Below are 1,153,433 nucleotides of genomic sequence, written 5' to 3'. Positions count from 1 at the left end.
TGGAAGCCATGAAGCTTCTCTTAAGTGTGCCAGAGTTTGGGCAGCATTTCCTGTTATAAATCCATGAGCAAGATATATCTGAAAAATCTAAAGTTAAAGCTGACATCAAGTCTTCAACCTGGATGTGAGCTGGCATGTACGTGTTTAAAAAATAGGAAAAATAGTGTCTGATTCTGAAACATGCCTCATAGAAGCCAGGGTTTTACATAAACACATCACGGTGAGATCGCTTAAGTGCTTGAACAGCTTCACTGAAATGGATTGGCTGTCATGTTGGATTTCATAGCCGACAGAGCCCGTGGTGATGTGAAACAAATATACACCAGTGATGGACCTGGAGAAATTCCAGGGCACAATTCTCCCTCTGGTGTCCAGTGTCCCCCCCATGTCCCGCCCCCTGTCACTTCTTGTTCCTTGCCCTCACAATTATGCTTTTGTTTACTTGTGTCATTCCCCTCAGCTGTGGCAAGATGCTTATGTAACGCAAGGCAGAAGCCGTCACCCCGAGACGACTCTACTCATTTGCTTTCCAACGCATCACTGCTTTGTGTCTTTCGCTCTCACGCTGGTTAGTTTCAAACACTTCGTTGATGCCTTTATGCTTTTTAGGAGGCATTAACACCTCAATATATGCGATCGTGGAAGAGCAGTGTTCATGAATTTAGCAACGTTGGAGTGACTGGGTTGTGAGTGCGAGGTTCCTCGGCTGATCCCAGCTCCACACGTGTTGGTGCTGTGTCCCTGAGCGGACAATTAACCCCCGATTGCGCTGGATAATTCAGATGAGGCGCTACGTCGCAGCCTGCCGCCGTCAGACTGTGATTGTGTGTAGTAATGGGTGACTAGTGTGAAGCACCAAGCATGGAACCGCTATCTGACTAAGCTCCATTTTGGAGTCATTTAGTTTTAAAACTGGCCGACTCAATACGCTTCGCTTGCTAAATCGGACCGTAACACAGTCCACACTCGTCTCACTCGTGTGAAGCGTCACACCAACAATGACATGCCATTCACGATAAATCCATCCACTGCTGGGCAGACCCACTTCATGGAGGGACTTCTGGATCACAGTTTTGTATGGTTCCAGTGAGGGAGAGGGACATACTTCTGTCTGTTCTAACAAGCCTGCAATAAAAGGCTCAGTAGATAAAGTGTGTTATTTTTGTCAACACGCTTGTATTTTACAGGTTTTGGAAAAAAAAAAAAAAAAAGTAGTTTTACAGGATACAGTTACAAGGATATTCTGTCAGACGTGCACTTGAGGTTGGACATCAGCGATTCATCTATTTGAAGGATTCACCTTTCAGCATAGTTGCAAAGAAGGACAAAATGTCATCCCTGTCAGATATTCAGTCAAATGGAGCGATTGAAGAGACACATGGCATGACCATGACTCCTCCACTAGCGCTCTGCTGCGCAAGGCAGGTGGAAATCTATTAACCTTTCAGGCACCAGGAGGATCACAGGGGGAGGGGTGTGAACACATCTGCTGCTGGAGGCGCGGAGGAGTGTGGCAGAATGAAGCAATGAGTATATGAGAATGCTCTTTCCTTCTGTTTATATAAGGGGCACGGTTTCCTCCACAACGTTCATGTTAGGAAAGAAGCAACACAGATCTCAACAGGTGGTTAAACAAAATCTGACTGGCAGCAGCGGAGACCTAAGCACATCAGCTTGCAGTAAATGAAACTGACATCAACAAAAAGCATGAAAGACATATGTCTGGAAAATCTTGCTGTGAAGCCATCAGACATCCGAAGATTTAAGCCAGACACTGATAATTAAACTAAAGGATTTTTTATGGTTGCATAATATTTAATGGACATGGTGGAAGGATGAAATGAATACTAATGATGTTGACAGAATACGATTTATATTCACCAAAAACTAAAAGCCTGACAAAAAAAAAAGGTGCAGACAGTCCTATTCTTTCTAACCTCCAAAACCATCAACTGTGGATGTGGTCAGACAAAGAGGACAGGAGGCGGTCAGGGAGGTCGGCGAGTACCGTCCTCCTGCACTGGCCTTTTGTGCAGGTGATGTGCTGATAAGTGCGTGGCGCCTCTGTCCGCTCTGTCTCACACCGAGGACGCTGACCGCAGAAACAATCAGTCCAGGGCGTGCAAGCTGAAGGAGAAGGGGAGTTTGCCTGTTCACTCAATGTCCTTTGCCATTTGACTCGTGCGCGGAATGCAGGGATGACATTATGCTGTAGGAAACTGGTGTTGCTGCCGTCACCGGCTTTTAATCAACATCAGCACCAAAAGTGCCAAACTCAATCTCAGAGAGGCCAAAGCAATCACATCATTGGCTGGATGGTGAGTTTGACACGCGCATTCAGGCGCTTGCACCAGCCAGTCGCGTCTCGATTCCTTGACAAAGGAGGATCATTTGGGATCCATTTCCAAAACGCTCAGTGATGTTACAGTTGTTTTTGGTATTACAGGGGGCGGTAGAGGTAGGACTGGCCCAACTGGTCTATTTACGTAACACATTATGTAAAACCAAAGGATCTCAAGAATAGTGTAACCTTCATCATTGTATTCTTTCCTGGAAGTTCACCTTAGCTAGTGATACGCAAATCTATCAGCTGATGTCATTCAATCGTCACGGTGACAAGAGAACTCCGCTCAATGGCCGTCGGTGACAGTTATTTTTTCTACTTTTAGTGCCAGTTGATTGAGTCCAGAAAACTGTATCAACACACTTGATGTGCTGTGAAAATGGATTTTAACACGGCTATATGAAGTGTGTTTTAATAATTCAAAAGCAAAAAATATCCCCTAGAAGCTGCGTTGTGCATCCGTCATGCCCTTTATTTTGGCTTTATTTTGTTCCTCCACTACCTGTTTTGTCATCTGTTGGTATCAGTGAGCCAGGGCTCTGACACCGGTCCACAGCTGCACCTGATCTCCCTAACTGCACTCGAGCTGCTCGATGTCCTCCTGCAACATGTGACAGATTGTCTCCTTCGTCCCTAACAGTGGCCCTTCGGTTCTTGCTCTGTTTTATGTATTTCTCCATTCATGCTCCTCCCACTTGCTGTGTCACTCTTCTTCCCAGGATTCTCCCCTCCCTGGTGTAAATATACTGTAGTTACCTCTGACAAGGAGCTGTGTTTGGTTGGTGGGTGAACAGTAATGCTGAGGAACCACAGGAGGCACCGAACGTTAAGCTGGTTTCTCATGTAAAACACTCTCACATACCAGGCAGATTCTTTTAGCAAGCAAAATAACTCACACAAGCCCCAATGGTCCATTGAGGTTAATGTAATAACAACTCAATCATGTTGCATTACCTTGCTTTTGAAAACAAACAAACCCTGGCAGACAGGTTTGTGTATAACTCCATGTGAACAGCTTCAATCACGAAATATCTGAAAACTGTAAAATATGATCTCGTCTTCTGTTCTTTCTGAGGAGTTCACTCTTCTGCGCACCATAGAACCTAGCACCAGTGCACCTCCATCACCTGGTCCAAGCTAGCTGAGCGCCAATCGAAATATTCACTGCATTACTACATTACAACATCCGACTTACAGCCGGCTCGACTTATGTCCACCTGTACTGACAACCACGGCCAGCAGATGCATTTTTTTCATTCAATTCATTGTTGGCTGCGACGTGCTGCACCGCACGTAGCAACATTGCTGTTGCTGCGGAAACTGTCGTACGCGTTGCCGGGCTGCTACGTGCTGCGGCAACGCGTATAACAGTCACGGCAGCACAGTATCCCAGCATCCCACTCTCACACAGCCATCTACCACTACAGTATTTTGAATGGAATTTGACTTATGTCCAGTCTGACTTACGACTCGTTGGTCGGAACCGATCCCGGTCATAAGTCGGATTTTACTTGTATTATTTGACAAAGAAATTTGAATTTCACTCCCACAGTTGTGTTGTTCACATGTATTTTACAAGTCCAAGCTCAGCTGGACTAAGACACAAGGCTTTTGTATTGTTCAAATGCATGCAAACGTTAAAAAAAAAAAAGCAGTTGAAGAGCTTCTGAAGAGTTTCTCACACTCGGGCAAATGTCTGGGACGAGCAAACAATAGGCTTTTATCAATATCAATATTTCAGGAGCCAATCCAAGTTATTTGTCATTTCTGTGGCAACAGACAATCTCAGCATCACGTCTGCACACAGCAGTCGGTGCTGTCCTTTGCAGGGTGTTACATAACAAGCTACCTTTTTCACTCTTATGTAAGCGCACGGTAGAGACTTCTATTAGCCTGATGGTCTGGCATCTGCCTGAATCCAAGTTTGGTGATCTCCTCATGGTCCCTCTGGGTGAGTTTAGTTGAGGGTTCAGCGCCCCCCTCCAGTGAGAGTGCGGTCCGGCTCAAGATCTGACCCGGGTCATCGTGGGTGCTCAGTAATTGGAAGGAGAGATGGGCTCAGTAGCTCATTTTGATCAAACACAAGAGCGATTATGACCTTGAACTGTGGTGTCGGTGTCCTTCTAGAGAGTCCTCCCTCCCGTTCTGTCATTACTGTCCCCAAACTTCGGTCATTTATTCAGTCTTTGATCGACCAAAGCTCAAAAAGCAAGAATGACTGGGCGTCGGTCACCTGTTGTTCTTCAGCTTCTTTAGCTAGGAAAGCCTTAATAATCTCCCCTGTCCCTGATAGTGTCGGTGTTGTGTTGCACAGCAGAAATGTTTCTTGACATTGAGCGAGTTATCTAGCACGATCAGTACCCACATTTCTGCGGATTGAACTTTGGATGATGTACTGTAAAGTCTTGAATCCACACCTGCTTTAATTCAGTGCAGCAGATGGACACAGCTGCCTGTCTTGGGAAAAAGAAACCAAAAAAACAAAAACATCTGCACGCTCACTTGTTGACTCTTTGTCTCAACGTTCAATCATTTTATTGAGCAAGATGCTGTCTATTGCTGAACCTACAGTGATTGAGAGAACAACTCACTCAGATTCAGTTGACGGAAAATTTCCACTTATTTCTGACTTCTGACTTACGACATTATCACCTGCTTCTTCTCAGCCCATTACATTGACTAAGATTTGTAGTCACAAAATAAATAAATATGTTTGTGCACAGATACATGTTACTATACATGAGCTCTTGAATCCACTGTTGAGAGACAGAGCTTTGCTCTTCAGTGAGCAGTCCCATCTGACACCTAATGTTAACTGTCCAGTCAAATGGCGCATGAAGCATCTGTTTTCTTTCTTTGTTATTTTTTTCCCACTTATAGACCAATAAAAACGCCGGAAAGCTTGCAGTTACATTTGTCAGTTTTAGTGAAAGGTAGGAGAGATAGTGTTGTAGCTGAGCCTAACTTCAGACTGAGTCGAGACTAGCGCAAAGAGAGACCAAGACTTCGAGGCCCCAAGATCAAGACCAATAAGGAGGATGAGACTAAGACCAAGACGGAGACTAAGGTGAGACCAAACTGACGCAGAAGTGTAAGCATGTCATAAAGATTTGTTTATTTCTTACAGCAAAAGAAATGGAAACAGCAGTCATTTAAAAAAAATAAATCAAGAACTGTAATGCTATCACTTTAGCAAACTAGTAGTCTATGCACTTTGGTATCGATAGCTACCGTGGTCTCTCCCCAATCCATGGTCTTCGGCAAAACTGACATGAGACACGTTAAATCTGCATGTTTACTGTCAATGTATTCGCACTGGATTTGTACTGCTTTTCAGTGCCACAAATTTCTGCTGACATATTGCAGTGAAGAGTACTTCAATCTGTGATGAAGTCAGTCTTTCAGGTCTTTTTCTTTGGCACCATTTTTTAAAACACATATTGACCTTTTGGAACGTGGAACAAACCTGTGCGTAGGATCACACTTGTGAGAAATAAAGAGACTTCCAACCCTGCAACATCAACGGCGCTGCCAGTGACGGACAACACTTTGCTTCTCTCTAAATTGTGTTTAATTATAGCAGCGTGACAAGTGGGAAGAGTCGCTGCAGTCCAGCCGTGCGTCTGTTGAACACCTTGTTACCATGACAACCGCTCAGTCAAAGACAAACCCTGTTGATTCTCAGATTCCTGCGGAAGGAATAGACATGGCTGGGCATTATTAAAAAGCGTAATTTCCCTCATGAAAGCAGAGGAATTCAATAACACGTGGGAATGATGACGGTTTTATTACAAGATGTAAACAGTGGAAGTATGTAAGAGATCCCTGAATTTTAATGAGTATGTGGTTGCTTTGAAAAGCATTGTGAATGGAGGATTATGTCACACAGAAACCTCTCGGTGCGTACCAAACAGAATTTGTGTGAATCGCATCTTCACATTTTGTTCCTTGCTGCAACAGGCTTTTTATTGATTTCCTCAGGACTAGGGTGGATGTTAAGCAGAGAAGGAACAAGCTCCTGTGTGTTATTACATTGTGAAAGAATGATGAATAAATGCATCGTCTTATTCAAATGAATTTGCTTTTTGTCTCGTTTCAAAGACGCGCGCAGCTCAGGTGAAATACAGAACAAATGTGAATTTCATCAACCAGCGCTGCTCCCCCGCTGTGCAGCTTTCAGACAGACAGGTAAGACACAATGATTATAGAGCTCTGAGGACAGTAAATCAACCCAAATTGAAACTGAGAGACGAAGCAGACAGAGGCATGAATTTGTCCTTGAAATGTCCTTCAACGGAACAAGCAGCATAACAAACGCTGATTACCTCTAACATCAAGGCAGACAACAACTTAGCACGCACAGACTCATCACTGAGAAGTGATGCTTCACTTATTCCTTCTGTGTGATGCGAGGTTTCTGATGTAGCTGCTTATGTCTTGTTGAAAATTGAAACCCTTGTTTAAAATCTTGAATGTACTGGAGAAGAAATTAATGCTGTTTCACAGAGCCAAAGTCACAGTTAATATATGTGTCCACTAATGGCCCTGTCACTCATATCAAACTACTTCCATTTAAATGAAACTAAAACGACAAGCTGGCAAGTGGGAGAAAATGGACGGATCAGTTCTATCTGATCACTCCATACTTGCTGTCAAACATACCCCAGCAAGAAAAAACATTCATACATGCACTGTGTTCACCAAAAGCCTTGGACAAAGTTCAGCTTTGATGATGCTAACAAATAAGACATGCACATACACCAAACTGTTGTATGTATCTATGTACCTAGGCTCAGAGAGGAAAAAAAGGAAGCGACTGTGCCAGGTGACACACCTTTGATGCATTACTTAGAGCAAAATAAATATATTTGCATTACTTCCAGGATTTATTTAGCAAGTTTTTTAGTATGAAGCCCTCCGATCATACTATAGCTGAAGTTGTTTAACAAAAATACAGTACTGCATAACGCAATTTTCAGAAAGTGGCTCGACATCAGACATCATATTAAATGTGAGATCCGCTGCAATAAGTAAATAAATAATAAACCACAACTTACACTTCTTGTCAGTGTTGCTGCACGCACTCCTGCAGCAGTTCTTGGAGGGTTTATTTGAATTATTAAGGCCTCAAATGAGCATGAGCTGAGGGAAAACGTGTGCAGTCGTTTAAGCCAACTGAAGAGCGACACAGCAGACACAGCAGTTCAACACAAGTTTCTGCTGTGACTGAAGGCTGTGTGCCTCGGCCATTGAGATTCATGTTGTCCACACTCTTCTGCCACACGCCTGTTAATATGTAAATATCTGTGTCTTCACGTTAATTTCTTTTTTATAAACCCTGCTCCAGCAGGACTGTTGAGTTTCCATCAGTTGTTGCAGCTAAATGGACCTCTGAAGAGGCATAAGTCTTGTGTAGAGACTGTGTGAGGCTCAAATTCAGCCTGCGAAAAGTGGCTGCAGTTTTTTAAAATTTACATATTAGTGAATATTTTCCCAACACAGTAGCCATCACACAGACCCAGCTGGACAGTATTTTAGCATTTGCCGAGTTACATTCTGACTCATTTTTGACTGAAAGACGCCAGAGGAACAGTCCTGTACATGTGAGGTGATATTACAGCAGGTTCTGGTGTAAAGACCCACCACACAGTACAACAGCGCACTTGCAGTTCACCTTCAATTATGGATGAAGTAATGTGAGCTGGTTCTACGACAGTAACCACACTGAGCATGAATGATGCGGATCATAAAACTGTGGCATGATAGTCTCCTCCACAGTAAGCTTCAGTCTGAATCCATCGTCCGTCCTCCTAATCTCAGTTTCACTATGCTACTAAGCCTCTCGTCGCCGACGCACTCAGCTAAGCAGCAAGTGCTCACGCTGAGAGCGCCTCACTGGGATGTTCAGTACAATTACCTCTGCCTCGCTGCCACTCTGGACCCCTCAGGTGAAGTCATTATCTTAACTGGAGGCAGCTCACTACGCTCACAATTAATCCACATTAACAGTAGAAGCTGGTGCCACAGGGATGTATGGCTCCAATTACACTCATTACTGGCCGAGCTGAGCCGCTTCAATCACTTTCTATTCCTGCTGCACTTCAGCTGAAAGTGCGTACGGACGAATGATGGAGGACAGAAGACGTCCCTGCTGGTAATCCTCATTAGTCAACAAAGAAAGTTTTTGGTGACAGACACACAGACTGCTCTTTCCCCTGCCACAGTTTCTTGTGCTCTAAAAAAAGATGCCCTCACCTGGGCAAAGATTCACTGATGGATTGTGTGAAAAAAAGTATGCGGCCCAACCGAGAATGGCCAGCTATAACTTTTCTCAGACCTAGGTGCCAGCATTCCTGAAATATTGAACGTTTTGTGACCAATTTTTCCTATTCAAAATGAAACTTCACCACTTCAGAAATTTGCCTCTCCTTAAACAGCTCGCAGCTGCCCCAAACATTGGCCTAGAAACTGCACGAGAAGCTCAAAAGGCAGCCGCACTCGTCCTCTGTTGCCCTAAAAAAGATCAGAGGCAAGCTGTATCTTTTGGCCACAAAACAGCCTCAAAGAACCCAAGATTTGGCAAAAATCGCTAAGTTAGAGTGGAGCAGAGGAGGAAAAAAAGTTGGCTTTGCGTTTCTGAACTGCAATTGTGGCCAAACGGTGGTGCGCAGAAACATGGAAATCTCCCGTTTAGTCGTCACACTTGTCCTCTCTCGTAAAATGTGCTCAGAATTACTGTAGCACTTTCAGAATTTGCGTGAGAGTCACCAACGCACAGCAATCACGGATTCTGCGCCATTGAAAATACATTGGAGCTCAGTGGCTGCTGCTCGAAAATCGCGGCAATGTTACTCATTTTCAACTCGCCATCCTGGCCAAACCCTAGACTGTAGACACATGAAATTCGGGAGAGTTAGAAACAAACGCCTTGGGATTCTCCCAATGAGATCGGTTTTTTGAGATACAACTGTTTGTGCTTTAAAACACAATGATTCCGCAATTTTGCTGTGTGTGAGGGGAGTGTTGCCATGGCGACAGACCTGCAGAGTAGGGGAAAAGTCACAGCCTGCTCAAACTGCAGACACAGACACCGGGGCATATCCTGGCCGTCTTTTGAGCTCGCGACGCCGTTCGAAGCTCCTAACATACCTGCAGATGTCCATTGCTAGCATGTGTAGTGCGGTCGCGCACGGTCACAAGCTGTTCATAAACATCAACATCCAGTTTGAAATTAAAATCTTTACAAATGTGTGAGCAAAGACACTCCCCATCTTTAGCCCAACCATTGCATTTGAAAGTCCCTCACGACCTTTACATTTGGGAGAACCTGACATCACTTTTGTTGCATAATTCAGTGGAGTTTATGTGAACAATCTTGTCACTAAACATCAGTGAGATATCATGACACTGAAGCGCATTGATGCAACATCATTATCAATCATCATCGTTATCACCGTCTCAAGGCGTAAGCAAAACTGAAGGCAGGCTTGAGAGCATTCTGACCCCCAACTAATCACCCAAACATGGCTCCACTTTCACTCATGCAAGAACTTGAACATCCCAAAGCTGGAGGCCCTCAGCTCCACCATCATTTACTGCTTTTTGTTTGTGTCTTTTCCATGATTCAAAAGCAGTGTTGAGGTGGAAAGTAGGTCCCGTATCCACTCGACAGGAGGTGGTGTGGCCAGGTCCCACGAATCGTCCAGCGAGCTTTGATTTAACTGACCAGGCATTTGAAGTTAAAAAATATAAAGGATTTTAAATAACTGAGTGACTGAGTGATGCATGTTTTTTCTTTGCAACATGACGTTACCATAATCACACCCTAATGTTTTCTCCTGCTCCGCTCAGTCCTTTCAGAGAACCAATTAGTCTTCTATAACTGCATCTTACGGTGGAGGTGGTTTTCTAGCAGCATATCGCAGCCGACTTACTCGCAGCACAAATGTTGTTTATCGCTCCCTGATGTGCTAGCACTGCGCCAGACAGTTTACAGACAATAAATATTGAGTGTCGTCAAGGAGACGACCCCTCTGACACATGCTGATAGTGTCTGGAGATTCGACGGTGGGAATTAACCACCATGGGATGAAGGAAGCCTCAGGGGCGCCAGTTTTGTTGAACTGACAAAAAGGTGATGCAAGGGTTGGTGCACAGTTACACATTGTGCTTGAAATTTTGACCTCTGGATAGACTGGCTTTCCATTTCGTAAATAAGCAAATGGCTTTAACGCGGCCTGCCAAACTGCTTGGCTGGATACCAACGTTTCCATGATCACTCACTAAGCAAGTACAGACGGTCATTACTTAGCTCTTCATTTCTGGAGGTCAAATAAAAGTGATTTCTGGTGCTGAAAGATATTTTGTCACCGTCACAACAAGGTCAGTGAGCTAATTTATGGACCAATTGGTTGAGTTTGAATTCATTCCGATACATATCAATCTTGTTTTGAAACGACTGCAACATTTCAGGGAGGAGCATCTGAAGGATGTTGGTTTTGTGAGGTTAAACGTTGGTGACTCCTGAGGCTAACAAAGCTATCTACGACTTTACCACATCGTTGCAGCCATTAAACCACATGTCAAACTCAAGGCTCGAGGGCCCAGTCAGCCGGCCAAGTCATTTTGTGTGGATCTCAAGAACTTTAGATCGTAAATAATAATGTAAAAACAACATTACCACTTAAACATTTCAATGTCAATAAGACAATAGATTTCCCCCTCATGTTCTGCCTGCTTTCTTGCTCAGGAGATTACAGAAGTAATAATGAGGAATCTTCCACATAAGGAGAAAGTGATACAGATGGAAGGGAAGACTGGCGAACACCCAACACACTGTCACAGCTGAGTGGCCACTCTTTTCACTTTGACTTTTGTGCCCATTGTTGAGGCACGAGTCTGCTTTACGATCTTGCATGTCGTGTGTTCTAAGATGTTTCAATGGGGACATATGATCCTGCATGACGATCAAATGAAGAAGATGGGAGTAAACACTGTGACACTGCCTCTTTAATTTAAAAAGACAAATCCTGGGAAGGAGATTTAAAAACAATGTGCTTGTGTGAATGGGGTCATATGGTCATGTCTGTCTCCTTGAAATACAACTTCAAGAGTGAGGTCATCCCCCCGGTGGCTAAACATTGTTCTATACATGAGGCATGGCCAACAACATCAGAAAATGTCTCTCTGTTCCATCGCTTTCAATTTCAGCCCACGCACTTTCTTTTCTTACATTGTTTTTTAAATGTTAGTGACGAGTGTCGTGGAGAATGGCTCAACGCTCACCCTCCAAAATAGATGCCTCCGCATCCATGTCACTCATGGACGTATGAAGTCCACTTGAGAATGGTCGATATATGACACCTTAGGAGTGAGAATGTGTTGGAAAAGCACAGTGCATCTGGTGTTATGGGCTGGTGTCAGTGGCGAAGGAGGACAATCGGGTTTGGCCCTGATTTTATATTAAAGAAGTGACACGTTTAGATTCCTCAAGACTGCTCTGTTCTGCGCACCACTTGCACTGTGTTTGACACCAATGGTCTGAAGGCTTATCGCAATGCTCACTGTTTGACTTGTCTGTTCTGCCAAATGAGAAAACCTGTTTCCACAACAAAACGTGAAGTTGTGATTCAGATTTTATATCTGTGTTTACAAGGCCAGCACTGGAATAGAGTGTATAGAGCAGTGGTTCTTAACCTGGGTTCGATTGAACCCTAGGGGTTCGGTGAGTCGGTCTCAGGGGTTCGGTGGAGCCTCCGTCGCAGAGGTCCACTCCTCAGTCTAGTCTGCAGTTAGTGGGCACAGTCATTGAAAGCGTCCTGCTCTGAGATTTCCTACCGGTCCGCTGTGTTGGTTTTGTTATTTGAACAAGGTGATATTAATGCATTTCATTTTGTGCACCAGTAAAAAAAATCATATTTTATTTTTTACTGAAGAAGGGTTCGGTGAATGAGCATATGAAACTGGTGGGGTTCGGTGCCTCCAACAAGGTTAAGAACCACTGGTATAGAGAGAGTGTCTATATGTGTGAGAGAGTGAGTATATATGTGGGTGAGACTGAGTATATGTGTGTGAGACGCTGAATATATGTGTGAGCGAGTATATACAGTATGTGTGTGAGTGTATATATAAAGCAGAATATATGTGTGTGAGAGATCAAGAATGATATTTTGTCCTATACTATGTTCTCTGCATTACTAGAATCGGTCTCCAAAATCGATGAAGTTTAATTTTGTGTTCCAATATCGGTTCAATGAAAGGTTCTGGTTGAAGTTTGTGGCACCATCACCATTTATTTATTTCCATTTTAAAATTTAGAATATTATTTAAAAAGACAACAACTGCTGTACTTATGAGGATACAGACCTTCTTAAATGTTCATACCAAAATAAATGAAAATAAAAAATGTTGCATACATGTCCCTTGTTGTGTCAAAAATTGATTAAACCAAAGCTTACATCAAAACTGTACTTAAGTTTTTGTGTGCTGTTAAAGTCCTAGCTGTCATCAGATAACTTTCCTATAAACCAAAAGTTTGTGTCTTTGCCAAAGCGCCCTAAAGTTTCTTTTTCCATTCTTTTATTCCGTCCCCGAAAAAAAGAAATCCAATTTTAAATTCTCAATTCACTCGCACCTCAGCATGTGACCATAATCTGTTCCTTTGAGATAAGAATTGTGTTCATCCCCTGTCATTGCCTGGTATGCTGGTGCCTCCCACACGTATAAATGCAGGTACATATCAGTGGGTTGAATAAACAAAGTGAAGCAACGTGGTCATCAACCCAGCTTTGAACACAGTGCGCCTCATGCATGAGAGACACTATCCATTTTTTAACTATTACAACTGATCACGTTGTTTTGCCTCTTCGTGCTCTTTATCAGCGTTGTGTTACTCAAACACATTTGCCTTCAGTCATTTTCCATGAAGCTGATAGTCACTTTAAACCATTTCAAAATTCATTTTCAGTTAATGTGACCTCTCCTTCACTTCACCAGAGCACACTACAATATGTAATATGCTTTTTTTTTAAAATACTGTACGCATGAAAAAAACATCAGTATGTAGCACCATAGCATGAATATTTCATGCAGCATGCATAAAGAAGGAGAATGGTCGAATAGCATGATATTGGTTTGTTTCCGCAGTATAGCTGTGGTTGTCTGTGAACGGCAGTCCCAGCGTCATGTTTGCAGAAGCATCTTTTCCAGCTCATGCAGCTATCTATCTATCTATCTATCTATCTATCTATTAGGCATCACTGTACCGTCTATGGATCACGTTTTACGAGCAGCACGACTTTCACTTTTACACACGTGTCCCCACTTGATCCTGTCCACCAGTCTCTTTCACCACTTTTTGAGAATGAGACTAAAGTGGCTGAGTACGTAACTGTGTATGTTCAGACGTGCAAGAACAATTGCCTGTATATCAAAGTTATCTTTCAATACAATGAAACGCAAAACAGTTGTGCCATATTATTATGATCTGCAGTACTCCAAAGCCATCCTGACCAGACCAGAGCCACTAGAACTGGCTCTTCTAAAGGAAGATCTATTACACTGGATCTATTCTGAGCAACCGTTGAATGAGCCTCCAAGTGAGTCCAGCTTCACTGCAGAGGAAACCAATTGTATTGTTGAACTTCTTCTTTCTTTTGCAACACAAAGGTTGTAAAGAACATGATGGACCAGTAAATGAAGGACTTTAGCTCCTTCATCAGGTCTGACCCAGCGATGAACCTTGGTCCTTCATTCTCATGAGCCATCCTTCCCTCACTTGAGAACATTTACCAAACATACACAACATATGATTCTCAAGCAACTGACCTCTGCTTTATATAACTATGCCGATAAAGGCTGGTTGTAAAATGCTTATATTTTATACGTTTCCTTTGAGTTTCAAGAATCACAATAAGGGTTAATGACGAGACTTGGTCCGATGTGAAAAAATGAAGCTCCTCTGAGGGGTCTCCTCTGAGTTCAGGAGGAGGCGGGGACAGTCGGGTCAGCGGTCCCGCCGGGGAAGCTGTCGAGCTCAAGTGCTACTCCCAACATTCAAAGGAAGCTTCTGTAACGGCTCTGGGTGCATCGAGGGTTGGACTCCAGCACGGAGACGCGTCTGGTCACTGAGCTGCTGGTGCGCACCCGAGATGCAACAGGACGCAGCGCGCTTCTCCACTGCCTCCTGCGCACACCGCGGCGCGTAAGCTCGTGCCCACATGAACCCTCGAGTCTCCAGCTCCTCCGGCATGCAATGGATTAACCGGAGAGATATGACTGTCCGCATGGAGGACAGCATCACCTTGTGCCACCGGGCTCTCCAAATCGTGACGGAACTTTGCCGGACTGGACACGTTGACCGGGAGAAATGTTCGGATATATTCCCGCTGGACAGCAACATACCAGGTAAAGGATACGCAGGTAAATCCCGATCCATCTTTCATGTTTTGTATTTCGTTTTACACGCCCGTTGGTTTTCCATAACTTCCCAAGTTGACTTGCTGTATGAGGAAAGTCTTGAAGAAGCAACAGGTGCGTGGCTGCGAAGTCAAAGCGTATCAGTTCAGAAATAGCAACGTCAGCTCCGGATGAATAATGCAATGTTTCTAATCGCTCATAACGTGTCATGATATGACAACCTGTTGCTCAATAATGAGAAAAGTGTCATGAAGGGTTGAAAACTGCCTGGTCATATTTAACCAGAAATGACTGTCTAAAGTATCTGAATTATTTAGTATGTCATATGTCACACACCAAGGCCACATTACCTTTGACTGGTGAAGACAACTTGAGGTTGCTAATCCGATTCCACAGGTTTTATTTCTATTGCAAGTTGGCACTCTGTTTCCCTTCCCTCACTGGCTCTGCCCGCAGTGAACCACTGCTCCAGAACCTGGGAGGCTCCTGGGGGGCATCAGGAGACTAAAAATGAAGTGTGCAAAACACAGAATGAGCAAGCTGCGAATGAGTCTGGCTATTTCTTGCATTTGTTTGTGACTGATGAACGACAGTGGTCGGACACCAAATCATCATACGTAAAAGCTTTACTGCTGCTCTTGTGGCGGAGAAAGTCTCCGTTTATAGGCTATAAAGGGAGCACCCAGTGGCTGCTGCTGTGATTGTGTGGATGCTGTGACTGACTTTATGGATCAAGTGCACATGCTGCCTGTCTTTCTTACAGCTTACCTTCTCTCCTGTTTCTCTCTTCCTTGCATGTTTGTCTGTCACACATTGTCCCTCCTGTCTTTCTCCTCCTGTGTATGAACCCACTTGTGTACGTAAGACCTCTCTATCAGTCTCCTTGCTGTGGTGGTGGGTTTCTGTGGCCTCGCCCTGTTGGCAGTATCTCTTTTTGTCTTTTGGAAGCTCTGCTGGCCCTTTTGGAGGAGCAAGGCGTTGTCTATACACACTGCAAATGGCCTTCATGTTGGTTTCCCTGAGGCCCCAGCACCCAACAGCCCCACTGTCACCCAGTGCAAAGAGGCAGAGCTGGAAAAGAAGCACCCGGCGGAGGTCAGGATGAACGGACGGAGCTCAGTCAAGCTCCTGGAGGCGGCGATGAAGATCAGCCAGACGTCGCCGGACATCCCCGCGGAGGTGCAGACAGCTCTGAGGGAGAAGCTCAGTCAACAGGCTAAGATCCAGAGACAGACCACAGAGCCAACGTCCTCCTCCAGGTACCTCACCTCGGTGGTCTCACCCACTCTCCCAGTTACCTTCTGCATCCGAACACAGTGTCTTATCACATGCTCCTGTGATAGCTCTCTAGACACACACACACATCTGTCACTTCACAATCCTGCCAGACCAATATCCTCCAGCTAGCACGTCCAGCCCGGCTACAGTGACTTTGTCCTTGAGAACGTGAGGAGTTCTCAGCCTCCGAGGCACTTGAGCCAAGGTTACGGCAAGGCTCCCCTGACTCTGAGCCTGGAACCTGCGGGTCCTGCTGCCATGGCAACAGCAGGCGGTAACACCAGTAATTAAACAATCAGCTCGAGCGTCTTTATGTTGGACTGTGTTTGAGGTCCATGATTAACGCTGACACTGGGGGCGAGATGTCACCACGCCGTGCACGTTTCCCAGACAGCTGTGCTCACTTGTCCATGGGGAGGCGTTATCGATACTCGCCTGGTGTGCCGGCGACTCGTTCATCTCAGCTGCTCATTAATGACTCTGCTGCCAGTCGTGAGGTCAGGTTTGGGATTGAGACCAACTTGCAACCGACACCGAGGTCCCATTTAGTCGTTGCCAGCTATTTTTAGAGACAAATAAATATCCCAACCTGGTTGAATGTTTGCATATAAACTGAGCAAAACAGAGGAAAGGCTGGTGGTAGACATGACAGTATGTGACAGGACTCAGAAGAATCGAGTCAAAAGTGCATTCCTTCAGGGGATGCATGTTTGCATTAGCAATAACACCTGCTCTAGTACAGTATTTCGAGGGGTTGAGACATTTTTCTGCTAACAAGATACAGGAAGTGACGTGTTGCTGTTGTTGTGATTTTCGGGATTCTGCTTCAGCTTCTTGTGACACTGCCACCTACAGTTTTGAAATGTCCTGGCGGCAGAAATATATGGATTGGTGTGGATGCAAGTGTTTTTTGTAGACAGATTTCTGCACATGGAATTATTTTTGAAGTGGTGAAATGTCAGTTTCTCGACCCATCTAAACCAAACATCCTGCCTATACCCTGTTCTATGTCTTACTATGTGCTGAAGGGTGTCGCGGTGAGGTGTCCAACTTGGATGTCTCTCGGTGATGGTGGGGATGCTTTGGTATTCCTGCAGTAGAGCTGAAACAGGCTTCTGGGAGAGAGCTCTCGGCTTCTTCTCCTACTCCCCTGGATTGGATGGATTATGTACCACACAGCCAAGATAGCAATACAAGAGTTATAACAGCGTTGTGTCCAATTCTGTCATGGATTTTGGCAGCTTTTTTTTTTTTTTTGTTGTTTCCTGCTGGTGTATTTTGTTTATTTACACCCAGGTTAACATATTTTGTGTTATTTGATTTTATTTTAAATCAAATGAACTAAGTATGAAAGGTTGTACCATCAATCAGATATCTGGCGCAGCGACGGAAACCTGTGGATTTTTTTTGCGGCGCTCTCATGTTCCGTTGCTCCCAGGGAACAATATGTCATCAGAGTTGTGTCTGACATTTGAGGTTTTTAGAAAATTATGTTTGTGTTTCCTGACAGATTGCTGTGACTTTCATCTCAGAAAGGAGGAGGGCCAGTTGCTAGGTGACAAGATTGAACAACTACTGTGTTTTCAAATGATTTCCAATTGATTTACAGCATTCAGCACTTTTCTGTACAAACAGTCACAGACCGCTAAGTGTTTGTTGTCTGTGACTCTGGATGATATTTGCATATTCCTCAGATGACCCCTTAGATGACGGGTGTAAATGTTTGTTCTATGACCACTTACGTGGGAGTACTTAAAAGGGGGTTCAGACGACAGTTTGTTTGAAGTGAAATTGAACATGAACCTCTTGTACCTTCAATCGATGCAGTGCGTGAGGGAAGTCGTGGGAAGAGCTACAGTCAGAATGGCACACATGATTTACCAGAGGCCTCTTCTTATTTCCACCAGGCACAATTCATTCCGGCGCCACCTTCCTCGACAGGTGAATGTCACCAGCTTCGACTTCAGCATGGACAAGGTACCACTCCGCCAGTCTTCAACTGCGAGCATCGGGAGAATAAAGCCAGAACTTTACAAGCAAAAGTCAGTGGACTCTGAGGATGAGTCCAAAGAGCCAGTGGAGACTTGCGGAAAGCTCAGTTTCTCCCTGCGGTACGACTATGAAGAGCAGGCGCTGGTGGTGAAAATCCTGAAGGCCTTAGATCTGCCTGCGAAAGACTTTACTGGCACCTCCGACCCATATGTGAAGATCTATCTGCTCCCTGAGAGGAAGAAGAAGTTCCAGACCAGAGTCCACCGCAAGAACCTGAACCCCACTTTCGATGAGAGCTTCTGTTTCCCCGTGACCTACGACGAGCTTTGCAACCGCAAGCTGCACTTCAGCGTGTACGACTTCGACCGCTTCACTAGCCACGACATGATTGGGGAGGTGGTTGTGGACAACCTTTTTGAACTTTCGGATCTGTCCAGGGAGGCTGTGGTGTGGAAGGATATTCATGCAGCAACAACGGTGAGTTGGAGCTTCGTCGTAATATCGTGTCGGGCACAGCTACCTATGGTCATAAAGTGATCTGAATTTCCCATTCAGAATCCTTCTTTTGTCTATTTCTTTTGCGTTTCCATCTTCAGCATGCCTGGGACCTTGTGCTCACGCATGCTTACCCACATGCTTACTTTATGTTTGTCTACACACAGACTGTTGTTGTTTTGATCCAACTAATGCAGGCAGAAACAGAAAGCAAGCAGTGACAGAATATTAAATTATCCTTCCCGAGTCAAACAATAATAAATTGCAATATTTTTTGCGACAGTGATATGTTCCTATGCATACTTTCTTTTTCAAAAGGATCGACCAATCAGGAAGAGCAGGATTCCAAATCTAAACGTATCTTTCATCGGCTTCTAACAATTTAGACTATGAAGATATTAGACGCGATAATACTGTTAAATAAACTTAGATTATACTTATTTCCATCAGATGTAGGACACTTTCTTCATTTTAGTTTTTGAATCTTATCCTTTTTTGTCAGTTTAGTTTAGTAGTACTGGTAGTGATATCCAGAGGTCAGCTATTCCTAGCTGCACTGTTGTCACATTCTCTTTGGAATCTGCATCTGCCACGAAAGACTAGTGTCATCTAACCCTTTCTAGACCTCGTCGAGTGAGTAATGTGCGATATGGGATTTGCATGAATAATAGCCGATGAAGGTGGAGGCCACAAACTCTGATGCACTTTTACGAGTGCAATCCAAAGCCGCAGAGCCATCATAACATATTCATGGTTATCAGTGCTCATGGTGGTATATAAACGTCCTATATATATTTCCTGATTCCATTTTACTCCAACTACTGCTATTAAAAATGTAGTTTGAAATTATTTATTCAAATTTACTGTGATATACTGCATCTATTAACTGGATTTAACAATGTTTGACTCAAACAGATTGGATTAACTTTGAAAGACAAACAAGAAAAAAAGAGGTTTGTTGCCGCTGAAATCTAGAAGAAACCAATGGGAGCGCATGCCTGGTCACATGCTTGCCTGAGGTTTCAGCACCTCCATTTGCTTCCTTTAAGGGTGGCACCTCACTCGTGTTGATGTTTGCAACTCATATTGTCAAGTGCTTCTGGACAAAATCAATGAATTCTGTCTTTATCTGTTTGCTTGAAATGAAAATGTCTTTAGTGTTTGCTTGTATTATTTGTTCCTAGCCTTAAATCCTGCTGGAGTGTTTCTGTAAATTAAAAAGAAAAGCATCTTGGCTTCTGAAACGTTGACCAACGTTGGATTTGTAACCTAATGAAGAAACAAAACAAACTCCTCAGACTGCATTAGTTCTTGAAACACTCCTGCTAATCCAAATCCTTTCACGTTCCGTGGAAGGCGCACTGCTAACAAACTGTCACACACGGCAAACAGTCAGTGAAGATTCTATTAAAGTCTTTGTTGTTCACGGCCCCCAGGAGAGTGTTGACCTGGGAGAGATCATGTACTCGCTGTGCTACCTCCCCACGGCGGGAAGAATGACCCTCACAGTCATCAAATGCAGGAACCTCAAAGCCATGGACATCACAGGCTCTTCAGGTAAATCTCATGTGAAAGCACATCAAAAGGTCTAACTGGCTTATGAGTCAAGATGTTTAAAATGCATCTAATTCAAGAAGACGTGGATGAATTATTTAAAAGGAAAAAAAGCTATATGTAAGCATTGTGACATGACGATGGCCTTTTGTTGTGCCTTTACTCATCCTAGTCGAGTATAAACCTACCATTTCCTCTGCCAGACCCTTATGTGAAGGTTCACTTGATTTGTGACGGACGAAGGTTAAAGAAGCGAAAAACCACCACCAAAAAAAGCACACTTAATCCCGTCTACAACGAGGCCATCATCTTCGACATTCCTCCGGAAAACGTGGAACAAGTCAGCCTCTCTATCTTAGTGATGGATTACGATCGGTGAGTGACAATATCATTTTTCGGCATTTGCCGCTGCTAAACTCTGCTTTTCCATGACCATCAGAGTTGGACACAATGAGGTGATCGGTGTGTGTCGCACTGGCCCGGACGCCCAGGGTTTGGGGAGAGATCACTGGAACGAGATGCTGGCCTACCCACGAAAACCCATCACCCACTGGCATGCTCTCGGAGAGGTTAACACTTCCGCTTTGCTTTCGAAGTTTGGCCATTCCTAGATGTATGATTTAAAAAGATCAGTGTATATTTGCCCTCCATCCTCCAAGGCAAGTCAGCCACCTCCACCTTGTAGCCAAGCCGTGGGGAGACCCAGTTTGATGGCACTGTGAAGCAGCACCAAAATCATGAAATGAAATGTGATGTGATGTGAGGTCAAAACAGCACAATGTAAGACTCCCAAATTGTCAAAAAGCAACTCTGGTCAATTGACTTTTGTGTCCAATGTTGACGCCAAAGTTGGGTTTGGTTGCTGTATGTTGATGCATTGGGCTTCAGTTGAAGCACATGCTCGTCTTCTGCGGCATTTTATGACGCAGTGGGCAGCGCGTCACGTAAAAGATGGATGGAGGTTGGGGTTAGCCTTGGGAGCCTTTTGGTGTTACGTTCATCCATGTGTCACTTGGTATATAGAGGGCCTAAAACGACCGTCTGTCCGAGTCACAGTGATTTCAACGGCACCCTCGGTGAAGGCTAGGGCCACACAAGGTGCTTTACCTGTATATACCAAGTGATAAATAATTTAGTGGAGAGAGCTTCCAAGCTTCTCCTCCCCCACTTGAGAATGTTACGTAGGGAAGGAAAACTTTTTCATTCCATTGAAACACCGGTGCGTCAACATGCAGCACGGAGGCCTGACTTTGTCATCATCGTAGGATATAACAAGTCACTTGTTAGAATGTGTTATAGGAAAAGTGCTGGCTCAAAGATGCCTATTGATGACCTTTTTTTCCATGCCATGCTTCCACATCTCTTTTGTGGTGAGCCATTCCTCATTCCTTCTCTGTCATGTATTCCAACACACATAACCATATCATAATAGTGCATGTGCCTGGGTGCCTTTTGTACACTCTTTGTATTCTAATGGCAGAATTGCTTACCTTTCAGTGGCCTGGGAGAGGCGCCAGCTTTGAGAGCCAAGGGTCGTGTCCGTCCCCCAAACATCCAAAGACGCCCTGAAATGAAGGACGTGAAGTCTCTTGTGAGCATGATATGTAGAAAGTACATTCTATCCAACACATTTTGTATGTTTACCTACAAGTGTTGTAAAAAAAAATTGTGTTGTAATGATGTTCCTAAATAGAATTGCCTATGCACTCTAGTCGCTGCCCTGTAGTTCAGCTTTTGTTCCCTCATGTCCACACTCTCTCACCGAGGGAGCTTGTCAGTCAATGCTCATCAACCTTTTCAATATTGCAACCACCATTTAATAAGTTACCTTCTGTGAAATGTCAGGGTGTGAAAGGGCTACGCGGCTCTTGGCACAGTTCTCCAACAGGCTACGGTCCAGGAAGAGTACAACGGTGCAGTCACATGTACAGCTGATGTAGCAAACAAAGCTGAGGAATGCTTAGAAAATAGACATTTCATGTGAAATAGCAGACAAAGGATTCGATTCCTGATTCCATGCTGGTCGTGAAAATACAGAAGAACAAAATGATGCCATATTTTCCCAGAAAAAAAAGGTATTCTGCTCTCCATCTATGCATTTACCACATCACAATTGATTCAGATGTTTATCTTGACCCCCCTGTCAGGTGAGGCTGTAGCCTAGCAACCGCTCCTATGCACATTGGTGTCCCTGCTAATTGAAGATGTGGCATCCCTCCTTTCTATAATGAAAGACGCGTGTATAAAAGCAAAAGGAAGAACCTCAAACATTTGACAAATAGGAGTTGGGGGGAGGGAAATAGGAGAGACATTCTGTTCTGCGTCTTGATCCGATATCAATTGGATGTCAGAAAACACTCAGAATTGATGTGAAAAGAGGGCCTCCATGAATCGCTCCTTGTTTTCTCATCTAAGTTACAAGTTGTCTTTGCATCTGTTAAACGTGTTCTTCTGTCAGATTCACCATCTGATCTTCTTGGAAGGAAGAAAGCTCTTTTGTGAGAGAGAGAACGTCTCGATTGACTTGCAAGGTTGAGAAATGTTCCACGTTCTTCTATAGTTCATAAGTGTGTTCTAGAGCAAAAATTGTGCTTTTACTTAAGTTCTAAAACATGATCAACAATATTTTAGTCGGTCAAATATGAATGAACTGAAGAGGGAGTTCCTGAGGAACCTCCAGCTTTTCACACTACCAACAGCTTCCAGTTCAGTATCAGAGCCAGGACCATGTTGTTGGACTGGAATTGTTTTCAATCAGAGTGTAGTTGCAAAGGAGATTCATTGTCTCAATTGCAAAATGAAGACATCAGATGTGATGTCAGGACCTAGATTATGAAACCGCGGTCACCCTGGGTGCCGGCTAATAAACCGATAGCACTCGCACACACACACACACAATGAGCTTTCTCATTGCCATAATGCTTTCCCCAGCCTCGCCTGACCATCCAAAACTTAAGGCTGACCTTAACCAGGACTGTGAACCGAACTTGATAACAATGACCTAGGATAAACAAGTGCACACATACACACAAAGAAAACATGATCGCAAAAATGCTGTACAGTTTGCATCAATAAGTGGGGTCTGGCTACCAGCACACGTTTATCACTCAACACTCTATCACTCTTTTCAGAAGCACGTAGGTGATGATTTACAGCAGTGACTGATGTTTGCCTTCAATAACTAACATAGCAACTATTCAAAACGGCTGTGTACTGTTATATTACTTTGCACAAGCATATAATAATGCGTCAATCCCTGTGTGATGCCATTAATGTTGAAAAAAAAAAAGGCTATTTTGAATTGTAGCATGCTTCTGACTCACTGCGGAAACTGTCAGTCATGAATATGCGTTTGAATTTTCAAACATTGTGTTTACACCTGTACATATTACCAAGTGGAAAATGACGTCATGAAAACAAAGACAATGTGTTTCTATTGTTTGGTGACGCGTGTCTATGGATCCAGTTGTGTAATACTTGTGGACAACTGGTGGAGCCAGTGAAAACAACTGTATGACGTTTCACATTTTGGCAGATTCTCTTGTCGAACCGCATCTGTCATGATGTGTACAGTTTGTGATAACTTTTGTAACATTGAAAGTCAATATTTGGAATATAGTTAATTGTATCCGTTTCCTATGTAGTTTGAAAAAAATAAAATGTTTACAGAATTGTTTTCATGGGTGTCACTTCATTGGCGTCCAAGTGAGGTCAAGACGAAAGGCATATGAGCAACTGTGATATTGCTGGCACTGAGGTTGAGACAGCATCAGGAAAAGGCTGTGTAGAGCAAATCATCAGCAACAATTGAATAGCAACAAACCGACGAACTTAACTTTCAAATTTAAGTAAAGGTAGATTATAAATTACTTTGATAGTTACATTCAACGTCTGCCAACAACACCATGCTTGCACAACTGCTTTTGTCAGCAATATATCTGCAGATTCTACAAATTCGAGGTATTGCTTTCGAAGCACAGACAACACACTGGGGGCAGGGCCTTACCTGCTTTTCTGTATTTATCTCAGCACAACCACAGCTACATGAATGAGTTAAAAAAAATAAGTCATATTGGAAGAGGACAAAATTATTCACCTTCCCGTCAAAGCCAAAGAAATGTCAAGCAAACCATTTTGATACATTTGAATGCAAATACAAGGCAACGTTTTCTGAAACAATTTACAAAACAACAAAGTTATTTCCATAAAAATACAGGAAATACCTCTGACATGTTGTTCTAAAACAATTTACAAAATACAGCAGTCACATGCCTCAAAATTATTTGAGCCACCCGAAGAAACGGTTTCTGTCCAACACAAAATAAGGGGCCCCACAGTCATGACACATCCGTGGAGGGTTTGGGGGGTGTCACGTCTCCTGCTTACCATCTCAAACGCAAATGTACACTTGCCCTGGCTGCATCTTACTGCTGTGTTGCCCTTTATCTATCATGTTGGCCTGTCCGTGGACCTTGTAGGAACAATATTGTCACCTGTAGCGAGCAGAACTTGTTCATGTCTCTCCATATTGCACTGTATACTGTATATGTCATACAGATGAGGGAGAAAGCTCACCAAATCTCTAAAGCTCATTGTTTAATTTACAGGGATAGAATCAATGCAGTAGTTTGAAAATGTGATAAAAAAAATATATCGTATTGAACCTGCTTAATAAAGTTATTTATAGTGTATAGTGTGTATTTTAAGTTGGCAGAGCTTTTAGCGCTGATCCTTGTAATTAAACCTTTGTCTTGCCAGAAAGCTTATTGTGGTCCGTGTTTATCAGGAAGGACTGCAACTTTCACAACACTAGTCATTATTAGGGAGAAAATACATGTTTGCAAAGGAAAGGAGGGCAGAAGAGTGTGTTTGGCCTTCCTGCAGCACCAGCTAGCTGAGCCCTTCCACGGACAGCGCAATCCCCGTCCAGCTGTCATGTTGTGCAGTGAGTTATGAGAAAGAAAACCAAGAAAATGGGAAAAACGAGAAGAAGGACTGAATTAATGATTTGAATTAATAATATAAACAATACAAAATATTGTATATAGATATAGGTTTCATAACATTTCATAGGATATGTAATGGATTTCATAAGACAGAATACACTAAAATAGCACAATAAATCACAATGGTGGTGATATTCAAGTTTTTATATCACCTTATTTAAACTAAAGCTCTTTTAATGTCTTGAAAATATTTGTATAAGAATTTAGATTTTATAAGAATTTCAAATACATTCAGAGTAGTGGAAACCCTGACCATTGTGTAGTGAAAAACATCCCTGAACCAAAGCAAACAGATGCTTTTGTTAGCTTTTGTTCAGGGATTCCTCCATGTTTGTTGTAGTTGTTATCATCCTAGCTGCCACGTGTCTTGTGCATCAGTATATATACATATATATAGATATATATATATATAATGCCACAATTGAACGCGTTAAAAAATTTAACGCAATTAAGTAGTATCAACGGTTCTTCATTTTGCCTCTTTTAGAGGCGTGTCATACTTCTATTATTCATTTATGAATTGCTGTATTGCGCTTCCTTGCCTATTTGAGACAGCCTTTATTTTATTATTTATTTGATTTCAGAATTGTATTTATTTAACTGAATCGCTGGATTTGTATTAAATTTTTGAAAACAGACTTATTTTATTTATTTAACCATATTGCTGTATTTGTTTTACATTTTTGAAGACAGCTTTATTTTATTTATTTAACCATATTGCTGTATTTGTTTTACATTTTTGAATAATGCACCTGGCCTCACTGGGTTGCGGATGTGCTTGAACTTTACTTTTGGATTTCATTCATGAAGCACAGTTCACCAATAAAAAATTGGATTTCAAATCTTCTCTTCTTACTGTATTCAATTGATTAGTCATGCACTACAATTTTTTAAATACCCTAGAACTCAAATTTCTTTAGGAGACTTTTAGCAGATATGACATAAAAATGTGATTAATTGTTGTATTAATTGTTTTAATCGACTGACAGCATACATATATATATATATATATATATATATATATATATATATATATATATATATATATATATATATATATATATATATATATATATATATATATATATATATATATATATATATAATGTGAATAAAATGAATGATGTGTGTGGATGATTACCCACAGAAATGTTCAGCAAAATCCCAAGTGCAGCTGCGGAAGCTGTCAACTCTTAATGGGCAGCCAAACACAAAGCTCTTAAGAAGAGCAAGCCGTCAAGAGATGAAAGGTTGCGTGCTTTATGAAGCATAAGTCTGAAAGGTGACAGGAGAGGAACACTGTAGCATCGGCTGCTAAAAATAGATGTTGTACTCCACGACTATGAGCCGTATCTCATTACTCCTCACCAGCCAATTGATTTGTGGTTTGGCCCTAATGAATGATCTCTCGCGGGAAGCCGAAAGAAAGAGGACGTTGGTCACCTGGATGTTGAGTACTTTATTCACCAAATAAACACAAACAAAACACAGATTGTGACAGGGCTTCTAAATTATTTTGAATTATACTGCATAGAAACAAGCAAAAAAGCTACATACAGCCCAAATGTTCTTCTCTTTACCAGATGTCAGATTAACAGTGGGAGTGGTTGGAGTCTACAGATCAAGACTCCCGTGGGAGGAGCTGGAAGAGGCGTTCCAAAGTCAACCAAGCGACAATATTTCTCCAGCGTAGTCGGGCTCTACTCCTTCCAGTTGGACCTCCAAGTCACAACTGGGAGTCTTTCAGGAGTCATCCGAAATAACTGACCTCTCAAGATGCAAATGTTAGGCATGAACATATTGCAAGAAAAAAAGAAAAGTCAATGACTTGAACTTTGTAAAGAAGCGGAAGCTTAAATTTGCCTTGTCTGGAATAATTTGTTGTGTTAAATTCCTATCGCATTCCCATATGTCATCCATTAGGTCCTTCTCACGTACCTCTGATGATGGAAGCTTCAATAGAGTTTCTAACTGCGGTTGGTTCTCCAGTGACTCATCGTTGCTTGAGCTAAAAACAACTCCCTGAATTAAGGCATTGTGGGCACATTGGTGTTAGGAAACAATAGTTCTCGCTGCAGATTCAAATAGATGCCACCGTCACCGTGACGAAGAGCTGGTGGTAATAATAGGCTATGATAAGAGGGCAGTGCGCGAATGGAACATTCCAGCTGCTCTGTAAATTCACATGGTGGGCAGAGGCGGATGAGTTCCCGGACTGCCCGAGAGGATGTGAGCTTGAATATAAATGGAGCCACATATCAGGTGGCGATGATTCAGTCACTAGATCATTCTGCTTTACTGGCATCCGAAAGGATAAATTAGCTAAGACGACTGATGTGGCAGGCATTTGCTTTCTTTCAAGGCACATTTAGAACTCTCACTCGACGGCTGAACATATACACATCTGAATTTGTAAAATTCAATTGTCCGCAAAAAGTAGTTCAACGTTCATCAATTCAGGCAGGAGCGCAGCATTTCCTGGAGAGGCAGCAAAAAGCAGACACAGTCGTGTACAGTATATTTTGGGCTGCTTTTGTCTGAATGAATGGCCTCCACTCCTCTGCTCCACTGGTGAGTAACAGCTCTGACCTGTGTGCTGACATCAGGTTTGAGAGACCTCTCAGCGGGCGATAGACTCGCAGAGTGCTTTCAAACGTACTCCCTGTCTGAGCTGGGAAACAAACTTACAAGCCCATTCACTGCAATAATGAAACTCCAGATTGCTGGCCTCAGTGTGTTTCTGTAGTTAAAATATATACAGTTTATATGTCCTCCTGTTAAAATCAACTGACCAACCGATTGGAGTGACTTGCATGAAACACTAATTTAAGATGGTCGAATATGAGGCAAATTACCATTATTTAAAGCAACTACGTGAGTCAGCAAAGCAAGTCCTTTTTTGAGTTGTTAATCCACATTTAAGCTGCCTCTAGATGGAATTCAAGCCTGAATGTGCTAACCAACAATTAATTTAATTAAACATTACCGATATTTTATTCTGAGGAGAGTCATGTGATCATCAATGTCTCTGTTTCTCGTAGCTAAATAACTTGAATTTGAATGTCCAGGATATGATAGAGTCAAAGAACATACATATTTTGGATGTTCTGGAATTGAATCTGGATGTATAGCGTGTATAAGGTACAGAGGCAAGTTTTTTTAGCTCAGGCTATTTGAATGACAAATAGGTGAACGAGTCATTGTTAAGTTAAGTTACCATAATGAAAGATGATTGGAATGAGTCTCAATATAATGTGATCACATTATTTTGAGACTCTCAAAAATCTAGTGCAGTAAGTGGCCATGAACATTTTCACAGGGTTCTCAATATTCAATTTAATGTTTATACTTGAGACTACTATCATACATGAAGCTTATGAATGGAGAAGAATGTCTAATCAGAATCAGAAAACTTTATTAATCCCCAGGGAAATTCTGTTTGTAACATGCTCTGTACACAACATATAACTATAAAATGAAAAAAAAAATAATAAAGTGCAAAAAGCTATAGAGAAAATTGTATAAACAATGTGCAAGAAAATGCAGACTGAAGAACAGAATGAACAGAGTATCGTGCCAAAGAATCCTTCACTGTAAATTTTACAGGGATGATTTGTACATTTTTATTGCCACAGGAAGGGAGGACCTCCTGTGGCGCTCAGTCTTTGCTGTAGAGCTGTGCTTCTGTATTGGACCAGGAGCTGATGGAGGGGGTGGGTGATGTTGTCCAGGATGCTCCTTAGCATCCCTCTCTCCATAACCCTCTCTAAGGAGTTCAGTTTCACCCCCACCACATCACCCGCAAACCACAGCAAACAGAATTGCGCTGGACACCACCAACTCATAAAACATCCTCAGCATTGTCCCGCAGATGTTGAAGGATCTGAGCCTCCTCAAGAAGTAGAGACGACTCTGCCCTTCTTTGTAAAGGGCCTCAGTGTCCCAAGCCCAGTCCAGTTCATTGACTATATATATATATTTATAGTCCTCGACCGTATCCACATTGACCCCCCGGATGGAAACGGGGGTCACAGGAGACATGGTCCTCCTCAGGTCCACCTATGGAATCCGAAGTTGTTTTATGGTCTTCACATGATAAGATACTTCATGGTTAACATGCTTATGGCTTCGCAGTTATTGCTCAGTATTAGCACCAGTCCAGCAGCTGAAAAGCAGCAACAGGAGGATGTATGGTGACATTACATTCTTAAAGCACCTAGAGGGATCCAGCTTTTACACACAGAGAATGTTGAGGAAGCAAGCAGATGAATGTCCTGTCATATAACCCAAATCTCCCTTATGTCTTTCTTTGCGACTAACTCCCTCCTCAATTTAGAGGAGGCTGGAGAGAAGCCCAAGCAGCCGCGTCTCCAGGGGAGGTGAATTTATCTGCAGGCTAAAGGCTGTGCGACTTCTCTCTCCCTCACATTCCCCAGCGGTATTGGGCATAATTTCATTACATAAACCAACACTTGGAAGCATGTGTGCCTCGCAGAAGCCACTGCTTGGGAGAACTATGACAAAACATTTTTATGGCTTTTAATTAGGGCTGAACCACTTGAGTACGTCCCTTGAACCGAGCCTGAAGTCACACTGGCTCTGAGTAAACGTTTAAGCTTTTATAGCGTGTGGATGAAAACATTACAAAATTATCGTGCGTTATGCAGAATACATTTAGAGTGTATTAGGCAGAACAGAAGTAAAAAAATGATTTTGACAAAACTGCAAGTAAAGGCAGAGATTCTATGAAGACACATCAAAAAGTCTCCTTAAAGAGAATACTAGTGAAGGAATGATACATTCTAGAAAGGGGATATAGTGTGAGGAAAAGGAGGGATGGGCCGGCGGTTTACTAGGTAGACAGTATAAGGTGTGACTAAATCTATTTTAGAATATAATAATATTTATTATTCTAACAAGATACGAGAACATACAATCAATGTTGTGCACTTTGCACTTGGTGTTCCGCACACTAATCCAATGTATGCATTGGATTAGTGTGCGGAAGCCATTCATAGCTACACGCGAGAAAAGACAGGTTTATGGATCAGTATACAGTGAAAAATTACACTGAATAACAGGCATTAACCGGCAATTGCTGGAAAAAAACTGAGGTCCTGTTTATTCCAGTTAATGTACCAGATTAGGGGGCTTGTGGTATATATATATATATATATATATATATATATATATATATATATATATATATATATATATATATATATATATATATATTTATATATATATATTTATATATATATATATATATATATATATATATAAATTCACAACAACAACAATTAATGGTTACTGACTAGCCTCTGTGGGATTTGGGACCGTGGGAAGAAAACAGACACCGCCACACAGATCGAAGCTGGTTCCCCAGAGGTGCCCGAGTTGTGTTGCTTTAGGGCAGGGGTTTTCACACTGGTCGCCAAAGAGCTGGGGCTGGTGCAGGTTTTTGACGTAATAGGTCTGGTTGTGCTTGTTTCAACTGGCACCAGGTCAGTTCAACTGAGTGTGCTTGACTGGTTGGATGAAAAAGCACCCGGACCCTTTCAGGCCTGGTTTGAAGCCCCCTGTTTTATGGGGTAAACAGGTTTTAATTGTTACACTGTGAGTGTTGCATGATAGACGTGTAAACTCACCACACTGACAGCTGATGAATGTCCCCTTGGAATGACTTAACGTTGTTTTTTTCAGTGCTCAAATTAACTTTTCGTACATCAGTACCGGCCCCCCAGGACGAAGATGATGATGTGTGGTGGAGCTGAACCTACGGGGGGTGGTATAAAGACCCCACAGCCGGCGGTATCTCCCTGTCTCCATGGTAACCAGATGGCAAAAGCCTTATCTGAAGGGTGATTTAATGGCTCGTCACAGCCTTGAGAGCACAACACCAAAAAGGCAGGTGAGGGGCTATTACACGCCGCGGGGTGGAGGAATGTTTCCAGTGTCGGCCCCTGGCATCTTCTACTTGCTTTTGCTGAACTTTAACATCCTCAACAATATTTAAGGCCGTCGTCAAGTTCGGGAAATCTTTTCAGGCTCAAAGCAATTGGAGAAAAGCTGTGAAAACACTGGTCACTGTTCCTCACTTCTTACAATTGTCTGTACTTTAGCGCCATTCTATGGACATGATGTGCAACTAGCATTCTTTGGGACAACTTATTGTACGTACAATGAATACAGATGTGTAAGAGACAATGAAGATCAGGGGTGGAGAATTCGGCGTCCAAAAACCGACATTGTAATTGTAATTATAGTAACAAAGTCAATCCAGTTGTACGTAAGTATATTACAATTTGAGAAAAAATATATATAAATAAACAAAAAGCCATAAACATAAACAACACAATATACCACCCGTTTAATTTCTCTTAAGTGATGACAGGTCAGCAGCTGACCAGTACATTCTCTTGTAGTCACTGATTTATTACTGTCATTGAATTTCGTGGATGGAGCTAGAAACATGCATTTCAAGCAAGGAACAACAGTCCCATGTCATGACGATTAAGTGACACCAAATAATATTTAATGTGAAATAGGTTGGCTGTTCATGAAATTGCATTTATTTTTGAAACTACATTTATAAATTAAACGGTAAAATGAGAGGAAATAATGTAGAGAATAGTAATTCTGACAAAATAAAATGTATCAAAAGTTTTGTCCCATTCTTTAAAATGAAGCTAAAGCTAACGGTCAACATTCAAGGACAACTGAATGAGGCAGGTTAGCAATAAAAAAAGAAAATGTGAACTTTAATTTTAGTCATGTTGTATATGACTAGACACGAATCCACAGGTCATCATGCTACATGTGAGTTTTTGGGCTGTAAAACAGAGCAGCCTAAATTAGCACCCCAAAACAGGCAGCTGCTCAGCACCTGTTTACCCAGCAGCAACCCAACCCTGGCTCATTGTCAGCAAACTTCCACATTGTTCATGTCGGAAGAAGCTAAAGACAGTCAAACCTTACTTTCCTATCAAGGACATGTTTGAGGAAATAAAAAAGCAACAACAAAGCATTCTGGTGGAGTACTTGGAATGACCCCACCAAATACTCAGATTTAATAAAGAGCTTCAACACACACATATTTGACTGTCATAATTACACTTTGGATACAAATTTGAATGACTCAGTGCAAAGGACTTTGACTGAGGATGGTTCATGCAACGCAAGTTGAGTTCAGAAGGCTCAAAGTCCAAAAACTGCGGCTCTTCTTCATTTCCAGGAGCCAGACTTGCCCTTTGCGCCGCGGGTGGTCTTTGCTGCCTTGGAGCCCCTCTGGTGGTCACTGACACGGTTGCGGAGCACATAGATGTCGTACTTCTGCTTCTTGAGCTTCTCAGCGAGCTCGAACTTCTCGGCGTGCAGCTGATGGAGCCACTCCCACAGATCGTGGGCTTTCTCTGCCAGCTTTTCCTGGTTCAGGTGGTCGATGTTCAGAGGTCTGCGACGTTCCAACAGGGCTTTCTTCTTCTCTTCTCGTGCTGTCAGCTTCTTCCCTTTCCTCTGGTCCACTTTCTGGAGGTATCCACCGAAGGACTTGTTTGTGAAGATCTTCTTCTTCTTGGCCTCTTCCTCTGCTTTTATCTTGGCAGCCTCCCCCTCACGTCGAGCCCTCTCCTCCGCCAGCCTGGCCTGCCGCTCACGTTCCTGCTCGGCACGGACGCGCTGTTGCTCAGCCCTGTCAGAGCGGCGGCGTTCAATGCGGTTCCTCAGGGCAATCAACTCTTCCTCCTCCTTCTGGCGATTGGTGAAATGCAGCTCGATGAGGGTCTGAAGATCGTTGAAGTCTTTTTCCACCCTCTTACGGTGGAGGTCGTCAAAATCCACTTTCTCGCCATCTGGCAGCTTTGGTGGAGCAATATTTGGAACATAAGTGGTCTTCGGTCGGCGCTTGGACTCTTCCTCGTGCTCGTTCTCTTCTGAAAGGTCTTCTCTTTTCTCCTCTTCATCCTCATCCAGTTCTTGCTCTTCTTCACATTCTTCCTCCTCAATCACCTCCTCTTCCTCCTCCTCTTCCTCTTCCTCTTCCTCGTACTCCTCCACAATCTCCTCAGTGTCAGACATGATGGCGTCTCAGAGGCGTTTCACTTGACCAGTCTGGTGCACTGGAAGAAGACTGAGGTCTCGAGTGGACACTCCCGGTTTTTGAAGGCTTTCCCTCTACCATGTGACCACCAAGGGTTGCCCAAAGTCCCTAGAGTGTAGGTCAGCAGCAGGGCAGGTTCTGCGACAGATGGGAGAGTCTATTTTCTTCTACAAGTCTTCTCAGACTCACACCCCCTCTCATCCCCTAGATCCCCCTCCTCGACTGACCCCCAGACACTCCTCATTCCTTTCTAGGGGCAAGATGAGAGACTATTTCAGATTCACAGCAGATGCACGGACAAACATTTGTTGCGCTTCTAACAAAGGGACACATCATTTCATCTCAGACAAATGTCGTCTGGAGTCCCTGCCATGCCTGGTGCCCATGACACAAGACTCTCAGATTTGGTCAAAATATAGCCTGGGTTCAAAGCTTCGAATTTGCATAAGCAGCTAACACACCATAATAGTTTAATAGCCACCCTGGCATAGCATGAGATGCTTGTGAATATCCTTTTACAAAGCAAGTCGCAATCTTTTAAGGTCATCATGGGCTTTGAGGATTTTCATGACGGGAAGTTTCAGCTGCCACACTGTCTGTTCCATGCTCATTCATTTAAAAAAAGAAAAAAAAAGAAAAAAACAATGTACAGTAAAAGCAAAACCAAATCTTATACAACATAAACTTGAAGAAGATATCAAAGAGGCTCACACAGTGCTTTTTGTGAAACAGTCAAGGCTTTGTACTTGAAAATGACATGTTACGGTACGTGTCATTTAGTGGAATAATACGGGCAAAATGACTCACAAAAAGAACATCAAACTTTCGTAGAGAATCAGGACAGGAACAAGAGCCAAAGTAAGAGCTTAACCTCAAGACAGACAAAAACAGAATACAATACTAAATTCAGGGTCACGATGAACAGCTGACTGAAAAGAAGTTCATTAAGTGGATCCAGGCTCCACATTGTTCAGTATTTGTTTATCATTTGGGTTCATTTTTGGACCAAACTCTTCAGTCTTATGAAGACAGAATGATTTTCTTTGTCACTACAATAATGATGGTCAGCTTGAAAGAATAATTTGGTATATATATATATATATATATATATATATATATATATATATATATATATATATTAGTGGTGGGACTTTGACAGGTTAGTTGTGATTAATTAATTAATTGTAATTAACGTGTTATTTAATTTTAATCGTGTCATTTAATTTAACAGTTTGCTCTCCAGACAACAGGAACCTTTGTAAGTGCAGGAGTTCCTGGTCCACTGATCACACTGATGCACAAGACACATGGCAGCTAGGATGATAACAACAACAACAAACATGGAGGAATCCCTGAACAAAAGCAACAAAAGCATCTGTTTGCTTTGGTTCAGGGATGTTTTCCGCTACACAATGGCCAGAGTTTCCACTATTATGAATGTACTTGAAATTCTTATTAAATTGAAATTCTCGTACAAATATTGTCAAGACATTAAAAGAGCTATAGTTTAAATAAGGTGATATAAAAACTTGAATATAGCCACCATCGTGATTTATTGTTCCATTGTCAAAATGCTTCAAAATAAACAATATTTTGGTGTTTAAATGTATGTATGGGTCCATCATTTGATTCAGTAACATACCAAATTCATTCAAATTGAAAAATGTGGCTTCTTGTGGCAAATATTCTTATACAATTAAACAGTTGCACTAGGCTCGACAATTGGGGAATGAGCGCCCCAACTAGAGCCCTCCCCAAGTTTGCTACCACGGTTCTTTAGTGTACTTTAGTAAGCCTCTATATTCATTACATGAATTGAAATTTGCACTGTAAAAGTTTTTGAATATGTTAAAACCAGTAGAGCTCTTCTCTATGATCCTCCCGAATGTCCTTGACCATATGAGTAAACAACTGGTTATTCTTCACACAGGAACAGTCTTGCCAAATATATACACGGTGCACAGGCCGTTGCTTATATTTATCGTTTTTCCATTTTGTGTTTAGACAAAACCACACGAAGCACTCGGCCTCTCAATCGTTGAGCAGACAGATTTACAGCTCCGGACTTGTCGTGTCTCCCCTTTAGGAATGTAATTAAAACATTCTTGCTCCCTGGCTTGATTAAGCGTTAATTGTTCCCACGTGGCAACGTTCGAACAGTGATGTCAAGAGTTTACATTTCTTGACTCATCCACTGGAAAGGCCATAGGGGGATGAGCTAAGTGACAGAATGGGGCAGGTGGTCTGGCGTGTCTGGGAATCCCAATTAAAGAGCTTCTCGCCTCCTTGGGATAAAGTCTGCGACGCTGCGACCCTGCAGATAGCAAAGCATTGTCTCCGGAGGGATACATTTCAGCGTTACCATGAAACCGCAGGAGGAAAAGAGGAGGTGAAATTCATCGGAAATAAGGACAAAACAAAGAGAGTCGCGCTCAACATGAAAGCAGCAGGTGGCCCAGTGTAACCAAGGCTGGTGGCGGGAGACAACTGTGTCCGTCGGCAAAGAAAAGCAGCAAATGAGGATGCCTATTATTAGCGGCTCCCGGGATAGTTCACATAGTTGAACAGGATGATAAAAAAGAGTGGGATAAACAAATCGACGGTAATAAGGGATGTCGAATGACTGGTATTACAAAATATTTACTCTTTCCTTGATGGCAGCTTTGAATGTGTTGTAGACGCTGTAGACAAGTGTACCACCAACTTTAAAACATACCTTCATTTTATAAAAAAGATTGATGTAATTTTATCCAAACGTCTACTTGATTCTAGACAACAGTCAACCACATTCACGTCTCTCTGTGAGTGCATACACAACCTATGGTGTTACAGAGCGTCGACAATATCCTTTGCATGTTGTTGTCTTAAAAGCACTTTGTGAATTATATTCCATGAAGTTTCTTGTCTTGTATTTCCCTTCACATTTTGTGTCTTCAAAAGGTGAAGATGACCATCCTCCCTTTTGCTTATACTGACAATATTCTTGGTCCAAAATGTACTTCTAGCTTTTTTTCTCCACTCGAGCTGTCCCTGATATACTCTCTCTACTATTTCTGATCTTCTTCCTACTTCTGTCTATTGACAACGGTTATGGTCAGCGCCAGTTCCCTGTAATGGAGCAACAGCACCATCTGGCAATGGTTATTGTGCACTGCAGGGATTTTTTTTTTTTAAGACTGTGCCAAAATTTACAATAACATTCCAAAATGGTGAAGACAAGAGTACAAAACGAAGTATACTATTGCACACACTAAACCCAGCATGACCTTCAAGGGTTCTCTGGAAAGTTTTGGATTCATGAGAAATGATGAGTCGATGAAACGTCATCTCAGGTGCCCACGAGGCGACACCGAAAAATTGAAAACACAACGTCACCCAAGCATATGCAGTCTCTCTGTGAGTCAGTCTACAACCGTGCACCGTACGCAGGACACTGTATGTTCAGCAGCTTCATAAATAAACGTCTAATAATCGATGTTTTCCGTGGTATTTGATAAAGTGCTTAACTTAACTAGGCGGTGTCGTCAGTGAGGAAAGATGGAACGGACAGCAGAATACAGTGGGAAAGAGAAGTCTGAAAAAAAATGTTGGTCTTTGTTATTTATCGTCGACTGCGACCCGAGAACTCTGAAGTAACTAAATAATAGAAAATATACGAGTGACACTGTACCTTTAAGGAGCCAAAGCGACGTCACCTTGTAGGGGCGCGCAGATGACGTAAGCCCGCCCATCGGACACGTGACCACGCCCTCTGCGCTCCAGTCACATGCATCTCACGCGCTTCTGCACTTCAACCACGCCCACCAACGTCAGACGTTATGAAACTAGGTCAGTGGCGGCTGGCACACAGGACTGATCCACTGACAAGTTTTAAGCTGTTTCAAGTATTTAAACAATGCAGATCGACCGTGAAGTTCTTGCTGTTGGCCTGTTAAATCATACTCTTAACGCCACAAGCTGTTTTCCATTTCTTTTATTAGGGTATGTGTATTTACAGGTGTGTTACATTGTCTTTTCAGTTACACAGTATTCTGTTGAGCATAAATGATACGTGTATTTACTGTGGGGAATAGCTAAAATTGTTGAATTGTCTTAAGTAATACGCTACCACTTCAATGTGGAAGGCCGGAGTGGTGGAAATAATGGACACCCATGAGAACGACTGAAAGTTTTATTTGATCCAGTTTGAAACAAGCACATTGAAAGGACCAAGAAGTAAGTGAAGCATCTGTTTCTAATGGTACATTCACTGTACAAAGGGAGAGGACATGGGTCATGGTCTCATCTAATACCACATCGATATTGTGTCTACAGATCCAGTGCTGTGAGAAAGACTTGACGATCAGAACAAGAGTGACAAACACATTGGACGGTCTGAAGAGGAGTTAAATGCGATTAGATGAATTATGTGCGTTTAAGCTGTCTTATTATAAATACAGATCTTCTCCACGTTTTGCTTTTATCTTGGAATGGACAGTCTATAAATGCTTTATTTTTATTCAAAACATTTCAGAAAGAACAAAAGCATCCACAATGATTTATCATATAAAAATATATCAATGGGCCAACGGCTACACAGAAAACACACATACAATATTCAAATATGTACAATTTGTATGCGAGTTAAAATTAGCAAATTCAAATTGTATACACAAGAGACCATTGTCCTGACCATACAAAGAGAGTGTAAAAGCCGCATACGGCCAGGATGACTGTTCCAGGTTGGATGTGGAATCCAAATGATAATGTACAGTCCTATTACTTGAGTGTGGTGTGGGTGTGGCCCCAAAAATCATTTTCCCCTCTAATCAATGTTCATACAATGCTTGAACAAACTGATAAATTGAGCTTCATTTTGTCTCAGCAAATTTCTTCAGAGACGCCTGTGAGGTGGAGAAGAGGGAGTCATGAACGGAGCCAGTTACGTACAAATTACGCATTAACAGTCTCTTGAACACGTCTGCTGACCTAGTTAGTGGCTGCTGTGTCGCTGAACTTTTGAGCTTTTTCCATTTCCTGAGTCCTCACAGTGTCTTTTTTGAGTGCTGGAGTGGTGTTCTGGTGCTGAAAGGATGGGGGGAAAAAACCAAAACATTAGTTCAAGAGAACATATTGGAAAACAAAACTAGAAAAGCACTCAGGGGAACCATAACTCCACCAAGCTGCCCCTAATTTCACCGTTATAACAATCATTTTACCTATATCATGTACAAAATACCACTGACTGGAAAATTGGGTCGCCACAGCAATTCAATATAATAGATAAAGACCAGTCATTAAAACCGCTGACAACAAATGTTGTGATCCATTTGTGGTGTCGCACAATTATTATGCGGCTCAATAAGTCACAGAGATATTTGAGTGTAAACAGACAAAAGCCGAGGTCAAGGTTTGTCCAATTCATTGACAGTTAAATGTTGGAGCCCACCAACAGTCCAAGTAAACGATTCAGTAAAGCAGGTGCTACGATGTGAAAATTGAATACAAAAGGTCTGCCCTCCCTTTAATTCGGTGAGGTCAATGATGACACATGGACTAGTGTGGGATGAGATCCACATATTCAATTCAGTTCCCAGCACCAACCTTTCTGAGGGGCAGCAGAAGGAACCCGTTGGTTTCCTTGAGTGTAACACATCACATTGGCGCTGGTGTTTGCGTATCCTGGAGCAAACAACAGCATCAGACATGAGCACCCATCATTCAAAATGTATTTGTTGATATAACTGACAAGCAGACTGCTTTTTTTACCCTGCTGAAGAGTGCCAGGGCCACTTGGTGAGTCACCCTGCAGGTACATCATGACGCCACTCTGCCAGTCCCCCTGAGCTTGACCAGATAACTGGTAGCCTAAAAAGTGAAACACACCATCAAGAATAGTTGTTGTAGCATAGAATAATTGCATTTCCGAATCCCTTTATTTCTCATAGAGAAAGAGAAGCTGGCAAACTTTCAGCATGTCACCTGACAATTCAATGTGTTTAATCATCTAGTCCCAGTCACCATACCATTAAAAACAACTGCTGAAAAACACATGCAAAACAGACAGATTCTCTGCTTACCAGATGAGGTCGCAGGATCATGTGCTGGTTCTGAAGAGAAACCCACTGCACTGGAAGATGCAGTGCTGGTTCCATTTCCATTGTCATTTCCATTAGAATTGGAAGGAACTGTGGCCAGGAGGCCTGACTCAGAAAAAGACGTGTGTAAATCGATAGCATCAACAAGACCTTAATAGATTGCATGTACACATCAGAGCTTGTAGGGGGCTGAACAGACTTAATTCATCGTCTTACCGAGGCCTCGGTAACATGAGAGCTGCTGATAGATCTGCTTCATTCGTTCAATGTTAAGACGACTGGCCTCCGCATGGTAAACCATGGGTTTGGGATAGTGCACGCCAATCATACACTTGGCTCCCTTCTGCACACTCTCAGGGGCATTCCAGGGATCATATATGTATTTGGCTGGAAATCCCCTCAGAATGGGCAAGTAGCGCCTGAGTGAAGAGATGGAGGGTTAGTCATCATTTTATTTATGTCAATGACAAAACGCTCTCGGCTCTCATCTGCTGGGAACAACTGCAGAGCCTGTCACTAAATATAAGCTGAAAGACCAGTAAAACATGACAGATGTGGGTTGTAAGTTGAATTCACTGAAGAAACAATACAATACAATACAAAACCTAATGTATAAATGTATTTGACAGACATTTTCTTCCTCTAAAACATTGCTAACTTCAACTGAATTACAAGAGAATGAGCAAATGTAATGTACCGAATGTAATCCCCGTTTGGATCCGTGCGTCGACCGAAACCAACAGGGCAATAGCAGTGGAAGAACTGCTGGAAGAAGGAACTGCAGGAGAGCCACATCCAGCTGCCTGCATTGACACTCCAGTCTGCATCCAGCAACAGCTCCTCAAACACCTGGACACCATGGACACCAATGTTAGGAAATCACAAGATCAAGTGAAGCAGACCCACCCTCTTATTTTAAGAGCCAAGCCACTTACTTTCATGCCCTCTTCCCAGCTGATCCACAGGTCTCCTCGAGTCAGGAAACAGGCCACAGCATGCCGGGCCAGATGATGGATCCATCCTTCTTGTCGCAGCTGGGTCATGATAGCATCTATCCATGGAAAGCCAGTCCTACCTTCAGCCCATTTGGCCAGGGCTTCAGGGTTGCGGTCCCAGGGGATCTGAACGCAAATAGGGTTGCTGTCCATCTTGTCAAAGCAGGGGTTGTTGGTGGCTGCTGTGTAGAAGAACTCGCGCCACAGCAGCTGACCATAGAGGGACAGTGGAGGAGAGCTGTTCTTCTTCACCTGGAGAGGAAGTGATACGTTAAGAAGCAACTACATGTGAATCACTGAGCACACAACATAATTGCTGTAAGTACACAAGAGAAAGGTGAATTTGTCTTTCTATTTAACAAGATATTTACATAGGAAATTCTATTAATTATGTCTGGTCAATCTATTAATATCTTGTCAAGTAAGTGTTAAAGGAACAGAACTAATTTCAGTGGTTAAAACAAATGTACTGCCTGGACACCCAAATTTAGTGCTTCTCCTACCTTCCTGTAGAGGTCGGTGAGCTTGAAGTAGAAGAGCCGACAGGAGAGGCAGCCGAAGCGTAGGTAGGGGCTGAGCCCAGTGGGACTGGCAAGGAGTGAATTTGCATTCATTCTGGGGCGCTCAAAGTTGGCCACCCATGCCTGAGGACAAAGAAGGATAAAAGAAAACAAAAGAGTGTAACATTAGTAATAGTCATAGTAAGCTTATTTTCAATTCCACCAACAGCAGAGGAAATGTAACGTGACATGAAAAGCAACACTCAATGTTTTTTGCAGTTGCATTGGACTGTGGTTAATGGCTTGATGAAAACAGTGAATAAAAAAAGAGCAGATATTTTTACTGGCCTGGGCCACCAAAAAGTGAATATCAATAGATCAATATGACAAATACATGTGAAAAAACTCAGTGGTACACACAATTAAAGTGGCAAACATCTGTCAGAAGTGTCAAAAAGAGACAAAAGTGGGAGATCCGCAGAAATGTACTCATTCCAATAAAACTGAAAGAGAAAAACAAGGCTGCATGTGGTTGTGTATGTTTATTTCTACAACCTTATGTTGTGATGCTCCTCACGAGTCTTGCTAACTTGCTGAGCATGTGCTTGAACTATGAGAAGTTTCACTCGCTGACATGTTCCAAAGCTCATGTTTTGATGCAGTTTGAGTGCATATCAGCCGATGACTAGGACTCGTGACTAGCTAATGAGACTGCATCTGCTTTTACTGACCCTGAGCAAATGGGCCACGGCTGATTATTCAAATTCAGTAAAAATGCAAGTTAAAAATGAGATTGGACTGACCTTTCTTTCTAGGTGTCTTTCCAGCCTGGTAAGTGCTTCGGTTTCCCCACCGGGCCAAACAGCCGAACACAAGCCTTCAGTATCAAAACCTGTACAGGGAGATCATGATAAAATCAGACTCTTCTTTTATTCTACTGTACAGTAGAACACCTGTAAATGCACTCACCCAGTTCCTCCAGTGACGGGACTCCAAACTTCTCGTCATGGTCTTCGGACAATGGCGTACAACATTTCCCCATCACCTCAGCAGTGATGAACTCGGTAGGACCTTCCACTGCTTCCATACGACTGATGAGGGTCTGGAACCGCTTATAGGTGAGTGGAGACTGCCCCCCATTTAACTCTATGATCCTGAAACACATGAAAAATGAATCAGACATGCAGCACTGGCTGTGTGCCAAAATAGCATGACATTTGTCGCTGCAAACTCACCTGTCCAGGTCATAGAGGGTATGGGAGATGCGAACTGTCACCTCCACTCCTGCTTCAGAAGCCAGCTTCTTAATGGCAGCATCACGCTCTTTTCCAAAGGGCTCAGAGTCGTACTCATAGGACAAACGGGTAATCGTCCACTCCTACAGAAAGGGAACAGCTCCTTACAGAATATTTTTGGTAGAAGCATGTAGCGGTTTGGTGGGGAAATGAATGAGTCACCTTGAAAAGTCTTGGGAAAACATCGGTTGGTTGACCTCTTATGACAAAAAGGCGAGAGTTGAGCTTACGTAAACTCGAGTCCAAATCCTCAAGACTCTGCAGTAAGAACCTAGAAGACGACAGAAGCAGGAAGTGGTAAATATTTAGGGTTTAAAAGTGGTTTTGCTTGCCTGTTGTATACGCATGGGAAAACATCATTGTGGTTAAAATGATGTGAAGAATTGCACAATTCAGAAGGAAGGTGCATTAGTGCAGCGGTGTGCATGATTTAACACAACTTTCACATTTAATAATCACATAATGAACTGATTTTTTTGTGTTTACTATCTGTGGGTTGTAATGGCTAAATTGAAAGGAAAAATAAAATAATATGTGGTTTGCTTTATGGATCAGTTGAGGAGTACTGTTACCTATCCCAAACCAGAAGAGATACATAGACGTGTGTATCTATCTGTCCATCTATCTATCTATCTATATAGATAGATATAGATATCGCTACGTAGTACCACTGCTTCCTATTATACCAGGGCGACAGGAGGTTAGACCTATTTATGCCACAGCGTGCAAAAGGCAGGGAGCACCTGAAAAGGTCTCCTTTACAAATCATAACAATTAGAGTCATCAATTAACCACGGTTGACCTGTGGTGCAAAATCGATCACTCACTAACAACAACATGGGGCAGCCTCTAGTTGGCCATCACTTTATCTGGAATGATCGATAAGAACCTACACCTGCTGTGTCTTTTGTACATTTTTACACATTAATGGCATAAAAGGCAGGGAACTATCAATATGGTGGTGTTATACATGCTTTTTTAATCATCGGTGTCATTTATGCATCATTCAATATCAACAGAACTGAGGCCGAATCATATTTTGTGTCAGCATGGCAGTGAGTGATTCAACAAAGCAGCCCTCTAAATCATCTCTGTATTTGACGTCAGCCGACTTGGCCAACATGCACAAAATAAACAAAGTTCCACTGATCAGCAGATTTATTGAAGGGATGCAAAGCTTTGAAGCATCACGCAAAGATGTGATCAAATTGAACTATTTTTTGTCATGTTTAATGTTAGTTTGGAGCCGCTCAAACAGAGAAGTCACACACATATGGCAACAAAGCGGCAGTAATGAGGTTCTTCCCGTGTGGTTGCCACAGCTACCGAAGTTCGTAGGTGGATTCTTCCTGTATCTCTTCTGTCTCTCCAAGATGACACTTTCATATAATAGAAACTTTTTCAGTTTCTTCTGGAAATAAAACAGCTTTAATTTGCTTTAATACTTTACAGGACTTGTCAATGCTCTACAATTAAAGAAAAATAAATAGTTTTATTCAACATATTTACTTGTCCACATCTCTCCATATCGTCAAAAACTTGAATGTATGATCATGGAAACAAATGGACACTATCCTGTTTCCATCTGTATCGTCGCTTAGACTCTCTCTATATGTAGGGCTCCATCTACCTAACTGTTTTCAACGGCTAGTTGATGAAACTGCAGCTGCTGAATACATTTGTACAGTGAAAACAACTTATCAGATGGAAGCAGCTTTGTTAAGCTTGAGGCCTACAGTTTCTCTGTAGAAAGACGATGGCAGGGGTCTCCAACAGAGATAAATCTAGGTCAAAACGGCAAGGAGGGTAGAGGCCTCACTAACACACTGACCTACTTCTGCCATGTTAGGCTATGTGGAGTGGAATCAGCTATTATGCTGACGTGCAGTAGTGTCCTGCAGACTGACATCTGTCCAATAATCAGGCATTTGAGAATAAAATCACAACGGCACAATTGACCTTTCTTGATGAAGTGTAATTTAGCCTTGTAAAAAAAATGTATATTACTGGGTTCTTTCGTAAAAGAAAAGCAGCTCTGGCTTTTAAAAGTTGTTTTAGTTTGGGTTTGCAATACGTGTTCACTGCTATATGAACAACAATTTCCAGCAGAAGTCACTAAAATAACATTTCTCTACTGTAGACATCTTTGCATGATGTGTATTGACATAAATAGATAGTTAGCCCCCAAATCCTATATCATATCTTGAAAATCACCTTACTTCTATTTTTCCCTGCATGCAGAGTACTGTATACAGTTCGCGTATTAAATTGCATGTTAAATTGAATTGTCCTAGTCTATATTTAGAAGTTAAACCAATTGTTGGAAGAATGAAAATAATTATCTTGTAGGTTGCAGTCACGCAACCTATGAAACAACTAAAATAAGTAAAACAATACAAATGTGTACATTGTGATAAGGCCTAAGGAACAGTTTCCATTGTGTCCTTGATTTTTACAAAAACAGTTGCACTCATTGGCTGCTTTTGTTTTTGCTCAGCGGCTTTACATAACAATAATTTCATTTATCAAATTACTCTATTGCAAGTGTGTAAATCTCACAGTGTGGAATAGAAAAGAAAAGGAAGCAAAAACAAAATGAAGCATGGTAAGGGAGAGTTGCAAGGCCAGTTAAACTGCCACTGTTCTTATCTTTGATCGAGATAGCCAGTTTTGCAACAGGAAACATTGGTCACAGACAATTTGACCCCTAAATAAAGAACAGCAGTCTGTCAGACGTGAATGGGTTCTACGAGAGATGTGACAACATTGAATTTCTCATCTCTACACTTAGTTAACTATTATACTTAAACATAAAGAAGTGATGACATTTTCAGGAGAGACTGTAGTGTGTCCAACACAATAGGATGAAAATACATTTATCATGATAATTATTGTTATTGCAGAAATGACAAAAATTTATCTTTGTTTTTTGGTTCATATCGCCCATCCCTAGTTCCTTCCTAGTGGGTCATGTTGACATACAAAGGGATTGCAACAGCTAGAAATGAAAACATGTCTAAACAATGTAGTCTTGTCACATTAGAAAATTGCAATGGTCAAATCTATTTCCATGCACTCCCTATTACAAGTGTATTTTACATTATAAGCCAAAGCTTTCTGTTGAGATCTCTTGTGTTCCTTTGTTTCAGAGTGCATCCATTATGACATTGATGCCATTGAGTAAGCATTTAATGTCAGGAAAGCATTTCTCCGGTGGTGGAGGGTTTTTGCGAACAATGCAAAATAGTGTTTAGCATCTTTGAAAATGACTTAAAGGGCATTATCAAGTGTAATGCTATGTTATAATGAAGAGAGAAGATCATTGTAATTACGTGCCCAAGTTGGTTCTTAAATATTTGATTTGACAGCTTGATGAATATAATTTCAAATGTATTTAGGTTTTCAAACTTTCATAAGAAACTGTGCTTGTTTAGTGGACCTTGAGAAGCACCACTACGCTAGACCAAAGCAAATACGTGGCAGAAAATTCAAGCTACTTTTAGCTTTACGTAGAAAGGAATAAACAAAAGGGGGAAGTTATGAGTTGTGACCAATGTGTGCTCACTTAGACCACTTCATTATCAAGCAATAATCATATTCATTTGATCATGTGACAGTGCATGGTGATAATGAGATGAAGGGTGTAGCATGGCCAGTAGCTCTTTGGAGCTCAGAAATTCACAAGATAGGACGTGGCACAATTCATTTATGATGCATGTTAAGATAGTACCGACTGCATAGTATTATTCTGGCTAAGGAATGCATTGCTCATACAATAGAATGAGGTACTTGTGCACTCATTGTGGATGTTTCGGTGGTTACACTGCTAGACTTGATCACGTATTGCTCACATCCAAAGTGGTGCGACGTCAATGTAAGCTGTGGAAATAAAATTCTCCAATATGGTGCTCATGAAATACGATGAGGAACACAAGATGATGTGATGCTCATTCTGGTGGGATGGTTCAGTGATGAGTGGGAATATTTCAGAATGCTGCCATGACGTTCTGCATATATGGTCTCATAAGGAGCTCAAACAGTTGGGAGCCCTGGTTTAATTCTATACTGGCCTCTCACCTCCACCTGTTGATTCCAACGTTGGAAGATCCTGCGAACCAGGGGTCGAGGATGTAAACACACCGGACCGTATCAGCTCCCAGCAGAGATTCCTTAAGCGACGGGTTGTCGTGGAGCCGCAAGCCCTTCCTGAACCAGTGGATCGTGTTAACGACCATTACTTGACTGGATGGCTCCTTTGAAAAGTCCTTTTTTAAAAATGTCCTTTGGGCTTGGTCCCACTCGAAGGATGATGCTTGAAGTAGAATTCCAAAAAGTCGAGAAGAAAGGCAACTAGATATCCAAGTGATCAAATGAAAATGTGACGAGCAAACGTTCTCAAATACGATTTCAATTAACCTTGCTCTAAAATGACCCTTTCCATAATGTCGAAGTACTGGGAGACCGTTAAGCGCCGAACCATCCCGTCAGTGTGACCGGATACTAGACGGGTTTTAGGACCCGGCGCGCAGCTCGAGCAGCCGTTGTTGTTGTATAACTTGTTATTCACGATACTGGAAAATGCTGATATATTCAACTGCGCAGGGAGGAAAATGACTGAAATATTCACTTTTTATCGCTTATACAGCTGGTATTTCGTAAACAATAAAACACCGGTCTTAAAAGAGACACAGATGAACACCGTGGCAGGGCCGGTTGCTCTCGCGGTGAGTGCCAGGAAAGCTGGTTATGTAAAGCTGAATTATTGCCGTTTTAATCGACAATACCGCCTCGGGATTTCTCAAACGAATACTTAGCTGTGACAAACGTGTTTAGCTCCCCTGTGAGTCGTCTCCGCCACTCTCGAGCAGATGTTTTGGGTGGTTAATTCACGGTAAGTTCCGTCCGCGTCCACGAATAGCTACTCGCTGTACTCGCCGCACCTACATCCACGAGCCCGCCCAGACGACGTCACCAAGTCCGAGGTCTCTGATTGGTCCAGGCAGCAGCGTATTGGTTCCCGCGTTGTCACGTTTTTGCAGCATGTTCTCTCGGCTGAGGCGCGCTCCTGTTATATATACTGTTATATATATAAGGTTACTTCCACATTGACTCCGAAGAGCTGACACCCTGATGAACATTACTATCTCTATCACCGAAAGAAAAGCTTAACTGCGTTTTCTGTTTGATTAAAAATTTGCCGTTCAAAATGAATATATTATCTTTTCAAAAGGAAAAAAAGACGCAAATTGACGACGCAATTTTATTAAATACATTCCCTCCTCGTAGCCGGAGACATTGTATATTAATACAGGCATTCAGGTTAACTATTTTCAAAATTCCGCATACTAAATATGAAATCATATCAATCTTCCCCTTTGAATGTATGTTTTCACGACATTAAAAAACATTTCATGTCCTATCATGATTACTAATGCGTCACAATATTACCTTATGTAAATATGCTTACTATTATATAAGTAGTAATTTGAGTTAAGAGGCAACTGCGGTGACAAGTTTTCACCACATCGTGGCGCGCCAACTCTGTAGCCGAACTTGTCGGAACTACACTCTTTCCCCCCAAATCGCTATTATGAGATTGACTTTTTGCCCTTTCCCATGAAAGTATTTATGCGGTGACTGATATGTTAAAAGTGTTCATCCACGTACAGAGTCTTATTTGCTGCTATGAAACAGGACTTAAAATACCAGAGGACCCTTGGATAGAAGTCACATTAGACATATATGCAATAATGTCTAAATGCAACTTGGAGTTGGACTACAGATGTGGTAGTCTGTGTGTGTGTGTGTTCTATTTGATGCTGAAATACATGTAAGTACTCTTCTTATTGGTGAAGCCATCATCACTTTGCTGTTACCAGGCAACCAAATCTTAATAAATGAGAAGCCAGCAGCGGGCGGCAGCTCCTGTCTCTCACACTCTCACCTGAGTTGGCCAACAAATGTGCTGCACGGCAACTCCACAAAAAATGGGATTTTAATTTGAAATTCATATTTTAATAAAAGTTATTTAATATTATTATTTTCTTTGCATTCAACTAATTCCTGAAGATATAGATTTATTTAGCGCCAACCATTTTTATAGCTCACCTAGCTACACACCGTGTTACAGTTGTCAGATGAGATATTTTGTTGGACTTGGGAAGCCACTCATCTTTAGTCGTTCCATTGTGTTTCGGCGCTGGGTGGGGAACTGCGCTGTCATGTTAGGAAAATATGTGGCGGCCTCTGGCACTGCAGGCAGCGCGGACAGATGGTTGCTTCAGCTCAGACGTATGAAGAGCAGCCCCAGCAGAATGGATGAATCAGAGTTCCACCAACTGTTATCTCTACAAGCCCGCCAAAAAAAAAAAATAAATAAACCCACTCTACATCTATAAAAAAAAAAATGTTGGTCTCCGTTGTTGCTGAAGTCGTGATGATGTGTGTGACTGGTGTTAATGTTGGTGTGAGTTTCAACAGACCGCCGTCGCGTGAAATGATCAGCGGATTCAGAGTAACGGTCGTTCCACGCTATTGTTTGTTGTCAAAATGACTACATTTGTTGTACTGACACTACACTGCACAAATCATTCGAGTGCTATATATATATATAGAAAAGCTTAACTTTATATATATATATATATATATATATATATATATATATATATATATATATATATATATATATATATATATATATATATATATATATATATATATATATATAGCACTCGAATGATTTCTTAAATGCATTCTGCAGCTTCTTTTCATTCAGGACAGCAATGTGCGCGTGCCCCTGTGCAGTTGTCCATCAGCAGGTGGATTTTGGAGAAAGGTAGATTCTGGTCTGTGATCCGTCACCACACGTAGAGGCGCGGATTGGCTTGCTTCACGCCCGCGGAGCTCCAGGTCCCTCCTCCGCGTCACAGTCCTGCCTGCGCTCTTCTTGTAACGGTGCGCGCTCTCTGTTACGCATCTCAAGTTGTAGACTAGAGGAGACTGGATAAGACGCACAGGCGGTGAAGAAAGTGGGGGGGGAAAAAAACTCGACCCGGTTTCCAGAATTGAACAGGGGAATTGAATTCAATCCACCTGGAGGGAGTTTTGTTCTTTCCAAGTTTGTGCCATTGAATTGGGAGACCAAGCGCACCCAGCAGTATGCAGTGCAGTCATGGCAGGCAAGGGTAAGACCGTCGTGAGGACGCTGGAGGATTTAACGCTCGATTCTGGTTATGGTGGAGCCGCGGACTCGGTCAGGTCGTCCAGCGTGTCGCTGTGCTGCTCTGACACGCATCCGTCCTTCCCGCATGGGGGCAACTGCTGGCATCTGACGGAATCCATGCACAGCAGACAGAACAGTTTGGACACGGTCAACACAGTCCTGGCGGAGGACACGGAGATTTTGGAGTGGTCCGGTCAGTGCGCCAAGCTGCCTGAGCTGGAGGACACGCCATGGAGCCTCGGCGAGGTGGAGGGCGCCCTGAGGAAAGACGAGGAGCTGATGGTGGGGGACCCTCCGCCGGAGGTCCTGGCGCGGATGTCCACGCTCGTCAGCCGCGCGTTGGTGCGCGTGGCCCGGGAGGCGCAGAGGCTGAGCCTGCGCTACGCCAAGTGCACCAAGCATGAGATCCAGAGTGCCATCAAGCTGGTTCTCTCCTGGACCATCTCAGTCAACTGCATCACGGCGGCTCTCAGCGCCCTGTCCATGTACAACATGAGCACTGGGGACAAGTTCAGCCGCGGCAAGTCGGTGCGCTGCGGGCTGGTCTTCTCGGTCGGGAAATTCTTCAGGTGGATGGTGGATAGCCGGGTGGCGCTGAGGATCCACGAGCACGCCGCTATCTACCTCGCTGCCTGCATGGAGAGTCTGTTCAGAGAGGTTTTCACCCGGGTCCTGCGCAGCGCTCTCGTGGAGAGGGACAACGGGATTCCCAAGTTTACCGTGGAGTCACTGGAGCAAGCCATCAACCAGGACTCGGAGATTTGGGGGCTGCTTCAACCCTTTCAGCACCTCATATGTGGCAAGAACTCGAACGGTAAGAGACTCTCTAAATCTTGACTCACTTAGTGATTCAAAGGTCTAAGGGGGTCCTATCAACCTGGTTAAATCCATTCTTGGGTTGTGACAACACAGAGCAGCCTTGAAAGCCGGAAAGTGACCTGGAAAACAAGGAGTTGTTTGCAATTCCAGTCCACCCTGAGCCAAATGGAGACATCTGAGTGAAATATATAGTTTGTTTTTTTTCCTGTGTCGTGTGCTGGCCCTGTTGCTGAAGCTATTACTCTGACTGGGAGGTGTAAGCTGTCAGTGTGGGCTGCTCCTCTTTTCCTTGAATGGGTTGGCTGACTCTATGAAGCTGAGTGAAATCAATATGAATTTGTCTCACTGAGTGCCAAATTGTCCTGCGCGGTATTGACCAAAACATAATTATGCTGTTTGTGATAGGGATAACGGACATATTCAGAAAAGAAAGTGGTTTTCTTGCAGGCACATTCACTTCTCCTCTCAGCTTCAAAAGATCAGAAACGTTACATTTCTAAAGTGCTCTTAACTTTTATGTGGAGCTGCAAATTGTATATTTGAGTATCAGTTATTATCTGTTCTTTATGCCCGCCGTGTCTTCACACCAACAAGGCACAACTTCTCATTTGCATCCGAGTTTCGGTGTCAATCCTAAATCTTTATTACCCTACCAACTGACCTCAACACTGACAACCATTTCACCATCAAATAAACTTTCCTGACGGCAGAACTGATTTAGATTCTTGCTGGCAGATAGGAGGACGCCTTCATAATTCTGTAAACAGCTTCTTCCCCTCGGCCGTCAGACTGTTGAATTCGTGAACAGCCTTGTTGTTGCTTTGTTGTATTTTATTTTATTTTATTTTATTTTATTATTTATTTACTTTTTGACTGCACGTTATTCAAAACACTTTCTGAGTCAGTGGGCTCCTCACTGACCATGGCAATAAATTTGATTCTGATTCTGATTCTGATTCTTACATAAGAAACGAAATAAAAAAACAACATTTTGCCGACGTCTTGTGACTCTTTATCTGGCAAATATGCCTACTATTTCTCGATTAACATAATAACAGGTGTAATTTTTCCATCAATACTTTCACACATTTGCAGTAAAGAGGACCAAAGAAGGACATCAATCTGAATATTTAATTACAGGTTTCACTATGTTGAACTGTTTGCCATGTTTGTTTGTCCTTAGTCGATCAAGATTATTATTTATTTATATATATTTTCAGTCAAAGGTGAGCTCCAACATAATACTTGTGCATTATTGTTATCAGCTGTATGCCAGCCTTGGTTTCCCAGTTATTCCTACCATGCAACCAAAAGGATCTGAAAAGTTTGTCTAAAGATGATAAAATGTCTAAAGATGATGAAAATGAGTTGAGTTTGGAGACATGTCTCAAAGTATTCAAGTCCATGTTGAAGCTTGCCGTGTCTTCCATCGTGAATTCAACCCGCTTCTACATGTAAGGTGTGAGACAACATAATGGAATTGGATCTCCTGGTGCATGCAGTGTATTAAATTAGCTGAGTAGTCTCTCATCTCCCTTCTTTTTTCTCCGTCTTTCACACCATCTTTTTTATTGTGCTGGCTACTGGCGACGCACTCTGTTTGCTTATTTATTCCCAATGTGCTTTTTAATAATCTCAAGCACATGACTCTGCCAAATTCACCATTGTTCAGTTTGTTATTGTCTCCTCCTTTCCAGTGGATTCACAGATGAGCCGGCAGATTGCCACCACTCTGTGCGACCGAATTTTCTATGGCAGCATTTTCATGAGAACAAATGCACTTCCTTCTTTGCTTTTGGGAGCCAATGATCATCGATTTCAATATTATGTGAGGCAGTTTTACTCAGAATTTTATGAGCTGCATCCCATTAGAGCTTCCCCTTCAGTGACTGGGGAAATATTGACTTTTATTTCATCTTGGTAATTTCCCTGGTAGTGCATCCAGAAAACACCTGACCTTACTTCGGACTAGCAGACAAGCCTGGATTTTGCTGGAGTTATTGCTAAGGCCACTGGAGCATGGCCACTTTTCATTTCTGGAAATTAGGCGAATGCAGTGGGTCAAGATGAGATGTGGTGAGGAATGAATTGGAGATATTGAGGGGGAGCCGAGTGTGTCAGGAGAAATCAAACCGCTAGTTATTCTGCAGGAGGTAGACATGGAGATAGGCCTGAGGAAGGTTCCTCAGAGATATAATTACAAGCTCAGTGCTCTTTAATTAACACTTACTTATCTGGTAGTCATTCTGATTGAGAATTAGCGACAGGAAACAGGAGAGAACTGCCAGCTAATTCATCCCATTCATCTAAAATGTTCGTCAATGTTCAGGACATACAAGTTTTTCACTTCCGATACGATACCGATATTGCAGACTTGAGTACCGGCCAATATCGATATTGATGCGGAACGATATAAGCAGGAATTATACATACTTTTATTGCTTATTTTGTAGTGTGTAATGCTAGAAAAACAATAACAAGAATACAATAGTCAGCAACAGTTGGTATGAGAAAAACTGACTAATTTATTATAGTTTAACCTGCAAAATAATATCAACAGAATTCTACAATTGAATCAAATGAATAAAAAATGAAAATAAATGCAGTAAAAACATTGTCTCTTAAAACAAAATGGACCTTTTTGTAAATCAACCACTCACAGAGGTTTGTTGTTGCTTGCCAAAATCCTCATCCTGCTGCTTGTGATGCTTCTTCAAATGAATGACAATATTGGTCCTATTAGAAATGTTAGGGTCTTGTGCCACCACGGGAAACTTGTGCATGACAAGTGTTGTACACAGCTGCAATGTGTGCGCTATTTTATGGTAGACTATTGCCATGCAGCCGTCATCATTTCCCCTGCAGTAGTGCATGCACATTTTTGTTGTGATCCAGTCACAGGCTCTGCATGCTGGATTCTACTGGCTGTTCTGCAGCTACGTCTAAACCCCAGCAGCAGTATGAGGCTTCATAGCTTGTCGATATTGCAAATGATATTTTTTGACTGATATCGGCTCAATATCAGTATGGGATCGGGACACCCCTAGTTCAGTCGTATGTGGTTGTGGGGTTTTAACAGTTTGGTTTTAACAGTTAATTTAGTGGTCAATGACAAAAAAATGCCAAAATGAAACGCAATATATTCTCAAGCTCAGGTAAATTAATATCACGTTCAGCAATATTATTTATGTTGTGATATATATTGTCTCAAAAAATGATTTGGGATCAGTTATTTACAGCAAAAGATATGAATATTTTTGGCACTGTTCTCATTAAGTCAGCAATATTGGTACCTCTGCTTTTTAATTTCAAGCTGTCGAAAGAAATAAATCTAACAAATGAGAGGCAAATTTCTTCCTGTATGGCGGAGATCAGAACTACGCATTGCATATGATTTACTAAGACTGCGTGGACGTTCTGAAACAGGAGCAGAGTGTTGGATGACATGTATTTAAATCAGCCTTGTCGAGTTTGCAGAGACACAAGGGCATGAACGCAGCACTGTTAGGTGCTGTCCTGGGTGCTGACAAAGGCCAGGATACTTGAGTTATGAAAATATATATGAGAACATGGGAAAGTTTTGGGCTCAAGATTGATTCACAATGGGTTCAAGATTTAATACTCTTCACTCTGTGTTTGGCAACAGCCTCATAAGATCTTTGAGGAATCTGGTCCATGAAACTCAGCACATCTTGATCTATTTATTGAGCTTTGTGGAAGCGACTGGTTATTCAAACATACCCAGAGATTTTGACCCAATATCATAGCGGGTGGCAAAAAAAAAAAAAAAAAAAATCAATGCAAACTGGAGGTCAGTTGTCCAGCCCAGATTGCACCAGATTATCCATGTCCTGGACAGGCAGGCATGATACAGCACAGCACATCTTACATATTTACATATTTCTACCGGAAGGAAATGCCAAAATAAGTAGGTTTGGTGACAAAACTTTAAAAAGACGCATCATTCCTTTGACCCACAATCCTCCACTGGCTCTACAGGGGGAACCCCCCGGTTCAACTGAGAGATGCAGTCTCTCCAGTGAAGCTTTGAAGTTTGTGCCCGGCACACCTCACTTGGGAGGGATCCAGGAAGCTTCCAGGCAAGAGACAGCTCGACAAGCTTCTGTTGTGGAGGAGCAGCTCCTACTCCGAGACATTCTCACTCTTAAGACGTAGCATATTGACGATCTCTGAGGGGACTTATGCGTCCATTGGTAGGGTTTGCCATTTGGCTCAAATGCACCTGGTAAAACCAAACTTTCTTCTTTGACATTGAGGACTTTCAGTCTCATTCTGATGTTTGCATTCTGTGCAACTCCATAATCATCTGGGTTATGGTGGATTGAAAAAAGTCGCTTGTTTCTTGGTTTGTTTTCTATGTATCAAGTGGAATATTATGTATTGTAGCTGTGTCACCTTAATTGTGCCTTTCCTTCCCATTGTAGAATGAGGTCATTTCTTGAAACAGCCATGCGTCTCTGATTCATGCTGCTGGTGGTTTGTTTCCTCGTGGCTCATAAAGAAAGGGTATTTCAAAAGTGGCAGAGTGAACAAAAGCCCTGACTCACTGCATGTTCCCACCAAGTCTTTGTGAGAGAACAATAATATGTTTATATTAAAATAGGTTTTGCACAGTCAACACATACATTTATGCTTAGATGGCTCACATTTGACTTGGTATGGCATAGCAAATGTATATTTGCGATTTTTCCACACTAACCTGACACCAGACTCCATGGTTTATACATGACAGACACTGATTCAGGTACTGATCATGTACTCTGAAAGATGCAATATATTCTGGTCTTTAAAGTCTGACATTTTTTTTTACCTGTGTTACAGCCAAAGAAGTAGCCACGCATCATAGTGAAAGATTAATTTTAAAAAGTCAGTCGCACATGAAAATGAACTGAGAACACACATTAGAATCAGAAATCAGGAAACTGTTGGAAGAAGAAAGAGAAATATTTCTCATCCCAAGATAATATGTGAGCTGAACCTATACAGTGACTGAACAAAGAACTCACTTTTAAGCAGCTTATGACATCAACTGTTCAGCAGTCACGTGCATTTTTTAGTACCGTGGTTTTCTCATTACACTGAATACACTGAATATAAAACGCATATTTACCGTAATTTCCGGACTATAAGCCGCTACTTTTTTCTCGCGGTCTGAACCCTGCGGCTTATAAAACGATGCGGCTAATATATTGATTTTTACAGGGATATTCCAATCAATCGGCCACCGATTATGAAAGGCTGAACTCGTTGTGATCTGTGAATGCCGACCACTGCCTGTCATTGCCATCCCATCACATGTGACAGCAGCCGTTCTGATGAGGCACCGCCCGCGGTTTGTGATGCGTCCGCTCCTCCCTCCCGACTCGCCACTCGCTTGGCAACGGCGTGTCTAATGCGGAAGCTTTTTTCAGTCTGTCGTGTAAAGTTTGCATCCTGCAGCACATGCACGTTAAAAGGCTTCAATGCCACGAATTCAATACGATATTTAAAACACCAGCACTTGACGGAGCACAGAGAGTTTTCTGGTGCTCATGAAAGTGAAACTGCAGGAACCAGAACACTCGCCGGTCTGAGCGTGACGTTCAGAACGCGAAGCATATTGCCCGAGAAATAATCATTCATTCACCGCGCCAGATGAGCAGCCTTTCTCAGGTGTCGTTTTACGACGGGATCAACCACAGCCGAATCCGCTGCAGTCTTGTGTGTGTCAGATGCAGCATTCGCGGTCCACCACCTGAATCTGAAACGTTTGCAACCGTCCAGAGTGAGAACTTTCATGAAAGAGGTTGAAGACACCGCGCTGCTTCAGCTGAGTGCTCTCCCTGTCTCTCGGAGCATCCCGAGTTTTTACAGTCTAATGAGCATGCTCTTTGCTGGCAAAAATATTGAGCTTCGTCACATCAAACCGATGACATCACGGGCGTTTTATTTACCTTTAAAACGCTCAAATTGCGCTGTTTTCGCCCGCGTGCCTGCAGCTCTGCTAACAGAGACGATCTACTGGAGGATGAAAACAGCGCTTTCTGAACACTTTAAATGTAAATAAGATGTGAGGAGTTCATGACTGGAGTTCAGAACATTGGCAAGATTGTTTCATGAGTCAGTCTCGACACTGGACCCCGTTTTCAAAACTAGTACTAGAGGATCGCTAGAAGTGATTCTCATGCATTTTCTGTGGCGCAGACAGCAACGGTGCACCCGCGGCTTATAGACTGGTGCGGCTTATTTATGAAAAAAATCCATTTTCCTTCTTAGATTTGGTGGGTGCGGCTAATATTCCGGTGCGCTGTAGTCCGGAAAATACGGTACTCCGCATATCTGCAGGTTTGGATGATTGGCATTACTTTCTGCTAGTATAAAAGCGATTTCAATGGTGATGTTGGACTGACAAAACAGCCTTCACAAACAAGACTGAGTGATGATCCTGACTAGCAAAGTACAAAGGTCATGCATGCTTCTTTACGCTTTTCAGACAAACCCTTCAAAACACCATCTTCAACTCCTGAAAGTGGAATTGAGCTTAACTGCCTTACATCATATGCAGTGCTTCTGTTTACTCAAACCACTTGCAATTTGTCAAAGAAAGAACCCTTCAAGACTCAACAACGTCTGTGGGATATGACACAAACAACATATTTCTATCTGCGTCGGGTAAGTAACAAAAAAGCATCATGAATGTAAAAGTCAAAAGGGCCTCCCCATGCACGGCGGGTTGATCTGAAGGCTGTTTTTAGCCTAGGTGTTGTATCACTGTGACGGGAACGGCTGCCGCTGACTGTTACAGCAGCGTTTAATTAATGGCAGGTCAGTTTCTGGCTGTTCCCAGGTGGTGATGGGAAATGAAGCTAGTTGCTCAGGGGACAGCCATCTGCTGCCACACTGTCAAAATAGGCCAATAGGATGTGTGGTGAAATGTCAGTCAACACACACACACACACACACACACACACACACACACACACACACACACACACACACACATATATATATATATATATATATATATATATATATATATATATATATATATATATATATATATATATATATAAAAATTGTGGACAAAACACAAACAAGTATTAGCAACACATAGTGGATTAGTGGATCTTCAAAAGAATCACTCACCGGAACACTCGAACACGTCACCTCCCTTTTGGAGATGATCAAATCACTGCAGTCTACAATACACAGTCTTGGTCGCTTGACGTATAGTATTTGGCTCTGCAGCCCTCAGCTTGATGATCACTGGTTCAGATGCAGATCTTGACTCAGCTGTGGGGTTTGCTGTTGCTGTGTTTGTCCATATGTGTCCTCTGACCCTAAACTACCTGGGATAGGTTCCGGTCCCCTCTGAACTTGTTGAGAGAATACGTGTCTTACTGTAAATTCCTTATTATTTACGCCATATTTAAACATAAATTATTTTAAATACATTAAATTCCTTGGAACGTATACTTTAAGGAACGTTGAAACACCTTAATCACCTGCTACTTTATTTGCGATATGAAATGTAGTGAACCACTCATTTGAATTTAAAGCGAAGATAAAAAAAAAAGGTTTCGTGAATCTAAACCACACGTTATTAGGGCGACCAACTGGTGACTAAGCTAATATTAGCATTGTTATTAACAGTACAGACATGTGGGTCAGTAAACCTCCCTCTCTTGTGTCACTATGTGTGTCTGTAGACTTCTCTGTGCATGTTCGCCACTGTCTAGTTGCAGTCAATAAAAACTTTGTTCACTCACCTGTTGGTCAGTTGCTCGGCTGTTGATTTGGGATGCTGTGAACCACCTTGACTTGCAACAACTTGTGCTTGTTGTGATGCTTCTGTCTAGCCAGTTATTCACAGGTGGATCCGTGGGTGATAAATGTACCGATCACTATTTTTCCCTCTACCTGCTCAAAGATCGTCTGTATAAATCAAGAACTATGTTTTTCTGAGTTTTATATATATAAGTAGTAACAGTCATGAGAGCTAACTAGACATAAAAATATGACAAGAGGACCCTCGATAGCAAAATATTTGATGGTTGTATTCAATTTATTGTGACGGGCAGCTGATGAAAAAAAACATTTTTTCATCAACTGACATTTTCTTTATCAGCTCACCATTGATTCCTCACATAGAGAAACTTTCAGTTTGTAATCGTGGCCTTTCATTATCCATCAGACTGTCACGCTAGGATGATACATATTGAAACCAAAACGGGGACGCCTCTCCCTCTTAGTGAGGTCTATAAATTGCAGAAGCTACTCATTTTGAAACAAACAAGTGGTGAGTCAGGAGTGCTCTTCGACAAATTGTCTCTTTCTACAGTACATACGAAACTCTGACGGGGGTTTTCTCGGATGTGCTTGGTCAATGTGAGTCAGGTTGAACCTGCTTTGCGTCATCCCAAGGTCTTGGTGAGAAGTCAAGACGGATGAAAAGACTTTTAAATCACAAGATGAATCACTTTGTCTTAAAGGATCAACACAGACAAACAGACCTTTGACGTACCAAGCTGACAAATGTACATTTGTATGACTGCATTTGTGACACATGCTTTTTCAGACCGTATTTTTCATTTACACCTTCATCGATCTTAAAAGAAGCGGTAAAAAAAATTGCCTCTGAAGTTAGCAATTCAGTGGTTCTTCAGTTGTATATGCTTTTTCATCTCAGAAATGGTTATGAAACACCTGAAACCTCAAGTGTACTGCACAGAGAGACATTACTAGATCTCTGATAATGCGTGTTCGTTTTAAGCGTTGTCAGATCCTTTATAGAATCTTATGCCTCCTCTTGGGTTGTGGGACAGTTGACCACAGACGTGACAAACCCATATATTTTCGGTCCTTCAATCGTAGCGTGCAGGCAGCTGAACTTCTAGGCGCATGTACCAGACGTCCCAAAGTCATGTCCCGGAGGAAATGCCTGACAAACTTCAATGTGGATGACCAGGAGGCTGCAGCACAGATATCCTCAGCAGAAACTCCTTTATCATGAGTGGAACAAGAGAGGACTCTGTCCTTGCAATCGACCTTGAGTTGGCTGATCCACCTATGAAGTCTCCTCATGTTGAACAGAACAAGTCTGACAATGGGATGCTGACATGAGATCCAAGAGAACCACCGCCGACATTGTTGACGTTATTGAATGCTGCATGGAATCGAGTTGAGATGTTGCTATGAGGATGGACTGGATGTCGAGGACAGGTCTTTCCTTCTGTTGAGTCGAGAGGAACTCCAAGCTACATCGTCTGCTAGCAGGATATCGAGGAGCTCTTCACTTCATTCACATGAAAACCTGCTTAGTATAAACTACAACTTCTTTCTGACGCATACATCATAACCCTCCTCTTTGTGAAGGTCGGGAGGCCAGGTATAGGGACATGAAAATATGTATTCGACTGATCCTCTGGGATAATCCAGTTGTGCTAGAACGACCGCCCGATCTGCATGGGAAACTTGACACAAGATGTGCAGAACCATTCATTACATGCTGAGAGGTTGCTGAAGCGGAGGTGGAGGCCACCTATTGGGGCATTGCCACACTGCCCCCACTAGACAGCAAGTGCATCATTATTGCAAAACCCTGATAGAGGGTAAAGCAGGCATGAAGCTGAAGCTTAGTCACACAAACAGATACACCATGGAGATGCTAAAACAATGCTTCATTGTCACTTACCTGTCCTTTCAGTTTTGTGTAACAAGGAGTTCTTGCATAACTCTCTCTAACTGGCCTGTTTTTTCTGTGATGGAGCCGCATTTTCCCAAATTGTCACATAATTGCAAAAGCGAAAGTGAGCCGAGGCGTCCAAAAGTGCAGGGGTGTTCGTATGCATATCCTGCATTGCCAACTTTATTCACACAAGCGCTCATTCACCTATGGTAACACACACCTACACAATATGCCATCGTGCTGCATTTCAAGTGGAAATATTCTCCTTACACTTACCAAACAGCCTTTTCTTCACATAATCCATTCCAATACCCACACGAATGTCTGCCTCACTGTCATTTATGTACTGTACATTGTGCGTGCTGCTTTTCTTCTCTGTCAAGCCTGTGTTCACCTCATGTCAGAGAGATAACCAAGGAAAGCTCTGTCTGTGTGTTTACATTGCAATGATTTGTTGCCAAGGTAAAACAAAAGCATGGAAAAAGGAAAATTATAGCTCTTTTCAAACCACATACATTTCTGGTACTGAAGAGTAGCAAAGTACTTGGCAGTGAAATATTTCTGGATAATACGTTTTATAAACATGGGATGGTCCAAGCTGATGTTTTGGATCAGTATCATGTCCAATATGGGCAAAAAAGGGGATTATTCTTATTATTTATTTATTATTTTCACTTCCGCTAAGACATTTATGTCATCATAAGCAGGGTTTTATCCAGTGCCTAAACAGTACAGGTGCCCCCTATGCTGGGATTTTCCCAACGTGTGGGGAGTTTTCCGCTCATTTTGTCAACGTGTAGTAAAGTGTGACTCGCAATATCACTGCTGTCAGATCAAGAGGATGCTGCCTCATGGATGTATCCTCTTAAAGATGTCATTTTCCTAACCCCCATCTGGTTCCACATTTGATTTATTGATTCTGGTGAATGTCTTCCTGGCATGGAGCAATTCCTGAAACTTGTATTGAATGCAGTTAATAACCATGAGAACCCTGTTGCAGCAGCTTTTGCAGATGGAGTTGACATTTGCACCCAAACAGAGCTCAATTCAAACTCCAGTGAGGGACTAGAAAATGAAGGACACCTCTCTCTGCCAGTGCTGGTGGGATCAAGGATACCACCAGCCCTAACCCCATAACAACAAGACCAAAAATAAGTATTTTTTTTGTCTGGAGGAATTTGAGTTACACTAAGAAATGTTATTCATTCACTTCACCTGATATTTTGATCCTCCTGCAGATGTGTGAAGGTGAGTGGATCTCCTCTGTAGGGAGAGTTTGACTGGCAACGGCTGACAGATTTTCTTTTATCCATCTCTGCTGGAATTGAAGGTTGTGAAATCCTGCAGGAAACTTCAATCATGGCTTCATTTCCAGTCGACACCGACTCCCAGCACCCCTGGCGTCCCCCTGGGATGCTCTGGCAGAGGGCGAGAGAAGGGTTTCACCCTGGCTTTTCTCAAGCTGCTACCATTTTCAGTGTTGAGACGGCCTCATCAATCTGAGCACCCTCAAGAGGGGAGAGATAGAATGCACGGCTTTAAATGCCCCAGCGGAAGGATTTAGCTTATCCATGTTTTACCTCTGCAGCGCTGGTATATTTATGTGCAGGTGAACCTTCATTACAAAGGTGAGATTGATACAGATTTGTGGCAGGGACCTGCTCTGGGAGAGGGATTGGATGTCAAGACATTCATTTATTTTAAGCGCTGAAGCGTTGAGAGTGATGGCCGTCCTTACACGCTGGAGCACTTGTGATGAAATAATAGACCCATTCTTGCAATAAATAGAAAACACGATATCAGATAGCAAGATAACAAGATGAATTCAATACAGCAAAGCAAAGCCTCTGAAAACACAAAGTGATCGTGACATGTTCACTGTGAAGTAAAATGCAATGAATAATGTCAGAGAAAAATGATTTTAAATGTCATCCATACACTGCCAGTGCCAGGAGCCTGACTATTTACGATGCCCTTTAGAAGGTGGAGCACGCGCTACACAGAACAAGTGTGTAAACAAGACCGGCAAATCGACCCAGTGAGACTCTTCTATACATACTGTTGACCCTGCTGGTATTACCCCTCCCCAAAAAAAGGCAAGTCACACTCCACTTCGAGCTCTTAAACGCTTCTTCTGGATTCATTAGTGTTTGAAAAAAAAAAAAAAAACGCAAAGATGAAACAGTGGATGAGCGCTGGCTACAGAATCAGGGGAGTTCTTACATGTTGTGATGCAACACTGAAGCAAACTTGGCCGTCTACTTTCTGTATAGATCTGTGTTCACCATGGTGACATTAGAATCAAATACTCTGACACAGTAAATTCAATTCAAAAAGTGTCCCCGGGGTGATAGATGATGTGGAATTACGCTGCCTGAGCTGCTTATTTTTAAACTGGGAGATTAATGGATCCCGCAGTGTTTTTCCCAACTTTTCTGTTCAACTTGGTGTAGCGCTGTCATTACAGCCTGCGTGACTGTTGATAATCAGGTGATGTTCTTTCCTTGTTGTGTGTTCGTCTGCTCCGTCACTTATTTTGTCACCAACTGATCATTGAGGTTTACAAACAGCCGACTGTGGGTTCCGGACCATCAAAGGAAGTAGCTGACGTTTGGTCTTGATCAAACGTCAGCTTTGATCACGATCCTTAAGAAATCTAAATGTGATGAGTAAAGGACACGAATATCAACAGTCACATCCTGTCTCAAAGATGATGATGATAAATATAGTATATAGTATATACAGTATATCTTTTTTTCTGTTGGCAAATCTATCTATCTGCATCATTCACGTTTCACAAACTGGATTATATATATATATATATATATATATTATAAGTAGCCACCTTTGGTAGATGTCACAGCTGAACACACACCTGTGGGTTGCTTTCACTCTTCTGTCCATTTCATCCCAAACCAGCTCAATGGGGTTTAAGTCTGGAGACTGCTGGCCACTCCATGTTTATATACATATATATATACATATATATATATATATTAAGGTTATGAATGAAATTCCATGCTGTCTATTGTGGTAGCTTTTTAGTTTTTTAGGGTTGAGAAACCAACCATATGATGAAGACTCCTCTCCCATGAACTAATATTGAGATTTCCCTTTCAAATGATCTCTTCCTCTCAACATTTCATAAAGCCAACAGCATATCTAATTAATATTTTGGTCTCTACACTCAGTAATTAGCACTATTCCGTTTTTGACTTTCTTTTTTTTTTTTTTCCTGAGCCAAAGTACAGTAAATCACTGTTAGGACTAGCTCTGACTTGGCTGTCACACACCCACTCACCCCCATCAAACCCACGTGTCATTGCTCACTGCAGTTGCTATGCTTTTGTGTTTCACTCTGCTGGGTAGACACATCATCTATCAAAAGCAGGGAACAATGAGCCAAATTCTGATTCATTATTAACTTTTCAATCAGTTTCACACAAACAACCGGGACTTTATCATGAACAGAGATGACACACCATCAGAGATGAGGAAATACAAATAAAAAAAAAATGTATTAAAAGGTATATAACTACAGCCAAGAGGAAGCATTTACATTTAACCTCTAAAACTGGTTATGCTTATTTCACTAGTAGTGCTTATTGGCTGGACTTCATTTGTTGTTGTACGTTATGGATCTACCCACCCGGTCAGGAGGAAGATTTGATTCAACTTTAAAACTGAATGCATCAACGTATAACGTGTGGAAAATTCCACTTAACTACCGTTAATATGTGACGGCTCAGGAGTGAGAAGTGTTCGGTGACTCCTCAAGGACCGGCCTGGCCAACCTGCCGAACTGGCTGCAGTTTTGGTCAAGTTACTGTTGAGATGGTTGTTTATGCAGGAAATAAGTTGAAAGAGTTAAAGCTATTCCAAATTTCAAAATATTGTTCGAAGGCTTTGAATTGTGTTTAACTTTGAAAGACAATGAGAGTTGCCAATGAGAGTCGCGGTCCTCAGACTTACTGACAGCACTTCCGCGTTTCACTTGTCGTGAGCTAAACTAAACATATGGCATGTGTTTCACATATTATAACCGGCAACCTGGTGAAATACTGGGAAGTTTTTTTTTTCTATTTTTCCTTCTCCTTATCTTTGCATTGTGTTCTGCTGAATCACAGTTAGTCAGGGTTTTGCATTCAACGCTACTTTCATTTTGCAATAGCATAATTTCAGTCAGTGTTTCTCAATTATTTTCTGCTCCGCCCCCGAGGAAGAAGTAAACGTTTCGCGCCGCCAACTTTTTGCCGCATCTGTAAGTAGTATCATTTGGCAATAAAATTATTACTATTAAAGAGTAACTTTGTTAACATTCTTTTTGTCTGTAACCGAAAAGACTTGAAGTGCATCTATTTATCTGAAAAAAAAAAAAAAAAAAACATGAATGGATGTGCCATTACACTTTATTCTGGTACGGCAAAAAAGTATGAGGTCACATGTGCGACCCCCTGGCATCGCTCCACACACCCGGAGGGACTGCTTTTCCGCACTTTGGAATTGTAGACTTAGCAGTCTACAAAGTCTCAGATTCCATCAGGAGGTGTTTTATATTATTATTTGGCATTCATTTCTTCAACCCTCCAGATTAAACTCTTATGTGTGAAGTCAAACACCTGTTGATGGATGCCATGTGGGAGGGAGGGACTCATGTAAGGAGAGACCCGGGGAACAAGGATAATAGCACAGAACGAGGGAGTATCCAATTCAAGAGGATAGAGGGTGAGAAATGGATGAAGAGGAGGAGATGAAGAAGGGCCCGGTGGCAGGGGCCTGTTCTCACCGTGCAGACCGACGTGATCAGAGCAGGGAAATGAGCTGAGTCCCACGCAGTTGCCGTCGACTGCCCCAGAGCGACCAGAGACAAGCCTGATGGATGGCACCACACAGTGGGCGCGCTCCTCTGGGAATGTGAGAGAGGAAGCGAAGCGAGGGCTACAGGATGGAAGTAAAGAGCTGCAGGTGGTATGATAGGTATCCAGTCAGCAGGAGGACGAAGGCAGCACTAAATATTCTGTTTAGACAACACTATGAAGAAGAAAGAAGTCATTCTCAGCAGAGGCCAAAAGTCAATGATGCCAGGATTTATAAATCCACTCCACACCATTTTCTATTAATAGAAAAGATTTTGGCTTTTCTTCATTATCACCACGACGCGCTTGCGGCGCTGAAAGAATGTCACAGAGGTTGTAGATCACCTGATATTGGAAGTCCACCATTGTGGCTCATCGCTGTGACGCTCGCAGCCATGAGAAATAAACAGGGCAGTAAACTCTGAGGTGACCTCAGGGGAGAGCTTATCTCCCCCTGTCCACAATCATTTTCAATCACAATGGTCTTCAGTCGGCCCACTAGGTTTGGACCAGCCACATAAAGCACAGACTAAGAGCTGCTGTGGGCATCTAAATTTGATGTAACCACATCAAGTTTTATCATGGCGCGCTAAAGCCGTCTGCTGGAAGTGGTTGTTATTAAAATACTCTGAATCTAACATAAAATAAAAGAATGGATTTTGTGTCACAAATGCAGTTCGCAGGAAGAGCAGGGGTATCCGTTTTTTTTTAAGTGCAGAAGTGATGGGACTATCTTGGCGGCAGTTGGGGGAAATGAGCATTTGAAGTGTGACATGCTGCTGACGGTAGAAATACGTCAGTGAAGTGATTAATACTTTTCAGTCGTGATGCAAAGAGTGTTGACTTGTTTGACAGTATGATGGGGACGTGCAGAGGCCTGGACAAGTTCAGACAGATCGACACTCAGACTGACAAACATCGACAGGTGATGAGAAGAGATGATGAGAAGTGACGTGCGCATCAATGTTTAGTTCAAATCCAATGCATAAAAGATGCTGACAAAAACCTCTGTAGGCAAGTAGACTGTGAGTTTATACAGCAGCTGCTTCTTCAAAAACAATCTGCTGTAAAGTGTTTTCGGATGGTTTTGTTCCTCATTTCAATGTGTTGTATCCTCGCCTGACTCCTAATTGACACGACATACAGGAGCGCATTTCGGTAATTCTTGTGCTTTACCACCAGAAGCTCTTAAATTATGGACGGCTGCAGCTGCCTTGCTGCAGGGAATTCCTCTGAAAAACTTTTTAACAGCACCATGCCTTTTTAATGCTAGAAGTAAAACAGCTCACTTCAAGATCCAGCTGTGCCCCTGGACTTGCTCTCTTATTTACTAACTTGTGCTCAGCTTTCTTCGACAACAGTTTTAATTCAGAGACCATTATTCACCATCAGGCACAAACAGATGAATGCAGTCAGAGAGAACTCAAATTTGAGAAATAAAAAAATGTGTCAAACTCAAGCCAAATCCACATCAGTTGACATGGTTTGCAGAGCTTTTAATACTACTAATAATAAAAAAGAAGTGCAACCCAATACTAGATCACTTTACATCATCCTGCGGCCGAGTCGCTCCCGACTGACCAGACCTCCGACTCATTCTCTTTTAGCAAGCATGTGAACAAAACTAATTCCAGATGCTTGTGGTTGCCATCTTGTTTTTATCTTTTTATAGCCACCAGTCTTCTATCACCTGGACATAGAGATGTAACAATTTTGTAGTGATCCTTTAGACCCTTTAAAGATCTATCAGCAGATCTTATCATCAATCTTTCATGCCTGTTGCCTCAGTCACAAACAGCGACTTTGACACATCCAATCCCCTCTGAGCATTCCAAACTTTTGATGAGTCTGATTTTCCTTCAGCAAGGTTTATGAGCCGTGGCAGTGTTATCGGAAGCCTGGTGGTGGGAGGCTTTTCGCATAAGCACTGATTGATTGAATCCCCACTGTTCAGAGTGTTCTCACTGCCTTTGCAAAGCTCCCTTTTTGGCACTGATGGCCATTTTCATTCACAATAATGGAAAAGGGATAAGGGCAGCCAACAGCTAAGATGGCACAGTTCTGGCAAAAATGCCAAGGTGACATCTGCAGCACCAAGTGCCGAGAGAATGCAAAGTCAAATTATTTATTCACAGTGTCCCGTAAAGCAACAACAATAGAGTGGGAAGGGTGAATCGGGTCACCAGTACCAGAAAAATTGGGCATCAAAAGTATCAGGCGAATCATTTGCTCAGGTTGCACATGTTGAATAAGCAGGCGGAGACTGTGGGGATATGTGGTGGCGTGGAGATATGTAAGTGGGTGAGAGGAAATAAGCAGAGAGCAGGGGCTACATGGCTTATAGGGCTGAAACAGCAATGACAGTGAGGCAAGTTAAGTTCCTCAGGTCTTCACTTCAGGTCCATGTTGGCATATAGAGCTGTCTTTTTTGTATTGATGCCTGCACGAGAGAGCAAGCAACGCCAAGTGGTCATGTCAGGGTCCAGCAACAGGCAGGAAAATACTGAGGTACATCCCAGCCTGCCAAGACAACTGGTTTCTCCCAGTTGGATATTTCTGTGGAGCCCCCTCCGGAAGGAATCTAGGGCTTCTCCTAAAATGGTGAGTGAGCCGCCTCAAGTGGCTTCTTTCGCTTCTTAGCTCTTTGATTCACTCCTTGACAAATTCTTACGTGAGCTCCCTTAAGTGCGGGAGGAACTCTCCTCCAAGTTGTCCACCCTTTTCCTACAGAGAGCCACGGTGTTCTCTGAAGTCTGGTCTGCAGATTCCTATAGGAGTCCTGTCCCAAATATTTTATAATTGTGCGATGTTGGTGTTCCAGATGAGGGACAACATAAACCTTGATCAAAATGATAAACTCTATCTAGTGTCACTGACTTTGGCTCAGATTTTCTGCTCTTATTTTCACTGTTCACTATTGTCACATTTTCTGCATCATTCATTCAACATATTGCACTGTATCCCTTTTTTTAAATTTCATATATTTTTATTCATACACTGCCAAAAAAGCTGTGTATGGCTGCTAATTTAAGAGGAGCTGAGCCAAAGACTGTAGTCAGGTGAGTCATCATCACAGGAGGTGATCTCTGCCAACTTCAGAAACGTAGTCCCTCAGGAGAAATGAACTTATTCACACATCAAAGGCTGACCTTTAGATGAAAACATGGAGTCACCAATGCAGTCACGCATCAGTATGACGGCCCAAAAACTGAAAACCATGGCGACGTTTTAATGAAGTCCATGCTAAAATGTGGTATATGTCATGAGGTTAAAGCAAATATATCTAATGATAAAAGACAATAATTAGGCCACTCACATTGCGAAAAGAGTAGAAAGCAAATGAGCAAATGATGTCTCCATCATTCACGTTTGCCTTAAGATGTGCATAAAATGTTGGAGAATAATTTGATACGTCTCATTGGGGACATGCACCAAAGACACTTTATTGTTTAAACCTAACTTGTGCCTCAGTTCCCCACTGCTGAAGCTGGTTTCATATAGTTTCGCTCAAAAACTGTCTCTGTTTTTCTCCAAAAGGGAAGTCTGTAACTTTTGCAATGCTAAAAAAAATCCCAGATGGTGTTTAAGTTTTCAGAAGTCTGGAGAAATGTTGAGTGGATACATCAAAATATAAATAACAAAAAAAAAACATTGGTTGTTTCATTGTTCGATTTGTAGCTTGGTGCTAAGACAGTGAAGTGTATTTTTCCAAACTTCCAAAGCAGATTTTCAAGGGAAAGTTCTTCCTCTGTATGAGCATCATTGTATTTTCAAAGCTGGAGGGCCTTTCACTGAAGAGCGTTGGTCAGACTGGCCTCTGAGAATAACCCCAGTTCTATTCAATTCTTCACGTCAGCTTTTAAAATCTATTCTTTCAAGCCCTGAGGCTTTTCTCAGATAATGAAAAGTATTCCTCTCCAAGCAGGGGATTCTCATCATTCCCAGAACACAAGACCTTGCGCTGCTCTTGAGTTGTCTTTCTGTTGAGATATTCCCTTTCCAAATCCTGCTTGTGAGCTTCGCTAAATAAAACCTGACCGTCCTGAACCCACATTAACATGGAGATTCCTTCATCTCCCACTGTCAGTAAACGGCTGATTTAATAAAACCGATGATACGATTCAAACCAGATGAATCAGGGGGATTAAAACATTTGTTTAATTAGCAGAGTGTAAAAATAAACTAGTGGCACATGAGGTCACGAGAGAGGTAGTAGAGATGCTACGTTTTATGCTTAGCAGAATATTCTGCTTCCGGCGCTGTCTGCCCTCTACCTAACTCTGTCTGGAAAAGCGTTGATGCAAATGTCTGCGTTTCCTCAACCGGTTTCATGATTTAGAGACAATCATGTAGGACGATGATGTCACCTGTTTTCCTCCTCCGTAGAGGAGAGATAAGACTAAACTCTTGCAGACTAAACAGGCAGGTAAAAGGTCAATTATGAGCCTATTTTGTCTGAGGTTGTTTCCTCAAGCATGTTGTTAGGTGACTCAGCAGTTCACTGGCTGCTTGCAGGTGTGGAGCTCTGCAGTTGAGCTTTAAAAAAAAACCCTTGTATGACAGAGAGTCTTCTTGCTAAGTTTGACCAGTGACCCCCATTTACTCTTCCTCAGTGTCAAAACCTGAAATCCTGAAGACTGTAGTTTATATTGCCAAAAATGAAACAAAGAAATGACAATCTTCTTCATTTGGAACCATGGTGGATATACAGGGCTTGGACAAAATAATGGAAACACCTTAAAGCTAAAAGCTTTCAGAAATGCAGTGCTCACCTGAGTCTGCTCAGAAATGAAATTCATTCATTCAATTCACACCAGGTCCCACTGTAGCTTGGGGGCCAGGTCTGCGACAAAGAACTGTTCTCCTGTAATGGATTAAATGCATATATGTAAATGTGTAGCCTTTTTGTTTTCATAGTTTCATGGTTGCTTTAGTGCAGTGATTGTTAACCATAGGGCCGGGACCCGTGGTTGGGCAGCGAGCGCCCCCTAAAGGGCCACTTAAAGAGCCAGTTTAATACATTAGCCACGTATGGTGGCAGTAGTGTGTCACTGAATTGACTTGACAGCTGCAAATCTGTGACAGTTAGCAACAATAGGGAACTACTTGAAAAGAAAAAAATATGGAGAAAGTGATGGCGCCCGACCCAACAGTAAAAACTGTTCATGAAAGCACCTGTTGAAGCAGTTTTAAAATTAATTAGAACATTTTATGGCGATACTTTCAATTACACTTACTTATATCTTCTATGGAGTTTAAATAAAATACATTATTTTTATCTTATGATATTTAGACGTGGATTTATTATATTTATTTTACTCAGAATTTTATTCAGTTTTTCCAATGTTCTCAAAAGCTGCATCAAGTGTATTTTTTTTTTTTTTTCTGTAGTAAATTTGATGAATATATCTTTGCAATGATCACATGGTTTCATGTCATTTCACAAGGTTTTGGTTTGTTTACATGTAGATTAAACATGGTTATTGATCACAAATGAAATCCAGAATAATGAATCAGTTCTTTGACTTGAATTTTGTCTTTTGTTCTGGAAAAGGTGGGTCCCGAGATCAAAAAGGTTAAGAACACCCCCTTTAGTGTATCTATAAATACTAAAAAAAAAAACTTTAAATGGTTCAGCTAATACCACTGTGTGTTTAACTGAATGTATCTAACAGCTGCATTTTGTCTTTTTCTCCTGTTCCTATTTATCTATATATGTTGGTGCAAGCCTATTGGAACCTCGCTGAGTTGGCGTTAAAGATAGTCATGCAACAGCCCTCACAGCGGATAGAGCTGGTGAAAGAACTGGAAGAGAACGCTGGTGTGCGTGAGAGTCCACCACTGGGGTTAATGCCTTGATTACCCCTTCTTTCTTGGGGGCACTCCATTGTTTCCAGAGGGCCACTTTATCTCCAGACTCTAGATCTCTGACACAAATGAATAATCACATCCCTTATCGCCAGGCGGGCTCAATCCATCCCAGGGATCCAGCGCAACGCTGGGCATTCTTATCAGTTGCTGCAGTGGAGCAGAATACAAAAAAAAGTGGAACCTAGTGGAATAGAAGAAAGAAAGAAAGAAAGAAAGTTTCAGGTCTCAAAACCAGGGAACACTTTGGGACGTGTGGTGGCGGTCAGGCACGGTGTCATTTTCATTGCTGGTGTCTCATTGACTGATTGTGTTCTGCTGCCTGGGGTGACCCCAATCTGTCATGCGTCCCGTTGAACACGCGTTGCCACACTAACCTCTGGTTCAATTGAGTCATCTGATCACTAAATTGCCATGTAGATATTTTCCAGCTGTGATGGTTTCGGAATGTGCCCCATAAATTGAAGCGCTCCATGATGGATCAGTCGTCGCTCAGGCTGACACCCTCTATTAAAGCTTTTCATCTGGAGATCATTTTGAATATCTTAGTAGGGACACTTCCATAGCTGGCCTGCCACTCACATAAATAATGGGACCATAAGACAAACTTTGCTTTTTTTTTGTCACATCTCTGTCTCCAAAAGAACTGCTACTTTACGGAATACTTAAAAGACAGATCGTCCTCCCCTGCATCAACGACATCCTGCTTGTCTGCTGTGTTTTGATTTCACGTTCAACTGATACTCAAATAACAAACATTAACAGAGAGGAACTCAGTAGCTGCTGCCACAATAACATTTTCACTCTCACTGTCAGATGCAGGGGTCTCCTGGGCACTTGTTTTACTTGGGTGACCCAGATTAATTTACAAAAAAAAAAAAAAACACGTTGTAGCTTGTAGTAAGGAAAAGCAAGAGTAATAAGTGGCTACAATTGTGTTCATCTTCTTACATATATTTATGCAAAACAGGCATGCAATTGTACAAGCTGTGTATGTGAGATGGTTTGTTGTGGTCCTCTTCATTTCACAAAGATTCTTTAAAATACATGCCTTATCTTTATATAGTCTTTACGTCAGAAATGACAACAACAACTATGAATATTGATATATAAAAATGTACATTGTTCATCAAAAGCAACATTTTTATCCAAATAAAACAAAATACTTATAGAGATTTGCCACTCAGTTAAATAAATAGAACCCTATTTTGATCCCTATTACGCTATTTTGCTCACCCTTACCCAACCCATTGCAGTTCTCTCTGTGTCCAAAACACTCCTCGACTTAAAATGCTTTCAGTTAGCTCTGTAAACAATGGTTCAAAAGTTTGGAACCTACCAGCGTGTTCCTCAGCGTCAGGCATCCCATCAATAACACGTGCAGAGTGTCGCGACGCGCAAGATGTGAATGACTACAAATTCAGTGCGTCCAATTTGTCATGTTTTGCAGTTTAGGGCGTCCCCAGGACACCCAGACACCCCAAAGGCCTGTTGTGGATCTGAGCAGCAGAATTGCAGCTCTTTATCAACTGTGGAATTTTTGACACAGTCTCTGCTATAATCATGAAAAATTGTGAATTTTTTTTTTTTTTTTTGCATTTGAAAAGGTATTGTTGCATGATACAGACAAAACATATACCAACATATACAATACCAAAATATCGTTTTCACAAAAAACTAACAAAACAATAGTTTTGACAGTTTCAATATGTCAGTACTCAACATTGTCAGTATCAAAGTTAAAAAAAGTATGTGTTCAAAACTGAACAAAAGATACATCATCAAATTAATATTTAGTTGCCCTGCCACTATCACTATCAGTGTGAAAACCTTTTTCTACCACTGTATATTAAAAGCAAAACAAACAGTTCACTGGTCTTCATATCTGCTGTACTCTTTCCACTGAAATCATTTCGACATGTGGTTTAATGAGCTGCTTTGCCACGGCCATTTAAGTAGGTGCAACGGCCAAGAAAAGTAAGCAGACTGGTTCAAGTGCAAGTCTTTAATGTACAATAAATCCAAAAAGTTTTGCTCTACTACAATAAAACAGATAGATAAATGGGCAACTAGAGGCTGGTTGCATACTGGCAGTAACTCACACCGCCAGCACAGAAAGAGCGCAAAAGAAACCAATCAAAAACAGCGCCTTTACAAGTCCGTAGCTATAAACCAATACCACAGGTGAGCCTGCAGATGTGATGTTCAGGTGATGCACCCAGGGATGTCTCACTCCTTCAAAACACACCTCCAGCTGTATGCAGGCCAAAACAGGAAGTACCCAAACAAAATAAATGCAGGCAGGAACAGACTTATGGTAGAACCTTTGCTGCGCTACAAACTCATGTCAAGTGAGGTGACTGTTGTGGGACTTTGCTCTCTAAGTGTAATATCCGCTTTTAAGTTCAGTTGCTTCAGTCGGGTTTGATAAGTGAGGAGGATATGGATTTGGGGGCTCGAACGGTCAATGATCCAAGACCCTGCAGGAAAGATTTTTCCATTTCATTATTCCCAAATTGATCGCTATTTGTCATTGACGGTGGCTGTGTTGGTGTCTCTGTTTTCATCGGAGAGATCTACTCACAAGGATGTTTGAAGATGAGATGAATCTATAGGAAAGAGGGGGAGAGACAGAGAGAGAGAGATGGGGTGATATAAAGTGATGCTGAGGGAGAAGCAGTTGCAGAAATTGACAAATCGAGCAACACAGGAGGCTAAAGCACCCTGTTGAATGAGCTGCTGAGCTTGAAATGGATTCTGCCCTAATGAAACTATTACCCTCACAAAAGACCCTGTGACGGAGACGTGAGGCCATTTCGCCAGAATAGAAAAGTCAATTATCCTCACAAATCTACAGTTAACCTGGCAACCTTTGAGCATCGGCCTTGGTGTTTCCCTTCTGTTTTGGTGCCCTCCTCGCAGATGACATGAAAATGTACAGCTTGTGGCGACGTTTTAATTTCACCCTTCTGACATAATAGCAAGCGGTGCCCTCATGAATAGCCACTGCACTTATATTTTAGACTGAATTGTCATGCGAATATTGAAGAATATTGCCGGCGGTGTGTGTTAACTGAACCGCTGTTGGTGATACATTGTCACACAAAGCGTTTTTCAAATCAAACCCAAACCTCAACTAAAGACGGACCACATAGAACCTTGGGGATCCAGCACAAAATGAATCGTGAACATTTTGTGAAGGAGATGGAGGCCCAAGGCAGACAGAGGACATGTTAGATTGAGCAAACGCCTCACTATTCTTCCAGATGGTTTTTCTTTGTTCAGTGGCCTGACCTTTGCAAGTCAACCTCTGATAAAAATCTAAGATAAGAATTGGACCAGAAAGATTACTTCAGTTGATTTATTGCGTGTGAATGATTTTATCCAGTCTTATTTATTATATTTTAGTTTTGACCGTGTAAGCTTAGCCACAGGCTCTGTAAGAACCTGTTGGAATGGTTGGGGAGTGAATTTGGAGAATGAAGAAGCCACAGATTTAGTCTGGGATTTGTGAGTTCAACAGTGTCTTCCACTTGAGCAGCTCATTTCGGGACTCATGGTTTCGTTTTTGTTACTGCTTTGACCTTGTTCATCTTATGATTTATGAAGCACCGCCACTTTTGAAATGAAAGATCTTTAGATTATTTATTAATATCTTATATTAATGTTTTTTTGCTAATGTAATCCATGCAGTCCGTCCATGTTTCAGAAAATACAATTTTAGTTATTACATGAACATGTTTTGAAATCTTACACACACAAAACAAATGAAAAAAAAAAAAAAAAAAGAATGAAAAAGCTGAAATTAAATTAGATATCTAGCAAACAAAAATGCTGTGAGTCGTCATTCTTTGGGCTTTCAGAGTGTGTAGCAGAGCCTTGACCTGAATTTAAAAAGACAATGGGAAAAACAGCATTATTTCGCTGAACAATGAAAATAAATATTTGCAAAATAACTGCGTGAATATTTATTTTACCTGGTTAATGGGACGTCTGCCCCTCAACCTCTGCTCACAGCAAATCAGGTCTGAAGGAAGTCACTTACCTCTTACGCATGACTCTAAGGTGCCATCTGTGAGGCACTGCACCTGTTAGATCCCAACATTATTTATTTTAGTAAATCTGTCTGTCAATGTTTATCAGCCTAATAAAGGCGAAAACATGTTAGTTGTCAAACACCTGCACACATAGCGTCCCGGACTGCTGCGCCTTGCTCTTGTTCCCCAGCACCAGTCTCCTGCAGCTCCCCCGCCGCACACCTCATTGTTCTTTGAGTTCGGGAAGTTGTTTTTGAACGATGTTGACTGCCAACACCGTGATCAGACCCTATAATGCGCCGCATTTATCATGTTTGTGTTGAGTTGCGCTGTACACATAGTTTCTGGCATCTAGTGCCGAGTCGCTGAGAAGCTCACCCCCTGAGCTTCCTGAGACAAGGTGCAGCTCGTCAGGTGGGATCAAGTCTGCGACCAAAACCTGACTAGCTTGTGTTCACGTCGGACTTTAGAGCCAAACGCACTTTGTCGCGAGACAGAGCGCGGAGTGTGAGAAGCCCCTTATTTTCCCAAGCCACGCAGAGCCGCACCATAAGGATGAAAGTGTGGCTCTGGAGCTGCGGGTTGCCGACCCCTGGTCGAGAGAAAATGCTACTCAAAGCAGTTAAAAGCAGTGATTTTAACTTTTATTGCTACATCCACAGGAAACCGCACATTTTCCTATCAGCACACTCTCTGTGCCGGTTTCAAAGTAGTGCTCCGTAAAAATGAAAATGTTTCTGCTGTCCACACGGATCTGCTAAAACGATTCAAAACAGTGTGGTACATATGCCATGACTGTAAAGGCGCTGTAATGCTCGACAACGACAACATCCCGCAAAGAAACGTTGTGCTGTACTTATTGGCACTAACAAATTGATCAGCAAGAGGTGTTGGAGTTTACAGACGACGCGATTGAGCTTGGATTAGAGTCAACAAGTCGTCACAGGTATGAGAGAGTGACCAGGGCCGCGTGTTTCGAGTGTTTTTAACAACACTGTGTTCATCTGTTGTGTGCGTCATCAACACCACAGGGAGTAATCAATTTGAATTTCTGTTCCATAAGTTCTTGGCTTGAGAAAATAAACGTTCGCTTGAAATATTACACGTGTTTGTGACTGGCTTCTCTGCAGAGTGTGTGCTGCCCACATGTCCGTAGCACATCTGTATCACAATGATCGTCTGCTGCTCATTAGAATGAGAGAGTATTTGCTGTTAATATTACTACTCTCTGCACTACTCTCTCGTTCGCTGGTATGGGTGTGAGGTGGCGACTTTTAGGGAGGGTGCCAATGCAGACGGGGCTGTGATGTCGTCGTTTTCAAAAGTATTCGGATCCACTGTTCACACGGAGAAGCGTTTCCTTATTATTCCTTATTCGCTGTAGGACCCAATTTTGAAAAGCATCGGATTCGGTGGGCAGATACTCCTGATTCGTATAGATTCTTATTCTTATAATCATAAACACAGCCTAAAAGCATCTCCTGGTGTTTATGATTTTGACTGAGGATCTTTAAATAAAATGTATCTAACTCTGCTCAATTTAATTTTTTTATTTATTCACTATATATATATATACATATATATATATATATATATATATATATATATACACATGGCATTTTCCTTCTCTGGAGCCAGTCCCAGCTATCTTGGGTGGGTGGCATGGGAAACCCTGGACTGGTCATCGGCCCTTTCAAGGGAAAACCCAGAGTCACAAACATTACACTTCAACATCATCAAACATTTTCCCTGACCGCTCATTGAAACCACCCGCACACAGCTCTCCTCCACCACACACCTCTTCTCACCACTCACACCAATACATGATCCGATTAAACATGAACAAGGGGACTTTGGCTGGGCGGATGTCCAAACACAGTGTAACTAACTTATCATCGATATCCCATCAGCACAACTGCCCTCTGGCTCAGAACACAACAGTGTAGTTTTGGTGATTAATGCGGTGAAGCGGCCATGCGGATGCTTCTGCCACACACAAGTGCAGCCTCCATTTTTGTTGTCAAGTGTGCTTCTAAAAACAATTGCATATGTTTTGAAGAACACAAATAGGACCCCAAATCTGTCAAGTTTCCGCTCAATGATGTGGTTGGTTTCATACGGTCACAATTTCACCGTCCTGTTGCCACAGTGTGAAGAACTACAGTGACTGCGGTTACATGCAGAGAGTAACTAAGGCAATAGTGATCATGCTGACTGTTTAACTAGTTGAACTTCAGGGGACCAGAATAAGCGTGTTGGAGCGATGGTTCAATGGCGCCACCGTCATGGAGATGTCATAATTGTCAGCACACTTCCTAACTAATAAACTCACAAGTGTCTGTGATTCTGTGAAATTAAACATTCTGATGGTGGTATTGGTTATGTATCAGAAGAATGATAGTTGTGGAGTAAGACAAGCACAGAGTCGCGCTTTTCATCACCATCACTTGGCAACCATGCCAACGGCTGTGCTCGATTATCATTTTAAAAAAATGTGTCACAAAACTTTGAGATAGTGATGAGCGAGGTGAGTTCACATGGATCAGGAGTAGACCGCCCATTTCTATTATTTGTTAGCATGGTCCAAGGCCAAGTGGTGTTCACACTTGCTTTGCTGTTCTGACGTTCCTCTGGACTTTGAATTTGATCCTTTATGTTTGGTGTCACAATATTTTTTTCTGTTACTAGTTGGGTTCTTCCTTTATAACAGGTTAGCAACCATGCTCATGGTTGCTAACATGGCGGTAATGTTGTCTCCTAAAACCAATAAATCACCTATTCTAATCTTCCTGTGAGAACTTGTGATCAGAAGACAAATCTACACATCGACTTGCAGATCACTGTCATCGCGATTTCCAAAACACAGCTGATACAAGGTTTGTCATGTGTTCGCAGACATCGGCATCAGGTTACACACACGACTTTTCGGTTGCAGAGAAGCTTATTAGACGTCAAGTCGGAACTGCCAGACTAACACATTAATTCAGTTTTCTGGGCTGTCATGTAACTGCAGCCAGAGTTTCTCTTCTTATGACAACCAAACTTGTTCAACTAAAAGCGTGCCTGTGAAGGCGATCAATAAAGGAGCCAGGACATGTTTATTTTTGTCGGAACTGTTCGGATGCAGCATAAGTTAAATGATGGATGAAATTAACGTCTTGGCAGCACAGCTGTGCGACTGGTAAAAATAAAAACAAGGCCCGACAACAGAGGATGGAGAGTACAACAGGAGCAGATGCTATTTTGGTGGGAAGATTGGCGAACATGCAACTTTAGACCCACATTTCAGCAGATGCTTAATGTTGGATACATCCAAGATTCTGGATGTGTGGTATGAAATAAAACCGCAGCTGTGAAATCCAGCTGTGCGTGATGATAATTTGAAAAATTTGCCCCACGAAACTTTGAGATACTGATGAGCGAGGCGAGCGCACAGCCAGTGGAGCTACCAGGAGTGGACCGCCCACTTTGCATTATTTGTTAGCCAAGTTGTATTCACACTTGCTTTGCAGTTCTGCAATTCCTCTGAACTTTGAATTTGATCCTTCACATATTCTACTTTTGTTTCCTGTTGGGTCCCCTCCTTTGTCACAGGTTAGCATTGTAATGTAGGCAATTTCTTTTCCATGCTGGGAGTCTCTTTTTCATCATTTCGGTTGTGAGCTTTGCTGTAATTTCGGGTGATATGTTTTCCACACTCCATTTCATTGCTGCTCATCGTGGCTTGGTCTTCATCACTGGCAGTGCTCTAATCTTGCTGGCTTGGAATAATGATGCCACATTCATCTGCTCCTTCTTCGGCATCTATGAAGCTATTTTAGTCTGTTTCTTCCTTGAAAGTTTCACTCTCTAAACACCACATATTGCTTGTTATTTATGCTGTTTTTCATCAATTTCACTACTGTACTGTATCTTGGGAGTCTCTGTTGTTGTTTGCCATCATGCTAGTCTATGTCTTTGCTCTAAAAATAATTTATATATATATATATATATATATATATATATATATATATATATATGTGTAATCACATGACAACACTCTTTCATGTTTAGTTTTGGCTGTGAAACCCCACATTCTCTTACAGCTGTTGCGGAGCTCTGTCATCTGTTAATATCTGAGGTGACAATGACTCATAGAAGTGACAGAAATAAGGAGGTTAAGCCGATGGTGGTGAATAGGTTTTCGCCCGACTTCCTTGAGACTTGCTTCGTCACAAACCAGCTATTTTACGCAGTGCGCTGCCAGCTTAGGATAAACAAAGGACATTGCCTGAGGCGCAGAGGTGCGAGGCTGCACCGCAGGAGGCGAATCAAACTCTGGCCACCCGAGGCAGAATCAGCAGTGTGAAACCACCCTTAGAGCGGAGACTGAGAGCCAGGCCTTCTCACCAACATCAGCGTGTGACCTCAACCTTGTGGACAGCCTGCCCAGAAGAGTTGAAGCTGTGATAGCTGCTAAAGGTGGACTGACATCATATTGAACCCTGTGGGTTAGGAATGGGAGACACTTAGGTTCATATGTGACTCAAGTCGGGGGAGTAAATACTTTTGGTAATATAATGTAGTGGGTAGTAAGGGAAAGAATCATTATAAAAATATGTTGTTCTGGTGTTTTTTTTGGGGTTTTTTTTTTTTTAAACAGGGTCAGTCTAGTAAAACAACTGTCCAGGAGACCCTTGCATCTGAAAGTGTTATTGTGGCAACAGCTACTGAGCTCATCTCTGTTAACGTTTATTTGACTCAGATGTTCATTTGTTTTTTATTAAGTTGTTTTTATGAAATAAGTCTTAAGAGATTGTTAAGTCAGTTGTCATGACGTGTCGGGAGGGGATGGATTGTGTCGGGGCTCTTGATGCCCTGTTTCAAAATAACACTACTAGTACTACTACTAATAATAATAATAATAATAACAACAACAACAATAATACAATTATTATTAATTCTGTATTGAGGAAGCAAATTCTGTTCAGGAAATAGTTGATGAAAACATAAATCTGAATGGCAATTCTTCAGACCTCATGGCACAAACATCCTTAATGTACATTATTACTTTTGCCTGAAATTGGTTGAACAGATGTTTAGTTTAATTCACTTTGTCTATGTTTTTTTTTATCTCTGGTGTTCCCCCCCTAGAGTCAACACATCCTGGGAGATAACTGTAATGGGGCAGGTGCCCTGCCACTACCTGGTGTCCCAGCCAGTAGGGTTACCTGCATAATTCCACCGTATGGTCCCACTGTTTTCATCTTTGACATGCTTCTCTTGGTTTATATTGTGAAACGCAATTGCATCACATGTCTGTGATGTGTTTCCATGGAGAGTCAGAAGCCCATTGACTTTCTGAGGGAAGGGTTGGTCGAGGTAGAGTAGAGGAAGGAAGAAGAGGGTTGATGTGAAAGGAGAATAAAGGGAGAGCAGGAGAAAAAATGAAAAGATTGAAGGATGAGAAGAGATTATTTCAGGATGGGAAGGTGGTCCAGGGAGGAAGAGGTGGCGTGGAGAGTCACGGCGCATGGCTGAAACCCTCCTAGGGATGTAAGGATGTTACTCTTATGTGATCCATTCGTGTGACCCATACGTGCTGTGTGCTGTTTACAGTGCCACTTACAGACTTCGCTGCCTTCAAACTCACTGAGGACCATTTGACAGACATGATGCGCTGAATGGTGGGTTTTGTTAAGAACCGCTGATGCTCACTAAGGAGCTTTTTCAAAGAGACATCAAGGATCTGAATTTCGATGTCAGATTCGATGAATCTCTTCACTGAAGCTGCTGTCACTGAAGTGAATACTGTGAATTTGCCGCGTACTAAAACTCCAATCATCACTTCGGTGAGTAAAACTGAACGTTATGGTATCCACACCAAGACTGAGGGCGAACATATGAGGAAGAGAACATCAGCGCTCATAAACAGTGACAGCACTGTTTAGTCAGCATGACAGTCGGGAGGTTGTGTGGCACCACATGGTGTCACCGTTACACGTTACGAACGCCAAGAAGACACGTTTTTGCTGCATTATTAACTTAAATGCTTCAGTGCTCAACATTTGTGATCCACTGAAACTGGAAGTGACTCACAGAAAAAGCTCATGCCCCATGTTTTTAGTTCTGCGAGGGTTTTGAACGAAAACTTGAACTTGAAAATTTGAAATCACAAATATTTCAATTTTTATTTTGATTTGAAGCAACTCAATAAATGCGTGGAAACATGACGGCCATGAAACATGCAGCCTTTAAGTGAGCTAGGGCAGATACTGAAACCAAAACAAAGAGGAGACACAGACTTTTATTTTGATTTTATCTTTTGAATGTTGTGTTTAATGGATAATATCTATGTAAACCAAGCTTGTTGAACCCAACATCTCACACTCTCTTACCAATACGGGATCGTTTATGTGGCCCCAAGCCTTTAGTGCCTTAAACTGCCTCCCTAGAAAGAGGAAAATGAATGGACATGCATCTGTAATAACTACAGGTGTTGGTGCCCTGCTTTTTGGTCGCATTCAGAAAAAAAGATTTTAAAAAATATGGATCCTGCTCTGGATGAAATTACTGCTGGCTCATTATTTTTCTATCTTTTTGACATGAAACTGATTCTCCTCCTCCACCATCTCTGAGATGATGTTGCATGTGACTCATCTCTTTCATGACGCAGCTTAGTACTCACAATTCGTCTGCGGGACATTGGATCTTGAATGCGTGGCAGCATTGCAGCGGGGGAAAGTTAGAAAACGCTTAGTGAAACAAACAAGGACAGAGGAGCTGACAGTCGCTCATAAAGCAGGAGGAGACAGCACAAGTGGCCCCGGGGGAACGGCGCGCTCAGCCAGCACTCACTTGGCTGAAGGAGCAGACGCCCAAATAGGAAGAGGATGTTAAGACGGTGGGCGATGCTGAAGGAGACACTTCTGTCTCATGCCTGCTGCGGAGTTTTAAGGTGAAGAAGGTCGGGAAGAAGCATTGTCTCCACTTCCTTCCTCAATTTTAAACTGTCATGATGTTTGACTTTGGGTGGATGATGAAAAGAAAGGAATGTGGTGAAAGTATTCCACAAGACGATAAGCTCTGCGTACAAGGCTTTGAAGCAACTCTCTGCTCTGACATGACTGATTTTGTCAAGCATTTACTGAAATTGTGGAACAATACAGTCATAGTGTTGTCAGTTGAGTTTTGAAGAAGATTGCAACATAAAACCTATTTTTTTAAGTAATGGAAAACTAATATAAAATACCATTAACAAGTAACATTGTTACAGTAATTGTTTCTAAATGATATCCAAGTAAAAACTAGAATACAATATGAAAACAATACAAAAAATAAGTGCACGGACATTTATTTTATCTATTTGATTGATACTTTTGAAGAGCTAAAAATATCATGCATAGAAATCAGCTCAATGGACAGGTGGTCATGAAAACATTTCAGCGCTCGCTTGCATAACACCAAGTGGGACTGAGCACTCACTCACTTATTTAATATTAAAAGAATCATTTTGTCAATATAACTTCAACTTCAGAGGAACGAACATCTGTCCCAGTGCTCACAGTTCTTTTTTTAATTTTTTTTCTACAGACCTACAGTTTGTAATGTTGTTTAAGAACTTCTAAGAAGAAGCCATTGTGTTGATAATAATAATCTAAAAATTAATTCATTGTAATACTTCCTCCCGCCACAAGCAATGTAATACAAAAGACTTGCTCTTGAACTGGGTGCAGTTTCCTTTCCGTGGTGCCGTAGTGCCATTGTGGATCAGATATATTTTCACACTCATTGACAGATAAACACTTGCATTGACCAATCACTGACCTTCAGATGTTGGTGCACATGTGTGTGACCACTGTTGTGTGTCAGTCAATGGGACACTGATTCTCATGCACGGCTAGAATCAACTGCACATAGAGTAGTCATTGACTGGAGTATTTTCCCTCTAAAAATAGCACTTTAGAGGAGAATTTGTTGTGTTTTAGTTGGGTTTTTTTTAGCTGCATCAAACTCAATCACGCAAATGGTGGAAAAAAAAAGCTTGTTAAACAGTGTGCTTTCCAAGTCTTGGGGGATTTGCATCCTTGCATTAACCTTTTAACTTCTGCAATCTCCAAAACCAGCCTGTTGACGGACACTTTTGAGCTGAAACACTGTGGTCTGCTCTGCTAGAGTGCACTTGAATGAATGTCGCAGAGAGAGCGCTTCCACGGCTGTGCAACCAAGTAAATAGATTCAATACTGTAAGTTGTGGCTTTGCACAGGTCTGCGCTCTTCGTGTCAGAATTACAAATCGAAAAATACTTCAACGTTAGTGGGAACTTGCTTGTTTTCTGCCGGAGATGAAGGGATGATGTCAGTGAACATCCGTCTGACACAGCGGATAATTGTGTTGTGTAGCTTCAGGCTGGTTGTGTTTCATTTGGGATGAACAGTGCTACTCTATTGCTGTCCACAAATCTAAATTATTTTAAAGGTTTTTATCACAGCACTAAATAATCCTTGACATTTTCATCAATTAAGTGGAAGGATCTTCTCTTGAGAGATTCCACAGCTTTCAGCTCACAGCACTGAAAAGCTCTTATTTATTTAGCAGCCCACATGTTCTCACATCCAGCTTGTCAAATATGGATGCTTGCTCAGAGGCTCTACCTGTCAGGCTGACATTGCAGGAACCCTTCCAACATCCGATTTTGGTTTGTAATTCTCCCCCTAAACTTGAATGTCTGTATGTGTATGAAACATCTAGTGTTTTGGATTCAGGCAGTTTCCATCACATTGGTCGATGTATTGATGCAGAAGGAGACTTGGGGACACATGTTTTGGCTTCTTTAGAACAGTGGGAGAGAAAAGATGCCATTTCTGCGAGAGCAATTGGCTCTGCTGAGATTAAAATGATCATGCTTGAAACTGCTGACTGACTTGAAAAAGGTGTGCAATGCAGAGATCGGTTGATGTCGTGGAAAGAAAACAAAAAGAAATACTGGAGCAGTCAGCGACAGGAGAGGTCACAGGAGGAAGCCAGAAAGCAAAGCAGATGAGGCGCAGAGCTGTAGGGTTCAAACTGGGGCTCAGGTAGAAGTGGTGATTGCAGGATTGACTTCAGCTGTGTCTATTTGGGCTTGGCTGGCAAAGCAACACAAGACTAAACAACAGAAATCTTTATTTGCCCTTTATAGGTCCTCATCCAAACATTAACTGTGACAGTGGTCCGTATAAATATGCAGAGAAAAGTATAGTATACTGTATGTACCTGTGTAGTTGGCAAAAATTAAAAATCATTATTCAGTTAACATTGACTAAAAGTAGCTTACTTAAAATACTGGTGTGGATTCCAATTCCCCTCTCCTTCCACAGGACCGAAAATGTTTTTAAACCATTGAAATACTGCATGTAACTAGGAAGACTGACTTGGCACCACCATAGGACACTAAAGACCATCTTCTTTGAACTAGCTCCCTAGTGAGCATCAGTGATTCTTAACAAAACCTGCAATGCAGCGCCTCATGTCTTCTATTGGGGGAGTCCACCTAGATGCATTTCAAATGAGGCCAACAAAAACCAACAAAACTGCACCTATTGCTCTTTAAACAGATGCATCCTAACCTTATACAGTAGTGACCAGACCGGCCTTGTATTATGAGTGTCCTTTGATGATGGTCCAGAAACCCATAATAACTTAGGTACAGGAAGGTGTTAGCCAGGCTTCAGCGTCATTTCTCCCTCGTGCCGCGTCAGCAGTGACGCCGGTTGTCCTCCTCAGTTTCATTTGTTTCTTTTCAATTTCTTTGTAAATCACCGGGAAAAAAAAGTTGCTTTGTCTTCTCAACATGTTCGAATCTGTACTCTGTGTATGTGTAATACAGGAAATTGAGCGGGTAAATTGAGTCTGTCTCTCCAATAGGTTGACCCAGCCACTAGGTGTAGATGGGAGGGGCAGAAGGGGACCAAAGCGGTGTCCAGTGACGGTTGCTGTGTTATTTCAAAGGATTACTGTTAGGATAATGCGCCACTGATTTGGCATATTTTTGTCAGTGCACGTGAAATTTTATATTATATTGTAACGTCGAGACCATTCAAGGTCAGCACGCCCCCTGTAGTTGGCACGCTGGTTACACCATGGGTGTGAGAATGGGTTGGCTCTACGGTGTGCGCGACCTTGGGTTGGCTCTGTGACATTAATCTAAGCTTACGTCCTCAGAGATCCACGGTTTTGAACAGCTCCGTTTTGTTGGAGCTGCTAGGATCCAGTTGACTGGCCGATCTGTTGGGCATGTTCCTCAACTTGCAGAGAGATGTGTGACGTATTTGAGCAGCCATCATAGTATCATAGTTTTCACAACTCAACTCCACCCATTGCTTACTAGATTTCTCACTGAGGAGCGTTGGAATCTGCTTCAAACTTATTGCCACTGTTGGAAAGGAATGATTGCATATATATATATATATATATATATATATATATATATATATATATATATATATATATATGACAATATTACTATAGTATTTGATGTGCATGTTGTGGGTTGCCATGGTCCCGGAGCATCTTTGTTTGCTCCGTGTTGTGCTCTCTGACAGTACGTCTCGCGTCAACGGGTGAAGCTTTTACTCATTGCAGCCTTACCCTGGATGAAGCTTTCAAAACTCAACTTTCCTTTAACCTCTTGACTCCCAGCAAACCCATCTGGCACTGAATGGTTTCAAGTATGGTATCAGTCATGCTCGCACACCACTACACACAAAATCATTATACTAAAGGAACCTTTGACACTTTCTAGTCAGACCACTTCAAAGTGTGGTTTTGGAGTGGCTAATGTAAGCACAGGTGGAGAGGCTCAAGGCCCAGCGTCTGAAACCTAGTGTCCGTGTAAAGTGGGGTAAAGAGTTTCACTTACACTGTAAATTGCTGCGCACAATGAGCAGATGGAAAGAGGAAAGGAACTAGATATCATTGTTTATTACACGAAATATGGCCACTGGGTTGTGGTTTTTATGCTCTAGGAGGCCACAACAAGACCGAAGTGTATACTGTAAGTCTGGTAAATGTCGGGCATTAGCGGTAGTAAAAAGTGGCTGGGGACTAAAATTGGAGTCAAGACAGCGCAGGAAAGCTGCCAGGGGACATCTGCCCAAGGACAACAGAGCACACATTACCCCGATTACCAGCACACTCATCAGCATTCTGTGCAGTTGTGATGATGAAGATCGCACATGTATAAGTCTTGCCCAAGGACACTGGTTGGCTCTCCATGTCACACATTCCATTTTCCATATTTAAAAATGTCTTAATCGGAGAAACTTGATGAAACAGAGGAAAGACAGTAGAAATATTTGGCCCTTGGGGCATTCATTCTGGAATGTCTTTGCGCCCACTATAAGGTGAAGAAGCATTCTACATATATTTACCGATACAAAGATGATTAGAAAGACTGCATCAGTCCTCATGAGCACAAAATATTGCGCGTCGAGCCGATTTCATGAGAAAGCTGCCGTCGGCTTTGCGAACAATTTATACGAGGAGTGGAGGTTGTCTGAAGGTGTTTACACAGACCAGAGGGGAGGGAATGCCAAATTCACTCATCAGCAGCGAGTATAAATCACTTTGTCAGCTGCTCGGGTGTGGAGGGGCCACAATGGAGACGTGTGCGCACGTAGAGATTCACATGTAGCGGCCACACCATGGCATTACTTAAACTATACGCTCACTTTTGGTTCGGCTGAGCTACCATTCATATCCCATTTATGATGATATGACGATTCATGGACGTGAAGGGCATATTGAAGCGTGTCAGAAACACACCAGTCTGTGAGGTTCCGAACTACAAATCAGCCCAGAAGAACAGAGGAAACATAAGAGCTCTATACAACAGTGTGAAACAAACCATCACCTTGTGTGAGCACCACCTGCTGACACGGATAATGTGAGTGAAATGGCTCAGTAGTTGCTGAAAAACCACACTGCATCATACTGTATAACATACTTGACCACCTCATATCGCATGCTGAGCACCTCAGGCTTTAAATGTTATCCATGTCCAATTCAGTTTTAAGATAGGGTAGCATATGGACATCTGGCTCACAGACAGCCTGTTTTCTCTTTTGCTTTCCGTCAGGTTTATGATTCCTCCCAGTATCCCGTCTCAAGCAGAACTGTTGATCCTCGCTTCCTATATGACAGTAAAACCATCCAGGTATTTTGCGCCTCATTGACTCGGGTGCGATGGACTGGGCTCCTCATAGGACTTTTCCTTTGATCTTCAAACCTTTAATATGAGCAGGTCCTCACCCAGAGTCCCGTCTAACCTCCTCGACAACACTTTTTTTTTGAGGGAACACCTCCCAGCGTCATCTAATTCATCACGCTGGTTCCTGAGTGTTTCCAGTTGTGCTTAGTATTCCGGTCTGCTCTCGGGCCCGTCTCCTCGAGTTTTCTCCGAATCCTCTGGGAGCTGAGTAAATGTCAATTTTTTTTTTTTCCAGCAAGATAATTGGACGGGAACATAGCGACTCGCTTTTTTCCTCGTTCTTCACTCTGACAGTCAGACAACCGGGTTAACGTCTGTTCACGCGGGTGCTGCTGAAACTAGAAATTATATTCCTGATATGCTGACACACGCACCACCAATGCCCATCAGGACACTCTTCATACCCTTTTCAGTCAAATGACCATTGATTATTGAAAGTCAATGCTCATTAGTTGAAATGTGTTGCGAAGGTAAACATTTATTTTGGCCAAAGATGACACCAGCACTGACTGCTGTATAAATCACATACATCAAACTCTCGGCCCGCGGGTGCTGCTCCGGACCACAAAGGTATTTCACACTGCCCACAAGAGCTTTCAGACAAACGGAAAGCAGAGAATCAGTGCTAGTTCAAAGTGCACTGAAAACTGGCAGGTTTACTGACTGCGATTCTAAATGTATATTGTCAGTGGCGGGCCGTACATTTTACACGTAGGACTTCAGTTACTTCCACTTCGTTTTCATACATTTGATCATGTGGGATTGCATCATTAAAAAGAGATCAGTTTTCTGATGGCGTGGCGGCTCTCGTGAGCCGTGTCGCACCGCCAGGCTAGTTAATACGAACTTTCTCTGCCTGGTTATCTGGCCGGTGTGGCTTTTGATGCTGGGCAAATGCAGGGGCAGAGAACAGCGCAATATGTGCTGGAATGCCACCAAACATCTGTGGTTTCATTGCTTTGAAGCTAGTTTGCCCATAAAAATCCGTATGTACAGTAAAAACCCACAGGGTTCAGAGAGCGAGACAAGAGTAGCGGTTAGAGTATTCTGTCACAGGGCGCATACAAGTCACGTATAATATGAGGCCACTTAGATGGCCTCGCTGTCGCCAACTCGTGATTTCATTGGCTATCACGACTATCCATCAACTATATGTGTCCGTACACTCGAAGGGCACCTGTGCCTGCACTGTTGCTGCTGAAGGCCTTCAACAGCGGTATATATTATGACATGAGTATGATTATTACATACGCTATATATATAATATATTTTGGGAAAATACATGCCAAATGAAATTAACTTTTGTCATAAATATGCTCATGATTTCTGGTTATGTTTAAAAAAAAAAAAAAACTCCACTGCAACTTGGACTATGTTGAACATTTTGGCCCTTCACATAATTGAGTTGGACACCTCTGGTAGTCAAGTCTAGTCCCCTACCGCATCAACAATTTTTCGCCCCTGAGCTGCCTTACAATACATGTCAAAAATATGTCAAAAACAGAGCATTCTGTAACAACTAAACAAATAATTATAATGAAATGAGTCGCAGGAACTAACTGGGTTAGCTTTGTAGCTAATGCCAGAAACAGACTCTGACATCCTCAGTGCGTTTGCACCACATTAACAAGCAACCAGTCTGACAGAGTCGTTGAATAAATATACTGTAATAAAGCACCAGGCATTCTCTGAGTGCAGCAACAGTGTCCAACGTTATCCTTTGATCTGGCACATGAACAGTCTTCACGTCATCTGACAGTTTCAGAACCCAGCAACCTCTGAGGGAGACAGCAGAGTATCGAGATCCAGCAGACATTTTCCACGATTATTCATCACGTAATTATCCAGGCGTATCGTGTACTGTATTGTGTTGAAGTACTACCTTCATGAACACTGCTGTCATCTGCGTCACTCAAGATGTTAGTTGACGCATTGTACTTTTCAAGCTTAGTTACTTATAAAGGAGTACCAGCTAATAAAATCCATCTAAGAGCAACAGAGAAGTCGCCCCTATATGCGACTGGTCAATTGTGAGTTGTTATAGCCTGCAGACAAAGCAGAGAGATGACATGCCTCTTGTGGTTTTTTTTTTTTGTTTGTTTTATTTTTAATGTAAAGCTGCCTCAGACAAGGAGCCTTGGAACAATCAGCCGAGAGGAAAGAAAATAATAATAATTCAGTGAGTTGTTTGCAAGACAGCGATTGGTCCACTCCATTGTCCTCTCAAGACGATGGAATTCAATGTGAATGGAAATAGTGTGTAATCTTGAGTGGATTTCTGCGTATAATCCTCTGACTAACTCTGTATCTCTCCTTCTCTTCTGGCACGCTCCCGGTCCATCTCTAACCACCACCTCAGGTAAGCCTCATGTTATAGTTTACGACGTTCATCTCTCACTCACCTTGTTCCGTTCCGCTCCACGCTCCTTGCCAAGCGTGAAAACTATTTAGCGTTGCCTAACAACTTGTGAAATTGGAGTGTCTGCATTTTCCGGCAGTATTTTTGCCGGTGGATGTGCTGGCTTTTGTTACAGTGCTGAGAAGTTGGCCGAGTCGAAGGCGAACATGGTGTTTTATAGCTGTGTTGTGTTTGGACGATTAGGAGGAAGAAAATCACTCTCTGCACCTCTTCACTGCTCAGTGTTCAGCTTAGAGGTGCTTTAGCTGAAGCTTGTTCCTGTTTTCTGATCTTATGAGCATTGTGTTGCAGCCAAAGTCTTCATGTTTGTCAGTATGACAGCTTTTCATCTTGGTTCTGACGTCTTACAACTTGCAACAGAACCAGTCTTGGTGTGCCTTTAATGTTTTGTTTGAATATTGTTTGCGCGATGACAGATTTTTTTTGTTCTCTGCTCAATTCTCCGTGATTCATATTTCAATTATTCAAGGCTTAGTCAGGGTGAATCGGTGGTGCTGTTTAAACGTGTTGTGCTGTGGTGGGCGTGGTCTAGTGAGGGAGACTGGACTGTATGCAGGGGAGATTGTATCCCACCTCAGTGTAGTGCCTCATCATGACTGTCCTCATGATGAGGAAGAGGTGTGAAGAGGTTGTGAGGGTTCCATGGGACTGGGTTTTGTGCTCATATAATTGGCTGTTTCCATTCTGTGGTCTTGTGGTTCCGGTGTTTTCCTGGGGGTCCTTTATTCAGCCCTCAATGGATTCATGTGGAGCCACGATGATCAGCACTGCCACAGCCGTGATTCTTAATGTCACGTTTTCTCTCGATTGTGAGGGTTTGTTTCAGTGCATTGTTACAGAATAAGCAGATATCTGAGATAGAATACATTTTCAGATGAATCCACATCACTGCAGTTCAGTCAGGAAGCCCCTTGAAAGCGGCTTCATTTCGTTTGTTCAGACTAGTGAATGACATTGTCCTTAAAGAGGAGTCACTCCTCCTCCAGACAGTTTCAGAGGAGAAGGTTATGAGCCGTGACTGAGGGTTACACTGTACATATCTGCACCAAGCAGCTTATTGTTTCAGCCGGCAAACATATTTTCTGAATCTACGTGTCAACCTGTAAATAGCAGCTGTGCCAGCTTCACTCCACTGGACCGCTGAGCCCATATTAAAATACTGATTTTGGGAGACCTGAAGCTGTTTAACAGCCTGAATAAAACAGTGTTTTGGTTGACAGATTTCTTTCTTTTACTGCCACCAGCAGATGGGTCAGAGAGTAAAGTAGCAGCTGGACTCATGAACGTAAATATTGTGAGGATTTCACCTAAACTTTTTGGCATCATAACTAAAAAGACTTTTTTACCATCAGTTTTCTATAATAATGATGACGTGATTTGCTTTAGTTGAAAGGTGTCATTTTAAAGTACTGTGTCATTATGAACATCTTGATTTGTGTTCAGCCAAATAAAATTCTTTTAACTTAGCTGAAAGTAAAACAATTAAAACAGTAAAAAATTGTCTTGGTATAATACTACTGTATTTGATACCAATGTTTTTTTCAAAAGAAAATCCTAGTTGCGAGTTGGCTGACGGCTTTTAAAGAAAAAAATAATGCATATGATATGAACAATTTTCACTTTTTTAACAAACTTTGAAACCATTTACGGCTGAACATGCATCACAACAGACGCAGATTGGGGGTGGGGGTGAAAAGGGGTGCAGGTCTCAATCAGTGTGACGCGTAACAAGTGAGAGAATGTCTGTAACAGATAACAGACTCTAATTCAAAGCTTTTTATAGCAACTTAAATGGACATCCATCCATTCAAACAGGCTACCCTCAGACTAAAGGCCCATTTATGCTCAAGGTTCGTTACGGATCTGGATACGGACGGAGCCTTCTCTCCGTGCTCTGGTTTCATTTCATACTTATTTGTTCACGTTTCCACAATGTTTACGGATACAGATAAAACAGAGCAGTACCTCTGGAAACTGTGTGAGCAGTGTTGCTGTTACTACCATATATGAAGATCTAATATGACATGAGGAAGACATAACAATGGCCGAAATTCTACATCCTCCAGTTGCGATATATTTAACAGCCACACCGACCACCGCCACCAACCACGCCGCCTCTGTTTTCCTCTTGTGCAAGTGGTGCAAGAGGTACATTATCAATACTTCTTCCACAGTCACAGTCTGTTGTCATAAACGTTTGACTGTGTGCCGCGCCCCCTGGTGGATATATTGGTGAACAGCAATGCCATCTTACAACACATGGATGTATGCGATCAGTGACAGTAACAGCGTTTCAAACGCACTGGTACATTTTCATACATAAAGGGAGCATAAATGGGCTTTCACCCAGAAACCTTCTCCATCTGTTCGGGGAGTATACCAAGCAACTGCAAGGACAAGAGGGTGGTTAACTCAGCAGCTGGCTCTGCCAAACTGACTTGTCCAAGGGGAACATACTGGGACCTCTCACCAGGGAAGAAGGCATCCTGACTAGATCCCAGCACAATTCAACAGCTGCCTGACAGCAAAAAGAATGAAGTACTTAACTGAAGGTAAAATCCTTGACTATAATTTACATCCTAAACACTGAAATGACTAACAGTGTGTTGTTGTTTTGTCACTGATCATCACACAGTGATTCAGCATGAGGGGATTCATTTGTCACTTGAGCAGCAGAAAAAAAACAAAAACAGAACTGAATATTTCTGTGAAAATACATGTGATTTCACTGACACGGAATCACACTCACCATTAATTTGGCCTCCTCTCACAAAGCATCTTCCCCATCTGTGCAAAGGCACAAAAACAAAGACAGAAGTATGTATGTCGACCTATAGAGCCCAGAGACTTGTAGGAGGTGATACATCTTACACTTGCAATAATGACACTAAGGCTGCTGCGGCAGAAATAAACCACCAATTCCTCAGTTACACCCACAACTGTTGCTTTTTGTTTCAAGAGGGAAAAGAGCAAACTCTTTCATTTGGCTTTGACAACTGAGTCAAGCCTTTGGAAATGATGGCATGCAGCCAAATGGACATTTCAGGGCAAATGTGTCCTGTCAGGTATAAAACGTAGCAGCAACAGCAGACATGATTGTTATTATAAACTTAGAAATAAAGATCCTCCAGACCTGCCTCTGTCACAAATTATCACAGTTAATGAATGCATTTGCTACATATATTTTTTGAACAAATTCTTTCCAGTCCAGTTTGAAGGAAGACTGGTGCCACAGATCAGTAGAGACAGATGACGAGATCTCACTATAAAGCTGGCACAGCGGTAATGAGAAGCTGGTAGAGCAGGGAGAAGAAAGTCTGTCCACACAATTCACTAGAAAGGCAGACCGGAAGGTAAAGCGGGAAGCGATACAGGAGGTGACGGAGGCAGCTACACACACTGTAGAGCTATTTGAAAAAGTGGATTAGACATCAGAGTGTGTGGCTTGCTGCTGACTAAGTGATGATGAACATGAGGTGGATGCTGCGTTTTTCAAAGTGGAGTCTCTCCTGATCAGTCAGGTCCAGTGGCCGGTTGGGTCGCGGAGGCAGCATTCGGAGGAAGCCCAAACTTCCCGATCCGCACAAACCTCCTCCAGCTCCTCCCGGGGGATCCCGAGGCGTTCCCAGGCCAGACAGGAGACATAATCTCTCCAGCGAGTCCTGGGTCTTCCCCGGGGTCTCCTCCCGGTAGGACATGCCCGGAACACCTCCCCAGGGAGGCGTCCAGGGGGCATCCGGATCAGATGCCCGAGCTACCTCAACTGGTTCCTCTCGATGTGGAGGAGCAGCGGCTCCACCCCGAGCTCCTCCCGGATGACCGAACTCCTCACCCTATCTCTAAGGGTGCGCCCAGCCACCCTGCGGAGGAAACTCATCTCAGCCGCTTGTATCCACAATCTCATCCTTTCGGTCACTACCCAAAGCTCGTGACCATAGGTGAGGGAGGGAACGTAGATTGATCGGTAAATCGAGAGCTTCGTCTTGTGACTCAGCTCCCTCTTCACCACAATGGTCCAATACAGTGACCGCATCACTGCTGCCGCTCCACCAACCCGTCTATCAAGCTCACGCTCCCCTTTTCCCTCACCGGAGAACAAGACCCAGAGATACTTAAACTCCACCACTTGGGGCAAGAACATTCTATTTTCTAAAAATCTAAATTCTTCTTTCTTGTGCAACACAGCAATTATCCATGCAAGAATAATTTCTCCACAGGCTTGATCCCTGGCTGTTTCCTAACCTTATTACACAGTCCTAACCTGTTCTTTGCTGAAACAATGATGCAGTGTGGTCACGATTGGTTCAGCAGGGAGAGGGTCGAAACTCCACAAAGAAAAACCCAGGATTACAAGCTTAGCAAACCTTCTTTTTTTTAGCCACTGTGCTATAATAGATTTTCAATCAAATGTATTTGGGGTGAAAAAAAAAACACCTTCAAGAGCCACTTTCAAGTATTAAAAAACTCTTCAAATGCAGCTTGAATAATAAAAGGGTGGTGAGTGGAGCCTCTGTATCACTTGTGACTGTGTTGTCATGGGAGCAGTGGTGGATAAGAACTAGTCAGTCTCATATTGACGTACATGTTACATGTTTCATTTCCCGTTCTGTGCCCCAGGTGGGGACGTTTTTAAAATCTTTTGGCTGTAACTGCTGAAGAACATGACCAAAAAAGTGGTTTATGTCACTGAACCAGAGCGACACAATTCCCCAGATGTTAAACCAAATAGTCCACGTGACCCGTCCCACAATTGTTTAAAATGAATTCAGTGTAATCACAGTAGGGTTACACAGACTCCCCTCTGCTCATTCATCTATTTGCTTCCTCAGTGGAAACCTCCATCCACCAGCTTGTTAGCATTCATGCCCCGTCTACTCCCCGACTTCTGCATTTTTCATTTAAGGAGATATAATTAGCTAATGGCTGATTTCTTCCTGGGGTGACTCAGTCTGAGACGGAATTCGGTTTCAATGCTTCAACCTGCTGCTTGATAATATTAAGCCCCTCCACGGCTCTACATATTCCAGTTTGGCGCAGTGCAAAAATCCAATCTTTGCGAGTTCTTTTGCGTGGAACGTTTCTGCACATGGAACCGCAAAAAGAAAGTCCAATTTATTATGCAAAAAAGTGATGAATAATCCAGGTTTGGGACAGAGCCAGATCTCAGGAAGGTGAATAATTAACTGTTGTTAGCAGGGTTGTAAAGCTTTAGTGAGCTGACTTTTTTGTGGGTGAAGTAGAGGGTAAGACTGGCTCACCTGCCATGCCTGTGACAGGATGAGACTCTGTGAGCATGGGTGCCTGTTCAGGGTCAGCGGTCTATTGATTGTCAGACGGACAGTCTGGTGGTAATAAATGAGTTTTAGGAGGCTATAAAAGAACGTGAATGGAGGTCACTTTAATATATTTAAAGAAGGCTGAATGAATATCTCTTATTCAGTCCAGTGAATCTGCTCTCCCTTCAGTCCAATGAAATGAATAACAATGTATTTTTATTTTGTGACATTACTTGGTGACATCACAACACAATATATTATGGATCTATATCACCTTTGAATTGGACTCCAGTTTTATGCAGCTCTTCACCCAATGAGCTGCCGAACTGGCTGCGATTTTGTCAAGTTGCTTTTGAGATGATTGTTTATTCAGGAAATGAGACGAAAAAGTAAGACCTATCCTGGCGAAATGTCAAAATATTTTTGTTTAACTTTGATACATTCACAATAAACCTTGCTGCACGTGCCGATGTGAGTCATGGCCCTGAAACTTAGACCGTCAAAAATATATATCATATATCGTAAAAAAATATATATATATCAGTCAAATAAATGCCGCACACGTTTCTATCTACGCCACTTGATATTTTAAAGATGATCACGGTAAATGTATGAATACATGTACAAGAGGCATACGCTGGACGCAAACCAGCAACCTTGTGACACACAGGCATGTGCTTTAACCACTATACTGCCGCTAAGTCACGTGACCAGATGGTTCTGTGAACCTTACTGCCTCACATAGTAGTAGGATGTGGCTCTTTTCAGCGACACAGTAAAACAATGTGGCTCTTAGCCTCTGACTGGTTGGCCACCCCTGGTATAATGGATAATATAGTTAAACATACAAACATGAGCATATAGATAAAAATGATTAACATAATTCAATATTTAAAAAGTACTTTTAATAGCTCTTGATGGTCTCTGCGCCATGGATTTAATTGTTTCCAGTGAAATGACTTTAAAAAATCTTGACTGACTGCAGACAGTACTGATGTTTTTAAACTCAAATGAGTCAAGCTGAGATTAGCGCTTACGGCGCCAAGGGAGATGCAGTATGTAGATGCAGTCTATTCTGGCCCAGTCTTTTCATACACGGAAGAAAAATCCAGCCTGTGAAAATGTGTTCTCAGAAAATACAGAGTGCAGATCTTCACCAGGCAGCTCATTTACACATACATTTTGTAACCCAATATTAATGCCCTCCATTTACTTTGACACCCACTGTAAACATTCAGAGGCTGCAGTTCATCTTGATCTGGTCCTTCAACTGTTCTACTGTGTACTGCACATTCCTCAACAATTCTGTTGAAACCTATCTATGAGTTTTTGAGTTATTTTGCTGACCTGCTGACCTTCATAGGGCGAGGTGCAGGGACACCCTGGAAAGGTCACCTGCTTTAAAGTAGTGCACTAGCTTAGATTACTCTTCAGCAAAAATGATAATGCTTCTGTTCATTTGTCTTTCTTTAGCTACATTAGCTAAATTAGCCGACGGACTGCGACACTGCAGTTTGTCAGTATAACTGAATGACTTGTTGCTGCCTGCAGATGAGAAGGTGGAAGGCGACGTCTGATGGGGAGCCAAAATGTTAACAGGTGCGGCAGCACTCCTGCTGACAGAGTGGAACATGATTTATTGTGATTGCAACACTTTTAGTGAACAGCAGCAAATACTATGCTGAGTTATTGTAGAATTTCGATGCGGCGGTGTCAAGCTACCCAGAATGCCTCTGCGGCCCCGTGTGGATACTCAGTGAGATCCGCTGTCAGCTCTCCTCACATCAGGAGGCTGCGGCGGGCACAGCTGAGGGGTCAAGGCTGGACACTCTACTGTCCGTGACCCACCAGGATGCTGCTTCTCTCCCTGCCAGAGAGTTTGTCTGTTGCATAACCAGTTTGAGGAAATATATCATGTTATATTGTTAAATCATGGCTGTTTGTTTGATGCGTTTTCGACATCAAGCCTCCTGATAAATCTCTCCAGTTCCCGAACCGAAGTGTCATATTTCTCATGGCGCAGCAGTGATGTGTCCGTGGGATGTTATAGACCTCGAGCGTGGATGTTGTTTTTGGTTTTGTTTTGTTTTTTTGGCATGTCTGCACCCATTTTTCACAGTTGTCGGCTAGTTAACTTGATTGTGGTTGCGAAGTTGAGCGTTATTTTGCAAAACTATGGGAACGATTTTGAAACATTTGGGACAGGATGTTCCAGATTTTCAGCATTTTTAAATCTGTGACTGCTAGTGAATCAGATTTTGAACTTTTGAGGTGTTAATAAAGGCGCTAGAAGTTGTTTCCCTTTGATGTAACGCCCCTGTTTGCTGTTTGCCAAATGCACACTGCAGAAATTAAAATTTGCTCATGGTATCAGATACACAGCATTTACCGTTCACACAGTGACTGCAGAAACATTAATATATTTGTTCAGGAATTTTTTTTTTTGACTTTGAAAAGCAAATAATGTAGTTGTCTGCGGTCTTCCCATTCAAGGTTGCCACTGCAAGTCATCCTCCTTGACCTTAAATTGTGATCATCCTTCTTAGTCTCATCTATCCTCTTCACACCCGAGACATCAAATCTAACCTAAGTGGCTCTCTTTCTCTTCTTCTTTTCCCTGGAACCACTATTTTTAGAAATTCTTCATTTTACATGTTGTTTATGGCAGTGTTAATAACCAAACTGAAAGTGCCCTTGTAAAATAGAACAAACTGAATAGAGCAGACCCAATACAAAAAGAATGGAGGGGGTGGTACATTGAGGTTATACATTCCAGAAACTGAAATAAACTTCAAGTCTGTGTCAAGTCAAGTACTGACATGACAAAACGTAACTCTTGGCATTGTTCTTTCTTCATGGTCACAGTCTTATCGGCCTTTCGGTTTAGTGTATCTCCAAAAATAGGAGGACAAAAAAAAAACAATTGTTTGCACATGCATATATTTTTGAATTTAATTTCAGTCCATTGTCATTTATCCTGACTCATAATGTACATCATGATGTTCATTATGATGTTAGGTGGTGAAGCTTGGAGTGTAGCATGGAATTTGTTGTGTGACAATAGCTGGTTTAGGTAGCTTCTGTAATAGAAAAAGAGGCTAAAAACACAGAGGAATTGTCAAAAGGGAATGTTTTCTTATAATCATAACATCAGCACTTGCATCACGCAACCTTCATTTAGAGGTAATCTGCCACTATAATGGAAAAATTAGGGAGGTTCGCTGCTTCCTCTTCCCCAGACTTTCCTCTCAAACAGGATAACGCTCTGCTTTTATCTCTTTGTTTGTCCAATCTCTTAATTATCCTCCCTTTCGCGAGCAGCTTTTTTTCATTCCTTAGACAAGCGATCTCACAGATAAGGCAGCAGAAGGATAAAAGATCGATGGGAGCGAAGCGCTGCTGCAGGAGCTGAATTTGAATTTGTCGCAGCCCCGCCTCACTTTCCACAGCTGATGATTTGATACAAACACACGCTGAAGGAATGAAGAAACAATCAAGTGTGGAGAAGCAGCAGGGAGCTTTCAGGGGTTGTTTCCATCCAGGCAAAAGATGATATATCGTGGCCTATAAAATAGATGACCACTGCGAAGAGAACATCAGGTCGCATCCATTGGTAGAGATAGACCTGGTAGGCATAAAACAACTAACCCTCCTGACAGGGCTCAGTTAAGGCAGCGGTGAGTCACAAGCTTTGACATTGCAGCAGTCAGGAAGTCCCTGCCGTTTGACTCATGGCTTAGTGAGGGATCGCCGAGAATTCCTGGTGATGGGAGTGGGGGGGATTATGAATTTACTCTGAGGATTTTCATTCGACTGGATTCAGAAATATGATCCGCCAAGTTCTGGTATTGATCTGGGGTGGCGCAGACAAAGACCGCGCAATTCTGACAGTGACATTGAGCAATGGTGTGTTCACAAGACGAAATTGGAGCCCTCCATGTGTTCCCACACACTGTCTGATCTGATTGTAGTCAGAACTTTTACATCATACTGGCGGCGAAGCCTGCAATACCCACCGGAGACGTTTTCATTGTTTCGTTTCATGTGTGGCGGAATTGTGTTGTGCGGAAACCCAACAGTGCAGAAGAGGAATGTATGTCAAACAAAGAGGAGTTGGAGATGAGTTGGAGATGAGTCGCTGTGAGGCACGTTTAACAGTCTTGACAATTTCATTGTGCCAAAGCTATGATAGATAACGGGTGATGAAAACAGGTGATGAATGATCCCGTTGCTTCTTGCTTCAGGAACATTTCGATGTGGAGTTGGTATCTTTTCCCCATCATTGGGTTTGATGGGCAGACTCTAGACCAGGGATCTCAAACCAGTCTTTGAACGGTCCAGTGGATGCAGGTTTTTGTTCCATCATAACAAGCACGCGTCCGATCAGGTGTCAGTTGAAACAAGCAGCACCAGCAACCTGCACCCACTGCAGCGCTAAGAGAGCCAGTTTGAGACCACTGCTGGAGACTGATCAACCAAAAACATATATTGATTCATCAATAGAGAGGTGTGAGAGCTTACCTGCGTATTGCCTCCAGACCCTGTGAAGGACTTTTCCAAGAGGTTATGTGGCTTGAATAGACTAGTTAATGAATCATTGAAACACTGCCTCCTGATTCAGAGGGCTTGGTGCTAGCTATTGGCCATGTTTACAACACTTATGCTCAGGCTTGTCTGTCAATAACATCAGATGTTTATCAGCCTAATAAAGAAAACCCACGCTATCTAACACCCGCACACATCGCGAGTCCCGGCTGCACTCCCGTTCCCAAGCGCAATTTTCCTGCAGTTCCCGGCTGCACACCTCAGTGTTCTGGGAGGTTGAGAAGTTGTTTTTGAACCATGTTGTCCACCTAGACAGCGATCAGACTCTTTACTGCTCGGCATTTATCATGTTTGTGTGGACTCGCGCTGTACACGTAGTTTCCAGCATCTAGCACCGAGTCGCATGAGGCGAGAAGCTCACCACCCGCTGAGAGTTTCCTGAGACAAAGTGCAGCTCTCCAGCGGGGATCAGGTCCGCGGCCAAAACCTGAACATACTCTCAGTTAAAAAGTTGCTTCACAAAGCGCACTGTCATTGGTCCAATGATCCTTTGTTGTTTACATAAACAAGCTATTGTGACATTAGTGGTTAGTGCGCATTGTGATCTGTTGGCAAAAGGGATCTGTAAAACAGACCGTTTTGTGCAGGCGCCATATTTGTTGTTTAAAAAAAAAAATCTAAACGGTAGCATAAAATGAAAATGACAAAATTTGTCATCCGACTAGGATCGAGGGCATTTGGAAAAGTCTTGAAATATTTTAACTTTACTGCATGACCCCATGGAGTTAAGACCATGAACCTCAAGGATTCTTTTCCCCTGTTATAAAACAAGAACCTAACATTTTTGTTTCACCTGAATATTTCTGTGACGAAGATAGTGATGCTTGTCATTATTTAAAGAAAAATAAATGGACATTTCTCCATTTTCACCGTAATAATTCAACTTCTAAATTGCTAGCTCTGGGGATAGGCTGCTTTCACACATGCCAAGCCTATGCTAATATGCTAATGAAGGACAACTTGATCACAGTTCTTTTGATACAACACTGTTCTCGGTCTGATGGAATTCTCTTCGACAGTTGAGCCTTAACAGCTTTCACAACTTCACTTGAATGAAGTGAGAATTAAATGAGGCTTTGAATAAATCAAATTATTCACTACCCACAATTTACCTGAACTCGACCGGGTGCCAGTGCAGGACTGAGGATCAGGAAGCAATTATTGATCGTCCGAGGGATGTGATGGCAAAAATCATTAGACCCATCCAGCCAGAGTGGACACCGCCCCAGGGCAAGCGCACATCGATCTCTCAGAACCGGCGCACCGAGGCTTCGTCAACATCAGAAATATTCCCGCAGATGATCCTGACACAGAATCACTGCGAGTGAACCGCTTTCTATCACTCATGCACGCAGGAAATAAAGTAGCTTCTCGCACAGCCATATTAAGTATCAAACCATCCAGACTTTTCAATCTTATCTCGGTCATGACACTAACTGAGTCAAAAACTGTGTCCAGTCCAACTACATGTTTTTATCAGAGGAGCCATTAGATGACAGCATGGAAGAAATCTGTGCCCAGTGAAGTGGATTTCATTCGGAGACACAAGCTAGAAGTGGAACAGAGATCTGAGGAGAGCGTTGTTTCGAAACAGCATGCTTTGAAATGCTCTTTGGAAACCAAAACCCACGCTACAAAACATCGTGAGCACTCCGCTTGTTGTGGCCCCTAATGTTTGAGTCGAATCTGACCACTGGAATCTGGAAATATTAATTAAGGTACAAAAATAATAAATGAATATTTTCTGGTGGTGGACTGAAATATCACCTTGCTCCCGGGTTTGTCTTCAAACATGACACTTAATGAAACACTGCATCCAATCTAACCAATGAAACAACTTCCATGTGGCTTTGGATGCACAGTTGTTGTTCATTCTGGATTGTTTTAGAGTTGCTAAATGCAATTGCTAATGGCTTCCCAACTCTGCAACTCAGATGTTCTGACCCCTGAATGCAGCAATGATCAGTCTCATTGGAGACCAACAGCCTGTCAAAACTGAGCTTTGAATGTAGGGAAAAGCCACTGGGTGAAAGCCAGTGACAGCTGCTTGTTGGAGGTCTGCATTTTCACTATAGCTCTATGCAATTGTAAATCGAGTGCAGTTTCATCATCACATCAGCTACAATCGTGCAGCTTCTCGGTTGAAGGTCTATGAATGTGTGAAGAGGGCATCACTGTGCCCACCTCAGATTCAAAGGTTGAGGTATGAAAGTGGTTTTAAACTCCTCTATGAATGATTGGACACGAGGGCTGGATCCAGCCTGCACATTTGGCACATTTAAAATGTACAAACGAGGATACAGACGGATTTATTCACGCTCTCTACAGCGGTGAGTCGTCGGTCAGGACTCTAAAGCAACATCATTTGCTTTGTTGTTTCACCTCTATGTGTAATGCTTAAACTGCATTTGATTCTTGTTCAATATGTCACAAATCACATGAAATGAATTCATTTTTTGATTTATAGTTGGAGATTGTGGGACCCTCAACCAGTCCATTTTTGAATCACTACACTTCAAGTTAAGGAACCAATGTTTCTTCTGTGCTACAAATGTAATAATGGTACGATGAGCTGAAATGCCTTGGTATTGCTATATAATATGTGGAAAAGTGATGTATGTATATGGTGAGGGGAAAGAACCATTGTTTAGTGCTTGACTGGTGTCGGCGGTGCCTGTCAGACTGAATTATGATGCGGCACTATGGGGGTATCCCAACACTTCAGAGGGGGGCTCCCTCTCCCTCCCATCCTCCCTCTCCAGACTGCATAGCTGCTCACAGCCTGTGTCTCTATCAGCCGTCTCCTCGCTGTCTCGCTCCCTTAATCGCGCCGCAGCCATTAGCCAGGGCTGCTCCGACTCCATCCTTGCATGGCAACACTGCTGTCTAATCCTGCTGCTGCAGTCTGGAGAAATGACTGCTGACATCCCACTTCAGAAGATGGAGACCCAGACTGTTTGTGTTTCTTCCAAGAAAATATGGTCAACAGCATGTGAAGCTGCGGCAACAAATAAAAGCATTGAAGTTGCAGTTTTCATGTTATATTTTTGACACGCCATGCACTACAGTATAGCGCTGTCACCTTATGCTTAGCCACATGTGGACTTCATGTCTGGGTGACTACTTGGGACTGTTATGTCTCTATTCTATTCATATGCCAGGATCATTATCAGGGATGCTCCTATCAGGATTTTTGCTGTTGATCACCACCGATCACGTGGATTGACAATGAATTTGTAATCTAAATGATGACACCATCTGTGGACGTGATGTGAATAAATGAATCATTAAACTCATTTTAATTCAGACATGTTTTTATATACCTCATCAAGGAGTCAATAATAGAAAAACCTTGCAGCATGCAGCAACTATTCTGTCAAATGGTCAACTGAAAAACATTGAATTTGATGTGAGGCGTCGCAGTTTGGTGAATCTCTAGAGTCTTTACTATGTCCGTGAAATATTTACATACTGGCCTCTTGTGGCAGGACTCCGAGACAGAGAGCACTGCATTTATGAAAGTTTCCACTCCGGACGTTTTCAAAAGTTCAGGTGGTTACGCCGCCATGAACGACACTTGAGAAAGGCTGCTCACCTGGCTCTGTGAAATTAATGATTATTTCTTGGGCAATTGGCTTGGTGTTCCGAATGTCACATTCGGACTGGCGGGTGTTGTAAACGGTGGCTTAGCTGCTGAGGAACCAGCAATCTCACATTCATGAGCCCCGAAAACTCCCCGTGCTCCGTCAAGTGCTGGCGCTTTAAATTTAATTTGAAGGCTACACAACATTTTCCTGTGCATGTGCTGCAGGAAGCAAACTTTACATGACAGATTGAAAGAACCACCATAGCAGACATGCTGCTGCCGAGTGACAACCAGTGGTGCTTGATCAGAGCGCTGGCTGTCACACGTGATCAGTTGTTGCGATCGGCAGTAACAGGTATTGATCGGCATTCACTGAGATCGTGTGATCATGATCAGTGACTGGTCGATCGGAGCATCCCTAATCATTATATTATTTGAGTCTGATTCTTCAAGTATGAAAGTGGTTTCTTTCTCTATTGGCAGTAGAACTGCTTGAGTTAACACCCATACAGTACATGTCACTGGTCAATGGTTAACATCTGTCCGTCTGTCAATTAAAAAGACTGCTTTGTAACACTTGCAAAAATGTCCTCTCATTTCTCCAAACATTCGGTAGGCTTCTTTGGACATTTTGAAAGTACCTGCCGCAGAATGGCTTTAGACAAACACTGTTGATCGGATTATTGTATTATGCACGCTGGCTGAAGCAGAGCTCAGTAATTAGCAGGTGTTTGACTCAAAACACTGTCCAATATCCTTGTGTTGCTTAATGCTGTCATGGATTAAATGAAAAATGCTGTTGGTTTCTTCAGAACTTTTTCAATCCAAACTCTCAACAATTTAATCCAAGGCTCACACTTCTACAAGCTTCAAACTTGTTTTCCCAAAACTGGATCTACATCTTACCTTGACTCTCCTGGTAGTAGTCATAACCAATGGTCACTCCTAAACTTTCTTCATTTGTTTTTCTATACTACATGTGCTTTATGCTAATCTAACCCAAAATGTAAGGTTACTCACCATTATAACCCCTTTGTATAGTTACTGTACAACCAAATCACCCCAATACTCAAGATGCATACTGCACAGTGCAGTATGTATGCAATAGATGAACCGTAATGGCTTTGTTTTATTTCAAAATGAAGCAACACATGCCTCTCTTTTAGATCAAATCACGTTCCCAACAGCCGTGTTTTAACAACACTGCATGAGCACATCCCTGGAAGTAGAACTGCACAGTGGCACAGCACTAGTCAGCAATGATGGGTGGTTGCAACATGCAAGTGGTGACAGGAAACATTTCATTTGATCAATATGCAGATCAAACGCGATGCGCAAAGACAACGAACCAACATTGCAAGTCGCTTCAACACATGAAAAACAACACACACACAAAAAAAACAGATGGTATTTAAAGGGCTTTTACATGGTCAGATAAGGTGCAGTCATGAAATGAAGGACAACAAAGATAAGGTGCAGTCATTCAGTCAGCCTCCCTCACCGTAGCCTGTTTTGAGCTTCCTGTCTGGTTTCCCTCCCTTTATTTCTACCCATAACTCTTAATACTTGACCTCATCGGTCATCTCCGCACCCTGCACCTTCACTGACCAGGTCAGCACAAGCTGAGGATCGTCTTAGCATTCCTCAGTCAGAGTAAGCCAGAGTTGGGATCCTTTAATGACACAGGTGAGGGCCAAACAGGAGTTGGGATACAGGTGAGCAATACATAAAACCTTCGAAGGCCTTGGTGGCTGTGATACCACAGTACTTGTATGGTTTTGACCTTCCAAGTGAAGCATTGAAGGCCAATGTAGTAAGTGTGCCCCAAAAGCAAAAGACTGATCTTTCTTTGTTTGCTTTTTATCTCAAGGACTGAAGGTTTTCCCGAAAAACTGCTCATAAAATATATTTTTTCACCGAATATTAAATAAAATATTCAGTGAATGCTCCAGTTCTGATACGTTTGGTCCTCAGGGTCATGCGGCAACGAGAATTAAAGCATCAAACAAACCAGCTCAGGCATGTCAAAGAACAATGGTGGATCAATCCGTTCTCATTGTCATTATGTTGCTCCTCACCTGGGTTCTTACCCAATCAAACATTTGAATCAAACAATAGAGTTCACTGACACAAGGTGACATTAAAATTCAGACTAGTCTTTGTACAGAACTGAAGCAGTGATGATTGATATGTCAGAAGGCTTCGACTCACCAGCGGGTTAAATTGATGGAGAAAAAGGGGAGTAAAAGGAGAAAACAGAACGGGGACGCACACCCACTCTGTGAAAAGGTGTGACCAAAACTTTTGGATTTTGGTGACACTAACTTCTTGTATTAAAAGCCATCAGTCATGACTTTACACCTGATCTATTTTGATCTATTTTTTATGATATAGCTTCGGGCTAGACTCTCTCATTGTCATGCAACTGTGACACCAGCCAGCCTCTGAAGAATATTGTGATTAACACACCAGTGATTTTCATCCGGTTGAGAGAACTTCAAAGTTTACTATTGGAATGAATGGTGTGAACCTAACCACCGTCACGTAACAAGCTTGGGGAGTAACTGAAGACTCTTGAGGCACAATCGCCGTCCTTATCTTTTTTTCCCCCTCAGAACCGAGTCACAAGAGCGTGACGTCTCTTATTCCTGACAACAACAACAGCAGCAGCTTTGCCAAACCTTTTATGTTCTTAAATGGAAATACGCTTTCATGGGATTATGCAAACAACTCAGGTATGTTTCAACACATTTACGACTTAAAATGTGTTACATTAGCACAGTTATCTGCAGAATGGTGTGGGTATAGAATGGTTTAGTCTTTTATGTCAGTCATCTCTAACATATTAGGTGGTCTTCTATTTTAATGGGCAAGTTTCTTCAGTGCAGCAAGGCTGAAGAGGGCTCTAGCTTTAGAGTAGATTAGAGGCCCAAAGTCGAGCCGTTCCCATCAGCACAAGAAAGTCTAGGTGGCTTTAGCCATCTTCAGGAAGCCTCCAGGTCAAGCCAGAAATAACAGGACTTATATCCATATAGTGGCTGGAGACAGGAAGACTCGGACCATGAGTGATATACTCTAGAGTAACAATGAATACAAGCAATGAAACAAAAACGGGCGCGAAGGAGAAACCAAGGGCGTCAGCGAACTGGGAGGAAAACATGAATGAACAAGGGGAGAAGGTAACAGGTAAGGAGAACCAAAACTAAAGCGGAATAAAACACACTGGTAGGAATAACAAAGCGTAAAATGAATATGTATATTGTGGTGGTCAATAACTCAAGGGAGACAACAAAAGGCTCATCCTCAGTAGACAACTAAACAAAATCTTCAGCACCATTAAAACAACAGGAGAATACCAAGGAGACCAAGAGATGGTCGCCGTCACCAGCGTAGGAGCACGGATAATGTGCAGGGTCACAGGTGCATTGATGAAGTCATTGGTCCAGATGGACACCGTGATCTGTGAAGAGAACCGAAAGAATAGCAAAACTGGAAATCCATGGAAAAAAATAAAGCACACACCAAATAGAACATGACAACTTACTGTAGATGTTAGGGTTGTGTCCACCTGGACATTCTACATGGATCAAACTTCACTTTTCTGCATGTTCTGTCGATCTGACAGCCTCATTTCTGGTCTTGTCCATTCCAGTCACGACACTGGAAACCTGGGGATCTTCTGCTCTCCGGTGTCGAACTCTGCTTCTTTGTGCCTGAGCTATTTTCTTTTTAGCTGTAAAAACCTTCCAACCACTTTCCAGTTGCTTTTAATAGTCAACTTGTCAAGACCAATTATCATCAAGCCATTTGGGTCATTTTAGTTTTGAATGAATCACATTCAAATCTCTCTGGAAAAAGAACCTCCGCTCTGATAACTTATAATTAGCTCTGAAAACATTGTAAGCAGGCAGCACTTACTGGCTTCCGACCGGTGACAGACAAAGTAATGGTGCACCTCTTGAACCTGCGGTGACATCCGCTTTGAGTGCATCCATTATTTGGACAAAATGTACCCAATAATCTGTTAGACATTTCCTTTGGAAAACATGTATACATAGAGCTGAGTGATAAAATACAAGGTTCAACAAGACGACTTTCATAGTATTGATATATCTGACAACCCATCCTCAGTCACACGGAGTCGACTTCATCTGTTGCCATTTGGAAAGACGATTTATCAAGGCAGATATGTAAAATGTTTGGATTCATTAAAATTCTAAATCAGTGCAACAACAAAGTAATATTTCCACCCTGCAAACAAAAATACCTTCACAGCTCATTACTTGCTCTCAGTGTGACTGGGCCGCCGTGATGCAACACAACCTAATTTAGAAGCTGGGTCATCAGGAGGACCAACACACGACGGAAAGTCAGAGTCTGTGTTATTTTTATTTACTCTGGTGGATAAAATCGCCTGGAACTTTCGGCCACAGCAGTAGACGGCGAGGTCGCCTGGAGGGTTGCGCCGCTGTTTCCAGCTTGATCTCAGCCGCCAGCTTAGCAGGAGATATACATAGATGATCTGTAAATAGTCCAGAAGAAGGATGTGGTTTTGGTGGAGGGAAGGAATCTAAATGTTTGCCCCGGAGCAGAACCGTGAGAAGATCAGTTGTGTCCCATGGGATCGACAAATAGTCACATACTCAAATTTCAACGTGAAATTGTGGGTGGAGGCAATGAAAGTTTATTTGAGGATGATGTCATGTTGGAGAGCGGCCTTTAGTTTGCGCACACTCATTTATCTCACACATTATTTACACTGAGAACATGGCCTCAAACAAGAGCCTTGACAATAAGACCTTAACTACAAGTGACTGTGATCATTAAAACCTTTTTTTCCATAGTGAATTCAAGAAGACATGCTGCCATCCAAACATCAAAATGGAGCTCATTCCACCGTTCAGGATTCAGGAGAGCAGACAGTCCGCAACTCATTTAGTGCGATGATCCTCTTAGTTTCGGAACAGCAAGCCCATTGGCTGACGCTGATAGGAGCAGACAAGCCGGAGTTTCAGGTTTAACTATTGTATGTTCAAGCCTTCACATGCTTTCAGAATGGTCCATATCAAAGGAATTACAGTTTTTCTTTTTGTTGGTTCTAGTGTTGTAGTCAAGTCCGTGTCAAAGATCATACAGGGGATCAAGACCAATGTGGAGGGCGAGACCTAAGACAAACACTGAGACCAACCTGTTAGTTTGTTCCAGGCATTTGAATTCTTTATTTTTTTGGAAATAAAATAATACAAGTTTGTTTAAATATGAAATATGTGTGTGTTTGCCAAAATTATTATGTATAGTAACATTTTTTCTTATTGAACAATCCGAAAATATACTAGATAATTGAAGCTCTCCCCTCTGTCATATATATATATATATATATATATATATATATATATATATATATATATATATATATATAGAGAGAGAGAGAGAGAGAGAGAGAGAGAGAGAGAGAGAGAAAGCGTACGGCAGCTAGGTGCAGGTCAAGGAACGATTCTCACTAGAACTTAGATTGTTGTCCGTCAGATACCAAAATATATTTGGGGTAGAGATGATGAGGACGGCTGAGCAACTTATTTCTAAAGATGGATTTAAAAAATGGGCCTCACATGGGTTCCAACGTAGGTGCAGCCTGTGGTCTCCAAGGCAGCTTTCACCATGTATGCCTGACTGAGAGGCGTCCCAGAAGCGTTCTGGTACTCCTCGTCGTAATCGATAGGCGCCTCTTTTATTTTTTTTCCGGGATCCACTTGGGTCCTGAGTCAAACTAGTGTCAAACAGCCTGTTCAGGTAGGAAGTTAGATGATGACTAAAGCTACATGCAGGCTTAAAAACACTATGGTGACATAGCTGCCGGCACATGGACACTCACACTGGACATCTATATTAAATGGCTTATTCCGACAAGAGTGGTTATTATGCAGTTATTCCCTGTAACTGCAGTGCGTCGTCATAAGCGTCGGAAGTGGTTGCTGCCTGTACTCTGCGTACACCTGCGGTGGAACACGTGGCTTGGAGAGAAATCTCAGCGAGACCGCGCCGCGCTCGTACGACCTTGGTGGATAGTAGGGGTCAGTGAAAAGGGCAATTGACTCATGCAGGGAAAAAGAGCCGGTGCCGTGTCAGTCTGGCAGTTATTTAACATTACATCTTATGTCTCATTCTTTCCCTTCTCTTTACCTTTTATTATCAGCTAACTGATATGTTGGATGTCCAGGTGTTTCTTGCAGGTGGACTAAGGATGCTCTCCTAACTCTCACGGACTGCTGCAGCAAGATAATGCGAAATCATGCTGCTCAGCTAGACTTCAAACTAAAACTGTTTTGGACCCATTTTGCAACATAAAATCGTTCAGGAGTTATTTTACTGAGAAGCCAGTGTTAGTCTGTGTCGGAGAATCTGATGAGTGTTTGGGTGGACCTGCTCCACATATGTAGGGGGCTACTTTATTGACAGTAATGTGAATGCAAAATGCTTGTTTTCAGATGAATGTTCGATAGAGGACAAACATTAGAGCGGTCACCGTTGGAAATGAGTCAAATCCACTTGACAGAGTTTAACACTTGTTGGGGCATCACTAGGTGTCACCAGAATTACATATACACATTTGTTTTTTATGCTTTTTCGAGAACACAAATACCCCGTACACCCCGTAAACTGGCAATTTTCGTCTCATATTCGGGTCAAAGATGGAAAATCCCAACGCAAAAGGGGCTGCAGGCAGCTCGCGCACTGAATTGTCTCACCTCATTATTCCCTGCGTAAACTCCCCAGAACTGGAAGTGAAATCTCAAGCCGTGCAGTGTTAATGAGCAAACCCTCCATTTGTCTGAAACACATCTTACATTCCCTGGCCTGTGATTCCTCAAGATCCTCTGAGGGGCATTTCTGCTTTAGGTGTTGAAGAAGCCCACCGCCGCCTGCTGTGCGACCATGTTTTTCGACCAGACATGGAGAGTAGGAAGAGTGCGAATTGCTGCTTAGTTGAAAACGCAAGTCCAGGAAATGAAAACAAATGTTGTGACACCATTAGATTTCCTGGAGCAGAGATTATAAATATTTCACTTTGAAGCTTTTACATCCTTTAACTCCAGAAGGACCTTGTTCTGCTTCTTACTTCTGTCCTAAATTCACCTCAATACTGATCTACCCCAACACACCCCTGATGGCAGGAGGGTTTTACATAACTAAGTTCATCTGATGAGAAAACAAAATACACTTCAAGGAGAGCAGCGAGGAATTTCCCTAAATAAGCTCCATAGCTTTTAATTAGTCTGCAAAATAATGAAAGGAAAAGTGCCCATCCTGTCTTTATTTCCTGCTAAACATATTTCCTGCTAAACACATCCACAGCAGAGGGGAGTTTATTTATCTACTTCAGCATCAAGGACTGCTGCGTTGCTCTGACCAAAATTAAAAATGAAATAAAGAAGAGCATTGAAACACAGAAAAAAAGAAATAAATGTTTTTTTTTTCTTGAGCAAAAACGTAAAATAAAAAAATGTACCTTCTCCACAAGTTCATTTCATCACTTTCACCTGTTCCTTGTTCCATTATTGACATTTCTTGAATTTCCATTGACATATGTTCAGAACTTTTCTGACAGATAGACAAAATCAGAACCTCTTGGCTGAGGTAAAATACCACTCACTGGCCACGCCCCCCAAAAAATATCTGAATAAATGAATATAATTATAATCTATAATCTATAAATACAACAAAATCAATTCTGGTTATGTGTGTTAGATAAATTAATAATGAAATTAATGCTAATGCAAACTCAGGACCATATTATGCAACGTTGACTTTTTCTGGTTTGTGGGTTATTTTGGGAGTATTTGTAAGAATTGAAATAAAGCCATTCATGCATTCGATGTGGATTACTGAGAGCAACACTCACAGAACAAAAAAAAAACATCACCACCACCTTTCACATGCCAAATAAAGATGTAATTCCCCCTTGAAAATCACTTGAAAACCCACATTGTACTTTGCATTTTCTCATCTCAAAACTGCATTTTAATTTCCAGAATAAGTTCTATTTTGGTTACACAAACGACAGTGTTTTGCTTTTTTGAAAGACATAAACTGCTTGCATGTTTTTGCATTAGCCAAAAGTCAAACAAGGTTCATCAAAGCTTTAGCTTCAACTGGTTTATGTGGACAAAGAAGCAGTGCAGAGTGGACTTTATGCACAGGGGTGCTTCCGGGGGAAAAGAAGCCAGCTCACTTACTTCTGCCCGGTTTGTGGTGACATCACACCTGTCAGTTGCACAGAGATTGTTAAAATCTTTATAATGAGGTTATGAAACTTGAAATTAGGAATTTGATGGCACTTTCAGATGCAAAACGTGGTTACACTTTATATTTATACAGGTTATATATAGCACATTATTAGTTCATAGTAGTATTGAAGGTGATTATGTCCACCAGTACAACTAGAATACTTTATAAGCCTCGCCAGATATTATCTTGCATAATTATGGACATTTAGAATGTGTTCTATAAAGCCTAATGCATGATGATATCTTAATGTACTAATAATGCGTTATAGATGAGTAGTTTGTACAAAATTAAGCACCACAAAAGATGCATTTATACAATTATGGCAAAAAAAAACTTTTCACCTTTTTGGCTACATGTTGACGGACTAGGAGTAAATTTTTTCCCCCCCTGAACCCTCCCTGTACAGATAGGCTGTGTCCCATTTCTCACCCTAACACTCGGTTTTGCCTGTTCACGTATAAGTGTAGTGCGTCCCAATACTCCTAAGGGTGCTTTCACACTAGGGGTTCTGTCTCGAGACAAAGCTCTTTCGTCTCAGAAGTCTGAGATGTGTACACAAGTGAGTCGGGTTTTGGCCGCGGACCTGATCCTCGCTGGAGAGCTGCACTTGGTCTCGTGAACCTCTCAGCGGGTGGTGAGATTCACACCTCTGGCGACTAAGCGCCAGACGCCAGAAACTATGTGTACAGCGCGAGTCCACACAAATATGATAAATGCCGGGCAGTAAAGGGTCTAATCGCTGTTTGAGCGCACAACATGGTTCAAAAACAACTTCTCAACCTCCCAGAACACTGAGGTGTGCAGCCGGGAGCTGCAGGAAAATTGCGCTTGGGAACGGGAGTGCAGCGAAGCAGTCCGGGACTCGCGATGTGTGCAGATGTTTGATAACTCACGTGTTTTTGCTTTTATAACATCTGATTTTATTGACAGACATATTTGCTTATGAGCGAGGCAAAGGTGTGAAGTATCTCAACGGGGGGCGACTGGGATTCAGGCTCCCGAGAGAGAACACTGCTGTGTGAAAGCGGCCTAAGACCAAGGGCACTTGCCTTTCACCACTTGAAATGATCCCTTCAAACCGAGGGAGCTCCGGAGCTCACTTGAAAAGGAGTGGGAATATGAATTGTGGATAGATTTTCAGGATACCAAAGTACTTTATTTAAAAACAATGTTGGATAGCACAACAGGGACTTTTCAGTCACGAGGACTACTCATTTGTTTGTTTACTTTCTCTCGAATCACACGTTAACAAACATCAGTCCGCTAGCATACAACGCAACGTTAGCGTCGTCATACCTCTAACAGATCTACCACCACAACGGAGCGGCGAAGCCGGCTTAGGCTCCGCCCATTTCTTCACCAAGTGAGATTATCAGCGCCAATGCAAGAGGTTGCAAAAACATTGGAGCTGGCATTTCCAAAAGATGTCACACTCTATATGCTGCAGACAAAACACAGCACGGCAGCCAATGACACGCTGTCTTTACGTGTGACGTCATGAAGTGTCGTCCGAATTCTTAGGGACATCAATCACTTTACTTTGTCGTCTGCGGGCACTTCATAGTGGAGGGCCCTCAAAACCAAGTGCTAGTGTTAGGGTGAGAAATGGGACACAGTCATAGCCCCTAGAAACAGATCTTGTCTAATCTTCAAAAAGACCAACCTTGGTGCAGCACTGACTGAACACAGCGTTGCCATGTGCGCCTTGCCACATTCATTAACGTCTCCTTCTGCTTGATGAAGAATCATGCAACCAGACAGATTAATTAGCAGGAGAGTCAAAATCAATCCAGATGAAAATGTTCATCATGAAAGTCGTCACTTTCACATCGCAGTGAACAGGGAAGGGGTGGAAAAAAAAAGTGAGGAATTCCACCAGCCGCTCTTTTTGAAGAGCATGTCAACGTGAGCGTGTGGTGAGGCACAGGTGATGTTAATTATGACCATTCTGGCCTCACACATGCCGAGCCATAATGAGCAGGAGAGCCAAGCGCCTGTCAGCCGCCCAGAGAAACCGAGAAGACAGGTGGAATCACACAGACTTCTGGCAACCTGGAACTTTTATTTGTGAAACAGGAATTCTACTGTTCAGTATAAGCTTTATAAGTTGCTGATTTTCAAGATACAATGGTACTTCGGTTTTCGAACGTCCCGGACTTCGAACAAAAATTTTGAGATTTTTCTGCTTCTGATTTCAAACGAAAATCCAGAACTCGAACGCCCCCGGAAAAAGCCGGAAAAAACATAACGTGCGTGGACCGATCATCTGACCCACGATGCGCTTTGTTATTGTGTATAACGCAGCCTCTGTATGCAGACGTGTCCCGTTAGCTACATGTACTGACTGTTTTTTCTTCATATTGAGGTGTAAAACCTTTCCTGTCTCCGCACACTGGACCGTGGTAGAGTGTCACAGGGGAGGTGCTCACTCTCCACACCTCCGAGGCTGGAGCGCTCACTCCAGGGTTTGATGTCCTGTTGTGGGCTGGAGCTGGGACAGGGATGAGGCGAGTCTGGGACAGAGCGTTACTTGGTTTATGACTTTGTCACAGCCAAACTGCACAGAAGCGCACATTCAGAGCTGGACACGCACCGGGCACCTCTTCACTTCTGGAGAGACGGCACTCACTCGGCAACCCCTCCCACATGCAGCGGCCACACACATAGAGGAACAGCGCACCTGCAGCAGACACTCTACATTCACTCCTACAAAAGACTATTTTAAGGCTTGGAACGCATTATTTCTTTTTCAATTCATTGTAATGGGAAAAATCTATTCAGATTTCAAACAAATCGCTTCTCGAACGGCCGTCTGGAACGGATTGTGGTCGAGAACCGAGGTACCACTGTATTTATTTGTTTAGAATGAGGTCAGCTGCATTGACATGTTTTAGGTTCCCAAAGGCCTCTGCAATCTAATCTATTGCAATTTCTGCTGTAACAGAGAAAAGTGTCTTAAACCCGGTGCGTCTATCTCTGGGGAGAACTTTGTGCCTTATGCCAGATGATAGTAAACAGCTGCATGTATCATGGAGTGCCAGTTAATCTCATCCGAAGCAAAGATAAACCAGAAGCCAGAGGATTACAACCTTTTTTGAATCCAAAAAACAAAATGTAATTTGCCATTAATCAGTTCAGATCTTCATCTTCTCTAATCTTTTGAACATTCATGAAACATACTTGGCTGAACTGGATCTGGATCAGGAGGAACAGCCTGCAGGTTGGGCATTTTCCAGCTTCCTTCTCAGTCGAATCCAAAATACCAGCTCATCCCAGATTGTTGTCTTTTTGTTTAACTGACCTCTGACCTGGCAAATATTTGAATAAGGTTTAAACCACTTTAAACTCACTTTCTGTGGCCCGCAGGAACAACACTAATTAAATGCAACACAAAAACGTCAATATTGACCGATTGATATGACAGTTTTGCCTTTCAGAAGCAAGGCTGGTTGAGCAACTGATCTGTGATCTACAAAAAAGGAGGAATTGATGCAGATAGTATGAAGTGTCCATTTTGTTATTAGATGGTGAAGGAATCGCTTTTCTCTGATTTCCAGTGAAACAAGTGCCACAAAACATTTTTGGACTGTGTCCAATTATTTGGATTCTATACAGTAAATCCAGCAGTCAGTGACCAATCACTCATAACTCAAAACTTCTGCCACAATTTGAATGAGTCACCAGCCAGGGGCCATGGAACAACCATTCCACTGTGGGGAAACAAAAAAAAAGCGTAACGTATGAGGATATTAACCTTGGAGTCCTTGATTAAAAGTTACAAAACTCTGATGGGAATTACGGAACATTTGTGTCAAAATTAAAGTAGCAAAGAGTTTAATTTATTTGGCAGCTGCTGGTGCGTGTTATTAGAGCGCAGGCTGACCTAATGAACTCATATTTAAACATGTTTTATTCAGCTAAAGTAATTATTGTGTTTTGAGGTCAGGTGTGTTTTGCCTTGTGAAAGGAAATGTATTACTTTATTGTGCGGCAGATTTGACAGGAAGACTGATCCTGAAGAACTGTTCTTGTTGTTACAGTGTATGACGCTGATACAGTTCCTGTTCCAGTGTAATAACTCAATGGTAATGTGATGCAGGAGTTCTTGTCTCAAAAGGACATACAGAGATGCCAAGTCACTCCAGTACCTCTGGATGGTATTCACGTGACAATAGAAGATGAGTAACAGCATTTTGAAACCATTATTGTTTATAGTTGGCAAATCACTCTCATACGTCTAACTACTAGAGCTTTTCAACAAACATATTTCTGAAAAAGAAAGGTGGCGAACCAACAATCTGGGGTGTGTGTTCACCTCATTTTTTTTCCTCCTGTGGATGTTTACAATGACTTCAATGTCAACAACTTCTGTGTACTTTGCAAATATTTGTTTTTGGCGGCGCCTCTGGTAGATGACTGTAATTGCAGACTGTGAAGCCAGTGACGAAAGCCAGGATCCAGGAAGAGGCTGCAAAAATTTCAACTGTACGTTTCAGAACGCTGTTCACATATTGCTTCACCAACAAAAGAATGTGTACATAGAATAAAAAAGACGAGGGGCAGCTTTTTTCCCCCTGTTTCACTTTGCTACTGTTAAACTGTCAACAGACGCTGTTGTCCAAACACTCCATCAACAGTGTTAATGTCATTGAATCCGCTAAACTCTCTTTTCGTACTTTAATAAACACAATAAAATGACACGTTTGTTAACAGCGCAAAAATGCTCCCTACATTTGATAACACACCAAAGACCTGCAGCAAGAATTACTGATGCAAACACTGTCATTTCAGAATCTGAGCTCCTTGGTCTTTGGTTGTGGCTGGGACGTGAATTGCCTCTGGTTGGTTTGGTTTCCTGTTTTCTCTTCCCAGACCCTTCAATGAACGATCGCCACTGAGTTGGCATAGCTGCAGTAAAGTAGTCTGGTGGCCCAGAGAAAGCTATGTTGCCTTTGTGCTTGTTAGTTGTTCTGATTTAACTGTTCAATATGAAGCCTACCATCACAGAGAATATGAAAATGATATACAGTGGTACCTCGGTTTTCGAATGTCTCGGACTTCGAACAAATCGGAGTTCGAACAAAAATTTCGAGATTTTTTTGCTTTTTTTTTTGCCTTACGAAAATCCAGAACTCGAACGCCCCCCCAAAAAGCCGGAAAAAACATCACGTGCGCGGAACGGTCAGCTGACCCACGACGCGCTTTGTGATTGTGTAGAACGCAGCCTCTGTGTGCAGACGTGTCCCGTTAGCTACATTTACTGACTGTTTTTTCTTCATTTTGAGGTGTAAAACCTTTCCTAGCTCAGCACTGGACCGTGGTAGTTGGAACACATTATTTCTTTTTCCATTCATTGTAAAATCGAACTCGAACGGCCTTCTGGAACGGATTGTGGTCGAGAACCGAGGTACCACTGCATTTATGTCAAATCTGATTTATTGATGTTTGAAGCGAGTGGCATTGCTTATACTTCCATACTACAAACTGTGTGCTCGATTATGGTTTCATATTTCAGACAAAAAGTTGACGGATATCTTGGTTTTTTTTTTTCTTCGACTTTAGATCTTATTTAGCAAAGTAGCTCAACTTTAATTACCTTGACATGAATGTTGATAAGTCGTCGAGTCAAGGTCATTTTTGGTGTTTGGTATCAAAATTCCATCTGGAGGTTTTGAAGGGATTTTAAGCCTATGCTATTGTACACTGTTTTATAGCACATTATTGAACAGTGTACAATAGAGCACTTCACTGTCTGTTGTATGTGTCCTTTACGTTGAGAGCTGTTTTGGGTTGGTAGATAAGAACAACTGCTAGCACTGCTAAGCAAATTTCATTGTACTGGACTTTGTTTTAGAGCAGTGATTCTTAACCCTAGGGCCCATGGTTGAGCCCTGAGTGCCCCCTAGAGGGCCGCTAAAAGTTTCTTTGTTTTACACCTTTGGGCCGTGAGACGCTCAGTTTTAATACATTAGACACATATGATGGCAGTAGTGTGTCACTGAATCAACTTGACAGTTGCAAATCTGTTATAGTTAACAACTATGGAGAAGTTCTTGAAAAGAAAAAATGATCAAGAAAGCGATGCCACCCCCAACACTATAAACTGTTCATGAAAGCACCTGTTGAACCAGTTTTGAAAATGAATTATTAATTTATGTATTAATTTTATGGCGATACTTTAATTTCCACTTTACTTATATCTTCTATGGAGTTTAAATAAAATATTAAAATTACAATTTATATAATGATATTTCGACATGGATTTATTATATGTATTATTTTCAGAATTTTATGGAGTTTTTTTCTCAACAGTTTGCAGCAAATGTATTTTTTTTTCTTTTTCTTTTTTTAGTACATTTGATGAACATGACTTGCACCTGGTTCTGCTGTTGGTTGTACTTTCCGATACAACGACAAATATCTTTGCAATGATCACATGGTTTCATGTCATTTCAGTGAAGAATCACTGGTATAGAGGACAACACAGGACACAACACAACCAGAATTAAATCCCCTTTTGCTGTGAACCAACATTATTTTTGAGACGAACTTTGGCTGAATTATTTTGTTCCATGTAAAGATATGCAGTTTGACAAGGCAAATAACATCATCGTCATTTATTGGCAGAATAATTGAACCATTCCCAGTACCCCGCTGAGTCTATGTCCTGCAAACTAACGACACTTCATGTACCAGGTACTGCCTTGTTTGTTATTTATTTTGACTGTTGTGAAGCCTCCCGTGTCTCACTGTGAAGAGAGCCGCGGCAGCCTCAAAGCAGCCTTGCTTTCATTTTTACAGAAAAGAAAACCAACACCCCTATCTCTCATAATGCTGAGCGAGCTGCCAGGTGAATTAGAGGCCAGCGCTTGACAGGGAAAATGTTTATAGACAGAGCAGCTACGCCTCGGAAAGAAACCCCCGTGTCGGCTCACAGACAGTTCACAGCGCCGAAGCCTCCTCGTCAGCAGATCTGGAGCGTTGCCACTTACAGGCCGGACCACAACTCAGCAAGGCTAATCACGGCTGCACCTCCTCTCGCCGCCTCCTCATGCTGGACCTCTGAGGTGTTTGTGTGCTTCAAATGGAAGCCTACAATCAAGATGGGCCTCACCGCGGCAGAAGGGGCTTCTATGGAGGGGAATATTGATGGTCAGTATCTGTGGTGTCACTCAGCTTGTATCTCTTGCACCTTTGGTGTCTGAGATAAGTTAGGTTTAAGAAGATGAATGGTCACACAAGCATAGATCGCTGAGCCACAAAAGTGGAGACACCCTTGAACTACAACATTCATTTACTCCCACTTGTATTTTTTTGCCTAGTCTTATTGCCCTGCATGTATTCTAGTCTTTATGCCTCGCATAGCATTTGAAATATCCCGATTGCAATGAGCCCTCTGGGACAGTTGGTGGCAGTAGCATTCTCCAAACCCTCTTGCACAACACACAGTAGGTGAGCAAAATAGTGACGAACCTCGGGAAGTACGTTAATACGTACCAATACGTGGTCATCAGTTCCGTGCTCCAGTTCATTAAAATTCATTCATTTTTAAATATTTCCTCCACAGACAGATGAACGCAGACAAAAACATTGCCTCCTTAGCAGAGGTCAAAAGACGGTCTTGCTATCACAGAGTGAGACACAATTTACTGTCAAAACATCAGAGCGGTTGTGTGCAAACCCGTCCACGAAAACTGTCAGTTCATATTTGTCTCTTCATCCTGCACCTGCATCTCTCCAAAATCAATTTTAATGACACTCATTACTCTCAAATTCACTGATGAGCACGCTCATTAATTTCAACTCATGAGATCCCGCCGTGCACGCTGTAATTAAAAGGGGATTCTCGGCGGTTCGCTCATGCAGCGACAGGCACGACTTTAGACGGGCCCTGCGTTGTCCGCCATTTCTGTGTCAAGCTGGCTGATGCAGATGGCGAACATGGGTTGTACATCGTCCGGCGTGTCGTCGCTCTCAGCAAATAGACATCTTAATTAGGTTTCTCAAAGGAAACTTGGAAACCAATTTACACCGTGAGGAAAGCAGATGATTTTTTCAGTGCAGCAAGTCGATGCTGTGGCAGAGCTACGCTACGCACAATTAGAGGTAAAGAATAAAATATCTCGGAGAAGCTGAGAGTTGTGATCTGAGAAATTTCCTCCGCTAAAATAACAGTGTAGTTGTTCTGCTCAATAACAAGGGTTTATATTTGCCGGTGACGTTTTTGGGGGAACCATATAATCTCAGGAGTTGAAAGGCCTCACACCTCATTATCGCCTTGTCTGTTCACACTAGCAACTAAAGTGTTAATAGCAAGGCTTTCATGTCTGTCTTTTAATGTCACCCGACAAACTCATAGGACAGTAGTGCTAATAAGAACTTCATAGTTTACAAAATGTCTTGGTCAGCTTCAAACAACCCTTCAGGTGTTTCATCTTTTCTGGTAACATAGTTGTTTACTTAGTGTTCCTCATGAAGCCTCATGAAGCATTGTGCTCATTTTAAGAGTCCAGTAGAGGGCACACTCTGCCCTGTAGTAGTTGGCCTTGAACAACTATTTGAGTCAAATCTCACTGTCACGTTGGCTCTGGAGTCCCACCCTGTTGCTGAGTTGTTGACAACTGACAGAGAAGAATACAAATAAGGAGGCGGCCGAAAAGGAAATCAAGCATGCACACAATTTAGAAAGATTCAGAGAAACACGAGAGAATGGAGTCTTGAGAGAGTTTACCGTAAGAACGCAGTAACCATCTGGCAACTCGAACTGGCACTGAAGTGTAGATGACCGGGAAAGCTTGATGAGCCGATGAATGCTAGCTTGCTAGGGAAGCTGGAGGAGAAGAAGGAAACGGAAACACGGAACCAAGCAGGAAATAACAAATTAAAAGCATGAAAGAAACTAACACAACACTCACATTGTTTTAAAACTGAAAGTGCCTCCTACTGTGTTCAAAAAATGACTACACTGCTTCAAAAAGCTTCTTCAACCCATTGTTTTAGTTATTTGTACACCTTGATCTTGAAGTGAAAGAGTAAACACAGAGCGTTGCATTTGACAGCACTTGACTGGAGACAACTGTTTGCCAAAGCAAACCATGACAGAGATAAGTCAAACTCCACGTCATAAATAAAAAAAAACAAACTTACAAAATACCACCAAAATCGCATCATACCAATCCTGTAAGTTTTATTGAATAATGTTTGTCCATTCCAGTTAATCTGTTTACAAATGGACAGAGGGCGACCCCTTGACATAACCATAATCAGGGGCTGCGATGTTTTCCCTTCATAATTGGTGAGAGGTTTAACACACCAGTGCTTCAAAAAAAAAAAAAAAAGAGATTATCCCGTGGTCTTGATTGGGGTCCGGCATGACCGAGTCTAAAAGCAGACGATTCCGAGACCCAGACCTTCAGAATATAAACATTGCGATCAAAAAGCGAAATATCAGCATCTTAATTCAAAGAACATTGAGTCAAGCACCAAACATGCTTGATGTGTGTTTCCCATCATGAGTATTGCTTTGCTATACATAGTTGAAAACTTCACTAGATTCCTGTCTCTCTCATGCTATTGCACTACCGTGGGTAGTCTAGTGGTCGCCACGTTGGTCCTCGATGCCTCGCTGCACTCATGCAGGTAACCAGGCAACAGCCCTGACGGCCGGTTGACGGAGGCGGCTTCACAGTGGATGCTGCAGGAAGATTGTGACTCGAGATATAACTCTTGCGTCACCATGTAATTTAGCACTTGCTGAGGGAAGTATTGTTGCGGTTAGTGAGTGTTTGGAGTAGGGGGAGGATGGCTGCGACATCAGAAAGAAGTATGTGAAATGATGATCCTCCTCTGCATGTAACTCTGTCAGTAGTCACTGGCAGTCTGCTGCTTGGCATTTATTTATATATATATATATATATTTCTTACTTCCAGCTCGACTCCCACAGAGACGGGCCTCCTGCCATATGTTGCATCTGAGAAAAATAATTTGTGAGTTTATTCTAAGTGGGTCACTGGGATTCTCCACTTCTTGCTTCAGTTTGATAAAGCCCTTAATACTAATGATGGAAAATATTACAGTTGGAATTTAGATCCCCTCTCCGGGTCTCTCAGATGAATAATCGTGAGGCTGTTGCTCATGGAGATGATTATGAAGTAGGCGTAATGATCCACCTTTATATGTCGTCAGGTTGTAACCCTCTATCTGTTGTGCTTGCTTGTCTGTTGAGTTATTACTTTTAATGAACCTTTGGGGGATGATTCATACCCCTACACGACTGCGGCATTTCCTTTCTAGCTCACGACAACGGGTCAGAATTATGAATTTTAATGAGCAGACATGTCGCCTCCATAGATGAGCAGCTGCCATGTGGATTTTAAGGTTCAGTCCAGCATCAAGCAATGGAAGGTGATTCTCTACGCTGACTGTCTGAGCCCACAGTTAAATGTCTGTGCCAGCCCCACCGTTGTGTTTAATTCATGCGGGTGTTCATATATAAACCAGACTGCCGTGGTCAGTTTGACTCTTCCTCGGGCAGAGTGCAGCTGAAGACCTGGTAGGAAATCTGAGCAGACAGCTCACTCTGATCCAAGCCCAGCCTGCGAGCAAACAAATAAGACACATCCACTGCACCGCAGGCTTAATAAACCCCAGCACACTGTCTTCAGGGACAGAAAAGAATCCAAATAAATCCCTGAAAGTTAAAAATAGGAGTAATTGTGCGATGGAATTAAATTGTATATGAAAGCAGGGAGCTGTCATAGATATTCATGTTTATGTTTGCTGTGGACTTACTTTTGTTCAGCCAGGAGTGGTGTTGGAGTCTGATATAATGCAAGGGTGTTCAGTCGGTGAGCGTGTAAGGAGGTTGGAATGTAGCAGCGACTGAGTTGGGATGTAAGTGAAATGATTGAAGATCGGAAAGCTCTCGCTGCTTGCTTCAAGTCTGAGTCGGCAAATTTCTAAACATATGCAGGATACAGATTAATGCGTGTTTTCCCAGTCTGGGTGGCAAAAGCAAGTGTGAAGGATCAGCGGAGTGACTGAATCTATAGCGCTGTCGATAGAACATTTGAGTCCTGATTTATCGTAGCACAGCTCAAAGTTCATTGAAGATTCATTGCAAATTTACCACACTAAGCATCTATTTATTGCTGAGACATGTAATGTCTAGAATATTCTTCACAATAGCCTCAGAATGACTTAATGCTCAAAACCAAGCACAGAGCTCAATGCTGTTAATGCTAGGCCCCAAAGAACGCCAGTTAAAAAAATAAAAAATGTTTTTTAGTTGTTAACAGAAGAAAATCAGACACAGCGTCATGTCTCTGTCACGTGACTCCGGTCATTAAAGAATGTTTTGTTAGTATTATTGACTCAGGAATATTCTGAGAGTTAGTCAAGTTCACCAGCCAGTCTGGCCTATGTGACGGGCAGTTGGCGGATGTTGCAGGTGTCCAACTCTGTTGGCAACTCTGCACAGGTAGTTGAAATATGATCCGGTGCGACCACTTCCAGCATAAAAGTCATTCATCACTGACAAATCATTGGGTGGCAGAAACAAATACATTTCCTTAAATGACTGCCACTTGAGTCTCCTAGTCCAGAATAATGTCCAATGAACAGTATTCAATTTTCAGACGGATGAAGACAAATGAAGCCACGTTGCTCTTCTGTGATTGCTTTCTCTAGTGTCAATTTGGGGATTTTACGCCAACAATTTCGCCAACAGCTGACGCACCTGCTCCCGCTCACTCATGATCTACTGTTGCTTCCCAGCTTTTGTCTCACATGACTGTAAAATCATTGGGCCTGTCTGGAACGATCATAGCAGGTTGCAGGAATGAGGGAGACGCGCAAACATGAGAGGTCAGTTTGCACCTGACGCCTCCTCGGAAAGGTGACAGCAGAGGTCAGAGGTGATGCCTCAGCTTTTTGCATCACTGTAGCAGCCTGGCTGACAGTTTGTCCTGTCACTTCTGATCCTCTTGGGGATTTGATTGACAGCAAGTGGCAGACTGAGATGGGGACCTGATGTGGCACCCGCTGGATCTTTGACCCGGGTTCTCTGGTGGCCCCTGGCCTGTACAGGAGTCAGCAAGCAGGCGCCACCAGCGGCTGTCAGCAGCGGAGCTGATGGGAGAACTTTCTCCGTCACACTGCTGAGTTATGATGCTGATGTCAGCTCTTCTGCATTCTCAACTCCACCTCTGCATATGGTGGATAACTCTGCTGGTTTTCGATGTTCATTGATCGTATAAAATACATATATTTTTTTCATTTAACATTTTGGCAGACAAAAGAATGTTTGCTTTTTTGTATTGTATTACTGTTTTATTTACATTTATGTAAAGTGGTACCTCGATTCTCGACCACAATCCGTTCCAGACGGCCGTTCGAGAAGCGATTTGTTCGAAATCTGAATCGATTTTTCCCATTACAATGAATGGAAAAAGAAATAATGTGTTCCAAGTCTTAAAATAGGCTTTTGTAGGAGTGAATGTCGAGTGTCTGCTGCAGGTGCGCTGTTCCTCTATGTGTGTGGCAGCTGCATGTGGGAGGGGTTGCCGAGTGAGTGACGTCTCTCCAGAAGTGAAGAGGTGCCCGGTGCGTGTCCAGCTCTGAATGTGCGCTTCTGTGCAGTTTGGCTGTGACAAAGTCATAAACCAAGTAACGCTCTGTCCCAGACTCGCCTCATCCCGAGCTCCAGCCGACAACAGGACATCAAACCCTGGAGTGTGCACTCCAGCCTCAGAGGTGTGGAGACCGAGCACCTCCCCTGTGACACTCTACCACGGTCCAGTGCAGAGACAGGAAAGGTTTTACGCCTCAATATGAAGAAAAAACAGTCAGTAAATGTAGCTAACGGGACACGTCTGCTTACAGAGGCTGAGTTATACACAATAACAGAGCGTGTCATGGGTCAGCTGATCGGTCGGCACACGTGATGTTTTTCCCAGCTTTTTCCGGGGGCGTTCGAGTTCTGGATTTTCATTCGAAATCCAAAGCAAAAAAATCTAGAAATTTTTGTTCAAACTCCGATTTGTTCGAAGTCCGGGACATTCGGCCATGGTTCTCTGCTTAGAGGAGAGATCCTTCCCCATGTGGAGGAGTTCTAGCATCTTTGGGTGTTAGTGATTGAGAGGAATACGGAGTGTCTAGACCAGTGGATCATCCATCCAAACTCAAGGCGTTCCTGAGAGATTTCATTGTTAAAGAAGAAAGTCAAGTAGCTGATGGTGTTTTAGTTGTTCAGTGCATCATTTCTGAATGATTTGATCTTTTAAGAGAGTGTGATTAGATGTATAAAGGAAAACAGGAATTATTCTGAATTGTCTGGATTGAGAGTTCATTGAGGTGCAATGAAATGAGGAGCTGACGGTGAACAGGTGAGCAGGAGGCAGCTGGTGTGGTCAATTATGTCATCAGTGGCAACAAGCTGCACCTGCAGAACACATGCCATTATGTTGGTGGGAAGTGTGCCATTGACACACAAAGACAGGATCTGAGAGAATGCAGGTGTTGTATTAGGATGATTTTTACACGACTTTTTATTTATTCATTTGGCAGGTGAGAGGTGCGAGGTCCATCCCAGGGAAGATACAGGCACACACATAAAATACTCACAGACCCACTGGCACCAATGGAGAAGCATAACTGGGCATAGCAAAGGAAATGTGTATTTTAGAAAAATAAAGTAGATAAATAAATAAAAACACAGAACTTTGAGATTTTGTGGACTTGCAGTTTGAACAGCCTTGAGGTGCAGGCAGCAGTGAGCCGGTGGCCATGTAACTCCACTCCCTCTGTTCATGAAGAGCTGATACTTGGCTCTGAGGCTCTGTCAGACTCGACACTAAGCTTCTCATCTGCCCGGTGCTGCCTCCCTCACGTCAACCATTTATCCGCTTTCAAACAGACCACAAGTCACGCAACAGCAGCTGACAGTGGGGTTGCAGGAAGCAGTACCATTTCAAATTTCAAAGTGCAGGTTTCATGCCAAATCATACTTGTCTCCGTTTTCTCTGCTGATCTGACAAGCAAGACATGCCACAGGAGACATGGGTCTCTTTCATTGCACTGCATTTTATTACCTTTCTTGCTCGGCGGCCAATTTACCCCCTCCTTGTCCTTTGCTCGGCTAATTCGCCTCCAAGGGGAGCTTGTAAGAGATCGACCAGACACACTTCAGAGGTGTAATTATACCAGAGGAGCTCAACCTCTGTGGCAGCCAGACGGTTTTGTGTGTCCCGTCTCACTCAGCCCTGGAGAGAACGGATAGATAAAGGTTTAGTGGCGGATTCAGGCAGCCAAGTAGCAGTAAACACGGGCTCTGTGACAGGCTCCTGCTTCAGCAAGTTCTGGCATGAAAGATGCACCCAACATCTTTTAGGACATCAAAATATAAATCTGCCGTGTCAGCGCATATCCTCTTCAAGTAATTAGATAGATATTCAAGAGTTATTACGCAGGGTCATGAGGTAAGAAGCTGTTGACACTCCAGACAAGTCCGACTCATCTTTCAAGGGAGAAAAAGCTTCTCTGAACTCTCATCTTACAGATTGTTTCATCAAAGAAACCCCTGCCAACGGTATGGCAGCATTTTTCACCAAATTGTGAAGCTAGTGTTGGATGAGTGGCGGAGCAGGCAGCAGCTGGAGACAGTGCTCTGTCACATTAGTTAGTTAGTAGGAGCAGTAGTATATACGCTTCAACATGTTGGCCACAAAGTACCAGACAACATCCAAGACTTGTGGGGGTCAGTTTCTCTCATGGATCCAAAAGGATTTTTTTCGATTGAAAAGTACAACACTTGAAACAGTTAGTAGCATGGAGATTTTTCATTCAAAAGACAAAACAGAACACCACATTACCTTTACATATACGCAGTTAACACATCCAGACTGACACCTAGCGGAACTCCTCAGAAAGGATCAGAATCAGAATCAAATTTATTGCCATGGTCAGTGGGGAGCCCACCAACTAGGAAAGTGTTTTGGAATAAAGTGTTGACAAAAAATAAATAAAATAAACTCAGCAGAACGTACGATGCGCTGCAGTCTGCTCTTGTCCCTGGAGGTGGCGCTGTTGTACCAGACAGTGATGGAGGAGATGGAGGAGGTGAGGATGGACTGGATGATGGCCGTGTAGAACTCCACCAGCAACTTCGTCGGCAGTCGTAGTTTTCGTAGCTGCCTCAGGAAGAACATTCTTTGCTGGGCCTTCACAAAGTTCTACAGTTAAGCAATACACATTTAGACATAGCGTCTGACATAACTAATAACTACAGATGAACACACAAAAACAAAAATCAACATTTACAATTCAAGACACGTGGGTCTGACGACTAAGGAACACCGAAAGTTTAACACCAGTTTCTACGAGCCAATCCAAAACACAAAACAAGAAACATGGTATACATACTGCACTTACATGGTTTTTTATGTTTTGCAAAACTCTCTCTTATGGATCCGACATCGACATGCAATTCCCTCAGGCATTGAACACACAACACTAATGCAAACTGACCACAAAACCCCAGGTGTATCATGACGCAGCTTCTTAAAGAGACAGTAACATTGAAGAGCAACATTAGACTAACAAGGACATTACTGTATATTTTTTTGCCAACCGGTTACAAACAAAAGCCTGATGAAGAATGTATTTTGGAATTTGCGATGTCTTGAGGATGTAGTCTACGACATTGGATGTGACCAGGTTCAAACTGAGCCCTTAGGGGAGCCCATTAACACAAAAATGAAAGGGTAGCTCCAAGAGGTGAAGTGAAGAAAGAGAGCAGCCAGTACCAGGTATAGAGAGGTGGCCGTGCGTGTAGGCTCCACCAGATGCCGATCTGCTGACAGCTTGATAGTCTCCAGCCGGTATGCATCAGCCTCAGCCCAGACAGAACAAATACACAAAAGCAGGAAGAGGGAAAGGAACCGAAAGGAACTGAATTACGACAGCTAGGGCATGTATGCTGGACCTCTGCACAGGTAGGATTGAAGAAGATTCTGAACTGAAGAAGAGGAAACGTTTTCATCAGTCAGGTGTCTGGTGTTGCTTGTTTCAGCTGACACCTGACTGGCTAACCTATGACTAATTGTGTGACTCACAGTGACCCTTTGAGGACTAGAGCCACCTCAACTCACTGACTACCAGAAGGGAGACAAAAGTTCTAGTCCACGTTTTTTTTTCTTCTGCTTATTCTTTTTCTGTCAGAGACCCCCACATGAAGCCAAGAAAACTATTGTTATGTCTGATCATTATGTCTGAGTTGCACACGGATAATCTCAATACAGCACACCACTCTGTCCCAGTGCCGAGCCATTTATCGAACACTGAACACTTCAAGTCACTTGAATCCCGACTGTGACAGGCTCACTGCCAAACTGTGAAGTGACTCAGACTTTCTGTTAACGCAGAATTTGTGAATCTAACATTTGAAAACATGGTGCTTCGTCTCTAATGCGGTTTCAGCATTCTGTTGTTGTAATGACTCGGGAGGCAAACAGGCAGCAGGTAGGGAGTATGTCAAGAGCACACTGAGCCGTGACAGTTGTGACCTTTGTTCATGATGTGGAAACTCAATATGCTTTGGTTTGAGTGAAAAAAAAGGTTATCTAGAATAAATATTTTTATTTCTCCACGTTTGAGTTTTGCTACTTTCGTTTCAATCTTCCTCGATTCATCCATCAACAAGGTTGAGATGTTCTATGTTAGTCTGAAGTTGCCATGTGAATTTCATCCAAAACTTCATCAGGGCTTCGAGCATCACCAAACACAGTTGGCACAGCATCTGTGTGCTCCAGCTGAAACTAACTGAGCATAATTAAAGCCGCTGAGTAGAGCACCGTGACTGTAGAAATACGAGCTGCTCCTTACTGTGAGAGGTGAGGTGTACAGTCGTGTCACCACACACCTGAGTCTCTAGAGATTTATCAGCCACCCGGTGAGGACGGGCATGAATAGAAAACAGGAAGAGACTTTTTTTTCAGTCTGATTTTGCATTTCGGAGAAAGTGTCAGGAAGCGATTCGTGCATGGATTTCTGCCGATGAGCATATGAGGGATTCATGACAGACTTGACTCCCTACTCACACCTCACCTTGAACGCCACAAAAATCCCTGATAAATGTTCATAAAAATGTATCTTCCTGGGAGAGAGGAGGTCGAGTGGAGCTGGGTGTCATCTGCAACACTGACTATAAATACCAAAGTCACAGAAAAATGTTACCAACGGGGAGGAGATATATGATGAGGATGATCATTCACGATTTGAGTTGGATGAACTGCGTGTGACCTGTTAGATAAGAGTGCAGCCAGTAATTCCAAGGAATGTTTATTGAGGAGGTTGGAGTGGGAGATGGTGTCAAAAGCTGCTGTCAGATCACGGAGAATGAGTATGGAGATTAAACAGGAATCATAAGGAGGTCATTGGTGGACTTACTGAGGGCTGTTTCAGTGTGAGACATCCGAAGGAGACTAACAATCAGGGCATTGTAGACAGCTTGCTCCAGGAAAAGGGCCCAATGCAAATCTGTCAACAGGATGTTTGTCCAGGTAATTCTGGATTCCTTGTTGTCCCACAGCCCTGTTCACTCACTCTTTCTCCACACCTGCTTGGACCTCTTCCTGGAGTATACAATATACTACTACTACTAATAGTATAATAATAATTGAATGTATTATCGAAAAAAAGTGGCTGGGTTATGAATTAAAGCATGATGTGGCGCTCAATGAGGTTCCAATCTTGAAATGCAGTTTCATTTCACTTGGTGGATGTAGAACCTGATCATGATCATTTGGTAACAATGAGATCTTAAGATCGCTAACATGAGTATCCTCAGCCGTGAAACAAATAAAGGACATCTCATATCATCTCACCCCAACCTTTCGGAACGTCCACAAAAGCCGCGGCAGGGAAAACACCAGATTCAATTTAAATGCTATTCACCCACGTGCAAAGCGGAAGGCTGACTTCTGCACCACCATTGGACAGAGAAGTCCAGTATGTCATGGCTAAGGATTGAGAAATGAACTACGGACACATGGATGAGTTTGACGCAAATAGACTTGCAACCATGTGGAATGAACAACAGCTGTGTTTCATAAAATCATGTTTTTTTTTGGCAAATTAGCAACAAGCAGAAGCCAAACAAGACAATAACAAATCTGTCAAGAGATTCCTGCATCCAGATCGTAATCCGGAACGCCAACAAAAATGGAATCATCTCTGTTCCTTATCCGATAATCAACATGTCCTAAAAATATACTGAAGTGACTTTGCTAACAGACAGACAGGCACCAACAAAATCATGACCTCTTTGGCAGAGAGACTAAAACAGTCTGTATTTCTTGTGATTTCATAAGCTTCAGAGATTTGCTGGTGTTTCTTGTCACACTGAAAATTGGACAGGTTTAAATAGAGTCCATGTTTTTCCTGTTTCGCTCCCAAAGGCAGGCTCAAGGAGAATACTCAATGTTCTCAGAGTGAGCCTTCATTGTCTGACGAAGATAACTGTAAGCGGTTAAGTGCTTCACGACTGCTTAAAGGGACATGGGCCATTTCTGAATGATGTTTATTTCTACTCAGCTTTGTGCCCACTCGTGTGTGTGTTGACTTTTAATTGAGGATTGAGCCTGTCCAGTTTTTACTCTTGTATATCACTATTTCATTATAGTGGGACAGCAGTTTTATGAGCGGAAAGTAGTTTTGTAGAATGATGCAATATGCTGAGGTAACTTGGAAACGACAACAATAGCACACGCAACGAGGACAGTATCAAATACTTGTGATGATGACAAAGTATTTATACATGCAAACATATTCTGGGAATATCTTGGGCAGAACTTCTTATCGCAAACAAGGTCAAGGTTTTTTTTTTTATTTCTTTTTGGTGGCCTCAGAGTCAGATTGCTGCTCTTACAGTAGTTGCTAGTCTTCTTTCATCCATCTTGCCACGACCTCAAACTGTCATCCGAAGAAGTTTGTTGATTCGTGACATCGAGTGCAAGACCATGGTCCTGCACGTCCGGCTGCCCGTCACGATGGACTGTATGTGAAGACTTTGTTTAGGAGTGACTGAAGGAGCATGAGGAGGCCGGTGCAGGGGATGCAGGACTAAGGACGCTGTATTGATCTGACAGGTGAAGGGGGGAGTAGAGTAGAATGGGGAAGCAGTTGAAAAGATTACATCACTTAGCTGGATGGGGAAAGCCTCAGAGCGAAAGGAGTTCATATAGTGATGGGACGTACCTGTCGTGGTTTTGTTTTACTTCTCCGTAGCATGTCCGGATTATAGTTGATGAACGAATGTGACTATGAACAAATGTTTCATGACATGAAATAGGTTTTATTCCCCCAAAATAAATACTTCAATCCCTGAGAATACAAAAGTGATGACTTTTATTGAGTGAAAAGTGAAAGAGTTACAGCTGAGAGGTGCCAAGTGAGGTACTGAATGTGTGCAAGAGGTTCAATTCTGGGTGGGGTTTTAATGCTCATGCCTTTAGGAAGGTTTTCATGGATGATCAGGAGAGCTGAAATTCAAAGATAAAAATATAAAATTAAAGTATATGTATTCTTTTCCATTTAAACATATTTAGATTTAAATTCTCGCTTTTATTGTTCACATTTATTTTTTCCACTCATGCATTAATCTGTATTTATTATTGTGGTCCTGTAGAAAAATATAAAATAACAAGGAGTTTGTTCACTTAACTGCAACTGCAACCAACATAAACAGACACCTAGTTATTTGCAACACAATAATAGATAACACAAAGAGCTAGGTAAACCCTATTTTACTACAATATATAAAGCACATACAAGTTGTAAAATTCAATTTCAGTATCAATATTCAATTCAGAGATACTGAAAGACATCAAGTCTGAAGTGTATAAAAAATTATATTTCTCAGTTTCAAAGAAGTCTTTACTTTATTTTCATTTTTCTTTGAGGCACATTTGCTGCTTATTTGTCATTGCTTCACTCATCTACACAAGGCCAGTCACTCTAGCAGCTGTTTCCTGCTGTTCCTGTCTTTGAACACTCACCTTGTTGAGCTTTTTGTCTTGCTGCCTTCTAATAAACACATCCAACTGTGTGAATGTTGCAGATTTGTGTGACCTATGGCAGAACCGCGTGAAGGCGCATCGTCGCTCTGCAGTCACTGCCGTGATAAGAGGCTTGGATTCATTTATCTTTTTAATATCCATTTTGGAATTCAGGCTCTTCACACAATGGCTATTGTTCTGCAAGTTGTCTTTTAATTATGATCATTGTGCTGTTGTTGTGCACCATTCACTAAAGGAGAATTTTGTATCTTCATCACTTGATAGACTCATGAGGTCTTGACAAATGCACAAGCTTTTTTTTTTCTTTTTAATCTATCTTTCGTGGAGGGAAGGGAAGTCTTAGCACTCAACATGCATTTCATGTTGAAGTGCTTAGACTTCATGAACAGTTTCATGTTCATGCAGATTCTGTGGTGCGAAAAAGAACAGATTTTTAAAGACTATCACACAGTTTCTTTATTTATTTCTTTTCCTGTTGCTGACCAGCTAAATTCTGGTAATACCTAACAGCAATTCATGCTATTGTGACTCCCCTGCCTTTTCAACACTGTTCCCAAATGGCTAGTGGCCTAAACTGCAGTTCATCTATGAAGCAACAATGCACAAGTGAAATGTCAAAAGCTTACGGCAGAAATGTACTTGTTACTTCATGGCAGATTGACTAGATCCACGTAAATACTAAAAAGCAAAGTCTATTTATGGCTGACCAGCAGCATGTGCAGAGACATACTGTAATCCAGTACAATCTAAAACAATGAAATAAATCTGTGAAAAAATGTTGAGACGCCTATTCACAGCACAGATTTGGCTGAGACTGTATTTCACATTTTGTTTCTTTGCCGTTCCTTCCGTCTATCAAACATATATAACATATCATCACTTAAAAAAAGATGAGACAAGCAAACAGCAAAAATGCCCTTTTTAAGTAGACAAATACATTATATTGTGCCAGAGTAATAGTCTAGAACAATGTCATAATTCAGGTGAATGAAAGCTCTGTTTCCTTTTAGTGCCCTTGGAAAAGGTAAATAAAGCCCTGTCATTTCATTCGGCCTTGGCATTGTATGACACGTTCTTCTCAGCAGCTGTTAGCGCCACACATGCTCACTCAGACAGAGTCTTTGGAAATAAATAAACCAGATTCCGTACACGGTCCGCTCTCATGTCTTCCAGCCCGCTGTTTGCGCTGTTTGGACATATGGTGACCATCTGTGCGAACCCAGGGATGTCAGAACATTTTAAATGGGGGCTATTCAAGACGGCCCGTAGGTTGCGTTAACCCCACCGATGTACAGCAACAAATGAACGACCAGAAAAGAAGTTATTAGACTCTAGCTGTGGCATAGGAATGGAATTGGGAAGGGCAGCAGCCGGACCAGCGCACACACATCATCTGTCCATACTTTCCCTTGGCAACATTAACCAAATATTATACACATTCACAACTGTCTACTCAGCCTGAAGACAGAGACAGGATAAGCAATGCCCCCTTCATAAGCCACTACTTGTACATTAACCATGAAATGCTGATTATAGAATTGTGGATAACTTGGAGAGTTTCCTTGAGGCAAACACAGGAAATTGCCCAAGGCAACAAGAATCCATTGGGATGCCTCACAATATCTAAGATAATCAATAATATATTCTTCACTTTATAGTAGATGTTTGTATTTTGGTCGAAATTCACACCTTAATAGCATCCAAACTCTGCAGGGGAAAATGCAGAATCATCTCATGTATGATAAGTGAATAACACATCCCTCATTGAATGGTCTCTCAAACTTTCTCTTGAAGTAAGATGATGCTATCACACTTAATAGTACAATATTGAACAGAACTGTCAGGGATTAATGGACCGCTACTCATTTGTGCATGGGAACGTCTGCTTGCCGTCAGTTGGAATGTCACATTAAATGAGAATCATAGGCACTTTGTTAGCTGTTTTGCACGTCATGTAAGACGTGATTTCTCCTGGCACAAGAGAAACTCTTTTTTTAGTTTACTTTCCTCAACTAACTCATAAGAAATCCCAGTTAAAGCCCTGGCAGGAGGCAATTATTGAAGATTAAAGACTCAACCAATGAAAGGATTCGCCGTATAGATAGACAAAAACCTGCTCAGGCTGTTGTGAGAGTCAGTCAGAGCGTAAGGAATCCTTTTCTGTGTGAAGAATAATGTTTGGAATGGAATTTTTAAATCAATTTTTAAATTCAACTGGAAACTTGATTTGAAAAAGTATGTTGCTACTGTAGGCCTTTGGTTTCAAAGTTTGCCTTGTGTCTAGAAAAATGTTGAGTCATGGGGTGGATGGTAGATTTTGAATGCTTGCTCACGGATGCTGAGGCATCTAAGGAAGTGAATAGGGGGCGTAATAAGAATCTTGTCACATGGGAAGAGGGTTGTCACAGTGTTGGCTTCCTTGTCAAAAAAAGGGGTTTGTTCAGGTAGTTTTTGTGGCATTAAGTAATGATGGTTTGGGGTTATACCGTGACAAGGACAGACATGGGAGAGATGTAGTGCAGAGCTGTGAACACAGGTCTGAAAGCAGAGTTGGGCTGTAGAGGAAAATGTGATGGAAAAGAAAAACGAACATTTTTTAAGACAAATGTTCAGTTAATCTGCCAACCAAATGTTATTCACTAAACCCGGGGAGTCCAAACTGGTTGTCATAGGGTCAGGGTCGTGGAGGTTGGTGTTCCAACACAACTGGCACACACAGGTTCAACAACCAGGTCTCAGAACAATGTTTTCTATTGTCAGTCTGGAGTTTCTTGCATTGATGAAACCGTGTGCGCTTGATAGTAGTGTTGTAGTCAAGACTGCCTCAATCGAGACCAAGATATTTTGAGGTTGAGTCTGAGACAAGACCAAGACAGTATACATTAGGACTCACAAACTGATCCACAAATGAGCTGCAGCCACATGGGTTTACAGTCTTCAGAAACCTTATTGGTGTTTGGGTATCCTGACTACTTGCAACAGAAATCCACTTTGGCACTTTTTTGGAGACCCCTGATATAATATCACAGAAAAAAACACCCAAACTGAACATAGAATCCTTCTTTTACCCATTATGACAGTTTTCTCTCACAGTCTCGACTGGTCTTGAAAAGAAAACCTGAGTCAGAGACAAGACAAGAATGAGAAACAATGCATTTGAGACAGAGACGAGACGAGACAAGACAATACAGAGACGTTAAAAATTGGTCTCCAGACTACGACTAAGTACTCACAACACTACTTGATAGGTTGGAACAAAAACCTGCACCCCTCCAGCCCTTTGACGACCAGTTTGGACACCTCTGTCCCGCACACTCAATATTTAACTTTGAATTGCAGTCGACAATCCTTTCTTTCACTTTCAAATAGTTGGAAAGAAAATCAGTCAATGTTCATTCATAAAGTACTTTTCATGCAACAAGTGACATGGGTTGCCAAGCTGAACAATAGATAACACACACACATATGTTATCAGCTTCAACTGGTCAGCAACACAGGCGACATTGTCGTCCCGTCCCTCGCTGGAAGCTTGGCACCCAGTGAATTGATAAAGAGTTAAGATAACCAAGTCCAGGACAACAGAGAGACACTATCTCACTTCTTGCAGAGTAAATACAGTAGATGGATTAAAGTATGGGCACATTCAATTCTGCTTGATCTGGAAATGTGCTCACACTGTTCAGTAATAAGAAGGTCATGACATACCATGGATCTCAGCAGGAAAAATAACAAATATTTGACAACAGTACGTAGGCCCTAAACAAACAAAAAAAAAAAACTAACAAGTGATCACCATCATTCACGTGTGGATCACTGGTGTATGCCTCATTATTATAATTCAGGGCTGAGATCACATTGCGTTCATTCTTCAAATAATGGATCTATTACAGAATTAGGGGGCTATACAATGTAATGAAATTCAATACAAAACATTTGGTCGTCAAACCTTACCGCTGTCATGAGTGATGTACAGCCTGAACAATTGTTAAATTGAAAAAATTTCTCATAAATACTTGAAGCATTTCAGTCACGTACATTTTAATTTTGTTTTGTATAATTACTACTCTAGTATGTAACTACTGAAACTTCTGAATAACAATCTGACATAGTGTTTTCTCTGTAGGTGGGAAACAAGAACCACATCACGGGAAGATTGTGGTGGCATATATCTGAACTGTCGGCATTTCAGACAACAAAGACGCAGAGAGACAAGTCATTTATTTTGTATCCGAATCCATGCATTTCTCCGGTCTCAGTTCATTCCCAGATCTCTGTGAAACGTGTGTTGACATGCTTCTCATTGTTTTTACTCAATGGCCTGCTGCAATTAAAGAAATACTGTCTGCAATAGATGCAAGAACTGCGGTAAGAACTGAAGTAATGTTCTCTGTTAAGACCCACTGTTCTCCAATGAGCTGAGACCTGGGCATCTCTTGCTGGTCAGGGTTTTGACTGAGTCATTACAACGTCTTCTTTCCGCCATGTTTTATCAGTGCTAGAAGTTTTTCGGACCATAACCGAAAATGCACCTTTGGTATGGATGCAATTTGGGTCTGATGGTCTCAAGTGGTCCGCTTCTGTCCTCATACGTATGTCACTATCAATCTGTGTCTGTATGTTCATCGAGGCTCGTCTCCATTGTCCTTCCTCCACCTCGTGATCATCTCTGTCAAACTCTGTATCGCTGGTGTGTGCAAAATTGCAGGAGGCCCGGCTGCTGGGCTTCAGCCAGTCACAGCTGTGTAACCTCAACAGCTCACCAACCTTCCACGACTGGCTCCAATGCCCGGCAGTTCGGTGACCTGCGAGCTTGCTGTGTGGACACATCAGCCACGTCGCAAGCCTTAACATCAAGTCATAACGCCCCAAAATATAGATCTGTCATCTCAAAACGGGAGAACATTTTTGATCGGTGGCACTGTTGTTGGTTTTCTTTTCTTTTGTGTATTTTCAATGTAAAAACTCAAATTGTATATATATTTCTTTGGAATATAGTAGTAGTAGTGTTTGTCTGTGAAAGGCATTTTTTGCTTGCTGGATCGATCAATCGACTGGAGTCACTGTTCTCTGCAGGGTGTCTGGATTCTCCCTTGGGGACAGAGTAAGGAGCTTGACTACATGAGAGAGACTGAAAGTATAATTGCAGCTACTATACATCAAGAGAAGCCAGGTCTCTCTAAGACTCCTCTCTGGTGAGGTGTCCAACTGGAAGGAGGCCCCAGGGCAAATTAAGTCTCTCTCTGGCCCTCAGAGCGGCTCAGTGTTCCCGCAGGAGAGCAGGAGGAGTTGGATTCACTCGACCCCATTAAAAATAGCTATAGTCTGTATCAATACATTCGTAACACTTGGGTGCAATATAGTCCATTATGACGGAATTGTTTAGCAGAATTGCAAAAGTGACCTTGATTCATCCTTCCGAGGAAATTCAAGGTCTCACCGAAGTTTGGCCTTGGGTTAAATTGTGTTCTTGAAGACATAAAAATAAATCTTTACCATCCTTTCTCTCAAAAATTGGCAGCAATGCATTTTTCTGCCTCCAGAAAGTTAAACACAGTTTGAAAATGCATTGCAAAAGACTTTGCAAAACTCAAAAGTCAGGAAGAGTTTAAAGTGATGTGAGGCTCCCTGAGGTTTTGGAAAAGGGCGCGAACCTCGTTCACAAGAATAAAAGTGTGGCTGGCTGTAGTTATTTTGGAGATTGAGTTGCTGCCTGGGTTGCTGTGTCTCCCATCACCATAAGAGAGTAATCCTTGCACATCAAGCATAAGCCTTCTGTTCCTCCTCACTCAATACGTGATAGATGAGTTTCTGGGTTTGAAGGGACTTTTGAGTGCTGCATTGTGACAACCAAACAAACCAGGTGATGATGACAGCATTGTAACGCCAGGATGCGACTCTCCCTGCAGGGCAGAGGAGCTAAATGTCAACTCCACCTATGCTGAATTCGAGACATGCTCCATTTATGTAGCACGAGAGGGACCAAAAGAGATTCACCTTTTTATACCTGCTGCACCGTGGAGAAATCTGTGTGAAATGGAAACACAACCGCAGGCTCCAGCTAATCCCTGGGGAAGAATGTATCCTTCCCTCTATTAAAGATCACTGCCCACCAGAAATGACCAGTGAATAAGAATTCAAGTCTATTTATAGGCAGCGGCTGTTTTTGATGAATAGTGCATTTCCAATGTCATGTAATGTTTCTGCGCGTAATAAGCTTGTGTTAAATATTGGTGTCTTTCAATTCCAATGTCATTGAAGCCTCTTCATGCTATATGACAATTAATATCGGTACAATCATGTTTACGTGAATAAAAAGGAAATTAATTTGCACCTTGTTAACCTTGTGAACTTTGAGTGGTATTTGTCATGCATATATGTGTGTATTTACGACAGTAAATGAAAAATACTTTTTCACTCAAAGTGATAAAGCAATGTGACACTGCAGCTACAGACAGAATGGAAATAAAGAGACACTGGTAGCTGCTGCTGGGAACATTGCATGACTCCAAAACCCATCCTCACACCCATGGTGTGATATCTTGCCGTTGGGACTATTGCGTTCTATACTGACAACAAAGGCAGCCTTGAGCACTGCATGTTGACGCATACGTATAGCCGTTTGAATGGACTAAAAGTGTGCATTGTTCCAGGTGGAGGTTGGGGATTGTGTGTTGTGCGGGGCTGCAAGGTGCATGGGGGCAGCACAAGGGACATGGAGTTGTACCTCTCTTCACTGAACCTTATTGGATGTCAGTTGCTATTGCTAACACTTGTATGTGGCTCTCCTCCTTAGTCACAGTCAAATAGCAATTGACATGTTGTTACTCATAGAATCGTAGAATGAATCGAGCATCATCGCATGGCTTACGTTTTATTTTTCTTTATTATAATTTTTTTTACTTGTCCAATGACCACACGCAACGCGAGAGGCTGCTTTTGTTGTCAGCATACTGTAGGACGCAATAGGCAACTGTCCCAACATCAGTGTCTCACGCCATTGGAGTGAGGATGTGTTGTAATGATGGAGAATGATAATTGTTCATTCTTTTATAAACCATTATTGAAGAGATAAAGGTTTCATATTCCAGATCAGACACTTGTTGCTGGAGGTGTTTCTCTGGAGAAAGTTCAGCGGCCACCTCTTCATGCAGTACAGGGTCATTGCAAAATTTCTGCCAGAGAAGCAGCCAAGGCAAAACCTTAAACACGTCAGCTTCATTCACCGTCATTTTCAATTTTCAAAGTGTCATTTGGAGGCATTTTTTGTGACAAACCTTCTCCAGTCCAGTAAACTTAACTTTGAAAAGATTGCCTCGCCTGACTTTAAATCCCAACACAATTATCTTCACAACATGTGGCTTGTACTTTAATATTTCATGCAAAAACCATGACGGCCTAGTTTCCATCAGTGAAGAAGAAGGGGGAAAAAAATGCTGGGATGTTGAAAGTAATTATGTGGATGTTTCTCACACCGCCACGGATCTGTTTGGGATGTCACTCACAACTGTTAAATGTATCCATATTTGATGGGAAAGATTTCTTATTTGGAAAAACATGTTTGGAAAGTCAAAACAATACAGCTCTACCACACTCGACAATCTAAAGCGACTTGTAACTTACATCACACACACACACACACACACACACACACACACTTATAAACACCTATTACCCACCATATACTGATGTAATCTTCCCATTGAATGAGTGGTTGTCAAAGTACATATAACCCATACATGTGGACCAGTAGGCTCCTCCTGTGCCTGCCGGTCTGTACGAAAGGCTGTTACCGGCCATTTCATCAGTGGCTGTCTTTCATGCTATATGTTGCTACTGATAGCACGTTCATCTCATTTGTCATGAATTTGGGATCAGTAGTTCTATATGCCACCTCATTCAGCCACAGGATTCAGTCATGTTTTTGATACATGATCTTCTCTAGCCATGTTGTTAAGGAAACACCATAAATGGGTGATGCATACTATGAAAAAACGCTGGATAAATGGAGTGATTTTGCCTGTATCGGATGCATTACCTTATTACATGTAAGTATTTACGAGGTCTCTTGACTGCGACTGTTCAAGGTCAGATGAACAACTACATCACCCATCGTCATATAAAGCATTCGTGGTTCAGTTATTCACCATGTGACTGTGTCCTCAGTCCAGTTAAAGGGTATGTGCTCCGTCGTGATGTGATTTGGTCTAATACTCCAAATGTGGTGCCTGCAATCCATCTGTCTTGGCACGAAGAAGTGCCCAAATCGAGAGGGATTAAGTGCCACACTGCTGACTGTTCAGCTTGATCAAGCTGCAGAGGAACCCATTTCGATAATTTCATGATTTAAAATGGATCAAAAGGAAAAACATTAATGGAGAAAATGCATTTTTAAAATAAATACATAGACTTTAATGAAGGAAAGAAATGAACTGATCCTTTCTCTAGTTTGCATGTCATCACTGAAATTGTACTCAAAGAAATCCTTACATGTGGAGTGTAATGAGAAATAGTCTGAGACAAGTGAGTGTCTGTAATGGCGGAAACTTTTCTTTTTTCTTTTTTTTTCTTTTTTATCAGACACTGACAGAATCAGATCTGACTCATCCCACACACCCACTGACTACAGTATAACACACATATACGTGAGTCAGAAGACTGAAGTGCCAGTTCGTCTCTGATCTTTCTTCTGCACTGTGTGAGCTAAATTAAATATAAATACAAAATTAATGCCACATTGTCAACTTGTTTGAAGAGCATTTCCTCTAGGAACTCCCATGTGTTTGCTGTATGATGTTCCTGTTCAAGTAAATGCAAAGTAAAGATGGCTTTCATAAACTGTGACAGTTTTATGCCACAGCTATGCAACTAATCTACGCTGCTCTTCACTTCGCTGATGGATTTCTTGATCAGACAGGAACCTCAGCGGCCAAAAGCCATTAATAGATTCAAGCATTATTTTTGTCTGCAAGAAAGTGTGGCATCAAGTATGTGAGACTGTCCAACCCAAATCTCTTAATGGTTGGCTCTCTACTGCCCTAAAGTCTGTTTTTCCAAAGTGCTGTCCATGGTCCTTAATGTTGGGAAGGTATATGAAGTTGGCTTCATGTGCTTCTGTCACTCCAAACAAAAAAAATGTTGCGAACAAGAAACATCCAAACACTGATTTTAAAAGCCATATCTTTAAATTGTTTTCATTTTCCTGCGCAGTAATTGGTCTGTAGTTGAGCACCTAGTTTCCAGCAAATTGGGACTCAAAAACCAGGACTCTGTGTCAGATGGTTTCAACGGCAACGTCAATTTCCGCCAGGTAAAAAAAAAAACCCAAGCAAAAAATTTCTTTTTTTTTTTTTTTTGCTTGGTGATTTATTTTTTTTTTTGCTTGGTTTTCTCCGAGATAGATTCATCACTTTTTAATTGGTGTCTAAAAAAAATCAGTAGGTGTCATCAACTAGTTTTCCATCACCCTTGGGAATGTGCGAAAACTATATACAGTCACTAATTAAAAAATCATCAGCAGTTTAAATAGAAGGAAAACATGTGATTTCAATAGGCTGCATCAGAGCTGGCATTCCATAGAAATCCCTGTCACGTGCCACACGTACAGTATAAGATGAAATCTGATTTTGTGGCTTCATTTTTTTTCAAGGCAATAACAGTAGATGTATTTGTAATGGGTGTTGCAACAAAGTAAAAGTACTTCATTGTTGTCCTTAATTACATTTTTGTCATATCTGTACTTTACTCCATTATTTTAGTTTTTTCACAGCTTACGCTCAGCTACATAACCTCATCAATATGTACTTTTACTTCATTAGATTTTCCTTGAGCCATTGTCGCTACTACTAAAATACTACTGGAGGTGGTAACGTGTCACCTGACACATCATTCATGGGATGGATCACGGATGCGCCTTTGCGTCTATTGTGGCAGTACCTGAAAATGATTAATGGCGTGAACCAAAATGCATGACATGCTTGTTTTGCCTCCCAAAAATACATTAAATATATTTTGCATTCGAAAAGAAGAAGCACGCTGAGGCAATAAGCCGATCCATTTTATGTATAAAGCACATTTTGTGAACAGAGCACATGGAAGTGAAAGACAGAAGTGCAGCAGCAATAATGCACATTACAAAGCAGGCTACAACAATAAATGACTCAGTCAATAAAAGCCAGGGCAAAGCGAGTTTTGGGGGCAGGTCACCGAGGTGAGGTGGGGCGAGGAATTTAAACACGGACAATAGGATTTCAGCTGACAGATAGCCAGTGTAGGGCGACAGTGTAGCCCTAATAAAAGAACGTTTTATACCATAGAATGACCACTAACACTGAAGTACGATAAATCTGAGGTACCGCAGACTTTCACACAAGTCATAATCTGGTAAGACACTGAACTTTCTCTGAATTATTGCTTTTAAATATTCATTCAACACTGCTTATAACAGTGCCAGCATCTTCATGTAGCAGGACAGGACTTCACGAGGACAATGGGGACATTGTACATTTTAAAAATAGCGCTTTTGTTTTGTGAAAAGCTACAATGGAAACCCCGCTATTGTCTGACGTCAAAGTTTAGCTGAGCTTTACTGCAGTCGGCTTGTTCGCACTTCATGAACACAATGTGCCGGCTTTTCTCTGCATTGATTAGGGAGGAAGTCGATGACACGCTCGACATCCAAGTGACCCTTGAGTCAGCTGCTTATCCTCTGCAGATTCTTGTTCTTCAGGGCTCGCAACCCTGCTAGAGAAGCATATTTTTGATTAGCTGCCATTGTCATCTCTAAGTAGCTTTGTTTTACATGTTATTGTGCATGGAGCCAAATGTGTAGTCGACAGATACAGCGGATCAGCATGAGCGGACCAGCCATGGTTTTGTGCAGAGAGGTCTGCTCCTCACAACACAAGCTTTCCTGTCAGGCTGCTTCCTCCATATATATTAATATCAAAGTTTTCATTTGGTAGACGGCAAGAAGTTCCGGGATAATAAAAAAAGAGTAAGAAGAACCAGGTCAATGGCTCAGGGCGAACTAGACATTCCAGAAACGAATCAATTTTGGAGCCACAAAGCTGGCTCCTCCATTATTTATAAATTGGACCAATGCAATTGTACATGGGTGCTCATTGGCCCCAGAGGAGATATATTTTTCAAAGTGTCCACCAACAGCAGGATCATGGATTTATGCTCGACATTTTCGGTTACCCGGTTGGGTCAGTCGTTTAATCATTTTGGCCATTTCCCCACTAATGTGGTCCCAAGTGCATTTATTCATTATTGATGTGCAAATAAATGACTCCTCAGTATACTAGGTGCAGCCATTACCCAACTGAATCTTTCCTCTATGATGAGATGCCGTTTGTAAAATGAGTGGTCAGTCATGAGCGTGTGTGTGTGTGTGTGTGTGTGTGTGTGTGTGTGTGTGATTCACCAGGGCCACAAGTTCACCCAGAATTTGTAGCAGAATGTTTGGTTTGTGCTTTCCTTACAGTAAAAAAAAAAAAAAAAAGACAATAAAAGCAAAACCAACCACTCCGCTGTTGGGCAACCCGCGCCTGTTGCCATGGCAACTACCTGTTAATATTCTGTAAGAGTTTTTTTTTTTTTTCACTGGAGAGAGGGAAAACGACGCTTTCTTGCTACAGAAAATCAATTGGACATTCCTGCTGAAATAAAAGCCTCGTGGCTGAATGCTGCAAGTACATTTCTGTGATGGATGTGAAGCTTCCTGCTGATCCGGCCGTGCTTGTTCACATGCCGGGAAGCTGAAGTCGGAAGAGCGGCGGTGGACATCTTAATATCATCTGCATTTCACAGGACAGGAAGTCATTTTCATGAAAGCATTGCTTCTATTCTTGTGTGTTGAGAGGCCTGGCATTAAGGAATCCAGCTTCCTCCACTTGGACTGATTGACCAAGGGATTGCCTGACTCATGAATGGAGGGCATCGATCTCTTACCTATTCAAGAAAGGCTTAACCGAAAGCAATCAAACTATCCAGACAATGTCAACGCCAGGCTTTTCTTCTAAGCTGAATTCTTGTATAAACGTATTAGGCAGCAATTTGAATTAGGAAAGCTGAAAATCTTCAAAAAATATTGATCTCTTGTGTAGGTGATCCTCTAGGAATTTAAAATAAATCACCACTAAGGCTCTGTCAGTATGGATGAGTATGTGAAATTATCGTATGCCATCGACAAGCTTGGTTCTGTTCAAATAGAATGGGAAATAATTGTAAAAGTCAAATCAAACTCAACCCAGTGTTCCAATGACGTCACTAAAGGAACCTCCTGGTCAACAAGCTCTTCAGCTTCAGGGTCACAGATGAGTTGTGTGGCAGCTGGGTGTGGTCATCGCGCCAGCACGCCTGTCCTCCGCAAAAGATGTAGAGCGACTTAAAGAAAGAGGCAACCCTCTACATCTGCTGGATCAGGAATGGTCTAAAACATGTCCCCAAACTCGATCGTCTTCCCTAGTGACACCTATTCTCTTCAGGTGTCCCTTAACCACATACATTTCCATTCTAGGGCACAAAGTGCCAGATCCAAATGCTAAACAAACACAGACCACAATGCCGTAATCCTGCTGTCTTTTCACCTGGTACTGAAGCTCTGTCCTTCCTCTGTGTTAGGACCTTTTAACTTTGTCTCCAAACTTCTGTTACTTAATGTGTTCTCTCATTGGAGAAAGGCGAGTATTCTGAAAGATGGCAAGGTCAAGCGTCCCAAGTTAATCCCCATGGGGAAAAGTCTATCTAGATCATGTAGCAGCAAGTGGGCATGCATAGGTTGAATTTGCTTCACCGTAACAATAGAAGTCCTGAATGGAAGAACAAGATAAAAATGATGGATGAAGGGGCCCTCTGATAGACAGTGGCTGGGGTCTGTGTTCGGGATGAGATAGGATTGTGTCATTTCGAAACATGCTGCTTCTTATTGTAGTAAAAGACAATGGAAGGACTTTGCCATTTACAGAATACATCACCTGGTGATCCTCCTTAGATAGTGAGGTAAAGGATGAGGCAAGAGAATTCCTCATGTTTTCACCAAGACGGACTGCAGTAACTCCAATTAAATGAGTCAGGTGGCTGGTTTGCACACTGGGTAGCAAAAATACTGTGGTGATTCTACCATTATTTTGTTCATGTTTAAAGGTTAAGCACAGCAGGGTATGTCATAAACAGCACTGCTCCTGCGTTGCTCCACAGTTATCGCTGTATACTAGAAGGAAAACACTCATTAATAAGGGTTTTTAAGTTGCAAACATTTCTGTTCCGTGTGTGCTGTTGCACTGCCCAAGGTTCATCCCATTACCCTCAATCAGTAGTTAAGTCTTCCCTTAGCAGGCATTGATTCTGCATCTGTGTGGGTAAACTCAATCTGTGCCTCTCTCACAGCACTCATCCACCATCTCAGGAGGCCTTTATACTAGTATGTCCTGTACTGTACTATACTGTACCCATCAAACCAACTGCCTCTCTACATAATCATCCCACTTCTGACACCACCTTCGATAGCAAATGGTGAAAAACGGGCCTCCAACCAGGAAGACCGGCGAGTAAAACTTGATGTGGCTCTATGAAACCTTAGTAGCAGAGTACAAGTGTTATCAGATTGGACCCACACTGTTGCGACTTCTATGATTATTCAGTCATACGAATGTTTGGCTCACAGCTGAAAGTTTTGCCCTGCAGCTTCAGCACTTGAGTTTGTCTGTTTGCTTGAAAAACAAATTTAAAATCGTCATTAGGGAACGTAGGTACTCTTGAAGGAGAAGCCCAATCTTCAACATAAACTACTCAACATTACTGACCACACATTTCTGTTCTGCCGATGCTATGCTCAATAGATGAACTGTACTTATGCAGGCCCCTGAGGAAAATGTAGGTTGTGTTTCTCCATGAAGGATTAAGCTGCTATTCATGTTTAAGTACAGGAACAGTAACACAGAACTCAGCTCTGATGAAGCTCTGAAGAAAATAAATTGAGGTCCGGAAATGTGCTCGGGAAGCCGTAGCACCTGGCCGTCTTTACTCGACTGTTTTTGTCAGCATCCATGCGCATCACTGCGTCACTGTTTATTCTCTCAACAGCCAGACTGACTTTTCCCTCACCTCAGATGTTTAGTACACGAAGCATTGCAAAGATCAAAAATTCACATTTCTCTCAGGGAGTGTTGTTGAGCAATAACATGTCATGGAGTAGGTGGTGAGCGAGGCAGAGAGATGCAGAATTGTTTATCTTTTGGCGCACTGATATGAATAATTCAGTGACTCCATCTGACATCATAGGATAATACCATATTTCATTCAGAAATGAAGAAGTTGAGAAAAGGTTTTTTTATCATCTATTTCCCCTCATCATTATTGGGTATTTGTCAGAAAGTTGCACATACCTGTTTTCACATCACATCCCAGGACTGTCAGTCACCTTTCAAGGATTTGGTTTTATTTCTATATTTATTGTTGACATACCTAATCTCTGCGTGCTAGAAAGTTACCTGTCAAACTGCTAAGCATGAACCCTGTAACCTTGACGCTCTTGTGGGCCACATAAAATGACTTGAGTGAGTTGAGAACGTTGACCTATTATCTGATGTGAGCGTAGCGGCCCTGGTCTTGAGGAACACAATACAGTGATCATGTATGCTGAAGTGGTTTAAGAGACACAGCGACAAGATGACATTTGCGGGATTGCTGCTAGAAACACACCATTTTACATGACATTGCTTTTCATTTATCAAAAACTAAAGCAATCCAAAAATTGAAGCCAGTAACCACAAAGGTTTTTTTATTTACATCATTACTATATTAAAATGACTCAAAAATGACAGTTGTGTAGCAGTTTGAACAGCTTCACTGCATCAGTCATTTATGTTGGTTTATCCACCGCCTTCCTCGTCATCCTTTTCCCATCTTTATTTATTTTGTTTCAGACACCAGATCTTCTGAAGGATGGCTATTTTGTTTGTATACAACACTGACAGGGAGCAACACTATTCTGTCATTTAGGAATTTGAGACGCACCCAAATACCAGCTGCTTCTCAAGTCCTTCAACAGCTGCCGAACCGACTGTATGTGCTGATTGTCTAAAAGCAGCATGAAAAGGCTGTGGGAAGAAGTGGGAGCGGGACTCCGGCTGGGGAATATTGGAATTCCTGAGAAGAAAGTGGGTTGAATGTGCAGCTCCCTGCCTTCCATCCATGCTGGGGAAACTCCACCTACTCTGTGTCCCCTGTGTTTTGGTCCCTTGTCTAACATGCTGGCATCAAATGAAGAAAAACAAAAATATATCGACAAGAGTGTAACTACATTGCAATTACTCTTGTGTAACTGCGTGTTGCTCGGTGCCGTGCCATTAGGATTATCACTCAGCCGGTTGTTGCCTGTCATTATACCTGTAGCAAAACTCAATAGCTCATCTATCACCGAGCCATTCGCCGCGGTGAACAATGCCTGGCCGAAGCACCTGAATGTGTCCAGCAAACCTCGTGAGCCTTGAAGAAATGGCAAATCTCTGTGATCATAGCACAGATTCCAGACTCTCTGAATCACAGGCTGGAAGCCCAATTGAGCCAATGAGAAGCTGTAAAATAATTGCTGGGCATGAAGCCAAGAGAGGAAGTGAGACGACAAAAGCTCTCAATTCAACCATCTACTTTCAAAATGATGAATGACGATGAGAACACTGCACTTTTGGACACATCATTTCGTCCGTCAGAGGAGCCTTGTGTGTGCGTAATCATAGACCAACAGCACTTGATAAAAACAACAGCACATCACTCTTTAAAAATAATGCACTGCCATCTGGGTAGTTTTGGCAGAAAAATAATAGGATGAGTGCCATCACCAGTGGCTACTAATACTTGTGCATCAGCCATTGTCTTCCATGCTCCCTTTCAAGGTTTAAAAATATCAGTTGGAAGTCTTGTTGGAAGATTTGCGCGTAGACAGCGAGGGTTTTTGGAGCCGCCAAATGTCACATGATGAACACTGAATGCACGATTAACAGAAAAACTGACAGGGGATGAAGCGTTCAGGTCAGAATTTGCATGCTGACCGTTGTTCAAGATGTCGCTCTTTGTGAGTGGCTTTAAAATGTGTTTTCCAATTTCTCAATGACCAAATCCACAATAAATAAGGTGAATTTATATAATGAAAAGGTACATTTCCTTGTCTAAACTGCTTTGACCTTTTTTTTTCATCTTTTCATTTGCTGCAGAGTTACGCATAATTCAATATACTCACAATAACAGCAGGAGTTTAGTTGTTGTATACATACTTCAACAATTTTGTGAATCAGTCAGTAACACAGTTGCATGCCTGCGACTGCAATATGTGAAGAAAAGTAAACGTCTATCAGGATAGTTCACTCGAAGGCATGTCTTGTCTTAGACTGAAGTTAGCTATCAGTATCTAGCAGTTAGTGCCTGAAAAGACTGATCAGACTTGCAGTCTGTTTCACGTCGCTGCACAGCCTTAGTACATTGCAGCAACAAATTGGAGCCAAAGATAGTTTTGACACAAAAGGAACAGAAAATAGCAGGTAAAACACGACTAGCTTGCGTAGCTTGTTGCTACTTGTATTTTACACATCATCTTCTGAGGCAATGAAGCTTTTTTTTTTTCATAGAAATGTATGTGGAAGATAGTAGATAGTAGATAAATCAAGTGGATGGTGAAAGAGTTGTTTGTTGTTTTCTTACCATTACTTTTCTCTCTTTCCGGTGGGTCTTCAGGTGTGCTCTGCTTGCCGGAGAGTCTCAACCTGCATCGCGATCAGCAACGTTCAAGCAGACCCTGCGAGAAACAGAACTACACGCAGGCCGAACTGCGGACAGTGGAGCAGTCTCTTCTCGCCACCCGTGTCGGCAGCATCGCCGAGCTGAGTAAGTTTGCATTTTCACTGGCCTGGCGCCAAACGACTCATCTTATTAAATCAGTAACGGATGACTTCTCTGTTTGCCCCAACAAACTGGTCACATTTAAATACCCTGGCTTAACATTGTTATTGTATGAATCCTTATGAGTTTCCTTCTGAGTGCTTTGTTTAATCACCCTCATTAATCAGTTTGAATAGCGGTTAGCAAAGGCTGTGGTCGTGAAGGGAAGCACCTTCTTCCAAGAGCTGAAACTGCAATATGATTCACGTGTCTGCCCACATATTTCAGGAGAAATAACCAATTGACATAGTGAAAGTGATGTGCCAATGACACAGTTGTCTTTCAGCTTCTCCCTTCAGGGGTGGCCACAGCGGATCATCCTCCTCCATCTCCCCCTGTCTTCTGCTTCCTCTTCTCTCAAACCTACAAACCTCATGTCCTCCTTCACCACCTCCATAAACCTCCTCTTTGGCCTTCCTCTCCACCTTCTGCCTGGCAGTTCCAACCTCAACATCTTCCTACCAATGTACTGTCTATCTATCCTGTGTACATGTCCAAACCATCTCAATCTAGCCTCTCTGACTTTGTCTCCTAAACACCAGACATGTGCTGTCCCTCTGATCTACTGCTTCCTGATCCTATCCATCATGCTCACTCCAAGAGAGAAGCTCAGCATCATCATCTCTGCTACCTCCAGCTCTGCCTCCTGTCTTTTCCTCAGTGCCACTGTTTCCAAACCATTCAACATTGCTGGCCTCACCACCCTTCTGTACACCTTCTCTTTCATCCGACACCCTTTTGTCACACATCACACCTGACTCTTTTCTCCACTTATTCCATCCTGCCTGCACCCGCTTCACACACTTTCCATCACCCTGGACAGTTGAGCCTAAGTACTTAAAATCCACCACCATCTTTATCTCTGCATCCTGTAACTTCACCTGTCCACTTGGGTCCCTCTCATTCACACACTTGGATTCTGTCTTGCTGCGGCTAACCTTCATTCTTCTCCACCTCTCTAGCTTATCTTCCACTTGCTCCCTGCTCTCACCACAGATCACAATGTCATCTGCAAACATCATCGCCATCCCTGTGACACAGTTGTAATGTTTCAAAATCTAGAATGTTACTATCTAATTAAAGCCAGTGACCACTGACACACACAGCCAAATGTAAGATGCAATAGTCTAGATCATTCCAGGTCAGCAGTTTGGCCCACTTTTATCCTGGAACAAATGTGTGGAATTGAAACATGCCAAATACACCAGCTGTGAAAGAAACTGCAGCGTCTCTGTAGTGCCACACTGCAGCAGCTCAAGGTGAGACTTCAGAAACACCAACTCAACTGACTTTATTTAAAAGTCGGCTGGAGGACGGTGCCGTATAAAGGAGTTTGAATAGCAAATTACTTTTCAAGGGTGAGCAACGTAGGGTCTCCCTGAGGGCATCAGAACTTATTATCGGCACAAATTGTTTCATGTTACTGCAGCCCTACATTAAAAGAGAACATCTCGTGTATCAAGGAGCTGAGCACGGAAAGTTCATTAATAAGTCAATAACTTCAACTTCTATTTCCACAGCAGCACGACTGTAAATGGCCTGAATAAACGCTTCCAGCGCTTATCTCAGGCTGGACAACTTAATTGAGTTGCCGATCCCTCTGCGCTGTCACAGAGGTCTGAACCACACCCCCTGTTCCGCGACAGCCCCCAACATCTTGCTTGAGTTATCTCACTCATCCCCTCAGTCCAGCATGACACGTCACAACCCAGAACTCTTCCGTTACAGCTGCTTTAACACCTGCCAAAGAGTCCCGCGTGGGAAGTCCAAGGACATCATCTCAGAGGCTTTAATCTAATCTGCAAAGGAAGCGCTCCACCTTCAACACCCACACACTCACAGTCCTGCTCCTCATATTAGATCCTCGAGTCCCCTATAGACACGTAACACTTTTACATTAGTTGTGTCTTATGACTGCAAAAAAAACTCATTGAAATGCACTTTGATGATATTGTATTAGCCAGACATGATAAAAACACTATGGCACCGCAGATGTATAGGCATGAATAAAAACAATACATTTATGGTCACACAGACATTTATTTATTTTAGTGATCGTGAGTGAGTCAAGTATTCCGTTTCATTTAGCTAGCTCTGACTTCAGCAAGGCATGTGAGTACTCGTAGTCATAGAATGGCACCAATACCACAAAACCTATGCCACTTTACCGCTGTGCGCAGTTGAATGTCAGTTTATTTGTGTTTGTCCTGCAATGAAACGTGTACAAAAAAAGCATTCTGAGGGAAGTTCTTCAAATAGTATTGGTGAGTACCCAAATGCAAGTACTCGTACACTACTCGAAAAAGCTGGTATCAGTGCATCCATTTGATTTTATTAGAATCCATCCAGAACTTTTCAAACTATTCACCGACAGACAGCCTAGTGAACCCAGATGAAAAATAGTGGAGAAAAAAAAACAAAAACAAATTTCCATTCTTTGTTTTTCTCAGCAAAATACGCACCAGATGACACTTCAGATAGACACAAAATGCTCCTGGTGTTTTGCATCCTGTGATTACGATCTGTAATAGCATTAAAGCACTCCTTGTTGAACTGAAGAGGTCTGCCAGGGGTTGGCATGTGATTTTCATCCGCTGATGCCATTTGCAAAATGTTAGAGGATTTCTGTGAGAGTCAGTGGCCCATAGTCCAGAACATGTGGTTACACCAGATCAGAGTAGATCATTCCCAACGTGTTTCTCTCCTTGAGAACTGCAATAATGTGCCTACTGTAAAAAGGTGACCTCATATGTGTGTGTAGTCATTTCTTTATAAATATATTTAATGAATACAAATATGACACTGCCACATCTTCCCAAAATGTCATTCAATATTACGATTAAAAGCATAACCATGTTCAGGACTAGACAAAAATGTGTGGGGGAAAAATGTCAAAATTGGGCTTGGTTGCACTATTAGAAGCAACCTGCACATCTGCAAAAGTACTGTGTCGCAGATGAATTTGTATTCTACAGCGAGTCTCCCTGGTGGAATTGATCTAACAGCACAATAGCAGAGCCGCTTTGTGGTCACCTGAATGGATGATTTATGATGATTACGCTGATATTTGCAGGAGGAAATCATGTGGGAACGACATGATAATATAACAGTGATTCATAATCCCCCGTGAATATCTCACCTGCAGGACATCGATGAGCGAGAGGATGCATGCGTGGCTTCCTCTCATAAAGCAGTCATGCCCCATTCCCATATCTACAGGTTCAGATGGCTCCAACTGTAATCGATGAGATATCATCGGCGAAACAACAAACAGGTGACTTGATAGAGGCGCAGCTACGCTGCACTTGTCATTTCACACCCAACTTGCTCTGTAATTCATGGATAATTCAACAGGCCTTTTAAGCGCCACATTCATCAACAAATCCATAATTCTGCTCCGCTAAGGTGGAAGAATAACTCCAACGTCCCTTCTCTTCTTGTGCTGCTGATCATGAATCTTGCCTTGGTCCGTGCTGGGAGAACATATAGCTGACGGCGCTCTCACGAGACTCTTCTGTAATGAATGTGGTTTTTCTTTCTTTCTGCTTTAACTGCTATTGTGCTGCACACAAAGAGGCAAGGGGCTGACGTATTATATCCGGGTGTGATGCTGACAAGTCGCTCATCTGTCAGTGTCGCGGCTGTCTTGTGTGCCAGAGAGCAGCCAGTAGGCAAATAGATGGTGAAATGTCATACAGTGCATGCTTCTAACAAGGAGGCCCTCCATCCCGCAACCACAGACCACAGCAAATACACACCACTGACATTACCTTTCTCTGTGAAAAGTACCCACTCAGTGCTGTGTTCGGCAGAGTGTTATGGAATCCCTTCTGGCTAATTTTGGGGATGTCGCCCAGTGACCGCTGGGATAGGCTCCTGCACTCCCCTCATTCCTGAACAGGACTATGCGCTGGTTAACTGAAGATGTATCTGTGTATGTTTTCGAGCAGTTGCACACACTAACATCCAGTTGGGTTCCTACAGAAGACAGAAGCATGTGAGGGTTGTGCAGGACATGCATGAAGACAGTGAGACTGTTCTGCAGTAGGAGTCAGAGATGGGGGCTCTCCGACTTGAACTTGACTCGCTTGTAAGTTGCGCCGCTCAGTGACTTGAGTCATCACTTGGACTTGAGGGCAAAAGACTTGAGACTCTGCACCAATTTCAAACTCATGCACAATATATCCATTCTGATCTCCTTCCCACCTGACACCGCTCCCACGAGCCTCATGTGTAAGCGCACGTGCACCCCCTGCCAGCTGGCCACCCGGCAACACCAAAAGTGGCTGCGCCACCGGCTGCTGTGATAGTCTTCGTCATGCTAAGTCATCTGCATGTGTGGAATCAGAGATGCTCTCTGCTTTCTGAACCATAATCTTCCCATCCCTGCTGGCAACCCATGATGGGAAATGCCCAAAATGAAGGAGATATGATCAGGTACATAAGTGAATACACCCAAAGTAACATTTGCATCTTTCAAACTAGAGCTGGATGAAGCGGACTGGGTCAAACTGTTACACGTGGTTAATAAATAACAAGCTGATAAGGTGCTTTGTTTCAAACTGAGACTGGTTGGTTTCCTTATGGTTAAGTCACTCATGCAAATGTCTCATTCTGATGGATCCGTGAGCTATTTTGGTCATTTTCCCGGACCACCCAAAAGTCAGCAAACATCGTCCTCATACTGCTGAGGCCGTGGAAACAACTTAACAGTTACTATGACTCCAATCTTGAAGTTTCAAATGGACCACACTCCCTAACTCATTCTTAGAAAGAACCAGTACTCTCCCAAGATGATCTCTCTAAAATGTACCATGTAATATTGATAATGGTATATGTTCTGTGCATGTCAGTTGAAATCTAAGGGACCAAAGGACCAAATTAGACGAATATATTATAGCAAAATAGAACTACAATTATCATGAAGAATATTTATTAAAATTGAAATGAGCCCTTCTAGTTTTTAAATTAAATTCAGAATGTAATAAATATTTGAAATCCTCAAAGCCTAGTTTGCCATCAGCCCTGCTCCATTATCCACACCTGAATCTGAGCTCGAGATAATGGGATCACTTCCCACATAGAACCGGAGAGGATCCACGGGTATCAGTTACAACTTATGATGAAAGCCGACTCTCCCATCTTTCATTTGATTTAAAATACTTTCCCTTCCGTGCCGTCATTTTTCCTAATCTCATGCCGCCTGACCCTCCTGAAAGCAGAGGTGATGAAGTGAGGAAAGACGAATGAGTCAAATTTCGAGTTTCAATTATTTAAAGGATTATATTTTTCAAAATATAGTCAGTCAGTTTAATAGGAGTTGAAAAGGATTTCACTGACTCCAACTGTTCGGTGGATGACGTCTCACTCTGTGGTGATTCCTTAGTATCACAGATTGAGCAAGTACTCAAATACATTCAGTAGCATTAAGGCCAAAAATTCTAATCCGTGATGTCTCCTGTTTTAAATAAAAAAAAGTACAACCAACACCCGAGACTGAATAAGCGGCGAGTTAACCTTTATAATACTCACACGAAATAAAATATTGAATGCACCTTTCATTTCCGTTCATACAACAAGAGGCTAAACATCAGGTTTGGCTTCCTCAGTTTTTGTTTTTCCAAGGTAAAAATACAGTTCAAGCATCAAAAGTGCAACCTCTCTTCGGGTCAAATGAGCATACATATTTAGCAGCGGTAAGGTTTGACGGTGGTTTGGAGAGATCTGTCGACTTATATTATACTATATATATATATATATATATATATATATATATATATATATATATATATATATATCATCACAAATCCAACAAAGTGACAACAAAGAGTGAACTGTTTTAGATCATCTCTGTTCTTACAAAGCCAATGTGTTGCTAAACACTGGACCGATCATACCTCACTCAGCTGTTGGTGATGACCTCACAGACAGGTCAACTGAATCAAGCGACTTCTAACGTCTTTAGATTTATTTACAGTCTGCCATGACGAAATCCAAAGCATCATTTTCAAATCACGATACAATCATTTCATTACTGTTTAAAATGCTGTTAGATCAATATATGGCCAACCTGCTGAGCACAGATCGATGTGGTTGGATCGTCGGAATATGAATTGAAACATCGATGCACCGGCTGATTCGTGGCACCTCTACTCTCTGGTGTTGAACAGGTCTGATGTGAAACGGGTGGGAAAGGTTACTGCTGTCATTCTGTCTTACATTGTCGCAAAGCTCTTGAGCAACTGTGTTAGTGTTTGGAAAAGAACAAATGTAATGTTCTCCAGCCTTTCGGAATGCTTTCGGCATGGCTGGAATGCAGTAGGGCCATTTTCCTTATCAGTCTCACTGCAGCTTCAGGAGGACAGCAAGGGCGCGCTGACACAAACAAACCTCTGCGTAATCCTCCGGGCTCACACACCTTGTCGTCTTGCACAAAAGACAAACGCTGGGAGAACCTTGTCGCGCCGTGTCGCTGCAGTAACTACGTCAGACGGGCTTCATTATTGTCAAATGGTTTATCGTCCCCTGGTACCTGCCATCACGTCCTGTCAAAGTTTGTCGTTGCAAAGATTAGATTTCATAAAGCTCAGGAGAAGACAATAGCCTCACGGCTAATTTCATCAGGAGCAGGGAGGGTCTTCCTTGGTTGATATTAAATTGTATCAGATGATGACTAAGTTGCTGCCATCCCCCGCTATGTTCAAGGTCATGTATAAATCACTTTAGGACACGAAATGGAGGAACACTATATATTTTTAATCATCTCTGCTGCACCATATTACTCTTCTTTGTTCACAAAAACTAAAAAAAAATCATAAAAAATGAAAGATGGTTCCGAATTCTTGCCTGTAAACTGTAAATGTGGAGCAAACTTGAGTCCACAGTGGACAGATAACCAGGTTTCACAGGTCACATAACCAAACAGCACACTCCTCATTTCATCCACGTCCCCATTGGTCGACCTCTTCTTCAGCGTATAGCCCACACTGCTCCCTAACTTCCTAATACCCCACACCAGTTAAACTGAAGTCTACATTACTGACACCAAATTACCACTTTCCAAACTTGACAGCTTCTTCCTCAACATTGACAGCTTCTCTGTGCTTTCTTCAACACTACTTTTTCATTCCACTCCCACATCAACAATTTGCCTACTACTAGCTCAGAAACAATAAGACTCCATCCCTCCCTCACTGTTCACTCCATCTTCCCTCTCATCCTCATCATCTTGACTCCTGTGGCCCCCTCCTCTCTGGTCTTCCTCAGAGGTCCTTCCACAAGCTCCAACTTGCCCATTACTGTGCTGCCGGGGTCATCAACACAACCTGCTCCCACCATCACATCACCTCCATACTGTAGCAACTCCACTGGCTCCCAATTGAGCAAAGAATACATTTCAAATTCCTTCTGCACACCTTCAAAGCCGCCGTCCATAACCTAGCCCCTCCCCATGTGCCTGACCTTGTCCACATTACCAGCCCTGTTCATCCTCTGCTTTCATCCTGCCTTCATTCATCTCACAGTCAGCTTGCTCAGCAACATAGTGAGCAGAGTTTTCAGCTGCTCTCTTGCACATGACGTGCAATTCTGACTCTCTACATACTGTCATCTCTAAAATAAAAAACCCATGTGCTCAAAGTACCTTACTCCATCTTCTGCATTGCACACCACCTTTATATTCATATCTATGAATATTTTTATCTGCCATATGTGTTGTTTCATCCATATGTTGCTTTTGCACCCTGTTGGAGATTTTTGGAAAGCTTCTAATGACTTAAATATATTGACAAATGTCATGATCAATGTGGAAATATCAAACTTTAGTCAGACTATTCTGAAGCAGTTACATTTAAATGTAAGTAGATAAGAAAAGAGCTGTATGAGAGGTATGATATTAGCAGGAACTTATGAACTAATGTGATTTTTAAGTTTCATGTAGTTAGTTATAGAATTATTCTCATATACTTTGTATTACTTAAATGAGTTACTTTGCTGAACCACAATGTAGAAGAAAAAAAACTTGAATAACTAGGGATGAGAGTCTATAAACAATTTAAGGTCAGGGGATTTAAAGCTTATTTGTGGAGTTGTGCATGGAACAGTTTGAGAGTTAAACCGTCTATGTTAAGTTCAACAGATGACGATGAAGTAAAACACGGTTGCTTAAACTGCAGACAGGAAAACGTAAGACCCCTTTATCGACCAAGTATATTTTTTGTAGAGGTGGAGGAACTTTTCCAAGATGTAGGAAGGCTGGTGTCATTTGTTTCTTTTTGACATATATGAGTGAATCAGTAGGCTGAATATGACAAATCATATCAAACTAATGATATAGAACCTCAGGTTCAGAGCCAAAGCAGTGGCCTCACATGAATTAGGTTTCGTAGAGCATGATTCAAACTGAGAAACACAGCAACATGGCAACCCCTGAAGAAGAAATGCAGTACGTACAAGAAGAATATGACAGACATACTGAATGGAAGCACCATGGTGATATTTGTTATCGGGTTCATTGTAGGTGTTTGCCATAAGGTTGGTTTTCACTGGGCTCATGCCTTGTCACTGTGAATGTTCAATGGCGGTTCAGCTGGAGAGGATATGAACTGATATGAGTCTCCTACCCCAGAGTGACCTGTGCTCGTCCTCTTTTTACATTTGAATGATGAGAGAATAAAATTCAATCGTCTGAAAAATGTTTCCTGAGGAGAGGGGCCAATGTCCTTGGGTAGAAAGTTCTGTCTTCCATGAGTGCAGCGTTTTTCAACCGGGGTGACACAACTCACTAGTGTGCCGTGAGGGATTGTGGGAAGGTGGGCGATATGATGACATCAAATCATAAACAATTAGAACGTGTTGACAAGCAACCAACGTGAGGAGATCACTTGGATTTGCTCACATTCTACAGTATGTTGATGTGAAGAAGCTGGTGACATGCGTAACTTTCAGCTGCAGCTACTAAAATGTCCCTGTTGTCCTACTGTATTCCCCATTGTTTTTAAGTCATGTTACTCCATTCACACATTCATCACTTCATCTTCCTAATTCAAGTGATGAATGGCGAGTGCCTCGGTCTTAGGAGTATTTGGACACGCTACACTTGCATGTGACGTCATAACCGAGTGTTAAGTCAGGCCCTTGCTCTGCCGGTTTCTCTGCTATGAAATGTCTGAGACTTGGTCGGATTTGAGTTTTGTCATGCATTGATTCGCAGTGTCTCTAAGTGGTTGCTCATTTGTAACAGTCATGCGTTGACAGTTGTCACGTGTGAAAGTGTATAGTGTGAACATCCTCACATTGAGGAGAGAAACCAGGTGGCTATTAAAACGTGAAGAGTTCTGAGTTGAGTGTGTCCAATAAGGGCTAACAGCGTTCAGGGCGGACAGGAACCACGTGCTCACAGGTAAAACCCGGGGAGGGGGTGTCTGCATCTACATCAACAACAACTGGTGTATCAACACAACTCTGGTCTCCAGTCACTGCTGTGTGGACATAGAGTTTCTGATTGTGAAATGCAGACCCTTCTACTTGCCACGTGAGTTCACCAGCGTCACAGTGGTGGCCCTGTACATCCCTCCAAGCGCTGACTGCAAACAGGCCCTGAGTGTCCTCCATCAAGCCATCAGCGATGTGCAGTCCACACACCCGGAGAGTGTCTTCATTGTGGCAGGTGACTTTAACCAGGCCAATATGAAGACTGTGCTTCCGGCCTTTCACCAGCATGTGGACTTCGCTACTCGTGGGGAGAACACCCTGGACCTGGTCTACACCAACATCAAGAAGGCGTACAGAGCTGTCCCTCGTCCTCACCTCGGCTCCTCAGATCATCTCTCTGTGTTGCTGGTCCCTGCATACCAGCCCCTGCTCACCAGAGAGAAACCAGCAGTGAGGACAGTGAGAGTGTGGCCAGAGGGAGCCATGTCAGCCCTTCAGGACTGTTTCGAGCGTACTGACTGGAGCATGTTCAAGGATGCTGCTACGGACTGCAATCAGCAAACAGACGTGGAGGAGTATGCGTCAGTGGTGACTGGCTACATCCACTGGTGCATGGAGAGGGTCACAGTCAACAAGACCATCGTCACTCGCGCCAATCAGAAGCCTTGGATGACGAAAGAGGTGCGTGATAGACTGAGGGAGCGAAATGCTGCGTTCAAATCTGGAGATGGAGCGGCACTCAGATCAGCGAGGGCGAATCTAAACCGTGAAATCCGGGCAGCGAAGCGCGCCCACAGTCGGAAGGTCCAAGGCTTCTTTCAGAATGCCAGCAACACCAGGCAACTGTGGCAGGGCATCCAGACGGTCACAGGCTATAAAGCCTCTCCCCCTCCCTGCCGTGACGACATCAGCTTCCTCAATGAGCTGAATAGCTTCTTTGGAAGGTTTGAAGCTCTCAATACCAACCCTGCGAGGAAAGCTGCCCCCCACTCTGACGAACAGACGCTCAGACTGGACACCGCTACGGTGCAGAGAACTCTGAGGAAGGTGAACGCAAGTAAAGCTGCAGGCCCTGACAACATTCCTGGACGACTGATTAAGGAATGTGCTGACCAGCTGTCCCAAGTGCTCACGGACATCTTCAACACCTCTCTGATCCAGGCGGTCGTCCCTCCATGTTTCAAGTCGGCCATAATTATTCCTGTGCCCAAGAAACCGACCACCACGTGTCTGAACGACTTTCGCCCCGTTGCACTAACATCCACCATCATGAAGTGCTTCGAGAGGGTGGTGAAGGACCACATCGTCTCCATACTCCCCGCATCATTCGACCCGTTCCAGTTTGCGTACCAGTCGAACCGCTCCACTGAGGACGCCATCTCCACTGCTCTCCACCTGAGCCTGGAGCACCTAGAGAAGAAGAACACTCTGGTTCGGATGCTGTTCCTGGACTTCAGCTCAGCTTTTAATACCATCATCCCACAGGACCTGGTACATAAATTGGAGCAACTAGGAGTGGAGACCTCCATGTGCAACTGGCTGCTGGACTTTCTCACCAACAGAACCCAGTCTGTCCAAGTAGGAAGTAACACGTCAAGTGTTATCTCCCAGAACATCGGCTCCCCTCAGGGATGTGTCCTCAGCCCACTGCTGTTCACTCTGCTGACCCACGACTGTCGCCCCAAGTATAGCAGCAACCACATCCTGAAGTACGCGGACGACACAATGGTTGTGGGTCTCATCCAGGACAATGATGAACTGGCCTACAGGGAGGAGGTGCAACATCTGGTGGACTGGTGTGAGACAAACAATCTGGCCCTGAATCTCGACAAGACGAAGGAGATTGTCGTGGACTTCGGGAGATCAAGACACAGCCATGCCCCTCTTTACATCAACGACAGGGCTGTGGAAGTGGTGAGTACAACCAAATACCTGGGTGTGCACATCACAGACGATCTTAGCTGGTCACTCCACACCTCCTCCCTGGCAAAGAAGGCACAGCAGCGTCTGCACTTCCTGAGGCGGATGAGAAGAGCTTCCCTGCCCCCCCCCATCCTGACCACCTTCTACAGAGGGACAATCGAGAGCCTGCTGACCAGCTGCATCACCGTCTGGTCTGGGAGCTGCAATGCATCAGACTGGAAGTCTCTGCAGAGGGTGGTGAGGACAGCGGAGAAAATCACCGGGACCCCGCTCCCTGCCATCAAGGATATAGCAGATATTCGCTGTTTATCCAGGGCACAAAGGATCATCGCGGACTCTACTCATCCAAACTATGCACTGTTCTCCCTCCTGCCATCTGGCAGACGGTTCCGTAGCATCCGATGCAGAACCACCAGATTCAGGAACAGTTTTGTTCCTGGTGCTGTCAGGTTGCTGAACATGGGACAATAGCGGCAATACTGTTTATTTGTTCAATTGTACATCCTCTGGACTTGGCACTTATCTGTTATTATTTTATTATTATTTATCTATCTATTTATTTTTGGACATTTCGTTTGTTTTTGGAAACTGGAGGCCTCAGACCGAAATTTCGTTGCCATCATGTAGTAATATGTTTTGTGCAATGACAATAAAGAAAGTCTAAGTCTAAGTCTAAGTCTAAGTCTAATAAAATGGACATGTTCACCGCATGATGCCAAGTGAAGACAAAACCCGGCAGTAGAGTGCCTGTCGCCATTGACGCCAGAGTGAGTTGTATCACGGCTTTAAGCTTAAATGTCACAGATATTTCCTCATTTAGCTTGGGCAGTACCTAAATAGCTCCAATGAGCAGTTGAGGCAGCGGTGACTCTGCTCATCCATCTGTTTGCCTCACTCCAGGAGAAACCCATTAAAGCCTGTTTGTGATCTCTTTGATACCAACAAAAGAAAGTCATTCAAACAGCAGCTTTACTTAGACGTTTTTGCTTTTGAAACTGTCCAATAGGTTTGAGAAATAGATGTGCTGAAACGAATGTACTTTATGCGATTTAAAACAGACTCATTGTGATGTACATTTTCTCCTCAGGCTGCAGTATGTTGCAAGAATTTTGACCTCCTCATGAGAAAGTCAGCTGCATCTCTTCTGGTTTAACCTTCCACCCTGCTCAGGGCTGCTGCTTTTCTGAAGGCTCAGCTATTAGGCTGGCGTATGGAGCTTACTTATTCATATGCATCACTTGTCTAACTCCATCCTTGTTATCTGTGTGGCACAATGTTTAAATTGTCATGGCAGGAAACTGCAGTTGCTCATGATCAGGCAGAGATAGCTGTTTTATATGAAACAGAATGTGCGGTTTTAATGAAGAATGTGCAGGTTGTGGTGAAAGGCTGTTTATTATGCTTTAAGTAAAGCATAATGTGTTAACCAGTGTTCCATCGCTGGCATACCGCATGAATAGTTCCTGCTCAGACTTCACAGTCGACTGTTCATGATATGGAGGGATGACAGTGCATAGATGGATCGGTGCAGAGCAGTTACAATAGTTCAATTTCAGTTATGTTTTCAGACTGTTTCAAATGAGTTGCCACTAGAGCCGAATGGTATATTGGTATATCTATCAAGATATAAATATGCAAGATATTACTATTACCAGTGAAGTGACGCAGTGTCCAACGTCACTCTTGAAGACGTTATGGATATGTTCAGCAATATGGAAAACAGAGCAGTCAATCAAAAACACAAGTTGCAGGCTCTACTCTTTTGTTTTCAAACATGAAGAACTAGTTTCAGAAATGCACTTTCTGAAACAGTTTCCAAAACAGATGCCTGATGTTTCGATTCGGAAATCTCCTGTGATGTGTCAGAAAACACTAAACTCACACCGAAATAGAAAAGCAGTTTCCTCACAGTTATTTCTTCACTGTGAATATTTATATGAAGAATATTTCTTTCACAAAGCTCCTCGAGTGGCGACGGGCCATTATCACGCAGGATTCCATTAGTTTCTAAAGTCTCCGATTTAGCTGTGATGGCCTGAAACACTGGTTTTGCAACAGATGGGATCTCCTGTGGCTCACCATCATCATGTGGCAAATGTAAGCACCACAATGCTGCGTTTGATTTCCTGGAGAGGAATTCCAGTCGTATAAACAGCAGTATAATAATTTTTGCAGAGTGTTGCATCGCTGGGTGCGATGATCTTAAGGTCAAATCTGTACCTGAGAGATGCCACAAAGAACCTCCATCTGTCTGTCTGTCTGTCTGTCTCATATTCTATTTTGGGAGGTGAGGGGTGATCACCCATATGAGAAGAAAACTGAGATGGAACAGACAGCCTTTAGGGATGTCCTGCGGTCTGTGGTTTTTCCGACGTTCCCTCCTCCACGGGTCAGACTGCAGACAACATGAACAGACCACAAATTGTCCTTGTATTTGTTAGGTACTATCTTATATTATTGATGAGAACATACTTAAACTCAACACAAGCAATTTATATTAATGGCATTAATATTGTCTTCATTCTTCCTGTCTGTTCAGGGTTTTATTTACACCTTTCACTAGCAACAAAATGTGCATGAATCTTTGCAAGATGAGTAAATATTAATCATCCGTGTGTGTATGATCTTGCACGATGAACATGTATTTTGTTTAACATTCAAAATCCTTTCTGTTGTGGCACTGAACCAAAGCACCAGCAAAATGTGTTGCTGTAGTAGAGATGGTGCAACCATTCAACATAATAAACGAAGAGAGAGAGAGAGCATGACAGTATATTTGTATTTATGTATTTTCTTTTTTAAAATATATGGTTTCTGCGACAATATATTCAATTGTTTTTTGGAACAAATCATGTTAAAATATGTTGTTATTACTATATAGATAAGAACAAATTGCAATGCTTTAAATATTTTTGTACTATTCAGTCATGCACACGGAGGGCAACATGTCTAAGGTCTGAGAGAATCAAAATAAACATTGAGGTGCTACAGTATGATGCTCAAAATAAATAAATAAATTATTAATAATAATAATAACAATAATTTTGCATTACTTCAGTAGTTAAGCTGTAATTACATGGAGCAGAAATTTAAGGATGAATTATACACTCAAACTGAATGAGTATTTTTCTTTTGTTGAAGTTCCCCATTGTGGGAACACTAAAGGCCATCTAATCTAATCTAATCTAATGTATATATTCTACTCGCATACTAATTCTGGCAGTTCATGTGAATACCCTTGTTGCCGTCAAGTGAGTACGTACTGCACATGCTTCAGTTGTACTTGAGCAACTTCACAGACCATTTTAAGTTCTACTCCCCTGGAATCGAATTTTGCACAAAAGAAAATCTTGCAGCACGAGAACTCAATGAAGAGATTGCAGAGGTCAGCTGTGGTAGAATCGGGCAACCGCAGCGAAATATTGATGGATAGCAATTTTGAGAAGAAAATACCAAAAAGAAGAAGCCCATGGGTGGAATAGCAGGATGGTAAATGACGGAGGGATTTGGCACAGTGGGACGCACATCGACATGGGAGAGAAAGCAGAAATAAAGAACCAAGACAAGAAAGGAGAAAGACAAGGAATGTTGGATTGATGGCTTGGGTTTGTTATTGCAGTGGTCTCCAACAGGTGACTCACTAGCTATTGGTAGCTTGTCAAGAGATCACTAACTTCAAGTACTGCACCACCTCCTCAAATTAAATGACGGCCAGTCAACTAGCAGCCAGACTTTCCGCTCCGCTATTAGATCTGGTCGAGGGGATCTGCTTGCAGCAACAGTGATCACAGGGGAGTCCTGGAAAAGTTCTGTTTCACATGTCTGAATGACAAGTGTGTGTCTGATTTGTAGCCTGAAGTGAAGCGGTGCTGGCGGCACTCCTCCAGAGACCTTCCTGTGATGGGAAGGGAAGGTTGAGGAGATAAAAACAAGAAAAAACATTCTTCACTCAACTGGCTGAAAGGGCCTCATACGGTGGCTTCTCCTCGACAAAGACCCTGTATTTAAGTACCATGACAAAATGCTGTGGAGTACATCAGAGATAACTTTAGGAACATGCTTTGTGTGTGTGTTGCTCACGCACAAAAGTGTGTGCGACGATGTGACGTCACGTAGTGGTTGTGTTCGCGGCCTCTTGTTCCCCAGGAGGTGATTCACTTCGTGTATCTGAAGACTCATTGTATTTGAACCATTGAACAATGCAACACATCAGACCTTCGCATTTTCCCTCTTCAATCTCATCTGATTCAACCGGGATACACTCTCAGCCCATTTACTGTGCTCGGAAGGACTGATTCATTCATGTGCTTTTTTACCTCTACATTCTCACTCAGTTCCTTTCTTGTCAGATCCTCTGGCGATATTATCTTTTTCCATGTTACTTAATGTTAATCCTCTAACTGAGCCATTCTGAGAATCATCAAAACCCAAAAAGATGGATCCCTCAAGGGTTCATATTTTCCCTCCATCGGGGCTTTTCTCGGCACAAAGGTTCAGGAGAAGAATGTGGCAACAGATATGTTTGCTGTGTTTCGATTCCTTCGTGGATGGTGCTGTGGGTGAAGACCCAGATAAGTCAAATGAACTGAGTGTGAATTTTACACACACATGGTAATAAACCAAACTGCACTGGCTGCGATGACGTAAACAGCAAATGCTTCAACTCAAACATGCATGTCTGAGTAAATCCCCTTGCAGCCTTTCTGGTAAAGGTAACACTGAAGATGATGACATGCCACGTAATTGACTGTGATTAATAACTCAATAGGATTCCTAATGTGCCCCGAGGCCTGGAGCAGAGTCACTTGAATTACACACTGGTGATGAAGCGTCCTCTGCTTTGCCAGGGCAGAGTCGCAGGCCATGATCATATGTCAGACCGTCATGGGCGACTCTTCCATCTCTACCCTCAATTATGGAGCACAGAAGCGATCGAGCTGCGATGATCAGGTCACGCAGAATACTTCAGTTATCGCACAGCTGCCTCAAGTGTGACTGCAGAGTTTGGTTGTCACTCTGGAGGTTTCCCTCCTTCATTTATTCATGTCACTTCTGGGTTCATTGAGGTTAGACGCTGGCAATTTATGTGGGTAATCAGGCGCAATGCCCGCTGGGGTCAGTGCAGTCCACTGTATTAGTTCAGTCCAGTGGTCCGTTGAACGCTTGAGGTTCTGATTGACAACGCCCAGGTCCAGTCAAATCTATTGCTGCACAGCGTCCACTCGTGACAAAGAACGTGGCCCATTGGTTCATTGTCAAACTGACGGCAGGCTCGTCCAATCGGAGCTGGACCCACGGACCTCGCTTCCCCCTGAGACCATGTGCTAGGCCTAAGCTTTGTGTCGTTTAAATGAAAGGTCAGGGATGAGTTGAGAAGTGACATGAGAAAAGAAAAAGTTTCCTGGGAGAGGCAGACTGACACATTTGGTGTAGAAAGTTGGAGGAGGAGGGTGACACAGTGTTTGTGAATGAACTACGTTCAAATCCCACAGAGGGATTTTCCTCTTGAAGCACCAACATTGATCAGTGGTCTGATATTTCACCTACCTGCTTATGATAATCTCTACTTGTCTGTTGCAGGTATGTTCTGTTGGTGGTGTAGTTGTGCTTAGTTCTGTCAGGCTCTTGTGGGCCACACTAAATTACTCGCTGGCCAGATTTGCCCCCACAGACCTCGGGTTTGTCACATACAACTTTGGTGGCCAAACGCATTGTGACATTGTATTAGAGTAGTGACTTCTGTTTTTCTGTTTCCTTCCTCAGTTTCCTCAGACGACTGTGACGATTAATTCAATTGAGATGAAGCTCAAAAACCAAGAGAGTGTTATTTCGATAATGATGTCGGAGTAGAGGGGAGCTGATGTTTTCCTGCCGAAAGTCACAACACTTCATCAAGGAAACAAACTTCATTATCAGTGTGGCTGCTTCGAATGGGCCTCCAATAAGCTGCCCGCGGAGTGTTTGACCACTTTGCTTGATAATGTGATTTTGGTTTTGGCTGACTACATTTGAGACCAAACTGGAAGCGGCAGCACTGGAGGAGACTGTGAACACAATGAGGACAACACTGCAGCAGCGTGAACCCCCAAATGGGATAGTTACTAATCATTCATGAATGATTTCGAAGTGTTTATCACAAGCAAAAGAGTTTAAAAAATGAAAGAATGAGAGCCCTTCCAAAGATATGAGCTGATGTGTTACGGTCACAGCGGACATGTGTGTGGATTTCTCTGGGTTTCCTCCTCAATTTATACAAATGTCAAAAACATGTCTTCTGAAGGCAACTCAACCATCACAGTTTGACAGGCGCAACCACGGAGTAATTCAAACAACATGTTTCATATATAATGGCTCGAAGACTGGACCTGTCTGTTCTGCTGCTGCTCAACACACTCATTTAAAGATTTCTCTATTGTGAACTTCGCCTTCAACTCAGTGAACCTCGGTGCTTTCTTGTCTCAAGCAGAAACCCTGACCTGTCATAAAAGAAGTCTATTTTTTAGAACATGACAAAAGAGAGTTTGAGGGTGGAGGGGATATGTTTATTTGTACACAGTCGGGTGTGAGTGGCAGGTTTGACTTCTTATGCACATAAACCTATGCAGCAGAGCGTTACACTGTGTATATGCAGCATTTTGTCTCAGATCATTATTCTTGATAAACGCCAGGGAATTTGGCAAATCAGGGAGTTATTACTTTCCAAATGTCACCACCGAATATCTGCACTGATATTGAATTTGAAGGACAAAGGCTTCGTCCGGAGTTCAGGACTATTAGAAACTTCCTTGACTATCAGTCACTCCTCAGCCCTGCTGAGCACTCACACAGCTTGAGAAGCTTCCAGTAAAGTCATTGACCTTTTCTCTTCCCGGAGATATCGATGATTCATTGGTAAAATGTGGGGAATGTCTTGTTAAAAGAAGAAGCAGATTTAACTGTGAGACAAGCTGAAACAATACTGTATCATCAGGATGGTGGTCAAGCGATTTCCCATCAGGGGCTCCCACAGTGAGTCAGCCTCCTCCACCTTAACCTTCCTCAATCATCCTCCATGTTCACACCAATCATGACACCCAGGAACCGCACCTCCAGCCCTCTGATGCACTCGTTTCTATTTCTATATGCTTCATGGACATGGTTATCTGAAACAAACTCATGGTCCCGGGCATCAATACTCATAATGTACCATCAGTTCTGTTTAAAAACCTGACTGGAAAAAACATCGGGCAGCAACAATCTTTCACCTCTACACCACAAAAATATATTGTACAAGTACTTCAAGGTGCAAAACCACCAAATAAACTGCACCCTGCTTAAAGCTGTTCATATCGGTCGTGTTTAGCCAGCGATAAGTTGATGCAAAACCTACTGATGGGGATATGGTTTACTGTATCATCAAACAAATATCTTGTGTTATAGTCAAGGTCAAGGTCACAACTTTCAATTAAACAGTGCGTGTCCTAAAGCGTGTCCTAAAGCTCCACTGCTCTATACTGTAGTTCATGGCAGCTCTCACTACTGTCTTATATCCGTCCACAATACTTACAAAACTTATTTTATGATTTCTGATGAAGGCTACTTCCGGGTGGGAAAAACACTCTCAACAAACTAAAAGTATAAAATACTCAATATAGCAGACACACATGACCATTTTATTCAAATTTATTTTAACGTCTTATATTTTTCTCATGTAATATTGTCCAATTTGTTCATTTTTCTGTGTCTAAATGATTTGTAAAATGAAAGGATGTAGTTGATCAAATAAATAAAAAAAAATCTCTGAGGTTTTAATGTGAGGGGCACAATGAGCGTAAGATTCCATTTCACAGCGGTAATTTCCCATTTAGAGAGGAGTGAGTGGGCATGTGTGTATGGCTTAATGTTGTGTGAATCAGTGGGCCTATGAATGGAGGTGTCCTCTACTTCATCACGTGTGTGTCAGAGTGCTGATGTGGGTAGTGGGAGGGAAGACAGGCTGAATGGATTCTACAGAGAATTGATGTGTCATCCTTATGCATCATTTCCTGTGTCTTATATTGAAGATAACAATGACATCCTCCGCTGCAGGTGATCTGGTGTCACGGGCCATGCACCACCTTCAACCACTTCACATCAAGAACTCTGGAAGTGGGACTCCAGTCCACCAAAAGAGCAACACCACGATACACTGGGAGCCGGAGGCCCTCTACACATTGTGTTACTTCATGCACTGTCCGCAGATGGAGTGGGAAAATCCCAATGTTGAGCCCTCAAAAGTCACCTTGCAGACTGAGAGGTGAGTTTACCTGAAACTGCCATCTTGGTTTCTCTTGCCGTCTGTAGGAGTTTGTTCTCATTTTCATTTGAAAGACTATTGCATCCTGAGAAGTGTTTGTTTAGGGACGACACATGCCTCAGGATCACACAGGATGCTTTATAGTCAGAATGGAAGAGTTTTTCATGCCGATTTGGGCAGGTATGTCTCCACGTTGTACAAATAACATAACAGCAAACTAGGATGCATTACTGGTGCACCTGTGAACAACATTATTTCTACTCTTGCTGATTTATTTGTGTGTGTAGTTGTTTGATTTAAGAATTTATTTTGGCATATATATGTGTGTGGTTCATTAGTGTGTGTTGTTATTATTGTCGGCAGTTATTGTTTTTGTTTTTTTGAGCACCTGTCTGTTCAAGGTTGATTCGTCTTTTCTGACTGTACCCAAGTGTTTTGTGTTTTCATATTTGTTTTGTATGAAAGTATATTATGTCTATTAGTTGTATGTTTTCTAGGGTTTCATTTAGTTGTGGGGGTGGTGTGTGTTTGTAGAACAGTCTGCCTATATTTGTATACAGTTTTGCGGTACGTTTGAGTTTGTATTCTCTTCATATCTGTGCACACTCCACAATGGTGTTGTGTAGGTGAGTGCATGTTTGACTTTGTGCTACTTGGTGTGTTGTTGTGCCTATACAAGTACTTGCAACAGAATTAGCTTGGGTATGTTAGGAGGAAGTTAGTATGTGCAGTATTGTGTAAGAATATCTGGTTTGTTGATGGTAGCAATGTTTGACTGCCTTTGAGTAGTTTGAGTGGCTCCATGGTCGACACTGCTGAATGCCTTTACTTGCTTTGACACATATTCCAACACATTTCCTCAGCTCCAGGGAGACTCTGGAGATATTAAAGGAATGTCAGCCGGAGCGACATGTCAGCGGGCCTCCATGTGTGGAGAGATACTAGATTCTCTATTTGGCATTCAGCTGAACGGTCGAAGACAAGCAGCCAGGGCGCCAATCACACAGAGAAGAATGGGAGTGCGATATAACAATGGCAGAGAGAAGCTCAATATTATGGTCCTCAAACTTTCAGTATTTGGAGACCCATGTGGCGCACTTTGACTGGATCAGATGGAATTTGATTATGGATTAAAAAGTTTGCTTGTGGTGATGCAGGTGACTCTCGTCCTCGTAGAAAATGGCAACGTGAAGTATTTCACCTTGTCTGACAGACAAACAAAAATTTCAAGATTTTTTTGCTTCGGATTTTGAACGAAAAGCCTGAACTCGAACGCCCCCGAAAAAAGCCGGTAAAAACATAACGTGCGCGGGCCGATCAGCTGACCCACGGCACGCTTTGTGATTGTGTATAACGCAGCCTCTGTATGCAGACGTGTCCCGTTAGCTACATTTACTGACTGTTTTTTCCTCATATTGAGGTGTAAAACCTTTCCTGTCTCCGCACTGGACCGTGGTAGAGTGTCACTGGGGAGGTGCTCGCTCTCCACACCTCCAGGGTTTGATGTCCTGTTGTGGGCTGGAGCTGGGACAGGGATGAGGCGAGTCTGGGACAGAGCGTTACTTGGTTTATGACTTTGTCACAGCCAAACTGCACAGAAGCGCACATTCAGAGCTGGACACGCACCGGGCACCTCTTCACTTCTGGAGAGACGTCACTCACTCGGCAACCCCTCCCACATGCAGCGGCCACACACATAGAGGAACAGCGCACCTGCAGCAGACACTCTACATTCACTCCTACAAAAGCCTATTTTAAGGCTTGGAACGCATTCCTTCTTTTTCCATTCATTGTAATGGGAAAAATCGATTCAGATTTCGAACAAATCGCTTCTCAAACGGCCGTCTGGAACGGATTGTGGTCGAGAACCGAGGTACCACTGTACTGACCCAAATCAAAAATATTATCTCTTAAGTAAAAAACTGTCCAGTCTGACCCTCACAAACAACACAAGAAAAGAATTTCATGATAGTTTTTGAAAAATCTGATTATTTTTGTGAAGCACTGATCATAACCATTGGGCCACAGCAGTCCACCTGCACAGGAGAACATCCTGGCTACTGACCGCGAGAGGGTGGCATCATTAAGTGTCTGGCCGTTCCCCTGAGCAAAAAAAGGGCGGAGCATGCTGTGCCTGTTCAGGAGGCTGAGGTCCTTCAGGGTGCAGGGAACACTGCTGAGGACCTTCTATGACTGTGTTGGAGTCAGTCAGTTTCTGTGGAGTAGTCCACAGGGCAGGGAGTATTCGGGACAGAGACCAGAAGAGACCAGTTAAGAGGGGTTCTTTCAGAGCTGAAATACTGTCATTGACAAGAGGTGGCACAGTGAGCTCTTAAGTCTCTCCGGTTCCCTGGATGGAAGAGGACTGAGACTGTCATATTCAACGGCTGTCATCAACACGCTTCCTTCAACAGACGTCTGGATTAAACTTGCAAGTTACTGAATAAAATTCAATATTCAGGAGACTGTTTCCTTTGTATCACAAGAATGATAGATGTGGAACATCTAAAGCACAGAGTGACACTTTTGCTGACCGGCGTGAGCCTCGGCTAACTTAGCAACCATGCTAACATGGTAGTTATGTTGTCTCCTTAAACCAACAAATCACGTCTTCTAATCTGCTCATGTGAACTAATGATTAAAAGGGCCTGAGAAAAGGACGTTGAAGAAAAATCTCACATCTGCTGATCAGCGCCATCTTCTTACTTCTGCTATGTATCTGAAGCAACCAGTCTGATCATAGTCGAGCTACTTGGTTACATGCCAGCTAGTAACCTAATAATCCAGGTTGGTTCGTCCAACTAAGAGAAATTGAAATTTCCCTCCAGTAGGACTAAGCTTTTTACATTGATTTCAAAGTCCAAACTAAGCTGGACCTACACAATAATAAGGTTTTCTGGGGCGTCGTGTAACCGCGCTCATTGGAGGAGGTGGACGACAGGAGGACTGTGGCCAAGCTGTCGTCCATGATGGCCAACCTGTCTCACCCCCACCAGGACACTGTCCACTTTCATTGGCAGACGGATCCGCTTTCACTGCACAGAGGAGAGAATATGTTGTTCCTTCCTGTCCTAATTTCACAGTGGTAAACAATGACTCCCATCATTGTTCATTGTCAACATTTATTTATTTAGTTTATTGTTTAAAGTTTGTCTGTTATGTCTCTGATGTTTGTTATGTTGCAGCAACAACCAAAATGTCCCCATTGTGGGAAGAATAAAGACAGTTGAATAGTCTATTATGCAATGCAGTGCAGCATTGTGTTTTATGTTTACTGTTGCTTTGCGTACATCTTTGTCCTTCAGTGTGTGTCTTCATTGTCTATAATATATTCCAATCTAATCTAATCTAATCTAATGCAACAGCTGTGATGTGTTTTGTGGTTGGTTGGACTTCGTCTTCTTTGTTTTTCCAACTGTGATTGAGTTTCACACCTCTGATCAAACAAACTGTCAGTCATATTGACGTGTAGACAGACAGGGCCAGAATATTTACAGGGCGTCTTGCGTTGCACTTGAGCACTGTTCTATGTACATGTCTTTTTTTTGGCAGAATCATTTTCTCTCATAAGCTGTTCCTCTCTTCACACAACCAGCAATTCCAGTCCCAAACACAGCACATTGCACAGTCATTGCTCTCTGAGTCTTTATAGTACTGAAGTTATTGAGCGTTTTTTTTTTACTTCTGAGCTCCATGAACTCCACTGTTGGGATCTAGTGATGATCCTGTCTGCTTAGTGTCTTGAGCCTAACCCGACTCTCAGGAGTAATAGCTGTGAAGCCAGCGTTGATCTCAGTCAGGGTACCAGCTAGTGACGTGTTTTTCTTTGCTGCTTTGTCTGAGATGATTTCCCAGTTCCCTTTGCATCATCTGAAAGGTTGATGCGAAACTGATCACAGATTGTTCCTTTTCTACTATTGAACTTTATGGTGGCGATGACAAGATTGAGGACAAACATGTACTGTGGGAGGGAGCGAACATCTCCACACATAAACAGTGACTGTGCTCCACATTCAGTGTCTCAGTCAGAAGTGGGTTCGCCGTTACACTAACCTGTATGTTGAAATGTAGCAACAATGTCTTGCCATGATGACATGAGGCAGCTATGTGTTTTTTTTTTATCAACAGTTTTGTTTAAGCTGCTTTAAATACAGTACTTCTGTGATCAGTTTAAACACAAACACAGTTCATTCCCCAAGTTTGTTGTTCTTTGTCGTCCTTGTCCATTTTTCAAACTTTAAATTGTTATAACTTTGAAATTCTAGACATAAAAAAAATATGTTGATGTGAAGTTACTCAATTTATATGCGAGATTGGATGAAGATAACTGAAGAGATAAAACTGGATCCGAGGGAACCTTTAAGTTTCATTGTGGTTTGGGACAATAAACCCTTGCTTGAAATATTACACTTGTGGTTTGACTGGCTCCTCATTATGCAGGTGATTTAAGTGTTTGCTGCACGTCTCTGTTATCGTTTGCTGCTCATTTTTATTACAGCGGAGCTGAAGGTTTTGTGTTAATATTTACAATAAGACAAGCGGTTGTTAACCAATGTGCTCCACTCTGTAGTCTGCTGTTACCATTGTGAAGTGATGACTTACGGTGCAAGCGAGCCGAGGCAGATGTGGCAGGGATGTCATTGCTTTCAGAAAGTTGTTGATCACCTACCTGTAAAGATAGCAACGCAGACCCAGGCTTTTCAAATGTGTTCATTCTGGGAGCCAGTTTCAAAAAGCATCAGAGACGGACAAGACTGATCTGTGGAACTTGATGTGACCGACGCTGTCTCTGTGTAAACCAGGCGCAAGTCTTTATCATTCAAAGGATGCAAGTACAAGTTAAGTCACGAGTCACTGACATTCATGTCCAAGTTGAGTCGCAAGTCCTTTGAAATGAATGTTGAGTCTAAAGTCTAGAAACACATGAAGCATTGAGTCTCTAAAATGATCCGCCCATCATTAGTGTTTTGCAGGAGCTCCATAGCTCTACAGCCATCTGCTGCCTGTTTGAGCTGAAGACACTCTGAATACTGAACATGAATGTAAATGTGCAGACAATGAATATCATTTATCAGTCGCCCTTCACATCAACACAAACAGCCCAACTGGTTGTATTTCTCACTCTCATGTGAGAAACACTCACATGAAATCAATTAAAACACAGTGCAGGTTCCTCATGACCTATTGCAAACAGCGCAGCCATTTTTCCAGGGGTCATGTTTTGAGCCAAGGACTGTAATTATTATAAATGAGAGGAATTAAGTGAAGGCTCACTGTCAGCAAATAAACTCATCACTGTTATTTAGATACATGGACATTATCCAGGTCTGGGGCACAATATCTCTTGACTGAGATTGAATCAGTCAGTGTTTTGCAAACAGAAATCCATTTACTGTGTATAAAGATGGATCATGTCAAGCGGCTCCAAGACATGGTGACTCATTAATAATTTTTTTAAAAGTGTTGTTTTTTTGTCTGTATACTGCCAGTGACACAGCAGTTTTTATTCATTTCCTCATCAATAGTTGTATTTATTGTTCTATTTCATTTATTCTTAGTTGCAGTTTAAGTTTCAAGGTGCTTCTTTGTCGGAGCGAAACAAGCACTTAAAGTCATCCAGCTTGACACAGGACCAAGGACTGCAGTATGTTAAGCACAAAAAGCAGTCATGAACAAGAAGCCACAAGCTGTTGCGTGGTGTTTATCACAGTTTTTCTCCAGACTGTACACTTGGATCAGATTCTTTATACGCCAAACACGGAGAGTTACCACACGCACCTGCATCTGCTCCTCATATTTTGTGTCAATGTGAAAATGGAGTTGTCTGTTGAGTCCAGATAAAAAGATGTAGATGAACTCTGAGTGAATGGAGTTCGACAGCGATAGTACACTTAAATGTTTGGTGAGATCGGTAGCATCTTTATTTGAACCGCAGAGGAGGAATGTGAATTTAAGTGGACCGTTCGATAAGTGACAATCTTTTACCATAAAGTGAGAGGGTGGTGATTTATAGTTACACTCCCAGTCTCGGGCTTAAATGATGAAAGATGAACGTGTGCGTCAGACCCAACTCATCTCTGATTTTGATTAAAGACCTTAAAGCAGCATTACAGCAGATTGCGGCATCTGAATCTATGTCTGACTTATCATCTATGGCGACTGATTTGCTGCTGAGGCCCTCCCAGTCATCTGAGTGTATTCAAAAGTTTATTAGATGCGTTAGGTCAATCACACATTGTAACTTATTACAGTTGAATTTGTGGTTAATAGTAGGGGACATCGTCGAATTATGATGATTCCATTTTTGTGCTTTATTGAATGAGCAAAGTTTTAAAGGAGAAAAAAGTGTTTGTGTCTGATGCATCCCCACTTCACTGATTTTTAATAAACTTTCCTTCCAGCATGTTTCTTCAGGGCAAATTTGTAATGCTGATGTTTTGCTCCCAGGCCGTTTCTGGTTCTGCCTCCGCTGATGGAGTGGATCAGGGTGGCAGTGGCTCACACCGAGCATCGTCGGAGCTTCTCTGTGGACAGCGATGATGTGAGACAGGCAGCCAGGCTGTTGCTGCCTGGTGTGGACTGTGAACCCAGACAAATAAAGTAAGGAGTGTTTGCATGCAGATTTGCCTCCCACTCAGGCCCTGAAGGCAGCGCTGCTGATTTGGCGGCTTGTCTGACAGAGGGAAAACTTTCTACAACTCAAATAAATCAGAACTCCATTCACCCTCCAAATGCCGCTTCCCTTATGTAACCAGGGTTGGACAACTTTCTGAAAAACAACCCTTGGAGAACTTATGTCAACGTTGACCCACGCAGTCTGAGATCCCCAACATCAAAGCAACGTTCACGCACTGCTTCCTCTAGTTTTGCTGCATTGATAACTGCACTTTACTTCCCTGCAGCATCAGCACCACGTCACTCACAGTTTCACCTTCCCTGTGCTCATTTTAGAATTGATATTAAGGCTTTACCCAGAGAGTCCCTCTCCATGGTGGACCTCTCCTCTGCAGTCAGGAAAATGATTAGTCAGATGTATTTAAAAGTCTCTTTTAGAACAGGTGTGAGTAAAATGCAGCCCAAGGACCACATGCAGCCTTTTGCCTTCATTTTTGTGGCCCTTTTAAGCAAAACTAGAAAAGTCATTCAACAGTCATCATTCATTGCTTTTTACATTTAAATTTTTTTTTTTCCCTCTTTTTTATTTTTAAATTCGATTATTTTAATGGGTGATGCTTATTTCAACAGCGTTTCTTCATTTAAATAAAGAGCTCAAAGATATTTGGAAAATACCTTGAAATTCAGCACCTTTATATTAAATAATATATAAAATCATTTTTTACATACAATATATGTAATTTTTATTCCCTGTTTTTTATTTTTTAATTACATTTATTTTAATGGGTGATGCTTATTTCAACAGCGTTTCTTCATTTAAATAAAGAGCTCAAAGATATTTGAAATTCATTTTCATATTAAATAATATCTAAAATCATTATTTTATACACAAAGTAATGGTGGATTTAAAAGGAGTGGGGAAAAAGTGAAATACAAATGTCAAAAAACATATATAAACAGTACTAATCTGATTAAAATCCAGGAAAGTTCAAATTGCAATTAAGAGTGAGTCATGTTGAGAAGACTTTTTTTGTCTGCTACTGTGGTGAATGGTGTGTTCTGAAATCTGTTTTACAGGCTTCAAACATGTATTTAGATGTGTCAGAAAATGTCAAAGTCATTGCGTCACCTGAAACACAATGGTGACTTGGTTGTTTGTTTCTTGCGTGTGTGTGTCTATAGAGCCGAAGACTGCTTTTGCGCCACAAGGAAACTGGATGCAGCCTCCACTGAAGCAAAGTTCCTGCAGGACTTGGGCTTCAGGATGCTCAACTGCGGACGGACTGACCTGGTCAAGCAGGCCGTCAATCTCCTGGGGCCTGACGGCATTAACAGTATGAGTGAACAAGTCAGTATCAGCAGCATGCTTCCAGGACAGGTTTTAGGATGGATGGATGGATGGATGGATGGATGGTTGGATGGATGGATGGATGGATGGATGGATGGATGGACGGATGGATGGTTGGATGGATGGATGGATGGATGGTTGGATGGATGGATGGATGGATGTTGGATGGATGGATGGATGGATGGATGGATGGATGGATGGATGGATGGATGGATGGATGGATGGATCTGTAACATTTTCACACCATTTGAAAACAACCCATGGAGTTTCTGTCTTCAGCTTGCAGCATAATGTGTGTGGGTGTTCCAGGCTCCAGGGATGCTGAGTGCATTTGAGGGCATGTAGGAGTGGAAGACAGCGGGCCCTGAGTTCTGCAATCCACCTCAATCATTCACCAAATGTTAATTCATGCTAATTTGCTGGGAGAATGCAAGTTTTTCTTTTATTTTGTTCCATTTCGTTGTGCGTTGAAGAAGTCCCTGCCTGGTGAGGAACAAATTGGTAGTATTCTGTTAGAGGATATTTTAGCGTGCTTTAAATGTATTTTGGATGATGAGTGAAGACTCTAAATGTAGGTCATGTAGCCATAGAAACGTCGACCTGCATTCAGTACGACAGACACAGCATTAAAATACACTAAGAGCAATTGTAAGGAAGAAGTATAGACTGTGCTAATGACTGGAAAAAGTTAGAAGCTGCTGTCGGCAGAATCAGGTGTTTCACAGTACAGCTGTCGGGACACCTGTACTTTGCGAGCAAGCCTTGGAACACAGCAGCAATCCTCTGGAATAAATGATGCAGTCAGGTCAGGCTTCAAAAAGATCAACTTGGTTTTGAGGTTCTTCACTGAACCATGCAATGTATTGCTGTTTAAGTTGTTTCTGGAGACAGTGAGACGGGTAATGGGACTGCACTGTGCTTATGCACTTGAGTTTTTAATTTCTCCACCAAAACACAAGTGGTTTACGTTGAAAACGGTGCGGGATTACAAATAAATAAATGCAACAGTTCGATCGCAAAAGACTTAAATTCATATCACAGATCATTTAAAATTGCTGTACAAATGTTTGAAAACTTGAATTAGGATTTAATGCAAACATCGTCCTTATGACCAGTGTAGTGGCACAGTGTTGTTGTTATTTTAGCTTCCAACAAATTCTGAACTGAAACTTTGAATAAAAATTTAAAAAATCTGAGCCACAGTCCTCCTGTCTACCACCTCCTCCAAAGAGCAGAATATTTTTTTTACGAGGTGATTCAAAGTAGCGTGAGCTTGATGATGGATGATATCAGCTGTCTTTATTGTCACATTACGACACGCGCTAGGTGATATTTATTTAGTTTCAACTGCTTAAGGTTTACACACTGGTTCTTTTCATTGTTTTGTTTTCGCCTTTTTATTGCGACTCCTCTGTTTGGTAATATGAAGGTAATGCTTTCGCAGTTTTGTTTGTTGTTTTGAGATATCCATTTGTACTTGATGGTGAAATATGTAATAAGCACATTATATGCTCTGTATGTGCCAGCTGAAGTAATTCCTGTCATATTTTTAGTTTGCTTTATTTGTCTGTTACATTGAAACAAGATTTGGTGTTCATCATCTGACTCACCTTCTTCTTCCACCTTATTTCATGACAATGTATGAACTGATGTCTCCTCTGACTCTCTGGACCTGCAGGGAATGACTCCTCTTATGTACGCGTGCGTCCGTGGTGACGAGGCCATGGTACAGATGTTGCTGGACGCTGGGGCGGACATCAACAGTGAGGTCAGTGCTGCTGAGGCTCTCCAAAAGAGATTGACTGTCCCTGTTTAAGATGGTCACTTACATTTGTTGTGCTAAGCTTCTGCGATCCTCCCCCCGCCGCCACCTCTGTTGTCGCTGTCTCACCTCCTCCCAGCATGTCTCTCACCCACTGCTCAGGCATAATCATTTAAGCAGTTGCTAAAAAAGCAGAAATTACGACGGCTGCTGCTTCAAAACTTACCAAGCGCTGTAACTCAGCAGGGTTCGCTTCACTGCGCATCAATAATGCATTATAATAGTACAAGTGTGTGTACTTGCTGTAACCTACTCCCACTGACTGCACACTCACTTATGAGACGGGCACAACCCTTTATTCATCTAACAGGTGTAAATATCCTCTATTTTGGTCCCGTCTGCTGCCTGAAACGAGTGAGTCGTGAAACCACAATGCAGTGCTGATAATAACAATTTGCTGAGAAACTAAATGACTCTAAATAGCGGACCGGGACAAATCGCTGCCTGTATTTATCTGACCCTTATTTATATAATTTACTGCTGTACAATATCACTTTGAAATATTTATTCACCATTGTTTTTATAGTTTGTTTAAATGATGAATGATATTTTATAAGATATTTCTGTATGCACTTTTCAAACAAACGTGTCCTTTGTACTCATTCTCTATTCATAAGATATGAATGATATAAACGGTATTACATTACTTTCTTCAGAGACTTCAGAGACAGAGAAAGTGTGGTTTGTTTTAGCACATATATATTCACGATCATACATATTCATGATTGCATATGACATAATCTAATACATTTTTTTTTTTTTTTCAATTTCTCTGTCGGCTGTGTTACTTCACTAGTAGCAACAAATGATATGCAGAAATCCACTTTATGAATCCTTTCCTGTTTTATTTCTGGGCTGTAACGTGATCATAAAGTTGCTCTCTGCACATAATTATTTGTGCCACAATATAATGAGGGCCCACTGGAAATATAGTTGTGCTCCGCTGCTCGATAGTGTTGCTGTTATTTAATGCTGCAGCGTCAATAAATGGGGATGTTATGATAATAGCTGGATGACAGAATCTCTCCAGGCGATATTTGGATTTTTACTCTCTAATTTTGCCTTTGATAAGGACGTTTCAGGGATCAGAACAGAGCGGCATCAGGCAGTGTAGCTGATTAATTTTACACAGCTTTGTTCATGAGTCAGCGCTGCCTGTGTTTGAAGTCCGTGCCAGTGTTTTGTTTTCTCTCTGGTTGGATTGTTGGCTAAAATAATTCCCATATGGTGGGAAAGGATTCCCAGACAGGTAGAATCCATGCTAATCAGCAATTTCTATGCAGAGCGAAGCCTGTCTCTGCTTCTCTCCCCTCTTCTTCTTCTTCTTCTAACACCCCCCTGCATAACGCCTGTCTCTCCACTGACCTCCCGCCCCGAGCTGTCAATGTTAATGGCTGTATATCTCTCTCCATGACCTTCACCTATGACTTCCCAGGTGCCCAGCTCAGTAAGCAAGCACCCCTCAGTATATCCTGAAACGCGCCAGGGGACGCCACTCACTTTCGCTGTGTTGCACGGACACGTCCCTGTCGTGCAGGTAGTGAAAATTAATAACCTGTAGCCCTTGCCCTCACCTTTCCTCCTCGACGGGGTGACTCACACAGCGTATGACATGTCATGATCCTTTGGTTATCCTTTCTTGTGTCCTGTTGTGATAGACTGCTAGCTTAATTTGTCTTTGCTAGTTAGCCTCGGGTTCTGCGCCGTTCCTCTAGAAGACCTAAAAACCTCTCACCCGATCAGCGGGGGACTCAAGCAATGTGTCCATTTCTGTGTTACCATGTTCATGTTTATGTTGTGTTATGTGAGAATATTTTGCTTTCGATTGCTGCGATGGCAAGTGTGGGCTCTTCTTTGCCTTGCCCCGCTGTGAGTCAGACAAGTTGACAGAGCAGGTCTTTCCTCGCTGGTTTCATCACACAAGCTCTCAAGTATTGCAAAGTATTCCATCCAAGCCAGGATTTAGCTTTTTGACTGTTCACTCATACCTTCTCTGCAGAACTTAGCATCCAAAACAAACAGGACTAGTGAGGCAGTTATGATCTGAGAGCTGTTCAGGCTAATTCAAGGGCACCTCAGAAAATGACAACTGGCCCTGCTGTTGTGCTGGTTTTCTCAACTCACATGGGGTTGTGCAGGGCGATCACTTAATCCTGTTGGAAGTAGGGATGGAAATTGATAAGAGTTTAACCTTCCCGTTATCAATACTGCTAAACAATTCGGTTCCTTTCTTATTGATTCTGAATGAGAATAAAGGAAGAAAAACAACTCTATTAGGATCAATAGATTTGGTTAAAAAAAAACAAAATTCTGGATTTAGCATCAGTGAAACAGAAATCAGTTGTGCTGTCTGATCCGGAACAGAAATGAACCCTGAGGAAGCCTGAGCCATGAAGCAGTCGACACAGAGCTCTGGTTCTTTTAAACTGAGGACTTGGTCCGTGTGAAGAAAGTTAAACATCAATGTCCCATTGAACATATCTGCTGCCTATAAGGTCTTGAGTAATTGGAAATGATGCATTGAGTGTAGCTTGCTTATGCTTGGTTTGGTGCGGGACATGACACATGCTTCCCGAGAAGACAGTCTCGGGGACACTTCGCTACGTCACTGTAAAAACAAGCATGGCAGCAGCGCAAATCAGACATGTGGGACATTATTAAAAACAAATGAATTTCATCTGACAACATCGGTCAGCACCATGTCAACCCATCACCTAGCTGCTACCATCAGCTCACCATTAAACTACGATGTCGAAGGGGTTTGGTCGCCCTAAAGTCGCATCGCCTTTGCAAACAAAACGTAGATACACTTTTGAACGTTTACGGCCCATCGCCGCTCAAACTTCTCGGTGATCAGCTGCAGCACAGCTTCCATGACACGCCAACACGCAGCAATAGCAGCGAGTAGAGTCAGACTTTCATGAAGGCTCCGCCCCCTGTACTTTTAAACAAACTCATGAGAGGTAGGATTTTCAGGATTTGGGGAGTTGGAGATTTTCAACCAGGCCCTATCAGACAGTTGTCTTTGGCTATGACATTGACTGAATTGACTGTTAACTTTACAGCTTCACTCATCACCATTGATTTTGACGACAAATAAAATGCCCTCAAATGACGAATGGGACCTTCAATGAAATTCAGTCTAAAGACGATGACAGTCGGCCAGCGCCCGGAACTGTGCGAGGAAATGATGTACATCTTTGTCTTAAGAGCGCAGCTGAAGTGCCAGTCAGGGAGACACCGGTGAAGCGAGCCCTTCTGCACTCCTGTCTCAAGATACTCATAGAGGATCCCCGTTCTTGTAACTCAAGCAAGCCGATCTAATCCTTCGGCACCCCAACAACAATTACTGTGGCACGTTGGAAAGGCGCATGTTAGTGTTTTGTTGGTTTTTCTTAGTTGCTGTGTAGCAGAAGTCAAAACAAGCCAAGCTAGTTAGTGTATTTATTCCCCTGGGCCGAGTGGATCTTGTTTCCAAGGTTGTTGTTTTCATTATTATACTGACAATAACATCCACTCTTTTCTTCTTTTCACCCCCTTTTTTTCTCCCGGTTTTCTCCCGCCTCCTCCCCACAACAGTTGCTGCTGGATAATTGCGCCAACGTGGAGGGTTCCCTGCAAGAGGGAGCTGAAAATTACACCGAGACGCCTCTTCAGCTGGCAGCCGCTGCAGGTATCCCCTCACCGATGCACACTCTTGACCCGGGCGTTATTGTTCTTGATAAAGCGTATGACAGATTTGACACTCTCAAATCTTGCCTTACCAGAAGGTGTTCTCGCGCCTAATTAATCTGCCGCCTCCAATTATATCACATAAGGAAGCGGCCATGTGCATTTCTGTCCACCAGGTAGCCCTTGTATAAATAGATTTGGTTTAGAATCTAAATGGTCCCTGGAGCAGTGATGTGTTTTTCATTGGAATAGCACTGTTTACACTATATATGTTCGCAAAAATAAGTAAATAAATAATAACAGTACTAAAAATAACCCTGACCAGGACAAAGCGGTGGTTATCTGACTATGTATGTATAATAATAATAATAATAATAATAATAATATCTAAGAGAGAAGAGAGTACGATTTTGTCATCGAGTCCTCACTTGTGCTTCACCCCCACCTACCAAATTTGCATTGTGTCATGTGTCTTTATTGAGTTTTTTTTTTTTTTTGAACAACCAAAAAATAATAATATAATTTGAATTTGGATATTATATCTTCCTTGTCTCTCATAATATAATTCAACTCAGGTCATCAGTCACAGCTGACCAATGAGAAGCAGTGGTACAAACAAGCACTGATGTAAAACTGCTACTGTTGAAATATTCTTCTTTTACTTGTCATTCAATCGTGTATGCATTTGTTTACATATATATTCATCAACATATAATATTAAAAGATAAACTACATTTCACAAGTCATGGCCGGCTACCTGAGGGGGCACAACATGTCAAATGAGGGGGTAAACGGCAAAGTCTATGGAAAGGTCCATAATGTGACCCAAAATTAGACTCCACAACACATCTAAAAAGAAGTATTTAAAAATTCCAAAACAGAAAAGAGACAAGGCACCGCCGGTGAGGGAGATATCTTTGAAAGAAAGACAACAAAAATATTGGAAATATAAGACAGACCAAATGCTGCTTGGCAAACCAGGAGAATAGCACAAAGAAATAAACAATGAAAAGTGCTGGAGGAAGAAAATTAAATGATATACAGCGACTAAATGTCAGCGTATGACATTGTATGGCAGTGTATTAGAAGAAGCTTAATAAGCAACAAGACGTTTGTATGAATGGTATTTATGGAGAGTTGATGCAGCATTTCGGAAGCCATTTAAATAAAAAATAATAATATAAATAGATGTTGAGGTTTATCATACACAGTTATAAGTTGTTATAATATACATTCATTTCATTACTAGTTTGTGTTTCTTAGAAAAATACTTACTATACTACCACAGCACCTGAAACAAATGTCTGTAACCAACATCTGAAGCAAGTGCTCTAACAAAACAAAACTCATGGAGTTGATGCCTGAGAAGGAAGTGAAAACACTGTAACAGCCTCTAGTGGAAACATTTGTGCTCACTTTTAACTACGTTTTAAATGTGTTAGAGCAATATTCGTTCTTTAAAAAGGGCTTCAGTAACATTACAGATTCACTTAATGTCCACCATTTAATAGGCATCAAGAACAAATTCAATCATCAGACAGACATAAAGAAGTCCATTATGATTACCTGAGAGCGATACGATGCTGAGGATGCTTATGACACCACGTGTGATTAAAGCTTGGAGCCTCTGCTAATGAATTCCATTTTGCCTCATTAGATTGTAAATTATGTAGATGAAATAATGAGCACATTTTTTATCTCATTTTGTTCACCACTAGCTGCAAACAAGAGAGTCGGGTCATTGAAGTCTGCCTAGTTTGGTTTTCACTTATGTGAGCTAACTTTGATCCCAAGATTTTTTTTTTTCATGTAAAAAAAAATAAAAAATCGGACATGTATCTCTCTACTAATTTTTCGTATTGTCGGGGAATATCTATCTATATCTTGTGTTGCTCGCTCCTCCATCGGGAAGCTACTGTCTGGTGAACTTATTTAGAGTTGTACTTGCCTCAAGATGATGCAAGATAACTGACAACCTCTCCTTGGAACCTTCTCCAGTGTCAGCCCTTCAACGATTTCTGGAATTCTGTTTTCCTCAGGAAACTTTGAACTAGTCAGTCTGCTTCTGGAAAGAGGGGCAGACCCCATGATTGGAACGACGTGTCGGAATGGCATCTCCTCTGCCCCGCTAGGAGACATGAACTCCTTCAGCCTGGCAGCGGCACACGGTCACAGGTAACGTCCACAATCTCAACTGAAGCACCATAGGTCAATAACACATTTTCAATGTTCTTCTCCTGAATTCAAGAAGTTTATGAAATGACCAATATCTTACTTCATGGGTTGGTCAGTGGGAGACAATTAGCGGTGCAATGAATTCCCTCAGCCTGTGGCTGCAGCTTGACTGAGCAAGATACAGTGGATGGCTACCAAATGAGAATTATTAGTACAATTAATTGGAAAATTATGCAACTTAACTAACAGAAAATAAATAGGCCGTGAATGCATGAATATATATATATATATATATATATATATATATATATATATATATATATATATATATATATATATATATATATATATATATATATATATATATATATATATATATATATATGGCATAAGAATGTTATTTGGTACGAGTCCTCATTTTTTTTAATTTGAATGAATTTGGTATATTACTGAATCAAAAGATGGACCCATACATACATTTACAGAACAAAATGTTGTTTATTTTGCATCAGTTTGACAATAGCACAATAAATCACGCTGGTGGGTATATTCAAGTTTTTATTTCACCTTATTTATACTATAGCTCTTTTAATGTCTTGAAAATATGTGTATAAGAATTTCAATTTTATAAGACTTTCAGGTACATTCAGAGTAGTGGAAACCCTGGCCATTCTGTAGTGAAAAACCTCCCTGAACAAAAGCAAACAGATGCTTTTGTTAGCTTTTGTTCAGGGATTCCTCCATGTTTGTTGTTGTTGTTATCATCCTAGCTGCCACGTGTCGTGGAACTCCTGCACCTACAAAGGTTCCATGTTGTCTGGAGAACAAACTATGCATTTTTATTGCAATGAATGAATCATAATTAACTTGTTAAAGTCCCACCACATATATATATATGGAAAATATATGGAAACTCCTGAGGTACCCGCGATCCAGGGGCACGTTCAGTGACAACAATTATTTGGGGGTCGCCCAAAAGGACTGGCCATTCAGATTCTGGAGGGTTTCCCCTGTGCCACAGTGGAAGACCCGCCACTGCAGTGAGGAATGGTCGTCCATCAGACTCACATTGACTCTAGTGGTTCTGTTGTGCTTCATTAAACATCATACGTTATGTAAAATAAACCTGTAAATAAACTTCACGAGCCGTCCCTGAACTGAAACGATCATCGTCTTCCTCAAATCTTCCCGCTACATCAACAGCCTCCCTTGACTGACTTGTCATCTCTGATCAAAGAGCCTCACGAACAGGATCTGATGTTGCATTGCACTTGGCATCCGAACCAGCTTTTCCTCAGTAAAGCAGATGGTGCAGTGATGCATCACAGGCTCAGATCACGCTGAATATGTTCCCTTCTCGTGCGAGCGGAGAATCTGTTAGTGCTGCATCATTTGTGTGGCATGCCGCAAATTCAGATTGATGTTTTCATTGTCAGTGCTCTCGTATCACTCTTCCTTTGAATATTTGTGTAAGCCCTCAGGAGCAGGGAGTGGCGAGTTCAGTGGTTTCTCTGTGTATAATTGAGAATGTTAAAAAATATCTGAGTTGTAATCAGACCAGCGCCGGCATTTTGTTAGTGACTTCGACACTGGAAAGCATATGCTGCAGGAATGAATATGGAACCAATGGCATCATGTCCAAGGTGAAAGATCGTGGATTTATTTTTCCTTGCACTTTCAGTCACTTTAAAATGAACATCCCTTTTGCTGTTTTTTGTTGCCAAATTTTAGGGCCCTATTTTGGTCAAAGACGAGCAGTTTCATCACCAGCAGGATTTTCAAATCGGAAAGTTGGATTAACCTCAGTACGGAATCTGAGTATGAACTCCAACAGTGTAAACAGAAAGTTTTTCATCAAAGAAATACGTTGTAAGACAAAGAAAATTCCACATATTAGTGTTCATCTTCTGCTGGCGTTGTTTCTTGTTGACAACCGAGCACCTTTGTCTCGAAGTTTGTTATATAATCGCGCCTGGTACACTTCAGAATAGCTGCTGTGGATGCCATTATCTTGTTTTATGACTTAATACCTAGTTCCAACTTCCCACTTCCAAGCTAACTGGAATGGAGCATCAAGTTTGTTTACTTATCCCCCAAAGGATTTGGGGATTGATGATAACACAGACGCAGGATAGCACAGACAGGAACTAGTATTTGCCTTTCAAGGTCATGAAGGCTCAGCGGATTAAGTTTGTTTTTAAAGATGGCTGCAGACGATGCGGCCAATGTTTAGCTGAAAAACTATTGTGGGGTTTGAACTGTAGTTTCCCAGACTGATTCTGTGAATCCATTTTCCCGAAGTGGATGCATGATTTTGCTGTGCGCTCAAACGCCAATAGACTCCTCTTGGATGAATAAAACTGTGAACTTTATGGTGTCCACGACAAGAATGAGGGAAAACATGAACTGAGGGAGAACATCTGAACGTATCGACAGTGGCAGCTAACAGTGTTCAAGTCAGCGTCTCAGTCGGAAGTTAGAGAAGTCAGTTTAGTCTTTATTGACAAACAGGTTGGTTTAAGCTACTTTAAATGTTGCAGTGATTGATGTTTGATCTCAGGTGAAACCTGAACAGTGGCAAAGCACGGATCATCGGCCATATTTGTAGTCCTTGTCACTCTATCAACGTAAACAGTGTGCTTAACGTCACCGTTTTGATCTGGCGCTTCTCTTCTACTTTGTGAGATTTGATTACTGCACAATAGGTTCCTTTAAAGAAAATGTATCAAAAGATGGAAATAGATGCTACTGTATGATTAAGTACAAACTTAGAGGTTCACTTGTGAATATTTACAGACATCAGCATAGGCAGACATTAAATATCCCTACCCCTACCTAGGTAGGTGATTGTTCCTATCTACTCTTTTTAAGAGGTTGTTCAGGTGAAGACATTTTTATGCCTCACTACTCCAACATGCTTCAAATATATGACCTCAGGCCATGATCCTGCTTCAAAATTCTCCCGCAGTTTTCTGATCTTTTGCTCTCAGGTGAACTTTTTCCCTTTGTGACCGGGTTTATTCCCTTTTTAGGAATGTTTTTCGGAGACTACTCTCCCAGTCGGACAAAGACAAAGGCGATGTGCTGTCCCTGGAGGAGATCCTGGCGGAGGGTTCGGATCCCAGAGAGAAGAGTTTAGGCCTACAAGCCAATGGCAGCAACATCGGTGGGACCCTGCGAACAGGAAAGGCCAAGCTGAGAGCCCTGAGGGAGGCCATGTACCATAGTGCAGAGCACGGCCATGTGGACATCACCATTGACATCCGCAGCTTAGGTCAGATTTACTAATTCATGCTTCACTGGCACACACGCCCCTCACTCTGGCGCCTTCAGCTGTCTCGGAGATCTGTCCTGTCCAGTCGCTCACTGTCTGTCACTGCAGCTCATTCGACCATGAACCAGAGAATGACTTCTTATATCTGTGGCGTTGGTGTGAGAACTATTATGAGAGAGAGTGTTTGGTAGCCTTTGTTAGATCTCATCCACTTCACCTTTACATGTTACAGGTTTAATTGGCTGATAATGCTTGACAGAACGGTGTCAGGGCAAATCAGTGACTTGTGTTCACTGTAGACTTAGGGATGAGGCAGAGGAAGAAGACACGTCAGAGCTCTTTCATCTCCCACCATCAGTCAAACTCATTGAAGCCTTGTATGCGTTCATAGTCTCTCAGCTTCTCCCTCTTCCCCACCATGCCACCATCCCTCAGCTCTCACTAACCCTGATGGAAACATGGTCGGTTCCCTCCCTATAGAAGCCGCCCTGCGCCCCAGGTGCATATTCACTGTCTGTTTTTATTCCCAGGCGTCCCCTGGAAGCTGCACACGTGGCTCGAGTCCCTGCGTACCTGCTACATCCAGAACAGACGGCCGCTCATCCAGGGTTTGCTCAAAGATTTCAGCTGCATACAGGAGGAGGAGTACACAGAGGAGCTCATCACGCATGGCCTGCCGCTCATGTTCCAAATACTGCGCTCCAGCAAGGTCCGTGTTTTGTTCTTGTAAGCAAAACGCTGGTAGGGAAACATCAGACGGAATTAAACCTCTGCTCTGGGATTACTGGGATTAGATAGCAGCCCCACATTTGTGCTCACAGGACTCTTTATTTGCATGTAAATTCCCACCATGTTACCATATGCTTGCAGCAAATGCTGGCTCAGATTGCTTTTAATGGGGAGAAACCTCCAACACTTGCCCTCCTGACACTATCTTGTGTGTATTCGCAGAATGAAGTGATCGGTCAGCAGCTCTCTGTCATCTTCACGCAGTGTTATGGACCCTTCCCAATCCCCAAAATGACAGAGATCAAGAGGAAACAGACTTCACGCTTAGGTGTGTAGCCCACTCTACCGTACTGACAATCTGAATGAGTCAATGGGATTCAATCAGACATATTGACTTATAGAGGTCAAAATGAAAACACTTTTGAATATTAAACTACACATTTCTTTTTGATACATTTTCATTTTGAGTTTCCTTTGTGAGTTTTTGAACTTCATTCCCTCTTCCATGGATTATCATGATTGAAAATGAAGTACATATGTGTTAAATAATCTTTTTACATTTTTAGTCAAATGTAAAATGAAAAACACTATTCTACCATCTGCAATGACTGTCATTATATTTTACCAAACTAGAGAAAATGTCTGATCCATATTGCGCTGGCATGTGTTTGGTTTGAATAATTCCTGTTTTGAAAATCTACACTAAGTCGCTCATTAAATTTCATTTACGATTCCGTCTCCTGGTAAATTCCTGCCTCACAGATGCTTGAGTTGATATGAACTCCAGTTCTGAAATGATTTATTTGAGACCATCTGCACAGACAATAGTTGATTTAATGTATACATTTAGTCAAGTTCCAACATGGAAATAACAATACTCGACTGGAAATTAACATGAAAAACATTACCAAGATATGGGAATGTAAAAGCATTGAAATGAAAGAGATTAAAATGTGGTATTAAGGATGCCAAAACTGTGGGTTGAGAGGATGTAGCTGATTTGCTGGTTTGGCTGTACAACAACTGAGGTTACGACCGCACTGAGGTACTAGGATTTTACACCACAATTTTGCTTTTCAAATATTATTTGTACATTCCTTTTAGCTGGATTTTAGAGTATCAAGCAACAAGTTGCAGATGTGTCTGAGAGGGAAAAAGAAAATATGTGAAACCATAATACTACAGTTACATGGTACCCACACTGGGCATTCTTGAAGTTATTCACCTCTTGACCAGATGCGAGTATAGTGCTTTGCCCTTTAGCCTGTGAGGTCAGTGTGATACCGAAAAGTGATCATATAGAAATATTCTGACAGCTGCTAGTTTATGTTGAAAAAAGATTTAACATTTTGTAGTTTTTAAAATAAACATTATCCCTTTATTATGAGGCATCTATCATTTTATTTATATTGGCATTTCTGTATCTGTCTGTCTTTCCCCACATCCATTTACAGCCGTATTGAATGTTTCATTATAGAATGTGCATGTTTTGCAAAAAAGTTCTTTTGCTATTTCCAGATCCATATACAATTGTGAGTCATTCTCCTCTTTTAATGAGAAGTATTTGGCCTATTCTCAAGTCATTGCTTTATTTTTTTTGTTGGATTTTCCCCACATACTCACTGGGAATTTTGTAAATTAAAAAAATATATGCATATTGAACATTAGTAAATATAATCAGGTCGTTTTCGGTCTGGTTGTTGACTGCCCCTCACAACAGTCCCAGGAGACTGTGGTCCCTAGAGAAGCCTTTTGACTCCGGGACAACGGTTTTAGTATGATTTGGCTCCATCTAGTGTTGACAATCATACTTTCAACTCAAGCCTTCTTTTTTTTTAACAAGGGTTCATCAGTAATTTAAACACTAAATTGCTTTTCTGGATACCCTGAGGAAAGTTCTGCCATAGAATAAATGCAAATGGATGGTGTTTTGATGAAGGAGTAGGTGACTGATAAACAACTGCTGGAGTCATTCATGAGTTCATGATCAGGGTCTGTAGTTTGTAGCAACCATTTGAAGACTATCTGCACACTTGAATGTTAATGTTGTGCTCTTAGATCCTCATTTCCTCAACAACAAGGACATGTCGGACGTCACGTTCCTGGTGGAGGGGAAGCCATTTTATGCACACAAGGTTCTGCTCTTCACAGCTTCACCCAGGTGTCGTACAGCCGACATTTGTGACGTACACCGTGAGCCAATGGAGTCATATCTAAATGTGCAGCTGTGTCTTTGTTCAGGTTTAAATCCCTCCTGCAGAACAGACCCGCAGCCGAGAACACCTGCATCGAGATCAGTCATGTCAAGTACAACATATTTCACGTAAGTGTGTTGACAGCAGCCGGACGATGAAGGATTGTCGGAAATATCAGCTCTTATTCAAAACAAAATCTGAGTCAGCAGATGTGAAGTATCAGCCCAATGCTGTTACTTCAGACAAAAGTGAGTAAAAACTTGAGACGTTTTTCCATAAGAGCCATCTGCAGAGTTCGCAGCATTGCGGTCTGAGCAATTAAAGCATTAGTTATCAACCTTATTTGCAAATATTAGCTTGGTTTTGTAACATGCTAAACTTACTAACTTCTTAGCTATAAATACTAGGAAACCTGAATTATCTTTGCGCTGTTGCTACCAACATCCCAAAACAGTAGTAAGTAATTGTGTAAGTATGTTTGCTACAAATATTATTTAAATATAAGTCTAACGCATGACACATTTTTAACCATTCACATGCTTACACTCAAAAACGGGATATATATATATATATATATATATATATATATATATATATATATATCAATAATAGTCTTCAGTTTGCAGTTCTCTACCAGCCAAAGCAAGTCTCATATTGATGTACATTATGGATCAGTTTGGGAAAGGATAGATATTTATAAAAGTTGCTTCGTATTACTGCCAAAGTCCTGCTCACAGCAATCGCCAGAGCACCCTGTCACAAACCTGCCACGTTATCTTCAGAAAGAAAATGTTGTTCACCGTGACTGACACTGTTTGTCAATATTCAATTTACGGATTGGTTTGTTGACTCAGTTGCTCCACAGTGATAGTCAAATCAAACAGCAATGCACTGGATTTAATATGAAAAGTTTTTTGCTGTTATTGTCAAGCACTATCAAAACATGCATGCAACTGTGCTATTTTTTCTTTTTACTATGTGACGGAAAAACATGCAGTATTATATATCAGCAACTGTGTCATTGTATAGTGCAATTTGTCAACACTAAAAAATTAGTGTGTCATGAAATATGATTCCCTACCAGCAGGTTCACTTTTACATCACCTTCAAATGTCTTCACAATACATTAGCATAAAACTGTTGAGTGACTAAGTGATAGGTTCAGTAAATAAGTGACGATAACATGGCAGATTTTTTCCTAAATTTGACATCTATTAAGTTTTGAAAAAAAAAGTTCTGCACGCAGTGTGTCTGTCAAAACATTTTCTTTTTTGCATATTCCCTTGAAACAGCATGTAAATATTTCTGGGAGAACATTATATACTTAAATTTGTCTTAAATGCTTAAAAGCAAAAGTCAAATTCTGCGAGCGATCACTTTAAACAGGAGCACTTCCATTGTCGGCATGCAATGTTCTGGTTTATGAATAACTAATTTAAAGGTGTGAGTTGAACAGTGGAATCTAGTGATGGCTGGATGAGGTATGGTGAAACAGTATTGCAGTGCCCTAATTTTCAGAGGCCACTAGATATGTGAGGTTTCATTGAATTAGTTGTTCAGGTCCAAACGTTTTACAGCAGACAGTGCCATCTGGTGGCCACTGCAACTTAGAACATTGTTTCATGAAACCACATCAACCCGTCAATACTATGAAAACTGATGGACCCATCACTAGTAGCAGCACTGAAGTGAAAACTACTGCACCTCAAGATGAACTGGTGACTGGTGCTAAACATACATTGGAGTCACATGATGTTAATAATCTACTCACTTAACTTCATTGTCACACAAATGCATTTTTTGTTTTACTACATTCATGTCACAAAACAATGTACATTTATAAATGTCTGTTTATGCTGCACTCCTTTCGTAATGTATGACCATGTGTTATTTACTCAGATGAGCTTTTAGTTCATTCACAGCTGGGAGAGCCGCTGAGAAATGCATTTCACTTTGCAGCGAAAATATTTCCTTTCAGTCCACTTTGTTATGTCCAGGAAGCTTTGCAAACAGCCTGTGGAGATAAGGCACACAAATTAATTACTGGCAGATTGAAAGTCTCTTCAGATAATGGCTCCCCACAGAAAGTGGGTTTATTGTTACAGTCAAAGTGAGGTGAGTTTGCTTTGTATTCTGCGGCTTTCTCTCAAAACACGGCCTCACTTTTTGAGCTTTTGAATTCAAATGAAGGACAAATTCTGAAAAGATGAGTAATGGGAACAAATGTAAATGTACATTTTTCCTCCTAGTTGAAGATACAGGCTTATGAATGATCAAATCGATGCTTATTGTTTCAGTTGGTGATGCAGTATCTCTACTGCGGAGGCACTGAGTCACTGCACATACGCAACACTGAAGTGATGGAGGTAAGAAGCCTGATATCAGGTTTGGAGTTTCACACCTCACTGGTTGTGCTCTTTGAAGCTTCTGTCTGCAGCCAAGTTCTTCCAACTAGAGGCCCTCCAGAGACACTGTGAGATCATCTGCTCCAAGAACATCACCACGGAAACCTGTGTGGACCTCTACAAGCACGCGCGGGTGAGAAGAGTTTTGAGAAGAAAATCCACATGAATTCCTATGAAACAAACTGCTGCTGTTCATGACATCTAAAGTAAGGAGGAGGAGGCGTGCAGGCTACTTATGGACTGGTTCTTTGATATGGCTGTGTATTCGCTGGGTTGACTTTGTAGTTTTGTGGCACTCTGAGAAGAGCAGTCACTTGCTTTTTTTTCATTACACTCAGTTGAATACTAGGCTGAAGAATACGATTAAAGGGGTTCTCTCTTTGCACTCTACTTTCCTCCCACAGTCAATCAATTGTATTCATTGATTAACAGATCTGAGCCTCTGCTTGTGTCCATGTGTGGAATGATGGTGAACTCTGCGCTCTCTGGGAAGGACTTGTGCCTAGTTGTGGCAATTCCAAAAATATACTGAAATGTTAACTGCAGCTCACAAATCCAAGCAATCCTGAACTTAACCGCTGATCATTTAAAAGGTGATGAGGCACAGATAGCTTAGAACTTCTGTCACAGATGTGCAACAATAGTGGTTCAATGGAATAGTAAAATTACAGACCAAAACAGAGCAAAGAAGCTGTGGTGGAACTGCCAAAGAAGGGAGGGTGAGGTCGTCATGTGTGATAGAGGGATTTCACTGTCTTATATTCCTTAGTAAACAACAAATATCAATACACACAGCAATGACGTTGAATGGGTGACAGTAGCTCTGTCCGCTTGGCTGACCTTGTGTCTTCTTCTAGTTTCTCGGTGCCACGGAACTCACTGCTTTCATCGAGGGCTACTTCTTGAAGAACATGGTGCTGCTGATCGAGCTAGAGGGCTTCAAGCAGCTTCTCTACGAACCTCAGCTTCCAGAGAGTCCTGCGTCCAGCCCTGGAATCTGCTCCGACATTCTCCATGACCTTGAGAAAACTCTGGCCACACGCATACATTCCATCCACCTGTCCACCTCCAAAGGCTCGGTGGTGTGACGCCGCCCAGGCCGTGAACCCTTCAGTCTGATCTCAGCCTTCATGCAACACCGTCGCCCTGCCATACATCCCTGCCTGCCTGCTTACGGGAAGCTGTCGGAGGTGTGCCTCAAGCAGACATTTATGTCAGTGCGAGTCAGGCGGAGGTCTTTCTCACTTTGTCGCTCTGCGCTGCACCACTGGTCACCTCACACCCTTGCAATCTGAACAGAATAAAGACTGACAAGCGCACTCTGTCCTGCTAAGTATGAGCATGAAACTCTTCTGCTTCTTCAAAAACAAAATAGAATTAGCAGCTTCTCCATCCCAGACTCCCGATGTTTACATCACTTTGTGTAGGTGAATGCCATAGCGGTCAACTCACGCCAAAATATACAGCGACATTCAGTCAATAAAAGTGATTCGTAGCAAACATTTAGGTGGGGCTTTTTTTGCATTCCTCGGTAGATCTGGGACACTGTGCTATCCCAGATGACAGACTTTACGATCTATGCTCAAGGTTGATTCTAGATGTTCAACTGATGAACCTTTTTGCATGTCACCATCAGAAGAGTCTCTATGACGACACTCTTTATGCAGATCTTTCATCGACACCAGAGAACTTTGATGAAGAACGTCTTCTTTCTGAACACTGCATTCAAGAAAGTGTACAAACAAACTGAGAGCCAGCATCTCTTCTTTTCTTTTGTATCGGATCTCCAGTCTTCTCCGCTCAGCTCATGATCCTATTAGTGAATGTTCATCCCGAATCATTTGTTCTTGTCTCCGGTTCTGCATGTTTGAATCTGTTTGTGTCGGTCCCTTGTTTCCGTTTCTGCTGTGCGTTTTGTGTAGGCTCTTAGACAAAAGTAGGAAATGATTGTCGATGTTAACACTGTTTCCCATTTGATTTATCACGTGTAGATCGAGGGTCATACATCATTTTGGAATAATCTGAGAACCATTCCAGATATAGTCAGTACAACCGTGGCAATAAGAAAGATTCACAACATCCTTGACAGTGATGAGTGTGAGTCTTGATCAGAGAAATGGAATGAAAGAAAGCTACTGAAATTTTTTTTTTGTTTTGGACAGAAACAACTACGTACTATACACTGCAAAAACTCAAATCTTATTTATATATTATTATATATATATTATATTTAGAAATTATATTTCAGCAAAAGGGGGGGGGGGTTCTTTTAGGACAATATAATCTTATATATGTTGTTTTTTCACTTGTTCTATTTGGAGATATTTTGCCTGATTTCATGGTAGAGGTACCACGAATGTGTCATAAATCAAGTGGGATGACATATTTTGACAGAAAATAAAGCTGAACAAACTTAGATTTGTTACTAAGATATTTAGGTTTTACAGCATAGTGACTCTGCAAGATTACAGAATTCAACACCCACTCTCTGCTTTAATATAACAAATAATCATGAGTGGGTCAAGATTCTGAATAATAAGATTGTTATTCGGAAGATGGTTTTAACTATTTTAATTGGAAGCATCGCGATCTTTAGTGACCTTTTGTTGTATTTGAAAAGCAAATTTATTGAGTCTGCCTTTCTCATATGGTAAATCTAAAAATCTTCATTTGCCACTCATTTTGGGGGTTGATTTTATACGGACACTTGGACACCTTGTTTTCCATTATTGTGCATTTAACTGCCATGTGATTCGTGGAGGTCAGTATCTGCCACTTCACACAAATCAATCCTGCATTCAACATATGTCTGTGGACAACAAAGGACCCCTAACTTAGGGCTCAATATTTGTATTCTCCTGGAAACTGACCAGTAGCTGGTATATTATTTAACTGCATTTGTGTTGTATTGTTGGTTGGTGGAGTGGCTTCATTGTGAGAGCCCATTACCTACCACACGTACCACGATCGGTACACTTGAAGCTCCAAAATAAATGGCAAACTGCGCCAATTAAAAAGTACCAAAATATTAAAGTTGGCAAAGAAACAATATATTTATAATCAATAACACACACTAGAGACGTCACAAGAGGAAGCAGAGTTTGAATGTAATTAAGAGACTGTATTTATTTTTCCTGTCTCCGTCCAAAAATCCTGCAGCTTTGTTTTGTCTCATGTCAAAATGTGATGCTTTCAGTGTCAGCTTTTCTTTCTATTGGAAGAAAGTGAAAACACATTGTAGCATTATGTGAATCTTTATGGTCCTGAACTATTAATATTATATTCAAAACAGACTGAGTGTTCTAAACATAAACAAATAATGGAACGAAAGCATCTCAACTTATTTTCTTACTAATAAAAACATTGCATTTATATTTAACATTTCACAGTGATTTTATTTTACCAAAAAAAAAATATGTAAAGTATATAAGTGTGAAAAATAAAAGCAATATTTACATATACATTATTTTTAGCAAGATAGTCAGGAGCTGTCAAATAAGTACATATAATAAATAAATACATGTTTTAAAGAAGCTATTTTCTTGACAATAACTTGATGGAAGTTTTGTTTCCTTCATCTGCTCCTCCCCCACCATCAAAAGCAAGTTGCAAGACTATCAGAGAGGCTGTCTTTCAAAATGGGTTTGGTTTCATGCAGTGTCACCATTCCAAGGGTTATTGTTGTTTTATCATCCATCTCTGAAACAGTGTAAAAGCACTTGAAGATGCAAATAATGTGTTATCAGTCTAACAATGATGTCAAGCACTTTGTGTGCCAGTGTCGCTGTAGCCTCACGACCTGAAGCATTATTATTTACTGTGTGACCATGTGAATCAGCTCGGTTCAGCTTGAACAATAACAGACCCTCGTGTTTCCAAGGCTACTGCCCACTGTTGCTGTTTATTTCAACACTGGATAACTGTGGGTTTGCATGGCTCTTTAATGTTGTTGAGAATATCTTTGTCGGGTCTCAGTCGCCCCATTGTTTACCCGAGTTATTGTTTGCCTGAATTTCTTTCTTTTTATTTTCTGCTAATAACCAGCATTTCTCTTGGACTGACACATGCATGAGATCTGTCTAGATTTCACCAAGGACATAGTTTAGGGGGCGTCTTTTTCCAATGGCCTGTATATTGTACAAAAGAATAACAATGAAACAACTATACAGAATATAAATTATATTTGGTGTGAGAATGAGGGATGTAGTTGAGTATAACAGCAGAGAGGAATGTTACACTTGTGCTGCAAGTTCCCATGAAATGCTTTTGTGGACAGCTAATAAATCACAGTAAAAAAAAAAAAATATGGACGGGATCGTTTTTTCATTTTCTCTGTGCACAACCAAGACTTATCTTCTGCAGCTGAGTTAGCACCATTAGTTATTCATAACCCACAAGTTTATAAACTGTGCAGTCAATAGGAATCATAGTATTCCGTTTTACTTCATGTAGATTCAGTCACTAGGGGGCACTAAAGAAAGTATACTCACATGGGAATGTCTCCAAGAAGAAGAACGTATTTCCGCTGAAGACGTCCGTATTATTAATTATTTTTTATGTATTTATTCGTTTATGATACAGAATAATGGTATGCTTAATAATACTCAAGTCATAGACGTTAGAAATAAAGACGAATCCAATGGCAACGTCTCAAAGCAACGGTTCTAAATGCGCATGCGCTGTTTGGGTACCCTGTATCTAACCGCCCTTCCTCCCCGCCAACTTGCAGCGCAGGGTCGGGCGGACATCGACTCACAACAACCCTAACTTTATTTCTGGGACAATTAAAATACCGGCCGACCGAACATGGATATGTTACAGCACGCTGAAAATGGTGAGATGGGGGCCGTATCGAAATCCGGTACGCCCGATGAGCTTTTTTGTTTTGTATTTGATTGTGTGCGCACGATTTTGAACATGGCGTACACCGCTCCGAGATGGCGGTGGCTTTCTGTGGCGTTTTTGGGCCGGTGTTGTATTCCACGAAGCCATCGCTGTAGTGCTGCGAGAACTCGGCAGCTACTGGAAATTCCATTTCCGGACTCCGTCATAAAGGTTGTTTAGTTGTTCCGTGTTAAACAAGTCCTAGTGTGTGTACAACGACTGTCATATGCTTCCCTCGATTTCCGACTGAATAAACATTCACAACCCAACGGATGGTCGCATAAAGAGTTAATCTCTCGTTATATTGTTCCAGAATTTTTAAGATCGCCAGATTAAGAGGTGGTAATGTGTGAAACCGCTTTTCTGTCGTTTCATAAATTTACAAAACAACCACCAAAGCACGCCTTTGGAAGCCACGTTACAGCGTGTATTTGACAGTGGTGTATGAAGAATACGGAGCTTTTTCCGGGGCGTGAAGGCAACACGGTTGCTCGCTCCCAAACATTTAATGCACTGTTATGCAGGAAAATATATTCCAAATGTGCTTGCACATTTAAACTGTAAAGGAGATTTGTTGTGCTTTTTCTGAGACATGATGATACCGTTGACACAATTGACAGTTGTCATGACTAATTCAACAAAGAGAAGAGCAATATGCATTTGTGTCCACTAAAACGCGACTAAACGTTCCTTTTTAATGTTGTTTTGGTATTGTATTAAATGATGGTAGTTATATAAACCAGCAATGATCTAATGAAAATGTTGTTCCCACTCTTGCAGACTTGACTCTTTTACTGCCCTCTCTCCGCCTCTTCATACCACCATTGCGCCTGGTGTCAGCAGCAATGTGGCAGGTGGTTCAGCGGGGAGAAGTGCAAAATTACGGCCTGGTGGAGGAGTTCATCAGCAGCATCTCAGAAATTGTCCCTGAACTTCTGAACGCTGACCAGAAGGCTCAACTCTTGCTGGGCCTGAGAGCACGGGTACGATCATGAAACCAGACCTAAACAACAGACCTTAAGTCCTAAACAATTCATTGGCTTCCACAGGTGGTTCTGGAACTGTGTCGATCTGAGCCGGTAGCGCTAAGGGAAACTATTAACAGCCACCTGAACAGGATCAAGACCCTTGTGTCCGCCTGGGCGTCACAGGTGCTCTTCTTGACAGACAACTGACCTCAGCTGGTAACAGATCTATTTAACATCCCTTTGTCTTGCACAATTTTGTCCAGCCTTGCTTCGCAGATGTGGAATTCCCAGAGTCCGCATTTGTGGATCAGATTGAGAGTCTGTTGAAAGACACGGAGGAAAGAGAAATGTTCTTCCAGGTGTGTTTCTTTTCCAACTAAAATGACGGAAAAATGCGCTTTGGATGTTTTGGTTTTTTTTACTCATTTAAGGGCTGACAATTGCTTTAGTAGCTTAAATTATCTAACTTCTAATCTGTTTTTCTGTGTAAAAAGTCAGTAAGAGATTTTGAGCCACATCTATTTGCAGTTCCGAGTAATTCACAAGATCATTAATGACTTCATTTGTCGGTCATGTGCTGGGTTTTAATCTCATGTTGAGTCTGTCACCACGGAATTTGTAGTTACCTGGACGTAACTCCAACTCTATGAATACGGCTTTCTTTATTGCTGCAGCTGTTTATACATTACTTATTACTTATTAATTTTCTTCATGACTTTTACAGAATATAGTATGTATTTAGTGTAGTATGTATTATATTGTATGTATTTGTTTTCAAATTATGAAAGCTACATGGGTATTTTTTTCTGTCTCTCTGTTTCTTAGGTTTGTACTTGCCAAGAAAATTGAGTTCTGCTCGATTAAAAATGAAGCTTGATTTTCAAAAAAGTTCACCTGCATCTGTTTAATTGCATGGCGGATTCTTCCGTTCCAGGATGTGTTCCCCTCCGCTTTTGGACCAGACTACGACAGTGCTCTTCAGGTGTTGATGCTCGATTTTCTCTCGAGATTGGAGAAGCTTCTCCTAGTTCCAGACATTCAGCAGGTACTTGGAAGTCTTCATTTCTGTGGCTCATTATTCTCGTCGGTAATTCTGATCAAATTTTCTTTTCTGCGTTTCAGACTGCCAGCCTGCTCAATACAATCCCTTGTGCCCTTGAGCAGTGCTTGACTTCTGTGTCTGACCTGAAAGACTTGAAATCTGTGCTCCTGTATTACACCTCACTGGGTCATTTTGATTTATCAGGTAAGTCTGAGTTATTCTGCTGTCAATGTTAGAGCTAATGTGAACTAACCGTCATCTCTCTCTCCCCCCCTCAGACGAAACACAAACTATCCCGTCATCATTTGGGAACTGCATCCTTTCCTCGCTGTCACTCCCCCAGCTGGAGAAAGTTGTAATTGATGCGGATCAATTGCAGTTGCAACCCCCATCAGATCACATAGCCGGGTGCATGACAGTCCAGGTGGAGGGTGACACCGTCACATTATTGGACTACATTCATATTGAGCAACCATCAGGTTTACTAGACGCTGATGACCAAGACGAAACCGCGATTGTGACGGAAACACCGGAGAACACTGAGAGCGCGGAAGCAGACGAAAGTATGAAGCTTGCTGCCTTTCAACCGCTGAAACAAAGCAAGCGACTACACTTGAAGAGAGAGGCTTTTAAGAACGAGGAGTCTTCTTCTGCAACAGCCAAGAGACAGAGACAGAAACACCCAAGTAACAAGACGTGCCCCGTGTGCGGCAAGACTTTCCTGCGAGCTGCCGCCATGAGAAGACATCAGGAGATTCATTCTACAAATCGAGACCTCAAGTACAAGTGTGCCAACTGTGACAAACGATTCAGGGATCAGTATGATATGAACAGACACAACATGCGAGTACATGAAAAGGAGGAAATAACATATCCCAAGGTCGATGAGACCTTAGAGCTGGAAAGCTCTGAAATGCTGGAAAACAAAAACTGCTCTCTATGTGGGAAGTATTTTGCCCGGCAGATGGACATGGATCGACACATGAAGTCGCACTCGGAGGAGCGGCCGTACAAATGTTCCTTCTGTGAGAAGAGATTTAAGAACCCCTATGTTCTGAAGCGCCATCAAAAGGAGATATGCAAGAGCAGAGAGCTGAAAAAGACTCCTGCCGCAGCAAAGCGAAGAGAAGTGCCGTTGCCAAACCCTCAGGTGCCGCCAGATACGGAGGGCAAGATGTGCCCCATATGCAGCAGGATCTTGCCGTGTACGGCAGACATAGCAAAGCATCTCAGGTCTCACACAGAAGATCGACCGTATGTGTGTGTCACATGTGAGAAGGGCTTCAAGTACAAGGACACATTGAAAAAGCATCAGATAATTCATGGCCATGAAGGGATCCGGGAGGAAGAGAGCAAAACAGTGGAGCAGATTTTGGCTGAGGCTGACATGCAAAATGTCACCGACCCAAGCATTCTTGACAAAGTTCATCCAGATGCACCTGCTGTTGAATCAGAGGAACAGCAAGTGCCTCATAAAAAAGTGAGCAAGAAAAGCCAGAAAGCCTGTCCTGTGTGTGCGCGGCAGTTCGACAGCATAAAGACCTTGAACAGACACATCCAGTGCCACACGGAGGATCGACCCTATCATTGTGTCCACTGCAAAAAGCGCTTCAAGCACATGCACGGCCTGAAACGACACCAGATTTATGCAATTTGTCATAAGAAAATAACTCGCTTTCCCTGGAAGAGGGAGCTGAGAGCTGCACCCAGTCACAGTGAGCACACCGAGCAACAGCAGGGAGGAGCCCTGGTCTCTGTGTGGTGCTCCAACTGCGGCAACCAATTTGAAAACCTGTCCGCTCTCAAGGAGCACCAGGAGAATGTTTGCAAAGTGGAGCTGCGGGACGTCATGAAATGCGATGACTGTGGGAAAGAGTTCAAGAGCGTGACGATGTTCAAAGTGCACCAGAGGATCCACGATCCTCTGTACTGCAAGGAGTGCGGGAAAATACTCGCTAGTGAGGCTGCGTTCGAGCGCCACAAGCTCATGCACAGACCGATGCAGTGCACAATGTGTGACAAGACCTTCACCCTCCTGAGGCGGCTCAGGGAGCACTACGAGAAGCAGCATGACTTCACTGGACCATATCCTTGTTTGCAATGTGACAAAACCTTCATCCAGCTATCCTACCTGGCCATCCACCAGAGGATCCACAAAGGAGAGTTCCCATATCGCTGTGACTTGTGTCCTGAGAAGTTTAGGTCCTCCAACTGTCTGACCGTTCACCAAAGGAAGCACACTGGCGAGAAGCCATACCTGTGTTGGCAGTGTGGGAAGTGCTACCGCTCGGCCTCTGAACTCACCGTGCACATGGGGACGCACTCGGAAGAGAAGCCCTGGTCGTGCACGCAGTGTGACATGGCTTATCGCACCAAACTGCAGCTGACCAATCACGTAGAGCAGATTCACATCGGCGTCAGGTACCCGTGCAACAGCTGCGGCAAGCAGTTCATGAAGGAGACGTCTCTGAAGAGGCACGAGCTCATCCACACAGGTGAGCGGCCCCACCAGTGTACCGTGTGTGGCAAGACCTTCCTGACCGCCAATGAGCTGCGGCTACACAACAGGTACCACACTGGCGAGAGGCCGTACAAATGCCAGTTCTGCGACAAAGCCTTCATCCAGTCGGGGTATCTGAAGTCGCACATGCGCATCCACACCGGGGAGAAGCCTTTCAGCTGCGACATCTGCGGCAGAGCCTTCCGGATGTCCTATCACATGAAAAAGCACCGGCGCACGCACAACATGGAGCAGAGCTACTCATGCGAGGACTGCGGCATGGTCTTCAACCACAAAAAGTTTCTGTGGGAGCACTCGCTCACTCACGAAATGAAAATGGAAACATCGTTTTCAGATGAAGTGAGGCTTGAATTTCAGTAGGACCCTTTTTTTGTCATTATAACAGCTTGGCTTCTTTCGGTTTGACCAAATTCTGAACTTTAATGATTGAAAAGACAGATCTGTGAAGCACTAAAAATCATTTCCAACTGGGAACCTTGAAAATAAAACTTGAGGATATATATGCACTGTGTTCTTGTTTTCTCTGGCAGTTTTTTCAGTATGCTTCATGTCGAGAGTTTGTGCCATCAGACACCGTGTAAAGTGAAAACTGGAAAACAAACTTCACTACTCTGCTTTGTTGGAGCAGCATTTGACAAAGATGCATTGAACTTTGTTTGGTTCGGACAATACTACGGTATTGTGCAATACTAGCTAAATGATTTTTAATTCTGTATTCCATGGCTGATTGCTGCATAGAATAGTTAACTGTTGCGTCATTTTACTAAACCACCGCTCGTCTTTGTCCAGCAGATGGCAGTAAAGTTGTTACAATAGGCCCTAGTTGTAACACAGCTTGGCCTGTCAGTGGTTCTCCCCGCCGGCCCAGCTTGTGTTGGCTCGAGCTCCCAACAACCCTTTCACCTTTTTTAAACCTTGTGTTAACATTAGTTTCTGAATGATCATAACCGATGCGTCACCGCCCATTTGCGTTCACTCGCTTAACTTCTGCTCTGTGGTGGTCATAATCACATCCACATCATCTTTTGTGCCGTTCCAAAGGTCTCCCCGGTCTCTCATAAAATAAAGGCCACCTGAGTCAGAGGCTCTGCGGAGTGTGGGGAGCAGATCACTTCTCAACCCGGAGCATATTGATTTATACAAGTCTAATTGCTTCAGCGTGTTCTGGATTATTCCAGCCGTAATTGAGGCCTGGCACAGCTCTCTTTCCTAGACATAGTGTCCCGCGTGCCAGGTAGTAGGCAGAAAAGTAGCACCGCACCCACTCCCCAGCCTCTCACTGCAGCCAAACACCAAGCCGGAGCGAGCCAGGAACGTGGCCCTTACCCCCCAAAAAACCCTCTTCGTCATGGGATGAGGAAACTTCACCAGTGTTGTCGTCCTCTCCTGCATGCTCTGGAGGATCACGTGGAGCTGCCATTGTACCAAGAAATTCTTATTCAGTTCTGCGGTGCACATCTTGATTAAATATTATGTTGAACAATACTCATTCCATTACCTCCGTCATGACTTTGAGTCAACACTGAACTAAACAAACCCATGTTTGGTAGCCTTTGTTGAGATTATTCCAAACTACTGTTTGGAGTTATTTGGCAAATATTCTTCTTACGTTGGTCAGCCAAAACCCCACCACCAGTTTACTGGTTGGTGGTGGTGTCGGACTGCAGACTCGCAGGTCTTGGCTACTCTTCCATCCAGGCTGCTGCATCCTGAAGTACATCTTTTTAGTTGCATCCCAGGATGGTTCTTTTGAGCAGTGGTTGCCTCAGAATCGGTACAAAAGTGCACTCTGGCAGACGTGTCTTGGTGGATGAATGAATAAAAAAGTTGGTTGACCTGTTACAAAAAAAAAAATCTCCATGGAACCTGGGTCCATTCGGAAGTAGAGTTTGGATGTACTCCCAGCGCTTGTGTGTGGCTCCTCTGGGCACTCCGGTTTCCCCCAGCGGTCCAAAAACATACTAGTGGTAGCTCATAATCAGCCACAGCTGTGAGGGCTTCTTAGTGTATGTGCTCTGTGCTGGACTGGTGATCTGTCCAGGGTTCCCCCCTGCCTCTCACCCTGTGTTGCTGGGGCAGGCGCTGCCCACTAAGACATGAATGGGGTAACTTTTTGTGGGTTTGAATAAAATCCAGGCACCTAAACATGCTGTGTTTGAACCTTTGATCTGTGAATTTGTCTCTACCTTTGATCCCAGTCAAGAGAGGCATCCAGTTTAAATAGTTTGAGTTTGTGCACCGTTTGGTGTATTTATTTTTCCCTCCTGTTAAGAGTTCAGTCATATCCAAGGTTAAACCAGTTTTAAATAAACTTACCTAACAACTTACCATTCCAACTTCCATAGGACAATGACGCATTTCTTGTTCACCTTAATACTGACAATGTTGAGATGTGACTGAAACTGACAAGAATTCAGTTTTAGTTTTTCTTGCAAACAATAAACAAACGGGGAAAACAATCATTTGTATCCGTTTTGCTATATGATGCAGTCACTTTTTGAACCCACTCTCTCAAAAAGAGAAGAAAATGTAATTTACATTTTGTTACTTTATAATAAAGCAGAGTAAAATGGAATTCAGTACAGTTTAGTACATTATTATAACATATTAATATAATATATATGGTTTTTCTTCAATATCTTTTTATTTAGAATGAGCATCATTAAAAGAATGTCATTTAGATGAAAAAAAAAAAAAAAAGAAAATGAACTGGGGGGAAAAAGGTTTGAATTATAATTGTCATTTCTCTTCAATCATACATGCTGGTCACGTGAATACAAGCCCCAGATGCACTTTGCCCATCTCACACACTCTTATATGACCCACTTGGGGAATGAGGTGCGAGGGCTGATCGTGTCCTGGCTGCAGCCTGGGCCTCGTAGTTCAGTCACCAATTACAGAAAGGTCAGCGGTCAAACACTCGGACCAAGTGTCAATTGTCATCAAGGTCAGGACTGTGCACAACGTTTCGCCTCAGCTGCTACTGAGAGAGGGAAACACTGGTGGAAGAAGTGTAACAGAGCTTTCTACTACTGATGGAGATTGTGGTCACTCATCACCATCTGTCAGAACTTTATTCCGCCCAGAAACATCTTTGCGCACAAACTTTCCCCATCGGCAAGTGTTCCTTACTTTTAATGCCACAAGTGAACGGACGACAATGTTTTCAGACGTGCAGACGAGACCAAAGTTGCCGTTCCATTACTGGAATCTGGCAACATGTCACTGTAAAGAAGTTTGGTTGAAAGGAAAAGCTTCATATTGGCCTCATGTCTAAATGTTTCTGTCACAGAGAGCTGCAAGACTTCAGATTTCATGCCACACTTTGGATTTAACCCTACCATGCCACAATTTTCAGGTACAGACGAATCAAGTAGCCTAAATTTTTAAACGCTGTGCAAGTGGTGACACAAACCAAATGTATATTTATTGAAAAGTCCATAACTGGAAATGTGAGCTTAAGCAGAAGATAGCAACAAGCATAAAGGGCTCATTTCTCGTAACAATGCTTCTTGGCTCTTGAAGTTTTGTCGCAGGTCGGCCAGCGGTTGTGTCTGTCACTACGTCACGTCTAGCAGATCCTGCCTACCGCAGTTGGTTCATACAGTCATGACGGGGAGAGAAATCTATGCTTATTGATACAACCATGTTGCAACATGTGGTGTCTGACCAAATTGGAAACGATCCCGTAGCAGTTTGTGATCAACTCAACTGGATTTTCTTATTTTTTTTGTGTCATGTTCGGCAATCTTTGTTAATAGAATGATAACTTACAATACTTTCTTCATGCATCAAACTCAGGACTAGCGGGCCAAGTCCAACCCGCCAAGTCATTTTATGTGGCCCCAAAGAGCTTAAAATGGCACACATCTAATGCATGTCGATGTTGTGACCACAGGCCCAGTGATTCAAGCTTCACTATTTGGCAGACTGCTAGTAAGCAGAGATTATAAATGTGAAAAAATTGAAGGTAGCAAATGACAGCCATTTATGTATTTCAAAATCAATAATAACAAGGGATCATTAGGTCTGACATGACTATTAGACATCAAACCACAGAGTAAGCAACGTAGAGTTATGGCAAAATAGCAAAGTTGTCAGCTGACAGTGGCATGAGAAGTGGGAAAGACACCCTCAGGACAACAAGTGCACTATCAAGCTCCATACAACTCTATGGTAAAGGACCGAACAGTTGAAATAAGCACAGGGGAATCATGTTTTAGGAACAGGATATATCAGGATATATAGAGTGCCAGCGCTATCTCAGCGTAATGATCCACTATAACAAATAAAGTTGCTGCGGTGATTTGAAAATATTGCTCTTTGATAGAGTCAACATTCCCATTAAAAAGCATTGTAGAGATTGTGCGGTAAATCTTATAAATGCCCCAAAAAACATCTCTGTATACACTGCTATTCATGTTTATCTTTTAAACTACCATATAATGGATAAGAAAATACAAACATATGCATCTGCTACATGAACAGAACTAGTCTAAACCTTCCTCGTGGTTGCTTAAGTGCTGAACAGACAGAAATGTCCCTCAATAACAAGCAGATCCTGAGAAATATTTAGCAGCAGAAACGGTTGCAGATTGTTGGAAAGCTTCTTCCCGCCATGTGAGTTCCCTAAGAAACTGATGTTAAAAGGATGCCCTGGCTGTCAGCCATGTTACTAACATTTCTGCAGAACCCTTACTTTGCAACATCCTTCCCCTTTTTTATTCACTCAGTATACAGCGCCATTGAGAGTTCCGATAAGCCCAGCACGCACACGGCCTGTGGGCGCGCTAACATAAAGAAACCACAGCCACTTGAAATCAAGACCCTTCTGTATATTTTAGCGGAGGGATGAAAGGAGAAGATCAAATATGGAGGGGCACTGAGCTGGAAAAACTAATCAAGAGAAACAAGGATGGCTCTTCTAATCAAGTGCATACATGCGCTCACTTGTACGTGTCCTCATCTGAACCCGTTGACACGTCCACAGCCTCACACCCCCTCTCACGTCAGTGAAAGAAGTCTCTAAAACCCTCTTATCCCTCTCCCCATCGCACTCACAAAATCCACTATCCTTCCCTGCTGCAGGTTCACCTCAGTCTGCCACTTCATGAACAATCATCTCTGGATTGATATCCATCCAAAATATTGTGGGGCTCGACTTTTTGTGTAGGCAACAACACGAGCAGGAAGATTCAAGACTCCGCCGTGAACTCACTCCTCTTTCTCAAAAAAAAAACAAAAAAAACAAGACTCTCCCCGGTCAATGAGTTCATCAAGCCGAATGTGTCCTTTCGGGGGTTTGGTGGGGGTCTTGTAAGGGAAGAATAAAGAGTCATAGAGAGGCAGAGAAACCTGGCACCAAGTCAGTATTGAGCTACTGGCTGGGCATTAAACACAGCCAACAAGGGAAGGTCAGCCTCCTCCCCTCCTGCTCCACTATTGGATCATCAAGGCAGCCAAACCACAGTGATACCAACTGGTGTGTACACGCTGGAATGCTGATTCTTTAAGAGGCAGAAAAAGATGGGAGCTGGAGTGAGAGGTTTACGGGCAAGAACCATGTCCCTGATCTGCTGATAACAGGGTCATGTCATGCTCTGAAAGCTGCTTTGTGCCTCAGATCAGAGCATCATTATCACCACCACTATCATCATCATCATCATCATATTCCACCGTCTGCATGTTACATGTCAGGTCACAGATTGGGGTCACAGATTTGTGTATCTCGTAACCAAAGTTTTGGAGGGAGCTCGTAAGAAACATGTACATTTATATCCGTGTCATACATGTGATCAGAGTCATGCAGGGATATGCGGTCACGCTTTTGCATTTTGACCTACTTTGCTACAACACCCTAACTGTTGCGTGTCTCCAGCCGTGCTTCCTCTGGACCCATCATGCTTCTTCTATGATTGGGTTACAAGACTGGTGTCATGTTATGCGATTGGATCAGGGATGATATCCGGTCCCTGCTGGGAGAAATAAGCCGCCACTGTCTCATTTGAGGCGGTGGTCTGTCACTTGTTTTTCTGTGACACAGCAGGGGCACCTCAGGATCACTGCAAGTGACTTAGCACAATACTATATGCCACTCTGCCAGTGTGGAATCCGAAGCACGATCTTGGGTGTCAGATATGGAACGTCTCCATCTTAAAGGCTTCTCCAGAGGAACTACTGTTTATTCAATATTTTGGCCAAAGAGTGTGTCATCTTGGTTTGTCACTGTTTTAGCAACTGGCAATGCACGTGTTAGGATGACAGTGGAAGGGAATGTGGGATCAATGGCTGGTTTATGGGACATTGCCCTAGCAGTGCTTACATTTTTTTTGCAGTCCTGACAGAGACTCTCCTGGCTGGGCTGGTGCGCCCCCTGCCTTCTATGGCCCTAAGTGCTCAGCATTAGGTTTCCAGTGTAGATAGAGGACTTTCTACTCCAACTCTCCTCTTGACCATAAAGAACCTAAGTATGGCCACCATGAGAAACATTAAAATATTGAATATAATAAATATGGATACAACTTTGCAAATGTGTTCGCTATTCATTCAGGAGCCCTGGGTTTGGAAAAGATTGGTATTACCACACCATGTGGCAAAATATCAATAAACATTGCTGGCAGCTCATATGCAATACAAATCCACACAAAACACACAAATAATGTCATCCATTGTTTATTACCTCTCTGCAAAATAAGCAAACACACCATCCACTCCAATTGATATTGAGAAAAGGTGGAAAACTCTATTTGCCTATATGGATTTGTCTTGCGCTACTCCTCCGAATGGAGGTGCGAGAGGATGTGGAAGGGAGAGGTGTAACCTCAAACAACCATTCACACACGCCTACTGACCATTTAGAGTTATCAATTGTGAAAGGAAAATTCTCTAAATTTGTCCGCCTTTCACTCAACTGTATGATGGTTCACCTGATCTCTTTCAAAAATATCTTCAAGCTGGTTCCACCACTGATCTAAGGTGACAAACGTGGTGGCAAACGCCCCGAAAGAGAAAACGCACTGGAAATAAATGTTGATATCAAATAGGGGGCCGCAATATTCTCCCCCTGCTGCCGTTATTTGGCCCGCGGACCGTGAGTTTGAGACAGCCAAAAATATACAAACTTGACACAGAGAGGGCACAGATTTGAACCAAACACAGAGTTGTATTTGAACTCAGAACCAAGCTACTGCGAGTTTTTAAGTGCTCACCTTTCAATATCCATCAGTCAGGCGAGTCCATATCTTCAACTATAAAACACCATTTTACTATTTGGAATTTTGTTGAACGAGGAACGACTACCGGATATGATTTGCTGTTCTGTGGGGAAAAGGGTTCTTGGATAACCTTGTACCACATTACGCACCAGCGCAGCAGCAGTTCTATCATGACGTACAGCTCGCCTTTATGTCTTTATGAGATCTGAGCGCATGAATAGTGCGATCTCTTCCCAACCTCTCTTTCTCTCCCACCCTCCCTCCCCTGATCACAACTACTAACCAAGTCTTACAGAGATCAAAATTCAATCCCGTTCTGAGAAGAAGAAAAAAAAAAAGAAAGAAATGACGTTATATGAATATGTGCCCAAAATCCTTAATGAATAACTTAGGACGAGTAGGAGGCAAATGCTGCCCCAGCTGTTTCCTGTTGAAAATGTCTGTGTAATGTAGATAAATGTGAGGGATTTTCTCTCTAAATCCGTCTCCTGTTCGCTAAATCTCACTTCTCCAAAACGAGCCTGCGCAATGGAACAAAGTGGGAATATTGAGATGTGACATTGCCTGCATCTCATCCGCTTTTCTGCCCGTTTTTTAATGACTTCAAACAAGTTCATTTTCGCCGGGTTTTGTCTTGCGGAGACCCGTGGGGATGTCTAGCGCCTGCTCCTTCCAGTGGCATTTATGTGATGTCCTCAAGGTAACTTACCTGATTTCCTCTGAATATCACCTTTGCGCTACATCCTTTACTTTCGCGCGGACGACACGGGCTGCTGTGCATGTTTCACTGATGGTTGCATGGGATTTCAGACCACTTTTCGACACTTTTTGCGCGCATTTATTCTGCACGTGTCGGCGATTTTTTTTTTATCAGATTGTCTTCTGCTGCTTCACGGAACTTTAGTTATTGGTGTTAATCCCTCCGATTGCACGGGTTTTGCTCGCCGGGATGATTCTTTCATCGCCGCAGAAAATCTCTGAGCAACTTTAATTACTGCTGAGTGCGCTTTATTGCTCCAAACAGGCTGCAGGTTTAAGGCGACCTCAACGTGAAGCATTTACGGGCGCAGCGGTCATCGTGGGCTGGAGTGTGGATTTTTAATGCCCTGTTTATTTTCTTTATTGTGTTCAGGCGTCTTCCTCTGGCAGCGTTGAGACGTATTCCGTGTCTTTTTTTGTCTTTATTGCACGCTATTTGCATCGCGTAATGACGCGCTTTTGAATTTGGCACAAGATCCTCGGTGACTCGGTTTATTGATGATCGATTTTCTCGTAGATAGGTGAGGTTATATTGACTTAAAAGGACGGAATAAGGGATGTTTGAACAAGTACGGTGGGGGCGGGGGGAAGGGGAAGGCATGATGGAGCTTGGATGCGCGCAGGTCGGTTACGCATAGAGCGTCAAAGCCTGTTCGCCTCCTTTAACCACGTCTCTTGGTCTTAAAAATGGATGAAGCATAATGTGCTCCGCATTTTCTGAAGTGGCTACGTATACTTTTACCGCCGGTTTGAAGAGATCAACCCATGCAAGTTGGACACACAAGAATAACTTGTTATATTGCCACCTGCTTGCAGCGTCTCTTCTCGGCTGTGTCTGATGATGCTCTGTGTGCTTTTGTCCCGTGCGCAGAGTGCAATGTGCTGTATCTCCTGTAGCCACACCCTCTCACTGCTGCTGTGCGTCCTCACCCTGACTCCGACAGCAACAGGGGCCGGACCAGAGACCCTGTGCGGGGCGGAGCTGGTCGACACGCTGCAGTTTGTCTGTGGAGAGAGAGGCTTTTATTTCAGTAAGTGCACCTTTTTATTTATTCATAACGGCTGGTTGTATCTGTCCCAGAACTATCCACCTCCAGCAGGCTCATAAATAAAAAAGGAGCCGGTTTGACATCTAGTCTTGACTTTTCCCTGCATTCATCTTCTCTTCCCTTCATCCCTTCATTCATTGATGCCCCTCTTTTTTCCCTCTGGCACATTTGGCTCATTTATCAACCAAAACGTAAATTAAATATGGCTTATTGGTTCCCTGCTCAAGGTTAATTACAGTTTTGTCCACAAGGGATGTGGAATTTGGCAGTCTTCAAAAAGAGGAGTGGTGGGGATAATGTTGCTGTGAAGCCATTCTCTATGTATCTCAGCCAGAAGCTAACTGTAAATGAAGAGGTCCATTATTGATTTGGAATATCATTGCATTTGTGGTGGCGTGTGTCAAATCATTGGTGTTACACGACTCAAACAAAAGTAAGACGCAAATGTCAGTGGTGCAAAGATTGAGCCGTGTGGAACCCCATTTTCATCATGGTTATCTTTCCACGATGAAAATCGGGTTCCACGGGATGATGTTATCCGCCATTGTGTGGTTAACTTAAAAACATGGATGTGATGATGAAAGACGTTCTTGCTGTGCTGTTTTCTGATCAGATAATGACCACGTGACTCATCATGGAACCCAGAGGTTGTTGGGTTGTGGATAACTTGTACTGGCTAAATGATGGGCAGTAAAATATTAAAACATCTCCACTGCTACCTCATGTTGGAGTGAAATAGTTTTTAATGTCAATTAAAATCACATTTTGGTGGCACACATGGAGTCCATTCATCAAGCTGCTAAACAAATGAGAAATGACTATGAAGAAAACACTTTTATGGGGACATTGCTGGAAAATGTCCTCTTTCTTCTGTCTGAAATAAAAATGTTCCACCAGAAAACTGTTGACCCAGAATAACTGACACAACCTCAATGAAAAAATTGAGATATAGAGTTTGAAGGGTTTACCATAATTGCGAACCCTTCAAACTCTGCTGATCATCAACATGGTTGACTCAAAGGGTTCTGGTTGACTCTGGCTTACCTGGTCAGTTGTCAGCAGAAATGAGTGCTGTCATTCTCAACTGAAATGGCCAAAAATATCACTGTAACACTTTGTTTCCAATAGACTCGAGACGATGAATTGAAAGCAAACATTGAATGAATAATATTGAATGAAAGCCCTTCAATATGAGCCACCCCAAAAGACTTAGTTGGTGCTGAACTCCCTCACATTATTATCAGCGAAGAAATGGACAAAGTTGGATGACATTAACAAATGTTGTCCAAAGGTTGACCCCTGTGGAACCCCTTTTCTGAGTGTAACTTCAGTAAATTAGTTTCGACAGCTCAACTTACAATATTCCTTCGGAGTGATTAAATAAGTGGGACTTGCACCACATACGCAAATATGAAATACAGAGTAATAATACAGTTTTAAGTCAAATCACGGATTTGTCCTGAAGGGAAAAAGATTTAAGTGGAATTTGGCTGACTATCTCTTCTGAAAGAGGAAGGGGAGAAAGTAAATGTTGCAGTGCAGCCCGTTCTTTTTTCCAGAAAGGGGAAAGCTTCCCAAAGAAAACCCTTGACCAAGCATCCAGGATTTAAATCTCAGAATTTTCCATTAAGGGACAACCAAGCCAAAACAGAACAGAATATATGGAGGTAGCTGCGTTGGGTGCGAGGGGCCTCATAAAGCTAGGAGACCAGTTTGGCTTTACTGTGAGCTTGAAGTGACATCCCATAATTAAGCCCATTGTCCCCATCATGTGGCAGCCATTTTCTTCTTCCTTCCAAAAACCATTTGTTCCGCGGACTACCAAGCATTATATCCAAACAATCCATTATTAATGGTTTGGGTCCCGACCAAAGTTATGACGGATTTTCCACATGTGGTTGAGTTTATTTGATCCCAATTTTTTTATGGGAGAACAACAATATATAATATTTCTGTGGGACTTTGCATCATCGGTAGTCACAACTAATTCCTCCTTTACCGTGCAGTAACCTGCATAAACCATCAAGAACGATTTCATGCTACACTCGCTGAACTACATGCCTGATAGATGAATTTTATTGGTGGATCAGTGCGTCTGAATGAATGGATTCTGTGTTTCTTTTTGGTGTGTTCTGGTCTGTTGTCAGGTATAATAAGGGAAAGTGTTCACACAGGTCATGCTCAGTTTGGGTTTTAAGGTCGCATTATAAGGATATCAAGCGAAAATATTTGGCTTTTGGATAGTGACGTAAACACATTTGGGCAATGAGAGGCATTTGAAGTGGAAAGTCAGGAGCAGTTAAGTGGCCATTTTTCAAGATTAGGATCAGGGCCATTTCCAGGATATTTTGTCTGACTTTCATGGGTATTTCCATTCTCTGACACACTTTTGTCAGCTCTATGCGTAAAACAGAGGCGACTTGCTGATATTCAGCAACCAAAACACTTTCCTGTGTGCCTTGTTTGTTCAGTAGTGCCGCCCCATTCTAGAGTTGCCAGAAGAATTACTTTTTTCCCTCTGCTGCCAGTCCAGTCTAAGCCTTAATGTCGCGTGCCTTTTCTGATAATCAAGTTGCATATTGAAATTTCAAGACATTTTGGTCTGCCTCTTTGGAGATCTATTGAATTTCTGATTCTTTTTGTTGAATCACTCAATGCCAAAACAAGGGTCATGCACTTTTTCCATTTTTCTTTTCAATTTTTTCCTAACAGATCTTAATTCTGGGATGATTTCTCTGACTTTTTCCTTTGAAGATTTGTCTTTTCAATTGGCTCCATACCTGTCAGTGCAATCGCAACCACTCACTTGAGTCCAACATTGAAGATCATTCGCCTCATAAAACGAAGAAAGCACTGTTGCATCGTCTGTATTTCCATTTACTTGACCAGTTGCGTTGAATTGTTTTAAATTGTGTCCAGTTGAACACCCAGACTAGTTGAATGAGGTGAGGTTTCTGTCTTCAAAGTGTAGGCTAGGTTAGAGATCATTTCGTCTTGAAGCGGAGCTTAGCAGCGTAATAATAAAAGATCTTTGCTTCATAAACAGATCTATATTTAAAGAAAGTCTTGAGATGCATCGTGACCTATCCATCATCTTCAGCCCCAATTTCTTAATGACAGCCGTCTCGGATCAGTCAGTCTCCTGAGTAACATTTTCCAGCTCTTCCATGGGGAATTCCATGCCAGTCCTGGGTCAGATGGAAAATGTAATCCTTGCAGAGTTTTCTGGGTATGTCCATTGATTCTCTTAAGGCACATTTATGATGACTCCACTTTGTTTGGAAAGGGAAGCCCCGATGAGTCTGCAGAGAGTCAACGTTGTGGGCTGTGTAAAACCCGTTTTCCATACATTCGTGGCCCGATCAATAACATGGCATGCTGAATTGAGACCAGTGCTCGTAAGATCCTACATGGAAACGCTTGAGTCAATTGGACCAGATTTGGGTTATTTAAACATACTTAGCTTTACGTTTCGTCAGAATTTTAGGTCAGCTGAATAGTCAGTGGACCTATGTTGATCCAATAATGCAAGAAGACCGCAGTAGAAAATGAAAGAAACTGGATGAATATGGAAACAGAATAGGGGAGAACAGAGTAGGCCATTAATTTAAAAAGTAAAAAGGCAACAGTTGTTCCTTGTATCCCTTTATAGTTTATAAACCCTGAAAATGAAAAGGCTTTCTTTTTTTCTGTGTCAGCTGAGTTGTGGAGAACATTGCTGCTGATTCCATCTCTGTCTCTGCCTCATTCCTCCACATCTTTTTAGTTCAGCCAACAGCATTTTTAGTCTTTTTGGCAACTTGTCCTGAAGCTTGTTGGAGAACCACCAAGTGACTGTAAGTCATGTTCATCCAGATGCTGCTAGCGATACCTGCCTTCAGAGAAGTGGTCAAGATCTTCTTGACCACATGTCACTGGTCTGAGGAATAGTTTCTCCCTTTTTAACAAGAGGTCATCACATGGGTTTTGCAGGTCTCTGGTTTGTCATTTATGGATGGAGGATGAAGTTAAAAGTTGATTTGCTTCCGAGATCCTCATAACCCTTCATATCGCAGCGTGAAGCTTTTTTAAATGCTCTCTTAAAGTGGTTGCAGATGCAACCTCCAAACCGCTCCTGACAGTCCATTAGTGTGTCCAGAGATCGGATGATGTGAGAACATGATGAAGTATTGGCCTCTGATGTTGATAGTTTTACTGCTGCTTTTATAAATGTGTCTCGCCGTTTAACATACGTGTCGGCATTTAACTGACAGGATTGTACAGATGCCAATGTAGCTCCTGGATTCACATGCAAGAAAGGGGGAACAGACCCTTCAGTGGTGAGAGGGAATGTATTTGTCTTTCCTGTGTTAACTTACATATAGCCGTCACATTACAGTGCTCTGGCCATTTATCAATGCCACATTTTGTATGTATTAAATAACACAAACACTCCATCCTTTCTCTGAAGAGACGATGAGGTTGGTGGAAAATGTGCTTTTTCTCATCTTTCTCGCTTCCTCTCTTTTTCTTCATGTCAATCCTTCCCCTCCTCTTGACGTTGGGACGGCACGTGCACTTGTGGCTTTTTGCTCCAACTATTTGGTTCTGTCATCCATAAGACATTAGCGGTAGTTTGGCAACAGAACACTTACTCCGTTCACTGAACTTTCCCCATCTACCTGTGGTTGTGTTGGACTTGGCATCGAGCTGATTGATAATGTGTGCTGAAGCCTGGTGTTGCAGCAGCACTGTGCTTCGACGGCTGATGCTGTGGCCAGTACACCTTACGGATGTAACGTGTTTTCGACATTTCATCTTTCCAGCCCTGAACGAAATACGAAAGAGTCGGTGGAAATTTAATGGGGGTGGTTGTGGGGGTGGGAGGCGGTGTAGTGAAACAAACTGTGGTTTAAGAAACAGAAACAATCCACAAACTGCAGTCAGTTTTTCCAATTATTAGCCTGACCTAAAAATCCTCAGTTGTCTTTGCAACGCGTTTGCAAGGACTGTTGAATGTTAATTGTGTGATTCTGATCTGCAAAGGAAGCTCTTGTTTCAGGTCCAAGAGGTTTCCAGAGTCAGATGAACGAACCCTTCCTTTTTGCAACGACGCCCAGATTTATTTGCGAGTTAGTATCCGCTCACGCAGAAGATAAAAATAGGTCGTAGATGACCGACGATCATTGTTCTTGTTTGATCTTTTCACTTTCATTCAAAGCTCTTAAGGCTGTGAGGAGCGTGCGTGTATGCGTGCGCATGCACTCTCACATGCACAAACACTCACATAGTAAGGCCTTGGCCCTTAGCAGCAGGGGATTATGTGGATTACAGGATGATCAGGGCACCCTCCTCCTCCTCCAGCCCGAGTTTAACAGTGGACCCGAGCGCACAGTGAAAGGCTCTGAGAACTGAAGAAAGACCTCCTGTGTCTTTTCCATTGCTGAGAAAAAGGTGTCATTTTTCCCATTTGGACCCGAACTAAAAACCTCCAACTGCTCTGTGAATCATGGCTCAGTAGAACAAAGGGCCGCCTTATAAAAAAGACAAGCAGATGTACTCTAGCTTAACAACTGTGCTGCGAGTGAGAGACAGGACCAAACATGATTCCAGATTTCATTATCGGGTACATACATAGTCTGAGCTCAATGAAGCATTCTCTCTCAAATAGTCCACCATCTGAGCTTATATTTATTGGGGGGCTGCTTTCACCTCCTGTGATCATGAATGAGCAGAAATGCCTTGTTTTCGTGTCTTTTAAATGAGTTTTGAAAGCGTTACAAATCCAGCAGGGACATCTTACGTGACTCATCCTGAATTAGCAGAGTAGAGAGAGTACTTTTCGTGTACCAAAAATTTGGATTATCTCTTGCGTCCAGATGCTATTTTTGCAGACACTGCCTCTCTCTCATTGTTTCAGTTGTCCAATGCCATGGCCCTCTATCAAAACGCAGACAGAATGCTGTGGATATCTCACATCGCACCTCTGATCGAGTGGTTATATAGGCAACAATGAAGGCCTTTACGCTTGACACATGAAGTGTCAAGAAAAAAAACAGCTAGTCTATGAATCAGATGATGGATCAACTCTGTAATTCACTGTTAAGTGACAAAGTGGCAGCACTTCATCATCGTCCAACATCACTTTAACGTCGAGATCAACACTTCAGCGTTTCAGCACAATGACCAAAGGAAATCTTTATTTCCGCTATAAACCTTTTTTGTGGAACCAGAGATATAGTGGCGGTTTCCAAACCTTTAACGGCGCTCTACTCTCTGTCGAGCCATAAACTCTTTGACACTTCGCAGGAAGAGCCGAACTGTGCACCGACTCCAAGAATCCACTGGTTTTTAATGACCGTGACCAAGCCGTAAAACTCAGAAACCTTGGATTGCCACTATGGAATGGGGAACTCCAGCCATCCCGCTCCAGTAGATCTCCTTGGAGGAATGAGCACCATGCGATCGATCCAACCAAAATGAAGCAGCAGAGGGCACAAATGGTACTGGCAGGCCGTCCATTTCAGGGAGGGTGGCGCGAAAAGGCTGTGGATGCCTGCCACTTTTATCCATTCATAATACTTTAACACACACACAGTTGTATTTTTATGGCGGATATCACTGTAGAAGGTGATAGCCTGCGCCCAAGCATCTGCCATAGCCGACCAAACTTCCTTCGTCATTCCCTATGGCAAGCTAATACCTAATAACTGAACTCACCGATGATTACACTGCACACACTCTGTTTCAAATTAGAACCACCAAGAGTGAAGTTTAGCTCAAGATCCTGACGTTCTCATGACTAAGGTTCAGTAAGCCTAAAGCCACAGCATGCAGCAATAGCTCAGCTTCCCCAATGCCTTACTTCTTCAGAAGCCTCTGGGACTGTCCCAATGAAGCTTCGTCCTACAACCGTGAAACTCCCTCCAACAACAATGGTTAAATGCTTGTTCCTCACGCGATAATTCACTGACTCATCATCTGAGGGAACTGACTCATGACCACTGACGCAAGCCACATGGTCGGTGGTGCCCACCATTCCAGACCGAAACAAAGATGCCGCAGACATTTTTTTTTTCTTGTTTATTTTTTTTTTCCAACCTGATCCATGACTACTCACGATCCCTGCAGAATTTTCCAGAGACACCAGCAGTTGGTGTGAGGGAGCATGGAAGCTTGTTAAGCCTTGTTTGACAACATTCACTCCTAAGAACTCTTTGTTTATACGGGATTATAGTTGTTATCCATGGAATTGAAGCATTTAAACCTTACAAAGCTTTTAGACCTGATTATTACATGCATGTTTTTCTCCACAACCTGCCGAGCTGATTTTCCTCTCCCTTCCAGCTGTTTATACATCGGGTTGCATGCTATTTTCAGAGCCAGGGATGTTAATTGGTAGGGGTTTTATTTGGAAGGATTGGGAAGTGGGGCAAGTAGCAGAGGCATGGCCCCTTGCTCGGCTCCCAGCAGCCATTATATAATCTGCCTCTCCAGTTTTACATCAGGTGTGGCTGGAATGAACGAGAATTGGTTCATAAGTGAAGTCGACCACTTTGAATCCTCGAATACATTACATACTGCATTATGCACATCATAAATACGCCATTCAAAAGAAAGGAGAAATTTTACCTTTACTGACTTCCCTCAACACTTTGGAAGTAAGAGATCTGGGTAAATCCAGTTCTTCAGTGCCCTAAATAATGCAGGTGCACTGTGTATTTTTAGCACCTGCTGTGAAGCAAGGCTTTCATATCGTTTCCTTCTTCTCCCTGCACACATTCACACCCTTATTAGCTTCCTCTGTTCTGCGTGTGTCCGAGCAAAAAGATGCTTGTGAAGGACCGCGGCTCTCGGTCCAAGACAACATTGTCAGGACAAGGCAGACAAAGAGCAGAAGTTAATGTACTTTGTCAGCACTGGCAGGCTTCTGAGCCAAGAGCTATTAACTCTGAGAGGGAACGGCATTTCCTTCTTGTAAATGCCATATTAAATTATTATTATTTCATTTGCTAACACGGAAAAGCCCATCAGTACTCTATTACATAAAGTGAGTGGGGAATTGTAAACGGGGAGTCTTTCGAGAGGTCACCCAACTAGCCTATGTTGAAAAGACAATGTCGATGCTACTATGAGGTGATTTCACTCCACGATTCTTTCCTTTATTTTCACCTTGCTTCAGAGGGATTATTATCGGAGTGATCATTTCTACTCTTCCAACGCCATATTACTGGTGAACTTCTGGCATATTTATTTAAATAATATGCATTAAATATTCCCATTTCCTTTGGCAGATAGATGGACTCTCGACCTATGATCTTGTTCTCAATTTTAATTTGGATTAAACATTTTTGCTTTCATTCTTTGAATCGTGTCTACATGTAAACAATGAAGTACTTTAGTTCAATAAATGCTTACATTATTATTTTGTGTTGTAGTTGAACCATTGTGGAAAGTCAAAACTAATATGATAAGATATGGCCTCGCTCACAATCCGCTTTGATAGTGAGCTTGAAACAAACTTCCAATGGCTATTTTGTGCTGTTGAAATCTGTCTACTTGAGAAAGCACCCAAATCCACCAACTGCTTTCTCCTTTTCTCTTGACTCAGGTAAACCAACGGGCTATGGCCCTAATGCCAGACGGTCACGCGGCATTGTGGACGAGTGTTGCTTCCAAAGCTGTGAGCTGCGGCGCCTGGAGATGTACTGCGCACCTGCCAAGACTGGCAAGGCCACCCGCTCTGTGCGCGCACAGCGGCACACCGATTTGCCCAGAGCGCCTAAGGTTAGTACCGCAGGCCACAAAGCGGACAAAGGCACAGAGCGTAGGACAGCACAGCAACCAGACAAGACAAAAAACAAAAAGGTGAGTACAACACTGAAAACTACAACTGGGTACCTGGAAACTGCGGATAAACAAAAAAATGGTTTCATTTTTCATTTTCCTCACTAGGCTGAAAAGTTTGCTTGTTAGCACAGCTGAAATGACATATCCTGTTATTTTTGTTCAGACACAGTGCAAAGATTCAATTCATTCTTCTTTACAACCACACACCACGCATGTCCAAAGTCTGGCCTGGGGGCCATTTGCAGTCCTCGATTTAATTCACGCAGCCCACCCCTTTTTGGCTGACCCAGTGGTGTGGCCATTTATTCATTATTTTAATATATTCTTGAATACTGTGAGGAAGCAGAGGCTTAACTTTTGTTGATCAGGACCAATTTAAGATTGTTGAGAAGTTGTTTTGAACTCGAACAAGACAACTACTGGTGTAATGTCATCTCACAATTGCATCTTGCCAAATCTGGAGTCGCATCAAATTATCTGATAAATAAATACCTGTACATAAATGGTTGGTATTACAGCAGCTTACAGCAATCCAGTCCTTTCCAGAATCTTGTTGTGCAATAGCAATACCTACAGAAATGAAAAACGACTCTGTTTTGTCTCTTTACCTTACATTCTCTGCACATGTGCTGATGCCAAATTAAATAAGTCGTCTGTTCCTCAAGTGCAATTCTTAGTAAGAGATGTAAATCTGTTTTTATTTTCTTCCCTCAGAGACCTTCAAATGGACATAGCCATTCAGCTTTCAAGGTATGTTTGCAAAATGGGGGCCTCTTTCAATGAAAATGATGAGCTAACAAACAGATCAGATCTGAATATAGCCGAAGAAAGAAAAAGGATCTGACTGCACAAGTGTGGGCCATTTCTGATGTACTCTTTATCTTCTGTCTCTTCAAAAAGACAGGGAGAAAAAGCCATTAGCGAGGGGTAGAACTAAGTGTTTTCTGTGGTAGATCCAATGGCACTCCCCAGGCAGACTCGTCTCTCAGCTACTGTACATTATGTGCTACCCATTTTGGCAACAGAAAAGCATATTAATCACGCTCAAAGTTTCCTCGAAGCAGTAGCTCCCATAGAAATCCTTCGGATTTGGATTCTGTTTGCTGTTCGGGGATAGAGACAAAGATCAGGACATGGTAGCTTTGGTAAGTTTTGGTGAAGGGGAGAAGTTACGGAGGAAACACCCAGCTGGAAAAGGACTGACTAATAAAGTTTCTCCTCCAGAGGATTGCTGTTTTAAATTCCATGTTACTCCCTGGAATCAGTGTGAAAGTGTTGATTTATAAGGGCACAAACACTTTCACATAAAGTCTAACTATGTGTAAACCAAATTACAATCTGATGACATTCAACAAAACAATGAAGAATGGGACTCATACATAAAGCAAATTTCAAGACGGCAGTTTACATACAAGCAGAAACAGGAGAGTAAAAATTAAGGCGAGATAAACGCGCGCTCTGCCAATTCCATCTCCTCAGGGAGACTGTTTGATTCCCCTGTCATGTTGGATTTAAAGGCAGACCCAAATGCATACCAGGACAGCAGGTAGGAACAAAAATGTCTTTTAATGATCACAAAGCAAGAGGGGGCTGCTGCGGACTGTCCTCCAAAGACCGGGGAATAGGGGAGGCCAGTTGGCAGGAAAGCAAGCAGGCGGAAGGAGAGCAGGAACAGAAGGTCAGAAGGTGACGTTTAAAAACTGTGCAAACAAGAGGCCAAGCAAGCATCCGCAACAAAGCATGTGAATGATAGCAATCTGGCAAGTACTGGTGGACAAGTCTTCTGGTGAATGGGGGCAAGTTTGCAGCTAATGGGGAGGGGGCCGGTTTGGCCCAATAGGAGAAGCTGGCGGAGCCCTGGTGCCTTGACAATTGGGACAACCAACAAGGACCTGAGCCTGGCTCGGAAACATTTCTAACACATAACCCGATATGAGCTGCAGATGATGTATGACTCAGCGTAGGCTTGTGAAGTGCATTGGTAGACATCCGGAAAATCAAATGAACCATTGTTTTGTCTTTGCAGGAGGTGCACCAAAAGAATTCCAGCCGTGGCAGTGCGGGGGGCAGAACTTACAGAATGTAGGGAAGAAGCAAATGGACAAATACCCACCTGGAAGAGCGAAGGGAGTGGCCTTACCTGGTATACCCCTGTGGAATGGTTCAATGTAAATCTAAGAGGATGCAAACCATGGTCTAGAGAGAGAGAGTGAAGTCGCGTTCGTGAGGGTATCAATAGGTCTTGTGATTATTTATACACTGCACCATTCCATATTTGGGAGGAATACTTTGTTATGCATCAGACTAGATTAGCTGCTAAGACACGAGCAAGAGCATACTATACCTCCATGTGTGAGCTGCAGCTTCCCCAGCCTCCAGGAAAAGGTGGAACGACATCTGGGCTGAACTTACATCGATCGCTGCTGGCTTATTGTAAGAACCGGCGGTCCGTATCCCAAAATGTTGTGGATGTAAAATGTTTTTACACCCGTTGAGTGGGTTTATTTAGGCATTTGGTAAAACAGGATACTTCGCATCTTTGACCTGTGCTAAGAACAGACTATTTTGCTTCTCATCAGCTCTATCTGCAAATGTGATGGTCAGAAGACATTAAAGTAAAGCAAGAAAAGGTCATGGGTGTTTCAAATCCCCTGCTTTTGAAGTCGCTGGAAACTTCCAAACCCTGTCTACAATGAAAAGAAGCCTTCCACAACAGTTGAGGAGATTTGAAGGGTGGCGGGATTTAACAATCCACAGTAATTAGTCCAAAGCCCAAACAAGCATTCTGTTAGTTTATGGTGCTTTTCTAGTTGTCAGATCTAGGTCACAGTTTGACTCAAAGTACACTTGGCGAAAGTGAGTGGAATAAGACAAATACCAACAATCAGGCAAAGGTTGTCTACATCCAGATCACATGACACTGCTTTGGCCAAGTTCTGTAAATAATCAAGTCCAAAGGGATCAGTTTAGAAAAGCACTTAAATAATAGCCTGTTTAGTTCATGATTTTTTTTTGTTGTTGTTGTTATTGTTCATTCTTCACAAAAGGTTACTTTGATTTAATCCGAGATAAATTCACTGACTACCGAAAAATATATTTTGCTGATGAATTGATATACGGTATGATGATACGAATCAGATATAGTTTTACGGCAACTGGAGTGTGTGTGTCCAGGATACTCATAAAAAGCACACAGTATGAATCAAAGTTGTGCAATAGCGTTAGGGTCAGACACACACAACCACGTCATGAAAATCCACTTCCACCAAGTCCCCAAATACCGGTTTATTGAAGCCTCTGTGCAAATTTACTGTCATTGTACTGCACAAACTACAATTGGCTACTTTTGCCTCCTCTGCCTGTGTATAACCGATCAATATTCCCATTTATGTTATCTATGCATTACAATCATTCAATGTACATGATGGTTTCATATTACAGAATTGTATTAAGAATCATATCCACTGTATAATGGTGCTATTTGTTTGTTATTTGCAAGAGATGGCCAAGACAGACAGATGGCATGGATTACATTGGAGATCTTCCCTTTTGCACAGCCATGTGGCCACCATTTTAATAGTGTTTTATTTGTAAGCTGTTTCAATAAGGTAGAAGTATAAACGAGTAAATGTAACTGTGTGAAATCTGTGGATGCATGGAGAGCAAAAAAAAAACAAAAAAAAAACAAGAAGCAGAAGAAGAAATAACCATTTTGTGGTCCCAAGAAGGCTATTTTTTTGTACTGTTTTTAAATTATTTTCTCAATGGAAACCCCTTATGCCAAATAACTTGACAAAGGTACTGTGAACTGTTGTGTTGTTAATAGTCATGGAGTGCTTTTGTAGCGTAAAGACATTTCACTGAAAGCGATTAAGAAAGTGATCAAATAATAAAAACACAGTTGCCAATAACCCAGTACTTTGGTAAATAATTGAGTTTTTAAATAACATATCTGATGACAAAACTTTTTTTCCCCATTTTAATGACAACTAGACACCAGGGTATCACTTATATTGTTGATATGGAAACTTTCTGGCATACCATAATCTTCCCAGGATAATGTGGAGATGCTTCCTCCCAGCTGGTTTTGCATTGGAAACATCTTTACTTCTAGTGAGGATATTTTTTGGTATTCTTAATTTCAATTTAAAAAATTCTATCTAAAACACTAAAACAACCTTCCAAACTTGCATCAGCATACAAATAAAAAAAAGAGAAAATTGAGTTTGAGTGGGAAAAATTTTGGTCCAATTCCTTGTGATTTGAAGTACATGCAGCTCTAGTTCATTGTACATAAAGCAAGTCATTTACCTAGACTTTTATACTGTCTACCAGAAATTGCAAGGACCTCCTCTCTCATTTTCAGTTTGTGAGTACAAATTTTAGCTCAATTGACCTGTTGTGTGATTTCAGCTCTTCACATATAGTGAACAAACCAAAGAGTTTTAAGAAGATTGTCAGGAGAAACAAACACTATGTTCAACAGAGTCACATCCATTGCAGATTATACCAACTGATGTTGTCCACGTCTTTCACATGGTGTCTGTTACAACTTGTCTAATGTTGAAAACTAAAGCAAGACACACGAGGAGTCTCACATTCAGCTGCAACCTTAAATCATCTGTGGCTTTATTACCATTTCTCTGTGTCACTTGAGTGTGGAGTTGAACATAAAAAAACAAGAGTTACTGGGCCGTTCATGACTCATTGAGAAGTTCAGTGTAAAAATGTCACTGTCCAACAAACTGTTTAATCACAGCACTGTTATTTATGGTGCTCCTTTTGCCTTCTGTAGGAAAATACTGACAAACTGTTCACCATTCCTGCTGAATAAACCACTTGTCAACATCACAGAACTGACTGGCGAGTTTATATCTTGTGCATACATTTGCGAAACCCTCGGGGAGTCATCGTGTTGTAAAGACATTACCCACATGATTATGCAAGATCACAAATCTGCAAGGATTTTTGACAAGGAACTCTGTGGAGTCAGATGCCATATAATTACCAAGCGGTGGTTTGTCCCTTTTTCTGAGCACATGCAAATGTCTGAAGACTTTTCAGCTGCAGATGAAGCTAACCTTGATACTTCATTCCCAGCGCAGGATGAATTTGAGAGGACTGAGTATGCTTCATGTGAGAGTGATACTTCCTCCTTTCTGCCAAGGAAAACAGAGGCGGGGCGTGGTGCTCGCTGAGGCCAGAGCTGCGTGTTCAGCTCTTCGGAGGATGCTTGGAGTGACAGCGCTGCGCTCCCACTCGCTGTCAGCACTTTCTATACCGATGCTTACCGAACAGCCATCTGAACCCTCGTGAACCTGCTCATGCACTGCAGGACCCAGAATTCGTTGCAGAGGGAGTTTGCTGAGTTTCCGGTTTCTCTGGCTGTTATTTCATCCCTCTGCGCTTCTAATACAGGATCAATGATCTCACATTAATGGTCCAACTGCAGCCTGCAAGCTTGCAACATTCAGAGCTTAAATAAATCCAGAGTGGGCTGGTGGCAGACAACCAAACCATAACAACCTATTATCAAAGTCGGTGAGGATGATTAGAACAAAATACAGGATGCCACTAAAAGGATTTTTGCCTCCGCCAAAGAGGGCATGTTTGTGACTTGTGGCTTGTCTGCCTGTCTTCAAAGTAACTACAAGAGTTACGGACGGATTGGGATGAACCTTTTGAGGAAATGGGACTAGGAACAACAGATTTCAATTTGGGAGTGATCTGCTATGAGTTAGCCATTAAGTTAGATGTACAGTAAACATGGTATACACGCTTACGAGGTCTCTCCACTGTGGCCTGGGTTCAATTCCAGGTCAGGGAATTTGATTTTAGTTTTGTTTCAAGAGGGCTTTATTACACCTGCCAATCAAGGAGGCTATATTTTCGTTAGCATCGGTTTGTCTGTTTGACTGTGTGTTCAAAATAACTTAAAGTTATGGATGGATCTGGATGAAATGTTCTGAAAATATGTGAAATCGGACAAGGAACAAATTATTCTATTTTGGGACTGAGACAGATCACTGTCTTGACTCATGAATTAATTTTTTTTTTTTTCAATGGCTGAGTTTTGCACTCTCTGACTGTTTTTCTAGTTTATCCTCTAACATGCTTTACCTTTGGCCTTTGACCTTTGGACATGGAGTAAAAGAATCACAAGAACTAATCTAAACTTACACAGCTAGAAAAGCCTAACTGAGCATATTTTAAATGTAACTTTGACTAGACAAACACATTTCATTAGTTCAGTATTTATTTGCCGTGGTCTACATATAGGTAGTCTAGTTAAGCCTTTCTAAAGTAAGATTACCACCATTTCTAACCACCACCATTTTACCATTATAGTTTTAATTCAAATTACCTCATTGCTCAGCATATACTGTGAAATATTTGAACTGACACAAAGAGGCGGTTTGCTGCATTATGCACAATCTAATAAACTGCAATTGAATCATTTCCACTGTCTGTCATTGCATCCACACCTTGTAGTCTGGCCGCATTAAAATTACAAGGTCGCATGTAGGTATAGATGGTTTTCCAATGCAATGTTTCACAACATAAAAGCATTTTTTTATAAGAAAGGTTGTTTTGTGCAGAAACCTTGTACCGGAGTGGACGCTCAAAAGCTTTAGCCTGCTAGTACTGGTATATAACATCGGGCGAAACTTCAGAGGCAGAGTCCGTTTGTATGTAACTTTTGAAAATGTTATATAAACTTTTTTTACAGGCTTTGTATGACTTGGGGTCTCTGTGGCAGCCATTGATTTGCCCATGTCCTGGAACACATTGCCTCATGGTGAGCACTATGTGCCGTTTTTTTTTTCACTCCACGCCATTTCAGTCATGTTTAAACAGTTAAAAGATGCTAACATGTTAACAAAAAATGTTAGAGACAGTTTTTGGTTACCTAGCACTACCAGTTGCTTAAACCTGTACTAGTAGTACTAGTAGACCTAATGCAAATAGAAGTGCATGGATTACAGCCAAAGTTCGCTCTCAGATAGGTTAAAAAAGTTTAATAGCAAATTGGAAGCTAAAATTAATTTTTCGCCGCCCATTTATTACCATATGGAGGTTACTACTGGCACATGTACAAGTTTACAAATAGTAGACATATTTGTCTACTAGTGCTACTAGTGAACATTTTTAGAACACGTGACACATTTTGCTTTATTAGAAAAACTAATAAAATGTTTTAAGTGCAGGAAGCGCTCTCATGTTTCTGGAAGCAGCTGGCCTTTCCCAGAATGCTTTGCTCGGTTGGTGACTGCCTGACTCGTCCACAGCCGGTGAATGTGTTCTCAGATGTGACGAGCGATGTGGTGGTTGGCTCATGACCGTCGTCGGGTTTGAAGCTTTTTGTCAAGGTCCCCGGTCCTCTTCCCCCGTGGAGCGTGATAGGGCTGTGTGCCGACGACAGGGCCACATGCTATGGCTTCCACCAGTCATGGGTACATCTACGCGAACCTATGTCCACTTGATGTGACAGAACATTCATTCTTTGCTGTCAACCTCCGCAGCATTCTGGAGACTATTTGTTGCTCTCAGGAAGACTTTGACTTCAGGCTTGACTACAAAAAGAGGGGATGTTACCACTGAGAAGACAGGCTCAATGGTTTGGTTTAACGTAGAAATTCTCACCCCAAATCTGTCCCCAGACTCATTTGAGAAATCTCAGGTTTTATCAAGACCCAATCGACAGGAGCAGCAGATGGGCTGAAGTAGGTCTGACGGTTTCCAATAGCAATGGTAGAACACTCAAGCAAGTTCAGATGGTCGGGGGATGAACTGGATTAGTGGCATGAACAAATGCCAGATGTTGGCGAATGGATGTTTTGAATGGGATGTGAGGTGATATACGCTTGAAATGATTTTGTCATTGTCCAGTCGTAAGCATGGCAAACCCCAACAAAGTCATGAGGCTTGCCCTCCTGAGAATCCTGGGGAGGAACAAATCCTGAAAAAGCTACTCAGCAAACTCCTCAGAGGAAAGCTTCCTAGAAAATGTCCAAGATAGATCCAGAGATATAGCCCCAGGAATGGCCCTAAGTCTCTATTTGTAAGCCAAAATTTGACATTATCTGGAGTAATTTTTTATCTTGCTCCATTTATACATGCATATCGAGCTCGAAAGAATGATGCCACAGGGCGGAAAAACTACAATGCACTGTGGTCTTTTAGGTCAACTTGAGAGTTTGTTTACAACATTGTTGTTGTTAAAGTTAGCTTCTTAGCTTTGATCATAGTGCAAACATGCTATGTTATAATCTGCCATGCTCAACCGTGACAGCTGCGGAAAAAAACAACAACACTAGTTTCTTCTTTCAAAGTGGAAGAAGCGCCAAGGACTCTGGGTCTTGGAAGTAACAAAGATGCACTGTCTGGATAGCAGCTGTCAGGTGCCCAAACATCACTTTCAATGCAGTCGCTCGACACTGTTGTTGTGTTTTTCATATCATGTGTTATACAGCTTCACAAGTGTCACATAGAAACGGCACTTGTGTCCCGTTTGCGTATGTAGATCACCGCAATGAGCAAAGGGCTTAACCTTTCCTCACCCACAGGAGATTTATTTTGAGTTCATGGAATGTTTTTATCATAGCTGCTGTTAGGTCCGATAGGTCTCTTCTTTTGGATCAATCCCATCAATTTCTTTGTTTCATTTTTTTTTTTTTATGTATTCCTCTCTCAAAGATCTGCATTCAACGGTGGACGTAAACAAAGTCTGTTGGCTGTAAAAATGTCAGCAGCCCACATTGCTTTGAAAAACCACATGTCCTTGTATGAGTTTGTCTTGAGTCTGCTCAAGAAAAAAAAATCAACATAGTGCACAGTTGCTGGTGACTTGCTTGTTGGTCTTGATCTATGTTCGGAAAAACTATGGAGCTTCTAATCTGACCAATGAATTGATGTTCCTTGCAACATATTTCAAGCAGCCTGGAGGCACAAGCTGTCTGTTGGTCATCATGAGCCAAAGTCAGGTGTCAGAGGGAAGTGGAAGGTCCCAGCACATGTGCTGAGCCTCAGTTACAATCCGAGTAGCAGGAGTTGACAAGGAATCATGTTAAAGTCGTCGAACCATTGGTGGAGATTCTCCCACTACCTCGACTTCAGTTGACAGTGGAAATTCACTGAGGCTTGATTATAGTAGGAGAGAGTGTTGGCTCAGCTGTGTGCTTTAAGAACCCATGATGTCAGAGTTTTATTTTCCTTGGAGAGGCTCTCATCAGCTGCATTGTTCCAGGAAACCATGGTCTGTGCTCTGGGCAACCAAAAAAATCTTACCCAAATGTGGTCCCCCCTTTTGCACCCGCATCATTTGGAGCAACCCAGCATCTGGCATAAGCATAAATCCCTCCAGCACGCAGACACTGACAAAACCACGGAGCATCTGCTGTGTCCTTTTTCTAGATGGAGGTGTCTCTGATGAAAGCCATAAAATCATGTAGCTGCCCCAGTAGGATTGTAAAAGATTTCAGCGAATGACGTCATCGAGGCCTGACCTTTGCTGAGTCCGTATGCACAAGGCTGTAGGTGGTGTGAGTGAGCGAGAGCACCAGCAGGTGATGCACTGTGCTGACGAAAAGCCAGATCTGCAGAGTACATTCATAGTTTTGAAACAACAAATGGGTTTCAAAAGAACCAAAAGACAACAGCGTACACACAGTCATACCAACAAGCCACCTCTAGCATGTCATTTGAGCTTTGCTAGAAAACTAATTTGTAGACACCTTCTGGGGTCCATTGGTTTATTACTGGAGGTGCCAAAGATGCTGATAGAGCCCAGAAGCTTTGGGCGAGGTGCAATTGCATATTTGGCAAGGACAGAACGTCCGTCTCAGAGCACTGGATGAAACTGTTGAGCCGTTTGCTTAAAGTTTCAACTGACATAAACAGACTGTGGAGTGAATCGAGAGGGAAGTGACAGAGGGAGATCAAACCGAGTCAGGAAGGTTACAACAACAGACACTCACAAGTTCAGATGTTCTTCTGCTGGAACGGTCGTACGGACCAGTTCAAGTCCCCCAGTAGAACTCTTTCCTCGCCAACAATAATACTTTCAAAATAAAGGCAAACCACTCCAAGTAAAATCACTTCAGCTGAGTTCAATGATTGTTATTCATGTTCGGCTTGCACCACCTCTGTGCTCCTGAGATGATAAAAAGGTGATATTTGAACTCCACACAAGGTATGGTATCAGTCCCATAAAGGACAGGGAGAATAAAGTCTTTTTGGCTTCATTCGATCTTTGGTAGTTGCCCAAAAAGTGATAAGCTTATAGAGCAGATTAAGATAGGTCAAGAGGGAGGGCTGACTTGCTGTGGCTGCCGCAGACGGCAAAGAAGACTCTTGGCTAGCTAGTAGAATATTGGTCGGGTGGAATGGAAGAAGAGAGAAACAGACTGTATGTAGGCCTCTAAAAGGCCACTCGATTACTGAATAACTATCACTTGCAAGAACAGAAGGATCAGTAACGGTTTGTCTGCCATGGACAAATGACAATGGACAATAGACATGGACAAAGTAGGTGTCCTCTTATGTAAGGTGATCACCCTTCGCAAGTGTCTCAGGTTTTCAATAGGGTGAGATTTGGAGAACATGGCAGCTGAGGTGCAACTGACAGATAGAGAGGAGTCCACTAAGGATGATGAGTTCAAATGCTTCATGTGGTCTTACTGATGGGATTTTGGTCACACAGAGTCAGAGCAAGATCTCTACATTTATTCCCTTTGGGAGACTGTGACCTTAATGACATCTTTTTTAAAAGAGACAGTTCCGTCCTTAATTGCTTTACCTGCTTTGTCACAACTTTCAAAGAAAATGTGGGAAGCTATAACATTTTTTAGCTTAGCATCACCTGCTGGGTTTACATCAACATATGAGTCTCTGTAAGCAGAGGACAGACCATCAAATCCCTGCACTATGACCTTGTGTAAGCAAACTTCAGTCTCAAGGAAGGATTAATTCCCTGCAGAGATTCAACCTCCACCATGATGTGTAGTCATCATTCATCTAAGGACAAAACATATAAATGGAAATCCTTGGACCCTTTTGTGTCAAAATAAAGGCATCACTGCTGGAGACTGGAGAATTTTTATTTTTCCTGACTATATAAGACCGAAGTCTGCGCCAAGCCGAATCAATCTCCTGGTGAATGACTTGTGTCATCTTCCCTTAAGGTACCATGCTGTCCATTCACTCTGTACTGTTCACTGTGGTGATGTTCTCGCAGTTGAGCAGCCACTTGGTCACTGTGGCCATGCCGATGAATAAAATGGATGACAGCATCACAGAGACCGAGAGGCTGGGATCGTTGCTCGGCAATGATCCAGGGGATGAAACTGTCGAGAGTCCAAACCTCACCCTGGAAAGGAATGGCGAAAAGAGACCAAGAATCATTGTCATCTCGGTAAGTGCAGTATTGTTGAAGATTTTCAGTGCCAGATGATTTCTGTAAGGAAAAGGATTATCAAGAAAAGTGGCTCTGCACCCTGCATTTGTGTTTTGCGCCTGAACACTTAACCAAGGTAGAGATTCCGGAAGGGGGTCAGGTCTTTGACTCGCTTGTGAGGGGAACACTTCTTTGCTTAAAATGGCGAATAATAAGCACAAGATTACTTTAACAAGCATTCTTGATGGGGAAGTATTGAATCCTCATCTTTTGGCGCTGAAACAGCAGCATGCCATCTGGTGGACATATATATCTACACCGGCGGTCACTTCGTCCTAACAGAGGTTTGTGGTTGGAAGTTTGCATGGGGATAAAACATAATGCAAATGATTGCCTGTTGGGAAATTTTAACATGAGACTAAACTATTTATGTAAGCAATAGTGGTGGCAATCTCGGTGACGCTGTTCAAAGACAATGTTCCTTGAAGCCAATCAAAATCAAATGTGGGCATTTCAAACCAATGTTGTCTATTCTGAAAATCAGCTTCTTCTTTTGGATGATGTGGAGTCAGATTCTGCTGGTGTGACCACTGCATATCTTGGACAAGAGTGGTGAGCTCTAGACTGGCCCACCAGACTCCTGCAAGAAAAATTCATGGCAATGCAGAAATACATGGAGAAATGTGGAGCAACCAAAGTAAAGTACAGTCTTAACAAGCGATGAAGCTTTGTGAGATGATGCCAGCATTTGCAGGAGCCAGAAGGCCACACTCATGGATGTGTTCATGAAAATGGTTGCTCACAGGAAAAGACTGATCGAGCCGAGACCGTACCCCGACACTCAGGACACTGCATCATCAGGATCACTGCGTCAAGTTTCATCACTCCATTAGCAACCTTGCCCCTCGCTTGTGTAGCTGAAGGGAAAGGGAGAATATCGAATTGGTCTCAACCATAGTTTCGGGTAAATAGCACGGCATTTTATTAACAAAGTCTAAGTGACCCTACAACTCCAACACCAAGATGAAACATCCTGGCGCTTCACGATAATTCACACGCATATATGAGCATCTTTGTCGACATTTCCATTCTGCAACTGGATACACGACCCCTGTCAATTGGCCTGCATCCTTTACAACGCCTCATACACACACACCACACACACAAAGCTATGAAAATAGTATCGGAAAAACGGGAAATACTATTAGCCGAAAAGGTCAAACAATCAAAAGCCTATAAAGTTTTATTGGAACTACAGTGGGAAGAATGATGATATATCTGTGTTTCCTCAGACCTCTGGCTCAGATGTGTGAGGAGTTTATTTGGCGGTTGAGTCTCCCGAGTGTTATGAACATGGTGGTTATCTATAATGGGGAACAGGCAGCCACAATGAAGAAAGCAAAGCCATCTGGGTGAACCTCGGCTCTGGAAGAGAACAGGCCACTGTGATATGATAAAAGAAGGGAAAACACATTTGTTCCATTAGGGGGTTCCTGTGGCCTGAATCAGCTGTTGAATAAAGGGATCTTACACCTGCGCTGAAAGAAAGGGAGATTTAGCGTTCTGCTAAAGTTGGGCCATTCATTTGGATCATGTATTTTGTTTTAGTCACGTTTAACAATGTATCAATATTGTTTCAGGATATGAGGCTGAACGGACACAGTGTTCCTGTACTGACCGCAGCATTTAGCCGAGGTCTTCCTCTGATGACCGACCGTAGAGTCAGCAGATTGCCAGCAGACAACCATTTAAAGATTAATCGCAGAGACACTGACTTGGATGGTGAGTATCACGCCATTTAGCTCAGATCTTTGAGCAATGCCTTGCCTCTCATACATGTATAAAACAATATCAGATGTTTTGTGTTGTCCCCCATCTTTTTCTAGTGCTGCGGTGTATGATAGGGAGAGTGTACCGTCCCTGCTGGGAGGTGTAAACAAGGACCACACTCGGCACACATGTAAAAATGAAATGTATCAGCAAAGAAGACAAAATAAAAGTTTATTTAAAACCAGTCAAGATCTTTGTTTGCTTATTGCCAGAAAAAAAATGTCAGAAACTATGAAAGCTACTTGTGGATTAATATGAAAGCAAATGTTTTGTTTCATAAAAAAAAAAAAAAAAATTAATAAAAAGTCAAAAAGCTCACTTTCTAAGCAGAAATACTAATCCAAAAGCTGTTTGAGGATGGAATATTAAATATACATTTCTAAAGCAACACCATTAACAAATTAAGTCAATACACACAAAAATAAAAGTCGATAATGTTGTGACTTTAAGAAGTTGAGGTCAGACCCTGAAGAAGCTGGTCAACTTCCCCTGTCCAGCTATCAGCTTCTTCTTGTTCAAGGCGTTGTTTACAGACTTGGTACAGAGAGGTCTCTTTCGAGGGGGCTCATTTTCGGACCCCCTAATATGCCCAGAGTCTGCTTGTTTCCGCTTACTGCCCTTGCCCTGCTCTTGTGGTGCAGTTTTTTTCCTGCTTCCTACGCCGACACCTTGCTTCTGGCCATTTCCACTTCTTGCTCCCAGAACGGTTCCTTGCTGTGCACCAATCAACTCACTGCATTGTGAGGACTTGGCTGAAGAGATTGGAGAGAAAGCAAACACAAGCATGACAACCTGGCAGGAAAAAGGAAGTGCGACGTGAGGCGCTGCTTTTAGCAGGCTGCATGTTTACACTACCAAGCTGAAATCTAACATGTAGCACAGAAACTGTTGGAAGGGAGGAAAGGTGGCCTGAGAAAAGGTTACTTTAAAGACTTTAGAATTGGACAGGTTTATAATGACAACATGCATTAATTCAAAACGCAGACATTTTCCATTTGATTTTTCTCAAAATCTTTGTTTACAAGTTGAGAGTGGTGCTTCACCTTCATCTTTTTCAGCTACTCTTGGAGTGATTTTGGGTGCTGGGTGAACGCAGGTGGGCACTTGGCTTGTACTGGGAAAGTCCAGGACACGGTTAAGTGGTAGTTCCTCATCGTTGTATGTGCAGGCAAACTGGGATCGGATCAGTTTTTCTGTGGGCTGCAAAAAAATACAATAAAATTATAAATGAATTAATTATGAAAGATGACGATAATCTGCATATGAAAAATAAAACCCAGTGCTAGCAGCATTACAGAATCAGAGTAAACAAATTAAAAAAAAAAATTTCCTTTGAGGTTCTATGAGTTTTTCTGGATTGTGGAACTTAGAACCTGGCTATTATCAATTTGTCGGCCATAAGCCTCTACCTTTCTTTTCCATTCAAGGACGTCACCAGGCAACAAAAAGACTAAAAACGAAGACTGAGAAGAAATGAGTGTCAGTAAAAGATCAAAGCTTTACCGTTATGAATTAAAGGTTATGCACTGATCTGTCTGCATTCCAGCAAATCATATCAGAGTCACCCTGAAACAATGGGAGGCAGGGGAAAGCAAATATGGCCAGCTGTAATTGAGGTCTAATCCAATTAGAAAAAGTGAACTCATGATGTGGCACCATGTGGTCAGGCGACCCTTATATTTCCGGGTGCCAAAAATAAACCCGAACAACATCTGACGCGGTGTGGGAAACACCAGACCAAAGCATTCCTGTTTGAATATCAGAATACTGGATTCAGAGCAGACAGCAGGTGCACCACTACTGACATCGCAGGCCAATAATGGGAGCACAGCAAGAATCAGTAAAATCAGAAGTAAATGAGGTGATGAAAAAGAAACATTAAAATTGGATTCTTTGGTGTTGTGAGTGATTTTATATACAAAGACAGATACCAAAGGGAAATCTCTCCATCTGTCTGTGTGCATATTGACGTCACTGCAAAATGAAACCGGCAGCACAAGTTTTGAAGAAAGTCATCAAGCGGAAAACAATAACCTTGAAAAGTTTTCCTTTCCTAGCTGGGTTAACCGACTGATATGGCATCTTCAAAGTGAAATTGATGCAGAAAGCTTCCGCTCTCTGAGTTCAGGAAGCGGTGAGCTGCCCAGGGACCATTACAGCACATTGAAACAGGAAGGCAGAGAGTGTGGGAAGCTGAAACGACATCTGCTAGCGCAATCACATAAAGTGAAGCGGTTTAACACAATGTGTTTAGCATATATGTTCACGAGAAGTTCTCACACTGGAGCTACTTCATAATCACCTCAAAGTCTGAAGGTGGTCAGTGCTGCTGGTGGGACTGAGGTGATTCAGTAGTTGTTGGGGCGTTGGAAAGCTAATCCAGGTACAAACAGACTCAAAGTCAAAATGAATTTGTTGTCTTGATCATCCGATGACTCGTACTTGATATTAGCTTGAGAGCAGTCTGCTTTTCAGGCAACAACTTCAGACCAACAGTAAAGAGCTAAAAAGCAGCTGTGCAAACGGTTGGTTAAGATGTGAGCTTCAGCTAACTAAATAAATAATATGATACCGGGGAGAAATTACAGGATGTCAAGACATTATTCCCAATGTTTATACATCTGATTCAATTTGAAGTCATTTTGGTGTGGGTTTGGGTCTCTCGGAGGGGGCCCATGTTACCTTGGGTTTGATTAGGTCTAGTCGGCTCCGGACCCTGTTCTTCAGAGGCTCTGGAGATGATCCAGTGGACACTTCAGGGGACCTGCAGTCACAATAAAAGGCGTAGACATGTGGATTGTTAGTTATTCCGGGCTGAAGAGGAAAAACAAAAAAAAACAACAACCTTTCATGGCCACACTAAAATAAGCTTAAACAAATCCACACCTTTTACACAATCATGCTGTCAACACATTGAACAAACTCTCTATACCACAAATGATTCCAGCGTGGGCCTGGGTCCCAAAATGTGAAGAGTTGTAGTGTCACATGATGGTCTCACTGCTGTTTCAGGGGTTTTCCCTACTTTGAGTCTGTGTGGTCATTTTGAGGGACAAGTCTTCTTATTCAAAGGATGATTTCATTTTTCCAATATAAAAAGCAGGAAAATGTTTATTGCAGATAAATATAATTGAATGGAGAACATTGGTGTTATTTTTATTTGGACGGAAGTTCAAGTTAAGAATACAACTGCGTTCCAAAGAGGCCAAGAAAAGACTGTCAAAACAAGAGACATCGAAATGTAAAAAAATAAAATAAAAATAAAATAACCCTGCAAGTTTTAGTACTAAGAAAGCAAAATAAAAATTTCAGACTGTTCTTGCAAAAGAACAGTAAAATGAATGTCTCACAAGAGACTACTTCTGCAGTCCCAACTGTAAAATCACGCAAGCTCAAGGAAACCGTGGCGTTAGCCTCATCAAATCAGCACAGGGATAAAACATCGACTACAGCATTAGTCGCTTTGAACAACCATTGCAGTCTGACGTGCACTGTCCTAGTAGCAACTCAATTTATTGCAAAAATAAGCTGACCTTATATGAACTGACCTGAACAATGAGAGAACACAGATGGCCTGAGCTCCATTCAGTGTGGGCTGATCCTCAGACAACAGATCTGCCTTATTTTGACAAGGAGGTGCGAGGGCTTCTTCATCCAGCAATGCCAACAGCACTTTCACAGTGTCTCTACCGCCGTACGCAGTGGCATGGTTAACTGCATACGCCTTGGGCTGGTAAAACAACAGAACACAATAGCAGTCATTTTCAACAAGTTAGGCAAAGTAGTTACGAGTCTGAAGAGTGGAAGCTATGAGTCAATTACCCTTGCTGGACTTATTCCTGTCCCGCTTACATTAGCCGACCGTTTCTGGAGTTCATGTAATTGGCAGATTCTGTCCGTCAGCTGCTTGCCCATTTCCTCTGCAGCAGATTTTACTGCATCTCCATTACAGCATCCTTTCACAAGTGCAGATTTGATGGCTGAAACTAGTCTTGCTCCACAAATACTGAAAAAAAAACAAAAAAAAAACAGAAAATGACACAAAAGCGCTACTTTCGACATGGGTGAAACCTTGACATATCAGGGTATTTGATGTAGCACTGCAACTCTAGAGTGTAAGGAGGAGTGACTCAAAGTGATTGAAGGAAAACATGGAGGTGGACCAGGCATGTTCTGCTTCCATGCAGGTCACCGATTGAAGAAATGTGAATCTGCGTAGCAAGCATCCTCATAGATCCAGGCAAAGACGTTGAACTTACACATTTAGCTTGCATGCTACTCTTTGAACATGTATGCAAATACTTGTGCACCTTTCAGCTGTCAGTCTTAAATACTGCATTGGTGACAGTGAGTCCACCTCAGGGAGAAGGTGTAGGTGATGTCAAGTTGGTGTCAGCGCCAAACCTTAGTACCCCTTTCAACCCTTCGATGATGAGGTGGGTACTTATTTACCAGCACATCATTCTGACCGCAACTCCAGCTGAACAACAGAAAGGGAGAAATACTATCCCAAGATGGTATTCATATTGTTCCTGGGTCAAGTTGGTGTTTGCTGAACTGAAGGATTAATTCATACAGCAGCATCCAAGTGCAGTTTTGTTGCCACAACACATTTGACAGACACAAATTCCCTTGGTCCTTTTGGTGACACCGCCAGTGCTACGACATTGACTCAGCCCAGGTTTATTAAGTGATACCTGTAAGTTGTTCCATGGTTACAAAACAAATCTCCCCAATAGAGAAAGCCATCCAAAATATCAGGCTTTAAGTATAAGGGAGGCTTTCCTTAATGTTCACACAAAGTGTGCTTGCATATCCAAAAGTCATAACAACACATCACATCTGTATATTTAAAACAGGCAATAGCAATGAAGAGGGAAGGATCACATTGAGGTGGAGCGGTGGCGGTCCAACCCTGACGCAGCTCTCTTGCGAGGGCTCAGTAACAGAATCATTTGGGAAAACAGATGTTCAGTGAACAAGGGGCCTGAACTCGCCATAGAAGGTGTTTGTATGAGGAAATACAGTACTCCATTGAGAGCGTAACGGCACAGGCTGTTGAAAGACACATGTTGGCCGACTTTGTCTGTCTACATGAACTGAGAACCCTCAGAGGAGCAACGCAAGTCTAATCCACTACTACGCAAACATCATAATGCGTTGTTATGGCTCAGCTGAGTGAAGCCATCGTCGCGCCTTAAAAGCTCTGCCCTGAAATGACTGAGTGGCCAAATATTTTTTGATATTTACTTCTGTTGTACTGCCAAAGTCTTCTATGAAAAAAAAAAGAGAAAAAAGAAAACCATAATCTGCAACGGTATGGGGAAGGATCAGTGGAAATTCCGATTGGGGGATAACTCATCAAAGTGTGCAAAAAGTCTGCATGTCAGTTTACAAAGACCAATGTTGATGGAGTGAAGACAAGACGTTTTGGAGAGCCAAATTTTATCAAGCTATGTTTTGAAGGGAGTCATTAGAAGAAAATACTAAGCTGCAGTGGAGCATTAGCCGCCATCACAACAGATGCCATCTCAGTCTGTTCTCACATCTCTGCATGAGAAGTCTATCTATTCCAGCAGAAATAACACATAATTACACTTGTATAAAAGTAATCAAGTTAAAGACAAATATAAGAGATGCCACTCTAAAGACAGCCCAGTATTTCATTCAAATGGATGAGGAATTGCTATTCTTTCGAGAGAAAAAAAGAGAAAGAGTCAGAATAAGCTTAAGAAAAGAGTGACCAATATCCACTCTCAGCCATAGCCTTTTTCATTAATAACTCTTCAGACCAAAAGAAAAAAATCAATGATTTGTAGTAACACTTGAGGCTTCGTTGCTTCACAAGTTACCATTGCAGCGCTATGTAATGGAGGGTTTAATTGTGCAACAACACATGTGTCTGTCCATCGTGTGGTGTGTGCATACGTTAAACAGGTCACGTTTGCTCTCCATACCTTGGGTCAGGAACTTCACCCAGAATCTCCTCCAGGTTGTCAATGAACTGTACATATTCTGAGAGGCCTTTGACGTGTTTCCTTAAAGGGTCTTCCTGAGGAGGAGCGTAGCCCTTCCCTCCGAGCTGGATAGCTCTCACAAAAGATGTCACAGCCTGCAAATACAAGAGACTTTAGATAATCCCTCTTTTTATAGAAAAAAAAAAATAAATAAAGTGGAGTAATTTGGTCCAGAAATAGACATTTAAAATGCACCTCCAGAAAATTAGAAACATGGTCAATTATTTTGGAATTGCTTTGGGGCATTAATGCCCTAAATGTTGCTACCTAGTCAAAAGAGCAGTTTAGAAAAGAACAAAGAAATAATGGAACTCAGCATGAAAACAACAAAATCCAATGATACTGTATTCGGTGCACATTCGGATGGGGGGTATAAAGGGCTGTCAGAAGGTCTTTGGAAATCACAAGATTGTTACTTGGGCCTAGGCATGTTTCAGGTTTGTTACATCAAGCAGGGCTATTGCCACATGAATTTGGCTGCTATCATTCCACCACGGTGAGGGGGCTTGTCAACATTTAGCAACAAACAGGATGCTCCCACTCCACATCAAAGACGTGGATCGTATTGGGGATTATACATGAATAAAAGCGATGGGCTTGTTGTAACATTGCATGAGGCTTTGTTCTCCAAAGAGTCCAGAAACCACACACATTTCCATACATTATTTGGCCAACAAGAACATCCCTCTCAGACTGCCCGCAACTTTGGAGAATTGAGTGTTGCCTTGCAGCAATAGCAGAATGTTGTGCCTCAGAATGTGATACAGAGACTTGAAAGTTCTTTGAAAACAATGATTTGGTTTTGAAATACAACTCCACGAGAGCATAGGTGAGCGCAGTGACGTGATACACAGGTATGTGCGTACGCTGTATACCCACTGGGAAAGGTCTGCATTCTGTCTTAAAAATGCACAAAGGTACGCAACATTGTTATTAAGTTTTGAAAATGGTGTCCAGCATCAAGATTGATTAATGATGAACCAGCCATGATCTGACAGCTCCATAGCTGCAGCACTGGGAACAGACAGCCAAGGAAAAGTGACGGGAACACACGAGCAATACCGGAAAGTGGCAGGAACATACCCAGACAGCGCATTGACGTTGTAATGATAAAGCACCAACAGCAGCACACCTGCCTGCCTACATAATGGGTTAACAATTGGCTGAAACACAATTGTTAACCCATTATGGAGTCTGAGGAAAGACCAAGTCATTTGGAGAACTAGACAAAGACGAGACCAAGATATTTGGAGGTCGAGACAGGAGACACAACCAAGACAGCAGATATAAGGACTCTCAAACTGATCCACAAAAGAGCCTCAGTGGGTGCGGGCACACGCTACCAATCAGGTGTCAGCTGAAACAAGCAGCATCAGTCTGACAAACAACAGTCTTCAGAAACCATATTGGCATTTGGGTATTCTCCTGTTTAGTTTAGTTTAAAATATAAATATGATATATAAAGCCAGAATCCTTCTTTTACCAGTTAGGCCTACCAATTATGACAGTTTTCACTGTCGATCTTGAATAGAAATGCTGAGTGTGCCCAGTCCAAGACCGAGACAAGACAGAAATAATAATGCGTTGAAGACCGAGGCCCTAAAAAGCGGTTTTGAGACCAGTCTAGAGACCAAGACCAACATAGAGTACTGCAACACTGCCGTTTACAGCCCCATTGTAAGCCCCACCATCTTGTGAGGCTTATAATAACTGAACACAACCTGTTCGTAAGAACTGCTCTCATTGTAAGAACAAGAACAGCAGAATGCCTGCCTCAAAAAACTAGACTACACCAGTGGGTGAGAGGCTCGACTTTGCGTTGAACCAAAGAATGTAAATGATGTTTGGACATATGGAACAGCTTCTTCCCCTCAGCCACCAGGCTGTTTGTGTTTGTGATCAGCCTTTATTGTTTGTGGGTTATTTTATTTTTATTTATTAACAGAACTTTATTTCGAAGCACTCTCCTAGTTGGTCGGACCCCCACTGACCATGACAAAAAAAATTCTATTTTGATTCTGATGTTAGGAGATCATAGGTCCAATTTGCAGTTAAACCCCCATACTGGCAAATTCAGGGAAATTAGCGTAAAGAAATAGTTAGGAGCGAGAGCAGACTCTATAAAGAGAAAGAAAGGTTTCTAATGAACGGAATAACCCCTCAGGGTAGATGGTTTTTTTTTGTATGTTTCTTACCAAAAACAGTGATGTGTTGTTTTTCCGTGCTGCATATTTGATGTCGGTAAACGTCTGATGCCCAAGTGCCCGGCTGGGAACATCAAGGGTCAGTGCCACCGCCAAGTCATTTTTGGTATTCACAAGCAAACTGAGGTAGGAGCAGAAAACCTTTCGGACCGCTGCATTCACCTGTGGACACAAATCATTGCACTTGAAAATGTCAACAGCATATGAATGAGTGAGAAACGGTAGCTTTATAGCTCATGAGAACAGCAGCTGGTTGCTCCTGCAGATGGTGCTCTGTAATAAACCTCTTCACTTCAGTTCATGGTGCAATCTCAAATCATCATACCTTTGCAATACAGTGTTTAGACGGTGTTGATGGCACAGAGGAGTCGGAAGACTCCAAGAGTCCATTGTTGCCTGATAAGAATTCAAACACCTGGGTCTGGCAATACAAAAACACGTGTTAGTAGTATATAATATCAATTCGCCATGATTACGTCCAACTCACTGGGCTCAAAGACTCATCTGGGTCAGACACTAATTTCAGTTGTTGGTACTTAAAGAAGAGATCGACCAGATCCATGGTGTTGGAGCGCTTCAGGAAAGATTCATACGTTTCCCGGATGAGATCATAGTTCTCCAAGTGTGCACAGTCGGGGGGTTGCAGGTGAAGTTTGTCAAGCAATAAGTGTTTCCAGGCATTCAGGACATCACTCAGAGCTACTTTGAACTCTCCACTTTGCTGTCACACAAGAAAAAAAATACTGTTAAAGTAGCAGTCTCCGTAATTGACAGTGTGAACCCATTCACTTGTCAAGCAAAGAGACCCCTTCAGCAGAAGTGCGAAAACAGACCACCAGCAGTCTCAGCTGGAAATCACTGGTAATGTCAATGTCAGGTCAGTCAAAGGACAAATGCTGAAATAGCAATGCTTTCTTTAAATTGTGTGTCTGGAGGCAACAGGCAGCAGAATACACAGGAGACTAGGACTAGTATCAGGTGGCTCTTGGTAAACGACATATTTCATAAGCAAAGCTTTTGAGCAGATTTCTCACAAACATTACCTTCTTGTTGACATCTGCTATGGCCAGCTGCAGCACCATCAGCATGTTATCTGGTCCATGGACGGTGGTCCTCTCAGACCGTGAAACCCGGTGGCACTCTCTTCTGAAGGTCTTCACCATCTTCATGAAACTAATTTCGACATTCTCCATTGTCTACGAAGACCGCAGAAATACCTAGAGGAGGATGCGGGGAAGCACATGATAGTCGTTTCCATTGAACCTCAAACAACATGTGCAAAATGTAATGTCAGGAAATAAGTCAACATTTATCAAAGAACGGTTGTGTAGCTATACGTCACGGAACAACAGATATGATGACGACTCGGGCGAAATTACGGGCTGTTTTTTCATAATATAAACATATAAAACAAAACTTTATTTTCTAAAGTAAAGAAACCTGTTTGCAAACCTGAACGCATGTAGTCAAATCCAACGAAAATTCTCACGGACGAAGCACAGCTGTTTCAAAATTTTAAATTACCAGTGACGTCATAAGAATGAGCCAATCACCGTGGACAGGCCAAGCGGGGTCGTCCACTATTTCAAAGTCTTTCTCTGCATGCCACAAGTGGAAGAAATACAGTATTTGTGATAGACCATTGAAAAACAATAGATGATACTAATGGATGGCGTGCTGTAAAAAAAAAATAATATGCCGGGATTGCTGCGTTAAAACCACCCCTCATTGTTTCCAAATGGTACGCGCCATGTCGTACGCGGAAGTGGGTTGAACGCGTCCCATGCACGGCGGTCAATTTGACTGAACGAAAAAGCAAAATATAAGGTAGTCAAGTGTCGTCTTGTGTTGGTATTTACCAAATTGTAATGTTTGTGTCACCAGTGCTAACCTAACAATTACATTACTGTTTGTGTCGGTCGAATGCGACTTAAATACACTACTATGGCGAATGTGTGTATATGTCGTGTTCCTGTCAACCATTGTATTTAACAGTATGACGCCGAAGTAAGCAATTTGTAGGGTCCTTATTACAATATACTGCTGTTCCACTGTATTTGCGCCTGAATCACGTGAACAAATTGCGTTAATGTTTGACCTCTTTGAGAATAATGAGGAATATAACAACGTACGTGCAAAAGCAAACCACCGTTAAAATTGTGCTATATATCTTACCTCACGAATGTGTCTTTCATTAGAGTTATAGTCTTTAAATTGATGCAGATTTATTTGTAGTGTTTGATCTTAATATTTGTTTTAATCACCACACTTACACTTGTGCTTTAACCTTTTTCAACTCGTCACCCAAATTCTCTTCCTCAAGCCATCATGCACATTGTTCTTATTCTCTTCATTTACCATCTCCGTCAACCTCATTGGTTGTCTTCCTCATCTGTTTTTTTCCTGGCACCCAGCTCTAATATTCTTCATTCATTCATCACCCTGCTTCACATGTTAAAAGCATTCTGAGTTTTGCCTAGTTTTCTTCAGGTATTGTCATGTTCCTTGAGGATCAATTGATGCAGAGTCTAGTTAGAAAGCGACCCTGCTTTAGTGCATTTTTATATATATTTTGTTTTTAAATATTTAGCTTTAACTAGTTGAATTTCATATCCAAGTTTTTTTTTGCCAAAGAATGTCAGCATGGACTCATGATTTTTTTATTTTTATTTTATGTAGGTTGTGATCTGAAGTCTTCTCCCTCTGGATACACACCATGCAGGAGGATTCCAGCCGCAGTCCCACCTACACCGTGGCATGTGATGACTACATCCATGTTGTAGAGTTCAGTCCTTTTAGCTCTGGTACACCTTTGTCTCTACTTGCCTATGGCGGAAACCAGTATGTGGTGGTATCTACCTGCCTATTTCCAGTAGGTGTTGGACCAAAATAATTTTTGTATTCTTTCCAATTGTAATTGATGATGTTTCAACAGGAAGAAGATATGGAGATTGAAGGAGTTGACTTCAATGTTCTTAATGCTTTCTATCATGAACTAAGAGTGGACGCTATAGCTTGGAGCCCTGAGTCACGGCTGGATGGGATACCAACCATCAGGTACCGTGGTTCTAATATTTACATATCAGCCATGCCCTTTTGCATCCAATTTTCTGACATATATCATGTGCATGTACAGGAAAAGGCAGGAGTCATTCAGATTTTTGTTTTAAATGTCCTCATAACTACAATAACTATCGTGGAACGTCATGAACGAGGACAATAAAGAGATCGCTCGGCATGTAAGATCCTATCAATTGACCTGTATTTGGCGACTGTCTTCTGTCCATGACGGCTCAAGACACATGCTTTCAGAACATGGTCAACACACATAAAGGACACTTTTCTATTGTCATTGACAGCCAAGCCATCATGTTTCAGATTACGTCTCGATGACAGACTTTCCTCAATCTCTGCTCCACACTGAACCCAACTTTCCAAATAAATTTAAACTTACTGCGCAGCATAAAAATCGGCCAACACAAGGAATTGATGACAAAAGTCGTTACCAACATCGATTTTTATGTATTTTAACAATTCACTGTTGTGGCCCTAGTTTTGGCCCCTTTTCAGACATGACCAGCTGCATTGGAGGTGTTGTGGAGTCCATTCATGCTGAACAAAGGCCCATTCTGGGTCTGAACTTTTATGTCCATCAGAATTTGTCAATCCATCGTCATTGGAGCTGGTACCATAAGTGAATACAACAGAGTGTGATACTTTCCTAGACGCTAAAACAATGACAAACACCTTTTGAATTGATGAAACTGTGAACTTTATGTTGTCCATATCTAATATGAGGATAAACAAATTATTTGAGGGAGGGAGATAACGTACAAACAGCGACTGGGCTCCAAAAATATGAGTCTCATGGGTTGAGAATGTGACGTGGCATGGTTTTGACGCTGCACAAACTTGCATGTTACATCGTCTTCTTATGTCAGTTTTTCTTTTATTAACATTGAGGTCTGTTTAAGGTGCTCTAAATGCATTTGTGATAAGTTGAAACTGGATGTGTATATATAGTTTAGAGCAGGGGTCTCCAAACTGGTCCTCAAGGGCCGCAGTGGGTGCAGGTTTTTGTTCCAACCTGCCTGGCACTCATAGCTTCACCGGTCAGGTGTCTGAAGACTGTAATCAGTAGATTGTCAGTCAGGTGCTGCTTGTTTCAGCTGCAGCTGCACCAGCACCAGCAAAAGTAGTTCATTATAATTGGGTTCAGGTTTGGTTCAGAGTGCTGGTTAAGGTTAACCATTTGTTATGGATGGTTAAGTTAAGGGTGAGAGGCTGGGGAAAGCATTATGACAATGAGAGATCCTCACAAAGATGGTGAAAAAATGTGTGTCTATTGAAGTTACTTCCCAAGTTTACAGATTTGCATGCTACAAGACTTTTCGTGACTGAGCCATTGTTGGTCGCCCCGGGTCCTTAGTAGGAATTTTCTACAGTAATATTGGGCTGTGCAAATCACACATCATTCTGCCCCACATATGGCTGGCTGCATTTCGTAAGAAACAAACTCATTGTTTTTAAAACCAATTCCAGATATGGACATCAATTTCAGCAGCAAGGAGCATAAAATCTCTGATACCACAGAGTAAAAGCAGCAAAGTTGACAAAGTAATTGCTCCAATTTCGACTATTGCCGTTTTGACTTTTCTACAATCTCATGAAGTAAATGTACCGTAAAAGTTTTCTCAATATTTGAATTGTACCCAAATTCATGTAAACTCCCACAAAATCTTGATCACCGCAGGTGTAGATATATCTCGAGGCCGATCGATATATCGGTTTGGCCAACGTCACGGCCGTTATTGGGCCTCTTTTCACTTCACTCAGTTTACATCGCTATTTGCCTCCATCATATCGGTCCCTGCCAGTATTTGATCAGTTGTGCCCTCGGCCAAAGACAAATGGAATCTACTGCCTTTTTACGTTTTTGTCAATTCATGTTTTCGTAGGTGATACATTAATTTCTACTCTTCTCCCTTAATAGGCTACTGGCTGAGTTATTGAACCATTTTTCCGTTTAAGTTAGTCAATCAACATTTTTCTATACAACTTAAGCAATTAAACCTGTATAAGAACGTATACTGTCTATTTTTTGACCCATAGTTGACCCATAGATTCAATTGATAGATATGTTGAGGTAGAATATGCAGGTGTTTTTGAGAACAGTCATCTGTTTCCATCAAAAGTGATAGATTTCAAACTACGTGCTATTGCCTTGTCAAACTATTAACAGACAAGTCTTTCCATTACCCTGATTCCAACATCCAGTTTGCTGAACAACACCTACACTGAACAACATCCACTTTTTACCTGAAAATGGGTGAATATGGTTCGAGTCCTCGCATGGAATCAAGGAATGTCACATTTTACTCTGAGTGTTGAGATTCATGATATAAATCAATATATATAAGTGACAAGAAATCATAAATGGGTCAATAATGTTTTGTCCATGACCTAATAACATGGATTTATATAAATGGTCATTTAATATATTAACATTGGGAGTTAGGTGGACTGATGCTACTTGGTGGACATTTGCGCTCTCCAAGTCATTTGTGGTTTAGTTCTTATTTTTGCTCACCAAAACTAACAATCCATCTGTTCAAGAATTACTGGTAAGTTGACATGAACATATCCTGTCTTGATTTTTGGCTTAGTCCCACTGGGTTTGGTGCAAGTCATTTTGTTTCTCATGCTCATTCTATGATCCACTCCAGGTGGATCATATGCCAAATGATCACGTCAATATTCCATGTCTGCCTTTAGCCTTTTCCTAATCATGTTTTGGTTAAGATCTCGACGTGCCCGTTATAACTATTCAGATTGTTTAGCAAGGACGCCACGCATGGGGAGTGATGTTTGGGTTGTCGTCTCAATTAAGTTGACGGTCCAATAACGCCAGAAATTAGCTGCTGGGAGTGATAAGGCACATACTGTATTCAATATCTTCATCAAAATATCGATGCTAGAACCATTTTCTGGTGACAATTTTGGGCCCTCACAGCACAACACAGTTTGGCTGTGTGAAAGCAGTCATCACCTCCACTTTCTGTCTCCGCAGCTGTCTGAAAGTCGGCCAAGTTTTTACAGGTGGCCTTGGACAGGAAGGAAGTAACTTAACTAGATTGTTAGAAAGCAAGAGTTTCCTTCTAATTGGTGAGGTGAAAGCCTCTGTTTTCCTCCCGGAGGTGTTTAGGCTTTCTGTAATTGAAAGGGAAAGGCAGCGATAATTCCTGGCCTTCTGCAGTTTACTCCACAGGGCCTGTGAGCCAGCTCTCTGACGTACGCACATGTTATTGTGCTGATGACTACCCACTCAGGTTCCATCTCTTTCTGGTTCTGCACGTAGCTGTTGCCTTCCAGGAAAAGTGCTGTGTTCTCACTGGCTTCTCTCAAGCTGGGGCCCAGAGAGCGTGAGAGACAAGAGGAGAAGAGGGGGCTGCAGCATATGAAAGACCAAAACCTCTGACTGAAAAGGAGGCAAACAACAGCTGATGTCTAAGGGCAACAAACAAATTCTGAATGTCTGCTTGCGAAATCCATGGGAGGTACAATGATTACTGAGGTCTTTGGGTCTTTAGTTGATGCAAGTTTTTTTTTTTTTAATATCATTTAAAGCATTTACCATTTTGGAATTGTTCTGTGAAGTTGTGACAAATTGTTGAGGGTTGAGATTTCATCTGAGATTCTGTAGTCTGACCTTTAAGAACACAACTTTTGGATGATTTTCATGGCTGTTTGAGACGACATTAAACCCTCTCTACCAGTCGGAGCAGCTGCGCCATGACTGCAGTGGTGACAGTAGTTCAACAACAGTCAAAGATTATTTGGACTGTAAAGTGAGATTGTTGCCCCCGCTGCCTCCGTGGTCCGATGCTTGCCTGCATGCCTGTTTTTTTTTTCCATGTGTTGCAGCGGTCCATTCACTTCTCTGATTTTACTGAAGTAAATGATAATTATACTACATGTTTGAAGCTGAAGTCTCTGTGTAAGACACTTGCTGACAATTTGCTCCTGATGATTCGGATGGTTTGTCGCATTGCAACTTTCTGCCCATGGTTAACTGCATCCAACTGCACAGCAACATTGCAGTTGTATCATTTCTTCAACAAGAAAATCCTTGACTACCAACTATTCAGTGTGTTTTATTTTTCTTTTTTAAAATAATGCACAAATTAAACCCAATTAAGTCCATTGCTGTGAAGTGGCACATTCCTTTAACCACAAATGCAATCACAACGTCGTGACACACATATGCCTTGGCTGTTTCCTTGGCTTTTGTAAAGTGAGTCACTGTTGCAGATCTCACTTTTACTTTGGAGCACATATGTCAAACTGGTCCTACAGTGGGTGCAAACTCAGCTGATAGTTATAATTAATGCGTGTTAAATCTTAAATACTGCCCTTATTCCCCTGGAGCGGACCAATATGATGTCTCACCTCATCGTCCTTGTCACTCCAACAGGATGTCGAACACATGTTACATTGGCATCTGTAGACAGCGATCCGTGTGAACACTTGGACGCCGCAGACTCTGACTGAATCAGACGTATTTTTCGTCGTGGATGCATTGTTCATTTGCACGGCGCCGGCATTGGAGCCAACTGAAAAGACTTTTAGACCCTGTCGACACAGAGTCTTTCCTATCCGTACCAGTTCTGTGTGGAGTAGGTGCTCACTGTAGCCAATACTTTTTGAAATCAGAATGAAAATAGTGAGGTCACTGCCCCGTCTGCCTCTTCCCGTTCACTACAGATCAATGTGCATTTGGCAACAACTTCTCATCTTATTGTTAATGTTGACAGAAAATGTTCAGCCACTCTTTCATTTTCAGATACAACACAGACGTGCTACGGGCATATGAGAAGCACACATTAGACCAAGAAGCCATGCACAACCACAAGTTTAATTATTAGAATCTTATGGAATTGAAATTCAAGATGATTACTCTTTTTGGTTCAGATGGAGCACAAAGTGGGTGATCACAGCTCTGTGGGGAAAAAAAATGCTCAAAACATGGGAAACAAGCATCCCGGGCCATTCTCTTGTCCCCGACGATTCAGAGTGGTTTATAGTTGAATGTCGTTATGCTCATGTGTTAATGTTAAACTGAGAATGATTGGATAATGTGCGCTTCCGTGTGGATCTAGCCTTAATTTACTTGTGCTTTGGGTTCCAACTGACTCATAGACACAGTACATACCGCACACCCGTGGAGACAACTACGAGTCCCACGTAGATGGGTTTGTAAAAATCTGTTCTCTGTAGTACCGACGGAATTTGGTCACACTCTGAACCAATTAACGTGCAGCATTTGGTACCTGCACTTTCTGCCATCAGTGTATAATAGAGTGCAAGAATAGTTGACTTGGTGTAAAGCGCTTTTGGTTGCTGGATATGCATGGTAAACACTATTCATTGATTTGTCCCTCCCCTCGTGTGGCACACTCCTCCTACCTTCGTTGTTGTGAGTTGTTTCTGGCTGAGAACCATGGCCCCAGACTGTATTATTTTTCGTGCTTTGCTTCAAATTCGTCAACTAATTTGTTGGTTATGAAGACCTTCCCTCATATAATCTAATCCACAATAACAGATTCCTCCAGTGCAATTCATCTTTGTGCTTGGTGTTACATTGTGTGAAACACTGTCTATTTATTCTGCAGATTTGTGTGTGTTTTTCCTGCCATAAGCGAGTTAGTGTAATTGTGTAAATAATTGCCGCTGCTGGTATATTCTATGATTGATCTGAGGGAAAGGCTTCTGCTTCAACAGATATGTGTGTACAAATGGCGTGAGGATTCTGTTTTCCTGTGTTTATCTTTACTTGCTGTTGGCAGGTTTCTACAGATCAGAATCCAGCTTCCAACCACACACACCATGTGCTCTCCCCTGGAGGCATCAGTTGCTGTGGTTGCAGGCGTGTGTAAAGCGAGATGTCATCTGTCATTCTGTCCGAAACAGTCCACCTCTGTTTTATTTTTACAACTTCCTTTTCCTCTCTTTCTACAGGTTCTGCACCGCTGCAGGTGACGGAAAGCTCCGCCTCTTTACATCCGATCTTCAGGATAGGCAGGAAGTCAAGGTAGTGCCACATCTGGAGCACATTTAGCAGTTCCACTTGTCATTTGGTGTCCCCCATGGCTCCGATCAAAAACAAGGATGCACTTAATGAAAATGAATTTTGACTGTTGGAACACAATTCATGCTATGTATCATATCTGTCTCATTTTTGCTGTGCAGCCACTTATTTCTTGGTGTATAAATGGTGAAATATCAGTTGATGTTATCCAGTCAATCAGCAAATGAAAAAAAAACAACTTGAGACGTCAACGACTGTTATCAATTTAATGTTTCTTGACTTTTGCTTACGTATTGTTTTTTCTTCTCTCTTAGTTGATGGAGGGCCACACCAGCTACATTAACCATTTGGTGTTTGAACCCACAGAGGGGAAACAAATCGCTTCTGTCAGTGATGACCACACTTGCAGGTCCAATCTGTTTTATTTCCACGAGAGTGTGTAGAAATGCGTGCGTGTGTGTGTGTGTTCCCGGCTTCTGATTTTGAGTTCTGTTCTCTGTTAATGGTGCAGAAAGCCCTGACAGTGTTTCCACAGTGAAACATGATGCTAAGCACAACATGCTCCGGTGTGACTGTGCGTAAGCACAGAGCTGCTTTGTAGCTCTTTTGCTAATTGGTTAAATATGGAAATCCAATTAGCTGTAGAAAGATTTTCCTCTTTAAGGGGGGCTTGTAACTTGGTCCCTAAATGTTCCTTTTCAATTAATGCTTGAGGAGGGAAACGGTGTGTCAGTATCCAGGGTCAGCTGCGGGACACCCCCTGAGGATGTCGGGGTTCTTGCAGCAACTGAGTTGCTGTGTTGCATTACTCAGCCACGTTCTCCTGTCGCCAATGTGTTTTTGGCTATAAAACCTAAGAGGGCTCGCATCAATGTTCTTAATCCTGTTGTTGTTTATTGTTATATACCCCCCTTTACGCGATGAAAAGTTTTGGAGCATTTGATGAAAATTTGATTTCTAACTCTATTACGTGCTCACACATATTCTGTACCTTAAATATATTCTGGTTATTCAACAACTTGTGAGCTATTTAAAATATTGAAACAGTTATACTGGTCTTCAACTCCCTTGTCAAACACCCAATAAATCTTTGCTTTTGTATAGTAGCATTTCACTATTGATCATCATCATCTGCCCCCAGTGCCTTCTTCTGCCCCATAGATTGCACACGTCCAAAAACAATCTCCTTCATTCTCCTCCTTTACTTTCTATATTAACCAGCCAGAGAAAATAAGAGTTTGTTCCATCTGCTGAAAGATTTAAACTCTGTCATGTTGAGAAAAATGGAACAAGGGATAGATCAAGTTAACAGTAGAGGACCTTCCAGTCAGCCCACACAAACTGATTTGAGAGGAGGAAACTGTTCTTGCGTAAAGGGAGAGAGGGAAGTGTAGCCCTGCAAGTAAAGGCTCCTGACCTCTCTTGTCTATTGCCTTTGGCAACACTGCCTCTACTATAAGTTTGCTTAGCTTTGTCATTACTGTCCCCTGCAGATGTGGGAACGCTGTTGTTGCCAACATGCAACCTGACGCTGTTGCATCTAGGTGGGGAGTCAGACTCTACTTCCTCTGGGAAGTTTATGTTTGATTCATGGAGTCTAAACACCTCTGAGCTTCAGTGAAGGAGTAGTGAGTCTTTGGAGAAATATGCCACCTACAGACCAAAAGCGGCCACTGCAGGCCACTGAGGGGATTTGGGGTTGATGGGTTTGCAGTTGACGTCACTAGGCACACCTGCTGCAGCTGCGTTCTGTATATGGTTTTAAGTGTGATGTCCTGTATTAGACATTAATCTCTTCGCCTCTATCCTTTGCTTAACGTCATGTACAGTGAGCTAATCACATTATTACAGTCAAGAGTCCAGTTTGTGGCTGAAATCACCATTTGGAGTTTCGTTTTAGTATTCCAGTCCCACCTAAAGTCAGCATGAGCATGGGAAGTTTTAAATTGATCAAACATACATTTTTTTTATTTTGACAAATAAGCAACTTGTTTCTTTTCACTGTTCAAAATGTATTTATCCCTTGTGTAAGTACAGAAAGCAGTATATTTGCTTGGTTTTCAGTACAAAATCACTTTTGACACATTTGGAAAGAAACGACTAAATGAAGATGTAAATCACAATTACTTGCACTTGACACAGATACACGTGTGGCTAGTACAATGATCATTCCAATTCTAGCTTAAGGTGAGGGGGTGAACTGTGGACTCTAAACTGTGCTGCTGTTTATGTCTTCCCTATGATAGGTTTGTGCACTGTCCAGGAAATCCCAAAGCTCTCTGCCCATGTGCATGATCTTAGATAAGCCAGATTTGGCCCTTTGGCCTTCCATCTGAAGCATGCTATTAATTCAGAAGATAAGAAATGTTGTTGGTGCGTAGAGGATAGTTAGGCAGGGGCCGGGAACCTATTGCTTGCATACCAGATGTGGCCCTTTTAAAGACTGCATCTGGTTCATCATCAAGACTGACATAAGTGTCAGTTGCATCCATCTTCGCAACTGTGTAACTTTTGCCACTTTTTAAAATGAATTTTAGTCAGGACAGTCATACATGGCCGGTGGATGGGATTACTCATTCTAGTCTCACCACTTCACCTCTGTCTCTGGATTTTTTACACTGCTCACTTCAATAAATGGTATCACTCCGCACAAACAAAATTTCCAGATTTCACCGCTTTGGGGAAACAGGGGCTGCCTAAAACCAACAAACCTCAATGTTTTTATCACTTAGGCAGCAAAGTAAAAGATTCTGGGTGTCCTTTTGAACCATGTTGTACATGGACACCTCTTGTTGTAGCTCATTGTAGTCTTGTGCAATTACACTGTTTTATTAGAGGCAGTCACGCTTGTTTTCACATCTTTCACCTTGTTCGGCAAAGTTTATGTTGTTTTGGGGAGCCAGTGTCTCTATGTGAAGGGTGAGGTGGTTTACCACAGTTTGGAGGCTGGTGGTGTAGTGTGCTATTGAGATCTGTTGGCACCTGGCCTAAAAGAATAGGATTTAAGCCTTGTGTTCTTGGTGTGGTCTGTCTTTCTTTTTCTTTTTCTCCTTCTCATCATAATCTGATCATTCTCTTTTTTGCTGTTCTTTTCTGCTCTGTTGTATTGTACGTGCTGTACTTAAGTCTGTACATGGCAAATTGATTCTTTACACATGCTCAGCTTTTCAATCAGATTTATGTATCTGTATCCTTCTTGTATCCCTAATCTTGCAACATCTCATGACCCCTCGTGAGGCTTTGAACTTAATGGTCTGGAAAATTGAACGCATGACCTTCTGGTTAACCCAGTTTCACACTGCAGTGATGCCGATTAAACCGAATGATCCACTTTTGTTCCACTGATCAGTGGACGCCAGTCAAGTATGTAAAATATGTACTATCCAGTAAGCGATATGGCTATGGATTCCTTTCTTTCTTTTTTTTTTTTTTTTTTTTTTTTTTTTAAATGCCAGCCTTCACCTCAGCACTTAAATTCTTCTTGTGCTTGTCCTCCGACCACTGTACCCAGAAACACATTCAGCTTTCATCAGCATGCCCTTCCATCCACCTTTCCTTCTCCTTGTCTGCTTGATGTGGTAAACAGTGGATCCAAGTCTCAGCGACCACATCTCTCACCATCCAAGTGATTCATTACATCTGTGCTCATGTTTGCATGGTGTTTCTCAGCTGTTTTTGCTGTCTCAGACCTTTAAAATCCAAAGAATTGACTTCACTAGATTAGCCATTATTCCCACTTGTTTCAACTGTGGGTTTAGCTGCAGAATGTGGAGGCTGTTTCATTTTCTCTGTTCAAGCTCTGCTCTTCTGTGACTGGCAAACCTGTCTTTAGCTGACCTGGCTGTACACTCCTGAAAATGAATGGCAGTGAGCTGCACACAATGGGATATTTGCTGTAATGTGAGCGAAGCATGAAGCGAACTCAGGCAAGTGTCTTGCTTCTCCCCTCTGCCTCAGCTATCAAAGCTTTCTAATCCAAATTTGGCCCTTTCCCTTATAGAGTGACTGAGGAAGAGAGTTCCTTTTCCTTTGATCAGCATCTTGAAATTTCGCTTTTGTATAAGTATTCTGCGGCAGATTAATTGAATTACTTGAAAAGTTTCTCCAGCGAGGAACTAATTTTCACACAAAAACAGCCACTTCCATGATAGCAAAAGCTGGGAATCCTCTTCATGCCGCTTGAGTAATAGCACTAGTGTTGTAACCACGAAACCACCAGTGACATTCGCTCTACATTCCGGATTCTTCAAGTAATCCTCAATTACACAAAAAAATTACAAAAACAAAAAGTTTTGTCACCACACTTTTATAAAAGTTGATTGGTTTGGTTACAAGCTGTTTTTATAAAGTCTAGTTGAATTTTGAAACATTACTCAATGGAACTACAGATCACCAACAATTTGTCATCACTTTGCCCATTTCTCGACTTGTTGTGTTGTGCTTATAAATGAAGCGAAAACAGCCGTGGTAGAGGTAACAGAAGTGAATTGAATCGGTTGCATATGTGGAGGTGACCTGTTAGGTGAAGTGATGTTGCCCTGTCATCACTACTCTGGTTCGACTTCTGTGAAGCATGGTTTGGTGTGAGTATGTATGTAGGTTCTTTGTTTATCCTCTTCCCATGTCCACATACAGTATGTGTTTTCAGCACCGTGGTGTGAATGAATGAATGGAATGCTTATTTCAACCTCCTCTAGCACATTGTAGCTGCCTCACACGACAAATGCTGTGTGTAACATGGTGTCATTATTGTTTCATTAGATGCAATTCACTGAGTATTTCTTCTTTCATTTCACAGAGATTGTAAAGGTGCTGGGTGCACTGCTGCCTCTCAGCAAGAAATTCTGAATCCAGCTCTGAGTTTGCATGTCCTCCCCATATGCAGATGGGTTTTCTCCCAGTATTCTGGTTACCTCCCACAGCCCAAAGACAAATTCATTGGATCAATTGGACCCTCTATAATTACCCCTATGTGTGTTGGTGTGTGTGAATGGTGTGTGTGCCCTGTAATGGACTGGCAACCAATCACCGAATAGGCTCCAGCACTCCCCGCAACCATGAACAGGTCTAAGCACTGGTTTACTGAAGATGGATGAATGATGAGTTCTTGGAATTTCTGTCCCTTTTTCCCCATACAACAAGCTACACACATGTAACTGTGCGTAGCCTGTGTTTATGTTGTGTGTTACTGTCAGTCAGTTGTATGTTACAATGATGACTTGTCCCGAACAGCAGAAGCATAGGAAGCTTTCATCGGATAGTGTCAGAGATCCATTATTGTGAACCACATAAATAAGAATTTCTCATGAGGAGCTGTTCCACAGTCAGAATCAGCTTTATTGCCAAGGTCAGTGAGGATCCCACTAACTAGGGAAGTGCTTTGGAACAACATGCAATAATGAACAAAACATAATAATAACAATAAACAAGCAAACAATAAAATAAAAAGTAACTACCGGTAATAAATAATCACAAATTCATCAGTCTGACATCGAGGGGAAAAAGTCAATGTCCAGGGTGAGAAGGGTTGGCTCTGATCCGACCTGCATGTCTCTGGGTCCTGGAGACATACAGGTCATGAAGAGGTGGCAAGCTGCCACCGATCACCTTCTCAGCAGAACGCACAATGCGCTGTTGTCTGCCCTTGTCCCTTGAGGTGGCGCTGTTTGGAGACGAATTCAGAGTGGCCAGATGATTTTGAGACAGTGAGTGAAGACGAACGGGAAAAGGAGAGGAAGACAACTAGTGGGGTTCCTGGACTCTATAAAGGAAGACACAAAGGGTTTGGTTAGGGAGGATGCTCAAAATAGGACAAGGTCTGGGACTGACCAATTACAGCCTTTGTTCAATTCACCCAGATGAAGAGCCGCCTGACTGAAGAGACAAACACGAAAAACCCCTGCTTTGATTCCACCAAACCATTTAGACCCCAAAACAATGGGTCAGAATTGATCAAAAGAGTGTTATTCGTTCTCTGCTCCTGTACCCCTTTCGGGGTCAAATCCCATAAAAACCCTCCCATTGTCAGAATGGTGCCTCAAAGTTTCATCTTAATTTCCACCTGCACACCACCGTTGGTTTGATAAAGCTCATCCTTTATTCATAATTGTTGTCTGCAGAGTCTGGGACTGGGAAGCAAATGAAAGCATTGCTCTACGGCTCCGCTCTCCCGGGGTCAGTGTCTGTTGGCACCCAGAGGAAGTCTTCAAGGTGAGACTCAGATTTATTGCCCAGGTTTTCCAACCAGGTACAGCTATCACAACTAGCTGCTCTGTGACGAATCACAAAAGGTTTTGCTCAGTTACGACTCTTGAGTCTGTTCTCTTTTCCTGGACGAGTAACGTGTGCCTCACAGACGATTGGCATTCAAGTAATGTTTTTGTGCCTCAATTCTCGTATGAATTTTCCAGCCAACTTACGTTGTTTTTTTTGTTTTTTTTTGTCATTTAACACTCTCTTATAACTTGTATATATCCATCAGCAAAAACTATTGTTGTAGTTGTTACCACCTAACCTGAATTCGTGACTGAGACTGAGTGAAGAACAAACTGAATACACAACACGAACACAACATTGGCAAATAAGTCTATTTCTTACACCTGGTCAGACCTAATCTGCTGCTGCAGAGTCTCTTGTCACTTTTCTTCAAACGACTCAGGAGTGCTGATGTACCGTGACTCTAGTCCAACTGAAGCACTGAAATGTGTCATTTTGAAGTCTGACGGACTCTGGAAGGTGTTTTGCTAATTATAGATAACAGGAATATTGGATTTCGTTCGTATTACAAATTGTTAAAGTCACAAATGTGTGAAATTGTGGATTTAAATAGCTAGCAATGAAGGTATGCGTTGAATGAGGTGCTTGCCACGGAAGTGGGTGATCTTTTGATGAACACTTATGTCATAGAGTAGAAAGGAAAACACTCCAACCACTGATTCGGGTTGGTTTTTCTTCATTGAAATGTAACCATATTGTCGCAGTCTGGTACTAGCCACTTACTGAAGCATATACGTGCACATCCACTAAGAGATTCTCCTGTATGCTTTTAGTCAACTTGTAAACGATGGAGGTTTCAGAAGCTAGTTTTATCTTGTTTTGCAGAGTCATTACACTATTTGGATTTTCTTTATTTATTTCTTGCATTAACACTGGAACCTATGTTTTTGGCAGTTAATGGTTGCAGAGAAAAAGGGCACGATTCGCTTCTACGACCTGGTGAACCAGCAGGCCATCCTATCTCTGGACTGTGGCCAGTCACCTCTCATGTCAGCGGACTGGTGTCTCATCAACACCATCAAAGTCGGCGCTGTTGCAGGAAACGACTGGCTGATCTGGGACACGACTCGCTCCAGGTAAAGTGAATTACGAGGACTCATACCGAGGCCTTTTTTTTTTTTTTTTTACTTCATCATCTGTTTTACAGTTACCCCCAGGAGAAAAGACCAGCTCATGTCGACAAGGCACGGTTGTTCAAGTAAGAGTTCACGTCCATTCAATACAAGGTTATTCTGGTCTCAGAGATATCTTGAAGTAGAAGTCTTCATACCGAACTTTGTATGAACTTTTTAAAAATATAAAATACAGTAACCACCTCATCTGTGGACAGAACACTTCAGTTTTATTTCATACCAGACCTGCATCTGAAATCAGATTAAAGGTGATGCAGCTTTTCTCATACAAGACAAGAGTCTACAGCCACTTTTGTACAGTAGGACCCTTTTCAGTTCTTGGAACTATTTGGGGTATTAAATGGTCCCAGCTCGCGTTTTCAGAGCTGGAACCAGGAACTGAATCAAAAGGTTTTTGAAAGTCGTACTTCTTCTTCTTCTACTTCTACTTTCATTTTTTTTTTTTTTATGATGGAATCCTGGTCACAGCCTGCTTCGCATTTATTTCACCCCTTGTTCTCACACCTGTGGTCATGACTGCAGAATTCTTGTTCTTTTTAGTTCACTGAGTTCACAATAGTGGATATACTGTGTAAGGATGGGGAAAAAAGGTTCTTGGGTATCCAAGGATTCAAAAGCTGTTGGTTTATTAAATCCAAAATAAATGTAATTTTCTATTCAGTCTCATTTCATTACCTCTTAAACAAATCGGTGTAACTGTGAACTAATATTGCTCTGCTCAGGTGGTCTAGGGCCAACGAGAAACTCTTTGCCACCACTGGATGTCCTGGGAAGATTAACAGTCAGCTGCTTATCCACCACCTCAGTCACCAGCAGGTCAGTGGGTAACTTCTCCGTGTCATCCCCACCTCAGCACTGATTTCACCTCCCGATGTCTTTCAGCCAGTTACCATTGGGTCAGTCAGTGTGGGCTCAGGCCTCAGCTGGCACCGGACACTCCCACTCTGTGTGATTGGGGGCGATAGAAAACTTTGCTTTTGGATGACTGAGATGTAGAGATGCAGCCTACTCCCTGTCTCCTGAATCTCTGTTCTGGTTCCAGTTTCAATAAAATATTTTTCTGAACATTTGCCTGGCATGGATTAAATTAGATCTGCTTTTTGTTTGATTTCTTATGTTGTAAATCCCTCAGGTGTTTGGCAAGTTGATCTACAGCCAGGTTATTTTAACTTCCTCCTCTTGCCTCATGTATTACTTGTGTCTCTTTAAGCTTGTATGCGTTATCATCTACCAGACTGTTGGTATCATTTTGAGGTTTATACTACAGTAGTTGTCCTATTGTAAATTGCATGAATAAAGGGAGCAGGACTGGTGGGCCAAGTAAGACGGCCTGAAAACCTGTTCCTCTCTCTTCAGATTACTGCTTCCCATCAGCGATTAAAACCTTCAGTAACAGCAGCAAAGAGAGAATCCAGTAACAACTGGCAACAGTGTAATGTCATAAAGCAATGGAAGGATCAATTTCCTTTGGAGTTGATCTACTTCAGACGTCAAACTTGGTCCCAGTGGGAAGAAAATGTTATAGCCGCCAAAACACTTGAAGATTCCCGATGTTAATCCCAGAAAAATGAATTTGATTTAAGACTTCATGAACCTATTAAGAAGTGTTTGAGAGTATTATTTTTTTCGCAGTGCATCATGGGATTTGTAGTGCGAGTCCAAGGGGGCTCAACATGACTGACTCTGTTTTGATTTCACTATTTATGTCCGTTATATCAGGAAGTGCCTGTCAGCATCGCGTTCCACCTGCTGCTGAGAATCCCCTTGGGACTGTGTCCGGTCAAGTCGAACAAGTGTAATCCAGAAGCACCAAGTCATTTCAGGTCACGTTCAGACAATTTTGGGATTTACTCTGCAAGTGTCAAACAAGTGTGGTGCTGCCTCCTAATCCAGTCCTGTTTGAATAAGTGTGTAGGGGAGAGTCCAGGCACCTTGTGGATGAAGTTCTTAATGAATGATTTTGGTAAGGCTCTTAGAAGTCCTGTTATTCTCACACAAGGACTTAAACCTCGTATAATAATCTTGGACTCAGCCTTTTAACCGCCTCCCACAAAGCCAAACATGCTTCTGCTGCTGCTCTCTCCATTGTGGCCTCGGGTTCTTCTGGATCTGCAGCAGCTGCACGTAACACACACTGCTCGACGTCAGCTGGCATTTCCATCGCTACACTTGCTCAAAGTTCCAAAATAACCAACCTCAGACACTGGGACTCTTCTGAAATTTCTCAGGGGAGTTGAGATATCAGACTCAAGGATGCCATCTGTTGGTTGCATCTGACCCTTCTTTCTACCTTTGATTTTACCTGACTTGGGCAATAGTGCCTCACAAGCCGGCTGATCTCCAGCGAGTCCTAATCAAAGCGTGAAACGGATGAAAGGGAGATCAGACAGCCTTGGTATCCTCACCAAGTTGCGTCTAATCTGCTTTTCACATAATTCTTCTGCGGCCAAGTTTAAGCCCAAGATCAGCAAGAGCGGAGCAAAATAAAAGTAATGAGGAGCTTGAAGGGAAGGGAAACAAAGGAAGAGATTAAAATCAGTTTAAGCCCAGCGTTTTCTTTAATCTCAAAGCAAGTATGTTGCCAGATTCTTTCCCATACTAGAACTCGGAGTGTGTTTGAAAGTTTCCTAAATATTGATGCAACTTTTGCTCTATTTATTGCAGAGGCTTTATTTCCCTCCCTCCTCTCATGTCCAAACAGTGTCCACTTCTTTCGCCCCAAGATCAGATAAATGAGCATTATTGCCTGGGGTGCTTTTAAACAGCCATCTATTATATTAAGACACCACTGGCTTTTGTGGCCCTCGGGCCTTGACTTTGACTTACAGCTTCAGACCTGCAATCAGGTGCAAAGCTAAACATGCTGAACCTTTCCTTTCTGAAGCCAGGATTTTCCACATCTGGATTCTGCTCATGTCAGGTTGACCATATGGCATAAAAAAAAAGAAGTCCAAACCTTCGATTTCCCCCAAACTTTGACCTGCTGCTGCCTCATTAAGTAATGTGTGTGCTGTCTGACCTGTCAAACACTTGCTGCTTGGCGCTGAGTTACAGTGTGACACTTGAGTGAAACCTTTGTTGCGTATTCCTTGTGTCCTGCATTTCAAACTGGGACAAAGTGCTGACGTCATCGCTTGTTTTCCGTCATGATGGAAAACTCGGCGTCACATGACTTGGGGCTGCAGTACCTTTTGTTTCTATGGCTTCCTGCTTTAGTTTAGGAGGATTGGCACGAGGGTTTGTTGGGATTTGTGGATACATAATGAGATGCAAAACATTCCTGACTTGGCTCTCGAGTGGGTATCTGTCTTGTGTTCTCGTCAAGTAGTAGATCACACTTTTTTTGACACAGATTTCTTTTGGGCCAAGCAGAAAAAAAAGACCTGCATGGATTTAGTGTGGAGTGGAATTATGGGTCGGAAACTCAAGGTGGCCGATCAGATCACAGTGTTTGCCAGCCACAGTGTCCGTGCTGCTGATGTCTTTCACAGATGGCGATGATTTGCCTTTAGCTTGCTTTATTATACAGCCTCCCTGCAGATCAAGATGTTGGTCTTCATTCAAACCTTGGGGAAGCAGAGCTACAAGAACAGCATCCGTCATCTGTGGTGGACTGTGAGGTCCTGCTGACCTGGCCTCCGCTTGAGAACACATGCAGGTCAGTGGTTTCCAACTCCGATTCGATTGACGTGGTTCGCGAGCACCACGACCGGACTCGGTCAATCATGAAAATATAAGTTTATTTTTGCAGAACAAAGACTTTCAAATCATAAACATGACTCTCCGGCGAACCCATCGAACCTGTCTTCTGCTGTGGTTTATTATCCTTGGTGGTTTTTCTGGTGTGAAATAATATTCTAGGAGGAGCTTATCTTCTCCAGAGCGCACTGCAGGGTCTTCAGGTCCTCCCTTGTTTGGCTCAGAGCACTCTGGATCTTACAGGGCTGATCGAGGACCTCAATGCTGCAGGTGAAGGGGTCATAGCGCACAGCAAACGGGCGTCTGATGGTTGCGGAATACCTCCTGTGGAAAAAAAAAACCCAAAACAAAACAAAGCAACATTCTGGTAAATAGCATCTAGGCTCTTTTGTACGGTGTTGAAAATAGCTTGGCAAGAACTGATTCATAACAAAGTAATGACTCGTGATGCCTCAGTACCTACACAGCTCTGATACTGTGTTGGTGTTTCGTAATGGCGCCATCTGCTGCAATATATCAAATTAGAAGTTAAATAAAAGTCACTGCGTACTAAGTCGTGAAGAGGGGCTTCGCAACTTATTGACTTATTTCGTGCAGCGTCGCTCTGCCATGTAAGTAAACTAAGTGTTAGAGCCAAACCCTCTGAGGTTAAAAGAACTAAATGACCATGGTGCTTAGTTTTGTATTTAGAACTGGCTCATGGTAAAACTTTGCATCAAGGAGACTCATGCCGCACCCTGAACTTCACTGCAAGCTCTGACCACTGTGTCACTCTACATTCCACTGCTGATGCCAAACTGTGGACTTACACAACATACTTTTGTCACAATTGATGCAAAAACGTCAATCACTTCAGTCATGGGGTACTTTTTCATACATCCAGCCATATATTCTCCATTGACTGGGTCATTACCTCAACTTCAGCTTTGCATCTTCAAAGCTTTCAGACACAAAGTAAAGCGGTTGGAAGGTTTGGTCCTGGTACGGCTGGACTGCTGTCTCTTCAGGATTGAAGGGTTTGTACTCTGGTTCGTTGGATAGAGCATACTGCGAGAAATATTGACATTGTTAGAGGCAATGACAGGACGGGACGCTCTGTGAAGTGAGACACACTCACAACAAGTTCTCCATAAGACGAGAGGAGCCCGGCACCGTAAGCTTTCACCACACCGTTTTGTCTGCAGAGGCCAAACTCCACTGTGAACCAGTATAACTGTAAAGAAGCAGGCATGACGTGGTCAGTCGGAGCGTGTTTTACACTCAACCAACACTAGATGGGGCCAAAGACACATAAAACGCAAACATTTGGTTATATAGTGCTATAGCGTAGACTTACTGTAGACAGTTTCTCTATATCTTCATTGGAAGCTCCAAGAGAGGCGAGTCCAATCTCCTGAGAGGAACCAGAAAAGGGTGTAAGAGAGAAGTCGAAATCTGTGACAAAGTAAAGGCTGGTCAGCAAATCTACCTGAGAGAACTGAGCAAACTCTTTGTCTGCCAACATGGGGATGTGACCAATCAGCTCGTGACAGCAGTCCCTGTCAGAGGAGGACGATAAGAGTCAGGAAAGCTGAAGGCAGCTGAATTGAAAAAAGTTACTTGATGACTCACGGTTCAGGAGAGTGCATGGGTGCAGAGGAGTGACGGATGTACTGTGTGCACTGGAACACCCTGAAGGCCAAACTGGCGAGGAAGTCTCTGGCTGACAGCAGGCCGGCTACTGGACGGAGCTGGAAGCCAGTTTTCTCTGAAAAGAGGAGAAACCAGAGCCACGCTTTCACACATGGTCCAACTAGAACAACCTCTGGCAAGCACCTCCAACATCCATCATCGCTCCGTCTCCTAAAAGCTGCTCAAGATAATGCTGCAGCTAAGAAGAATCCCCCCGCAGCGATATCCGACACCACTTATTTTGTAGCAGGATGCCAAATTCTGTGACAAGACTAGATTTGGAAAACGTGTTTAAAAAAAAGAGCATATTCACACTCAAGAAAATCTAAGCGCTTACCAGGAATCCACAGACATTCTGAGAAATGCTCTCATAAAATACCTGCTGCCGTTAAACCAATCAGATGGACATAATGATCAAAAATAGGCACCACTGTATATAATACATAACAACATAAATACCAAAACCTCAGTCCTCAGGTTGCAGGCGACATTGATATTTCCTTACTTGCCCCATTGTTTGATGGCATACAGTATTTGGACATCACAAAGCCACATCGAAAGAGCTCAGAATCTGACAATGATGTATGTTGTTTTACACCACTAGGTTTTCATACTTAGTTTTTGAAAATTTAATTTAATTTGCAAGTGTCAGGTTTGTGTCGCTAAAAGCGCCTCCAGATTATTGTTGCACAAATAGACTTCGCCACTAGATGCCAGCAAATCTTAGACACTGACCTTGAACTACGTTGTTCAACTTGATGCTATTTTGCTTTACGAAGGTTTTCGTCTTTTGCGACATTTAAATGTCATTGTCTCCGCATGAATATGTGCAGCATACTTTAGATTAATTAGATATAATATTCAATCTGGTGCTCATGCGCTTGGTTTGAAGGTTTGAACATGGGATTGCATTTCAGAACTTTGTGTGTCGATGAAAACATCATTAGGACCAAAGCTTTTCATCAAACAACTTTTAGAAACAAACTACAATAATTAAAATCAAAAGCTAAAAATGCCATTAAAGTCACTTAGGCATTTCCTGAACATTTAGTAAGTCATCTGATGTACTAACTTAGAAATCACAAAAAAAAGACCCGAATTTAGAGGGATGTCAACAACCTTCCACCAATGAATAAGATTTCCGTTCCTACAGCAGGTCACCACGATGTAGTTTATGGCCAGGTTTGAAACATTTAACTGAAACAGAAACATATAAACTATGCACTCGTGTTTTGTCTTTTTTGTAGCAGGGCTACCGCTCTACTTTGCTGTTACCTTTGAGGAAGGCAGAAACATCTCGGAGCTGAGGGATGCGGTCCTCCCCGTACCCACACTCTCTCTCCAGCTGCTGCAGTCCATCCAGAAACTGCCGACAAGCGAGGAGGGGATAGATGCTGCGGAGATTTTGGTACACCTCTCTCCTATTGATACAGCGTGTTATAAACAGCACCCTGTTTTTACAGTCGTTCATCACACATGACGCTCTCACCAGGTGGCTATTTCCTCGGCCGTGTAATGCACAATTGGTAGTGGATCGCCGCTGAAAAAAAAAAAAAAAAAAAAAAAGGGTTCATTAATATGGATTAATAACACAGATGAGTGAGCGACTAATTCTCTGTTGACTCACTGATTGTATTTAAAGGCCAGTTCTGAGATGAAAGCCCGTCGCTTCCTGTATTCTGGATCACTGTAACCCTGCAAAATGGACAGATTATTAGGTTAAAATGAGACTTAACACTACACAGACAGAAAGAAATCACCTACAGGATGAAGCTCATCCATGTCTGGATTAAATTTGGTTATCAGCAGGTTGCATTTGTTCAGATCCTTTATGTGTCGAGGAAACCAGGGAACTGTTGGGGAAAAAGGAAGCAATTTGACGTTTAGATAGCAGAGTGTCTTACAAATAGAAATGAGCGCAAGTGGAAGTAGACACGCTGAAGAACCTACTTTTTTCTTCGTGCACGCAGCTCACGTCATCCACCACTCGCTTCAGTGAATTGATAAACACATCCAGGTCTGAGCTGTTGACTTCACACTTCATGTAAAACTCCAGTTCACACGGGCTATTCTTGTACTTGTGCCTGCTTTCAATGTGAATAAGTTTGGCTTCAAATGTCTGCAATAGAAACAATAAAATATGATGGGAATCTTGACTAAACAGTGAACACGCTTTATTTTCAAAATAACAGTGTCATGATATACCAGCATTTCGATACAGAGGTATCCTCCAGGAAAACTAATAACTATTTAGTTCCAACATACAGGAGCATCTTTTCAATCCATTAGCATGTTTCAATATAACCATTTCTAAACATTTGAATTCTAAACCAGATTCAGAGTGCATAATTCTTGTACAGCTCACATAGTGTCATGTTCTTTTTAAATAATATTCTTACTCTAGAATATGGTACAGAAGATCAAACACATTTCGAGTCGGTTCACTAAAAACGTTGCTCTGCAAATACGTCAATCACCTGTCTACCTTTTTGCAGTGTCATAGAATTCTGTGTTCAAATAAAGATGAATAATGATATTTCCACCAGCGGCTAAGCTTGGCAAAGTATTTTACACGGCTAAAAATGTATACAGTATTGAGCACAATAGTAAAATTAAATAACAATTATGATTTTGCGGTTGTTAATGAGTCAATTATTATGTTGGATGCTTCGAAAACGTTTGAATTTGAGGTGCAGCAGGTAAGCTGAAATATCAGTACAGAAATCTACTTATCAACAATTTGATGGTGAGAAAAAGTTTTGCTGATTTGCAAGTCAATATCAACCGAGTCTTTCTCGAAAAATTCGATGGTTTGTGGACCAAAACAACGTGCGGCCCTGACACACTTCCTCTCACCTCGAATATCTTTCCTGTTTTGAAGAATCCCCCGTTTTTCTCGTTGCCCAGCGCAAACAGGACGTTCAAAGTCACTCTCCCTTCCTTCTCTTCGAACACGGGGCCGTCTCCGAACTTGGAAGGTCCCGGGGAGCCCGTGGAGCCGCTGCCTCTCTCGCGCCGAGCATCCTCGATCAGGCTCTGCTTCCTCCCCGCGGATGGAGCAGGTGGTGGGACTCCGTTGTCCGTCTTCATGAGGACGTCGTTGGCGACGCGCTGTGTGTCATGGCCGGCGACAGAGTTCAGGTTTAAATACCTGCGACAGCGCTGGAGGTGAGACACCACACACGTCTGTGCTGCGTAACCTGAACAATATGTCTTTGAACATAGTGCGCCAAAAATAGACGCAAGAAAAAAATGAATTGTTGCAAAATGGAGTTATGAAATTGAATATAGTTAAGTAATACGTTCATTTACGCAATAAAACGGCATCCTCTTTATAGTAGCATTTCAAAAGCACGGTTTATGAACAGCTGCGTGTAATGGTGTGCATATTTAAGTACACACAGCTACTGTCTGTCTACACCTAAATAAACCTTATGCTTTAACCATTTCAATGCTAATGCTACCTATGCTAATGCTCACCGTTAGCATATGTAGCACGAGAACTTCAAGTGTATCTCATGTGTATGACTGGTAAAGCTCACAAACTAGTATTAAACAGAATATATTCACAGAATATATTAATATATTAAAAGAATATATTAAAAAGGGCTTACTCTACACCACCCAAAGCAACTTTTACTATTCTCACTGCTGCGCTTGGCACAATCATTTATTACTACTTTCGACTTCATCTACTAGAGCTGCAACAGTTTAGTGCTGTCAGTTACTCTTTTTTTATCATCCTGTTAACAGTTATGACAGTTCTTAAGTGCTCGTGCCACTTTTACAGTCAATCTTCATTTTCCTGCCGCAAGATAAAGAAAAGCAAAAAGATCCGACCTTTGAGTGCATGCTTTGTAATTATTCATTGAAAGATGTGCACTGCAAGTTGTTTCCTCTGTGAATTTATTTATTTTTAATTTAATTTTTTAAATTCATAAATATATTTTTAAAGCATTTATTTCCAACCTTCTATTCAAGATTGGAACTGTGTGAAAACCATTTCATGAAACATATATCATTTATTTAAAAACACAGGGAGAGAAGTACAATTCAGAAAGTGTTTTATTTGATCTGTTTAATATTCCATTGTTTGTATGTCTGTCCATGTGGGGAATCGGGCATGACAGGTCCTGTGTTTCTCACTCTTCTTTCAGTGGCTTGGTGCAGTCACTCTTTGTGCCACATATTAATCTGTGATTTCAGGCCTTTTGAAATGCTTTCATTGGGTAGTGAGTAAGTCTGAAAATTTGTGAAGACTAGAAACGGGGACAGTTGTTTGACGTATCCACTCGCTGTGTCACTAGTTCACAGGAGCAGGTCATGCAGCATCAGAACTAGAGTGGGATGTTTGGTTGGTGGAGATATTTAGAAAATAAATGATGATTTCAAAGTAAGAGCGACTGTGTATGAGAATAATCAAGTGTCTCTAATGATGTACTGTAGAAATCAGCACCCTGTGTGTTCTTCACAAGGCTGCACTTAACTCTTAGGACAAGGCAGAAGAAGTGTTAAGTGGATACGATTAAAGAAATGATTCCCAGTCATAATTAAGATCTCCGGAAATCATTCAAAAAGCCTTCAAATATGAAATCACAGATGTTGTTGGGCCGCTGACGTCACCAGCTCTTCTGCATGTCAACCAAACAGCCTGGCATCACTGCAGAAGTTTCACTTTCTCAATCGCAGTAGTGGTATCTTCAAATCGGTAAAACATGTTACTGAAACACCACGACAGCAAGTGTTCCAATGTACTCCCCTGAATAGCATTTGGACGAACCTACACGACGCGACCATTACTCGATGTGTTTACTTGGTGATCGTCTCTTGTCACAGAGGCTCATACGCATGCATGAACATGAAGGAGACTTTTTTGTAGCTAAGCTGCCACTTTTCAGAATGTGACTGAGTGATGGTCTTTCCTCAACCGCCACTCTGCGGTGAATCCAACTTTCTTCATAAACTTGAACGATTTGTTGATGCAGCCCTAATATAAAGTAATACATGCTGTAGCTTCTCTAGGCATTTTTTTTAGAACATCCCTATCTTTCTTCTCATCTGTCAATTTTAATGGGGGAAAACTGCTATGTTCTTGAAGAATTTAATAACTGATTGTAGTCTCCTGCTACCCATGGTCCTTATGTCTTTATTTTATTTTGGTTTATTATTATTTTACTGTATTGTACTTGATTAGAATAGTAAATATGGCAACAATTATCCCCGTGGTCATCAGTCTTATTAACTGAAAGGATTTAGTTTTGTTTGTTTTGTTTAGTGTCAGTGTTTCACCCAACAAATGATAATGCAAGGTGCTCCGTTACCGTCTGCATTAGCCTTTTTTAACAAATTAAGGTGCAATGAAGTACTGCATTTCCTGCATAACAGGAATTTAATTGACTCTGTTGAGGTTCATCAAACTTTTGAGAGCAACATGTACATTTATAACCAGTGTGGCTTCGGGGTGATGGCTTTCTCACCATGTCTTCTAAATATTTCTATACTTCACTTATCTTTAGCGTTTTCACATATTGTGCGAGTCGGCTGCTGATATGTGATGTGTACTGTGTCATTTGCATTCACCTGTGTAATGAATACACTGTGCAACAGACTGGTTATTGTATTTGACACATCTAAATCAGACACTAAACCAAGTTTCCAGCTTGACTTAGCTCTCTATCTGCCCACCTTCACCCATCCGACCAGATTTGCTGTAGTTGTTACGTACAATATGCATTAGAGCAACATAAAACAGACTTAGTTGGACAGCAGCTGAAAAACACTATTACCATCTTAAAACTGTGGTAGTGATAACACAAGAAACCAAATTGCTTTAATTGTTTTATTTATTGATACAGCTCATGCATATGGAGAAGAAATAAAATGGAAAAGCCCTATGATAGTTGTTTTTTAGTGGTTGCCATCTCATAAGCGGCTGAATTGCTGATTAAAAATTTTAAAAATACACATTATTCTTGATAATCTTATCTGTTATACTTGTTCATATATATGTGTAGTTCATTATGTTGAGGTCAGGTCTGCATAATTCAGCCATAATACAAATAAACACACCGTAGCATTTCTCCATTAAAATTGTGAAACAGCATGCATGTTTGTATTTAGGATCAAAGTAGTAAGTGCATCAAGTTATAGGTAAAGTAAATATGTGAAATGAAATTAAAACACCCTCTATATGTTAATGCTCAGTGCAGTCTCCGTAGGGCTTCACATAGTTTTCCCAATTCACCTGAAAAGAGAGGGGACATCTGTGAACAGAACTTAAATAAACTTTCATGTAAACAATAGAACCTTCTCTTCTCTATTAAGTATGTGTTGTTGCATTAGCCAAATACTACATCTGCAACCACTATTATCACTGCTTTCTCTATGTGTAGCACAACATTAATGAAAACAAAACAAAAAAAATAAAAATGTGTCACACGCCACATGTCAAACTCAAGGCCAGGTGGACAAATCCAAACTGTGACTAAAAACTAGGTCCTCAACTCAGCTGTATACTGCGTCGTGAGTCCAAGGTATCTATTTTGAAGTTGACAACAGAGAAGCCGATCAAAGAATAGCATTTACAAACTGATATGAGTTTTCGTCGGAATCTGTTTTGGTCTGTGGGTGAGTTTCACTCTCTGAATGTCTACTAATATTAAATTCAAAATGACAAACTGAGTGTGTGTTCAAACATACTGTTGATGGAGTCAGCCAGGTTGCTCAGCTGCTGGGTGTTATCCAGCACCTCAATGCTTTGGGTGTAGGCATTGTAGCGCACTGTGAATGGTCTGGGAATAGTGGCTGCAAATTTCCTGCAAAGACATGCTTGTTTAATAAGCATTACCAAATCTTGTATTTGGTCTTGCTCACATTCCTTACCTCACTCTCTCTTTTCCGTCCTCAAAGCTTTCTGCTACAAAGTAAACTGGTTGGTACTCTGTAATTGGGTATTTCTGGAGACTCGTTTTTTCCGGGTCAAAGGGCAGGACCTTTGGTTTGTCTGTCAGGCAGTACTGTAAGTACATGGTATGTTTTAGCTCACAACCCTTTAATTGTAAACAGGAAGTGTAGTGTACTTCAGCTCAATTTTGACCCAGCCAAGTGCACATCCCCTTCACCTAGCGCCTGATGTAACTTGTGACCTTGATATGGCGCCTCTGTTGCCCTCCCACGCATAATGCCCACCAAACCATTGAAAAGACGCCCTGCTGGTTCCACTCTTGCCTGATTCCCCCAGTGACACATTAAACCCAATTCTGAATGGACCACTAACCCACTGCCTGCTCTGCTGCCACTGGATACAGAGGTGAATGTGTCAGAGCAACAGGATATAATGTCATACAAAACATTAAAATGGCAAAATAAAGTGAAGGCAGGTTTCCATCATGGTTAGGCTTGTTGTTCCTGTTTTCTACTGCGGTTACCAGTGTGTCCTTTGCTGTATTAAACACAAAGGAGCATATCTCCTGAGGTACCTTCTGTCGTGTGCTGGGAATGGTGTTATGAAAAATGGCTTAAACTGGGTTGACAAATCATTAAGATATAGAAGCTAAGTGTATCTGCTTTTAAATCACACTCACAGTACTTTTCTCTGCCCCGTATTATTTACTGTAACTGTTTTCTTCCAGAAAAACAAAACAAAACACAAGTTGGAAGAGACTTACGCCGCAGTTGCATTTGCTTCTAAATCTGGGAATGTCTTGTTGTATAAGGCTCTCATACTGAACGTGTGGAAGTGTCAACAGGGGATCGATGACACAACAGACTCCCCACCACCTCCTCTTACCGTCAGCTCTCCAAATGAAGAGAGCAGACCAGCGCCATAAGCCTTCATCTCCGAGCCCTGCTTACAGAGCCCAAACTCCACAGTGAACCAGTACACCTGCGTACACAACACACAGACGGTTTATTTAGCAATTACACAAATAGAATAGTTGAACTTACATTGTGAAAGCAAAATCTAAATCAAACCCAACACTCTGTTGATCAGAATTCATGGTATTTAAGGTGACATATAAAACAGCTCTTAAATATTAGCTTCAGCAATGATATCTCATTTAGTGCAACCCGCTTGTTACTTACAGTAGCCAGTTTCTCGATGTACTCATCAGGAGCTCCAAGGGAAGCAAGGCCAATCTCCTGTTCACAGAAGAAGATATAGCAATTTGCTGTTACTCCAATTGCTGAGTATTCACTGATTGAAAGATATTTTCCCTCTGTACTACCTGGGAAAACTGGGCAAAACCTGGATCAGCGAACAGAGGAACATGCCCCAGCAGCTCATGGCAGATATCTCTGAAACACACCAAGTGTTTTAATGTCAGGTTTCTATTTTAGATGGAGGTGTTTGAACTCACGGCTCAGGTGTGTACGTCGGCCTGGAGCCGTGCCGGATGTACTGGGTGGAATGGAAAACACGGAAGGCCAGACCAGCCAGGAAGTCCCGAGAGGAAAGCAAACCAGCAACAGGACGGAGGCGGAAGCCAGTACAAGCTGCAGATGTACAGGTGGGTGCACAACATAAACTTACATTTTCCTCTCAAGGTGTACATCATTTTAATGAAGTTCTCACCAAAGTCAGTCATTTGAGCATCAATTGAGAGAAACACTTACACTGCAGAAAGCGGGAGACGTCCTCCAGCTGGGGAACGTTGTCCTGTCTGTAGCCACAGTATTTCTCCAGCAGGGGGAAGACTCGATTGTGCTCACGGCAGGCATGAGTTGGGTACAGAGTCTTGAGCTCTTTGAACACAACTCCCCATGTAGCCTTCTCCTCCTCTGTGTACTCCACTCTTGGGATCACCTGTCCACTAAAACAAAAACAAATATCTTGAAAAATTAAAAAGACATGACTTATATCAGCCTTGTAAAAGGTAAGGTGACATATCTATTATTTTGCACCACTGAATCGTGTACAGACTCTATTATTGGTGGTTGTTGTAAATAGCAAACCACATTTGTGAGTTTATTTGAAAAGTACAGGAACCAAAAGTGAGTAGCTTATACCCGCGTGAAACCTTGAATAGACACCAATGTATCTGTGATAGCATAGTAATTCCTCAGGCATGGGAAAAATATGATTATTTCCATGTACTAACTTTTTTTTGTTGTTTTTTGCTGAAGGATAGCAAAAAAGTTATGCTTTTTTGTTATGAAATGTTTATTTCAGTCTCCTCATATATTGTCATTAAATGATATTTGTTGACCTACATATCCCTGCATTGTTTCCCATTCCTTCTTCACATCATTGAGTGCATTTCTTTATACAGTTCACAGAGAGTGAAATAGAGCAGACTGAAGAACAATTGTCTTCGTTTCTGCCCACTTTATTCTTTATTCTCACGTTCCCTGTGTATTTCTATTGTGTATTTCTGTTGTGTAGCTGTGTATATGCTTATTATAAATTTCACTTTTACATTGTGCGTGTTGAAAATCAATATTTACTGTCTGTAGTTGTAGGCAATGTCAGCAAACTCCTTCCGACGGGCCCTGTACACAGGATCTGTGAATCCCTGGACAGACACACACACACACAGAAGTGAACACAAAGGACAACGATTAGATTTGATGAACAGGCCTTGCTACTTGTGGCAAAATCAAAGCACGGCAATGCTCTGCTTGGCCCAGCCTCTACGGCCTTTGACAACATTACACTCTCTTCTTGTGCTGAGAGCATGCGGCTCTGTATTGAAACGGAGCCTTTGTAGAGTGTTTTCCCGCTGATGATGAATGCATCTCACGTTAATAGTGGTAGCAATTATCTATAATTATAGAGGCCCTTTTAAAGCAATGACATCAATTTGTGTTCCGTTGATACTTACCATGAGAAAGGACAGCTGAGTGCAGCCTCTCTTTCATGAAGAGCGTGGGCATGGGTGGATTTATACAAGTTCACAGACAAACACACACACACACACTCATGGGGCAGGATGTTGCTGATGAGTCACAACTTACCGGGTGATCTGCGTCAAGCTCTGATCCATAGCTGAGGATCTGGTTAGCAAAGCGGTCCAAGTCCTGGATGTCGTTAGGGAACCAGGGCACTGAGGAGTGGCAGCTTTCTGTCATTATTCATTTATTAAGGCAACTGTTTAACAATTACTCTGAAAAATGACTCTTATATTAACAGTCTTTATTCTTCGTATTCTTCTTTTCCTTTCGGCTTCTCCCTTCAGGGGTGGCCACAGCGGATCATCTTCCTCCACCTCACCCTGCTTCGCATCATATATTATGATGTAATATAATATCAGCCTGAATGACATTATCGATGCGCAAAAGAAGGTACGAGAAAGTAATTTCTATGAAATCAGATGTTTTTAACAAATCCAGGCCTCTATTATAATTGCATTCTAATATTATTTTTTATGATATACTGAAAGTGAATTAATTGTTGTGAATGAAGTCAAGTTTCATTTATGGAAATCTTTAGAAAAAAATATTTTTTTCAAAGAAACTGAATGCACTGCATTGCACTTCTGGACAGACAATTTAGGTTTTAAAAACTTTCAGGATAGAAGTAGAAAAAATGCAGCACTAAATGTAGCAAAGAGTCCACCTGATGTTTAAGCTTATGTGTAAAGGCTCAACTGAAATGTGAGCATGGTTGTGTCAAATAAAAAAACACGATTTATTGCAATAAATTAATAAATTTAAAAAGTAAATATTTTTCAGAAATAATAACTCATTATGTTTTGCTAGTTTTAATTTCGGCATCATGTCCACAACTTTGTTCATACATGATCTCACTTACAATTGTTTGTGTCACTGGAGTTTGGGTCCATCTATTTTTGGTCAAAGTTTTTGTTCAAGCTCATTGATAATATAATTCTGAATATTGGGAGAGCTTGACATGCGCTTGTGTGTGTGCCAGCATGGTGTGTTCGAGACATTCTGACACTCTGCAGAACACACTAAGGGCTTGTGCTTTAACGTAGGATTTATGACACTGATCGGCACCGAGGGCCAGGCCAATCATTAATCCACATTTTTGGAGTGTGGTCCAGCCCGAGGCTCTGTGGCGACAACGGGTACTTGCCAGGCTCCTTCATAAACAGGCTGTCTCGAAAACAGGCCATAAATATCCCCCCATCCACTTGACCTCGACCAGGCGACACAGTATCACGATCGAGGTCAAGGGATGCGCCACGGTGGCCCCGTCTGTCTTGGCCTGTCTTGACCGTGGCATGCTCTGGTGGCCTGTGTTTTTGAGACACTTGCCTCCTCTGTTCTGGCCAGGCCTGTTTGTCCTCTGTAGCTAAACTAATGTCATTGTGGAAACAACTAATAAAGGGCTTGAGTTTTAGACAAGAAGCCATCAGTCCCCACGGCGACGCCGACTCTCCATTAGCCTGTCTGTCTGGAACCACTCAGCTTTTGATAAATGAGTCATCCTCCTTTATTTGACTCATTTGTCCTTTCTAAAGTAAAACTGATAATTCATGGCCAGAGTAATGAAAAAAAAACTTTCAAAATATTCTTACTGTATTTTAAACCGTTTAAAGTGATACAAAATGCAATTTATATATATATATATATATATATATATATATAAGTAAAGTCATTATTTAAATTAAGTAAAATGAAAAGTCACATCAGCCAAAGATTCAGTTATTTAAATGTATATTTAAAAAAGGTGTGGATTCATTTGAATTATGAACTATTACTAACTACTAATTACTAACTATTTAATGGACTAAGCGAAGCACACTGGTTGACAGCAGTTTATACAACAAGATCCTCTACTGTCTTTGATGTGATGTGAAGTTTAGACGGGTCCAATTGTATCTACTTCATTAAGAGCATGGTGTTTGCATTGAGTTGACTGGAAAAAAGACACTTTTCTCCATTTGAACAGCTAGAATAGGAAGCCCTCACTACAACACACAATGACTGATAAGCTACTGGATAGATATCATTCAATGATTAGTGATCGATTGTATTCCTGTAGCGTGTACTGGCGACCTGTCCAGGGTGTATTCCTGCCTCTCGCCAATGACTGCTGGGGTTGGCTCCAGCTCTCGCCACAACCCTGAACAACACGAGGCGCTGGTTGACTGATGATGGATGGATGGATGAATTCTTGTAGCGCCACTTGATGCAACCAAACGTGTTCTTGTCCCAAGGGAGGATTTAATTTACGGGCCTCCGGGTCTGGCCATTCGACTAATGTTTAAACCAGCAGCCTTACAGACTCTACAGACATTTTGGTTTTGTCCTGACCTGTGTCCTTCTCTTTGTTGCGTGACAGCTCGTGGACTTGGCCGCTGATTTGTGTACGCAATCCGTCGATAACCTCATCCAAGGCCTGGGAGCAGGTGGAGTCCACATGGATGAAGAACTCGTACTGGTGTTTGTTGTTCCGGGATGGACGAGACTCTATGTGTGTCAGGTTGATGCCCTTCTCCTGTAGATCACATGATCCAAAGTAAGTATCTTGTAAGCATTTCCACGCGCTCGCACACAGAGTGCTTTTGCGAGTTCTGACCACCAGAGGTTGCCGTTTGACTGCAGAAGCGGTCTCATGCAGGGACCGACATGCGTTGACTGAACTAAAGGTCTGTGAAACATGGTCCACACGTCCACGTCATTTTCACGACATTGTTGACATCTCTACAACTACACCACGTGATCATGAATCATTGAAAGTATGCATTGATTTTTTTTTTTTTTTGTCCATTAAACTGGCAAACTAAAAAAAATGGGTTAGCTGTAATGCAAATATGTTTATTTCTATTAGCAAACTGGCCATTACCTTCTTTATTGTGAGACCATGTGATCCCATGCATATGTGGATCTGGATCGTCACGTCATGTCAAATGGGTCACTCTGTACGACAAGGATGGTCAAAGTCCAGTGGTTTTGTAACCTTGCTTGTGAGCCTCTAAGTAAATAACAACTACTCTGGTGTTTTCACCAGGTTGTCCTTGAGTGGATACAGAGCAGGCGTGCTTTGTTTTTTCAAGAATTTTGGGGTGGAAATGGGAGGATGTTTTTCTGTCTTCATGATTGGCTGACAGAGAGGAAGGCTGTCTGCACCAGACCCCTTAGTATTATCCATATGGCTTTTGTTTGTGTTGTTGCGCTGCAGCTGTAAAATTTGAACACCTAACATGTTTTTATATTGTCCTTTAAACCTCAAGAGGTTATGTGTGGAAAAGCTTAAATAGGCCAACAAACCTGAAGAAGGTGCCCTTCTTAAATTCTGTCATTTGGACTGCTGCACAATTTATGGAATAATTGTGAATACTTGTTGGTCTGTTGTGCTACACTGCTAATGAGTGGTGCTCATTAGGCAACAGTTGTTGTTGTTGTTTTTTGGTAATATTTTTATATTTGAACAGAACAATATCCTTGTGGCTGTACCGCTGAGAAAACAGTGGAGAAGCTCAACAAAGAATCAGAAACACAGGTTAAATGGGGACGGTACTCCATGGGTTCAGAGTTATCAACGGTGCTTGCGAGATGAAATGTCACCTTAACTAATGCTGTCAATGTGAAAGAACCACGTTCTTCCACTTCTGAGAAATTTCGCTCTGAAAATGTCTGCACCAAACATTATCTGATATGATTTACCCCTATGTGATGTCGCAAAGCGTATCTGTGTAACTCAGGAAGAATCATGGGATTGATGATGCACAGCTCTCTATAAACAGAGCCACTTACTGACTTTAACTTTTAAACCTTGCTGGCTATTGTCTTGAAAGATGAAAAAGTGTGTTTTCATCACATCATGGGGACCACGAATGGTGACCCGTATTTAAAGAGTTATCTACAGTGGAGATGATGATCTTAAGTAATGTCCTACAGTGGAGATGATGATCTTAACTAGTGATGTCGGTGTGAAAGAAGCATGTTGATCCATTTCAGAGTGATTTAGTTTTTTAATTATTTCTGCTCGAAATGTTACCCCTACATGATCCGATCGGATCATGTCGTCAAGTGGCTTGAGGTCATATAGCACGTTCATGTAACCCGCAGAGAATCCTGACATTGTTGCCATGCCGCTCGCTGTTAACAGATCCACTGCAAACTGACCCACAAACTTCACAGGGCAACGTTTTTGCGGGTGCTATATATCGTCTTGACGGATGAGATATGTGTTTTCATCAGTGAGGAAGAGGACTGTTTAGAAGAGAACTTATCCATAAACGGTGTGTGTACTGTGACATAAGACATTTCACTAGTTTGGTGTTCATGACTCAAACTGCTCTGGGGTGCATTTTTGACAATGATAGGATTAGAGGAGATGTGCTTTAGTTTAGACCCAAATAGCAAATTCATTGTAGCAGATGTACCACTTACCTTGCTCACTATTTACAACTGGAAAATACACAACCCTGTTCTGTCGATAAATGGCTTGCATCGCTGCATGAGGAGAACACTACATAAATCGTCCCCATCATGTTGGAACTTTTCAGATGAGATAATTCACCTTGTTTTACAAGTGTAAATGCAGTTGTTTCCAAGGCCTCGAAAATGTGGTCTTGAGTGCGAGACTGGCACTACGCTACAATATACATTTCTAATTTTGATGAATCAGTTTAATGTCTTTACAGGATGTATTAGATTCTATGCTGCTGTTGCATTGTTTTTTAAACAGGTACAGGTGTTTTCTGCTCACATGAATTGTTTGTCGACCTTGTATATAGTACTGTAAAGTCCTTCTGTCCGTTTTTTCCAGGACTATATTCCTTTCAACGTGTGCTTTAATGCACTTGTCCAGCTGAGCTTACCCTCATTCCTGCACCACCCGTGCACAAGATTTTGGTTCCTGTCAAAGATTGGATTTACTGGCTTGCCATGGGTAGCAATGCGGCCCCAAGACCCGACTTCTCACATGATGGCCATAGCACAGTCACATGCTGCAGCCAGCTGATACGTGGGTACTTTGTACGTTTACAAATCAGTTGAATTATCTGGAAATGTGGTACTGATTTTTTTTTTTTTTGTTGTTGCAATTTTTTATTTGTAAAGAGTAAAAAAATGTCGATATGATATGGAGGTCAACGAGGTTAGAGGCAGTAGAGGAGCAGTCTTCTGAACTCGTGAATCATGGTTCAAAGTGGTGAACTATTGCGACAGACACATTGATTCTGAGATAGTCAAATTATTCTTTCACATTTTAAATGTTCATTCAGACATCGATGAATATCTTTCACTTCTTTTTATTCTTGCGAACTCATCAGTTTGCTCACTATTATGCAATACCTGATTCCAAACTTCAGATAATCAACTGCTGATTTGTTTTGTGCTTTGTGAGCTCAGGATTCCACAACTCCCACTCAACTGTTGGAAAGTTTTAGAAACTGAAAGTGAACTATGTTCTCCCAAATCACGCTTTCTTGCGACTTATTCATTGCAAATTAACGGTCACAGTGAAGAAACGGTGTACGTGCAGGATGTCACATCATCCTCTGCCCACATGATGGCCCAGATTGATTCATTTTCCTCACCCATTGCACACATTGTTCACTGTGTGTAATTGAGGTGAACATCATTCACTTAAAAATGAAAATCATCAAATTTTTTGCAATAACACGCGTAGCCAGTGTTTTTGTTAGTTAGTTGTTTTTTTTTACGTTTTTAGAGTTTTTATAGCCATTAACTGGTACATTTGTCATAAGCCTGGAACAAAATGATTCATGTCGGAAAATAGTCTTGATTCAGAACATTATCTTTAATGTGCCAAACCAAATTCATTCGGCATATCAGCTGAGACATGCTTCTGCTGCCCTGATCCAAATGATATAGAGTATCCTTGAACAACTTACTTGCTTTTCCCTCTTCTGGGAGTTTTATACCATCATGTGAAGTAAAAATGACTTCAGAACCACAGTTTGCCTACTTTTACTAGCTGCCAGAAAACACTTGAGGCACAATTGTGTGTCTGCAGTTATGAGATATTACATATATATTACAGAAACAACTAGTTAAGTTACATACTAATAGTGCTGGTAGTTTGCTGTCATTTTATTCCCCAAGGACACGGTTCAACTCCATCTTATTTTTCCTGGTCAGAAGTTCATAAAACACTGTTTCATTTTCAACAACGTTGACCTAACGTGCCAAGAAGGGTGCCACAACATTCTGTGGTTCTGCTAGCAGTGTACTAAGTTTAAATGTGCTCTCGGCTACTGAAACTGGGGTAGATAATCTAGATGGAGATGGAGACACATGGATTATCCACATCCTGTTTTTTCTTAAATGATTCACTGAGCTGCTGTCATTGATTAAAGCATTCATCATTTATCATCTGTTCCAATTATGTCTGAAGACTTCATCCTGTGCTGAAGTAAAGAATTGTCACCCCTTGTTTATTTCAATATGTCATGCTAGGTTTTTTTTAACTCTTTTTTTAACGTGTCATGGTCGGATCTGCCGCATTAGTGACTGAGACGATAACCCCTGGTGTCCCACAAACCCGTTAGAAGTGTTGGGACATCGCTGCTCATCTGCTTCAATTCTTGTTAATGTGAGTGTTTCTACCTGGCGCCACAGATTTTGAGGCTGACCACAGTGTCAATATAGTGGCAATACAGTGGCTTGTTCATACAGAAAGTGTCTCAATAACCAGGGGTGAGGTTTACAGCTATATATGCTACAGTATGCAATATTTTTTTACCGTTTCCCATCAGGGGTTCCCACAGAAAGTCAGTGTCCTCCACCTGTGCCTTTCTTTTGTATATTCCTAACTCACACAAATCTTTTTCGTAGCACATCCATGAATTCATCTATTATAACATGTTCCCTTCCCTCCTCATGCCCAAAACTCTCAAACTTTGCCCTGATATACTCGTTCCTAGTTTTGTCGTCTCTAGTCGCTCCCAATGAAAACCTGGGTATGTTCAACTCATACTCTGCTTCTCACTACTGTTGTATGAAGCCTCCCCTTAACTTGACCCCTCTAATGTCTACATAGCTTTAATCGCCTGATTTTCAAGACTCCCTCTTTACTGCCACAACATTGTACATGCATTATCCCCATCTAATCTCTCTGTTCTGTCTACACCGTGGTGTCTTGAATCTGTCTATCGTGTCCACAGACACGGTCTTTTCGACTTGCTCTCCTTCACATATAACTTGTCTAACTTTCTTCTCATCATCAGGTCACCGACCCCCCTAACCTTTGCTGTCACAGTCAACGTTACTACACTCTAGTCTGCCCTTCTTTTCCTTCATCTGCGTTCAGGTAGATCTTCATCAAAGGCTGCCCTGTTTTCATGCTGTCGCGGTGTTAGTATTTTATAACTGGCGTGAGAACATCAAGAAGACTTCCCAAGCTTGCAAATTTTGGATGACTAAACTTTAGGGAGTACAGTTTTTATGGCACAAGACGTAGTCAAAGTAAGCAGTAGCAGCCGGTGTACTCAGTAATCTCTGTACCGGTCAGTGCTTTGACTTGTAAAGCTTAATCTTTAAAACAAGCATGTGCTATTGCAATATATTATTTTCACCTTATTTTTCAATTGCTGAGGCTGACTTGTGGGGGGATGAGTGACTGAGCACACAAAGTTTAAACGAAAGAGTTAACAGGTGTTTGTAATGCATTGGGAACATGTTCAAATACTTTGGTATAAGACATTGTTTTAATGGTGAAAACAGTCCCTAGAGGCTTAAACTCATGAACAAAAGATTTAATCATGGATCTTGGATTTTGACTTTTCAGGGGAACAGAGGTTTGGAACGTAATCCCTGCGATAACAGAGTTACTACTGTGGATGTATGGCAATCCCTGCTCATTGTTAACCCCACCGCCCCCCACTTTATGCGCATTGTTATTACAGGCTTTACAGGTCAGGCTTTGGTTTTATGTCTTTTTTTGAATACATTTTTATACAAGAAACTATAACTATATTGGAAACAAATATACAATTCAAGGCACATATTTCAACATGAGTCGTCTAAATTGTGACATTTGGTTTTAAGTATTTCATGATACTGGCCAAAATTGTTTGAGTAGTTTAACTACAAAGCATGATCCAAAAAGTAGTTGAATTACCTAATACTGCCCTTCATATGAATGCAGTTCTACCAGTTGCAATTATTAGGTTATGTAGTACAACTACATTTGGTTTGAGTCGCTAACACTGAAGGTTGCAATGGACATCCTGAATGAGTGCAAAAAGACATTCATAATCCCTGAATATTGTTCCCTAATTTCTCTGAGAGGTGAAGTTGCCTATTCAAACTAGCTGATCTTCCTGACAAATGTTATTTTAGTCTGCCCACTTTTTTGACCCAAAGTATTGCTCTCAGCCTTGAAGTTTTATTAATTGTTGCGCATTGTGTGATGGTCTGCAATATTTACGTGATGGATGGTTCAGAGAAGTGTCTGTGGAAGTGTCAGGTCGTTGGCCGCTACCCATTAACAGTCCTGTAGCCTTCAAGGGCTGTTAAAAACGGATGTGACTGGTTTTAATTTTGCACTCAGATACTCAGACTCTCTCACCAAGTCGCGGTTTTATGAGGAGCATGCTCTTTGAACATCCAATGAATGATTGACATGCATTATATAATATGTGAATAAATGACAATTAGCATTATTCTTGTTTCGTTGGGTTACCTCAAAGAGCCGGAGAGCTTTTGCCAAAGCGCCAACTTCTTCTTTCAGGGAGAAGATGCAGGAGATGATTTCAGAATTGTTGCTGGTCTCCTCCTCCAGGTACATGGAACCCCGTCTTTTCTGAGAAGAGGAGAGTAAATGACAAATCCACATTAATATCTCAGGGATGGCATCAGGGCTGTATGAAGATTAGTTTCTGCTTTGCTATGTATTTTTTTTGCTACAGAGAATGAGACATAGATCTTTCATATCGATCGATTAAGTGTGTTCTATAACAAGCTCCAACCATCTAGTATTCTTCTATAGCAACCACAGTCTTTCATGCGGAAATCTATAATAGTATTGAGCGGCTTAATAGTACTGAGGCTTGCGACTGATGCTACTTGTGTGCCCCACCTAAGTAAGGAGCAAAATCTCTGGCAACATAACAATAACAGTATGTTTTCACACCTGAAACTAAAAAACTAACTTTACGTGCTGATTGACAATTTGAAGTACAAGTCTAACATACTGTTTTCAGCCGAACTTTTTTTTTTTCAAAGAATTCTTTTTTCTAGCAGGTGTCAATGTGCAAAATTAAAATCCATCAATGGTACCGACATTATTGAAGATGTGCAGTGACACCATTAGATTTTGGTACGTAATATATTTTCACTGCTTAAAAGAAATTCCAAGTCAGAGTGATTTTATTTGGTAGCAAACAACAACTTCAACGCGATCATGCTTCTGTGTCTCATGTGATATGTTTTACTATTCATCTCAGTGGCATGGAGGTGAATCTATATATTTTTCTAGTTTAATTTATATGTTATTATATGTTATATGTCATCTTAATTAGTCCCTGAGCTGAATGTTGTCTAGTTGTTGTCAGTTCAGAAATTGTAATGAATGGAAATTGACATTGAAGGTATTTGCTCATGTTCAGCATGTGTTCTTGTGTCTTCATCCGTATCTGGAAATTCTTAATACCAATTATGTATCATAGCAGTGTGACTCAAAGTAAGTAAAGATTACCTTCCCTTTTTACAGGCCACAGAATTGTATTAATAGTATTTATCAATACTTGAGGTCAGCTGAAGCAATACAATATTGGAGTACTTTGCCCTCAGTTTTCCAGTGATGAACTCGTCTACCTATTTTGTCTGTTTTGCAGTGACACCAGCTGTTTTTTCTCTCTGTTCAGTCGTATTCACACCTTTGTTTCTACTGATGCTGCGAGAACTTTCCACTGTAACATTGTGTTAAACACAAAGAGTTCTTTAATATTACAGTTACCCACTGCAGACTGGCTATGGCACAAAATCAAAGCTTGATTTACCATACATGCTCTTTTAGTTAAGTAAACACATGAATTGAGAGTTCAATTAATTACCCTAGTGCCTGGCTCTGGCTCTGCATCAGCCACGTGGTTCCCATTGATTCTCTTGTACACAGCGTCCATGTTCATTCAGGTAAGTGTCTGTGCTGCGCTGATCTGTGTGTTTGATCTGAGTCCCTCTCTCTATTTAAACCCCGACCATGTGACACCACACCCCCTGTCTGCAGCAATATGTCATGGGACTGAACTGAATGCCCCTGTGTGCGTGCTATTGTTCTCACATCAGGTTTGTTGTTTTTTTTCTTTTTTTTTTTACATTGAGTGCTTATTTCACAGACATTGAACCATGATAATTCTGCTTTATGGAGTACTAGGACAAGGAGCAGTTCATAGAAATGCTTTCAACCGAGATTACATGTCTATTACCACTGGCCAAAGATTACATTTTTAATTATAACCAAGCAATACTGGATTAGTCTTCTCCCTGTGATGTTTGACATGGTGGACCAAAATTCCCCCAAACTTCTGGCAAACAGTAGGATGGGAATAATTACCTTTCTCAACTAGTTTGACCCTGTGGCAGGTGGCATGGTATTTTTTTATGTTGTTTGCAAATAATTGCTCTGCCTCTTTGTGTGTCTTATTGATGTTCAAAGTTCAGAATTCTGAGGTCGGTGAACACAGCACTGCAGTGCATGGTTTGGCAAGTTCATTTGCTATTTAGGAATTGTGGGCTTGTTCTTTTTGATTTAAATGCCTCGCTCCCAACCAATGCAATGAAAAATATTTTTATTGTAAATATAGAGCTTTGCATTTTAGCACCATTCAATTGACTGTGGTAGTTTGAGTACAAAATGGCAAAACATTTTTATAGTAAAGATTTGGCAAACACTCCAACCAACCCACAGACAGATTCTGCACATTGAAGTACGTGCTGTAGTGAGGGAAAATATAGTAATTCAAAACTTTTAACCAATTTGTCTCATGTGATCTGGCTGTGTTAAAAACAAAATTTAAGTTGCTGAGTCATGCGGTGCTGCATTGATGCTACTCACACCTCCCTGCTTATCTCTGTGTGCAACAAATGGTTCCAAACTCACATAATACACCGTACAACTTGAACTCACTTCCTGTCTATGGTAAGTTGTCACACATTAGACGCCGATCAGTCACAGGTTGTAAATGATTTGTTGTTGACTTTAGCTGAATCATGGCTAAGTTCACCGCCAGACCTCTTTTTGGTTCCATCGCACGGAATGGGACGCACGGAAGGGACGCACGGAACATTCGTTTGCCAAATATATTCAGGCGAATAGTGTAAAAACATAAAAAAGTTGCTGAAGCATGTGAAACACGGTGCAGTGCAGCGTGAACAATGATTTTCGCTTTAAATTAACAATGTGATGTAATAGAATGTGTTTTTTTAATACAAAAATGTGCAGATGAAATGAACTCTCCGAGACTGCTGATAAAACTCAACCCACTCCCTCATTCTTGTAGCGCCGTGAAATCTGGCAACACAATCCTCCACTCTGAGCACTTTTCAACTCCTCTGACCGAACAGGAGCAGTTCAAGTCGAAATGATTTTGACTCTCCGACCCATATTTATATATCACAGATTTCCTCTTAGTTCGATCTTTTTTTAATTTTTTTTTTGGGCCAAAGTGTCAAACTATTAAGCACAAATTCTGTCCGTTGTCATGGCAGCGCTTCAGCGCTAAATGTGATCTGAAGTCTGCATAGAGTGTTGAGGTTTTCAATACTGGACAGTGGCAATGTTTGTGAGAGTGCCGAGTTATCCGGGTAATCACGCAACAAAGGTTTAAATCAGCCTGAACTCCAACCAAGCTCCTGAGAACCGACGAAGCCTTCTGGATAGGAGGCGAAACATTTTCTTTGACTAATACCGGACAGGGAGATTAAAATATGCAGTTTGCAATGAGTGTTCAGCCAAACTATCGAGAGCCCTCTCTTTATCTCTCTTGTTAATTGTATTATGTTTTTTAAATTATTATCATTGTCTCCAGCACTCCCCGCAACCCTGAACATGACTGAGCAGTGGTCAACTGAAGATGCATGTAGAAATGTATGATTTGAAAAGCTTAGTCTGAAACAAAACAAAAAAACAAAAAAAACAAAATGTTCAATTATCTAAACATGAACTTTCTTTAAAAAAACATAAATATGTTCGCAAGTATTATATCCAACATCTGTAAAATTGTAGTCACCTTGAATATTTGGTATTGGCCAGGCATTTCTAAAATTTTGGGATCCTGTGACTCGTCAGGTGAGGATCCGACCTTGAAGGAATTCCACTCCAAATCTGAGTGAGTGAACCTGTCCAAGAAACAACCATTAAAGTCTTTTTTGACAAGAAAATCTATCTATCTATGGGTCATAGCTCAACACCTGCCATGATTTTGTCTAGGCTAAAGGCTAGTGGCCAATAATAAGCTTTTAGCTATGGCAAGTGCAAAGTAGACGTCACAGTGTCAAACTGTGAAGAGTTACCAGTTACGCAACTGTAGCTAGACTGTTTTCCTTTCTATCAATAATTGATGGAGTCAAGAAATATTTTCTTTATAAAGCCAGCACCTTGCATTCTGGCCCTGTGGTTATCGGCTCCCTTGTTTATTTATTTATTGTTTTTTATTATTTTGATTCATTATTTTTATTTAACCAAAGTCCAAAAACAGTTTGAATGTAGACACCTGTACATGTTGTTTGTCAAAACACAACCTTTAAGACTCATCAGTGCCTGCAATCATCGAAACCACAAGTCCTGATGGGAACTTCTTGTATATAATCTTAGTTAGTTGCAGTGTTCTGCCATAGACTTCTTCTGTTTGCCATGTTTAACTCTGCTAATATTTTATTTCAGGTTAAGAACTCATGATACTTGTTAGGCTAAATATCACCTGTCCGGCGAGATACTTGATCGAATGCAATGAAAAAAAAACAGGACTTTGGGGTCTTTGACAGTTTTTGTTCCTTAATATCTGCTGAAAACAGCCTCAATAAGCCATACAGTTATTATCTAGACTTTTTATTGGATAAAAAAAATCAGCAGTTTACCCAAAACTAACAGTGATCATGACAAGTAAAGCTGAGATAAGGATCACTTTATATCCAAGGAGAAAGGTCACAAGGGACTCCTTGCACAAGCACAAGTGTGAAATCTTTTAGAAGGTAAAACTAATCATTTTTCTTCTCATGGCATCTTGGCTCGGCCTGCTTGTCTGTTCGTGACCTTGGTTCGGAAGGAGGTCCAAGAAGCCATGTGGGGAGGCAAGCAAGTGCAAAATAAATAACTTTATCCAGTTTTCCATATTTATCCTCCTGTTCATCATACGTATAATATTTGCTACACCATGAAAACTTATAATCTAACTTCTCACTGGCTTTGACCAGCGGTTCGTTGTGAATTCTTGTGTAGCATGTGGGTGTTAGGTTCTGACCGAGCTGTCATGTCAGGAAAAATCATTTTCAGACATTCACTGTCTACTACCATCCTGGTTCTTCTTGGACGTCATCTAGAGTGATTGTTAAGGCACATCAGTCTGCTACAGCTGTTGTTCTTGCCATAACCACCCCATTTCCCAAACCAGCATGTAAACCAGCTTGAGAACTGGTCCTCAACACCACTCTTCCTCACCACTTCTTCTGACAAACCCTTCAGAGAACAAGAGATGCTTCCTCCAGGGGCTGGATTATTTGGAATGGAAGGACAACAGCAACCTTTCAACATTGAACGAACACCTCTTTCTTCTGCCATCAGGACGTCAAGTGCCTTTCTTTTTTTGGCAGGTTGAGTGACGTCGGAGCCAATTGATCGCCCAGTCCTCCAAAAGCTGTGTAGTATATATAATTGATCCAAGTTCTTGTCTGCCTCTATTGCAGAGCCAATGCCGTGGGGGACCCGTCTTCACTGCGGCCTGCACTGGGCATGGTGTCAATAGCATGAGGAAGATTCTGGTCTTCCACCTTTGCGTGAAAAAAAAAAAACACCTGTCCTCTTATACATACATACATCATCGGTTAACCAGCACTTAGTCCTGTTCATGGTTGCGGGGAGTGCTGGAGTTCATTTCCTCTTGAAGTCATTATACCGTCTGGCATGCCTCTGCTTGATGTTGGATACAACTCGCTAAATTGAGAACATGTCGCACCCAGAGACTGACTACACCTATAACTGTCCCTACTGTTACCTATCCTGCCAACCCAATCTCCCGTTGGCCACGACTAGTCAGTTCGTATCTGGAAACTCTTAGACTAATTGGACCTTAGTCAGATTGAAGTGTGTAGATGCAATTTTACAATGTGTGTCATCAATACATTCTGACCAGAGTAGTAGAGTAGTAGTCTTCTCCTTCCTGTTCGCCATCATCTGGACATCTTTCTCTAGACGCCTAGTCATTTTGTTTGTTTGTTTTTTTCTTCAGTTAACAGTTGCCTTTAAAGTTGCCTTAAATGTCATTTCTGTCACATCCAAACTATGAAGATTGCGATCTGCTCGGATGTCTGCATCCAGAGCACGGTTTGGGTCGTCTGTTGTTGTGGTAGAAGATTTTATTATCTTCATCTTCCTCTAAAATTGACGTCATTCACACTTTTGTGTCTTTATCAGATACATTCATTGTTGGATGTCTGTTTAAAGAAATCATCTTAGGACCCAGTTTTTTGTGGAGTCAGTATCTTTAGGGAATGATGGATTGGTCATCCTGTCGAATAATGCCAGTCAATGGCAAATGCACATTTATTGGTTTGGAAGTTTACACTGATCCAGGAACAGCTCTACATCTATGAGGTGATCTCAGGTCACAGAAGTAAAACACATGCTCTTGGCCAGTAGCCAGTTGAGGTCAGAACCAGGTGTAGTTTGAAACATGAAAACAGCCTGAGACTTTTGGTCATCGACCCCACTCCATGGCAGTAGCTGTTTGTGAGGGCCACTTCGCTGCTACCCGCTCCAACAATAATGAAATTACCGTAAAAGCCTTTAAATTGAAGTACTGTAACTCTTTTAGTTGCTGTTGTTTGTCCTACTCGTCATTACTTACTCACGACACTTATGTAGGTGATGGAAACCGTTCACGCTCTGATTTGTTGTCAAGTACTTTGGAGGTCATTGCAGTGGAAGCTGTTAATTGAATGAATGGTTACTGTTTGGTTAAGTTGCATTTTGCATGTGCGTATGAAGGGAACAAAAGACATTCAGGGTTTCTATGGTAAAAAAATAATCTTCATGGTTCCTTAAAAAACACAAGGTCATTTGAAGCAATTGCTCTTTTCTTGTTCTTCAGTCTAACTGTTAGCTGGGCTCGTTGTTTTCAGAGTTTTCAAGTTACTCATGTTTGAATGCCTCTGTTGGAAGATTGGTTTATTACTTATTTTGTAGTAATGTATTTATGCCTTAGACTGGATTCAGGTTCATTTGGTCGAAGACCTGGATGTTATGCATAAGAAGGCTTCACATAGAAAAGGTAATACATGTTTAAAATTGTTCAATGTTAACACAACAGTGTTATACAGACAGCAGATATTTTATTGAATACGCAGGTTTGTTCAAGAGCTCAATTATTATATGTAACCCTCCTTTCGCTCTCGTACTCAGCCCTCCTTGACTCTGCGTTGTGTTCTGTATGTAGTGGATGGGGTAAACGGGTCAGGGACACCAGAGACGAACTCAAGATGAAGTCTGAGATATTTGTCTTGTTTTCTCAGTCTCTGACTCCACTTCCACTTCAGTACACTCATCTTCACATCGTATTACACTCTCACCTTCCTCCTCACTGTTCTCAGGACTCCCAGACCCTGATCCATCCTCTTCATTATAGTCAATGAGGTGAATTGGACAGGTTGGTTTCCTCCAGAATACCATTTCCTCGTTCCACGGGAAGAAACATACACTGCGTCAGTAGGTTTCGACGCACCACTCTCTCAGCTTCACCATCCTCCTGCCGCACCACGTATGCAGGCAGGTTGGGCTGTTTCTTCACCACAATGTGTGGGCGAGATTCTCAACGGTCTCCCAACTTTTGTCGTCCCTCAACATGGCAAACTATGACCAGCACTCTGTCACCAGGATGGAAGTCATTACTTTGTGCTTCTTTGTCACAACGTTTCTTCGGTTGGTCTGGTCAAGCGAGGCTTGATTGGCCAGGGCATAGGCCTCTGTCAGTGAGTCAAGCAACGTCTGAACATATTCAGGGTAATTATCAGACTGGTTAGTAACAGGGGAGCCGAAAACAATGTCAATGGGGATTCTACCAAACATGAGATAATATGGACTGAAACCAGTTGAGTCGTGACGAGAGCAGTTGTACGCATGTGTCATTGTGTCTACACGCTCAGCCAGACTTCAAGTGTACAACAAGTTGTAGCCTCTCCAGATGTTCACCAAAGGACTTTGAAAAGATGATCAAGTCATCAAGATATATTAACAGATGAGCGAAGTTCAGGTTGTGGAGGACGCATTCTGCAACCCAAATGGCATTCTGTTTGCTTCAAAGAGACCCATAGGTGCGCTGAAGGCTGTTTTGTGCTTGCCAAGTTCAGCAACTTCCACTAGTCGGTAGCCAGAGGTTAAGTCAAGTGTAAAAAAGCACTTGGCCTGGCCCTGCAACTCAAGGGCCTCTTCAATTCTAGGAGGGGGGGAGGTGTCGCGTGTGCCGCATGCATTCAGCTTCCAATAGTCAATGCAGAGTCCTAGTGACCCATCCTCTTTCACTACGGCCACCACAGGTGAGGCATAGGGGCTTTTAGTAGGACGGATGACACCCGCGGCTTCCATCTCTGTCAACAGCTTCCTTACATCTTGCTACTGAGAAGGTGGTATTTTGCGATATGGAAGACGTAACGGTCTGGAATCGTCCAGTGGGATCTCGTGCAGTACTGTGGTTGTGTGCCCATAATCGGTGGAGTGTTGAGAAAACAGATCTGCATTTTTGTCCAATAGTTCTTGAAGACAAGCTCGCTTCATTCTCCACTTCAACTTCACTGAAGTCAATACCACAATCAGGGACAACTCAATCTCAGCTGCGACCTTTCTTTCCGGTTTCTCCGTGTACATCATCAGGGAACTCCATTACATTATGCACAAAGACTGTATTTGCCAGGTGGGTGTTGGGGCGATTAGTTATGTCACGCTGAGACAGGTTCATAACCCGGACCGGGGCACACCCATTCTTCACATTTGCCAGAACTTTGGCCACCAGGAGGTTCTGAGGGAGTTGGATAGAAGGTTGACCTTCAGTAAGAGCTGTGTCTGCTTTTCTCAGAGGGCCACCTTTTATTCTGCATTTTAGATCCATTTCTTTGCCTGAAGTGATGCATATTTTTTTACCCATGTACACAATGGGGCCCACCATGTCGTACGTTTCTTGTGGCTCGTCAACTTTTTTCTTGTTTAGCAGTGCCGTAAACCACATGCCAGTATTGTAAATGCTGAGGTGTGGATGTGTTTGGGAGAACAGGTGCAGATGGCTGAGGATGATTAGATGTGGGCGTCACCAGTGGCATCTATGGCTGAGGGTGTTCCGCCCAGTTTGTCTCAGGTAGCACTGCTCAGCACGACTTGGCGATGTGCCTGGGCCTCCCACATCGGTGACAGACAAAGCTTAGACTTAGACTTAGACTAGACTATTGATCCCTTTGGGATGACTCCCTCCAGGAAATTTACATTTCCAGCCGCAATAGAGGCAAGAAAGGGCATGCAGTCAGGAAGAGCATCACACAGAGAATAAAAAATAAAATAAAATAAAATAATAATACTAATAACATAAAAATAAAATTAAAAATAAAATAAAAAAATAATAAAATGTTAAAATTAAACTACATTAAAATAGGTTATTGCACCAGAGAAAACTAGATTAAAATAGGTTATTGCACCAGAGTAAACTAGATTAAAATAGGTTATTGCACCAGCTTGTGTTTGAGCTTGTCGTTCCCACGCGTTGGTTGTACAAGGGGGCGGAGCACCGTAAGTTGAGGAAACAATTCTTTGCTCTCAGTGTGCCAACTTGTTCATTTGATCTTCTTGGCTGAGGGCAAGCTTCCTGACCCATCTCTGTCAGCTCTGTTGTAGCTTTCCCCTTCTCTCTCCTCACACTGCTACCATCATCTGAGGTGACATGCACCTGTGCCATGGTTTTCTTGACCTTGTTGGGAGTGTGGAAATTCTTATTCTGTCTAGCCAGGTCTCGGAGTATATACAAATTCAAAACACCAACACAATATTCAAACCCTCTCGTGAAATACAGTACCTCAATGACAAAAACTACATCATAAGTAAAATCTGAAGTGTTCTATTGTGAGAATCAGCAAATAATTATTAATATATTTTTTTTCTCAATTGCTCACCATCCAGGTCACTGCACCAAAGTTATCACCCTCCTGACGCTCTCGTACTCAGCCCTCCTTGACTCTGCGTTGTGTTCTGTATGTAGTGGATGGGGTGAGCGGGTCCGGGACATCACAGACGAAGAGGCGATCGGAGATGGTGTTGAGAAGATTTGGTTTCTTTTATTTCTTTTGTCTCTCATCAGCCATAACAGCAGGACAGACAGCGAACAATCCCTTTTTCAATAAAATTGACAAAATAACACACTTCTCAGACAGACAAACATAGAGATAATAAGTAAATTAAAAAAAATATCACCTTCAATCAACAACCAACTCTGAGCAGACCAGAAGACACTCAACATGTACCCGGTTTCTAAACGTGGCTTACCAGCTGAGCAGACAGCGATACTGATGGTTTGCCGCCTTCAGAGATTCGTCATGCCCACCTCTACCACAAGTCACAGTGAACAAACCTGAGAAGAGGTTAGTTAGCACCGCCCAAAGGCATAACTGGTGCACTACACCACATATACATTTGTGTAACTGCTGGAGAAATGCACGCTTACAAAAGGCCCTCCAGCATGGAATTGCTCTGTTTCCCATGTTTGCCAAAATGACGCCACAGAGAATCAATTTCTGTCATGACCTATTCTGGAAGATTTGCTCTGTTGCTTTCAGACTTCCCCATCCCCATGGATTTGGAGACTTTGGAGCCTGGTACTCTGAATAGCCTTCTCTTGTGTTTTCTTTTCTTCTGTATGTATTATGCAAATCATTAGGCTGTGTTTGAAACGTGTTACACATTGAGCTGCCTCACATGATGGTTAAGATGCGCCACACGAGGGCAGTACAGCTCTTGAAATGTAAGCCCACCGGCACAATGCGTAATATCATAGTAATAGTGTAATAGTGTAACATGTAATAGCACCAAAGTCAGGTCTTGCTTTATATTTTTGCCTTAATTTGACATGCACTTGTGAACGTTTGGTCCCTGTCTGCCAGTGATGTTGAACTTCCATACCGACAGACGCATCAGAGGGTGGAAAAGTAGTGACCTGTGGCAGAATAATGTGTTGCTGGTGTGCATGAGGGGATTAATGGTAAAGACTAGTGTTATTGTCTGCAGTACATTACTACACGTCTTAATAATGTTTCATGTATGTACCCTTGTTTAAGAGACGGAAAGAGGTGGACAGTTTTACTTGACTTTCTGCAGTCTCAAACTACCTCGGAAATCACTCAACAGATCGCAGCACCATTTAAGACTGAATTGTGAGAAGAAAACCTATGACTTGTAAGCTCCCAGCTATGGTTATATAATGACTCCTTTTTTATCAGCATGTGCTGCAGACCCTACTGAATTGTTCTTGTTTCATCAGATGCCCCACGCTTGTTTTGTGTAACATTGTGTATCTCTACATAAACCTTGGGTTCAAACTTCAAGGAGAAAATGTTGCATGTGCTGCTGCCCCCAGTGACACGATAATTCAAACGCACAATGAGTGAAATACACTCTTATGATGCAGGGGGAGAGTGGCAGGGGTGCTTAGTGATGATAATTTGCAATGGACTTGTGAGCATCCTAATAGTGTTTTCATGAGCTGTCGTTGATTAATGGACTAGTTGACGGACATCCTGCGAATGCTGTCCACATGTTCCCTGTCCACAGGGGTGCTGAAGAATTCAATCTCCGTCCTCTGGCTGCATTGTTGTGGCTCTTTTCTGGAAAACCAAGAGAGCAAGGAGGAGAAAGGAGGAGGGAACAGCAAAGGGGAAAAAAAGAAGTGGGAAGAGAGAAAGGGGTAAGAAAGTTTGAGCTTGAGAGTGAATAAGAGCGGGGGCCGTGCAGCCAGACACATGGGCAGTTCTCACTGGCAATAATGGAGGCTTTTCTCTGCTTCTTAACCCTCTTGTCACACGCTGGGAATGTGCAGCCGTCCGCCTGCCGCTCTTAACAAACAAATACACTTGAATAATTGAATTTTACACCCAGGGAAAGTCAGCCCTCTGTCTCTGGACCTCTTCTCTGCCACACGTGGTCCTGACAGCTCCTCTCCCAGGATCAACACCTTCAGCAGGCAAACCTCAGTCTGGCCTGGTGTCTGTGCAGGAAATGAGAGTATTTCCAGGACATCGCTCACGACACGTTGACATGATGTGCACATGATGGCCATGCATCAGATCAGGAGAAACCTTCTTGTCAAAATGAAATGGTCCTGTCCTATTCTATAGCCAGACTATGTTATTACTAATATTGGACATTTCTCATTAGAATAAACTAGAAGTTTTAATATTAATTAATCACAGTTCATTGCATTTGGTTCCAGAATGATCAAGGCCACATGGTTGAAGAAGGTCAAGAAGGTTGCGGGTTCAATTCCTGGGTTGGACTGTTTGCATGTTTTCCTCATGTGCACGTTGGTTTTCACCTAGTTCACAACCCTAAGGCATATTCTCGAGGTTAAATGGCCACTCAAAAATTGTGTGTGTGAATGGTGCGTGTGCCCTGCGATGGACTGATAATGTATGTGTATGTATACCACAATGATCAAAAAGCACTAAAATGTGTACACATAAAATCCAACATCTGGGTAGAAGTCCTCCAGAACTCTTCAATTTTCTCATTTTGTCTCCATCATCAGGGTGGTTTGTTTATGACATCACAGTGTATACAGTTAATAACGCATATGAAGTGAATAAGGGTGTATAAAGCTGCACTAAGATAGACCTGAAAGTCTTATACCAGAAGGAGGTGCTCAGTGCAGGAGTCTCATTTAGTCAGGGATATGGTCAGTGGGAGGTTTACTTCTCCCATCACTTAAACCAGCAACAACTTGTGATCATGTCATTTATTCACTCACACATTTTTATGATGTTGCTTCTGGTAATTTCTAACTATGTCGCTGACAAAGAGAATAATTTGTTCATTTCATAGGTGATTTTGATGTCATATGTTCTATCTGGCAACAAACTTACAAACTTTAGTTGTGTGCCCCAGTGTGTCAAGAAACACTTATCTTCATCAGCTGATCTGTAGTGACAGGCTGAGGACGCAGTTTCATAATTTTAAGAGCTACTTAGATGGCAGTCTTGGTTTAAAAATGATCTGAAACTTCATTGAAACAGTTGTTTAAAGGCAAAGACTATACAGCAGACAGTGCCATCCTGTGGCCTCTGACAATTCGGACACTGTCTCATAAAGCCTCATCAACCGATCAGCGCCGAGGTGTTTTGAACAAGGATTCATTTAAAGTCCCACAGAATATTAAAGTTGTTGAATTTGGTGAATCAGCTTCGGAGGACAGAGGAACCATGATCCACACAGGTGAAGCAGATAACTAATCCCGTCAGTTTCCTAAACAACCTGTGGTGAAGATTAGATTGTTGTGATTGTTTTAAGAGTCTGTAGGCTGTGGTCTGAGGGTGTGTTGATAAAGTGAGCACCCACACTCCAAGGCTGATGGTCTTGTGGACAAGGGTGACCAGGTCACCGCCCTCACGTCTCAGTCACCTCACACACAATAGCTGTTTCCGTCCTGCAGCTGTGGTCACTGTCACCTGTCAATCAGACTTTCTCTTACGGCCGGAGCGGGGCAAAAGTGGCACAAGTGAGCACTGAAGTGTGGAGAGACGCTTTCTCTCCAATATTGAGCAGAAGTGAAAATCGCACAAATAATTTCATATTTGTGAAATATCGAAGCAGAAAAAGTTCCAGACCGACCTAAACCAAGTGTGGTTCGCCCGAACACTTCATTTTCTTCCTGTCCGGAATATACCTGATAGATTTTCTAAAAACATGTCATTCTTACTGGACTATTGTCTTCACACAGAGGTGGCACAGTGTTTGCTTTTTCATTATGTTCATCATCACGTTTGTCTCTGGGCTGTTTGCTCAGCTTGCTCTACTGTTCAGTTGGAGGCTGAAGCACGGACTTAATGAGGAGCCTCCGACTGACTGACGTCTCTCACCACACGCACACGACTGCTCACTTGGGTGCTTCCAAATGCAGCATAACACTTTGCAGCTGCTTTTGTTCGGCACATGCGCGTGTATGTGTGTGTCCGATCTTTGTGAGAGCCAGTATTTAGTTTTTAACCAACTGACTGAGGACATTTTGGCTGGTCCTCACTTCTTAGACATTTTGAGGGTTAAACCATCAAAATAACCAGGTTATTGTATTTGTGTTTATGTTTGGTTCCCAGTTAAGTTTAGACATTTGTTTTGGTTGATTAAATCAAGGGTGAGAGGCTGGTGGAAACATTATGGCAATGAGCGGTCCCCATATAGGTGGCGTGACAAACCTGTGCGTGTGTGTCTATGGATGTACATTGCAACATCTTCACACTTTGTGCTGGATGTTTTTAGAATAAAAAGATAGATATAATCATTGCAGTGGGATGGAATAATTGTACACTCACTTTGATCATAGATTTTTACCCTCCATTAAAAATGTATACAGATTTACACGTGCACTTAAGTTTGTTATTTATATATTTAAGTATCTAATGAGAATACTGTGCACTATAGGTGAGCAGTATGAAGTCTATTGCGTTTTTAAAACAATTTACACTTTTTTGTCATGTTTTCACAATTTTCATGTTTGTATTAAGGACGTATATTGGTGAATATAATTTTTACATACTACTTTTTTTGGTCCCTGGTTATTGATTTGGCAGAACTTGTGGCGGACAGCAGAGGGAGACATTTTCTGACCAACCTTAACCATTTCAGTTTCTTGGATTTGTACCCAGCTTCAGTCCAGCCATAACCTTTCCTAATCCCTCCCACCGCTGACACCCCAAGTTGCCGTGGCTACGGCTCAGACGAGCAGGTGATGCATTGACAGGGAGCAGCTGTTTCTCTGCGGAGGTGAGCGTGTTTCCACAAAGCTCCCAAATTCATCTCTTACTCACCGGCACGTAAAACTTCAAAGTTTTGTTGATGGATCCTGCTTTTGCTTTTTGTTTTGAGCAATGTTGTTTTTTTTTTTTGTCAAGCCTGGCCATTGTACTAAAAAGGATCCAAGTGGTCTCTTTAAATATTCCTGTCTGGCCCTTGTGAGTTAAGTGTGAACAATATGAAGTGAAATTATGAGGGGTTTTATTCCCTCGCACCGCATCATCATTATCTTAGCACAATCATATTTTCATTGTGTGCTAATGAACTTTTTTTTTCTAAAAGTTAAAAAAAAGTCTTGTGATTCGTACATATTTGTTGTTATTTTGAACCACTTTGTATCTAAGCCAGTTTTGAGTGGTTCTAAATTGTTCCTGTGTGATATTGGGTGTGCCCATATCCAGAATCAGAATCAAATTTATTGCCATGGTCAGTTCCACCTGAAGATGTTGAAGATGTTTTTAGACTTTCATGAGATGAGTCTGCCCCACGTCTGTCTGGAATTAGACTGGTTCATAGAGCCACCCATCGCTGTAGCGGTATGTTGATTGATTGTTTGTTTTTTTTCTCCAGGTGTTTTCAGCTGTAACTCATGTTTCTAAAGAAACTCAATTTTCGCGTCTGCCTCTCCTGGAGATAAAGTACATACGGGGGCTTTTTTGCATCTTTCTTTCAGCTAACTCCTGAATAATCCTGCAACAATACCTTGCTCTGAGGCTGTGTGCAGCCATTCGCTGGGGGCCTGACTTGTCTTTGGTTGCACTGGAGAATAAGGGGGGTACATTATGTAGATCAGCCATTAAAAACAGAGCCTCAATTATTTTTCTTACTGGAACAAGTGGTGAAGAAAGAGTGTACAGAATGGAGGGCTACACTTAACCCACCACACCTGGAACACGCAACAGGGGGTGAGTATGGTCTACCCCCCTTTCTCACCACCTCACCCATCATCCCTTGCACCATAGCACCTATCAATAAGGAGCTTGGGGGACTACAGAGAAGGGGGGGGGCTGCTGTATTCACAAGGCTGACTATGATAAAGACACACAGTGAGGAGCCATTCAAGAGCTTGTGCCCATAATGGAGTCACTAATAGCTGCCTATTCAGCAAGGAAAGTGTTTTCTGGAGGAGGAGAAAAAAGTTGTGGGGAAGCAACAATCACTTTGTCTGCTACCTCGTGTATGTAAAAATTTATGCAGTGCTCCACCCCTCCGCCCGCGTCCAACTCTTTCTGCTGTCTTTTCTTTCCTCCAGTGAATGGACGACATGCATAGTTTGGAGTCGTCCTTTCATCCTCACTGAAAAATAAGTTGAATAGTGTGCTCTCGAGTGAGTTGAGTCCAGCGGCAGACATTGAAAAACAAGCTCTCTTTACTAGTCACCGCTGATGTTGTTAGCAGTAATAAATAACTTCGGCTGTCTGAACATATTTATTATTTTCTCAGTTCATAAAGAGGCTCTCGCTAAAGAGGTTCCATCCTGAATTTCCTGCTTTTTTTCTGGCCTGTGTTCTAGCTATCATTGACTCATGTGTTCATCACAAATCAGATCAAGGTTTTAGTAACGTGAAAACTCAGTTCAGTAGAAATTTGGATCTGGTTGTCTCATTCTAAAGGAATCTGGGAATCTGCTTGAGACATGGAGTAAAGAAATATATTTTTCACTTAAAATGACCAGTTGACTGAGCAGCACTTTATATGTACTTGTGTTTATATCTCCCAAGAATGATTACTCTAATGTTATTTTTGTCATTAACTTTATTGACTCGGATACATACATTTTAACAAAACAAATATTCCACTTGTCAGGAAGGCTTATAGTGAGAGTCACTAATCTAACAGTTATTAAGAGTCAATTGTCACCAGTGAGTGACATCTTGGTTTTAGCGTGCCTACGGCTCTCTCACAAGGGTATTGTGACCCCCTGCTGCCTTCCCCAATCAGCAGGGAGTCAATCCTGGCTGGTGAGGTGACTAATCTTAAAATGCTGCCACCATATTGAAAGAGAAAGCGTGAAGTGAGAAATTGCGCCACCACACTGTGCTTCGTGTCAAAGAGCTTAGATGACAGATTGATGGGATGAAGCAATAACAGAGCTAAGTGAGGAAGGGGCTGAATCCAGGGAAGGGGGATCTGTGGGGGATCCCAGCGTGGCATGGCAGACCGTTCCGGGATCTGAGATGGACTCCCTGCAGACCTTCCGGGCAGAGCCGGTGCAGGTCAGCGCTCTTTGATTCTAGCTGAAAAGCCAGAGCTCAAGAGAAGATCTGCTTTACTGAACATGGCACGGTGGCTCCAGTGGTGATGTTTGTGTAATGTTGTGAGAAGCTCTGTGGGCATTTTTGTTCCATGACGTTTGTGTTGAATGTGTTTACATAGCAAGTTACTTAACTATACAGTTGAATTAAGTGATGAATCTATTATGAGTCCATGAGCTTAGACAAGATGAAAAAAAAAGAGTTTTAATTGCATTGCAACAAAGACATGCGCTGCAGGCAAGACATTTCCTCTTTAACTATTTACTCAATTTTCAAAATTGAAAAGTAGCCTGTCAATGCTCAGTGTTTTGGTAGGGCACATTGATGGAGTAAATATTTATTTATTAATTTATTAAGTGCATGTTATTATTGTGCTGAGTTATATAATACATATTAATTAAATAATGAACATCCAATTGACATATTGTAGATATATATATGTGTGTGTGTATATATATATGTATATATATTATTCAGTCCCATTGTGTTGATTTTATTTTAGAAGGCTCACAGTTTATTTATTTTTTATGATGAATAAAATTAATTTCTATCATTTTTATCTTCAATTATGGTCTCATAGAACAGAACCTTCTACCAACAGTTCAAATAAATGTGACGCTCCTACAGCCCTGTGTTAGCGGTCCGAATTTAGCTCGACTGCCACAGGCCCACTGTACATTGTCAAGAGGTTTGGAAACACTTTCATTAAATCATCTACTCAAGGTGGCGATGCTTCACTGCCATATCTGTTTGCTTGTCATCTTTTCTGTGAATGGCACGCAAATGCCAAACACCTCAACAATACATGTATTACCGCATTGATGATTGTCACAATGTGGTGAAAGGAATACACAAGAGAACACAATAGAATACACAAAAGCAGAAGGCAAGTGCTGCAATCCATGATGAGATATATCAACACAAGAACATATTAATCCAGCATACTATATTCAAGACTGGCACCATGAGTGCAGAGTCTATTTGTGGCGCTAGCTGAGGGTATTTAAAGCCACAGTCACAATGTTGAAAATATTGTGCTGCTGTATTTAGTGTTGGTCTTCAAGTGGCTCATTGAAGTTAAGTTATAAATGATCACGTTTAGAGTGTGGCCTAAATTGTAATAGCAAATGTATTATTATTTAGATGACTTTGATTATTTGCCACACATGCAAACATTTCAGAAAAACTAAAACAAATAAATAAATAAATAAATACTAATTAATACAAGATCCAAGACCTTGATATACGTCAGTCGGCCATCTTGTTAATTGAGTTTGGCACTGATTTAGGTTGTGGTAGTTTCTGAATTAGATTATTGTACTCTGTAGTTACACTTCTGTGAAAATATTTCTTTGGCAAACCTGGCTCTGTACCAGGATTAAAATTAATCTTCACTAACATATTGGGTATGACTTCAATCAATGTCACTGAAATGTGACATAAATTTTCTCTGTATATATGATGTCATTTTCTATCCTGTGAGTTAAAGCATGCATTGGTCAATGTTTGGACTAATATCGTATTTATTGCAGTAAAAATGACCCAAAGGCAGGATCATGTGTGACTACATTCCCCTGACACAATGCATTTTCTTGCAGTGTCTTAGCAACTGGTACTGGGGCTTCTGGATTATCCAAATGGCACTGTCAAGCTCCAGCGGAGGAAGGCTTTGGACAGAATATACTTTTGCTTTCACCGAAAGCAAAGTTTCTCAACTGAGGAGGCGTCTGGAAGACTCAGGGTAAGTTGTTGCCGGCGTCAAATTTTATTTCTTTATTTATATATTTCTTATTGTTTTCGGTGTTCCAACAAGACACAATCACAGTGAAAACACCTTTTTTTTGTCTGCTCTCTAGCCTACAAAAACCATGTTGCAAACCATTTTTAACTAATCATCACTTTAAAATATGTCTAACTTTTGCATGACGTTGAATTGTGCAAATCATATTCCGTACTGAATTATTACATATCAGTTTGTTTTGTATGGGCCACAGTCAGACATCTGTTGCAACACATGCTCTCTTCAACATTCCAACTTATTTTGACTGCATCATCCAAAGACTTGGGATACAAACATTGTATCAGTGAAGTTGGTTATTGCATTTTAAGAGTTCTTGCTATGGCTAATGCCCATACTGGGGTTACAGTTTTTTATTATATTCCACTATAATGTCATAGTAAAAGGATTTTTGCGACAGCCTTGACATCATTCCATCCATCTGTGCAGTTGGTTCTTATTTGCAGTGTGGTCGCCAAGACAGCAGCCCAAGTCAAGAGGCCTGGACTGCGCACGTCCTCCAGCTCAATACCCTGACTGTCCCATGTCAAAATCTCACTAGAGCGTCCTCCCAGTGTCACATTATTAAACACTTGTTGACCCAAAAGCATTGACAAACTGCTGAAATCACCTCTCAATGGAGAGCGGTGGTTTTACTTTGTGCCTCTCTGATTGATGATCTTACCCCATACCCAGGGAGTCCACCTGAGGAAAACTAAGTTTTCACTTTATATCGTGTTTTGTGGATCACTGCACAGACTGATGCAGTTTCATCTCTAAAACACAATCATCTACTTGACTGAAGCACAAATCAGATAATGAAAAAAAGGCATGACAATCACTTTATAGTTGTTTGATGGTCTAGTCTCGACTTCTTTATGATCATTTTGCACATTATACACTGTTGCTCATTCTTTTCTTGATACATAAGTGCATATGTGTGCTGGCAAAACACTTACCAGATAATAGTTTTATTAAAGGAAAAAAAGAGATGCACTCAAATAGCACAGGCTTGTTCAAAAGAGCTCATTACACATGGCTTTACAAAAACGCATCACACAATCAAATCAGTAGAACAACTTTTGGATCATGGAGAAGTCTTTATACAGGGAATTTAAGTTTGGTCAAAGCGAGGTCTAGGCCACCTGTGACGTTAGCTTAGCAGTATTCCCAAGTTGTCAGTACAGAAGCAGTTTTCTTCAGCAAAACCCAAACAATGTTGAATGAATACTAACGACGCATTGAAAGGGATTTTAGAGATTCAGTTGTTCACTGTTTTATGAAGTCAAGTTTTCCATTTGTTTTGCCTGTTCTGTATTTCATGGGCCACACGGGCTGCTGCAGTTAGAAGCCCTGTACCTTCAAAGCCTTCTGAATCCAAATGGAATTCTTGAATACTATCAAAAATTAACCCTTCAGGAATTTTTCATAGAAAACTATTTCAAAAGTTTGAGAAGAAGCTTCCGTTTAATGGTGTATAACATTGCTCTTACAAATGTTTATTGTCTTCAGGATCGGAGTCAGTCAAATTTTCTCTCTTATGCTCCTCCTGAGAAACTACAGTACTACCTCCCTCATCTCTGCGACCGCAAAACTTTGATAGAAACACACCCGCACAGTAAATGTTGCTCAGATTGAAGTTACAGGTGTCCAACATCTGCTTGTGTAAAGCAATAGCTACACCAGGCTTCTTATGTGCAGCTGAACTTTTTTAATGCAACTTGCAATCTTGCATTTTTGCTACTTTTGCTTCTAAAGGGTTAATCATTTGTTTCTACGGTAGTCCCTTAATGAACATTCCCTGAAAATAAACATTTCAGGAACCTTTTCCAGTTCGAAAGATGCATTACCTTCTTGGCGGTGTTAGTCAAGAGTTTATAATAACTCTCTTATAATCAACGAAGATTTTAACAAACTACTGTATGAATGAAAATGTTTAAAGGGTGTTTAATATATTAATAAATTAGTCTGAAAAACTCAATGGTTAAAGACAGCTGAGATCATCGAGTTATGCTGACAGAACAAGTGTTTGGTTTGGTTGTCATGGTAAAACGCTGGTGGATCACTTCCTCACATTTCTCGTTAATATTACACCAAGATCGTATTCACAAGAGTCACTTCCTGCAGATGAAGAAACTCGAGCACAAGACACTCTCTAGATAACAAGCCTTGTTTGGAGATACAGATAGTGGGCTGTTTAGGGCAAAATGGCTCGCACACACACAATACACACTCTAATTCATGGGATTGATAGAGCCCCTTGTTTCCCCAGAGCCTGCCACTATATGACCTGTAATGTAATTACAGCAGGAGATTTATGCATCTCTACAGCAGCCCAGAACCTGATCCCTGTTGTGCCTGGAGTTGGGCTCAAAGCCTTTTCTCTTTTCAGCTGGTCTTGATCCAGATCTGGTCTCTGTCAGTGTGAAGAGCTGCTCACTGCCTAATGGACGGCTGTATGGACTTGTGTCATGTACTCAACAATAAAACAAGAATTTACACTCCAATCACATAGTTTAGAATATGAATAGTATTTCTGGTTATGACTACGTCTAAAGACATCCTTTTCATATTATCAAGTGATTTTGCTCATTGTCGGACAGATGAATGTAGGTGATCCACGTGACCTCCTGAGGTGACTGAGGTAACCACAGTGCTCACCAAAATGTTAAATTTCACGACTTCTCTGTCAGCTGATGGTCAGAGCTCGAGTTGATTGCATTGTTTAAACCATTCTTTTCACACGTCTAGTTATTATATTGTGTCTCTGCCTCTTCTTTGGAGAGAGAAATACCTAACTATGCAACCTCTTTCCTGCACTCAGCATTTGTGTCTTAAGTGAGTCTAGTTGAGCTTGATGGTAATCATTAACAACCCCGAGCGTTGCTTTGCCTCCCGCTGAGGAGGAAATGTAGGAGTGTCTCTTCTTTGTCACATTGGTAGAGGAATCCAAAACTTCAACTCCGAAAATGCTATTTTCTTCTCAGGGACTCTATAAAACAAAAGGCATCATGGATAACTCCGCGCCACAACATCTCAGGGAGAACCAGTCATCCAGAAATGTGGGTTTAAAGCGTCTTCAGAGACCCCCAGCTTGGAGGAGACGTCAGCTCAGCACCTGGCCTCCAGACGGCTCCCTGACTTTACACGCGGTGAGTCCATCCTTGCCCACCCACCTTCTGTGTAATCCCTATCGGAGCAGTCTACTGCCGCCACCGCCCACCACTGCAATATTGTGAGTGAAAGACACGTCAACTGCTGTTGAATGAGCCTCATGTAGAGAACATAAGAGAGAAGATCCATACGAGCTGCAGCATCTGTCCACCTCTTTGACACTAATGAATGTTAAGTAGGTTTGCCACTGGTGTGCCACTGTCCCACTGGTCATTGTGGCGGCCGGTTGCATTGGGCTGCGCTTTTGTCGGGGTGCGCCAACCCCCTCTGGGAGATCCGAAATGGTGCGCTGCTTACTCCTGCATGCGCAATCCCGGCACCAATAGTTGCCATATTGATCCCCCGTGCCTGCAGATTAAAGAATAAAAGGAGCTCTGTTTTGCCAGCAGGGGTCCCTACTGACTCCCAGTGCTCATTTCAGGGTCACAGGATCCTTGCAGTCCCCTGACCCGAAGCCCAACATGAACACACACAAACACCGGTGGAAAGCAGCGCAGAAACCTTTCCAGGGATGAAACCCATTAAACAGGATTGGTGGGATGCTCACATTCATGGCTCATTATAGCTGACCTCAGGCTTTCTCTCCCTCACGCCGCCTGCTCCTCTCCTGTGTGTCTAGCTCTAACCTGACCACAGCCCTGCTGAGGTGGTCACCCTGGCCTTTGTGTGCCACTGATAGCTCGGCCATTTGCTTGATTGTTTTTCTGAACTGGATCCTCTTGGATCTGTTGTGTTGCGTTGCGTCGCCGGGCTCCTGTTGTGTGCAGCTTCACGTTTTTGTTAGTTTTAGAAAGTGTGCCCCCCTTTTGTTGCTCAAATGTTTTTTTATCACAATATCCAATTAAAGGCAACATTAAAATGAATTGTTCATCTTTAGGCAATTACCTGATCACCTTCAACCATTAAACACATGGCTCCAACTTTACCCATTACTCAAGTTATTGTTTGCAGAAATGTTTCGATATCCGTCACATGAATGACCCGAATGTAAGTGCATGCCACCTATTGCCTCTCTGTGACTATGTTGTTTCTGTGGTCCCCTTTTAGAGCACAGGTGCACGGCCAAGACATAGATTCATCATCCTTTGGTCAGATCTAATTCACCATCTTGTCAGATATTGGCATTTTGACATTTGAGTGAAAACACAACTTCAAATTTTATGTCAAACAACAGATTGGACCATGCTTCTGAGGTCATTCTGACTGTGATAATTACTAACTCGGACGAATCTGATCTCAAAAATTGATATGAAAAATAAATGAATTAATTAAATGATAACACGGAAATACATTGTCAGGACAGCACGTACATCCTGAACTTAGAAACTGGGCTCATTCTGGCTTCTCGACGGAAAGAGTAGTTACATTATAATAATACATTATATTAGAACTAATAATATAATGTATTATTAGTTAATTCATAAGACATTATCATACATTTATGCGACCTTATAGAAGACGTTACAAACATCCATAATCATGCATGACAACGTTTAACAATGTTTAAGTTAAGTATTATAAGGGTTAGGGTTTGTGAGTCGTGAGTAAGTCCAAACTTTTAATACTTTACAAACCTTGTTACCACACATGATTATGAACATTCATAACATGTTCTATAAAGCCATATTTGACATCATGACTTTTCATGGGTGTACTAATAATGCCTCTTTTAATGTGGAAGAATTGAGGATGCTGATGCCGGTCTCACCTGGTGCATTAATTTTTCTGCACTGAACTGGATTTTTCTGAGTGAACGTTGGTGCAGGGTGCAGTGGGGCAAGAGCCAGGAAGCGGAAGGATACAGTCATCACAAATTTGGTGAAACTTAATAAAATGCAGTGTGTGGACATTTTGAATTGGAGCTCTAGGACTTGGGAAAAAACATATTGAGTTTCACCAAATACAAATATGAGGTAATTATGCTAATGGAGCCAGCTAGTCTTATTGGGCATCCCAACCATCTGGTGCTGGGGTGTCAAACTCAATCTCTCTATCATGCTAGGGGCCAAACCTTTGGTACATTGTCATGGTAAAAACAGAGTCCAAAAGTCATGCAACATCGGCCTCTGTTTTAACCACTATATATCAGTATATGATGGTTAAAAGTATGTGTCATACGTCAGGCTTGAAGGCAGACCACGGTATCGATAGAAGAACTTTCTCATGAGACTCTTACTGTGCAAGGATTTGTGGATAGGTCTGCTCCTTTTTCCGTCTCTGTTTTGGTCTGTTGAAGGCCATTTTTGAATAAAATCGTTCCCAAATTTCAATGGTTGATTGAATCCTGCTATTTAGTATTGGGTTCAATGGAGATACCTAAGGGTGAAATGAAGTTGATATATCTTTGGGTGGACACTCTCTCCATTTAGCTCCCTCTCTTTCACTGTTGTGTCCATTTCAGACTGATTAAATGTCTATTAATGTGGCGGGAGTGGCGACTGAGAGTAATCAGGTGAAAGTGAATTAATGAAACATGGAGCGCAGAGACAGAAGGACTCCCCTGAGAAAGACAAGCAGATGGAGGCAGAAGTCACGGGAGCAAAGCAGAGTGGGAGAAAGGATCAAGCAAAGACCATGAGCACTTTGGCGATTAGCTCCAAATTGGTAATTTGATCTGACTCTGTCCACCTTCTAGTTATTGATGAGGCAGACTGTGTTCCGCTGCGTTCCCCCCTGCTGGCGCCCAGTGGCACTACAGCCCCTCCCATTTGCTGATGTCCTGACTGCCCACGCCCTCAGGAAGCACCTACAGCTGACATTTCAATGGAAAAAGGAGAAATCAAATAGAAAACCCATCTGCTGGGAATCTCCTTAATCTCATCATCTGAATGAACACGGAAAATAGGGCCAGCAATCACTTTAGCTAGACTGTATCCGATTAGGGCATTTGTTTGCGTTGAAGGGTTAAATTCTGACATCAAAAGCTCAACAGGGCCATTTATTTATCCTTTGACTTTTGTGTCTCCTTTCTTGGACGAATAAAATTGATTACAATTCGTCCGGAGCCTATTTTGATTAAAGCTTTCTCAGGTGCTATTCAAGCAATATATTAAACATGTAAATAGCAGACGTGACAAAACAAATGCTATTATGATATTTTGTCTAAAATGATGCATGCAACGGAGCTCCTACTGTACCCCAGCTCTGAAGGAGCTGCAGTCTACCTGTCTATGAAAAGTCCCTGACACTGTGCCTTCCTGTCATGAGCCACATGTGAAGGGTGTCACATGATCATCAGTGCGAAGTGGCTCAGTACTCCTCGGTTGTTGTCTGATGACACAATTATAGCAAATGTTTTTATAGTGAATTTGAAAGAATGTGAATCAAAGAAGTGTTGAATTAAAAAATGAAAAATCAAATAAAGAAAATGGATTTACAAAGTCAACTTGAATTGTGCAATTCAGCTGAAAAAAAAATTACTGAATTATTTCGAATTATAAGAATCATTGAATTCAGTTATTCATAACAGTTACAAACAGTTACAACATAAAAATGAATTATTGAATTCAACTATTTTAAAAATCCACCTTTGAAAATTCAAACTTTTGTATTTAACTATTCTGATGGCACACATATGCTTCCATCCATTTTGAGCTGTAAATAGCCTGCAAGGATTAGATTTGACCTGTTTTTTGTCGGCAATTCTCAATTCTCACTGGTCAACCTCTTCTCTGAGAGTTACGTAAAGCATTCTCTTAAATATGACTGCTATCAACCACTTGATGCACTGACCCTGGGCTTGACTTTACATCCATGGTGTTATCATCAAGGAGGTCTGTTGAGCTTCGACCACTCCGACGATGTGCTCCAGTCGTTCAGTAATTGATAATAATAAAGGCACCTGTCAATGCTGGCAAACTTGTTTCTTGGGTAATGCATGAAATGAGGCACAAGTCTCTGCTGTAGCAGTTTGAAGCAAGACAATGCTGCCTTCTTGCCTTCCATGATGGCATGGAAAGATTGTTTGGAACTAAGCTATCTAATTCACACTAGCATGCGAATGGAACTAGGAACGCACGTGTGTGCACATTAAGCACCTTTGCCCTGCCGCCCCAGCAGGACCCTTCACCCATCGCCCCCCCTCCCCTTTGAGGTTACAGACCTTCAATAAGAGGTGAATCTTTGGAGGGTTTCCTCTCTCGCACCCTGGAGGGGATCGATTCTTGGGCAGACCTAAGCATTCTGGGAGCTGCCATCAGGTGCAAAGAGAGATGGATGAGCAACTCCGGTGACTGCTGGTGAGGTGTCACCAGTGATGGATGAGTTAACATGGTGCCCCCTGCTCTGTGGGTTAAACTGACCATAGGAAGTTGAATAAATGATACGTGAAGAAACAGCAGTTTGCGAAACTAAACAGATGGCACTAAGTGTTGGCGTGGGAGAGCAGACTCCATCACTCTCTCTTCAGTCTTTATTCTCCCATTCTTGCGCTTGTGTGTTACAGCAGACCAAAAATCATGACAGATTTGCCAATAATGTACTAGTCTGAGTTTCAGCTATGACAGCATGACTCCACAATTGTTTCACCCAGTCATTGTTTTCACAGAGTCACTTAAACCATTTCCGAACCACTTTAATTGACAAATCGCCATCTAATTTTGATTGATCTCCCTGCACGAGTGTGGACATGTTGTTTCGCCTGCTCACGGTTGTCAGAATGTGTTTCCTGTGTCTTTGCAGAGACCGACGGATGTCCTCCTTGTCACTAAGGCCATTTTGTGGGAAAGAGGGCGCAGTCACAATACGGTGAGTCCCTGTGCAGGCTATTTTTTGTGTGGCTTTTTAAAAGCCACTTAAGTTCAGTTATTCTTCTTCTTATTGTCCAGTCTGCCGCTATCAATCATCACACAATAAAGTCATTATATGGTCACTTTCTGTTCAGGAAGTGGGCTGTCTGAAGCTATTTTAGAAACTGTTGCTTCTAGTGAATTAGATAACAGTTGGGACAAAATTGCATCTTAGTAACGTGGATGCAATTCTGAACTTTTGAACGACTGAGGTTCAAAATGATGAACATTACAAAGAATGGAGATGGCTCGACGACGTATCCCAGTTAAAACCGTCAGATTATCAGTTATTTAAAGCAATTTTTAAAACAACAAATGTATGCTGTTTTAACAATAATATGGCACAAATTTAAACTGTGCAATTGATAACAATGTCATAGTTCTGTCTGTTGTAGTCTGTCATGCTCTTTACATTGGAAAGTCTATAAAATAAGAGGATGCATCAGATTTGTTGAATCCATTTATTGGTGGTTTATGTAAAGTTGTCAGTATTTATAATTATTATGGACAACTGAGCATCAGCAAACGCTAAATGTTGACATTTTGAGATTGTTTTGTTGTTGCTGATGTTACATGGCATTCCTGGAGCACCATGTAAGCAGATGCATGTGGAAATAAAAATGAAAATATATATTTTTGTCTCTCACAATAGAACTCCTGCGATTCCATATTGTTATCATCTTATCACTTAGAAACACAATTTACAATTGAAGAATCTAAATGTTCATACTTAAACTTGCACTTTGCCATTTTTATTTGACAGACATCTTCAAAGTTCAAAAACTTTCTTGTCGTATACACCAAAACATGACTCCCTAAACATGTTTCCCTCTCTGAACTACATGAGATTTTAGACATTGTTTTACACATTGTTTTGACATTTAGACATCTGTAACCCATTGAAATTACGTGTTTAATGAAGCCTATAAAGTAAGCGGATGCATCAGATTTGAAGATATTTTCACAATAAAACACACAGACACACTCTCTTTTGTCTCTCCCCATACTCAACCTTCTTTCTTAAGTCTGTCAGTGTGTAGGCCCCGGTTAACAGTGGGGTTGCCGTGGCGACAGCAGAATTGTGTGGGCTGGTTTCCTATCTTGGCCTCTGGTTAAACAAACAAGTAAAGTTTTCAGACAAAGACCCTGGCTGGTCCTTACAGCCTCATTTACATTTTGGACCGCCTTCAGCACTTCTGCATTCAACAGTTCAGCCGTCCGGGCATCAGTGTCTTTCTTCTAAGTGTCTTTACTGCAATTTCTTATAAATCACTGGAGCAGTGGGATGGTAAAGTTGCTACTGTTGCTTTACAAAAACGGTGTCCCCTATCTAAACACACAACCGTCCACGAGAGGCTGTTGACCCAGCGACTTGCTTTATGTACATGTCAGGACTCTGGCACCGTCGCCCCGGGACACCCGCAGCAATGGGTCAGAATGCACAGGTGCTCAAACACAACAAGCATTTCCACCTTAATGCCAGCCCTTTTAGAAGAGGTTCAAATGTTGTTGGCATAGTCATTATACTCTTCTGCTTTGTTTCCACATTTTCCATGCATTCATTTTCAACTGTAAAATATTGGGCCTTTTATCTACCCGCCACTGATGCCCGAGGGGTCCCGAGACATTCTTAATTCCAAAGAGGCTGCGACTGATTCTTGAGGAAACTCAGTTTGACTGGCCGCCTGTGATCCCATAATCAGGACCCAATGATTCATTTGCTTCAGTTGGTGTGAAACAGTGATATTTCCTTGCCTTTATGGGGACAGAACTACACTTCTACAGTAGATGACGATCGCTTCTGGAGTGTTTCAGTGGTCCTGCTTATTTTATTGGACTAACCCCTTCACTGCATGTCCTCGTGACTGTGTTTTATCTGTCTCTTAGCAAAACAATTCAAAATGTTCTCTTTCATTGATGATGGGTGGAGGAATCATGGAGGTGTTCGGGATCATGATCTGGATCCTGTAGACCAGGGGTTCTTAACCTTTTGGATCTCAGGGCCCACCTTTCGCAGAACAAATTTTTTGTGAACAAATTCATTTGTGATCAATACCATATTTAATCTACTTACACGTAAACAAACCAAAACCTTGTGAAATGACATGAAACCATGTGATCACTGCAAAGATATTTATTTGTCATCGAAAAGTCCAACCAGCAGCAGAACCAGGTGCAAGTCATATTCATCAAATTAAAAAAAAGAAAACAAATGAGAAAAATAAATATTATAATACCATGTCTTAATATCTTAAAGTAAAAATAATATATTTAATTTAAACTCAAAATAAAATATAAATAAAGTCGAAATGAAAGTATCGCCATACATTTTCAAAACTGCTTCAACAGGTGCTTTCATGAACAGTTTTTACTGTTGGGGGTACGACATCACTTTCTTTATCATTTTTTCTTTTCAAGATCTTCTCCATAGTTGTTAACTATCACAGATTTGCAGCTGTCAAGTCAATTCAGTGACACACTACTGCCATCATATGTGTCTAATGTATTAAAACTTAGCATCTCGCGGCCCTCACGACTCAAAGGTGTGAAACAAAAAAAAAATTTTAGCGGCCCTTTAGGAGGAGCTCGCGGCCTAACCATGGGGCCCGGACCTAATGGTTAAGAATCACTGCTGTAGACTCCACACAGCCAGTTGCTGTCTGGCCCACACCAGAGCACCAGCTCGACCAAGCATCTTGCTTTCTTCTGCTGGGTTGTGTGACTTCTGGAATGTTAGAGTCACTTATTGTCGCGTTGTGCTTATTTGAATTTGAATCAGAGATTTATCATATGAAAGAAAGTCTGCAATCATGTTGATAAAATACGTTTTGGGTGAAAATCGCTTTATGTACTGTATGGAAATGAGTTGCTTGACGCAGGTCTGTCTTCCTTTCTCGTTCAAATAACATACATGTCAGAAGCTTGTTCAGCCCTCGTCGTCTTTTGGCATTTCTTCGTTAGTCTTCACCACTGTGTCATGAACCTGCTAATTCCCTGTTTACCATGAGTTTGACACTGTTGATCCCCATGTCAGTGCTGGATGTCAGTGCATAACCTCCATGAGTGTGACTGTGTTGTTTCCTAAAAGTAAAGGGTCAGAACACTTCCTTTCACTCCTGCATGAAATTTGGAGTGGTGTCAATCTGTGCGTCGTTGTGTGGTAAAGCGTTGTTTTGGGATGTGGGGCATTCAAAGAGTTGACAGGCCCTCTGGGGCTGCGTGGGCTGCCAAACAGGCTCATTGTCTCTCCATCGAAAAAAAGAAAGTTGCTCTGAACACTAAGCTGCATCTGAGCCTGGCTTCTGACACGAGCTGATAATCAGATTTAGCTCGCTGAATCCGCCGGACTCCACAATGCACCCCACTGTCGCTGCTTCTCGCCAGCATCCCGACCCTTCGTCCACCCACCCTCCCCCCCTGCAGCAAAACTAATTACACCCCACAGAAACACAAATCTCCATGATTTAAAAAGTCACTCTTTTTCAGGGGTTTAACCTTGTTAGTGCCTAAGCCTGGCTTTCTAGTGCATCAGCTCTGTGAAGAATTCTCTGTTCGTGCAGACGCTGGGACATAGACACACTTCTGTCTGCTGCTAGTCATCCGCCTGTCAGAGGGTTCACTCAGAGGCAGTGTCATTAAGCGTGTGTATCAGCGCCTCTATGTTTGCATCTGAGCATCACAGTGGCTGGGGAGGTGAGCGGGGGTGAAGGAGCACACGCAAGCTGGACTTCTGTGGACCATCTGGGCAAACTAATAGACTTCCTACATTCATTCAGCTGCGATACTTCCATGTCTCTATCACAGAGCTGTTGACCGCAAACAGGCCCTTAATGACATTAGCTGTTTCTGGCTGTGTGAGGACAGCGTGTGGGTTGACTGACGCCAGGAGGTCAGTCCTGTTTCCTGGGGGTCTGCGGTGGTCCAAGCGAGCCCACACAAGTGTTTTGGCTCTCATTGGAAACTGAATTATGCCTCCTGCTAATTTACACATGCCTCCCATGGAAGTAGTTTCAAAAGGAAATAATGCATTTGCCTGTAGGAATCATGCAAGTTTACTGTAGTTGGTGATCTTTTAAATTTGACAATGTGTAATGTTTCACTAGTGCTACATTGAGATCAGAGCTAACAAAAAAATAGCAGGTGATACAGTTTCAATTATTTGCCCGTCGTTTCGCCCTCATAATAGTAACAGACATACACTATCTTAAACACACATCTAAGCTCAGCTATGTTGAGGTACTGTAAGAGTCACCGAGTGCCGAAGAGGTGCCACTGGTTCCTAAGTGCAATGGTGATAGTTTTATTTATTTCTCTGCCGCTTCCATGATATTTAGACCAAGAACTAGTCACAGAGATGTTCACTCTGGCCTGGAAAGGTCATAAGGGTTTTTCGTACTATACACTCTGTCCCAGGTCCAAGTTTCTTTAGCTCAAATATGTGTGACGTGAACACAATTTTGTCGCCTGGGAGGTGGATTTCATCTAGGACTGGTACCAGTAGGGTTGAGATATTTTTCCCCAGGAAACAATGGTTCTACTCAGCAGGATGTAGTCTGGTACAATGACGTTATGGTTGCCAAAAAGGGACGTTTGCAGCCCCATCAGACCTTCAGCTTGCTGATGAAGATTTAATAGAGACACACTTCCTCGTGGATCTGAAAAAGTCTTGGGCACTCTAGGTCTATAGTTGCCATATTTTCATGCCACTGGATCCAGTTTGATGATGTACATTCAACATACAGTGCAGTGAATGGAATAATTGGATAACGTCACCTCCGTGACGAGGGCTTGCGCAGACCTGGCTATATTCCACTTGTAATATTATAAACTTATCCGCAGTCAACACACCAACACCTTCCTGGAGTGGTCATCATAGTGGAGAGCAGTCATCATAAATCACATCCTTTAATCTTCTTGTGCGAACCACCTAGATCTGGACCTACAACCAACATCAGGGTTGTTTATTCACAACAAAGACACAAGCACCAACGCACAGTTACTCAAATATTGTCTGTGTAGTATTTTATGTAATGTAGATTGTACCGTAAATGACTCCTCCTGAAGTGTATCTTAGCAGTGGCTAATGCAGGCACAGGCCGCCCGGTGTGTCTTAAGCTGTTTAGATGCATTTAAAAAATCTGCTCTTATCCTGACTAAGCTCACTTTTCTGGGCTGTGATGTAACCCTGGTCAGTGTGAAATTGTTCTATATTACTCAGTCAAAGCTCTAGAGGCACAGTGGAAAAGATGTTTGACAATTGATTCCCTGCAAATGAAAAAAATGGATGGATTGGTACTGTCAGGTACTGTCAAGTGTATTAGTGCAAAACATTATGAAGTTCCAGATTTGTAAACATGGAGATAAATATGGAATGTGATTTCCAAATGTTCCATCGACTAGAGAAAGCAACAGGTGGTAAAGAGGAGGTGGAGGATAACCTGGAAGTGAAATGCAAGGCACAATACATGTGTTCATGACTGGGAGGCAACTGGAATATTGAAGAAGAGAGAGTAGATGTAATGAAAACAGATGAGTTCAGTAATTTGGTGTCAGAAATACAGAGTAATGGACAGAGATCAGGAGAGGCAAGTGCAGGCAGGGGTGATCTGTGACAGAAGAGTGGCAGGTAGAGTGGAAGAGGAGCTTTCAAGGACAGTTGTGAGTTGTGCCATGATGGCAGGACTCACAACTGTCATGCCTGGAGGGACGAGATTAGAAATGAGTACATCAAGGGAACAGCTCATGTGGTGTGGAGACAAAGTTGTTCTCTTCACGTCTTCATAGAAAACATTTTAATTTGGGCAGGTGTTGGGTTGCAAGTGTTAGGGTGTTTTTAATAATCCCATAATGATAAAATAAAGCCATGGAAGCTACTAGTTTCATACCAGTCAATAACTGCCAAATTAAAAAAGCAATGCAATGGAACAGCAGATAAAAAGTGGAATCCAGATCTTGGTGTTTCTGAAGTAAACCTGAAGCACCGAGTAGAAGTGATGTTTCATGTGTGAAAGTGTAAACATCTGCTTGCTGCACATGTAGTATATAATTATGTGCGGGCCTTCACAAAGGCCTGTGTGCCGAGTACAAGCCCAATCATGCTCCACAGAAGGTCACGGGTTTGTCGATGCTCTCAAAGTCTAGTCTCACAAAGCCTGGCTCTGCTTTTACATGGTCCGGAGTGACAGGTAATGAGGAGGCCGCAGGGGAGAAGGGCTGTTGCCAGCTCTCCACAGACTCTTTCTACCTCATTTCTCCCTCTTTACATCTCAAGAATGGAAATCTTTAAAGCCTTAAGATCTGAGAGGAGGGAATCAGTGGAGATGGTGCAGGGATTTAAAATCTGGTCCTCCCTGTGTGAGTCACAGACAGTGACCCCAACTTACTCCCCAATTTTGTCACCCCCGCTATAGTGGCGCAGCTTTGTGTCCAGACAGAAATCTGCACAATATTGTATTATTTGGGAGAGAACTGTAGGTGATCGGATCCAAGCCTGATTATCTGCGTGTGTACTTGTATGGCTATACTTGTGAGGACATTTAGCATCGTGATGACATGTTTGGGTCACTATAATAAAGGTTTGCCATTTGTTTTGGAGGGTTAGGTTTAGGGTGAGAGGCTGGGGAAGGCATTATGCTATGAGATGTCCCCACAAGGAAAGAGGTACAAACATGTACACACACGTGTGTGTGTGTGTGTGTGTGTGTGTGTGTGTGTGTGTGTGTGTGTGTGTGTGTGTGTGTGTGTGTGTGTGTGTGTGTGTGTGTGTGTGCTGGCCCAAGAGGAAAAGTGTGCTTTCACTTGTTGACACAGTTGTCTACTCTTGTTTGCACCCAACAAAGTTCTCATCATGAGATTAATCTTAGCCCGGTGTTTCGTCATTTAAAGAAGGCAAGAAAGGGCCACTGCTGATGGTTGCTGAGCTGTCTTTTCTGTTTTCTTTCTTCTTTCGACACAAGAGGGCAGTGTAGAGGTCTTGCTTCATTGCACCTCAAATGCGGGCGCTTTATCCAGAAGCCTCAGTCGTACTGTACTTGGAACCGGCGACGACATATAAAAAAAAAAAAACATTACTTTTGATAAGTTATAGTTAAAATTTCTCTCTTGAATTAAATTGATAAATAAAAAAAAATGATCAAATTAATCTCCAGACACTCCAATAAAATATTTTAGTTTAATGTCTTCACTTAGTAAAATACCTTTAAAGCATCTTAAATATTGTTTTTCAACAGTGCTTGACATAATAATCTGACAGACACATTTTGGTGCTTTTTTTTGTTAAAATCCTTATTCAAAATTGAGTCAAAAGTTTGGCTCTCTTGGATTTTGAATTCAGCTATCTGCAAGCCAGAGTGCCAAAGCACAGGGAGAATATTTAAGATCCACACATATAGCATGCAGATTCAGTCCAACCCATGGGCTGCCTCCAGCTGCAGTTGAACCAATGACCTTGCTGTCAAGCTGCAGCACTAGCCACTCTACTGCACTGCCAGCACAATATTTGTGTTTTCATCCTTTAGGTTTTGATTAATTCCATGTAGTAAGTATGCAGAAATTTGATTTCATGTAAATATATGTATGTATGTGTCTATACATGGCACAAAACACTATTAATTGTTGGCATATATGAAAGACTTTTGTGAACAGCATTCAAGAAGTGCTATACAAATAAAGCTTCATTATATGTATTTCGATTCTATTTCACCACCTCTCTCAGGCCAAGTCAGAGGTTCAGTCTGAAATGTTGTTATGAACAAGAACCTGGGACTTTTGTATTCCTAATTTCCTACAATGACTCATTTGAGCCACTTCGCTCGCTAATTTGACTTTATTGCTGTGTTTATGTGATATGATATGATATTTCTTTCCCCCAGAAACATGTGAGTCCACCTCACCCCCCTTCCTTGTGTCCACGGTTCCTGTCTCACATGAAAGCCCATCATGGCAGCCACACGCCTCCTTGTTGCCTGGCCCCAAGGTCCAGACTGAACCCTCCTCCTCAGATCAAATCAAGGAACACACTCTATCGGAAACCCCAAACACTTGAGGGTGAGACTCAATAACACAACACCTGTTGCTTTCACTTCATCTGTGATGTCAGAAGGGGGCGCTGACTCTTTTGACTCCTCTCATTAAAAATGTTTTTATGTCGTTCCCCCTCCTGAGGGAAATGCCACCAAGCCCGTCGTTTGCTCTTAATCTCCTGCTGTGATGGCGTTGTCCTGTAAGGAAGTGCCTACAGCGCCGCCCTCCTGGTAGAACTCTGGTGAGAGTGAAAGGCTGAAGCAGGGAGACCTGTGGCTCCTTTCAGGGCTCTCCTCTGATGTGAAGGCATTTTTCCTGCAGCTCACCTCAGCTTTTCAGCAGGGGGCTACATTCAGTGTGTGTGTGTGTGTGTGTGCGGGTGTGAGTGATAGCGAAAGGGGGGGACATTTCTCACCCCTAGATCCAAATACTAATTATCCCACCATATGGTAGTCTGCCTCCTCACAATCATCTCTAACCCTCCATGAGAAGAAACGGCGCTGTGGGTCTGCGCCCTGACACATGTCATTCATATGAACACGCACACAAGTTCACGTTCACTGCCATGGTGCGTGTGCAACAGATGGGCATGACAGCACATTGTGTTAGGAGCAGTGCAGAAATGTGCTCTCCTGTGTGTTCTCTTTATGCTCCTGTGCTGACTCCTTGTGGTGGCAGACCCCAGGAAACAGAGCAGATTGTCCGGCTCCCCCTCGCACCCCGTCACACTCCCAGGGGCAATTGTAAAACGGGAAGCAGACCAATGATTAAGACTGAATCCATGATGAATAGAAGGTCTGAGTGTTTGGCTAAGAAAGCAAGAATTGGTTGAGAACTGAATTGCATTTTTGGAGGATGTGACAACTTACAAAATTTATAATTTGGTATTTGTGTTATTAGGATGTTTAATATATTGTTTATGATATTAATCTAGGTAAAAATCTGAATTCACGTTGGTCCTCCAGTGCTATGCTCTGGTGGAAAGAAAAGGCACATTCAATTGGAGTAGTCAACGGTGGAAAACAAAAAAGCAAATGTGCACTGACCTCCTGTCTGTCATTATCTCAGTTTGTTTTTTAGGCTCCTGCATTGCCAGTTACGCTTCAATGTGATTTTATTGGGGTGGAATAGTCATGCTTCTTTTGATGGGCTGAAACTCAATCTATTTCTAAAATATATCTGTGAGAGATCCTAATGTTTTCTACTCGCATTAAAGCATATGCATGTCATCGTGCCAAGCAACCATTGTAGATTTTGAGTTGAGAAACCAGCAGCTGCTCAAGTGGGGTGACTGCTTATTGCCTTTGTTAGAGAAGCAACCCACCCAGCAGGGAGGCAAGTGTTTGCTTCACAAGTGGGAGAAAGAGAAGGCGCGAGAAATGTGTGACACATTTTGGTGAGTGAGTGCCTATATAAGATTAAAAATAAAAAAGTGCATTTGTTTTTTCAAACATATCCAAAATAGGTTCTTAAGCAGACTCAATGTATGCGAGCCCTATGTGAGTTTTCTTTAGCTGTGCTGGAGAAGTGGCTGCACCTTTTGTAGGAAGATGTTCTGTTTCTCACGCAGACATTGCCTGGAAGGCAGAGAAGCCGCAAAGCGGTGGACAGCATATAGGATCATTTTCTGTTGGGAGTCAATGATCCTCCGAATTAACCCCTCGTGAGATGGTTGCAGCACAGTGCCAGGGTCTATTATTTGTGACTTCCTCAAGAGCCAAGTTCATCTCCTGTCTTAGATCCAGGAGGATGAGCTCCACAATGTCAACTGTAGTGCTTCTTGATGAGACTTGATTAGGGTATCGAACACTCATCATCCAAAAGTGACTTTTATTGTCTGTGCTTTTTTATATAGGATATTTTGCAATGGACATGGATAGAAGAAGAAATGATGAAGAGAAAATGATATTTGTCAATGGAGAACAATCCACTGTGATGTCTGGTCACCTGCCTCCTGCCTCCCCTACTAAAACACAGTATCATCGAAAGTCACCACGTTCAGATCAAAACAACACCAACCTTTGCCAAGCATCTCTATCAGACTCTTTTCCTCCCACTCCTTCTGAAGTGTTGGATGAAGATCAAGAGTCGGTGACCCTACCTGCAGCAGTGGGGCTCAGGCAGTCAGTTGAACCAGGTTGGAAGCTGAATTTCAGCCACGATATGTCTGACGGCTACAAGTCGCCAACCTCCACTGTCTCGCAGCGGTCCTTCTCTGACTTCAGTCGTCCCACGTCCAGCCTCTTCAGCCAGAACACCAACCTGGCCAGCGGCAGGAGAAGCAGCATGTCTGGTAAATTCTAACTCACTTAAAGTCTCTTTTCTTCCTCCAGCCACCATGTAAAGCCTCGATGTGCATTTAAGCATCACATGTCGAGAGCGTCCATTAAGTAATTATTATTATTATTGCTATGGTATGCTTAAAAAGTGCTAGTTGAAGCAGGAAGAGAGAAAAGGATGCCAAAAAATACCCCAATAATCCCTGAATCCCTTGAAAATTTGTGACTCAAAAACCCTATTATTCTATTGTGTCGTGTCGTCTTTTCTTCTTCAATATTTAAACCACGTTTATTTAGACTGAGACACTGATTTGAGGAATGGTGTGTTTCTCCCTCCCTCAGTTAATATGCTTGTCTTCATTATTGTTATAGAGCCCTTACACAAGATAAAGTTGTTCCAATTTGTGGCAAACCCCAGTGACAACAGCTTTAGCGCAGATGGATTCACAGATTCTGTTTAGATCCTGGTCAAATCATTTGAAAAGCCCTTTGACTGAGAATGAGCTGGTCATATATGTTAATCATCTGCTGTGAAATGTCAAGATACAAGGAGGGATCGAACCTGGCTGGTGTTGCTGTCTATAAAAACCAAATGACTGGTGACAACTGACAAAAAAAAACACTGTTGATGTAGCTGAAAACTTCGATGTTATATTGTCTTTTGTTTTATTGTTGACTTCTTCCCAAATGACGATGAGACAACTTGATCCTGATCTTGAGTCGAGGTGCCATAGACCAAATTTTGCTGTCCCTGCTGATATCCACTTCTCCAGCCGGACTCATGTCTGGATTTTTGAGCAGGACAGAGTTTGTTCCAGGTCATGATTGAAGTGTGAAAGCACCCTCAGATATTATAATACCCACTGCTTGTATTGGTGGACAGAAAGAACATATCACCCATGCATTCTCCCATCTGTTTTTTTGCAGCTGTCAATAGTGAAGATGAGAAACGAGGTGTTGGCCTCTCGTCATCCCTGCCCAGACAAACATCATCGAGTCCCGGATATTCCACAAACCGCGACCAACACCAGTCGAACACATCTTCACCAAGCGATAATCGTCCTCAAAGTCAAATCCAGGTGCAGCTGCCTCCCATTTCATCAAACATCTTCCGCGGTACCAGATGTGAAAGAGCAAAACCAGAAGAAGAAGGCCAGCTTCATGGAGTGCCCAGGGGTGGCGCTGTTCTGGCTGTCCCCTCCATCACATCACCCTGCCCAAGTCCACAAGCCTCCACTTACCGGTCAGGAAAAGTGACGGCTGCTCCTTCAGTCAGTCAGCTGAAGGCTCATCAGTGGCCTGTGTTGCCTCCCATCTCGCCAGTCAAAGGTGAAAAAACAAGCTCACATATGGTGTGTTCACAGCCTCTTCTCTGCTCCACTCCCACACGCTTAAACTCTGATTGTCCTGGACATGGCTGGACATCCACTCGGAAACAAAGAGATGATTCCAGACTCTGAGAAATCAAAGCCTGCTGGCACAGTCAGGGGCTTGCATGTTCCTGCCCCCATCACAACACATTGTAAAAGCCATGTCACCTCCTCCCTCCTAATAATAAATAACACAGAAAGCTTTTCTTTTTCTTCTAAATCACCAATAGGAAGAAGGGCTTTTGATGAAAAGCTGGTACCGTTTGATTCCCTACTCAAAGGCATGAGGCCCCAACAATAGATGACGGGGTCCCTACCTCGTGTGCAGTGCCTCCCGAGCTAGTCTCCCCCATGCCTTCACTATTATCTTGGCTATGAGAGGGGGACGTGTTGCTGATGGTCATAAATCCACACTGACCGCCGTTCGCTGACGGCCAAATACTAAGGGCTCCCGTCACAACAGAATACCTCTGAAGCTATCCTGCGGCCACTAATTTACCGTTCCGAATGGAGATAAAGAGCCGGGCCACTGACATCTGACACTTCAGGAACCTTATGAAAGAAAGCAAAACAATGTGGAAATTGTGAAGGGATTTTCTCTCCTCGATCAGAGACGTCCACTGTTCTCTGTGTGCAGCCGTGCTGCGTGGGGCGCGCGCTGTATTATCGCACGCTGTTCCCTTGATGCCAGACAGTGAGCAAGTGTCACTGTTTCATTTATCTCCCTGCAGATGGAGGCGACTGGAGCACAGTGTGGCGGCGTGTATAGCTTAAAAGAGTCAAGTTTATTACAACTTTGCTTTTATTTTTCTCCAGCTACAGTTGTCATTTCCATCAGGTGTGACAACATTGTTCTCGAGGACACTTTCCTTTGAAGGAGCCAAGCAAGGCTGAGAAATGTGGCACATCAGTGTATTTGGAGGAAATGGTTTTAAAAAGTGATATCAGACAAATGGATTATTGATTATTATTCAACATTTATTTTAATTTTCAGGAGGTAATTTGCACCATTTATTTTTAAACAAAATGTGAGAAAACTGTGCATTTTTTTATGACAAATGCAGCCAAAGAGGAAAATGAAAGATATCTTCATTTATTGTATACTAGCTGTAGAAAGTTATTCCAATAAATAACCATTATTGCCGCAGCAATTAGGACTAGTAGCAGCAGCACATTGTTCACTGCAAAAACAATGACCAGTTTACTTAATATTTATAGTACATTTAGAAGTAATTTCTTTATTACTGGTTCATGTGATCCTAATCATTTTTTATTCTACACAGAGCCCTCTGAAGTGATTTCTTCAAAAAGACAAGGCAGCTTTCACAACAGTGAAGACGGTAAGGCCCTTTGTGCTGGAAAGTTGGTTGTTGTTGTTTTTTTTTTTGGTTCTTTCCAGTCAAGGTATTAAAGGTCAAAAAGGTTGATATTTCTGACTGCATTTATGAGGCATAAATTCTCAACTTGGGACCAAAGTCTCATACCCAAATATAAAAAAATACATGGTAAAAATGATTTTAATTTAACTGACCTCTTTTCTAAGCCAAACTGGAAGTAAGTGCTTCAGGTTTTGTGATGTGGGATTCACATACCAAACCAATGGGAAGAGATATTGTCACAGACTGACGCTCTCTGAGTTACTGTTAGTCAAGAAGAGTCACGTGTCTTCAAAGTGGCACTGAAATTCTACCTAACAGAGACTAGACGTTCTTTATGAAAACGTCCAAAAATCTAAAAACTCCACTGTAGAACAGTTCTGTTCCAAATGAAGCCCATTTTGTGACTGTACGCCAGTCACATTGATGGACATTTGGTGTGCAGCCCTGATGTACAGTCAGGCTACTGGAGTTAATGGAGACTTTTCATCCCCCTGAGCTCTTGTTGACCTCCAACATGGTTTTCTCAGATCCCATACAATCCAGAGGTTTGAACCCTCCCTGACCTGTTTTCAGCACTGTCAGCAGACTGTAACTGTCTTCAACAATGCAATGGGGCACTCTCCTACCCTTTCCACTCCATGCCTTTCAGCCCTGGCACTGAGTCGAAAACCAGGGCCACCAGCACACAGAGAAGTCCTTCACTACCTCGCACTCTACCATATCAAACTCACACACGCCCCGCACCACCCTTAACCTCTCTAGAAAATGGAGCCTGACTCAGCCCTCGGCGCTGAAGACTGACAGCAGCAATATGCTTTGAAGTGTCAAGTCAAGTCCCTCCATTGTTTCTCTGAGTAGAGCGTGAAGCTGCTCAAGTGCACAATAGCGCAGTGGTGTGTGTTCACATACTTGACTGTGTGTCGGAGGATACGTGTGCACGTCGATGCTTGGCCAAGAAGCTGAGTTTGCCGTTTCCCCTTTGTAACCTTTGTATATGTTATTCTTTTGTCCGGTCTGAGCTGCACTGCATTTTCAATGTGAGAAAAGCCCTTTTCAGGAGAGTGACAAAACCAACCAGTCAGTAGCAATGTTTCACTCACTAATCTCAAGATTTCTAAACCAGGCAGAGAGGAAGTTTTATCTTGATAGTTTGAGATTAGTAAAGTAATTGGTCATTAACGGTTTGGCTGCTCGGGTGAGGTCTGTGGAAATGAGAGCTGAATGGAGGATATTTTGAGTGATGTGTTTATTGACATGAGACGAGACACCTTGAGCCCGGAGGTCCACTTGAGCTCAGACTCTCATACCTCACCTGAGGCACTTCACTGATGGAGGTCTGGGAGTGGATTGTTGTGAGGCTTGTCTGCTTTTTAGAGTGTAAAACCTGGAAGTGCCTGGATTTGACTTAAACCAACTCTACAAATAGCTGAGATCTGAATCCTGATAAAGCTCGGTGTTGGTCAAGTGTTGGAATAAGAAACAGAATGTGTATGTTCGATTTGAGACCAGATAATATGCCATTATTTTAATTCACTTCACTTCACTTCATAACTATTCTATGCAGATGGTGATGCATAATTGAAGTGCAATTATTACAGTGTGTCCAAAATTACCCAGAACCCAACATTTTTGTCAATGTTTCACAGGTATGTAATGTTGTTTTTGTTGTTGTATGTCAAATGTCTGTTTGATTATTTTAGTACCATATTTATACAGTACATGCCAAGGCATATCTGGCTCAGTGTTTCTCAAAACCCCAAATTGTAATCTGGATCACTGAAAACACCTATATTGTTGTGGTTATCTTCATAATCTGTTTCCACTGGACTTCTTCAGGACGTTGGAGCTCGACGGCGATCTCTGAGCTCGGCTCCAGTGAGTCCCATGTGTTTGAGGAATTGGAGGCCGTTGCTCCTCCATCGACTTCCTGTCTCTCACAGGAGGAGTGGTGTGACTGCTCATATAGTCCTTCCCCAAATTCAGGTAAATACACCCTTAAAATTGTTTGTTTAAAGATAACAATTTGTGGGTCGCACATTTTGTCTATATCTAAATAAGTTGTAGGGTGAATTCTACAGTGTTAAATTCAACCTCACAGTTCAAGACCTTATATAATGACCATTTAAGTCTAAATAATATATATATGTATATTAATAATATATTATGATAATATATTAGTAATATATATTCCCCAGTTGTCTTTTTACTAAAGGTTTGTTTGTTGTTGTTGCCACCTCTGTGTGCCTCCCAGTCACGTCCTAGTAAGCCTTGTTTCCTCTGTGACTTGTGTTGTGGATGGTCTTATCTGAGCACTCACCGTGTCAGGTCTTTGTGTGAGTCTGTGTTGGGCAACAAAAGCCCAGTAAATGAGATGTGTGTGTGCATGTCTCTGCGAGACAGTGTGTGAATGCGTCTGTCCCTGAGGTTGGTCAGTAAGACGTTGGCCAATGAAGACTTCTTCGACCTCTGCCATAGCCGCTAATCCCTGACAAGGTGTTTAACCTGCTTGCTTGACCCGAACCTCTGTCTGACCCTGGTGACCTTTGCCCGAGGATGCAGGGGGGAACAGGGTGGCCGCTGCCACAGCAACCAGTGTGAGATAAAATCTTGTCAAAGCGTTGAGTAAATGTGAGTATAAACCCTGACCTGATTTTTATCTGGTGGGCAAAAAACTCCATTTTGCTCAGAAGCAGCATGATCAGAGACGCAAATATAATTTCACTTCTTTAACAATCATTAATTCTTCCACAAGCAAAAAATTTTCAAAACGCAAAACAGACAAGTTATTATTTTTTGTATTTTTTTGTAAAAATAATGGCGTCAATGTGGCGAATGCTTATATCACAACTAATTTTCTGTCCTGTTTCACTGTTTAATTTTTGTCAATTTTGATTTGATCCTGTTTTTGATGAAGAAAAGTTCATCCTCAAGATGATCTGATGAGTGCTGTCATGACGTGTATGAATTAAATGTATTATTCCCTCCATCTGTTCACCTGGAATTGGTGCTGAAAAATGTTGTTTTGGATTAATCACAGTAATAATTTTTGTACTTGACCAATTAACCAGAATGTATATCTTGAAGTCCCATCCCAAATTTTGATTACATTTATTTTCTATTTTCATGACATTCATTTTATTTTATATTTGGAACAAAGTCATTTTTGAAACAAAATGGAAACCGTGGAGAAATATTTCCTGCAACTCACTGCATGAAGGAGCGACTTCATTGACTCTTCCTGCCCAGGTACAATAGTAAACTGATGAGACTTATGGTTACCATTTATTTTACTATAATTTATTGACTCACTTTAAATAAGCAATGTGGTTCAGCTTTGTGTTTTTAGTATGTCGTCGCTTTGTCTACGTCTTTGTTGTTTAATGTGTGTCTTTGTTGGTTTTATGGTCCATGATGTCTGTTGCAGCTGTGACCCATGGCATTTGCCCACAGTAAACTAATGTTATCAAACATGTTCAGAAGGTATCCAGAATTGACTTAATTCCCCCGTTTATTGAAACATTTTAACATGGCCCTTGCTCTGGATCTCACGCTGCACAGTGGGAGCTGACGTCAGTTTTTAGTCTTACGGCAGGAAATCAAAAACTAACCTTTTCTTATAGATTATAGCATATATAGCTATCTTAAGCTATTGGCAACAATAATGAAATGAATTCAACTGGATGCCTTTATTGTGATTACACAAAATGTACAAGAGATTATTAGAGGGGGTGAAAGAAGAGAAGAGATATATAGAGAGTAGAGTAAGATTTCAAAATAGAAATATACAAACAATCTCAATGTAAAAAAAAGACATTGTACGGTAGGTGGAGATAAGTATAAAAAAAACATTTAATCTCTTCAGACATTTTCTCAAGTTTTGCGTTTTGCAATTTGAGCGAGGAATAACTTATAAGGAGTAATAATTGAACTCTGTCATGTTTTTGCAAAGAAGAATGACCTTCTTTGTGGACAGTTATTATTCACTACGCTTATCAATTACAATTCTGTTACAACTTAAAAACTCAGCTTTCCATGTCATATGAAGCTGGTGGCTTTATTATACATATTGAGTGTAAACTAGATCCATTCTCAAGTCTTGAACAGGATGTTCTATCTATCAGTTCTGTTTTCATTCTGGAGCGGGTGAACGAGTCTTGTGTCTTCTTATGTGCTTGCCTTGTTCCCTTCTTTTTTGTCATTGAAATGGCTCTGATGTTTTTGTCTCGCTACAAGATGAGTCAGGCAATGTCCCTAAAAGTGGCCTGTTGATCACCATTTTGAAACACTAAGTATCATGGCAGTGAAAGACAAAAATGTTTTCTGCGCATATGTAGACGGGAGACCTAAGAGGTTAAGGGTGTCAACACAGTTTGTCCTGCCATAACACTATAAACAAATCACACTGTATTTCCAAACATTTGTGTCTTGTTGTGCCTTTATCTGTACATCTTAATGTCTGCCCATTTTATCGCCAGAGAATGGTAAATGGCTTCGGTTTTGACATTCTCTTTTCAGACTGTTTGTTTGTTTGTTGATAAAGTTTGCTGAATTATGGATGAATTGTTGGATGGAATGATGCAAAGTAGCATGTTTCAGGTAACATTCAGGATGTTTTTTTATTATGCCTGACAGCAGAATCGTAAGGTTTATAACTCAAAAGAATGTCTAATAGGTTTCCGTCTTGTTACTTTTGGTTAACAATGTACTAATACCTGATACAAGTGAAAGTGTGTGTCACCACATTGTGTTACGCCGCTAGTTATCCCTGGGATTTCCTCTCAACGATTTCCTAATGAATCAGCAACAGTTCCTTTTTTTTTTTCCTCTACCTGAGGGATTTCTTTACCAAGCCACACACTAGACACCCACATGTGTTTTCAACCGACAAACAATGAGTGTGAGCGTGTGAGAAAGTGGACATGGTCAATCAGTTTTCAAGGACTGAAAACTTCCTGTCAAAGAAAGCTTTTTTAATGAAAGTGGAAAGCCTTTTGGAACTTTTGGGGGATTTTGCAGGAGATGGTGTGTATGCGAAATCCTGGTGGACAAAAATTCCTGCTCCACACCCTCCTAGCGTGGGTAGAGGATTTGCATGGGCACCAAGCCACACTGTCACTGATCCGCTTTTAATTGGGTGTGACGATAGAAGCCCGGGGGCGGAAGAGGAGGGTGGGGGTTTTCACTTAAGAGAAAGGTTTGCTTTCTGTGTGGCTGAGTCAACATCACAATTCATTTCAACAAGTGGTTCAATAAAGATCATATCCCAATTGGTTCCCCTGCATCTATTACCGGTATTTTTTGTATCTGAAATGTACAGAAACCTGTTGATTCAAACTTACAAAAGAGTCGAATCAGTACATTAAATAAGTAGATATAAAGTGTGCTTGTTGCCAATAATGTCCATCTAAGTTGACGTCAAATATTTTTTAAATGCAAATGAGAGATTGGTGATCAAATGACTTATTTCTTAAGTAGCAGAGTGTTAAATACCAAGTAAAAAAACTCAATTAGACTTGGACTGAGTGTGGCCCGGGGTTCAAATGCAGCCCTTTACCTCTAATATGTGGCTCTCATGTGGTCAGAGCAAAACCACGGAAGAAATTACAATTTGAATTGCAAATATAATTCAATAAACACTGTATGTCATGATGATTAATGATTCTGTTGTCAATACCTTCCAAACTCCAAGACTTATTTTGAGATAAATAAAATGTATATGAAAATACTGTATGAACCAATGTGAGTGATGGATAGAGGGTAGAAGTTGAAGAAGTAAATTCAGTCTTGTGACATTAACTGTTATGTCATCCCTCTCACAGAGCTGACAACTGGACTAGCGGCGCTGACTGTCGGCTGTGACTCGGGAAATCTGGGATCGCTGTCCCGCGTGCAGCTACTCCTCCTTAACAGAGTGCAGCCCGTGACCCTGCAAAGTCCTCTTGGCTTTGATGAAGATTTCCCGTTGGTGGAGGAGTCCACGTGTGATCATTTGGAGTTCACCTCAGCAGGTAAGGCTGACAAACATGGTGGTGACGGTTTGTATTTAACTGGAAAACCACTTCAGCTGTTTTGCATAAGAGAGTACTGGTATAGAATGTATGGGTGACTCCTCTTCAAAAAAAAAACTTTCATGCAACAGTCATCATGAAGTGTGAAGTTCCAACTTCATTTGAGTGATGCATACAAGAGTCAAGCACAGATATGGAATTTATGAAATATATTTGATGATTCGCAGTTTGCATCACATTGTATGGAGCTCTGAAATGAGCAGAGAGAAGAACAATTATTAATATTTCTGTCCCTTACTTTTATTTATTTTTCCCGGAACAGAAGATTCTTCCATTATATTTGATGATCTTTGTCGCTTTGTGCTTTTTGTTATTTGTGCGGTGACATTAAAGTGGACTTATAGTTTTTGGGTCTGACATTTTTTTCAAATTTGGATATATAATTGTATACGTATTTCATTACACAAAAATGATATAGTTTTTAAACAGCAGTCCTAACCATTCACCAGGCAGGCCTGAGACGTTTTTGCTGTGTGGGAGCGAACCACGTAGGTATCAGGAGTCTATACCAGAGCCACACAGCAAAGATTCCATCTGCTGTGAGGCTGCTGCCCAAGGTTAATCATCAACTTATTCAAGTCATGGAAAATCCGGAACAGATTTTCTTCTCTGGGTTAAGAAACTCTTCAACAACTAGGCAGCCATTACTGGTTGAAGAAGAGTCGCTGGAAACCTAAACGTGCAATAGCGTTATAGTTGTTGACAGATTATTAAAGTATTAAAATGCTTTGAAATGTTCTCACTAAAGAATCAGTCTTTGTTTTCAATACTGCCGGATTGATGTGTGACTGAAAGGCAATCTCAGTTTACTCAGTGTAAAAGTGCTCTGACAAATATTCTCGGCAGTTTGTACGAGATCGTTTGATAAGTCAAAACCGTCACTTTAATGGCAGGGAGCAGTGCGACAGGTGTTTGTCTTTGTAAAGAAAACACACATGAACAGGAGGGGAGAACATGACAGGGACGAAAGGGCTGTCGGCCCTCAGACTATTTATTCGCTGAAGTGCGATGCAATCTTCAAGACTTGCCGCGAGCACTAAACTGAAGGCTTGGCCGTCCAGAGGAAAGGTTTATTGAGACATCCGAAAGCTCTATATTAATAAAGATCAAAGTGCTGGAGTGGATCATTAACCGGGAAAGTCCGACTGAGACATCTAGAGACGCTGAATTGCTGATGAGTTGATGATGATATTTCAGAAAAAGATGAGCATCACAGACCAAGAATCAGTAAACTAGAGTGGTGGATACATGTTTGAGTCTCAGTTAAGATATTAACAAAATGGGCAGGAGCATATTCACATACATTATTGTGTTGCCAATATACAAAACAAAATATCAACAACAGTTGTCAGGCCTCATCAGGAAGATTCAGATCAGCTTTTTAATGGAGATGTGAGGGCCATGTTTTTTCATTGTGTTTGTTTCCACTCAAAATCGGTCATGATGTTACACAATGTGTCACAAATTCATAGTCCACCAAAGTTTGTCAGCAAGCTCTGAAAACCAAATTGGATGGCAATAATGAACATTGACGGCGGTGTTATTTGACTAAGTAAATGTGTTTTGTTTTGTTTTTTATCCCTTTTCTTGTTTGTTTCTTTGTTTTTGTTTTCCCTCGTGCAGTACAGACGTGACTCACATGCTCACAGCTGTTTCCTAAGAAACATTAACTGGGGTTTAAGAGAGATATTTCCTGCTAAATCGCCTGCGCGAGCAAGGCAGGTGTCATTGCATGGAATATGAGATTGCTTGTTCTTCCAGCTTAGTCAATGGAAGACCATCATCTGAGGTTGCTGCACACAGCAATGAGCATTAATGGTTACTATACCTGTCTGCCGCCAAACCTTTTTGAGTCAAGCTCAACCACGACTTTCTGACTGCTTTTCCAAATGCATGTTTTTATCAACATCAACCTGCATTTCAAGGTCTTCATCCTCTCCAGCCATTATGTCCACTGGTTATAGTGGATGAGGGAATTGAAATTCATGTCCATCTTGTTCTACATTGAGCTTGATTTTTTTTAAAATCTTATAATGGTTGAACAGATTCAGATTTTGAAAAGTTGCAAGTTGCAATATGTTTGTTTAAAGGCCATTTCCAAAAGCCTTTCAAGAATGTGAACTAAAAAAAAACATATTATTCATGAAAGTGCGGTCAGCTCGGATTTTACTTTAAAGTGAGTGGAAACTTTCCTTCCACCACTTTCACCATTGTCATCACGTTTATCATTTTGATTTACCTTTCAGAGCACATCTGAATTAATGAGGTGAATGTAGTCTTTCTTACACAGCAGTTACACACCTCCTGGTCACACAAAAATAAATAAATAATTCAATACAAAAAAACAACAACAACAGTGATTAACTTTATTAAGACTGAGACGTGAAGCAGACAACCATAAAACCAAGCTTTCCATACCCCCAAATTACTTTCCAATGTATGGTCAAACCAGCTGAACTGGTTTAGGAACATAATGTACAGTACAGCTACATAAGATGAACTTTATAGATGGACGTTGTAATATGAACTGTTGGTTTTTCAATGGCTTTGTGTACTGAGCACTTTCATCATTGTGTGTTCTTATTCATATCAATGTTTTTCGTTTGTTTGTTTTTTTCCTGGCATGGAAGGTTCAATCTTATTGCATTTTAAGATTATTAATGTAATTCTTTGTCTATTTTTTTATCTTGTTTTTCTAGACTATGTGTGTGTGTATGTATGTATGTGTGTATGTAAATGGAAAGACTAAAAAAAAAAGTTTTTATTTTACGCACACTGTTCACAATTCTAACCTGGTTGCTAGTCAAACGTGAAAATTAAACTTGAAAACATGAAAATACATAATAGTCCATGCTGATATTTACAAGTGAGAAATCAGTTTTACAGGAAGCATGTCTGTCTTGTGTGTGTGTGTCTGCGGCAGTGTTTGCACCTGGCACGCTCCTGCAGACAGGTGCTCCACTCTGTTTTCTTGCTCCATTTCTGCCATTATTTGCTGAGAGATTAGGCGCCATAATTGGACACAATATGGTTCATATCTGTGCTCAAACGCATATCTGCGTACAAAAGATAAATGCAAGTGCAAGGGTGCCGGGGGCTACCGCTTGTGTACACAAATGCAGAGACACACACCTGCCTGCCAACAACTTCAGGCGGCCGCAACTGCTGGAACAAAATTACAAACAAGTCCTGGGCATTACGACCAAAATATTATGTCACAATGTCATTGTCAAACCAGTATGCACGTTCGTCTTTTATTTATTGATTTTTTTTCCCAAGTTGTGCCTTCTGTGAAGCAAATGTTTAGATTAACGTGGACTTCATATAGAGTTGTCGAATGAAGCACCATTATCAAATGATTTGTGTGTTTTATCATGTCCTCACAAAGAAAAATTTATAAAAAGAACTGTTATTCATTTCTCATTCCGAAAATATGGGAACCAATATGATCATCACACTGCTAACAGTTTTGAGGAGTCACCACTATACTGTGGTGCAAAAGTTTGTCAAAAACGGGTATGAAACTAGCCACATAGCCACAGGTTTCAAACGTAAAGATGATATCAACATATCCAAAGGTCAGCAACATTGTGGCCCAGAAATGACTTTGGTATATGTGTACACAGCAGACAGGCAAAACAATTGGGGCTGTGATGTGAGTGGTTTTTTTTTGTGGTGCCACAAAAAAAATTTCATACCCAAACTACAAACTAAGAGGCACCGCCTTCAAAGTTATCCCTCTAGAGTATGTGAGTGTGATCTCAGTCATCCAACTTTTTTTCCAAAAATATCCATCTCTGATCTTGAAGCTCGAGTCATCACTTCCAGAACAATGTGGCTCAAATAAATCGGGGTCCCTCATGAGCATGAACCTGCTCTTCTTCAAATTTTCGTTCTCTGCTTGTTTACAAAATCGATTCCTCTGATAAAGTCAAATGATGGCACCGGCCTTTGACTCACTTATGACAATATTGATCATCTTTCTAATAATGTCTTGGTTGAATTTATGTGTCAGACCCTTTACGCCGTAAGTATTTGCTATGATTTGGATGTCAACTCTGAACCCTCAAATGGTTCCGCCTCCCCTCAGTGCTCTTCCATGAACCCCTGTTAATGAGTGGCCAAACATGAACCTGGTTGTTTCAAGGCCTCACACAATCATTTTGTCACAGCTGGCATTGCGCTTGAGCTTTTCATTTCAACCCATGTGAGATTGTGATGCACACAACAGTGATGCTTTCCAGCACCACAAGTATGTGCGCAGATGCTGATGCATCCTGTTCATTTTTACAGGTGACCTGAGGCCCAGTGCTGCTCGCAGTGCTGCTCAAAGCTGGAGCTTTGTGGGGAAAGTCCAAGAGCACAAATCAGTGAGTGACCAGATCCCTTTTTACTCCCGGCGTTCATCTATCACAGCAATAGCTAGGGCCTGTGCAGAACAAACACGGGATGATGGAGAATCAGCTCCAACTACAGGACAATAACCTGAAACTTGGCACACACACACACACACACACACACGCACTCTTGCTAGCAGACAAAGAGCAGCATTGATAAAGTCCTGGTGCATTTATAACTGTCATTCCAACAAGGACAGCCAAATTGTTGTTGATAATTGAGACACAATATAACAGAGGGCACGCGGCGTGCAGCAGGTGTGTGGTTAATCAGTCATGGGCTGCAGGAAAAAAAAGAGTCGCCGTGGCTGACTGTACCAGCACAGGCAGGCTCATTGCTTTGTCGTGGGGGGACAGCTCTGCTAAACACCCACGCGGTGGGATTCTTTCAGAGGATGCACTGCCATTAGGCTCAGACAGGGGCTGTGCGGTGAGAGGTCAAAGGGGTGAACAGGGCATGCGCATGCTGGGCTGCAGTGGAATGGATGCAGGTGCTCCACGTGATCTCAGATTAATCTCCCCTTTATGATGGATAAGCAAGAGAGCCCCTGAAAAGCATGAATGAGCCTCATAAGCCCCCCACAATTATGCCCGACTACAATGACGGGCTGGAGTGTTCAGTGTAGTATTCATAAGAATTAGCATAATGCACCTCACTGAAGCACAGAGCCCGCACCTAGATTATTCATAATGAAGAGAGATGATCAACTGTTGAAGCAGTGGGAGGAGATGACTTTAATACGACAAAGAAAATAAATAGATTGTGTAAGAACGCAGCTAAAAATTGCACCACACATGCACTTTGACCTTCATCGAGGGCCTTGACAGAAAACGATTGGTAGATTTCAAGACATTTAGACAATAACCGGTTTGGAATATAAACACTTGAATTTGTTAGGTCAGTGTGTCCCTGAGCAAGGCAGTTAAGTCCTTATGCTGCAGCTGACATTTAGTGCATCCTGCCATTGCATGTAAATGGATGACGTATCATAAATGATCATTTATGTTTTTTAAAATGTTTAATTTCATTCATATTACTTTATTTTAATAATAAATGGTCAGCATTACAAGTGCATTGTGCAGCAATATCGACAGCATCTAGTGGACTGTTCTTGCTCAATATGTGCTCTGTGTCTTGCAGAGTGCGTCAGATGAAGTCTCGTGCTCATCGTTGGCTGTAGACCTGAGTCCATCTCCCACATCAAGACCTTCCACCTGCAACTTTGGTACTGCACCCCTGAAATCTCCGTAGCAAATTCATTCTTTCATTCCCTCTCTGTTGCTATGACACACGGCTTCTCTGCTCCCTCCATACAATACTTAATCAATACAAGAGCCCATCTTCAACATTACCGACTGATCCGGTAAAAGCCCACTCAGTCCCTGTCAGCTCTGCTTTATTAGAAGCCATTGTCTCCTCACTGTCAACGCTGTGTTTGGTGTTCCCTCGCCTCCGGTACACTTAAGCCAGCTAATCCTTGCGAGGGCCAGCTGGCTCCCAGTATCACCTTCACCTGTGTGGTTAGCTTGTGTACATTCATGAGTGATGAGGAGGAGGCGACGCTTACAGTTAAAGCCACTAACACTGAAGAGCTGTACCCTTTGGAGGACCACTTGGAGGTGGAGAGCAAACTTCCAGATAATGGCTCACTTTATTTCCACCAGGTAAATTACAGTCCATTTCGTCGTTCTGGCTTCCTAAAGTTGTGTCCTGTGTTCATCCTCAGAGGTGCACCTACGGTATCTTGGAGGTCCCATCTGCCTGAGTGAGAACCATTTATATTCCTGAAGATAAGAATCTGGGGCATGCCACAGAAATACTACTATACTATAGTATAACTCATCCCTGTCCTTTGCCTTGTCGATCAACTCCAGGTAAACTTGACCTGAACCCTACCTGCTGCATTGCTTAGAAACACTTCCTGTGTTATGAAGGTATAAAGGCCCATAAATAGTTGACATCATCAAAAAAGTTTTTATGACATTTAGGGAAGCGTTTTCGTCCAGCTCCCCTTCATTGATATTATCTGCACCATGACCCTGACTTCCCTTGTCTGCCTTTTTCAGTGTGTAGCAAAGAAAATCCTGAGACTGTGTGGAGAAGCAAGCCCTCATTTTGGGCTGTAGTCTGCCATGTGTTCACATCTTAACTGCCTGTGAGACGCCACAAAATGTGCAGTGACTTTTCTTTGGAAGTCTGAATATGATGTATAAATGCCTTCAGCCTGAATTATATTGACGTAAAGAGTCAATGGTTTGACAGATGCAAGTGCAAACTTCAAGGTGAATGTCTAGCATTAGATTTCTGAAGTTTTTCCCTAACTAGTATTTCAACATAGTCACTCCCACTGGACAATTTTTCAAGTGGGCTCGATCACAAGGTCACGCAACCACAGACACACACACACGCACACAGATAGATGGACACACAGATACACACAAAACACTTGGAACTCCCCTCACCATTTCTTTATTGCACCTCTTTGTTGCTGAAAAATGTAAGGTTCCTATCTTGGTGGGTGCGACTCTTCTCACCCAAGAGGCCAAAGACATGGTCATCCTCTGAGGGGCCAGGGGTCATCTGCAGGGCGTGGAGAGTTCAATCCTGAGGTCACCCAGCCTCTAATGACTGCTCTGTGTGTGACTGGAGCATAGGTGAGGATCTGTTACCCCAGGGGTGCACGAAGTTCACTCTCTCAGTGGAACAATCAGTCATGGATGGAACAACCCCAGTCAAGTCATCTGCATTCGAACGAGCAAATGACTGATCAAAGGCAGTTGAGCTATGGTGGAAACTTTTCACCACTTGGAGATGTTTGTGATCTATTTGGTCATTTGTTTTTAGTTCTACAAATATCTCATAATTTGACAATATTCTTTACAGCACTTTTATTTGCTGCCATTACATTGAAAACCCAGACCTCAAATGTGTCCAACAGAAAACTGGCGACACTACATGCGTACTGGGACCACACACCAGTTTTTTGGTCACTTTTATGAAAAATGAGTCTTTGATGAATGTCGTTGAACAGTCAAAACAACGTATTAATGAAGGTGCAACTTCTCGCCTTTGAAGCAACTCTGTGATTCAAGAAAGTTGATGACCCTTTCCAAGAGCAAGCCTGTCAAACCTAAGGCCCACAGTTGGCAACATTATACATGTTTTCCAAATGTCTTGAATCTGCAGCCCTCGTGAGGCCCAGGTGTGCTATGGACTGGTCAGCATGAGCTTGCAAGACCACGCAGCCACTGCCGGGAGACGGTGCCAAGACGACAACGACGATGATGAGTTATACGTGGACTCATCTGCGGGCAGCTTGTCGTTTCCTGATGTTCATAGGACACGCGGGGAGATTTAGGAAGCACAGGAGATTCTGAAGCTGAAAATGACACCAGAAACTTGTTGACTAAGTAGACGAAATACGTAATAGGCTAAATAGGAACTAGACTTTGTCTGTTTTAACTCCATCCATCCATCGTTACCCACTTATCCGTTGCCGGGTCGCGGGGGCAGCAGCTTCAGGAGGTCACGCCAAACGGCCTTCTCCCAAGCGACATCCACCAACTCCAACTGGGGGATCCCGAGACGCTCCCAGGCCAGCGTAGAGATATAATCTCTCCACCTGGTCCTGGGTCGACCCCTCGGTCTCCTCCCAGCTGGACGTGTCTGGAACACCTCCCCAGGGAGGCGTCCAGAGGGCATCCTGATGAGGTGCCCGAACCACCTCAGCTGACTCCTCTCAATGTGGAGAAGCAGCGGCTCTACTCCGAGCCTCTCCCGAGTGACAGAACTTCTCACCCTATCTCTAAGGGAGACGCCTGCCACCCTTCAGAGAAAACCCATTTCAGCTGCTTGTATCCGGGACCTTGCTCTCTCGGTCATGACCCAAAGCTCATGACCGTAGGTGAGGGTCGGGACGAAGATTGATCGGTATATAGAGAGCTTTGCCTTCTGGCTCAGCTCTCTCTTATGGACAACAGTGCGACGAAGGGATTGCTCCAATTCGCCGACCAATTGTCTGTTTTAACTTTCACTTGTAATACGGTTTCTCACAAGTATGTTAATTAGCTAATAAATATTCAGAGCTATGGCTTAATCCTGATGAATTTCACAACTACAGCATACGAGAGAAAACAGAGAAAAGTCCAGAACTGTGATAATCATTGAAATCAAGAGTTACAAATACTGGCTGATGGTGGATGTTAAGAAAACAACAGAAAGCATGCATTTCATCGACTGCATCTGTTGATGCAGCGTGCGGAGTGGCACGCCAATGACCTCTCCGCACGCTTCCAGTCCCTTGATGTGCAGCAACAGCTGAGGGCCAGATCAAGATGTGTACCAACACTCTTTTTTTCATGATAATAGTGTGAGCAAACCAACACATACTGTGGATGTTAACTCTATTTTGCATTCTGGCCATATAGACCTCTGTTTTAAAACATATTGAATGCAGGATATTAATGCAAGATATGATTACATATATCATCAGAAACTTAAGTGAAGATCTCCATCAGTTATTCTGAAAACCGGGAATCAGTTCCACACAATGTGAAAACACTAGCAGAACCCATCAGTGTAAAACCTTGAACTTATTTTTGACATTGTTGCTACATTTTTTGATGTTGACGATTCAGGCCTGTCAGTTTATCTTGATGTCACTTTTAGTGAACTTGTCCTTTTTATAAGCGAAAAAGCTCTTATGAAAGGTTTTTTTTGTACTTCTTCTTCGAAAAGTTTTAATCTCTGAATCTATAAAGTCCAGAGCTTCATTCGTGATTCTGGTCCCTCAGGCGTGGAATGATCTTTTGTAAGATGTGCCTGCTCCCCAGTGAGGCTTGGTGATAAAAACCTTTGTTCAGTTGCGTGCTCATCAGGAATTCATAGGTAGTATAATCCCCCCCGATAATTGTCTCATGGCTGCCTCCCCGCTGCCCCGGTCACTCCACGTTCACCCCTGTCTTTAGCATTCAGCTGCTACTGAAGACGTTAGTGTCCAAATGAATGTTACGATGTGCGGGCCACAAAGAGAATTAATCTGAACTGACCCTTGTGAATTGTTCCGGCGCAGGCCCAAGGAAGCGAGGGGACAGATTAGGCCGCAGAGTGACAGAGATGGTCGTAGCAGAGATTAGTTGTGTAAGCAAGGATCGTTTCCCCCCCAGAAGACCACACACTGACAGTGTAGCCATGTCACTATTGTCTCTAAGCCACCGCCACTGTGGGCTCATTGGCTATTGTCTCTGAAATCCTCCAGTGCTTGGCCAAGTAGCACCCCCTCCCTTAAAAAAACCTGGCGTCAAGCTCTTTGATTGGCACTTGTCACGGCTGATAGAGAGGCTGACGTGTTGGGAAAAGCTTCGATAATAAGGCCGTGAAAGGAAAATCCTCTTCCCATGAATAATAATTTGGTGAGGATTTCGGCTTTTTCCTCCACCCGGCCCTTCTATTCTCCGAGGAGATAGGGGAGTGAAGGCTCTGGGTGGCATCACAAAAAAACCAGCATGTTGATTGTGCCTGATGCTCATCTCTTTCTCAAACATCCAAAGAAAGAGATACAAGACCAACCTTCTTGCCATCGCCTGGTGCGCTGGATGTGTGACTAAATAGCCAACGGCGTCAAGGGAGTTGAGCGAAGGGTGGGCTGTGTTTTTTTGTTTTGTTTTTTTTTTGTCTCCTTTGGCCTTTTCCAGATCAGCGCGGCTATTGGACCCGGCCGCTCATAGCCAAATCCAGCTATCTGCCCTGTTCAGATGCTGTGGTTGGTATGGAAACATGCTCTGGGTTTAAGATTGAGCCTTGTTTCCATCTTGCAGTGACCAGTATTCACTGCTGTGTATTCAAAGATTAAACCACTTTGGCGCTTTGGGAAAACAAAGAAATTAATCCTGCATACATTTATTTAAGCATTTTAAGAAAACAGTTTGCACCATGCATTGTTTTGTATTTTATGGATAGAACAAATGACAAATGTGATGGCGATGAGGATGCGGACATAGATTAAAAAACATGATGAATCTCCAATGGTCCAAGGAGGAACACCTTTCTCCTGCTCACCATCTATTTGACTGACATTGAGATTTCAGCCGGACATGAAGGTTGATGGAAGTGTGTGATTGTGTTCAGTGTGGTGGAAGAAGGCCTGGGAAATGAGACATGGCTCCATCAATCTGGCCGTCTGACCTCTGGATGTGCGCTGACTGATGTGGCGCTATACTGCTGTGGATTGATGAATCTGCTGTGTGTCAGCGCCTCCACTGGTAAAGGTTTCTGCTTTGGCTGGACAGAGTCATTCAGAATTTTGAAATATGGCTGGTCTTCTGTCACTGGAAAGGTCTAGTCTAAAACCGTGAGTGAGGCAGTTGCTAAAGGCAGCGCAAGTCTTCCTTTGGCTCCAGTCTGCATTGATGGAGCTCTTTGTGTGTGTGTGCTGCTACGCCAACAAGTGTATTCTGAGGACTTTGTATTTAAAGATAATAGGGGTCTTAATTGGTCGGTTGGTGACAAAATGGGTGGCTATTTAGTTTTCGGAGAGAGCGTCTGCACCTCACTCTGACTGTGAAAGGCTTAAAGCATGATGTGAGGTGGCATTTAGGAGAACAATGTGATAATGAGTCGGCATTGAAGGAACCAGAATAGGTTTTAGTGCCGTCTACTGAGTGGCTACTTCCTCGTCGATGGCTCTGAATACAGTTTGTTTTGTTTCAAATTGTGGGGATTTTACCTTCCTACATTGGCAAATGGCTCATCGCTTTTTCCTCAACTTTATTTTTCTCTGCCAGATCCTAGCGATGAAGAAGGTGCCATGGAGAACGAGTGCAAGCTTGACGACGGGAGGAGCTGGGAAGTGTCCTCAAACAGCAACGAGAGATATGGAAGTGAGGAGGAGGCCCGGAAGATGGAATTTAGAAAGACAAAGGTTCTGAATATGCTTTCCAGGCTTCAAGGTGGAAACGCACATCCACTCAGCCGCAATGGATGCTCCAACTTTGAGGACTGTAAGTATGTCATGAAATGCACATATTTAATTTAATCCTAATGAAATATCCATAGTGCGTGTAAGGTTTTTAAAAAAAAAGTTTCAATTTGTCTTTTCTCTCCTGGCGATAACAGGCTGCCGGTTATTGACAGATAATATATTACTATATTACTATATTACTTTTTTCTGAAACAACCCTATGCTCATGTCGCTTTTATATTTATAATTTGCCCCTCAACCAGGACTTAAACCAAACTTACATTTCATTATAATGTTTTAACCTCACATTTAGATTTATAATCACTAAAATAAATGGTCTTTCCTGTGATAAAATGTGTTGAAACCCTGATGTTGCCAGTTCGTTTGGTCCCGTTGTTTGTGCTGTGAGCGTACACAATTCTTGAGTCATGGAAGTATCTAGCGATGGTATGCTGTGAAGCATGAAGTCATGTGGAGTGATCTGCTTGGTGGAGGTAAGTGCCAGCACTTTTATAGTTTATGGAGCTTGTGTCTCTCCTAACTCAACGTTTTAAATATGGTGTGTCTCATCGTTTGGTCCTGGTGTTATTTGTTACACAGTCTCTGTAAACGCCTGCAATCCATAGTCCGAGCTTTCTCGCAAAATTTTAGATTTACTACTGGCTAAAGTTGATCTACGTTATTTATCTGCTTTGTTTCATTTTAGACTCTACTTACCCAAATGTTTAACATGTTTGTGTCTTGTATTTTGGAGTGATATATTGAATTTCCAGCACAGCATTATGTTGTTATCATTTGGGAAAGTGAACGATGTGTTACAAGCGTCAAGGCGACATCTAACTATGAAAGACAAGTTTCCAGTTTCTCTGAACTAAATAATACTAAATAATATTGCAAAAGGTTTTGATTCTTTTTACCGCAAGTGAGACCACAGAGGCGCTATATGATAATGTGCTATTCTCTAATGCTACAGTATATTTAATTCGATAAAGGGGCAAACAAATCTCTCTTGAGATATTTTGTTGTTTCCCTTAACACACAGACAACCACCCCAGCATCCAAACACCCCCATGACTCTACGACTCACTCTCTCACACTTGATTTTTAGACTTGGCTTTTTTAGAACCAGGACTTTAGTCAGGACTTCTCCAGTTTCCCTCAAGTGGCCAATTTCTGCCGTCCAAGTCTTTGTGAGCGTGTGGGTCCTGGCGAGTCCCACAATGGAGCCTCCACACCTAAGGTCAAGGCTGAGGGGCTGGGCCTCTGCAGGGGTCAGTCAGGTCTGCGTCGAGTGCCCGCACCAGTGAATGGGACTGATTGGTCGGATTTGTTCACTCGGTTATCAAGCAGGATGCAGCTGCCAGTGCTGGAAAGAGAAGGGCTTTTGTGCCTTCACAGGAGGATGCGAGCAGTTCACCTGTGAGATCATCAATATTATCGCTTTGGGCTGTTTAAAATGAAAACGGAGGATTCTTCCCAATTGTGTCCACTGTCTTAAACATTTCAAAGCCATGGGTTATTTTTCAGCAGCAAATCTGCCAAGGCTTTGCTGACTGGGAGTCCCAATGTGTCCATTAAAATCAAAGGACAAGTAAATGTAGCAGTCAAGAGTGCTGCAGAAAATGATTCACATGTTTGCTGTTGGGTTTTTGTTGACCTTCAGCAGTGCATACAGAAGTCCATACTGAGTGTTAATGTGGGCGATGGTTTGTATCAACTGAAGAATAGCAGATTTTGGCCAGTTGTAAAAGAAGTAAAGGACAAGTCCACAGTCAATGACTGTCTGATGAGCTTAGTCTTGTTTTCTGCCAATAACTATGAAGGCAACTTTTCCTGCACAACATTGTGTCTCTGTGTGTGCAGACAGGACAAAGAAGGGGTGGTGGTTCAACTCATCAATTCTTGCACCGCTTGTGTTTTTTGGGTGTGGCGTGTTTACTGAGCGTGTTCTAGTACAATCTGTCATATTTTGCCTCTGAACGTTTGCCAGAGTTCTTTTGTTGCCTTGTGTGCCATTGCAAACACACTCACACGTGTGATGTCGGCACCGACAAAGTGTTTCTCCTGTGTGTGCGCGCGTGTGTGTGTGTGTGTGTGTGTACTTTCATCCAGTCTCTTGCAAAGGTGGCCCCTCATTAAGCCAGTGAATGGCCCTAACTGGCCCCATTTAGGCAAACACTGACCACTTGGCAAAAGATTCCCAAAATAGCAAGTAGCCTTTTCCCTTCACACACGTTCATTCAGCCACACAGTGGCTTGACAAGTAACATAACTCAGACCCATCAGTGTAGTGGTTTGTGTGATAATACTGGCAATAAATGCTCTGACATGGCACTATGTAGCGTTTATGCTTTTCAAGTAATAATAGAAGCCCTTGTGTTGCTTTGCTTTATTCTCAATACGGGGAACTTTTTTGTTGAAATGGCTTTTTGAAAGTGTACTGGTTCATTTCAGTGACAAAATAGAATTATCATTCAGTGATTTTTAAGTTTATCTTAAGTTTATCAATGTTCACTCATGATGCTGTGCAGGTTAAAAAGATTTCATTCTTTGTATTTTTAGTTTACATACATTTTATTCTCAATATGAATCGTAAATACTGGAAGATCATTTAAAGTGTGAATGTCTTGGCTATATATTAGGTACTTATTTTTACAGTGTTCAATGAAATGTTCAAATATGACCATGGATTATACCGTGATGCAGACAAGTGCGAAACTCGATCTGCAAAACACCCACCATATGAAGGTCTTATTCTTAGTCAAACCACTTTGGTCTGGAAGCGATGACTCACAGTTGTCAGGGGGTGATGGTACTGATGCTGCAGAGTTGGCAGTTCCAGCTCCATAACAGTGAATGGCTATGTAAAAATGAAGATGACAATAAAATGGTTGTCATACTCTTTGATATTCTAGATGCAGATTTGTGTCAGTTTGAAAAACCGGAGTGGATCTTGTGTTTTGAGTCAGTGGTCTTTGTTACAATACTTATTTCCTCTCACTGCCTGACATAGACTCTTCAGTAATACAAATTGTGGTCACCCTCATGTGAAAAAAATATGATTTATTTGATACAGTACAGTCCATTGGCTATCTGGGCTGACTCACTCTCCTTACTCACCTGCTCTCCTTAAAGCTTAACAAAATAATGCTATGAGGGTAACTGGTTGATCCTGCTACGAGCACATGCTTGTCCCAAGAATTAATTCATGCAAGTCTAAAACGGCAAACGCTACGCTCAAATATATGCACATTTCTGACATAACCAGAAATGCTTTAAACTAAATTAAGTGAAAATCTTTAAACTAAATTGAAAATGAATCCTGAAACTTTATATTGTGACTCGAAACTTGCGGTCATGGTCTGTCTTTAATAGACAGTCTAAGATGAAATACAAGCTGAAAAGAAACATGTCTCAGGACTGTAAAAGTGTATTCCACCACATAACTTTGTGGTAAGAATCTATATGAGGTAGCTGTAGCTTCGCAACTTAGTTTTAAAATCATAAAAATACAATGAAAGGTGTGACTATTGCTGTATCCTAGGGTGACATGTTGCCCTCAAACAGACAGACAGAAAGGAAAATTAAAAAACGATTAAAAACTGCAGGGTTCACGTGAATCTATAAAATTAAGGAAAACGTTTATAGTTTAAAATTAAAAGATGAAAAATCACAATAATCAAGACAAAATAATTTGTGAAAAAAAATATATTATTGTGAGAAATATTAGATGTGTGTTTCCAGGATACTATTTTTTTTATGTTTTATGAAATGACGTGAACTTTAGTCTTGATTAAAGTCTATTTAATACTGGACACTAATGTGTTCTCATATTTACAATATATAAGACACTACCTATTATCTGTAAGTTGTAGTGGAGCAGGATGAAAAATACTACACTTTATTTTGTCAACCTTTCGAGTTTTAAAAAACAAACCACCTCGCGTAGTCATTTGCTTTGGAGTCACGCACAGTAAACAGAGAGCTGCGTCACTGACGTCAAGTAACCGTGGTCTCTTTTTGTTTAAGCGCCTGCTAACCAGGAAGTGGTGCGAGCAACTCCGTGGGTGTCTGATGAATGTTAAATCGTGATAGGGAACACCTGGCGGCCTTGGGGCCTGACTCGTATTGACCCACCCACCGCCGACAGTACAGCTTTTACCTCTGGGCCAGATTGGATCTTGTTTTTGAATCATTGAATGGGCAATTAAAAAGGAAAATGACAAAAACAAACATCCAACATGACAGCTGAAAATCAATGTGCCTGAGACGTGTTTATTTGTTTTGTAGCGTTTAACTGTCTTTTTGGAGGCAAGTGTTCTGGGCGCCCTCTTTGTTCTTATACATGCAAACATGGCAAACAAGCTGCAGTAGCTAATACACCGGCTTTCATTTATGATCCTTTTTTTTTTTGCTGCTGTTTTGGGGTTTTTAATATCAAACGATATCACATTGTTAAAAACATTTTTTTCTACGAGCAGTGATCTAACTTTAATGAAGCTGTTCTGTCCCAGTAAGGAGTCTGAAGTGGACAAAAATGTGAAAGGGAATCATCAATTTGGCCACAGTGCCATTGGAGTTGAGTTTTAGCTGAAGAAATTAAAGAAAAAGATCATTTTCTCTAAACATTCCGGGGGAAAAAAAGACGATATCGTCATCTAGAATTCACCTGTCAAATGATGATTGTGTAATTTTTTCTACAGTTAAGGCATTGCCTCACCAAGAAAGGAGACTTCTTCCCATTCTAAGGCTTGGATACATGATATGCGCCCTCTGTGCTTTCACCTAAGCCTTTTATGTCAGGCCTTGTTTACCAAGCCTTGAGTTTAGAATGCCTCCGTGTTTTACCCATTGCCACCAAATGACTCGGCAAACAAGCAAGTAATCTATTGATGGAGGCCTGTGCGGAATATGCTGGCTTTATTGAAGAGAGAGAAAGACGGAGGGGTTGTGCGGGATGGAGAGCACAGTCAATCTGTCAAAGAGTCCATTATACAGTGTCCAAACAGAGGCCACAATGGCCTTATTAATGGCACAACGTCAAGGAGCAGCCAGACTATAATAGCAGATGATTTGGCTTTGTGGGTTATCTCTGGAGATCTCTTATTGCTCTATAGCAGATGATTTAAACTCCTGGGGCATGTCAGAGGCCGGAGCTGATTGGTCCGAGGCGTGTGTTTGAAGCACAGCCAGTGTGTTTACTGAAAAGTTTGTGGTCTGTGGTTAGGCGGATGGCGTGCAGCCAGATACAGGAGCGCAGCCACTACGTGTGTCTTTGTTTGTTTTCCTAACAAGCGCTTGAACAAACACACACACACACACACACTCTTCAGTTTTATTTTTCTTTTTTGTTTCGGGGCAAGTGCAGGGGAGGAGCTGTGTGTGGAGGGTGCAACAACAGAGACGAGAGCAGGATGCTGCCAGATACTGTCACCAACAATCTGGCACATACTGCGGAGGAACAAACAACTCTTGGCACTTCTACCTGAAAACGATGATGGAAAAAAATTAAATTAAATTGCATGATTGTCCGGTTGAGAATTACAACTGTTTGTATTTAACTCCACTGCGAAAATAATTTTCATTGAACCTTTTCTAGTTTGATTTTATCAGGACAAAATCCCAGCCTTGTGTTGGTCTGACAGCCCAGGGGCCACTGGGATCATGATTACACAGCCTAGCTGCAACACTTGTCATGCTTTCTTGCACTTGTTGTTTAAGTCCACATTGTTGGTGATGTCAACCGCTTATCACTCCCACACTTTCCACTGCACCACCTGCTGGTTACTTTCCACTGCTCTTTATCAGATTAGATTTCCATCTTTTCTTTCATTCTATTGTAAGACGGTCTTCTTTGGTGTACGCTCAGTGCTTCATATTTAGTAGTCCTGATGTAAACAGTAGTTTCACTATATCACCGCCGACTCATGCGGGATTAAAACCAAAAACATCCTACAACCTATTTCTCACAGACGTGCTGTTGTCACGTCCCTGTGGTGTGTGTGTGTGCGGTTTGCTCTAAATTCCCTCTCTTAATCACATATTTTTTAGGTCTGCAGATGTAGGCCACGTTGCACTCTGACATTCTCCTGCTATTAAAGGGGGTCACCTCCTCTCGGCTATTGAATGTGACCTTTGTTAGAGGAATTATGGGACACTTTATACAGTGTTGGTGATGAGCCGAAACAAAAGTCTGGGATTAGGCGGGAAACAGAGTAACAAACATGTGAACTTGAAAAAACAAAAGAGTTGAGGGCCATTGTTTGAGCTCATACCTAGAGGTCCGTATCATGTTGTATCAGTTTTGTTCTGAAAAAAAAAAAAATGAAATTAGACTAGAATTGGCAGATTTCCGTTTTGTTTTAACCTTGTTATCTTAGTTATTTGGTGTTTTATTGAGCTGGACAACAATTATCTAGTTAAAGAGAATGTTTTTCAATTCTGAAAGAAAATTTTCAAGCACTACATTAGCAAAGACACACGTAATATTTTGTCACCAACACTAGTACAGAGCTTTAAATATTAAAGAAGTGAGTGGCATGAAATTATTTGAATTATCTGGTCAGAACCTGGCAGTTTCTGGTGCCGGGGCTTCTGCATGAAAAACAGGTATATTGCTAAAAACGAAGCTCTGACCCAACTATTCAAAAACTGTATGAAAATCTTCTTGAAATGCAGGAAAAGAAGGAACAGCTGATCAGAAAATTTATGCAGACAGCCAGACAAAATGACCCTGAGCCATTAAGAAAACAGAGGGTTTGGAAGTGTAGTCAGCTATAATGAAGCTTATCAGAAGGTTTGGAGAAATTCATTCCATCTCTCAGCTGATTGAAGCAGAAATAAAGGAAGACATGGAGAAAACAAACAGAGAATATGGTTGTAAAGATCAAGTTCACGCACGAAGATTGTCAAGCTGAGAGACTCGGAAAATAAATGAAAATATAGAGGATATTGCAAAAATAATGGGAAAAAATAACAAAATCTCAGTGGAGATATTACCTCTGAAAGATGGAGTAAAACAATTGGAACGGGAGAACAAAGTGTGCACAAAGTACTGTATTTCCCCCGGGAATATTAGCTGCACCCATGACATTTAAGAAGGAAAATAGTTTTTTTGTACATAAGCCGCACTGGTCGGTAAGCCGTGTGTGTACTGGTGCTGTCTGTGCCACAGAAAATGCATGAGGATCACTTCTAGTGCACCTCTAGTTTTAGTTTTGAAAACAGGATCCAGCATCAAGACTGACTCATGAAACAATCTCGGCAATGCTGTGAACTTGAGTCATGAACTCCTCACATCTTATATACATTTAAATTTTCACCCCCATGTCATCGGTTTGATGTGATGAGGCTCAATATTTTTGCCGGCTCTTTTGACTGTAAAAACTAGGGATGCTCCAAGCAGAAGCAGCTGTCTTCAACCTCTTTTATGAGAGTTCCCTCTCTGGACGTTTGCTAATGTTTCATATTCAGGTGGCCAAAGAACACTGCATCTGACACACAAAACAGCCAACAGATTCAGTCAATTCCATCTTAAAACAACCTGGTCATCTAGCGCTGTGAAATTAATCATTATTTCTTGGGCAATATGCTTCGCGTTACGAATGTCACGCTCAGACCGGCGAGTGTCCGCAAGCGACCACTGCAGTTTCACTTTCACGAGCATGGAAAACTCTCCGTCAAGTGCTGGTGTTTTAAATATCGTATTTCATATGTGACCTTGATGCCTTTCAACGCGCATGTGCTGCAGGATGCTAACTTTACATGACAGACTGAAAAACAACAAAGAACAACAACAAACAACAAGCGAGTCGCAGGGAGGGAGGAGCGGACGCATCACAAACCGCGGGCGGTGCTTCATCAGAGCAAGCTGTCACATGTGATCAGATTTTGATCAGAAACCATTTGAAGTCCACAAATAATGGACAAAGAAGTGTAATGACACGGTCAAAAAGATGCATGACTCACTCATATAAGTGAACAGCATTTGTCCTCTTGCTCTGTCTAGTCGCCTTCACTTAAGTGAACTTCTCTTTCTTCTTTACTTTAAGTTCACGAAGCAAACACGTGGCATTGTTTTGAGCTTTGACGGGGACACAGATGATACTCGAATGTGACACAAACCAGATGCCTTGACATGAAAGTTTTAGACATCAGTAGCAAATAGGCATTCCTCATCTACATCACTGCGAGAGTTGCAGCAGTGACCCTCATTTCCTTCTCACACTCACACTGGCTGCATCGCTGGTCAGTGTGATACGCACCTACTATTGTTTGTTATTTTAAGTGGACATTAGTTGTAAGTCAGATAGTTAAAAAGGAATGGCCAAAAAATACACTTCATTCTCAAGAAATCACAGGGTCAAATCATGAATGTCAATAGATTTGTCCACGGAACGTGTCATCCTCTTGAGTTCTTCCTTTTTCATTTTTTTCTTTCTATGTTTCGACCACTCACTTTCCTGAGACATTTCAACCCTCACAAGTTGGAAATTCAAAAGGAGAAGTGTGATAGAGCAGACTGAAATCAGGACAGCGCTGCTATGTTTCCACAATGCTCTGTCAGTGGGTGGGAAGGCCGCGGGAATCTGAAGACACAAACAACACAAAAGAATTGCCAGTTTCATTCTTTCGTTTCTCTTTTTTCATTTCCAAAACAGGGAGATATCAGTTGTTGGTTTTTTTGCTCAGTTTTCCCATTTTCTTTCTTTTTGTCATACACATACATTGATTCAAAATTTTCACAACTTTGTTTTGTTGTTTTACAATATTATTTGTATGTTATTGTTTTGAAATAAGCCAGAATAATAGTTCATCTGGCATCATGATGTTTCTTCACAATGAGTGCATTTGATAAAATACAACGTCTAACATGCAGCCTTGAGTGAAGGGAGGGATAAATCACTCAGACAAGTACTAATCGATGTCAGAAAGCAGTCTGCTGTGTTTTTCATCTGTCAGCTGCAGGCATCAAAAATGACATCCAGGTTTGTGTTAAATGAATCGTGACCTGCGGTTGTTTGCATCCTCCTCCTCCTCAGCAGAGAGGGAACAAAACATGAAAACAAACGGAGAGTAAAAAAGTGAGCCTCCTTGCTCATCATCATCTTGGCTCCTTTCTTTCTCTCTCAGTCGCTACTTAATCGCCTCGGTCTCATTGCAGATTATGGCCTGAGCAGAGTGACTCTCCCTTTTCTGTCGCCTTTCTCCTCACAGTCTCTCTCTTGATTAACATTTTCTGCTACGCTTCACACCAAAGGCGCAACCTGTGTGCTTTAAAGGCAGCATGAAAAAAAGCCATCGGGCGCTGGAGTGGAATCAGATAAGGCTATCAGGCAGGAGGTTTTGCTGCCAAGGCTTTGTCCCGCTCCTCCACCCGCCTTTGCTTCCTCCCTCAATCTCTCACTCCACTGCACCTTTTGTGCAGCTGATTCCATGGCTGAGGGCTCCCCTCAGTCCAGGACCCCCGACCTCTTGCAGCACCACTGTGTCAATGTTTGTCTGCCTGTGACAGTGCTGCCAGTGGAGCAGTGAAGACAGGCAAGGATGTGCTGATGTTTAGGTCTTCTTCACCATAAGAGACCTTCAATACCAATTCCCCTCCTCCATGAGCTTTCTCAGCTCCACCTGACTCCCCCACAGTCGCAAGTGAATCCCCTCCATCCACGACTTCACCCCGTTTTGTTTTGATGAGCCAAGGGTGGTTGTTCTATCTGATTCTATCTGAGAATGTTTGTACCATCCAGACAATCCTGCATCTTAGAAGACAGTTTTCTCCTGTTGATTTCATGTTGGTTTGCACGCATCATGTAGCAAATCAATAGAAATGAAGGAGGATATTTTTTTCATTTTCGGGGAACATAGTGGGCTGCAGTTATGGTGTGGAAGTAACTGTTCAAGAATATCCAGTCGGAATAAACTGGGGTTTATCGAGAAATTACACTGTTGTTGTCTAGACTCAAAACTAAACAATGATGTTGGTCTACCTGTTCAATAACCTGAAACAAAGTAGAGATTCTTGGTGTTTTTGAAGGTAAACACAGCAAACTTGTGTGCCCTGTACTGGAATTTGACAAAAACTGTAAATGCACATTTTCCATTCCAAAAAAGTGTTAAGTCTGGCTAAGATCAGACTTTTGAAATGCATGCAAATGGGTTAGTGCAGGGGTGATCAACCTGTGAGAGGTCTGAGCCACCAATAACGTCACCTCAGTCTGTGTGTGTGAGCGACGATGCTGACTGGAGCATCTCATCTTCACTCCACTAAATTAAACGGACTTCACGGCGATCAACAATGAATAGCAGGTGAAAAACATGCCATACGTTTAGTTTAGGGAATGACAAAGTGACACATGGAACTAAGTCATGTTTAATCGCGTTGACTGTCGATCTGATGATGGTCCAAGTCTTGAACAATATTTTGACATTTTGCCGGAATAGCTCTTCCTTTTTCGTCTTATTTCCTGCATAAACTGAGGAAGGAGCCGCATGTGGCTCGGGAGCCGCGGGTTGGTCAGGCCTGGTTTAGTGTAACTATGGTAGTGAAATTTGAATTTTTCGGATAACCCAACCTGTATTACGCGATTAATAGCACGACTCACCCTGCATGTAGCCATGTGGCTCGATTATGATCAGACTGGGTGATGTGTGGCTGTACTAGCGGAAGTAAACAAACTGCTCCTGAGAAGGTCAATAAGATTATGCACATTTGAGAAGCGACAGTCTTAGACAAACCTCGTGTCACCTGTGTTGTCATCACTTGCGACGACGGTGGTCTGCAGATGTGTACGTGTGTCTTCAATTATTTTGATTTGTTGGTTTAAGGACATGACATTACCTCCATGTTAGCAGCAAAGTTGGTGGGAGATCACACGCACAGTGGTGATCTGAAGCTGGATTCTGTGTTCTGAAATTGTTTGGACGTAAATAACAAATATACTCTCATCTACTTCGACATTAGTGTTGCTCTGAGCGACTCTTGCTCTTGCTGTACCACTGATCATTGTAAGACACACCTACTATTAACTGGAACTGTCTTCTACTTAAAGCAGGTCTTCTGGTCTGTAGTATTAAGGGGACCTATCTCAGAATATGATGGTATCAAATGCTCAAGTCCACCTGATGATGATTCTGCGTTTTGAAACCATTGCTTTATGAAGTTCTCCCCTGCTTACGAGAGATTACGAGAGCGAAGTGCAATGTGACATCACACTGAGTACGATTACATGATGGCCCAGAAAAGTGGGACTACGCAACCTGGATAATGTGGTTATTAGCTTGACTAAGCTAGCATGTAGCCACTATGACCAGACTGGGTGATGTGCGGCTGCGCCACTTTCAGCTACACAGCGGAAGTAAACAAAGTCCTAGACCAGTCATGGTCTAATAATGCCTAAAACATACTCTATAATCGAGAAGTTCTGTGTGTAAGCAGATAGTAGCAGTGTGGGTGATAAGAAGGAGACAACTTGACCGCCATGTTAGCAACCATTTGCGTGGTTGCTAAGTGAGTCGAGGCTCACTGTGTGTGTGTGTCTCAGCATTCCTGAACCAGTCAGTGTTTTCAGGTGTCAATGTTTTTAAGTGTTGTCTGGAGGTTGCTTTTATTAACAGCTAGAGAGGAGAGCCAATTCTACAATTTATCACGGTTCAATTAGAAACAAGTCAGAGAGTTCTTACATGGTCACATCAACTTTGCAAACATGTTTTTGTTGTGATTTGGGGCTGAAAACATGCTTGCATGGCACATACATGTCCCCCTAGCCGTAGTGAGACTTTTCTATTCAGTTGAAAACCATGGACAGTGCACCTCCCCCTCTGTCATGCTTGACTCCTACCACATCACTGACTTCCACTGAAAGCACCCCAGCAAGTCAGGTAAGGCACCTGGAGGCGCACTTATGCAGGGGTGTTTATTCCTTGTTTATTCCGCTGTGGCTGCAATTCAGCGTTTGGATTGCTGTTGGCTTTCATGGATATTCCCCATGAGCATGTTTAGACTGCGGAGTGTGTTTGTCCGTCTAGCATTTATTCCCCTGTGTTATTCTGTGAGCATGTACTGAGCTCTGGGCGCGTTTGGGTGGTTGTCAGGTTCAGTCTTGGTCCAACTCGTGTCCTCTCTCAGTGACACCCTCTGCTGGGTCCATGGTTATCCTCTCATCTATGTGAAGTCATAAAAGGTTCAGAACTCAGGGCTTGTTTGTGTCCATCTTTTGGTCACTCTGCAGAAGCATTTCTGCTCCGACATGTTATGGAGGACTGGAATTAGATGAAAAATTGCAAAATAAAATGATTTAAACTCTGCTTTCATCTCAGTTGTGACTCTGCTAAAATTACTCATTGATGAGATGACTGAATCTCAATCATATTCCAACATTTAACATGATTAGGACTCTGGGCTGCATCATGTTTTAAACGTAACTCCTTTATCCCTCTATGTATGTTTTTGCAATAATGTTGCATTGGATAAGATGGTGCACCTGGAAGTGGTGCACTGAAAACATCCCACATGAGAAGTAGTCGTGTTATTTTTCAACTGAGTATTTTTGCCTGAAATTACAAATCAAAATGGCCTATATTTTTGGCATTAAAAAATACTTTGTATGTAGGAGGCTAAAATAAGAAATGCAGACCAGCTTGTGGACCAATGATGATGGTAAAATGTTTTGTCTTTTAAGTAATGCAGTGAAATTCTCAATATGTGGAAAAACTCCAAGCATGCTCGTCGATGCTGGCATGAGGCGGGACATCAGAGCAAATGTGAAGGACATGGTACTGTATGTTTCTTGTGTGGAACTTTTGTACTGTAGACATGGAGTTCTGTACAGTGTGGCTCCAGTTATAATTGAAGCGTGTCTGTAGTTAAACGCTTTCACTTTCTGAACAAAAAGTGGAGAGACATACATTTAGAGCTGCTGAATGCACTCCACAGCCAAGTCCAGATGGCCGTCTGAACTGGCCCTCAGTCGAGTTCACAGGCTGGATCTATTCAAGCTGCCATCTCACTTTAGCAGATTGATCAGTGCACTGATCCGGCCACGCAGTGAATGTGTCTTTTAAGGATTTAAATCTCTGTTCCTCACAAGCCAGGCTGCATGTGTGACTGCAGATCTGCAGCTCAGGCCCCCAGATATTTGCAAACAGATGCATGACGCCGACCCACAGGTTTTTTTTTTTTTTTTTTTTGATCAATCAAGCCTTAACAAGTTAAGTTGACTGGATTCAAATGTAACATTTTGCATGTGAATGAGGGAATCCATGGAAGGCCTGGTTTTGATTAGGCCTAAGCTGATAAATGGCAGATTCAAACAGCCCCCTGCTATTGCAGAGAAACCCCAGAGGTCCAGGGGTTTAAGTCCAGACCGATATCAACTCTGTCCCTTCTCTTTCTTCTACAAACCTATGAATAGATCCATTATTCAGCAGATTCATTCTCATTCCCTAAATTGAAGTGGCAGCAGCTTAAAAGCCCATGTTTCCTAACCCTCTTCCCCCTCTCCCCTCTGAATCTCGCACCCTCCCAAATTTGGCGGCCGAAATATTCATGGCCATTATTGGCTTCAGTCTGTCCCCTCTCTTTGATTATCGTTTATTATTTGTCAATGGGAGGAGATTCGTGCACTTTGGTGTCATTTATAAAGACAAGTAATTCACCAAATCAGCCATTTATTCTCTCTCGGAGAAGAGAACAGCGCTATGGAATTCGTAACGCGAAAGACTTTTCTCACTCTTCATTTCACCTTTATGAAAAGGGCCTTCGCTTTTCCCCATGCCAACTTGACACTGTGAACTGCAAGTCATGTTGTCCCTTTCAGTGACCCGCAGTGTGACCAGAACAAAGAAATATTGCTCCGATACCACACACACACTCTCTTCTTATCATCCTTTCGAGGCCAGTCATTTCAAAAAGGCTTCATCTTTGTCGGGTTGGAGTGTTGAGTATGGATTCTTGAAAATGTAAAAGCTTGTTTCTGTCTCTTTCTTCTCTTTTTTTACAGTTGACTTTCTGGCAAAGTACTGCATTTTCAGTCCAGAGAAGTTGGACGAGTACAAAAGAGCTTTTGAAAGTGTAAGTTGAAGGGCATAAAACTTTTAGACTGTCTTCATATCCAGTGTGACGAATGGTGGCAAGTTGAATTTGCTTGCCGTGCTAATGATACTCTCATTTAGGAAGTCTGAAAGATGTCTTCATGGCTCCTCAGTTTGCACCTCTCAGCTCATAGCAAACCTGCCTAACTATCAGTACATTGGACAGAATACAGATTTTATTCATCTAAAAATGTAATTGTCTTTTGCAGATCCCCTTTTCAGTTTATGTATCATCTGTCATTGTCAACTAACAAAGTTGCAAATGCACTAGACATAAGTAAATCAGAACTCTGACTGCTTTATGTGTGGAGTGAAACTGTCCCCTCTGTGTGGAGTTTTATGCTCTCTTCTAGTTACTGAGTTTGCTTAACATAAAATGTACGTGTACTTAATACGTACATGACAAATACACCTGCTACTACTACTACTACAAGTGTCAAACTCAAGACCCGAGGTGTATATATATATATATATATATATATATATATATATATATATATATATATATATATATATATATATAAATATTTTTTTTTTCTATATTATTCTATTATATTCTATATTAAATAGTGTAGCTAATGAAATGCCAACCTGGATTAAATACTGTTTCTAGGCCACAATAATTATACATATTACGACCAAGGAGGTTACACATCAGACAAATTACAGACAGGTTAGACTTCCCAATCGGAAGGTGGGACAAATCTCACCACCCCAACTTCGTAATCCAAGATGGCTACCCATAAACATACACAGGACGCAGACGTTTGGAATAAATGAAAGACACCAAAGGATACAAACACATTCTGCAAATTTGTATTTCCTCTTAATCCAGGCGGTTTTGTTGTTATAAACAGCACACGTATTCTTCAAGAAGGTATTCATATTCTGGCAACTCAAACTTGAGAATACGGTTTGTGAACATCGCCATCTTCTTTTCCCATCTTGATAACTGGAACGCACTGAACTCAGAAAGCACGTCTTTCCCAGCTCAGTCTTACAACTTTCGATGCAAGTGGAATGTAGCAACAGTACGCGATGCTAATACTGAATGGATTGCTGAAAAGCACGCGCATCACAACAGCTCTTGTGAAATGATCTCATTCCACGACACTTTTGTTATACTTTATATGTTGTGTTTTGCTGTGCTGCGATCATGCAGGAGGACCATGATGGTGATGGCTACATCTCCTGTTTTCAAGTCCTGCTGGCGCTTAAGAACATCATCCCTGCCGAGCTGCTCTCTGATGAAGAAGAGATATACGTCTACAGGGTGGGACTTCATTACTCTCCCGCGACAGCCTAACTAAAGCGCCACCCTTGTCATGATCTTTCAATCTGCAGATTCTGGAGATGGTGGATTTCAAAGTAACAGATGGACTTGTGGATCTGAGGCTCTTTGCTGTGATCGCCAGTCTGGCCCAGAAAATAGCTACCATGGAGTAAGTGCGACACCGTCAGTGAATTTCCTATGTGCCGGGTCCACTTTGATCTTCTGGTCGCCACCCTGTTCACGACTCACTACTATTGGCAAATTTGGGGAAATTCTGCCAATATGGGACGCAAATTTTGCTTGGTTTGGATTCTCAAAACTAGATTAGAAAACAGTCTTAATCTCAATCGGAAGTCATAAAGGCCTTCATGCAAACTCCTGCTGCTGCATGCTGCTGCATGCTGTAAACCAGTGATGCTCTCTATTAGCTCTCATGCAGTGTTTGTTTAGGGAAAAGGATGGGTCTTAATAGCATTCATATATCTATACACTGTATATTTATAGACATGTTATACGTAACTCAACAATGATTCATTAATAAAGTGGTTATTATTATTACCCCAGTCAGACCGGGCTCATGCTTCTCATGCGGCTCAAGTGGAAGTACTATTTTAGTGGACTCTAGATGATCATTAGATTGCAGTTATAGTTGGTCAGTCTTCAGTATTGTATAAAAAATGTTGATAATAATAATAATGATGATAGTGTTAAAGATGTTGTATCATAGGCACTGAAACATTGTTTCATGCTCTAAATGTGCATGTGTGTTTCATGGCTGCCCTCGAACCGAGATGGATCGCGGCGCAGACAGAAAAACATTACGCTAATTGAATTGGCCTCGGTCCCCTTGTATCACTACATTATGCCCCATATGCCACAGATTCCCACACACATCGTGGTGTTCCTGCCTGGGGCTTTATTGCTTCCTACAGACAGGAGTGTGTGGAGCCAAGTCTTCTCTGGAGGTCCCTCAGGGTCAAGGCCTGCACCCGGCGCCCTAACCCTCTCTGAGAGCTCCCTCTCAGCAAGGACAGGGCCAGGGTCACGGGTCCTCTGATTTACGGCCCTCTCATTGTGCACTGTGGTGGAGGAGGCCTGCAGACTGGCGGCCTCGCTGGCGCAGAAAGACCGGGGTGTCGCCGCGGATCGAGGCAATTATAGTAATGATAATGAATGCCCATATTAAACCTCCTCTCGCAAAACTGATTGTCGTGATTTCAATGAGAAGAGAGGAGATCTCTGTTTCTCCTCCCAAACAAAACCCAAACAATAGTATCCTTCTGTCATCTCATCCCAAAGTGATCCTCTTACCTGTTTCACTTAATCCTGTTGTCTCTAATCCGAGCTTAGAAGTGACACAATCAGCCTCTGATCATATGAGGTGTGTGTCTCTCTCTCATCCGTGATGATTCTCACACAACTTTCACTGTAAGTCTCTCGGCCGTGCCCCCTCCTGTCGCCTCGTTTTTGGCCCTTGACTTGTCCCATCTGTCCCTCTATTGGGCCCCCTAAAACCTTCCAGTGCCACATTCCCCTAGGACGGGTCACATGATCTCCAGCATTGCAATACACAATCGAATCCCGCTAGTGCTCATCGTCATCGTCCATTCATGTGTTTTTGTGTCCAAAAAATACATGGATTCTCATAGACAAGTGCCTCCAATGCTTTCTGTGTCATCTAGAGACAAGGAGAGGACAGTATGAGGTCCACCACATATCCACTTTCAATGTGGTCAAGACAGATGTTAGAGCCAGGTCTTGTTCCTTACCACCAATTAGATTTTGTATTGTGAATAAAACACTTTTTTTTTATCCTGACCTGTCACTTACTCATCATATTAAGATGCAACAACATTTGCATGTAAAACCATGAAAGAAAACGGCTGATGTCTATGTTGGAGAAAGACTCCCAACCCAAAAGATTTGCACAAGTGTCCAAGTAAAAATGTGAAGCGCAAAAATGACTGTGAGGGAATTTCTTTTCAAGAAAAGAAAGAGGTGAAGAAGCCGGTGCAGGAATAACTGGAGAAAAGTGTCAGGTGTGATGTGTGACAAAAGAGTGTTGGCAAGGATGAAAGGGAAGGTGTACCAAACTGTGGTGAGGCCAGCAATGTTGTATGGTTTGGAAACAGTGGCACTGAGGAAAAGACAGGAGGCAGAGCTGGAGGTCGCAGAGATGAAGATGCTGCGCTTCTCTGTGGGGGAGTGAGCAGGATGGGTAGGATCAGGAAGCAGTAGATCAGAGGAACAGCACATGTCAGGGGTTCAGAAGATAAAGGCTGATGTCTATGTTGGAGAAAGACTGAAAGTGTCCAAGTAAAAATGTGAAGAGCAGAAATGGCTGTGAGGGAATTTCTTTTATCTCAACAAAAAGTCTATTCATAATGAATGAGGGATGATCATGTATTTAAAATATCTCATGTCTTAGACTGCTGGACACTGTTGCTCATATGACTGTTTTTTAGCGTTGTAAAAGTCGCACTGTTTTGTTTTTTTTTTAATAACATTGTCTGTTTATATTGTTACTTTCATTCATCATTCCAACAAAGTGTAATTTATGAAAAGCTCTTAAAGAAAAGCATTGAAGAGAATTAGAGATGAAAACTTTTTGTTTGTGAATAAGTGGAATGTCAGCGCGGGAACAACAACAGAAACCCGGCGTATCTATTTTGGGTGAGAGTCTCTCAACATTAAAAAAAAAAGCTACCGTCACTGCAAGTCAGTGACCAAGAGCCCAAAAATAATGGAACTAGGTCAGATAATACCAAAACACCTCAACTGTAAAGCAGCCTCCGTGTGCGAGCGCCAAAATGTTGGCCTTACGTAAACGGGTGGTCTGCTGTTTTTGGCTCAGCAGGGTGCCAGTGGCGCTGCGGCCAAAGAAAATAGGTTATCTTGCCATTATCCTCCCTCCAGTCCAGTGCAGCCCCTCGTTCACGCTGGCTATTATCACGGTGGTGCCCTCAGCGCGCCAGCGTTTGGACTCTTTTACCGCAAACCAAGTGCAATTAATGATCATTAGCTGTCCTGTCCCGCTTCATCCCCATCAACCCGCTGCTGCTGGAGGTCGGTGAGCAACAGCCAATCACGGCGCAGTGAGCACTCAGGCATGCTCTGCACTCCATGGCCTAGTGCTGGACTATTCTTTGCTCTAACAGGCCTTTGAGAGCGCGGCTCTGAGGAGGGGCTCATTAACACTGGGCGCTTGTTAAGAGAAGGGACGGCCGTCGGGGCGCCACACGCTGGACAGGAGTGGCCTGTCCCGACACAAGCGCTTGAGTCTCCCCCTAATTATCTGAGGGAACCTAGATTTTGTTGCAGCGAGTGGCACCAGAGTGTGCCCCCGTCGCTCCCCGCCCTGGCCCTCCGCCTGGACCCCACTCACCCTGCCGCTCCCCCGCACCCACCAAACCTACAGCAGTTTTAGTCGTTACTGTGGCGGGACGTCTCAATGTGCCCACGCATTGTTTGGCAGCCAGGCCACGATGAGCAACCACAATGGGCTCAGAACACTTTACCATCACATGTCTACAAACACAACATCGCACGGGACTGACCCGCCAAAAATCACCCACCACAATGACGAGACTCTGCCAGAAGTGTCACCTTAGGATGAATCTGGTCTGAAATCACAAAATGTAAACTCTTTTTTTTCAGTGACTTTATGCGATCGCTCATCAACAACATGGATTTCCGGTCGTTGGAAGTGCGGCTGTTTAAAGCCAAGGTACACTAACACATCACTCATCTTCTTCACTTTTTTGTTTAACTCGACACATGTAGGAAGGCGCTTCTTACACTGTCTGTAGCCTGGCAAACTGCATCACTAGGAACTTGGAAGATTTCAAATTGTGACCTCTCCAACTAAGATCTTGTCCTTTTACATTTCACAACTGCTTTGCATGACTAGACCCAAAACAGAATCAGTATTGGTATCCTGCCTAGTTGTCACATCATAACTGAAGAGTAATTATTCATCTCAATTTACACCCGATGCAGAAGTCTGGAGTGGCAGAGAAGTATGTGGGAGTGGTGCAGGACATGTATGCCAGGTGTAAGACGGTGGTGAGGTGTGCTGCAGGTGGAACACAGGAGTTCCAGGTGGAGGTGGGACTGCACCAAGGCTCAGCTCTGAGCCCCTTCTTGTTTGCCATGGTGATGGACAGGTTGACAGATGAGGTTAGACAAGAAGCCCCTTGGACGATGATGTTTGCAGATGACATTGTGACCTGTGATGAGTGGAAAATAAGCTAGAGAGGTGGAGGTTTGCCTTAGAAAGGAATCAGAATATATTGCCATGGTCATTGGGAACCCACCAACTAGGAAAGAGCTGTGGAATAAAATAAAATAAAATAAAATAAAGTAACAAAGGCTGATCACCATCAGTCTGACGGCTGAAGAGAAGAAGCTGTTCCTGTGATGGGAGGTTCTGGTCTGGATCGACCGCAGCCTCCTGCCAGAGGGAAGAGGAACAAACAGTCCATGACCTCGGTGAGAAGGGTCGGCTCTGATCCGACCTGCACGTCTCTCGGTCCTGGAGACATACAGGTCATGAACAGGTGGCAGTTGGCTGTTGAGGCACCTGGTGGTCAGCTCCCATTTGAGGTCCTTGGTGATGGTGGTTCCCAGGAAGCGGAAGGAGTCCACAATGGGAATGGGCGAACCAGCCAACAGAGGAATGAAGGCTAGCCACATTAAGACTTGATACATGTGTGTGAATGAGAGGGACCCAAGTGGGCAGGTGAAGTTACAGGATGCAGAGATTAACAAAGTACTTAGGCTCAACTGTCCAGGGCGATGGAGAGTGTGAGATAGAGGTGAAGAAGCGGGTGCAGGCAGGATGGAATAAGTGGAGAAAAGAGTCAGGTGTGATATGTGACAAAAGGGTTTCGGCAAGGATGAAAGGGGAAGTGTACAAATGGGTGGTGAGGCCAGCAATGTTGTATGGTTTGGAAACAGTGGCACTGAGGAAAAGACAGGAGGCAGAGCTGGAGGTAGCAGAGATGAAGATGCTGAGCTTCTCTCTGGGAGTGAGCAGGAAGGATAGGATCAGGAACCAGTAGATCAGAGGGGCAGCACATGTGCTGAGGTGTTTAGGAGACAAAGTCACAGAGGCTAGACTCCGATGGTTTGGACGTGTACAGAGGAAAGAGACAGTACATTGGTAGGAAGATGTTGAGGTTGGAACTGCCAGACAGAAGGTGGAGAGAAAGGCGAGTATTATGGACGTGGTGAAGGAGGACATGAAGTTTGTGGTTTTGAGAGAAGAGGAAGCAGAAGACAGGGTGAGACAGAGGAGGATGATCCACTGTGGCCACCCCTGAAGGGAGAAGCTGAAAGAAAAAGAAGAAGTAGAAGAACTACAATTTTTGTACCCAAGGTCTGTGACCACTGGTGAGGGTAGGAATTTGAAAGTTTCACCATCTGAGGCAGACTTTCCTCTTGCTTTTAGTAGCAACTATTTTCAAGTGGACATAGTGGGTCAGAGGTCAGCGGTCAAATGTTCATGCGTTTCTCTCACTGGCACCTACTTGGTAAGAAGCACCAGTAAAGCGCATAGCCACATAATGTGCTATATATTATCTTAGTAAAAAGAAGTAGTGTTGAGGGCTCACAACCATCACCTTCCCTCTGCCTGTCTGTATCACTATTGGTTTAGATGTAGTTGTCTTGATAATGTGTGAATCACATCACATTTAGAGGTTCTCATTATTAAATTAATAGCTATGTTAATGTTTATATAAATTTCATATTGTGGCAAAACAAGTTTCAAATTACTCAAAGTTACCATCTTTATATTCTGTAGAAGGGCAGCTGCCTGTACACTGTTCACTGAAAGATGAAGGTTCACTGACAGTCAGTGATAGACACACGTGGATAGGCACACTTGGTCCAAACAGAGAAAGCTGAAAATGAGGATACTATGATGGTTTCTGCACAATATTTTTATCATCTGTTGCTTCTAACTGAGTAAGTCAGGCTTTCCTGCTCACATGGCTCCTGGCCAACCGTGCTGTTTGCTTCAAATATAGCCCTCTCCTCACCACTGTTTCTCTCACAGTACACTTTGGTATGATGCATCATGAACCTGGTTCAACTGATCTCTCTAGCCTCCTTATTTCTGGTCACATTCATGCCACAAACTCCGCCTCCATCTCTTTCCTGGGGAACGCGTGTATAATTATAATGAAATAAACACTGGCCTCTACTTTGAAGAGCAATTCCAAAGCATTCTTTATCAGGGTGTTTTTTTAAGGAAAGCCACTCAGCCATCATGCATAGAAATGAGGGGAGCAGGCCAGAGAGAGGAATGGAGGGGTGCTTTTCCCTTTCATAGATTAGCAGCGGCCTAATCTCATTAAACTGCCCAGCAGTGAACATGCCGTCCACTCCGCCCAGCCCTGTAATCAGCCGCAGACACACGGCTCATCTCAGATGGGGACGTGCCGGGCAGCTGGCCGCTCTCGGGCCAACTGAAGGGAAGGAGGAAGATGAAAGTCTGTGGGCAGGGGCGTGGAAACGCAGCCCGGCCAGGTAGGGAGGCTTTGTGATCACAGAGATGGGTAGTTCACTGGAGAGGTGAGAGGGAGGAATGGGCGACTTGCCAGAAGCATTATTCCTCCCCCAGCCCCAAGTCCCCCTCCTCCCACAGCAATTATCATCCGGACTGGGTTGACTCGAGCAGGTTGAGGTAATCTGAGGCTGACTGGCGTCATGCAGACACACACACGTCCTAACGACAAGCCGGAGCCAGGCTGCTTTTCTTGATGTGCATTGTGACTTGCAGCAATTGTTCCTGTTCCTCCTGGAGGAGCAGCCAGAGGACGTCGGCCCCCAACAAGGCTTCATCAGCTCAGAGCAGCTCCTCTTGGAGCTGAAGGCCGGAGGGATCCATCTCGAGCAGGAGGCCGCCATCAGACTTCAGCTCCAGAACATCCCGCCGCTGGATCTCCTGGGCTTCCTGGCATACCTGCCTCTCTTCATGATCATTCACAACTCTGTCATAGCCAACCCTCTGGACCACTCCAGCAGCCTGCGGGTGGAAAAACGCTGAGCACTGAGGGTCCTCCTCCTGCCAAGACTATCAGGAATTCAGATTCGTAATTCATATGTCAATTCTGTTTCTATACCTGACTTAAGATGACTGGTTGTTTTGGTCATTCAACTGTTTCAGTGCATGTCAGTGCGTGAGGTTCTCATCCCCACCCTGCAACGGCCAGGGTTTCCACTACTCTGAATGTATTTGAAAATTCTTATAAAATTTTAATTCAAGACATTAAAAGAGCTTTAGTTTAAATAAGGCGATATAAAAACTTGAATGTAGCCACCATCGTGATTTATTGTGCTATTGTCAAACTGAGCAAAATAAACAATATTTTGTTGTTTAACTGTATGTATGGGTCCATCATTTGATTCAGTAATATACCAAATTCATTCAAATTGAAAAATGTGGCTTCTTAAAGCAAATATTCTTAAACCATTAAACTGCGATTTATTGAGATTAATTAATCACAAATTCTTCACAAAATTAGATTCATTTTTTTTAATCGAATCCCACCCCTAGTGTGTATATATATATATATATGTATAGTGTTGCAACTGTAGATTTTCATGTAGCCGAGTGCTCAAACTGGTGCCACAGAAAGTGCTGTCTCTGGTCCTGAAACACTAACTACCGCAGCTGTGAGCGTGCTTCAGCAACAATTGCTCATTTAGCAACTCTACCAATGCGCCAAAACTTCATTGTATCAGCTGCATCAGAGCAAAACGCTCAAACTTCTGTACAAAATTGATCTGACAGAGTGCTTTGGTGCTGGAGGGGGCAGCACTGAGGGAGGAGTGGCGGGGGTGGGGGGGGCGAGTCATGTAAATTTGCTGATGCAACAACCGCTCATTGTTCCACAGGGAAAAACAATGTGTGTAAAGGCGGACACTGCAGACCTCCACTGTGTCTGGTTCTATCCAACTTAATCAAGGCTGGGGAATGATATTCAATAAGATATTCAACTAATATAGTTGGAGCCATTGTTTCGCCGCCTCTTTGCCAATTAGATATGGCCGTGCTCTCCTGTGGTTTGTGTACGCTTGACAGCCCACCATAAGGAGGAAATGTAATGGGCTCTGACAGCCACTGTCAGATCGCACTGCTCCTCTCTGCAACATATGCTATTGTGAATTGCTCACAATATAGCAGAGGACAAACAAGTTTTAGGGTTGTTTTCTTTCAAATATCAGTGTTGTCAATATTTGAAAATATGTTTTTTGATGGACCCAAACTCTGCAAGTCTGTGTTGTGTCTGTCACCAATATGTGGGAGGTGACTTCATTAAAAGCACAATGGGTGACTTTTCTGCCCAAAATAAAACAGTTGAAATTGCTGACTGGTGTTGAAAAGTTGCCATCCCATTTAAATGTTCAATGAAAAGTTGGGTGTTTGCGATGACTAGTTTTTCAAGGGAAAATCATGTTTTTCAGTCTCGCAAGATGAAACAATGAAATATATGTACAGTATATTGACATGCATGTGTTTTCAGATTTTAAAATAGAAACGGTAAGGGTTTCATTTTCTTCAAGAAGATAACACTTGCATTAAAAGTTGTAAAAAGGTGCATAGTATTATCATTAGAATATATATTAGGTTCAAATTTTTTCCCCATAAACCCTCAGTTGTTGTCAGACAATCTTCCGATACGTCAGCAAATCAGAGGGCACCGGCCACCTGCGGATCTAAATCCAGATCGGCGTGAGTGTGTGCGTCAGGAGGCACACGCCGTCAGCCAGTTCAGCTCCGTGCACTCGACCACCACACAGACCCACTCACTTATCAAAGCAGACACGCGTCCGGCTGCAGCCCCCTCCTACCTGTCAAACTCACTTTTGCACTCGCGACCTGAGGAACTGCCACCGACCCCAAATCACCTTCCCTCCTCCCTGACTTCCAAACCCGCCTCCTCAATGTTGTCATGACACGCTTTGTTTCACAATGTGATGATAAACAAGGCAGGACGAAAGTTGAAAATAGGTATTTTTTTAGTCGTGTGGCGCGATGCTGGAAGTGGATGCGCATGCGCAGTGTCACTCCTATGTCTAAAATAAATCACAATTCAGTGTACCAGCAATAGTCGGTCCTGTCTTCATTTAAAGTTCATTGCGGCCCCTCAGTTTAAGTTGACTTGTTTGGCTTCAGCAAACAATGAAACGAATCCAAAATAATTCTGTAGCAAATTTATTATTCTTTTAGAAAAGCAGAATTTCCCACTCGCTGTGTAGACAGTGAAGAGCTGGCAGAAACAGTGTGGCCATTTGGACAATAGCTGCATCAATTTTGATCAGTGTGAACGTCAGGACAATATTATATATATGTTATTAAATAAGACACATCGGTGCTATAGAAGTCTCGGTGAAGAGAAGAGAGACTACAGTAGGCAGGAGGTATAGAAGCGACTTCGTAATATATATAGACAAAATATATATACAAAAGGTTGTGTACAAAACGTCTATAAATCTCTTACATACAAAAATAGTTTAATATATTTACCCCCCACAAAAAAAAGGCGTTTAGATATAGAATTTCATAGGATAAATCCGCGACTTGGAAGCATTTTCTGAATTGGTGTTCTGTGATTGGGTTTAGCATAGATGAAGAGCAACGTGTTAAATAATGTTCTGTAGAAGGAAGAGCTGGTTGGACTTGGTTTGTCTGGGACTCCCACGCTCGTCGGGAGACCCGTCTCCCTGCAAAATCCTTTGGCGCTCATCTCGGTTCTTCCGAGTCTCTCGGGGCTCGGCCGCCTCATCAGGACCAGCCCGAGTCTGTTCAGTGCATCTTGTTCTGGAGGAGCCCTCGTCTCCTCCGGTGCCACCACAAGCGCAGACAAGCCACTTCATCGAACGCGCAGTTCTGTCGGAGGAAGAGCGAGACAGGTTAAACTGCTGATCCATTAAGTGTCGCGAGGCGTCTGTGTCGTGAGTTGTCTGCGCTTTTACCTCGTGGAGATGCTCAGAACCAGTTGGTGAAGTCCAGCAACTCCTGCTCCTCTGGACTGAGAGGGTCGTATGAGGCCTCATCTGAGGAGTACGAGGACACCGGCGACCCGGCCATAGAGTTCATGTCCGCCGAGTATCCCTGCGACATGGTCGGAGACAGGACTCCGGACTGAAAGGCCGCGCTGACGGCGTCGTGTTCGTCCAGCAGCTGCTGCAGCGCGCGGATGTACTCCACCGCCGAGCGGAGCGTCTCCACTTTGCTCATCTTCTTGTTGGCGGCTCCGTTCGGGACGTGCTCCCGCAGCGTGGCGAAGCCGTTGTTGACCAGCTTTACTCTGTTGCGTTCCCTCTCGTTCCTCCGGGCCACGGCGTGCGGCTGCTGCTGGGGCAGCGTGTAGCCGAACCCCGCGAAGTTGAGCCTCCGCTTGCATCGCAGCAGCTCCGGGGAGGACGAGCGTGTCCGCTTCTGCTGCTTGGACTTGGCGCTGCTCTGGCTGCCGCCGCTCGGACTCAGCTGGATGTCCTGAGCCGCCGAGAAGAAGCAGGCTGCAGGCACAAGCTGCTGCTGGCTCATTTCCATCTTCAGTTCCATCCTCAGAATGAAAGAACTCGAACTTTGCGAGTAAAAGTTTGGAAGCGTCCTGTAGTGTCGCGCACGTGTGTCTGTGTGGGAGAGAGAGGCGGGGTGCGCTGGGGTCCGCTGAGGTCGCTCCTCTGACTCTGACTCCCGGAGGAGAGACGCAACTGCTTTTCTATGCGCCTGGACCGCAACTTGGCCCCGCCCACGGTCGCGTGGATTCACCTTCTGCTCCTGCTGCAGCGACGGTGCGTTACGCGCGCCGGACGCGTGCCGCCGAAGCACAAAACAAACAAGAGTGTGTGAGCGTGTGTGTTCTCCTCCAATCACCGGTGTGTGAGTGAGGTGAGCTGCAACACTTGGGAGCGAGTGTGAACACACACGTGTTGACTTCAAGAGTCGATTTAGTTGGAAAAGTCCTGCTTTGTCTCAAACTTTTTTTCACCACCCGAAGTTATCATTTTCACTCGGTGTTGGACAGATGACCGGGGTCATCTGGGGTCGCTTGTGCGTCAACATCCATCCACAGCATATTCATCTAAAAAGGACAGGGACAATCGTAAACAAACAATTGTAAACAAAACTCGAGGATGCAAGCTTCCTCGCTTGAGTCTGGAGGTTCCCGTGAGAAGTGAAAATTCACTTCTTTTTTTGCCATGATCTGGGCCTTAACATGGAGAATCCACACCATTTAACGCACGGTTATAAGCCAACGTAATTACTGAACATTACAAGCCAATCCGAGTGTAACATCCTAAGAAGACAAACTACATCCTTCCAGTCACAGGACAGAGAGACAGGTGGCTGCCCATATTCCCAAACAGGCGGACCCGGCCAGCGTGCGTTTTCTTCTGTATATTTTGTTTTTAAGATGATTGCTTTCTTTGCCACAACCCCCAAACTGATCAGATGGAGTTATAACACTCTTCCATCCACCTCCCGACGCTCCTGCCGCTTGGTGTGACGCCGTCAAGTGGCGTCATGCAGTAACTACAGTCAAACTTGGACTGAAATCAAGGCAAATAAAAAAAAGAATAAGACCGATAAAGAGCAACTGCATAAATGAGTCTCTGTCTCTTTCAACTTTTGTGTATCCCAGTTTTATGATCCAGATTCGCATCTGAAAGAGGCTGGTTTAATGGACTTTTGTCCGTCATGGAGCCGAATTTCGCATTTAGATTAAAACGCATCATCAGCATCGCAAAGGCGGAACGCAGGGGCCCGCAAACGTGAGCGGGGGCCCATAGACGCCGCACCCAGCTCTTTGTTTGGGATTGGATACACCCGAAATGCTTACAGTAATGTTGACGCGCAATTATTGTCGCTTTATGAAAGAGCGCGGTAATGAAAACGCGTCTTTGAGCGTGGAACAAATCAGGATCAAACTCTCTCTCCCCACCCGGCCCTCCTCTGTCTCGCTCTCTCGCCGTTCTCCTTTATGTCTGGACGCCTTCAAGAGGGCTTGGTAATAAATTGTGCAATTTTTCTGCGTTTGCAGCAGCATTCAAAATCGAGCTTGCACCGAGGGCCCCCAGCCCCCAACTCCAATACTTTCCTTTATTCCCAGCCCCCTCATCACTCACTCGCCCTTTTCTCTCTCTCTCTCTTTTGCGCAGCAAGAGAGTTTAGAAAAGAAGCGTGGGTTCTATTCAGCGCGTCCCCTCACCCCTTCACCGTGGCCCGGCTCTCTGTAACCAATCCACAGCCAGTTAGTGGGTTCCAGGCTCCAATTAGCGCTTTGTTATCACTTTCTCTGGTCTTCAGGGCCTGGACTCACTTTACCAGAGAGGCTTTTTCTCCTGATAACAGCAGTGTAATAATTAATATGACATGCGGGAGCTCCTTTAAACATTTTCTTTCTGTCCCTTTCTTGGCCCCTCAGTGAGAGTCTATACAACAATAATGAGCAGGCTCATCTCTGAAAATGTAAAGCAGCACTTAATGAGCCATGGCATAGATTTAAGGCCATCTTTATTAAAGAAAAATAAGCTGCCACTTTTGTTGATGAAATTCAAACAGCTGTACACGCGGCTTTAGTAATGAAACACTGGAATATTTGTGGTATTAAAAGTGTTAGAGTGAGAGTGAAAGACTAGTGAGTATTGTCACTCAGTGAGTTTCTACCTTTCTCACTAGTAAAAGAAGGCCTCCTTATTAATTGTTACCAGACCTGATTGGATGCCCTCATCCCTCGCATGGTTATTGGGATCATGATTGATTTATTGATTTATGAACTCCTCCAAATCTCTTTGAAGCTACAGGTGGACAAGGAAGTTTTGTTGTGCAGCATGAGTCCACCGCAGGGAAGTGTTCCCTCCTCAGCCATGTTCACCCACCACACCTCAGACTTGAGCGGCTGCACAATGGAGTGACTCCTCCATCCCATCGTCAGTGATGGCAAGGAAGAGGATGAGATGCAAGTTGGAGGATGTTGTCATTCAAGCAAGGAATAAGATGTATGCGTAAAAGAGTCTTAGGTCTTTTAATTAAAAACTGTATTTCTGCATTTCAATTATAATTATATATACTTTATAATATCAATTGTATAGTAAGTTGTAAATGCTACTTTATTTCATTTGTGGCAGAATTGTTTTGGAGGAATGTCTTTCAGTGTGTTCAAATAGTGTCTGAAGTGTCTGGGCATCACCCCATGCAGACGCTTGCTGTCACGGCACAGTATTAGTAAACAGCGCCCTCTATGGTACAACATTGGTACTTCGTCATGAATCATTGATGAAGTCAGGGGGGAAAAACTGTACATTCGCATGCATATAACATAGGCATTTATTTATTTATCTTATTATATAGAGGGCTAAATATGGTGATACCATTTGAGCCCTATAATTCGTCTTCCCTGGTCTTCTACAGGGTAATAAGTATAAAAATGTTTTTCAGATCACGTTCAACAGTTGTTACGTAATTGTTTATTCACTTTTATAGAAAGTCAAATAATTAGAAAAACAGGTAACCGTGTTGAAATTATTTTTTGGCCACATTTGGCTTTTATTAGTTAAAAACACTTATTTGTCTCTATGATACGCAAGGTTATGACAACAGTATCTTTGACACGATCTTGAAATAGTGAGTGAAATAAAGTGAAAATGTTACAATATACTGTTGAAATGTTTATAGAACATATACATGAACAAAATTAACTACTAAATTCTGATAATTAAAGGCATAGAAATAAGCATGTGTTCTTTATCTCTGTATTTGCGTCATCATGGAGCGGAATTAAACGGCACATGATTTATTTATTTACTTCATTATGACACGATTTGCTTTCCCGTCTTTTGACTACTTTGAGTTTCCGTACACCACGTGGTTTTGTTTATTCCTCCATGGCGTCCTGAGCAGCCTTAAAGCTTACGAGCAATGTGTCTTATAACCACGAAACGTGTCGAATAGCAATTATATGTCCTCTGCGAATACATCTACATATGTATTCTGTTGTATGTAGTGACTTGTTTTCGCGTTTTATTGATGGTATTTAACTTATTTTGAGGTTGTTAGCCTCTTGCGGCTAGTCCAATCGAGCTGGGTTGGAGAAACACATACTAACATCCAGGTGTTTGCTGATGTAGCGATGAGAGCTCTCAACTATGTTCAGCGTGTCAGTTTGGATTTCACAGGGACCCTGTTTCCTCACGCCATCTGTCTGGGAGACGCAGACAACGACACGGTAAGCCGTCAGACATTTCATTGGCTGCGTGAAGTTTTGTTGAGAACGATGAAAGAGTTGATCGTGGAGTAGTGGTCTTGGTTTGTCAAGCCGTTTTACCTCAGCGTGAGTCTCTGTGCGCATATGTCAATTGCATCATTTTTAGGAAAGTCAAATTCATACTTATTGAACATGCAGAAACGAAACCAACTCAACTTGTTTTGATACAAAGAGTGTCAATACACGAGCAATACGCAGACTATTGGTAGTCTAATATTTTACTCTTGTATAATTAGATTATCAAGTTTGTTGTAAAATAATAAAATACATGAGGATATATCTTCGTCAACATTGCGTCGTGCAACAACTTAAATTTAAACAAACAAAAAAATCTAATTGAATGAATTGTAATTCATAGTGCGAGGGCAACAGCAGCAGAAAACATTTGTACCACTGTGTGATAATAAAGACTCCAGCTCTATTAGCTCACTTTCATCCAGTCTCTGTGCTTTAACCACCATGGATGTTCATGCCAAGAATAGAGTGATATAGTGATGCACCGATACCATGGAACCAATACCACTTTACGGCAGTGTGCAGTTTTTGAATTTCAGTTTATGACTACGTTGTAAAATGTGTGTTTGTACTGCAGTGAAATGTAACTGTCACCTTCTGTACAAGAAAAAACATACTGAATGTTGTTCAAATAGCAATATACATGGAAAAACAGAAAGACTCAAGTAATGGTCTGTGTAAGTACTCAATATAGGTGAGTACTCACATGCACGTTTTGGAAAAAAAACTGTATTGGTGCATCCCTACATGACATTATTATATAGACATTTATATATGTTTAATTTTTGATGTGCGTATGTATATTTTTCCTCAAGATAAAGTTGTAGACTGTATTGATTGACTGATTGTGACAAACTTGTTCAAGTTTTTGTTTCAATGATAAATTTCTGCAGTTAAATGAGTTGGTGGTTGGAGACACAAGTGGAAAGCTTCATATATACAAGAATGATGACTCCAAACCCTGGATCACAAGGACATGCGTGGGAATGGTGCGAGCCATAACAAAGAGCAATGTTGATGGGTTTGTTGTGAAAGGATTGTTGACTAACATATTTTATGTATTTATTTTTAGCTGACTTGTGTCGCAGTTGGAGATGTCTGCAACAAGGGAAAGGTACATTTGACATTAGTGATTTTCCTCTGAATATTTGCTTGCCTTATTATGTGAATGGTGTTTTTCTCAGAACCTTGTGGTGGCTGTAGGTGCAGAGGGCTGGTTCCACCTGTTCGATCTGACAGCTGCTGCTCCAAACAAAGCAGATTCATCGAGCCAACACGAGTCTCTGAACAGTGATGACCAGAGGCCTTTCTTCACTCAGCACATTCCTGCCAACACCAAAGTCATACTCATCAGTGACATTGGTAAAACTAAGCTTTCATTGTTGTTTAAATAACGCCTTCCAAGTAAACCAAAGAACAAGTGTTTTTTCAGATGGTGATGGCCGCTGTGAGCTGGTAGTTGGCTACACTGATCGAGTGGTGAGGGCTTTCCGTTGGGAAGAGTCTTGTGATCATTCGGACCTTGGGTCAGGGCAACTGGTTCTGCTGAAGAAATGGCTACTGGAAGGACAGGTTAATTTCATGCTACTGTCTTCTGTACAATCTATTGCCTAGTTTTTGCCCTATAACACGTACACAAAACTGTGCAAAAACACCATGTGTGAAGTTTAAGTGTCATTTATTAATGAAAGTGTCAAACAATATTGCATGGTATAGCACATTCAGTGGGTGACAGCCCAGACACGTAGTGTGTTGCCTGGTGACAGAAGAAAAAGATAATCAAGAAATGTAACGTATTAATATATCAATGTTGTTGAGACGAAAAAGATTTTTTTTTCATCCTTGGCTGCTGTAAAGTAACCTGATGACTATGTTCATGAGAATGTCTTCAGTGGCGAAGGTCACACCTATCCTCAGTTCTGTGCTTTGCAAAACATTTCACCTCAGTAAAATGAATATTAACTGAAGGCTTTTTAGTTTATATAATAGTATATATAGTATATATATAGTATATATAGTATATTTAGACGTAGAATTTGTCTATGGAAGCTATAAAGCATATGTTGCTTATGCTCTTAACCTTTCCCCAATTATTGGTGCTACAGATAGAAACCATCTGAAGTAGCAGTCTGTCATATCTTTCCTCAGGTGGACAGCCTGTCGGTGAACCCCGGCCCTGAGGGTTTACCAGAGCTGATGGTGTCCCAGCCTGGCTGCGGCTACGCTATCCTGCTCTGCTCCTGGACACAGCAGGATTCCAGTGGTTCAGGGGACGAAGCCCCGGCGACTCCTGGAAGGTAGACAGTATGAGTGTGTTCAGTCATTTACTCCTCAACACTGGAATGCACAAAGGTCCTCAGTGACAGTCCTCTGTTGACATCCAACTGGGAGGCTCTTTTTTTTTTGTTAAAGCGTGTGTCTACTTTATCTAGTTTCAGAATTGTTCTGTATTTTCCCCACATATCTACTGGGGCCTCTGAGAGAGCGCTTCAGGACCAATCACAGGAGTTTGGCTCAATAAGTTCCCTGTTGTTTTCTAGCGAGGGGCCTTCCAGAGATGTAATACTCCATCTGACCACTGGGCGGATCCAAAACAAAAACGTGTCGACTCATCTCATTGGCAGCATTAGCAAAGGTAAAAAAAACAACTGTATTCAATAATAGTGAGACTGAAATGATCACGAACTTGTCTCAACAGGCTCCAAAGAAGAGTCTGCGATCTGTGGGCTGTTTGCTCTTTGCACATTAGATGGTGAGTCTGACCTTCCTCAGTGTTGCCGTCTGCATCAATGGGTGTCAGTTTTACTCCTGCAACATCTTGGAGCGGTGTGAGCCTGCTGGGAGGCAGAGGCACGTTTGTAAATCAACTGTTGCGAGAGATGGTGCGCTGCGCCTGTGGTGTCACTGCGTGAGCTGTGAAGTGCTAATTGAGTGCAGAGGTGAAGTGCTAATGCTCCTCAGTTGGCGCACCGCCATCTCTGCAGGTCCTCCTGCCAGGCGTGGCAGTAGAGGTCTGACAAATTGAGATGCTGAAGAGTCTATCAATATTCAAATGTGGAGTCAGTGGATTATCATTCCTGATACGGTCTGCCTTCGAACATTTCACTGATTGAGCTCAAACGGAGTGATATGTAAATGACTTTTGCCTAATGTTGAAAATGACCAAGTGGCAATGACAAACCTTAAGTAAATTCACTCCGCACTGCTTCTACTACAACATTTCCACCGAGTAATGTCAGCACTTCTGGTCAAACTGCCGGAAACCCGGTGTTTTAATGTTATAAAATACATCATAAGTTAGGATTTGCCAATGTTTTGAAGGCTTCCTGAGCACTGCCTCTTCTTTGTGTGTCTTTATTATCATAACTGACTGTGCTACTGCCATCTGTAGCTTATGTGCTATAGGTTCAGGTTATAGGTTAGTGGCGATCCAATTGGGTGAAAATAGATGAATGGAAATGAGAGATTTAGCAGAGCTATGCGCTGTCTTGTTTGGGCCTGTAATGTTCAGTCCTTACTCCTTCCTGCACCCGTGACAAGAGTGGTGAGGTGATAATGCAGCAGCAACCTCCTCCACCATCACTTTCTTGCTCATAGAAGAGACAGAGCAGATAAACCCCCGCAACCATCCACAGAATGGCATCAGTAACTATTATTCTATGGTGTTTTTATTTCGCTTTGTTTTGTTTTTTGTTTTTTGTATTAGGAACCATGAAGTTGATGGACAGTTCCGAACAGCTGCTGTGGTCGATGCAGGTGGATCATCAGCTGTTTGCGCTGCAGAAGCTCGACGTGACGGTCTGTCTGTTTTGTTTACGCCATAGTGAGATAAACAAGGTTTTATTGGGGGACAGAGCTATTGCAGATTTCGTTGTTTCAATTGAAGCCTGCGAATCGAAAGAAAGGAATCATTTGTCGCCTCCAGAGAGACGGCCGGGAGGAGGTGGTGGCATGTGCCTGGGACGGTCAAACCTACATCATCGACCACAACCGGACTGTAGTGCGCTTCCAGTTTGATGAGAATGTCAATGCCTTCTGTGCAGGTGAGTGAGACTTGCATTCATTGCTGTTCTGGACCTACCAATCTCACCCGCTAGATGGCAGTGTTGAGCCCCGGATTTTCCAGCGCTCTGCTCTCCCTCCCGGCTCTCAGTCTGTCCCTTTAGATCTTCACCAATGTTTGATCAGAACAGTTGAGTGGGTTCGTGCTGCAGGAGCAGAAGGAGGCAGATTAAACAGAGAAACAAGATATTTTGTGTCTCATCCCACCATATTTGTGTTTATTCCCCTCTGGCCTTGAGCAACTGCTGTACTTGACAGAAATGAAACAACTGTGGTTCAGCTTTGTCATGTTCAGAATCCCGATGGAACAGTGGAGGAACTGCCGCTTCTGCTTCGTGCCTTGTCTTAATGAGATAGTGCCCCTCTTCTGTGTTAATGCTGGTTTGTGCAGACATCATCTCATGTGTTTGCAGGTCAGTACACGTGCAAGGACGGCAAAAACAGCCCCTGCCTGGTTTACGTGAGCTTCAACCACAAGATCTACATCTACTGGAAGGTGGAGCTGGAGCGCATGGAGTCCACCAACCTTCTGCGGATTCTCGATGACAGAGAGGAGTTTGGGAGCCAGCTCAAGTCTCTGGGAGTCGGTGAGTTCACCCTTACTCGTTGCACAGTCAGAGTGAGGTGTTACCCTCCTGTGAGGACCCTCAGGCTGTGGCCGCAGCCTGCAGTTTAACTGCAACACCAGAGCACCTGATGGAAGGTTTCATTTCGAATAAAAAGTGAGCCTGGTTAACAGCACCATTATTAGCCTTGAATTGAGTTGCGTGTTCAGCAGCCGAGGTTCTGTTCAACCGCGCTTCCACAAAGCTAATAACTAAATCATAATTAATGCACCCACTGCCGTTGGCTTCCTGGCTTCATGTCCTCTGTCCAGTGTATAGAGTTTTCTGCCAGAGCCCACTTCCTCCTCTCTTCTGGCAGGAGTGGAGTCTGCTTAAATAACACTGTCCACGATGTTGGTGCACATGGATGACCACCAATTCAGCCGTTTGTTTTACATCGGTGGGAAACCAGAGGCAGACTTCAGTCAGCTGCGGTTCAGGCAGGACTCCACCCGTGCTGTGATTATTATTGTTTCTTGTTTTTGAGTCAGCGGTGGTGAGAGCTGCTCCCAGCACCTCGTCCTATTTACTAATTCAATGTCATGTCGTGATTTTGCAAGCCTGTTATCAATGTCGGCTGTCGTGAAAAGATCAGAGAGGGAGGAAGACAGACGTAGACAATGGAGAGGAGGGCGACGTATTTTCTCTTTCAAACTGTACCACGCAAAACAGGCTTTAAACAGGCTGCTCCTCAGAAAAGCTTCACTAAATTAGGAGATTTGTAAAGACTCACTGAAGGATGTGAAAATGTCAGCTGCACCAGTGAGACTTGTCCGTGATGCTGCCTAATCTTTACAGCTTTGATTTAATGAAATAATGACGCATCAAAGAAGGGCCACAAGAATGAGGTTAAACTGTGCATCTAAGGAACACTTAATTCAGACCTATTAAATTGGTGTATATATAGATATATAGATATATATCTATATATCTATATAAAATGATGGACCCATCCATAAGTTTAAACAACAAAATATTGTTTATTTTGCATCAGTTTGACAATAAATCATGATGGTGGCTACATTAAAGTTTTATATCACCTTATTTAAACTAAAGCTCTTTTAATGTCTTGAAATCTTTGTATAGGAATTTCAATTTTATAAGAATTTCAAGTCCATTCAGAGTAGTGGAAACCCTGGCCATTGTGTAGCAGAAAACCTCCCTGAACAAAAGCAAACAGATGCTTTTGTTTGCTTTTGTTCAGGGATTCCTCCATGTTTGTTGTTGTTGTTATCATCCTAGCTGCCCCGTGTCTAGTGCATCAGTGTGATCAGTGGAGCAGCAACTCCTGCACTTACAAAGGTTCCCTGTTGTCTGGAGAGCAAACTGTTAAATCTAATTAAATTAATTTTTGTGTTTCATCACACACTTGTCTTTTCAGTCGAATACTGCCACTCAGTACTGATATTTTAGTCAATTTGGTGGTGACAGTTGAGGAGCTACTGCTAACTGTGACCTTCCTGCTCAGTGTCTTTGTTGTACTTTACCATTGTTACGTCTACAGTGCTTTTATTGAAGACATGAAAAGTGAGCTATAATCTGGTGAGACTCGTGTCACGGTGGAGCTAAATATAAATATCAAAGGAGTCAAGAAAGTTAGTTTGACCAATTGACATGTATTTCGTGCTGACAAACACATCTAGTCATCACCCTCCTCCCCCCGCAGATGCCGAAGACCCGGCAGCAGTGCGAGGCTTGGTGTCAGATCTGCTCTACGAGGATGCACAGTGACGTGTTTTTGTCACATGTAAATAAAAACCGAAGCCTCCTCAGGTCCAAGCTTCGTTTATTTGTGTGTCCATGTGGATTAACATATCAAGTTCAAGTTACGGGCTCCAATCTCAGATGCAGACACGTCGGTGTTGTGTTCGCCCGTGTTTATTTAAACATGGGTGACGGAAAGGTGTGTGGAAACCTGCTGTTTGTGAGCGGAGCCGAGCTGCCATCCACCACTGTTTTTATCTTCATTATTGTTGAAAGAATGATAGAAGTTACATAACTTGGGATGGTTACATAATGAGGTCTGCACAGCAGCAATATTGTTAGTGTGGCGTAGCTGTGCCCCCGGGGTGTGTTGACTGCTGACTCCGAGGAGATCACCCTGCGCACAACAGGAGGATCCTGTAGCCTCCTATGCAGACGGCATATCTGTTTCTCATGCATTATATACGACTCCTGTGTGTTTGTGTCTCTTTAAATGAGCAGCATGGACTCCAATGTCCTGGTAGGTCTCTCCTGAGAGACTCCTGAGAGCCTTTGAATACAATGTTTTCTGTGGCTTTTTTCAAATATCTACTTCTTTTCCTCATTAAATCGATTTGCAGTGTTCGCTGAGCACCAGAGGGTTCTGTGAGGATGTTGTAACAGATGGTTGGAGGATGGTTCAGCTGCTTTTCAGGACAGAGTTTCGTACAAGCGGCCCTTTAGCGTTCTCGCCCTTTTTAAGATGTAATAAAGTGCAAAAGAACAACAGTCATCTAAATCGCCTTAAAACAAAAAATTCCACCTGATTTGGTTTGAGATCAGCGATGCACCACGCACTATAAATACCTCCACCACTGCGCCGACAGACCTCTTGGAGCGACCTCCTGAAAGATGAGGACATGTATTTTGACTGTAAGGGAGATGAAGAAGATGTGTTTGCCTTTAATAAAGATCCACTATGAACACTCAGTGATTTGGGTTTGTTTTTTTCACACAAACTTTGTTTCACAGCTTCACAGACACAACCTGCAGGTTTTGTCAGAAAATGACTCATGCTCTTTCGATTCTTTCTTTTTATGTCTGTCACAGTCAGTGAATCCATTGTCCTCGGGAGCTACGGTCACTTCAGTCAATGCCATGGTTTTGTCTGATACTAAGACACCTACAAACTAGAATGAATAAACTTTGATCACATGGTCTTGATGTTACACTAACTGACAGAGTTGAAGTGCACCTAGAAACATCTTTCCAGCAGCCTTGTTTTTATGAACAAACAGGCCAGTTAAAGCTGGAACAGAGTCATAGGGTCAGCTCTTTTGTACTCACTCTAGCATGAAGAGTCAAAGGCTTCAAGAGCCTTTTTGTGCGAGTCTGCCATTTTCATACTAAATAAGTTGGTCAAATCCAAGTAGTGTGTCGAGTATGTGAGATACGCAATATAAAATCTACGATTTCCTTGTGCTTGTGTGGGTTTCCTGCGGGTATTCCACATTGAGGAAATGAGTCATAGACACCATTTTGTGGACTCTGTTTTATAAAAAAAAGTTTGGATTGAGGTGCTGAAATCATATCTTTTCAGTTCTCACTGGAAGAATGTGTGAAGGTAGCTGCAGCATGATAGCTGCAGTATATGCAGATTGTTATTCTAGTCTTTTACTCAATTTTCAAAATCAGATTTTCCTGCTGGGCATTTCATCAGCGCTCATCTTCGTCTGAGTGTGCAAATTGATGAGTCGTGAATAGAGATTTCTTTATGACTAAAGTTGAGAATTTGCTCTTGTACTTCTCATGTACTTTAAATGACATTGTTAGCAACAGTGTTCCGTCGCTCATAAATAAGCCTGAAAGTTTCCAGCCCAAGTCCTGATAAGAGCCGTACGTACTGAACTCATACTTGTCATTGCCATTTATGGTCCGTGGGTATTTCGGTATTTATTTGCTCCTGAAGGTCGCATCAGTTCAGTATTAAGTATCTATCTATAAATCACATGTGGCTGGTTTTCCCCCAGTGGTCCCATGAAACATCCCTCCTACGTTTGACCCGAACAACATGAGCACAGTTGCGATGCCCCTGACCTTGTATGAGCTTCCTTCATCTGTGTGCGCACGCCTGCTTCTATTTCAGTCAAACGTCTTCTCTGCACTGAATTCAAAGGCAAAGATGCCCTTTTTTAGCCAGGAGATGCGCCATAAGGGGCGAACCGCCACAGGAAATGTCAACATATACTAGATTCATTAAAGCCTCTAGGAATATTTTTTTAAAGAAATTTTACATTCCCACTCACAGGAGTAAGTGTTACAGAGCCAACACTAGATTTAAAACTAGTGTCACAGTGGATGCAAATGAGGACATGCAAAGAAAAGGCGTGACAGCAGAGGATGATCAAGGTGAAGGTGGAGGAGGATGTGGCGAAACAAGAGGAATCAGAAAGGCACTGAGGGAGTGCAGACCTGCAGCCCGCTTTTAAAGCTTGTTCAGGATGGGTTGTTGGTCTCCAGTGAGACCATTCCTGACACCATACTGGCAACACTGTTGCTCTAGCGATCTCCTTTGGTGACCCTAAAACAATGTGGTGACCCGGAACAGAAAGAAAATGTCATCATTTCCTGGAGATGTAACTGAAATCCTTCACCATAGAACCAACCAATGCTCATACCAAGAGAGACAAAATGAATGAGTAATAATCATCACATTTTTATTTTTTTGTGACCCAGGGAGTCCCTGCAGCTGAAGAGCTGCATGTTATAGACCATGAGATGAAATCACCTCATGATGGAGATGTATCCCCCTCTAATGCCCTTCCAGCACACACAAAATGAACAAGCACAAACATGAGCGGCATCATATACAGTCGGAGTGTCGTGTGTAGGGAACCTTTGTCGCTATATCCTGTCTCGATATCTAATAAAGGCCACCGCCACGAGACATTTGGCTAAATCAGTCATGTGAGCTTGTCTATAGGAGCTGACAGCGTGCGGCCGCGCTCCCTGAGGCTGCTCACTTCATAGCGCTGCAGCTGCATCACGGTGGCTTCTGATGTTGCTACCACGCTGAATTATTTATAAAACAATATGAGGAGGCCACATTAGCGAGATTCTCTTCCTTCCCTCTCTTGATGTTAAGTTTCTCTGCAATAAGTTTCATTGTTGACGTTGAACTTTGCAAAGTAATAAGTCAACGGAAAATATCACCAGAGCTAATGTGGCAGTTCCTGCCTGAAATTACCGCGGAATCCTCGCTGCAGATAATGAAATGAGCTTAATGCAAGAATTATTACGTTCCGGAATTCAAAACGTGAATATCTTCAAGTGGTTTTGATCCAGGTGAATTGGAATACTACTGTAGTATTTAGCAATTCATGTCGCTTGTTGCACAATTTTGTGGCACTGACACCTTCTTAAAAAAAGGCCTCAAATGGCCTCTGGGCGAGACATTGGACACGGAATGCAATAGCTGTCCTCATTGAAATCTGCTTTTTGGAAGTTTCCAGAAAGAAGATGTTTAGCTCTCTGTCTGTGCCAGGAATGGTCTAGTTCTCAGGGAACTTCCGTTTGAGTCAGCTATTTTAAGCTCTTGCAGGCCACATCAAATGTGTTAAGAGGCTGGATTCGGCCCCTGGGCCATAAGTTGCACACAGCGATTTACTTGTTTGAATCTATTGGCAATAGAATGTGGACATCAATGATGTGTAGTACACACAAGACTGGAAAGCCATAAGAATTCACAGGACTTGATGAAATGTGCAGAGGTTAATCTCGCCAGTTATTCTGAAAACGCTGCTCTTGTTGAGACACGCTCAGCACACAGAGTGAAAGGCAGTTTTATTAATCTAGCAAAGAGGACACGTTAAACAGTAACGCGTAGACCACACTCAACAGTTCTGAAAAAAGTACAGCTCACAACAATGACTCCCCATGGGTGAATGGTTGCACTCTGGACCTGAGTGGTCAGGAAATTTTGGCATATAACGCCGTTGAACTAAAGCTTGTTGATTAACGGTCTAGATACACTACAACTAAATTGCTGAGTTTGAAGTGCCACATGATCGTTCCATTAAAAAGCAGATAAATATCCAAAACCTATTTTGTTATATATTTTTAATTATCATTTTGTTATTTTCTGTTGAATTTGTTGGAAATTATATGTGTCAGACACTCCAAACAAAAAGCTTGTCACCAACATATTGGATCTTCGAATGTTATTCACTAGATTTTTTCTTTGTGTAGTTCATACTGGGTTAATGTGTTGACGCTTTTCCACAGAGATATTGTTTACTTTCAAAACTAAATAGAAAGGATGACTCATCCTGTCTGGTTCCCTGTTAGACACCCAGCAAATAGTTCATATCCCTATGAATGTTGTGTAGTCCAGGGCCCTTCAAACCGGTCCTCAAAGGGTCGAGGAGGCGTAGGTTTTTCATCCAACCAGTCAAGTACATATGCTTTACGGAATCAGGCGTCAGCTGAAACAAACAGCAACAGACTGACGGAGGACCAGTTTGCTCGAGTCAAATATGTGAAGAGAATCAGTGCTAGGCCATAAATACACAGTATCTTCACGAGGGAAGTTGTAGTGAGCCCGTATGTATGACTCATGAAGTGGAGACTTTGTCTAAAACCCTCTCAAAAGAGGCTAATGCGGAATTGTGACCCCGTCATGCTCAGCTGTAAGATGGGATCCTGATGGAGACATAGCTTGACGCTGACCCTCCAAAGACGGTTTGACAGCATCATCTTGACGTCACACAGGACGATGCTTAAACATTCTAGCAAATGGTTCCAGGCTTAACTTCATACTGAGTCCATGTTCTAGCTGGGGATTGAACCGACCATCAAGAGGGAAATAACGTCTGTCTGATAGCTGCACCTGGAGGAATTCATAATTTCTCGATAGGAGGAATCAAGGCGCTCACTCACTTTTGAAGGCATTTATACTTGTGTTGATTCGGGATTTAGCATGAATGCAAAATGAAAAATAAATACCTCTGGGATGGATCCAGTGGCTCTCTGAGGATGAATATAAATATGTTGATCCACAGTTTTGCAGAGACCTGCCGGGCAGATAGATGGACAGGATGAGGCAGCACTGGTCAGCCGAATACAAGACAATAGGAAGCAAGTATTTAAGGGCTTTATATGTGACTCATTTTAAAGGGGAAACACTGCGCCAGACATTTCCACCAGAATTTGGAGGAATTTGGGGACGGAAAGACGGTGGATGCAGTGGACTAGGGAGTCAAACTAGAATATTTCGTTTTCTAATTCACACTTATTCAACAGTACCGTTTTGACTAGTGAAATCTGATTTTATTCAATGCATGCTTCAATGCATGTGGATAGTCCTCCATCAGTGACTCACTCAGCAGAGACACTCTTTCACAAACATTCTTTCACTTGTCCAATTCCCTTTTAGTTTTTTCTTTGTAATCTCCACCTGCTCACCTGCCAAAGGTCAAAGCATTCATCTTTGTACACTTCTCACGCTCTTACCGGCCTCGTAAAATGACAGGGCCGGATTAGGCCTGTGGGCCTGAGGTTTGGCACCTGCATCTTATCCCTGAGATGTCATTTTGGTTAGAACTGATTGTAAATCGGGAAAACCCAGCGAAAAAAAGCTCTAAATTTGGGGCCAATTCTAGCTTCACCCAAGTCTGACATTCACTGAGCCTGCGATACTTTGGTCTGTTGGGTTTTCTATGATAGCATGAGCAAAAAAAGGAGGCTATTTAAATTAGAGGCGGTGTGTCTCATGGTTGTAGCATTGGCAGCTTGGAGAGACAGAAGCACATGAGGCCAACTCAATGAACCAGCACAACCCTACAAAACAGCATTAAAACACCTGTCACGGTACTGAACCAGGATTCTGTTGGGTGACCTCTGACATGTGACCTCTCTATGTGCTCATTAAAGAGGTCACCCTGGACTGACAGGCATACAAGTGCGCAGCACACCTGGGGCGGGCTGTTGCTGGATAAGAAGTAAGAATTACTGCTTACTGCGAAGATGGAAATGTGCTCCCAAAGCCATGTTTTTTCCACAGCACGTACACACCATTTGCACCATTCAAACAGTACTCCATAATAAAAGCACTGTATACAGAAACACATATTTCCAGGTTGTTGAGGCAGATTGTACGTGGTGCATTTCTTCTCCTTGAGCCTTTGCTTAGTACCACATTACATACTTCAGCTCAGTGTACTAACTTGGTTTGTTTTTTTTGGACCTTTAAAAAAACTCTTATTTATGAATTCTTTGCACTTTTTAAAATCATTTTTGTGCCATGAAAACAAGTGTTATGAGTTTGTTCTACCACTCACATCATGAAGGTTTCAGCTTACAACCCGCCCCTGGATTCTGCTTGCTGTTTCTTCTCATCTGCTGGTGTGGAGGAAGTAAATGAGACAGAATGTTCTGATTAAATATTTATCACTGACGCTAAGAGCAAAACAGCCAAGGCAACACACTTCCTTTCATTCCCACTGGAGTGTGAGGTTGACCCGAGACCCTCATTGGACAAACTGTGGACCAGTCGATAGGACCCTCACGTGGCTGTCTCCTTAGAGACCTAAAGACAAACCGACCACACATTTGTTTAAAACTGTATGTCACATCTTAATGTTAAACTGATTTTACCTGGTTTGTTGTTGAATGTTACAGTAAATCATGTTCTTCAGCCTTGCACATGTCAGCATTCCATGGAAAGTTGGCGACAGCGCCGACAGTTAACCGCCCGAATCAATCATCCGAGTTAGTATGTACATAGTTCATAGTAGGGGGTTGATCGAGGACCCTGACTCCCGTCTCTGACACTGTGTAACACATATTTAACTGAAGGTCAGAAACTTCCATTTGTTCCATGACGAAAAAGTGCTTTTGAACGATGTGCTCTAAATGCAGTCAGCTGTAGTCACAGAGAACTCATTGTCTGTGTACTGCCAGTCGCAGGTACTTTCTCGACTTGCCTTGCAACATTCTGTGCAAGCGGAACTCATTAACATCAACATCCTCTCCACCAGCAGGTGTGTCTGTTTCTGTGCATTGCTCAGATTGTTCGGTCTCTCAAGTCATCACAAGTTACAGAGTATGCTGTATGGGAAGAAGAAGCGCTCTCCATTGATCCAGTGGGGCCTACGTGTGGGTGTCCAGGGCCCATTTCTGGAGCCCTGCTGTAGCCAGCCCTGCAGTGCGCTTGCTAAAATTGAACCCTTATAAATTTGAAGATGCGTCTTGAGGAAAATACGTCCAGTGAATGCTATGTGAAGCAGACGGATGAATACTGCATTTCAGTATCACATGTTCTTCCTGCAGGCATTCTGCTGGGATGGGGGGCAACACATTGTTGTGAGTCGCTACAGTTGAGGTGCCAAGGATTTTATATCTTGGAAAATCAGTTTTGTTCGCCAAACTCACTCTGACTCTTCAGCAGTTACAGTATTTCAAGATTTTTTGTCTCTCTGTTCACAGGTTTATGGACAATTGTAGAAGAGACTGTGCTGGAATGTACAGTTATTCAGTTACATCAGCTTCTGTGATTCATATCTTTGAAAAGGTGAAACCAGAACCAGAGTCATGGACATGGTGTGTCAGCCATGATTGATGTTCTAGTGGCACTTTCAACCTGTTTTGAACTACGTGGTCTTTTTGTACATTTTTTTTAAATGTAAATTGTTTATGCAAAACCACTCAATGAGTATGTGACATCCAATTACTGAAGAAGAAAAAAGGCAAATTTTTATTGAAATATTGATTTTAAAAAAAGGAAACAAAACAAAGTAGAATCTCAACAAATGTGATCTTGCTATAGTATTATTATTATGAATTAAATATGCTATATGTGTATTCAATTATATATACATTAACAGATTGTCAAAATAAATTGAATCTTTGAAGGAAATGTGAGCAAAGGTGAAGATAATATAAATTACTTAATTACAAAATATTTACATTTATATAGTTTGAGGGACAACAAGATAAAATAGTAACCAAAATGTATAAAAAATTAATTATATGGTAAAAGAATGTTTTCAACTACATTTCAAAATAGCGCAATTTATGTTGAATGTTAAATGTTGAAAAGCAAGTGGGTGTTTTCATTTTGTTATGGTGATTTACTTCCTCCCCACTCGCACTCTGCAGCAGAGATGCAGCCGGTGTTGGCTGCCACATGGATTAGAATGGTGTGAATCGGGATCCAATTGCAGGGAGAAGTGCGTTAGTTTAGAACTTTCAAATTGCAATAGTAATAAACGGCAGGGGTGTCAGTCAGTCACAAGCATTTCTGATCATTTATTGTCAACTCTGACAACACAAGAGCCAAATAAATACAGGTGTGGGGACCAGGTCTGATTTCTAGAGACGATGATGATGATACTCTTTGCATTATCCAGATAAAAACCTCTGCAGAAGTACAACTGTTGAAATTAACCACAGTTTTTTTTTTCTCTGCAAAACATTCTGTCGGTGTTGACAGAAACAACCTGCTACTGTGGCCAAGAACGACTGTGTTGGCACTCAGTGAATGAGCTGCCATGAGGTGTCTGGAACTGCGCCCCGGGAGCTGTGGCAACCTCTGAATGAACTGGAGTTTCCAATCACTCGGGAGAGGGCCCGTCCAGGAACGGAGATCTGCTGCTCCATTACAATGGCCAAGTCAACTGAATCAATGCTGAGTGAAATGCACCCACTGCCTGGACTGGATCTGCAAACAGCTTCAGTGGACAACAGCATCAACAGCAGTTAATGTTAACACCCTTTGCCAACAACTGACCTATTATTATAGTGAGTTCACGCCAGACTACTGCGTGAAGACGTAGAGCTGCCAAGTGACTTTGATGCCATTCGCTCTCGAGGATAGGCAGATGGGAGCAGCATTTGAGGTGAAAGATCGTAGCAACATTCTCGATCGAAACAGATCCACATTGAGTTTCTGTCAGCCACATGTCCCCTCCAAGCAGCTACCTGTAACTGTAACAGGATGTGGTGAGTGAGTCAAAAGTAAGGAGGAGCAGACAGTGGGGGATTTTCATGTGCAAGATTCACTGTAATATTCAGTTCCTGTGAGGCTTTAGCATAAACAAGAGCAGGCAAATCATCTTCACAAGAGCCTGTCAGTCAAGACCAGGAGGCTCTCTTGAAACAAGAACAGCATATTGTGTAACGGTGGATCAGAATGGGCTGCACTTCCATATTTCCTAACAAGCAGTGGGAAGCTTTTGCCAAGCTCTCATGACATGAGCCTGCTTTATCTCTGGGCTGATCACCAGGCAGCCAGAGGGAACACCACGGTGCTGTGGGAACATCTGCTGTTTCAGAGACGATAACGTTCCCTATTTAGCCTGATGGACACACACTCTGCCGGTGCAGGGCATGAGAATCAATGTGAGGAACTGGCTGCTCTCGCCGTCCTCTAGTGGATCCCTCCTACACCCAGTCTGCTGACTCACTCAGACTCAGATTAGAGCGAATGAACGGTGGCTGCTTCCACGTCAAACCTCTCTCCTACGTCCTCTGCATATAAAAGAAGCAACACAAGCGGGGATAGTCAGAATACGTATAGTTTTATTCTTTTTTTTTGTTCAGGGAAAATACTGTTCAGAAGAGAAGAAACACCAAAAATAAACTTCAGTCACACATCACTTCTCCTCACACATCCTGGGAAGGTCACCATCACGTCAAAGGGAAACGGACAAGTCTTCCGAAAAGAGGTTAGATGGATACTGCAGCAAAGTCAAGAGTAATCATCAGAGGGAAACACAAGACAACAGAAGCGGTTGACAACTGAGAGGAGAGCTAGAAGTGTAGGTCAGTTAATCTCTTGCTGCAGCCTTCAAAAGTCCCCAAGCAAATATGACAAGATAAAAGCACAAAAAGGACACGTTTCTTTGAATAACTGTAAATGCCGGAGAGCAGCCTTTGACCTTTACCACCGGTACATGGACATTTGGGTGGGAGCTGTCCATCACTGCTTAGTGAAGGCTTTCAGAATCCAATTGTCCAAATGCTGTTGCCAACCCTGGTTTGCCTCTTCTATGGTTTTTAACAAACAGCTACACTTTAATGCATTGAATGTTAAAGGAACCCACTGTGTGCTCAAAAAAATGTAAAAATGCGTCCATATGTCTTTAAAATGGTCAGTGACAGTTATATAATGCATGTGAATATTAGTGCCTTATTATTTTAATCAAATTTTGATTCATTTCATTATTAATATTATGCATCTGATACTGTCATATGTTATTGTTGTTGTTAAAAAAAAAGTATAATTTCTGATGTAAAAATCAAGTTTTGCGCACCTTCTGCACTTTTACATACTGTAGAACCCAGTCACGCTCCCCTCACCATGTGACATGACAGACAGCCAATGACATCACTTAATCTATAGTAATGTCCGAACATTTTATTAGGATTTATTTGCTCTTTTAGGTGGCTAGATATGGTCTGTTTAACATAGTCTTACCTCACCATCATGCATCAAAGATAGGGAGAGCTAAAGTTAAGGCTTTACTTGTTTGCCACTGAAGCTTCAGTTAGAATTCTAATTCTGCAAATCTCCCATTAAATAAGACGCATGTAACTTTTCTTTCAAATTAAGTCAACAGGGAAAATACCATAATGTTTTGAAACAAATAAGAATGGAATTACACTAGGTTATCTCTCATATGGTGGAGATGTCGTCTGTAAAAGACGGTCAATAATGACACCGGAGTCACAAGTTAGTAGGGATTTATGCTTGTAAACTTTGCTTTCTGACGTGCATATTTCTGTCTCACTCTTCCAGCTCAACTAAAATGTGACGGTAGTGTTGACAGGTGTGTGGATGATTTAAAAAGACCCAAAGGATCAAGGGCTTAAAGCAAAGTGAACGTTTGTGAGAGGGGCAGTACGTGTAATGTAGTATATTCAGTATCCATATACATGTGGACAGGGTCAATGGTTCTACTCTCCTGACAGCAGCGCAGAGGGAAGGCAGCTGGGTTTCAGTTTTGGCAGCTTGCTTTAAAAAGCACTCCGTGGAGCAGTCTGGAGAGATCTTTACTCCACTTGTCCCACGCGAAAACGTAGTCTGTAAATAAATAAAAGAAGCGTGGACTCCCAACACATGTGCACCCGTCAGCACATCCTGACAAATTGAGGCATCTTCAACAGGACACAGTCAGACTTGAACACAAACATGCAGGCTTGGACAAGTTCACAGAGTCATGCAGATGGAATGTTTCTGTTCAGTCAAATATACTATTATAATGAATGTTTTTCACTGTGCTCCTGGAAACCTCATCAGAAAGAGCAAAGGGGGGATTTACCAAACAGAAGAAATGGGAAAATACATTTCCTCATTTCTAGTCGCCGTCTGCCTGAGAGACCACGTGACCAGTGTTTAAGGACTAAAATTATTCTTGAAGCACTGAAATAGCAGCCTGTGGAGCAGCACTTTACGATTCATGTTTGATCTGCAGACTGCATCTGCCATCTGGGCGGCAGGAGTGATAGTTTGCCTCAAAGGATTTCTATCAGAAGCTTTTAATATGACTCACATCCCATCTTCTGTTCCTAACATAATATATATTATGTTAATATATTCCATATATATTTTAATATATGTGAATTATATTTTTTATATTCTATTGTATTTTGTTTTGTGCATGTAATGAACTAGAACATACAAGAAAGCTTGTCCAAGTACGGTATTTATTGAGGTTAAATAATTGAATATACTATGGGAGAAGTTGTTGTTGACAGTATCATTTTAATTTCCCCCTGGCTCCAGCTGTATTCAGTTATTCAGTTGTGCATAAATCCCTCATTAGCAAGTGGAATCAAATTACTTCAAGAACACTTGGGAGTGAAGACAATTCTGCATCTGATCCTTTTGAAAGCAAGTGTGAAAGGTCTTCCCAGCAAACATTCATAATGTTGTTGACAATGGAGTTTGAAAACTTCTGCACCCTGAGGCCCTTGCTAGCTGGCACACTATAGTACGTCATTTTTCTTCCTCTCTTTCTACACTCAACTATAGCCACAAGCTATCGGTGAGGATCGAAAGAACAGTCAGTCCACATGGGTTTTTCTCTGAACATAGACTGAAACTGTGCTGTGATAAAGCTATATCCAAAGATGTTGGCAGGCATGTGTTGATGTGATGTGATTTTGGTTAGAAGGCTTGGCCTGGGACGGCGTCTGACAGAAATCCTTCAGTGCTCACTTAACTGCTCCACTAAGGCAGATCACCAAACACAAGCGACGTCGTAATTTCTAACAAATAATTCGAGACGTCATGAAGAATATGACAAACCAAGGAATCAACCGCCCCCTCTGTTGTGCTGTTGCCATGTCCAAAGGCCAGGTTTTATGCAAAGAAAAGAACTATAACTATTTCAAGTGTGTGATATTCCGCCATCATTAAAATAATTACAAGTGAGGGTTTAGATACAAGTACACAATTTTTTCGTATGCTAGGGTAAAATATAAAAATGATCAACTGTAAGATTATATCAAATCGCCATCTTGAACTCGTCCAGCAGAGGTTGCTTAGCTCAACAGCGATGTAAACTCAAGAACAATGGTTAGAAATGCTCATCCATCACACGCCCGGCTTCAGTCGGACGGTCCTGCCTCCAGCATCACACTGCTTTGTGGCAACCAGTCGCCAGGCAGGGTCAGCCATCGGTGCCACTGGCTTGGGCTCACAGGTTCTTGTTGTTGTCGTGTTGGCACTGGCTTTCGTGGGCGACCTTAAGGAAGGGCAGCTCCTCTCCGTCCCCGAGCTTCAGAACCTGGCAGCTCAGGTCCAAGCAGCACTACGTTGGGAAGAAAGCTCAATTACCTCACACAAATCTCTGAATTAGTGGTTGAATCACCTATAGAAGAAATGTTTCGTCTTTAGTCATCGCCGTCAAAATCTAAAGACGACTGCATGGTAGCCTCGCTCCAAACATTGCTCACACTTAGATGCCGCCAAAACAGCATCCTCCTTCAAAGAGCTCGGTAGTTTGTACCACACTCTTGTTTTATCGCTCATAACCTATAGCTCATGACCAAAGGTGTAATCCAATAAGAGAGACTAGTTTGTAAGATGACAAGCACACGCAGCCCAACGCCAAAAGACCTGGATACAAACTGTTTTTTGTTGGGCCAGAGGAGGTTCTTAGCTTCCTCGTCTCCACCTCCAGCATTCTGTCTGGCCGCTGTCTCTCCTCTCCATATGTCCAACCCATCAGTGTCTCTAAGATTGTCTCCAAAGTTCTCCACATGAGCCTCTCATTCCCATTCTAGTCACTCCCAATGGCCACCTCAGTATCTCCCACTTCTAACTCTGCTTCCTGTCTCACTACTGTCCTTCAAATGTTCCCTTTAACTTTTGCTCCTGCACTGTTCGCACTCAATGCTTCACCTGGACCTTCCCTGTCCATTGATCTACACTTCCCCTCCAGCACATAATTTATTTCATCCAGTTTCTCCAAGTTAAGGTGCATAAAACAGGAAAACACAAAAGTAAAATACATCACTGTCTAACTCTCAGCGCCGCTGTACCCACAAACTTTTGTTCTGGCCTGTAAATGTCCACATCTCAGTCAGATCACAGCTAATGGGGTACACACTGTTCCCCCTCATACCTCTTCACACCAACACCATCCCAGACACTTCCCACTCCCCCACTCCAGCCCTTGGCACCGCTAATGGTACAGTTGTCTGCCTACCAACTGGTCAGACATTCTGCCAGCACTGTTCATGCATGTACTTTGTAAATGGCCAATAACCTAGTTCTAAGGACACAAAGAGGCCTTTGGCTCACCCACCTAACCCCCCAAAAAAGAGAAAAAACCTCCTGTTGAATAAATGACTTGTCTTTGAGCACCAATTCCCCCTTGTCTTCTTCTTCTCATATTCACATTAATATGCCGACAGAACTGTCGACTTAATGAACGCGATCGCTGATGCATTAATACACACTCAAGGCAAAACGGGACTCACTTTAAGTTCCAGCAGTGTTTGAAGACCCAGACTCAAATCAAATGCCTCGTCGTCTGAAAGAGAAGAGATACTTCAACGTGTTTCTTTTATTAACGCCTTCGACTGAATACATTATTTTCATCTGTATTCTTCATGCAGCGTGAGATTATGCAATGTTCATGAAAGGTGGCTCCCCTTATCTTTCACACATTTAATGTCATGGAAATGAAAAAATACATTGTTATCCATCAGAGCGACAAGACAAGTATTGGATTTTGGAAAAGGCTGGATCTTTGCTGTACGTCTTTTCAACATTTCACCTGTGGATGAAAACCACTTTTAAGAAATATAATTATAAAAGGCTTTGTAGGTTTGACCTATGACCTCCGTTTTTAGCTTTGTCTCAAACATCAGCAGAGTGAGGCTCAGTGTCAGACAACTTTGCAACTAATGCCAAAAATGAAAAATTTAAACACTAATGTTGTTTTAGGAGGAGAAAAATACATAACATACAGGCTACAAATTTAGAAACGAATGTGTGATTCACCGGGCCCAACACAACTGCCATTATTGTAGAGCTTTTGAGCCGGGCTCCTATTAATATAAACATTAGCAATAACTTGGGAAATGCAAACATTTAAATTAACATCCTGATCCGAACAAACTTTACAAGTGTGGGAGATTTGACGACTGAAGGAAAAACTCAAAAGGGCCCACACAAAACATTTGTTGATAGAGGCCCACATATGTATATTGACAGGCTGTATACTGAATAAACCCTGCTTAAGTGAATTCTACATTACAATGAGAACTTGCATGTCTTTTATTAAAATGAGAAGGTTTGGGCAGGAAGTTTCAGCTTCAGATAACAGCATTTTGTTTTCATCAGCGTGTTCATGTGTGATAATCCGATGCCACGGAACAAGTCTCTGCCGGAAGCTGCAACTGGAAGTTTTACATTATCTGTTTGAGACTCATTGTGTAGCCACAATTATACATAAAAGTCGGTAGAGCAATTCAAGGCTCCATTGTAATATCACATGTTTGCTGCGTCACTGCCTTACCTGTATAATCACCTGTTGCTGTGAATATGCTCTTTATTTATCCCACAGTGTGGAACTGAACATTTTGTGCAAGACAATACAAATAAAATATAAAAATAAAAGGATCTAAATGGGAAGAATATACAAGTTAACAGGAAGTGGCTGTACATCTAGTGTGCGTTTGACACACATTTGATAATGAACCTTTCCTGGACAATGGCAGTCATTTCGAGCAGTGAGTCACTTGTCAATTATTTTATTATTATTGTTTTCTTGACAGGCATGTCTTGCAATTATCTGTTGACTTGTTATGGTGGGTGATCAATAATATAAATGAGTGTGTGATGAAAACAACGTCTGAGTCTGAGGACGGTTGTGGTCAGCATACTCCACTCACCTGTAGTAAAAGCCGAACACTGCAGCGTCTGCCTGCCCAGCTGCAGCTGTAGGTCCGACACAGAGGTGCCACCATGTGACCTGTCCTGAGTGGGCACCAGTCTAACAAGAAACACACACGACACGCAGAAGAGATTATGTCAGAGCGCTTCCTTCGGGTTTAATGGACCACAGATACAGTATATATTAGTTGAATGAACCAAAAGTGACGTTGAATTCGAGCCAGGTATTTTCCATTGCAATGTGAAAAGCAAATGAGTGTTTGATGATGATAGCATCTCCCGCTCACCCGAGCCTCCGGCAGCAGCAGGTCGAGATGCTGTTGTGTTGGACGCTGGTGTTGATAGAGGCCCTCACTTCGGTCTCGCAGCACTGCAGGGTGAGACAGACAGAGGGGGGCTTAAGATGTCACACTGAGATTTTCAGCTTTACCAGGCAATTGCGAGAAAGTCACAACAGCACATTAAAAAAAAAAATCTCGCTCTCTTTCTGAACAAATCCTTTCAGCTGCAACGCCCTGAGAAGCTGTCAAGCTCAAACATGGAGCCCAGGAGGAGTCAAATAAACAGTGTAGAAATTAATTGTCATTTCAAATTTTATAACCTAAACAGCTGACAGATTTCATAGGTCATCTGTTTTAACTATGACAAATATATATACAAATTAAATTTTAATTGATTTAAATTATAGTTATTAATATCCAAATTTAACTTAGAGCTGTTAATAAAAACTAACGTTTCCACACCTTAAAGCCACTAAAACTATTGAGGATGCATGAGAGGTCCAGGTGGGGGACTGACCAAAACCAACACAAGGGTTCTAAAAAAAATAATGCTGAACATGAGAACCATGTCTCTGTGGAGGGAAATGATTTCCAAAACTCGCGCTGCAAATGATCAGCCGCCATGTTGCTGACCGTGTTCTGCAGCAAATGCTGATTCTGCCGTTTGCTGAGTGCGCCTTCATTTTTAATGATGGTGAAACATGAATTATTTACCTTTCTGGTCACGGGGGCGTGTTAACCAGTGGAGTTGACAATGATTCATGTTGCCCTTTTGAACTCGTAATTACCGCCTGTATGGCTTCAGTGAGACAGAGATCGCAGGGGTTTGGGATTGTGTGAAAGGAAATCAGGAGTCACAGGAGTCAGGTGCCAGTGAGTCATTAAAATCAAATCTAAAATCAATAAATTGTACTGTTTTGCTATTTTGTTATATTTCCACTTCAGATCAGTGAGGTGCTCTTGAGCGGGACCCAGTCAATAGCTTTATTATTCTGCCTTCTAGATGCTATATTTATCTGTTTTCTGAAGTAGAAGAGGCGAACTACTTTATTAGACTCTAAAAGTGAATTCTAAAGTAACAATGGAACAACTCATCCTTGCTTTGAATGACATTTCCCTCCTGCAGGTTGCCAGCACTTAAAAACACAATAACATCTTTCTTGTGAAGCAGAGGACGCATTGCAGCAGATTAAAGTGGACTTCTTTTCCCACCAGTCAATGTTATCATGCAACTCCGCTACAGGTAATGCAGGAAAACAAAGGCAAACCATGGTAGTGTGGCATGTTGGACCATCAGTTATACCTTATCCCATCATTGACTTCTGCTTGCCTGAGACTAGGTCACCGGGTGTCAGACTGTGCTCTCTGTAGATAAAGTTGGTGGGCTGTAAATGCAGCATCATCTCCAGTTACTTTCTAGCACCAAGCCTCTCTCAAGTGTCCTTGTTTCCTGAATCCATACCAGAGGCTTCACCTGGGGATATCTTTTCCTTTAGAAATAAAGCCGGGCGTATTTTTTTGGTGATCCATGTTTTGATCCCTCTCGTCTTTGCAGCTGGTGCTGAGCCGTCTTTTGTCCAGACAGAACCGTCTGCTTATCAGCACAAGCACAAACCCTCTCCTTTGTCTCAGCGTGGACGCTACAGAACCACAAGGCCCCTTTTTCAAAGTTTAAAAATAGCTGATGAATGTCAAAACTACAGACCACTTTTCATTTAATGGGTGAAGGATAAAACTGAGTGAAGTAATGAGTGATCAGGGATAAAGCTGAATCGACAGTATTTCCCACAGCAACAGTGATCATTTCGACACTCACGATTCAGGCTGAAATTGCCTGGAAATGGTCAAAACCCTGTTTTTTGACTGTTGATATTTCTGTTGTTTAAATTAGGAGGGTGAACTACCATGTAGACATATGGACCTTTTTTTACAACTTTCAATTTCTTTTCTTTATCTGGTAAACATTATTTGCTTGATCAGTTTTTGGAAGTATTGAAAATCTAATGGACTTAAACCCTGAAATGACTAGATGCCAAGGAGAGTTGTTGATAGAACAGCCACCACCAACCAATGAACATGTTTCTCTGTGTCAGGGAGGAAAGGATGGCCCTCTCACGCCCGCCTGGATAACAACACACTTTGGCTGGAGAGCAATGAAAACATAAACAGAAGACAGTATTTAAAAAAAAAGGTGTATCTGGCAACTGTTTTCAACTGTGAGCTGGTTGGGGTGCGATCAGAGAGCACTCAATCGTACATACTGGGGAACTATTGTGCATGATTCAGGTGAAGCATGAGTGACTCCCGCATTCTTCATCTCTCGCACACCAGAGCTGTCTATCTGTTTCAGCTTGTGTGAAAGAATAGAGAGGATTGGACAGCATGAGTCACAGATGCAGCTCTCTGTGAACCCCGCTGACTGAAGTGCCAGGAGACAGTGAAACCATCAAGTACCTTGCATTGAACCACCAGAGCTGTGAGGAGGGCTGAGCTCTTGGTGCTCTCGCTCTTCCCCACAGTCGGCCCTGCCGCTGTTTCACTGCTGTCGTCTTCTTCATCGGACCGGAGGCTCCTCTCACTCTCCTCCAGAGACTCCCTCTCCTCCGTGGAGTCGTCGGCTGTGCTCTCACTCCTCTCCTCGCTGTCCGCCGGTCCATCCTTATGGTCGGCCAGCGGGGAGCGGACCCTTGCTGTGAGGTCTCTTCCTTCTCCTCGCAGCCGTGTGATGTTGCCTTCCAGGAGGCGACGTTGCACGATGCTGTGAGGTTGCTGTGGGTGGAAAAGAAAAATAGTTTGTGGGTTTGGTTATAGAATCAGTAGACTTCCACTTCCCAGCCATACTTCATCAAAAAGCAGGCTGGCACCAAAACTCTCTCTTTTCATATTGTCCCAAAGGGTTTAATTTCATCTTCCTTTCTAAACGTGAGAGTGAGTCAGAACATGTTTCTTTCTTAGGGTGATAGTACAGAATGCTAACACCTAAAGCAATAAAGTTGAAACCAAGTACATTTACGTACCACATATTTTCTAAAAATACGTGAAATGGGACAAGATGATTTTGGACTGATCTGGATCATTAAGGATTTTTTAAAGGATTTTTTAAAGGATTTTTTATGACTGGGAGACCATTTTAGATTGTCACATGAATTGGATTATTAGATTAGATTAGATGTCCTTTATTCCTTTAGTCCCACAGTGGGGAAATTCATTGTGTCACAGAAGCCAATGACAACAAAGGCACATGCCAAAGATACACAACAAACATCAAACACGTCCACAGTGCTTCATAAATGTAAATGTGTATAAAAACACCAAACTCAAACTAAAACAAAAAGTGAAGTCACAAGCTATCAAACAACACAATACAAATAAATAAATACCCATTATAAACAAATATCATGAGAAATTGAATACATAAATATAGATTAAAATAAGTAAATATATAACACATTGCAAATAAATAAATTAAGTAAATAATAAATTGTATAAATAGATAGATAACAAATAAGTCAGTACCACCGTCTTTTACTGTTGTTCAAACTGACAATACTGGGCAGGTGGGTTTTAATTTTTTGGAGGATAATTGGTCATAGGGAGAGTGTGTTGGGAGTGGACAGAAGCTGCTTGGCAGAGGTTTGCACTCTCTCAGTGCTTCACTAGTTTATTTTACACTTTATAGCATAAAGCTTTTTATATATCCTGAATTGAATTGAGGATGTGATTTTCACTTACTTTCATCAAAATAAAAATAAGGTTTGCTTTTCATGCAGCACACGACTCATTGAGCAAAAGGTATTGTGGCATAATAATAACTTTTGGTGTTAATAACAGAGGGATATTTTGTGACAGAGATACAAACTTTAGACATGTATCTTGTGAAATTAAATTAAATAATTTGTTTCTATTCATTATTTCTAATTCTGATCAATTGGCTTTGATCACTACTTTGACGTATAGCGTTCAGATATACTGTATTTTGCGGGGTTGGGAGACCCTTTCACACAGAAAGTGTTCAGAATTCTGATGTTTTGTGCATCACTTGAGACAACGAGGGGACAGTGCCTATTCCATGACAGTAGAATCCAGCTCAGTAAATTTGTATAGGTAAAAAAATATTTAAAGTGAATTGTGATTTATGCATTAGGGAGAGTGGTAGTATGTAAAATGTGTAGTATGTAAATGTTTCTGCGTGGAGTTCTTCCAGTGTGCATGTGGGTTTTCTCAGGAATCTCTGATTTCCTCCCACATTTACATCTGACAACACTGCTTCAATCACACACCAAAAACATCCTCCTTCGGGGTTCAGGTTAAGTGAGCACAGATGAGCATGTGTGAGCGAATGGTTGTTTGTCTATATGTGTGTTGCCCTGTGATGAACTGGCAACTTGTCCAGTGTGTCCCGCGTCTATCACCTGTTGATGGTGAGATTGGCACAGCTCCCCTGCATCGTTCCTCCAGAGGACAAAGTGGAATAGAAGTATTTAAGCCTTACATTAACGCACTGCAGCAAAATGTAATGCATTACTTCAGTTACTTGCTCAACACTGCTGATGTATTTCTTTTGTGCTTTGTTCCTCGTATGTTATGTTGACAGAACTTGGCATCTTCTAATGAAGTAGTGTCCTCCATCATCAAAATAGGTTCAATCCCTAAATGATATAGAGTGACTCACCTTTTCGGTCATCTGTTTATTCAGCTCTTTTACAATATAAGATCGAGTACGTGTAGATAATGTGAGCCTCTAACCCACAACAGTCAGTTTAACCACCACATCACATTACGCAGTCTAATCCACGTGACACTGTTCTAGAGCTTTTGTTCAAACACCATCATATTTTCTCATTTTCTCTAGCCCCTTTATTCCCGCCGCACGCTTGTCGCAGTGCTCTTTTACATTTCAAACACGGCCTTGATGAGTGAAAACATTTCAGACTGGGGAATACCTTCAAGCACAGTCATGTCCCATGATAAACACTGCAAAACCTCACAATCCAGAAAAGGGATGAGGAAGCAGGCCTGATTGAATTTCGGAAACAGGGTTTGAATTTAAGCGAGGCTTGACAGCACAGAGCATTTCCTCCTCTTCCTAGCAGACCCTCAAAAGGGAGCATTACCATTTCAAAAGAGAGTCTCTGCCATGCTTCTTGTTTTCCCGACTTTCCCACAGCACCGTTGCCAGTTTGGCAGAGTTGCGACAGTGAAGTCGCACCAGCGCCTCTATCAGATATTCATTGTGACACAAAACAATCTATTTGTGACAAGACACACGCCGAGTCACCACCTAAAAATAGATATGCAGTCTGTTTTTGTGCCTCAGAACAAGCTCGCCACTACAAAGCAACTTCCAATTAAGTCGAAAAAAGCAAGTTCCCAATTCCCTGGACGAGGAACACACAGATGCCTTAATAGATGCACTTGTTATCTGTCTGTGTGGAAAAAGGTTAATAAAATCCAGGCAGTTTGTCTGTTTTTGCACTTTGTTTTTGGCCCATTATACTTTAATGGACAGCTGAAGCAAGGCAGGCATAATTGTCAAGATGCTTACTGGAGCTACCAGCTGTCTAAGTGTCATCAAGAGACATTTCAATATTCTTGTGTGGAGGGAGTCTCCCTGCTTTGTCTCCACTTCACTGAATTGATGAATAGTAGATGGATGGTTCCAATGGTTCAAGTCCAACTAGCACGTTGTTTTATATAGGCTACGAGATATAAATGTATATTGTTGAAATTAAATTCAAAATGAATTTAAAGTGCACCCAAAACCCAACAAAGGTAAACTAGAGTTCAACGACAGATGGCAAGGTTTGTGCTTGAAGAAGGAAACCAGACTGACTCCTGTGTTGTGAGTCAGTGGTGTAGGAGGACAATTTATGTATTTTGGAGCCAGTCGCAGCAAGCTCCTGCTCAAATTAGCCTTCAGTCATTAAAAGGGACACAGATATAATTTGGGTTGAGCTATGTTTGATTCTAACCCAACAGACACACATAGATGTAAGTTGAAACAAGCGACACCTGGTGAAAAGGTGTCTTCTTGATTGGGCGGAACAAAACCTGCACCCATCGCTGCCCGGTTGTGGATCAGTTTGAGACCCCTGTAAAATCATCTCTGAAGAATTGCCATCAAGTAGATAGGTAGCGGCAAACATCCTTAGGGTCCAGCCTTTACTCACAAAAGCCTCACAGAGACAGAGAGGTTTCTTATACAGTACAATTTTGGTCAGACTTCGGTAGGTTGGAATTTACAGGGGCCGAGCCAGAAATGTTCTGTCGAGGTGACCTGCAGTCATGATGGGCTACAAGAGAATAGTAAGAACAGAATATATTATCAAGAATTTACTGACAAAATAAATGACTACATTTCTATGCAGCCTAATCTTATCTCTGTCTCTCTTATCTCCCCATAAAGAAGTAAAAGTATTAAATGAGCAGTTGCAGGTCTGAACAACAGTTAAGGGCTGGCTTTAATCTGCAGTAGTGCCATTCTGAGCTGCACAAAGCCCTGTCCGCTCCCTTCGTGAACTGTTCCTAGGCTACGCACAGGCTCGCCGACCACTTCCCATTTTCCAGTCCGACTGGAGGTGACGCACTGTCACATCAAACTGCACGCTGGCTGCTCCTGCTGGCTCAGGGCTTGACTGACCAGAATCAGCACAGCGCCGCAGAAGCTGAAAAATATTTTTCTTTTGATGCAGCTCATGCTGCCTATAAAAAAATGTTGACTGTTCACCCATGCTTAGAACCATGCGGGTGGCCAGCGGGATGGCCGGAGAGATGTATCCTCCACATACTTTTGTGCAGCTTTCCAGCGATGTCCAACAACAGAAAACCAAACAATACCTTCATTTTAGTTAGCTAGACATTTGTTTTCATCTATTACCAGCGATGGAATGGTAAGCTTTTCTTAGTACCTTTAAATGCTTCCCCATTGAAGATGAGGTGGTCTTAGGCCACCCTGGCCTGACAGACTGGAGAATCTCGATCGATCAATGTTATTATTCAGAAGCCTAGCAAACACAGTGTCGCATCAAATCCGTTCCAGAAAGGGCCAAAGTGGGTGCCGGTTTTCATCCAACAGGAAACAGGCAGCACCTGACTGACAACTCTTCAGACTCCTGGTTGGTGAAGCTGAGTGTACTAGATGGATTGACCCGCTGTTGACCCGACACACCTGGTCTAACTCAAGGCCCAATGGTCACATCATGACATCTTCTTCAAGGTTTATATCTCATTTGTTTTTATGATTCAACATGTTGAGATGCAGGATATGGATTGAAAGTCTTTGAAGCATGTGTGCTATTTTTAAAGCCATTGCCATGTTGCTGTGTTTCCTCCATGGCACCAGAACATGTGGGGAGTGACTGGCCATTTTTCCTGCTGTTATATAAGAGGACAATTGTATTAAAGTGGCCTGTTCTTCTGTAATCTCATTGTTCCCAGCTCAGTCTGACCACTGACGTTCAGCCGTCAAGATTCAGGCAAGTCTCCCAACACCACAATAATTAATCTTCTATTTCTCCTTGATTATAAGGAGTTTTTCTCAAATAAATTCAATTAATTTGCTCACAATAGGTCTCACTCAACTATAACAGAGACCTGAGTGCCACAGTGACCCCAGCAGAATCTTAATGAAATAGTGCACCTAAGTCTGCTGAAGGAAGATTTATCGAACTTCGGTCCCTATTATGTTCATATTCCATTCCTTTTTGTTTAAATAAAGCGAGACAGGAATGATGACAAATGGCCTCATGGGATTTAATAATCTCTTCATGATTCATTGACTTATTTCTGTTAGATTTTTATGTGTCTATATATTTATGAACACACATTAAAGAGTGTATAAAGTGTCAAAACATATAATATACACTAAGAAATGAAAAACAGCAGGAATGGTGATGTGAAGTGCAGTAATGATAAAATGGATGAGAATGAAGTTATCACTATTTGGGAATTTTTTTCAAGATTTTTTCAAGATTGAAGCAGTGTTGTCAGATGTAAAAGCCAAGTGTATTAGTCCTTGTTTAGCCAACATGGAGCTTTGTCTTTATACATTTGACTTGACGCTCATGAGCGTGATCCTGTTGTTAGAATGGGATTCTACCTTCCCTCTTACGATTGGAGCTGGATGCTACACCACCTGGAAGACATTAATAACAAAACAATTGTGGTGCAATCATAATGAAGCGATCTCTTCGAGGCAGCTTGTATTTTTCACTGCACTGTCAGCCTCATCAAGGCACCTTTGAAAGAGTTATTCTGACACGCCACAGCATCATTGTATGGTCGGAGGGGATAATAAGAATGATTTTAGCTGCCTCATATGTGGCGTGATGCGCCTCAGACTGGCACTTGGTCACAGTGGCTTACTGGCGCACTCCAATTATCAGAGCCGCTGTTGGTAATGAGATAAACAGCTGTTCATTTCCAGCTGTGACAAGTTGAAATGTCGGCAGGGATGATTTGCATTTGCGTGATGCTATTCATCTGGTTTGACTCGCGTCTTTGAAATCCAACTTTGGCCATTATCTCAACAGCACAACACATTCATCCAAAATGAAGTGGGGAAACTCTACAATCTGGTCAGAAGGACACATTTGGCTACTACCTGAGCCCAGGAGCTCAGTTGATCCCACCATATTTCCTTCTGCATGAAAAGCTGAAGCCTCTTTGAAGAATCCACAGAACAATAAAGTAGGGATGGCAGACACCAAACACTCTTGAATAACTGACAGCAACATATAGTAAGCAAGTCAAGTGCAGCCATTCAGACATTTTATTTCTCTTTTTAAATGTATATGTGTTTTGTGTGCTACAATGTGCGCATACAAAGAATGCTGGTATGAGATGCTAAATACTTAAAACATAGATAGAACTGAGACGTAGTCAGTGTCTCACCATCCATGAACCTCACTGCACGTCACTGTTGATAATGATGTCGGTGTAACATCCATGTCTTGTGTCACCAAAAATACATTAGTTGCTATAATTCATTCATTACAATTTTCTCACCAGCCATTGTTTTTTTTGCAAGCCACAAAAATATGGCTCCCCTTACGTTTGATCCTTCTGTGTGAAATCTTGAATAACTGAGTATTTTATATTGTGGGAACAGAAAAGATCAATCGCCATCTGATGAAATACATGTATGTTTGTACTGTGTAGTGCAGTTAAATCTCACCAAAATCTCCTAAGGGGCCAGGTTATGCATTGTGACCGTTGAGAGGGGCCATCAAACCCAAAGAAGTGAGGGTAAGAGAAAATTGAAAATAAAAATCAGGTGATGACATCATGTGTGACTATGGAATTACACTTTAAAAATGCACAGAAAATGTTGGTTTCTTGGGTTTTATTTAATTTAAACCACATTCCATCAAAAGATTCTTGATGTGTCTCATACATTTAAAAATATACTTTCAATTCTGATGTATTTCAAGGGATAAGAAATACTTCTAGAAGAGCAAGACGAACAATTAAGAAAAATAATCAAACAAGAAAATTATTTCAGTCATAATGAAGAAAAAACAATGCACAAGACAAACATGTCAAAGACAACAACAATGTCAGTTTTATAGTTTTACTCTGACTCCAGGAGGGCCACATAAATAGAGTCAATGGGCCGCATTTGGCCCCTGGGCCGCACTTTGATGTAGTGGAATGTCAGTATTTCAATTCACATTTACAGCATTTCTGCAAAGAAAAAACCCAATTGACTTCAATATCTTCTTGCAGAGGTGTGCAATATGACATTACATTGTGAAGAATAGGAAAGTGTTGACCAACGTGAGGAGATTGTACGATTTGTTTCAGTCACATTCTAGACACTACAGATCTCTACTGACATGGAGACTGCCCCTCGCAGTGGGAACTGCGCTCACGTCACCACACCATCGCACACAGTGCGAACAAGACGGTCAAACGCACACCTTCAAGTTGAGTCCTGATGCGCCTCTAACTCTCACTTCAGTTGTCTGACACGCACCACAAACGACTTTCTGTACTGCACAGCTAACAGAGCTAACGGCTAGCATGGCGTCTCACTTTTATCTACCCTTGCAGAGCATCAAGTTTTACCTTGTTGTGGTTGTTACATTGTTTTATAATTGGCTTAAAACTGAATGCAGTACCAAATAATTGTGCCCCAAAATGTGAACACTCGAAAGAGTTATTACTGTTATGAAGTGAGATGAGTAGATGCTAGGAACTCTGTGCTAACCATTGTTTTCTGCCTTTCGATCTGAACTGTAACATGTTCTAAACCTCCTGGATCTAATCAAAATTGTGACTTTACAAATGTAAAAGATCTTGATATGATATTACTGGCACATCAGACATTGAGAGGAGGATTGCACTGAATAACCTGTGATACATTCGACAGCCACCTATGCAGATTCCATGGTCTCCACAAGGTGCCGTGAAACACTGATTGATTTATTTATGATAAAACGAGGCTGCGTGATCGTCTGTATGCAGCAAACAGACTATTACGTTCAACTAATGGACATGAATAATTGATTCTTAAAATCCACTCGTCATTAATGCCCGAACCTACCATGCAACAAGTGACCTTCTGTCTCAGCGAAGATGTTGGTTTCTCTGCTCTGATTCACGTACAAGCACCGTTGCTAATATTTCGTACTCTGAGCTGAATACAAAAACAGGGCCATTTCATGGGCCAGTGGGCCTATGGAAGACACAGAAAGAAAGGAAGGGACAAACAGATAAAAAAAAGGTAACAGCCAGTGAGGATTAAGCTTCAGAGTGTGAGCACAGTTGTAATAATGTCATCTCATGCCCAGCCATGTCTGTGTGTGTGTGTGTGATCATGTTCCATGTGATCTGTCAATAGGCTCCAGGGTTGCACACAGTCAAACCTCCATCTGCAGGTTCGCTCAACATCAGAACGCTTTCTGCTTCTTCAACTCGATTGAATCTTAGCAGCAAAGTGATCATGAGCTCAAAAGACTACAGTGAATCACAGGGTAGATAGCGATCACATTTTTACTACCATTTGACACAGAACCTCAGTAAGTGACAGTTCTGCTGGAGGGTGATAAACTGTTTTCAAACCTCATATATTGCACAAGATAGAGACTGTAATCTCAATGACCTTCCCGGAATAGTGCACCAACACTCAAGGAGCTAAAGGCGAAGTGGTGGTTTTCCCCTCCAATACATAGTTTATATGTGAGGAGTGATGTAGTGCACGTCATCCTCTTATGATGCAAAAGTGTTATGTATTCACAACCTTAGAGACCAATATCGTTTAGCATAAAGAGGACTGGTGTAATACCAAACAGGTGGCTGAGGATTTTTGTTTTGTTTTTATTCCCACTGTCTTTTAATGTGTCTGTATCAGACCCTCTAGATTCCTCAGATAGACCATAATTCCTCAATGATAAGTGGTCACATATGTGGAGAAACACTGAATGCATGCATCTCGACTTACAAATCAATGTGTTGGTGGATCCCAAAAGCGTTTGTCCTTAAAAATCATAACATAACATCTTAGAGTTATACAATTTCAAGACACCCAAAACACTTTACATAGCACAGCCACACCAGTGGTGGGAAGCTTGTAACCACAGCTGCCCTGAGGCAGACTGGGGGAGGCGTTGGTTTAAAACGTCAAAACTTGAGTTGAGCCTCAACAAAATTATGTAAAAACCAAATGTTTAGAAAAATAAAATTAAGACATACAATTACTATGAATAAGGACTAGAGTTTTGTTCAAATTAGAAAAATAAGTAAAAATGTAAACCAAAATGCTGAAGGAAGGACATGCAGAAACATGAAAGAGAAAAATGAACAGAAAACAGATCTGGTTGTGAAGCAATGTGCTATTTCTATTTTTAATTTGACGTCATAAAGTCTGAAGGACATTTCAGCTATGGCATCCGCCTCAAAGCACCACTGTCACAGCCAACTCTAGAAAACAAAACTAAACTTTTTTTTTTTTAAATATAAAATCTATGTATAAACCTGTATATGGCAAATTAAAGAAACATTAACAAGTCAAACTTGACTATGCCCTAAATCTACCTTATTTTCTCCATGCTCAGGTCTGCAATAGCATTTTCTTCTGTCATTGGTTTCCTTGCTGCAGATGAGGACAAATCTGATACAATATTCATACACTGTCTCCGTGTATTTTCTTCCTGTGGCGTGATGTTTCTGCCGAGCCCCGATTGGGTCAGGGTCAGTGTTAATAATGTTTGTGACCAGGAACCAACAGCAGGTGTTCAGTCTTTTACATATGGTCCGGGTCTGCTGCCCAGACAGGCGGTCGGTGGCCTCTGACTTTAGTGCAGACATAAAGCTGATGTAGGTTATGACTGTATTCATTATTCAGGGAACACTATTCCAGATTTTTCTGAGCAAATAAAAAACATACCTTTTATGGGGAAATCTGACAGCTAACACAGCTCCCACACTTCGAGATTTTCATTCATTTGATTTGGTGAGCCAAGTGCTCGGTGAGCGTTGACCAGTTGAAGAGGAAGTCAGCCACTGTGACCACCAGTGAGCCGTTCCTCCACAGTTAAATAAGGAGTCTGCGCAGTAATTAGCCGGTAATTCCTCTTGGTGAGGGAAGAGGCGGACGGCGAGTTTGAGTCATGCTGACGATGTGTACCACTGAGAGAGGACTGGTTTCAACTGGTTACTGATCAGAGGTCGCACTGGGACAAGAGTAACACACTGTACACCAGAAGCGCTTGTTGTTTTTAAAGCAGCAACAGTGCATCTATAATAAAGAGAGAACTGAGAGCTTCACTGGATTGAAACCTTCACATTCTGCTGACTTCTCAAGGAATAGATACAGTTAGATTATTTTCAAGAAGCTTGTGATATTCACAAAATGGCCGATGATATTACATGTCTATAATACAAGGCCAACAAATGAAAAGTATGACACCTGTTATCAAATGCCAATGTTGAAGTTGAGCCCAAAGATCAGAATAATGTACTGTAGATGTCGTGTTTCCCCTCTGTTGTCGATGCTGCATGTCTCCAGCCCAGATCCTGCATCAAGCAGCTATTCCAGTGACTATCCTGGATCTGGACTTTTATTTCCACGTCGGTCTGTAAGCTCCTCTGAAGTGTCACTGAATTAAATAAGCCGCTCCTCCCACGCCGCAAAACACACCTCATGTGCAAGAACTTCCAAAATGGGAACTGCATTGGTTGTGTATGTTCATTTCACGACTGAAATGAGGGTGCCATGTTGCCTGTTGCAGCATGTCAACAGCCTGATCCCCATGCCCCTCCACCTCCGACTTGGCTTGCTTTGTTGTTGCGCTTGTTTTGTCCTTTTTGTTTTTCCCCCCCAAGTATTTTTAGCCCTCTATCTTCCTACACAGCACCGAGGGAGCAGCTGAGGGAGCACGGCAGCCCTTCCACAGCTCCCGATGACACAGTGGGAAGACAGGTTGACACTAACCTCTTCTGCCCCGGAGGCTAATAATAAAAGTGCATCTTAAAATGTTTACCCGAGCGCCCGATTTGTATCAATACACTGTCAAGTGGGTTAAATAAAGAATAACTCAATGTGAAACAAAATCCCACATGATATTCACTTAGCATGTCTCTAAATTTAGACAACATTACCTCGCTGGGTCATTGTAAATCTACTCCCTATGTTTGCTTTCGCTCGTGTTCTTGTCAAAATGATTTGTATTGTGGGGTCTTTTGTAACATCCTGCCAAGAATATTTACTGTAACCTCGGCCAGAGAGAGCCAAAATTGGACGGGCAAGGGATTCCTCTAAAACATTTCTGCAATTTTACTTGTCTTTAGTCCAGATTTTTAAACACGAATCAAGTGGACAGATGGAATTTATGAGTTGTATTGGGATGAATCCATGACTGAAGACATGATGTAAACACAACTCTGTAATGATATACGCTAGTGGGACCTCACAGACGGCGTGGATTTATTTAGAGCTTTGGAAGAGAAATTAGCACAGCTGTATCAGGATGGCCATGGCACTTCCACCTAGAGGATTAGTTACGTGTTATCTTTTCAAACCCAACAAGGCTCCAGGAAAAGAGCGGTGAAACAGTTCCACCCGTCTTCCTGCAGTGGAGGCAGCAGTATCTCATCCAAGTTAACCCATTCCTGCTGTGGATATCTGTTATTATGCTCTTATTTCCACGAGGTTAAGTCAGGAGCCATCTCAGTCTGGAGGATGAACAAAGTGTTTCCCAATCACGGTGCAGTGGAAGATAATGTCTCAGGACGACAACATCATTGTCAGCCCACTGAAGTCCTAGTGGAAATTCAAAGATATTATCTGGCCTCAACAAGTGAGGTTAATCCGAGACTAAATTGTCTGCAGATGTGTCCAGGTGCTGTCTGTCTGTAATGTATGTGACCCGCCTCAGACTAGCATCTTGTCCAGAGTGACCCCCACCTTTAGCCCCAGGACAGCAAACCTCGTCACAGCTTGAGTCTGTTCCCAGGTTTGGAGGGCGCCATAAGCAATTGATGGGCCCTCAAAACGTTTGACCTTCTGGCCTTGTTTTTCCTGCTTGATCAGGTTTACATTTTCGTTTACATTACGTTCACTTGTTTCATATTGGATTTGCTTTCCTTCTATGGCCTTGCAGCATTATGTTGAGACTCGTCCTCATGTAACTCGGGGAGAAACTCAACTTTGCTTCAACCTTAACAACAATACACTCAACGATAGGTTTCAGTATGTATCTGAAAAATCATCTGAAAATGTACATTTTTCTTGAATAAATCTTAACCAAAGGAATAAAAGATGAATTATGTTTGATAACATCACTAAATGAATGGAAAGGGGACAAAAAATGAGAAAAAATAAAGTAAAAATAATATCTTGACATCGCTCCAATACCACCAAAGTGTGTATCCTGATGGTACGAAATAGCTTATCTGTGTGGCTCTTGATCTTGTTATTAAATAATCTGTTATGAGACAGGTCCATTTGTACTCATTATGTAACAGCCACATCTGACACCAGCAGCGTCCATAACTTCCTTTGGGCAACAATCCTGATATTGACGGCACTAGTGAGGTAAACATTTTTATCCTGTTTCATATTGATCAGCTTCCTCTTCACCTCTGCTCGTTGATATGTGGAAAATGTTCATGTTGCAGTTTTGCTTTTTATGATAGTCTACGATCCCAAATTCATTCTCGTCTGTGTATCTCTGCTCACATCTCTTCTCACATCCAACAAGGTTCTGTACACTTGCTCGTCCCCAGTGTGACCTCAGACTCCACTGTCTAGATGAGTTGAACCTCCACTCGCTCACACACAATGCTGTCAGAAGGCTCACAGGAAATGAACAAAACACCACCTGAGCAGCAAAGCTGCAGATTCAATGTACAAAAAATGAGTTCACTTCACTTCACTTTGCTCTGCTGTCACCGTTTAAATGGCAGAACAGTTCACAAGTAAGTGCCTGAAACCACATGTTCTTCTCCAGTTGAATTCCAAAATGCATGACTGAATGATTATATATAAATCACTTTTTTAATTACCCACTTCTTTTTCTTAATAGGTGCGGAACTGTATATAACGTGCCGGCAGCTACCACAAAGATTACAGATCTGCTCGTGGTCACGTTTTTTCGCACATAAGTGCAACCTAACTTCCTCCTGTCTGCAGAGATGTTTTTAGATGCTTGAGAGTAATTCAACTGAAAACTTTTACATGTATTTTGGGTTCCACTCAACCCAGATCCAAGATATTTTGGTGTTCTCTCAAATACAATACATAAGCAACGCTTATGTGGCAGTTAGAAGACAGAAAGTCAATACAGAAAAAATAGAAAATAATGACAAATAGAACAGAAAACTGTGAAATACTATGTCAGCAGCTGGGCAAGGGACACAGGATATAACTTTTTCATACCACTGAAGGAAATGATGGGAAAGATATGGTGTGATTTGACCAGAAATCTTTCATAATGTCTTGACCATTCCAAAAAACTCGGTAGAGACGAAGCAATTTTGGTAAAACCACAAGCTTCAGTTATGAAATTACATACGTAATTGGTCAGGGACACATTCAATTTTTGTTTCTCTTTAGTCTCTATCAGCAGAAATAAAATAAAGTGACTGACTTCCTTTGAACAAGTCAAGACCCAGGAGTCAGTCCAGCCCACTGAGTCATTTATTCATTTATGTGGCCCGCTGAAGCTACAAATGTGCGCACCAAAAACTAGACAGCCAACCAAGACCTACGAAGGTCAGTGTTAAAAACATGGCCTTTTGACATGCTGGCACGTGGAGATTATAAATCCCTGGCCAAAACCCCCCCCAGAAAAACGATGCAGGAAAGATGGGCAAGTCTGTGGTCTCCTGTGTTGTGAGTCAGTGGTTATGAAGGACAATTTATGTGTCTGAAGCAACCCAACTCTGAAGCTAGACACAGAGAAGCCTGATGCTAAAATTAGCCTTGAATAAATTTAAGCAACAAAGCAAAGCAAAATTGATATCGGCATCCGCTCCATTGACAGACAGTTCAATGAATGTAAATTTTGCTTTACTTGATCTGTGTTTGAAATGTTGGCCGCTTGCGTGAGTGAGTCTGACACCCGTGGTCCAGCGGGTTCTCACGTGACCTCCCACACCGATCCCGTTTTCCATCCCCCTAATTTCCACTAACTGGCCGGTCCAGTGTGTAATTCGGCGCCACAGCAGTTATGTAAGACTGAATTTGCTGTGCTGCTCTTTAGCCCGAGGTCCTCTCACTGTCATCCGCAGCAGCATCACTCCAGCCATGTTGAGCTGCAGAGTGTGTCGGGCACGGAGCATGAAAAGGGCACGATTCACCGTTCCAAAGCGAGGGGGTGGGGGGGTGGAGACTAGGTCCGGGAGAACGGCTGGTTTACTGGTTTTACGTAACTCATGTAGATATGCGTTTGCACTGGAGGATGACAAAGGCTTGAGGAGGGAAGGGAATCACAGATGAGGAAGTGGAGCGGAATCATGAGAGCGCTGTAACACCTGAGCTTGGCTCATTGTGTTACCTCTGATTCATGCAGCAGCACATTGATATTCAAAGGATTTCAAGTCATGACAATGAAATCAATGATGGGAGTGGGATCAATATCAATTGTGAACACCCTTTAGGCCCTTTGGAGCCACAGAATATACGATGTATTTGGCGAACACAGCAGAGAGAATGCTTTTGTCAAATATATTCAATAGATAAGAAAAGAGGGTTGTTTATCAATCCTTCTAAGACAATCCACTCACAGCTAACATTGGGCGTTTGACTTCAAATAAAGTTGTACTTGGGACTATGCTGCGTTGTCGTTACCTCGGAAGTGGGACGTCAGTGCAGGGAATGATACCTCAGTTCAACGCATTCCAGTGACCAAAGGAAGACAGTGTTGTAGGCATCGACCAGGCTAGCAATAGCCACTGTTAGTACATGCCCCATTGTAGTTATCATGTAGTTTATATATAGTACATATATACTGGGAAATCCCCAGTCCTGCCCCCCGGACTAGGGATTTCCCAGTTACGAGGGCAACGCGTACACAGCGTAAGCACAGCCTCCTTTTTGGCAAGACCATCTGAATATGAGCAAAGGAAATGTGCTTTTGTGTGAGTCTCTGCTGGGGTCTGTTCTGTGTCTCTTTGCACCTCTTGTATGTGGCTCTATAAATCACTGCACGAGTGGGTTTCAGTGTTGTAGTCGCATGAAGTTGCTGCCGGCCTCAAAAAGTCTTGAAAATCTGCTCTGCGGTCTCGTGCAAGCTTGCAAACATGCGTCACTTTGCCACAGAACATGACTTACTGAAGGCCATACAAAATCCCAACATGTTATCAAGAAGCGTTTCCATCGGGAACATTGCGTTCTCTGGTGGAATATGAGCGTATGGATGCAGCTGAGAAACACACCTTTCTGATGATGTTTGGTCAGTAGGAAAAGTACTGATGTCTGACAGCAATTTTAACTGGTCAAAAAAACCCATTCAGACAGAATCTTTGTGCAGACAACATGCAAATGAACCAGCTCTCCCTGTCTGTGCCTCGGATTGCTTTTGGATAACTGCTGAGATGAGCTTCATTCTGCACTGGCAGGCGACGATAATTAATATGACCATAAGAGGGTCTGGGTCCTGGCAGGAGATTGACTAGCTGCTGGAGAGATGACTGTGATATTAAGCTTTTTATTCTGATGAAGCTCTTGAGATTCAAATCTTGACTTACATGATTATTTCTTCATGATTTTGTGGTTTTTACACTTGGGCATTAATGGATGAGCAGCAAGATGGAGCAGGGACAGACGCAGTGTGAGTCGGGAACTGCTAATATTAGCATGCATTAGCATTATGGTCCCAAGAAAAAGTGGATAACTGTTCATCTTTCACAATGTTCCCAGTGGTCACCTTAGATAATAATGCAAGTGTAAATTGCCATCACAATCAATTGAAAACAGCTTTGAAGCGTTTTTGTCGTAAATGCAGAAGCTAGCGCACTAATGCTACACCAGCATAGTTAATATATATATATATAATTATAATAAATGTGTTAATTGTTTGTTTTTTTTGTTTAAATTCAAATGCAATCATGAAAATTTTGTATGGCATTTCAAAGAGATGAAGGTTGGAACTGAATTTAAAACTAGAATTCTGTCTCTGATGTGTAGAGAGGAAGGTGAGCTGCTCAATATCACTATCATCTTTCCACTTCACTTCACCGGCATGGTCCTGTGAGGACAACTCAAAAATACTTTGCAATGACATAACTATTCAGTGGATTCATAAAAATAAAATATCCTTATTAGCGGTGTCTCTCTGTGGTGTTCTCTTTATTGAGAACTTTAACTTACTTCAATAACACAGTACTCTCAAGGCAATTACAGAGAAAAAAGATTGTTTTGTTGTTGTTGTTTTTTTTAATATTTTATTATATATTTTAAACTATATTATTGTATTATCCTTGAGGTTGTTTGTGGCAGTTTTTTTATTATTGAATAACTGTCTGTTGATCTTCAAATAATAATAATGGTTCCCTTAAATAAATAGAATTGTACTATCATTTAATTAGAATATTACTTTCAGTGTGAGACATAAAGCTGCATCCTGCTCATTTTTTTTTAACTTTGGCAACTTTTCAATATTTTCCTGTGAAATTACGTTCATTTTTTTGTAATCCATTTCTAAGGGCAACAGGAAAGAAAGGTTTATATTGTACAGTTACATAAATCATTTGAGCTTGACGACATCCTGCTGGTTCTATAGCCACATTCTTTAAATGTTCGCAGACAGTTATACTCTCTTCCTTACAAGCTGTGGCGCACTGATACTTCAATCCGTAGTTCAGAACGACGAACATAAAGAGGAACAGTTTGTCGTATAATTGTACGCTCGCAGACGCATCAGAAAATGTAATAATCCAACTAGTGTGAAGTCACAGTGTGACACTAAAAACTGCTTCAGCTCTTGCTGCTTTCCATAATGAAGATGTGACGGTCCTCCAAGTCTCCTGCCAAAGGAAAGATAGTGGGGCTTTGAATTGACGATCTTATCCCAGGGAGATTGTGCACGCTGTGATGTTGGCGGAAGCCTTCAGCTTACATGGCGGGCTGAAGTATGTCATCCTGTATATTGGCTGCTAAAAAGTAGCTTCTAGTTGGAAGGAATCAGACTGTGATGAGCCTTGACAGCACACTTCCCTCCTCTGGACACGCTAAGTGCACAACAGTGAATCATTAATCTAGCTGGCAGTGATAAACAGTGTTTCACTCTTGCAGTTTTCAGATCAACAAGTGGTGCTGATGCTTCAGAAACAGCATAAAGTACACGTGCTGCTTCTTACTAGGAGGGAGGTCTGACATTTAAAATATCATATTTCTGTATTCTGGACACATTCCTCATGTTGTTTTGTGAGTTTCTTTTTGCTTTTTTAGTTCCTGGAGTTCAGCCAAACCCGATCAAACTGAGCAGGGATACAGCACCACATAGAAGGTTTACAATTAGAAGAGTTCAGTGTCTGTACTTTGTCAGCCTTGAACTGGCAAGGTAAGATGAGACAAGATAAGATACATACATAGATACATATTCTTCCCACAGCAGGGAAATTCAACCTGTCACAGCAGCAAACACAAAACGTTAACACATTAAAGACAAAAACTAAGCATTCAATAAAGTAACAATACATAAAGCGGCCACATACTGTAGTAAGTAATATATATATATGTATGTATATATATATATATATATATATATATATATATATATATATATATATATATATATATATATAGGTGTATATATATATATATATATATATATGAGTCAGGTTTGGTTGACAGGAATATATATATATATATATATATATATATATATATATATATATAAACTATGCAAATAGGTGGCCAAATAATGTGGCCCCAAATCCATGATGGCAAAGCATATTTCAAGGTGACAATCATTCATCCGGCTCTTTTGTGAAAGAGTAGAGCATGAGCATCATTTTCAGACATGCACGCAGCCCTTCATCCAACTGAGATGGCTGGAGACGGCTTCACTCAGTGGCCAGACTCTCCCGTCATTAATACAAGACCATGAAACAACATGTTGGTGCTTATCACGTTCCAGATCAAAAATGGCTGCGAAAGTAAACTGAGGGTCCCTGGGGGAACTACTTTGACCATGGTCCATAAATACCTGTATTATATTCGGGGCTATCCAGACACCACATTCTCAGCTGAACGATGAGATTCTTTGTTATTGTTATTGTTAAATGATGCCATAGTTGTTGAAGGAATGGCAACAGCGTTAATTGAACTGGTTCTTGGAGCATATGGAGAAGGCTGGTTGTGGATGTTTAAACATTAGACAGTGGTAGATTCTCAGGGGTTCCTCCTCCGTCTTACTGCATCTGGCAATATACTCTTGATCTCCGCGGTGCCAAAGGCTTATAAGCAAAATGTTAGCAACTCGCCCGCTTCATGGTTGGTGTTCTCATGTTTCAAAATTGTTGGAAGGTACAAGCCTTTCATATTCAGTTTTGACGTTGAAAATAAAGAAGCGCTGTCATCTCCTAGAGCCAGTGAGTCAAACTTAGAAAGGACTAGAGTAAGACCTAGCACTAAATCAGGTTTGGTCTGAGGGTGAGGACGTTTCCATCAGTCAGTCAGGTCTGGTTGACAGGGATGCAGGAAGAGAAGTCAAGGAATCTATCCTGATGTGGCGTTGAACCTCGCAACAGAGGAGCGGTTCAACAGCAGTCTGGTATTTAAATAGGGGCGCTACTGACAACTTCAGGACTCGGTTCCAAAAAGCTGCCATACCACGTTTCTATGGTAACCTAAGCAGGAGAAACCGTAAAATGATGTCGTGTAAGCCTCAAGGAAACCGTGTGCTGCCACTTAAAAGAAGTGGGGTTGGTTGTACTTGATTAGCTGCAGCTCACTGGTTGTTCTAACACAGAATATCAAACAGTGCAACTTCCCATTTTAAGAAGTGTCAATTCCTGGATTTGGACTCTCTTTTTCTCTCAGCACAATGGATGGACAACATCGAAACAGTCAAGGCACCGATACGTCAAAAACAGCAAAGCGATTCTCTCACCAGGTCTTTGGATGTGCCCAGTCTCTTGAGTCCGTCCAGGGGCAGGAGGTCAGCCGAATCCTTGTGTGTGAACTGGGTCGCCTGCTTCAGGCGCCGCTGCTGGTGGAGGATGGCTTTATCTCGGATGGCTATCTCACCTTTCTTGGTCTCGCTCATGGTCTCGGAGTGCCAAGCAACGGTGTCTTCTGTTGAATTCCTGCTGCTGGGATCGAGACTAAAACCTCAGGGGGAGGAAGAAGAATCAACCACAAACTGCAGCCTTGTTCACTTCCACCTCTGACAGGAGATGATGTAATCCTCCAGCAGGTTCAGAGTCCTGCTCTGGATGCTCTTCTGCTGTTCATCTTTGCAGTCTTCAGACGCTGGGTGCCTGTGAGGAAGGTTCCACAGAGTGTGTGTGTGTGTGAGTGTTTCTCCTCCCCTTAGTACCATCTGTCCTTGTCTCGCTCTCTCTCTCTCTCTCTCCCCTCGCTGTCTCTCTCTGTTACACTCGCACCTCAGAAGTCTGTCTCTTCTCCCTCTCTTCCCTTCAGCTCTTCCTTGTTCCAGCCACCGCCGCCTCCAAAGACTCAGTAGAGTATTCAGGGTCTCCACATCATCCAGAATCAAAGTGACATCCAGCAGTATTTGAAGCTGCCACTGAAATCCTCGGAGGCGTGAGAGTGATGGTCGAGCTGACCCCACGCTGGGGATCGATGATAGCAGCTATTGACTTCCTCACGGGAACCGAACTAAATGAACTCTCTTGAGAAGAATTTCTCTGTTCGCACCACGTTGGCGTGTATTCCGTCTAACCCTCTCACTGCTCATCCAATTCACTCGTTTAAATGGAGATGAGTGTTGAGAGATCAACATAGTTGAATAAATGCGCTAAGCATAAACGAGCGAGTCCTTGTGAAGGTGAATTGCAAAACAGAAGTGTGTCGTCCCTCCTTTTGCTAGTGCTTGCTGCCACCTGCTGGTTATCCATTGCATTTCATGAAGTCAGAAATGGGGCTATATATATATATATATATATATATATATATATATATATATATATATATATATATATATAAAAGAACTTCAAACAACAAGAGTGAAACTACAAATGATAATGTAATGTTTCTCACAGCTAACAATTTTATTTCACTTTTTGTTTCAATTCTGAAAAATTTCAATTGAAATCCTAATTTTATAAGTCAGTACTTTTCTTTACTTACAAGGAGAGTGGGTTTGAAGACTGGAAAACTAACACAGGAAGCATTGAAGCTGGTGGCAGTCCGTTTTACTAGCAATGTGACAGGTGAAAATGAGGATTTCCCAGCCTCCATCAGTGGGCAGGAACTCATGATCGTTTTTTGTCTACTAGTCATTGAAGTCAGTGAAGAGTGATATAATATTGATAAAAAATATCGGAACACTTCCAAGCTATTCGTTAAAACATGCACCTTAATTGCCGTTCTTTATTTCTCAAGTGTCAAAAACACACCAAAAACTGTTCACCATTAACACCAAACGTGAAGGTAACGTAAAACGTAAAACACATAGAAGAAGAATAAATAGTCTGCAAATCATGAGCATAAAACGGATGAAAAGGTATCAAACTTTTCACTTTGAGGCACTTAATGCATTGCAAATTGTCATAGTAGGACAAAAATACTATGAGACTTGGGTATTTAAACTAGCAAGTCTATTGCACCTCAGTGGAACTGTCTTCCACTGATGTAGAGTCTCTAAGGAGAAGTTAAAGAATTCATGAAGGCTTCCTTGCAGCATAATAGAGCTGTGGAATGCCCAATTAAAATGTCCCCGGTTCAAATGTCCAACAGTTGTGTGGAGGGTTGCATTATCTGTGACATATGGGAAGCACCAAGCAGACAGCAGTGGGTTCTGACACTGTGAGAGTCGTAATTGTCTTCGTATGGCATTTAGTCACATTAACTGTCCATTCAATAGATCATGAGAGGTGTGACTAGCTGTGTCATGTCGAGGTAATTACCATAGTTATTGGATGATGATGTCAATAACGATCCACACTCAAAATAAGAATGTCTGTCATGGATAATTCCCCAAATACCAGCTCCATGGTCGCCTTCACAACAAATGAAACCATAGCTGAAGCTTCCAAAACACCGGCATGATCCTGTAATCTCGCTCCGATCCCCTCATAAGGTCACCCAACTCTTTAGTGGCAAGTTCTGTTCCACAAACCGGCAGTGTAAAACCAAAGCCATTAATAGACGTCTGTTATGCACAGTCAAGTGGTGTTACTAGACTCCTGGTCACTTTTCAGTGTGGAAGCTCAGTGAGAAGTGAAGTATTTTATACTATATCTCATTTATCTACATGGAGCACATCTTTCTGCAGCATACCTTGTCAGTACTAGATTAGATTAGATTAGAACAGGGAGCCTTTATTCTTCCCACAATGTGGAAATTCAACAACAAGGGCTTTTGTTGTGTGTGTGTATATATATATATATATATATATATATATATATATATATATATTCTCAGGTTGTTTCATCACACATGAAATTAAATATTTTTGAAAAATTATTTCGTAAAAATGTATAGAAATATTAGGTAAATATTCCCTACACCCACTTCTCCCAAAAACTGCTGGTTTTCCCCCTGAGTTTAAGTCACATGTTGGATTAACAGTTAATCGTGAATCATGAGAACATTAGCAAACAAGTGCCATTTTAATGTGTAAACATCATCTGACCTGTGAAGTTACAGTTGTTCTTCAGGTCTATTCGTGTGTGTGTGTGTTTCTAGAGAACGTGTGAAGAAAAGGATGAGGCACGGCAGCTATGGTGTGTTATGATGAGAGCATATTTGGAAGGTACAGTGAGAGCAGCAGCATGTTCTGACCCAGAGCAGGAAAGCGTCTGAAGCTCTCCCACGAGTCAGAAAAGATGTTGTACTTGAGGAAAACGCGATGCTCCAGGCTCGTGGGCAGGCTGAAGTCCCGACTCATGATGTAGATGCCATCGTTATGCAGGGTGCACGTCAGGTTCAGGCCTGACTTGTACATGTTCTCCTTTAACATGGTCCAGTCGCCCGTGGTCACACTGTAGGACTGGACTGTGAGGACGTCCTCCAGCTGGCTAAGCCGTCGATCACGGTGTTGGAATGGCTCTAGCTGGTGCGTGTATCCACCCACCAGGTAGATGGTGTCCTCCACCGAGAACATCTGTTGCTTTCTGATGTGAGCAGAGCAGGAGCGGAATACAGTCCATGTGTCCGAGGACGGGCAGTACCGAAGAAGGCTGGTGTTTCTGTCTGTGAAGGACAAAACTGCATGGTCAAAACAGATATGAAAAAGAATAAGAATGGACAAATGTTCTAAATTTGCTGATTTAATCTGGACCATGGTGCAATTGGAGCATCTTTTACAGCACAATTGACCCATATTTTAAAGGAAATGTATTTGCTCTGATTAGATCGTGTTGCTCGGATCCTTAGCAAATCCAGTCAACAATCGAACAATGGTCTGGGCTAGTTACGTTCAATTAAAATGAACAAGTCTAACTCCATCAAGTTTATAGATGTAAGATCGGAGTACAGTAATGAAACAAACATAATGCACGAGAGCAAGGGCATCTGTCTGTATTGAGAAGTGTGGGGGACAAACACTGTTAGCAAAAGTGACTTTTGATAAGTTCTGGGGATCATGATTAGAATTGGTTTTACTTACACGCTGACATTTTTTACATTCAGTACAGAAACAGCAACAAAACCTGAACATAGTAAAAGTTGAGTCGTGTTGAAGTGTTGTGGTGTTACACATTTTAAGGTGTTATATATCAAAGAACCTCAAACAACAAGTATTTATCCTTCCTCAAACTGATTAAGATAGTGAATCCCTCTTTCATGAGACATGCTTTTAGTCCATGTCAAGCCACCGTAGATTGAGCTACGTGCGCTACCTTCTCACTTTTTCATCAGACCAGTGTGCTGCATGTAGTCTCTGCTCTAGCAGCACCATTCCCCCTTCTTACTCTCTTCTGTGCACACACAACCGCAGTGCATATGTCAGGTATCTCCCCTTCAAACTGAACAGTTCCCCTAATGCTCTGCAGCCCGGTCAACCCATCACAGTGGTTGATCATATATAGATTTTTAAGAAACAAAAGAGCTTCATGCTGCCAAAATATTGAGCCCCGTCACATAAGATAAAACGTAAATATAACGTGTCAACGTTCAAGTCCACCTCCATGATAAACTGTGTTATCAATTTCATTTTGATGTTTCCACATATGTTTGGTCACGTGAGAGTTCATCTTTAAAAAGAGATCATTTTTCATTTAAGCCGTAGCGGTGTGCCACGCTACATGAAGCAGAAGCCCTGGCTTAGGTTTAATTGCCATTAAATTGTCCGATATTTTCAGTGTGTTTCAGCACTGCAAACATTGGTACCCTTTGCGTACAGTTACATATTCAGCACGCTGTGTGTACACTTTCTCTACTGTCAAACTGTGGCCTCTTTTTCTAAACCGTCTGCAGAGAGAGGAGGATAAAGGGACAAGAACAATAAAGAATACTGCATGTGTTCGTATATAAATATATGTTTTGCATTTTTATGGTCCATAGGTCATTAACTGCAAACTGAAAAAGTTTGGGCCCGTCTGATGTAGACGAACTGCAACAGTGAGGAGATCATCAAGGTCACTTGATGCAAACTGTTCTGTGCTAATACACTGATTCTCACTCAATGCTCAATGCATATTCGTCATATGCGCATGTCGTCCTCCCACATACACTCACAGATGGAGCGAACAAGTTAGTCAAGTGCAACTTCAAAATGTTTTTAAACTTGATAGGCCTCTAACCTGACCACACAACCTCTCAGCGGAGAGACAGAGTTTTCTATGTTTGCCAAAGACTGTCTGCATCGCAGGGCAAGAGGAGTTAACAGCTAAGATGAGGTTTCATTTTCAAACCTTTATTTACACTTGTAGGGCTTAATGGTTTAGTAGTAGCATTAAAACTAAATCCAGTTCTAAAAATGTATCTGCTACAAAATATAAACACAGGAAGAATGAGTCATGTTTCTATTATATTCTATGAGATTGATTGGTTGGTTGGATGCACTGACCAGAAACTTGAAAATCACAGTCTTGCAACACATGTAAGACTGTGATTAAATCAACACTGTATCATGATATTTTGCCATATCAACCATCCCTATTGTGTGGTATGGAAGCTGTACTGCCTCCTGCAAGAAGACTGCGGCATGGCATGAAGACAGAACAGACAGAAGGATCACCTGTACCACTTTTTCCCAACTCGACGATATTTTCACACCCGCAGAGCCATCAGCAGAGCAGGTGACCTCGGTATCAGGGGGAAAAGTCCGGGAGTCTCTGGGGCCATTATGCACGACTTTACAGCTGCAACTACCAGGTAGTCAGGACATTATAATGTATAGAGGGTTGGTTAAGTCGATGTTTTGTTTTGGGTTTTTTTTAATCATTGTCTGTTTATGACTTTTTTGTCCTGTGTGTGGGAGAGCAGAAACATCTGAGTGTGCTGTACTGTTTGCAGCTGGCATTCTGGAGGGTGACAAAAAAAAAAAAAAAGGAATCTTGAATCTTGAATATCATTAAATGGTAGCTTGTAGTAAACACGTCCACACATGTGTGGATCCAGATGGCCATCCAGAACACCACCACCATTTGCTTAAAACATTATTGACATGTACTCATTCATTTTTGAGTGATGCTGCTAAACACACACATTGTCCTCCGTGGCAGCAGGAATAATCTGCTACATTTGCTCATACATCCAGGGGGAGAACCTACCTACCTCTTGCAGTGTATCCACCCATGACATAGATCATCCCCTGACATTCACAGGCAGAAAATTCGACCAGTGGATCAGGCATAGACGACACACAGGTCCACCAGTCCTGCTCTGGACTGTAACACTCCACTGTTCCCAGACGTTGACCCCCAACAGCATATAACCGCCCCTGAACTGCAAGTAGCTTGAAGTTCGACCTGCAGAAACAAAGTTGGGGTGGCATTGTGAATCCTCACGGTATAGGGTTTGTTATGACACTGGTTACCTCTTCTGGTTGAGAGCAGCTACCTCGCTCCACTCATTTCTGCAGGGGTTGTAGCAGTGCACCGCAGAGATCTCCTGGCTGGTGTACCTGTAACCTCCTGCTATGAAAAGGTAGTTGTCCAAAACAGCAGAACTGTAGCCTCTAATCTTGATTATATCCAGTGGTAGGTTGTTTACAAGCGGTTTCCATCGTTGCTCCAGTTCTCCATACCTTAACATGGACCAGGGTTCTTCACGGTCTGTGCGGTCCAGGGAGAGACAGGTGAAGTCTCCAATAGCCACCAAGGTAGCAGTGCCCGACATGCGCATATCTTTGACTTTGTCTTTCACTTCTGATGGCAGACTGCTGAACTCAGACCTCCTCAACATGGGGTGATAGTAACAGCTCATGTATTTCAGACAAGCGTTTTTAAGCTCATGAGTCCCATAGACTTCAGAGAGAGTGAAGAGTTCCACACAGTTGTCCAGTCGGATTTCTGATGTCAGCAGTTTGGGGATGGAGGTGACTTGCAAGAAGGAGGCGGCTTCGATCAAGTCCTCCAGGGTCTCGTTCACAATCTGGACCTTAGATGTGTTGATGAACTCCAGGACAAGTTCCAGACCGAGGACACTGAGCCCTTGCAGCTGCACGGAGTCCTCTGTTGACTCCTTCATGCCGGAGCTGTACAGTGCACGGAAGTAGTCGCTCTTCTCGATCAGCTTTCTTTTATTCACCTCATAGATCTTGTCATCCATGACAATGGCGATGTTGTGGTCCGATGACATGGCTGGACTGGTGCAGTCAGACGACGTGATGTTTGTTGCCCTGTATCTGGCCCGAGTTCACATCTCAGCAGCGATGGAAGTCGGAGCGCTCTATATATGGTCATGCTCAGCCCATGGATGCACTTTTGTTAGCGAGCAAGCTAACCATCAAAATGTGTTTTCCTCCTTCACGCAACCACCAAAAGTTTTCTCAACACCTTGAACGCTAACAAAAGTAATTTGTGGGTTAGTTTAGATTTGTTTTCCGCACGAAAACAGTCTATTTACAACATGTTGAACTCGCGTCGTTGTGTAAAATCGAACTGTCAGATTTTAACTGTTTACGTTCCGCGTTGACGTCATTTCTGGGTTCCACTTCTTCAGCGGTGAACGAAAACGGTTGCGCGCTGCCTCCCTCTGTCGGCCAATTACAGACAACTGATTTGTGCATGTACAGTATTTACTCTCGAAACATATTTTCTATGGAAAATAGAACGATGGCTAATGTGAGCTGTTTTGGTAAATTAAGTAAATATGCCGTCCTAAAAGATTAACATGTCTTGTGCTCGCTCTTGCTCTATTTTAAGGTTTGGTATTAATAATCCACATATACACAAAATCTGTGATTGTTTTAGCGGAGCTATCGTTTTACAAATATTTCATTAATTTCGCTTTATCCGTAACAAATACCTCTAATCTTTAAATATCGTAAAGGCGATTTTATTCTGTTGTTCACTTTTTAGCCTAAATGTCTTTATTTTATTTTCCTCAGTTGTAATTCAATTCAATAAATATGTACGTCCCATTCAGAGCTTTGATATACAGGAATGAAAACATTCCTTTTCATCATTCAAAAAAAACATCTTGTAAACATTATTAGTTACTTGAAACACGCACAAATTGGTTTCTAAATGCACGTGTACAATATCAACAAGCAATATGACTTGATGAAAAAATGTTGGAAAATTAGATGCATACCACAGGGGTCCTGTGATGTACAGTATGGTAATTAAATAAACTGTAATGCTATTGAAATACATATTTTACTTTATTTACGATAACTGAAGTTTTTATTTTGAAAACCGGATGTTGATCCTCTCCTCTGCGGGAGGTGTCGTGGTTGGCGAGGATAAAAATCAGGCAGCCGCACGTATCAATGAAGGCGTTTGCACATCCACACTCGCCTAGCCTGGTTCCATTCTCCGGCTCCAGGCAGCGGTCATAGTCCGACATGAGGTTGCTGCAGCCGGCGTGGAGCTCCTGGATCCCCCGCTGTCTCCTGCTCGTCATCTGCGCTCATGTACCTGCGTCCACGGACGGGAACCTGCGGCCGTGCGTCGATGTGAGCCCGCATTGAATTAATATTGGTTTTAAAAGCAAATGGTCGTCTTCAAAATATCTTACGATGCCATTGCATATATTGGATCATTTTAATGTTAGATTAAATATTACAGTGTGACGGACCAAGAAACGCATGCGCACAAAGTGTCCGTCACCGATGTGTGAAGAGAACAAGCGATACTTTTTACGGCGCTTGATCGGATTAAGATGCGATCATGTCGACACACACTCGAGTACAAGATGAAGGAGTGTCTGCTGGCCTTCTTCCCTCCACCATCCTCTTTCTCACAGAGCTGACGGCTGAGGATTACTGCTGGGCAGCAGGCTGCATTGGCCTTCAGAAGAGCAGTGGATGCGTGCCACTTTATACTGTCATTGGTGATATTTGCCCTACATTTGTGGGAATACAATGTCTATTGCCTGGGTGCTGTTCAAGTCTCTCAGGCCTAAAGTGTCAGAACCAATAATTTTAGGCATGTTTTGAAGGAATGGAATTGTAGTAAGGGACAATTCCACTTCAAACAAGTTGGCGTATCATTGAAGTGAAAGTACTCAAATGGAACATTTGTTCCACTTAAAGTTGGAGGAAGAAACTTGCAGCTGGGCATAATGTCAACCCCGACCTGCTTGGGTGCAAGCTGCATCCTATTTGAGGAGAAAGACCACTCCTTTTACTCGTGAACACTACAATCCCGTTAGGACTTGACTGATGTTCAGAGAAGAGTTTCAACAGCTGCTTTGACAAACAGACTCAATATCACTGTTGACAACGCTGTGATTTGGATATGAATATTTCTTTTTGTCTTCTAATCTCTTCCATTTCATCCCTGCTCCCCCTTCTGTCACCATGACGACTGCTGTGAGTGACTTGTCTCTCTAGCAGTCTCACCTTTTCCCTGTGACGGTGACAGACGGCAGCTTGGTGTTTACACAGAGACACAAGGCGGTCGTCCTCTCTGTTGCTACGATACATGTTAATGAAGATGCCGCTGCCATTCACAATTCAGGGTTGGTGTTTCAGGAGGAGCCGCGTTTCATTTGTCACGCACACAAGCTCACCGACCGCACTCCTGAAAACAAACATCTTGTGGTCCATCCATCCATGAATCACAGTTAGCTTAAGTGTCGAGTCGGCAGCAACGATTAGCTCAGTGGCCTGACAACAGCTGAAAGGATGCAGACAAAAACAGTTTTGTGATGTGCCCTTATCCCTTTGTAATGACTTTCTTCTCTTAGCTGTCAACCAAGCACCTGTCTTGAGTGTGCTACACATACAATACACCCTCCACACAGTCGTCACTGATCTTTGTAGGAACTAGTTTTTTTTAAACAGAAGTTAAAAAATAATGTTTATGTTTTGAACTGCATCTGCACTAAAAGGTCTGAGTGCAACTTTTTGGCATTTTCATTTGAGCAAAATGATTATGGTAAAAGGAGCTGATGTCATTTTCTGTCTGTTGCTGTCAAGCAACAATTAAAAAAAGTACAATTTATTTCTGTAAATTATTGCATTTTACTGATCAATAATCAGAAGCAAGCATTTATGACCGACTCATCCAAATCTCAGCTGTTGCCATCCAGAAATTGATTGTGTAAATTGACCTTTCCTGCTGTTCTCTATAGTCCATTAGTTCTTGTGCACTGTTACCGTGGTGATCATGGTCGGTCACCGCTCCAACGCTGTCAGGCCCTCCCCCCACTACAGTTGAAATGTTCTTTATTGAACAGCCCATGTTTGCTTTTTATAAGTCACTGAGCATTAATAAGTCCTGACATAACAGAGGCTCTATGAATCAACGTCTCTTCATATGTTCGAAAGCATCATATTTTTTGCGTGTGTTTTTTTGCAGACGGATTACTACTACCAATATACAGAATGTGACAGTACTGGGTCAAGATGGAGAGTCTCCATACCAGTCAGTCCTGGTTCCTGTGGAGATCTTCCACCACCAAGCAGAGGAACCGACTGCTGTGAGTCAGCTTTAGCTGTACATTTAGATCATCAGCGTTTGTCTAATAAAATCCCTCTGCTGTTGCAGCGTTTTCCTGTCCAGCTGGCAAGTACTTAGAGATGTCCACGCAGCAGTGTACACCGTGTTCTGCCGGCTCATACTCGCTGGGCAGCGGCCTCCGTTTTGACCAATGGGATGCCATTCCTGCCAGCTTCACCACCATCGCCACTTACCTGGACCCGAGGCCGTCTGGAGATCGTGTTCAGGCCTGCAACAGGTTTGTTCGCACCAGGTCTGCAAAGATGAGTTGAGTTGAGTTTAGTGAACTATTCATTTGATTTTTTTTTGTGTCACAGCTCATCGTGGACGCCCCAGGGATTGTATCTGGAATCGAACCGCGATGAGTGCACAGTGTCACTGGTCTACGCCGTCCATCTGGAGAAACAGGGTTATGTCTCCTTCACCTACCAGTATCCAGACAACAACATCTTCTTCGAGTTCTTTGTAAGTTTTTCAATGTCAATAACATGGATGTCTTTTAAATTCAGAATAAAATCTCATTTCTTGAACTATAATCTAATATTATTTGTATTTAAGACCACCTTTTCTCAAGTACTTTTAAACTTTCACACAGTCAAACTCTATTTTGGTTGAGGAGAAATATTCAGATTATTTTTATGCAAAGCTGGAAGTGTTGGATTGTGAGTCCAAATGTCTATCTGTGGTGTGTCCAGGTTCAGAATGAGCAGTGCCAGGAGATGGCTCAGACTGATGAGCAGAGGTGGATTAAGGGCACCAATGATGGGGAATGGAACACTCACACGGTGAGTGTGTTCTCGTATACAGTGATTCTGGAGTGTGTCTCACGTGGTGCTGCGTGATGCAGGTCAATCTGAAGTCCGGGACGAACGTCATGTACTGGACCACCACTGGTATCCTGGTGGGTGGGAAGAAGGTCAAACCTGTGCTGCTGCGGAACATTCAAGTTGATGGTAAACAGCCACACGTTTGGTGCAGTTGCAATATTTAAACCAAGCGGGTCTCTCTCCTCAAAGGTGTAGCCTACACATCTGAGTGTTTTCCGTGCCGACCCGGGTGGTTCAGTCCCTCTCCCGGTGCTTCGTCCTGTCAGCCCTGTCCCACCGACACCTTCTCCACCAAAGGGGCCTCCTCCTGCACCGCTTGCCCTGAAAACCAGTACTCACGTACGCAAAAATACCCTTCTGCTTTCTGTCTGTAGTCAAAGCCTTAACTCAACCAGATGGACTGTATTCAGGTTTCTAATTTATGGACGGAGCGATTGATAGTCATTATATATGATATCATTATGATACTATAAGTGCTCATCGTCCACAGATGTGGTCCTCTGTATCTTTCACTCTTTGTCTTCTAATCTCAGAGGAGGGCTGGGCGGAGTGTAAGGTGAGACCGCCATGCTCGGAGAACGACTACTTCCAGATACATTCAGCCTGTGACAGCGACGGGAAGGTCAGTGAGATGAAAGTGGTCAAATGTCGCCATGTCGGCACTTTGACAGAGACATCTACACCAGTACATATCGGAGTGCTTCCTCGTCCTTGGCATGCCTGGTAATACAGAAAATAAGTATACCTTGGTAGAAACAATTATTGTGGGCGTAGACAGGAAGGAAATGAAATGGAAATTAAATTGTTTCTCAAAAGTTGTTTTTTTTCTCCTGGTGAACTTTATAGACCCAGGTTTTGTATCAGTGGATGGAGCCAAAGATCTGCCTTGAGAACGTCACCGGCGCGGTGCAGCTGCCTGCTTCAGGACAAAGGGAGGACTGCCCACCTTGTAACCCCGGATACTTCAACAGCAAGGACTCCTCCTGCACGCCATGTCCTCCTGGGTCACACTCAGACGGCACCTACGGTAAACATTCCCGCCCAGCCAATGACGGACATTAACAGATTTCATACCCCTTTTATGTCCCGATCCAATGTGATGAATCATCAAATTGAGTTAAACTAGTCACTATGGTCCGCAGTTCCCTTGTTTAGTTTCAATTTCATTCAAAGTGTTCCTTCGCTTTGAACAGTGTTTTTTTTTCTGCACGAACCCATCCATATAATTCATTAAATTCTGATGTGAGTCTGAACTGTGTGTGACCTGGTTTTCCCAGCTTGTACCCCATGTCCCGCTGGCACTGAACCAGTGTTGGGTTATGAGTACAAATGGTGGAACGTGCTGCCACCACACATGTCGACGTCCTGCTTCAACGTTGGAAACTCCAAGTGTGACAACATGAATGGCAAGAGTTATTACTAATGCATGTGGAAATCACATAACAGTAACGGCGATGAAGCCTCATGACACAAACTGATTTGAGTGTTTGTCCTACTGATTTTCAGGATGGGAAGTTGCCAGCGACCACATCCGAAGCGGAGCAGGCGCTTCTGATAACGACTATCTTGTCCTCAGCCTGCATGTTCCTGGTTTCAAGTGAGTGTGTGCTTTTTTACGCCGGAGACTTTCACGACAACTTGTGTCACCGAGCATCACATTCACTGGTGTGCATTGGAGGAGTCATGTATAAATCCTTCTCCCCCAGGGTCCCGGCCTCGCTGTCAGGAATGACTGGAAATGAGTTTGGCCAGATCACATTTGTGTTTGAAACCATCTGCTCTGCTGACTGCGAACTCTACTTCATGATGGTGTGTTTGTTTTGTGTGTGAACCAGTTGTTTTTGTTGAAATATGCAACAATTGAACTTGACACTTTCAAATACCAGGATCTGAACAGTAAAACTACGACAGTCGTGGAGGCCTGGGAAGGTTCCAAGGGGAGACAATCTTTCGTACACAGTCTGACGGGAAACTCATCGGTCACTTTCAAATGGGCTTTTCAGAGGACTAACCACGCACTGGACGTAAGTGACCCGACACCTTTGATTGTAAAAAGCTTCTAGTTGTAGCCCTGTGTACATTGAAAAACCTAAAATAATTGTAGATAGAAGTAACTTCACTAAAATATTATTGATCACAAATGCATAAATACATGACAGAAATCAAGCTTCATGTGCAACAACATCTGTTTGCTGCAGGTGCGTCAGTTCGTCAGCGATGTGGTGAAGCTGTACTCCATCAGTGTCACAAACGTCCTGGATGGCGTTGCCGCTTCCTGTCGCGCCTGTGCCCTTGTACCCCAGAATTCCCAACGGGCTGGCTCCTCTTGCGTCCCGTGTCCTGCTGGATTCTACATCGACCAGTCCACTAACCGCTGCCTGGAGTGTCCTCCCAACACTCACCTGGCAGGGCGACACACCTACGGCCAGGACGCTTGTGTACCCTGTGGACCTGGAAGCATTGGCAACAAGGTAGCGCCTCTCGCCATGAAGAGATATTTTGGATAATCTCCTAATAGAGCCAATTCTTCCAGGAACATTCCCGCTGCTACAGTGACTGCACATTCTCGTACGCTGAGAACAACCGGACGTTGTCCTTTGATCTCAGCGCTTTGAGTGATGTAGCCTCACTCACCATTGGACCCAGTTTCACCTCAAAAGGCACAAAATATCTTCATCTTTTCAACATCAGCCTGTGTGGCCATGAGGTGAGATGCAAAATTCAACATGGATTTAACAAGAATGCGTTAATTGAAGTCCTGGCATTGGCACGTCTGTCACCATAGCAACTGATTTAAATCACGTCAGGCTTTTGTTTGTTCCACAGGGAAAGAGAGTGGCGGTCTGCACTGATAACGTCACTGACATTTCCAATAAAGACAAGCAAAGTGATGCTGCTCATCTTCTCAACCACGTAGACAGCTTTATCTGCCAATCAACCATCATTCCTGCATATGGGCGGGGCTTCTCGTCCGTCTCTTCCCAATCCATCAGCGTTGCAGACGTTTTCCTCGGTACTGCTTCGTCTGCCATTATTATCCTCAAAGTTGACGCGCACTGAAGCTCTTTTCCCTCCACAGGAGCAACAGTCGACTCAATCCTAGACGGTATTGATGCAGAGCCGGGGTTATTCCCGAAAGACAGAAAGGATGTTGCTGACATCAACTTCTTCTATAGGTACAGACAAGAGGGCAACAGTGTTATTTATGTTTCCTTGAAAACCAATCCTGACTGGTTGTCTCTCAGGTCAACTCAGGCAACAGCATCCTGCGAACAGGGTCGCAGCACAGTCATCACAGTTCGCTGTAACGCTAAGAAGTCTGAGCGAGGAGAGATCTCTGTGCCCACGTAGGTTTGCAACCTGTCACACACCATACAATTTCTCCTGCTCTGGCAGCAATAACAATGATGACAACTCACAAGAGCGGTCCTCTCAACTAGCTGCTGCTTACGCAAGGCAGAATCATGTCCCAAACGTCCGCACTACTATGTGATATAAGAGGATGAGATTGTATTAGACTGACTTTATACATCAGTCACTGGTCTGACAGTTTGTCATTCAGATAAGAAAGTACATAAGTAACGCTCAGATCATCCAAAAACTGGACTTGTGTGTGCAAATCTAGAAATGTCCTTGTACATCATAAAGTGAGAGAGTTTGCCCATTTTAACCTTGTTCTTTATAATTCCCATTGTTTGGACCTAATTGTTGTTGAATGTGTGCAGCTCCTGTCCTGCAGGGACGTGTAACGGCTGCTTGTTCCACTTCCTGTGGGAAAGTTCCAGTGCCTGTCCACTCTGCACCGAAGACGACTACCACCAGATAGAGGGAGCGTGCAAAGGTGGACTGCAGGTATACCTTCATTTTTTCACCTTTAGGTGCCATTGTAATCACACATACGACGACGACGAAAAGTGATGAGTGGAACAAAACTTAGAATTATCTTTTACTGATGGCTGTTTTCCTAGGAGACACTTTATGTGTGGAATGAGCCAAAGATTTGCATCCGTGGCGTCCCCCTGCCTCATAGAAGCTCCGCCCACTGTGAGACCATCGCTCTGTGGCTGAAACTAGGCATCAGTGGTGGCACTTTAGTGGCTCTGTTTCTCGTGTCACTGACCTTCTATTTCTGGAAGAAAAACAGGAGGTAAGAGCTGGAAGAGTATTTTACCTCCAGGCTAAATATAATCACCAGGGTCATTCTAGGTCTTGGACAGTAAAAGTACGCTGACTTTAAATAAACAATTTGCCACAATCCTGTGTTTTAGCCTCTTAGTTTGTTGTAGTAATAATCAAAAAGCGACCATGAGCTGCATCTATCTTGTTTCGTGAACACACCTCTCTGACAATGACGCTCCTTTGGTTCCTTCAGGTTGGAGTACAAATATTCTCGCCTGATATCTGCGAATAAAGAGTGTGAGCTACCAGCTGCGGACAGCTGTGGTCTAGCAGAAGGAGAAGAAATGGACGACGACGTTGTCTACACCCAGAAGCCGTCACTGCTCGGGAAGCTGAGAGCCATCGCCAACAAGGTGCCACTTAAAAATAGAACACACTCCCCTGCCACACGTGGTCACGTCAGTACACTTTGTGATGTCCAGTTATACAATGAGAGAAAAATGTTACATGACAAAAACAAGACAAAACAAGTTTGTAGACTTTCCTGGTTTTGTGCGAAAGCCAACATCATTATTGTGATGTCCAGATGAAAACCAACCAAAAGCTTTGTTTAGCTTTTATGTGAGCACCAAGTCCATTTCTGATCTAGACCCTCCATATTGAGCAGTGAAGGGGAAATATATGAGGGTGGGCTGCAGCTAATATGTTGGCCATTTGTTGAGACTGGTGACTGAACTACTGCACTAGTTCTCAGTAGCTGCCACAGAGTAATAGATGGTGATCCTTAAGATGCTGTGAAGTTGTTAGTTGTTAGACAAACAGTTAGCAGAAGAACTCAAATCTTGACTTAAAGTTGTGAGGTTTTCATCAAAACAGAATGTGTCTTTTTGTGTACCTACAACTTTGGCCTGTAACATAACAACAAGCATTTGCCTACTGATCTATCTTTTTCAGCATGAAGACGGAGACAGCAGTGAGTCAGTACAGCTGAACAGCTCCCACTCCCAGTCTGATGAGTGGGTCCTGGGATAGATGGAGTGCCGAGCTAAGAAGATGAAGCTATGGGGCAAAAGCTTCTACGAACTGCCCCCATCCCTTCCTGAAGGGTTCACTCAGGCAGCCCCTGTTTTTTGTTTGGGATTTGCCAGTGGGAAGCAAGAGATGCTGGACAATGACTTTGCTCACCACTAGACAACACAGACAAGGCCTTCTCTTGAAACCCATGTAGGCAGGAAATGGGGACAATGCTTTTTAACGTCTTTTGTAAGTTTTCAATTTTTTTTTTCTTTTATGTTATGGATTTGTGCATTTTGGTCTGTGTCACACACTTTTATTAAAGTTGCATTTGTCTTTAAAATGAATCTAGCTGAACTTGGTCATTGGTTTTCAAGCATCTTCTGGTAGCAACCTTGTCATCCAATCACCTTTTTAAAGATCTTGTGCAAAAAATGCTGTTTAAATAGCCATTCATTTTTACAGTAACACCAATCCAGGGTGGAATCATCTTTATTTTTTTCATGAGATCCTTTTGTGGGCTGCTAGAACACTGTGATCTTAACTATCTTGATTTCACTACCATAACTGGAGGACATTCTGTTAATGGAGTGATGTATTCCATGATCATTTTCAGTTATATTGGTGACGTTCGTTTCATTATAATTTGAGTGTTTTCATAGAAACAAAACTGGGCACAGATTTTTTTTTTTGACTCGCTCTATTAAAAATCCAATGCTAGCGACATTTGGCCGTCTTTCTCTTCGTTCCGATTGTGACTAGTAAAAGTCGACAGTTTCCACGGAGCTGCTACCGCAGCGCTTCATCCCGACAGCCACGCCTCCACAGCGGCCTCATCCCTCTTAACGCTCCGCCCCGTCCAGTGGAAATCTCCTCCTCTTCGCCTCCTCCTGCCTGCGACTAAACTTCAAACACTTTAAAAAGTCCGACTTTCCATCTTCGTTTCAGCTGAATGCGGGCGTACTCAACCGAACGATCGGAGTTTATCGGGATGAGGAGCAGCCGCTGGTAGAGACGGTACGAAACTATCTCCATTTTCTGTCTCTCCGCAGTCTGTAAGCGAGCACACGGGTGCGTGGCCCGAGCGGCCGGGAACCGCTTTCAGGACGATTCTGTCCTTTTGTTCGCGTTATCAATGTATAATCAAGCGTTTTTAAAAGAAATACTGATCGAGTTGTTTTTGTTTTGTTGTCGTTTTACACGAGAAATCACGCACAATAGTTGCCTGGAGTTCAGACAAGTGACGTCACAGCCAGATTGATATGTGCACATTTAAATGCATTTTTATTTCGCCAACCAACCTCACTGTAAATAAGGCTTTACTAGTATATTAGTTTTATATTGGTGAATGGTGTCGAAAATGTAATGTCGCAAACACTAAGCCAACAAATTCCTATCCGTCCATGTTCCGCTACTTATCCGAGGCCAGGTATCAAATATAGAGGCTAATTCTTCAGTATGTTAAGGTGACGCCAGGTCCATCGGTGTCTGCTGGGTCCACCTTGGTGTTGCCTTGATACCATGACTCGTTGAAATAAATCCTTGATAATAGCTCTTGAATTGAGGGGAACACCGAAACTTTACTAGATTACATGAGAGAAGAGGCTGAAAGATCACAAGTAACTGACTGACAGCAAAACAAAACAGACTGGTAGTAACACACAATGTGGACCTCACAAACACAAGCAACACACAACCAGTGCTCCAGAGAAAAGGGAGAAATGAAATGGTTTTTCTCGTTCCGCCCTTTGAATCTCTGCATAATTCAAGAATCGACATTTATGAATTGTATGTAATGTCACAATAATGACACTGTGTTATAATGGTCATACTGATGTCGTATAATTTGTCATGCAAGGTGTGTTAGAGGAAATTTAAATGGACATTCATTCATTCTAACTAAAGCAACATGACACAATTTGTATCTCCCCCTTACCTTTGTTCAAAACAAGCAAATATTTATCGAGGTTAATTATTACACGTTTATAGATTGCGCTTGATTTGACCAAATAACTTGAAATCATCTTGTGACAATTACAACGTGACAGAACTTGTATCCTTCCCTTAAGAAGATAAAGTGTTGACTATCTCTTAACTTACCTGCTGTGAAAAAATAATACAACTAAAATAGTCTTTCATGGACGCCGCGTAACATAATCTAATGTGTCAGAAATACTTTATAAACTGTGTTTGACGCAGCAGCATATTTGTTGTTTTTGTGCCACAGACTGTCAACACAACTCCTCAATTCTCCATCTGGTTGAAGTGGTGAGTCCGTCAGCTTGTTGTTGTTGCGTGACTAAGTGTTTACTGTCAGTATGGCGTCATCCCAAGTTAATGTGTGAGAAGAAGAAGACGATTTAATCTCAAGAAGAAAGAAGTTTCCTGCTTTTAAAGTTGCACTTGGTGATTTATGGCATTTTAGTTCCACATGTTTTTATGTTTGTTTTCAGTGTGTGTCTCGGCAGCCATGGCTCGCGGTTGCATCTGCTGTGTTAAATACATGCTCTTCCTCTTCAACTTGCTTTTCTGGGTAATTACAACCACCCCGCGCACACACACACGTAACATGTTCTCCAGATGTTCCTATAAATGTTTAGTAATGGTCTAATTAAAGTTTGTGATTCCAATCTGCAGCTGGGTGGATGTGGGTTGTTGGGGGTGGGCGTGTGGCTGTCTGTGTCCCAGGGGAGCTTTGCCACTCTGTCGCCCTCCTTCCCCTCACTCTCGGCTGCCAACCTCATCATCACGCTTGGGACGGTCGTCATGGTGACAGGCTTCCTGGGTTGTCTTGGAGCCATCAAGGAGAACAAGTGTCTTCTGCTGAGCGTGAGCTATCTACCCATCATGCACCTTCTTTTAAACAGTCAGATTAACTCTTTTTGTTTGTTTTTTTTTTCAGTTTTTCATCGTCCTGTTGGTCATCCTCTTGGCTGAGTTAATCCTCCTCATTTTGTTCTTCGTCTACACAGACAAGGTAAAAAGACGAATGATGAAGTCACTGGCTAAATGATAGTAATCGTGACCCATCCAACCACACATTATTCACCAGGTGAGCGAAAATGCAAGGCGAGACTTGAAGGAAGGTCTGGTTCTGTACAACACGGACCAGAATGCAGGATTGACGGACGCCTGGGACACCATCCAGGGAGAGGTGTGCTACAGACAATTCCTTTCATCAAGTGCACGTAAATATCAAACTATTAAATGGCAATGTTCTCTGCAACTAGTGGCACTGTTGTGGCGTGATGAGCTACCACGACTGGTACTCGGCTCTCCAAGTGGTTCCAGATCGCTGCTGTCAGCACGTTTTCCATGACTGTGGACGCAACGCCTCCAATACATTCTGGACACGAGTGAGTTTTGACGTCTTGAATCATCTTACAACAAGCATAGGAAGTCCCTGGAGAAGTTAGGAGGCCAAGTGAAGCCAGATGGAGATGGAGTGGACTGAGAAATGTTAGTGATGGAGATAGCAGATCCAAAGAGACAACGTAGACAGTCACTGGGGTTAATGGCTGTGGTAAATGAGGACAAGTGTGACTAGAGAGGTCTGACTTGCTGTGGTGACACCTGATGGAACATGCTGCACCTCCAATAATTCCACGAGTAAGAAGATGGATGAAGTTGTTGACAGTTCTTGTGCACGAGTAAGGATGAATTTCCATCCTTCCTCCCAGCTAAAGGGTTTGTGTTTCCAGGGTTGCTATGAGAAAGTGGAGGAGTGGCTGGACGACAACAAACACCTGTTAGGAACCATCGCCATGTGTGTGCTGGTGATACAGGTGAGGCTCTGGTCACGAGTTAAACTCAAGCTCCACCTAATCAGAGCTGCCGGTGTGTTTCAGCTTCTGGGGATGGCTTTCTCCATGACTCTCTACCAGCAGATCCATCGAGCAGGGAAGAAGTTTCGTGCCTAAATAATATATATATGAATTGTACCAACCCCAAGCACATTGAGTTATTTTTTTAGGAGCCGCTTTTGTGTGCACCACTTGATGAAATGTTCTGATGCTAAAATTGTCTTTTTTTTCACACAATATTTGTATGCTGAATAGTAGTGACATTTGGTCTCATAGACTCAAAAGAATAAAGTATTTGGAAGTTGAAGGACTTTTTTTCCAAATCACTCCTGTTATGGTTGTGTTTGTATTTCAACGCTGAGCCTTTGAATCTGTGTATGTGTGTTTTGTGGGTGTTTTTTCAAACTTCTTAATAGAGAATTATTCCCAAACTCATAGCTCATCTAGAACCAAATTCTGGTTAGACTTATGATTAGGGAAAGTGTATTAGATAAATTACTTATTCAAATGTGTATTAGCAACATGTCAGACTGAAATTATTCATAAAAAAGTATGGATCTGCATCTTGTTAAGTCGGACTATATTCTTCCCTGGAATGGTCACTAAATTACTGATCATTAACTAGCTGTTAATAAGATAGTAATAAGCTTAATATATAAATATTTAATATATGTTCTCTAAAGTATGGCCCACATCTATATTTAATGCTACAGATCTCAATGCTAGTGTTTAGACTATATGACCAAAAGTATTTGCTCTCCCATGATCCATATGATCCGAATCAGGAGTCCTATTCACCTGTCCTGGCCACAGGTGCACTGTAACTGACTGTTCTGACAAACATTTGTGAAAGAATGAGCTGCTCTCAAGAGCTCAGTGAATTCCAGAGTGGAACTGTCATAGGACACCGCCTGTGCAACAAATCCAGTGCTGAAATTCCCTCCCTCCTAAATATTCGACGGTCAACATTATTATAAGAACATGGAGGAGTTTGGGTACAACAGCAACTCGGCCACCAAGTGGTCGGCCATGTATACTGAGAGAGAGGGGTCAGCAGATGCTGAGGCACATAGTGCAAAGACGTCGTCCACTTTCTGCACAGTCAGTTGCTACGGAGCTCCAAACTTCATGTGGCCTTCAGATGGGAGAGCAGCTGCATCCAAGCCATACATCACCACGTGCCATGCAAAGCGCCGGGTGCAGTGGTGTGAAGCAGCTGCCACTGGACTATAGAGATGAATCACGATTTTCCATCTGGCAATCTGATGGACCAGTCTGGGTTTGGAGGTTGCCCAGAAATTTGGTGGAGGAGGAATGATGGTGTGGGGTGGGCCCCTGAGTTTCAGTGAAAGGAACTTTGAATGCTTCAGCATGTTGGACAATTCCATGTTCCCAACCTGGTGGGAACAGTTTGGAGCAGCCCCTTCCTTTTCCAACATGACTGTGCGGCAGTGCACAAAGCACGGTCCATAAAGACACGGATGACAGAGTCTGGTGTGGATGAACTTGACTGGCCTGCGCAATAGAACACCTTTGGGATGAATTAGAGCGGAGACTGAGAGCCAGGCCTTCACCACCAACATCAGTGTGTGAGTCAAGTCAGGTGAGTAAGTACGTACTGGTAACATAGTGTAGTTTAGAAGTAATAAAATACTGTTTTTTCAAGTGTAAAAAACGTAACATCATTCTGTATTTCAATTCAGAATTTTGTTGGTGAACAGGAGATGAGCAATGACTAACATTATGTGTTGGTGGTCTTTATAGCTGAGGTTATTTTGGTTGTCACACGGTGTCACTTATCTTGTATTTTCTCTTCTCTGAGTGTTTCTTCAGTGCATTGATCTGTTGTCTGATCTGTTAGATGATAGCCACAACAAACACCATTTTATTCTGACTCTGTATTCATCAGCACTTTCAGGTGAGTGATCCACTCTTTAAATAGTGGCATGTCAATACTGAGAGAAACACCTGTGACAAAGTAGTTTTCAGGCAGCACAAAATCCTGTTTCTTATAATGATAGCACAGTGTCATTTTGGTGAACAATATTCCCTTTGATGATCACGTAGCGGATGAGCTCCTGATGTCCTCCCAACTGGTAGATCAGGTGCTCCCATCTGGACAGACATTGAAATGTTGGAAATCAATGTCAATTGTGAGGACAGCAGTGGTGAACTCTGTTGTTGTCAATATGTCCTATGATGACCCACGCCTCTCGCCAGAAGTAGCTTAAGACAGGCTCCAGCATCTTGCAGCACTGTGAAGCCATTGTAAAGTCATACACACTATTTGAGAACAAATATATCTTATATATCACAACATTTAGAATAGTCTTCAAGGATGGCTGCCTATCTGTCTCAACTTATTTTGAAGGGACACTTCCTCTAAAATAAATAAAGAATAAACAAGTAAGAAAAGAAAAAAAATCTGCCTCCACTGAAAACAGTGTGTTTAATAATTTGTATATTGGGGAGGGTTTTAGGATTCGAGTTTTAAAAGGCTCTCCCTTTCTTTTTTTTATTGAAGCTGTTTTTAGAAGTAAACAAATAAGATAGCAATCAGCCTTGTTTTAAAGGTAACTATACAATTACAACTGCAACAAAAATGCTTACAGGGTAATTGTGTCAAAGAAAAAAAATCACGTTTCCTTGTGGGGTTGCCAAAAAAGTGAAACTTTTTTTCGTAATGCTTTTACTTTGTTGTGGAACTTCCTGCTAAAATAAATGAGAAAATACGCAAGCATTCCATTGACACAATGTGTTTCTCGTGGATTAGCGGCTGTGTGATAGTATATGGTTTGAATGTATTTTTATTTTCAAAGTTTTGACACTGAATTAACTAGATTCGTGTGCTGATCGTGGATTGCACACAAAAGTATGCTAACTATTGAAGAAAAAAAAAACCTTAAGCACTCTAACAGCTGAATTATTGTTTGATTAAACCCATGTTTATTCGTGCCGTATTGGAATTCAGATGTAGCATGTTTATATAATTTGATATCGAAATGAAATCGCGAAGTTGGTGATTCATTTCATAAATCTCTCTGATAAATTTCAACATAACTACAGACATAATAACTACATGAGATCAGTGAAGAACGTGACTGTTTCATTGTTTTTGTTGTGTAGACAACACATTACATGATTGTCATGTTTGTCTTTTTGTTAAAACTTTTGCATTTTTATGTAATTTTGTAAGTGTTTCAGTGTTCATTTTAGATCTACACATTTTCTACATTAAGAATATATGTTGCCAATCGCAGAACAATACTGTGTCCTCTTTGCTTGTGTTGTTTACCGTGTGGCGTTAATGACCAGCAGGTCGCCGTGTTTGTCGACCTCCAGGGAACCATGGGTGTGGGAGCGTCCGAGGGCGTAGGCAGCGTTGATGGTGGCTGCAGCCAGAGCCTCAGACATGGACATTTTCATGTTGACACAGGCCAGGTGCATGACAATTGGCTGAGTAGGAACATGGAGGAGGAGGTGAAACTTAGAAAAGGAGGTGCGTCTCACTAGTTTAGGCTCGGTTTATTCACCATGGAACAGCAATACGCATTTGGGTTGAAGTCACTGCCGAGGGCCACGATGACTCCAGCCTCTAACATGTCTCTGGCTCGAGGCTGCGGGAGCCTGTACACACACACACACACATCAAACGTTTTGTACACTGTACTGAAGAGTATTAAGCACATAGGGAGAACATACCGCAGAATGTAAGCAGTTGTTGGCAGAAGAACCGCTGCAGTTTTAGATTTTGCCATCGCAGTAATTCCTTCATCTGTGACTTCCTCCAAGTGACTGATGGCTAAAGCTCCAAGCTCAGCTCCCAACTGCACAAACAACAGAACATCACATGAAAATACCAGAAGTGGCAGTGTGACAAAGCATGGGTGAAGTCCAGGGTCAGCATAACTGTCCCTTTATGGCTGTCAAGAGATTATTTTCTAATCTTGTTTACATATGATTTTACATATTTTGATCATGATCTAATTCATACTTGCACTAGCCACGAGACAGCAGACAAACAGTGCTGTTGTGTTTGAGTGTACATTTATGTGGGCCTGAAATGTTGGATGGAGGAATGTTGACCTGAGCAGAGTTCATGGGGTGCAGCTCGTCTCCGTGGAAGTTGATGTGGAGGCCCATATCTTTCCCAGATTGCAGAATCTGGCGGGTGGAGCTGATGTCGAAAACCCCATGCTCACAGAAGACGTCAATGTTATCCACACACAGAGTTCCAGCTGTGATCTTCTCCCGAAGCTTTGGCAGCTGGACCTGCAGGATGTCCGCCGTGGCCTCGGCAACAGTCTTCCCTCTGAGTCAGACGGAAAGATGAGAGCCAGACCACCACCAGGCGCTTCACCGACCTGAAGGGACATACTTGGGCACGGCGTGTGCACCACAGTAGGTGGAGGAGATGTTGATGGGTAAGAGTTCCCTGGCCTTGTCGATCACCTCCAGCATCTTCAGCTCCGTCTCCAGCTCCAGACCGTAGCCGCTCTTACACTCCACCAGGGTGCTTCCAGCCCGCAGCATTCGAGCTAACCTGCTGCTCAGAGAGGACATCAGCTGGGACACCGCTGCAGCTCGAGTGTGTTCCACCGTGAAGTGGATCCCTCCACCAGCCTGGTGCACTTCCATGTAAGTGGCACCTGCCAACTGCAACGAAAGCAGCAGGGAAATGTCTTTCTGAAGTAGCAATTCTTGTACATGTAAACCACCGCCAAATGAATGAGCAGATTAGATTATCGGATTAAGGTAACTGTTTCTGACAGACTGATGTATGCAAGACATGCTTTTTACTCGATATTAAGTTACAGGATGGGCATTAATTGTATCCTTATGAGAAGCCAACTTCATCCTAAAAGCAGTATTCATTGAAGACATACCTTCATTGCAAACTCGTGCACTCTGTCACCAGCCCAAACCGGATGAGTGTGTGCATCAACTAAACCTGGAGCAAACATACATATCTTTAATACATTCAGTAAAGGCGGTGATGTTTGTCGTCAAACTGTTGTTCTTACCTGGCAGGACACACATCCCTGTAGCGTCAATCACTTGGTCGAAAGACGCGTCTGGATACTGACCGGAAATAGCGTCTGAGGGTCCCACCGCTCTTATCAACCCGTTTCTGTGTATGGCGTTTAAAACGTTAAGACGTTTGGAATCAGTTAAGAAAACACTTACTGCTTAGTAATGATTAGTAAACCTAAAAAAGTAACTGGGTGTATGAAGGTATTATAACGCAAGGAGGCGCTAAATACCCAGAAAATGTTGTGGATTTGGTTCAAGCTGCAGATGACGCAGGAGTGCCTCGAAAAGTACCGAAGAATATTCATGCTAAAGTTTTGAATTATGGTTGTAGATCCCGTCTCTGGTTGCTCGTCATCGACTTAAGTGTCGTTTCATGTGAATGCTGCTTTTCAAACAAAACGCTGCATGAATCTTTCCTTCAATTATTTCCTAAACTTCCGACATAATGTCAAAATCTTTGTCTCACATGAATCTCAAGAAGAGTCACCTACCTGTCAATCACGACGCTGCCATTTTCAATGACGCACAGATTCTGCATCCCACTTTTAGTCAGGTATTTCTCTGCATTATTGCAGACCAGAACCACCTGTTTTGCATTTTTGACGAGAAGCTTGTAAGAGCTGGACATTCTTGATGACCAGGAGTTGCACTTGTTCCAAAACTCTCCTGTGATCATCGGCACCAAATGGTGCAAATATTTGTCCAAGCGAGTTGAAAGTGCAGTAGGGGGCGAGTCCACTTGGTTAATATTCATGAGGGAGGACGTTCGCTTACAAGGAACCCTGTCAAATAGTTAACCAGAATTGAACTCATGTTTGTCTGCTGGAAGTAAGAAAAAAAAAATCTGTTAAAAATAGTTAATAGATACTGTAGTATTGAAGAATGACTTAATTTTCAAGTTGAAAAAGGGTTGAATATTGATGTGATTCTTAGAAAATAAAATAGAAATGTACTTTTGGAGCTCAAGCCAACAGGAAAATTACAACCAACGTATGCACTGTATTTAAACGTAAGCACTCTTATGAGAAAATAAAAATATTGTGTTTGTTGTATAAGTGATGTATTCTGATCAAAGTCTTTGCTAATGCTATGCCACTGCTACCATAATGTTTCACAAAAGCTAGCCAAATGAGTTTTTTTCTGAACGTTTTAAACAAATGGAATTGAGGGTAGAGGGTCTAGACTGAAACGACCTCGCCATGCCAAATATCTTGTTGTGACACACATTTCCAAATACAGTGGTGACATCATACATTTGGGGGAAGTTATTGAGTAAACTGAAATGCAAGATTTACAGTTTGGTAATATTTCAAGGAGATTATTTCACAATTCAAAACACCATTTCTTTTTATTTCATTTTTATAAGTAAACAGAATTGAAAGCAGATTTTTAAGAAACACTACAATACGTTTGCGTCTGTATTACAAAGTCAAATAATTGGTCTCGTAATGTAGAAAAAAAACAATGATACAGCTTGATAAGAATCTAAACTCAGATATCCGAGTTTCACATGGTGAAAACACAAAAAAAAGTACACAAACAGCGTTCATCTTCACTCCCTCATTTCTCCGTCTTCCTCTTCTTCTTCTACCCCTCTGATGTACAAAACGTTATTACACCTGCAGGAAAGGAACAGGTCAATAAGTATTTACTACATTAGCAGTGGAAAAATGTCTCTTGCAATTCTAACGTCACCCCCTGACAACATGAACCCTCAGCCCCACATTAACTTTAATGTGTTTCACATGTCGGCATACCTGATTAGCAGCTCACCAAGGTGACCTGACAATGCACCATCCACATACTCCTCTGTGTTTGCCAACTGCAAATAACAAATAAGCCAATTTAGATACACACAATTGAAATACTAATATATTAAATCAGCAGTGTCGAATGTGGTTAATACTATCAACTGTTCACAGAAAAGAAAATAAGATTTACAGTTTTTAAAAGTATATAGGCCCAACATACTAGAAACACTAACAGTTTTAATTCAAATAAAAATGGCTTGTTAGACACATAAAGTCATAGTGAGCCCATGGACAATAAAATGAAAAATGTATAAGAAAATGTTTCTTTCATAGTTGAATCCAATGATACACAGGTATGATTACACAATTCACCTTGTGACTGTTTGTTGATGCCACTCACAACAAACGTAAGCGGACATCCTTATGTTATACCTGCATATTCATGTATCCGTCCACAGACACCAGGTAACCCTTGTACTCCATACCCCACTTCAGCTTCACCATCACTGGTTTGCCTGTCAGGCCGTTCAGGAAAGGCTTTGGATTCAGTGGTAAACTCTGAAAATAAACGGGAAAACGGATTAAAACACCACAACTACATTATGATATTTCCATAAAACGTAGCAAATGCATAACAGATGAGAAAGGCTTGTTGTTTTGTGTAACGTCCGTGTGTGCACTGCTGTTTCATTATTCAAATTACATCAAGAGCTGGGCGTAAAAAGCGCCACAGAATCTTTCTGTCGATGCCTGATGATAACCAAGGAGCTGATGCAGTAATGAATCGCCTCTAATATAATCCAAACAGTGGATGTTCGTTAGTCAAAGTAATGAATGGGGAGCTAAATGCTAACAACGTGCTATTACCTCGCCATTAAAGTAAACCAAAGACTTCCACGATCTGAGTGTATCGCAGTTCATACTTACCATTCTGTGGTTGTAGAAACACAAGAGAGTTATTCAAGTTTCTTTGATATTTCGCTGTTCGTCCGTGTTGCGTTTGTTCTGCGTCTGCAACACGCTTTACCGCCGAGCGGAAATACGTCACGGACCATTTATTGTCATCCATATCCGCTGCCACCTACTGGTCGGAGGTGGCAGGTCTCCTGAAACACTTATCTGTTGTGTTATGAAATATTTCCAATATACACTACATACATTTACTTCTTTATGGTATTGTCCGCTCTTAGAATGGAATCACAATATTGAGTATGTGATACAGTTCCATTCATTATTGCTACTTTTCTCTCGATATCCAACCGATGCACTTATCATATGTGTTGAGTTTTCATGGTCAAACAAAGTAAAGTCGACAACTTAAGCTAGAATTGATCATTTAGATACACTTTCATCTGCTTCTGCACTCTGCTGTATCTAAAAATAGCAAGTTAAAATGATTGATGATATTGATATTAAGTTATGGACATGATTAATGATATGATTGTTGTAGTAGTTCTATCACAAAATATACATTTGATTTTCACATATCAACACAGATACCATCCAGATTCCAATCTCCCCAGCACATGTGTGTTCACCACTCCCGATTTACTGGGAAACACACAAAAGATGTCCTGCCTGTTAACCTACACGCGGTACTTAACCGACGCTATTGTTGCTGAAATAAAAACCTCACTGAAATGTAAGCCATTGCTGTGACACACCTTAGAACCACAGCCAGCTCTTTTCTGTCTTTTTCCTGTTCAGTTTTTGAATATAATTGTGATAGAATCCACTTTAACTTGGTATAAAACATTTGCATTAAGTTTTCTCTTTTAAATATGACTGGAATTGTTTTATTCCATGTTTCAAATCCTTGTGTTTGTACATTTCCCTTTCTTCTTTAAGTGATTATGACATAATGTAAAGCTGTTCATCATATAATTTATTGACCCATTACCGCCACCCAATTTAACAAAAAGGTCACAGCAGAGGGAGTCATTAAAAAAAAAAAAAAAAACGGTCTTTGATTTGGGTCTTTGACCTGAATGTTCTTTGACTATGAAGAAGAACAAAAGGCTCCAACAAGCGGTTATACAACTGTAGGTGTCAATAATTCACCGCCCCAAACACACACAGGCACGCACCAGCGTTATCTGCTACACCAGAACACACCTCATCATGCCACGAGTGACATGCTCACTGACTGACAGATTGGTTAATTACATAGAGGACAGCAGCTTAGGGGAGAAGAAATATAGGCTAAATGATGTAAGGACAAGAGGAATTCCAAGCATGCCAAGTGTCATTTCGAAAGAATCTTCGCTCAGAACCCAGCCCTCAATGCCAGGAAGCTAGAGTTTTTATTCTGAAACATCAGGTTTGGACTTGTTTCAGTTACAGTCGAACGCTTCAGAAAAATGAGGGAGAACGTCAGAGGGGGAGGGGGAGCTGCCCAGACAGGGAGCCAGCATGTCCTGAATCTGACATTCACCTGGTCAACACATCTGCGTCCGTGAACGTCCAGTCGTGTTATGGACAGAGATTCCTCTTGATTGATTGTCAGGTTTGTTTGGGTTTTATTTTTTACAATATTATCAGATGTGTTTCTGTAAGCCACTGTATCCAGATATTCCTTTTCATTTTTCCCTGACCAAAGGGTCAGTGGTGTTATTATTTATAATGGTCAAACAGCAGTTCATGAAAGACAAATTGTTATTAGAAATAGTGGACTACAAATTGTGGAAGGTCAACATAATTGAAAAATATAATAAATAAACAGAACAAAGACAGGGGATATCAGATTAAGTGTATTTAGATTACAGTGAATTGATATGATACACTAAAAAACAGTGTTTTACATAGCAAGAGGAACTCAAAACGTCCACAAACGGACAAAAACGTCTACTCAGCTTCAAAGACACTTATTCTTGCGGCCTCCTGAAGTCAGAGTAGAACTATAAAATTGATCATTTACCGACTTTTACATTTATTTTATTGCAATTTATTACTGATCTGACTTGACATTTTTGAAATTCTTAGTTTATGGTGTGATTTTTGTCTTTTTCATTTGACTTTGCTGTATATTTTGTTAAGTTTTCCCATCAAATTAAAGCTCTGTCCCTTCTTTTGTTTTGGGCTCTTCACAACCAGTGAGTAGTCATGTCCCCCCCCAGCTGCCCACCCCATGTTCCAACTTCATGTTGACAAAATGAATACAGGCACAGGGCAGGACATGGCCCCTGGGCCTCACTTTGCCCAGGTCTATTATCGACTGTAGAGTGCCTGTGCCCCAGGCCCTCATCACTGATACAGGAATAAGTGGTGTGTGAAGTGGATGTGAATGAAACTACATGAGCGAACAATACATTTCTAAGCCATTCTAACCCAAGTCAAACACTTGTAGAGAAGGTATCACTCATCGACATGCAATAATGACTTGTGAATGGCTGAACGAACCTATTATTATGAAGCTGAAAAATTGATCTGGAAACCTCACCAAAGCAAACACATCACCGTGGTTGTGACTGGTTGGCTCTGGGCTTTACTGCTCTCCTGGCTTACAGATGAACAATAGCAATAATAACTTTGAAGGTCTTCCAACTTTCCCTCCGATTCTTTAATGTCAGCCCATAACAGGCATGAACGAGCTCATCAAAAGAGTTGGACCGGGTTACATCAGCAGCCGTGCCTGCAGGAACACTTGGAGATCCATCAGTCAACAGAAAAAAAAAGCAATGGAGTCAGATGTGGACGAGGCAGTGAGCAGGTGTGACAGCTACATTTGCCTCTGATTGTTGGACGCTGGACAAATGCACTGCAATCAGGTCATTGTCCAGTTCTCAGTCGGCAGCCAAGCCTGAGCCGTGCAGGGTTCACTAGATTCTGACCCGAGCCCGCAGGTGGGGAGCGGAAAGAAAAGGCTTCAATGTCAAGGAGAGGGGAAAAAAAATGATTCCCAAGTGCAGGGAAATGCATTTGTGGAAATATCAGCTCTCCATCAATCAGAACGTAATGATGATTCCAGAAGTTGGCTCAAGAGTCCAGGTAAAATAAGTCAGAACCATAGCCGAGCTTCCTGGAAGTCTCATGCCACAGTGATTTAAGGAGTTGACGTGCCTGTGGTTCCTCTCGCTGCTCTTCTAGGCCCCCATTGTCTGACACAGATGCTCATGGAGCAGAAGGCTTGCCATTTATTCGCTGCCTCGATGTGGACGGCAACAACGTCGTCAACAAAGGGCTTCAGCTCAGTGACCAATCGTCGCCATCGAAAAATGTGTCAGCCAATTGGACAGAAATGTGGACATGAGTTCTGACTCGGCACTTATTGATTGTCGCTGGGACTGTGACTTGGTGTGAAGACTACATCTCTCTGCCGCTCAAGTTTGTGCAGATTTCACAAATTTCATGTGCACTCAAAAGCACAAGTGATTCATGCATGACGGGCCCTTAAGTTCCGATAGTCCGGCCCTACTGTTTCTTTATTTTACGTACAGTGGTACCTCAGTTCTCGACCACAATCCGTTCCAGACGGCCGTTCGAGAAGCGATTTGTTCAAAATCTGTATCGATTTTTCCCATTACAATGAATGGAAAAAGAAATAATGCGTTCCAAGCCTTAAAATAGGCTTTTGTGGGAGTGAATGTAGAGTGTCTGCTGCAGGTGCGCTGTTCCTCTATGTGTGTGGCCGCTGCATGTGGGAGGGGTTGCCGAGTGAGTGACGTCTCTCCAGAAGTGAAGAGGTGCCCGGTGCGTGTCCAGCTCTGAATGTGCGCTTCTGTGCAGTTTGGCTGTGACAAAGTCATAAACCAAGTAACGCTCTGTCCCAGACTCGCCTCATCCCTGTCCCAGCTCCAGCCCACAACAGGACATCAAACCCTGGAGTGTGCGCTCCAGCCTCGGAGGTGTGGAGAGCGAGCACCTCCCCTGTGACACAGGGGAGAAAAAACAGTCAGTAAATGTAGCTAACGGGACACGTCTGCATACAGAGGCTGCGTTATACACAATAACAAATCGCGTCGTGGGTCAGCTGATCGGTCCGCGCACGTTATGTTTTTTTCAGCTTTTTTTCGGGAGCGTTTGAGTTCTGGATTTTCGTTTGAAATCCGAAGCAAAAAAAAATCTTGAATTTTTTGTTTGAACTCCGGGACGTTCGAAAACCAAGGTACCACAGTATTCAGTATTTGAGTTGACTTTAAGACAGTCACTACACATACATATTTTTAATTAAAACGTGGACTTCTGTGGCCTGCTATTTTTCCTTTTATTTTGTATGTGGCACATGGTTAAAAAATACTCCACCTAGCTTTATTTAGCGATAAAAAGTCAGTAACTCTTTGGTATATAACTGCTGCAGGACAATGCAACCTGTCTTCTATTTCAGCATTTTCCCACTGTTCTCACGGTGTGAAGAGAAGAAATATCTACTGAACTCTCGCAGTCCACGCTTCGAGCAAACACTCGGATGTGATGGGTCTGTCCAGTGTGGCGCCCTCTGGTGGGGATTGCCCGTTAACTGCGGCCGTCCCAGACTGGAATGTTCCTTTAAGTCTGTGGAGAAGCGAGCGTGGGCGGAGCTGTTGTCACAACTCACAAATAGATGTGCGGACCTGAGCAGGCGGCAGGCTGAGCGGGGGACAGGAGTCACGCTGAGTGAGGGCTTGCTACGCATCACTGGGGGTCTCAGCTCCAGACGGAACCACATCCTCCCGCAGTGGAACCTTGCAGAGATCCGGACCATGATTTCCCCTCCGAGTGTGTTTTTATTGCTGAGCGAAAGAGAAAGTCCACACTGAACCTGCGCACTTTTCTTGGGGATTACACCTTTACTCTTTCCTCGCCCTTATTTTGGATTATAGCTCAAAAACCAGGCGGCAGTATGTCGGTTCTGGTTGTTGTGTTTCTGGTCGTGTTGACAGCTTCAGGTTGGTATTGAAATTCAATCTGTGTGAGCATCAGAGCAAGTGCAACAATGCGGACCCAATGTGACCACCCTGACTCCTTACAGCCCACTTTTGACAATGAAAGAAATGATATGAAGGAAAGGGATAGCGCATTATGTGTTGTATTATTGTTTCCTTATTGTTTCATTGGCTGTATAAGAGCACGTGATACAAACGGTCTTGCCAGAAAATGCTTTTACAGTTACTGTTCAAATAGATCTGAATGTGTTTGTAAATATAATGTGATAAAATGACTGTAAACTGTGTTAACACCGATTTAACCCATGTTAACCCTCTTTAACTGAATAGGCTACCTGAACAACAGTATAAAAACAGTCTTATCGCAAGCAGTAGTAAGTGCAATATTGTGTTCAAGTAACTAGTTCTGCCCAAGTGTGGTGGGCTATTCCACACAACCATCATTTGTCCTTGTTAGTGGCACGACATGAGAGCTGTTGCATTCTGTCTGCCCCTTGTAACCTTCTCACCTCCAGACAGTTAAGTCACACATAGGAACTTCCGTCTAGAAAAAATAACTTGGCTCATTCTTTTCAGAAAGAACCTTTTTTTTTCTGGAATACAACTATTCCTGTTCTCTTTTCCCTCCCTAATGCGTTTCCATCTCTGGAATCTTTGGCTAAAAGTGAATCCTAGATAATAGATCTGGGGTGGAAGATGACACCGTGAACCTGAGGGGATTTTTCAGAGCGTCTGGAAGGCGTCTGAATGCTGCTCATCCTCGCTGAGCTGCCAAACTTTATCTGTGTCAGAGTCCACGCTGGCTGCAGTCTGAGGCAGGCAGGTGCACAATGGCTCCATTATCCCACTTTGCATAACGTTTCCGATCGAGGTAAATCAGTTGACTCATGTAAACACTCAGAAACACACTGTTTGACTCACTGGTGTCTGCATAGAGTCCCCAACCAAAGTCCAAATCTTGGATGGTTGGCTATATTCAGTCATGAATCCAACCTTGCATGACAATAACAGCATAAAATGCCATCGTGGTTTGACCGACGGAAATGTGATGAAGCTTGTCACAACATCAGCCATTTAGTGAATATGATGCTGACTGACTGATTTCAGTCAGCTCCAGAGGGAATCTCTTTCTCCGGAAATTGAAGTATGCGTTCCAAATTGATCACAATGGAATGGTTAGAGCACAGAAAAGATCGATGTCATCAGTACCAGACTCACACCTTCTGCTTCTGAAACACAGCCAGCTGAGTTGCTTTTGGCCTCTTGTAAGGATTCCTCTGCAGGTTTTCTGGGAAGGGCTGATGACTAGGAGACTATTGCATCATCGTCATGAAGCGTTCATTGTCTTCAGATATGAGCATAGACATGCGCTCTTCTCTTAAAAAATGCTGTATATGAAAAAAAAAAACATCCGAGCTTTTTCACGTCACACATTTACATTGCCATTTATTCCCCCAGGGTTGTCCATGGAGTTGTCCAGGGTTGGTGTCGCCCCTCGCTGTGAAAGCCGGGCCTGCAACCCCCGCATGGGCAACTTGGCTCTGGGTCGCAGAGTTCTCACCCAAAGCGTCTGCGGAAACAACGGCACAGAGCTCTACTGCTCCTACGCAGACCCCGACATTAACTTGGCCTGCAGCGCTCCCAAGTGTGCCAAGTGCAACGCCGGTCTCCCCCACCTGTCACACCTGGCCGGGGCCATGTCCGACTCCTCTTTCCGGCACCCCAACACCTGGTGGCAGTCGGCCGAAAATGTGGAGTCGGAAACAGTGCAGCTGGATTTGGAGGCTGAGTTCTACTTCACGCATCTCATCCTGGTGTTCCGCTCGCCAAGACCTGCCGCCATGACTCTGGAGCGCTCCCAGGATTTTGGCCGGACGTGGAAGATGCTGCAATACTATGCCAAGAACTGCAGTTCTGCCTTTGGGATGGATGAGGGGAAAGGAGGGGCAGGTAAGGATGGAGCCATCTGCACCTCGAAATACTCCGAGGCAAGTCCCTGTAACCGAGGAGAGGTAAGTGTCTTTGGGGTATTAGTCAGCTAGTTGTAGCTTGGATTGTTTTGTATTATATTAGTTACTAGAAAGGCAGTGAGACAAAAAGTGTGTTGGCTCTCTGTACAACGGTTGTGTCTGGACATGGTGCCGGATCCAGGTTGCCAGGGTAACTGGGCAGAGTCCTAGTATTAGGCCACAAGTGATCAGTGAGAGTGATCTTAGCAGTAATCCAGAATTGTCAAAACCATAGCAGTATCATCTAGCAGCAGCAAAACAATGTTGAACTGGCTTTTTTCATTATCAGTAAAAGGTGTCCTTGGGACGCCTTTTACTCCTATTAGGATGCCTAATTTTCAATACAAGGCTCACCATTGGCATGTTCTTTTAGACTGGATTAGGCTGCCTTTCTGTTTCCCAAATCAGATTGTTACGGCAGCATACAAACGTTTAAGACATAGACAAAGCCACAACACAATCAACACTGTGGAACCAAAGACCCCAGAAAGAAGACCATCACTGATGGTGAAGGGAGCAGTGAGACAGATGACCTCTGGGAGGAGTAGACTCATGTCATGATCCTGTTGAAGTCAGGCCAGTTTGCTGTATTGTTTCTGTCTATTTTCTGTCTATTGTCTATTTTTTTCATGACTGTGCTGCATTTAAACCTCACTTTGCTGCTCAACATTGCGATTGAAAACTCAAAAATTTCACGTTTTGATGCTAGAGCACACAAGCATACGAGTGGGGCCGTCTGAAAAAAAATCCTAGATGAAAGCCTGGTGTCGACTGAACAATAACTAGACATTGTGGTACCACAGTCTCAAGAAAGTTGTTTTATTGTAGGGACTTGATTGTGTTTTGTGTTTCATTAATTCATTTAGTTTAGTTTCCATGGTAATTCTGAATGTAAGAGTTGCGAGGCAGCAGTGAAAAGCCATACAAGTGAATGACGAATCCTTTGTATTAAATCCTATTGGAACTCCAGACCTCCACCGAAATGTAATGTTCCTTCGATCCTTTTCAAAATTTCCTGAAAATGTTGTTTAAATGTGTTCTGAAATTCTGAAAGTTATACAGACAGACAGAGAGGCAATACTATCAGAAGTTGAAATGGTTTACTCACATAGAATTCACTTGAACTTGAAACAGACAGTTTGACAGTGGAAGATACACGACACAAGTTTTGCTGTGTTCGGATAAATTACACACCTATTTTCATGATGTGGCCGAAAAATGTCTCCTAAACCATTGCATCAGATATTTCTTTACCTGAACTAGTTATATACTCTAAAACGCAATTCTTAAATAGTACTATTGCAACTGCTGAAACTGATATACCTCAATGACGGCATGTAGAAATACATGCTTTCCAGTTGTGCAGCCCAACTCCAGACTTGGCTTCACTTTAAGGTCGATGCTATCTGGATGGCAACTGTGGTGCGTTTACTGACCGCTGGCTTCCCTGCTAAACATCTCCAAGGATGTGATACACGTGCCTGGAGTGAGGTGAACTGGACAAAAGAGGGTGCATTCTTGTTTAAACATCAGGCGGCCTGTGATCACTCCTGCTGGATCTGAAGTCACGCAACATATGAAAGTCATGCGTCCGCTCTGATGTGAATGAAAGCAGCCAGGTGGGGTCTGGCGATGAGCGTGTGCATGAGTGAGCGTTAAGCAGGCCGACTGTAGCGCGAGAGGCTTCCTGAATTCCATTGATGTTTAATTGAAGCAGTCTGTGCCAGGAGCTGCTTTACAGATGCGCCTTCGCTTGTTGTGTGTGGTGGCGCATGGCAAGCGTGGCGCTGCCCTGGACCCCCTGCAGTTTCCTCTTAACATGTCTGTGCTTTCCTTCATGTCTTCCGCTCCTTTTAAGTGCTACTGACTAGGGAAGGGCTCAACCTTCTTTGCAGTTTGTCTTGTATATTTCCAGGTCAAATGATTACTTTTTAATTCTGATAGCACATCAGTGCCTCCCTTCTGAGGAGGAATAATTGATCATTTTATTCAGAATTGTCCTGGAACAAGAGCTGGTCAGGGGGTCATCAGAGGTCACTCTATTAATGTCCCATTCCGCTACTCACTCTAAGTGATTGGATGCAATGTTTTGAAGCGAAGTTTCTGAGGTGTTTCCACACATTTTTTTCAAATATGAGTTGAAAGTAAGGAGTATTATGAAAGAAATGGATCAGCAAAACGACTCCTCTCTTCCATCCAAGCTTCAGCACCTGTGCTCCCTTCCAACCGTCTCCCGATGACCCAGAGGTCTCTGCAGGTCAAGTGGCGCTCTGATGTTGCATCTATTCACAACTCTGGTCTCCTTCAGCTTCTGTCTGTTTGTTGTTGTGATTGCCCGTCAGCTAGAGTTGACAGTCTCAACAGCACACAGGCTCCACATGGAGATATGATCACTTCAGAAGTTTGGGCCGCTATTCTTATGTTCTTTAGATGTAGACACATGTTATTATAGCTTTGTGTAATGCTGACACTGCCCCACTAGAAAAGCTCCTTTTTTCTTTTTAATTACATTTTTATATACATAAATCCAAGGCAACTGAATGGCAGAGAAAGGGTTGAACAGAATTTATAATAACATAATTATAATAACAGCTTCTATATTAGCATTATTTAGTTCACCCCTGGGTCAGTGTCGAGGGAAGAAGCCGCGTCACATGCCGTTTTGTATCAAAACATGTTGGATTGCATGTGAGCATCTGAGGTTTCTGTGATCAGATAGCTGTGATGGATGGGAGCGAAGGTTGGGAGACTGAAGAGGAGGAAGGCGGGGAAGGGTGAGTAGCTGGGAGCTATTACAGGGAGCAGGTATTCTCAGCTTTCAGCCTCTCTTCTTTCTCCCACAAAACATGAAAGCATGTCAACTCTTGTGCTGAAAGCTTTTCATGTTCACCAACAGTGTGGGGAAAAGTGTGTGTGTGCGTCTGGGTGAATCTGCTTGTCTTATTTATGAGGTCAGGCAGGCTGGAAGAATGTAAGTGTTTGGTGTAGAGGTTGTTCTCCTTAGGGACACACACACATTCACTCTTTTCCACACTTCCCCGAACGCATGCATCCAAGTCCTCTCGGATAAACACTTACAGTCCGTGCGTCTACTGGGAAGGAAGTGTAGAAGGTCTGATGGATCTCTGAGCTGCTGGCTAGACATCCCCCCCCCCCCCCCCTTCTCTCCATTTTCCATCAATGCCCATTGTGCCTGTTTACCAGATTACATTAGAGTCCTAGCACTTTGATGGAATTAGGGCTGTTAAAGCCAGATTTACTTTATTCTTCAGCCCGAAACAGGAAGAAAGATTATCAGCGGACACATGGCCCACAGTGAACTCACCGCCTCAGGCCTCCGTGAGACAAAATTGAAATGCAGCTTAGTTGTTTTAAACTCTTCCTCCCCATTTGTCTTTGAACTTCTCGTCATTATTTAGGAATGATTAATATCCTGTCTCCAGCGAAGGTTCTTGCATTTCCTCGGTGCAACAGTGATGGATAGACACAAGTTGACAAGTTGGTTATTAAGCTTTTTTGTGTGTGCATAGTTGAGTTGTTTGTGTAAGAACATCCCTTCCTCTAAGACCAGGGGTGTCGACCCGATTACACAAGGAGCCAAAATGTTGAAAACAGTCCAAGTCACTGAAGACCTTCTGTTCCTTGAGCTGTCTATAGATGCCACTCCTTGAATTGTAAACAAGGGTCTGATCAAAATGCAATGTCTCCTTTTTCATTTGTTTTTCGTGCTTATTGTCAAAATTTAAATTGCCCTTCATGAGAATCACTCCACAAAACACTCCACTATTCCATTTTTCATCATATTTTTTTTGCATTTAAAATCTCTGCTTGCAATATGGTGGGCACACAATTGTCCTTGTATGTAATGCTATTTTTATGCTCTGATGGGTTACCCTCATGGATGTGGTGTGACAAAGATGTGACAATGTCAATCGCAGACTTCCACTTGTGTTGTCTGCAGTGTCATGTGCCAGGCCTTATTTTTTTCAATAGTTCCACACTTTTTTGTCACACCTTAAATTGCAGCATGTACAGATTCTTAATATTGTTTTGATGGAAGAAGGGAAAAATTTGTAGGTTTGAAAAATGCTAAGACGCTAAAGATGAAAAGTTTTTGGAGAATTTATTTGGAGAACTGAGGCGTTGAAGAAGAGCATAGCTGTGAAGGTTCTGGATTTAATCTGCTGTAGTTATATAGAGCTCATGCTTGACTAAGGTCACTGCTTGGCTCCCCCTGGTCTCAGACTTAGTGCTCGTCTCTTCCTTGGGATGTGATGTCTGTGATGGTGCAATTGTATGCGAAACCTTGGGCATTATTTTGCCAAAGGGTAGAAGCCATGCTTCGCCTTTCAATTAAAACTTAAGTAGAGAAGATCTTTAAATATACACTAACTGAGTTCAGTCAGTATTTTTGTGAAAATAATATTCGGTTGACAAAGTTTTCTTTGTTAAGAAAATGTCTTCCAGTAACTGTATTAAATCAATAACACCTTATTTTAAAAAGGTCAGATATCTAATTAGAAGGTTGTATTACATTGTAACATAGTTGTCCATGCAGAAACGAATGTTTTCAGGAGGATAGATAATCAAAATAAAGAATGGTGTCATCGGGGTATTGGTTGGGAACTGAAAAAACTAAACTTGTGTATCTGTAAACAGCACAGCAATACTTTCTTGTCGGTCACCGTACGCATGTGTGAGAGTTGCTGTGGTGTTGCCGTGCTGCTGCAAGTCCTTTTGTCCGACCGTGAGTTATGTGAAACTGCATCTCGGCCCTCCCCTTTGTCTGGCCCTGCACTCCTTGCCCTCCCGTGGTCCGGCGCCCCTTGTCCTATTTGTCGTGTTCTCTTAATTGCTGACCACAATGCCGTGACCCCGAGACCTTCACCGACAACAGCCAAATTAATAGTGCCCCTCCCATCACACTCTCGGCCACTCATCGGGCCAATGAGGGAGCTGCATGGGGGCTTTGCTTGCTTGTCACTCCAACCTTTGGCCAAAAATGTGCCCACACACTCATTCACACAACCGCCCTCGCGCACCATTCACCCAATAATATCAATGACAGCGTCACTTTTTGTGAAGGGACTCACTGCAAATGCCCACATTTTGCTTCACAGCAAGTGCTTTTCAACAGACCCAAACTTTTCCTCCCGGACAACAGAAGCAGTGTTCGCAGGCAGAGGCAGCTGTTGCTATGGCGACGGCAGGCTGTAAAGGGATCATGATTTGAAGGATGTTCATGGACCAGACAGTGCACAAAGGTTGCAAGGCTGATTTAAAGTTCAGTTCTGATTAACCTCTCGGGTCATTTGAGGTTCTAGTCATCAAGAACGCGGACCCGGAATCCAACCCCATTAGAATGACACATGTAGTAACATGGTCGGAACAAGCAGGAGTGATTGTCTCACTGAACGCCCTCATCCAGTCACCCTAAATTATGAAGTTGGCCAATGGAGAAGAACGCTGAATGTTTTCTTTTGTGCCGTTTGGCACCGCGTCCTTTTTTACGTTGGCTCTGGATCGCAATTAGGAACACTGTATGGTTTATAGTTTAAATAAAGAAGCTTGGCATTTGCTCTCTGTTGCTAACGCAGGTCCTGCATTTTTAGGGGGTTTTGATTGGTCGGGCTACACAGTGATGTTGACCTGAAATGACAGCCCAGATTATATGGATCTCATACCCGACAAAATACTTTGTCTTCTCCTAGCAAGCCAGTCACTTTGCATTTTCTGTCTTAGGTTTTCTAAACATTGTAGCTGCATTTCTATGAAAATGAGGAATCCATATTGAACTTGTGTCCTATAACAGCTGCAAACAAATATTGTACATTTTCACTATCAATACTGAAATGGTGGATTAAAAATCTGTTTTACATCAAGGTGTATGGCTCATGTTTTTATATTACTCGTGATGGTAAGCCTGAACAAATGACTCCATTTCTTTTTTTTTTTTGTGGCAGGTGATTTACCGAACCCTACCGAAGTGGGAGTCTCTGGATCCCTTTGGGTTGGAGGGCCAGCAGCAGCTCAGGGTGACCAACATTCGAATCCGTCTGCTCGAACAGCAGACATGCCCCTGCCATGCCAAAATGGCCACCTCGGACCACGCGCCGCTTCCCACCCGACACTTCGCCATCTACGACCTGATAGTGAAAGGAAGCTGCTTCTGTAACGGACACGCGGAGCAATGTGTGCCTGCACCTGGGTACCGGCCCCTGAGAGACCGCACCAATCATGTGGTAAGACATTTTTAACTCTAAAGGACACTAGTTGGTTGAAGCAGAAGGAAGCTAGACAACTCCCCTCAATCTAAATAACGCACAAAGTATGTGTTTCAATACAATTTCCTTGTGAGAAATAATGAATAAAGATTTATTTACACTCCATTATTTCTCTGACATAAGCAGTTATGTTGTAGTTCAGCAGTAGGACACCCCAATGTTTAACACAGACTCTGTTTTAGTGTATTTTAAGGACAGTTAGGACCCCATTCAGTTGCCCCTTATAGTGAGTCACAACAGAAGTCTCTTCCCTTAGCGTCCCTGTTTTGATATTGACCTCAAATCTCACGTATTTCTATGGCTATCATGATGTAATCACGCAGCAGAGGCAGGCTTGTTTGATTTTCCTTGACGGAAGTGAAGATTATAAGGTGTGATAGCAGACTAAATGGCCTGCCGAGCTGCCGGGTCTCACTTTGTGTTGGCAGTGGTGTTAATAACAGACTGGAGAGGGGCAGGTGGGGAGGGGGGCGCTGCTCCGCTTCTGTCTGGGCAGATAAACAGCTGCCTTTCCTGAACGGAACAAACGGCACAGATGTATTTATTGATTCATCTGGGACTTAATGGTGGTGTTGATGTTAGTGTGTTTGTTGAAGGTGTGAACTGTTTTCATTTGACTTCACCTAGCGTTCTTCTCAAATCTCCACCATCGCCTTTGAAGCCAGGTTCCTGTTCGACTGTAATCAGTGAAGCTCGACATGGAGAGTGAGAGTTTCCTCTTACAGTTCATCAGATAGAGCAACATAAATACACCAAGTTTAGACAGCCCACAAATCCACATGGGTCCTCTATTGACAGGCATTTAAGATAAGTAGGATAAATGTGGGTTTTGGTGAGGCTGTCACGTCTGGGCCATTAATATAAATATATTGTAAAACACAACACACCCAAGGCTCCAAAATGTGGCAACACGTTGCTTTATATCTTTTAAACTTATAGTTCAGGGTGTATAATGTTTGCGATAAAGTTGAACTCTGAAGATCAGTGTCAAGCTGAGAGGGCAAAACAAAACAGGAACTGGCCATGTTTAGTCAGGAATCCAATTTGATTTGCCTTTTCTGCTTCACTGCTAAGAGAATTGCAGCAGTTGCATTTTGGGACTTGTAGTGTGAGTGGTGGTGTTGTTTTTTTTTTTTTATCGGTGGACCATTCACCTGGTGGTGAAAGATGGCAAAGCAGCGTAATATGAAAGGTCAGGTCGTATCTCACTACCAGCTCGACATCTTAAAGCATTTTTTTATCCAAGTGAATGATGGAGAGCTGTATAAACTTATTGGTGAAAGATAATTGACAAACTTTGGGTAGTGACCATGTGAACATGGTCAAGATAAAGACAGGGTGCAGGGTGAGAAGTCGATCATCCACTCAGGCTGACCGTCGAATCTCTGCATTGGCAGAGTCCGTCCCTGATCCATATGGAAAAAAATTATCACGACTTTTTTGTATATTGTCGGATTGTCTAATTTATTCTCTATTTTTGAAAGATAGTTTTAAATAATCTGTAACTGAAATCATGTTTTCAAAATACCAGTTTTGAATAATCTGTAATTGAAATTATAAAAAACAATCATTTAAGTTGACATTTAACAAGCGATGAAACTAAATGAAATGAAGTAAATTAAAAATAATGAAAGCAACACAGAAATAACTTAAAGAAGAATCTCCGACGTGGAGGAGAAGCAACACACCTGGGCGAGATTAGAAGCTAACCACTAAAGGAGCGTAGAAGCAAGCAGCTGGTGATGACGGACAAACCTTAACCCCTGATCTTCATTATGCCAAATATAAGATGGCCATACTTGTCACAATGTTACTTCAAGATTATAAAAAGGTAGCAATGACGCAATTTCTTCTGTTTTGTTATACTGTGCATTGTTGCTGTATAAACTGACAAAGAAGTAATTTGTTTTATACTGATGCCTCCCAAAAAACAGTAGCTCCGCCCACTTCTCACTCTGTTACTGCAGCCTGCAAACCCTGTACATACCAAGCAATAGTATGATTATTTTGTTTCTGCACGTGAATGCATCGTCTTGGCCTCTCCTCCTGAGCCAACTAACTGTAGTTGTTTCCAATTCAGAATCATGAAGCACAGGCACAGGACATAATGGTGAGCTGTCTGTTATGGCACCAGATTATAGTCACTTGAGAAAGTCTCTGTATTGAGAGTTGCATTGAGACTTTTCTCAGACATGGGAAGGGTTTCAGTTTTGGGGTTTTGGCCATTCAACACAAGAAACCTTCAGCAATTAATTCAATGATAATCTTTTGAACTGAGCTTTTACATCTGTGCTTCCACGTGCATGGTCAATAATAAACGTCAGTTATACACTCATATGAGCACAATCTTTTAATGATTTGATTTAAATTGCTCCGCAGAGACGTTTGTGAGTTCACTGCCTGTTTGTGACGGAGATTGTAAAAGAAGGCGCTGCACTCCATGCGTTTAATTGCAAGGTGTTTCTAATATTCTGTGTGATTCATCAAACAGTAAAATAGATTATTGCTTCGAGCAGCTGAGAAAACAGCTCAGTGTGCTATCACTTAATATAACGTCTTAATTATCTAAAGGTTTTCACGCCAAGAAATTCCAGAAGGCTTTGTTAATTGCCAGCAAGCCTGCTCCAGTGGTTGTAAAATCGGATTAATATCAATTTTGGACTGCTGCGTCCTTCAGACGAACACCAGGGCGTCGACTATGAACTGATACTCAGGAGCAAGCAAAGCCAGCGCTGCTCTTTGTTAAAGGCTAACTATTTCATGCATGGCTGTGGTTCCTGTACATCACCTTTGGTCTGCCACATTTGGATTTAAGCCCCAGTGCAGTTTTCAGTAAACACACCAAGGTTATATAAGTGCTGTTTCTGGTCTATCAGCAGTTTGCTTTGTGTCTCTTTTTGACTCTGTGCCGCCATTTCTGGCAGAACCCAAACAAGTAGATGGCAGATGAGGGCACAGATTACTACAGGAAGGGAGGGGTGTGTGTCTTTGTGTGTGTCTGGATGTGTGCATGAGTAGATGTTTCTGTTAAGCCTTTGTTACTGCACACTAAGCCCATTTCTGTGGCGTTAAAAACACAGCACGTTAGATTAGCTTTAACTAAACTGAAAGGGTTTTCAGATCATGACTCTCAAGGCAGACAGTATAGATGGAGGGACATGTTTGTTCTGTTTTTCTGCTCCTCACTTGGGGTTTTGTGGTTGAGGGTAATTTCACTGTCTGTTTGCGAGCCACAGAGCCCCACACACACGACCACCAGGGACACAATTACTGTGTTCTAATGCTGACATAAGTAGTGTAGCAGTTGACCTGGGAATCCCGGATCTGGGTGGAGGTACCACACATGGACCAGACCAACTCTTGCAAAGGTCTGCAGACCGATTCACCGATAGCAGTGGAACTTCTTTAATGAGGAAAGACAAGTCCGACGTCTTCACCGTCTGCTGTTAGTTGTGCAACTCTGTGAACTCCATCCTAGTTGTTCTTCCCACGCTTGAGTGTCTTCTCTGATGATATTCAGTCAAACTGATTATGTAATATGTACAGAACGTTGAGGTGAAGAGCACCGACTGTGAAGTCTAGTGGCTGTGGGAAGAAAAAACACATTTTCTCAGGCATACATAATATACAGTATATATGATATACGTGTGAAGATTTCTTTTACATTTTCACACTTCAATTGATCCATGAAATAAATGGCCAACACGCCGAGATGGCAAAGAAAAACTAAATGAGATCTCTTAAAACAAATGTGTCATGAATTACAATCATTGTGAATATTTTGTTCAAAGTCCTTTTTTCAAAGTGACCAGTTTTACAGTATCTCACTGATTTCATAGAGGCTGCAAATACACTGGCGAGGGACCACATGTGGCCCCCCAGATCCCATTTTTCCAGGCCTGCCCTTCTGGCTCAACTTAAGTCTGATTCTGTTAAGTAAATAAGTCATCTGCAGCCTTTCGTATGGACTCTGTCTTATGTGTGCTGTCCATCATGATGTCACTCCTGCATAGCAGAAAAATGAGCTGCCAGTTTGAGACACTACTTATAATACACAATCAACATAGTGCCGCTTTCCACTTAATCCACCCGTCTTTAAGGACTGACAAAGTAATGTTGGGTTCAGGTTCGGCATTTGCGAGCTTGAGTGAAGTTACGCAAGCAAGATTGACATGATGACGCGTCGAAACCAATTTTCTGAAAAGAGGATGAAGATTATCACCTTACCTCCAACGCTCACCAAGCCCCCAGTTCAACCCCGGCAAGTGTCTTGGCTTACATGCTCGCGTGTGTGCAGCACTCGGTGTGTTAATTGTCCCGTATCACGGAGTGGTAAACATGTCAAATGAGTTGAAGTAGCAGCTGTCTGGACTTGATCCAACGGCTGCCGGTCTTTTTCCTTCTTTCCCTCCTTTTATTGTGCATCCCACTCCTTCACGGTCCTCTCAACCGTTGCATTAATGCCTCATTTGTCTCCAGTTCCTGTTTCTCAATCGTGACTATACTTCAATCGTGACTATATGCGTGACTATATGCTCTCATCATATAGTCACGATTGAAGTGCAGTCAAATTAGCCCTCTGATGAATATAATCTATATTTTAAACTTCTTATTGAAATGACAAATGGCTTTGGAAATGTAATTTTCATTTTCTCAAATCTCATTTCAGATTTAAAAAGTCCCTTTGGAAGGTCTTTGATTGTACATTGTGAGTGTCTTTTCATCAAAAGAAATAACCTGGAAAATATACAATTATTGTACATTATTATTATATTATTTCAATGCAAATATGACCAGGAACTGCTCTCTAGACACAAGCTATTCCTTAACCCTGAAATTGATAAGTCACCTGGTCACCTGCCAAGAATACTATAGTTTGATTTCTTTCCAGAAAGCCTGCTTTATCCCACCACTATGGAAGGCAGTTCCACAGTGAGAGTCATCATCCATCCATCCATTTGTGCCTTTCTTTCATTGTGTTCTGCTGCTATCAAACTTGTGCGATGAAATTTAAATTCAGTCATTGTTTTTTATGTTATGTTTCTAATGATTAATGGATGTCAAAGAGATAGCATACACCTTTTCATTTTTGAGGTTTAAGGATATTAAAGTCTGTTCAATTCAATTTGAGGGCTATTTCTCAGTAGGGTTTTCCATTTTCCCCCTGGTTTTAGGGTTTCCCCACCACAAACAGCGCCATCGATTGTTGATTTGGAGATGTTTTAGTTGAAGTATAGCTTGACTGCCTAATATAGTGTTGGCTATCATGGACTTGGAATCGACTTCTTTTACTAAAAGTTTAGCGCTATAGGAATGGAAAATGGCAAGCAACAGATTTTGGGAGTGCTGAGAAAGACCATTTGTAATGGCCACAAATGGTAAAGGGCAACGTCTGAGCCATGTTTGAGGCTATGGGTGTATCTGAGTAGCCAGTTTTTCTGTCCCATATTCACTCCAGACTTTTTCTGACTGCAGTCACATAAATGCGAAAGTCTTTGTTTACGCCTGGGGTGTCCAAACTGTTCCAGGAAGGGCTACTGTGGGTGCAGGTTTTTGTTCCAACCTATCAAGCTTACATAGTTTAACCAGTCAGGTGTCAGCTGAAACAAGCAGCACCTGACTGATAATCTACTGATTCTGCAGCCTTCAGACACCTGGTTGGCGGCGTTGCGTGTGGTGGTTGGGTTGGAACAAAAACTAACACTCACCGTGGCCCTGATTTTTCCCAAACCACTGTTGGCAATTCAAGATATCTTTTAGCGATATTCTCTTTTAAATTCAATGGGACACACAAAGTACTACATTCTGACCATTGTTGTCGAGACTTAGCTGTACTCAAAAAAACATCTGCCTTTATTGCAAAGTTTTGTGCTCAATTGTTGATTTCCTTAAGAATTTATGATTCATAAAAATAGTATCATTGGAACACTCCAGTCGAACCACCAGCTTTTTCCTCTTCAAATGTTTCAGAGGAGTCTGAGGACAGGCACAAAGGAAATACAAGTAAATTACACATTCCTTTGTTACATTCCATATCTGTGTGTGTGTGTGTGCGCGTATATCCTCTGCTGGATTGGTCATTGGTCAGTTGAAGTCTACATATCATGTGGCTAGATTTTACCGTTGCATGTCACACACCGTGGGAAACAATCTTTTTTCCTATTACATGTCATTTCATGTGTAGCTATGTTAGCGATTGTGGGGCATAAATGTGCGTGTGTGTGTGTCTGTGTGTGTCCTACATTACAGTTGCAGTTGCATGCTGTAACACAAACAAATAAAGAGCTCCCTCAGATGACTCACCCCCCTCCCCACCCCCCTCTTTCAATCATTATCCAGCATACATGGCATTCCAGCTCCCAGGAATGACAAGGAGATTGTTATTGTGCTCTCCGTGCTGCATACTTGCACCCTTCTCATACACACACTTGTAAACACACACAGGCTTTTCAGGCCGGAGCCCCTTTATTGTCTCCAGTGATGAAGCCAAACAATCAATCTCCTTTCACTGATTTTGATGGGATCCTTGAGCGAGTGGAGGAAAGCATTGACATTGAGAAAGTAAAAATAAGTCATGGAAAAGTAGGAAGGTGGGAAATGTTGAGCTGGAGTGTTAAATCAAGAGGAAGGCTTCATCCTATCATTTGCTTGCTTCTAATGCCGTCCTTCCCCCTGCTTCTCCCTCAGGTCCATGGGAAGTGCGTATGTAGACACAACACTGCAGGTGATCACTGTGAGCGCTGTGCTCCGCTCTACAATGACCGGCCGTGGCAGCCAGCTGACGGACTGACAGGGGCGCCGCACGAATGTCGCAGTGAGTGCCATGCTCTTTAACAGCTCTGGTGCTGTGTGCTGTCATAGACACGGATCCTGCTTTAATAAACTCCATCACTGATGCAAGTCTGGTTTCTGTTAGTTCCATCTGAAAGACTTTGCTCTAGTTATTAGCTGTCCCCAACTCTCATCACGCTCTTGAACACTTGTGAAAACATGATGCCAAATGTTGGATAGTCCCATAAATGGTGCTGTGGATTAGCTTGGCTGTTCACCAGCCGGGACTAGGCCTGCAATGTGAAATGGCAGGAGAAAGTGGTAGAGCAGAAATATGTGTTTCATGTATTCACGCACATATTTTCAGCCAATATGTGTGTGAATCCTGTTCCTAGTTGGAGTCAGGAAACAATAAATATTAATAATGGCTTCATGTTATTATAGTTTGTCTCAAATTTAGCAGCAAACATGTTTTTTTATGCAACAGAAATGCTCTCTCCAACTTTATCATGTTTCACTATACTGCAACACTGTGATTAGAACATTTGTCTCTCAGTGTTGACTCAGGAGAATTTCCTCCGTTTCAGATCTGTCCCAAGTTTCTGTGAACATCTCCTCACATTAAAATTCGCCAAATACAAATCTGGTGGTGAAAGTGGCTGGGTGCCAGGGTGCTGATTTGCATACTAAAATATTGTAGAGGCTCCATTTTAACGGTGTCTACACCAAGTCGGTCCTATCCACATCGGCCATTCGTTCAGATGGATGTATTTTTCTAGTCATTGTATCAGAAACCGAATTCCAGGGTGGCTAAATTTGAAAGCACCAGATCACATCTCTGTGTGGATGGCTGATCCAAACTTGACGCTGTGCCCAAATCTCAATGTATTTATATATACTGCATCGTTTTCAGTGGATTTATGTGAAGGGCATAGCTTTTTTTGGAAAATGTGTGTTTTCATGTAGATCTAGCCCCATCTTTCGCTACAATCAGAAGACGTATAGAACGCTTAAGTTAAACACCAATGACAAGTCTCAGCACAATCAACCGGTGATTTCTTCGATGCTAGCCTGATTGTTGTAGCTAGCCTAGCAAAATGCAGTCTAGGCATTTAATGTTATTTATTGTTACATCATTGACAGACAATAAAAAAGTAGTGTGAGATTTTGGTGTGGGTAATTGGCCCTTGTGCCGCCGCAACTTAAATATGACTTCAAACTTTGGACCGTACAGTCACTCCATTTGACCATCCTTCTCTTCTAAAAACTCATCCTTGACAAGCGCTGAATGAAGAATTAATGTCACTATTACTGACTTGGAGGCTGCAGTACCTGTATTAGAGTTGGATCTTGGAAAGTCTCACCTTTGTTCTAAAACAAACTTCTTCCAAATCCTTTTGGAATGAAGGTGAGACTTTTTAAGCTCTGCTCCAAAATCCACTCCGCTTATTTAAATCCTTTAAGTACCATCACCTGGATGAAAGCGAACCAACACACGCATCTTTTTATTGCTGAGGTTTTCGGTGTAGCTCAAAGACCTGGTGTCGAACCAGCGAGACCTGCTGAGGGGAATCCCTGGCTGATGAAAGCTTAAGTACCACCTCTGCATAACCTGACCTTATGTGGCTTCGATGAGTTTTACGAGTGGAGTTTATTGATCCTTTTCAGAGTGCAAGTGTAACGGACATGCCGAGAGCTGCCGCTTTGATTGGTCAGCGTGGCGAGATTCCGGGCAGCGGAGTGGAGGCGTCTGTGACTGCCTGCACAACACAGAGGGACGTCAGTGTCAGTACTGCAAATCTGGATTCTACAGGGACCCTGAGCGACCCCACAGTGCATCTGACTCCTGTAAATGTAAGACCTGTTCATTTCTTGTTTGGTGTAATGTCTGAGTGAGAATGTTATCAACTGTTAACGGAACTCATGGAACTCAGGGGAAGAACCAAGGTGAGCATCCATGTGCCCATTCATGACAGGAAAAAATAGTTTAGAGCGAGTGTCAAGTGCACAGCCAGAGGGGTGAAGGGAAGCTTGCACTTGTTGCTCACTCACATTGAGGTGCTAAGTGGCTAAAGTAGGATCATAAACTTTGTGGACTGTGCCAAGTGGTTGCCCTTATATTTAGCACGAATGCAAAGGAGGCATTTAACTGAAACATCTAGTAGTATAATAACTAGAAAGGTTGAAATGAAATGTTTGGGTTGTGCCAATGTGACAAAGAACAGCACAGTGCGCCATTCAGAGTCTGCAGAAACACAGAAAACCTGACTGTATAAAACAGCACTCAAAGTTGAGTCCTTTGTATGCTTTGTTTTTATCTATGTTGTGTGACTTCAATGAGCTCCATGGTGGAGGTCTGCAGTGATTCTGTACTCATAAATGTTGCAGCTGGTTAGTAGTGTTGCTACCTCTCAGGTCTTGTCTCCAAACTGAATTATAATCATATCACCCATCAGCATAATACGATGGAGGTGTAGATGCCCTTCCGTTGGCACTAATCCTCCTTTCAGTCTTTCCAGCTACATTTTTTATGACACCTAGAGCATCACTTCTGCTGCCAAACATGTTCACCCTGTGATGATTGATGGTCTGCTTTAAGCACTGTCATTTCATTGTGAGAGACTTGAGGAAATTTCATGGCAGATTATCAGATGCATGTGATGCTGTCACACCAAACTTGTTCTCGCTGCGGTAACCTGAACATACTGGAGCGATAGAAGTAGGTGTAGAATGTCAAAATGAGTCACGGCTGTGTTTCGCCGTGTCACACACACACCACACTGGCACCGTACTCCTATTCTTGCAAAGAATGTGATGTACTGAAACCACAAGCCGAGACGTGCTGGATGGGCACCTGGCTTGGTGATACTGTGCTGGTTCGTAGGTGTGTGCTCTGTGTCACTGCAGACGGTCCTCACTGCACCCTCGGTTTACAACATAGTTAATCATCAGATGGTGGCATACCGATGTCTTGACCCAAACCTCAACAAACGCACACATATAAACACACAATCTTCTTGTCCATCTTGGCCTGTTTTCCATTTTTGTGCGTGTGGAGTGATTATGTTTGCTTAGTTAGAGCGGGGCATTATGTGCGTGTTTGGGTGGTTTCGGCGTGCTGCCCTTCGTTGATGAGATGAGTCTTGAGTAAACACCAGATAGTCATCAGTAAACACGGAGAAGCGGCCACATTCTCCCTCTGATTGTCTGATTTGACCCGTCAGCTCTGTCCTGCAGGTAGCTGGACTTTAATTCTTGAACGTGTTTTTCCATAACTAAAGAAAAGCATATTAAATACCCAAATTTAATGCCTGAGGAGGAAGTGGCTCTCATGCTGCAGCTCTCTCCAGACAAACTCTTAAGATCCGTGGTCAGATGCAACGTCAGAACGTTTATTCATAAAATTATCAAATCGATTTTAGGAGTCTGAATAAATACCCAGCTCTATTTCCTCATCCCATTGATAATATTAAAGTCAAATTTGTTCATCTGTTTTTGAGTGATTTTCTTACAGGCAGAGACGTAATAAACACCACCTTGTTGGAGGTCACTATTTGATGAGGATTCTTTCATACGTCAGACAGCTGTCGTTCTGAGATTATGTCGAGTAGAAAAAAACGCTGCACTCAGTGACAGGTTTGACGGCACCTTGTGATGGACCATCACAGAATGGAAAATAACTCTTGTGCAATGATTTTGGGTCGTCTGCCTGACAAAGGAGTAATTTCCCCTGTCGTGCTGAACATTTTTATCATACCTGGCGTGGAGGGGCGCTGGAAAGAAAACACCCGTCAAGCACACCCACCGTAAAACACTTAAGCAACGTACAGTGCTAAGAGTGTATTTACAGTACATGTGTGTGATTGCTGTCAGGTGCTTTTGTCCGGGCAGGTGTGCTGTCATGCCCCCTCAGACAAAGTCATCAATCATGAGGCCTTTTTTGTTACATGCACATATTTGTATTCTGAACTGGCCATTCTGCTGTAGCTATCCAGAGGCGCACGTGCTTCGGCCCTGTGAGGAGTCCACTTGTTGCTGCGTTGCTGTTAATCATCAACGGAGTATGAAGGATACTTTCTAAACAATAGTGTTGATAACAGCTCGTAGATTCACACGTAGGATGTTTATGACGCTCTGAGGTCGCGGCCTGTCTGTGGTCACTGGCTCAGTTAAGTCATTCATGATGAATCAACTTGAAAGTAAGGTCCTGATTCTCTATGGAATTCGTGCAGGCAATATATTGTCTCTGCTCTTCAGTATCTGGGCGTGTTTCTCTGGGAACCCAGCTGCGCTCATGAACCAGGGTCCTTCATGCTACGACTAGCTAATCTGACGTTACTGCTTTACGACCGCTTTTTATTAGCTCCAACATCAGGTAGCCAAAGAAAAGGAGCACATCTCCACATGTTTCCGACCACAGCGCATAAATACTTAGCGTGTCTGGCTGTGAGGTCCAAAAAAAAAAGACTGTTTCATATCGTGGACTGTGAGAAGACCCATAGGGCCCGCAGACTGCTGTAAGTGAGTCACTGACTTCTTCAGGCTCCATTAAACTGCAGAGAAACAGCAGCAAACACAAACTGTTTTTGTTTTTCTCCCCTCTTCTTCCACCACCGTGGCCCCCCCAGGCCGGAGACCGAGATTTATTGGGGTGTCTGAACTTCCTGTGAGGAATTTTGGTGAATAGTGTTCGAGTTTACAAGAGCTTGTTGTTTTCAGAGGTTGTTTGAAGAACACGGTATTGCACAATTAAACGGCCATGAGGGAGAAATCTGACAGCAAGTGATTGGGGGGTGAGTCTATAAGGGCGTGTGCGATAAGAGAAAGAGAGAGGCCTTTGTGTTAATAGTGCTAACAACACACAGCGCAAGACAGACGAACCAAAAGAGTGACTTCGATAAGATCACTGCAAATTAAACAATGACGGTCTGGGGACGAACTTTGTACGTCTGAGCATTTGAGTTTAAATGAGAGAACGGTACAGTATGACTGCAAACTTCAATGGTTGGAGAAAAGAAATCAGCAGAATAGTCAAACGACAAATGTTTATCATATTGCAAACCTAATCTGCTCAACATACATACAGAGTAATTTTATTTTGCTAACATAATAGCAATAAATTAATTTTTTTTTTTAAATATTAGAGCGAAAGCTTTCTCTCTAAAGAAATGGCTTGAACAAATAAAGAAATGTTATTAGAGACACAAATAATCTCAGCCAAAGTGAGAGCATTGATGATAAGAATCTGGTGCAGCTATCATTGTACTTTTAATCTGACGCTTGTCTATTTTGTTCCCTGTTTTATTGACATCGCCACCAATGTGGAGGTGCTGATCCTCGTCACTGCTGCTTCACTCTGGGTCATGAGAGTATAGGAAATACTGTGTCAGCAAGAAATACTGTGTCAGCAATTATAATATAATCCAGTAATAATACAGTAATGCCAATGACACCAGCGTGGCCCCAAAAACCTTGCTGAGTAAAAGTGAAATTCACTTTTCTCTGCATTTTGTATTGCAGTTCTCTGGTACTTCTGTAATCCATCCAAATGTTAACTATCATTTCACCTTCCTCAGCGTGCACTTGTCACCCCCTGGGCTCCATGAGCTTGCCTGATGTCGCTCTCTGTGATCCTTCCAATGGAAACTGCATCTGCAAACCCGGGGTGGGCGGAAGCCGATGCGACAGGTGCATGGTGGGATACTGGGGCTTCCACGAGTATGGCTGCAGACCATGCGACTGTGCAGGAGACTGCGACCCCTTCACTGGAGACTGCATGCACGGGTGAGATTCCTGCTATCAAGTTGATCATGACAATCTACAGATGATGAGCGATGAGTGACTGAGCTGAGCCAAAAGACTGACGTACGCTCCCTCTGACTGAAGCAAAGTGACGTGGTCAGATTGCTCCTCCCTGATCATGAAACCTCATCAGGCCTTTCCATCAAAAAATGATCCCTCAATGCTTGTAGCTTGTACTAACAAAGGATTGTGCGCTCACAGGTCTGATCTTTACTCTCTGGAGGGAAACTCTAGCGAGCCTGTGCGGATATTTAGGATGGAGGAGCTGTTCTCTGCTCTGCACTATTCTGGTAAGACAGAGTGTGTGCGTCCCCGTGTGTGTGTGCGCGTGTGTGTTAGGATGTGATATCACTGTCCTCCACAGTCCAGTGACCAGCGTTAATGGTTAAGTAATGCATGTCATGATAGGACCTTAAAAGGGCATGGAACAAATGTGTGTGTGTGTGTGTGAGAAAGAGGACTGTACCAAGTGTCCATTCATTGAGACCCCCCACCACCGGTATGCATCTGCACCTTTCATAGGCACATTCCTCTCCTGAAACTGCGCTTGCATTCTTTGAACGCCACATACAGCATATGAGACCACACACACACACACACGTATTAAGATCCACTCACAAACTCTCTCTCGGTCTCTCTCTCATAGACACACACACCCTCACACACTTGTCCTTGTTCATTTCGTGTGGTGTCGTTCACAAAAAGAACATGTGTCAGCACATGTTCTTTTCCGCTCCTTCACACTTCGACCTGACCAAGCTAGCAGGAAGTAGCATGCGGCCTCCTCCTGACCTAATCTTCAGTTCCACGAAGCTGGTGATGGTGGTGAGATTGTGCTCATGAAGCAGCCGTCAGAGTTGTGTCACTCACAGACGACACCATGGCTGCACAGGTGCTGCTGCTGCTGGCGCTCATCTCCAGCATTCAAGCTGAGGTCATCCGGAGAGCACAGTGGCCTCATAGCTTCATCATGGATGACACGGCTGACTTCTGCTCGGTCTCCAGGTGGACCGGTAGCAGGAAGGAGCTACTGTGGAACTCTTCAGATTTCTCCTATGAGATACGCGATCTGGATGTTTCCTACTCGGGTCAGTACCAGGAACAGTGCTGGACTCAAGGCAACCTGACGCTCGAGAGGAACTCCACTCTCCTCGTCTGTGACGACCAGAAGACGAGAGATCAGACTTTGTACCTGAATGTTGGACAGACAGTGGAGCTGACTTGTGACGGTGTGGGACCAAACCAGAGTTTTCCGTGGGCCTACATGAGCTATGAAACATATAGCGATGGATTACTTTTAATCGACGACGAAATGCCTTCAGAATACGAATCCCATCTGGTGAAGAACAAACCTCTTGTGCTCAGTGCCCATAGATCTTCAATTGACATCACTTACTACTGTCTGGTGAAGAAGCAGCTCAGGTGTGAGCTACACTCTAGTTTCCATGTGTGTGTACCACCGGAGTATATCCTCCGCGCAGTGGGAGAGAGTCTGGAGCTGAACTGTTCTGACGACAGCAGAAACCAAACACACAAGTGGAGGATGGATAATTTGCTGAGGTCTGATACAGAGAGTCACAACTCCACTCTGATGCTTCCATCACTGACGTTGGAGCACACAGGTGTATACACCTGTGACCTCAGTGTGTCTGGTCGAGAGAATTATCACCTTTTTGTATGTCCTGAAGCAGGGCCTCCTGCAGTGGAGCAGTTCTCTGGGGGGGAGAACCTCACTCTGCGCTGTGGTGACTGGATTCAGACTGGAGGGGTTCACTGGTTCATGCAGTCCAACAGAACTGATGGACGAGTCTTTTATGTTGATAAGGATCAACAGCAAGACAACACGTGTCTCTCAAACACAAGTCTGGTGATCAGGAACGTCTCTCTGCAGGACAGTGGACTGTTCTGGTGCGTGGGGTTGAGAGGCCCTCTGTGTGTGTTCAGATCTGAGACCCTGGTGATGTTCAGAGAGCCAGGAGTCGATCACCATGTCGTGAGGTCCGTGCTGCTCAGCGTTGTGATGCTGGCGATGCTGTGTGTTGTTGTGGTGGTGGTGGTCTGGAGGAGCTGGAGGAGAGAGCAGCTCCCAGCACCTGTGGAGGAGATGGAGATGTCCCAGCTGTCTCCAGAGTCAGACATGCAGGAACAAAACCCTGTTTGAGCCGTGAGCATGATGCGTGTAAATAACTGGTGAACTTTGACCTGTATGCACTGTTGTTTGGCTTCAATAAATGTAGCATGCTTCTGAAACTATTACAGTCTGGCTTTATGACACACACATAACACGTACACGCACATACATGTGCTCACACATATTTTGGTTTTTATATCCTGGTTAGGACTTTGTGAGGATTTGCATTGACGTAATGCTTTCGCCAGCCTTAGCTTTACTATCCAAAACAAATGGCTAACCTTAACCAGGACTCTTAACCAGACATTACTATGAAGTCTTTGTCCACAAATTGGTTAAGGTTTAAACCAAGAATTAATCCTCGCAAGAATAGACAAACCAATTGCACACACAAACTTGGTTGTGTTCCCAATATTAATCTTCTACTGTGTTCTTCCCTGCAGAGTGCGAGTGCAAAGAACAAGCTCTGACCAACAGCAAGCTCTTCTGCACCATGAATTATGCATACGGTAATCACTTTTTACTTCAGACTGGTTTCATATGGCCTATATGGTTATTTAAGCTGTCCTTAGTGATCGTTTAAGTACCTGTAATATCTAAAGTCAAAACTCAATAAAAAAAAGTTAGCACTCACCTTAGATGGTTGTTAAGTGTGTTGTTTGTTGTAGTTTGAAGTAGTTAGACATGGTGATACTGTACTGCTGTCATGCAGCAATAAATGGATCCAGAAATGATCATGATAGATGATCGTTGAAGAAGATATGAGATAGCTTGGTTCACCTCTGATCTCGCAGTGACTCTGATAACAGTGTGTGTTTACAAGCTGAGGTGATCTCTATTGTTTTACCAGTAGCTGTGACAAGACTCATGTTCACAAGTTCAATTGATCAAATCTGTCGAGCCTTGAAGGATCAAATAAAAAGACACCTGTATTTTCAAAGGTTCAGTTACAAATATCAACCTGTCTGTGATATTTACTGCATTGAAGGTTGTTGCTTAGCTACCAAACAAACCAGTCACGTTGTGCTGTTGCTGCTGGTGACGATGAGCAGATGAATCTCATGGTTACATGAAGACACGCTCACAGTCTGGCATCTCTCCACAGTTCTGAAGGTGAAGGTCCTCTCAGCTCACGACAAAGGTTCCCATGCTGAAGTGCAGGTCAAGGTCCAGAAGGTTCTCAGCCAAAACACAAAGATGAAGATACAGCGGAGTCGTGTCACCCTTTATCCAGAGTCCTGGACGGCGCGGGGCTGCACGTGCCCCATCCTGAACCCAGGTCAGACTTCGCTAGTGTTTAATCGCATTTTGATATTTGACTGTAGATTCACATTCACAATATCTTAAGTCCCTCACTGTAGTCATGGATGTTTTGGTGATGACGTTACATTGTAATGTGCTGCCCTGGAAATAGGTGCACTCATAAAAACAGTTGAAACACAATTCATAATTTAAAGTTATTTCTACCAGTTATTAAAGATCCAGCCCTAGCCCTCGCAACACCTGCTGAAACAAGGGGGTGCAGTGTGGTATCGTTGTTTGAGTCCCTGTCAAGAGCCATGGAGGTTTTCATTGATTTGACTGTATGCTGTGTTTTTATGGCACCATGTGGAATGAGCACCTTGGCAGTGGCATGCGCTGACTTCTCTAGTTATTATTGGGACGAAATGAACCCAATAAAAGCAGAAAAGTATTTGAATAAAATGGCGCTGAATGAAAAACAGTATTAGCTGGCTTCACAATACCAATCTTGTCTGTGTTGCCGCACAGCAGCTGTTCAAAAATCACCCCAGTGAGACCCCAGCTGGACTCAGGTGTGGTGTTTTAGGTGACATTTGACTGAATGAATGAATCATCTCTCTGCAGGTTTGGAGTACCTGGTGGCAGGACACACGGATCGCAAACAGGGCCGTCTCATCGTCAACATGAAGAGTTTTGTCAAGCCCTGGAAAGCCAGTTTGGGCCGTAAAGTCCTCACGCTACTCAAGAAAGACTGTAACTGGTAGACTGGAGGAGAGAGACACGGCAGGCAGACACATGGACCGAGGCTTCAGAACGCCGTGCATAAGTGTCTTCTCTTCTGGTGTGGAATTATAAGTAGCACTCGGGGGATGGATTGGAACTCTGCCCTTGTGGTGTCAGACACTCGCTTTGCTTCAGATCGTGACTTTGAGGACACTTGAGTCCAACTTCCTCTACGCAGCACTTTAGCCCCAAATGGACTGAGAAAAACGTGGACTCAGAATGAGAGGAAGCCTTATTGCACACGTCGGGTGATCTCTTTGTTTGGTGCTCTGTCGGAGTGGCCACACATGCACCAAGAAACCTGAGTGATGCTCAACAAGCCATAAAAGCCAGTCCAGGTGTGTCCGTGCGGAGATGGGAGTGAGTCTCACCCCAAACATGAATGTATTTGAATGTGTGTGTGTGTGTTTATAGGAGTAAATGTTAGTAGCAAACACAGTCCAGATTAGACGGCAAACTCAGCTCTTTTGAAGTGTATGACCTAGTATGGTTCATGTTTTTACACGACACCTCTCTTGTTCTTTCTTCGTGCTTCTGTACAGTGTTATTTGTATATAGCTCCATAAATATTGTTGTCATCCTTCTCTCTGTCACATTATGGGATCATCAATGGGACTTTGCTCTGAATGCCTCACTGGGCTTTGAACCCACAACCTCCTCAAACATCATCATCACCCTGTGAGCTTACACTGATCGCAGTGAAAGAGCTATGGTTATAAGGTATATCTGGATTCTGTCAATCACACTCATCAACATATTACTCTGAAAGGTTAGATGTTGAAAAGAAACTTTGGACATGATTGATGCCGAGTGAGAGCAGTGAGAAGTTCCTAGCTTGAACCATCTTCCTGGTAAACACCAGCTCCCCGAAAGAACTTGCTGCAACCTTGGAATTCTTCACAGAAATCAGACAAAAATATCCTTATCACATTTCTCCTTTACACACAAGCAACATGTCTCCTTGTGTCCTTTTAGATTAAGTCATCCATCGCACCCTCACTCACATTCACACGGTGCTGCAGAATTTAGACCAAAACAGAGAAGCCTGACGTGCGCACACGGCCTGCTTCGCTCGTTTCCAGTGACGTGGTTGACCAGGAAGTGTGGACACATTCCTGGCACGTCGAGCTGTGCTCCACAGCAGGCGGGGTCAAAGGTCGCTCACCTGTCTGCAGGCTGCCCCTCACTAGCCAGAGGTGAGACGGTCACATCTTCCGATGTCTGCTCGGGCAAATAAGTCCCTCTTGGTAAGGGTAATGTGGTGGGGACTAAATGTATAACTGCAATTAAAGGGCATCATTTTTCTTTCTGTACACAATACCTTAAATGTTTGCTGACTAGCCACATTTCACTGTTAAATGAAAATTCAGATTCCAGACTGAAATCTGCATCCCAACTTCACTTTCTGAAAACAATACTTGGTGATGTTGACACTCTGTACTTGATAGCTGCTTTATATCTGTATTTGTATGTTACCTTTTTGATCCAGTACAGCTCAGATTTCATGGTGCCATACTCTACACTCCCCAGTGAAGAGTCATGCCCTGCTCTTCACCTCTCTTACTTCATGTATACATTCCAGATTGGTGTATTTTTCTGCCCAAAGTAAAGTAAACAATCAAGATTAAACCTTGCATATTTGCTCTTGACCTACAGATATAAAATGTAAGTGGTTTCTCCAGCCATGGCTGGATCCACACACATTATAATCAGGATGTCAACAAAGCTGCCGCAGCACCATTTACTGAAGCACATTTCCGCTCTTCATCTTCCCATTAATCATCTCAAAAGCCCCTAAAAGTTGACCCATAGCAGGACACCAATCTGATGTGATGGAACTGTAGAGAGAAAACAAGCTCCTGTGTCGGGAGCCTTTTTTAAAAAAAACCCACATATTTAAAATGTATTTCCATCAGAGCCATACTTTTTACAGTACTGATTTCAACCAAATTGAAAAGGAGCATCAAGTTTTTATGAGAACCAGATGCAGTCATGAAAAATCCAGATCTGCCTCACGAGCCATAGGTTTGCGACCCCTCAGTAAAAAAATAAAGTTTTATATATAACTACTGAGACAGTCTTAAACATCATCATCAGACCACAATTTTACAATATCCTCATCCAAATATGAAAGTCCACATCACCTTTTCATGCAAAGTCCTGACTTCCTGGTTCAGTACATTAGTTAACTCTACCCAGTCAGATGTGACATGGAACAATAAACAGACTTCAGATTGTTTCAGTTGGACTAGAAATGTTTGGTTAATCACGTAATCTGAGGTGTGAACCACGACGATTCCTCTGATATGACAATGACTGAGTTCAGTTTGGGCCATGCAGAGAGCGGCATACAAGCCACCCAAGGGCTATATGCCTGTCAGTGGTCTAATAAAAGCAATTATCTGAGGTGCGGAAGTTGACCGGCATGCATCACTTTTCCTGTGGACAGAGCAATATTTTGGATGTCATTGTTTTGCTTTAACCAAAATCACTCTTTGAGTCTTAGTAAAAACAGTCACAACATCTCTTAAGTTACAAAACTCTGTTGCACAATGCACTCAGTGCTGTCAGATTGTTTGTGAAACAGTAACAAAAACTCCAAAAAATACCATTGGTTACTTGCCCAAAATGTGCATTCCCTGAAGACTCATTCCAAATCCATTCATCTGTTTTATTAGGATATTTTGAAGCTTAGTTTTGGCCACTTACATTTTCTGGAGAAAAAAACAATTTTGCATTCAAGACTTAAAAATGTATTTAAGTCCAAGCATGTTCTCTCCCTCACCACTGTTCTCTTCGTCTCTGACCAGTCCTGCTTGCCACTTCCCCTCCAGACGCCGTCATTGAGGAAGTGCTGCGTTTCACACAGAACTTTTTATACATGACAAGTCTTCAGTGCACTTGTGTGTTTTAGAACTCTGGCAGAGATTGGGAGAATTCTTCTCTCCACATCTGCACATCTGTATGGGCGGGAGAGAGTTGACATTGTGGGAACTGTCCTTGAGGAGCAGACACAACACAGAGACACAAACAAATCTACTACGGCATCTGAGGCCAGCACCTCAACTCTCTCTCCCTGCCTCTGTGTTACGCTTGCTCACTCACTCATTGTCTCCCGATTGACTGGCCATTCTCAGCCTGTGATGGAGATGTCCTGTGGGGGGCTGCATGGTGTGGGAACCTAGCTGATGAATGAGAGTTTGGCATGGTCTCACATTAGCATGGTTTGCTGCAGTATAGTTTGTATGTGTGTGTTATTGTAGTAATGCATGCGAGTGTGTGTGTGCCTGTATGGACACAATGCCTCACTTGTGTTGCTATAGAATGGAGTTATGGCCTTTGTCCTGTCAACATTCTTGCGTTGCTATCGGCCCTAGAGAGCATGGCAGCTCCCGCAGGCTCCGGCACAATAGAACCCCCCCTGCCCGACCACCTTCCCCTCTATGCTGGGAGTCAGACTGCCCCTCTTCGGCAGCACCCATTGCCCGAGACTGATGCCCACCACGGATGTCACAGAACAAGCAGCGCCCAAAGGTCCCGCGAAGGGCAGTGAGAAACAAAAAGGGAATATGTAGCGAGGGGATTTGGTGGTCAGAGGAAGTGTGTGCTGGATAAGTGTGTCATGTGGTCAGAATTATCCCATCAGCTGGGACTCACTTGCAGAGGAAATGAGAAGATTGGGGCATAAGAAACCTAATTCCTTCACCTAAAAATATCCAGTCACGCTCCGTCCACCGAAACGAGACATGCTCTTTGCTTTTACTTAATTACACACAAAAACACACACACACACACTTGCCTGCACACACGCATCAGGAATGCCTTCTCTACGAGGTTCACCGAAGCAAGCCAGAACAGGGAGGCTCCTGTTGACATAGCGCTGCAATACAGACAGGGCTGCTGATTATTTTACAACCATGCAAACACCAACCTGATGTCATCACCAAAGAAGCCCAAAAATCAATTTGTCCTGGAAGGATCGACAAGTCAACCAGCAATTACAACAAGCTGAGTCTGTTAAGGCAGAGATTAGACATCAGAGCTGCTCACTTATCTTCCGTCTGAAATGACAGCCTTCTGTTTACTGATTTCCCCTGACATGCACCTGTGTTTTCACCCACCGCTAAAACCTGACACTGCTTGGCCATCTCATTGAGCCCCTGCTTCAGTTTCAGTGTTGCCTCATCAGAGACTGTCAGCATTATTGAAGGGTGACAATTTTTTAAGATTTCTTTGATGATGATTTTATGAGGAGGATATTTAGAAGGTATTGCAATCCATATTTACCCAAAGGTCATGTCCACTCCACTATCTGTGACCAATGCTCTGGGAAGTGGGGTGGCAGAATATCAAAAAGCCTACATTTTAAAAGTACACAAAAATATGTATATCAAATATACTTATATAAGTATACTTATATCAAAAATAAATAAATAAAAATCCCAGACAATGCAAAACATGGATGCGTCCCGATCCGTACGGCTACGGTTCTCAGCAAATCTTGCTTTGTTTTCCTTGAGTCTGGCAATAGAAAAACACCATACAATCTGATGTTGTATTTGTCTCGTCCTGTCACGCTAACCAGAGTCTAGAAATGTTGCCTCAGACATAAACAAGGCGAATGCCAGCAGAAGGACCTGGCAGACATCATCGTTTGGATCAAAAAATAAAAGTCTTATGAGCTCAGGAAAGTACCCGATAACATGCTTACACTAGCCCCCTCGCCCCCAACAACTGTGTGATCTTTGGAAGTTGGTGTGGATCATCAACGTCTTCTCTGAGTCTCACTCACTCTCGTGAGTTGTAATATTTCATTCAGTATCAAGCAAGTCTTGGTGGGAAACACGGTTTTTCTTGCTATAAACATAGTCACATTATCAGATTTTTTGCCTGGAGACTCATAAATTGGAGGGACTTCATGAATATCATCCTAGTTGTGCGTCTAAGGAATATCTTTTTTCATAAGAATAAAAACAGTCTAATATAGCACTGTTCACAATACACTTTGCGCTCTTAAGTTTATCGCTGATTTGGAAGTGGTGTGGAAGTGTCTCCAGGGAAGGTTGCGACGTGGATGCTTCCCATTTAATCATGCTAATGGAGTAAATTCAGTTCCGTTGTATTATATTTATACAACAGACGAAAGCAAGGGGCACCTTGGAATATTTGCTAGTTCAGCCTCTTTGTTTTAATTTTTTTTTTTTTATCAGTCAAACTAATGAATGCAGAAAAGCGCTGACGTCCTCATTGATTGAGCATTGGTAAAAAAAAAAAAAAAAGTGTGTTTATGAGCTGGCGGAACAGAGTGAGAGTGGGCATGTGTGGACATGAAGGCGTTGAAGGCCCGGGGACACGCAGTGAGAAAAACATTAGAGGTGATTCAGAGGCATCGCATGGCACATCAACACATACCTCTTTCTCTAAGTCACTCACAAACGCCCCTTAAACTCTCCCACGCACGAGAGAGTCTGGTTCTGATCACACCATCGTCTTTCGGCCTGCCACGACAACCGGGCTTGTGGGGATCATTGGCGTGCTAAAGAGGACCTGAGAGGGGGCGTGTGGTGAAATGAGCGGCTCCCTTTCAGGTACAATTACCTCAATGAACGTTAACTCTTGCTCCTGACATCCACCGGTGACACCATCTCCCCTGGTATGGCCACACCCCTGCATAGTTTAACTGTTATACTGATGCTCAGATGATTAGATTATTTGTGTTGCTATGGTTGGTTTGGTTACCTGTGCAGCCAGGAGCGTGTTCTATCAAAACACTGATATGATCACCAGTGAGTGCCTCCAGCCCGTATTGACCAGCATCCACAGCTACACCTGAACCCCACCAACGGCCCCGGAAAATACCTGTGTAACCTCAGGGACAGAGCACGACTCAAAACACCCACACACACCGTGATCTGTAAACAATTGCTTTGGCATGTTTTCATGATCCCATTACACTCCAGGGCATCAAACCCTGCTGACAGTCTGAAGTGATACTGGGTTAAAAGTAGTAAACATACCACATGTCTGACTTCTTTAATAAACTGCGTTGGACACGGGGGATGAAAAAATGGACTAATGAATGTTTTTCAGGCATTTAACTGTCGAGTCTGTTTGAGGGCTTCACATGTACTCATAGAACTGGAGTTACCTCCAGGTAGCTATTATATCACCTTTGTTATGGTCTTTAGAGTTACTTTTTTTTCACTGACATTCTTGTGGTCACTCTTCTGTAGTAGTATTTTGATCAACAAATTTAGTTGTCGGCAGTGAGTCAGTTATGCAAATGTAATAAACTTTAAATCATAAACAAATGTATCGCCATAAATATAATAAAACACATAATGCTCGTGTCGCTGACTAAAACATGCTAAATTACCAGTCACTCAGCTGTGGCCTGTGGCTGGTCGCTCAAGTAGGTGTTACATTATAATAATTTAAGCCTCGAAACCTATGAATGAGCACATTTTAGACGAGAATTCTCCATTTTGTTGGGCATTATGAAGACATGTATACGGTATATGTTGTCATTGGAGATGCATTTATATCAGATGACCCTTTATTTCACTGTGGGGATTTAAGACGGAAATGTTCAACACTTTAATGGTTAAATGAACTGTTTTTAGGATATTTTCGGAGAGCTGCATTTTTTAAGTGATCATCATGGTTCAGCGGTGCATGCGGGTGAAGTGGGAAAATCAGACAACGCCGTCCTCTACTGGTGAGAAATGATACTTTATAGTGAGAGGCGGTGAAGTATTTCACTTCTTTGTAAATGACTTCTTTGTAAATGAGTAACAGCACCAGTAACCCCAGTATGTTTGAACATACATCTCCTTGACTTTCATTGAATCTCTGTGCCCTGACCGTATCTATAAAATTTGCGATCGATTTGAGCGTTTCCCTAGAAGTATCACGACAATTTCTTAATATTCTTAATAACAACAAATAAAAGCAAGCCGTTTCATATCAATACATTTTATCAAACATTTCGATGATAACAGAACTGCGAGATTACAATGTTCCGTATACTGTTTGAGGTGGGAAATGTTTTGGTGGGAAATAACCGACAAAAAAACAAAGTTTAGCAGGAGTTACAGAAACACTTCAACGTACCACATATCAACGTCACTGTAGCCTCCATCCAAAACAACAACAACACAGTGACGTCACGCAGACGCGCTCAAGCTTTCACCACGCGACAGCGACGGACAAGATGGCGGTCAGTGTAGGTACACAAGAGTTACAGCCGTGAAGGAGAGGAGACTTGGTAAGACCGCTTCTCTTGCGATATTCCTGCCGTGTTTGACCTGCCATTTAATAGTTAGTCATAGGTAAGTGCTGGCTCGTGCACTCCCATCAGCGGCAGGTGAAGGATGTACCCGGCGCCAGTTTACAAGATCCTGCATGAACTTTGGATTACGGCAGCTTAGCTTCGTGCTAACGTAGCATGCTAGGCTAAAGATTACCGCAATGGGTTACAACTAGCGTAATTATTATTTAATACTAGCAAACGAGCGAGAGCTGTGTTAAAACATATTCGCGGCTCTAACAGACTCACATCAAACACGTCGGTTGTTGTGGATTTTCTTTTTCTTATAGCGCACAGGCTGTGGACTGTATCAATTACACGTTGGTTCACTGATATAACCTGTGTTGAGCGCTTGTTTTGATGGTTTAGGAAATATGTTTAAATGTCTATATCTCTTTGGGGGCGTGCGTTGTACAGGCCGTGTTTTTATGAGAAGTACAATAATAGTAAATGTGATTCGTCTTTTATTTACAAGTGTCACGAGAGGCGCACCGCAGGCAAAAGCAAAGCGCGCAACTTGAGTACGAACCGTAGACAATCTTTCAACCACGCATTCCTGTGACAAATGTCACTCACTCACTCACTCTTTTTATGTTCTGTGTACGGCAAATTCACTAGTAATTTTATTTCTCAGAAATACTACGTGGACGCGGCTTTTGTTTTTCATTGGCCAGTTATTGATGCCATGTGTCTGTTGCTGAAGTTGCTCGAAATCGTTCTATTATTACTTTCTTATTATGTGTAGCTTTTCAGTCCACCACACCAGACTTGGATGTGTTTAACTCTGTAGTCGTGTGACTGTTGCACCAAGCGTTTTTGAAATGTTTTCAAGCCAAGTGTGGCCCTCATGAGAAGGATTTGTCTGCCAGTGCATCGTGGTGAAGTGATGTTTATCTGTCAACCTGGAATTGTGCTGGTGGTCTGGTCATTAACCAGGTGTTCTCTTTTGTCCTCTCCAGACAACATACCCTGGGAGGGTCCCGTTTCAAGGTTCACCATGGTTCCCATGGTGATGTGACACAGGTGCAAACAGCTTGCTGGCCAACAGGCTACAATACAGAGGGCGGAGTGAAAGACACAGCCAGCCGGCCAGTTTTGCCGGGCCGGCTTGTGTAATGGACAGGTGTAAGCATGTGGGGCGGTTGCGACTCGCCCCTGATCACTCCATCCTTAATCCGCAAAAATGGCACTGCGTGGACTGCAACACCACGGAATCCATATGGGCCTGTCTGGGCTGCGCACATGTCGCGTGTGGCCGCTATATCGAGGAGCACGCCCTGCAGCATTTCCAGCAGCAAGGCCATCCTCTGGCAATGGAGGTGAACGAACTCTATGTGTTTTGCTACTTGTGTGATGACTATGTCCTGAATGACAACGCCACTGGAGACCTCAAGCTGCTGCGCAGCACGCTCAGTGCCATCCAGAGTCAGCGCTACGAGGTCACCACCCGCAGTGGGCGCACTCTCCGATCCACTAGTTCTGCTGTTGATTCCCTGATGCCATCCGGGGCCCAAGAGCTTCAGCTAAAGGATGAGGACAGGATGTTTACGGCACTTTGGCACCGTCGCCGAGCACTAATGGGCCGAATTTTCCGCTTCTGGTTTGGACTGACGGACTGTGGAAAGAGGAGGGCGGAGGAAGAGAGAAGGAACGAGGAGGAGGAGGAGCAGAAAAGACAGGCCAGGGAGAGGAGGAAAGCTCTGAAGAGGCAGTTGCAGGAGGAGCTGGACAACACTCCCATCAGGAAGAGTCGGCGCTTGCATCGTAAAAAAGGACAAGCACCAGTTGCCACAGTGAGTCTGGCAAGTATTAAGAAGACAAAAACCCAGGTGCCTTTGTTGGTCAGCAGCAAGATAAGGACTCGTAGCCCTGCTGTGCCACCCACCAAAAAGACTGCTACCAGGAAAAAGCCCCAACCAACCCCCAAAAAACGGACAGCTGCCAGTAAATCCAAGCGCAAATCATCGACAGTTCCTCCCAGTCGTTCTCAAACCGCTAGCCGCCGGAAGCAGAATGCCAAGAATGGCGGATCACCGTTTAAACGTCGGCCCACCGTGACGCCTGGTGTAACCGGCCTAAGAAATTTGGGGAACACTTGTTATATGAACTCTATTTTGCAGGTTCTAAGCCACCTTCATGTTTTCAGGGAGTGCTTTCTGCGCCTGGACCTGACCCAGGTGTTGGAGCTTCTGGCGTCTGCTGTCCATGGGCAAATGACTGTGAAAGCGTCACCCCAGGCAAACCTGAACCAAAGGAAAGGAATGCACGCCACCTCAGGTTCTGGGGCCGGTCTAAGCGGTGGCGCTTCTCGAGGCCGCAACATGGAGCTTATACAACCCAAAGAGCCCAGCTCCAAACACATCTCCCTCTGCCACGAGTTGCACACCTTGTTCCAAGTCATGTGGTCTGGGAAGTGGGCGCTGGTGTCGCCGTTTGCCATGCTTCATTCTGTATGGCAGCTGATCCCTGCTTTCCGAGGTTACGCTCAGCAGGACGCTCAGGAGTTCTTGTGTGAGCTGCTGGACAAGGTTCAACATGAGCTGGAGAGCACCGGTACACACAACACAAGTGTGGGAGTCCCACAGAAGAGACTGATCAGACAAGTGCTCAGTGTTGTCAACACCATCTTTCACGGCCAGCTTCTCAGCCAGGTACGGTTCAAACATCTGCTCGTCCACCACGCCTCTGATTAGCCAGATGTTCGGTGACTGCATGCTGAAATTAGTTTAGCGGATCACACGGGGCCAAACGCACCCTAAAGAGTGGGCAGAACCACATGTTTATTTAGCAGAATATGACATGACTCTGTGTCTTACTGTAGGGGATCATCAGGTGTGCTGAAACTATCCAGTTTCACCTAATTCGTCTGGGGAAAAAAGTAAATGAACAGTGTGCCATCACTGTCATGTGCCGCAATATTCCACAAAATATATGGGATTTTCTCAGACAAAGGTTCCATTGGTGGTTTGCATCAGGGTTTTTTTCATTCTGTGCCATAACAGAGGCTGAAAAACACCCTTAAAAGGATACATTCAGCCACCTCTTTGTCTTAGTGTTTAGAGGTGTTCAACACCTGTCGCTGGTAACTACACGACTTGAACAGAGTGCTGACTTTTCTGTTGTTGGTATCGTTTCGTACAACTTTGCGCTGAGGAAGGAGTGAGAGTAGACAGGCAGCACCAGTTTTTTGAAAACATCCACATGTAAAAGATTTTTAAAAAGTCACAATTAAATTGATCATTTAATTTTCAGTCTGTAAGAGATTTAGTTGATAAGGTCTTTTGTGTGGTTAGATTTAGTTTTGAGTATGATTTTTAGCCAGTGCGAATTTGAATCTGGGTTGGGTCCCTGGGACTTGACTTGTCATATAGAGGCGTCAGACACGTGGTCATCTTGCCTGTGATCTCTGATGCCGATGAACTCACTCAGTCTCGTGGTGACTCAAGTGTTTATCAAGTATGAGAACGCTATTATCATTTCTGTCCTGTACTGGGAGTATGGTTGATAGGGTTAAGTGACCATTGCATGTAATATAATCTTTGTTATGAATCACATCTGTCATTTCATGTTGTACATTCTACCCCTTACTGAATGAAAAAGAAGCTTGATAAAGGTGCCATTCTTGCTGTTAAGGTCTCCCAGTTGTGAAGCATCTGATCGAATAACTCATAACTCTGTCAGTCTCCAGCTTTTCCAGAAATGCAGTTGCTTCTGTGATGCTTTTGTGGCCGAGGCTGTCATGGTGATGATTCATTTCTGAGGCTTTGGAGCACGGCGAGATGAAAATGCATCTCCAACGGTCCTGGCTTTACCCTAGTCTCCTGCCCACATTATGTTTCACGTGCATGCAGACAGTTGTTTTACTGGGACGTGCTGCAGCTCCCTGGACGCTTATTATTCAACTGATACAAACCCACCCCAGGGAACTGACTGACTTAAATCTGCATTTGTTAGAAGGCCATCACATATAGGAAGTGCTTCCTCGCAGGACCAATCTTCATTGCTTTGATGCGATCCAGACTGCAACGTTGATGCATTTGTGTCTCCCCCTCAGGTGACCTGTTTGGCTTGTGAACATCGCTCCAACACTGTAGAACCGTTCTGGGATCTGTCGCTGGAGTTTCCTGAGCGCTATCACAGCAACAGCAGGGAGTCGGCCGCCCAGGCTTCCTGCCATCTGACTGAAATGCTGGCCAAGTTTACAGAAACTGAAGCACTGGAGGGCAGCATTTACGCCTGTGACCAGTGCAACTGTGAGTGTCGGCACACACACACACGCTTGTATCGCTATCCTTGTGGGGCCTGCTCATTCCCATAATGCTTTCCCCTGCCTCTCACCATAAATCTAACCATCCAAGACAAATGAGTAACTTGTGAGGCGTAAGTAGTATATCAAGTATATCTACACACACTTTCTTCTTTTTTTGGACTTTTGGAGGTTTCTCTGTGACTCTGACCGAACCCTTCAAAACTAATGCCTGTGCTTATAGGCCAAAGTTACACTCAACTATAATGATCCAGTTATTCACAAGTTTTTACCCTTTAATTTAGGCTTAACCAAATGTCCTCACAAGGAGGAGTTCTTTCCCAAATCAGCCCTAACAGGAACAGGTTGCACACACTGTTTTATCTTCTGGCTCACCACTAGTGTTTGACTTAACTTTCAATGTCTCTTAATAGTCTGTACTTGAGCAGCGGTTCTGAACCTTTTTGATCTCGGTGCCCACCTTTCCCAGAACAAATGGGCCCGGAACCATTTCAAGTTCTAGAACTGATTCATTACTCCTGATTTCATTTGTGTTCAATAACCATATTTAATCTACTTACATGTGAACAAACCAAAACCTTGTGAAATGACATGAAACCATGTGATCATTGTGAAGATATTTGTCATCGAAAAGGCCAACCAGCAGCAGAACAAGGTGCAAGTCATATTCGTCAAATTTACTAAAGAAAAAAGCAAACTGGCGAGAAAATTGGAAAAACTGAATAAAATTGGGAATAAAATAATTAGAATACAACCATGTCTGAATATCATAAAATAACAATAATATATTTTATTTAAACTCTAAAGAAGATATAAGCAAAGTGTAAATGAAAGTCTTGCCATAAAATTATTAATTAATAATTAATTTTCAAAACTGCTTCGACAGGTGCTTTCATGAACAGTTTTTACTGTTGGAGTGGGTGGCATCACTTTCTTCATATTTTGTTCTTTACAAGAACTATCACAGATTTGTAGCTGTCAAGCCAATTCAATGACACTGCCACCATATGTGGCTAATGAATTAAAACCGAGCGTCTCGTGGCCCAGAGGTGTAAAACAAAAAAACTTAAGCAGCCCTCTAGGAGGCGCTTGCGGCCCAACCAAGGGCTTAAGGGGTTAAGAATCAGTGTATTAAAGGTTGGTTAACATGGACCAAGACTGGATCCTTCTCTTAACATGATGCACAGACAGAGAGTCGGTTTCGAAAGTGAGGACTTTAGAAACGGGCCGTGGAAGTTATCATTTGTGCTGTTAAGGAGCTGTGTTTCTTGCTTGCAGCACTTCGGCGACGAAGCACCTCCAAAACTGTTGTCCTGACCGAAGCACAGAAGCAGCTGATGATCCACAGACTCCCTCAGGTTTTGCGGCTTCACCTTAAACGATTCAGGTATGAAGTCTGAGCACTTGTGTAGCAAAAGACAGCTGAAGGTCTAATAACTGCTGTGTGGTCAGGTGGTCCGGGAGGAACCACCGGGAGAAGATCGGAGTCCATGTCTCCTTCGACCAGGTCCTGGACATGGAGCCCTACTGCTGCCGAGACCCCTCATCCAGCACCGTTTCCTGCTCCAGTCCCAGCAGTCCGAGCTCGCCAAAACCCAAACACTTCCTGTACGAACTCTCAGCCGTGGTGATGCATCATGGGAAAGGCTTTGGATCTGGCCACTACACAGCGTACTGCTACAACAAAGAGGGAGGTGAGTCGTGGAAACCTCGGTGGATTCGTCTGTATGTGCAGCAGCGGTTGAACCGAAGTGGTGCTGGGCATGATAAGAGGAGGAGAAGGGCTAAACAAGAGGCCGTCCTGAGTCGTGGGCCACCGTGAGGACAGATGCGGAACAGCTATATTGTTATAGTCAGTCTTTGCTGATGAACGATGCAGAGGAGGAAACGAGGTCCACGATACGAAATGGTCACGGAATAAAACACTACACTACAAAATGCTTTGCCGGAGAGGCAGTTACGCAGGCGCTTGTATTTATCTTGAGATAAAAATGATCTCGAGATAACTGTTATCTCGGGCAAAAAAAAAGTCATGCATGCCACATCAACAAAAAAATAAACACATGCATGTCACTTCCTGGGCTCCGTAGATGAAGCTCTTTACTCACAAATTCCCGTCAAAGCATGAATGAATGGGGGACCTCATCATACGGGACGGTGGCCCACTGAGCACCTGCTTTATTTGTACTAAAGCGAAAGACTAGAAATATTCCCAAGTCCTTGAAACCATTTCCCGATCATCGCGGTGCCCGTTTGTCTCGATTGTGTTTGTGCTCTCAAGTACCACTAATGATCTCTGGTCCTGCAGGCTTCTGGGTTCACTGCAATGACTCCAAGATGAACGTGTGTTCGGTGGAGGAGGTGTGTCGTGCTCAAGCTTACATCCTCTTCTACACCCAGCGTGTGACTCAGGACAAAGACCGGCCGCTATGAGACCCACAGCTCCCCCTCCTGGCTGCTCAAGACATCAGCATTTTGTTAAAGGGTGTTTTATATTCTCACTTGAGCTTTATTTTTGTACTTAATCCTTGAAAAGGGTTTTTGGAAACTATTCTGCTTTGTAAGCTTTTGTACATGTTGTTGATATGTAGTTATTTTAAAAGCAGTTCTAATGTGTACAGTTGTATTTTATTTGTTCAGCCGAGTTGTTTTTACACTGTTGGTGGTGTTTTCTTCCAGATTTCACTTCTAACTGTTCTGTCACTGTAATCTGCGGAAGTGGATGTCAAACGCTCAGTGTTACCAGGTAGTTTTCATCATCCTCCAGCCGTTTGCCCACTTTCTCTTGTGAAGCCAAAGCGTGGAAGAATACGTTCAAAATTATTGTTTCACTCAAGCTTTTTTTGTGCTTCTCTGATAAATGCTGCACCAGAATGTAATCTGACCAACCTTCCAACTAATGTGGCCTTTAAATAAGAGGATATATTTTTATAAACCAATAAAGAGACACCCAGGTCTTTCAAATATGTGATGAATGTATTCGATATCAACTGTTCGAAAGCCACCAGTGATTCTTTGACCAGCTGTTCATGTTTACTGTCCGTTTGTAGCCAGTCCCACGTCTGCCTGAGGCTGGAGACTTAACCACTCAAGTATGGCGGGTGTTCTCAGTGTTTGGTTACAACGTTGTAGTTTCTGCGTCTGTACAAATTAAGAAAATGATACTATGCAAATTCTTGCCTCATTTTGTTCTCTAGCAAAAAATTACCTCAATAAATGAGAATATTTTTTCATTTTTCTACAAATGTTTGTGTAATTTGTTTTCCAAATGGTCATCGATTGTGTCATCTGAGGTGTGAATACCTCCGACTTCCAATGACGCTACCACTGAGGAGGTTCCATGTCCAAGGTGCACTTGGAATGAGGAGCTTCACCCCTTCAACTTATACGTTCTCAAAATTCGCAGGTGGTATTAACCTCCCCCTTAAGTGTTTATCTTCTACAATTCTGTGTGGAAAAGTATTTAATAACTGCTGCAAAAGACAGATACTGTTAAATAGTCATGTTTGTGTGCACACTGCACATCACCAATATTACAAGCATGTTTTCTGGATTATTGTATTATTTGATTATCTGAACTAACTGAAAATACGTATAAAAATACACATTTTTATCATGTTTTAACATCACCAAGTTAAATAACCTAATGTATTAACCCCTAGTTTAACCCCAGTAACCTCTTAACCAGGGGTCTCAAGCTGATCCAGTGAAAGGGCCCATTGGATCCTGGGCTTTGTTCCATCCAGTCAAGAGGACACCTTTTTACCAATTGGTTGATAGTCAGTCTGGTGCGTCTTGTTAGGTAAACCCGCAGCCACTGCTGCCCTTGTGTAGATCTTCCAAAAGGATGTCTGTTTTAAGTCTTTTCTAAAGCTAATGACTGGCAGAAGAACAAATAAAAACCAAGTTGAGACAGAAAGACAATGAGCTAAATTATTTTTAATCTTTTTTTCTTACAAAAACATTGTCAGGGAGTTCAAAATCAGGCATCTCATTGGGAGCAAACAGCAGCCAGGTCGCAGATATTTTATAAATATCAAAGAAATTGTGACCGAAAAAGAGCAGCTTTCCCTCCCGTAGCAGAAGCCAAACTCAGCCGCAGGTGGAAACAACCAAGTGAGCCCGAGTGCAGGATGCATCATGCGTGACCACCATCTGCCAAAACTCCTGCGACTTTGCACCGCAGGTTCGGAGTGGTGTCGAATAATCTTTAGCTTAAGGGGATACCTCGTTCAGCGTCGCGTTCTCCACCAACTGCAGTCGCCATGTCATGATGGGAGCATATGAAAGAGTCCGGACTTAAATCTATTTCTTCCTGGTGGGTTTGTCCTTTGCACTGTAGGAGAGCTATCGAGGTGTGCAGGTGCGTGGAGGCGAGCAACGGGAGAGAGGGGTGTAGGTCTCAGTAGTCGTCCCCCCGGCTCACCACCTCCTTGCAGGTCGGCCGCAGAAGGATAGTGTGCTCAAACTGAGCCGTGTAGCAGCCCTTGGTGTCGCAGAGCGGAGGGTACGGGTCCACAATGCCCAGGTCACTCAAGTTCTTCAGCGCCATCAGGTACTTGCTCTCGCCCAGGCGGTCCAGCCAGCGGCGGCAGAACGCCAGCGTGCCGAAGTTCTCGTTGATCACATTGAGCAAGTGCTTCGCCCTGGGGAGTCTGGAGGACACAAGGGTATCAAATCACCTCTGCTTCCTGATCGTCTTCTACAATCCTGAAGGACTTGTCAGATGAAATAGCTGCCTGAGGCACTGACCTGATGGGGACGTGGCCCACGTCAAAGTTCTTCATGTAGTGTGAACACTCCATGTCGTCGTGGACCATCCCTTTGCCTGTACTGCCGAACGTCTCGATGGCATAAACCTCTCCCTCCTGTGGGTGAAGGTCAGAAGCATCAAAACAACACATCCGAATCAATTAATTACTGTGTGGTGCAGGAGGCCGAAGAAAAACACTTTGCGGGTCCTAGCTGCGGGCAGATGAAAGACTTCACAGGAACTCACCTCCATTCTAGTAGCTTCTCCTCCTTTCACGATGGGAACAGTCTTCCCTGCGTGTATTCTGTACTGGCCAATGGAGTGACCATTCAGGTTCCTGATAGGTTTAACTGAACACATCCGCAGATCACAACCAGGCATGAAACATTCGAACCTGCAGGTGCACATCAGTCTTCTCACCTTGGTATGTTTTGCCGTCCAGCTCCACCTCGTAGGACTCCATCACCTCCTGGATGGCCTCTCCGACGTCACACAGACGCACATCGATGCCGGCGTTCTGCGGTGGCAGAGGCGACCAAAGTCACGCCGAGTGAAATAGACGCGAGTGTTGTGGGAACCCACCTTGATGCCGGTGTTGGTGGCGTCCTTCACAGCCTCCAGGAGTTTGTCATACTTGGGGTTAAATGTCACGGTGAAGGCACAGTCAATGATTCTCCCTGAAGACGAACAAAAACAAAGCACAACCTGAAATAGCAACCGCAACATGTTTCTGAAAACAAGCGAGAGCCTGTAAAGCATTGGTTGTCATGACACCACGCAAAGGTTAATGATTGTTGGAGCTGGAAATCACAGGTCAGCTGGAGACACCCACGTGGCTCGGGTTTGTTGATACACAGTGGAGTTAGCAGGCTGCTTCGCCGTCAACTTATGATCATGTCATAAAAACATTATCTCCATTTTAAGGCACGAAACTAGAGATAACAGCCTGCATTTCAAAACCAAAATGACACCAGTGTCATGGCGCAGCTCCGTGTGATGGTCTTGTGATTCTGTCTGCACAAGCCAGGATCAAGATTCCCGCCGCATCAGGACAGCGACATGGCCGTACCGTTGATGTGTGTGCCGAAGTCAATCTTGCAGACATCGTCGTACTGCAGGACAGTGGGGTCTCCGGCGTTGGGGGTGTAGTGGGCCGCGCAGTGGTTGAGAGAGCAGCCGGTGGGAAAGGCCAGACCCGCGTTGAGCTTGTTCTCCTTGATGAGCTTGCGCGAGCAGTCTTCCAAGCGCTCGCTGAGGAGAGGGAGAAGGATGAGGAGTACTGAGGACAGGCGGCCGAGCCAGGCGCCCAAGACAAAGCCTCACCAGATCTCTATCATGGTCATGCCTGGCTTCAGGAAGCTGCGGACGTGCTGCCGAACCTGCCGATGGGCCTCAGCCGCCTGTCTGAAGTCGTTCCACACTTCCTCATTGGCTTTGTCCATGGCCTTCCTCTCGGCGACGTTCATTCGCCAGACAGCGCTGCGGCTGCAAACCACGCAGACGCCCAGTCACACACCTCACCATCTCCACTCAGGGGATTCGTTGATGGAACAGTGAAACAGGTCTCACCCGTCCTGTAGCACAGGATATTCACACTCCTGTCCGATGGGAAACACGCCGTTGGAATACAAGTCACAGATCGGCACAGACGGTGGGTCAGTCTGACCTTTGGCTGGAGACAGGGCCATTAAGAGGGAGGCCAAGAGGCAGGGACAGCAGAAAGGACATCAAAGCACACTCACTTCCTTTCTTCTTCTTCTTCTTTTTCTTCTTCTTTCCGGATGCATCACCATCATCTCCATCTGGGTGAACACATCAGCATCACCAAAACATCCAGAGACTCTGGTAGCGTCTGTGCAGAACGTCCATCACCTTCCTCTGCATCCTCCTCTTTCTCTTCAATGGCCTGTTGCTCCAGCTGCTTGCTCACCTCCGCGACTCCATCAGCTTCCGGCTCAGCCGCTGCAGAGACACAGACTATCCAGTCTTTATGTTGGTCACAGGCATAATAATAAACTTGAGACGGCATGACTTTGTCTGTGGTCAGACAAACATACTGAATTAAACCGTGCAGCGATTATATTGCAAAGTTCCTTTAGTTTGAAAGGCCCGGGTCTGCCCCAGGTCCTCCACCCAGTTAGACACAAACTTAACACTTTTCTTGTGCGAAGTACCGTGACAAGACGCTCCAGGTCTTCGATGTTGTCGACAAACACTTCAGTCGATGTGATTGTGTACAATTTGAAGTTAAAACTTACAAAGCAAGATCAAGTTAAAACGACATTTAGTGGATTCTTCAATATCCCAAATAAGCTGTACATCCCGGACAGGACATAGAAGTGCGTCTTTTGACGATAACTTATATAAATAAGTGGAGACGCCAAACGCGCAGAGACTCGTGGAATTGAATAATGAAGCCGATACTACTGGGTTCTACTGCTCTTTCGGCCAAACCTACGCCATTCGTTGCTGACCGGGACCATGACCGAAGCACGGTGTGACACCAGGCCTGACAGTCCACAATGCTCTCACCGCATGGCTAAAGTGAAACAAGTTAGCGAGCATTGAGCACGCCACACTTCCGGTCTGGATTTCAAAGCTCAACCCAAACTCTGTCAGGATGACCACTCGTTACAAGCCGAACGGTGGAGATTGCACAGGTTGCATTTGGGTATGAAAGAAAATATATTTTAGCATGTTTACATGCTGTCAGCACAAGTGGCTATGGTCAGACTGTTCACTTCATTTTTCAAAACAAACTAATTGACAGCGAAACCAACCACCATCGACCAACTTGTGTGCAGCGCCGACCGAATATGTTCTTTAATTTTGACACACTACACGGTGCGCCCATGTCAAATGCCGCTAACTTGACGCTCGCGGTGAAGCTAGCCCAGCAAGAAAGTAGTGAAGACACTCAAACCTGTCGCAGCAGATTTGTTCTTCTTCTTCCTTTTCTTCTTCTTTTTAGTCGCCTCCTCCACGGGATCAGTCTCCTCTCGATCTTCCACTTCCCCGTTGAGTTCACAGCCTTTCAGTGGCTTCTGCTCCGCTTCGTGCTCTGTAACCACGGCCGCCATGGTCGCAGGCGCTGGTGGAAAGGAAAGCGCAAAGGACTGTGGGAATGCTACTAAGATGTGGCCTTCATGAACAATCGAAAAAAAGATGTTGCGAGCTTTCAGAACACGACCTCGAGACTTGGCAAACGATTAAAAGATTTATTTATTCAAGTATTATTTATTATAGGTTTGGTCAGATGTACGATAAATAGCACAATATACCGTAAAATATTTGCCTGGGATTGTTGAATACAAAGTAATATGATGAAAATATTTTAAGATTTTTTTTATATTAAATTCTGATCACAATGGATAACAATTGGATGCAGAGTTTATTCTTGTATACTTTAGGCTAAAATAAAATTGAACGTAACAAGTCGCTCTGAAGCACTTGAAGGCAGCACATGTTCCAAATATGTCGCATCAGCATTCTCGAACAAACCCGAATAACTTGACAATGACGGGAGTAGAGTGTAGTATGACATCTATTGTAATAAGAACTGCATTTTATATTTTATATAAATGCACATTTTTGCAGCCATAGTGGGTACACGCTTAAAAGCGACAGCCAATGAACTGTTGTTGATCTAAATCGCCTCTAGATGGCAGGGCTGCTACGATTAATCGAATAAGCGAAAGCAATGATCGGGAAAATAACAGGTAATCTTACCTCAAAAATTATGCTGACGTTGTCTCCGTTAATAATAAACACCCCCACGAGAGTTTAATTTGTCATTTAAAAATGACTGGCTAAGGTAAGTCAGAGAGATGGTGATGCCATGAAATCCCAAACACAAATTTTACACAACGCTTTGTATAATGGAAGCGGTTGAACGAAAACGACCAGGATGGATTAAAAAAGGGACGACACCTGTTATAGGTCAAACATGTGCCGAATCCCACATAGCCTATCGAATAACTCACCAAACTTGTTTTTAAAACCCTCAGCCAGTCAGGGCTGAAACCTGAGAAGGAAGCCGACCCGAAAAGACATGAGGATACAACAAAACATTCCACAGCAGTATTTTATTTCACACTGATAAATGGAGGACCCACGCCTGGGGAGGGTGTCGGAGGAGTCAAGGCAGACATGGTGACAAAAGACCAGGAATTTCCATTTGTGGCCGCACAGTTTATCTTTTCATGAGAAACACATTTCATGTTGTGTACTGGGTCCCACTGAGGCACAGTTCATTAAATACATTTTTCACTTCCTACGATTCAGTCATGGGGTGACGAGTCACATACTTCCTGACATTCATTGCAAACACCGACTCAAGACTGTTTCTGCTACAATAGTGATGGTTTCCAAACGTGACTGGATGATATGCTACGTCTTTAGGAGGCCCACCACAGTAGGACAGGGAGGGTTGGACAAAAATAAAACAGAGACGTTAAAATAGTACTTGACTTCCTCTTGAGTCACCACTTGTTTCAGTCTGCAGTAAGACGTGCGGTCTGCAGCGGCTGGCGTCAGAGGATCCTGCAGCCAACTGCCACAGATGACCAACGACCAACAGGAGAGGGATTTGATGAAAGAAAGAGCAGCAAACTATTTGACCTCAACATACCACTGTTTCGTTTCATTTAGTGTAGAGAACCTTGACGCCCACATTTGGGTTCAAACCCCCCAAACACATGACCCAGATTCCAGCTCATCACTTCCAACACACACAGACTGCTAAAATATTGGGTTCACAGTCTGAAGCTGGGTAAAGTGTGAGCATCCTGGTCTTCTGAACTTCAGCAGGTTCTTTGTTTCAGAGGTGCAGGTACCTGAGTTTGAACAGCAGAGAAGATCTAGCACTGATGCGACAGGGAAGGACAACATGAATATGTACCGAGCAATGAAAGACGGTCAGAGGAGAGAAAATCTCCTTCAGCCCTTTTCACCAGACTCCGACCCTTCCTCTTCCTCCTCCTCTTCGTCATCCCCAAACATCTGCTCCTCCATCTTTATGAGTGAGTGTGAACGTGCTGCCACCTGGGCAGCAAGCGCTGAACTAAAGCTGAGGGCATCTGATCCGTGGATCTCAGTAAGTCTATCCATGACGGACACGGAGGGGACTTTAGGCTTCAGGAAGCAGTCCAAGCCATTCTGCATCTCCCCCTCCTCCGAGTCTCCGTCGTACTGGTGCAACTCTGAAGCTCCTCCCCCTCCTCTGGTGCAGACGGACGCAGCTGTCCTCGCCTCCACGCCACAGCTGAACTCTGTCGTCAGCTCAGTCGACTGCTCACGCCTCTCACAGTCACCTCTTCCTTCCTGCTCTTCCTTTCCTGCAGGAAGCTCTGATAGGTGTTTTCCTGCTTCATCTCCGGATTCTGCTGGTCCCACTGAGACGGGAGTGTCTGTCGCCTTCATCGCAGAACCTGAACTTTGGCTGGAAACTGAGGGTGTCACAGCAGCTGCTGGAAAACAGAAAATACGAGTGTTGAACTGCAGTGGTCAACACTGACTGATGCAGTATGATGCAAACCCAAGGATAAGGAGACCCGGTTAAAGACCCTGTTTAAGGGCCTTTTTATTCTGAAATATTATCATTTCGAGGATAACACAAAGATAACTAAAGACCAAGAATCATCAACTTTTGCTGGGTCATGATCACAACTGAGCAAACTAGGCTTTTTTCAAACAACATGACTGTTAAGTAATATTTAAAAAAATGACATACAACGATTCTCCTGTCAAATCACACACGCATAAATTCCAACAGCATGACATAATTTACCAGACCTTGCTCGTGAAACAGCAACTGCTTCCTCTTCATTCTCTCGCCCTCGGATGCACGGACGCCCAGTACAGATTTGAGTTCTGACAGGACACGGCGGGACTCCTCCCTCTCCCGGCGCTGCCGTTCCCGCTCCTCCTGTGTCAGCATGTCGCACCACGAGTCTCGACCTTCACCATCTGAATCCGACTCAGACACGTAGGCTTCCCATTCCTGATGAATGGGAGAACAGAATAGTATGTTTTGTTTTGACACTGTTGGAGATCACAAAGGAACGAACCAGCTCTTCAGGGACCGGATCTCTATCCAGAATTAAGGGATATGATGGAGGGGCAGCAGGGATCTCACAGAGAGGAGGAGCAACCTGGTTCCCAGCATCAGAGTTGCCTGTGGAGACAGTGAAGCGCCATTTGTTTTCTGATCTGCTCAAAAATACATCTGGGATGAGTCTGTGTATTAGTCTTCTTCCGTCAAATTACAAGCGTGTTAATGTCGATACTGCACTACAATAGCATATACATACATATGTGTAAGCTACATTTTCTTCATTTCTTGAAAATACTTGAATAAACACTGAAATTGATCATTTGCTTGTACTTATACTCCTGCCATAGAGGAGGTTTACAGTACAAATCACTGCATGTCAAAGTTTTGACCACACATTTCAAACATTGAAGAGAGTACATAGTGTTAACCTGCACCAGCACGTCTCAGCATGCGATCCACCTGACTGAGTGTGTCTTCCCAGCAGCCACTGCTCGCCTGCATGTGAGGCTGCAGCTGGTGCAGCCGTTCACTGAGATCCTGGTATCCCTCTAGGGTCAGCTCAGTGGGTTCTTTGGACACCATGAGTTTCTCCAGGTCATCTTCCAGAATAATCATCCTTAGGGCGTCACAGACAAGAAAGAGGGGAAGATAGTGTCCAACCCATTCATGAAACATGTAGCTAGCTAGAAACCAAAGGTGCTATTATAAATAGGTGTTGATGGTGTGTGTCTCACTCGCTGAGGAGGGCTTTGAGATGCAGCTGCAAACTTCTGATGGAAGCATGGAGTGTGTTCAGCTCTCGACACTTCTCTCTGGCTGCATTAGTCCTCGCCGAGCCTGTAGTCCTCGACTGGGTCTCGAAGTGTCGGTGGAAGTCATAACTGCGCTGGACCTCCCCTAGACAAGTGTCCATGGCGTAACTGAGGGGCTCAGTCACTGCTGCAATGGACCGATAAAGGGGAGGAAGAGGAGGTGGAGGGACGTGGCTGTCAATGGTCGTGGATTCTCTTGTCTCCTCTAGTCGCTGTGGTGACAGCAGAAGAGCCAGGCGGCGGAAGCATTCAGAGCTTTGTCCCACCCACAGCTGGAATAACAGCTGGAAGAGAAGAAATTTAAAAGTTCAGGAAGGAAGCACAAAAATGCTGTTCACTTTAAGTAGCGAGGATCTCATCACTGGAGCACTTTCACCCTGATGGTTACACTTATGCAAACAACTTAAATTGTGATCAGAATAAATACATTTGGGTAAAGAAGCAAAACAAGCAAACTGCAATGCACGTGATCCTGACTGCTCTCCAGGCCGTGCGCTCTGCTTACCTTGAGGGCTGGTAGACTGTAGTCATCAGTCAGCTCCTGCGCCTGCTCGTCACCCAGGTGCTCAATTCCCAGACCCAGACCCAACTCTTTCAGAGGCACAGCTGACACGTAGTTTGTCACATTATCTATTTCGGAATTCAGCGGGAACGTGAGAAACGGTTAAGGAAGGGAACAAAACTACAGAGCAATGACTTTATACCAGTGCAATTCATCAAATTGTTTATGTCGAGTCTGTTTGTGTGGTGATGGACCGCAGGAGGATTTGACACACTAGTAACTGGTAAACAGCTGAAACAAGGTTGTTGATAGTCTTGATACAAACAGTAATGAACATGACTGACTCATTTGAAGACATGCAGGAAAATGTGCACCAGCTTCTTATTGAAATCACATTGCTGGTGCTTTCAATGGTTCATCTGTTGGCTCTGATCACATGCTCATCCTTAACCACAAAAATAGGAACTTTCATTCTCCTGAAACTGATTTCACAGGTGCAGTGGTGCAGGTTGACCCCTATCAGGCACGTGTGGTCATAATCTTTTGACATGTTGGTGGAACATCTGTTGTGCTGTGTGGTTTGTTTTGTAGTTGTGATTTGTTTTCATACTCTATTTTCTTCATAAATATTTATGTTGATCAACAGAAATAATATTCAAATCCCACCATGTTTTACAAGTGTTGGCATTCAGTTGGGGTCTCAGGCTTGTATCTTTAAACTCATCTGAACATGGAGGCAATAGAGTGACTATGAGTCATTTAACTTGTTGACACAAAAGCCCTGGTTCCACATCATGAGGAAGAGTCCCACGCACTTTGAAGCTGTTAAATAATGGCTGCTGTCATGTGATACTGCGTCGCCCATTGATACGAGGTATGATCATCCCAAAGACGGCATAAAGGATATGCTTTGAGCATGTGACACGTGGCTCTTCGCGAGGCTCTAAAGGCAGAACGGAGCGCCCTGTACAGTGTTTTCCTCAGTCCGATGAGATGCTGTCCTCGTGGTACCGCCCCTGGACCTGCCCTGCTAAAGGAGCCGGCCGCACTTACCCTGTCGAGCAAACTTGACAAGTGAAATGTGATACAACTGTGGAGACGTCCCAAAGAGGGGGCACACACTCACACAACACTGAACAGAACACACAACTAAGAAACCCAGATGACATAGCAAGACAAATGAGACGTGAAAACAACCAACTGACAGATTGTCTATGGCACTAATCTAAACTACACAAACAGTGAAGGGTCACATGCAATACACACAAAAATAAATGAATGCATCTGACGTTGACAGACAAATGACACACACTGGACATACCAGTTTGGATTGATGGTATGGGGACAGACAAACAAGCACACTTACAGGGTGAATCCTCTGGAGATGACCTCCGTCTCCTGGACCAGGCGCAGGGCCTTGCGAGACAAGCCAGTGAGGGTCTTGCTGTTGTGGAGTAAAACCTGGATCTGTGAGGCTCTGTTGTGGGCCTTCCGCTGCACACAGCCCTCTCTCCACAAGACAGAGCCTCTCGCACCCAGCCATCCCAGCAGAGCCAGACCCCAGGGAGCTGCAGCCAGGGACCACAGACCTCCAGAAACAGAGCAGAAGCCCAACAGGACTGCAGTCAGGCCGGCCAGTGCTGCCAAATCCCTGAGGACAAAAAACATAGGCAGCATTAAATAGAAACGGAAGTAACAATTTGATTAATAAAAATAGATTCATATCAAGCACTTTTGTTGTAGGGAAATTTACTCGTTCAAAATATGGTTGTGTAATTGTCGCCCCTCATGATGTGTCTTTCGGATGCGACAGAGGCAGGCCAGACCACTCCAGTCTTTCGAAAGATTCAGAAAAGAAACAGAAAGATTCTGTCTTCATGTATCTTAGATTTCTGAAATATAGGACTGGTATTTTAATATTTCTTTTAAGCGATAGAAATGTTTTCTAGCAATGACTGGATTAATAGACAGACTTATCCAGATCCAAATCAATAGGTGACTGCAGTGCTCCATTTCAAGACACCAAAAGGCACCAATGAAATCTGTAATAGACTGCGCTTTGACACAGTGAGTTTAGTTTTAAAAAGACTCGTACCATAAAGATGGTTTGGCCAGAAGCTTTGGCTTGGGCAAGGAGCCAGCTTGACTCGGTGACTCAGAAGGTGGTGACCCCAGCGTGAGCAGAGCAGGGTCTAACAGCTCAATCAGTTCCACGTCCTCCTGCAGCAGCACATCCTGGTCCAGAATGCACCTGACAGAGTACTGGCCGAACAAACCGTCCTAAGAGCAGCAAGACAGAAACCTTAAATGAAAACATGTGAAGTGGCAAGTGCGTTCCTCTCCGTTTGGTCTTTCACCCACCAGCTGCTGCTCCAGCTTCTGAGACGCAGCCGCGTGATGAAGTGGACTCCACCTCCACAGTCTCTCAGCCAGGGTCCATAAACGTCCTCTCTGAACACATATGTAAACATGCACATGAGAGAGTGGCTCTTTTTTAATCCATGATACATTCCAGATCAACATGCGGTTCCAATACAGACATCTGCATTTTTGGACTTTTTTTCACCTTCCAAGTGGCTACAGACATTAAAATCATCGTCTAGAAGCATTGTTGGATTCCCTCTTTCAACTAAGTTTAGCTCTTTAAAAGATTTTAAAGTTAATTTAACAGTTTGCTCTCCAGACAACAGGGAACCTTTGTATAAGTGCAGGAGTTCCAGGTCCACTGACAACACTGATGCACAAGACACGTGGCTGCTAGGATGATAACAACAACAACAAACATGGAGGAATCCCTGAACAAAAGCAAACAAAAGCATCTGTTTGCTTTTGTTCAGGGAGGTTTTCCACTACACAATGTCCAGGGTTTCCACTACTCTGAATGTACTTAAAATTCTTATAAAATTGAAATTCCTATACAAAGATTTTCAAGACAATGAAAGAGCTTTAGTTTAAATAAGGTGATATAAAAACTTGAATATAGCCACCATCGTGATTTATTGTGCCATTGTCAAACTGATGCAAAATAAACAATATTTTGTTGTTTACATGTATGTATGGGTCCATCATTTGATTCAGTAAATTGAAAAACGTGGCTTCTTGTGGCAAATATTCTTAAACCATTAAACTGCAATTAATTGAGATTGATTAATCACAAATTCTCTAATTGACTAGATTATTTTTTTAATGAAATCCCACCCCTAATATATATAAAGTTAATGAATGGCACTTTCTCAAAATAATACCTTTTTTTCATCTTTTTGAGTCACCTTACTGTGCACCCCAGTTTGCTGCAGCGGGCTGCGGTCATCGATCCAGACTACGCTTGCCTCAGGCTGACCCAGCACAAGCATCATGAGCAAAACGGCAGCCGTCTCTTTCGCTATTGATCGCAGCCCAAAATCCAGACGTTCACACAATGGCCAAGGCCATCAGCCAAAACCAGAGGTGGTACAACTAGACTGTGTTTTGCATGGAAATGATTGTACGAGAGAAGCAGGGACACTGTGTTCTACCAGCACTAAGCTTTGAATTTCTGCTGGGAGTGGTTTCTGCATGCTGCAACATTTTATTAAGTATTTAATGGCTTTTTGTGATATATACGTCGAGAAGAGTGTATTACAGAAGTATTATTTTTAAGATACCCACAATATCTATCACAGCTGACGGCTACAAAAAAATAAGACCGATTGTCTGTCCATTAAGATTAAACTAATATAACCGTAAATATCAACTTTGATTAGCATTGCAGCCTCAGAGCAACAATGTTTGGGTTTAAAGTAGCAAATAGCCGCTCTGTCACTACTCCTTCCGAAGTTAAAAAAGTGATACTTCTTTTTAGTATCACTTTTGATACTGGACTAGGCTAAGGCTGGACTTCAGCCAGCCTTATCTGAAGGACTTCAGCCTAAGGACTTCAGCCTTATCTGAAGTCCAGGAAACCGTTAAACAGCATGAGAGATACCTTGTCTAGCTTTTCAAAACAACAGTGGTACAAAGAGGAAACGTGATTCGTACGGAAAAAAAACAAAACAAAATGCAGAACAATGTTTCCTATCACTGGACTAGAAGGATAAGCTGTCATGGCACTCAGGACTGGTGATTCAAATTGTCTGAGAGCTGCTTACTGCTAGAATCTACACGCAAAGATCAACAAATGAGTTGATCAGTCATACACCTGTAAATGTGACAGTTGAATGTGGGTCAATTAGAAATGCATGGCAAAAAAAAACACGGTACAACACTAAAAACCATACCTGCATTTGAGTAACAGTAGTCCCCCGCTCCATAATGACAGCATTAAAGCAGCGTAACTTGGAACAGTGTGGATGTTGAAACGAGTCATGGTTGAAGTCAATAGCTGTATTAATTACTGTACGTCTCACTGCACAAGCCAAAACACACTCAACTCCACAGGGGCCCGGGACAGACGCTGATTCAGTGAAGGGAAAATAATCATCAGAACGGCACAGACTACTACAGAGACAACAATGTGACCAGGCTTGACCTTATGACAACCACTGAGGTTAGCAGACTTTTTCACAATACGTAGTGATTGGCATTGTTAATGTGAAAAGAATACTCTGTGGCCAATAGAGGTACAAATACAGCACTTTTTATGGCCCTACCATGCTCAAAAAATCTTTTTGTTATATTCATCATGTTTACAGTAAAGAAAAGCATATAAATGCAACAGGGAAAGTGAAACATTTTTCTCCAGTGACTATCTTGCAATGGTAATAAATAAATGGCAGCAAAGCACATAAGAATAGACAGATGCCATGACATGAATAGGCTAAGAAAAGATAGAGATTAAATTAATTTATATTGACAGTCAATGGCTTTTGGACAATCCTGATGATGTAGCACACATGCCAGGCCAGTGGGAACCGTTGTAATGTTCAAATGAACATATGAAGAGGATGGCATTGCACAAGCAACTAGCTCCATTGTTGTGCTTCATTAGCATAACAACCTGAATGGACCGACAACAAGGTTGTAGGTCTGCACCAACCGATCGGCACCAATATGGGCATTTATGATGTCATCAAGATTGGTAGATCAGATTACGAATATAAGATGTTTTTTTTATGATTTCTCCGTTTATTTTGCTAAAATGCTACTTATATGTATACATGATAAGAAATGCATTTAAATGTGAACATCATGATGTAAAAATGACAAAACAATGGCGGCATTTCTCTGGAACATGTGATGTTCCTGCAGCTGCAGGTATTCGAGACAGCCACCCACAATGGGGGTCATTCGGCAATACTCCTCCGTTCAGCAAAATGACAACCGAATTGTGGTTCGCAACGTGTGCACCCACCGACTCAAAGCATAAAAAAACCACACTTGACCTTTGCACTTTCAAAAAAATGCGGATCGATGTGCCCCTACAAGGTTGAGCAGTTGTTATAAGTCACATCCAAAAAAAAACTCGAAATAACATCATAAGGCAGAAGTATTCAACGCTGTCCTCAAAGGGTGGCGCAGTTTTTTTTTCAATGAGTCAAGCAAAAGCTAACCAATCAGGATTAAGCTAACAAGAGTCTGACACAGACGACAGTCTTCAGACACCTGACTGGTTCAACTACGTGGGCCTGACTGGCTGAGCCAAAAACCTACACTACTCCTGTGAAGTTCCTGGCACAGGGGAACAAAACCGCAGCATGAGGCCTCCTAACTCCGGCTACAAATGTGCCGACGACAAACCTGCAGTCAAAGTTTTGCGCTAGATCACCCACCATTGCGCTAGATCACAATGGTGGGTGATCTAGCGCAAATTTCTGCATCAAGAACCGGTTGGTATCTTCTAACACTAAATACCTGCAGAAGGTCTGCACAACCGGTACTTTACATTAAGTCCACTTTTTGATTTGGTTGATCACAGATACTTCGGAACGGAATAAAAAACAAGCATCTCACCGTCACACAAATCCCTGAAAATATTGACCACAAATTTCAATAGATGTGTATGTGCATTATGATTCTGCTAATGATTGGGTGGTACTCACTGTAGTTTTCTGAGGGAGGTCGGAAGCAACAGGCTCTCCTTCCTGTTCGGCTGAGTCCTCCTCCTGTGTTGCAGACGGACATGCTTCAAAATCTGTGTGCCCTAGATCGTGCAGGTACTGGAAAAGTGGAGAATTCTGCAGAGACAAACAGGATGAATTAAAATAACATTAAGTATGAATAAAATAGACAACAGGCTGAGTGCACATTAGCACGCAATAGAGGGCACATTTGGGAGGTTTTTCCTCCAAGTCATGAGGAAAGGAAAAGCGCGAAGTACAAAAAAAAAATAGATTTCACTCTGAATGGATTGACTTAAAGATATGTTGAGAAACTTGCAGCATGATAGTCAAGTCCAAATGAGGTCCTTCTTCAACAACACCTTGGAATATAAAGAATTAGTGTCTCACTGTGGAGCTGCTTTGCGCATTAGGGCAAAGGGCTGTTTGGTGATTGTGAATCTGTCAAGTGTCCCCAAAAAGAAATAAGCATGGACGGGAATTTACACTGCCATTAACATAATTGCTGATGTGTCTCTGCTCCTCTGCAGTGTCACCCATTCCTTCAGCAATCTCTCTCTCTTTCGGTTCAACCCACAGTTTACAACAATCTAGAAAACTGTCCTTGAAATCTTGCCAAAGTTGCAGATTAGATGTGGCCGCCGTTATTCTTTACACAGTGAGGAATAATTCAGTGGCACTTTAAAGATGCATTCAGTCACGACAGATTTGCTTGTATCCATTTTCTTTAAAAGCCACAGTGATCGACCTGTATTCCAGTTTCTAGTCAAACGTGCACCACAAATAATGACCAATAATGATTTGATGATTGCCCCGCCAATTCCACAAATGCAGAGTTTTGCCTACGGCGCTACCTGACTCACTCGTATCATCAATGGTGGTGGCAGCTCATGTTGTCACCGTCCAGAGCAGCAGCAGCATTTGGGTCTGGCTCTCGCAACCCCACCTCAAATGACCAGTCACGTATCGAATGGGTACCGATAATAACGCACATAGAAACTTAGCTCTCCTCATGACCAGGAAAGCCTCTTTGCAGTGCCACTGTTATCGGGCCAAGAGCTCAATATTAAGCTTTGTTTTGGGATGCCAGCAACAGGGCATGTGGCTAACACTAGCATGTATTGGAGGAATGACAAAGCACTCGGAGAGAAGTTACGACCGCAAAGCACGGCAATGAAATACAAACCTCAAAGACCACATCTTCGTCATACTCGTCAGTCATTGCTGCCCGCTCCTTCCGTTGAACATTTCGAAAGTTGCCGCAGCAGTTCCTACCAGTGAAGTTACGCGGTAGCGGGGGTCCAAACTAGGCTAAACTACATATCCCATGTTGCCTTTCGCCCAGTTCAACTTCCTCGCGAGTCATTAGGCAGCGTAGCGCGCCCTCTCTGCTCAACAGAGGGAACGACAGGACAAAACTCATGCAAGAAAAGTTAGTGGAAATCTGAGAGGAAATACACAATATAGGATTTCCAAAATAAAATTACCCTGTGAACATCAGGACATTTGTAGCTGGGCATTTGTATTTAGAAACAAGAAACTTGCGTCCAATTATGGAAAGAGCTACTTATTTATGTTATCGCAGTTTTGGGGGTTTTGTTAAATGATACTGCGCGACTTACGGCCGGGTGATGTTTTATTTAGAAAGATACACAGGAAGCCACCGCCTTTATAACCGTATATTTGATACTTTGATACATCACCGCGGCCAAAAACTTAGGGAAAATGGAAAAAGGAACAGATTCGGAGACCTTGTCCGTGGAGGTGTCTTCATGATAAGGAATATCGGTTTTGGATATGCGCGTTTTTCCTCAACGGAGCTTCTAAACCGGCGTGTTATCGATGGAGAAAAAGAAGGATAGTTTCACGGAATTCCATTGAAAGTGAATTTACTCATGGAGAAGGGAGCACGTCGGGAGTCATGAGCACAGGTTTGTTACGTGAAAAGTACAATGTAATTTGTTGACCCAACAGTAAAAGCTAAAGTTGAATTAGGATAACACAAATCTGTTTCCATTTTTACGGGATGAAACTGTTTGGTTGAACCATCGGCTCTATTTTTACACAGCCACAGTTAATTACAGTTTCGTAAATAACAGCCTTCAAAAAGATATAAACGGGACAACGTTACCACAGTTTGAATATGCTCTCTAAACGCCTCCACCGCTGTGCCAAAACTTTTGTGTTGTTGGAGAAGCAACTGTGCAGCTGGAGGGAGTTGAATCCTTTGTCTTAAAACATCTGTCCTGCCACTGATGCAGCGAGTCAAACGTGTTTCAAGAACTGGGTCTAAACTCATGTCTCACTGCAAATGATCGCATTTATTTTAACATTCAAAGCATTCGACGCTCTTAAAAGGCATAATACTGTCGCTTGTTTGTCACGGCACGATCGGTTCAGCGGTCTCTGCTACCCGGTTACCCGTAACACCAACGAACTGTGTTTGTATCGTATAGTATAGTATAGTATAGAAAAGCAAGTGTCAGCTTTGTTTAAGAAATGTAACATGCTGTAGCGGTAGTTTTGGAACCGTGTATAGGTGTACACACGATGAAAACAACCAGCTTTGCATTTCGAAAGACGTTTCATAGCAACTAACTACTAGCACTGTTGTGATGAAAAATTAAAAGCACGTTCAAGATCTCGTCTTAAGTAAAGTCGTCGACGAGGAATGTGTGACTCGTGAACTTTACTCTCCCATTAATGCGTGGATGATAACCGAGGTGAAGAAGTTTGAGGTTGTTGGCTCTTTTGGAAACATCCGGTTGATGACTCGGTTGCTCGTGCTGTCGGTCAGCAAAAAATCTTCTGGAGTGGAAAATTTGGCTTCTAATTCTGGATTGTTATATGAACTGTTTGAGCTTGTTTTTGCTCGTCTGTGACTTATATTCATATATTCAAACGGTGACGGAGCTTCTTGCAGTTTGAAGACCCTGCGATGACCAATTCTCGTCGAGTTTAAGAGTTCTGTTACTTTTCATTAAAGTACAAGCATGTAGGAGAACACATGAAACATTATTGAACTGTAGTGTACAGTAGTGAATGTGAAGTTGTATGGAGATTGTGGAATGTTTGAGTGGCTACGGCTGTTCTTTGCGTTTGAACCTCGTGTAATGTACATTAATACATTAATGTTTTCCTTATGAAAATGGATGATGAATATGATCAATATGAGGAATAGTGATAATGATCCTTTTGCAGAAGATGTGATTGAGAAGTCTGGCAGACAGATTTTAGAAGTGTTAATCAGAGGCTCCTTAAAATGAATGTTCTAAATTGATAGAAAACTTTTCTTGTTTTATGGAAATCTAGATTTCCTTCAGGGTATCTCTTGAAAAGAGATGCTTATGCTGTGTAAGCATGTGTATACACTATATTGAACATGTGACACTGCATAAGAGATTTGATTTAGTGTGTACAAGGTTTATTTAAACATATCATCTCATCTAATATATTATTTGTTTGTTTATTGACCTCAAAGTGTCAAGTGGTGACCAACTATTCTACTGTCAATGGCACTTTTTTTTTATTTGGACGTAATCCATTTTATGTTCAGGCCTCCTGATATTTAGGTGTGATTTATCAACCTTTTATTTGAATTTGAGTGAATTCATTTTGATTGAAAATGTAATGGTCCAAAAGGGCCACCGTAGGTTCCCTCAACACACAGGCATGAATGATAATCACTAAGGTGTGTCACCGCCTCATTTAAGAAAATCGGTGTTATATGTTTTACGCATCATGTGCTCCTGTCAGAATTCCGGAATTAACAGTCAGCATGCCAGGAACTGACCTTTGGCCTTAGAGCCCAAGCCTGCAGCTGTCTGGGTTTGCGTTAGAGGGGAGGGTCTTAAAAGAAGCGTTTGGGATGTGCACAAATTATTAAAAGAATGCGTACACATTTTGACTTCACCTCTTCCTCTTTCCTTTTGCACAGGTGTGAAGAAGCCTCCGTTAGCTCCCAAGCCGAAGCTCCCTGCGTCCACCAAACCCTCTCCCCCACCCATTGCTCCAAAACCAGGTGCGCTCCCCCACACCGCTGTCAGCACCCAGCCCTCCCCCGCCACTTTCAAGAGGGCAAAGCCGGCTGTTGCCCCCAAACCATGCATCCCCAAATCCACAGTTGCACATCCACCCCAACAAGTCAGTGGTCACCCAACAATATCTCAGGAACAGAACGAGCATCTAGAGGACAAACTCTCACTACTAAACTCCAAAAATGGGATGTTATCAGAGACTGGCAAACATGAATCAGATTACATCATACCCTTCTGCTCCTGTGGACTCCAGGACTGTTTGCAGTGCTCCTATCTGGAAAACAGGAATGAAAATGGGAACCTTTTTCACAAGGATGAATCAGATAATGGGATTGTAGATGGATTAACCGGGACGAGTCGGGAACATCAGTCCGACAATAAGGCGGAAGAAGTAGCTTCAGAGAGGAGTGATGATAAAGGGGCAAACAAAAAGCCAAGGGACAAACCTCAGAGACAAAGACATTTAGGTGTGAACAAAGATGCACGGAGGAGTGATGATGGTCAGGAGACTAGGCTTCCTGCTGACCAACCTCAGGATCGTGATTTGTGTCATACTTGTTCTGTATTGGGTCATGAAGTTGCAAAAGCTGTTCCAGAGACTGAGATCTCTGATGATGCAGATTTCACCCGTGACAGTACGGTTGTAAGTCTCCCTCCACATGACCCTGAACCTGCAGCCGCAGATAGTGTCTTTGCAGAACGTACGAGTCCTGTCCTGTCTTTAACTGATGAACACTTTGATACAGAAGTTCCAACAGCCCCCAGTAAACCTCTGCCAGTCCCGCAACCTCGCAAGTTTAGGAAGCCGGTATTGGTTAGGCAGGATGGAGTGGAGAGCAGCGCTCAGGATCTGGTGGAGGAACACAAGGAGGAGGTTACTGTGCAGCTGACAGAGCCAGAACCTGCAGAATCGCCTACCAGTACAGAGGATCAGAAGCTACTGCAACATCTAAGTCACAACAGTCTTTCCCAACAAGACTCAGATGTGGGATATGATGAGTCTGACGCGCCAGTTCCTCCTCCACGCCAGACTTCTCTGTCCCCGCGCCTTCAAAGATCGACCCACATTCCCCCCACACTCAATAAAAACGCATCTCACTCCCTAAATCTGCTTTCCCAAACTGAGCGGATGATTGCCAACAAAGCACAGCACTGTATGGAGCAGGATGAGGAGGATGGCTATGGGGACTTCAAGCGGTACCCAATCACTCACAGTCTCCCAAAGCAGATCAAACTTGGCTGCCAGGTGCCTCTTGGAAGTTCAACAATGGCGCTGTCCGCTGAGGATCAGCACCTGATGAGGGCACCGCCAAGGAAACCTCAGAGACACAGCCTTCCCGTTCCCCCGCCTCCTTCGATCTGCCCTCCTGCCCCTCCCCATGGTGACCCCCCCATGCGGGAACTGCCTTCCCCTCCCCAGGAAAGAGCAGCCTGGCGTTTCTCCCGACCTTGCTTGACCTTCTTTAGCAGACAGATGCCCACCCGGAGTAGCATGCCTCCCAAAAGCCGAGCCCCCATGCTCGGGTGCAAGCAGCGGGCACAGTCTTTCTCTGCAGCTGACCTGGCAACCCGTGTCAGCGCCCAGAAGAGAAGCCTCTCATTCCGGAAGTTGCTGGAGCTCAGAATGTCAGTCAAGATGTTGCCAAAGCTGCTGGGCAAGAGTGGGCCGTCCTCAGACGGCACCAGCATGGACCCTAACCTCAAGAACAGCCGGTCTGCTAGCAGCACAGATGAAACGGACAATGGGGGAGAAAGTGGAGATGGTTCAGTGGAGTATGAAAACGTCCCTCTGTACGAGGAGATCCCGGAATATATGAACCTGCCTTTCCACAGTGCACGCCTGGGCTGGCCTCAAGATGCTGATGGAAGTGATACAGACATCTATGAAGTCCAGGACCCCTACCATAGACGCCAGGATGGCGAGAGTGACAGGTATGACGTTGTCAAAACTGTCTCTACGTTCTGGACCCTTTGCCTGTGTCACCTGGGTGTTGGGTCATATATATTGGGCCTCTAAAGTGAAGGATTTGTGTTCTTGTCTTTGTTTGGACAACTAAACAGTGTAATCATGTGAGTGGAGTTCAGCTGTAGTTATACATCTGCTCTTTTACTGGCTTGTGCTGACAAGTTAAGCCAAGTCAAACTAGGTGTTGATCAAAGGTGAAATGAAACTGTCACCAAATAACTCAAAACCCGATCCAATTTCTTCACTCGCGAGTCAAGTTGGGCTGCGTTTTCATAGTCATGTGAAATAAGTTGCAGAGGTCTAGCCATGTTGTTGACGGTGACACGAGGAGAAAAGAATTATTCAAATTTAGATTTGACGTTGGAACCTTACTATGGTGGCACCTGCATAATCCAACAATCATATCTCTATCTTCTCTGCGAGAAGATTTGTCAAGATGAAAGATAAGGATTCACGGTGTTTGGTTTCCATTGATGAATGTAGGATGAGGGTGGCACACTTTAAATCTGTCACTGCTGATTCACATTATATTATGTTGAATACAACATTTAACCCTCTGTGTTTTTTTTTTGAGGAAGGAAAACTGTGGTTGAACTTATGTAAAAACCTAAATACAGAGGACTGATCTGTTGGCAGACATTAATATGAGTGAAAGTGTGTAATTGCTGCAGCACTTTTTTCTGAAGTTATCAATACCAGAGGGACATTTTGACTTTCATGAGTTCCACCGTCCCTCTTTTTGTCACTTGAGCCTTATAAACTTCCATCAAGTGGATGTACTACTTGAATCCATCAAGTATTTGGACAGAAAGAAATAGTCTGTTAAAGATGTTGTTAAAGATAATAGTTCTAGTAATAGAAAGAATCCACCATGTTTGCTCCAAACCTGGTTTTCCCTCACACTGGTAAGAAACGGAACCCTTGTTTTTAACCACTGTGTGTGTGTGAAAATCTAAACATAAAATATACATCCAAGTACAGATCATCTGTACGCTACAAATATTGCCGGTCACAACAAAGAAGATAATAGCAATGTGGTGTGCAGATTTCATGAAATCATTCCCACACATCATATTTTAAGCTGTCATTCCTCTTGTGTACTACTAAATATGACTTTGCTAAATTCTGGGTTGAGTTCAACAAGTAGAAGACGTGGTAACTGTTGCTGTCCCTGGTGTTTATTTTTAACTCAAGTTTGATAGTTCTTTACAGTGATAAACCTTTGAGTGGCAAACAGGAAATTCTTCAGTCACCACACAACAACATGTGTATTGTTTTTGAAGGTCATTCATCAGTCAGGTCGAAGGGATGAGCCGTATCTAATATTTTACCTCAACAATCTGAGAGCAGGTGGTTGAGTGTATGATCTGTGTGAGCTGCTGTGAAGGTGATACTGCTGCTGTGTGTTTACAAAATGTCAACGTCAGCTTTTCAGCCGTTGGCGTAGAATTTGAAACAGGCATTGATGAGTAGCAGGTCGGCCTGTTTTCCTGTGGGTTATTTTCAGTGGTCAGAGCAGGAAATGTCTGAGAATCGCAGAAACGCCACATAGCTCTCCAGTACAGGGAAAATAAATCTGAAGCAACCACCAGCGCGCTCCTCCTCCGCTCTGCCCGTCCTCCTTCACATGTGTTTGGCCTCTTTGTAACCTCATCAGCGGTTTTCTACTGTTCGTGAGAAAGTGTGTGCAATTTTTTCTTGACTGGAAGGAGCAATCTTGAGGCGATGCTTACATTATTAAAACAGACTTTCTCAAGACTTTGGATGGGAATGTAAACCTCCAGCACATTCCCAAGAGCCTACTGTGATATGTATACAGTTGAATATATCTTTTCGCTCTGATCCTGAACAGTTGTAGTTGAGTTGGGAGTCATCAGTCAAGAGCAAAACCTTCAGTTGCACTTGCTACATTGTTGATAATGAGCGCCGGTTGACTCTCACCGTCATGTTGCTTCTCAGTTTTTCTTCCACTGCGGCTCAAAATGTTAAAATCTGTTTAACTGTTTAAGGCTGAAATCTACGCTATCACTGCAATTATTATGGGAATGGTTAACTAACACAAAAAAAAGATAATTTTTGGATTGTTATTTGTTGTTATTTTATACTCTATATTTTTCATATTTAATTATTTAAGATTGTGAAGTCTCTATTCTTTCAATTGCCACTTACTTCCTCTAACAAATTATCGGATTAACTGTCACAGTCTTTGTTGCTCCTCAGCAGTTACCTGAGGTCGGTGAAAGTGACTGAAAGGTTGCACATCTTGATGTTGATGTATTCCTGAGATATTTTACCTTTTAAAATTCCTGAGATATTTTATCTTTTAACCCCCAGTTCTTCTTGATGGCACAACCGGTGTGCTGCATCTGCCTCCTGCCATTTATCCTTAGTGGAATTTAACCCAGCTCAACATTCAAGTTGTTTTCAGCGCAACAGACACAAACATTAACACAGTTGGCATCTTAAAGAGTAAATCAGAAGGAGCAGAGCTAGTGAGTCGAGTCCGTGTGCTGTTATTATTCCATTCAGGTTGTGTTTACTTGGTGGTGGCTCACACTTGGAACCTGTTCCTGTCAGATGGAGCGGTTCCTATTTTCTCACTGCATTCTGACCGATGGGCTTCCCGCCATGTCAAGACTGTTGAGGGGCAACGGTCTGACATCAAACGTTACACTGACTGAGATGTTGCCTGCTTTACTAATTCTGTCTGGTATGTCAAGTGCTTCAAGTGAATCTTCATCCTTCCAAGCCTGTTCAGTTTGAATATGGAACTCTATTTCAGAGCTGGAGAGCCATAATGCTCTACTTCAGAGAGACAGTGTCAGAGTAGATCTGGCAGTGTGAACTGCAGTGTGTGCAAGGTGCAGCTTTTATTGTGGAGTTTATTTTTATTATCTACCTCTCTCAATCTGTGCCTCCAGTTTGTGTGTAACTGAATGAAAACACTTGGAGATTAAGATCAAAACGTTAACTTGGAGACACATGTTGCTGCTTGTGGTAACCGGGCTGAGCTCCAGCGTGTTGTGCTGTGAAACCCAACATCTGATTATGTTTGGTGGATGGTGTAGGCAGTGTGGGCAGCAGCATGTCAACCGCAGGAGGACATGCAATTGAATTGTGTTGTGATCTGTGCTCTAGATTGACAAGTAAAGCAATTATGATGTGACCAGTACTTCCTGTTGAGTTTGAGCACACTGTATTTGTTAACATTTTCTCCGGAAATGTGGTCACTCTTTCCTAGTCCAAGTCATTATATTTAGCAATGTGGTTAATTATTTGTTTTGTTTTGCAACTTCTTCAACACACCCTTTGCTAATCACATTTCACCATCCCTCCTTAGCTTCCCAATCTCCTGTAGGCACACTGTTTCACCACAGTGTGTTTAATGTGTCAATGTCAATGACTGTCCCACAGTGACTGGCCAAGGCGGGACGTCCACTCCGAAGCGGAGGAGATCCACAGCTCAGATGAAGAAGACAACAGCTCCACCTCCAGCAAGGAGCAGATCGATGCGGTGGACAAACAGGTGAATACCTTTTGGTTCTAAAGTCATGTCATGAATTATCAAAAATTAGGTTTTGTGTGTGTGGGGGGAAATGGCAAGGTCAAAAGGTCGATCCACAATACATGATGGTATGTGTTAAAATGCCATTTCATGTTTCCAATTTTGTTGGTGCAACAATTCCCAAACAGAGTGTGGTCCCATGATTGGCCAGTGCTTGGTGAGTGACAGACCATGTGACTACATGAAGTAGAGAATCATGTTGGAGCATTAACACAAGAATAGATCCTGAATTTAGATTGAAAGAGCAGTAATCCCTTGCTGATTTGGAAGGTTAAGCATGTGTAACAAAATGTAATTCATTTCATGTATAATTTTATATATGTGTTATTACATGTATTTACAAAGGTTATAACCATCCGAGCAAACTGTGTGTTTATTTAACACAATAGACTCCCTGTCATTTCTTATCAGCTTCATCTCCTGTGCTCATAATAATCTAGTTTTTCAGTCAACGATGGACATTTCGAGTTCACACGGGCCACATGCTGTGGTGAAAACAGTTTTCACCCTGAAAATTTGACACAGTCTCAAATATTATCATGAAAACTCTTGGTGTGGCTGCATTATACAGGCAAAAACAAATACAAATGTATTTTTTATTATTGTTTACAACAGCTTCACACTTTCATTATGACAGTTATTAGCACTGACAGTATCCAAGTAAACAAAGATTCAAAACTGAACAAAAAAATAACCATTAAATTCATATTTGTACAATGCACAAGGTGTCCGTCACTGTAAAAAGACTTGGTACTACATTCTTTATTCAGCTGAAGCCTCTCTTGAGGAGTGGTTTTAAATGGGATGTGTGTATCCCATGATGCATTTAAAAAATCTGTATATATATATTTAAAGTAGTTAAATACACAATAGAATAGATACTATTTCATAATCCTGTATTATGTTAATTATATTGCATATGTTTATTTAATGAAAGTTTATAATTAGGTGTATAACTTCTTTTTAAAAAGAGGTTTTACAATATTTTCTTGGTAAATTACTCTTAAATCAATACTGATAATGAGAATTATGCCAAATAACTGTTGACACCTTGTCTGTTTGAGGAAATTAAATAAACCCTGTATAGATAGATGCATTATACAAGATCTGCAGCATTGTAGCGAGAAAATCCTATGTATACATGAGTTTGTATGAATTGGATATCAACTTTCTAGGTGTGGTTAGTGGACATCTTACCATGTGCGTCTCAAACATCTAAATCCTTCCTGAGACAACATGCAGCTCTAAATCAGTCTGGAATTGGACAGACAAGATATTTTTGTCAGCTGTGCTGTGCACCACTGAGAGAGGTTCCTTTAATCCTTCATTTACAGTGAGCAGAGTTACTCTTGACTACTCATGTTCTTAAAGGTGAACCCAGGGTGACTGGGGCCAGAGTGTGAGACTGAGTGAGCTCTGCCAAGTGTGCTGGTCGTATGTCACCGCACTCGTTGAAAGGGGTCTTGGGAGTAAACACGGAGGGGCTGCTGGTGACAAAAATAGCTTGGTCAATGATTAGACATGTTGTGTGATACTGTCAGTGCTTCTGCATGATACCACTCGAAGCTCCAGGGTGGCACAGATTCCGGCTGGAGACATGGGACAGTCAGTCAAGAGGGGGGCCAAGGACAGCGTCCAAATTAAGTCTGCAAAAGACCGCCCTATTACCATTCCACTGCACACTCCATCAGACACCAGGGTTGAACAGAGAGGCTCTGGTTGGAGCTTGTTTACAAGTGTCCCGCTGATGCACATCATGGTGTTTTACGCTGTATGTGGACGGAGGAAGTTTTCTGTATGTGTATTGTGTGCTTGCATAAGTTTACATGAGTCTTTTTGTTTCAGCAAGAGGATGAGATGAAAAGGAAGAAGGTGGTGCACATCGCCCAGGAGATCATGAGCTCCGAGAAAGTGTAAGTGGAGCCCAGACCGACATATGATTGTGTTGTTTTATTGTCTGACTGAAACATTTCTGCTCTTCCATCAGCTTTGTGGACGTCCTGAAACTGCTGCACATAGTAAGTGTTTTATAAAAACATATTTTGTTAGTGCAGACACATCTGAGAGGGCAGGGATGAGTTTGTTTGTGGTTTTGTGTTTGTCTGTGTCAAAGCAATGCTGTCTGACACATTAATTCTAAAGTGTTTCCTTCTGCCATTTGTCTGAGCAGGAAAACAAACAGACAGGGTCACCAGATCAGTTTACTGGCTCCTTTATATTCAACGTACATGGCTTTGTTTGCCTTGACAATCCTTCACATGGTTTGTTTTCGTTGAATGTGTTCCATCTTACAGTCGTCTGAGAATTTTTGTGGGTCACTTGTGCTTTTTTTGGCCACGACGCGGATATGCACAGAAAAAACTTAAACAAGAATCACGCTTTGCTGACATTTTCCTGCCATGTCTGTGTCTGTCTATAAGCAGTACAACCTTACAGCAAATCTAAAGTTTAAGACCAATAATTTAGACCAGACAAACAGTTTCTGTTTCAGTAACCAGTCACAATATTGTGCTGTTTGTTAGTTGTTGTTCAGTTGAAACAGTGCCATGTGTTTAAAAAGAGGGCATCTATTTCGGAAGACATTATTTCCCCTTTTTAGTTTGTTTTGTGAATAGATTTTTAATTCTAACCTTCCTGTGTGTCAGAAATACAGAAAATGTATGCGATAATATACTGAGGGCGTTTTCTTTGAACTAAAGTCTCTCAACATAAATTAGGAGAAAATATTCAATCAAGAATAATAAAACCAAACAGCTCATTATTGTCTTCCTATTTGTTTTTTATGTCTAAACTCCAAATTGTCCAAATCCAAAGTATTTATCTGATATTTATTCATTTTGGACATATAGTTTTTTTGGGGTTTTTTTTTGGAAACCGGAGGCCTCAGACCGAAAATTCGTTGCCATAATATAGTGATATGTTTTTGTGCAATGACAATAAAGAAAGTCTAAGTCTAAAACTGTTGGTAACCTTAAAACTAATGTGCACAAGTATTTTTGATCTGAAATCGATAGGTCAATAATTGTTGCTTTTGTAACGTGTGTTCATAAATGTAGTTCTGGTAACTGCTTGAAATGGAGAGATCCATATTTGCTCAGTGACATTTTTTTAATCTCTTTGTAAAATCTCAGAACTTAGAAGTCCTTCAGAAACTCTGACCCCAGCAGGTACTTAAACACCAATTAACGCCTTAACAGATGAATTAAAGTGTGAACCTAATGTTCTTCACAACAAGAATGAAGATGAATGTGTGAAATGAGGGAGGAAGGGAGCAACTCTACACATAAACAGTGACAGTGCTCCTTAAATCAGTGTGTCAGTTAGTGGTTACTGTGACCTCATTTGGGTTCATGTACTGAGCAACAAACGTGGTACTAAAATGACATGTGAGACGAGTCTTTGTTGGCAAAGATGTTTGTTGTTAAGCTGCTCTAAATGCATCAGTGATGTTTTTGATCAGTTAAAACTGGAACAACCATTTTTTGCTCTTTCATTGTAGAACAAAACATGAGCGGGGCCAGAATTTTGTAAAATTTCATTAGATGATTTTGTTAATGGAGGCATTCAGGATTTTATTTTGAATACAGATTTGCTTTTGTGAACCTACTCCAGGGCTTCTGTCCGTGTTGCGTTTATTTATTTTTTTAAACCTATACACTACCTGTATATGAGATTTGATCACTAAAGAAAAAAAAAACATAATAGTTACCCTTTAACACACAATGACACTTAACACTGAATATTTGGAGCTGTATTTTTTTCAGGGTTGGGACTCAACAAAACATATGCATGATCTTAAAATCAGAGTGGATGTGCTACAGTGACAAACAAACGCTTGACATTTTTCAAACTTCTAGCCTTTTTTAAACTTGAAATTGCAGTCCATATGTTTAGTTGTGACATTGCATTGTACAATGTGGTGTGCCTGGAATTGGTGACTGAAAAAATATCCTGGATATTGAGAAGTTGCATGTGACGCTACACAAACACTGAAGTCTGTCATGAGCCTGAACCTCAGAATGTAGTCGCCTTTTAGGTCATTCAAACATGTACATGACGGCGGCAGGCAGCATTAATCCAGCACTTGTATCTCGTGTTTGCTTTCTGATAACAATGGTGGAATGATTCAGCATAATCCTGTTCGTCATAAGTGCCCACAAGTGCTCAGTTAATCTGGACTCCTCCTGCCTGGTGAGTGGGTTCAGACTGCCCACACCAAAGGTCATGGTCCCACCTGTCTGTCTGTCTACCCCCAGGCATGACTTTTGCACAGGCAGCGCAGGATCTGTAGAAAACACCAGGGGAGGGCGAGGCGGACCACTCTGTCTAAGAAAAGAGGTCAACTCGCATTCTTCTGTATCCGCTGACGACCAGGCCGAGCAGCAGCTGCTTCCTCAGGCTGCAGCCACGACCTGCAGACACACGCAGCACAGTCCTGCAAGTGTGTTTGTATGTGCGTGTGTCGACCGGTCAGTGAGTAAATAGTTGAGGGAGGTAGGGCCTTCTGCTCCTGTGTGTCAAAACGTTTCTCCCCCTTCTGAAGTTGCTGTTTAGCGAGAAGCACGGTTGGTTTTAGAAGACCTTGCAAGGACGCCATTCTTGATCTTTTGCCAGAAAACCGGGCGCCTTTTCTTTATAGACATTTCCCTGCTCTCATCCAAGTCACAGGTCCATCTGTGCCTCTGCTGTGTTAGTGGCATCCATGCACTTCCTTCCGTGTGGAAGTGTGAGTGGGCGCTGACTCAGTAGCCCTGACTCAGCTCGCTTGCTTGAGTGAGAAGTCCTATAAAGAGGGGGTTGTTAGATGATGCATTTGTTCCTCACCTCTGTACTACTTCTTCAGGACTTCAGGGATGCTGTGGCCACAGCGAGCCGGCAGAACGGGAAGCCGGTGGTGGAGGAGCGCGTCCTCAGTCAAATCCTTTACTATCTTCCACAACTGTACCAGCTGAACAGAGACCTGCTGAGGGAGCTGGAGGAAAGAGTGGCCCACTGGTACAATTCCTCTAGTTAGCTGGTGATGATTCAAAGGTTCAGCACCAAAGTATTTACTGGTCCATTTTTTTTCTGACCACAGGAGTGATCATCAGAGACTGTCCGATATCTTCGTCCAGAAGGGGCCTTACCTGAAGATGTACTCCACCTACATCCGGCAGTTTGACAACAATGTGGCGCTGTTAGATGAACAGTGCAGAAAGAACCCAGCATTTGCGGCTGTTGTCCGAGACTTTGAAGTAAAGAAACTAGATTCTTTCAACGTAAACTGTATTTAATCAAATAACCCTGGCATTGATTAAACATTGATGTCACTCTGCATGATTTATTGATGATTTATTCATATGTTGCTATGAGTGCATTTTGAGTTGCCAGTGGAATGTTTCGAATCGATGTTTTTGTTGTGTTGTTCAGATGACTCCACGGTGCGCCAGCCTGGCTCTGAAACACTACCTGCTGAAGCCGGTGCAGAGAATCCCCCAGTACCAGCTGCTGCTCACAGGTTCTCTCTCCCACACACTGTTTCAGTTTGCTCCTGAACCAAGTCAAATGTTCTTATGAATTACTGTTTTGTTTATTAACAGCACATGGACTCATATTAGCGCGTTATTTCGTATGCTACCCTCTAGTGGCTCAGTCGGGTTACAACAAAACATTCCAATGAAGAAAAGTGATTCGTTGATGCTTTTGATAAACATAGAATCCGTATATATTTATACACTCACACCATTTCACATTCACGCACATTAATTGTTACGCGTCTATGAGGAGGATTTTAAATATATGTTATAAAAGATTAAAAACATATATATGAAATAGAGATGTTTAGTTTACATTTGCAGATTTCTCAGTGAAAAATATAAATGTCTTTGTGTTGATTTGAAATGTTTTTTTTTTTTTTATAGATTATCTGAAAAATCTGCCAGAAGACTCTGAGGATTATAAAGACACACAGGGTACTGGATTATAACTACAAACTTACGCTTAAATGATGATGAGCCAGTGTCACTTATGCTATTTCTATCAATTGCAGCGGCTCTCAGCATAGTAAAGGAGGTGGCCAACCATGCAAATGACATCATGAAACAAGGGGTATGAATACTTTTCTTGTATTGCTGTAACTTTGTGTCCTCATTTGTTTATTTACACTATTGTTTTTTTTTACAATTCCAGGATAACTTCCAGAAGCTGATGCAAATTCAGTACAGCCTCAATGGCCACCACGAAATTGTTCAACCAGGGAGAGTAAGTCGCAGCCATGAAATGAGTCAAAAATAATAAGCTTATTATCAAGTATAAATGTGTTCCTTTTAAACAGGGTGTCCATAAAATTATTTCAAAGGCATTTAATGAGATGTCTTAAGAGTTGTTCTCTTGTAGTCAGTAGTTATCATATCAAATCTGCAGGGATAGTAAAGGTAACACTGAGCGTCAGAAAAGAACTACATAAAATATTGCTTCATGCTATTTCATTCATTTAACTGGGTGGTATATGCATATATATTTTTTTATTTAGAATTCGATAATTATTGTTGACTTGCGGAGACTTTGTGGACAGCTTGTAGAATCTTTCCTAGGCTAACAAAGACGATACACGATTTTTGATGTAAACAGCAAAGTGTTTCTGTGTTTGTACAGGTCTACCTGAAGGAAGGAACTCTGATGAAGCTGTCCAGGAAAGTCATGCAGCCTCGAGTCTTCTTCCTGGTGAGCTGACCTGGACACGTTCAGCTTCTGTCATTTGCTTTCTGTTTTAATCGTTCTTTTTGTCTCTGCAGTTCAACGATGCTCTCATGTACACAACCCCAAACCAGTCGGGTCAGTACAAACTGAACAGTGTCCTCCCTCTGGCCGGCATGAAAGTAAGTCTGTTTGATTTCGTCTTCTTAATTGTTTGGTCCAGCATGTATATCTGGGGCCTATTCTGCAGCACAATATGTGTCGTGTGATGGACCTGTCCAGAATGACGCCCCTACCTCTTTCCCTACATGTGCTCACATGTGCAATATTTGATCTGAATCACTTATCCAATGTCGTCCTGGAAACCTGCAGGTGAGCAAACCCAGCCAAGAGGCTTATCAGAACGAGTTGAACATCGAAAGTGTTGAACGCTCTTTCATCCTCTCGGCCAGGTGAAACTTCTGCCGCATTACATCACTCTTAAAAATTAAAATAAAGGGCATTTTCTGAACTGTTGCCTCCTCCCTCAGCTCAGCCCCAGAAAGAGATGAATGGCTGGAGGCCATTGCAAAGGCCATTGATGACTACACTAAGAAGAAAATAACCTTTATATCAACTCGCAGTCAGGAAGAGGTGAGACCATGGCTGGGGTTTTCCTTTTCCTTTGTTTTAGTCTCCTGTTTTAGTTTAATTTTGGTCAACGAAATCTCAAAAGACTATAGTCGACGAAAACAACAGTATTTAGTCATGTGAAATGTTTATACAATACAATCTTTAGGGCTAAAACTTCAAAATATCTAGGCCACTATTATTGGGTTTATGTTTGGTTAAGAATAAAGGTTACCTTTAGCCATTTGTTTTCCATGGTTAGGTTTAGGGTGAGAGGTTGGGGAAGGCATGAAAATCAATGAGGAACCTCCAAGGATAGAAATACAAGAATGTGTGTAGGTGTGTACACATCATGCTCTCTGTGACGTCACTCTTTCAAATGAAAATTCAGAGGCATTTATTTTCTCTCAAAAATTCTGAGTTTACACTAACTAGCGGAGATTCAGACAGAGTCAGCCGTAAATGATTAAATATTATCTATTATTACTACTATATTCATGCTATTAAAAATATATTCCGACAAAGTAAGCCATGACACAGTTGGGGATTCTGATGTTATTTCCGAACATTTTGGTGCATGTCACACAGACTGAAGTTGCGATGAGGACACCAAGTCTCTGGGGACCTCGACTGCAGCGTCAGACCAATGTGAAAAGGAAAATTGAGCTTGTACATTTTCAAGTTGAGTAACCAGGAAAGGGCCTGTGAATCACAAAATGTGTAAATACACTGTGAACATACGCTGGTGGTGGATTTTCTCAGCAGAGAGTGACCAGACAAGCAGGTTCATGTTCAATTAAAGTGGTATTTTTTAATTACTTAACATGTTGTGTTTGCACTTCAGACTGACTCCACTGTCAATGTGTTTTCAAGTTGGCAGTGTTTTTTGACAGTAGTGACAACTGTCGAACTCCTCCCGCCCACACAAACTTCATTCTGATTCTGATTGGACTTTGTTTCTGACATTTTCTGATGATAATCTTCTGATGAAAATTTGCACTGTTCTGTGTCTTCCTCAGGCTGACGTGGTGTTTGACAGCGGAGCTCCATTGGGTTCAAAAGCGCCGATCTGGATCCCAGATCTGAGGGCGACCATGTGTATGATCTGCACTTGCGAGTTCACTCTCACCTGGAGGAGGCATCACTGTCGAGCATGCGGCAAGGTCTTGCATCTCTCATGAGAATTCAAAAACACGGAATCATTTTCTAACCACACCAACATGTGCGTGACAGGTGGTGTGCCAGGCCTGCTCTGCTAATAAGTACTACCTGGAGTACCTGAAGAACCAGCCAGCGCGAGTGTGCGACCACTGCTTCGCCAAACTCCAAGAAAACAGTGAGTACAAGAAGGTTGGGGCCGCCACTCTTCGGGTGCACTCTGTTTGATCTCTCACAAATGTTGTCCATCTTCAGGTGACCGCTGTGCCTCAACATCTGTGTCACCCATCAAGTCTGGTGCTTTTTCGTTCACCAGAAAACAAAAGAAGATTCCAGCGGCTTTAAAAGAGGTATTGAGAGAGAAACTATCACTCAAATGGCAGGTGTAATACTTTCCTCGCTCTCAGGTCTCGGCCAACACAGAAAACTCCTCCATGAGCGGCTACTTGAACAGGTCTAAAGGAATCAAGAAGCCGTGGAAGAGGCTGTGGTTTGTCATCAAGAATAAGGTTCTGTACACGTACGCTGCCAGCGAGGTATCGGATTGTTGCACTTTTATCAGTTTTACCAAAGTTTATTGGCTCCGAGAATGACAACCATGGTATGGTTTGGTTGGTGATCAGGATGTTGCTGCTCTGGAGAGTCAACCATTGCTGGGGTTTTTCCTGAGAGAGGAGAAGAATGGACCGGCCCAGAAAATGCAGTTCAAACTGTACCATAAGAACACTCTGTTTTACATCTTTAGAGCTGATGACATTCCCACTGCACAGAGGTGAGGCCCGCTTTCCATTCTCTCATCCGGTCTCCAAATAGGCATGTCAGGCAAGGTGCACCAGCTATTGTGATGTATTTCACTGCTTGGAGCTGAGAACGTGAGCTGATGTTCATTATGAGACCAATGATGGTATAGAGATTGGTCTCAATAAAAATATGAAAAGGTTCATTACATTTTATTCGCATTTCAAGATATGAAACACATTTGCCCATTTAACAATACACTGATTTAAACATCAGGTAGGATGTGCTCCAGTGATGAGTGAACTCTCATGAAGGCCCTCATGAAGCTCACAGAAGGTTTTCCCCTTCCATCAGGGGATGTTATTTTTTGCAATGGACATTGTACTGTTAAGTCTGGTAATTACTAACTTGTTCAAGTGCAGTCCCAAGTTATGATATAACTCCTGCAGTTTGATGTGTCTGAGCTGATGAAATTTGGTTTTAACTCTTGTTGTCCTGTGTAGGTGGATCGAGGCCTTCCAGGAGGCTATGATTCTTGAGGAGTGACACCTAAAGGCAGCAGTGAGTATCCTCCTCAGCTCAGGAAGGACTCCGGGAAGGAAACTCACAAACTCGAAGAGCTGGACTCGTTTTTTACATTTTCTTGACGCTCAGGTTCAAGTCGGAGCTTATTATGTGTTGCATCTATTGATCCAAGTTCAAGTCCAGTAGTGCAGATGTGCAAGAGTATTGAGGGAATGTGTCTAACACAGCAAGTCCAGTGTCATTTTTAGCGTTCAGATAATGAAGGAATCACTACTTTTTGATGTTTGTAACACTCTCGCTTGCGGAGACGTCAGTTTAACAAACATTACAAACACTTGAGAATTTAAGGAAGTGTAACTGAGAAAACCGTACAACTACACGGAAACAAGAATTTGATATTCTGTCCTCCATTGATCTCTCTGGTTTAGAGATTTAATATTTCTAGATTTAGAATAACAAAATCCACATCCTGAACATCCTGGAGAAAACTGGAGTGTGATGAATAATGTATATATATTTTCATACAGTAAAAGATTATTTTTATCTGTTCTTAATATTGCTTGTGTGTGAATATGACCATGACTGTTTTATACAGAAGCCATGAGCTAATATTTATAGAGTAGAGAGAGAGGCAGATTTTACTGGTTTTAAAAAGCACACGCTGCCACTTTTGGGGATTCAGGGTTTATAAGATTTACAGGTGTGTTTTTTCGCTTTTTTATGAATACGTTTGAAATCAGAGAACTGTAAAATACCTTGGGAACTATGCATGAATTGTTTTTTTTTTTACTCACAAAAATCTGAAATGTTTCATCTTTCTCTGAATATCAAGCCTAAACAACTCATTTTACTGCCACTGGAACATACAAATAATGAAACAATCATTCTTTTCAGTTTTTCTTTTTTTTTTTTACCAAATCTGTAAAAAAATGAACCTTGAACTAAATTTCACATTCTGTATTATGCTGTTGTCTGGTCGGAATTGATGTCAGAAGCTATAAATACACAGTGCAACCCACGTGTACAGTAATACTTCCAAGTATTTGTTGTAAACTGTCAGGAAACAGTTTTAATAAAATGCTCAAACTAAATCTTCTGTGTTTTGTGTGACTCTGAAGTCTTCTCTGACTCCCTCCTTAATTACAGGGTTCAGACAGATGAATGTGTCTTGAGTTTATTCAAGTGTGGTTCTCTTGTGAAGTGGTGATCAAAGTGTCTGGATTTTAAATTGGAGCCATTCGGTTGAAAAGCTTTCAGTTTTAATGTGGTTTCAAGCCTCATTCTTATGTCAGGGCTTGACAGATTTACTTTGGGGGAAGCATTGAATCATAGCACCAATGAGGACATATTAAGAAAAAAGTTTTAAAAAAGCAATGATATAAAAAAGCCTTATGAGTCACGTTGTTAGTGAAAAGGTTGTATACAAAGCAATGGCAGTGTAGATTATAGATTTCAAATGTTATTTATATAAGAATAAGTAACATCTGTATATAAACATGCGGGAAAAAAGAAAACATATCGCTAGTAGTGGCTTTATACAGTAAAGAAATTGCAGACTTATTTTGTTTAATATATTTAATAACAAAATTATTTGTCCCATGTTTTCATATTTTTGCTACCAATTTTCTTCTGCTAATTGTATTCAGTTGAGCCACCATCTCAAAGGTTTTTCTTCTGTTTATTATTTCACGTTTCAACTGTAATATATTCGACATAAGTTCTTCTTGTCTTGTTATTTTTAAGGTTTTCTTTTTTTTTTATGTAGCTCTATTTCGTTTCAGCTGCGTTGTTGCTTGTGTATGGTTTATATGGTTTATATTGTCTCACAAATATTTGTTGATGCACAGATGGTGATGTCATATAGCCGCTCATAGCGGAACCTTTGGAGTCGGACGCGTTACGAAGCGACACCGTCCGTCTTCTTAACAGTTCCGTCTAAAGATGGCGGAGTATGCTAACCTCGTCCGAAGGGCTCTGGGGCAACTCCGAGGTCATGGGGGTGTAAAGGGCTTCTTAGTGCAGTTTTTCAGGTCAGTGTTTATTTAATCTAGTTTTAGGTTGAATTCTGAGCGGCGATACGCGAGCGTTAAACCTAACGATCGTAATAAAACCGTGACCCTGCTGGGATTGACTGACGAGTTAGCATGTTGTTGACAGCTAACGTTGCATTGATGGAGTTCAACTTTGCATCAAATCGTGTTGGTATCTAGATAAAGCCTTTTTAATGGTTACGGCTCGTAATTCTACGTTGAATGTGGAGACAACTGAGTAGTATTTCACTGTCAGCCTTGCTAATAATAATTTCTCTCACGTCCTGTTTACATTTCCAGGGCAAACGACGTAAAAACTGGCACTCTGATTGGCGTGGATAAATATGGGAACAAGTACTATGAAGACAACAAACATTACTTCTTTGGTAAGTTCACTTTTCCGAACGTCAACAATGAAACTAAAATGGCTGTGAATATGTATACCTCACCGTAATGTGGATTAAAGTAAGGAATGCATGACATTAATGTATGCAATTTCTCTCTTTAGGTCGTCATCGCTGGGTGATCTACACCACCGAGATGAATGGGAAGAACACGTTTTGGGAAGTTGATGGCAGCATGGTGCCTGCGGAATGGTGAGTCTGCTTGTAAAAACACCAAACTTTTGGACATGTTAGAATGTTCTTTTGTACAACAGTGCCAGCCTTAGGCAAGTTTTGCGTGCAAACCAATGATCCCGGTGCGCCCTATTGATTCAGCCAAGGAATATTATAACAACACTGACTAGGCACAATGGGACAGTAGAATAAATGGAGAAAAATGCATTCCAAAAATAAACAGGGAACAGAGAGCGATGTTAAAAATGCAGATTATATTTAGAAATAGCATGCATTCTGCACTCTTAAAACTGCATTTAAAAGTATAACTCCAAACAAATCACTCAACAGCCAACCTGTAATGTAATGTTTAAATACAATAAATTCTAGTAGAAAGAAAAATACCACTCAAAAGAGAAATGAGTATAGATTGTCAGAATAAAGATATGGTTGTGTGTCTGTTTGAGGATATGGTTCATTTGCATTCATTCCAGTTTTAGAATGCATCAATCAGTGTGTTTTCGATATTCATTTTTTTTAAGTTGCCAAGCACTCTTTAAGCCCTATTCATTTCAGAGCGTTATGGTCAAAAATAACTTGTGAGCTTTGTCTGTCAACAGGCACCGTTGGCTTCACTGTATGACCGACAACCCTCCCACCACACACCCTCCTGTGCCCAAGAAGTTCCTGGCTGACGTGCACCAGTTCAACGTGAGCGCCAGCCCCCAGCAGTATGTCCCTTACTCCACCACCCGCAAGAAGATCCACGAATGGGTCCCGCCTAAAGCTGCTCAGTGACCTTCACTACATGTTTGAGTCTGTAAATTTACCTGATGCTTTTCCTCTAATAAAGACCATATCTATATATTTATTAGGTTGGCATGTGTTTTTGTCATGTTGTATGATGAAATATTTACATTCTAATCATTATGGGGAGAAGGGACCTAATACTGAACGATGCGAAGTGAGTAGTTGCAGTAGCGATAAGATGTCTTGGCATCATACATTTTGATCAGTTTGTGTGCTTAGTACGTAAATCTTCTTAGTTATTATATTTCATTTTGCCCAATAAAGCAGAAATATAAACCATTCAAATGGGTAGGTCAGAGAATAACACACCATATTCGAAAGGTTGGTACGACTCAATGCATGCGTAATGGTGAGGAGATGACAGTGATGATCGCCACTGTATGTGAGTGTTAATCTGCTGGATTAAACTGAGCCAAGCAAATGTTGTTGCTGTCAGCGTTTTGCAGAAGTGAGCTGACTCCTGGAAAAGTCGTTGCCTGATAGGTATGTTTTCATTTCAAGTCATATTCTATAGTTAAGAATTTGCTATGGTTGTGACCACTTTGTTCTGTGGTGCAATAATAATGTGGAGCATGAGTACACTTCGTATACTTCCATGGTAACAACTGAATGAAAGCAATGTGTGTGTGAGAAATAATATAATGAATTAATTGTAAGTTATTACAGGGCATGACATAAATTTAAGTTTTTCTTTGAGCAAATTAGGATGAATAACTAATAGAAATGCTTCTAAAGCAGAGAACAAAGTGATAACAAATATAGAAGACTATACTCTGTATTAATATTGAAGCACTAGGCCAAAGTTTGAACAAGATCTGTCAAACAAAAAAAACATTGTGTCGTCACCGTTAAGCGCATAAATATGTGGATATTTCACAAACATTCAGTCATATTCCAACAATAAACACGGGTGTCAAAATGCGACCATGCTCATTAAAAATCATAAACCTAGAGTTCTTTGAGCTTAAAAACGTTTTGGTTGAATCTTATCGTTTCAGTCTATAAATGCAGAGAAAGACCACGCCCTCTCTATGTCCCCTGGAGGACACGTTGGAGGAGGAGACGGAAGAAACGCGACTGTGTGTAAGTTCATTCAGACGTAATTGCGTTGAACGGCCGGTAGAGGGCAGAGTTTTCCCGAGCACATCAGCGTCGCCCCAGAGTGAGTAGAAGCTCCTGACGTCGTCCTGAGTCAGCACTTTGGTGTACCTCTATCTTGTCCTTATTCATAAACCCTGCGAGAGAACAGGCGTCTCGATCAAGTGCTGTAAATCAATGAGGTGTATATGTCGCATCATACATTTGTGAGATTCTGAAGGCAACTTGTGTTCATGGTCGATCAGGTGAAGACAACCGGGGGCAGCTTTGGTTGATGGGTGCTTGTATATGTGTGTGTGTGTGTGTGTGTATCATGCTGATGCAGCATCCTGAAGAGCCCTCGCTCACACACACGCACACACTTGTTCTCTGGCTGTGTGCCACCTTCGCCATCCTCCTGGCAGCTGTCACATCCCATCTGAGCTACAGTCTGACTACAACTCCTGCTCTCTTCATGTATCCTTCTTCATCATCTTTACACTCTCATCAGCCAACCTTCACACAACCTCTGCTCGATGAAAGTGACAGCAGGAGACACCTTAGTTTTTCAGAAAGTCGAGATGCATAATGTTTGTTTCTGCTTGAATCTTGCCCTTTTCTCTCAACATCTTAGACATATTCAAAGGAAATACATTCTTAGTTCAAGTCAGTTGATTGTGTTTCATTGTTTTAGATTAACTTGTGTTGAACTCATATTTCCTCTTTCCCCTGTCATGTTTACATCTATATATTTATTAATTCTCAACAGGAATTGTGGGGATTATTTCATATCCGCCTCCGCCTGCACGTTGTGCTTGTTATCTTTACAGCAAGGAGGCAATGATTCTCTTCCACTGTGAAACTGTGACTCCTGTCTGTTTACATGTTTCCACCTGACCTCTGAGGGAATTTGACCCCAAAACATTCTGTCAGGTTGTCGTCCACAGTATCAGAGCTGGAGATTAACACCAGATGCCTTTGCTCAGTTTCCTTTTTAGAAGGGGCGACTTGATCTCCCAGTCTAAACTCTTGAAGGATTCCTTTTAGAACCAGCGGGAGTTGCTGCGTGTCACACACACAGTTATCAGTCTCCGCCGCAGATAAGCTGTGCTGTCACTGGCTCCATCCTGTAGGGTGCGTTCACTCCTCGGGGGAAAGTCTGACAGGAGATGTTTCTTTACTACATTCCCACACTCATTCATCCCATTAAGCCTCCCTCCTCTCCCCAGCCTGGAGTCCTACCCCATCTCTGCCCGCTCATTGGCAGCGCCCGCTGTCGTGACAGTGGAGAAGTGTGCCCTGGCCAGTGGAGGGTGGCTGATAGGGATCAGAAATTCTTGGACTCCGGTTGCTTTTTGCCTTTTAAGGTGGTCTGTCTTGGGCCGTGGAGTGATGAGGAGTGCTGGAGGCTGCACAGGCAGGCACAGGTTTCAGCTAGCATCCAAATATTTCACAACAGGACAGTTGCACACACTCCTGGCACAGGGCTGTTTCTGGTGGAGGAAGTGCTGCAAGTTTAAAGGAGCCGACGCAGCTCTCATTCATGGTCAGTATTGTTTGCACTTTGACCTCTAGGTCTGAGGACGAGGAGGTATGAGGAAGAACTACAGTGCCATTCCACTTATCCACGTGACTGAGGTAGAGTTTCTGCTTTATTCCTGCTTTTTGCTGTTATTTGTGTGAACTTGGTGCTTGTAATGCTGAAAAAAGGGCTCTTGCGAAAAGGGGAGCAGCTGGTTTTGGTGCCCTTGAGCAACACTTGTTGGTGGCAGAGCACTTGCTTTACATGATACTATTGTTCCTGTGAACTCTGAACACATTGTAGTCACATATCTGTAGGTAAGGAAAATCTTAATATAGAGTTAAATTCAATGTTGTTGTTTTTTTTTTATAACTGTCAGCCTTAATTTAGAAGTCTATGTTTTTTTTTTAAACACATCAAGGAAATTAAACATTGAAAATGGAATACTTCCCTTGGGAATCTCCTATTTTTTTCCCCGCAAAAATAAAACATCTCTGGAATTTTACATTTGGGTGACTAATGTTTCAATCTTAACACCTTGTTGGGAAGCCTCACATTAAGCTGCCGATGTTCACAACCCAAAATCCCATGACCACAAGTGACAGCAGAAACATGAAGTGAGAGGCTCAGCTTTTTCTTCACTGTCACAGACCAGCACATGAAGCTGACGCCGCCAACTCCACTGTGAAAACGGAAAGTTACTAAAATAAATTCTGTGTTTTGCAACTGGTTGGGTCAGAATACTGCTACTGTGATTATGTATTTGCTGATAGTGATTTGTTTTTTTGCTTTATGCTTATTTAGAATATTTCTTATTGCCTTCTTGGCATGCTCATTTTATTGCTTTTGTTGGTACATTCATCCATTTATTATTTCCCCACAGTATGTAACTCAATGAACAAAAAAAATGAATGTGCTTTTTACAAGAGGTTGATTTGGAGTTACAAACAACAAGTTGACCAAAACCACATCCAGTCATGTGACCAGCACCACTTAAAACAGGTGGAAACTGGACAGTTTAAATAAATGAACGTATATTTGACTATCGAGGCAAAATGGAGATTTAGCTACATTTTAATTCCTAGCAGAGTAGCCTCTTCTTCATGGCCGTAATGTGTGTGCTGTGGGAGCTCTGTGGCGCTACTGCCATCTGCTGTCCGCTTGATGTCATTCGGAATATTTAAGGCAAAAAAAAAAAAATTGATAAAATATTCGTGCTTGTGTTCTTTTTCTTCATGTTGTATACTTTCCTGCACATCTATGAATTTGACTTTGACTTCATATACTTAAAATCTGTTTTCTTCAGTTAGGATTAAACAAATGATTCAAGAGATGCAATTCCCTGTCGTTCTATTACTGTCATGTTATTTTGAGTTTCATGATAATGGAGGAAGTAAGTGACACCTTGAGCTAGACATGTTTCACCATGTACTGTGATCATGTTCCCGCCCTCAGTGTTTGTGTAACGCTTGAGGAATGTCTATAGATGAACTTCAATTCGCTTAACTGGCTGAAGAAAGTGCGACAGCAACAATTGTGTTTGTGCTCCTGCTGTCTTCGTCTGTTCATCTCAGTCTGGACTACCACAACAAAACAAAGTCTCACTCAATCCTTTGGAGGCTCACTGATTCGCGCTTCCCTTATTTGAGTGTCCCCACAACAAAACAGCGTCAGAGGTGTTATGTAACTTCTGCACTTTGATGGAATACTTCCTGTCAGAGTCGGCGCTGAAACAAAGACACCATCAAAGGAGACTGGTTATTCCACTTCAACTGAACTTTGAGAATATACACGAGGGGGTATCCATCCCTGCACATAGCACGACTCCCATCTTGCCTCTGTTGACCTCATTCTCCAGGTCATTTTTCAGACAGCGTTCTGTTTGATGTGACAACAAACCAGATCTACAGCACATCTTTCCGAGATGTTAACACTGGGTGGAAAACTATTCCTCCCCTCTGAGGATTTACAGCAGTCATGATGTCCTGACGACGCCGTGTGAGGCAGCCATAAGAGAGCACGACACCATAAACCTGCCAACTTTTAAAGTAATATGTGCAATTATGACAGCAGGGACTTGTGCGCTGTGCTTTTGCCCATAAATGACCTTTGCCCAGCCTCAGGAGGCTGCTTTGGAATCAGGCGATGTCGTGATAAAGAGGGAGGGGTTGTATTCTTTATAGATTCTGTTTTCTGTGATCATTTGGCTTATCATAAACCTGGATTCATATAATAAAGTAAATATATATATATAATAGTATTCACTCAAAATTGCCATTTGCAACCAGTCATGAGGCGTTTTAGCTGCGCCTCGTCAGATAAATTCTATCAGAGAATGTCAAATAACCAAAATGTCCAAACTGTTGGAGTCTGGGTGTGATGTTGCAGGAATGTAGAGCAGCAGGAAGCCGACCTAATACTTCCCCCAGGCAGAACGAGATTGAGATTTAATGGCTTGAAAGTCTGTCTATAGGTAAGAGTGATCACAGAGTGGAAGCAGGTGGAGGAGAGAGCAGCTGTAAGTTGTCATCACTTGCACTGATATAACAACCAGAACATCCAGTCATGTGACCTGCTCTACAGGCAAACATTTTGACTTGAGTAAACACAAAATACAATGGGCTCACTGTAACAAGTACATTTATCATTATATATGACGATGGTGAGATAGATTTGCTGAGGTTTTGAAGGTTTACTTCTTCATCTCCTGAGCTGAGTCTCTTCTTCTGCTCCCCTCTGCCTGTGATATACAGACTCCATGACGGTGCAGCCACCTGCTGTCTGAATGAGCTCATTGCACCCTGAATGTTTTGAATAGGTTTATAATATTTGGTTAAAAAAAGATCTTTCCAGTCGTAAGGTTGTGTTGGTACATAACACACCAGTGCTTTAAGTGATCTGTTGGCTTAAGGCTGGAGGTCTCCTACACATATCTATAGCATGAGCTGCTCAACCCCAAATTTTAATGACATCTACCCACCAGGGAATAATACAGGGGAAAGCTCATGTTCATGACAGAAGGAAAACTGAAAGGAAGCTGTCATTACTCAAAATTGGATATTCGCTGGTTGTCAAGTAAAGAGCTTCTTCATTATTATGCTTCTTCTGTTGTCGCTGTAATTGCTTCAGCTTTAACAAACGTCTTTCCCCGAGACGACTGCTTCCTCCTGAAAATGTTCATGAGCCTACAGTGGATATAATTTTTAGAGTGCCAAGAATCGATTGTCTTTTACGACACACGCCTTTTAGGACTGATTTAATTCATGTATTAAGCAAATGAATATTTATATTCCGAATATTTGCTAGAATTAAGGCGGGTGTCTTGTAGTTTTGAGCTCAGATTACATGTAGGTGTGTTGTTAATGCTAAAGCCCTTTGGCAAACATGAGCTATTATTCATATTTATGCAGACGCCCTTCATGGTACCTGGGAATGTTTACTAGTGTTGAACCAATGTGACATTATATTCCTCTTTAATAAACTTGACACCAAGCAGGAGAAAGAACTGAGTATTCCAGTACAGCGTCCAGAAGTTCCCAATATAACTCCATCTCCCCGCGGACACAAACAACCCCAGCCTGACCTCATCTCCTCCGCTGGCGTCCCCCAAAAGCCGCCGTCCTGATGAGCTCTGCCCACGTGTGTTTATAATGACCAGAAATGATAATGTCCTCCAAGTACATTGGTTCCGGCTACATCCGCAGACCACCCTCTCTAATTCTACTCGCACACATGCGACCGTCGTGTAATCATGCTTGTTAAGAGGCAATACTTGATTTGTCTCCATGGGAACTGGACGGCATTTGTCCGCCGTTTGTCACTCACCAGGGCGGTGCTCTCACACTCGAGCCGGCAACTTGATGCTACTGATATTTGGTGTTCTCTATAGCCAGAATCGTCATGACACTTTTGGTATCACAGCTCTGTGTCAAGCTCGGCTATTTTCCAATTCAAATGCTAAAGAGCCAGAATGGATACTTTACTTATTATTAATTATTATTAATAATTACTGGTGCTTTTTTTCCCTCAAAAGAGGACATTTCAGCAGAGACTCCAAATCATTTCAGCGCTGCTGTAACACTTGAGCAAAGGACCTTGTCCAAGGACTCACACTCCTCATGCAGGTTTATGCGAGGCTCCAGAATAGGCCAATGCCACGTGTGTTGAGTTACTCACAGAAATGATGCTATTACCTAAGATAAGGTTTGAGGTCAAGCTAGGCTTCTTGATCATTGCTTTGGACTTCGGGCTTCACTTGGTGGATGATACAACACATGCTGGTCACAGAAGCAAACCTTGTCTTTGGAATGAGTCATCAACCTAACTGGCTTCACTCAAAATTGGAAAGTCTAAAATGTGCTCCCTGTTATTTATTGGGACTTATCTGTCTTCACCTGGCACATGTCTTGATTTATTGTACCTTATTTTTAGCAGTATTTGACACATGCAACCTTCAATGGCTAAACAAACATGATAGTTCAGTATAGAAAACTGTAGTATGTTTAAATAAACTCCCTAAAAATGCTAATGTCTTTGTAAAGCATCCTACCTTGTGTAGCTGTTATATATAGACTCAATGGCTTTCCTAGTTCCACAGGTGGCTTTTTGTTTGTCCCCATGACTCACCCTTTTGCTGTTTTTGTCTTTTTTTACTTCTTTTTCAGCCGCAATATAAGACTTACACAACATAATGATACATTGATGTTTTTATTATTATTTGAAGATGTCTGTTTGTGGAAGTTATTGAATGAGTCTTTTATCCTTCTCAGGAATGAGAGTTTTTGAGTCTTTTGCTGTCTTTGCATGTGCTCTACAGACATACATCTTTGGTTAACCACCGTGTAGTCCAGAGGTGGGCAATTAAATGTCCCAAGGGGCCGGGTTATATATTGTGACCGTTGAGAAGGGCCGTCAAACACAAAGAGAGGAGGACAAGAGAAAATTGAAAATAAAAATCATGTGTGATTATGAATTTACACTGTAAAAATGCATAGAAACTGTTGGTTTGTTGTGTTTTATTTAATTTAAACCACATTCCATTTAAAGATTGTCAATGTGGCTCATACATTTCAAAATTTACTTTCAATTCTGACGTATTTTAAGGGACACGAAATACTCCTAAAATAGCCACGAGAGAAGATTTAGAAAAAATAATTAAACAAGAAGGTTATGTTTCAGTTACATCATAATAAACAAAAAACAATCCATAGGACAAAATGTCAGAGACAACAACAATGTCAGTTTTATAGTTTTGCTCTAACTCCAGGAGGGCCACATAAATACAGTCAAAGGGCCGCATTTGGCCCCCGGGCCGCACTTTGCCCAGGTCTGGTGTAGTCGCAACAGTAATATTCTGTCTTGTATTGTTTGTACACAACAAACAACAAGCAACACAAACGTACATATGTATATACCTATAACCTTGTCAGTGACCTCCAGCTTCCTGGGTCGAAGAACCGAAACAAGCTGTGAGCTACAAACACATATCTGACCTTTCTTTGATTCTCTGCATCTGTGTAGTGTTTGAACCCATCATCTATTTTTTTCACAAGTGTATAGTTGAGTCAGTTTAATATCCTTGGATGAATTTGTTTAAAACAGGTGATGAAGCGTAAGATTTTTTTGTAAGGGTTGAAATCCCTTTGTGTGCAATAAGCCACTGAGTAAGAAATATTTTTGTGACAATGAATTGAGCTAAAACGGAACCACAATGCCAGTAGAAATGTTTTCACCAAGGTAACCAGATAAAGGACATGAAGACAAACAAATGTAGCCTAGTAAAATCCTTCACACTTGATGTTAGTTGCTTTAAAGCTCAAATAATTTTTGCTAAAGCTAAACTGAAGGGCTGAAGGACTAACAGCTGAGTTATTCTTGACTCAAACTCTTGCATATATATATATATATATATATATATATATATATATATATATATATATATATATATATATATATATATATATATATGCAAGAGTCTGGTGAAATGAAAACATTTCACCAGCAGCTTCAGTAGGGTTAAATGACATGAGTTAAAAATGCAGGGGCCTTTATCAGGATTTGGATCAGATCAAAAGTAGTGACATGAACACATTCATTGAGACATTACTGCTGCACAGCAATATAGTATGATAAAATCTTCTCATTACATCAATATGCACTAAAGTGTTTCTCAGTGTTCCCAGCGTTTTTAGCAGCACTGTGGTCACCTGCTTTCTTCCTTTCTTGTTTGTTTATGGTTTTAGAAAATAAAGGTTTGCTCGAAATATTAAGATGGTGTTTGTGAGGTGTTAATAATGACAATAAACTGTACAGTACTTGCTGAGCGTGCACACATCTGATGTGCATCAGTATAGTTGGGAAGTGGCGACTTTTAAGCCTTTACACTTGAAATGAAGCACATTCGTTTACTTTCTTTTTTTCTTTTTAGGCTGAAAAGCAACATTTACGAAGGTACTTATTTCCCATCATGGTGTTCCATGACCATAAATAGCAAATAAATAGCTTTCACTGTATTAAAAAAAAATCACAAAATCAGGCAATTTTGGCTGCAACAATCAATAATAAAGTCCTATCAGGACTGCAATTCATGTGCACGGGGTCTAAATGCTGACATCGACGCCTACTAAGCAAAGCTTGAACATTGTAATCTTCGAGGTCCATGATATCGACAAGGACTGGAGGGGACATCATCATTTTCGGTTTAAATGAGTTTGCCTCGTGATTCATGGGATACAGAGATTAGAAATGTCACTTCTGATCTTCAGAGGGTCAATCTGTTTAGAAAAGATACACATTATCCTACTGTAGAAAACTGGTTATATAGTATGAAACATGTTTTTGATAAGTTGGTAAACTTTGTTAGATGTGGCCAGAAGCCAGTCAAATCTCTTCAGTCTCACTCATGTAATGGTTTCTTTTATTGTTATGTTATATTTGTTTTTTGTCTATGAATATTCACAGTTATCAAAACAAAGGTTATTGCTGTTGTTTGTTTCTTTTCTTCAGTACTGTGAGGCCAGTGTTTGGAGTGTGGGGGTCCATTCCTCTCAGAATCTGCTCAGGCATGCATCAGGAAGAGGTCACATAAACAACGATCCCCCTGAGCTGCCTCCATTGTCTATTCAAGACATTAAAAGCATGACATCTCCTATCATGGAAAGTTCGGTTACTAAATGAACTCAATACTAAATGAGCCACATAAAAACGCGGTTGACTGAGATGCAGAGGTGAATCTGCTTTTCACCTTTGTCTTTGAATTCACAGCCCACATACCACCACAGATGTCACCGTTCCAAAAAGCATCTGTCGTCTGGCCATGAAATGTCACCGGTGGGTGGTGACTGCCGGATAGTGACGTGGGCATCCAGGGATATGACACATCAGACACTGACCGGTCGCTGACCAGCCCTCCCATGACATTTGCTTTTAAAGTCCGACCCCTCAGATCTTTATCTCAAAGTGACACTGGGAGCTTCAGCCATTTATTTACGACAGCATTCACACATAATATAAGGGCTCACATCACACACTTAAATTTAAACAGGTTGCAGGTTGACACATGTAAAGTGTAAAGACAGGGTCTTTTTATAGGCAAGTAGCACTTTTAAACTGATGATCTCAACTTTGTAAATACCTCACTATGTTAAAATATTTTTATCCAAAATCTCCTCTTTCAGTGTGGCACTCAAACTCAGTTGAAAAGTTTTAAAAGCGTTCTTGAGCCAGGGTGTCTCCAGTCTGTGCTGGCAACAGTGACCACGAATTTTAGTTGACCCATAACTGTCAGATGTGTTCTCAATCCCGGGTCTGCTGTGGGTGGAGTCATGACTGCTGCTGTTAAACTTTACTGCTCTGAGATTACAGTTGACAGCAGCACATCTGTTTGCTGCTCGGCAGCAACCCCAGCCACCTTAAATCTACTCCTTTAAAAACATTCTTAACCTTTCCCTCCAAGACAGGCCCATTGAAGAGCCCCAGTCACTTAGTAGTCCCCTGACCAGGTTAGTACAAAAGACAGCGCTGAATAATAAGGAGACGGTCCAGCATGAAAAGAGCCTGCAAAACAAAGCCTGAAAGAAAATGGAGAAAGAATAAGACCGATGAGGAGGTGAAGGGTTCATCTCCTTTCTTTTATTCAGTTTGCAAAAGGGACACTAACAAATGAATCCTAAATCTGGCCCTTATCTGAATTAATTTGGCCCCTAGACTTGGAGAGACAATAGAGCTGGCGCTGGCCTCTCAACAGGAAGAACATTATTGGGTGGGATGTGTACACACTGCCGTTACAAAACAAAAGCGGTGCTCGAATGAGACTGGAGACTATGATAAATAACAAAGCTGCACATATTTTAATATCCTTTGGTTTGTGTGGATGATTGTGACTGACAAGCTTTGTCACTTTATTCAAGTGTTTGCTTAAAAACAACCCAGAAATCTGGCAGGTTCAGCTGTTACTCTGCATCGATCTGTTATACAAATCTGAATTATAGCATCCATTCAATAATATTTTTTTAACCCCATAAATATAAATTTGATACTTATGTTTCCTAGAATTAAGCTTCAATTTTTCAAATTGCTTTTCCAATGATTTATTCCATTGATGTTCCCATTAATGCGAACAGTAATTCAGTATCCAAATTTTATCTCCTGCGGTCAGAATTTAATAAAAGACACCAAACGCTGTTGTTGGAGTTGCGTGAAACCTTTCAATGCTATTATAACTGGAGGAGAGGCAAACCGTGGACATGACAACAGGCCATCACGTCACACTTAAGGTCCACAGTTACATGACAGACTGGAAAACCGAATTATTGCACAGACCTGAATAAAGTTTACCACATTAAAGGGGTAATCTTTTGGGTGTTATATTCTTCCAGACAAATTCCCTCCATAGTCTGGAACTAGTTGATATATGTGTTTAACACAAGCTATGCTAACATGTCTGTCTTTCGTGTGTTTTGCTTTGACAAATAAGGTTCAGTGATTTTTCAAAAATTGTATCTACATTATATCTCTTGTATCTATATTAGTTTATACAGTACATTCTTGAGACCAGTTTTCCCAGGCTGTTTCCACTGTATTCATCCATAAAAGGAATAATACAATTGAAATTGTTTTCCTTGTTTACCACATGTTTTGGTCAAAATTCTGTCTCATCTGGCCATGTGGAGCCTTGTTTATTTATTATAGTAGTGTTTATATGTCTTTCTTTTTCATCTCAATAATTGCTTGTGCATTCCTTCTCATAAAGGTTTATAAGTGAGATACAACAAATAATGTTTATAAATCAAACAATAATCCCTGAGCTTACATGTGGACATATTGTATGGCAGCTACAATGAAATAATGGAAGCGTTATTGATCATGATGATTTATGCATTTTGACATTAACACAGACTGATTTATCTTGCAGGATTTCACGGGCAGATGAATTATATGAAACATTTCCTTTTACAACATTGCCATTGGCTATTCAAGTGCATCAGGCAATCTTTGATTCAATAACCGCCTTATAATTTAGCAAAACTATGGCTTTAACCCATGAATATGACAGTGACTGCAAGTCGCTGCAGGACTTCCTTACTACAAGAGGATCAGCCTAATCTCTGTTGCTGCCACTCCAGTTTTCTGCTGATATTTACGCGGATGCTGAGACTCATTAGTCACCGATTCCATTTGCCAAGTGGCAGTCGCCGCAGCAGCCTCCCTCCTGCCCCTGATGCACGGCTCTCTGCTTGCTGTGCCTGAAAATATTTTTCTCCACCACTTCATCTATGAAATCAAGATCAGAGGTTAAGATGGATTTAGTTTGTTTATCGATATTGGGTTGGTTGTGAGCTGTAGCTGCAGTCTGAATCATCATGAAGCCGTGTCCCAGAATAATTCCTCTGACTGGTTTTGATTTACATCCTCCAGGAATGTCAGCCGGTTGGTTTGGCTTATTAAGCGATCATGGCAGTTCAATTGCAGAATAACAAGATGAAAAACAAGTTCTTAATCTCCTGTGACACCAACAATAGAGCATTGTAAGTGACTAATTTGGGGATACATTTACAGCTGCCGAGGCGGTTATGTTTTTGATGTCTGTTTGTCTATCTGTGTTCACTAGTACATTAAAGGTTATGAACAGATTTGCATTACATTTTCTGGAAATATATGCAATGGGACTCGAAACAAATGATTCAGCTTTGAGAATGAGTTGTATCAGCATCTGAATCCAGATTTTTTTTCAGGATTGCTTAACAGATGCGACCATTTTTAGCATTTTTTTCCCAATTGCTCATGAATTTTTATTTTGTTTTATTTATTTTTTTGATGGATGCATTGTCATGAGGAGATTGAGTTGGCGGTGGACTGAAGCTGCTTGCTGGAGGCTCTCTGAACATCTTTCTAGCTATACTTTAAGTTGCGCCAGAATGTAGAGTGAGTAAAACTGAATGAATAAATATCAAGCAATTTATCTTTGTGAACTCTTCCACATTGTGCAATGGTCAAGTCACAATAACGCTGAACTTACCTGAGCTCCTGTAACTTATGTGTAAGCTCAGCCAACATGGCAAAAACTGAATGCATGAGATGTTCATTGTTGTCCCATAATGACCATCTAAGACATGCCTTGTAAAAACATCCAATAGGAATTATATGCCCCATGCTAGGTGCCCGTGAATCACGTGTCAAACTCAAACCCAGAGCAATACTTTTTAGATAGATTTGTATGGCTAGCATAAAACTGAATGACTGCCGAAGGTTTCTGAACATGTAACTCTCAGTGACTGTTACTCATACTCGCTGCTTGTTTCCTTTGGTGAGGCGGCAGTGGGCATGTAAAGCCTCCTTTGGGGTTTGGTAGAGCACCACACGACACTCTATGGACGTCGCCCACTCAATACAAATGTAAAGTGTACTAATAACGCTACATCATAATTCTGCTCTAAACTCCTGTTTTCTTGGTTGTTTCTTCTGTTTTTGTTTTGGTTTGTTTGTTGTCTTTGTTTTGAAGACTTGGAATCTTACTGGATCTTAGTTGTTTTGTCCTCTACAAGGAGTTGCACAGTTGCTATGGCGACAATAGATTTGCTGCCTCACAAACCTTTGACACATCAATAATCGTTGGAAGGCAGTTTTTTTTTCAATCTGTGCTACATGGTGCCTTTTTCTTGCCTTTAGAAGTTCCAATTTTGTGCCAGTTAGCAGGGCGGCTCCATCAAAGACTGAGATATGAGGAGAAAGATGAGAAAGACTTGCACAAATGCTGCGAATAAAGTTTTCTTTGGGTTTTAATAAGTCTGGTCAGATGTTTATTTTTATATCACAGGATGATCATTCAGAGGTTGCTGTCTGCATCAGCATGCATATATTCTCTGAACCCGATTTCATTGCTTGTCTATGATCTGTGACAGCCAGATAGGCGTCCTGTTGATTTTCTTCCATGCATACAGGTCAATGGTGGATGATATCTAAAATCACTCATGTGCAAGTATAGAATAGAAAATAGCATAGTAACAAGTGTAGCTCTGGAATCGCCTTTTGCCTTCAGAGAATATTTCAGAATAGTGTTATGTCTGATGCCACTTCAGTCCCTGGATCTGGTCAGCAGTGACAGCCTGAATCAAAACAATTGACGTGTTATTTTCCAGGTCTTGACAGAAGCTTTGCCGTGGATGACTGAAACAGTTTCAGACAAGACTACCAGGCTTTGAGTGATGCTGACATGTTGAGCTGCCTGTGGTGGGTGGTCAAACAGAAGTGAAATTCATCCTGATATTTGACAAGACGTATCTGTACAGTGACGACAGATTGATTCGCTTCCTTCATTCCAAAATGAAATTACAGACTAACAGCCATTGACCCTATTTTAAGTATATCTCAGACTGATCTGAGGGTCTCAAATCACATGACTTTGCAGCTACCACTTCACATGCTGCCCACACTCTGGCACTCAGCATGTGAAGAAGATATTGCTTTACAGAACATGAAGAAGTGAAAATGCTCAACGCTTGGCAACAAGGTGGGTGAGACCTGCACAGCAATTGTTCCACCTGGAACCACTCTGCGCCTCCAGTCTTGAAAATCATCACCATTGCAATCAGGCTTTTTATATTCTGATACCTCCGTTGTGGTGAGTCTGGTGTGGACCCAGCTTCTTTACCATTCTAATTACCATCGCAAGTGAACAGAATGTTCCGACCTCCCTTTAAACATTCCGCAGATCCGTATCTCATCTCCCTGAGACAGAAACTTCCCACCAGTATCAGCATGAGGTCTCCAGACGCTGCTCTGGTGTCAGGGCCAAGACAGAAGCAGGAAGTACAGCCGGATGGCCATAAAGAACACAAACGTAAACCCAGAGGGAAGGAAACAATGGAGGCTGGTGGTTAAACGCTGCTGTGACTCCAAAAATGAAGAAGACATTTGGTTACCGAGTTTTAACTGCATCACTCTGACAAGAACATTTTAACTTAAGTGGCACAGATTTCAGCACACACTTGAGCCGAAAAAAAAAAACCCTCAATATTTGATAGCAGATAGAAGTGAATGAGTTGGTCATTACAAGAATGTTCAAACATACACACCCCTTTAATTCAGAAGGTCAAAGGTTAGTTTAAAGGTATTCCGTTACCAGCTTTCAGGAGAAATAATAGTTATAATAAAAAATAGAATCCTATCAATTTTCAATTTAAAAATCTCCCAGGATTCCCGATGAGCTTTTAGTTTCATACACCACCAATTTGTATTTAGGGTAAGCCAGAGCCCATCTGGGTCCTGATGTAAATATTTTTTATTTGACATATTACAAGACACCTGGCAGTGTGAAAGTGGCTGCTCTTTGAAAGCTTTTCTACGGAAGCACACATCCTTTCCTCTATGCTCCAGTCACCAAGTCAATGCTCTGGTCTTTTTGTATTATTCATAGTAAAACGAAATTATTTCAGCGAGCTCTAAGCCTGGGCTTTCAGCCACTCGAATTGTCACGGGGAAAAGAAGTACCATAGTGAGTCACCATGGACTACTGCTACCTTGCTGCTGACCTGGGGAAAGAGATGAGCAGTTGTGTTCCTTGTTATTCAACAATTTAGAACTCAGAACTAGACATATATAGATCCTGCTTCTAGTTACAGATGCAGTAGACTTCTGTCAAATAATTTTCTTTGGTGAAATGAACATGAGTCTGACTGACCGGCTAGCGTTGTATTTCCCCACTGTGGGACCCATAACACTCCAATGTAATGTAACTTTACTTCTTGTTTTTCAGTAATTTTACTTCATATTACATTTTAATGTCAGCCTCAATGTGGACACACACAACTCTACTCTCATACTGTGCATGTTAATAAAAGACTAGCTGTGCACCATTACCATGAAAACAGCCTTGTTTATTGTATTCTGTGATATACATTACCATAAACTGGACTTCAATGCAAATCCTTCCTAATGCATAACTCATTCTCAGTGAGCTCCAACGGCAGTAGGAGGTGTGTAATCACCAGAGGGCAGCTAATTATGAATAAATGTAAGTGTAATTGAAGTTCATTGTTCAGTGCCAGCACTAACAAATGGAGTGGATGTATCAAAGTCTGAGAGGCATAATAGGTGTCTGAAGTCTGAGCTGCCAGCGCAGATCAGTCTGCAAGGGTGGTGGTGAAGCCTTTTTTGGGCTCAAGTTCTCCGGCACTCTTTGACTGGCTTTAAAGGAACTGGTGCAGGATCACCCTCAGGTGGTCACCACGCAGGCGGGAGAACGTGACTCTTCATCTCCAAGTGGAAAAACTACAAAACAAGCCCAGTCCTGCTTGCAACAGTGTGTGAGGCAAACATGCAGACAGTCAGGTGATTTGGGTTTTTAAGGCAGGCAGATAAATGTAAAATGCTTGGTAGAACAGTGTCAGAAACTACTCCCCTCTGTGGCTGTTGGCAAAGGAAACAGTGTTACTGTGTTCAGCGGACTTTTAACAACAATTAACAGCTGGTTCACTGAAAGTGCACTTAATGTTTTCATAAGACTAAAAGATAAGCAGATTAAAAGAGATTTTAAAAATGTGTAGCAGACTTTCCTGTGACTATAAATATCTAAACATGTGTCTGGACAATCATCCCAGCGCATCAGATCATTTTCCAGCCCCGCAGAGTAAATAAATAATTTTACAGGCAGTGACAGAATTGTTTCTGAATAATTGACGACCTATTCTGCGGACCTTTGTGTGCGTAGGCCCGTGTTCCTTTCACTGGCAATTTGAACTTCACCTATCCAATTCGCAGTATTCAGATGGCCGCTTGCCTGACCCAATTGTAAACCAGTTCTCAACCTTTGAGACACGAAAACAAGAAGAGGGTGGGATTCCTGGAGAGGAATGTTGAGCATTCGAATTGACGAAACATCAGCATATGTTCATCATGAGGCTTCTCCTCTCAGATCATTTCCCAAACACATTTTCACAGTGAGATGGAGATCAGAAATGCGCCTAAGATTTTGATGTGTTGCTAAAAGGTTTTGATGCTCCTTTTAAAAGAAGGTTTCTGAATTATTTTGCACACACAGATAACACCTGAATGGTATTTCAATACTTTAAACACATTTTTAATTAGGTCTTCAAATTTATTTATTTTTTAATTCAAATAAACCTTCTTGACCTGTACCAACCTCTCCATATTTAGGAATTATAAATGACTGATCTCTACACCTGCCAAAGCAAAATAAGAGTCAAATAAGAGTCGTACTTGACCACAGACCAAAATAAGCATTATAATTACCCATTGTCTTTATTTTAGTTGTTGGGGTCTCCTGTAGTTAGGACTTTTCAATTGTGTTCCAGCCATTCTCTGCAATGAAGAAAGTGAAATATGCGTTTGGCAGGTTTCTGACCACTGCTAGGTTTTATCTCCACAGACATTGTTTATACTTGTCACCTGCTTATTTTTGGATATATTTTAAGCTAACTCGACCAGTTGTATTACCGTTTCAATTCCAGAACAACCATGTTGTTTCCGCGTCTTTTGAGTGACATCGATGCATTTGATATCTGTCACAGCCCCTCCCTCGCTATCCCCGCGGTGGGCGGGGCGTAGTCACACATTGTGCCTGTGTGGCTCCGGGAGCTCAGGATTACTTACTACCGCGCTGTTCGCTGGCAGAGGCGCACGCCGATGCCTCGGTTTCGGTTTCCTCCCGCGACAAGTGTGTGAACCGTGATGGTGTTCGAGTCGCCGACAACGGTCATGGAGAAGTTTGGCGCTGAGAATGAGACGCACTGTGGCGATTATGTCCCGAGGTTGCGAGACTGAAGCGGGGGAAAGTTACCCAGAAGTCTGGAAACAGTCAGACAGTCGACGGTACCATGGTGAGTGCTGTTTTGTGACTGCGATATGAGAGTAGTCAACACGCTGCCAACGTTTTAGCTGTGGAACGACAGTCCATCAATCAAAGCTCAATAGTTGTTGAACTGGAAACTCCTCCATTTAGTAAAATTGAAGATTATTTACAGATCAAATGAACTGCTTGTTTGTTAATGCAATTAATATCCGTTGAGTGTGTTTACAATTGTGTAATTATCATCCGCACCAAGTTATTACAGATAATAACATTCCTGGATAATAGACTTCACCGTTTCTGGAGTCATGTTTGGTCATGGTGGAGGATGCATCATTTTCTAATTTTTTGAATGGACAATTATCTTTTTCTATTCACGGTTGAGCCAGGTGTATCTCTGTGAGTAGATCGCTTGTTTATAAACGGTGAAGTAGTCTTTTAGTCGTCCCACCATGGGGGATTTGGCTTTTTATTTTTTTATTGTTAATGCTGACTGGTCCTGTTTTTCATGCCGAATTATGTAAATGTATACAATGTTGGCAGACCTGTGTCAGTAAATGAACACGCCAAAGGTTGAGTGACATGACATGCAATGGTGACCCAGTTGCAGGGTGACTTGCATGTGTGAACACATGCAGGCCAGTATGTCAGATTCTTTAAGTAGAGTTACGCCTCTGTGAAAAATGTTCCAGCCGGCCACTCCACAGTCTTACATGAAACTCTGATGAAAGTGCAGCTGGAGTTAATAAAAAAAAGTATGCTTGTGTGAGATGTAAGCAAGGGTTTTTCCAGCTGACACCCGCGTCCATTACAGTGAATAATAGCTCCATGGTATTTTGTCCTGTTGTCTGCATGAAGGAAAACAGGAATTTCAACTCATAACACCTTGAAAACCCGACACATGGAGGCGGACCTTCATGTCCTTGGATGATTTGTCAGGGCATAATTCACAGTACGTTGACGGAGAGTCTCTGCAGACAAGCCAGAACATATTTACTGCTAGCCACTGCGTAGGTGTAGGATGAAGCGCCGTGCTCAGGGGCAGTGGTGACTGTGTTGTTAGTCATTTGGTCTTGAAGGCACATATTCCAAAAAAAGTGGAAAGTCTCCTCAAAACCTGATTTGACAATAAAACACAGCCTCCTATGCTCTAAATGAAATGTATGCTGTTGTGTTTCAAATTCTCTCTGCTATTTTTTTTTAATTCTCCTGATAGTTGCAGCTCCACGATTTAACAGTTGTTTATTATTCTTTAATTGATATTGCCTAGTAGTGCTGCACAATTAATTGTATTTTAATCATGATGGTGAGTTCGGCTGCCACGATGAAACTGTACTGATCGTCAGCAATATTCACTTTTGCAGTTCTGATGTGACAAATGCTCGCATTCTGCATCCTAATTTGGAGACCATGCAAATACATTTCAACTGATATCTTGCATGTCTGTATATTTAACATAATAAAACAGAGTTGCGACGTCTGACTGAGAGCTGTCAATTGCTGACATGTGACCTGTCCCGTCCGATGCCAGTGTGTGGTGGATGCAAACATGTTGGTACGCTGCCAAATAAATAGGCAGTGATTGGGAAGAAATTAATTCTGGTTCATGAGATTCAAACCAACCTGCACTACCCTTGTTTCACTTTATCGCTAAATAGCTGGCACAATATGCTCCGGGGAAATAGAGAGGACATTAGAACTACATATTTTTTCTGTATTGTATAGTTATTCATATTGAGTTGCACTTTGTGACTTCACAACGTAGTAGCAGATTTATTCTGTTTATCCTATGGTGATCCTAAATTCTTGGGAGTTATTATTTACTTTTGTAATAATTTATTCATATTTAAAAGTTTATTTTGCATTGACAACTGTTTCACAACACATTTACTACATATTTCTTTTTAAAATAAAGAAATGAAAGTGCATTTTTTCCCTTGTATCATTAAAAATCATCATCAAATATTGATAAAAACAATGGTGAATATAATTTTGGCCAAAATCATGCAGCCCTATGAACTAGACCTTTCTATAGATTCCCACGTTTTGTCAGAGATCAGAAAAAAAACAGTTAGAAAAGGTCTTTAAAGCCATTGCAACTTCATACACTGCCTGTATTTTATAACACTTGCTAGATTGGCTGTCACTGGTGAGAAGCAACTGAAGAAAGAGGTTTGCTCAACCAGGTAGAGAGTGGAGGCGTAATGGAATAGTCGCCTCACAGAATGACTCAACATACAATACCACGACCACAATAAGAAACATACACAACATAGATAAGATTAGATGATAAACTAAAAAAAACTATTTGACTGAAAAAGAATGACCACAGTGTGAGCATGTGTTTATTACTTTGCTCTTGCTAATACAGAATGAATTCAAAGAAAATGTAATTTACTGCTCTCTTTTTTAAAATTATTTGTAAAAGATTATCGTGATGAAAACTCAAGGCTAAAAGTCAGGCAGGCTTGATATGAATAAATAAATCTGGGATCAATTTTAGCACAAATTTAATACTTATAATCCAGGACTAAATTGGGGGATTTGTACTTCATGAAAGTCTGTAAAAGTGCATTTAGTTTGACTGGCCAGCAAAATGACAATAAAACCTTGATTTACTGAGAACCATAGAAAGTCACATCAAAACTCTCATCAAAACCTCAAAACAAAAATATCTGCAAACTCGCATGACAGATGCTATTGAACTATAATACATGTTTTTTTTGGCAGGTCTTGTTCCTCAATTGAAGTTACAGTCGTTGTCTTAGATTGTTGTCGTACATACATTTGTTCCACCAAGATACAGACGATCTTTTGTTGGGTGATTCGCTAAATATGTAGATCTGACACAACTGTTTCCGAAAACTATGGAAGAAAAGGCGGCTTGAAACTCTGAAGAAAAAAATGCCTGATCAGAATATAGTGAGACATAGCAACTATGGTGTAAAAGCTCGTCACCAGGTCCGAGACTGACCCGGAAGTAAGTCTGCTGGAATAAACCATCGACTCTCCCTGGGGGGAATCAGCAATAATGGCGAAAAAAAGAACAAAGTAAAAATAGATTAAATATTAAATGTTATATATTGAATATTAAATAGCTCTTGCAAGTGCAACACATATTCCTTCATGACTCCCACTGTGATGTACTTGGGCTGCATTGTGTTTCTACTCATAAATAAAACTTGCAGTGTAAGCGAGGGTCATGAGTGTTGTGTAATAATTATGTTAGATTTTTCTCTCTGGAGGTGATTTGGAAGCATCTTGTGTCCATAGCAAGAAATCCTGGGTCTGATCACAAGAGAAATAAACGACTCATAGTCACTCAACTGACAAACATTAACACAACACTGACCGACTGCAACATAAAATAACAAGGGGACATTTTCAATAACAGGCATGAGTGCACTCAATAATAAACGCGCTTACTGTACAGCACTCAGAGAAAGAAAGATGGAACTGAAGGAGTCTTGTTGTGGGTCCAGGCCAAGGTCAATAATAAAGCTTCATGGTATCAAAAACCCTGAATCTTCCTTTTTCTGCGGTAGATGGGTCTTTTTGTCCAGAGACATGAAAACTTTCATGTAATGGCTCAGTATTTGTGCCATGAATGACTCCTCAACTTGAGCGAAGCATGGAGGATTCAACCGATTGGATGTCTTGCATGCTTCCATAGATACGTCGTGACTGGGGAGGAGACTGTTTAAAGACACTTCAACAGTTGGGAGTATCTATAAAAGCAACAATCTAATGCTGTCAGTTGGCTAAGCTGTCGTTGCGTGATCTTTTCCAGAAACATTCAGATTCTGCCAGCATGTGGTGGATATGAATGAGAGCTGGGCCCAAATGGTGCTGAGATTAATGCTTACTATTTAGCCAATTTATTCAGCGGTGTGCAGCAGGCAATAAATAAAAAAAACACTGTAGGTGGGTTTCCTGATTTAGCTCCTCATTGGCTCGTGCTCACACCAGAGATATTTTATTTTATTGAATCATTTGGTAATGATGGCACTGCAGCCTCATAGCAAGGTCCCTGCATGTGCTGCTCGCGCTTGAATAGGTTTTGATCCAGGCATTCTCGAGTTCTCCTCGCGTCGTAAAAACATGATGAATAGAAGACCATCAGGAGTGGATGATATTGGGTCTGTGGGGAGGTGTGATGAATTGCTGACTGCTGCAGGGTGTTGCGTGTCTGTTGTAGCTCAGTATCCAGCCCTGACTACTCTGATATACTTCAAACAATATACTGGGAGTTAGCCGCTGAAAATGACTACATTTGGGAGTGGAAGCGTATAGTAATTTTAATTAAATTGTGACACAAATCAGTTTTTTTAGTAATAGAAAATACATGTTCTTGACTCAATAATGTCAAGTTATGAAACAAATAAAAAAACAATACAGTTATATAATAAAATAAAAAATAAAACATTTTTTACTATTTGAAAATAAAATAATGTTTAAGAATAATAATTTTGGATGTGCATTTAATAGCCTCGCTTGTTTGCCAGTTTTCAGAAAACTAGTTTAAAGCGTCACAGGAATGAATTATGTTGACATGTATCTTCGTCTATTTTCTGTTTTTATGTCAGTCAATGGGACCATGACAATCTTTGCAATCCAAATTAAAGGTCAGTGCAGGAATTCTACATTTGATTATATGCAAACAAACAGTCCTGAGTTTGTTTTGTTCTACTTCTGCAGGATACAGGAAGCCGGTGTGTCCACCAGCATTGTCTTGTGGCCTATAGACACACTTGCACTCACACACACACACACACACCATCAGCACTACAAACGTCAGTGAAAACTGTGGCCTTTGTTTATCCATTGAGGGAGAGGGCAGAATAGGCGGAGTGATTTTCTCTGAATGGGGGTTGACTGATGGGTCCTCACATGCAACTCGCTTCATTGACCATTAAGGGCGAGGTGTGAGCCAGGCTTTGCTCGAGCGGGAACGTTGCCAAGGCAACTGGTGGAATCTGTATCACTGATCCTGAAGCAAATGACCCTCGACCTCTCTAAAACAAGAATGATGCAGGATGCAGTCGGGAGGTGGCATCCACGTATGGAATGATTCTAACATTATTGGGAAGGTGCACAAGTTTATCTCGTATGTCTCGCACTCAGTGCTTCTGGATTAGAGATGGAGGAGGATAAGCCGCCAGTGAATCGGCACCAGAACTAATGCAGAGTGTGTGAGTAACACGCTGCGGATTAACCATAACACAAATACTGTTCCCATCAAAAAGATCCTGCTTGCTCACTGCCTTTCCCCTCAGAATCCTGTCATGTGGAGCAGATTCGCTCACACTTAGCGGGCAGATTTGATTGAACGCATCCAATTTATTGTGCGAGGGAGGGAACGTGCACATGAATGAACACATTTAGAAGAATCCTGCTCATGTGTGGCCCGTCTCCTAATTAGACGGCGTAATTGGCGCTGAACACTGAGTGGATGAAGTGATTCGGAGATGACATTTGAAGATGCATTGTACGAACATGATGTTTTGATAGTCAACTGAAATGTGTCACTTTGGATTCAGGCCCTATTTCGCCGAGCCTGTCGAATGTCTGTACGCTATAGAATAAAACGCTTGTTGTATGTATTGTCCACCTCAATGTGGTGGATGGGTTTTTAGGTGCAGCAGCAGACACTGAAGTCCTTCATGACTCCAGTGGGTGGTACATTTATTTCACTCTTTTAATGGACTTAATGAAACAATTGTGGATCCCACACTTTGTGAAGCCAACTACAAACGTACAATGATCAATTGAGCATGTCATGGTCACTTGGGTTTTAGAGCAAAGGCTCAGGCCAATTCACAAAACTAACAAAAGCAAATGTTTTAAAATTGTGTGGCTATTTAATGAGTACAGGTTGTGTTTGGGCGATTCATAACTTACTTCACATTTCATTGATCTTGTTTGGATGGTATAAAGGTGTGAGTGTGTTATGACACTGTTAAGTTTGAGAATTTCTGGATTGTGGGGGATTTTAGATTAGTAAAAGAAGAAGAAGAGGAAAACGTGTCTGTTGAGTGAGGAGGAGGGACTTGAGTGACTTAAAGATCCACCTCCAGTCAAAAGTGTGTTTCATCTTGTTCCCACAGTTGAATGTTTTCTGTTCCTCGGGGTACTGGATGTGCACAGTTGAGCTCTTCACTTTTTGCGTGAAGAAATAGCTGCTTTCTGTCTGGAGCTTTTGGGCACTCATGACATTCAGTGGCCTAATTTTGCATCCTGTATACATGTTGTTATCATTTTAACAGTTGCTTTAGCAGTTTCTTAATTTCTTAAATATGGAAATATCATTGATCAAAGTGTGGGTGTCAATTCCCTATCCCCCTTCGCATTTAGTTGCACTTGAGCTACAAAATATATGTCATTGAGCAAAATTTGTTTCCTACATCTTCATTTTTTTTTTTTACATTTATCAGTCTAATAAAGGTTGCTTTTTGAATTGTAGACTTGGATCAATTGCTGACATTTTGATTCACTGGGCATTCTGCCTATACTGTGAATAGATGTCTGTTTCCAAATTTCGTTGCCCTACACGATCATTCTCTTCCTGCTAATTTGATTTTCATTGCTAATGAGGAACGCATTACCAAGCACTTGGCCGCGTGTCTGATGCTCTGACACACTAACCTGTTTTGATTTGTAATTTCTAAAGAGCTGCAGCTTCACACGTGCTGATTCTCTTCGTGATGAAGTGTACTGCCTGACATTTTTGTCCTCATTCTTGGGCTTAAACAGCGTAGCAGATGTGATGCAGAGCCATTTGACTGAAGCACTAACTGGCATCCAAAAAAAAAAAAAATCACTCTGTGAGGTGTGAGGTGCGTCAAGAGTGAAATGAGTCACATTTTAAAATGCACTGTCTGTGAGGAACTCTTGAGTGTGACTTGTGGTATAATGCCAAAGGTTTCTTTTAGGTTGTTTGAATTAGAAGCTCTTACCACGGTCTGTTTTTCTGTTGTTGGCAGTGAGTCATTAATGAGGGATGCATATCAATGAGTAACCTATGTACTGTACAATGGTGAACCTTAATGTTTCTACATTCGTCTATTCTCATTTTCTTATTCTCTCACTTATTTTTAGGCTGTGTCCCATTTCTCACTGGGTTTTGCGCGTCACGTGCCAGTGTAGTGTGTCCCAATAAGACCGAGGGCACTCGCAGTTCAACACTTGAAATGAACCCTTCAAACCGAGGGGGCACCGGAGCTGACTTGAAACCAAGTGGGAATATGAAGTGTGGATAGATTTCCAGGATACCAAAGTACTTTATTTAAAAACAATAATGGATAGGACAACGGGGGAAGGACTACCGTTTGTTTACTTTCTTTCGTATCACACATTAGCGACGCAAATGATCTACCGTGTCCGACAACATGAACAATACAATACATGTACAACAGTATGTTTTTATTTCTTCTTAACAAACAACAGTCGGCTAGCATCCAGGCTAACATTAACATTGTCATACCTTTAACAGATTAAGGTTCGCTCCGCCCATTTCTTCTCTGTTGGTTCACCAAACCAAGTGAGATTATCAGCGCCGATGCAAGAGGTTGCAAAAACGTTGGAGCTGGCATTTCCAAAACGTCTCCAACACTCAATATGCAGAAAACAAAACACAGCACGGCAGCCAATGACACGTTGTCTTTATGTGTGACGTCATGAAGTGTCGTCCGAATTCTTAGGGACGTCAATCACTTCACTTTGTCGTCTGAGGGCACTTCATAGTGGAGGGCCCTTAAAACCAAGTGCTAGTGTTAAGTGCTGGTGTTAGGGTGAGAAATGGGACAGAGCCGTACTCACTTCAAAATTGCTGCACTTTAAAATGCATTTTCTTTTAGAATTAGTCATTTGAACTACAGTAGGGCGACAACTGGTGTCTGGTACCGCACACTGATGAAGGAGGACATGCGAAGGCTGCTGCAGATGAAAACTAATGAGGCACTTATTGATCAGCCACCGACCACTGCCTTTCACTGCCAATCACCAAACCAGTCAACTGTGATCACCTCCAGTCAGTCAAAGCCAAAGACGTGCTGTTGTTCCCCCACATGCCCACTGGGGAGCACATCATGTACCCAGGCGCTCTCATCATATCGGCATGTGTTCGGTATCGGTGATCAGCAGCGTAAAACCTGATCAATGTTTTTCCTAATGAGAACTTTTGATGTGGTCATAATAAATTATTGCAACATTGACTTTTGGTTTCATATGTCTCACTCCTGATACACCGCAACCCTTAAGCTCCAACATCATTTTTCTCAGTGGCAGAGTTCTTTCAGAGTCAATGAAATCAAATGTCAACTGATGAAATTTTAAATCAGAGGAAGAGGGAACGTGAGTCTATCGATTTCTAGATTGGGGTGGATTCTCAGAAGAGAATCCAAAGGGATCAACAAAGTTGTTTGTTGAGAGCAAAGGGTACTGTTTTTGGACAGGGACCAAGGTTAGCATCTGGCCAGGTGGAAGAGGTTTGTGAGAAAAGACAACTTCTTCTTCAAGAATATATATGAGATGTAGGATAAAGATGTGCTTCCAGGCAGGAGGAGGTGGACGCCCAAGGAGGAGATTTTCTACGCTTGCTATGAGAGGACAGGAGGCTGGTGGGGTATTTACAGAATAGATGGTGAAATTGAGTCAGTAAATCCGCTTTGGTGAATCTAAGGAGCAGAGAATAAGTCCAGTATTTCTGTCTGTGAAGTGTGCGTCTGACATAATCACTTTTTTAGCCAGTGTGTGTTGGATATTAACCATCACGAAAATAAAAAAAATAAAAGTGGCATGCTCGTGTGCGTGGGTGTGGGTGTGCATTTGCAGACACATATGGCTAACCATAACCTCAATTTAGCTCTATGCTCTCAAACTGACCTCGTCTCATCATCCCGGTCACTAAGTATCTTCATCATTTACTCTTCCTCTCCCTTTAAATCCTATCTCTTGCTCTGCTGTGTGGCCTCTGTCTCAAGATTACGACCCAACGCATCTGCGTCCTCACCCCCTGCTCCCCTGAGCTTAGCGGAGAGTCTGCTCACGAGGGAGCAGTGGTGGCTGGGTAAACGTCACTTTTAAACACAGATTAAAATCTCATTTTACAGGAGGATGGGGGATAATACAAGTTCTCTAAACATGTATTCAATCATTAAGTCTGTATTGGTCATTGAGGATCAGGTCATGTATGAAAAATGTGCCAGATAAAAGAAGTGCGCTGGTGGGATTTACTGAGTTTCCTGATGTCTGACCCAGCTGCTGCAGTGCTCTTTATATGGAAAGAAATTCAGTACATAAAGAGTCATGGAGACTTTGTGTTTTCCATATACAGTAGTGAGCCCAACATCTTTGACAGTCCTTCTGACTGTGCAGTTGCATCCAACTTGCATTTGTAATAAAAGCTCATAATTGTTGCACCAACAAACATCCCAATCTCTTTCACAGTGCAGTTATTTAAAGGTTTTGTATTCCACAGCTTTTACCACTCTATACTCAGCACAGTACATCAAAACTTAGCGTAGATATTAGTTTTTAATATGAATGGGGTTTTTTTTTCTGTGTCTGACTGACTGGACCCACCACAACTGTCTCACATCTGCAGGTCAAACCACCCAGGCTGTAAACTCTACTGCCATGTTTCCATCAGTCGCGCACTTCCGTCTCCCTGTGGGGAATGTCTGACCTGATCAGAGTCCGCCAGCAAGTGTAATGGGGAGTAAATAAGAGAGGATGAGCGTGTAACATCAGGACATCGATGCCTGACTCAGGCAGACATGCCCTCTTCTCTCATCCCTTCATCTGTGACTTGTTAACAAGGCTCTGGGGAGCTTTCTGGAACCGTGGCACTCTGGATCAACTGTTGATCTCACCCTTCAAATTCTGCTGTTTTATTTGGAGTAGCACTGTCCATAGTGAATTGCATAACTTTTACATGTTTGCCTGACCTGAATGGTGAGACATAAATACATCCACATGTGTGATCATCATGACAACCCAACCCTGAAAACAGCTTTAAAAAACCTCTTTGGAGATACAGTATTCTTTTCACACCTTTCAGCTCTTCCATTTACGCTCTTTAGTATTATTGGAACTGTTGTACCTTTATTTGCTAAAACAAAAAAAGAGGTTAGTGCCACCATCTATTCCAAAGAAAAAGCTTGTAAAAGTGAAGAAAAACTAGGTCTCAAGTTGTGAGCGATAATACAACTCACTTCATCAAACCTTCCCATGATGTAAAAATAAAATTAAATATACATGTTGTATACATGCAAAGCCAAAAAGGCAATTTCTGATTACTAAAGAGTGTCTGCTCTTGAGCTAACACAGCAAACCAATAACCATTGTTTATTTGGATTTCACATTCAGCATGACCCAAAACTACGGCTCAAAGGTAAGAATTCTGCAATGCAACCGAAGAGACTGTTGCACAGAACTCAGAAGGTTCAGGCAGCTGAGTCAGCAATGAGCCGTATTGTGTCAGGTGTTGGTTAGCGTTAACAATACTAATGGACCTGTATCCGTGTGACAGTCGAGTGGGTCGCTAATGTCTGTGCTCTACTTGCTGCATTGTGTACAATGGCTCGGCAGTTTGTCTGAAGGAGGTAGAATATCAGCAGACCTATTATGTCCTCTGTGTGTGGGTAGAAGATACTCAGGTGCAGCAGCTAGCGGAAGAGACGGTGAGAGTTTTACACTCACGACAGCATCAGCATTTGGAATGATATGTGTTATCATTATTCATGACTGTTTTGGTTCATTTTCTCTCTCTAGAGAAGGTAGTTTCTCATGCACATGATGTTTTCTATAGAGGCTGTTTAATCACCCCTCAACACTACTTGGCTTAACTTAAACAAAACAGCAGCATGTGATCCACTTGAAACAGATGATTTCTGCCAATTCTTGCGTAGCAGTCTTACAATGCATGTCATGAAAATAACTACTGAATGACTTAATATATAATGAATTACTTACTCAAAACCAAAATGATTGAACATGTTATTAAAAAGATTGATCATCTTCCCTAAGAGAAAGTTGCAATGGAAACTGGAGTGAGCGCTGTAAGCCTGTGTGCTAGATGTGGTCAATTTTCTTTCTCTATTTATTCATGAATGGATTTATTTTGGGCTGCAACGATTGATTAGTTGGTGTCATCAATAACGTCGACGTCAACATCTGTGCGTCGTGTTGCTGTTGGTGTAAACACACACGGGCTGCACAGGATGCAGAGAGAAAATATCGCATTCTCTGGAATCATCTGTTCCTTTAATTGGTTCCTGACTGAGGTCGGACACCAACTCGCTGCCGTCGCTGCGCGACCATGGCTCCGCGTCACAACCTACGACTGACCGCCTCAGTCACAGAGGAGTTCTAGCGACGATGGGTCGTAGTGTTAAAAAGTTTGGCTTTGTTTTTTTTTGCCAAGATAACACAAACCCCTTCAACACCATCGCAGAATGATGAATGAGTGTTCCGTGTTTGGCCTGTGACGCCACACACTCTGGAGCTAGCATGTCGGTTAGCACGGACTTACCTTAAGTTGAAGATGTAGTGAAGTGTCCTCGCTCCAGCTCCTCCTCCTAATAATAACCAGAACTGAACTAGGGAGCTACACTGAACACATTGTTTTTGATTATTATTTTGATGTGGATGTTGATCAGATATTTTATATGGGATACAAATGTGTATAGTGATGATTTTAAATTCTTCTCAAGGACCAATAAAGACCTCTGTTTTAAAGAACTGGAGCTCTCTGTCAACTGGATCATGCATCACAGGGTTAATACATGTTCCTGGATTATGTGTCATTATTTGAATATACTTGTTAAATAACGTATGGTGTTGTAGTATCACAGTGAGATGATTTATAAGCGACTTTGAGTAAAACAGAATTTAAAATAGGTCCAAACAAAGGTTATCGCGATTAGTGGACTAATCGAAAAAAATAATTTATAGATTAGTCGACAAAGAAAATAATCGTGAGTTGTAGCCCTAGATTTATTGGCAAACAAAAATGTCAATCGACTTGCTCCGGAACAAGAATTGTCCTTCATAAAAACAAAGCTAAGCATAGATAGAAAAACAAAGCAGTCGATGATTCAAAAGCCTTGTTTGTGGACGAAGGTCCTGAGGTTGAAGTGTGTTATTACACAGCTATGCATTTTAATTTCTGCTAGCACAGTAAACACTTCAACAGGTTGAACAAGTGTTTCACTATGATTAGCTCCAAATCAACAATTGCTTTCCAGATGTCTTCCGTTGATTGCCCCACAGCCGATTGCAGCTCCACTGTTAATTCAACGCGCCACTTGTTTAGCGCTTGATGAGCACACCATTAATGGCACATGAGGAACAGGAAAGTGGCGCTAGTTTTCAGAAAGTTAATGTTGATGAACAGATGGGATTCTAGCTGTAATGCCCACACTGGTGCAGCATCTGAGCGGCTGTTCAGGCAGTTATGCGCCTATAATGGTGCATGTCTTGACTTGTGAGTCAGTCACGTGACACGACTGCTTGCGCCTTCACCTTGGTTTGGGCCTCAGAGACAGGCGTGTTCAGTTGTTTCTCTTGACAATGAATAAAGAAAACAGATTTTATTTCATGTCAAAAACACTTTGGGGTTCAGTATAGTGACGATAAGCCAGCATATTGTGGAATGTGAAAGTATTGTTCCATTCATGTTAAATAGTCTGCTCCATATTTGTTTTGGTCTACTTCCATAATAAAGGACAATATTGTGTGCATTTCTAATTTCAGTTTATCATGTTATTAAACTATTACATAGTTCCCATCTAATGACCACAACCGCCCGGTACCTTGATACTGATATGCTCTTTCATTTGCAGTAAATGCTGTAGCTGTCCTCCTTTGAGGTGCTTGACTTCTAACATCTATTTTTCCTTTGAGTATTTAGGCCTAGCATTCTGTTTTTCATCACACATGTATTTTATTTACCTACTTCCTCACCTCCATATTCATTTTCTCATCCAGTAGTAGGATGGGCGATAATTTATCATACTCGATATACCGCCAAATCCACGATGACAATTCTGCATCTCACGATAAATTCGATAAACACGTGACACGCTGGCTGCATTGGACTTGCACACGTGAACATGATGAGACCGCGATGAGATCGCTCTCCAACTATGCAACGCTTGACAGCCAACACCGTGTGTGACAGTTATGGAGAGTGTGGTGGACTTTGGCTCACAATCGTAGTTTTTAACTTATTTTTAATAGACGGAACTTTCGATAATGACACAGGTCGACTCTGGGTCTCTGGATCCGTGTTTATTTATTAGATGGAGTGGTCCTCATAGGTTCTTTGACATGGTCGTCTGTCTTGGTTCATATCACACATGCAGAGTCTCCCTCGGCGAAACACCGTGAATAGTTGGATATTGGCGGCGGCGTCCTCTTCCGCGACCCCATTAGATTTCACTGATTGTGGTCACACTCATGAAGGCAGTGCTAATACTACAACCCAGCATCAGTTAGAGACCATCAACAAATTCTAAAACATTCAAAGTATTCGTGAAATTTTCAATAAGGCAAAGAAAAACAACCATTTTAGGAGAGGGAATTGTGAAAATGTTTTTCACACTTCACAAAAAGACAAAGGACTGACAGTTTGTATCATGATTTTGAGAATAGAATATGACTAAATGATCATTTATTGAGATACAGCAGACAGACGGCTGAATGTGTAGTGTCCAACACATGTAATAAAATGAGAATGTATTTATCGTGATATTGTTATCGCTGAAATTACAACATTTATCATGATAACATTTTTTGTCCATATCGGCCATCCCTGTCAAGTAGTGTTATTTTGTTCAACCATTCTTTGATCCAGAAATCGTTGCAGCAAGAGGCTTGAGGAGGCCACGGTCAAGAGGTCATGTCATGATGGGCTCAGTGTGAAGTCTGGAGATCAAGCCAACAGGGCAGCGATAGCAGCAGCGAACAAGGAGGGCAAGGCAGGAGGTCGAGCAATCAGCAGACAGACGGAAGGAGGCAGAGTTAAGGTCACAGAGAGCAAGAAGGGTACCAGGCCTGGCGAGGCAAGATCAGCCAACAGTGAAGTGCTGGAGAGTCCTGTTGGCATTTGGCGAGTGAGGCAGCAAGATAAAAGCTTGAGTTGTCTGCAACAGCTTGGAGACAGGTGGGTTCGGGGGAACGATGGCATTTATGCAGTCATCAGTATTCTTATTTCCACTTCCATATTGCCACTAGTCATTCCATTCTCCATTCCATGTCTTCCCTCTTTTTCCAATGTACTTCAAGAATCTCTTCTCTCATACATTTGTCATACTGCACATGGCATTGATCCAGCCATCCCATTAACTAGCCTGCACTTCTGATCTCATCCGTATTTGAACTGGGTTGGCACTGATATGAGTGTTTTGACACCATCTCGATTGGCGAACTGAGGTGTCATTGAAGCTACTATTAATGTTTTGTACAGTAGAAGTACTGCTACTATTCCTTCGTTGTAATTGCAATGGCAAAATGACTCAACTAGAAGTTCCTCACAGTTCTCCCTGACTGCAACCAACATTTAATTCATCTATTTGATAGATTTGTTGGATAAAAGAGGGCAGAAAAATCTGTACCTCCTTGCTGGAGTCTCAAATCATCTATATTGGCCAAGAAAAACATTACTGTCTCCACCCCGATTGTCTATTGAGAATATTTTATTCCATTCAGTCATGAGCACTCGCACATGAACAGTGCTTTTCACTCTCAGCGGTCATCCATCAAGCCTTCATGTCTTTTTCCTTCTCTCCATAAATCTATCTTCACGGAATGTACGCAGTCATTAGCTTTTCTAATTAAAGAGGGTGCGAGCCATTAAACCACAGCAGGGACAGCGGAAGCTGGGACCATATAAACTGAAGAAATATTAGTCATAAAATCTGCAGAGTGGTAAAATATGATGATTATTAAAGGGCCCCAAACTGAACAAATCCAATTTCGGTGACTGATGTGAACACCCTGCATGTGTGTGTTCCATTCGTTGTTCATGTGGCACAAACATTCCCTTTGCACCGTGTACTGTTTGATTTGTTCCTGAGAGGATTTCAGCTCCGCTCTCTCAGAGTCAATTTGTATCCCGCTAGTGTGGCTGCTTTGAGCCTAACTGCAGGCATGTTGTTCCATGTTACGGGTCTTTTATAGCAGCAGCATTGTGTGCTCTGTATGCTCTTTCAAAGAGCACTCTTTAAGCCGAGTCTTTGGAGTCATCTGACAAGTCCACTCGTAATGGAGTGGCCCTGGCATATGCAGCAGCGGGGTTTTTTGGGTTCAACCTTTTAAAAAATCTACTTTGTTGCAGAGCGTAGATGAACTCGTTCTGCTGTTGTAGCAGAGGAATTGTTGTGTATGAGCCGTACTGACTACTGCTATCCTGTGTAACCCTGTTTTTTTATATTGCACCCTGTTGATTTCTATGACCTGACATTGTTGGTTACATTATGTTGACTCTGTTTTCTCTCAGAAAACTCTGGTGCTAATCTAGTTTTGCCTCATTGACTGTTTGACAGCGTCGGCCAATATGCAGCCGGAAGAGTGAAAGTCTGATAAACTGTGATGTAGCCATTTTCCATTCTCACAGTCTGTCTAACCACATTGCCATTGTGTTTTTCCTCGTACCACCTGGACTCTAGAAAGTAACGTTTCCTATCGCCCGAGTGCTCTCCAGAGAGGTCCCGGAGAAGATCATTGACTTGATGGATTATTGCTCTTCCTGCTGATGGCCGCTTCAGGTTGAAGTCCCACATCAGACTGTTGACATTTTCCAAATTACGCCGATAACCTGACAGTGGGAATTGCTTTGCTCAGGTGGGATATGGTCGTTGAAGTGGTGCTTTTTATTTCCTGTTTGTGGGAGGGAGCAGCGGATGTATTTGTTGTATTTGTTTGGCATCATTTCGGGTTTTGCCGAATGTCTGGAAACACTGATCTGGACAACACAAACAGTGTGCAAGCGTGACCAATCTAAGATCAAGCACTTCGACAACACAAATGTGCTTGTATTGCGAGTCATCTCCCTGGGACACACACGGAGCAGTCAGTCGTGCACTTCAGCCACAGCTTAGCAGAGAGACTAAAAGAACGGTCCCCATTTAAATTCCTCGGAATTGAAAAGGCAACATGTGTAACTGACTTTGTAATGGGGCATTTTTGTTACCTAAGCATTATGTGATATTGGTTTTATATAACAGTTGCAACAATTCCATAGAAGCATGGCTTGATGTTTTAAATGTAGTAAATGTGTGAAAGACTAAAGGTGCACTGATACCGATAACAGTATCAAGTTCTCATAAAATGGCCACCAATATCAGTGTATTGCACCACACCATTTTTGAATGTCAGTTTACAATTTTGCCAAATTTGCGTTTGTATATCAGTTAAACTTGTGATTGTCACCCATGTACAAGAAAAAGCAATGTTGTTCAAATAACAGATGATTAATTAAAACTGGTATCGGTGCATCCCTATATATATATATATATATATATATATATATATATATATATATATAATTTTTGTTTTTCTGTCTTGAAAAGACTGATTGGAGTCAATTATAATCAGATGTCAGATCAGAAATTCAGAAATCATAATGAATAAAATCTATTTTGAATCGAATCATGACCCCAAAAATTGCAATTGAATCGGATCATGAAAGTAATGAGTAAAAGATTCCTACCCCTAGTAATCTCATTGTAATTCATTAAAACAAAAACTTAAAACTCTGTTTGATTTCTAGTTCTTTTACGCCTTGCAGCTAGTGTTCAATATTTAAACTGTAAAATATGTTCTTTGTGACATTTTGGATGGAGGATGGAAAAGTTAAGCTGCTTGACAGTCCCCTCTCATTTTGTTAGACACAGGCTCTTCCCAGTTTTTATCATCATTCGTTGAAAGTTGTCAAGCATGAATGTAGTCAATCACACAAAAAGCTTTGGGATTAGTGACTTCTCTTCTAGTGCCTCCTGTGTGAGTGGCACCTTTACTCTGTTTAAGGTGGTTTAAAGTTTCCTGGTGAAATCCTGTCATTCATTAGAGCATCAAATAAATAGCTTCTCAGTGGAGCATGTGGTGGTCGAGCGTGTTCTGCTCTCCAATTGTGTCCATCAACATTATTTAGCTTGTTGAGGAATGAACGGATTAACAGTTCCCGGGGCTGTTGTCACTTAATTTTCTGCTGGCCGGCACATTGATTGTTTGGACTAACAGCACTAATGGCCTAAAGTATTTGTGGGTTTGCTTGTTACGGGTCAGTGGGCCGTGAGCAGTGTTGTGGCTTTTATATGCATTCGAGGTTTAGACCCTGGTGTCTGTAGATAAGATTTGCCATCTGGGCTGCGAGGAGTTTCATTTTTTTTTTACTTGCCTGCTGTGAAAAAAGGGTATTTGGAGCTTTTCTGTCGACAGTTGAAAGTCCTACAGCTGTCTCTGAAGAGAAGGCTTGGACGCTTCACAGCCAGTCATCCATTTTTTATTGAGCTAATTTTCCAAGTCTCAAGAAAAAGCTTGTTTCCCAGTGGACATGAGTGGAAAGTGCTGCAGGCTTGACCTCTGTATGATGCCACTTTTAATGACCCTTGTCCAGATTGCTGGACAAGCACTGACCTCATAACTGCTGTGTAAAATAATAACAACACGTGAGACCTCGGAGCTATACGTGTGTTCTCATGTGAATAATTCCCCACTCTCGCCCTCAGACCTTTTTTCCACTGCATGTCCAACATGCGCACGGACTGCTGAGGCATGTGCTGCACTTTTACACAGTTGAATCCTCTGTGATGATTTATTGCTGGTCTGTAACGGAGGAGAGCGGAGGCCGAAGACGTCTCTTTGCTCCGATGAGTGTCTGATATAAAAGATGAGATGTCACGGACGCAGGAGTGTGTCGGTGTCGGATATTGTGAGCTACGTTTGGGACCAGGGTTGCAAACCGTGTGGGGGTTTAGAGGATTGTCATTTACTGAGTAAGAGAAAGATGAAAAAAGGATCAAACATTTGGGCAAAATGAAAACACTGAAAAAAACATGTTATATAACATGTTATCATGTATGTCATGTCATTTGTAAAATGGTGACTTGAGACTAAGCTGAATTCCAGTTATATTAACATAGTGAATACATTTCTTTTAATGCAATGTAATGTAATACTAATTCGAGGGAACAAAGTACTAAATTGTGGTACACGCAAATTGAGCACATCTTCTCTCGCACCAGCATTAGCTCATGTGCCAGAGACGTTTATGTTGAGATGTATGTATTGGATCGATTTCTCAATCCCTATATTCTTTTTTTCAGCCAATATCCTGTTGTAGCGACATCGGTTTTACTCAAAACAGAAATAACGTAACGCATTTAATCCTGCGTCGAGATCTCGGAGCCTGTCATCTCATCAAAGCCCTATATATCATCACATATTATGATGTTTACAATGTATCTGAAAGACCTATTTTGAATTATCAGGTCTAAAGTCAAAGGCCATTCAGTTTTTATTATCAACCTCATTCTATAAATGAGAAAATAAGTTGTTAGTAAAGTTAAGAAAAAGGGTTGGTATTAAAATAACATTACAAAACAATAGCTAAGCCACTGCTGATGTAGACGGACACTTTTTTTTTATTATTGCTGGATTAGGGAACGTCATTGCCATTTATTAGTCATTTCCTATTCATTAACAGAACAGCTAACTGATAAGCAAACTGATGCCCAGTCAATAGATTTAGAAGAATGATAATGGAAAAGTTGATTCTCTGAGTTTCAGAGAAAATGCTTTTCATAGGAAGATTGTGGAAAAAAATTTCTAAATGTACAACACAAAGTCAAAGACTTGCCCTAACTTTTTGTTGTCAGACAAGTCAGTAAAAGTGATGATAAAGTTATGTGACTAAATCTATTAAATGACGATGAATTTGATTCAGGTTTGTATCAATGTGGCATCCTAAGTGCCACAACTATGTGAGGCAGGCATCGCGTAACAGTCAGACTAGTAAGACACAGCAGTCAGGAAAGTGTTGTGTTCATAAATTACTTGCATAAAACACCAGTGTACCCATATCCCCTTGAAGACAAACAACTGAACCAGACAAATAAAACTGCCGACGGGCTCTGACAGCAGTTGACTTGTGTGTATTTTCGTCCGTGTGTGTGTTTTGTTTGCTCCCGTGGTAACTCGGTTCATCACATACTGTGCTAATATTTTAGATTGCCTTATATAAGCAGCCATGAATACAGACAGGCTGAGGCATATTTGTGTCGCTCCAGGCTGCACGCTGCCTCTCTTCCCTCCAAAATAACATTTGTAATAATTATTCACCTTAGTACTTGCCACAGTGAGTGCTGTCATCTGCTCAAATGGAGAGCAAGAATACTGCAGTACTGTGTCTCTAGGAGCGAGTATAAAACAGATTGAATCAACATGTTCAATGTGATCCTCAGAACACGGCGCTGATGTTAATACAGCAAGTACATTTTGAGGATGTTCGGCTGATTGCATTTCATTTCATCAGACATAAAAAAGGATGCTGTAACCCTTGGTGTGCTTCCTCATCTCTACAGAGGTTTTTAAATCTCTTCATGATGGAGATACAGGTCATTCAAACCATGACCAAACTTTGATGCAATCATATGGCAGATATGAACTGAATGATAATGATCATGTTCTCTGATCTCTACTTCTATTTCATCTTTTTTTCTGATCACGTCATGTTGTTGCATCATTTTGGTTCTGCTACCTGTTAATCTTACACCATGAAAAATGTGCATGTGGCTCTGTAGGTTGTTAGACAGGATTAGAGAGGAGAAGGAACATGGAGTGCCGCAGAGTAGGGACATGAAAATGATAAGAGCGGCTGAAGGCTCACGTCTGTGCTGCCATTGGGAAGAAAAGACAGAGACCTTTTCACTTTCTGCCAAAGATTATTTTATCGGTTTGTTCTGCATGTTCGCACCAAATTACAAATGAAGTTGCGATGATGCGAAAACAATTCCAGATGTCAGATGAAGGTCCATAGTGCTATAATGATACTTGAATGAATACATAATACTTGGATTGGTGGAGTTTTTTTTAGATAGTGAAGTGTTCAATATGTGAGGGTTCAAGCCGGGGTTGGAACGTCGGTGTCAGTTAACCACTACAATGCTCAAATCTGGAGCAATAAGTGGCATTCAAAGATAGACAAGACAAGACCTGTACTTTATATAAGATGTGCCATGCTAGAGTCAAATGGTAAAGGAGCAGAGTAAATCTAGGATATCAGTGTGTGGCTTCACAGCTACTGGCTGACGTGGAACAAGTAGTTGCTAGTCAAACAACTTTTTCAAAAGTAAGACGCTGCATGTTAGAATCACTTCAACTGTATGTCACTGCTATTGGTGTTTGCAGTCACTTCTGTTATGAAGTGGTTCAATGAACTGAAGCAGAGCACACTATTATTAAACAGTGAAGCGTTTATTGCAGCAGAACCGTGAAGTCCTCTGAGAAATTTGCTGGTATAAATATTGAACTGAAGCGTCAACTTAATCAGATTTTTTACCAGTGTGACTCAGGCGGCGCTTCAGATTTCCCAGCGGTCGCCTGAGTAATCTGATTGCTGCTAGATCTCATGTCGATAGATATGTTGTGGAAATTCCGATGAACAGAGATTGGATCAAAATTACACGCTTTCCGCTTTTTTCGGTTGGTGACTGTTGAAAATGTGTTGAGTGAGTTGTGAATGAGTTGTGTTCACATTTACATGTATCATCAGGCAGACCGCAGTGGCTGTGATGTCCTCAGCATCCCGGTGCCCATCCGTCGTGGTGGCTCTGAGTCCAACCTGGACGTGGTGGACAGTGTCGGCGTGGATGGAGTGGGCCTGGATTTCACCAAGGGAGCACTTGGCATCGACACTCTGCAGCAGAAGATCCTCAAGGTGGGACACCAAAAGACAGCTTGATGTTCAGCGATGGTTAATTTGACATCTTTTGGTTCGATTGTACTCAGACCTCAGAATTGTCCCAAAAATGAACGTAAACAACAATACAGCATTTTGAAGGATTATGCTCTTTTCTGTTATGAAATTCTAGTTTTCTAGTTTTACGGTTTATGCCCCAAAAAAGCATATATATATTTGACAATATTTATATTGTTTTGTAATAAAGAAATGACAAGAAGCAATAGCAATAAAGTCAATTTTAAAAGAAAGTGAATTTCAATAGTCTCACTTGTGTTTATACTCAGGTGACGGAGCAGATCAAGGTGGAGCAGACGGCTCGCGACCAGAACGTGGCAGAGTACCTGAAGCTGGTGAACAATGCAGACAAGCAGCAGGTGGCACGAATTCGCCAGGTCTTTGAGAAGAAGAACCAGAAGTCGGCGCACTCCATCGCCCGTCTGCAGAGGAAGCTGGAGCAGTACCACCGCCGCATGAAAGACAGCGAGACTAACGGCAAACACAGCCACAAGGACGGCGCTAAGGAGTCGGGGACTCATAGCAAAGAGGGTAGCCTGAAGGACGTCAGCGCTACGGGGCGCCACCCGGCCCTGGACAAAGTAAAGACAATTGGGCCGGGGGTTTCGCTTTCACCGCCATTTTTCTTCAACAAGCCTCGCGAGTTTGCGAATCTTATCAGAAACAAGTTTGGCAGCGCAGATAACATCGCCCACTACAAGAGTGTGGAGGCTCACTCTGGGCTGCAGGTGGATGGCGGAGCCAGGGGACTGAGCGGCAGTGCCAACACTGTCGCCAAGACATCCAAGTACCACAGCGATGACGAGTGCTCCACTGGAACGTCTGCGTCTGCAGACTCTAATGGAAATCCGGCGGAGGGCTCGGGGGTAGGCTCGGGCGGTCCAGGAAGGTCGGACTCTAACAGCCGACTGGGCGAAGTACTGGAAATGGTGCGGGAGATCCGGGAGGCTCAGACGCAGCTGGCAGAGGACATGGAGGCGCTCAACACGCAGTTCAAACGGGACTATGGCTACTTCACGCAGGTGATGCAAGAGGAGCGATACAGGTGAGTCAAGTGGTCCAGCGCACCCCACACTTCATACATGCTAGTGTCCTAGCTTTCCACGCCTGACCTTGATCTGCTTCACCCAAACAATCCTGAGATAACGGCAGCACTGCTGGCTGAGCACATCAGATGACCTTTCTGTCTCAGGTCATATGTTTTAAACTCTGAAGAGGCCATTTAAATATTCATGAACCCGAGAGAATAGAAAACAGTGACGGTGATGCATCTGTGCCTTCAGGTAGATGAATGGAGCTCAAGTTACGTGCTATTTGCTTGTGTTATCTCCTGCTTTGTTCAGTTTTAGTCAAGTCAATAATGAGTCTGGCTTTGTGATCTGACTCATCTGAACGTCATCACTGAGTGAAATACGAATGTCATTCTGTCTAAGCTTTTCACCAAGATCCAGGTGCGAGTTTGAAGAGTAAGTGAACTAAAAATAGCTGGATGCAGAAACACAGACTGTTGCCAAGTGGACCGAGGGCAGATGTTTTTTAACTGTTGGTCTGTAACTCGCCCACACATGCTATCAATTATGCATTGTTTCTCCTGCTCTCCTTCACTCGCCTCCTCAGTCTCTTGTAAACGTGTGCGTGTGTGTGCCTGCGTCAGGTATGAGCGGCTGGAGGACCAGTTAAATGACCTGACAGAGCTGCACCAGCATGAGACCAGTAATCTGAAGCAGGAGCTGGCCAGCATCGAGGAGAAAGTGGCCTATCAGGCCTATGAGAGAGCCAGAGACATTCAGGTACACACTGAGGTTTAGCCTTATTGTTGCATACATTTTCAAAACATATTTTTGGGTTTCACCAGGCGTTTAGGGACGTTTTTGTGGGTCCTAATGGATATATAATTCCCTCGATCCGCCGCTGAGTATGTGAGCAAATTAGAGAGCAGATAACAGCGTCTGCTGAACAAGTGTAAGACGTTGCTGAGTTGTTGACAGTCCACTTGAAACCAGCTCAGGAGACCATCTTCACAATTCTGCTTTGTTAATGAGTGCTGAGGGATCTGTGCCGCCACTAGTCTGAGATGATTCTGGAGTTAGTTGAGGCCAATGCCATGCCTGGATCAAGCTCTGTGATCTGCACTGCTGACCTGACAAGATTATAAGTGCAGCAAAGAATAGAAATTGATTAATTTACAAGAAATATTCATTCATTTTATTTCATGAAACAAACCCTGCTCTGCAGGCAGAAGCTAGTGTTCTCACCACAGGCCCACAAGCTAGTTTGCGATCAATAATAGACACATTTTTGACATTTATAAATCACCTTGTTTATTTCCAGCACCAAATCGTTTTTCTTTATTATTTTGTCATTAACTCAACGCAGCAGTTATGTTTCAGCTCAAAGGAAAGAGAACCTTAATTCATAATGTTTTAGTGCTTGGACTGATTCTTTTTCCTTCTTTTTTAAGAAAAACTCTGATCTTTATTTTGCTTTTTACTTTATATTAGTGGTGGGACTTTAACAAGATAACTATGAATAATTAATTACAACATAATTACAATTAATTAATTACAACAACAAATAATTTAATTTAATTTAATTTAATTTAATTTAATTTAATTGTTTGCTCTCCAGACAACAGGGAACCTTTGTAAGTGTAGGAGTTGCTGCTCCACTGATCACACTGATGCACAAAGGCACGTGGCAGCTAGGATGATAACAACAACAACAAACCCTGAACAAAAACAAACAAAAGCATCTGTTTGCTTTTGTTCAGGGATGTTGTTCGCTACACAATGTCCAGGGTTTCCACTACTCTGAATGTACTTGAAATTCTTATAACATTGAAATTCTTATACACATATTTTCAAGACATTAAAAGAGCTTTAGTTTAAATAAGGTGATATAAAAACTTGAATATAGCCACCATCGTGATTTATTGTGCTATTGTCAAACTGATGCAAAATAAACAATATTTTGTTGTTTAAATGTATGGATAGGTCCATCTTTTGATTCAGTAAAATACCAAATTCATTCAAACTGAAAAATGTGGCTTCTTGTGGCAAATATTCTTAAAGCATGAAACTAATTGAGATTAATTAATCACAAATTCTCTAATTAACTAAATTATTTTTTTTTTATTGAATCCAACCAAGTCAACATCAAAGTGAAGTTTATTCATCTGACACAACATTGCGTTGACCTAAATGCTTTCCAGTGACAAGGGAACAACAATTACAATTTAAGAATTCTAATACTGATGAGAGCAGGATTTAAACACGGGAAATAAAGAAAAAAAATTAACAAAATTTCTTTCTGTTCATATTTTAGCTTGCCTTTCCCAGAGTACCTGGATCTGCTCTGTTGTGCTTAAAATGCCACCTTGCATCGTTCTCTGTTATCCACTTTATTATTGTATGTAGTTTATTCTTATACAGCATTTTAGCTGGGTTATTCATGTGTCAGGATCATGTGTGCTGACGTCTGAAAAATGCACTGGTTTAGAGAGAGAAAAGACTCTTGGCTTCTTCTCTGGTGAGCGTGACTGAGGATTAATTTTTAATTCATAAAACAGTCACATAATGTCTGTAGTGAGTCACTCCTGGTGTGTGTTTTCGTTTTCTAGGAGGTTCTGGAGGCCTGCCAGACCCGAGTGTCCAAACTGGAGCTCCAGCAGCAGCAGCAGCAGCAGACCATCCAGCTGGAGAACACGGACGCCAAGGTGATCCTGGGCAAGTGCATCAACATCATGCTGGCCATCGTCACGGTGATCTTAGTGTGCGTGTCTACGGCGGCCAAGTTCACGGCCCCGCTGCTGCGGAGTCGCCTCCACTTGGCGCTCACATGTGTGGGAGTGTCCGTGCTAGCGCTGCTGTGGAAGAACTGGGAACATTTGCAGTGTGCGTTGGAACAGTTGCTGCTCCCTCAGTGACCGGGACTCAGCTTTAGGTCCACTCTCCTCTGCCATGTGAGAGTTAACAGTTAGCCTTACACCAGGTCCAAGACGACCTACGACCTGATCCATGGACCTGTATGTCCACTACATTCAAACTCTGGAAGTACTCGACACATTTATGACAATAAGCTACTGTAGTGTCGAAACCTATGTGACCAAATAACACTCGGCTGAGTTGGGTCGAGTCTGACACCAGAATGTTCTGGTCTCTGAACACTGGAGTCCAGAAATAGATGGCTGGTCTTTAATTGGCCACATAGATGACTTCTGGAAATAAATAAATAGAGGTGAGACTGTCAGACCGCACACACACATGTTCACACACTAAATATAGCATCCACACAGTGCAGTTCTCCTCAAACAACAAGCTGCTGTGACACCTGAAGCTTCACTTGGACTCGTATGTTTTTGATTCTTGGTGTTTGTCTCAAGTGTGACAACGTCGTCGTGCATGCATGTCTCAGAGTGTGTTTCCATTCGCTTGCTTCAGTGTGTGTCTACGATGTTTCAAGAAGACACTTCTTTGACTTTTGGGAAATAGAGTTATTTGTTCAGTAGATAAAAGTCTAACTGTAATTGCATCCTTCCCTCTAACAGAGTTGAAGCTAAGTGCAGCTACAACTGGGTTGTAGTTTAAAGTAGCTGGGTCCTGAAATGTATCCAAGTCTGGTAGGTTACAATACCTTGCACTGCAATCCCTCCACAGCTGTCGGTTGGATGTGTGTGTTGAAGTCAATTCCAGACGGCGCCAAAACGGAATCAGTTCTTGATTTTTATCGTGAAGAGCAACTAATGTACTGAGATTCGAGTGTCTTAAAATGATATTGGAGCCCCGTTGAACACATCAGGATGTATCTGTTTGCACAAAACTCTCCATTTCAATCATTTACATTCGAAAACGCTTTGTTTCGCTGGTTCAAATCTCATTCTCCCCTGCCACGCCCACTCTCCTGTGATTGGTCAGGAGGGAAACTTCAGCCCGCCTCTGCTGTTAGCTGCTGTGTCACTGAAGATTCTAACACATTGCTTCGTCATACAATCATAGCAGACACATCTGTTTAACAGTTATTGGGGCTTCTACTGTTGCAGTGCATTATGAAACAAGTTGTCTACTTTAGCTAAAAGTCATGGCAACAAGCTACGTTGAAAAGCAAGTGCTGACAGACTTGCCTCCCTCAATAAATTCTCACGTCAACAGCGGAGTCACGTTTCCAGTGACTACCTTTTGTCCTGTGGATCTAAGACAGGTCAGTCTTTTTTTAAAATCTAGTTTTCTGAGTGTACAAGAGTTTCCACTCGGGGGCATTACAGAGCCCCACTGTGATGTCACGTTATTCATGTAATATATTGAAGAGAGTCACTGCTCATATGGCTCAGCAGGACGTGTTGACACAAGCTGCTCATGAATTCACTTTGTTGCTGACGTGTAGGTGCACTTGCTTGGAAGGATGTGGGAGAAGTTGAATCCCTAACATCGAGTGATTCCAAAGAAAACATGATTTGACCTCAATCCCAGTGTAACTCATCTTGCTTTGTACTCCAGAAAGATGATCAATACTGTTTACAAACTCTTATTCTGAAATACTTACTGCGGAAACGGGATGTACAGTACACATTTATTGACATCTGCCAACCACAGAAAAATCTTTACATGTTGTCAGTGTATCATAATAATGACGTCATACCTCTGATTCATGAAATTATTATAAGTTATGCATCCTGGATATTAGAGCTGTAGCCTCAGAGTCTTTGCTGTCTTCTCAGTCCAGTCAATCTCAGACTAAATGTAACTGTTTCCTCCTCTGAGGCTCACCAACTGTCTGCAGTGTTGTGTGCATCTTGTGTCTAAGCTTCAGACCGTGACAGGACCCAAACTTGAATCCCTGAATGGATTTTTTTATGAGCTCAACAGAAGAAAAGCTGCGTTCAGGTCCAGTGGGAAATAAGAAGAGTGCGACCGCAGTTGTAAACTCATCATCAACTCATGAACAAGATAGATGGTGTTCTTCTTTCAAAGTGTCCTTTTATCGCTAAGCAAGCTGTTTTCAGTTTGGGTCCTCGATCACTGGGCTGCACTCGCTGGAATCACCCTGAGCGGGATCGTGACCCATCCGACATGAAGGTAGCGTTATTCATCAGGATCAAGGGCAGGGGGCAATGTAGCTGGACGTGAATCACTGTGACAAAGTGAGACTGATGCCTTTCAAGTCTTCTGTCTGCTTTTGTTTGTCTGAAGAAGAAGAACATCATCAGTTGTTATGACCTGCGTGGCCTGTTTGGTGTGACATGGCTGTCTGTTTTTCTTCCAAACATTATCTGTATCTGAAGATCTCTTTGTGATTAGAGCTCTGGTCTCTGTCTCAACACACGTCTGCTTTTGTTTCTTAATGATTTTGGTAAAATGAGAAAATAAACTTGGTTTTGTAAAAGTCGTGTGAGTCCTTGTTTCCATACTGTACATCTGTCATCTTTCTGAAGCCTGTGTGCTTCTCCCTTGCATCAGGGATTTGTGATGCACCTTAGTTTTTAGAATGTAGCTTTTATAACTTCACACCACATTGATGAATTCATTATTTATGTTTAGGTATTTTTCACACATTCTCATCATACGTGGTCCATTCTATTTGTAAATTAAATAACAATATGGAAGATTTCTTTCTTCTGTGAGTTCAGGCCATCAGAGCTAGAATAACATAACACGGCATGTTGTTTTGTGTATAGCTATATAGCCTTTACACTACAGCTGTGAGCTTTTGTGATATTAATATAGAGTTAGTGCTTATTCACACATTTCTTTGTTGTAGACCTGAAGAGTATTTTAGCTTGTCTTCTGAATCTACTATCTGAGATCAATATATATTGGAAGACGGAAGATAAATGCATACATTTGAAATCAATTTCGACAATGAGCAGGACATATTTGATATTGATATTTGACCTTTGAGCTTCATTTTATTTTCTAGGTGTCGGAGGACTCACAAATTTGTGATTCAAGCACTCGAGTCTTCCAGTCTGTGTCGCTGCCAGAGATATCTGACCATATCTAAGTCACCATGACGCTGCCGGGCCACGTCAATGAAGCCCAGGTAGGCAATAGCGCTCCCTGCTGGTAGAAGTCATGAAACACATCAACCAATATAGTACTGTATCTGGTGCTTGTAAGAGTTAGACCCTTAGTCACTTGAAGACAGCAGCATCATTCATGTTGTTGTTTAGTTTTACACCTACAGTGTGAAACATCTCGCTCTTGGGTCATTTATGACGATCGATCAAATAAGGAATGAATGACTTCTTGTCACTACCAACTCTTTTATAAGCAAGCCATCTAAACATCCGCGATTTTAATAACACCTGAACATTTAAGACGACCGCTTTATGTTCATAATCCTTTCAAAAATATATTAAGTGTCCTGCTTTGAGTCATCCAAACCGCTCGGGAGCGCTACGCAATCCAGTTGCTTTCAGTTGTGCTTGGCTTTGCGCATGGTCGGAAGTTGCTCACAATTTTTTAAACTCTTATTTTTATTGCGGTGCTCACGTTGACATTTTCATCCTCGTGTGTATTTCGTCCTATGAACTTGTTTTTTTACGTGTTTTGTTGTGGTTGTAACGCTGAGTCCCATTGTTTTTTCGTTTCACGCGTTTCCTGGAAGCAGAAAAGCCGCCAAGGTCCGTTAGCATGTGCTAACCCGCGCTAACTAGTAAACAGCGACGTTGCGTTGAAGCCAAGTCTGGAAATAGTCCTTTTTACAGTCTTTCTGTCGTACGTTTGTTTCGCTTATCGTCTTCCACTCCACATCCAGATGAGTGAGCAGAAGGAGAATAAGGACGTCAACGTCAAGATGTCTGAGAACGAAGAGAAAAGGGTAGGTTTTAGCACTTAGCTTCATTTGTGGTGTCTTTCTGCGAAGTGTGGCTTGAGCCATCGAACCGAAATGTGAAAATCCGTGTCAACTAGAATCTTGCTCGGATATAACCTAGTTTGGAAGGTAATAAAACAGAAATGACAAGTTTGATGCCCGGCATAAACTCTCAAGCCACCAATGTGTATGGCGCCAGACGTGTATTGTGATCATCAAAGCTGAACCTTTTACACAGTGACTGTTTCAGATCCGTTTTCCGGCTCTTATCAGCTCCTGAATTAGGGTGGAGGATTAATACTGCGTTAGCTGTAGAATTGTGTTGAATATTTAATGGGTTGTGCGCCTGTTCCTGGGTCAGAATCATCCAAAAGACGTGCAGAAGGAATTGATGTGGTCATAGATAGTGGGACTGCTGTGGCGTTACATGCAGCAGTTGTTGGTTATGACCGTGGCAGATGCCAGAACGTGTAAAGCATCATAGCTTAGTGTAGGAATGACAAAGGATGAAGTTGTTTGTGCTACCAATCCCTCACCGTTTACTGAACATGTAGCGCTGAGAAACCTTGAAAGGAATGATCATTTCCTTCCTTTACGTGTTTGCTTCCCAGGTGGACTCCAATGTCAAATGGCGCCCCGCTGGAGAGACAACTTCTCCAGCATCAGAGTCAATTCAGGACTTCAGTCATCCAGTCTACAAAGAAATTGCCGTTGCCAATGGACACATCAACAGAATGACTAGGGACGAGCTACGGACCAAGTTGGCAGAACTGAGTTTGGACACGAGGTAAAGCTGAAACGGATGCAGTCTTGAGTGTGTTTAAAAACCTGAACTGGTATGGATTGAAGCCATGGAGAGTTTTGAACATTTTTTAGCTCTGGTTATGGGGAATAACCAACTACTTTAGACTATTTATATTATGTCTTAAAGTTGATTGCATATTCATTTTAATAATCTGTCTGTGTGTGTTTCATCACTTTGGACCACTAGCAAGAGTCAAAAGAAAGGAATCATATTCATTTCTTCCTGTGAACACACGTATCATGTACAATTTTTGAGCTGCAAAGGTTGAATGAGTGTCACCGTTTTTATGTGTTGTGGCATCAAAAGCCCCAATAGAGACAACTATGACACCTAGTGGCCAAGTGTGTAAATGGCATCTTCCAAGCTGCTGGCGTGTCATCCAGTATTGTCAGTCAAGTTTGACATGATCGACCCTCAAATGTGAACTCTTTGTAGAGGAGTGAAGGACGTGATGAAGAAGAGGCTGAAGAGTCACTACAAGCGGCAGAAGCTGCAGCAAACGGCAACAGAGGGAGCAGCCGCCGACGCCTACTACGACTTCATCTGCGTGGTGGACTTTGAAGCCACCTGCGAAGAGCTGAATCCTCCCGGCTTCATGCACGAGATCATCGAGTTTCCCATGGTGCTCATCGACACACACACCCGGAAGATAGTGAGTCTGCACCTTCTAGAGGTCTGTGATCCAACTTCAAGCACGGATTATTCATGTTGCTTTTGTTGTCCAGGTCGACACTTTTCAGGAATATGTGAAACCGGAGCTGAACCCACAGCTGTCGGACTTCTGCGTCAGTTTAACCGGAATCACTCAGGTCAGTTGGTAAAAACTCTTAACCCTTTGGGCGCCAGATTTTTTGGAATGGAATTGAATTCACTTATCTAATGTCCATATCATGACATTACCGGGCGTCTGCCATGGTGAATTGTTGTGAACTGTTAGATGTTCTTCATTTGTCCCACTGTGGGGAAATTCAACTAACTATTCAAATATTAATATTAATGATGATGGGAATGTTCACTGCCATTCGAACACTACCGCTGCATCCAACACTATTTGTGCTGTCTTTTCACCTGCAGCTTCTACCGCGTCTTCTGACATTTCTGTGTTTTGTTTTTACATTCACGCTGCCTTCGTCGTGGTGTTTTGACCGTGAATGAGCTATTGATTTGAGCTTTTGACTGAACGGAAGCGCCGTCACTTTGGCTTTCAGTTAAATTTCACGCTCCAACAGAGGACTGACATCTGAATAATATCTGAATAACTCCAGTGTGCAGTATGAAGGCAGCAGTATTAAACATGTAACAAATGCAGCAGTATATGCAAGTATTTATGTATTAAATATTGACATAGCCGACATAAATAACAAGACAATATCACTCAATCAAGCATCTTAATATTGAGCGTATCAATGTTCTCTTACACCCCTGGAAGCAGCTGCTGTCACCTTCAGTCCGGCTGTATAATCTCCATCAGAATGAATGAATATTATTCTTTTTAAGCTGATACCATCTAATTTGCTCCTACTGTGTAGCTAAAACTCTCTGTCTCTGTGACTGGGGTCTGTTTTAAAACCTTTTACTCCAAAACTTTAAAAAGTAAAACACAAATGTTCCTCAGATGGAAACTATAGGTGTCCAACATCCGCTCGTGTCAAGTAGTAGTTTTTACAGATTGGCTTGTTTGAAATCCACGGTGCTGCCTGTCACAATGTCGAGACTTTGCCGCCCAAAGTTAAGTTTGTATGGCATAAGCTATGTTCCCAGAAAACGTCTAAATCCTGTCCTCTGTGAGTCCATGTCCTGAGTTTTTCCTGTGACTGTGTAGAAAATGGTGGATGATGCTGATCCGTTCCCAGTCGTCCTCCAGCGGGTGGTGGAGTGGCTTCAGAACCGAGAACTGGGCACCAAGTACAAATATGCCTTTCTGACAGATGGGTATGTTTTCACCTGTGGACTTGTTGCCCTTGTCTTTTTCATGTGTTCGTAACTGAGGCGTTCTTTCATGGTTCCTCTCAGAGCCTGGGACATGAGCAAGTTCCTCAACATTCAGTGTCGAATCAGTCGGATCAAATATCCGCAGTTTGCAAAGAAGTGGATCAACATTCGCAAATCGTATAGGAACTTCTACAAGGTTTGTGGTTTCATGCCTCTGTCAGTGTGTAGGGTGAGCGGCTGTAGATTTTGGAATGATGATTAATGCATGCCGGTTACAGTACAATTACTTGGTTACAGAACAATTGTCGTACACATAGTCAAGCCTGTTTCATTACTGTCCAGCTGCCCAAAACTCACACCAACCTGAGGAGCATGCTGGAGCGCCTGGGCCTGACCTACGAGGGCAGACCTCACTCGGGCCTGGACGACTCGCGCAACATCGGCAGGATCGCCGTGCGGATGCTGCAGGATGGCTGCGAGCTGCGCGTCAATGAGCGGATGCACTCGGGCAAGCTGCTGTCGGTGCCGAGCTCTGCGCCTGTAGAGGGAGCCGACCCGCCTCGGATCCCTCGCAGCAGGGACTAGGGTCCGGATCCTCAGGAGAAAAAGATACTGTTTGCACTTTGACCTCCCCAATCCTTGGATGGATTTTTAAATACTTTCACGATTGTCTTTGTGCCAACCTTCTGTTATGTCCTCATTTTATCGCCCGGAGTCAACGGTGTCACAGATCAAGGAGCCTGAACTAACTGCCCAAATGCTCCTGTGGTTTGAGTGCTACATGCTCGCGGTCAAATCTGTATGAAATTATCTTCTTGTTTTTGGATTGGAGACGACATGTGTCAAACCTCTCAACATTTCAAAATACCGTGCTTTAAACAGACGTCCTATTCTGTGATCTTTTATATGTTTTTATTTCACAGAGTCTGTCCTATTTTGACAGAAATAAATTTTCTGCCGAATGTTGAATCGAGGTGTGTGAATGTAAAGTCACCTGATCTGAACCTGTCTTTCTGAGGGAGTTGACCACAAAAATAACAGTTCTCTTTCCTACTGCAATGTGGTGAAGTGATGCGTTGTGCAGACAGCTGCGAGGATGGTGAAGGACAGAAAGTGGCACAGATTCGCAGCCTTGTGCTTTTGATCAGATTTAGCAGACCGGTTGACGTTAGTTTTAACGTCCTGTCCTTTCAAGTGCAACCAAACAGTATTTCATCCCAATGTCTTGCTTTATTAAATTCCCAGGACAGATGTTCAACATTAATACAAAAAAAAAACAGGAATTTAAATGCATTTTAATCTCATTCTTCATCAAACCGCTAAATTCAAAGGTATTTCTTGAGCAGTTTTTTTAAATTTAAACATAAATGACAGATTTAATACAGTTAAGTTTGGTCATGTTTTACTTTTTGGTCCAGATCATTGCGACCGTAGCTTATGTTTGGGGTTTCACCATGAGGTCACACTGGCTTCTAGTGGTTTCCATGATTGACAGCTTCTCTCCTGGCTGCAGGAAACTGCCTCTCAGGCTGTTGCTGTTTGCTGCCACAAGCCTGTTTCATCAGGCACAGGTGCTGTACAGTGTCACCTTGTAGCTGATCTCCTCCAGAACCTTCTGTGCCATCTTCTCCAGCTCAGCCAGTTCGGCAGCTTTGGTCTCCAGGACGAGCTGGTTGTTAGCGTAGGAATTCTCCAACTCTGTGTTCAGTAGACATGAGTGGGTTGACGTGAGACAGCGCCCAAAAAAACCCCTTAATATTTGCTGTTGTCTCATTCTGGAATTGTGAAGACAACGCTGTTCACGGAAAGCCAGGAGCTGGTTGGAGAACATACCTTTGAGTGTCTGTAGCTTGGCGCTGCTCTGCTCTAGCAGCTGCACAGCCTCCTGCTGCAGCTTCTCTGCTCTCCTCCTGGCCTGCAGCACTGCCTCTCCTCCATCCTCAACTAGGTCCTTCACCTCCTCAAATTTGTCCTTCACCTCCAGATCAAACTCCTGCACACACACACACACACACACACACACACTGACCGGTCAGAATGCAGCCTACTTCTCACAATGAGCAGTGCAGGGAGACCTGCTGGGCATCTTCAGCAGCCGTCTTGGCCTGCTCCGAAGTCCAGTCTGCAGTGTCCACCAGCTCGTCCATCTCCAGCATGTTCTGACGCAGCAGGCCGACCTCCCGCTCCAGCTGAACCAGACGACCTGTCGTGTTTCCCAGCTTCAGCTCGGAGGCGGCCGTCTCTGACTCCACCTGTCTCACACACACGTAGACATTCAGCCCCACCCGTTTACTGACCCCATCCTCTCAGTCTACAGTGGTCCAGCTCACAGAGTTCAACAGCTCCTGGGTTCCTTTGGTGTTGTTCTGGGCCAGCTGGATGGCTTCCATCGCAACAGTCTGAGCACGCTCCGTCTCATCCAGTGCAGCCTTTACTGACTCTGCCGTATCCATCACTGCAGCCCCCTCCTTACTGTTATGAGGAAACATCATTAATGTGTTATAACCATGTGTGCTTCAGTCATGTCGCCACCTGGCGGCCTGGGCCTCCTTCAGCAGCGCCTCGGCCGCCTGGATGTCGTGCGCGCTCTGGGTCAGGATGGCTTCCACGCTTGTTAGAGCGCCCACTTTGTCCCGGATCTCTTGGGTCAGTTCCTGCAGTTTCTCCGAGGAGGTGGGCATCTCCAGTGCCAGGACCTCATTGGCCACTGCCTCGATCACCGACGCGTCCGCCTTCTCATCTGGATCGGAACAAACATGTGACCACATGCTCGCAGGTTATTGGAGGGTGTGGCAGAGGACTCACTGGTCAGCAAGTCTCGAATGTCTTTAATGAGGCTTCGCAGCTGCTCGTTGTTCTTCTCCACTCGTTCTTTGCTGCGATTGGACTTCACCAGAACCTCCATGGCGCTGGCTTTAGCCTCTCTGGCTCGGGTGGAGGCCTCCCACACCTGACCACAGCAATCGGCTCACCCACATTTTCTCAATATATTCCACTCTACACCATTGTTTATCATGTCCACGTTACTGAACGTACCATCCTCGAGAGCTTGTCCACCTCCTGCATGGCCTTCTGTATTTCCCGCTCCAGATCCTTGGCAGACATGAGAGACGCCTGGGACGTTGTAGTGAGTCCTGTACACCCTTCTCCACCACAATGAGGTGACCCGTCCTCGCCGACACAACCCAGGCCACCGCAGGACTCGGAGCAGCCGCCGCCATCAGAGGAAGCACCACACGTCTGCAGATTCACAATGCAGCATTAGAGAAGGTTTGAGAAGAACTTGATCAAGAACCAGCGTCAAGCTCTGCTGCACAAGGGGCCAAAGTGCGAGTCCAAGTCAACGGCAACTAAAAGAAGTTCTGTTTGAATTCTTGGAGGCTAATCTTGAATGATCTCTGTTGCCCGCTGCAGACATCAATATTCTGGAAGTTCAAATTTGAAGCTCTGGTGATCGAGTGAGACTCCTTTACCATCTTGCTGAGTGGCGAGAGATCAAAGTCCTCCAGCTCCTGCTCAAGTTTGTCCAGCTTCTGTGCGTTTCTCTGATTCTTGCGGTCAAAGTCCTTCTGGCTGCTGCTCATTTTGTCCTCGGTGGCTTTTCGCACCGAGGCCGACTGCTCTACCGTGCTGCCAGGGTCGGTGGTGGAGGCGTTGGCGCGAAGCTCAGCATTCAGTGAGTCTGCGTGTGCAGCTGCGATGGTGTCCATGGCTCCTGACAACACACACCATGAGGTTTGATCATTCATTATTATGACATACCCAGAAGATTCTGACTTATTTGAATTCTCTCTCATCCAGCTTAATGGAATGAAAGCTCAAATTCCAGTTCCTGCTCACCCTGGAAGTTGGAGTTCTTGGCATCAAAGACCTGCTGCTGCAGCTCCTGGACGCTGCTCTCCAGCTGACTCGCCTCCTCTGCGAGCTCATCCAAGTTGGTGTCTGTCATGTTGACTTCACCATGAAGGGAGTCCAGCACGTCCTCCGTCGAATTCAGCTTCTTGTTCAGGTGCGACATCACATCTCTGAGGACACAACAGCCCGCCTTCAGTTTCTGAGGTCCAGCAGCTCAACTGTGGTTTTGGACCTACGTGATCTGCTGCATCACATCCTGGACCTGCATCAGCTTCCCTCCCGCCGGGTTGCTTTCCAGTATCTCCCTGACAGCGTTTGTGTTCTCCTCCAAGCTGGTGACTATTTCTTTGTACGGTGCCGTCACACCACTGGTCTGCAGGTGAGTCACCTGAGTCTGAAGTCGCTGAGTCTGACTGGTCAGTTCCCCCACCACAGCGTCCCAGTTGGCGAAGCACTGGTGGCATGGTTTGCAGGCAGGGAACTCTCCCATGTAGCCGCGGGCGCACTGGTCACAGTGGCGGCCGGACACGCCCTCTGCACAGGTGCACTGCCCGGTGGCACGGTGGCACTGCTCGCTGGAGATTCCACGAGGGTCGCAGTCACAGGCTGGAGACACAGAACACGCACTGAGATTTCCTCCCAGAGTCACAAAACAGACAGAGATTGAAAAGTATTTCGCTCAATAAAAACAGTTACAATTCATCAGATAAAGACTGGTTTATGTAGTTTTATTCAGCTTCGATGAAGAGTTTGGGGTTTCAGAGCGAAACAACAGGTCAGGCGATACTGACACGCATATATCCTCTCATGGGTATCTCTAAAATGACTTAGACAAGAGCCCGATGTCAACACGACCCCCCAGTCTTGTGAGACCGTCCAGGCCTTCCTCACCTCCCTGGAGGGGAACAGGAGGATCTCTGTGAGTCACAGAGCTGGAATGTTTGTGGAGAGCTGGGGGTTTGTCTTGCTGACCGCCTCAGTCATAACAGAAGCATCACTAGAATCTGAGAGAGATGTTAGAAATGTAACCTCTGGCGAGGATCAGATCTCTGGACTTTCTTCCCTAAAATATTTCCAACGGGGGGTGCCCAATGTTCACAGGAATTCCTGCAGATGAGAGAGAGGAGGTCCAGCTGCTCCAACATGAGCCGTTGGGGAATACAGAAGGAATCATTCTGGACTCAAGGCTCCTCTGGGTGTTGCTCTATGACGAAAATCTAAACTGGGATGCCTGGGACTTTTTTTTTGGAGTACATCTGGTTCTCATGAGCTGGGAAGAAGAGGTCATCCCCAGCTTCTCCTCCCCTCCCACTGCTTCTCTCTGCTCCTGTGAGCAGCTGTGAGCAAACGGCTGCAGAATCTGGGGGGGGGGGGGGGGGGGGGGGGGGGGGGGGGGGGGGGGTTTGGTCCATCCACTAACAACAGTGACTTATTCTGTTCCCTCCCGGGGACCCCCTTCATCCAGTCCCCATCAGAGATGCTCGAGATGCTCGTGTGGAGGTTTTGCCGTGGTAGCTCAACTATCTTGGCGCATTTGGAGATGGTGGTAACATACCGTAACATTTGACCTCAGGATCTCCCCAGAACAGCTCTTTACATTCCCGACACGTCCGACCGCCAAAGCCTGGTCTGCAGGAGCACTGTCCAGTCATCTACGGAAGGAAGACCAGCACAATGTTGTCAGATAAAGAGCCAGAATGTGTTTCAAATGGGGAATTGAAGATGGAAGCGGTTTCCTCTGTACACAATAGCCCTTTGTTATCCTTTTGACAAAACTCCTCTTTGAGTCTCTGCTCCTTGGTGTATTTGCAAACTTCCTTCCTGTGATGGAGAACAGCCAGAAAACATGCAAAGTGGGCCATTTGATTTGCGTCTTTAGGATTTCTGAGTTGAAACTGAGAATTCCTCAACAGCTGGACTCCATATATCACGAGCCTTGCATACACATACTCGGGCATCTGTGATTAGACGGGTTTGTCATAGTGACTTACGGCCTCCACAGAGAATGTTTGGACGAGGCTTGTTCCCACCATGAAGGAAGAATGCGTGTGGTTTTACATCATATCCTGTGAGAGAACACTTGAGCAGCTGGGATGCTGCAGCTTTTGCGTGGACACTCATAAGCTGATTTAAACCATTCAGCCTCACTACTTCAGCTTACTTAACATTGAAATTTAAGTTTACTGGGCAGTGGGCGCAATGCTGGCAACATATGAGTTACGCATTTGTGCCATCAGAATATTGAATAGTAGAATTAAACAATGTCATTTTTAAAACTTCTAATTTAATATTTTTATTTTTGTCCGGAATATTTTTTTTCAAAATGAATAGTTGAATTTGAAAAAGAAATTACACACAAAGATTCATATTCTAATTCTAATATTTTAGATTTACATACTTTAAAATTCAACAAATAAGCATTTGCTATTACAGCGACCTCAAACAATACTAGTACTGAGGCACTGGATTAAACTTTCAGCTAAATGATCCGTCCCGCCATATATATATATATGGTTCCTTGTATTTGAATCTGACCCTTCTGGAATAGTGACTTAAAATCTTGAAAGCTTGATCTTGCCCACGCATTTGTGTTACCAACAAACGTTTTTGCATTTCTGGGTGGGTGATAATAAATAAGCAACATCCCAGTACATGTAGTAATCAGTGGATATGTGACTTACCACGTCGCAGGAGGGCCCGAATGAGTGTATGGGATCACAGTCACAGTTTTGGCAGCCTGTCCCGCTGGTTATATTCCAGGTGTCCGGAGCACAGCGATCACAGTTCAGGCCCAACACGTTGGGCAGGCAGGGGCACTGACCACTTTGTCTGTCACACTCACACTCGTCTGGAGATGAGCAGGATTGCAGAGATGTGCCCACAGCGTGACACATGCACTCTGTATAAAGAAAGGCAGATTGTGTTTACATTCCCAACTCAGCAGACAAGAATTCCAGGTATCTCCTGGACTCACTTCTGCAGCTCTGAGTGGCAGCGTTGCCATAGTAACCCTTCTTGCACTTCTGACAGCTGTAGCCCTCAGTGTGGTGCAGACACTTGAGGCAGGCACCGGTGATGATGTCACATGAGTCGGGGTCCTGCATGTTAATGTTGTTGTTACACTGGCAGCGCTGACAGCGCCCACCAGGCACCTTGGGGTTCCCATAGTAACCAGGTGAGCACTCATCACAGCGGGCACCTGAGTCAAAAGAGGTCAGTTTAGTTCAAAGTAATCCAGCAAAACAGGACTAAAGTAGAGAGCAAATGCTAGTCACGTGTGGATCTCACCCTTGTATCCTGAGCTGCACACGCACACAACCTGGTCGGAGTGTTGGTAACAACTATCAGCAAACTGGCGTCCACTGCGGGGACCATCAGGACACATGCAGGGGCGACAGTGGCCTCCTGAACCCAACTCTGGGTCACCATGGTAACCATCAAGACACCTGCAACAGTTGGGGCAGTGAGTGCCCCGACCCCACGTCGGCATAGATCCCATATGATGTCTACCTCTCACACTGGTGTCCGGTGGTGAAGTCCCTGCAGCCCTGACACTCTCCAGTCTGTGGGTGGCAGTACTCGCTGTGGCCGTTGCACTGGCACCGTCTGCAGTGAGGGAAACCCCAGAATCCCGGCAGACAGTGGGAACACTGACGGCCAGTGGCCCCGGACACACACGGACACTGGCCTGTGGCTTCATGGCAGAAGATGCTCAGCGATCCTCGAGGATCGCACTCACAAGCTGGAGTGACGACGCAAAACACCCAGTCACTATCTGTTCCACCGCAAACTTTTAAGAATGAGAGAAACTGACCTCTGCAGCCAACTGGGCTGAACAGGAAAGTGGCTGGAGCGCAGTGGTCACAGTTCCTGCCCACTACATGGGGTTTGCACTGACACTGACCTCCACTGGGCTCACAGATCGTACTGAGTGAGCCCTGAGGGTCACACTCGCACACTGAGAGGGACAAACTCATGTTAAAACAGCTCCACCTAAGAGGACTAGAACAGTGGTTCTCTACTCACCCATGGCTCCCTTGTGCAGTAGAGCAGACACACTGAAGATGTAGTCGTGACAGATGTCAGTCATGGGACTCTTCACGACACTCTGGCTGCTCTCCAGACAACGGTAACGCTGGAACGTGTCCCAAGCTCCATCACCATCCACCCCCGTAAACATGTTCATCTCTCTGACTCTCGGGATCAGTACCAACTGCAGGGAAAGGGATAACACAGGTGGTCAACAGAATCATATCTTACAAGACTGAATGAATCTATCAACTCAAGTTTCCAGTTACTTTTCTGAACCATTTCATGCATGATTTATGATAACATAGTTCAACATTTTTCAACATTATAAAAGAAAACACTTCCAAAAACACATACACGAGAGTCAGTGGAAAACAACTAACAAACTCAGCACTTCAAATTGTTCCTGAGCACTTCTTAATTGATGTCTGGTGTCTCTATACTTTCCATCAGAGGTTTTCTAGATTAGAAGGAATGGGAAGACGTTCTTCCCTTGAGCTAAGCATCATCTCCTCCATCAAACATCTTGTATCTGACTTTGAAGGCTTTTTTTAACTTACCACTAATGTTGTAAAACTCTGATCTGAAGATCATCTTTTCAGGGTCTTGGTCAACTACACTCATAGTTGACCAAGCCATCCTGGACTTATCAAGATGAGTCAAGAACACATTTGCTATGGTCTTTAAAAAAAATCTCAAATGTGTTTAATTCTCATACAAAATTGGCATTTTATTTTCAAAATAAATTATGCCCATCAATGGAGTCAATACGGGTTCTACATCCGTCAGCTGATTTCACGTAAATTTTCAGGGGGAGTTGGAAATGAGTTAATTCGGAAGGGATTAGATTTTGATGGTGTTCTAGTGTTAGTTTGGTCTCGGTCTTGCCCTTCGTAGGTCTTGGTTTTGGCTCAGTTTCGGGTTACTTGGTCTCAACTGCAACACTACTTGCCACAGCTGACCAATGGGTAGCAGTAGCATGACACAATAGTGTCCACTGTCGCCACTGATGCGCAACTTTAATGTGAGAAAACAGCTCTTGTATAGGTGGACCCGTTGCATGAAAGGGTTAATAAGTCTTTGGTAAGTTTTTGAGTCATTCCCTATTTATGCTGCTATTTTTCTCTTTGTTCTAACAGATTCACACAGGTACAAAAGCAAACACTGTCGAATCATGGGAACTGAAATACAAGATGAACATCAAATGAAACGTACCGAGTCGATGAGTGTGTACGGGCTCCGCATTTCGCTGAGCGAAGAGTAGAGTGGCAGACTGAGGCGAACGGTGTAGTTGAGTCCTTTCTCGAAGCACACAGGTGCAGCTAGCTGTACGTGCCTGAAACACATTAGAGTTGTGACTCTACATCCGGATCAGAGAAGTCCAGTTTGACACCAACCTGGAGCCTGGAGGCAGAGAGATTCTCTGATCATCTCCAATCTGAGTCGAGTCGCCGCAGTGGCTGGAGTAGTCCGGCGGATTGAAGACTGGACGTTGGATTCGGACATTGACCTGCTCCCATTGTTCTGGCAGCTGCAGAAATGCATGGATGAATGAAGGTTATCATTTTCACACTCACTCACATAAGGGACTGCGATGGGGGCTACGTTTGTCCGAGGAAGGTCTTGTTATCGACGCACAAGTGACACCAACGATAAAAGTTAAGAGCTTGGCTGCCTGAATCTGGCCCCTAAGCCTTAAGTTTGACAGCTGTGGTCTGCGTGGTTACCTGAGGCTCATAGCGGACTAGGATGTCGTAGTCCATGGACTCTGGGATGTTGTTGATGTGGAACTCTAAATAAGCTCCTTCTGGGACATTGACAAACCCCAAACCAGTCCATGTGGGACTGCGGTCAAAGGGGTACGGCCTCTGAACCAGTGTCACACCCTAAAAGAAAAAGACATGTTGTTTTGCAGTGTATTCAGATTCTGATTAGTCAGATTGCTACCCAGACACTCACTGGTCCATGCTTGGCGTCCTCTGCCTCGTAGGTGTAGTGGTCCAAAGCGATGAAGTAGAATCCAGACTCTATTTGGTCACAGCGACGTCCAAACATGTGTTCTCGACACACACACTGTCCAGATTGAGGATCGCAGCTGCGGAGAGAGAAAGAGCAATGAATGTTCTCCTCCAGTCAAATAAGTACCTTTCATATTTTTGTGAAATAACTGGCGTAGTGAAAGTACACGGTAACATACTCATTGTTGACAGCCCCGCCCAGGTCACAGTCACATGGTAGACATCCGTCCATGCTGTTGGAAAGACCCCAGTGTTGTGGCTGTTGGAGAAGAGGTTTGTGAAACTCATATCTTGTTGTGACAGTGTTTTGTTCCATACCAGACACTGGTCACAGTTGTGTCCCTCCACCAGACGTTTACAGTAGCACCTTCCTGAGTCAGGGTCACATGGGTTTCCTCTGGGCAGTGTGCCCAACGGGTTACACGAACAAGCTGCCGAATCACAGAAGGATGCAGTAGATTACAACCGCACATATATGAGCCACTGACTGAGCACTGCGTGTCGTACCGAGACATCCTTGTGGTCCTTGACCCAGGCCGTAGTGCCCCTGTCTGCAGTGGTCACACCGCTCTCCCTCCACGTTGCCCTTGCAGCGACACTGGCCTGAGATCAGTCCAGCCATCACATCCGTCCTTGAGTCACACATACCCCCCTGAAGTGACCCCTCCGGGTCACAGCTACAAGCTAGAGAGAAAATCCACATTAAAATCAGCTTCAGGCCAAGTGTGGTATTCTTCATTTCCCCATTACACGCTTTCATGCCAGGTCTCAGTATAAACACAGCTCCTACCAAAATAAACAAGTCTGACCTGGAAGAAACTGAAAGAAGCACAGAGAAAATAAACAGTGAAAACTGAGCGCCATGCACTGAGTAGGCGGCTCAGCTCAAGAAATCTTCAGCTGAGGAGGGAAACTGATGAAAAAGCTCAGGAAAGCGGCAGCCTGTATTAGAGGATGTGTTGAGTGAGGATGGGAAAGATAATAAAAAGAGAAGAGCACAGCGACGGTGTGTAATTTAGAAGATGAAGATGAAAGAGTACATTCCATTTTATAGCTTTGCTTCCATCTACCCGGTGTTTAGTGTGGACATAAACTGTGCCGTTGTTTTCTCAACCAAAGGGATTCAACAAGTTTCATAAACTCATCTTTGGATTATTGCTGTTAGACGTACGTTGGCAGATGTTGGGGTCCCTGATGTCTCTGTTGGGGTGCTGGTAGAAGAAGGGTGCGCACTGCTCACACTGCCGTCCCACCGTGTTGTGCTGACAGTTGTCACAAACTCCTCCGCTCACATTTCCCGTCGTTTTGTACACAGCCATGTCAAAGTGACAGGAAGAGGAGTGCTGGTTGCACTCGCATCCTGCAGAAAACAAACACAAAGAACAAAACGGATGGAGATAGGATCCGCTGAGAAAACAAATCACAAATTAACTCATTCATTAACAGGGTGATAGAGCATGCTTGAAGTCTGTAGATCATAAAAGCATTTAAAAAATATTTGTGTTTGTCCTTACTCTTGCAGGCGTGGGTATTTCGCCCCTCTGCTGGTCTCCAAGGCAAATCATGGTAGAAGTCCTGACAGCGCTCACAGTTCAGCCCCTTAGTGTTGTGGTTGCAAACACAGCGTCCATGCACCTACACACCAAAAATAGGTTTATAAGTTCTGAAAGAATGTGTCAGCTCTAGAATAAAATGAAAGCAGATTTTGTATGTGCAATACTCTCCTATATCCACCAGGTGTCAACACTGGCCTCTTCTTACATCTTATATTTGTGAACTAAGTGATGAAATCTTGTTTTGTGTGTCTGTGTTTCCGGTACCATTCCCTCCGCTCCTGTCGGGGCTCCATCGATGGGGGCGCACTCGGAGGCATGGCCGTAACAGAAGCAGTTGCCACGGACAACCATGTCGTAGAGGGCGTAGTAGTACTTCTCCGTCACTTCCCTGCGAGAGTCCAGCAGATTGTCTCCCAGTGTGTGGAGCTTGAGGAAGTTCACCTTCAGGTTAGTGATCTTCAGCATATCTGCAAGGAGATTCAGGGGACATCTTTTAGCAATGATCTGACCATCTTCTAGGTGGCAGTTGTGATGTGAAAATATTATAGGTAGAAATACTTCTGGGTGATGACTCAACACACCCACAGAATTCATCACGTACTTATTTGAGGCCTCTTCATGTGTGTGAGAGTACATTTGAAGGACCGACTTGGTCTGGAGTAGCGAGTAGCTGCTACCTGTTAAATTCCATTTTCAGCTTTCCCTGTCTGACGGCAGTCACTGACACTGAGGAAGTAAAATCATCTCCTGGTGAGCAGTTCTTTATTTTGAGCACACTGTGACCTTGGCTCAGACAAGCAGGCGACGAACCAAACATGCATGGAGGTGAGACACAGCAAGGTTTTTCTGCTTGCTGTTCATTCATTCATGCAGCATCTTGGGTTTAAAGAGATTCCCTGGTAGGTAAGGTGCCTGGTGACAAGTCACCTTTTGATCACATCTCAGTTTTAAAGACTATTCAGCATTTACTGCACATTTAAATGCAATAATGTCAGAAACCAACCACCAAAACAAACTTACTTTGTATCCTCAGGCTGTATGGATCTTCAATCTCAAAGGCGGGGTCCAACACTCTGAATATGACCTGAAGCAGAGCAGCGCACTGATGAACGAGCCGTAAAAGTGGAATATATTTATTGGTAATTGAAAGTCTGTACCTCGCCCTCGGTGGAGGGCTCGATGTCAGAGTAATGGCTGTCACAGAGGATGTCATCTACTTTCTCCATCGGCCCGAAGTACACGTCAGGGAACGTAGACTCACAGTCGTATGCAAAGTAGCGGTACACCTGCCACGTCTTCCCGAAGTCCATGGACCGCTCTATTACCATTGCAGCGGGTCGGAAAGTCTAGCGGGAGAAACAGTTTCATACTTAATAAAAGCAATAGCAATTGTGTTGTATATGAAAATGAAATTTTGTTTTAATGTATTTAAGTAGTTGCGCTTTAAAATAATAACATGGTTCGACTTCTATGACGCAGACAGGTGAGGATGTTATGTATGCCAGATGAATGGAGAATTTTATTGGATGGTTTTTACTGTACCCCCCACTGCTCATGCTTCTATTCCCCCCACAAGTCTCCACATTCCACCACCACAGCTGTGGTTTTATCTTCATGACGGGGGAGTATATTTTTTATTATTATTATTTAGTGTACATGTGCGAGTGTGACAGGCGGCACAGGCACCTTGAAGGTCATGATAAGGTGTGTGAAATGGAACTCAGCCTCCAAGTCCAGCTGGATGGTCACATTCTCCACACCTGCACATAAGAAATGAATATTAAAAATACGAACGTTGATGTCATTGGCCATAAACACTGCTTCTCACTTGCACGTTTTTCTAGAAATGCTGTATATGCAGTAAAATCAATGTTTTAAGTCGACAAGACAAAACCCAACAACCAGAAGCACTAACATGTAGAAAAAGTAATGTTTTTTAAATGTGTTAATATTAAAAAAGAGCCAAAATGTGAGTATGATCGAAAATGTTTTTGCTTGTTTAGAGTAGCAAAACATTGTCAGTCCATATTAGAGACGATATGTGGTATCCTCAACAACTAAGCTACAATAATAGCTGCCATCTGTATCTATTTATAAGAAAGCATTGTTTCATTAAAAGGTTTTCAAAAGATGCTTGTTTAGTAAACTATTGTAGCCTTAGCTTGCAGAACATTTATGAGTCAGCTTAGGGGCTAACAGCTACTTTCACTGAATAAAAGAAAAACGTTGTATGAGAAAAGTTAGTTTGCTTTAAATTCTCATTCATACATGCTTTCTAGAGCCTTTATTCGGACAAACTCAACCAAAACAATTGTGCAGTCAAAATAATAGTAAAAATAAAAAAGATAGTTTACTGTAGTTTGATTTAGATGCAAGTTTGTTTGTTACTAAAATGAACAATGCACTATAAAACAGCCTGCATTTTTATTATTTATTACATTGTAATCATATGCAAGTTAATTAAATATAATTGATTGAATTATGACAGAACAATATAATTGAACATAATGTAGTAAGTATCATTCATAATAATAGATGACCAATGACCATGATGGAAAGAAAACTACGTCCTCTGAACAACCTGACTATAGAGGAACAGTGCATAGTACATTACAGCAGCTGCAAATTCTAATTTCCAGTTTCTTTTATGACTGATTAAAATACACTTATATTTATTTAGCATTCCACTATTTGGACCTAAATTGCTCCAGATTTGTATGTTGTCTGCTTATGCTTGAAGCATGTGGAACAGTACAGAGTAACAATTTGGTGACCCCAAACAAAAGTCATGTGTTTGTGCCGCATCCTGTATCTGGCTCCAGCTCTTTTCCATGACTCACTACTCCGACAAATTCCCACCACTCTGAGGGAGCTTCCACATGTATAGAGGGAGGGGATCCAGCTGCTGTCTGTGATGGGATTTCTGTCAGGAAATGAATTAACAACGGACTGACGACACGGACAAACTATCACGGACCTATCTGACATCTGGTTCAGTCAATGTTTAGTGCAAAAACGTCAGACACATTTGCCTTAGAAAGCAACTCTAATGGTTTGAGTTCTTGTGTGCACCAGCGCTTCTTCCTTTTAGTGTATAACAAAAACATATTGCCTTTGTTCATCCTCATTACCTTTTAAAACAATATGAAGATATTCAAAATGCTAGTCTTCCCAGAGCAAACTTAAAAATGTGGCTATCCAAGACAATTTGTTTGGTCGTATCGCCTTTTTTGACAGATTTCTAAGGCAAATTTTAATCTGAACCTGAATTCCTTTGTGATTCTAATCTCACATATAATGATACATGTGGATTCAAACCAACACTACTTGTTGTGTAGCAAATATATAGCCCGAGGAATGTCATATGGAAAGAATTGTGTTTACATCTGGCTTCACATTAAATTCTCACAGATTTACAATAAACTAAAATTACAGCAGTGTCTCATTATGCACTTCCTATTTCCTCCACTCTGAAAGTGTGAGCACAGCGAGGACACACAGCTGTTTCCTGCTCCCTACAGCTGTGCCTCACAGCACACCTGTAAATCCCACCCACCTGGACTCCCTGCGACTGGCTGGAGCAAGTGTCTCTGTGATCTCCTGTCTACTCATTAGCTGGTGTGTTCTCATGAGAACACTGTCCGTCTTCACTCACACCCTGTTGCCACACCAGCCAGAGTTCACCTGCACCTCTAATGGAACGTCATTGTCTTGCTCTGATCTTTCTCTCACCGTTGACTGACTGCCACCAGGTCTTCAGGCGGTTTGGGGCAAACGTTGTGACTACGTTCTCGATGGTGTGGCTGATTTGGTTATTCTCCTCATCATACATCTGTCGGGAGTCGCATGTAAAGCATTTCTTCTCCTCCTGTTGGGGAAGAAGTGAGAAAATATGACCGTTGAGCCAGTGACATAAACCGCTTTTACGTCTGGCATTGCAATACCTTGTATTTTTATAGTTCTGTTTCTTTATTAAAAAAAGTATTTAAGAACTCAAGAATTCCATTTCTCCTTCTATAAAATCCTTTGCCCATGATTTGTTTTATGCGTCCACACAACTGATGGTTTGTATTTTCACAGACCAGGATCTAGATATCACATTAAGTTAAGTACAGAACTACATATTGATGCATGAATGAATATTCCCATAGTTTATAGTCATGTAAACTTCATGTCAGAGGGACCCAAAAACCAGTAAAATATTTTTTTATCAGAACTGAGTGAAGCATCATGTTCTCCTTCATAATACGTCTTTAATTGTCATGGGAGCAGCAACCGTCTGCTCAACCATCAAACAGTAACGTAATACTGTTAAATCACTTGCACTAAGTAGAAGCTAATTTCAACACTGGGAAGGTTTAAAAAGCAATAGTCTCACTGTCTGCTGCACATCTGGACTAAATAATGTTAGTTAAGTGATCTCTGGAGTGAGACGCAGATGAGACAGTAACTGTACACTGATCAGCCGCGGCATATATGCCGTGTCAGTAGGATGCGCGCCTGTTTAACAGTGCATTCACACATCGTGTCAACAGCAGGGGCCTGGACTGCACTCCAGATGTTTTGGCAGCACGCACTCTTCAACATTACCCAGTTCCACTATGTGATGTTTCCCAAGCCTAATTCATTCAGCGATGCTGAAATCAAAACTGAGTCAAACCCAAAATATTCCCTCTTATTTCCACTTTGAAGCTCATTCCTCATGACTGTGCTCATCGCCCTTCTCAGAGGCCCCTCAGTGAGTCTCTTGACTTTATAAGGGCGACATTCAAGCACAATAATTTGCTGAAAGCTACAAGACAAAAAGAATATCACCGTATTCATTGCTGGTCTTTGTCAACACAATGCTGGGATTGTAAGACTCACAAGGCTTTTATTGTGGAGGGGAATGTCTGCACACCCACGTCAGAAGACACCAACACAGACACAAGAAATAATAGTTAAATGATTGGCAAATTGAAAAACTGAAAACTGAAAAATCTCCATTTTTTTCAAAAGTAGTATTAGAATTATTCTTCAATCATTCCAATATTATACAACTGCAGACAAGCTACTTTGTTTGATACTATTTTCCTACCAGGACATGGAAATATTTCGTCTTTGGCAACATGTCTAGTGTGTCCCCCACTGCTTGGCCTATTTTGCAATGGTGGGCTCCAAAAGGATAACCTTCACTCTGAATGGAGAATGTGATAGGAATCTGTCATTCTCAGTGGCCCGCAAACATCTAACAAAGCAGTTTTTTCTTCAGGTTGAAGATGACCACACCATTCTTGTTATTTAGACACAGTTTCATTAAGTCTGCTCTTACACAACTGGATTCCCCCAGGAGAGTTCAACCACTTGGAGATGCATCCTACCTCCAGATGTCCAACAATACAAAAGTTCTCTGGTTCCTCAAGACCACAAGTGGACGAGGCGGTCAGTTTATGGGCTCGGCCGATCAGCAGGTCACCGGTGGCTGGATAGCAGCTGCCCTCTGTGCAAACATCTGCGAGCTCTGGAAGCTGAGTCCAGACGGGACACCACAGTGCTGCAAGGAGAAACACAGATGAATCTAAAATGAGGTTCACTTCATTAACAAGATGACGACTATTCTCTGAGCTGAAATATTTAAGATGCACTTCCTTGAAGTCTTCATTTTCTGAAAGAACTTGTTCAGTGTTGGCATCAGCTGTTTGAGGGCTTGTTATTACTGTAGACTCAGGTTTAAAAGACACAGTCTGTGCGTGCATCCTCTTGTTCTCAGTCTTTGTTCTTCAAAAAAGCTTTTCTTGCTGCAAGACGTTCAGCAATGGTCCGTACGAGGGAAGTGTCTTGACTTGGAGATCATTTTGCCTCAACTTCCTTTAAAGTCTAGTGTCTAGGTCTTGACTGCTAAACACACATCTTGATCAGGTCTTGAGGTCCAATTCTAGGGTTTGGTCTCTTTACTGAAGAGAGTTTAAATAGATGGTCTATGGACAGTGATCACAGCAATGTTGGTCCCAACTCCTTCAGAAATGCCTAATCATTAGCTGTAATAACCACATCCATTAGCAGTGGAGCCTTTTCTTCACATGAGGACAGATGATGAAGCGACCTGCAACATTCACGGGCCCTCTAATTCACAGGGCCATATTGCACAGGTTATCTTCAGTGAGCTCAGTGGGGCTACATCTACTTCAGGCACATGGTAAATAACTTTTCTGTAATCGAGGAGAACTACCACAGAACACATCCACATTTAAAGGATTAAAGCAATGACTTCTTAAACAGGTCTTTTAGGGAGGTGCTAAAAGCTTCCTGTAACATTTTGGGATGCTACAGGAAGGAATTAAGTTGTCAAAAGGACTTTGCTGTCTATTTGTAAACGAATCATTCTTGTATATTTCAGGATAATATGATTGCATAGGCAAATGTATTGACTCGCCTCCCAGATTCAACTACAATATGGTCTAAAGTGGGATTCAACAGTGGAAATGAAGAAGTATCAAACGGTCCCAGTCACCTCGCCTCACCTTCTGCCTTTTGTATGTGGGAAAAACACCAATAATAGGTTGCATATGGCTTTCATTAAGCGACGGCGACATGAGACAGAGCTTCTCAGGATTGATGATGTTTCCTAAAAACAACTGGCTCAAATTTGAGATGAAGTAAACTCACCTATGGTGGTCATAATACAGATTATCCTCGACATTTCCAACATCTCCCAGTCCGCAGCATTGGCAGCTTATGTGGTGTGTTGTCCTCCTCTGTAGTGAAAGTGTGTGTGAAGTTGGGAGCCCGTCAAGTTTTGCAGACCACATCCAGGGATCCAACTCCACCCCGCTGTCAGCAGCAGCCTCTTGTGAGCAGCGCTGGTGCTCTCTGGAGGCTGCGAGCGACATTGCATTCGGTTTTATTATTTTTATTTTTATTTTTATTTTTATTTTTATTTTTATTTTTATTTTTATTTTTATTTTTATTTTTATTTTTATTTTTTTAATCATGCGTCTAGCTGGACCCTCATCAGGACTGTTTTCGCAAAACGTGTTTGTGAATGTGGTCATGCACCGATTCGTGACAGAAAAGAAGAGCTCCTGATCTCAGATTGTCTTCCATCGCCAAAATAAAAATAAATTTGGTCAAATGTTCCACAATATTCAAAACAAGGAATATTAGGGACACATTCCTTCGTCCGGCCTCCAATCTTATCTTGGAACTGGATTAGCATTTTATTTTTTTATTAACTTTGGATAGTAACCTAACCCTAAGGGAGAAGTGATCTTTTTTTTTAAATTATTTACCGTGTACGTTCAAAAACATCACCTTGGTCGGAACTGACGATTGTTGCGTGTCGGACTTGTGTTGCAGTCGCACCGGAAGCTGCGTGAGGTTACCAAATGTGAAGCGCTGCTCTTGGGAAGTTCTACAACTGATTTTTGTCATACGCTCATTGGCACTCTGTGTTTCTTCTGCGGTAAGCACGATCCGTTCCAGTATCACTGTCTTTCACTTATACAACAATTAAGTATCAAAACATTTGTCTATGTCTATTACTGTGACAGTGAAGGCGGGAGACCACAGACGCCTCGTTGCTGACGATGAACTGTTGACGCTTAGATTGTTTGCCCAAATTCGAAAGTGTAATGCCATGTTAACTCATTTAACTGCTTTATGTGTTGACAAAAAGTTTTTTTTTTAAATTTTGTTTCTTTCGTGTTTATATGTTGACTCCATGTCTTGTGATCTGCTTGTGTGCAGGCATTTACTTCTTCGTATTTCGTGTCAAACTGCCGTGTGCATCGAAGATGTTAAGAAGTCCCTCCATGCAGGTAAGATGACCATTTTAGACTTTGCATGATGTTTTGCCTGTTTACCTTTGTTGTCATGTATGGATCAAATCGACCTTCTTATGCTCAATTGTCAATGTAAAATGCTGTTCCTTTTCCGTTTCCATCAGTTACTTTCGTCAACTTGACGTCAATCAAATTGTCATAAAAACGTTTCGGTTTCATGTCTATGTTGCCTCTTAATGTATCATTATTTTAAGTTCATTTAACATAGAACTATAATGGATTAGTAGAAGTCTATTGAAAGTCACATTTAGAAGAAAATCATTGCAGAATGTTGCATATGTTGCCCCACTCAGGTGACCGTAGTTCTACTCTGGTGACATGAAATATGAAATGAAGTGTGAGCTCTTGTATTGTGCTGATCATGTCAAATAGTGGTGTAAAAAGTGCACTTTTTCCAGAAATAATGGGGTAAAGAGTGGACACCAAAGCAAACCCATTTTGTTGAAAGTGCACAAAAACAGTGTAGTTTTTGCTCAATATATTTTACTTAATATGCTTTTTCAGCTTCTCAGGCAGGTGGTGAGACACCGGAGCACAGACACCAGCCTGATCCTGGAGAGATGTGAGTCAACGTTTGGTGTAATTTATTATTATTTCTAGGTATATTATGTCAGTGGCATTGATTGAGGTACTTGTGTGTTAATGTTCCAGCAATAAACCGTGTCCAGCTGTTGGGTCGAGTTGGTCAAGATCCTGTGATGAGACAAGTTGAAGGTCGCAACCCCGTCACCATCTTCTCTTTGGCGACCAACGAAATGTGGCGCTCAGGCGAAGGAGAGATGAGCACAACAGGTGCTGAGTCATTTCGATACCTGGTTGATCTCTAAGGAAATCCTGAATGACTTTGCTCCAAACAACTGGTTGCCCTTGTTGCTGCCATTGAACAATACCTGCTGGGCTGAACTTGGCATTCCTGACTGACTGGCTTTGAGGCTTCTGTTCTGACACATGAACATTCCCGGTTTCATATTTTGCTCCAAGTGTGTGTTGTATTCACTGATATAGAAGACTATACTTGAGGGTTGACGTGGTTGATTCAACTGATGTCACATGGCAGCTAACAGATGGCAGAACCAATGGCGGGGAAGTCGATAAGCGGAGTATTGAACCATAGTTTATGTACAGTGTGAAAATAGTGTGAAAATACTGGAGAAAACATATTTTACCTTACATTCCTACACTACTAGACAGTGACTTAATAACTGGACAGGACTAAGTAAAGGGTATTTTTGTGATTTTGGAAATGCCAATATGTATTTTTGAGCGTGTTCGGTGTACATTGTGGTTTTACTTGTCTTTTGCCAGGCCATTTTTCAGACTTACTGGCCAATATTTAGAAAGGGTTGCTCCAGCTGACCGGATATTGACAGTCTTTATGGTTAAAATGCTGATGAGTCATGCCAATATAATATTTCATAATCCAACTCATTAATAGGCCATGCCTCTGCACGCTGATGAAAAATTGCCATTTACGCCGTATTTTCCAGTAGAGGGCGCCAAAATCCCAGCACATACGCTCAGAAGTTCAGTCTCACACTTTCAATGTAAAGCGTACATGAATCTGTTTTTTTTTTTTCAGTTGAACATGTGCTTTTGATGCTTAATTTAGTTCACTCTATTTTCGTTTGTTCTTTAAGTAACCATGGAAAAGTAAAATGGCCAAGCAAGTTCATGTTTTTATATGTTGTGTTTGACTTCAGGTGACATCAGTCAGAAGACGACGTGGCATCGCGTGTCCGTGTTCAAACCTGGTCTGAGAGATGTGGCTTATCAGTATGTCAAGAAAGGGTATGAAGAAGGAAATGCTTTTATCCCACCTTATACTAACTAAATCGAAATGGTTTAATTTGAAAAAGCTACATCAATGGTCAATGTAAAGTGTCAACCGTCATAACTAGATGTTCATCTGTTTGTGTATGTTCATATTGTATTGTTACAATCCAGTCTTTTACAGTGTAAATGTAATTCATATATGCATGAGGAACTATCATGTCTTGAAGGTCAAGGATTCTGGTTGATGGGAAGTTGGACTATGGAGAGTATGTCGACAAGAACCAAGTGAGACGCCAAGCAACGACCATCATTGCAGGTGAGAGAGAAAACACACCCACACAACTGTTCAAAAAACACTCAAGTTTCATCTCTGTCTCTTGTCTCCTCAGACAACATTGTCTTTCTCAGTGACAACATTCGGGACAGAGCTTGAAACCATTGCCGTCTGGAACCGCTATATTCTCTCTTTTGTATATTCTAGTAGAAAAAGACTGAGATCTTGAAAACCACCTTTTAAAGAAGAAGAGAGTGGGATTTTGGATGTTGGCGCTCGACTGCAGCACTAACTACTGGCAAATACCACCCTGCCATGTTAAAAGGACCTTTTGTAGTGGAAATGTATAATCATGTTTTTATTCACAATATGTTATTTTGTGTTTATTTTTGAGCTGCTGTTTGTTCACACATCTGGAGCTTATTCTAAATATGCAAGCACTCTCTCCGTTCACAGCCCATCATTTTTTGTTTTCTTCAAAGACAGACGCCTGAACCCCAAACCCCAAACGTGTGCAAAGTTGGGATCACAAGCAACTGGAGTCTGAGCTATGCTTGCTCTGACCTGTGATCAAGAAGCTATATGACTGTGCTTCACACAAGTCAGTAGAAACTGTCCAAAGTTGAAGGCGATAGACGCTTGTTGTGTGGTTAATGTGACATTATAACCCTGTCGCATTATCATTAACAAGTGTGCTGAACTCAAATGTTATTTAGGATGCCCTGAGAGAGAGTTTATAAAAAGTGCACCAAGCACCTTTCCCTGTGAGCTGAAGCAACCAGTCATGCAATCTCTTCCGTTCATTTGTGGTTTCAACTTGGACGCTTATCAGCAAATTTCTGTTTCATTAAGGTTAACATTTCTCTGTAACATGTTTAAAAACGTTAAGCCCGTATTTGTCTTTTCATTTCTGTTCAAGAATGTGGTGGGAAAGCCTGTTGAGTCACCAAGTAGTTCATTAAAACCTCCCTGATAATGAGATAAACGTTTCACTGCGGGACGACTTGACTTCATTTTCATAGTTCACTGTGGGTGGGTCTATTCTGAAGGGATTCTTGGCTGAACGCGATTGGTTGCAGACATACAACTCACTTTTGATTGGCTCTTTACGTTGTCAGTTCAAATGCTGGCCAGTACTGTTGAGCGGGCGGGCACATGTGAAAGTGGGGCTGAAGACCATACAGGAAATCCGAGTCTAAATAAACACATGATTTGCAATGGATGTAAGAATTATTTTGTACAGTAATTACACAGTAGAACAACAGCAGCTATAATGCTATAGATATTTGTATAAAATGTGTAAAAAGTTAAAACTGATGGCCGAAATACACCATATCACAAACACATTCCAGAAATGGGATATACAGTAATATAATTTAGTGACTTCAACGTATGTGAAGATGGAGTTATCATCCCCATATTAGCTGAACCATCTGATGGCCCATTCACATATAGAATAGTGTTTGTTTAATCGGTTATTTATTTAATTGTTTTTAAAGTCATTCAATTGGGTTTAATTGCGTGAGTGTCACCTTTGACTTCGCCTTCAATGTTTTATTATGAAATTTCATGACCGGAAGTGTCTTTATTAAGATAGCTTGTTTAAACAAAACTTGCGAATGCTTATGTATCGACATTAGCATGAAGCACTGGTGCGTTCGACTGAAACCAAAGGAATCAAACTATTCATTTTATCCGAAGTTTACGTTTTAAACCCAGTTATTCGGGAGAACTCGTCTCTCCGGCATCCCCCCGATGCTCCGCCCCCACATTCCAGCGTCTGGACTGTGAGGAAGAGGAGGAGAGAAGAGGAAGCAGAGCTCAGTGGAAGTTTGAAGCGAAGAAATGATAAACATAAACACCGAGTCCTAGGTCTGACTGGTGCAGCATCTCTAGACCTCCCGTCCGCGTTATTTGCTTCCCCAACCACATTTCCTCTCGGTACCAGAGACTTTCTCAGGAGTTCCTCACTGACTCCGCCGAACTTTCCAGCCGGCTGCACCGGGCCGAACTCCCGCTAAAGTCTCGCTGAAGGTGTCGCTGCGATATCCCGGAGACTGCCATGGAGCTCCTGGACAGCACCGAATCCTTTTTACACTGGGACCGGAACCTTAGCGAGCTGTCTGACGCAGGGGAGATGGACTCTCTGTACACCAACGTAAGTGATCGATCGGTGATGATTACTGTTAGTTGGACACTCAGAGATTTATCCATTTAAATAGCTTTTAAATGTGTGCGTGTGTGTGCGCGCGCGCACGAGCCTGCGTGCGTCAGTGTGTGGATGCTCGTTGTGCCTGGCTCTCCATTCAAAATCTGAGCCTTGTGGTCCAGATTGCGACTAGTACTTGCTTGTTCCCATTGTTTAACTTTTGGAACTTTATACCCCTGACGACGTCATGACTGACGAAGAGGAGCAGTGAATATTATTTACAAAATGTCAACATTGTTTTGCGTCGGCGCATTTAGTTTCTGAGCTTAGAGTTGACTGAATTATTTTCCCTGCCTTAATGGAAGTCACTAAGATCGTTGCATAAGTTATTTGCATTTAAATACAAAGACCTAAAATTGCTTTGACATCCTTCCATTGATAATTTCAAACACTTGAAACTCACTTGGGGAGTTTAAGTCCTGCGGTGAACCTCGAGACACAACACAGCATCTTCTCTGATTACTTTAATGGACAACCTGACCTGTTGATCTGGTCCTCCTCACCCAGTGACTTTGACAAGTTGTGAATGGGATTTCTCTCCAGAACGACTAACGTATCAAACGTTCTTATTTAAATGAACATGTTCCGTGAGTTGACTTCTCAATTTTACTGTAAAAGGATTCTTCCTCCTCTCGGCTGCACAGGTCTAACTGGTTCATCTCATGAGGACTCCTTTCATTGTTTTATACCTGATGCACACCTTAGTACTACATCTGACCCACGCTGCGTTCACTGACATGCACTATAGAGCAGTCTGCATGAAAAGTATTTCTGTGAAAAATCTTGGTCCATATATTCATTTACTTCTAGTGTTGCTGGAGAGAATAGTTAGACAAAACTTATTCAGAAATGGGGAAACAGTTCTGCAGCTTTTGTGGCTGTAAAAGAGCTGAGCTAAAAACCAAAAGCTTGCCTTTTATTATCCACATTTGTTCTGCTTGAATCTGAGTATTAAGTGGATAAGTAGTTGGTTTTTTTTTGTGGGTTGGTGAGCTTGGTTTGGTGTTTCCGAAGATCTCAGGACAAGATCAAGAAGTAAAAAAAATCTAGCTCTGGCTTGGGAATGTGTTGCAAATCCACTTATTGTGTTTAACTTTGACGAACTTTTACACTGTTGCGTCATTTCGGAATCTAACAAGGTCCGGTTGCCAAGTAAAGAGGGTGAGTGTGCACAGTGTTTGGGGGTGATTGGGTTCATATTCTTAAAAAAGGACAGCGAGAAGCCTGGGTAGTAGAAAAGCTAGTGTTTTTGTTTACATGCATGTTGAATCCTAAAATCAACACCACGCTGTCACTTCAAGAAAACTTCCAAAATATCTTCAGGATGGTCTTAAATTGGAGCGCAGGGTTGCTGCATCTTCACCACACTGCTTTTTAACGGTCTGCAGTTATGTAACTTGGAGTTGCTGCCATATGGGTTTTTTTTCTTTAAGACTGAGGGCCAAGAGGACCGAGTCAGAGGCAGGGAGGAGCTCGGGGGGTTCACGAGGTAGAATCCAGCTGTACTTCAGGATGGGAATCAGACACCACTGTGGCCTATAGAGCCTGAGCCTGTGAGAGACACACACACTTTGGCATTTGCCTCTCACAGGAGAGCCTTCAGACAGGTAAAGACTTGTGTCCTCAGAGTGAATGTGAAGAAGATGCAGAAAGTCAGTCCTGAGGCTACAATTCCTGTCAGATACCAGCAGACCAGAGAGGAATTTGCCTCATGGAGACGTACTTGCAGTTCTTGAATATCTGCTTGCAACTTCTGTGCAAATTGTTTATCAAGACAATGTTCAGATGAAACATTTTTTTTCCATACTTTTGACTTTTATGATTAGGTTTTCATACTCACCTTTTGACCTGTAAAATCTGAGTCAGGAAGTGGGATATGGGTCCATGCGTCCAACAGAGACTTGGATGGTAGTCGAAGCAGAAGTCCTCTTGCTTCTGGTTTTGACTGGTAGGTCAACATGAAAGTTAAACTCTGTTGACCTTATTTTGAGCCAACCATCTTGTGTGACACATCTAATGATTCTAGGACCAGATTTGACCCTTAGGCCTTGAGTTTAAGTATGTTTTAAGTTGGAGCCACGCTCACATCATTTTTTCCCCAGATGAATTCTATATTAAGTCGTTTTTTGCGGGGGATGGGTTTTGGAAAAGGGTGTTGCACTCACAAGGCCAGGTTGTGCTGCGAGGAGAGCTGTGTGTTCCTACAGCACTGACATTTCTCTCTTTATACATGAGCACAAGTGTGTCAGAGGGTGGAGGGGCGATGCCTGAATGGAAGTCCAACAAGCTTGCAGTGTTTCACGGGCAGACTGGTGGGTTTGTTCCACGACCCCCTCCTCCTGGCTGAGGTCTCACTTTCGCTCTCTGCGGTTTGTTGACATGAGATTCCTCAGGACAATGTAAAGCCTCTCAGCTGGCAGCAGCATGTGTGGGATCCACCTTTGGCAACGGTCGCTCCCCTTTCGATATCTGCCTTTGTCATAATCAAGTCTCGCTGGTTTGAAAGCAGTAAAGCTGTTGCACACCCCAGTGACGCGGCAGTGATGGAATATTTTTTGTTTTCAATGAAAGGAATGCATGTATTCACACTTAATGACCTGTGGATCATTTAAATCTCTCAACACTGCCATTAAGAAATACCGGTTCTTCAAATACTCATTATTCTCTTAGGTGATTTGAGGTTGCTATTTCTTTTCTTGCAATTATAGTTCCCCTTTTTGCTGAATAAAGGTGCTTCAAATTGTGTCCTGTGTTAGTGCTACATTAAGACCTAATCGTGGGTTTGACTGCTGCTTGAGGCAACTCTAGAATTGGACTACTGAATGCCTGGGGAATGAAGCCCTGTATTACCCCAAGACCACCATGTTTCCCCCCTACTTCCCCGACATTTGAAACATTCAACTGCCTTTCTTTAATAGGTGAGTTCACTTATCCAGGTCTAAGCGTAATAATAATGTATTTTGATTTATGCCTGTAGGGAAGTTATAGCAAGCATAAGTGAGAGCATGATTCGGAAATAATGGTACAATATTTAATGTTAACGTATGTTGTCTTTGACACAAGCTTTGGTTTAGAAAAGTCTGTTAGAATCCGAAGAAACTCAACACTTAGGGTGGTGTGAAGCTGAAAAGTGAAGTCATCTGAGTTACCCTTATTTATTTTCTTACTCACTCATCTGATCTGCTAGCAAATCTCTTAGTGAACTGCATGGTCACTTGAACTCAAGTGACATTGTTTCTTCTTCATGGATGGAAAACCAACAATTAAAGCAAAAACTTTCTGGGACAATTGTGATACTCATATGCAAATATTTTTTCATACCTCAGGCACCTTTTCAGTTCCAACCTTTGAATTAGAGACAGACTTTAAATTCCTCACATTTGTTCACAAGTTGCCGGTCCTGAATGTCATTCTTGCTTTCTTACAAGTTGAGTAAACAAGTGTGTAGATTATGAACAGATTTTGCTGGAGAAATGGACCTTCAAGCACAGACTTGAAACTTGATGTTGGCAGGTCTGCTCACCACATCTCTCCAGTCAGCGGCGGATTGCGTTTGATTTGCCGCGCACATGCTGCACTCCATTCCAAATATGTATATTGTTATGTAACACTCAGCATATCTGCACACTTAAAGATGAAACGTGTCGACTAGCTGTGTGCTTTCATTATTAAAAGTCAGGGGTGCGACTCTTGTCCCGATGTTGATTCAGACAGAGTCAACATCTTGCCACCATGTGCTCACATGTGTGAGCCTGTTCTCCATGAGGGCAGGTCATCCTGCTCTCTGGTGGCCTCGATCTCTGAGTCTGATATCGGCTGCTGTTGACCGGGACGCCGTCTGATTATTTTTCCATCATAAATAGCAAACAGTGACACAGGACACAACCAGCTTACTGACGACAGTGTGGCACACTTTCACGTGCGGCACTCGTCAGTCGGACTTCTATTCGTAATGAGGAAGCTCACGTGTCAACTCGGGCGTGGTGCCGGAACCATCTTCCACTGTCACACCTCCACAGAGACTCCAAACAAACATGCAAAGTTAAGCTTAAGAACATGATCTCGAAAGTGTTTTATCCAGCCACATATTGTTTTGGTTAAAATCGAATAATAGTTGGAACTAGGGCTTAACAGCATAGACAAAATATTACATTTTGACTATGATCGACTATTAAAGTAGTCACTGTTCATTCGTCAACTAGTCATCAATCTCCTGTCTCAATGCACATTAAGAGGTAAAATGACTCTGAGGCTGCCTGACCATCATCACCCAAAACGTTGAAAGTGTGGGACCATATCACAAAAGACACATCAAAGGCCACATGTCTTTCACACTAAGTTTTCAGCAATTAAACGTCAAATATTGTTTCAAAGCAGCATTTAACACAAAATGGCACTTAGCCCGAAGTCTTTACAACAATCTATGTATTACATGCACTACAATCATGTTGGTGTGTTTGTCAATGTACATGTCGACTAGTCAACTAACTGTGAAGGTTGTCTGAGACCAGCTATCTCTCAAGCACTAGTTGCAGCCCCAGTCTCGATATTCATGACAGATATCTTTATGGGTTATTTATATATATATATATATATATATGTACAAAGTTGGATGTCTGCCACTGCTATGGCTTTACATGCATCACAAGCAACTGAAATAGGTAGTTGATTTCACGATTTATATTTTATTGATATAGACATGATAGCGATCTATATTTGATTTTACAATATTAATATCTTGAAGGTTCATATCTTGTATAAAGTAAGTGTTAATATGCATGTGTCAAATATGTTTTAACATGTAAAATCATTTAACAAATGAATCCCTTTGATGCATACTTCCTCTAATTCCTCAAATCAAACGTGTCCAGTTCAATCATAAAAGGGCTCAAAATATAAAATTCAGTTTTATATAACAGGATTGAGATGAATTATTATTTTTTCTCAAACTGCTATTACATGTATATTTCTCCCGTTGCAGTGCATTATGGGCCTTGTATTTGTTGCTGGATTTGTTTTTGCAAATGGGCTGTCAGTTCAAGTTTGATGAGTTAAGTTTTCAAGCTGCTGCTGAGCATGATGACGTCAATTAAGAGTGTTATTTCTTTATTCCAAAATAAAGACTGATCTATCATCTCGCTTTTGTTCTTCCTCACCTCCGTTAGTGCTTCATAAAAGTGATTGTGTTAAAAAGTTTGTCGCAACAAAGAGGTTTGCAGTATCTGACTCCAGATGTGAACTCTCAGCGTCATCTGTGAAGGAAAGTGTCAGTGGTCTGCAGATGGAACGCACATGAACTCCATGCACATTTTTTTTCCTGGTTCTGGTTTTCAAATCTGATGCAATGCCGCCCCTTGCTTCTGAAATGGACCTGGGTTTGCTGCAGGCTTGACAGCGAAAGCACCAATCATGGTGTGAGGGATCATTATGAGGAATCCACAGGAGCCCGAGTGAACCAAGGCTAAATTTACTTGTCTGCGTTGCATCCCCCATTCTTCTCAACTTTTATTCTACCCCCCTCCGTCTGCTCAAGGCACCATTTGTGGTTTGTGCTGCATGTGGGCCGAGCCCTGCCCTTAAATCTGCGTGCAAGCGGTTGAATGAAGCTGTGAAGCAGTGCAGTTAGAAAATAGCAACAATTATTCAGTGCTTGCTTTGCTAAATCTATCCGATCAAGGATTTGTCAAGTCAGGCGTGGCACAGTAGCTGCGATGTTTCGGGTATTAACATCAAAGCCTGTGAAGCCTGTAAAGGTTTTATTAAACTGGAATAAGCTAGGAGGCCACTTTGAAGTGGGGTTTATGGTGCTGCTGCAGGTATATCCTGTTGCTTCAAGTGTACAATCAAGACCCCACAACCTTTTCCATCTGCTGTCTAGTTAACCTTTCACCCCGTCTTCCAGCCCCCCTCCTCTCCTGAGCATCACCCCACAGGGTGAGAGGAGCAGGGACGAGTTGACTCCTGTCCAAAATACCTCAAACTCAATATAATGATCACCTTGCACCCCCACTCTGCTTTCTCATGGCCTCCTATCCCACTGACATTGTTAAGCAAATGCTTACTGTCTAAACACTGCTATTAAAAACCACTCTGAATCTAAATAAAATATATAGAACATTACTTCCAAATATTCATTTCACTTGGTGCAGATTGGTGAGGAGGAGGTCCTTACTAGGCTTGATTGAGGGGTGTGCATGAACTCTGCCCCTTGATTGTGGTCAACAAATGTGGTTTAGAGTTTAGGGTGGAGCCTTTGGCATGACAAGCCGTGTCTGTGATGATGATAGCTGGCAGCAGTCTAGCCGGCGTCTGTACACCCACCCATTGTGAGGGAGTTCCAGATGCCTCCTCCTAGATGAGCAGTTTGGTCAACTTAAAGATGTCAGATGGACTTGTATAATATTATTTAAAGATTGTTCTGCGTGTGCACTGAAAAAAACTAGAATGAATGTCATGGAAAAAAGCTCATACAAGTTTTACATGTCCACAAGATGAATTCCTGAATGTAACAATGCAATTGCTGACACTGAAGCGTGCTGTGACAAAATGCTGACTGATGAAGAGCACCAGAGCTCAGCTAAATACTGGAACTCTTAACTTGGTAACTTGGTGTTAGTTCCTCATTCTCAACTAAGCATAAGCACATAGACACGGTCTAAAATCAGGGGAAGCTATATATATCTATATATACACACTATCAGTTGCCGATATCAATTGTGGGGGTTAAGCTCATTGTAACACACAAACAGCATCCATTTATTGACCTTTTAAAAGTAAAAGCATGAATTTATTCATCCATTCTTCAAAGACAACATGATTTTTGCTTTGCCTTGGTGATTCCTCTCTTGTTTTTCAGTGAATTGCTTCCATCATACTGATGAACTCACGTTCATGTTGCGTGTCTCGACACCAAAGGTCTTGACAAGCCTCAGTCATAGAAAGCTGAACTCTTATAGCAGAATTAGGATCCGCGACGAGCCCAAACATGACTTGTTACCTTTTCCAGACATCTCTACTGGAACTATGTGTGACCCAGATTTTACCCAGCATTCAGCTGTTTGACATCTTTAGAGTTCTCGACAGCAGGATAATCCTTCAATACACGGCAGAGTCAGGGTAACTTCAAGTTTAAACAGAGTGAGGCTGGAGAATGTTTGAGTTGAGGGAAGTGTGTTTGTTTGCCTTGAAGCAAATCTATCCTGGTGAAGTCCAGTTGGGGGGAAAACACCATTTTGTAAGGTCTTTAGGCATTTGTGGGGCCCTTTTGCCTGACCCCACAAGCTTAATCCTCAGTTTGAGGATGAGGGCTTGAAAATAACTCGGTCATTATAATCAGGTTTAAGTTTGGTTAAGAGTCCTACTTAAGTTTGGCTATTTGTTTTGAGGCTGGTGAAAGCATTGTGGCAATGACGGTCCTCACAAAGATAGAAAGACACGTGTGAGTGTACATGTGTGGCTGGTCATTGGTACAGTGAAAAGATGGAAAAACCTCTGCATGTCTGTTGACCCAGTTTTCGGAGAGGGCAGAGAGGAAGAAGGGCAGGTCTTGTGTTTGCTTCCCAGCAGCTGTGAGCTGTTTAGTGAGTTTGGTGACATACCCTCCTAAATTCTGATTTCATTTTGTCCCGTGCTGCGTTTGAACCTGTTTACAGACGCTGCTGACCGTGTGGAAAGTATGACTGGGATGTCATCAGTCCATTAAACAGCAGCATTATCAGTCATTATCTGTAATTGTATCGTCTTTAACACAGGACAAACTTCACACTGACAACCAGCTGGAGTCTGTCCATCAGGTATCTGCTGCGACAGGAAACTCTACAACCTCTGTATACATTATTAACCAGGTGTGAGCAGCTGTCGTACACATGCAGTCTGCCATTTGAAGTCATTTTAATTGTGATGGTGCCTGGCCAAAACAAGATTTCTGATAATAAATCTGCCGTTTTCTGTGGTTATTCATTTTTCGGTGACAACAACTAGTAGCCAATTTGAATATGTAATAATGAGCTGTCCAAGTTACAATGACCTCCATGTCCATTCTATATTTAAACATAATAAAGTCACAAAACTGCTTTATGGTCCTTGCTATCGCAGAGTTAGCAGATTATTGATGTAATATTTAAGTATTTAATGGAGGCCTCCATCATCACGCCAACCGTTGATAGTTGTGTTGCTCTTTTCTGCAGCTGAAAAATGTATTTAGAGCTTCACAACTTAAATATTTAGGAGATGATCCCGCAATCTGAGCAAGCCAATGGAAAACATCTGGATGGTCAGTGTGTGTGTGTGAACGTTAACTATCATTCAGTATGACAAAGCACAGCTGGAAAGTTTGTGTGGCTGAGGTCTGATCTCTTGGAAAGCTGCATGGGGCAAAAGTGGCGGAGAGGGGGTCGCTTTACCAGAAATCTGACCGAACTTGGGTTTTCCATTTGTCATCATTGTATATTTTGGCTTACGTCCCTACTTACAGAGACATGCCCAGTAATCTCCTCGTATCACTACAGATAGGCTGAAGTTGCACGTTTGACCTTTGACTTCGGCGTCAGTCGTTGCTCCTCTTCACAAACAAAGCTGGAAACAATCCGTGCTTCTGTGTGGAAAACTAATCTGCTGTGATTCCGGTCACCCTCTTTCGTCACCCCATTGATGTGTTGTTGACTGTGGGGGACGAGCAAACACTCCCACTGTTATTGTCACACTTCCTGTTGTTTGCATCTGTTAACCATCTCCTCCTCTCGCACGTGTTGGACCGCTGGTGAAATGGAAACTGCAAGGATTTTAATTATCATAATTTATACCCGCAACACGCAAGTTTGGCCCCAAAGTCAGGCAAATATTGGGAAACAGTTTTAGCTGTCCGAGTTAAGTAACTAAATTGAATTTGTTCAGAAGGTTTCGTCAGTCCATCAGATAACATCTGACCCTCAAAAACTAGTAACATTGAATTTCGCAGTGAACGTTTTGTATGTAAAACCAGGAAAATAACAGCGTATTAACCATGCTACTATATTAAACTGTCTTTCCTCAAATCAGTCTTCAGTCCCCTCAATCTGAAGTTGTGTGTTTTTAAACCTCCAGACTCAACAGTCTGAAAGATTCAAGTCATGCTTCAGTCCTTGGGTGTTTTGTCTGATAAGTTCCTTGATAACATTTTTTATCTTTGGCCGCTTGCACCCCCCAGCCTGTTAAACTTTCCCAGGGATCCTGTTCTTTAAGGAGAAAAAGGATATCAAGTTTTTCCAGCTTGTATAGTGAGATCATGCATAACTCATGCATGAGCAAATATTCACACCAGCAGCTGGACCAGTTCTGATCTGGGTCTGTGGGTCCTGAATTCTGAAAAAAAAAGTCCTTGGTTCGACGAGACCTTCAAATGTCTCTATTGCAGTCATTTTGGATTTGGTTTGGGTATGAAATATCTGACCTTCCCGCAGGTACCAGGAAGAAAGGTTACATTTTTTTTTTTTTGTACGTTTCTTGGATTATTGCGTCCAACCCAGTAGCTTAGCTGTGTCCTACGGCGAACCCCTGGCCCACATTGTTAACATTCCACCAGCTGGAAGAGCTGCCACCTCGGCTATGAGTACCTGCATCAGGAAAAAGAACGTCACTACTACCTTGCTGAAAGTATGCAAACGAACTGCTTTACATCACAGTGGAAGAACTGGAAGGTTTGATGACGTTTCGCAGCAGCCAGGAAACTTCAGACAAAGAAACGCACGCACAAAACTGTCATGATGACCCACCCCTCCCCCACCACTACAAAAACCTCTAATAGCGCCTGGAAAAAGTGAAACTCAGTCCCTGAATGTGTGTGAACTCAAGCGTGAGTGTTTAACCTCCTCACCGGTGTGTTTGCAGGCTATGTGCTCTAGGATGATTAGTAAAAGTACACAAGGGCAAAGTACACAATCATAGGGCTGACGCTCTGTGTTGAAGACTTTTTCCTCATTTCAGTTGCTCACATCTGTTCTATTGCTTAGCAGGGGAGGAAAGTCTTGCGTCAGTGACCTCCCGTCAAGCCTGCCATACGGCTCCTGCACTCTTCCCCGCATCAAAGATGAAAAATACAACAAGACAGTAATGGAACATTAGCTGTAATCCCACCTTTAAAACCAGTATTGAGCTGCCAAGTAGTAGATCATCTGCAACTGCAGAGCATCTGCTAGACCTGAGGTGATAACTAGTTTCCTGCTAACCTACTTTACAGTGACACATTTATGTTGAAAAAAAAGCTGAAAGAGCAGAACAAAATATCATTTGTTGAATCAAGAAATGTGAAAGAATGCTGCTATCCCAGCTACACAGGGCAAGAGTCTTTCCACCACCAAACATGAGGTAGTACAAGTCACTGTTAAAGTAAAACCAGTGACTTTGCAAGGTTTGTTATGTGTTCCGAATTGTGATAATACCATCAAAGTCTGTGTTTTTATTTTTTTTTACCATGTGAGTTGATTCGGATTCATAAAAAAGACAAACGTCCAAGCTTGCTGTGGTCATAAACCTTGTCTTGTTTGTGGACAGGAAAAGGGAGAGGTCTGAGTGCTTGAAAACAGAACCACACCAAAAACACATAGCCAGGCTTATTCACTCCCTGTCATTCAGGCAGCGTGTGGTTGCGGTCCGATGCAGGGCCGTGGACCAGGCGGCTGGTCCGGGTGTAGCTCATCGCACACAACAGCGAACTCTTTGTGCACGCAGACTCTCACAGGGGTGTTATTTGGAGTCGACCGTAATGCGACACGCTCCAGCTGGAGGACAGAAGCTCCGGTGCTGGTGGGACCAAATGAGGAGAAGTTGAGTGGACAAGATGTGGGTCACCAAGTATTCCGGAGGAGTCGCCGCGATTACAAAGAGGCTTTATCTCCAACCTAGGACATTTAGTCTGACACACAATCCAGAGCTGAGAGGGAAGATGGTAATCTTTGAATTGAAGTGGAGCTGCTGTAGGAGGCGCCTGAGTTTCAGACAACACAGTGTTGGAGCCGACCCGGCTGCAGTATTTACACCACATCTAACAATGGCTTTGTCCCTGACACTTGTATCCATTTGAATGGGCAGATGTCAGCATCCCCATTTGTATGTCTGAGACCGTGTTTCTCAACAGTATGAATATTTCAGATCTAATAATTACATTTAGTCTCTCTAAATATATTAATTTGCTGTATAAAATGCGCTGCTTTCTCTGTACATCACCAATTCCATCATAATTTCTCACTCCTATTTATTTTTTAGACAGTATATTGTTTTTTTCTGGTAGCATTTTTCTTATTTAGTTACATAATTGTAATTCATTAATTTTGTCTTCTTCCACTTTTACCATCATCTAGTTACATATTGCAATTTCCATTTAGATATTTATTTCTTATGTTTTAATTGTATTATATTTTTACACTGTATTCTTGTTAATTTTATTTAAGACTTCCTGAAGTTGCGTTGTCTTGTATTTGTTTGCTGTTTTAGCTTTACAGTAGCGATGATTTTCATTACCATGGTGCTCCCGGGAGTGTAAGGGTGCTGAGTAAGGGAAAGAGGACAGTTAAGTACTTCAAATGTTTGCTAACTGTGTGATGGGGTTTACGCTGTAAACACTCACACATGCATACGCAGACTGTCTCACACACACGGATACACACAATCAAGTTCTGACCTGGAAATGTTATAAATGTCACTGTAAGCTGGCAATGGACCCACGATGCGTTGGTGCAAATATTTGTCTTTCTCTGTGAATAGATTCCAGGAAAGTAGCTGCTCACTGACACTCTCATGTGCACACACTAACACACCTGATGCTGAGGTTGGACCATTCATGGCCAGGAGCAGGAGAACGTGCCTACGGTGTGTGTGGTGGATTAATACTTTGAGTAAAGAAACTCTAGTTCTAGGTTTGTAATCAAAACCACATGCTTGGCCATCAGCCGTCCTATAGTTTGCCTTTTTTCCATCCCTCCAGCACCTCGTCCGTTATTTTTCTCCGCCATCTTTGGTTGTACGTCACTAGATTTTAGTTTTGCAGAAGGCCCACAAATTTCACATTATTCTGCTGCTTAGTGTTCCCACATGTTTTCATGATGTCAGCTGAGCACAGCACAGACTCTGCCTGGTAACACAACTTCAGGGGCCAATCAGACGGGTTTACGGGTCTAATGCAAAAATAGGGTCACCTCAGGACACTCTGCAGGAAGCAAAAACAGAAGTGGTTATAGTTTGACAGATGTAATTGACTTTATTAGGAACGTATTTAGAGGTTCTGTGGAACTACTGAACATTTCTCATCAGTGACAAACATCACACATAATGAGAAGGTAAATTATGCAACACATTTTTAGTCATGAAAATGACAGACAGTCTATGCTTATTTCAACTGTGTATTGTGATTCCATTGCAGCAGGAAAATGCGAGCTACAGCAGGATACAATGAGACTACAAATTGGGAGAATGCAGAAAGTCCACTTGTGAATGTTCAAAAGCACAAAATACCTTTACAAATCCGTCCCTCTCTTTTTGTTTTATTGTATGTTGTTTTTGTTATTTTAGGTGATTTCTTTGCTCACCTTTTAGTGAACTTCCTTGTGTGTTCCGTTTGTTCAAGATGAAGCAAAATGAAAACATGGTGTCTTCTTTATACTGTGTGAGGGAACATCTGCCCGGCAGATGTGTGTCAGCTTGCTATCGTCACGTCTCCTGTAGACTGCAGCCCCTTTTGAGTCAAAACTGGAGCTGCCTGCTCACCTGGAGGAAAGATGTAAGGAAGTTAAGAGTGTGGAGTCAGGAATGTCCCAGAACAAGGGGGAGATGAGAGGGATTATTGGAGGAAGGGGAGGCGGGCTGCTCACTTCTGCGTGTGTTTTGTGAATGTATCACCACACTGAGAGACAAGGTGATGATTAGTGGGTGAGGTTTCAAAAGAATTTAGGTAATTACAGGTTGAGTGTTTTTATCAGTCTGATGTCTGCAGTCAAGCTCTTTTTTTTTAATGAAACAATTTTCTCTCCTCTGCAGCACTTCTCTGAGTTCCTGGATGACCTCTCTCAAGACGTCTTGCTGGGTCAGCTGCTCAGTGACCCCTTCCTGTCCGGAGTGAGGGGCGGAGGAGAGGCCATGGAGGGTGAGGACGTCGGAGACATGTCCCCGTCTTCCCCTCTGCCTCCTCACATCACCGCCGAGCACAGCTACTCACTGTGCGGAGACAGTCGCCCACAGTCCCCGCTGTCACACTTGACTGGAGAGCACTGCAGCGACGCAGGTGAGGCCCGCAGATGCGGTGTGAAGAAGAAGTGACACATTAAAGTCAAACCACCAGCGTCGCCTTGTAACATGTAAACGAAGTTTGTTAATGATGCGTATTAAACAGACACTGACTGGTGGTGTCTTTGACAGAATCTGAAGCAGACACGTCCGAGTGGCCGATGGAGCAGGATGACGGCCTCCTTTGTGAGACTCCCTGTCTCCTCCCTACCATCTCCCTTTCACTGACCAACAATGAGGGGACACAGGCTCCTGCCGAGGAACCGTCTGTAGCCCCAGTCACAGTTGCAGCTCCTGCCCCAGCCACCAATGTCTCCCCAAACCATGGCAAAGGCATCAAGGTGAGAGAGGCGTGCAGCAAGGTCTCTGAGGAGAACGTGTGGAAATCTCTTTAAATGCTGACGTGCAAGGACTTGTTATTGATGCCTGCTGCTTTCGCAGATAAAGGAGGAGATTATCATCCCCAAGATAAAACTGGAGCCTCATGAGGTGGACCAATTCCTCAATCTGTCACCCAAAGGTCAGAGGATGTTCATGTTTTGTGCAACCCTGACCCCTGCTGGCTGTTACTCCCATGACAGCCTGTGTGATTTTTGAAAAAAAAGATACGACTTGCATTGCAGAAATACAATCGTTGCTGATGACCTCACAGACATTTTGTTAATAATTCATGCATTATATTTGTAGATGAAATGGTAAACAACGCCTTGACTCTGTCCTTTTTAGGTCTGGAGTCTCTGCAGATGCCTCCAACCCCTCCCAGTTCCCATGGAAGCGACTCTGAGGGCAGCCAAAGCCCTGTCCATGCCCCACCAGGTCTGTCCTGTCCTACCTCCCCTACCAGTCCTGCCCCATCTCAGTCCAGCCTGAAGACCTCTCCCCGTGGTTCCTCCTCCCTGTCTAACTCTCCCCTGCTCACCGCCCCTCATGTAAGTGTGTAACACAACATTTCGTCCCTTGATATTGTACTGTGTTTGACTGTTTTTTTCTCTCTTGAATAGAAGCTGCTGGGGTCCGGGCCGCTCATGCTGACTGAGGAGGAACGCCGGACACTTGTGGCTGAAGGTTATCCAGTTCCTACTAAACTCCCTCTCACCAAAGCTGAGGAAAAGGCTCTGAAGAAGATCCGCAGGAAAATCAAGAACAAGGTGGAGTCTGATTGATCACCTATAAGTTTTCAAACTCTGTTTTTTACCATTTAATTTCCGTTTAGCACTTTCAACTACCAACTATGAAGCTCTTGTTAATCTTACTTTATTATTCCCTCTTCAGATCTCTGCTCAAGAAAGTCGCAGGAAAAAGAAAGAATATATGGACACGTTGGAGAAAAAGTATGTCAGCATAGATTGCCCAAATGAGTTTTCTTTTAATGCACCTCTTTTTTAAAATCGTAGACTGCACCATTCAAAGTTTATTTCGCTTCCACTAACTGCAGTGCTCCTTTTGACCGCAGGGTGGAGAACTGCTCCAACGAAAACAACGAGCTGCGCAGGAAAGTGGAGTCGCTGGAGTGTGCCAACAAGTACGTTGTTTTTCACTTTGATAGGACTTAAACTCTGGACAGAAAGCCACTGGTGTCCATACTCATCTTGCAAGCAGCTGTGTAACTGTTCTGCAGATTGTTAGGTAACACCTTACATAACGGAATATTGTGTGTAAGACAAAAACAACATAATAAAATAAAATTGTGCAACAAAAATCCAAATAAAAATATCTTGAGACAGAATGAAGAGAAACTGGAAATAGATGCTTATGAGTAAAATGCCAACAAAAGGAAGAATATTATTTAAATTCAAATTTTGATGTCATCAAACCTCTTATCCTTCTGTTCTGTATTCTCTGGTTGTGTATCTAATCTGTGTGTATTCTTCAGGTCTTTGCTGCAGCAGCTGAAGTCTCTGCAGGCAGCTGTTGCTGGCAAAATCCACAAATCCTGCAGAGCTGCAGGAACCCAGACCTCATCCTGCCTGATGGTAATTGTGTGTGTGTGTGTGTGCGTGTGTGGATATTGGATTATACACATCTGCTTCCATCTTTCATTAGCCATTCAGCTAACCACTGTCTCTTCCTGTCCTTCTTCACTTCCGCCCTGACAGGTGGTGGTTTTGTGTTTTTCTCTGTTTTTGGGAAGTTTCTACCCCAGCAGTCTGACGGATGGCTCCTCCATGACTAGCAGTGACCACAGCCCCAAGCAGTTGGCCATGAAAGACTCATACTCAACAACAGGTAGTTAGAGCCCCACAGTCTCTCTGTTCTAACAATGACAGATGATTCTCGATTGCAGCTCCAACGTAATCATTAGCGAGGCCGCCCATCACTGTTCATCATATTATCGTCATGACACAGCTGTAACTAATCGGTTGGCTCCTTATTAAGCTCACAGATCACATGTGCGTCAGTATGTTGAGAGACAAGGAAGATTCAGCTGCATATTTAACCTGTGCATATACTCTATCGTTCGTCTGTATGCCCGACGTAAGCTATATTATCTCAACCATTCTCCCTCATCACATCGGCCCAAATATCTGTCTCTTTTTAAAGCTATTTATGTTCTGTACTCGCTTATGAGAATGAGATAAAGTATACTAAAAACACAATAGACTTTGAGTGTATAATGACCAGAGACTCGTCTCTGGATAAAATATATATATATAGACAAACAAAGCCTCCACTTGGGTTTGTGTTTTGGTGTTCTAATGAGTCATCACTTTAAGAGGCCAAAAGTGTGGAAGCCTCCGGACCCCCACCAATAATCTCATTCCACCCACAGACCTGGCAGAGCCTGATTAATAGAGTTGACCTCACATCCTCTCCACTCACTCCCACTCTCTCGCTGGTGGTAATAGAGAACTGATACGGTTTTATTAACGTTTCATTCCTGCAGAGCTCACCAGCATGCAGTGAGTGAAGGGCTTTGCCTGAGAGGCACTGACATGATGCAATCCTGTGAAGTCTAGCCAGCTCAGAAACTCACTTTATTTTCTCCCGCAGTGAAGTCAAGGAATCTGTTGTCGACCTTTGAGGAGGAGCAGCCACACGTCCTCGGTCTTGGTGGGGAATATCCTGACCAATGGGAGGAGACACCCACGGTTGTCATGGCAGCGTGGCGTCGCTCCGAGCAACAGAAAGTCAGAGAGGAGCCCATTGGGGTGGACTCACATCTGCCTCTCAGGAGTAAAAGTAACGATACGCACGCAGCCAAAAACCTCCTGCTGGACCTGCCCAGGTAGATACACACTGTTTTCACCTGACTTTTCTCCCAGAGTCCAAAAACATTCAGAGGTTAAATGATGGTTCTAAACAGCCCATAGGTGTGTGTGCCAGGAGGCTTGTCCTTCACTACAGTAATGTTGTCAATAATAATATGAAACTGTTGTTGCAGTTGAGTATCTGCAGCTGATGAGTGTGTTTATGGCTGGGTCTCACTTCCGATTCTCTGCTTGTGTTCTCCCAGGTCTCTGGAGCAGACAGCGAATGAGAGCAGTAGCAAAAGAATCGAGTTAGAGCGAACGGTCAACGAGACCTCCTGAGGGTGACTGAAACCCTCCTGCCCCTTTGACCCAGAGCATGTTCAGTGTCCTGGAGCAAACCTCATAGTTTCCACTGCTGATCTAAAGGTCCATATTTGGTTACACTGAACTAATGGTGATCACAACGACAAGGCCCTGGTGGCCTGCGTCTCTGAAAGTTACGTTGCACTGACTCGTTTTCTCCATGAGCCAAATTCAATGTTAAGGTTGACTAATTGAGACACTGCTTGGAAAATCCCATCCAAATTGATCTATTCAATAAAGTAGCTTTTTCCAGTGGAAAATATTTAATAGAAATATTGACAGTGTAGTGTGAGGCTTTTTTACAGGACACTGACGAGGACCTCTGTATTTATATTTTCATAAAAATGGCTCTTTTTAGTTGTATATCTTTTGATGATACATGTTTTTTTTTCATCCCAGTAATGCCATTTTGACATGCTTTATTTGTGTATTTTTATTATATTCTTTTATATACTGTCAATGTGTCAGTGCTGTAGCTCTGGGTTGTGTTCAAAGTCAGATAAAGAAGTGGATGGATCCCATTAATAAAAATAAAGAGGTCAGATTTGTATTTATGCAGAAGTTTAGTAGTGTCATGTCATTTCACCAGACATGTGTTTCTGTTAAATCATTGTAAGATGGTAACAAGAGTGTCAGATTTGAGAGTAAAACAAAGGCTCAAGTTAGCCAGCTGGTTTAGTGAGACTAGCATTGCTCTTTAAACGACTTCCAAAACCCTTACACAGTTTTAAGTTCACCCGACATGCTAACATTCACATATTATTTATGTTTATAGATCGTCTTTTTTAGTCCTGTTTGATATGTTTGACACCTTTCTGGAAGCCAGTTTAGCTAGAAATACATTTTATCCCACTGCACGTACTGTGTGTGTCAAGATCAGCAACATTTCTTAATTCAACAGCTAATAATCTTTTATGCCAAAGCTAATCTCAGAAAACGCCACAATGTTTCCATCAAGTGGTTAGTTTTGTTCCCAAATGTAACATATAATTCATTATTTGTCGGAAAGAAAAAAAAAGATTTTTGTAAATATGACATGTTTATAACTGTGACATTGTTTGGGCTTTTCTTTTTTTTTTTGTTCCAATTTTTTTTGAAAAGCCAATCCGTTAGCGTCTCCTGATTTGACTAATAGCTGCAGGATTTTGCTTGATGCTATTTGTTTGCATTCCTCTCTTATAATTCAAGCTAGATTAGAGTCTGGTGAACACTGACGTCAAACTGGTCATGTGTTGCTTGTGTTTAAAGAGATGTAAAAGAAGTTGTTCATTTATATGTTCAAAAGAAAGTTTTGTCTATGCAGTTCTGTCTCATATCCCTGTTGCTTCAAGCTCTCATGTACAAGCCTGTCTGTCCTCTTACTTTTCACGAAATAAAGTATTTTAATTAGTAAATGCATACTTCTAGAGTTCAAGTGTGGTTTGCTACATTCCTTTTAGCTGTTAAAATGAAGACCAAAAACGCTCAACAAATGCTGAGAAATGTGTGGTAATGTTTATCTGTGATTTTACTGTTTAGTATATGACAATTGAATCAGTGACTCAGTGGCTTTTCTGCTCCGCTACACCACTAATATAACCCCATTTGAGCCCATAATCGCATTTAAGATCTGTGGCTTATTTTAAAGTTGGCAGTTTGTGGTCATCTTCAAAGAAATAAAATGACGTTAAGGTCCACTAAGCGGGAATGGAGTCTCATGGTTGAGAGCCTGGGCCGTGTAAGAGCTTTTTTTGTATACTTAGAAACACTCCAGGAATAGATCGGCAGCACAGTTTGAGACAAAGAAATGTGTGAAACTGGAGAGGAAATTGTCTCCGCAAAACATATTATACACTTAAGCAGCCTTGAGATTTTGGACCGGCTCTTTCAACTGTAATTTAGTCAAAACTGCATGCAGATATGGCAAGTAAAGAGAATCAATACATTTGGAAGATGAAGAGATCGACTGTCCTTCCTGAGCTTATTTATCAGCTCATACCCTGGTTAGAAAAAGGGCTAAGCTTTGGATGGGTGTTTAAAATACATTTTCATCTCACTTGCTATGTCAATGGATTGCATTCTTATCTCAAACTGAAATGTAGCCAACAGGAGTCATAGATCAGAAAGTAGACCAGACGTGAAATGACCGGTTCTAATGGGCTTCATGAAGCATTGTCCTCATTTCATAGTCCACTCGATGGCGCTCTCATTTCTACAGTGTTTCTACCTCACATTCAAACTAAGAGAACCACAAATATATAAGGTGCTCTGTAAATGAGGCTTCATGAAGCTTCAGCAGTGCATCAATAAAACCCAACAGGCAGTGTTAAGACGCCAAACCCTGTCTCCCTAGGAGCCTGTGGGACCAAAGGTAAGGGGTCCCATGCAAGTTCCACTTATTCACTGATATGAATGTAGCCATTATCTGGTCAGCACTGCAGTTGGTGGCAAAATGTCTGACCTTTGGTGCATTCTTCAGGTATCTGCAGATCTTGTTCAACATTGAGGCAAAATTCAATTTCAAATTGACTGATGAATAACACCCTTTTCAACACCTCAGCTCATGTCCCGACCTCAGCAAAGCAGGAGACCAATAAACATCTATCATCAGCCACATTTAAGTTCGCTACACATAACTGGTATAACTGAATTCCATATTTTATTTCAAAGCCAGATGTCATGTGAAAGTGTCTGGAGGTCATTCTTCTGCAGTGAAGGAACGGTTCACCAAACGGAATGTAGAAAAAGCTGTGATTCTCATTCTTAAGGCCAGCTCTAGTGTAATCCATGAATTTAATGCAAAAAAGGTCAGGTATTGTTGATGAACACTAGTTGTGGAGAAGGGGCGATTAAGTGTGTTGACACAATTTCCATTTATAACTTCACGCAAACGTCACCAAAGTCCCTGAACGCAGCATCTGGTGCCGTGTAATTAGAGAGTAGGACGCGGGGAGTGGGTCGGTTGTCCTGCGTGGACGTTCACCCTCTGCCCTACTTTGGCACTGATGATGCTGCAGAAAGGAGTGGGAATATCCCACAATGCAACGCTTCTCGTCCGGCGCACGAATGAACACGTGAGCCGGATGTAGCATTCGTGTGCCAATCTAAAGGGAACAGAAACGTGATTTTACGTGTTTGTTGTTTGACCTCCCACGGCAACTCGCACTTTAAAACACTAGTCAAACGAGTGCAAACAGAAACGGGGACTTCCGGTTATCGGTGAAAATAAAAGTATTTCATCGTCATAGTGGACGGAACTGGCACTTCACTTCAGAGGAAATACTCCTGAATAAAACCTAAAATAAGTTCACCAGAGCTTCAAGAAAAAGGGCTTTTCCGTCTTTTTGGTCAGCTGAAATAATTGGATATTGGACCTGTGGCCTTATTTTCAGCTCCTGTTTATGTTGTTTTCTTTTTTCCAGACTCTCACAAACATCTTAAGAGTTGTTCCCTTCTTGAATTAGCATTCCACCTGTCCCCTGCCAAGAACAGCGTCCAGTAACAAGCGCTGATCCTCATCTCTGTGTCCCTGTCTGCCTTTCTGTTGATGTTTCATGTTCATCTATGGTGGTAGTGGTTAGTCTACACAGAAAGAATGTTGTGAGTTCAAACTCTGAATCCACAAGGTTTCGAATGAACCTGGGCCAGTGTCTGTGTTTGGTATGCTCTCCTGTTGCTGGTGTGGGTTTCAAAGAGGTGAATCTAAATCAGAGGTGTCAAACTCAATCATGCAAGGGTCCAATTATTTATATGATGCCCAAGTAAGAGGCAGTACAACATGTATATTTATGGTCAGTCCTTGAGCAGGAAAGAAAAAGCAGGGGGGGAAATGCAATAACAGTTACTTGCGATTTTAGAACACAGCACCCATGTGTTTTGCGTCAAAGTTACAAAGATTGTCCTCCTTCACCACAATAATATTCTACTTCCCTTTACCATGCTTAAATGTTTTTTTTTGTTCTCAAATCAATCGAAGACTTCTGCTTGCTAAAATATCGCAATCTTGAATGTAAAAAGTGCATCACCATTTCGATGAGAGATTCTGTTATTTTTGAGCTTTTAAATTAGTGTTCTTTTCAAAGCACTTCAGTGTGAGATGATTTTGTTTGGATTTGACACTTGTCCTATAAAAGGCGAGAGTGTGAACTGCTGAGGGACATCCATGACTTCTGCCCCAAGTACCTGGGATATGCAGAGCAGGCCCCTGAGACCAAGGATCGGAAACCGCCTGGTAGAATGTGAGTGAAACGGTTTTGGCTTCAAATTCTCTGGTACAAAACAGCACATCAGCAAATGAAGATGTACACGCGATTGTGGATCATATTCGATGACCTTGTCCAGTTGAACTTTTATTTTGAAAGCAGCGCTGGAAAGCTTCCGGCAGCTTGACGTCAGCTGGTCAGAGCTCGTGAGTGCAGTTCGGTTTGTCGTCCGGGCGGCTTCATGTGCCGCCGCACCTGGCTGCTGTGTAGATCGGTGGTCTGCGGTGAAGCGCGCCGATACTCACCCGATACGACCCGCTCTCCCACCGGCACCTGCGCCCCGTCTCTAGCCGGGTTCGAGGGGGTCCAGCGCGGTGCGAGCATCTGACCAGCATGGACCCCCAGTCGAAGGAGCGCAGCAGCAGCCCGGCTGCGGCGAGCTTCAGCGGGCGGCTGGCCTCACTGGGAGCCGACGGGGGGGAGTCCGAGTCTGGTGCCGGGTCTGAGGAAGCTGCCGTGGGCTGCTGCAGCGATACGGTCAGCAGTCTGCCCGACATGGAGCAGGACAGTCTGGAGGAGAAGCTGAGAGGACTCGCGTTCCGGAAACAGATCTCCTATCGGTGAGTGGGGAGGATGCTGGGCTCCTTTTCACTGCTAAAATCACCACATTTGAATGTTGCTCATACAGGTGAGCGACATTTACATGTGAGTGTGACGGCTGCCAGATTGGGCCGGGTGACCGGGGTGGGAAGGCAGTGTATTGACTTGTGTTCGGTGTGTGTTGAGGTGTGTGATTGTGTGCGAATGGCAGCAGCAGCCGGACACCTCCGTGAGACTCGCAACTCCTGTTGATCTGGCCAGCGACCGAATACACACACACACACACACACTCACTCTCTCTCTCTCCCTCTGTCTCTCACTCACACAGCAGCTTCGGTTGTCAGTGTGAGGAATGTGTGGTATCTTTACGACTGACCAGCCTTTGTGTCCGAGTGAAAGTCTAATCGATTCTCATGCGTGTGTGAAATGGCGTGGCGTAGAAACAACTATAGTCGCTCATCGTGTCCATAAAGGTGGCCGAGTTTGCTTAATAACGTCGCGCGCTCGTTGCTTCAGATTGTTCAAGTCCGACCAGCGAAGTCACGACGTCAGCTTCTATCCACCTTCGCTTTCTTCTCCGTGCTTCGAGCCACTTTCACTTTAAAGTTTCAGGCCGCATTTTTCTAACATGTCGTCACGCTGGAACGGCTTTGCAAGTGTTTCTGTGCAGTTGTTAGTGGTGTTTACAGTACATGTTGATTTCACTCAACGCTAAACTCCTTCACTTCTCAGTCCACCTCACCACTGCGTGATTTAACCTAAAACTGAGTGACGAGTAGAATCACTGCTGTAACATTTGTAGTTCTAGTTATGGTTTGTTTAGTGAGGTCCGTGGATGTTTGGGAGGTCCAGAGAACCTGCATGTTGACTGAAAGTCAACAATCAGAATGAAGCATGGCAAGTGACTTGCTGGGCGTGTTCTTGCCTGTCATGTTGTCTACAGTGGAAACAGACAAGGAAGGACCTAGACCGACATCGGTGTTGGCTGTTCGAAGTCCGTCCGCCCGCCCTTGTTTTTGAATTATTTGTAATGGAGCACAAATGCACTTGATTCATGCTTGTGGTCAAGTTCGAACCCATGTCAAACTCATACAATTGGCTTGTTGTTAGATCACAAATTATAAGGAAATTGTTCCCTGTTGTGTGTTAACTGATGACCCTGGACTTACCAAAGTCTTGTCTCCGGGTCATCCAGATGGGCCTGATCGGACCCTCACTGGGGCCCATTTCAGCAACCATGTCACTATGGATCTCCCTCTGCTTAAGCCGCTGCCAACTTTAGGCCCTCGATGCCTCTTTGGCAGGTTAGCTCTCCCCTCTCTCCCACGATGCATGAACTACTTTCAGTTTGGGCCTCTGTATTTGCTGTGGAACCTCCGAACCTCCATAGGGAGGCAGCTTGCTTTCCCTCCAGCCTGCTGGCAGTTGTTGACTAGTTCTAGATATTTGCAGAGCTTCCTTTCTTCCAAGTAGTCCTCCCGTGGGAGTGTCATCTCCACTAGTACTTGGTGGAAGCAGACACAAGTACATTGCCAGGTCACAGTGTGCTGACTGCAGACCTCCAGATGCAAATTTTTCCAGTCCTAATTTCATACCAAATTGCATCCATGTTCATATAATTCATTGGTTTTCCTCATTCAGAAAGTAATGGCTTCTGTATTCAAAATCGGTGAAAATTAGGAAGCAATTTTTATAAGCTGTGGCTCATGTAAATACAATAAATGACAATACACAGGAGAACTGCAGAGGAAATCCCTCTCATTAAAAAGCTGTGGTGCTTGGATAATCCTGTTACAACCATTTCACTGATGACCTTCCCCTGCTGGTTAATGTTATTACTCTTTGTAGCACACCCCAAACAGACAACGTCATTGCTGATGCATGACTTTTATCTGTATTGCTCTGCTTATAATTTGCTAGTACAAGGCTCTATTTTGTGAAGCTTAACTGGCCTCAACATGTTCCGCTTGATTCATAGATTATTATAATGTTGACATTGTAAGTGTTAAGTAAAACTTTTATTTGACAAATTAATGTCTGACTTATAGGAGTGACTTTGGGGTCGCACATTGCCCCCACTGGTCAGACACCCACCCCTTTGCCAAGAAAGGAAAAGTCCAGAGCACCTATATTGTCTAAGCCACCTGTAGTCTCTGATCATGTTATCTCTTCATCTACCAGCATTTCCTAGTACAGTCCTTTGCTCCCTTCATTGTTGCTGTCAACGCCCTGATCCAAAATCCAATTCCGGCAGTGCTATTTTTTTTTTTCCAGGCAGCTTTTGTATCTCTGAGCCATGCTTTCTCCAGTCGCACCCGTCTTATGGCTGTAAACGCTGAGTCATGATTGACAGAACATCATCAATGAGGCGGTTGAGCGGGTTTTTGGCGTCTCACAATCAGATAGGGCTGAAGTTCAGTCTGTACTTTGGTTAGTTTGCTGGTTCAAGCTTTTGGGGAGGGTACCTCAGTGGGAGGCTCGTCCAACATGACATAGTAGCTGGAGATAGTAACTGTCCCGTAGATAATGCCTGATAACTGGCATTGTTTTGTTTTCAGATGAGATAGGTTGCACAAGTATATCCATCATGCTGTCAGCTGTGTGCAGGAAATAGCATTAGCTGGTCAAGAGAGATGTTTGGTTGGCAGATCATTTGGAGCCTTTGAAGTGGCCTGCACCAAAACCCCATTACCATATGTGGCGATATGAAAGACCCTAGAAATGATGCCGTCAAACATCAAAGCTGATGTGTGGTCAAATGTGTTTATGCCAGAGCAAGGAACGTGTAACAGATCTGCCAGACATTGGTCACACTTGGTCTGTCTGTCTGTCTGTCTGTCTGTCTGTGTGTGTTCCCGGAGTACAGTACCTCCTTTCATCTATTCTTAGACGTCTCACCCATCTGCCTGCATGACAGTTCTTCCTCTGTCAGAAAAGCTTTGTGTGCGCATAGTGTGTGTGTGTGCGTAACAGTTAGTCAGCGGGCCGTAACGAGTCCGAGTCATTACTTCAATAAGCCAGCAATTAGCTTCTCCATTACTAAGTGAGTTGGTGACTCAGTAACTCTGTCACTGTTGTTTATGTCCCCCTGTGGCTTCATTTCCGCATTAGCTCACATGCTTCTGATCCTGTAGTTGGTATAGATCTGTGTCTCTTGTGGACAAATTTACGGCTCTGTTCATATGTTGGATGGAAAAGATGAGGTACCTGTGCGTTTATGTCAGGCATCGTTCCTGATGCAAATGTGAAAAGTCTTGGCTAAAGTTTCTGTGGTTCCATCAGGCTGAGTTTAGGAAAGGGCTGTCCACACACGCTCCCATTTTCAGCTGCTCTCCCTGTTCGAAAACAGCACCTGTCCCCCAAATTCTAAATAGCTTTCAAAGCGGGGTGGAAAATGTGTTTACAGTATATCGGGAAAGTACAGAGAACACCAAACCCTATTATCACCCTGTGGTGTGTGTGTGGCGTTTATCATCCAACGGCTTGTGCATTTAACACACTTTACTTTTAGTTACTACAACTAACTTTTATAATGTGTCAAACTGTCACCTTGACATGTGTCTAATACTGAGGTGTCACGACTGAAGTTCAGTTCCTTGTAGAACCAGATCCAGCTTTCCCTGGAGCATGTGAAAACTCGCCGTGACTATAGACAGGAAACATGATGATGCAACCCATAGAATGATATGTTTCACGGTATGATAAGATTTTACACTCAAAATGTTTTATTTTTCTTTTCCATTGAACTCCCAGAGGCGGTCCGTGTCCGTGGAGGTAACGTTGTGTTTTCATGCCAACCGTAGAATCAAAAGATTTGTTTCACAAAGGGATTCTTGCTTGTGGCCTTCGTGGGAACCAGCACAAGAACAAACCACCACAGGACAGGATGTTGTAACATTATCCCCCTCTATTTACAGCCGCTTTACAAACAACGGATCACAATAAGTGCTTGTCTGACCACAGTCCAGTAAATGTGGTTTTCATGTCTGCCGGGATACATACTGGAGGGAAGAGAGGCACGCGGACTGGAGAAAGGCATATTGGAGGAGAGAGATTTAAATGTATCTGATGGTACTCACACTGTGCACCACCTGCAGGGGTAAACACCGATCAAAGCTTCTCATCATCTGATGCTGCCAGAATATAAATCTCTCTATTCAGCCTGCAATCAGGAGCAAATACAGATGAGAACAGAGGGGCCGATAGAAAAGAGCAAAAACTGTCACAGCTGAAATCAGTCAAGTGAAAAGAGAGAGGTTATTAGAACATTTAATCTTATCTGCTGTGGGTTGTGGGTCATTGAGGGATTCTTCTCTGACCCACTTAAATTAGCTGTGACGGGGATATTCCTATGCTGAAATGGAGGTGTGTTCTTTCCTTGTGGACTTCCCTCTGCTTGGTGGTCTATTTATACCCCAGTCTTCTCTCATTACCACTGATAGGTTCCTACCTAAGGAACCTCTTGAATCAGAGTTGGCTTCCGAAGTTTGGCACTGGAGACAGGAGAGTGACACCCCAACTTATGTGCCAAACTCAAGGCTCTTGGGCCAAAATTAGGCTGCCAAGTCCTTTGTACTATTGTTCAAGTTTTGCCTGAGCTAGAAAATGATTAATGCCAAGACCTCACCTGTAAAATTTTCTGAAATTTGATGCAGGTAAAACCAAGTAGAATGAAAGCTGGGGATGCAGGTGAATATTTGCCACAAGAGGAAAAGCCAGACTGTCTCAGTGGTGACAGAAGGATAATTTATGGCTTTCAATGCTAACATTCACCTTCAATATTTGAAAGAGATACTGATAACAGAGGTTGAACAGGTCCTTTTATAGTCTGACATTTTGAAGTATTGCGTTTAATTTACCAACCTAAACTAACTAGATAGAATTACTGGCCTTTGTCTCCAATTCATGTCAGATGTGAATTCTTTTGAGCCTTGTTAAGTCTTTTAAAGGCATCTGTCGAGATTTAATCTTCTTTTGTTCAGACAACATGCAGGACAGCGTCCTAACAGGCCAATGAAGTATCCCTCTGATTTTAGGAACATACTTGATGTAATTGCTGCCCCCAGTTAATGTGCGACAGAGCAATAAATCGCACTGCAGTTCAATAGTCACAGTCTTCCCCCGGGAAATTACAACTGAAAGGCCAAAGCCGAACAATGCACTGCGCGAGGATGCACTCACTCGCTCCAAACAGTAACAGTAGATCCTGACTTTGGACAAAAAAATATTTTTTATTTATCTATTTTTTATTTCTCTCTGATGTCCAGAGGGGAGATTGGAGTTGCTCAGTAGTTACATAATCATTGTTTTGAAAGGTTGCACACATGAAACAGATGTAATTGGAAAACAGCTTCATGATGAAAACTCAGCTAGTACTTGTGGGTATTTATATGCGTACTGACGTAAATATACCCAAAATACCGCCACAGATGGAAAGATTGTCAATGTCTGTCTTTGAGTTGGGTTTATCAGTTAAGACAGGCTAATCTGACGAATTATCCCCTTCTTAGTCTACATACCTTACGACCAGTAACCATTGCCACTAACATCATGCGGAAATGTTTGCCGTGTATTACTGCCTTTCTGACGTATACAGCAACTTCCCAGTTACTCAATGTATCACATGACATTCAGTGTTATGGAGTGAACAGTGCTTTTTAACTAAGATTGACAGGTTGGTTTGATGGGAACCGTTTTGACTGGGAGTAGAGTATTTGAAAAAATGTAATCCCATGTGAGCCATATATATTTTTAATACTGAATGCGGGTGTCACTAGAAAAAACTTGAGCACCAGAACTTTACTGAAACTGCGTTTACGCAGAGCCGGCATTGGTGGCTGAAGCCAGTTCCAGCTGCACCGTTTACTCAGCGCCAGAGCACACGGCAAACGTTTCTACTTAGCTGGCTGGTTTTAAAAGCTGTTGGTCTCAGGGTGCGATCACACTGGGCCGTTTCATCCGTGCCGTGCTCATCCGAGAAGCGCCTGTGATGGCATATGTCTTCTTTCTCTTTCAACACTATATTCTAAATAGTCACCCCCACCAATGGCAGGATGACTACGGTAAGCATAGACAAAGGTCTTTTCTTCACTTTGTCCCTGCATTGCTTGGCTGTGCAATGAAAGCTGCAGCCCTGTAGATGCGTGCAAATCTTTCCGAAAACTTCTTAATTCTGATGAGTCTTATCCAACTGGTCCACAATGCCATTATCTGCCCAGACCTGAAGTAAAGACTGTAGCTCCTCATCTGACCTCCGTGACCTCTGGCTGTGGAATGCAGATATCTAAGGTAAAGCACGGTTCGTACTAGTGTGATCGTACCCTCAGTCTAATCTGATATCAGTGCCGCGCCGTTTAAACGGTCCCTGAAAGCCAGATGCAGTCATCAAAAGAGAGCCATATCAGGCTTGCACGCCATAGGCTCCCGAGCTCAGGCTTAAAGCTGCATTGTTATTAACTATTGCTATTAACTTAAACAAATTAAATGAATGTAAGAGCATGAATGAATTGCTCCGCACTACCAGGATGATTTTCCTTTGCAGAACAGAAAATACACCTTACAATTTCAAAACTTTGAACATTATGAAACTTTCATAACTGAGAATCAATTTATTGAAGTAGTACAGCAATCCTAATAGACTTTTATCTCTCATATGCCTGCGAATTTAATGGACTAATGCTGTTTCACTGTCCTGCTTTGTCTGCTTCTCCTTCCTGCAGTTGAAAGTAATCACTAAGTGTCAGTATTTGTTAGAGCCAGCCCATTTGTCTCTGCATAATCTTTCAAATGCAATCTTCTTAGCGAAGGCAAAAAATATGAAATCACTGTCAGCATTTAAAGCTAATCTGTCACATCGCTCCAGCGAGCTGCCTCTTAGTTCTGCTGTCATTGTTCTAAAATCTCCGTCCTCATTTTGCTGTCGTGATAATTCAGATGTCTCAAATGTAGCTAGTCACCTGGACGCTGTGGTACTGCTCTTATGTTTTAAACAAAAGTGTGACTTGTTGCACGGTTAGTGTTAAATTCAGTGGAAGACTCGACATGGTGCTGCTGAAAGACTCATGAATGTTTAAAGCTGAAGATCGGAACAGCAATAGCCAAGCTGACACACTTTCCTTTCACATGCACAGGAAGGATGTAATTGCTAATGATGCTCTTTCTGTTGTGGGGTGTGACAGGATATCTTATTTTCCATGTCAGAGCAAAAGGAATATCCTTGAAAAAGTAAAGATTTATTTATTTATTCATTGTTTCCGCTCATCAGTCAGTACAGTAGCCCATGCTGAGTCGATGGCCGGTGAAACTATTGCTGTCATAAGTTGGTCACAAACAAAAATTATTTGTGACCAATCTCATGCTCAATAAAGGAGCTGAGACAAATGTGCATCCACATTTCTACAAGTGACCAAATGCATGTTATTTGTCTCATATTTGGTTTTGTAATATTCAAAAGAATAACCTCATTTTTGCCACTTTTGCTCCCACACTAGTGAAAGGTTGTGGCAGCCCAGATTTCTGAATTTGATTTCAATTTATTTCACTCAAAAAGTGACTGAGTTACTACTACTCGACTGGGAGCCAGTGATCATAGAAGCGACGGGAATGGTTTGGGATACTTAGGATCAGTCTGAGGCAGGTAGGCTTGACCAGGAACTAAGCAGGTTGGCAACAAGTGGAATGTTTGAGAATGAGTACGGGAAGGACTTGCTCATAGGCAACGGTGAAGTGGGCCAGTGCAATGTGGGAGAAGCTTTGACGTTAGAGTTGTGAGGGGAGTATCAGAGTGTGCGTGCGTGCGTGCGTGCGTGCGTGCGTGCCGCAATTTTTTTTTTATTAATCATGTAACGCTTTCACACTTACCGTAGATGCAATACACACTGAACCATCAGGAGCTGCAGTAAAATCGACAAGTCTCTAAATGCTCTTGTATTTAAAACATAAGTGCCTTGACATCTTACCGATCATTATTTTTGTTCTTTTACATTTCAGAGGCTTTTTGTAGTTTTTCACTGTAATCATCTGGGCTTCTCCGAGGATTACTTTTTACTTGGCATTTCTTCTTTTGATCCTGAAGCGCTGTCATTTCTAAGGCCTTTTCGAGTGAGTTTTATTTTTCCTTTTGAACTGGTTCTTTCCAGCATAGATGTGTGGAATGTCTTCGTCATGGGCAGGTAAATGTAGATAGACTTGATGTAATATTCAGTAAAGTGGAGTCACTTTAGGTTAGATTAGATTAGATGGGTTTGTCGAGTTCTTACCTATTAATGGTCACCGCAGTATACATCCCATATGCCGAACTGTCCTTCCAACCACATCATCAAATATCTGCTGTAGGATTTTATTTGAAAATAGAATGAATCTAAATTTCAACTGTCTATATTGATATTAGCATTGATTTCACAATGGGCGGAGGATGAATTATCGGATTCATCAATGCGCTCTGATGTCTAGTGGAAGATTCTGTTTTCAGAAAGCAGAAGCCGAAAAGACACGCTGAAAGTCATAGGTCAAGACAAATGAGAAACAACATTGAGAGAGAGGGAATACGACAGCACCTCTTCATTGATGCACTCCTTGATCATTGGCTTTAAAAGTGTTGAGTCAACATGACGCTTGCACTGTATATTGAATTATGTTTGTATGTATCTCTGCAAGGACAGGACAGGGTTTTCTGTTGTATTTTCTTCTGCTCCAACAAGGTCTGTGGTGCTTCTTGGGCCAACAGCGGAAATCTTTGTCTATGTATTTGGAGCCACACGCACAAGATTATCAATTTTATTTTAAAGGTATAATTAAAATAAAATATATAATTTTTTACAAGTTAAAACATGTATATCATTTTGTTTAAGTTGGCTGTTACAGTTTCGTAATCCATGTTTTTATTTCATCTCTCAACTTGAAGTGTCATTTTCAGTTTCAGCATTTGATATGCAGACACCGTTGCTGGCCACTTGGGTTGAAGCCGGGGTCAGACAGAATTCATCTGCGTTTACAGAGGATTTGTCAGACTATCATACTGAGGGGTGTTCTATTTTTGGCTTGACATTGACTATCACATGTGTGTTGTGAATGTAAGCGTGTATTAATCGCCACGACGTCATGTGTATTTGTCTCTGCACCAACCAACACACATAAATTATAGACAAAGAGAGCTGATACTGTATCTCTAAGTCACCTTGTTCCTACAGCGTGTGAGTGTTTATGAATATCAATCATTGTCGACTCAGACCAGGCTGATGTCTGTTTTCGGAAGAGCTCTGTGATGTATCTTACTCTTTTTTTCCAATCCTTTTCAGGAGTGCTTCTGAGTGTGTGTCTGCTGGGGGTTATTTTGCCCATAATGCAGTGAGCTGAAGCATTAGACGGGATTGGCTGCTCCTTATTAGTCGTCTGGCTGCCTGTAAGAGGATTTTCTTGTTTGGAAATGGTTGAAAAAAAAAAGGCCAAAGGGCATAATGGAGAGAAAAAGAAGAAGAACTCGTTGTTGTTGCAGAAGTGGAACATTATTGCAAAGACCTTGACAAATGTCGGTCAATTGCTTCCTGCATCAAGAGACGGTTAAGTCTCAATAGGTTACCAGATTATGGAAAGTCTCACTTGGCTGCTGGGACTTTGCTGCGCTTTGTGTATTGCAGAAGTCATTCACAAAGTTTCACCCTAGGACACTAATGCATTCATGGTCACGTGGTTTTGTTCCTTGGGTGTCTTCAGCCCGCTGATCCGATGCTGGTTGTTCAACACATTAGTTCACCCCTCATTACATATTAAATCAAGCGACTGTATCACTTTGCGAGGAATACTGCCATGTTTATTGCCATGTCGTCTACAGCTGTCGATGCCTGCTCGATCTGACATGGCGGGAAGTGAGAAAATATGGTTTATGGTTTCTCTGTTTAGTCTGCTCCAGATAAGAATAATGTCAATCCGTTTTATGAATGAATATGTGGGTCAACTAGCAATGCAATTTATTATCAGGAGAACAACTGAGGGCGGACCAGAGTATTGATGACCTTAAAAGCCAGCTAATGGCCTCCTCTTTTATCTGGCTCTTAGCTGAATGTAAACTTTCTAACTGCATTTCTACAACTCTGTATATCATGCAAATGATTTGTTTTACTTCTGTCTGTCTGTCTATTTTTACTAAATTGGGTTTTAATTAGAGCTACAATATGCAAAAGCAAGAAGGTAGAGTGTGACAAAAAAGTAATTCATTGAAAACAACAACTAAACTGAAAAGGGCTGTCTATCAGCTAATCAAACGTTAAAGGCCATCGCTCGGAAAATTACAAAAGAACTCTCCAAACCAGAATTTCTCAGTGATGAGTTCTTGTTAATCACTTCAAAAATTAGTTTGGGCATGGTTGATGCGAGTGTTTCCAGGAGGCTATTGGGAACATTGCTCCAAGTGGTGATTATGGCTTCACGAAGGTCTGCAACTGATGGCCATTTTTATAAACTTCCCTCACCATCCATCCCCAAATGTTCTCTATAGGATTTAAATCAGGGGAACATGTGGGATGGTCCAAAAGAGTGATGTTGTTCTTCCTGAAGAAGTCCTTTGTCAAGTGAGCATCGTGAACTGCAGCATTGTCCTGTTGAAAAACCCAGCTGTCACCACACAGACGAGGGCCCTCAGTCAGGGATCCTCGCTGCAACATCTGCACATAACCAGCCGCCGTTTGATGACCCTCCACCACCTGAAGCTCCAGTGTTCCACTGAATGAAAAATCACCCCAGATCACGATGGACTCCCCTCCACTGTGCCAGGTAGAATACATCTCAGGTGGGATCTCCTTGTCATGCCACTAACGTTGGAAGCCATCTGGACCGTCAAGTTTTCGTTTTTTTGTCATCACCACTTTTCAATGTCCCATGTTTGATGCTCCCTGGCAAAGTCTGAACGGTAGTTTTGTGGCGTTGAAGGAGACAAGCTCTTTGAATTCGTTTTGGGTTTTTGATACTCTTTTCCTGCAGATTCCGTCTGATATTGCGCTGCAGTCGGCACCATTTGGGGCCTTAATTTGGGTCAAGGACGCCCTGTGTCTTGACGGACAGCCATTCAGATCGTCCGTCATTTTTTTGGGTCTACCACTTGACTTTTTTGTTCGATAATGCTCAGGATCTTTCAAAAATGTAGATTTTAGAATGACCGCCTTGCTGTGTCCAACCTCAGCAGCAATGGCATGCTGTGAGAGGCCTTGCTTATGCAGCTCGACAATCTAACCACATTCAAGAAGAGAAAGCTTCTTAGCTTTAGCCATCAGGAGGGCATGACCGTGTGAATGCCTGACAGAAAATGCGAATTTTGAGCAGATTTTGGCTTTCATAGCCTGTGGCCTTAAACTTTTGATCAGGTGATAATGAACCTATTTCAGTTTATTTATTTTTTAATTACAAGTTCCAAATGTTTTGATGCACTCCTCCATCTTGCTTTTGCATATTAAGGCCCAAATGTGCAAAATGCATGTTCTAGCAATTTTTCAACTGGTCTTAAGATTTTGATCAGGTCTGTATTTGCACAACTGCAAATGTGCGTGTTATAAACTCACATATCGTACTATTCTCACGTATATATTCACAATGACTTTGAGCAATCCTGTTTGCACCTCCACATGGACCCCATCTGTCTGTTCCTGACAGTAAATGAAACAGTGGAGTTGACTGCTGAGGTGATACTGACTCCATCACTGCGACACGACTGTAACCACCTCTCAGAACGCATGAGGTCTGGCGTCCCTGCCTCATCTGTGAGATGAATATTTGGTGAATAGCACTCTTTGTAAGTGTTGCTTTGTCATCTGTGTGTGTGTGTGTGTAGGATTTCAGATCATCTCAGCGTTATTATATATATGAAACAACACATCAGCCTAGTCTAACTGGTTGTCTCACTGCGTTTTCTCCAGCTAAACATTCTGCTTGCCTGTTTTTAATTTCGCACCACGCCTACACACACGACACACACAAACCCAGCAGACCTCATCTGCAGAGACATGCTATAATTAGTGAGAAGGCATCTTTATCTCCCACTTCTGTGTGTGTGTGTGTACTAATGGCTCAGTTTGGATGGAAGTCATGTTGATTTTAGAAGTTAGGTAGAGTCAAAATCGTTCCAACATATGTCCAGCGTCTTCATTCTTTTGTATTTTAAATCGCGAACCCAGTCATGTCTTGCCCAGTCTTGTCTTTGTATCTCCAGCTACTTTTCTTTGTCTCAATTTCTCTTCTGTACATGTAGCTTTATTCTCAGCGGTAAAGGTCAGATACACAGCGTGGAGCTGATGCCTCCCCCTCATAATACATGCTCACATGCACACGCACACACTTGCATGGTGCACAATTATGTAGGTGTCACAGGAAGATGTGAGAGTGCGAGAGCAGAGAGTAGTATCACTTCTGTGCTCTGGCTTTGGTTCGTGACATGTATTAAATGATTGAAGAGCTGTGAGCACAGGGAGATTGTTTATGTCATCCAGGTCAAACTGTGTGTGTACAAGTCTCTGGTTATGAGTGGGTGGATGTTATGCAGATAGCCAATTATATTTTGCTCGTATGTATCTGAAAGCAAACAAGACTGACAGTGGCTTATACCGCTCACTTTATCTGGTGACTGTCATGCACTGTCGATGTGACTGTTCTGCCGCCGACTTCAAGAATTTGTCTTGGAAGATGACGCTCTAGTTCGAGTAGGTTTGGTAGTACACTTTTTAGTCAAGAGTAATTTTCAACTGTTCATTGGCAATCTTGTGTTTTTCCTTCCTATTGGGAATGAGGCACGATCTCAGCTACTTGGGGCAGCAGGCTGGAGACACTGGGCAGGCTGCCAGTCCATCACTGGGCACTGACAAACACACACTTACACTCCTTTGCTCCACAGTCCTATTTTAGTCTGCTACGAGTGGAACCAACAGTAATCACACACACGTTCATTTCTTCTTATGAACAAGACTCCAGGAGACTCGGCTTCAGTCATTCTTTGTTGGATGCATCCCCAATTCAGAGTGTCACATCACACCAGTTGTGTAGAGCTTGTGGTATTCAGACTCTGCAGTGAGGTGCACCTCTGTGACCCCGATCTCTTTCATACTTCACTTTCTAATCAGATTTTTTTCCTCTGTGCTAGTGTGCTTGCACAGCGCTGCCTCCTCTTTTATCTGGCTCTTAGCTGAATGTAAACTTTCTAACTGCATTTCTACAACTCTGTATATCATGCAAATGATTTGTTTTACTTCTGTCTGTCTGTCTATTTTTACTAAATTGGGTTTTAATTAGAGCTACAATATGCAAAAGCAAGAAGGTAGAGTGTGACAAAAAAGTAATTCATTGAAAACAACAACTAAACTGAAAAGGGCTGTCTATCAGCTAATCAAACGTTAAAGGCCATCGCTCGGAAAATTACAAAAGAACTCTCCAAACCAGAATTTCTCAGTGATGAGTTCTTGTTAATCACTTCAAAAATTAGTTTGGGCATGGTTGATGCGAGTGTTTCCAGGAGGCTATTGGGAACATTGCTCCAAGTGGTGATTATGGCTTCACGAAGGTCTGCAACTGATGGCCATTTTTATAAACTTCCCTCACCATCCATCCCCAAATGTTCTCTATAGGATTTAAATCAGGGGAACATGTGGGATGGTCCAAAAGAGTGATGTTGTTCTTCCTGAAGAAGTCCTTTGTCAAGTGAGCATCGTGAACTGCAGCATTGTCCTGTTGAAAAACCCAGCTGTCACCACACAGACGAGGGCCCTCAGTCAGGGATCCTCGCTGCAACATCTGCACATAACCAGCCGCCGTTTGATGACCCTCCACCACCTGAAGCTCCAGTGTTCCACTGAATGAAAAATCACCCCAGATCACGATGGACTCCCCTCCACTGTGCCAGGTAGAATACATCTCAGGTGGGATCTCCTTGTCATGCCACTAACGTTGGAAGCCATCTGGACCGTCAAGTTTTCGTTTTTTTGTCATCACCACTTTTCAATGTCCCATGTTTGATGCTCCCTGGCAAAGTCTGAACGGTAGTTTTGTGGCGTTGAAGGAGACAAGCTCTTTGAATTCGTTTTGGGTTTTTGATACTCTTTTCCTGCAGATTCCGTCTGATATTGCGCTGCAGTCGGCACCATTTGGGGCCTTAATTTGGGTCAAGGACGCCCTGTGTCTTGACGGACAGCCATTCAGATCGTCCGTCATTTTTTTGGGTCTACCACTTGACTTTTTTGTTCGATAATGCTCAGGATCTTTCAAAAATGTAGATTTTAGAATGACCGCCTTGCTGTGTCCAACCTCAGCAGCAATGGCATGCTGTGAGAGGCCTTGCTTATGCAGCTCGACAATCTAACCACATTCAAGAAGAGAAAGCTTCTTAGCTTTAGCCATCAGGAGGGCATGACCGTGTGAATGCCTGACAGAAAATGCGAATTTTGAGCAGATTTTGGCTTTCATAGCCTGTGGCCTTAAACTTTTGATCAGGTGATAATGAACCTATTTCAGTTTATTTATTTTTTAATTACAAGTTCCAAATGTTTTGATGCACTCCTCCATCTTGCTTTTGCATATTAAGGCCCAAATGTGCAAAATGCATGTTCTAGCAATTTTTCAACTGGTCTTAAGATTTTGATCAGGTCTGTATTTGCACAACTGCAAATGTGCGTGTTATAAACTCACATATCGTACTATTCTCACGTATATATTCACAATGACTTTGAGCAATCCTGTTTGCACCTCCACATGGACCCCATCTGTCTGTTCCTGACAGTAAATGAAACAGTGGAGTTGACTGCTGAGGTGATACTGACTCCATCACTGCGACACGACTGTAACCACCTCTCAGAACGCATGAGGTCTGGCGTCCCTGCCTCATCTGTGAGATGAATATTTGGTGAATAGCACTCTTTGTAAGTGTTGCTTTGTCATCTGTGTGTGTGTGTGTGTAGGATTTCAGATCATCTCAGCGTTATTATATATATGAAACAACACATCAGCCTAGTCTAACTGGTTGTCTCACTGCGTTTTCTCCAGCTAAACATTCTGCTTGCCTGTTTTTAATTTCGCACCACGCCTACACACACGACACACACAAACCCAGCAGACCTCATCTGCAGAGACATGCTATAATTAGTGAGAAGGCATCTTTATCTCCCACTTCTGTGTGTGTGTGTGTACTAATGGCTCAGTTTGGATGGAAGTCATGTTGATTTTAGAAGTTAGGTAGAGTCAAAATCGTTCCAACATATGTCCAGCGTCTTCATTCTTTTGTATTTTAAATCGCGAACCCAGTCATGTCTTGCCCAGTCTTGTCTTTGTATCTCCAGCTACTTTTCTTTGTCTCAATTTCTCTTCTGTACATGTAGCTTTATTCTCAGCGGTAAAGGTCAGATACACAGCGTGGAGCTGATGCCTCCCCCTCATAATACATGCTCACATGCACACGCACACACTTGCATGGTGCACAATTATGTAGGTGTCACAGGAAGATGTGAGAGTGCGAGAGCAGAGAGTAGTATCACTTCTGTGCTCTGGCTTTGGTTCGTGACATGTATTAAATGATTGAAGAGCTGTGAGCACAGGGAGATTGTTTATGTCATCCAGGTCAAACTGTGTGTGTACAAGTCTCTGGTTATGAGTGGGTGGATGTTATGCAGATAGCCAATTATATTTTGCTCGTATGTATCTGAAAGCAAACAAGACTGACAGTGGCTTATACCGCTCACTTTATCTGGTGACTGTCATGCACTGTCGATGTGACTGTTCTGCCGCCGACTTCAAGAATTTGTCTTGGAAGATGACGCTCTAGTTCGAGTAGGTTTGGTAGTACACTTTTTAGTCAAGAGTAATTTTCAACTGTTCATTGGCAATCTTGTGTTTTTCCTTCCTATTGGGAATGAGGCACGATCTCAGCTACTTGGGGCAGCAGGCTGGAGACACTGGGCAGGCTGCCAGTCCATCACTGGGCACTGACAAACACACACTTACACTCCTTTGCTCCACAGTCCTATTTTAGTCTGCTACGAGTGGAACCAACAGTAATCACACACACGTTCATTTCTTCTTATGAACAAGACTCCAGGAGACTCGGCTTCAGTCATTCTTTGTTGGATGCATCCCCAATTCAGAGTGTCACATCACACCAGTTGTGTAGAGCTTGTGGTATTCAGACTCTGCAGTGAGGTGCACCTCTGTGACCCCGATCTCTTTCATACTTCACTTTCTAATCAGATTTTTTTCCTCTGTGCTAGTGTGCTTGCACAGCGCTGCACAGCGCTGTCTTTAAATATTGCTTTCAATGCAGAAAGTGTTTTGAGAAAATTGGCCTTAATTCAATTTCAGAGGAATTCTGTCCTCATTAAATATTCAGATTTTTTTTAAATGACATCAAACAACTTAATACTTATGGCTTTTTAAAGATGTTTTTGATGGCTCCTCACACCAGTCCTGGCATACTCCCTTCCCTAGATGTTAAAATAGAATTCATTCTGGGGAACATAATCCAGACTTCGCATCTGTTCTCTGGAGATGTTGTCTTATGTGGCTTCTTTGTCAGGACAGCTATTGCTTTGGCCATTAATCTTCAGCTGACGCGCTGGACGCGACAGCTCTGATGTTACTCTCCTGCTTGTTCTGTGGTGCTGGTGCAAGTAATCTAATCTTTGATGTTCTTCTCTCTGCTGCTGCGATTGTGACATCCTTTTGAAATAAATGCACTTTGGTGACCAGGCGTCCCTGGCAGGCTCCTTTAAATAGATTATTTTTCTTCAAAGAAAGTCCCTGGTTCTATCATCCGGTGTCAGAGGACATCACGTGGAAGACGCGTATCTGCCAGGCATGGGATCACAGTTGGGATAGCACCTGGGACTTATCCTCGGCTCTAATTTGCAATTGTTTGGGCTCATTTGCATCCATCATTTTTGTATTTATAGCCTCACTCTCTGATTTACATTGCACATCATTTGTCTGACGCATACACTTTGGTATAAGCAAACTTCCCAGTAGCACGACCCAACGAATCCAGCACACTCAAAATGACCATATCTATTCAGCCTTTAATAATTGTGTAATAGTAGCTGAGGTGCGAATGATCAAAGTTGAAGCCACTAGGGAATGTCTGTCACTTGGTGAGATCACACTTCTGTGCTGGTCTTGCATTGGCTTCCAGGGTGTTAGTCAACCCTGCTGCCTTGAGCACCCAACACACACGGGCACAGAAAGGTTAAAAGAGAATTTGTTCTTGTTGACGCAAACCATGTATTTGGCTCAGTCCTCTAGCGAGACGTGTGTGGAAACATTTGACGCAAAACGACTCGAACAAATATATTTGGCACTATATCTTATTTTTTGGCTGATACCAACTGGCGATTTTTTTTGAGAGTCCCAACAGGCCGTTGCCAATATTTGCTGATTATTTTTTCACAAATAACACAATTAATTCACACATAAAAGTCACTGCTTTTATCAATTACACAAATCTTTTCCATCATTCATACTGAACAACACTGTAAAGAAAACACAGCAATTTTTGAAAGCAACATAAATGACTAACAATAAAAAATATTATTAGCAAATTATTTAATATAAAATAAATCATATTTATTCCCCTTTCACTGAACAATCAGATCAAACCCACACTTATCACTTGTTAAATAGTGGAATGCTGCCTTATAACCTGACAGACTGCTCCTCTTTTCATTGACCTCATGTCCAGTGCAGTGAGTATCTGGGGTCCATGTGCAGGAGTAGCTGCTGAGTGCTCCGGTCTTCAACAACTAAACTTGGCTGCTCGTCCAAAAGTAACTAAATTAACTCCATTAGTATTGGTTTCTAATGGAGTTGGCCTGAGGTTGGCTCTTGTTAGCTTTCACTCTATTAGCCTCCTGGTAGCGCTCAATTTCAGTGCAATGATCTGATGATCAAATAAAAAAATGTAAAAAAACAAAAAACATCCAATTGATCAGTGTGTTGAACTCGATCACTTAACAGGCCCAAATGTTATAGTTGTGACACGAACACTTTATTACTTTCACCGTCAACAGTAGGATTTGTGTCAAAACAGATTTCAAGATCAGTCTCCTGTTTGACTAAGGTTAATTTCAGCATAAGGCATCTCTGTGGTTTGTGCACTGGTTTCCTCCTTGCAGTTTGCATCCGCTTTCATCAATTTCCCCAAGTAACTTTTTCAGTCTTTGGATGTGTGCGATTTAATTGTCAACATTTCCAGAATGCTTAATCACCACACCTCGTGGGTCGACATATCCATCATTTAGATTTTGCACTTAAATTTAGTATTAATTCAAATCCTGTGCCTAAAACATGCAATTGCAAAAAAAACAAAAAACTGCCAATTTGTCCTCCTGGTTTGACACATTAAATGGATGATAGATCATTTCTTTCTAGAATGAGCTATTGCATGTGAGAATTGTAACCAGTCTTCTCTGAGAGTGGTTTTCCCTTCACCCTAATTCAAAAGCTCCGATCTCGTGTGTGCCGTCCGTCTGACTGTGATTGTTCTTTTTTCTCTACCACTCTTTATAGAAACTGAGTGGGTTTTCTCGAGTGGGCGTTTCACATTAGACACTGCTGACTGAAACTTCAAAAGAGTGTCAGTGCTCTCAAAATGTGTTCCTCATATTTTCACCACTATTGCAAAATTAGGATTCACTTCGTATTATCAATCCAACCCCGATGATTCATAAGAGAACTCTGAACCATTCACATCATGCATGCAGGTGATGACTGAGAAGTCTGGCGTTTTAAATGAAAATTGAATGTTCTGTATTCTCCAGTTTTATTCTCAGCTATTCGTGAAACCGAATAAGCTATACATCAACGTCTGCGCAGAGCTTGTTGCATATGATAGGATCTCAAAATATTCTTTAGGATATAGAGTTAACATTTGATATGCGTGCATACCACTACATACATACACTGGCTAGCTAATAAAGAGTTGTGCGTGGTTGTGGGGGGCATTAAAGTGTGGAGGTACACGACAAGAAGAGTGCCAAGTGTGAAGGAGGGATGAGAAGGAGGAGTAGGAGAGAAGCCAAGGCCTTCAGGCGAAGCCAAGACAAGACCGCCTCCTCATCTCTCTCTCTACTCCTCGGCTCTCAGAGGAGAATACATGTAGGCCAACGAAGGAGTGAAATGGAGGGCAGCATCGTCAGTATAGGACAAACATGCACAGATCTTCACCTTCATTCACTGACAGCGTGCATATGGTCCGCTTGTCTGCTCTGAATCCTGATGCCATTTTCTATGTTATTTTGTTTTGTCGCTAACATTAAATGATCTACTATGTTGAGGGACATTTACTTCTTAAAGTCTACTGCAGTGTGATTCAGCCTTTATGTGTCAGATTGTCAGTACTCGTATGATTGTTGATCACTGAGTCATGTCATTCCTAGTTGAACATATAATCCTCTTCACATGTATTCATAATTTTTCATCTTCATTTACTTTCAAAATTCTTTGTTTTATGATGTAACCTTATTTTGTTATTGCCAGTTCCCCTGTTATTGTCATGATGGTTATCTAGTACCAATATATTTACCACTGTTTACCAGAAATCTACACTTACATATGATACATCTTAAGAATGATTAAATATACAATATAAAAAAACAACAAAAACTAGAGCCCTACAACTAGAGATCATCTGGTGCCCGCCAGGTCGATCTGGTGGTGTCCAGCACAGTTTGCTTAAAATCGTGCTATAACTTCTTGACTCCCTGAGCCTGAGGAGTTACCTGCTTAGTGTTTGAGATGCGTACGGAGGTTCGTCGTATTACCTCTGTGTTTGACAGAGTTGGCAAACTCCTAGTTTTATCGGTTTCATCTTTCTTTTCAAGAAGTAGTCCCATACATCTGATTTCACACCTCGCAGTTATGTACTGTATGTAGTTAGCATGTTCACCGCCATGACTTAGGATTGCTCTGCGTCAGGAGTTTAACTAGCTGGAAGAATGTGGCCGGAACCAGAATGTGCCTTCCAGCACAATGCAGAGAGGGTTGATTTGAATGAGCTTAATGTATCAATACTTACAGCTCAAGTGTTGATACTTTCTGAGAAAAAAAAACATCGGTATACATCGCAAAATCGATAAAATTACCCAGCCCCCGTCATTCTCTCAGTCATGAACAACACCATAAGGTGCTTGAACTCCTCCACCCTGCACTCGACACACCACACTTTTCCCGCTGAGAATTACAGTGTCAGACTCGGAAGCCGTTTGTCTGAACCATAGTGAAAGTCTTGACGGAGCCGACACGTCCAGCCCTTCTCCAGGAATTAGTAATGAGGTCACCAACACCGAAGGCCCTCTCTTCAACAGCCTGAACACCCTTCTTTGGGTGTGAGTTCTCGTTCACAGTCAAAGGCTGGACTTAACTTTTTCAAACGGATGCATCTGCATTACTGTTTCATACTTGCATTTTACAATATTTACACTGATGATTAACCATGACGCCAGGCACGGCCACACTGTTCATGCTTCTGCGTTTAGTTGTCAGTACTTCAGCCTCCTGGTGACGCTCTGATGAGTAACAACACAGCACTTGTTGAGTGTATATCCCCAAACAAGCCCTTTTCCCAGAGCCGCCAGCTTCCATGAGCGTGAGTTTAGTACGCAGGTTTTAACACTTGCAGAGTATGCGTACCACTCCTCAACAAATGTGACTGGAGAATATATTCCCCCACTTTAATAAGTATAATATATTTAATTACAGTCTACTCTGCTATCCTCGGAGGGGCTCTTGACAGGGAGTGGGTGTGTGAGAGCAGCTGCACTCTGGAACACTATCAACTCTTATTAGATCACCGTCTTCACACAAGACTACACTCAAAGTGAACGTGGAGCCACTTCAGGAGGACACCGTGTATGTAGAGCAGTTTAAGACACGGTTATGTAAAGGGGGCAGACTTATCGAGGTCTCTTGAACGCGACCAGAAGTGGAGCTCATAAATCTTTAATTTCCCCCAAGGGGGATCAATAAAGGTCGGATTCCTGTCGTCAATTCACTTGTGAGGAGGTGAGCGGATGGAAATATTTGACATCTCTTCATAGTCAAATGGCAGTATTCATTGTTATTGTAGTGAATAAAATAAATCTTAAATTTGCAACAGAGGCTTGCTACGTGTCGACCGTGTGTGTGTCAATCCTGATGGTACGGCTGGATTCAGGAAGTCTGACTCTTTCCTTTTCACCTTCCTCCCTCTATTTATAAGTGCTGCTGCCCTTTCTGAATTCTATTTTGGAATCTTTTTGTCCATGTAGATAATTACTATGCTTAGTTGGTTTATTATGTGGGTGGTCACTTTTGTTGTTGATAAAACAGTATATTACTGTGGCCGTGCGACTTAGGATTCAACACATGTGGATTAAAAAGTTTGTTCTTTTTGCGATAATGTTGGAACGTGAAACCACCATCATCCCAGAGATACCCCTGTGGCACCCCGTTTCCAATGGGGAGCGTAAATCTAAGTTTAAAATGTATATATATGTAGATAGATATAGATAGATAGATATGCCTTTTATAGAGCATTTAATGAGCTCAGTGACACTAACAACAACTCATACACAGACAGACAAGCAGGGAGGAAGACAGACAGACAGTGAGGAATGCTAGACTTGGATAAAGCTGGGAAGGAAGTCTGAGTGGGGTTGCTATGACAACACCGCCCATCACACCCTGCACACTACCCCCCTCTATGCTCGCATGGATAAACCGTTACAATTTTGGGTTGAGTATGATCATGGCCGTGATTGCTGATAACAAGTTAGTTGCGGCGTGACTCAGTGAAGTATATGTGCTTGTGACAATGTCAGTGTGTTTGCGTGCGTTCAATTCTTCCTTCGATTGTTGCGCTCAGGCCATGTGTTTCTCTGAGGTCAGACTACAGCTGTAAGAGCATATCAGCAGAGAACCTGAAGTACAGACGGAGAGTTCCGTCACCTGTTTTAAACCTGGAACTAAAACCTTCATGACACTACAGAACACGAACAAGCATAGACTTGCACGGTTTTGTTTTGTGCTGCTGTACTGAAATCGATGTTAAAAATGGATTAAATTTACTAAAGATCCGTTCTGATGCTCATTTTCAACAATGTTTCAGTTACAAACAGTCAAAATACAGTTCCATTGTCACCTTTTTTTAACAGAGAAGAGAGTTAAAGGAGGGTGGAATAGGTGGTGACAACTGAGAGGCATGATTGGTGACAGGTGTGGTGCTGCTGGTGCCACTCACTCGCTTCATTTACTGATAGGTGCTCTGACAGGAAGCAGAGGTAGAAGTGGCAGAATTGTCGATGCTGCTTGTGCAAACACCTGAATATTCACTGACAGAGAATTGTACTAGTCAGTCTAGAGTCTATCTCACATGTTGGATGATGTGTCTGATGTTCAAACTCTCAGGGGATGTATATTTCATTCTATAAGTGAGTGTGTCACAAGTCTGAATGACATGAAACACTGACATTACTCTGGGCTCCAGCCCTTCATACTGACTCCCTCACTCAAGCAGTGGAAGCAACTTTGAGAGGATGAAGTTTCTCTCAAAAGACTATCTCTAAACAAATCATGCCTTTGAAGGCTCAAAATCTACTTAGATCTAATCCATTTAAATTCTAAAGATAAAAATGCTCTCACAATTATAGAAAATCCTGCCTCTTTCTCAACAAGTAGGGCAAACTATTGATCCAATGTATTTTGCATTCCCTGGTGATACACAATCGATGCATTGTTGGACAAATATCAATATTTCTATTAAGAAAGCTTTTGCCACGAATGGATTTCTGTGCCACTTGAGGCCACTTGGAATAAGCGTGGCAGCAACAAAACATGTGGCCACATGCAATTGAAATGAACTGTCTGGGTCAATGGTTTTACTACTACTGCTGCCTGCATGATGTGCCAAAAATACTCAACTGTTGCACTTTATTATCGTATTATAACTGTGATTTAATTTCACTGAGCTGCCTTCCTTTTTACTTATTTGTAGCACCAGTAATTTATGTCTTCTTTAAAATCATACACCCAAATAAAAATTGAAACACTGCCATTCAGTCATTCCACCTGAACATCATATTGCCTTACTCTAACCAAAGTGTGGCGTGAGTGAAACATTATGTTCTGTTTCCAGTGTCTGGAGTGCAGGCAGTTAACAGATGCTGAATCATGTATGATGGGTTTAGATTGTGTTCCGTATTCCATTTGTTCATGCTGCTCATATTTAATAAGGTGATATGATAGGTTGGAAAAAGCTCACAATGAACTGTACTCATACTGTCTTCTGCATTTATCAATTTCCTGATTTGTTTGCTGCACACATATATCGTAAAGTTGCCGTTGTTGGGGATTCAAAAGTATGTGGTGTTATGACTGACAGAGTAACAACATACTGTACGCTCTCCTGGCAGAACACAGGTCTTGCATCTGGTAAAATAAAAGCCTGGGCTGAGGTGTTTTGTAAACATTTCATTTGACAGTTTAATTTGAATTAAACTAAACAATACTGCAATGGTTCTCTTTAAAAATGTCCCTCTTTTTTCCAATATACTGTTCTGGAAATGTTGATTTTGGGACAATGATTGAAATTTGGCTGTTTCGGAATGCCACCACCTTTTTAAAGGTTTTGTTCTTGAGGTGAACTGATGCACAAGCTTAAGCAACTCTTCCTCCCTTTCACTGTGTGTGTGTGTGAGTCCTGTACTCCTTTAGTGAAATAAATACATTTAATGCAGTATATTAATATTGTAGGGGTAATCACAATGTCAGTGGAAAAGAGTGGCTTGGTCAAAGTCTGCAGTTTCTTGTGCCTTAAGTGATTTTTTTCTTTAACTTTCAGAGTATAAAAGGAGACAAAGGCTACTTTACATTCATAGAAAAGAGGTCAGACCATTACACAAACTGTTTGAGCTTTCTCTACTATTACTGTCATTTCTCCTTTTTGGAGAGAAATGTGGTTGTGATAAGCCCACTGATGTGTTATTTGTTGTTGTCCATGGCAGTGAGGATGAGTGTTTCCTGCTGGGAACAATGGTCCACTCAATAGGAAATGAGTCCTTACAAGGGTGTGACAATCCAGTCAACTCGCAGTTTGGTTTGTTACACACCCACAATACATTTTGTCACATGTTCGTGTTTCTCCTTTTGAGAACCGGCTTTGCTGCCCCAACGTTTGCTGTACACCCTTAGCAGGTTGGTACACCAAGAGCCAAGAAAGTGATTGAGTTGTTTTGTTTATATACACTTTATAATACACTTAATAATACTTACTGTATAGCATTTCCTTAGTATTCGTTTTTGCTTTTGTATGCCCACTTTTGGCGAAAAATGGAAGTTAAGTTTAATGAAAATGATTTAGGAAAAGCAAAATAATTTCAGTAAACTGAGAAATGGGTCACTTCATGCACACAAGTGGCAAAATGACTGAACATAACGATAATGTTGATTTCCATTGAATTATTCTCCAGTTATTTTAACCTTTTCCAACTTTTAATGCTTACTAAATAAAATATGTCTGAGCACTAGTTGTGACACACATACACAAGCGCACGCTCACACACTTCAGCTCACAGTCCTCCATTGACTGAGCTCAGATGTCTGGTGTCAGGTCTTCGTCTGTCGTCATCTTGATTGGCACAATGACTTGATCCTTGCTGCGAGTGTCGAGACAACACGCTCCTGTTTGTTTGAATTCCTTTTCTCCATGAAGTTGAAAACGTCTGGCAGCTTTCCTTTTCCACGAACATGATCAATGCTGGTGGAATGGGCCGAAAGCGAGGGAGGGTGAAAAAGGTGCGCTGGTTTCATCGGCTCCTCGGCCACAGGTGAGCGCTCAACTGCTGTCTTTCAGTTTTCTGCTATTCATTCTGTAACACTATCCGCAGATTACTGACAGTGGACTATTGGGGATTTACTGAAACAAGTGAAACGGAAGTGAAACAAATCTATTTTTAGAGTGGTTCAATTTCAAAATGTCAGGCTCAAAGGTCCTACAAATTTATGCCTCTTTCGGCAGATTACACTTTGTACTTCCTCTTTGGACAGAAGATTTGTGTAAATGTTCTGGTGCTTTGTGAATTACAATCAGTTATTGGATGAAACCGCATTTAACTGAAAACTCTTGCTCTTTATTAAAGCAATGGCATCAGGTCACAAGAGGTCAAATCATCATCTTGGCCAGGGGTCGACAACAAGATTTCTGAAGGGGGCCACAAACCAAAAGACAAAAAAGGATGAAGAAAAGTAGCTTTAGTATGATTGGAAAACTTAAAGCGGCCCTATTATGGTCTTCCATGTTTAACAGGTCATCTACTGTGCTAGTGTCACCTTAACATGTAGTGAAGCATGAAAGAATGATATTCATCCATTTTCAAGTAATTTCTTTTTTTTAAATAAGCCCACACAATGCACAGCGTTGCAATTGTTCCGACTTGTGAGGCCAAAGCTCGTTCATGCAACGGCAAAGGATCATGGTGTTGGTCATACACCACAGTGCCACTCATGGACCTCACAGATTACCTTTTAATTGGTCTTGAACGATGAGTGTGAAGTGTGTTTTTGGCTGTGAGTGAGAGAATGATGCATTGGCTTTGCTGAAAACCATGTGACGACAACTCTGTGGAAGACATTTGGGGTTTTTTTAAAGTCATAACTTAGAAATTGATGCAAAGCGAATATATCAGTATGTGAAATGTGATTGCTGAAGAAAAAGAAATGGACATTATGGCAACTTTTAGACAAAGTGGAAAATGATCCAATGTTGTAACTAAGGATATTAACAAGTCCAATCATGCTTTAAATCATGTCATGTAATTTAATTGAATGTACATTTTATTTAACGATAATTCGTAAAAAAAAAATGCTTCTTTCGCGGGAGCTGAAATCTCATGAAACAGAACTTGTCGCTGCACTGTTGAACTCCATATAACGACACACTTGTAAATTTAAAATCATGTGCAGCCAAAACCCCTCCTCCTTGTCAGTCCAAACAAGCTTAGGTGCCAGCCTGGCCACGTGCTGTCTACGCCGTTGTTTATTATGAACATACGCAGAGCTGCTGCTGTAGTGGGCTGGACAAGTGGGGAGGGACGTCTCCCGAACGCTCTCAACTCAAAGCAAACTTCGAACTGTGAGCAATGGAGGAGATAACAGCATTCAAGTTCTCCGCGTTTTTTGCTTCTGTCACGTCTGCCGCACTTCTTGGTCTAGTAAGGAGGTGGACAGGGTTGGAGCTACAGAGTCATGCTCAGTGTTGCGTCACATTGTGCTTAGCTCTCGATATGTCAGACAAGAGAGAACTTTATAAAACAATAAGTTCAAAAGGGAGCACCTTCATGATGAGGGACAGTTGAAAGACATGAGGTAGTCTGTTAAATAGTATCAGCCGGTCATATCAACTAAGGCTGATATGTTAAAGGTTTTGCACGCACTGAAACGTCTGCAAACCGGTTTGCTCTCGCATAAAACCTACTGATTTAAGAAGATGTAAGGCTTTTAATGACTGCATTTTTTCCCTAAACTCTTAACTTAATAGAAGGACATCAAAGAAATGACTATGGAAGTTGACTATAGAAGAATGACTTGTCACATTCTGGGTCATTATCCTCTAGCTGATGGCTAAGAACACTAGTTGCTCTGTGTACAGTGGATCATCTTGACTCACCTTTCATTTGGGATTATTCAAGATTATTGTTTACCTGGGTGGATGCCCCAGGACAGACCTGTGTGAGCTGTATCAATGACTCAGGTTTTTTTGTTGCTGATTAAAGAAAAACTCATAATACATGTTTTTTTATGCTTCTTACACAACTAATGCTCCAAGCTTTGAAAACAAGCCTTTACTTGCACTGAACCCACGCTGGTGCAGTTGTTCTGTCGTCCTGAAACCTCCTCTGTAATCGTGTCGAAATCACAACGCAAGAGTCGGTAGATGTGAAATTCGTGTCCTCCCACTTGCAGCTGCCCTTATTCATTTTATTATCAGGGTATTTTGCTTGTTCTTGCTCAGTCAACAGCCACGGTGTAAGAGGCTTGACTTTTTAGGTGTGAGAGGAATTGTGGGTGCACTCTGTGGCTCATGCTACAGTGTGTGTCTTTGTGTGTTTGTGCACATACTTCTCTACATGTTGATCAGACCTCAGTTCTCCTGCTGTAATGTTAAGTTTTCAAAACGGGAAGAGAGAAACACTCTCGTCCGGCATAATAACGGGATAAGCTTCCGATGCTCCTGCTGAGCCGCCGTTGTCATAGCAACACTGACAACCCACCTCTGCTGGAAGAGGAGGAGGAAAGCTAGAAGAAGAGACCAGGGGGAGGATGAACAAAAAGAGAGAGCTAGGGTGATGGAGGAGAGAAGGGAGAGGAGGAGAAACGTTGGAAGAGAATGAAGAAAGGAGATAAGAGGATGAAGCAAGACGATGGCGTAGGTGCAGAGGAATCAGAAGAAAAATGGTTGAGGATTAGAAGAGCGTGGAAGAGGAATGATTAGTGTTCGATCAAATAAAGTGAGGGACCTCGAAGAAAGAAAGAGACAGAAATGCAGGAATATGTTTGGAGAGTCACAAATAGTAGATGGATTGTCTTCTCAAAGGTTGCCAACAGATGAGTGCACATGGATCTTCCTAATACAGAGTACATGTCAGATGCTTTGCCTTACTACAAACCACCTCCGTATGTTTGTCTGCACAACACTGATCTTTTCTGAATCCTTCAGGGAATTGTTTTGTTAGTTTGAAGAACACATTTGAACCAGACAATGAACCATGCAGGGGTTTTGATGCAGTCCTGACGTGCATGGAAGTTTGTTTTCTAAACTTTATAAATGAGACATCAGAGGGGTATGTGAGGGTTGTGCAGGATATGTATGAGAGCAGTGGTGAGGCGTGTTGGTGGAGTGCTGGTGATGGACAGACAGAGGTTAGAGAGGGGTCCTTTTGGATGATGGTGTTTGCTGATGACATGGTGATTTGTAGGGAGAGTAAGGAAATGTTTGAGGAGAGCTGAAGGTATGGGCTTGAGAGAAATGGAGTGGAAACTGATCATGTGTTTGGGGACAATTGACCAGACTGAAAAAGATGTTTGCGCAGATACGCAGAATATATGCAGTGAAATGAAATGTCTTTAGTGAAAAAAAAGCATTCCGAAACAACGAAATGTGAGAATTGTACCCAGGCAACTGTGTGTTCAAACCATAGTCCGCATGATCTCATGTGTCCACAAACATTTAGATGGTCAGAGCTAATATAAATACACACTCATGATTGTGGTTTCTCAAATCATCAGACGTGCATGTGTGAGGTCCACTGTTCCTTGGCATCTGTCCAGTCACCATACGTCCTTGCATTTGTGCAGTTGTCACCCACACGTGACTATTTTTAGCCCAGAAGTGGTGAGCACGTATGTGTGAGTGTGTCGTCAGGTTACAGGCTTTGTAAGTGGACCCCTCTTTGTTCTGGTGAACGATTTCAGCCGGACGGCCACTGAAACTTTCAACAGTGGGGTCAGATGCTCTGTGTAACCTTTTCCACTGTCACACACAAGTACATTAAAACATTTGCTGTACTACTGGGACACTTTCACAGCTAGAAAAGTTATTCTGCAGTTTCTCACTGCTATTAAGCTTCAGCTGGAATCAATAAAAAAATACAGGTTCTTGTTTTATCAATGTATACAGCAAATCCTTGTCTTGTACTTTCTAGTAACGTGTGTTAAACTTATGTTAGATTTTATTCTTGCTGTGTCATCCACTGAAGTTCTCCTTTCCCTCGAGCAGTTGCAACACACATTACCATGGTATTTCTGCAATCCTCTTTTTGAGGGTCTGCCAAAGAAAGATAAATGGCAGTTTGAAATGGGCCGAAAAACTTTTGACCAGGACACGAAGGAGAGATTGCACATGGTGATAATGGATCACTCTACTGTTTAGTGTTTGTTTTGCTGGTGTTGAACTGAACCAGACTCAGGGTCAAAGTCACTTTCAAATGGGTGGTCATTTTGAATGAAGTCTGTGATTGATTTATGGACTTACCTAAACCAAAACAATTCAATTCAATTTGATTCCTTGCAGAATGATGACCTCCAACCTCTAGATGGCGATTTTATATGTTGCACTGTTTTGCTAAAATAGGGGTGTTTTATGTCCCAGCTATAAAGGGCAAGTGGGGAGTAGTCACTTGTCCGGTGCAGGTTTACTTTTGGCCTCTCAGAGAGAATTACATTTGAAAACGATGTGAAGTGAATCTCTCATTCAAGAGTTGAATTGAACATCCACAAGTGCAGCCCCTTTGAGATGCCTTGGTGGTCAAGATTCTTGGTGATGTCAATAACTGTGGCGAGGGAAAGCTGATGCAGGATTTCTGGAAGAGACAGCTGAACAGATAGACACACGGAGAAGTAATTGGGCGAGAGAATGTGCGGAGAGAGAGATGAGTGCTGACTCATCCTCTCACAGATCTAATCTGTCCTCTCCTCTCTCCCGTCACCCGAAAGCGCTGCTGGCGCTTGCTTACCCAAGCTGTTCCCTGTCCTTCAAACCAAATATCGGCAAATGTGGCCTTGTCTTATGAATAATTCATTCTCACCCTGAAATCTAGTTCCGACTGTGATTGACAGATTGGCACCCACTGATGCATCGTGCTAACTTATTTGTTTGTTTTCCTCTCGTAGGAAAGCGATCTCTCGCGCGGGCCTTCAGCACCTCGGCCCCCCTCAGCCCTCACTTCCTCCTGCGTCCAACGGTCCCAACAAGGAGCTTCGCACCAGCCTGGACTGGACGGTCAGACATTCACCTTTACTTTCTACTGGAGTTGTCAGGATGCTAATATTGTTAAGTTGCTATGGATGCCCTGGGAGATAGATGATGTGGACAAAATAAATGGAAAATGCGAGCATTTTTACCAACATCAAACCGATGGACCATCTATGGTCATGAGCTATGGGTCCTGGCTGAAAAGTTTTTTCTCCAACGGTGGTAGGTGTCTCCCTTAGAGATAAGGTGAGAAGTTCTGTCACTCTGGAGAGACTCGGGGTAGAGCCGCTACTTCTCCGTCAGTTGAGGTGGTTTGCGCATCTCATGAGGATTCCCCCTGGGCACCTCTCTTTGGAGGTGTTCAAGACACAGCCAGCTGGGAGAGACCAGGACCAGGTTGAGGGATTGTATCTCTTCACTGGCCCGGGAGCGTCTCTTGCTCCCCCAGTTGGAGTGGTGGATGTTGCCCAGGAGAAGTGCGTTTGAAGCGACCATTTGAAGCTTCTGCCCTGCAACCCGGCAGCCGATAAGTGGCTGAGGATGGATGGATGGATGGATCCAGACTTACTGAGCGCACAAGTGCTTTAAATGAGACAGACAGATTCACACTGAGTCATACATCAACATATTCATGTGAACAGATTTGTCATCTGGTTTCTACACCCATGCGTTTTGTGAAGATCGACTAATAATTATTATAATAATCTTGGTATAGTGCTTTACTCAACACTTCTTGTTGGAACTTTTCTCTGTCCGATGACGACAGAGGATGAAGAAACATCTGTAACTGATGCTGAAAGAGTGTCTGTAGAAATACTTCCTGCCATCTCCAATTCTGAGAACAGCTTTTCTTTTTTTAATATGTGATCAAATGAATTTACTGTTTGCTGGCTCTCAGTTCACATCTGATTGGGCAGCGATCAGGGTGAGGACCACTTCTTTTAAATCCAAGTCCATGACTGTGTTGGGGATGAAGAAATGAGATTCTTCGCCACACAAGTGGAAACCAGAACAACAGATTAGCCGAGTCTAATGTCAGAACTCTCGGTCTGTCTCAGGAAGGACTGAATTTCGTTTTGGTCTAGTTTCTCAAGTCTTCCTCCCGAGGAGTTGGAGGAGGATCATGATAAGCCAGAAATGTAGGCCTCTTACGTCGACTGCTACTTCTGAGACCAAAACTCGAATAAAACAAACAAGATGTGTGGATGGGTGAAGAAAAAAAAGATAAACCAACAAGCGTGTGAACTTTGTTGTTTATGTAGATTTGTTGGTTACCTCAGGTCCTCTGCTGTTGTGTAGCAGTCAATTTGTGGTTGATGTGTAACTGAGACATTATCATTAATTAGCCAGAGTCGACCCTCATCTGAGACCCCTCCTGTTCTGTCTGTGGGGACACTTCCGCTGCGTCATCTCTGGCCTTTAAATCCCTGCATGACACACAACACCACATGGACATGGCTAATCACTTATTGACTCTGGGTTTTAGGAACGTCCGGCCTTAGTCAGAGACGGTTATTGCTATTCTGTCTCATTTTCTCTTTGATTTTTAGAGGAGCGCGATACCAAAGTGCCCTCTTTACATATACAGTATCGTCATACATGTAATGTAACCAAAGGTTAAGCCTTTGGTTCAAACTACTGGAATGTAACTGTTGGTCCCAAGACTGAATTGACCCTGAAATGAAGGTGTCCAGACACAGTGGTGAGTCATGTTATCATGTTGACCCCTTGACATACAATGTAGGACCAGGACATGCACCTCAGCTCTCCGGTTCCAAACCGAGCCTATTGAAAAGTAGCGGTTTTACTCAAAAAACAATCCAAAACATTTATGCTGCTACAGATCTCAGTGGTGTCAGTGAACTCCTGAGTGTTTCCCCTCTAGTATTAACACTCATTGTAGAATTATCCTCCTACTCTTCTGCAATTACGTGCTTGACTCACTTGCCCATGCACACTGTGGAGTGTTTATGGTTGCCGACACAAAGCTGTGCAATGTTGGGATTCCATCATTATCTGTGTGTGCAGGAGAATGCTGTGAATGGAGATCACCTGTGGATGGAGACCAGCTGCTCCGGGGAGCTCTGCTACCTGGGAGAAGACACGTGTCTGTTGAAGACCGCAGTGAGTGCTCTGACTATAAAATCTGTTCAGAGTGAAGTGTGAAGCTTCATTTGATAGATGTTGAGAAGCTTGCCAACATAGCAGCCACCGATCAATACGTCAATCATAATCCACTTTGATGAAACTGTCTTGTGGACGTGGGAAGGTGTCTGCTCTCTCCCATGAGTGAAGGTGATGAGGAGGTTGCATCTGATTTTGTTCTCTGCTATACTGGCCTGCAATGAAGGTTTCTCCAGAAGGTTCAATGCAGGTGGTCCCAAGTGTTTTCATTATGCTAGCTTTTTCTGGCTAGCTATTTAGCGTTATCCCAAACAAGATGTCCCTTGTTCTTTTGAGGTGTTTCAACAGCGTGCTACGTTTGAAAATATGACAATGAGTTGCTTTTACTTCATTGTTATGTGTTGATAAATGTGGTGAGATTTCTTTGTATTCATTTGATACACCAATCTAATGCTATTTAACTCACTTTTCCAGTGGTTTATTTTGTCATTGTGCACGCTACAAGCGGTGCTCAGTCGTCTGTTTTTGTAAAAATCCAGTTAGAGTCTTTTAATAGTAAGGAGCCGCATATCGTAGTAAGGGTGTTAGTTCTAGTTGGAAATGGAAAAGAGGCTTTTTAGTCTTCCAGTATCCTGAATGTTAGGTTAAATCTGAGTGCGATTGCACCAAAAGGCGAAACACTGGGATCAAAATCAGTGTTGTCAAAGGCAGACCTCGGACACAGTCACTGATGTTCATGAAGGAATCGTTTCACTATGGCAACCTTGAAGCAGTTTATTGTTGTTTCTGTCTGTAGAGGTAGAATTTGTTGTCAAAGAGAGTAATTGGTGTGTCAATGGATGGATGCCAATTCGGCCAGAGTAAGGGATAAAGCTAATTGTTGTTGATGTGTTGTCCTTATAGTAATGGAGAAAGATAAAATGATTTTTAGTTTTGCCGTAGTGTAGACCCCCATTACCAACATCGCTTGAAAGTTCCTGCAGTTATTATGCTGACTAACAGATACAGGTAAATGCATATGATCGAAATCGAAAAAATATTTTTTTGACTGAAAAATGATGTGGGTGAGAATAAACAAGTAAAAAATAATATATTTTTTGGCAATATATCTTATCTTCCTTTCTGTTACATTCTTAATTAGCATTTTTTTACATGTATTTAATGATACTACTACTACTACTACTACTACTACTACTACTACTACTAATAATAATAATAATAATAATAATAATAATAACAAATGTTAAAATATGTTAATTTGTAATATCTCTTAATTCTTTTGTCATTGTTTTTCTGATTTTTTTTTATTTAAAAAAAAAAAATTATACTATACAGGTTAGGCAAATAAAGGATATCTAGTCTGATATAGCTATTTATTGTTTAGTCAAGTTTGTTTTACCTCTGCATTTACTCATTTACTGCCTGATTTGTCATTATTAGTGTGATTATTATTATTTTTTTATTTCATCGTGGTTGCATTTTTCTGTACATTATTAACACCTGATTTTTGTCATCACGTTTTTTTATATTAAACACAGTTTTGACATTTTGTCGAGAAATTTGTTAAAGAAAAAGAAAAACACATTGAAATAATGAATATATTAATATATTTATGCATTTTCGGGAAACCCTTTTTGCTCTTGTCTTGTCAGCTCCTGTAACATATAGTAATACTTAAAATTTCACCCATCAAGAATTAAGCACTTAATCAAACATCTCAGAAGAGATTTCACTGATAGTGCTCTGTGTGTTTTGATGCCTCCTTTGTTTTTGCCAGCTATAAAATGAAATCATAATTCATGTTTAGTGGGAATGTTTGTGTGTCTCACCACCTCCTGCCATATGTCTCTGTTTCTCCTTTAAGAAGTCGGCTCCAAGGAGGAAGTGTGCCGCCTGTAAGATTGTCGTTCACACCGGCTGCATAGAACAATTAGAAAAGGTAAATCTCCATCACACTTTCATGATCACAACTATCTGAAACGCATCTGTTGATTCATTGTCTATTTTTGACCTTTATTCTGGGTCTTAATTTCTGATGCTTCTGAGCTACTTTCCTGTCAAGTGTAGTAAGATTTCTATTTAAAAATCTTTTTTCTGTATTGCAGATAAACTTCAGATGCAAACCAACCTTCCGAGAGGGGGGATCCCGATGTCTGAGAGATGTAAGTCTCTCTGTCAAGCATGTCTTGGTTCATTTGTCATGTGAGAGGAATGAGCCAATGTTTCTTCACACCAACAGCAGAATATTCTGAGACATCACTGGGTGCACAGACGAAGGCAAGAAGGGAAGTGCCGACAGTGTGGAAAGGTTTGTTCACTCACACGCGTGCTCATTCACGTGAACCTTTCACGATACTATCTTGTACACTTCTTTGTTTCGACAGAGTTTCCAACAGAAGTTCTTCCACAGTAAAGAAATCATCGCCATCAGTTGTTCCTGGTGTAAACAAGCTGTAAGTTTCTCCCGCAAATAATGTCACATTATTCAACATTTATAGAGATGTAAATACAGAATGTGTTCAATAAAGATGATTTTATTTCACGTTTCAGTTCCACAACAAGGTGACGTGTTTCATGCTGCACCAGATCGAGGAGCCATGTTCGCTCGGGGCGCACGCCGGAGTCATTGTACCTCCATCCTGGATTATCAAAGTCAGGAAACCACAGGTGTTCACACTAACACACTGAGTGTCAGCATGAGACTGCATCTCCATCTAAAACGCTAATTGAAGTTTGATGTGACGGAAACCCGCTTGTCTGCGGTGCACGTGCATGCATGCACGCAAACACACAGACACACTACGACCTAGCTGTCGCTTCACATGCTTTCACGGTGAACTGAACACCCAACTGTGTGTCTGTGAACCCCAGAACTCTCTGAAGAACTCTGCCAGAAGAAAAAAGAGGACGTCGTTCAAGCGGAGGGCGAGCAAGAAGGGGCTGGATGTGAGTTGGATGGGACATAGAATGAAAACGCTTGAAATGACTATTCTACTCACACACTCGTATTGCTGTTTATAGAGTGATCGGAGGGTAAATAACCAAGTATTCTCTGCTTTGGTCATTTAAACCCATGGAATGTCAATGTTAGTGCGACACAGATTACGGCAGGATTTGTTCATTTTTCCATTATCTGACTGCATTGTCTGATTATAGTAGATCATTTCCTGTCTTAATAGTCTGTTTTTACTCTCGCAGGAGTCCAAATGGCGGCCGTTCATGTTGAAGCCTCTCCCCTCTCCCCTCATGAAGCCCATCCTTGTTTTTGTGAACCCAAAAAGTGGGGGCAATCAGGTTAGCAATGATGCAACATCCGCAGATTATTTTTGGATCATGTTGTCGGAAAATATTATATTTTTATATACACTGTAGAAATCTCAAATAAGCTCCTTCACGAACGGATGAAACTAGCAAATCAGTGTTGTGTAGTCAACGTACTGCGATGTTGCTGTCTTTAATCTGGCAGACAAACCTCTCTTATCATTTAGCCACCAGCATCGTCTAATCTATCACTATTTTAAGACAGTTGTTAATGTCAAAGCCAGTGTGCTGTGTGAATATTCGAATGTGAATTTTCACATTGCTCTTCTGTATTTTCCTCTTTTGAATTACAATAACAAGTGAGAGCTGTTTAATCGGTCTTGTAATTTACCAAATCGCGGCATTTTTTTCTTCCCACAGCTCAGCAGGGAGCTAATGAGTCTTTCGCGTGCAACCATGTAGCGACATGAGTTATTACAATATGTCAAGACATTTCATTAGTCGCCTGTCAGTTTCAGATGATGTCCATTGGCACCAGGTTTATTCTGCCAGCGGTGTAAAAATAATCAGTGAGACAATAAGGAAACGCACTTGCATTTATCATAAATCATCATATTTGTAATAATTGCTGTCTTCTGTTGTTCATAGTTGCTGTGTTTTCTAAATGTGAGAAGGAACCTTTCTTTATGAGATTGCATATTTTGGGTAGTAGAAAAATATTTGTTGTGTATTTTGTCACAGCTGGCTCATTATTCATGAAATATTGTCATGATTTTAGTAAATATAATTCATATTATTTTTGTTTTTGAAAAGCCAAATTCAGAGTGTATCGTCATAGCAAAGCTGTTTTTTGTCCATAGTGATGATGTTGCTTCACCTTTGTTCTTTCAGGGTGCAAAGGTGCTACAGATGTTCATGTGGATCCTGAATCCACGGCAGGTGTTCGACCTTTCACAGGGCGGCCTTCGAGAGGCGTAAGTGTCCTACAGTGTGTCCTACTCCTTTAACTCTTTAACTGCTAGCTTACCCTAAATGGTTGTTTTTGAACCTTTGAACTCACAGTTAGGAGTGACAACTGTAACCAAGCCTTTTGATCCAAAACAATTAATCAACGTATGAAAAATCATTGTCAAAAGATGGGGAAAATATCAATGAATATATGCAGTAATATACCTAGAAGATCTATTAGAAAAATTTACAAAAGAAAATATATACTGCATTTCCAGATGAGGCTGATAAAGCTGGCACTTATTCAACACTACCATGCACAGTTCAAAGGGAAAAAATAAATGATCATTGTGAAGTTTTGAGCTTCAGTTTCACTGCCAGTTGATAATAGTAATGTTCGGGTTGATGTGTGGTGGAACAGAGCAGACTGGCGGTCTTTGCACTTTCTCTGCAGCATGGTTTGATCCAGCCATCGAGCTCAAATAAAAAGATTCCTGTGTCATTTTCACATATAATTAACTTAACAACAGCAAACTTGCTGCATGCATTTATGAAATCTTTATCTCCACCGTCCTCATTGAAAAACGTCTCGGTTTTATTTGCTTTCTGAAGCAAATTGTTCCGAAATTACTTTAAGTCCTGGTTTTCTGCTTCCAGGGGCACATAGCAAATACTGTCTGCTGTAATGGGATTGTTCAAGAAGTATTCAAATCAGTCTCCATTGACTGTAAATCCCCAGCCATAAAAGCAAAGTAACTGTAAACTGTAACTTCTTCCTTTTTCAGTTTGGAGTTGTACAGAAAAGTGCCAAATCTGAGGATCCTGGCCTGTGGTGGCGACGGCACGGTAATTATGAAATAGTATTGTCATTGACCCCCAAGACATCAAAACTACTGCAATGACACATTAGAATTCAAAAGCAATGTAGTCTGGGGTTCCAAGTTGCAGCTTTACCTTGATGCAGCTGCGTGTCCCCGCCTGCCTTCTACAAAAGCAGCAAGGTTCTTTCTGAAATGTTAATTCCAGAAAAATGATTTCCGTGTAGGTGGGCTGGATCCTGTCCATGCTGGACGAGCTGCAGATGAACCCCCAGCCTCCGGTCGCTGTTCTTCCTCTGGGAACAGGAAATGACCTTGCCAGGACGCTCAACTGGGGTGGGGTGAGTTCTTCGCCTTGACTTCTGCGACTTGAGGACACATTTGCACACTTTTTCTTTTTTTGGAACGGTGGTTCAGAAAATGTTGCCTTAGTTACGCATTACAATATTATATACAATATTTACTGCATGTTGGACTTAATGAAGATGCATTTGACAACTCGCGTTTTAGACTTTTTGACAAGCCACTGGTCTGTCGCCCACATTCCAGGAAGTTTACCAGAGTGCACTTCCTGTCAAGCTCATCCTCTCATCCCTGATTTATTACTGGGCCAGGAACTGTCTTTCAATGAAGAGGAGCATCACCTTAACTTGACATCATTTTCACTCCAACAAATATTGTCTTTCAAAGAAACACCATCAGGTGTGGGTTTGATTCCACTTTGGGACCTGTGTGACCCCGTGTCCTTTCTCTGTTTCCCTTGACACACTCTGGTTGCCTCTCACGATTTAAAAACCTCCAGAGGATAAATGGGAGTTGTGCCTGTTGTTTGTCTGCATGTGTCTTGTGATTGCTTGCCCCCTGCCCTAAGTAGCTGGGACTCCAGTATGTGAACTTAATAGTAACTGAGTAACGTATTTGTTTTTTGCCCTGTTTATTTAAGGTACGATTTTATAAATCGATTTTAAAACACATGTACCTTTTTAGTTAATGCATCTAGTCAACAAGTTGAATAAGACGTTTCCTAGTAAGTATTAACTCAGTTATGAATCAAAATGTGCTTACTATTGCCTTTAAGAAACTTTGCTTTGTACATAAAATGCCAGGTGATGATTCACTGATGACTAAGCCATCCTGATGGATTAACAACATTCAAAGACGATTGTGCTCAGCAAAAAATCATCTTTTCAGTGGCGCGTAATTACTTTATTTATCTTCTCCTTTGTGTGGCTCCTGCGGGTTCTCTCGCCTCTCCGGCTTTGTGCTTTCATTCTCCTTTTATCCCTCATCGCTCCCTAACACTGGCTTGTTACTCACCGCTGCACCTGCTGCCTCTCGAAGTGTGTTGCTGTCAGACCTGCGCTGTGAGCGCCTGCTGATAAGCGCTACTATCATCAGATTGTTGTTGATGTGCGTGTGCGTGTGTGTGTGAGTGCGCGTGCGTGCGTGTGTGTGTGTGCGCGCGCATGCGTGTGTCTCAAAAGGGTCGTCATAGCTGAATGCAGCAAGTATGAAGGGAGGAAATTCTCAATATGAGAGGGAGCTGTGGGAGGTCGATGCTACTGATGTGTGATTGTGGGAAAGGCAGATTATGAATAAGTGTCTGTGTGTGTCACTTAATTTTTGCTTCCTCATCTCTATCATGTTCTCATCCATGTCAATGACCACTTGCTAAATGATGCAGGGACTCTCTCCGTCACTCTGCTTGGCTTCAATAGTCCTTGAATAAATTGTTTTTCAACCGCGTTGAATGTGGCTGTGCATAACATATCACAGTCCTTTTTGTAATATATATGCATGGAAAACACGATAAGCAAAACAACAAATATGATAAATATTCAATTTTCTTGTCACACAAACAAGAACTCTTGGGAACATCTTGGATTCTCTCAGCCCCAGACATGCCAGCTATGCATGTCCTCACCAGCAGTGATTGTCCATTCAAGATGTCCGTGTCCATCTGTGCACAGGGCTACACAGATGAACCAGTGTCCAAGGTTCTGTGTCATGTGGAGGACGGGTCAGTGGTGCAGCTGGACAGATGGAACCTCCTGGTGGAGAAAAGTGGCGGCCAGCCAGAGGAGGGCACTCAGAAGGTCGGTCCAGTTCAGCGCTGACGGGCCGAACAACAGTCACATTTATGGTCTGGGAGTTAGACGAAATACATTTCATAAACTACTGTGAGGAATTGTTATTATCAGGTAAATGAAATACATTCATTAGAATGTGTGCAGTTATGCAAGTTATCTCATTGGTTATTAATATAATCATTTTTTTTATCTTACCAGAACTAATTAAAAATACCTGTATGGCCTTGAAAGTAGCTGACTTAGAAATAAAGTGCTTTTTGGTAAGATTTATCATATTATTCTTTAGAAAAAGAATGGAGACAAGAAACTTCTTCTAAAGAAGCTAATTATCATTTTGGTGATGTGTCAATGAATTAATGAGGCCTTTTTTCATTTGTGATTAAAACTTATTCCATTTATTTATGTGTTTAGTCGAGTTTTTTTCCCTACATTTATCTCTGTTCGGTACGTATATATATATATATATATATATATATATATATATATATATATATATATATATATATATATATATATATATATATATATATATATATATATATATATATATATATATATATATATATATACACAGAGATATGTATGTAAAGTAATTCACTCATCAGCATTTATTCATATTTAGATATTATATATTAAAGGGGAAATAATTGATTCAAATAATGCAGATTAATTGCATGTCATACCCTAAACAGTCATTGTGGAGCAAACTAAAAGGAGATTTAAGTTTAATACCTTCAGGATAGAAGCACAAAAAGTGTTAATACAGCTAAGAGTTGGCTCACAATTATGTGTACGGATTCAACTTAAATTTGATCATTCTGGTTTCAAGTATTGATCACTATTAACTTTATTCACCACAAATATTTATGTATATCCAGTTGTTTGGTGATTTTTAGTGTCTTCTATTAGTCTATTTGTTATTCCTTTGACATTTTATGACTTTTTTAATCTCCTCATACCTTTGTTCATTTACACCTATTTCACCTGAGTCTGGTCTCGAATATTCCAGAGATGAAATGCAACCTGTGAAACCGTCACCTTCAAGTATCTTTTGCTGACCCCGACTCATGTTATGCAAAGCTACTTGGGTATATCGGTAACATCTCTATACTTCCCGGGGTCCTCAGCTGCCTCTGAATGTGTTCAACAACTACTTCAGCCTGGGCTTCGACGCTCATGTGACCCTGGAGTTCCACGAATCCAGAGGTGAGTCGCTCTTATTTCACTGTGACTCCTCAGTTCGTCCTCCACTTTCGTCAGAGTGTTATCCAGAGCTAAATAAAAGATGAGAAGGATCCTCCAATGTTTGTTCAAGCATGCATGAAGTTTGGCACGACCATTTTTGCAATGCACTCTCCCTTTATTCTCCTCCCTCTCTCTCTCTCTCTCTGTGCAGAGGCCAACCCTGAGAAGTTTAATAGTCGCTTCCGAAACAAGATGTTCTATGCAGGGGTGAGCTTTGCACTCGAGCGCACACAACAGAAACTCACTTTTTGACATCTTTTTAGACTCAAACAGGAAATCCAAACAAAAGCATTTCTTTCAAATAAAATCAAGTTATCACACTTTCTTAAGAATATCGTAAAGAGGAGCCAAATGACATACTAGTGAACATAGTTTAACAGTGTGTCTGTGCGTGTGTGTGCTTGTATACAGGCTGCTTTCTCAGATTTCCTCCAGAGAAGCTCGAGGGATTTGTCCAAGCATGTCCAAGTGGTGGTGAGTGGAAACACACGCGTTCTTTCTCTCTCCTAGTGTGTATCGTCTTCCTTGTCGACATGTCTGGGCAGCAGGTCGACGGGGTGATTAAGAAAGCCTCTTTCAGCTGCTCTTGTGTCGACCTTCGTCCGGTGGTGACGGTCCCTGCGACACTGATCCTCCACAGTCAGTTTCTCACTCGTGAGCGCTGGACTATCGTAGAAAAAACATCAAATCAAGTAGTTCAAGACTTTTTCCCACCTTGTCGATCTCCCAATGACATTGTTCACTTTTCCAAAACACACTACTCCCCTGTCTTCTGCTATGGCTGCTAAGGTGTCTGCCGAAATGATGGCACTAGCTCTCGCCTGCAAGCTGTTGCTGATGCTGCCTCTCTCTCTCTGTTTGTCAGTGTGATGGTACAGATCTAACCCCCAAGATCCAGGAGCTGAAATTCCAGTGCATCGTGTTTCTAAACATTCCCAGGTACATGAGCAGCACTTCACTGTGCGCCCTCGGTTCATAAAATAAAGCTGCGCACACTCAGGGGCGTCAGTTGGGACAATGAACATCAAATTAAAAGGAAGCATTAAGGAAAACATTAGCTGCTTCCTATTGCACCAAAAAGAATTGCAGCAAGAATTTCAGACTGACGTGTGTTTAAACGAAGCCGGTTGTCGTATTCCTCTTTTCGCGCTGACATGGTGCTCGTGTCCAGGTACTGTGCTGGCACCATGCCATGGGGAAATACGGGTGACCACCGGGACTTTGAGCCGCAACGCCACGACGACGGCTGCATTGAAGTTATCGGCTTCACGATGGCGTCTCTGGTGAGAAAAACTATTGGTACCTTTTTGTTAGCCTGTTCTGATTTCTGGTTCATTTAATCCTACAGGCGGCGCTGCAGGTTGGAGGTCACGGGGAGAGACTGCACCAGTGCAGGGAGGTGGTTCTCACGACATTCAAGACCATGCCAGTTCAGGTTAGCTAACTTCAACACAAAAACAGATTTGACATCCATCATTTCATTGCTAACTAAGGCCTGCCGCTTCCTCCGGTGTAACTGTATTTTCTCAAATTGTCCATCATGAAAAATATGTATAACAAACATTTTTTGTTTAGTTCAATTTGAAATGATACATTTTGTCTCAATAACTTGTGACAATTATGGTTTAGCTAAAGGAGCATATGATACCTTAAATAATCAACTTCATTCAGTGTTTTAGCAGCATATTAACCAGTAATTCATCTTTATGGAGTACTTTTTGTTTGGCCGGACTATGGATGCCCCTCTCTAAACCGTGACAGTAGCTTCAGTTTGGGATTTACAGAGGAGTTCAATCTCCAGGAGTTATATTTTGAGGAGAAACTCATGTGCTAGGTTAGCTTCTCTTGTCTTTTTAAAAGCAAACAAAAAAAATATTCCTAATGATACTCATTGCTAAGTAGTTTCACTGTGATCAATATTATTTTCAATGACATGCTGTTTTTGCAGTATGTTAACAGTTTGCTGATGTGTTAGCCTTTGAGTTGTTAGCTTGCTTGCTGGCATGAAGGTGTATTAAGTGAGAAAAACGTTGGCTGTCTTACAGCAGTCAGTTCAGCCATCGTTTAAAGGGGTCTGGTTGGAAAGATTGCTCGATGCTTTAATAGCGTTAAATATATCACAAACATTCCATTTCCATTAGTTCACGCTCACACTCAACATAGGGTATTTGTCACACATGAAAAGAACGTCCACGGAGTGACACTGCAATATATATGGAGCGGAATGTACTGCAACAAAGCCCTCTACGAGCTGGCTCTTTGAGGTACAGTAAATTATGTTAAGGAGCCGGTTTATTTCTCCTCCCCCTCTTTTTGTTTTTGTTTAAATCACATAATTGGTCGAGATGTGCATCTACACCGAGCAGAGGGAAGAGTGACTGATGCATGCTGTAGAGATCTCAGACTATGGTGGGTCATCGTGGACACGTCTCATGGACTCATGAACTTTTATTGATCAGTTTGAGAATGGATGAATATTTCTTGCTTCAGTGTTGCTTCAAGTTCTTTAATATCCAGACTTCAATGTGAAGCTAGAGTGGTGTCAGTTTACCTCATTCAGTATATGTAAAGATGGACCAAAACTTTCAATATATTCAATATGAATTTCCTAGTTATTGATTTAAACACATATTTAGCGAATGTATTCTGAACAGAGATAATTGCAAGGCTTTCCCCCTCCTATTTTTTAGAACTATTTTCATACATGTTACTCTACACAATGTCACTTATGCAAGATTCGATTCGATTATATTAGATTAGATCTAATCTATGATCATTTCCCTAATAGTGTTCATTAACCTTTATAAACCATTGTAACTTGGGTATTGCACACTGTTCACGCTGCTCGTCCTACTTCTACGCGTCCCGTCACCATCCTGCCAATCTCACTATATGAGCTGAGATCTAAACTTGAGAGCCCTGATTTAATTGGATAAATTGTAATGCATGGAAGGTATGAATGCATGAAAAGTGCAAGGACATGGAAGGTATACTCACAGGTAGAAGTCTGTTTTTGATATGATGCTTCAGTTACGTAACATTTTTCTTCGTTTAATAGTCTTATTATTATTCATTTTATTGTTACACTGGCGTCAAGTAATGTCGAGTATAAAATGTATAAAATTGTATACAATTTTTAATAGGTTTGAATTTCTTTCTATTCATAAAATCCTCTGACCTATATGCTACTATTTATTACCGTAGCACCCTTCACTGTGGCACAGTTGAGATGCAACAATAGTGGCTGTTGAGCGTATTGTTTTTTAAATCTGGCCCAATTAGCATAACTAGCCCTGCTAATAACTCCCCATGGTGATGTCATCTCTGTAACAAGTTCAAACAGTAGGACAGCTTTGTGCTGTGATGTGTTAATAATTGAAGCTGCCTTCTCCTCCACGTGTCACACAGGTGGATGGCGAGCCGTGTCGACTGGCACCGTCCACCCTCCGCATCTCTCTGCGCAACCAGGCCAACATGGTCCAGAAGAGCAAGAGACGCACTTCAGTACCCCTGCTCAACGAGTGAGTCACACACTTAGACACACACGCACTCACAAACACGCACGCACGCACGACACGGGAACCTGGCCAGCTCTGTTGTAAAAGCCCGACTTGATGTGAGTGAGTCATACAACCTGTTCAGTGGGAGCTGACATCCACTCCTCTCTGTGTCCCACATCCCTTTTTGTTTTGCCAAACCACAATCAAAGCAGCCATATGTCCACTCCAATCATCAAAATAAGAGCCTGCAGTGTCTCCAATGACACGCTGACATTCAATACTGAGCAGACAACCTTTTATCGTGCATCACGTGAGGAACTGATCCCAGCCAGAGCGTCAGTGTGTGTCCTTACTTTCCAGGTAGAATATAAGAATGAAGTCGGTCTAGCATCCCTCCGTCTCTGTAGCACTAATGTTCTTCAGGTCTTCATGTCTGACTGTATTTCAGCACTGAAACGCTTCACTAGAGAAGTATAAGCTGCTGTCAGCTCTGTGTTCTGCTGCTGTACTGTGCTCTCACTGTCTGTCTATTTACCTCTGGGCTTCTCTGCTCCTGTCGCTCATCTCTCCATCTGCCTCCCCTCATCCTCTCCTCCTAATACCATCTCTTTGATTATTTATGGTTTCTGTTTGTTTACTTCTTCACCCGCTCCTATAATTTTCACCTCCTAACGCCCTCTTAATCCTCCGTCTTCATTTTCGTTTAATTTATTATTCCCTTATTTTTCATCCTCTTCTCTCCTCCTTCCAACCACATACTCCCCTCTCTTCTGTGTGTGTGTCTGTGTGTTTGTGTGCGGCCGTAGTATTCAGAAGGTGTGTGCAGCTGATCTGCGCCGCCTCTCTGCTCCCCCTGACTCCTTCTCTGTGTAAGTACCTTAACCCTGTGTCAGCGGTCACTGCCGGTATGTGTGTGTGTGTGTGTGGACTTGTGAATGTTTGTGCTGACTTTTTGCTTCATTCTAGTCAAATAAGAATGTTCCTCATAATTCTCAAAAACAGTACTGAAAAAGACCTGAGTCTGTGGAGGATGTTTTATAATCTGCAAGACTTTTTTTGTACGTATCAGATATAATAATTTTCTTAAACCTAAAATGAAATTTAAAAAACAAGCATGTCAATACAATTAAAATGAGTCAACATCTGAGTTAGATGTATATCACAAATGCTAATACACTAGAATGAGAAATATGCTAATGCTACAACCTGTTTAGTAGGGGTATGACAAGATATCGTGCTACAGGATTAAATTCCGACAACATTTATCCGTAAGATAAAACCTGTCTCCTTTAAACAAGCCAATCCGCGCGTTATCTAGACATCATACTTGTGACCTGTGGGGGGGCAGTAATGCTGAGAGGAAAGGTGATGTTAGAGTAGCTGCCAAGTCTGTGTGTTGTGAGCGATTTGCTTACGTATGTTCTCTTCCCTTTGGTGGCTTCCAAGCACAGGAGTGTGAAGGCAGCAACAGGGATACGTGCGGACCAAATACCTGAAATCTCAAAAAACGATGGGTTTCACCACCACGTAACAAAGCGAAACAAGACAAATGAATCAGCTAGAAATCGCCTGACACATTTGTTGACTAAATCGTTCATTGTTTCATGTCAACTGTTGGACATGCATAATGCAATTATAAATGTCCATTTTTTAACATGTAGTTTTGTACTAACTCCTGAAGCAGACTATCAGAAATTTTGTTTATCAAAAGTAATTGGTGCATCTTGTTTTTGTTTCTCAACATAACTAGATTAAATCAAATCCTCGTCCTGTCTTGTTCTCATGAGATATGCGGTCCTTGTTATACCCCTAAATCAACACGTGCAAGTATAATGTTCATTTTGACAACTATGTTGTTCACAATGTTCACAATTATCAGCCATTTTAAAGCCTCGTAGCAAGAATGAAGTCGGCAGCACATGGAGAATGCTTTGATAAGACGTCTGTTGGATTAGTCATTGTGCAAGTGTGGTAATGCGTGTGCATGTTTGGATATGTAGATGTGAGTGTGTGTGTGTGTGTGTGTGTGTGTGTGAGCATGTCAGCATGTGCAGCGCTCCCACTGCCCATTGTGCTTCTGCCATGTCATGTTGGGATGTTTCCTGCTAATGTGTCTGTGACCTCGCCCCTCAGTGTCCACCGCTCGCTGGAAAGAGGACCTTCTCCATTGTTTGGCTTTCTTTTGAGCACATTATTTTTCATTTAGTCAAGTGTCATACTGGAGGCTGATAGTCACATGATATTTCACACGAAAAGACCTGGATGACAACATGCACCATGCGTTTGTTAACTATCAGTATGTGTGCGGGTGTTTGTGTGTGTTGTGCAACAGCTCAGCATGGTCACTGTTGATGTCCTTCTGTGTACATATATGCACACGCATGTTCCTTTCAGTCCTCACGCAGTGCCGGAACGACTCCGTCTGCGGGTGAACCGCATCTGCCTGCAGGAGTACGACCGGCTTCAGTACGACAAGGAGCGGCTGAGGGATATCTGTAAGTGTGGCTGTGTTTGCCACTGGCTGTGCGATGGCTGTTAAAACTTGAATGTGTTCCAGCCATCCCAGTCGGGATCGTGGTGGTGAGAGGAGACTGTGACCTGGAGACGTGTCGACTGTATATCGACAGATTGCAAGAGGTAAGTCTTCCTCACTGTCGTCACTGCGTTGAGTCCCAGTGCACGAGTGTTGGATGGTCAGCGAGCTGCTGTTCGGTCACTAATGCTTTGCCTGCTCTATAACCTTGACACTTGTCTGCTTGATAGGATTTACACCAGGCGACATCTACTGGCCACAGAGTGCACTACCAGGTACACGACACTGCCCAACATATAGACAGTGTTTTTGAAATTTACCACTGACATTATTAGTTCCTTAATTTATGCTGTGCATACACATTTACCAGGCTACAAAAAAACAAGCATTTAATTGAGAAACAAAGTCTTTTGTTATCATGAATTATAATTATCCGGTAAAATGCAGATTAAATGCAGGTGTTGAAGTATGTATATACATTACACTTTCACATAACATCAAAAGTAACATCAAATATCTATCAATAAAATGAAATCATTAAGATATATAATGCTGTTACATTTCAGATCTGAAACACAGATTCTTATAATCATTTAAATTATTCTATCCAATTATTTTAAAAAGAAATCCATTAAACCCATGTTGATGTTTTTTTTTAGTAATAAATAAAATATAGTAGTATTTAAAATGCAAGATAACGTATAGAAATCATATTAGTTTGTACATTACTCATGCTTTATATACAAATATAACTAATTGTCTGTGATATTGTTTATTCTTTAAAAGCTAATGAAACAAATGAATCAGAAGATGCTAACTAACACATTATGGCTGATGTTTGTTGAATGTAACGTAAACGTTTTAGAATTGTAAGACAAAAACACATTTCGCTTGTTTTTAATGAACTAAGGGAAAGCAAAACAAAAGTTGTCTGCGATGACTTGCTCCAAAGTCTTGTGCTTTGACTCTCACAGCTAATGAATGTGAATGTGTGACTTCATTTTGACACTGAAATCTGAGCCACTCTGTCTTTGTCCTGTTGTGTGTTATTTCATGCCGGGCTGCACGGTTCTCTCTCTCTTGTGCTTCATTCTTCCAACTTTTTGACATCTTTGGAGATGGAACTTTTTTGCAAATTTTTATTTGGACAAATTAAACTCATAAACTCCTGATGCAACTTCATGATAGAGGGGTGACTGAACATGCACGGCATCCCAGTAGTTGGGACTGTGTACCTACAAACAGGTGTTTGTTCCCAAACTGGGAAAATTAAGAACAAGATTTTGTTTTGTTTACATTTATTATTTTTATTGTTTTTTCAAATTCTCCTGTTAAATAGCTAACTTGATCTCACCAGTGGTCCTCTGACCTGAAACCACACAACTGCTTCATGATAGATTCTACGTTTGAGTCATCTAGAATGAACATGTTTCATTTTCATTCACTACAATCTAGTCGAAAATGTGATTTTTGTTTTTTGTGCAGGACGAGAGCCGAGGTCTCCCCAGAACCAGTTCAGCGAGCAGACTTTCCCCGAACTGGAGCTTCTTAGATTGTGAGTGTTGCATTTCCTTGACAGGAGATAAAATACTGTTTTGGTAGATTTCTTTCATGATAAAAAGCGGGAATGCTGAGTCACCTGACCTGAATGACGGGCTAACGCCCTCTTGGCTTGATATGATCTCTTTTGATTCAAGTTTATGACTGAAACAGCATTTAGTCCTGTGGCTATAATTGTAATAGCTCCCCACTTTCACGGATCCACACGTGGCCCTGGAGGTGGAGACCGTATCACACATCTGATCTCTGAGGACATAGTTGACTAAAGAATGAGAACTAAACTGTCCGTAGTTGACATGCTGGTTTCTGTGTGCGTCTGCAGCCACGTCAGCTGATCGATTCTACCGCATCGACAAAGCTCAGGTACCTTTGATAATCAGTCGAATAAAAAGGGATTCATTTTGTACTCCAATAACTGTGTGTGATTTCAGGAGCATCTTCACTTTGTGACGGAAATCTGTCAAGAAGAGGTGTTTATCTTGGACCACGAGGCACCTGTGGTGAGCCAAGCGACGTCGGCTGGGATGCCGGATGTTGTGGTTGAACCGGCTGCTGGGTACGTCACTTGATAAACCTGAAGGATAAGGAATTACATTTGTATAAAACTAGTTCCTTCTTGTCTCTTGTGTAACTGCCTAAACGTCACTTTATTCATTTTGCATTCATTAGGACACCCCTGACGCCTGAGGAGCAAGGTATGTACGTCAGATGGCACACACACTCATCAGCAAAGGACATCTAATCTAATTATTACCCGCGTCTGTGTGTGTTTCTTTACAGCTCTGCTGGCGGCGGCGACGTCAGGAGATCTCTCCATGGTGAGGCTCTCTGTGACTTCATGTCCCCTCATTGTTTCCTTAATTCGACCAGTGTCACATTAAAATGACTGACTCTGTAAATGGATTAGAAAGACTCAAAGGTCATTTCCTGTCATTGGAATGTCAATGTAGATCCAATATTACCTTCATGAGTGTCTGTCCTCCCGTCAGCTGTCGGGGTGCGTCCATCGAGGGGTCAGCCTGCTGGCCAGGGACTCCAGCGGGTGTTCTGCTTTGCACAAAGCTGCCAAGAATGGACACACTGAGCTGGTCAGCTACATCCTGCAGCAGGGTGAGTTACTGACAGCACAGATGCTGTTTTCATTTTTCTTTTCTTTAGTTAACATTTTATTACTCAAAAAACGTTGAAACTTACATTTGCAGGTCATAGGAGTTATTATTATTATTGTTGTCATTATTATTATTATTATTATGTTTGTATGCTGCTGTAACAACCATTGTGGGAAGAATACAGACAATCTATTGTTATTATTATTATTATTACTATTACTGCCTGTTTGTCATCAAAATTGACAAGTATTTAAATGACATTTTTAGCAAGCGTTAGTTATGTGACCAGGAACTGATGATATTTAGGAACAAGCTGCTGCCTGTGTGGTGCTATCCAGTTCGGTACGCTACTGCCACCTACTGTCCAGTTGAGCGCATTGCTTGTGCCTGAGATTTTTAAAGCTCTTGCATTGATAAAACCAATATAGCTCAATCACAGGGGGTAAAAGTGTGTGGTTTTCTACTTTCATTCTCATTAGTTGTTAATCATTGGTTGATGTTTTCTGTTTGTTTTTATATTCAGGTTCCAAAGTGCTTCTGGATCTGGCCGACAGAGAGAAGTACGTTCTGTCTCATCAACACTTGTCTGTTACGGTGACTGTTGTTTGTTTGCTGACCCTCCTGCCACGTTTCCAGATTTCCTTCCACACCTCTAATCTGTCTATTTACTTGTGTAACAACGCAGTTTGGGAGAAAATGCACATAACAGACTTGATAGCAGACTTCACAATTGTAGTTATTTTGAAGTTGCATTTGGCTGCCAAGATTATCATTCTTTTCAACTGTAAATCCGTGCTCTAACCCAGTGAAGTTACTGGTCTGCTCTGTTTGACTTTGTCCAGTCAGTGTAGTGAACTGCTAACTGAGATTCAGGTGATGCAGAGGGCTTGGAATTTTAATTATGAACTGTAAAGGTACCAATAAACAAGTATCAAATGTTGACTTGGACGAAAACCAACACTGAAGTGTGCTCTTGTGTGTGTGCAGAGGAGACACAGCTCTACACAAAGCTGCCGGCGAGAAGAACCACGCCGTGTGCCGACTGTTGGTGGAGGCCGGAGCGTCATTAGAGAAAACCAACTTCCAGGTAAACAAGTTCACACACTCAATCACAGGGTGAGTCCTACAAAGTCATAAATATTTTTGATTTACTTTGACGTGTGGAACTCGCAGACACCATTGTGATGTCTCTTGCAAGCCTTTCTGTACGCCCAAGTAAATATAATAAGCACTTCTGTCGCTGTTGTCAAATGCGCACTAATCACCAGACAAAAGGTGAAATGGCATTTTTGTGGCTTCCAAACCAAACGTCCCGCAACAGGTGGCCCGAAGCAATGTGCTTTTTCTTTCTTCTATGTTGGCTAGCAGGGATTTCTTATCTGCACGCGCGTGGCATCAGCAGCAGGAAGTTGGTAACACGCAGTGATGTTTGTTCACCACCAGGGGAAGACAGCAGCTGACCAAGCAGAGGGAGACTCTGAACTGGCAACTTTCCTGAGCAACCAGCAGCCGCCTGTGAAGCAAGAAGACCTGGAGACTGCTGTCTGAGGCCACACACACACAGACACGTGCTGGACTCTACACAGGAAGCGTCTGCAGCGTCTCATGGGACCAACAGTCAGACGAACTGGAGCTTCGGCTCAAAACAAAAGTATTTTATTGTTAACTATTTATTTGTATTTATTTATTCAGATTCTATTTATTCTGTCGAGGGGACAAGTGCACTTTGGCCAGTTCACTTGTCGCTCGGGAGGTTACCTGATTTAAAAATACGTGCCAAAGACACTGGTGGAGTGTCAACAGTGGTCCAAACTTTCAGTTCTGATCCTGAGATTTGCCCAAATTCAGCAACTCTGCTTTGCTTTTGTACCAAACTGTCAACCGTCAGCTTCTTAACAGCCAGTTAAACAACACGTCAACAGCCAATACCCAAATTTACAAACAAAGAAAATCTTGTTTCACATTTTAGTGTGCAGCTAAGATACACTATATTTCTCTCATCTAAGAGTCGCATTGGTGCAACATAGGGTTGGCTGTAAATTCCAAGGGAAGGTAACAGAAATAAAACCTTTCTTTCTAGTCATGATACAAAACATTTCCCTTTTGAAATATTATGCTGCCTAGTTTCAGCTGCTGAAACTAAAAACAATCGGGGTCATTTTTCATCTTCCCTTTTCATTGTTTTTCATTGCAAAAAAACATCAATTATTGAATTATAGAACATTACTTTTGTCAACTCTTTTTTGAAATTATTTTTGTGATAAATTATTTTAATTGAAAATACATTTGCTCAGATTTTTGTAATGCAATTTAATACATGTAAATTGAAGCCAAGTAACCTGGCTCAATTTGTACAGAGACAATTTAAACATATACAAAATCTATGTTTATCTTTGTATTTCCAAAAGTACTTTCCAGTGCAAGATAGTCATTGCTTTAATTATTTGGTGATGAAATTGTAGCTTTTGCTTTTCTGCATTACAAATATACATGACGACAATTATCAGAGTATTTTAAATGAAAATCATTGAGATGGAAAACACGTATCTAATGTGTCAATTTCATTTTAAAACGAGAATTTTTTTTCTCCCAAATAATATAAAATTAATAAATCTGTATTGGCTTCCATTAATGTATGGATTAATTTGAGCAGAAACAGAATACTCTGCTATTGCGACTCAGTATTCAGTGTTAATGTCCAAAGTGTGTGAATCTGAACATATCATATCAGGGTGTTTTGCTATTTCTATTAAACTTCAACTGCCATCACAAAGTTAACCTTGCTGTGTGTGTGCATGCATGTGTGAGTTTCAAATCCATATCATGTCTCAGAGGAAACGTTTCAAAAAGACTCTGAAGAACAGCTTTGATCCGGACCATCTTATGTTGCGAGTGTGTGTGCGTGAGGGAGAGGGAGAGAGAGAGAGATATCTGAGCCATATTCGCTGCAATATGAACAGATGACATCCTTTCCCATTTGCATTACATTAATGTTTATCTAGTCGACCATTTTGGCACAGAGGGTATGGAATGTCCCACTTTGACTTCAGTGCTGGTTGAGTTCATGGTTGTTTCATTTAGTGCATGAATATCAGGAAAGTGATTCGCACGTAGATCGAGTCGGCATTGTAAGACAGCTGCAGCCATTTTAGACGCCCTGTCTTTTTCCTGCCATGGACGTGTGGGTTTAATAAAGAGTGAGGCTTTGTGTGACAAGCGTTAATATCACGACAATAATGCATGAATGATGACTCATTGTATTTCCATTATTTTCTTTATTTTGGAATGAATTAAAACCACAACAAAGACATAAAAAGTAATACATTTTGTCACACATTTAATTTATGAACAAACTCAGCAGAGAAACGCGCAGGCTGACAAAAACGTGCTCATTTGAATTCTCGGCTCTTATTTGTCAGTTCAGCAGTGCAATGCTGTTAAATGCAGTCAGTAACAATGCGTTCAGGTGTTCCGCTTCACACTTTTCTCTTTCTTTTTTTGGGGTCTTTTCATTGGTCTTTTCATTACACATTTACAACTATTTTTTGAAAATCTAACCTCTGACTGAAACCAGCTAGTGTTTCCAGTATACACCCTACGGCAGATGATTTTTTTTCTGACCTTGTTTTTTCCCCAAACCTTTGTGACTTATTGGTGAGCTGACATGTGATGTGGGTGAAGTCAGAGCTCAGAAATGAAACCTGCCTGCAGAAGTTGTGGCAGATGATGAAAGTTCTTTTTTAAATGAATAAGTGAAGGAAAATGTATCTCTTAAAGTTAATTATATCTAACTGAGAATATTTCTATATATAAAACCACATGATTTCATCTCAACCTTCTCAGCTATTTGATTAAGACACTTTTTTTTAATGGACTTTTTTTTAAAAAGAGCTTTTTTCCATTTTTGCGTGTCTCTGAAGCATCACAGTTTTGTTCTGCTATGTATCACAGGGGACCTTGAGCATCCTGAATTTGAATAAAATCTGTGCTTTCTGTTTTAAAATTCAAATATGAGGCTTGATGAACAACTTGAATTGGTTTGTAAAAATGATCAACAATAGCTGACAAAAACTCAGAAGATTATCAGTCAAGATAATGTTGCATCTGACTGATTGGGAGAAGCTAGTTGCTCTATGTTTCTGAGCCGAGATATCCATTTATTCTGCTCTGTCATTGATAGTCCAAAGTCGATTTGAAGAAATGGCTTTCCTCTTTAAAGCTTTAAACAAGCGCAGGGCGTCTAAGATGGCTGCCAGTGTGTACGGCGTGTGTACATGAAACTCAAGTGTCCACAGATTTTGTTGCAATGACACTCTTCTTATCACTTCTGCTGAGTCTTTGTGTCTCTCAGTGCATGACCTACTCTGACCTCCTCTGGATTGAAAACTTATGACAGCATAAAAATGGCATTAATGATATGATTGTTGTTGTTCTAACTTCTGATTTACGCAGCGGTTTCCCTCCAAGTTGCTTTTGTTTTGTATTTTGTTTAGCCGATGAAGACACCGGGACTACTTGAAGTTTGCCGTTTTATTTGCTTTGTTTGTTTAAAGAAGATGTGACGATGTAGTTTGGCCTCTGACTTCATTTCTCTCCCTCCTGTTGCACATGTTCAGTTGTCACAAGAGCAAGAGCAAAAGACAAACAAAAAACAACAAACAAAGAAAAAAATAGTTCCCAAAAAAGTTAAATTATAAAACCTCTTTACTTGGGCTGCTGACCCTGACACCTGACCTTGGGTGAGTGGAATCAGAATCTGAATCAAATTTATTGCCATGGTCAGTGGGGATCCCACCCACTAGGAAAGTGAAAGTGGAATAAAGTGCTGACAAAAAAATAAATAATAAAATAAAATAAACAACAAAGGCTGTTCACGAATTCAACAGTGTGATGGCCGAGGGGAAGAAGCTGTTCCTGTGACGGGAGGTTCTGGTCTGGATGGACCGTAGCCTCCTGCCAGAGGGAAGAGGAACAAACCGTCCATGACCAGGGTGAGAAGGGTCGGCTCTGATCCGACCTGCACGTCTCTGGGTCCTGGAGACATACAGGTCCTGAAGAGGTGGCAGGCTGCAACCGATCACCTTCTCAGCAGAACGGACCATGCGCTGCAGTTTGCTCTTGTATTGTCTTGAGGGAGTGGGGGAAAAGCAAACAACCAAGGGCTGAATAACTACGGTGGTTACACAAAAAGGTTCAAAATCCTCAACATGTTGGATTGTTTCTGCTGGTGTAGAAGAAAGTTGTGTGCTAGGAAAATACCTAGACTTCCCCACGTTAGCCAAGAGATTTGCATGTCTCACCTTGACACAGAGTTATTAACAGGCGAGTCACCTCTTTGCTTTTCCACTCGTCCCTCTCCATATCCCAGAGTGACTCAGGAAACTTGACTGACGGTGAGTATCACTCGCAACTCTTGTGTGTTCGTCGTGCCCTAGCGCTCACTGAACCATGCCGGGGCTATGGCTCAGAGGTGGACCGACCTGGTGCTGCCAAGTGTGACCTCAGTGACCTCTACTTGCAGTGGGTGGAGGAGCGACAAGACTCATATGGTCAGGAGCGGTTTAAGTGCCAATAAATCAATATATATTTTATTAAAGGTGCTAGTACATTAACATGAACATCAAATGATGGGTGACAAACTTCAACAAGGCACAGAGATAAGGAAAAAATATAAGGGCACGTGCTGTCTGCTTATCTTGCTTCAAAGTCTCTGCAGCAAAGGAGTGTGACGCAAACACCTACGCTTCTGTCTCAATGATAAAAGCACATATGCAGAAACAGATTCTGCGAAAAGTTCAGCGTCTTCAGCCATCTCAATATTTGTCACGGAAATGGAGCAGCATCATCTCCGAGCTGAGAAAAAAAACTCGAGACATAGCTGAGTTTTTTTTTTTTTTTGTTGTAGTGTCTGGAGCAGTGCTGTAGTTTTGCCCGCTGTTTCAGGGGACCCCTTCATCTAAAGGGTTGAGGCTCTAACCTGCTTGGCCTACGTTGTTACAACGTTCCTGCTCAGGATAGTCTTAAGTTTTTTTTGTTTATTACATTTATTTATTTATTTATTAGAAAATTATGTGTAAGCATTTTCTTCATGTTTGTCTGAGCATTGAATGTTTTTAAGTCCACTTCATGGAAGTGTAACATTTGACCTCTTCTCTTTGACTATGGACTAAGTTCTAGAAAGTTCCAGTGAATCGTGTGTCATGTTAGTTCTGAGCAGCGGATGGCGGTTTGGAGAAATCGCCCCTGAATAGCATGCTGAGAAGCGTCGCCACCCTCTTGCAGAATCCGCTGCCTGGAATCACTTACTTGACGTATGAAGTTTCTGGAGGAAGAGGGGAAATGTCTTCCACCTCTATTGCCTCTGTCTCTGCACTGGAACCTGGCAGTGCGATCAAACAGTCGTCTCAGTCTGCATAAAATACAAATAGATTAGATCAGATGGTATTTATTATTCTCACAGTGGGGACATTTGTTCATTATTTCAGAAATTGTTTCTCAAAACAGAACTGTGACCTAAAAGGTTCCGCTCATGTGACCTGTTCAGTGTAGGATCGTGTTGGTGATGTGTGGTTTAGTCAAAGATGAAGCACCGTTTCCACCTCAGGTCAGCTGAGGTTCAGTTGTTTCCTGAAGCCTGACGTGTTGCAAACAAACTTGAGTGTGCAACTAAACAACGCGTTTCAGGCCGCGCCACTCAATACAGGCTTTCATGTAATGAAAAACCAACGCCTGATATCACCACTTCAGCGCTGGCCGAACAAGTCCCCGACATTCCAGACCACAAAATCCCCTTCCATCTGGATTTCCTGGGGAAACCACAAGCACATGAAAGAAACAACGCCTAGTTGTGTCATTCCAATGTTTCGTGAGCATTGTGAAAGGTGGTGGGTTAAAGCTTTGCCTCCTGGCTCAGCTCTTTTACGTACAACAGGGTTTGAAGTCAAATTTACCAGCGACGAATTCAGTTGAAAAAAGAAAGAAAGAAAAGAAATGCAGCAACACCAGACGGGGAGGGGGAGAGGCTCTTGAGGAGTCACCCAGGGTGACTCAGCAACAACTTCCTTGTGATCATGTACTCATTAATGATAGCACGATGACTGCGTGTGATTGACTCCTCTCACTCTCAAGTTGTTGTTTTTTTTATCTTCAGTTGCATTTAAACAACATTACATTAATTTCTTGTGCTCATGGGTTCAAAGGGTTGCGTCCTCTCGCAGTGACTTCAGTTCAGGCATGAGGCGGGCCACACCTGAGCAGGCCGCCGGCCTCAGGAAGGGTACACAGCCATCAACACCCCTTCATGCGCACACGCATGGATGGCTTACAAATGGCATGAATGTCGATGTAACTTGATATGTACAGAAATAAATGACTAAATTTGTCAACAAACAAGACTTCAAGTTCCCTGCTGACTGTTTTCGATAAAAACAAAACCATGTGATTTCGCTGCAGCTGACAGCAGCTCAGCAGTACTTGAGGACAGAAATAGAAAGTGAAACTAGCTTGACCAAGACATGTCATGACAAGAACCCTGAATCAAATGGGATTATAATTGTACTTGGAGGTATAATGGAGAAAACATTGTAATAAATTCACTTAAATGTGTCCTGGGAATTACTTCATTTTTGGTCTGTTATGTATCAATAACGCTGACTGTGAGTGACCAGTATTTGAATAATACTTAAAAAAAAATGAACTTCACCTTTGAAGAGTTGTGAAATTTAAATATCAACCTTGATAAACCGCCTAGAACTATTGGTATAAACAACAATTAGCATGAGATGTTCAAAAGAAACCAGTGATGAAAGAATGTTCATGAAGGATTTACAAATCCAACTATTTTAGATGATTTGCCTCTGGCAGCTCTGGAAGCAGCACACACATGTCCTATAATGTGCTTCACTCTGACTTTGTTTCACTTCCTCCGGTTATTCAACATTGACCTTCAAATGTTTCACACCTGACCAATTTTTGACGAGCATAATAACAGACAGCAGAGTCTCACCTGTCTCATACTGTGGATCTCTGCACTTACTGCCTCACTTTAACAAGAGAAGGAGCTGGAGGAAGTTTTAAGAAGAAGCCAATGGCCGGCAAAAAAGTAACAGTGACTTGAAGTGGTCAAACTGACTTTCAAGGTGTTGAAATAGTTCAATGCTAGGAAAAAGAAGTGGGCTGACTGAATGTGACTGATGAACATGGCAGCATCTCTCAATGCGCATGTGACAAAACACAACATCAAGCAGTCTAGTCTGGAGTCTGGTGCAACACATACATGTTGTACATGTACATGATGTTGTTTACAGGCTCAGACTGACCGGGCCACTCGCTGCATGCTGACTCACTCGACGCCAGGGTGACAGGATACACACCCAGGTGTCACTGGGATTTTCTCCCAAATAATAACCTTGATAGGAAGAGTTTCCCTGTCGACAGATGACTACTCAGATTTTGCCTGCCTCATGTGATGTGACTCATATGGTCTCAGTTTTTCAAACCTTGCTCTGAAGTAGATTACTTACAACAATTTGATGATCTGTTCAACGTTTACATTTTGGAACTGTCATGACTTTTTCATTTGTAAAACATGATCCTTCCTTGAATTGGGAAAATTCAGTTGTCACTCCTCCTGACGCGCAGGTGCAACGTGATGACGTCATGATGTATCATAAATAAGTGAATGAAAGCGGAAGTTCAGCAAGTTTTGACGGCGCGACGCCCAGCGGTCACTCTTCGAGAGCTAACGGACTGTAAGTACACTTTGCTCCTCATGTTTAAATAGTAATAGAATTATTGGGATTTGTTACGTTTAACTGAGACCTCGTGTTATTGTAAACAAAAAAGGTTGAGCTCCCGTCAGACTTACTATTTGACTTTTCCCACTGAAAAAAAAACACTTTTACGCACTCTTCTCGTGAGACATCGCCAAGTTGTTTGACGGAGTCTTTGTCGTGTGGACATCGCGGCGAGAATCGGAACATGGCTCGACACGTCGAGCGTCAAAAAAAGTCAATCATTAACGACCGGCCGGTACAATGAAGCTGACATTGTGACTCAGCACATCAATCAAATGGATGAATGTTTTGCAGTTGCCCGAAATGGCGAACGGACACGTTGAAATCCACGACCCGTTCTCCGACAGCGGTCGCCCAGTGAGCCGGAGCAGTAACGAGGCCACCTCAGAGAAGAGCAGGATGGAGGACACCATGGAGTTTCGAGTGCTCATGGCTTACACTCAGAGGAGGCGGCCATCCAACTTGAACAACAATGGGAGCGCAGACTGTCCCTCTGCTCACGCTGGTGTACTTGACTCTGCAAATCAAACAGTTAAGCCAAAGAAGAAGAAGAAGAAGAAGAAGGTCTTGAGCAAAATTTTTCAGTGCGTCAAGCCTCCAAAAGAAGATCCCCCAGAGGACGGTGAGGTGAGACCTGCGGGTGAGACGAATGGGGACAAGCCTCTCAGCTTCAGGTCTGCTCACAGTGTCGGTAAGAACAGCACTCAGACAGGTACATGTCCTTTATTTTGGAGACAGAGCCAGTCGACGTAAACACTGGCCCCTCTACTGTAGCCAGTAGCCAGAGAGGATAGTCCTAAGTGTAAATGAGTCTTGACAGTGTTCTGAAAAAGGGACCCTTTATGTGGTAAAATGCTTAATATGTGGCTTAAATTCAAATTTAGCCTTTAATTCCAATGATGAGAGAAAACTTCAGTGTTTGAATGTTTGTTTTTTTGCACCTTTTTAACGCCAATTTGTCACACTCCAACACCACTTGTGTTGCTACATGGAGTCCAGCGTGTTCTTGTTTCCATGGTCTGAAAAGACTTGCTGAGCTCCTGAATCACTAACTTTTCTGCTGTTGTCCATCAGGCGGACTGAAGGGTGGAAGTGAGGAAGAGGATCTAGAAGAGGTGGTCAGCCAGCTCATCAAGATGGCAGATAAAATCCCCTTCTCCCCCCCTGAGGTGGAGGAAGACAGTCCAGAAGGTGATTCACTCTGTGTACTAGTGAAAGTGAACCGCTGCTTTTGATCCCATCATGACTGATGTAAGAGCCCTTTTCTCATGCTTGGGATTTTTAAAAATAGAGTCCATTGATAACTAAACCAGATTTGTCAGTTCCGTGGCCACCATGTTTACGAGATACCACTCCCTCAGACTTCTTTCTGTGGTGTCAGGTGTAGGACGCTGTGTCTCAAACAGAGATACGGGACATGACTGACTAGAAGCAAAACCTTTCTGATGCCATTGCCCCCATTGATGAGGCTTTGCTACAGCCGACAAGAAACGAACATATTGTATTTGTGTTTATCGCTTCACTTCACTTTCACTTCACTTCTCGATACATTTTAAAAGAGGAATTGACTTTTCACATCTCAGGTGGTCTTCATACATCCTACAAGGTTAATATTGTGCATCCACTTCTAGGAAGTGTAGTGAGACCTTTGACTCTGTCGTTTTCTGTAGCAGAAAATGAAACAGGTTAGAGGTGAAAGTGCTTGAAATGCACAACTGAGTGGAGAATTGGTGGTTATTTGTGCCTTTTCTTGTGTTTTTCTGAGCAGAGGACGCCAGTATAGGGAAGCTGATTGGCCTCCTGCTCAGAGATCAGGGGGACAAACTGAACGAGAGTGTGAGCAACTCAAATTAATAATGGCAAATGTCTGATTTTAAGTCAGAATTATTCATCCACCAAGGTGGACAAAATCATGTTCAGCTCTGATTTATGAAGTTCAAGTTCGGTTTGGTCTCCAGGTGGAGCTAAGAAAGGCCCTGCAGTCCGCAGGAGCTTATATGAGCTACACGTTCTTTGAGAAACTGATGCAGACCCTGCTGAGGAAGATGGGCCTGAGGAGCCAAGACCCTGATGCCTCCCAAAAGACCCAGATTGCAGTCACATGTGAGGTGAGAACGCCTCATATTGTCTGCATACAAGTGGCTCCTCTGCACTCTACACCCTTTAAGTGACAAATTCTCATTTCTGTAAACCAATACATCAGATCAGATCTTAAGGCATTTGCAACTTCTGCCCCGATTGCAATGTTGTTGTTTCCTTTATTCACTACCAGAGGTCTATCACGTCAACGTGAGGTGTCCACATGCATTAGAAGTCAGAGATTCATCAGTTTAAGGAAATAATTCAGTTTCCTGGGTCATCATGGCGTGTATACATAGCCAGCATGTCCCATCTCTGGTGGAGAACCTAATCATCCCTCTGTAAGGGTCTAGGTTGTGAATACACGACAGCCTCTGAGAATGTTTTCATTTTCTGCAGGTCACCAGCCGACTGTCGGCTGCTGATACCCTTCCTATGAACAGACTGCTGGGATATGGCGCCACCTACCTAAAGACACATTCCTCTCCCTGGGCCCAGCATCATGGAGGATACGTAAGTTACACACACACACACACACACACACACACACACACACACACACACACACTCGGTCAATCAGTCCAGGTGATTGAAAGATGTCTGTGTTGCAGGAAGAAGCACTCAACAGTGACGACGAGGATGAAGTCCACTGATCACATGATCTTATGTAGCACATTGTTGGTAATTCTGCTGTTTACACTTCTTCTACCAGCAGCTTGATTCTGGGAAGATGTGGAATAGATTGATCAGTTTGCATGAGTTCTCCTTCCTGGCTTTGACAGTTAAATGCACAGTGATAATGTACTCAGTTCACCAGCTGTTTAGGGCACCTTTCTATGGAAATGGAGACATGTAAAATAATATTATTCTGCTAATAAAACGGTTTATTTTTTCAGAGAGAGAGAGTGTGTGTGTGTGTCGTGAGATAAAGACATCTTTATGTTTGTAGAGAAAATCCATAACTCACAAGGCTGCGCGGAGGTTGACGTCGAACATGAGCCGGCAGCGCCCCCGTGTGTCCCTAACACGGCAGCAACACTAAACGATACGTCGAACAACTTGCGGTCCCTGAAGCAATGAAAAATACCATGACCAATTTGTTTAGCCATCAAAAATCCAATATACATTATTTTTTTGGTGTGAAATTTCTTCTCACAAACGAGTGCCTATATATTCGCTTAGCGTTCCCCCATGATATTGTAGGTTTAACCATTACTTCCTAATTTCTAAGACGTTTTAATACTGAAAATTAACGTTAAAATCGCTTTACGTATTTAAATATCGACTGAGCGTTTAATCGTGCGGCTCTCACGTGAGTCCTGGTCAGGCTTTAGGTTTGAACATTAGTTTGCCGTCGAAAAAGATTATTTTAAACTTCCAATGATTTCAACTCAAATCAACAACTCAAATCCGTTTTGACTTAGAAAAAATATATTCGCAGTATAATCCTAGAAAACTGTCATCGTTTCCACTTCAAAAGTGACATTTCTGTGACTGCGCGGACGCAGATAATATAACTAGATAATCCAACGTGTCGCGCAGAAGAACAACAGTGGACTAGTTGACTTGTTTACGTCGACTTTTTTTTCCCCGAATTGATTTTCAAATGTGTCGTTTTCACACGGGACTTGGCGCCGCCGTCACAGCAATGAGAGCCAACCCGTTCCCCGGCTCCTCTCTGACCGCCTTAACCTGCTTTCCCACCACAAACACGCTTGGGTCGATCACGACTGACAACAATGACGCTCCACTTCCACGACAACACGCCTCTTGACCGCGGCTGGTCGTGAAATAATCTGAGTCATGTTTAACGCCGCGCACCACGGTCGGAAGTACGTCCTCTCCGGCGACTCCCCGTTAGCCGTTCAGCCGCTCCACGTCAGTGCGCTCTCGCCCAGCGACCTGGCGGCCGAGACGTCGCCTCCTGCGGGAGCTAAGATGCGGATCACGAAAGGCAACAAGGGCGCGGTGGTGGTGAAAGCAGTGCGGCGGCATCCGTCTCCACAGAGCCTGGAAGCGGCGTGGGGCGGGAAAGGGCACCCGGAGGTGAAGTCCCCGGAGGGCTCCCCGGTCTCACGGCGGTCGGAGGCGGCAGTGGAGGGCGGAGTAGAAGCAGGTGGGCCGCACCGGAGTCGGAAGAGGGGATTCAAGCCCCCTGATGTCAGGACCATCTTCACCCCTGAGGAGCGGGACCCCAGGGTGAAAGAGGAGTCGGGTGAGGGCCACAGCTTCGGGCCTGGAGGGGAGGGCACCTGGTGTGATGTCTGCTGCACCTACATCTTCCAGTATGGACTCACCTGCGCAGGTGAGTGAGCGTCATCCACTTCAGAAAGGTACTGAAAACACAGCAGTTGTGCCTCAATTTCTTTAACAAGAAACCATTATTACAGGCTGACTTTTAGTTATTCAGATTTATTATTTACAAAAGTGGTCAGTGATACTCCAGAACTATTTTCTGGAACACTAGCTGAGGTCATGTACACACCAGTATCAGAGTGAACATACAGTACTTACACGATCAAATGTGTAATGTCCACTCTCTGAGCAGTATTTTTAATCATATACACAGCTATCCCTTATTAATATTATTCGCTCAAGGCATTAAAGTGTTATATAATGATCAAGTTCGTGAGAAGCACATGGTGGTGTGTTGTCCATGACAGATGGGTGGGGTCACTGAAGCAGCAGGAATGTCGTCGGTATGTCAGCAAACAGGTTCAAATGTAAATGGAAACAAATGACTTCCACTTGTGTCCACTCACGTGTCACTGAGAGTCACTGGCTCCTACTCGTCTCGGCACCGAGAGTTTATTTGTAGTGACATGCGGATGATGCGATGTGACCTACCAAGATGGTCCTTGTGCGTTCATTCAGTTTTTTAAGTTCATTCTGGACCGTGACACTTTAGTGATTTCCCTGTTGTGTGAACGTACCTGAAGAAGAATGACTTGAAATAAGGCAAGGACTCTTCACAAGGAGAGGCATCTTTGAATCGCTGCAGGATATTTAATTGATCGGAAATAAAGACAATATCCGTTCGTCTAAATTCAAATTCAAATTTAAATCACTGGAAGTGGAATTAAATTCATTATTATGGTTCTTTAAGTACTTTAAGTACAGCTGGTAAGATCATCCTTTTGTCATTCTTATACCTCCATGGTGATAAAAAAAACACCCATTGCTCACAGTTCTGTCCACGGAAGTGTGAATGATGTATTGTCTGTACTGTTACTGTGTCAACTACTGTCAACAGTAATACACTATTGTGGTATTGAATTGTTGCCATGCGTGTGTGATAGCATCCAAGCTGATATAAATGGTTCATATCCAGTAACATTGATTCTGAAACCTTCATTTGAAGTGCCCTTTAATAGTAGAAGCCCCATGCTAGAATGAATTGCACAGCAGAAGATGGCAGCCCGGACACACGCTGCACTGCCGTTGCCTAGCTACACACAATTCATTGTGTATGCACTTAAGCACTTACATTGTACACAGCTCAGTTTAACCTCTGTTCTGCTCACTTCATTTCAGTTAGTCAATAAGATGAAACATCACCTTAGCACATACTGGAATGTGAAAGAAGGATGTTCGCCCATTTCTGGGTCAATTGGTTTCAGAAATAGGGCTGCACTAGTGTCATCAGGTACACACAGTTTACTGTAGTTACAAATTCTCCAGAGCGTGTTTTTGGCTGTGAGTGACAGTCGAGTATTAGCTACGGAGGCTCAGTGGGTTAAGTTTGTTTTGGACCAAATGAAAACTCACTCATGCTCAATCAAGAAGCTCTTCCAATGGATCTGAATTTTGCACCTTGAATTTTGTCATTTCTGTGCTTTGTTCTAATGTAATAACAACGCTTACAATAATCGTCTTTGGGAAATATACAAAACTGTGATCTTCAAGCATGAGGTCAAAAAAAGGAGCTTCATCTTGTGAACTCCAGCTAAATACCGTCCGTACAAGCATTTCACATTCTACAGCGAGAGATTCAGCGTGAGAAATTCAATTACCAACAGAAATCAAAAGTACTAAAGACAGCATCTATTTGCTAAAATGTGGTTGAGCTTGCTGACTGTTGTGATAAGACTTTGCAGTCACACCTGACTGAAAATATGCTCCAAGGTTTAGGTTCCGTTTGAATTCACCAGAGCCCTGCCCCTGGCTTTTATGTTGTGAGGTAGGTAAGAGAGGACAACCTGATGGTTTGAATTCTTTTACTTGCCTGAGCATCTTGAATGTTTTGTCTGTAGCCTCTTACTTACCGTTTAATGAAGGTATTTCTTATAATGTCAACGGAGCAACAAAAGTGCTCTCAGACTACTATGAGTTCTGTGTTTGTTAAGTTCCATTAACAAGTGTATAATGTGTTTGCTGGTCTCAAAGAAACATTTGCTCCATAGACAGTTAGTTTCAAAAGCAGAGCATAGCCATGGTTAAAATATTAACATGGTTAATAATGAACCTGTTTGGCTAAAACAAAACAAAAAAGCAGAAATGCAGATGCGTAGTTGAGAGTGAGAATAACGGTGAAATAATATCAGTTGACTGACACTCATCATTTCACTGCATAAATAATCTGGATCTTAAATGGACATCAATATCTGTATTACATCATTTTATCCTTGTGCCTGAATTAACTCACATTTCATTTGAAGTTTATTTGCAATACGTTTTGTCTATTGATATATGATATCATTTGATCTAGAAAAAGGACGGGGAAACACATAAAAGATTCTCAAAATCCAACTCAACATCCACAAAATGTCCTTTGTCGCGTCCTATATTCCTTACATTATTTTAGCGTGTGCACTTATTTGGTGTTTGCTTTGTTTACATTATTTATGAAAGTATTTACTTATTTCAATTTAAATACAAAATAAAATATGTGCAATTGTCGTCAAAGTTATAAAAACTAAAAAAAAGGGCTAAGAGTATCACACCTGGTAAATTCCATCGTAAAAAATACATGTAAGAAAGAAGTTCCCAAACTATTTTCCCTGATAGCAAATGTGGTTGTCATGTTGTTTGAGGAACAGCATGAGTGAGCTACTTGCTTTGTACACCTCTGCCTGCCCATGTAGCTCCAGTGAGTGTTTGCTATTCAATATGAGCACCTGAGACTGGTTGGCTGCTGTTCCTGAAAAGCAACACTCTCTCTGGCGTTCTTCCTGTGGGTCTCCCGTTCTTTGTCTTTGAAGAAACACACACCTGCAGCTGAGAGCAGCCGCCGCTTCACTCAGAGGGTTTAGTGTTGCATCATTAGTGCTGGAGGAGAATTACAGTGTAGAAATAGTAGAGACAGTCAGGGAAAGCTCGCTTTTATCATAAACTTGTTGTTACAAACCCATTCTGTGAGCCACTTTTTTCCTGCCTTAATGCTGGTGTGTGTCGACAGTTGATTGCTGCAATAATATTTATACATGTTATTTTAGGGTCAGTTCATTTTTTGTGGATAAGTCTATTCACAAATTACACTCTGCTGAACGCAGGTTAAAAAAAACATGAATGTACATTGTAATGAAGCATTATGACTATTAGATTAATATAAAAGGAGATGCTGTGACTAGAGATACGATGCTATATGGCTCTTTATTATACACCATAAAATTGCTTAAAGATATATGCTTGAAATCTGTTTTTCTTTAAAGCAGAGCACATAGTTCAGTAAAAGTCTGCTGTACTGAAATGGTTCTTTTCACAGATGTAAACATATCATAGATCATAGCTGATGTTGAAACGTTTTAAAGATAAAAAAAATCTGACAGTCTGATTCAGAATAACAGTCTTTTTTTTATTTAATAATAAAGTGTGTGCTTGTGTGTGTGTCCTGTGGAGCCAAACTGTCAGAGTGACTGAACAAACAAGGGGCAGCAGCTGACCCTCTAACATTCAGACACAAATGGGGGTCAGTGTCAGTCAGAGGAGGATCTCTGTGGAGAACACACACACACACACTCCGTCCCGACGGCTGATCATGAGTGACAGAGGAAGATGTCTCACTTGTCAGTAGAAGACTGAAATGAGTGTGGCTTTTTCGTTAGATAGAGTCAACACAATGGGCTTCTCTAAAAACCTTGGCAAAACATTGAGGAGAATATATGGATTTTTCTTACGGTTTCCAAAAGCAATGAGGCGCTCAGGTCACCTGGAGGTGGGTCTGCTGTGGAGGAACCCCGGTGAGTTCAGCTCTGGTTTCTAGTCTGCTTTAACTCTAATGTTTGACTTGCAGTTTTCAACACAAATAATACTTTTCAATCATGAGTTATATAATATCATTTGGTACTGTCCGTACTCTCCTTATTCATGACTTGATCTGGGTTGAAAAAAATGAGTCATTTTTCATGGCCAGCTAAATTATTTCTTCCACTAAAACTGTTGGTTTGTTGGCCGTTGTCTCTTTGTGTCTTGGTTCTGTGATATATACAAACATGACACTCTACTGTCAGCCTGTTGTATCAAATGTAGGTGGACGGACAGTAAATCTGAAACAGTTTCTGTAGTGCCAAACTGGCAGATGCAGGCTCTGAAACAAATCTTGGTCCTTTACAGTGAAATAACTGAAATGGACTTTTTATTAGACGTGTGAGTCTTCAGTCGACGAGTGAGTGTTAAAGAGGCTTGAGCCTCATCGTGATTTCATGTGCAAATACAAACCTAATTAGACTGCAGCAACCAAACCTCCCACACCCAGGAGAAAAACTCTTTTGACCTCTGACCCCAGAACTGAGCTCTCAAGTACTTGATGAGACTTGGCAGCTATATTTACGAGCCAAAGGTTTGGACACGCCTTCTGATTCAGTGTTCAGTGTCTGCACTGTCGATACGTACTGAAGGCATCAAATATATGAAGCAGGATGTAGCAAAGAAAAAAAGGGAATAACTCTAAATATGCTTCATATTTTAGATGAGTAGCCACAAAGTAGCCACCTTTTGCTTGGTTGGCAGCAATGCAAACACTTGGCCTTCTTCATGATCTTCATGGTGTAGTCACCTGTTGGAAAACCTTATCAGGTGACTACATCATGAGGCTCATTGCACGAATGCCAAGGGAGAGCAAAGCTGTGATCAAAGTAAAGAGTGGTTGTTTTGACTGATCTAAAATTGAAAACATGTTTTGAGTAATGACACACTTATTTGTTAACTACATAATTCCATATGTGTTCATTCATAGTTACATATATATAAAATATATTTCATGTCTTTTTTTGTGTGTATATATATATTATATATATTGATATTGATATAAATATATAGTTATTTGGTGATGCTACGTTGTCCTTATGTCCTTAGCTGTGAGTGCTCGCCTGTGGAATACTCACCAAGCATGTGCATGACCTGTGATGGACCTGGTCCCTCGCTTCCCACCTACAGAGTTGGGACTGGCAAACTCTGTTCTCTTGCGACTATATTAAAAGAATTGGAGCCTGAAAATAATTCAACAGATAAATGAATAATTGGGCTCAGTTGTGTAAGTGTAATTACAGTTATAATGCCTCACCATGTGGTATTTAAGCTATGACCAGTTTAATTTTCGAGCCAGCATGAAATCCTGAGAACGGTCAGTTGTGAGAACCGTCCCAAGATTTATGAATTTGTGGTGTCACAACTTAAAGAAGTCCATTTACCCCAGTTTTCCCTACATCAGCGTTGTGCTTGATTTGTGTCCCATCTCAGAGTGTATTCCCCTCCTTTACAGTGCAGACTATAATACACATTCATCAGGTTCTGTCAGACGTTAAGGGGAATACGATGCTGTAAAGCCCCTATCATCATGTTATGTTCCCTCATATAATACTCCTGTGTTATATCAGGGCTCATCATGGCTGTAAATACAAAGTTCTTTTACTCTTTTTTTTTATAAAATGTTGAGAGATTTACATATTCTGTCTGGAATATAAGACCAGGTCCATAAAAATACACTAATAAATGGAACAATAATAAGCACAGTGAATACAATATTCACAGTTCAGGAACAGTACATAATAGGAATCTCTGTATTGTCTGATGTGATGATGCCGATGGTATTTGTATAACATGTGAATAATAATGGAGATCTAGCAAGTTGATTCTTTCATGTTAAAGAAAGCACCATACAGTCTTATCTAGTTATCTTTTCTAATGTAATACTTTTTAAGGGCTTACTGCATGTCACATGAGTCTACTGCTGTAGTTAATCCAATGATTCTCATCATGATCTCACCTCCTAAAATATCTGTATGTGGGCTGTAGATAAGTGAGCGTCTCATCCTCTGTGGATCAGCTTCATTGTGTAGAAGGATGGAGAAGATGAATGAGAGCAGGAAACTGCAGTCATAACAGGCCAGAGAGATGTGGGTGCAGATGCCCGACTGACTCAGCATTACTGATCCACACACACACCCACCCTTCCATCCCTCTGTCCTGTGCCGTCTGTCCATCACCGCGGCCTCCATTTGACTGTCAAATCACACACTCAGCACAACAACACAGCCGCCATGTAAATCAGCTCCTCACAGAGCAGCAGAGAGAATCGGGCTTGCGAGTATGTGTGTGTGTGTGTCAGAAAGAGTGATGGAGACGAAGACTTGAGTGTGTTTTTGTTGTGAGATGAGGATGGGAGATGGGAGCAGCCATGTGCAAACTGTCGGATAAAGTTGGGCAGCATGTGAGGAAAGGGTCGCCAGGTAGGACTGTTGCTGCTGCTCGTTTTGTGGGGACTCTATTTGTTTTGTGACTATTCGAGTCTACTTTTTTAGCTTATCCTCCAAGTTAGGTAGTTGTACTTGATAGTATTTTCTTGCTTTCATTATTTTTATATAACTGTGAGTTAATGTTAATGCTAATGTTAATAAAATCAACCATTTGAATTGTTAGTGTACAAGAGAAGTCGTTTGTCTGTGATGTGTTCGAGAAAGTGCTACAAAAAGAAAGCGGTTGTAATTTGATCTTGCAACACTGGATGTCGCTGTTTACTTGGTTTGCGTGTTTTAGCCGACAAACGGTCACGACTTGTCTTGAGTCAGTCTTCTCACAACTGTTTGTCAAATAGCTTTGTCTTGTGGCCACAGTGGTGACTCCACATTTTGAGGCCAAACGTCAACGGACAATGCTGATTTGAAACCGTATTTACGTGAGCGTCATCGTGCTCGTGCTCAATTTACAGTTACAACCAGTCTGACAAATGAATCTTGTTCTCTTTTGTCTTTCTCTCTTTCTGTTGAATTAATGGATCAGTTGATTCCTCTGCAGGTTGTAAGTACGCGTGTCATGCTGCCTGTCGCGACCGAGTGTCCCTGGACTGTCACCCCTCCACGTCGCCTGCGGGCCAGGACCATGTCAACAACAACAACTCACCTGTGAGTAAACATGGCCAGTGTGCTCATGGAAACATAGAATGAAAACATTACAAAAAATTATTTGCTAAAATTGTTGACATTGTTAATGACCTCATGCAATCTCCTCATTTTGCTATCAGGCAAAATATACAGTTTGTTGACAGGCTAATCCTGTTCTCTGCGTGTTTTAAACGTATGTAACTGAGAGGAATGTCAACTGTTGCAATGCACTATGGATCATACTTATCCCTCCTGATGTGATCAATTGTAGATTGAATGTATTGGTGCATGCAACATAATATAATTTCCATTATTTAAGCTGTGAGAAATATTGTTTTCTCTGCAGTAATGAAAAGCCACTCTTCAAAATACTCTTTATGTTCCGTTTATCACCAGTTGGTTTATTAAAACATGTTTTCTATCAAAGTATTTTTCATTGTGGTTAGTTAGTTTCATTCAGATCATAAAGTAATTGTGAACGAATCGATTGTACATAATTCATTATTTATGCATTAAAAACAAAATAGATATTTGTCTCTCCATAATCTTACCTTCTCAATGTATTTTACTGTGCGCGAATATTTGTGAGTGAAGTCCGGGATTCATGAGTCATCTGTAATAACTTATTTTCACCACTAGATAGCGCGCGCTTCCAAAGATGCGTAAAGAACCGCCTTCCACGCCACTAACACAATAGGAGCGGGGTCAGTCACTGTTTGTTTTCCAATCGTATATTTGAATGAAATTCAATCCTCTAGGAGAATAGCTGAAGTTATCAGGGTGTGTCAAATTCCAGTGTGGTTTGCTCAAACACTGGACCCCAACTTTGTACTTACTCCCCCATGATGCATCACCTCTAAGGAATGATGTGTAGTAATATTACTGGAAAGCTGCAGGGTGTGTGGCAGGTCTGGTTCATGTTACTGTGTGGCTTCTTGTACTTCTATCTTTATGGGAACCTGTATGAGTTTTTAATGGACAGAGCGAGGACGTGTTAGTAAAGTTAGACATTATGGCTGGTCCCAATTTTGAGGGTTAAAATGACAAAATAGCTAGGTTATTATAATGGGGTTTACGTTTGGTTAGGACTCCTGGTTAAGTCAAGCCATTTGTTTCAGATGGTTAGGTTTAGGGTGAGAGACGGGGCAAAGCGTTGTGTCAGTCACAGTCCTCACTAAGACAGGAAAACAAACGTGTGTTGCTTTTATAGCTATATATTTATAGCTATGGGGACCAGTTTGTTTCATTGCATTATGGCAATGAGTGGTCCCTACAAGATGTAAGAACATAGACTGTGTGTGTGAGTGTGAACCTCGGGACCTCAAAATACTATTGGCATTTCATGACTTTAAAGATGTAGACAAATATTTGTGAAGAGAACGTGATAGTGGAATACATGGCCAGGCATTGTCACATAGTTGTGAGTTCCCTTTCATTGTGTGAACCATAAAGGTGTGTTGGTGAAGCCGACTGAAGAAAGCAAAACTCCGGTATCATCATCCAACGTCACATCGCTGTTATCATGTCTGCAAGCTACTGCACTGTATTTCTTTCAGCTTCAGGATAGTGAGCTTGCTTCAGTTTAAATCAAACAAGTTGGCGGAACATGATTCTTGTGTGTTTAAGTGCTCAGTTTAAATTCTTCATAGCGCTGTTCCTTTACGTACAATATGTGGCATGTTACACATTTATCAGCTAAAGATAGTTTATGGTACATTTGTGTGCTGATGTCAGTGAGTTCCGCTTTAAATAACTTGCCTCATCAGCAGAGCTCTCCATGGCTCACACACACACACACACACACCTGTCAACGCTCTGTGATTTATACACACACATTCTGCACCTGTGAGTTACCTCACCAGGAAGACTGAGACCCCTGACATTCAGGATTGAAAGCGTAACCTGCATGTTTCCTAAATATCTCTGCTCGTCCACTGTGTTTCCTCCTCAACTGGAGCTGGACTGGCTGAGAGGCTGGTGGTAACTGTTTGATGGAGAGAAAGACAGAGCTTCCTGTCTGCTGGGAAAGACAAACAGTGAGAGGAGGGAAAACAAAAGATGGCAGAATGACAGAAGACAAACAGAGAGGAATGCTCGAGTGTTTTCTCTTCGACTCTAATGGGAACTCATTAACTCGTGTCGGTCAGACGGGCTGATCGTTTCTCTGAGAACTCAGTCTCATTAGAGTCTTCTGTGGAAGATTTCAACTCTATTACACATTTGAATTACAATAGAAAACACTAGTACCAGTAAACACATGTACGAGTAAACATCTCAGTGGACATTATTTTCAGTGATTTGCAGTTAATTTGTCGTTCACAAGTTTTACTTTCAAATGAGTATATATATATATATATATATATATATATATATATATATATATATACATATATATATATATATATATATATATATATATATATATATATATATATATATATATATATATATATATAACCAAAGAGTAGTCTCTCTAATGCACCACATTTGTTTGTGATGCTAGTCTTCCTATTAACAAATCTTTTATATGAAAATGATAAATGAAAATGAAATGAAAATGATTTTATATGAAAATTAACCACAGAAGGTCTCCAGAACACATGATTTGCATTCAACTCACAAGTCTGGCTCCCTGGAATGTTTCCCTGAAGGTGCGGCTGCAGTCTGTGCTCAACTGATGGCTCTTGGTCATCACAGCCGTGTTACATTGACTTGATGGTATTTCAGGGTTTCTGCTACATGTTAGCAAGCGTGATGCACCGCCACGGCTTGAAGGAGAGCCACCGCCTCATCAGAAAAATTATCTCTCTAAAGATGAAATCTCATGCGATCAAACGTATTTCAACTAAACATTGCAACAAATTCAAAAATCCCGAAAGAGACGTCACAATGACAGAAGTCCATTACTGGCGGAGCTCAAGGTGTGCATTCTAGACGTATGAAGAGACGGACCGCTGCTGACTGGAGAGAGATTTACCAAGAAGACTGACCGAAGGAAAACAGTGACATTTACAGAAGGCTCAACTGCTCATTTAGGCTGATAGTATCTGCAGGTATATGTGGACCTGGATACACATTTGCCTCTGCTGAAGGGTTCCTAAGAGAGCAAACTGAAATTAGATACTTTGCCTAAATTAAAGTACATTTATTTTGGAATTGCCCTTTCATTACTAATCCACTTTATTTTCATAGTACTTTTTTTGTCCAAGGTATTACAGTTAGCATTACAGTTTAATTCCTTAGCACAAGCTAAGTGATTGTTCATTTTCATCATACATGTTTAACTTGTTTTCTTGCAATAATTCTTGATTGGTTGCATTTTCTCTGGTAGAAGTATATTCTATGTTCTAGTTTGTTTTTTTTATAGCTAAAGCTTGCAAATCGTTTTAAATATCTTTGCCATACTCTGCCATTTGTCTTGATTTTTTTTCTTTGTACGTTATTACATTTTCAAGGACATTTTTCTCAATCATTTCTCCCGGGATCATTGTTATATTACATTACTTCTTGTCCAAAACTGACAATGAATTCATGTAAGTTATTTATTTTTAGCTGTTTGGAAGTCACCGTTTTTTTTGTTGTTTTTTTTTTACTGGATTAAGATATCAGTCTTTTTAATCCTACCCAAAGCGCCATAATTCACTTTATAAGAGCTGGACGAGGATTATTGTTGTTGCAGACAACTGTATATGACGGCAGCAACAAACACACACACATTCCACCCCGAAACATGCCTGGATCTGATGGAAGCTGATGTTTAGCAGTTGCCCACTATCAAAACATCAGCTGTACCTGTATATAAACTGCTTATCATTTTTCTTCTTCCAGTCTTCTCATCACCATCTATTGTGCAGTGGGAGCAGCTGCTGTCTAACTTGATATAAATCATGTTTATGTGAAGTCAGCCAGCTTCCTGAGTGATACAGCTGCAGTTCGGGGATAAGCTAAACATCAAGACAAAATCCTATTTCATTAGACAAAAGTCTCAGACAGTTGGATCTGTCTGTTTGTCATGAAACATCAGCAGTAACGTAAGAATTTCATTACAAACTCATAAAACCCGAGTGCAGCATTTAAAAAGAAGCTCTGGTGCCTCTTTCATCCAGACTCATGAAAGCGTATTTCACCAAAACAGCTTCATCTTTTATTTTAATTATTTGTTTGAAGAACGATGAATTTTAGCAGCCGCTGGTGAATAACACTGTAATCTTTGTGGATTGAGGAGGATTAGCTTGTCGGTCAGATGCAGGTCAGACACACAAAAGCTCCCCCATCACCGTCATCGTCGCCACCATCCGCTGCGCGGTGCGGAAACAGTACACCAGTCGACAGCTTGGAGACACACCAGCAGACCCCTCACGCATTATCTGGCTGCTAACATGCCCTGACAACACCAGCGCACCCCAAACACAACTGATGAATTAGACTGCATCAGCAGACACAGTGTGTAACGCTGCAGACTCACTGCTCTGCAGCTTTATCATTTCTAACAGATGCATTATAGAGCTGAACCAGAGATGCCCTGACTGTTCTGGCTGGCAGGCAACTTTTCAAGCAGCTCAGTGATGGGGGGCCTGCATGGGGCCAAAAACATATTGAACAGTTTAATTGAGGACGTACTGTAAGAGTCTACACAAAATGAAATCAGTCTCTGCTTTTATTCTTGGTGAGCTTTGAACTTAAAGCATCTCTCTGCTTGGTCTTCAAACATACAGCCACACTGCCAGTCCCCTTGTGTCAATATTTTTGGGTAAATTCAGATGGATTGTTGACATTCAGAATCGGCACTTGCTAGAAAACAGCTTGTTGAACGCGCTGTTGAAAAGTGTTTTATCACAACATGCATTGGGAGGTGATCTAATTTTGGTGTACTTTCAATTACAAATGTACTGCATTTGAAACCCCTGATGTCACATTTGTCTCCACTTGTTCTCCTCCCTGATCTCTGTTCATTCCTCCGACCGATTGATCCAGACTACTACGCCTCTGTTTTCACTACCGAATGGCCAAATAATAATCTAAATAACTAGTAACTAGTAACTTTATTTTCTATCTATTTGATTTTTTTTATTGGATCCATCCAAATTTCATTACATTACATTTTATTATACTGTGTCTGTGTCTGTGTCCTTGTATAGATATACTGGCTACACACAACTCCTTGTGGGGACCTTTTGCAATTTGTGGGCCCATTTTGCTGGTCCCCACAAATCCAAGCCTCAATTTGAGGATGGATACTTCTAAATAACTGGTTCATTATAATTGGGTTTAAGTTTGGTTTAGAGTCCTGGTTAAAGTGAGCCATTTGTTTTGGATGGTTAGGTTTAGGGGGAGAGGCCGGGGAATGCATTGTGGCAATGAGCGGTCCCCACAAAGATAGAAATATAAATGTGCGTGTGTGTGTGGTCGAGCGGTGTATCTAGATGTAAACAGAAGTGTAAAAGGAAGTTTGTCCTCTTCCCAGTTTGTCGGATGTCAGGAAGAAAACAGATGAGTGTCACAGCGGGCTGCTACAGTAAAGCCTGTGTGTGAGTGTCGATGTCATGGAGACTTGGATATTTTTGTTTTTTCCTTATCTTGGCTTTTGTCCAGGCTGACAATCTGGGCTATGAGATATGAGGCAACTGGAGTAAGAGCTTACTGTCGCTGACACACTTTCAATTTTCATGCCACCAAAACAACAGACTTGACCCCACTGTTGACCGAAACACACCTGTCCAGGAAGACTGAGGGATTATTATGGTTTTTGCTTGCCTTTCCATGTTGTGTAGAGTGCTGTCACTGCCACATGCTGACAGCCGCTCACGCACACGTGGAGGTTTTGAGCTTAGCATCAGCTCACACAATCTCTGTTGCATCTTATCCAGTTCATATGACGTGTAATGTCTAGCCAAGGTGATCCCTTATCCTGGAGATTTTGATCCTGCCGGAGGAAAAGTTTCAGTGTTTGAACTGGTGCCAGCACCATCTCTCTCTCTGGTCTGGCAGTGATTTAGTGATACACCAAGGCAGTGTGTGATCATCGGAGAGGCATTCCTGTTGGCTTTGATCAGCAGACACCCCTGTTTTGTCTGTCAGGATGTAAAGAAACCGCTAAAGCCTGTACATGCGAGACATGGCTTCACTGGAGGCAAAAAAACCCAAAAAAAACCTACATGTCTTCTGTGCACTTTGTATCTGGATAAACAAACTTGCAACAAAAGAGTTCTTTATTCAGAGGTGGATGGTTTTCTCCACCCTGAGGCAGACCTGAGCACCTGTTATACATATTCAACAGCAACAATCTCAATTTCATAACCCTTCCTTTCTAACCCATTGATATAACTTTACTCAACTCTGAGCCTCTTCAAAGAAATTAGCTGACACAGAAAAGGACACACACACACATATATATATATATATAGTAATTAATATCATTACTTATCATGTTCCATAAAAGAATTAAGCAAAATTATGAATAAACAAAATACCATCATTATTGTAAACTCCACCTTTAATTCGCAGTTTTATAATATTAAAAGCAATTAAATGTTTTAAATATTTTTGTATCAGGGACATCAGTTAGAAATTAAATTGAATTGTTGCGACTCAGTAGAAAAATGTATTTGAAGTTTTATTATGAATTATATTTTTATTCAATTGCATAATGAAGAAATTGAAATTGAAAGTTGAATCTGTACTCATTATCTTAAACATCAGGTGGAAGTGATCCTCTGTGGGTGAACTCGTATTTACTCTTCTTCATGATGGTTGTGTTACGTGGTACACCTGGAATTGATGCAACGCAAAATGTTCCATGCACAAGAAACTTTTTACCAGATTAAACTGCGTTTTTTGGATCAATTCATTGTTTTTTTCTCTAAGTAGTTTGTCAAAATTAACACATTAAAGTCCCACCTCTTTATTTATTTTAAAATACAACATTTGCAACAATATCTTTTCATAATCCTAATCATCGCTTTTGAAGATTGTATCCATTCCTTATTTGACTTGATTTGGGAGCGAAGCTCTTACTTCCCTGAGGAAAACTCTCGGAGTGTTGGTTCTCAGCTGTAAAGCTGTAAACACTCATCACTCCTCCCACTACCTTTAATTTAACACACACCCCTGCAGGAAACACATACCCCTTTTCTAAACACACACCTGTGTGCGTGTGCAAACAAAGCAAAGTTCTGTTAATGACACACACACGCACACACACACACATATTCCAACTGCACACTAACTGTTGTGATAGCTTGGGGGGAATTGTTAGCATTTCTCTCAAGTCTAGTGTGCGGGTTAAAAATATGCACCATTCCTTAAAGTCTGACCTTTCACCTTAGTCACCCTGGAACTCCCACAGCAGCGTCTCACCTTCCGTCTTCCACCGCGCCCAGGCTAAACTTACCATCACGTGTTTCCATGTTGCCGAGATGTAGCAGCACACTTTTAGGAGACAAAAGATTTGCATGGTCTATCAGATCGCTTTAATCTTCTTATCTCTGGGAGCTGGCTCGTCAGGTCAAACAGGGCCGAGTTCAAACCAGTTTTACCGAATAAATGTTTAACCACACTCTCCAAAGCCTCAACTCTTTGCAGCAGCAAACCACTGAAAGGAACAAAAAAAAAAAAAACAGACTCCGGCTTTGTGACACTGTTTTGAGCTTCTCTTTTGTCGTCTGTGTTGGATAAGTGGGTGACTGAATTAATAACGGATCTTTTTATGTATCTATTGGTGAATATGTGGATAGAAATTATTAAATTGCACTCCATAATTTAGAGAAAAAATGTGAACAATTGAGCCGCCATATTAAATAAAACACCAAAGCTACATTAAAATGAATTAATAAATAAATGCTGAAAACACCAAAAGTCGCTTTAACATTTAGCTTAATATGAAAACAATATATCAAGCCCACATTATGACTTTGCTGTCCAGATAGCTTTGTTTTTTAATTTAATTTAATTAAATTGAAGTTGTTTCTGACATGGTTGTCCATCCCACTTCATCCTGGCACGTACAGGTCGTGGTCGTCACATGCTAGTTTTGGTTTGGCGTCATGAAAGGTGGGTGAGGTTTGGCTCCCTCTGATACGTATATTTACTCTTGGCTGCGTCTCTTGCCCTGGTGCGTTTTAATTAGAGACGTTGCCATGTATGTGTGGGGGTGGCAGGGCTCGACTGAGCACAGATGTAACCCCGCTGCTGAACCTGTGCTCAGGCAAGTCTGGGTGGGCTTTTCACAGAGCATGTCGCCTCTCAAGTATTGGGCTGTGAAAGTTGCTAAAGACTGAAGGTGCTTTGACGTTTCATATCCGCCATGTTCAGTAACAGTTTCCAGTTGTTGCATCCCAGTGAACTTTATATGAGCATGTAAAAGCCAGCAGACTGACTGAACGACTCATTTCATCTCCTCTTTCCATGTGAGTTCTGACCCATGGTTTAAGTAACACAGAGGAAACCGTGGTCGTAAACTGACTGTTTACTCTGTAAAAAGTGGCAAAGCTTAAAATGAAGTTTGCTGGAGGAGTTTGGTGATACCTGCTGTGGCGCGTTATTCTTGTGGTGAGGGGGGTTTCCAATCTTGGAGGCAGACAGTATCATAAACACTGATCCAGGTTCAGCTTGTGCGCCGCCTCACGGCAATTTCAGTGTGTGCTGTAACCAAAGGAGCTGCTTTTGTGTTCCAATATCAGTAGCAACCTTGTCGTCCCTCCAGCCTCTTGCCATAGCTCGGCCATGATGTCATCAGTGTATCACCGGTACAACAAAGTTGATAGATTTTTAATAAGAAGATGTTTTTCTTTTTGTACAACTGCTTCAAGGTCAGAGCATTATGAAAAAAATGAGTTTTTCTACTGATGTTTACAAGGCTACACAAAAGAAACCACCCATATTTACAAGCTGAAGTGAGGCCCGCTTCTTTTTCTTCCCACAAGTGATTTCCCTCGCAAGGAGACAAAATAAGCAAAATCCTAAAGTCTACCAGATGTTTATTTTGTCATTTCCAAGTGTCTTCAAGGATTACAAGCTCCCTCTCAAGACATGCTTGAATGCAAAACAGCAGCTTGTTTAAATAATTTGGACTGTGCCTTACCACAGCACTGTAAAAAAGATTTATATCATAAATATATAGGAAATGAGTGGAGATTCTTTTTTGTTGGGGTGAACCATGCACCTTTTTGAGCAGCGACATGTACTGTAGGACAGTGAAGAGCAGAAACCAAGCTTTCTGAAAGTTACTCTGTCCTTTGAGAGAGAAAATAACGTTGTTGACATTGGCCATGTACATTAAGAAACTAGAGGCTTGTAAGGTGTTAGATGGTTAATATAGTACATTGTACTGACCAAACGACTATCTTGCAGCAATTACAAGACAACCATGAAACATCTCTAACCAATAAATTTGTGCATCACTGGTCATGTTTTAATATTATTACTCAGTATAAATAGCTTATTATGCAAAACCCACTTTTAATAAACAACACCTGTTTGTATTATTATATTACATTCCCTATGACAAAACAACACAACAAACTTACAACAAAATTATGATTTTTTTTATTTGTGGATGTAAGACAGTAACAGTGGCCATACGATTCTGAATTTCATCTTTAGTAGTTCTCTGTTTGACCTCCATTCCCAACTAATTCAATTAATGTAACGATACAATTGCACATTCATCTTCACGGTTTACGCTTAAACTCGTCATCTGCTACCTGATTGGTCCACTTGCTTTAAAAAGGCGTGGTCAATGGACGCTGAAACCACCGATTGGCTGTCCATGTGGGGACCTCGTAGTGGGCGGGGTTCCACTGTAGCTCCGCTGTCACAGAAGTGGAAGCCTTCACACGTTCTCTGACTCCTGGCTCGGCTGGAGCGTCCCGCGCGGAATTGCTGTTTGCGCAAATGTCTCTTCGTCCTGAACGATTACCGGCTGTCGATTGTTTTTCCCTAACATGGCGAGGTTGAAACGAGTTGTGGGGTGAAGCTGGAGGTGGGAAGAGTTGGACACGGTTATGCGGATTTGAAAGAGGAAACATCGCCTTCAGTTACCACTTACGGACCGATATAGTTCAAACTCTTTTCGTTGTTTTCTCTGCGGGGTTTATGCGGTCGAGCTCGTGTCAAGAAGTGTCCGCCGCAAATGACGTGGAATAGCACGATGAGCAGTGGCTACAGCAGCTTGGAGGAAGACTCCGAGGAATACTTTTTCACTGCCCGGACTTCTTTCTTCAAGAAACCTTTGGGCAAAGTCACAGAGAGCAAGGTAACCCGAGCGTATACACCATTTAGTCCATATCATGCACCTGTTTGTGGCCCGTGTATTGGAACTTATTTGGTGGTTACACGGCCATCTGTCTCCACCGGCTCTGACGTCATGATGAGCTGCCTTCTGAAATGCCTTTTTTTTCTATTGTGATGTCATTTTAAATGGAATATTCTTGAGTTAACGCAACACAGAGCATTAACTTTGCATTGCAAGGTTAGCTAACTCAAGTCAATGCAGCCAGACACTGGCCACTGTCAGGATCTTAGGTTTTAATTTCAGTTTCTAAATGTTGAGGCGAGGTTTATCTAAATGCTGGCTGACCTTAATTCGACTCCATTCCCATTGTAGCTTTTGTACCTTTGACTGTTGGCATGATAAGTTTGCGGTCTAATCCTCTTTTTAACAGGGTTCACCATATATTGTCTGTCACTACACATGTCCATCGCTCCCATTTTTGATTTTGCTAAGGACTTTGCTTAAACTCAGCTGCTGGTTTAATATTTAGTTTACACTGACGTTTACCGCGCCTTCAGTCTTGTGACCATTTCAAGAAACCAAATACGGTCGCCAGTCAGCCAGAGCATTCTAAACTGAAGTTGGTGAGTTGTGTTTAAACAAGTCACGGTATGTTTTATCAAGATAAACGAAAAAATATTTGTCTTCATCTATTTTGAACTAAGAAGTGGGTCACTTTAAATGTCCTTGATGAACACACACTCACACTCACTCACACACACAGACACACATACTGCCAGCAGTGCAAACACAGCTGTTTTGTTCCTCATGTCAACCCTCAGCACACTGTAAAGAACCGAGCCATTCTTCTTCTTGGCGCACTTGGTGTGTGTGTGTGTGACGTATTCTGCAGTCTCTGACCTTTCATGTCTGCCCTATAATTCCTCATGGCAGTGTGTGTTTCAAGTGGACGCACAATGTGCTACATACAGTTCAGCAAGGAAGGTCGTGACCTGCGACTCTGGACCTGACATGGGCCACTGGCTGCTGGCTTGTAGTCGGTGGTTTCCCACATGTCAGTGGCAATTTCAGCAACAGACAGGACCTGTTCTTAGGAAAAATATGTGGCTGTGCTGCATAGACGGGCTCCTAATTGTAAGAAAAGCAAAGGGTACCGTTTAATACTTGCTCTATTGTCTAGTGAAGTTCATCTTAGGTACTTAACTTCAAATAAGTTATTGTGAACCTCTTGGAAATGTTCAACCCTTATACAATGCATTAGATTCAGTCCAGTTAAAATACAACCTGCCCGGGTCCATTGACTCTGGCCTCTCACATTGCTGCTGCCAACATTCCCATGGCTCTAGACACTGACATGCCAGTGGAGGGGTTTCGACTGACTCCCCTCTGCAGCTATTTATTGGACATACTTTAGAGCACCTTAACAAGCTGAACCTTCTGTTGGTTGATGTCTCTTGTCCTCATATCAACCCCTGCTATCAGCTTCTGTGGACAGTTTCTATTTCAGCATAGCCACAATGAACAGAGTGTAAGGGGTATTCTCAATAATATAGGAGTTGGCCTGTGTGCTTTATATGTTCAACTTTTAATCAAAGTGTCTCCCAGCAGCGGACAGATATTTCTCATTAAGGTCTCATGCGGCTGTGGACAACTGAAAGAAGAAGTTTAATAAAGGGAAACCAACAGAGAGGCACAGAAGCTTTCTCAAATGTTCATTAACCAAGACGTGCAAGCACACACACAAACACACACTACACACGCACACTTGTGGGCAAAACAGCTTCTTCTGTACCCGATCACCTTTCCAGCGTTTAATGGCTCCTCTGTCATGAGATGGCATGAGGAGCAGTGGGTCTCTGTGTCTCGTGAAAAAAAACCCAAAAAAGCAAAAGACAAGTGGTTAATCTCGCCCAACCCCCAGGACGCAGAGATATACACACGTGGTGGACAGTCAAAGCAGCTCATCCCCAGTCTGTGGGTTTACTTGGGGTTGTTTATCAGACAGAATGTTGATTGGCGCTTGCAGACTCGTCCCCTGGCCCCCTATTTGGGCTGACACTGTCAGGTTGTGTGGTTGGTTTGTTTTCGCATGTCCAACTCTCAAAGCTAGCAGTAGTGTATCTACAGACTGACATGATTGCTTTAATAGAACACGTCACTGTTATGTCAACCACCATATATGATAAAGTAGCTCACAATTTGGATTTCTTCAACCCCTGATCAGGAGGAGGAGATACTGGATCTTTGTACGTGACTCTGGCTCTGGAGCTGAGTCAGTTTTCAGGCATTGACTCTCCTTTTTTAGCCTCTTATCTTGGCTGTTTTAGATCTGCTGTTGATCCTCGGCACAAATGTCAACAGAATGAAGGAGGTTGTCAGTGTTCACATGGGAGTCTCATGGTTGCGAAATTTGCGGTTTGTTGTTGTTGTAAAGTTGTTAGCAACTTTACTGTCAGTGTTATGTAGACAGTTGCGTAGAAACGCTACTATCCTCATATATTGGTGGCCAAATATATTTGGCCGAGTAGTGGGGAAAAAAGCAACATTCAGAATAGTGGGTGTGTGACGTGATCAAACACCGTGTCGCACAGCCTGAATCGTGATTTTTGCTTCTAATCGACTATCGAAAATATATATTTTTTAATGCAAAAATGCGCATCAGAGGTGAAATGATCTGTGAGCCCTCTGACGAAATTTTACCAACCAGTCCACCATTTTGAAGCACCAAGAAAAACCTGGCAACACAATTATTCAACACAATCCTCCACTTCGGTGGCACCAACTCCGCAGCTCGCTGTCCAGTCAGCTGGTGACCGAACAAAATGTTTGTCATCCATGTATCACATGTTTCCTCTTTATTTAATCATTTCATTATTGACCATGTTGTCATTGTATTAAGGCGGCTGGTTGAGACGCATGCGATGCCTCAGTGCCAAGTGTGATCCAAAGTCTGCATACAGTGTTGTTTTCAGTTCTTTTAACATATTGCCGAGCGAAAATAGAATTGCACTTTGCAATGAGTGTTCAACCAAACTATCTAGACCCTGTTTACATTATCAGCTTATCATATGATGGGATATTATGTTATGTTTTTATTTGTTGTTTTTATTTGAAAAGCAAAGTCTGAAACATAAAAAAACATGGGATATTTGACCAAGCATTTTAATTTTTCAGTTAGCGTGCAAAGTAGACCACTATTAAATACAAGTATATAAACAACGACTCAGAAATATCCCCCACCCCCAGATAGGAGATAATAGTTGAGTTGTAAAACGCTCGCGCTCGGAGGCTTTCACTTCATAACTTTGAATGCAGAATCAATTAGACATGCATAAGCTGTGCACTGTACGATACCAAAAAGCATTAACCTCATCATGCTGCGAGTGCTTCAATCAACCCGACAATCTCCAGCCTACAAATCCTCTTTGGATGCCACAGCCATATTTCCTGTCAGCATTAATGTTGACCCGTAGCACCGTGTCACCGATTCATCCAGGGCTTTATTTACACGTCAATCTGGAAGAGAGCCTGGTATTTCCTCGCCATTCGCAACTGTTGAGTGTGACGAGGGCGGATGAACTGCCGTTTGACTTTCGAAAGAACTAAAGTCAAAAGTGACATTATTGTATAATTTGTGTGCCTTTTTTGCTTGTTCTTCCTTCACTCATTTTTCAACACATATTGCTTCATGCTTTCATGTTTCTCTGCTGCTGAGGGTTGCATAGGTCAAGCTTGTGCTGTGTAAACACGGTTGTCCATCAACTGTTTGGTTGATTCTGGAAAATGCAGTGCAAGCAGGCAGTACACATTTTTGTTATTATCTGTTTTATCTGTGAACTCGAAACTATCGCTGGCTTGTTATCTGGAACTGATGCTCAGCCTTTTCTCCTTGGAACCGATATGAATCTCATCTGACCCTCTTCCTTTCTTCCTCTAGTGTGTTATAGTGTCTCTAGTAATATCCAACATGTCATTTTTGACATCTCAGATTTAGTCATTTTCGTATTGCAATAGCCAAGTCTGTGATTGACTCTATGACAAGTGTTTACAACACCAGCGATTGGTGTTTTGTTTTAAGCTTTTCTGCTGAGTGGAAGGAGAGTGGAAAAATGCTGTGTCGTTCATACTCCATATATAATACCATGTACATAAGTGTGAAATTAAATTGAAGAATGAAGTAGGTATGACTGACTAGTGAAGTGGTACCTGGGTTTTCAGCTGGTGGACAGGCCTGACAACACTAGCCACCATCTTCATTACATGTCTTTAATTAAAAAAAAAAAATTAAAAAGACATTACACGTCTTTAATTTAAAAAAAAATCATAAAAAAAAGTTTAGAATTCAGAGCCAAATGATGAAACAAGAATTAAGTCAAATTTATACCAAGTAATCCACGTTGATTTGATGATATATATATATATATGTATATATATATATATATGTATATATATCATACACAAACAAAGACAATGAGATATATATATATATAGAAGGCGATCTTGCTCTTTGTCACATAAACTGCTCCAAATTATTGTTCCATGTATATTTTCTCTTGACTAAAAATGTCATCATCTCTCACATTCTCCGTCTCTAGAGTTCCTTCCTCTGCATCCTCACCCTTCATTCCATCAATCCCTGCTATTCAATGTGGTTCCTCCTCCATTGTGTGTCACTTCCAGCTAGTTCTCACCCCAATGTCCTGTCCTCCCACCACGCCGAGGCCACCCAACTGTCTGTGGGATTTCCAAACAAACACAAGGCAACATGAAATGTCTTGGTCTGGGAAATGACTGAAAACGCTTTGCATGCATATCCTAAACCAAGCTATTTAATTTCCATCGTGCCAGAGTAAACACTACTACAGACATTGTGTTTCAAATCCAAACCATGTGTCCCTATGTTTGTTGCATTGATGTTACGATGTCCTTGGCCCTTGCTCTGGTGCCTTCTAAAGACAATACGGTGACACTTCGTGGTGCATATTGAACCCTGTTAAGAACGCTTCTCAGTCTGCAAGCGCTTGATTTACTCGGTTGTTGTTGAAGCCAAAGAGGATTTCACAAGAGCTTCTATTTACCCTGTGATTAAAGTTACCTCAGCGACCACAACAGGGAGCCACATGCTGGCTCGCTGGCATCATGTGAGGCACCAAGGGTGTTTGTGTATGTGCCGTTTGCCCATTGTGATTAAGCCTCTGCCTGTCACACTTTGAAGGTGTTTTGACTCACAACAATGTCATTTCCAACCATAAATATCACATTCTGCTTCTTAATGACGCATGGTTAACCAGCGACTTTGTCATGAGTACAGAGACTTGTACTCATTACCGAGGGATGACAGATGAGGAAGTTTAATTTGGAATTAAATCCACCTAAGTATGAATAAACTTGCCTAGCACTGAAACAGGAGAATTATATAGCAAACAACCTAGGTCATGAAGATTCTTTGTGACGATATTTTCTTGTCCAGTTATCTTACATCCTTTTTATTTCGTAGTTCTGTTACATATAATACAAACTTATCTAATCTGTAAAATTAAAAGCTAGTATATTCCCAAGGTTCATGCAATTCAACCGACAAGTGCCTTTGTGTGTTTTTTATCGCTCAATTATATTTACACTGGGGTCTGACTGACTCAGTGCAGGTTACATAAACCTTTTATGAGGCTGAATTACCAGCCAACCTCTGTGCTTCTCCAAAGGCAACATAAATGGAATTGTTCTTAACAACAGGGCCCACGCTATCTCTTCTAACAGGACAGAGAGCAAACTAGTGAGCACACACTGCAACACACACACACACACCTCTTGCTGCAGAAGCAGTTCTGTTGTATAATACGATAAATGTGCCTTTGAAAGGAGCAGCCTGCGTCATGGAGGATATGAGTGTGACCTGACTGTTGGCTCCTAACATTTGAAGCACAGACTCCACTTGCCTGAATTAGCTGTAATTCCGGTAGACTGACTGTGAAATGCAGTTTTGTAAACTTATGTTGATCTTGGTCATGTCTAAAGTAAATGAATGTGTTCACAGTAATGCATAACCTTCAGCATGTGTAGTTGTCTATAGTAATGAATCACCAGCAGCTGTCCCTGAGCAAACCTTTATCAGCCAAGCAGCTGGTCAAGTGGCCCTCCAACCCTCCTCGTATATCTTCTCCCACTGCTCTCCCTCAGTGCACCTGTAGCTTCAGATTACAAGGTCAAGAGCAAGATGACGTTCACAGACTAATCCATGCTGAAGGAATCTGCAAGACTCATGCCTGTCTTGTACTGTTGTTACGCTTCACAATGTCCTATTTTAACAAATCTGTGTGTAAAATATGGTTCTACTGTCAATGAGCTAAGACTTGATCCTGTATGGTTCCCTGGGTTGTTTATTCTAGAAGCACTGACGCAGCGATCTTGTAGATTGTAAAGTGTTCAGTTGGGGAAAGCTGTAGTATAAAGGTGGAGTAATACAGCGCTCATGCAGTGTTTGTTAATGGTTAAATGTAAATGATCAAACACGGAATTAAGGACGATTCTCTTTCATGTTTATATTGCTATCAGCACATTCAATTTACAGGAGAGTTAGTCCAAAATAAACTGTCAAACCATGTAATGAAAGTTAACTACACAACACACTATAGTGTTGTTGCAGTACGGAAATTAAAGGGACGCATTCGATGGTCTAGAGTTTTTTTGATGATGAATAACACAAATACTTAACAAGTCCTAAAAACTTTTATGTATTTGAACTGCAGATAATTAATGAGATAAATAAAATTGAAATGTTTTATCTTTTTTACCTCACAAAAGCCTGAGAGCAGAAAAACACTGGCGGGCTTCAATCTTAGAGGTCGCTGGGGTTAAAGTGTCATGGTCATGTCAGCATGGTGACCGATGTAGGATGGTTCAAAGAGGCAGTTGGAAGCGATTGTGTTTGATTTGTATGAATGAGGAGGAAGTTGAAGCCTGAGTTGTGCAACATAATCAGTCAGTCAACTGGCAACAATAGTTTTGAATTAAACATACAGTTTTCTCTTGCTTCCATCTGGGGTTTTCTTTTAATCTCGGACTGTTAAAAAGTGGGCAGAAAAGTGCATCCAGGCGCTGCCTCTCTGTGTTTATAAGAACAGTAATGAAGCGTGTGGTGGCGTCGCTCATCTGTGAGAGCTTTAGTCTGACCGAGATCTCTGGGCATCATTATTAGTCAGCCACAGCATGCTGTGAAGCGGTCTGTGTGCCGTTTGATGTGAAAGTAAGAGTGGAAGGATGATAAATGATGAAACGGCGCTAATAGAACTGGAGTTTCAAACAGTGGGAAAGTATTTGAGGGACGCTACATGTTGGACATTTTTGTAAACTAATAGCAATACATACATTTAATCACGTTACCCGTTGGCAGACTGAATAAGTCATGGAATACACCTTTCCAAAACATCTGCCGACAATCGATCTGCAAAATTCACGACCTGCAATTTACAACCGGCCTATTTTTAATCACTGCATGTTGAAAGAATGTTTTCATATTGCACTGCAACATGCCAAAGACACTCCTTGAATGTACGACGAACAACGAGGAAGTACTCAAAAGATTTAATTTTATGTTCATGTCTTTTGTTGTGAAGTTGAGTTTTTTTTCGCTGGCAAAGGGCCTGCAGGTTCATCAAATGAAGAAGGAATGTCCCGGTACCGATACCAGCATCTGCACAATAGGCAGGTAGACACTCTCGAGTGCGCTGCTTCAAATTGGCGACGGTTCTATTATTTACATAGCACTACCATTCAGACAGTAATCGGGCGTGAAAAGTGACATGAATCTGGGAAAACACTGTGTTATTGCATTTTAAAGTTAAAGAGCAACTGGAACATTACGACGTGGACTGCAGCTCGGCACTGTGTGAACCCAACACCGAAGTAATGCATGCTAGAGTTCTTGATCGCATTGTTAATTTTACTTTTACCACAAGAAACTCAACATTTCAAACTGTTCATTTGATTATATCCATTATATTAAACATGTTTAGGTCAAGTAAACGCTCAATAGTGACATGAGTTGTTACAGGGACTCTTGTTGTTATTGTGGTGATGCTACTCATTTTATTATTATTGCGTGTGGTTCCGTAACGTAACCACAAGATATATGAGGGAACACTCTGTACGTAAACCAGTAGGCCTTAGGCTCTTAGATATCATATATCATATGTACTTCCCCAGCCAAATTTGAAAATGTGGCAGTGGTGTCATGTTTGTTCAGGGAATATGTGCTGAAGGAAAAAAAAAAAAACATCATTTAAAATGGTTGTTCGTGTACTTGGCATCAGCCAGTACTCAAATGTCAGTGCTCGTACTCTGTCAGCAAAAAAGTGGTATTGTGACATCCCTAAAAAATGTTGGTTTATACACACCATAGTAAATGTGTCTTGTAAAAATGTAACTTATTTTTTTCCACACTGTTTGCATTTACATGGTTATTCGCTAAAGATACTTGTTGGTTTTGCATGAAAGGTATTTATACAAACATGGGACTTGAGTGCTAAAAGGGCTGAAGAGCAAGAAGGCTAATGTACAAGTAACATCTGACTTATGACCAGGATTGGTTCCGACCAACCGGTCGTAAACTGGATTGGACGTAAGTCGAATGCTATTCAAAATAGCCGACACGAGGGTTATAGGTACAACTGTAGTGGTAGATGGCTGTTTGAGAGTGAGATGCTGGGATACTGTGCTGCTGTAACTGTCATACGCGATGCCGGGCTGCTACGTGCCGCGATGCCAAAAAATGCAGTCCGTGGTCCTAAGTACGGGTGGACGTTGGTCGAGTCATAAGTCGGATTTTTGAGACAGTATGTGTGACATATTTGGGTATTTGTTTGTAGTCAATCGTGTGAACTGGCCAGAATTGGATCAGCATTTCTGTCAGTGTCAACATATTGTCAGGAAAACATTAGAGTCACTCAAAAGGCATCCAGCACGTCCCTCTCATTGAAACATCTCATTGCTAGGTTGGCGTGTAATGACAGCGTACACACTTAGTGTAGTGTTGTGTGTGAGATCATGTATTGTCCTGTGCTATTATATGTTTTGTGAGCCTAAATACTCTGTGGCGCTTAGGAGATTCCACGAACCAGCTCACCTGTGTTTTTCAGTCTGACCTTTTAGAAGTCAATCCCTTTGTGTTTAGTCTGGCCTGTGGCTGAATGCAACGCAGTGTGAGAAAGAAAGGTGAAGGGTTTTGACATAGCAGTCATCGCTGCGTGCAATCACGGCGCTGCACGTTGCACTGGTATTGTTTTCTTTGTCTGCTGTTGTCAGTCTCCACGCAGACACGCCCGCCTTTCACTTCCACATTTTGCTTCTTCAGAGAGCAACAACTGCTGTGTCTTTACAGAGGATGTGATCGACGCTTAATCATTGCACTTACTTCATGCTATTTTACTCAGTAGGCGAACTGCATACATATATGGTTAAATGTCAGTCGTTGAATAGATGCTGTTAAAAAAAAAAAAACGTCGTCACTTTTCGTTCTTTTTCCTTTTTTAAACCTGATCGAACAGTACACACATTTAAGAAGGTCACCTATACAGGCACTTCAAACTCCCCAGTGCTGTGTATCACTGTTGCTCAACAGTGACTTTCATAGTTTTTCACCATTTTTCTAGTTATGCATAAATAGTCGTGAATGTATGTTAGACATATTTTTCAAAGAAAGTAAATGTTTATTAAATATTCTGACATAAAAAATGAATATGCAAATGAATAAATGCAGTTTTTACTTGGACTCAGCCTTCAAACAAAAATATTCATTCCAAAAAGCTAAAGTGTTTTCAAGTAGATAAACCCACAACAAATGAACTATTGTCCTTCTGGCACTTCTAGCTACAGTTGATAGGCTGATACTGTAAACAGAAGGCTCAAGATAGTGTGGCTGAACTGTTGCTGCAATTTTTAATATTTCATGGAGCGCACCAGGTCACTGCGCCACTGTGCGTTAGGGCTGAATTATTTGGGGAAAACCCTTGTATTGCAGTTTGTTTTGACAATATTACGCTTGCAATTCAGCTATTTGTTGTTTTCAACAGGAAATATTCTGCAATCAACAATAAACTCTTCTTCCCTATAGGCCAGGCCTAATGTTGTGATAAAATGAGATGAACTGACGCATACATTGATGTGAATAACATATGTTTCTTTCACTACTGAAACTGTAAAAACTTAAAGGAAAGGAAGGAGCAAAGCAATGCAGCTCATGAGAAAAATATATAAATCCAACCTTAGTCTGGGTGAGTATTGAGGGGCACCTCCACCCCCAAAACTCTACGGGAGGAAAGGGGAAGATGAAGAGATTGATGCAGAAAGAAATTGCACCATTCTTATGTCAGCGTTGCACAACTGTTCCTACTGAGTCAAGAGGGTGGTCGGTTCAAGTGGAGCCTGAAGGTTCTGTTTTAAAAGAAGCTTAAAATCTGATCCTGGCTTTCTGTCTCAAAGAGGATTGCCAGTATAATTTATAATGGAGTTTTTTTTTTAATGGTGAATTACAGCTGTTCTGTTCAAAACTAGAGAGCGTGATTGATGTTGACTCGTCGGCTGCTCTGTTGCATCACGTCTGAGTCACGGAAATTCTTCTGTGCAGTGCCGACTTGTTCTCTTTATCACAGCTAACGGCTCTTTCCTCATGATCAGAAGCCAGCCTCAAACTGTTCACTAGCTTCTGTTGATGTTGTTAGTCATGCTTTTGTCCAGGACGTACTGTGTCTAAGTTGCTAATCACAAGGGTGTAACGGTTCTGATCCATGTGTCGAAATATGAATACATTAGACACCAAACATGATGTGAAATAGGTTGCCCTGGGGGTGGGAAGAAAACACTCAGCACTCCTGACTTATCATTGGATCACTGCCCTGGCGTTTACTCCTCTAGACTCAGACCTTAGAATTTCACAATCTCAGCCCACAGCAGCCCACTCACTTGAACACAAACATTCATCAGCAAACCACCTCGCCGGCTCGGTTACACATTTTTTTTAAAGTCAAACCTCCAACGCTGCATCGAAACTGTGTGAACTCGCTAGACAGTCTACAAAGCAATCCGAGTAGACGTGAGGTGGGCTTTGGTTGGATAGTGTTTGGGAGGGAATAGACAAAACATTTTGAAGATTCATGATAAATAAGACAGTCATGAGGTTTTGGTATAGTGAATATTCTTCAAGATTTTTTAACCAATGTGACACAGCTGTGGGTGTAGTTACTGCTATCCACTGTTGGATTTTGTTGTCAAAGTCAACCCCATCTACAATGTTGTCGCGCAGTTTCAGATATTGAACCCCATTTTGTCTGTTAAAAAAAAACCCCAACAACCTTAAGTGAATGCTGCTGTCTATTTATTTGAAGTGTGTGTGTTGGTGGCTGAGAAAGGAGAAACCTGTTGGAATGCTAATTGTGCGCTTTTTTTCTCCATGTACATTTTGTAAATAGCCACTGAGTTCACTGCACTTTTGGCAGAAGACCACAATAAATTGCAACTTTTTCTGAAGTTTTTTGACTATGCCATCATTTTTGGAGTGTGGATGACAACCCTGCGGATAAATGTATCCAAGCATTTAGATATTTCCTCTCTATTCAGCATTGAACATGTGACCACAGTTTTGGATCAATGTGGAAACAGTTTATATATTATATTATTTTTCTGTAGTATAGTTTTGTAGTTTTAGTCAAGCATGCTTTTATGACAAACTGGATCATTCAATTTTTGTGGTAGTATTTTTCTGTAGGATAAAAAGGTGCACTCCACACTCCCAATAAAAGAATTAAAGCATGATTCATTCAAGCATTTGTAAATTGTATCACAGAATAACATTTCTCAATGTAAAGGGTTTTTGAAAGTTCCATTAGCCATATGTTAGGGCAAGGTGGGACTTCATTGTTCCAATACTGTGGAATCATCTTTTTTGAGGGAGAATCATCAGTAGTCACCGACTGTCTTTACGATTAGTGAACTTGACGATATATGATGTGCGTTGTAAAAAGTGATTAAAAAAATTTATGTAAATTGCTGAAAAACCTAGAATGGTCTAAACTTACATCCATGTTAATAGTCCACGAGTGACGTCTATCTTAACAATAAGTCATGTTGTCGGCATGTGTTGGGGCTGATGAACGACTGTGACTGAATGATTTTTGGGTTGTAAATAGTAAACACTTTTATAGTGTCACGTTTGATACTGTTTTGACACTTAACATTGTAATTGCTCCAAATGTGGTTTGAATTGTTGGTTATAGTTGGTAAAACTCCCTTGCGCATGTTGATTTTCATTCATTTATTCATATTCAACCTCTTGTGTGCATGGTCCCCAAACAGGATCCAAGGGAGCTGAGCAAGTTGCCAGTCCTTCACAGGGCACATATACACCTCGACAGTGTGGACAGTTTAGATTCTGGAGGTCACATAAACTACACAGAGAAGATGCCCTCCAGTTGCCTCAAGCTGGATTCAAACCTGTGACCCCCTCACTGTATGGACTTCCCCGACCAAGACGCAGTGTTTTATTCTGTTTATTTTATTTCTATCTCAGCATCTTCTGAGTTCATGATGGTGTTCTTTTCTTTCTTGGGTGGTCTCACCACAGAGCCTCCTTGTCTCCCTGACAAAGGCACTTGCCGGGATTTGAACCGTAACTGCTTGTCCTGTGATCCTCCCTCCATGAACAAAACTGCAGTCAGCACGTTTGATTCTCATCACCCGTTGGTTGTTTAGTCTTTCGGCTTCACTACTATTTCATTGTCTCCCACTTGTCCTGTCATAGTAGATGAAGATGGAGTTGGACGGAGTGGGATATAATACTCCTGCTAGTCAGTGTGGGAGCACCTCTGCTTGCATCTCAGTTGTCCTTCATGTGCTCTGGTGTTGTTGCGACACCATAAACTCACTCTATTTATCAAAGACCTGCGGTGGAGGAAAGGTGTGTGCTCTCCTGTGTACGCAGCCATTAGTCCAGGAATGTCAGTAGGAAAGGTGTGGTCAATCTAGACTTCCCTCGTGCACTCCACAGGAAGTAACCAGAGAGCGAGGGGATGAGGGGAGTTGCAAGAATTGAAAGCATGCTTCGGAGAAAATGGTTTGATTGTTGACCTGAAATGCAACCAGGCGCGATAAAGTTTTGTTTGTACACAGTGATGTACACATCAACCTCAGAACAACTCTGCCTTCTTCGCTTGCTCTCCTGCTCTGTTTTTCATTTCCATTCTCTTAGTCTCGTCGCTGCTGCCTTGAGTGGACTGGGTGGCTTGAAAAGGATTCACAGCTTCTCCCGACAGTTTATTTAAAGCGTGCCTCTGTCCAGTCACTTCAGCCCGGTGTTGATCTTTGGCGATTGGCTTTGCTCTAAAATAAAACCATGACCTCATTGTGTTGCAGCGCCTCAGCGCTCAGCTTCTCGTTTGTTTGCATTCTCAGATGTCACCTGCCATGTCCCTTTTTTAACCCTCTCTATTCTGAACCCAATCTCCAAGATCTCACTGGTATTCACTCGGCTCACCTTTTTTTTTTTTTTTGGTGTTTGTTTCTAAGTCCATCATGCTGTACTTGTTCTACCTGGTTCTAAAAAGCTTGTTGACAAAGACAACAGGAAGCTGAGATGAACATGAAATGGGAGATAAAGGAAATGTCTGTTAAATATTAACACATTCAAGGCCAGCGTGGTCGCTGGTGCTTTAATCTGAGGAAACTGAAGTGGTATTTCTCATTCTGATCAAGCCTAAGGTTGAACGCTAACAGTTGTTGATGTTGACAACAATCCAGTGACCGGATGCGCCCTGGGAGGCAATACATTTGACAGACTTTTGTTGCCCCGAAAGCATTAAAAGGTCATCTTTATTAATAGAGGAACACTAATAAAATAAAATAAAAAAAAACAGACTTCTCTTGAGCAAATCGAGGTTTGTCAAGGGAAAACTTCCTTCATTGATCTCAATGAGCAAGCTGAACTGAGCGGCAACACAATGAAAATCATGTGACCACAATTTCATGGGAACTTTACTGTTCTAGGGATAACAAAGTCTTAGGATATCATATTGTTATAATGCTTTTCTCAACGAGAATTTCTTCTGCCTGCTCGTTCATTAAAAATGTTCAGTCGGCACCATAAATGAATTATTAAAAAGTACATTAATGTTAAAAGCAAATAAACCAAATGACTACAGTGTTGTACAAGCTTGTTTAGCTTTGCTTTCTCTCATTTAGAATATTATTGGTGGGATATTGAAAAGTGTGTTCTAAATTATGCTGTTATCGGCAATGTTGGGAAGAAATGCAGTGTTCATAAATTCATTCTTCTCTCAGACCAAATAATAATTTGCTTATAAACCAATTGTCTTGACCAGAAGATGATCACTGTGATGGTTTTAGACGTTTTAGATTTAGCTGCTTTAATATCAGACTGTGCTTCTGTCTTGTCATATTTTTCTTTAAAAACTCAGCTGTCAGACGACGATGTCGTCCTCGAAGGAATATGTGTATTTTTTTCTTCAGCCTGTTGAGACGATGGCTAATCTACTTATCTGTCACTTCCTGGCAAACAAGCTTTGACTCATCCTTTCTGTCAGGTGCTTAAAGATTTGTTGAGATTGCTGTGGAAACCCCCCGAGTGTCACAGAACTAATTCTGTGGAACCATTTATTGAAAGAATTTCGTGTGAATTGAGTGTTTCGGACAGATTTACGGTGTTGTCGTCTTTGTTATTTTGAGAGTTTACTTCCTTGTGTTGTATGTGTGACTCTGCTTCTGGGTGAGTCAGGAACACAGGATTGTGCAATACAGGTGCCAGCAGTATATTTTGGCTGAAAACTAAGGTGTTCTCAACATAGGTGTTAAAGTGGTTTATAGTTCACACTCACCTGGGCGACCTGTGCAAGGCAGAGAGTCTTGCTAAGACTGCAGCCCATGTAGCATTGTAAGCAGCTAATGGGGAAATAATTTCTTGTTCTTTTATGAGAAGGTATATCATTTTATAAGCACCACATTTACTTTTGTTACTTCCTTATGTTCTACCGGCAAACATTATGTTGTTAAAAATCAGGTGTAGTTCAACTCTTTTTAGTTACGACAGTAGGGGAACCGTTTCTATTTTTCTGACTCTAATCTGAGAAGTTCTCTGTCTGTGTTACTTTGCTACTTCGTTCATGAAACTCCTTATAAGGGTGTCACGTCTAAGAAGCCGTCCTGGGCCACTGTGAGCGCGCAGGCTTTAATAGACAGGAGAAGAGCTGCACCATGCCCATGTAAGCACAAACACCTCAAGGAATCAAACCGCAGACTTCTTCTTGGGTCAACTCAAGTGTCTTGTTTTATTGCTCTGCTCTTGTCTGAATTGATTTGTGAATGGGCACGACACTATTAACAGGAAGTGGATATTGGACGTAGAAGTCTCCATTAATTTGGTAGATTCAGAGGTTGGTGAATGATTTGTTGAGTTGAAAATGTAAATACAGTATCTGTAGTGACAGTAGATGTTCAGTCAGTAGACTCGTCTAATTGGAGATTCATGATAGAGAGATATTTATATTTATGTGAATGAAGGACAAAGGAAGCCACACCTGATCTTTGGAGAAATTGAACTGACTCAGCAATCCTTTTTGCAGTGAAAATATCCAACAAGAGCAGGTGAAATGGCTCCTTTATAAGAAGAAGAATTGTGAGTGTTGGCCATTAAATGGTCCGACACAAAGGCACACTTGAATCTATCCTTCAAAGTGAGATCCTTTGGCCGTTCAGCATGAGCTCATTTCCTGCAGGAGGTTTCCATTTTCCGTCTAAACATAGCAGTCAGTTGCTCAGCATGGGACACATGCTGACTAGAGAAGTGCTCGGTCATGTGCAGACCCTCCAGCCAGCGCAGTGCCCAGCCAACACCCTCATGGATCCTCCTCACTCCTGTGTCTGTCGTGATGCTACAGTGTGTACTCTATTTAGAGGAACTTCAAGTAGGCGGAGCCAAGTATACTATGATGCTCTGTGGTACCCTTAAGCAGTATTAGCTAGATAAAGTATCAATACAAACCAGCACTTCTGCTGCTTCTCTCCTGCTGAATCTTCTCTACTGTTGTATCTGAAGGTAAAGAGTCTATCTATATTTGTTTTCATTTTTTGTCTTGCTATTCAATTGAATAAATGGCTGCATTTTGTCCACTTTCCACTCAGTAGTATAGTATAGTAATGGCCACTTCAGTCTTGTGAAGAATTATGAGGTTTTTGACTTATCTTTTAAATGCAAATTACTGCATTTTCTATAGTTCTCTCTTTGTTTTAGCCACAAATGCTTTACATGGAACTGAGACTTACTGGCTGTAATGGCCGTTCATGGTTTTGGCTCCTTCTCAAATTAACTATGCAAGTTTTATGGACGATTCTTAGAAAAAGATACTGTAGTGCAGTTGAATTGATGCACACAGTGAAGTTGTATTTGGGAATAATGGAAATATTCAGAAGTATTAAGGAGATTAAGAAGTTATTTATATAACCGTCGACTTCTGCTGCTCAACAAAGTCTTAGAGTTGTGACACTGACTAGATTTATTCTCTTTGTCATATCTATTATTTATTACAAAATCCTCTCTCTTATAAAAGTCCTTTGCTCTGGGTTGTTATCAGCCACGTGTCCTGCCGCCAGAGTGCAATCAATAACTTAATTGCTTTTGACCACGTTTTCACTTTCTCTTGTAGGATGTGGAGAGGGAGAGGAAATTCCGAACAGAGTTCAGCACGGAGGAGATCGGACTGAAGATTGAGCAGTATAACTCTCAGACCAGAGACCTGCTGAAAATGACACTGGTGGGTTGAGATGACATGCGCATACACACCCACTGATACTATAACAAATTGACCCATTGACCTGCTAGCGTTACTTTTCCAGGCCCTTTTTGCTTTGGACTTTTTTGTTCACATCCACACAGACATGCACCCACACACGCACGCGCTTATCCACCATGAAGATGAATTAGATTAGGCTCCTCTATGTCTGTCTGGGACCATCTGTCCGGCGCACTCTCTGGACGTTATTGAGTCAGCAGCCTCCTTGTCAGAGATCACATGATGATCATATCTACCCAAATGAACTTATGTCATTAATATAGCTGGTCCATCTCCTGATCATCCTGATGCTGAGTAGTTCCCACGTCGAAGGTTGTACAATTTTAACACTTTATCTTATTCCCCGACTGGTGTGGTCGCAGTACCTTGATAGAAGATGTATTTTATTCAAAAGTAAAACCAATGTACATGACAAAAAAGAAAACCCAGCTAGGTTAGCTGTGTTGTCACAAGAGCTGAACAAACATACTGCAGTCAGGTTCAGCTTGGTAAGCACAACAAGTGGTGTTGGTTTGTCAGCTGGTTTCACCAGAATGAAAGGACACTATCATGTTTCTCATGACTCATGTTCTCTTTCAAGATATTCAAGCTGCCTTGGGTGATGTGGAATCTTCCCTCAAGGATGAGTGGATTAGTGAGGCTGTATGAAAGTCTCGTGAATGCTCAGCGAGGAAATATCTGAGATTGTACATGTAGAGGTTGTTGCTTATCACGGTCACAAGTCGTTTCATGTGCGGCAACCCAACTCAAGCAGCTGTATAATTGTTATCATCTGTCTGCTGCAGGGTGCGACGGGTGTGTACACGGGATTCATCAAAGTCCAGATGGACCTAAGAAGGCCAGTGACGGTGAAGGGTGCTTTGAAAGGAGGGGGCGGAGCCAAGATGGGGGAGGCTTTCTATCTGCCCCGGGGTGTCACCAACACCCTGCACATCAGCTCCACTAACACAGTCCGACAGGTGCGTCTTACACACGCACACACACACACACTAAAACTTAGGTATTTTGTAGTTTTAACCTTTAGAATGAGACTTGACAAAGTGAGGACCGGCCAAAATGTCCTCACTTTGCAAAAATGTCCTCACTCTGTTGATTAAAAACTCATACAGGTTCTCTCAAAGATAGAAGTACAAGAACACACACACACACACACACACACACACCTGTCGACCCACTGCCTCAGGTTGATTAGGATCTGATGACATGAACTTTTCTATTCTGGGTTTCATTCACTAGTCTACAGCCTTGTGGCTCTCAGATGTTTATAAGTCTGATGATTGATTAGTAATGTCTGGCTTTAATAAATGACGTTGGTTGGCAGGTGGCAGGATGGAAGGAAATGAGTAGATCATCATTTGAGGAAGGACGAAATGCACTGTTAATAAGATGAGATTAAAAGTGAGGGATAGGTGGAAAGAGAAAACAATTTCATAAATAGTAAACAATACAGTAGTATGCTGCACATTAAAATCAAATTTACTTGATGGAATTACGGAAGAATAAGTATAAGAAAAGACAGTGTTGATAATTAGAGTAGTGATGTTGAGATGGAGATAGGAGAGAATGAAAGCACAAAAAAGGTGGCAGATTGACAGTTGACTGATAGGTGAAAATAATGAATGAGAAGTGTAGATGGAAAGAAAGAAAATATTTGGTGGAAGAACTAAATAGAAAATGCAAATATGGGAAGTAAGTGCAAAGGTATTTTATGGAAACAGAGCAAGGAAAGATGGTTGTGTCGGGCAGAGGATGGATGAATGGGAACTGATCCACGTTGTAATCCCCAAACCTGTCGTGCAGGTGATCGTCGCTCTGCTCAACAAGTTCACGGTGGCAGACAACCCGGCCAAGTACGCTCTGTACAAGCGCTACCGGCGGGAGGAGCAGGGTAAGATGGCCACTCTGTGTGTAGATATTGGTGTGCGTGTGTGTGTGTGTTTCTGCTCGGCCTCATGTTGCTTGTCGTGGAATGCCACTGGGGTCCTCGCATAATCAACACCCGTGCTGGAATTTGAATATAAATACTGTCGCTCAACAGCTGCTGCAGGAAGTGAGGCCTCAAACATGGTTGCTGTCTCTTTGGATTTATTCAACTCCTCCTATAAGTTTTTCTCTACTTCTGACATCATTAATGGAGACCCAGAGACATGTGGATGCTAATAAAAAATCCGGTCTAGACTCACACATGCTTCACGCGTATGTAAACTTCTCCCCAGTTCATGTCGCTAAAAACAAGATGTCGCTCGGTCTATAAGAAACACGGGGTAGAGCTGAGATCCCAGTGTGTCTGTGACAAAGTGTGAGTGACTGACTAAAGGTGTGTGTCCTGCAGTTTACGTGTGTAAGCTGGCGGACGGCGAGCAGCCACTCTTCCTCCGTCTGGTGGCGGGGCCTGACAACGACACGCTCAGTTTCGTCCTGAGGGAGCAGCAGACCGGGGAAGTCATGGTAACTTCCTTAGCTTCATCTCATCTGGCTTCAAAATGAGCAGATAAAAACGTCCACCTCCTCTCCACAGTGGGACGCGTTCTCCATCCCAGAGCTGAGGAACTTTCTGAAGATCCTGGACAAAGAGGAGGAGGAGCAGAGGGTGGCAGTGATGCGGAGATACGAGTCTTACCGCCAGAGACTGCAGGAGGTGCTTTCACAGGTCAAAGCCCCTTCCTAGACTCAAGCACCTGTTGCAATGGACTAGCGCCTCCTAGAGGGATGTTTTCTCTACGCCTAGAAAAGGACACTCAGAGGAGCGAAGGATGGATGAGCAGCCCTGGACTTAAAGTTGCTTCTTGCTCACACACACACACACCAAAGATCAACTTCAGCGTGCCAAAGTTCTGCCCTCTGTTCTCTTTATTTATGCTTCCTGGGCTCCTGTGAGGACGCCATGCTTATTTATCGTGTTTAAGTCTGTACATATTTTGTCTCTTAATTTATATGGGTGAAGCCTTTTTTTTTTTTTTAAGAAAGTCTTATGTCATTGTTGTTAATCTCACACACAACAGAACTGCAGTGACGCTGAGGTCTCTGGCCAGTTCTGAAAGCTCACATGGATCTCCGTCAGCCTGCAGTGGTCAGTACCTGCTGAGGAAATCCAACTGAAGATATTTCAGTTTGTATGCACTCATGATAGGTACTGACCACTGCCACAGCCAGAAGGAGACCAGCACTAACCAGAGGTGGTCGTAATGTTTTAGCAGATTTACGTTAATCCGTTTTTATTGCTAAGATACCGTTGATTGTTAGGCCGATGTGGATGCTCTAACTCTGAATGTTTGTGTAGAAAGACGTGAAGAGGCAAGTGTAGCTTTTGAGCTACAGAAGGATTAGATGAGAATAGTGAGGGCAGGAAGCTGAGTCGAGTCAGTTTAGGTTTTTGTAAGTTGACAAAGTGGCGATGAGGAAGTTGAGAAGGAAGAAAAACATTTATTTTTTAAATCTTTTGTGAGGTTTTGGGGCTGTGAAAGCAGGAAGCCTGTGCTCGAGCAGCACTATTGTCTGCTGCTGCTCCATCAGCAGGAACTGAATCAAAAGTTGTGAGCTTTGAACTTTTGTCAAATTTCTTTCTTTGTTGTCAGCGGAAATTCGATGCCTGGACTGGGGTCTGAATGGAAGGTGAACCAAAGCTGAGGCCTTTGACAAACTGGATTCATTAGTTTGAGTTTGTTGTATATAAATGAGAGAACAAAGAGGCTTATTCAGATGCTATATTGACAGAATGACTCCAGACAATCAGCAGTGGGAAACGGTGCTGAATGACGTTCAACCGACGGTACCGTCTCGACAACACTGCTCTCTAGTGGACAACTGATGTCATGTCCCTTTTTCTTTTTTTTTTCTCTTAACTCGTAACCAAAGATATTTTTGATACAGTTTGAGTTGAGATAAAACGGAGGTTTAGCTATTGAAACAGTTACTCAATGGTGACACTGGTGTTTGGGAAGCAAAGACACGACTGATTCTTGTGAAGACAGAAATATAGCAGGGCATTAAAATGGTCAATATTACATTAAATATAATTATTTTAGGGCATTTTAAGACTTTTGTCAATGATTGTAAGTTATTTAATAAATGCCAATAGATTAATTATCTCCTTTGCAAGTTTTAAGTTTTAAATAGATTTAACAAAAGCCAGTAATCCAATACTTTGCTTTGCCACTGTTTACCAAAAATGATTCTTTAGGTCTGACACTATAACCAAAATACCGTGTCACTATGTCTTCTGTTGCTCCTTGATAAACATGTTGTTTCTGTGCTTGGGGTTTCCATGGAAACTGCTGTTCTTAGTGTATCTGATGAGCAACTTTGGCTGTAGAACCTTTTCAAAGCTGTTGAGGCTACACATGCTTTTAAGTCTAGATTTTATTTTGGGCACTTTATCTCTTAATTCAGGGAAGACGGGTTTTCAATTCTTTCTATTCTTTTCTACGTCGTCTGATCTGGACGTCTTTCAACAAAGTTTGTGTTCATTTTAAGGCTTATTGTGACACAGCTGAAGACTGTGAACTGTTTTTGTTTTTTTGTGAACATTGACGCTTCATTTTTTTTCACTGTTTGTTTCCTGGAATTGATTGGAAATGGCTGATCCGTCAATGAAGCTGATTGATCTGTGAAATTACAGGGGTTTTTCCCCCCCTGTGAAAACACCCTTCTCCTTGTTTTCTGCTGCATTTTATATGATTTGTTAAATTGTGTTACTCCAATGATTCCGTGGGTGTTGTTCCTTCGTGAGTGAGCAGAAACGTGTTTTCCATCATGAAATCTTTTGCGCATCGAAAAGAAACAGCAGTCATATCTAAATAACAGGATTACTATTATTATAATCATTGAAAAATGTCATCACATAAATTCAGGGTTGCTTAACATTTATTTAACTAAGAACTATAAAAGGGCTACAGAAATAATCAGAAACAATTTACCGCTCTTTAATTTATCAATATTGATATTAGTCACATGATTTAGTTATTGTGACTCAAAAAAATTTCTGTGAAATTTATGCATTACATTTTTTTCATGCATTATTTTATTTTTACAGTTTTAAGAAATCCTTGAAATGCGACCCTCTAGTTGGATGGTGATGTGCATTTGTAGATTTTACAAAATTATGTTTTTTATTGTAAGTGTTAGCAATCCAATCATGTTATTTAAGTTTTCAAAGCAAGAGCAACTTCACTTCCACTTCACTCACTTCAGATTAATCTCCATTGGTTTGAGATCAGACTTGTGTTTCTGTCAGTATTTAAATGCCAAAGATCTTCTGCTGTTTTTTTTTTTTTTAGTAATCTTCACAACAGAGGTGACAAAGAAAACATTTCTGGAGCTTTCCTCTGGGTCCCAGCTGCGGTCACGCACCAACATAAGTGACTGGAGCGGTCGCTCACTTTTCGGCTGCGGTACAAGTCGGAAGCCATGTTCTGCTACAGAGAGCGTTTCTGCCTCCAGCTCGGCCGGACGACGTCTGCAGTGCCTTTCTTTGTCACAGTGGTGTTCTCTGCTTCCTTGTTGCAGATGTTGTGGCTGGTTAAAAATGTTTGATTCACTTTGAATCGTTAGAAATGTAGCTGTTCCTCACACACACACACACCTACACACACTTATTAAGGCGGCTGAACTATTAAAGTGAATTAAAATGAAAAGGTCTGTGGTATTTATTCAAGGGTTCCACTGTGCAGCATGTTCATGGCGTATGGTGGATGTGTAGCAGGGACTTAGTCAGGTCAGTGCATGTGGAGGTCAGTGTGTGACCTGTGATGAGTCCGTGTGACCTGCCCAGAGTCTCCCTCCGCTCAACCCTGTATAGCTGGGAGGATTTTCAATTCATGAAATACACGAAGAAGAAGTCATTTAATGCATTACACGACTGCTATTTTGAAGGGTGGAGACTATGTCTAGTTAGTTCTAGGGGAACATGACAACCAGACCTACTAGTTGCTCTGATCTTATTGTTTTTATACTATGGTTCTGAGCTCTCTTATGTCATAAACACTCAGATACACGGTGTTCACGCCACTGTGTTTTGGCTTTAGCTCAGCTCCTCCTCTTGCCCCCTGTTTGACCCCAACTCAACACCCCCTCGCTGCTGGGGACGCAGTGCTGAGTCCTCGCCATCAAGTTACAGAGTTTTAGCGTCATTGTTACCGGATGTAAGAGAAGCGGTTTTTAAAATAAAAGCGTGTAAAGCTATTTTTATTGATATTTTAGATTGTGAAACGAGGTTGCGCACGTTTCATTCACGTCATTATATGCTACGTTTATGGTTTGTGTTATTCTAAAAGGCCTTTTGCTATCACTTTTCGACGCAGTCATTGTATTTTGAAATCAAACGGAAGTAATGCGGGCTTTTGCTTTTGGGTATTTTCGCCTCAAGTATCACTCAGATCCTCTCTCTGCGCGAAGTAGGAGTGATCGTCCCAGAACTCTGCCATGTAAGTTTGACACTCCATTATTCATATTTACTGGTTTAATGCTTTGCGACTTTGGTTTATCTCCCTTCTGACGTCAGCCTGAAGATACGTGTGTGTGCAGCCAACACGGCTTTTCAGACATTTGGCCAGTGATTTCCAAAGGTCTTTTGTGTTTCGAGGTTTCATTAATGTTATTTATCTTTCATTCGGATTCGTCGCCGGTCGAACAGGTTGTTCGTGTGCAACAGATGCAGATATTCCAGAGCTAGAATGACGTAATTCGTGACGAAACTTCAATTACACTTCATAAATCAGGAGGTTCTTATAAGAGGAACCGTCATCTGGAAATACGCTTGAAAAGGGTCCAGAGATTTCTCGCACCGTGAGATCACCTGAGTGGAGCTAATCTCTACATGTCAAAGTTCATGACGACGACGACAATGTTTATCGTAGATAGTAAACCTCCAACAACCATGTTAGTTTTATTATTTTTAAGCACGGTTAAAATGAGAGTTGAATTATTAATATTTTTGTTATTGTCGTTGCGATTACTTATAGAGTTACAATCCGTCCACTTGAAAACTTGGTGGATTTGCTCTGCACACTGGATAGTTCATGTTTACAGTACATCTCTCTGTGTGTGTTCTTGCCTCGGGTTTAGGATGAGATCCTTGTGCATTGCTCTGCTTGCGGCAGCTGTGGGACTTTACCTGCTTCCTTCTCCCATCGACCCCAAACCACACATGTACGTACTGGCGTCTATGACTTATGTAGTCGAACAAAGGTTTTATGAACCCATAACAAATGTGCCGTGCTTCCACCTTGGACATGTCAGAAAAGGGGTAAGGAATGTATGCTTGGATTTGGGTCATGGGTCCTTGGTCACTCTCACCCGAAAAAGTAGCCGGAAATCCTAAATAAAATCCTACAGTATACAATTAAATCATTGAGATAAATTAACTTTGATATGCCTTTGGTGAGGAAATTCTGCTGAGGATAGGTTGATGGCGCTTCTTACCGCGACTGCCACCTGCTGTCGGATTTAGTACATTGCAGTCAATAGTTGTATATTTAACTCGAATTATATACGATATAGATTTAAGCCATACAAGGTGGCCTTGAAAGGCAATTAACAAAAAGAAAAGCACAACCACTAAAACTCTCATTTACATGCCTGAAAGTACATTTACCAAAACAGAATCCCACCCACAAAATGTTAAAAAGTTAAAAACGACATAAACTTACATCAGTTGCTTTTCTGTCAAGTTACCGTTTGTGATGCATGAAAACTTTTTGTTTATGGCATATTGAGGTGCCCTTGAAGTAAACTGCTGCAACAATCTGAATGATTATTTTCTCCTCCAGATTGAAAGGCCCCCCTCCCTCCCTGGAGGGTCCGCTGGCTCCAAACACTCGCCTGCAGGCCGGACGCCGACTGTTCACAGGCAAATTACAGGGGCCTGAATCCTTCACTGCTGATGAGGAGGGTGAGTTCAGATCACACCAGTAACACTGTCAAAAACTGACTCAACAAAGTTAAAAAAATCAGATGAACTGTGGTTCTGCTGTGGCTTTCACAGGAAATGTTTACACCGGGACAGTGGACGGGAAGCTGTGGCGGATTGGACCCGATGACAGCCTGAGCTTCATCACACAAATGGGCCAGAACCTTCCAGAATGTGGCGAGTCTCTTTCTATAAGATAGTGTTCATGTCTGGAGGGGAGCTTCTTGTGCCACCGGTGTCGCCCCCTAGTGTCCAGGCGAGGAGTTGAGTCCTCAGACTCAGTCACAGACTTGCAGTTGTAGAAAGGGATGTGGAGATGCAGGTGGAGATTGTTGTTGCACTGAAAGTTTCTGTGTGTATGTGTGTGTCTGTGTGTGTGTGTGTGTGTGTGTGTGTGTTCCTAGGCAGCAGTATGGATTTCGAGCCCGTCTGCGGTCGTCCTCACGGTGTTCGTCTTGATCGTCATGGTCAACTGATTGTGGCGGATTCCTACATCGGACTGCACAGCGTGAACCCAGAAACTGGGGATAAAACTCTGCTACTGCCGAATTCAAAAGGTTTGATCAAGTCTAGCGGACGGTTTTGGCACCAGGTCAACTCTTGCCGCTCCACTTCAGGTGCCGATGGCGTTCCATTTGCCTTTCTGAACGGACTGGAGATCTCATCCGAGGATGGAACCATATACTTCACCGACTCGTCCAGTCGCTGGGGTCGGAGACACGTCAAACTGGAGGTTAGCGACCGACAGACTTGAAATGCGCAATATTGAGCTACATTCACAGTCCTGCATCCCACTGACTCAACTATTCTCATGACCTGAAAGGAAGTCACATGATGCACCAGTTACGTACGACATGTGTGTGGCCTCTGCTGTTTCAGGTCATCGAGCTGAACAGACTCGGCCGCCTGTTGGCCTTTGACCCTCAGACAGGAAGTGTTAAGGTTCTACTGGATTCGCTCTACATGCCCAACGGCATCGCTCTGTCACCTGATGAAAGCTTCCTGCTGCTTGCAGAGACCAGCATCGGACGCATCCTGAGGTGCACGCCCTCACCCACAGTCATGACCATGTGGCATCACTAAATCAATATCATCCCCTCTCACAATTCGACTTAGACACTTCATTTTTGTTACTTGAAACCCAATTCTCAAAAAAATAAAGTTTTAAATCATTTTGTTTTCAGAGTTTGGCTCAAAGGTCACAAGGCAGGAACCAAGGAGGTGGTCATGGACAACATGATCGGTTACCCTGACAACATCAGGCTGAGTGACCACGGAACGTTCCTAGTGGGAATAACCACGCCTCGCTTCAGGAGGTTCTTGCCGCCCTTCCTGGACATGATCGCTCCGTATCCAGCTGTCAAGCGCTTCCTCGCCAAGGTTTGTGTGTGGAACGGTGTTTGGGATGATGCTTTCATTTTTCCACAGGACTCAACAATATCATGGCTGGTTCAGGATTCATCCAAAATGTAATGTGAAGATCTACTTCAATGTAATGAAAAACAGAGCTGGTGAATTTAAGAGTGGATAAAACGCAACATCCCTTCAAATGAATTACTGATGTTGAAGAGCTTTACACAATGATATTAATTAAAAACAGAGAGACCAGACAGTCGACATTGCACATGAAATGCAAACCAGAGTTAAAGAAACTTCAAACAGCTATCGTGGAGGCGGACTTTTTTGCACTTGCGTTAGATGCTGTTCACCACGAACAGTCTTGTCTCTGTTGGTTGAGAAGCGTTTATTTGAGAACCAGGAGACATCAAATCCTGAAACCCTGTTTTGCCCAAAAAGAAAAGGAGGGCGGACATTCCTTCTGCCAGCAGCTTCCTGTAACAAAATGGTGTGAAATCAGACCAGACACATGCTCTTCTTCTGTGCAGGAGTGAGTGTCTGGTTGGCATGAAACCCTGGCAAAACGTGGGAAATGCCAGTCCAGGTCACTCTGACAATAAGTCTCAAAGAGTATTTCCACTGAGCGGTAGACAGAAGACCTTATCACTGTTAGAAAAAAAAGCTCAGTTCAGTTCAAAGGCCATCAATAATACAGAGTCTACAACGGTGAGTGGGTTTTACGGTTGACTCTTCTCACTGCTTATTCCCAGGTGATTCCATTGAGCTGGTACAACATCCTGCTGCCCCGCTACGCTCTGGTGCTGGAGTTGGGGCTGGACGGGGAACTTGTTGGGTCTCTGCACGACCCTGAGGGCCGGCTGACCTGGGCCATCAGTGACGTCTTCCAGCACAGAGGGAGAACGTACCTGGGCAGCACCGACCTGCCGTTCCTCCCAGTCATCGAGGAGCAGCGCTGACTGTTGCTGACTTTTAATTCCCAAACGCTCTCTGGATGTCTTGAACCTGATGCTACTGTTCAGCCTCTGGACTCATGAAGCAGGAGAACTGATCTGATCAGTGTTGGGGGCATGAAGGATTACAATTAACCATTTTACTTAAAATGTGACGTAGAACATGGAGGATCACACACACCTATGGGGCGTGGTCACGGCGCTGAACTAGCTCATGCAGATAGCAAACGCTAAATAACTACATCTAGTTCATTCCTACGAGATGCACATGTTGCGTCCATCCAAATTCTAACTTTGTTCTGTACATATGAAGTGATTTCCCTTCAATATAGTGCCGTTTTTCACCTCATGCTGCTGAGACCGTTTCTAATGTGAGTCCCTGCTGCATTCACAGACTGTTGGACATTCTGGTGACATTGAGGTTTAATGACCAACAAGCCACAAAGGTATTCCTCTTCTTTTCTTCCACAGTGCTTGAACAAAAAAACAAAAGTGAGTCTGAAGCTGTTGTCTAATAAAAAGAATATTTTTGTCATGTGTATTCACTTCTGGTGTGTATAGGATTACTCACGAAAAAAAAAAAAAAAAAGTAAAATATATTAAAATGTGAACTCAGTTTGGGGAAGAGCATCATCTAGGAACTCAGTTTTGCTTCTTCACTTTGAAACACAGCACTTAAATGAAATAACAGCAATCACAACTCACATCTAGAGAATTTATTTGGACGAATAAAGAAGCACAAAAACAACATTTTAATCATCATCGTCTTCATCACAATTAGAAAGTGCATCAGTAAAATTAATTCCAGAGGTGCTTTAAAACAAAACAAAACAAAACATAAGTCTCACATGAAACAGAATGAGTTAAAGGTCCAGGACTGACAGCACGGAGGAAAAGCAGTTTGCGTTATTCCGAAAATCACATTTTGCAGAGGAAGATGAGGAAACACCAAGAGGCTACTTTTCACTTCCTGTCAGTCAGAGAATAATTCACAGTTGATCTCTGGGCTCTGCTAAACTTAATAAATGGACATCTTGTGTTCGCTAACCCTTTGCAGCTACAACACACAGAAAGTGAGGAAAAATAGACGTTTTAAAAATAGACGTATTTATCTGTCGGCCATCAAACAGCAACACGCTATAAACTGTGAACTTTATGATTTCAGATATGTGACTTGAATTGATGTGACATTAACAAGTAAGGAACATTGTCTGATAAAAGGTTTGAATTTGAAACCACAAAAACTCACTCCATACTTTCAAACAAACTACATCATCTGTAAAGTCACAATTCAACTTCCCCTTTATTGTGCGTACCATGTCGTTCATCAAATTATTACTGCAAACTCCTTGCTAGTTTTGTATGCTTATATAAAAATATTTAAGGGACAGAGGCAGATGTGTAAGAAATATATTTACTTTGGTTTAGTTGAATATGAAGATTTTGGTGCATTGAGATGACAATTTTGAATTCAGATTATCCTCACATTTGATGGATTCAAAAGGACCCTGTCTACTTGCCAAAGCTGGTACAACATCAACAGACTGTGAGTGACTTAGTTAAGGCACCTTGAAGAACAACCTAAATGGGACGTACAAATTCACCAATTTATTTGGATGTATTGGCAACTTTTTCTCCTCATTTCTATTGATTCCATTTCTATAATGGTTAATAATTTGTATATGTTTTCCCTCATGAGCCACCGTTTTACAGTCCCAGTTTATTTTATTCTTTTAATAGTTTCCCATGAATAATTATTCTTATCGATATTACATTACATTTTCATCTGAACGTCAACTGCATCGCACAGATTCTTGTCATAGAATTGCTGATAATTTTGCAAAGCATCACAAATTGACAAGGCAACAATGTCATTTATCATTAACCTGAAACATTAAAAGAAATAATGAATTTACAATGGCTGCACACCTATGCAAAATGGAGGTGATCGGTGTCAGTACTGATATGAAATAGCATTAAACTTTTGCATGTTTTATTAACCATGGCAATATCATACGGCACATGAGTAATGGTCATTTTTGTTTAGCGATATTGTAGACTCCATCTTAGGACTGACTACATGGACAGGCATTAATAAGACATCAACACCAAGCCACTGTTGAATGGTCCGTAACTGGATTAACAACAAACATTTGGTGGCCAAACTGTGCTGTGAACCAGTGGGAAGACCCCAATGCACCAAAGTCCACCAGTAGGCAGTGTTTTGATTTCTCAGTGTGCAGAGAGAATTTTGGCTTTGTCAGATATTTCTAGGATTTTTAAAGAACAAAAAGCATTTGAATAAACAGCTTCCACAAGTGAACCCACAACGACGCAAATTTGGCTTCAGTGTGAAACCGACCAGCAGCCCAGACAGTGACAGGTGCGAGCAGCTCCTCAGCCGCCAAGCCTCTGTCTCCATGGCAACAATTCCAAAAGCTATGTCTATCCCTTCCCCATCCGTCTGTGAAGAGACTGACTCACAAGGCCCCCCAAACAAGGCAACAACAGCAGAAAAAGGCTGATTACAAAATAGACTTTCTACTTCAACATCTGTCTGATCCTGCCGAGCCTCCGGCTGTTGATGGTGAACATCTGCCGCGGGTCAAATCTATACCTGGGAGACAAGACACAGGTGGATGGTTTAGTATCTCAAACAAGCCTGTATTCTTGCACACCAGCTGTAACACTGCACCTGTCAATGTGCTTGATGTGTTCACTGACAGTACATGTAATCAAACACGGTGAGCTCTGTTGCTTGACAAATGCAGTGCCACATTTTCATCTTCATATGCACTTTAGAACCATCGCCAAGGTAACATGGGTGTTAGTGCACTAGGCATGTCATTCAAGTACATTAAAAACAGATAAAAAATGTTTGATCAATTTGCCTTTAATCACGAGTTAAGTGAGTTTTACTGCAGTTAATAGAGATTAAAATTTCTAATCTATTGACAGTCCAAACTTTCAAGTTATATGTAATGAATAACTGATTTCCTTCTTTACAAAAATGTCTTCATTATATAAGCAAGCCACTTTTGATAGTAGTGAAGTAGTTTTCAAAAATATTAGTAGTAGTAGTGCATTCTTTAGAATATGAAGTATAAATACAATCTAAATGAAGATGCAGAGAGATGATTGAACAACAACTAAAGATGATTGATAACCTTTGAATGCTAAAAAATAGGACTGTGCTGTAAAAAAACATCTCATGCTTTCAACAAAAAATGAGCAAGGACCGTCTCCATCTGGAATAAAAGAAGTAACCCAGTAGAAGAGTACCTGGTATCGTAAACTCCAGGGGTCCTGCACGACTGCCCGGAACAAGACTGCAGCATCATCAATCTGTGGTTCATCTTTTCCAGGACTTCCTGGTCGATAGACTTGGCAATATTGGTCAGCTGGTATGGGTCTGCAGTCATGTTGTAGACCTCCACAAAAACCTGCAGAAGATTGCTCACATTCAACTCAGACATGATGGTTTGATCACTAGATGGCGCCACATATCTGCGAAAACGATTGGCACCTATACATGTACGTCTCTATATGTATATATGCATGAAAGGTTGAAAAATGTGTACCTCATCATCATCAAATTCACAGTACTGGAGGTTAACAGTGGGGGCGATGGTGCGAACACAGGCGTATGTGTTGTTATAGGAGTCCTCACAAACACAGTCAGGAAAACACTCCTGAGAAATAAAAACAGTGTTTAAGTCCTTTTCCGTATCTGTATGCGAAGCCAAGTATCATAACAACAACTGGACCTACCGACACGCCTGGTCCCAGCAGGGGGCAGTCTGGGTCCGAGGTGTTGTGTCCTTCTCCCTCATACTCCACCAGGATGTCAGTCCGCCAGCTGCTGTTCATCTTTCCCTCCTGACGGAACAACACATGGACCTTTTAGCTTTGGAAAGTAACAGCAAACTGTTATTGCCGTTCACATAACCACTCCTGACCATGATGGGCAGGAAAGACATCCCATCCATTTTGGTCAGGCTGATGTTGACACCGGCGATGTCAAGGATGGTCGGGCCAAGGTCGACGTTCGCCACCAGCATCTGAAACACCACAGGATGTTAGGTTTGTGGAGCAGCATCAAAGCTCCATGTCATAAATGATACGGCCTGCAACATTTGTGGAGACAAAAACCATCATATTTTTGCACCTTGCTGGTCTGATTGGGTTTGATACCGGGCCCTCGGACCATGAGAGGAACTCTGATGTCAAACTCGTAGAGCTGCCTCTTGTCCAAGGGAAGTGAGAACTGGCCTGGAGGGGGATGGAAACAGAAAGCAGAATGGCGCTGAATGACAGGCGGGTACAAAACTGGACATCAAGTTGCAAGTCTGTGTGGAATTTAGGCAGAAACGGCCACGTGTGCGTGTGTGCCTGCTTCACACCTGTGTGGTAGCCGTTATCTGAGGTAAAGAAGATGTATGTGTTGTCCAGTTCCCCGCTGACCTCGAGTCCCTTCACTATTTTCTCCACCAGGTCGTCCACAGACAGCAGAGTTTGCCACCTTAACCAGAAAACAGTGGTTAGCTTAGCAGCATGAGCACGCTGCTGAACTGATCCACGCGAGTTTCGCAGTGAGGAAACACATCCTGGATCAAAGTTTGTGTTAAAAGAGAAAATGGACCTTTTTTTGAAGGCGTTGTCCAGAAACTGCACTGAAGAGTTGCTCATTGGTGTCTTTGCCTGGCGGATGAGCCAGTGTTTATCCTGGCACAAGACACCTTCATTTAGCAGATCTTTTGCAGGACATGTCGTACAGGTTTGAACCAACGGCAGCTCTCACCTTGCCGTGGATGTTAAAGTTTGGATCTCTGGGCGCCTTGGTGGTGTTAAAGCGGTCCTGGTACTGAGGGGCTGCAGTCCAGGGTGAGTGCGGGGCTGGGGTGGACACCATCATGAAAAACGGCTGGTTCTTGATCTTATTTTGAAGGAAGCTGATCGACATGTTGGCCTGCGAGGAAGACATTTCATTTGTACGACTTGTGGCACAGATCTCACATCCGTTGCGTTCATGAAACTAGTCCTCACCAGCACGTCGGTCAGGTAGTCCTTGCTGTAATCCGCCCCATGTTTTTGCCGTTTCCCGTTCACAGACAGGCTGTAGTTGTAGTATTTAGAGTTTTTCTCCTGAAGGACAAACATGACTTTTAAATGGATTGTTTTATACTGTTAAATAAACATTAAATACTACCTGAGACCTTCCTGCAGAGTCGAACGTAAATATTTTTTCAAAAATATGAATGTGAACTTCAATATTTAGACAAGACGATGATGCACACACTGCTATTTACTTTGATTTGCTTGCGTTTGATAAGCAAAGAGACGTAATATTGTTCTTTTTTTCATGACAACAAGAACCAGTCGAGAATATGCGGTGCAACAAACAAACCTCACAACAGGAGGGTTTAACTTGAGCAGGATTCCGGTTGTCTTTCGGTGACTCACAGTGCGAACCCTCCCGGTCCTCTGACCTGCTGTTTTGATACTCTGTCCAGTCATGAGACTAGACGTCAGTGTTTGCTCAGTAAGCAGAAACTACAAGTGACAGCTTATGGGACTTTCTCATGTCTGCGTGGGCAACGGCTTCAATTCAGTCTAAGCTCACTTCATGTTCCGCAGAGTCGCATGATGAGCTTGAGATCAGAAAGAGGGTAAAAGTTAAAGTAAAATATTAAGTGACACTTGACAGTCATAACCACCACATTATGGAATGTTTATTGCAGCTTTAAACTCAAAAAACCCAGGCTCAGTTGTTTAATGTTGTCACTTGTGCATTGCAAGGGACCTTTTTTTTCTCTTGAAGCAATGATATCCACTGACCAAAGTAACAAGTGTTTTATACAGTAAGTATTGCATCAAGTACTTCAGCTGCTTGCACTGATCTGTTGTTGAATACGTCACGTATACGTTTGACAGACATCTTGGATGTAATGAGGTGCATAACTCCACTCAGTTACTTGACCGCTGCGCAGCTGCTTTCATTCCTTGCTATCATCCGTGCCACTGACTCTCTTAACAGGCAAGTGTCAAGGGTGAGACATTTCCTGTCATGAGACAGTGGCTCTGACTGCATGGTGTTGTGTCAGTTAGTTCCATGGAAGAATAATTTGGGCCTGGTTGGAGTAGCAGTTAGGCAGCCGGCCATGTTTGACAAACAGGAAACACAGGTAAAAGGCAAAGCGCATGCATGTCTCTGCAAGAGCCAGTACATGTGGACCCAGACGTCCGTGGGACCAGGACTGACCAGTTTTGGACAGACCCATGGCCAGATGGAGAGATTCAAACTCCAGTCTGCCGAGGATTACTCATTCTGGCTTCTGCGATGAGGACGACGTTCATCATATGAAACAGCTCTAGACTCAAACTAATGAGAATGGCACTGGTAACAGCCTAAACACATTTGAGAGCACAAAGTGCAGAAGGTTTTGGGATCCTGTTTAGTAGATATTAAATAATGGTAAAATTCATCTTGTCTCAGCAGAAAACATTAAAGATGTGCATAAAGTGACAGTCTACATAAAGCAGACGCATAGTGTATAAATTTAAAAAAAATTATTCAGAAACAACATAATTTAGAACTGTAAAAATAAGGACATTACCAAATAAAATAAATATTATAAAGAAACAAACATTACAAAATGATAATAAATAGAGCAATATGATATACCAGGTAAAAAAAACCCCAATAGAAAACAGTTAGAAAAACTAAGGAAGTCCTCACTTTTAATGAAACACTTGCCAGAAATTCATTTTATAATCTCTTACCAGTCCAACCCAGAGGTTCCAGCCCGGAGGTACGTGCTCCACTCCACCTGCTTCTGGATTTCCATACTGTAACCAACACATTCAAGTAAATCAATTAAAGAAATATTGAAATATAGATAGGTTTAAATGGTTCATTCTTGGGTTCAATCGATTGACAAGCCTGGTTGTGGTGCGATGAGAGTCACACATTGTTAGACAGAGTAATATTACGTTTTGAAAACGTGCTCTAATTTTCTGAAAAATCTGCTGAATGATGCGATTGTTTTCATGTTCTGTGACTTTAGGGTTCCATTCATCTCTTCCACTCTCCAGCCATCTCATTATTACAAACTTGCCATCGCCCTTATTTGCCTGCTCTCTCCCATCCACAGCCCATGCCACGTTGACTCCCCCTCAGCCTTGAGTGCTTCATAAACAAATCTCACAAACATCAACCACTTCTCACCTGGTTGAGGTATTTCCCTGCGAAGAACGTCTGGTAGCTGGCATTGCTCTTCAGCAAGGCAGGGAAGGTTTGTCCCTCCTCGCTCTTCTGCCAGGCCGTGCTGCTGCAGTTGCCCTCTAATGTGTTGTTGATGACGTGATGGTTGTGGGGGTACTTGCCAGTCAGGATGCTGGCTCGACTGGGGCAGCACAGTGGGCTCGCCACATACTGGGATGAGAAAACCAATGTCAAAAGAGGGACTTTTTTTTTTTTCAGGACTAAGACATGAGATATTTGCACAACTGAAACTACTTACTGCATTTGAAAATGATATTCCCATATCACCAATAAGCTTTTTAGTTTTGTCCAGTGGACTCTGGAAATAAAAATGATTTACAATGAATGACCTCAAATTGATGAAGGGAAGGTGGTGGACAGGTCATCATAGGACATACTGTATATGACATGGACACAGACACACGTTTGTTTGGTCATTTTTGTGAGGACCGCTCATTGCCATAATTCCTTCCCCGGCCTCTCACCCTAAACCTAACCATCCAAAACAAATGGCTAACTCTAACCAGGACTGTGAACCAAATAATAAACTATTTTGACTGACGTTTTAACCCTCTAAACCTTGTTTTGCTAGGGCAAACACGAGTCATCAATTGACCTCTGTACATAATCAAAATAATAAATATAAAAAGACGTTTTCTAACAACTTGATCGACAGTTCATATGTAGTTCTGTGAAAAGAAGAGGACTACTTTATAGTCGATCATGTAGCTCGGTAAAAATAGCTGACAAGCTTGGGTGACGAATCAAGAAAATAAAGGCGACGCTTCACTAAATATCACCAAACATGGCAACAGACAGTACGGAACATGTGAACTCAAGTGCAATAGAACCAAAACAAGTACTGACCAAACCTCCCATTGCGATATCCAAGTCATCGGTGAGGATCAATACGATGTTGGGTCCCTTTTGCCGGCCAGTTTGATCACAAACCCCGCTGTTCCACATGATGACGCAGACTGCAAACAATCTCCATAATGCCATCGATCTTGAAGCCATTCTCAAAATCTAATCGTAAAGTGCTGAAACGCGGCGACAGCTCGACTTCTCGCACATATACGCCGTGAAATGCTGCGCAAAGGAACACTGGCTCTGTTGCGTCGCCAGGCACTTCCGCCTTTAACGATCATGTGATGCGGAAGTCACCGCATAGCAGAAGGAAACAACATGTCTTGTGGTTATTTGAAGTCACGCTGAAACACCAAGTCTGAAAATAAGAGGGATTGAACGTTCTATTCCATCAAAAGGCAACAGTGGGTTTTAGGTCAAGCCTGGTCCATTTCTGTGTGGAGTTGATCAGTATGTTGCTCCCTTGCTCCTTGTGTGTGTGTTTGTGATTGTCTATATGTAATAGTGTTTAAGTTGCTATAAATAACCATAGAATTTTTTTCAGTTTGACTTTATTTATTTTCAGTGTTGTAGCGTTTACTCCCAACAATTACCGATTTAAAAAAAAAACAAACAAAAAGGTTAAAGAAAGTAAATTCCACAATAGATATCATATGTTCTAAATGTCAACATTTAATCCGCGTGCAATGAATGTGTTAACATTAAGTAAGGCCAGACTCCACTGCGACAGGAAATTGCAAATAAGGGCGAAAACCCACTTGAGAAAGAGAATGGAGCTGATTGGTACGTGCAGTTTTGAGAACGACTCTGATTGGCCAATTAAACACCTGTCGCGCTACCTGAACGATATCCAGCAGCCGCCGGGTCGTGGTGCAGGGTGGATCGATCCATTATTCACTCAGCGGGGGGAGTCCGGTTACTGGTGTCACGAACCTCGAGGAAGGTAACCTCTGGCTGTCATGGCTGCCTCCCTTTCCGGAGAGGAGAAATGGTCTGATCCAGGATCTCTATCCTCCTTCAGACGTGCTGGAAAACTTCCCAAACTTATCGAACACTTTTGACTTTGTGTCTACAATCGAAACATGTAGGCATCAACTTGTGATTATTTTTGCGAACATGGCCTCCGAAGTGCACGCTAAACTAAACGGGGGTGAACTTTTGGAAGTTGACATATGTGACGGTGGAGTGTTCTCCAGTGACGAGGGAATAGTTTTTGATAGCCCGGCCGACTTCTCTGGCTTTCAGAAATGGACCAGTCCAGCCGAGTCAGCCATCGACGCCTCATCACCTGCAGGACCGAGGGGAGTCCCCGGTGCTCCCGCCGCTGCTCCCACCGGTGCTGCCCCCGGCGCGGTGAGGTCCGCCGTGGCGGGTGGCAGCGACTCGGACTCCCAGGAAGAAGATTTTCAGACTGCAAAGACTTCCATTGTGGACTGTTTACTGGTGGAGCTCTATGAGACGTACAGTGGAGGCAGCAGGAGACATGTGGACAGTTGGGACAGTTCCACGGAGGCGTCCGGGTCAGACGCCTTCCTGGGCCGCAGCAACACCGGCTCGAGCTTCCTTTTGGAGCTCCAGGAGAGGCACACCAGGAGGCATCAGATGAACTACCTGGCACAGAAAGGTGAGGTGGCCTCCAACATTACTGTTCTCCTTCAGTTGTCACACATAAATGAAGTATTTGTCTCTCCGATTTTTCACTGTTTGTGTTGCTGAAGTTAGTATTCAACTCCCATTTGTACTTCAGATATGCACATATTTCCAAAGCAAATTGTGACTTCCCAAGAAATTATTATTATTTTTTAATTAAAATGCTAAGATAGTAATAATAGTAATCTAGCAAATGCTATGCAATTTGTGCCATTTAAATTCTTGTAGAATTAGAAGTAGAATTAGAAGTAAGGTGGTTTGTCAGTGATTTTGTTTTAATTTAGGAAATAGAAATACTCATAACATTATGACCATGTTCCCAGTTTTGCCTGCTAATCTGCTGCTTATTTCCAGGCATCTGAAACTTGTTCAAGCAGCCGTAGTCTCACATTCACGTCATAGATCAGATATGCGGTCTCTTTTTAATTTCTTTTTTTTATTGTCAAGCTGTCAGGTTTATTTTTAAGTATTTAAATTCAGCAACCGTGTGAATGACAGACTATCAATGTGCAATAGTCTGTTTTGCTCTAGTTTGATCTACTTTGAAACTGTTGTTACTGTTCATTGCTAAACACGTTGATGGTCCAAAACTGAGTTGCTAAAATAAACCAGGGAGGGTTCTGATGGGAAAATTCAGGTCCTGTTTGATAGTGAGCTGGAGCGTAAGTATAATAAAACATTCCTTGTAAAATAAAACAGGAACTTGAATTGTATCCAATTTAAATAAAGACTTGCACTGTTTTATAAAGGGTTTTGTGTGCAACACACACTTACACCCACGTGCATAAACTTGCACACAATTCCCAACTGACAAGATACTTATTTTTTTATATTTATTATTATCTATGTATTGTCGAATGTGGAGGTCTTTGATGGTTGTTGTGTATCTTTAGCATCCTTGGTGTGTCTTTCTTGTCATTGGCTGCTGTGACATGTAGAATTTCCCCACTGTGGCACCAATAAAGGCCATCTCATCTAATGATTGTTTCAAACACTGGGTGCTAGAAACTCACCATCATAATGCGGTCTGAAAAAAAGACTCTTTGGAGGCAGCTGAGTAGAGAAGACAAACCGGCCTCAGATCAGATATGATGACCCCCACAAATGCAGATCCAGCAGGTTACTCCTCCTCAGTGTTTCTTCAGAGTCTGAGACGGCTTGTTGGTGTGAGCCATTGTTTCCTCTGTTTGAATGGAATCCTTCAGTCAACACAGGCTGGTGTGCGTTTGTGCTCTGCTCGCGTGAGGCACGGTTTGGATAAGTAAACAAACACTACCTACAGTTCCTGAGCGACAGCTTAATCGCCTCCACAGCTTTTGACTCCAGCCTGTTGGAATGTGGTAGTGTAAGCATGGTTGACATTATTGTTACATTTTCTTTCACAGGACATTTGTTATCGGTGTGCATATGACTCTTAAACCATTACCTGCCGCCTGTGGTTCAGCTGTTTGCAGTGCATTATGAGACTTGTGTCAAGAGTGTTGGGGGTGATTGCAGGCCTTTAATCACAGAAGTTAGAAAATAAAGTTGGTAGAAAAGCCTGTTGGACCATAAAGTCACGGCTACAAGCCAGACCAGCAACTTTTCCTTTTACTTTGCCTTGAGCCGGTACAATTCTTTCATCATGGAAATTGCTTTATTCATTTCATTGTGTGTGGTGATTTAGAGTATAGCAGAGGCACGCACCTTCCCAGTTTGTCATAAAAGTAGCATTCTAAAATATCTCAGATACAGATACAATTCAGTATTTTTAATTTCTCGCTCCTTGATTCACTTCCTTAGATTTAGACTTTGTTTTGTATTACATCATTACATCCGGCAGATACTCTGATTCACATGGGAGAACATCACAGTTGCTGGAGTTTTTGTATCTATGATGGCATGGCACATTTGGCTTTAGAGTCTGCAAATAACCAGGCAAAGTAAGGAGGCCCAGGCTTGCCTTCTCCAAGTCCTCCTCCTCCTCCTCCTCCTGCTCTTCTCGGGGAGTACGGCGTCGCTCCCAGTTCAGCTGAGAGGGATCGCCTCTCCAGCAATGCCCTGGATCTTCTTTAAGGGCCTCCTCATGGATTGCACCCACGGAAGGAGCAGAAATGACAGCGTAGTTTTTCACCTAGTTATTCGTGTGTGCAATACTGCTATGAACCTCTAGATGGCGAAAGGATCTTTTTAGAAGGTCGGCCGGCACAAGCGCTTGAGGCTTTTGTTCTCTTGGAAGGGAGCTTTGTGTTCCGTGAATTGATTTGATCTAACTATGAGATTCAATTCAAAAGCTCTGCATTTGTCACCGAGGGGAGGATGAAAAGGCCAAAATAACCAATAATAATAATAATAGTAGCAAAGAGTGGTAAAGTAAGAAACGTCTTGTTTTGGATTGAAGTCTTACTGTCACTCAATTACCAGATTTGAAGTTTGGGTGTGAATGTAAAGCCATGTGTTGTGTTTTTAGCCCCAGAGGAGCTTCGGTCCATAATCCAGGAGGTGAAATACCGCACGTCCCTGCAGTCAGCCAAACTGATCCGTCAGCTGAGGAGACGGGACCGACTTTTTCACAAGGTGCAGAAGAACTATGACATCATCACAGCCTGTCTCCAGGCCGTCTCTCAGAAACGCCGTAAGTCCCAATAGTTCTTTCACTCAGATTTCACTGTGGTTGTGTTCAGTCAAAACTAGTGCCTTCTGTTTTGTTTTTTTAATTCGCTCACTGTCACTAATCTCTTTACCTCATCTAATCCGCACTGTCTGTGAAATAATTTCAATTGTTCTTGATTGTTTTGTTACATAAGAAGGTCTGACCCATAAATGGGCGAGTTGATTAAACGATCAGATTAGACGTCATTTCAGAATATAATCTACTAGATTACATCATTGTTACTCTCCTCTGCTGTCAGTGGTTTTATTGCAGCGTTCTCTTGGAGCAACTTTTTGAATGTGGCCCGGCCACGTTTTACAGTGGGCTGTAATGGTTCCGTGTATTAAAAGGATTTTTCTCTGCAACAATCACTTCCTATAAATACTTTCTCCTCCGCATCAGCCGTCCATTACGGCTTTTAAGTCATCAATCAGGCGAAAAGTTCTCTGTGAGTGGATTGATTTTCTCCTGTTTGAGCATGGCGCCGTATTTCCTCAACATTCTGCATGAAGACACCGACAGTATTGGCGACCATGTGACCTTTCCTTCTTTTTTTTTTTTTTTTTTTTTTTTTTTTTTTTTAAGGTTTAAGGATCTTTTGGAATAACTGCCTGACATTTAGTGCACAAGATGGGAACTGATACTATGGGATGTGTGAGAGTTGACTATGGATCTTTAACCTGATGTAGCGCACCTTGGACAAGTCAATTTGCTCACAGTGCTACACTCCTGAGCCAGGTCAAAGAGCGTCAACGCTCAGTGTAGGTGGCTCAAAGGATTTCTGTCGGGCTGGAGGGCGTCTATTTGGATGCAGTTTCCCAATTACTTTTTAGCCAGTGCAGCCTTTTTTTCTGAACAGATCGGCACTGGCTCATCCCTGTTCTCTGGTATCTCTGAAAGTTTGTCTTGAGGACAAATTGTCTTGTTTCCTCTACGCTGTATTATTTTGATAACAGAGTCTTCAAAGGAGATGCCTCACTTGCTATTGTGCCATCCGTCTATTTCAATATGCATTTTGTAATACTGTACTGTGACCCAATTACTAGTGTGTGCAAGATTTATCTATGGGACCTAATAAACAACAAATATCTGATGTGAAACCTTTCACCAAAGCTAACTTAAAAACGTCAAGTCTTTAGTAAGGTGAACCATTTTTATTCATTTATTGACTCCTCTCCATCAGACAGTCTGGTAGCATTTACATTCACTGGAACTGCTGATCCCCGTAATGACTGTGAACTTGATGTTTCCATATTTAGCGATTTTTGAGCGAAGCTATGGACGACAAATGCATCCTGGACAGTTTTGAGATTCTAGTTTTGGTATATTTATTCCCTGTAGGATGTGAGGGGGGCACTTTACATTGGAACTGCTGTGACAGACAGATGGAAGGAAGTAAATGTAAATAATATTAATGCTGTTTATTCAAAGATGAATGCAGAGATGTAGCATGATAACAAAATGTTGTGTATTAGCTGTTATTTCATTTTACATACATGGAAACAACTTTATCAACTGCGTGCGAATGGGTTTTCTCCAGGTACTCTGGTTTCCTCCCGCAGCCCAAAGACATGCTCACTAGGTTAATCTGACACTCTAAAGTTGCCCCAAAATGTGCATGTGTGTGCGCCCTGCGATGGACTGGCGACCTGTCCTGGGTGTATTCCCGCCACTTGACCCAATGACTGCTGGCATAGGCTCCAGCACTCCCTGCTCCCCTGAACAGGACAAAGCAAATGTATGTATGTATGATATTTCAGGACTTAAGAAGTAGGAAGCCAAAAAATTAATAAAGAAAATAATACAGTCAACATTGTATTTTTTGACACTGAATTATTTATAAAATGTCTGGAATACTAGATGCTAACAAGTGTCACCAAGTAAATTATTTAAAAGCCTTTTGAATTATTATTATTTTGAGGAGAAAATTGGTAAATTATTGGAGAAGAAGGACAAAATCGACGCGATGACAGTTCTAAATGGGAAGTCACAGTTTCATAGTCATATAATGACCTCATGACGGTTGGGTGAGTCCGAGGCCACATCTGGCCCGGGCCACACTTTTGGGTCTCATCTTAGTGGGTGCAAGAGTCTAAATCCTCACTACCCATTACCTCATTTTTCCCCAAGCGTCGCTCCATCCTCGCACCTCCTCCCGGTGACGTCACGGAGGAGGAGGAGGAGGATGAGCTGTTCAGCATCAGCAGCACCGGAAGCCGCGTTTCCTCAATTGATCAGCGTTTTTCCTCCTCGTCGGGCTTCCACGTCTCTTCCGCGAGGATTACCGGGGACAACCGAAGACGCGTTTTGGATTTAACGCTCATTTCGAGTCCGATTTCTTCGTCTCATTTGGCGGGGGGTCGTCTTTGATGATAGCGACAGATGCGCTCAGGGATGATCCCCAAATATCAGAGTGTGAGACGACAATGAGGAGATCGACCCGAGCGGATTCACCATGAGGCAGGAGCGGTTCTCCTCCGCTGGCCGGAGGCCACGGGCGAGCGCCCGGCAGCGGCAGCAGGCGGCGGGAGGAGTGGGCAACATCATCAGCAGCGTCCTCAAGAAGCGCAACGGGATTTCCAGAAGCGCACCGAGGCTGCTGTGCACCTTAGAGCCAGGTGACTCGCCACACGCATGCGCGGAGGGAGCGCTCCATAGAAGAAAGTCAGATTTCATAGTTTGACCTGATAATAATAATAAAATGATAATAAAAATGGAAGTTTAAGTGGCTTCAAACACACGCGTCACGTTTGTCAACACAACAGTGTCGCGTGATGTCTACATTAAGCCAGCAATATAATTTCGAGATACTTACTAGGTGTTACAGGACCAGGAGTTTTTACTCACTTCTCAAAAAAGCATTAGACGTTTAGATTAGGTGTATATTTGTATTTATGTAGTCATTATCTTCCGCTGAGCTGGAGCTAGGGTGAGAGACAAGGACAGTGAATTCTTGCACTACTAGTATACAACTACAGGATGTCATTTTACATACTCATTTCATATCATGTGATTTTTATTGAGTAATGTTTTTCTCCCTGGAATATCTTTTACTTGTAATAAATATGAAGGTTTAATTGTATTTGATTTATTTTTTTGTCATCAGCACAGGTCATTGCAGGACCCTTCGCTTGCCACATAACTAATAATAACTATAGTATTTGAGGATTTGATACTGATGGTTGTCTCTTAAGTTGAAGAGCATCATGCAGTGCATTTCATAGTTTAATTTTCTGTCTCATAATCCGACATCGGAGCTGGTTTCTGTGGAAATAACAGGGTCACTTATCATCCTTTTGATCCTTGTAGTAGATGTAAAGAATCCCACTGTAGTGTTCTCAGTTTGGTCTGAACCACACCCGTGTACTGTTACAGCACACTTTGCTTGAAGTCATTAGGGATGCTGTCTGCCCCACAGTGAGACGAGGAGAGCATCAGGACACACCACACCAACTGTGATGATGAGGATCAGGGCGACAGACTAGTACTTCTTTGGTGGTTTCTGTAGGGATCAAGTCATGTTTAATTCATCTACGTTCACGACATACTTATTTAAAAGATGTTTGATAAGCCGGAGTGTGCTCCCGGGAAGAGTCAGGATAAACTGATGAAAATGTGTCTGTTCATTGAGTGTTGTGCAGCAGAGGCGAGAAGAACTTAAATGATGTAACTTGTTCTTTATTGGAAGTTGTGTCAGTAGAGTCATCATTTACCAAATATAAAAACTGTCTCCAAAGACCACTTTCCCAGCTTTTTGAGGATTTTCAGCCCTTACAACTGTAAAGAGCTTTTGCAGACATCCCGAATCACTAGAAATAAAAGCTTAAATCGCCCAAGAGTGAATGTTTGTTTTTAGCAGCATGGATTATTGCAAGCTTTCGTGTCCCCCGTGGCTCCACTGGCTTGTAAATTTATTTGAAATTGAGTAGTGGACTTTTAAGAGTTTTGTTCCACACACAGATTAAATGTAAGGTGAAGACAGAAAGGGTGCAACGGACAACATTGTTCTTCATGAGGGTTGAACGTTCAATGATTTTATAACTGATATCGTTCTGTTGCTTTGTTTAAATTTGCTTTTACATTTGGGGATATGTTAAGATAGGTCAGGATTATTCTTTCTTTTTAAGATGTCTCCACTTTGCTGCTAATGATTTAGATTGATTTTGTCGTCGACATCACTGCTCAGTTCTTGTTTCTTCCCGTTTCAAGCTCCTACTGTACGTCTTGCCTCTGCGGTGGGTGTTGTGACCACATGTGTCCACCATGTGTTGCTCTTATCTGTCACCGGGAAGTGGGAGGGTTTTTACCGCGTTAATCTCTGGAAGCTCCGTGAACGCAGCTCGCTCAGAACATGGCGCAGGACCAGGAAACGGAGACAAACAACTCAGGTCAAGCTCTTATCCTAAATGATGGCCCTTTGTTCATTCGCGAGTTTAACCTGACCCCGCGAAGAAGCGGGGTCACGGCCGGCAACAGACGCTGGAGCTCGGCTCGAGACTGAGGCTGCGCCGACATGTCTGGATCCTCGCGCCTCATACTGAAGCTCAGAATTTAATTTCCGACTACCGTCTGGTGGTTTAATCTACTGTACGGAGTTTCTGTAGAAGTGTTTGTGACGATTCTCAGAGATTTTCGCGAGGGATTTTAGGATTGAAGTTCAGCACTGCGCCGGCAGGACAGCGCACTTCCGGGAGGCGACTCACTCACAGCCGATTACTTTCGCCGTCATTTCTGGTTAGAAATCACTTATCACGTTGGTCCACCTCGCCTTCTAGGACTCGATTGTGTTTCCTTGAACTTCCTATCTGATCTGTGATTCTAGTTAATATAACGTTTTCGTAAAAAAAACGGATTCATAATACGGTTCAATAACATAACACATATCATAGTGCTTTGATAATGCCTCTTAAGAGGACTTGAAACGCTATTTCCTATGAGTCTGGAAAAAGACTGTCTCAAATGAGGCGTCAATGTCTGACGTTTGCTGCATGAATGAAAGACAGTCTGCAGGAAATGGACAGAAACTAACTGGGCGTGAAGATACGAGGAGCAACGAGGTGCAGCTTAACAGCTGTGTTTGTTTTCAGGTGTTGACACAAGGCTGAAGTTTACAATTGAACCGTCTCTGGGGAAGAATGGCTTCCAGCAGGTGAGCGTGCTGCAGTTCTGCTTCACTTGTCATAGTTTTAACAACAGACTCCAGGACATGAATTCAAAACCCACCAAACTTGAATCTGTTTAACTGCATCTGATAACATGCAATAAAAGCTGAAAAAGAACCATCAAATCAAATTCAAAACTGGCACCCAAGATCTCTATTTTCCCAGCTGAATTACAGATGTGATGTCAAGGAGGTCAGAGGTCTCCACATTTTAATAATCATCGTCTGTTGTTTCCTCCAGTGGTATGACGCTCTTAAAGCCGTGGCCAGACTTCCAACTGGAATCCCCAAAGAATGGCGGAAGAGGGTATGTAGCCGTCTGTGACCCCCACTTGTTTTCTTTTCATTGTTCCTCTTCAACATCTCTTTTGTGGACTGAAAATAAACAGACGATGAGACGACTTCCTTTCGTTGGGTTTCAACAGAACTGTCAATATTTGTTACCTGTCAGACAGTCAAAGCGAACCCAGAGAGAGTTTTTACTTTGTCTTCCTTATCAAATGTTCATCTTCAGTGGTGAGAGAGCAGGAATGAGGAAGGGACTGGTCTCCAGTGAACATGGCCCTGTGAGGCGTGACATGTCTGACTGCTATGATGCAAGTGCATGACTCCAGAGTCAGGTTGGGTTCTGAACTTTGACAGAGGGGCCGGTACAAGACCAGAGTTGGTGTGAACTCATCTGAATGACATGTAGCAAACATGACTTTGAACGTTTTGATAGCAAGGTTTGAATTGTCAGTTATTTTGATCATTGTTAACTGTGAAAATGTTGAATTTTATAAGATGTGCCTAATGTGGTCAGATACATGATGAGAGGTTAAAACCAAAGCAAACAAGATGAAATGCAGTTTCAGACAGATGAGTCTCTACCTGAAAACAGCTACTGGGTCGGAGCTCACTAGCTTTCCTGCTCTTTTACCTTGACTATTTGTGCCCCTTATGTATGCATTTAAGATTGCGTAATCCTCGAGCTATGATACAGCTTTACAGTTCAATAGGAATTTATTTTGAAAAAATATAAAAGGGCAAATTTACATTTTAAATATATAGTATAATATTTAGTTACTCAGCAAGGGTTCGTCTGTTCTTAGTTTGACAGCTGATGTGTGTCGGGTGGAGTCTCATCTGCAGCACTTGTCTGAGTAGTGTTGTGTTTGGATTTGATGTGTTCGGTGGAAAAGTTGTGAGCAAGATGAGGATAACATTTTCAGAACTTTCTGAACCTGCAGCTTCGGCTCTCTTATCCTCAACTGTTGTGGTGCATCATGATGCCATTGACTGCCACAGTGGTGACTTTTTCATAGTTTGGACTCTTTGGTCCTGACCTCTCTGGAGGTTTCTGCTCCTCTAAACCAACCATCTTTCCGTCCAGCTGTCCACAGAGCCTCAACTCTGAAGAAGCTGTTGTTGATCTCCTCTACTTTATTTTGGTCTGACCAGGTGTGGCTGACTCTGGCGGACCACTACCTCCACAACATCTCCATCGACTGGGAGAAGACTCTTCGCTTTGCCTTCAACGAGCGCAGCAACCCCGATGACGATTCTCTGGGCATTCAGATCGTGAAAGTAGGCGGCTGCTCTTGAAATATCTGAGGCTGCAGAGAGATGAATCATTGTTGTCCGAGTCCTGAGTCAGCGGGGGAGCCCGATGTAGAAGCCTCAGCGTTTTCCAAAGAGCAGGGATTAAAAATAACTTCAGGTGTCCTCAGCTGCTTCATCCTACGCATAGCCAAATGAATGAATAGATGCGATGTAAATAAAAGTTAAGATGAGAGTAAATATGTTTTGTGAGCCGTAGTAAGGGCTGATGTGATGAAGACGTTCTAAAAACACATCACTGCTTGTATGAGAAGATTAGAGAGCCAAGCTTAGAGTCCAATTCTGCTTTAACACTCATCACCCGTTTATTAAAATGCGTCATATTGTGAAATGGCCAGTTGCTGTTTACCAGACAGAAGTTGTTTTTTTTCCCTGAAGGGGTCAAATCACCAGGATTTTTATATTCCAAAAGAAAAATAGGAAGGGATAGTGATTTCATAGTGGCTGTTTTTCATTTTGCCAAACTCAAATACAATTAGTGTAAAAAAAAACAAACTTTGGAAAACTAACTGTTAAAATTGTATTGACAATGTTTATATTGATATAGATGTTACATTTAGGGGCTTAATATAATATTTTTGCAACATTTCTAATGAAAACTGAACATATTTTAGAGGACTACTTGAATGGAAATGTCAGTGATATTATTATTATTATTATTATTATTATTATTAATAGACATACATTGCGACTCCACTGAAAGCTGCTAACGTTGGTGTTATAAAAATGAATGAATACAGATTCTTTTTTGAGACAACTTATTTAATTTAAAAATCTTTATCCAGGATCTACACAGGACTGGGTGCAGTTCTTACTGTGGCCAGGAGGGGGAGCAGGACCGGGTGGTGCTGAAGAGGGTGCTGCTGGCCTACGCTCGCTGGAACAAAGCGGTGGGCTACTGTCAGGGGTTCAACGTTCTAGCTGCACTGATACTGGAGGTGACGGAGGGAAATGAGAGTGATGCCCTCAAGGTACTCACACACTGGAAGATGGTCTGTTTCACTCCCTGTGCAGTCCTCTCACGCTTTGCCCCCTCGTCTACATTCAGGTGATGATCTATCTGATCGACAAAGTTCTGCCTGAGAGTTACTTTGCCAATAACCTGCGAGCTCTGTCTGGTACGTCTCTCATGTTCTGACTGGCTTATGTCCACGGCTTTAAGACTCGAATATGCAAGAGCTTTATTCCTTGAGGGTGTGAGAGATATGTGAGTGTTGGTGACATTGTCGTCCTCCTGTAGTGGACATGGCTGTGTTCAGAGACCTGCTGCGGCTGAAGCTGCCCCGGCTGTCTCAGCACCTTCACCACCTGCAGAAAGCTGCCAACAAGGAGGCTGGAGGTAACACACTCACTTTGAGAAGCTCCATCGAGTCTCCTCCAACCTCAAAATACCCATGACCCCAGAGTCACGCAGCTCAAGAACTGTTTTGGTGTCTCTCAGGCAGCTACGAGCCTCCACTGACCAACGTCTTCACTATGCAATGGTTCCTCACCATGTTTGCCACCTGCTTACCGGCTCCAACCGTCCTCAAGATCTGGGACTCTGTTTTCTTTGAAGGCTCAGAGGTGCTGTTTCGGGTGGCCCTGGCTATTTGGGAGAGACTGGGAGAGTGAGTAGACGCCAGTTCATGTTTGCTCTCATCTTATCTTCTCAGGAAACCGTCACAGTTGTATCTCTTCTCTCCCCAGGAGAATAGAATACTGCGAGACGGCCGATGAGTTCTACAGCACCATGGGATGTCTTACTCAAGAGATGCTGGAGCACAACCTCATGGACCCTGCTGAGCTCATGCAGGTAGAACCGTGAGACTGGACCCACCTTGTTCCTCCTGAAGCCCACTGACACTTCAGTTGTCTTCCAGGAGGTCTACTCCATGGCCCTGTTCCCCTTCCCCCAGCTGGCAGAGCTGAGAGAGAAATACACCTACAACATCACACCGTTCCCCACCTCAGTCAAGTCCAACGGAAGGTGAGTGGACCTGCTAAAGCTCAGCATACAGGAGACCGATGAGATGAATGTGCTTGTGTGCTGTCACAGCGGCGGCCTGGGCAGCTGGGAGAGCGACGATGATGCTGACATGGATGATGAAGACTCCATGGTCACAGCGCTCGGCTGTCTCGGTCCACTGGGTGGATTACTGGCTCCCGAGCTCCAGAGATACCAGAAGCACCTCAAAGGTCAGTGTGTGACTGTTGCAGGGCATCATGGAACTTGGAGTGCCAGTGATAGTTTATAGTTTGTTCATGGTTTCATCACCTAAAGTGGCCCACGAGTCTTGTGTTCAGACACTATATACCGTCATACTGTGACTGTTGTGAGGGGCCGAAAACACTCAGGTTTAATATGGGGCGAGGTCCCTATCCATCATATTAAATATTCATCATAAAATAAGAATGGACAAATCCTTTGAGTGATATGAGACGGTATTTTATTTTGAGGGACAAGAGGTGAACTTTAAAAAGATAATAACTAGAGTTGAGCTAGTAATGACGAATAAAAAATAAAAAGTTGAAAATATTGAGTGCCACATTGATGCAGGCTGAGGGCCACAGACTGGTCCAGATGATGTTTTGAATTCCCATGTGGAGCCGACTAATCTGAGCGACCATCTCTGATCTGTTTCCTGCTGATAAGTCTTCACTTCCCCTGGTAAGAGCGCACGGGCGGGACTCCTGCAGACACCACTCCAGTTTCTTCCAGCGCCAGCCATGTTAGAGTCAGGATGTCTCCCGCTAGCACTGTGTGTTACTTGAATGCCGCCAGACGTAGATGAAAAATTTGAGTCGGTGGTGATGAGGACTTCCAGATTAGAGATTATGAAGACAAGCCGCTCTGGATTTAGTCAGATTTGTGTTTCACTCTGGAAGACTTCATGGTTTTAGGAGCAGATTAGTCTCCAGCATTCATCCACGTGTGCCACAGTTTTCTCCTCTTCATCTGTGAAACTCTGAAGTTCGTGTGTAGCGTGTGAGTTTGTGCGAGTGAAAGCTGTTGGTCCTCCAGATCAGCGAGGCGAACAGGCCAACATGGCGGAGCTGAGCCCCGGCGCTGTGGGAGCAGGGGGAGCGCGAGCGGAACACCAGGCGGCCATTAACAGCATGATGATGGAGCGGATGAGCACGGACATCTACGCGCTGAAGAAGCAGTACGCTCGCATCAAGAGGAGGCAGCAGCAGCAGGCCATGCAGCTCTGCATCCGCACAGGTGAGGCATCAGCGTGTGCTCCGCACCAACACGGCACCGCATCCCAGCACCGGCCAGGCCATGACTTGTGTGACTCGTAGGTTGTGACCCGGAAGGAACCACCAGCTCTGGGTTCCTACAAGACGGTTTTCCAAAACATGGCGAGCAACAGGCAGACGGTACTTTTGAATCCTCTGGGGGTGTCGAGCTAGTCGGGTCTCTGTGGGTCGCAAGTGGTGCTCCCAGCTCTGTTTGGCACAGTAATGGAGCCAGGCTTTTTAATGGTTAACACAGTCAGTTTAGTGCCTCAAAGCAGAGACGTATGAGGGTCACAGGCGGAGTGTAAAACCAAATTAAAACTCAATATGTGTTTGTAATAACACAAGCGCTAATGTAGCATTGCTTTATTAGGTTATTATTTTAACCATTTGCGCTGTAATAACAAAACATGTTTTACTGCTGCATGTTTTAAAGCCCACATGTGATTTAGTTACAGTCATTTAGTGGGTTTATTGTGATATTTTAGTTCATGATCAAATAATTGGCATGTCATTACTTCAAAACTTGTTTTTAAATGGAATATTAATGAATGTGTTTTTTTTAATCATGGACTAAATTTGCTAAAATATATCAGAAGGGGAACAAACATGATTAATTCCTGGGGAAAACAAAGCAGTTTCTTGTCATGCATGTTTTGGTGGAAGGCTCCGGGTTGCCATGGTAACGGGTGGTGGCGTGTTCGCGGCTCGTAGGCCGGATTTCTTTCTAACTTCTGGAGACACCCGTGGCTGAAATACAGATGAGTAAATTAAGGAAGACAGGGTTTTATTATCCATATCCACTGTGTTTTTTTCTCTTGATAGTCAAGATTGACTGAGATGATTTTTGACTGCGGGCGTCTCCAGCTGCCTTGATCTGTGGGTTTCCTGTCTCTATTTCCCCCCAGTGTCCTCAGCGTGTAACAGTCATTTGATCTGAGACTTTCTCCAACATCTGGATAAACTTTACACCCTTGAAACGCAGCAAATGTGAGGCTTACATAACCAGGTGTTAGCGCATAGCTTTTTTTTTTCAACGTTTGAAGCGCCCTCTAGTGTCCACCATTTTTACAGAAATTGTAATATGTAAATCTCTAGTTTCAGGAAGGTGTTAGTGAGGCGCGCGATTGAACAACAACAAGAAGAAAGCCAGGCCTCAAAAGATGGTTTCCCTTCTATTCAAGGCGTTACAGTAACGGTGTTGGGGTTAGGGCCACAACTCACCAGGTGTGAAGGTGGGAGATCGTGTTGAATGACATTTTCAAAGATGATCTGGATGTGACACATCTGTACCGTAATCTCTGGAAAAGAGAGGTGCATGTACACTGTGTTTTTTAAATTTGTCAACGTGCGACCAAAAGATTGGTCCAATGGCAGGTCAGTGCACTCACCTGTATTGATGTGTGGCCCCTCCCCCTGCTGGTCATTTTGCAGACAAGTGTCCGGCGACCCGCGTCCTGTCGTCCCAGCTCAACTCCTCCACCTCAGAGATCAATCACCTCCTGCTGGGACGGAAACCACTTGGAGGGCCGTGGGGCCCCCGTCAGGCCCCGTCGCTCCCGGGGGGTCGAACCAACCCGTCGCTCAGCTCTCCGACTAGGGGGCGCTGCAGCTCCAACAGTAGCGGTTCTCCGAGCAGCTCCCGAGGAGCTCCTGGCTCCCCGTGGCGCACCCATGTCAGAGTGCACCGGAGGAACGTGGCTCTGGCCCGGGCCCAGCTGGGTTTCTGTGAGGTGCAGGAGCTCGAGGAGGGAGGAGTCTTGCAGCAGAGAGATGAGGGCAGCGTCTCCTCCGTGTCTCCTGACCCCTCCAGGTCAGGCTCCGTCTGTGAGGAGGCGCAGGTGAGAGATATTGGGGAGGTGGTGGTCCAGCTGGACTCCCTGGGTCTTGAAGAACGTCCGGAACATGACCCTCCCATTCCGCTCCTCCCACCACCTCCTCTCCAAAAACACGCTACTTCAAATGAGAACGATGGACACTTATCCCCCATATCTCCCACGTCTGCTCCCACCTCCCCACCAGCTGACCCCTCCTCCCCCACTGTAGCGCCATCCACCCCGACCCAAGCCTCCACCTCTCAGCCTCCACTGTCCACCATGTACAAAACCCCTTCCCCCTCCACGCCCTCCCTTTCCTCCGTCTGCTCCTATCAGTCCAACATGTCGTCCTCGCCGTCCACGCCTGCCTTCTCCTCCACCCCCAAAATCTTCTCACCCTTCCCCTCTATAAAGCAGCCCCGAAAGTCAGCCGCCGCCCGAAACCTGGGCCTCTATGGACCCACGGCCCGAACTCCCACCGTCCACTTCCCACACCTGAGCCGCAACCTCAACCGCAGTAGCGCGGCCGGTGCCACCGGGAGGCGCTAGAGAGCTCTCCTTCCGCTCTACCATGTTGCCTCCAGCGCCAGAGGAAAGTTTAAAGAGGGATTCCGACTTAGGTCCTGAGTGTCGTTTGTTCATTCCCAAAACTTATTACAAACTAAGCAAGAGGGAATCGTAGCACGAAGAGTTTTATTCCTCACTGGAGAACGTTCACGCTGCCATCAATGGGCTAAAATGATAGTTAACATGGCTCTGCACTTTTAATTTGAAACTTGTCCACCACAATCAGTCCAGTACTTACTGGACACACGTTTTAATTGACAGATAAATTAAGGATAAAAGCAGAATAACTGGTCAATTGAAGTAGTAAAAATATAAACAAACAAAAATTAGCTGTAATAAACCTGCTTTGACAAATCGCTTCACTGGAAAATCCGATGAATAATTATTGAAAGTACTACCTAAAATAATGTATCACTGACAGAATGCAGAAATATTAATAAATCATTGGAAAATATATGAATACACTAAAATAAGTATCTCATATCTACAAATTAAACAACAAAATATAAATAAATAAACTTGTTCTTTCGTGTCTGATAAATGAAATACAGTCAAAATATTTCAGTGATAATGTATTCATAAGAAAACAAATAAATAAATAGAAATTAATAAATATTTCATAAAATAATAACTAAAACTTTTTTTTACTGATCAAAACATTCATTTAGGTTAAATTCTCACCAATACAACTTGTTAAGATCTGGTTGTATTTTTTTGGATTGCAGCCATAGCTGGAAGGGAAATTGACAAAAATCATCCCCTAAGTGAATATTTCCCTTTTCTTTTTTAAACTGGCAGAAAAAGAGCCTTGCTGAATAAATGACGCGTTAGACCGGGCAGGTTTGTTTGCTTGATGCATGTAAACAGTCACAGTCTTGAGTGTGCAGCCGGGTCACACTGGTTCTTCCTGACCACACTGATGTCACCGTGTTGTATGACGATGTCACAGATGTCCTCATTTTGACTGTTTTCCACATAGAACAATGATAATAATAATAATAAAAAAGCCATCTACTTTCTAGCCAAGGATTCCACTGTCGCTGTCCTAACATGAGAACGTGTGACCTGAAATTCAGTCGTGTGCTTGTCAGGATGTCTGCCGTCTTCATCTCGACTGTTCAACACGTGGAATGTAAAATTATGATTAAAAAAATGAAATGTATCCTGAAAGTGAGAATGTTTCTTCGGTTCATCAAGTGTTGTCAACATATGAAGACTCGTGCAGTTGTTAGTGACATTGAAAAGTCACTTTATGGATGATAAATAATGCTTTAACTAAATCTAAAAAAAAAAAAAGATTAATATTTTCATATCTGCCATACTACGTTGACATTTCTCATTACCCAAACAAGTTTGACAGTCCAGCCGATATTATGAGGTGGTGACCTTCGGTGGAAAAGTGCAGGCTGATTTAATATCAGTAATTCGGTTGGAGCCAGCAACTCTGGCTCCTGGTGCGTGTTCTTATTAATCCATTAAGTAGCTTATTGAAAGACTAAAGTTGAATCAAGCGCAAGAGTTCAAGGTGAAATTGCGTTTTTTTCCCCTGCTGACACACGTTACTGAATGAAGCGAGTCAATCTGAGAGTGAGCTGCTGTTCGCCTATGTCACCACACGGTGGCGGCAATCTAGGTGAACAGCAGTCGACATAGCTTCGTGGATATTTTAACAGACAAATCTGTTTAAAAACACCAAGGTCTTTCATTTCACTTTATTTTACACATTCACCATCACGGGAGCTAAAATAGATGACATGGCATTGACACATCCATAATACAGGAAGCATGTAAACCGAAATGGCTGTGTGTCTGCTACACTCAGACAAGAATTTAACTCTCTATTTACACGTAAACTACGACTTCATACTAAGACTGACAAAACTGCTGGTCGAGGAACACAACTAAAACAGTTTGATTCGAGTCTGGGTTTGATTTACTTTGACTCCTAAGTTACACTGAGGCACCATGAGTTCACAACCAACACATTGAACAACAATAATCAAGTGGATTTGTCATGAATGCGCTTCTTAACTGCTCCTTAAACAACTCTAGGTTCTACATGTCTGTGTTTGATCCGACATCGAGAAAAAACACTCTGGACTGTCTGGCAAAGTCGTTGGTGAGCGAGTGACTTGGACCACTGGGCAGATGAAAATGCCCTCCTGGATTGGTGCGTGTGAAAGGCACAAGCAATGGTTTTGACCGGTGAGCGCAACAGAGATGCTAGTGCAAACTGGCATTTGAGTCAGGGTCTGTTGTCAGTCTGAGACTTGGAGTAGAGGATTCCACAGTGAAGAGCCAGGGCCAGTTGGAGTGATCAACATCTCCACTGTAAACACAGTGTGGTCAAGAACAATGAGAACGACGGGAGTCTTTTTAGTTCCTCTGGAGATGAGCACTGAGGTCTGTGCTGGAATGAAGCATCTACACATGTGTACGAGAGTGAAACCATTGGCTGCCTGGTCTAAATGATTGTTATTAGAGTGAGGTGCTTTTGGTTCGGTCTGCGACTGTGTGGATGCTGAGTCTGGGCGACTTGCTAAGTGGAGGTCAGCGCACCGCGGCACAAGCCATCCCTGGGTTGACGAAGGAGAAGTTTCTGAACATGGTCTGGTCCACACTGTTGATGAGAGTCCGGTCGGCGCAGGACAGCCGTGGCTTCTCGTTGATAAACTCCTTGTCGAAGTTGCTGCAGTCGCTGGGCGATGTCTGCGGGGGGAGGGAGAGACTGTGTGAGCCGGCGCCGGTGAGCCCACGTATGTACTCGCCACTTAGACTCACCAGGGTCGGCTTGAATGGCGGAACCACCTGTCGGTGTTCGATCGCATTCCAGTCGATGCTGCTGAAGAAACTGTGCTGCCTGATGTTTCCCTTCACACCCAAACGTTCCTCGGGTTCTCGGACAAACAGCTGCAGACACATCAAATGACCTCAGTCAGATGAATGAAATCCTCCTTCAAAGGACGACCAGTTTACTGTTTACTGAGATATATGTACACACACACACACACACATATATATATATTCTCTACATACATACATGGTTGATGTGACTTCTGTATTTGAGTAGTTGTGAGCACTGACAACATTTTCTTTGCTGATCATCTGAGTGTGGCGAGGTCATGTGGATTTAGTGGACCAACCTTTATCCTGCTGTCTCACCTTCACCAGAATGTCCTTGGAGTCTTTGGTCAGCCACCGGGGATACAGTGGATTGTCGGTTCGTATGGACTGGAACAGCTGCTCTTCATCGCGGCCGTGAAACGGAGACTGACCGATCAGCATCTCGTAGACTAGGACACCGAACGACCACCAGTCCACCGAGTTGTTGTACTTCTGACCCAGCAGGATCTGAAAACAGAGCCAGTGTTTCAGGATGAGGTGCTTTGCTGACGTCATGAATCATTCTCTCACCTCTGGAGCGATGTAGTCGGGAGTCCCGCAGAAGGTGGCGGTGCGCGACTCCAGCAGCATGTTCTCCTTACACATGCCGAAGTCTGCGATCTTGATGTGTCCCTCAGAGTCCAGCAGCACGTTGTCCAGCTTCAGATCTCTGCCAACAGACAAATTTCAGTCTGTGAGTCAGTCACGGAGAGGCAGAGGTCATGCGATGGGTCGTGGTGAAACCCGTATTTCTATGCAACTATCCGGGTTGGTTGGAAACGGGTCATTCATTTGCATATGTTTTCTGCTGCACAACCTCTGCATTCCACGGTGTGTTACCGCTCCGTAACACTTCTGCCACCTGGTGTGTGGATGAATGCATTGCGTTCAATGATATATCAAATGCTAAAAACGTATCAGATTCCATTTATATAGGACAATATTATTAGGTACCACATCACAAGGTGGGAGGAAATGAGTGACTGCGCCTTCCCAGTATATGGAAATCTGCTTTTTGTGAGACTTCACCTGTAAATGACGCCTTTGGAGTGAAGGAACTGTAGACCACACACGATCTCAGCAGCGTAGAACCTAAAGGAACAACCATGAGAAATACATTCACATGTTCTTGGTGATGACTGCATCGTCTGTGCAGTGGAATGGAATTAGAACTACAAACTTTCAACAGCATGCCAGGAATCAAAAGACCACACCACAAGTTTGATGTACTACATTCTAGGGATGTACCGATCCAACTTTTATGGACTCGAGACTCCAGGACTTTGGGTATGGACTGATGCCGATACCAGTGTTAAAGTATTAGCCTTGTTGCTGCACTGTGCTCAACACTGGTCATGCTTTGAGTAAAAGGCAAGTATGACTTCGCATGATGCATCCTCAAATACATAGTTATGTTGGTGGGGTTGAACCTCATGGGGTCACCTCCCACCCCTCTGAACATCCACTGGCACGTGTTGCATGTCGCTGTTGCAGTTGTCAGTGTAAGGAAGGAGCCATGTTTCCACAGAGCTCAGCATCTGCTGTTAGTGGCTGCCATGTTACGTTAACATAGAGTTTAAATGCCAAGATCAGCCTCCTGGGTCGGCCCTTTTTCACAGATACCAGATCTTAAGGGTTTAAGCTGCACGTTATTCAGGTAAAAGAACGTTGTTAAATCTGAGTCTTTGAAACACCACCTTAAGCGTAGGAAAAGTCTGACTCTCAGTGGTTCTCATCTGGATCCTACTCACTGAGTAGGCATGCGACAGGTCTAACCCTCTGGCCGGTGATGTGCAGAGGTCCTTTTGTTTTCAGATCACTGTAATTACTATATAATTAGAGATCTTTAAGGGATCTTTGCTTAATGATGCTGAAGCAATCTCGCTCGCTGGTATTTTTAGTACTGTACGGTTTGTGACCATTAGCAATACAGACAAGTGATTGAAAACATTTTGGTTCTGCCGGGAATGTGGCTCACAGAATGACATTAGGAACTGATATAGAATCATGAAATATTAGGGATTTCTTTCCTTCCAGGTCTGAAGTCTCTCATGTGAGTCACTGAAACTTGTTTGATGGTTGTGCAGTGCATTTGGTCATAGGTAGGATACGTACGTGGACCTCTGCAGGTCAAATTTGTGACAGTTCTGGATGTGAAACATCAGATCACCTCCATTCAAATACTCCATCACAAAGAACAAGTTCTCCTGTGGAGAGCAGCAATGGTCAGACAGTGAACAACATTCCGTGCACGAGGCTCGGACGGGGATCACCTTGGTTTGGAATGTGCAGTGAAGGTGTGTGAGGAAGGGGTTCTCCCAGGCTAAAGAGAGGACCCTCCTCTCCACCAAGGTGCACTCTACATCGTCATCCATCAGAACCACATCTTTCTTCAGGACCTTTACGGCGAAAAACTGTCCACTCTTTGCCAACTCTGCCAAGAACACCTGCAAACATGGAACAAAATCAGCACCAGGCTTCTGGTGAAATATTTCTGTCTGATGTTTGAGGAGTGAAAGCCAACACCTTGCCAAAGCTTCCCTTCCCCAGCAGCTTATGCAGAATGAAGTCGTCTATAGAAAATTTGGTCTCCTTCTTTGGAACAGCATACAGGGGCTCCTCACGCTGGCCATCTGGGACTGAAAGATTGGTCTTAGCTGGACCCTCCCAGGACACGCCCTGTGCCTCTGCAGGACACAAACCATCAGAAGTCGAAATGACCACTGATTTCCTAAAAAAAGAAGTTCACCTCTGATGGCAGGTGGCGCCGCCTGCAGCCCGGATGGCGCTCGCACCACACCTGCCTGCTCGATGCCAATTGGGCCCTCACGACTGATAATGTCAGAGTCTCTGGTGCTCTTCTCCTGTTCAGATCCAGGCGTAAATTCCACTGCTCCCAACGTTCTTTTGTCACATGAAAAACTGACCGGCCGTTTGCTCCCGATGATGGCTAAAGCCTCGGCCATCAGTTTCTGGTTGACCCCGCAGAGGTTGGCTACTTTCTTCTGACACTTGTGGTGAACGTTCATGCTACATTCTGTTGACAAACAAGGGCACGCTTGTCTTGTCAAACCATTTTGGAGGGAAACAATTCAATATCTTTTTCTTCATTGTGAAAATGGTCGACCTGTCCCCTGCGAAAGAGTCAAATTCTCACCCTCACATTTGAGGCCCTGCCTGGCCAGACCCCACAGCAGAGTCCCGCAGTGTTCACAGAATGTTGGACTCTTGTAGTTGTAGACTTTGAATCTGTGTGGCATGTCGATCTTGAAGCGCTCTTTGTGAATCTACGACAAGAAAAAAAGTCAAGGGTGTAACTGACTGACGGGAGACAAACTGGTACTCATTGGTTTGGGTTTTAACTCTTGTGCTTCACGTCAATTGACACGATCTATCTAAAGTGTCATCCAAGCTCATCACCATACACCAGATCAGGAGTGACAGGTTAATGGTGCCTCAATAGGTGTCACACACTCATTTGACACAGCTGACCGTGTTGGCGTTTCATAGTGGCGCCATCGACTGGAATTAATTCTGATATTTGGCTTTAAATTAAAGTCACTGCATTTGAGGGAAGGAAGGAAGCGGAGAGACATTTTACGTAGCTTGTCCAAATGTATGTTAGACATTAGAGATTATAGTAGGGCCGAGGAATGTGGAGGCAGTCTTAAAAGTCAAGGAGCTTTTGTTTTTAACTTCTGGTTGAATCATTGCAGTGAGGAATAGACCGCTGTCCTGCCTGAAGGGCAGCAGACTAGAGCGCTGAGTGAGTGCAACTCAAAGTACAGCGGCCCATTCAACGATTTCAGGGTGATCAATAATGAATAGAATGCACTATGACAAAGAGCCGATGTTCTTCTGATTCATCCATCATCCGCTTTGTTTTGGTGTTGACGTTCACGCGTTGTTGCACTGCGCTGGTAGAGATAGTACTGCTCACCCCCGGCTAGTAAACACAACAATTTCTAAACCGTCGCCTGCGCAGACAGGACCACAAAACACACTGTGGCTCTATTCAACAAGCCACGTCGTAAACATGACAACATTACCCGGCGAGGAGTTAAATGATACACTTTTTCTTCGTCCCCGTTCGAATGACACACTGGCTATAACAGTCACCTATCACCAAGGTTATTCTTTCTCCAAACGTTTTCAATTAGGAATTTAAAGAACATGACATTAGTCATTTGCATTGAGAGCGTGATGCAACACCATATATGGTAAGTGATTGGGTGAATTAAAATAATACCTATTGTGTAACCAAAGTTCCGTTTAGTGCATGATGCAAGCTCTGATTCTTATCTTCGTCACCTTCTCTTGCTGTTGGCTATCGATGGCTACAGCTTCAAGATCGTGCAGAAAACTACACTCATTTATCTTCTCAGTGTGGTGTGAAAGTGAATTGTTTATTATTGATAAACAAGTCTTTTGTGGACAGCCGTTTAGAGACTGTGAAATTTAAATGACAGCACATGCAGATTTGGAAAATAAGATTAGGTGGAAAATGAACACTAAACGTGTTATAGTTGTGCGGTGAGGCAACCTGGCTCACATAAACATTTCCATACGCAGTTAGGCAGACCAAGGATTGCATGGGTAACAGGTCTTCCTGTGGTATGAATTTGTTTTGTTTTCACACATATCTGACTGAAGAGGAAGTGCAGAAAGCAAAAACAACCCACCATCGTCTCTTTACTGTTGATGGCGGAGCCGGTACATTTGGCAATGACTTTGTCGATGCATTTCTTGTGAATTGCTGCGTTACACTCTGAAAGTCACAAAGTGGAAGATTGAGATGGATGAAAGTTGAGTAGAAACATGTAAAGTGAGAGGAAGAGACCCACGTCTACACTGGTAGCCTTGCTTGTTGAGCCCCCTGCAGTATGGAAAGACAAGTATGAGTAATATGGCAATTACAATGAACAGTTGAACAGTTGTATTACCAGACAAACTCTTTGCAAACAGAGCAGAACGTCGGCTGAGGGAAGAACGTGGCGCTGAACTCGTGACATTTTACAACGTGAATTTTGGCCTGCTTGATGGCACCTCGTCGCTGGTGAAGAGAGAACAAACCCTCTCGCTCCTGCTCCAACTCAGGGTCTTCTTCAGTCAGGCCCGCCACATCTGAAATATGATACACATCAACTGGATGCAGAAATATTGCTTATAAAATGACAGAATTGCCGGCTTTAAACAAATGATGAAACCACATTGAATGCTGGCTACATTCCTCAAGGCAAAGTCCTGCTGAGAGCTTTCAAATCATGCACATACGCTGAGTAATGCTCAGTCAAATGCACCAAAGGAAGTGACAGTATTCTCAGTTCAAGTTGGACTCAGCTGACTGTATCCACCTACCCACTTGAATAATCTCATTTAGACCAACTGTGTTCTTGAGCAAGGTTTTGACAACTGACTGCAATTCATATATGAGGATGTTAATGAAACTGATGTGTGATGAAACAGAAAATGACCCTATCAAACCGCCTCCATTCACTAGCTTGCTGCTGAAGTACTGAAAACACAAAGACATCCTTTCAGAGGCAACAGATAAAAACACAGCCATAGATCAGGATGTGCAAATTGGAGTGTGGCAGATACTCTGAAAAGACTTCCACAGTTTTCTTCCCCCATAAAAGTTAAACAGAAGATACAGAACACAAAGCGGTGCTGTGAATGTTGCAGTGCATTGTGTATTTTCTCCAGTTATTCCCTGAAATCCTTTCACAGCCAGATTTGCCTGAAGGTGAAGTCAAACTGAGACTTTCTATCTGTGAGGCGGAGGCATTCGACACATTTCCACAGTGAGGCCAAGCCCAGACTTGTACAACAAATACGTGTCTCCAGCAGACATCTAAAACCATCAACAAGATGCAGCACCACAGCGTTAAAACACACACAAGCTTCTATGACAGTGATGTGTGCCATTCCTCTTTTGTATAAAATCATTATGTTCGAAGCAGAAAACATGGACACATTTTAATGTCTTTCAAGGGTTCATATAAGCTACTTAGAGTTTTTCACCTGAGTTGCATTTGAACGAAATGAAATGAAATTTGTATTATGTACTTAATAAGGTGTGACTGAATAGACCTTGTTACTGTCCACAGTGTAGCACTTTTAATCACTTAATGTATCACTGTTGGGGTAAAGCCGGATCACAGGAGCCGTCTGTATGTGTGTTGTGTGGGTTTTAAATAGAGTTAAAGGTGAAGTGAACCACCTGTTGTTTTGAGCAGCAATATCTTATTGGCTCTGTTTATAAAACCTCAGAGGGACGTCGTCTCCTCACAGCCTGTTGGTGCCAGGACTCCGTGGTGAGACCAAATCAAATACAAAGAGAAAATATATCAGTCCGCAGCTACACTATGTCTATTTTTAGTGAGGAATAATCTCTGGAGGATTAAGGCTTATTAAATCACACATGGTTGCCAGAAACACAAGCCAGAAACTCTTTAATAATTCAGTCATTCTAATCGCGACGGTTATTTTGCTATTTTTCTCAGCACTCTGCAGTGTAACAGGAGAACTGGACCTCTGCGTCAAACCCCCCCCCTCCAAAAAAACACAATGTTTTAACAAGCCACCTTATTGTGAGGACGTTTTGCTGTGTGAGGACATTTTGGCCTGTCCTCACAAGGTTTAGAGGGTTAAAACGTCAGTAAAAGTAGTTCATTATAATTGGGCACAAGTTTGGTTCAGAGTCCTGGTTAAGGTGAGCCATTTGTTGTGGAAGGTTAGTTAAGGGTGAGAGGCTGGGGAAAGGGTTATGTCAATGAGAAACCTCACAAAAATAGCAAAACAAACAAGTACTTTTTTTCACTTTTTTAAAATCTTTCCATGACACTCACAGTGTGTAATATACATGTAAAGGTATTAGAGAATGAAGAGGACAATGCTTCCGTCCAGATAACATCCCATTTAGGCAAAGCGTTTCATTTTTCAGCAAAACAATAGAGAACCACAATGCATCCATCAAAGGACAAAGGCCTCACAGGAGTCTGGTTGCTGCCCGGGCTGTCTGCAGTCCAGGTCTTCCAGCAATAGGAGGCTCTTGGACCATCATTAAACTGAAACTCAGGCCCAGGACTGATGAGCAGTTAGAAACCATTAGACAATAATGGGATGGAATTCCTCTGATTTAACTCCAGTAATTGCTTTGCTCATCCCCAGAGGTTTACAAGCGGTTGTTAAAAAAGACCAGATGCTACAGTAAATAAAGCCTCTTCCACCATGTGTGTTTTTGACAGTGCAATATCACGCATTGAAACAAGAATTTAATTGTTGGTGCAATTAAATTGAAGGAACATTTCACTATCTCACCAAAGACTCTATCTATCTACCTATCTATCTATCTATCTGTCTGTCTGTCTGTCTGTCTGTCTGTCTGTCTGTCTGTCTATCTATCTGTCTGTCTATCTATCTATCGATAAATATATATATATATACATATATATATATATGTATTATTTATTTATTTTTTCAACCTCATGAAACACAACATTTAGTGTTGTAGTACTTGAGATTGGTCTTGGTCTCGAGAATAGCATGAAGACCACTTTTTTTTAGAGTTTCGTCTCGAATGCACTTTTACTTTGTCTTGTGCTAGTCTCTGACTGGGTGGACTCTGGGTTTCCATTCAAGACCCTTCGAGACTGTCAAGACTATCAATTGCCAGACTGGTGCTGCTTGTTTCAGCGGACACCTCACTGGTTAACCAATTTGTGCTTGTTTCACTGGAACAAAAGCTCACTTGTGGGTCGGTTTGAGAATTCTTATATATACTGTCTCGGTCTTCTCTCGGTCTCCACCTCCATATATCATGGTCTCTTCTTGGTCTTGATCTCCAAATGCCTCTGTCTTGTCTTGGTCTTGATACTCTCCAGTCTCAATAATGTCTTGGTCTCAGTTTGTGTGGGTGTGACCGCAACACTACCAACACTGTCTCAACACATGATAAAAAAATGGTACAATAACTGTCTAATGACAATTTAATTTTTGAAATTGGATTTATACACTTAATTGCATTGTCCTCCTTGTTTGTGTCGAACAATAATTATTGAGATGTGGTTTGAAACTAAACTGCATATGATGCACGTACCTAAACCCATGCACATACTGATGATGCCTTGCGTGTGGCTCAGCAAGGACAGTATGTATTCATTCTGCTTTTGAGGGGATTTTTTTAAATTCTCCGGTTAATTTTTGGTTTTCATAAACTTACACTCTAATAAGGAATGTTTACGACACATGGAACATTTTTAACCATGGAAAGAAAGCAGAATGACATAAGGTGTGTTTTATCCGCTGGGTACACTGACAACCATTTCACTGCGTAAGGCTGAACTTACTAGGTGTCAAACAAAACGATGAAGCTTTGAAATTGCATTCTTGAAAAATGTCCATTATCTAATGTGTCATGTCATGTCTGGCCTATTTACAGTACAGGTTCAACCACCCCTATGATACACACAGTAACACATCTAATCCAGCAATGCTAGCGACTCGCTTGGCTTGAAACTTCCCTATAAACTAGGTGATCCATTTGCCATGTCATGCAACAAAGGGAAGTGACCAGAAATAAAGAATTACTCACCACTTTTCTCCAAATAATATTTAGCTTCCATTAGTAAACGGCCCTGTGGCTTCATGTCCAACTGAAATCAATACAAAATGAAATCATTGTGACTATAATGATATAGAAAAGAGGAATGTAACCAGTAACTTACTCACCCAAATCTCCAGTTTGCCATTTTCCTTCTTACATTGCGTTGCCAAGGAGTCGAGGGAAACTGTGGCCTCTGACTTGAGCTCTGCTGTTCTGTCCTTTACCATGACATGCATGATTCGTCCTCTATGGATATGGGCGTCAAACGTTGTGCTCCATGGGGGGTACATGGTGGGCTTCTTCTGCTTGTAAACTTTCCCTTTCTCTGAAAAGCAAAAACAGCAATAAAAGAAAGTCTTTTATTGCCTCTACCATTCAATTTCTCATTCACTCTTTGTACAGTCCCTTCAGGAAATTGCGATTTTGCAAGCACAACTATTAATGCAATTTCAACCAATCCCTGCGAGTTCTGCGAGACCCTGCAATTTTGTCCAGTCACTGTGACTTTGCTGCAAATTTGATCAAGTGCTTCAGTGTCCTTTCGCCCACCCCTCTTCACGGAATGTATATCTTCATATTCATATTAAGATGAAGCCAAACGCTCACATTTGCCTGCAGCTATTACCACCTGGGTTCACAGTTCCAACGTCAACAAAACGGAATCTTTTTGTAAATGTCTAAATTCTGATTATTTAAACGTATAATGGACGGAACTGAAAAGTGAAACTCGCCAGAGCAGCACACCGTCAACTGTTAGGTAAATAATTTGATCGGCTGAAATTTTATTAAGGCAGGGCTGCCAGCCATTTCCACTGATGACTGTCGACATCTGATATTTTTATCTTTTTAATTTACGACAGAAAACGGCAGAACCCATCAGTTAAATAAAAGAAAAAGAAAATAATACATGTCAAAGTAAATAAAAACATTCAAATAATGTACATACTCAGGAGACAATACGAGCGGATGTAAACAAACATGGCTGACTGCACCATCCATCTCTCTCAACACTATTTCTGACACTCTAGATCCTAACCAGTTACTGCAAGAGGACCAGTTTCTTTTGAGAATTGGTGGGGACAATGATTATATATATATCGACAGGGTTTCCATTTAAGCATCCGCAACACAGGCTTACCATTATTTATTTCTTTATTATTTAGGGAGAGTTCTTTGGCTTGAAATAGTATTTTGAACTATTTTGTTAAAAATCATTGCTGCCAAGCACTTTCATTTAGGCTAAAGACTGACATTAGTTTTTATTTTTACAAGCTAATCGGCAAAGGTTCTTATTTGTGTTGGCCTCAAAAATGATTGCAACTTTCACTGAAATGAAAAAAATAATAATCATAAAAAATCTGCTGCAAAATAAGATATTTTTGGCCACAAAGAAAAAAAAGAAAATCCCGGAAGGACTGTTTGGAGCACATAAGCATATCTATAATCAGCAATGAAGGAAGTGAGACGTAAAAACTTACAGCGAAAACTTAGTTGAGCAGCCATGTCAGTGACTGTACCTGGCAACTGTGGAATTCCTTTCATTGCCATAGTTTGTTGCCAAGTTAACTAGGAAGAGTTTTATCCTTTTTGGGTGTGAATTATTTCCTGCTCTACATCATGGTGTCCATTTCATTTTCCAGACTCTAAATATAATAAAACCTGGAGGAGTAAATAATAATCCAAGGCAAAGAAGAAGTAGGGCAACAGCTTTGAAAAGCAGCAATTGGAATATATCATATTTGAGTTGTGCAGCCACGACTAGATGGTGGGCAGCGAGTCCTAGTACAGGGGAGCTAAAGAGAAGGTTCTGGTTTCTGTTGTACAAAATCATTTTTTGTCCAGCAAATCTGCATTAAATGCTACAGACAAAGGACGCATAAACTGAATGTTGGCTCGACTTCAATGACGGCCTGCAGCCAGGAAAGAAAGCTGACACCACGAAATATCCTGGACAAATAGGATAAAACTGTATCACATTCTCATGATGGAGATTATGCAGACGTGAGGCTGAAAATACCCCTCAGTCATGACACTTATCCACTAGGTTAATGATCATCTATTACATCTGACCATTTGTACTCTTCATAATGCAGTACATTGATTTAACAAGCGATCACTTTTTACAAAGATGTGATTTCAAAGATTTGTTCTTACTTGCATATTCTGCTCTCTATCAACACATAAGACCATTTTTATGAGATCATGCCCTCACATCCACTTACATAACAACCGCATGCCATCAATAAAGCTGCTAAGCTTTTTAAACCCTAAGTGATCTCTATCATTGGCTCATCTTCTGCCCTTCCAACAGCCCAGCCAGCTGGCATCGATGGACATTAGAGCATCAGAAAATAACAAATGTCTGCCGAACAGGATTTTAATGAATATGCTGTCTACAAATAAAATGACAAAAGCTTCACTGGATGAATTCCCCAGATACCTCACCTCAATGACAATGTTTTGATTTACAGCAAATATTTATAACCCCAGGACCACATTGTTCCTCTGACAGGCCACTGTTATTGCTGAGGTTAAAACTGTTCCTAGTGACGGCAATATTTCAGTGGTTTGTGTGGTAAAGGCAGATAAATGCAATGCATTTTGTTGCTATAGATGTTCAATATTCAAACAGTTTTATTTATTAAACAAACCACTAATGTTTTTACGCAATGACCCATCATTATTTCTGTCTAGTTTTAAGTCAGAGCAAGTATTTTCGCTGTTTTTTTCCGCTACAAATCTACAGAGAATCAACTCGCCACAGCTATTGACTGTGATGCTGCCATACACATTTTATGAGTCAACTTATTTGTTTTTAGGCTGTGTCACAGGCACATCAACACACACATCATTTCAAGAAAAAGTATATGATCGAATGAAAGAAAAAGATAGGAGGTCATTTTTCATATCCTGTTTACAGCAGTAGTCTGCACACTTTATCGGCTGTTCCATGCTTTTTGTAACAGACATGCTGTGGGCACATCAGAACCTCGAAATAGGACTATTCTGTAAATACAGTTGGAATGTACTTTTCCACCAGAGCTTACTGTCAGAATACCAAAAATAAAAATGCAACAGCTACATGACTATATTTACTGCAGACACTCAGAGTCGTCACACTTCCTCTTAGTCACTATTCTATTTTTTCACAACGCTTGCCAATGGTTAGCAAACGCCGATGCATATGAGTAAGATGAATGAATACTATTTCCTTGAACTCGCATTTCAGTTCTCAGTTTCTTTTGGGCAACGTGTCTTCTAAAAATAATTTGTGATGGTTTTTCTGCCCTGAAATACTACAAAGAAGCCAGAGGTCCTGTGGTGCTGGATTGCTTATTTTGTCAGCATTCATTTCATCATCACTAAGTTTGAAATATAGGGGCAATGGTTAGTCATTCAGCTGTTTCAATGTCATGTCACCTTCTTATTTCAAGTACCTCGTCCACAGGTGAACAGAACAATCACAGCCCTGGAATACTTCAGATTGTACTGACCTGTGTCGATAGCCTCCTTCATGTAGACGGCACAGTATGGGTTGAGCACCTCTTCATGGTACGCCAAACCAGGATCAATCTCAAAGTTAGAGAAGCCAATCCGCAGGAAAGGTGACATGTTGATGTCACGTGAAATACAGCCGTCAGCCAGCAGAGGATAATTCCAATTGTCTACTCGTGGAAAGATGGTCAGCAGAACGGAGAAGGAAGCCAGCTGCTCACTGGCCTCCAGAACCCCCTATGAGGCAGAAGAAAAATATCGTTGATGAAGACAAAACCACAAGGACATGCCTCAGTCAAGTTACTGAAAATCCATAAAAGGAAACTCATTGCGAAAACACAACCAGCTAACCTTTACTTCTGTTTATCACCAGCTGTCTGTCATGCCAGAAACATCATAAAGTCTTTGTGTGTTCAAAAATAAATTTGCCTGCAGTTTTCACTGCGCGGACTGAATGGTCGATGTGTTATTCGAGGAGAGGAGCTGAGTGGGTATATTTGTGACCAGGGTTCTGACTATTTATAGAACTGAAATCTTAAACGCGCATCAGGCATATACACCCACATGAGTCTACCATCTTGGTCATGGTTGTTGTTGTCATGGTCACCACCTTTCCTGGAACCTTCACCCAGCCTGAGTCAGTGGACAGAATTTTCAGACCAATACTTAGTGCCACCGAGAGTATTACTGTGATTGCTTTCTATGTGAGCGTAGTTTTGAGTACAAGGGAAGCCATGCTTACAGCAGATGGGATTAGTTTCTCACGATGAAAGTTGTTAATTAACTTTAAAAACTTCTATAAAAAGGCTGCAATTTAATCCACTTTAGTCCTGCAATGAACTTTATCCAGCCCTAGTGTTGTCTTCAATCTTATTACAGGGGTAAAAAGTTATTGTACGGAACAATTTTTAATGAAAAGTGTATTTTCTACTGCCATCTTTTCTCAAAGCTCCTTACATTAGAACAGTTGGGTCCATTCTAAGCTTAGGTCAACTCGTGGAAGCCCGAGAAAAATCTATCATGCATCCATTCCATGAATGAAAAAAATATTTTATATTTGTACATCATGAGCAAACATGCAATTGATGACATGTAGAAATGTATGTAAGTGTACAAAGTACATTATGTTAACTAACAGATTACCTATTTATATCCATTAGTATTTAAGAGCAAAATATTATTCTGGATTTAAAAAGTTTTGTCTCTTACATTATTTCTCACCCCTGGTTAATCCAAGTGGTGGACAGACATGTTATGCAATGAGCAACAGCAATTTGCAAATTGATAAGTCTATACTTGATGCCATTTAATCAGGACATCATTCTGCTTCAACAATGAATTTACTACTAATAAGATGATCCTTAAACCTGCTTAGATTGTGTCAGGTAAAACCATCGTTCTATTATTTTTATTAATCAAACTGGAATTATAGATTAAGATACCAAAATCTTCACAAATGTGGATTAATATTTATTCAGGCTGCACCAATTGATTTGCCGGTTACAAATAAAAGATGATTTTTTATTTTTTTTATTTTAATAAGATGCTATTTATATTTTGAGAAATGTTATTACTCTTTAAAATGTTACATCACAATGTAAAAATGACAAAACATTTCTCCAGAAAAATCACACAACTTGTTGTGATGCTGTAGTTGGCAAGAGGCTTATATTCTTTATTATAAATATAAAGTGGTATTTACTCGGTTAATGCCTGTAAATCTGCACTATTGCTAAGTGTAGTGTGGATATTAATTTTGTTGTAGTGAATTGCAAAAATGGGCCATCATGACTATGTATTGTGGCCCAACAACAGAGTTAGTGGAACTTTCACCTGGACTGTCACAAGGTCGTTGTGATGCTGCTGAGACATGAGCAACAAAAAGTGAGTCAAAACATTTCAAATGACAACTGTTGTTAGTGTCAAAATTTCTCTCTAAAACCCAACCCCTATGTGCTTGTGCGATTTAAATCATCCTGGAGCCCCGTACGAACGTGTCACCACACTTCCTCTAGCAAATGGGTGGGTTCAATTCAATTCAGCGAGTAAACTGCCACATACCAGATACGAAACCCCCACCAAAAACACATTTTCTCTGCAGTCTCAGACTGCGTTGAAGAGCAAACTTCCAACAAAAGAGGCCAAAAATCATATATTTATTCTAATATATCACACAAATACCTACACATCACAATAATACGAACAAATCTCAAAAAGCTTTTACTACATTTTATTAAATTTAGCTCACTTAGTTGTGATTCACATTATGAAACAAGTAAGGTCTGAATGACTTTGTTAAAGTTAAATATAATTTGAAGTTTTCATGTACATTTCAAGTGGACAGGAATTAATTCACAATATTTCTTGTGTTGATGGTGGTGGCTGTGCCCTCATGTGTTCCACTGTAATTTAGCTTGAATACCATGTTATGGTCATAGTCGGACCCGTGGCGCAACCAAAAAGGACTTAACATTATGTATGTCCTTTTCCATTATGAACAACTGAAAATGAGCTTTAAGTGGATTTAAAGGGGATTAACACAGGGCCAATTGTGAATACCACTCACTAATCTGTGTATTGCTGGAGCTTTGGTTGTTGATTGAGTCCAAACTGGACATAAAAGAAAGAAAATCAGCATTTAATTTTAAGAGAAATTACAAATTTATGTCTGGGGAAGGTCAAAAAATGCAATAGAACTGTTGTGAGGAAGACGTCATCAATGAGGACAGATGAAAATCTACCAGAGCTTTCATCAAATCCAGTGATGTGGTTTCTGTTACTATAGTCGCTTCACCTGCGAAAGTAACTGCAGGCTATCAATGATTCAGCCAGATGGGGGTGGGGGTGGGGGGGCAGTACTGTAATTAATTGGCAACAGAACATGAGTTTGTTTTAATTGAATTATTATCGAAAGCTGCTGTAACTTAGACACCATTGCTGTCACCAGGAAGTTTGTTTTTACACAGTGGCTTTAGGTCTTGATGTTCCTTAGTTTTATACTTCAGACTTGCTTTTACAGTAAATATCACCCTTTTGTTCTGGTTTCGGTTCTATGGTGGATATTTCAGTCCAATGTGTTTGCAAATTGCACATCTGCATTGCAGTATTGCAAATATCAATATTTGAGTACAGATTCTTTGAGTAGATACTACTGACCTCTGAAGGCTACGAACGCTATACACCTGCCTTTCATGTTTGCCACCATTTGGGTGCCTTTCATGTTAGCTATACACTTAACTCACCCACCTGTCAGTGCCCAAATGCCATCATGACCCACCCACACATACACACACACACACACACACACACACACACACACACACACACACACACACACACACACACACACACACACACACACACACACAGACACAGACACAGACACACACAGTAGGGAAAAGGCCAGGTCACAGCATGCTTTTGAACCTTCACTGCTCTTTCATGTCAAAAGATGAAGTATCAGCCAACAGCCCACCTGACCGTAAGTAGTCAGATCTGTGGACGCTATGGGTGAGGGAGACAGATCTCTAAGTAGAGGATGCGTGTGGAGGGCCTTTGTTGATCCTGACAGGAGGTCAACGAGTGCGACACAGGCCTTTGACAAGAGCAACAAGTGTTTCTGAAATTTACTGCCAACAACCGCTAAAGTAGCTTTCAGAAATAGAATGCATTGGTGCAATCGTTGAAACCCCATGATCTTTTATTCAGCAGATTGCAAATATATATATAAAATTATGTTTTCTTTGGGGCAGAAAACCTACACATTTACACCAGATTTAGCATGCTCTGCAATTTAAATATCTTGAATATGAAGTAGCATATTGTAAATAAATATTGTAGCAGTCATATGCCTGGTTGCTCTTTGCAAATATTTCATAAAAACGTAATTCATACTGGCTGCAGTTAACTAGCTGAGCGCAAAACAGCTGTTCCAGTGATGCTACCAATATTTATGCAACCCTTCCGGACTAAGAGTGGCAGGTGAAAATGACATTTCCTCCACACTATCTCTCCATCTTTCCACTTCAAGGTATGCTTGACTACTGGATTACACATCAAGACACCTTTAGCAAACTGCGATGAGCAGCGGAGACTTGTCCTGTTATTGACAGTGAAAATGTAATGTAATAGTGAGGGCAACACCTGAAGCTCATTCTTCTAGTGGAGGTTTACATGCACTTTCCCTTCAATTTTATTGAACCTAAATGTATAACTTATACATATATAGGCAAATAATGAATTCGTTGGTCACAATAAAAACCACGTCGTCAGTGACTCAGCAGCAAACAACGTAGTAATAAACACGAATAATAATTCCGTCTTAATAAAGTCCAACACCAACTACTTTGATTCAGAGCACGTCTTAACTACACGGGAAAGTATAGCTAGGGCGTGAAAAACGCGTATGAGAGCAGGAAAATCACGAAAAGAGGAGAACACACCTGCAGTTGAAGTTTGTTGTTTTCAAGAGTCGCGGTCCTACATCAGTGAGCACGAGCCCCACTGCAAAAGCGCTTGCGGTCATGACGCGTTCAGGGGCGTCGGAAATCTAACCACCACCAATGACGTTCCGAGACGAACGGAAAAAACGCTTTCACATTGACACATTTTCACACATTTGTATACTTTTCGGTTGTTGGTAGCAAAATACGAGTAACTGCATTGCTATTTCGAGTGTTTTCAATATTTATTAATCGACAAGATACAAGATAATGTATTTATTCACAATGACTCGCTCTCTCGTCCATTGTCACATTTTGAATACACAAACTTTTGAGTCACGATTCCTCTCGCTTTTTAGTCCCTTATTTGTGGTCATGGTGAGGGGGGTATCAGAGTCAGAATCCTCACCCATTTTCAGTCATGAGTCTCCTGGGTCTGCCTTCAAGATCAGCACCTTCTAGCATTTCCCCCCAGTGAGTTGGCCTCCTCCACCTTAACCTGTCATGTGATCATCCTTCCGATTCATGGATTTATTTTCCTGGTATCTCCATCCCAAACTCAGCCTCTCCTCTCACATGTCAAAACCATCTGGCCTCCCTCTACCGCCAAACGTGTCTTGGTTTGGCTGTTGACAACTTTTAAATGTCGCACTGTGTTTTACACCGGGAGCTTTGGACGATCTATAAAAAAGTGAATCGGCTTTCGATGTGGGAGGTGACCATGGGAGCGTGATGACATTCTCAATAGCCGCCAACCAGCAATACCCGCACCTGGAGAAGGAAGTCCCACAGGCTGTTGTGCACAATATGCCTGCTCTACTGGTTTCTAGAAATTGTCTCTTGCTTCCTCTCTGACGTTCTCTATATGCACAGTATGCTACGGTGGATTGTTGTGTACAGCATCCAACTGGCAGATGAAGGGCGAACTAGGCAGGTAAAAAAAAAAAAATCCCAAAACCTGTCACAACAACCAAGCTGAAGCCAGATGTGATTATCCTGTCTGGCCAGCTCGAGCTTGACCTTCTCAGAGAACGGCTGCAGATGACAAGGAAACGAGTGGTGAAGTAGTTCATAGAGGGTCAGAGGTCAGCCACACAAGAGTCACCTGATTGTCCGGCAGGCGAGGGAAAACGGTTGTCAAGTCACCTGAAGGTGTGCGATGGTTTATGTACTGGACCTGCAGGGCAGGATCACATCAAGTGGTTTAGGAGACTGAGAGCCAAGTTAATCTCCATTTGTTCCTGGTGGTTTTTGTGATACATCTCATACTGTACATCCACATAATGACATTCATTCTAGACTTAACTTAGTCACCAACCTAACAGGAAACAACAAACAAAGATGGCCCAGCCATGATGTCATTCCAACCTCCCACATGTGTCTTATATCATCCTAAATTTGTCATTTACAGCAAGGCACCGACTGAGTCACAAGTTATTCAGGAGTTCAACAAAATAAAGAATGAGTTTTTATTCCTTTCCAAGACATACATGTTGATAAGAATATCCTTTCTTTCCCTTTTTTTAATAGATGAAAATATTAGGAAGTGAGATTTGTATGTGTCGTTGTTCGCCCCTTTACCAACATGTTTGACCAGCAGAAGGCGCCAATGTTCATGTTTTCCTGCATCAGAAACAAACTGACTTCATTCATCTTGATAAACAATTATGTATTATAGTGTCTATCTTTTTCCCCCGTATATTTTTCTTTTCATTAAATTCAACTAATCCCATCTTCAAAGTAACCGTGCTCATTTGAGTGGATGAATCCCAACTCCCTCTCTCAAGTCTCGAACCAGCATTCCACTTTAATTGAAGGAAATTTGTTGAAAATACCATTAAAACCCGACAAAGACACAGTTACATCGTCGCATCAGTTCACTTTCATAACATAGACTTATGCAGTAAAATCTGTTTGTCATGGACCGTACAGAGAAAAAGATAATCACACTACTATTGATATTTGAATCATGCTTGCGTTCATTCCCTTTTTTGTGACCAGACCACACATTTTGTGGACAGATGAGTTTGACGGTCAGTAAGTCAAAGTTCATCAGATTGAGCGAACATGGACGACTTCAGCTGCCGAGTATTTACTTTCCTTTCAGTGGCCTTTATTTACTCTGCTGTGTACACGTCCCCGACGCTCCAGCTAGTTAATTCCACAACACAGTCACATGTTGGAAAAGTATGTCACTGTTATATCACCACCACTGTCTTACATTCCTGCTCCTCTGTCACTTGCACATGTGGCTCTGCACCTAAACATGCATTACCAACTCGAAGCGTTGGCACTAGTATTTTAGACATTTTACAGCCATCTATTATACGTCGAATCACCACTCAAGTCCAGCCAGATTAGACAATGTTCACCCCTCTGGCTGCGTTCTAAATCTACTCTTCCAAATTGTGAAAACCATCTTAGTCTTTAATCTTCTTTGTAATCCAGCAATTTTCTTCAGAAGTTAAACATGTCAAAACTCCTCCTCACAGTTTATGAATTCCACAGTGCTGTTCTTACTTTGATGGCCTTGAGATTTCACAGATTTCTAGACTCTTGACCGTCCTCACGCACACAACTGCAGGTCAAAGCTTTCCATCCTGCGTTGATGATTAAACAATAAATATACATGCTACTTGTGTCGATGGTTGTCAGTGCTCTGCTATGGGATGCCATATTTCCCTGGTGTCCTCTGCCTGTGACCTGTTGGGATAGGTTCCATATACAGGGTCCGGCTACCACTCCCCTGTATTGTGTCAGCATGCGGATTAGCTCTGGGGTTTGAATCCAACTTAAGGCAACTCTGAGTTTGGAACAAACCTGGGTTCTTTTTAGCTGTAGATATAAGGGTGCAAGTTGTTTCTATCATGTCAGGATGTTGTTAAACCAAAGCACAAAATGTTCCTATCAACTAAAAAAAATAGATAAATCAATTTTCCATCATTTTTTTTTGAAAAATACAGAGTAAAGGAATCTTATTCAGAGGTGAAATGAAATGAATAACACATGAATTAAACTGTAGGAGAAGGGATTTGTTCACGTTTTCCTCATTAAAAAAGAAAGAAAAAAAGAGCAGTATTAGTTCCAAGAGATTAATTTCATACTCAATTCCTTCAAACTGTTTAGCAATTTGTCACAAAAGCCTCATGTTGATGAATAATTCTTGAGCATTTCTCTTCTTTGTTTAGCAAGACAAAAGAAAATTAAAAAGTAAAATGTCAATTTCTAAATAATTTATGGTTCCTGTGATACTTATACATCGGAGTCTTCTGTTTACATTCCTTCAGCGAAACACGATTGCTTTGAAAAGGAAATTTGCTGGAGAGTTATTTAAGAGAAAACGATAGACATGTTATTTCTTTTGTAAAGAACATGGATGCAGGACAGAGGGACACAGTCTGCACTCTTTTTTTCCCCTTTTTTTTTTTTACATGTTACCATGGAAACCAGCCCAGCAGCCAACCAGCTGCTGCAAGAATCCAAAGAGCCCCCCCCCCCTCTTTCCGTCCCTCCATCCTCCCCCTGGCTATCCTACACACACACACACACACACACACACACACACACATACGCACACACATCTCAATACACATTCATATTGCATACTAGCACATGGATTATTATAAGCTGAGCCATTGAGTGTTTCTTTAAAGAAAAAAAAGAAAGCTTTGGCAGAGTGCACACTTATACACACTGACTCCACACACACACACACACACTCACACATATTCTCTCAAGAAAACACACGCACACACATGCACACTCTGTTACACACCTAAACACAAAACTTGCGGTGCAGAAAGCTGATGCATTACTAAACTACCACATTGTGTGCAGCAGTAGACGATGCAGAATCAACAACAGGAAATGAGTCAGCCCTTCCAAGATGTCTTAAAAAAAAAAAAAGCTCTGAATAATCTGCGAAAGTTTTCAGAAATGCGCACACAAATGGATTGACTTGAATTATAGAGATTAGAAATGTTTTATTGATGTTCCTAGTGATGAATTTTTGGAGGTGCAGAAAGTGTGTGCGAGTGTGTGTGTGTGTGTAAGCGTGTGTGCACATCTGCGCACAAATAGAGCATGATAATTGTGAGCTCAACATCAGGGCTGAGACTGTGTGTAAAACAGAAACCCCACGTGAAGACTGGATGAGAAAGACAGAAGCAGCAGAGGGAAGGAAGACTGACTGTTGTAGTGGCACTCCAAAATCGTGGGCAGATCATTGCTTCAATTTACAGTTCATTTCTTCATAATATATGACTCGTGTTAAGAATTTTTGCTCACGAGGTCGTTTTCGCGTCGACGTGGTTTTATTTTCGGGTCTCATTGTTAAAGCACAAAGTTACCACTTCGCAGCGAGGGGCCGGTAAAACATCCTCAATTATTAACGTTCCATTTTTTTCAAAGTGGAGTCGAATGAGCTCATCATGTCAAAGCTCTAAATCCATCCTCTGGAAACAACCCTCCAGTTGTCACAACATTTTATTGCACATTAATTCACAAGTGTCATTTAATCAGCGCTCCTGGTCGTACAATCACACTTCATCATTAAAACGTTATTATTCATCCTAAACCAAAGATGTTTTTCACTTTCCCGGGCCTCGAAAAGACTTTGTCTTTGAGTAAAGCAGCTTAATTTGTCCAGTAGATTTAAAGTCTCAACATAAAAGCTGGTGTTCTCAGGGTAGGAAAACATGACTGACAGCACAAAGGCTTAAGCATTTAAATGAAAATACACAAATGAATAATTTGTTATTATAATTCACCCCTCAATCTAGTTCTTTGCCGTTTCCATGTACACAAGCAAATAGGAAAGAACAGAAAGAAAAAAAAAACCTGAACAACAAGAAATTCTTATTATTTTACTATTTTATATTTATATTCTCAATATAGTGATTATTCATTGCATATTCACTACTCTTCATGATTATCAGATACAAGACAATCCTTCATTCTTCCAGATAATTTTGTGAAATTGTGGGTTTTCAGCAGGAAATAGAAAATAGTTAATAGTTAATATTGTTGTTCCTCACCATAACTCCACTTACAGTTCAACTTTTTTGGTGAGTGTGGCCGGTTATTGAGTTTCTGAGGTGACATGAACTGTCAGGACCTGCTGCCAGTCTTTAACCTGTCGGCTGCTTCAGAGTCGAGGCTTTACATTTCCCTGACAGCCTTAAAAAGAGATGTTCTTCTTGACCTTCCGGAGGAGCGCTCTCTTGTTACACTCACCCATACGCACACGCACGCAGCATTGACAGGTCTCAATTATTGTGATGTCTACAGCAGCTCTTATTTAAATTATAAGGGTAAATCTAAATATCTAATAATTTTTATGAATTACAGACAAAAATAATAAATCGATGATTGTGTGAAGTTTCATTCGCAGGAAACATTTTCCAGTTTACCAATTCCTGTTACATTGTGAAATCATGTGATGTCATAGCCAAAACATCCATGAAGAAGGAGTCAAGATGAAATTTTGAATAAATCATTATTTTTTAAATTGGTCTAGGCTATGAGAGGATGACAACCAGAGACATTCAATGTGTCTATGGTGACAGAATGTTTTGACCACGTCAGATTGATAACTTGCGAACAGTAGCGAACACAGTGCAGAGTTGCGACCTCATGTCTGGTGAGAAGCTTTTAAATTCCATGTATTTTATCGTGAGCGTGTGCAGCTCTTCAGTCATGGAAATTGTTTTATTTAGACATGGCAGATTTTAGCATCATCGAACCATTAGCAATGTTGTTTCCAGTGGCTCAGATGTGATTAATTTAGCTCCAGGCAGCGTCAGGGGACTGTGGAAACATCTTTTTAACCTGTCTGTGTGACGGTGGGTCACACAAACTGCTTAGAAATGCATGAGCAAGGAGTGGGAGGGGTCGCGGCGGGTGCTTGTGAGTGCTGCTGTTCAGGTCGTCGAATGATTCTTACAAGAAGAAAAAATTGTTTCCCTCAGATGCCAAATAACATTTGGGCTGAAGTGCTCAAAAAGTGACGTTTTTTTGTTATTTTATTAGTTAGCTATTTTATTCTAATTTAGGAATTTATGAATAAATCCAAACCAAACATAAAACTTCCTATGCAGGGAAATAGTGCTGGTGATTGAGCATCACTCTGCATCTTCTGTATGTCTGCCTCTATTTGCTCAACCATGTTGCTTCTGGTATATACACGACTTGTCTTTCTACTGACTCTTCCACTTATTCACTTTGTTCTGGTTCCGCTGAACTTGGCTCATAGGCTCCACTGGTTTTACAGGGCCAGGCCAACTGAAAGCTAACCAAGCTGAGACACCCTGACAAAACTTCCCTGTACTCTGGCCAAACATTCTTATGGTGAATTCTTGACAACTGTAATCTTTGCTTCCAAGAACCTGTTAAACCACTAAAACTTTATGATGCCACCATCGCTGTTCAGGCTGTTGTAATGCATTTAATAGCTTTATTAGACTTCACACATGTTCACTCCAGGAAACTCTGATGCCATTTAAGATATGATATGAGCTCAAAAAATCTTCATAGAATGTTGTAGAATCATTTCAGTACAGGCATACCCAGAGTCCAGTTAAATTATTTATCAAACATGATGAAGCTGAATTCTCATTTTTTCTGTTTACCCATGAAGTTTAGGAATTTTGTGGTGTTCGTCAAAACCACTTTTATTTATCCACACTTTGTGAATTGTGAAATGTTCATTATGAAATTCGAATTTTTTTCATCTTGCTGTACGTCCTATTTTCGCTGTGAGCATCTTCTTTATAATATAAGACATTTAAATATAATGTCAGGAGTATTGTAGTGAAGTATGTTCTAGTTCTGTTTCATAAATGTTGCACAACAGTGTTTGCTTGTGACATTTTTGCAAAACAGTGGCGGTTAATTTATCAGCATGTCACTCTTTCTTGTAAATGCCCTCAAATCCACTCGTAGGCAGATCCAACTTTTTAGTTTACAAGTGTGAACAAATTGGAGTTCGAACAAAAATTGTGAGATTTTTTTGCTTCGGATTTCGAATGAAAATCCAGAACTCGAACGCCCTGAAAAAAGCTAGAAAAACATAATGTGCGCGGACCGATCATCTGACCCACGACGCGCTTTGTTATTGTGTATAACGCAGCCTCTGTGTGCAGACGTGTCCTGGTAGCTACATGTACTGACTGTTTTTTCTTCATACTGAGGTGTAAAACCTTTCCTGTCTCCACACTGGACCGTGGTAGAGTGTCACAGGGGAGGTGCTCGCTCTCCACACCTCCGAGGCTGGAACGCTCACTCTCCAGGGTTTGATGTCCTGTTGTGGGCTGGAGCTGGGACAGGGATGAGGGGAGTCTGGGACAGAGCGTTACTTGGTTTATGACTTTGTCACAGCCAAACTGCACAGAAGCGCACATTCAGAGCTGGACACGCACCGGGCACCTCTTCACTTCTGGAGAGACGTCACTCACTCGGCAACCCCTCCCACATGCAGCGGCCACACACATAGAGGAACAGCACACCTGCAGCAGACACTCTACATTCACTCCTACAAAAGACTATTTTAAGGCTTGGAACGCATTATTTCTTTTTCCATTCATTGTCATGGGGAAAATCGATTCAGATTTCAAACAAATCGCTTCTTGAACTGGAACGGATTGTGGTCGAGAACCGAGGTACCACTGTATGTGGTTCAATGTTGGGAACAAGCCCTGCCCTGCATGTCTGCTCTTCCTTAGCTCCAACTAACGTTGATGAAAAAGCATCTTAACATGTCTGTCAAGACCTTTGAGTCATTACAAAACCTGAAGTCAAGCATTTATTTTTTTTTCTCTCAAGTCTCTATTCACTTCCGCAGAGAGGCTAAATAAGTTGTCTGATCGTTTTGTGTCACATTATTCAATTTCCGTGTATTGAGAGGCGAACCCGACTCCTAATTATAGATTTCATTATCTGGATTGTCTCCCCTGCTGCCCACCCACCGCACTTCTTCTCATCAGAGTGTCTCAGTGTTACGTCTTATCAAAGCAGCAATTTGTTTCCATTTTTATCAGCTCGAGCGTCGGGCGAGTGACATCAATGGACGAGTTTCCTTCTCCGAAGAGAGAGGAGTGGAGCTGGAAATGAATTCATATTTTGCCTCTATATCATCCTACTTGGCTGTTTCAGACATATGGAAATGGAGCTGAAGCAGATGGGAGGGAGGGAGGGGGGCGGGAGGGGTCCCACAGGCTGTCCAGATCACTGATGAATAATGAAGACTGGAGAGGAAACGACTCCGTGGTGTAAATGGAGGTGCGATGTCGCTCTGGACCAACGTTCATCAACAGACTGTCAGACTCCCATCAGCATCACGTCCCTTCACTCGGGTCGTGGACTCCTTGAGACGATCTGTCGCTGCCACGGAAGCGCTCCCAATTAAAAGGAGCATTACTTGATATTCAGTTGCACAAATGCTGCTGCTGCTCTGAGACGCATTGATAATGAAGCATTTTAACTTTCTTGCTTATTCATAGGGACGCCAAACTGTGGGGGACGGCGAGGGCAGTTCTCCAAGGCATCTCCTGAATAATGCAGCTCTTGGTCTAACGAAAAACAGCCTCGCTTTTAGGAAACAACACGTTCACTCCAGATAAACACAAATTCAATCACAAGCGGGAGAGAAAGAGAAATAACACTGAGGCAATTGTTTCCACCTCAGTATGCTAAGAGCTATGAACACAAATAGTCAATGGCGGCCATGTCATGATCGGTGATATTTATTCAACAGGAAGAATATCCGTCTGCCTTAAAAATGCTGGCTACACTGAGCTTAGGAACAATGTGACGGGACGTCCTGGGTTAATGGTTAATCCAGACCATTTCAGCAACACATCAAGTCCCACTCTCTCACCGGCTTGTCCACACGCCTCGTGGCCCAGGCTCGGACATGACAGCAGGATTTTGAAAAATCAAAATTTTGCATTACAATGAATTTTTGTTGTTGAACTGAACCAGTCTCACATCCTATTCAACACCATTCTTTGGTTTGTATGCGTGACTCTCTTATAAAGGGCGCTATGGTGCTTTTTTTTCCAGCAGATCAATCTCACAAACGAATGAATCGTGCGCTCTCAAAATAAATTGTGTTACATTTTTTTGTGACGCTATACTGTATGTATTTAGAATTTCCATTTCACTCCAAATGCTCTGTAATGAATGGAAAAAGTGACAAGCTCAGGCAGAGGCTTTTGTTCATGCTGGTGGGTGAACTCTCATGACTGCTATTTTTAAAAAGCAGGAAAAAAAAAACCCCCACAGACGTGACTCTGACAGAAAATCATGCACGTACAGAAAGATATGCCTACAGACAGCAACTAGCATAACTGCTTACCTGTGCGCCGCCACGTAAAACCATTTATTTATACACACCACCCCAGAAAGGGTTTTTATCAATGGGGTTGACTCTGCACTCTGCATGAGTGCTCGAGCACCAAAGCACAGAGGACAACAAAAAGCTCTGCCGTGCTTTAGCCATGATGAATGTCTTATTTGTTGTGTTTGACAAAGCTTTACTAGTGGCAAACACATTTGTATTGTCTATTGATGGTGGAAATGTGTCTGTATTCCTCTGATCAACACTTGGATCTAACCTCTGGTTCAAGTTATCTGTAAGTTATTTGTATTTATTTTGGTGCACATCTATTATTATTCGCACAGACGTACAGCTTAGACTTTGACATTCAGATTCAGGACAAATTGTTGGAAGACCTCCGGGACTGAGCCACAGTTTTGTTGCCAGATCTGCACTGTTCTGGGTCATGTTTGGGAAAATGTCTGCTGTAACCCTTGGCTTTGAGTCATCCTCAAAAACTTTAATGCACTGAGCCCTCACAGCAGGGTCGGTTAGTCAAGGCAAGGTGACGTGCATCTTGCTAACACTGAAGTGCAGATTAATCTTAAAACACATAAAAGCATTATAGGCAACGACATGTGGGTGTAGCGATTTTATTCGCCAGCTAGCTAGCTTTGTATCTGTAAATCATGTCATGCTAATGCTAAGGCTATTGAAGTTGTGTTATTATTCCGACCCAAAAAATGGACATGGATGTAAAGCATTCATACAGGACAGATTATTTCGGTGGGAAACAGTTCTGAACTAAATCAGAGAGAGCGTGTGAGGCTGCAGGAGTCTGTCTGGGCCTAGGAAATGTGATTTGTGGTGGTCATGAATATTTCCAACAGAAATCTACACCAACAGCAGGAAATAAATCGCAGTTTCATGGTATAAGAATATTTGCCACAAGAAGCCACATTTTTCCATTTGAATGAATTTGGTACATTACTGATTCAAAAAATGAAGGACCCATACATACATTTAAACAACAAAATCTTGTTTATGTTTGACAATAGCACAATGGCACAAATTCAAGTTATTATATCACTTTACTTAAACTTTTAATGTCTTGAAAATATTTGTATCAGAATTTCAATTTTACAAGAATTTCAAGTACATTCAGAGTAGTGGAAACCCTGGCCACTGTGTAGAGAAAAACATCCCTGAACAAAAGAAAACAGATGCTTTTCTTTGCTTTTGTTCAGGGATTCTTCCATGTTTTTTTGTTGTTATCATCCTACGACGTGCGCTGCAATGTGTCTTGTGCATCAGTGTGATCAGTGGACCAGCAACCCGTGCATGACATTTACATCAGTCAAGCTACTCATTTAAAGTGCAATATATTCTAAAATATAGATGTAAATACATATAAATATATATATATATATAGATGTAAACAATTGCGGTGTCCTGTTGTCTTCACTGCTCACTCAAGTATATTTGCCTGGCAACACAACTTTAAGCAGAAATAAACAAATAGGACATTTTGGCGGAGAACTTCAACCACATGTTGTTGACGCAGGGGGAGGAGCTATTGAAGCTGCCACATGTCACCGTTTGCTAAAATGATTTTTGAACCACAGCAGAGACTTCTGACTTGTAATTCACGAACACAACAATCATGAACCTCCTTATTTGTTGGATGCTAACTTCTGGGCAAACTTAACTTAACTTAGCCCTTTTCCATTTAAAGCTTGTAACCGTTTCACAATGGATGAGTCCCCCATTTGACTTAGCCCTTTAGCCACCAGGCGCATCCCTGCTACTTTGTCCAGGCACCAGATGAAGACGGAGTGTGTTGTGTTGTGCCAGGAGCACAAGGTCAGACATATTGAAGCAAAACGGTGAAACACGGCCTCAGAGGAGAGGAAGAGAAACACTTGTGGGAGAGTCTGAGACTGATGAGATCTGAGAGCGCTTCAGAACGAAGGTTTCTCCTTTAAGGCTCAGCCGAGAGATCCAGCCTCATCTTCATCACTCCTGATTGTGCCGTGTGTGTTTGACCTAGATTTCAAGTGATGGTACGAGCGCAGGAAAGAGGCAGAGCTCAGTCTCTGGTTTACCACACGACTCCCTCCGACACACACAGAAGACAGAGTTATGAGACGCTTGTGAACTTGTTCTGACTTGTTTGGAAACAAATCATACAAATAATGTTGCTCCATTCAAGCCCCAGAATCGACTTTTTATTATACACTGTACCATATTTTGCTTTTCAAAACAAGGCAAAAACATATTTGCAAAATTAACTCCAGCTAAAAATTCAGCTCTTGTAAGTGTGGGTTACCAAAATGAGTTGTTTGGTTAAGAAAAGTAGCAGCAACCAATCCACCATAACAGTTTCATGCAGCTCTCCAGGAAAGAAAGATGGGGTCTGATGGAAAATCCAGATTGTGTATGATAACTACTCCCGGCAATATAAGCTCTGCTCCTCATTCAACTGATAAGTCTCAGAAAAACCTCCCGATGTGCTGCATTCCACTCTTGCACCAAGTCAGTTTCCAGTCCCCCAAGGTTGTTGATCTGAGAGGAGTTGGTTGCGGTAATTCCACGAGTGTCAATTCCACAAGTCATTGGGTGAAGAAAATTGGCCCAACACAGTTGATAGTAGTAGGGATGTTGTTGTTTGCCAGGTACTGTGTAGTGTTGTCTCGCAAAAATGTTTTCAAATGTTGATGCTGATGATAAAAGGGAAGGGAAGGTTTTTCTGAGTAATGTTGTCATGGTAATAACGGGCATGACAAACGACCAGAGCGGTTCTGTGACCGTAACAGATCCCTACCCATGCATTATTGCTGCCTTCGCCCCGGCAATCTCTGTACCACCCAGGACTGATGATAAAATTCCACCCGTTGACGCCATACCTTTAGACGCACGTCAGCCGTTCACAATTGAAGATGGAACTGAAGGCGAATACCACGCTAATGCCAACAACCGCACACAATGTTAGTCAGAATGGGCCCCACGACAGGGCATCCACAATGCAATACAGAAGCACGGTGGATAGCTGGGCACGGACGACGCAGAATATGGCTCCAGATGATATCTGGATGTTGGCAAATGATGGGAACATGCCAGGTTTGGACCAGGCTCCTTCCTTTGAACCCGTCTTGGCTTTGCTTAAGCAGCGAAAATGAGAGCTGTTTCCTGCAGAGTGATGTTTATACCAGCACCTTCTTGAAATGGAACTTGTTTTCTTCATGTAATGTGAATAGATTTTGTTGCCTTGACACAAGTTCCATGATGCCTTCAATGAATCCTTGAATCCCGTTCCTTTCAGAGCAGCGTTATTTATGGTGATTTGAATTGGAAACGACATTCCTGACCTTAATATCTTGAAATAGGTTTGGTCGCTACAATTCACATTATCCCTTCAGTACATTTTCAGTGGAGTTTTGTGAACATATTGAACGGCTTTCCCTACAACATGGTGGTTCATCACAGCGGTTGTGATTCTAGCTGTTAGCATTCAACACATTTCAGACGTTCCTTGTGGCACTCAGGAACTCAACTCACACTTGGCATTAGTCCCCAGGAGTCGTCATGGGATTAATGGTTTCATTGTCTGCGGTGCGAGTCAGTAAATGATCTGTCCTAGGTTTCCCCTGCCTCTTGCCCCAAGTAGCTGGCACAGTGTCCCGTGTTCACCAAATGTTGTACAGAGACATAGAAAAAAAGGCTGAGAGCAAGTAAAAATGTTGTGGCACAAACACTGTGAAACAGTGATTAAAGTAAAAAACTGATAAAAAAAAAAAATATGTTGCTCCCATATTTATAAGGCAGAATATCCTAAAAATAAACCCCAGTGCTGCCTTCACTCAGTTTGAATACACATGAAACGAAGGAAAATCAAATGCAAAGTGGCCATTTGATGTCTGGTTACCAGGCAACCACCGTGTGAGGTAACAGCTTTTTTTCCGGTGAATCTGAATAAAGTGTGTGTGTGTGCTGAAAGTCTCACATTGGTTTTGTTTCGCTTATCAGCAACACAATCACGGCTGCTGATGTTAGAACTTTACCCAACAACATGGAAGAGGCTGAGGGACAGAACTGGAAATAGAAGCACTGTGCTTCCTCTCATTTGTTCCGTAGCAGTCTCTTTCAAGCAAGAGCCTTGAAAACTGACGGGAAAAATAAAAAACATAATCCCTAGATTAGTACAGGCAGTGAATGCATCACTCTTCTTTGAGAAAATACTCTTAACACTTCCTGCAAGCCTTCCCTCGACGAGGGCTCGATTTTTACTCAGGACTAACGTCAAAGGAGGAAGTGCTACTTCTGGGCAGCCTAAATTTGCGGACTTTGTTTCTAAGATTTGACCCATCTGACTACAAGTTCTAATCTACCTTTTTTGGGTTTGTGAAAGGCATCAAGCCAGAGAGATGTGCATTCCATTAGTGACTTGTGCTCAAGCTCACTGCATCACATTCAGACCTGGTCACTTGTGACAGATTGAGCAGTTCATCATGATGTGCCATCATCGTGGAGCAGTTGGGGGAGAGAGGCCTGCAAACCATCTTCTGATGAAAAATAGTGCTTTTTTGGGCAGCAACAAAATGTCCAGTTGTGGATTCTCTGCCATTTCTTCTTCTTTTTTTCTCTCCGCTTTTAAAAGAAGACGTTGTCAAGACAGGCTTCAAAAGTTCTATTCAGAGCAGCAAACACCAGCAACCCAAAACATCCTCCTTTCAAACAGAGAATGCACAATACGTGTTCACGTTCTTCACAAAACCAGATTAATTTTTATTTTTCATGCTTTTTTTTTTCCTTTTCCAGGCAGCGTCGGGACAAAGGGCCGTACTGTCCTGTTGTGGTACAACTGAAGGCAGAGAACATCATCATAATGAACAGATGGGCTCCTACAAAAAAGATCATTGATAAAAATGAATAGAAATTTATTTTTGCACTTATCAAAAATATCTGCACACGTTTGCATAGATGGACACACAGCAGTGGACTGTCGGAGAAGAGATCTGGACTCAACCGGCTGTCTGAGGCTCACCTCCACTGACGAGCGACAAAAGAGCAAATGGAAAAAAAAAACCAAAAAACTTCATCTGACGATAAAAATTTTGACAGGTACTGGTGTTTCTAAACATAAATAAGGGAGACAATAAATATCCAAATATATTACTTCTGGGTCATTAAATACAGCTCTCTTAATCCTGAAACTGGTCACACATTGGAGAGAGGAATTTGAATTTCTGGTCAAACAACTGAGAAATTTTATCACAAACAAAGAAAGATCAAAGAAAACCAAACAAAAGAACATTCCACGGATCAGGAAAACATGTTCTGCGCACTCATGAATCCGTCAATTCCTCAAAGGAGAAGTCCTCGTCTTTCAATTTTGAAATTCATTTCTCACATTTGCTCAAGGACATATGATTCCATCAGAAGGCAGCTCATCCATCTCTAAAAAAAGTTACAGTTGATCATTCAGTTGACAAACTGTTTGTAGAAGGCGACTTTGACCCGCTCGATGTGGTGGCACAGTTTGACGGCCGGGCCCAGTTTCAGGTCCATACACTCCTGGACGGTGGGCAGAGTCAGCAGCAGCAGGGCCTGGCCGTCGATGTCCTAAACACACAGAACAGGAGAGTGAACTTTCATCAAGGAAATGTCATCTGCAGTTATTAAGTTTTAAGTTCTGTCGTAGGATAGCTGACAGACACTCCAGGGGGGGCACCAGCCACTGCGTCACGGACGTAGTGTTAAGAGTTAAGAATTGATTGTCAGTCAGGTGCGGCTTATTTCAGCTGACAACTACTTGGTTAAACTGTGTGTGCTTGATCGGTTGGAACACAAATCTACACCACTCTGGCCCTTTGAGCACCGGATTGCCCACCACTGGACCAGGCGCTAGATCCAGGCCCAGAGTGGGCGGTCATACAGGGGGAAATCCCAGAATAATATCTGACAAAAAGTCACAAATCACAATAGCAGATTATCATGACAAAACTATTCACCAACATAATAAGGCTATTTTTTGTTGTAATTTCTTTCATGTACTACCCCTCACATATTTAAACTTTTCTAAGTGAAAAAAGAATAGGAAAAAAACAACCAAAAAACAAAACAAAACATCACAAGCCTCTGTTTTAAATGAACCTGTGTACATTGAACCCCTTAACACCCAGCATGTCTATTTGGCATCAAGCAGTTTCCATTACGTTACAAACCACAGTGGCTGCAGATTATGAGCATGTTCAACACATTCAGGAAGTCATTGACAGTTGTTTCTAGTCAGACTTTGGTTACACTCTAGTTTGAGGAACATGTACACTAACCATTGATGAACTAACTACATTCTTGTTTACTGTTAATAATCAGTAATTATTGTGTTGCTTGGAGCAACCAGTCATGGGTAAAAATATATCCAGGCCTAAGCAGTACCTTACAACGATTAATGACTGGCTAGTACAAATACAAATAATGTATTAATTATGGTAATGCAGTGCGACAGATGAAAGTAGAAGTCGGAGGCAGAAAAAGTGGTAAATAACAAATGTTAATTTGAATTAAAGATTGTATTTGTATAATTTATGATATATTATGGCAAACCTACTTTTCCCTGCGTTTTAGTGTATGAATGCTGAAACATGAATCCAAGCCATCCATGCATTACTGAGCCTCCACAGCCGGTCTCCTGGAGCAGTGACCCAATAACGCACACGCATGTAATGTAAATAAAACACCTGTGATTTCAATGGTCTGATGTGACCAGTCTAATTACACAGGAGGCATGATGCACTTTGGCCGGTACAGAGAAATCGCAGACCTTTCTGTGACTTATATTCCTGTGCACTCTATATTCCAGAAATGATGGCGCTTTATTACAGTGGACCAAGCCACTGTGGAGGAGGAGGATGAATCTCTCATGTGCAGCTCATTAAATGCTGCTGTAAAACCGGACTCAACCTCCAGTGTGACAGAGTCAACAGCTGTGTTGGGAGTAAATATCTGGGTTTTCCTGGGTTACTCCCTGAGATGGTCCAATTATCCTCACGCACTTCCAGATCGATCTCAGGTAGCTGAGCCAGGTGTGCCACAATAGTAGAATAATCCGTCACATTGATACCAACCAAAATTAATAAATGAGCAACAGAGGACGAAGCTCGATGAACCACTCAGGAACGGCCTCCCTGCCCACCATGGCAGGCTCTGCTTCATACAAACACAGTTGCTGTACTGCAGCAGCCGTGTGAGGTGCTTTTTAATGATGTTCTCCGTGTAACTTTGGCAGTAGCTCACACTGCCAGGCCGTCGGACCAGTGATAACAGAGCAAACACGCAGAGCTGTCTCGGTTGGTAGGGGCGGGATTCCCATGCCAACAGAGCGTGCAGCAAACCAATCAGAGGACGGGGGCGGTCCGAGCCAAATATGAGCCAATCAGATCCAAAAGCAAGTGAAACAGAAGCAGCAATCAGAGGGGCATTTTCTGGTCATTAATATGACAAAACTCTGAGCGGAATACACTCAGTCCATGTTAGGGACTCACATGCAAGAGGTTGGCAATGTCAATACGACGTGAGCTGTAAAGAACGGCTTAGCTTTCATCATGATGAGAAGACTGGTATTCAAGGCAAAATATCCCCTTATATTGATTATTAGTTGAAAAAACACAAAGCACTTTTAAAATTGTGAGTGTCTGTGCATCTCAAGGTTGCGTACCTGCTCCTGGAAGATGGTGGCAAGAGAAGCGCAGTCAGTCGAGTTGATGAACTGGACCACTTCATTTACGCTCCATTCCAAAGGGTTGCTGTCCAGCACCAGCTGCTCCTCCCCCTCCCTCTCTCCCTCCACCTGACACACACACACACACACACACAGACACAGAGTCATGCCGCTGAGCTGTTGACAGCTCATGTTGTTATACAAATAGTTTCAACATCTGCCAAGTACAGCAGTTTGACACTTGGTAAACATCATTATCTGCAATTGAATGCTTACATTTATCGACTTATTTATGAATCTAATAAAAACACTACTGAAGCCTGACCTTATTCTGATCAAATGACATACCGTGGCATTACTAATAAAATCTGAACAGAAGATAAAATAATTATTTTGCAGCACCCTGCCTGTCTCACCTTCATGTCCTCCTTGCATGCCGGGTACTTGGTGCGGCTGGACCTCCTGCGGCTCTCGCCAGCATCCTGGCCGGCCGTCGGCTCCAAACGCCGCAGCGTGGCCGTCCGACGTGGACGGCTGCTGGTCACTTCAGCCGAGGAGGCGTCGGTGTTATCGTCGCGAGGTTCTGAGCTGGTGCCTTCACTGCCAGACTGCTCCTCCTCCTCACCTTCATTACTGTCCTGTAAAGCATGACGGAAAAATCCAGCACCTATTCAGACCCCGTGCATGGTTATTTTTCAGGGTTTAACTATCACTTTAAATGTAGAAAAAAGATCCTAAAATAGATCAACAAGCTCCTGTGGATAGCTGTGAAATAGTTGTAGATCCACAGCAAGGAGAAGAGTTATGCTGGATAGATGTTTGTGATTACATTAACTTTGATTTCGACTGTTTAACCTAATGACAATATATTAGTCTTTTTCTTTTTACATTTATATACTTTAATATATTTTTAGGTACCAACCACATTTTTGTTTGACACCATAATGTAAAACCTTCACATGTTTAAAGAAGATGCACTCATAATATTAAGATGAATCTGTTCACATAAGCTTAATAACATCAACATCAGTGTGCTCCAGTGATGAGCAAAATCTTTAATCTGTTAAATAAAGCTCAATTTCCATTTTTCATCCATCAGCACAAGCTCAGTAAGTCACCATCAGGAATGTTTTGGCAAATGACATGACATGGAATTGGAAAAGAAAAATGTTTTTTAAAGTTTTTATGTTAATCTGTTGTTTGGATTTATAATTATTTTTGTCTGGAATTCATTTAATCATTTTCTTGGCAGTCAAATATATCTGTTCTTAATGTTTCTAGTCTAACAAAGCCAAAACTGCAAAACATTGACTCTTCATAACAGTGTAGAGTGAGAAATCAGAATGGTGTGCCATTTCCTCAGATTCCAGGGGAGTGGAGGGAGTGAAGCAGCACTGCAGGATGTGAACTCACCTGAGGTGATCCAGCTGGTGTGAAGTCTACACCTGACGAGCGTCTCTTCTTCTGCACAAAAATGGCTTTCCTTTTCTTCCTGCGACGTGCCGGCGCGCTCAGATCCCCATCTGCAGTCTCCTCTCCTCCGGTGGGTTTGGGCAGTTTCCTTTTCTTCCCATAGTAATAAGCTGCAAAGTAGATTTGAGACTTCAAACTTCCGCGTGTGAGATTGGTGTTTTTGCTAAACAGGAGTGCAGGAAGGAGACGCGACACTCACTGTATTTGGTTTTCGTCTGTAGTGAGCAGTTCTCTGGACACTTGTTAGTGATGAGGACGGGGCTGAAGAGGTTCGGGCAGCACTGCAGCTTCAGACACACGGTGCGACAGAAAACGGGGATCTGATCAGCCAGACGGATGATTTTGATGACAGAGCGGTAGGTTTTCCCTTTATATCTGGAAACCATTGAGGAAGAGTGTTAGAAGTGATGGAACCACAGCTGCACATCTATTTTTCATTTGTACCTTTAGAGTTCATTATTTTATATTATAGTTTTACGCCAACCCAAAAGAATCTGCAGCCATCACATGGACAAAAGATGAATAAACAGTTAGCAAAAATTAACAGGTAAGTGATTAAATAAGGTGAGTGTTGTCCATCTAAGTCAAGAACACAGATAATCATCATCCTGCTGGAGAATGGTGGTTTGTGATTTTCTATTGGTATTTGGTGCTCCATAAGAACTACAGCCCAAGTGACCGCTGCAACTTTTCAGATGATTTATGTTCTGGTACAGAAAATATAATTGGCTTCTGATGTTTTTTTTTGATAGAGGACTTTCCTGGCCATTTTATCCACACACTAACATGTGATCACACAGACCCTTTTCAGCATGTGAGCTAAAATCAATCCATCTGTCATTTAAAAAAAAAGACCTCACCAAAATTTTATTAGGGTGAACGAAAAGTTTAATGCTTGAAAATAAATTCTTCATACTGTCTGTGTGTCTTTCATAAAAAAAAAGTGAAAACAAGACAGATTATGGAGTAACTGGCTCTTGATCATAAAATGAAATGAAGTGCATATGGTTGGCCAACAACAACGCAGGACTCTTCAGAAAATACAGCAGACGTCCTGGGGGCACCAAATGCTCCAGAAAGTTTGAAGTAGCTCTTTGTTAAATTGTCAAAACATTCATGCATGGTTGAGATCGCCGCTGCAGGTGAACCACAGCAACCTCAAGACTACGTTCTCTCTTTAGCCACAGAACATCTGGGCAATGTCCGATTACAAAACATTACGACCAGGATGGAGCACTTACACATCATAGTCGAATGACAAACATGGGGAATTAATAAATCTTCTCTTTGTGTTGGTATCTACTGGTATGGTATTTGCCTTTAAAGCAACTGACATCTAAAAATAACCACATTTGCAGTAAAGGTCAAAGGTTTCAGGAAATGAAAGCCAGAAAATATCAGGCTTTTAAGGTTTCTCAAAGGACCCATGGCAGTCGGGTTTTGGCGTTTTTATCTGAGCTCATGGTGGTTTGTGTCCTCTCCTCGGTGACATCCACATGACCTCTTATCAAAGACAACTTGGAGGCATCCACAGTCAAAATACAGCAGCAGAGAAGGGTAAGAGACTCTGATAAACCAAAATAGACTCTACAAACGAAGGAATTTGCAAGCAACTGCAGGGTGAGGAGGTTTTTAAAAAGAAGTCGAGGTCTGGTGCACTATGGCAATACCATCAGAATGAATGCAAGAGGATGTTGCAACAGATTCTCTGTGTTGAGGAATCATTTCGTTGCACAAACACAATACGCTTCAAATATGTTTGACGACTCAAACTCAAAACTCCTCTTCAGTGTATTTTGAAAGCACATGGCCAGGACGTTTACAGTGGAGCCATTCAGATACGGGTTAACAACTTTTTTTTAATAGTAAAATCTATTCAATTTATTTAGGTTCCAATACACTCATAATAATTACAGTTTTGGCTTTAAGTGTGAGGCCCTGCACTCTCTCTCTCTCTCTCTCACTCTGACAACCAGATCAACTTGTTTTTTCAGTAAAATTCATCTCAGAAGTATTTTAGACTCTAACTGACAAACACTTGAAATGACTAATGGATTCCGCAGAAGATAACCTAATCAGACCAGATTCATGTGAAAAAACACAGTGACAACAATGTTCTTAGTGGCTACATGTTCGTAGCTGATGAAGTATAATGACATTTCTTGAGTATTTCATTAAAAGATACTGTTGTGCGTGCTTCGTTCAGATCTCATATTAGACTCTTAATGCTCAATTCCTACAGGAGTGCGCTCAAAACTATAGCAACACCGTTGGTTGTCAGTAAGACAGCTTTGATGATGAAGGTGTTGGTTTAAATGGCAATATTGGCTCAGGAATGTTACAAAAACAATCTGTTTGGTGCAGATCTAGGAGGGATATGGCCTCTGAACAAAATGCGTAAACCCAGGGAATCTTGTGATGTTGATGTCTACTCACTTGGCTTTGAGGGTTTCCTCTTGGCAGTCCCAGCTCTGATCCTCCACCTCCTGCAGCTCCTTCAGAACACGTCCGGGCTTGTAGGCAGCGTTTACTAGCATGGTGAGGAGCTGCGGGCAGAAAAATCAACTCTCATTTAACTCTATCTCATCCAAGATGAATCGACAGCAGCGGCACCAGGGAGAATTCCAACAACAGATCGGACTCTGAGACTCAGACCGTTTACACGCGCAGACTGCAGAGCCTCACCAGAAATTAGGAGGTGTTTTTTTCTTGGTGGCTCTTTTTGAGCTTAAAGCATGTGACTGACAGATCATCACATTAAAATTGAAGACAACGCTCCAGGTGGTTAACAAGACATCCCTCCGTCTCTCATCTGCTTCAGCTTATGAAGTCCATCCCTTTATAAATTGAACCTTCTCCCCTCGACACACACACACACCTCTTTCAGAACCAGAGTGCATTTTCCCGGACCGACAGATTGTGGCAGCTCAGCGATGCGTCCCTTGTTGAGGTAGGGGCCAGAGAAGCAACGATGATTGACAAAAATCCGGGAGCAGCAGTATCTACCATTGGCTGAGCCTGCAACACAGAGGAGCAAAGATGTATTCACGAAATACAAAAGTGTTAAAGTGATGACAAACACATAACTTTGGGGGGTGGGGGGGGGAACTATTCTCTTTACAATATATTGGTCGAAAAATAAATGATTAACAAAAAAAAAAAACTACACAATGATTTTTCCACTGTAAAATGAAAACATGTTCAAATAAGTTGAAATGGATTAGGATTACATTGCAACAAATTATTATTTTGATAGTCCACTAGTTACCAACGACCGTATCGATTAGTCGACTAGTCAGCATATGAGTACAGATTCATGAACATTCCAGCACCAGCTGTAACGTTATACGAAATACAAATATAAATTAACGTGAATAAAAATTCATTCAGAGTTGTATACGCTTGAATGGTATTCCTTGTTATATTGAAATGTTGTATCAGAATTTTAATTGCTCAAACTGTGGTGTGAAGGGTATGTGTCCTTTATCCTTTGTGAAAGGGTAACATTAAAGGACATGACAATCACACACTGTAGCCTCAGCCATTTCTCTTTCTGTGTATTATGCAAAGAGAATGATGGCATCACGACTAGTCGCTGCAGCTGTAGTACGGACATATAATTCCTTTTAATGTGTGCAACAGTTTTTGTTAAGCAGAACTGCATCCCTCAATCCTGTTTCCTCCTTGAAGGTTTGTGTGTCCTCCAGATAACAGTGTTAACATTCTATAACGGGGTAGGAGGTCGATGAAGCGAAGCGAAAACTGGAGTGAAATCTGTTCAACAGCAACCCTTAAAAACAAGACTTTTGGATGAGTAGGAAGTTTGAAATGCATTCTTGATAGTGGAGAGAAAGCAGTCCTAGAGAGGCAGTGAAAATTAGGGTGTCGTGAGATGGGAAATGGGAGACCTTTGGTTTGCTTAATACATTTATTTTAAGTTGACAAAATGTTTACATGAGCAGATCAAGCACATGGTTAGCTTTGCATATCTTTGGAAAAATGGCTTAAGATGGTTCATGATAGAGGAGTGAAGGGATCGATTGTGATTTATTAAATATGACTTTGTAACATCACCCACAGGCTGTAACTGCAGCTAGTTCTCGAGAGACACTGAGAGGTATTTACCTAGCCCTACATAAGCGGCTGTATTGGGTCAACAACGCATCGATTAAACACAGGATCATTTTATTGTCTATTATTCACGCCTAACCACTGACCTAAACCAGACCACTGTGCTGCCGAGCCTCGTTTTTCCTGTTCATGCTAACGACCGGCTGCACCTGAAACCACACTGCTGAGGGTGAATAGTAATTGGAGCAAGAGGATGAATATGTATGAGAGTGGGTGGTTTTTAAAGAGGATGAAGGTCTCTGAAGAAGACAATAATTCTTTAGAGTGATTAAACATATAAGTCAGTTCAATGCAGGTATTTTGCTTGAGCTTGATTCTGTTTTAAGTATCAACAATGTGGCAAAAAAAACTACGGAATACGGATAGATGTGGGAGCTGATAACTCACACCTCAGTTGACAAACCGGGGTTTCCCATAGCTGTGAGTGTTGTGAAGGGTGTCACTTACAAACCGCCAACAAAACAGGTGGCAATGGAATTAAACTTTCCGCAAATCAAAGATTGATCTTTAACATAGTTTAAAGAAGCAGCTCGTACTGTGTGTGTTTCTGTGCGTGGGCCCATTTTCCTAACAAAGACCTTCAGTGGAGGCACCACTGAAGACAAAACACCTCGCTTACAAAGACATGAAACAACAAGAAAAGAAAAGGCAGCTTTAATGATCTACGTAGACAACTTGGGAGTTGCTTTCACAGAGAAAAATCACATTGTAACATTCTACTAATTTCAGTTTTCGTGAACAGAAGCATTATTCATTAGAAAAAAATGAAAGGAATATTAGATATATTTTAAACTATTTAAATACTAGTATTCCCCCAGAAGAGCTGGAGGAGGACTGTGCACCGGCTGCTGGTGCTGCATTGCCATCTTTGATGAGCAAAAGATGATGCATATTTTAATTTAAGAGATTAATTCTGATTCATTCATTATTTACAGACAAAATAACTTATCGATGCAAAAAGTAGTGTTGTAATCAAGGCTGTGTCCAGACCAGATCATACAGAGAACAAGAGACCAAACTGAATGGAGGCACATGAGTCTATTCGTCATGTGAACACAATTTCTTTCTAACTGCATTTTATCTTCAAAATAAATCAAAAACTGAAATGCCATCATCGGAACAACTAGTAGTATGTTCTGTATTCAGTTTTGTCTCAGCCTCCTCATCGGTCTTGGTCTCTGCATGCTCTGGTTTCAACATTGACCAGCACAGATTAATCACGTCACAACTCTGGATCACAGGGCGGATTTTTCAGTGCACCAATTTCAGGTACACCACATTCATCTTAAATCTGATTACTCTGGTGTCAAATATTAAAATGTGATTATCACAATAAAACCTCTGATGACATTTTTCACTTGATTCCCCCCCAACCAATTCAGTTAAGTGAAGCCATTAGGGGGGCAAAACATTTTGAGGGGAATTGCTTTATTACAATGCATATTTAGTATTTGATAAACTGAATGACCAATTATAAGTTGAATTTCTACACAAACTACAAATGTTTCAATCCCTTCCAACACGCCACAAGTTATATGACCATATTATAACATGTAGGGATGCACCGAACATTCGGTGGCTGATTATACTCGGCCGATAAGTGAAAAAAGGCAACATTTGGCTTTGATGGCTGAATAGTGGTATGTGATGCAAACAAACACCGTGCAACGCAGCATGAACGATGATTTTCGCTTGTAATCAAGAATGTAATGTAAAATGGGTTTATTTAAATATAAAAATTTGCTGCAGGGGTTAAATGAGCTACGCTAGACCACTGGTGAAATTCTGGCATATATTAAACAAAAAAACATCCATTCATCAAAACATTAACTTTCGTTGAGAAACACGTATGTAATGTGCAATATTAAATAAATAGTAAAAAAAAAACGTAAGCACTTTGGATATTCTGTATTATTCGCAATTTGGCCAAGAATTTAAAATTTTAGTCATTTTTGGCCACAAATTTTCAATTCAGTGCATCCCTAATTCTATCACGTTTTCATATTGTTCCATTGCATACAATTTAGTCAATATTTGTTCTTACATGATAGAGAGATTGAAAAGGAGCACAGTGAAGAACAGTTCTTACCGCTGCTACCCGTTATGCTCACTTTTCCAGAACAGTGGTTGTATGTAGCTATGTGTTAACTTGTGTCTGCGTGAAGTCTTTTTGTGTGCTTGTTTATCCTACTTAGTGTGGACCAATTCTTGACCAGAACCACAGAACTAGGACTAACCAGAACTAAGTAAAGATCAAGTATTTACTGGAACAAGTCATTGTGTTACTGTTGGTCAGTTGTGTGTTACAGTCAGCTATGTGTTTCTGTATCTGTCTGTGTTAAATCCCCAAGGTAGCGTTCCAGAGTCAAGTGAACGCTTCAACTAACAAAGGGCACAAAACAACATTATTGCTTCCATCCTGATGTTTTTTATACTTAGATGTTCCATTCATCAGTGCTCATTCAGTGATTAATCTGTATTATTTGCATCTATTATTTTTCCAGTAGTGGCCTCTTTTAAGTCTCACTCCTAAAAAATATATGCAAAAATAAATTACTAAGTTGAAACATGACAAAAAATCCATTAAAAATTTAAATGACAGACAAACACTTCTGAAACAAACTGACTAAAAAATATAATATATAGCAGAGCACAATTGAAAAAGGACGCTGCCCTTTTTCCGTAAATTTCTCCACAAGGCCTGTAAAAGGGCTGTCGAAGGGCCGCATGAGGTTTCATGACCAAGTCTGCTATACACTATATGACTAGTTTACCTTTTTAAGTACTGTTGAGTCATACTTTCTATTAAGCATGAACACGTAAAATATTCTTTCATTCTCTGTCATTATGTATTTATTTTGATATACAACGCATTTACATGATAAACAGAGAGCAGCCCTATTGTACACTGTTCTTTCTGTTCTTTGGCTGTAACAGCCCATATACGCCAGTGTTAGTAACACTGTTTCAAATGACCACTAAAACTAACCCAATAATGTCGTGAGACATTAGGGAAGTCTGGCTCCTGTTTCTTCCCTACCACCTCTCTTTGTTAACAATAATCACAGGGGATTGACAATGCGTGTTGTGATTACCTGGGTCTGTGCTCAGAGGCTGGCAGAGGTTGACAGGAGTCGTCTCAAGTGGCTTAGCTGGAGTCAATCTGCAGGAAATCACATTTCAATCAATCTGTTCGAACGCATCAATCCAGCAGGAAGCGGTAAAGCTTCCAAATACATTCACCAGTTTCAAGAAGCCATTCGGGTGTCTGATAGTGAAAAATAGGTGTTTTGACGAAAATGCCCTCCTGTTCTGTTGCTATTTTGCTCTTGACAAATGACACGTTACACTCGCCAATGGTGTAATGTGTCACTTGTCAACAAAATCAATCAACACAGCAGGGAAGCCATTTCTGCTCTAAAAGGCTTCAGTGGCAATTATTGTTGCTTCAGTTAAAAGGGAGCAAGGAGGGCTTTTTTTGGAACACTGCTGAGTTTCTGGCACAGTGGCAAAGAACAAAGGTAGTGTTACTGAAAAGGTTTTCATTCAGCTCAGACATAAATAGAAGTAAATTGTTAATTTCTGAGGGAACGGGTCAACAGCACAACAAACCAGTAGCACAAAATGTAACATTTTTCATCATCTTTTTACCAATCATTCACACTATTTGTTAGCTTTTTTTCCCCAATGGAATTGTAGCCGTTTGGCTTTTTTTTTTGTTGCTTCTGCATATTACAAATAGTGACAGATCTCTTTTTTGTTGCTCTTAAAATTCGTTTGTAGGCTGGTCATATTAACATTATACTGTAAAGCATGTGTCAAGGATGTCAGATCTGGCCTCAAGTGGCCTATGAGGATGATGATGATGATGCTTAAATAATTACAGTTGGTGTGAAATTAAACATTAATTTAAAGATATCCAAAAGAGATCACCAACAATTGCTGCATTACATGGACAACTGTAATCAGAATACATGCCTGATCAGAATGAAAATGATTCATGCAAACCCATCCTTTGGAATGAAAGGACCCAATTGAACTTTTACGTCATTAGGTTGGATCAAGTGGAGTTTATTATGCAGATCGCTGTTTTGATCAGTGCCAACGTATACAGTTTTATACAGTACATAGTATATAGTTATACAGTACACCTATTGCGTCCGCATGGCTATTAACGCACTGTTTTGCTGTACCATGCACACCACTCCTAAAGAACAGTTTGGATCAGATTAAATGCTTGCTGCATGAGCACGCACATTGGCTGGTACGTTTTTGCATCATGTAAACGGTCAAGATTTAATCTCAGTTCAGAATACACTCATTCCGATTGAGGAGGAAGTGTCCGTGTAACCACAGCTCGTGAATGACATCATGAACCACGATAAACTGCTGCACTTTGGATGTTCGCACCGAATGAGTTGGAGTTAGCGGTGAAACATTTCTGAATTGTGACATTATATATATAAACCCCAATTAGCCAAATTCATTTAGCCTGAATGTGATCAGGACGTCAGCTTCTTTTAAATATTTTGAGCATGATTAACATTACACACAGTCGATGAAGTAAAGCTTTTGAGATTCAGTGTCTTACTGTTTCTCAGGCTGAACAACTGCAATTTTCTTTTGCATCTGGCCTGAAAGAGACAAGTGTTTGTGTCACTGCTGAGGAATTCCTCGTGTAAGAGAGCAAAGACTGCATGTGTACATACAGACAGGTTTGAGAGGAGTTGTCAGGGGGTAAGCGTTAGCCTCACACCAGCCCACAGGGAAGATGTCCATCGACTCTACATCTACGATGCATTCTGACAGGGGCTTCGCCACACCTGGAGAGAGAAGGGAGCAGAGCTGATGTAGCAGTCACCTGCTAGCAATGGTCTTCTCTCTCCTTGACCTAAGAACAGACTTGTTTGTACCTTCCAGTCGGAGCCACAGCAGGCGTCCTCTGACCTGGGCGATCTGGGCGGCGCACACCTCTGCTGGACAATGAGGATTCACCGTCTCCAGCCACATGTTCTTGGTGAAAACTCTACTCTGCCAAGTCTGGAAGCAAATACAGGGACATTTTTATGCAAATATACTTATATAGAGTATGGCAAACGTGACTGAATGACAAGTATTAACTTGATGTGAAACAAAAAGTGGTATAATGATGGGAATATGATTAATAAACAATTATCTTCCCCCAGGTACAGACTCCATGACTTCTGTAATGACAACTTGTTTGGTGTGGCGCTGACTATGTCAACTATGCAAACTCTCAGCCGCGATGAAGACACCACCTCAGTGCTCAAAAACTTGAGTGACACAAGACAGATTTAATATTTTCACCTGTACTTCTTCTATTACGGCTGAACAAATGTAGTAACCGCAGAATTATTATTTCATCTTGTATTCTATCATAAATTATTAACCAACAAGATGTAAGCTTCTACCTCAGCGACAACTCATCATTTTAACATGCTTTCTGCGTGGTATTGTAGTTTCAGAAGCCTGCTTCATGTTGCCTCCTTCTCTGACCAATCACATGGAAACAAAACAGCTGTCGAACATGGATGTTGCTCATAAAATCTAATTCTGGATTTCTTTTCACAAAAAAAAAAACAAAAACAAACAACGTGACGTCCAATTGTCTCACATCAGAGAAGCAGGAGTCTGGAGCGGCTTCAGTTCCGGTCTGCTTCAGGTAGTCGGCCCAGTCAAAGTCCTGACCCACGTAGCTCCGTGGACGCTCCAGGCTAACACCATTTTTAAGACACCACTGGACTGGCAGGATGCCCGGTGAGTGAGCATGACAGACCACTGAGCGTTGCTTTGCATCAACATTGAGGTCATCCAAAGTGACCTGGAAGAAGGTTTCATCATAGACCTGAAAAGCGAAGCAGGAGAGGAGGAAGGGACGTCAAACAGCAGAAGAAAAGAGGGGCAAAAACACAAATTATTCAAGTTAATTTAATGAGAGTACAAAAGCACTCAGAGAGCGCAAACCTACACCAGGCAGCTTCAATCCACCCCAACAAAGGTTCCCGATGACTGTGTGCAAATACCCATGTAGCACTAATGCTGAAAATGGTCGTATGTCCCAACGTTAAAGAAAAAAAAACCCTGCATCCAGAGTAATCATATCTAATTAATTCCATGTGCCATTTCACACATTTTTTTGTTCTCCTTAGCATCATCTAAAACTAAGAGGTATATTCCAACCATTGTTAGCTATGTGAGACACATAAAGGAATAAAGGAAATCGAATCTAATTTTCTGCATAGTCTCTGACTTTAGCAATACGCATCGATTAGAGTCATCTGGATCTTATTTTCCATTTCAAATGTACAAAATGCTTGCTGCATATTATTTGCTCTTCAGCTCCCCTCAGGGGTCTCCCAAACCAAATAATCTGTGTGAAGAATTTTGCAAAAAAACAGGTCTCTGTGGATTGTATTGAAATATTAATAAACTGTATTTTTTAACAGTTTAATATAATATATATTTATTAAAAACTTGGAGAGGGTTCAAATCTGTGTAGAAGCCACTATGAACAAGTACGGCAGCATTTTTTAGCAGCTGCTTTGTCACTATGAAGCCAACAGGTGTGTCCAACAATACATACTTTATCTGTATCTTTCAAGTACAGTATCATAAGCAGAGTAGTTAAATATGTTTGGTGCTGCTGGTTCATGGCTTTCCAATGTACAGTGGCGGAGAAAATATTTTGGACCAAAACATTTGACACAATCTGAAATATTACTTTGAAATATGTTTTTCTTTGTTTCAGAAGGTGTGGCAGCATTATACAGAGACAGACAAACACAAATTATATTTGTTTATAGTACACAAGAAAAACCAACAAAAGTAAATTCTTGAAAGTTCAAATAAGTCAGTTTTCTACATAGTTGGTATCTAAACAAATAATGTGTTCTGACTATAAAAAATAAATAATCCATAACATCATCAAATTAATATTTAGTTGCAGTGCAGTTATAATGCATGGGGTGATGGAATAATAAAAATCAGCAAATCAAATCAAATGTCACTTCCACTTTGATCGAAAACCACAATGAAGTAAAGCATTATTCCAACTTGTGTTCACACTAATCACATCACTTCAATGAGGGTTTAGGGGCACGTAAATAAGGGAAAAATAATTAACAGCCGTCACATTGCTCTGCTGAGTAAATTGACCTTGAAATGCTCAGACGCATAAAAGAGGTCCTGACAGACATAACTATTTTCACGTACATAAATACCACTCGCCCGAGGTCACCATGCTCCTCCTGGCATTCACACAGTTAAAAACTGATGCCACATGAACAAAGTCAGCCCAGGAATGCTCCGGTGAGGCTTGGCGCGGAGTGACTCACCTTGGTGACAGAAACAGGGCAGATCTGAAGCGGATCCCACGGAGAAACCATTTCCAACTTCATCCCCAGCTTGAAGGAATGCCTGGGCAACTCTGCATGGTCCTGACACAGGAAAATTCGGGACAGTTAGATGAATGAGCACCATATTTTTTAGTGCAACAACAATGTAGGTCGCAGAGCCAGCTGGGTGGGCAGGTGACCAACATAGTGACATAGTTCATCATCATTATCAGCCAGGGTGCCACTATTAACATTGAGGCTGTTACTTATATATAAGAGCAACGACATTTTAACAAGAACAAAGGCGCCTGTACGAGCAGCAGCCAGTTGTTCTTCCTGAGCTTTTTCTGTGTTCTTTGGTTTAGTTAGCTTATAAGGAATTCCACAACAGTGACACAGCTTGTATTTTTGCCTTCTATTTTTGTGTGGATATGTTGGAGCCAACATGGGCAGTGATACCCTCATATCCAGAGACTCTGCTCATTGCCATTGAGCTGTTGTCCACAATCCGAATCACTGTTACCCCTGTCCTTAGCTGAGGAAGAATGGATAGGGGTGTCGCACAGACTGACGAGGGGACGACGTTCTAAGGCTTCCTTCTTGCTCCAGCAGCATACGGACTTGTCCACCCTGGCAGGCATGAGGGAGCGATTGTGTCATTCCTTCCTCTCCAACTGTCAGGTTGCACAGTGGTGGACTCTGCCAGGACTCACTGTTCAATGTTTTGCATTTTGAACCTTTCTACACATTATTGGATTTTTTATGTTACTCTTTTTTCCCCCCCCAAGTACCGTGAGTTCCAGACTATAGATCGCAACGGAATATAAGAGGCACACTCTAAATGTAAAAAACAAAATAAATTTTGTTCATATACGAACTGCACCGGCCTACATGCCAATGGGTCAGTAATTTCCATGTACTCATCTTAAAAATGCATAAGGATCACTACTAAACTAGTTTTCAAAACAGGGTCCAGCATCAAGACTGGTTCAGGAAACAAACTTGGTAATGTTCTGAACTTGAACCACGCTGCCAATATATCTAAACTGTCACATCTTTTTTTTTACAGTTAGGAGCTAAAATCATCCGTGTGTGAGAAGTGCCGCTGCAGACATTTGGGGACATGACATTTGGAGTGCATTAAGGTACATAATGCCTATAAAAAGCCATACACCAACCACAAATGTTGTTGCTTTGTCCATATCTTTAACGTTTGTATGCTGCCCTAACAACCAACATTTCCTAAATGTGGTACGAATAAAGACATAATAAAGGTCATCTAATCAAATATAAATAGCCATCAGTTAGTTGTATTATGTAATAAATAAATGCAACGTAAGCAACATGGAAACAATATCGTGGAATGGTTGAATGATAGTAATATTTGTTTTTGTGTATTTTTTTCAAGACAGTGAGTCACCAAAAGCAGATTTTTTTAACTCTTCTCTTGTTATCCAACTATTGACCAGGCATAACTCTACACATACTAAGTACACACTTTGCCGACCCAACAACCATCTAGCAGTTCTAAAAACTCAATTTTGCCGTTCTTCTTTCTCCATGATGACAGGATAACTTCACTCAACAAATGTCCATTGCTCTATTTTTGCTATCAATCTGCACTTTCCACTCAGTCCAGGTACTTGCAAATAAATCATTAACTGTACTGTTACTACACGCACTGTTCTGTATTGAAACGTGATGTCATCAACAAGCAACAGACCAGGATTCTTTCACAAAGTTCATCTTTTTGTGGATTAAAATGTTTAATGCGCAATAAAGATTTCTTAAAAGACGTTAAACAATGGAAACTTAAAACAACCCCGCACAAAACTGCATGCCGTGATGTCCTCAGATGGTGGCAGCCTGGAGACATACTGCTGTTGCCTAGCTACTACTGGCGATTCACTGTACATGTGCTTCAACACTTGCATTGTATACAGATCAGTTTATACGCCACTATAGAATAACATACAGTACAACTATAAACTGAAATCGATTCAAGGGTCGTGTCTAAGGGGCTGGGTCACAAGGTACACAAACAAGACAATATGGGACAATCCTGACCAGTACAGTACAAAGGACATCTCCATTTTGTTTTTACACTTACCAAACTACTGAACATTGCAGTGTACTAATTATCCAATCATCAACGCTTCTTGCTTTGATGACGAAAATGAATTTGAAGCACTTTTGTCGATGATTGCGCGCTACTACAGATCACTATAAACAGGCCTAGAGACAGGGAGAGTTGTTCTGGGGAGTTAAAGATGGTTTGAGGGACTGAAGAAAGAAGAAGTATGACAGATGAACTGTGCCAGTCAGGTTTGTTTTATTAGCAAAGTGTTTCACTTTGAAATTCTAGTTGAAGCATTAAAATTACTGGTCTGTAAAAATGTTTTGTGTTATCAGTTAAAGCCAGTCAAGGTTTCAGTTAAAACACAGCAGTTTAGTCGCCCACCAGCACAGGCAGGCAGCCAGCAAGTCCTAGCAAAGAAGGTGAACGAAGACTGCACAAATGTGGCTCACCTTGAACACCTCAAGAGGAAGCGGACTCTTCTGCCCATCGAGTCGAGCCTCCTCCAAAGCAAGCTGCCACTCAGTGGTGCTCTTCAGTGACTTCATTTCTGCAAAATAGTTATTATTAAAATGCGTCATCATGTCAAAAAATTTCACATTGCATTTCCCCCAACATTTATCAATAAACAACTCAACAAAAAACAAACATGAAAAATGTCAGTTACATATAGAACTTACATAATATTATTAATATATAATACTATGTTATTATTATACTACTATTAAACTTCTGAAGCATTACTTGTGATGTTTACAAGACTTCTCATTATGGTTTGTAATCCTGCAAATACTAATCTGACAGTTGAATTACTAGTTTAATTCCAGATTAAATGGGGGAGTTGATTTTCACCTGCAGGCGGCTCTAGTGAGAGATCGTTCTCCTGAGCCCAACCAAGTGGGCGGAGCCTCGCGTCCAAGTAGAACAGCCAAACATCATTGGTCTGATCTTCTTCAGACAGCCCAGCGGTGCGCAGTCGCAGCCTCCCACCGACATTCTTCATGACACGAACAGGCCAGTAGAGCAAAGAATCTGAGGTGTCCTGAAGCTCTATAACTGAACCCTCTAGGATCATATCCACCGTGTTTTTTCCCCGCAGGGGCTGAGGAGAAGCCACAATATTCAGTGTCACATAACATTGTGCTTTCATCCCTGCAATATAAACCATCACTCCATTAAACCGTTAATGTTAGTACCTGAGCCAAGTAAAACATTGTGTTTAAATAACCCTCATCTTAAAAACTAAATTAAAATATATGTTCCCCTGCTAATGCTTTTGCATGCACATTTATTATACAACTCAAATTAAAAAACAGTCATTTAATCAAGAAATGCAAATCATGTAATGGGAGACTGACAAATAGAAGGCAATGGCAAACTACTTTTAACAGGACAGAAACACCAAACTTAAAAGAGGTGCATCGACTAGTCAACAATAACTGACAATTAAATTAGTGCCAGACGGGTCCATGAGTCGCTCTCTAAGCACAATGCACTGAAAGAGGAGAAACGGCTGAGGCTACAAGGGACAAATGTTATAAGCAAGAGACCACACCCCAATGTGTGCTATTGCAATTTAAACATAAAACAAGATAACAGCACACAAGTGCTGACAGAACTTCACAGTTCTATCTTTTTTAACATATTCAGACGTGTTGTGTCAACTCGTACAATACAGACTACTCGACTAATTGGTAGCAGCCCTATTTTAAATAAAGATCTGCAACAGCCGATACATTTACAATGACACATTTTAGTTTTGCTTCTAATGTAATTGAAATGAGCAACAAAAAATGCTATCCACTTATGCTATCGTTCGTTGGTATGTAGCAGTTTAGAGTGTTTGATTATATACATTTTTTTTAGATAAATATTTAAGCTCATATTCACATCAATTGCTGTGGTGAGTCCTAGGTTCATTGGGCAATAGCTAAGGTTCACTCTGGACAGGATGCCAGTCCATCATACTTTTATGTTTCCAGATGAGAGCAGAGAAAACTGATAAGGAGACACCAAAGACATGCACTTTTCATTGTTTCCCTTTAGTCACATGTTATGCATTTAATCGTCAAAGTTCTAATACCAAGATCAATAACTCATTCCAAAATACAATCCACCCCTGCAGTGAATCAGCAGCGAAATACACCCTTTTATGCTAACACTAGTTCTGTGTACAGTCCACACCAACAAGTGGGCAGCACAAAAGCTTGTTGTTCCAACTGTTCAGTTGCCTCAGAATGCTGTGAGGAAGAGGGGGTGAGGGTCGACAACTCACCCCATCAAGAAGGTTGGCAGGAGCCGTCCTGGAGCCAGTCAGGTCCTGAACCAGGAACTCAGTCCAGTTGTTGTACTTCTCCTTGATGGCTGCAAATGCAGAAGCAAAAACCATGACCTGACATAAAAACTAGGGACACAAACGAAGAAACTATAGGAATCAAAGCGTCTAACTCACACATGCACGCATGCACTAATAATTTGATTCACATCCCCTTTCATTATTTTTTCATAACTCTACAGGAGTCAACAAGAGAAGTTCAGAAGTGCACTGGAAATATGTTTGATGAGAAGTCTTCTAATCGATAAGAAATGGCTGTGAGTCAGCTGACCGTGAATATAAAATATCTCCATCAGGCAGAAAGAATCAGTTTCAATGGTTTTGGCTTCTGTTGATTGAAACCAGTAGCCGTTTAATGTCAGGACATCATGTTGACAGAGATTTAAAACAAATGATGAAGTGGTTTTGTAATTCATAATTACACATTATAAGAGACTTTACATTGCATAATACACTCTGGAATATGCAGCGTGACTTCAGTTTAAGGTACAGGGCTGCCTCATAGCATTAGAAGTTTCCACCTTAAAGAGCATCAGAACAATTTAAACTTCTGTGTACGCAAAACAGTGGATGGAGTCAGTGACACATCCCCCAATGAGTCACGGCAGCAGGACGACTGGAACATTCAGAGAAAGAACTGATGTTCCCTGCAGCCGTAGCTGACATCAAACCAAGGTGACAATGTGATCCAAACATCGAACAATGTCTCATCCCGTGATAGAACAAGCCACTGAAGTATTCCACAGGCTTCTGAGCCTTATTTTGAGCTTTGTCTGGTTGATTGTGTGAAGCAGTGAACATTGAGATTTTATTTCCTTAAAGCACAACAGCCTTAAAATAAAGCAGTCCCTTCATTATAGTGAAAACGACATTTAGAATCCCTGTGAAAGAGTGAAAATATGTGATCAAGTCATCACTGAATTTAATTTAGTTAAAACTTCATTACACTTTATTAAATCTTTTGAGCAAACCTTGCATTGCATGCTCGCCCACACACTCACTTGCTCGCCCACGCACTCCTTGCAGGAAACAATGGCGGGTTTAAAAAAAAAAAAAAGAGTCTACCTGGTTTATCCCTATACTAGTATACGCTTGTCTTAAAGATTATGCCATGTAGTGTACAAGGGCAGTACGGTGAAAAAATCATCAGTTTGCAGCTTGAAGGTTGACTAAAGTTACACCAGGCCGCCAACCTCACGCAGGCCAATTATAATGTATCTTAAGAACTCATAGATCCAACAGTGATCTTCAAAACTGCTTTGCAGACCTAATTCTCAACACTGACTTTATTTTGTTTCATGGAGACCTTGGACGGTGCATATGGCAAAGTCTAACTAGACTGTGCATGGATGCAAGCCATTATAGGAGTGCCTGAATTCTAAAATGAAGCTAATGTAATTCATAAATATTTCTTCAGCCCATTTTCTACTTAAAAGCACATCATCATCTCAGTATCACATGCTGTTAAATTCAGTTTAATACAGACTTAATCAGCTGCAGCACTCATCATCAAACATCCCCTGGCAAGTAAATCAATTTGATGACGGAAGAGGAGTTTTCCCCCTGACACACGTGAACAGAGCCCATCAGTGTGGGCCAGTCGTAGTCCCCACTCTAGTTTAATAATAGTGTTTTTTCCTGCTCGACTGTTTTCTTTTCCCTGCCCTGCTCACACACACACAACCATGTGGGTGAACAGAAATAGATAACTATTTTTGCAGATCCAGTCCAGATTAGCCATGAGGGCATTCACAGTTGCAGAAGTTAAAACCTGAGCTGCCTCTATGAGTCCAATGTATTCATGTTCTCGAATTTTCCTTCAATGTACTTTAATATTTCATTTGCTACTATCACTTAGCTCAGTTTAGGGCGTGTTCTATTGTCTTGCCTCACTATTCTGCAGTGCCATTATCCTGTTTATTCATTTCCCCTGAAAAAGCAGCATGCGGAGGTTAAAACGGACTTCCACATAACAATAAGTGCATAATTAACCTTGAAGGAGGAAAGCTTCAAAACACCCTGCTTAGCTGTGGCCCCCACCTCCACACTAACCCCCTCCTTCCAGACGGCTACATGCAAATATGCGGCACACCATCGAGTAATATATTTACATACACGAGCAGCCCCTGCGCTCCGTAAACAAGCCCCTTCATTTAACAGCCTCACTTTGGATGATCAATTTTTTAATTAAAGAATAATCAGTAGTTTTCGATTGCAATGGCGCAACAGATTCTAATCAGAGTTAATGGAGGAAAATTAGGCCGAATGCCCTCCTCCTCTTATCTATTCAATACTGGCTGACAATACAGGAGTCGCGCGGGGCAGCAACATCCTTAAACAAACGTGGCAAACAAACAAAACTGGCTCTTGTGTCTGTCCAAATGGTAGTTAAACATTTCATTCATTTTATAGTCATACATATTACAGTCGTTTGTGTCAATGAATTAACTCTCCCAGGGAGAAACGTGAGGTGAGCTGTGTGTGTACAGAATACTTCCTCATTCCTGAACACCAACGCACTGGTTAAACCCATCCAAATCTTTGCCAACCGAGACGGAATTGTTTAGTGAAAATAAAATGTACTTAATTTAAGTTTGAGACACGCCAGCAAAGAATGCTCAATTTTAACTGCACTTTTGGGTTGAGACTTTGTCTTTCCATCAGTTTAGCCTTTAAAATCGCCTCTCAGTTGGGCATCAGTGGACAACATAAAAAGAAAGTGACTGAGGGGTCATTTACATATAACCCAGCAGCACTACAGTAGTCCAAGGATGACTGAGCTCCCCACTTTCAGGGATACATCCATCTACAACACACATGTTGCCCCAAAGGCCCATGGGCCACATCCGGCCCCTAACATAATTATACATTTCATACTGTCTGTTATTAAAAGGCCTCTGTGTAAAAGGCTCTCCCACCACGGTTACCAGTCTCACAAAGCACCGCAACAGTCAATGCTCTAATAAAACCAAACCAGAAAAAGGTTTCAATCAACAATGTACTCCTGACAAAACAAGGCCAGTTTCAGAAAATTCAATTAATTGTAATCCTGCTTCACTCATGACTCACCGTGACTCACTTTTTGTTTTGGCCGCCTCAGTAATAATCACATTGATTTGGAAAAAAAAAAAAAACAAAAACAAAAAAGGGTTTCCTTTGACCCAGGTCTGTCTTTTATTGCAACGGCACAGTTACGAGATTTCACTCACAGTGCTCCAATCACTACTGAAGATATTTAAGGACAAAGGATCGCTCCACAATAACTCCATGTGGCTTCTGCTGAAATCCTCAACTTACAGGTGTTGAGACTTGTTTTTTTCTTTTTTTTTTAGGGGTAGAGCACTTTTTTTTAGTGGACTGCAGTCAGCGGGACCACCTTAATGTCACATTAGGTCGAGAGGAACACAGAAGCCTGACACAAGTCAAATACCATCATTTCCTTTTTTCTCATTGCTTTGAATAATTTGAATGTGTGAGCACGTGTGTGTGTGTAGTCGTTGGGAATTAAACTTATAACGTCAGTACCATTACAGAGTCAGGATCATGTCTGTGAACCAGTGAGGTAGATTCATTATGCAAATGAACTGTAAGCGTCTGCTCAGTGAGAAGCTGCCGTCACCACAAGACCAAACCAGTAATACAGCCAGAAAATAATTTCATGTTCCTACCCTTATACGCTGCAATAACCCCTTTACTATCCTGTGATGGACATGCACATTCAAATGACCAGATGAAGCTCCATAAACATTTATGATATCCAGGAAATTCAAAAACTTGCACACACTTCTTAATCCCGCAACCCTCGAAAAGAACATTTCATATTAGAAACATGAAGATCTGAGTCCAGTTTGTTTGGAATTGCTAATACCGATGATGATGAAAGTAATATGTTTCGTTCAGTTAACGGGGCCTTGCCTAACCTAGAGGTGAGAAATGTATGTACAGTTGGATAAACATTGACCTCAAATCAATATCACTATAAATTGGGCTAGTTTACTCGGCAACCATTAATTAAATGCACGATAAATCCACCTCTCAGCATTGTACATATTGGGAAGTACGGTTTGCAATCAAGTGATTTTATGTGGGCCTGAAACCAAATGTTTGCCACATATATTTTTTTGATTGGTTGCGCCATTAAGTTCCTGAACGTATTTGTGGTGCCTTCAAAAGACATAAACAAAAGCCATTTGACAAGTGGATATCGCTGACTTTGTGATGTTCACATCTTGACTGTTTGCCTTTCTGCCCGGGTTGTACAACAGTAAAACCTGATGCGACTGACTGTACATTGTAGATTGTTGATCATTTGTTTATTTATTATCTAGTTATACACTTTTTTGGACAATTTATCATATAATATTTTGTCATGATAAATGTTAATTTATTTATTGTCTTATTTGATCGCTTGTGACGTTACTTTTTTTTAATGCTGATGCTCTGTGGACATCGGTGATGTTTGTTTTGTATCTTTAATGCCTTTGGTACAGTATGTGTCAGTGTCTTGTTGTTGTCAACACATTGAATTTCCCCACTGTGGGACTAATAATGGCCATCAAATCTAATCTAATCTTACTGCGACTGAATGGGTGGAGTGGTGACCATAGGTGACCAGAGTTGCTTCACCCAGTCTTAAAGGGAATGCACAATGCCTATGAGTACACGCGGTCAAAACAGAAAGAAAACACTTTTATTTTCTTTTTTATGAAAATACCAAACTTACCAACATGGTCAATATGATGGTAGATTTTCAGTTTACCGCACAAGCCTCATGATGTTTTTATTTTCCCCATTACCAATGCATTTTAAGCACCCACATTTTTCAGCTTTAGCATAATAATAAAATAAGATATTTCATATTTAATTGTGATGAATCATTTGATTTGGGCACATCAGGCTGGAAGTGCTCCCGTAATGAGCAATCATGTTTTCTGCTTCCATCCTGAAGATTTGAAACTTACTCATTTAAGTCTTTCTCATCATGAATGTTTTGGTTATGACATCACATTGTATTATGAATTGATGTGCTTACATATGTACCCTGTGAAACAAATACATGATTAATCTGTTATTTGCATCCATTTTGTTCTGTAATCAATAAATCAACTGTAATGTGAAAGCTTCAGCCAGCATCTGTATAATAAAATGTCTTTAAAAATGTACTTAGGCGTATATTTTCCATTTCCCATCTTCAGTCATCACCTTATAAAGAGCTACTAAGAGTCTGGACTTGAAGACAATAAGTCAATCCATAAGCGCTTAACAATGAGAAACTCCTTTCAAGTTTTCAACATTACCAAAACACTGGAGACTAGTACAAGCTCCAGAATGTTAAACATAACACTCCTGCTGCGCCTTTCAGCACAAACATTAGCAAAGAATGAGAACTGAACCATTATATTAAAATGAAATTATAGTTATGAAAAAAAGATTATATTTGTATTTTTCCACTTTAAGAACACAATTTCAAACAATCATATTAAATATATCAGCAATAGATATGAAAACATTCATGATTTGTGATTGCAAATAAGGATTACTGTAAAAAAGCCTCACTTCTTTAACATCCATTCTCTGACCATCAGCGAAGTTACTTTGCTGCTTGCATTGTTTTCACATCTTACTCACTGCACTTCTTGGACATGGAAAGGGCAATTTCATGAGGCTCCCTAGATGATTCACTTCTGTATACATAATATATCTGCCAGTACCACCCAGTGTTAAAATGCCGAGGCAAACTAACAAGCTTAATAAAGGTGCTGTTCATTCACATAGCAACCAAAACAAAAAAATAGATGGCATACATTTTAATATCATTACAAACAGCTAATGCTCGTTCATTTTTTTTCATAAAGCCTCTCACATTCATCAGATCCAATGCGTTTGCATTACTTATCACACAAGCACACCTTAGTGAAGCGTTACGATCAGCAGTGAGTGTGAGCTCTGCTACCAAACTAGAGATTAGCCACATGCAAGAAGAAGCAAGAAACTGAGAGGTCACTTCCTGAGAAGAGTTAAAAAGAGGAAGAGGAGGAGGAGGGGGAAGCACAGTGCACATGCTGCACACAGGCAGTTAAGAGTCAGAGCTGCTTACCTTTTCTTAGGTTAATGTTATCTGAGAAACAAACAAAAGGGAAACAAATGCACATATTTGTAAATGTACACATATATTTTCCTGCTAAATGAGAGCAGCTCTCTCTCTCTCTCTCACACACACAAACACAAACTTAACTTAAGTGTTCACGACATGATGCAAAACACTGAAATGGGGATGCTTTGAGCACACAACTTGATGGTATCTCACACATGACACCAGAGACTTCAATTACACTGTTCCACTTAGTTTTGCATCATTAGACATGTAGCAACATCAGCTGTCGCTCCCAGTTCACCAGAGAGGAAGAGATCAGAGAAGACAGCTCAGAGAAATTCTTTTAGCGTCCGCAAATATGTAACAGATTTAGTTTCGGTCAGTTTACTCTGTGTGTCAGCAGACCTATAAAACATTTTTTTTAAGTGACATCTTCCGGGACTGACAATTGGATTTCTTACAACTTCTACATTATTGAGATACTTGGATTGCGGATGACAATTTTCTTATGAGAAAAAAAAAAGACTTGGGATTTCAATTACATGAATTTCTTCACATTGTTCTTCTTGTTAATTGCATTAATAGAGGCTGCTTCTTCAGACTTTTTGTACCCCTTTCACTTTTTTATGATTACTGATATCTGTTATTTAATCTCTCAGAAAAGATTAGCGAAGTTTGTCATGTAAACAATGTAAGCAATTGAACTTACTGGTTCAACTGACAACAAACTAAGTAACACATGCAACCTATTTAATGCAGCATGATTTTTAACATTGCACAACCCACCCAAGTGTAAATATATCAAAGCGATGCATCTGACTGCACATACAGTGAGATCTCACATCCTCAGCTTTAAATAAAACTGATCTGATGTAGCTATTCTAGATTTGCATCTTCTTTTTTTGCCTCTTGGAACGAACCAGATAAGACGGCTACTGAAAAAAAAAAAAAAAAACGTACAAGGCAGGAAGGAGAAAGTATCCAGGTCATCGCCACAACAACAGAACAGCTCGCTATCTATCAAACAGGAAGTGTCATGAGAAATAAATGGTCTGAACAGGGCAGCAGGAGAGAGCTGTGTATCGCAGGGCGGTGTGTCTTCTGCAAACATTTGAGAGGGAAAAGGCCGGAGATGAGTAAAAAAGGAATCTGGACTTTTCTGAACTGCACCTATTTGAATATAACAACTAGATTTGACAGAGATGTGGATGGCTGAAAACCCATTCAGGACATGTAGGCTCAGATGGCCGATGGGCAGGTTCATAATCCAAGGGTCATTAATAACAATAATGAATGTTCAAGATCATTTCATCATTTCTTCATTTTTTAAAAATCATTTCTTAATGTATAACAAATAACAAGATACAGGTTTGTTAATAGCAAATAAAATCATTACTTTAATAATCTACACATTTTCTGGCCCAAAATCAAACTCAAGGCCCGAGGGCCACATCTGGCCGATATCCAATATCTAACATTCTCTACTGATAATAATAATAATAATACTGTCATGATTTCAAATAAAGGCCTGCTGTTAAAAACAACCCTCCAACCAATTACAGTTCAAAGTCCACTGCAATGGCTGTTTCTTGCAGTTTCCTCACATTGCCGTACGTGTCACTGCAAAAGTGTGTTTCAAATCATTTGGACAATAACAGGCAGATTCAGTTAGAGTGTTATTTGATGAGGTTGCCAGTCACCAGGTGTCTTGCTTGATGACTCCGACTCTCACGCTGATCTTGCCTTTTTTTGGCAAAGCAATCATTTGTTTGTGTCGTTCTCAGCAGCCAACTGTAGAGAGCACAACTTAACTGCGCAGCCCTAGCATCAGTGAATAAAATCTACTGCAGTAATAATATGCAGCGCCACCACAGCTTAATTCAGTTTCTCAACAGTTCGATTGTGAATTAAAGCCACACAGTTTCATAACTCGTTCATGTTCTAATCACCCTGAGAGCTAACATGTCTCCCATTCAGAGCCCCGCCCACGTGGTGATGCAAAGAATTAAAAAAATCTTTTTGCTAGACTCGTAGGGAAAAAAACATAGCACTAACGCTAAAAAAACACTACCAACATACATTCAATGAAGAATAGACTTTGATTAAGATTAAATAAGCAGGTCATTTGTCACACAGCTGCCTTTTTTCCATTTGGGCTGTTGATTTATATAAAAAAAAAAAAAACGTAAAATGGTATAACACACACTTGCATGCACACTGTGGAATTTAATGAACTACAAGGAATGTGAAAAAATGATATTGTACATCTCCTCAGATCTGCTGTGTGCATTGGGTGATCAATGAATGAATCCCAGCCTGTCTTTCTTGGTAATCCTCCCAACAGCGTAATAACTTACAAAAATTTGGGGAACACAGAGTTCATTATATTAGATTAAAGAGGAAACAAAATGCCGATCTTGTTGCTTTAGGAAAATGCAGCAGCTGAGTAGCTTATGTGAATTAAAAAACACATGGCGTTCATATTAGTTGTATGGCATTCATAACCTCAATTGTGCAGTTTTAAAGCTTTAGTTTTAAGAAGTCAACAAGGAGCACTAAATTACCTGAATAATAAATCCACAATCATCAAGCATTATGATCTTAAATTAATTTTAAAACAAAAACTTTGTTACATCAGTCACACTCAGAGAGAGAGTCAGTGTCCGTCACCAATATTTTGAATCCTGAATCCATCTAGACAGCAGTATATTTAAAATCCTCAAGGTTCGGAATCTCAACCTTTGACTGCATGTAATTACTTAATTTATCGCCTTGATTAATAGAATCACCTCAAGCATTCTGACTGATGCATGCCGACAGGTTTTTCTTTACCTTCAGGGGGCATTAGGGTCTTGTTGTTAAGGGTGCACCAGCCCACCGGGTGAAGCTCAGCGGTCATGACATCACACCAGAAGTCAGCCTTTCGGTCCTCTCCATAGCCACTGTAGCGCAGCAGGAGCAGCTGACCGCATGTAGTGATGATAGTGGCCACCCAGTATGTGTCCGGGCTGTTCTTATTGGCCACCTCCAGCTTCATTCCAGGCTGGAAGTTGCTCTGAAGGCTGATCTCCACCTGACACACACAAAAATAAGTTTAATGTAGACAATCCAAGTTCCTTCTCACAACACAACTGGAATTTCATCACATCTGGGGTGTATTACACGGAGATCCAGTTACCCCTTTGTTTGTTTCTGATGACCTCATAGTGACTATCCTAGTTCTGGCACCATTTATCACAGAGATAACCATAGGCTACATTGGCTAAAATGCAGGAATACTGTAATTTATTTTGACAATATTGCAATTGTGATTCAGCCTGCACTTTTTTGGCGTGGGTCTTATTCACTAAACACACGCAATAGATCATACTATAGTAGGGATGGGCAATAACTCGTACACAATGTACCGCCCAAAACAATACCCACAACGAGAATTTTGCATCTCACGATTCATCCAATAAACATGCGGCTCACTCGCTGCATTGAACATTGGACGAGACGACAGCGGTGCGCCGCTCTCTCCGAAACCACTCTGCGACAGCCGACACCAGTGTGTGACAGTTGTGGAGAGTTTGGCGGACTTTGGTGAAAATAGTTGGATATTTGACGGACAACCGCTTCGGTATTGGCAGCACCGTCCTCTTCCATGACCCAATTAGGGTTCAGTGATCGCAGACACACTCACAGGAATACTTCTTCAACAGCATCTAGGAAAGGTGTGTAGATGGGTCCATAGTAAAAGTCAACTGTTAAGAGACATGAGATACATTGGGGACAGCAGACAGACAGCTCAATATAACACTTTAATAAAACTGGCAGAGCAGTCTGTCAGGCACCATTCAACGAGAGGCGTGAAACATTGAATTTCTCATCTCTACACTTAGATAACTGTTATATTTTAACATAAACAAATGATGTTGGAGACAAACTCCCCTGATAAGTTTAATCATAAAAGAGTTTCAAGAGAGAATGGAGAGTGTCCAACATATGGATTTATTATCTTTTATCTTTCATATCGCCCATCCCTATTCTATGGTATGGCCAACACAAAATGCAATACAGTCAGCATCGACACACTTCTTCCCAGTAAGCCAGGTCTAGTGATGACATGAGCAAATGTAAGACATGGGTCAGTCCAGATAATCTTCCATTGTCATTTAACCACTCTTTGCTTTGTCTGAACGCGGTGAGGTCATCTATCTATCTGCCTCTATACCTGGTGGAGTGCGTTGTCAGGTATTCTACCGTGGTCTCCCAGCCTTTGCTAGTTGAAAGTGAAATTATATTACATTGCGATTTCGATTTGAATTGAAAAAACCTTCAGGCCTAGCAGCTTCAGACTGGCATGGGTGATATGAACAAAAAAAGTTATCTATCTCGCTAAATGTTACAATTTCGGCGATAACGATAATTATCATGACAAAACCATGTTCATTCTATTCTATGTGTTAGACACTAAAGTCTCTCTTGAAACTGTATTATGATGAAACCTATTAGTGGAGTTTGTCACCAACATCATTGTTTATGTTAAAATATAATAGTTAACTAAGTGTAGAGATGAGAAATTCAATGTTTCACGTATCTGGTAGAACCCACTTGTGTCGGACAGACTGCTCTGCCAGCTTCATTTAGGGGTTAAATTGAGCTGTCTGTCTGCTGTATCTCATGTCTCTTAACAGTTGACTTCAACTATGGACCCGTCTGGACATATTTCCAAGATGCTATTGAAGAAATATTAAAAAATAAAGTGAATAAATTATCATTTAGTCATATTCTATTCTCCAAATCGTCAAACTGTCAGTCCTTTGTCTTGTGTGATGAAAAACCTTTTCAATTCTCTCTCCTAGAAGGGTTGTTTTTCATTATTGAAGATTTTACTTATACTTACTATACTGGTCCCTAACTGATGCTGTGGTGTAGCATTAGCAGCCTGAGAGAGTGTGTCCATGATCAGTGAACCCTAATGGGAACGCGGAAGAGGACGCTGCCGGTCAAATAGCGGAGCGGAGGTCTGTCTAATATCCAACTATTTTCACCACGGTGTCTCGCCGAGGCGCCAGACGACTGCGTCTGAGAACCTATGAGGACCACTCCATCTAATAAAATGAACACCAGAGACTCAGAGTTGACCGGTGTGGTTATCAAAGGTTCCCTGTATTTAAAAATAAGTTTAAAACAAAGATCGTGAACCAAAGTCCACCACACACTCCAAAAATGTCACACGCTGGTGTCGGCTGTCACACGTCGCGGAGTTGGAGAGTCCAATGCAGCAAGTGTGTCACGTGTTTATCGGACTTATCGTGAGATGCAGAATTGTCATTGTGGAGATTGTGTTTGGCGGTATATGGAGTACGATAGGTTATCGCCCATCCCTACTTCAGACACACACAAACTTCCATTAACTAATTCAAATAACACCAATTAAAAGTGGATGAACTTTCTTTTGCAGGGAACATTCTTCAGTGGACTAATTCCACAACAAACAATACAGTCCAAAAACTCACTTGAGATTTTATGCAGATCATACCAGAATTATTGTGCTATTGGGTTATTGAGTATTTGGCTAGTGATCCCTTCAAAAGTATTCACAATTCCATAACCTTGCATTCAGGTTGTTCATTCATTAACACAAATCACCACCAGGCCAACTCGACCACTGACTTCTGCTAAATCAGGCACATATCATCTGAATCTAACCCTTAAAAACCGCAGGCTGAACAAAAGCCTCTTTGGTAAAATCACACTTGTCCTTGGGCAGCGATACCGAGGGTGAAGTGGCGTTTCCAGCTCTGCTGCAGGCAGCTATCCTATTCTTGAGAACAGTAACAGACCAGACAGGATGCTCGCACTCAAGCCTCATCGGGCAAGTGAATGGAAAAAGCCAACATCTGAGGAATAAACACAATGCAAGCGGGCTTGAGACTTCCTGCTTCCAACAATGCAAGCATGCTGTATCACTGTGGTAAGCTTACGTAACTTGCCAAAAAACATAAAATAACTTGTGTGTGTGTGCGCTTGTGTGTGTAGGCCCGAGCAGAATCACTGTTTGAATTTGGAACAAGCAAAGAGAGTGGGAGAGACGAGGGCTGCACTTTACTGAATCACAGTTTTTCAGGGGAATTCATGTTCCATTTCACACTGATTCAGTCCATTTACAAACAAGCCAATTTGGCATCCAGAGGGATGATGAACCATCAAATCACCACATGGACGATTTGTCCAGGATTGGTGGTGCACTTATAAAACCCTCTTATTCTAATCCTGCTGTTATTATAGACCACTTCCCTGTGCACGATGTAAGGAGCTCAAAACCCTTCAGATCTTAAAATTGCAGCTGACACATTTGCACCACCGTGGAGATAGTGATCCGAATGAAGAAAGACAGCTGATCCTAGAGGTGTTTCTCTTCCACTGGCTCACCCGAAAGTACATATTACAGCGTGTGGTCTGACAGAAGTATCTAAATGTATTCATTTGCACATCAATTGCATAATAATTCAATTAGGCATTGCTAATAGCGGGTCACGAGATCAGCCATGTACCACGATAGAAATGTGACCTCAATGAGAATAATTTGTGTATGTGTGTATCTTGGAAAACTGTTTCAAGACATGACGGAAATAACTTCATTTGCTAACAGAATAAAGGCAATCTAATCCAGTCTAGTCATGAAGCTAACATTCAACGTTAAAGCAATCGACAAAGCAACTACAGCAATCAACTCCGTAGAAACAAAGAAGCACATAAAATAAAGACAATATCAACAATTCATTAACATAGTTAACATAACATCAGTACGTTTTGAAAGAAAAACAAATAAAGCAAGCCATAAAATCAAAGTTAAATTAGATTAGATTAGACTGCCTTTGTTTTCCCACAATGAGGAAGTTTTGGTTGTTATGGCAGCATATAAACATTAAAGACAACATTACCATTAAAGACCTGATGTCATCGATCATATTTAAAGGTAGATGGAAACGTTGACGATTGATGTTAGCATTAGGGTTAAAATGCGACTAAAATAAAGATTAAATACAACTGTTTTAATGTTTTCCTTTTTCCATCTCAGAAAATATGACTTTGTCTGAGACTAACACCGTCTTCTTTTCTAAATCGTATATGATGACAGACATGAAGACCCCTATGTTGAAAAACTGTCACAACAAGAATTGGATGCACCTGTGCTTAAGTTACTATGTGAAAAACTCTTCACCATTTCTTATGTTTAATTTCCTGATTCTCATATCTGATCTCTGCAAACCACTTTCTGAAAAAGCATTCTCGTAATGATTGAGACATATGGTAACAGGTGTTTCCTGCAGAATCCCACAGCAGGTGAGAGAAGTCAGATTGACGTTCAGAGAGGCCAACACACATGCATACACACCAGCATTGAATGAAAAGCAGTAATATTTCTTTAAAGTCAAACTGCGGTTTACTTTAGTCTGTATGTTCCAGTTCCACTGGCAGCAAACTAAGACTGCTTCTTGATCGCTAAATTCACACGCTTGTTGAGCACTTTCCACTGCTGACTTCACTCTATCACAGAGGAGTACTAAGTCACATGTTTTAGGTTTCATAACTTTTGTCTTTACCACTGCTGCTGCAATGAGTGGGGGTTTAACACCTGCTTGACAGATAAAGGATTTTATTTCATCATACGATCTCATACTGTTCCAAGATTTCTGTTGTTGTGACACACAGTATTCAACAAATAAATTAAACAAATAACCACTGTTGCAGATAACATACTTGACACTAGGATACAGTGATTGCGGACACACTCACAGTGAGTGACAAGTATAAAACACAAAAAAAAATCCAAAATTTCTGAACAGTATGTTCAGAAGAATATGTTCTGTGATAGATATCTCCACGGAAATGCTAAATGTAGCAACTGAATGACCTGAGAATTTGAGGAGATATGATATGATCAGTACAGAGTCACATCAGGTTAGGTCAGGTGACGTTTCTTATAAGGTGTTAAACTACAATAAGGTTAGGTTTAGGTAAAGGGGAAAATGAGATGAAGTGACGTGACATGTAGTAGATTTCAAAACAAAAACAGAAAAAAATAGTAAGATAAGTTCATTATAGGCAGCGCAATAGAGAGGACGATCTAACACTATGCAGTAATCCAGGTACATGAAGGTACAAAGAAGAATTAGGGCCAACAGTAACTTTTATAATTATTTTCGTTGTGATGTAATTTACTTTTTTTGTCTTATATTTTATTTAATTGAACCCAGAAATAATAAAACATTCCAGCAAAAAAGGGACATTTCCCTCCAAGATTCCAAGAGCAACTAGTTTGCTTTTGCAGACAAGTGGTACGTCCAACTTGTTTTTTACTGATGTTGCAGCTGATGTTACAATAAACTCCAAAAGTGAATGACAGTTATTCTAAAATGTAAACAAAGAATATGTGGTGTGACATTTAAGTCATATTGGTCTTCGAAATAATGTGTTCCTAGTGGATACTCACGCCATAAAATACACATATCACTATCACTGAGGCGACAACAAATAATTAAAACACTTTATTAAAAAGGCTGAGCTGTTGGCACCAAGTATGAGTGATATTGTTTTCTTTGATTCACAGTAATTATACTCAGTTATATTCAAAGGTCGTCAAACGGGTTGTGCGTCACAGGCGAACAAAGACTGTGTCATCGGTCTATTGAGCAGCGTAGCTGCAGAGCAGCCGGCACTGGGCTGACTGGAGGACATGGTTAAAGGATTTCTGCGTGAGGGTATTTATCGCTCAGGCTGTGTTTAAAGGATCACCCAGGGATAGTGATTAAAGAGCGAGGCGATGAGCAGTTACTTACATGCTTGAAGGTAGTGTGAGGGGCCGCGTTGGCTCCCTTCTCCTCCATGTACTCCTCCCAGTTGAACTCCACCTCCTCCTCCATCAGCTCTGACTCTGAATTAAACACATAATCAGGCATAGTTTACCATTACAAATCAAAAGGATGAAGGCCAACAGAACTGTGAAACTCGTTTATGATCCTCAACACGCGTTGCAACACTCTAAACGCAATTAATGAAGTATCGCAAAACTGCTTATTAAATTGGTCGTCATTATAAAACAGTGCCTCATAGAGAGAAGGGACTGAATAATGAACAATGTATAATCATGAAAGAGTGAAAACCACTTCTCTGGTATCAATAACTGATTTATTTTTAAGAAAAAAAAATATAGATTGTAATATAAGAAGCTTAAGTTAAATATTAAGACACATATACATAATGAACAGTCATTGCAGTATAAAAGAAGTACACATTTGGAATACTTGTCCGTTTGTAGGGCCCGGTTCCTTTTCTTAGAAGATAGATACTCGAACCATTGTGAGCAGTCAGCATAGATATTTATATCCATTGCTGAGAAAAATGAGATGTGATGTTCTGAGAAACATTTACAAAACCTACAAAAAATTGCAAAAGCAATGAAGACACGCAAGTACTCCCAACAGTTGGGAGTATAAATATGGGACTCAGGAACAAGAAACCTGCAGCTAATAAAATAGATGAAATAGAGTTATTATCACCACACAAATAAATGAAGAAACCAGACCATCTTAAATTAAGATAGAAAAATCTAAGAAAAAATGATCTGAAAAAATGGGTGCAATGGGGCAAAATTAAGATTTATTGTTCTCTATGCTGCTTTTCAAGCTCTCTATTCAGCATGATGCAAGTTACACGTCATAATTGGCAAATGTAAATACTAGATACTACTTAAACAGAAATATTTTCTGAACAACCTTTACACAGGTGTATAGGGATGCACAATTACCGTAATTTCTGGACTATGGGTGCAATGGATTAGGTGGTGTTCCCACTAAATTTAGGAAGAAAATGGATTTTGTCCATGCACAAGCCTCACTAGTCTGTAAGCCTAAGGTACAGTGGTGCTAACCATATAAATGGCTTTGGAACTAGGTTTGAAATTGGGGTTAGGGATCAAGACTGATGGATGAAACAAACGCGCATCATGCTGCCAATATATGATAATCAAACTCTTGAAAGAAATTGCTGAGAGCAAAAGAAGAATACATCCGAGAAATGAAATAGGCCTTTAATATACAGCCACAACCAGTCTCTGGGAGTGCTGGGGAGCAGGAGCAGCTGAAACCAGCTGTGGTGGCGGAGCTCTGGACACGTGGGTGAAAACAGCTTTTGTGATTTCATTGGTCTGATGTGATAAGGCTAATCTTAGCTTCTTGTTTGCCTGGAAAAAATCCGTATCTCAGTTGATTTTTGAGAGAATTAAAGGATTTTAAGCAAATACCCGGCATAGTTCATCCACAGATAAAGACTTAGTTACTCGATTGTGTCCCTTAAGTGGGTGCACAGAACTTCATAATGTGGCTAAAGCACAGCATAAGCATAAATTTGGAGCCCTTGTTTTGCTAAACACAGAATGTCACTGTGTGTGCAGCAGTAAACATGCTGCTCCGAATTTGTACGAACACTTAAGTATAGTGCTGTGTTTAAAAAATCGATTTTCCGATTCTGAATCGATTCGTACATCAATTCCATAAAATCAATTCGTAGGTCCAAAGATCGGATTAATTAATTTACGTTTTAACACATATTCTCTGGGTGAAGTGCGCATGCGCGCACCTGGGACACCAAAGTCAAAACAACATGCCTCCTCACAGTGGCAACACTAGCAACGTTCAGACGCGACCAAACCAAAAACGCGCTTGTCAAAAGCATAGCAATTAGCACGTATGCCTAATGGAGGTACTGGAAGTGTTGCAGTATTGCGGAAATATGACCCACCTCACGAGTCACGTGACGCGACATCACCCAGCGCCCCTGTCCAAGCCATCCACCGGGCCACAACAAATGAAACTCGAGCGAACTTTACCACTACCGGGTAATTCTGCACGCTCTGTCAAAATAACTGACTCTTGTTGTACGTACTACAGACCACATAGAACTGTTTACATACTGACCAATGACCGTCAGGTTGCTGTGAAGTCAGTCACCAGCACTCTGTTTACATTTTCAATGGCTGAGAATATCTTTATTTCATTTTGGTAATAAAATAAAAACGCATTAGTATTAAACAGCAGCATCTTTTGGGTGAATTTTTAATGTCATATTTCTAATAATGCACCAGTGAGTGACCCCATGAGCAGTCACATCTGGCGTTCTGTGTCTGGATCTTTATTATCATTTACTATGAATCCTTCATTAATTTCCTGTTGAATGTCAATATGATACTAGCATTAATACGTTGTGTAACTTGTCATGTGATCATGCCAACAGCTCAGAAAATGGTTTAAATACTAACCTGAATCGAGATCGGATCGGATCGAATCGAATCGAATTGAATCATGATAATCGATTCTAAGTCATGAGAATCGGAATCGAATCGATTCTTGAAATTAGACTCGATACCCAGCCCTACTTAAGTATAGTGAGTCAATGTGCTGTGCTGAAAGATTTAGGAGGACCGCATTACGGACTGTATTTCTAAATTAATTCCTCATATATTCATAGTGTGAAACAGAAACAGATTCTTTTTTATAAATACCAGATGACACCTTAGCATCATGATTCCAAACTGACCTTGTTTCACTTCTTCCTTCATATTAGTGGTATGGTTGGTGGTTGCTATTCCAGCCTGCTCCTGAGTACGAGTCTGCATCCTGACCCTTTGGTTCCTGATGAGTGCTGACCTGTGACTGGTGATATCAGCACTTCACTGCATCCTTCACTGTAGCCAAAAACGCTGGAACACAAAGATTACATCCCATAATAGGTTACTGATATCGTGAGAGAAATGCTTTCATTGCTGGTGGATGAAAAATAAACGCATCATCAGATCATGATAAGTCTTCTCAGGAAGTTCCCATATTAGCCAGGAAGTGATGAATCATGCAGTTATTCAGTCACCTCCTCACGCAAAAGAGGATGAACAAATTTGAGAGGATTGCTGACTCACAATTAAGGCAGTCTCAGGAACAAAGTAGGACTTCAGGGAAACCAAAGTAACCAGTCTCAAGCTGCATATGCTTGAAGCACCACAAAGCTAATTTGTCAGTTTGGGATGAATTACGAAAATCTATCTATATAATCTAACTGTAAAATGTATTGATTAAATGGTATGTTACACAGCAACATCTCCATTCAGCTTGCCAACATTCTAGCATTCACTGCTGAAGATTCCTGGTTTCGAGCCATCTGTTTCTTTTATTGCAAAATATTTCCCTGAGAATATTTCTGAAGAATAAAACGTCTAATTTAACTTGGAAATTGAGTTACTGGAAACCGCTGATAAATGTTTATTTATGGTCTCAAGTACTTTTTTTCCGTATCTCAGTCATAGTCATTAAATGGCATTTGGACATTGCAAGTAAGCACTACAACACCTTACCTTGAGATACTTTTGTTAATGTGACACTGTCTTTCAGAATTTTTTTTTAGGTGGACACCTTTGTCCAATAAAAACAAGCCAAATCAGAACTCACACATACGGGTCAAAATCTCAAAAGTCAAATACAGGTCGACAGCCCTAAACTCTGTTGCAAACCTTCTACATTTTTTTTATTTCCGGCATGTGGTTGATGAGTGATTTTGTGAGCTGTTCATTCTCCTCTCACAGTATGACATCTCCTTTTGCTTGTCAGTGTGTAAACGACAGCAGCAGCTAATTGTTGTGCCTTTTATGTACCCACAGGACTACCTTTAATGAAACAAAGTGCTCCACCAGTGATGTTTTGTGACAGGAACTCTGATGAGCTACTTGTCCAAGTCAATTACTTGAGTAAAATTTAAAAGGAAGGAGAAGTTTCATTAACATAAAATATTCACAAATGCAGTTATCAATATAGTGTCAAATAAGCTTCACATCAGATGAGTGGAGATATGTAGTACCTGACAAATAAAGGGTCATCAGAAATATTTAATTGCAAACAGGACATGATGTCTACAAATGTATCAATACAAAACTATATTGTTAACAGTTTTCTTAATGTTTGTTGCAATACTATCATATGTTTCCATTTTAGATCTATTGTATGACAGAGGAAAGTTTGGACACCAAACACAACTTACGTTGTCACCTTGTGAAATTATTACTCCTATTTTGAGCAAGCAAATAGAGAAAAAAATGAAGTCCGTACCTAATATGAGAGCAAGAAAGTGTTTGTAATCAGAGCTTTCATTACCTGTGGTGTTGAGCTAATCAATCTTCTTAATGGTTCTATTATTTTGTCAAAGTCTGTTTAAGGCGCTTTCTCTACTTTATGCTTTCTGATGTCATAAAGTCACTTTGATCTCTGTTCTTTTGTTGTCTACCATCAAGTCCTCTTTTAAACTTTGATGTTTCCACAGATGCTTGTGACATACGTCAAAGCGCAGATAAGACCTTCAGTGCTTTGATACCAACATGCTCAATTCAGAAAACAAGATTAACATGTAAACTCAGAGAAATTGAGGCGCATCCACCTATTCTCATACATTGCGACACTTTGTCAACTCTTCATGGAGTAATGAAATCAATCAAAAATCATTAAAGATGTTTTTGTCAGAGATTAAATATCCTCCAAAATTCCTATTCCGATTCTAGATTAAAATGGGGTCCATTCCCCTCATGCTGATGACAAGACACAGCACTACTACCCACACAAATTCTTTTTGTTTACCCAAGAAATGTCATTTAAAAACTAGATTCTAATTACACATGCCAAAGCTTAGGGAGTTCAAATCTTAAGAGTGAAGAACAGTCAGAGACTTGTCAAGTTAATTATTAACAGAGCAGATCCTAGGGATATTTAATCTCTTGTTTGGACATATGAACGTTTAAGTATTCTTCACACCAAAGTAGACGTGTTGTGACTTAACTTGAAGTCAGACTTTGGTTATGCATTTGACATTTGAACAGTTTTCCTGCTTTGATGCCTCTGCAAATCAGCTGCATGAAACGCCAGTTGATGCCCTTCAGCAGAACTGACTGTGTCAAAGAGCCAAAGTTTTCACCCAAGCGTTTCTCAAGATCAAGTGTAGTTCAGTGTCCTGACTATAATTAAGCAGGTCTACGTGACAGGAAGATGGGTTTTCATAAAAAGTAACTCCAGAGAAGACTGTCTCTTGAGCAACAGCTCTCGTTGATCAAAATCTGGCCAAATCAATCGATCAGTATATTGGTTGGCAGTTTCTTTCTGAATTCAAAGATTGGGTTGTTTCATTTATTAGGTCCGTCTCTGAACTGTCTGTGTTGATTCTATCACAACATATTAATTTGGGGAAGAAGATTTTCACCTACGAAAGCGAGCAAAGATTGTGTGATTTTAGCAACTTCTATGACTACATCGACCTAATAACTGCAGTTAAATCTGATCAGAAAAAGCTGGACACTCATGGCGCACGTATGTGCCCAGACTGAGAGAGCTACATGAGACTTGAGTATACTCTAGTTGATCTATTTTTCAGAACTTTATTCCAAAACACTTTCCTAGTTGGTGGGCTCCCCACTCACCGTGGCAATAAATTGAATTCTAAAAATATAAATTTTATATATACTGTGGATTGTGCGATGACATAGGAAGCAATGACGTCATTTGGGAGATGGCAACTAATTTAATAGTTGATCTTAGTTAACAAGGTCTGCTAGTTTACCTTGTTTTACAGTTGTTGTCAAAGTGGGATCTTGACGTAAATTACTACTCGATGAGCTCAAGGTTGAGCTTCAAAGTCCTACCACTGTACTTGATCACTTGCTTACATTGCTTATTAATCATGTTTTACAAGTCTCCAATAGGAGTTGAGGCATGTCAACATGAGGTGGATTAAAGGACTAACCTATCTTATCTTATCTTAAATCATGTTTCGAGCGTCACCTTTGGGGGTGTGACGGTCAAATGAGTACAGTGCCACGTGACAAGCTTATCCTATGCAAAAAAATAGCTGTTGCTATTAAATGTGATCAAGAAGCTGAATTTCAAGAAAATATATCATGTGGACACGTCTACAATGTTTTAACAGTCATGACTAGTTCAATGCATCTTACACAGGTTTCAACCAGAATGTGTTGGGCCAGTGTAGGACCCAATAATCCTTTGAATATCATAGGGGTTAAGTGAAAAGTGAAAATCTGCTATCTTTCATTAGTTAAACAGCCCACAGGTCACCTCTTGCTGTGAACTCCCTCACCCACCCTCCTCAGAGAGCAACCAACAACTAATGTTGTGCTATTTCATCCCCACCAATTCGCAATTATCAGTATTTAATAGCTATAATAAGCGTTTAAAAAAAGTGTTATAAAGTGTTTAAAAAAAACATCTGAATTTTTGCTCATTTTCCAAATGTGTTAATCAAAAATAATATTTGGACATTATTCCAAAATCCAAAAAGGAACAGTCTCACTTCCACATACTTCACACAAACCTTGCAACTAAGGCCCAGGCCTTCAATTAAGCCAAAATTCTCTCCAAGTTGAAATTTATATCCGAAAGAGAAGAAAGGCATCCTTTGACAAAAAAGTAGTGGAATCCATCCTGACAAGTATCCATGGAGGAACATGAAAAATACAAGACTGTGACAATCCCTTGATGAGGCAGAGCTAGAAATCCAGAGGCAAAAAAAATGTTGAAGCTGCTGTTTGTTCTGTGTATTTGCAGAACTGTGGAGCTACAAAGACTCTCCACAACTGCCCCACTGTGAGTGTGTGTGTGTGTGTGTGTGTGTATGTGTCACCCCCCCACCACCACTAACCGCACAAAAAAACACACACACCCCTTGACGTCCCACAGTGGCTCCAGCATACATCCATTGCGTAAACAACACGCTGAGCTAATTTGACTCACATGACGCCCTTCCTCCTCCCTCTCCTCCTCCATATCAGTATTTCTTGCCTAAGTGGCCCCCAATCTTGTGCACATCGCTGTAGTCAGCATGCTGCACAATGCACAACTCATACTGCAGCCAAACACAGGTATCAAATTGGATGGTGACAAGTTTCTGGGAAAACTTGATTCCAGAGATGCCAAAGATACATGGACTAATCTCATACATGTAGAAGTGTTGAGGTACTACTACCATGAAGAAAGTATGGGGCCAACGTTGGTTTGTTAGGTCATTTCAAAAACTCTAAAAAATGCAAATGGATTTTATAGAAAAGAGCAAACTTGTCAGTGATTCCATTTTGGTGGTGTTCTGCCAAATCAAATGCTTCACCCTCAATGCATTTCCTGAAGTGTTAAGCCATTTAAGCATAGGATCAACCCACCATGAGTCCAACTTATGGTCTAAAGAGGTACTATAATGTATATTCCAGAGCTGAACCTTAAGGAGATCCCCATGATTTAACCCTTTCCCCAAATGCTGCTTTTTGACATGTTGGATAGAGCTGTGACAGTACTGCCTATGTAAGAGAAAGAGCTTTACATGGAGTGGAAAACTAGTATTGTCCACCGTTTAGTGTTGACATGCTCCTCAGTACAATGCCAGCATTGTTTTCAGAACCTTGTAGGAGGTTCTGATGCTCATGCAGCATTCAAAGTCACAACTGCTTGTTGGAGATGTTCAGAAAACCATTTGGAATTGGATATGTGAATAAGCAGTGGATAAACTACGTGCTCCTTGTGTCATGCTGAAACGAAACTCTGGACAGAGTGCAGAAGCGCACTCCGGAGTAGAAGTTTTAGAATCAAAGCAATAAGGGTGGACAATAATTAATCGTCTACAATTTAACACGGAAAACAATGCCCATAATGAAAATTTGTCATCTCATGATAATGTGATAAACACAAGCGAACTTGCAGCAGTGGACTTGAATGGGTACATATTGGTTTCTTATTTGTATACACGAATATAACGAGACCACGATGGCGCGCCATGCTCTCCTGCTCTGTAGCGTTTGACAGTGAAGGGTCTAGAGGACTGTGGTTCAGGAGCGCAGTTTTAAACACATTTTTAAAACAAGAAACTGTCAATAATGGCATTGGTAGACACTGAGTCTCTGGATCGCTGTTGGTTAGGTTAGAATGAGTGATCCAAGTAAATCTGCGGTTGTATACACTGCATTGCAGTGCTGCCGCCAAGGCAAACGACAACTGTGAATAGTTGGATAGTGGATATTCGCATGACATCCGCTGCGGTACTAGCGGTGTTATCCTCTCCCGAATCACTTTATATGCTTCACTAATGGCGGCCAAACTGTCCGACAGACAGCGCTGAAACAATGCGACCAACACCGTTGTGGACCATCAACAAATTCTCACTCCATCATTGTGAAATAATCAATCATGTCAATGAAAAATGGCCATTTAAGGAAAGAGAATTGTGGGAATAAAAACGGACTGATTGACCGTTAATGTCAGAATTTTGAGAATATAACATGAATTCATCATAATTTAATCACATTATTTGTAATATTTCTACAATAACGTCCAGGTATTGTGTCCAGATCGATCCAAAGTTAAACTGTTAAGAGACTCTCTACGCTTACTATCATATTTAAACATAAATGGTGATGTTGGAAACAAACTCCATTATTGCAGAGGACAGAAGTGACCAGTGAATAAAGACAGCAGTGTCTATAACACCTGTAATAGAATGAAAATGTATTTATTTATTTTAAATGTATTTCATCGTTTCGCTAGAATGGCAAAAATGTATCTGGATCATTCTTTTGCCCACATTGCCCATCCATACAAAGTGACTTCATCAGTGAAGGATCTCGCGACAATGTACTAAAAAAACTTGAAATATGATATCACTGGAGATGTGTTTCATCGTTTATCCAGTATATAATACAGTACTGAGAAAAAAATATTCTCATTTAAAAAAAGCCAGCTTCCCATAAAGCAGAACAAAATCTAAAAAAAACAAACTGAAAATTAAACTGATTTCATACACACATTTCATACACACATCGTATTTGCTCTTGTCAGTCTTTCATTAATTCATATAGTTTTTAATGACTTTTGTTTCTTAAATTTTCCACTTATTGCACCTCACTGCTCACACACACAGAGAACTGTTATACACCACTTTCTTTAAAATTTGACATTTGGATTTTAATAATAATTTTAGTAGAGTTTCTCTTTTCTTAAAATAGAATTGAAGGTTTTTTTGATGGCATGAAAAAACAGCAAATACAGTCTCTCAAATAGCATCCACAAACTCTCAAAGTGAAATCAGTTTCATTTCAGACTAACTGCTGCAACTCAGAACAATAACGGCAGGAAGTGTGTCATCCAAATACTTTCACTATAAATAGGCTGTTGATATGACATGGCACTCCTGAGAGAAAGAAAGATAAAAAAACGGTTTTTTTTTTCAATTTAACATTGAAACCTTTATTAATTTTATTTACTGTCTCAATTTGTATTACTAAGCCTTGGATTAAAGTTAACATCAACAGTCTTTGTGTGAGTACAAATATACACTGTAAAAAATTGTGTTGCGTCATATTGTTTTCCTTTTGTGAGAGAGCCTAATTCTGAGACCTAATGAGTTGTGAATTTGTCAAGGACAAAAAAATAAATGAATTATTTATGATAATTATACTTGTAGTACTTCTAATAATCAAACAGCAAAAGCCATGTTTTACAATTGTCTTTCCCAATTTAGTTGTTCTAGTTTAATCTGTCAGGTAACCTTGAATGTGAATCCAGAATGTATTAGAAAATGCTTAATATAAAAGGTGGCTAGTCTAAATATATTTCTTTCTTTTATACTCAATAGCTACAGCTTTGCTTGGCGTCCTCAGAGAAAACAGCCCAGATTGGGCATCAGTGGGGATTAAATAGGTCTGGGAGAGTTAATCTCAGGACATTCATGCCCCCTTGGTTGCAGATTGAGGCTTTTATTGATTAGCTCATGTCGGGACGCTGGGCATCCACGTGTTGTCCTGCTGCCTTTCTCTAAACCCAACCATGCCAAAGATTTAATGTGGGATTTAAGAGATTAACTGCCACTGCACAGGCCTTGCTTTTATTGCATTACTGCCTATTAAGTTAGACACGTTCAACAGTTTTCATTCTGCTGGCAACAAATTAAAGATTGACCCTGTTAATATGGACAGATATGTTGACTCAGTGCCAAGCATACCTTGTTAGGGATGCAATTTTAGACACAGAGGTACATTAAACAGGCGATCAAAGAACAGATATGATTAGCTTGGGTGCACAAGTTGTCACACTGGTCATTCTAGATTCACAAGTTACAAATCTGCATCAAGCCTTCATGCCACGCAGACACATACCGACACTGTCAAGGCTTTTCAGGAGGCTAAGTTAAGCGCCAACACCAACAGATTTGTCATTTCTCACAGTTGTAAGTCTGTATGTCTGATGACATAGACAACATATTTGTAGCAAATCTCTCCTTGAGGGTGGATCCCACGTGGAGACATTTAAATGCTAACTCTTTAACAAACCATAAAACCATTGACAACTGCCTGAGACTTTTTTTTTAAATCCAACACAAAGCTGCAACCATGCTCACAACACAGGACACAGTATTATGGGCACGTTCCAATTGTTGACCGCAATCCAAGAAAACATAGGTGGTCGCAACAAAAAGAAAAAATTCAGCTCACTTTTACAGAATCAGTCAGAATCATATTCATTTTAAGGATGCTAGGTGTTTCTTGCTTAAATCTCATTCACGACTATGTTTTCATACATTGCTTTCTACAAGGAAAATCAAAGCAAGTTATGTTAGGACGAATTAGGTATATAAGGTGTATCCAACCTAAGGCCCAGGGGCCAAATCTGGCCCTTCAAGTCATTCCAAATGGCCTTTAAGAGTTTCAAATGTGCACCATGGTTGAAAACTAAAGTCAGGTACCTAGGATGTCAATCATGGAGATTCAAGAAGATGAATGGGTTTAAACTATTTAGTCCAACAGGTTTGTTTCCGGAGGCTGTATCAACAATAAATCCAGAAAACTTCCAAAATCAAAGAAACAGACTGAGGAGAGTATGTGTGTCTGCTTCAAGGAAAAATACGTCTGTTGTAAGTCAGTCAAGAAACGAGGAGGACAAGAATTGAGCAAATTGTAAATACAGTGTTTGGGATATTGTCCTCTTCATTGACTGACCACTGACTTTGTTTCATATTGCATATTGGTGCAACATGAGTTGCTAACAGTCGGTCGGAGGTTTCAATCCCCACGTGAGGCAAAACAATGAGGAAAAAAATGGAAATACAAATACAACAGCAGTTCACTATGACAACCCGCTTTGAGGTCAGAGGTCCAAACACATGCACACACTATGCAGCTTGGGAGGTTCGCAAACAAAGCCAACTCTGAAATCTATCCATATGTTATTGACACAAACTACGCGTTTTTCTAAATACATATAAAAAAAGCGTTATTGTAAACAGGAGGAATGTGACCAATTAGGAACGATCACCAGGACAAATTTGATTAAATTAAGTATAATCAATCAATCAAGGGTGATCATTATTGATTCTGTTAACTAGTAATTCAACTTTACATTACTCCAACCATAGCCCACTGATTTCCTGCTTTGAATCTCTTCCCTGTCGCTTGACTGGAATGTACAGTCATTGTCATGGTTATTATTCTTACAAAAGGCGAAAGGTGTATCATTTATATCTAATAGCACACTGGAATATGAGATACACATCACTGAAGAATGAATACAGAATGGTGTTTGCTGATATTAACAAAGCTGATGATTCATTTCATGAAGCATGAACGAACATTGCAGCATTGTTTATTTATTTATTTTTGTTTTCCGTTAACTAGTAATTCAACTTTACATTACTCCAACCATAGCCCACTGGTTTCCTGCTTTGAATCTCTTCCCTGTCGCTTGACTGGAATGTAAAGTCATTGTCATGGTTATTATTCTTACAAAAGGCGAAAGGTGTATCATTTATATCTAATAGCACAGTGGAATATGAGATACACATCACTGAAGAATGAATACAGAATGGTGTTTGCTGATATTAACAAAGCTGATGACTCATTTCATGAAGCATGAACGAACATTGCAGCATTGTTTATTTATTTATTTTTGTTTGCTTGTAATGTTGTACTGCCTGTTTAGCAAACAGACGAGCTTAATCCAGATTACTCGGACTGCAAAAAAGGGGGAAAATTATAGACGCAAGAGGATTAACCTAATTATCAGGAAGACCGAGGGTAGATGTGAGGATGAGGACTGGTGCGTTAAAAGAACACTATTTAATATTAAATGTGTGTTTTCGAACGGTTGTGAGTGATTTCGAATAGAAGCCGGATCGCTTTCCGTCTAAACCGAAAGAGAAAACATGAGGAGGGCACGAGAAAGATGAAGCTGAGGGGTGTAGTCGAACAGTCTCGTGTACTTTGCACACTCGAAACTGCAGCGGAAAAAAACTCCCGGGGGCTCGCCGGACGTCCACTTTAAATTTAATTGATTAACTCTCGTGTTTGTCCACCAAAAGAAACCGAAAGGGTCGCTCGGTCTCTATTGGTTTTATTTTTTCCTTGTTCAAAGATTTTTAAGTCTTAGCCGTCCCCTCTGTACAGCATAACCGCGCCATGTTGAAAGTGCCTTGACATTTTTGGCAGTGCCCGGTATTTTCCGACGTGGAAATATCACATTTGCGACGTTAAATGATGACGACGACTCCCTGAAGTGTTGGCCAATAAAATCAAGCCGCAATTCAACGGTGAAACGGAGTAGTTTTGCGCTCTGAGCAGTTCGAGACGCGAGATGAGTCGGTGTATCGTGAATGAGGCGACACTTTAGGTATAATGTGACGTAATGGCACAAGTTAACGTGTAATAAGCGAGAGCGAGGGTGAGCGCGTGCGAGGCACTTTGAACAAGTTGGGCTCGTGAGCGAACGCTCGCGACTCTTCGCTCGTTTCTACAGAAACCGCCTGCGGAGACTTTTGAGCGGAGGAGAGAGAAAATAACTCTCCCGCTGTTTGTTCCGTCGATTAAACAGACGAATAAACACCACGACAACAACAAGAAGCGCTCCAGCCAGGCCGTCACCTGTCTTACCTGTCCAGCCTCTCCTTCAGCAGCTTTTTTTTCTTCGTTCGGCCGAGCGACGTCTTTCAGCTGCTGCTGCTGCGGCTGCCCCCGTTCCAATATGGCATCTCCCCTCTGCGCATGCGCCGGGCATCTACAGATATTTCCAAGCCAACTCCTTCATTGACCTTTTATTACGTATGACAAGTCAAAACGCAATAGACGTCACGTGCTTCAAGCGTTTGATAGACTGAAAAACACTTACAGCGGTGATATTTAGAATATCAGTCATTGGTCTACTTCATTGGTCTACAATATTCTCATGACCATCTTGTTTTAATGTCTGTCCAACAAGGCCAAAGTTTATCAATTTGTCGTGCCATTAATAGACAAACTATCACTATATTTACAGCACAAGACGGAGAAATCGAACTAGACGCTGTTTTATTACACTTCATTTGAGTGGATTTTTATCTAGTGAACAAATACATCCCACACTGCCTACCTCTAAGACAGATTGTCTTAGAGAAGAAGACAATGTATTTGAATATATTAATGTATTAGTACTATTAAAACCAAAGTAATTTCGAAAACCTGTGCCTCACTATTTTCTTTCTTTTGGACAAAATATATAATTTCCATCCTAACGTCTAGTTAACTATACCAGTCTCTTCGCGTAGAACTGAGGAGAAACATTAAATGAGATTTACTGAAAAAGAAAAACATTTGGGAAATATGTAATGATATATAACAACCACAAGTTACATTCATTCTTACTTTAACAACTTACTTTAACTCATATTTGGACGAGTCACTTGCATTTTTATATTAAACTAAGTAACGCTATCTTAATGCTTTATTATCCCCTCGCAAACATTTATCCAAACTGTGCCCAAGTGATTAATTAAAGTTGTTTTCAAGTGACGGGACAATTACATTCAAAATATGTTTTGCTTCACCGCCACTGTCCCAATAAATAGAATTATAAAATTAAAAGTCAAATCAAAAGTGGATTGTCATTTCGAACTACATAGCTGAGTAATTCAGTTAAATTGCATTTAAATTTTTACAATAATTGACATCCGTTTTTGAAGTGGCACCGCTCTGCACATTCATCATAATATACATAAATGATATGAAAGTGTTGTTTTAAGCTCCCGCTGGATCAGCGCTGTTGGACGGTCAATAGTAGCCTCTAGTGGTAGAAGCGCATTGCATCACACGGTTCAAAGGTTCTTTTTTTTCCATGAGATAATCAGTCATACCGTAAAAACGGGGAAAGTTTTATGACGCAGTAGATCCAGTAAACACAGCAAAGAACGAGGAAATGACATGAGATACTTGTCAATTACAAAGTGAAAGCGCCCACCTGTTCCTCTCCTTAACAGGGAAAAGAATATTTGCATAGATGAAATGTGGAAGCCTATCCCTTGTTTTGTTGCTGGACTTCCCCGCAACATTATCGAGGGCTTAATCAAAACGAGACCGGAAAAACTGCATTTTGCATTGAAAAAATGGACAAAAACGCAATTAATAATTGCCCATCTAAACATACAAAATTTGTGTTTAATGATGACCCAAACGGTTAGTTCCAGTTTTTCCTAACCAGTCAATGTTTTAGTACTTACACTGCCTTTTATTTAATTTATTTGTGCTGCATACGTAGACAACATAAGACGTTCTAAACATACTTGACAAAAAAAAAGTTACAATAAAGTGCCACTTTTTGGAGTGTTAAACGTGAAATTTCCGACCCAAACTCTCTTAATTGAGAAGCATATCTACTAGAAGCGCCATCGATTATTTTGAAGGAGATGTTCTACGTGTCATCGACGAGCCTCGTGCGGGCGACATGCGCTCTGTGCGCCCGGACAGATGGTTGCGCGTGTGCGGTGCTCTACTTTTAAGCCGCTTTTCTATAGCAGGCATGCGAGACGGGATTAAACACGCATGCGTCCTCATGAGTGTGCGGGGCACGTGCGGTGAAGAAGCGATTTTTCAATTTTCAACTATGAACATTTCACAACACTTGAGTTCAGCTTCAATCATACGACTCACAAAAATTGAGAGTGAGTCATCTTGACTGATGACCCTTCACAGATCAGTCTGTCCTGACGCTTCTTCCCTTAATGATATAGTTGAACTTCGTTATCTGGGGAAGAAACACATATTCGACTCATCACATGCCACCATCCCTACAGAGAACCCTCAAAGACCTGGACCACCTAGTACAGGGATGATGCATCTTGGCTCCATGGGAACGCCAACCATTTCATTTTGTTATATTGCAGTCTAACTTATTTTTGTGTAGAATGAATGAGATGTTTCTGCGTCACTGTGGTGATTTATTTTCTAAATGGACGTGTACCGAACATTAATAAACATCTACTGCTCCAGATCATTAAGAATTATCATTTCATTTTTTGTGTCCTAGCCATCACTAACCACTGCCTTGGACTTCGACCCTGCCAACAGTTACATTAATAAATGCAACGGGACACCTCAAAATCCTAAATTGTCACAAGAGTCTGTTAATGTTTTAACAATGATTCCAGCGTCCACCCAATACGTATATTAAAGTCTCTAGCTTCGTATGACATGGAAATCTAATTTATATTAGTCATAATAGAATTATTATTGATAACCTCAGTGTGAATAATGGTTGTCCACAAACGAGATTTTTATTCCTTGCACAACAACTTTTCCTACAGACAAACTTTAGTTGCTTCCAAGTAATTCCTATCTCAAATTGCAAAAAGCAAAACTCAAGAAAAACTCGGGTGGTTAAAAGCGCCGAAATATTGCTCACCTGCTCTTAAGTGCCTTCCCAGTGGATTCATAACATAATTTGTAATTTGTCTGGATTATTATTATTTGAAACTCAAGTGTTATGTGACGTGAAAAAAGCACGTCGAAGCTCATGAAAAGCTCAAATGCGAGCTCACTGAATTTATGACGACTGCGTAAGACCTTTATTTTGAAACAATACCGCCGGAAACGGCTATTGTTTTCAACTTGACCTTGTTTTTCCGAACTGGAACATGGCTGTAAGTGAGATAATCGGTAAAGTGATGATACAGATCAGATTTGTCTTGCGATAAATTAAAGTTGGAGTTAATGGCTCAGCGGAAATGAAACGTCAGCTGGTTCGGATGCAGTAGGTCCAGCTAATTGGAAGGGAGGAAGTGTTTCTTTTGTCTCCAGCTGCTGTTGTTTTTGCCGTCAGCATGGACATGTACGGATTCAGCGGAGTGTTCCTGACCAAAAGGCTGACGGACAACGCCGAACTACAAGTCTCGGTGACGCCGGACGTAAACGAAGCGAACCCTCACGGCTGCGATAATGGAGCCTTAATGGACCGGTTCGGAGTGCTGATCCAGGGACTGCTGGCCATCATCGCCTTCAGTACCCTGATGCGTGAGTATCCGGTACACTAAACAGAAACATTGTTGAGAAGGCAAAAGGAGCCCATGGTCTGAATCCGAACCAGAACCCGTAAAGACGTTGTTTATCCACGTGGCGCCAGCTATCATGTGTTTACATTCTGTCTGATTAGCTTGCCACCAATTGGTATATTCACGCAGTTAACAGTGTCACTGCAAGTAAACCAAAATGCGTAGTGTGACGGGAAAACAGTTTACCACACATCTCATTTCACATTCGGCTAATGAAATCCATTTCAAACTAACAAAAGGAATTTAAAAGAACGTGTTATCATCTTCCAAAATGCAATCAAAACGTCACATCCTTCGTAATCTGTCGTGACAAACACGTGAGTCGCAAAGTCACTGAATTTACATCCTACGGTATGTTAAAATGTATTATATTCTATTTTATATTTGCATATTCAATCCGCTTATTTTCGTGTGTCATTTCATAGTATGTGTTCTTCATGGTGTCAACAAAGATGCATTGAAAATATTAACGTCCACCTTCTCTAAATAGCTTGTAAACCGTTGCTTCGCTTCTTAATACAGCAGTGTCCTCAAACAGAGACTATTGACAAGAAGGTAACTTGTGACCTGGGACAGCTGACTCAGAGAATGTTGCTTGTCTTAACACTTCTGACCCGACAGGCAATATAGCTCAACTCTAAATCATTCTTGCTTTTTGCAACAAATAGCCCTTGATGTCCACCAGACTGATGCTGAAGTGAATTAACACTGACCTATTGGGGAGTAATTCATTTTAAATAAGCCAATATTATCATGACATTTCCGTTTTGTTCCCCAGCATTTATGTGTCATCATTTGCCTCAAGTGAGGCGGCTATGGTTTCACTGGTGAAACTGTCTGTTAGCAATGTAACTAGGGTTATCACCATATTTCATTGCAATTGTCAGGCAATGATGATTAGGCGGGGAACAAGTGATTACCATTAACACTATTTTTCACCATCCCGATTTGCTGTCATAAATGGAGGCCTCTTTCTGGGCATTGTGATGCTAATATCTAGATCTACTTGTCTGTAGTTTGTCTTGCACACGTTGTCAATTCATGAATGAAGGCTGTGCTGCAAATGTCAACTGAACAAATATTAAGTTCAAAAGATACAAATGTATTTTATGTCTGATATTGTGTCATAATTATTTTCCTACATTTGAATTGATGAAGTAAAGTATTCTTTACGTGTGCTCCAGAATACCTGAAGCAAAAGAAAAGAAACGAGTGAATGAAAGTATTTGAAAAGGTCTGTGAAGGCACCGTGATCTCATCAGTTCATCGAGTGTCCGGACAGAGTCCATGTGGAGCTGCTTGCCGGTGAAGTGTTGCAGAATTGGCCGTTGATGCCGAGTGAAATCAAGTTACTCATTATCTCAGTGATCAATAGGAGGACCTCCTCTCTTCCTCCGCATCCTCCTCCCACTGATGTCACATTTGGTCAAGCCTGTGTTCATATTTACGCTGCATGGGTTACGTGCAGAAAACTATTTGGGGCACGTCAGATTCGGTCGCGCTGGAAGTATTGCAGGTCAACAGCAAGTGCTCACCTGCTGCCCCTGTTCATTTGTTGTCATGCACTCACATCACCTTTTCATGTTGGAGTCAAAGACGATTTTGAGTTATTATGGATTATAAAAATGTGGATTCACTTTTTATGGCATAATGATTCTGTTAAATCCAAAGCTGATATGTTCCCAAGTGTGTTAAAAATATCACTGTTCTATTTGGCTTCAGTGTGTACACCGTTTTCCACATGACTGAATCATATCCTTGACTCAGTCATGACTTCAGCGAAGCTGCAAAAATAATCAGAGAAGCTGATAGGGATCAGTGATCAGGAGTGTCAGTTATTACGGTGTGGTGAGCTGGGGGTGCGCGATGTGACTATCTTAGATTGTGGACGATTTGAAAATGTTGGCAATCTGCCAAAGTGAGGAGGCCCTATGGATCGTCTCTGTCTCATTCTATCAACTATAGATCTATTCTGATGCACCACCGATGACTCTCCGCCCTCTCATCCCTAGCACACGCAGTCCTGCTATACTCTCAATATCGAATCAAAAATCCGGCCAAATACGCAACTTGTATCCTGATGCGCCTCTAACTCGACCACACAAGTTTTCTAGTCTGACCCGCAATGCTTAAGACTTGCCCCAGTGAGGTCACTGAATGTGGGATGATCCACTGAAAGATTGGTCCCTCTTTGTGGTCTCACTTGTTTTTTCAAGAGAATTCTTTTAATGTAAAAAGTGTTTTTAAAAGTGTTTTATTGCACATATCTATTGATGATATCGATCAATGACATCATATGATATCTTTTGGAAAAATATATTAAATTATTAAATACTATATTATTTTACTCACTTCTTTAAAACTTTCTTATGGAATTATGTCATTATTTTAATGATAGCAGTAATAGACTAGATTACACATCCTTTATATACTGCTCCTTATAATAACAATAATACTTCATTACACTCTTTCTATTCTTTGCTTTTCTGATAATTTCCCTGTCCCTCTCAGCTAGCCAATACAATGTGGCTCTCTTGTCCTGACCATCGGTTATTCACACAACTTTTTAATGTGTCCAGAAGATGGAGCATCTTTGGCCTGGCAAAGGAGGAATTGCTGTGAAATGTGGGCTACATGTTATTATAAACTGTGGCAAATTGTACACAGTAAGAAATCCTAGCTTGACTCATTCTTAACTTTCTTTTTTTGTTGTAGTGAAAAGGTTTCGAGAGCCCGCTGGGATCAGACGACCGTGGAGGATCTGGTGAGGAGGATTGTTTTTTTACTCATCAGCTGTAAATAGTCTTCAATATCGGAATAAGGCATTCATCATGTACTTCATCCGTTCTTTAACACTCAGCCTTCTCTGCATCACTCTGCTTTGACGTTGTCTTTTTAGGTTATTCGATACATCCAAACAGGCCATCGGGGCTCTTTTCATCCACTTTGCCAACGTTTTCTTGTCCACGCTCACCAAAGAGGACCCATGCTCTCTGTGAGTCAAGCACATTTATTTACTGCACAACACAACTGTATTTATACTTGGAATATTTTGGCTGCAGCTATCTGATGAACTTCCTGCTGGATGCCACCCTGGGGATGCTGGTTATCTGGATTGCGGTCAAGCTGCTGTCCAAGCTGATCGAGTGCAAGCAGTGGATGTTGCTCACGTTCGGAGAATATGGTTAGTAGTGTTTGGTCGAACATTTTGTGGACTCATTCATTTATGATAGACCTCCATTTTCTGTTTTGACACTCACCTTAGTACTGCAGTTGTGCTGTCAATAAAAACCATGCTGGAATATTAGTTCTCACTTTCTAGGTTATGTCCCATTTTGATATGGTTTTGTCCCACTTTTTGGCATATTTGTGTCATAAAGAAATGTGAATTTAACCAGAAATGTAATTGCATTTTGTTACAATACTGTATGTTTTTGTTTAAAATGTTTTGATGTTTAACGCTAATTAAATCATTTTTTGGAGGGTTTCTTCCTAAATTGTAAATACATAGCACACAGGTGTGCATTTGTAATTGTTCTTTTTCAATTCACTTTTTATCAGCAGAATGTGTTCATTTTTTATCCCAGGATTGCAGTTATTTTAAAGTAGTCATAATGATCTGTTAGAAGTTGCAGCTTTGCTTTGGTCCACTAGAGAGCGTTTAGGACCCAGATAATGTTGCAACAATCGGATCCAACATTTCCAGATGTTCCCTAATTCCAAAATCATTCCTGCTGGGATCTGAGGGAGGACTGGCTTTTGCCAGCTGTTACTAGTATTTAATCGCCCAGGAGTGGAAATATGAGTGTATTTAAAACGACAAAAAGACATTTACCCCGTGGAATCTGTGATAGGGATAAATACCCCCAAATCTTTGGGGAACATTGGGACGCACTCACACCAGTGTCTGGGTTCAGTCATTACACCTCTTCTTTTCCTAATGACAGAGCTGTCCTCTGTTGTGTCTGCTGCTGAGGCACACCTGTAACACACTGGTGGTCCAGAAGGTGCCAGACTTCTAACAGAGAGACAAAGCAACATTCTTGAATCTGCACAGGTTTTTGCAGAGTTAAACAAATTCTGCAACTCACCCTACACTTACATAGCTGTAGGATTGATCTGTCTATTAGTATTTATTTTTGTTTTTGCTTTTTCCTTTTTTTTTCCTTTTTAGAGGATTGTTTGAGATGAGCAGTGTTTTATAATAATAATCATAATCATAATCATAACAAGTGGCCTATTTGCCAATTAAAATGACAAAACTGCTTACTTTGCAGTTTAATTTGCAAGCTACAATCCAAAGATGGAATTTCCATCACACAAATACACTGGATAAAAAGGTTGCCTAAAACTGTTGCCACCACTTCCATATGTTTTAAAATGATTTGAAATAAAAAGAATAGAAGTACATTTTATAATTAACTGTTTTCATTCACAAAAAAAACCATATTAAACTTCTGGAGTTTTAGAGGATCATTTCATTACAGATTTCATTACTTTGTTATGAAACCTGTTTTTACTGTTGACATGATAATAGACTGTCATTTTGTTTGGTTTTCAGAAAATCATGTTTTCCACTTACAGAAGTAAAACTGTTGACCTTTAAAATGGCCTCCTGACAGGTGACCCTCCGCGGGCAGCAGCATGGCTCGGTCAGTGTGGCATCTACCTCCTCATCATGGTGTTGGAGAAAAGTGTGGTCAGTCTGGCGCTGCTCATTCCTGGCTGGTCCAAAGTAAGAACTTACACATGTTAACTCCATGTTTAGCCTCGGTTTTAACTAGAAAAGACATAGACAAACCTCCAACAATAAAGAATTCTCTAAGCTGCTAAAACTCGGATCCCTGACCAGGAATAGAAAGCCCTGGGTAATATGGTGAGAGGCCCTAACACCTGGATCATAAAAGGAGTATGGAGACCTTGAAAGTGTGCATACCTTGTGAATTAATGATTTGTCCCTTGTCTCATTTCACACATTTCTTGAAAACTTCATCCAAATCCGTAAAATACATTTGAAGTTATTTGGAACACAGACCGTCAAAGCGACGGCATCAAAAACATAACGTCCTTATTGGAGGTAACACAATGTGCATCAGGCATCAAAGTCCCTCACGATGTCATGTTCTGTTCCAGCTTCAGGAGGTTTTGCTCAGCTACATTTCGGACCCTCAGCTGGAGTTGGTGCTGGTCATGCTCATTGTACCCTTTATAGTCAACGTGAGTATCGCTGTGATGAAACTGACCTTGTTAAAGGCACCTCATGACTTTGATGGCTTCTCTGGTTTAGTCCATCATGTTCTGGGTGGTGGACAGTCTGATGATGAGGAAGTATAAGACGATGAAGAGCCTGGATGACTCCTGCGACAGCGCTGTGAAGGTGGAACCTCCTCCATGGGGAAATGGGGATGAGTCTGAGGTGCGTCTTTTAGTTCTTCATTTTATTTTAAGGGATGGCCAGCAGGGATCATGACTAAAAACGTACAACCTTTTGATGTAGCTAAATAACTTGAAAACATTTTCCCATCCTGATAAAGCCCTGCTTAGAAGATGCATACCTTAATTTCTGATTGAAGGAACGTACTGTAGCTCTTAGGGACACAGGAATGGTGGTGACCCAACATGAGGCGGTCATAATGATAAGGCTTATTTGTTAGTATCATCGTTGTTGTAGTAATATGGGAGATATTTTTTGTGATGCTAAACAGTTATTAGCCAGAACTTTCACCCTGCTCTCCCAATCTTCTGGTCTCCTGCCAACTGTCCATAAATTTTCCTGGGAATAATGGTGACATTTACAAGTTGTTTCCACGCACTGAGGCGATGGAAAGCAGAGCATGCGACAGATAGAGGAGCCTTTGATCGGTCAGAGAGTGAAAGCCTGGCCACGATCCTGATGTTGGAATCGGTCGAGGGCAACTTGCTGCTTCTTGTCCGCATTCATGTTTTCTTTCTTTGAGAAGGTGACAATGGCATGAGGAAGGGTGAGGACCATTTAAGTCTCGGTACAGTGGGGAATATTTGAGATTTGAGTGAGAGTCAATCAGAGCACTCACACCAACATTTTGTTCCATTAACCTTTTCCTGGGACTTTAGTTAAGTGAACCGTTACTGTCGTCTTCACTGGATCGTAGTAGGATAAATGTGGTCAGTGATGTGGACTCAAGAGTGTCAAACGAAACTAGAGGCTTTTCAACCACTCACAAACAACTTAAGAAAAATCTGTTATTTGTTGAATGGATTAGTTGGTGAGTTGTGACTCACCTTTTAAAATCAGGCTGTTGTCTTTGGCACAAAAAAGCTAACCTCCTCTTTTCTTACTTACAAAACGCTGCCCTTTTTGCAGGTCCTACTCACAGTGGAGACGGACGAGGCGTCAGACGATGAAGAGCCCAGCGACGTGGACTTGCTCCCACACATCCAGTACTCAGAAGCACTGGTCCGTCCCAGCTGGGTGGTGGTCTAGAAAGCAAAACTCCCACTGCCTTAACGCACCATCTGACCCTTGAAAACGTAAACAACCTCTCAGGCAGGCGCCTCTGCTGACTGTAAATCAGGAATTACTAGCTTCTCTCACCTCGCTGCCTGCAACATCACAGCGACCACAACTGAGCAAAGATTATTAGTGACATGGAGTTCAGGGTTGATGTCAGTCAGTTATCTTGGTGTATGAGGGACTTTTGGGAGTGATGTTGCTCTAAAAAGAGACATTCATCATGTATCGTATTCCAAAGAGGAGTGTTAAGTATACATGTCTTTTTTTATTATGACTTGAATGCACCTTTTTCTTTCATGTGTAATTATAGTCCTCCCCCAGCCTTGATACTTGAACGTTTCATTAATTATCGCTTTTATACCAACGTGACCACCCTGTCGGTCTTTTAACCACCTGATATCATTCCTCAATGCCATGTTTACAGCAGGATGCCATGAAGTAATAAAAGATAATGAATAACTGAATGCACAACACCAAAAATGATCCTGCGTAGCTTTCACTAAATGCACCTAAGATTTATCTATCCACAGAATCCGTGTGGATAGTGCTCATCTGCAGGTGACTACTATTTTGGGAAGTCTCTGAGTGTTGTTGATGTAGTGACCCTTTTTTCATTATGAATTTTCCGTTTGTTTTTTCACATTCTTAGGCCGTCCATGCAGCATCTACAGTATTGTTATCATATATGCAATGTAATTGTAAATATTTTAGAACATTTACGCATCGAATGTTCTGCATCACAATCATAAATCCAAAATATCAGGATTTTTATTTCCTGTTTTATTCCATTTTTTGTAGTATTTTAAATACTTGCAACTATTATTTTGAGTTTTTTTTTTTAGCTCTTGTCATGTATTTAAGCATGTATATTTTTCAATGTTTGGGTTGTATATGTGGGTGCGAAAAGCTAACTTAAGCATTAAAACCACTTTGTTCTACGGTTTGTGTGGAAGAAAAATCTCTCAAATTTTCAAAAAAAAAAAACAGGATTGCTATTTAACAATGAAGTAATATTAAATAAAATTGCTTAACTGTCAAATTATTAATCCTAGTATTACTAATGCGAAGCTAAGTTAGCTCTAGAACAGTTCTTGGCAGTTTGCATTCGGTATGCTTATATTAATCTGTTAAAATATTTGACTGTATTCTAACGTGGTTGAATCTGTGGTAACTAGAATATACAGCAACTCCAAAGGTGCTCTATCATCTTTCAATGCATTATCAACACTATTGTATTTATTCTGTCTGTTATGTGTTTTTCTTTCCATAAACGTGGTTGAAGCCGTGGGCTTCATATTGAATGTATCTTTAATCTCTGAATAAAGATGACTGACGTATGAATCAGTGAGTGTCGATGGATTCCTGTGCTAAGCTGCTCCGCCAGCTCGATGACAGACATTTCGGTGAAGAACCTTGTCCAGAGCACACCTGTGTGGGCGGGAGGTGCCACCTTGTGACCTTGGCTGATGACAGGGAGCGCGGCTGTGAGTGGGTGTTTGTTTGCAGGACAAGGGGCTGGTTAGCCAGGGGTTGGTCGCCGCGGTAACCAGGTGTGATCTTGATCTTGGGGGTGCCACGTTTAAGACTTGTTGACATGCTAGCTGTGTGGGAAAAACTACTACAAAACAACCAAAGTGTCTCCAGTTTTGTAGTTTTATTTAAAGTAAACATACCACAGTAGAGATTTTAAAAGGTAAAAAAATAGATTTAAAAGAAAAGAAATCCAGTTATTTTTCTCCTGTTATATCCGCTAACATACTCTCGATCTAACTCTGATGCCGTCTCCTCTCATAAGTTATATTTGCGATGACTTCAGACACAGTAGAGAAGTAAAGACGAGCGTGCAGGCCAGCTAGCTTGTTGCAGTATGGTAAGCTTATTTAGGCTTGTTTAAACACGTTGAGACTGTATGAGTAGTAAAATCCTTTTCGCTTACTTGCTGTTCAATTTAACTCAAAGAGGAATTATAACTTGTAATGTGTCACGTATTAAGAGTGACCAACACGACCTTTTGTCCTCTAAGAACAGGCATCTACAACCTGAGGTCAGGAGAGGGAACCTCAAGAAGGGTAATTCCAAACCGTTCATGAAACAAAACAACTCTATTAACTTCATAAATATCTAAAACCTATTCGCATTGCTGTTATTCCAAACACGCTGTTTCACTTTGTCGTCTATTGTTCCTATAAGATATTTCAAGGACTGAAGATATTGACCACAGAGTACCAGACAAAGGCTAAATGAACATCCTTCCTTTGTTTCAAACCAGTAAAATGGTCACTCAACTTTCTGGCAAAAACTCAAATGTAAATTTAAACATTCAAAGATGCAAGTCTGATATTCAAACTCCTGCACTTGTCTCACTCTCTGTTGCTGTCGTGCGGACAGTCCCCAGTGTCAAACATGTGCGACATCAAATAATCCTCATATTGTCCGTCAATGAGTTTAGCGGCGTTGTTCTTGACAAACCAGCAGTCCACGTTCTGAGTCCCGCTGTAGATCCTTCGACTCTTTTGGACCACTGGCACTGACCGGTCCTTCACCTTCAGCGCCATTGAAGGTTTCAATTGTCCTTCAGTTTCAAACTTAGCCAGACCAACTTCCTCATACAGGAACTGACCTGAAAGCGGATAAAGTACAGTTTGTTTAGCTCGTCCGAGGTCTCGTTTTTTTTGCTAACAGCGAGAAAGGATTAGTCGATGAGTAGAGCATTATAACTGCACAGAATCTTGAGGTTGGTTGCAACAAATCTTCAAAATAAATTGACCATTTAAATATTCAAAAGGTGTCCAAAGACCCAAGTTCATTGTCATGTGACTCCCAGCACTAGAGCATTTGGTCAGAATGATTTAAGTCTGCGAAATGATTTGTGGTTGAACTATTTATCATCAACCTTACAATCCCTTACTTCTGGTTGGCAATACTTCAAGATTGGCATCTTGAAGTATCATGAGGTGGCATTGACCTACAAATTAATGTACTAAAGTAGATTAGATTAGATGTCCTTTATTTGTCCCACAGATATATATATATATATATATATATATATATATATATATATATATATATATATATATATATATATATATATATATATATATATATATATATTTATATATATATATATATATATATATATATATATATATAACACCTATCACTTCTATTTATAAGAACAGTGGGAGGAAACTGGAACGCCTAATGATGATCCTACATAAGTAAATAAAATTCAACTTGCTGATTTACTGTGTGTAACAAGTGGAGTGAAGGACTTGTGCACCCTCACTGCATGAGGGAGCCACTTTGGGCCCACTGCTGTCAGGCTGTACAGTGGTGGACTTGGACTATAATATAGATTTTGTTCAATGTATGTCTTGAATGTTACTATGATGCTGACAAGCAAAACTAATTTTATCTGATTTATACAGCCATAATGATGTACAAGTGGCGCGGTTATTGTATTTTCTCTTTGCTTCCATCTGAAGCATGGGTTGAAATTCCACATATTTTTAAATAAAGGAAAGAAGAAACAAAGGTCACTGATTTAAATGTGAGTGGGTCTGTTGCAGAGTGCCACCGCCTCATCGGAATTCTCGAATGAGGCTTCAATAAGTAAAATGGTGTCAAATGTCAGCATGAGAAAAATGTTTTCCTGGTGTCAAAGTTGAAATGAGAAATTCCATCCCAAAGGAATTTACTTTCCTGATAGCTTTGAACAAGCGAGTCACCTACCCAGTAGGCCGTGGCTGTTGTGTGACAGCCCCTTGCTGTTCCCAATGTAGAACCCCAGGTGGTCCCTCTGGTAGGGTGCTGGGTTCTTGTAGTGGTGCAGCAGGATCACAAAACTGATGTTTCCTCCAATGGTCACGGTCACGTTCGATTTTCCGACGATTGACACAGAGAGAACTCCGCTGTCCACAGCCACTGTTGTGTGGCAAGGCAGGACCATGCGATCCCGTCCGTCCAGGATGACTTTCTTAGTCGTCACCTCAATGTAGGCTCGCTTAGGTCGGTCCGCCACGATGGTGATGGTGCTGAAGTAGGTGCGCTGGCTCTTGTGGCTGCCAGGAGGAGCTGGCGCGCCAATCAATTTACCGTTCACCGTCACACCTAATTGAGCAACACATAAATCAGTCAAATAATTGACGTTTTTAAAACTGCATTTCAAAAGTGACCTCTCACCAGAATGCTTATGATCCGACACCAGACCGAGAATGTGACCTGGTTCTCCGTTGATGTTGAAGCACACTGTCAGTTTACTGAGAGGGAAGTCCACCACAAAATGAGGGTCTCCATCAGCTGCGCACAACAAACAGGAGAAATGGATCCATCCCATCTACTTTACAGACATTATAAAGAGCATCCAATTAATTTTAATGTCATCATGTGATTGTGTATTCTCATTCTCCCAAGACACCCATCTACTATAGTTAAGAAGAAGTGAGGGTCGTGGTCCAACTTAGGTCAGACTTGTTGACATATTCACACAGTGGCAATGCTGGATGTGTCCTTTATTGAATAACCTTATTTTGTTGGAATAAATTTAAGACACATTATAGTAAAATTTGAAACAAAATTATAATATAAAAAATTGCCTTTTTAGGTTCTCAAACAGATAGAAAAAGACTGAGTAACTGCACACACTTTTCCATCTTTGTTTTTGTTGAGTACTGACTTCTTACTTTGAGTGATGAATTATGAAGCAAATACCAAAGTTATCAGTGACAGAAGGCTTTGAGAGTATTTCTTCTGGTGAGCTCTGTCTGAGACAGACCGGTGGTTGAGCATGCCGATCAAGTGAAACACCTGGCCGCAGCGAGTGTGTGACGGTGTGTGAGACACACACCTGCCGATAGTCGCAGGCGTCAGCTGAGTGGATGCATGAGTCACCAGTGCCTCCAGTTGAGATTTTTCGATCCCATTTTTTAACAAGTGCTGCCCAAGATCCTAAAAGCTGTGCTCTACAGATAGGTTTTACCTATGTTTATTGTAATTGACTGATTATTTTAGTCCTAACATTGTTGACACAAAATCAATATTTTGATACCTCTTGCTTTAATTGTAATGAATCCACAGGCCTGAACTTTGAAAGTCCATGTTTCAGGTTCCCTTGAAGTCAACTGTTTATACTTAAAGATGTACAGTTTGGTATATACAGTCTCTGTGTTCTGTCTTGTGAGAACCATTGAGGATCAGTGACCTATTGATGAGAGTAGATGATAGAGCATGAGTAATGACAGGGTTATTAGTCCTTCACTGCTTCAAATGAGCTCCTTTTTAACAGTAACACACACGCTTGTGTCTTTCCTATTCACTTGCAGTGTGTGTGTGTATGCATGTGTGTGTGTATGAACACGCACTTGCATGTTTCAAGTGCCACGTTGTGAAGCTCTTGGTATTTCAATTAGACCCTCTGAGTTCTTTCCCCTTTCTAAGTGATCATCAGAGGCATCTCTGAACGCCTGATAGTTCAGGCTGCAGCCAGCAGAAGATTCAAATTACAGGTTTCCCATACGGTGTGGTCGCTCAGTCTGCCCAAACCTTCATAACGCCCTCATGTTGGGGGGTGCGCAGGCACTTTGTAGTCATATGGTGCGGTGTATTAAGGAGGGATGATCTTACCTGATGTTTTTGAGATGGTGACAGATTTCTTGGCTGGCAGCCGCTCAAACCTGCCTACATTAGAAAGTATATTTGTGAAAAATAGATACAGACGGATTTGTTTTGCAAGAGCCAATTGAATCCATCAATTGGGAGGAAAAGATACTCAAAAAATGTTCTTTAAAATTGAATGGCTCTCAAAGAAAGCGGGAGGTTTTCATGATATATCTTGCCTTAAGACTGTGGACAGGCAGTTTTCAGAAGAAATAGATTCCAAAATCATTTTTACCTATCTTGTTGCTCAGACTAAGACTTTGGCTCTCTGCCTTCTTCTTGTCCAGGTTATCCAGATTCCCATTGTCACTTTCACCAGGAAGTTCATTGACAGAGTCCACAGGCTCAACAGGAGCCGGGGGGAGAGTGGGTGCCGGGGCCATCGTACCATCGGCTAAAACCTCAGGCCGCTCCACCACCAGGTTGGTGAGAGGGGTGAGAAAGTGATAGGTGAGGGACAAATTGGTGGCCTGCCGGGTGAGATCTTCTCTCTCTTTGCTGGTTTTGCTGCGCAACCTTGAACGTAGACCCTCCTTAACACTCAGGAATCCCCAAAGGCGTTCCACAAAGTCCTCTGCAAGTGAAGCCAAGCTGACTAGCTCTTTTCCAACACCTGACCCCGGTGGTTTAGCTGCTGCAAGAGCTGCTGAGGCTGCTTTTATGTGTTTTGCTGTCTCGATCTGTCGGTGTCGCAGCGGGACGTCCGTCTCCAGGATTATGCTTTTGTCGTTGTTGCTCGCAGTCACTTGGACATGCAACGATTCCGCACTCTGATTGGCTAGTTTGCCAGCGATGATGATCTCAGAGCCGTTGAAGTAGTTGGTGAAGAAGTGCTGAGTGACATACTGCACCGAATCTTCTGTGTAGTTGATCCTTATGTCAGACAGCAGAGGTGTTCCTATCTCATCGTAGAACCTGGAAGTAGACAACCACTTAACATGTATTTCTACAGATCGATCCAGAGACATCAACAACTGACTTGGACTTGGAGGATGCCAAGGTCATCATGGTCCTTAAACAGGTTTTTGTTCCAACCAATCAAGAGGACACATTTTCATCACAGAGTCGATTGACAATCTGGTCGTGCTTGTTTCAGCTGACACCTTATTGGTAAACCCAAGAGTCTCAAACCGTTCCTCAAAGGGCCTCAGTGGTTGCAGGATTTTGTTCCAACCAAACAAGCTCATGCAGTTTAACCAATCAGGTGTCAGCTGAAACAAGCAGCACCAGACTGAGCATCAGCTGATGTAAGTCTTCTGACACCTGAGCAAAAAAATGAATAGTACAAGCCTGAAAGAGTAGGTCTTACCAACTTAGAACGTTACCTCAAGGGTTTGTGAATAATAAAGTTGGAAAGTAAGTTCATTAACACAGTTGATGCGAAGCTGAATTCATGCACTTGTCATGCACTTATCAATCTAAATGAACTTTGCCATTACTATCCCAGCCAGTCCTTCAAAAATGTTGTGGATTGGCACCACAAAAATGCTTGTCACAATGCCAGTCATTTATTGTCTGGTCTCTGTAAATAAACCGGACAAGACCATGTATATGTGCGCCTTCTGCCCGGCCCACATGATAAAGCACCTCACCTCCAAAGCAGCACGTTTGCTCAAGCAGAACCAGGCCCATTATCTGTGGCCCGATCTGTTAACCCCACGGACATACTCAGACGCATGTTTCACAACCCATACACTCACATTCCTGCGTGGCTGAACAAACACCTTGTGTGTCTGAGCGAGGAGAGGCGAAGGAAGGTGAAGGACGTAGCAGAGAAAGGGAGGCTGTTTTAGCCTTCCGCTCTTTATCTAGGACCTGAAGAGGTGCTACACCAATCACCCCATTTTTGTTCCCTTGTACAGCCAGTCAGTAGTACAGCCGTAAATTAAATCAAGTCTTAATGTTTACTTAGACATTTCTGGCTATCTCTGCTTCTTTTTCCTTGATCATTCTAACAAAAAAAAAACACTGACATGGCAGGATTCATATACAAATATCTCATGTGGGTGCTTCCCCATCCTTTAGCTATACATGGGTTTCAATTATTCCTTCTCAGTCCAGAATCACACTGGCCTACCATCCGACTTCAGACATTAGTTGATGTGCCATGACAAATATTGACAACTCCAAATCTGACAGATCTTAGTCATAGCTATCGTACAATATGTCCAAGCTCTTACCCCTTGAGCATGGCACTGGCATCGGCCTCCTCATGAATGCGCCTCATCATTCCACAGTTTTCCAAAGCCATGCGCTCCAGCAGCCTGTAATCCACATCATTGCCGAGCCCAATTGTGAAGATACAAAACTTCTCCTCCACCGCCGAACGTGTGTTTCCCAAAATAGCAGTGGACTGGCGCTCCCCGACAGTCGGTCGGCCATCCGTGAGAAAAATGATGAGAGAGACGCTGTTGGGACTCGCGTGAGGACCTGAGAGGTCGTGTTGGAGGAGTTTGGAGCCTGTCTTGATGGCATCATCGATGTTGGTGCCTGGAGAGATGAAGGATTTAGCTTGATGAAATATCAGCGTGGCCAAAATCTAAAAGTTATCACCTGATTGAACAAATAGGCACAAGCCTCTGTACGCATTAGTGCCAGGATCATCATGTGGCCAAAGTCGACAACATTCAGGTCAATAACCACTGATGACTCTAACATCATTTGATTTTTTTTGCTCATGTTGGCACTGGCGTATTCCAAGAAGACAATGCCAGGATTCATCGGTTTCAATTGTGAAACACTGAAGCATCATTTTCACACATGGACAGCCACCTACAAGCCACCAAGAGACCCATACTCAGCAACTCTCAAAGTGATCCACAAAAGGGCCACAGGCAGCGGTGTTGTTTTGTGTTCCAACCAATCAGGAGAACAGTTTTTAACCAACAGTCTGGTGCTGCTTGTATCAGCTGACACCTGACTGGATAACCTCTGTTTATTTGTTTGGTTGGAACCAAAACCTGCATCCACTGAGGCCCTTTGTGGACCAGTGTGAGACACATCCGCTACAACATTCTCTTATTTTTCTGGTGGCTCAGAAGGGCAGATGACAATCAAAAAGAAAAACACAATCCTACAGATTGAACATGACATTTCTAAGAACTGAATGAAGAATACAAAATATTCGCTTCCAGCTCATTCATTTTAGCAGGTTTACTTCAATCACATCCTGAACCTCCGCTATGCTTAACAGGAAATGCGTCATCCAGATTTCAGGATCGCTAAATATGTGGTTTTCCATGTCCTGTCAGGGGCTTAGTACTCCATAGCATGAAGATGGCTATGATAAGTTGAAACACTTTTTCTAACTGAATTGACACCCAATATGTCTAATCGGCAACAAGCCATGTGACGGCAGGTGCACACACCTTGTCTGGTTCCAGTTCATGTTGGTATGATTCCAATTTTGGAATTGGGCTTTCATTTCTATGGCTGCACTTTGCTTTTGAGATTGTTGTTAGCCCTCCAACTCTTATCCATATTCCTATATCTTTGGTTCACTCCCACAACTTATAAGTCTCTGAATGCACTTTTATTTTCAAACCAATTGTGAAAAATGTTATTGAAAAACTCCTCACCTCCAGTGGGCAGCAACATGTATATGAACTTCTTGGCATCTCTGACGTTTAGGGGCGTGACCTGGACGAGGCCATTTGGTTTCCAAACTTTGATCTTATTGGAGAAGCTAATGAAGTTGAATCTGTCTCCAGGACGAAGATCTCTCAAAATAGTGAACAGGGCGTCCTTGGTCTGAGAAAGCAGGCGAGAGGAAGCGCTTTACTGCCACAACACATTTATTATTTTTTATATGCCCTGCAATATCTGAGTTCTGTGTGTGTGTTTTATGTGGTGTTCTGTAGATGATGAGAGATTAACCAAATTATACAGTCCATCCAGAGCAGGGGTCATAGCCCAACACTGACCCACAGTGAAACCCTCTATTGTGAAGGCAAACCCAAACACACTCGAGCTCTTCATGTGGCCTGCAGAGTGTTGGCCATGAGTGGGGGGATAGAGTGGAGCGTTCAGATTTCTGGATAGTTCCATTACTCCATCGAAGCTGACCTTCCTCCTTCACAGCTCGGCCTTGTCATGTGTGTTTCCCCTTTATTGTCTCACTGACTGTTTTTCAGTTTTCTGCTGGATTACAGCAGCTGTTGTGATCACTTCTGTGTGACGAGGCTTTGTGTTACTATCGCAGATGGAGGAAATATCTGACAGCGATATCCCGGTGTGGGAAGGTGGGGGCGGGAGTCAGGTTGAAATTTTGGGTGAAAATGCAGCCAAATCGCTTTCCATAGCGAGGAAGAGTGTGGAATGTGAAATGAATTCCTAATCTGTATGCTGCTAAACAGTGCTACTGTATATTTAGAATAACTGCTACTTTCAATCTTGAAGCCTTAATTCCAAGATTCATAAAGCATTAGTTAAGTAGGTATTGTGACTAGCTCAGGAGTTGACGTCATTGGTTTGGTCTCCTGAAATCTTCACCTGTCGGATCTTTGTCCCCACCATGGACGCACTGGTGTCGATCACAAACACCACGTTCTTTGGGACAGCAGGAAGGTCTTTTGGTGCAAAGTAATGGACAAAATGTCCATTTAAAACCTTAGAAAAGACAGACAGAGTAGTGAATTCATAGGAGGATAGACATGAGCAGGGAGACAGTGGCCGCAATCCAAGGGAATAAATGAGCAACAGCTGGGAGGGAACGGCAGCATGTCATTTTTGCACACATCTGTAACACTGATGACATCATTGGCGCTTACTTGTATGTCTCCGATCCCCATGTCTCTTTGGATGTCATAGTGGATCACAAAGTCTCCCAAGTTGCCATTGGTAGTGATCTTAGCCTGCTGGACAATGTTTGGACTAAAGGTGATCCTGCACACGTTCTTCTCATTTTTGATCACTGTAGTCACTGGGAGCTCTGGTTTGGCTAGAGACGAGCATGTGAATATTCCGTTATCATCAATCGAGCGTGTGAAATAGGATACCTGCTGCTTTGGGGCTAGTTGACCCAGCACTGCCACCACCATTGGCTCTGCCATTGCGCAGTGGCAGCACCTCCAGGTCTGTAATAGGGGACTGGTCAACTATGGTGACATCCAAGCTGAGGCGGCTAACCAACTGCATAGGTCGCAGGCTGGTCACATGTTCATAGCGACCCAGGCGTCGCTGCAGTAGCTCCTCATAGGTAAGAAGAAACACAGCTCTGTTGCGACCTGGAATGTTGGCAGCCATCTGGAAAACCTCTACCTCAGGTTCAGGACTGAAAGGGAGTTAGATGTATGCATGACTGCAAATTAATGGGAAATCCTGGAAACTGAAAATACAAAAACAGTCTAATTTTGAGAGGACAGGATTTGTCAAATATGAGCGAAAGAAAAAAAACAAACGATATTATTTCACTTTGTTAAGGTCTAACAGCTACACATTGAGTTGGTACAAAAAAGTTAAGTTATTGCTGTTAAAATAAACAAATACAACTATTGGAGAGAACAGTCCCAAAAAGGTGGGGTACACAAGCGATGACCTCAGAAATGTTCTCATACTTAACCTCCCACAGAAGATCAAACTAAATTACAAGTGACTGTGCAGGAAACCATGAAAAAATGTGAAGTCACTTCTTCCAAGAGACAAGTTAAGTGCAAGCACAATGCAAAGCAAGAGCAGAGGAGGGTGTGGGCTCTGTAATCAGGGGACAGGAGTGGCCGCACACTCAGGTTGCCCTTACCTTGTGTCACTTGAGTCTTTGTTTTTGCCTCTGCCATTTTGCTGTTTGACCCTCTTTTCCTTTGGCTTGACCTCGCTCTGATAGACACGCCCCCCGATGATCCTGGTTCAAGGGGGCAAAGGTGGAGGATTAAAAGCGCACTCGGATTCAGATCCATTGTCACAGTTTAACCAGATTCCTGTTGTGGACAAAAGTTGGAATTTGTAGACAAATCCTGTTGTTCCATGTTCCCGGTTTTAATGGTGGTCAGCAGGGTAAAACGTGCGCACTCTTTAAAAAGCACTTTGTAAGCATCACCATGGTTACACAGAGACTGTAGCTTCCGCCCTGTTCTCTGGATTTATTGGAAATGGCTTTTCAGTTGGTCAGTCAAACGGTTGGCAGAGAAAGAGGCAGAATACTCCCAAAATAATACATTGTATTCATTATGTTTAGCACTGTGGAGGAAATGTAAGCCTTATTTGAATTCTTTTTCATCTCTAGCAGCATACAAAACTTTCATTTTCTTTATTAACTGCCTTACATAAAATGACCAAAGCCTACTTTTTTTTTCTCCTGGTTTTGCCGTCACTAGAATAAAAAGCAAAGGTTTTGAGTGCCACTGATTTAGTTAAGGACCCTAAGTGGATTCATATGCAATAAACTGTGAACTTGAAGCCGAGTCTAAAGTCGATATTGATGCAGTTAAAAAAAAAGGACCTTAATAACTAATAAAAAGACTTACCGTTAGTTGCACAATGGTGAACATGCCTGTAACGTAGGTTTTCTGCGATGTGTTTTTAAACTACTGACATGAGTTACTCCCAAGTAGTCACTCCAAAAACAAGCTAGGTGATGACTCTAAATTGCCTGTGCTCTGTTTATTTGCACCCTGCTGACACTGAAGAGATAATATCTATCCCCAATGTGAAATCCAGTGTTTCCAAATTAAATCACATTCTTTCCACTTTTTTGGCTGTTGAAAGCAGGGGAGCATTTTTAATTTTATGTTATGTATAGTTTTGTGGAATTAAATTGAAATCTCACTACAATTTTCAGGAGATTTTGATTACCTGATAAGCAATTTCAAGAAAGTACAAGTTGATAGCATTTTTTTTTCAGTCAATCTTACAAAAAGTCATCCTCCATCCTGATTTGCCATTGGTAACAACTGTTTTAACATTTTTGACGCTACAAAAAAAAGCTCTAATTTATCTGTTGCTCATGCAATGGTTTTTAATGAAGCTGCGGTCCTCACATTGTGAAGTTGGACACATAAGCGTCAGCGGGCAGCTGGAACTGAAAGACCCCCTCAGCTGCGGCTGAGTGGCGGTTCAGCATAGAGCAGTACACCGCGGTGAAGGCATAGCGGGAGATGATGGTGGTCTTGATGGTCAGCTCCTGGATGTGAGGTTTGGTTTCCTGCACAAGACAAACACCAACAGGTGCAGAGATTCCAAAAAATGCGAATAACGCGAGGAAAATATTTGCACTTGTGACTCAGACTAAAACATCTGTGTACTTGGCCCAAGTGGGCTGTGCGTCTCGCCTCGAACAGCTAGTGACAATATGTCGGTTAAAAAAATAACAGATTACAACAATTAATAATTAGTTATTAACTATTCATATTTTTCTGTTGACACAGGTAGGACGCTGATTTCTTTGGCATAGAATGAAGGCGTTACCTTTGTTAATATAGTTTTCACCTGCCGTGGAACTCTACGCGGAGCCTGTGGATAGAATAATCACACAATGAAAGTAAAAAAAAAAATCACATGAAGCATGTGAAACTTGAAGACTTACAATATCCAAATCAAAATCTGCCAAATCTGGATCAAAATCCTCCTCCAGTTGCGCCAGCGCAATCGGACTGGCGCATATGAGCAATGACAGCAGCAGCATGGCAAAAGTCCGTCGCTTTAAAGTCCAAAACATGAATGAGACATTATTTTCTGTGACTTTGGGAGTGGTGTTGCGCATATTCGAGTGTCCAGGCTGAAATGACAGTGTGTGGAGTGAGGAGAAACAGGCCCACCCAGCGGAGGAAGACGGGTGAGGTTTCAGTCTCACCGCTGGATCAACGGGAGGCTGCGGTGCCTTCACTGTGCGTCGGAATTACCCCAACTTCGAAGAGTTGAGAATCCTGAATAGGTTAGTTGTGACACGGAAAAAAGAGCTGAGCCATAGGGCGTGGTGTCTGTTACATTTTCTGATTGATCTACTGTCCAGTTATCACCTGTGGTCAGTGGCTTTAAATAACGACCAATTGAACAAGATCCCAGATACCAAAATTTGTCATTGCCTCATGCGAACTTTCTCGAAGTAGTTCTTTGCTTTGAGAGAAATCACTCGTGGCTTCCTCCCATTTTCTAGACCTTAATACTTTCCACCTGCTTCTGCCAAATCAGAATCAGAAGTATTCATCGAATGTGGGTCAAAGAATAAAAGCATCACTGTGTAATTCGATAACTAAATGTTTAGATCATTTAATCAACATTTTTTTCAGTGGGTTTAGTCATTTATGTATATGAATGATTAGCTTTTTAAAACTTTTCTTAACATGACAACTTGAAAAAAAGTTTTGGCTCATTCGGAAACGTTGTCGCCATCTGGTGGAGTGAGTGAAAACCTTCAGCTGATTAAGTCGGTGGACTTTTTATTTATTTATTTATTTTTAACAAATGTATTTTCAAGAGTAGGAACACATTTTAATCATGTACATGTGCCACCTTTACTCCATGTGGAAGAGTGTCATTTAAAGTATTTCCTAAACTCTCTGACTCAAATGTGTCAGAAGGTTCAAAGTTTTCTTCTCCTTGCTGGACCACATGAAACACAACAAATATTGACAACACAGTCAATCAGTTCAGTGGATTTTAACCTTCAGTTTGAGCAGTTTCCTGACTGCAGCTGGAATCTGTCGCGTCTCATCCTGGTCTTTGTCTGTGAGTCTATGTTTTTTGGTTGGGCCCTGGAAACATGAGGCATCTGCAGCTGCTTCTACTGGGGCTTCTGGCCCTGCACCGGAGCCTTTGCTTTGAGTTTGTGATAGATGGAGAATGGGAAGACGAGCTGGTGAGTAACAGAAACTCTATAAAACCAAGGAGCGGCTTTATGAGTGAGTCTTTAAATGTTTTAATGATCATGAAAACTGGCTTATTATGATTAGAAATGTCAGATTACATTTGTGTGAAATGAGAGGTGAGCTGAGAGAAGTATAAAAATGGTTCAAGTTAGGCCAACTACAAACTCAAAATATTATTGCAATTGAAGCATTAGAATATTGATTTTATACCTGCTTATCATACATCATAAAGAATTTCTCTCTATTTGTGTACAACTGCAATTTTCTTTTTCAATTAAAAAGAGACAATGAATTTGAAATAATCTTTATGTTTGTTTCATTTAGGATCTCAAGCGGAGACACAAGGTGAGAACTTGTAAGGTTTTTCTGCTTACTTTGGTAATGTATTATTCAAAGCTCTCACCCACTCTGAAGTAAGCAAATCATGTAGTTTTGAGATTTAATAACAATACGCTGAGAGTGTGTCTGTTCTAGAGAGCGATATTGACCAGCGAGGAGCAGGAAGACTTTGAGGTGAGACCCCCGCTTGTTGTTCAGACTCTTTTCACTGTGACAGAGTTGAACTTTATCACATAATCAATACGCTGCTGTTTGAAGAGATTCACATGACTCGCAGGTTATTGACTGCTACATATGTGGGACTTTCTCAAATTAAATCAGTGTTGAGGTGTTTTAAGGTTGATCAGCAACTGAGATTTGTGTAAAACGTTTATATTCATTTAACAAGGTCAGCACACTGAACTTAGCATCTTCAAAGCTGACAGATGCAACCTCTTGAACGTCAATGTGCAACAGGAAAATATACACCATGCAAAATGCACACATTGTGTCTCACTCGAAAATCTTAAATTTAAACTTGGAGAAAAAAAAAAAAGAAAACACCAGGCATTTTGATGTGAAACTAAAACCACTAGAGGTGTCCAGGATCTCATTGGAACGTTCGCTGACATGGTTAACTAAATGTTCTACATGCATCCTTTCTGTTAAAATTTCTGCAGAAGGGTTCAGATTACCCCAAATCTCTTGAACCTGTCTACTGTGTGAGCACTGTTTCGGTGGAGGTCTCCCCTCTTGAGCGAGGCCCAACAATACTCCATAGCCAGCAGTCCCGCAATAAATCTAGGTACTGGATATAAAGGGTTAATAGACCTAAGGATGCTTTTTGGCGACCCTGGGCAGGCTGTCCGTGGAGAGGACATCACAGTCAAGAGCTACAAAGTGGAGAGTCGGATCACATCGCGATTCGCTCACACGACGGTGAGGAGTTCGGTGGTCAACTCTGGCGCCAACGCCCAGAGCATCGGCTTTAATGTCCAGATCCCCAAAAGGGCCTTCATCACCAACTTCACCATGTGAGTGAAAAGCTAGGCTTTTGAGTCACACTAGCACCATAACATGAACGAATGGATGTTGCAGGAATGTGAACGGTATCACGTTTGTGGGCTCTGTGAAGGAGAAAACAGTGGCTAGGAACCTGTATGCTCAGGCCAGAGCCCGAGGCAAGGCAGCAGGCATCGTCAGGTAATGGATCACAGCTTGGCAACTTAACACAGCATATTTTTACATAACAAAAACAGAATTCTTTTCATGTGTCAGGGCAAACTCGCAGGACATGGAGACATTTAAGACAGAAGTCCATGTTCCTCCGGGCAGCAACATTGAGTTTGAACTCCACTACCAAGAGATGATGCAGAGGAAGTTGGGTTTCTATGAGCACTCGCTTCATCTTCAGCCCGGGAGACTAGTACCTCAGTTCCAGGTACAAAATTCACGCAGCACAGATCACCAGGAATCCTCCCTAAACCTCATCTGTATGTAGGTGGATGTCTACATCTATGAACCAAAGGGAATCTCCAAGGTAGAAACACCAACCAGCCTGGGTGAGAAGCTTGCTGGGCAGATCAGAGTCACCCACACCAAAGACAAGGTACGACCCTCTGATCAACACTCTTATGTCCGCTGTCTTTTGTTGGAAATCATACGATTGCCAACAGTTAAAAAAAAGTTTATGGTGAAACATGCATGGTCTGTACTCCAAATGGTATTAATAAGTGAAGTAAACACACACACAGTGAGCTCCTTTTTCAGATTTCTGTCAGAATCAGCTTCACTGAAAACTTAACCCAGTTATTGGTTATCTGTGTAGTGTTCTGTTTTTGAACTACTATTTAATCCAATGATAAGTGCATTTTTTAATCGTGACAATACAAAGCACCAAACATGCAAATAAAAAAAAAAAACATGAATAAATCATGATGATCAAATGAATAGTACCAGAACAAAAAACTTGAAATAATACAGAAAGGTCTTATTGAATAAAATGAATCAATTAATTAAATAAAAAGAAAATAATAAAATAACATAGTAATATAAACAAAAATGATTTTAATCAATAATTCGGTTGAAGAAAGGTGAGATTAAAGCAAAACGTTTTTGAAAATGGAAGTATCAAGAATCAAAATACCACGAAATGGAATCATAGCATGAGAAGAAAATCAACACAATTTCAGGAAAATAGTTTAAAAACAGTATGTTAGTATGGTTTAACTCAAGTGTTGTTAAACTAAAATATTTTACTTTTAAAATCAATGGCAGCGCATACAGTCATTTACAGAGAAATGAATAGCCATTTCCATTGTATATAACACCCATTCATATGGAGCAGTATGACCCTGTTGTACCTCCGAGCAGTATCTTCCCACTGCACCTCTAGGTCACGTCACATGCCGGCTGACATGGGAACAACCTAAAGTGTAACTAAATCTGTGGATCTTGAAATGAGTGATACTTTTAAACCAGGGTTACATGCTTGTCCACCAGGCTCACATCGTCTTCAAGCCAAACCTCCAGCAGCAGAGGAAGTGTGAAAACTGCACAGAGAGTGCTGTTGATGGAATGTTGACTGTCAGATATGATGTGAACAGAGACAGCAATGCTGGCGAGCTGCAGGTATCACCCACATGTATGACTAGATACTGTCGATGTTCATATGCTGACATGTTTACTGGTTCCTTCAGGTGTCTGATGGTCATTTTGTGCAGTTTTTTGCTCCCTCCAACCTCTCACCTCTTCCCAAGAATATTGTGTTTGTCATAGATGTCAGTGGGTCCATGTGGGGTGTCAAGATGAAACAGGTATGTTGGCAAGTGTATCAATATTATTGGGAAGTGTCCTTCCGAATAATACGTTGATATATAAAGGCGAGCATATCACTTTTTCTCACAGACAGTGGAAGCGATGCAAGCTATCTTAGATGACCTGACCATAGACGACCACTTCAGCATCATCGACTTTAACCACAATGTACGCTGCTGGAGCGAAGATCTGGTGCCTGGCTCCTCTTTGCAGGTCAAGGACGCCAAAGAATACATCAAGAACATCAAACCTAATGGAGGTAGGGCAAGTTGTTTATTAGCTTGTGTTTGTTTTTTTCTGATTCAAACCTTTAACCCCAGGAACAAACATCAATGAGGCCCTGATTAGGGCGGTGCAGATGCTGGTGAGGGCGTCCAATCAGGGACTGATCGACCCTCGCTCGGTCTCCATGATCATCCTGGTGTCTGATGGTGACCCCACCGTGGGTAAGACAAAGCTCCACCCATCATAGCTGTTTGCATTTGTCAATTCATCTGGAAATTTTCCTGTAGTCATTTAAAAAGGTGGTTTGATGCTGACAGCACTGACAACACTGAATTTACAAGTAATGTTTCAACAAATTAACACAAAGTCTGTTAGTTAGTGGCACACACTCCCTGCTGCCCACAGACATTTATGTGTTGTTCTCCTGTTAGGTAGTTTTAAAGTAGTCTGTTAACATCTAGATGAACTCTCAAATCGTCCAAATATAATGTTTTGTTTGAGGGATACATTGAAACACTGACACCCTGGTGACCATGCTGCTATCTAGCTCAACATTTCTGTCTGTGTCCATGTTATTTTAGAAGTCTTGACAGCACAATAAACAGAAACAATGACCTCCACTTTGCCTGGCTGAAGTGCTCCGGGGTTGGATTTCTTCTATTTGTTGGGTTGTTTTCAACCGTGGCATGGTGGTCAGCGCAGACATGGTGGTCTTCAAAGTTTTGTGTTATCTTCTTGTCAGTAAAGATGAGTAAACAAGTCGCAACGGGAAGGGGGAAAAACTGCTGCCATTGTTTCCTTTAAGTGACTTCAACATTCAATGTTGCACACAAAAAGGCCACAGTGTGCTCGAATTTGGAGGGTTGTCCTTAAACCTGTTACTTTTGTGAAAGTTGTAAAAGGTTGAAAATACAGCTGGCATGAGTACAAAAAATACAAATCGTCTCTTTTTTCTAGTCTAAATTGAGAGATTCATTATTACCCTAAAAAATGTGACAAAACAGCAGCTTTTGTGCAGTGGTCAGTATCTAGCAAAAGTGGTCCGGAGAAGGAAACGGACAGAGAGGAGTGGTCAAAGGAGATCAGGAGAGTGTTACAGTCTAAGAGTTTCATTTTTTTTGACAAGTCCACATCCTATAATAGTGATGGGTGGATGAGGTCCCATGAAACAGTGTCCAAATTTTCAGTGGCCACTAGATAGCACTGTATGGTGTTTGGCTCTGAGCAACCTGGTCAATGACACCTCACATCATTTCTAAACCAAGAGTGCCATCTAGTGGAATCTGAACATGAGGACACTGTTTCATCAACCCTGCAATATTGATTCATGACACAGTGCCTCATCTACCCATCGCTAGAGATGTGAGTGTCCGAACTGGACCACACAGCGATGGAGGAGTCAGGGCTTCTCTGGTGTATTTATTTCTCCATTACAGCTCTTTCTATCATGATCTGCATGAAGTGTTTCAGCTATTTGACTCCTCTGGTTGTCCTGTCCTGTTCAGAAGGAGCCCAGCTCGGGGTGAAAGAGAACCCTGCACAGTATGCTATTTTCGGGCAAAAAGAAAAATGCAGTGCATCAGATCCACAAATCTCAGCCAGCAAGCGTTCACTAGTCAGAATGCATCTCATGGTACCTTTCTACTGACCACAGGGGAAATCAAGCTCAGCAACATCCAGAAGAATGTGAAGAAGATCATGAGGGAAGAGTTTTCTCTTTTCTCTCTGGGTATTGGCTTTGATGTGGACTATGACTTCCTGGAGAGGATCGCTATGGAGAATAGAGGAATGGCCCAGAGGATCTTTGCTAACCATGATGCAGCGCAGCAGTTGCGGGTACGCAAACGTGACAGTTTTATTCACACATCCGTTGGTGTTCCTCATTGAAAAAGACAGTGTTTCTTTTCTCCTCAAGACGTTCTACAGCCAGGTGTCTTCCCCTTTGCTGAGGAGGATAACAATCCAGTTCCCAGAAGACACGGTGTCAGATGTCACGCAGAACCGTTTTGACAAGTACTTTGGTGGATCGGAGCTTGTGGTGGCTGGGAGGGTTTTGCCTTCCGACAGCAACACGCTGACCAGCTTCACCACCGCCTCTGCTGTCAGTAACATAGTCACACAAGCACACAACTTCACACATTTCAGTCTGACGTCACTGTCCTTCGGTCCTTCAGGCTAGTATGGACCTCACCCTGGAAACGGAGACTGACACCACAGAGCTGGACATGGAACTGGCCAAGCACCAGCACTCGTTCACAGGCTTCGCCCGGCAGATGTGGGCGTATATCACCATCAAGCAGCTGATCAGTGAGCGGTGAGAGGCTCTTAAATGTTGCCGTTCAAGATTTGAAACAGAGTTACAGAGTTGATGGGCCTTTGGAGGTGTTTGAGAGTGGAGGGAGGAGTTGAGGTCAGCTAGCTCAGATAGCTTGTCTCTGGTTAGTTTTGAGCAACTCGCATGTGAACTCATCTGCAGGTCTCTGGCTCCAACTGCGCCCAAAAAGAGAAAGATCACTCAGAAGATCCTGACACTGGCCATGGAGCATCAGTTTGTCACCCCGCTCACTGCTCTGCTGGTGGAGAGTGAAGATGCCAAAGAGAGGCTGCTGGCTGACTCCCCGAAGGACCCCAAAAATGGCTGCTGCCCTGGTGACTTGTGTGATCAACTGAATTACAAGAAAAGAAAAGTAAAAATGCAAAGTATCACATGGTTTCCACAGGGATGATTGCCGGCGGAGGCATAGCTCCCTCTGGAGTATCACCTGTGCGTGTGGTCTACCAGCCTCCTCCCTGGGTCCAGCAGACCACACCAGTCCCGCCCAGTCCTGTAGAGAAGGGCCCAGAGGAGTGGGCGGTGCCAAAGCAGGTCAACTTAGGTATAACAAACACAATCCACATCACACTGGACAGATGCAAATGTATAACCACTTCTATGCACCTCATCCAGTGGACAATGACCCACACTTCATCATCCACTTACCCAGCAGCAATATGGACGTCTGCTTCAACATTGACTCCAAACCAGGCCACATTCTCAACCTGGTGTCTGATGCTGGAACAGGTACTGAAACCTGAAGAGTTTACTCACCTACTCTTCCTAACCAGACTTGACCAAAAACATTTCTGCCTCATCCCAAAGGTTTGGTGGTGAATGGCCAGCTGATCTCCTCCAGAAAGGTGGTAGGTAACAAGCTGAGCACCTACTTTGGCACAATCTCCATCTACTACCAACCCGATGGGTTCAGCATCATCATCAGCACTGACAGCATCAGCATGAGCGATGGCACGGACAGCCACTCCTTCACCTGGGGGGCCACGGCTGAAATCCGACAGGATGGGTAACCAAAGCCTGCCATGTTAGGGTGGAAAATGAAATCATCTGAAGCCGTTTTGTGTCGCAGCCTGAGGATTTCTATCGTGAAGGACTCTCATGTGACGGTGACAATCAATGAAAACGTCCAGGTGATGGTTGTGCTTCACCGTGTCTGGAAGAAAAATCCACTGAATGTCGACTTCCTCGGCATTTATGTTCCCAATGAGAACCAGTACTCCCCGCTGGTCAACGGAATCATTGGTAACTAACCTAGTTATCGGTTGTAAATGTATTTTTTTAGAATGGTGAAAAATGTTCTTAGATTTTATCATTTAAGATCATAAATCAAAAGGTCAAATTGTTAACACTAGTTTTTTACTGCTTCATATGATGGATTTCACTTCAATTTTACAGGGTTCTGTGGTAGGTTGTCACAAGATAGAACGATAATAACGTGCATTAAAATAATATTTACTTATTAAAAGTTGTCTCTACAAGACATCTGGTAATTTTATATCATGATCTCAACATGGCACTGGGTGTGACTTGCAGGGCAGTTCTCTCGGGAGCCTGAAGTAAGCGTGTATGACGTCCATGAAGGAGCCGATCCTCTAAAGAAGCAGGCCACCATGGTGGTGAAGGGCAACAAGCTACTCGTAACAAGGTACTTGTCCACAATCAGAAACCATTTCCTCATGATCTGTGCTCTCAAATAAGACCACACATGCTGCTAATATAGATAATATTCTTATGCACAATAGGAGGTTGGAGACACATGGGTGTCATTTAACTCAACAAATGAAGGCATGTCTATTGTTGATGAATATTCATGGTTTATCTACGCTCTTCAGGGGTTGGCAAAAAGACTACAGACGGGACAAGCGGCGTGGCTCGAACATCTATTGTTGGTTCATACACAACAGTGGGAAAGGTTTTATCGATGGCCACTACACTGACTACATCGTCCCAACTCTCAACAGCTTCCTTCAGACATCGTAAACACGCACAGCTGCTAGTCTGGTACTTTGTGTATCATCTTTCCATGTTTGTAACCACCTGCCATTCAAGGGGCACACAGAATGGTTTTGTTGATAAATTTATTCAAACCATGATCAAAAAGGATTGTTCTGATCAATTCAATTCTCAATAAAAAAAAACAAAAACCCAAAAATTGACAAAAATTATTGTTCGTTTTTTTTCTAGCTCTTCTGAGAAATAAAAGGAAATGTACACATGACTGAGGGGGAATGAACTCTGACACAGTAGAGTCTAACGTATGAAGGGGACAAGCGACTCCTGTTCAGGCTAGTTTGGAGAAATCTTCGTAGGCGATCTCCACACGCTTCCCCTTCTCGTGACCCTGAGGGAAGAAATTAGGCTCAAAATTTCCATATTTATCATTTAATTAATATTTTAACAGAATACATTTCCTAATTGCATACATGAATATTATTTAATATCATTTTCATTTCACTTTTTGCAGATGTTAGTGAAATGTCAGCGTGCACATTACTTTAGCCTCCTATTTTACTTATTTGGGAGTGCTTACAGAGTCCAGAGTGAGCGTAGCGCAGAACTTTTTTTCATCGATTCCTTCTAACACCGCTTCTGTGTCTCTGAAAGATCCATTCAGGATCAGAACCCGCTTGCCTGCAGAGAAGCAGATGAGACCACACCTTAGATGTCAAACAACACAATTGGGGGAACATCTCAGTGACACTTTATTACTTCACTTAATGATTAAAACTTCCACAGCAACTACCTTCTTGAGCTCTAATACTTAGACGTACAACCAAATTTACCTGGTGCTGGTATAACAGTTTCAACATGATTCTGGTCCAGCTTGAGTTTATCTCCAGAGTCAACCATCTTCACCACAGCAGCGTATTTGTCTCGCACTTCCTGCAGTAGCATGAGAATCAGAATGTGTGCACAAACAACCCAGAAAATAGGAAATATACCATGATCACGCCTTTCTTCTTATGGTATTTTTCTCCCAGTCTTTTGGTGACCACTTTGACCACAATGTTTGGCTGCATCCAGTAGTCTGTCTTCACTGGCTCCTGCTTCTTTTTCTTCTTCTCTTCAATCTAAATCAACAACTGTTGGTTAAATCAATGAGCACACCAACACAATGTATTCAGCAATGTCACCTCTATTATCTCTTCCAGCGCTGACTTCTTCTTCCTTTCTCTGGATTCTGAACTTGATGGTGGTTCTTTTCTCTTAGTCGAAGCAGCAGCTGCTGTTTTTAGAGCACTAGCCCCCAATACAGTACTAGAACAAAAGAAAAAATGTGAAATAAACATCGACATTAGATAAGACAAAGCCAGAAAAAGAGACTGAACCTTGATGTGGATGGACCAGCGATGGAAGAAGAGAGATTCAAGTTGAAGGCAACTAAGGAAGGAAAATGAAATAAACATTGGTGAAATCTTGGACTCTTACATCTAGGTTTTACAATATAACACAGGAAGAATATGTAAAAAGATGAAGTTAAAAACAATTACAAACCTTGCCCTTTAAAGGATAAAATGGAAAACATCATAGAACACACACCAACCTTTTTCTTCTTCGTTGTCCCGTTTGAGTTCCGTGTATACTGGTGTTTCCTAAAGATAATAAACAAGACATAGCACATGTGAACCCGCCAAAAATTCAATGCTCTTTTGTTGTAACTCACCTCAGCCTCTTTACCACCTAGGCCTCTGCGGACCTGCTCCTCAATAAACTTGGCCGCCCTCTCCTCATCATCCAATTCGTGCTTCTTCTTCCTCGCCAGCTCCTCTTGGCGGCGGAGGGTTTCCGGATCTCTGTCAATGTACTCAATGTACCAGCCTTTAGGTGTCTCATCCACTTTACATAAACCTGCAAAGGACGAAAAACGTGCATTGGCACAAATATTCCCACCCACTAGGGTCAAATAAGCCCACAGGTCAGTTCAAAGCTGGTCACCTTCTCTCCCGAGCCACTTGGTGAACTCTGTGAGCGTCTCCCACTTTGTGGAGTTCATGTGGACGTGCTCACGATCACTGATGTATTCATTGTAGATAATATTGTTGTGCACTCGTTTGGTTCCTGTGGACAAAATTCAAGATGTAACAGCAGTCTCGTAAAAATACGCATGATATGCAGTCACTCACCAAAACGTCGTCTCAGCAGGTCTAAAAAACCTTTTTTAAATTCACTGTGACAAAAAGCAGATTTATTAAGTAACATCTACTTATTACAAGTATATAGTAATGATTAAAATACGATTATGTTGGCTAAGAACTCACTCGGAAAAGCTGTCCATGAACTTGCGCGGGTTTTCTGAGGCGAGCAGAAGCTGCCTTTGGTGGGATTCGGACATGCAATGGCATTTGAAGCCATTCTAGAAAACACGAATGACAAATGAGCACAGAACGTACGGAGCTTCACTTCAAGACACGAGTTGTTTATGTCACCGCTCACCTCATCTCTGCATTGTTTCTGACACATCTGGCAATACCATCGCAGCTTCTGGAGACCTTTAGATTTTATCCGGTTGGCTATGGCTTTGGGTGAAAGGAAATCGTTTTTCCCCATTACAAACGCCCTTTAACTCATAAAAAAGCAGGTTAAATAAAAATGGTCGCGACGACCCACTCCAAAGTGCCGAGCGCGAACAGTTTCCGGTTTCCTGACGTCATCATCTCGCGCAATCGCGCGCGATAAAGCATGATGCGTTTAGTGATCTATATTTTATATTATATTTATTATATAATAATATTTTTTTTGTTTAGTCCTGCCGTATATTTAAATACCGCATTTCGGTTCCATCTAAAATGTACGACTACCCGTACGAATTTCCGCTGCGGCGCTGCTTCTTCATTTCCGCCAGTCCTTGAAGGGAACCCTCGTCCATTTTGCTTACAAGCTACGCCTGCGCAGTCCTGCGTGTCTGACCTTCATAGGACTAACCATGTTCGCCAGGACCAGCGCGTTGGCTTTCGCCCCACAATGGTAAAAAACAAGTCATATATGCATTTGTAACCTAGCGTTTTTTTTGTCCATGTTATTGCTTCCTACTTATTTACGTTTGCAATTGTACGAGTGCTGTTTGTAGTTGCTAAAACGAGGGTATTGCATGCAAGGACGTGCTAACGTGGAGGCCGCGGATAATGAATGACAGCTAAGTTCACCCGGCGAGGGGTTAGCGTGTCTAAATGAACATGTATACTCACTATCATCCACCCACACACCACATCCATATATATGTTTGCGTGTTTTGCTACCCTGTATAGGGTGTTGTTACTGTCTGTCATTTAACTTGAGAAACCCGAGTGACGTTAGCCTGTTAGCATTCCTAGCAGTAGCTAATGTCTCCACTGCAGATTGCCATTCACATTTCAACTATTCGTACTCTGAAAACTTTTCAGCAAACCTTCTTAAATGCGTTGCACATTGTTGTCTAATATTTGCAGACTGAGCTGTTTTCTCTGTCATTTGTCTCAACAGCGGGCAGGTCAGGAACATGGCTACCTTGAAGGACAGTAAGTACTGTCGCATTAAATTCAATTCGTGTCAAGATGATCGTGCGTTACTGTGCTGGAGTGGGGTTTTAAAAACCATTAAAACAAAACGACCATCAGTTCCCGTGCTTGTGTCATGGGTGCTGATCAGCTGTTCACAGAGTTCGTCTACAAATGCTGTAGCGTGCGGTCAGAGCAGGTTATTATTGTTTGTTTTACAGTAATAAAAGATTTATTTTGTTGTTATTAAACTCATGGAGTTGGGGATGGAGAAAGCTTGGATGACTACATCATGCATGTATAAACATGCATGCAGTGCATTATTATTATTATAATTATTACTATTATATTATTGTTTTATTTGGTTTTTGTAGTTATATAAGTGATGATTGTATGCCATAAACACAACAGGAAACAAGTAGGGGTCAGTCGAAGACATAGCTGAAGAAGCTAAGCTCATGACCTCCTGGTTTCTAGTCTGCCAATTTGGGCACCTTTATGGCCTTGAGGTACCTAAAGATATTATTTAAAATTCCTTTTGAAAAGCAAAATTCAATTAATTGTTCTTGTTATTTTTTATGTAGTTGGTTCAATCTCATTGTTGGATTGGTAGGGGTACTGACTACACACTGGGTTTAAAGGAATGTGGTTTAAACTCTCGCAGTGGTGCTTATTTTACTTGGGAACCAGGCACTTCACTTCTATTGCTTGAAGACGGTCCTGCAACCCCTTCATTGAATGCAGTTTATTTCTGTGCGCTGTAAAACATATCTTGGCATTTACAGCGCACAAACTCTCAGCAATATAAGTTATTCTAATAAATGCTATATAATAACTCCACATTAATTACATTATAATTTTTTGTTTTTCATATTTTTTGCATTTTGCAGTTCTTAATTTCTTCACTATAATTCCTTTTGCTTGGTGGTTAATGGTCTCTTCTTACCTCTTCAGTCACCATTCGTCTGAAGTCCATCAAGAACATCCAAAAAATCACCAAGTCCATGAAGATGGTGGCCGCTGCGAAGTACGCTCGTGCTGAGAGACAGCTGAAGCCGGCCCGTGTCTACGGCAGCGGTGCTCTGTGTAAGTTGCCAATCTGTGGCTGCATTTTCCTTGCTGTGATGCCGACTGATGGATTTCTGTCGTCAGCTTTGTACGAAAAAGCAGACATCAAGGCACCAGAGGACAAGGCAGCCAAGCACCTGATCATTGGTGTCACCTCTGATCGTGGGCTGTGTGGTGCCATCCATTCCGGTGTGGCAAAGACCATCAAGAGCGAGATCGCCAGCCTGACCAGCGAAGGCAAGGAAGTGATGGTCATCAATGTGGGAGACAAGCTGAGGGGTCTGCTGCACAGGTGTGTCCTGTTCTTGCTTCAGTGGTGTTTTGATTCCGGTCAGCAGCAGCAGTTTGACATTAATATGTCACTGTTAACTGGTGAACACTTCCGAATTAGGCACGTTTCTGTCACGAATAGTGAAGCAGAAATGTCATGCTGTCAATTCAACATCTTCACTCACTTGATATAAAATGCTAATTTGAGGAGACAAAGATTCATGTTCTCATTGCCATTTATATTTAAATTTATCTGAATCACAACATGCTAAAAGAAAATAAAACATCTGCGAAAACTACATCAAGGTTTGTTAGAAACATGTTTTAAAACTCAATGTCAACTCATGACCCAGCGTAATATGCCTCGGTATGATTTGGCAGGATGCACAGGACAGGTTAAGGTGGAGTTGGTTGAGTTACAGTAGCAACCACTGATGGGAAATGCTGAAAGAGGAATTAAAGAATTTAGTGCACACTGACCATGGCAGGCTGCAGGGAGGACATACCATTTCTCATATTGCGTTTAGATACAAAGACAGAATTGAATTTGCTGCTAACTGAATGATGATGTTGGTGACGACGATAATGAGTCAAGTGTCTTCATGAATCTGCTTCAGAACCCATGGAAAGCACATCATGCTCAACTGTAAGGAGGTTGGTCGTAAGCCCCCCAACTTTGGAGATGCCTCTATCATCGCTACGGAGCTGCTGAACTCTGGCTATGAGTTTGACCAGGGATCCGTCATCTACAACAGATTCAGGTAGACGAGTCAGTTCCAAGAAGCATCAATTGTCTTTCTTTGATGTCCTGGAAGCTAAACGTTTCCGTTTCTGGCTGCTGCAGATCTGTGATCTCATACAAGACTGACAAGAAGCCGGTGTTTTCCAATGACATTGTTGCCAACGCAGGTAATACTGCTGCCAGTCATGCGTTTTTCACTTCCATCTTCAGAAGTTCAGATCCATAAGCTGCTTGGCTTCTTCCACAGAGAACATAGGCATTTATGATGACATCGATGCTGATGTGCTGAGGAACTACCAGGAGTTTGCTCTGGTCAACGTCATCTACCTGGCCCTGAAGGAGTCGTCCACCAGCGAGCAGAGTGCCAGGATGACTGCCATGGACAGCGCCAGCAAGAACGCTTGTAAGGACAGGAATCAGTCTCCAAATTATATATATTTTTAATTTAAATAATAGTAATATTATTGTTAACTTTTCGTTTCCTTCCAGCTGAGATGATTGACAAGCTGACCCTGACCTTTAACCGAACCAGACAGGCTGTCATCACCAAGGAGCTTATTGAGATCATCTCTGGAGCTGCTGCTCTGTGAGTCACACTCAGTTTCTTGTCTTTTTATATTGTCACAGCGTCTTTCCTTTCCACCCCATCTTTCATCGTGGCAAGTTTCTCTTTCATCCTTCACTCATTTTCTCTTGCACGTTTTTGCTTCCTCGTCTGCTCAGGAACTGAGGCTGTGTTTCGCTGCAGGTATTTGTAGAGGTGTAGCTCACTTAGGAAAAAAAACCCATGTCTTTAAGGCATTGTGTGTTGGGATTGTTGTTTCAATGTATATGTGCTCTAGACAATTGAGGATATAGATCTAGATAATTTTGAGCAATTGGTTTTCTTGATGTTCCATTTCAAAGCTTCATTTATCTGCATCCAATTGGTGTACTGTTAACTGACTTCATCTAATCTATTTGTAATGCATTGTATTTATAGTATTTAGATTTACAGTTCTTCAGGGATATCAGTATCATCTTCATGTTCAGTATAGACCCATTGTTCTGTTCCCTCAAGTTTCACCAGCACAGCTGCTCATGTTCAGCCTCTGACTAATGTCTTTTATCTCTTTCAGATAAGCGAGCGAGGTCATCTGCTTTCCCTGTTGCAAGTACTTCAGACGGCTGTGGTCCAGAGTCTATGAACATTTGTGCTTCTATTTGTAAAATATATGAAGAGAATAAAGCTCTTACCTGCTCACCCTCATCTGTCATCTTAATTTCCACTCAATAAAAGATGGCACGGATATCGGGCTTTTTTCCACTTTCTTGCTGATCATTGAGATACAGAATTTGAGTGCACAATTTCTTCTGTCCAAGTTCACTAATAGCAATATGCTTTTGGCTTTCCTGATCGAAACCCTTTTTCCTAGTCAAAAGGGCGACTGCTTCATTGTAGGCTTCCAGATATCCATGTTGATTTGCTCCTCTGTCATTGCTGAGGAATTCCAACATGTTTATCCTGTAGTGGAGCTTCATCTATACTTCTCAAACAGTAAGTTAACTGGATTACTTCCTTTCACCTGGTCCATCAGCAGCTCTCAATTAGCCTGTATGAGAAGTCTGAGCTCTTCAACTGTAAGAAACCTTTATTTTTTATTATTTATTTCACAATTTCTGACATTGATGCATTTCTTATGCACTGCAGCCCTTTTTATATGGTTTTAATGTAACTCTCTACACATAACATTTGGCATTGCATTATTTTCTTTGTATGAAGCAGCTCTATTGGCAAGTATTTTATGTGTCTACCTTCACATGCAACATGACAAGCCAGAGGAATTTTGAAACAGTGAATAGTTCATTGCCTTTTGAGCCAACTGTGGAACAAATTTTATTGATGTTAAAAACAAGTTAGAGCTTTGGTAGTGGCAGAAACTTCTGATCCTCTAAATATGAAGAAATACCGGAAACGGTGTCTCTAAAAGTAATAGTAGTTTCTAGATGTGAATTTGTACAATTTCGACTCCAAAAACACTGAAGAGAGCAATTCAGTCACATGAAAAAATAAATAAATAGACAACAAAATTGAACTTTGAATCTGTTCATGCTAAAATTTAGTCCAAAAAAGTTGACCAATAAGGAATTGTATCATTGTAAGCTGAAATCACTCAGTGCCTTTCCATGAAGAAGACCGTTTAAATATATGCATAAACAAGTGTGATATATTCCACATTGAAATTTGACCAATAGACTACGTTTTAATACACATTATTATTATTCTCCCAATTCCTCTTTCGAACATTATCGAAATCAAATGACAGACAACCCTTTATTTATGCATTTATTTATTTTTTTAAAGATGTGCATTTCAGCTCGTTTCCTGGAGTGTGCTGAAATACCCACGATTAACACCAGATGGCAATGTCTGTTAAGAAATACGTTCAAGAAAACCCGCCAGCTGACTGCACAAGCTTATGCGAGTCTTCCGGTTCTTTCAGTAAGAACTAACGTACCAACATTTCAAAATGTTCATCGTTAACAGCACGAAGTACAATGAATTCCTTTCCCGCTTCTCTCTCCGTGTGTGTGCATGTCCCGTAGGCCTTATTTATCTATTGTGCTGGTGCTTGTTGTTGTTTACTCCTGCGGGGAGTGGGCAGCGATTGTATCTGAACACTGAAATTACAGCGATCTCAGGCACCGATAAACACCGTCAGAGAGCAGCAGGTTTCCCGCTCCAGCTCGCTGCCGAGGCCCGGACTCTTGAGGACTGTAGCACTGCAGGGGCCACATTCAGACCTTCCTCGAATTTTGTTCACATGCTTAGTTAAGCACAGTTGCTCAACATAAACTTCACAAAGAAAAAGCTTTATTTTTTCCGTCAATCGTCTCTCACTACAGACTAATTTTTGAGTTCAGGGTAAATGTTCATGAAGAACTTCAGCTGTGGTTTATGAGAAGCACTACGTCAGGTTTCTTTCCAGCATGACCTTTGACAAAAAAACAGGCATCTTTCAAAAGGCATCTTTCAGAAGCTTGGAGCGAAACACTGAAGCGAGATAGTTGATCTCAGCGATTGATTTGCCAGATGCGGCGCGGTAAGCTTTGCAGATGAGGCTTCATTTCCGTATGTTGCTATGCTGCGTTTTTCATCGTAAGCTCGGCTGAAACGGTCGACGCTTCGCTAGCTGCTTCACTCGCGCTTCCAAATGAAGCCATAATGATGTTTCCGCGTGAAGCTGATTTGACTGTTGCCTCAGAATAAATGTGCAGAAAGTGAAGTACGAGTGAAGACATCTGAACATTGTGTTGGAGGGTCCGCTCCTCTGTATTAGCCGCGCCTCGTTAGCATTATCGCCCCCCTCCATTGAAGCGGGGCGTCTGGAAAATGATTAGAGGAGCGGGTAACAATGGAGGCTGAGATGTCTGTGGGTCCCCGGAGCAGCAGGTACAGAGGCGTTACAAAAGAACTCCTTTTTTTTTACTTTTTAAGTCTTTTTCCTGAGTACAGATGGACGTTCCAGGGAGCCAAGTCGCTTCTCTTTCTTCATTCATCCATCCCTCTCTCACGGACCAAAAAAAAAAACTGCCTTCTTCTGTGCACAGAGAAAGGATGGAGCGATGAAGGCAGGAAGGAAGACAGGAAGCGGTTTCCCACGGCGACAAGAGCGTGCACGTCTGAGCGACTCAGACTCTGATGTACTAATGCCAGGGCATTATCTCACCCGCTCTTATCTCACTGCATTCCCTTCCCTCTATTCTGCTACACCCCCTGCCTGCCTCCCCCCTGATCTTTCACAAAGCTATCAGCTTCGTGGACTTTTCTGACTATTTATGTCGGACAAGGTCAGGATCGTTTAAACCGCTCTGCCTCTCTCAGCCACTGCTGATGAGATAGCGTGGATAGGAGGGAGAAACGATCGATTTCAGCATCCACGCAGATTTATACCCCTTCCCACCGTCCTTTATCGCCCTCCCCCTACCGCTTCCTCATTCCCCCGAAGGGAAGCCACTCCAGTGAAGGCGAAGGGGTCGGCGCTGCTTCTGTTGGCGCCGGGCTCATCCGTCTCTTTAACACCCCGAGTGTTTAAAATACAGCAGCAGCCCTTAACTGGCCACTTTTCTCAGCTCCCAATGAGATCCGTGGCCTCATCAATCCTTTAGCAGGTTTCTGAGTCGATGGTTGGGCCCGCTGAGAGAGAGAGGAGGAGATTTAGGTTGATGATGTCCTGGTCCGTATCATTCACAGTAATGTTTTGCCAATTAAGTCAGGCAATTACTCAGGCGGTCGGCTTGATCGTGGTTAAACAAGTAAGAGAAGTATTTGTCAGAGCTCGGAAGGGATACGAGGCGGACTCGCTTTTAGCTATCCATTCTCAAGGCTGATCCTCATAGAGGGTTCCAGTAGATGGGTCGAACCAGCCTGGACAGGCCGACGGGGCAGTGCGCGAGACAGAGGTTGGAGCTGGGCTGCCTACTCTCCCACAATCGGCATGAGACTCACGCACGAGACTTGTCACATGCTCACTTGCCACACGTGCTCACGTGTCCACTGCAACTTTCACTGGATCCACTTAAAGATCCACTTAAAGATCGCCACAGCGGATCATCTTCCTCCATCTCACCCTGTCCTCTGCTTCCTCTTCTCTCAAACCTACAAACCTCATGTCCTCCTTCACCACCTCCATAAATCTCCTCTTTGGCCTTCCTCTCCACCTTCTGCCAGGCAGTTCTAACCTCAACATCTTCAACATCCTCCTACCTATGTAAAGAATGTGTTCTAGTTCAAGTTTAAAAAATGGCCACCTCAGTTGAAATGCTGCCATTTACATTTCCAAACAATAGGCACGGTTCAAAAGTCTTTTACAGCATAGGACGTCTTCTATCCTGTGATCCATTGGAGGTTACATGAACAAGCATTCGTGTTTGTCATGACTGAGAGGAACAACGCATTTTGTGTTTTTAAAAGTACTCTGTTTAAAAGAACACGGTGCACTTTGTTCTTTCATGTCTTGCTTACAATAAAATAACTCTTAATGTTGTAGAATGAATTCATAAATTAATATATCTCATTAGAAACATGCCTAACAATTAAGTTTAAGTTTGATCTATTTCCCAACACCAATGGAATTATTAACACAAGGAAAAGCATAATAGGCACCTTTACACCTCTGAAAATGAGGAGTCACTCCATCGCTTCAGAAAAGGTTGGCACTTAAACCACTTGCAATTAAAGTGAAAAACAATAAAGTAAACAAGGTACTCATAGAGTGAATCAAATATATATTTCTGCGTTTGTCAAAAAATCATATGTGTAGTAAAAGGGTTTTTTTTATTACTCCCCAAATAACATTTAATGAATAAATCTGAAAAAGATTCATGGTGGATACTCTGATCAGATATACCTGACCAAGCATATTCATGTTGTATTTTACTGTCTGGAAATGTTTTGTGATTGTCAACTTCCAAACACCAATTAGGACGCTGTTTGAAGTGGCTCTCGTGTTACACACTTCTCTATGGGCCTCCTCTGTGTGTCTGATCTCCTGCCACTCATGCCTTAGGTTACTGCGTCTTGGGCTGTATGATAGATGGCTCGGCCCAACCTCGGAGCACCCGACCTGAGCTGCCGGACAGCATGTCACTGGCTGTTTCCGCCAGCTCAGTGTGTGTGTTCAAATGTGCGGGCCATTGTTTGTGTGTGGCTGGCCAGTTCCGACCCCCTCCATGCAACAGGATAGGTGGGTGAGGAAGGCCAGGCAGAGCGAGTGCTGGAGTGTGTGCGTGCTGCAAGGTGCCCGGGGTCTGCGTCCTGCTGAGTGTGGCGGCCCTGGCCCTTTCCTGTCCAGACCACATGTTTCACCAAAAACCTAAGTAGGTGTATTCTTAACAGTGCCAGCTGGGCTTGTTCATTATTTTACCTCAAGTGAATGTTTCACCAGCGAAAAACACACAACTTAATGTTACTGAAGTAGCAGCAGCACTCTGTTTTGAAATCGTTTGCTTGAATGTAAATGACCAAGGGCTCATAAATCACACGTTTTAAATGGGTTCGGCATTTATTTCCTAGTGAGAGGAGAGATCCTGAATCAGCACAATTCATGGTCCACACTAGACTATTCATCCTAATCCTAGCGGCACTGGGCAGGAGGTGAGGGTCAGTTCGTTGCTAGGCACGTTGACTTAGCCCTGATCTGATCTGCTCCTGACTGCATACCCCAGGTCAAATATGTGTTCTGGCACTGGTTTTTTAAAAAATTTATTAGAAATTTAGCTGTCTTCTTTTATTCTATCTTATAGACCCATTTAAACGTTGGTTAAGTGTGTGTCACTAGTTGCATCCCAAGGGGTTTGGGAGACAGGATGGCTGGTGAAGTTGCAGGGAGGAGAGGAAAAAAGATGAGTCTGTCAGTCATACAGAGATCAAGGGAGGTGACGAGGAGAGTGCAGGCAGGGTGGAACGGGTGGAGATGCTTAGGTTTTCACTGGTAGTGAGAAGGAAGGGGAAGACTAGAAAGGCCTGATGATGTTTAAGTTAAACTTGGTTGGACACATGAAGTGGAGAGACAGGGTACATGTTGGCCAAAGGTTGCTTGAGATGGAAGAACTAGGTAAAAGAAGTAGATGAAAACAAGCAATGAGGATAGTGTGAGTGTGTGAGTTCAGGAGATGGTCAAGAGAAGCTAAGGTGGAGGAGGACATCTATTTCAACGAGTCAGTCCTTTTCATTTACCTATTCCACAGTTTTTCTATCTAAGAAAATAACTTTCCCAAATCTTTTTTCCCTCTTATTTTCCTTCCTCATGACAATATTTCTTTTTAGAAATTCCATTTAACTGGCTAGAGTTTGACAAACTACAGGGACGACTGATGTCTAATCTGCATAAAAACCTCCTGAACTTGCAAGCTCTCTTTGCTTTTCAATTTAAACCCAATATCCTTGTTCACAGTCACAAAATAAACCAGATCTGGTTGTCAATTTTTGCAAACAGTTGTTTATTAATAAGCAGTTAATAAAGTATGGTGCAATTTCGGTGATTGATGTGTCAATTGTGGTCCCAAAAATAATGTTTGAAATTCCCATAAAGTTGCCAACTTAGAGCAAAAACAGAAATGAACAGAGTGAATCCTAAAACTGGCTTTGTCCACCCTTTGCTTCAGAACTCATGCACCAAAACATGAGACCAGTTCATCTGCATACAGTACAATACAGATGTATCTGTATTAAATAACAAAATATATTTGAAAGGACACAATATTCTGAACGCAAGACATTTAGAAAAGGAAATGAAATCCAAAAGTGACAAGAGTTTCACAGCAGCTTTAAGTTCTCCCCTCACTTGTGTAGGTGCTCAGGCGGCACTCCGGTTTCCTCCCACACTCAACAGGTGATGACTTTAAATTGTGGGCAGGTGTGAGTGGTTGTCCTTCTGTGACGGACAAGTGTCCAGTTGCCAGTGTTGAAGGGATTGCCATTGCCCCACCACTCCAGTCTTATTAAAGTAACAAACACATTTTATTATCATAAGCACTTTGATCTATAATGATAGGTCTGATCACCGAAGCCATGTTTGAAAATGTCTCCAATAATGCTGTCGCCGTGACGATTTTGATGGCTCAGCAAATTTCAATGGCTCCTCCATTGAGTCTTTGACTGTGAGCAGCCGGCCTCTCGGTCCGACCTCTGACCTTTTGCTTCCTCAGACAGCAGAAGAGATGCTGCCGCCGATAGAAGACAAACGGACGACACCTAGAAGAGAAGCGAGAATAAGTAGTTGAAGCCTGCCCCCCCCTCCCCTCCTCTTCCTCACCGTCCTTCCTCCCTCTCTCCAGTGCTGCCAGCAGACAGTGTGTTTCTCAGCGTTGGGGAGATTATAGCCGGGAATGACAAGCACGCCGTCTGATACCATATCCGCTCTGAATTACAGATCAGCCCTTTTTAAATGATATTTTAAATACTTGCTGCAGGCTGCGAGTTTTCACAGGGTCTTATTTCATTGTTATTATACTAGTACCATATTTTTGTTAGAAAATCAGTGTTGGCGCTTATTTAAATGAGGGAGCGAGGAATCCGATATACACTCTATTTTACTGTGCCACTTTGGAAAAATAGCCCCCCTCCATCCCTGCCGCTCCAACACCCGCCACCTCCCCCCCCTCCTTTTTTTTTTTTTTTTTTTAATGTGTTCTTGGTGCGAATTAAAAAGCGGCCCTATGAAAGGGACAAAAGAGAAAGGACAAATTGTAATTAGTTTGATTTTGTGTGTGCGTGCGCCCATTAAGGGTTAGATTCCCTCGCAGAGGGGCTTTGATTTTCTCTCTGGTGAGCTTGAAATGAGGATTTGCCTTGAATTGTCTCACAGTCACTCATTTTGATCAATGAATTAACGGCGAAAATGGGACCTTTTTTGAGTTGAAATGTGCTGTGTGTCAGGTGCTACAGAGCAGGTTGTAGTTCTCACGTTGACTGACTGGGTGGCGCTGTTGCCCAAATGATGCTGCTGCTTTTATGTGAAAGGTCCCCTGGTTTCAGGCTCTGAGCTCTTTGTGCTTTCATGATGGGATTCTCTGGAGAGCAGAGGATGGAGAACGACACTCCTTCCCCCTCTAACCCTCTCTGTCTCTCTCCCTTCATCTGCTGCTCCTCGCTCTCCTCTGGAATACTCCCCAACCTTGACATATTGAGAATGAAAACCACAGTTCCACATCTCACGCTCGCTTGTTGACAGCGTTGACACTCTTTTCAAGCCTGTTTTGATCGCGCAGAATCAAGCATATTATTGTTTTGGTGAGGAATTAGGTCTCGCGGTTGAGCTGGGATACGCACCGCGGCCACAAGTGTGTTTTTTTGCTGCCTGGTTATCTTGAGACGGAAACAAACACGCCACTAATTGTTGCTGGTTTGTTTACGCTGTCTCAGAGAAATATGTAAAAGACACCCATGGGAGGAAAATATTGCCAGTGGGCTAAACCAACAATTTTAACCCTTCAACCTCACTAACTACATCCTCCCTCTGACATCCGTCACAATATTGACATCCTGCTGCCTCACGCTCAAAAATGGCTCCTTGGCCCTTCAGGTGATCCCTCACCCCTGCTGCTGTCTCACTCTCCTCTGTATGACCTTCGGAATATTGATTCTCGGCTGTGGTGGAGTTCAGTTTTTGTGAGCTCAGTGGGTGACATGCTGACGTACTGGGGGCCTGAATCCAGGTGAGAGCAAGGAGGTGCAAACACCAATAAGAGAGTGACCAAGACGAAGCGACTCGAGGCACAACACCACACACACAGATCTGCCACAACATCACACCAAACATGGTAGCTGGTGATGATCTGTGCGAGTGGAAGGTGCATGCTGGATCAGTCAAAGCATCCCTCATGACGACTGTGCGTCATTGAGGATGGGCATGCGACCTTCACTGGAGCGCAGTGACTGATCCTAACTCATCAACACGGTGTTGGTTTAGGGCCCAGTCGGATGTGTTCAACTATCTATAACAGCACTCCTTTAACAGGAAACATGAGTCAACAATATGTGTGACCAATCTCCCTGTAAATTCTTGGGAGCTACATTTAAGATAATTATCTCTGCGCTGAGTACTGTTACTCAAGCAAGTATTAGCAGTATCCGTTTGTCATTCATCACCGTGTAATCTACCTGATATGCAGGTATGCGCTGTGACTTCCGTACACTGTCTTAAAACAGAAGTTTGGACAACTGGGCGGCATCAAGACTGAATAATGATGGGAAACATCTATGAACGTTCTGACCGCTCCTTGCCTCCACAGCTGGTCACAGGTGTAGCACACCATTGTAAACCTACGCGGTGCAGCTGAAACATCCGGGGGATACACAAGTCAAAAGTTTGTCCCAGCTGCACCACAACACGGACTGTGTTAAGGTTGGAGAAGCAGAGGAAGAGCCATGACAGGATGAAGCTGTCTTTCATGTTGTTCAGAGGTAATTCGGATGATATAATACATGGCCCAGGTTTGGCAACTGCAAAGGTTCTTAGAAAAAAACAATGAAAAAATGCTTCTGATAAACCTCAGCTATTTTTGTTCTTTATTTATATGGGTGTCATTGCAATGTTACGCATTATTTTTACTGTTAATATCGGCTGCCTTGTGACTCTTGTACCAAAGTGACTTGTTGAAAACAAAACACCAGTCATTGAGAATGATCTCAAAGGATTCATAAGGGTGATGGCGCTCATGAGGTGTTGCTTCAGAACAAACATAGGGAGCCTAACTCTAACTAACTGCTGGTTGGTCTATGGGACCTAAGATTGAAAGAAAAACTAATGTATAGTAAGTATATGGGGAGAGCAGTTATTGTCTGGTGCGCTTCGCCTCAAGCCCTGGATCACACATATGCTGTACCTCAATTTAAATGATGAATAATAATGTGAGTTTTGACTATGTTGGTTGTGCAATTTATGGTTTATCTGCTTGTAAAAATATGTAATTATTTGGACTACAAATCAAACGGTGGTCATGAGATCAACTGGAAAATAAATCTGTATTGAATTCAAGTCCAAGTCATATTAAATGACTTAGCAGGCCGGATTTAAACTCAAGCGTTGAGTCTGATGTGCAAAGGAATACAGATGAAGTCTGACAGAGAAGACAAAAGCTTCATAAAGCCTTACATAGATCTGTAGGTGGCGCTGTCCAGTTAAAAATGATGAGAAGTTTGAAAATGGTCAAAGAAAGTATGACATGAGGGCAGTGCTTCATCAGTCCATCACTTAAAGACTAGGGTGACTCACTCGACACCTCGCTGTTCATCAGAATTTACAGAGCGTATTCGTGTCAGCTAGTATCTTCTATAGAAATTCCAATAGATGTATTGGAGTCCTGCAGATGATCGATGGTCTTCACCCAACTGGCATCTCATCCATCCATTATTAAAGACAGTCATCTGCCGGCAAAATATGCGCGTTGTCTGTTAATACTACACAAGCCTTCTCTACTGGGAGGAAGACACATCAGTATAAGTCAACCTGAAGGGTTTTGTTTTCAAGAACATTTTCATCTGTCTGTATTCAGTTGACAGTAAAATGTAGGATATTTGCTCACGTGATAGTCACATCTGATTCCCTTGAATACCACGTGCACTATATGTGAACCAAAAATGTTTTTCTCCTTAAAATCAAGCTCTTCTCTGAGCTGTGACAGCCGTGCAAGAGCAAGTGAGAAAAATTCAGATTTAATGGGTTTCTCTTTTCAGGCCTCAAGGCCATCTATAGCGGTGCTGCACAAATCCAGAATGCACAGGCAGGTTCAACCCGCATATCAGTTCCTTCAGTCTATACATCATCACACGCTCATGTTAGAGACCAGACCAGGCCAGAGACATGAAGAGAGAGGGGGAAATTAAAATAAGGGATGAAAGAGGAACGACTTGGAAGATGACACTCACGCTGGTTATGTCCTATCTTCAAATGAGGAAGTAATTCACCACATTATCTTGTAATTCAGAGTGTGGCGTTTCGCCTTCTGCTTGATTGTGTGGGTCTCTGCAGGGAACTCTGTTTTCCTCCCACAGTCACGTCCCACGCTTATTAAACTCTCGCTGGAGTCGCTAATTTGGGTTTTCTCTTTCAGTTGAAACTCGACGCTCAGTTAAAAAAAAAACCAAAACATCACACCAATAATTGCTATATCAGACGACTGTATTTAAAATGTAGGTGATTTCTACCATTCCTTTGATCCAGATGATTCATTAAGTCCCCATGACTTGTTACATATAAGGGCTGTACAGAGCATGAGCCCAGCTCAGCGGCAGTGGGCACCGTGGACTGTCCCAGTTGACATATGGACGGACAACCACTCACACACTTAACTCACCCTCAGACTCCCTCAGGAGTCACCTAATAACCTCCATATGCAAATGTAAAGTTTGAAACAAACATACACATATACAATAAAGTAATGCACAATGTCTAATACAGAGGCAAAAAAAGCTTTTCGTCCTTGAAATTTGAATTTGATCTTTTTTTCTGTTTAAAAGGCAACGCTGCATTCTATAGACACAAAGAAATACAAACGATATTTTTAGTTATTGTTTACAAGAAAATGCAACAAAACTGTAGTGGCTGTTACAATCTATCAGTTGAGTCAACAAGCAGAGAAAAATCTGAAAAAAAAATCATGTTAATCTTTAGTAGTCCTGCCAACAGCACACAGTACTATCTACTGTTCAATATACAAAAGTAGGATACTCCATCCTTCACCTGGGACAGAGGAGGATGACAACATTTCCATATTGTGTAGTGCTTCTGTAATAAACTGTCCTAAAGGGAGGAGAGGGAAATGACATTATTTTTTGATAGATGGGAAAATAAAATCAAAATTATATTGTACAAGTAACAATTAGGATTTCAAGAAGTGCATTCTATTTTTGAATTGTGCTGATGTGATTGCTGTGAAAATAAATTAAATTTGTATAGAATATTCTCCTGCATAAAAAAAAATTGCAACAAAAAGCCAAACCGAATCTTCCCTTGGAGGATTATAATAGTAAAAAAAACCTTCTTTCCTTTCGGGTTATTTAACAGACTTGTGTGCATGTAGTCTCTTACCTCTAGACAAACTCCGATTGCCGAGCCAAATCCAGCCCATAAATGAGGCATAGACTAATTTCTCCAGAAGTGGTCATGAACTTAGTTGCTCTTTAGCTCAAATTGTGAACACAAATTTAATACATTTGCACATATAATGGTTCCCATAAGGACGCAGAGCGGCCAATTCCTAATTTAGGGGGCAAACACTGATGGGAAAATAGACTTCACACACACATAAACAAACACACTCAGATCAGGAGGAAGTGAGCATCATTAGAGCAGGGCCGCGCTGGAGCCGGAGTTAGAAGCTGGCACGGTTTCTGTCTGGCCTCAGAATATTTGCCACAGATTGAAAAACAACATCAGCATGACTAAATTAACCAGCATCTGATACTAGGCACGATCTGGCAAATTCATATTTATCACCCCCAAAGCAGAGCTGGTAACAACAACTCTACAGAAGTTACTGACATGTCTACGACTATCTTGTATAGGAGCACGTTTTTAGTTATTTAGAGCAGCTTACGCGGCTTAAGAGGCGGTCCCAGAATGGAGGTTCTTGAAGTTTCATTATGTAAGAGGCCATTGGGTGTAGTGACGCACCCAAGCATTGCACTGGCTGGAGAGACGACTATGACATGAGCGCAATGGTGTCAACCTCTACAACGTGACGTTTGAGTGTGTGTACGGACAGAACATTACTCACGGTGAATCAGTACGGTCACTATGAAGGAGAGCCAAGTAAGGGTTAGAAATAGCAACTGACATCTAACACGATTTTGTGAAGAGAGCTTCCAAACTTCTCCCTGTCCCTCGCGTTCTCCGACCCATACATTCCCTCAACATGCAACGCTAAAGGCTGCCTTTGTCGTCAGTAAAGGACGCAGAAGTCCACTCTCCCAACGTCAATATATTACGTCATGGCAGTGGGCACACACATAGACAATCTCCGTCGCTGCCCGAGCCCTACGACTCGCACCTGTAGTAGCAACGATTCTGACTGGAAGAAGTTTTGGACGCATGAAATAGCTGAATATGATTGTGTTGTGGTTTTCAATGTGCCACATTGAGTGAACCTCAACGCCCCTTTGCTCCCTTCAGTAAAACTGTTACTGCTTGCATTTACTTCATGTAGTTTAGCATTAGCTGCAGAGTTGGACGTTCATAAATGGTGTGGGAGTTGTATTTAACTTAAATTTCAACTTTGATTTCACATAAAAATATGTTAAACATCAGGTGCGATGATTTAATAAATCTCAGACTTTATGAAATGATTAGCAAATGATTTTACTGTTTAAATAAGGCTATGGAGGAAAATGGATGAAAGAGAAGTCAAACAAGTCATTGACTGTCTGCATCCAGATGGCAATTCACAAGATTACACCAAAATTTAATAATCATTAACATGTCCTGAAAATTCAAGTGAAGCACTTTTGGAACTTTTCAAAGTAAGCAAAGCAAGGCATCACACAAAACACCTAGGGTGAGGAAATAATACTAGTTTGGCTAAGGAGCTACCTGCTAATCACCAGTGCCTGGCTACCTGAGGACACAATCATGCTGAAGGTATTTCTGGATATAAATATTCACGACCTGGACCTCTTCATTCCGACAACCAAGCACCCTTTTCCCACCGTCTCAGTGGGGCTCAAATGAAACGGAGATATTCATGGCTTTTCTCCACACATATAAAGACCCGGACCTCCTGTCTCGGTCATTCAATTAGCCGGAGTGGCCACTGTTTGTGTGTGAGCATGTGTGTCAATGTGTGTTAGAGTGCAAACTATTGCCCTGTCTGGGCAGCCAACCTCAACTAAGGGCCGGGCTCAAACAGCGGCTTAAAGCTCACCAGGTCACAGCTGATGGTGGGAGAATCCAAGTTCTCTGTGTGTGTGTGCGTGTGTCTGTGTGTGCGTGTGTCTGTGTGTGTGTGTGTGTGTGTGGAAGACAGAGATCTGATCACCCACAGAAACCCTTTTTAGGGGTGCGTTTAGGATGGATGTCACAGATCATATTTCCATCAAGCACTATTACCAAATCAGATTAAATACAGGCAAACGCACAAACAAAAAAAAACAGCAAAGGGTGAATTCACACCTGAAAAACGTGTTTGAAGTCACGTAGGACATTTCTGAGGTCGACGACGATTTCATAGCGGAGCAGTGTGAGTCAAGAGTGAGAGACATCAATACGTCCAAACTTGTTGTGGAAGTTGCTGCTCCCAAATGTCTGAGAACAGTGCGGCCAGGTACTGTAATGCTCTCACAACAAACAAAGCAGACAACACAAATGTGGACATGAAAACACTACTGCTGCTACTACTGCCAATAACAATAATGATATATTATATTATCTTATTTAATGACATTCATTATTATTATTATTATCAGTACTATACTACGTAATTACATTATTATTATAGTGATTTTCTGTTAATTTTAATTCAAGTTCACCAAATATTAAACTTTGTGTTTGCGATCGGCTTCCTTGTTGAGCACATATTTCTCAGCTGTTTTATCTGTGTTTGCTACATTTATTTGCGGCTATGTCTGAATAGCTAAAGATTTTGCGTGAATATTAAACTCAACAGGTGTTGTTGAACTGGCACAGCTCTGTAGTATGCCATTGTTGTTGTCAGCTATGACATCTTTCTCAAAACCCACTTTAACCCGGTATGCAGATATGGCTGACTCCGTCTCAGTGTGGACAAAGTCTTGTTCCTATTGGAAGTGCTTTGACTTCAGATTCCTCTTGATATTCAAAATGTTTCTGTCGGGTTTATATTTGTATACATTTCTGTCACTGAGTTTGACTGGTGCTCAGCTCACTACTTTATTGTCATGCTTAACTTGAATGTTGCCCTTGTCGAGACACTCAAGGTGTCATTACGACCGGTGATTCACATTGAGCTTGTTCGCTGGAAATCTCCTAATAACAAATCCACCTCCTGAACGGCTGATGTCAGAACAACAAAAAGCAAACAGCACGCTTTGGCTTTCTCGTGAATACCTCATGTAAAACGACGCTGACTCATTTTCCTGATGTAAAGGGACTCGCTCCCGTCAACAGGTTGTCACGATCGTCAGTTTATTAATCATTTTCAGAGGAATTTTGCATCACACTTGCGAATATTACGCAAGTCTGTGATAAGTGTAAGAAAAACTAACTTGCTAGAAGTCATGAGAGTTCAAACCCTGCAGCTTCCATATAGTCGACATTACCCACCATCTTTTCCTCAGTGTTTCTATCGTCTGCCATTCCTGAAGTTGGCGGAGTGTGAAGACATATAATTGCTTCATGAAACCTAACTAGGTGATATGAATAATCTGTCAGCGGAGGAGGCGACAGAGCCTCCATGCCAATCACAGTGGTGTCCCAGCGTAGTAGAGCGTGGCCAAAACCATACCTGTCCATCCGGAAAAACATATCTGTCCCTCACCTTTTTCCTATTCCCCAAACTGTTATCAGACTGGAGGGCTGAGTGTGTTTGGCTGCCCGTGGAGACCCTTTATATGCCCCAATAATCAACTCCATATCTGATAGAGGACTGTACAGTGACCGGTGTGTGTGTGTGTGTGTATGTGTGTGTGTGTGAGTGAGTGTGTGTGCGTCCAGCTGAGAGGCAGTTTTAGCACAACAACCTCACGTATGCAAATACTCACTAGATCAAGCAAGATGAACTTCTGAGTGCGTATAAAAATGACCTGGAGCGACCAACAGTCCAAAAGATACTCATTGTGTAAGTAATATGATTTCCCTCATCACTGGTCTAGTTACCAGAAATTATACATCAAGCTGTTACACTGCACCTTTTTTCATTTCTAAAAAAGGTGGACAATATGTACTGAGACTGACTCTAACCATCAAGTAACACGTTTATAATGTTTGTCATGCATCACTGAAATAAATGCGTATTGAATGTACCATTGTCCTGTGTTGGACTGTATAGGAAAATATGATTTTTAGTCCATCCTTTGATCATCAGTCCACTATCCATCATCCAAGGATGATGGATTTTTTAGTGGATCTACATTTCTATAAACTATATCCATCCGTCGTCAGCTAACCACCGCTTGGTCCTGGTCTATCATTTTGTTAAATATTATTCTTCAAAATGATGAAATAATTATTAAAAAAGAATATGAATATGAAAAAAATAAGAAATTGAAGTATTTAATAGGGCTATATAATTTGACAAATAATAATAAAAATGTTTTTTTTTCACCTGTGTGGACAAAAGCAAATTTTTTTTCTTCATGTGTCAAAGAAAGGCAGCAGAGTTCAAATGAAAAAAGCCCATGATAAAAATGTTTAATTTCTTTCATTTCTGCTTTGTGTTTTGAAGATGCTGGTGTACTATGTAACATACTGTGTGAACAGTAAAATGATCATATACCTTGATTCAAGTAAGTATGAAAGGAACGACAAGATACTCATTGTCACTGATTTCTATATTGTGCTATGTTTTTGACCCAAAAATGTTGATTTCAAAACAAACTTGAAGGATTATTTGCAATACTATCCTTATACCATCCACAATTGCTTTCAGAGAATCCATAAACTTCCCATAACGCATCAACCCCAAGTTCATGTTTTGATGCCGATTTTAGTCAGGAGCTGTGTTCACCTATGTATCATTATTGTTCATCAGGCATCAGTGTGTCAACAAGAAGTTTGTTGCCAAGCACTAAGCAAATGGAATGAAGTAACAGCTGTAAGAAAGACGTCACTATTGCTCGTGTCTGCCTTTTGTTTTCTTAAGCCCCAGATGTACTGTGCCATTTCAAGAATTGTATCAGGTGATTGACAGCCGCACTCAACAACAGGGATTCAATAATGAATCCAAAGCCTAACATCAAGTCAGACATTGTAAGCCAGTGACTGACAAATGTATATTACAGAGGTCAGAATCACTTCACAAGGGCAGAAGAAGGTTATCAAACTTAAAGAAACAACAACAACCAAACAAAAAAAAACATTTTGTTCCATGAGATTCAGTACATTCGTAATTGATTATTTTTCAAGTATATTTTTGAGTCAGTTATATTGTGCCTTTTTCTGTTTTGCTCAAATATATTTTTGTTTGTATTCTGTTTATTTATCGCTGACGCTGTTATGAGATTGCTACCTTCCATCTGCCTGCCTGTCACAATGACAAGTGTGAGCATGTTTTTGACAAAATACATTAGTAAGGAGACAAGCGACACGTACATATCTAGTGGTGGCCTTTGCTCCCAGCTTTATGCTCAAAGTATGTAAAAGTTTCAGCACTTTGTGCTGTGTGAGTCAGCTATGTAAGACTACTGCCACCTGCTGTCCAATTAAGCGGACTGCAAGCATTGGCATTTCAAATGCTGGAAATGTTATCAAACTTCTTCTTCTTCTTTCCTGTAACACCACAGGGTTGTTGGGGCACTACAGACGATCGGGTTGACCAGCTCTCTCCATCCCTCTTCGTCCTCGGCCGCTCTCATTGCCTCACTGGATTTCAAATGAGTCCATTCTCTGATGTTATCTTCCCACCTTTTCTCTTCTCCTGCCACTGTGTGCGGTGCCTTGCAGGATGGTCTTTGTAAGGCCAGAGGATCTGGTGATGTGTCCGTAGCACCTCAGTTTCCGCTTTGTTTTTCTCGCAGTTCTACCTCCAACAGCTTAGACAAGCTAATTCATATTGTGGTATTTGGTCTAGAACAGGGGTTCTTAACCTTTTTGATCTCGGGGCCCACCTTTCCCAGAACAGATGGGCCCGGCGCCCATTCAATAGAACTGGTTCATTACTCTTGATTTCATTTGTGATCGACAGCCATATTTAATCTACTTACATGTGAACAAGCCAGAACCTTGTGAAATGACATGAAACCATGTGATCATTGCAAAGATATTTATATGTCATCGAAAAGTCCAACCAGCAGCAGAGGCAGGTGCAAGTCATATTCATCAAATTTACTAAAGAAAAAAAAAAAACCCTTGATGCAAACTGTTGAGAAAGTGAGAGAAACCAAATAAAATCCTGAATAAAATAAATATAATAAAACCATGTGTAAATATCATAAAATAAAATCATATATAGAAGATATAAGTGAAGTATAAATGAAAGTATCGCTACAAAATGTAATTAATTTTCAAAACTGCTTCTACAGGTGCTTTCATGAACTGTTGGGGGTACGACATCACTTTCTTTATCATTTTTTCTTTTCAAGATCTTCTCCATAGTTGTTAACTATCACAGATTTGCAGCTGTCAAGTCAATTCAGTGACACACTACTGCCATCATATGTGTCTAATGTATTAAAACTGAGCGTCTCACAGCCCTCACGGCCCAAAGGTGTAAAACAAAGAAACTTTTAGCAGCCCTCTAGGAGGCGCTCGTGCCCCGGCCCTATGGTAAAGAATCACTGGTCTAGAACACATTCTAATACGCCTTCTTTAGTTCCCTGTAGTTCTTATCGTACAATGGTATTTTTTTAAGTATTTTCCATTTCAGTGTTCAGTGTTTTAAGATTTCAGTGGTCCAGACTGGTTCATACCATAAAGATGGTTGAGTTTGTTCTTGGTCTTTTACCATTCAAAGTTTTTGTTATTGTAATTCAGTGATAATTCAACATGGCTCACCATGACAGTTTTCTTAAAACAGTGATTTTCAGTTTCCATTTTCCTTGACATTGTACAAAACACAGCTGACACAGAGTCTGACTCCCCTGGACCAGTCAGCCAGAGTGCACTTGAACTGAGAGGTTCAGTTGTGCGTAGAAAAAAACACGGACTTGGACCACTCATACAGCTCATTACATAACACCACATTAATTTCAGCCAACTTGTAACCATATGTACAAAACAGGGCGGCTGTTTTGTGTGTCCACAGTTCAGGATTAAGCAAAGACAGACATAACACAGCGAGAGGTGAAGGTCACTAAATAATATTCTCACATATGCACAAAAATTAGGATTATTTGACCTGTAATCTAAGTCAGAGGAAATGCGTGTTTCTTTGCTCCTCAATATCCACCTTATTAGATTTCATGGTAGCTGTTGATAGTTGAAAGTGTACACCTCTTCCCATGATCCCCCGCTTTAACCACATCCCCCCTCCACCCAGCACATAAACCCCAGTCGCAGGGCCGTCTGACCGATCTTATCACGTCTTTTTCATTTACTATGCTGAACCGGCCTTTGGTGTCGTTACAGGAGCCCCACACACGCGCGCTCTTTTCCACATGCGGCAGCAGCTCAGACAAAAAAAAAAAAAATTCTGCATTTTTTTTTCTCCTCTCGTTTGGGTCATAGGATGTGTACGTGTGTTATTGTGCGCCCGTGTGCAGATATGGTGTGTTTGTTTTTATCTGCCATCTTTAAGCTGGGTCATGTGTTGTTGCTTCACATTTCATCATCCTGCTCTCTTATCTGCTGTTTTCATACACAACTGCTGTAATACTGTTATAACACACAATATTCCCGACTCCCACCACAGAATGGTAAGCCGGGCGAGAGAGGAGTTTGTAGGAGGGAGAGTGAGGCAGCAGGGAAAGGAGGAGAGCATTGGGAGATGGAGGACGAGAACCAGCCTCCGTGCTGTTGTTGTTTTTGTTGTTGATGCCGGCGCCTGATGTGGACAGATAGAGGCGGGTAGCTGTCAGCCATGTGAGGAATGAAGTCTCTCCGATCTTGTGATTATTTTGTCCCCAGGCGAACACGCATCCTCCTGCACGCTTCATGAGCTGTTTTGTCTGCAGCGTCTTTAAATGTGGATGGTTGTGTTCTCTTCGGGGGTTACTGACAGGGCACGACGACGCTAACTCGCCTGGATGTCTTATAGTGTTGGGCATTATAGTATATATCTGCACAACGGTCCATAATTTACACATTTGTGATCAACTCCCTGGTGCGCTGCTTTCGCATTTCTAATAGACTGAAGTAGGCTTATAAACAAAAAAACAACAAGGTGTTGAACATCATGAACACATGGCATTGTCACGAAACTAAAATTGTGCACTCAATATAGATATCTGGGAAGATATTTGGTGTCCAAATCCGTTTTCAGTACTGCAGGAAATACTTAAGAATATCCAAAAAATATTAACTACTGATAAACAGTCAATTAAATTAAAATGTTTTGACAAAAATACTATACTATATATAAAATGCAAATAAATGCAAAAATAAATAATGCAAATATAGGCCATAGGTACTTGTTTATTTTCTTTTCGATGTTTTTGTTGTATATTTTGGTTGTTTTCAAACAGCAATTTCAGTTCAGCAGCAGACTGGCTTCTCCCAGATGCTTCAGTCTGCATCTTTAATAGAAGAAACCTAGTTTGAGTCATGTTTGCAAGCTAAGAGCTGCTAGTTGCGTCTACTGGTTAATAGCCAAGCAACCAAATTCAATGAACGCAGCTTGCGTGAACTGCAGGGGCTCTGTAGCTAAAGCTAAAAATGTTCTGTCAAGCATTCACAACAATTACAAAACAACCAACATTAATGGTGAACGGGAGCTTTGCTAATATGCTGGAATTGCTAATAAAGTTCTGTCTGTTGGTGTCAGTGTCTTTGTTGGCATTTGTTGCTGTGACATGTAGAATTTCCCCACTGAGGGATCACTAAAGAATGAATAATGAATAAAGGTCGTATAATCTAATCTAAATTAGGCATTAATAAGCATTGCATAATTTTGACTACTTGTTTTTCATATAGTTTTATATTTAAATCATTTTCTGTTTTAAAGCAATGGCACTTTGATTCTGTGCTCTTCATTGTCCATGCTGTGTGCCATTGTTGGTCTGTGACTTGTTACTGATGCAGCATTGATGCTCACAACGCGAAGGAACAGGTCACTTCTGGCTCCAGAGCCGTTTCTCCTCCACTTCCTGTCCTCGCGTCTCAGTTCCCCTGAGCCCGTCTGTCCGCCCGGGCCGGTCCACTCCCTTCGTCTCCCCGTCCGACGTGACTCATGGGAGTCTTTCCTCTGCAACACTCTCTCAGAGACCCGATTGGATGATGACCCTAATCGCAAGCGGAGGAAAGAGGAGGGGGAGCATAATGGTTTCCGATTTTAGGGAGGAAAGGAAATGTAAATGAGGTAATTACGTCTCTTAAGGAGGCCAAACAGTGTTGACATTCAAGCCCTGGTTACCAGTGTATTTATAGCCCGTAATGACCCGAAGTGGAGGCTGGCTGGAGCTGCGTCCGCCCAGAGAATTAAAGCTGCCGAACATCATTGCTTTTGTTTTACGCAGACTGAATTGATTTACACCAAAATGTTATGTGAGTTCTTCAGCCAAACAGACCTTTTTGCTTTGATTAAAAAAAAAAAAGAAAGTGTAATAATCTTTCTGTTTTGGTTGACAATCCAACACAAGTGCATTCTTCCTCGCCTGATGCTCTTGAAAAAAAAAACCAACCCATCAGGAGGCATTGAGCGAAGCATTAAAGTTAACAGTGTTCAAGGATATAAAGATGTTTCGGGTTACTGACCACACCTTCTCACTTCTCTAGAGTATTGCGTCACAGAGTGACACCGATGGTGACACATTAGACTTTCAATTGAGACACATGCTCCGCCTTCCGCTGCATATCCAGATGCTGTGGGCAGCATTTCACATTAAAGAAAGACAAACGTTGGCCTTTGCCCTGGAACTGGGCTCCTTGCACTCTGCATACTTCATTGTGTAACTTGGTATGTAAGGTCCCACAAACCACCATGCGCTTCAGACACTGTGACTGCAATGGCACCATGAGTCAGAACCACGTAAGGTGCTATGCATACCAAGTGACATCTCCATTGAAGTAATGATGACAGCTCCCAGTCATCACCTCCCTGCATGCAACACAGAAAGCTGACATCATTGTCAACGTAGGAGACAATATTATGCTTGAAAATAGTTGCAATTTGTTGCCAAATGAGTTAGAAGAGGTTGTTACTCAGAATGATAAGGGCCATGGTGGAATAACTAAAAGATACAATACTTATGTGAGAAAGGAAGGTAGTAAAAGAGATATTGTATCTCTTCTTAAAGACTTGACTGAACATACCTGACTTTTCTTAATGGAGAGGAAACAGTTGGGATTTTGGCCCCACCAAAATGGTCGCCTGCCTTGTCCTATCTCAAAAGGAGAGCACATACCATCCTTGTATTCACAACCTTGCTCTTCCCTTCACAAGCCAAAGCTCTTGACTGTTGTACAAGTAACATCCGGCTTGAGGAAGATGACTGGACCACATCATCTGCAGAAGCAGAGATTTCTTTAGGCCACTAAACATGAACAGAGCAAGATGATCCTGACTGGCAGAGTACAAAGGTCATCCGTCCCCAAACAACGCCATACAGTATCTTTAACCATGGAGGTCAAAGTTACCTGTAATACTATACAACTGTTGAGAGGGGAAATGCAAGAGGGGATACATTTGATTCCAATGACATGCCTAAGAGCAGCCACATACATGAGGATTTTCAAAATAGTAAGCTATATTTTTTTCTCTGTTAGAGATCCCACGCATGAAAAAAAAATCTGACGTTGATAGTTATGCCCGTGGTGCGGTCGGGAATATTTCTCAAAACAGCACACCGCACCCAAAAAGATTCTGTCCCATCACCGATCATAAAGCTCGTCCTCCAGGCCAGAAAGGTGATTAAAAAAAGGCTACATAACAACATGCGGAAAACACAACATGGTAGTTCTTTTTTGTGTGTTTAATGGAATAAACTTGAAACAAACACACAACAATAACTGGATTACAGGAATATATCCATTCCTTCCAGAAGTAAAGTTTGCACCTGCCGCCCAGACATCTGGAAGAATCAAACAGCTTCTTATAAGAGTGAGATTTACTCTGTATCATTAAACACTAGCGTTTTATTGTCATCAACTGACTAAATATGCTTGTTATGGCTGTACACAAGGTTCATTGTGGTCAACAGTGTATTGTTTGCACTGTCCTTGGCTAAGCTGAACGGATTGAAAGCAAAAGTATAACAGTTGGAAGTTGTGAGTCAAGTCTCCACGTAGAGGGATGACAGGAAGTGACTATCGGAACTTCTGGATTAATGCGTTCAGATATGCCTGTGATATGCCTGTGTGCCTGATGATGGCGGTCACAAGTCTTGAAAATGTATTGTTCTTTGTACGAGATATTTTTGTTCATCTGATATATCGCGTCAATGTCTGGGCCATCCCCATTTTCTGGGTAGTGAGTCTAAATTTATACCCACACTGTAAGAGGAACATTTTTTTCAGCAAGATAGAAAGAAAAATATTTTTATACCATGATATTTATTCTTATTTAGTTAATAAATAACCAAATATGTCTGTCAGTCACAAAAACAGTCTGAGTTTCAGTGATTCTTGGCTCCTTCAGCACTCGTTCTTTGCTTAGATTTAAATGATTCCTCTGTTTTTAGAATGCGATAGAAGAGATTAAAATGAATTAACTGAAGTGGAATCGAGTCGGACGGAGACCAAGCGAGACTGCGGGTGAAGCTATTGGCGTGGAAATTGTGCCGAGGGCAGCAGAAATGTGTTTCTGACGGAGTAAGGGCTTTGGAGTTCACCCTATTTTCTCTCTCGTACCTTCATTTCTGTCCACCGCAGATTAAAAAGGGAGAGAATTTACCAGATGATATTGCACAGAGGGATTATCATACAGAGCTCAAGAGATTTTTGAGCGCTCGGATGATGGAATACTTTTATTTTAAAGAGCTGAATGTCTTCCTGTGAGTCACGATTGTTTGCATTCTAAACGGTTTGTTTACACTGATACTAATGATGTCGGTTAGGGCTTCATAGTTTTTCAGAACACTTGACTCACCTGAACTCTGAGCTAACCTGATGCCCGCTCTGACGCCCCCTCCCCCGCCCTGCGCCCCAGACCTCACCCCTCCTGTCGGTCTCTCTTTCCGATGGCACTCAGCCGTTACGTTCTCAAGGGAAGGGCAGACTGCTGGCGCCGCACTGTTTGGGCTCGCGCGGTATCTCGATACACACTCACACACACCAAACAGGAACACACACCTCCGCAGGTTCACAGGTACGCTCACTGCAAATTAAGTGTATTGTTGTGTCGGGAGGGCAAAAAGTCATTTGGAGGTTTTTGTTCTTGGCCCACATGGGGGTTTGGGCCACCCTGCTTTCACATTTGAAGTTTCTGGTGCCAGAGAAACTTGTTCAGTGAGTTCTTGTTCATGCTTCATAGCAGAGGCAATTCAGTTTTCTGGTCGCACAAAAAAAAGCCGGCATTTAGTCCCTGCGTACATGATGGCTTTTTGTTTTAAAGGTAGTCAAAAGAGACGTTAATAAACACGGCACATTTTTCCGAAGAACAGATGTATATATTTCAACTAATTAAAAAGGTAAAAAAAACCAACATGTTAACGTGACACATAAATTGGACTCAATGAAATGGTTCCAATAACAATCATAAAAAGTCCTAAAAATTGACGTAACGGTAGAAGTAGAAGCTAGTTGTTGCCTAATATAAATGAATAAATATTACTCTTCAAAAGAAATTAGTTGCAAATTTAAATCATTTAATATAGCTTTTTGCAGTAAAAGCATTCTGTATATTTTATGTTGAATGAACTTGAACCTTTACAACACATTGATGATTAATTGTATTTCACATGTGTGTTTGAGTAACTGAGTTGTATATATTAAAATAAGATCACTTGCTTATTATAAGTGAGATTTACAAGGACAAAAATATATATATATATATTTTCACGTTTCACTTCAGAAAATGTGTTGGAATCTTGCAAAAAAAGGACAGAAAATGAGAAAGCAAAGTGCTTTAATAAAGAAATGAAATGCAAGGTAGACTCACAGCTTCCTTTTGGGGTCAATGACTTTAAATGGTAAGAAAAACATGAGTTGTAAATGCATAAACCCATATCAGAAACAGTGGTGAGTTGCTTAGCCCTCAGCCACTCTTGAATGCCCCCTGTCCACCAAATACCTCAATGGTTCAAAGATATACTTTAAACGATCGCCTGTTAAATTTGGTTCCAACAAACTCCCGTCACCCATCAGGTGTGAGATCAATAATAAACCATGCATGCAAAGGGACTTGCAGGAATCTCTGAACCCTTACGTGACTTGATGGAAGTGTAAAATTCAGGGAAATCCTGTTCTTCTCATCTTTCCATGCGTTTCATTTGGAGCGCAAAAGATTCAATCAGTGTTTATGAATCAGACACTTGTCTGGCCGACAGTGTGTAAGTGCTTTCGCAGACCCAGCGAGGGCGAAAAGAGAAGAAAAGTAGTCAAAACCGAGAAAAAAAAACAGAAAATACTCCTGACACTTGGAGTGACCCTCGTGTGAATTTGCAGCCTGCCTCGACTCCGCGGCTCAAGAGTGTTTTCGTGGTTTGTAAAGCTTATTTGACTTTTGACAATAAGTTTAAAATATGGTGTTTAGTTGAGGTAGCGCTGGATTATTTTTCCAGCTTAATTTGAAGCAGTGGGCCTCCCTCCTCCTCTCCTCCAAACCCTTCTCTCACTCACTTCTGGTGATGGGGAGTCATCCTGATCACAGGCAGACGTTGGGATTTGATGGTAAATTATATAAATAAACTCTGATTCTTCGGATAACATTCCCCTCAAAGTGACTTGACCCGCTGACCTGGGAGACTCTCTGTCCAGGGTTGTGACCCAATGGTGGCGTTGACCGCGGAGGGGGGCCTCTGTGTTGGTGTGACCTGCAGGAAAACATAGTCCACTCAAGACCAACTAAAATAATTATGAATACAATATATATATATATATACCCCTTTCAAATGACTCACTTACTGCTTGCCACATTATTTTGGCTAATATTTATGGTAATACATCAACATAATTCGTCTGGCGTTTATTTGTCACTGAATTTTATTTACTTTATTTTTAGTGAGAGGTCAAGTTATCAACATTTTCATTCTTTAATGTAAAGATTATACGGTTTGTGACCTGACAGAAGAAGATAAATATCTTTTGCTCTGTTGAAAAGTCGAACCATAACTCTGCGTCACCGGGAGCTTAGTCACTTCCACTCTATGATCAAGGATGACTTCCTATCATGCCATCTGTGCTCTATATATAAGTTATGAGTTCACTCATCTAAAAGTCAAAAAATAATCCGAGATTCCCAAAAAAGAAGTATGATGAATGAAAGCCAAATACAGCTGACAAAACCTCCTTTGTTGGAGGTTAAAGATAGCTGCAATGGAAGATTGATATCAGAGTTTAAATAAATAAAACTGCCACAAATAGACTTTCAAAAGTAGCATTTGACAGACACATATGTTGTTAAGTGCATAGAGTTCATTGAACTCACTCACTTCAAGTTAGGAGGACTTACTTTTTAAGTGGGATTTCGTAATGGGAAATGTTACCGGAATGAAATCCTGGGGCCAATTGTCATGCCCATTGTTGAACGCCAACATCTGACCTTTCAGCCAGATGATGTCTGCCTGCACATTGCCAGGATATGCAAGAACTTCTGTGAACAGGAGGGCATTCCTGTCCTCCACTGGCTGCTGTATTCAGCTACTGCAGCTATTACTTCGACACTTTTGTTTGGACATTGACGCCAAAGCATGCAAATTAAAGCCTACTATATATTGATAAGTTGTTTTTTGGGACTGTTCTTCTATTGTAACATAACAATAACAACAAGCTGTTCTTTGTGTGTTTATATTTTTGTTGAGTTTACTAGTTGTGTTCTGTGATCAGCTTCCAGATCTCTAAAAAACAGTTTTCTTTTTTAATCTTCACCTCCAAAGTGTAACGTGAATGTGTAAGAAGGTATAGACACCATCATAAACCAAGATGGAACAGATTAACAATAACCCAGATATGGTGGCAAATAAGATGAAATCTGAAAATGCAGATATTAAAATGTGAGAGTCACAACGTGTATAGTACTTAATGTTAATACATTTTATGTCAATATACTCGTTATAAACCTATTAATATATGGATATGTTTAAGTATTAAAAACCCATAATGCGCAAAACATAAAAATTTAATCTCATATTAGAAAATAATTATATTGTTACATTATTTTTCCTACAGCTGATGGTGACAAACCTCACAAGGTCAATTGAGGAAAAAGTAAAACTCTAGCTGTTCAGACACTGAATGGTAGATGAAATAAAGGAAAGTAAAAGTTAAAGTGATGTTTATAACTACAAGATAACTAAGAACAAAAGTTGGAAATAAAGTGGCATTAGTTTATCAGGTAGATGCATTTCCAGATGATCAGTTTCACTCCATGAGGGCCACATAAGTAGGACACTTGAAGGCACTAAACTATATACAACTAGTACACACTTTTACAAACTCAGCGGCGGTTTGTGGCGTGGTATTTTCCACCGCTAATAAAAATAAAAATTCTGTCCTAACCTGCTCAACTGTAAGTCAAAAATGAAGACCCGCAGGACTGTTGGCAAACTCGTGACTCCGCACAGGTACAGTTCATGACCTCGGCGAGGACAAAGAGCGAGATGTGCTCAGCTGATTCAGCTGCGGTGACGCGTGAAGATGAACTGGAAGAATGAAAACAGTTTTCTCGCGTCCGTGGCTGACAGGATGACAGAAAATCTTATCAATAATTAATCAATCATTTGTCAAACTGTTGCATCGTTGTCACTGGCAACAAAAAAAGGTGGAACAAGGCAAAGAATGCAAGCTTTTCTCCCACTAAAACTAGCTGGACCAGGTCAGATGCGGCTTCTTCACCGTTGATGCTTCTGTCTGATCAGACATTAACATTATAATCCACCATCTAACAGAAGTTGAAGCGTTGCGATGGCCATCTGTGGATTCCTCTTAGCTTGTACTTCATTCCTCTGGTACACAAAGGACATTGCATATATTCGGCATCCATAAAGCCAGATGAAGTGATGAACTTAAGGTGACCCGAGTGAGCGGAGTCAGTGTCACCTAAAATGTCGCAAATTGAGAGCATCTATCTTTAAGTTTTCTGACATAGTCTAGCCACACATCAGATTTTGTTCGAACCTTGTTCCACATGACATTACTGAGGTCAAAAAGTGAGAAAAGTGAGAGCGTCAACAGTGGCATCAGAGGAGCTGGTTTACATGACAACACCGGATGCACCAAACAAACTTTATTTTCAATATGTTTTAGCTCGTGGCATGAATTCTGGATTAAATATTCGCTCCGTAATTGTTTTCAACAATCCCCTGTCTTGTGTTATGAATGATGTATGATGAAGATTCTCTTATTTAACACCACAATGCAGCGGATTGGTCTCCCATCTGCATTGCACCAGCATTTAAAATGGGCTAATTCATTAGTTTCCACGCAGCTGGTTCCTCTGCGTGAACGCTCACCTGAGGTGTTCCAGCGCAGGATATATAGGGACATTACCTGGCACAGAAAGCTGACTTCAGAGTGACTTATTTCCTCAAGAACAAAGCGTTCGCTTAGACGTGATAAAGCGCGCATACGCGTTCTCCCGCTTATCTTGTTTACGTGATGGAGTTTTTCAAATGCAAACATTTTCTTTAGATGGCACAGTGGACCTCTGCTCTGAGATAAGAATCAAATGCAGACTTAATTGCTTGAGATAGAACCTTATTATTCCCATTAAAAGGGACGTTCGGTCCCGACTCCCCGGGTCTCTCTCCTGCTGTAGTCTCTCCCTCCCTTCATCCTTCCTCTGCTTTCTACTCGTCTCCATTGTGTGTTTGATGTGCAGATGAAGGGGAAAAGGGCAAGCGAGAACAGTTTGGTGCTGCAAACTTGGAAATCTGGTTACGATCACGATGTAATAGAAGTGTTTGTAGGACGCGTCCCCTGATGTGTCTGGCTAATGACTTTACCTCCCATGGAGTGTTAGAGGCGGACATGTGTGTCTCTATGATGTAATGAAGTCGGGCTACCTGGATTGACTTTTGTTAAGCTGCCACCTTGGCGATGGATAGAATGGCTACTACCATTATTGATCGGTGCTCATTGGTTTTATGTTTTTTAGGAATGTACTAGCTCCACGTCGCTAGCGATGATGCCACCTGCCCAGGAGCACTGGTACACTGCAGCTGCAACACCAAGTAGTAGTTGGAAGTACAGTGGTTCCAAATCCAGAACTCGAACGCTCCCGAAAAACAATGGAAAAAACCTAACGTGCACGGATCGATCAGCTCACCCACGACACGCTTTGTTATTGTATATAATGCAGCCTCTGTATGCAGACGTGTCCCGTTGACGACAACAATGACTTTGTCACAGCCAAACTGCACAGAAGCGCACATTCAGAGCTGGACACACACCGGGCACCTCTTCACTTCTGGAGAGACGTCACTCACTCGGCAACCCCTCCCACATGCAGCTGCCACACACATAGAGGAACAGCGCACCTGCAGCAGACACTCTACATTCACTCCTACAAAAGCCTATTTTAAGGCTTGGAACGCATTATTTCTTTTTCCATTCATTGTAATGGGAAAAATCGATTCAGATTTCGAACAATTCGCTTCTTAAACGGCCGTCTGGAACGGATTGTGGTCGAGAACCAAGGTACCACTGTAGTTTGAACAGACAACAAACATCTAAGTCTGTTACCATGGCGACACAAATGTTTACCTATTCTGTTCATTGCATTTATTGCTTACTTCCTCAGTGTTTCAAGCTATGGCTAATTAGCAAGTGCGCTAACTTCAGTTTAAGCTAAGTAATTCTTTCAAAAAAAAAGCAAAGTTGCCTCATCTCATGTTCAGGAGTTGAGCGGAGTTCTGCACAGCCTTTGTGAGATTTGTGTGTCTCTGGCGGCGCTCTCCCTCGGCAGTCGGCACCGAGCCGGCATTCCTTCACGGGTTCACTGGCAATGCTCAAGTGGCTCCCTCTTAACCGCCTCCCTAATCACTCAGGGACATAATCGCAGGCCACTTTGAAGTAATAGACAATTTGCTACGAGTCCACCATTTAACCGAACTACTTCGCTGTGACCCGAGGCCGCGAGTCGGCCGAGCAGATAGAAAGATTTGGTCGCTCCAGAACCCCGAACAAAAGGTGGCTCAAACGTGGTCGGGAGCGTGTTGATTCCTGGGAAAGACCACGACAGTCTTGTCAACCAGGGGCAGGTGAAGCAGATAAGACTTAAAAAAAACAACAAAATCTATGTAATGAGGAGTTCACAGGAAGTGTGCAGCGTTCATCCAGTCACTCATCAGTCCACGCTCTTCCTCTGAATAGAGCCTGGATTACTCACAATGACACATTGTACCTGCGATGATGTGAGGTGAATCAGGTATTAACACCCCCCCCGTCGGAACATATTTATTGTTTATGCGTCTCTGGGTGGCGCCAGTCTTAGAAAAAAAAACTGGGGCAGAAAACAATGTTTTGGTGGGGAGGCTGCTTCTGTGGTTTTGTAATCGGCATCGCTATCAGGGCCCCTGATCGCTTTACAGAGAGGAGGGAGGGGGGGGAATAAAAGGTATGTTATTCCACACGATACACAAAGACGGAGAGGGAGATGTGGGCGCTTGGCAGCGTGTCTGTCTGACCCCTTTCCTTCGTCCCCCCTCCCAAATTCTTTCTTTACCCCCTCCTCAGTCCCGTCTACAGCTGACTCAGGGCCCCGACTCCATGAGAGCGTCTGGTCACGCAGGGTGGTCGGCTTCCCGCTTACTCTGCAATAATGAAACAGAGCTGCGTCGATTATTAAGCAAAAATCACTGTGCCTCTATGGACATTTTTTGAAGCGCAAAACTTGATATGATGTGAGTTATGAGAGACACAACAATAAATCAAAGACAATAAATTATAGAAACTGAAATTGTGCCAACAGAAATGTTACTCTCTCAAATCCTCTCACGGAACACAAAAACAACACATCCAATCTAAGAACCATGTAAGGGAACCTACATCCACGTTTGGGCCTTAGTGTCATGAGCACTTGGAACACCACATCAGGGAGCATCTAGACTTGATGCCTGGGCCACCTCAACTAGCCCTGCTCAAAAAATGAGGTCCTGCCCTCTGCTACCCTGAAAAAGAACTCCATTTCCAACCTTTTCCAAGGTTCTAGCACCTCCTTTACATGCCACCAACTCCTTTCCAGATGTGGAAACCAACAAACTCTTCTATAATCTGAAAAGCAGCAGCTCTACTCCCAGTCTCTGGTGGATGACAGAGGTGAATCATGTGGAATGGAGACGACCACTTTAACCTTCAAAAAGCAGCTTTTTGTGTCACATGCCTGAACCCCCTTGATTTACTGCTACTGGCTCTTGACGTGGCTTTTATATAGACTCCAACATTTAATCTCGCTCTGGTGACTCATCCAGACAGGGCTCTGATGCAGAGACACAACTGGTGATATTGTCATCATGAGTTGCACACGTCACGCCTCGTCTGCTTTACCTGTCCGTGGACAAAAAGTAGAACGTGAGGAGGAGGACGCCGCCGATAAAGCCTGCGTTTGGTCTATATTTGAAGTCATTAGCGTGGAATTCACAGCTTCAGCACCAGCTGTATTCACACAGCGACACGAGGAAGTAATGATTCATGAAGAAGGTGAATTGTTCCTCAGACTGCTCACGCGAACCAACGCACACACAAGCGCGTACACACAGGGTTGTCACACCATCTTTGTGGGGACCTCACATTGCCATAATGCCTTCCCCCGTCTCTCATCCTAAACCAAACCATCCAAAACAAATGGCTAACTTTAACCATGACTCGGAACCAAACTGGAACCCCATAATAATGAACAAGTTATTTTCAAGGCCTCATCCTCAGATAGAGGCTAAACCTTGTGTAGTCGAGCAAAAGGGCCCCTGCAAGGGCGCGTTTTAGCCAAATTTGGACCTGACTAGGATAGATATGCTCACACACGCAGGTGTAGAGCATCATTACATGTATTACAGCCCATTCCGAATTGTTGCCAGTCATTATACTCACAAATCAATTTTCCTCACTGTAGATCATGACGACAAAAAAGGTGAAGAAAAGACACATCAACAGCTTCATATTCCAATCAGCATATCTGAAAGGAAGTTTGCTATGAAAAAAATGGAGCTCAATTTGCATTTTTCCCCCCAAACTGATAGTGATTATCACAAGTCAAGTAAATTAATTTATTTTCACTTCAGTAATAAATGACAGTTCGGGCACTTCAAAGGCGGTTTGGCCCAAAGGCTGTGCAGTAAATTGCAGTATGAAGCTGAAGATTTACCAGTGTCAAGTGTTCCCCGACACATTTATCCGTCCTCATTTTTTTCCTCTCCCGTGTCGCCGTAATGTTGTGAAACTTTCTGCTCTGTCCTCTCATGCACACCTGTGTTTGTGGGCCGACATTGTTACACTAAAAAGAGCCGCAGTGTTTATCGGTAAACCAGAATTTCGCCACCAATACGGACCACTTTCGAGCTTCCTGGTTTAGTTTTATTTTTGTCTTCTGCAGCTGTCTTTGTCGGTTGCACATAGGGGTGCAGTCGGAGGGCTGTTTGATATGTAAATAGTCCAAGCCCAGGAACTATCTGCTATTAGAGGTTGATACCTTTGAGCTGCATTGTCTCCCACAGCCAGTGAAAATGGATTCATTTGGGGTTTTTTATTCTCTGCGACAAAGATAGAATTCCCCCATATTGTTGAAACTGAATGATAGCCTGTGAATATTATTTCATTGCTCATCTAAAAGCAAGCAGAAGAAAAAAAGATTTAATATATGTTTCCATCTATCGTTTGGCTGTCGGTGACTGGAGGTCGGAAACAATCGTAGACAGTGTTTTACATTAAATGTCAACATTTTATGAGGTGAATTAAACTGTTATGACCTTTAAAATGCAATGATTTTAGCTGAAAAATCTTGACTTATCTACACAATAACGGATTGCTAAACTTAGATAGAAATCTGATGCTTTATTAATACCAAGTCACTTATAAGGACATTACCACTTTTGCAATTTCCTTCCAAATTCATCTGTCGCCTGGTGTCTCTGTTTGGACTCACAGCGTTTGCAGACTAATTTTGGTCAATTATTAGGCAGCTATTTTAATAAAGCGGAACTATTTACACCTCTTATCCTTCAAAACACATCTCTTTTCATCACCTTAATCAACATTTTTAATAAGGCAATTTCCATTTTAATAAACAAATATTACATTTTACGGCACATTGCATATAAAATAGCCTCACACTTACAGTTTTTGTATCTAAACTTTTAAATGAATCTATGGACGTTTGTGCAGTACAAACTTTATACATTTTACATATTTTCTTTATATATATTGTTTATATATATTATCTATATATATCTTTTTGTATATATATTCTTCATATTTTTGTTCTCTTGTTTGGTCACAGCATTTATTGTTTTTCATTTCTTTTGACGCTACAAACAAATTAGACCATCATTTCTGAATCTGTTGCATAAACTTTGAAAATGGTACATCACAAGTATTTTTGCGATGTATTAAAAAAATTGTCTAAAAAAAAAATCTATAAAGTGTGCCAGGAACTTATGAACCCTGAATAAGTTGCGTAAAGAGTTGAGCGATTCGTCAACGGATTTTGAGGAAGAAGAGCAGGTTCATGGAAACCAGGGGTCTCAGACTTGGGCCGCAAGTTTGAGACCCCTGGTTTCCATCACCTCACTCCACTGGTCTGTGGCGAAGCCTCACTTGAACATTGCTTCTGACTGTGCCCCAGTCATTCCAGTTTGAGACCTCTGATGTAAACAAAGGACTTTTATTTCTTTTGATGCTATTTTTTTATACAAACAAATTAGACCATCATTTCTGAATCTGTTGCATAAGCTTTGAAAATGGAAACAAGTATTTTTGCGATGTATTAAAAAAAATAGCCTAAAAAAAATCTATAAAGAACCCTTAACAAAACACAGCATTGTGATGTGTCAGTAAACATCAAATAAATCAGCCATATGCGGGACGCACGAAATGTTCCTATTTTACTCATTTGCAAATTATTGACACGCGAGTGCGGATTTATCGTACACATCTAGAGAAACTCAGGCCACGAGTGACTTCCCGTTGGACGTACTTGCAGAAGTTAGACGAGAAGGTGTCGCGCACACTGGCGGCTGATTGTCACCTGAATTCATCGTAAGCTGGAGGTGGCACGCATTGTCTTCAGGCCTTGAATGAATGTGCCTGTAAATATGCTTTTTCCTGCCGGCGCTGCCTATTTGTTTAGTTATTCATAGAAGTGCTGATTGCAGGCGGCCATCAGAGCTAAATGAGGGCCTTTGTTATTGTGGGGTAATTAGGACAGCCATCATGGTGCTCCGAGATGACAGGGTCAGTGAAAGAGTTTCTCTCCCTCAGTAGTGCCGGACGGATTATGGAGCTGAGGAAGAGGGGAGCCCTGGGTGGGCGGAGTGGGGGAGAAAAGCCAGCTCTTATCTCAGGCAATTAATCGGAGACGCTCATAATGCCGGACAATTATTCAAAGCCCGCTCCTGAACAGCGCCGCCCAAACTTCCAGCCGGCTCGCTGTCTCCCGCCATCCCACCTGGACTGGAAGGTCAACGATTTGGTCTGAAGGGAAAGAATGTGTGTGCAAAGGAACGTGTTTGATAAACGGTTGTATGGAAAAAAGCCTCTATTGATCCTTGTTTGGTAAAGACATCATGTAGCAAGGTCAGATAGGGAATATAGATATATGTATAAAATATTGTGCATTCATTTCATTACAGAGGTGCTATGAAGCTCTGCATACTACTATAGCTCAAATAACACACTTAGAAATAATGTTGTCAATCCAAAGTATCCTGTTTGTTCAATAGTCATTCATCAATCTTCATTTATATCTCACTAGCTATAAAAAGACACACAAATGTGTCATGAAAATCGAGAATAAAATAACGGGACCTGACTAAGTTACTGATAGTCACTGATGGGAAGCTTCTTGCATCTCTTTTTTTTAGCATTACTCATGGAGTAACAGGGTAAGGACAGGCACGCTTTTGGTGACACTGCTAACTGGTTCAGTCCCATGGTAATTTCCATCTGAAACCCTCATTTCATATTCATTATGAAATACCTTGAGCATCTCAACAGACCCCTTTATTTTACCAAGCATGTTCCTTAAAAAAATGTTTTAATTCATAATAATAATATAAAAAAAAAAAAAATAATGCATTTTAAATAGCTGCTGCACACATCGTATGTCGTAAAACAGTAAACTAGTAAATGTAATCATATAAAAATATTAATGTTGGAAAAATACCCAAACAAACTAGTACAAAAAGTAGTGAAAATGTGTCAATGTATTTTTATTTCGTTGTCAAAGGGTCAGCAACCAATATATAATGAGAGAGAAGACATGTTATGTTTTCATTCTGTGCATACAAATAAAGTTCAATAACATTTAGAGTCCACATAAGATCGTTAGAGACATTTGGATTCTAACAAAGCACTTGAAAGTCAGTCAACTCCACCAATATCTTGTGACATAACGGCAGGTACGGAACCTTAAAAAACTACTGCAAAATCAGTAAAGATTCGCCAATGGATTTTGAGGAAGAAGAGCAGGTTCATGGAAACCAGGGGTCTCAAACTTGCGGCCCCACCTCACTCCACTGGTCTGTGGCGAAGCTTCACTTAAACATTGCTTCTGACTGCCCCTCAGTCATTCCAGTTTGAGACCTCTGATGTAAACAAAGGACTTTTTTTTTACTCGATCCACATTGTTATGGAAGCGACGACTCAAATTTGTCACAGGATGAATGTGAAGGATTGAAAAATTGAACGCTAATGTAAAAATCTAAAGCACAAATTAAAGTGTGTGTTACACTCAAAGTTATACTCAGGTCTGCAGTACAAAACATATGACTCACACTATTACAGACTTTCTTGTTTCCAGGCACGATCTCTCCGCTGATTTGATAGGTTGGCATAACTGCTTGCTGCTTGTTTACATTTGAAGTCTGTTTCAGAACCGGCATGAGACAAACTTTCAGGCCAAAAGGTTCTGACGCAAAAGCAAAATTAACATTGCAGAGTAACATTGTCACTTTTCCCTCATTCTTTAACTAACTTCACCCATGTCCCATGATCTTTCGGTCAGGAGAAGAGCCTTACACGCTCACTGGTTCTACTCTTACTTACACTTTTTGAATGTTGTAATTCAGCAGAGACAACTTTGTAGACGATACGTTATCAGTGACACTTCAAGTTTTTAATGCCCCCAGTTGAGTAAATGTTCTGTACCTGTATCCATCAAAATTAAAATGATTGATAACATCCATTTTTACACTCCTATGTATCGTGATTAAAATACTTCTACTCTGTCACATCTCCTCTTTCCACCGTCACTACTTGTTACTACAAAAAAGCCGGAGTTGGTGACGGACCAGCTGTCAAATCATTGATGCGACAACTATAGCAATGGCGACAAATTCAAGGACGCAGCCTCGGTAGCTGCCAGTGGCAGTGAATGGTTCGGCCCTGCTGAGAGAACTTCACACACCATTGGCCGTATTTGAAGGAAACTTCTTTTGTACCTTGGGGTGGAATACACCCCCTACTATATGACAGTTACAGTTTACAAAGAATAACGGATAGACCGCCCAACCAGGAAGCACACCGAGGTAGGTGCACCACGTTGCTGTCATTCAGCCATCATGAATGCTCACAAACACGTATGTGGCTAACACGATGGTCAGGATAAGGTGGGCACTGAAACGCTTAATGGCAGTTTCCACTTTCTGGTATAGACAGTTTATATTGACTGCATAACCAACATAATAGTAAAAAACAAGTGCTGGTTTTGTAAGTCATTTCTGCGTCAGAAAATTATTTCCACAACTCAAGTACAGTAAATGTCTGGACTTATTGTCAATAAATATTTTCAAAGGTTGCTTTTCTATAGAAGGTTGAAAAGGTTGCTTTTCTATAAAAGTCATTTTGTGGTACTTTCACTTATGAATCACTTTCAAGTATTTCATAGAACACTGTCAGATTTCACCTGCTGTGTATGATCTTTGATTAATATTTGGATTTAGTTGATGAAATTGTAGTAGCAATAATAGTAATAGTAGTAAGTAGTAAGTTTCCATATTCAATTTTTACTTTCAGATTTTTAAATTTTTCTTTTATATTTCTTTTTTCTTTTAAACAAATCACATGATTTTCTTCTTCATGTTCATTGTTCTGAAAATCTTCTGAGGTTCATGAATCTATTTTTGATATTGCACCTTTGCAATGAGGAATTCATCAAAATAAATGGAATTATTTGCTTTAGAAAGTGCTACTTAGCATATTTACATTGCTTCCCACCATGTATTAATTTAAAAATTCCTCTTCCTCAAATGTTTTTCAGTGGTGTAAATCTACAACATCATTTTTGTCCTTGTCTCAAAACATGAGATCACACATGACATACTGTACATTTACTTCACCTCACATCAATTAAAAATGTCATTGCCTGCCTTTAAAACACGCAATGTGTTTTACTGATATAAACTATATGCATAAAGCTATTATTGATTTCTGGAGGGATTCTGGCAAGTGCCATGTTGTACACATATGCGACACAGATTAGAGATAGCAGAGCTGTGAGACTCATGAATGCAAACGATACATCCGCGATAAAAGAATCCCTTGACAGACGTGTGTTGTGCAGACAAACAGTCCAAAACTATATTTAGTCAACGCGCTGGCTAAAGATGAGCCGGAGCAAAATACCAGCAAATAAAACGCGCCTGACTCTGGCCGACATTCAAAAGCTTTCATCGCCTCTTTCTGTTTTCCTCTGCACTTGTTCCAGCCCCGACGTGATCCACAAATGTCACCTCCACTGCCGCGCGGTTAGCAAACAAGAGAGGAAGACATCGAGGAGGAGGACGGAGAGATGGATCAGTGCATTAAAGAGAGAGAGAGAGAGAGAGAGAGAGGGGAGCGTCATAAAATGCAAATGAAGCCCTGCATTCGCCTTTACAAATTAAATGTCAGGGCATAAAATATTGTCAGTTTCATTTTGCTGCCAGAAGGATGACAAATCCATATTCTGCCTTAAATAAAAGTCTTATTGCGGCGGCGGGGTAATCATGGAAGAACAAAGCGCTGTGATTAACGATAGCAATTTATTGTATCTGGTGGCCGGCGAGGCGGCGGCGGCGGCGAGGGGGGGCGGGGGCACAGAGACATCATGGTTATCATAATTCATATCATAAATAACCGGGCGCAGCCAATCACAAGGAGGCGCCGATGTCATCCCAAATAACCTTTGATAACAATTACCATAGAAGGCCGTACAAACCCCAAAGTCACAATGTTATCTTATCCCCATTCTCTGCTTGTAGAATACAACACTATTACCATATAGATTAGACTATTTATAATGGTGCGTGTCATTGCTGCTGCCGTGTGGAGGTGCAGCGGCGGTGGCGAGGACACGGCGAGGTGTGTATGTGTAAAGGTAAAGTGTGTGTGGGTGGGGTACCTGTCGTTGGTGGGAGATTATAGCCGGGTCTTTATGTGAGGCTCAATTGGCCTCTTGCAGTATCACACAGCTGCACATTGCCGGGGAGGCCCGCGTACAATGACGTGGCGCTAAAGGACGCGGACAACCTGTGTGTGTGAGTGTGTGTGTGTGTGTTCCCATGCAGGGTGGGATGGAGCTAGGTGTAAGGGAGGATGAAACCAGAGTGGGAGATATTAGCAGGGAAGCCTTGATAAGTGGCGCAGATTAGTGAAACCGTATCTTGTCCTCGATGTTGTTCGCTCCTGTTTTATCTGCTGATAGAAATTTTCCGATGGAAACACGATACACTGATGCTTCTCCAACCTGCACGACCACCCACCCGTGAGAAAGTACACCGTTTGCGAGGTACACAACACACACTCATCTGCCCATGATTTCCATTGGCTTATTTTAGTCACGACGATTGTCTTGGATTTCCATTTGTGCCAATATGAGCCTCAGTTTAACAGGTGAAAAAGATAAATATTTTACAGTGAGGTGTGGTTTTTCACCAACAAGGAAAAACAGCTTTGATTAATGAGATTAGTGAGTGGGATTTATTGATAACCGTCACATTTATCAAAACACTTTATTATAAATAAAGCTGTTTTAATAGATAAACCTTCATGGTAACATTAAAGACACATTTTAGGAGTCATTCATTATTCCCACAAAATGCAATAACTTAATAGATTAACTGATTCATAGATGCGTATCGGTCAATGCCTGGATTATTGTTTGTAGCTACTGATATTTTAAGATACAGATCTGTGTGATCTATCCAAACCAAGTCCTTTCTAAAATCTAAACACGCAGTGAGAGAGCGTGTGCTGGGAATTACCTTAGCTAACTGTAGTGCCAATGGCTATCGTCCCACTATTGTTATAGATGGATGGAAAATGTATAATAGATTAGATCACTTATTGAATTAATAACTGATGCTGAATTCTACTTTAAAAAGGGCAGAGTAAAAATGAAAATGTATGAGTTCATGCGGTTGAGAAATGAAAATTCATTGGCTACACGTAGGATCAAAGTGACAATGAGGAAAAACTCTTGCACAAGAGGATTGCTATCAACAAACTAGTTGGACTTACTCCTCCCCACATCAAGCGTTTAAACAACCTGTGTTAAGGGTGAAGGTTTATATAGCAATTGTTGCTTTGTTGCTACACCCAGGGCCTTTACAAGACATTAAAAAGCATTTAGAAGGCTTTTTAAAAGACTTGCATGGTAACTATAACAAGGTTTGTAAAGTCTTTTAAGTTTAATGCATTCATCATTCAAGTGTCAAGAGTGTTTCCTGGATTACATAACTCATTATAACTATCATAACTTAACATTGTTATAAAGAGGTCAATAACCCTAACCTTAATCATAAATACACCATCTCACATTATGATGAATAACACTTTAGTAAGTGCACCGCATATACACTGCAACTTGTCATACATTGTCACACATGGTTATATTACATTTTCTTCAGTTGTATTCAATAATGGCAATAATTATTAACAGAAAATGTAAATTAAAAAGGTACATTTATTTAGCTTACCACCAGAGCCAGTGTGAGCATAGTAATAACTTGCAAGAATTTGTGTTTTAATACCCATAACAAGAGTGTTGCCATAGCATCTCTTGCGCCAATTTGAGAAAAAGAAAACAAAAACGAAATAATTATAATGTGCTTTGTAGTTCTACAACTGTACAGTAGGAACAATTCAGTGGATGAAAAGGTTCTCGCACCGGAACCGAAACCATAGTTCGAGGGAGCATACACCAAAGCCAAGCAGCACTTGGAATGAGTCAGTTTAAGCATAATTTTAATACACAAAAATCAACAGATACATTCATAATTGTGAAATGTAAGTGCGTGTTGGTTTGTTCAATCGGGTCGCACACAGTGTTTCCAGAGACGGTTGTGTGACTTGGATTAGATCAGCAAACAGCACCTCATTTTAATGTGCTGGTTCAGCGTTTCATGTTGTTAAGATCTTCAATAAATCAGTGTCATTTCATATGTAATTCACCCTTGTTTACAGCGATGTAATTTTAGTGTAACGGAACATATTCGGCTGAACACACATACAGTACACAGTCCTTAATACTGAACTATTATAGTATTGTGTGTAGATTAAACGATCACTGATACTCTGAGGCCAGAAGCACAGATCTCTTTGTTTCTATCAATAATAAAAGTACCAGTATTTAAACATGAAATCATTCCTCATGTTTTTGCATTAGAAGAGAACACTGTTGCCTCCTCGATCACTATTTTAGGTTGTTGTGTGTGTCTCAGTGCTTCTGCAATGTGACGTTAATGTCACTATTAACAAAGTAGTACGAAGTATGAGTGGAGCTTGAGTATTTGTTTGCTTGTGTGGGTTTCCTCAGCGTCCTCCCACAGTCAAAAAACATGCCAAGGTTTCTGTTTGTCTACCGGTGACGTAGCTGGGATAGTTCCAGATAAGGTTTCAGTCAGTAAAGGAGGTTTGGACATCTTGTTCTGCATCCAAACCTTACTTAGGAGAGTTTCCATTGACACCTAGCTCAGAGCCTGAACAATAGCCTTTCTTGTTTTACAAATATGTCCAGATCTTATAGTTAGTGTCGTAGTACTTACGACTGGTCTCACTGCATTGTTATGGTCTCGGTCTTGTCTCAAACTCAGATGTGCTGGACCTTGGTATATGCACTTACATCAGCTGTCACTAAAGGTGCTCCCTCTTACTTCATATCAAGTCAGTAATGATTCGGTTTACATATTCTTTAAGTTTCCGAGTTTGTTTGCAGAGCATCTGGAAAGAAAAAACACTCTGCAACATCAGACTTTTGTCACAGTCAGATGGAACATAAGCAAAGGATTAGTGCACCCTGTGTGTATGTCTGTTCATGTGTGTGTATGGTCTTGGACTCAACTGTATTTGGTTTTGACTTATCCCAGCGATGGATAGAATGATCCAATGTCTCTAAATTCCAAACACAGAAAAGCAGAAAAAAGTTTTCGAAGGAAGGACAGAGGAAGATGAAGGGTAAGGTGTGACTCAAGGACGAGATAAATTCCAAGCGACACTATAAAGGAACCGAATGAGGACGAGGTGAAGGAGAAAGATGTTCTTCCTTCAGAGAACAGCATTTCACTGTTTGGGTGACGCTTCAGTGTCCAATCCCAAACATACTCCGCCACAGACGTGTGCCGCATGAGGAAGATTAGAGGAGATAGAAAAAAGGGAGAACAAGAACGTATCCAACAAGTCAAGAGCAGGAAAAGGGGAGGAGGACCTCTGAGGCAGGAAGGGATGTTAAACCACAAGTCGCTGGTATTATATCTGTAGTTTTTGGCAAAGATATATCTCTGTGTGGGCTTGTGCAAAAGATAATCTCTCATGACAGAATCTTCATCGGAATAAAGATTCTGTCAGTGCGATTTGCTTTTTATTTGCTTAAGATGAGAACCTGCGGGAGCTTCGGCGAGCGCTTTGACTAATTCTGGTTGACGGGACTGAACGGCGACTTCCTACCTGTTCATACCTAAACGCGTGTGCTGGAAACACCTCAGTGGAGCCTGAACATTTGAAGCAGTCGTAGGAGGAAATGGTGAAAGACACCTGAGCGATATGCCGGCAGCTTAGAGGAGAGATTATCATTGTCAGAATAACGCTGTCCTTTCTGTTTATGTTCAAATCTTGATCTTTTCCACAACTTTCTGATGTTGGTCATTGGAACAAGACAGTTGCTAGTCTTTTCTATTTGGATTACTTTACGACTGTAGTTCTAACTCTGTAACGCCTCAATGACTTTGAGGAAGTGCTACATCCTGAACGTCAAAAGATTAAAATTGTCAGTTCAAGAGCCCCTAAAATTAAAACTGATGTGGATTTTCTAAAGTGTCAAGTAAAGCAGGCAGGCCCAAATCTTCTCAGGGTTTTGATCAGAACGTGGGTAGATCATAACCACAAGCCAGGATGTCCTTATGAAACTGCAAAAGTCTGACTACTTCGGTGCGCTCAGTTGTTAGTGTGCAGATGTGTTTAATTCAGTTTTTACTGCTTGGTGGGGTAGTGGTTGGTGCCATCGACTCACACCACAATGGATGCAGGGTCACCTCGGTCCTTGCTATGCAGAGTTGATATGTTCTCCCTCTGCTTGCTCAGATTTATAGTCTGGGCACTTTACTCTCACAGTCCAAAAACATACAGAGATTGACTGAGTACTTCGTAGGTAGAGTGTGTGAAGTCTTAGTGTGTCACAGAGAAACCTGTTCACGGTGGCTCCCGCCTCTCACCCGAAGTACCTGGGATAGGCTCCAGCCCCCCGAAATCTCTGTATGGGAATAAAGGGAAAAAAGATGAATGAAAGAAAGCTTAGGGAAGAACATATGTTACCATAAATAAACTGTGTATAAGCAGCACATTACCAAGTTCTAAATTATTATTAGCGTCTTGTTTAACCTTGAAAAACCTTGAATGGTCCCGAAAAGTTCATCTTAAACCACACAATAACATATCCATTAATAGTTAATATGTGTTCTCAATCTGTGAGTGTGACCAGTCTGGAGGAGCCCAGTTTGTGTTGATACATTGTGACCAAATAGAATTGGTCTAGTTTATCAATTTACCTCACTTAAGGGTATTATTAATGGCTTGGGACAGGAAAAGGCTGTGGCAGAGGATGGAGATTGGGGGTGGGGCTCAGCGTAGAACCGCATAATTGTCAGTTAATGGTATTTTAAGGATCGGTCAGGAAGAGTTGTCCAGAGATGTAACAAACTTTTGAAAATGAAAATATAGCTTTCAATGGAAGAAAGCGGAGAATGGGGACAGAAGGTCTGAATCCTAGCGAGGCTGGGTGGGAGGGACACCGTGACAGGACACGTACAGACCGACCACCACTCATGCAAACAGACAAATGCAGACAATCTAGGCACATCATTTTGCTGCTAGCTGTTTTTGTATTGTGCAGTTGAAAACAGTGTTCTAAGGAAACCCACACAAGCATGCATGGATCACCACGCAGACCAGGAATAACTCCAGGCTGAACTCTCGCTGGAAGGTCTTGCTGTGTTCACTATAACAACCAGAATGATGTGCAACAATCAATAAATGGCCAGAAAAGAAGTTGTTTTTTTTACGTTCTAAGGTGACACAAGTCAAAGGTTATAGGTTTTAAAAATGGAACTGTGTAAAAAATAACAAAACATCGTGGCTTTACCAGCTGCCGTCTCATATGAACATGTTTTATGAACCCTTTTGGTGTGTAAAATGAGTTGGATGAGGTTGACCCAGTACTGCACGTTCCTGCACCCAGAGCAGACCGCTGTGACATAATTGAAGACGATCCAAAAGTTGATTTAAGTGGTAAATCCCTCCACTGCGTCTTCTCCTCTGCCACCACAACATTTCTCATCTCCTCTCCGAGATGGAATTCACAAAGTGATTTTCCCCTCGTTCCTCTAAATCTCTTGATCACTTTAATTTTTTGCTAGGCTGCTTCATCGCTGTCCTGGGAAAAGAGAAAGGAGAGGGCAGGAGGATAGGAGGTGGCGTTGATGTGCGGGAGACAGTAAATGAAGCTGGGCGAGTCTGGAGAAAGCCAGGGAGAGAGAAGTACGGAGTTAAAGCTTTATCAGCGAGTGCCCTGAGGTATGTGGGGACGCGGCTGAATCCTGAGAGATTAGGGGAAAATGCAGCACATGGCAGTAAGGGGCTTACGCCACAGCTTGTATTAGTTCAGGTGAAAAGAGTATTGCTTTTACATAAAACCGGACAAATCCAGCCACAATGCTTTTCCCGTTGGACCACAATGGGGTCTCCTATCACTGGACCTCACCTCCTGTCCCTTGGGTTCCACCTTGGAGCTCCTCTGCCGAGTCCAGGGGAACACAGGTGCGGGCAGGAGAATGAGCGCTTGACCAGTCTTCAATTTTAGAGTTCAACGCCTGTTTTCCTTTGCCATTTCCATGTTGAACAAATTGTCTTCCCACCCCATAGATGCTCGCGAGTCACAAGTCAAATCTGAAGTCTTTGTTCTCGAGTCCAAGTCAAGTCTCAAGTCCTAATATTGCAATATCCAATACCCAGCAGCACTGCATTGCGACATCTGAAGAAATCAAAGCGTGAACTATGACGTCACCATCAGGTGGTATGTTTAGCATGGATGTTGCCAACAATGTCATGTCTGTGTTAATAATTGTTTTCTGGTTGTTATAATGGAAGAGTAGCTGAAGATTTTGTATGTGTCTGTCTGTGTGTGTGTGTGTGTGTGTGTGTGTGTGTGTGTGTGTGTGTGTGTGTGTGTGTGTGTGTACACATAACCTGTGTAGATACGACGCACTGTGTCTCTGTGTGGACAGGAACAAAGTTAGGTGTTGACTCTGCTTTTGGACAAACTATTGTAGCAACGTTTTGAGATGTTTGATAAACCTCACATGGTCGATAGAGGTTCTTTGATTTTACATTCACTAACATTGCAGTTGGCCACTCTTTTATTCACCTCCATAGTTGCCGTCATCAAACAAAGGGTATCGCAGCAGCTGGTGGTGCAATGCATGAGTATGCTACGAATGACCATTGGGGGAACAGCATTGGGCTTGCTGGAGATCAGAATCGAAACTGAGTATTGTGCACAAATCACGAGGCTGAGACGAATCTCGAGTCTTTTGCACTCTGTCCCACCCATCTCACGAGTTCTTATACAACTTCACTCTCTGAAATGTTGCCACGATAACGTGAATTTAGTGATGCACGCGGCTTCTGGCATCTGCCTTATATTTCTGGCCTCATCTTGACAGGCACTCAGTTTGATATAGAGCAACCTGTCATTTTTATTTTTGTATTTTGCTATTCTTTCTCATGTTTTTGTGGCAGTACATGTGGCTAAATGTTTAAAAGCAACCATAGCTAATGGGGATTCTAGTAGACGTAATACAGGGAACAACCTATTCAATGAACATTCACACACATATTACACAGTAGTTAAAGGCAGAATAGACTGATACCACTCTCCACTGAAGATTTTTCGGCTTGCATAAAAGTTCAACCTGAGAGCTTCAACTTTATTTCGAATTTCAGAGTGTGAGTGGCTTACAGATGTGTGTGCGCTAGCATGGAACAGTTCAATCACCAATTGTCATCTAAAAAATACCTCTTTTCATTTTGTTGCCCGCAAAATTTGGAATATTTAACTGGACATTAATGAAAGGTGGACAAACCAGCGGGACATTGTAGCCAAATCGAATATCTGAGGACACTATTCCAGCCCACTGTTGGTCCAGATGTTTCAGAATCAGAATCAAATTTATTGCCATGGTCAGTGGGGAGCCCACCAACCAGGAAAGTGCTTCCCACTGTCATTGTTCATGTGATGCTTTATCCAGAACTTTCTGTATTAATTTCTATTGGATAACCACACTGCAACAACTGTAAATTATGTTTCTCTGGCGCCTTTGTGTTCCTACTGCTGACATTACAGCCGGCCAACACAAACAATATCTAAATCCTTCCCAATATGATCAATGAAAACCTTCGTATTTTCATTCAACTGAGAACAAACGCATTCACTGAATGATCCAAATCAAGTAGGACATGACTTGACCTCAACTTTCTTCATTTCACTCACTTTATTCGCTTTTTAATGGAGATGAAGCGCTGAAAAAGTTGTGAAGATGTGCAAAAGGTCCAATTCAGAATGTCAGGAGTCTTTGATTCCTGATATAATGGTCCCTTTATCTAAATCTTCTGTTCCTGAGTTGCGTCTATGAGGCAAGTTATTCATCATCAAGTGATGGGGAGGTTGAGGGATCACGACCTGCACGCTGCTTTATCCTTCACCTGCCATGTACAGTAAGCCCAGCTAACAATAGCGTCTTACATTACATTACGCTCCGGCTCTGTATTCCGACATCCGACGAGGCGCCGCCACCCCTCCCAGCCTGGCCATTATTGGCGAACAATACCCTGAAAAAGCCAAAGAGGGAGCGGAGCCGTATCAGCGATGGCACTTAACATCAATTTGTGACACGATTAATCAATTTGTGCCCTCTTTTCTCACTCTTTTTCACGGCATCTCGTCACTGTCGTCACTTGCAAAAGAAAGAGCGGCTGCTGTTTGAACGAGCCAGGGCTCATCGTGATACGCCGCAGGTTAAGTAGGAGGCACGTGTTTTAGGATAGCGCCCCGTCGCTCCCTCTCGTCCTGAAACACTTAGCTGCTGATTAGCATAAGCTGATAGCGCTATCAGGAGCGTGCCATTGTGGTGACCCTGAAGCCCCAGTCACCCCCTAACCCCCGCCCTCCTCCTACCCCACCTCCTATTCTAACTCACTCCTTCTCCATCCACCACCTCCTCCTTTCTCCCTCTGAGTTGGTCTTATCTGGGATGTACAGGGCCTTTGTAGCCTCCTGGGGAGACGACAGAGGGAGGGGGAAGGAGGGGGTGTAGGTTCTCGTTGTTGAACATTCGGTGTCTTTGGATGTGTCCTCTAATGTTTTTATGCCTTTTGAATAATAATAGTGGATCACAAACTTTCTCTCAAGAAGAAAGTAAAGTGAGTCAGCTGACTTGAATTTATATAACACAAGCAAAGGCCTTCATTTGGTCTATTTAACACAGATTTCTAATAGCGGAGGGTAGAGGGTATTGGTTTTACAGTTATCACTGAGAGCATTGTTTACCTTTTGATGAATTTAAAGAGGCTGGCGAAGGGTTTGGGAATCCTTTATCAAGATGCATCAGGGCTTGACATCCGGTCTTTACAGCAAACAAAATAATGAATTTGATAGCTTGAACTTTTTTTTTAACCATCCCGTCAAAACATCCTGTCTGGTGGAGAATATTACTATTTTCAGCAACATTTCATCTTCTCCGTTTTCGAAGTGAGGATGGGTTGAACAAGTTTTGATGACGTGGACTGCAAACCAGTCTATGACGTGAGTGACCATTGCACTGCTGACACGAGATGGAGAAAGGCCTCAACACTGTTGGGGAGAGTCAGCTTCTCAGCAGGAGAGTCACTCTGAATACTCTGCAATTGCGGAATTCTCATTTACTTTGTTGCTGTTGATGAAAAAACCTTTTGCGATCCGTTCGAATCAGAGCGCTTAACTTGTCGAAGTAACATGACAAGTAGCCGGCCCAGACTCGTCTGAAAGCATCCCATGCAATGCTTTGTGATTTCATTTGATTTGTAAAATTTGCATTTGAAAATGTAATCTTGTTTCCCGAGGGAGTCATTTGTGAATCTTAAAGCATCTAGGTGCGCCTCCGAGACAACAAACAAACTTGGAAATGTCTGGCGCTAGATAAATTTGCTACCTACTTCAGGTAGGCGGCCGTATTATCGCTTCTGGTCTCTTGAATCACTCCTACGATACTTTGGAGAGACTTCTTTATGAAAAGTGTGATGAAACGATGGGACAATAAAAACACATAAACATAAAAATGGTGACACATTTCTTGAAGGTAAGCAATTTCCATGCACGTTTGGAGCTTAAAATCGACGCTGGACTATTCATATCAGTTTGCCATTATGATGCAAATGATAACAGTGTTGCCCGCTTCTCTCTTTTCTTCGGCACTTTTACCACGAACAATATGGTCGACACACACCTACATCACTGTGTGCGCGCACACACTCCATAAATTTTACCCAGCTCCATTGCACATCCCTCTTTGTTTGAGCCGATTGGATCTGCGGTGATCACATGTTTACCCAGAGCGCTATCTCTTTGAGAAACCTCCGTCACGGGTAGCGGAGAGTAACGTTCGCCTCTTTTTGTGTTCCCTTTTATTTCGGAGACGGGTGCGCACACACGGTCTTTATGTATATATGCTAATAGGCTGGCTAACACCGTTTCACACTGTTTGTTTCTGAAAATGATGCAACTTGCCAGACATCCGGTTTTCTGCTGATGTTCACTTTTTTTTTTTTTTTTTTTTCACAGGGCGGGCATTTTGGCTGGAGAGGGAGAGGGAGTGGAGGGAGGAAGATGAAGAAGAGGATGAGGGGAACCAGAGCGACGAGGGGAGGGGTGAGCGAGGCGTGTGTTGAAAATCCACAAAGGTTTTGTAATAAATGCATCGACGACAATAAAAACAAAAACATTAAAGGGAGAAAAGACGTGTTTCTGTGTTAAACAATTAGTGCTGCAGCATTAGAGGCGATCAGGAGGAGACAAAAGCTCGGCAGCAGCAGGAGGTTTACCCCAGACACAAAGACACAAAGACAGATGCTCGGCAGCTCAGCCAAGCTACAGTAGCACACCAGCTTCCACTGGGGACGTATGCAACCGCAGTCTGCAGGTCTGTAATAGCACAGCCACCAAATCTAACCAGATGACCTGGATAGCTTCTGTCTCGATACGTCTGTCTCTTTTCTAAACGCAGAGTAAGAGGCTGTGGAATTCGGAGATACTTTCGTTAAGATAGTTTACAATCATTCCCGCCGACTGACCACAAACTGGATGTCACAGGAAATTTCTGCGAATGATGGGGAAAAAAAAACATAGTCTAGTTATAGCCTGTCACAGGGCGCAGTCTACAGAGGCGAAAACCAGCACGTAAAATTGCATAGCGATAGTATTTTGACCTTGAGGTGAAGAGGTGAATCATCTTCCTGTGTTTATGGAGAGCTACTCTTACATTGTTTTGGTCCGTCAAGGTCATCAATGGTTCACACCTGACAGTGGTTTTGATGACACTGAGGATTTGTTGAATCTTTGATGGACATTTTGATGAAGCCAGAACTTGACCCTCTTTCAGTCTGTATGAATTCTTAGTATTTTTTTCATTATTTTTTTCCTGTTTGTGTACATGTTCTCATTTCTATGATTTATGTTACCATGTCAGTTTATGTTATTTAATAGTTTATTTTAGAACTTTTCTCTCATACAGTACCAATGTTCATTTCAAAAAGTAAATAAGAACAGATTGACCCATTTTTATTTTCAGCACATTGATTTTTGATATTAAACTCTAAGTCACCACTCTTAGCTACAAACATTGTTTCATCTGGGTGATTTATTCCTTCACTGATTTCTATTCAAATAATTGTGTTCACTTGAGCTAATGCTAATGTTACACTCAACTTCAGTAACAATAAATACACGTCTAAGCACTACGTGGATCAATACCCCAACATCTATTGGGGGGTTATGCTGGATCGGCTGTTGCCCGAGAAGAGGCAGCTGGTCAAATGTGAAGCTATCATGTTGATCAAATACATTTCTTGGCTGAAACTTACAAACTATATGTTATTGATATCTTATAGAAACATAGTTTGCCAGTATGCTTCTTGGCTAAAATCACCACTGTTGAATATTAGTTACATAACATGTTAGCTTTCACTGGGGCAATGAGGCAATCTAATTGTGTTGGAATGTGAAAACCAAATCTGGAGCCTTTGATCTTAACTGTGGATTTCATTTATCGATTTGGTTCCTCCATCCTGTGATCGCATCACAAAGTCAATGAAGACAATTCAGCCTCTGTTTCTTGTATCGAATTGAGCAAAAATAAGACATTTTCTCATTTGATTTGATTTACAAAAACGAAGGTTTCTACATGGCTGCCTACGTTACAAGGTGAGTGAGGAAGCATGTTTGCTTGTAATTTGGCTGTTGCTGAACCGATTATTGAACCACTCTGGTGGAGCTTCCAATTTCATTGTTGTAATTACAAAAGCTCAGGATTACATTAAATTTAAATGACAGTCATAAAGCTGCTGCAGTCTGTGTGGTCACACTCTCCTTTCAGCTTAGCCATTTAAGACTCTGTGTGTGTGTGTGTTTGTGAGAGGGCGAGGTGTACAACTACCCCCCACACCCCCTCCATCGGCGTCTTTTCTGTACATTCGACTCAATGGCTCCAGTGTTCATATGCGTGTGTGTCTGCATGTGTGTGTGTGTATGACTGTGGCACTTAACCTTGTGACCAGTTAAGGAATGAGCGCCACAGAATCACTGAAGAGACTCTGACCCCCCTACTGCACTGCGGTGGTGTGTGTTACCACCCCAAGAGAGGCTGACAAGCATGTGCGCACACAGACACACACACACACACACACACCCAGCGTCCGGCACGTCAGCCGTTGTGACGGCGCAAAGCTCCGTGTTTAGACTCTGCTTCTTTGTTCCTCCCTGATGGAGCCTCGATCACCTGCATGAGGGAGGAAGTGGCCGCTGTTTCCACTTTAAAGCCAGGAAGTGTTTGATTCCCTGAGTTTTCGTGAGGACTAAAAGCCCATTTCATCTTTTTCTCTTCACCTACAAACCACCGACTGACAGGACATGACTGCCTCTCCTCTCACTAACCCTCAACACCCTTTGATTCGCTGTTTCATTTAGTCTCACTTGTTGCTTGAAAACAAAACGGTCACCTGCTGCTGCGTCTGACGTGTTAAGTGCAATCACACATGAGCAGTGCGTGACCTGCAGGTGCTGCAGGCAGGTGAGCTTGGACTGGGCCTCAATGTCACGACCACTAACATGACATTTGAAAATACATAATGAAGATTAGAAACATCCAATTCATTTTGCAGTTGGAGTCTCTGTTTGCAAAATACTCTATGATTTGAAAAATATATATTAAAATATTACCCTGCCCATTGAAAACAGTCAAAAGGAAATCTTCAGCCTGCCCCTGCTGACAGCTGCTGTTAAGGAAACTTCCCACATGAAACAGGAGCTTGTCGCTGTCAAATTTAAAAACATTTTTAAGGCACACCTGTGTATTAAAATCACTCACAGCCAGTGCCGCACCTCCCCGTCAGTCCAAACTCGCCATCCCATCCATGGAGCTACGCTGAGCTCCTGGACCGAAGAAGGGGGCGTCACCGGACTCAAAACAAATGCAGAGTTTATGCTGGAATCTGCATTCAAAATCAATAAAAAAAGATTTTTGTGTTGAATATTGCTGAAATTAATGACACTCCCTCACATTCACATCTGTCTGACAGACACATTGTTCCAGAGTAAATCAGAGAGGGAGACATTTCACCAGGAGAGTCAGTTAATGTGTTCATCAGCATGTGTTCATAAAAATGCTAACAATTTAGCAATTTCAAATTTAATACACCTAGATTTCAGGGGAGAATTTAATCATGCAATAACTTCAAAACAATACCATGGAGAGGCAGACTTGTTCTCATTTGTCCTGCAAATGTATGTGTTTATGTTGAATATCTTTTGTCCCATCTGTTTAATATATTGCACTCCGTGGAGGAAGTTTGTCATTTTTCTAAAACCTTTCTTTTACAATGAATGAAAAATGTTTTTATATCCATCCAGTTTTAACCAAATATCATTGCCCTATGTTTATTTTAACTGTGTAATCAGACAATTTTTTATCAATTTAGAGTTTATTGTACAAGTAACATCCAACTTATAGCCTGCTCGACTTACGTCCATCCGTACATACGACCACGGCCAGCAGATGCTTTTTTTTTATTCAATGTCTGGCACCGCATCACGTAGTAGCCCGGCATGGTGTACGACAGTTATGGCAGCACAGTATCCCAACATCTCACTCTCAGTATCCCAGCGATCTACCACTACAGTAATACCTAAAACCCTAGCGTCTGCTATTTAGAATGGCATTTGACTTACGTCCAATCCGATCCCGGTCATAAGTCGGATGTTACTTGTATAGTGTGCAATGCTTGAACTGGCCCTAGAATGGAGCTACTCTGAGAGAGACAGATCCCTCAAACCATAATTATTGCTGTCCCTTCACCAATATTGCACTAAAGTTTTAGTTCAAAACCAGGAAAAACCAGCAAAAGCATGATCTCTGTGGCAGAGACACTAGTAACTCAACATAGTAATGGTAATGTAGGACATAGTCCACTTAAATCACCCATCTTGATCTGAGCAAATCTAGTGACTCTTGACAAAGGCTGTGATGTCCACCATGACTTCCTCACTTGGAGGAAGTGAATGAGCCTTGAGATACGACTTCAAAGGCTCCCGTGGACCATCAGGACGATTAAGAACGTCACATGATCCTCTGCTGTAGCTCCATCATGTCACCTTCATCTCTGAGCAGCGGAGTTTGTGTTGCTTCACTGTCTCTCTTTTACCGCTCGCCTAATTCTTTATAAAACCTTCTGTTTCGATGTTGCACCATAAACTTTGATCCGACAATTAAGTCTCCCTAATAAAGCCTAATCTGCTCGGCATCTGCTTGTCTGCTGAGGCACAGAGAGGCTTTAGCATTTCTTCGCGGCGGATTCTGAGCGACACTTTCTTGCTCTGGGCTGAATCTGTGACTTATTTTTATCTCGATAATACAATCAAGTATTAAGGAGTTAAAAATCAAACTGGATCTGCATTGGTGCCGTGGCAGTTGAGTGGCAGATGCCCACGGGGCGTCTAGAGCTCCTCAATCTCTTTTCTATTTCCAGAGAAAATGTTGACATGGTGGGCACAAAAAGCCAACCTACTTGTTTCCACCGTGGAGGTTTAACCGCTGTTTTTGCTGTTATTATCTCCATCGTTTGATCTTTTATTTGGCCTCTGATTTTGACATCAGTGCACTAGTTGGTTATACATGGATTGCAATCGAGATTACGCGCTTACATTACATCGATTATTCTTGCACTGTGATCTGAGCGGCTTCAGATAAAGTTAGCTGTTATATCTGGGACTTCTCTTCACAAATGACACTGACAGACGGTAGCAGTTTCCCTGCCTTGTATTGGAACATTGATAAGGAACTCTTTCCACATGGTTCTGATCCTAAGTTAGCGTTGTGTCTGCATGAAATAAAAATGAAACCTTTATTAAAAAAAGAAAAAAAAAAGGCTAAAATGCTCAATAGATTTTCCCATAATATTAATGACGTTATTAAAAAAATATATTAGAAAGTTATAATTCACACAAAAATATTTTGAAAGTTTAATGACATATACAGTCAACGATGAAAAGAAAACACAAACAAAAAAAAAGAAGGAAGATCAATATTTAAAACACGTACATCACTAAAGATTTTTTTTGTTTGTTTTTTTGGCATAAAACTGGAAACAGTAAAGTTGAATAGACTCTCGACAATTTTAAAGACATAAAACTAGTTTGTTTAACTTTAAAGCACATCAAAGGAACCGCTGTTGAAAGAAACAAAAGAAACTTGAGTCGAGCGTTGGACATCAGAGTGAACTTTGGGCCAGGAAAGCTCAGATACATGCAGCCAAAAATGTTTTTCACATGGCCTCCAGTTGTAGCAGCGTATTTAACTCCGGTCCGATTGAAGCCACAAGCCAAATCTGTTAAGGTTGCACATTCGTGAGTTGATGAGTGTTTCAGGGACTCGGTTCACATGCAGGTTGTTCTTTGTAAATCAGTTCAAAAGCCATTGAGTTTGAGACGGAGGGAAAAAAGGTTAACACGCCAATCAAACTGTTATTATAAACTTCCATCCCCAAAAAAAGAAAAACCCTCAAAAAACCACTTGTAGACTTTTCTCTCCCACCTGTTGTTTGTGTTGGAAGTTGTGAGGTCAAAGCGATCCAACAACAACACTATCTGTTTTCATGGATAACACTGTGTGATGGATATGTTTGTGAAGCAAGAGGAGGAGATAAGATGATAGTTTTTAATGAGCTGTGGCCTTTTTTGGCTAATCACGACCCGGCGCGCATCTTAATTGAAGCGCCGCTCTTCCATCCAGGCTGACCTGAATTTAAAAAGGACTTTTGACTCTTTTATTATTAATTGACTGACTGAAGATGAGAAATTATCTGCAATCTTGTGACTCCTGTCTGCCAAATGTCTTTGCTCTCATAAATATATTTTTATCTTCACAGAGGAGGTCATGTTTTCGCCTGTGCTTGTCTGTCAGCAGAATCACCTGGCAAGTTATGTCACCGACAATTTCAGCAGGTGGCGATGGGACAAGGTACTGAGGATTACCGTCTTGATCCAGGAATGTTTTGAAGGAATTGCACAAAAGAAGATATTAGTAAACGGTCTCCCCAACATGTTCACTGTCAGGATCTCTTCCAAGATGCATCAAGCCAGACATTCCTCCATTATTGTCTGGTGTGGCATGGTAGATCTACTCCCTGATGTCCTCACCCAGTCGCTCACCCCTCACTTCCACTGAAAGCGTCATAACCAAGCCATTGAGGCTATGCTGATCTTTCCACCTGGCACACTGTCCTTCCAGGCGCTTCTCTGATGCAGTAGGAGTCTGCAGCTCATCCTATCGCCAGAGCAATCGATTGAGGCATTAATAAACAATACATAAAGAATATTAGAGCAGCTTGTTGTGCATGAAGTCAAGGCCACGGCCGCCTTTGGCCACCACGTACTTCTGGCTCTACTCAGCTCTACTCTAGAGTAGTGATTCTTAACCACAGGGCCAGAGCCCATGGTTGGGTTGTGAGCGCCTCCTACAGGGCCGCTAGGTTTTTTTGTTCTACACCTTTGGGCCGTGCGGGACGTCAGACGCTCAGTTTTAATACTTTAGCCACATATGGTGGCAGTAGTGTGTCACTGAATTGACTCGACAGCTGCAAATCTGTGATAGTTAGCAACAATGAGATGTTCTTGAAAAGAAAAAATATAAAGAAAATGATGCCGCCCCAACTGTAAAAACTTATATTTATCTTATTCAGAATTTTATTCAGTTTTTCCAATTTTTTTCAACAGTTTGCAGCAAGTGTATTTATTTCTTTAGTAAATTTGATGAACATGACTTCCACCTAGTTCTGCTGCTGGTTGTACTTTTCTATGACAAATATCTATCACATGGTTATGTGTAAGTAGATTAAAAGTGGTTGCTGATCACAAATGAAATCAAATAGTATATAAGTAATATATAAGTATAAGAAATGAATCAGTTCTATTACTTGAATGGGCCCCAGGCCCATCTGTTCTGGGAAAGGTGGGCCATGAGATCAAAAAGGTTAAGAAACCCCTGTTCCAGAGTGACTCAAGTGTCCATGACTAGAGGAGGTAAGTTCCGGAACCAAAGAACTGTCGGCAGACAGATGATGTGCTCAACATAGTTCCACTGCGACTCGGAGATTTGTGTTTTAGCTCAGCTCTCTTGTTAAAAGGCGATAACAAGTTACTCATGGTGATTGTTGGACTACAATGATTACTTGATGTATGATATCAGATGGACCAGTGGTGTTTGGAAGCTAGCTTTCCTTTGTTGTACTGGATGTAAACTCACAAGGAAACAACATAAACCTCCCAGTTTATGGCGCACATCAAGTGAGTGACACACTGAAATCTCACAGCTCGTGACTCATTGGTTTGTTTCTGTTCTTTCTACAGCCGGTTTTATTCCCTTGTTGCTGAATGGGCCACACAATAGCATCATCTCAGTGTTCACAATTAAAGTTTTTTTTAAAAATTATAATTAGCGTGGATTTATTTGGTGATTAAAAGAAGACAGCATATGACGGCAGAGATATGGATTCAAACAATGAACAGAATGGCTCAAATCCCTCGTGGTTTTTTGTCTTTGTTTCACGATAAACATCATAAACAAGAAAGCATTTCTCTATAATTCGATGATGCTCGATTGGATAAGCCATTTATTCATTTGAGAGATCAAACTTTGCACTGAGTCTGGGCATGTTTTGGTACAAAAAAAAAATGCTGAAGTGGAGTTTCAAATGTTCCTTGAAGAATCACAAACTTAGTTGAATTGTGCTTGAAACAATATCCGTGACCTTCCATCAGATGAAACTGTGTCAGACTGTGCTGCGGGTCTCCCTCTCCTCCTGTTATCAATTCAGCGTTTGAAAAAGCTTTGGGGCATGTGAAAGAAGCACTTTGATTATTCCAGAGGCCTCCAGCATCATCTGCAATTATATTATTCCTCGTCAAATATGTTTGCATATTCAATGTCTTTAAAAAACTGCTGCATGTGGCTTAATTTGAGAAGCCTCATAGGCGCCGCGCTCACTCTTCAACAATGTGCTGGAGTGAGATATTAGCCTTATTATTCCTCCTGATCGGCCTCCTCTCACCGATTGTTGTCCTTCACCTAACTTTCTTTTATCGTGCCGACGCAGGCCAAATAAACTGTGCCGACGCCCGTGGCTCCTGCGCGGAGCGAGGGAAACTGGCTGGATAATAAAATGAGGCGTCCACCAATGCCAGGACGGTGCGAGGAGTGGGCTGACAGGTGTGGCGCCGAGTCAACTGAGAGGCAGTTCTGAATAAATGGAGGCAGGTAGGAGCTAAAGCTGTCGCCTGCAGTTTGCTGGAGACTGCATGGCGCTCATTTAAATAGCTGCTCTTCGTGTCACTGATCACTAAGCTAAAGGCTACTTAATTAAAACGAACATGGGAGCATTAGCATCCTGCTGGCGCCAAGACACTTTCAACCTGGTTCCACCCTGGGGAGGAGGGTGCACCATTCTAGATATAGCTGAGTTGATTTGAAATGGCAGAGAAATAAGGAAGGTGGCAGAGGGAGGGAGCGTTGCTCACCAGGTGTCTGAGATGTCTGAGAAATGAAGGGTCCGCTGACAAACACCGGCGCTGAGATTCCCTAGGAAGGTTCTTCATCTTCTCACCTGATGCTGAAGAAGATTTGATGCTGGACCAATGTGGTTGGAGAGAAACCACAGATGTGTGAAGTTTGTTCTCCACTGAATCAAAGTTTTCTGTTCAGGTTTGTATCACTTGTGACCGTTTTACATTGTTGTGAGAGAAGAAAAGAGTCTGGAGAGAAGGAAACATGGAAGCAGTTGAAGTTTGTAGATAAGGGAATGGTGCAAAGAAAGAGAAGCACATAAGAGGAAGGGAGGGTGGTAAAAAAGAAGGGAACAAGTATGAGAGGAGGAGGGAAAAAATAAGAAATAGTAAGCAAATGACCAAAGAAAGAAAGATGTAAGTAAAGGACGTCAATGAAGCAAATGAATAGTTAAAAGGGAAATTAGAAAAAGAAGGGAAGACAAATGGGAGGAGGATAGAAAAGAGAAGAAGCACTTGGAAAGTCTTTTTGTCTGAGTTTCAAGATGGTGACGAAGGAAACAATGTTGGTAAGTCAACGAAGAAAGGGAGAAGGCAGAGAAAAATACGGTTAAGTACAGTCGGTAGTAAAGGATGGCTGACAAACGTTGGTAGCACGGCGGGCAAGAAGGTGGGACGGTGCGGCTGCACTCCTGTGCCTCAAGTTTCCTTGTCTCTCCTGAACAGAGCAGCAAATTAAAAAGTCTGATGACTCTTGAGTGTAGTAACAGTTCTCACAGTGTAATGAGCACCTTCTCTGTTTGTGAATGACTTTGTGACGACCTCTGTTGCACACACACACACACACACAGAAAATGGAAATGGCTTAGCACTATCGCCGTTGCCCAAGCAACCATCTGAGTCCCCCATCTCGCAGTGAGAAATGAGTTCTGAACAGGCCTGAGAGAGGCAGGGATTAAACATGATCCTACGGACGGACTGTCAGTCAAATGCACAACCTCCATCACTACATCCCAAAATAATAATAACAAATACAATCTAAAATATTATACACAGGTGTGTACCATCCACTGGACGCGAGTGAGTCATAAATAAAACATTGAGCCGCATCTTTTAGAAGCCTCCAAAGCAACTCCCTCTTTTATATGTTTCAGAGCGACTCTGTTATCCTGCAGCCCATTTCGTTTTGGTGGTTATAGTCCAATGCCAAGAGGCGATGGATTAATTTAATTAGCCCGGTGAAGATTAATGACAATGCAGAGGCATTCGCAGATAAGGCAAGAGGCGCCACGGTTAATAGCCACCTGTTATTTTAAAAAAAGAGTGTCCACTTTAAAGTAAACACACAAGTGAAAGAAGCGTTTATAACAGCTATGATACTTTCGTATAATGTACAATTTTCCTGAACATGATCTACAGGAAGATTAAAAAAATGTATTCATCTTAGCCTCTTAGTCAATTTAAACTTTGACTTCTACATATATATATATATATATATATATATATATATATATATATATATATATATATATATATATATATATATATATATATATATATATATATAAAAACATGAACAAAAGACTGACATCAAAACTGCAATCCATTAATTGATCGCTAGGTGTCCCCCCGGATTTTTCCCCTTTTTTTGAATCTGATAAGAACAGTGTTTATGCAGAAATTCTGTCAAATGATCTCGTGTTGACGCGCTCCTACATGATGCAACCAGCGGTGATGTAACAGAAATCAGAATATCGTAATTACAGCTTCACACAACACCCCCTCCTCTTATTGTGAGCCTTAATCAGATTAGTCTCAAACTGGAGGCAAAATGAAAAACCCTCGTCTTTTAAATGTTGTTTTTTTTTTTTTTTATTTGCTGTCAGTTTTAATCGTAATATTTATGGGGGATAGAAAGGAGTCCGAAATGGAGAAGTAATCAGATTACAGTAACGCATGAGGCTGCGGAGGAAGCGAGGGAGGGGAGGGCAGGAGGAGGAGGTGGGGGGAGACAGAGAGAGAGAGAGACCCCCGTGCAACATGATCGTCGTCTCTTTGACAGTCATTTAAAGGGGATCTGCGGCAGAAACCGATAGCCGGAGACTTACACCCCTCCAAAGGCTTTCGGGACACTCAAACCCGGCTGGGCTCGGCCCAGCAGCGCCAGCGAGTCTCCGGCGAGCGCGGACGTTAAATGTCGCCTTGGAATAGCGGAAAATGAAAACCCTCATTCACCCCTTTGAGTGTTGCCACTCCCCTCCTCCCGATCCATCCATTTAAGGCCGAGGGAAATGTGCGTATTTGCTGGCGTTGCGCAGGTGATCTATTGCAGCAGTGCGGGGGGTCGCGGCTCACCTCCCACCCCCTTATTTTTCAATTATGCGCTTAAAAGAGAGTGTTTTTATTAAACGACTGCTCATTAAAGGGGGAGTACATTCCCCTGCAGATAACAGGCAGGATGTATTGTGCCGGGGTCTCCTGGGAGGACCCCGGACTGGATGCTGCTCCGCAGCCTTGCATCTCATTAGGCCCATCTCCACATCTCTATCTGCCTTATCAGGCCTGCTGCATCACATGAGATGTTTGCGCGCACACAAGAGATTAAGATTTTTCATTCACCGGCTGAATTAAATCGGCGAGAAACCTGCAGCCACTGTGTTTATTCTTTCATGTGACCCCCTTACTGGACTCCCAGTGGTCAACCAGTCCAGGATTAGCAGAAGGATGGAGGGGGGGAGGGAGGGAAGGGGGTGAGTGCTGGATGCGAGTGTCCATCTCTGGTTTGTTTGCCATGGCAGCGTCCCCGGGTATCAAACCCAGATAAACATCTGCTGGTTGGTGCCAGGACATTGGGAAAATGAGGTACTGGAGGAAGGGAGGGGGTGGAAGAGAAAAATACAAAATCATAATGAGAAGAAAAGATGGGCAGAGAGACAGAGAGATGCTGATCAGCTAATTACAGCTGCAAATAAAATGCAAATTTATCCTGGCGCGCCGAGCATGTCCGAGTTTAAACATGGTGCCGTCCAAAAACCCGGACATGCGCAGGCACCGGGCCAGTGATCCAACACTGAGGTGTATTGCTAAATGAATGCCCTACCCCCTTATTACTATTACTACCACTACTACTATTATTATCATCGTTATTATTATTATTACTTCAATTTCCTCCAATGCATTACAAACGTTGCATGACAATCGCATAACTATTACATCACTTCTTAATTGTTACATTGCATGTTATTCCGTCAGTATTTCTTCTTACATGATAGACATTGAAATGGATCAATTCGTATAGTTTCTGCCCCTCCACTGTTTTTCAGAACAATAAGTTTCAACTAGATGATATTATAATTTATTACAAGAGAGCAGGCACTAAACCTATAACAGACAAGGAGTATGTTACCTTCATAATAAAAATTAGAATAAAATAGTAATTATTTTTCAAATTATCATTACATAATAACAATAATAATAATAATAATAATGATAATAATAATAATAATAATATAAAGGAAAAGACATTTGATGTACTAGTGACTGACTTCCTAATAAAACAATAACATGTATTATTATTATTATTATTATTATTATTATTATTATTATTATTATTCCATTTGCAAAAAAACCCAAAAAACTCCCAAATTTATTTCTTCTTCTTTTTTCTTTATAAACATGAACAACGTCACAGGGATGAAATAAACAGATATCGCGAAGAGATTAAGATGATTTAACTCTTGCCACAGTCAAACTGACAATCTACACATGACCATATTATTTTCTGTGTGATCATTCACGCACTATTCTCCTCATTTAGTCATCGTTATATATATCTATCTATATGATTTTCCTGGGCCATCAGATTATCCTGGTGGGTTCCACTTCCACCTCCCACCTCTTCCAATGAAAAATAGAGAAGAACGGATGATGGCACACTTCCCAACAACAGTGCGACACGCACAAGTACGCGCACGCACCTACACTCCTCCAAATGCTATATTTACACACAGGAGGTCCGCGCGCGCGCGCACGCACGCACGCACACGAACCTGCCTCTATTCTCATGTGATGATTAATGACACATCACCGGCCAAAGATTTATCGTTCAAAATGAAAAAAAAAAAAAGAAAAAAGAAAAAGTCTGGAATTAGCCTCATAGAGTCTTTTTAGATGCAAATGTTTGCGTTATCTGCCCGTGTTCCGTGTGTTTATGATTAATTATCTCTGGGTGGTGAAAAATAAATCAGGCGAAATTGGGATCTTTGCTGACTCTGAGCAGCGATGGCAGGTCGATGCTGTTCATTTCAGGTGGAAATTGACACACTAATTATAGCAGCTGGAACACTAGCAGGCAAGATTATACCTCCATGCTTCTATTTTCTCCTTCCCTCCCTCCCTCTCTCTCTCCTTCTTTTATCAGATCCCCTCTTCTATTTTACCAATTAAAAACGGCAAAGGCATTTCATGGCCCCGGGATGAAAAAGCAGCAGCAGCAGCCTGCCTCCTAACATGGCCATCACTTTCCCCATCAGATTCATTGTGATGTATTAGATGCAATAAATTATCCCATGCAACAAAACATGGCGAGCTGAAAGGCTGATAATCTGCAGAGGGGAGATAAGGATTCATTATTCCAAATCATTATGAATCCAGCCTTGGCTGTGACTTCTTTCTTAATCAGCTTCTGTGATCCTGGATACGTGAAGGGAGCAGATAAGAACACAGTCGTTTATAATTCTCCCCACCTCGACCTAATATTTTAAAATAAAATCGCAGGCAAGAGGGGGGAAAAAACAGACACATTTGGAGGGTGCACGCAGGGCAGCAATAATAAAACACATTGAGGGGGGTAAATACGTGGCCCATACATTTTTGGAGCTGTTTTGTCTCAAATTAAGGTCAAATTTAGAGCCATGGTGCGCGCAGGTTTCGTGGGAGGGAAGCAAGTCGTATTATGTGCAAGAGGTGTGAGATACAATTTGGAGTCAATAACAAAATCCAGGTTCGGCGGTTATTACAGGTGACATTTTTGAATGCTGTAATTGTATTTCTCTCTTGTAGCGTCCACTGCTCGAGCGTCTGGATTAATTTGAGGAGAGAACGAGCAGGGTGCAGTCAAAGTCTCGCGTTAACTCTCGCGAGATCGCGGCGCCTCAGCCGTCAGCTAAAAATACACTGTACACGCGTCAGACAACATTGAGCGCTTCATTCAGGGACGGCGCCAAAGGATACGGTTTTTATTGACGACATTTGCTTGTTTGGAATGATATACAGACGGTTTTAATGATGGATCTAATTTCACATTAAAGTACTGATGCAGAAAAGATGATGGTTGTTTTTGTCCTTGTATATCTGGATGTTTGGTGACTGAGTCAAATAAAGCTTCTATGGAGACACTTGACAATAAAGAATATTTGTGCTTTGACTTGAAAAACAAGGTGGAGAAAAAGGTTGCAAAAACATTGGTAAGCTTTCATAAATACTACAAACTATATACAAAATGTCATGTCATGCAAACAACCTAAAGAAAACCAACTTCATAACTACCATACTTTTCAAGTATTTGTATATATATCCTGTGTACATATATTACAGTGCAAAATCAGATTATTATTGAGGCCTAAGAGGCCCACCAAGTCAATTTTTGTGGTCTGTAAGCTCTTTCGATACTCATTTAATGTGCCCCAAAAGTAGCATGTCACTATTGTGTCTTATGAATATAGCATGGGAAAATTGTCATTGTCAACTAGCGATCTGGAAAATACCAAATGATGCACTGTATATTCAGATATAACACAGGTCAATGAAAGACGACAAAGTCGCTGACAGGACGTCACCTGTATTTTGATACTAGGAGCTGCTAGGTGAGTGTTGAATCCATTAGCACTGGTTTAAAAGTGAGCAACAACTGAAAACAAATGGAGCGAAATGATCGATAAAGCTAAACGCTGATGCTTTACCCCAACACTTCAGGTCAGTATAGCCAAGATCCATTCATCTGTATAGTCCAAAATAAAACATAATCCACAATTATTTATAATACATCAAATTAAACTGCCAAATTGATTCTCACTATCTCATTCCCTATAATCAGAGCTTTAATTCACTATTGTTGTTTCAGAGCGATTATATCATTAGCATTTTCACACCTTCTATTAATTTCTCAGATGCCTCCCCCAAAAATAGGCACTTTATTTGCATCAAAAGCAGATTATTAATAAAGCAATTGGTATCATTTATTGAAATAGGCTTCTAATTCCATGAAAGCTTCTCAATAATTCATCCCTTTTTAACTTTAAAGATGGCGCCAGCTATATCTTTAATTTACAGCTCTAATTGAATCTACTGTGGCGCAGATAGATTTGGGTGTGATCAGTTTACAGTCAAAGAGGCGCGATGGTAAAGCCCCTCTAGCATCCTTCTCTCTCCTCTTCGCCTGCTCTCATCCCTCCTCTCCATCTCCTCCCCTTTTTGGTGTCAGTAAGCAGACTAGTGTGTCGTCTACTTTGGCTTGTCTGGCTAGATGTTGCTGCTGAGCAGCTGTTTAAACCGCCGAGCCACAGAGCGGTGGGTAGATTACGATCCTGATAGGGAAAGATTTGGAAGCACAAAAACACCTTTGCTTTTTAGTCTTGGTTTGACTCTGCAGCAAAGACAGAGCTGCAGGCATGGAGTCCTCCAGCAACCACCGAGATCATGCACAGTTGAACTAAAGAGAACTCTTAGTCAACGATCAAATAAAGTCATAAATTATATGCGTCTATGTCAGTGTATTTGCAGCTAAAAGAACGCCAACTGTACAGCCAAGGACCCCAAGGCAGCAAAAAGAACCTCTCTACAATGAATCGAAACCAAGTACGATTGCCATAACACAATTACGACGTTCACGAGCTCATACAAACATCACCACCAGAACAACTAAACCTATGTTTTATCTCGCCGACCAATGTAATATGTCAACAGAGAAAAAAAACTTCTAGTGCTACTGCTACCTTTACTTTAGTCAGATGATTTGCCGGCCATTTTAATGGCAGCGGCCACTGCAGCTACTGCTAGTTTCTTCTAACATACAATACTACAGCTTCTATTGATGCATCTACCTATACTGCCAACAAGAAATATTTAACTCTTGTTAGTATGTGGTTATTACCACTTTCATAGCATGCATAACACTTTTTAAAACATAAATCCATTTAAACTCTTTATAGATTCTACTATAATAATAATAATAATAATAATAATAATAATAATAATAATAATAATAATAATAATAATAATAATAATAATAATAATAATTCTCATACATCTCAATTAATATACACACAGTCATTTTTTTTGCCGTAACAGAAACCGCGGCTTAGTATAGAAAACAAAAAGCGTCAGTCGGTGGCCGCATGTTTGTGTTTGCTCGCGTTTGTGATGATAAACCCGGAAGAGCTGGCGCGCGCGCCCTACAGTAAGTAAGCGAGGACGTGTTTGGTTGGCCCGCGCATTCGTCCGCCTGCATGGTGTGTGAGTGCCCTTCTTCACCTCCTCCTCCTCCTCCTCCTCCTCCAGCATCATCACTAGTGTGTGCGCGTGTGTACCCTCCCCGTCCACCACTCTCGCCTCTCTTTCCTCCTCTGTCTCTAAATGCCACCGGCGCCTCCATCTGTATGTCACTCCTTCTTCACATCTGCGTGGAAAAAACCGCGCCCGTGACCGTCCGGCGTCCCTGTCAGCAGGTCAGTACATTTCTGCTTCCATTTCCAAATCCACCACATCGTTTTGGCCGGAGTTCGCGGGGATGCGATCTCACCGTCGAGACAGCGACGCGAACTTAAATGACTGAAACACGGCACGATCGTCGTCATTCTTGGTGATGATGATTATTCTTCCTGCGGTGATATTCCGCTGAGGTTTGCTTGATGAGAGATTTAAGGATCTAGTTATTACCTGCCGCTCAGGTTTGGGCGGAGGAATCTCACACACGCCGTGAAATTGATCTGATGAGTTCGCCGGCGGGTCTTAAGGCTGCGCTTCGTGTCATAAAAAAATACATATTTACCGATCAAACGGACAGTTTAGTATTTAAAATGGCTAAACATAAAAAATACGCATATTAAAAAAATAATCTCATATTCATGCAAATCTGCTGGAGACTTGCAGATGTTTTTTAAGGAAGGACAAGCATGTACGCGCGTTTTAGCCTTTTATAATGATATTTTTTTTGCCGTTTAGCAGACAAATACCTATGTTGTCAAATGAGCAGACTTTTTTTTGCCTGCCAGAAATGAACAAAAGAGCCCAAACTGGGGTGTTTAAGTTAATTCTCAGAGGTGGAAAGGGCCTGCATGTTAAATGAGAGATTACATCAGTGCGTCTGGTGAGAGGCGATAAGCATCACAGTGAGTCACCGCGGCCCGATTTTATTTTACTTTCCTTCATCAAGTGAGAAGAGAGAGAAAGAGAGAGAGAGAGAGAGAGGGGAAAAAAACACCTCTGCATCCTAGGAACGAAAATTCAGTGGCCCAGATTTTTATATTTTTATTCTAGGAACGAGTCAAATGTGACGCCTGTATTCATTCTATGAAAAGGTTTCATGGCTAAACTGACTAATTATGACACTCTCTGTTATGACAGCGGGTTTGAAAATATCGAAAACGTCTAGCCTTTGACTGTTAATAATCGATTCAATCATTTAATTTAAAGATATACACATGATTCCGAGCAATAATAATAATAATAAATAAATAAATAACAAAATAAATAATAAAAATAATCAGCAATATTCTCTGTATTTCAGTTTTTATGCATGTACTTATGAGTATAAATTACCGTACGCAATGTGAACGCGCGTGCACATTCACACGCACTGACTCCCTTGCTCTTGAGAATAGATTCATGAGAATTCTTCAACAAACGCACTAATGTCCGATATATAACTGCCGACTAATACTATCTACCCCAATAACGGTGAGTATTGCTCGATCAGATCAACTCCAGCATCAGAAATCTCCTCCACCATCAGAGGGTGAACTGGCCTCCCGCCATTTTATAACTCAATCGTGACGCACAGACATGGTGTGCGAGGCCAGGATGAAAACATCACCTCCAACAATCAGCACCTACACGTGTTAATCGTCATCAGTCGTTCTAGATGTATATATATCAGTACGAGATCACACGAACGAACCGTAAATCGCATTCATTTCTATCATTTTAAAGGCGCCAGAGGGCCGTGATTTTAACCGATATCCTGCTTGATGGTTTTAAATGGTGCATCCTGGTAACCTAGCAACTCAGTCTGCAGATTTTACTCCCACTTTTAACGCAGAGGAATACGGTAATAGAACAAAGGTTTGCAACAGCACTCCACGACGTACAGCACAATGAGTGAAAGAGACGCGTCACCCGTGACGGACGGCGTGTTTTCATTTGAAGAGCGAGAGGTGTGATCTGTGGAGACTGTTCTGCTTATGATCGCTCCCAAGCCTTTGCTTTTAAAGAAGCGAGATTATGGCGAGGGGAGGATTTGTGATCGGGATGTTAGTTTGTCATCACGTGGCGAGCACCTTGAACTTGAAGAATAATTCGGTGCAGCTTTCGGAGAGAATGATTACACGAGTCCGCTGACAGCTCGACAATGGAAGCGACAGCAGCGCGCGTCCAACTTCAGATTCAGGTTTGCTGTGCGTTCGTGTGTATGTGTGTGTGTGCGCGCGCGCGCTCAAGTATAAGTTTTTTATTTCTTTCTCGGTCACATTAATTCATCAGTTAAGTGACGTTTTTCTTGTCATCGCACGCACGCACGTCCACGTACAGGTTGTACTTCTTGCTCAAGGACACTTGGGAGAAGAGCCAATCATACGCGCGTGTGTTTGCGGCAACTCCGTCCGAGTCAAGCAGCGTCGTTCAACCCTTCACACACACGCTCACACATACACACACACACACGGAAGATAATAATCGGCGACGTTACATAAGTAGCACGTATTTATATACATATTCACAGAATATAAAAAAAAAAGATTGACACTTGTATGCACATGCACAATAAATTCCAGTCAACAAATAAACGCTTTGAAAATAACAGATCCAGATCGTCTCTTTAAAATATTATGACCCTTCAGTTTTTGGCAACAAAATAATTCATGGCTTTTAACATTACTTATTGTGAACTTGTGAAACCATCTGCAGTGTAGCTCTGCTAGTTTCGACTTCAGAGTTCAGATCATCCATCATCGTCATCGTCATAAAAAGAACTTGTCTGTCACCGCGAGGGGACGCACTGCCACAATTTTAGGAAATGTCCCGCAACCTGAGAGCAACAGGCTCTGGTGTTCGTATTTGAGGCGCTGATTGAAATCATTCTTAGATGTCAACTGGGAAAAAAATAGAAGGTCAAAAAGTAATAAAGTAAAAATGCATAATAATAATAATAATAATAATAATAATAATAATTTGTATTATTTTTATTTTTATTATAGTCGGTGTTAACAAAGAAGATATATATATATATATATATATATATATATATATATATATATATATATATATATATATATATATATATATATATATATATATATATATATATATATATATATATATCTTCTTTGTTGTTATGTTGTTTTGAGCAATTAAATAATTGAATCGGAGATAGTGGAAGCAATGACCCTCCGGTCAGAGTATAGTCCCCTGCGTGCTTTAACGGTGCGTTCAACGCTTTGGTTATATACACTCTATAACATTTAGGGAAGGTTATACCAATTTCTCCCCCTCCGCTCCAGGTTTTATTCAATTAGATGAGGCCCCTCCCCTTCACTGATGACACTGACAGACCCTCCTTAAGTTGCGTCGCGCCACAGCTGTCTGCGAGCATTGAGCTGCCTGGCGCCATCCTGAAAGAATGCCTTCACTGTAAAAAAAAAAAAAAAAAAAGCCAGAGAGGGGGTGGCGAAAGAGAGCAAGAGAGAGCGAGTAAGCGAGAGAGAGAGAGAGAGAGAGAGAGAGAGAGAGAGAGAGAGAGTTAGAGCCGGGGTGATCGAGCAGGAGTCACAGAGAGGGAGAGGAGTAAATGGAGAAGACTGCGCACAAACACAGATTGGATCAGAGAGTTGCTGCTCAGTGAAACATCTGCACTAACTTGTTGAGCTGCAAAAGAAAAGACGAGGAAGTTGAAGAACTTCACTTTTGGACTTATTATCAGCACGCCAGCACCTTTGTACTGTAATGGGTATGTTCGGATCTCTGGTCGTTGTCGTCAGTCTAACCTGAAATGTGATGATGAGTTTGTGTTTTCTCTATTCAAAGGTGATCGAGAACAAACGTGGAACCTGTGGATTTAACGACGCGTCTTAACGGATTTGATTGTTTTGCGCATGAACATTTGCTGAAGACAGAAAAACAAAGATCAAGAGAATGGAAGTAAGTGCGGATCAGCCACGATGGATGAGCCATCACCCGGCGGTTCTGAACGAGCAACACACCGGCTCGCATCACCCGGGCCTGAGTCACACGTACATGGACCCTTCGCAGTATCAGCTCGCAGACGATGTGGATGTACTGTTTAATATCGATGGACAGGGGAACCACGTCTCTCCGTACTATGGAAACCCGGTCCGAGCCGTCCAGAGGTACCCGCCTCCCCCACACAGTGAGTATTCTGCGCAAATAGAACTCTTCTGCCTCATTTGTCACCAAAGTTTGACTAAAATCACTTTTGATTTAAATACACAACCGGCAGCTGCGTAACGCGCCGTTCGCGAGACCTACTCGCAATCACGCGCAGCGCTCTAAAGAAAAGCGGTTGTGAAATACACTGTTAAATACCGTTGCTTTCATTTCTATTGGTATTATTTCATCACAAAAAATAAAAATGGAAATAATAGTATTGTGAGAAATGCCTTGCAATTCAGGACAAAACGATCGTGCCAGTAGTCGTGATCCTGCTTTGACTAGAATTGCATGAAACAAAATCCAACAATGAATTGTTTTAATTTAACTCAGTAATAATAATCATTATAAAAAAGTTGCAATTATGTTTTAGTGTGGGGAGTTATCAACAAAATACGTTTTAAAATCAAACAGTGTGTTATCTTGTACTTTTAGGAGAGAGCATATATTTTGGCTGATTTGAGTACAAAAAATATATATATATATTCAGTGACAAAACATGATAAGATCGGACTTTTAAAAAAAAAAACCTTTGTTAATTTTCTTCTGTTGATTGAGCAAAATAACGAAATAAATAAAAAAATAAAAATAGAATAAGTTTTTAAATACGGAATTTTAACACAGATTCCATGAATGCCACCTTACCATGTTTCATATTGTACATTTACACAATCGTTTTGACAAACCGTTTTGATGTCTTTGAATCTTACTGAAATTTTTATTTATTTAAATATGATGTGGATTTATATATATATCTATATATATTAAAATGCTTTTTTTTTTTATTGTCACACGTTTTGATTTCATCTTACAAATACATATTGCATGTCTTTTCCAAAACCCCACGTTCACAGCGTGCTCATGTTTGTCTGACAAACCAACGTGCTGCTGTCACAACCGAAAGAGCTTCGCACCCCCCGAGCGTCAATCCAGTATGAATCAGACTGGTGATGTCGGTGGTGTGTTTCTGTTGCAGGTGGTCAGGTGTGCCGTCCCTCGTTACTACACGGCTCCCTGCCCTGGCTGGAGGGCAGCAAAGGCATCGCCCCCCACCACAGCACTTCTCCCTGGAACCTGAGCCCCTTCCCCAAGAACCCCCTGCACCACGGCTCCCCGGCCAGCCTCTCCGTCTACCCTCCGGCCTCCTCCTCCTCCCTGCCCACCGGCCACTCCAGTCCGCACCTCTTCACGTTTCCCCCGACCCCACCGAAAGACGTGTCCCCGGACCCCGGCATCTCCACCCCGGGCTCCAGCAGCACCGGCAGACAGGAGGACAAAGAATGCATAAAGTACCAAGTGTCGCTGGCCGAGAGTATGAAACTGGAGTCGGCCCACAGCCGGAGCGTCGCGTCCATCGGAGCAGGGTCATCCACTGCCCACCACCCCATCGCCACATACCCACCCTATGTCCCAGAATACGGCCCAGGCCTCTTCCCACCGAGTAGCCTGATAGGTGGGTCCCCTTCTAGTTATGGTTCCAAAACAAGACCAAAAACAAGGTCCTGTTCAGGTAGGCGTGCGCTTTATTACATTCCCTTTTTAACTTAACATTATTCCCCCCACATCTGCTGCTTAATGTTTAATCTCATTTATTAAAATGCGCATGAGAAGATCATTCATCCCATAAAGAGAGCACAGAGGCCAACCTGACTTAAAAAGCGCGGTAAAAATAAAAATGCAAAAAAATAAAAACAGGAGACAGCAGTATTGCTCAATGACACAGAAGGAGTTGTAATCGAACTCTTTCTGTGTCACAATAAATCGTGCCAAAGTGTACGCACGAGATGAGTATCAGAAAATATTTACGAGGGAGATGCCTAGTTCAAGGGCACTTAAGCAGAGGGAGGTGGGACAGCGGGCACCTCGCCAATGAAATCCCAGCCTAATACTAATACTACGAGTACTAACACGTCTAAAATATAATCACAGTTTAAATTCAGATATAATGGCAATTATAAGGGGGATGCAAACTAGAAACTATGATAGCCGATTAATAATAATAATAATAATAATAATAATAATAATAATAATAATAATAATAATTCTTTAACGCTCATGACCAGCAGGCGAATTACCTTCATCTATATAACCTAATATTTAATGCAATACAATCAATATATGCTATTTAAATGGAGTCTTTTTTTCCCTTTGTCACTCTATTAACATTAATAGACTGTTCCTCCCCGCTGACACAGAAAGCTGAGAGACAGAGAGGAATTGGGCTCTCTGGGCTGTGTCGCCACGTTTATATGTTTAACATAATCCCATTACTGTCAGGCCAGTGCACGCCACAGTTGCATTGTTTATCCAGCGGCGGAGCACCGGATGCTGTCGCTACATCCACTGGAGTTAAAAAAAAAAAAAAAAAAAAAAGGAAAAAAGGGGGAGAGCTGTCGCCGTGGCAGAAATAATATTCCGGGGTAATTATTTTAAAGTTCAAAAGCAGATATTCAGTAATTAGATTAATATCTGCGCCTTTTGATTGAAGCGGTGGATTAGTTGATGCATATCATCGGGATTATTCAGCATGTGCATTATTGCAAAAATGATGATTTTAATTCGAGGATAATGAGAGATCAAGTGCATTTTGGAGATATTTACGTATGCTAGGAGCTTCTTGCACTTCAGAGGCCTTTTGTGTTTTCGCTAACATAAACCACACACTTGCCAAAACGTTTTGCGCCTCACCCACGTCACTCGGTCGAAAAAAAAAAAAAAAAAAAAAAAGAGGCAGCTGCTGCACAAGTGGGTTTCTGCTTCTCAACAATCCCGCAGCTCGCTTGCTTGACTTCCACCCGCCTTTATGACATCTCAATCGAACTTCTCCTAAACAGTAGCGCTGATAGTAAGAGTAATATTGTGAGTGTTCAACGGACCTGTGTTGACAAATGCTGCAGCGTCAGGGTGTCTCCAGAAGAGGACCTTAATGCAACTGTCTGTCAGTCATTACCAACAGTGTGTTAAATGTGTGTGAATTATGGCTGCGATGAAAATGTTCTGTGCGATGCATGCTGCCTATTTGTGGACTCAGATGAGTCTGAAGCGGTGTCCAGTTTAGGATCACACTGACCTGGGTATTGTATTCTTTCCTGTGCGTGTGTGTGCGTGTGTGTGCGCGCAGAGGGTAGGGAGTGTGTGAACTGCGGGGCTACGTCGACCCCTCTGTGGAGGCGGGACGGTACGGGTCACTATCTGTGTAACGCCTGCGGACTCTATCACAAGATGAACGGGCAGAATCGCCCTCTCATCAAGCCCAAACGACGGCTGGTACGTTTCCACCACATTTTCTCTATTGATGACATTTCCGTCTCTCTCTCTTTTTCCCCTATCCAGGAAGAAGTAGGCCTATTAGCTGCAGGAAATTGACTCGACAAGTGCAGGTCTCTGTTTTCAGATACTACCATAGACAAAAAAAAAAAAAAAAAAAAAAAAAAGAAACTGCACAGTCGTATTTTTTCAATGCAATGACGATGCTTTCATTTGCTCGAATTGTCATTGATATATAGATTATTATGTTCAAACAGAGCTTTAATTTTAATTTTAATAAAGCATGCAGGCCTGCTCTACCTAGAGGATATTTTGATTATTAAGTGTTCATTCAATAGTGACCTGACCAAATATGGCAGCTGTCTAAGCTGTTATACAAGCAATAATATGAGCATTGTTGTAGTATTTTAGCGCCATAAAATACCAGTGTGCATGACACTGAGATAGATAAAGTCACGTTCTAGCGGTCAAGTAGCTGCTAAATGTTTACTTATATATAATTAGTTGTCTGCACTTTAAAATGATCTGAGATTTCTTTTCATGCATTATTTATATATAATGTATCCAGAAGTTTTACGTTGACAAGCGCATTCTTTTTTTTTGATCACCGCACTGAGAAAGTCAAGAGGCTCCCAATAAAACTGAAAATGGCATCATAATAGAGAGACAGAGAAATAGTCTCTTCTGATCCGTCTTTTTATGTGAAAAAGCGACGTCCCAGGAAAAGTCTGCCGGATATCTGAGCAGTCCAGATAACAACAGCGCCAGTCAAAACACACTCCAGTCACGACTGTCGACCGTTAGGTGTTACTTCAATTAGCACACAAGGAGGGTGAAATATAGCCGGTGTTTTTTTTTTTTAATAATGACAAGGAACTGCCGAATGCCATCTATTAAGAGTTTATTCTTCCTGTCTGATTGCTCATTCTCAGCACCGCCGGTGCGGGGCACGAGGCCACAGCGCCTGTCTAATTGGAAATCCCTCTCTTGGAGATAATGTAGTCTTTTACAGTGTGTCCTCTGCGGTCACCTGGATATCGATTGTTTTTAGAGATTATAACGTCAATGTCAGGCAGCTGAATCACAGACACGACATGACTTTCACTCGTGTCAGGAGGAACTCAGGAATTTACTAGAGCAGCCTGGAGGGAAGCCAAACAATATCAGTTGTTTCTTTTCGTTTGGCATGTGTTGACTCTCCCTGTAGCGACACAATAACCAAGATGTTCACCTCACAATTACAATTTCACTCACGTGTAATAGCGTTCTGTTTGTCTTATGCTCTCGTTTCATTTCAAGGGAGCGCTTTCTGTCAATGTTTTACGCATGCAATAATTGTCGCATTGCCCCCCGAAAAAACTGTAAATCAGTCGAACGCCTGGATATTGTCATTCAAAGGTTGCTCCGCGCTAACTTTAACGCCTCTGCTCCTCTTCTGTGTGCGCAGTCTGCAGCGCGCCGGGCAGGAACTTCGTGCGCAAATTGCCAAACAACGACAACGACGCTGTGGCGGAGAAACGCCAACGGGGATCCAGTGTGCAACGCCTGCGGCCTCTACTTCAAACTGCACAATGTAAGTAATAAACCTGGATAGGAGCCATTAAAAACCGCACTTCACCGTGCACTTGAACGTCTGCACCGGACTTGACCCTGCAGACTCCGTCCGGTTCGCGCTGATGACAAACGCCGAAGAAGTAACGTGATTTATAGGGGGCAAAATGCAACGTTGAGGCAGCCTCTACAGGCCCGCAGCGGACTTTATTTCGAATATTAAAGAAGGACTTAATTAGAATTCGATTAATTTCCAGGCTGATTCCCCCTCCTTTATCCATTTGGTTCCCAGGGACCCCGAGTCCCAACCCCCCTCTCTCCCTGACCACTATTCTGTGTGATTCGTTTTGGGTTTGAGAGGTGCCTCAACACATCATTTCACATCCTCAATCCGAATGTCTCCCCAAGGGGCCGGTTTACCTCCCAACTCTCTCTTCTGCTCTCAGAGATGTCACTTCTAGCAATTATGGCTGAAACTAACAATCTTAATGATGATTCTGATGATAAAACTTGCTTTTTAGGCGTAGTTTTGAATGTTTATATTGATGTTTTTACCATGCGTAAAACATGAATAAAAGCAAAAAGATGTGAGTAATTCAGAATTGTAGTAATTAATGATGATCAAAACTTAAAAAAGAATAAATAAAAAAATAAAACAAAGTCGAATGAAACAGACTCAGTCGATCAGGGTCTATATTCTTTCATAGATACACTGCTGCGAACAATCTTGACTTTTAAATAAAACCTCAGCTGTGTTGAACATTTTCAAGACTCCAGTTTAAACATGTGAAGCAAATTTGTATGAAAGAACACTGTGTTTGCATATTGTTGACCCCTGATTTGACTAGTATTTACTTATTTCCACACAGCAGAAAAGTAGCCCGATTCATCTACAGATCAGAACGGCTTCTTGTTCATAGTCATTAAGGCGGGTGCAACTTCACGTTGTGAGGCAAATGGGATCCAAATGGAGAAGTCTGTTTACATACAGGCTATATCTCTCCGCTGGTGTTCGTGCTGGATGGATATAAATGTTGATTCCTTTAAGCTGGGCTGTGTCTGAGAATGTTGTCATGCCAGAAAGAAACAGAGAATAGATGGAGGGGAGGGGGATAGGAGTGCGGAGACGGAGAAGGGTCTGGCAGCTAATGTTCAGCCAGTCAACCACAGAGACACACGGCCACGACGACATCAGCCAAGTCCTCTCTACTCTCCTTCCTCAGCCGTCTCGAGCCAAAATGGCCCCAGTTGCCGTATTGCAGCATAGGTTTAGTCGAGAACGAGAGCTGGATGATGGAATCCCAGCAGTGGGCAGGATTATGAGGGGAGGTGGACGGGCTTCCTGATCTTTCTGAGCGGTTCTTCCCCAGGAAATAAGAACGGGGATTTCTTCCGGCACAGTCTGAAACATTTTTGCTGACTCCAAAAGCGGCGACGATTAGAGCAGTGGGCCCTGGGTGGGTTTTTCTCTCTTTTTTTTTTTTTTTTTTTTTTTTTTAAGAGAGGGGAGGGTGACTCTCTTAAGATGTGGCTACATATTGGGTGACTTTCCCTGCTTTGCCCACCTAAAGCCAGTCCGCTCTCTTGCTCTTTGATGCTTAGATGTCTGCAGTCTCGCACAGGAAGCCCGGCACTTCAAACAAAAGTCAAAGCATTCGAGTCCATAACCAATGTTTCCAACGTTAGCTTTCAAGAAGCAGCACAAGAACATTATACATAGTCGGTATAGGGTGCTCTGTGTTGTTTTGGATGCTTCCAGAGATCCGAAATACTTGGTTTAATATTCAACCTAAAAAAAAAAAAAGCCTGATGAATTTGTCTCGAGCTCACGAATCATAACGAAAGTTATCGTGGGGCAGAATTGTGATACAGTTCCTGCGGTCGCTCAGTGAATTTCACATTGACCTCGTGGGGACAAAAAGGCAGTCAAATGTGGGCCTCGGGCCGCACAAGCCCACGCCTGATGTAAACGGAGCTTTAGCCACAAATGCCATGACCTTTCCGTGTCTTGCAAGTGAGCTGGCTGGCAACTATATACTAATCTGCCTTCCTCTCTGTCTCCTTTCGAGAGCAGATTAACCGACCTCTGACCATGAAGAAGGAAGGCATCCAGACCAGGAACAGGAAGATGTCCAGCAAATCCAAGAAGAGCAAAAAGTCCCAGGACAGCATGGACGACTTCTCCAAGAGCCTGATGGACAAGAGCAGCTCGTTCAGTCCCGCCGCCCTCTCCCGCCACATGTCCTCCTTTCCTCCCTTTTCGCACTCAGGCCACATGCTGACCACTCCCACGCCCATGCATCCTTCCTCCAGCCTACCGTTTGCCCCTCACCACCCATCCAGTATGGTCACAGCGATGGGTTAAACCACAGACTGCCCCCCCCCTCCGCTTTGCCCCTTGGTACCTCTACTGACCTGACAAAAAAAACTGCACCTCTGCCCAAACTAAGCTCCCCTGTCCCACCAGACAGGACTTTACTCTCTGTTTTATCTTATTTTTATAAAATCAAAGTGTAGCTGAATGCTTCGCAGACTTGACTGTGGCACACTGACCTCCAGAAGGGGGGGCTGCCCTCCCCCCCAATTCACCCCACCACCACCTCCTCCTGCACACCCCACCAAAAGGAACTCCATTTGTGTACAAAAAGCCATCTTGCTCATTTTGTGATGCCCCTACCCTGAATCTCCCGCTTGTCCTCACCTTTGAACCTGTGTAACAGGAGCCCCCTCACCTGCTCTCACTCCGCTGAAGACGAGGAGAGACAGACGTTGAATATATTTGTACAAATTGTATGAAATACAGTACGTTTAATGAAGACTTTTTAATTAACTAACAGAAAAAAGGAAACTTGCCCGTGGGCAGCTAACGACGAGAAGGGTACGAGTTGAAGCAGGTGGAGAGACCTGCCGCCCGAGGAGAGAGCACGGGAGGGAATGGAGAGACTTTTCAGAAAGGGCAGGCCTCGGTTTTTGCTTTCTGCGAATTGTGTTGCATTACATTTGAAGAGAATCTGCACCGCTGGCTGCAGGCATCTTTCTTATTTTCATTTTTGGATGTGCTATAGGTCTCGGGCAGTTGGTTTGTGTTGACACTTAAACACACACACTCTCTCTCACACGCACACACACACACGCGCACACACACATTTGATCACCCAAAAGACTTTTCCTGCTGCCCACAGATTATATGCATTGTGAAAAAAAAGTTCCTTGTATTTGTTATTTGTATGTATAAAATCAGAGTACCAAAAATACGAAAGAAACAAAGATGTAGAATTATTTCTTTATGTTATGCAGACTGAATGGTTGTAAAAATTTAATAATAATCACTAGTGTAAAATATGACTGCTTTTTTGTTTCGTAATTTTCCCCCCTCACTTTGAAAATAATAAACTAGTTTAATCTCTGTTGACATGTTAGCACTGTGGTGGAGAGTCTGTTTCTGATCTTTGACACACACACACACACACACACACGCACGTACTCACACACTTACGGTCAGTTGAATGCAAACAGGAAGTGCAGAAATAAACAGCAGCGATGCAGGAACAAATCAAACGTCGGGGTCACAGAGGGCAGGCACCACCGGCACCGCCGACTGGCAGAGCTTTTGTTTCAAGCTACCGAAGCATAAATAGCTGGAAGCTGGCATGCGACTCGCCACATTACACATCCACCAACCTTTAGTGTGGGCACACTTGCCAGGAAGTGTTATTTCTAGTGTTACTCACGCTTTCTTCAGACTGTAAATACGAACTGATTAAACTCACTTTTAAATTAATGAAGAGTCCAATATTTTTCTTTTTTTTCAGACTGCCAAACCAGGCATTTAAGTAAAATATTAATTATGTTGTCAGACATGCGTACAACACACACACACACAAAAAGAAAAAACACTACAGCATCTAATCCAGCACCTGACTGCACTACGATTAGTGTCTTCTGGGAACAGATTTTTATTTTGACAAAAAAATTAATTTGCAATTTTCTTTTTTCACAAAACTGTAGGCTATAGTCAAAGGCCTATTTTCATTTAAATGGCCACCATAAATCATAATAATAATTTGAGGACCAGATCTCTAAAATAACACTCAATTAATGAATTATTTCACTTGTTAAAACATTATATATTTCAAGTGGAACATGAGCTTGAACGCTACTTGCATCGTATTAAATAGTTACTTCACTCAAAATCACTTTTATTTATATTTCAGTTTCTAACATATCATAGACAAAGTGAACAACAGCAAAAAACATGCTTCTGCTTTAAATTTCCTCACACTACATGAGTGTTTGGACAGTTGAGCCTCAAGCGCTGTCACCAGAACAAGCTAAAAAATAGTGGCATAATTTTCATTTTCTGTTTCTGTTGAGTGCTTTGGCCTGCGTATTCCATCTGTGAGATTTAATACTACAAAACAAATTGTCATTTAACTGTCCAAAATGACCCCAGAAAAAATACACAAAGGATAATCTCTCATCAGATCAGTGCGGCAAAATCTCCTTGACAGTGACAACACCCTACACAAACTGTGCAGTGAGTATTTTCAAATCTGCACGAGGAAATAAAATTCCTAAAAACCCACTAAACAAACAGGTCCACAATTCTTCTAGTTAACCACCTCTCCTTTCAGGAAGTGATGAGGGAAAAATGCCAGCGTCGGGGAAGAAAATAAATTCTTTTGCAACAGTGACGCGTTACCCATGTATTGTAAGTCATTCCAAAGAAACCCAACGCACTTTCCAAAGAAAATTCAGCACAACAGTTGAACCTATTAACCTCTGTATAGACTACAACTCTTCAGGATCATAATCCCCCGCTGTTCTCTTACACTGTGATACTAGCAACTCGACTTAGTTTCAATTAGAGAACTCGTGTATTGTTGAATTTGATTTCATGTTTGTTCAAGATTGTCATTCCTCTGCATTTAAGAGTGGCTCAAGTCCCCCACACCCCAAATCAATATTAGCGCAATTCATTATTTACTGTTTAAATGGAAATAAAATAGCAAATTAGGAGGGTGAGAAGATTTTGAAAGCGATAACTTCACCACAGAACTACAGAAAATTCTCCTCATAAAGCCAAACAGAACATGGAGACCACCTAAAGTTGTATGCTTTACACACACTAGCTGCCTCCTTTTTTCCAATCATGTTGAATACACCTTTTTTTTAAATGTATTTATATCACAAGAGGATCTGGATCACTGGCCAGAACCCTCTAATGTTACTTTATTTTCTTATACTCACTTTTCAGTTGGCCTTATTTAAGGACCTCTTAATGCTATCCAAACTCATAACACTTTTAACTTCCATGATCATGAAAGTATGAAGAATGTTACGTTTAAATCCGACCTATCTGAGGGATCTAGTTGGACAGACATGAGGTCGAAAGACTATGGAACACATAGGTGACACCTGTAAGAGAAATAGTTTTAATGGGTTTAGGGGCAACAAGCAACAAGTCAATAAAGTTGCAGTCTTGACAGGTCGAGTTCACCAGTTGACTAATGATTTCTGTGGACACTAGGTTGTCCATTTCATGTGTGATATTGCATGTGCAGACAGCGTTCTGTGAGCACTTTCAGCTTTCAGGGTATTTGACTAAGGTCATGGGCTGCTCCAGATCTTTGTTTTGTTTGTCACCACGACGCAGCTATGGAAATATAACACCATTCCGGCAGCTTGTTCTGTCATTATCACCCAACGGGAGCAGCATCCATGTTACCCCTTGGCCACGTGCTCCTCTCTCATATCCATGAGTCGACAATTCTAAAGTCAAATCAACCCAGAAAGACATCACCAGACTGACCTGACAAGTTCTTGTTGCTGTTGTGGCTGTGCGTACTGCGCAAGCCGACATACCGCCGCAATCATGCAAGAGCATTGGGAAGCCCATTTCCAATATCAGAATATATTTGCACAAGAACACCAAATCCAGCAGCTGCAGTCCGCTCATACCTCCCAGCAGAAAGGCCAAACAGAAGTCAGGTATTTGGCATCATTTGTTTCTGAGCCGCTGTGACCAATCAGGAGATTTGCTCCTGTGTTTTAATAGTGGGGTCAAAGGGGCATCTGGAATGAGAATGGGAATAATGTGTGTGTGTGTGTATGTAGGGATTGAGGAGAGCTTTGCCCCACGTTGGGACCCCGTGGCCCCTCGCTGACCTTCCCCTGGCTGGTGTTTGTTGGTGGACGTCTGCCAGGGGTGAGTGGATGTGCTGCGGCTCAGGTAGGGATGAAGGCAGGTCGATGAACTCTCTGTGATCTCCTCGCCCCTTTCCTCCCTCATCATCCTCACAAACCACTTATTTCTGTCTCTCCCGCTCCGTCTGTCTCTCCGTCTTCCTGCGCCTGCCTCTCATCTTTCAGGTGAGGATGATGACAGATTTGTGGGTGTAATCGGCTCGCAGGAATAGTCCATCTTCATCCCGTCAACAAAGGTCAGGTCAGATTTGGGGTCAGGAGGAATTTAGATGACTTTGCACCAGATGAATGATGTTTAGCTTTGGTTGCTAGCTTCGTGTGGGAGAGCCCGCTCCCACATGTATTTTGATGTGTTGTTGAGGGGGTGGTGGAGAGACTTGAACAGGACGATGAATAATAAAAGGTCATTCAAGTTTCTCCCCAACACTTAAAAAAAAAACAAAAAAAAACAAGATTTTGTTTTAACACATTTCATGGCTATAAATGGACTTGAAGCTAAGATTCAAGCTTCCGACCCTGCGGATGAACCCAAGGCCATAGGTTCAGAATATTAACGTTTGGCTCAGCTCTGTCTCCCTCATAATAAACAGATACACCCTCCTCACTACTTTCAGATCTGGATAGCAGATCTTCCTCCCTGGTGACAGTTGGGGAACTCACCTCTGTGAGATGAAAGAGAAAGTGCCAAATCATCCCCAAAAAATAAAAAACCCACATAGACTTTGGTGAAAAAGACTGGAAAAAGTTGCTCACTTCTGCACCTTAACTTTGCAGCTCACATCTCTCTTGTCTTCGTGCCAACCAGGGCTTTTTTACTGACCTTCAAATACCCTCCTCAAATGACCCACACATGGCTGTTGCAGCGTTTCCTTCAACGAAAAGGACTGTACTTTACATGGTTTCTTAATCATGAAAGTACTTTCAGTTATTAATGGTCATTATTTTTTTGCTGATATTGTATCTAGAACTATTTTCAGGAGAGCATCAAAACCTCAGGTGTCACCAGTAACAATTTCTGGACTGGGAGACAAAAACTATTTGATGTTTTATTGTTCCTACAGACGCAAAAATAAATGTGTTGAAATGTTAATTGTGTTGATGACGTACAAACAGCTTGGCCAGAAAGATTTATGAAACAACAAAAATAAATGAACTATAACTCCAAAGATATTTTCCGCTCTTTCGTCATACATGTAATCTCTAATCTTATCAAAACTTTATCCTCAATTAAGATCGGATCCTTGTCCGCACTGTCGATCGGATTACTTTGTGAAGCGAAATGCCGTTGTTGTGATCTCTCCCTTTTGTTCAGAAAGACCACCAGCTTGAAACATGAAGGATGAGCTGCCGTGGCATTGTGGGAGTTCTCTCACTTGTACAAGAAGCCCCATGCCATTTTCAAAAGAGCAGCCTCGTGTCGCATTGTCTCCCTAACAATCGTAAATTTGAACCATAATCTTCCGTCACAACACAGCAGATAAAAGATAATTATCTCTTTTACTGAGGTGCCCGGGGGCCCTTTGGACGGCCTCGCAGACAACGTGCCTAAACCCTCATCCCACACACTCATGCAACAGGCGCTGGAGCTCGCTGCTGCTTTGTGAGGAACGCGTCAACAAATGAATATAATCACATCCTTATTTTAATTCATGCTGCTAAAACAATTCAGTCCTTTTCATGTCGCTCAGAATGAACCATTTTGGATGCAGGATTTCTTGAACCAAGATTTCAAAGTCGGATAACAAGCGTTACCGGGAATTTAAAAATATTGGCAGCATGTGTGAAGTTCTCGAGTTCAAGCAGGGTGCAGCTTCCAGGTAAAATGTGGCAGAAAGTCAGTGACAGAAAGTTTCGACTGTAAAGACTGATGACCTGGGGTGGTTGGGATGAGTGCAAAGAGGAGATCTGTTTTGGGAAAAGCTGAAGAATGGAGGGCTAAACTGATGCAGAGGGGAAATATTCAAGCATGATGGAAGGTTAGGGTGAAGCATATTTTCAGAGCAAAAAAGCCAAAACACTCAAACCGTTCCAGTGTTTTGCTTGAACTGAAGGTCAAATAAAGGTGAATGAATATTATCCCAAAGTGAGATTTATGAAAATAAAAAAAAGAAAATAAAAAAGATAGAGTCGTAATTGAAAGAAAATTATTGGAAAAAAACCAAAACTTTTTTTTTCTTCATCACCAAAATTTTTCACTGCCAATGCAGACACTACTGCTTTCTTTAACTAGTTTTTGCTTTAGTTATCTAAGTTAATATGGAAAGATCAAGTTATATAAAGGATATAATAGGTGTTGGCACAAAAAGACAAAAACAAGACTGTCAGTCGTGCTTTGTACTCCATTATCGTGGGTTTGCTGTCAAATGCTATCAGCTAAATCTACAAAAAAAACCTTTGGGCTAAAAGAAAATACATGCAGGAGGCAGTAAAAACAAGATTTTGTTTTCCACTTGCTTGTTGCATTTTTCAAGAGAAGTCTGAACTTAAAAAATAATAAAATAAAAAAGAGAGGCCAGAAACATGTCTGTGAGTGACCTGTAATGGAGTGGTGATCCAGGGTATCACCGCCTTGTCAACAGCACTATGGAAGATGGCCACAACAGCCAATAATAGTAGCCTTCAATAATTCCTATGAGGATTGTGACTTGATGTTCTATCAACCATTAAATGTGACATGTTAAGCTGATCAAAATCTGATCGATAGTGTTTGCCTTTGAGCAGTAGCTGCAAACGACATGATTACGTCTGTTTTACTTGTAAGATCCGTGGTATCTGAGTCAATCTCAGGCCGTATCTTCCTCAGTGTTCTGCACTCGTGTCTTTGCATGCATAATGGCTCTGCATTCATGTACGTGGTGCTAATTAAATAACACATTGTTGCTTTTTTTTCAATTCTTCAATTCCCATGGATTCTGCAGGATAAGATTAATGGTGTTGCCCTGTGGTTGGCCCGCAGTAACGGACAGCCGCCTCTCAGTGCCCTAGAGCCAAACTGAAGCTCACCTGTCGAAACCTCTCTGATGTCGCACATTTGCATGAGACCGCATTTGCAAACTGTCACAGTACCACATGAATCTTCTTCTCTTCCCAGGTAGAATACGCGCGCACATTTAAGGAATAAAACAAAACAGCCACATAAACAGAATCAGCTATATAAAAACTTCTGAACCAGCGTAGTTCCTGATGTATCTTTGTAAGAGTTTGTAAAAGCCAAATTCCTTCAGTCCGTTTTTGCAGATTACAGTGGAGTGGACTGAGGCTGTAGCGTGTCTGACATGTTGTTGTTGAGTGCAAAACTGACTTTTCTGTTTGTAGAATTATACGCCAAATGACAACATTAGGAACATATTGTTCTATTTGGTGAAAACTACAGAGTTACTAGTGATGTCAAGTGTGATGTCAACAGATGACAGACGTACAAAATGAATCAAAAACAAAAACATCTTGTAAAAAGTTGAAACAGCAGGACTGGTGTATGTATAAAACAATAGAAATGTGGTTTGTTGGGGAGGGTCGCTGGCTCAGCATTTGTGTTTGACTGTAAAGCACAGGCAGACTCAGTAAACAGTTGCTGGTACTAAAATACGGGAACTACAGAGCGAGTGATCGAGACAGTGGTTTGGATCTCAACGTAGCAGTTGGTTCATTCGCAGGAATAAGGATGCATTTGGGGTGTTAGGTGAGATGGAAACCCAAACTCAGCACCCATTGTCTAATTGATCAAGCTTTTGGATATTTGTTCAGAAACGGAATAATGATGGAGGGATATCCTCGTCTATGGATAAGGATGACTACACGTGCCAAAAATCTGTCTGGAGTACGAGGGAGCCGTCCTGAATACTGCCCTGTTGAACTATGTCAGAAAACACTGCAATACAATCGTAGACAGTAGCAGCTGGGAGCTTAGTTTCAGTGACTTTTATGACTCAAACTTTCAATGATTTTGTGCTATTTTGTGGTGTCAGTTCATGCACTTGTGTCCTGCCGTCTGCACAAACTTCTGCATCGTGTATGTGAGTCAGGATGCTGTGGCAGGGATCAATTGGCTGTCTATTTTCCTGAAGCAAGGGCTGTCAATCCATAAAATTCGATACAAATGCTAATAGCTTAACAAATGTACGTCCTAAAGAACAGATGATTTCGACATTACGAGAGTGATGGAGGGCGATTCAAAACGCGTACTCTGAGTGGCTGATGTGTCTTTGCATATTAAAAATGTAAGCAGCGTTAACACTGACTATAGTTAACACGTTTCTAATGGTTTCATTTGACAGCGCTCCTTGAAACATTAACATTTTAAAAGCATTAAGCTGAAGTAAACGTCTGGGAAGAGGGAAGTCTCAGTTTTTCTCCGCTGCTGTCATTGCTACCTGATGATCAGATGGAAGATGTAAGGATGGATGGATGCATCCATGGATGGGTGGGTGCAAAATGGATGGATGGATGGATGGATAGCCGTATATTAGAGGTATATACATGGGCGTATGTGAATCAGGATATTGTCAAGGATAGAGTTCCAAGAGAAAAAGCATAATATTGGATGAGGAAGTCAGGAGTATCAAAGAAGTATGTGAGGGTTGTGCAGAACGTATATGAGGATTGTGAGACCGAGGTGTGCCTTGGGAGTGACGGAGGGCTTCGAGGTGCGAGTAGGATGCCTTCAGGAATCAGCTCTTGTCCCATTCTTGTTGGCTATTGTTACGGACAGACTGACAGACAGGGTGAGGAAGGAGTCTCTACGGACTATGATGTTTGCTGATGATATAGTGATCTGCTGAGAGAGTCAGGATTGATTGGTTGTGTTCTGTAACAAAAGAGCAGCAGCGAGAGGGAGAGGGAAGTTTAACAGGACAGTAATGAGACGGGCTGTGATGCATTGTTTAGAGACTGACTCGCTGGAGAAACCACGGTCGAGAAATGACAAAGGAATATAAAAAGTAAAAGACGATAACGTTGCAGTCAGAGAGGTTCTCAGAAATCTGTGTGAATAAAAGGTTCTTGTACCCTCACTGATCTCAACTGCTCCCTCGTCCACTGCAGTCCTGCTTCACTCCCACAGCTGCCCCGCCTCCCTCTGGGAGCCCTGGGAGTGTTTGTACTGGAGTCAGCCAGTGGAGACGGCTGGTGTTTTCTTAGCAAAATCTCCTTCCTGATGTAATGTTGGCCTCGATTGACCGCAGTGGCATGCGCAGGCCAGTGCCCGGACTAGTAAGAGGCCATGGCTTGTGATCAAATCAACACGGGGCTTTGTAGTTTGATATGTAGCAGCTGAAAGTAGGACCACCACCTTATTCCTCAATCATAATATCTGTCCATTTTCACGGGCACGTTGCTACAGAGCGGGACTGGTCTTGATCTCAAACCGCGAATCTGAACTGCCGTACAATTAGCATTACTTTCCAAGGCAAAAGAGAATTGAGAAACAATTATTTAATCTCTGATTGCAAATATTAAATCTATAAAAGGGTCATGACAGGATAATTAGAAGGTGATGGACTGTCAAATTGCTTCCAATGGGTTGTGGATTTTGGCAGTCTCCCATCATTCACCCTGTCAGGGCTGATATTAAGGTCAGTAAGCTAAGTGTCAGTAAGCTTTATAAATCATGCTCACATGAGATGACAAAGTGACTAAACAAAAAATGTGGTGAAACTTACGCTCATCACAGGGCCAGAATCTCATTTATTTGCTTCACTTAATGCAGCCTGTCCGTTTCGATACGGCGAGAGGCGGGGGACACCCGGAGCTGCTGCCTGTCTATCACCGGCCACATGTAGACTTACATCCATTCACACCAATGGACAATTTACAGTCATAAATGAGACTCTTATTTGTTGTCAGACAGCTCACTAAAACACACTCTTCCGGAACTGTAACCAGCCATTCCAAGACCAGCCTCTGGAATGAATGCACGACATGAGCGTTGGCTCACTGTGAGGCCCAAAAGATAAAGCAATACTAGCTGGGTTGCAAGTCAGACCACTTTTTAAGATGATAGAATATACATGTCAACTTTCTGCGCAAAATATCTCTAAAGACTAGCTTCATCAGTTCCAGAGATGAGTCATTATTTTCACATTTTTCAGCACGTTTTTCCTGGCACATGAATGGGTGGTTAGGGCTGTTAGTCACTTGTGCTATAAAGGATTTATGAGTAAACATTAATGAAACACAAAACAAAGCTCCCATTATTTGTTTCTTGGAAAGAATAAGGCCATGACTCGCTTTGTGACAGGTATGTATCCTTATGATCAAAAGCAAATCATATCCAAACATGAGGTCTTGAAGTTTTCACCTGTTGTCATCTATTCTTCAGTCACAGCAGCGAGCATAAATATTTCTCGGATTGTGACAAACAACATATGAAGTCCGAAACTAGAATGAATTTCCACCAATTGAAATGAGTATATATACGGAATGAGTATCAAGTGTGCCATTTTTCTCTATTTTGCCCTTTTAAATCATGTTTTTATTCATGTGGTGGTTATAACAATTCATGAAGATTACATCTGAAGTCACAATGATGTTCACACCGATCCATCATAATGTCCCAAAGTGTTGGCTGATGACAGCTTAAAGGAATTGGCGCAGAGGAAGCGTTGCTCTGAGTGACTGTTTCCCTTGCCCTCTAATTTCCTGAAGTGTAGTTAAAAAGTTAGACAAGATAAGGAAAGTGCTAATAGACCTTGACCTGCACTGATGCTGGCAGCGAGTGGGCGGACAATGAATGTCAGTGACGTCCACATTCGACTACCTTTAAATTAGTCCTGCTTTGGATCAAGTGCTTTTTTTTTTATAAGTTTGTTTGGTTTGTGGTTGCAGAGACTGGTTTGACTCATGAGCCCAATTACTGCCTTTGTTTACCAAACTAGGAGTGAGTCAAACACTGAGGTTAATGTCCTTTTTTGTTTTAAATGAGCTGTGACAATCCTCGATTGGGACTTTAATTTTGAAACTCTAGATAAGTTATCAATGGGAAATAAAAAGGATTTCTTTTAAGGCTTTTATTCCCTCACTTGAATGTGAAAAGGAAACAACGAAACAATGCTGTGCTCGCTTGGATTTAATATGCTGAGAAATGATCTCACATGGTTTGCAGCTTTCTCTTTTATCGGCGTTTTTTCCGTGTTCTTCCTCCGATTATTTGCCTAGAAATCCTTGTTTGCTACTTTATGAGGATTGTTGCCGTAAACCATGATTGTCTGCCAAACTAAACTGTTCTTGAATGAAAACACTGTTTAAAAAACATGTCCACATGTGATTGAAAATTCTAATCTAAAACTACAGCTAAAAAATAAATAAATAAATAAATGGTTTTAATGTAGTAATCGTGAGTGGGTCGGTCTTGTGGGGGGCAGCTGTGATGTCTAGGACCATGGTTCTCAGTGGAAAAAATATGTAAAGGATGAGGGTTTGTGCGTTTAAGTGTCTCCTGAGTGTCTCCTTGGCGAGGTGTTCAGGACACGTCAGAAGAGTGAAGGCACTGGGATGGACCACGACACACTGCAGAGATATTCTTATTCATGGGAAAAGACACAATTGGCCTCTGGGAAACACAAGAAATGCTGGTTAGAAAGTAGGTCAACCACTTCAAATCAGATTTCTTATTTGTTGCCTAATTGAGAGGTGTATTCTCTAGTAAATCGGAGCAACTAAATATTCCAGGATAAACTCTGGTAATTGTGACTCTGGCAGTCGCACCTCTGAAATATGCTCGACCCTAAAAGGCCAAATCAGACTGTCAAGAAAATAAAATGAGTTGCAGAGTGCCGACTGAATGCAGGGTTGCGTAAGAAAGGACCAGATGAAAAGCGGGAATGTGTTTCTGTCAACACCCAAACCAAACAAGGCAGAGTTTGTTTATCTAGAACTCACCGAAGGAGGCAGCAGGTGCTTCGCTCCAACGGCAGGTCCTGTATTGTGAGCAGTGGATAAACTGGTTGGGGATCGGGTGAGAGAAAGAGGAAGGGGGTGACTGAGAGTTTCCACAGAGGAATTAGTCCTGACTAGTTCAGTGTAAAATTTGAAAGTGTAAGCTGTTTGGTGTTTATTAGTGTTGTCTTATTGCGGCTCCGCTGAACAAGCCTCGCCGCCAACGACCTCGCTTGGCAGGGCCAAGAACAAGAAACACTAAGTTGCTTGTGGAAAGGAGGGTCTTCATTGTGTTCCCGTTGTGGTTTTGTCACTCTCTGCTGCCCTGGCTCACTGTCCCGCTCCGAACAGCCCGTCCATTTCAGCAGAAATGCGTTTTTTTTTTCTCTCTCTTCTTTGATCTCCTTTCTTTGCCTTTCTAGCGAGGCAGTTTCTTGAAATGTTTAAATGGTCTCACCATATCGGCAGCTCAGCCTTCAGGACTGGCCCAATTGACTGAAAGAATTGGGGGCTAAACAAAAGTTTGGATCGTCAAGTTCATTTTGTCAACATTGTTTCTGTGAATTCACTGGAAAACAAAGTTGCTTTGCGGTTAAGTCACTAAACACTGGTGGCATTGTTTCATGTAGCGTTTCATCAGTGCAGTTCCTCTTGTTGTTACTCGCGGTGCCAGATGGAGGTGAGGGGGTAGGCCTCGGGGAAGGTGAGCAAAAGGGGAGATGGAGGAGGGGTAAATTGAAGGGGAGGGTTCTGGTGACCAGTTTTACCTGGGACTGACTCGAGCCCGTCCGAACATGCATTGTGCGGCTCAGCCTGAGGGGAAAAAGACAGCGAAGGAAGCAAGATGAGGACATGTGGGAATTTCTCAGAAATGGAAAAGCACCACCGCTTGTCTAGCATTCAATTTACCGCTCATTCATCACGTCTGTGGCATTCAATGCAAAAAAGGGTCGTTCAAACACAAACACCAGTTGGTCATTTAACAGGACGACAGGACAAATTATTATATTATTCCATGAAACATATGACGCTCATTCTTCAGATGAAAAAGAAAATGGCAGACCAAATAAAGGTGACGATAATATCTTCTACATTAATTAAACACTGATAATACAGGTTGATGAAACATGAGTTGGCGAGGTAATCCATCATACAGACGTGCCGTCGCATGACAGGTCACATCGCCGCCAGGGTTGGTCTGCAAAAATGATAAGAGGCACGTATGACCCCAGCACCCACTGCCATCAGCCATGGGTCTAATGTGAAGCCATCTCACATCACAGCAAGCTCAAGTCATTAATGATACTATACACTTTCTGTATTTAATATGCTTGGAGTTTTATTATATATAATGATATCATATATAGTACAGGCACAAGAGAAAACCTAACCTATTTGTTTCTGCCTGTAGTCCCATCATGCACTACAACATTTGAAAGGGAAGTTAAAGAGTTCAATGGATTTTATTTACATTTCTGAGTCAATTTACTGGAGTTGACAACATGACACCTTCTCGTTGTTTCCCCTCATATGTTATTGAAAAATCAACATTGTCTTTGTGTGTTTCTTCATCTGCGTGTCTGTGCTGCCTCAGTGTGTGTGGTCAGCGCGGAGAGGTTTCACTTGAAGCTGGAAGCAATGATTCTTGTGGCTTCATTTTCCCCTAAAACAGCTGCTTATTGTTCACGGCCTACTGGTAAGAACCCTTCCGCCATTTACATTTCTAAATACTCTGAAACAGTTGAGTCAAAGCAAAGGTTAAACATGGCTAATTTCCGATAGTTAAATGAATGTCAGTCATGTCTTGCCCCGATCCAGGATGGATCCTGCCACCTCCTTCTTATTGGCAACTGCTCAGAGAAACACGATTGCGTCATACAATGAACTGGGAAAGCAATCTGCTGAAAAGTTGTCTTAGTAGCATGGTGGTAGGTCGTCATGCTTGCAGATGAAACAGATCTGAACTTTCCTTCAACCGGATGCTGATGCCCTGCAGGGGTAAATAGTGCGAGAGGGGCGGGTTGTTATGCATGTGAGTGATGAACCTTCATCACTGAAGTACTGTAACCTTTTGTTCTTTTCCCATCGTAACCTTCTTTCCCCTTGTGTTTCCTCATTTCTGCTCCCTCAGCCTGTCGAGCAGGTTGAGACGCCCACTCTTGCTCAGTCACAGTTTAACTGAACGCTGTCAGAGGTTATGGTAATTACAGGAGCGGTAACTGAAACTCTGGTTACACTTATACCTTTCCTGTAGTTTCCAGTTCCAGTTCCATATGACCACCCACTGCTGTCATCACAGTTACAATAAATAAGAGATGAGCGGCAACAAAATGATTTCGGGGGACCTATGTAATCTATCAAGGCTTTGCAATATTAATGCACTGTCAAAAGGACATTTGCACATTGGAAACAAGTGACCATCCACTACATTTCACATGCTGGCTTAATATAACAATAGAACTTGTCAGGCACTGTTGTTGTTTGGATTAATGAACGCTCTAAAGATTTCATTTCCATCACGGCTGCTGCTAAAAAAGAATCCAGAAAACACACAATGAAAATAAATCAACTTTCATGCGTGTATGTGACCAAATGTGTTGTCCATCTCTGTCGAGGTATGAGAACATGAGCACCGAGGCACAATATTGTTGGTTCACGGCAGGTAGTGGTTATGTGTAATGCATTTTACCGCTCAGTTCTTTAGTGGTGGAAGTCAATTTACTCTATTAATTGACATTATTTTAATGATGAACACTGCATTTGGAGGGAGTTTGGGGTCATGGTTTGAAATGACATGGTGCTCCCTCTCACGCTGTAAATGAGTCACTTGGTATAATTGTAAGGTCAAACGTCAAGAGAAAGTTTTCAGTCTTTATGTCCACATGCAGCACTGAAGGCTGACTTGGGCATCAACATAGGACGCAAAAGTCACTTAAAGATTCTTGCTATTTGACACGTTGGGAGCGAGAATGGGTTGTTGGGGAATGATTCAGACAAGAACTCAAATGAGCGCCCCGTCAGATGCCACAATATATTTAGGTACATCAAAGAGTGATTATTTTATTCTCAAAAAAATGAAGAATGAAGAAAAAAGTGGATTCCAGCAAAATGGGCCTTTTTCTCATCCAGGGAAAAAGTACAGGTCTTTGTGCACGACTGGTCGGCCCAGTACAGAGGGATTTATTGATAGTATCCATTCATTTCTGTATGAAATTTCAAGCATGGTCATCCAGTGGAGAGCAGGACCACAGCTCTGGCAGGAGGCTTCTGGACATCCTGAATGCCCAGCTGGTGAGGTGACCCTGCCAACTGGTAAGTAGCCAAGGCAGACCCAAGACATGTTGCAAGAATCAAGTAGGCTCATGTGCAACCAAAAAAAAAATGGGGAGGAGCAAACTTTGAAAGCTAGTTGTGCAACAGCTATGTGCATGTATCATGAGTGGAAAATCAATTCGCACCCTTCTATTCATGTTGCCAGTCAACTTATTTTAGTGAGACGCTTCCTCACACATTGCGAAGCACGTGAATAATATTCAAGAGTAGGTGACAGGTTGACCACCCGACTGGATTTGTGAACCTCTCCTTGTGACTCCATTCCATTCACATTTTGTCTCCTCTGCTTAGAGTGGCTGTTGACATGATGACGGAAATGTTATCATGCTTTGTCAGATGCACCTGCCCATTTATATGGTGGCAACAAATCCAACAAGTTACAACAACAAGGTCTCGAGTTGCTGCTGTATCGGCACAGCAATGTCGTTGAAGCGTGTGCAGTTCGTCTAGGCGTTTTATGTGCATGTGAAAAACAAAGTCACCGACATGGTGACACTTTTTTCTTGTTGACTTTGCTGTGACATTGGGAAAGGAAAATAAATCTGCAGTCAGCGGAACACATTGCACCAAGGTGCTCCAGATGCCCATCCTTGTCTGCTCGTATGATGACATGACCAACTTGTTGATCAGCAGCGGTGCGTTGTAAAATGCTGTATTTGGGAATTTTCACATCCTCATACAACTCTTTTTCTTCTTCTTTCTCAAACAGAACTCACAGATTACAAACGTTTGAATGGTGAATGGAACATTTTGGCTGTGACTTGCAGCTTCCCTCACATTTTTCAATATTTATTGCGCCACTTCATATTTAGATTTTCAAATCTAAAATTAAATGAAAGCAAACAACTAATCAATCCCGTTTCCACCAGATGGAAATCATTGTCTACATTCAGCTTTAAAATAATAGTAATGTGCTGGTATTACTTTTGGACTCAGGCCTGACGTTGAAGCGTTTCAACACTCCTGTGAACAATGAGGCATTCAAGTCAGAACTTATCTATATTTCAGCATACCTGCCTGAATTTGTCTTGATCAATATAGCATCATCCTCTCCAGCACCCGGAGGTGATGAACCATGTGTCATTCCTGTGGAAGCAGAGTTGTGACCTATTGAACCCAGTGAGTGTGTTTACTGACTGACTCTTCTCTGCGAGAGCGCAGGTGGAGGTGAAACCTGATGGATTGCTGACAGGGTGTCAGCTGGCCTCGGTAAGCATATTTTATGAGATGAGGAAAAGTAAATCACTCTTTGACAAACCAGTTTACCACAGTTAGGTTCGATGTGTGTGCTGTTATTCATAATTGGAACACAGTCCTGGCAATTCGTTTGCCCTACTCATCTGCCCATCCCTGACAAACAGCCTTTAAAAAAGGTTCCTGTGACCCGGCAAAGACAGTAATAGCCTCTAAAATCAATGTCAGACTGCTAAGATTGAATTAGCATCCCCAGGACAGGTTCTGTGTGAGTGCCTCCACTTAGAGGCCCCTCGATGGATTTTCACCATCACAATGAATTGACTGAATTCTTGTAATCCTATATCGGCACTTGCTGGACTGTCCCTCGGGGGCGATGCAATGCACTGCTCCCTGCGTGTTCATGTTTTCATTCATTTGTCATAAAACATATTTGTTGGATTTGAATGCGCCTTAAGTGCATGTGACAGCGAGTGTGCGTCGGCTCACACGGCAGTCGGATTGATTGAGCAGTGAATTGCGAGTCCCCTGGGTGTGTTTTCATTGAGCTTGTTGTTTCGGTTGTGGTCTACAATGAGCCTGTGTGTACAAGAGTGGGATTTGCGTGCATGTGGGTGGGAAGTGGCTGAGTTTGTGAATGTATGTGTTACATTTACATGAGAAGCAGTGTGCCGGAATGAGAGAACAGCACTGCTTTGCCAAGCTCTTGAGCAACATCATTTTTTTTTTCTGCCCCGGGTTATTCACACAGATGATGCAGCAAGTTGGCTTGTGTGCATTACGATCTGTCACGTTTTGCATCACACATTACCTGCTTTATTCGATAGGGCTCAGTGTTGCAGTAACACTTTTTAAATGTGTTTTCAGGGAATCGATGAACTTACGATTATCATTTCCATGAACAGCATATTCTGCACAGCACTGACGGAGCTGCACCTGGTGATCCGTGCTTTTCAACTAAGTTCAGAAAGTAGTGACATTCGATGGATCATTTTCATGAAGCTTCTTTTTCAACCTGAATGGTCCACTAACATGTGGCATACCTGGATGTATCTTGCTTAATACTTCACCCTATCATTCACTTCATCAAAGACATTGATGAAGACATTGATGTACACATTTCATGTCCAATAATATGTATGTTTTGGGATTTTCTATTTTATAAATATGAGAAATATCTCTTCATTTTCAAATTCAGATCCACCCACAAAGCTTATTTTATGTCACATGTCAAACCTGAGGACAAACTTAGCAGTATGTGGCCTGAAGGATGGTTGACTCGAATGAAAGTCAGTGGTGAATGACATACTATAAATATGGTGACCTATGAAGATGAAAATAGCATAAACTGTCAACATCAACAATCATTGCAGAAACAGATATGGAAAGAATTTGAATATGGTTTGCACTTTCTGGAGACCGTCATTTGTCCTATGTGTTGGGTGAAGGAGTACAAACACAGTGCAGTATTAGACAGTATCTCATGAATCCATATTTCCTAGCACAGCGACATGATGTCATTTCCAAGGCATCAAACTCAGCATGGCATTCCAAATGGAGGGGTAAGGGTTAGGATGGGATGTTGCTTGGCGTATATATAGCACCATATGTGGCTACCCCCTTGGTCTTGAGGAAGTGGTTGATTGAAAGGCTTCAGCATCAACATGAAAAGAAGCATCTTCTTCTTATTCTCACAATTTGATACATTAGGAGCGATGACGCGTGGGTTAAAGGAGTGCCAGTTACGGATGGAACAGTACATGCTGATTTGAACTGACTCTACATTTTGACAGTGTTACAGATTGTGGCCCCTGGTACGACTGAGGAGGCACCCCTGGCTTACAGGTCACCGACTGCCACGTTCCACTGGAACTTGCCTTTGGTGCAATGTCAAAGTCAGAGATATCTGAATTCACAAGATCTTAAAACTGAGCACAAATGGAAGGCACTGTTGGTGGTTACGTCCACAAATGGAGAATTCCATGTGCTCATTGGGCCACGTCATGCGTCATGTTCTACTTGGTGGGCCTAGAAGTGCAAAATATTCCAGGGCCATGTATTTTCTGATGCTCTTTTGCAGCCAGATTGAATTTTGAAAGCACTGCGGTTTACACCTTGTCGATCTTCTGCTCCACCTAACCTCTTCCTCTTCTCTCCGCTTGACCAACTCGATGTGACCACCAGGTCTGAGCCTGCAAAGGTTTGAGGTGGGCTCAGAATAAAAGCAGCGATTGTTGCATGGTAAAGTAGGTTCTCTGTAGCACCTGGCCATCTGGACATTACATCCCCCAGAGTCGTAATGGATGCCCTCCTCCCCCCTTAACTCCTGGCTGAAGACCCATAATGGACGCCCCCACCAACCCCTGAGGGGACCCCCTTTGGGACATAAGTTTGGGAGGTTGTGCAACTGGATAATAGGTTTCATTTAAGACCGCCATTCATGTTGTGACCAGCTCTGAGGAGCTGTGAACTGCAGCAGAAGGGTTGTGGAAGGTCACACCGAGGTTCACAAAACCCTGGCCACCGGGGCAGTAGTTAGAACGCGATCACCATCACGACTCATACCATATACCAAAGTAACAAGGGGTGGGGTTTGTGATGCAGGTGTGCCATCCTGGTTCAGGTTTCACGAGGTGGTGCGACCTCGGTGACAGATTTAATCAGACGAATGCTGGACAAGAAAAGGAAAGCTGCCCATGTTGTGAGGCATAAAAGAAAGAGAGGAGGGTAAGGACAGGTGTTTGCGCAGGACCAAGAAGCGAGCAGGGGTGGGGCTAAATTCCACTTGAAGGAATGCAACTGTTCATTTACAGAGAACTTTTTGGTTGATTTCACTCTCGGCCCCGAGGCACTGCCTTTGGAACATTAACATTCTTGATTCCTATTTATAAACCCGTCGTCAGATTGAGGGAATCAAAGCAAGCTTTGGAGGATGTTTCCTTAAGAGCCACACGAGTTGGAGATACTGGACACTGTTGTAAATATATAATCCAGTCTTCCTGCTGTTAAGACTGCAAATCCTGTGAAGTGTTCTGACATTCTTCCCATCTTCTGACAGCCATCTAGCAATGGTGGCAAGATTTGACAAGAAGTACATCAAGACAGAATCAGAAATGCACAGAGGGAGCGTGAACTTTTGTCCTGTCAGGGTGTTGTTTAAAATGTTTAAAACTTTCTTCCTCCAGTTGGCAGAATATAAAGAGTTTGAATGCGCTGAACGCCCCCAGGGGACTGCACCTCTGATCACCGCAGCCTTCTGCCTTCACAGGCAACATGTCAGGTGTGATTAGGAGAGTGAAAAAGATATATTCCAATTAGCTGGAGCTGCTACATTACAGCTCAGCGCTCAAGCTGACAGGAGCACCTGGGCATGCGAGACTTCTGCCTTAAGTTTAGGATCTTAGCAAATGATGCCGCATATGAGCGAAAGTGTTTCGGGAGAAACCGGTAAATTGCTCTCATGCGTTTTTGTGTTTTTTGATTGTGTAAAACAAATAGAAATTCCTGGTTTGTCCCTGACTTTATTTTGTTTGTCCACACGTTACTGTAATTTTTAAAGTCCCAGTACTAACAGGATTAATGATTCCCAGCGGGAGAGTGAGAGCAGGAGAGAGAGAGAGAATTTGAACATGCACATGCCTGTGTGAGATCCTTGGTGACTTTTCCTGACCTCTCTGTGGAGTTTGGATGAATGTGTCGACTGAAGTATCAATTAATCATTTCTTAAAAATATATATTTTCAGTTCATCCCTTGGACAAATCTGCCAACTGGCTTTCATAAAAATATCTTGTGAAAAAAACATAAATATCTTGTGAAAAAAACATCTGTGTGGAAAACTGAAGGATGCAACGCTGAAGGAATTAAAAATAATCCATTACTGGCAACAAATGTTTGATTCAACAATTGACATACTCTGTACAAAAACTGTTTTCTGAAATCAAGTCAGAGCGGAAGTAGTTGAGCAAATTGGCTGGATTATCTTATCCACCGCTGTGATCAATGTTACTTCCAGATGTAAAGACACCATTACCTGCAAGAGTTCAGGCTGTCATCTTGGCATGCTTCTCAAACCTCCCAACTTGCGCTCTGATAGTTTTCCCCAAACACATATTGTCGACATTTTCTGAGGCAAGGTGACATTATCAGCAGCGGGGATCTTATCAGCTGTGTAATGTGTCATAAGTGGTAATGTAACTGTCTGTGTGTGTTGGGATGTTTTGGATGTGCGATGATGCTGAAGATATGTGTGATGAATGTGCTGATGTGCCAGTCATTTTCTGATCCACCCAATAGCCTGCAGCTGGCACGGTCAGGGCTGATGCTAGATGGAGAGAGGTGCCTTTTTTTGATAAATAAGATTTCATCTGCAAACAAGGGGGAAGGAAGATTACGATGAGACAAACGCGCGTGAAGGTTGCTCTCTTTTTGAGATTTGCGAATCCTCCTCTCTGACAGTCCCAAGTAGAAGACAAGTGTAGGATTGCGGTGTTAGTTTTGGAACTCCTGTGAGTGGGCACGGAACTTGACAAATGACTGAATTTCGCAAAATGAAGCCGGCCTGCGTGATGCGGTGTTCTTTTACTTCTGTGGGGGAGGCACGTGGAATGCTTCTCTACCTGCATCGACAGGTTGTTGGGCTCTTCTTCCCTCGCTGTCAGACCCGCAGGGCCAGGTCACGGTGCGGTTTACATGTCTGCGTGAAGCTTTGTGTGTGTGTCGATGGGAGTGTCAGTGTCTGTTTGAGGGGTCCTTGTGTTTACTGTACATACATCTCAAAGAATGCTTACTATTGTGAGAATGTGTTTGTGTCTGCTCCAGGGAGCAAACTCTTTTGTCAGTCGCTGCAGGCTGCGTTCGAACCACAGAATGCTGAGGTTACTTAGCATTAACTGTTAAAACGCTTATGCATGTGTGGCCAGCTACCAAGAGTTACAACACACACCTGCAAACTGATGAAAAACAGCTCACTTTCTGACAAAGAAAAACAGGGTGATGAAGGAACTTATGATTGATTGATGGAACCTTGGGGTGGAGATGCACATGTGCATGTTTTCAGAATGCAGAGGGGGACTTGAAGTCGTGTTATCACCGTTGAACGAACAAAGTTTTGTGTGAACAGAATTCAAAATCTTGAGTCTTGGATCATGAATTGATCGCATGCAGTGTGTCGTATAAAGTCATATGAAATATGCTCCTTGGTGGAGGTTGGTACTCTCAGTGCTTTTGATGAAGGTTGCAATTTATTATTTATTTAATCTGTGCTGAAAGAGGTAAAATAACTACACTTTGTTTTTGCACCCCACCAGGCCCACCTTCCTCCCTTTCTGTGTTTTGGAGTGTTCCCCTTTCAGGGATAGTGTGTCGCCTGCTCTATAGAGGGCCTTGTTCCTGGACCTGTATTGTTTTACTGGATCGCCCATTGTGCACTCAGACAGATTGGGGGGGTTATGGGGTGGACCACTGCCAGGGGTGGCTACGCCGGCTGCCAGCCTCCTAACAGGACACACACACACGATGCATATGATGCTATTCAACGGAACACAACCACTCAGGCAGACAGAAAAGTATCTCTGTTGTACACTAAACAAATCTTGTGCATCAAGAGATATTAGGAAAAACAACAACAATTGAAATATCAAAGTGAAAGATTCTGCACCTGAACTCTTTTTATGGGAATATTTTTTGGAGGTAAAGTAAGGTTTCACAGAGGACATTACTGGCCACCAACCAGAAATAAGTGGGACAAACAGACTGAAGGATGGAAATATGAAGGAAATATTTTTTTTGTTGGCAGAATAGTTGCTTTGAAATCGGAATGGCATTTCATTATTTTTTGTATTCCAAGGTGAATCTTACTTCATGAAAGAATTTTGACGCCTTAAAGAGATGCAATTTTGTTTTCCCATTCTCCATATTCATTGATTTAAATATATCTCTTATTTATTTTCCTGGGATTCATTTACACATTTTAAAAACCTTTTAAAACCTGATGCACAACCATCTATTAAGGGAATAGAAAGATAAATGAGGTTTATCTGTGATCCATCTAAGTAAGATGAGTAACATGAAACCAACATCTCTTGGACATTTCAGGCACAAAACCTAAGGAAATATTAACACTTGGATACCAATTTTTCTCATTTGAGAATTGAAACAAATCGACAAATGTGAGAGGAAAATAATTGCATTATAGGAAATGACTGTGTGACGATAGACATGATGAACGTTGGTATTGACTGACTGAGCTGAAACTCAACAGGTTGGGCAGGTAAATCTGTAAGGTATGTTTTTTACAATTTATGTTTCACTTTTAAAAGCGTGGGGTTCTGTGTGTGGCGCGCCTGAATCTTCTGATCACATTTGTCAGGAGTGATGATCTAGATTAAAAGAGATTGTAATGATAGACCTAAAATGATTGTAAAAAAAAAGAAAAAGTCAGACCTGGCAACACTCCAGAGAAGATCACTTACTCTGACAAATTATAGTTAAATTACAGGTGGTGAAGTGTTTGACTGCCTCCACCGTCGACAGTTGGCTGTTAAACTGCCTGCCCTCTGTCATTGTAAAAACCAAAATCACATTTAAACACAGTGACAATATCAAGATTGGACTGTGCAAAGTGTTTGAGTTCAACCTACAATTATATATAACATGAAAATGTGACCACTGTAGCACTTTGTGATTGCATTGCGATTGATAAGTATTCATGTTAAACAGCGATAGCTTATCTGCCAACATCAGTATGCTTTCCTTCACCTTTAACTCGTAATGTCCTGGGTTAGGAACCTTCAGTACGGAGCCTCGGTGCACTGTGCTAACCCAGCTGTTTCTGTAGCTTTAGCGTAAGGGTCAGTCAAATGGTATTCAATGAACCCTCTTGATAAGATCTTGCTTTAGCCTTGTAGAAGATGGCACACATTTTCTGTTCGACTACGTTGGTGGCAGCAACAAGCAAATCTGTTGACTGATGCTTCAAAAGACACTAAATGCTCGCTGAGTGGAGCAATAAACATGTGAAACACTCCAGCAATAATGGACCTAAATCTGCGCTTGAGGGCGATGAGGAGGTGCGGTTGCAGCGTCACCCCTTTCTTCCTCCTCTCAACAGCTTCTACTCTGCAAATCTGAGCCAAGAAGAAAAATGGCCTGATGGAAGAAAAGATGAGGATTCGTTTCCAGTCGTCCATTTGCATGGGTTGTTGGTTGGATGTTTGGCCCTTTATTTGAAAGCTCATGAAACAGTCTCTACGGTGCAAATAACTGTCATTCAAAGTATTGGAATTCTCATATAAGAACATCACAAAGACTATCACTTTGTGCAAGCATGTGTTCTTGTCCTGTGTTAGCACTGAAACCTTCCTAAAGACTTCTGGATAACTTGCAATGGTTGACACCTTCCTCCCTTCCAATGGATTTCCTTGTCTTAAATTTCATCTGAAATGTTAGCTGTGTGCTGACATTAGTAAAGTCACACCCAGTGGCAGTCCTTCACTGAGTGACTATCCCCCACCCACCCCCCAAACTACAGAAACAAAACAAAAGTAAAGATTTTAATATTGACAAAATAAAATAGGGCAACAGCAAGAATGTTCAGGCTATTCTTGATGTAAATCCATGAACTATATCTGCAAAGGAAATTGCTGTCCAATGCAATTGTGCTTGCCAAAATCAAAAAGCTTGTATTTATAACAACATGAAAATGAATTCAAAGAGACATGTTTTACGTTTACGCATATTATAAGTGTAACAGTCAGCGTCTAGTTTCTATTAAGCTTTTTTTTCTGTCATCAGTTTCAGTGTCAGAATGTTCTGCTTCTCCTTGACGGACTCATATACATGTCTTAACTCACCCCTTGTGTTACAGAACAGTATGAAAATCAGACAACTAAAAGTTGCCAACAGACGAATCTCGAACTGTGAGCAGGCTTGTGGAAACTTATGGGCCGCTCCCTTTTTGTCTTTTTTATTAAATGTGTGAATGAAGATTTATCAAGACAACAAAGTAGAAATTTGAGTTTTTCAATTGTGTCTAAAGGACAAAACAAATCATAGAGATTGTACTTGAAAGATTTAAACTCACCAGCTTACTCACATTGGAGCAGCAGGTAAGTGGTTACAGAGTAACAGAAAGTGATGTTAAATACACTGAATTGACAACGGAACACCATCATTATTTTAGAATTATAAAGCAAAAGATGCAGTGTAGTTTTTGCAACATCACTATGTATGAACTTATGACAACTAAGCAGCCTCTTACATTCCACGTCAACCTGACAGTTGCGAGTGTTAAAGTGGCAAGTTGTGCGTCTAGCCAAGGATTAGTCAGATTCATAAGTGCTGTTGTTGTCTTTCACTCTGTAATCCAGCAGAGATGTTGCTGCAAACTTGCTGTCACAGGCACATTTCACCCCCTCCTCACCAAAATTTTCTGAAAATCACAATGACAGGCATCAAAAAGTTTCACAGGAGATAAGTTGCTGAAGAAATCGCTGTGTTAAAGACCACAATTAACCTCCCTTAATCAGATGAACCCGAGTGAGACGCTAAAATCGTCCATAAATCATTGAGTCCTCGATGAGTGCCTTGAACGTTCTTGAAGTTTCCAAGCATGAAAATCAAATGTGCTTTGTTACAAAATAAAAAGAGACATTATTATCTAATTGTTCATGGTAAATGGCATACACTGCTGCAGGATGTGTCAGACAAACACCTCCATTATGATATGAAATTATTCATCCTGTGGTACAATTCTCTTTTCATGACAATGATCTCTATCCAGGAACTAACTTTCTGGCTTATGTAATACTTTTTAGTGTATTGTGCTGCTTTACATTAAGCTATCAGCTGAGCTGTTATTCCTGTGAACTGTGGTCCTTTGTGTTTGTCAGTTCTCCTTGTGCTTGGTCAGTCTCCAGAAGAACTTGAGATCAAACTGGTTTCCTGGCTTCACTGGGATGGAATAACAACCTGTTCCGCGTGTCTGCTGCCCTTCATGTGAAGGTCCATCTGTAGATGATTGAAGGTTTACATTTTTAATCCCATTCCTGTCAGACCCTGGCTGGGAAAAAAAAAAGAAAAAACATCCCCTCTGCGCCTCACAGTCCAACACCAGTGAGAGATTGGGTCCATGGTGATGCTGTGTAGATGGTTTTGCAGGTGTTAATAATGGCCATTGTGGAACGTTTCTGATCATGTTTGGTGAGCAAGTGGTTGAAGTCCCGCGTCATGGAGGAAATCGCAGGTTGATATTACTGTAAATGTGGGACGTCAGTAGGACGTGCGACGGCGGGGATGTGATCAGGCCGGATTTAAAGAAGTTTGGTGGCTGAATTTTGATCATGCAGGACCCTCCTGGGTTTTGTCCCAAGTGACTTACCACAGCGGTGGGGAGCCAAATGAACGATCAAAAAAATAAAAATAGTTAAAATAGATATCTCAATGATCACTGAATCTAGGTCAAGTTAATGAGGAGAATCATTATCTACTGTAGTCAGTGGTAGCTGGCCGCATTATGTAACATAAGTCTATCCTCAGTGTGGACGGATGTGGTGGCCCTCGCCAAGAGCCTTCACTAAGAAAAATCAAGTCCACATCAGTCTGATCTCTCTCGCTTATTCGTGAAAGGCCTGCAGTGTCGGCTTCCATACACAATAGCACGCAGCAAGAATCGAGCGGTGTAACACAACACAGCTCAGTCATACAAGCCGGCAAGGCTCTAATATAGATCTTTCCTTTAGACCCCACCTATAATTTATTAACAGGCCCGGGCTACAGAAGTCCTTCCAGCTTCGGCGAGGAAAGCGAAAGGGACCCTCTCAGGTGTTTGTTTTTCCATTTTGTATGCCTGCTAATCTGAAAGGGATTTTTAACCATTGTGGCAGCGGTCTTTGTGCTCACTTAAAAAGGCTACTCAATGTAAATGAATGGGGGGATCAGGGTCAGACCCTCTAGGGATTGCCCGTGTGTGTATGTGTGTGAATCTAGTTCAGCCATCTTAATCCAGCAGCCAGACTCCTGGCTCCTTCGCTCATCAAAGTGAGAGGCCAGCTAGCAAGCTCAGATTTAATCAACCGGTGTGTTTGTTTGTGTGTGTTTGAGGGCTCGGTGCATTGTGGCCCCTCCATGCGCTCAAGGGCTTTGCAGTGCGATAGAGCTGCTGAGCTAACAGTTAGCATCATTGCCATCACTCGGTCAACAGCGAGGTGCGAGAGATCTATTGTGGCAGCCGTCGGCGCGAAGCTTTGTCAACGGTAGATAAAATGAGCGCTGCCATTTGAGCTTGAGCTCCTTTTCTAGCCGTTTACAGTGAAGAAAATCTGTGGAAAGGGTCGGACAACAATCGTGGAGAAGTACATGGTGATAGTGGTCAGATTCCCCCCATGATGTTACCATTTAGCGGGTGGTGTACAAGTTCGGAAAATGCATTTTAGTCTGGGTTATTTCCATGTCAAAAAACAAAACAAAACATTGTTGTAGTTCTGCTCTTCCCTCTTCAGAGATGCTTAAATAATGTCAAAGGGCCGCACTTTGCCCAGGTCTCAGTCCCTTGAAATTGCGACTCCAGTCACGTGCTATTGGACGTGTCTGACAGCTATTGGAGCTAAACGCCGTTTAATTTGGTTATTTTGTATTTGGTCGTGATCAGACAGATTAACGGCAAACTGCCTGCTAATATCAAACCTCTTCGTCACACCAGCTTGGTGCCAAAACACATAGATCACTTTATATTAAATTCCTTCAACTAATCTGACACACGGCTGTAAATCAGAGCAAACTTAATCTGTTGCTTTAGCCCTTCTCTTTCAGCCGTAACTTTCATGTCTTTATGCCCAACTGCTGCAAGTACCTGGACTTTTTTATTTTCTTCTTCCTCTGAGGTCACAGGAGGTGAAACCACTTAACAGTCTGTGTTTTAGTTTCTAATGGTTTTATGGCTGATTAATGGTGGATTCCCATTCTGACAGATGCCTTTATCTGCTGGGTGTGTAATTATTTTCATGATTCCAACTCTGAATTCTTAATTTCCCATTTTTCCCTCGGGTGATACTCAGCCGTGTGTCTGCAAACCGATCAACAAGGCCTCTCACCTCATTAAGACGGAGACGGAAAGAGTTAAGGTCTGGTGAACATTTCCAGAGAGGACAGTCCTTCTCTTTCTCACCAGCTATATCTGGCAAATTCACCTTTTCCTTGATGAAAGCAAGTCACTTTTTAGTAGTTTGACAGAGAGAAACTGTCGTAATTTGAGATCAGTAATATCTGATTTTGGGGTTAAAATGCTGGTCACTATTTCATCAAGCATATATCCTTTCTTTGTGGCACGCCTCAGCTAGCTAAACTGTGCACACCCACCTTCACTCCCATGGCGTAGTACAGAACACTGATGTTGGGGAAGTGGACTTTTGCATCTTACATTCCAGGCACACACGGACATGCTCACTGATGGTGCGATTTAAAGCCCCTCAATCGCACAGCCGCTTAAATAGCAAGTGACATGTTGTTTAATGTAGAACATAAGGGGCACCATCCCTGACCTTAACTGACCCTATGGTGCCAGGATGTGCCATGGAAAGTGGGACTTGTGTTTGTTTTTTTGAGAGCATCAACATGCAACATTGAAGGTTGCCTTCAGCGTCAGAGTGGGATGCTAGGAAGTGAGGAAGTGTTGCAACCGTCAAACTGCTATATATATATATATATATATATATATATATATATATATACACACACACACCCCTTGTTTCATGTATATACATATATATATATATATATATATATATATATATATATATATATATATATATATATATATATATATATATAGCCCCACTTGTTTGTGGGTTATTTATTTATTAGTCACTTCTATTATTTTATTTTATTTTGTTTTATCTTTGATCATGACTGCATGTTATTCCAAAGCACCTTCCTAGTTGATGGGATCCCACTGACCATGGCAATAAAGCTGAATCTGATTCTGAAGGAATCATGGACAGATACACTGCCATTCAATCGGATGAGGTTACGTCATTTTCCAACAATAGTGAACGACCACCATTAAAGTAAACCATTAAACACTGCCTGTTTTGAGGAGCTCTGACAGCGAGGATAAGACAAGAGGAGTGTTGATGACAAAAACCCATCATTCTCTGCGACGATGCAACATCATTTGCTCTCATCTGTTATGGTGATAATTGAAGCCCAGGATCAGCCCCATATATCTTCCTATAATCATTGTCCTGCTGATCAGTCAGCACGGCGACAGCAACCTGCGGAGCACTGAACTACTGTCAAATGTGTCGGATCATTCCCACGGTTTCTTCCTTTTGTCCTTTTGTTTCCTGTCATGGTCTCCTCGCCATATTTGTGAGTGATGACACTCATCTCGTCCTTATCGGCAGGTCCAGGTTCTTTTATTTTAATTAGGGATGGCCGGAACACAATAGAGGCCTGTTGCTATCTGTGATGTCCACCACTGTGATGCAAGCTGTTTTTAAAGGGCCATTCTCCTCATCGACCAACCTGCTGTCCCACTCCTCTTTCTCCAGCGAACTGTTTGGGATCCAGGTTCCCAGCGTCCTGGCCCCTCTCAGGAGACCAATATGACGCAGATAGCATCACCGGTCTGCTGCAGATGAGTGTGGTGCAGGGGGTTGGTCGGCCGGACTTAATGAGACTGAACCAGGGCCAGAAAGGGGAGGGGGGCCTCTTGTGATTAGAGGGAGTTAATAGTTTTTTCAGGGGGCTTGCATCGGTGATGTTTACCCACACGGGCTGCAAAGAGCTTGACCTCTGATCCCTCATACATAACCTTGACTCCGACTAGGCGATAATGGCCTGTGAAGCTCTCGAGTAACTGCTGATGTTAAGCAAGCACATTTAAGTTCACATTTCAGTTTGGGTTGATGGGGCTCTGGGGACCATCTTCCTCCTCCTTTTTGACCTTAGCTGTTAGAGGAGATCAACAACTCTGCCTGCTGTGTACAGGTGAAGTTGTCATGATGAATTTTTATGTGGTTAAGAAGACTTGATCGCTATCTGTTACAGTATGCTTCTGGTGTGTAAGTGATCCTTTGTGTAGTTCAGTCTGCTCTGATTACCATCTGACAGGAAAACATGAATAAAACTAATTGGTGAAAACGTTCTCACCCATGCTGTGATGTATTGTCTTCGGTTACGGTTTCATTGCGGATCAACTCATACACACAAACGTGAAGAGGAGGCCAAAAGAAAGGGCTAAAGATTGAGATCATAGTCGAGGAGACGACCAAGACCAAGTCTGTAGTCCTGACTCCACCACCAGGTAATGGTCTTGTCTGAGCTTGATGAGGAAGCACAGTGGTACCTTCGAGATTTTTTTGCTTCGGATTTCGAACGAAAATCCAGAACTCGACTGCCCCCGAAAAAAGCCGGACCGATCAGCTGACCCATGACGTGCTTTGTTATTGTGTCTAACGCAGCCTCTGTATGCAGACGTGTCCCGTTAGCTACATTTACTGGCTGTTTTTTTCTTCATATTGAGGTGTAAAACCTTTCCTGTCTCCGCAGTGGACCGTGGTAGAGTGTCACAGGGGAGGTGCGAGAACCAAGGTTCCACTGTACCAGAAAACATCAGTCAAAAAAGAAGATGCAAGTTAATTTGTTCCAATAACTGATACACTTCTATGAGGTTCGACAAGTATGTAAATGAGACAGTATGCGAAGTGTCTTACATTCACACCTGTCATGTACAACAGTCCCAAGATGTGTCCAAGCCAGACTTGAAATCTCTCCTCTCATCTGCCCTGTTTTTCGGACAAAGATGAGCCTGGCTGGAAAGAGTGAGGCCCTGCGGACGCTTCTTTACGCCACTAATCCATCCGCGATCTAGTTTATTCCCTCATCATGTAGTTCAGACCGCAGCTGAGGGTGGAAATACAAATTCATCAGAAACTCACACATCCCAAACTTTTTCAGTAGCAACAAGCATCACCTGAAAATGTCTTGAAGCCCTCCCTTCATGCTCCTTTTTTTCTGGCTTCATTTCAATGTGGGGGGCCAGGAGCTGCAAGTCAGACGGGAAAAAAAGCGGTCAGTGAGATGACGATCCATCTTTGGGTATCAGAATCATCACTTGTGCGTTGATAATCTGAAGCCACTTTTATGTGCCACAGATGAAAGTGTCAGATCCCCCGTTTCCCTCCAAATAAGTAGGTCACCTCTACGAGTCATTAGCCTCATCAGTTTCCATTACTTATTCATGGGAGGAAATGAGTTTACATGTGGATCTGCCCCCCTTTTCACCCCGTAGCAGCACACATGAAAGCTCGGGCATGAACGGGCATTCTGACTGATTGTGCATCTCCCCTGTGGTCCTGGTTTGTATCAGAGAGCATTCAGAGCTCCCAGAGGACTGCCTCCTTTGTCAGAGCTCAGAGGAGTTAAATCGTATATAAAACAAATTAATTGCCCCTGTTAGATCACTCAAGCACTCACCCAAGGGAACATGTGCTTATCACACAACCAGGACTCGCGCGCACACACACACACACACACACCAGCGCGGCAGCGTTCCTATGCTTGCCAACTTCAGCAAAATTGGGAAAAGGGGTTAACTCCTCTCCATCTGTTGGTCCCGACTCCTGCTTTAATGACATCCAGCAGTCGGTCTTCGTCTCTACCTATCCCATCTTTAGTCTCCATCTGTCCCACCTTACACTAATGTGTCTGATAGGGACCCCTCATGTTGTTTATGGGGCCAATCCGCAAGCTTCTTTAGAGCACAGTACAGTGGTGATGAGGGATTTTACAGCCCAGTGGACCTGCTCCTCTTTGAGCGGGATCCTCTACTGTAGAGGTCACTCTGATTGCAACCTTTATGGCTAGCGGCTGTCACGGCAGACAGCACAGCAGGCCGGGCCGAGAGCCCTTTATGGCCTTAAGTGTGTGCTGGCGTAAAAGCGCGCGTGTGTGTGTGCACTGTGAGGTGGGTGTGGTGTTTACGGCCTTGTAAGAGCGTGTGTTTAAGCTGATTGGACTGGTGTCTGTTGTCATGGAAGGAGGAAGGACGCCACTCTTTCTTTTAAAGGAGTTTTTGGGCCGACTTTCTGACATGTTGATTCATGAGGCCCACAAACAGTTCTGGAGAAGAAGCTTGGTCTGTCACATGACCTCAAGTGACCTGTACAGTGGCTAATAAATTCTGGCTCGGTATATTTTATCAACTTGGACATCCTTTTTAAAACACGTTAGAATTGGACACTGAAATGAAAAAAATAGAAAAACAAGAAAAGTTGTAAGAAGGTATCTCATTTAAAATAAAATAGAGGATAGAAATCATGCGAACTTTTTATTAGTACTTTTGAAATCATTACTTTATGTTACTTTAATTTATTAAAAAAATTTCACCAATATTGAACATGTTTATAGAACAGTTTACATACCATTTTTTTAAAATTTGAAATCGTAGTAAGCCACAATGTGGCCAAAATAGATGCTGCACTTTTATTCATGCTAATAAAAATGAGTGCTGTTGAGTGCTACTCATCATTAAGCAGTCCACATCCATAAACATTATTTACAGCTTACAACTTGAGTTACAAGAAAGTATCAGTTTGGTATCGATCTCCTCAAGGCTGCTGTATCGGTATGGAATGAGATGAAGTGGGGTCAAGCCATCCTAGTGCTTATTTATGAGGGGAAATCCCGAACAAAAGTCTGCTGTTCTTTAGCCCCCAAAAGTGCCCTAGCTTTTCTGTTTTTTTATTTTGAAGATATAATAAAAAAGGAAAACTCACGGCAAGTGATTAAGACAGAAACAGAAGAAAAAGAAGAAAAAAAAACACTGTGTGTGTCGAGCGTCATCCACCACCTCCTGAGTCTTTGTCATCGGTCTCTTTGGCTGAGTGGCCACGGGCAGCCCAATAAAGCCAAATTGGTTATTTGTTTTCGGGGGTCCAGTCAAGTGGCGCTCACTATCAGCCCTAAGAGAGTCATCAGAGGAGTCAAACCCACTTGTCATCATGGTCCTTCAGCCCCTGTGGTTTTATTCCTGCTCCTTTGTTCTGCAAATTAACTTATTGACCTGTTGCATCAGCACATTGACTGCCGAAGTCGCTGTAAGACAATGCTACGCAGCAGCTAATTCCATCAATAACTGAAAACATTGAAAAGATCAAATGCTGTGGTTGCATGTCATATATTACATGTGAAGTATGCAAACATGGTGATGAAAAAAAATCTGTATTATGAGCTGTCGTCCCACCTGATTTTGAGTATTGAGTCATATTTCTACAAACACTATTTGGATTTCTTTTCTCTTTTATTCCTGGTTTTTACTATAGTTATTTGTCATATGTATTGAGCCATTTTTATTCAGCTATTTCATGAAATGAAACACTTTAAACAGGTCTGCAGAATTTTCCTTCTCAGTTGTCCATTCATACCGATGCAAGTACATCCAAGACAAAATCACCTGGTGTGTTTGGCAGACAGGTCAGTGGGTGGTGATACTATTGTAGCCCTGACTTGAAATGGCCTAAAACAAAGCGACACCCTGGCTGGGTCTGGTTCGACCAGTCAGTCCTTTGTAGATGGGACAAGAAGGACCGGTGGCCCCCAGCATGACTAAGCAAACTTCTCAGTGGGACCCTCAGCAATGCAAATGAATGTAAATACTATTACAAGCTCTCCACAGAGAGTGGCCCGGCCCTAGGGGGCTAAGGCACCCCTGTAATAAGCTGACCCCACAGCGGTATGTGTGAGAGCGTGTGTCTCCCTTGCCTGCCTAATAAGCTCACCCCCCCGAGGGCCTCCAGTGTGTTTATCAAAGGCATTCTTATGTCTCATTCAACCGTCCCCATCAAAGAATTAGTCGTAAAAATGTCGACTCCAGGTTTCACTCAGTCAGAAACCCGTTCAAACTAATATTCAAAATATCGCATCCCCGGATTAAAATGTTCCCAAATAAGAGTGCTTCAATCAAACTGTACCCCGAAGATGAGTCACCAAAAAGGCAGTGTTACAACATCAATCTAAGAAATCATGTTTTGCATTGCTCCTTTAAAACTGTTAAATCACTTGTTTTAGTTTTATCATTAAATGAATGGATCCCTAATAAATAAGTGGTGGGTTACATAAGCCAGGAATGAATTATTCTTAAAAAGGTCTTTTGCAATGAAACGTGCTGAACATTGAAATTTACACACACGCCGCAAAATTCTACTACAAGAGCATAGCAGTATAAACATAAATCTCAATTAATTCAGCCAAACAGCTCATTTTTTTATGTTTGAGTTTAAATGAAATCCATGGCAAGTTGGATTGGAAAAGAATGTCTGATCATCTTAAGACAACTAAATTGCCTGGAAAAACAATATAACCAAAAAGACAAAAACAAAACAAAACAAGCTACAACAAAAAAAAAAAGCCCAACCAGCCCTCTTCCTCTTTCTGTCTAATACGTGAGCATTTTTTTCTGTCTTCGTTGAAGCTGTTGTAGCTCTGCTGCCATTTAAGACGGAAACAATTAGAGGACAATGTGAGGAACAGTGTCAGGTCTCCAGATTAGACCAGGGGTCAAATGTTAATGTGGCCTTTCTGTTGTTTTAAAATCCTGCTTGTGGAAGAGGTGTGTGTGCGGCACTCGACACGCTTTATTGGCACTTTAGGCCGCCAGCAACTAGAAAAAAAACAAACCTCTAATAAGAAGAGAACGCATTAGAGTCAATAAATTCTCTCATTTTTACAATGGCCAATGTAACTCCTACTTTTGTCAACTGCTGTACAGCCCCACGTTTTGATTGTCGCAGTTTCTTGAATCATTTATCATATTTTTTAATACAATCTTGAGATGTTTAATAATATGTTGAAGATTTTTTCTTTTTTTCAGGTACACATTTTACGTTTTGTTGCAGTTCGTGACATAGTACTTGAATATCAAGTATGCTACGCCACATTTTTCCTACATACTTAAATTCAACAGGTGGAAAGAAGGAGTGATTTTGGGGATATCCCCTTGTTCACATCATTTGGCCAACAGAGACTTGTTTTTCCAGTTTTAACCGACAGCTACCACTGCGGCAATGTGTAGGTGTGCTTTAGATATGACTTTTCTTCTAAACCATTTGTCCAATTGAATGAATCAAAGGAATTTCCTCTTTCAGAAAAAAATAATTCAAAATTTAACAGCGGTGTTCGATGTGTGTGCAACTTGTTTCCTGCAGGAAATCGTAGTCTTGGATGTCGACTTATTCCTAAATGGCAACTGTGTAATACAATTTAATGGTTATTGAAGCCTGACGCTGGAGTACTCAAACCATGTTCATTCACATCAATAATAAGGTTGACACTTACTCGGAACAAGGCCAACTGACTGAACCAAAAACAACTCCCACTCTGAGGTGCAATGTCTTTTGATCTCATAACTGAAGTAGGGTGAAGGTTCTGATATCATTTGTCTGACACTGTCGTTTGAGTCTAGCAAGAAAAAAGCAAGAAAATGGACAGCGGGGAGGAAACAGTATTCGATTGAGGGAATCTCCATATTTGGATTGACCACCGGAGGGAAAGTCTTTGAGGTAAAACTGCAATCACATCGCGCAGCAATATGTTTGAGCTAGCTCATGATGGCATTGGTGCAGTCTTATTGCTTCAGACGCTTGCTTTGTCATAGGTCGTGAAAGAACGGTTTAAGGCTCAGTTATTTTCTCGCCGCCTCCAGCGAGTATATCATAAACAGGTGAAATTCACCACCCTGCTTTTTTGTTACCCACCAACTTCTTGGTGTCCTCACAGCAAATGGCAAAGCAAAGAGACACTGACGGGTTGCTCTCAAGTTCCTTTCTCTCTAACGGCGATGGAGTTGTGCTGCGCTCGTATTGCTTGCCAATAGTGTGCATCTCAGTGTGACGTGTTGTCTAGACCCCTGAAAGCTTTAATATGATTTAGCACTTGCTAGTTTGTCCGATGACAGAGATTGATTCCGTTGTTCTGTCTTTAACTGAGGATAAGAGAGGGATACATTTGAGCACAGAATGAAACATCATGTTGCAAAAATCATTGTGAATGTCCAGCGAACCAAGAAGAACACGATGATTTCTCCATCCCGCCCTCAAGTTTCGGTCAATTGCGCCGCTCCAGATAATTACTCTGTGAATTCAAGATCAAGTGCAGCAACCAAACAAGCTTTTTCCCATGAGCACGGCGTTTCCTCCCAGTTCCTAAGAACGACCTCAGTTCCAAAAAAGCATCCAAAGAGCTTCCTACATCCTGTGGTCTTGGTAATGAGTGCGATTATCAAAGCAAACAATTGTTAGAATAATTGCAGCATTAAAGGGAAGCCATCTCCCAGGCACTTCCTGTCTGGAGTTGACTGACATGCCGTTGGCTTTCCGCTTCCTTTCGGTGTGAGTGGGAGTACAGGAAAGGGCGGGGCCTGTCTCGGCTAATAATTCCGCCTGCTAAGAGTTAATGGGCTAACAAGGTTTAGTCATGTTCCATGATAAAATGAGATTATGCTGTATAATTATCTGCTCTGATAGCGTAGTGCAGCAGAGTGGAGCCTTATCACTTCTCATTTTCCTCGGACGATAATATGTCACTTTTTGCATCCACATTATCTCATCCTGCATCTTAATTTGATGATGGAAATTTTGTTTTGGAAGCTCAGAGAAGCCCATTGTCCCTGTTTGTCGGCGTTATTTTTATATTTTTATTTTTGTGCAAAAGATGATTCCACGGCCGGTTACACCTGCAGACCCGGGCAAAAGTGAACCTGCACCGTCATCAGCTATTATTACCCTGGGAACCAAAACAAAGGAGCGGCTCACTGTTGCAAACATACTTTCTCACACTTTCTGACATGTTTATACTCCAAACAGAGAGTGGAGCGGGCCAGAAAGACTGATGTCAGCACTTTGCCCTCATTGCCGAGCTGTCACACTCACACTACATCTTTCCGAACTCCACCAATGCTCAGGGCTGTTTACAGGGATCGTAATGCATGTCAGACTCAAGTTCAGTCTCCAAACTTCAATTTTTCCTTGTTGACTAGTTCTCAAGCAACATTTAAAGTCACACAAGCGGTATGCGTCGTCCTATCATTCTCAAGTGGAAGCAGAAATGGTCCACTCCATCATGATCTGACTGCATCAAGCCATCACAGGTGACTGGGCTACTCAAGCAAAGTATTTTGGATTTCGTACAAGTGGTGAGGCGTAGTGGTAAACTGTAAAACCGAACCGAGAGACCTGGTAGTTGATGTGTTTGGATCATGGTTGGACATATGATCTCCACAGAAGACCATCTTTGGTTGTGAAAAGAAATTCAGAGAGCCCATATAGACTGGACAGCCATACTCCAGTGACCTTACAAGACCCTCTTTGAAAGGTAAAGGTCATATGTTAACAGTAATGACCCTTGCTAGATTGTTCCACTTGGGTCAGTGATTGCTGATGCTTCTCGGCACGAACTCTTCCTGGATGCTGGAGCAACATGAAAAGGAAATCACTATGATCATCCCAGCCCTGTTTTATCATAGCAGACATAACAACACACTTACTCACCAGTGTTTCTCAGGAGTCGAGAGTCAAACCTATTCACAGACATGTCATTAAATACATACTTATTTCAGTTTCACTTTAACATATTTGGCGTCATTCGGTCTATCCGAAACTAAATCTAATGTCATGGTAAAAGTAAGGGGAACAATTTTGTTGTACACAATCACATGCGTAGGTGAAAGTAGCATCAGAAAACTATGACTGTGCGGATTTAAAACGTAGCATACTTGATATTCAAGCGTCGTTCAAATGTCATGAACTGCAACAACCCCCCCCCCCCCCCCGGAAAAAAGGAAAAATCTTCAACATATTATTAAACATCTCAAGATTGTATTAAAAAATATGATAAATGATTCAAGAAACTGCGACAATCAAATGTTAAAGCTAATAGATGCATGAGTAGAAAGCAATAAGTCACCGCTCTTTGCTCATCATTTGGAATGAACTCCACCATGAGTATCATATCACATGTGATTAGCGACTAATCTTGTTCTTGGTCAGGGTTTCCTCATTTGATCTGGTTAGTGATAGCACGAGAGTTGATACGGCATGATGCTACTGTAACACTAGTCACCCATCTATCCAGATACACTATGTCACATCCTGCATAACTGCCCACCCTCCTCCCTTTCTCTCCTCACTACCTGTTCTTGGCCTCATCCACGTTTCATTGACTCTGTATTGTGCACAGTTTGAGCACTGTGACTTCTTGGATTCATATGCACTGACTTACCGGAACGGCCACACACAATTTGTGGTGTTGTCAGAGGAGTTTCCTGTTCTGCTCCTGTCATCGGTCGAGCATGTTCAGCAGGGCCGTGCCGACACACCTAAGTGTCCATATGGATGGTTCTGATGAGGGGAGTCACATCCTTATCCTGACCAGAACATTGCTAAATGAGATCATGACAGATTGTGTTGCAGATGGATTTAGAACAAATAAAGATTTTCCTATAAGAGATACTTAGGTTTAAGGGAATACACTGTCTCAAATACATTTCACATTTTCCTCCCTCGGACTTTTACTGATCAGGCATGTACCAAAACTGGCAATGGAATTAAGTCTCAACTGGATCAACGATGTGATTCAGTCCGCTCAAACAGGGGATCAAAATAATAAGTCAACATTTACACTTCTGTTAGAAAATGTATTGTCTGTGTTCCATACTCATCTGTGCCCTGAACCGATCCAAGTGTCAAAAGGAACGTCACACTTGTGACCTCATATTAGTGTGGAAAAGCACCTGAAGTGTTAAACTTCCATCACATGACCTTTGACATCTCATTTCCTCCCATTGAGCTATTTTTGGACAAAGTTCTACCTCATTGTCTTTCAAACAGACTGATCTGGTGGTCGTGGGAAAGAAGCAGAAACCTATCATGTTCTGGAGAGGACACAACTGTTTTCTACTTGCCAAATACCATAATCTACCAGTCAGTCATGAAGCTAGCTCAGGTAGATCACCACAGTTAGAATACAATACTTAAAAACAGGTGGATGCATCACTGCATGACCATGGAACCTGGATGTTCTGCAAGTAGCTTTGTAGTATGACACTTTTGTTTTTGAATCTTAGTGAACTCACTTACCATAGCCATATTCTCACTCCTAAGGTGTAACATAATCACTACTATCGTGTAGACTTTTTGTGCCAGAGTGATGCAGTGCTCAGCCTTATGTGGCCGTGTGCTTGACTCCAAAACATTGGAGAACTCTGACCATTCACACACACACACTTGGAGGCAATAGAGTGTCCTATCAACCTAGTCAGCAGGACTATGGGCGGTGGGAGGAAACCCATGCCACCCAGAAAAGTCTAGAGCTGGATTCCCTGAACCTACTTGCTGAGATTGCCGCCTGATGTGAACAGTAGATGCTCCAAATACGTGTTAAATACAATCATTTTGCTGTACTGGTTTGTTAAAATGGTAGTGGTGACATTTCTTGTTCGACTGATTGAGCAACCTGATTTAGTGACATCAACACTGTGTTTGAGAAGCTAAAACTTCTACTGAGATATATAGCCATGCTGCACCTGTGCAACATGGAAACAATTTACTCATATTTTTGGGTTCAAACTGACAAAAAACATTAGGTGATTATCCACAAATTGTCAGCATCACACACGACGACCCTAGATCTTAAAAGGACGGCACATCTCACATTCCGAGGAAATGAAACAATCTCTGAATCACTTTGTTTGACCAAATCAGAACATGAGTGGCGTGTACATCAATGTAGACATCATGCCACGGGCGGGTTAAAGCCTCTGCATAGAGGGAAATTTTGTGTCAGGTTCAGACCATACGAGGCTCTTACTACACAACCTGGCCAACCTATCCAAGTGCATTCAGCGCTGTGTGAAAGAATGGAAGAAGTCTAAATGGCACCTCACATCTGTTCTGAAGGCGTGGGCTGCCGTGGAAAGTAGAGCAGTTTGACTTGCTAGTAGGTGAGACTGTCACCCCCCACCACAGAATGGTTTAGAAACTAGTTGGTTTTAACTGAAAACAAAGGTTATCAGAGCCTGGTATTTGACACCAAGCTCTGATTCTATTTGAGCTTGCCATATTTCGCGTTCCGTGTTAAGCTTGAAGACCTTGTAGGACTGGGCTTCCCATGCGCTCGTCCCTCAAGTCATTACAGCAGTAGCAGGGACGGTGAGCCACTTCAAGGACAGTGAAACAACTTTAAAAAACTCCCTTCAACGCCACCCGAATGTCACACCAGAGCACCCGTATCCTGTCTGTCTGTTTCATCACAGGAAGTTGAGGTTGAGGAGATGTCAGAGTCGTCAAAGTATGCCGAGTGAATCATAATGCGGCGATAAGTTGAGTGGTTAACTGGGGAACGGGTCAAATGTGATGCAGAAGATGCAGCTTAGTGGCTGGGATTCCCATGAGATTCTAAAGCAACAGTTTTATCAGGAATATGGATGTCGCTTCAACCTCTCATGAAGTGAACTATCATGACCCCTCACAGTAGAAGCTCTGCTCCAAGAGTCTGGAGCGTGATCGAGCTGACCAACGCTGGTTAACCAGAAGCTCATGTAAGGTAGGACAGACCCCATGCAGCATTTCTTCAAAATTCACGAATTAATCCTACAGCCCACTGTCACTTCACACACGCCGAGAAAAAGCGCTACGTAGGTGGCAAGACAGAGGAGATGAGTTTCGGAGAAATTAAAATAATATCGCTCCCCACCTATAGTGGGTGATATTTCATTTACCGAGGTGCTGCGACCCCCCTCTATCCCATCACCTCACCCGCAATGTCTGTCGGTGGCTGGCCCTGATGCTCCCCTGCAGGTGATAACAGATTAAACCTATTCCATTTCATGCCTCAGGCTCCCAAATACAATCCATGTGAGGTTCCTCCAGGCCCTGCGGCTCCTCCGTGCCCCCCTACCGGACCCCCCCTCTTTGGGTAGAAAGCTGGCAGCGGCTGCCCCAGTCCACTGGGCTAAGCCGGCAAGATGGAGCCCAGTAAGATTACAGGCCATCTGAGAAAATTACTGTGTGTGTATGTGTGTGTCCGAGAATGTGTAAGTGACAGTTTGCGTGTATAAAAGGGTTATGTCAGCTCCGATGATCCATGAGTGGCATTTAACACCATAACCCTCTCCCTTTCACTTATTTAGATTAAAAAAGTAGTCCAGAAACACAATTATGATAGAGAGCATTGTGGAGCTTTGGGACACGAGCAAACCTGTGGGAAAATTTGGAACAGCCATAACTGCTCATCGAGGTTAAGAAATAAATCTCACCTCTGCCCTCTGCCCCACGAACACTCCACTTTCTTGAACTTTGCACATGCCATTTTATAGGTCATTTATACTTTCAAATTTGATTGTAGTACATGAACATGAATAATATTAGAATTTAACTCCTTTTAATTCACAACGTTTTATTTTTCCATTTTCAGATATGACTTTCCAGTTTCATTAAATCGCCTGTTGCTGAGCGTGTTTGTCACTGTGTTTTTCCTGGGTTTATCCAATCTCTTATGTAGTGGTGATCAGTGCAGAGTCTACCTGGTCGTTCACTCTACGTTGCTGGGACAAACCCCCCATAGCTTTCTTGAGCTGCATTTGTTTTTGTTACACTAGAAGAGAACCAGAAGGAGAAACCTACAATGTTTCGTCAGCGCTTTACTTCACACCTCAAGATTTCAGCCTAAACAAATGTGTCTCTCTTTTCAATCTAGCTCCACAATGTTGACGTCTTACTCCTCAAAGTCAGGAAATGTCCGTCGGATGCCATAGAGGTGCTTTCCCGGCGTCAGCTGCATTCCTGCACTCCAACCAGGAATGATGTTAGAGGAGGAAATGAGAGAAATCGAACCCACAGTGCTTCCTTAAAAGTGAGCTTCCTGGACACAGGAAATGGAATGGCCCCCTGGTGTTTGAGGGTAGCCTTGAGTGACCGGACCTCTGCGCTCGCCAGAGGCCTCCGTGGCCTCCGAGAACACTTAGACCGACATCAAAGTCTCGGCACTTTAAGAGAAAACATATTACAATAAAGGGTAGCTAATGCCATACAGTTTCTTTTCAATGTTATTCCTTTCTCACATCCACTGTGTCCTCTGGAGCCAACTCTATCAGCACATCCATCTACTCTGGTCTAGATATGGATGTAATTTGTCATCAAGTAGGTGTCGATGGCTGCGACTGATAACTGAAGTCTGCTGCTGTCAAGTTATCGTCCACATTCATCAAAGAAGCGGATCAAAGCGTTTTAATTGCGGCAAATCTGAAATGTCTACCTGAGACCTGGCCTTGGAAAATGTGTGCCTTTTTTCAAGAGGTTTTTGGACAAGTTGTTACTTTCCTTCATGATATATTGAAGAAATAAAAAAATATATCAGGTATCCATCCGACGGGCAAAGTACTTGGTGTCAGCATCGGTTTAGAAAAAATGGTATCAGTGCTTCTGTATGAAAAATGTAAAATGACATCTCACAACACACTGAATTCCAAAACAGCTCGAAGAATGAAGTCATCGTTGTAGCAGCTCCGATCAAAGCTCAGAATAAGGTCATCACTTTGATAGCATCTTAAAGGAAACTCAGAATTTGGGGCACGGCTGAACCTAAAGCGGAAAATCATACGTGAATGAACATACTGTGTGCGCAACGAACTTGTGACCTTTCCGGCATGTTTCCAACACTTTTCTCTGTAATGAATTGATGAATTAAATGGCTAAATATAGGTGTTTGCATAGTGTTTGGGAACAGCTCTTTGGGGAAACATTAAGTTCGATGTAGCTTCTTTATTCATCTCCGCAGAATTTACGAAACATTTGGATGACGGATATCCAAATGTTTCGTAAATTCTGCGGAGATGAATTTAGCCTAACCAACTCTAGTAATTCACCATCTCAAAGTAAATAAATAAAATAAGGTTCAGAAAACTGCACATGTTGCACTTTGAATTTCCAGACAGCAAACATAAAAAACGTTTTTTTTTCCAACTGACATCACATCAAAGTTAGGCTCTCTCCTCATGTAAACCTGCTTCTCCACTGCTCAATAGCAGTTCCGACACTGACCTCTTCAGATTATGAAACAGGAGACGATTAAGTCTATATTTATTGCCCACTTAGAATCTGTGTCCAAAAAGGAGAAGTAAAAAAATAAATAAACAGAAAAGATTTATTGCCGTCTTATGCGCCAAAGCCAGGATGATCTGTGATTATACCTTATATTCCAATTTTCAGGCGTACATATTGTTAGAGAATATTTTTTTTTTCCACAGATTGGAGGAAATAGTTCAGCTCAAGCAAATAATAGATAAATGTCCCGTCGGGAAATACCATTTCTGTCTGTGTGTGTGTGTGTGTGAAGTTGAAAACATGAGTGAAGAAGTGAGCTCTCCACAGCTTAGTCTTCAGACTCCACAAGCAAACATTTGAGGAAGCCGGATCATTGATGTGGGATTGTGATTTGAAACTGATGCATAACAGAGCGAAAGGAAAAATAGCAGAGCGAAAACTGAGGAAGAAATCAAGAAATAGAGATGTGTGTATTTATACTGTATCTCGGCTCTGCACATTGGAGTATGTTTGTGAGTGTGATTTCTCTCATGTATCGCTCACACTAAGAAGAGCTGGCTGATGATAAACAGGATTAGCGGATTATTAGAGGGGGCTGAGGTGTGTGTTCCAGTGTGTAGCGCCAGCGTGGGGACGCAAATGTTTATGCCTCGCCACTGTTTGTTGATTTCCTCCGACTCCCCTGTCACACCCACACTCAACTTCTCTCGGTCTCAATGCTTTTTAAAAATATCCTCGAAATAGCCGTCCAATCAGTGCCTGACCTGTTTCTGCATCAATCCCACTCATCTTGTCTTCAGCCTGTACGTCTCCTTTCAAAGTATCTGTGTCACCAACTGGGCGCTTTAGGGGAGGAATCCCACCGCAGACGTGCTAAAAGCACCATGAAAGGGAAAATGAAGTCATTAGCTCAACGTCCTCATCTGCTCTGCTTCACTTTGGTACCTCACAAAGTCAGCGCCGGTGCGTCAGAGGCTGACTGCGGCTAAATTTGCATGAAGTTAACGGAACGGGGAGAGAAGAAAGAGCAAGGATCTATTCATTACCAGGTAATGGCGAGTGATGAAAGAGAAAATGTGAAATGGCAGATAGAGATTTGACCGTGCATATTAAAAGGAAGAAAGAAAAGGCCAGAGGGAGACACTTTACCGCCACGGCCCTGGCGATAATCCAAACTGTTACATTCAAATAGATCCTGCCTTTTCAAGTTGCCCGTTTGAATACGTGGATACGTGTTATTAAATCCTCACGTGATTGTGAAAGTACAACATTAGACACTAAACAAGATAATGAAGAGAGCGCCAGTATATGAAAAGCAATATGTTCTACAGAAAAAGGGGATTTCAGGCGCTGTTATGCACATTAATTCAAACTTGACTTGTCTATTTAGTCTTGTTAACAAGCGTACATATAGGAAATTAATGCCATTACACACATGCGACTCAATTGTGTATGAAAGACACGAGTCGTTTTTTTTTTACATAGAACCAGGGAGGCCAGACTCAGACGGTTTGGTGGCGCCTTTGACCCATGGACAGAAGAGACAGATATGCCATGTACAAGAGGAAAGCTCAACCAATGAGGAGCAGGATGCACTAACTGAGGACTTCAAATGATGAAGATGAAGATTTAGATGCCAAATCTTTTTTCCATTTCATTATGCTACACATACTCTTTCAAATAATAAATCTTCAATAATAATAAAGTACAAAGGAGAAATCATTTCAGAATTAACTAAAGCTTAACTTAAAACTAAAATGAATGTTGTGAAACTTTGCTTGGATTATCATAAAAATACTGTAAACCTTATATTAAAATGATCTACTGTCCTGATGAAAGTGTCAAAATTATACTTATGTCTGGAAGAAGTCAGTTTGAGATTGGTTTTATTAATTCATGTTCTGTTATGTCTAACCTCCTTGAGATGAGTTTGTCTATTCCGACATTTGGACCAATTCCGATAATAAGAAAATTGGACTGATGTGAAGGAAAACTTTCCAGTTACAAGTAAAATAAATAAACCAGAACAGCACTCAAAGAGTGCAAACCTCCTCCAAGCAGGTTTGGTCCACTCCTAACACAAACCTGAAAATCCAGGATCAAAATAACAATATAGAACATATGCCGAAAATGCTCCCAATGCTAAAGAATCATTTAATTTCCAGCATCCAGAGAGTGATCTGGATTGCCCTCAAAATGGAATCATTTGCTCTTTGTCCCATTTCACAAATCTGAAAATTTCATCCAAAGCCGTCCAAAAAGTCAATTTGAACACAGACAAACAAGCAAACCATTGAAAAGATAACCTCCTCTGCAGAAGAAATGTAATGATGGGCAGTCATATCAATTATACAATAAAATGAGTCTGTTAATAGTTTGATTTCCAAGAAATCCATTCAAATTGTTATGAATCATATATGTGATTATACACTTCCACTTCCAATGAAAGTCATACATCTGTCAATTCAATATGACAGTGTGCCATTAGTGGTCAGGAAACCCAGATTTATTCAGGACTACTATTAACGTTGAATGTAAATAAATAAAATAAAATGCACATGAGCTTATTTAATTCGATTAGAGCACAGATTTTGGATTGTGTAACTGAAAGGCTAATGTTTTGCTCATTTTATTAGTGAAGAAAAGTTCTGCAAAAGTCTCCAAATACATGTGTTGAATGTAATCTTTTTGTATTCTTGCTTAAAAAGACTCACAACACCAGTCTCCGACATGAGAAACCACACTTTCAGTTGGTGGTCTTTCCTGCGTGCTGCACAGGTGTGTGTGTGTGTGAGTCTGGTGTCTGTGTTTGAATGTCTTTCTTTAAGGTGGCGCTTAATTACACCACAAACTGACAACGGCGCATGTTTACCAGCGTGTATCTTCACCAAAGCTTAAAAGAGAGGATAGTTCCTTTTTTTAAAAAATATATTTCTAAGCTCTTCAGTGGAAGTGTGCCAACCTCTCAAAAGTCAATTGAGAGTTTCTACAATATCTACACTTTGTGGGCCTGAACACGACAAACACGGATGTGCTCTCGCCTCTTAGAGCATCCTGTTCACAAACACCTCCACAGCAAGTTATTCTCTGCTTCTTTGGGCTCACTTGTACAAAAGAAGAATTAGGGAACTTATTTGTGTTGTAGCGTGCACTCACTTCTACAAAGGGGGAATTAGGAAGTTATTTGTGTAGCTCATGTTCACTTTTTAAGAGAGCAAGCCATCAGTGGAGCTGTTTATCTGTGGCTGTACAAAGCCAGGATTAGGGGCCTGTCTTTGAGGTCTGCTCCATAATCCCTTTATGGATGTCACCTGTCATCTCCCTCTAATCACCCTCCAACTTTCTCTCTCTTTCACACCTCCACCTCCTTCCCAGCGTCTGGCCTCTCGCTATCTGCTCATCACATCTGCTTGTTTCACTGGGCTGAAGACGAGGGCGGCAGGAGTTCAAGACTGAAAGATGGCGCGAGAGGAAGACGCCATTTAGGGTGCTAGCAACACTGAATCGCTCTCTTTGCCTCTTCTCCACCTTTTCGCAGCTCTTCACTTGAACGGTTTAACACCGGGGTGCGAAACTCAATCGAACAAAATTCCTTTTCAGTGAGCAGCCACTAAATGGCATTCTTTGATAAGAAAAAGTAGTTAAAACAGAAGCCGATATCAGCTACACATTTGACTGAAGGCTTATTTCTCCGCGCTTCCAAATGCATACATTCTCCTCCACCTCCTCTGATTCACAACACGGGACTGTCTGGCTTTCTTCCCGGAGCACAATCTGTTTTCAAACTTTTTCCCTCAATTTTCTTGGAATTGCTGGCCTGTACAATGGCGAAGCATGAACACTAATCTTTGTAGGCCGTGCTATCAACTTGACGGCCGGATCTGGCCCCTAGACCTTACATTTGACATTTGTGTTCTCGTATATAAACCGGGGCAACTTGAACGGAATTCCTTCCAGACACCATTTGACACCATCCCATTTGCGTTTGTGATGGTCGCACAGATTCCAAGGCCAGAATGTGGACATAGTTGTTATATTTGACTATTGGTCAAGTCTGTAGAAAACACCTTTACACTTTGGTGCATAAGAGAGTGCGAGATAGTCCTCCCCTTGGGGATCCCATTCTCAACCTGAAGTGAGCAGTCAACCCCTTTCAGAATGGGAACCATTTAGTTGAGCTAGTCAGACCACTTCCCACTGAACTGTTCCGGTGACAATTGGGTTCTAGGTGAGTTGTAACCAGAAGGACCACTACGTCTGCCCCCATCACTTTGAGAGACTGGAACTGTCTTCTCAGATGCCTACTGGAGCTGTCCCTGGTGAGGTGTTCCAATTTATTGAAGGTCCTGCTGGAAGGGTTAAATCTCTCACTTGGGCTTGAAAGATCAAGGAGGTATCCATGGACATGGGATTGTGGCTCTGTTCACCACAACCTCAGATAAGTGGAGGCCTGGATGAATCCAAACTTTTATTCTAGAGTTGCTCTTAAAATCTCAGTGACAGAAGGACCTGCAGGAAAAATGTCCCACAGACAAACACACACAAACTTACCTCATCACCATCCACCAGATAGCAAAAATCACAATATATTTAAAGAACAATTCGTTTTTTTAACCAAGGATTCGATTGTTGGTTGTCCAGGTTCACTGGCTCCCCAAATGTTCAGGTTGCCCAGTCTGACGTGTCCAAAGGTGTTGAGCATCAGTGTTTCTCTTTATGCCCAGTCGCAGCTCTGTGTGATGAAGTTGTTCATATCCCTCTTTAGACTGACCACGGAAAACTCCATCAGTGTTGGGTTTAGGTTGAGTTATACGATTGGCCTTAAACTTTCCAGTGTGCAATGAGCTGCACAGCTGGGACTTTGTCCTCTTCAGTAATCTTTTCTGTTTTATTGCTCTCACTCCAAAGCTTCCTCTCGCTACTTTGTCCACAGTCCTTTAAAGCCTGCTGTGCCAGTCCGTCCATCCATCCTGCCCTATCTGCCCATCCATCTCCACTCGTCTCCTCTCATCTTGCATGTTTAATGTGATAGATTTATCCTGCCTGTAATGTGAGCCGCAGCTGGCCATTAGTCAATTATGAAACTTAATCGTAACAATTATGAGAATCCATAGCGATTAACGCAGCATTTCCTCTTTCATTTACCCCTGATGATTTTGCAGCCATGAATCCTAACTTCCTTATCTTTCCGCCCCCTCCCCTGCTCTCCTTCCTCCACCCCCAAAGTCCAAACCCCATTTTTTCCCTTTTCGCGAGTCAAACTTTTTTTGCTCACTTTCGACCGACCTAAACCTGGTGCCGGTACTGAAGCCGACTCTCTGTCAGTCTGTGCATGAAGGTGCGGTTTAAAGAAGCCCAGAAGAGGTGGATCTCACGAGGCCTTGTCTGGCCTCCATCACATTAAGCCGTCTCCCATTCTTTCTGTCTCGGAGCAGTAGAGCGGTGCAGTGGCGTGTGCGGGGCCAGGGACTGAGGAATCTGATAGGGATAAACCAATTTGCCTTCCACACAAACATCCCAGCAGGCGCACGCCCCCGCCCCGGCTCCCATTGCTCATTTAAGATGGCGGTCGGAGAGGCCAGCAATTAAGTTTTAATTAGGTGGGGTAATTATTGCCGGGCAGGAAGTATCAGACGCCAGGCTGATTGTTCTGTGGCCTGAAGAGGAGGAGACGGAACCTAATGGGGTAGTGAGCAGGCGAGGAAGGAGGCGAGGAGTGGGTGGACCTTTACACCCACGGTCCTCCATCCGCCTCCCAACCCCATTAACACCGGCCATGACCTTCAGTGCCGCCTGTGTGAGAAACATTCATCCACTGCTTTGGCTCAGGTCACGTGACCACCAGGAAGCGAAAGCACCTGTTTCTCACTTGAAATCACATTTATTTCAAAAGTGAATCGTGTGAGACGCAGCTGCTCAAAAACCTTCATCGACATTCGTCATTCAAAGAATGATATTTAGTCAACAATTTGAAGACCAAATTTGCAACATCAAAGTGTTATTTTTATTTTTTGGCAGTAAATGAAATTAACTAAATAAAATTCTCAATGAAATAAACAATATGAATGAACTGTGACAAGTATAATGTACTCTCATAACCACTCCTAATAGTACTGTCATAATCATAAAAGTATTGATAAATAAATAAAAATTCTAAATGAATTAAACAATATGAATTAATAGTTATTGATAACAACAACCATAGCAAGTATAATGTACTCTCATAACCACTCCTAATAGTACTGTCATAATCATAAAAGTATTTATAAATAAATAAAAATTCTCAATGAATTAAACAATATGAATTAATAGTTATTGATAACAACAACCATGACAAGTACAATGTACTCTCATAACCACTCCTAGTAGTACTATCATAATCATAAAAGTATTGATAAATAAATAAATAAAAATTCTCAATGAAATAAAAAAAACATGTATGAATAGTTATTGATAACAATGACCGTGACAATTACAATGTACTCTCATAACCACTCCTAGTAGGACTAACAATATCATAAAGGTATTGATAAATAAATGAAAAAAATAAAATTCTCAATGAAATAAAAAAACATGAATGAATAGTTATTGATAACAACAACCGTGACAAGTACAATATGCTCTCACAACCACTCCAAGTCGTACTATCATAATCATAAAAGTATTCATTGATATTTTGGCCAGTTGCACATGGGAAACAACCTCACACAGCATACTTTCTGTCCGAGATAAATGATAACTAGAAACCACAGCAATTGTTTATTAGAAATGTGACATTTTAAAACACTTCAACAACTAGATTTAATGTTCAACATTAAATAATAAAATACAAAAATTGGAAGAACTTTTAAAAGGAGATATACACGTCCATTAATATTAATATAAAATTATTTATTAATATAAAATAATTTAAAAGGTTTAAAAATTACAGGGGCAGTTCTCCAAATAGGTGAATTAAACAGCCTCTTATAAGGCCCCACCTCAAACATGAATTATCAAACATGAAATGAAAGCAGTTGAAGTTGAGACAAATTTTGAATCAATTCAAGAAAATCAAGGCCTTTTTTGTGTCAAAGTCACAATGTATTCAAAGAAGGTCGAGTGAGATGAAGGTTTAAACCCTCAGGATGAAGGATAAAGACATTTCACATTGTTAAAATTGTTGCCACGGCAAATGTCTCCCAAATGACTCAAATGAAACACAAATGAAATCAAGACATGTGAGTGAAAGAAAACTGTATTTCTTCACGACAGCTGTCACTGACACGTTCATTTAAACTGTACTTGCCACAATGTACCCAACCAATGCAAATAAACAGGGGCGGTCACATGACGCTGTATGTGGCAGTTGCAGGATCTTGAAGATGTAAAGCTCAGCTAGCTCGAGTAAGTAGATGGATATTCTGTTCAGTTCAAAATACCTCTTTAAAAAAAGTAGCTTGTGCATTGTGTATTCGTGCGAGGTCCCACACCCACATGCGCACATTCACACCTCGTAGAGACTATTAGTAAGCATCATCCATTGGGGAGTGTGGGATTCACCCACAAAGCCCCCTGACAGACCCCTCACCGTCCCTTATCAGCAGCCACCACCAACCTCCCCACACACACAAGCGGACCATCAATGATGTCACGAGGCTAATCTCGTCGCGCCTCGGAACCCAATTAAAAAACAGAGATGCGTGGCTGCCAACATCAGGAATCTAATCACATTCCAGGAAAAAGGCGCGTAATTTCCCTGGCTTTCTGCTGGGGTCGAGATAGAGATTGAGAGTCGAGGCAGCAGGGATGGGCACAGCTCATCACACTCGAGCCCCAGAGGTAGGCCTGAAGGGGGCTCGGCTCAGACCGGCTGTGTGTGCGTGTGTGGCACGACGGGTGTGCGAGGGAGAAATGAAGTGGTTAGAGGCTTAGAAATGATGCCAGGCGAAAAGAAAAAAAAAAAACTTACTGTGAATAAACAGCAATGAAGCATTAATCCTCCTCACAACCCACCAAAAGCACAACAATAGAAACAGAAACGGAGACAATGACGCTCCATGGACGCCGTGCCATGTCTGACTTGTAAGCATTGGTAATGCACAGACTGATAAATGCACATGTATGGAGTGAAGAGGCTTCTTAAAGGGGTCCTATCCTGCTCATGTCAGGGGCTGTCAAGTTTGTATTTTTTCAAAAGAATCGGTTATGAATTTCAAATAGCTAATATTCAGATGTTTATTCTTCAGCGTTCATAGTGATAACTTGTTCACTAATGTCCCATTTCCTCAGTTATGAGCCTCCACCTCACTGAAAAGCTGCTTGTATTGTCTTACTGTCAGTAGTAAAAATTGTGGTGAACACCGTGTTCATAAAGGTCATAGCAGTAGTCTGTAGTCACTAATGTCGACCACCATTATGAGCATTCACACCAGGCTGCGTTGCACTGTGGTTGTAGTTTTATACTGCATGTTTGAAAGACTGAAACCAGTGAAGATGTCAAAAACAAAGTTCATAGATTAAAAAGAAGTGAACATAGCTTTATAGATTTGCTCCCAGAACAAGCACATATTACATCGAGAGCAGCCAGACTTGGCACTCGGAGGCAACTTCATCTCCCCTTGCTGGAACGGTGGCATGCATCTTGGTCCCGGCACTAACTTTGCTGTGCATGTTTAGTGCACTTTATATGCAAGAGCAACATAAACTGTGATATACGAAGGCACCTAGCAAACAAAGGACTCGTACCAATAAGTTTTATTCTCCTCATTCATTAAAAAAAAGAGCCATTCAATAGACTCAATCCTGAAAGTATCAACTCCGGAAACAAGTCAACATCCTGCCTGACTCATGAATGGTTAGTGTAGTCAGTAGCATTGAGTAACTCGCTGAATGGAATAAATCCTGTCCAGTAAGGTCTCGCTGACTCATGCGACTCATTGAACATTTTTATGACAAATTTAATTCACTGGATTCCTGATTGTCTTTCTGTCCACATGGACACATAAGTCAATGTCCTTAATGGTTGGACAACAGCGAGCCCTCTGGTCAAACTGGACAAACATCACCACATGTACGTAAAGCTTGATAAATCAACACAGTACATAATAAGCCCTGCTGCCTCGGCACGTGAAAACAAATGTAAAACAAAAATAGCTACTTAGATGGTTGGAGAACGTATATTTGCATATTTTGTGCATTCGTTTTTCTACAGAGCACATTTTAATCCAATGAGATGATTCAGTTATGATACTTATCAATTCCTTTTTTTTTTTTTTTAATAATTCCAATTTAGAGTCAAGATGACTTGAACCTCGGGGGAGGTGATGTAACATGGGGGTTTTCTGCAGCTCAGGTGGGGGTTGTCGAGTAGGTGATTATGGGTGGTTAGCGGTGAAAAAGGTGGTCGGTTCATGACCTGGTCAGGAATGTAGTGGCTCTTTGGAGGCGAGCCAAAGGGACTTTACACCAGGAGGAAACTGGATACCCCAAGTAGAAAGCCCTGTCAATCACATCAAGGCTCGTGCTGGGGAGGCCCGTCCCTCAGACGCGTGCATTCCTAAAGATGCAAACCAAATGCGGTCAGTAACAGAATTACCAGCGCTCGTATCTGCAGGACGCTCCCTGCCCACTGGTGACTCTCTGTCTCTGCGTGCAGCGGGAAGGTGCAGCGCTGATTCTTCATGCTGAAATGGAAGCAAACACAGTTGACAGCTTCCTTCCTCACGGTAAACATTGCAGCGCCACTTAGACATGGGTCAGGGACAAGCACCCCCTCCACCTACGCTGTTAGAATCCTATCCCCCTCCCTTTAAATTTAGCTTGGCACCACTTCCCAGCCCTCCGTCATCCAGACAGAACTGTGACCCTCTGCTGCAACGCGCACCTTTCATCTCCTCACAAACACTCCCTAAGTATCACCTGGTTCTTCAGCACACACCTAACTTGCTCAGAAGCTACACTTAAATGATTCTGGAGAGACTCCAGGAGCTGAAAACACTGTCAGCAACTCCAATGTGCTTCTGACATGGTTGTTAAACTAAACTTTAACTAACCAAGGATCAAAAACTGTCACAACGGCATTGATCCCACCATCCATCCCGCTTATCTCAGGTCCTATATCAAGCCAATGCACAAAAATTGATTCCCAGGTTTAAGACTTTTTAGGCCTTGTCAACATGAAAGCAGTTTCTTTCTTGCCATTTTCACTAAAAGTGCGTCATTTCAGATGCCACAGACAATGATGCAATACGCACTTCAGAACTGTATCTGTGACAGAGAAGGCATGGCGCAAATATCGGGTGGTGCTTTACACAGAAGAACAAGAACAACAAACACAGCTTACCACATGAAATCCCCATCTGAGACGCTGGTGTGGATCCCCGCAGAGGCTGAGCTGTTAGTACGGGTCACACCTGACACTAAGTCAGGGATGGTGGTGCTCATGTTTTCTGAGCTCTGTGAGCAGATGTGTGGTGGTTCTACCTGCCATATCAATGCTTGCAAGTGAGTTATTTGGACAGAAACATTCTTGCTTGATTCTGATCTGGGAAGTTTGCGTTGAATTTAAAACTAGTTTCTACATTGTTGGCAATGGCACTTTGCTGCTGTGTTCCAATGAGTAGTATGTAGTTTCCAATGAGCTGAGCACTATATATTTGTGTCGCGTTGTCCATGTTATGGGACATCATCGCTTTCACACAGATGCAGTTTGGTCACACCAAAAAAGATGCAAAATCACCTTTTAAATTTTAGCCACCCTGGACTGAAGTCAAGCCGATTTATTAGTAGAGTGGTACCTCGGTTATCGAACGTCCCGCAATTCGAACAAAAATTTCGAATTTTTTTTGCATTGCTTTCGAACGAAAATCCCGAACACAAACTCCCCCGAAAAAAGCCAGAAAAAACATAATGTGCGTGGACCGATCGCTGACCCACGACGCGCTTTGTTATTGTGTATAACGCAGCCTCTGTATACAGACTTGTCCTGTTAGCTACATTTACTGGCTGTTTTTTCTTCATATTGAGGTGTAAAACCTTTCCTGTCTCCGCACTGGACCGTGGTAGAGTGTCACAGGGGAGGTGCTCGCTCTCCACACCTCCGAGGCTGGAGAGCTCACTCCAGGGTTTGAAGTCCTGTTGTCAGCTGTAGCTGGGACAGGGATGAGGCGAGTCTGGGACAGAGCGTTACTTGGTTTATGACTTTGTCACAGCCAAACTGCACAGAAGCGCACATTCAGAGCTGGACACGCACCGGGCACCTCTTCACTTCTGGAGAGACGTCACTCACTCGGCAACCCCTCCCACATGCAGCGGCCACACACATAGAGGAACAGCGCACCTGCAGCAGACACTCTACATTCACTCCTACAAAAGCCTATTTTAAGGCTTGGAACACATTATTTCTTTTTCCATAAATTGTAATGGGAAAAATCGATACAGATTTCGAACAAATCACTTCTCGAACGACCGTCTGGAACAGATTGTGGTCAAGAACCGAGGTACCACTGTATTTATTTCTCCTCGGTCCATGAAGAGCTCTCCAATGGCCTGATTTCACCACAGAAACATAACTTCTCATTGTCCAGTTCAAAGCAACTGATGAAAATGAAATTGCTCACATTTGTTTGGAATCTCACGCAGAAGGACTCGGACGTCTTCTGGTTCGCTGTATACCGATTTAGGGAATTAATTGCTTTACTTTCATCTTTAATTTCAGAACAATGCTCATTTATTTATGCTGAATATTATGCCTGGCATGTCAATTAATTATCAGCAAACTTGTTGGCAAGATTGTGTTTGTGTGCTCGCATGTGCGCGATTAATAGAGTGACGTGGCAGGGAGCCGGGGGATTGGACCAGCAGTTCTAGATGAAGTTTTCACGTCCTAATTGAAGTTGGTCGTTTGAAGTAATTAAGATAAGGGTGTGGAGACAAAATAATTGGTATTATGCGACAGTAATTAAGCCAAGCTGTTTTTTTTTCTTTTTTTTTTTCTGCCTTAATTCAACAACCCCGGCTTTTCTTCACAAACAATGTGGCCGTCTGCGGCTGTTGTGTTGACTCTGCGCTTTGCTTTCATGTGTCTTTAACTGGAGCTCTCAGATCACCTTACTGACACACCATAGTCAAGTCAGCTGAGTCGACAGAGCTCAACGTTTTAGACCTCAAGAACATACAAATGAGGCCCATTTGTCATTTAAGGCCGTCTTCTAATGTCATGTGCACATTTGAAGCTTCATTATCCCTCAACCGCTTTACAACACTGAGCTTGCATCAGAGATTAGATTATCTTGCTTATTCCTGTTTTAACTTTAAATGAAAGATTCATATCAGAGATGTTTTTAGGATATTTATTTCCAAAACATCAAAACGGATGTCCATCTCAGACTTCAACTGATGTTTTGCACCGATAACAATTTTGCTGTTTTGTTTTACAGGTTTAACTTGTGATGTACATTTTATGTCAATCTACCTTTATTTTTCAGGCATGCAGCGAAAGTATGAAGTGAAAATGTGTTTTTTCTGGTCGAAGCATTATCAAAGAGGAAATAGTTCAGCCTTCACAACAGATCTGAGCAGACTGCTAGCAGTAAAAGTTGCTGTAAATATTAAACAGTGAATCAACACAGAATGGCTGAATGTAGGAGGATGAAATGTCAAAACATAAGGTGGTAGAATAAAAACTGAAGACTGTTGGAAAAACTAGAAGCCTAAACTAAGCCCATGAAAGTCAATAAATTAATAAAATTATCAATCAAAAAGCAAAGATCGATCACCAAAAATGCAGTTCAAATGATTGACACTCAATCATCTCCAGCTCTTCTTGGTCCTTAAAGGCTAAATAAAATGACACAAACACTGGCATGCAGGGGACCTCAAGTCCCAAAGAATGTCACGGCATTTGACCTGAACATACATTCATAAGTGCTTTTTAAATTTCATGAATATCGCCAATTCTGCTACAGGGAATATCCAGAGATCCAAGATCGAAACAATAAATGCAAACATTGATACAATAAGTTCACCGGTCATGAGTATCACACCAGAACATATGAAACTAGTTTCCTGAAAAAGATTGTCCCAGGCCAACAAAGACAGCAGATGATGAAACAGATACAAGAATTTGGATCGGCTGCAAAGGAATCACATGTGGACTAAAAGAGCTGTCGCCAATGGTGGACTCCGATGTGTGTACAAAAGAGAGTGGACAGGAACAAGACAGAGGAGAGGGTGTGTGTGTGTTTCTCTGTGTGTATTCCACATTTTGGCTCCTTACCAGCCAGCCAGCTTAATCTGGCATCCCTCTTCCCGTAGCGTGGCCACAACTAAAACAGGTAATACACACTAGCCTCAGTAGAACCAAACCAAAAACGCGGGCTCCTTTGCCTGTCTGTGTGTGATTCATGTGTTTTGAGTGCTTACAGCTATTTTGGAGAGGGAAGCTGCGGCTGAATAAGAGGGAACATGTCACGACGAGGCAGGTGCAACCAACAGTTCTGGTATGTGTCCAACTTTGTGGCTGGCTGTGTGTCGACAGTGCGCTTCATCGTGAGTGAGATGTGACCTCGATGTGGTGCGAGGCAGAAGTTGTTTGTGGAGTTAATACCTCCCATGGTGGTTTGACACCTTGTGCTCTGCTACCTAATAAAAGGTTGCGTCTTTATGGTTGAGGTGCTGATCTGGGACCTATAAGGGCCGACAAGTTTTGGAATTTTATTAATTTATTTTTCATTCATTTCATTTCTCATTTGCGAACACACCTAAGGACAGTGATGAGACTACAGAATGATAAAACTCAAAAACAAAGATAGAAGCAGCATGTGCCCTTATTGTGAATCAATCACGTGTCTTCCAGACATGTTCAACATGCGGTGTGACCATGTTGTGACTACTCCTTGGCCTGAATGCTGTTGCAAAAGCGTACATATGTCCTGTCTGCCGTTGTGAGGCAGCGTGCCCTTGGCATACTGCATGCTGGAATGTCACTGTGGACAGTTGCTGGGCATCCAGGTGTCCAGTGGTCAACAATTATTCACCTGCAGAACCAACTCTGTGAGTTGGGAAGCACAACTTCCCCTCCATGCACACATAGACCACATGTCACCACCAGGGCTCAAGACTGTCACATGTTGCACCTGCACGATCGTCTGCGATCTGCCACACACAAAGCAGATGAAGGTGTTAGTTTGCACAACAGGAAAATTTCCACACAGTAAGTCAGAAACCAGTTTTCACCTTTGTGAAAACTGGCGTTGACCCCTGGTGCAATAGAGTGCCATCTTGCATGTTACATGCTGTATTGTTAGAAATGTTTCTTTGTTGTGAGTCAGAATTTGATCAATATTTGTTACCGTTAATTTTGATTTTTGCTGTTTATACAACGACACCACTAATGTATTGATATTTTAGAGCGGACCATCTTCATGCTGCCAAAATATTGAGTCATGTTTCAGCCCTCCCAACAACACAGCCAATCTACTGGAGGTCCAGAAACGAAAGGCAGCAGATGGGACTTAGAGTAGTGGTGGAACTTTGGAGCTGTGGGCAAAATAGTTGGCTCAATGTAAATAAAGAGTTTAATTATATTGGTGCCAGGATTCAAGTGCAGATTCATGCATCAGTCTCAGAAGTTGCTGTCCTTTGTAGCTTATGTATGAAGAAATCCAATTTCTCTCTTAAATTCAGTCAGTGTGTCTTATATTCCAGTGCACTCTGTAGTCCAAAATGTACGGTAATATGATACTTTTAAAGTGCAGTATTACTCAGGATAAACATTTGTGAGAGAACTCACTTTTCAGGGTCATGACACAACAAGAGGTTTCAACATGTAGAAGAAGACCTTCTAATGCCTTGTCAGTTGAGATGAGCAGTGTTGGATTTTGAACATATATCAGTCAAGCTGGACAAAGATGACTGTGACCAATGTATTCATGTGTACTTGACTGTGACAATAAGTCAACCATTATATTATTTGAGACTTTTAGATGATTTGAAGCAGTTTTGTTTGACACATTGATCCGATCCAAATGAATCTGGTGACAGGTTTTTACCATCAGTAATTGGTGATCATGCAATTCACCGGTGTACAATCCATTCACACTCCCTCATTGTATATTTCACGCTTCCATTGTGTAACACAACCTTCCTAATTCACAATGTTTGGCAGTTTGTAAACACTCCTTCTTCTGTCGACAGTAGCAAGTGCAGCCCAAGTTTCCGTCTAAGTGAAGCATGATTTCATCCACAAATGACTGCTGGAGGAAAGTTACTTGACTTTTCTTACGAATCACCAATGATTCACCAATTCATCTTTCAGCTCCTGTGGGAGATCACTGGATCAACAAACTGAAAAGGGCCAAAGGTGTTTCAATACCTTCTTAACATCCACCTTATTTACGACAAGAAGACGTGTGGATCTATTTAGAGTTTTATTCTGGTAGACTTATTACTTATCTTGTTCAGCCAGAATAAGCATCAATGTCAAAGGAGCACATTCAGAAAGCATAAAGGTGCATTCCACTGTTCACCCGGTGACTACCTCAAAATATCAATACCATTTTTCATGTTTGCGTTCCCTCGGGTGCCGGCGTTTGGGGGGATGAAGAAATAACAGCACTGGTTAATTCCCTCTCTGAAAGGTGCGACATGTTGAAATGTAATGACTTGGCTTGCTGAACTGAAACCGAACACTGCTTTAAACCACAGAGGTGTCGTGGATGGGAGCCGAGAGAGAAAAGGGGCACGGAGGCAAAGGTTTCTTATCCAAATTAATACAGAGTGTAGCCTTTCATCAGGGCTTTTATTGAGTAATATAGACTGTTCCGAGTCACAATGGCTCTTTCAGCGCCCTCTTGGCAAGAGTTTTACAGATTCGTGTCCTTTTTATGCGCTGCAAACATTTGACTTATTTCGTACTTCTATCTTGCAGCCCTTTACTGCCATTCATCTATTCCCCTCGCATTTCGCCTTTCCGCAGCCATCTTTTCACGGCCCCTTCATTGTCACCATCCCACTCCACCACCTCCCCTGGTCACCGGGGAGCTCATTCTTAGTTGCACAAAAAACGTCCGTCACGGATTGCCTTCCTCCCGTCCGCCTGTGAATTAGCTGTGTGATTACACTGAGCTGGTGGGGTAAAGCCCACGGTTGGATTAGGGGCTGCTCGGGGTAAGGCCTCTGATTGGAGAAGCCCAGCAGGGTACAGACGGACGGACCGACGCGTGGCTGGATGCGCTAGCAGGCTAACTAGCCACAGAGGAGGGAGAAGAGGCAAGATCTGTGTGCAGTTGTCACTTTGGCACATCGCAGTGATACTGGATGTAGGGAAAGGCCAGCCAGATGGAGTCTGTGCCAGGGAGCTACAGAGGGGACGCTGCTTGGGCTTTGGGTTGTTATTTTGGGTTGTGGATGAATGAGGCATTAAATTAAATGGAACGAGATCCTTCTGAGCAGTGAAGTTTGTCGGACAAATTTTCATTGTTCGTACCCTGATGTGTTCAAATGGCACTGACTTTAAACAGCATAAATCGGCCATCGCGGTGACGATAACCCATCTCAGACTCAAGCTGTGGCATTTTGGATCCTGTTTCTTTCCCTCCTATTGATAAACTTCAATAGATTTGGTGAAAGAAATATGTGTAAAAATGTTCCATTCCTAATCAGTAAATACATTTTACATTTTACAATGTGTTAAAACACATTTTGTGTTTTTGTTTGACAAATAGTGTACCAGTTATTACCATTTCAATGTTATTCTCATAGAATAGATACCACAGTGCACTATTTTGCATTATATTTTTGCATTATTCAAAAAGTATTTCATAATTTTAGTTACCGCGCAACCCATGTACTAAATGGCCTGCAGGCGGTTGAACTATTGTTCATGCATGGTTCACTTCAAAAGATATTTTGTGTGTGACATTTGCCATTTAGGTCAGCAACACAAGGACAGTTCTGGATCTTCATAACACCTGCTGCCATTCTTTGGTGGGTCTACATAGATTTTGTATTAATGTAATAGTAAAAGAAAAACAAAAAACCTGAAGCGGATGATCCTGCTCTCACTAAAGGACATGTAGACTTACACAGAGTGACAGAAGAAACTGAACCTACTTGCTGAGAGGCAGCGGTGCAAACCATTGCTCTGCTGTTCCATATTATCATTATTATTATTATTATTATGATTGAGAGTAACAACTTTGATTTATTGAATGTAAGCCTGTTTGTGTGCAAAGTGTGAACCAAAATAATCGTGAGGAACCTGATGAAGTATTATATACTAGGTCGATATACAAGGTGAGTTAGAGAACATAAATTAGAATCTTCAACATGTTCGTGTGTAGCAATACAGAACCATCAGTATGAAGAATTACACACAGAAGGTGTCCGATTGATAGTTACTGCTATACCGTATTCCGCAGTAGAAGACTGAGTAAGTGGAAAAGCCAGACTTGACTAATGTTGACGCTAAAAGAAAGCAAGACGAGCCAGGGGATAAAGGTGACATAGAGATGATCCAAAGAGAGGAAGTCTGTCACTGCGAAGCAACGGCGACAAAATCATCCTTTCAACATCAAGGGCAACAGCGATTATTGAGCTTTTCCCTGCGTTGGCAACATAGTTAAGTCGCTGTTGAAGTACAATGAAGATAGCGAATTATGACTGAGATGTATTTCTGCCTGCTGAGAATGGGTATCACTGAGGAGTCCATTTGAAAGCTGCGTTCATTACCTTCCGCAATTTGATTTTTGTGAAATCTAAGCAGAATTTTTAATGGTATTCCACACTGCTCAATAATTCCACTGATAAGAGCCAGGGAGAATGAGAGTGCAATGGCCTGTGTAAATCTGTGACTGAAGACATTGCGGTTATCGCTCTCCTGCTGCCTTCCCTTGCTACATCCTTCCCGTCTCAGTACTCATCCTGCGTCCTCTTGTTTTCCCCCTTCCTCACTCATTTTCTTCTTCCAGGATCACACTCTTTTCCTCTTTTCTTCCCGGCCTCCTTCAAAACAAACCTCCCTCCACTCTCCTCACTGGCGTTGTGATCGATTGTCTGCGCCTGTAGACTACTGCATTTGAATACATTTTTATCTCGTCTGGAGTGTTTCCGCTTCTTGTCCTTTTTAATAAAACTAGATAAAGCGTGCTTCATTAGAAAAGGTCAGTGTTTGTTTATGTGCTGTTGTGGCACTGCAAAGCACTGGCACCAGAGGTATATCAGTGCCTATCAGGCGGCGACTTTCATTGCGCCTCTATACTAATAATGTTAAAAACACACACACACACAAGCATAGAGGAGATAAGGGTCGCCTTTTAAAAGCGGATGCATTATTTAACACAGCCAGCTAATGGCCCAGATTGTCCGGTAACAATTGAATAACATCAGCAGATAACAGCAAGCCTTTGCTCTTGGCCTTTTAAAGGATGGCCCTGTGAAACTGTAGATAGCATTCTCGCGCTGGAGAGGAGCGGCAGGAGGGGGCCATCATCCCAAGTCAGGCCACAAAACATTGTCCCATCAGAAAATAAGATCACGGCCAAAGGTCCAGAGCGGAAAAGAAGAATGGGGGGAGGGTCGAAAGCGGGGTGGGGGGGATGGAGGAGAAATCAATAACAAGTTGGTCAGTATTAATCTGGCATCAATATGGTCGGTATCTTTTACTTTTCATGGTAATGGCTCCAGTGATCTCCAAAGTGCCTCTCAAGTGCTTAGAGGGCTCCAGATAGCATCTTATCGGGGCCAGAGAGTGCACCGACCTGGGTGAAAAAGGTACTGGGGGGTGACACCACCAGAGGGCTACCAGCACTGGACATGTAAATGTTCTTGACTGAACCATTTGTTTGACTGACCACGAGCTTTACCCAACACAAAAAATAGACCTGCTCTGTCTACGGTCAGCTTATTTTATTAGATAAACATTCCATGTGTTGTGTGAAATGTACAATGTTGTAATGTCTGCATGACTGCATGTGTATAACGCACTGTCCAAACCAGTCATATTGTCAAATAACGCCACTTTTTATAGCCTTAACATGACAATAAAATGTCATAAACATTTTACATTGAACAACTTATATGTGTAACAGCACTTGATGAATGTGATGTTATCATACGTTTGCTAGTGTATGACAATATCAAAGGGTATCTTACCCTATGTTTTGTTTCAGGCGGCATCTGCGTAGTCAGTTTGTGTTTCCACTGGCCATGTGAGTTGCACATCCCAGAGCGATTTCCCCTCCACTGTGGACACACAATACCTCCACTTTTGCGTCAGCCGGAGCCCAAAAGCAAAAATTTACTTACCTTTCAAAATAAAACAAACTTAATTTGTAAACAGATAATACCTTGTCACTGCCAGTTCATTTCACATGAAGATCTTTGCGCTATTCAGCCAACTTGATGGAACACAACAGTCTGGTAGGGAGTGACAGACAGTGGGAACCGAGATTCATCTCATCTCTGAGGTCAACCACTGGCACAACTACATTAAAAGGTGCTATTTCAGTTTCAGCCTCAGTTTTAGACTCTGATTTTAACGCTTGATAGTGAAGCCTTGATAACCTTTATTGACAACATCGCCATGACGAAATTCTACAAATTAAACTCCACTGGCCACAACCACCTGAATGGATTGGATAATATGAATAATATATTGCACCACAAGGGATTGTTGACCGTGTTGCTAACTTGAATAAACAGCACAGCTGCTGACACACTGTTATTAATAATTTGAATCATGCTTGTGAAAGCACAAAAGACAAATTCCTAAGCGATTTGCATGCCCATATCAAAAGTTAGTGGCAGTGTCAGCTGTAAAAACAAGTCACCTTCGGCGTCTTCACTTCAGAAATGTGGCTTCAATCTTTCCGAAATAGTAAAGACTATCTCTTTTATTTGTATTTCCTCAAACACTGTGGCAGCTGGGAGCCTTGGATTCCTGAGCAGTATTGTCGATGTTCCCAGCATGAGAGATTTCCTTTCATCACTGCAAATCATAGACAGTGTTCCTGAAAGTAAATGGGTCGCCGGCACCTGATACACAAATCTTGAATGGATTTGGAAAGCTTGACATGGCTGTTTTTGTTTTCACACATATGGCCCAGTGTCTAGATGCATTTTTTTTTAATGTAAAGAGATTACTATTTGAACAGAAAGTCTTTTCTTACATTTATCACACTGGCTTTTACACAATGCTACAGACATTCATGAATCACAGCTGGACATAAGCTGAGAAGCTTGTAAGCTTATGAGGATTGAATTGATATCTGTAATTCTGTGACTTTGTTTTCCTGTGTGACTGTAGTGGGCAGTTTTATGGACATCAACAGCAAGTGAGGAAAAAACAGGAACAGATTTAGCTTAAAAAATACATCTTGTGAGTGAGGTTGTTTTCATAAACCTTTGTCAGCTGAAGCACTGGTCTGTAGAGGAACATTATGGCTAACCTGAGAAGAGCATTGAGCTTTTCAAGACACATAACTTTGCTATAAAAGGGTGGCGGTCTGTTCAGTAAAGATAAAAAAATATTTTTACATTTCCTTTTTTTTGGTTAATGGTAATCTATTTTGAGTAATAACATACAGAGTTGAGTGAATGCTGAAGTGGTCATGTCAACACGGGGAGTTTATTGTCATTATTTCAGAAACAAACATGGAGTCATTTGAATTCCATGGTGTTCTGACTATGTTTAAACCAGGGTTGGGATGTATTATGATTTTGAATGATATAAAAACAACTTATTTTTAAACTTCATATATTGAAACACGTTCAAAAGTGGACTGCAGTTCGACTGAAACCAGCACACCAACACACACACATTGGACGGCGTCTTTTGGTATGATACACATTTTTAATTCGATTAAAAAAGTTTGCTTCCATGCTACTTTACTTTCTCAAACAGATTTGGACAATAGCAGAGCCAGTGTGTGCCAGAGATGATTTTGATGCCAGTCCTCTCATCAGATAGTTGGCAAGATGTTAAATAGCCATTTATTCTTGAAGGATGGCCCGAGAGACATTAAAGTTGCAGTTCTGCATCTGGAGCTTAGCTTTTCTTGGCCCACTGTTATTTGACAATATTGCATGTTTGTCCAAGCGTCTTTCCCCCCCTCATTCAAAATCATCATTCACCTGCGCAATGGCACTAATGTCAAAGCAAATAGACCAGGGTGGCATGGCGAGGATGCCTGGTGGATGTGGTCCACCCTGCAGGGTTTAGGAGGGATTCCTTAAGGGAGAGAGGCGGGGCTGTTATGAACAGTGTAAGTGTGTGTGTGTGTGTGTGTGTCAGGCACTGGCAGCATGCCCTACTCACTGATCCTGTTGGATGCCTTCCATTGGCCCTCTTCCCTATAACTCCCCCATCCCTGCCTCTTTCTCTCTTCTTTCCTCTCTGTATTTTTTTTTTTTTTTTTTTACACAAGGGTGTCAAGGGAATCCAATTTTTCTAAGGTTCATTTATTTGACCAACTTTTCTTCAACAAACACCAGTTAAATACTTTGGCGACTGTTCATCTCTAATCCACAAATGAGCATAATACAGTCGACACTCCAGGTCAGAGTAATGTACAAATCCTGATGAAGGGTGGGAAATATATATATACACAAGGACAATAAATATTTTACATTCAAACTGAAAACATCAGCAAAAAATGTCAGAAACAAATGCACTTGGTGAAGTTGTGTGGCAACTTTTGAGAGTGCTAAACTTTAAACAAGTCATACATTCTGAAAGCAAAACACCACATTCAAGATGTATTTTTTTTGACAAATCACTGGACAATATATCATCCAATCTCTCCCCCTAACTGCTCTCTAGGTTTATTTTATTGCTATGACAGGAGACACCTCCTCTTTATTTTAATAAATATTAAGGCCTTGGCCATCGTCTTAGGAATTACGCCTCCTTGCATCTTTTGTCTCAGCGGGCTTTTGCAGCCAACTGAGAGACATCTGAAATGCCTCGGAAATACAGTATATCTAATGAAAATGTTTTAAATCTCTATGCCCATATAAACTATTTGGGATTATCCAATATCTTTACAAATAAAGCAGATTATCCCATTAAGCTGAACTCTTGCTATAAATAGTTTTTAATACTGATGTAGATTTGAGGGGGCCGAAGTGGCGGGGATAAGTGTTTTTTTTTTTTTTTTATTGGGTGCCCCCCTCTTCCTCTTCCCGCTGCTCTCTCTTGTGCCCGTGGTCTTTTCTGTTCTCTGAATATTCTACACTAATACCATTCTCCAAATGTCAGAATGGGAGAGCATAAAAACCTTGGTTTTATGATTTTATTTTTCACCTCCAGAGAAAAAGTCCAGTCGAGGCTTCCTTTTATTCCCATTCCCTCTCTCCGTCTCTTCCTCCGTCGCACTCAGTCTCTCTATTCCTGCTTCATTCTATTCCATTTATTCATATTCAACAGTCAATCATTCTCTGAAAAAGAGAGAGAGAGAGAGAGTGAGGGAGGAAGGCAGAGAGAAATCCGGAGATTGCAGATGGAAGTGCTATTTTTTTTTTTTTTTTTTTCATGTTCTTATCCGTCTGCATTTGAACCGGCGATGTGGAAAAGCGCTAGGAGCACCGCTTTACATAGCAGCCTGCCTCTCATCAAAAGCCGCCAATCGGGCCTAAATCAGCATGCAAAATGCCACTCAACCCTGTAGCCTTTATTAAAGTTTGCAGGGACTCAATTTGAGATAGCGATCGTTCCTATTAAAAAGCCAAATGTAAGATAGTTTTTTTATATAAATCTCAGGGTGGAATGGAATTGTTAATCAGCATAGGCTGATGTGATTTCTCTGTCACAAATCCTGCCCAGGGCTCAGCGGCACACCAGCTTTACCGTAACTTCGGGCTTAGCAGTCGCCACGGAAACCAAGGGAGGAGGGTATAGGGACATGGGGGTGACTGGATACGGGTAGCATGTGAGCGTGTGCACACTGGTGGCGTGTAGGTTGGGCACTGGGTTCGGGGGGGGGAGTCGGCTTAGCCTTGGCACCCCCTCGTACTTCTACCAGTCTTCATCAGCTGCCCCCTCGATGCATGGGAGTGGATAACTGGAGCTGATGGGAAAATGTTTGAAGATGTTTCAAATCAAATCGGTTTTAGAATCTTGTCATAGAATACAAAGGTATTTAATACTTTCACCAGCCTCTACTAACATCTGGATGTTGCCACCTGGTGGATTTAGTGACTACTTTGCCACGAAAACTGTAATGTAGCATCACCTGGGTCTTTAGGGAGCATTTAGTCGGAAAAAAAAAAAAAAAAAAAAATGTGAAACACTTTTAAGTACAGCAAATTATATATATATATATATATATATATATATATATATATATATATATATATATATATAATTCTTTATTCCTTGTTACTGTACTGGTGAATCACTCAAAGAACTTTTGATCAAATTCAGTGAAGTTTGCAAGCAAATGTGTCAGGGACGTTGGTTACCAGTTAGCATCACAACAAGTTATTTGTTTGGGCACCGTTTCACTAGATTATGTGTCATGTGACTGTGTATGAGAATTCCACACTGTATCATCTTGATAAAGACTGTGCAAGTTATTAACGACACAGAAAGACATTACTTCAAAGCTGAGCACAATTATGAAAGTGAAACAATGAGATGATACCGATGGCCTCCTGTGGCCATGACCTCGCTGTGGAACCTGCAAATTTCTGATGAAAAATGATTGTTAAATGGACTGGAATTTTTTTATGTCGTTGAACCAATGTATGTTAAACTGATTGTATTTAAAATAATGCAAAAAATATTTCACATACCATAGCTGAAAGTTATTTTTTACATTTTTATATACATAGTATACATAGAGTTTAGTAAAAAAAAAAAAAAAAAAAAAAAAAAAAAAAAAAGGATCAGGGCTTTGAATTTCAAAGAAGTCATTTTTTTGTCTTCTTGACAAACACATGCCTTCTTGTATTTCTTTACTTTTTCTATAGTTGGGTTTCTTGCATTTCAAACTAGTAAAGCTGAAACACACATTATGTATGCGGAAACATGAATAAACTGCATATAACGCTGGGTTCATTTTCCTGCACTGGCCAGTGCAAGCGACTGAGGAAAAGTGTTTTCAGAGTCAAACCTCCAACAACAGATTCCTCCAAACCAATGTGAAAGCAGTTTGCCATTTGAGAGTCCATTCAGACTGAACACTCTCTCACACACATACACTGCTCATGAAGGCAGATATAAAGTGTACACATGTGGGAGTGGATTTGAGAATGTGCACAATAAGAGGCGAATTGGTGTAGTCATGGTTTCATGCATGCTTCACTGTCAGTTTGTCTTATCCAATTTGAGATATAGCCAAAAGAGGTCATTGTGTTGGAGATACGCTGGTAAACAAATGAAGCAAGCTCGGCCCAGCAGCCGATTGGCTCATGACTGCAGGAGTGGCTGGCGAAGGGAACAAGATCCCATGATGCATTGTAGGATTTGTCTGCCCGTTGCATCCTTTATCCCCTACATATGAACCAAACCCCCACCGTGAGAAATATGATTCCCGGCGGTGGCAGATCTCATCTGAGCGCAGCCGAAAGAGAGATTTCTTTCAATTATCTGTGTTTATACGTGTTATGCGCAGCAGCATGTGTACTGGATTTGAAATCATAATTTGACGACTCTGCGAATTAGCAAAGATGCCGTTTCCCCAAACTTGCGAGCGTCTTTTTAATTGAAAGTGATTTTAATGGTAAATGGCTTGTGCACGCTGTAATCCAACACTAAAGAAGGGAAGATAACACCAGCGGCTGTCAGGAAAGGAGCTCTCCTGACTTGGTTCTGATCCCTGAAAAAAACACAAAAGAAGGCAAACTGGTTTTGGGAATCCGGTATATCAGGGAATCCCAACAGTCAACAGTTTACCTGGTGATGATCCAGTTCAATGCCAGTGATAATGTTGTACGGGACAACAAAGAGTGTTTGTAATGATGCACTTTCTATGCCTTTGTCTCGCTCGGTGTTACTGTAGTCTGCGGTTTGGATTAGCAGCTCTCTAACCTGGCATAGATTCAGTAGCTGTCTCTGTCTGATGATGTCACAAAGCTCTTAGCCGATGGTTATCAGGCGCTTTGGCTGAGCCTGTTGGGTTTGGCTTAGCCGCAGTGTCATGCGGTGCTGTTCGGAGGCCTGTGGTACATGGAATGGTGATTGCAGACAATGTGCTGCCATTGGGCGCATTGTCAAGACGAGTGATTGGATAAAACACAGCGACCTTCCCATGTGATCGCAAACTGTTTGGCAAAGGTCAAAACTGATCTAAACAAAACCAGGAGTCACTGTGAGACTAAGTTGCACTTTATCTGGTTGGATAGAGCAATGGACAGGGAGAATTGCAGCTGAAGCCGAACCTCCAAAAGTGTGACATTTAACTTTTAAGGGCAGTCAGCAGAGTTCCAGCATTGATGGTTTTGGCCAGATTTTGAGGATGGCGTCTAAAGTCGCTTTTTAGGCCGCGTCCAAATTTTATGACGATGAAAGCAATTTAAGCAACCTCACAATTTCACTCTTATAATATTTGTTTGCCATAGCCAAATGGTTGTGTATGAAATCCAATCACTTTGAACATTCCAACTTGTAAAGCCGAGTAAAATCCATTTCTGATCAAGGTTGTAATAGCTTTGGTTTTTTCATCAGTTTTAGTTTTTATTTAATTTTGCTTTTTTTTTGTTAGTTGCAGTGACTTGTTTTTGTTTTAACAAGATTGAGGAATGGGTTAGGTCACAAAAATAGTCAGTGATAAAAACCCAACGAAAGGCACCATGTAAAAAAATGCATCAAGTTTGGAAAGATGACGCTTTTCCCCAACTACCATCATTGCGCATAGTCAGCGGTGTCAGATCAGATCATCTAGACAAGTGAAGTCATGGATTTGACATACCACACCTGGCTGACAGTTGTCGCTAATCATTTAAAATAATCTCAAAAAGCTTCTTTATGAAATAAATAAAGACGAAAACATAGAACTATTTCATTGCAATTTAAGTTTGTTTTGATTTGTTTTGTAAACAGACAATGCAGTTTAAATTTAAAAGTTTTGTTTTGATCTTCATTTCAGTAAACGAAAATTATTTACATTTCTATTTTTCCCTTCTTTCATTAGTTTTCCTTAACTATAATAACCTTGTTTTAGATTCATTCAGAATGCAACGGAGTGTGAGCATTATTAACTTGTAAATGCAGGTTCTTGTTCATGTAGGTCTGAACCGTTCTCTTTTCTGTGAAGTCTCAAACTTGCTCCTCCACTCTCTCTCCTCTTGCTATTCCTAGGTACCACAGTGCTTCAACTGCAGACAAGATCTGACTTGTAACAACAACTTCCTGAATCTGATCCAACTAAATCAGAACAAAAGAGAGCAGCGGAACATCAATTTCAGTCCCCGAACAGACTGAACCACTTTCTTTCCTGGTTTCTTATGTCATTCTTTCGCTGAGAGTAACTCTGAAAAAGCATTGCTTGCATTAGGATGGGTCGATGTCAGCAAGAATAAATGTATCAGATGGGCCTCTGTCATGGTCAATAACTTAACCGCAGCCTTTGTGTCTTATCGGCTTTCCAAAATAAGGTTATTTTGGCTAATATAATTAGTAATCATGCATGTCTTACTGCTGCAGTAAATGAAAGGGAAACAAATCATGTGCATGTGTGTTTGATGTAGCGCAACTCGGCTCATCCGCTGCCTTTGCTGCCATGTTGGAATTAGAGCAAACAAGAACATTGTGAGGCAAATGTTCAAACTTCATGACAAGAAAGAGATATACAATTAAAACGAGTGCATATAAATGTGTACAGGATGTCTGGGCATGTCTTGAGTGCTGGCTTCGTAACACGATCTTTTACAACTTTGCCGTCGATTTTTTTTTGCCGCAAAAGGAACACAAAAAGGCAGACAACTTAATAAAAGTTGATGCAGATTAAAGAGCCTCTGACTCAATAGTCTGCATTCATTTGATTTGCTCTCAGCGTGAGCGCATAAAGGCCAGACTGTGTGGATTAGTATCAACATCCTGTACACCCTCGATTCAGCGTTGGGCTAGAGGACATTCTTTTGTTTTGGGTTCAAGGGAGAACACACGTACACACTTGCAAAACGGGCAGCCCGACGTACACACATTGCTTTCGGGAGAGTTGTAGTATATTTCCTCCCATCTCTCTTCCGTATGATATGTTTACCAAATACCTGTTTAGAATGCGGCGGTGGCTGCGCCGCACGCTCCCTTCCACTCCCCGAGGATGCTCGGCGGTAAATGGCGGTATTATTTGTCAGCTCTGGCAGTGTCTTGAGGCTGCTTCAGAGAGATACAAGGAGGCAACTGATAAGGAGAGCATCAGAAGGGCAGTTAATTGCCTCCAGTCTCCGGGAGCTGGGGAATATTTAAAATCTATGGGATTAAAGACAGATTAAAAACTGCAGAAGCAGTGGGCCCAATGGCGCTTAAAGATTGCAATCAGCAAGGGTAATGGCGGAGAAGAAGGGGGAGAGAGAAAGGGGAAGGGGGGTACTGAACAAATGTGGTGGTGAGGTGGGGTGCTGGGGAGGGGAGGAAAAAAAATGACAGATAGGAAATTCAGATCCGCTTCTAATGCCCAGGGTTCCATCTTGTAAGCACGATTCATCTACGTGTAAATCGTTTTTCCCCCTCCATCTTTTCTTTTTTTTTTTTTTTTTCTCCCCCTCCTCATCCGAGGCCTGCTTTGCTAGCAATGCTTCTTCTCCTGCGCTTTGCTCGGCACCCTTATCAGTCCATCGGTGAATTAAAAGCGCCTCTCCCTCTGAGGATTAAGGAGGTTGATTGAAGACGGCGCGAAAACTAGCTAATAAGTCGAAAATGTCAGAAGGGCACTCCATCGAAAACTGTGTACTTTTCATAATAAAGCTGACGGGAAAGCAAGGGAGAGGGGGCGAGGGGGGGTAAGAAACTGTCATGTCAGATGTGGCGAGTGTTAAGAAGGCTCGGAGAGAGGACTGCGCCAAGCTCCCATCTGTCTTGGCCTGGTCGGTGGCAGCAAGGTGCCGCTGCTCACTGCTGTGGTCATAAAGATGCCGCGGGCTAGTGCGGGAACAAAGGCTAAACAAATGGGTCCCTCCTCTCCAAGAATCTGCAGGAATTACGCCCATGCAACGTGATCCAGCGCAGACAGAAGGCTATAATGCTATCATTAGGGATATTAATGACATCCGACGCTTATCTGCGCCATCGGAAGGCATCACAAATCGCAGAAGAAAGAAAAACATGGGCCACATACACTGATATGTCTCTGTTTAGGTTAAAGAGGACAAGATGTGCCGAATCCTGAATTGTTTTCGCACCTTATCAGAAGCCCACTCACTTAATCCTGTTAATGACTACATGAGATACTTAAGGTATCGTCCTGAAAATCAGCCATTTGCTCCACATATCAGGGAAAAAAATCTGCAGCAGTTTTTTTTTTTTTTCTTCTTTATAATCCATTTTTTTCCTCCCTCGCACACTTTCTCCTTCCTGCTCACTCTGTCTGCAGTCTTTGGTTGAAAGATTAGCCTTATAAATTATGCATTGGTGGGTAGTGAGGGTAATCCGAGGCAAAGATAGAATCGCCACAGTGTTGAAGGGGGCATCGGAGAGGCAGCGCCACCATCATAAATATGAAACAGATGTTGGGTGACATTTGAAAAAGTGAATCCAATCCCCTCCTATGCTGCGTCTGGTGTTTTATACAGTCAGAAGAACCTGACATCCATCGCCCGCTCGCCAACCATCACTCTCCCTGACTCACCAATGCTCCCCAACCTCTTCCCTCCATCTCCTTTTCTTCCCATAATCCTGTGGAACCGCAGATGCATAGATTATACTTTGCCTTTATTCTGAATGTGTCTTATGTGTTTGATTGAGCCAAGAAAAAGCCTTTAAATGCCAGATCCATCAATATCATCTGAAATGGCATCTAATCTAGTCAGATTAAAGTCTATTTTAAACAATCCTTTTAGGGAAGAAAAAAAATGGTGCTTTAAGAAGGTGTTAAAAACCGCACGGAGGCGTTTGAATGGAAGAGTTATGTAAATGCAAGATGCCTCTGATACGAGGAGATGTTACGATTGTGCCATTCAGAGGAGATGAATATGAGAAGCTACGGCGTTGACAATGCCCTGGTAATGTGTTTGGATGGGCAGCGTGGTTGTGGTGTGATTGTTCGGCAGCTGGCAGCGGCCCTGAGGACTCCTCGCTGGTGTCTTTCATAGCGAAATGAGAAAAGACGCCACAATGAAGATCGTCCTTCTCATCCCGCTTTGTCTTGTCTCCTCTGCCACTTCTCACGGCGGCCTCAACTCTATTCTGCAGCCTCTCAATAAAGGCTCCTGTTGTTGCCGCTCATTGTAAGTCTTTGTTTGGTGCGAAGAAATGGAGATAATGCTCATCTGAACAATGCTGACACTTTTGTTTTCCTCGGTTTTATTTTTTAATTCTTTCTTGTTGCAAAAGGGCACCTTCAAGGCGTGAGTGATGGGTTGAGGGGGACAAGTTCAGAATATCCACACGACTTGGCAGTGTTGTTAGCGTGTTCTGTTTGCACGACACAGGAACTTTCTTTTTCAAATCGCAACTGTGTCATGATGTCTCTGCTTTAAGAACAATGTATATTGTTGCTTCAGCTTCACTGCTGAAATTTGCCTGTTCTTCACTGCGAATCAATGCGATTTTATGAAGAAGAATAGGTACAGTGCTGAACTTCCATAGTGGGACAGTGTCATAGCCTATCACTGCTGTCATCAGGATGCAGGGTCAAAGAAAACAAAGTAAACCACACAGAAAAAGTTCAGCATTGACAGTAAATACATTGAAACAGTACATGAATTTCTATGTTTTCAATTTTTTTTTTCATTTTCATTGTTTGCTTTGAAGTAAGTACGTTTAAACAAGATCCTACTTTATTCATGTGTGACGTTTAAGGAAATTGCACGAAGTAAAATTATAGATCAGATCAGACAAAAAAACTGATTGACTAAGAGTCTGTATAGAGAGTTGGTAAATTAAGACCAGGACCCATGTTTTGGATGTCTAGTGGTGTGCTGGCATCAGTTCTGGCTTGGTCGGGTAGCAGGGTGAAGACTGCAGACCACTGGCTAGAGATTCTCCCTTGATATGACCCTCGAGCTGGTTGTTGACATAGTCTACCCTTCATGTCTCCGTCAACACCTTGAGAATAAGCATCAAAATCACCAGGAGAGACAGTCCTGAATGAAAAACCGGGTGTATCAGAAAGTAAAGTTTTGACACAACCGTTGAATAATAATAATGAGTCATAACTATGCGGAAATAGCTAAAAAAATTAACTCAAACCGCGACACAGACCTGGAAGAACCCAGTGAGTGCTCTGCAGGGGAGTTGAGTCAGTTGAGTTAGTCCTAATACTAACCCAACTTCAGTGATGTCAACTTCAGTCACTTTTACTTTTGACTCTTATTTGGTGTCTAGTTCACAGGAGTAAGTGATTGTTGGTCACTTATTCACTCTGCCTTATTTCATTTTGTCTGCTGTCTGCTGCAATTGCTCACTCGTGAGTCAAATAAAGGCTCTGTAGGAGAGCATGAGTGTTTTACATCATTGCGTGACAATTTCTTCCAAAACCTACAAAAACACAGCACTGCATGTGACGTGATCGCAGCAGGATGTTGGTGAAATCCTGAGTTGGTACTTCACTGGACCAATTCGCGCCCAGGATACTATTTGTCGTCTGTTTTTTTCTGAACCCCAAGATAAACAGAAAAATGTGTGATATAATTCCCAACCATCTGGGAGGAAGCCAATGCAAGCTGAAGACTAGATGGAACAAGGTTTTAGTCTGGTTTAGGAACACCTGTGAGACACTCAAGTGGCTACAGTCGGCAGGTATATTAGGTCCCGCTATCTGTGATGTTAAGAGAGTGAAGCAAGAAGAGGAGGGGGAAAATGCGGTGAATTCAGCACAAATACAATCTTCTGTGTTAACAGCAGATGTACTTGCACAATTGAATGTCAGAGAAGTTTTCCAGTCAAAACTTTCAAAATACTTCCCAAAATGAGTGAGCAATGTGGAATACAAAACAGAAAATAGGAGGAAAAAATACATTCAGGTGACAGAGGCAGAAAAGGATGATGGAGAGTTTGATAGAGGTGGCGGGAGAGCCATAGAGAGTGATGGCCTAGAGAAAGTGTGATAGCAGCAGTGGGGAGAGTGATGGAAGGAGGTATGTGTGTGTCTCCAGGGGCTTCGCTGAACCCTCCCCTGTCCTGTCAGTCAAAATGGAATGAGGAGGTCTTATCTCCATTGCACACGTGACCCCTAACCTGACCTCCCTGCCTTCTCCCCGGCTGCCTTTATTTATTTATTTTTTCTTTGTCATTATGCATCGGACGATATCTTTTCCTTTATTTAGTGTCTTGATATTTAAATACATTCAAATGTAGTTCACTTTTAAAATCTATTGGGTGAAAAAACAAAAGACCTTCTCCTAAGATCCAGTGCAATGTTGTAAAGTTGAGATTCAAAAATGAAAAAAAAAAAAAAAAAAAAAAAAAAAAAAAAATAATAATAATAATAATGAAAATGAATTAAAGTAACAATTCTCTTAATATACATAAAGTGTGAAAAGTGAAAGGACTGAAAATGTTACAATGAAAAGTACTGGACCAAAAGAAAAAATGAAATTGAGCATTATAACAAGGAGTGTCAGCAAGATACTGTAGTACAACACATGCAAGCATAGAGTCAAGTTCATAGAGGCCCCTCACGTTAGGCTTCAAGGCTTCCATGGCAACCCGGCCGGCTTGGCTGGAACTGCAAGTCCCAGACGTTCCATTATGACAGCACTCTAAATCTAACAGGTCACACAGTATCACACATCGCAAGATAAGTTTCACTGATCTGGAATGAGGTCACAGCTTACTCTACCAAAATCATTAAAACAAAGGCGATCGATCGATCACGCAATATTTCAGTTGCCTGTGATACTTTCCCCACCCTCCACCTCTCTTTCAGTTATCTGCTCAATATACTTCATTGAGCAGATTGATGTTTCTGGCACATAAACTGTTACACAATTCATCCTGAAGTCAGACTCTAAAACTTTTATGACATTGTACCATCTGATGTACTGTTTAAAAAAAAAAGCATCCTGTTTTATTTTGTCATAACATTTTACATGAATGCTGAAATATAAGATCAACATGTATGAGAGGATGTCATCACCACCAGCGTTTAAGAGTGCTAGAATTGTGCGTTCAGGCGTCTTCTGGACCTCATTCTGCCGACACAGACAAATCTTAACATGTATCGCACCAAACCGCACAGTGCTAGCACACATTCTCACTTCCAACACATTAGTTCTCCGTCCTCTCAGCAGCCAGATAAGCACTAATTAGACAGCGGGAGGGCGGCCATTAACCTTCTGTCTTCAACAACACACCTCCAGCCCCAGGGCCACGCTCCCCTCTCATATGAAGCTCACAGCAGTTTTGACACTTACTCTGCGTTTGATCGCAACTTTCCTTTCTTCAAGACCAAGTCACTCTCACACATTAGAGGATGACTGGAATCTTTTGTGAAAAATAAATCAATAAATATAGCGAAAGGAAGGATCCGGTAAAAGTCATTTATATTGAACATCTCACATATAAGAATCTCGGAAGTGTGAACCAACAAAAGCAGGATTTTTGGCTGCTCCACATCACTCTATGGCCCAGTGATGTACACCACACTTATTTCTACTTCCAAATGGACCTCTGCTGTCAAATGGGACGAGCAAACTCGAACATATTTCCAAGCATCCTGGAAACACAACAATCCCTCTGCACTTCCTCTCCGCGTGTCAGTAATGATTTTTTTTCCCCCTCCTTGCCGACAGGACTTTGTGCCCGTCAGAAAATTCAACAACAAATTGTCAGATTGTTTGAACAGAAGCGGAGTTATCCATCCTGCCACTGAATTATGAGCCAACACTGAACCTTGCAGAGTTTTCTACTTCTCTCCCCCCCTCCCAGTTAAACAAACATTTCAAGGCTTTTGTGTTGCTCGTCTGTACTTTACCATTTCAAAACGTTGTCTTCTTACGGGTGATCTAAACTATAATCACCTTGACATCCGTCAAGCTTGGGCATGAAACAATGCCGCCCGGCTGCTCAGAACCGAACATCAATAAGCTTAGAGGCATGCTGCCTTTTTTCCCTGTCGCAGATTTACACTTTAATGCAAATAGCCGGCTTTGTACTCGCAATATGAAAGGTGTTATTAAATCTTATTTTGCATTATTCTGGGGTTGAGGGGATAAATCTATCAAAGGGTTCAGAATTCAATAACTTCTCTTTTTTCCCTTGTTGTTTTTATTTATTCAAAATTTTAATTAAGTTCCGATTCTGAATACGTTGGGGGGTAAATTGGCAGGAGTGACAGGAGAGAGAACCAAGAAATCCCTGTGAAGTTTTCTCCTCCCTCAGCATCTTTGACAAGAACACTCTTCCTGAACCCGAGCGCCGTTTTACGGAGAATCTGTGGTATGCAGGACTGGAAGGCAGAAGCTCGGGGGTCATGCATACGCTCAGCAGTGGGCAGGTGGGCTCATCCAAGCAACAGATCCCTCCCCAACAGGTCAACTAGAGTCAGTCCCTCCTGAACCTGGCTGGTCACGTTCTATATTTATGGTCCCCCTTTCCTCGAGGCCACAGCTCCACCCAGACTACTGTAGAAATTATTCATTTGCCCTGTGGCTTCGCGGCACTGTCGGATCAAAAGTTTTCTCTTTGTCAGCAGGACAACAGCGGTGAGGTCACCTGCTTGTTGTCAGGTTGATTAGTGTGAGTGCACCAAGCAGGCCGCCATACTGGCTTTTTCATTTAAATGCAAATCACAAGCTCATATCACCAACTTTGGAACTTAGGCACATCATCCGAGACGTCATTTCCCGACGTTCCATCATGTCGTTCGAGCTCATGTAAACGTTTTGTTCAAATAAATCAGTCAATTAATAATAACTTGAACATTTTTATTATACAATTACGATCATACCATATTGTAAATAATAGGAAACAATTTAAAGATATTTTATTTGAGTTTTGTGCAGGAAATGTCCATATTATAGCAATCTAAGGATGATAACTGAGACAACTTAAAAGACAATTTAAATGTAAAATATCTTTGAAGTGGCAATGACAGACAAAGGAAAACAACTCTCTAAATAATGTCTGAACTGTGCTGTGCTACTCTTTAAAGCTGCCCTTCCCCTCATTCCTGCAGCCACAGGGCCCACACAACAGACTCACACCTATAGACAATTTAGTTATCAACAAACCTCGGTCAAACCCAGAGTTGCCTCAAGATGGACTCAAGACTATTTGGAGCGGCTGCCATAATCTTGGATATGGTTTGATCGTTCTAATACAGAAATCTTGACAACGAGTCAAAGAAGTATTGAAGTATATAGGACTCTTTGCTGAGGGAATGGTGAAAGCACATTGGTGGTCTAAGGGTCGTTGTTGTCCTCTTGTTACTGGCTCCTTGCTCTGTGGAGGTCAGCGTTGTCAAGCATGTTTTTTTTCTGTCAGTCTTATAAAATATTTTGAATTTGTTTATATTCTTTTAAACTCTATATCACAGTTATATGACAGAATTATGGTGGATTTCCATCCAATGAAAAGTGCATCATGGGTTAAAAAAGAAAAACCAGAGACACAAACCTATGGTCCTCCCTCGGAGAAGAGGGAGGAGCTTAGACACAGTAGTGAGAGTAGTGCTGCAGTTTCACTGGTTTTGGTTCCAAAACTGAAAGTATATATATATATATATATATATATATATATATATATATATATATATATATATATATATATATATATATATATATATATATATATATAGTCAGAGAGACCAAATCTTTCATTCAATATTCTGAAAATGGAGGACAAAATCTCTTTTAAATCCATTGCATTTGTTATGAAGCAAATGCAAAACAAGAGCAAGTTCCCACACATCATCGTCCACCTCTGAAGAGTACGTGGTCTGCGGGGCGAGGGAGGTGGTATGAGTGGAGGTGTCAAATGTTGGCTGTGGTCTCTGAAAACAACCCTAAAAGCCTTGTGCTTTCAATTAAAACATCCATCACGGATTACTCACACAAAAACATACCTTCAGCCTGCTAAGAGTGGTGCCTGTTACTTACAAAGGGCTTACAAATCCCACCTCGCTGCCTCGGGCGTACTCACACACACACACACACTCACACACACACACACACACACACGTGTACACACACTCTACTCTCCATCCAGCTAACTTATTTCGTCACTGTCCTCCCTCTTGTTCTGTCAATGTGAAGATCTGAGCCAAGGCGAGGAATGACCCGTTGAAAGAAACAATAACCAGCGCAGGGATATTTTTAACTTGATGAATGGCGTCAGACGACAAGCGTCTATGGTTAGGAATGTAGCGGTTGCTGGAGTCATGCTGTCAGACAAGTTCAGAAACCCAAACCACTTTACAGACAGGACTTTCAGTCCGGACATCCACACTTGTGAAACTAACAGACAGACTGTTTACAGCCAGAAAACCTCCTTGCCAGATTGTGAGTGACAGACATTACCAAAAGGGCGACTTCTGTTTTTTTTTCCCGCTAACTCTCAGAAGGGAAAGGTGACCACATGTGCCTCGGAGGTTAAAACAGGAAGTCTAAATCAAGGGGTTTAATTGGCTTTCAGCCTTTGTAAAATAACTTCAAATCATTGTGATACAATGAAACAAATCCCCTCCCCAGTTCACTTCAAGAATGGAGGAAAATGTTTGTTTTAAATACAATTTTCCTTGAATTCCTTGAATTGCAGACGTTTGTTTGTTTGCAGCAGTTACTCTACCCCAAGTATCAAGAGAAGTCAGTGTCCTACCATGTCTCCAAGGAAGTCTGCCACATTGATGCTAGCCTTTTGATCATGGATATGAACTAGGATTGTCTGCTGTCTTCTGGCTCAGCTCTACTCACATCACTGAGTTAATAATCCATTGAGTTAGTGTTGCATGGAGTCATTGGAGATATGCATGATATGTGACGTTGAAGAAACCTGCACACGGCTGTGGTGTGTCACTGATAAACACATTTGTCCTTCAAGTGTTTTCAAGAGTCTTAGATCAGAAATATCGGAGGAAATGCGGGAAGCAATGCGACACATTGATGCTGTAGAGTTTGTACCAACCACATAATCCATCCCACACCTTTACCTTCCTGTTCAGTACACCATATTCATTTCTAGATAAATGTGCTCACAGGCTACTGTTAGCCTTGGAGATATACTCCTTGACTCGGCTTTGAGCACACACCGCAGACGATCTATTCTCCCTCCAAACCTCTCTCAGATCAGTCCGTGTTTACATAGCATTACCATATATTAAGCCTCGCATTTTCATGCACAGTGTCCCTGTCGCCATTCTGACAGCAACAGAGAACGGAGAAGCAACCAGAAGCCCAAAGGGACGGGAGCAGCCCCATTCCATGCCATTGATATTCATTACAGTAGATCTACAGGGGCTGAATCTGCCTCCCGCCCCCTTGGGGACAGAAACACTTTATGTCCTTATCAGTGCTGGGAACAAGGATTTTCTCCTCAGCTAACAACAACGATGGCTGATGCTACACTGGCGCTGCCTCTGCCTGCGCTTCCTTCGGCACTGGCAGTTAGCAACGCTTCAAAATGTATTTAATCTCTGTGAACACAGCCCACCTCACTGGAGATAAGGTGAAGCTAGTCCAGATGACCTGCACCCCGACATCCATTCGCACCAGCACATCTGTACATCCCCATAGGACTCTGGGTTCATACGTTCTACAACAGCATACAAATCTCCCAGGAATTACCGTCACCCACTCACTTGACGTTTAAGGTGAGCTTATTAATGTCCTCAGCCAGAAAAGTTTCTTCATCTAAAAACACTTAAACAATTGTTTTTAAACTGCTTACACTAAATATCTACAAGAAGACGGTGCAAAAGAACCTACTCATGTGGTCAGGATGATTTAAAATGTAATGACTTTTGGAACTTTTTATTGCTCGAACAGAAAGTGTAACACTGCATTCCAGTTTCTTCAGAAGAGGGAAGACATCACTGCCGAGTTCAATGCATTCCAGTTGTCGAAGTTGGACAAGAAGATAGAGACGTCCACAAAACCATTCTATTCCCGGATATAAGCAACTTCTAGAAAAACCTGCTGGAAGATGAGGAAACACACACTTGTCCCACATTGCCGTATTTCATTGATTCATCTATTCAAAATTTCTACTTCCTGTTTATGATCAGGGAAGCCATCTTGGATTGTGTACTTGTGGTGAGGATTCTCCTACTTTTTGAGCGATAAATCCTACATTTGGTGACACCACCGGGTGGGAAAGTGGGAATTTCCTCGGACCAAGCACAACTGGATCACACCGTTGGTCTTGAACTCAGCCATGTCAAACTGTAGTATTCATGTGGGCTGGGACACACTAAAATACAGCCCACAGTGCACTGCAACGCTATCATGAAAGTTGACTTCTTCAATCAAATATGCACTTTGTTTTTCAGTTTATTATTTTGCCTTGATCTGTGATTTGGTGACACACCTCTGCTCTAATGTTCTAATATAACTAAGTGCATGCACTGTAAATTTGTCGGGCAAATATTGCAGTGCTATCTGTAAATGCTAAGGGCAAACACTGTTGTGCCCTCAGTAATTTGTCATGTGAAGTTATTCCAAAAGACACTAATTTGTTTTTTCACTGACTTCAGACGGAAATAAAGACAAAAAGTGTTCCAAAATAAATTGGCAAACAGTTGAACTTGAAAGCAAATCTACGAGACTGGGGGCAGGTGGCTGTTCACCTGCTCTTGACACCCACAGGGGAGTGTGTCTGCGCTGGTTTATCTGTATATGTGTGTGGTTTATCAGTTAAGCCCCAAACAGGGAAAGTTCATCCTCTGTATAGATCATATCACAGAGTGTTGACAGCAGTGAGTCTTAGGTAAGCTGCTGTGTGAGCGCGTGACAAGCGCGCTGACTTGGCTTTGTGCCGTCCTAGACAGCTTTCACAATTAATCACTTTTCTGGATGGAGATTCCACGAATGCTGAAGCTACTGTGGACAGAACAGAAGAAGTTTTGAAGCCTAAGTAAACCAACGCGTTAGGATGACAGCCAGTTATTTAACAGCAGATTTCAAGTAATTATCACATCTCTAGTAGAAGCGCCTTTCAGAAGAAGTAAACCACAGATTGTTCTTTTTAGTTAACAATGGATTTTCTTTATTTACAGCAGCATGTTTATTTAAGTGTAGTAAAGTAGAGTGTTCATCTATAGCTTTTTTCTTTTTTTTAACACTCCTTTGCTCTGACTGAAAGCGAAGTATATTTAGTCTCCCATACAGCTCAGCCATTGGCTCGGGCTCAGATGTCTTACTCCTGCGTGTAGGAACAAGCCATTGGAGTCAGTGAATATTAGCAAGACACGTAAAGAAAAGAAGGAGGCCATGACGTGTGGTCCTGGATTAGGCGGGAAAGACCTCCTCTATGGGTTTGGAACAGAGGGCCATGACAAAGTGTTTATTTTCTTTTGGATTCAGAATAACAAAAGTGTGACAATGTGATTTTGTTGTAATTTAAAGCTTACAATTATACCAGCAATTCATGCAAACACCACATCAGAGCTATTAACTGTAGATTTATATATTTCTTAGACAAAAATAGGGCCTTCATCACAGTGAACGACCCATTGTATATTATTACTTCATTGACAGAATGCCTGAATGGCTGCCACCTGTAAACAAAACCCGTCGTAAGTTTCGTGCGAAAGGAAGGAGACACCATTTTTGTATCATGTCTGTCATCGCTGAGCTTCACAAAGACCCCCACTTGGCATTGGCCCCTCTTTCAGGCAGCAGGCATGGCTGTCACTATGGCCATTACGAGATGCTATTCAGACCCTGCCCGTCCTCCTAAAGCCTCCTTGTTCTCCCTGTCGCATGGCTGGCCGGCAGCGGTTCACCGGCCCACTGGCTACTGACCCCAGGTCTGGCTCACAGTCTGGCACCGGCGCCCTCCATTAGCCTAATTACCGCCATGAAAGCAGTGCAGACCAAGACCGGTATTAGGGCCAATTAAGGCCGCCCAGGATGGGCTCTTACTTGGGTTGGGTTTCCCACACAGACACACAAAAATGTTTGGATCACCGTGCTAGTAAGAGCCGATATTCATTTCACGGTTCCTAATCCTGACTTTGCTCAAACCCTCTTCGACAACACCAGGCAGAAACGTCCTCTCCCACCCCAGAACCTCATCCTGGATAGAGACAGTGAATGTCACATGGAGGAAAGAGAGACGTGTAAAAGAATTGAATCAAGACGAAAGGATTGTAAGAAGAGAGGAAGGCTTGTGTCTGTCCGTTCAAGCGCGAGGATGCCAAACTGCGGAGCCAGCAGTAATTTGTGGCCGTCACAGACAGATAATCAGGCTTGTGTCTTCCTTTCAAATAAAAAAAGGTGGAGATCCTCTTCTTAAAACAACCATCGTCTCTGTCTTGGGCTTCCAAGCAGGCCCCTGCAGGTACGCATGAGTGGACGGAGCCATAAGTTGGAAATGTCAGTCAAAGCTGTTGGCTGGAGAAAATACCTGACATTACTGGCACATTCCGGAATTTGCCTTTTAAGACCATCCACAAACACGTTCAGAATCATTTATCAGTCATTCACTGTCACATCAAATAACACTCAACTTTACTTCACACTTATAATGTATTTATTTTGTTGCAGACAAACGATACAAAATATAATCTGTCTAAGTGATCTCTCGGTTTCACCACTTCATTTGAACACATCTTTTTACTGGACATTACTGACATGTAAGTCATAAAAAGGTTTACTCAAGTTCAACACAGAGCGTTGAATTAGTGCTTTTTGTGGCGAGCGACGGCAGAATTGATCATTCTGATATTGAATTACACAAATGTAGGAAACAGAAAAGAGGGAACAAGTGGTTGGAAAGCTAGGAAGCAAGCAGACAAATATAGGGCTGGGAAAGGGAAAATAAATAAAGAGGAACAAGAGACGAGGCGACAGAATGCTTCCTTGTGTCTTCTGGCGGTTTAGCTTTTGTTTGAAATGAAAATTCTGAGTGTTTGAGGGATTACAGTGGATTGGCAGGCCCATGGGAGCCAAGCATTTATCAGTACAACAGTAATATGGAGTATGGTAATCACTGTTTGTGTGCGGAGGAAGAGAGAGGGGGAGAGAGAGAAGAGTGCCCTCCATTATGAACTGATGAGTGGCAATTCATAAAAAAAATACAATGTGGACATTTTCATTTGACCACATCTTCACTGTGACCACCAGTGACATTCCACCTAATCTGATTTATTTCCAATTACACTTTTTATTCTCGGCGCTCATAGGTCACCCCACCCCCCACCCCATTCCACACACACACACACACACACACACACATGCATACACACCTAACTATCATCTACACACTCACTGCTTCATTCCGTCACCCTCCCTTCATCCGTGCCAGTGGGGCAGAAAAACCAACGCCACGCTTCATTGCTCTTGAGAGGTGGTAATTTTAGGTTTGTGTCCGACTTCAGAATAATGTCGGTATTTTGACTAGTTTTACTTTAGAAGTGTGAGTGTGTGTGTGTGTTTTAGGGGCGTCACTCCCTTCCGTTGACTGCTCGCTCACCTTGTCCATTAGGGGGTCAGTGGGAGGTAATGTTGTGGTTGAAACATACCTGTGGGGCTGACCTGGGTACGAACATAAACACCGGCTTTAAGGAGACACACACCTGACATTCCTCAAGCACACACGCATGCACGCTCATGCGCGCAAATCCGATCACACCTTTTGCATAAGTCAAGAAGATGCAATTGTTGCATTTTCTTGACTTTGTTTGTTGTTGTTGTTATCATCATCCTATATATACTGTAAATATTTTTATTTTTTTTGAATGCCAAAATTCTAAGTTTTTAAGCTTTTGATGAAAATGGAATTGAATTGAATTTTAACTCATATATCCTGACATTGGCAAAACATTTTGAATTTGGGAAGTCTCCATCAAGAAGCCTGCGTGTCTGATAAATAACTGATTGAAAAATTGTTTTCCTGATGTGTTGCTATCAAGACAAGGACGGGTGATTACACTATAATGGTGCTCTATATTACCTTCTGGATCCACAAATCAAGGCAGGAGTCTTAAGATTCAGCACGCACTCCTTTCTAAAGCAACCGTGTGTGTTGTGCATGCAAGTTCTGCAACATTACTGCCACCTGCAGTCCAAATCAGCTCATTACTGTCAAAACCATTTCAAAACCTAATCCAACAATACAGATAAATTCATTGTACAATGTCATTATTTGATAAAACTAAGTCCAACCTTTTCAACTGGTGCAAGTACATTTTGTGATTGTGTTGTAGTATTTTACGTGAGATAGAATTGTGAGATTAGTGCCATGTAAACAAACAGCAGGTCAAAAAGTAAATATTTTGGCTACGAAGCGGGGTTGACTCAACTCACGATATTTGCTGAGTAAGGCATTGAAATCTACATTTCATCTGTTGCAGTTGCAGCTTGCTGATTTTCAAGGAGTCACACAACCAAGGGGCCAAGCTAGCTCAAAGCTAGTAGCATTTGCTAGAGGAAAAACTGAAAATAGTTGAAGGTTGAGTCATTGAAACATACCTGAGGAGCACCGATGAATCCGCCCGCCTCACGAGAGCCACAGACTGTGATGATGATGGTGCATCATCTCGCTCTTTTCTTGACTCAAGGCTCCAGAGATAACGGTCAGAAATGTGGATATGAAATAAAATCCTTTGATACTGCAACCATTAATGATATATTGCAACTACCCTCCAGTTCAGGGAGTGGAACAGTAGTTAAGCTTTCTGAAAAATGTTCAGGTGGATGCAGTGTTTTCCTGAAACAACTCACGTCGACAAAGTGCAATTTTCAAAACAGCATGGGTAGTAAAAGACTTGATGTGGGAAACACCCAGGTCAACAGCTTCAAGTTATTTGGGCTGTTTTGACTTCAGCAGTCATTCAAAGATGTTTCAAGAAAAGTACAAGTGTTGTTAATGTAGTTGACATTGTTAATGAAGAATTACAGAACCTGTGGATTTATCATCACACCAGACATAGAGGACTCAAGCTGGAAAAGTAACATGAAACAGAACCACATCATCTGAAGAGTAGCACCAGGACACATTTGTATATAAAACAAGTTCAACATTGCAACTCTGGACTAAACCATAACTTCCGGTCCTGCATGCATTCATGAAGGTAACAACCTCTCTGTCCACACTGCTGTTCCAGTATTTGTGTCAAAACACTCCGTCCCATAATACACTGCAGTGTGAGTCTCCAGTTAAACCGACTGCTCAAATGTTTTGTTCTGACAACAAACTTTTGCTTCTGCCAGACATGTTGTTGCGCAAACGTATGTCTAAGTAAAATAACCCTGCCCTGGTACAACAACTACATTTGTGTGTCCTGTTTCAGTTTTGCCCTTGAAGTTGATGCAGTCTCTGACAATATATGAAAATGTAGACGCAGAAGATGCCTATTTCTAGCGTTTGAAGCATCTATGAAATGTAATTTTTAGAACATATTTTGCTGAATACACGTTTCAGCCTTGAGAAGAACCACATCTTACCAGTTCCCTGTGCCAAACTCGGTGATATTTTGTTTATACTACTCACCACATTCCCTTTGTGACCCACCTCCTGTATATTCCGCCATTGAGTGACATCAATCAAGGTACTGGGCAGCACATTCAGACCCCATCCACATGGAGACGAAATCGGTTGTGTCCATACAAGTTTTGTGTTGGATGGACCTTCTGTCCACATGAGTCTGGCGTTCTCACTCTTTTTGAAACCAGGTTCCAGAGCGAATAATACAATACGGACACACATCTCTGTATGAACAGTGAATCAGGATATTTTTGAAAACAATGACGTCACAGCCCCTTCTGCCTCAAGTCTTGCCCTGAAAATCACATCCTCACAATGATACCAGTGAACAAGAAAACCGTTCAGGTTATTGTTAATATTAAAACAAAATCTTAAACTATATTGTCGTCATAATGAGCAGCAGGCGATCATGTGACATGCAGACACGTGGCTCTTCAACCAATTACAAAAGGCAGTGCATTCCATGGGCATCACATTTCAAGAGATAAGAATGTTTTTCATAAATGCTGAAATGTAAAGTTTTAGGTTAGTCAAGTACACCAAAATAAATGACTAAAAAGTGATGAATAAGGGCAAAATGACGCAACGTGTCATGTGACGCTCAAGCAAAAGATCTTATCTTTTTTGTTTTTAACATTTTCCATTGCCAGTAAATAGCTACCACCATTCTCAATGGAATTTTGCGTCATTTATTTATTTGACAGTTTGATGACACATGGCTGAACCGTCAACTTCAGTTCAAGAAAATAATTCAATTCTAATGGGAAGCTGTCACCTCAGAATTGTGACAGTCGTTCGGCTGATGTTGAAGTTGAACTTGAGGTGACTCCTTAGCATTGTGTCTGTTTTTACACACAGGTTCATTTCTATCCATTTAAATAATGCAATGGCTGAACAGTATAAAAACCTTTCATATCACCTTGCCAAGTAACCACAACAACTCTGTAAATGATTAAACTGGAGAGGAAGCTGAGTCCTGCTCATGCAAAAACAGGCTCAGCAAATTGGTGGTTGGAATGTGTGAAACCAACATTGCTCTTTTCAGTGCAAAAGAAAGGAGTCAGAGGTAATGCTTGCTATTTTGACATTTAATAACTATGTATATATATATATGTATATATATATATATATATATATATATACATCAACCAGGTCCCCCGCCCTCGAGTGCCTCCTAGTCCTCTTTGCACCCGACCCGGTGGTGGGTCCACATGTCGTCCTTTCGGGCTAGGCCACCAGGCGCTCACATTCGACCCCCAACCCCAGGCCTGGCTCCAGGGTGGGCAACATCACAGTCCTTGTTGGTAAACTTGTCATCGGGGCTTCTGAACTGCTCTTAGTCTGACCCGTCACCTAGGACCTGTTTGTCATGGGAGACCCTACCAGGGGCATAATGCCCCCGACAACATAGCTCCTAGGATCATTCAAGGTAGACAAACTCCCCCACCACGACAAGGTTGAAGTTCCAGGGGGACTGGGCGCACCCTTAGAGATAGGGTGAGGAGTTTGGTCATCCGGGAGCAGCTCGGGGTGGAGCTGCGACTCCTCCACATCGAGAGGAACCAGCTGAGGTGGCTTGGGCCAGCTCTGGATGCCCGCTGGACGCCTCCCTGGGGAGGTGTTCCGGACATGTCCTACCGGGAGGAGACCCCGGGGAAGACCCAGGACTCGCTGGAGGGATTATGTCTCCTGTCTGGCCTGGGAACACCTCAGGATCCCCCGGGAGGAGCTGGAGGAGGTTTGTGCGGATTGGGAAGTTTGGGCTTCCTTGCTGCTCCGAATGCTGCCTCCGCGACCCGACCCTGGATAAGTGGCAGAATATATATATATATATATATATATGTATATATATGAACAAGAATAGCATCAAATTTCCTGGTTCCTTTTTTTCCACCCAGTGTAGTGCGTGTATTTGTGTGTGAGCAGAGTCAGACCTTGCTGCTTTTTCTCTGGTCATTAGATGTGTGTCAGTGAACAGAGAGTTGATCAAAGAGCGCGTGTCAGTGGGCTGGACGGCCACGGGCCTGACTCTAATTGGCTAGGGAGGAAACTTGTAATGAAAGGCTATTAGTCCAGCTCGGAACCTGGGAAGCAGCCAGGCGAGCACCAGCAGAAATTGCTTTTTTGGAAAAAGAGAAATATCCTCTCCTATGAGTCAGTCCCTTTTTCCTTTTCTTTTTTTCTTCGTGACGTTGGATAAAATTCACTCCATATTTGATTACATTAATAATTTAAATTGCTATCAAAATGAAAAAGCTAAATAAAAGTATGGTAGGAGGTAGATGGAGTTATTCTGGAAATGTTTTGCAGGTGCAGGGTGCTGCCTGTGCATCCACAAAAAAGTGATGATTTTTGGTGATATGGATGTCTGTGTCTCTTGGCAAAGCAAGTCTAGATAAAAGGAAGAAAAAGTACAGATTTTACATAATTGGCTCCTCCATTTGGGTTATGTTATATTATATAAATGACCAATACAATACAAAAAGTACATTTAAACCCTACTGTCTTATTCATCATAAAGTACTGGTTGGTTTTGGAAATTCATTTTGCATTTCAATTCAATTTAGATTTTACTGAGCTTCCTGGCAATTTAACAAAAATGAAATGACATTTTGGTTACAAATGTTCTTCTTCCTTTGTGCTTGTGTTCTTAGGCTGCTGGAGCTAGTGTCTGCTTATATAGCTTGTCTAGCAAACTTTTCTCAGGGGTTGAAAACCACAGTAAAAAGAAAGATTTTGTTTTTTCATGCCGTCTGGTTTCCTTTTGTTCACCTCCATAGCTATATATATCATGTAGGCGATGCATGAAGTTCACCTTGTCAGAGGAATCCAGCCACCGTTGGTCACCCTGTTGCGTGTGGGGTGATTGTGGAATCCTTAATGCAGCTCAAGTGTGAGGCAAACCTGTCATCACCCCCATTGCGCAGATTGCACCTGACCCTTAAATTTTCAACTTTACTTTACACTTACCTTTATTCCTCCTCTTTTCTCGCCTTCTACATGCATGTAATCTGTGTTGATGGAAAGCACAGCAGAGATCTTCACACCAACCTCCCCCCCACCTCCAAAGAGGAAGAACTCCACTCAGCTCCGTTGACTTCCAGTTCTCAGACGATCCACACGCACGCTCTCTCATCTTCATTCAAAAGTAGCCTGAATTCTTTTTCACACCCCGTTCTGACTGATCCTTGCTTTTTTTTTTTTTGGTCATTTTTTAATCTGAAAGTCTTCTTTCGGTAGATTTCGAGACAGAAGGATGAAAGAGTTGGCTTGGCTTCTCATGCACACAGCAGTGATTGAATCCACTGGTGGGAGTACACAAGAAAGAGGGAAAGTTATCATGACGAGCCTTCTATCACTTTGAACTTGCTGCATGCGATGAATTTATATGACTGGGGAGACAATCTATCCCCTCTGTGCATTCAGCTACTTTTAAAGAAGGGCTATTGATTACATTTGGAATATTTTGAGATGGCACAATGAAATGGGTCAAAGACTATTGAATGGAAGTACATCAGAACGATCATGTATTTTAACATTTATGGCAAAAACTTTTCCGTGTCTGCATACATTGACAGTCCTTGCTGCCTTTCACTGAGTCTTGTCACGTTTCATCCAAGAGAATACCTGTTCCGTTGTCAGTCGTCGAGCCCCTCCCTGTAAAAGGACATTCAGTAGTGTGTTTAATCTTTTTGCGTATCTCTGCTCCTTCAAACAGCTCAAGGAAAACAGTCACCCTAATAACTGCAACATCCTCAATCTTTCATTACAGCCACTGACACATCCTCACTCGCAGGGCGTCAAAGGATATTTGTGTCCAACATTCACACAAAAGCAGGACCACCACAAGTGCGACTCACGCCAATGAGGCTCGTCTCACGCCACACTTCCCGTTTCTCACAAATTTCTAATCACGTTGTTTTGTCTGGAATAGATGCTCTGCGGTGCTCTGGCAAAGTGAAGAAACAGCATCAATTCTGTGAGCACAACGCAGCATGGTGTTGCCATTCTTCTCCCTCTCCACCGACATGAAGTCTCACGCATTCTGGGTTAGCAGCGCAAAAGTCATTCTTCAGTGTTGCATGTGGACATATAGGTGTTTCAACGGTGTCAATGTTTTCCCCTCCCACTTGATGTTACCAATGTAATGAAACGATCATGAGCTCTCAGGTAGGCCACCTGGTAGGCTCTGACTGTAGTGGATGGGATAACCGTAACACAACCTCCATCGTTCTTTTAAGTGACGTAATGCCCACAGCATCAAGATGTGCTGCGGCTGGTGAGATGTGCTTCATTTGAAAGCAAACTGCTTCAAAATACAACACAGAAGGCCAACGTCACCCTGGGATGCAAAAGACCCTCTGGAAAGATATGCTATTTGATGCCATGCGCCTGAGAAGTCCAAGACGTTTATGTGACAGTCAGTGTATTTCTGGCAGTGTATAACCAAAAACAGAAAAAAATAAAACCAAGGAAAATTTCCCAAAAATGTCCAACCATCTGTATTCAGTCATCCATTAGAGTGGAGTCTCTGTGTGATGTGCAAGCAAGCTGAACATGACTGCCACCTGCAGTCCCACTGAGTTCACTGCAATCAATGCTATTTCACATTAGTTGGGTTAAATAAAGGTGGGTGGAAATGAGTGACTTGACGGAGGTCTGCTCTCCCTCGATGTATCACCAGGTATTAAATGTTAATAATAATCTCATACCACAATATTTCAGTACCCTTTCTAACTCTGTAAAAACTGTAGCTTTCTAAAGCAACCTAAGGAAAAAAAAGATGAGAAAAAGAAAAGCACTGTGGGTTTAGTATGTATAGTACAGTAAGTATTTATAATTAATATTTGCTTTATTTGGCATTCATGCTAATGTCGCTATAATATGCCTTTCATTCTCGTTCCTCTGTCAGTATTGAAGGGCACATGTCATTACTGTGGTCTGCTCATACTCTAAATAAATGTGGTCTCAATACATCTCTGACCACTGTCTGTCTGATACTTCAATCATAAAGTGGTCAAAGTACTTGGCTCTTAGTACAGTGACTTTAAATTAGTGGCTAAATGGTGCTGTCTCTTCTGGTTTAAAAGAACCATCTGCAGTCATGACCAGTTGTGTGCATTTAAACGCTACAAAAAGACATCACTGCCCTTCAGACAAGGCACAGTATCAGTATTTTAAAGGCAGTAAAACAGGTTGTGACGCCTGCACTGACCTCAGTTATTTGTCCCTTACGAAGAAGTGTCCCTTTCAGAAAGCAGCACACCATCGCAAACATTATATTTTTAGTTCATCTTTGTGGCATGATGACGTGTTCTAATCCCACATCTTCCTCAGTTCCTGGCGGCCGCACCCATATATGAAGCCTAATAAACGGCAGCGGGCCCACAATATAGCAAGATTATGCTTATTCACCCGATACATTAATATGTCTTCTCTTGGGCGAAAGCTCTTGATTGTGCGTTGAATGAGGCAACAGGATCCTGGCGTACAATCGTCTCTGTCCGGGAGTCTTTCACAAGTTGAAGGATTTCATACAACTCGTCTTTTCAAAGAGAGGGAGTTCTTCCCTCCCCCTTCAGCTCTCTCTTCCTCCGTACAGATTTAACTTTGGCTATTTCAACCTCACTGAAGAAAAGTAAATGTGTTTGGAAGCCTTCTTTCAGTCTGAGCTGCAGAACTTATCTTCCTCTTTGTCATTAAATGCACACAGCGAACGATCTGCGTCTCTTTCAGGGAAAGTCAAAATCTAAATGGGGAGGCACACTTTCTGCATTACCATAAAAAAAGGGTTGCGTGCGTGTGTGTTTCTGCGAGTGTGTGTGTGCGTATTTTTCCTGGTGCATGTCTTGCGACGGGGTGGTCCTGAAAGCCCTTATCAGTTCACTAACAGGAGAGCGGAAATGATCAACATCTAATTTAACCCAGTCTTCCATTCAATAGGCCGCCATTGATGGCACTGCATCTATATGTATTTAAGAGGTAATCACTGGTTGGACCCCCACTCCCCCGCCTCCCGCCCTCTTTGTGTGGTGGGATGATACACAAACATATTTCCATCTCAAAAGATGGGCTAGATTTCTGAGTGAGAATCTCGGCGGTTATTGTTGGGGATGTTTGTGAAGAGGTCTCGCTGCAGCGGTGAGTGCATTCAGTCAGGTTGGTTGCTGGTGAATTTTAAACCTGTTCAGGTGTGTGGGGGGTTTTAATGGGTGGGCATTTCATAGTTCAAAATCATACCTTCATACCCTTTAGTGAAAAAAAATGTATCTGTTAAAACTGAGGTGTGGTCTTTTGCTCATGTGTTCACCATTCCTTCATCAATGACAATATTTTTTAAGCTCTCCACGGAAAACACCAAGGGCTGCCTCAATCTTCTTGCTGCGTGGCTACAGTGGTTTGCTACAGAGCAAATGGCTTTTCAGTTATAATTTCTTTCTTTATTTATTGTGACTCTATTTTCATTTTCTAACCCCTCTTTGCTCTGCAAACTTGGAGCCATTTCACGTGGCATAAGAACCCACTGGATTTCACTGAAAACATTGCACTGCGCATGCCAGGCCTGTGTGTGGTGTTGTAACACATGCAAAATCATGGATATGGCAAGCAAAATGAAAAACCTAGACCATGGGACATTGCTGAGCTGTCGACTACATTGTTTTCAAACCCAGGGTTGATGATGATGCGAAACTTGCATTTATCAAATCTATACACTCTGAAACTTGAGTATAAGAAGTTCTAGTTCCAGCAACTGAAAACATAGATTTGCGTGGGCGATCAGACAAAACTGGTGTAGCTCCGTCAATTCCTTCCTTGTGTGGACGAGGCCAAAGCCATTTGTCTACATTGGAATTTGAATCTGATCTCATAAAACGTCTGAAAGTGATTCAGCTTGCATGTGCTTGTTGCCAAAACTGAGTGAGGCTTGCTTGCGTCTTTATCTGGTAGAAACAAATACGGTGAAGTGACTCATTTATATGACTTGTGCTTGTAATATTGCCGCGTATGTGAGAGATGGATGCCTCCATGTCATATCAGATGACTTGCCTGCCACATTCCGTAAAATCGAGGCACAATATTTTAGAATTGAAGACAAAGATAAGAAGGATAGTTTAGGGTTATGCGTGTAGCCATGGTGGGAAAGCAGAGGTACAACAAAAAACAGCAGTCATTGGCATGACACTGCAGTCTGATCCAGTTAAAAAGCATAGAATCATGATCATTAAAATGGCTCTTAATCCAATACAAATGTGTATTTTAAAGGGTCTTATATTCATTGTTGCAGATATAAAACAAACTACATAATAATTGAAACACACTGCTATTCATGATCTATCACATGTAATTTGACAGTGATAAATCGCTAATGTTGACTGGTTTAGCCCACGTGTGCTTTTTTCACTTCATTTGCGCCGCAGTTTGACTGTTTCAGGTCACGGGAAATAAGATAAGGCAAAGTGATTTTTCCTACCTTGGTCAATCCCCTACCTCCATCCCACGTCATCGACGCATCTGCCCCGTCGGACTGACAGGCCGACGGAATAAGCCTTTATTTACATTAGCTGTAATACTGCAGGTGATCAAAACAACATGGTCGTCTCCCACGATTAGCGCGCTAAACGCTAGATGTGTTGTGACAAGATGAATCCCACTTTTATCCAAATCATATACACACACACACGCCACAGTATGAGTGACACACACGTCATACATTTTAACATAATCTAACGGCATCAACACACTTATAACATTCTAAGTCATATCGCTGATTTCCTGTGAGTCACCTAAGCTCCTTAGAAGATGATGGTGGAGAAGGCCAACGCTGTGTTTATTAAAATGACAGTAAGAAAAACCATCTCAAAGGACTGGCTGATAAATTTATCAGGGCATGATACAAATGATGTTATATTCAGGAATAAGCCCCATGAAATGTGACAAATGTGACCAACTCTTGAGACCGAACGATTAAATGGCGGGAAGTACCGCAACTCTATGTTGAAGCCTTTGTAATGTCTGCAGGGATTGATGTTATTAACATGCCAACACCGCAAACTTGGGCTGAAGCGCTTGTGAAGCCTATGCTTGACATAAATATTGACGCAAAGCTCCAGTGTGGGTAAAAGAGAAAAAGAAATATATGTTGATATGAAAACAACATGGCGGAAACTTTCCTCATTATTGGGATCGAAGTGTTGAAGAAGTTTGTGAGCCAAAACATGTAATAATGGACTGATACCACCGAAGCTTCTTCTGGTGAGCAGGACCGAAACAGTGTCGAATTATAGACTTATAGGTTTTAACATCCTGAAGGTTGGAAGCTGGTGCAGAGGGGCAAAAATCTGACGATTCAGTTGTCGTTCAATATTCAACCACATGACCCAACATTTCATGGTCCCCAGATACGGTGCAGTCTTAATGTCTTTTATTTTCTTTGGCTATGGATCAGTGTTGAAAAAGCAATTTTCACAGAACATTTTCATGTTTCTTCACAAAAAAAGGGCTAAATGAATGGGGGAAATTAAAAGCATCCAATAAAGACACACTTCTGAAGCTCATATGACAAGATACTGAATTTCAATTTGAGTTTGCAGAGGCGTAAAGAAGAAGGGCGGTGTTGCGTGCCTTTGATACCCCGCCGAACGGAGTCCTTCCCCAGCTGTGCGGGCTAATTTGTTCCCTCGGTCCTGTATCTCTCCCCCTCCCCGTCTCCGTTTAACATTATTAATCAAATTACACCCACTAAACTTTCTTTTTCTCCTGTTATTGAAATGCTTTCTTCTTCCTCTTCTTGAGCATTTCTTGAGCATATCCCTTCATGTTCGCTCCCGTTCACTGATAGCTGTGGCCGAAAACTTGTCATTCAAAAACAGTGGCATCAGGTTAATGATTTCATTTTTTCAATTAAGATAAAGACGCACTCTCCCTCCTGACCTGCGGGGCAGCGCTGCACATCAAAGCGCTGTCGTTCTTAAATGTGTTTTGTAGTAAAATTTCAAAAGACATTGAGTATATTTGTGTTCGCTCACGTCTGTGTGCTTGTGGTTTGCAGCCATCTCCACCCAGCTGTGGCCTCTGCATGCCAGTCCTCCCAACTCCACCCCAGCATTAGACCATGATATGCCATTTACACCTGCACTCCTGCCTGAGGCCATCCCTGTATTTACAGTTCAAACTCCAAACCTTTATATTCGCTTAAGAGCCCGCTGATTAAACTCATGGACGTGCCGGTGCTCGGCAGTGGTGAAATCACGGTACTTGGTGCCGCCTCAGCTTTGTCTTCTCACCCCTCCAAGTCTGTTTTGGTGTGTGAAATTACCTTTGCTGCAATATTAAAATCATTAGGGGACGTCATTTGAATATGCTAATGCAGGCTAGATTAAAAGCTGCTGATGAGCATGAACGTGAGTGGCGTTTTTTTCTTTCAAGTTTGTTTGCTGCAGTGCTGTACATATAAAAAGAGATTTCACCCATTTGTGCTTGCGACTTTGGAGAAACAGAAAACACTGTAAACTTGAAAACACATTTTGAGGCAAAATATCAGAAAAGAGAAGACGTGTCTCCTGAGTCTCAGGTGTCAAAAAAGCAGGAAACAGAAACAGGAAGAAACAGCAAAACATGTAATGTTTCAAGGCAGTGAACCAATTCATCTTAATGTCTTTTATGACTTGTCACCAACAAGTGATCCCGCCACTCATGCTAAAAGTCGAAAAATGTACTGCAACAGTAACAGCTCTCTTAGTCATTTGTCTTTTGAGAGGTGGTAACATGCTCGCTACCACAGATCCTTCAACTTACATGGACATGTTTCCCAGATCACCCTGTAAAGTGATGTAAATTGTCAATGAATGGATGTGGGTGTTTTGAGTGTCACGTGACGAACTGGTGGGATGTCTAGTGTTCAGTTGGACTGCATCCTTCCGATTGACAGCACTATAATAAATGAGAATAAATAAAAAATAAACATAAGATAAGTAAATGTGAGACATAAACTGATGCTTAGAATTACTCATTGAGGCATCGCTTAAGAACATTTCCAACAATTTAGAATAAACGTAATTGGTAAATCACTTTTTTTTAAAATTTCATGAACATCAATCTAATCATGCTTCTGATTGTGACATCTATGTCACAACATTTATTTATTTATTTTATTTCTTTATTTATTTTCAAGCGCGTGTAGCTGCTGTGGATGACGGCGAGTGTGCGCTCACTGGAACAGTCAGTGTCTCAGGCTGTCTGTGTGAAGCTTAGCATTGCCCCCTACTGAAACCTGACTCCTTCACTTCACTGCTGCTGCAGCTTCACTTGGGCAAGCTCTTAACATTAATTTACTCAGGAAAAAAGACAGACAGCCACAAAAAATGCATTTGATTTTAACTGTACAAATATATTTATTACATTTTGTTTTGCAGCACTGAACCACTTCCTGACGCTGCGTTCATGGTAATCTGGACACCACCACAAGCTGAGACGCAGAAATATTGTGTGAAAATCAGGAATCATCCTGCTGGATGTTGAGCGAAGGGAACTTCATTTTCCATGAGAAATATATGTCATTAAGATTGAAAAAAAGTAAGTACATGAAAAAGTGAATTTACAAACAAGTCAAAATTTAAAACTCACATGATTTTCCTCTGATGTAAAATGACTGGTGTAAAGTCACTCACCTGTGCTGCCCTTCAAAGGTGACAAATATACAAAGCCAGCTGCTATGAACTTGAACCTAATAGTTATCAGCAAATCATATTCTGACTTTCCCAAATGGGTTACACTCCCTTTGTGAGCACTCATTGGTTAAGAATGCACAGATCATGACTTGACCTTTCATCGTTTCCTCTGGATAATTTTCACATCTTGATATGTGTGAAAGTGCGTTGTTGGGCAGCTCCTGGGGCTTTTTTTTTTCGGAGGGGATGCAGTGGCTGCTTCTGGTTAAATCCTCAAAGTGGCCTCGCCAAAGCTGCCCGCCTCAGTCCAAAAGTAATCCACAGCAAATTCCTTCAGCCTCAGTATCAAAGGACTTCGCTGTGGAAAGACGTGCTGCCAGGGGACTCTGGATGTGCGTGTGCGTCTGATTCTGAGCGTGAACAGCGTGACAGGGTGAATATGTGTTTGCTTGTATGTACATTGCAGTGGGAATGTGCACGCGTTCGCTTTTCAGCGTGATGGGAGTCAGTGCGGCCAGCTGACATTCAGACTTCTTGCTCGTCTTCCTGGCTGCAGTCCCACCAAGCGGTTAGTTGGCGGCCTTGAAAAGAGAGACGACACTCAAGTTGCCTGGTTTTACATCCCCTGCGCTCGTCGCTGCTGATGAATATTTTTAGGACTGAAGAAGAAGAGGAAGTAAGATGTGAACTGTATGGCTTTTTTTTTTTTCTTGATCACCTGTAACACAATTCCCTTCTTTTTTTCCCGCCGGCTTGTCTGGATCCTGTTAGGCTTTCAAGACGACGTTTGATGGACAGCAAAGTGCAGGACCGAGTGAGACATGCGTCTTCGGTTTACACACGTGTCACGCGTGTTTAACATCAAGTGAACAGGAAACAAATGTCAACAGACAACAAAATATACAGTAAATCCAGGCAGTTTTGACAACATTTTTGCACAGCAGTGCAGTGGTTAGCACAGAGGACTCGGGGTATTTCCGCCAAGATTTCCGGGGGTGTCGACTTTTCCAGTGTGTCCTCTGACCCTCTTGCTCCATTAATTTGAGAGGTGGATCTTCTTTTCCTAGCAGCTACTTCAATGAATAAATGCAGATGTTGCCACAGACTCAACTTTCGACTTACTACTTTGCTGAATTCATTGCACACCTATTGTAAAAGAACTAACAAGCCTATTGATGCGCTAGAGTTAAAAAGGACAGACACGTATTGATAAATCTTGTCTTTTTGTACTTTCATGGCGTCTGCACGGCGCTGCAGGATGAGTTCTGTAGAACGTTCAGCCACACACATTGGCATCACTTATAACTCTTTACCAGCAAAGAGCAATTTACTCAAAACATGGAACATGAGAAAAGATGCCTTCAGGGTTCTCAGAATACTCACGTGGACATCATCATTTGACTACAATAATTATTGTACACCAAGCAACAATCCATTGGATACATTATTTGATGTCATGCATTTATTTTCATTATCATTTGGTTCATCTTTGCAAGTGTTGTGACTCAATGTGAGTGAAAACAAATGCAGAGGTATTAAGAAAACAAATGTGGACTATGTAGTTTGGTTGACGTCACCGATGCAAACAGTGAGTTTGTAATTTTTTTATATTTCTTTTTTTTTGTGAGATTGGGACCATCAGGAAGCAAATCCTCCACACTCCACCTCCATAACCTGCTGACTTGGTGATCAATTTCATCTGCAGCTGAGCAGTGTCCCAACCATTGTGGAATTGCAATAGAGTAATAATTCGTAAATAAATAATTGAAATTGTACAGGAATAAAAATACACATGGAAATGTACAGGTGAATACATGTGGCAACCTAAATAAAAAATACATTGAAATGGAAACATGTACTTTACTTCTCTGCTGCTTTAGTCACTGCTTCATTTATTTTGGAATTATGGCACTATTATTCCACACACATGAAAGACAGCAGTGTCAGATTTTGGAAATAAAGAGAGCAAAAATGTAAACATTACATTTAATTTAATTTTCCTTTATATTTCCATATGCACTAATTTACTTGTAATGTATTAGTTATGGAGGTAAACAAAGAAATGAGATTTGTTTGGAGTAAAACGTAAAAAAAAAAAAAAAAAAATTCATTGCAACTACGCAACACACAATATTAAGAAAAAAAAAAAGTGAGCGGTGCCTTTGTTATGACCTTCTTGTGTCACACAATCCAAATAATAAATGAACAGAAGCAGAGTACATTTTTTTCCTTCCAAATATGCAGTTTTACTCCGGAGCCAAAATAGCCTTATACAGTATTACACTACCTTTGACTTCAGTAGTATAATTTTCACTTTGATAATTTCATAAAGAAGTGTTTCGCTCTCTAAGTGGACATAGCTTGACCACCCAAAACGGTCCGTATTTAAAGCAAACGTGGCCGTCGTGGGTGAAGCAACTTTAGTTCCGAGTGGAATTGGAGTACAATATAATGAGTTGAATATTGACATTTAATGAGCCGTCCGTGTTTTCCCTCCTCTTCCGCTCCTCCTCGCTCTGAAGGACTTAAGCCGTTTGCCGGGGAATCTTTGAAGTTATAAACAAGCAACCTGGACATTATTGAATCCTCGGATTGCGAAAGCCTTAAAGACACGCAGGAAAGCAAGCGCTCCGGCTTCTCTGCCTTTTCATGTTCACAGCATCCCGTTGCCTTTCATGTCCATTGCTATCTGGAATTAATTGCTTTTTCAAAGTTCACGAGAGAACACGTATGCATGTGTGTATGTGTTTGATTGTTGGTGTGTGCCCTTTTACTTCGTTTTGTTTACGATTTACGATGTGTTTTTTTTTTAAACAAACACTGCCTGCTTTACTGTGCTGAAGTAGGTTTCATGCTCATGCTTCCGTTATTTTTAAATGGGTACGCAGAGAATCCAAAACTGGGTGTGAATTACCCTCTGCAGGTACAGAGCTTGCTGAGTGGCTGAAGTTCTCCAAAGTTGAACAACAGGTATCAAATATGGCTTGACCTCATAAGGTCCTGTCTTGTCTAAAACTCTTTTCTTTGAGTGACATACTGACTTTGAATTATTTTATTTTATTTGATGCTTTTTTTTTTAGATGATGCTATTTAGGAATGTAATTGAAGCATCAAAGTACTGTACTGTAAAGTAGAGTACTGGAAACTCAAATTCCTAAAATGTCAAGTCGTGTTTGTGTGCTTTAAATAGAAAGTAAAGCAAGTATGAACTGTTCAATGTACCTGAACTGTCAATGTATTCCTGAACTGATGTGTCATTTCGCATCTTTCTTCCATTTGAAACCATAGCGAGATTGATAATTCCGTTTTATTCTAAAGAAAGTACCACTAATATCAAACTCTGAAATGCCATGTAAATCCACATTTCTTCCTTTTTATGATGCACAGTAAATGACTCCAATGAATCAGTTTTAAGGCCAAAACAGCCTTTTTGTCACAAGATACTTTGCATATACAGTTGATTTGTTTTTGTTTCTTTAATTGCTATAGCTATTCATTTCAATGGATGATGAGTCAACATGCTCGTATTTTCACTGTGATTGAATGCCTCATTTTCTCCTTCTACACCTGAGTGGACAAGGCCTCAGAATTCCCATCCCAATTTCCAGACTCCCTTCAGAATGACCACAGCGCAGCAGTCCCTGCGGGAGCCACAGTCTGCAATCACAGAGTCAAAAGCGACTAAATCGAGAACAACGACAACCCAAACACTGTCTGCTCAGAAGCAGAAAGCCCTAGGTTGCTTCCTCAGAAGGTCCATTTCCACCTTTTTTGTATAAAATGTCAGCTAATGCAATGCGCGCTGGCGCCAGGAGTGTGTACGGCTGTACGTTGGTACTGTCGGTAATGTGTTTATATAACATCCCTCACATTCCATGCTAAGAGCCTTGGACTCTCCCAAGTTCATTCAAGCAGGACACACACACAGTCTGATTTTTTTTTTTTTTTTTTAGAATCTACACATACAAACATCCCTGAAACTCTAACATGTTTTTACACACACACTCACTCACATTCTCAAATATCCATCGTGGCATTACAGAGGGGATCCCAACACGCAACAGCGGTGCTCTGAGCTGCCGAGCACAAAGTAGTTTAGTTTCTGAAGACATCCATCATCAGGCGGCGGCCCGTCAAAGCGCAGAGCTCTGGGCCTCTGTGTCTGATTCTGCATTACTCTGACTGGGCCGACACTGTCAGTGAAGGGCACCAGAGGAAGGAAGGCTACTGCAGTGTTAAAGAGATTTACTCTGACTGGGATGAAAAATGCAGGGCGAGGTGAGTTAAAACTGCCCATATTTGTTTTTACATGGTCTGTGAACGTCGGTGTGCTCATGGTCTCGCTCGGCTCTTGTTGGTTTGATGGGTGGGTAGAAAGCAAGAAACTGTTGTACGGAGTTACCATGAACATTAATATTCAATGACGGCCTTCTCTAAATGTGGCCGGTTAAAGTTGTTGCTTTCGTCAGGAGTGAATTTTAACAAACTCAATGTAATTCAACAAGCCCTCACCTCTTTAGTTCCCAATTTAACACACTAAATAACATGAAAATTTAAAAGGTTGAATTTGAATTTAAGCATTCATTTCGATGGGGATTACAACAAAAGCCTGATGCTGGCGCTAGGAATGAGACCAGAAGATCTTCTGACCCCCCACTCTCTGAGACATATTTTTTAATTCCCTTTACACTGAGAATGAATAAGGATCTCACATAAGTCCTAGCCCTCATGTTCTCTCTTGTTATCCCGTTAATCATGTATTAAATTCTTCATCTGTATGTGTGTTTGGCACGTTTGAGTGCACGCCATCATGCATGCCGTAGGACATTAACCACCTTCATCTAATTTGTCAGGTGACAGCGTGTGTGATATGATGACATTAGATCATGAACGACGAGGACATGTTGACAAGCTGCCAACCAGAGGACCGTTTTAGTCACATTCTATACACTATAGATCTATACCCACACACCGACGCTCACTCGCAGAGGGCCCCAAACACAACGATCCACTTGTAACATGAAGTCTGAACAAGTCTGACACCGGCCACTGCATCACACAGCTAACGGAGCTACTAGCTAGCATAGCTTTTCACTCCAAATCTTTATTTATACTCAAGGAACAAGACGTTCTGCCCCATTGTTCAGTCCAGTAGTTGACTCAAAAATATATCCCTCCAAAATGTGAACACACAAAAGAACGATGATATAATGAGTGTTAAAGATTTGCCTGAAAACTCCATAAAACTACAAAATGACGCAAAAGAAGGTAAATTAGGAACTGCATACCAAAATGAACGTATTATCAGCCAGAAAAAGTCAAAGTGATTCAATCATTTCGTTAGGTTCCATTGGTTGTCTGTCTCTGGATTTTTTTGTTTTCAATGAATGAAGTCTTGTGTCTTAAAAAAGAGGTTGAAAACAGCAGTCTGGGGCCTATAAAACCACCACAAAATTTCCCTCTGAGATCACTCCAGTCTGAAAAGGAATTAAAGTCATTGTGTTCTTGTGTGCTTTATTTATGTAATAACCAATGCCTCAGTGGTGTTTGACTTTTTCTGTATTTTCCCCCCAAAATGTCCTTAATAGTTACAACAGTGTTTGGTGTATTTAGCATATTTTTACTCTGTATCATCACAGTGATAAATGATAAACCATGTTCAACTTCTGCTTGTTGGAATATCAGCTTCCAAGCCCGTAAAAGGATTAAGGACAATATGTCAGAATCTTGTGACCCTAGAAAAGTGATGAGATTATTTAATGCAGCCAACTATTAAACTCAATCTCATGAGGAACAAGCCAGTCAGAGAAGGAGGGAACAACCATCAATGACATCAGTGACCAGTCTGAAGTGAACCAAGGACCCATGTTACCAGACAGCATGCTTGTACAGGCGCCTTGTCAGGATGCCATAGCAATACATGCCAGTTTCTTGGGAATTCACAGGTTGGATTCAAGGCTAGGAAAGGTTAAACTTTACTCGACACTGGAAACATCTCAAAGTCAACTAACTGCCGTGAACCACATGGTCTTTAACACAAGATTCCATCTCGTGGACCCCGGTCTCATTTCTCACCGAGGGTGCCACTAGTGCACAGAGCCATGTAAACAAAGCCTGTGATGGCATGTCTGCCAAGAGGTGTGGAGACCAGCCTGCTCGAGAGCCACAGCTCTTTGTGGCCCCGCCAGGCTCCGTCACTCTGCCCGATCCTGCCAAATTCTTCTGCTGAAGACTCACCAGCCATTTCTTATCTCTGGCCTTTCTCCTCCTCTCGACCAGGACGCCATCTGTTGCACTGAAACAGACCTGATTCCAATTTCTCCAGGATTTCAAATGCCTTCATTTTGCCAACAAATATTTTATCATTTGGAAACAAGGCATATGAATCATTTAGTAATACATCTTTTGGAAAAAAAAACAAAAAAAAAACTTCCACATGATTGGACAGATATCCGTGAGATATACTGTGTCTCACACAATCATTGGATTCAATGTTTTTTGATGATGTGGTATATTTTAGAAATCATTTCCCCATATTCAGAATTACTTTAGCAAAATCGCTCTGGCATTTTTAGAAGAAAAAAATTGCTGTAAAGTTTTTGTTCGTTTTGTGTGCCATGCCCATGTAAAGTGCAATGCTCCATGGTTCTGATTCACCTCTTCTCTAAAGCAATGGTTTCATTTTCATCCTTGGGATTGAGCTGTGTTTTTTTGCTGCTGATTGACCTTTTCTATTTTATGCCACAACATACTGCGCTGAAAAGTTAAAAACTACTAAACAAAAAAGCTACACCTGGTTTCTTCTGCTCACATCGTGGTCAGTGCTATGATTGTACCTGGCGTTCCATTATTAGCATTGGAATTAAAAGAGGTGGAACACGTTGGATGAAAAATGTTAGCAATAAAAGAAGTGAGATTGAGGCTGATAGATGTGACAAAGCAGTTGGACCGAGGAGCACATGAAGAGGCTATGGGTGATAAAGGACAAACAACTCGAGAGGGTATGGTGGAGGCGGCCGAGGCTGGGATACCACTGATGGATTCCAAAAGCCAATGAAGTAGGACAAAGGAAGTGCTGGATGTCTCCTATATTCTTGAAGCTGTAAACCTGAATCAACCTGTGGCTGCTCTGTGCATTGGTTGGTTGGTTCAACTCTACATGATGTGGAGTTCACGTGCAGTTGTCAGATATCAGCGTATTACCAACGTCATCCTCAATACTTTGTGCCCTTCTTTCTGCACTCTGGCTCATTCCCCTTCAGGAAACAACAACCTCTGTCACATGCGCGGAATAATTCCTCATCACCATTCTAACTGAAAAATGTTTACTTTTCAAAGTACATAAATAATTTGCCATAACCTGTCGCAATTTTCTCCCCTCTTAATTCCCCATTCTGCTGTTATGGAGCGTTTGACAATCGGAACTTCAGAGACCGAAGGCGAGTCATTGAGTTTCAGTCCCCATTGTGTGCGTTGACACCCTAATCCTACACAGCAGCAATGCAGGTGTTGTGCAGCATTCAGGTCTTTGAGGCGGCTTTCAGTGAACGCCACAGCACCTCTGTATTCCCCATGATGTCTCTACAAGGTAACAGTGGATCAGTGTTTCAGCGACTCACCGTCAGCTGTCATGCAGCGCTGTATGAGAGGCACATTTACAGCACAAAGATCCCCTTAGACCGTCTTTGTGTCAGCATTGTGCTGCAGCCTCTTTCTCCTCAGTCATAAGGAAGTCTGATTAAATTCCGGTGAGCAGTTCCGAATGCTAGGTGTCAGTCGAGCACAGCACAGGTAAGCCCTTCTTCCACCGAGAATGAGAAGGCGGAGCGCGAAAAGTAAAGTATTTCTGATGGCGCCTTTATCGCGCCGCCGAGGTGTCAACTGCAGAGACGTATTTGTGAAATTGTGTATCTGTTTATTCTATTATTCATAGTGTATCTTATTGTCACCCTGACACGTTTAGAATGCGTGTCAGGCGCTGGTTGGAGGTTTGTTTTTTTGGATCACTGCAGGAGCTTACAATATGGATGTGTTTACCTTTGGCTCGGAACGTATTGTTCAGAATACCTGCAAGTCTGAGATGAGCCTTATTAAATTTGATGAGTAAAAAATGTCTTAACGGTTTATCTTGCCTTTGTGTCATCCTCATTGGTATCTGCGCAGAGCCAGACGCTCTCTTCAGGACGCCAACAAAGAAAGATAAACAGGCCCATGCTTTCCTCCTTTTTACCCCTTTTCTCCCTTCTCGTTTCATGATATGCAACCGCGTGCTCGCATAGCTCTTGATAATGGTGTCGTCAGTCAGAAATCCCAAACGGAAACTTTTCCTGTCTGTCATATTGACAACTGTAAAGCGTGTACTGATGATGGTTTTGGATTTCAGCGTTTTTTTCCCCCCTTTCTTCTGTGGGTGAGTTGATGGATGTATGAAGGTTTGATCTGACACGCAGCGTCTGAAAATGTGAAATCAAAGGAAAGGAAAGTAAACAGATGGTTTATTCGTAGGGAATTGGACTTCGTGGAAATACACCTTTTCTTCTCGAACGCTCATCCTGGCTCCAGTCGGATCTCAGCGCAGCGTTATAGCTCATTCTGACAGATCATTACGATTTGTATAAATCAACTGTATTGCTTCTGACAAAATTCATCTTCGCTGACATCAGGAAAACACATCAAAGTCATATTTTGATGGCCCTTATGTTGGTGAGCAAAGTACAGGAGCGAGAAAGTGGACTCACAAATAGTCATACGGGATCCAAACAAAAGACATAATTCCAATGAATCCCGACAGTTTCCTCTCAGGTGGTCCGGCCAGGAGAGCTCACCCGGGAGGCATCCAGCCTCAGTCCATCCAGTATCATGACAAGATGTGGTTATTAAATGTAGCATGAGAGGAATGGTTGCAATATTAGTCGCACTCAGAAATCTCCTCAGGTTGAAGAACTACGTTTAAAGGTAAACTATCGTGCTTTTCAGTTATCTACCTTGTTGAGATATTAGGTTGGGAAAGTGGACTTTTGCATCCTATACTGACGTCAGTGTTGCATGTTGAAGCATGAAGGTTTTCGACTGAAGCACATGTTCTGCCTTCTGCTGCATAGCCTGATGCTGTGGGCAGTGCGGCATTTAAAAGAGAGATGGAGGTTGGGGTTAGGTAAGCCATGGTCTCTGCCGCAGAATGGAAATGATAGAAATGAATGGAAGTCTATTTTTGGGTCCACTTTGCCTCATGCCGTGGGTCACACATGTGCTGTACTGTGCGCCCTCTAAACCAGGGGTTCTTTACCTTTTTGATCTCGGAGCCCACCTTTTTCCACAGCAAATGGGCCCAGGGCCCACTCAAGAACTGATTCATTAATCTTCACTTTATTTGTGTTCAATAACCATATTGACTTACACGGGAACAAACCAAAACATTGTGAAAGAAAAATTCAACCAGCAGCATAAGCAGGAGCAATAATAGGGATTTTTGTTCAAAATTTAATATATAAGTAAAGTGTACATGAAAGGATCGGCATCACATTTACTAACAACAGGTACTTTCATGAACAGTGTTTACTGTTGGTGGCGCAATTACTTCAACGTCATCAATCTTTTTTTTTTTTTTTTTTCAAGAACTTCTCCACAGTTGGTAACTATCACAAATTTGCAACTGTCAAGTCAATTCAATGACACATTACTGCCAGCATTTGTGGCATTTCAACGTCTGGTGGCCCTCATGGCCCAAAGGTGTAAAACATCTGTCCATTACACAGGAAGCAAAACATCAATGTATGATGCCATGGGAGTGAGGATGTGTTGGTCATAACAGAAAAAAAAAACGTCGGGACCTTTGGTCATGGTGTCAATGGACTCCATGGAGTCGTGACTCTGTTTTATTTGAAGCAAGAACAAATAGAAGGGGAAAGAAGAGGCTGTGGGCGTTACCTGACAAGAGAAAATTCAGCAGTGGGTTCAAAAAAGAAAAACTAGACCTCATATAGTCCACCACTGTCACAAACATAGCCATGGATCTTCGGAGGTTCTAAACAATATGTCAGTGACAGATTGAACTTGACTCTGGTCACTCTGTGCCTATAATCACCTGTTACTAGCCAGGAAAATGGTCATATTATCAATTCACCAGATTTAGACTTTTGGTCTGCAACAGCATGTCGGTATCTACGCTGTTGTGTTGCACTGCCATAGAAGAGGTGCAGAAAAGCCGACAAATTGAAAGGAGGTCCATGTGATCTGGCCACAGATAAACAGTTGAAAATGATCAAGATGAATGTTTGTGTTGCATAATTTGTTCTTTGACTTTGCAGGGAACTTTTCAAATTTCTCCAGAACGTTCCAGTCACTCTGAGTAAGCACAATCTGATGATGAAGCAGTTTGAAACGATTTGTTCTTTAAGATCCGCAGACGTGTGCCACAGTTTTTCCCTCACGATATAAGTAAAGTTGAAGAGCAACTGAATTAGGATGCAAACTTTGTGATTCAAAGCCAAATCCAAGGACATTCCGACAGGGAGACAAAGTTAGCCGGAGAGAGGGGGAGGAGGGAGATCTGTGCTGTGTCAGCAGTGTGCTTAAACCAACTCCAAAGATTAATCACAGGAAAACACATACAGCAGGAACACACAACTACTGTCTTCCACACAAACACGCACACACACATGCGGGGCCATACCCACAGTTGTATATCTCGCATTCCCAGCAGTTCAAAGTGTGGTTGGTTTGAAACAGATTAAAACTGTCTATGAAGTGATGCATTGCAATTGTCATAGCAAGGGTGGGAGAGATCTTTTTTGCATAAAAATCCCCTCTTTCTTCCCTCTGCTATCAGCAGAGAGATGGAGAACTCACTAATCCTGCTGTGGTCGCATTTGCATCTGTGGCAAATAAACAAAAGCACACCATTTTTCATCTCCAGCTTCTATATTAAAAGGGAAATGGCATGGGTGCTCGAGAAGGGGGGGGGCAGGGGGGAGGTGAGAATGGGGGTGGACACGCAGGGAGATGGAGGGCACCTAGGCGGACTCTTTGGTGTCGGAGATATGCTCACTGATGTTTGGACTTAGTAAATGGAAACTACTGTTGCATGTTCCAGGCATCAATCCCAGATTCCCTGTCGCTGGTGGAAGCAAGGAAGAGGATGATAGATGTGTAAACAGAAGGTGATCAGGTGGAGATACAAGAGGAGCTCACACTGACACCAACACAGAGTGATTTCCACTTGTTTATGAACTAAAGAGCGTAACCTAGCCCAAAAAAAGTTCAACACTGAAACACACTTCAAGATGTTTAACACTCACTCATGATCCATGAGTCATTCCAAAGACTTTTAAACAGGAGAGAAACTCTGTTAGGTCACATTGGTAATGTGTCCTTTGAGACAAGTGGAAGGAGTTCAAACATGCCGCGTCAAAAGGGACATGTGGGTTCAAGTTTTCGGTCCAACCGATCAGGAACCCTTTTGGGATTCAGATTGAAACGTGTGATTTAAAGTCAGGGAAAGGATCTGTAATTCCATATATTCAATGGCTCTATATCACATTTCTCCACATGACTAGATTTGATAATTCAAATTTGTTTCCCCTGTTATTTACTGATTTAAATCGTAGAATAAAACACGCTATTATTATTGACCTGTAATTATTACAACAATATTATATATACATATATATACATAAATGCAGATGCGCAAGTTTTAAAACTTTCAGATCTGCGTTATCACCACGATGATCAGCTTCAGGACACAATTTCACATCGGAAATGCCACGGCTTCCTGTTTGATCGCCACACGGAGAGAACAATTTGTCAATTGGCTGTGGTTAAAGCGGCAGCTCCTGTCGCCTTTCTTCCCTCTGACCCGTGAGAAAAGAGATTAGCTATTCAAGGCTGGCGAAGGAGTGACAATCGCCACATCAGATCAATATAACTAATCTCCTCTCTGCTCACGCTCTCTGCATTACACTTGTGCTACAGTAATACACCTGGAGGAATCGTGAGTGTGAGGTGATTAGATTAGCTTTTGACTGTACACACACACACACACACACACACACACACACACACACACACACACACACACACACACACACACACACACACACACACACACACACACACACACACTGATAAGAAAGATGCTGCTCCCTTGTAGTGGCCGTGAGAAGTGGATAAAGACTACAAGCCCAAGGTGTTTGTGGCTCTATAGACCTGCCATAAAGTGCTTGGTTCACTATCACACCTTCTCAACTTTACTATGCATCTTTTGCATCAGTCTGCATCAGCAACGCGAATCATTTAGGCTTATATCTTTGGCAAAGTACAAGAGAACCAGAGGTTGTTCACTGGACTGCTTGTTTGCATCAGCATTCTAACCTTTGCTCTTGCGTGTGCAGTATATTTTTAGAGAAAAGGAATATCATCCAGTAATTCTTTAGTCATCGTAGTATGCGCAAACTCTTCATACACACAAAGCCTCTAACTCTATCTTGTTTGAAACATTTCCACCATTACAGTACTGTAAATATAAACAAGCAACAAATAGTAACATTTCTAATCTCTATTCAGCATCCATCCATCTTCAGGTACCTACGGCTTAGTCCTGTTTAGGGTAGCGGAGAGTGCTGAGGCCCATCCCAGTGGTCATTGGGCGAGAGGCAGGAATAACCCTGGACAGGTCGCCAGTCCAGCAGTCCAGAGGAGTAAAGCAACACACACATGCACACCTAAGGGCCCAAAGACATGCTTACCAAGTCACCTAGTAAGCATGTCTCTGGGCTGTGTGAGGAAATCAGAGTACCCAGAGAGAACCCATGCAGGCACAGGAAGAAAATATAAATTCCACCCAGAAAGATCCAGTGTTGGATTCGAACCAAACCTTCAATCTGAGAGGAGTCATCGTGGCATCTACTGTACTAGGACCAGTACAAGTGAACTATTGGATTTGGACCTTACGACAAGGCCACCAAGGGCTTACTCCGCTGTGCTTTTATCTCCACAAGGCAGCCTTGCGTTTACTCTATTGAGTAGTATAAGATCATATAAAATGTCAGCTTCTCAACAATTCATGTGGTACATATTTAAAGTGGCAAATTGAGGAATATATAGGAGGAATTGAGGGATATATATATATATATATATATATATATATATATATATATATATATATATATATATATGGCTCATCTAAAAATGTTATGTATCTCTATACCAAACATTTACAACAAACAGCAGTGAGGTTTGAATGTGACTCGTCTTTCAATTGAGATTATTTGGGACAGCCCAGATTTTCCGATGAGCCATTTTGCCTCCTCAGTCTTGTAAATAATTAGAATTCCCAGCGCGACTTCAACGCCTGGACACTTCCATAATTGCATTGTCAGTGCGGCGGCTGATTAAGGCTGAGCTGTGAAGTATGGTATTAGCTGCACTGTGTCTGCATGTAGAAGAGACAAGATGACCCCTAACTACCTTCAGCTCCACGCGGCTGCTCAGGAAAACAAAATGGTGGCGGATTAAGGGAGATCATTCGATGCTGTTTTAGACGAGGTTTTGAATAAGTTGAGATCTGGTTGCGTGACCTTCATTATGCTTGTGACTGTTATGTAAAAGCAACTACACCTGCTGCAGTTCAAAAACCAACACACTCCCTTACCCATGGTGAGACATGTCAGCTTTGGAAAGTGGACACTTTCTGCTGGTGGAGTCAGCCCTCAGCATTGCACGTTGAATGATGCACGTTCCGCCGTCTGCCACATAAGGGGCAATTGGCTCGCCTCTCCTGCACACTGTCCGTCCTCCCAGATCCCAACCTTACCCCCCAGGATAACACACTGGGAAGGAAGACTGTTTTACTCCATTGGAACAATCAGAGCCGACTTCCGCATCAGCATGGGGCACTGAACTCCACATGCAAACGTCAACATATTACACCATGGGTGTGAGGATGGGTTGCAAAAACATACAGCTACTGCAGTTGGTTGCTCCAAATAATCTGTGTGTGTGTCAGTGGTTTGTTGTCCATATAAGTAACATCCGACTTACGACCGGGATTGGTTCCGACCCACCGGTCGTAAGTCAGATAGGACGTAAGCTGAACGCCATTCAAAATATCCGACACAAGGGTTATAGGTGCTACTGTTATATACTGGTAGATCGCTGTCTGAAAGTGTGATGCTGGAATACTGTGCTGCCGTAACTGTCGTATGCATTGCCAGGCTACTACGTGATGTGGTGCCAGACATTGAATAAAAAAAAAAAAGCATCTGCTGGCCGTGGTCATATGTATGGGTGGATGTAAGTTGAGCAGGTCGTAAGTCGGATATTACTTGTATTTACTGTCCGGAACAGCATGTACTTGGAACCCAAGTGCGAGTGGTAGCCCTGAACGAGGAGACTGGATAATGAAATTAAAGTTAACACACAGTTGACACACACCCATGGAGAACACAAAATGTGCATGAAAAGTTGGATACTCAAATTGTGGTGATGTACACCGTCACGCTAAACACAATAGAAAGTAATGCTCATGCAGGCGGAATAAGGAACGCCTAAAGAACAATTATGCTTGTGGTGGAAACACACTTACATGGCAGAAAACACATGAATGACAAAGAGAAACCAGAAAGCACCTGGGAGAGCTTTAGTGGCTCACTGAAATAACCAAGAAAACTACCTGCATGGGAGCAATGTGCAGATTGCATGAGAGTTGGCAGCCCTGTATGTATGTTTGACTCGCAATGGACCATTCGCCCCTTATTTCAGATGAACCAGGAAGACATTAATGATTATTTCAATACAAATCTGTGTATCCAGAGTTCCCACTGAATCTGATGTACTGACAGAGAGAGTTGGCTCCCAAAGAGTGCAGGGTCCTGGTTGATAGTGAAGTTCACCAGCACACCTGTCTACAGTTGTCTGTCAAATTTGAAGTGACTTTCAAAAGTAAAGAAGGAAGTTCTGTGTGATTGATCTTGATCATTTATTTGTATGCTGTCTGGTTCTTAAAGATGGACAAAGATCTTTTGTAGTTGTGTTAGCGAGCCCATTGTCCTGTAGTCAATTTTTGATTGTTCATTCATTCCTTTATTCAGTGTAAAGTGGTGTTATAACACTTTTTCCCTTCCCTGGGTCACTTTAGCCAGCTTTGCCAAAGGATCGATAGACATTCCCTTGCCAGAATAAATTCAAATACACTGTGTCTGTGCTGTGAAAGTGAGTTCTTTCAAGTCAATGTGGCAATTGAGTATCGATTTTTCTTTTCTGTCTTCATATATTTTGAACTTGACTTTGAATAACTCTCACACTGACACCTACATTCATAAAAATTACCTATTCATAAGCAAAATTACTGACTTTTTCTGGGTTTCAAGAGCACTTTTGTGTCCAGGAGGAATGAGCGGGAGAGTACCCTGATAACAATACAGTATGTCTCCCAAAACCAGGTAGTGAAAAAGGAAAAATAGATCAGTTGGGCAATGGTAAGAGAAATGAACGAGAAATGCGAGTGCAGTTATTATGTAGTCTCAACTCATCACCCCACTTTACTCTCAGCATGATGGTAGAAGACAAAACACGAGGCCCCATCAAGGGCAACAAACCTCACAGGATATTTACCTTTGACCACACCTGCTGATTTATCACTGCCAGGCGAGTGAGCGATGACGGGTTAGTGTGTCGTACCTCTACAGGGGAGTGCTGCACCGTCGACCCGTTAAAAGAGGACGGTGGCCCCGCCCTGCTTGCAGTTCCCCTGACCTTGCAGCTTTATGACTGCAGTAATGCGCTGCAGATGAAGAGAGGAGCAAATCCACCGGAGATAAAAGACAAATCATCTTCTGGAGGTGGTGGAATGAAAATCCCCCGGCGAACGGACAGCCTCTGTGCTCTCGGACACCCCTCTAGTGTTGATAAGTAATTATCCCCGCAGAAAGGCATGATGGGATTTCGAGAGAACACATTCATATGACATGTTTGCCGTATAGCGCACGCTTGTAGACTCTTTCAAGAACGGATTGTGGCTTCAGATTTGTTATATCTGTAATTTAATTAGCAATCTTGCATTACACATTCAGATCCTGCGTGCACATTTGTACTTAATACTACATGGTTGGGCACAAGTCTACATAATACTGCTCAGATTATACCCGGGTAAAACTGTTGCAGATATTATTTTGGCAGATTGCATTTGTTCTGTTCTGTTGTATTTGCAAATTAAACAGGCTTATTATATAAACGGCATAAGTACCTGCCATACTAGTCTTAAAGTCACATGTTAGTGATGCATTTACTTACCATGATAATTCCACAGTGACTTTAGATAGAGAGGGTGGGGTCTTAGTACGTGCAGGCAGCTGCTGCAAGAATCTCAGGCACGAATACCTCCAGTGTACCTGAGCAGAACCAGACGCAAAAGAACAGCAGTTATGCAAGGAAGGGTGCAGTGTTCAGATATTGGTGCATGACGGAGTTTCTTTTCATCTCAACCCATCTATATCCTTGTTCTGAAGACATTTAACAACACCCAAATGTTCAGAGAGACCTCTTGAAAGTCCTCAAGATGACGCGCCACAACTCAAAATAGCTGACACCTGCCACAATCATCTGCCACCACAGGCGAAGAGCTGGTCGTCAAATACACTACACTCTGATTTTCTATTTATTTTCTCAGCTTTTGCAGTTGGAATTTTTTTATTATTTTTTTTTTCTGTGTGACGGTGTTGATCGTCTGACTGTGGGCGTAAAACACAATTTTGTGATTAATAAAATTAGAAAACCCTTGAGCTTAGCAAGGGATATATACACCCAAGTAAGTAGTTTAATATAAACCTGACATTTTTTTAAATTATACATTTGGCGCAGACCCCAAAATATAATGTTTTGTATGTGTAATGCATTTTTTGGACTAGAAACTTCACATTAATTCATTGTCTTGCCATCATTTTCTGCATTGTATATACTAACTAAGTTTGGTAACTAGAATGTAATTCATACAACATCTAAATGTGAATGGAAAATGAAACAACTAAAATATTCAGAAAGTCCGTACGTCCCATACTAAATAATAATAATAAACAACAGAGTTTAAAGTAAGAAATTACTATATGAATGTACTTTTAAATGTAATCTAAGAAGTAAAATAAACCTCAGATATATTTGTGAAGCAGTTTATGATCCTTTTTAAGAGGAAATACAGTAATGTATTTTTTTTATTTGGCTGTATTTCCTGTACAGTATGTACTTTCATAATTTCAACAGCTCTCAAAGGGTTGCATGTTGGCCGCCGGTTGCGGGGGTCTGACATGAGGGCACGTTTGTCGAGGAGGAGGAAAAAAACATGGGTTTGATCCGACTTCATCAGAACCCTTGACAATGAGGTCATCATAAGACTAAGCGGAGCGTGATGTTATCATTTATCTGGCAGTGCCAGTCCCTTTCACTCGACGCTGGGGTTTGTTTTCACTTCTTACTGGACAAACCTGAATGCTTGTTACACAACTGTGAACTTCACAAGTGCAGAAACTTCTTGTTGGGCTGAATCACTCCCAAGATCTCATTGTGAAAGTAAATTTTGCTGTTTGAAATAACACGATATTCTTTGGAGAATAGTCTTTGACCTCACGTGAAAGCAGGTCAAGAGAGGAAAAGATAAGCAGAGGGGGGTGGGAATGAGGCTTAGGGGGAGAGGGAGGGAAAGTCGAAGACGGTAGAACGGGTGTCAGGACAGAGCTCAAGGAGCAGTTAGAGAAAATAAACAGATAGGTGCTTTGAGGATATTCTATCTGAAGCTTAGTCCTGTTGAGTATAAATATGGCGACGGGTAAGCCATGTAAATAGGCCTGTGTTTACCTGTCTGCGTGGCCCAAATTAATCACCCATGCCGCCACGAGCTGCCAGGGGTGGGAGGAGGCGTAGAGGGAGGAGGAGGAGGGAAGTTAGCAGTGTAAACACGGCTAAAAGCTACTGGTTGGCACCATTTTGTTTTGGTTAGGAAGCAGAGTGAGTGATTAGGGCGGCGCTGTTTTGAGGAAGCGGTGGCAGAAGTGATGGAGGACCTGTGTGTGTTTGTGGTGCTTTAGGGTGTTATCACGAGTTTGCAAACAGTTTGTTGTTGTGGGAGACAACAATGAAATCAAAATGTGAATCCTTTACACTCACTTTCAGTGTTGTGTTGAATTAGACATGACTCACCAGACTTCACTTTTCTTTGGTTGTTCGGAAAAAGTCGGCTCAGATCTGGTCTTTTGCTGGTCCAAAACTGTTCAGTGTCAGTTTTGTTCCAGTGGCCGAAAACGACTGGCAACTCTGATGGAGCAGATGAGAAGCTCTCATTGAAAATAAGGATCAGAAGTGATTGAGACCAACCAAGACTTTAGATTCCGATGAAAATCCCGTCGGATTAAATGTATTGTCTTGAATTTTGAAGGGATAATATCGCTGAGCCTCCCACGGCCCTGTTCTTACCCGCACAACAGTATTCTGTCACTCACACAAAGTACGTCGAACTTGTCGTCATTGTGTGGCACCTTTGCTGATAGAATAAGGAGGTAGATAAGATGAAAGGCGATGAAAAGCAAGGCCAGCGGGGGTCATAACATCTGTTCTGGATTTCCATTATGCGATATCGTATGCTGATGCCTTTCATTTCAATCACTCCGATTCAGTCGGGATCAGGGCGGCTTTCAGGTGCAGAAGAGGAACAGCATTTGGATTAGCTGCCGCAGGATCAACTCAAAACCAGGCTGATTATCATTTTCATACCTGAGACGATTAATGCAGATTTTTAACCTCTTTAAAAAAAAAAGAGAGATGGGGTTAATTTAATATGTGCTTGGTGTTCAATCATAGGAGCGCTGCATTTAAAATCAGAAATGGAATATGTGTTATAGACATTTTTTTTCTACAGTTTCATATACGTGTAACAAACTGTATCTCATCACATTTCGTCCAACACAACTTGATACATTGATACAAGAACAGTTAACAGTTAACAGTTAAGATGGCCATTATCGACAGTGAAAATCAAAACCTACATATGACAATTATATAAAATTACAAACATGCCTCACAAAATGAAAAGAAAAACGAGTGGGTCGCGATGTAACTTAGCAGGATTACATGTGAGGATGACATCAAGCCACCTGTTACTCAAAGTTCCTCATTCAAGCACAGACATACACCATGAATTGGCTATGTCAATTGCTGTATAGTAAAATGTGATAGAAAAGTGATATGTGATGGTAGACCACTTTTTCAAGGTGGTGATAAAGGTAGTGTCCTAACTAAACAGCTTAAATGTCAAGTTTTTGCTGTGTCATATCCACCTAGTTTCGGTTAAGGAAAGCAGTGGCACATCGGAGGCTTGTCATCTGCCTCCTGAGAGACGCCACCCCTCCACCTGTTCATTCTTTCAACCATAACCTGACTTGATTTGCTGGTGCATACACCAGTATGTGTGTGCTCTTGTACTTTTATCTCTGTGAGAACCTGTATGTGTTTTTAATCAACAAAATGAGGACACTTTTGCAAAGTGTGGACATTTTGCCTGGTCCTCACTTTGTCAAGTCTCATTCTGAGGGTTAAAACTACAAAATACCTAGGTTATTATAACTGGGTTTTAGTTTGGTTAAGAGTAAAGGTAAAGTTTAGCCATTAGTTTTAGATGGTTAGGTTTAGGGGGAGAGGCTGGGGAAAGCATTATGGTAATGTATGCCAATGACCGTCCTCACTAAGGTCGGAAGACAAACGTGTCTGTGTGCATGTGCACGTTTGAGGCTATGTGTGTTGATATTTTCGTTGCTGGTGAAAATTATTTTCAGAACACCACAGTAAAGCTGGTTGATCTAACGTGTATTAAATTGGGCATTGTGCGAGAGTCAGGAATACACCCTGGACAGCTCGCCAGTCCATCCCACACCACTCATGCACACACACTAGTGCAATTTCAGAGTGTCTTATTAATCTAGTGAGCAAGTATTTGTCCTGTGGGAGGAAACCGGAGTACCTGGGCACTCCGGGAAAACATGCAAACTCCATGCAGAAAAGCTACTGGTCCGACTTGGGAATTGAACCCACAGCCTTCTTGCTGCAAAGCGAGAGTGCTGACCACGAACACAGTCACACAAGTCATTTATAAATATGTACTCAAGAGTTGAATCTCAAATTGCAGATCTAAAATAATGAATGCAATATTCATCTATTGATCATTTGAAGCTTATATTAAGTTTATGTTAAGCAGACCAACATGTGAAGTTCAGAACCTGCTTTTTGGATCATCTAAGTGCATCTAAAATCCAATATATCATTGATGTAGAACAGAAAAATCTAACATTTCATGTTGAAGTGGAACACAATTCAGTGATTTGGCGGCAAAGATCATGTTGTGCTCTGGTCTGATTCCCTCCTTCCCCCCCACAGACTTGTGCTGAGCGTCGCAAAATACCAGAGCAACATAAATGAGTAATTTCTGCTTTGCTGCAAACTTTTCGGATTCTTTGACTTTCAGGACAGCATGAGCGGAGAAGAATAGACTGCTCCGACATGCTAGAGAAGTAATGCCTTTTAGTCCTCTGACATGTTTGTCTAGGGCTAATTCCTCTCTACACCACGACAGCCTCGACCTACAAAGTCGAACGGCTCTGTCACACCTCTTTTCTTTAGCCTGGTCTATCTCTTCACTCTTCACAGGAAAAGGGCCAAAGGGTTTTTCCTTCGTTCCTGTAGTGTGAAATGCAAACTGTCATTAACTGGGAGAGGGCGAGCGCAGGGGCTTACAGGGGGCCATCAATACAGATGATGAGAAGGGGTGAAGAGAGAAAGCCGCTCCCTTCATTGTGTCTCAATAACTTTTTAAAAGGAAACTAATCCATTCTGCTCTTAATTGCATGCCACGTCTTGCGATGTGTCTCTCCCATCTCGGCACAATGCGAACCAGGCAATATTTAAACACACTTCCCAAGATTCCCATTTCAAACGCTGTAATGAGTTTTTAAAGAACATAATGGTGGATATTATATGAAACATTTGGAGCAGGAGGGAGGTGAGAGGCAGAGAAAAGGGGAGGCTTTCAAATATTCTTGGCTGAAGAGTGTGCGGCTGGTTTTTCAGAAGTCATGGGGACATACACGAGGTGGAGGTGACTGTAAATAATAGGAGTAGTTGCGCTGGGTTCGTAGCGAGAGCAATATAGTGAGTTTGCCGGCGAGTGTGTGCGCTTACGTGTGCTCTTGTGTGTGTGTGAATGTCAACACGTGGAGGGGACAAGAGAAAGTGCTCCGAGGATTAAGGTCTAATTTCTCCTGTTTCTTTCATTGAGACGGCAATCCAACAGATTGATTGGGACTTTTAATTACAAGGGAGTAATTATAGGCCCTATCTCCTATTTGAAAAGAAAGAATTAAAGTTCATTTTGCCCGGCTAATTATCAAAGCTTGTACTCTGTGTGTGTGTGTGTGTGTGTGAGAGGATGCGTGTGTGTTGCCTGGTGCCAGAGGACCCTGGATCACAGCTTCCTGGGAGTTAAGGCAAAAGGTTACCTCTGAAATATGAGTGAAAAAAACGGCAGCCAGTGTGAGTCTATGACTCCTGTGTATTAAAAATTGGCATTAACAATCCGCAGTATTATTTTTTTTTATATTTTATATCACAGGAGAGTGTGAAGCGGCCGCTCATCTGGGTTTGATTCCTCTCATCCCTCCCTTCACTGAGAGTAAGACCGGCCTCTCCGTACTCCCCCAGCCTTGTCCAGTCAAATCTGTTCGTGCTGACATGCAGCACAGAAGCACTGTACTTCTAATTTTTACATTACATTGCATTAGCTCCACCAGGTTCAAGGAGAAACCAATACAGGAATCATTTTATGGCGTAAAGCGGCAGCTGCGATTTGGGCTCAGGAGTCAATCTGGTGCCTGGTGATGATGGTGGTGGAGTTAGCGGGTTGGCAGGCCTGATTAGACCGTCTTAGGCTGGGGAGTCATATATGTGCTATTTCGCTGATAGGCTGTGAATCTGGATTTCCTGCTCCAGTGCGCTCATGGAGCTAAACCCATCCAACCGAGGAGGCTAGGCAAAGTGGGGAAGGTGATTTCCTCCATCTCTGGCTCACGCGCACACACACACACACACACACACACACACACACACACACACACACACACACACACACACACACACACACACACACACACACACACACACACACACAAACTCACTTCAGCACAACCCCAGAAAATCTATTTGAAAGTTGTGAGTGTATGTGTGTTTGTGCACAAAGGTCTAGGTGTCTGTGTGTGTGTTCATGTGTGTAGACGTTTGTGAGGCATGCAGTCATAAGAACTATCAATACGGTTCTGATCAATAGCAGTGCATAGTCACGAGTATAAAAGTATTCATAGGCAATAATCGATTCCAAACCACTAAAGAAGAAAAGTCATGAAGCCAAAACAACATTTTGGTTAGTAGCTTGTTAGGCAAGAGGGTGGAAGGCAAAACTGTCCCACAATTTATATTTCATTTATTTCTCGATTAAACATAGACTGTTTTGGAAACTTAATGTTGTCAACAGTGACTGTGATTTTTCACATCGATTGCCCACAAATTTTGTGTACTAAACATGGCAACCTCAGAAGTCGAGCCTCTGTTTTTTTTTTTTTTACCTCGTCCATCTGTCATCTGAGTCTGCCCACCTGTATCCAAGATGCTCCAGCAAGCCTTTGGACCATTTAGCCGGAACACAATTACGCAATTGTTCGAGCAGACAAATACCGTGTAGGACAGTTGGGTACGATGAAGGTGGGGTAATGCAATCCGTCTCTGTCCTCCTGTTCCTTCAGCCCTCCCTTCGCCAAGGCCTCCCCGTGGTCCTCACCCTCAACACCCCCCTCTATAACACCCTCTCTGTCCCCCTCCCTGTCATCCCAGGCTTGCCCATCTAAGACGGAGGAACAGTAGCAAAGCTGTGTGTGTCAGCTCTTCCCAACAATTACCTTCAATTACGGCTCACTGCAGTGTGGCCTGAAAGGCTTAGCCATTAGGAGACTCTCTCTTTCTGTATCTTTCTCCCTCTCTCGCTGCTCAGTTCTGGAGTCTGGCCAAGCACTATGTGAAAACGACCCAAATAGCCCCCTGCTCACTTTACACTCCTCACAGCTCACTTTACGCCAACCAGAATACCTCACCCTCACTCGCGCGTCTTTTACTCGGTGGATTCTCTGCCCTCATCCACCTGGGCTCTTCTTCCTTTTCCAAGCCAGCGTTAGACCGGCCTTCCTTTCTCAGACTTCTGGTGCCACTTTATTCTGTTTGCTGTGCTTTTGTATTTGTGGAGCAGCCATGGCAATGTTATCCATGAGCTGAGAAACTAACAAATTGAACATACTGTAGCCATTAATATGTAATTAATATATTTGTTTTAGAGTTATTGTGTGAGTGTGTTTGTCCAATCCATGCTGGCCTTGACAGTAACCTCAGACTTTGAGCTCATGAAACATGTTTCAAAACATCATACTAGTAGCACTGGTGGCACACCAAGTCTGTTACTGGGGGTAAGAAAATATGGAAGTACCAAATTTCAGATTTCATTACCCATGATGTGGCCAACAAGATGTCAAGAGTTACAGAAGGACTGCACTGACTCAAGATGCCTTTAAGGCCCATTTATGTTTAAGGTTACACACGGATCCACATACAGACAAAGCCTTCTATCTGTGCTCTGTGCTTATTAGCTGACGGATATGGAGAAAACGGAGCAGTACCACCAGGGGCAGTGTTGCTCTTACTGGCTGATATGTAGTTCTAATAAAACACAAAGAAGATGTAAACATTCTCTGCCCTCCAGTCACGATATATCTAACCTTACCGACTACTGCCTCCTACAACGCCGCCTCCGTTTACTCTTTTGTGGGGGTACATAATGAATACTTCTTCCAGTCACGGTGTTTGTTTTGAAGTTTGTCTTTCTCATGAACGACAGGTGCAATTTTGTACGCCTTTACGGCAAGGAAAATTCAAATTCAAGACTTGGTAGTCTGCAGTCCTGACCGCACCACCAGACTGAGCACTCAACAGCATCTGACACAAAGGACAGACCAAAAATGTCTAACTCAATATTGGCCATGGAGGAGCTTGTTGAGAGGAGGATGTTTACTAATCTGTCATACATCATGGACAACCACTGTGTGTCTTAAGCCTTTAACCAGTTAATTGTCAGTCTGTTACTGCTTGTTTGGTTGGAGCGAAAATCTGGACCCAAACGGCCCTTCAGTTTGACACCCGTGCAATAAGCTTTTCCAAGTACAGTAACCATATGAAGATGTACATGAATATACATACAAAGTGAAGAAACTCACTCTGAGGATGCAGAATTCACTATATAGTTGAGTGGTGAGTTGTTTGACAGCTTTTATATTTCTGACTCAATTTAAATTTATTAATTTATATATATATATATATATATATATATATATATATATATATATATATATATATATATATATATATATATATATATATTTCAGTATTGATGAGTATGTTTCTGCAAGTGTAGTATAAACACTTCACAGAAAATCTGCAAAAATGCAACATGAACTATTGAATTTGAAAGATCAACAATCCCTCTAAAGGAAACGTTCGGAAACATGGTAGCGTTCACTTAGTTTGACCTCTGGGTGCTCTTTGCTGTGTGGGAGCAGCACTCCCATCTGGCTACTGTATCCAGTCAAGTAGCTCTTATCTGATCACCTCGGTAGGCCGGGTGCGAACACACTGCTCCTTATCTTTTGGTGTTGTATTTCTATTACAAAGATAATTTGCATCACATTTGTCCTAAAGCACCGCACACAGTACTCAACGAGAAAATGTCTTATTTATGTCTGCTGCTCATGTTAAAGAGAAAGCGAGAAAACTAAACAGTTTTTATCTGTTTCGCTTCAATTTAAGCTCAGATCTTGACGAATGACAAGCATTTATTTATGATATATTTAAATGTCAGAGTATACTACTGCAAACTATTGTGAAGTATAAGTCTACATATATCAAAAAGTATTGTTTTTTTTCCTCATCCTAAAATGAATATTGAATGAGGAAGTTATTGGCTGACCCTCGACACTATCCCGTCGTGGAAGAGCCATCCAACACACTCTGGGAACAGAAAGGTTGTATCTGGAATCGCGTCTCGGTTACAGATGGATCTGACCCCAGCCCAAAACACACCTCAGCCACCTTCCCCTCCTTCCAGCACAGGACACCCCTCCAGGGCTCCCCCAGCCACATCCAAACCTGGGCATCACCACGGATGTTTGTGGCTCTCTCTTTCAAGGCCGGCCAAAAGCCTCTCCTCCTTCTCCAGGCTTGTTCTCAGCCGAGAGCCTCTTCCTGCCACCTGGCACAGCGGTACAGCTTGTCTCTCTGAGTGTGTGTGTGTGTGTGTGTGTGTGTGTGTGTTAGCATTTTAAGGGTGCACCTTTGGCTCAGGATATGTCCAAGCAGATGTGTGTGTGGTACATGTTTGTGATTGTGTGTCCATTTAATTCCCCGCTGCTCTCCAGCACTATGCACGCTTTAAAAAAAAACGAAAAAAAAAAAACAAAACAGGATGATTTTGGCTTAAGCGGTGTTCCACACAGACAAGCGTTACCTCTCTGGCAGCGGGAAGCCATGCGGTTCCTTTTGCTGGACACACACTGACAGACACATAGCATGGAATTTTCAGCAAAGCATGCACAAAAATCTAACAAATAGAAATGATTTTGTGTAATAATATGCCATGTTTTCTTTTTTTGTGTTTTGCTTCATAGCTGGCTCCCATTCATTTCAAAACTGAGCCAGTCCATCGCTATCTTAAAATAGAGCTTCAAAAACAATTCAGGCAATTTCCTGCATTTGCTTAATGATGTTACATGTTTGTTCAATCGTTTTTTTAAATTTTCATTGTCCAGAGCTTTGTTTTCCATTAAATGTGCTGCACAAAGTGAACCCCTGAGCGGTGCTTGATATGGTGGTGTCCTACTGTAGACTCTTGTTTGTGGAATGGAATTCACTGGATATGGTGTCTGATGTTGGGTTTGTTTCATTCCGCATCTACTCCTCCCTAATATTGATGCTTTCTACGTGTTAAATATGCATTGATGCTTTTTACTTTTACACACGTGCAGTTTCCTGTTTTTAGTCTTTGAAGTTGTGGAAAGTAACTTACTGTGAACCTATTAAGAAGCTCAATGTACAATATATTGAACAACTATTATATTTTATTATGATTATGACTCATCTATAATGGCCAATAAAGACAGGTTCATAAGTAAACCTTTAAAAATCAGTTCTGATGTAGGACTTGAGATTGAGAAATACCAGTAGCCTATGAGCACTGAAGATAACACATGGCATTACAGATGACAAATATACAGTACTTTTGTTTTGAAATACCTGACAAACCCAAAGAGAGGAGGAGTCTTCAGTGTGATGCTAAATAACCCACCTAAAGATGGCATGAGCATGTTAGTGCCAAACAAGTGCCACACAACCTAAAACTTTGTTGGGAATTTTCAGTTTTTTTCATTTGTTTTATATTTACAATTTTGATAAAAACAAATCTATGATGCTGATAAATCCGCACTTGGGGCTCAATGCTCTCATAATCAGCATTTGGAGAATGAGAATTGTATTTAAGGTTTTATGACTCTGACTCATTGACCTGCAGGGAATAATGCTGCCAGAATCATTCAGCTTGTGAGCACTGCTGCCATCACCTGAGTCACAAACTGTATGCTTGCAGTCCCCTCAGGTTGTGCTCGCACACAACAGTGACGTGTTTTGTTTCCTTTAAGCTCCCTTTATAGCTAGTTGGATCCACTGAGCTAACACAAAACATGTACAGGCAGCTGCCAATGCTTATTCTGACAGAAATGGTCATGGATTCGTATTTGTAATTTCTCTTTTAAATTTTATTAGACTTCTTTTGCTGACACTTCTTTTTTTTTTAATGAAGGAAAACTTTGTCCGCATCGCGTGATCCTGCTAGGTTTAGCTTGTAAGCTATCTTGCGGAAATCTGGACAAACTCAGCCATTTTCCTCACAAAACAGCGCGGAAAAAGTAGCTTCACTTTCTGGCTAAAATATTAAGGGAGGCCTGAAATCACATTACACGTTGTGAATTGTTTTGTGTTTAATGAAAATGAACCTTTTATTCTGTTAATTAAAAACAACATTCCCTCTTGTGATTGCCTCACACTCGGTTCTGTTCCAGGCCGTCAAGCACGAGACTTTTTGTGGTTTGTGATAAGCAGCAAGTCGGGAAAGTTGAGATGAAGATCTTTCGTCTGCGTATTTGTGCTGTTGTTTCAGCCATGTCAGATAGCGTAAACACGCTGCAGCAACTGTGATACAACACCAGGGTTATCAGATCTGTAATTGTCTGTGTCTCTTTTGAGAAAGCGCACCGTCAATTCTTCATGTTATATCTACAAACATAATCCGCCATCAACTTGATGTGCTTTAACCGGCTCCTCTGTCTCAGAGTGGGAGCGTCTGAAAGAGAAAGCACAATGCACTGCATAGAGACTCTTCCCCCGACTTCTCTCTGTGTGTGTGTCTTCTCAAAGCCTTGTGTGTTCCGCATGCATCACCCCCTCCTGATAAGATTTGAGCTGTTTTTCTAATTAGAAGTTGCTGGAATTGTGATCATTATTTCCCCCTCAATTAAATGATACAGCCTCCTGCAATAGGAGCGTCTAATCAGTTAGTAATTCATGTAGTTGGATTCTCGCCCTGGATGCTGTTATACCAACTCCCGACAGGACTATAAATAAAGGCACATGTTGTATGCACTGTTTACGGGAGCAATTTAAGTCTCAAGGTGGACTCAAGCACATACTCTCCACCAGCACTACAACAGAGTCAGTGTAATAACAGTTCTACGACTGCTACTAATGACAATAATAATACATCAATATATGTGTATGAAACAGGGTTGGAAAATGATTAGTAGCACAAAAATGTGCATAAAATTCTCAGAATGCATTTTTCATACATGTGAAAATGATAATAACAGTTATCAACCAAGGAAAAATGTGTTGCCATTCCATCATGAATGCCAATGAAAAGGTCAAAACTGTGGGTTTGACTGGCCGTATTACGAAACAGCTTGTGTGTCACTCGGTACGGCGATATTGAAAATGATGAATAAAAGAAAAAAAAAAAAACGGACCTGATGTTCAAATGATTGAGGAATTGTGCTGGAAAAGTGCAGCTGAAGCATAACACACTGAATCATTTAAAGTTATTATCAATATCAACAACAGCAGGTGCCTTTTGGCTTGTGAAAGAGTAAAAAAAAAAAAAAAAGAAAAAAAGTTTTTAAAAAATGTCTCATCTAAGCTGCAAAATGTGTTAGATAATAGCTGTTACGGAAATAAGCTGTTAAATAATAGTTTGCCTTTTTTTTCCCGCCACCATGAATGACGCTCTATCTTGTGCTATCTCAAATGTTTTGAGATTCTGATGCTCTCAAACATTTTATATTCAACGAAACCTTGCATAAATCACCCCACCATCCCAGACTAACAAAATTTAATGACTCATCCGGATTATACCTTTAAAAATTCCATTTTAAATACATCTATTTTATTGTGAAAGCTTTGGATTTGTTGCAATTCAGGTGCTGGATGATGGCGTCATTTTGGTTGACTTGAATATGGAATACTGAAATTTGTTATGGTGCATATTTTGGATTTGATACCCTAAAATCTTATCTCATCTGAGTGAGCAGGGCTGTGCATCAGGAAATAAGACCAGAGTCCTTCAAATCACCAACATAATAGCTGAGAAAGTGACAAGTTAGGAATTGAATTACTAAATTGAAAATGCATTTGAGAAACCAAATGTTCATTTTAATCACTGAAATAACCTTTGCAAACCACTTCTAGCATGAAGATTTCCACGTTTTGCGGTTAAAACGTGGAAGAATACTTGCGGTAGAATACTTCTGATTCATAGGAGAACCTGCTTTAGAAGTTCAGGGCTGAGGACAAATATTTTAGGTTTGAAAGAAAGTTCGTTCTGTGCTGTGACTCAATATATTTGAAAGTGAGTCAATATAATTCAATATAAATGCAGAAAACTTTGGGCTGTTTTTCCGAGGTTTTTGCCATAAGATATAAGCCAACTATTGAAGTGTAATTCATCTCGACATTATGTTTACAACTTTTGCTCTTCGTTTTACCTCAGAAAGACAATCTCAATAAAATGAACCTGCTCCTCTCCTGTAACCGACCATGAAACCAGCTGCGGTAAAACCCTTCTTTAACTTGTATAAATTGTCCAAACAGAGTGGTGTTTGGACATGTTAAATATTCCTGCGTCCCCCCCAGACTTAAAAGTTAAAATTATAAACCGCTTCTTATTAAAAGCTCAGATTAGTAGCCTGAGCCTTAATTTATACATATGCATATATTTAAGCTCTAAATATGCAGGACGGTGGTGCAGGGACGAGCAGGAGCGAAATCCTATTATACCCTACCTGTTAGATGTAGAGTCGTAAGCCCCCTGACTCCCAGCAGAATGGGACTGGAGAGACAAAAGGCATCAGCGCTAAACGACTGAGGTGATTTTAATCACATACTCTTTGGGAAAGAAAAGAGCGGAGAAAAAAAATAACATCTGAAAACCAATTCAGCGAACAAAGGCCTGAGTGTTCCCTTGTGGCAGGATCGAAGAGGAAAAGAGGACGAGTGAAAGAATGAAAGCTGAGAAATCGGGTTTTATCGTAGTTTTGAGTCAGTGAACTAAAGGTTGGGGTTCAGAGGGAGACGAGAAGGAGGGGGGGGGTGGTGGAGTCAGAAAACCCTCCTTTATTGAGCTGAGATATTTCATTTCTATCTCTTTCTCAGCATCTTCACGATAAACCAGATGTTAATTTTCATGTCTGTTCCCACTCGCTCTTCTTACCCGTCATCCGCAAAATGGCTGCTGTGAGCTGGAGGATGATGCTCAATTTGTAGAGAGTCGAAAGCGCAAAAGAGGCCGTGAGAGACGGAGGGTCGGGGTCTGCGCTCGAGTTTCCATAATGGCAGCACAGGGATCCGACTCTAGACTGATTGGACTGTTAAATGATTTTCTGGGCTCCAGGCCCAGCCAGGACCCCGTCAGGCCTTTGTCTTGTGACAGACGGACAAAACGCCGAAAGAAGAGGAAGCACTGTCCTCGCAGGAGGACTAATGAAAGGGGAAACGGACACGCAGAAGCCTGACATGGTCTGCTGATCCCACAGTAGGAGGGTTGTGCCCTGGGCTGAGGAAGAACAGTCAACATGAGATCAGTTCATTCCACTAACACGGCGCTGGAATGGCTCACACAATCGTGGGTGATGACAGGTGTCTTGTAGCCCCATAGCAGTCACTTCCCACGTAACCAAGCAAAACATTTGAAGGGCTACATGCAGGTAACAGTCTAGTACAGTTCTGGATTCAACCTTCTCGCTTGAGCCTCTCCTCACCTGGTAGTTTAATAGTAGAATTCAATAAACAGAAAGTACCTTGCCGATTTTGTAAATGTCAATACAGAGACCAAGTACAAGACCAAACAAATAATGTGTTCCACTGAACGACTACCATTCCTTTTGCAGTAAGAGGTAAATGTTTGCGTCTAAATGACTTATGCGTATGTATTCTATAGTCTTGTCTCAGCTTTGCTCTCAGACCCCACTCTCAGTCTTCACTTGGCATCGACCCCTGAATTTCTCGGTCTTGGGTTTGGTCTCTGTAGGCTCTGGTCTTGGTATTGACTCAGCCTTGAGTCGCCTGGTGTGGAGTCCAACACTGCCAGAGAAGTTGTGTGGCTACCTATGCACACATGGTGCTTAATATATCGTATTAAAAATAATACAAGCGTACACAAATGTTTTGTGATATTACTTTCCATCATCATCAAAAAAAAAAAAAAAACAGTACTGATGTAACATTAACATTAACAGTAATCCATCGCATCGTATAGCGGGGTTGTAGGTCACACCACTACGCAAGAAATCCTGTCGAAACACTTTTTCATATATGTGAAGTATTTGTGAACCCCCTCATTCTTAGAAGTCTTTCCAATGCTCTCCGTTCCTCTAACATGAGGAGGGGTTTCACTGTCTCCATGATGGTAAGCATCTTTCTCTGGCGCTTTGTTTCAGTGCCAAGTCATAGAGAAGGCTGCAGGACCCCACAGTGGAATGAAAAATATGTGACAGAATCATATACCCGACGCCGACAAATCTGTAATGTACCCAGTTCCAGAACAAGAAGCAATAATATGGCGACTGATAACAGCTGTTGTCAAATTTTTTTAATATATTGAGCCTTTACTTTTATTTAAATATTTATTATTTATGAATGTCTTGTGAAGTGTTTTGTCCTCCCCTGCTACAGTCCAAGACTTGTGCACAAAAAAAAAAAAGTTATGTGTATGTGTTCTATTCTCAAAACGTTTTGAGAGACTTTCAGAGATTTGTGTCTCGTGCCTTTGATGTAAAAAAGGCCAGGAGGTGCGTCAGTGAGACACTTTAGCTGGAATTAAACTGCTCAGCTTTAAAAAAAAAAAAACACAACCACAGAACTTATTCATTCATTGACCATCATTTCTTCAAGGTCGATGCCAAATTAACTTGAAAAATATACCTCCTCCAGCAGGACCTCTTTAAATCTGCGGGTGCTGAGCATAAGAAAAGCAGAAAAGACACTGCGACTTTCTTTTTCCTCTTCAAATCATTGAACTCACGATGTCGATAATGTGGAGAGTTCTCACTTAATTAAACTTGTGCATGCGGTCCAAAGTTAAAAAGGCTAAAAAAAAATTACACTTATGTCACGGCATGAAAGTGGGCAAATTATCAAATACAAATTAATTAGTGTTTTGAATCCGTGTTCGGAGCAGTGAATTGCATTGAGAAAATTAAAAAGATATGGCCGGCTCCACATTCGGGGCTGCGCCACCATATAATTTATAACGAAAGTTTCAAAACCAATTGAGAAAAGGAAAGGGGAAATCGCTCCATAAACAGTTTCACTCCCATTTATATATATGAATATTGAAATTATTTCCATAACAGTTATCCCCTAGCACAATGAAGCCATTTTCTAATTAAAGTAAACATGCAAATTGGGACAAGTGACACCGATAGGCATCAGGCTTGGAGTCTCTGGTTGAACAGGGCAACACATTTGCCTCATTGTGTGACTCACATTTGCTCTTTTGTTCTCTTTGTCAAATCATGAGATAAGTGCTTAGGCTGTTAGGGACTAAAATAAATAAAAAAAAATACTGCCTGTATATAACTTTGGGAAAAAAAAACCCAGCATAGCACACAAACCAAATTAATAGCGAAAATTGAACTGGCTTAAGTTGTTAGTTTCATTGCAGCCAGAGAAGCTGGCGGTTGTTTGGACATGGCAACATGGATCACAGACTACCTCACCAACAGACCACAGTTCAATTGGATGAGGAACTTTCAACCTGAGGAGGTGTTGAGGAAAACCACCCCAAATAATGCCGTACATTATCTGTGATTCATATGATCTCAGGCTCCTCCTCATGAATGCACCATCTACAGATGACTCCCGTCCAGTCGGGCCTCATATCACATGCTTAAGCTTCCAAATGACAAACACCCAGATATGTCTGGAGTAAACATCACTGACATGTTGGCGTCACTCATCCGATCATCTACTGTGCTGCACTGCTCTTTGAGAATAGCATTTCCTACGCAGAGGCAATCAGTTCTTATCATTTCATATTTCACTTTGAAAAGTTATCTTGCTTTGGAAAGTCAACTTTATTTTGTGATTATAGGACATAAGTATTTGAGCCCAAAATGTTGAAGCTACAGAAAAAAATGCATCGAGTTGTCATGGTCCACAAAATCCTAGATCCAGGAAAAACTGAAAAAAGGGAAAAATAAAATAAAAATTCAACAATTAAGTATCACATTTTCACCACTACATTCAAGAGGACACCAATGTCAGACTTCTTCTCTTTTCAGTGGGGTCAAATGTGACATGGCATTCCAAAAGGAGGGGTATTCACAGCACACGGCTATGGCTTAACCTCAACTGCAACTTCTGTCTTTCGTTTGCGTGACGCGCTGCTCATGGCGTCTGGCTAGGCAGCGGACGGCACAACGTGCTTCAATTGAAAGCACTCTGCGTCACTCTGGGACACAAAAGTCCAAGCATATAGCCGCTTTTTTGACACTTTCAGTGTCAGAATGTGTTGTAAGGCTTACTCAAAATCTTGCTCTTTGTCATGATACCAGGAAAGCTGTATTTCTCCCAAAGGAGTGCTCTGACTAGTTAAACACAGAGCTCGTGCACTGCTGTAAGGGATTTAAAAGAGCATTAGTGGAATAAAGCAAGATGAACATAACCTTAAGAGTCAGTAAACTGCGGTTGCTGATCAGTTGTTTATCAGACAGTGGGCACTGCTTACCAAGCAAGGCCAGAGAGAGGCTATTGAGAATGTGATAAAACAGGTACCTACTATGACATGGCTTTTAAGAGTCTAGAAGCTCTTTTTGCACCAGTGCCGTGACAGTGAAAGGTGTGGAAGTCTAAATAGACAAGCGTAATGTTAACCATGAGAGGTTATTTTCTGAAAATATCTCTTGCGGCAATGATCTCTGGTTCACATCAAGAGTCTGGCTGTAAATGCCAACATTGATAAGTCAATAACAGTGTTTCACAAAGATTGTCATTCAAGTATCAGTGTGATGGCTTTTTTTGACTGAGGCCGTTGAGTAGGGTTCACCCAAAGAAGTGCGCACCAGCACTCAGCCCACTCTTTATAACTTTAGAGTCTTATCTGCCAATTGAATTCTTGTTCATTAAATCCTTTCATATCCTTTTTCGCCTATTTCCTCCACCTGCTCCTCAGAAGTTTGAGGTGTGCGTGTGTGTGCGAGCGAGCGAAGAGAGCTACTGGCTGTACCATTATGCGGCGGAGAATACGAGCGCGTTTGCCTTGAGTTAATTAACGGCATGCCAGAAAAGCGGACATAATAGTACACTTCGAAAAAGACTTGACATTGAGATGGAAGGATAAGTCATTAATTGGTTTTCTTATTGGCACAATGGTGGAGGCAGAAAGCAGGAAGGTCAAGGGGACTTTGACAGGAGCCGCGACTATATCATGTGCGGGAGTATGAAAGGGAGGCGATGCAAAGTCGATGGGAGATAAAAGGCGCCGGGAAACAAAGTAATTACACCTGAGATGCAGGTCCAGGCTGCTGTAGGATGATACAGGTCAGGCTTTACAATCTGGAACCCACGACCCGCTCCTTCTCCCCGCCCCTTCCTCCTCGTCTTCCTCTAGGGAGATGCCCAGAGTGGTAGCACCCAGCTGAAACGCATATAATTCCAGTGTGGAGATGAACGCCAACGATAGGGTGAGAGGGGGGAATACGGCGAGATCATTACGGGTGATACTCGTGATGGTGAACGCGGCGGTGTGAAAAGGTGGGCTCCAAGATAAAACACTCATCAGAGGGGCGGCGAGGGAATGCTGGGTAAACAAATGCGGGGAGAGGTGGAACATGGGAGGGAAGAAGGGCGCGATAGATGCAGAAACTAGCAAGGTTAACGGCGCCGAGATTAAAGTCGCATGGAAAAAGCGATTCAGATTAAAAAACAGCTGGGTTGAGGAAAAAATTGTATCACGTTGCGCTGGCTAAATCAAGCGTGGGTCAAGGCGCGGTATCGCTCTGCTAAAATCTGCAAGGCATGTCACTTTCCTGCTGCGCTGGAATCTGGATTTTTAATTCATACCCGCCACTGATGAAGTCAGCTCAAAGCGGGACGCACTTGATGTCAACACTTTCAAAGAGGGGAGAAATAATCTGAGACGATTTGATATGCCCTCCGGATGTGTGGGTCTTCCAACACCCAACAAAGGGACTGAAGAAAAAAAAAATGTTTAGTCAAGTAACTGAAAAGATTAAAAACAAAAACATTAAAAGAGTGTTATTTTTTTAATCCAACAAATTCAAATAACTTTTTTCAATGCAGTACATTAACTGAATAACACTGGCAACAAAGCGACATTTTTTTTTTTAATATCTTAAAAAAAGGTAAATTAAATCTAATAATTCATATGGAAATTCAAATTCAATGCAGTCATTGATTAAAATTATTGATATGGGCAATATTTTTCTTCATTTGACACAACTGAAACAAGACGAGTATCAAAGAATGGACCTCAGCGATTGGTGTAACAGTTTGATTTCCTCTGTACTTTTCAGTTCTCGTACACAAGCTGCCAGAGATAAGCAAGCGTCGGAACTGTGGCCTTGTTTGATACGTGTTTGCGTGAAGAGGAAAGGGCCGTGTCCACTCACGCGAGTGTACATGCATGTGGCCACAGCAGCGATTTTTATCATCCTCTGCTTTCGCTCCTTCGTTCTGTCACACTCTTCCCCTCTCACACGCAGGCAGGGGTGATAAGAGACACAGATAGTGTTTTATGGCATGAATGATAAGGACTCAACTCTTGCGAGAAAAAAAAAAAAAACGCAGCAAACCCAAATGAAGGTGGCCTTATCTGACACTTGACGCAACTCCATTTTCAAGTAATTTCTGCTTCGTGGAAGCTCTAATAGATTTGAGATTTCACAGCTTTTAAGAATATTGATTCAGTGGCATTTGAAACTGCATCGGTGGCCAGGAAAACACCAATTTGTTTTCCCGGAATCTCACAAAACAAACCGATTGGGTAACACTTACTTTAACCACGGCGTCTTGTTTCATTTTCTGTGAAACTTCCAAACCAATTGGCAGGCATTGGTCGATGAGTAAAGCAGTTATAACAGGGGATGTGATTTAGTTTCACTACTAAAATTGTCCATGTGCCCCAAGAAGTCAGCCTCCTCCATCTTAATCCAGCTAGCTCATCCTTAGTCACAACTATCCTGTTCATGGCACCCTTTATCACGTAGTGAACTCCATTTCTTCTCATACTCATCTTCTTTGTCCAACATTTGTTGTTAGATATACCACTTACTCTTTCCACGTGTCCACACACACACGTCCCTAACATTGCCAAACAGCAACGTCAGTCGCATGACACGCAAGTCACACTCTAGAAAATTGTTTTCTCACAAGATGGTGATGAGATTTAAATCAGGATGAGATGATGAAAGAAGCTGACACTGATCGTATTATTTCAACCGATTTCTGACTACACTGAACTGTGCAGAGACATTTCAGGGGTACAGGTGCACCTAAAAAATGTTGTTGATGGATCATTCGTTTGGAAGTTTTTCCATTCATTTCTATAACCTCCACTCACGTGACTGACTGTGGCTAAAAATGAGGACCATCCAGAAAATGATTTAAAACTCTACATACAGTCAAGTGACTGAAATAATCAACTTTCATGGGTCCAATGTGACAAAAATATGTTACCCAAGTAGATGCAACATCAGTTACAGTTTGTGGCTCAAGGGTCAGAGCACATCTGGGGGGAAATAGACCTTTTCAATTTAGTGCAATATACCATGAGACAAATCAAAATGTCGAACTAACAAGGTCACATTGTGTGCTTTTTAATAGCCAAATTGAATATTAAAGAATAAAAATATATCCCAATAAATGTCATGGAAACTGACGATGATTGCACAAGCACCACATTGATGCTGCCGCTCTGCACACCCTGAAGTGAGAGAGGACTGGACGGGGGCTTGTGAGTGCTGCAGTGCAGAAGATCAGTGCAGAAGATCAGAATCAATGCAGAATTGATGGACAAGAGTAACTTCTTTCTCTTTTTCAGGCCCTAGCAAAAAGGCACTTTTTCTCATGCAGGGAAAAAGTTCTTGTGCTTGAGGACCATTGGGAGTCTATCTAGGCAGTGCCTGACTCCCCATTGGTAATGAACATGCTTATATTTTGAGTGTTTCGGCCATGTTAACAATTTGGAAACTCCGACCAAACCAGCTTCTCATTATAGCAACAGTCAGTTCTATAAAAAATATTGTTGACTGTCATTGTGCCTTGTATCGCCTAAACACTTCTTGTGGGTACCTTAAATATTTTTGTTAAAATAATAATAATATGAATAATAATATATTATTATTGTTATATTATCATTATTACTGGTATGACTGGTATTGTTGAATTCCTGTGATGTTTAGTCTGTGCCATAGTACGCATCTAAGGTGGGTTGGAGGGCTTGTACAGGATGGGAGGACTAGCAGTGGATAAAGAATTGAGGTACATCAGGGATCTGATAGAGGTGGACATGAAGACGACAGGTGGGACCGGCGGGGTTGAGAGATCAGTTAAGGCTGAGTAAGGTGGCTGGCTGTGGCACCTGATGGCGGAAGACAAACTCTTTTTCGACCAACAGTTTGCTGTCTCCTTACCTGAGATTATAACTGGTGACGGCAGGTTCAGATCAAAACAGCTGATCAGATTCTGAAACCCTTCTTACAGTTTTAAGCCCTAAATTACTTTCACCATGAAAACAAGTCCTACTCTTGTAAATGTAACTTAAATTGTCCAAGGAAAACGTCAATGTTTGATCACACAAAGATCCAAATTGTTATTAGATCTCTCCACTATCTTGTTCTCTTTAATTGACAATAAGCTTGCGTGTCGGCATCACCTCCATCATCCCTCATATTAAAATGTGAATAGAAATCGTCTCTCCCCGGTTAAGGGCTCCATTTTTCATTCAACTTCACAGCTCCCTTGCGAATGTCTTCTGATAAAGGCAGAGAAAAATATTAATTTATCAAACTGTCTTTAAATAAATGCAGTTGTCAGTGGGCTGCTGCTGCCGAGGCGGAAGTATGATGCAGAATTTATTAAAACCCGGCCCCCTCGCTCATCCCTCCGCCACAAATGCATTCATCTTAGTGACGAGGGAATATGAGTGAGATCCCAATCACGACTCAAGGTGCTTTATTGAGCTGTTGTAGACATTTTTAGGTGTCTCTGTCGGAATACAATCAGGTGGGCTTTCAGAAATAAGTAATGGCGTTGCCAAACGATCCTCCGCTACCATTTCATATCTGAGGTACACAGCTTATAAATCATTCCCTTTTTTCTGCCACTTTTAAATGTTTTTTTTTTTAAACACTGACCTTAAAATGATGACTCGTGTCGAGATTGTTACGTTCTCAAAGAAATATGATACAAGAGGATTAAAGCGCTAAAGTTGAAATGCTTTGCAACTTTGTTATGGTTCTGTCGGCTGATGATCTAAGTGTGCCTGTGAGGACCACCAATGCCTCCAAGTTCTTGGCAGTGTTCTCAGCGCTGGCCTACCTATGCATTTATATCTGTGTGCCGCTCTAGCTGCATTTGTTTGGATATATCATACACCAGTGAGCTTCAGTTAAAACACACCGCAGCCTCTCGCGAACTCAGACACAGATGTGTGCGGCGGCACTGAAGGGAGACTCAAACCCGTCCAGACATTATCTCCCTCCGATCCAAGACTTGAATGGTTGGATAAACAACTCCCTTTTCCGAATTGTGTTTGGAGAGGGAATTGTGCCCGCCATGCAGCCACTGGGCCCATGGTTGGCGGTAAGAGAGTCCACTTTGTGCGGCGCACCGGACGGATATGAAGAGCAGATGTCCTGTCTGTGCTGCCATCCAGCTGCAGACGTAAAGCTGCGCTCACATCACTGAAGATGACTAGCTGGAAAGCGGAGCCCTGAAAGCTTCTTTTTTCCTTTCTATTTTTGGGAGGTGCTTTTGCCTTGTGAGGGCTTTTGAAGGAAGAGCTTATTTGTTGCAGGCCTCACTTCACGTGTGCAAAGATATTAGGGTTCTCGTAGAACCTCTAGTGGCCAGGCGAGAAATATCGGTCAAGATCAAGATGAAAACAGTTTTTTGCATGACCATTGTGATGCTTCGAAGTACTCTAATGATGGTTGGTGTTAATCATGTCATACAAATACTTGGCAACATTTTAAAACGTCGTTCAAGCTGTTTGTTTTTACAGGTACAGATTTGTTTAGAGGAATTAATTTATATATATATATTTTTTTTTCAATTGATGAAAACAAATATATATGTCAAAATTACAGAACATGCGAGTTAAATGTGATCAAATAAATGAAAAAAAACAAAACAATTACTTACATAACAAATTGCCTTCAGATGAACACTTAGGTCTGCGTATGCACTGATAAAAAAAACATCCTTTATGAATGACAAAATTAGGAAAAATACATGTTTTTTTTAAACATTTTTTTCTGTGCGGTACATTGCAATTTTAGCAGCATTCAAACTGCGCTTAACTTGCATTCTCATTTCATAATTCCCATATTCCTGCACTAGCTGCATGAGCAGTTATTCCTTGTTAAACCTGATAGAGTGTGAAGCTTGTTTTTCCCATGTTGACCCACCACACTTGTTAGAAGGCAGGGCAGAGCCCCTGACCTGACTCACAGTATTGTTGTTGCTCACAAGAGTCGAGGAGTGACACAGATAAACATCAATAAGTAAAATTCGACAGTGAACATCCTCTACGTCTTTATGCAACATCATTACAATTTAGAATTAAGCACGTTAGCTCATGGCAGTGCATTATGAAGTTGCTTAGTTTCAAATAAATATTGCAAGAATGACCCCAAAAGTGCACAGAGTGCAGTTTGTTGGGGAGATCTTTTTTTTTGTTTTTTTCTAGGCGAGAAAGTTGATGTACTTCCAGCCTCTCAACTTTTTAATATTTGCCGAAATAAAACAAAATGAACCCAGTTAAGAATCTTTTACACTTCTATAATTACCAGAGACAACATCTTTTCGCTGTGTTTCATTAGAACAGTTTTCTGTCCATTTGCTTCCTTTTGTTTCACAGGACTGTCACCAATCCCCTCAGAGACGGCAAAGCTCCAGCTCCTGCCATCCCTTGCTCCCGTTACTCATTTAAACTTTTTTCCTTGTCTTTCCTTTTTTTTTCAGAATAATGCTGATTTTATCTTGCCCATAATTGCAGTATAATTATGGGAGGTAATTCTCCCATGGTGTGCGGGCAGGTCCGGCACAGTAGCGTGAGTGGAATCTGCTCGGAGGTTAAACCCTCGATTTGAAATTGAGAGGAGAGAGAGTGATGGGCTGGATAGTGGAGAAGCTTACATGGAAAAAAAAAAAAAAAAAACTATGGCAGACGACCTTGAATCAAGTCATGCTACGTATTACTGGCTAACTCTTAAAAAAAAAAAAAAGCTTTCCCCGTCCAACCAAGTGGTCCAGGAAATAATAAAAACAAGTACAAAACAGCATATGACATTGATTTTTTTTCAATATATTTCAATATGTCTTAAGGTCATTACAGAGGAATGAAGTATTTCTGCAAAAAGTTCTTTCAAACTTCCTCACACTGTGCAATGATTAAACATTATTTCTTCTCCCACCTTCCTCATTCTCGAGTAGCAAAACATATGGATGGATAGTCTATAAATGTTTGTAGCTTTTTGGTTGACAACCGGGTCTCATATCGATCACATCTGGTCTCTTAGAAACCAACATTGCACTGTTGATGTTTGTTTCTTGCTATACAAGTTTGCACCACACATCACACTTATATTCATCTTCTATTATCGAGCACACATTTCTCCGTTATAGGTTTGCACACCACACCTCAATGTTGAACCTGTTCTGCCCCAGTATTGCAATGAAGAAGTGCCAGTTATCGTCGAGGTTAGTTGCTGACACTAAATCGTCTTTGAATATGATTATGTGGGAGTCTGGAGGGTTGGCGATTGGTCCAAGCTGTCTCACTGTCTGCTCTGTCACTGACTACGCAGTCATTGAGGATGTCCATTGGTTGCCTTCCTCTTGAAGAAATGGATGATGACCAAGTCCAGGACATCTGGTGTACCATTCCAAAGCAAGCCGACCGAGGTTGTGAGCCAGAGACACGTCTGCTTGGTCAATTCTAAACATTTTCAAAATACAAAAATAAAACTGTTGGCCCACCTATCCACTGCTGCCACGTTGACAAATCTGTCCCTGTAAAGGGTAAAATGTTTTTGAGAACCACAAGTTGCCTTATTCTTCGTATTGGCGACCTGGAATGTTCTTAGAAAGGCTTTTGAGATATTTCCAACCTGCGTTGCATTTAATCATTTAGAGAAACTGAACAAAGATGTGCCCCAGATTTCAGCCTGCCGCCCTTTATCTGTCATCTCTGGTTTCAAGTGTTTGGGTTGATAGGTAGATAGTTTTTAGTCAATCTGAAAGATGGAACCAATGATTTGGAATTCAGAAGAAATTCGTATTGTGACACAGATATTTTTTCTCAGTGCAATCAGGATGTTGTTCTAAGCAATGAATGTTGGCACTTTCCTGTCCTGTAAAAAAAAATATGTTCCAGGTTAAAAAAATAATAATAAAAAAAACATTTTATTTAAAAAGCACAGCTCCAATCCACTTTTGCACTTGTTTATAGTGCACATTTAAAACACATTTAACACAGTCTGATGAGCACAGAACTCATGTTTAACCTTCACAATGTTGCTGCAGGGATCACGTTCTGCATTGGGGGTATTGTGCATCCTAACTTACTTTACATCCCTCTTTGTAAGTAGCCTCCATCACAGCCAAAATTGTTCAGAATGAGCTGCTTTCTCAATGCCTGTAGAGGAATAGCCATTGAATAATTAAAAACACAAAGGTAAGCCTCGGGTTGCCAATGATTCAGACTAGTAAATTAAAAAAAGTCAAGACAGGCATGCATCTTTCCAGCAAACTTCAAATTGGAGGAAGAAAATAGAGAAATGAATCTTTTTTTTCTTCTTTTTAATCCAAGCCCTGAGCTCAGTCTTTAGTGCTTCTTTTTGGGGTTGTGTGAGTCACTCTTGGGAGGAGGAGAGTGGTATAAAGTTTCCCTGTGTTCGTACAGTTGACGCCACTCGATCCTAACTATTATACAAACCTTGCACTTACTCTTTCTTCCCACTGAACTGAAACACAACGGTGAGGTTGGTTTGGTTAAAAAGAAAACATCTGAGGGGCAGGAAATCCCTGCTGACCTACTTTTTTTTTTAGCAGAGAAGAGAGAGTCATGAGGGGCGAAGAGGAAGTTGTGAAGCTTTCGATCTAGTCTGTAATCGCGCCAAAATTTAATTTGCTGCATGTTGCAAGCTCATCATTTTCTGCAGAGAAAGCTCAGGCAAAACTATTCAAACACACTCTGAGCAAAGTGCATTCACTTCCAGTTGTGTGATGCATGCAAGAGGTTTAATACAGAAATAATAAAGTTAATACATACCTAACATCTGAGGAAAAATTGCCTTTTAGATGCATAATTTTCTACTTTTAAGGGCCTTTTAAGTGTTTTTTTTTTTTTTTTATGAGAATTTGTTTAAATGCCTTATTTATCCATTTAGTATTTGTATTTATTTTATTGTATTATGTTTATTTATTATTTATGATCCTTTTATTGAATTCAATAATGTATTCTTCAAAAGTGGTGTCAAAAGTAACATGGAAACACTCGTTGAATCTGCAGATGGGAACATGTACACATTAGGGATATTGACTCATGGAGATTGTCATCACAGCAAAGGATGTTACAGGCCTATGTATTTATTGAATTTTTTTTTTCAAACATATTGTGTATCTGATTAGCGAATAACTCTCTTTTGTGCATACCCATTTAAAACAAATCTATTTGGTGAAAATCCATTTTGGAATTAAAGAATTTTTTTGGCAACTTTTCGTTATTTCATTTTATTTGTATTTTATTTTTCAAATTTAGAAAAAACTAAAATGAAGGAATGACTTCATTTTCTGAAATTACAGATAAACATCTAGATGTCTATACCTCTTGAAGACACCAGGTCAATTTTTAAAAACTCCGATTAGACTGAGAAGTTTGACGTTTTATTTTATTTCATCCAGATGATCTGACTTCACTGACTAAATCTATCAAATAAAGAAGGAGGCCACATAAATAATATAAATAATAGAATGTAAAAAAATAAAACAATTCAAAAAAGTAGTTGGAAATACTGTATAAAAGGTCACAGTATTCACATCAGAACTCACTGATATACCAGAAAAGGTTTACCTTGAATCCTTGAATAAATTATGGGGATACTTAGAAAGGTGTCAGATTTCTTTCTGCTGCGATGGGAAGAAATAAAGTAAATGTCATTGAAAAGATGAAAGAGATCTCAGTTATATCAATTAGATGTGACATTTATATTTTCCTCTTTTGAATCTTTTCTGAAGAGGCGTGAAGTAAGGTGGTCGCAAACCATTCTCAAACCCTTTTTGAAGTGGGGTTTTTTTCTGTTTCCTGGAGTTGATCATGGCAAACACATCTCATGACGATTGACTAAACATTCACATTCACCAGCTTATTCACCCATGGAGTAGTGAGGGGGTGCTACCTGGGGTGAGACGGAACATGAGCAAAATTGAAAACGTTACAGCAGTGAAGCTACTCATTACGCACCCCATAATGCAGCCAAACTCCCTCGCCACGCACGTCTGTGGACCCATCAACCTGTCAGTCAGGTCAGAATACAGTTTGGCTTCCTCTGTCAAGCATTACTACCTAAGTCTTTGTCAAAATGTGGGATCACTGGCTACACAGGAAGTCAAAATATGCGTCCCAAAGAACATTTAGCAGCATTAACAGCAGCGCTCCATACAACTTCTACTCTCTGTAAGGAGGCTGCAACAGGTTGCGTAACCTTGCAGCAGTTTTCATGAAAAGCCTTGGCATGACATTAGTGGGAGTTAATTTATAGGAGAAAAAAACAACGTGTTTTGTGTTGTAATGTGTACACATTTATAGCGATAATACATAATGTTTATCTTACAGTAAGCATTCCCTTACAATACAAAATGCTTAATGTCTTAAAGCACAACAAAGCAACAACGTATTGATTCTCCCATTGGGTCACATAATAAAAAAATAAAACATGATAGATGCCTCTACATTACCTTCGATTTCAAATGTTGTTTCATATTATGTGTTAACCATTTGATGGATCATATATATTGACTTGTCTTTAAGCATGCAGTCTAGCGAGACGTCCGCTTGAAAATAGCACAGACATGGGCTTGCACTCATGACACAGGGTTTATCTGGTTTTAAATCACTGTTGGATATTGGCAGAGCACATTTACGAGAGAAAGTGTGAGAGAAGTCTCCACGAGTGGAAAGTGATGAGGAGATAAGACACGCGAGGTTGTGAAAGATAATGGTTTGACACGAGTTCATGCACGAGCAGCCTCATTTCTGCCACAAATCTTTTTTTTTTGAGAGAGTTAAAGTAAATAAACTAGAGTGCCATCGTTCTAAGAAGGTGTCAAGATTTGCCGGAGTGAGACTGCAGGGTGATATGCTTCCTCTTCATGATGCGCCGCACATGCAGGACTGACTTCCACAGCCTGAGATAATTACGGGTGAAAAATCCTTGTCATTGCAGGGGGAAGCTCTTTAGGTACCAATTCACCCTGATGAATAAAACCCTAATTAATCCACTTAATCTGCTGCATGAGATTATTCCACAACCATGCACTGTACACCGCCTGTCCTGAATAATAAAAGGTCCAGGGGAGAAAAAAAAAGACAAGAAAATATATAGGAGGAAATTTCCCATCCAAACTTATGTGATAAGGTCTTGATCTCTCTATTATTGTTGCCCGGTTTTACAGCCGGTCAGTTGAAAGCGCTGCATGAAAAAAATAAAAATGAAACAGAAGAGGACGAGGGCTTGACTAGGAAGACCTTGAGGCGGCATCGTGCTGCCCTCCATCGTATGAGAGCGGCCATTTTTCACAGCAGCAGGGAGAAGACAAAACAAGAATGATCATAGATTATATATATAATGTAATAAACATTGTTATTACTATTATTATTATAATATATTATTGACTTTTGGTCACTAAATACCATTGCTAATTCTTCCTGAAAATAGCCAATAATAAATAACAAGTGAATAAATATGAATACTTTTTAAAAATAAAACATGATAAAACAGCTCAATTTATTAAACCTTACCTGCAACGACTGTTATCTGCTTTTTGTGAATTTAAAGGAGCTGGAATGCTGGCACCACATACCAAAAAACGTCCATATAAAGAAATAATGGGATTCTGTTTAATAAATTAAATGGATTTAAATTGGGAAAATAAGTAGTAACGGGTGACAGACAGGACGGGAATTGTCAGCCACGGTCGACTCTGAGAATGGAGTTCTGTGTGGACTGTTTGCGTGCCCATGTTTTAGGTTACCCAACCAGCCCGGATCACTTGCCTTGTCATCAGGCACCATTACAGCGCTCCCAGTCAGGCTCCTTTAAGTCTGTTCCGTCACGCACACACGTAGACTGGATTCAATTGAAGATGTTTACTGGTCGACCTCCAGAGAGTCTCTCGGGCTCGCGGCGCGTCTGACAAACTTTCCACCAGATAACATTCTGTTTTGTTTATCGTGTCTGTTTTGAGTGTGAATTATTAAAGAGGATGGCTCTGGTGATATGACTGAGCTTAATCACTCTTTATAATCCACGGTGGATAAAACGCTCACCAGCGCTCACGGAGGGAGCGGGGCCTTGTAAAGACCTTATCACCCCATATCCGGGAAATCGATATTCACAGTGTACATCTGATAAGTAAATGGGGACTGTTTGAAACGCTTAAGGAGGATGAAGCATTAAAAACGGCTGATAAAAACAAGATGGAAACACGATGAGGAAGAAGATAAATGAATTATTTCAAACTATGCAAGCTGTTGACAGTTGCAGTGACAATCATCGGCAGGCAAAAATGTCATTTTTAAATGCCACGGCATTATTGTGCATGTGTTCCACTGCGTATTAATACTGAACGCAGACGAGGCTGGAGCGGCTGCTGGATCTTATCGGCCAGCTGTAAACATATTTTGGGTGTTTTTTTTTTTTTTTTTACTTTGCAGCAGTGCTGATAAAGAGATGGGCGACGGTCCAGCCGAGGCAGAGACTCTCTCGGGTTACGAGGCCGTCCCTCTGCTGCTGCTGCTGCTGACAAATTTGAGGCAAACTTCTGCACAGCACCATCACGTCGTTCTGAATGGGATCAGTCTCGTGCCACCATACAGAATGTTATGTCAACTCACTTAATGTCTTGCAATGATAAATCAATGTAAAGGGTGGGAAGCATAAAAATAATACTTCAAGCGTGGGATTTGTTTGAAGATAAAACTGCACTCTGTTGCAGCATCTTCAGCACATTGGTCCACATTTACCATCTCAGATCTTCCAACTATACAACCACTCTCGCTTGAAAATGGCTTGCCAGGAGTCCACTGTGTCCTGAAGCTTCATGAAGCTTCATCAGCCCATCACCAGGCTGAGGAGTACAGAATACTATTTACTTGTAGTAGGACAGGGCGTACAGGCAAACAGACAAATTCACCAAACATTTCTGGAGTTTGGGAGGCAGTCAGAGAGCATACACATACCTGCATCAATACCATCATACTTTCCTGAATCTATTAAAAAATAAAATGTGGCTGTGATTAAAACTATGCTCATATACGGGAAATGGAAGACTTTCACTTATTTTTTTCTCTACACTTCCAAATCACTTCTTTCTTAGGAATCCATGTTGCTATGGTACACTTTTCAAACTGTGCAACAAATGTTTAAATCTACAGCTGCCAGAAGACTCGTCTCCATGGAAACACTTCCCTAATAAAGAACATGACTCATGGGAGACACCTGACTTTATGACAGGACAGACCTACTCTTCCAAAAAACATAAGAGCAGATCGGAAAGCCTTTCGGACCACGACCGGTCTGGTTCTGTGGAATCTGTGGCTCTGGGTCAAAATGGGGGAATCCACAAGTTCCAGTGGCCTGGACCTGCCTGACGAGTCCATCACACTGACAAACTACATACTGGACCCACACAAGATCCCTTTTGTGGTGAAACAGAGGTGTTCTGACGATAACATTGATGATGAGGAGGAGGAGGTGGGCTTCATCAACTGGGTCCCTTGTGAACACTTCTCAGTGAATGTGGGTAAGAGGCAGATCGCGGAATACGTCCGAACATGGAACATGCCTTCGTGCTGGATCTACAGCCTTGACTTTCTTGGTTCCGTTGAAGAACTGGACTGCACTCTGTACCACTACCAGGCCTGCTTCAGCTGCCCGACACCCCGGACACCCATCTTAGGCACAGCCAGTGTCTTCTTCACCATGGATGTGTCCCGGTCCAAAGACCAGAGTCTGCCTGTGGACACACACTTTGTGGTCGAGTCAAACAGACTGGTGCACAAACCCGGTCGAGGACAGTTCCGTGAGAAGTGGCTATCAGATGTTATCAAGAGCAAAAGTGCTCTGAGGAGACAGTACGAGCTCTGAGCTGACATCGGACCATCCCTTCAAAGGTGCTACACTTGGTTCGATAGCAAGTGGCTAATGCTACTAAACTTTATTGTGTTTCAAACTTCATTTTTAAATCTGCAAACAAACTAACACTTCAGAATCATACATTCACAAGATGTTGGTGAGTATTAAATACATGGCACTCCTGTTACCCGCCTCTTACTGCTAAGTGGCTCTAATTTTACTTCCCTTTTGGGCCTCAACAGGATACACGTCGCACTTTTTTTTTTGTTGCTAATGCTCTCGATTTTTTTGCCTTTTCGGCAACAAAATGGAGAGATAACATCACCGGTCAACCTAATTTTCACTGATGCTCCCTATAGTAAAATTGCCTTATCTCTAAGAGCTGTGGTTACCTGAGTCAAGTTTTACCATGTTACCATGACGTGTGGCTCTCAAAGCGTGTGTGCGTAAATGGCCAAACAGGATACAGCTAATGACGGGGAAATTTGTGTGTTCCGAGAACTTGTCCGTGAAAAAATTGACACAGCCGCATGTAGGCAGCAAAAGAGTGAAGAAAGCGTGTGCCTGTAGTAGCGAGTGTACACAGCGGCATATATCTTATCACTGGGGCAGATTAAGCCGCTGCCAACGATAAGGCCCGACAACAAACTGGAGGATGGCGGTTTACAGAGTCCAGATGGGTGATTAGAAGGCCGCTGTGACATGAGGGGAGGGAAGGCTGAGAGTGTTGACCCACGTTTGTACGATAACTAACCTTGCACTCGCAGACGGCCATTATCAGGCTGCTCCCTGGCCTTCTCATAAGCACCAGAGGTTTGACATCTGCACCCAGTTGACATGTCTCAGACCATATCTGCGGGAGGGAGCTGATCTTTCCTCTCACCGATCATCCAGGTTGGATAATCAAGCTGATGATTTTAACTGTTTTTAATTTCCGTAACTTGACTTATGCTTTTGAAGGCTCATATATTGAGTCTAATAAATATGTGGATTTGGCTTTCGGCATTTTGAGCCAGAGGATGAAACTTGCCGTTTCATGATCAAATATTAGCAGAATAATTCATTCAGTGTATGCAAATAAATAGTTCTATCTCTATCTATCTATCTATCTATCTATCTATCTATCTATCTATCTATCTATCTATCTATCTATCTATCTATATATAGATATATATATATATCTATATATAGATACTGTATATGCAGTATATATATGAAAATTCCTTAAATGAATTGAATGACAAGGTACTTACATACAGGTACATGCCACAAGCGCAATATGAACTTGATCAAGCAAGAACTTGACTTTTAGTTGATGGATTTGTACTTAAAAGAGGTGCAGATGTGTGAATTTGAGTTTGAGAAATATTTTATTTTATTTAATGAATGTATATTGACAGAACAATTTGTATCTTTTGAGTGTTATTACTATTCCGTTTTATAGTAAAATACTCATAAAGATTTGAGAAGCTCCTCTTTGCAGGAAGCCTTCATATTTGTGATCATTCTTTAGTGCCACCTAGTGCTCATCATCACAGTATTGGGGGTTGTTTTGTTCTCTCAAGGTGTCTTCCAACAAAACTCATCTTGATAGGTTCCTCTCATCACACTCATTGTTCACACCATTATAGATCCTGTTCACTCCCAAACACTTCATCTGACCCTTTCATTGTGATAGTGTGTGATAGAGTGCATATCTTAATTGGCGGCCGTGTTATCAGTTCAAGTTGATAAGCCTCTTTTTCTTGCCCATCACAGACTCAAATGGAGGCGTTATTGGAGATCATGTCCTCTGCCGGCATCTTCCATTCCTTTATTTAAATCTTTTCTCTGTACTGCTGAATTTGGTTGTTTTAATTCCCGGTCAAGAGTGTAAACCAGTGAGTATAATAATATAAATCAACAGTGCAGTGAGTTATTAAAAAAAAAAAAAATATATATATATATATATATATATATATATATATATATATATATATATATATATATATATGTATGAAGACAAATCTAAGTATATATACAAGTATCTAACTATAAACTGGTGAGGATCTGAAATAACACACATGTTGTGTTGCATTCACATGAACATTTGATGCAAACAAAATTGGAGTTTTGTCTGCAACATATTGCAGAAAATGCTTGGATTTTTTCTTTTCCACTCACTTCCATTTATTACTCATATACTTTAAAAAGAATGTTGTCGTATTTTGACCTTGGCATACCATTTATTTTTCTACAATAAATGAGAAAAACTGTTGTTTTTCTGTGTTTAATAAGCTTGTAATGTTTTGGGACTTCTAACTCAAACGAAACTGTTCATATCAAAGTTGGCTCACTTCTCAAAGATTTGCCACCGCACAGTACCATGGTGCATAAGAACTTCAATACATGAAAGTGGGAGGCCATTTGAATACGACCAGCCTGTGAAGTGAGGGTATGCTTTTTTTCCCAGCCTTCTGTGTGAGTGACACCGGAAATGAACCACTAACTCTGTTATCGCTGCAGATTTTTGTATAGAAACCACAGATTCGTGCAGAATCTTACAAACCTAAAAGCACATCCCTTTAGCAAGGTTGAAAGCAAATGCTTTCATGTGGATGCAAAGAAAGAGCAGCGTCCAGTTATGAAAGTACCAACTGAATGTTTTGTATGTCTATTACTCGCTTCTCTCGAGTCCTGTGCAGAAAAAACAGCCAATAATGTGTGGTGCCAAAGCTTGAAATACACATTGCACACAATAAATTATCTTTTAATTATGCCATTAAACACTACAGATTAGTTTCCAAACTTGTTTTAACTGTACGTCCATCGAAGGAAGAGGAAGAGCCTCTCACCAAACCCCCCCTCCCGCCTTCCCCTCCCTGAGGAGCAGCTACGGCGATGGTGATTATGTCACCACTTAGTGAACTAACTGACACTGATGGGTTTGAAATGCACTCTATGTCCCAGCGGACCCCTGCCTTCTTACCCCCCCTCCTTATCCCAGGGTCTGTCAGGACCCTCTGTGCCGAGTGTTTAGTTACCCCAGAGTGACGGCAAGGCCAAGTTCAACAGCACAGCCGGCCTGGAGCTTCCCGTGGAGTCTGTTTGAGGACGGGAAGAAGCAAGGGACTGGGGTCTTTTGACTCATTTGTCAGGCCTTTAACTATCCTCTAGCCTGGATGAGGCACCAGCACTGTCAAAGTCTACTGCCAAAATCATTAGCTCCAGGATGATATATGCAGCAAAATAGGTAACCCGCATTCTGCATAAGTTTTCAACAAGATGCTAAAGTGTAAACTTAGCAGGGTGAACATTCTAGTTCAGAATTCCTCTTACATGACTTACAGTTAGAAACCACCAAAAAAGTGATTTTGCTACATCAAGAGAATGTTGAGTTCCTTTACCAGAAAGTCTAAACAAACATTTCACTGCCTGCAAACACTCTCACAAGCTTCTGCATCAGTGCAATGACGAAAAACTCCTTTTAACTATATAATATGGAGACAACTTTATTGAGATCTCCAGGATAGGGATTTAGAGGAGTGACATTTATAAGCTCAAAATAATAGTTAAAGGGCAGACCTCATACAGTAGCCTGTCCTCTGCAAAATTCAACCAATCACAATCCAGGAGGTCCATTGGCTTGTCCTGAAGGTGTCTATAGTGGTGCCAGTGCACCCGCAAGGAGGTTGCCTTTGAAGCGTCTTAATAGCAAACTATTGAATTTGAGGTGACACGAAGGTAGTGAAGGGCAGATGTGGCTTCATGAAACAGTGTCCTGATTTTCAGCGCTCGGTAGGTGGCAGTCCCACTTGAAAAAAAGAAAGGTGTCACAGACATTGTTGGTTCAAATCCAGAGATTTTAAGAGCAGAGATAGAGTGATAGTGACCCCATCACTAGTTATTGCCTCCATCAAAGTGCTTACAGTCTGAGGTCAACAAATAAAATGCTTGAATGGTGATAAACTGATAAACTAGTGATGGACAAATGAGGCTTCATGAAACACGTGTCCTCATTTTCAGTAGGGGGGGCCTCTCGACTTAAAAATGATGCAAGGTTTCTTTGGTATGGTTGTTTAAATTCAAAGTAGAGCAGAGTAATGGACTCTGAACATAAGGATATCATGGGTTTCCTCCGACGGGCCACAAATTCTGTGGAGTAATTGGTAATGCGCTCTTTGTTGGGACTGCTATGTCGCTGTAATGTAAAGTCGGGTGACCAGATCCTAGTTCTGGAGCAAGCCAAAATGTCAGTTCATGTACGAATCCTCATTCTTACTTGTCAGGATTCAGAATCGATTTCAAATGTCGCAAAATTGATTTCTTAGAAAATAAAAACATCCACTGGCTGGCCATTTCACACATTCCATACTGGATGCATGTACCCACAGAAAACATCAAAACAAAACAAAGTAAGAAAACAAAGGCGGGAAGCAGAGCCTCCCAGTCCTGTAGGCTAGAGTTTGGAGCCACTTCGGGTTTTTCCGAATGCCCGGAAACACCAAGCTGAAGGAGACAAACAGTGCGCAAGCATTGCAAAACTAAGGTCAACTGAGGTTCGAGTTATTATTAGTGCAAACGTCAAACAAGAGATATAATAATTCATAAAACAAAGTTCACCTTCTCGTGCAGAATAATATCCACAAGACGCAATTTTTAGGACCCAAGCGGATCAACTGGGCCCGTACAGGTTCTCACCTCTCTATTCACCATCTGTACCATCAGAGGATGTTCTGGTGGGCCAATATGAGCCGGACATGGATTCTACTGATGCCACTTCACATGATTTCTCTGGATTGAAGTCCGGATCTTTTATATTCCCCCTCAAAGCCGTTTCTGTCTGGCATTGTTGTACACTAGCTGTAATTGCACATTCAGCTGGGCTCTGCTAATACTCTGCAGGGGGCCGCCATAGCGAAGGGTCGTCCGAATGACAGAACAACCTTCAGTGAATCGGTGTTGCGATGAAATGTAGAAAGTGGTGAGCTGGAGTGCTGTCGAAGTGCAGTCCATTATTAGGTCGAGGGGGCAGCAGGCTAAGCAAACAAGCGTGACTTTATTTTGCCAGGAACCTCCTCCAGCTCCACTAAGGGAGATCAACGGCGCATTGAAAGATGTCATCTCTCCAGCGTGTAGGTCAGACCCAGGTCTCCATCCACATGGACGTCTGTATAGAACCATGGCGGTCTAACCAGCCACCTCCAGTGACCTCACCCAACATATATGTCTGCTGAAAACCTCACCTGAATGGCTGACCATCTGATCGCATTTGAATAGAATGGCTATTCAATTCACTGTAAGTGACAACAGATGACAAGTTCAAGTTGCTGACATCAGGATACAGAGCTGGTACGACAGACATTTATTGTCGAACAGAACGATGAATAAAAAGTGAACAGAGGTCTCCTTTCTGACTGAACTTCTGTTGAAGGTGTAGCATCCTAAGATGTTTCAAGAGTATAACGCAAGCCATGTAACAACTATTACAACGGATGCTAGCAATTGTTCATAGTGCTTCCCTCGGTTGAGTCAATAAAAAAATACTGTAACAGATCATTATTTTCCTCCCAGTCCAAGTACATGGAAAGTTCTGACAAAATAAGTGATGATCTGTAAACAGAATCTAACAGTTAATCTGTCAGAGACAAATTAAAAATATGTCTTTTTCCATTGCCTCTGTCTCGCCAATGGTATAAGAGGTCAGCCCCGGTGTGAGCGTCGCTATCTTCAGACGAGGGGTTAGCCGGCTCAATGGAGAGATTAGTATAACATAAACCACCACAGGTGGATGCAGTTATTCTATCATTTCCTAAGCTGAATTAAATCAAACAAATATTTAAAATGACAATCAATACTCCTTGTTTTTTAATTTAACTGCCCACTCGGTGAACTTCATTTCCAGCCTTCGCTCCAGCTGCAAAAGTAGCACGCACACATATGGACGTTGAGATCCGTTACCAGAACAACTGAGATGTGAGGTTAAGGGTTCAAGGTTGGAGGTTTCAGGAGGCGATGCTGCGGAGCTCGGTTGGCAGTTGAGTGGGTGAACGTGTGTGTGTTGAAAGGGGCGGAGTTTTTCGAGAGAGAGCTCATGTGTTAGTGTAACTGAAGCTGTCATCCCGCCCCGGGGTCACCTCCCCAAAGCACGCCGGCTGTCTCTTTTAATAGACTAAACACATATGTCTCAACACATGATGAGGGCCGGGGGGGTGGCGTGGTGTGGTGGAGGTGGGTCGGGGGGTAGGGGAGTGTGGATTGACTTAATAATTGACTTGTCGCAATTTTCTAATGGTTAATGAGAAAGGACATGAATACAAGGTGCGGTATCTGCTTCGATTAGGCGAGGATGATGCACATGAAACAGTCATCAGCTGAACCAATGGAACCAGTTCAGTCCCCTAATGGGAATTACATCAGAACAATCTGGATTCTACGTGCCATAATAAGAAGCAGTTATCCAAAGGACCACTGGCAAACAGTGAAAAAGTGAAGAATTAATTGCTGATTCGACGATCCTGTGTTTGACGATTTGTTTGGTTATGTTTGCTAAACAACATGACAAGGAGCCACAAACCCATTTGTTTCTCTAATGAGCTGCGTTCAAGCTGCTGGGAAGAGGTGACTGTGGTTGGGCCTCATTGTTTATATAGAAGGAGGCTGAAATCTACATGCTCAGCCAATGCTCTGAAAAATAGCAACAGAGCCAACTGCCACAGAAGATTCTTTTGTTTGAATAATGGACCTTGTGACACTACAGTACAGAACTACAGTAGAGATGTGGATGTCAGGTTGATAATCCAAACTGGTTAAAGTGAAGGCTGACTTGCTGGCGGGAAATGTCGCAAGCCAAAGAAAAGACAAATAAATGAATTGAGAGATATACTGTTGTTAAGAATGACAATGAGAGACAGTGACATTGGCTGGAAAACAGCTGGAAAACCTGCACTCTCAAGGTGGTCTGCCATATATTTTTCCCCTTGACTCTGACAATACAGGAGGATCTCAGTTACATCTATAGCTTTCTGCTGAGTACTATTTCAACCAGGCCTGCAAAATCCCATGCTTTACATTCATATCAGTGAATGACGTCAGAGAAAATGCAAGTATTCGAATCAACAATGTCACAATCAGACCTCGAATTTGGTAACATATTCATCAGTAAGCCATTCTGTCACAGCCCCTGCTGTGTGTGAGTCGCCCCAAAGAGAACAAGCATCAGTGAACCTCTTCATGAATGTCTATACAGAAAATATCATTCTTTACACTAATCAATAGCAAATTATATTTTTATTCCACTTTTCAAACGACGCTTTGAGCTGACAGCCTTTTAGCCACTATAAGCCTGGAGGTCAAACCCACGAAAATCTCTTCTAAGTTGCTGCCACTAATGTTCCACAGTACGATGGAGGAAAGCAGAAAGAAAAAAAGAAGGAATGACAACAATGTGAATGAGAGAAATAGGGTAGTGACAGCTCCACTTTGCAAAGACATCATGCATTTCCCTGGTATTTAAAGGCGAGGGGCTCGGAGGGCTTAGCATTTCCGTGCGGTTGAAGCCAGCATTTCGACTGGTAGAGAAGAGACCAATTAGGCCATTAATGTGAGTGCTGACGGGTGGATTACTCCCATGGCTCCTTTGCCCCTTTAAAAAACAGGCAGCAATAACAATAAAGCCAGTAATGACCCGGCTCTTAAAGGGACAGCTGGGGCACGCCATGCGGTTCCTCTTGGATTTCTCGTCTTGTGAACACAGTGTTATTCTCACCGGGATCTTTGTCGCAAACTAATGTCCTCTGCAGCTGGTTTCACTTGTTCCGAGCTGCCAAACAGGCTTTTGTACACTTCCTGGGCCCTCTGTCTGAACTTTAAACTTGCGACTGCAACCATTGTTGGCTAGTGGAGGAAGTTATGTTTCCTCAATCAACAAGCACTACCTAAGAAGCACATTACATACGACCCAGACACACCTAGGACACATGCGCTCATGCATGTCCAAGCGCAGACAATGTAACGCAGCATGCCTCCGCCGTGGATGGGCTTGTACATTACTGCTGCAGGTTTACAGTTTCAGACTGAAGGTGAGCCGAGCAGCAGCACAGCAAACAATGATGCAGGTGCACCATTCAGCTCCAGTCAGCTGCGACGCATGGACATCCACCTCATCACTTCATTAACACAGATCAACAAAAACACAGGCTCACAATTGAATACATTCACATGAGCATGAGATCGTGACCAGCGCATGCACCCCATGTAGTTGAGGTGTTCTCTTACAGAGCCGGATAGCAGGGAAAGGAACATGAGAAGGACGGCCAACCCAACGGACAAAAGAAATCGTGGCCTCAGCTGACCAAGTTCGGAATCTCCAGGTTTGGCCTCGAGACCTTCAGCTCCTTAAGACTCTGACTCCAACAGGTGTTCAAACAGAGGAGACTTTCAAAACCCTGTGAGAAGTCTACATTTTCATTTTTTTTTTTGTTCAACTTTGTGTTCAATTCCTCTATAAATACGTAACTCACATATAAATGTTCTAGTTGAAGTATATTCTCAACAAGCCTGATTTTTATTTTTATTAATTTTTCAAAATTGGCTTCTGTGACTGACGTATATTGGACATCCGGACAGGTAACTTCAGATGAGAAAGGTTCCCTTGTACTGATCCTCACCTCTCTAGGGTCATTCCCACAGCCTTGTCCTTTTCATGAAACCATGTCCATGACTCTGCTTCTTCAGGGCTGACACTGAGGTAACTCAAGTGTCTGTTGCACAAACCCCTATTCTTAGAGAAGAGATGAACAGACACAACACCTGCAAGCATATTACAGGAGACCCTCTTCATGCTGCAGTTGTGACACCATGACAATAGGAAAAGTGGCCAGAAAAATGAATCATTTGAGTCGGAAAGGCCAGAACCTGTCTGTATTGAAACTGAGCCTTCCATTCCCTTCAGCTTACTCCTCTGTTTTTTATATATATATATTTTTCAGCCGACACCTGGCTGTGGCGTGTCATATCGTAGCTAATCATATTAGTCTAATCGTCCCCAGATCAGCACATCCACATTTGACCCCGCCACGACCCGCTGACCTAAACACGGAACAGCCATGCAGGATCAGGCCCTGTATTTATCTTCCCCAAAACCCCACCCTGAGGACATGAGTTGAGAAAGGGAGATATGACAAGGACTTTGAAACATGTCTGTTTGTGAAAAAGGTGAAGAACTTTTAGCACATTATAGACATTTAAAAACATCGTGGAGCTCACCTCAGGTTTGTGATCTACAGGCACGAATCAAACCAGACTGCCTTTTCACTTTCTCCTCTCTTCACCTCACTGCCGTCCTCATTTTCATTCTCTGTCATCTGTCAGGCAGCTCAGTTCTTGGCATCGTCCCCAACTGTTCAGGACCGGCTGGATTTCTCTGCTGCAAAATAGCTTCGCACTGTGGCACGGCCAGGGCTGTTGGCATCCGCCCGCTCTTTTCATTTTTCTTTCCTTAGCTCACTCCTCGTCCTACTCTCACTTCCAACTCTCTCCTCTGATCACATCATCTGTCCGCACCAATTTTCGCCTCTTTCAACATCGTTTTTTTCACCCACGTCGGCTGGTCGGAAAGAGCTTAAATGCACGATTCCAATCTCACATCTGTGGACAAGCATAAGCTCCCAAAACAAATTAAATCCTTTTTTTGTTTCTTTACATTAAAGTAATCAAAGGTCTGAGGTGATATTTACAGGTTTCTGGCTTTATGACGGTATGCAAAGCATGTGAACTTGTTCAGTTTATGATGACTGACCCATGCGCTACTAAATTTTATGGTTCACAACATAGTTTTTGGTATTATATGGTCACAGCAAAGATGGACCTGCACTAATATACTTCCCTGGAGCTTGTTTTTACTACACCTTCATTACAGAATAGATTTCAACAGAAAGTTAAGGGTTGGTTGGAAATCAGAGATTGGATTTTGGTGGTGTTCTGTAAGTTGTTAAGGATTCACCAACACAAAGTTTCTGTATTTCTGTAACCAGTCAGCACTGGCAGCCATGAGGCCACAGCTGATAACATCCAGCAAAATCTGGAAATGGTCACTATATAAAATGACATACAATCGATGACATGATGAAATAATATGTCAACATATTCTCATGTAAGGTGAGAGCATGTTGATAAAATGGATTGGTAATATTTCTCAGACATTGCTTGGAGACACTCATTTGAGCTTATAAGATTCCGGTATGATCTACAGCAGTGCCCCTTGGTAGCAGTCAGCACTTTGGAGTATCATGGCCATGGCATGGGGTCGGAGGTCAACATTATGCATTTCGCCATTAGACAATGTCATTCTTTAGTCATGGAAGTTGTTTTATTAAATTGTATGCTATGAAGACACACAAAATCTCTATCTATAGTGCCAAGTTTGTACCGTATCTACAGCTCTAAATGGGATTTTACAGTTACCTTCGCAAACGGGCATCTCTTAGTTTTTTCTATGGTAAGTACAAAAACATGTTGGTACCAACTGCCCAAGGAAGCAAAGGCAGCAGTGAATGTTGAACTTCTTAAACAAAAAAACTCAACTTGCTTTTAAATAAACTGTACAATTAAATTAAAGGACTTTTCAGTGGTGCGCTGAACGTCTTAAAGCCAGAGTATCCATGCATGTCGTTTTTTTCTTGTAAACTGATTTATTTTAATGTTTACATTATATTTATTTAGTTTAGTCATCTAATTTTTTCCCTTTTGTCACTTGTGTTGCTCTTCTCCAGGCTGCCAAGCTTGGGACATGATCTGAGACCATGAAGGAGAAGACTTGTGCTCTGGCTGTCACCTGCACTAAATGTCCACATACATGACTGCGAACATTTGGCGGCTCGGTGATAACGCTTCTCCACATTCTCCTAAATACATGGGGTGTGTCTGATGTGTGTGTGTGTAACAGTGTGCACAGTAGAAGTGTGGATGAAAAGCAGGGGAAGTCCCGATCAGGTCGCCAAGCCATCACAGGTCATTTATTGACAGACAACCACCTACACTCACTCATGCTTACTTAGATTGAGGGAGGAAAACAGAGGTCAGTGACAAAACCATGTGTACACAAGGGGAACATAAAACTCCAAACAAAGTAGACTCACATTATCCCCAAACTCACAGTTGTCTCATGCTGGACTATTTGCCGATGGTAAACTAATATGCCAGTTTGCCTCCCAGGAAAAAAAAAAAAAGAACTGGTGGCCTTGAAAGAAACACGTGCTCCTACTTTAAAGGAGTTGCATGGTGTATTCATCATTCAATGCAACTTTTTCAATTGATCTAAAATGTCTGACATACTGTTTGTATGATCATGTGAGAGTCCGAAAACACTTCAGCACAAATATTGTGTTTAAATCAGCCAGTCCTGTCAAAAGTATTAAAACTGATTACATCATTAAACTCGCAGCCGGACATCAAATGTTTTCAGCAGTCAGCTGATTTTGGCCGTCGGTGCCATGGCACTGTGTGGACAGACGCTGCCAAGCCAAACATAACATCGGCAACAATCAGCGAGACTCATTCCTGACTCGAATGCGCCACCGTGGACCCGCCGCCTCGCTTTTTTTTCCCCTCCATTTTCTTCTCCTCCCTTCGTGTTTTTAGCTCGCAGTCCCAGTGTGTGCAGAGGGGAGTGGTGGGGAAGGGTCAGACAGAGGTTACTCAAATACAGTGAGCTTAGCCTCTCCACGCTGTCCATTAACTATCAAAACATGTGTGAGCTCTGGCCAGGATGAGAGCGCCCTGCTCTGGTTGCTATTGTTATTCTGACTGTGTTAACTTTTTGCTTTAAGCTTTATTTATGAAAGGAAACTTAGGCAAGCATGGACCTTTTCCAGGGACCTTCCTCACATTCATAAGGGCTTTATATACAGTCTGTTGTCTTTATTCAAGCCCAAAAAGACTTGTTGGAAAGTAATCCAGTAGGCTGGAGAGATCTCTCAACGGTTAACTGTAAACTTTCCTAACTATCACTGATATATCACTGATATTCTCTCTCTCTCTCTCTCTCTCTCTATATATATATATATATATATATATTTTTTTTTTTTTTTTTTTTTTTTTTTAATTTTACATTTGTACGTGTTTCTCTTGTGTCAGCAATAACTTCTGAAAATTATAGTTCAAAAGATAAATGTTGCCATAAATAGCAGCATGGAAAGTCAGGAAAGGTAAATATTGAGAAGCAATCCAACCTGCTGGCTTGACTAAATATTTTTCTAAATCAGACATGACAAACCCAGGCGCCCGGTTCTATAAGGCCTGCACTGTTTTCATAAAGCCTGCAGATAAAACTCCCAGTCCATCTGCATGATCCACAATGTACTGAAACACAGATGAACAACCTGCTTGTTCATGATGATATGATGAATGATCATTCAAAGCCGGAGAAAGTCAACGTGTGCATGTATAATTCGCCTCTAGGTGTGATTACTGCCTGCACTTGTGAGAGGTTAGTGGAGTTATTGTACAAATTAACCTGGGTGCGACGGACAGACATAAAACACACTATATAGTCACGCTTATCTATATCCTCAGGCCCTCAACCCCGTGACTATAACACTAAATGTGGCAAATGGAAAACCATTTGTCTTCATGAGTCGACCACAAACTCCAGCCCTGATCTCTTAATGTCTGACACATTTCTGCAATTCTTCAGACTGCCTTAGCATTTTCAACACTCCGCCATTAAATTGTCTTTATAAGTGGTGTAAAATGGCTGATGAAGTCTCCAAATATGAACCCACCAGCCCTCTGCAGCGCAGACAGACATGCCGTGCTCCATGCTTAGTCCCCACTTCCGATCTCTCTAATGTTTTTCAGTCATAATAAATCTGGCCCTGACTTTCCAAAGCAAACAATGCTGTGGAGACTGAGTCCTCCAATAACACTTTGTCAGTTCCAATCAAGCCTGAAATATGACTCAACTGTCTGTGCCTCCCACAGCACCGAGTACTCCCTTCCTAAACCATTTCCTCCCGAGTGCTAATACTTTCCCTTCTATATCTTCTTCAGAACTCATACAATTATGGAAAATGTATTACAGCGCAACTTAACTGAACATGCCTCACAAGAAAAGCCATACTGTAAACCAGGGTACATGACTGCTTATATAGACGGTCTGACCTTGCCTCAAGCTATTAGTGGAACTTAATAAAGTCTTTAACTTCTCAATTGGGATGCTGAACCTTGCCAGACACATCTATTGCCTCCATATAGACTCTCCTATAGTGTCAGCCATGCATGACAACATTAGAAAAGACAGGATAATACTTCAGAAATGTTGCCATCACAGCCACAAAAGTGGAGATAAAACAGTAAACAAAAAAATCAGTCAGAGTGCTGACCACTACCAGGCCACTACCAATGGGATGGCTGGCCTTTTTATCTTTCATGGGAAACAAAATGAGGCCACAAGAAGCAAATGTGCTTTCCACAGTCACTATGAATCTTTCAAAGAGTCCCTGGTTTCCTGAACACTGCAATAGAGGGTTTTCTGACCATGTCATCAAAAAGTCGCCATGAGGGTACTTGGCAACTACTGCGAGGAAAGTGGTTAACTATCGCTGTGTTTTTGGCTGAGTTATCACCAAACAGGGAGATGGATGCCAGCAGATGTCGGAGAAAAGTGGACACTTATGGTGAAGCTAAAATCAAGATCAATGAGGCAATGGAACATATATTAGAATTTATTTAGAAATGACAGGTATTGTACCATCGCTGGTGCATTGTTGTTTAATTTGTTTAATCAGACCTAACACAGATTTGTTGAGGAAGAACTATATAGTTAAGTTAACTAGAACTCAAATGTTACAAATATTCAACGAATATGTCACATTTTTCAGCATAAACATGCAGTGCCGATGTGCAGAACGTCACAGAAATCTACTAAAAATAAAAAGATAAACACTTTGTTTCATTACTTCTAAGGTTTCTTTCCTTTTTTAGGAGGAACCAATGCAGCTTTTTGGCTTTTCAACATTGAAATAGCCGCAAAGCCAAAATGAATGTGAATAAAAGCATTTTCTGTGGACGAAGTTCTGTACACCTTTGCATCGTATATATGTTCTAATAAGCATTTCTTTGCTTTTGGGTGTTTCTCCATTGTGGAGTTCATATTCTTCCAGCACACTGTTTATAACTCCATAGCTGCGCCTGCCAACGCTTCCTCACTCCGATAGCCAACTATATTGACATTGAGGAAGTGGATCTTTGCATACTATGCTAACGCCGAAGTCTATACCTTCAGCGTTGCATGTCGATTGAAGCACATATCCAGCCATCCGTCATATTACTATCCAAATTTTGAAGTCTGTGTATCATATATTCATTTCTGAAAGATTCCATTCTTAGCCACTCTGAGAGTTTTTAAAATGATTTCTCTGAAAGACAAATGCTGGGGCAGTAAAATCCCAAAAATACAAAGATCTAAATTGATCTCAACTTTACAGTTGCTGTTTACTCAGTTTAATTTCTTAATGTCAAAATCATAAATAAAGTGGCTCAATGTCGCAAGAGAGTATAACAGGCGGGCCAGGTTTCTTTATAGTAATAATGCACAGCGCTTCATCGGCAGAGATCGTCTTTAAACAACACACAAGTTGCTATTGCCTCCAAACCATAAAACCTTTGTAGTTGTGGTTGAACGAGTCCACCCCGAGTGTTTGTTTGCTGATTTTTATTTTTTACGGTGTATTAGCCTGCGGCCATGCTAATAAACTGGGCCGTACCACGGAGAGTCTGGGGGAAGCCGTCAGTAGCGATGCCTGGTCAACCACTGAGCGACCGTGTTCTTTTCACGCATGATTAACGCTGTTGAGAAGGACGGATAGACCACCTCAAAGAGAGAACTGCCCCGACTTCAAAGTCTCGCCACTCAGAGAGAGACTTTGTCCCTCTGAGTGTGTGTGTGTGTGTGCATTGAGAGTAGTCGGGAGGGGGTTCTCTTTCACACACACATACACACACACACATGCTTTCCCTTAAAAACTCAATATAACATTGCCTCAGTGGCTGTTGTAAACACACATGCCAGCACACACACTCATACTCGGATCTCTGAGCATAGCTTTAGGGAACATTTTGACTTATGTTACTAGTCAGTCAATGATTGACTGGGGTGCACTTTTCTTTTTCTTTCTGACCTGATCCATTACTCATCACTTTAATTTCATTATTTGTCATTCAGGTTAATGTCGCAATGGACCCAAACGCAGGACGTCACGCTTTTCCAACAGATAACTTCTCTGAAGAAATCCAGTCATAGAGCCAAAGTTTTTGAGCCTGTTAATGATATCAATATTAGTTTGATAAAGAGAGAAAAACGGTGCCACCAAGAATGCATCTGCCATCTAGAGAAACATTCATAAAACAGCGACATACAGAGTTGTGCTCAGATGAACATTCATTACTGTCATATTTCAGTCTATTTGACCCCCCTGACCTCAATATGAGCATAGTAGACAGTCAGTGAAGAGGTGGGGATCAATTTTAGAAATATGTCCTTAATATAATGGACTTGGCTTATACCTTTCCACCTTGTTTTTCCAGTTTACATGAAGGACTGACTGACCCCCATAACAGGCTTCCATTCAGGAGGTCACAATTTGATACAGCATTTCTTCACAATTCTATGACTGTCGAGCCAATATGCCGACACTAACTCATCTGTTAATAACCACCAGGATCGCATACTGTGACACTCTCTGTTCCAGTCTTCCAAAGAAAAACTTTTTCAATACTGCAGCTCTTATAGGACACACCTAAGGAATGCTGACAAATACCAGGAAGAGAGGCTGCATCACACCAGTTCACTCTAAGTTTCATTGGCCTCCCAGTGTCTGGATAAAAACTCAGTTAGATGCTTCTTTTATTGTAGCTATTATGGCTCTTACTTGGAAGTCCTGGTAAATCTGAAAAGAGGGTTGCTGGGAGATATACCGTTCATAACTTTCACTTGCTTCCAAACACTTATGATAGATTTATCATGTCCTTGTATATTGTAACGGTCTTCCTAGATGCTGATCCTCATTATTCCATGTGTTCCTTCCATTTTATCTGGAAATCTATGGAAATAAATAGCGGATAACAACAGCAAACCCACAGGCCTCTAGCAAGCCACTTGTGATTATAATTGTGCCTTGGAAAGATAAAATCCACATGCCAAAAATCACCGTTCTTGAGTATAGTAAAATGACCTCTGCTTGTTTCTGCAAACGGAGGTACTCACAGGAAAGGAGAGGTCAACTCATGCTTCCTCAAAAGCTTAATGGCTGCCGAGGGAGCTTTTGTTTTCAGCATCAATGTGGAATTTGGCCCAAGGTGCCATGCATAACTCAAATATTCCGTGATAGAGGGAGAGAACGTCTAGCACCTTTACCTGACAAAATACAATTCCTTGGAGAGTTTTACTAAATACACAATTCTGTATCGGGGGATGCTTTTAAAGGCCTTTCTCCAAACATCCAACAGCCATTAGGTAGATTTTCTGTGAACCCACTAGTCAAAGATGGTTTCACTTTAAAGGATATTACATAATAAATGTGATGACTTATTTCCTTGTAAAGCATATTTAATGTGCCTCTGTGTATAAAAACTTGGACGTTGTGTCTCTGTGTGGACTTGTTTGACGCCCAAAACTAAACAGTCACACACATCAAATCAGGTTTGCAAAAAAAAAAACAAAAAAAAAAACAAAGCTTCCTGGATTATGACACCACGCCCACTTCTGTCGTAGAGCAGGGTGCTTACATAACCCCTGACCCCCCTAATGCATTAATTGAGGGGGAAGTATGTGTGAGTCCATTTATTGTGATGGAGAGTGTTAGTAATTGCCCACTGACCCGAATGTTCTCTCTCATTGTCACCCTCTTGTGCCACCGAGACCCTGACCTTCTGCTTCCAAAACTGCTGGCCTGTTGCGTTGCAGACCCTCCTACTGGAGTTGGCTTTTGAGAGAGCTGTCAGTTTTTAATCATGCAAGGCATACTGACGTCATTTATACTGGCGAGAGTGTTTTGATTTCCCATGACATTTTAACCACTCGGGGATGAGATGTCACCAGGGTGAATGATTGGCCTGTCTCTCTGCATGAAGCCTTGTTTCAATCGATTATAAGCATTTCAGGTGCCAACTATTGCTCTGTTTTTGTTGCTTAATGTGTGTGAATTACTGTTGTATTAGACTGTATCTGCAGTATTGTCGGCAACCTGTCAAGTACCGTGTGCTTACTACTGTATTGTATGAATTCAAAGTCTGATATATAAATGAAAACTCTCTTCATTATTTCTATATTATCAGCTGTAATCTTCGGGTAAAATAGGAGATGATCAAGCAAGCACTGCTGCTTTGCGCACGACTGTTCATCTTAACTAAATGAACAAAAGGAATGCAAGATTAGTCGGCTTCCATCAACATATTGCACCCAACCACATACAAACACTCTGATCAGCTTAGATCCGACTTGAAGTTGCTTTTCATGAACAGATAATTCAATTGCCAACATCAGAGCAGGAGAATAGTCTGTTCGAATACCTCCAGCTTTCAACTTAACAAAACAGCGAGCGCACACTTAGCAATAATTGAGTTATTTATACCACGCCTACTAATACTTTTCAGTATGTTATCATATTTGTTTTGCACATTTGTTTTTGTTACCTGTTTTTTACCGTCAAATGCGCAAGAGAGATGTGTTAGCTGTTAGTGGCTGTCTATACGAGTTGGTGAAGTTGGTTCTACTTGCTTTCTTTCCGATAGTATGAAGAAAACTTCCAAATGAACTAGCCAAATCTAATATGTCTTGTCTGATTTTAAATTGGTTATTGTTGTAATTTAACATTGTTGAACATGTTCAGATACTTCATGACATTTTTTTTAATCACAAGTTCCTTTACTATATTGTTGTTACTTTCAAATGATCAGTTCTGAATGCACACTGTAGGTTTGAGTTCTAATGTAAAGTAATGATAAGTAAGATAAGATACTGTGACGTCTTTCATTTCATTTTGAAGACTATTTCCTACAGTTAATAAATACATGCCCATATTATAAAACTATTTTTAAAAACATAGAGAAGAAATTGTTCTAGTTAAGAAAATTTCAGCACCCTGGTCAAAATAACACTTTTGTACAATTTACTGTGGGAATAATCAGTTTTATAATGTAATCCTTTCCAACATATTATTACTATTGTCTTCGTAATTGCTTGCATTAATTGCTTGCAAATATAGTCTTAAATGTATTTGTGTTGTCTGAGCAGACAGTGGAATTATATATATATTTTTTACAATATCGCGGCGGTATCGGAACAGGACTGATGTCTCCATGGCTGTTTGGAGAGGAGCATTTGTGAGTGCTGGTGAGCAAAGAAAACACGTGTCAATACTGATCATCATCACTGAGTCCCAGGGTGCCTGTCCATCTATCAGGCGCCGCTTAAGACACAGCAATAACAAACGTTCGAGAACTCAACTGCTTGTGAATGGAAACTTTATTTGCTTTCACAGCGTTGACCCACTCAGCTTATTCTGAGATCGTCGCAAGGCTTAAAAAGCATGTGCTTTTATTTTTATGAATGTTTGGCATTTCAACAGCAAAAGTCTTCAAATGCATGGAGCAGTCGGTCAGTGGTGTGGTAGGTGTCTGAGTGCTCCCTGGTGGCCTACTCTTCGGGACAGGCCTCTGGGGATCCAAAGTGCATTAAGAAATTAATGTCCGCCTTGGGATCCTTCCAAAACCTCAGACTTAACCCTTCTCCCCGCCAGTGTGGATGCATGTGCGGAAAATGGAAGTCAAAATGAGTCAGGAGGTCGAGCAGCGAGGTCAGTAACTGATAGGGCCCCTTCTCAATCCCCCCACTTGGCGCCTTCTGTTAACTAGCCCTAAATAGCATCGTAGGCAAACAATCTATGACATTGTCTCTATTTTCTGAGCCAAAACAATTTTACCAGGCAGAAATATTAATGGCAAATTATGACAGTCAATAGATATCACACAGGAAGTTAGGTTTTGAGATCTTTTTGGCCAATGATAAAGAGTTTAAAATATGTGGTTGCAGGGGAAAATTGTTGAGGTAAGAGCTTAGTGGAGAGTTTTGGGAAAGTCCCTTGAGTAGCTGTTCAAGTCACTACCTGCTACCTGATGGACAGCGAGTATCAACCTGGGACGAGTGGTTCATGTATACTGTATATAGCAACCTACAGCTCCTTCAACTGGTTTTGTATGGCGGCCACTCATTCTGGCATCAGTCCACTAAGAAGTCTGAGATAAGGCCACCGATGAGTCATTGAACACTCAGCCACGGTAAATCAGAAGGTCAAAAGTCCCTCATTACGTAAAAACATAGATATTTCCTAAGCATGTACGTATATGAAATGACTTCATCCATGGATTTTTGAGTTTGATAGAGATTTCTGAATCACCCTGATCTCAAGTTACAGTTGAACCAACTAGATTTTGTGCAGCACTATGCCTTGCAAACCATTCAGATAGTGGCGCCCCAGCTACATTCCCATCCCCACAACTGTCTACTATTATATATACGTAGAACACAGATGTCAAACTCAAGGCCCAGGGGCCAAGTCACTGTACCATTAGTGGTCATCAAGAGCTTTGAAATGTGCTCTTAACAGAAATTGAATCCAAGCTGCACCAAGAGTGACTCTCGTGCTACAAGTCAGATGTGGTGGCGACCCGCAAATATGCGTAACACTGAAATTAAGGTCCAATTATTTTTATTGAAAATTTTATTTATTTTTTTTCAGACCACTGAAAATACCCTAAACTGAAGTGCAATGAGGATCCATGCCCACATTAGCACCAAGCACTTCAGCATAAGAAATTTGCTGCACTGACGTCAATGTCAATGTCCCTAACATGAGTCATAAATGGCACCTTAAAGGTTTTACAACACCTCCCATGATGCCCTCAGAACTAAGGATGCTACAAGAGTTTAGCTGATTTTATGAGGAGCATGAGTCCCCTTTGAAATTGCAGGCAAAGCTACTCATACAGATTTCAATTGCAGGAGATCAGTGCTAGGGATTGGAGGGTTCTCATGTTTCCATCCTTGTTGTTATAGACATTCCGTCATTGATTATCTTCCGCTTAGTGCCTTCACAGGGATGCAAGGGGGCTCAGTCTTATCTTTCGAACTTGGACTGAGAAGCAGGAGAAACATTGGACAGGTCCAGTCCATCACAGGACACGCACTGACACACACAACCGCTCACGCAACACTCAGATTCCTTGTTTTAAGAGGTAGTGTTTTTGTAGTTTTGCAGTAGTGTGAGCTTCTGGTCATGTTGATGTCGACCAATTGTTCAAGAGCTTCACCGGTCAGGTACGTCCTTGATCATGTGGCCTATAGACCAGACTAGACTGCCTTTATTGTTCCCACAATGCGGACAATTTGGTTGATACCGCAGATAACATCCTTTAAAGACATGAAAGATTTGGGATTCTGCGTCAAGCATCTCTGTCTATTTACTACTACAGGTATATACTGATAAGTTGTCTTGGACCTCCATCTTGGACTCTGGGGATGGGTTGATGAGGTTTCATGAAACTGTGTCTAAATTTGACTGGCCACTAGGTGGCACTGCCTGCTCTATAATCTTTGGCTTTGGAAAACTTCTCACATCGTTTTAAAACTAAGAGCTGTGCTCTTAAAAGTGTGCATTTCTTCTTTATGGGGTTCCCAATGAGTAAACCATTGTGGGTCCTCAGCCAAGGTGGAAGGCCATAGATCCTTGACTCAGTGGTCAAAACAAAAGGTCATTGAGAAGTTAACAACATAAACAATAACTACAAACTCCACTGAATCTGAAATGAAAAGCAAAGGAAGAGGTTTGAAGTACGTCCCTCCAAGTGACTGTTGAGTTTAATACCGCTTCAGCAAAAGCCGGAGACTGTTGATATAGTAAGATTCAATTCTCTTGCATGTGTAAAATACATGAAATGTAACCTGAAGACATTGTGAGCATGCGTCTGCGTGCAGCCCTGTTTTCCTCCTGTGGTCTGTTCAAATTCTAATCAGTATGTTTCCTGCTCGCGCCGATCAGCGCCTGATAACCGCCACCCTGCACGCTGTCCTTAGCAGATGCATACAGCAGATAGTGCTGAGAGTGGGAAAGGACTGCATAAGAACAGAAAACAGATATTTGGAACAGTTTATATTCTCGCATGGCATCCTTTGAACATCCAAGTCTGATCAAGATCTTGCAGATTAAACATTTATGCTCAGGCAGGTCTCAAGTGTGTTTTTGACTCCACGTTAATGCATGCTCTAATGTTAGTTTTTGACACACTCAACTTCAAAATAATAGGAAAATGGTGTACAATGATGTCCGACATCAGATGATCTGTGTTCGACTGGTCAAGTTTTCTACAGCTCAGACACATTGTAATGATTTAGTCCCTCAGACACAAAACTAACATCGGGGTCTGCTTTACATGTCTGCACCATAATGTGGCCTTTCATTCATGAAATTCCCTGCAGTTCCAAAAGACAGATAGCTGTGGAAATCACGCTCCCAGCTCCACTCACTTTATATATCACATTACAGTTTGAATAATGTAAATGTAAAGTGTGTTTGTATTTGAATCTTCTTTCTTAACTTTTCTGCCATTTTTTTGTGGCGTGTGTGTCGGGATGCGGGGGAGGGAGGTGTTCTGTCAATATTTCCTTTCAAATGCAGTCACCTATTTCATATCTTGGTAATACATTTTCCACATCTGTAAAGTTTATTTTTGCGACTTTATTGGTTTCCTCCAGTGAGACAGGTAGAGGAAGGGAAGTCATTACGGCTTAGTCCTCCAGCCCGGAGAAAAGTACGGCACGTCGACAGCTATCTCTCACATTTCATCAGGACGCCGTCTTCTCTGGAGACTACACATTTGTGTAGTAAACATCTTAAAAGGTTGCCTCTGCTCCCCTCTCCTTTTCTTCGCTTGCTATTTATTTATTTATTCCGCCCTTGAAAAAAAAAAAAAAAGATTCCTTTCGTCTTATTTTTTAAACAGCTTGACTCCTAAAAATACAGATATCACAGTGAGTTTTTGAAAAATGAGGATATTACTTCCTACATCTTCCCCTTTTTTTTTCCACAATAAATATTTCCATTTATATGCAAATTATTATCTACTGACCAAGAATGGATAAAAACTGGTCTTGTTTTCATTGTGGTGAGCAGAGCATGGCAGTGTGAAGGCGGGAAGTGTGCGGCGCTGGGAGAGCAGCTCCTCATTTAAGGAGTAAATAATCTGCCATTGCGTTCTATTATTTATACCCCTGGCTTGAAAGAGACTGCATTAACTTATAAGTTAAAAGTAGTTAGAAGTTACTTACTTTAAACCGACGGTTGAGGTGACGGCGAGGGAGGGGGGTGTGTGTTTGGGGGGGGGGGTAGGATGGGGGGGTTGTCGAGAGCGGCGCTTAGCTGACTTCCCCCCAAATTGCTGACATAATTACATGAATGTCATTTTTTATGACTCACAGAAAATCTTGGCATTTTCACTGAAGCAGATAATTAGACTTGGAATAAAGCAGGGGCGGAATAATTAATACATCAAAACTAGATGAACTTTTTCTAATTATTTTTATTTAATCTCCATTCTAATTATTGTTCTAGTCGGCTGAGCCAGATTGCCTTTCTCATTCAGGGTGTGAAATGCACCCGTAGCGCTCAATCCTCGCCCAGTGAAATATCAACTAAGCGTGGAGACGGGAGGAAAAAAAATCACAGGGTCCCCCCCCACGCACCCCCCCTATCCTCCCCCCCACCACCCTTTTGCTCTTCTCCACTCTGATTGAACTGTAATTTAAATTCCTCCATTGCCAACAAACAATTTACACACACCTGCCTTATTTATTTAATAATTTATCTGCTTCCCCCGACTTCCTCCTGCTCCCCGTCTGCACCGACCTCCTCCGAATGTACGGCAATCAATATTTCCCCTGCTTATAAATGAGTTTGTTAATTAGCCTAATGTGGTTTGGATAGAGGTTGTGTTTCCCTCCGTATCTGCAGGCGTTCAGGAGGAACAGCTCCTTAAAACAACCCGAGGAAATAAGGTGTATCTGCAGAGAGAGCTGCTGACCAGAGGAAATGTCCGCTCTTATCGCTGGTGTCACTCCACCGAGAACCTGTTTCTCAATGGGAACAGTTTACAGTTGCTGGTTGAATTGTTTAACCCTAATGTGCCGAACGGAACTTAAATTTCCCTCCAAAAGTGGATATAGAAGGACCATCCAGCAAAGACCCTTAAAAAGCCTCTTATTCAAACTGCACTGCAGGAGTTGTTCCCACACATTCCTGTCTTGGACGCCACTCTTAAAACACCCATGCTATTAGGTTCTGTTGCTGCTTTGGACTGGCTGAAAAATAACAGTCACTCTTATGTTGACATATCTCAGGTGGATGAGTGCAACCAGCCACTGTACGCAGTAACAAAACTGTGAGAGGTTTTTGTTGGACCTGTCAAGTACACTACAAGTACAGTACAGGACAGGACATTTAGGAGTAACTTGCACCAATTATTAAAACTGAAAACAAAGAAAAGCACTCGGGAAATTGCACACCTCCGACAAGCAGAACATTTCAGCTTGTATTGTCAGTGCAATTGGACAGTAGGTGGCAGTAGTTTTCTGGAACCCATTGAAGCTCGCTGCTGTGTGGAAAGGCTGCAGTGCAACTGTATTGTCTTTAGGGTTCAGCTTGTTATGCTCAATTTCAATATATCCAGAAAATATTAGTGATTTCCCTTTTTTTTTTTTGTCCTTGTTTTTGGCTAAAAATATAAAAGAAGCCACTTGCCACCTTTAGATTGGATGCCGAGCACTTTCCCACAAAATAGCGAGAGAGAACAGAAGAGGTTATTTAGGAGGTCAAAGATAAGAAAAGCAGCATACATACAAAAAGTTGTTTCCATTCATGTTGGTGCTCAAGTAACTTCACAGTGAATGTGATTAACAATATATATATATTTTTTTTATTTTACTATATACTGGCGTTGGACAAAATAATGGCAACACCTTAAAGCTCTTTTTTTTTAGCTTTAAGGTGTTGCCATTATTTTGTCCAACTCCTGTACAATGTAATTCCTGATCAACTTTTGTCATTTCAAAATCCCATGCAACGATGAGAGATTTGGAACATTTTGGAACATTTGCTGTTCATTGATTGAAACAGAGTCAGTAAATGTACAGTTCATTGCTATAACCCAACTTTAGTTTCAGCATTCACTAGTTCACGCTTAACTTGTACAACATATACCACCATTACCAGTAATAACTGCTCGTAATAACAACAGAGCATAATTGCACGTATCTGTGGAAAGACTTGCTGACCACATTGTGAATTCCCCCATTTATCTCTGGTGTCACTCTACCAAGAACCTGCCCCTAAAGAGGAACAGCACATCTGATAAGCGCTTAATGCTGATGTCGACATCATTAACACAGCGGCTCACAAAAATGTTTGCTTTGCAGACACAAATGTGGGAGAGGAGGCGGCATAACTCTTGCTGATGCCTCCCGAGTTGCTCAAATGTGTGAGCTAAATGGCGAAATGCAGTGTATTTGGAGGTGGTGGTTAGCGGTGGTGGAAACATTTGTCCTCTGATCTATATTTCTGAAAGGTGAGAGATCTTGCTTGAGATTTGTCCAACTGCATTGAGGAAAAAACTGACCAAAGTGTAGTTTGTGAATGTCCTTCTTTGATCAGATAGGATAACTGACTGAAGAGAAAATACTACTATGTTGAAAAGTTGCTGTTAAAGTATTGTCGCGTCACAACTGGTCTGTCTCTGCAATTCCCGCATTTTTTTTACACTAAATATATGCAGTATCAAGTAAAAATAAATAAATATTCAACCTTACATAAAGACATTACAGTATAGTTCTAGTTTGAATAGATACATAAATCAATAAAATCATCACCAACGTCATCCGACATTAATGCACATCTCACGCCTCCACGTGCCCAAACCATCAGAGCCTCCCAAACTTGCCAAACTATTCTACATGAGCTGTCTATGCAATGATGTCTATTGATCCAGTCCCTCCCAGTGAAAACCAGAGCGTCTTTAACTCTGACACTTCTAACTCCACTCTTCTTGTCTGTGTGTAAGAGCTCCTGTTTCTGAACCATAGTCACAGCAGGTCTCACTATTGTCATATAAAGCATCAATTCTCGCTGCTGATGGTGGTTAGTTTGATGCTCATAATTGTAACACACATAAGGAAACAAAAAGACAAAACAAAAAAACAAAACATAAAGCAAAGTGACAACTTGGCATGTCACAACAACCTCCAAGAAAACACAAACTTACCAAAACACTATATATATATATATATATATATATATATATATATATATATATATATATATATACATATATATACCTGTATATATAGGTGATTCCATCCATACAAGAGAAAGATTTCACAAAATCTCCTGACTCAGCATTACTTGTGAAAAAAGTTCATCATAAAATCTCAGTAAATAAATACTCACCATTAATAGCTCCCTCACACACAATGGCTGACTGTCGGCCCATTCATGCAGGCTGGTTCACATTCTCTTTATATGTGTGCAGACATTCAGCAGTGCATCAATTTGATGCTCAGATTGCATAAAAGGGAGTCGGGAGGCTTTGTGGGGACAGATTAGGAACTAATGCATGTCAGCTAAATAAAATATATTGGGGGGGTAAAAAAAAAAAAAAAAAAAAAATCATCACAAGCATGAAATTAAAATAATTCTTCCTCTCCGTCTACATCCACATTTCTTATTAGAGTCTGTGTGTTGACTAGATTAAAATTGCCGCTTGATTAATACACAAAACAAGATCAGATTTAATTAACATCAGATTTAAATGAGGCCCAACACTTCTATTTTTTCCTCACTTGGTGCTTCAGATAGAGACCGTCGGGGCCCCATAATTAAACAAGTGTAAATCTTTTTTAATATAAATAAATAAATCAATAAGATTGATATGCCAGCAGCCAAATCTCCCAATTTGAACAAACACATAAAAGTTATTAGTCTTCCTTTATATAGATGACAATTTGGAACAGAGAGATAATTTGGGAATAATTTCATTACGCCGATAATGATATTTGACGAAGGAACAAACCTCCGTCTCTGTTGTGACTGAATGGCTTGGATGTTGTGAATGTGCAGTCAGACCTTCATCGAGATTAGCAGTCATCAGAAAAAAACCAGAGCTCATATCCTGTTTAATGAAATCATATTTGCTCACACACAAACCCCGAAAAGCCTCTTAAAACCGCTCTATTTACATGGTCTCACATAGAGGAGCCGAAAAACCACTTTAGTGAGTCCACACTCGACAAAGTCTCAGTAATTGTCCTCGGCCGCATCAAGGAGCGGCGGCGGCGGCGGCGGCTTTCGAGACGCTGGATTTTCACTTGCGTGACTTTTATTTCGTCGTCGCACTGATGTGAGGCCCAGATCCCCCGTTGCTCGTTGGCGAATGTTGATATTCTGTTTGCGTTGAGTTGCCGTATCGCGATCAAACTGCAGTGCATTCTCTTATCGCTGTGTTGTATTATTTCTATGGGCCAATATTTTTGCTATTATCAATGGAATCTGAAGATGCTTGCCAAGGTGTGTGAGTGCGGGCGCCCGCGCGCGTGCCCGCGTGCGTGTGTCGCAACTGAGACGCCTCAAGGAGCAGGAAGGCAACTCAGGAGGCTTCCACCAAGTATGCAGTGCCACCATGTGGTGAGTTGAAGAACTACAGGAAACACCTTGTGTACAAGCCATAATACATGTCGACGGTTCGATTCCAGCTTGAAGCACATCGGGAGATTGTATGTGTCCCCTGTGCTAACTTTCGACCACTGCCCCACAGGGAAAAAAGGGAAATCAGAAGTGAAATGATGGTTAACTTGCCCAGGGAGAAGAGTTTCTGTGTGAGTGGTAGTCTGCCTTGATCTGCACTACAACTGCAGAATGTCCAGGGTGTCCCCCCCAACAAGTCACTGGAACAGACTCCACCCCCCTGTGTGGCTGATATTGAATGGATGAAGTTTCATTGACTGGACCCTGTTGGGATCTTTGAGTCGTAACAGGATAGTGAAACACAAGTGTGTGTTCGGTGTGACAAATTCAGCTTTTCAACTTCAGCATCACTACATGGGATAAGTGTCAAAGAGGGATGGATGGAATTTAAGTGAAGATAAAATGTTAGTGTTTTGCTGAACCTTATATGTAGCCAAGTGGCTATGGGACCTGAAACTTGTGTGTCATGACCATACATCACAGGGAAGAGCAGGGTCCACCTCCTCAAAAAAGTAGGGTTTTTTTTAGATGCTATTGTAACAACACAATTCACAAGTTTCTACTTGTTCATCTAAAACAAAAATCACCTGTAGTGTACGCAATGCTTCCCCAAGGGTCAGTCTTCTTCAGAAGTGTTACTGAGACACCACACAGAAGAGGAAGTGACGACATTGCCAGCTGTATGCGAGCAAAGCTGTCAAGACCGTATGAGGGATGTCAAATTATATTTTAACATCTTATCGTATTTGTGGTCTTGACTTGTTGGAAACATAGGATTGGATTGGAGCTGACATACATCGGTGCCATCCTCACAGGTCACACAACCGACAAGCCTAGTGGGAAGCTGTCATATTGAACAATTCCAGGTCAAGCGTAACTGAAGGTCTAAAGTAAAGACGCCTGTGCATAAGATAACATTCAAGGGCAGAAGTTGAGATGAGACCAATGTGAATTTAGGTCTGACTGAAATCTCCCTCATGGTCGGGTCATCCACTTTGGAGTTGGGATGGAGAAAAGGGCTGGGATGTAGGTTGGACCAGAGTCTATCTTCAGGACCAAGATGTTAATACTTAACAAATCAGACAGGGATGAAGCTGCCAGGAAACTTTGTGTGAGGCCTGTGTGATGACTACCTTTGATATTGACCTGTCAGGAACTATTGACCTTGTCAGTCTAAACCAGGAAGTTCATGTTATTTTTTGAATACATTTGCTTTCTGTTTCAAGTCAGGTTTATTTTGCGTGTGTGTTTGCCGGTCATGCTAGATGCCTTCTGGCGCCACAGGGATGAAGACTTCATGCTTGGAGTGCGATTACCTGTGCGGGCACCTTGTGTGGCTTATTTATGAATCAGCTTTTTTTTTTTTTTTGCGGTTCAGAACTGCAGGCCCGTCCTTGCACAATGTTGTGGAGGGGGGTGTTCAGGCTGCCCGTTCACCCGCACACCTCATACTGAACCCCTCACCTGGATCTGACCTGCATGGGTGTTTATGACCTTGCTTTATCTCCATGGCGATAAAGCCTTGTTCTGTGGCTGAGCCTGTGGAATGAAAACAGGTGGGCTGGCCAGACAGACAGGAGTCAGGAATGCAACGCAGCACGCACACGCACGCAAGTCAGGTGCTTTCGAAGCGTCGACTGAAACTAGGATTTCTGCGTCAGCGATTTTAACACGTTTTTTTGTGTCCGTACTGCAGGGTTAAATTATTATTATTTTTGTTATTATCATTAGTCATTGCATCACCAGTCATTATCTTTTATTATTGTTCCAGTACTTGTTGAAGAGTTATGTCATATACAATAAAATATATTATGTCATATACAATCAAAATGAATACATAAAAACATTGAAACATGAAAAGAATATTCAGAACAATATATACAAATAAATACCTTTTCCTATCAGCGTTTGTTGCTTTGATATGTTTTATGCAAAACACCTAAAAAAATCAATTGCATCAGAATCAAAATGGCTGCATCAGAATGAGAATGAAACAGTGTCATTCAAAATAATTTTTTAAATATTAAAAAAAATCCATTATTAATGAAAAGAAAAGGTTTGCACGAATATGCGTACGTGAGTGTGAAACATTGAAGAAGCACTGTCTTTGCTGCTACAGTGCCCTGCGTGTCAGGAATCATGATAAACTGAGCTCACCTGCTCACTGATGATGGAGAAGTCGCTGTGAAGTCAGCAGTGTGTTTACTCGCGAGCACCATTGGGCTGGAACACTCGGCTATTCCAAGCATGTGTTACATTCAAGTGTTGGCCATTGTGCTGTGGAGAGCGGCTGTTGTTCGAGTGACTAATGTCAGAATGGCAGGAGCCAAGTGGGCTTAACTTGAAGAAGACCAAGTTTGCTGAATGCTGCACACTTGGCAGTCGCCGGATGCTTCCGGACTCATGACGTTTGAATCGAACAGACGGGGAAAGAGCAGATGGGAATGGGACGAGCCAGCAAGAGCCCCTTCCACCACAACGTCCACTTATCTTTTCTGTATCAGCCATCCGCACGGTCTGCCCACAATCGCTACGTGTTTTTTTTTTTTTTCCCCCCAAGACTTTTCCCAATGATTATAACCGACTGTTTGTCTTTAAAAAACCTTGTACAGCGCAAAGAGCAGGCAAAGTTCTCTTTCAACAGTTCAGGCAAACGCTGCGTCATCATGTCTGGGCAAAACTGAAATGAGTGGGGACTACATCAGGGTGTTGGGGGTTATGCAAAATTTAGAAATAGATGGAGAAATTGTTATTATTTAGAATGAGAAGGAGAGCTCAGTCTATACAGTCTGTACAAGTTGTGTGTTCTCTTTCATTCAATAGGACATTGTGCAAAACATTAATAACTTGATGCCATAGGACTTACTCAGGTTCTTTTTGGTTTATCAAAGAAGAAACTTTCTGCGATGGAAATGACAACTGTCACCAAATGAGTTCAGAGCTGGAGTTCTGGAATAACCTACTTGCCTTGGTTTTGAAGTTTTTGCTATGAGTAGGCTTTTTTATTTGAACATACTTTTGCTGAGATCTTGCACTATTCATTTTATTCAGTTTCATATGTTCATACTGACACATTTTGCTTTCAACAACAAGGTGACCTATTCCACAAAAGGGAGGTTGGTAAATAAATGTAATAATTATTATTATATCTTTTATGCTGGCTTTTTTTTTTTAATCTAGAGAAATAGACATTTTTATTTGTTTAGATTTTTTATTGGACAACAGCAACATGAGAAACATTACAGATATATGATACAGAAAAAAACATCAACTTCTCAGACCATCAGCTTTTGGTGAAAAAAATGTTTTGACCCACAAACCAATTTTTGGCAGCCGAGATGCTGGCTCAATTACCCATCATGCCCTTGACCTTTGAGGTCAGCTCGCTTCGGTGGATAACGCTTTAGAAGTCCAGAAAGAAACAGTTATAAAAAGGGGTTAAAAAAAGAAAGGTGAGGCGGCAGATGGATGGTAGAAAAGGGTGAGAGAGAGCAATGGAGGGCAGCGAACACCGTGCGTATGTGTGTGTGTGTGAGAGAGAGAGAGCGCGAGATGGTGAGGGAAGAGAGAGAGGCCTCAGCCCTGCTCCCTCTTATCGCTCCAGCTTGGTGGAGTTTTAAATTATTCATTCCCTGCTGCTCCCGCCGACTTACACATCTCCATCACACGGCTGCCCGCATCCGCCCGGGGAACAGGCGGTCGCCACGGCAACCTTATCGCAGATCGCAGATTTCGGCTCCAGAAATGAAATAAAAGAGGAAATTGGCTGTATTAGCATAAGAGGAGTCAGCCCGGAGTTGAATACACACATCACCCCCCCCCAACCCTCCATCTTCCCACCACCATCGCTGCCACCACAGCCCCCCAAAAGCTCACAGCAACGCCCCGCCCCGGCCTCCCCTTCTTATCAGCACAGTCTGATCGCTGCTCTCCCTTTCTATATTTTTTTCTAATTCTGCTCCCCCTCTCTCGCCCCCCCATCACCACCACCGCGCCCTCAACCACACTCCCACCCTGCCTCCGCCACCACCACTCTTTGTTCCTTCTTGTCCTCTGAGAAGAATGGGGTGAGCGTGAGGCAGGAGAAAAATGGATGCGGTCGTCGTGACCTCTGACCTTTTCGGTGGGGAGTAAACAATAAGCAATAACCTGGGAGATGCGACTCTGGCACCGCCGCAGCCACTGACTGACAGCGCACTTTATTTCCTGTCCAATAGGACCTTTTCCACAGCTCATCATTTTATTATTTTTCCTCGGTCCGCCTTTCATTCTCCTCCTGAGGGATCTACCTTCTCCATCTCCCTCTTTTGAGGTCAGAATATTTGTTTGCCTTTCGCTTAAATGGATGTAACTTCCAGGAAGGCCTCGTAATCATTCCTTGCCGCGAAGGTCCACATTAACATGGTCTGTCAATACATAATCTCCCGCAGCCATCAGCGGTCCTCCATCACCGCTGGGCTACAAAAGCCGAGGCACAATGCTAACTCTTTAGTAGACACCCATAAATGTGTTTCCCCTTAGTGCCTATTCTACTGCCACTTAACCACTGGCTAACAAGTCGCCTTTCCGCCCTCCTCTGCCTTCCTCACTCTCCTGCACCGCCCTGCCTTCCCTAATTGAAGTTAAACAGCAGAGAAATAGCCACCATGTCCCCCCCGCATGGTTATAAATGTCAACATATTCTCCCACTTAGATTGACACTTCCCTGGGGAAAAGCGTGTGTGCAAGTGTGCGTTTGTTATGGAAATCATCTTCCGCCCTCTCAGATCTTTTGTGGAAATCAAAACAGCAGGGGGGGCAACGGAGGACAAAAACGCCCACCGGCTGGTGGCATTATCATCGCCATCATTATGGCAACTTAGTACAACACTATTTGGAAAACTTGTTTTTGTGTGCAAGAATACCAGCAGATTAAAAATAAAAAAAAAGGCTGAGTGAATCGATGTAGGATTAAATCCTGCATCCACTTTGTTCTCTTGCTGAAACTCCCCCACACTTTTTTGCCACTGTCTTTTGTTGACGCCAGCGAGTGGCTGCTCCGAAAAGCGTCCAGCTTCATTAGAGGTTTCTGGCAGCGGTCCAACTCGTTTGATCTGTGCAATCGCAGCCCATAATGGTGCTGTCTGTTTCAGAGATCGCTGACTGCAACATAAATTCACAAACTTTCCGGCCAACTCCAGTCACTAATGATTTTTCAGCACTGCTGTAGTTGTATCACAGGAAAGAAATGATGTTCTGGGACTCGGTGGAGATGAAAAATCATAAAACACACAAGTGTCATTTTTGTGATGTGACTTCTCCAGTTCTTCTTTGTCGACGTTCAGCATTTCCCACCATTGGTCGACTCAGCTTTCTCTACCTTAACCTATCCTACATCCCCCGACCACAGTGGTTGTCACTCTCCTTCCTCATAACCGTCTTCGTCCAACTGTCTCTCCACTCTGCGAGTCTAAACCATCTGGTTCTGGCCTCCTTCACTCTGCCTCATTTGACATATTCTGACATTTTGTCTTCCCTGGTCACACCCAATGAAAACAAGGCCATCTTCAACCGTGACTTCTAATTCTACTTCCTGTCTCTGTGTCAGAGCTGCTGTTGCTAAACCATGGATCGCGGCAGATCTCACTGCAGCCATATGACGCTTCGCCGCCACTGTGACATCACAGATTACAGCAGTGTCATACCAAAAACATGATCAATGAAAGTTAACCTCAAATAATGACTAAAATAGTCCTTAAAAACACTTTTCGAAGAATCGAATGCGAACATTAGAAGTTATCTGTCTGTAGAACACAGAAGAAATCATGGATCAATGCTGCCAAATATATAACAGATGCTGTCTGTGCAAAAATGGATCCCACAAGAAAGAAGTCTCTTGTACTTGCTTACAAAACTCATTTAAGAAGAAAAAGAAAACTACAAAGAATTCTTGAATCGAAAACACGGAGTAGAGCCGCTGCTTCTCTACGTTGAGAGTAGTCAGTTGAGGTGGTTCGGACATATCATGTGGATGCTCCCTGGACCTCCCTTTAGAGGTGCAGCCAGCTGGGAGGAGACTGAGGACCCAGGACCAGGTGGAGGGATTATGTCTCTTCACTGGCCTGCGGGAGCATCTTTGGATCCCTCAGTCAGAGCTGGTGGATTGACACGACCTTGTGAGCATGCTGCCCACGCAATGTTCAGAAACATAGTAAGATAAACATACAGTCTCAGTATGTCGCCATTGAAAAGTAAATCAACATTCAGTCTTATGAGCAAAAATGAAGAAAACAGGAAAAAAGTCAGTGATATTCCAATTACAAGTCTCACATAACCTGAGCAGTGTTTTAGTCTTACAACCATGTCGTGATCCAAAACATGCATTTTCCTTGCCTTTCGTCTTCATGTCAGGTGCTTCAGTAGTCAACAATCCTGATTGCCTCTTAGTGGTCTTATTTGCGGCTTCTTTCGTTTCCGTCCTGCTCTCTAATTCCCGAGACCATCGTGCATGTGTTCCCCTATTTGCCAGCATTGGGCATGTTCATTCCCGAGCTCTTAATCTGTTTTAAGTGGTGAATACTTTGGAACGCTTAAGAAAGAAGGCCAACCCAGGCATCCTGTGCCATGCTGCTATCCTTGGTGGTCTTGGTAAAGCCTCCTCTATTCCTCGATGTGATTGTGCCTGTATGGTTGGAGGCATTTGCAGCCTACATGTGATTTCACATTGGCTATAGAGACTCTTAGCGCCTGTGGCTCTGCCCTCCCACACGCAGTCTACCAGGAAGAACGGCACCTCTTGCAATCCGACGTGTAGGTTTGCTGAGAAGTGCCTGTCGTGACGACAGTTGTGGGTTCGTGCGGAATTTGTGTGCTCGTTTCAAAGAGCACATGCATGTCGACACATCCACTACAATATTTGTGTGACAGAAATTCACACTCTATCAGTGATGTGGTTTGGTAACAGCAAGTGACAGGGTGAGACCGGAGACAATGATGATCCCTCACCATCCTCAAATGGATCGGTGCTGCCCGCCCGGCACCCTGGCCCAACCCTACCTTAGCACATTTGTCCCAACTCCCTGGCCCTGAGCAGATAACTGAGGCAGCACCACAAGTGGGACAAGGAACGAATCTTAGTGGTGTGTCCTGTTACAGTGCCGCTCGACTCAGGCGACGGAACTGTGGGCGCACTTGGGGCTGATACCCGACTGGATTGTAGGAAACAGTGTCACACTTGGTTCCAGCCCTCCAGGGTCGAGGAATAAGAGGATGCTGTTTTCTCTTGTCCGGTCAGACACTGTTGGTCACAGTACATTTCCAAAGCGGGTTGAGGCACGGTGCATGGTCTTATACCATATTTAGAAGAGCAACCATAGCTAGTGATGTTTGGGCAGCCGGCAGAGGACGGTGGGCTGCTGATATGGACTTTGGAACAAAGAGGATTGAGACAACAAAAACTACCACTTGGTCGGTTAGATTTGATGTAGCTAAAGTAAATGTGTTATAAAAGATGACTTTAGCTCAAAGACAAGTCGAGATGCCAGAGGAAAACTTTTCAATGCAGGAGCTGGTAACTCATTGATTTAACAATGCTGGTGTGAGTTTATTCTTATGAAGCCACAGGAGCTCAAATCAGTCTATAGTGGAAAAGAAACTAGAATGAGGATTTTTAATGTCACAGTGGCATTTACCCACACTGAGATACTAATATGAAAACTTTAGAATAAAAGACAATATCAAGTGAAGATGCCTTTTCTGACCCTTTCCCAAGACATGTGTCTAGTTACCTGACAATGACGTGTTTGATTCCACCAAGTTAGCCTCCTTCACTTCAACCTATCTTCATCGTCCTGCTGTATCTTATCAGGTCATGTCTCGCCTTTTCCCACAACATTGCTCACTGGACATTCACAGTCGCTCTTCTGCACCTGCCCAAACGTATCTGGCCTCCGTAACATTGTCGCCAATGTTTTCTAAATGAACTGTCCCTCTGTTGTTCACAGGGACGTAAACAGATGGTGGTCAAGCACCAGCCCTTTTTCCATGCAGGAGAATAGTCTTGCAATTTTATGTTTTTTAATACATGACAATCAAAGTAAATCTCTTGTCAGTTTTCTCCCAATGTATTTTGATATCTGAGACGGCATGTTCATTCCTGAGGAGCACAGAAGAGCTCACGCAATGTCTCCTTCGACTCCTCCTCCTCAGCATCAGGCAGGTAAAATGGCATGTATAAATGTCAAACTTAATGACGTTAAATCATTTAGTGTGTTTTGAGCATTGGGTGTGGGAGGGTCAGTGCGTGAGCCCTTCTGTACTGGTCAGGAATGAACATGTATTTCTTCTGTTAACAAGAGAAATAATATTCATAATTATATAATACTTTGATGGCAATTTGATGAGCAGTCTAACATTATTCAAATCAAATTACAATTATAGTAAAATAACCTAAGTAACCTCAAATAAATAAATAATATGTATAAAAATAAAATATGTATCAAAATGCATATTTTAATGTGGTTAAAGAGATGTATTTCTTACAGGAGTGACACCAAAAACAAACATCTGAATCACCAAGAATAATCTTAGTCTGGCAGGAAATAATTCATCTTCATAGAAACATAGGCGTAATGAAACCAGCTCACTCCCAAAGTACCACATGGTGACAATGCGCAAGTTTGAAAAGCTACTATGGAAAAACACACCGGCCTCGCACCGTGGCACTTGCTCATCCTGTAGAAACCATGGCAAATGCTTGGATCAAGGCCAAGACACTTTACGTCTCTGGACTCATATGCACGACTCACTTGAGATGTCAAGTTCGAAAGTCTTTATTTCCAAACACGGTGTGTTACACAGGAAGACTTGCACAAGGCAACGGCATCACTCCATCTTCGATACACAAGGGGAAGTGAGTTCAGCAGCGAATCAGTGTGAAGCTGCTGGTTGCACATGTGCAGCAGACATGAAGGCAGGAACAAAAAGGCGACTATAAACTATAAACAGGAAGAAACTGGCCTTTGACTTTGACGCCAAACTTACAGGACACATACATAAATCTGTGGAATTAAAAATTCAATTATTTGAATGCCCCATTTAACATATTTGATGACAAAAAAAAAGCCTCAGCAACGGAGGCTAACTTGTTTGAAGAAAAAGTCTCTAGCGTCACAAAGACAAAATAAAGTTATATTCAGTTACGCTGCTGGATCCGACTGCAACTCCTGCATAAAAATAACTTTGCAAGGTGCTTGATTGATGTCTGGTTGTTTTTGCGTGTCCTCGAGTTGTCGCAAACAAGTAAGCGGAGCCCATAAATCCTGCTGCTATCAGTGTTCCTCTCTCAGCCACACTCGTGCTCTCTCATTGAGTGTTATTGTAGCTGCGCGACCCTTCTGCAGATATTTCCTGGTCAGAAATCAAGATCAAAGTTAGAGGGGCTGGTGAAGGCGGCCAAGTGGGGGTGAGAGGAGAGGCGGAAGATTGCAAGGAAACAATGACTGATGGACATTGGAGGGGAAGGGGATAAGAGCTGGAGTGGGTGGCCGGTGGCACAGCTTTAAAGCTCTCGGGGGAAAGTGCTCGTGCTGATATTGGACTTAAAGTGAGGACTGGGGGAGTCAGGAGAGATATGATGTGTATTTAGGATCATCCCACAATGAAGGATGGGGAAAATATTGCTATCAGTCTCAGTGAGTGGACAAACGGGGGCGTAAGAGCGCCACCTCAAATATCCGCAAAGGAGGAATCGCCATTGATCAAAGTAGCTGCGCCGACTGCGGCATTGTGTGTGGATTTGGAGAACAACGTGGCTGAGAATATTCAGAATATGCTTCCAGCTGATTTCTAGAATTAACGTTTGAAAAGTAAAGCCAGATTTAAGATATATGTGGAAACAACAAAGAATCATTGTATACAGAAACTCCAAACTTCTGGAGGACAGTTTGGGAGAGTCATGTGACCTCTTTATCATGTAACTGACGCTGCTTTGTAGATTCAGGTGCTCTGATTTAAGGCTCAGTTCAGGTGGGCTGAATGTTGCAAGAAGCCAAAATTAAAGTATCTGTAATGTATGTGACAACAGTAATAGAAAGTAATAACAACATAACAACTGTGTTTTTTTAAGTAATGTATTATACAGCTCAACACACTTGTTCATTTGGTCACATTCACACTAAAAGTAAGGCAAGAAGCACCACCAATACTCAGTTCTGGATGAGACATGAACAATGACTTCTGAAATTAAAATGTTTTGGGAGTTTCCCTTGTCCTTGTTTCATTTGCTGGAACAAACTGGTCCAAACTGCAGCACTAATATTATCACAGATACAAAATAGAAACATCTTATTCAGTTTCATTGGTTGCCATCCTATTCTCGTTTCACCTTGAACCTCCATTTCAAACACCATGTATCATGTCCTAACCATCAGACCTTTGTTTCCAAACATCTCCCCATAAGCAATCTGCCTGATACGCTTGTTTCTGACGTATGTTGCCAGCTAGTTGTTTTGTAAAATGTATTTGTAATAACATTAAATCCATTTGTTCACATCCGTGTTGTTCTCCCTCTTCTTATGTATCTGTTGAATCACTTTGAACAACTTCATATCTGTTTGAAACATTTTTTTTTTAAGTCGAAGCATGCTCACCCTTATTTGTGAATATGTCTCTTATTATGTCTAAAATTTCCGCCTTTTCACCTGTTGTCTCAAAACTAGAATCATAGAATAAAAGATTTTCCTCATTAACATATTATTTTGTTAAATTATTCAGAAATGATTGGCGTGACTGCATTTTAAATACATTTGTTTATTTTCATAATGTTGCTGTATTATTAAGACAGAATATAACTTCGGACATACTGATAAAAGTCTGACTTTTTTGACTGATTGTACACTATTCCATAGCTCTCTAAAACGTACATGAAATGGCAGAAGTTTCACGAGACAAATGTGGGTGAAGGGAAAAACACACATTTCAATGATTCTAAAGTCCACATGCTTTAGCCTTTTTCCTGCGACACAGTGAACCCAGCACCCTCTGAAAGTCGCTTGTCTATCTTCTGAATGAAGCGTTTTGTTTTTGATTCCATTTCAAGGCGATGTGCCGGGCGAGAGGGTGGCAAATGGGGAAATTTCGGAAGGCTTGGCAAGCGGGCGCATGCTGCGAAAAGCCAGTTTGGGAAGCAGCAGTGGAACCACAATCTCTGGAGTCCATTCTGTCCCTGCGCGCAGTGATCCCCACAGCAATTAAAGTAAAGGAGAGCAAGAACACAGGAAAAGTCCAACAATCACGCCCACGTAGATGTTCCAAATCTTGGTGACAAATGTATTATGGTCTGTGCACTTACAATGGTAATGAGGAGAGTGAGCAAGGGTTTTCGAGTTCTTTGAAATGAGTTCGACTGACGCCGACGCAGTTGAAGATGTTCTTCATACAACTTGTGACATCGAAACGTCAGGACTCATTACGAAGGCTTGGATTGACCAAGATATAAAGAAATAAACTTGTGCACTGGTGTCAACTATTATGGGGAGCATAAGTGTCTGCACCTTCTGGTTGGTCCATGGGACCTATAGATCGCAAAAACAAAAATGAATTCATGATGTATTTTCACATGAAAACATGTATATATATATATATATGTATATATATATATATGTGGGTATGTCAGCCGTATTTCCTCATATATCTCGAGCTAGAATTATGATTTAATTTTTGTGACTGCAGATCTTAAGCCACGGTTTTCACTCGGGAAAGAGAAGACAAATACAGCAGACCGTTCAAGAGCCTTATGCCTTCCTACTGCATTAGTTGTGACCTTTGCAGAATGGTTGTGAGGTCATTCTGATGGATTGTCATCATAAAACGCACTGACACTGTTTAAAGAGACAGGCATGTGGGCTTCGACACTATTCCTTAATGGGGAAAAAATCCTTTGCTCAAAGATAAGACACTTGATTGTGCCAGCAGTCACTGTATTTTTGAAACAGAATGTTGTGCATCCTTGGGAATGCTATGTCTCCACATTATTGGCATTAACCAGTGAAAATAGAGCTGGACAAAACGTGCAAAGGTTATGAATCCGTCTCTTTATTTGTCACCTTATCGTTTTCTTAACTTGATTTTTCGGCATGAATTGTCGAATAATAGCAGCATAAACTTTGAATACAATATTTTGTTCGAGTGCATTATCCATTTTTTGGAAACTTGAATGAGCGTATTGCACGTTAATGATCTGAATGAGGTCCAAAATATTGCTGGCGCTGCAACTGATACCACTGAAAGAGATATTTTTTTTCTCTCTTTTTTTTTTTTCTTTTTTAAAGCTTGATTTGTACTCCCACTCTGTGTTGTCTTCCTCGCTTGAGGCCTCTCTTCAGTGGCTCTTTGTTATGATTGTACCTTTGGTTCATCTCAACCAAGCACAGGTGCCATCAAACAGTCTTTTCTCATCTTCCCACCTGAGCGTGTCATAACTGGAGCGCAGACAAAACAGAGAATCCAAAGCTGATCCACATAAAAGCCAGCAAACCTCGGCTTTCCCACAGTTTTATGCCATTCCTTCTTTCTCAAATTTATTCTAATCCAACTGTCCTTTCTGCGACCCTGTTCTTTTATCAACCCCCGTGGATAATCATACATATCTTCCCTCTATTTATGACTCCTTTATTCTCCCCGTGTGGCCCACTGCCCAACAGGAGATGGTCCACAGGTAAATTATGTGAGACGCCCAGTGTGCCAAGCTACGTTAGAAAAAAGGCACAACTTGTAGAATGGACTGAAAGATTCTCTGTTACCCATTTTCCGCATGCTGTGCCTTTAATTTTTGTTCATTCCAGCCAGACAACCCAGATCTCCACCAAGTAGTTTTTCACCCAATGTTGTTGTCCCACACTTTTATTCCACAATTTGATGTCTTTTAAGCATTTGAAATATCATTGATATCACGAATATTCGAGTTTAAATACATTACATGGGGCGACAGGTGGCACTATTGTCCCAGAACAAGCTCGTGTTACCAAGGAGAAACCAATACAGAAAGATGATGGACCGCAGTAGGATGCAGATGGCAATCCAGAATTCAAACAATAATCATTGATTCTTCTGGCATTGAAAGCTATTAATAACTTTTGGAGCTGTTCTGCTAAGAGACAAATGTCTTAGGCGGAGGATACAATTTTTTCTCTCTTCTATACAGGTATTTGTTCACCTCGTTCTACTTCCTGTCTTCGCCATAAAGCTACATAAACTGTACCAGTGAAAGTATGAAAAAAGTTATATTCATCATTGCGTCAAGAACAGCAGAGGGAGAGGCTGCTTGAGACTCTGAGATGGAGAAATGACCGAACAGATAATACTGAGTCATTAAGCCAAAAAATCCTCAATGAAGCAGTTGGCTTTACTGGCACTTCGTGGGAAAAGAAAATATTGAGTGGTCAGCAACATGGACTCTGATGATCTTAGGCACTTCACAAAGGGCAGAATAAAGAGGGTAGGACACAAAGAGGAATAAGTTATTGACACAGCAAATCAGCCAGGGTTCCTCTGAGTGTACAAGGCCACAACCCATCTTGGTAAAATACAAGCACGAACTGGGGAAATTCAGGGTTCAAAAGGCAAAATGGCAGGCTATAAATGACACTGTCGGAGATCAGATCACAGTTGTCTATAAAGTCAGAAAGGAACAAGTGGCAATGAGGAGGAAGTTCCGGGAAATGAAGGCATAGATATGCTTACTCTTCCCTGTGATGCTGAGAGTTCTGTTCCATGATGGTAATGTGGAAATCCACCAGTAGAAGCAGGCCCATCAATGGCAAACAAATGACGATCAATAACTCAGAGCTACACATTCTGAAACCTTCTGAAGTGGTCAAACAGTGGACAAAGAAATGTAATGACACAGTCAAAAAGATGGATGACCCACTCACATTCATAAAAAAACTGATCCGAATGTGTTTGAACTTGGTTGTATCCAACAACCATCACTCAAATGAACTTACAGGACCCTGCAAATCAAAACTGACCTCATTCAGAAACAGAGGAATCTGTTTTTACAACGACATTAAAAAGCTTCATATCTCTGCTGCTTTCAATGCCTCAGTTCACTTTAAGATGGAACAAGATAATAATTCATGTCAGGTTAAGGACGTATAGCTATAAAAAAGCGAGTAAAAACCTTGTGGTGGTCTCACACTTTAAAACAAGCAAGTGCAGTCCACTAGCTTAAACCTTTCCAAAAAGCAAGGGTAGCGAAGAAGAAAACCATCATCATCATCATCATGATCGGAGGCTTCATCAAGTCCAGTTCCATCTCAAAGCGGCGTGGCTTGCAGCTGGTAATAACGTGCACCTTCTGTCTAATTTGGCCATTATTCAAGCTTGTCAGAGCGCAATTATTTAGAGCTTATCTCCCGAGCGCACAAGATGACGTGTTTGTCATGCTTTTCCTTCACGCATAAACACATAGGAACAAGCATACACACCCCCACACACACACAGGACAGGCTTGAGAAATTCCTCTGATGACAGCTCCTGATAGGACGCCCCCCCCCTCCGGCCCCCCTCCGGCCCCCACCCCGCCGTCATTACTGCATTGATTACCTTGGTGGGCTTATCATCTACACATATTCAATCTCATCAAGGGGAAGCCACACGCATGCACGCTCCATATTGTTTACGCATAGATGGAGATTGCATTGTTGTTTATCCCCCGAGTTTGTTTATTCCACCGGCTGATTCGTATTTAGTAATGTCATCTATCCCCCCTCTGGACTTGGAGCCAAGCACTGGAAAAGAAAAGGAACACAATCTCTCCATTCAGACCGACGCAGAATCGGATGCGTGATATTGGGTTTCTATGATCTTTTGTGAGCCGTAATTTGATGCCACACAAAGTGTTTAGCGGAACAAATATAGCAACATTGTTGAATTATATCATAAATCGGTGATCAGGCGGAAGCAGCCGAGGAGGAGACAGAGATATATTTGATGTATTTACTGCAGTGATTGTGTTACGCTTAACAAGAGTGATGTTCCACGTAGCGCTGTTTTTGGTGACGTCCCAATTTAGCCGGCATTATTCGGCGAACAAACAAGCTGTGTCATGCAAAATAAAAGCTGCAGTAATGTTTGCTTTGCTTACTTTTTATACCAACTATGTAGTGTATTTGATGAATGCCGCACAGAAATTTGAGACTTTATTACAATGCAACTAAAAATAATACTTTGACAGTAGGACTGATAACCCTAGTTAATATCTGCAACATTAGAATTGAGAGTGTTTCACTCAACTCAATTGTGTAGGTTCCTTTTGAACTCTACAGATGCCTGTGACAGAAACACTCTTCATATACAGCCTGTTATGGGACTTTTACAAAATAAGAAAGTGACTTTACTGAGGGGAAACCTCAGCTAACCTCTTCCACTAGGATATCGAATAGATAGAAACAACGGTTGACTTTTGACTCCGCAGTTAAAGGAAGCAGAAACGTGGCAGAGATTATTCAGGCTTTTGTGTGTCAAGTATTTTTGTAAATTGCAAAACCATCCTATCATGGAGGAAATGCAACATTTCTGAGGGTGAGGAAATGAGGCGGTGAAGAATCTCGCCATCAGATAGTGTCCCTTCTTAATTCTCTCATCCCCTGTTAAATAATATCATTATCATTGCCTAATGACGATGGTGCTGCAGTGCTTATAGAATAAGCCGATTAGGACGGAGACAAACAGCGCAAGGCCAGGAAGCCCAGCAAAGCCATTTACCACTTCATACGGGACAAATGAGTGTCTCACCATCTTCCCGTCTACTGTTTTTCAATCTCACCCCCCCAACCCCCGTCTGTGTGCACACCATCTATTCCTCTTTTTTTCTTACGCCAGGTCATCATGAAGTATTTCATTCCTCTGTCCTCATGCCTCCTTTCCTTCTCCTCTGCCTCTCTGCTAACCCCTACCCGCTGCCCCTTCTCCTTTGTGCGGAGGTAATCGTAGATGCAAAGGGAAGCGGGCCGCAGGGTCCTTATCGGCCCATAACATCTGTTGGCGTGTCAGGTGATGAGATGGAGCGCTCGCGGCCTGGACGGCTCCTTTAATGCAGAGAGGGGAGTGTGCAAACAAACAGCGGCTGATAGGGTCTATGCTTGTCACAATCGCTCAGGACCATGATCTATCTTCCCCCTTCCTTCTCCTTCTCCCTTTCTTGCCCCCCTTTTTTTTCGCTGGCTCCTGCTCAAGTGTTATTCTTCACTTTCCCTGCTCGATTCATTGCAGAATCGCACTGTCTAGTGGTGCTGATCCAGCTGCTCTTCCTCGGCCCGAACCGGAGCTCAAAATGATGAGATGACTTGTGCACCTGTTCAATAACTAGTCCGGGACTATCAGTCAGACCTCATTCACACTATCATTGATCATTTAGAAAAAAAAGATATATATCTGTAGGGGATCGCATACGGTCCATCAACGCTGTGCATCATATAGCACATATGACTCTAAGTAAAAGCTGCCATGTGCCAAATCTCTTGAATGTTGTGAATGTAGCAGCAGCTATATTTAGCACCAACGTCATGTACATATCTGAATACATGCCTGGCAACTAATGGCACATGACCTCAGGAGTTTCATGGGTGGGAACAACGCCTCAGTATCGATGTGGAGCACTTGAATTGGCATTTATTGTTTAAACAGCTATGAAAGCACATTTTTAATTTCAACATATATAATGATATGATAAATGAACGACTGAGGATGTCAGAACAATTGATGGTTTTCTAAATAATGCTGTAATGAAGAGCAAAAAGGAAGTGAATTCCTGACTGTGAGATACTGAAGATAAGATCAAAATGCCAGACCACAATAAACTCAGCGTTGTCATCAGAAGACGGTGAGACAATGCTTCTTTTCTTCCTCAATCAAAAGTCCCATTTCCATAATCTGCGCCAGCATTAACATGAGAGGAAACCCAGTCATTGTCATCGCCACTGTGATAACATCCATCATAGCAGTCACGACCAACAGATGGAGGACTCTTCTTCAGAGTCAAGAACATCTTCCTTTAGGTTTGCTGGGTGTTAGCGACACAAACCCTCAAATATCGAAAAAAAAAAAAAAAAAAAAAAAAATTAAGAAAACATCTGGATCTACTCCTTATTGTTTAAAAAGGCAAGTCAATTCATGTGTTCTGTGGTATGAATGTAACCAAGGCGTCAAATATTGACTATTTGCAAGCGGAACCTTCCGTCAACTGAGGTGCTTGTTGACACATTTGTCGTTCAATTGAAGCATGAATATGTTCTGCTGTCTGTGGCATATCCTGACGCCATGGTCAGTTCATCATGAAAAACAAAGGCAGGGGCTGGTGGCTAAGTCATGAGGTGACTATTCGCTCTATGTACTTCAATTTATTTTGTAACTAGGTATGTGTGCCATCTGTAATGAACATGTCGTTCACTCACAGCACTTACTTAGAACAGTGATGCGGGGTTTCTATCTGTTAACCCTAACCCCTCCCACCATTGAAACACCTGTGCATAACATGCAATGCAGAAGGCTGACATAAGCGTCAACATAGTCGATATTCATATAAGCTTTGGGAGTGAGATTGTGTGGTTTAAAATGTGTATCTCTCGGTCAGCCGTGTCAATGGGGCAGAGATAGCAGATTCTTATTAACAGACTCGCAGCAAAAAACGCGACGAGTATATTAATTCAGTTGCCTGTCAATATTGCCCATGCTTTGATGTAAAACATTGTGTCAGTTTGCTGAAATTTTAGCAAATTAAAAAGCAGTGCAAACTGATCCAACAGAGTTGAACGCTGTGCATCACCGATCTAGTTCTTTAAAAATAAAAAAAAAACACCCCGAACTTAAAGTGCAGCTGAGTGAATACAATAATGCATTTAATAGTCTATGTGCAAGTGGACTTTAGCGGAAGTCAGTGTTTGCAGCTGTTCAATTGAATCACATTTAGCCTTCTATCCATTCCTACCTGCCGCCCGGGGCAGAGCGTCACGTAAAGAAAAAGACTGGGTTTAGGGTTAAGAGCCTTTTGTTCTAAATAATCCCTTGTGTCACTTGTGTACATGGCACATCAAGTAATTGTGTGTTTCACAGAGGCGCACAGCGACCTACTCTGTAAGGGGCTGTATGCAGTACACCAAGTAACATCTCAGACAGGGGTTCCCACATCAGCTGGCGAGCAACTTTTAAATGACCAAGACACAATGATCGACCTGCCATAAAACTGAAAAACATATCTATGAACATATCAACACATGTATGTGTGAATATATTGAGTATGCAAGTGCCATGACATGTTCACTCCTAGGGCCGAATCTAGGTTGTTTCTATTTTGGCGGTGCAGCAATGCGACTGTACTACTGTTCTTACTTCAGACAGCAGTGTCCAAGGACCCATATATTCATATTATCCCACCACCCTGTATTAGTTGGCCCCTGAAACTATGGTTTGAAAATTGGTGGGACATATATCTAGTGCAGTTCCCACTTTAGCTTTGGATGAATATGTTAAGTGAAGTTGGAAGTTCACGTGTCATGTAAAATATTTTTCTTATTTATTTTTTCCACTGTAATATTTTTGCTAAGCCAACATTGTCACACAGGTTCACAGTTTTCACTCACACATGAGGTGAAGACCTGAAGGTACAGTAAAGGAAAAAAAAGTCAAATCCTCCTCTGACAGAGACAGCAACAGGAGGGCCGGTACTTTGTCAGCCAGGGCGCCACAGTACCACTTCATCTAATGCTGCACAACTATACTGTCATTGTCAGATGGCAAGTGGCAGCAAGATCAATAGTTAGCAATTCCAAGTCTCGGGGTCTGAGAGTCCTCGCCCTGCTCCACTCGGTCGGCCCTGTCCTCCAATACCCCCCCACCCATGAGCTAGAATGTCCTCTAATGGAGCAGGCCAGATCTAATCACTGCAGTAATTGAAGTTTACTTTGAAGCTTTCAATCTAGGAGAATATTTAAAGACAAAGCCACCATGAAACACTATCTACTGTCCCGGCTGGACGTGATCAGGATCTGGTGGCTTCTTCAATAATAGATGAGCTTCTCAGGCATACTTTTATCCTCCATTTTGTCGCATGTGCCTTAGATTGAACTTAATTGAGGGTTCAAGGGCCTGACCATTGCGGTATTGGAGGTCAAATAAATAATGCAGAGCATCAAAGAGCAGCGTCCAACACGCGGCTAGGCAAGCGCAGATCATTTTCCTGCACTGAGTATGAGTATGAGTCTAGTTAGTTGCCCACTTCAACGTGCGTTCGCCATCATCCACAGAGTCTCCTGCGGAAGCAAGTAAGGAGCCTTGCAAACTAATCTATCATAGCATAGCTGAGCAAACTTTACTGACATCACACCTCACTTGAGGCTCTTCACAGGCTGTTTGTCAGCCGTGTCTACATGTGTGTATGATGGATCTCCCATCAATCCAACAGCTTGACAGATATCATGTTATATTTGCCAAGTGTAAGAGTTGTGTTGATCACTCCTGGCACTTAGTTGTCGTGTTTTTGAAAAATGTACCACAGGTGATGGCTAGAATGGGACCTAGGATTGTTCCCCCGTCCTTCGAATGATAGTCTATATTCAGAGAGTCTGATCCACACGAGTTGTTGCAAGTTGTGTCAGTAAGTTGCCTCGGCATCTGTGGCATCCGTCCTGGCTGTGGCACTCTGATTGATAGACCCGAGCGCAGAAGGGCAGTGGAAGATGAAGAGAGGTCTGATAGCAGGCCGCTAGATACTCTCTGATTCACTGTGTGTCAGATACTGATAACACAGAGCCTCACAGACTGGCTGGAAGAGTCTGCAAGCGAAGTCAGAGGAGAAATAAGGGCATAAATAAATACTTGGAAGACGCAACGAGTGAAGAACGAGAAAAGTAAGCGCTCTATATGTCAAAAGTGGGAGAGCGGAAGAGCTGCTTCTTTCGTCACTCTGATAAATCGAGGTGTACGTTGTTCTTACCTACCAGTCCTCGTGCACCATCTCTCTCATTCATTTTTTACTCATCTGAATCCTGAACATTACAATTTTATTACACAAAAAGCCCCAACTCAGCAGTGCGTAGCATTAATTATTACATACAAGTATCAATGCTACATGTGTTAAGTGGGATGGAGTTTTGAATCCTCCACACAGATTCGATGTTTTATCCCTTCAGTGGTATCTGGACTACTGGTTTAGCCTTTGTAGCCTCTTCGCCTCCATACCAGTCCAAAGAGGTGTTATGTGGGTTGAAGGAATGTGATGCTCACATTGCATCTTGTCATGGAAAGCATCTTCTGTACATGCTGTTGTTCAGTCACGTTGCCGTTGAGGTTGAGGCCAAGCTCTTCCACATGGACATGTTTTCTATGACCATCCAATGAGCAGTGGATGGTTCTCGGCATGTTGTAGTGCTGCATGAACTTATGCAGTCAGGTCAGTTTTATTCCCGTTCTGGTGTGTGTTAGTAGCCTTTCATCTGTTTTAAATGAAACAAAAACAAACTCACAAAAACAGTCCATAGTTCTTGCTTTGTTTATTTATTTTGTCAAATAATGTCAAGGGTAATATGGATTACAACAACAAAGCATTAAATATTTAGACAATATTCCACTTAATAACACAAAACATATGAATAGATGATGAAGAAAATATCCCTAAAGATGAGGTAAAAATAAAAATGTCTCCTAAATAATACAAGAATCTAAAGTGCTTGAAGATTGACCTTTCTGCTTTCACTGAACTGCAAAGTCTCTGTTTGACTATATTAATAACAATCTCTGTAATAACTGTGTGTCATGTAATACTAGACTCTCAGCATGTAGCCGTAGGTATCATATTTCAGTCACCTGCAACTTTCTCCACAGAGTAGCTTTTAGTGCGCAGAGCAATCCCAATATGTCACCTAAGATCACCGTACTGTGGATGTAGCTTCCCTAACACTGCTCTGCAGGCCACTGAGACATGGATGAAGACGACCTTCTCCTCTTTCATCTGCTTCCGTGTATCAATAACCCACCTCATCCTCCATTTCTTTTTCCTCCACTTGATCACCATCTATCTAATTTCCTTTTATTTTTCCTCTGTGGCTTGACCTTTATCTACCCATTTTATCTCCCTCCAGTTTTCAGCGCCAGTCCACCTCGTCTTGTCCTGTCGCTCAGCCCACAGTCACCAGAATTCCTGCCGCCACGAGAGATAAAGGTTCAGCAGCAAGTCACTAGGTCACTGGTGGCACAGAAAACGTAATGTTCTCACTGATCGTCATGAGTTATTTCATTTAACAACAGTTCCGTGTTGTCTTGATACATTCCTGTCCATCACTGCTCAGGTGGTAGACTCATGTGATGTGCATTCCCCGAATGACATTCGTACCTCAGCAGGTCAGCGTCCACACGCAACACCTGCAGCGAGTGAATACCTGTGATGTGTGCATTTTACAGTAACTCTCTGCATGTCTCAGTTTCTCTCACATATCATGACATCTTTGTCACCACTCAGATAGGTTTGTGTTTGGAGGCTCAAAAAAGCTCTGTACTTTGTTTGCAACAGCGCTAACATTGCCTTTTTGTGTGGCAGTGACTTTTATGATTATGTCCTCTTTATCAAAATATTCCATTCCACTCCGCCTGCACTCTCCTCTTTACCTCTGTTAAACTGGACGACTTGATCCCAAATACTCATGTTTGAACTTCACTGTTGGCTAGTGTTCCACGATGTACTTCAACGCGTCTTATCATAGAGAGAAACTCTGCCTGTAGAGACGCTGAGTTGCAAGTGAGTGTATGAACACGTGATTCAACGTGTTCCATCACAAAGCTTAGGTGCGTGTGTTCAGAGCAGTGGAGGTGGAGGACAGGAGGATGTGGTCAGTGTTGAGCATCGATCACTCCGAGACGCAGGTCTGAGTAAGAGCCCTATGTTGTGTTGCTCTCCCCTAATTGATGTAATGAATGTGATTAGTCGCTATCAGAGGGATCGCAGAATCTGGCCCTTTGCCCTTTATCCTTATCTGAAAATGCTTCCTCAGTCTGTCGGAACAGGGGCCAATGATGGATGAGGCTGAGGTGTGGAGGGGAAAGAAAGAACTAAAGATGGAGAACGCTTTCAGTCTTAGTCACATGGTCTTTTTATTTCCTCACAATTAAGCAGTGAGGTTGTTCAAAAACGTGACTGTCGCATCTCAAAAGGCCGCACATTTTGAACTTGACATAAAATGTTCATAAACCAGTTTGGTTGTCCCGAATTCGGTCGTATGCGTGGACCTCAATGATACTGAAACTCTAGTGCGGCACTGACACCTAGTGGACGAAAACTATAGTGGCGTTCTCGCGACAAAATGAAGAATAAACATTCTCATCTTATGATCGGTGTTGAAACAATTAATTTAAACAATCAACGTCATTATCTTCTGTGTGCATTAGAAATAAACAGTTATATTTAATGTAGTTTATCTTGTGCAGCTGGAACTTGTTCACAAGAGTTGTTTTAAACGGACATAGCAAGAGTATGTTGAGTGAGCGGCTGAAAGAAAAGACACACCAGAGGGCCTCTTTCATGAAAGTGGCTTCACCTAAATTCAATGTTCTGTCCTCTCTTGTGATGATACGTGACTGTGTCAGTAGCACCTGGCTGATCCATTTTCAAAGTCTTCATGAACATATTAGGTCAATAAGTCACAATAATGAGTCAATTTATAGATAGATAGATAGATAGATAGATAGATAGATAGATAGATAGATACTTTATTGATCTCTGAAGAGAAATTCCCATTTCCAGCAGCATGACAGGTGGAAACATAAGAGCAAGTAAAAAAAAAAAAAAAAAAAAAAAAAAAAAATGCTACAGATAGGAAATTAAAATAAATAACAACAGTTCAGCATGTGAATGTGTGTGTGTGTCACGAACTAAAGTGCACGTGTGTCTTTGGTGTGAGTGTGTAGTGAGTCTAGAGTGTATAGTGTCCATTTTATCGTCCTTCCCGAGAGATGTTGAAGAGCCGAATGGCGTGAGGGAGGAACGATCTCCTCAGTCTGTCTGTGGAGCAGGACAATGACAGCAGTCTGTCGCTGAAACTACTCCTCTGTCTGGAGATGGTGTTGTGCAGAGGATGACTGGGATTGTCAATGATGGACAGAAACCTGTTCAATGCCCGTCTCTCTGCCACTGATGTTAGGCTGTCCAGCTCTGTGCCAACAACAGAGCCTGCCTTCCTCACCAGTTTGTCCAGGCGTGCAGCATCCTTCTTCTTCAAGCTGCTCCCCCAGCACACTACTGCATACATGAGGGCGCTCGCTACCACAGACTGGTAGAAGATCTGTAGCAGCTTCTTGCAGATGTTGAAGGACGCCAGCCTTCTGAGGAAGTACATGCGGCTCTGTCCCTTTCTGCACAGAGCATCAGTGTTGGCAGTCCATTTATCAACGCATTCCAATGACAAGAAAGATTATCAGATAATTGCGTCCATGTTTAAAGTTTTTCAAGAATGGAGGAAGCATGGAATGTGTATTGAATAGAAGGATTGGTGTGTCGTGGTCTTCGAGGCGAAGCCTGAGAGTCAACTAATGATCTGTTCTCTCTCTCTGCCCTCTTGATCCAAAGCTTTATGTTGCGACAGACAGAACAAATAGAAGCAGCTGATATGAGTTCTCTGAGAAAATGGAGAGGCTTCGCCATCTGGTTGACGCTCAGAGTAGAGCTGCTGCACTTCTGAGAGCCAACAGTTAATGTGACTGATGCTAGCCGTTGGCTTCCCAAGTGAGATGTCCCAGTTATGTCCTTTCAGATGGGGGCCTTGGGTTTGACCCATGAAATGATGGAGTCATTCAATTTACCTGTGAACACTGTAGGATCTCAGAGGGAAATCTCGGCCTCTTAACTGCCACCCCTGCGGCCCAACCGTGGACTTATTTTTATGACTTTATAGCTTTACCAAGAACTACACTGAAAAGCAAAATGGAATGTTTCGCCCACACCATGTCTTACACCTGTCCAAATGATTCAACAACTGATGCACCAGTGAATATATTACTCGTAAAATTGGATCCTGAGAGTTGTATTTTGGTTGTTTCTTAAGATACTTACTGAATCATGAAAGGATTTAGTGTGTGAGATGTAATACTCTTACGTCCCTGAAGAGGACACTGTAACCCAACAAATGCATTTCATGTAGTTCAATATGAACTGAATGTTCAATTTATTTTATGCGTAAAAGATGACGAATGGTTAATGGATTGATTATTAACCCGCTCACCACGTGATGCCATTCCATTCGAGGGAAATTTGCGGCGGCGTTTATTCCATTAAAATTGGTGACTGCAACTGAGCGACACTGAGGAGAGGCAGGAGAGTCTTAACACCACGCTCTATGAATGAATCCGCCTGCGTGTCCATTTACTACAAAGGCAGACGGGGAGGACGGAGAAAAACATCCGTTTTTGGTCAGTACTTCAACATGATATTTCAGTTTTTGGACTGTTTGTGACTATAGTGACCACCTTCATTGGGTTTTGATATATTCATGTTTTTTTTTTTAGATTTAATTTTTAAAATGGCTGCTGCTTTTATTACAATGTGACAACATCCATTTTGCGCACGCATGTAATAAACATGCAATACTGAGAGTGATTCACGTTCACGGTTACAAAGATGGACAACCACCTACATGCACACTGGCACCTAAGGACTGCTTCGAGTCACCAACCTGATAAACCAGAGAGACACAAGGAAACCCAAATGAGCACAGGGAAATGTGAGAAGATGCATGTTCACTCCATGAAGAGCGTCACACTGAAATGGAACCCACTCCCACCCTGCAGGGAGTCTCCAGAACTCAACTGTGCTCCATGATATTTCAGAAGTTTGCTATGAAGAGAGATGCTCATGTGGTTTGTGCTACCCAGGTCAGAATCGAAGAGATAGAGATAGCGCTTCCTACTGCTTTGATAAGTTCAATAGGAATTCTTCATGATTTATAGCTTAGTTTTTCACTTCACATGAGGACGTAGACGTACTTAGCATAGTTTTGCGTATGAAGACAGAGTCAGTGACAGATTATCGGTCTTTTGTAGTAAGACCTGAATATAAAATTTTTAAAAATCCACTAACAAAATAATAATAATAATACTCTTTGAAGAATCTTATATATTTTCTTACATGGTTAACAACAACTACAGCACGTTGATACATTTTAATATTTTTATTTAAAAAATGTAGTGATGACTCTTTTACAAATGAAATAACAATAGCTTACATTCACTTCATTTCATGACAGTCAAAGGTGTTCACTGAAAGTATTATTCATTCATATTACAGTGAACGTGATGGTGGTGCTATGGCTCCATGGCTGGGGCAATGTGACGGAACAACCATGATGTTCATTCATACCCATTTTCACGAGGCAAGGTGTCTTGTCTGGGACAGCAACTGTGTCACAACTCCGTCCTCCAATCACCTGAAGGTTCAAATACCAGTCTGACTTGGTATCGTCAACCCACAATGGTTTGTCTCCAAGCTGGGAAGCTCAGATCCGCCAACTGCTACCATTGTAACTAGTGTTCTCTGTCCCAGAAATTCAGCCGAACATCGACCACTGGGTTCCTGGACTCTCACCAGCCACTTATCTGGGACTTCACCACAGCACCACAAGCCAATTCTTTGTTATCCCCACCATTAAACACCAAGCCCCGACCCCCAGTCTGCGTTTGAGTCCCCTGCTTCAAATTGGTTACAAACTGAGACAGTGCAGGATTTGAACTACCAACCCTATGATCACAGGACAACCACCTCTGCCCCCTCACTGCAACTTTCAGAAGAGTAGTACTTTGGGGTCCTAATTGTAGCCTGTGGTTTTGTCCCACTATTGTGCACATACTGCATTTTGTTATCCTCAAACATGTTATTGATTATGCAGCACCACAGGGACAAACAACCTTTGAAAAAAATAACCTGTGATGAGTCAAATCCACTTTTGTAGCCCATGCATTTTTATTCAAGTTTCAGCTGATGCAAATTAGTTTGCACCTGAGGGAGTTACCGCTGCATGTGATCCCACATTTAAGCTTCTCCCACATATTCTCCAAATCCTGCTCCCCTCCTGTGCGACTGTAGGCTCCATCTGAGACGTGAATCTGATCTGTAGTCAATGTCCATTTTGTTTGTGCATAAACGTTAACAGAAGTATTTTGATAGGAAGGCACGTTTATCCATGCAAATAATATGAAGAGACCATTGTTGTTTTTCCCTGAACCACTGAATAAAAGTGAGGGATGTCTTTGTTAGTCCACTTCCATGGAAACTGCAGACGCCGCAGCTACAGCTAACTGTAACTACCACTCAACACTCGCGATTGGTTGGTTCACTAAACAGCCATAACCATAAGAAAAAGCTCTTATCAATTCACACAAATATCCCCTTTTGCTTTGCTGTGCATGTGTTGTGCTGCTAGTCCTCATTACATCTCATGCATATGCATCCTGTCTGTTAATTAATTTGGTATCCATGGTTTCCATGGTAACATGACGTCACACAGAGAGGTGCCGTACTATATATACACTGCCTTCTATCGACAGATGTGTTTCCGAATGATTGTGCAAAGCTACACAAAGTTAATTCGTGATGTGGGAAAAGAAGTATAAAATTTCTAGTATAATATAATAAAATAAATTATAAAAATTATTTTTCAACACTTTCTTCTTCTTTCGGCTTCTCCCTTCAGGGGTGGCCACAGTGGATCATCCTCCTGCATCTCACCCTGTCCTCTGCTTCCTCTTCTCTCAAAGCTACAGACCTCATGCCCTCCTTCACCACCTCCATAAACCTCCTCTTTGGCCTTCCTCTCCACCTTCTGCCTGGCAGTTCCAATCTCAACATCTTCCTACCAATGTACTGTCTATCTCTGCTCTGTACATGTCCAAACCATCTCAGTCTATCCTCTCTGACTTTGTCTCCTAAACACCTGGCCACATGTGTTGTCCCTCTGATCTACTGGTTCCTGTTCCTATCCATCCTGCTCACTCCCAGAGAGAACCTCAGCATCTTCATCTCTCCCACCTCCAGCTCTGCCTCCTGTCTTTTCCTCAGTGCCACTGTTTCCAAACCATACAACATTGCTGGCCTCACCACCCTTTCCCTTTCATCCGTGCCGACACCCTTTTATGAACACAAAATAAATCAATAAATAAGAGCCATTCTACCTCTACTAAGTAGCATAGCATTCTTTGACGGTGTGTGAGAAAGAAGGAGCGCCTTAATGAAGCAGTTTGAGGTTGTGCGAGGGCAGATTACACAGAGTATAAGTGTCACCGAGCCAGATGGAGAGAGCAGATGAATGTTGGACTGTGAGCTGTCGATAGAAACCCAGATACGTCCAGCCATAACAAGCTGTACCGACTCACCTCTTCCTCTCTCTCTGTTCCCCTTTGGCCTAAACCGGGCCTGCTGTCTGTGGCCTCGGTGCCTGGAATCCCGGTAATAACGGTGGCATTGATCGCTGTGCCTGGGATGGCCAATTACAGCTTCCATAGCATCTAATGAGGAGCAATCGCTCCAGTGGCAATTACAGTTGCTGCATTGTGCCCCCAAACTGAGGAGCGCGGCGAACACAACAGCGAGACAAATATAGAGCGCGGCTGTTATTGCCGCTTCCACACAAGCAATTGTTTTACATGCAGCTTTGTGTGGAACATACAGCTTCTACTACTCATCATATCCTCACAGCTTATATGCACAATGGAGTTTATAGGGCCACGTGAAGAACTGAGTCAACTGTAACTTTCACTTCTAGTGCTCGTACAACATCCTGCATCTGGACACACAGCTGACAACACATATGCACGTCCAGTTATACAAGGACCATCAATAGAAAACTGTATCATTGTGTGTATGTGTTGAATGTATCGTTTTGATCCACACTTTCTTTTTCTTGTAAAACCATAAAAATCCTGTCCTCTAAATCTGAAACTTTGATCACTAACTTTTAGAAGGATTACATGTCTCTGAGTCTCTCTGGGTCTTTTTCCTTAGTGAGGGTATCAGTCCACGGTGGTGCAGAAAGAGCTGAGCCAAAAGGAGAAGCCTATGACGTATTGGTGAGGAGGCGGATCCAGATGTGGCAGTGGGAACTCCACCAGACAGAGAATTCAGTCTTTTTTATAAATGATGATCCACAAAGGCGAGGTAAATCCAAAACGTAGTCCACTTGACAAACAAAAATGAACAAAGTCCAAATGCAAAACATTGTTGTACCGACAGAAAACAACTAAGGAAGATCCGAAGCACGAGACAGGAGGCGGGGCACGGCTGGAGACGGGACTAACATCGGCAAAACTAGAGGAGGATAAAGCTCACTGGAGAAGATAGCTGACAACATGAGAAAATCTCCTTGGGGGTCCATAGCGAGTTCAGGAGCAATCCTTAGCCAGAACCTTGTATAGGAATATAACGGCTCATTCTGGGTCGGGGTGTTATATAAACAGGAAGAAATGTCACCACTCAGATCACGTTGATTTGAACCAGCCGTGCACACCAGCCAACTCTGTCAACAAACAAGAGCAGAAACAGGAAAAAATGGAAATACAAAAGCAAAATAAAACGCAACAAAACCATATCATGACAAAGCCCTTGATTTAATGTTCCTCCTCTCAATCACCAATTGTAGGCTTTTCCTAGTGACAGACAGAACAGGTTACAGAAGGAGCAAACTTGTTTTCTTCTCTCTGCCTTTGAGACATGCCAGTTAACCAGAGGAGACTCAGAGTACTCCTGGATGCCTCTCCGCTGAAGTACTTGTAGTATGTCCAGGCCCCTGGGAAGACTCAGGACACTTTGGAGGGACACACAATTGCTGTTCCCCAGGAACACCTCTGTATTCCTCCAGCAGCAACACATTCCCACTCTGAAGGCGCTACACATTGACTATTGTTAAGTGGCTGATGTTTCATCGAATCATTTTTTTCCACCTGCCCCTCAAAAGGGATGGTTGAGCAAAACGTATGGAGTGGGGTTGATGGTCACAAGCTCCCACTCTCTAATATTTGCTGCTGTGGCTTGGTACGTATGATAGTGTGTGTGATGAAAAGATGGTACTGTCAAGATCCTGGCCACCAGTTGCTATATATATATATATATATATATATATATATATATATATATATATATATATATATATATATATATATATATATATATATATATATAATAACCTTAACCCTTACCTCATCCATTATTTTTTAATAGATTGGAAAGACCAGTTGACATCATAAAATGTCAGAGGAAATATTTGATCCAAAGCTTGATCAATATACAATGTGGAAGGGTGACTTCTGCATCACCCTTGGATGGGAAACTCCACTTGAAAACCATCAGTATGTCGATGGTTTCTGGGGAGAACTTTTCTAGTCGCTGCCCCTGTGAGCTCACCTTGAATTTCCTCCTTAATTCTCAATCTTTAACTGGAAACCTTGTTCCTTAGAAATGAGACGGTCCTTAATGCCGGTACCTCCTTACATAGCAATTTGACACATTATTTGAAGTACACTGAATGGAGCACCATCCCGCAGCTTACCCTAACTACAGTACAATCGGTTTCTTTGTCGCTGTCGACACCATGTTTTACTTCCTGGGTACTACACAAAGGATTGAGGATAATCCTTAATACTGAGGGAAGTCATGGAGTTCGGCTATATTGAGGAAGCTTCTCTCCTCACTCTTGCTCCTCAATTCAACTCCCTAAGAATTGGCACAGTCCTTGCTCCTTGCAAGGTTGAGGTTGAGGATTAAGGACGGAATTTGAAAGCAGCCATAGATAAATCTACTTTGACATCCTGTGTCATTTCCATTAAGTCTAATCCGACCTTCAGCGATTATCATATGCTCCTCTAAAGACAAAGCACAGTTGATTGAAATTTTTCCAAGCAGGAACGGACTAATGTCAACAGTGTAAGGGCATCAAACTAGGCCCCATCCTGAGGTCAGAGACCGACATGAACACTCACTTCCAGAAAAGAAGAACAGTCAATGGAGTCATTTTGTTATCTGGAGAAGTGACAGTTTTTTTCTGTACAGCAGATCTCAGAGGACATGAAATCTTGCTGACCAGGCACCAAACATCATATCACTGTGAATTAAATGAGCACACAGCCGATGTTTCTTTCTCTTTGAATGCTTTACGTTTCCAACCTGAATCAACCCAGCAACCGCCTTTAGGTGCTCTCACCCCAAAATACCTTTCCATATAGTTTATTATTTTGTGTGTTCAGGCATGTGCGGTGATTGACAAGCAAATGCCTTTTATTCACCTCAGTTTTTATCAGCAGTTCTGTTCCTTTGTGATGATCTGTCTCCAGATCAAACGTCGCTTTTTGATCTGACTGTGTCTTTGGATGTCTGACTTTCAGAAACTATTCCTTTTTACTCTACCACAACTTGCTTTTAATATATTTTTTCTTGTCCCCGCTACGTACAGATCTTCTATCAACTCCTCTTTTCACTCGCTGCGTCTTCACTGCAGAGTAACTTTAATATCTGGGTTTAGAACAAGGACTGAAGCAGCAGCGGCGGCTCAGTGACAGTCAGACGTGGGGGAGCAACACAAACACCCTTCAAAGCTATTTTTTATGTGAGCGTGGGATAAGAGAGATCCCGCGCTGAGACACTGTCGTGAGAGTGCGATGGAGGCTTTGGCATGAATATAAGAGAGGAAGCTCTGGGTCTGTAGCTTTCATTAGACTAAACACACAAACAGGCACAGGAAGAGACGTCGACGTGGTTAGCTTGGTGTGGAGGAAGAGGCTGAGAGGTTACGAGATTATCAACACTCCCCGTCCACCGTTGGCCCACACAATGGAAACTTGACATCAGTATGGCAGCAGAGCCGTCACCACAATACACCATGGCGCTGGAGGGGTAGAAGGGCTCCCTCAGTGCGTCCACTGTGATTAAAACAAAGTGTGTGAGAGTGTGTATGTGCGTGAAAGAGTCACAAAGGAGTGTGGTGTTACATTTTGGTTTTTGCTTCACATTCACAGTTTTTAATGAGCATGTTATTTTATTTTAGTGCTTTGTAAGAGCAACAATTTTTTTGTATTCATGAATTTCTTCATATTTTTTTTGCAACTTCCTGAAAAGAAAGAACATTTACAAATGCAAATTACAGTTTTTACTAGTGTTATTGCAAGTGTTTGGCCATTACATATCATTGAAGATTTGTATTTTCTTTTCTTGTACTGTCAGTATTTCCCTCCATAGAGCATACACCACAATGAACAACGTCCACGGAGGAGAATCGCAGAGCACCTTTAGATGGCAGCAGCATACCACTGACATCTCACTGAGAGACTGGAAGAAAAAACAAAACCAAAAAAAAAAAACAAAACAGAGGGACAGTCGAGCTCATTATTGCCTTGACTCTTTAATCTTCCTCATGTCTGCAACCACATCTCTCCTGTCACTGTCTACCTTCTTTCCAAAGACATGAAAAAAAAAAACAAAAAAAAAAAACATTTTCAAATCTAAAAATATTTTACTTGTCATTGAACTCTGATGTCTCTTCCGTGTAATTGAACTTGATGAATGCCGCCATTGTTTTGGTCCTTTCAACCCAGTCTGACAAAACTGGGTCGGGCCAGTTATTTTCAGCGCACAATGTGGTACCTGTCCATCTGGCGAAGAGATGAGACATTTACAGTATATAAATACTTTTCTCCCTTTATAAATAGAATAAGCGTGGTGATGAGCTCGTGTGAATGAAGTGAAGGGAGAGGCAGACCACAGCCACACGAATGATTTAAACATAATAAAATAAGGATTCAAGAAAACAATGGTGACAAAAATCTGTTGTCAGTTTGATAGTGTCTTTTACATCCTCCTATAATCCACCACTTTGGGAGGGCTAGCCAAAGCTCACGAAGACAGACAGAAACTACCAATCACCCTTATTGATAAACAAGGTACTGAAACTAACCAGACTCTCGAGAATACCCCTTTCTCCCGTTCTTACTTTGCTTGTGCCATTTGTCTTCCACTTGTCGGACCCAGATCAGCTTCCTCATGACTCCACCCCAATGCCTCATTTTGGTTTACGTCTATTGTGTCCATCTGCCAGCTAGCAACGCCCAGCCTGTCAACATGCCTGCTCCAGTCACAGCTGCTTCAGTCTGCCCGGTTCTAATTCTTGTTTCCTGCCTCCAGAACTGCCGTCATATCATATCATCCTCTCGTGCCACACCTTCGCCCTGGATTGGGAGACTTTTAGGCGCAAATCTTGGCACTCAAGGTCTAAAAAAGGAAATAAATATATATAGAATTCACTTGGCAGCATTATAATATAACAATTCAATAGAAGACAAATAAATATGGACGTGGCCAAGGCATCAACAACCTACACAACCTGTATGACCATCTGCTCAGGCCTTGCCCTCATTGTAGAATGGAGTTTTAGCTGAGTTGTGTCTAGTTTGTGTTCTCTAAGGTTAGCAACTGCTAGCATTTAGAAATTTAGTTTCACCAAAATGGCATTCAAGAAACATATATACATGGCAAAAGTTTGATCATGGTAGATCATAAATATGCTCACATCCTCCCTCAGTTGTCTTTTGGCATCAAACCCCACAAATCTGTTTAGTTATCAATAAAAAAAAAAAAAAAAGATTCTTGCGGCATCCGACTTTAATCATCCATCACATTGCAGGGCAAATATTCAAGTAAAGGAGCGGGGAGAGATACAGATTTCCACCTGGAGGGCAGCTTTAACCATGCAGGTATATTTTATCCTTTATATGACGTTCTAATCAAATAATTCTCCACACTGCCAGGAAGATATTTCTTTTTGGGGTAAAAAAAAAAAAAAAAGAAAACCTTAGGCTATTTGAAAAACTTCTCACACATCCGAGTGCTGAGGGATGCCAGGAAAGTGTAAATCAATGGAGCTGCACAGACGATTGTAGTCAGGATGGTTGCTCGTTGTTGCTTGTGCATTATTATTATTACATTGTTATTATTATTAATAAAAATAATTTCAAAAATATTTAATTTATACTGTAAAATAGTTGAGAATTTGGCTAATGCTACTGGTTTTTATGATTTTTGCCATTTCATTTGAACTAGGTATCATAACAGTATTGTGCTTTATATGTCCAAAGAACAAGTTGGTCTATGCTGAAGACTAGTTCTTCACATCCAAGCAGTGTTTTAGCTCATTACAGAGAGTGACATAGAAGAGGACAGGCCGTCGTTGCTCAGATCATTGTGAATGTTTGATGGTCCTCTAGTCATGTAGAGCTCCCCAAGGTAAGAGTTTTAATGACATACATGGCAATCATTACCGGGTGACTTCAACCAGCTTGACTCCAGGGACGAGAAATGCCTTTTCTTATAAGTAGACGACTGTCATTCTTCCACCTAGCACATGCACAACCTCAAAAATAATCTGATGGCTGACAAGTTGCAGAGCAAAAACACAAAACAATACAAGAAGAACAAGAAAGTAGTGATACAAATTGTGGAAAAAAATAAATGAATAAACCAAAAATAGAATAAAGTTCACATCTCCTCCAGAGTTTGCGGGGTCACCTGTGGTGTTGTGACAGGTGGCTTCATCGAGCCCTTCTCTTCTGATGCAGCAAACAAGCGATCGAAACAATGACTTGGTCAACAACGGACTTGGTCTTGACAATGCTTTTTCATGATCTCGGTTTTTTTCCTGGTCTCTGTGGTCTGACACATTGCGTAGTAACAAGTTAACAACATTAATCCAGTTGTGATATGGGATGCAGTGTCAACACTACTGTTCATACGTGAGATTATTTAAATTTATAAAATGTGACAATGTATAGTGGTCAGTCACTCTCTGCGTGCAGCCAATACAGCGGCACACAATCTAATAACAGTGATTTACAGAGTCACGTAAATGTCCAACCACCTGGACACCATGAGATTTTCATCACATACACGATGCAACTTGCCTTCTATTCAACAATTTGATCACTTTATCAATCGTGTCTGTGAGGCAGCTTCCGTACACTTCTAACACAACCATCCAAGCGTCCACATACATAGGATTTTCAATGTTCTTCCTACGATGCTGTAGCACGTTGTTGAGATTATAACGGAACACTAGTACCCGAGTAATTTCACACTCTGGCTCGAGGACATCTTTGGTCTCAATGGGAGGAAACCGGTGCTCAAACAAGCGCAGTCGATCGACCGATCAATCGATATATCAAGGTCTCTCTTCCACACGAGCGACAAAACACTTGCGTGTGTTGGAAGGACAGTGACTGAGACTGTTGAGGCCAAACAGTCACCCTCCTGGAGGAGCACCGGTGCCAGAAAAAAGAACAGGCACAGCGAAACACCTATGAACTTAATTACCCAATGAATAATTAATGTTTGATTGCCGTGCTCCCCTCGGCTGTCAACACAAGATAATTTATCATAAGATTATAATTTATCACTAATTGCTTTGGCAAGAGGTTTACGATTAGAATAATTTGCTTATTAAATGCAGACATTTTATTACAACTTTTGTGTATCGATTTGTCCGTAAGACTGTCATTAAACTGCCTGTAATCGAGTCACACAGTGGAGATTAAAAATAGTCGTGTGCACAACTGCGATAGTGCATCACCTGTTTTGCATAATTTAGTGAAGCAAAACAGGTGATTATTCTAATGCAGTGCGACGCATGTGACCCGGGGAGTGATTTTTGGAATCCACAGAGTGGCTGTGTATTCTCAACGCTGGGAAAAGCACAACAGCATCCTAAAGACTTAAGCTCCTCTGTGAATCCTGTTTACTCCTCTAAGCCGCGCTGCTTATTTAGATGAGAAGAATTTCACTTGTTTGTCTTTGGCATAATGAATGTTTGTTGTCTGGCACGGAAATCTTTGTGGAGTAGTCATTATATCGGTTGGCTGGAGGCACGATAAATTTGAGCACAGTTTTGCCATAACTCATTGCATGACTTCCTTGTGCACCGATGATGAAGTCGGACGCTTCTCTTCAAATGTATTGTGAGCTAATGGCACGGATCATTCATTGTTTGCCCCATGAGCTGGACGACTGTCCACAGTCAATTGCCCCTTTTTTTTGCCAGTAGTAAAGCTACTGCTTTGGATTGAAACAAAATACACTACCTGCAGGATTTCTCTTGAAGAGTATCATAAAATCTTAGTTTCATCTTTGCACATTTACACGTGTGAATAAGAATCATGAGCACCTCACCAACCTTTAGGACCAGAGTCAAATAGCCTACAAGCTTCAACGTCTCCAGGCACCTCCTGAAAGGACGAGATAGAGCCACGCTTTCCAAGTATACTGTCATATTTAGACTTGATTACTTTTAAAGCACTATGTCCTAAAGCCTGGTTTGTTGATCAGATCTGTGTTTACAATATGATCCTCTATTTTTTATTTTGTTTTTTTTTGCTATCCTCCCAGAACCAAACCACGAAGGAAGGTATTTTTTTTTTTTCATCATAGCTCACTATAGACTGATAGATGACGATAGAGACGAAACCTGTTGTTTTTTTTTTTAATAAGTGTGGCACACTTATTTAAAAAAAAAAAAAAACAAGAGGTTTCAGGAACCATCATCATCCTATATCCTATCCTCAAACACTTAGCTCATAGCCATGCATTAGCCTTTTTCAGTCTTCTTTCAATCTGAATAATAAATACTAAAGGTGAATTCCCCCTGGAACTGCAACCTTATCGTGGTGGGGGAGTTTGTGTACCTTGAATGATCCTAGGAGCTATGTTGTCGGGGGCGTTATGCGCCTGGTAGGGTCTCCCATGACAAACAGGTCCTAGGTGACGGGCCAGACTAAGAGCAGTTCAGAAGCCCCGATGACAAAAACAAAAACACCAAGGACCGTGACGTCGCCTGGCATGGCGCAGCCGGGGCCCCACCCTGGAGCCTCTGCCTGCGGACCCACCACCCACAGAGGGAGTCATAGGGGTCGGGTGCAAAGAGAACTAGGTGGCAGTCGAGGCCAGGGGGCCCGACAACCTGGTTCGTGTGGACATTCTCTGGCTCTTGGAACATGGAATGTCACTTCGCTGGGGGGGAAAGAGCCTGAGCTTGTGCAGGAGGTTGAGAGGTACCGGCTAGATATAGTCGGGCTCTCCTCCACGCACAGCCAGGGCTCTGGAACCCAACTCCTCGAGAAAGGCTGGACCCTCTACTTTTCTGGAGTTGTCCGCGGGGAGAGGCGGCGGGCTGGCGTAGGCTTGCTCATAGCCCCGCAGCTCTGCAGCTTCGTGTTGGGGTTTACCCCGGTGAACGAGAAGGTCGCGTCCCTACGCCTACGGGTTGGGGACAGGTGTCTCACAGCGGTCGCGGCTTACGGGCCGAACAGCAGTGCAGACTACCCGGCTTTCTTGGAGTCACTGGGAGGGGTACTCGATAGTGCCCCAACCGGGGACTCCATTGTTCTACTGGGAGACTTCAACGCCCACGTGGGCAATGACAGCAAGACTTGGAGGGGCGTGATTGGGAACGGCCTACCCGATCTGAACCTGAGCGGTGTTCTATTACTGGACTTCTGTGCCACCCACAGTTTGTCCATAACGAACACCATGTTTGAGCACAAGGGTGTCCATAAGTGCTCATGGCACCAGGACACCCTTGGCCGGAGGTCTATGATAGACTTTGTGATCGTGTCATCTGACCTTCGGCCACGTGTCTCGGACACTCGGGTGAAGAGAGGGGCAGAGCTGTCAACCGATCACCACCTGGTGGTGAGTGCGATCCGCTGGCAGGGGAGGAAGCCGGTCAGACCGGGCAGGCCCAAACATATTGTGAGGGTCTGCTGGGAACGCCTGGCGGAACCCACTGTCAGTGGGGTCTTTAACTCCCACCTTCGGGAGAGTTTCTCCCAGATCCCGAGGGAGGTAGGTGACATGGAGTCTGAGTGGTCCATGTTCTCCTCCTCCATTGTCAGTGCGGCCGCACGTAGTTGTGGTCGCAAGGTCTCCGGTGCCTGTCGCGGCGGCAATCCCCGAACCCGGTGGTGGACACCGAAAGTAAGGGATGCCGTCAGGCTGAAGAAGGAGTCCTATCGGGTCTTGATGGCCTGTGGGACTCCTGAGGCAGCTGACGTGTACCAGCAGGCCAGGCGTGCCGCTTCCCGTGCAGTCTTGGAGGCAAAAACTCGGGTCTGGGAGGAGTTCGGAGCGGCCATGGAGGAGGACTATTGGTCAGCCTTGAAGAAATTCTGGCAAACCGTCCGTCGCCTCAGAAGGGGGAAGCAGTGCCTCACCAGTGCTGTTTACAGCGCGCGGGGGAGACTGCTGACCTCGACTGGTGATGTTGTCGGGCGGTGGAAAGAATACTTCGAGGGTCTCCTCAATCCCGTTGTCACGTCTTCCACTCAGGAAGCGGGGACTGAGGACTCGGATGGCTCTCTCATCACCCGGGCCGAAGTCACCGAGGTTGTTCGTAAGCTCCTCGGTGGTAGGGCCCCGGGAGTGGATGAGATCCGTCCGGAGTATCTGAAATCCCTGGATGTTGTAGGGCTGTCGTGGCTGACACGTCTCTGCAACATCGCGTGGCAGTCGAGGACAGTGCCTCTGGATTGGCAGACCGGGGTGGTGGTCCCCCTGTTTAAGAAGGGGGACCGGAGAGTGTGTTCCAACTACAGGGGGATCACACTCCTCAGCCTCCCTGGAAAGGTCTATGCCAGGGTACTAGAGAGGAGACTTCGGCCAATAGTCGAACCTCAGATCCAGGAGGAACAGTGTGGTTTTCGTCCCGGTCGTGGAACACTGGACCAGCTCTATACCCTCCATCGGGTGCTCGAGGGTTCATGGGAGTTCGCCCAACCAGTCCACATGCGCTTTGTGGATTTGGAGAAGGCGTTCGACCGTGTCCCTCGCGATGTCCTGTGGGGGGTGCTCCGGGAATATGGGGTGCGGGACCCTCTGCTAGGGGCTGTTCGCTCCTTGTATGACCGGAGCAGGATCATGGTTCGCATTGCTGGCAGTAAATCAGACCTGTTCCCGCTGCATGTTGGTCTCCGCCAGGGCTGCCCTTTGTCACCGGTTCTATTCATCACTTTTATGGACAGAATTTCTAGGCGTAGCCAGGGGTCGGAGGGGATCCGGTTCGGGAACCACAGAATTTCATCTCTGCTATTTGCGGACGATGTTGTTCTGCTGGCCTCATCGGACCGGGACCTTCAGCATGCGCTGGGTCGGTTTGCAGCCGAGTGTGAAGCGGCCGGGATGAGCATCAGCACCTCCAAGTCTGAGGCCATGGTTCTCGACCGGAACACGGTGGTTTGCTCTCTCCAGGTTGGTGGAGAGTTCTTGCCTCAAGTGGCGGAGTTTAAGTATCTCGGGGTCTTGTTCTCGAGTGAGGGAAAAAGGGAGCGTGAGATTGATAGACGGGTTGGTGGAGCGGCAGCAGTGATGCGGTCGCTGTATCGGACCGTCATGGGGAAGAGGGAGCTGAGTCACAAGACGAAGCTCTCGATTTACCGATCGATCTACGTTCCCTCCCTCACCTATGGTCACAAGCTTTGGGTAGTGACCGAAAGGATGAGATCGCGGATACAAGCGGCTGAGATGACTTTCCTCCGCAGGGTGGCTGGGCGCACCCTTAGAGATAGGGTGAGGAGTTCGGTCATCCGGGAGGAGCTCGGGGGGGAGCCGCTGCTCCTCCACATCGAGGGGAACCAGCTGAGGTGGCTCGGGCATCTGATCCGGATGCCCCCTGGACGCCTCCCTGGGGAGGTGTTCCGGGCATGTCCTACCGGGAGGAGACCCCGGGGAAGACCCAGGACTCGCTGGAGGGATTATGTCTCCTGTCTGGCCTGGGAACACCTCAGGATCCCCCGGGAAGAGCTGGAGGAGGTTTGTGCGGATTGGGAAGTTTGGGCTTCCTTGCTGCTCCGCATGCTGCCTCCGCGACCCGACCCCGGATAAGCGGCAGAAGAAGGTGAAGGTGAAGGTGAAGGTGAATTTGTAATTCCTAGATGGATGGATGGATGGATGGATAGATCCATAGATAGATAGACTGTTGTCCCTATTGCCATGTGATCCATTTTTGTAGCTTTAACCTCTTCACAGCCTGCATGTCCAATTGACATTTAACTAAACCTTATATAGTTACAGTATTTCTCAGCCTTCTTAAAGTACAACTTTAAAGTCTTTTAAGTAAATAAAAATAAGCACCAATCAGGATTCAAGGGCATCCATCGCCCTACAGTGTACATCCTTGTAATCCTGGCAATGAGGACGACTCTGATTTTGTCGCCGGCCTTGGTGAGAGTTCCAGTCACCTTCACATTGCATCAGCATGACAGCAACCGAAGATAATCCTTTGGATCAAGATTGTAAATGAAAGAGTGACATTTTTGCATGTACAACTAGGCCTGTCTCTCCATGAACATTTATGGCCACACAAGTGAAACCCATTGTGAGACAGGAGTTCTCAAAAAATCTTAATCGACATAAGTCAGGCTGTATAGTAGCAGTGAGTACAGTAACAAGGGAAAAGTGCTTATGAGTCTGAGTACATGATGAAATGGGATTCTCATTTCTATTCATAGTGATGAATAATGGTTTGTGTTTTATTTATTTTCTCCATCATTATCAGAGTTTGTGTCGTTTCAAAAGCTGGACACATTTGAAAAAATGAATGAAAGATAGAAAGGAAACTTTATTTTAAATGCACACTTATCAATGGCACTGCACATTTAGGCCACCAGAAGCAAAAAAAAATCTTCAACTGGCACAAACAACAATAACAATTGTTTTAAAAATAAGACAATCATCTTTTTTGTGAGTTTGTGTGTGTGAGCGTGCGTGTGTGCACATGTGTAAGTGTTCTTGTCCTCTTCAAAATGACTGGGTTAGTATAATTAGGTTTTAAGTTTGGTTCATAGTCCTGGCTAGTGATTGCCATCTGTTTTAGATGGTTAGGTTTAGAATTAAAGGGAGAAAGCATTATGTCAATGGGAGGTCCCTACAAGCATAGAGATATAAATGCATGTGTGCACGCACAGGTACAAAACACAAAAATATGTTTTTTTTAGGTTCAATAATATGAAGAAAAAATCCTTTATTCTTCTTTTGCGCATTATGTAGACTTTAGTTCAGGACATGAATGGAAATACAGAACAAAATTGACAAAATGACACATCGTCCATGAAGTCGCTGTCCATTTGCCTGTGGTGCTGAACTGTCCATGAGTCCTTGTGCTTTTCCCGTTTTACATCGCCACCATGAAAGATTTCAGTAGGATAGCTTCTGGAGTCACTCCTCACTTGGTCGGATGGTCAGCACCAGACAGCGCCGTCCTCATCTCTAACAGTTTTGTGAGAACACATGGAAGGCAAACATGTCGATAAACAATGTCGCGAGTGTCGTATTTGGGATTTTGAGGGCACATGAAGTGGCTCAAGTGTTCTCCATGACAATCAAACGTAAGTGTAAACAGAGGTCCAATCAAGTGCTGTTTGCTGAGCGCTTTATTGCACAGACCAATTAAACTCAGGCCTAATCTCCTCGCTGTCAAACATCTATAGAATGAAGCCTCTAGAAACACTGAGTCTGATTATCGGTCGCTTAAATCCACTTGATGGACCATTAAGAAGAGACTCAAACGCGTGACACTTTTGTCCTTGGTGTGACAGAAGCAGGTTTATTTATTTATTTGATTATTTTTACATGGCGCCTTTATATATTACTGCTTTGTGTTGCTGCATAAATGATCTTGTCTACACCACAACACAGTAAACTAGTCACTCACGTGAATAAAAGTGGACGAACTAACACACTAACATGGAATCCTTTTCACGCTGGTGTAAATGCGTAATGTAAATCCCACCG

General features: G+C 42.1%; 45 protein-coding genes and 1 long non-coding RNA gene across 84 annotated transcripts; 28 read left to right on the top strand and 18 right to left on the bottom strand.

Moving 5' to 3' along the window:
- The first annotated feature begins 14,455 nt into the window (after positions 1-14,455).
- Positions 14,456-23,806, top strand: syt10 (synaptotagmin X). Of its 2 annotated transcripts, none has more exons than XM_053862261.1 (7): positions 14,456-14,749; positions 15,627-16,020; positions 17,947-18,508; positions 19,963-20,083; positions 20,284-20,455; positions 20,520-20,649; positions 21,578-23,806. In XM_053862261.1, exons 1-7 carry the CDS (start codon positions 14,563-14,565, stop codon positions 21,647-21,649), a joined length of 1,638 nt encoding a protein of 545 aa, XP_053718236.1. In that variant the 5' UTR covers positions 14,456-14,562; the 3' UTR covers positions 21,650-23,806. The 2 variants fall into 2 exon arrangements, with proteins under 2 accessions (XP_053718236.1, XP_053718235.1); XM_053862260.1 differs by having other exon boundaries at positions 14,456-14,764.
- Positions 23,807-32,181: 8,375 nt separating this feature from the next.
- Positions 32,182-33,358, bottom strand: tnnt2c (troponin T2c, cardiac). The gene has a single exon (XM_053861781.1). The coding sequence runs from the start codon at positions 33,160-33,162 to the stop codon at positions 32,311-32,313; it is 852 nt and encodes a 283-aa protein (XP_053717756.1). The 5' UTR covers positions 33,163-33,358; the 3' UTR covers positions 32,182-32,310.
- A 3,983-nt stretch (positions 33,359-37,341) lies between these two features.
- Positions 37,342-47,010, bottom strand: cry1a (cryptochrome circadian regulator 1a). Its single transcript, XM_053861780.1, has 14 exons — positions 46,129-47,010; positions 42,214-42,322; positions 41,992-42,134; positions 41,726-41,910; positions 41,560-41,648; positions 40,760-40,900; positions 40,197-40,508; positions 39,959-40,110; positions 39,478-39,680; positions 39,244-39,366; positions 38,933-39,031; positions 38,768-38,845; positions 38,153-38,248; positions 37,342-38,067 (listed from the first exon to the last, which is right to left on the bottom strand). The coding sequence occupies exons 1-13, from the start codon at positions 46,284-46,286 to the stop codon at positions 38,157-38,159; spliced, it is 1,884 nt and encodes a 627-aa protein (XP_053717755.1). The 5' UTR covers positions 46,287-47,010; the 3' UTR covers positions 37,342-38,067; positions 38,153-38,156.
- A 1,989-nt stretch (positions 47,011-48,999) lies between these two features.
- Positions 49,000-196,099, top strand: LOC128756824 (ankyrin repeat and BTB/POZ domain-containing protein 3-A). 2 transcript variants are annotated; one of them, XM_053861546.1, is made up of 17 exons: positions 49,000-50,087; positions 147,751-147,900; positions 167,377-167,584; positions 174,032-174,184; positions 175,382-175,547; positions 177,226-177,315; positions 178,805-178,906; positions 180,949-181,042; positions 183,081-183,216; positions 186,249-186,490; positions 187,021-187,199; positions 187,442-187,547; positions 189,278-189,380; positions 189,461-189,542; positions 191,712-191,780; positions 191,839-191,952; positions 192,677-196,099. In XM_053861546.1, exons 1-17 carry the CDS (start codon positions 49,223-49,225, stop codon positions 192,905-192,907), a joined length of 3,090 nt encoding a protein of 1,029 aa, XP_053717521.1. In that variant the 5' UTR covers positions 49,000-49,222; the 3' UTR covers positions 192,908-196,099. The 2 variants fall into 2 exon arrangements, with proteins under 2 accessions (XP_053717521.1, XP_053717522.1); XM_053861547.1 differs by lacking the exon at positions 178,805-178,906.
- Positions 196,100-196,485: 386 nt separating this feature from the next.
- LOC128757408 (zinc finger protein 420-like) lies at positions 196,486-201,723 on the top strand. Of its 4 annotated transcripts, none has more exons than XM_053862668.1 (7): positions 196,486-196,680; positions 197,484-197,686; positions 197,753-197,854; positions 197,935-198,030; positions 198,606-198,716; positions 198,794-198,917; positions 198,992-201,723. In XM_053862668.1, the coding sequence occupies exons 1-7, from the start codon at positions 196,626-196,628 to the stop codon at positions 201,592-201,594; spliced, it is 3,294 nt and encodes a 1,097-aa protein (XP_053718643.1). In that variant the 5' UTR covers positions 196,486-196,625; the 3' UTR covers positions 201,595-201,723. The 4 variants fall into 4 exon arrangements, with proteins under 4 accessions (XP_053718643.1, XP_053718644.1, XP_053718646.1 ...); XM_053862669.1 differs by having other exon boundaries at positions 196,487-196,653; XM_053862671.1 differs by lacking the exon at positions 196,486-196,680 and adding an exon at positions 196,944-196,990.
- Positions 201,724-208,841: 7,118 nt separating this feature from the next.
- On the top strand, positions 208,842-223,924 carry igf1 (insulin-like growth factor 1). 2 transcript variants are annotated; one of them, XM_053862574.1, is made up of 5 exons: positions 208,842-209,148; positions 210,079-210,238; positions 218,847-219,103; positions 219,800-219,835; positions 221,112-223,924. In XM_053862574.1, exons 1-5 carry the CDS (start codon positions 209,101-209,103, stop codon positions 221,169-221,171), a joined length of 561 nt encoding a protein of 186 aa, XP_053718549.1. In that variant the 5' UTR covers positions 208,842-209,100; the 3' UTR covers positions 221,172-223,924. The 2 variants fall into 2 exon arrangements, with proteins under 2 accessions (XP_053718549.1, XP_053718550.1); XM_053862575.1 differs by lacking the exon at positions 208,842-209,148 and adding an exon at positions 209,296-209,728.
- A 6,329-nt stretch (positions 223,925-230,253) lies between these two features.
- Positions 230,254-258,080, top strand: nup37 (nucleoporin 37). 2 transcript variants are annotated; one of them, XM_053863805.1, is made up of 11 exons: positions 230,254-230,498; positions 232,121-232,262; positions 243,225-243,403; positions 243,467-243,588; positions 249,550-249,622; positions 249,934-250,028; positions 255,739-255,829; positions 256,790-256,971; positions 257,043-257,093; positions 257,751-257,844; positions 257,911-258,080. In XM_053863805.1, exons 1-11 carry the CDS (start codon positions 230,274-230,276, stop codon positions 258,022-258,024), a joined length of 1,368 nt encoding a protein of 455 aa, XP_053719780.1. In that variant the 5' UTR covers positions 230,254-230,273; the 3' UTR covers positions 258,025-258,080. The 2 variants fall into 2 exon arrangements, with proteins under 2 accessions (XP_053719780.1, XP_053719779.1); XM_053863804.1 differs by lacking the exons at positions 230,254-230,498; positions 232,121-232,262 and adding an exon at positions 242,283-242,358 and having other exon boundaries at positions 243,211-243,403.
- On the bottom strand, positions 232,503-242,079 carry parpbp (PARP1 binding protein). Of its 2 annotated transcripts, XM_053863802.1 has the most exons (11): positions 241,984-242,079; positions 241,575-241,748; positions 241,019-241,252; positions 240,857-240,952; positions 240,523-240,693; positions 238,268-238,422; positions 236,133-236,316; positions 235,859-236,040; positions 234,993-235,074; positions 233,354-233,510; positions 232,503-233,062 (listed from the first exon to the last, which is right to left on the bottom strand). In XM_053863802.1, exons 2-11 carry the CDS (start codon positions 241,722-241,724, stop codon positions 232,770-232,772), a joined length of 1,704 nt encoding a protein of 567 aa, XP_053719777.1. In that variant the 5' UTR covers positions 241,725-241,748; positions 241,984-242,079; the 3' UTR covers positions 232,503-232,769. The 2 variants fall into 2 exon arrangements, with proteins under 2 accessions (XP_053719777.1, XP_053719778.1); XM_053863803.1 differs by lacking the exon at positions 241,984-242,079 and having other exon boundaries at positions 241,575-241,832.
- A 2,735-nt stretch (positions 258,081-260,815) lies between the features above and the next one.
- Positions 260,816-265,894, bottom strand: th2 (tyrosine hydroxylase 2). Its single transcript, XM_053861300.1, has 13 exons — positions 265,879-265,894; positions 265,255-265,549; positions 264,349-264,517; positions 264,163-264,251; positions 264,026-264,093; positions 263,888-263,938; positions 263,674-263,819; positions 262,339-262,474; positions 262,196-262,265; positions 262,064-262,120; positions 261,845-261,940; positions 261,641-261,774; positions 260,816-261,051 (listed from the first exon to the last, which is right to left on the bottom strand). The coding sequence occupies exons 2-13, from the start codon at positions 265,486-265,488 to the stop codon at positions 260,886-260,888; spliced, it is 1,416 nt and encodes a 471-aa protein (XP_053717275.1). The 5' UTR covers positions 265,489-265,549; positions 265,879-265,894; the 3' UTR covers positions 260,816-260,885.
- Positions 265,311-272,680, top strand: LOC128756732 (uncharacterized). The gene is made up of 3 exons (XR_008414302.1): positions 265,311-265,566; positions 270,739-270,908; positions 272,577-272,680. It is a non-coding gene; the product is annotated as an uncharacterized LOC128756732 (long non-coding RNA).
- On the bottom strand, positions 268,232-282,503 carry pah (phenylalanine hydroxylase). The gene is made up of 13 exons (XM_053861301.1): positions 282,336-282,503; positions 280,964-281,083; positions 274,621-274,804; positions 272,356-272,444; positions 271,846-271,913; positions 271,015-271,211; positions 270,759-270,894; positions 270,627-270,696; positions 270,484-270,540; positions 270,188-270,283; positions 269,281-269,414; positions 269,098-269,213; positions 268,232-268,642 (listed from the first exon to the last, which is right to left on the bottom strand). The coding sequence occupies exons 1-13, from the start codon at positions 282,408-282,410 to the stop codon at positions 268,599-268,601; spliced, it is 1,386 nt and encodes a 461-aa protein (XP_053717276.1). The 5' UTR covers positions 282,411-282,503; the 3' UTR covers positions 268,232-268,598.
- On the top strand, positions 274,445-360,799 carry LOC128756728 (uncharacterized). 7 transcript variants are annotated; one of them, XM_053861294.1, is made up of 21 exons: positions 274,445-274,955; positions 277,082-279,589; positions 299,379-299,521; positions 302,545-302,709; positions 307,412-307,477; positions 315,390-315,564; positions 317,396-317,677; positions 317,746-317,833; positions 318,747-319,148; positions 320,473-320,529; positions 322,405-322,551; positions 326,388-326,576; positions 330,930-331,006; positions 332,175-332,259; positions 332,761-332,799; positions 337,817-338,032; positions 351,990-352,060; positions 353,243-353,353; positions 353,425-353,522; positions 357,011-357,080; positions 360,141-360,799. In XM_053861294.1, the coding sequence occupies exons 8-21, from the start codon at positions 317,827-317,829 to the stop codon at positions 360,405-360,407; spliced, it is 1,836 nt and encodes a 611-aa protein (XP_053717269.1). In that variant the 5' UTR covers positions 274,445-274,955; positions 277,082-279,589; positions 299,379-299,521; positions 302,545-302,709; positions 307,412-307,477; positions 315,390-315,564; positions 317,396-317,677; positions 317,746-317,826; the 3' UTR covers positions 360,408-360,799. The 7 variants fall into 7 exon arrangements, with proteins under 7 accessions (XP_053717269.1, XP_053717270.1, XP_053717268.1 ...); XM_053861295.1 differs by lacking the exon at positions 277,082-279,589 and having other exon boundaries at positions 274,445-274,825; XM_053861293.1 differs by having other exon boundaries at positions 274,445-279,589.
- A 2,046-nt stretch (positions 360,800-362,845) lies between these two features.
- On the bottom strand, positions 362,846-366,114 carry ascl1a (achaete-scute family bHLH transcription factor 1a). Its single transcript, XM_053862319.1, has 3 exons — positions 366,083-366,114; positions 363,341-363,933; positions 362,846-363,254 (listed from the first exon to the last, which is right to left on the bottom strand). The coding sequence occupies exons 1-2, from the start codon at positions 366,112-366,114 to the stop codon at positions 363,354-363,356; spliced, it is 612 nt and encodes a 203-aa protein (XP_053718294.1). The 3' UTR covers positions 362,846-363,254; positions 363,341-363,353.
- A 1,121-nt stretch (positions 366,115-367,235) lies between these two features.
- On the top strand, positions 367,236-374,982 carry itfg2 (integrin alpha FG-GAP repeat containing 2). Of its 2 annotated transcripts, none has more exons than XM_053862632.1 (12): positions 367,236-367,599; positions 368,547-368,642; positions 368,726-368,767; positions 368,857-369,015; positions 369,086-369,225; positions 369,802-369,950; positions 370,194-370,288; positions 370,352-370,405; positions 371,360-371,451; positions 371,579-371,696; positions 372,129-372,302; positions 373,987-374,982. In XM_053862632.1, the coding sequence occupies exons 2-12, from the start codon at positions 368,630-368,632 to the stop codon at positions 374,049-374,051; spliced, it is 1,101 nt and encodes a 366-aa protein (XP_053718607.1). In that variant the 5' UTR covers positions 367,236-367,599; positions 368,547-368,629; the 3' UTR covers positions 374,052-374,982. The 2 variants fall into 2 exon arrangements, with proteins under 2 accessions (XP_053718607.1, XP_053718606.1); XM_053862631.1 differs by having other exon boundaries at positions 368,838-369,015.
- An 8,570-nt stretch (positions 374,983-383,552) lies between these two features.
- Positions 383,553-412,065, bottom strand: nrip2 (nuclear receptor interacting protein 2). Its single transcript, XM_053863400.1, has 6 exons — positions 411,254-412,065; positions 392,148-392,462; positions 389,700-389,782; positions 389,412-389,512; positions 387,993-388,045; positions 383,553-386,818 (listed from the first exon to the last, which is right to left on the bottom strand). Exons 1-6 carry the CDS (start codon positions 411,407-411,409, stop codon positions 386,705-386,707), a joined length of 822 nt encoding a protein of 273 aa, XP_053719375.1. The 5' UTR covers positions 411,410-412,065; the 3' UTR covers positions 383,553-386,704.
- A 539-nt stretch (positions 412,066-412,604) lies between these two features.
- Positions 412,605-418,400, bottom strand: klhl42 (kelch-like family, member 42). The gene is made up of 3 exons (XM_053863741.1): positions 417,311-418,400; positions 417,049-417,242; positions 412,605-414,522 (listed from the first exon to the last, which is right to left on the bottom strand). The coding sequence occupies exons 1-3, from the start codon at positions 418,072-418,074 to the stop codon at positions 414,059-414,061; spliced, it is 1,422 nt and encodes a 473-aa protein (XP_053719716.1). The 5' UTR covers positions 418,075-418,400; the 3' UTR covers positions 412,605-414,058.
- A 769-nt stretch (positions 418,401-419,169) lies between these two features.
- On the top strand, positions 419,170-427,954 carry LOC128758009 (endosome/lysosome-associated apoptosis and autophagy regulator family member 2-like). The gene is made up of 22 exons (XM_053863739.1): positions 419,170-419,395; positions 421,245-421,365; positions 421,434-421,623; positions 421,703-421,850; positions 422,081-422,170; positions 422,233-422,338; positions 422,402-422,551; positions 422,746-422,834; positions 423,059-423,239; positions 423,490-423,618; positions 423,719-423,809; positions 423,919-424,021; positions 424,099-424,236; positions 424,411-424,683; positions 424,746-424,919; positions 425,039-425,225; positions 425,292-425,388; positions 425,458-425,559; positions 425,938-426,064; positions 426,181-426,359; positions 426,585-426,744; positions 427,286-427,954. Exons 1-22 carry the CDS (start codon positions 419,285-419,287, stop codon positions 427,361-427,363), a joined length of 3,024 nt encoding a protein of 1,007 aa, XP_053719714.1. The 5' UTR covers positions 419,170-419,284; the 3' UTR covers positions 427,364-427,954.
- A 252-nt stretch (positions 427,955-428,206) lies between these two features.
- LOC128757441 (tetraspanin-9) lies at positions 428,207-431,472 on the top strand. Its single transcript, XM_053862741.1, has 9 exons — positions 428,207-428,362; positions 429,573-429,613; positions 429,799-429,878; positions 429,983-430,174; positions 430,248-430,322; positions 430,398-430,499; positions 430,576-430,701; positions 431,047-431,130; positions 431,194-431,472. Exons 3-9 carry the CDS (start codon positions 429,816-429,818, stop codon positions 431,263-431,265), a joined length of 714 nt encoding a protein of 237 aa, XP_053718716.1. The 5' UTR covers positions 428,207-428,362; positions 429,573-429,613; positions 429,799-429,815; the 3' UTR covers positions 431,266-431,472.
- Positions 431,473-433,021: 1,549 nt separating this feature from the next.
- On the bottom strand, positions 433,022-436,864 carry amdhd1 (amidohydrolase domain containing 1). The gene is made up of 9 exons (XM_053863398.1): positions 436,674-436,864; positions 436,173-436,279; positions 436,035-436,099; positions 435,527-435,804; positions 435,235-435,460; positions 434,851-434,975; positions 434,682-434,775; positions 434,444-434,604; positions 433,022-433,263 (listed from the first exon to the last, which is right to left on the bottom strand). Exons 1-9 carry the CDS (start codon positions 436,856-436,858, stop codon positions 433,158-433,160), a joined length of 1,347 nt encoding a protein of 448 aa, XP_053719373.1. The 5' UTR covers positions 436,859-436,864; the 3' UTR covers positions 433,022-433,157.
- A 647-nt stretch (positions 436,865-437,511) lies between these two features.
- Positions 437,512-439,000, bottom strand: snrpf (small nuclear ribonucleoprotein polypeptide F). Its single transcript, XM_053863283.1, has 4 exons — positions 438,861-439,000; positions 438,366-438,491; positions 437,940-438,004; positions 437,512-437,801 (listed from the first exon to the last, which is right to left on the bottom strand). The coding sequence occupies exons 1-4, from the start codon at positions 438,861-438,863 to the stop codon at positions 437,735-437,737; spliced, it is 261 nt and encodes an 86-aa protein (XP_053719258.1). The 5' UTR covers positions 438,864-439,000; the 3' UTR covers positions 437,512-437,734.
- Positions 439,001-443,486: 4,486 nt separating this feature from the next.
- On the top strand, positions 443,487-469,399 carry ntn4 (netrin 4). Its single transcript, XM_053862253.1, has 10 exons — positions 443,487-443,797; positions 445,253-445,806; positions 451,767-452,045; positions 458,775-458,901; positions 460,527-460,712; positions 464,435-464,642; positions 464,862-464,950; positions 467,235-467,300; positions 467,897-468,070; positions 468,658-469,399. Exons 1-10 carry the CDS (start codon positions 443,752-443,754, stop codon positions 468,795-468,797), a joined length of 1,869 nt encoding a protein of 622 aa, XP_053718228.1. The 5' UTR covers positions 443,487-443,751; the 3' UTR covers positions 468,798-469,399.
- Positions 469,400-475,995: 6,596 nt separating this feature from the next.
- Positions 475,996-483,607, top strand: usp44 (ubiquitin specific peptidase 44). Its single transcript, XM_053862279.1, has 6 exons — positions 475,996-476,083; positions 477,085-478,776; positions 480,180-480,378; positions 481,671-481,779; positions 481,845-482,086; positions 482,701-483,607. The coding sequence occupies exons 2-6, from the start codon at positions 477,241-477,243 to the stop codon at positions 482,823-482,825; spliced, it is 2,211 nt and encodes a 736-aa protein (XP_053718254.1). The 5' UTR covers positions 475,996-476,083; positions 477,085-477,240; the 3' UTR covers positions 482,826-483,607.
- A 704-nt stretch (positions 483,608-484,311) lies between these two features.
- Positions 484,312-488,246, bottom strand: metap2a (methionyl aminopeptidase 2a). Its single transcript, XM_053862425.1, has 11 exons — positions 488,069-488,246; positions 487,018-487,107; positions 486,888-486,947; positions 486,715-486,817; positions 486,469-486,630; positions 486,215-486,396; positions 485,728-485,822; positions 485,566-485,662; positions 485,392-485,495; positions 485,145-485,260; positions 484,312-485,047 (listed from the first exon to the last, which is right to left on the bottom strand). Exons 1-11 carry the CDS (start codon positions 488,223-488,225, stop codon positions 484,795-484,797), a joined length of 1,419 nt encoding a protein of 472 aa, XP_053718400.1. The 5' UTR covers positions 488,226-488,246; the 3' UTR covers positions 484,312-484,794.
- Positions 488,247-489,215: 969 nt separating this feature from the next.
- vezt (vezatin, adherens junctions transmembrane protein) lies at positions 489,216-500,135 on the bottom strand. Of its 3 annotated transcripts, none has more exons than XM_053862193.1 (12): positions 499,736-500,135; positions 498,532-498,666; positions 494,876-494,965; positions 494,610-494,794; positions 493,881-494,165; positions 493,423-493,580; positions 492,518-492,666; positions 491,935-492,296; positions 491,629-491,816; positions 491,214-491,320; positions 490,939-491,146; positions 489,216-490,610 (listed from the first exon to the last, which is right to left on the bottom strand). In XM_053862193.1, exons 1-12 carry the CDS (start codon positions 499,769-499,771, stop codon positions 490,084-490,086), a joined length of 2,430 nt encoding a protein of 809 aa, XP_053718168.1. In that variant the 5' UTR covers positions 499,772-500,135; the 3' UTR covers positions 489,216-490,083. The 3 variants fall into 3 exon arrangements, with proteins under 3 accessions (XP_053718168.1, XP_053718167.1, XP_053718169.1); XM_053862192.1 differs by having other exon boundaries at positions 489,216-490,613; positions 499,736-500,133; XM_053862194.1 differs by having other exon boundaries at positions 489,216-490,613; positions 493,423-493,568; positions 499,736-500,132.
- A 132-nt stretch (positions 500,136-500,267) lies between these two features.
- On the top strand, positions 500,268-518,870 carry fgd6 (FYVE, RhoGEF and PH domain containing 6). The gene is made up of 21 exons (XM_053863985.1): positions 500,268-500,480; positions 502,487-504,518; positions 507,967-508,078; positions 509,963-510,030; positions 510,105-510,135; positions 512,961-513,112; positions 513,195-513,351; positions 513,527-513,614; positions 514,018-514,068; positions 514,146-514,204; positions 514,286-514,357; positions 514,751-514,819; positions 514,891-514,974; positions 515,165-515,244; positions 515,323-515,425; positions 516,421-516,564; positions 516,635-516,737; positions 516,815-516,909; positions 516,967-517,095; positions 517,183-517,331; positions 517,801-518,870. Exons 1-21 carry the CDS (start codon positions 500,471-500,473, stop codon positions 517,841-517,843), a joined length of 3,831 nt encoding a protein of 1,276 aa, XP_053719960.1. The 5' UTR covers positions 500,268-500,470; the 3' UTR covers positions 517,844-518,870.
- An 848-nt stretch (positions 518,871-519,718) lies between these two features.
- Positions 519,719-521,276, top strand: ndufa12 (NADH:ubiquinone oxidoreductase subunit A12). The gene is made up of 4 exons (XM_053863375.1): positions 519,719-519,852; positions 520,153-520,238; positions 520,361-520,448; positions 521,030-521,276. Exons 1-4 carry the CDS (start codon positions 519,764-519,766, stop codon positions 521,205-521,207), a joined length of 441 nt encoding a protein of 146 aa, XP_053719350.1. The 5' UTR covers positions 519,719-519,763; the 3' UTR covers positions 521,208-521,276.
- Positions 521,277-523,691: 2,415 nt separating this feature from the next.
- On the top strand, positions 523,692-566,480 carry tmcc3 (transmembrane and coiled-coil domain family 3). Of its 2 annotated transcripts, none has more exons than XM_053863255.1 (5): positions 523,692-523,934; positions 559,899-560,063; positions 560,372-561,147; positions 561,757-561,892; positions 563,722-566,480. In XM_053863255.1, exons 1-5 carry the CDS (start codon positions 523,890-523,892, stop codon positions 564,025-564,027), a joined length of 1,428 nt encoding a protein of 475 aa, XP_053719230.1. In that variant the 5' UTR covers positions 523,692-523,889; the 3' UTR covers positions 564,028-566,480. The 2 variants fall into 2 exon arrangements, with proteins under 2 accessions (XP_053719230.1, XP_053719231.1); XM_053863256.1 differs by lacking the exon at positions 523,692-523,934 and adding an exon at positions 538,946-539,153.
- Positions 566,481-567,539: 1,059 nt separating this feature from the next.
- On the top strand, positions 567,540-571,617 carry eri1 (exoribonuclease 1). Its single transcript, XM_053862070.1, has 7 exons — positions 567,540-567,917; positions 568,523-568,698; positions 569,152-569,368; positions 569,442-569,525; positions 570,539-570,648; positions 570,730-570,844; positions 570,991-571,617. Exons 1-7 carry the CDS (start codon positions 567,855-567,857, stop codon positions 571,231-571,233), a joined length of 1,008 nt encoding a protein of 335 aa, XP_053718045.1. The 5' UTR covers positions 567,540-567,854; the 3' UTR covers positions 571,234-571,617.
- A 252-nt stretch (positions 571,618-571,869) lies between these two features.
- lamb1b (laminin, beta 1b) lies at positions 571,870-588,887 on the bottom strand. Its single transcript, XM_053862068.1, has 33 exons — positions 588,752-588,887; positions 587,467-587,639; positions 585,839-585,974; positions 583,793-583,866; positions 583,264-583,452; positions 583,127-583,190; positions 582,371-582,573; positions 582,065-582,185; positions 581,722-581,910; positions 581,058-581,234; positions 580,869-580,981; positions 580,730-580,809; positions 580,492-580,627; positions 580,260-580,418; positions 579,930-580,063; positions 579,748-579,868; positions 578,530-578,716; positions 578,318-578,461; positions 578,014-578,245; positions 577,792-577,949; positions 577,478-577,702; positions 577,185-577,402; positions 576,059-576,155; positions 574,740-575,109; positions 574,489-574,673; positions 574,122-574,363; positions 573,685-573,888; positions 573,454-573,598; positions 573,181-573,388; positions 572,979-573,120; positions 572,724-572,900; positions 572,482-572,641; positions 571,870-572,346 (listed from the first exon to the last, which is right to left on the bottom strand). The coding sequence occupies exons 1-33, from the start codon at positions 588,792-588,794 to the stop codon at positions 572,210-572,212; spliced, it is 5,343 nt and encodes a 1,780-aa protein (XP_053718043.1). The 5' UTR covers positions 588,795-588,887; the 3' UTR covers positions 571,870-572,209.
- Positions 588,888-589,435: 548 nt separating this feature from the next.
- Positions 589,436-593,172, top strand: ssbp1 (single-stranded DNA binding protein 1). Its single transcript, XM_053862071.1, has 7 exons — positions 589,436-589,547; positions 589,832-589,902; positions 590,431-590,488; positions 590,578-590,718; positions 591,627-591,714; positions 591,927-592,015; positions 592,089-593,172. Exons 2-7 carry the CDS (start codon positions 589,879-589,881, stop codon positions 592,130-592,132), a joined length of 444 nt encoding a protein of 147 aa, XP_053718046.1. The 5' UTR covers positions 589,436-589,547; positions 589,832-589,878; the 3' UTR covers positions 592,133-593,172.
- Positions 593,173-593,638: 466 nt separating this feature from the next.
- On the top strand, positions 593,639-612,355 carry creb3l2 (cAMP responsive element binding protein 3-like 2). The gene is made up of 12 exons (XM_053862069.1): positions 593,639-594,131; positions 607,188-607,431; positions 607,566-607,774; positions 607,875-607,953; positions 608,160-608,362; positions 608,435-608,581; positions 608,706-608,764; positions 608,887-608,955; positions 609,307-609,406; positions 609,530-609,659; positions 610,425-610,659; positions 610,888-612,355. The coding sequence occupies exons 1-12, from the start codon at positions 594,036-594,038 to the stop codon at positions 610,961-610,963; spliced, it is 1,647 nt and encodes a 548-aa protein (XP_053718044.1). The 5' UTR covers positions 593,639-594,035; the 3' UTR covers positions 610,964-612,355.
- A 3,021-nt stretch (positions 612,356-615,376) lies between these two features.
- Positions 615,377-670,142, top strand: dgki (diacylglycerol kinase, iota). 5 transcript variants are annotated; one of them, XM_053861519.1, is made up of 34 exons: positions 615,377-615,788; positions 645,421-645,529; positions 647,531-647,626; positions 649,491-649,565; positions 649,732-649,788; positions 649,866-649,934; positions 650,011-650,079; positions 650,177-650,278; positions 650,498-650,572; positions 650,825-650,920; positions 651,779-651,861; positions 652,621-652,681; positions 652,881-652,994; positions 654,624-654,749; positions 655,871-655,949; positions 656,140-656,195; positions 656,400-656,462; positions 656,854-656,927; positions 657,160-657,271; positions 657,337-657,423; positions 659,397-659,509; positions 660,295-660,357; positions 661,883-661,983; positions 662,046-662,125; positions 662,252-662,296; positions 663,507-663,576; positions 663,904-663,944; positions 664,013-664,137; positions 664,251-664,276; positions 664,362-664,399; positions 664,571-664,691; positions 665,214-665,250; positions 665,678-665,777; positions 666,134-670,142. In XM_053861519.1, the coding sequence occupies exons 1-34, from the start codon at positions 615,562-615,564 to the stop codon at positions 666,236-666,238; spliced, it is 2,895 nt and encodes a 964-aa protein (XP_053717494.1). In that variant the 5' UTR covers positions 615,377-615,561; the 3' UTR covers positions 666,239-670,142. The 5 variants fall into 5 exon arrangements, with proteins under 5 accessions (XP_053717494.1, XP_053717492.1, XP_053717493.1 ...); XM_053861517.1 differs by having other exon boundaries at positions 615,378-615,788; positions 650,177-650,293; positions 666,134-670,139; XM_053861518.1 differs by having other exon boundaries at positions 615,378-615,788; positions 649,494-649,565; positions 650,177-650,293; positions 666,134-670,138.
- A 3,176-nt stretch (positions 670,143-673,318) lies between these two features.
- LOC128757738 (apoptosis facilitator Bcl-2-like protein 14) lies at positions 673,319-676,458 on the top strand. 2 transcript variants are annotated; one of them, XM_053863244.1, is made up of 7 exons: positions 673,319-673,440; positions 673,780-674,197; positions 674,560-674,676; positions 675,254-675,321; positions 675,444-675,593; positions 675,964-676,077; positions 676,176-676,458. In XM_053863244.1, the coding sequence occupies exons 2-7, from the start codon at positions 673,789-673,791 to the stop codon at positions 676,215-676,217; spliced, it is 900 nt and encodes a 299-aa protein (XP_053719219.1). In that variant the 5' UTR covers positions 673,319-673,440; positions 673,780-673,788; the 3' UTR covers positions 676,218-676,458. The 2 variants fall into 2 exon arrangements, with proteins under 2 accessions (XP_053719219.1, XP_053719220.1); XM_053863245.1 differs by having other exon boundaries at positions 673,320-673,440; positions 673,780-674,176.
- Positions 676,459-677,286: 828 nt separating this feature from the next.
- On the top strand, positions 677,287-717,584 carry rassf3 (Ras association domain family member 3). Of its 2 annotated transcripts, XM_053862182.1 has the most exons (7): positions 677,287-677,869; positions 684,796-684,902; positions 711,816-711,923; positions 712,748-712,921; positions 713,763-713,850; positions 714,295-714,410; positions 714,481-717,584. In XM_053862182.1, the coding sequence occupies exons 1-7, from the start codon at positions 677,368-677,370 to the stop codon at positions 714,628-714,630; spliced, it is 1,245 nt and encodes a 414-aa protein (XP_053718157.1). In that variant the 5' UTR covers positions 677,287-677,367; the 3' UTR covers positions 714,631-717,584. The 2 variants fall into 2 exon arrangements, with proteins under 2 accessions (XP_053718157.1, XP_053718158.1); XM_053862183.1 differs by lacking the exons at positions 677,287-677,869; positions 684,796-684,902 and adding an exon at positions 694,692-695,133.
- A 730-nt stretch (positions 717,585-718,314) lies between these two features.
- On the top strand, positions 718,315-723,042 carry zgc:194209 (uncharacterized protein LOC570908 homolog). The gene is made up of 9 exons (XM_053862209.1): positions 718,315-718,384; positions 719,025-719,108; positions 719,729-719,850; positions 719,944-720,045; positions 720,273-720,425; positions 720,486-720,601; positions 720,748-720,908; positions 721,053-721,248; positions 721,977-723,042. Coding segments are annotated over exons 1-9 (1,143 nt in total). The 5' UTR covers positions 718,315-718,382; the 3' UTR covers positions 722,184-723,042.
- gnsa (glucosamine (N-acetyl)-6-sulfatase a) lies at positions 722,879-730,593 on the bottom strand. Its single transcript, XM_053862208.1, has 14 exons — positions 730,309-730,593; positions 729,701-729,760; positions 729,406-729,612; positions 728,961-729,026; positions 727,224-727,322; positions 726,979-727,146; positions 726,820-726,902; positions 726,581-726,699; positions 726,346-726,449; positions 726,137-726,238; positions 725,949-726,056; positions 725,759-725,869; positions 725,460-725,620; positions 722,879-724,794 (listed from the first exon to the last, which is right to left on the bottom strand). Exons 1-14 carry the CDS (start codon positions 730,456-730,458, stop codon positions 724,719-724,721), a joined length of 1,614 nt encoding a protein of 537 aa, XP_053718183.1. The 5' UTR covers positions 730,459-730,593; the 3' UTR covers positions 722,879-724,718.
- A 645-nt stretch (positions 730,594-731,238) lies between these two features.
- On the top strand, positions 731,239-748,433 carry tbc1d30 (TBC1 domain family, member 30). 3 transcript variants are annotated; one of them, XM_053862205.1, is made up of 14 exons: positions 731,239-731,932; positions 734,408-734,572; positions 739,678-739,739; positions 739,993-740,058; positions 741,192-741,317; positions 742,136-742,321; positions 742,399-742,468; positions 742,591-742,689; positions 742,792-742,960; positions 743,040-743,145; positions 743,213-743,319; positions 743,389-743,528; positions 744,355-744,555; positions 746,007-748,433. In XM_053862205.1, exons 1-14 carry the CDS (start codon positions 731,425-731,427, stop codon positions 746,936-746,938), a joined length of 2,937 nt encoding a protein of 978 aa, XP_053718180.1. In that variant the 5' UTR covers positions 731,239-731,424; the 3' UTR covers positions 746,939-748,433. The 3 variants fall into 3 exon arrangements, with proteins under 3 accessions (XP_053718180.1, XP_053718181.1, XP_053718182.1); XM_053862206.1 differs by lacking the exons at positions 731,239-731,932; positions 734,408-734,572 and adding an exon at positions 736,727-737,208 and having other exon boundaries at positions 746,007-748,233; XM_053862207.1 differs by lacking the exons at positions 731,239-731,932; positions 734,408-734,572 and adding an exon at positions 737,245-738,978 and having other exon boundaries at positions 746,007-748,233.
- Positions 748,434-748,662: 229 nt separating this feature from the next.
- prkcq (protein kinase C, theta) lies at positions 748,663-766,442 on the bottom strand. Of its 3 annotated transcripts, XM_053863313.1 has the most exons (18): positions 766,385-766,442; positions 761,942-762,179; positions 758,573-758,772; positions 758,436-758,496; positions 754,783-754,963; positions 754,684-754,715; positions 754,522-754,607; positions 752,997-753,126; positions 752,767-752,876; positions 752,589-752,703; positions 752,366-752,526; positions 752,113-752,286; positions 751,955-752,046; positions 750,869-750,931; positions 750,371-750,509; positions 750,119-750,307; positions 749,738-749,866; positions 748,663-749,665 (listed from the first exon to the last, which is right to left on the bottom strand). In XM_053863313.1, exons 2-18 carry the CDS (start codon positions 762,057-762,059, stop codon positions 749,507-749,509), a joined length of 2,139 nt encoding a protein of 712 aa, XP_053719288.1. In that variant the 5' UTR covers positions 762,060-762,179; positions 766,385-766,442; the 3' UTR covers positions 748,663-749,506. The 3 variants fall into 3 exon arrangements, with proteins under 3 accessions (XP_053719288.1, XP_053719285.1, XP_053719287.1); XM_053863310.1 differs by having other exon boundaries at positions 752,589-752,876; XM_053863312.1 differs by having other exon boundaries at positions 752,366-752,478; positions 752,589-752,876.
- A 13,644-nt stretch (positions 766,443-780,086) lies between these two features.
- sfmbt2 (Scm like with four mbt domains 2) lies at positions 780,087-828,975 on the bottom strand. 5 transcript variants are annotated; one of them, XM_053861754.1, is made up of 21 exons: positions 828,880-828,975; positions 818,472-818,634; positions 815,717-815,811; positions 809,718-809,958; positions 806,889-806,909; positions 800,732-800,820; positions 799,309-799,558; positions 798,909-799,006; positions 796,380-796,481; positions 794,660-794,890; positions 793,938-794,064; positions 793,734-793,847; positions 793,616-793,658; positions 792,120-792,187; positions 787,772-787,911; positions 787,330-787,439; positions 785,093-785,268; positions 784,834-785,003; positions 783,837-784,058; positions 783,418-783,549; positions 780,087-781,322 (listed from the first exon to the last, which is right to left on the bottom strand). In XM_053861754.1, the coding sequence occupies exons 2-21, from the start codon at positions 818,548-818,550 to the stop codon at positions 781,182-781,184; spliced, it is 2,649 nt and encodes an 882-aa protein (XP_053717729.1). In that variant the 5' UTR covers positions 818,551-818,634; positions 828,880-828,975; the 3' UTR covers positions 780,087-781,181. The 5 variants fall into 5 exon arrangements, with proteins under 5 accessions (XP_053717729.1, XP_053717728.1, XP_053717731.1 ...); XM_053861753.1 differs by lacking the exon at positions 828,880-828,975 and adding an exon at positions 820,073-820,157; XM_053861756.1 differs by lacking the exon at positions 828,880-828,975 and adding an exon at positions 820,028-820,085.
- A 2,893-nt stretch (positions 828,976-831,868) lies between these two features.
- On the top strand, positions 831,869-840,138 carry tmem110l (transmembrane protein 110, like). Its single transcript, XM_053864086.1, has 9 exons — positions 831,869-832,006; positions 832,076-832,266; positions 835,020-835,068; positions 835,204-835,299; positions 835,367-835,488; positions 836,927-837,039; positions 837,438-837,521; positions 837,592-837,720; positions 838,648-840,138. The coding sequence occupies exons 1-9, from the start codon at positions 831,981-831,983 to the stop codon at positions 838,765-838,767; spliced, it is 930 nt and encodes a 309-aa protein (XP_053720061.1). The 5' UTR covers positions 831,869-831,980; the 3' UTR covers positions 838,768-840,138.
- Positions 840,139-840,562: 424 nt separating this feature from the next.
- itih5 (inter-alpha-trypsin inhibitor heavy chain 5) lies at positions 840,563-852,149 on the bottom strand. Its single transcript, XM_053863174.1, has 14 exons — positions 851,972-852,149; positions 851,854-851,898; positions 851,427-851,590; positions 850,190-850,291; positions 849,450-849,724; positions 849,222-849,391; positions 848,944-849,060; positions 848,031-848,202; positions 846,633-846,942; positions 844,688-845,367; positions 844,420-844,473; positions 842,980-843,096; positions 842,530-842,907; positions 840,563-841,417 (listed from the first exon to the last, which is right to left on the bottom strand). Exons 1-14 carry the CDS (start codon positions 852,146-852,148, stop codon positions 841,158-841,160), a joined length of 3,021 nt encoding a protein of 1,006 aa, XP_053719149.1. The 5' UTR covers position 852,149; the 3' UTR covers positions 840,563-841,157.
- An 875-nt stretch (positions 852,150-853,024) lies between these two features.
- itih2 (inter-alpha-trypsin inhibitor heavy chain 2) lies at positions 853,025-861,110 on the top strand. Its single transcript, XM_053863689.1, has 21 exons — positions 853,025-853,243; positions 853,578-853,598; positions 853,728-853,766; positions 854,433-854,605; positions 854,670-854,774; positions 854,850-855,012; positions 855,073-855,180; positions 856,074-856,202; positions 856,271-856,387; positions 856,479-856,647; positions 856,709-856,834; positions 858,268-858,449; positions 858,529-858,714; positions 858,788-858,927; positions 859,090-859,262; positions 859,334-859,489; positions 859,561-859,674; positions 859,753-859,951; positions 860,015-860,187; positions 860,479-860,590; positions 860,778-861,110. Exons 1-21 carry the CDS (start codon positions 853,148-853,150, stop codon positions 860,923-860,925), a joined length of 2,829 nt encoding a protein of 942 aa, XP_053719664.1. The 5' UTR covers positions 853,025-853,147; the 3' UTR covers positions 860,926-861,110.
- kin (Kin17 DNA and RNA binding protein) lies at positions 860,998-863,577 on the bottom strand. Its single transcript, XM_053863690.1, has 12 exons — positions 863,380-863,577; positions 863,205-863,299; positions 863,070-863,113; positions 862,882-863,004; positions 862,610-862,794; positions 862,490-862,538; positions 862,275-862,326; positions 862,080-862,203; positions 861,888-862,016; positions 861,729-861,828; positions 861,476-861,576; positions 860,998-861,286 (listed from the first exon to the last, which is right to left on the bottom strand). The coding sequence occupies exons 1-12, from the start codon at positions 863,491-863,493 to the stop codon at positions 861,227-861,229; spliced, it is 1,176 nt and encodes a 391-aa protein (XP_053719665.1). The 5' UTR covers positions 863,494-863,577; the 3' UTR covers positions 860,998-861,226.
- A 220-nt stretch (positions 863,578-863,797) lies between these two features.
- On the top strand, positions 863,798-867,781 carry atp5f1c (ATP synthase F1 subunit gamma). 3 transcript variants are annotated; one of them, XM_053862865.1, is made up of 10 exons: positions 863,798-863,910; positions 864,406-864,440; positions 865,374-865,505; positions 865,572-865,779; positions 866,375-866,518; positions 866,602-866,666; positions 866,747-866,902; positions 866,989-867,085; positions 867,223-867,247; positions 867,618-867,753. In XM_053862865.1, exons 1-9 carry the CDS (start codon positions 863,870-863,872, stop codon positions 867,227-867,229), a joined length of 885 nt encoding a protein of 294 aa, XP_053718840.1. In that variant the 5' UTR covers positions 863,798-863,869; the 3' UTR covers positions 867,230-867,247; positions 867,618-867,753. The 3 variants fall into 3 exon arrangements, with proteins under 3 accessions (XP_053718840.1, XP_053718841.1, XP_053718842.1); XM_053862866.1 differs by lacking the exon at positions 867,223-867,247 and having other exon boundaries at positions 867,618-867,781; XM_053862867.1 differs by lacking the exons at positions 867,223-867,247; positions 867,618-867,753 and having other exon boundaries at positions 866,989-867,089.
- A 66,780-nt stretch (positions 867,782-934,561) lies between these two features.
- Positions 934,562-943,799, top strand: gata3 (GATA binding protein 3). 5 transcript variants are annotated; one of them, XM_053861389.1, is made up of 6 exons: positions 934,562-935,122; positions 935,200-935,542; positions 936,539-937,072; positions 938,684-938,829; positions 940,277-940,402; positions 942,450-942,623. In XM_053861389.1, exons 2-6 carry the CDS (start codon positions 935,308-935,310, stop codon positions 942,468-942,470), a joined length of 1,062 nt encoding a protein of 353 aa, XP_053717364.1. In that variant the 5' UTR covers positions 934,562-935,122; positions 935,200-935,307; the 3' UTR covers positions 942,471-942,623. The 5 variants fall into 5 exon arrangements, with proteins under 5 accessions (XP_053717364.1, XP_053717362.1, XP_053717363.1 ...); XM_053861387.1 differs by lacking the exon at positions 938,684-938,829 and adding an exon at positions 938,896-938,942 and having other exon boundaries at positions 934,566-935,122; positions 942,455-943,799; XM_053861388.1 differs by lacking the exon at positions 938,684-938,829 and adding an exon at positions 938,896-938,942 and having other exon boundaries at positions 934,567-935,122; positions 936,539-937,015; positions 942,455-943,799.
- Positions 943,800-1,085,235: 141,436 nt separating this feature from the next.
- akap14 (A-kinase anchoring protein 14) lies at positions 1,085,236-1,087,662 on the top strand. The gene is made up of 2 exons (XM_053861390.1): positions 1,085,236-1,085,827; positions 1,087,548-1,087,662. The coding sequence occupies exon 1, from the start codon at positions 1,085,265-1,085,267 to the stop codon at positions 1,085,799-1,085,801; it is 537 nt and encodes a 178-aa protein (XP_053717365.1). The 5' UTR covers positions 1,085,236-1,085,264; the 3' UTR covers positions 1,085,802-1,085,827; positions 1,087,548-1,087,662.
- Positions 1,087,663-1,153,433: the final 65,771 nt, after the last annotated feature.

Source organism: Synchiropus splendidus, chromosome 4 (assembly GCF_027744825.2).
Source record: "Synchiropus splendidus isolate RoL2022-P1 chromosome 4, RoL_Sspl_1.0, whole genome shotgun sequence".
NCBI classification, from domain to species: Eukaryota; Metazoa; Chordata; class Actinopteri; order Syngnathiformes; family Callionymidae; genus Synchiropus; species Synchiropus splendidus.
Note: the sequence above shows the minus strand (reverse complement) of the source record. Positions and strands in the feature narration are given on the sequence as shown.

Bases quoted from the DNA above. Each gene is read 5' to 3' on its own strand.
- tmem110l (XM_053864086.1), top strand. From the start codon at position 831,981: ATGAAACGTCAGCTGGTTCGGATGCA. The intron at 835,069-835,203 runs GTGAGGAGGATT...TTGTCTTTTTAG, and splicing joins AGACGACCGTGGAGGATCTG to GTTATTCGATACATCCAAAC. The intron at 835,300-835,366 runs GTGAGTCAAGCA...TTTTGGCTGCAG, and splicing joins AAAGAGGACCCATGCTCTCT to CTATCTGATGAACTTCCTGC.
- zgc:194209 (XM_053862209.1), top strand. The intron at 719,109-719,728 runs GTACGTACTGGC...TTTCTCCTCCAG, and splicing joins ATCGACCCCAAACCACACAT to ATTGAAAGGCCCCCCTCCCT. The intron at 720,046-720,272 runs GCGAGTCTCTTT...GTGTGTTCCTAG, and splicing joins CCAGAACCTTCCAGAATGTG to GCAGCAGTATGGATTTCGAG.
- itfg2 (XM_053862631.1), top strand. From the start codon at position 367,504: ATGAGAGCTCTCAACTATGTTCAGCGTGTCAGTTTGGATTTCACAGGG. The intron at 369,226-369,801 runs GTTAATTTCATG...ATCTTTCCTCAG, and splicing joins AATGGCTACTGGAAGGACAG to GTGGACAGCCTGTCGGTGAA. The intron at 369,951-370,193 runs GTAGACAGTATG...GTTGTTTTCTAG, and splicing joins GCCCCGGCGACTCCTGGAAG to CGAGGGGCCTTCCAGAGATG.
- nup37 (XM_053863805.1), top strand. From the start codon at position 230,274: ATGCTGTCCATTCACTCTGTACTGTTCACTGTGGTGATGTTCTCGCAG. The intron at 243,589-249,549 runs GTACCGTGGTTC...CTCTTTCTACAG, and splicing joins GATGGGATACCAACCATCAG to GTTCTGCACCGCTGCAGGTG. The intron at 255,830-256,789 runs GTGAGACTCAGA...TGTTTTTGGCAG, and splicing joins ACCCAGAGGAAGTCTTCAAG to TTAATGGTTGCAGAGAAAAA.
- cry1a (XM_053861780.1), bottom strand. From the start codon at position 46,286: ATGGTCGTTAACACGATCCACTGGTTCAGGAAGGGCTTGCGGCTCCAC. The intron at 40,901-41,559 runs GTCAGTCCAATC...CTTTGTCCTCAG, and splicing joins AAAGACACCTAGAAAGAAAG to GCATGGGTGGCCAACTTTGA. The intron at 39,367-39,477 runs GTAAGACGATGA...TTTCTGAGTCAG, and splicing joins CTCATGTTACCGAGGCCTCG to GCCTCCTGGCCACAGTTCCT.
- pah (XM_053861301.1), bottom strand. From the start codon at position 282,410: ATGAACATGGACGCTGTGTACAAGAGAATCAATGGGAACCACGTGGCT. The intron at 281,084-282,335 runs GTAATTAATTGA...TCCTCTTCTCAG, and splicing joins AGCCAGAGCCAGGCACTAGG to AAAAGACGGGGTTCCATGTA. The intron at 270,895-271,014 runs GTAAGTGTTTCT...GTACATCTGCAG, and splicing joins CGTCTCCCGCTTTCTGCAGT to CTTGTACTGGCTTCCGCCTC.
- LOC128756728 (XM_053861295.1), top strand. The intron at 352,061-353,242 runs GTAAGTTGAAGG...GCGATCATGCAG, and splicing joins ACAAAAGAGCTTTTGAAAGT to GAGGACCATGATGGTGATGG. The intron at 353,523-357,010 runs GTAAGTGCGACA...CTTTTTTTTCAG, and splicing joins CAGAAAATAGCTACCATGGA to TGACTTTATGCGATCGCTCA.
- syt10 (XM_053862260.1), top strand. From the start codon at position 14,563: ATGAACCCTCGAGTCTCCAGCTCCTCCGGCATGCAATGGATTAACCGG. The intron at 16,021-17,946 runs GTACCTCACCTC...TATTTCCACCAG, and splicing joins GAGCCAACGTCCTCCTCCAG to GCACAATTCATTCCGGCGCC. The intron at 20,456-20,519 runs GTGAGTGACAAT...CATGACCATCAG, and splicing joins TTAGTGATGGATTACGATCG to AGTTGGACACAATGAGGTGA.
- ascl1a (XM_053862319.1), bottom strand. From the start codon at position 366,114: ATGCGAGGGATGAGGGCATCCAATCAGGTCTG. The intron at 363,934-366,082 runs GTAACAATTAAT...TTTCATTCTGAG, and splicing joins AGGGCATCCAATCAGGTCTG to GATGGAACTGAAGATGGAAA.
- amdhd1 (XM_053863398.1), bottom strand. From the start codon at position 436,858: ATGATCACAGGAGAGTTTTGGAACAAGTGCAACTCCTGGTCATCAAGA. The intron at 435,461-435,526 runs GTATGTCCCTTC...CGTCTGACTCAG, and splicing joins GGTGCACACGCCGTGCCCAA to AGGGAAGACTGTTGCCGAGG. The intron at 434,976-435,234 runs GTCAACATTCCT...TTGTTTGTGCAG, and splicing joins ACCCCATGAACTCTGCTCAG to TTGGGAGCTGAGCTTGGAGC.
- tmcc3 (XM_053863255.1), top strand. From the start codon at position 523,890: ATGAGGAAGAACTACAGTGCCATTCCACTTATCCACGTGACTGAG. The intron at 523,935-559,898 runs GTAGAGTTTCTG...ATGTATCATCAG, and splicing joins CACTTATCCACGTGACTGAG to GCAGACCGCAGTGGCTGTGA. The intron at 561,148-561,756 runs GTGAGTCAAGTG...TGCCTGCGTCAG, and splicing joins ATGCAAGAGGAGCGATACAG to GTATGAGCGGCTGGAGGACC.
- tbc1d30 (XM_053862205.1), top strand. From the start codon at position 731,425: ATGGCCTCCGAAGTGCACGCTAAACTAAACGGGGGTGAACTTTTGGAA. The intron at 742,322-742,398 runs GTACTCACACAC...GTCTACATTCAG, and splicing joins ATGAGAGTGATGCCCTCAAG to GTGATGATCTATCTGATCGA. The intron at 742,961-743,039 runs GTGAGTAGACGC...TTCTCTCCCCAG, and splicing joins ATTTGGGAGAGACTGGGAGA to GAGAATAGAATACTGCGAGA.
- ssbp1 (XM_053862071.1), top strand. From the start codon at position 589,879: ATGTTAAGAAGTCCCTCCATGCAG. The intron at 590,489-590,577 runs GTGAGTCAACGT...TTAATGTTCCAG, and splicing joins CAGCCTGATCCTGGAGAGAT to CAATAAACCGTGTCCAGCTG. The intron at 590,719-591,626 runs GTGCTGAGTCAT...GTTTGACTTCAG, and splicing joins AGGAGAGATGAGCACAACAG to GTGACATCAGTCAGAAGACG.
- th2 (XM_053861300.1), bottom strand. From the start codon at position 265,488: ATGAAGACGGACAACGGAGTCCCACCACCTGCTCCATCCGCGGGGAGG. The intron at 264,518-265,254 runs GTGAGAGGAAGT...TTTCTATTGCAG, and splicing joins AAACAGGAAAGATATTCGAG to ACATTTGAAGCCAAACTTAT. The intron at 264,094-264,162 runs GTAGGTGATTTC...TCCATTTTGCAG, and splicing joins ACATGGATGAGCTTCATCCT to GGTTACAGTGATCCAGAATA.
- gnsa (XM_053862208.1), bottom strand. From the start codon at position 730,458: ATGGCTTCAAGATCGATGGCATTATGGAGATTGTTTGCAGTCTGCGTC. The intron at 726,450-726,580 runs GTGTGAAGCAGG...ATCCCCCTCCAG, and splicing joins AGATAACGGCTACCACACAG to GCCAGTTCTCACTTCCCTTG. The intron at 724,795-725,459 runs GTACTCTTCTAC...CTTGTCTCCCAG, and splicing joins CCTGGAGTTTACGATACCAG to GTATAGATTTGACCCGCGGC.
- tnnt2c (XM_053861781.1), bottom strand. From the start codon at position 33,162: ATGTCTGACACTGAGGAGATTGTGGAGGAGTACGAGGAAGAGGAAGAG.
- igf1 (XM_053862574.1), top strand. From the start codon at position 209,101: ATGTCTAGCGCCTGCTCCTTCCAGTGGCATTTATGTGATGTCCTCAAG. The intron at 210,239-218,846 runs GTAAGTGCACCT...CTCTTGACTCAG, and splicing joins AGAGAGAGGCTTTTATTTCA to GTAAACCAACGGGCTATGGC. The intron at 219,104-219,799 runs GTGAGTACAACA...TTCTTCCCTCAG, and splicing joins ACAAGACAAAAAACAAAAAG to AGACCTTCAAATGGACATAG.
- LOC128758009 (XM_053863739.1), top strand. From the start codon at position 419,285: ATGAGGTTGCTGCAGCCGGCGTGGAGCTCCTGGATCCCCCGCTGTCTC. The intron at 419,396-421,244 runs GTGAGCCCGCAT...GTTTTTTTGCAG, and splicing joins ACCTGCGGCCGTGCGTCGAT to ACGGATTACTACTACCAATA. The intron at 426,065-426,180 runs GTATACCTTCAT...CTGTTTTCCTAG, and splicing joins CGTGCAAAGGTGGACTGCAG to GAGACACTTTATGTGTGGAA.
- ndufa12 (XM_053863375.1), top strand. From the start codon at position 519,764: ATGGCGGAGTATGCTAACCTCGTCCGAAGGGCTCTGGGGCAACTCCGA. The intron at 519,853-520,152 runs GTCAGTGTTTAT...TTACATTTCCAG, and splicing joins TTCTTAGTGCAGTTTTTCAG to GGCAAACGACGTAAAAACTG. The intron at 520,239-520,360 runs GTAAGTTCACTT...TTCTCTCTTTAG, and splicing joins CAACAAACATTACTTCTTTG to GTCGTCATCGCTGGGTGATC.
- akap14 (XM_053861390.1), top strand. From the start codon at position 1,085,265: ATGGGGGAATCCACAAGTTCCAGTGGCCTGGACCTGCCTGACGAGTCC.
- usp44 (XM_053862279.1), top strand. From the start codon at position 477,241: ATGGACAGGTGTAAGCATGTGGGGCGGTTGCGACTCGCCCCTGATCAC. The intron at 480,379-481,670 runs GTGAGTGTCGGC...TCTTGCTTGCAG, and splicing joins CGCCTGTGACCAGTGCAACT to CACTTCGGCGACGAAGCACC. The intron at 481,780-481,844 runs GTATGAAGTCTG...CTGTGTGGTCAG, and splicing joins CTTCACCTTAAACGATTCAG to GTGGTCCGGGAGGAACCACC.
- lamb1b (XM_053862068.1), bottom strand. From the start codon at position 588,794: ATGTTGGAAATGTCGAGGATAATCTGTATTATGACCACCATAG. The intron at 575,110-576,058 runs GTATGTTACCAC...CTGTGTCTCCAG, and splicing joins TCCTGAGGTCAAATGTTACG to CCTGTGACTGCGACCCTCGT. The intron at 572,901-572,978 runs GTGAGCTGGACC...TGTGTGAGACAG, and splicing joins CCCAGGAGCTGTTGAACTCT to GTGGAGTCAGAGACGGCCGC.
- creb3l2 (XM_053862069.1), top strand. From the start codon at position 594,036: ATGGAGCTCCTGGACAGCACCGAATCCTTTTTACACTGGGACCGGAAC. The intron at 607,432-607,565 runs GTGAGGCCCGCA...TGTCTTTGACAG, and splicing joins AGAGCACTGCAGCGACGCAG to AATCTGAAGCAGACACGTCC. The intron at 607,954-608,159 runs GTCAGAGGATGT...TGTCCTTTTTAG, and splicing joins CCTCAATCTGTCACCCAAAG to GTCTGGAGTCTCTGCAGATG.
- atp5f1c (XM_053862865.1), top strand. From the start codon at position 863,870: ATGTTCGCCAGGACCAGCGCGTTGGCTTTCGCCCCACAATG. The intron at 863,911-864,405 runs GTAAAAAACAAG...TTGTCTCAACAG, and splicing joins TTGGCTTTCGCCCCACAATG to CGGGCAGGTCAGGAACATGG. The intron at 865,780-866,374 runs GTGTGTCCTGTT...AATCTGCTTCAG, and splicing joins CTGAGGGGTCTGCTGCACAG to AACCCATGGAAAGCACATCA.
- kin (XM_053863690.1), bottom strand. From the start codon at position 863,493: ATGGGGAAAAACGATTTCCTTTCACCCAAAGCCATAGCCAACCGGATA. The intron at 862,017-862,079 runs GTGACATTGCTG...TTGTTGATTTAG, and splicing joins CGCTGGAAGAGATAATAGAG to ATTGAAGAGAAGAAGAAAAA. The intron at 861,287-861,475 runs GTAAGCACTCCC...TTCTTCCCTCAG, and splicing joins CTACGCTCACTCTGGACTCT to GGTCACGAGAAGGGGAAGCG.
- LOC128757441 (XM_053862741.1), top strand. From the start codon at position 429,816: ATGGCTCGCGGTTGCATCTGCTGTGTTAAATACATGCTCTTCCTCTTC. The intron at 429,879-429,982 runs GTAATTACAACC...TCCAATCTGCAG, and splicing joins TCTTCAACTTGCTTTTCTGG to CTGGGTGGATGTGGGTTGTT. The intron at 431,131-431,193 runs GTGAGGCTCTGG...GGTGTGTTTCAG, and splicing joins TGTGTGTGCTGGTGATACAG to CTTCTGGGGATGGCTTTCTC.
- dgki (XM_053861517.1), top strand. From the start codon at position 615,562: ATGGACCCCCAGTCGAAGGAGCGCAGCAGCAGCCCGGCTGCGGCGAGC. The intron at 649,935-650,010 runs GTTTGTTCACTC...TTGTTTCGACAG, and splicing joins AGTGCCGACAGTGTGGAAAG to AGTTTCCAACAGAAGTTCTT. The intron at 650,573-650,824 runs GTGAGTTGGATG...TTACTCTCGCAG, and splicing joins CGAGCAAGAAGGGGCTGGAT to GAGTCCAAATGGCGGCCGTT.
- snrpf (XM_053863283.1), bottom strand. The intron at 438,005-438,365 runs GTATAACATAAG...TGTTATTTGCAG, and splicing joins ACGGATACATGAATATGCAG to TTGGCAAACACAGAGGAGTA. The intron at 437,802-437,939 runs GTATGCCGACAT...CCTTTCCTGCAG, and splicing joins CTTGGTGAGCTGCTAATCAG to GTGTAATAACGTTTTGTACA.
- itih2 (XM_053863689.1), top strand. From the start codon at position 853,148: ATGAGGCATCTGCAGCTGCTTCTACTGGGGCTTCTGGCCCTGCACCGG. The intron at 854,775-854,849 runs GTAATGGATCAC...TTCATGTGTCAG, and splicing joins AAGGCAGCAGGCATCGTCAG to GGCAAACTCGCAGGACATGG. The intron at 855,013-855,072 runs GTACAAAATTCA...ATCTGTATGTAG, and splicing joins GACTAGTACCTCAGTTCCAG to GTGGATGTCTACATCTATGA.
- fgd6 (XM_053863985.1), top strand. The intron at 510,031-510,104 runs GTAAGTGGAGCC...CTCTTCCATCAG, and splicing joins ATCATGAGCTCCGAGAAAGT to CTTTGTGGACGTCCTGAAAC. The intron at 514,820-514,890 runs GTGAGCTGACCT...TTGTCTCTGCAG, and splicing joins AGCCTCGAGTCTTCTTCCTG to TTCAACGATGCTCTCATGTA.
- rassf3 (XM_053862182.1), top strand. From the start codon at position 677,368: ATGTTTAACGCCGCGCACCACGGTCGGAAGTACGTCCTCTCCGGCGAC. The intron at 711,924-712,747 runs GTGGGTTGAGAT...TGTCTGCTGCAG, and splicing joins ACCTGCTGAAAATGACACTG to GGTGCGACGGGTGTGTACAC. The intron at 713,851-714,294 runs GTAAGATGGCCA...TGTGTCCTGCAG, and splicing joins CTACCGGCGGGAGGAGCAGG to TTTACGTGTGTAAGCTGGCG.
- gata3 (XM_053861385.1), top strand. From the start codon at position 935,308: ATGGAAGTAAGTGCGGATCAGCCACGATGGATGAGCCATCACCCGGCG. The intron at 935,543-936,538 runs GTGAGTATTCTG...TTTCTGTTGCAG, and splicing joins GTACCCGCCTCCCCCACACA to GTGGTCAGGTGTGCCGTCCC. The intron at 940,403-942,454 runs GTAAGTAATAAA...TTTCGAGAGCAG, and splicing joins TCTACTTCAAACTGCACAAT to ATTAACCGACCTCTGACCAT.
- sfmbt2 (XM_053861754.1), bottom strand. From the start codon at position 818,550: ATGCAGACTCGTACTCAGGAGCAGGCTGGAATAGCAACCACCAACCAT. The intron at 799,559-800,731 runs GTGAGTTGTCGA...GCTTCTCCTCAG, and splicing joins CTGCCAACCTTCTTGATGGG to CCCCTGCGGGGAAAAAACAC. The intron at 785,004-785,092 runs GTGAGTGTCGCG...TCTACTTTGCAG, and splicing joins ACAGACGAAAACCAAATACA to CTTATTACTATGGGAAGAAA.
- eri1 (XM_053862070.1), top strand. From the start codon at position 567,855: ATGAGTGAGCAGAAGGAGAATAAGGACGTCAACGTCAAGATGTCTGAG. The intron at 569,369-569,441 runs GTGAGTCTGCAC...TTTGTTGTCCAG, and splicing joins ACACACACACCCGGAAGATA to GTCGACACTTTTCAGGAATA. The intron at 569,526-570,538 runs GTCAGTTGGTAA...GTGACTGTGTAG, and splicing joins GTTTAACCGGAATCACTCAG to AAAATGGTGGATGATGCTGA.
- ntn4 (XM_053862253.1), top strand. From the start codon at position 443,752: ATGTCGGTTCTGGTTGTTGTGTTTCTGGTCGTGTTGACAGCTTCAG. The intron at 452,046-458,774 runs GTAAGACATTTT...CTTCTCCCTCAG, and splicing joins GAGACCGCACCAATCATGTG to GTCCATGGGAAGTGCGTATG. The intron at 460,713-464,434 runs GTAAGACCTGTT...CACCTTCCTCAG, and splicing joins TGCATCTGACTCCTGTAAAT to CGTGCACTTGTCACCCCCTG.
- LOC128756824 (XM_053861546.1), top strand. From the start codon at position 49,223: ATGGCAGGCAAGGGTAAGACCGTCGTGAGGACGCTGGAGGATTTAACG. The intron at 167,585-174,031 runs GTGAGTTTACCT...TTTTGCTCCCAG, and splicing joins GTCACCTTGCAGACTGAGAG to GCCGTTTCTGGTTCTGCCTC. The intron at 183,217-186,248 runs GTAACGTCCACA...TTCCCTTTTTAG, and splicing joins GCAGCGGCACACGGTCACAG to GAATGTTTTTCGGAGACTAC.
- klhl42 (XM_053863741.1), bottom strand. From the start codon at position 418,074: ATGTCATCGGACCACAACATCGCCATTGTCATGGATGACAAGATCTAT. The intron at 417,243-417,310 runs GTAACCAGTGTC...TTGTTTCTGCAG, and splicing joins GCTGCTCTCAACCAGAAGAG to GTCGAACTTCAAGCTACTTG. The intron at 414,523-417,048 runs GTAGGTAGGTTC...TGTCCTTCACAG, and splicing joins GGGTGGATACACTGCAAGAG to ACAGAAACACCAGCCTTCTT.
- LOC128757408 (XM_053862668.1), top strand. From the start codon at position 196,626: ATGGATATGTTACAGCACGCTGAAAATGGTGAGATGGGGGCCGTATCG. The intron at 196,681-197,483 runs GTACGCCCGATG...CCACTCTTGCAG, and splicing joins GGGGGCCGTATCGAAATCCG to ACTTGACTCTTTTACTGCCC. The intron at 198,031-198,605 runs GTGTGTTTCTTT...CTTCCGTTCCAG, and splicing joins AAAGAGAAATGTTCTTCCAG to GATGTGTTCCCCTCCGCTTT.
- parpbp (XM_053863802.1), bottom strand. From the start codon at position 241,724: ATGGAGAATGTCGAAATTAGTTTCATGAAGATGGTGAAGACCTTCAGA. The intron at 236,041-236,132 runs GTAATTGACTCA...TTGTTTTACCAG, and splicing joins CAGGAATAAGTCCAGCAAGG to CCCAAGGCGTATGCAGTTAA. The intron at 233,511-234,992 runs GTAACATGGGCC...ATTTTTTTGCAG, and splicing joins TAGACCTAATCAAACCCAAG to CCCACAGAAAAACTGATCCG.
- prkcq (XM_053863310.1), bottom strand. From the start codon at position 762,059: ATGTCACCTTTCCTGCGGATTGGCTTCTCTAACTTTGAGATTGATCCT. The intron at 758,773-761,941 runs GTCAGTACAATC...TTTGCTTTTCAG, and splicing joins GAAGGAGGCTATCGACACAG to AGAAAGGGAAAGTTTACAAG. The intron at 754,608-754,683 runs GTGGGTCTCTTC...TGTGACTTTCAG, and splicing joins GCAAGGCTACCAGTGTAGAC to AGTGTAACGCAGCAATTCAC.
- itih5 (XM_053863174.1), bottom strand. From the start codon at position 852,148: ATGCGCAACACCACTCCCAAAGTCACAGAAAATAATGTCTCATTCATG. The intron at 850,292-851,426 runs GTGAGGACCGCA...CCCTTGAACCAG, and splicing joins TATGTGTCCAACTTCACAAT to GATCATCGGGGGGCGTGTCT. The intron at 841,418-842,529 runs GTAGGTGACTCG...ATCCGCTTTCAG, and splicing joins CAACAGCCACGGCCTACTGG to GTCAGTTCCTGTATGAGGAA.
- nrip2 (XM_053863400.1), bottom strand. From the start codon at position 411,409: ATGAGCGAGACCAAGAAAGGTGAGATAGCCATCCGAGATAAAGCCATC. The intron at 392,463-411,253 runs GTGAGAGAATCG...TTCCACCCACAG, and splicing joins TGGGCACATCCAAAGACCTG to CAACCTCACAGCATCGTGCA. The intron at 389,513-389,699 runs GTGAGCGGGAGA...GTTTCTTGTTAG, and splicing joins TGCTGCTGCCGGAGGCTCGG to ACTGGTGCCCACTCAGGACA.
- metap2a (XM_053862425.1), bottom strand. From the start codon at position 488,225: ATGGCGGCCGTGGTTACAGAGCACGAAGCGGAGCAGAAGCCACTGAAA. The intron at 485,663-485,727 runs GTGGGTTCCCAC...CTGCCACCGCAG, and splicing joins CCACCAACACCGGCATCAAG to AACGCCGGCATCGATGTGCG. The intron at 485,496-485,565 runs GTGAGAAGACTG...GGATGTGTTCAG, and splicing joins GGACGGCAAAACATACCAAG to TTAAACCTATCAGGAACCTG.
- LOC128757738 (XM_053863244.1), top strand. From the start codon at position 673,789: ATGGCGAACGGACACGTTGAAATCCACGACCCGTTCTCCGACAGCGGT. The intron at 674,198-674,559 runs GTACATGTCCTT...GTTGTCCATCAG, and splicing joins TAAGAACAGCACTCAGACAG to GCGGACTGAAGGGTGGAAGT. The intron at 675,594-675,963 runs GTGAGAACGCCT...CATTTTCTGCAG, and splicing joins AGATTGCAGTCACATGTGAG to GTCACCAGCCGACTGTCGGC.
- vezt (XM_053862192.1), bottom strand. From the start codon at position 499,771: ATGACTGACGAGTATGACGAAGATGTGGTCTTTGAG. The intron at 494,966-498,531 runs GTGAGTACCACC...ATATGTGTTCAG, and splicing joins ACCTCCCTCAGAAAACTACA to AGAGGACGTTTATGGACCCT. The intron at 491,321-491,628 runs GTTAACACTATG...CTGTCTCCACAG, and splicing joins GCTGAGACGTGCTGGTGCAG to GCAACTCTGATGCTGGGAAC.